The 1,153,433-nt window shown below is 43.0% G+C and overlaps 1 long non-coding RNA gene and 1 pseudogene across 1 annotated transcript; one reads left to right on the top strand and one right to left on the bottom strand.

Annotated features, from left to right (window-relative positions):
• Positions 1–281,001: 281,001 nt before the first annotated feature.
• LOC126420012 (5S ribosomal RNA) lies at positions 281,002–281,119 on the bottom strand (annotated as a pseudogene).
• A 15,972-nt stretch (positions 281,120–297,091) lies between these two features.
• Positions 297,092–869,491, top strand: LOC126419807 (uncharacterized). Its single transcript, XR_007576004.1, has 3 exons — positions 297,092–297,654; positions 441,940–441,986; positions 869,468–869,491. It is a non-coding gene; the product is annotated as an uncharacterized LOC126419807 (long non-coding RNA).
• Positions 869,492–1,153,433: the final 283,942 nt, after the last annotated feature.

The following is a 1,153,433-nucleotide window of genomic DNA, read 5'->3' as shown; positions in this document are numbered from 1 at the left end:
TAAACACAGTTGGCCCACGTATCAATCAGAACCTTTGCTCATAGATTAATTTAGATAAATTATAATCATGTCTTAAAATAAATTTCCTGTTTAGCATCTCCACTCCCCATTGCTCGCAGCGACGTGATTCAGCAAGACAGTTGCTTGTGTGGCACGCGGCTGGTGTGTTAAACGTGTGGCTTCCCATTTAACTACCGTATCATTCAGCTGCTCTACTCTAGTGCGTCACTTGATTCACTATACTCGACTAATCAACCGGAAAAATTTTGCTTGGTGCGCATTGTGGGCGCGAGCTAAAGGTGCACAAGTGCTTCGTCTGTAGCTCTTAATACCAAAGCTGTCCCAGAAAAAAGTTTATGGAAACAAATCTGAATAAATGTATGGTAGCTTACTACTGAAAGGATCGCTGCTTCTGTATGTGCAAGGTTATAGCTGAACTTTAAGCATATACCTGTAACGCACGGGTGTCCAAGATTTCGGCTCGCTGTCTGTGCCCGGGCAAGAGGACCAAAGCGCTCTGCCTCGCAGCACATTTTCACCGCCGCCACGCTATGCTGTCTGACGGCGAGGAGGAGGAAGAGAGGTTAACTGCGAATGCGCCGCCTTAAAAAAGCGGTGCAATGGCACTGCATACGACTTGGTTTTATGTTTCACATTTCTCATCAATATAGACCCAAACAAAAGAGACTTTCAGCATTATTAATTTTTGGCGACCTGAAGATACAGTTTTTTTTCTGGTTCAAGCTGTCGGCATACGTACAGACGTAGATAATTTCACAGAGTTTCGTACTAAAATTGCCACATATTTGTGACTTATTTAGTTTCATAATAAAAAAAGTCTTTCATATAAGTATGTCGATTAAAATATTGTTTCATTTTCGCAACCTCATTATGGAGTCGTGTAAACTCTACCTTAGGAAGGCAATGGAGACGTTCTGGACAGTTTTAATCTAGAAAGGTTTGTTGTTAAAATGGGAGCTACCTTGCAGGTCAATCATTCACTTTTGCATATGCACACAGGCGCTCTCAATTAAAAAGGCAAATGATCTCGAAAACAGCTCGGAAACACTTGCAAGATTGACAGTGACCTCAAAACCTTTATAAAATTATTCTTGAAATTTATTCAAGGCCACAATGAATTCTTCAGACCTCGCGTTTTCTTTAAGGCCTTGTGAGCTTAGGGAGTTGGACTGTCAGAATGTGTCCTTTGTGCAATGCGATTTTCTTTTTAAATACACCGTTATCAAGTCAGAAAGAAGTCACCTCGCAATGTCTTAATGTGGGCAGTGTGCAGTCGAGTCCACTAAAAATGCGAAATCTACAATCCATTCCGTATATAGTCATTTTCGTTCCTGCACTCTTGTTTCCTTCGTAGATTCAACAACAGCGAGTTTAAAATCGACTAAAGGCATGAGCCTTGACTTAATCAACGTATTTTGTAGTTATATATGAAGTGTCCATACTCTTCGTTTAGTTCCATGAATAATGGTTGTAGCTGACGATGGAATAATGCATGCAACATCAATTCGTATCATTTTCGTTCCTGCACTCTTGTTTCCTTCGTAGATTCAACAACAGCGAGTTTAAAATCGACTAAAGGCATGAGCCTTGACTTAATCAACGTATTTTGTAGTTATATATGAAGTGTCCATACTCTTCGTTTAGTTTCATGAATAATGGTTGTAGCTGACGATGGAATAATGCATGCAACATCAATTCGTATCATCAATCTCTTCACGTACCCATGCCTAAACAGTTAAGACAAAGTGCTTCTTGACGTGCAGAACAATGAATTCCGTCTGTCGATAGTTGTAATTCCTTGCTCTTTTATTGTCAAATAAATCTTTAAATTCTTATTACATGGTGTTTTAATGTCGTTTCATATAAAATAAGCAGTACTCGTCGATTATGCGAAATCTGAGTTATCATCCCTCTCTTCTGTCGTTGCCAACCATTTTAAAAGATTGTGACGACAGATTGCTGGACTGCCCCTTTTGTGCAAACAGCCACTGCATCTGTGAACGTCCTTCATACCATGAACAAATAGCGAATAGTAAAGAGCGCCTTCACCACGATTCTGACGAGAGTTGTGTCGACCTAAGAACGCCGCACCGCAATGTTAAATGAGATGTTGAGCTGTCACGGGTACATCCGAGAAGGACCGAACAAAGCCGAGTGACAGGTCGGGCAGTGGCCTGTATGGGGCCCGCACACGCTGCTTCGGGAAGTTTGGCACGCCGTGACCAGCCCTGATGTAATGCTATTAAGACTCGAACCCCCAAGAATCACGCCAATCATTAATCAAAATTTCGTAACGGATAATTATATGGGACATTTGAATCTGAACAGGTGTGGAGTAGCCTATATACATGTTATATGAATTAGAGAGTGGCCATAGATAAAATCGTACGCGGTTGTTCGATCAGGTGAGATGCCATTTATTTGTGATTGGTGGCTCTTGAGTCGAATGTTCGTAGTGCTTTCCTATGTTGGATTATTGTATTGAAGACTTTTGGAATCGATAGGAGCATATTTGAGAGGTACTTACATATTTGTTATTCTCTCTGTATGTGTTTGAACTTAACTTTTTGACCTAGAATTTATATGTGCGAGCATAAATACGAGTTCATGTAAGAATTTATGTTGTGATGAAATGAATGTAGTATTTGACTATCTGCAATTAATTCTGCAGGCTGAAACTACGCCAGGTTGTGCAGCTTTCGCATGTGTCAACAGAGGCGAAGTTGGATTTTGTATGCCCATATTTCCGCGTAATGAGGAAAGGAAAAAGCAGTGGGTAATCTGAGTGAAGTCGAAAGATATAAATCACACGGGAGCCTTATGGGAACCGACGAAGTACTCTTATCTATGATAAGTAAGTGACTTTCGCTTTCCAGCTGTGTATAACAAGATTTATTGTGAGATGTGACATTTGGCCTGTAAATTGATTGTGTGCAATGTTTTAGAGAACAGCTTATTCTTCTAAACATAGAATTAAATCCGGCCGTCGTGGCCAAGCAGTTCTAGCCGCTTCAGACCGGGGCCGCACTGCTGCTACAGTTGCAGGTTCGAATCCTGCCTTGGGCATAGATGTGTGGGATGTCCTTAGGTTAGTTAGGTTTCAGTAGTTCTAAGTTCTAGGGGACTGATGACCGCAGATGTTAAATCCCATAGTCGTCAGAGCTATTTGAACCATAGAATTAAAACAAGGTTATGTATCATATGTAGAGAGATTTTTCTAAGCTATAAACACCTAGCAATTATATGTTTTTCCCTATGATTTGTTTTTAACAGTACCTTGATACTGACACTTATAGGTGCCTTTAGATTTACCTACGGTTGATGCTTCCAAACGACTTAAATAGGGGTTTAGCAGGTTATCGTTACTGCTTTCAGGGCAAGAAGCTCCACAGTTCTTCTGATTTCTTCTTCCTCTTCTTTTTTTCTGTTCAGTGTAGCTGTACCTACACATTTTGGTATCTAATTACAATTCTTATCTTTTGCTTTTTTACTATAGAGACATTTCACTGATGGGAATCGATGACAGGAGGAAACTGAATTCCAATGCATCATCTGCCGTGTTTTTATACAGTTCCAAAGCCGAAAAGAAGAAAACGTGAACTATGATGTCAGCATCGTACTCAAGAAAAGGAATGTAGTAATTCCTCAGCAGAGACAGCTGCAGAAAGCCAGCAGCAGTGTGATGAAGATATGTTTGGGAATGTGCTTGAAGTTTGGCCATGTTATGGCCAGCAAAATCTCTGCTATGCATGCATTGGGTTAATCTCTTAAGTAGTTCGCGGATTACAGTCGTGTAATGTGATAGCTACAAAAAATTGTTTCTTACGCTTCAAGTTTTGATATTTTTCTAGAGCGAAGGAATGTGTTAAAATATACAGCAAAAACTCTAATGTTTGGGATTCTGTTTACGGATGGCTGATTTATATTCAGTTTTAATAGGTCGTGTCTTGTAATAGAGAAGTTCATGTTTTTCAGGTCATCTATGTAGCTGCGTTACTTGTCGCCTATGTTTATACTACCTCAGCTGCAAATATTAACTGTGTATTCCTGGTGACAGTTGTAATTAAAATGTGGCTGTCAACTGTGAACACTCTTGTTTCCACATGTGTGGTGCACTCTGTGTAATCGTTAATGTAAACATGAAATACTATGGTACTAAAGGTTTTCCAACCTCTATGTTTGGATACACTTGATATGAGAGATGCTTCCCAACGTAGACAAATGTTTCAGTAATGATAAATATCGCAATGCATTGCATTCAGTTTTCTAGATAACATAGAAATCACTTTTTTACTATCTCCATCATTCTAAGCACATGAAGTTTCAGTTACAAAACTCCGTGCTCTTAGTGTGCCAATGGTTTTACTTGGATGTGTGAAGATCCCTGTTACATATTCTTCTTCATCTGATTTTTGTGGAGCATATGGTGACGCGACAAATGTTATCCAATTTCAACGCCTAAAGCCAAACTTTTATTCACTGAACGCTGTGATTTAAATTATTCATAAGCTTGTTTATTCATTACCTTTCTGAAGTATGATAGTGTTGAGACTGACCTGTATTTTCTTACATTTTCAGTACCACCTAATTTGTACAGAGATCAGTGGATTTTTAAAGATTTGTTGTGTTGCAATCCGATATCAATAATGTATTAGCAATACCCAGTAAACACCGTTCAGTCCTGATTATACATTGTCTTGGAAGGAACACTGTTGCTCTAGAAGTTTTATTTTTAAGGCTGAATACTATATTACTGACTGCCTACTCCTAGACTCCAGCATGGCCACTAGTGCTAGCATACAGTTACGTAGGCTAGAGTGGCATCTGTTAGTAAAAGTTGTGTCGGGTGAGCAGCAGCCTCTCCTCATATGAATTTTTCCCCATACTGTGCGTCTATGGACCAACGTATTTAATCCAGTTGAATACTAATGTTGAAGGCCATGTGGATAGGTAACTATATATTTTGGCAATGTGGAAAATTGTATATCGAAACTACAGGCCACCTCCAAGCTATTCACTACATATGTCAATCACTTATGATTGCAATTTGAAATTTCATTTATGTAGGAATTATTCCTACGGAGCCAGCATTAAACTGACAATTTGGAACTCAAATTTTTCTCCTCCTTGCTGCATTCTGAAATGTCCTATCAAGAGGAACTGAGTGACATAAAATTAGACGTATAATTGCTGACACAGATGATCTAAGTTGTTAGCATATGCTTTTCACATTTGCAATTTGATGCTTCAACGGTATTCGCTGTTAATAAATGGCCGCTTGCTGAACAATTCGCCTTGACAAACTATCTTACTGTTCAAGGTGTCCAGAAAAAAAGGGTTCCAATATTTATAGAGATTCTAGTAGGCAACAAGGGAAGGAAAAAAATGTTTCTGTAAACATTGCTCGGGTACCTCATACACTATGTGATCAAAAGTATCCGGACACCCCCAAAACATACGTTTTTTATATTAGAAGCATAGTGCTGCCGCCTACTGCCAGGTACTCCATATCAGCGACCTCAGTAGTCATTAGACATCGTGAGAGAGCAGAATGAAGTGCTCTGCGGAACTCATTAACTTCGAACGTGGTCAGGTGATTGGGTGTCACTTGTGTCATACGTCTGTACGTGATGTGATAGTGAAGTGGAAACGTGAAGAGACGCGTACAGCACAAAAGCGTACAGGCCGACCTCGTATGTTGATTGACAGAGACCGCCGACAGTTGAGAAGGGTCGTAATGTGTGGCAGGCAGACATCTATCCAGACCATCGCACAGGAATTCCAAACTGCATCAGAATCTACTGCAAGTACTATGACAGATAGGCGGGAGGTGAGAAAACTTGGTTTTCATGATGGAACGACTGCTCATAAGCCACACATGACGCCGGTAAATGCCAATCGACGCCTCGCTTGGTGTAACGACGAACACTTTTCTCCCAGCGAGACACCATTTTGTTGATGCCGTCACTGTAGAACGTTTTACGTCGTTGACGTAGCCGCAACCTCAGCTCTGCTTGCACCACTTAATCACCATCAAAGAGAAGTCCTCTAAGCTGTTCTTTTAAGTTTTGGAAACGAATGAAAATCATATGGGGTCCACTCCTGAGTATATGTAGGATGATCGTTGACAGTGAACACAAGGCGTCGGGTTGTTACAGATGCCGCGGCGCTCGTGTGTCATGGCGTTATCATACTGAAGGAGAGGGAGCTCCATGTGTGTACGAACTATTCGAATTCGAAACTCGATTACAGCACACTGTTGCTTGTGTACCGGCTGTAACTGGGTTTTCTCTTTTGATGCTTGTCAATTGTCAGGATGAGCATTACTGCAAAGGGCATTTGATTCTAAAGCATTATGACAGGGTGGAAACAGTAAATAAATTACTTTTTCTCTCTTAACAACATGTGGGCAGGGTGGGTTCTTCCTTGGCTCCGGTATGAGGTAGAATGAAACAGCATTTTTACATAAGATAACTTTTATTGAAGATTTGTACCATGGTTTCCTTACTGGATTGTTCTGGCTTGGAGAGCGGCAGCTGTGTCGTTTGCGAAGCCTTCCGCTGCGGCAGCGGCGGCGTCTGATTACGCCTGGCGGTGTGTATCTCGTGTCGCCGTCTCGCCCAGTTGAGACGCACAGCACGAGGTGGCCCATTTAATTATTGAGAACGAAGTCGTGAATCGGATGGTGATACCTTGGATGTGGCGTCCCAGTGTTTCTCTTCTCCATGAGGCCGCGTGTGTCAGTGTTGTGCGTCGGCCAGAGGAGCGGCGCGGAGGGGGAAGGCCAGTGTCCCGGGCTCGAACAACGGACTCCAGCTTGCCAGTCTTCGGCTGTCAGATCTTCATCCCAGCTCACAGGTGACTGCTGATGTGAGGCCATCTCCTTCCCATCCTCACGATTCACCCGGGTACGTAAAAATCAGTCTTCAAATACCTTATAACTTCTGTCTTCTGGCGGCGAGGCTGCTGCTTCCTATTCCATTACAACGGCGGACTTGGTGCTTCTGTGTACGATGTAGTCTCTTTCTGCATGACGGTCTTCAGCACCGAAACTGAACTGAAAACTACTACTCTGTTGGGCCCACTGCGTCTCGCGTATTTATTTACTTCAGTTCACTCGAGGTGAACGACTTCATGGTCATTGCCTCCTATGTCACGTTGAAAAGCTTCTCGAAGAATCTTCTTAAAATCGGTCATTGGCTCTTGGAATGTAGGCGAGGGCCTTTGATCACATGTGACAACTGAAAAACACGTGAGCCCGTCGGGTGATGCCCTGACGGCTGAATCGACAGCGTCCGCTTATGTGGGGAGGGCGATGGCTTCTCCTGAAAGTGCTGACTTCACGGTCATTGCCTCTTCTGCTCTGCCCGCTGTTTGCCAGTGTGTAACTCTTCTAATTAAACTAAGTTTTTCATTTATTTTCTAATTTCTACTTCACATTGATTTCACTAATTTGTTTACCTGTCTTAAGTACCACTCAACACGGCATAGCTCCGTTACATGCTACAATTCGGGGCCCTGTTGTGGCAGGGGGCTACGAATACGTAGACATAAAAAATAAAAATGTATAAAGCTATAAACGTTTGTTTTACTTAAAAGGTTTAAGAATTTTCACATAAGAAATTCGGAGGCATTACATTTCACCACACACTTGTAACTAACCATATAAAAGTTGGAAAAAAGTGTTATTAATGATGACTCGAAATTTTTGGTATCAGAAGGACGATATTTGTTTGTTGATCTTAAGGAGAACGGATGAACCGGCAGTGCATTCTATGTATGGTTAAACACGGAGGATTCTATTATGGTTTAGGTGTGTTTTGCTGGAGATAGTTGGTGACAGTCTGAAAACAGGAGGGAGGATGGACCTGCATACTTCAGTGTCACGTGATACCATGTGGTTTGCGCAGAATAGCGGAATCTTGACATTAAATCAGGATAAAGACACAAAACATCGGTCGGCTTCCTTAAGAAGCACATTGCATTAAACCAAAAACAGAAGGCACTGAAAGATATATCGTGGCCGTCCCACAGCCCTGATTGCAATTCTATTGAAATGGTCTCAGATGAAGTGGAAAGATGTATCCAAAAAAAGTTCACATAACGAGAAAGGAACATCTCTGGAACGTTGTTAAGGATTTGTGAATCATATACGATCGCAATACCTGTAAAAACGTATTGACCACATGCTTCGTGGTTGTGAGGCAGTCACTAAATCCAAGGGAAAATACTTATATGAAAGTAAAATATATTTTTTCTGTTTATGTTTAAGAGCATACTATTATATTTTTGGGGAAATAAAGTTTAGTTTGTGTTCATATTTGACATATCTGATAACAGTCATAGTTTATTGAAAGCAATGTGCTGTACTATCTTAGGTATCCGGCTTTGCTTCCGCCGTTTAGCAATATATGGCAGTAGCGGCAAGTAGTGGTGAAGGGGAATCGTAAATGTCATAATATGAGCTTAGGAATTTCTGAAGAGAAAGTCATCAAAATATTTTACGATTTGTGATTGCATCAAAAAATTGTTCGCTGCTGACGTCTGAATGTGCCAACTGACGAGCCCAGTTACCGCTATTTGCGGAAGTTTTAATTTTCTGCTTTAACATGGAGAAACCTGCGGATGGCGCTCATAAAATGCAGGATAATACATATGGTGGGGTATCTATTAGTGAAAGAACGTGCAGAGAATGGTTTCAATGCATCATGAAAGGTAGGTGATTTTGCGTCGAATTCCGGCTTGGCGGTGGAAGAGAGAAGGTTTTAGAAGTTACTGAAACAGTCAGAAATAATCAAAGGAGATCGTTATTGAGAGCAGTTGATACGTTTCGGCCGAGCAATGAAAGACAAAGATCAGAATACAGCGATGGACATGAAAGGTAATTTTGCAGAATGACGGGGTCAACCTCACGTCGTAAAACTCCTCAAATCATATTTGGAAAAATTAACGTGGGACGTCCGACCCCACCCGCCGTATTCCCCAGATATTGCTCCTTCTGCCTACCACCTTTTTCGGCCAATGGCACACGGCCTTACTGAACCAACACCTCCAGTCTCATAAATAAGTGTAAAACTGGGTCGATTCATGGATCACGTCCTTCCGCCGTGGGATTTGTATGCTGTCCGAAACATGGACGTAGTAGTAGCCAGCGATAACCAATACTCTGAATCGTAAATTGTAAGTTTTCACTATAAAGCCTGGAAATTCGAGAAAAAACAGAGGAAGCTAAGTTGCAGACCTATTCAAATAAATAAAAACAAATGTTAACTCAATTTTAGTCGTTTGCATAACAATACATGATGTTCTCATTCTGGCGTATACCACTGACAACCTTATACACGAGGGTTGGAACTTTAATAGTGGCAACTATTTATTTACAGATCGTACAAAATAGATACGTGTTCCAAAGTTATACTGATCTTCAAACTAGTCTCCAGCATTGTGTATAACCCGTTGCCAGCGATGTGGAAGTCGTAGGATACTCTTAACAGTGCCAGTTGTGTTGACAGTTCGAGCGACGCGGTCTATTGCCCGACGAATTTGTAGCAGTTCTGAAGAGAATGCTGTGAAGTGTTTCCTTCAGTTTAGAAAATTAGTTGAACTCACGAGGGCGTAAGTCAGGGAAGTGCAGTAGGTGGTGTAGCACTTAGCAGCCCCATCAGTCAAACAAATCAGTAACAGCTTGCACTGTACTTGCTTGAGCATTGTCCTGCAAAATGATGGTAAGGTCCTGCAGAAAGTGTCATCACTTCTGTGTCTAAGCTGGTCGTAGGTTGTGTTCCAGAAATGCCTAGAGGGACCACTGCCACCAGTGCATCATACACAGATCTCCTAAAAAATCATCTGTGGTCTGCAATCAAATCAGAGCGACCTGGATTGCTGCCAGCAGGTGTCCTTTTGCAACATGATAATGCAAGGCCCCACACTGCCCGTACAACAGTTGCAACAATCACACACCTGGATTTTGAGCGTCTTCCTCATACACCATACTCACCAGACCTTGCCCAAAGTGATTTATGTATGTGTGGACCACTCAAAGACGCAATGGGAGGAAAGAAGTTCCGTTTTGACGAAGAGGTACGCCACGCGGTGCATGAGTGGTTGCGCGGACTATCAAAAGAAATTTTTTTTTGTAAAGGAATTTATGCACTTTGTAAGCGCTGGAGGGCTTGCATAGAGCGTGGGAGAGATTATGTTGAAAAGTGATACAGTTTTGTACCACTTCTGCACAATAAATAATATTTAAAAAAATATTTAAGGTTTTCATTTAACTCACCCTCGTATATCGCGGCAGCAGACGGCCCTCATGGTTCGGAGCTGCTGGAGGCGTGGCTCAGTGGGCGTGCACTGTTGGGTCCACCAGACCCAGGCGACAGCTATCGGTGTGTGATGGGAACTTGCAATTTGGTTGCCAGATCTGAGATGCCTGAATGGTGGTTCTGGAACATGATACCACACATTTCATTCTTTGATAGGGGCTTCATTTCTGAAACTTAACGAGTCTACTTTTGTTGTTTAGTTCTTGGCTACAGTTTTCCCCAGAGATAGGAATCCAGCGATTTAAGTTGCATTAACGCTTAGTGGTTGACAAGAATAATATACAGATGAATGTAAAAGAAACCTGAGGATGTGTTAGGCGACGAAAATTTTGGCTTTAGGTAAGGTAAAGGCACCAGAGAGAAAATTGTGAGGTTACACTTGATAATGGAAGCAAGCCGTAGGAAAAGTTGATACAGGTTCACAATATATTTCGACACAGAAAAAACGTCTGGCAATTTAAAATGGCATAATATTTTCTCAGGAAAATAGGTGTAAGTTATAGGGAAAGATGGATAAAGGTGTCGGTCTGTCTGTCTGAACAGGTATCTCCAAAGCTGCTACATCTACATCTACATCTATACTCCGCGAGCCACCTTACGGTGTGTGGCGGAGGGTACTTATTGTACCACTATCTGATCCCCCCTTCCCTGTTCCATTCACGAATTGTGCGTGGGAAGAACGACTGCTTGTAAGTCTCCGTATTTGCTCTAATTTCTCGGATCTTTTCGTTGTGATCATTACGCGAGATATATGTGGGCGGTAGTAATATGTTGCCCATCTCTTCCCGGAATGTGCTCTCTCGTAATTTCGATAATAAACCTCTCCGTATTGCGTAACGCCTTTCTTGAAGTGACCGCCACTGGAGCTTGTTCAGCATCTCCGTAACGCTCTCGCGCTGACTAAATGTCCCCATGACGAATCGCGCTGCTTTTCGCTGGATCATGTCTATCTCTTCTATTAATCCAACCTGGTAAGGGTCCCATACTGATGAGCAATACTCAAGAATCGGACGAACAAGCGTTTTGTAAGCTACTTCTTTCGTCGATGAGTCACATTTTCTTAGAATTCTTCCTATGAATCTCAACCTGGCGCCTGCTTTTCCCACTATTTGTTTTATGTGATCATTCCACTTCAGATCGCTCCGAATAGTAACTCCTAAGTATTTTACGGTCGTTACCGCTTCCAATGATTTACCACCTATGGCATAATCGTACTGGAATGGATTTCTGCCCCTATGTATGCGCATTATATTACATTTATCTACGTTTAGGGAAAGCTGCCAGCTGTCGCACCATGCATTAATCCTCTGCAGGTCCTCCTGGAGTACGTACGAGTCTTCTGATGTTGCTACTTTCTTGTAGACAACCGTGTCATCTGCAAATAGCCTCACGGAGCTACCGATGTTGTCAACTAAGTCATTTATGTATATTGTAAACAATAAAGGTCCTATCACGCTTCCCTGCGGTACTCCCGAAATTACCTCTACATCTGCAGATTTTGAACCGTTAAGAATGACATGTTGTGTTCTTTCTTCTAGGAAATCCTGAATCCAATCACAAACCTGGTCCGATATTCCGTAAGCTCGTATTTTTTTCACTAAACGTAAGTGCGGAACCGTATGCGCATTATATTACATTATATTACATTTATCTACGTTTAGGGAAAGCTGCCAGCTGTCGCACCATGCATTAATCCTCTGCAGGTCCTCCTGGAGTACGTACGAGTCTTCTGATGTTGCTACTTTCTTGTAGACAACCGTGTCATCTGCAAATAGCCTCACGGAGCTACCGATGTTGTCAACTAAGTCATTTATGTATATTGTAAACAATAAAGGTCCTATCACGCTTCCCTGCGGTACTCCCGAAATTACCTCTACATCTGCAGATTTTGAACCGTTAAGAATGACATGTTGTGTTCTTTCTTCTAGGAAATCCTGAATCCAATCACAAACCTGGTCCGATATTCCGTAAGCTCGTATTTTTTTCACTAAACGTAAGTGCGGAACCGTATCAAATGCCTTCCTGAAATCCAGGAATACGGCATCAATCTGCTCGCCAGTGTCTACGGCACTGTGAATTTCTTGGGCAAATAGGGCGAGCTGAGTTTCACATGATCTCTGTTTGCGGAATCCATGTTGGTTATGATGAAGGAGATTTGTATTATCTAAGAACGTCATAATACGAGAACACAAAACATGTTCCATTATTCTACAACAGATTGACGTAAGCGAAATAGGCCTATAATTATTCGCATCTGATTTATGACCCTTCTTGAAAATGGGAACGACCTGCGCTTTCTTCCAGTCGCTAGGTACTTTACGTTCTTCCAGCGATCTACGATAAATTGCTGATAGAAAGGGGGCAAGTTCTTTAGCATAATCACTGTAGAATCTTAAGGGTATCTCGTCTGGTCCGGATGCTTTTCCGCTACTAAGTGATAGCAGTTGTTTTTCAATTCCGATATCGTTTATTTCAATATTTTCCATTTTGGCGTCCGTGCGACGGCTGAAGTCAGGGACCGTGTTACACGTATTTTCATGAGGAGTTTGCAGATATATTGAGTGTATGCCATCAAAACCAGGTCAAGAGAAAAAGATGTCTTAAATGAAAGTTTTATCCACACTAATATCATAAATGAGAAATTATATCTGTTTGTTACGTTTTAACGACAACTCACTCAATTGATTTAGAAAAAAATTGTCTTGGAGATAGCTTGGAACCTGAGAAGAAATGTATACTACTTCATAAAGTCTGTAGTAGAAGATACTTATTAATTTGAAAAAATATTGAGAGAATGAGGGAAGAAAAGGTTACTCTTTGTAAAAGCTACACTGCAAGGGGGAAACAATGACACACCACGAAGGAATTATCCGAATGGGAGGGAAATCGATGGATGTCACATACGCTATACATAGACAAATATTCGCAATTTCAAGAGAAACAGCTTCACAAATTGAGCAGGTCAATAACGCCTTGGTCCACCTCTGGCATTTATGCAAACACTTATTCGACTTGGCCTTGATTGACAGAGTTGTTGGATGTCATTCTGAGGGGTATCGTGCCAAATTCTGCCCAATTAACGCATTGCCAAAGTCTCGAGAAGGTTGAAGGGCCTTTCCTATAATGCTTCAAACGATGCCAAAACTGGGGAGGGATCTGCAGACCTTGCTGGACAAGGCAGGGTTTTGCAAGAACAAAGAAAAGCAGTGGAAACTCTCACCGTGTGGAGGCGGTCATTATCTTGCTGAAATGTAAGCCCGGGATGGTTTTCCATGGAGGGCAACAAAACGGGACGTAGAATATCGTCGATATACCGCAGGGCTGCAAGGGTGCAGCGGATGACAGCCAAAGGGCTCCCACTACGAGAAAACTGGTATTCCAGACCGTCTCTGCTGGTTGTCAGGCCACATGGTTGGCGACAGTCAAGCTGGTACCCCAGCCCTGTCCGGGGCGTCCCCACACACGTCTTTGGATGGAATCTCAATAACTGGTTCAAATGGTTCAAGTGGCTCTGAGCACTATGGGTCCGCTAGAACTTAGAACTACGTAAACCTAACTAACCTAAGGACATCACACTGGAGTAGACTTATCTTCAGTAGTGAGTCCCGCTTCGGAATGAGCCCCGATGATGGGCGAAGACTCATCTGGAGACACCATGCACAGTTACCATCATGTCTGTCGTGCGCCCTACGATCTGACAACCAGGACTGATTAGATGGACTGGGGTGTTATTTTGTTTTTCGTAGCAGGTCTCTTTTGCTTCTCATCCGCAGCACCCTTACAGCAGTGCAGTACATCGACGATATTCTACGCCCCGTTTGTTGCACTCCGTGGCAAACCACCCTGTTCTTAATTTCAGCGAGATAATATCTGCCCATACAAGGTGAGGTTTCTACTGTTTGTCTTCGTGCTTGCCAAACCCTACCTTGGCCAGCAAGGTCGCCGGATCTCCCCCCAGCTAAGAACAATTAGAGCATTACGGGCTAGGCCCTCCAACCATCTCTAGATTTTGACGATGTAACTCGCCAGCTGAACAGAATTTGCACAATATCCGTCGGGGGCACGTCCGACAAATCTATCAATCACTCCCAAGCTGAATAACTGCTTGTATAACGACCAGAGGTGGACCAACGTGTTATCTATTTTCTCAATTTGTGAAGCTCTTTGTCTTGAATAAATCAGACAATTATTCTGAAATTTTATTCATTTGTTTCTCTCTACATGTATATCACATCTACCGATTTCCGTCCCATTCGGATAATTATTTCACGCTGCGTCGGTTATTTTCTTCCTTACAGTGTATTTACTCTTTGACTTTTGATCTTCGTCATATGTGTCAAAATGCTTTTATTGTTTGATATGTTCTACATGACACGATCTGAAGTAATGAGTACCGTGCTAACACTAAAATATACTTCCACACTACTTGTTGCATAATATCCATATTGTATAATGTATAGTCACTTCAACAGCATGATACGTAGACGTGCTCTCCTGCCCATGGTCCTCTGAATGCACTGCTCAGCAGCGGCACTTTGCGTGCCATAGTGGGGACACCTTGGGAGCTGGGACAGTCGGGCGCACATCATGAGCCAAGTTTATCTGAACAGGTACACACGTGAGGGCAGCTGATGTTATTGCATGCACACTGACTTACTTACTCACCAACCCACTCATCATAATAAAGCTACCGATATGTGAGCACAGCTGTGGGTAGCGGCTTGTGTAGAATATCTATAGGAAAGAATAAGGACCAATAAAAATGGAAGACGAAGAACGAAGTGCTATGATTAAAATTGGTGTAGGACAAGGGTGTAGTCTTTCTTCCACACTGTTCAATCTGAACATCAAAGAAGAAGTGATGGAAATAAAAGATGGGTCCAGGAGCGGCATTAAAATTCAGGGCAGGCTAATGTCAACGGTAAGATTCGCTAATCCTCAGAAGACTTGAGTAAGTGTTAAAGAACTTACTGAACGAAACGAACCATATAATGAGAACGGAGTATGGACAGATTAAGGGAGAAAAATGTGACGAGGACCAGCAGGAACGTACCTAGTGATGAAATAACACGGAAATTGGGGACCACGAAGCAGATGATGGAAGTCTGTTATCTGGGAAGCAAAATAACGTATGATGGACGAAGCTAAGAGGACATGGAAAGCAGACTAGCACTGGAAAAGAGTGAATTCTGGATAAAAATAAGTTTGCTAGCGTCAAAAACCAACCATAATATGACGAGAACTTAGGTTTGAGGCACATAATTGTATGGTAGTGAATCACGGACGTTGGGAAATCCAGGACAGCAGATAATCGAAGCGTTTGAATGTGGTGGTTCCGAAAAATGTTGAAGATTAGGTGTACTGATAAGGTAAGGAATGAGGAGTTTCTCTGCACAATCGGCTAGGAAAGGAATATTTGAAAAACACTGAGAAAAGGAAGGGACAGGGTGATGTGACATTTGGTAAGACATCAGGGAATAATTTCCATAGTACTAGAGGGTGCTACAGGGGGTAAAAAAATGTGTGGGAAGACATAGAATGGAGTACATCCATTAATAACTGAGGACGTAGGGTGGAAAAACTACTCTGAGATGGTGATGATGATGGCACAGAGGAGAAAAAATTTGACACAAATATATAAAAATAATGTTACGTTGAACGTGTTTCATTATTCCTGTAGGTTACAGAAGGAACCACTGTTGTAAATTTTCGCTGTGTGCCGCTGCCCTAATTGGTGTGGATGGCGGCATTGCTGCCTGCGTCTGCATCTGGTGTGACGTCAGCTGGTGACAGAGCGCACAGTCCCTGCGCACCTGTGTTTGTCGACTGCGGCTGGCGAAAACCATGGCTGACAACGACGGGTGTTTACTACTATAACAAACGTGAGCTCCCGCGAGATCGCTACTCCCTGTGGTCGCGTGCAGTGAGCTGCCTGTCAGCTGTTACGCACGGAGCTCTCTTCGCAACAGTGGCACACATTGGCAAATCGCAGCGAAACTGCAGCCTTTATCGCAAAGTAATTCGTCATACGTCAATACTTACCGTGCGGGTTCAATTGCACAGAAGCATAACATTTTTGTCACAAGCCACGAAGGGCCACCAAAAGTCGACACAAATTTCAGGGTAGTGGGACTTGGCACAAGAGACATCGGAACAGCTACAAAGCCCAGCAACGAGCATCTCAGCAGTATTCAACGGACTGTCATGTCAAGGAAAACGAGATCACCTTGCTCCCTCTTTCGAGACAGACACCAGCCATTAGAGGACGTCTACAGTGTGAGCGTCTGCAACAAGTACAGCAGTTTGTGCGAAGAGGGCGACGAAGACATTGAAGTACTTGCTAAAGATTGCACCAGGACGTGCCGAACCTGCTGTTCCAACTCTACGAAATTGCCCAGTCGTTCGCTCGTCCAAAAACAGAGACATTCAGCTGACAACGACTTTGTAGTGAAATACGCGAGTGATACCGTGACAGTGCGAAGTGCTAGTGTTAATGATCACAAAAATACCAGTAATCGCTTATCAAGCGCCAAAACCTCTCCCGGGGATACCGTGAATGTGAATCTGAAAATGGTGCTGAAGAACGTTCCAGTTTGTTTCACTCCTGAGGAGGTAGCGTCTGACTTGAACAGCCAAGGTCTGGAAACTATCTCTGTTCGACAACTCGCCAGACGGGAAGATAACTGTCCAGAAATTGAAGTTCTCTTGCCGATTTTTGTAGTAGCCTTTGTGAATGGTATTACGAAGAAGGATGTTTACGCACGACGAAAGGTATGTAACTGCCCAGCACAGTGGGAAGATCTACGCAGAAATGGTCCGAGAGGCATACGTTGCTACTGTTGCCGGCGTCTGGGCCACGTCGCTAGGACGTGCAAGAGGGCGGCGAAAGGCAATGTCAGCGCATTTCACGGGAACACGGCTGCGAGATCAACTGATTTACCAAGTTCGTTAAGACGTTCTCCTACTGACGTTCAGGTTGGTATTGAAAATATGTACACTGGTTATGGACGGCGGATAGAAACACACCCTGCGCCGAACGCAAAGAAATATGTCAAAGTTCACGAATACGACTTGCACGAAAACAGTGACGTTAATTCCCAGGGAAAGCCTGATGTAAACGACAAACTGCAATTTCCTCCCCTTTCACAGCGGAAGTTCAATACGAGCCAAGATACAGGTCGTTCTAATGATCGGTCAAGAAATGCAGAGAAAACGAACATTGTCAGTGAAGCAGACGATGTGAAAGAACTGATAGAATTTCTCGTGGAAGTAAAAGGTATTTTCAAAATGTTAAATATGCCTAAAATTATTCAGCATCTAGGTTCAGTTCTTAATCACTTCAAAAGTGCTTCCGATGCAATCACAAAATGTGTAATATTATTTCATGGATTGGCAGAGTTCTTCGATTAAATGCATTGAACAGTAACTATTCCAGTCTTGAAATTAGAAGAAAATTGCTGTCTTAGAAAGAAACTTTAATGTCAGCAAATATTGCGGAAGGTAATGATGTAAACCTGACCCTCAAAATAAGATGACGCACGTTATATCAAACTTTGAAAGTAAATACAATTGTGTCGTGTATAAGTTTACTGAAATCCGTTGCGAGAGTAACACTGTGTAAGTCATCAGGCTATGTGATCGAATGTAAAGATCAACACATCAGCAACAATCCTATAAACATATGTTTTGCTTCAATAAATCGCCTGTTGGTTTGTATGTAGGTTAACACCTGAGTAAATTTAATCACAGTAACGTACAAAATGTCTTCCTCAAGCTGTTCACCATTCTGCCTTACACATCATGTAAATGTTAACCCTTACTCGATAGGAATGTTATCGCTTTTAGCCATGAATATTTTGTTTCAGATTGCCTCTTAGGGAGTATTTTAGGCCCTATCGTTTTTACTTTCACCAGTTAATAATTGCCAACAGGCTGTGCCGCAGTGGTAACACCGGTTCCCGTCAGATCACCGAAGTTAAACGTTGTCGGGCTGGGCTAGCGCTTGGATGGGTGACCATCCGGTCTGCCCAGCGCTGTTGGCAAGTGGAGTGCACTCAGCCCTTGTGGGGCAAACTGAGCAACTGTTTGTTTGAGAAGTAGCGGCTCCGGTATCGTAAACTGATATATGGTCGGGAGAGCGGTGTGCTGACACATGCCCCTCCGTATCCGCATCCAGTGACGCCTGTGGGCTGAGGATGGCACGACCTGTTCGGGTGGAGAGTTTCACTTAATAATTTGTTAAAACGTGTTTTCCGCTTATCTGGAACATCTATATAGACATCATAACAGTCTTATTGTCGGCTGTGGTGCCTGAGCTACGAACTTACCGTCGTTTAGTACTATAGTTTGGGAATTAAAATACAGCGGATGGTATCAAACGTTTTCCGACAGAAATACCTTCAGCTAAATGCTTCGCTTATTGCCCTATGAAGTTACTGCTGCACGCACCGTAGGTTATACGACAGCCTCCTGTTGGCAGATGTTGTTGCTGCTTGCCACATAAATACTACTGTCAGTAAACTGTGGGTCCTGTTTCATGTATAACGAGTAGCCCGTATTATCATCTTTTCTTCATTTCAGACTGCATATAGCACATCTGAAAAAGATATGTGACCGTCCCATAAATGTTCCATGGGATTCATATAGTGCGATCAGATGGCCAGATCAGAAGCTCGAATTGTCCAGGACGTTCTTTAAACAAATCGTGAACAATTTTGGCCCGGTGTCATTGTCATCCAATTCCGCCATTGTTTGGGAAAATGAAGTCTATGAATAGCTACAGATGGTCTCCAAGTAACCGAACACAACCAATTCCAGTCAATGATCAGTTGAGTTAGACCAGAGGACCCCCATCCCTTGCATGTCGATTCAGGTCACACCGTTATGCAGCCACCACCAGTTTGCACAGTGCCTTGTTGAGAATTGGTACCATGGCTTCGTGGGGTCTGTGCCACACTTGAACCCTACCATCAGCTAATCTGACCAGGCCACGCTTTTCCAGACGTCTAGGGTATAAACGACATAATCACGAACCCAGGAGAGGCGTTGCAGGCGATGTCGTGCTGTTAGCAATGGCACTCGCGTCGGTCGTCTGCTGCCACAGCCAATTAATGCCAGATTGCACCGCATTGTGCTGACGGGACCCATATTGATTCCTCCGGTAGTTCCACACATCGTTGCTTGTGTGTTAGCACTGATTATTCCATGCAAATATCGCTGCTATCTGTCGTTAAGTCAAGGTCGTCGGCCACTGGTTTGTCCGTGGTGAGAGGTAATGCCTGAAATTTGGTATTCTCGGCACACCCTTTACACTGTGGATCTCGGAATATTGAATTCCGTAACTATTTCCAAAATGGAATATCCTATGGGTCTAGCTCCATTCCGCGTTCAAAGTCTGTTAATCCCGGTAGTGCGGCCATAATCACGTCGGAAACCTTTTCAAATGAATCACCTGAGTACAAATTACAGCTCCGCCAGTGCACTGCTCCATTACACATTGTGTATGCGATGCTACCGCCCTCTGTGTATGTATCTCGTGACTCCTGTCACCTCAATGCATGTTCCTCATGAACGAAACAATGTTTCAGGCAACTGGTCCTTTAACAAATGGCAGCACTCGCCTTAGTCGGCGAAGCTGCAGAGACACATATTTCTTCGTAAATGCTTCGAAACATCAGTACTAATTATTCCACGGCAATAAATTAATGGCATAACTGGCTCTTTATGTGTGGAAATAACACTGGATACTTGTTATGTGCCATCATATTACTGATATCTCTTTTGACATCGCATGGAGGTATGGAAACCGGTCATGGCCGTTACTTGTTTCAAATATTATGCATGATAATGGACGTGATATTTTAAACATGTCGCACGAAGCTGAACACTGAAGGAGTATTAAACAGTGCAAGTGGTGCCGTTTGTCCTACGTGTTAACAACACGGCTGTGGCACCACGAAATGGACCCTACGCCGTAATAATGTGTCGATCATATGCCAACAAGACTGAACTCCCCAAGGTATGACAGGCTTAGGTCGTTAAACATAATCGGTAATCCTACTGTAAAACTGTCGGTGGTTCGCAGCAGTTGCCACGACATGCTGGGGCAATGTAGTTGTCATTTGAGATCCGGTTAGTGGCGCATGTCGCGGACCACTGTGCCTATTCCAGAACGATAATTGTGCACATCATAAATAATGTGAACAACAGATTTATTGATGTACTTAATTATCTCGCCATCTGACTCATTTCGTCTGGAGACCTTAGCTCTAGACCGTATATGAGGTGTATACTCAATGAACTTATTCCTTATTTGTCCTAAAATATGTTATTATTATGTATCACAGGCCAGACGGAGTAAAAAAAAGAGAAGAGGCGTCTATGGTTTCTCTTCTGTACCAGTATAAAAATTAATCAATATTTACAATATTAGTAAAAAAATAATGTTTCTACACAATGCCAAAATCAAAGGCAAACGCTGCGGTCGAAGTAATGGCCAGATTTGCTTATTCAAGTAATCTACATTTTGGAAAATAGCGGAAGCGTTAGCAACGGCAATATTTCATCTGTAACTGCTATTAGATAGTTTTTCAACCTATCACTCCAGAGTGCAGGGATAGCTCACTTCCGTCCCACAGCGGTCCCAGAATAAGGGCGAGGTTTTTGATACATTTTGACGACCCCGAAAATGAAATCATAAATTTAACTGCAATGAAAAGGAAATTTCAGATGTTCAAGCCAATAGAAAGACTTAATTAACTATATGCTTTTGCTCCATACCACCTCTACAGTAAATTTTATTCTACGTTTCTGTGTGGTAATTGTACTACTTGGTAATTTATAACATTTTATTTGTATGTTCTATATCTTAATGTAAACACCGATGTTGTATTGCATTGATGTATTGAATAAAAATGTTTGCTTATAATCTGCATTTTTGAACAATTTAAAACGTTACAAATAATCTTATGAAACAGTAAGCATGAAATTATAAACAAAAATAGTTTTTTTCTACTTGTTTAATGATGGAGTAAACGTAATTCTGGCTCGAGGCAAAATATATCTGAGGGAAAACGTTGCGCCTGAAACTGTTTGCAGTACAATGAATTTTATTGTTAAATGCTGACCCGTTTTGAGCAGATTCCTAGAGAGCAATAAAAGGGGAAACGTGTAGGGTATAAGGTCTGATGGCATTGTTGAGGAAGCCTGAGAGTGTTACTCAACGATGTGGCGATTGCGATATAGCAGTGGTAACTGGCATGCAGACGAACGTTTAGAGAATAAGCTACCATTCAGTACTTGAGCGACAATACTGCATCAAACAGAAGTTCACTCCTTGGAATTAGTTGAAACCTTGTAACCATGGACTGAAAGGAAGTGTAGTCACGTGACGAAGCATTATGCAGAAAGTGGTAAAAAATATTGGCTTCCTATTAAATGGTAATCTACAGGATGTTCGAAAATTACCGTTACAAACTTGCAGGACTTGTAGAGGGGAGTGAGTACACAATAGTTCAAATAGCTCTGAGCACTATGGGACTTAACTTCTGAGGTCATGAGCCCCCTAGAACTTAGAACTACTTAAACCTAACTAACCTAAGGACATCACACACATCCATGCCCGAGGCAGGATTCGAACCTGCGACCTTAGCGGTCGCGTGGTTCCAAACTGTAGAGCCTAGAACCGCTCGGCCACTTCGGCCGGCTAGTACACAATATTTTGACTGGTAACCTATGTCCGGAAACGTAGCGTTTTCGTTCTACGACGGATTCAGTTGAGATGTTTAACTTACCCACTTCTGCTTGAGGAATTGGATTAGGCGTGACCCAGTACAATTATGAGGTAAGAATTAGAAAGGAAACATAGCTGAACATCCATTTCTTGGTATTAACACTTAAAGATTACGCGTTTATATTCTTCCAAAACAAAAAAGAACTCAGTATACTGTACACACAGAACAGTAAGGATGCAGTCCAACACTCCATTGTTGTTACCTTGTAATTCTCCATCCCACCTGGTGTGTCTTCAGTTTCCAGTGCAGAAGCCAGAACTCGTGTCAGCAGAACTTCCGCTGTCTCTACAGGAGTCTCGCAGCCATGCAGCCGTTAAGTGACATCAGGTAGCGTAGTACACGTCATGTTACTACCCTATTGCGTACCAGGAACAGTAAGTCTGAGGCTTTTCTCTTTCCCTCACCGGACGTGGACGCGTAAAATATAGATTTTCAGTATTTCACGCAATTACTGAGTGAATTTAAAAGTCTAAAATTCTGCCATAATCTTATGTTCAAAATTTATCACGATTAGACAACTAAGACACAAACTGTGTGTTTATGTTGAAGCAGTGATAACTGACGGCGCGCAGATACCTGCACTTCATTCATCCAGAAGATGAGAATGCACTTGGAGACTTCTAACAAACTTTGCATGTAATTTCAGACTTCTTCGAAATCTTTTCTCGCTGACACCCCTACAAAATGATAGGACTGCCGGGCTCCGCCCCCTCCCCCACCCCCAGAGATGTATTTCTCTTCAAAATAAATATTTAAAAATGGAAAGGAGGGAAAAAGAGGATGCGGTAATGTGGTGGCCTAGCTTTCTGACTTGATAAATTCTTACGACTGTTCATCAGTTACCGAGCGTGTATTTGCTTACACGAGTGTTGAATAAGGGTCAAGGCAGTACCTCTAATACAAGCGGCCGTGATCTAGCCCGTCAATTTGTTGCTCAGCCCCATAGCTCCCCTCAACACATACCGGTAAAACTCATTATTTTCGTAATTTCGACTGCTACCGACCGCAGCAATCTAAAATTTATTGTGTTGCACCAGTCTAAATTTTATTTCATATGTTGTACCAAACTATCGCAGTCGTTAATGATTCAACCAAATATTTTTCGTTTCAAATATCATCGTACATTTTCCTTTAAAAGTCCGCAGAACTCGGAGTAGTAACCACTACTGACAATAGCAGCAACCAAATGAGTTATTATCAGTGTCACGGAAGACTTAATTAAAGTTCATTATTAGAAATACGAGGTGTGTGACACTGACAACACTACGAGTTATCTGGCAAAGCTATGTTGCTCTACTGAGTAGATCGCCTTCCAGGTACTCTGTGTTAGTTTCATCTCTGTACAGGAGCGCCACCAGTGAAGCTTGTATTTGTTGTGTGTTACGAAAATCACCGCTACCAATATGTTCCTAAAAGCAGCGAACTACACTCCTGGAAATGGAAAAAAGAACACATTGACACCGGTGTGTCAGACCCACCATACTTGCTCCGGACACTGCGAGAGGGCTGTACAAGCAATGATCACACGCACGGCACAGCGGACACACCAGGAACCGCGGTGTTGGCCGTCGAATGGCGCTAGCTGCGCAGCATTTGTGCACCGCCGCCGTCAGTGTCAGCCAGTTTGCCGTGGCATACGGGGCTCCATCGCAGTCTTTAACACTGGTAGCATGCCGCGACAGCGTGGACGTGAACCGTATGTGCAGTTGACGGACTTTGAGCGAGGGCGTATAGTGGGCATGCGGGAGGCCGGGTGGACGTACCGCCGAATTGCTCAACACGTGGGGCGTGAGGTCTCCACAGTACATCGATGTTGTCGCCAGTGGTCGGCGGAAGGTGCACATGCCCGTCGACCTGGGACCGGACCGCAGCGACGCACGGATGCACGCCAAGACCGTAGGATGCTACGCAGTGCCGTAGGGGACCGCACCGCCACTTCCCAGCAAATTAGGGACACTGTTGCTCCTGGGGTATCGGCGAGGACCATTCGCAACCGTCTCCATGAAGCTGGGCTACGGTCCCGCACACCGTTAGGCCGTCTTCCGCTCACGCCCCAACATCGTGCAGCCCGCCTCCAGTGGTGTCGCGACAGGCGTGAATGGAGGGACGAATGGAGACGTGTCGTCTTCAGCGATGAGAGTCGCTTCTGCCTTGGTGCCAATGATGGTCGTATGCGTGTTTGGCGCCGTGCAGGTGAGCGCCACAATCAGGACTGCATACGACCGAGGCACACAGGGCCAACACCCGGCATCATGGTGTGGGGAGCGATCTCCTACACTGGCCGTACACCACTGGTGATCGTCGAGGGGACACTGAATAGTGCACGGTACATCCAAACCGTCATCGAACCCATCGTTCTACCATTCCTAGACCGGCAAGGGAACTTGCTGTTCCAACAGGACAACGCACGTCCGCATGTATCCCGTGCCACCCAACGTGCTCTAGAAGGTGTAAGTCAACTACCCTGGCCAGCAAGATCTCCGGATCTGTCCCCCATTGAGCATGTTTGGGACTGGATGAAGCGTCGTCTCACGCGGTCTGCACGTCCAGCACGAACGCTGGTCCAACTGAGGCGCCAGGTGGAAATGGCATGGCAAGCCGTTCCACAGGACTACATCCAGCATCTCTACGATCGTCTCCATGGGAGAATAGCAGCCTGCATTGCTGCGAAAGGTGGATATACACTGTACTAGTGCCGACATTGTGCATGCTCTGTTGCCTGTGTCTATGTGCCTGTGGTTCTGTCAGTGTGATCATGTGATGTATCTGACCCCAGGAATGTGTCAATAAAGTTTCCCCTTCCTGGGACAATGAATTCACGGTGTTCTTATTTCAATTTCCAGGAGTGTAAAATGCGATTTTTCAAGGGATCATATCTCGGATTCTATTGATCACAGAAATGAGGGGCCAAGTGTTTCAGATAACCCCGGCCTACTGACAGTTTTTTACATCTAACGGAAGAACGAGCATACTGCAGCTATCCTACAGTACAGGGTCAAACTTCAAACATTGCACACTACCTGCAGCTCAGAAAAATTAAACAAATCGGTTGGTTCTTGTGCATTAGGTGTGATCCAGGGTGAACTTTAGGTGGCTTATAAAAGTACCATTTATTCATGGGCGATTCCTGTGAAAGCTTCAAGAAACCATGAGAATTTGGTACGAGACGTACCAACTGTGCGGATGGCCACTTCTATCATTTCTATTCATGGCAACCGTCGAAATTTTTATCATGTGTTCTTAAGATGATTTTCCCTGACAACTTCGAAGCTTTTCTCGACATCATTATCCGTTGTCGTTATCCGAAGATTCAGTGTTACCATACTTATGCAGAAAACCGCAAAAAACGAATTTGCAGCGTGGGCTTCTATTATCTAGATACATAGTCAGATTTTAATTGTACATTTTTTGACGTTCATTTAGAAATGCCATTGTTCCGTTTTAGAAAATCTGTATTCCCTATCAAGATTCACCCGAGAAAACACGATTTTTCGGAAACAGAACTACCAACTGTGAGTTGGTCACTTCCGTAATTTTTGTTCACGCCAGACAGACAAAATTTTTAACGTATTTTTTATGGTGATGTTCACGGAGAACACTGAACTTTTTCCATATTTTTATTCGTTATCGAGGTTCAGAGCTTCAAAGTTACCATATTTATGCTCGTAAATACGCACATAATATTGGCTTTGAGGCGTAAATGTACACTCCTGGAAATTGAAATAAGAACACCGTGAATTCATTGTCCCAGGAAGGGGAAACTTTATTGACACATTCCTGGGGTCAGATACATCACATGATCACATTGACAGAACCACAGGCACATAGACACAGGCAACAGAGCATGCGCAATGTCGGCACTAGTACAGTGTATATCCACCTTTCGCAGCAATGCAGGCTGCTATTCTCCCATGGAGACGATCGTAGAGATGCTGGATGTAGTCCTGTGGAACGGCTTGCCATGCCATTTCCACCTGGCGCCTCAGTTGGACCAGCGTTCGTGCTGGACGTGCAGACCGCGTGAGACGACGCTTCATCCAGTCCCAAACATGCTCAATGGGGGACAGATCCGGAGATCTTGCTGGCCAGGGTACTTGACTTACACCTTCTAGAGCACGTTGGGTGGCACGGGATACATGCGGACGTGCATTGTCCTGTTGGAACAGCAAGTTCCCTTGCCGGTCTAGGAATGGTAGAACGATGGGTTCGATGACGGTTTGGATGTACCGTGCACTATTCAGTGTCCCCTCGACGATCACCAGTGGTGTACGGCCAGTGTAGGAGATGGCTCCCCACACCATGATGCCGGGTGTTGGCCCTGTGTGCCTCGGTCGTATGCAGTCCTGATTGTGGCGCTCACCTGCACGGCGCCAAACACGCATACGACCATCATTGGCACCAAGGCAGAAGCGACTCTCATCGCTGAAGACGACACGTCTCCATTCGTCCCTCCATTCACGCCTGTCGCGACACCACTGGAGGCGGGCTGCACGATGTTGGGGCGTGAGCGGAAGACGGCCTAACGGTGTGCGGGACCGTAGCCCAGCTTCATGGAGACGGTTGCGAATGGTCCTCGCCGATACCCCAGGAGCAACAATGTCCCTAATTTGCTGGGAAGTGGCGGTGCGGTCCCCTACGGCACTGCGTAGCATCCTACGGTCTTGGCGTGCATCCGTGCGTCGCTGCGGTCCGGTCCCAGGTCGACGGGCACGTGCACCTTCCTCCGACCACTGGCGACAACATCGATGTACTGTGGAGACCTCACGCCCCACGTGTTGAGCAATTCGGCGGTACGTCCACCCGGCCTCCCGCATGCCCACTATACGCCCTCGCTCAAAGTCCGTCAACTGCACATACGGTTCACGTCCACGCTGTCGCGGCATGCTACCAGTGTTAAAGACTGCGATGGAGCTCCGTATGCCACGGCAAACTGGCTGACACTGACGGCGGCGGTGCACAAATGCTGCGCAGCTAGCGCCATTCGACGGCCAACACCGCGGTTCCTGGTGTGTCCGCTGTGCCGTGCGTGTGATCATTGCTTGTACAGCCCTCTCGCAGTGTCCGGAGCAAGTATGGTGGGTCTGACACACCGGTGTCAATGTGTTCTTTTTTCCATTTCCAGGAGTGTAGTTTTAACTGACATACTAAAAAAAATGCCAAGAGTTCTTATGTGATAGTAACAGTTCTGAGGTCACTAAACTACGTTTTTAGGCAGAACTTTTTCACCAATAAAACTTTATGGTGCCCTCTCCCTATACAATGTGCACTTTACGTTTATAGAGATATACCCAAAGTGGTCTTTTGCCGTGCCAAAATATGAGCTAAAAAGGGCCATAAAAGGCCTGAAAAGAACTTAAAATGACCGCCAAGAGTTATGTAAAACTGTACAGACTGAAAATTCAGTAAAATATTTTAATATCTCTTTTACTCGTTTAAGGTACAAATGGTTAAGATCGTCGAGCATAGTATCTAGAAGAAAATGTCTCTAAGTACCTGTATATAAGTGTGTCCGTCTATATAAATAAACTGTTAAGACCTTATTAACTATAAAATTTGTATTATGCTATACAAGCAGCAAAGAAAGGAACCAGCGAAAAATGCTACTGTCGGAATAGAAGAAAGACTAATATGTTCCTCTTTAAGACTGTGACACAAAATTTGGGACCCAGTTGCCCCAATCTTCACTTCACTTTCTTCACCAAAAATGTTGGCATGCGAACGTATTCGCGTTATTTTGTGCTGAAAATGAGTTGCACACAGACCATGATGGTAGAAGAGAGAGAAGAAAGAGAGATGAAAAGAGATAGAAGTAGTGAGTGCAAAAGAGAAAGGAGACAGTGAAAATGATAATACAGATGAACGGAGACCATACATAGGCTTGTGGGGTCTGGGCCCTCCCAGACCGGCGGGCTTTGACACGAAGATCTAGGAAGGCAGCATTTCGGCCCGAAATTTAAAATACGTCGGTATAGGGGGAAAATGAATTTGAGCCCCCAGAATTGTTTAGCTGCCGAGGAATGGTGGAGACAATGATAGTGGGAAAGAAAGGCAAAAGGAGAGAGTATAAGTGGGAAAGGAGACAGTAGCAGTATGCTGTAAATCAATGGCAGATAAAGGAGCGACTGGGAGAGAGATAGACGCAGACAATGGTATTTACGTGTGCTGATATCGTGCTCTGTAATATTTTTACATGATGCTTTTCCATATTTTTTTGTAGTGTCGTTATTTAATATTGTTTTCATGTTACTTTTTCTTTAAGTTAATGTTTGCGTTGTATTTATTTCACCCGCTTTCGTGATAATTTTTTAAAAAAAATGAGTCCACTTAGGGAGAGAACACTTGGGCTACAAAATTCATGTGCTATTGGCAAATATTAGTTATAGAGTACTTTAATAGAAGTAGCAGCAGTTCAGGAAGTTACAAAGACGTTCTTGCCAATATGTTAAGTGAGTCATGGTTTCCCTTAAGCAAAAATGTTATGTACCACACTTGGGACATTCTGTAATGTACTCTCCAGAAATTATGTTTATTATCTATCTAAAAAGTAATAATAATTAGGTTACTGTTATGTCGCTTTAAGCAGAAATTTATTTAGATTTTATTTGGATTAACGATCCTTCTTTAAGCTAGATTTTATTTGGATTAACGATCCTTCTTGAAGTAATGTGCAATGTCAGGTTCGGCAAAAAAAATCAGATTTATGTTATTTTAAGAGAAACGTTTTATTTGGCCTATTGTAAACAATTTAAAGTGAATAAGTTATATATCTGTGCAAACCCAGAAAACACTACATACTTTTTGGATAAATTACATTTTTCAGACTTTTAAATTCAATCCAGCGTGATATATGGCAGTTTAAAGAAAATGTCGCATGCCAGTATAAAAAGTATGATTTTATAGCACTCACCAATGTAAAATCAGAGATGGTAAGAGGGTTAAGAAAATACCATTAATCAGTCCAGAAAATTTTGATTTTTAGATTAAAAAACGGGCGGAGTGTTCCTAAGGATGTAAACAGTTCGTACTATTGCTACTAATGTTGTCTGAATTTATAATTCTGTTAATGTCCTCACAGAAAGTTTTCTGTTGTATGATCAGGTTGGCGGCTAGATTGCCAATACGTCAGCACCGGATGATTCTCCAAGTTAACCCAAGATGCACAGCATTGAACCGGAAGTTTATTCACAATTTTCCGGCGAGAGACGTTTGTAGTTACATCAAGCACACCATTTAATCTGATCTAACACCTCTGCCGCCGGCCTTAACGGTGCCGCATTGGCAAGAGGAATAACCCTACACACACACACACACACACTCACACACACAGACACACACACCATGCAATCTGAAGTTCTGTTTTCAATTATTAGAGTATCCTATGCCAGAGTGTGTCTACCACGATTCCCTCTGTGGTCTCTGGCGTTTACCACTTGCCAACGGCGGATATTCTGCAGTTGTCAAGAACCCAAAGTAGCAACAATATTTCTCGAAATTTCTCCGAGACGCTTCCCATTACCCTCCTCGCAGCTGGATCATCCATGCAAGGAGCAGCTGACATATGACCCTTCCTCCACTTTACATATTTCATCCCCTCAACGATTCTCCATACACCCTTCTGAGGAAAGGTGCATAGTTGATCTGCTGATACGTCGCCACCACGCGGAATTTTCTTTCCCGCTGATGTCGAAGGTGATCGCCAGTCTCTGCGAGGACGTGCTGGTGAGACTGAGAGCGATTCATTCTTTTTTTTTCTTTTTTTTTCTTTTGGGGCCTCCTCTTTAAAATTTAGGGTATGCGAGGATAAATTTAGTAAAAAAAAAATAGTGTGTTAGATGGTCATGCCGCCGATTTGGTTTCTATCCTATCTAGCTGCCGGTACAGTTTCACTTTTTTTTTCTTTTTCAACAATTATAGCAACAGTTAAATAAAGTTAATGACCTACATTTTGAAAAAGGAAGAAGTAGGTAGAGCACTAGACTCGGGACGTAGTGCTCCCCCGTTCGTCCCATAAAGGTGAGGGGCATTTGTTTTTTTCGTTCCAGTCTCTCGAAGACTGTACCACGTCCACTCAGGCTACTATCAAATTCGGTACCGGTGATCTTTCCCAGGCGCAAAAGTCAGTGGGGGCGATGGTCCTGACACCCTTCCCGTCACAGTGCCGCAAGCGAACGAAAGCTTCGCCTCTGCGAGCAGTCAGACCAGAAGGGTCACAGGTTGAGTCCCTCAGACTTTAGGAAGTGAATGTTCTCTGCAGGATCGATGAGGAAAAAAAGATAATTTGCAAATCACTGATTAAAAGAAGGGTCAAAATGATTCGTCATGTGTTCAGAAATCAAGGAATTACTTCCATGGTGTTAGAGGCAGTCATAGAGTGCAGGAGCTGTAGAGGAAAAGGGAGTGGAGGTACAGAGATTGGAATGTAGCCAACATGTAACTGAGGACGTTGTATGTAAGTGTTCATCTGAGGTGAAGAGATTGGCACAGAAGAGAAAGTCGTTGTGACCTTATCAAACCGCCAGAGGACTGATAAAGAAAAGAACTAGCCGCCTCTCGTTTCATCATTCCAGTGGTGGGCGACGAGAGACAGTTAGAAGTCATACTATACAGAGCAAAGCACTAAGCAACTCCTTCCTCTTTCCTTCGATGAAGAAACAATTGCATGGTGAGTGATGGCGAAGTGATTTTCGAGGTGGGACATTTCATGAAACGGACTAAATGCAGACTTCTACAAACAAGTCTCAGCCATATAATCCATCGTCGGAAAATAATAGGTCACATTGAAGATGAGTATGTAGAGAAGGACTAAAAGCAAGTTTCAAGGTCACAACTTAAATTTTTCGATGTACTATTTATTACATTGTGACTATCCCTCTTAATTTTATATATTAGCTCGTCCCCTGACTCTTTGGTATACAAGTAGCGAAGCTGAAGAATCGCACCGTCACTGCCGGTCCGGAAGAATGGCCTGGAAGTTGCGCAGCGCGTGGGGCTGATATAGAGCTGGTGTGAAAGCTTTTGTTCCAGTTGTTAAGTTAATGAAGAACTTTATTACCGGCCGAGAGGATGCAATATCGATGCGCGCAGGCAAATAGCCATTACCAGGAATTCAGCACGTTTCAGCAGGCATGTTTTCCGAAATGAACTCATTAGCGGAAAAACAAGCTCAATTATTCGGTTACCAGTATTCCCGCCGTCCCGGTGCGACCAAAATAGAACGTCAAAAGCTGGTCGGTCCCTCTGTAGCCGTCAGAAAGCAACATCGCCGTTCCACTGTCCTCAAAACACGGCGAGCGTGTTCCCTTACGATCTCGCAACAGGGGTTCGCAAAATGAGCGTTACATTTCCGAAAACACCTTATTTATGTTATCTACAATGGATCATCATGTTAACTAATTGTGATGAGACGAGTAACTATTCGTAAAATATAATTTCCCACGGCTTGTATTTAAGCTCGTAGATACATTTAACTAATATACCAGATGTTGGAAAACTGCTTGTCTTCGTGAGTAAACTACATAAATCTGGATCAGATGTGAAAGAAAGGAGGAAATGCCGAATAAGAGTGTTTCGCGCCGAATTAACTTTAAGAAAATAAAGGACAACTTAGTCCCAGATCCATCTTTCGATTTTGGTTCCACACAATGCTGATATTAAACGAATGAAGACGTATTGTGCCTGAGAGTTCAGATACCCTATTATTGATGCAATTCTTAGTAAAGTAAGATCTTTTCTGGTCTGTTTTGCAGGAGGATTTGACAAAATTTATTGAAATTTGCGTATATTTTACTTATTATAAGTAGATATTCTCTCTCAAACAGTAGAAAATACAGTGAAAAATTCGATGTTTCATGCTGTAGTCTAGGACTGTTTAAGGGAGAAGAAAATAGTTCCACTTTCCTTTTTAAATTTTTTTTTCATTTAAACGCATCAATAATGGCTATAGAAGAAAAGACCGTTACCAGTACCACCTACGTGAATGAGACGTCAGCAGAAGCCATCGGAAGCCTTTAAGCGGAGTACACAAGCGCCAAGTAGAGGTCGAATTTGTCGCACCAGTTTGGGTTTGCAGCTTCTGCTAAATAAATTAATATCTTATAATTATAGTGATGCGATGTGTAGTTTTAGCTGTGGGAACGCATAATAGTACTGCAGACGTAAATATATTTGGGTAGGAATTGAGTAGGTGCAGTCCCTAATTAAATTTATTTTTGTAAAAATTGTATTTTCGATGTATAATGAAATGTTAGCAAGCAAGGAAATAAATTATTTGAAAGAACAGACCGCGATTTTATTGAAAGACATTGATTTCGTTATTAGTGAACATGAGTGGTTTACTGTCGGTCTCGCTACAGTGTTGAACTGCCATACAATATGTCTACATTGTAAGAGAGTTTAAATATTTTGTTTTGAAGTGGTGGAAATGGTTTTGGATAATCTGTAACTCCATTTCTGTCCTACATCTATATAACACAATTTTCCTTTTTCCGACCATTCGATTGCTGACTGTTTAACAAATAATATTTCTCGGATTATGTGTAGAATTTGACGTGGTTGAACGTTGTGTTCACGGAAAATAAAATGAAAATGGTCATGCTACGAGTAGGTCTGCAGTAGCGGCAGACCCATTTCTGGCGGTGACTGTGTAAGCAAATACATTTTTAATTCTGTGCCGTACGATCACATTGGGCGTAAGGTGTTGCAACTGTTTTCATATTACAAGATTCGTATACAGTTCTGTTACAGTTACGGTAAATAGTGTGTCTATTGGGTGTTTCTAGATGAATGAGAACATTCGCGCGTTTCCCTGAAGTTGGGAAATTAATGACAGTGGTTGCCTTGTTGTTGGTGAGGCTGGAGGTGAAACTCGTTTGAAGTTTACCGTTCAGTGAGAACTTTTACGAATGGAAAATTGTTCCTGTATTACACCACTTTACAAACCGAGTCTTCTAAAATACGCATTTCATTTTGTTTCTTCATTTGAAGATTTCATTACAGCATCGACTTCGTGGGTTATTACTATATTATTATTATTATTACTAGCGTTACTAAGTTTGAATCCCTGTATCAGTGATTTTGAATACAGGTCTATGGCCCACCTGTTTCCAGGAGACTGTATTGTTTATTTGCTAATTAGTTTTGCTGTGCTGAGCAATAATCAGTTCGTTTCACGGGTGAAAGTAAATCTTGTAAAATGTAATGCTAAACTTTTTATCTTTACATAGTTTCAATCATCACTGTGCAGTTTAGGCTTACTGTATCCATCGCGAAAAGTGTACAAATGCATAGAAAATATGCACCTAACTACTCCATTTCTACACAAAAGTTCCCATATAGCACAGTATCAATATAATTTAAAACTTTGTATTACTGTAAAAACGTTTTATAGTTAAAGAGCAAGGTATCCCCTCCATCTGTTTAATAGCGCGTATGTGTCATCCCGATGGTAAAATGCGTACATTAGCCATTACAGCATCCATCCCTTTTCTTCATATTTGCTAATTCACATAAGAGGACTGTATGCGACTTTTTTTTACTGTCACCCCTGCACACGCATAAAATTATTTTACGTCCACCACTCCGGTTTCTTAATACACACTCTTAAGACACTAGCAACCACACACACACGCACACGCACACACACACACGCACACACACACACCTCACGATGTTTCCGACGGTAAAACAGTCAGTTGTAAGGAAACTTGGAGGTATCTGGCGCGAGCCACTTGCGGGTCAGCAAAACGTTGGCAGGGCACCGCTCCTCAAAACTCACTCGGTTTGCTTAAGGAAAAAATCTGTATTGGGTCGGGTGTCAAGGTAAAAACTGTGTCACAAAAGAGAGTAAATAACTGCACGACAGTCTGCAACATGGCTAGCACGGAAACTATCATAATTATCTGAGTACGTATGGGGAGCCAAAAATCTACTGCAATATGTCTCTGTAGACAACGTTCGGAGACTGCTTATTTTCCATGTACATGCAGAGATCTCTGGCTCTCGATAAACGCGAACATCCAACGTAGAGCTGACTACTGCCACTTTTAACGTTTGTCCTTGGCTCTTAATTATAATGATCGAAAAAAGCACTTTTAATGGGAACTGCATGCGTTGAAACTGGAATGGAAACTTTCTTTTGATGATGGGAATCGCTAGAATACTTTCAAACAAATCGTATTAATGAGTTTTATCACAAAATGAGCAATTACATTACTTAACTTTGTGTTACACAGATGTGTCGCAAGCAAAGGGCGACATATGAAATAATCAAGTCTCTTCAGTATAATCGTTCCAAAACCTGATACATAGAGGTTTAAAGCAAAGTAATGAGCTTCGACGCTTCTATGGATGTCGATAGTCTTGAGGCTGCTGTTCGACTGGGCCGCGACCACTCGGGCGCGGTACTTATGTCTTCTTCACATAGAGGCCGCTGCTGTCGCTTTGTCGTCCTGGAGAGGGTCCGGTCAACGTGCAATTGGCTGATGTCGTCCCACAGCTCTCTCTGCTCTATCATTTCCGACTACCGTGCCGGCGCTTGCCTTTACACCATAACATTCCTCCCCCCTCCCCTCCCTCAAAGTGACTGACCGTCGTATTAGGAGCACGACAACGGGAGGGGAGGCAGGAGCGTGGACGCTACGATGGACTGGAAGCTGTGGCTGCAAGGGCTTCATCCAGTCGTACCCCAACATCCGGCTTTCGCTCTGGTGGAAAAGTGCCCTGGAAAACGCCCAGAAGGGTACGTGTCCACCTCCTGAGGCCCATAACAAGATGTAGAAGGCATCGGCGTGGGCGGGTCCAGCTCCATCGGGAGGACTAGAGGAGGCGGAGGAGGAGGGGGCTCCGTCCCCATGGTGTCGTGATGACACCCTCTGTGTCGAACAATCCACCAGCGTCCTTGGTGAAGTAACTGCAACACTTATTTTGCAAAGATTTGGGGATCAACACAGGAGACTGTAAACTGTCAGTTTGAACAAGAATCACACTTTGCTATACAGCGAGGCTATGCCGACGTGCAAAGTATCGCCGCACTACAGAGTTCTCCATAATATGCAACGAGCGATGCCAAGATGTGCGAATGTGTTTTAGCAAAATGTTCAAATCTGAATCAGCTTCCTTGGCTGTGCAATTTTCCTATAGTTCAGAGGAAAGGATTGAAGCAATTCGTCGCGCGGGATTAGCCGAGCGGTCTTGGGCGCTGCAGTCACGGAGTGTGGGGTTGGTCCCGGCGGAGGTTCGAGTCCTCCCTCGGGCATGGGTGTGTGTGTTTGTCCTTAGGATAATTTAGGTTAAGTAGTGTGTAAGCTTAGGAACTGATGACCTTAGCAGTTAAGTCCCATAATATTTCACACACATTTGAACATTTTTTTGAAGCATTTCAGAATCCTGAGCATCGATGTGACAACAAGATGCACCAGAAGCGTCAAAGTCTGCATCAGGGGCAAGTCGTGAAAGTGCGTCCGCATTAGCATGTTGAGCTGTCGAACGATACACAATCTCGTACCTATACTGAGAGAATAACGAAGTCCATGTTTGCAGTTTTTGGGCAGTTCGTACAGGAACCGCCTTCATTGGATGAGACAAGGACTGCAATGGCTTGCGGTCCGTTACTAAGTCGAATTGTCGAATTTTCTTCCACAAAAATAGTGTTGAGATTTGGTGACACCACACACAACAGCCAATGCCTCTTTCTCTATCTGTGTATAGTTACAGTAAGCTTTGGACAACACTTTTGCCAGCCGCTGTGGCCGAGCGGATCTAGGCACTTCAGTCCAGAACCGCGCCGCTGCTACGGTCGCAGGTTCGAACCCTGCCTCGGGCATGGATGTGTGTGATGTCCTTAGGTTAGTTAGGTTTAAGTAGTTGTAAGTCTAGGGGATTGATTACCTCAGATGTTAAGTCCCATAGTGCTTAGAGCCATTTGAACCATTTGACAACAATTTTGATGCGAAAGCAATAGGCCTGTCTTTATCACCAATTCTGTGCGAAAGCACTGCACCGATTCCGTAAGAGGAAGCTTCAACTTGCAATACAATTGGATTGTCAGGATCAAAGTGAATCAAGCATCGATCACTGAACAATGCATCTTCATGTTCTTGAAAAGCTTCTCGGCACTCATTTGTCCAAACAAAAGGATTGTTATTGCGACGCAAACGATGCAATGGAACTGCGATTTGTGGATCATTCGATATGAACCGAATATAATAGTTTATTTCCCCTAAGACTGACTGCAGTTCTGTGACGCCGCGAGGAACTGTCAGGTCTCGTATGGCCAAGAAATGTGACTGAAGAGGATGTACACCTTGATTGGCTGCGACATGACCAAGATGCTGCAACTCAGGTTTAAAAAAAATCACATTTGTCCAGTCTACACTTTAGTACTGCATCAGATAACCCACGAAACAAAGCATGCAAATTTGCAAAGTGTTCCTCAGGTGTACTATGTGTACGACAATACGACTGTAGACTTAAAGTCAACACAGAAGCGAATGCGACCTGAAGGTTTGGGGAGTAAATCCAATGGACTTGCCCACTGACTAGCTTGTAGGGGCGCAATAGCTTCACTATCTTGGAATTCTTTAAGTTAAGCAGCGACTTTGTCCCGTAATGCAATGGGAACAGTTCTGGCCGGGCAAAATTTCGGCGTAGAATTGTGGCTCTGAGCACTATGGGACTTAACTTCTGAGGTCATCAGTCCCCTAGAACTTGGAACTACTTAAACCTAACTAACCTAATGAGATCACACACATCCATGCGCGAGGCAGGATTACTTAGAATTGTCATTCATAGTAATATGTACAAAAACCTACGGAAAAGAGTTCAGGGAATTCTTTCAGCACACTGTCTTTGGCATTGAATGCAGTCACTGACAGCATATCGTCCTGAATGTGAAAGCCAAACAAATCAAACGAATCAAGGTCAAATATTTTCGCACAATCGCGTGACTTGCAGAGTGAAAGCCACAGTTCGCGTATGCGAGCGATAGATTACAGGCAAAGTACATTTTCGTAGTACGTGAATGTCTTGTCCATTATAAGTCATCAGCTGTGTCCTAGTTTTAGACAGGCGTTGGGTGCCTAACAGTTCATATGTGTTACGATTCAGGAATGTAACAGCGGCACACGAGTACAATTGAAAAATGAAGAAAAAGTTTGTTGGACTGGCGTAACACAGAACAAACTACTTGTTATTTGTTTCGTTAATTCCTGCAGCAGGGTTGGAATACACTTCATTAACTACATGAGCATTGTGACTAGATTACTGTGAGTCGACAGAATGTTTGTGTTTGTACCGTTGCAAACGTATGGACTGTATGTGACCTTTCTTGCCACAAGGGTAATACTGTGCTTGTCGGGACGGGCAGTCCTGGCGTTCGTGCCGTGAATAGCATGGCTTAATTCTGTTGGCCTGTTTAGAGAACTGTTTACGCGGCATGGCGCGCGCCGTGGGCTGTCACTGCGTAATGGGACACTCGCGGGCAGGGTCAACTCAACGCGACAAATTGGTGGCTGCTCAAATTTGTCGGCTGACGCCGCACCTTAATCGTACTGACCTAGAATTTGCACTACGTGCTGAAGTGAGGGGTCTGAGTGTTTGAAAATCTGTTCTATAAGTTTAACATCAGTTAACATGTACAAGATCACATGACACATCATCACATCCGAATGTAAAGCACCACACTACATTTGAATCTGCATTTCCTCGTCACTAGAGATGGGCAAACTCGTTCATCCTTGGGAACTAGTTCACTGCTGATCGTTCTTTTTTGGGAATCGTTCATTTTTACTCGTTCACCGTTCATTTGTGCTTGGTACATGGTTCTTATGAAAAACTGAAAACTGGTAGCGTAGGTGACTGAAGGATGGTGGGCACCAGGAGGGGGCGTTTGCCTCCTCTCTGGAGTATAGAGTTTTTATTCATTACAGAATTCTTACACACTTTTAGAAGTAATTTTTGTGATTCTGCAGAACCTTTCGTTTAGCCAACTGTAGCGTTGTGTGGCTGATCGCAGGGAAATAATATAGGGTGGCGCACGGAAAACCGGCCCCGAGTACAGACTGCTCGCCAATTACGGACGATGTGTTGCCCGTTGCGAGCAGATACAACAAACAGACAAACATGTAATAATTAGGCAGTGAAGAAATAACAAGCTAATGCAAGCAACAATTGCGAAACAATCGATGACGATGTGTAGAGAGCTGGAGAAGAGAACATGAAAATCTCACGCGACGCGCATGGGCTATAGCACATGTAGTCTTATAAACCTGTTGGTGGCTGTTTCCCAACTTAATAGACCACAAGTGTCTTGTATAAAATTCTTCGCTTCGACATCCACTACATAGCTATGCTACGTTGTAAACAATAATCGTTTATCTTCTGGTAAACCTTCCGGGATGTAAAGTCGTGGTCCATGAAACTCTTCAGCTCCTAACGTTTCGTCCAGAGCTGCGCTGGACATCTTCAGAGGGGTGTTTCTCCTCCGGTGAGTCTTGCCGACTGACGGGTCGGACGTCTGAGAGCGACTTATATATCGTAGAAAGTGGGCGTGGCCAGAGTTACACGTGATATGCAGAGATAATCTTTGTCAGAGATAAAACTTAACTATCGAACGTAATCTCGTCACGGATAAAACTGTCTAGCAATTCTGTAGTGCTACTATCCAAATATCACTAAGTTTCATGGTCTCTTCTTTCCGATTAATATTATCCCTATGTTTATATATTTCAATTGCTTCTCTACAAAGCCGTGGGTAATAGTTCGTCGTCGTAGATAAAATTTTTGTTTCGGAAAACTTCACTTGATGATTTCCTGACTGAAAAGCGTGTTCTGCTACAGCCGATTTATCTGTTTTCCCTAATCGGCAAAGACTTCTGTGTTCTTTTAACCGTGTATTTACGATTATTTTCGTTGTTCCAATATAGACTTTACCACATGTACACGGAATTTTATACACGCCACTGGCTGATAGAGGAGCGCGTTTATCTTTTACAGAACGGAGAACATGACAAAGTTTCTTCGTTGGTCTAAAAACAGGTCTAATATCATGTTTACTTAAAATCTTTCTAATCTGATCCGTTACTTTCTTTATAAAAGGGAGAGAGACTATATTCTTCCATCGTTTTTCGGGCTTGTCCTTAGGCTTTTTGTTGTTTGGGTGCAGAATTCTGCTTACTTCTTTCTTTGAGTAGCCATTTTTCTCAAAAGCGTGCTTCAGATGTTTTAATTCGGCGTCTAGATACTCCGGCGTGCAAATCTGTCTGGCTCTGTCAACGAGACTTTTAATCACACCTCTCTTTTGTTGTGGATGGTGGTTAGAATTTTTATGTAAGTATCTGTCTGTGTGCGTTATTTTTCTAAAAATCTGTTGTTTCAATCTTCCATCTGTCTGTCTCATAACTAAAACATCCAAAAACGGTATTTTGTTGTCTTTTCTCTCTCCATGGTAAACTGGATTCTTGGATTTATATTATTAAGGTAATCAAAAAATTCGTCGAAGGCTTCTCTACCATGTGGCCAGACCACAAATGTATCGTCTACATACCGATACCAGCGAGATGGTTTCTTATCTGCTTTTTCCAAGGCTGACTGTTCGAATTTCTCCACGTAGAAATTAGCTACTGCAGGACCCAATGGGTTACCCATTGCTACGCCATTAAGTTGCTCATAAAATTCATTATTCCACTGGAACTGACTGGAAGTTAAACAATGTCTGAAAAGAGCAGTCAGATCTTCTGGAAATATATCCGTTATAAAATCCATAACTTCGTTAACTGGTATCATAGTAAATAAAGATTCTACATCAAAACTTACTAAAATATCTTCAGGAGTCAGAATTAAACCTTCAATTTTCTCTATAAAATTACGTGAGTCCTTTATATATGAGTCAGTTTTTCCAGTATATGGTTGTAAACGAGTTGCTAGATATCTTGCTATTTCATACGTAGGAGAATTGATAGCACTAACAATCGGTCCCAGAGGAAGGTCCCTCTTATGTACCTTGGGTTGGCCATAGAGTCTTGGACACATAGCTTCAGTCTTCAATAAAGCTCTTTTTTCTTCTTTTTGAATAGAAGTGGCCGATTTTATCAGATTATTTGTTTTCCGTAGTACGCTGACTGTAGGATCTTTCTTAAGTTTTTTGTATTGTCCTGACGTTAAAAGATTCAAAATTTTGCTTTGATAATCTTCTGTATTTAAAACGACAGTAGCATTCCCTTTATCAGCAGGGACAATCACTATGTCTTCATCTGCATTTAAATCTCTCAGAGCCTTTCTTTCGCCATTGGTTAAATTACTTTCCAGAGGTTTACTGCGGCATAATACTCTGGTGGTTTCGATCCGGATTGCATTTGCAGTTTCTTTGGGGAGAGTACGTATACCTGCTTCTACATTTGCAATAATATCCTCAACAGGAACTTTCGGAGGCGTTATAGCGTCGTTTCCTCCTTTTGCAAGAACTGAAATTTCGTCTTGAGATAAAACTCTGTCTGACTTGTTAATAACAGTTTCGGACATCATTGTATTATTTGTAGATTCTTACCGAGCGAGGTGGCGCAGTGGTTAGACACTGGACTCGCATTCGGGAGGACGACGGTTCAATCCCGCGTCCTGCCATCCTGATTTAGGTTTTCCGTGATTTCCCTAAATCACTCCAGGCAAATGCCGGGATGGTTCCTTTCAAAGGGCACGGCCGACTTCCTTCCCCGTCCTTTCCTAATCCGATGAGACCGATGATCTCGCTGTCTGGTCTCCTTCCCCAAAACCAACCAACCAACCTTTGTAGATTCTGCATAAGTTTGTAACTTTTCGAACTTCTTCTTATGCCTTCTAGTAGTCGTTTCCATCATGGTTTCCATAGATCGAAATGTAAGGCAATCTATTTTATTCCATAGGTCTATCTGTATCTTATTAGCAAGGAATAAATGTAGCTGCAGTAACTTAAGGCCAACAGAATCCATGTCTCGTCTTGTATAATGTATCCTCTCTCGAAGTAGTGCTGCTTCTGTATAATCAAATATCCGATGAACGCGGGCTGTCTGGAACATCCTCTTCAACTTTAGAAAATTTACACTCCATATATACTTCACGTTGTCTCTGAGTTCGTAGGCGAAGTAGACTTTACGGAAGCATAAAATAAAATGTGGTTTTCTCGTCATACTTGCGTCACACGCTTAGCAAAAATTAGGTTTTTATGTTGCATTATTAAAGTTAATGCAGCAATAATAATAATAAGTTCGCAGTAATAAAGTTTTTGGTTTGAAAGCTCCTTCCGAACAAATGTTTTTGAGATAATAAGTAAATACGATTTTATGGCAATCTATGTCTTTTCAAATGGAGAGGCACCGCTTTTCCTACTGAGCCAAAATCACCCACAACCCACTTTTTTTTTCAAAGAAACAAAACTAGCATATAATGCAAATTGGAAACAACCAAACTTAAAAATAATGAGAGACTTCCTAAATGTAATGTTTTGTATATGAAAGTTACACGAAAATAGTTTTATATGAATTTTTTTACACTAAAAATTAAGCAAATTATTGAAAGTTGGTTGCTAAATCAAGTTGATGAAACCTAAAAATATATGAATAAGAAAAAAAAAACTTGCCTTGTTGTAAGTATGTCTTCTGCTGTTCATCTATATAATGAAGTGAGCTGATATGCCCTTTCATTACCTGAAAAGACGTACCTATTACATACAACGTAATTTTTATGAAATTTACGTAACTATAAAATACTTTTTGATTACCGGTCGTGGAAACTGAATAGCCAGACCCAAGTGCAAGAACAGTTTGGAACACATGTAAAATGGGCGAGCGCAGTGAACGAAACGAACAACTGGATACTGAACTACCTAGGAGCAGTCGGCAGTGGAACTGAGACAGGTGGTCATGCGAAGAACGGCGAGTGCGGCCGAGGGAGACCGAGACTGAGACGAGCACGCGACCGAGGCTGGAGCGAGAACTGCCGAAGTGACCGCCGCGACCGAAGTGAACTAGTGAACTATGAACCGATCGTTCCTCGTTCCCAGGAACTATAAGTAGACCGCCGCGACCGAAGTGAACTATGAACCGATCGTTCCTTGGAATTCGTTCCTCGGTCCTTTCGTTCATCTTGTTGAACCGTCCCTTTGCACCCGTTCGTTCGCAAACTACCCATCTCTACTCGTCACACTCTGTAAATCTGTTACCCACTCGCGATAAAGAACTGGTTCCTAGACGCCTCTACATTCACTTGTTGGTCATAATAGTCAGCGAATGTACAACCTGATGGTAGGAAAGTTCACTCGGAGTGGCTTTAGGGAACAATTTCTGAATGAAGCGAAAAACTGCACTTCCTACTATTGAGAAAAACGAATGTAGCTTCACAGTGCCTGGTACATTGTGAGTAATTGCGTGAGCTTCATACCGTTGCAGCCATTCAAACCAGTTCTCATGTTTTTCGTTAAACAGGCGAAAAGGCGGTATGGCACTCGGAGCTACAATTGTTGCCTGTTGTTCTGTTAGGCACGCGGCATTCGCCGGTAACTGCTGCGCAGTGTTTAGTAGAATGGAGATTTGCTGCGCCTGAAACTGAAGCATCTGTGTTAGCTGCGTTGCATCTATCGCTTGCAGCTGAGGCCCCTGAGCAGGGCGTGGGAGAGGTGGGTTGCTCATGTTGTGATATGCAAATGCAATAAACAGATAAGGCAAGCAAGGAAAAAAAAGCACGCAAGCAAAGAAAATTTCCGCAATGCCCACCTGAAAACACTGACTGGCAAATACGCTGTAAGAGACACTGTTAAAGGATGTAAACACATCCCTGCAAAGAAAAGATACTGTAGAATTAGGCTCCAGCAAAAGACAAAGGGAAATCCGTGGCCGCCAGGCACTGCGTTCCCCTTCTAACTCGTTGCCAAATGTTAAGCCCGCCCAACTCGTCAAATGTGGGGTATCTAGCAAAACCTGCTTTCTCGGATCGCTAGACAACATTCAAGCGAATTGCGTTAATGAGTTTTATTACAGAATGAGCAATTACAATACTTAACTTCGTTTTAAACAGATGTGTGGCAAGAAAAGTGCGACATATGAAACAATCAAGTCTCTTCAGTATAACAATTTCAAAGTCTGAAACATAGAGGGTTCAAGCGAAGTAATGAGCTTTGACGCTTCTATGCAAGGCGCTAGTCTTGAGGCTGCTGTTCGACTGGGCCGCGACCACTCGGGCGCGGTGCTTATGTCCTCTCCACATAAAGGCCGCTGCTGTCTCGTTGTCGTCCTGGAGAGGGGTCGGTCAGCGTGCAATTGGCTGTGTCGCCTCACAGCTCTCTCTGCTCTATCATTTCCGACTACTGTACCGGCGCTTAACTTTGCGCCATTACATTCCTTCCCTCCCCCCCCCCCCCCCCGCCCCCCACCCCCACCCGAAAGTGACGGACCGTCGTCGAATAAGGAGCACGACAACGGGAGAGAGGGAAACAGCAGGAGAGATGGACTGGAAGCTGTGGCTGCAGGCGAAGTCAGACTTCCAGTCGTATCCAACCATCCGGCCTTTCCTTTGGTGGAAATGCGACCCGGAAAACGACCAGAAGGGTACGCATCCAACTCCCGAGGCCCAAAACAAGACGTAGAAGGCGTCGGCTGCTGAGGCGTGGGATGGTCCATCTCCATTAGTAGGACGAGAGGAAGCGGAGGAGGCGAATGCTCTATGGTGTCGTCCTGCGGTGTCGTGATGACACCCTATGGCGGCTGATGTGGCCCCGCTGTCCTCGGGATCCGTGAATCTGGGAGAAGAGATACAGAAGAATCACAGTGCACTTGACAGTGGTGAATTTGATTGTGACGCCGGCGCTGCAGTCCCTCCGGGCCTGAAATGAGTTCCATGCATGCGCCTAGTCGACGAAGGATATCTCCTCGCACCTACCGTCTGCTGCCGCCAAAAACCATGTACAACACAATATCATGCGGCGCGAAGCGATACTTGCAGCCTTTCATCGGCGGCGGATTCTGAGGAGGGTGGACGAGGTGGAGCAGTGTCCCATGGCGGCGGCCGTGAAGCAGTTCTGCGGGGCTGATCCATCTCGTGGATGCGAACGATAAGAGGCGAGAAACAGTTGCATTGCTTGATCCCTGGTGTGTGTGGTGCGAAGTTCGGCCATCTGATGCTTGAAGGTTCTGACAAAACGTTCCACTTCGCCGTTTGATTGTGGATGGATCAAATGGTTCAAATGGCTCTGAGCACTTTGGGACTTAATATCTGAGGTCATCAGTCCCCTAGAACTTAGAACTACATGAACTTAACTAACCAAAGAGCATCACACACCAACCAGCGACCGTAGCGGTCGCGCGGTTCCAGACTGAAGCGCCTAGAACCGCTCGCCCCACCGACCGGTTACTGTGGATGGAACAATGCACTAATTACATGTTGGATGCCATTACGTTCAGAGAATGTTTGAAATTCATTTGTCGTGAACCGCGGGACATTGTCTGACACTATGACTTCAGGCAATTTGGGCACCACAAAGTCCTTCCGGGCAGTGGGGTCAGCGCTCACGACCCCAGCAGCGCCCTCGGTCACGACCGGTGCGTTGTAGTGGCGCGTGCTGCCCGCTCGGCACACGATCTCAATGGATATCCACCTTGCATCCGTCGTCGCGAATATTCTCCAGAATTATTTTAACTCATTCACCAATACGTTGTGATCGTGCAGACCTTCCTGTATTTTCAGTACTGTCGCCCGTTCAGCTCCCTTAATAATCTGACTCCGTATGTCAGTCACCCTGTCGTAGACTCCCATACAGTAAACTTGCAAATATTTTAATTCACCACTGGACGGCGGTAACAGGGATTCGAATTTGTGGTGCACTTGCCCCTAGAACGTAAAGGTCGATGGAAACCCAAGCTGGTCAAGATTTCTCAAAGACGTTCATGTGAAAACATGAATTATGTATTTTTATACGGTTTAGGAACTATTGTGACTCGTCAGTCTCTCCACAAAATAATTTCTTTAAATAATCCACAGGATCTTGTAATGTATGTATGACATGTACAGTCTTGTTGCCCCAAGAGCAACATATTCCAGCTGTTTCTTCCTTTCATTTCAGTGCCCTACAAAATCTGGTTCCCTTGTTGAAACTGTCAATTTTGATGAGCCTGTGGTTACACTAATTCAAAGTTCTTTTTTTCACAAAACCCGAGGTATTCACTGCAAAATTTCCTGTAGTTCAGCTTGTCATTCAGCAATAACGTCTGCTTCTTAGACTGTTTCAGAGGCACGCATAGATGCTATGTTTGCTGCGTTCACCTGACGCCTTTGGCTGCCTCAGAAACACGCTGAAATGCAATGCGTTCTGCTAACGTTGAGCATCAGCCTGCGCAGCGGTTTCAGCAGCTCGAGCATGTATGTCTAACGCTCCGCCTGCTCTATTCTTCGGTCTACAGCATGTGCGAACGATGTTGCTGTCTAGCTATCTTCATAGCTCGAGCTGTTTCTGAGCTCTGTGACAGATTCGGATTACGTTTCCCAGGCATTAGAAATTAAAACAGTAATTCCCAAGCTGAGGACCTGGTGTAAGATATCCGATCTAAACTATCTAACCTAATGACTAACTACAATAATAACAGTACAGTAACCAAAAACAAATGCCAAGTTAACGAACCACAGAAAGAACAAAACCTAACCGTTGAACAAACTATCGAAATTCTAAAAATAAGAAGGAAACGAGAGAAAGAAACGACAGACCTAATATGAAAACCAACTACACATATCCCACAAACGAACGAAATCACCAAAGAAAGTATAAATTACTGAAACCCAAACGGCAAAGCCACGTTAATCTCCTAAAAACAAACGTTCGAATACTAGAAACAAGCTTTGAGTAATTGACATCCAAGGAGAAAACAATGTTTAAGAATCCCGATAATGTCACAATCGAATATACATTCTACGTTCTATGAAATATTTTCAGGAGCCTTCATTACATTGTTATGGACTTTAGTGATGATTTTGCTCTAAAGTAATATGTTGTTTTGCTTAGGCAGAAACCTAAGAGTAGTACCGTTTAAATTGCTGCAATTTAATTATTTACAACGTTACATCTCAAAAGTACGGTACTTGTTTTTTTTTATTATCTGTCTGTTTATTTATGCTTTCCTACGGTAATATTTCGGCTTTCATAGATTTATGTACGTAGTTCCTTCGTTTGTTACAAACTAATCTCTAACTCAACTTAAATCATTCAGTTGATCGTTAACTTTTATGTACGACTTTTTAGACACTCTACTCATTCCATGGGAACGGTAGTCACGTAGTCATATTGACCATCCCACAGGAACAGTTATTTGTATCGGAATAAAACACAGCGTGTGTTTTAATTAAGAGTTTAGGCTATCTACATTCCAAAGATCATCTAAATGCGTCCAGTCGCTTCCCCGCTTCATCGTAAATGGGTAACAAACGTACTAACTCGACGGAGAAGGAAAATAAGCAATTTCTGGTTTGGCGCACCGAAAATTTTATAACATTAACATGTGAAGCAACATCATCTGCCGTCACATATGTCCCTGTTACCAGCAGATAAGTTCGCATATCATAATGCACTCTCACTGAAATCGTACGACGTTCTACATGCAATAGACGTCTCTCTGCCATATAGCATTTAAGTAACACCATCGGCATGAGTCCTCAAGGCGATTCCATAGATGACACTGTTTTTGTCAGCTTTCGGATGTGATAACACCGGGTGTGCGCACCCTCGTAAAACACAACACAATCGTAATAAAAAATCAAGTATTAATGGGAAGCAATGTTGTAATTATCTCAATTTTTAATAAGAAACTCTCAGAACCCTTTACTAACGCTGAAGTTAAAAATGAGACTGCAGCAGGACGCTCACCAGCACACTACGCAATTCAGTTTGATAACATGACATCTCTAGCCGCACAGCTACGCTGCTGTTTCGTGTGATTTATTAGTATCTCGTTAAGCTTATTAGTGGCAATTTGCCTCTAACTGACATTTGATTAGAGCAAATCATACCTAGAATGTTGGGTTTTTGATAAATCTTCAATGCCCTCTTGCTCTGAGACGTAATACTGTCATAACTCAATCTCCAATCTGGAAATTAACGTACCCTGTGCACTTTTTGACTAGCCTTCGTGTTGCGAATTTTCATTGGTCGTTGCTCAGAGATCAATTATTTTTCCATATTCCACGTTATATCCTTAAAACAATAAATATCTTATACTACCCACTTTTAAAAGCAGCCTGGGGGTTAACCAGCTTATAAGATATCTGCCTGTCAAGTTTCATCCGAATCCGTCCAGCCGTTTTAGCGTGATGCAGTAACAAACATGCACACAAACTTTCGTATTTATGATACAAACTTTATAAAACATGTCTAAAGGAACAACACAGATTTATTATGAAACCCATATTCATTTAACAATTTAACACTTTGCCACAACTGCAGGCATCTCTAGAGGCCTCTGTGTTCCTCTCGTCGAGTCTCAATCTTGCTGCCACGTCACCAGTATTCCACTTAGTCTTTTTGATACAGATATGGACAACCCGTTTCGTTTGTTTTCTTGTTATATTCTCTAGTACGGGAGTTCTTTAAATGCTACCTTACACACACTCCCGTGTGAAAAAGGGTAAATGGTTTATAAGGCGCTCATGGACGCCCAACTGTCATGACATTAACAATCCGTTTATAGTTCAGGAAAATTATACCTAGATAAGTGAAACGATCTAAACTCCAGTGAACAACTCAATAACTTTGTTTAAAAATGGAAGGGCGATAATTATTCTATTTAAATCCAGAATCTGCAGAACAATGCCCACATTTCTGTGCAACGTTCGTAGTGGCTGGTTTTAATGGCTCAGGGCCTATTTCCATCCAATTCATTGCGCAATATGAACGCTTGTTCTGTCTCTAAACGTCTCGTGTTTGACGCAACGTTCAACTCTAATTTCTCTCCCTCCTTTGTAAACAATGCGCAAATCGACACAACACATCGTTCTGATCGTTCCATTCTGAGCTAAGAATATTCTCGGTGCATGAACAGAGTCACTCCGAAAATAAAATATAAATGAAGAAATCACGAGCATACTATGTTCACCATGCTTAGTGAAGTGCCGTGACTGTTAAAACTAGTCGCCGGTTTGATGACCGATTTCTTAAGATATTTCGATACCTGGTGTAACATCATAGGTTATTGCATGTTGCTTGCCTAACGCAGGTAAAAACCTTACATCTAACATGATTAATGTTAATAATTTTTCACATCAAGCTGCAAAAGAAGGAACAGCATATCCAAGCAGTTACTCCATTTGTAGCGTTAGGAATATCCCACATTGACCAGGGGTACATGTGAATCATAGCGTCATTATAGCTATTCGTAAAGTCCTGTCAGATTCACTAAAACATAACTTCAGCTTTGTCAAACAAGGTAGCACAATGTAACAAATTATTATGAGTTAGGATACACAGAAGAAAAGTCTGATAAAAACACAAATTGATGTTAAAGCCACACGTTTGATTAACCCATTTCGTTTGCAGGTCAGACAGGTTACTCGAGAAAATATTAGGAAATGAAAACTGCAACAGAAAAACATCCTAAATGACGATAAAAAGAGAACAGATTTATCTATTACGGATCTGATTACTTGAACAAAATGAGTGGAAAACAAAGCGCTGACAAACGTATCTGTACTAGGTGTCATAACAATGTAACTTCCCAAAGCAGCTCAGAAATCTGAATATCTGAAGAGCCGATTCAAATCTTACACAAAATATTTATTTAGGACATGTTTTTATTTCGTAAGTGCGAAAGCAATTTAATGGGCTGTGAATATCATATATGATGGTTGTAGCGCAGAAAATAAGATAGCCGAAGCTGCACTTTACGGATCGGATTGTCGGACTTAGGAATATACGACAATCAATTTACTTTTGTTTGTATAAATTTTTTATTTGTGTTGCAGATTAGAAACGTTTGGCTTTCTGTTACACAGAGTCGGACACACTACATTTTACAACGCAGATACGCCTACTATTACTGTGATATTAATGGCGAAACAGGAGAGTACGTTCTTGACTTAGATGAAACTAGCTGTAATACGCTATAAACAAGTGCAAAAAGAATAAAGGGAACAACAAATAAAAAAATAACAAAACCGAGAAGAAAAATAAGGAAAACGAGGCTGGAAATAAGAGTGTGCTCAAAACATAGGGTAAAAATTTTGAGAGACACCAGTTTGTGTGATACAGTAATCGTCAAGGAGTGAAACTATGGACGCCATAATTTCAGGAGGATGATACTGTCGTCGAGTTTTTAAAACGGGACAGTTTAAAACTACTGTGACATATTGTACAGATATTTACGACAGTGATTACTGAGAAGACTATGAACAATATTTAGAAAAACAGGAAATTAATAAGTAGATGCAGATTCTATTTATACTAGTTGCTCAGTCATATCCAGATAAAACGTGTAGATCAAGCTCTTATTGTCCTTTCCTTTCGTAATATGTTTTCAATGTGTCATATTCATGGCATCATTCTTATGTATCATTAATCTCAAGCCATATTGCCTTACAACATTATTCACTGCGGAAATTTTAATTAGTATGTATTACTTTCACAGCACGTAGTCACGCTAGGTGATGAAGTTATTAAGACTTTTCTCAGTTTTGTAGGTTTTGTCGAGAGGCCTTGACGTGTTACAGTAGGTCGTATTGTGAAGCAGAAAGAGTATCAATTCGTTTACTCGCCTTCATCTAGGCAGTCGAACCATTTACTGAAAGTGATTACCTGTAGCCTCATACGTCCTAATTCCTGCAGTTCTACATCAAGTGAAATTCAGTAAATCATATGGGAAAGAACATGTTTTAATGACAATGAGGAGGTGACGGATATGAATGTGTGTAAAAGTAGCGTCAGTGAAGTGTATTTGCACGAATTTTATACTCAAGTCAGCTCATCACTTGCACCCTACTATTGAAGATCATTCACTTTGTTCTAGAGGAGGGCAAAAATATCAACCACATCAAACAGAAGAAGTCATATTTGCCTGCATTTAACAGAACTTTTACTTTCTTCATGAACTGTCCACTTCTCAGCAGTCTCTCCGTACACAATGACTTCGCAATTCAGTTAGGCCGCCTCTTCTTGGAGATCTAGCTTGGTGGCGTCACGAGTTGGAAAACCATATATCTATAAGAACGACGTAGTTTCGTTCACTTTTGTTGACGGTTTCACATCTCGAATCTTACGTTTATTCCACTTTTACGTATTCACAATTGGTTTCTCAAGCGACATTGTACAAATATTCCACTGTTTTCATGAAAATAAAGGAAATTTGTAATTATCAGGAAGTACCATGCGTTCTTGTACTTTAGCTATCTGTGTACTTATTTGATTAATTTTTTGTGTTGCTGTGCTTTTTGTATTTAAGGCAATGTTAACCTCTACATATTTTATTTCATCAAAATAAAAATAACTTTATTAACGCGGTGTTTTCGCTAACTGCAAAATTTACAGATATCTTCCATCGTACATCATGGTTATTTGTGAACTATATGGTTCTTCTCCATTTTCGATAATAAAACACTTTCTTCGTAGTTATCTAGCTTATTACCTGACCCAACAACAACAGGTGAGATATACATCAGTTTCTTCTGATTCTCTCCTCGAGGCCTGTTTATTTTCTGGTGCCTTTCAGGGGTCTCCCTCGTTTCGACATCGATAATATCCCGTGCAAGGTCGTTACTCTCACTTTCATAGTATTATCTTGACAGTCAACGATGTTTCCGTTCAAGCAGCAGAAGTAATTTTTCTGAGCGTTAGATATTGGCTCTCTTGCGAACTCCATTATCTTTGCATCTGAGGCATCTGAGAGTCAATATAGGAGTTTCTTCAGCGTTATTACTCAATTTAGTTTCATTGTTAATCTTCTTCAAAATTAGATTCAGACGATTTTTCATATCGCATGTCTATCCTTGTATACACTAACTTTCTCATCTCAGTGGACCAGATATATAGCGGCGCAATAAATTGCTACAACATATTATAATATTCGCAGCTTCTCAGTGAGAATGAATGAGAAGCACTGCAGGTTTTAAGACGAATAAAAAGTCAACGTTTGATCTGAAATTTCTGGAAAACCCTAACTGAGCAGGGACTTGATCCGGACTTCTGCTTTTCGTTAGTTTCTTTAAGGATTGGTCCACAGCTGCAGTAAGCCTTTTCAAGATTAAAAGTAATTTTTCTACATTTGGCTGTTTAAAATTAATGTTTCTGTGTGCCTTCATTCGCTCCTGCACTGCAACCAGAATTTCGACGAGTTTTCATCAGCAAGTGCTTCAAAACCCTAAGCTTTGTGTGCACCTTACGGCCATGGGATAAAGATGGGAGCGTAAGCAAAACTCTCTGCCACACGTACTGCATTGTACACTGCATAAGTTGATCAAATGTCAGAATAGTACCTCACATAATAGAAGCACGTTATATGGAAAGTACTCCAGACAGCAACCTGGAAGTTATATCCACTGGAGCGATACTCTTGCGCTATCGGGCAAACCAAGGCGAGCAATGGAGTCGAAGTCTCCTGTTATACGTCTGAATTTAACTGCAAGTAGACTGAATGGGAATAGACTGAAATCTACAAGAACAAATTTTTCTTACGCAGCGCGTAAACTCGGAGCTGAATATAGGGAAACTTAAACAGCTCGCTTACCTAATGGGTAAACAGTATATTCAAAACTATTTATGTAGCTATCATTTATATTTGCTAAGGAAGATCAGCTGCGGTGAAGTTAAGAAAGGTGGCAACACAGAAACAGAGGACTGCTTGACAACCTTTGTGAATAGATACCCATCTCCATAGCGGATGTCGCAAAAATAAGCCTGCCATAATGTCACTCGACTCGGAGGCAAGCCGCTTCGAATCCTGGGGGTTCATGAAATTTTCACTCTGAGGTGGAGGCATAAGCTACGTGATGACCAGTCTTTGCAGCACTGTTCGTGATTAAATTCCAATACTCACGGCACTGTCTCATAAGGTGACATTGTTGATGAAGATCCGTCCGTTGGATGGGGGCCCTAAAATCGGCTGCACCCTTAGTGCCGTTCGAGAGGAAGAGTCTGTGTTCTGGCACAGGGTTGCATTCTCTCCTTTTTCTCATCACCATTACACAACACCAACATGACGCTACACTACACATGCACCTATTACACTCACCTACATTCTACAAATACACATACGATACAACTGTCATATATCCGCTAGGAGAGGGGTTAATGTGCGCGGACTAACAACACCCGTTCCGACTTCTGGCTGAACTCATCCCGTGGGACATCTCCGCTAACAAAGCCATACGACATTCCCATTGACATGTATCCATAATGTTACTGCGAAATGCCTGAATTATATGTTACTTGAAGCATTACCTGATATTGAAGTATGAACTGGATTCAAATGAAGCTAACGTCGATAGAAGCTGCTGAGTCAAGGAAACGCCATTCGAGAAACACACGCGTGTCAAATTTGTTAGTAAAGCTTTTTGAAATGCGCAGCGTCTTTCTGGAAACTTCTCCAAATTAAGTTTGGTCAAAGTTTCTATTACGTTCTCACCCTGGTCAAAAGAACTCGATAAGAGACACGTTCCCCTTCTTTCAACTCGCTCTATCTATTCCGTTACGCCATTTTCTTAAAGCTTACAGTCCCTCGAATGATAATCAAGACGTTTTTGAAGTAGGGTACTACAAGTGACTTCTTTCGTTCATGAAAGTCGCATCTTTAGGCTTCTCTTAACAAAAATGAGCCTTATATCTCGCTTCTCGTTAATCGCACGCGACCCCTGGAGCACAGAGGCCCCACGTGAATCAGGAATGTCATTTGGGTTGTGTGCACAGTAGGCGTTAAACTGTGAGGCAGCGTACAGCTAAAGCAGTAGTTCTGTTCTGGCTTGCAGAGGGCGACTCCTTTACTATCATACTTTGAATCGCCTGTCAAGTGGGTGCCAATAAAGCACTCCTCAGGGATTACCGAGCGAGGTGGCGCAGTGGTTAGCACACTGGACTCGCATTCGGGAGGACGACGGTTCAATCCCGTCTCCGGCCATCCTGATTTAGGTTTTCCGTGATTTCCCTAAATCGCTTCAGGCAAATGCCGGGATGGTTCCTTTGAAAGGGCACGGCCGATTTCCTTCCCCATCCTTCCCTAACCCGAGCTTGCGCTCCGTCTCTAATGACCTCGTTGTCGACGGGACGTTAAACACTAATCTCCTCCTCCTCCTCCTCAGGGATTTTCTGCCTCCCTGCTATTTAGGTGGGCAGCATGGCCTGAGAAGTAGAATGGAGCACTGTACTCTTCCCAGCATTCCTCAAGGGTCAATGCTTTGTCCTCTGTTGTACACACAGCATACACCAAAGGTACCAAGGATCCACCAAGCCCAGCTGCCTCTCTACCCAAGGAGCATGAATGCTACCAATTTCTAACACTGCGTACGATTCTGGGACAACCTGCGGTGGGTGACAAAGTGGTGAGTGAAGTTAAGCGGATTGAAGTTGCAGACCCAGGTCGTCGCAAAAAGGTCCTGCAGCTATGGATGCCAATGATAATCACAACTGTAGCAGTGCCTTGTGGAAGCACTACTAAACACTTGATGGTGAATACCGTACGTCACGTTGGTTCAGCATTTGGGAGTCCTACACAAGACAGCGACAGGAATGCATCTGCCCAAGGGTTCCTAATGGGAGATTGCCAATTATCAGCAAGGTGCAAGTCCTTCTGGAATGGTTTCGTACCTGATGCAGATATTTTGCCAGAAGTCGGGCCAGTCTCCTAACCGATGTATCTTCATGCTCAAAACCTATGTGCAGCATTTGAATACCACTCATTGACGTCATCTCCTTCAGAACTGAGCTTGCTGAAGACTGATTAATGAAGTTCACCACCACCTAGATGTATCACTGCTAGGCCAACCAGAAGAGGATAACAGCCCATCCTATAGTCTGTTGGCATAGATAACCTGCTTGAACTTCACTGTAATCCACAGAGAAATGCGACACCCTCTTCAGATTGCAACAAAAGACCGGCAGAGTTGAATGGAAAGCCAATTGATGGGTTTATTCCCGAAGCCCATGCCCAGCCTTCTATTACTAGCGGACATCAGTCTGCATACAGTCTTGGACCCCTGCTGTTCGTCGAGGCGCATGTGGCTTCACAACTGAATTTAGATGAAACTCTTGGACGTGTCTACCCACCAGATTAAGACTTTGATATAGAGAAATAGTTGTCAAATGTTGCACCTGACGTCCGATCTCTCCCAACTGACGGTTAGCTGTGTCGACCAGAGGAGACGATATACAGCCGTATGCAGAAAGAGCTTCACATGGCATTGTATACGTCTAGAGAGAAGCAACCAAGATATGGTCAATTCTATACTGAGTACACATGAGATGGACTACGTTATGGTTCCTCCATACTCCTGTAAAATAATTTTATACAGCTGTCATGGTTGTGGTTTGAGGCCGTAGAGGACGGCCAGAACAAGGACAGACGCATTATGTTTTCGCTTGTCTCTGTGCGTGAACATTCTCCACTAAGGATGGATAAGATACATGGCTGAATTAAGCTGATATTGCATGTGTCTCGGAAGGGAACATTTCTAAGTGTCAATATACTATTTCGATGAAGCTTGGCGGGTGTGTAGAGGCTGCAAAATAATGTAATACATATTTTTTTATACCCAATTTCAATTTTAAGGGGTACAACACACCCCAAAACGCAATTTTCCATGTTAGGTTTGGAGGGATTATCTTTGAAACGATGATATATACAGAAATTCTCAAATAAAAGTTGATATGTAATGAACAAAATGTGCTGTCGCAGTATTTTCAACATACCTAATTTCTAAACATTCATAATGGGTCTACTTATTTGTTTTACTTATATTTTTTTGTATTTTAAAATGATATTTTACGTTTTACATATTTTTAATTCACCGTGTCATATACGTGTATTTTATTCGTTGAAAACAATAAAAACTCATTATTATGAGACAAAATCGGTACAGGGAAGGTAGTCTGGAAAGAAATGCTTAAAACGTAACGTTTTCTTACACGATGCACATAAAATGAACGAAATTTATTCACATTATTTACATGACAGACAGCGAAACATAGAACAAAATTCAGCAGGTGATCCTCTAAATACTGTGATTTATATTAGGCACATTTCGGGACACTGGTAAGCCGTGACGAAACGAATTGATTGTGTTACAGTGGCTGCAGCTTAATTATATTGTTTCTCAAGTGGAGACTGACATCAAACTCATCCATCACGTTGATTTTCGCAGCATCCATGTATCAACTGAGCCTCAAGACAGCTTCAGTACTTATCACAGCCCTTACATTCTACTAGTTCAGTTGGTTATCGCTCACTGGATTCGGGGTTCCATTAGAGCAGGCGAAATTTCAACACGCCTTATGAACAAACTGAAATTAAATAGAGTAATATTTCCTTTAATAAATTCTTGTTAAGGGTTATTTAATTGTGTTTCCAATTTCTGCTCAAACCTACACGACGCTGTGACGAAGTTGTTTAGCTGATACGTGCTAGCAAGTCACCTTAAAGATAGGAACTGCTTCCTCTGGTTGGGGATTCTCTTCCTGCCGCCTAAGATAAGATTAAACGATTATAAGATGCGCAGTAACCAGAAATCTGGTGGTATTGCGGGATGAACGTCGTAATTTCGCGCATCATATAGAGGAATCAGGCAGATAGGGTACAAACCAGATAAACAAAGGCGTAACCATCGCAAATAGGCAATGTTTACTGCCCTTAAAACAGTCTTGGCATACCACTAATCTATGTAGCATCAGTCCAAGAGTATGGTCCGAGCGGTTGGCCTCACTGATTGTAGCTTGTGATCGATAGTTAGGAGATTTCAACGACGAGTACTACTCAGATTAATGCTTAGTGGGCGTCTGCTGCACTACCCCGAATGACACATTTCTGGTAATTTTAGGAATACGTTCACCTAGAATTCTGAATCAAGAAAATGCAGCCCACTATTGTATAAAGAAAGGTTATCGCATGGAAATAAGAAGGATACTTGGAACTGAGGCCAGTACAAACAACTAAGTACAAGCTCGGGTGCTGAAACGTAATGCCTTCGAATTTTTTGCGTAGGAACTCTTCAAGCTTTCTAAAGAAAACAAACGTTATTAATATACTTCATCTTTAGCCTACACGTTTACACATTTATTTCTCAACATAGTCACCCTGGCGACAAACATATTTTTCTCTACGAGAGACCAGTTTGTTGACACGGACACAGTGGAATGTTAGACTTTGTTGACGGAGCTGTAACCTGACCCCTCCTTGCACCGCTTCATAAGTGTGATGTCCTCGAAGATTCTTAAGTTTTGAAAACATGAAAATCTGATGGCGCCAGGTCGGGACAATATGGAAGATGATCGATGATAGTGGGCCAAGGCGTCGGATTGTGGCAGATGTAACAGCCTTGTGTGTGGTTTGGAATTATCAGCTGAAGGAGAGGGTGCTCCATGTGCGGACAAACTATTCTGTACTAAGAAACTCAATTGTAGCACGCCGTATCTTACACACCGACATACTTACGTTACGTACTGCCATGTTACGCAATACAATTCGGAGCCCTATGATGACAGAGGGCTGCAAATATGTAGACATTAAGAATAAAGTGTAGAAACTTAATAACGTCTCTTCCATTTATAAAGCTTTAAATAATCCTGAGGCATTACTTTTCAGCTCACCCTCGTGCAAATGTGTCAAAATGTACGGGATACTTCAGGCACAGGCAGGTGAAGAGGCGAATTTCTCCCTGGCATTAGGCAGCGACTAAAAGTAATATATCTTAACCCGTCGCGTGAACTAGCATGTTACCTGACCAGCCATGGCCGATATGCTACGTATCTGTACAAAATGAAAAGTCAGCTGCGTCAGCGGCAGTGCGCGCACTTTAGAGCACACATAACGTAACTGTGAGCTATACGAGTAATGGTCGTCTCGCATTAATGTTGTTGGACCTCAAAGCATCACATAGGAACGAGTCAAACTGGTGCATCTTGGATGATCCCGCAGTATCCGCGAAGGCCAAGGAAGACTTCAAGAGGCCATAAACCATGCGTCAGCTTGCTGCCGTACCTGCAAGACAACTTACTATACAGAGAGAGTGAAGAAAACTGAGATCGGCAAGCACTGAGCAGAATGTTTTCTCAAGAATTTATATTTTGTTGCTGCAAGTGATCACGGAAGTGGTGATTCTAAGACGTTGCAGTGAATCGTGGAATAGCTTGTTGCAGAAGAAATGGTACTGATGTGTTGCCCTATGCCGAAGGTATTCACCAAACAATGGGCGTTCATCGGAACACTGTGTGGACCGATTCAGTATCGGAATCAAACATCTACACACACACACACACACACACACACACACACACACACACTTTGAATGCGGAATAATAGTAGGAGCTAGACGCATGGGACATTCCACTTCGGAAATCGTTAGGGAATTCAATATTTCGAGATCCACAGTGTCAAGAGTGTGTCGAGGTTACCAAATTTCGGGCATTTCCTCTCATCACGGGCAATGCAGTGGTCCACTGCCTTCACTTAATGGCCGAGGTTAGCAACGATTGTGCAGAGTTGTCAGCGCTAACAGGCAAGCAACACTGCGTGAAATAACAGCAGAAATCATTCTGGGACGTACGGCGAACGTATCTGTTAGGACACTGCGGCGAAAAATGGTGTTAATGGACTATGGTAGCAGACGACCAAAGCGTGTGCCTTTGCTAACAGCGCGACATCGCCTGCAGCTCCTCACCTGGACTCGTGACCATAACGGTTGGATAACAGACGACTGTCACACCGTAGCCTGGTCGGACGAGTCCCGATTTCAGTTGGTAAAGGCTGGTGGTAGGCTTCGAGTGTCGTGCGGACCACAGTTTTGGAACAAGGTACTGTGCAAGCGGTTGTGGCTCTGTGATGGTGTGGGTCGTGTTCACATACAATGGACCGGATCCTCTGGTCCAAATGAACCGACAGTTGACTGGAAATGGCTTTGTTCGGCTACTTGGAGACGATTTTCAGCCATTCATCGACTTCACATGACAGTGGACCATGTCACCAAGCCACAATTGTTCGTGTTTGGTTTGAAGGTCATCCCAAAAAATCGAGCGAATGGTTTGGCCACCCATGCCGCCCGTTCGTGCAAAATATCCTGCACCGCCACCACTTTCGCAATTATGGACGGCTATAGAGGCAGCATGGCTCAATGTTTCTGCAGGAGACTTTCAACGACTTGTTGAGTCCATGCCATATGGAGCTGCTGTACTACGCCACGCAAAAGAAAGTTTTACACGCTGTTAGGAGGAATTCCATAAATTTTGTCACCTTAGTGCATAATTAATTCCGTAATAACAATTATTCAAAAGTTGTGTTAGCCGTAGCTATCTCAGTAAAATTGATATAATCAATTTTACGAGTGGTAAGTCTTGTAGTACGCTGAGGCCTAGCAAACTTCGTTATTACAGTGCCATCTATAACAAAGCACGTAACAGCTGCTGTGGTCTATTCCAGTGAATGCTCGCTGATCACGAAGTCAAACTGCAACCGGAGTTTCATCTGTTTGCACCCACTGTATTTCATTTACCTATCATGACAGCCAATTGCCACACTTTGCAGCAGGTGCTGTGATTATCAACTGTCTCTGCATTTCGTAACAATTTCATTGTGATATCGCATTCCTGATGCGACAATTCTCCTCGAAAAAGCTTTAGAAAACTAAAGTTGCCAAGTGCCACGTCATCCGTGTCATGAATAGTCTAGGCGTGGCGCTGTCACACTACCTGGACGCAACTCTCGCTTTTGAGAATCACTCTCCCCTCCCAGTAATGATCGATATTTTAGAACTTTGTGCGACGAATTATTCATCACAGTCGCAAAGGAAAGCTATGAAAATAACTTCTAGAGCGTTGTTTATCACCTGAAACCGAAGCATCGGTTTTCGTACGGTAAGACATTAAATAAATAAATAAGTAAATAAATAAAGGATTTCACGTCTCTGAAGAAAACACAGATGCGAACGGCTACAAATTCCACTGCCTGAACAAAGTAATTGGTAAATTTAGTTCCAAAGTTGCACTGTATAAGTATTTTATGTGCAAAAGAAATTTCTTGGGACCTTACTGAATTTGATTTCCTTTGCTCTTCAAGATGTGGTACGGATTTCTTTAAATGTAAGTATTCCACACAGGAATACATTATGCTAATATTACTGTTACCTGAACAATTTGACTTATGATCATTAATGTTACAGAATAAATTGGGACTTTCTGCTCATCTTGATGTGCCAGCTAACTAAATCCCAGTCTCAGTGTTCGGACGTTCCTCGTATGTGCTGATCCAGGATTTGCCAATGTTAAAAGCAAGTGCCCAATCTGATGCCAGTAAGGGTCATGCCATGGTTCGAGTAACCGAGTAGAATCACTAGAATTTGCGAGACGGTGAAAGACCATGAAAAGTTTCAATTTTTATTTTTTTTATGTCACTACCTCTCCACAGCAATGGAAGGCTGTCAGTGCTTCAGCGCTACGACACACCTCACCTTAGACATAACACAAACATCTGCTTGGAAAACAAATAGTTTTAAAATATTAGAAAATGTAAAATACTTAAATGGTTCTTAAAATTATGAAAATAATGATTACAGTTTGGGTTATCAAAATAAATGACATTCGCCTTCAGTCAAAATCGTGATTGTATTGCAAACACAGTGCAGTCCTGGGAGCTCATCTTCAGGTCCTTTAACTGTCTACATTTCTTTTTTTTTTTGCACATTTAGGTTAATTCTGGTCCTGGTAACAGCTCTAAATGCATCGTATATTGAAATAAAATCACGATTGTAGATGGAGGCGGTTGTTCTTTTCTTTACGAAAGCAATCTAGTTACGGAAGCAGTACTTCCAGCAATGGATAAAAAACTTGATGTTATTAGTTTTCACGACACAATTCCTTTGTACTAAAATCGGAAGGACCTGCACCAGAAGACAATTATTTAAGAAAGGAGATGCAGAGCGTCCGAGGGGGTTTAAGATGTGGGCATGAGTCTTACAGAAAGGTTAGTAACTGCGGGGTAGGTGTAGTATAGAAGGTTGGGCTTTGAGTAAACTGAGGGTTTTGGGACAGAAGTAGCTGCGACTGATGACAGGTTATGGTTATGAGGGGAAGAGAGTAGAGTAGTTTCACAAATGGTGAAGTGTGCTAAAATTATATACCTTGAGGATGTGGAGAGTATGTAGATGTAGGATCAGCGGTATGTGTTCGTATAGATGTGGCTGCATGGCAAGGTTCAAAACTAGACGGGAAACAAAGGAGTTGTTGGAGTCGAGTCTGAGGGATGTATAGGATATACGATTATTCACAACGTATGCGAGGAGGGAGGGGAAAGTGATAATCTGGCAAACGATTCGTGTAACACAGGGTTGAGCCGGCCTTTGTGGCCGAGCGGTTCTAAGCGCTTCAGTCTGGAACCGCGCGACCGCTACGGTCGCAGGTTCGAATCCTGCCGCGGGCATGGATGTGTGTGATGTCCTTCGGTTAGTTAGGTTTAAGTAGTTCTACGGGACTGATGACCTCAGATGTTAAGTCCCATAGTGCTCAGAGCCATTTGAACCATTTGAATGGAGGGTGGGAAACAAGGTGTACTGGCCACTGCTAGGTTGCAAACATTTTCTGCCCTCATGCAGTACTGAAGCTCCTAGTCTACCGATTCACACAATTTACAAGGAATTAGACAGTTCCAGCTCTATTATGAATGGTTTTATGCTGTTTTATGATATCTTGTTATTTGGACGTATCTTTTCGGTACCACTTTCTCGACATGTGTTCCCACTTTTGAAATTATTTACAGCTCCTTCAATGAGTTTTTAATGTCTCCTGTTATTTGTGTTTAGGAGACTAAGTGTTTTAATGTAAACTCCTGTCATGACAATAGCCACAGTATTCCTACATATCACTGTTATGCGAGCGGCTGTTGTGAATGTCGCAGCCAATAAAGGGTACCGACAATTTGTCTTCGTGGGAGGTGTCGAGTGAGGAGGCGCACAGACTGAATAATCTGACCAACATTCGGAAGGAGAGGTGTTCAGTTACCCGTTCCACAACCCATACCCAGGGTTCAGTGGTCATCCTATACCACGTAAGACGAATGGTCGAGTGGTTTCTTCCTTAAGGTCGCTTCTGATTTCCTTCCTCAAGCTACAATTTTGCATAAGGTGCAACATTACAGAATTTAAGGAAATGTTGAAAAGTGCCGGATTTCACATCAAGAAAATGGAGGCAGAATAACTTCTCCATTGCCAACTCACAAAAAAGAGATTTGAATCTGATTGGTGCAAAGTTCTAGGTCCATGGCTTTCCTTAGTACCCACCAATGAGCCAAAACATCCCGACCACATGCTTAACAACATGTTGGTCCAGCTTTGGAACGCAATATAGCAGCGATTATGCGTCGCATGGATTCGATAAGTCCTGGTAGATTACTGGATTTGTGAGACTCTAGACGTCAACGCAGTGGTCATCCAATTCCCGTAAATTATGTAGTTGTCCTCTGGAATATGTCATCGTTATTGCGGAAGACATTGAGCATAAACGACTTGATGCAATCCCTATAAATTCTGTACAAAATTTACGGCCGATTTAATACCTCTTTTATCCATAATGCACCGCAAACCCTTGAAATAAAAAATTTTGTCCAGTAATTGGGGGTAAGCAAAGGTCTCACAAGTCTAGAACTAGAACTACACTCCAATGGCGTGGTCATGCATTGGTTTGAGAATTTTATAAAATATTCTGAGTTCAAACATAGTGAGGTATCCCAAACAGAATGACCTCCTTCGTGTCAACTAGGTACGATCATGTAAAACCTAACTCGTACTCTTCTCACATGACATACTGAAACAGATCTATTGAGGCAGGGCCGACCGAAGTGGCCGTGCGGTTAAAGGCGCTGCAGTCTGGAACCGCAAGACCGCTACGGTCGCAGGTTCGAATCCTGCCTCGGGCATGGATGTTTGTTATGTCCTTAGGTTAGTTAGGTTTAACTAGTTCTAAGTTCTAGGGGACTAATGACCTCAGCAGTTGAGTCCCATAGTGCTCAGAGCCATATGAACCAGCCATATTGAGGCAGGCATATACAGCATTTCCGTATTTCCGGAAGCCATTTGACTCAGAACCACACGTTCTCTTGTTATGGAAAGTTTGATTGTATGGGGAACCAGGCGAAACTTATGACTACATTGAGAATTTCTTGGTAGATAGGATGCAGACTGTTATTTCCGATTATTCAGAATAATCGATAGACTTAGAAGTGACTTCGGTTGTGTCCCGGGCAGACAATATTAATAGTAACCTCAGACAGATGGCAGATGATGTAATTATCTACAATGAAGCGCCAAAGAGACTAGAATAGGTATGCGTATTCAAATAGAGAGATATGTAAACAGGCAGAATACGGCGCTGCGGTCGGCAACGCCTATGTAAGACAACAAGGACCTGACCCCCTTGCTAGAACGCTTACTGCTGCTACAATGGCAGGTTATCAAGATTTAAGCGAGTTTGAACGCGGTATTACAGTCGGTACACGAGCGATGGGACACAGCAACTCCGAGGTAGCGATGAAGCGGGGATTTTCCCGTACGACCATTGTACCGTGAATATCAGGACTCTGATAAAACATGAAATATCCAACATTGCTGCGTCCGTAAAAAGATCGTGCAATAACGGGAGCAACAACGACTGAAGAGAATCGTTCAGAGTGACAGAATTGCAACCCTTCCGCAAACTGCTGCTGAATTCAATGCTGGGCCATCAACAAATGTCAGAGTGCGAACCATTCAACGAAACGTCGTCGATATGGGCTTTAGGAGCCAAAGGCCCACCCGTGTACCCGTGATGACTACACGACACAAAGCTTTACGCCTCGCCTGGGCCCTTCATAGGACTGTTGATGACTGGAAACATGGTTCCTGGTGGGACGAGTCTTGTTTCAAATTGTATCGAACCGATGGACGAGTACGAGTGTGGAGAGAACTTCATGAATCCATAGACCCCGCATGTCAGCTGGGGACTGTTCGAGCTAGGAGCTGGTGGAGGCTCTGTAATTATGTTGTCGTGCACATTTGGAGTAATATTGGACCCCTGACCCGCCCAAATACTTCTCTGACAGTAACACGTACGTAAGAATGCTGTCTGATTATCTGCATCCATTCATGTTAATTGTGCGTTCCGACGGACTTGGTCAATTTCAGCAGGATAATGCGATACCCCACACGTCCAAAATTGCTTCAGAGTGGCTCCAGGAACACTTTTCTGAGCTGGCCACCAAACTCCCCTGACATGAGCATTATTGAACATATCTGTGATACCTTGCAACGTGCTGTTCAGAAGAGATTTCCACCCTCTCGTACTCTTACGGATTTATGGACAGCCCTGCATGATTCATGGTGTCAGTTCCCTCCAGCACTACTTCAGACATTAGTCGAGTCCAAGCGACGTCTTGTTGCGACCCTTCTGCATGATCGGGGGATCCCTACACGGTGTTAGGCTTGTATACCAGTTTCTTTGGCTCTTGAGTGTATATACTTAAGTAATGAGGCACAATTGGTCACTGAGTTATTCTGGCGCTACAAGTAGACTGAAATATTTGCTTTCTCTTCATTTGATTCCATCGCCAGCATGCGCACAAAAAGGTACATAAACACCTAATGATGTGTATTTTACACAAACAGTAATTTCGAATTCACGAGCACGTGCAACTAATTTGTTACATCAACATGTGATTTGAGTCTCGTCACAGATAATGAGATGAAACAATTTTCAGAACTGAAATTACCTCCATATACAGCTGTAATGGTTCAAACGATGTCTATAACTTATAGTGTATATGTCGTCAACAAATGTGCAAAGAACGTGTCGCTTTACCAGTCACCGAAACACTTAGGACACGGAAGCACATGTCAGAGTGGTTGGTAGCTTCGTGTAGAATCTACACTCATCATCGCTGTCACTAAAAACAATTAACCTTCCATTTATTAGAGTGACTTTGATATGTAGCGAAACCGCGATGCTCGGCATTATGGAGTTAGTGGTACGTCTAGCAACTCGCAGCGTCGATGATTACTTGACGTGTCCGGAGGCATCTCTGAAACCAGATTTTCCGCTTATTCACGTGGAAGAGACCTCCAAAGACAGCTGTTTCAGAGTGGAGATCTTTTTTCCTTGCAACTTCTTTTTGATGGAAGACCACACATTTTCAACAGGATTAGTGTCAGGCGACTGTGAGGGTCAATTTAATACCTGCACTCCTTTCTCCAGCTGCTGCAAAGCTTGCTGTGGTGCTTCGGATCATTGTCCTCCTGCACTGCTTAGTGTTAATTTTTGTTGGGTAGAGTGGTACCATGTAGACATAAAGGCCGGTCTCAATAAGGTGGCGTAAGGCCGTCGCAGTGAACGGAGATTATGTTGAGAAATAGGGCTTTTTAGCGAAAAGAGTGGTGTATTCGGAATCCTAAATAAAACCAATCTGCTTTCAGAAAAAAAGTGTGTTGCATTTCTTATTAAACGCTCCTCGTACATTTGAAGCACAGAATTATGCGGCAGTGAACCAGAAAAGAAGATAATCGGAACGTTTCTAAAGTGGTGCTACAGAAGGAGACTGAAAATTAGGTGGATTGGTAAGATAAAAAAGCGAGGAAGTTTTCTGAAGGATCGGCGATAAGAAATGGAAAATACTGACCAGAAGAAGCGATTGGATGACAGGACACGCGTTAAGCAGTCAGAATACAGGTATAACTTCCATGGTACTCGAGACAGCAGAGAGGATAAAATCTGTAGGGCATGGAGACGTAGAGGTTTTATGATCCACGAAATGCAAATGGAATTTCAAAGCCCAAGTGCCACCCGCAGAGCGAACTGTGGCAGTTTCAAAATTCCCTTGATAAACAAAACGATCTACCTGAATTCAAATCCAGGAAGAGACACTGTGCAAGCAGGGATAATACGTAACAAATCAAAAGAGAGGTAAACCTTCAACCAGTAGAGAGGCAGATAAACTATGAAAGAAACACCAGGACCCAACAAAACAAGTTCCAGGACAGCTTACCCGAACTGATGTATCAGGTCATTGGCCTCAGGATACACAAACACAAGGCAAAGATGTAAAATACCAAATTGAAATGGACAGAAGGTATTCATGTGTAGTACGTGAGATGTTCATCTGTGTTGAAAGATGAGAATAAACTGTTTCCGAGTATTTCACGAATAAGGCTGCACTGTATTTTTCATAACTGTTTAAGACGTAACGAGCCGTGAACGGCACGTGTTCATGCCATTTATTGTTTGTCATCTTCTATTACGGTACTGTCGACCCATTCTCTTGTTCCATTTACTGGCCTCACTAACTTTCTGCCTTACCTGCCCGTGAGTGGCAGCAGCAACGCTTATCGATAAGTGCACTGTCGTACCATCTCTGGAGCGACCGATAGTATTTCCAGGTCTTCGTGAGTCTGGAGTTCAGTTGGGAGCCCAGTCGGGACGCAGAAGCAGTGAAATCGGGGACGGAGCGCAGGTGAGTCGCGAACAGCCAGTCTCGCCTGACCGCTGGCGACACACGTGAACTGTCCGACGAAAGGAGATTTGAGCATGGACGACTGTTGGTTGGTCGTTTGGTCGGTTGTCTCATCGGGCGATGTGTAACTGGTTCTCTGAACGCTTCTGGGCCCCTTCAATTGGTCATCTCGACTGACGTGGGTCGGTTCCTTGCCTGTGCAGAGATGTCGGAGTTTTCCCTCTCCATAGTTGGCTCCGAGCCAGTGTCTCTGCGTCGTCGTGTGGTTGGTTCGTCGGCTGGCTTTCGGTTGGCTTGCCCTCCGATTAAGAGGTTGTCGGTCTGGCTGCCCGTCTCACCTAAACGTGCTTTAGTGTCAACTTCCCAGACCGATCCTTGGAACCTTCTGAGCGTCGCTCCTTGTGTTTTACGTATTGATTTCCTTTTAGTCTTAAGTACTTTGTGTGGCCTTCAGCCGAGTTTTAATCTCCCTTAAATTTAAAATTCCAAATCTTTGTCTTTCCGTTAAGTCATAAGATTGTTATTCCTTAGTATGAGGCCTTCAGCCGAGTTTTACACGAAATATTTTAAGGTAAGGCCTTCAGCTTTTTCAAATTGAAAGCTCTTCTTCCTAGGCCTTAACCCTTTAAATTGTTTTGTTGATATGCGGCCTTCAGTCGCGTTTTCAGCTTATTTCGATTAAACATTGAAAATCTTTGTCTCGGCCTTAAGCCGAAACACTGTTCTTGACTAATGCGTGGAGTTCAGCCGAGTTCTATGGGAAAGATTTAAGCTAAGGCCTTCATCCTATTTATATTGAAGATAAAATTTTTTTTTAAAGTAGTGAAAACTCCAGAAGAGCTCCTGTACTCTAGTCCTTTCTTAGGCCTTGTGCCTTGGATTTTCGATGTGGCCTTCAGCCGGTCTAAGTTAAATCAAACGAGTTCTGTCGTTAACACCTTGAGATTTTTTTGATTCTTGCTTGTATGATTGTGTGTTTTAACGAATAAAGTTTATATGTTGAGTGCCACTGACAGAAACTTATTTTGGCCCCTTTCCACAAATCCCATCCATTCTGGCCTGCTAGCATAGGGATTTCACGTATACAATCAGGTAATTTTCATTTTTAATCGTGTACATGCTGTCAATGCATCGTGAAAATGTTAAATAAATACCTTTTACTTAATGAAGTGTTCTACGTCTTCACTTTTTCAAATGCCCTTTGTTGCAAATATACGGCATACTCACTTATACTCATGTAGGAGTACATTCCGGTATTAAGGGACGAATTGTAATTGCATTTCCCTTTTGTTCGTATATGATGTATGGATATGTTTTAGTTTGTTGTCAAACACATTTTTCTAGTGATTAACACGGCCACGCTCTTAGTTAACAGAGTGTATAAGACTCTTCATTATACATATGCTGGTACAACGTTCAGAACTCCCCGAATTACGTAGCCGAAATGCGTGACGACCAGAGTAAAGGAGAGTCTTGATGATACCTTTCCGATTCTAGCGGCGGTGTTTACAGGGAAGCTAAGCGACGTAGCACTAAGTACGTTGTTTAGTGCTCGCCATATTTATCGCGGGGCGGTCCCGCGGCCGCGTTCTGCACGACGTGTTTTTAATTAACCCTGCGGTTTACTGCGTGCCGCATAAGGAAACTTAATTAAGAATTGCGGCGCGGCTGGCAGCACTGCAGCCGAGGCGAGCCAAGCCAAGCCGCAGGGCAGGGCCCGGCAGCGAGGCACGGGACGCGGCGCGTGCTGCAGCTGCGCCGCACGACCGGCGGTGGAGGCGCGTGGCCGGAGCTCGGCCAGCGGCCAGTCAGCCAGCGTGGGATGCGGGCGGCGACTGCCAACTGGCGCGTCAGTCGCCGCAGGAGCTGTCGTACGTCTACATCTACATCTAATCTACATCCATACTCTTCAAGCCACCTGGCGGTGTGTGGCGGAGGGTACTTTGAGTACCCCTATCGGTTCTCCCTTCTATTGCAGTCTCGTATTGTTCGCGGAAAGAAAGATCGTCGGTATGCCTCTGTGTGGGCTCTAATCTCTCTGATTTTATCCTCATGGTCTCTTCGCGAGATATACGTAGGAGGGAGCAATACACTGCTTGACTCCTCGGTGAAGCTATGTTCTCGAAACTTCAACAAAAGCCCGTACCGAGCTACTGAGCGTCTCTCCTGCAGAGTCTTCCACTGGAGTTTATTTATCATCTCTGTAACGCTTTCGCGATAACTAAATGATCCCGTAACGAAGCGCGCTGCTCTCCGTCGGATCTTCTCTATCTCTTCTATCAACTCTATCTGGTACGGATTCCACACTGGTGAGCAGTATTCAAGCAGTAGGTGAACAAGTGTACTGTAACCTACTTCCTTTGTTTTCAGACTGCATTTCCTTAGGATTCTCCCAATGAATCTCAGTCTGGCATCTCCTTTACCGACGATTAATTTTATAAGGTCATTCCATTTTAAATCACTCCTAATGCCTACTCCCAGATAATTTATGAAATTAACTGCTTCCAGTTGCTGACCTGCTATATTGTAGCTAAATGATAAAGGATCTTTCTTTCTATGTATTCGCAGCACATTACACTGGTCTACAATGAGATTCAATTGCCATTCCCTGCACCATGCATCAATTCGCTGCTTTTCAGTACAACTTTCCATGTTACAACCTGTCGATATACCACAGCATCATCCGCAAAAAACCACAGTGAACTTCTGATGTCATCCACAAGGTCATTTATATATATTGTGAATAGCAACGGTCCTACGACACTCCCCTGCGGCACACCTGAAATCACTCTTACTTCGGAAGACTTCTCTCCATTGAGAAGGACATGCTGCGTTCAGTTATTTAGGAACTCTTCAATCCAATCACATAATTGGTCTGATAGTCCATATGCTCTTACTTTGTTCATTAAACGACTGTGGGGAACTGTATCGAACGAAGAAACACGGCATTACCTGGGAACCCGTGTCTATGACCCTCTGAGTCTCGTGGACGAATAGCGCGAGCTCGGTTTCACACGATCTGATTCCTACAGAGTAGATTTCTACTCTCCAGACACGCTTCGTGCAGCATGACTGCAAGGCGAGTGGCGTGACACTTTTGTGCCGCAACCCACAGCGGTCAACAGTATTTACTGTCCATCAAAAACGTTTTTCTTCTGACTAGATCGAATCGACCCACCTCTAAGTCCTCCCTTCTGCCAACCTCTGCGTCTCCATGCCCGACAAATTTGTTCATCTACCACTCTCCCTAGTGCCATGGAAGTTATATTCTGATAGCTGAACGCGTGTCCTATCATCTAGTCGCTTTCTTCTTGTTAGTATTTTCCATTCCTTTTCGCCGATTTTTTTATCTTGTTAATCCACATTATCTTCAGTCTCCTTCTACAACATCACATTTCTGGTTCACTGCCGTATACCCTGAAGAGCCATAGAAACTGGTACAGCTGCCTGATATCGTGTAGGGCCCCCGCGAGCACGCAGAAGTGCCGCAACACGACGTGGCGTCGACTCGACTAATGTCTGAAGTACTGCTGGAGGGAACTGACACCATGAATCCTGCGGGGCTGTGAATAATGATCATTTCTGGGGAGTTTGGTGGTTAGCGGAAGAGTTTAAACTCAGAGTAACGTTACTGGAGCCACTCTGTAGCAATTGTGGAAGTGTGGGGTGCCGCATTGTCGTGCTGGAATTGCCAAAGTCAGTCGGAATGCACACTTGACATGAATGGACGCAGATGATGAGACAGAATGCTTACGTTCGTGTCACCAGTCAGAGTCCTATCTAGACGTATCAGGGATCCCATATCGCTCCAAATGCATACGCCCCACACCATTACAGAGCATCCACCAGCTTGAACAGTCTCTGCTCATGTGCAGGGTCCATGGATTCATGAGGTTGTATCCATAACCGTACATGTTCGTCCGCTGGATGCAATGTGAAACGAGACTCGTCCTACCAGGCAACATGTTTCCAGTCATCAACAGTCCGATGCCGATGTTGATGGACGCAGGCGATGCATAAGGCTCTGTGTCGTGCAGTCATCAAAGGTATACGAGTGGGCCTTCGGCTCCAAAAGCCCATATCGATTATGTTACGTTGAATGGTTCGCACGCTGACACTTGTTGATTGCCCAGCATTGAAATCTGCAGCAGTTTGCAGAAAGGTTCCACTTCTGTCACGATGAACGATTCCATTCAGTCCTCGTTGGTACCGTTCTTGCAGGATCATTTCCCAGCCGATGCGATGTCCGAAATTTGACGTTTTACCTGATTCCTGATATTCACGGTAAACTCCTGAAATGGCCGTACGGGATAATCCCCACTTCATCGTTACCTCGGAGATGATGTGTCCCATCGCTCGTACGCCGACTATAACATCACGTTCAAACTACTTAAATCCTGATAGCTTGCGATTGTAGCAGGGGTAACCGGTCTAACAAGTGCTCCAGACACTTGTCTTATATAGGTGTTGCCGACCGCAGCGCCACGTTCTGTCTGTTTACACGTCTCTGTCTCTGAATACGCACACTTAAGTGTAATTATGTGCTACAAATGTACGAAGGGCGTTCAGTAGTAAATGCAACACATTTTTGTTGAAAACAGGTTGGTTTTATTTAGGATTCCAAATACACCTCATTGTTTCCCACTCTTTTGGCTACAGACCCCTATTTTCAACATGATCTCCGATCACTGCGAAGGCCTTACGCCACCTAACTGACACGGCCTGTATGCCCACATGGAACTAGTCTACTGGTCGACGACTGAGCCAAAGTCGTGCATTATCAATATCATCCCCATCATGCACATACTGTGTCCTGCAGAGTGCATCCTTCATTGTGCCAAACGGGTTCTAGCTGGAAAGTGAGATCCGTGCTGTAGGCCAGGGGAGGAAGAACAACCCGATGAAGTTTTGTAAGCTGTCGTGTGTGCAGGATTGTGTGGGGCCTCATGATTCCACGGAAAAGGAGAAGTTCGTATGCATTTGTGTGGCGACGAGCACGTTCAATTTCTATATTGCAGGAGTATGTCACCGGCCGGTAAGCCGGAAACCGGACAGGTTTGCTCAGTCTTGTCACGACGATGACAGGTCTCGCCCAACGACTGACCATGGTTTTGTTGACACCCAGGTCTCCGTCCACATTGTGCAAGCACCTATGAATGTCTGCGATGCTCTGTTTTGCAGACAAAACAAACACATTGGTAGTTGAAAGGCAAAGGTCCCGAGTTCGAGTCTCGGTCGGGCACACAGTTTTAATCTGCCAGGAAGTTTCATATCAGCGCACACTCCGCTGCAGAGTGAAAATCTCATTCTGGAAACATTGATAGTTCTCTGCTTGCAACGTACCTGCTTTACAGAGGCCATATTGAAGGCTGCCTATAGCGGAACTATGAAACTGTAGCGGGAATATTCCACATTTCTTCAGCCGCAACTCACCGAGAAAAAAAAAGTGTTGCATTACTTACCGAACGCCTCTCGTACATTTTCAGAAATTCCTTCCTCAAATTAACACCTATGTTTGATAGTGCTGAGCCGTGCTCCGGCTAGCCTTGGTGCCATTGACAGGTTGGCGTCGAGTATTGGGGTTGTCACCTCTCGTTTCTTAATCTCTTCACTGGCGCCACTACGTTTGCTCGCTTTGTCTGTCCGTCAGTGGCAGGAGCAGAGCTTATCGATAGCAAGTACTGTGGCACTATCTTTGGAGCGACCTCTAGTATTTCCGGGTCGTCGTGTCAAGGAGGAGGCTTACGACGTAGGAGCGGTGAGGCCCGCACAGCGCCAGTACTCTCCTGGACAGCTGGCGACACATGCACTGCCCGATGGAAGGAAGCGGTCGCGAGAGTTTACGACCACGTCGAGGTCCGGATTCAGAGAGTTTGTTGAATGGATCGATATATTCGTGTAGTGCAACCTTCAAAAAATGGTTCAAATGGCGCTGAGCACTATGGGACTTAACATCTATGGTCATCAGTCCCCTAGAACTTAGAACTACTTAAACCTAACTAACCTAAGGACATCACACAACACCCAGTCATCACGAGGCAGAGAAAATCCCTGACCCCGCCGGGAATCGAACCCGGGAACCCGGGTGCAACCTTCAATTGTGTGCAAGTCTGTCCGTTCGTGGAAGTGACTTCGTGGTAATAAGCTGTCAGTCGACGATTCATACTGGCACCTTTCCCTTGCCTGACGTGAGTGGGGATGACCGTTGGTTGGTCGTTCGATCGTGTCGTCTCATCGGACTACGAGTATTTGGTATTCCGACCGCTTCTGGGCCCTCTGTGTTTGTGTCGACTTGTGGTTCGTGTTTGTTGTTCTACAGTGACGGGTTTTGGTATTGTTTGAGTTGTTGGTGGAATTGTTTTCCCGGGTCCGTGTGTATCTAGTGTTTGAATGAGCAGTTATTTAACGCTGTCTGCGTACTGTATTTGTGGAGTGGTTCTTCCTGCCTTTCGGTGTTTTAAAGGCCGGGTTCTGCAGTCGCAGTGCTGTCTGTCACTTCGCCCTCGCCTGAATTATTCCATCGTTGCACTGGTTATCATATGTTAGGTGGATTTGGTAAGAGGACTGGTCGGCGTTTAAACTGTCCCTAGTTGGAGTTGTCATCCTGTTACGTGAGCATAACGCTGGGCTACCTGTCTCACCGTTTACGCAGCTGTAGGGGCTTTTTCTCAGGTCGATCCTTGGAGCACTATCTGTGAATCACACTCTTCTTTATTTGTTCTGATTGTGTCAATTGTTTGAAAATAATACTTTGTTTAAATTATTCCTGTTGCTTGTGGCCTTCAGCCGACAAATAATTTTGAATTCTCTCTTAATAAGGCCTTCAGCCGTCAGTGTAGCTTGTGTTGCAGTCAGTTCTTTTTTAAATGATTGTTTTAAAAAATTATTTCGTTAAGTAAAGTGTATGTGTTTACTGTGCAACCAACGGTACCTGATTAGGCCCCGTCCGCACCTTTTCCTGCTTTCTCAAAGTCCGATGTCTCAACTACACTCCTCTCCTAAAATTAAGGACGAGATAAAGTAACGTAACATATATATATGAATGGAAGTGCAGGAGCATATTGACTGAGTTCCCTGAGTCCTGCACAGAAAGCTGAACGGCACACGCCGTGAGGACAGCCCGATCAAAGCGTCAAATGGGTCTGGCCCCTGCAATGTCCCCACAGCAAATACCCTCTGCCACGCACCAATTAATCATTTTCAATCAAACCATCCACATTCATGCACTTTGGAAAAGTTATCTGATCTGATTTTCTCGTAATATATGCGGCGACAGCTCGTCGACGCCAAAGTATTTTCTAGTGCGTTTATTCTTTGAAATAACAGAGATGCATATGTGCATTCTCCATGGTTGTTAGAGTGGTAACTAGGACAGCTTCTGGAGTATCTGTTGAGGGATTGCCGTGTTTCTGAGAGATACATGTTCTGCTTTTCTTCTCGCTAAAGCGAGCCAATTAACATTTGTGCCGCTAGCGGTTTGTTTTGAAGAGAAAGAGATTGTAAAAGGAAAATAATTAAGGCGTGGAATCACCGGAGATCTGGACATGTAATGGAGATGGATTTAATACACGATTTCCCCCATAAATAAGGTTTGTTACTTTTTTGTTCTGGAGTGAATGAACGAATGAGTTTTTCTGAATCATTTGTTGATCAAGTTGGCCCTGTAATTAGTGGGAAAGTTTCAGCTCTGTCGAAGAGAGCCTGCAATCACTGAGTCTGTGTTAAATCGTCCAAAAAGGCTTCGTACACATCTGGAATTCGCAATTTTTCGTAAAAGAAACAAATTGTCCAAACGATTGATTCTCCCGACTGACTGCAGTGTTTAACACTAATAATAAATGTAAAGATCTCTTACAGCAAGCCAGCCGCTGATTACCAAGACGAAGGACTTCACCAAAGATTCTATTTCGTTGCTTCTTTTTATCACTATATCACGTAATGAAATCTTATATTAAAAACTATACATAGATAAAGGAGAGAAAGAGAGAGAGCGAATGAAAATAGAGATAATACTAATAATCCTCCATTAGTCTAATTTTTCGCCAGTCTTATCACGGATCAGCCAAGACCTGGGAGGGCCTTACTTTACTGTATAGACTTACAGGGTGTCCAGAAAAGGACTCCCTGATTTCAAAATTAAATATCTCGAAAAGAAAGATCGATAGAGGAATGCAATAAACGGTATGTTTATTGTGAAAGCTGTAAGAAGTTTATACAGCAGTTTGAAATAATAGTTACAAAAGCTGCTAGCAGATGGCGCTGTACGCTGCACAGCTCATATCAACATACATAAGTGAAATAGTCGTATGAAAACAATCTTTGCAAACAATCACATCACAATGTTTTCAAAATGTTCACCATTGACACTACAGAGGTGGCGCAAACGAAGAATGAAATTCACCATCACATTTCGTAGTGTCTCAACCGAAATGGATTCACATGCCACAGAGATCGCCGATTCAAGCTCGTCCAGCGTGGCGGGATGCTTCGGGTAGACCATGTATTTCACTGTGCCCCACAAAAAAAAGTCACAGGGAGTCAAATCCGGCGAATATGGAGGCCAATCCATGCCTGCACCAGTAAATTTGGGATATCCCAAAGCAATGACTCGATTCCCGAAGTATTCCTCAAGAAAGCGAAACACTTGTTCGGTCCGATGTGGTCGGGCTCCATCTTGCATAAACCATTCAGTACCTGGTCGATCCTCTAACGCTTGCTGTGTGGCGACAAATTGTTCCAAAATTGCAACGTAACGTGCACCAGTAACCGTTTCTCGAATGAAAAATGGACCAACTGCAGCCCACCAAGTAATTTTAGGAGAATACAGGGGTTTCGCTTCACACCAATATGGCTTTTCGGAACCCCAGAATCGCCAGTTCTGCTTATTCACGTATCCACTCAGGTGGAAGTGTGCTTCATCTGTAAACCAGATGCAGCCAACATCAAATCCTTCACTATCAATCATTGTGAGCATCTGATTAGCAAAGGCAACCATTTGTTGCACAGCTCGTACGGGTATGGCCTGGTGCGTTTGTATTTTGAGTGGAAACATGTGTAGGCTCTTTCTGAGTATTTTCTGCGTGCTGGAACGCTTCAAACCAGCCTCAGATGCAATTCTACGGACGGATGACATTGGATTTCGCTTAATAATTACAGAAACCGTGGTGATATTTTCAGGCGTAACTGCGGTTTACTTGCGGCCGACATGCCCCACTAGATCATCAGTTACGCTGCCTGTTCGTTGAAATTTTGCGAAGAGCGTAGGAATGGTTTTCGCATCGGGTCCGTTTGGAACATTAAATCGTGCTTGAAAACTTCGCATTGTTGCCGTAGGACTCTCTTCTAACGTGTGGTACTCTAGCACCATAAAAACGCGTTGTTCAATGGAGTACACGGTTTTAATCTCTTCCTTCGGTACGCTAACCTCCTTTCACGTTTCAATAGTGGAACTGGTCGCTCTGGGCTTCGGATCACTATTTATACTAGGCATTACGTATGGCGATTACAGCGCCATCTGTTAGCAGCTTTTGTAACTATTATTTCAAACTGCTGTATAAACTTCTTACAGTTTTCACAATAAACATACCGTTTACTGCATTCCTCTATCGATATTTGTTCTCGAGATATTTAATTTTGAAATCAGGGAGTCCTTTTCTGGACACCCTGTATGTGTGAAGGTGAAGGGATCTTAAAGACAACAGATACACATCTATACAGGCAAGACATTACACAGAGATAGCGCATTGATCATCTATTCTTAGATTAAAGAGACGGCAACTTATTATCCGAACATTAAAATGTTAAACCCCGTAACACAAGGCAGCTGAAGGAATCGGAAACGACAGTGTGTGCCAATCAGCGAGCAGTGACGGTGAAGTTTTCAGGTGTTCTTCATTGCTACGTGTCCCGGAGATAATATTTGGAAGACTTCACGCGGGGGAGGATTATCGGGAAACTGGACGAAGGACGAAATTCGACAGGTGTAGCTTGGGAGTTTTCCACTGTTCGCAGCGAGCGCTCAGGACCACACACACTGCTGCCGGAAGGAGAGGAGAAGGTCGTCCACGATCAACTACATCAGGCGAAGACCGCTACACTGTGCAACAGGCAGGAGGATGTGCAGTTACAACGCTATTGAACAAAGCCAGCAAGGCATTTAATGTCATGTTCCACAGTGGTGCGGCAACTGCGTGGCGGTGGTCTTCCTGCTTGACGATCAATACACTGTGTTCCGTTGATACCCATACATTGTCAGCGGAATTTTTGATGATGCCAAGAGCATAGGAACTGGATCAAAGAGGAGTGGGGCGCGCACTCTTGTTAAATGAGAGCACATTCAGTCTGAGTAATGATTCTGAACCGACCCTCATATGAAGAGAGTTGAGAACACGTAACGCACCCAGGACCATTGGGGAACATGATCGTTTGTTTAACCAGATGTTATGGCATAGGGAGGCAGAATTTAGGGTGGGCATTCTGGTCTCCAAATCTCTGAACTCGGTACACCCACTTCTCAACGTTACTGTGACAGTGTGCTCCTCCCCTGTGTGCGCATTTTGAGGGTTGAAGTTGACCCTGATTTTGTTGTTATGGATGGTAATGCGCGACCGCATCGACTCGTGCGGGTGGAGAAGCTCTTGGAACGAGAGCACAAGTGTCGCCCAGAAAGTAAAAAAAAATGGTTGAAATGGCTCTGAGCACTATGGGACTTAACTGCTGTGGTCATCAGTCCCCTAGAACTTAGAACTACTCAAACGTAACTAACCTTAGGACAGCACACACATTCATGCCTGAGGCAGGATTCGAACCTGCGACCGTAGCGGTCCCGCGGTTCCAGACTGTAGCGCCTAGAACGCTCGGCCATTCCGGCTGGCTCCAGAAAGTAATGCAAGACATTTTTTTCACAGCTGAAAACAAGGTTAGGAACGCGAAACGTTACGTATGTCTTATTTTAAGTCTCCTGAGTGAGCACGCCAAGTTTCCGTCACTTCCAACTGAGAGAGTAGCTGCAGGACAGTTTCAAATTGGCGTCTGTAGGTGAGGTACGCTACAAGCAACGTGCCGTTATTGAATTCCTCACTGCAGAGAAATATTCACAAACGCTGGTGTAAAGTCTATGGAGCATCTGCTGTCGGCAAAGTACAGTTAGTCGCCGGGCACGGAGGGTGAGGCCATCAGAATGCGGTTGGGCGGAGCTCCACGATTTGCAGCGGTCGGGGAGACCGTCTACCCTACAGCCCTTTCACTTGTTTGGGCCATTCGTGGAAGACATGTTGTGGACGTTGAGGAGGTGATTCACACAGTGATGCACTGGCCCCGCCACCAGGACAAGGATTGGTACCGACAAGGCATACACACCCTTGCTTAGCGCTGTAGGAAGGCCATAGAACGGGATGCAGATTACGTGGAAAAATAGGGTGTGTCGATAAAACACCATTTTTCGTGCGCTTCAAACAGCGTGGCCATTCCACGTCACGGATTGCGCGGCCCCTCCCGACAGAGGTTCGAGTCCTCCCTCGGGCACGGTTGTGTGTCTTGTTCATAGCGTAAGTTAGTTTAAGTAGCGTGTAAGTCTAGGGACCGATGATGACCTCAGCAGTTTGGTCCCTTAGTATTTCACACACATTGGAATATTTTTGATTCCAATAAGCTCTTACGGTATAATTTATGTTTATACATGTGTTAATCACTTCGTCAAAGGTGTTATGATTCTTGCTGACACTAACACCCTCAGTTGAGAAATAAAGGAGGCTGCTCCCATTCATTTTGGAGATGAAAATTCAAAAACTCCAGATTTTCCTTTTTAGCACTGGAATGCGATAAAGTGCGTGAATCAGATTTATCTGTTCAGATTTTTACTTTGAACGCTTTATGAATAGTGTATAATACAGTCACCAACCCATACATCAATAACAATTTCTCACACCCACTTCATGAGTTTATCTCTAGTGTTCCTCCAGTAACCGAATTATCTCCTAAGATAATATACCTACCAATAATAGTTCCAGCTCTCAGATATGGAAGTCAGAAGTGTAGAACAAGACGGAGAGCTAATGAATATCTGAGGTGACTTCATGACTTTGAGACTTCAGTTGCTGAAAAAATTGTAATACGGATCCCCTATTAAGCCTCAGCTTCTCCAAAATGTGTGTTGTTCTCATTTGAAAGCATTAACATAAGTAAACTTTGAATGTCTTAGGTCGCTAGGATGCATAGTCTGAAGCAATGGTAGATATTCTACAAGTGATAGCAGAAATTGCTTTTGGCGTAGCAGTTATACTCTGCGAGGACTTCATAAACTAACCCTATGCGTCACTAACCGTTGAAAACAGTGATGATATTCGTATCACAGAACAACACAAGAATGGTCATGTTTTCTTCAAACAATATCTTCTGTCTCGATGAAATGTTTGTCATGGAAGTAAATGGAGCAATCCTTAGTTCCAATGCGTCTGCAATTTTATTTCAATAGGTTAATGGAGTAGAAGTTGATAGTTCCCATAGTGGTTCTGAAAGATGAGCGTTAACAATTGCTGGGTGAACATACAGAAAAATCCTGATATGTGGTGATAAAAGTCTTAACGTTTATGTTTCCATAAAAACTGCTGATATGTATTACTCGTATATTAATCAAATTTCAGTTTCAGATGATGAACGACTTAAAGTGTTGCACACAACAGATTATTACATCTCATTTTCCGTAACCGGGAACTGTACGAGTCTCCACTACTTTCAACAGCATCTAAACGTACTTGGATGATAAGGACAGCTACACATCTGTAACCACCTAGATATATGACCATATTCATAATGATTGTCATGGTCGCATTCCAAAATGGGTCGCCATAACTGGGTTGAAGGATACTCTTCATGCATTTGAGACTAGGAACTACAGAAGAGGGTGTTCAGACTATACGCGTACAGGAACTTGCTGGAATGGTACAACACATAGTGGAAGCATTTTGGAATCACAACGCACTGGATCTTCAGACAGCGTCAGTACAGCTCACAGAATCTTACAAGTGAGCGTCTATTTGCATCTGTATAACATAATGGTTACGCAAGAAATCTGGATGCATCAATTCATCAGAAGTCACAAGTTCGCAAAAAGAGTGCAGCAATTTGCTGACGGACGGTATGTGCTGTGTCCTCTAGAGAACGTGGAACTAGAGTTGTACTCTGTCAAAACTGCGGTTTGACAGTTTTGGTGCAGTTCGTAAATGACGTAGTAAGTAGTAGGCTTACCGATAGTACTTCATAGGTAAAGAAACATAAATAAATGTGGACTAGAGAAGCAGAGAACCGACGATTTCCCGTTGTTTGTTTGTTTGATTGTTTGTTTGCATATCATTCAGTTACTCCATTGTGTGCTTTACGTCCGTACAGAATGTAAATTGTATTTTACAAGTAATAAAATGTAGTTGGTCTCGTAACTTCACTCTTTTATGTAGCAAACGCGATTACTTTGATGCAAGCGTGGTCTGTATGCACAAATTTTAAAAACTATGTAGTTATTGTTATTATTTTGTACTCAATAGAACTTTCTTCACCATGGTCAAAGGCAAGAGTTTCCTGTTGTCACTGTTAATGCTAATGTTGTTTATGAATAATAGCAACATGTTCTATATAAGTTCCACGAGGATTGAGGATATTATATTTTCCAGCGTTATATCAAAAATCTGTATTATTTAAATCATTTTTACTACAATATACTTCTGTTTCACAATAAAGATCAACAATTTTCCAATAAAACCTGAATCAAACATTGAAAAACTTCAACTTTGGAAATTGGAAATTTGTGGGAAGGTCTTATGGGACCAAACAGCTGAGGTCATCGGTCCCTAAGCTTACGCACTATTTAATCTATCTTAAACTAACTTACGCTAAGAACAACACGCACACCCATGCCCGATGGAGGACTCGAATCTCCGACGGGATGAGCCGGGCGGGCCATGACAAGCCGCCCTAGACCACGCGGCTACCCCGCGTGGCAAAAACTTCAGCTTTGCTGTGAGTACTGTTTAAGTAACAGATGGGAAGATAACAAAATGTTCCACAGTTTATGTGGCCCTTTATTCATCCTCATTCAGTTTAGAGTCAGTTCACCACTTCCGGGTTCTAGGGGGATATAGAAAGACACTGCTTGCCTACGTTAAGGACGTGATCGATACGAGGTATAAGGTCCGTTAGGTATGCAACACATTTAATATTCAAGTAACACGTGTACGGTGTCAAATGACCAAGGCTATTAGGAAAACGACTATAATTTACGCTTGCTTACGATAGTCTGCAGTTGCCTACGATATTTTTATAGCCCTATATGTAACACGGCCATAGAAAAGAGCTGAGTTACATAGCACTCAGGGGCAACTAAGTTTATGGTAGCTCACAACAGGTGGCACACAAGGCATGGACTATTTTATGCACCCGCGTGACATCAAAAAAGTAGTTCCGCCAAACAAGGGTATAATCAGACGTATGGCTCCAGTCAGTGGTACCGCCACAGTACTGCATTGCTTCAGCAGTGTGTTAAGCCAGCATCTAGACTCACTCGTGGTCACCACCAAGGAGAGACAAACTTAACAATCTACAAGTGATAATAGTTACCATTCACTGGTTTCAGGACTAGACCTGAGTTAAATACGGTTCAGTGCAAGTGAACTTTAAACTATTGACACACACCATCTTCAGACTAAAGCTAAGAGCTGTAATTTCTTTATTAATAAGTTATTGTACATTGGTTCTTATAGGTATTTCCATCATTTTGCTGTACAGTTGTCTAAGGCTTTTTGTCCCTGTTACAAAGTTGTATAATTGCTGTATGGAAGTAAGCAGTCTCATAACAGTAACTAATTTCGGTGATAAAGGGTTTTCTTCCTGCCACCTGTTTCACACTAAGTGTATTTGTTGAACACGAAAGTATCATTCTGATCGTGACTGATAAAGGCCTCTTCAATTCATCAAAGTTGGTACAAAAATATATTTCAGTTACTGGGAACGACAAAATCTATATGAACTGCATTAAACGCTTCACATTTTGAGTGATTAATGTTTCGCGGGGCTTACCTGGAACCTAGAGTATTAGGTCTTCCTTTTTCACTGGAGACGGACGAAGACAGATGACTACCTTTGCGTGTTGCGTGATTGCTTCCTACCGTCTTGCAATACTCCAGGGCATAAAAATTGTAGCACCTTGAAGGTGCATGCAACGGACAAATTAGCATGAAATGGACTACATATTTCGATATGTAAAGGATTAGCACTTCAGTGCGGCCACGAAAGGCAGGTGGGATTAACGCAATCTGTATTCTGTGTATAATGATAGTTTAAATACCAAGTTTCTTGTTCAGAAACCACATCTGAATGTTGGTTTGTTGTATGAAGATCGTGTTTTACTTGATGTGAGAAAGAGAAACGCATAACAGCATGTGTCAAAATTCGACATAGGCAGGATCAATGGACTTTGTTCCGTGATATCGGCTGGATCGTGGCCTTTGTTCTGTGACACTCTGCTCGTATTGGTCGTGTTACTGCGACTGCCACGTGAATATGGAGCCGATGTGTTAAGAATTGACATACTCAACACTATGTCAGTTCTCAATGGTTCTATGTGATTAGCGCTCAAGGTAGAGACATGTTATTCACTCGGCCGCGCGCGATCCTACAGTCATACGAAGCACATCGAGTCAGGAAAATGACTTTGTTTGCTGCAAGACAAATATCCCGACGTAGGACCATTGGACTCTCAGCACGGCGTCCATAGCGTGAAACGTGCAGCAGCAACAAAGACGCGCATACAGCCGTGTGTCCAGTGTCAACACTGGACACCGGAGTGGCACCACGTCGTCCTTCCAGACGAGTCCATGTTATGCGTGCAGCGTCCCGAGAGACGTATCCGTGTGTAGCGGTTGCGAGCAGGACGAATGTTGGCAGACTGTAATTGTCATGATCGTATGGGATCAGCACATGTTTTGATGACATGGCGAGGCATCGAGTAAACAATAGGATTATCTCAGTAATTTAGGTACCAGATTTTACATTTCAGACATGTTGAAGCTGGTGCCTGTGTTCTCTGTGACATTATCTTTCACTAAGATGAAGCAAGACCACTTACTGTCTGATATCCTAGTATACCTAGATATTAAGCGGCTTCTACTGTCGCTGTTGTCAGTATGTGATCTAGATCCCTAACTTTCTGAAAATATACAGATTTTATAGCAAGAAAGTCACGGTGTGGTGTGGATTTACCACACGAATTGTGATCTAATCCTTTTTCTTCGAGGAAATGCTCGATACGAGGTACGCCGTTATATTACAGAATCGCTTCATCCATAGCCTGGGTGATTAACACCTCCTGGAAGGTACGACTTTTATGCAGGATGGCGCTCCATCCTGTATTTCGACCTCATTAGGGATGCTAAATGACAACACCTGACGGCAATTTATCACCATATCTATTGATATACTGTACAGTGCTGTTCACAACATTGTCCCTCGGACACAAATATTGTTGATGCATGATGGATGACATGCTGAGAAATTGTTATAAAGAACATCGTTTTTGCTAAAAATCAATTGCTATGCCAATTATTGTTTTTACTACACATAAAACATCATCTTTTGGACGTTTTATGCTTTTTTTTGGTTTCTACAAAACCCTATTTGATTTTGCTATAGCGGACATCTTTGCAAAAGCTGTCGGCAACCCCAGAGGCCGCCACTTCCAAGGGACCTGTTCACGTCAGCTACACACGTGACTAGAAAATAGTGCAGCGAGTATTCCGCTACCGGCCGCTATAAAAGTCGGCGCCAGAGCTGCACAAGTCAGCTCTTCTGGCCTCTAGAGTCTCTCCTAGCCTCCGGGCGGGTGCGCCTCAGCCCATCGTCCTAGTACGCTCTCGAAGCCCGTTGTAGGGACCGAAGCCGCTGTATTCAGCGTTCATCGTTGTTTGCCGTGGCGCAATCAGACTGTGAGAGACACATCACATTTGAAGAGTGTGTGTCAATTCATACCTCCCTTGCTAGATTAATCTGTGAAGTATTGAATTTTCAAGTGTTAACGGACTTTTGTGTCACGCTGTATGTTAGTGGGTAGCCGACAGACTAACACACTACGACCCACCATACACTACAGTTATTAACACTGCCAGAGTCGAACCAGCATGCAATGGCTTACCCGTTTCTTTCAACCAGGCTGACTTCCACTCGATGCCCAATCGAGTTCGAGACATTCTTGGAGACACAGGTAGCAGCTCTGTGTCCTCAGTTTCTTATCCTGTATACCTGCAAATAACCTACAAATTTAATCGTGGAGTATTCCTACTACAGAGTGAGGACTGCCTCTGGAGGACAGTATATCAACGAACACGTGTATTTACTGGTCGGCATTTCAGTCAAGCGACCGATTTCAGAATCATATGAAGGAATGAGCACTGCAAACCGCCATAAGGGTCGCGATATTTTCTACAGGTTTTTTTTCTGAGATATGAGATCGTCTACACCATTTGTAAATATTACGAATTTTACACGGTTAAGTGCTATATAATATATTAATACTATTTTATGGATATTGTTAGTTCTTCGGTTGCAGAATTTTATGGGGAGTAAAACTATGTATATTTTTAAAACTGTAGTCAGATTACAATTACCTGAGAGTTGAAACTCACCTCCAACTAGAGCGCTCAAAACCATACGCGAACTTTTTTTTTCTGAACTGCCTCAACAAACGGTCAGTTCACATCCGGTTCCTTGTTTGATTTTTTTTCTTGTTTTCTCTGGGTCCCGAATTCTGGATCCGTCCCTTTACGAATGATCAACACACACGAAATAACACACACAAACTGATGGCAATGAAATGACGCACACATTCCGTAATCAGCACTAGCAAAAGAGTTCTGGATTCTTTCGCACAAGACATTTCACATATTCAGTTGTTATAACAGAACTCAGAGTGCACTAGATAAAGTTCATAAGATATTGCTTGAAAGTCAATATTTCGAAGGCAGCAAATAATACGTAAATATAAAAAGATAACCTGAACGTGCACTGAAGCGCCAAAGAAACTAGTATAGGCATGCGTATTCAAATACAGAGATATGTAAACAGGCAGAATATGGCGCTGCGGTCGACAACGTCTATATAACACCACACGTGTCTGGGGCAGTTGTTAGACCGGTTACTGCTGCTCCAATGGCAGGTTATCAAGATTTAATTGAGTTTCAACGTGGTGTTATAGTCGGCGCACGAGCGATGGGGCACAGCATCTACGAGGTAGGGATGAAGTGGCGATTTTCCCGCACGATCTTTTCAAGAGCGTACCATGAATATAAGGAATCCGGTAAAAGATCAAATCACTGACATCACTGCGGCTGGAAAAAGATCCTGCAAGAACGTGACCAACGACGACTGAATAGAATCGTTCAACGTGACAGAAGTACAACACTCCCGCAAATTGCTGCAGAATTCTACGCTGGATTATCAACAAGTGCCAGTGTGCGAACCATTCAATGGAACATCATCGATACGAGTTTTCGGAGCCGAAGGCCCATTCCTGTACCCTTGATGACTGCACGACACAAAGCTTTACGCCTCGCCTGGGCCCGTCAACACCGACAATGGTCTGCTGATGACTGGAAACATGTTGCCTGGTGGGACAAGTCTCGTTTCAGATTGTATCGAGCGGATGGACGTGTGCGGTTATGGAGACAACCTCATGAATCCATGGACCCTGTATGTCAGCAAGAGACTACTCAAGCCGGTGCAGGATCTGTAATGGTGTGGGGCTTGTGCAGTTGGAGTGATATGGGACCTCTGATACGTCTAGATACGCCTTTGCCAGGTGACGCGTACGTAAGTATCCTATCTGATTATCTGCAGCCATTCAGGTTGATTGTGCATTCAGACGGACTTGGGAATTCTAGCAGGTCAATGAGACACCCCACAGATCCAGAATTGCTACAGAGTTACTCCAGGAACACTCTCCTGAGTTTAAACACTTTCGCTGGCCACCAGACTCCCCAGACATGATCATTATTGACATATCTGGGACACCTTGCAACGTGCTGTTCAGAAGAGATCTCCATCCCCTCTTATGGATTTGTGGAGAGCCCTGCAGGATTCATGGCGTCAAATTCCTCCAGCACTACTTCAGACATTAGTCGAGTATTGTGGCACTTCTGAGTGCTCTCCGAGCCCCTACACAATATAAGGTTCTCATGGCTTACTTCGATTCTTAAACGTACGTGTTATGCCAAGTTCCTAGACCCGCTCCAGGTCGACAGGCTCCTCTTGCGGCACGAACAACTAATCCCTTTCATTCACCGCGATTGATATAATAGTGCGGTTATTCTGGTGAACGAGGAGGTGGAATATAGTAAAGTTATTGTCCTTAACCTTCCGCCGGAGATTGTTGGATATCCTCACGACTGTCCTCCTTCCGTTTGGTGATATGTGGTATATACGGCGGGAACGCTGGCACGCTCAACATCTTTTACTAGTGGACTTCGATCGGTGGACGTGATGGCCAAACGGGATATTCCCTCTCATTTTCAGATGTGTGGATACCGATTATATATAATATACACAGAACAAGAAGGGACCTGTTTTATACGTAAATTGGAAACTTGAGCACAAATTGCCATCGTCGTGTCTCGGTCTTAAAATCCACTTATGACCATTGTGAAAGGCTGATTTTAGCGGACCTGGTTCCCCAAGTGACAGCCATTATTCCTAACCAAGCTTCTGAGGAGCAACAGGATCCATTGTGTGATGGTCTTAGTGTATTTCCGCCTCGCGTAGCGGCTTCTCCACTGTAGCTTCCGCCCCTTCACCACTTCCATTGCAAAACAAGGGTGGACGGACGCAATATGGTGAATAGTCAGACGATTTCTCATCCATTCTCCGCACTAGTGAACAGATTCCGTTGGCGGAGGCCTCTTCTCTCTCAGAGCTCAGACCAGGTGATAACATGTCGGTTGCTTTCCGAGATTCGAAAGTGTCCAGCATCATCTCCGATGTGGCTCGCGAGACCGAGACCGCCTCTTCGGAACTGCATAAAGAAAGACCAGTTCGGAGCTCCGTACGATACCGACGGACCCCTTAAAGGTTGGTAAAATGGTTCTTATTCCGAAGACAACCAGACGTCCACACATTAATAAATTCCACCGGATCGGGCGACAGACCAGTAAGGTGAAGGGCGACGGACCAGGACTGCTCATCGGTCTGTACCACGCCACCTCTGGTACCAGAAATGAGATATTACAGTTCGCTTTTAGCTCTGAAACTGAATTTTTTCTATCTTACGTTTGCTCGTACAGATCAGCCTTAATCGCTGAGAGCAAAGCGAGCGTAATTGATAGTCCTGTCGCAGGTTCCTGACCGCCGTTTTCTCGGATGCATTGGACATCAAGAGGTTGGGGCAATGTTAGGACACGAGTGTAAATTCAGGGCTACAAAAAGCCTTCTCTGCGGCAGATAAGTCAATGGTCATTTAAAATCAGCTGTGGACAGAGCAATTCGTGTTCTCGCCATACCTGATGGCAGCAGCTTTTAACGTCGCTCCGAATAACATGAACAGCATTTCAGTACTTGTGAAGTGATCCACCGTGTTTGCGTGCGGCCTTTAACAGAACGGTAGCCGATGTGGCAACGCTGGATCACCAACTGACAGACATCAATTACAAAACAATTTTAAACGGACTGCAGTTACAACAACACAGTTGAGACCTACTCTGTCTGTAATGCACTGTCTTACGCATATATACCGGTACTGAATATGGTCTCCCGCCATGGAACACGTCATATTTGTAACTTAACTGACCCCAGTGTCTTAACAATGTCTATTGTCTTGACAGTTTTCCCCGTCTTGCAAATGGAAATTTGTGTTAGTTGCCAATAGCTTCTGTTTCAAAGAGTTTTTAAGTGGTATTTGTTTTTTGATAATATTTTCCCTAATTTCATTTCCCTTGCTGATTACTGGTATGTAGCAGATTAATAAAGTTACACAGACTAATAAATAGAGTAATGACAAGTTTTTTTATTGGAACACTTTTAAGTTAGTTATTTGTTCATTGGTACATGATCATGTAGTACCTTCCAACAGTTTTTCACCTTACTTTTCTGGAGTAATTTTTGTAATTTCAGAAAAACACTGCTGTACACATGAGGTGAACGCCATCATTCCAAAATGGAGTAAGAAGATATGTTAGGATTCTATTACACGACTGGCTAGAGGCGAAAATCTGAGACGTATTCGAAGGTAGAGCGCTCTTCCCTACTGTGCACTAACAATAATTAAAATTTCATTATTTTCTAGCCTTACTGGTATTGCAACTTTAATGGAGCATCAAGTTTCCCAGGCAGATCAAATATTCGTGAATGATTTTCCGGAACCAAACACAAGAAATCCGACTGGTTCCGAACGCAATAGTCCAAAAGTGGATGGAGAACATCGCCACATATGTACAAGAATGCCTCAACATGCTAGGATGTCTCAAACTAACCTGCTTTGGCGTTAGTGATTATTTCATTGGGTATAGTAAAATGGTAATGTTGAAACAGCACTTCACCAACGGCACTGAGACCTCCATATGCATATGGATCAAGACCATGCTAAATAGAAGAGAAGTAGAAGTCTCCATTATGCATGGCAAAATGGCGATCAACTCCAACAGGAGGTGTCCTAAGGATAGGTTTTGGCCCCAGTGCTGTGAAACCCAGTGGTGAATGAACTTTTTGGAGAGTTAAATACGCGAGGCTACTTTTCCCAGTATACACAGACCATTTAGTCACAGTATACTTGACATATTTGTGTACTGTTAGAACAACGCTACAATGTGCATTATAAGTTGTGGAAAACTGGTTTGAGAGTCTATGGGTCAGTCCCAAGAAAATTGTTGTAGTACCGTTTATGAGGAAGCAAATCCAGCATATATATTGCAATCTCAAAATCCTCGATGACACTTTGCTAATAGAGTGGATTATGAAATATCTAGGAGTAACCCTGGATGAGAAACTATCACGGACCCCTTACATACACAATATATGTTCCAAGACAAAGAGCACTATAAGCGCATGTAGAAAAAAGTAGTGTCCAAATTTCCAGAGTATGTACTAGATATACTCCATTGTTATAAGATCTGTAGTAATTTATGGGGCTACAGTATAGTGGAATTAAGTAGAACGCAAAGTGGCTGCTAAGGAGCTTGCAAGGTGCAAAGACTGGCTTGCTTGCCTACAACAGGAGGAATTAGCAGTATACCCTTTGCTAAGCATGCCCCCATTTGGGTTACAATGGAGACAGCGACAGGCTAAAAACTGGAGAAACTGAATCCCTTTAGGACATCCAGAGATTCACACCAGTATAGGGAGTCTGATGAATATAGAAATGGTCGAAGAAATGCCGGCTGACTATACAGTAAGTTCCGATTGCTTCAATAAACCTTTCAGTGTAGCAAGAGGAAGAGGAGATCAGTGGAAGAACGAACCATGACATCGTTCAGAAGACGTAGCCTGACGTACTGAAGGGTCGAAAACAAATGAAGGCGATGAGGCTGACGTATATGGAGTACAGCCTAGGGAAGCTGGCCACAGTGTTCCAGGCAGAAATATCTGCTATCAGGAGGAGATTTTTCGTAGTTACTACAAGGCCGTAGCATCTAAGAGTACATTTATTCAGGCAGCCAAGCAAGTATGAATCGTCTGTGAGCCCCTGAAATGGGATTAAAGTTCGTTGCAGAATGCCATGACGCCCTTCGGAGACTAGGAAAAGCAACGGGATAGTGGCAACGAACAGGGTGGTAGACTGGCCAGGACAGGCGCAATGGTTCCTGACCATCACCAAGGCGACGGTAAAAATCGTAGCTGAATCAGGAGGCAGCACAGTGAATATTAGACTACATTGTACAAATATGAACATGGCAAGCTAATGCTGCCAACCACATCCTTCAAGAGAAGTTCTGTAATCCAGGAAACAGATCAAACTCTTGGTAGGACTCTTGACTAGCCATGGGAACTTTAAGAAACACCTACACGCTATAGAAATTGAGGAAGACGGCCCTAAGTGTACACTATAAGATTAGGAGGATAAAACTTCACCACATTTGTTCTTTCAAATTGAAGTTTGCAGTGCAAAAAGCACAGAATATTCGGATCCTTAGACCCTCTTTAGTAATGAACTTTGTCAAGGCGGTGTAAGAATATCCTTCACAGTTCCCAGCGCTGTTGCCATCTTTCATCTGCGAAACGCTAATGGCTGCAGGCAGAAACAGTAACCGTCTACACAGCACAGACAACACTGAGGAATTACGATAGAGGCAGCCGGCTACACAGCAGTGACAACGCTGAGGATTTACCATAGAGACATTAACAAAATCGCGTTACATTACTGGTTGAGGTAGGCCTGCGAAGCTGCCGCACCCAGCCCACCGCAACTGCCAAGGACCAGCTTACGCCGACTCGACTGTAGTAAAGCGTCTCCTACTGTCTGTTAAGGGTACCGGTAGTCTTTACTAGAATCACAGGGAGCGAAACCGCACAATAAACCCAATTTCGGGGTGGGCAACCACGGGCTGAGACCACTGTTGTTTTTGTCTCCGTACATTAATAAAATGAAATGAATCAATTGTTAATGTAACATCAGTGTGCAAAACCAAATTATGTGTGCGATACCTTATTGAAACGCGTCATAACTCATTGTTTAAACCGTACATTTTGTACCCCAAAGCCACACCGATCTGGTCGGTGATTCGACCCCCTGCAGACCCTGGTTATTTATTGTTAGCTGAGCTGCTAATGGAACAGAGAGCTCACCATTTGTAATATTCAGAACGTGGCTTCCATTTCCAGCATATGCTTAGCAACCAAGAAAAATCTCCCAAAAGCCTTTCAGTCCGGAGATGGACGCTATTACTAATGCCTTTTTCAGATAACAGGTTCCAGACAGAAGTATGGTACCACAACGCGTGTTTGAAGAGTATCCGATGTGTGTGTTTGTGTGTGTGTGTGTGTGTGTGTGTGTGTGTGTGTGTTCGTGTGTGTGTAAGAGGGAGGTGATTTGTTCGAGATTGTTAGGGTATCTACAGGTATGCGTGATTGCGCAACTTCGCATTTCTCGGAGTGAGTGGCGACTGCAAGGAAGAATTGGTCCATTCTCCCAGGATAAAAAGTAACACTCATAAAAGTTGATATGATAATAAAATAATAATAGTAACTATAATAATAACAAATCTAAACTGGCGACCTAGAGAGCGACGGCCTGTCTCCATAACGCCCTAACATAGCCTAGTTTCCGGACTATGTAGTGCGAAAGTGGCAAAAGAATTTCAAACTTAAAACTACTCGAAACCATCATTAGGAAGACAACAGAAAACCGAAATCAGAATCTTTTGCGTAGCCTTCGCGGACAGTCTGACTATATTGTGAAATGACGAGACCAGCACAATCTAAAAGACGACGTCAACGAATTCACGGGAAAAGTTTATTTACAAATGTCATCTGAAAGGACTGAATACATGTGTTCAAAACTCAACGTACAAGAGTTAGCCACGAAGTATAGTCAAACCGAGAGTGCCTCGCCGTTTAAGTACTTAGGCGGCATCGTTAAACCTACTGTAGAAGAAGATATAGCACAAAAAATTCGTCTACAGAAACTCAAGAGAGTCTACGGAAGACCACACATCTATAGCAGATAAGTCTCTTCACTGACACAAACATTAGGCAGTGCAAGGCAGTTATCTGACCAGGAACCCTGTAGGCCAGTGAAAGTCTCAGATTTAACATAAATTCCGCAGCTCGTGGTCGTGCGCTAGCGTTCTCGCTTCCCGCGCCCGGGTTCCCGGGTTCGATACCCGGCGGTGTCAGGGATTTTCTCTGCCTCGTGATGACTGGGTGTTCTGTGATGTCCTTAGGTTAGTTAGGTTTAAGTAGTTCTAAGTTCTAGGGGACTGATGACCATAGATGTTAAGTCCCACAGTGCTCAGAGGAATTTGAACCATTTAACATAAAAGGCGACGTGTAAAACATTTTGAAAGAGGAATGCAAAATTACGGAAGAAATTCTCGGCCCAAACAGAACGGCAGGAGGCTACAGATTAAAATTCCGGAAAGTAACGGAATAATTATCATTTGATTTTATTCAACTGTGGATTCTTCGTGAAACATTGTGCATTATGTTAACTAAATGCAGCATTTTTAACCTTATTTCACAATACTTTTTTGTATGACCTACCTTTCGGGTTGTAAGCCCATTTTCGAGGATAAAACTGTTTCCAAAGATGGAAACCAAGTAAAAATATAAACACGTCAATTTTTAATGCATCAGTTCTTGACTTAAATTATAACATTTATCTCTGTTAGTTGTTTTGAAACGGTTCCTTTCCCATAATACAACCTCACCATTTTTATTAGGACAGGATTTGTTCTAACAGTAAATATACATACAATGGAGCGGAGCTATAGACACAGGAACGGATATTCGTGCTGTTACCTGTTTATGAATGAAAGCACCGAATTTCTTATCCTACGCAAAAGTTACAACATTATCTGAATGGGGTGGGTAATTGGATTTAGTTTAGCCATTCAATAGTTTATTGGGGATACACCGTCTGATTTTTAACTTCTAATATTTGTAATTGGACGATCTTTGCAATCTTTCCTCTATGAACAGCACATTGTACGTTCGGAAAAAGAAGTTGGAAATTTTGTGCACATATCCACTCTCAGCAGCAGTCCTAAATATACAATTTCAACATATTCAGAAAGCCTGAAAAGTACATCCTAGATTCAACAAATCAGAAAAAGTCTTGTAAGTGGTTTCTTTCCTTTACTCTTGAGAATACGAGTCCAGGCGCTAATCTTTAGTTCAAAAGACGTATAATTTCACTCAAATATACAATTTAAAATTCTGCAATACTTCAACTGCACGTCGTAGTTGAGTTTGTTGCTGGCTACAGAAAATCGTAGAGGGAGACCAAGAGATGAATACACTAAGCAGATCGAGAAGGATGTAGGCTGCAGTAGGTACTGGGAGATGAAGAAGCTGGCACAGGATAGAGTAGCATGGAGAGCTGCATCAAACCAGTCTCAGGACTGAAGACCAGAACAACAACAGAATTTCGATCATTAACATAACATCAACTAATAAAGATACAGACAGTTTCACAACTATAGAGTAAATTGACTACAGAGTAGGTTGTCACCTTTTGAACAAATGAACTACAAAACCCTTTTCGTAAATAACAAAACTGTTCAAATAATTAAGCCTGAGAGAATGCTTCTAAAATAATTAGTTTCATTAACTATGAAAGCGAAGTCTTTAATTCACATATTGGTTCAAAGTAATAATGCTTGCTACACTCTGAATGCAGACGTCACTCATTGTCAGCACATTTTTGGTTTCCTTTTACCGCCAACGTCTCTCTGCGGTTAAACATGTAAGCAAGTAAACTGCATCTACCTCGTGACATAAGGAAATGGCGAGTGATCGTGTAATCATTGGTTCTGCTGTCTCCGTTTTATCCAATATGGCAACCTCTCTGCCTTAAATGTCAGGGAATTCGCTGTTGAAATTACAGATGGCTGTTAACTGGGTGATGATCGATGTTAATTTGGCAGTTTCAGAGAATCAAATCTATGTAACACAGTTACTGGCGGAATGTTTGGAAGTTTTCAGTATTAAATTCAGACAGACATCGGTTTCATTTTTATACGTGATTCACTTAATTTTTGTTTGGACAAGTGGGCTATCGATTATTGATAACGAAGCACATTCGACGTACTACGTTTTTACACTTTGACTTGTGGCATTTATTGTTCCTTCCACAACACTGTTTGTATAAATCCCAGTTTTAATAACATTCCTCCTTGCGTTGTTGTAGCACATCGGATACATATGCGCTTTAGCAGTTCGTACAAAAATTACCATTCGACGTCCAACACAATAGTCACTTTGCAATACACTCCACAGATATAATTAATTGTCAATGTTCCTCAACACAATTTTTTGTGCCTCTCTCCCGAATCGAACCATTAATCAAAACAAAAAGAATCACAATACATTCTTGTGTATACCTACTGTCCTTCAACTGTCCGTCTCTCCCTGTTCCTCTGATTTTCCATTATTATTAATTTCTTTTGGGGCGGTATTTAAATTACACAACATATACATGTAAAAAATTTGCACATGCAACCTAAAATTTACGCGTTTTAGATGATAAATTATATTAATTAAAAACAAAATAAATAAATACACTGAGAAAAACCCCATTTCAATTCCAGACAATTTGCTCGGAAGTCTTACCGACGAAAAATTGACGGCTGTGAAGTACTGTCGCAGAACGAAACTGCGAATAAAATAGAAACAAAATGGGCTGAAGAAAGAAAAAGAATTCATGGAAAAAATTAGAGCTCAGAATATTGAATCATAAAGCTTTGCGTTTTTCAATAGGATCCAGCCGCACCTAATCATAACAACAATAGCGTAAATTCGCACTGGGAATCCTCTTATTACTTCCAGTTCTCACAAGGATAGTGCGTGACCTCGAACACTCAGAACTGCACGTGAATGCGCTTGGAATATAAATCTCTCATCGCAAATCAGTGGTATGACCCATTCGCATGCAAAACTGCACGTGTTACTACGATAGCTATTTGAATGATCACATATTGACGTTTTGAGAGAGGGACTTTGGTATTGAGGGGAAGCAATGTCGATATAATTGGATAAACGACACGTATATTTAAAAGTCGAGATTTGTTGCTATATTTACGACTGCTTAAAATATGTACGCTCTATAAAGAAAAAAACTTTTCTACAAACGTGATACTGTTGCACAGCTATTCAGTTTTCAAAGTGCAGGAATAGGATTTCAATGAAGTGGTTAAAGCTATGTGGACCAGAACAGTAAGCACATCTGGCTAAATCCGCTTCTTCACATTCAACATCACTTGTGTATTCTAGCGGACCAACACCAAACGCCACACTAATTACATTTTCAAGCGATGGTATTGGTATGTCAGTGTCATAACCTGCCTTCTATAACATAGGCATGAAATTAGGTGCAGAAAGTTGATTGTATAGCACAGAATGAAGTCTGATGATGAAGTGACAATCGTTAGCGTCACTTGAGGTTTTGCACATAGTAGTCTCACAAGTAGAACTTACTGAGTATACCCTAATGAGGTAGACATAAAAAAATGGTGACATTTTGTTATCTTCAGTTCCTCTTCGGTCTTATTATATCGATGTTTTGTTTCTTCACGTTAGCAAAGTTCTTTCATGGGACCTTGACCAGTAAACCCCACTGTCCTCCTTCAAAGAATCGAACTCTCATGTATATAACTCATACCTCTCGAACTATAGGTCGTATAATGATATAATTTTGCAAATACGTTCAGTGGCATAAGGGATTACTATCTGCAATATGTGTTGCAAACAGAGATAGTAGAAAATGAGCAATAAACTGAAATTTCATACCTGGTGCTGCAGTCTTACTGCATGAAGAGCAAATATCTGGCAAGCGATAAACTTTTTTCCTTTCATTATTTTATGGGAGGGGGAGGGAGGAGGCGGTCATCGAGATAGTATAGTAATTATTTGAGATTATGTTTCAAGTTTGTTGCAAGTCGGTAAGTGCTCTAATTCTAAATAAATATAAATATAATTTACGGAATTGCGCACCTAGAGTTACATTGCCTCAAGATATGTACACAGTTGTAATAGGTGACATATTGTGTTGCACCTTTAACAGATTATGTAAGGTGGGCATGTCATTTTGATTTTTGTATGTTATCGATATGCGCGTGAGGGAGCGAGAAAATTATGTTACTGTTAATCAATCATTGGTCTTGTTGTGGCACAGTCTTAGGTCTCAGCAGTACAATACTTTCTTAACTGAAATGTGGCAGGTGATGGACTTATTCAGTAGTGCTTTCTTGACTTTGACTGTACCTGTTAGATGAAGAAAGATTTATTGTAAAGGACAGCAAGGATATGTATGATTTACACACTGAAAGGCGAAAAGCGTATAAATTTTTGAGCACTGTTATTATTTTTGAAGAGAAGAAGTCTAAGGTAAGACTGCAACACAACGTAACTAGCTTGTCGGAATGCTTATTGTCAGCTAAGAGCTGAGAAAAACACCATCCCACTTCCTTGAGTCATGCATTAACGTATCAACTAATTAATCTGCTTGGTTTTTGTAGAAATTGTTAATATTATACAGTTTTTAAATCATGGTTCACTTTATTTAGCATAGTAATTTTCAGACTTATGAGTGAAGATTGCTCGACGCTTTACTACGTCTTTTTGAATACATACTTCATTCTAAGATCGTTCTCTTGGAGTATCATTTCATAGGAATTGTTACTCTCCCCATCTCACTGTCTAAAGAAGATTTATCATAACGCATTACCACGTTGCACCATATGGTATGCAACAGTTAGAATATTACTGGGAAATTTTATGTAAAAGTAGAAAACCAGCTTAGTTGTTGCCTTCCTACTGTTTGCTGTAATGCTTTCTAGAAATCGGCAACAATGTTGTCAAGACGGTATGTAAGTGGAAATTTTGATTAGGGTCAGATAACTGTTTTACTTCAGTTGTACATTTAATGTAAAGACAAGTGTATTCTGATCAGTCATAGATCATTTCAAATTACGTTCTGTTTGATCAAAGGTTAGCATATGAGTTTAAGTTGGCTAAAAGGTTGTGGGTACACAGTTTTGGTAATATGTAGACTTTTTATAGAGGGGTAAGTAAATTTGGGCTAAATTGGTTACAAAAATACTTAGCGGGGAACTCGCACATACTATTTTAGTTCATAATGAGTGGATTTTGACAACAGTTTAAATTTTAAACTCGATCAATAACTATACGAAATACTGAAAATCAAATTTTCGTTGCCTTTCAGAGCCATTGGTTTAGGCATCCTGCAACTGGAGCGGTGCCCAGATTAGGCATCCGGTAATATGGATAGGTGATCATGCAACTGCCTGTCATAGTAAGACGCGCAGTTTTGCAAGCCACTCAAACTGTTTTCGGGATAAGCTATTTGTATTCTAAATACATTTCCGTGAGTTTCTGAAAGTTCGGTGTCACTCACTTCCCTTGTTGGTAGACGATCGGGACTGGCCCGCGCTGTTTGTAGCGAGAGAGCAATAACGTGGCATTACCGGTGTTGTACTGTGGACCGCTCTGCCCGCCTCGACGTGATCTGCTGTCGTGGCTGGCCGCCTACCAGGTCAGACGTTTCCCGGCTGGATCCGCCTGCTGTTGCCGGACAGACTTACTGTGTGCGGGACGGACCGGAACGCCGAGCAACTGTTTGCAGATGAAACGAGGAGAGGATAACAGAGACACAGCAGAGTGAGGCTGTTCGTGAGTGCAGCGCTGACTGGGCGCGCGGACTGCCCACTGTCTACCACGACCTGGACAAACACAAGCCTGACGTCACAGGACACGCAGACTACTACACGGTCCGAGTGCTGCACGTTTCAAGTACATCTGCAGCAAATGATACGTAGAAATAAACAGTGCAAAAAAGTCTTGTACAACCTGAATGCAGGTGTAATTTGTAGCTCTAGGTATCTACGGCCACACTGTTTATAGTACGTAGTCATATATACAAGCCTCCCTTGTGGCTCTGTCCTGTCTGTGAGTGAAAGCAATATCAAAATCCCTACAGACAGAACATTCAGACAACCATAACATACTGAAAGAAAAATGAGATGCGAAGCTTCGCACTGGGCTAGTGCATAAGTTTGTAGCGTTTTTCCGTAAGTTCAAGGAATACAAGAGATACGCATAACAGAGACTTCAGTCATCAGTAATATATTATCCTTCAGTATTTTCAACAATCTGCTTCTCGATTCCGCTACTGTAGAAATCATTTGGTTTTGAGACGAAGAAGTCGTCGAGCCATGTTCGGAAAACATTTTCATCCGAAAATATGTTCCTTGAAGGTTGTGCGATAGGGAGCACCTAAGGTGAAAATCTGGGGGCGCAATATCAAGTGAATGAGATGGATAAGGAATGAATTCCCATTCAACTGTATAATGTTCCAGTGCACTTGGGGAGAAATGCTTTTCGAGTTTAGGAGGAATAGCAAGTGGCATGAGACATGAATGGTAATTTGAACTGAGGAGGGATGCTTCGTAGGGTGGTCCGTGCAGTTTCGCAAAGCCACTCTGTCGGGGTGACGTAGTGGCTAGCACTTCTGCGTAGAAAGCAGGAAGCTCGGGTTCAGATCTCGGACTTCGAACAACGTTCCATTTGTCGCTTTAGTCTGCATACATTCATGTGTTTTTTATATTTCGGTGTTTATGTCTACCCCCTGTGTTATATAGATGTAGCAGGCAATGAAAGTAAAAAGAAAAAAAGTCTTCTAAACTAAAAAAAAATAAATTCCATGTGAATATGTAGTTCACTGCGGCCTCGTTATTGGATGAATGTAAATTCAAGCTTTCGACGGGTTATTCTCCTACCACCTTTGAGGAGTTAAATGTCATAGGAATAAGCCGTGTGCTGCTTTCGTATGTAGCCTGCCGAATTGTGTCACGGATACTCGTCGAAGGCACCGAATTTCCGTATGCTAACAGAGAGTATGTCGATGTGTGTGAGGCACAAACATTAGTGGCGATCTTGATTTCGTTAGATATAGCTCAGCTATGAGCACCCATTTCCACGCACCAAATAACTCTATTGCCGCTGTGTCAGCTAAAGTCGTTTAAGCAGGTATCTGGTTTCTTTGATGACAGGGTCCCAGAAGGCAGGTGCATGGGACAAGATTTTCGTTTCACTGAACGTAATGGTATGTTTGTTTAGGAGGCTGTGTTTGGCAGCGGCACATTCGCCAGAATCTTACAAGAGCTATTATACCATGTATATGTGAGCATGAAAGGTTCAGAACTTTTGGATTAGCGAATAACGGATACCTCAAATTTTATTTCATATGATATAGATTGTTCTGATATCTCCTTTATCAATTTTAAAATGCCACGCAGTGTGGCCGCGCGGTTTGAGGCGTCATGTCACGGACTGCGCGGCCCCTCCCGCCTGAGGTTCGAGTCCTCCCTCGCGAATTGGTGTGTGTGTTGTTCTTAGCTTAAGTTACTTTCAGTACTCTCTAAGTTTAGCAAGCGATGACCTCAGCACATTGGTCCCTTAGGAATTCAGACACGTTTGAACATTTTTTTAAAAATTTTTAATTCAGTTTGAGTATGAGGCTCATTACCTGGTATATAAATATGAATGACACGCCTGTAGTACTGTCTCTCTGATTCAGGTTGCACCCTGTACCCGAGCATGTTGCAGACAGCTGGCAGCTTAGCTGTAAGAACTTGTAATTGCATGTTACGTTTTAGATTGCTCTTCAGATATATATCCAGCAACTCAGCGTTAACAAATTTTAAGTTGGTGGTATTTGTTTTCAAGGGCTCCCAGGTTTGTTGGTTTTCAGAGCCTATTTGTATTCTCTGCGGCCTGCAAATTTTTTGGAAATTTGTGGTAAGTTACTATGGGACCAAACTGCTGAGGTCATCGTCCCTAGGCTTACGCACTGTTTAATCTGACTTTAACTTACCCTAAGGACTAATTGAGTTTCAGCTGGTAATAGCGAATACCCTGTTCAAGAATCACAAAAGGAGGAGGTATACTTGGAAAAGGCCGGGAGATACGGGAAGATTTCAATTAGATTACATCATGGTCAGACAGAGATTCCGAAATCAGATACTGGATTGTAAGGCGTACCCAGGAGCAGATATAGACTCAGATCACAATATAGTAGTGATGAAGAGTAGGCTGAAGTTCAAGACATTAGTCAGGAAGAATCAATACGCAAAGAAGTGGGATACGGAAGCACTAAGTAATGACGAGATACGTTTGAAGTTCTCTAACGATATACTCGTAGGTACAGCAATAAGGAATAGCGCAGTAGGCAGTACAGTTGAAGAGGAATGGACATCTCTAAAAAGGGCCATCGCAGAAGTTGGGAAGGAAAACATAGGTACAAAGAAGGTAGCTGCGAAGAAACCATGGGTAACAGAAGAAATACTTCAGTTGATTGATGAAAGGAGGAAGTACAAATACGTTCCGGGAAAATCAGGAATACAGAAATACAAGTCGCTGAGGAATGAAATAAATAGGAAGTGCAGGGAAGCTAAGACGAAATGGCTGCAGGAAAAATGTGAAGACATCGAAAAAGATATGATTGTCGGAAGGACAGACTCAGCATACAGGAAAGTCAAAACAACCTTTGGTGACATTAAAAGCAACGGTGGTAACATTAAGAGAGCAACGGAAATTCCACTGTTAAATGAAGAGGAGAGAGCAGATAGGTGGAAAGAATACATTGAAAGGCTCTTGAGGGTGAAGATTTGTCTGATGTGATAGAAGAAGAAACAGGAGTCGATTTAGAAGAGATAGGGGATCCAGTATTAGAATCGGAATTTAAAAGAGCTTTGGAGGGCTTACGGTGAAATAACGCAGAAGGGATAAATAACATTCCATCAGAATTTCTAAAATCATTGGGGGAAGTGGCAACAAAACGACTACTCACGTTGGTGTGTAGAATGTATGAGTCTGGCGACATACCATCTGACTTTCAGAAAAGCATCATCCACACAATTCCGAAGACGGCAAGAGCTGACAAGTGCGAGAATTATGGCACAGTCAGCTTAACAGCTCATGCATCGAAGCTGCTTACAAGAATAATATACAGAAGAATGGAAAAGAAAATTAAGAATGCGCTAGGTGACGATCAGTTTGGCTTTAGGAAAAGTAAAGGGACGAGAGAGGCAATTCTGACGTTACGGCTAATAATGGAAGTAAGGCTAAAGAAAAATCAAGACACTTTCATAGGATTTGTCGACCTGGAAAAAGCGTTCGACAATATAAAATGGTGCAAGCTGTTCGAGATTCTGAAAAAAGTGGGGGTACGCTATAGGGAGAGACGGGTCATATACAATATGTACAACAACCTAGAGGGAATAATAAGAGTGGACGATCAAGAACGAAGTGCTCGTATTAAGAAGGGTGTAAGACAAGGCCGTAGCCTTTCGCCCTTACTCTTCAATCTGTACATCGAGGAAGCAATGATGGAAATAAAAGAAAGGTTCAGGAGTGGAATTAAAATACAAGGTGAAAGGATATCAATGATACGATTCGCTGATGACATTGCTATCCTGAGTGAAAGTGAAGAAGACTTAAATGATCTGCTGAACGGAATGAACAGTCTAATGAGTACACAGTACGGTTTGAGAGTGAATCGGAGAAAGACGAAGGCAATGAGAAGTAGTAGAAATGAGAACAGCGAGAAACTTAACATCAGGATTGATGGTCACGAAGTCAATGAAGTTAAGGAATTCTTCTACTTAGGCAGTAAAATAACCAATGACGGACGGAGCAAGGAGGACATCAAAAGCAGACTCGCTATGGCAAAAAGGCATTTCTGGCCAAAAGAAGTCAACTAATATCAAATACTGGCCTTAATTTGAGGAAGAAATTTCTGAGGATGTACGTCTGGAGTACAGCATTGTATGGTAGTGAAACATGGACTGTGGGAAAACCGGAACAGAAGAGAATCGAAGCATTTGAGATGTGGTGCTATAGACGAATGTTGAAAATTAGGTGGACTGATAAGGTAAGGAATGAGGAGGTTCTACGCAGAATCGGAGAGGAAAAGAATATGTGGAAAACACTGATAAGGAGAAGGGGCAGGATGATAGGACATCTGCTAAGACATGAGGGAGTGACTTCCATGGTACTAGAGGGAGCTGTAGAGGGCAAAAAGTGTGGAGGAAGACAGAGATTGGAATACGTCAAGCAAATAAGTGAGGACGTAGGTTGCAAGTGCTACTCTGAAATGAAGAGGTTAGCACAGGAAAGGAATTCGTGGCGGGCCGCATCAAACCAGTCAGTAGACTGATGACCAAAAAAAAAAAAAAAAGGACAACACACCCATACTCGAAAGAGGACTCCAACCTCCGACGGGGGGCGCCGTGCGAAACGTGGCAATGCGCCTCAGACCACGCGGCTACCCCGTGCGGCTCTGCGACCTGGAAACTGAGACGAGCGAAGCCTCTGCCTAAAATGGATGTTGCCATAGCACCCTCTGAGTATAGAGCCCATTCTGGACTGTCCATGGCCTTATAATATCTAGTCCAAGACCAGCTAACAAATTAAGTAATTACGAACAACCTAGGAGGTGATTAACAACCAGTCTTCGCATCTAAACATCTGCCTTAATAAAGATAATAGGTGACCTGAAGCTTCCCACGGATGCACAAGAGGCGACTCTCATGTGCTTGTTAGACTTCAGCAAAGCCTTTGACACTGTCGACTTCGACATTATACTAGCCAAACTTTGCAGCCTAAATTTCTCGCGAAGTGCAGTGCAATGATTTCGCTCATACCTGAAGTTTCGTCAGCTGTGATTCACGTCCGGCACCATACATTCACAATGTAGGCAGCTAGTATCAGGCGTCCCGCAGAATTCGGCATTAGGCCCTGTACTCTTTTCATTGTATGTTAATGATGTGTCATCATTTACCTCCTACTAAAATACCACTTGCATGCTGATGAATTACAGTTGTATCTGAGTGTGAAACAAATAAACCTGGAGACACCTATCGAGAATCCCAATACTGACAATTGTGCACTGTCAAAATGCGCAGAGAATATAGGGTTAAAGCTCAACTCAAGCAATACTGGTTGATCATTTTGACTTAATAACCCGAAATTTCGCGAATACAAACCATCTTTAATCCTAAATGGGACAAATACATGGTGAACATTAGTAAAGCCGACAAATTTCAGGGACGATTCCTTACTGAAGATGGAGGAAAAAAAGGTTCATGAACATGTGCCCGGAAATGCATCTATGCCATGGTAGATTGCGCTGACGAATGAAAGTTGTTATAACTACGTGCCGTGTGTTCCTTGCGTGTTGCAGGCAGTGTGACTGACGCACGTACCACAAGGATCAGAATGGTCCTGTAATCGTCTCGCGAACAGGCCGAGATGGTGTTTGCCTACGGCCAAGCAGATGGAAGTGGTTGAGAGGCAGCACGGCTCTACTGAAACAAGTATCCTCACAGGCACCAACCACGATACACAATATTTCTACTCCTTCTCAGGCGTTTGTGTGATCGTGGGTCCTTTCAGACACACGAAAGTGCTTAGAGGCGACGGACTGTGGGTATACCACATATGGAGTACCGGGTTCAACAGGATATTGAGACTAACACCAGTAAAAGCTCGAGGCAAGTGCTCGCCATCATGGTAGGTGCCAAAGTATGATTGTCTGTATCCTGCATGACGACCGCTTCGATCCCCATCACCTGCAACGATTGCAAGGGCTATCATCAGCGGATTTCCCTCTACGGGAAGTATTTTGTCGATGGTTTTTGCACCAGACAATAACAATTATGGGATTTCGGTCATCAGACCTCTTCACCAGCCAAACAACCTTTATCAGAACTGGCAACGTCAGTCTGGGTAATCGTCATCTGTGGGATACGGACTTTCCTCGGGGAATGGTTGAGACGTCACATCAGCATCGGTTCAGCATCAGTGTCCGAGCAGGTATTCTTGTAGACCACATACTTGGACTGGTTATTATTCCACAACGCTTCGACGGAGCAACGTACCTTGATTTCCTGCGGAATACTCTGCCTGGGCTGCTTGAGAATGTTCCTTTGGCAATACGGCAGGTTATGTGGTTTCTGCGTGAGGGAGCATCACCCCACCGCCTCATTACAGTTTGCCGACACCAAGTCAACGTCTTGTCTGGATGTTGGATGGGACTCTCAGGCCCTTAGCACGGTCTGCTGGATCAACGAACTGAAATCCCCTCGATTTTTACGTGGAGGCATCTGAAAAGCTTTGTCTGTGCTGAACCAGTTCCTGATGTGCAGACACTTCAACAGTATGTTTACGACGCCTGTGGAACTATTTGGGGAGAGGCTGCAACCTGCGAAAGAGCGCATATAACCTCTGATGTGACGTGTGAACGCGTGCATTGCATCCCACGGAGGCCATTTTGAACATCTGTTGAGACGCGGATGTGATACAGCTCTGTGCTGTTTTCCGGGACGATTTCTCATCGTTGCACGCACACCATCTGTTTCCTGACACATGTTAAAAGTACCTTTTTTCCTCCATTTCCAGCCAGGAATCCGTCCTTGCACTTTTCATGTATGTTCACGCTGTTTAATTTCTCTAACTCAGCAAAGAGTCTAGGAATAATCATAAATGAAAATCTAAATTGGACTGAGCACGTAATTACAATGTGCAAGAAGGCATCAGCGTTTGTCAGAACCTTCAAAAATACACATATCAAAGAAAGTTTTGCGTCACCTCCGTTCCGAGAGTTCAGGAAACTGTACAGAAAATTGCAATAATGATCACCATAAACATCATTTCCGCCCTTTTTATTGCTCATGAAAACAACACATTGCATGTTGTACCACCTTCAGAGGTGTTGGTCCAGATTGCTGTACACACAGGTACCCCTTATACCCAGTAGCACATCCTCTTGCATCGATGCATGCCTGTATTCGTCGTGACATACTATTTCCAAGTTCATCAAGGCATTGTTGGTCCAGACTGTCCGATTCCCCAACGGCGGTAGATCCATCAGAGAGGTCGGTGTCCATAAACAGCCCTTTTCAATCTATCCCAGGAATGTTCGATAGGGTTCATGTCTGGAGAATACCCTCTCTAGTCGAGCGATGTCGTTATCCTGAAATAAATCATTCACAAGATGTGCTCGATGGGGCGCTAACTGTCGTCCAGAAAGACGAGTGGCTCGCCAATATGCTGCCGATATGGTTGCACTATCTGTCAGAGGATGACATTCACGTATCGTACAGCCGTTATGAAGCCTTCCATGATCACCAGAGGCGTATGTCGGCTCCACATAACGCCACCCCAAAACAGCAGGGAACGTCCACCTTGCTGCACTCACTGGACAGTGTGTCTAAGGCATTCAGCCTGACCGGTTTGCCTCAAACACGTCTCCGATGATTGTCTGGTTGAAGGCAAATGCGACACTCATCGGTGAAGGGAACGTGATGCCAATCCTGAGCGGTGTATTCGGCATTTTGTTGGGTCCATCTGCACCCCGCGGCATGTTGTCGTGGTTGCAAACATGGACTTTGCCACGAACGTCGCGAATGAAGTTGCGCATCAAGCAGCCTATTGCGCACAGTTTGAGTCGTAACACGACGTCCTGTGGCTGTACGAAAAGCATTATTCAACATGGTGGCGCTGCTGTCAGGGTTCCTCCGAGTTTTAATCCACAGGTAGCGGCCATCCACTGCAGTAGTAGTCCTTGGGCGGCCTGAGCGAGGCATGTCATCGAGAGTTCCTGTCTCTCTGTATCTCTTCCATGTCCGAACAACATTGTTTTGGCTCACTCCGAGACGCCTGGACACTTCTCTTGTTGAGATCCCGTCCTGGCACAAAGTAACAATGCGGACGCTATCGAATTGCGGTATTGACCTTCTAGGCATGGTTGAACTATAGACAACACGAGCCGTGTACCTCCTTCCTGGTGGAATGACTGGAAGTGATCGGCTGTCGGACCCCCTCCGTCTAATAGGCGCTGATCATGCATGGTCGTTTACATCTTTGGAAGGTTTAGTGACATCTCTGAACAGTCAAAGGGACTGTGTTCTGATACAATATCCACAGCCGACGTTTATCTGCAGGAGGTCTGGGAATCGTGGTGATGCAGAACTTTTTTAGATGTGTGTATAAGAAGCTTTTCCCTCTTGACCTGTAAAAGAAACTTGTATAAAATCTTATACTTCCAGTTATTGATTACAACGATACAATCCTGCAAGGTATTCTTCTGGAAAGCTCATGGCGCCTGGTTATGAATGCCTGTGTTCGGCATGTCTCTGATGTTTGACTCTTTCATCAAATTTCATCATCATATGCACAGCTAATCTGGCTGTATACAGACAAGCGCAGAGATTTCCTTACTCTGTTTTCTCTATCATCTTATCATCGTGCGCTGTCTCTCAAATCTCTCTTCGAACTTAATGCTCTTGTCTGAAAAACATGGCAGGAGCAATCGTTCCCATCAGAGCAAAATCCTTACCATCCCACTCCATCGTTCAGCTACTTTCTCGAAGCCCATCTCTGTGGCAGTAACCCGGCATTGGAATGATCTTCCACATTATATTAGAAAACTGAATAAGATCTCCAGCTTACGAAGTCATTTTGTGATATATCTACCGAAACAAAAATAATGACAACCGTTGTCCTTATACATCTTTCTTTCCAACCAGATAGTCCTCATTCTTAATATTTTTAACTGGTGCAGTCTTCTTAAATTTCGTTTCCCCAGAACTCACTGTATCAGGAAATATCGATTTTATACAGTAATCCATTCTGTTTACATTTGCTTCTTTGATTATTTTTATTGTTATCAATGTTACTATTATCATTATTATTATTACTATTGCTGTTATTATTATTGGCAACAGAAGTACTGCCGGTGTTAGCCTCAGTAGTTCATAGTCAGTACCATTTATTCACATTGTCTCCATAGGCATTCAACACTCTTTAATACCATTCAGGATATTAATTATTTCTTGTGTTACTATGGTATAAAGAAGGTACAGTATGTGTGTAATACCGGTACGATATGAGAAAGGGCCTGATGCCCCTAATTAGATCTGGTTAAGTATATAAATAAACATACGAAAGTTCATTGCAATACGTTTCTCTTTGTTTATTAGGAGTTTATTATAAATCAATTAAAGTATTAGCTTCACCAAAGATGTGTCCGATAAAGGTGGAAGTGTGATTTTGTAACTATAATGTTAGTGTTATCAGGAAATAAGGCTTTTTGTTTGACATAGATATCACCTGTGTACAAAAGATGTACTGTAGATGGTATAGGTCCTTGTGGTAGATCGTATTTGATGAATGCTTCTTTTCTTTTATCAACACATACGCTGCTGTTTATTATAACTTCAAAATATCTGACTACTACGATCTGTGCAAGTGAGTCAAGAATGAAAAATTAAATTGAAAGAATGCAAACAAATCTTATCTTCCATCCGTCTGTCCCTAACGCCCGTCACTGGACTTTTGGATACGTGTGCTTCCGGTGAATTTGAAGCAAGGTGTCGTGTTAAAGCCGTTTCTAGACAGCAAAAAATTGGCACGTTCATCGAAGGATTACAAAAAAAAGCAAAATACGAGCGCACAGCACGGCAGGGCATTAAGCCGATTACTGCAGAATCCTCCGACGCAATGAAAAATCGATAAATTGAAATGTAGATGCAAGGGAGCTTAATTCTATTCACTTTTCCTCTAGCAGGAAACACTCACAGAGAAAGGGAACATTTGTACGAAACTTCCGTTGTTTACGCGTGTAACAATTTCATTGCAGATACATAGTTTCATACGTTGAGTAAACTAGTATAATATACACTGGTGTCCAAACTTAAAGCAACAAATCGTTGTTTCCACGTCCTGTGTCTAATTCGTTATATAATCATACAACCTGTCAACAAGATGTTCATAGGATTTAGTTCTGCACGGAAGGTGGCATTCCGGTCAGTGGACAACCATGCCAACGATGACGTCAGGGCACCTACGAAATGAGGTAGTTTTTTCCGGGTAGTCTCACATCCACAGTCACTGTGTACAGAGTCGCATATGGTGCAGTATGGCATAGAGAATATGCCTGCCAGTCTCTCTGCGGTGCAGGGCCGTAGGAAGAACTGAAACAGGGCAGTCGCAAACTGATGTGGTCCGATGGCTTAGTGTGAATCGTCCTGTTGTTTCTCGGACGGTGTATACAGACGGAAACTGTGTTCTGAAGATCAAGGCACGGCCGACCACGCGTGACATCAGAAAAAGAGGACCGTTATTTGGCTGTAAGGGCGCGACAGTTCCGCCTTAGTTCTGCACTGCAACTGGCACCTGAGCTCGCAGCATCAACTGGACGTGTTGTATCGAGGTAAACGGTGTGTAGAAGACTTCAGCAGGGTGGCCTTTATTGTTGGAGACTTGCTGTACACCTACTTTTGGCGCGTCTTAACAGAAGGGAGCGTCTAGAATGCCACGTGGGCGGTCGAACAGTGGGCCATTGTTGTTTTCACGTATGAGTCTCGATTTAGTATGGAGAGTGATTCTCGATTAACTCTCATCTGGAGGGAACGTGGAACACGATTTATGGACCAAATATTGTGGGAAAAGACCGATATCGAGGAGGATCCCTAATGCTACGAGCAGGAATTATGTTTGTCACTCGAACCCCTGTTCATGAAATTGTACTGCTGAATCGACAGGGTTTAACTGCTGTCAGGTACCGTGAGGGGATCTTGGAATCTCATGCGCTGTTGTTGCTAGGTGCTGTGGGCCCAGACTTCGTAATGATGGACGATAATGCTCGACCTCATAGAGCAAAGGCGGTTGATGTTTTCTTGGAAACGGAAGATATTACACACATGGCGCGGCCTGTCCGCTTTCCCGATTTGAGTAGAGAATGTCAGGAATGCACTACAGAATATATTTACGTCAGCGTCCACTCACCACTATCCGAAACTGCGGGAAGTTCCGCAGGAAGAAAGGGCGTTACTGCCACAACCAGAGACTGATGACATCGCTCGCAGCAAACCCCATCTTTGCTAGGCTAGTATTGCTGCAGAGGGGGTCACATCCCATACTGAGCACATTAACCACTAATTGGAATGTGTGTGCAAATCCTTTAAGTTGGAGAAAATAAAGAACTTTGTTTGTCTGCCGTTATGCGTGTTGCAGCTGTTTACGTTCTGAATTCATTGCATTGTTTCTACTTTACTATGACCTATTTTTCCTGTTTTGTGGCAAAATAAACGCAGCCTTACAAAATTTCCCTTTGTTGCTTTAATTTTGGACACCACTGTAATTTCAATCGTCTAGTTGTGTTGGGCATGTCACAACAAGAAGCATACTTTAAATTGAGTTTTTACTGGTATTTTATAAATATCATTTTATTACTAATTCGTGGGAATCTTTCTGGCTGAAGATAATCTACGGTGTCCTCCTGCATGCTGTTGCCATGGCTGGCGGTAGAGTCGTTGTTTAGTACGGCGCTACAAAATACACTGGTGTTCAAAATTAAAGCAACAAACGGAAATTTTGCAAGGTTGCGTTTATTTTGCAGCAAAACAGTATAAACAGGTGATAGCAAGTATAAATAATGTAAAGAATACATAATGTAAACAGCTCCAACGTGCATAACAGTAGACGAAAAAGTTTTTCGTTTTTTCCAAACTTAATTGATTTGCACACACATTCCGGCAACTGGTTAACGTGCTCACTATGGGGTATGACCACCTCTGGCAACAATACAGGCCTGGCAACAACGGAGCATTCTGTGAGTAACGTCAGTAATATCACGTTGAGGCAATAACGTCCGTTCTTCCTACGGAGCCACCCGCAAGTCTTGCAGAGTGGTTGGTGGATGCTGACGTGATGCAACACGTCTCCATAGTGCATCCCAGACATGCTCTATGGGATTCAGATCGGGAGAGCGAAAAGGCCACGCCATGCGCGCACTATTCTCCGTTTCCAAGAAAACGTCGATCACTCGTGCTATATGAGGTGGAGCATTGTCGTCCATCAGTACGATGTCTGGGTCCACAGCTCCTCGCAGTATGGGATCCCAAGACCTGCTCACGGTACCTGACGGCAGTTAAACCTTGCCGATTGACCGTTACAATTTCATGAATAGGGCTTTGAGTGGCAAACATAATTCCCGCCCACACCATTAGGGATCCTCTTCCATATCGGTCTCTTTTTACTATGTTTAGGTCTCTAAATCGTGTTCGACATTCCCTTCAGATGTGAATCCGTCGAGAACTGCTCTCCAGACTAAATCAGGATTCATTTGTGAAAGGAACATTGGCTTATTGTTCGACTGTCCACGTGGCATGTTGACGATTCCACTCTAGATGTTCCCTTTTGTCAAAATGCGTCAAAGGCACACATACAGCAGGTTCCCGTCAATAAAGGCCACCACTCTGTCGAAGCCTTCTCTACATCGTTTGTCTCGATTCGGTACGTCCAGTGGATGCTGCGAGGACAGATGCCAGTTGCTGCGCAGTACTGAGGAGCTGCTGTCGTGCCCTTACAGCCACATAACTGTCCTGTTCTTCTGATGTCACATGTGGTCGGCCGTGTTCTAGTCTTCGGGATACAGTGTCTGAAAATTGTCGTCACATCCGAGAAACATCAGAACGATTGACGTTAAGCCGTCGGACCACATGAGTTTGAGACCGTTCTGCTTCCATTATTCCTATGACCCTCGACGCAGAGGGTCTGGTAGGTATCTTCTTTGTGTCATACTGCACCGTCTGTGATCGTGTACACAGCAGTTGTGGATGTGGGACTACCTAGCAAACATTACTCCGTTTCATAGGTGCCCTGACGTCTGTTTGGTTTTCCGTTGAGCGAAATGCCATCTCCCGCGCACAACACGTTTGTACGGACATCTGTTGACAGATTTTATGAGTATATCGTGAATTAGACTCAGGACAGGGAAATGGCGGTGTGTTGCTTTAAAGTCCCATAAAATATTGAAGTCCTGTTTCTGTGCGTCTGAGTGACTCCTACGTAGAGTTCAGAGGGGGTCTACGATGCTTACGGAGCCTAAATCTCGGAGACGACGGACAAACACTGCATCTTGTAGACTCTGCGTTAACTGGAGACTGTACACGATTCGGTGCACTGAAGAGGGCTGTCCGTCGTAGCTCAGTGCTCTGGTATGTAACGAATCATCGACCAGTCGCTAACCACGCGCTCGACGCCCATAGGTTGATAGATGCGGTCCCTGGCGGACCTCGATATAGTTCGTACTGCCAACACAAACACCTGCTGTGCTACGAGGGTTTCGAGCGTGGCATATCGATTGTGGTGCGGCACTCTGTGGAGCCGTGGGTACCGTCAATTACGAGTAGGATTTGCGTTCTGAGGGTCCACACAAACTTAATTATTTATATAGGCTATTCATCTACAGGTTTTGATGAGTTTCCGAATACCAACATGTGCGACATAAATGGCCCTGCCTTTTGATTGCATTTGTGTAGACGTATAAATTTTTTACACCGCCAAGAGACCAAAGATCTTAGTATTTGACATAAATTTCGACTTGATACTCCTGCCTGTACCTGAGAAAAAGCGGTCTTAACAGATAAAAGGCAGACAGATAACAAAGTGATCCTTTAAGACCTCTGTTTTTACCGACTGAGGTACATGCCCCTAAAAGTATGGTCAGAAGTGATTCAAATACACACTGTAAGTGAAGAGCAGTACAAAACATACAGTCTGAGATCCCGCGATAGTAATGATACTCGAGAGTTGGCAGTCCGCCACTCTGCTGTGGCTAAACAGAAACAGTGCCTCTGAGCGGCATCGAAATAAATAGATCGATATGCAGATCACCCATCCGTCCTGTGACTGAGACGTATTTAATGAACTGCGCGCAATGAAAACGGAAAAACAAAGGGTTGTCCCTGAAAAGTGAATCGTATATGTGGTTCTTGTTCGTGTTGATAGTGCTAACTGGGTTCACGGGGTTTCTCTATAAGTATTGAATTGGAAGAGCGGTAGCTTAGACCATTGTTTATTACAAAATATTGCACAGGAGGAACAGCAAATGACAAATAAAAGTAATAATCAACTCTGTCACACACTGGAGATGTGCAGAAATTGTAGCATGAAACACATATCAAATGTTTTTCTTTATTCCAGTCTTTGATAACAATATAAATTCCTTTGACGATGACCGGTTTCAGTCAGTAATGATCATCTTCAGAACTACACTGTTCTACATCATGTCCTAATGTGATAAGGAGGTGCTGTAGAACAGTGTAGATCTGAAGATGGTCATTACTGACTGAAACCGGTTATCGTCAAAGGAATTAATTTTGTGATCAAAGACTGGAATAAAAAAAAGCATTTGATAGTATTGGATCACTATTCATACATACATACATGCATATACATCATTAAACAGCTGACAGAAACTCAATGGCAAAGTCTGCGGGGAAGGGAAGAAAACAGTCTAGTGACTAACTCACGAGATTACTCAGATAAGTTAAGTACATGATTTTGCATCTCACATTCTGAGTACGTCGTTCTGGAAGGGTTGGAAAAATAGATGCAGAATCCAAATAACTGAATCATTGTTAAGCCACCGACTGGCAGAGCGTGATTGAAACGAAATCCTTCATGCGTTAACTGAAATCGCGCCTACTCCTGCCTCATCACTAACATATCGCCTCGCTTTGCTGCCAGAACTTACGAAATTTAGGAGGCTAAGGGGCGAACTGCGACTTGAGAAACTGCAGAATGCAGTTGTTTGTTACAGGGAAATTGTAATCTCTGCATCCATAATGAAAGATTCATCTGCATATCAAAACCTGCATTGTACTGTCACTGAAAGGATAAAAAATCTCTCTAGCTGTTGATTAAGTAGCTGGTACTCTTGAGAGGAATGAAAGTGGCGGGCTGGCTCTAGCCTGACACGTTTCATGTTAAATGTTCTAGAAAATCTTGTGCAGTCGTTTCGAGGCTGAATTTTAATGACTTATGCTAAAAAAAACACTTCTTCCTTTCTGCTCTGCATGCGAAAACATTTCACAGGCCAACCTACATAGGGAAAACTCATCATCATAATACATTAAGAAAAATCAGAGCTCGTACATAGAGATATGTGTGCTCAATTTTCACGAGCACTGTGAGAGAGTGGAACGGTAGAGAAATAGTCTGAACGTGGTTCTAAGAACCCTCTGTACGTAACTTAAGTGTGAACCGCAGAGTCCTTATGTAGATGTAGCTGTTCCAAATAGTTGTGTAGATGCGACAAATTGAGAACGAGGGGAAGGAGGTATAAATCACGTCTTGTGTGGACTTAAAATTTCAACAGAAACAACTTTCCTGATGATTCAGTTAATTATCAGAGACGTATAGTTTTACGGAGTAATGCATTAACATGTAATATTCTTGTAATCAACCTATCGAGGAGTATATTCTGTGTTATATGCGTCATAAAGCAACGAAACCGCGTGATACGACAGCAGTCTGCAAGAAAATAATGTACGATGTGGCGTAATAAAATTTTCAAAAGACGATGAATACCTTTAACAAGTAATAATAGTCACAGTAGTAAACTGTATACTTATGACAGCATGTGACGTACTTCAAATGCTAAATAAAAATATTTGCAGGTGTAACAAGTGACAACAATCAGACAGGTTGCAGCAGAAAGAAGGGAATATTTTCCAATCAGAGTATGCGAAAATTCGTTTATTAATAACTGCTGAATAAATACGATAAATGTGTGGAGGGAAACAGCACCAAGCCTCGTCACGTCATGCCGGTATGGAAGAGGCAACTGCGCAGTGTATCTTAAAATACGTTGACGCTGATGAATGCATCGTGTCCCAGATGTTTATTTTTAACCAAGGAAATTCTCAATGCCTATAGGAAAGTCCAAGTAGTAAGTAACATCAGGCTGCGGCCTTTCTTGCTAAGGCCGTGTCTCGACATTCTACGTCCAGTCGTTTTGTTTCCAAAGTGCATGCAAGAAAGTCTCATCGCCAGTCTCCATTTGATTCAAAGTATCACCCTTTAGCAAGAGATATTGAAGTTGTCCACGTTCGCTGTTTTGTTTCGTTTTCCGTAAGAGAAGAAAGGTGCCAGAGGCCTTAAAATTTTCGAAAATTCAACCTATTAGTAACAGTTTAGTGCAGTGTTGGCTTTTATTATGGTAAAGTGTAAATGGATGAAATGTTTTCCGTTCTTAGGCAGTATGGTCTGAACAACTGAAATAGCAGACACACGTATCTCTTTTGTGGGAAGGCAAGCATCGAAGGAAGGAAGGTCGGGTTTAAATTCTAATCTATATGGAGGTCATTATAATAGAGCACAAGCTCACATTGTGTCAAATATATGGAAGGAAGTCGGTCTGCCCTTTCAAGGCAACCACCACGGCATTTTCCTGGGCCGATTTAGGGAAATCATGGATAAACCTAAACCTGGACGGTCGGACGCGGGTTTGAACCGTCGACCTCCCCAATCCGAGTCCAGTGTTCTAACCGTGGGAAAGGTATTAGAGTAGTCAGCACACATGAAATGACATGAGGTTAAGATCACGAAATATGTATTGCATGGTTGCTCATAGTCGCCACTGATATAACGAGGGAAATAAAGAATGAATTCATAGCGATAGTGGTAGGTCACGTACTGAAAATCAGCTTGATACTGTTGGCTGATGACCATAGCAGTAGTCATCAAAAATGGAATGTAAAGCGTACTTGCCGGTGGCTTTAGTGTGTTATAAAGAAAAAGAAAATAAAAGTAGCGGTAGGTGTATTTAGAATAGATGGACAGGTATTAGCAGCCCAAACTATTACCCTTGGTCCCACGAAACATTTATTAAAGCTTCGTTCGGAGAACAGCTACGTATGAACGTAAACGGAGAAGACAAAACTGTATTATTTAAAGGGCTTTTAAATGTGGTGTTGCAGGATAATGCTGAACATTCATGGAATGATCGAGTATGAGATCAAGACTTTCTATAACGAATGAACGAGAGAAAATTCATAATAAAAAACATAATGAATCGGAAAGATAGAATAGTTGTGCAAAAACGAGATAAGTAGTGACTGAAAACTGTACTCGAAGGGATGTTATGGGAAAATTGTAAGGAAAGGTCTGAATATGAATATGCAAATGTCGATGACGATGGTAGTGTTGGTTGTGGTAGTAATATATTTGTTTGGGCTCGAGAGATTCTTGTCGTTATCGCCCGCGCGAAAATCCGTTGCAATACGACTGTAGTTAAAATAAAACTGTAAAAGTTTCGAAATGAATTAGAACATGCGAATTCCTCATAAAATAAGATCTCAATGTCTCCCTCTCTGTCTCTCTCTCTCTTTCTCTCTCAAAGACACACACACACACACACACACACACACACACACACACACACACACACACACAAACACACACATTGTAATCAATTCCTTCAAGGTTCTTACACTATACATCGACAATCAAACGGGGACTGTACAAAAACTGTATTACACTGAAGAAGTAATTCGTTTTTAGTAATGAGACTTTGAGGACTAGAGTTCTCAAATCCCTCAAACAAGGGCGCCATGGGAGTGAAGCACATATACATCACTGACCTGTAAAATTTAAAATGGCGTCACACACTTTAATTTCTGTGATTAAATGTCTGACTAGAGCGCAGGGACGTGAAACACATAGATTTCTCTGTCCAAACGTCTGGTTTTAGTGATTATTACTTCATCATACTACCTGTCACTTGCAACGGGCTTATACTTGCTGTAAGACTCGAAACTGAAGTAAAAATTGAAAAGTAGTCCACAGATAAAGTGCACCTGGTAGACGCTTTACTGCTTATGTAGCTCAGTCAGTAGTTATTAAGAAGAAAGCCAGACTTAGAAAGTTATCTTGACGGTCTCATTTCTCATGTGCGTGAGTCAGACAATCTGTCAACACACGAGATAATCGATTCATAAATAATGTGAGGTCGGGAGGGACAGCAAAATTAAGAAGACGTCCTCGCTAGCATCATATGAGGCTTGATGATAGTATGTCTTCAAGTAATCATAAGTCTTCTCAAGATCAAAGAAAAAAGTCTGTTCGTGGTGACTGTGTGTAGGAGAACCTGTTTTACAGCCATGAGTCACAGCGTTACATTATCTCCTGAACACTCACTGTAAGACACTAAGGTCTGCCCAGATTCTAAGACCCAGATCAGGCTGCAGTTGGCTATCCAATCAGTACTACAGTGGCTGTCTTGGAATTTTCAGCCTCAACAGACATAAGAAGGAGATATGGGGCAGCTTCCTTAGAGCAGTCAGGAAATTATTCTGTTTTGTTTAATCTTCTTCTTCTTCTTCTTCTCCTTCACTTCAAGAAGTAAGCTTATAGCCTATTCCTTCTTCACGAAAGCCAGCTTTTCCTTGGTCCTCCTCCATCTATCTTCCACATAGATCTCTAGTCTGTTAAATTTCTGGATAGTCTTTCTGCTCGCAGTCTTTCAATATGCTTCTTCTATATTGTTGTCTCCTATTCTATTCTTTCAGTCATGCTAAATATATCCCATTTGTTCTTATTATGTAGATCTGTATTTGATCTTTCGGAACTCATCGTTTGATTCTCTTTAAAAATTTCATTTCAATTGATCTGCATCCTTCTTTGTATTGTGTCATATGTCGTTTAAAGCTTGTTTAACTCATTACAGATGTCAGTACCACATTCATAACCTTATATAACATCCTAGTAGCTGAAAGTGAGATATCTGTGCAACTTATTTTTCATTTAGCATTATCTTGGAACATACTGGTATTTTCATTTAAAAGCCATACCATTGCTTTTATTCTCGGATTTTTACAAGTTACAGAGTTTGGCTGTTAAGTCCAAATGATTTAGAGCAAATTTCAATAATCCTCATTCTTATTTAATATTATTTGGTCACCAGCAATGAGTATAGTATTATAGCGTGTATTTCTATTGATTAATTTTTCTCCTAAGTCACCTTCTTGTGTCCATTGTCTAACAGCGTCATAAATGTATGTATGTATTAAATAAAGAGGATGATTTACTGCACCATTCTCACATACCTCTGTTAACTGCTTTTGGTCCTGTTCTCTCTCTGCCTCTATTCATTAAATTTCTTTACTTAAATATAAAATTTTTATCGCCTGTTAGCATTGTGGTATCTTACAGAGATCGCGTTGCCATATCGAAGTTGGCGACACGAATCGGTACCAGGGACATCAGCGAGGCTTCGCAGTCCATGTAGACCTGTAGGAGCCGCTCCTGAAGACTACGCCTCCCCTCTCAATGTAGCAGCGCCCTCACACAGAGGTAAATATAGTGTCGAGCTGGGAAGAGCTCTGCCCAGTTCGAGACCTTAGCTACAGCAGTCAGCACCATTGTATACGACCAAAGGGTAGTTACTCTTCCAGATGTTGCGTTGTTAATGTTGAACACTGTAACCCTCAAGAGAACGTTCCCTTAGTTAGTGGATCAAATGACGTTTGGCTTGTCCATCACAACTGTAAACTAGCCAGTACTCCTCTGGCAAAGAAGTGTGACAAAGTTAAGTAAATCTTTTATTCATTTATGTGATAAAATGAATTAATATTTCATATGTTGTAATTAAAAATGAAGCATCTCCCAGAGCACTCAAAGAAGCCACAAGTGTCGCCACATGAAAGAAGTTTCACAGCACATGTCTATTCACCCTATCGTAGGCTTTTTTATGCTCTATAACTGGAATATGAGTCTCCAGAATAACTTCCTCTCTCTTCTGATTTCGCTGGCATACTGTTGTAATACTGTCTTGCATGATTGTCCTTTTCTAAAACCATTTTGTTTTTTCAATAAAAGGGAATTAGCTACTCCTTTCAGTCTGTTATTAATTATTCGTGCATGTAATTTACAGCTAGTAATCAACAAACGTATTGCTGTGTAATTTTCACAAGCATTTATAATTCTGTTTTTATAGTGATTCTACTTCCGTCACTCTTCAAGAGTCTGGTATCACTTTCCATTTCCAACATTCACTTAACAAATGCAACAGCCTCAGTTCCGACATTAATCCTCCAAACTTGATTGTAGTTGTTGTTAAATGTTTTTTTTTTTGAGTTTCCCACATCAAGTTAAAAAGGTCCACCAGGATTTCCTTATGATCCCCAGCGAGCGGGTGCGACCTGCTGTATGGATCTGTATACCCATCTTTTCACAGATGGTTGCGGGACGTCAACTGTTCAGCACAGAATCTGAAATCAAACACCTTTCAGCCACCTAAGTTTCTAAATTTTTATGTTGTCGGGCTACCAGTTCCGACGATATATTACACCATCTTCAGATCCCCTGGCCGACGTGCAGGAAGATTTCCACCTTTGTTTCAGCCAAAATAGGGGCCGACATTCAAAGACTGGTGTCCGTAGATATTTGAGACAGTGATAAAAAAAAATGTTCAAATGTGTGTGACATCTTATTGGACTTAACTGCTAATGTCATCAGTCTTTAAGCTTACACACTACTTAACCTAACTTATCCTAATGATAAAACGTTGGGAATTGACACGGAATTCATCAACCGACCACGGCATAACAGCCCGGATAGTTATAATGGACATGATATTTCCGGCCGTGAAAGTCTACATTTTAGTATCAGATGCCTCTACGGGGAGGAGATGTCAAGAGAAGTGCGACGCCTGGAAGGACTCCAGAAGAAGAGAGTGCAGCTTTTGTGTTCCCTCACATTCCTGTCTCGTTGCAGAGCCGTCGGCGTTATACCGAAGTTTCTGAAGATAAAGCGACTGTTCTATTCGGGAAAGGCACAACGCATTTTCAAACGGACTGAGGAGGCCTTACTGCGAGAGCGCATTCAGCAGACCCGACGGGACTTGGCAAGCACAAACTGTAAGTTAATGTCTCTCCATATTCCGATCAGTAATAAACTGTGCAGCGGTGACTGGGATAAAATTGATAGACTACTGCATGATACCATGGAGAAGCGTATGTTGACAACGTCTACTAGACAGAAGAAGAAGTTTGATAATTTGCTACCTAATCAGACTGTTCGGCATTTAGACGTTTCCCGGACCGTTATCAATTTGTCCAAACGTTCGTTATCTGACGATGAGACATCTGTGCTTGCCATGGGAGTAAATTTTGCTGTTAGTCCGCGTTTTGTGCCCACGGAAGAAATTATAGCCAGTGTAGAAGCAGGAATTCGCAGTGTGGATTCTGTAACAGCTGAAGAAATCCGTATAGAAACAGTGAGAATATTAGCCAATGCAAAACCGCCTAAGAGTAATATAACTGTTGGTGAGCGAAGAGCTTTAAAACTCTTGAATGACGACGACAGTATTTTGATTCTCCTAGCTGACAAAGGAAGCGCAACGGTGGTTATGGATGTGGCCGACTATCACAGTAAAATTACTGAGCTACTGGATCCGCAAGCATGTAGGAAGCTGAATAAGGACCCCTCTAACAACTGTGTCGCGGTTAATAAAAAAGTCCTCCATTGAAGAGAGTGTACAGAAAGGTCTCTGCAATTCGGTTGCGCTACCATCGAGGCTTTATGGATTGTCCAAAATTCATAAAGAAAATGTGCCGTTAAGACCGATACTAAGTGCCATTGGTTCGCCCACCTATTCGTTAGCCAAGTTTTTGACTACGCTGTTAAAACCACATGTGGGCCGTTCGGGTTCTTATATAAAGAATTCGACACATTTCATCAGCAGATTGAATGGCATAGTGGTACAGCCGGAGGACATATTGGTCAGTTTCGATGTGGTATCGCTGTTTACCATGGTTACACTTACTGATGTATTGGAACAGCTGGATCGAATTTTTCCTGCCGATATCTCAGAACTGTTTAAGTGTTGTTTGACGACCACATACTTCAAGTGGAATGAACAGTTTTATGAGCAAACGGATGGCGTGGCTATGGGAAGCCCCCTAAGTCCCGTAATTGCAAACTTCTTTATGGAGAAATTGGAAGAACAGGCATTAGGTACTGCCAGCAAAAACCAAATGTATGGTTCCGATACGTGGATGACACGTTTGTGCTGTGGAGACATGGTAGGGAGGAACTAATCCGGTTCCACGAACATCTGAACAGTATAAACTCGAGAATTCAGTTTACAATGGAGAAGGAGGTAGACGGCAAATTACATTTCCTCGATGTGCTTGTTTTTAGAAACGAAAATGGTAGTTTGGGCCACTCAGTATACCGCAAACCCACGCACACGGACCGTTATTTGCACCGGGATTCGAACCACCACTCACAACAGAAGCGGGGTGTTTTCAAGACGTTAGCGGACAGAGCTAGAAATATTTGTGAACCTGAGTTGCTCGACGCTGAGATGGAACATCTCCACAATGCACTAATGATGAACGGATATTCGTCCGCCGAAATAACACGTGGGTTGAGGCAGCCACGCAGAAATCATACTGACGTACAGGCTGCTGCAAAATCTAAGGTTTTCCTGCCGTTTGTTAAAAATGTAACGGAAAGAATAGGGAGGTTCTTGACGAAGCGGAATATTACTGTAATTTACAAGCCCACCAGGAAGATACAGCAATACCTTAAGCCTGCCAAGGACGCTCGCAAACCATGGGAAAAAGCTGGAGTGTATAGGATCCTATGCAGCTGTGGAGATGTTTATGTGGGTACCACTTAAAGAACTGTTTCTAAACGTTTGGAAGAGCACAAGGGAAATTGTAGAAGAGGAGAAACGGAACGATCAGCTGTTGCGGAGCATGCTTTCCAGCCAGGGAACCACAATATTCGTTTCGAGGAGACGCAAGTACTAGCGGCCACAAGCAGATGTTACGAAAGGCTCTACAGGGAGGCAATCGAAATCGCTAAACACCCAAATAATTTCAACCGAAAGGGGGAGGGCGTGAAATTAAACGGTATATGGTTGCCGGTGTTAAAGAAGATGTGTACCACGCGTCCACTACTGGGTGATGGCAACGGTGATCGACGGCGACGGACAGCGGCCAATTGCACTGACGTTTTCAAAACACGTGACGTCACGCCGCGGTGCGGGAGCGCGCGGAAGCGGAATTTAGCGGCAGCCAGTAGCGAGCCAGTGGGTGTGTTGGGCCTTCCATCGAGCTACGGACCCCCTTGAAGATGTCTCCCGCAGTCGGAGACGAAACGTTGGGAATTGACTCAGGATTCATCAACCGACCACAGCATAACAGCCCGGATAATTATAATGGACCCCTAATGACAAACACGCACATCCATGCCCGAGGTAGGACTCTAACCTCCGCCGGGACCAGCTGCACAGTCCATGACTGCAGCGCCTTAGACCGCTCCGCTAATCCCGTGTCGGCGACAGTGATCACCTCACAAACTAGAGAGAGGGGGGGGGGGGGGGCTTATGCAAACTAGAGAGATTACTGTCCTTCTCCATATCGGTCGGGGTGCCTCAAGATGGCGAAATATATGGCCGAATCTGGTAGCCCACTAAAACGACAAGTTAGAAATTAAAAAGGCTGAAACTTGTTAGACATTCTGGTGTAAGGAATGTTGCAGCAACTTAGTACCATGTTGCGCGCTGCAGTCGATGCTGAGTCCAGCTACCAGATGCACCGATGAGCCAACCAAAGCACTAAAATCGTTGCCAGCCACAACACTGAACGTCGTCTGGTGCCACTGCCGACATGTGACTTGGTAAGGACAGAACGCAAGCGGAGCGACGCTGATGGGGAATCATTCTAGCGGGAAATGGAGAAATCAACTGACGCAAGCCACTTAGACAAGGGGTGCTTGGAAATCAGCATCTCAAGAAAATACCAAGCTGGTCTACTTTTCACGTGCTACTTTCATGACCATCTAGTGGGCTGTACAAAAATTTGGAAAAACCATGAGAAATGCAAATGCTAGCCAAGCCTGAAGGTTGCGCGGTTGTGTTTGACCACGAACGGCGCCTGTGCAAATTCCTGAATGCGTTGTAAGTAGGCTGTTTAGGTTTTTTTATTGGTAACGCCACCTCTGTATGAAAATCACTGGCTGTGTATGTAAGTAGGCTGTTTAGGTTTTTTTATTGGTAACGCCACCTCTGTATGAAAATCACCGGCTGTGCTGTGTGCAGTCTGTGGCTGCTTTGCATTGTTGTAATACTCGCCATTGTAGTGTTGGGCAGCGGCAGCTGGATGTGAACTGCGTGTAGCGTTGCGCAGTTGGAGGTGAGCCGCCAGCAGTGGTGGATGTGGGGAGAGAGATGGCGGAGATTTGTAATTTGTCATGAACTGCTATATTTATATATGATGATATCAAGGTAAATACATTGTTTGTTCTCTACTAATATCTTTCATTTGCTAACTATCCCTATCAGTAGTTAGTGCCTTCCATAGTTTGAATCTTTTATTTAGCTGGCAGTAGTGGCGCTCGCTGTATTGCAGTAGCTTGAGTAGCGAAGATTTTTGTGAGGTAAGTGATTTGTGAAAGGTATAGTTTAATGTTACTCAGGGCCATTCCTTTGCAGGGATTTTTGAAAGTCAGATTGCGTTGCGCTAAAAATATTGTATGTCAGTTTAAGGACAGTCGTGTATAATTGTTCAAAGGGGAGGTTTCATATGTCGACCCTTAGCCTAGGATACCTCACTGGAATCTTCTGATTTTTTTCTTGTAGTTTGTGTAATTAGTGTAGCTATTGTTTATTGCTAGCGCGTAATTATAGAGAGAATTTCCTTTGTAGTTGTAGTTTTTCATTGTTGTACAGTAAAACAGTTGTGGCATGCATGTAGATTTGCACCAAGTGTTTCGCAGCTGCGCTGGCAATTAAGTAGACATTATTTCCATTGCTATGTTATTTTATTTTGCTCTTCAAATTGCGCTTTTCTGTGTTATCGTGTGAAATACTGTGACAATAATGGCGTGTGAAAAACGTAATACTAGGCCATAAAGTAAACTGAGAAATGACAGTGAAGACGAAAGCAGTGTGTTAGCGCCGCAGAGTAATGAATTAACTAATGTTCAAAGTAGTAATTTGGTAATTGCGCATAGGGAAATGGAGCGGGCGGCAAACAATGGTGTAGACAGTGAAACAGGTAGTGAACAGGGAAGCGTTATCGATCGATTGGTCGGCAACAGCTCGCCTCAGCAATCGGGAATGACAGAACACAATATTGCAAATACTGCAGACTCAGGTTTTGGGTTCCCACCGTTTTCTCAAATGAGTCAAGACACATTTTCCACTTGTCAAAATGTGAATGTTGCCGGTGCAACTTCACTGCCGAAAAGCACTGAGGAACATGTTTCAGACACCAGTGCATTGTTATTACAATTAATGCAACAAATGGGACAAAAGCTTGAAAAGTTAGACACAATGGAACAACATCAGAGACAAACACAGCAACAGTTAGACACAATGGAACAAAATCAGAGACAAACACAGCAAAAGCTTCAAAAGTTAGACACAGTGGAACAAAATCTTAAAAAGTTAGACTCATTGGAACAAACACTTGAACAAACACGTGAAGATTTAACTACTGAGTTACATAACATTGAATCGAAATGTCAAAAAGTCTGTAATGACGTAAAAACACAAATTTATGAGCATTTTCAACCTATTTTTTCGCGGCATGAAAATGCATTACAGAATCACGAAGCAGCCATAAAAGAACTGCAAATTATGGTTCATGAAAATCATGAGATCTTGCAAGCTAAATTTGACTCAGTTGCATCTACCGATTCGGTTACGCAACTTGGAAAAACTCAGGAAAACTTTAAGGACACAGTAGATACTCTGAAACTTGGTTCAGAAAAACACACTGAAGAAATAAGTACACTATCGGAGAAAGTAGCCGAACTTTCGGATCAGGTCACTAACTTATCTACAAAGGTAGATGATGATCTGAATGACACAAGACCCGTAGTCTTCACTGACACAGAAGAGTATGAACAAATAAGAAAATTCAAACAAAGTCAGAATCAAATTAATACACAACACCAAAGAGAAATCCGGGAAGTACAAGATCAGCTGACACAGGTAATACAAGAATTACGTATTTCAGAGGACACTGGCGCTCCAACACGGGAAGAGGGACTTAGAAACACGGAAAAGCCGCAAAATAATAACACAGGGCATTTCGGAAGTTATGAAAGAAATTGGCAATGTGCACCGAATTTTGAGATGGAACGGCCGACACGACCTAGCAACGACCGATATGCGACTCGCCGACATGATGATTTTGACTATAAGCTGTTCATTACTACACGTAAATTCAAAACATTTAAGAATTCTGGCAACGACATTCATCCACAAGCATGGCTCCATCAATTCTCTCATTGTTTTCCTCCCAACTGGTCATTGGAACACAGATTAGAATTTATGTGTGGCTACTTAGAGAATGAACCAGCTGTAAGAATGCGATCGGTAATTCACGATTGCCACAGTGAAGGAGAATTTTACCATGCCTTCCTCTCAGCATATTGGTCTCAAGCCACACAAGACCAAGTAAAACATGGTATCATAATGATGAAACATTTCGAACAATCTGAATTCTCCAGTCTTGTGAAATATTTTGAAGACATGTTGCACAAGAATCAGTACCTGTCAAACCCATACAGCCCCTCAGAACTCATCCGCATTTGCTTAATCAAATTACCTGAACATTTACGGCATATTATTTTAGCAGGACGTTGCAAAGACGACACTGAAGCTTTTCACTGCCCAATCCAATTTGTAAAATTTTTTGTGGGGAGCATGGGGGCTATGTAAGTAGGCTGTTTAGGTTTTTTTATTGGTAACGCCACCTCTGTATGAAAATCACTGGCTGTGTATGTAAGTAGGCTGTTTAGGTTTTTTTATTGGTAACGCCACCTCTGTATGAAAATCACCGGCTGTGCTGTGTGCAGTCTGTGGCTGCTTTGCATTGTTGTAATACTCGCCATTGTAGTGTTGGGCAGCGGCAGCTGGATGTGAACTGCGTGTAGCGTTGCGCAGTTGGAGGTGAGCCGCCAGCAGTGGTGGATGTGGGGAGAGAGATGGCGGAGATTTGTAATTTGTCATGAACTGCTATATTTATATATGATGATATCAAGGTAAATACATTGTTTGTTCTCTACTAATATCTTTCATTTGCTAACTATCCCTATCAGTAGTTAGTGCCTTCCATAGTTTGAATCTTTTATTTAGCTGGCAGTAGTGGCGCTCGCTGTATTGCAGTAGCTTGAGTAGCGAAGATTTTTGTGAGGTAAGTGATTTGTGAAAGGTATAGTTTAATGTTACTCAGGGCCATTCCTTTGCAGGGATTTTTGAAAGTCAGATTGCGTTGCGCTAAAAATATTGTATGTCAGTTTAAGGACAGTCGTGTATAATTGTTCAAAGGGGACGTTTCAACGTTGCACGTTTCAGTCGTGGACACAACAGTCTTCTGTGTGGCTGTGAGTGCCTAATGTCGAAATTAAGTGAATTCTAACGTGGGTGCATTGCTGGTACTCGTAGGTGCTTCCGTAACGAAGATGTGTTCACTATTTGAAGACTCACAGCATAGAAGACTTATACAAAGTATAAGAAAAGCTGGAAAACGTCATCTGATAAGTCACAATTTGGCTGCAAATGTGTGATGAGTGATGGTCAAGGACGAAGAAAACTGTGACGAATAATAAGGGAACAACAGCTGCAGAAACCACTGCAGAACTGAATGGCGCTCCCACGACTTCTATCAGAACCAAAACAACACGAATCGAGCTGAAAGAGCAGCAAACTAAAAGCGAAGTGAACTGGAGAGCGAGATGGAAATTCTAAACATTCATGAATGATGTAAGTTCCCACAACTGGAAAATGTGGTGCCGAAGTCATACAACCTGTACTATGGAGCTATGGAAAATGCCATTTGGTCGAATGAGTCTTGCTTACAAATTCTGGCCGAGTTTATGTTCGAAGAGTGAAACAAGACGGGGGTGTTGTAATGATTTGGGCAGCCATATCATGGCATTCCATTGACTCCATTGGTACTCTGCAACGTCACGTTAGCGTCGAAGATTATGTGACCATTTTGATAGGCCAGATCCATCCATGGTACAATGTTTATTCCCCATCGGTGATGCTGTGTTTCAAAACGAAGGTCCTGTTCACACAATCCGTACTGTCCAAAACTGGTTTTCAGAGCACAAGGATGAATTGTCGCATCTCCCTTGGGCACCATTGGCACCATATCACAATACTATTAGGCCTTTATCATCTGGTTTTGAGTGTGCGTGATAGCCATCCACATGCATCATAGTTAACTGAACTTTTCACTATTTTGCCGGAAAGATGGTAGAATATTGCCTAGAAAACCATACATGAACTGTATTTATGCATTCCGAGTCGACTAGAAGCAGTTACGAATGTCAACGGTTGTCCTGCACTGTATTAATCATGGTAATTAGTTTTGTTTTTAGCGTCTCATATTTTTGTTCATCGCTATACATGAAGGGGTTAAACGACGATGGAACCAGGAGTAGGACAAGGTGCTGGACGTGATTCATCAGTTTCTCCTGCCGTATTTGTTGATCACAATATACTGCCGGTTCATCAGTGGTCAACAGGCATAATATTTCGGCGATGAGATATGCCGCTATCGTCAGGTGCGCTGACGAAATACTGCACCCGAAGGACACCAAGAACTGGCAATGTACCCGTCGACTGTCTGAGCAAGGTGTCGGACGTTCACAACTCATAGCACAAGGTGGAGATCGGAAGCTTGTCCACACTGCACAGCTGGATAGGGGGCCTTCTGTGTCATATCTGACGACACAGTACGAGTAAATTCCTGGTGAAGGCAGAACTGTTCCGAAGCACGCTCATTGTGGAACATGGAAAGCCGCTGCAGACGTCCCATACATGTTCACGTACTGGCCCAACGATACCGTTAGTTAATGTTGCACTGGTCAATGTAACACTGGGACTGGATTGCGGAACAATGGAAACGGATTGGCAGATCGGGTGAACCGCAGTTCTTGTTTCAAAACATAGATGCTCCTGGCCGGATACATCGTCATCTAGCAAATGGATGCACGAAACTTGCGCTCAGACACGGACGCTGGCCAGTGCTCCACTATTAATAAAGGCGATCATTAATTAATGCAACACATTTCTTTCTGAAAGCAGGTTGGTTTTATTCAGAATTCCAGCACACCATATTATTCCTCACTCTTTTAGATACAAAACTCTATTATTTAACAAAATATCCGTTCAATGCGACGGCCTTACACCACCTTGTTGGGGGGGGGGGGGGGGGGGCGGCTGTATGCCCGCGTGGTACCACTCTGCTGGTCGACGTCGGACCCAGCGTCTTGCTTCATCAATAATCTCCTGATCATTCTTGTACTGCTTTCCACAGAGTATATTCTCCGTTGAGCAAAACAAATGGGAACCTATTGGGCACACACCTTGGAGCACCGCAACTGGTTGATGAGTATGTCAGCACTACCAACAGAGACGGCCAGTTGAGCAGCGACGTGTTTGGTTGTGATCCGCCCAACACCACGAATGAGAGTGTCCGCACGTTCCAGTACTGCAGGAGTAACAGATGTGTGCGGCATGCTGGCATGCGGGAGATCGGAAAGGTTGGCGCGACCTTATTTTGATATGGATAGGCGTCTCGTCCAGCGACTCATCGTGATTTTAGTACTTGAACAGTGATAGGAAAATCAACAGCTCAATAGGAACCCTACGTCGTTTATTCAACACTTGCTACCAGTTCCGAAAACAAATGGTATCACCTTCAGGTCCCTGCATATGGAAACAAACGTAGCATGACAGAAGAGTACGAAAAACACAGACAACATAAATCATATTTTATGACTAAGAAGGGGTAAGCACATCATAAAATTACATAATAAAAATATACTATCGTTTCGCATACAAAACAAAATTCAGTATCTCACTTATATTACTTAATGACTTATGACTTAATGAACCTGAGTGAAAGCCAGGTGTGCAATGAGTTACACCAGGAAAGCAATCGAAGTCACATATCCCTAAGCGGAACATCTACAAATATGGGATATCCAGTAATAGAAAACGGAAGAAACTAATTAGATAATACCAAACGGCTGGAGTGAACAAATGCAACAATCCTAATGAACATACATTCATTGGAAAATGCAAATGCAAACACACCGCAATAATAACATATACTCTAATGACCTTAAAAAGGTAAACGATATAAATCATAGTCTAAAACCTGGTGTACGACTAGACACTTACTCCATACGCACAGGCTCAAGTCGACACTATCTGGCTTCGAAACTTAATGCATGTGTTAAATAGACTACGTTGGATTCCAATAGAGATGTTGGTTTTGTTATCATTATTCACGTGGTTCACGGCCGGCTGCTGTTCTGCTTTCCTTGATGGATTACCGGAGATATCGTTCTTTTGTTCACTGCCAGGTGTCCGTAGACATTCTGCAAGAGCATACCAATATCTGCGATGCTATGTTTTCCCACGAAAAGAAACTCAATGACAGCTCTCTGCTTGGAACGCACCTCCGCTACAGACGCCATTTTGAAGACTAGGTATAGGGCCGCCACCTGTCGGAACTTCATGAAACTATAGGGGCTGAATATTCCACTATGTCCCACAACAAATTCCGCATTTTGCCAACCGAAATAGGCCAAGAAAAAAATGTATTGCATGACTTATTGAACGCCTCACGTATTTTATGGGAGACATGGAGCTACATGGCGAGGGAAGATGAACCAGTGTTGATGCGGATGTGGAGGATGGCCTAGTCGCCGACGAGACATTAAATGATTGTCTTACTTTTGTCTTCTACCGAGAATATTTATTCATGAAGCATACAAATACACACCCACACTCACCCACATTGGCCTCACCATTGACCGTCACCTCACCTGGATCCCTTATCTACGCTCCATCCAATCCAAAGCCAACAACCGCCTCCGACTCCTGAAATTCCGCTCTGGCCAGACATTGGTGGTTGAATCCCTCTACCATCCTCCACACCTACAAATCCTTAATCCGTCCCATCGTCTGTTATGACAGGCCCGCCTGAATATCCGCCACCCCCCCCCCCCCCAAATTCTACAAGTCCCTCCAGAACCTCGGGTGCCATGCACTCCGTTTCGCCTTCTGTATACACTTCCCGTCCCCCACGCAGATCCTCTATGACCTGATTCCTTACCCCCATCTGCTCCTCTTCCTCAAACATATCTGCACACTCTACACCTCCCGCTACCTTGATCCCCCTCGTTCCCTGGTTGCTCCTCTCCTCTCCAACTCCCACCCACTGCCATGCCTTCACTATTGTGTCCCCCCTACCTCCACCTCTACACCCTTCATCTCCTTTCTCAAGGTGGCTTCTGTTGACTCCCCCTCCCGGATGATGCCCTCTCTCCCTCCATTTATCCCTCCTCTCAACTGTGATCCTCACCTCCCCTTCCCTTTCTCTGTCGTTTTCCTGGGCTCCCTCTCCCCCCATTTCATCATGTTTTTTCTCCACCTACCCTCTCTCTGCCTCCCTTCTCTCTGCCGAATAATTTTGCATTTCCCTCCTCTGCCTTTCCCCATTCCCTCTCGCATCTGCCCTGCCCCCCTTATGAGTCATATCCCTCCATCGGTCCCCCCCCCCCCCTAGTTTTCCCTCTCCTCCCCCCTTTTTTTCTCCCTCCTATGACCAGCCCCCCCCCCATTCTGCCATTGGCTGTGGTGTGTCATCTTCGTGCCAACTATTTAGTGCAGTATTTCAAGTGAGTGTTAAGTGTTGTGCGTTTTTTTCGAAGTGTAGCGAACGGAAATCATACTGTCGCTGGGTGTGATTTTTATATCTCTTGCGAACAGAACCCAGACTGTCGCCGTGTTTTTTTAATTGTCTGTCTACTATGTTACCTGTCTGCTTCCTGTGTATTATATTAGCATCGCCAACCCTTTGTTTTATTTATTAACTTGCCACAATTTCCGCCGTTTTACAATTTAAGTCATCGTTTTATCACCTGATTTTATTGTTTCTTATCTTCTTCTTCTGTTTTAAAAATTCTGTAGGCTGAAGAGCATCGTACTAAGCTGCTGCCGGCCCTCCCCTTCAAGGGGGAGGGGGGGGGGGGGGAATCGAAATTCAATAAAGGAAAAAAAAGTACACACACTTCGTTTTTACGCTATCTTCCATTATGTTTTCCCTTTTATGTATCTGTTTCGCCATATTTCCTCCTTTATGTTGTTTTAAATGTCTTCCTGTTATGCACTGTCTGTCGCCTGAAGAGCGGCAGCTCGTGGTCTAGTGGCTAGCGTTGCTGCCTCTGGATAACAGGGTCCCGGGTTCGATTCCCAGCCGGGTTGGGGATTATGTCTGCTCGGGGACTGGTTGTTTGTGTTATCATCGTCATCATCATCATCATCATTTGTGACGGAGGCTAGACTGGACTGTGTGAAAATTAGGAATCTGAACGGGCGCTGATGACCGCACACTTGAGCGCCCCGCAAAACAAACATCATCAAACAAAGAGATATGTAATAGTATGGACAGTTACAACCAGGAAGCTTTACTTGAATCGTTGTACTTGCCGTTATGGCTAGACTGGAAGGCACCAGTTGGGAGAGACGAGATGAGTGCTGTGCCGACGTTAAATAGCTCTGACGGCGTGGTGACGGCCGACAGCTGGCGCTACATGCTCTTGCCGACGCCTTGGCTTGGAGCTCTGCCCGTGATATTGCCTGAGGTGACTAATGAGAGCTCTGGCGTTAATTATGCCCGCACCGAATGTCACGTCGTATCTGGCCGGTTCCGGGAGTTGAGAAAGTCTTTCTCTGGCTCGTTTTTTTCTTCGCGTCTCTCTGCACTGCGCACGTCGTGTGGCAACTGCTCGGCAGCCAGTGTCGCACTTGAAACTAGTCCCACTCGTCTTCACCTGTCTCAATATCACCTGGAATTCTGTAGACGCTGTCATTTACTTCAGTCTTCGTGAAAAATTTGGCTTCCGTGTGCGGCCACAGCCTCTTAATATTTTAGGAAGGAAAGCATGTGACGCTCTATTGTCTGACTCGTATACTACAAGGTCTGTAGTTCCCACCGTTTTGTAATTGAAACCCAGGTGGATGTGGTTAGCCAACAATAGATAACAATAATGTTCCCCTTTGCTTTTGGTAGAAGCCGATGTGCAATGGATTGTACACAGGGTGTTCGGAAATTCCAGCTACTTCTACAAACTTCTAGGACTCATTCTGTACATGCTGACGACCACCCGGACGATGGAGCATAAAACGTTATTCATCTGCAGTGGACATCCAGTAGTGGTACTGGTGTGCAAGTTCCAGCATTCGTCACCGATGAATAGCAGTCAGCATGGTGCATGAACCAGGCACCTGCTGCGGAGGTCAATACGAAGCATCGTTCGGTGATTGGTCGTTGAGGAGACACTGTTGGCAGTTCCTTGGTTCCTCTGGGCCGTCAGCTGTTCAGCAGTTGCACGTCTACTCGCCAATACGCATCTGTGCAGCCGTCGTCCATCTCTGCCATCCGTGGACTGTGGTGCACAGCTTCCTGGGCGTTGATTTTGGACGGCGTCATGTGGACAGTTCACAGACTTAGCCGTTTCGGAAATGGTTCCACCATTGGCCCGGAAGCCAATTATCATGCACGACTGCGTGGTTTTCTGTACCTTTTCCAGACATTTTATATGTTCTCCACTGCTAGTGCTGCCATCTGCCATCTTTGAGCGGCTATTGCACGTTGACGTCGAATGTAACCGGTGATCTCGTTAATGTGAATGGACTCTCTACATTTACCCAAAAAATTTGCCCTGACATCGAAGACAGAATTTATGAAAAAATCAAAAGAAACATTTCAGGTGCTCTCGTGGTTAACGTAACTTCTAATATTTTGATCTATTTGCGTAACAATGACAGCTTCCTGAGTGCCACAGCTCATAGGCTGTCTTCTGGATTCCGACAGTGACACGGAGTTCTTTCTATGAATTCTTTTGTAGAATCACACGCTGGAGAAAATACATCAGGCAAGCTCATTACCATCACATATTGATGGGATAGTCAACAAAGCAAAATATATTTGCTCATTCATGACAGTGGAGCTAACATGGCGAAAGGTGTTGAAGTGGCTGAGTGTGATTCTGCTAGATGTTTTATCCATACGCTTCAAAGGATGTAACCGAGTCATTGAAGGCCCAGCTTCAAACAGCAGGTATGTATGCTGCTCGTAGGTGTCACAAAACGCACTAAAATCAATCGAGCTTAGCTCATGAAGAACTGTTAGAGATTCAAAAGAAGTTAGGTTTACAGGAGGGTCTGTTGGTGCAAATTATCAGCACGAGATGAAAATCCACAGTCTATGTGAGTCTATGTGGTAGAATGCTAACTGGAACAAAACCGGGATATGCGGCGGATCACGATGGACTATAGAGATCAGTGCGTGACGTAAATTTCAACTTGATATGTCTACACGGACCTGAGAAAGAGGAGAACACAAACTAACGAAACTTTTGTGTGTGATGTAATTACAGATTTATAGTTCCTTTTGGTTTCCATGAGTGAGACAGCGAGTATTAAAAGATGTGATATAAATAGCCGTATCTTTTGAATGGATGAACTTAGAAGCAAAGGGCCTGTAGGCTTTAGTATTTCGACTTGGTACGTCTGCCCGTTCCTGAGAAAGAGAGGTATTATCAGAGGTATAAACAGACCAAGAACCAGATAAGTAGTGACAAATATTTTTTCTTGTGTTTCAATTACAATTTACAGTTTTTGATGTTTTTCTGTGTTATACTGTTAAACCTTATTTTTTGCCCAATTTCATGATTCTAAGCCAACTGGAACAAAGCTTATAGGTTTCGACGAGTGAGAAGTTAGTTTGCCTGGCCATCTTTCGCAACAAGCACTTAAATATTTTTTTTGTGAATAAAACAGCTTTTCCTTTCTGTACTGTAATTTACTTCTCCCAGACGAGTTTCGTATTTTTTATGGAAATGCCCGTAACGGCGAGAATAATGTGCTCTGTGCCACAATTGTAAGAAAAAGTTTTAAATATAAAACAGGCGAAATGCGTTTGGGAGAAGTAAATTACAGTGTAGCAAGAAAAGGCGGTTTTATTTAAAAAACAAATATTTTGATGAGTGAGTTTGTAAATATTAACATATGTGACATATATAGACGTATCCTTTGGCTGCACTGACTGGCGAGGTTTGTCCGCAGCTCGTGGTCGTGCGGTAGCGTTCTCGCTTCCCGCGCCCGGGTTCCCGGGTTCGATTCCCGGCGGGGTCAGGCATTTTCTCTGCCTCGTGATGACTGGGTGTTGTGTGATGTCCTTAGGTTAGTTAGGTTTAAGTAGTTCTAAGTTCTAGGGGACTGATGACCATAGATGTTAAGTCCCATAGTGCTCAGAGCCATTTCAACCATTTTTTGAACTTGAGGTTTAATGTTTTTCACCGCCGAGGACCACAGGCCTCAGTGTGTGACATAAATTTCAACGTTCTACGTACCTGTTCCTGAGAAAAAGGCTTGTTAACAGTCAGACAGACAGGCAGATAGACGGACAAAAAGTGATCCTGTCAAGATTCCATTTTTATCGACTGACTTACGGAACCCTAGAAATAAGTTGTTGTCTGTCCTGCATGTCCAAAGTAATACCCGTGTTACGGTATTAAATAAGTATAGAGATAAAGACGAGACAGGACAAAAATCTACTAACTTACCACCCATGAGAGCCTTATTGAAAGCTGAATTAGAAAGCCGTTTCAACTCATTAAATAAAGATCGAAATTACTTGACTGCTAGCTTTCCAAATCAAAGATTCAAGAAAGACTATTTTCAGGCAGCTGAAGTGGAAAGAGATCGACAGAAGAGACCATACTGGAGATTTGCAATTAATCTTGCACTAGTAGTAGTTCATCTCCAATGCCTATTAAGAAAGGTAGAGGAGACAAAAGTAAATTAACAGCGACTCGTAAATCTCGTGGCACGTTGTGGTATTGCATTAGCGAGCTGGCAAATGACAAAATAATAGTATGGCGTTTAAAAAACAAGAGCGAGCAAGCGAGACTGCCTGTTATTTGAAGACAATGCGAACCAATCACAATCGCGCCCCTTATATTTTGTCGTCAGATAGTTCGACACAGGACCTGAATTTGATCAAGTTTGTCACAACTGATCTTTTAGCACTCAACAGCAGTACAGAAAAAGACTTTTACCTGAAGCGGGCCTTGTTTACGAAGACAAGCGAAAACATTTACACCGCTTAATGCAGAAACGTTAATGTTCACTCACCATAATTTGGCTCTAGTTTAGTACGAGTACTAATTACGAGATCTGTTCGGATATAAAAGTCCTATTGAGCGCGAAATGGGAACCGTTATGAATATTCGATGAAGTTTTGGACAGATGCGTTAGACAGTGTGTCTAATATGCCTGTCGATCGCGCCATTTCACTCTTTTCGGTTCTGAGCGCTCAGTGAGCACGTAAAGATGCCTAGAAACAATGTGTCCCGCCAAGTACGAGACCTGGTGAGAGAGATCGCCTGATGTAATGCATCCCACAGGACACAGCTGTCATGATTTCTTTCTTCATAACAATGCTCGGCCGCACTCTGTAGGGGCAGTGAAGATGCTCCTGCAGCGTTTTCGATGGAAAGTGTTCGACCACCCACAATACAATCCGTAATTGACTCCGCATGGGTATCATCTCTGCTCACATGAGCCGCTGGCTATGAAGACAAAATTTTGGCACAGATAACGAGCTACTGACCAGCGTAGAGAACTGACGAAAAGCACAAGTGACTGCCTTTTATTACGAGGGTATTGGAAAGTTGGTACAACGCTAAGACAAATATGTAACTCGGAGTGACGACTACAGTGAGAAGTAGCTGGAAGGTGTAGTTAACTGTTGCAAATAAAGTATTTCTGATTGTCACAGTTGCTTTCTTCGGATCGGACGCTACTTTTCGAATAGCCATCGTACTTTTTTTGTTAACATTAATAATACAGTGGGTTTTGATTTCGAGGTATCGTGATTTTATTTCACGGTTAAATAAAGTCGATTTTATGAAATTTCCGAAATTTATTGGAACTCTGCTATCTGTCGGAAATTGGCAATCTGTCGGCCATCTGGCCATATGTAAAATATAACCGGATACGCCAGATACTGGAGAGTTGCCACATATCTGCTTCATCAGTAATAATGTTAAATATGTCCCACCACCCTTTCTAATGTTTTGCCCTGTATATTTTATTAGGAGGTATCTGATGAGCCAGGCGACCAATATGTTCGTAGGCAGTTAATATAATGGTTACATAAGAACCGCAAATTTCACAATTTTGAAACTTACAGTCATCGGGAGATAAAGTCGACAGGATGAATCACTGGAACACGTTATTACTACATTGACAGATATGTCGAGTGCATTGCATTCTAAAAACTAATAACTAATTCCAACGATGATTTCTCCTAGTAAGGGTGAGATTATCAACTTTCCTTTCTCATCGGTAGCTGTCTGAATATTACCTATGCTTTAGCAACTACTCGCGGTAAATTTTGAGATGAATTCGTATCTGTCTGCTATGAGTCGCTTGAGAAGACCTACAGAAATTAAGACGAGGATACTGGACCACTGTTTACTTATTATTTAAAATTAGTACACTCGCTAGTGTGGTGTTGAGCCAAAGAAAAGTCTTACAATCCTACTAATATTTTAACCATGTCCACCCTACGCTTACTACTCACTAGGACAGTTTTTTAAGGAAAAGTTTCGCTTCTTTCAGGCGTTACCCTGCGATCTGCACTCAAGTCTCCCATTATTACTTTGCAAACTACTTGACAAATTATACCGATACACCAGCCGACCTGATGTACGAGGGTTATTCCAAAAGTAAGGTCCGATTGATTGCCAAATTGAAACCACAGTGAACATCAGAAATGTTTTACTTGTAACAATTAGCTACACCTTTCAGCTACTTCTCTACGTAGTCGCCGTTCTGACTTAGACTTTTGTCATAGCGTTGTACCAACTTTTCAATAGCCTCATCATAGAAGGCAGCCGCCAGTGCTTTCCGCCAATTCTCCACGCTGGCCTACACCTCGTTGTCTGTGTCAAAATGTTGTCTTCAAAGACAGTGGTTCATGTGACCAGAGATGAAACTCAGGGGGAGACAATTGCGGACTGTATTGTGGGTAATCTAACATTTCCATTTGAAAACGATGCAGGAGCATCTTCATTGCCCCTGCAGAATGCGGCTGAGAATTGTCGTGAAGACGAAACAGCACGACAGTTATGTAATGTTGGCTGCATAGCTTCAGGCGAAATTTCTCACCAGGCCCTCATACTTGGCGGCAGACACTATTTTCTAGACATCTTTACGCACTCACTGCGAGCTCAGAAATGAGAAGAGCGACGTGATGCTAACTGGGGTTATACTAGAGACACTACCCAACACATCTGTGCAAAGCTTTATCGGATTTTCATAGTCGTTTCCATTTCGCGACCGATCGGACCTTACTTTTGGAATAACCCTCGTATGTTCGACCTATTTTACTCAAGTTTTTATTATGTTTTGAATTACATGTTTGTGTTTTATATGATTACAGAAATCATATTTTCCTCTCTTGATGTAACGGCTGATCAAAAGGAGAATGTGTGATTCATTTGAAGCTGCGTAGTGGTCACAAGCTGTTACGTGCCGATAGTTATCGTCCATTTGAGCAACGACTAGGCTTTGTCCTACGATTTTTTCTGTGAGAATTTTAATTCGTAACTTTATGTTAACACAATCGGTTTGAGCTGAGTGCATTTTTCACCAGAGAGGCTTGTTCATTTTGATGTACAAAGATTATAGCACCAATAAATATTTATTGCAGATTGGGAGGTAATGAAATATTTGCTGTAGCTCTGCATAAATTGAATGTTGTGGAGGCGACGGAAATTAATTTTATCCGATAAACATTTTTCCATTTTTATAACTCGATAAAACCTGGAGAGAGAGAGAGGAGTTTACTCAACGTGCTACAACGAGTTAGTTAATCATTTAGGAAAGATAATTCTGAGAAAGAGAAGCTTTATTTCTTATTTTTTAACTGTATGAAAAAGTTACGCGCCGGCCAGCGGCGATTTAATGGATGCAATTGACGACAGAAAGATTAGACGGTTATCACAATCGTCATCCCTGCTCTATGTATCATACTATCTTTTCCTTCTTCAGGCTGCACAAAGCCGAACATCAGAACCAAGGAATGGAAATTCGTGTTCTCAGTCAATGAAGAATTGTGGTACACGGCAGAGAACATAAAATTCTGGTTGAGATGCTTTGCTCTCTGAAGTGTTATGGAATGTTAAACAAACTTGGAAGGGATAAAATTGGATAAGTAAAATGTACGATACAAAGAACCTAAAACACAACCGTGCTTGCGGCAAAACAGAAATGCCGCGTGGCTAGGGCCTCCCGTCGGGCAGACCGTTCGCCTGGTGCAAGTCTTTCGAGTTGACGCCACCTCGGTGACTTGCGTGTCGCTGGAGATGAAATGATAAGGGCAACACAACACCCAGTCCCTCAGAGGAGGAAATCTCCGACCCAGCCGGGAATCGAAACCGGACCGTTAGGTATGACATTCCGTCGCGCTGACCACTCAGTACCAGGGGCGGACCGTGCTTTAGGTGCTAGCTCAGGTTAACTCTCGGAAATAATCTCATATATTCATCGGAAAGGGCAAAGCGGAAGTGCTTTGATTCTTCGCAACAGTTGCTACAATGACGGCTTTCAATTACAGCGGCCAGCTAAGTATCTGTCTTTTTTTCCATCCAGCGTCGAGCGATGGCGCTGACGTCCCCATTCTTGTCATTACGTCTGATACTTCTGTCACCGACTCAACTCTCCCAAACGCCGTAATACACATACTGCATAATATTATAATGGCAATTGATATACATTAGAAATATAATTTTCTCATTTAAACAACTCTTCACTGAAAAATGTCTTTAATCAGCGGTTCGACATTTTGTTGTGTGGAAATATGGAGAAAATACCAACTGAGATCCGTAGACGAAACTGGTATGACACAATGCAAAGTCTACAAATCACTCTAAACCTTAAAACGTAAAGCATCCATTCCTCCAGTTGACGTATCTAGGCCTACATACACACTCCGCAAGACACTGTACATTGTTTGGGGGATGATAGTCGTTTTCTTTCCTGTTTCACTCGCAGACAGAGCGAGAGAAACACGACTATCTATATGCCCTCGTATGAGCCTTAATTTCTCGTTCATAGACTTAGAGGTGCTTACTCTAATGTATGTTGGCGGCAGTAGAACCGTTTTGCAGTCGGCTTCAGAGTCCGGTTCTCTGTTTTTAGTGGTGTTCCACGAAAAGAAAGTCGCCTTCCCTCCAGGGCTTCCCATTTAATTTCCCGAAGCACTTCCGTAACATTTGCGTATTGGTAGAACCTACCGGTAACAAATATTGTAGCGTGCCTCTGAATTGCTTCGCCGTCTATCTTCAGTAGGACCTGATGGGGATAGCTAACGCTCGAGCAGTGCTATAGAAAGGATCGCACAGGTGTCTTATAAGTCACTTTTACAGATGAATCACACTTTCGTAAAATTCTCCCAATAAATTGAAGTCGACCATTCGCCTTCCCTACTACAATCCATACATGCCCGTTCCATTTAATATCGCTTTGAATAGCTACGCCTAGATATTTAACTGACGTGACTGACGTCACTGCTGCTTACACACTACTGATGCTGTATTAAAAAAAAATATTGGTTTGTTTTTCCTACTCATCCCCACTAACTTAAAATTTTCTACATGTAGGGTTAGTTGCTATTTCTACATCTACATGGATACATTCAAGTGCCTGGCAGAGGGCTTGTAACACCCCACCCGTCACTTAGCTGGTTTTGGCGTGTTTTCACCCCAACTAATTGACTAACAGATCAACAGAGAGTGAAAAACTGCCGCAATATCGGATAACGCAAAAAAGTAGTATGGCCCTGTGACTCCTGATTGAACTGTGGTGGCAGTGTTGACATTAATTTATTCAGAATTGATCACTTTTAATTAAAAAGGAGTGCACATTGATGTTATATTCAGCTATTGAACACCAGATGCAAATGTTGAACATAAAATTAATTAAGAAAGTGACTTGGGATTTCAACTACTTGATTGAAAACAGATGCAGTCGATTAGCACAAATTTATTTTAACTCCCGACCTTCAATCATCACATTACAAGACTCTCCTATCAGGCAGTGGTAATAAATTGCGTTTGTGTGGAGTAAAGCGCGATAACTCAAAAGTAATTCCTATCGACTGACCCAGGCGTAATGCGAAGTGCGAGAAGAATTCTATAATACACGGCCCATGAAACCCTCGTGGAAACTTTGCCGACGTGATCCAACAAATTAATCAGTGGCCGGAGCGGGCGCAATATCACTGAATACAGCCTGGTGGAGCGCTGTCGTTGTGTGGACATCGGCCGACCTCGTGGTGCTGCAAGGCTGCGCTCGTCTATTCACTCCTATCTTGCTCAGTACATAGCTGAACCAAAACTTTCTATTTCCAAGCTCAGTCGTTCTGTTTGCTAAGTCCTAAACTGCAGAGATGCTCACTCTTTCTCAGGCAAGCTGAGTAAAGGAGGCCACGTCCGCACTCTAGGCAAGCTGGGAACGGAAGACCTCTGTGGAGACTTCTCACAGTCCGCTTTTCACCTCTGTTTCCCTTCCAGCAAAATCACTTACTCCAATTGCAGCACAAGTCGCGTTAATTATGTGTCGCTTCCCAGCGCCGACCGCTGCCTGCTCTGGGAAGTGAACAAATTCCCACATTTCCCTTCCTCTCAACTTCTATTTTGCTCCTCACAGGCCACCCATCAAGGTTAGTGTCTGCAAAAACACCATGTCTTCCGGAATTCTGACTCCCAGGAGAGTACTTCAGATTCCTTGGTCCTACGTTCCCATCGGAGGTAGGTGTATTTCATTCTGTAGCTCTTCACCTGATTTGCTTCAGACTCTGCAGACTGTGAATTCAGCGTGTAGTTGCTATAGTCACGAACACGCATATTTTGACCTCTGTTGACCGCTCCACCGCAGCTTTGCGCGGCTTTCTCGCATGTTTCACAGAAAACGGGATGACAGACATTTATCAACAGGCGTACAAGTTCTGTGTCTGTTTCCCGGTACACCACCATGGAGTCAGGGTCAACCACCCACTCACTGACACTCATCTTAAGGCGCCTGGAGACCGTGCACAGTTACCACTTTCTCAGTGCTTGAGCCACCCAAAGCTGTCTATTGTCGCTTCCCTTAGCCGCTCCCCCGGCGGCCACGGTCAATTCTGAGTACTTCCCTGGGGTAAACTAGCCTCCAGTAAATCGTCGCATTTCCACAAAGTTTTCATGTTGTGTGAATTACTTTAAAACCATCACCCGACATTAATTATTGCAATACGTACATAATATACCCTCTACAAGATGCATTGTGCCTTGTCAGTCATTTTTGTTCAGTCCTACTGTTCGCTCAACGTGAGTTAGGTGATCTTTAATGACTTCCTGTAAGGGGCATAGTTCTTGCCATCTTACAGGTTCATTGAATCACCTTTACAATTCTCTACTATTAAAATCTCGTATAGCGCGCAGAAAGAATGAACACCTATATCTTTCCGTACGAGCTCTGATTTCCCTTATTTTATCGTGGTGATCGTTCCTCCCTATGTAGGTCGGTGTCAACAAAATATTTTCGTATTCGGAGGAGGAAGTTGGTGACTGGATTTTCAAGAGAAGATTCCGTCGCAACGAAAACCACCTTTCTTTTAATGATTTCCAGCGCTAATCCTGTATCATTTCTGTGACACTCTCTCCCATATTTGCGATAATACAAAAAGTGCTGCCTTTCTTTGAACTTTTTCGATGTACTCCGTCAGTCGTATCTGGTTAGGATCCCACACCGCTCAGCTGTAATCTAAAAGTGGACGGATAAGCGTAGCGTAGGCAGTCTCCTTAGTAGGTCTGTCACATTTTCTAAGTCTCCTGCCAATAAAACGCAGTCTTTGGTTAGCCTTCCCCACAAAATTTTCTACGTGTTCCTTCCAATTTGAGTTGTTCGTAATAATAATACCTAGGTATTTAGTTGAATTTACAGCTTTTAGATTATACTGATTTATCATGTAACCAAAGTTTAACGAGTTCCTTTTAACACTCATGTGGATGACCTCACACTTTTCGTTATTTAGGGTCAAATGCCACTTTTCGCACAATTCAGATATCTTTACTAAATCGTTTTTCAGTTGATCTTCTCATTACTTTATTAGTCGATAAACGACAGCGTCATCTGCAAACAACCGAAGACCGCTGCTCAGATTGTCTCCAAAATCGTTTATATAGATAAGGAACAGCAAAGGGCCTATAACACTACCTTGGGGAAAGCAAGAAATCACTTACTCGATGACTTTCAGTCAATTACTACGAACTGGGACCTCTCTGACAGAAAATCACAAATCGAGTCACATAACTGAGACGATATTCCATAAGCACGCAATGTCACTACGAGCCGCTTGTGTGGTACAGTGTCAAAAGCCTTCTGGAAATCCAGAAATACAGAATCGATCTGAAATCCCTTGTCAATAACACTACTCTAGACCCTGACGGAAACGAACGAACTGTGTCTAGTAATACGTACATATTCGAAAACCTAACTACCGAAGCACTCAGGTGAAACTAAATAATTTGCCCCTGATTAGGAATTTGTAATATGTCATAAAATAGGTTTACTTTTGGGCGCAAACGAAAACGCGACAACTGTGGCTATCAGATTTTGAATTTACACGCAGAAAATCAAGAAACTAAACTATTAAAGCACACAGATCGCACAATAAAATTCATCACAGCAACTAGAAATTTTGTCTAAGTCATGTTGCGCCATCTAACAGTCACGCAATTTCGGCATCTCCCGGTACACTATAGGATCTACAAGAAACAACACCAAATTTTTGGCCACCTGTCCACCAGATTATTTATATATACAGAAAATAAGAGCAATCCTGTCACACTTCCCTGGGGCACACCTGACGATATCCTCGTCCCTCACGAACACTCGCATTCGTGGCCAACATACTAAATTCAATTAGTTAAGAAGACTTCGAGTCACTCACACATCTGGGAACCTGTTCCGTGTGCTCGTACCATCTTTAACAGTCTGTAGCAGGGTACCGTGTCAAGCGCTTTTCGGAAATCTAGAAATGTGGAATCTGCCTGTTGCTGTTCATCCATAGTTCGCAGTATATCATGTGAGAAAAGAGTAAGTTAAGTTTCACGCGAGCGATGCTTTCTAAAACGGTGCTGATTTGTGGACATAAGCTTTTCGTTCTCCCATTAATTTATTATATTCGAACTTAGTCATAATATGTCCTGGGATTCTCCAGCAAACGGATGTTAAGGATATTGGTCTGTAATTTTACCCTTCTAGTATACAGGAGTCATCCGCGCTTTTTCCCAGTCGCTTGGGACTTTGCACTGGATCAGAGATTCGTAATAAATACAACATTACTAGGAGCCAAAGTCGAAGAGTACTCTTTGTAAAACCGAACTGGGATTCCATCAGGATCTGACCACTTATTTGTTTCAAGTCTTTCAATTGTTTCTCTATGCCAGGGACGCTTGTTACAATGTCGCCCATACGAGAATCTGTGCGATGGTCAAACGATGATAAGTGTGTACTATTCTGCTACGTGAAGGATTTCTTAAAAGCGGGATTTAAAACTTCGGATTTCGTTTTCCTATCTTCATTTGCAACACCAGACTGGTGAAACAGTGGCTGGGTGGAAGCCTCCACCGGCCTAGCGATTTTACATACGCGCAGAATTTTTTGAGGTCCTCGGCCAGATCATTTGCTAAGGTATTACGGCGATCGTTCCACGTTTTGTGCACATATCGATTCATAATTGCACGGATCTCTACCGATTTTTGCCTTTCTTTATTGACGCTTTCTCTTTTGAACCAAGAGTCCAATAGCTTTCGCTTTGTTAGTATTTTGCAAAATTCGTTGCTAAGCCGCTGTGAGTCTTTCCGTCCTTAATCTACTTACTAGGTACAAAATTGTCCAGAGGCTGATTTAAAATCTGTTTAAACTTTGTCCATAATTCCTCTGTGTCTATATCATAAAGGAACTAAGTTATTCCAGTAAGTTGTCTAAGTGAGATGCTAACAACTGCTTATCTGTTCTTTCCACAGGAAACACTCTCCTGGTGTTCTTGGTTGATTTATTAACTTTCGTGACCGTAGTTGCTATGATGACACCATGATCACTAGTACACTTGATTTCTCAACACGAATAGTTTGGAAGATTGTTATCCTCATTCACCAAGTAAAATAAAAACTTACACACATCAAGCATGTCCTGTGAAGTTGGTATTAAAAAGACTATACGTTTTCTCCTTAACTACAATCTGTCGTTCTTATACCACCACTTATTTCCATCCCTATGCTTCACATCCTTTCCCAAAGCAACATTAACACACTTACACTAATGCAATGCTCTCATATTCCCACCCATCTCATCTTATTGTTCCCTCTTTATATTCAGAATACATAGTTTCTTCCCCTTCCAAAACACAGCAATGAACGCCCAAACGTATGGCGCATCACTACCAACAAATTATGCATAACACCCGCACTTACGTGTAAAACACCTCCCTCTCACATTATCCAATACATTATTTAAGGCCTCATGAGCACCAGTTCTTTTTACTTATCACTCAGTTTTTCATTCAGCTCAATAAATGCAATTTTTTTGGGTAAACCTCAATCAACAGTTGCAAATAAATTTTTATTATGTATATCAGTTTCGACAAATTAATTTGTCATCATCAGAAGCTTAGCTTAGCAGACAGTCAATACCTTCTTCATACAAGGATAGTGCCACGATATGTTCAGAAATTTACATATTTTGTTTCTGCTAAACTAAGCTTCTCAAGATGACAAATTAATTTATCGGAACCACAAGAGATAATGAAAATTTACTTCTTACTAATGACTAAAATTTAGTCTGAAAAAAATAATTTTACAGTTGCTGAAAATTAGAGCCATGAATAAAATAATAAATGTCATTTCTTTGCAATATTACAAAACTTCTTTTTAAGACATTCGTTTATTCTTGTATCGAAGACCTAACTTGTCGTCTCCCGCTAAGCTTCGGATAGACTATAAGTCTGATGCTGCATTACTGGGCAGCAGAATGATATGCTCTACTTCATTGCGTGTTGAGCATATTCTTCTTGATTTGTCAAATACCTGCAGATATACATAACGGCGGTAGCGTCACCTAGTACTTAAAAAGGAGATATACCAAAAGGCGGAGAAATATCGATATAAAACAATATTCTTTGTAAACATTCATGAGACACAGTGCAATATTTTATTTATTTAATATGATCTGATTAGGGCCATTAGACCTTTCCTAACGTTGGACCAGTTTCACAGATACAATGCCCTTTTTGCATCGTAGTTCCCCAAGAAATAACAATTTTAACATGAGAAATATTATTAAAATAATTTGGATGTCTGTAGCAATATCGTGAGTAAGTTATACTGACAACGAACTACAAAGTTAATGCTGGCAGTAATGGTACTACTGTTGCTGCTGCCACTAATAGTGATAGTAGTAATAACAATAGTATTGATAATAATAATGACAATAATGATAGCGGCAGATGTAAAAAGAGTTTATAGGTGTACAAGGTAAAAGTTTTCTGATATAGAGGGTTCTGGGGAAAGGAAATGTCAGGAGACTGTACCTACTAAGAATACTGGGAAATGAGAAAGATCTGGTTGGAAAGAAGGGTGTACAAGGATATCGAGTGCGTACAGCGACAATAGTAATCATTATTGTTGCGTTAGCGGATATATCATTAACTGTCCTCCTAATGTTATTCAGTTCTCTGTTATAATGCAGGAGGTTATCCAAGAGTCCTGCTACTTAGAAGGACTGTGAGAAAGTGTCTGAACCACGTAGTGGGACAGAAAGGATTTTGCTCCGATGGGGAAGAGTGACTCTGCCACGTTGTTCAGAAGGGAGCCTCAAGGTCGAGGAGATATGTGAGTGGCGGTGTACGCTGGTAAGACAGCAGAGAAGACCGAGCTTGTGGAAATCTCTGCACTTGTCTGCACGTTCCCAGCAGGGCTGTTCATATGATTAAAGAGTTGAACATCACAGATATAACAAACTTTCATAACCAGATTGAGGGCAGTCAGCTTTCCTGAGAAAGACCTGACAGGGTAATGTTGTTGTAATTAATTATTGGAAGTCTCTTTCATAGGTGAAAAGGGAATAGATTATTTATATTTTTGTAGAGAATGGAGAGATGCTGATGTTTTCTTCCACTTTGCAGCTAGGGGTCCAGTCCAGTTTAGACTTTAATTTATTATTATTCGTTGCTGACGGACGGAAGTTGATATTTGTCCTATTTAGGATTACAGGTGGTAGAGATTCTCGGTATTTCTGGTTAATGAGCCTACAATGACCAACTAATACCGCTTGGATTTCTAATGGGTTGAGCTTCAACCTTATATTCCGCCATCGTTTGGATAGTGCACACAGGTCTGTATTGAGATTCTCGTTATCTATCTTCACGTTTATTGCTTTTGCACTTAGATAACACTGGAGGATAGAAATGATGACACATCGCTTATGTACAATGAAAAGTGTGTAGAATCTAATAGCGAACGCTGGGGAACGCCAGAGACTACTTGTCTCTGTCATTCCTTTATGGCGCCAGAAGTGATGCATTGCTGGTGAGACATCAGGTATAAGCGAAACCATTGCATTGCACTTAGCGAGAAATTTAAGGCGCTGAATGTTGAAGTTGGCAGTGTCAAAGGTTTTGTTGGAGTCTAAGAAGCACATGATATTGCTTCTTGTGCATCCGTGACGAGCTTCAGGTCATGGCAGATTTTGTACTACGATGTTTACGGAAACCTGACTGGTACTCGTCTAATATGTTGTTTGCAGTTAGGTAGTTTGTTAGCTGATTGAGGACCCTATATCGTAAGGACTTCCCTAAAATGTAAAGTGATTACAACTTTCTTATTAGGACTTTTTATGTATGGTATCGACTGGAGACTGTCGTAATGGACAAAATGCCATCGCTTAAGGTTATTGGAAAAGTAATCACATCACCGTGGTCTGCGATTCTAAAGTAAAAATTCTTACGTATTTGTCAGCATAACCTATCATTAAGTGCCACTACGCAGATACTTACAAAAGTCCCGTAAGGAGAAACGTCAGTTAGCTTCGGCCAGAGAGTCCCGTAAGGAGAAACGTCAGTTAGCTTCGGCCAGAGAGCAGCTGCTGTAGTCAGCGACTAAGGTAGCGGGATTATTTTCTTGCAACCACAACTGAAGGGCACCACATACTCGCAGCAGCCAGCGAGCCAACCACAATGAACCAGAGACACGCTCTCCACCAACATGTCACGCCAGGTGGCGTGATCCAGTGGTCTCCGGATTTGTGTAAAGCTGCCCACACAGTGACAACTAACCGGTTACTCACCAGCTCCCACGTATAGAAGAAGGTGCTATGTGAGACATGGATCGCCGGGAGTTTATCGGCGCCATCTTCCTTGATGCTACAGGAGATTTTGATTCTGTGTGTCACGAGGACGTCTTCTATAAATTACTTGTGCTTGGACACCAGGTCACACAACGAGACAGTACAGAGATACCTACAAGAAAGAAGATTCTGCCAACGGGCCGACGGTGTTCCCAAAGGATTTGTGCTTAACCCACCGTTGTACACGCTCTACACAGAGGTCCCCTCATTCCCAGACGGCCCAAGGTCTCGGAAAACAATACTCATGACGGAACGAGCTCTAGAGTTCCCTCTATGAGCTTGATAACTTGATAAATTATCGAGCGCTGCTCGTATAATCACGTGGCATTTCACCCACACGATGCAAAACCAAGTGATGTGTGGAAAGCTAACAATCTGCTACTGTACTGCTTGAAATTTGAGACTTCCATAAAACACTGGTAGAAATGATAGTAAATAATACCACCGTACAAATTCCTGTTGTACTTGAACTAATTTAAAATAAGAGTTTCCATACAGCATACACGTAGCTAGCATTTTAGTGATTTATTACGTAAAGTTAAAAGTAAAAGGCCAAACCACTGTCATTCCAAAATATTACTCGACTACAAACCCAATACAATGTTTTCTTCCGTTATTTGAGACTATAATGCTTTATCAAATGACTTGCAAATGAGCATTTAAATCTTAGTTCACGTATTAGAATAACGTGTAAAAAAAGGTACCAGTATTTAATCAGTTCTAAAACAAGATGTTAATATTGAGATGAGACAAGGAATAAAATTAGTTGAGAAGTGAGTGCCTTATAAACAAAATAAGTCATATTATATTAACTGTAAATACAATCACAAGAATAAATAACAGTGTGAACACGCATTGTTGAGATAATACCGACAGACGTCAGTAGATTGCAGGACGAGCTAGAGCTAGAATTTGACTGAGTTGTGATTCTGCACACTAATTTATTAATTGAAAGATGTAGTTCCATATGAGCTGCACTTGGAAAGTGCTGCATTACCTGATTTACGATTATTTTTATGATCAGAATCCATAATACATTAACAGCATATGAAACCTCATGGAGACCGTACCAACAGCAGTTGCTATAATGTTTGGCGATCGAAAGCTCGACTAAGCAGGAAATTTCCTTACCTGTGACGTCAACTCTTCTAACAGTTTAGGTTTTCTTAAACAGAGCACTAGTGGCTGCAGCTTGCCTCATATGCTAACGACATTGCAGCGATCACGCGCAGTATCAGAGCCGACATGACACGCCGACAATTGCAGCGGGCAAACGACAACCTTGCACAGTCGGCGAGCAAATGGCATCTCACATATAACGCTTAGAAAACACAGAGTATCAGAATAACTCAGAAGGTTGAGTCTAAATGCGTAGAAAACGTACTGACGTGATGCAAAGCTGTCGAATAGTCCCTGCAGCTAAGTACTGTGGCGCCATGTTGAACACGAGACTGATGAGAGTCCAACACGTTCTCCACGTCAGAGGAAAAGTGATACGTCTTGCGCCCGTTGAGGCGAAGTGAGAAAGCAGCCAAATTAAAAAGTGTAGAACCGTTTTGTTAAGAAATTCATAAACCAAAAAGATTCCTCCTTGGAGGAAAAGTTGATCATAAAAGCACTTTGTACATTGCTCAAAATATGGCCTTGATTAGCACAAGGCTGAACTTGAGCTGATGACCCCAGTGAAGAATAAGTCAAGGCCGACATTTATTTGGCAGTGGAAAAATGAAACATTAGGTAAAGTTCGACGACTAATACTAAAGTCCTTGCAGTCCTCCTTGCAGATGCCTTGTCCAAGTGATGGTGGTAACAGACATAGGTGGCTCCCTTGGTCGGCTGTGGCTGTCGAAATGGGATGACGTCGCAGGTTTCAAAGTTTCCAAAGAGACTCTGTTAGCGAAATGTGGGTGCAGTCGTCGCCTAGCCTAGAGACTCGATGGGAGTCCCGTTGGAGTGGCTCTATGCCAGTCTACATACTCAGTCTGCACAGTGTTTTAGAGGAAATATTTGCGATCGTATGGCCTACAGAAGCCAACAGGTCAGCGAATCCAGCAACCTCTAGTGGCGCTCAGGATTTCACCTGCTGGCTGGAGCAGTGTGAGTGATCATGGCACTGACGCCTGCTAATGCTCACGTATTACACCTCTGAGAGGGGTTGGAGGTCTATTGGGTGAACAGTCCACACACAACACCCCCTCTTTCCCTGAAGGACGACATAATATAGCACATCTCGACCTCCCGGAAAGCATTCATCCGTTCTTGGATGTGGAGACACAGGAGAACTGTGGTAGCCATCCACAGGAATGGGAGGTGGGATGGGCTGACCTCCCTGAGGGTTGCGTATCCCGCTGACGTTGCATCAGGTTGATGTTGTCCATGGTACTGGAGGTAGGAAGTGGCACAAAAGACTGTGAGAACCCTTTGGTAGGAATCGTCGAAGGTTACCGAAGCATACCAGATTGATCTGGAAGGCAGCACGTGGATCATGTATGCGGCATCACTCTTCATATGGCCTGACCCAACAGATGGCTGAAAGCTGCTGGTGTCCAGCGTCAACAGTACTGAGTGGTTGTACTGACCATGTCGTCTAGCAGCTGTGGCCCTTTGCTGGGATCTCAGCTCCAGTGCAAAGCTGGTTTGGCCACAAGTGGAGCAGTTGACGAAACAGGCAGCAGCCTTGGAGTGAGCCAGCTGAAGGGAGTCTGTAGGGAGGCCAAACAAAATAATAGACATACTGGATGTAGACGGCCGAAAATTTCGTGAAAACGCATTCTGGAAATATTGTGCGGAAACTTAACCTGGAAGGTGGAAGTGAGGTTGGGAGCATTCTGGAAGAATATTGTGGTGCCCAGAGAATATAAATGAGTGCAGGAGCACAGGAGAAGCACACGTGTCAGCCCTGGAGCGTATAGATGGACATGGAAACGTTCTAGAAGTAAAAGAGGACTGAGAGGCACTTGAGAAGTAAAATCGTTGGGTTTTGCGTACAAGAAAAATGTGCCACGAAGGTAGAGATAAGTGAAGTAGCGCTTAGGGTATACAATCATTGTTTCTCGCGGGCAGAAGTAGGTGCAGTGACACTTGAAGAGTATTTTCCTGTAGAACATAGGTGACTGTGGGGGCACTTGAAATTGAAGATTATTGTGCCCAAAGGCCATGAGTGGCTGCAGCAGCATTAAAGGAAAAGAGAAACAAGTACAGTGATCATGCCTAGAAACAATATTTAAAAACGTGTGTAGTAAATAACCATAGAAGAGAGGGTCAGACATCTCGCCCATGGATGAGGCACTGGCTGAACTTGGTGGTAAGGAATGGATGGGACTATGGAGATGTGCTGGTCAGAGTTTTCGGAAGGACAGTTGCGGACGAAGACTCAGGTGCTGCGCCAGAAGGAGAAGACTGCGGATGTGCTGTCTGGAGGTGGCTGACCTTGTAGGAGTGCTGGGGATGGCGGCTGGAGTCTTCAAGCGTTACGATGATTCTGGCCAAGGGTGCTGGTGCCATGACAGAAGCAGAAAGCTGTGGTGGGTGTGTCCAGAGGTTGGTGGTCATGGAGTTGTGACTAGGTTGGCGACTTGGTACCTCCAGTGATGCGAGGATGCTCATCAGCTGTTTCATAATGCATCTGAAATTCTGCTGCTAGTCAGACAGTAAATATAGGACTTGAGGCATTTCTTCTGTGTTGAAAACGAACAAGTGGAAAGTAAACATTTTGGAGCAGGTAGTCACTATCAGAGCCTTCGGGGCATGGGAGTCACATGATCAACGACACTGTCTTCCTATGGCATAGAATACGCGTAAAAATGAAGGTCCACAGGGAAAGTCCTGCTCGCCAACGAATGTGGGACGAAACTTGGAGATGCTATAGCAGCCAACTGAGACACCGGGCCCTGAAATAGTCTCACCGGCACTTGATAGGATTTGCATGGCTGAAACGTAGTGAGAAGGCAGCCCAGGTTAACAATGTAGAACAGTTTCAATAAGACATACACGAACCAAGAAAACTCCTCCTTGGAGATAAAGTTAATCATAACAGAAGATTGTAGAATGATCGTAAATGAGCTGAATTTTCAAAAGTATGAACTAGGACTGATGGCCCTAAAGAAGAAACAGTCAGGTCTGAGAATCACTTGATAATAGGACAGTATAACATGTAATAAGGTCGAAGGCCGACGCCAAAGTCCTTACCGTAGCCACTGCAGCGATGGTTGTGACAGACACTGGTGGTAACCTCGGTCACCTGTGGCTGATGAAACGGCTTGACGTAGCAGGTTTCGAAGTTTCTAAACAGGCTCTGCGAACTGTGGGTGCTGTCGGCACCTGACGCAGAGACTCGAAACAAGTCTGGTCGGAATTTCTCTGTGGCGACCCAAATAGCCAGGCAGTCCAGTAACACTAGAGGAAATATTTTCGATCACTTGGTTTGCAGACTCAAACATGTCCGTGCAACCAGTGACGTCTAGCGGTGCTCGCGCTGCCACCTGCTGGATAGGCAGTGTGCTTCATCTTTGCTCTGTCATCTGCTGATGTACCCCTTTCATGTTAGGCTGAGAAACTGGTTGCAGGTCTTTAAAATGGATGACCTGAACACAACAAAAGGCATTCAGAAGACTGACAGAACCTTACCACTCTTTGTTTTCTCTTCCTTGTCAGGTAGTGCTGACGTTATATAAAACTATTGTTTCGCCAATAGTGGAATATGGGATAACACAGCAGTACGAAACCTACTGATGCTGCAGAGAGTAAAAAGCTGCTCTTTAAAAGTTGCACTAAACGTACCTTTTTGGTATCCGACTAAAACCATTCACAAAATGACTGAGATTCCGCTCCTCTATAAGCTCTTCAAGAAATCTGAGCGACAGTTATGTGAAAAAACTGTCCATGTCAGAATCGCAAAAATTCGCACTCTGGGCCAGAAGGTCTCGAGAAAACGAAATGGTGCAATCACGTGTGCTCATAGAGCGTTACTACGCTGCCTCCCTAGCATGGAATGATTACAACTACAAATCATCAATGTGTATCACATCTATTATGCTAATCTTGTAGCTACGACTGGAGGGACAGCGCAACGTTCTTGGTCTCTGTACACGAATGGAAAACCATAATTTCGATTTTTGTTAGTCAGTCGCAAGAATACAGTGTAGAATTTGCTGTGTGGAGACCTAGCGTTTACTCAGCCAGCAACCAACAACACAGATGAGTGATACATGTATCGAGCTCGCAGGGGACAGCTCTTTCGATGTCAGAAAAGCTATAGCCACGCTCTGCCCGGTCACCGGGTGGCATCACAATCACCGCCACAAATTCTGGTGATGGGGCAGTGTTTAGGGCGGTGGCTAGTCGATGTTAGAGCAGTTTGCGTCGTGTGAGTTTCCCGGGCCAGGCGTCGATTGCAAAAGCATTCCCGTGATCAGAATCTCACTGTGGAGCAGCCGCTATGATGATGATGCCCTCCACGTTTGCCTTAAGTAACTTCCAGTTACGAACCTACGCCATTTCTGGCCTCTATATCGAAGACACAAAGCTTACTTGTCAGGTAGTGCTGACCTTATATAAAACTATTGTTTCGCCAAAAGCTTGTGATCAGCAAATGCACTTTCTAATATTTACTCTCTTTTCCATCGACGATATGGTTTACATAAACTTTTGTGGGTCCTCTCAGTACTTTTGTACATCCCTTCCGTACTTCGCTTATGTCACGCTTGGAGTATGCATATTTGATTTTGGAACTTTCAATTGACTGTGAGATTTTCAGGCCTTCAGTCTTCAAATATTATTGTTCTTCTATCAACAGTCAAGAAGTGACTTGTTTTCAGTTTTTGTGAACCAAACTAACTCCCGTCGAGAAGAATGCTTACGTAAATTACCATAAATTTCATACTAATTTTCGTGCACCATCTTCGATGCATACATCGGTATTCAGCCTATGTGCTTACAGTGTGCTTGCTGGCTGCCTTCTTGTTGACTACCTACGGTGCGAATTTTTACTGTGATTGGTATTTGACTGTGGCTGGATGTCTTATAGCATTGTGACTGACTTGGGTATCATTCATGGTCTTGCAGTATTTCATAGCGTTTATTCTTTGATTAATTGCACCCAGCCAGAAGTTGCTGTTGCGTGCCAAATTCTCAACATGTAATGAACTTGTAACTACGGGAACATGTAATTAAGGGAAAGTGAAACATCATGCCAACAACAGCCATTTGCATCCACATGCAGGCCCTTTTTGGCGCCTCGTATAACGAAAGGTTTAATATGTAAGATATATGAGTAAAAGAGCAGTGACATACTTAGCAGTGAAGTCAGCAGTAGTGACCATCTCAGTCACCTGTGTGTTCCGCTCTCGTCCCAGCTGGACGTGGAGGCCTACGATTCTGGCACTCGATGAGACTTCATGGCAAGAGATCCAGATCGACTACTAGGTAGTTCACAATGTGTGTAAAGTAATTCGTGTAAACATCTGTAATCCTATAGAGCTGTTGATGCCTAATGCAGCTGCGTAGAGGAAGCGACGTGATTAGAAACTTGTGGAATGCTTATAGACCTGCTTGAATCGGCATCAGGTTGAAAAATTGGTTGATAACGCCAAATTTAATTAAATGCTATATGATGCACATAGCAGAAAAGTTCGATATCGTTTGACTATGCTGTCGGCGATCACTGAAATCAGGGACAACCTTCAAGTATCTAGAGCGCAAACAGTAGTTACCTTGGTATAACAGCACTTAGATTGCAATAACAGGACAGCTTAGTTGTAGGCAACAAAAGGCAGCTGCCATTGTCAAATAACAGAGTAGCAGTCTGCAGTTCAGAATATTTCCGGTATTACCCCAGATTCATAAAATATATTTTGTGGATGCACATGGCCTTTCATGGGAAGAGCGTTCTTGCGAGGGTCATGCACTGTTTTCTTTTGTAAAGTTGACTCAATGTTCCATATCTAGTCACTAGTGACGATATTGGGTAGTACTGGTCTCTGTTGTTCATGAAGCAACTGATAATGTTCAAGAGAAATGCAAGCTTGTTGACCTATTGGTTTTCGTAATACACAGTACCAACAGACTGGACTTGTGAAAGTTTCCAATTCCGTGCAATGATCCCACAAAAGTTACATGGCGACAGTTCATCATATTTCCTTATTATTATGTGTATTGACAAGGACTATAATGGATCAAGGCGTATAATCAGTTGCAATCAAAGCACACTCATGAACGTTCTGAATCACTTAGGCAAAAACCATTCTCCTGGAAATGAATTTATGACGTGATTTCTACGATCACGCCCTCTCCATTCATAGTAAAAAATGGTTCGTACTTCCTTCTTTGGCTTCATTCCTCTATTAAGTCCAATTCATATTCAACAATATGTCGCATATACTTAACATTTTCCGCTTAACATCTTTCTATGACGCCCATAGCAACGTGCGCTATGGAAAGATAAGTAAGTAATCTCAACAACAATTTTATCGCTTCAAATAAAAACAAAAAAAGTTCATTCGTAGCGCACACAACTAAAATAAAAACAAAAACACTTCGAACTTAGACACTTACTTCTGTGTGACAATGAAATCATGATCACGCCACCGGTATACTGAATGCGGTACGCTGGTATTGTGGGCACGTAACGCGTAAGGACAGTGTCCAAGCGGAGAACAGACGACTGGCGAAATACTGTACTGACTATGTATGTTGCAAATGGTTAACTCCACAAACATAAAAGACTTTGGCAAATGGCCGAATGTTATGCATTCGCGCCTCGTATCGAACATCTTTGAAACAGCTACGCTGGTTGACTTTCCGAGTACTGCTGTTATGAAAATATATGGAAAATTATTGAAGAACAGCGAAACGACGACAAGAGGTCTAGATTCTGCACGTTCACATCACGGAATGGGGGTCCATGACCTTGTCCACTCTTTAATGCAGGATATGCGGCGATCTGTAGCACATCATGTAAGACAATGTTTCTGTGTGCATTATGTGTTACCACTTCACGCCACATGAGGGTACGACCAGCACTGACGAAAATATCCGCTTTGGTAGTCCAAGTGTTGCGGTACGGTAGACATAACGTTGCATGGGGGGTTCTAATTTCCAAACCTCTGTACATGTTACACTCACTGGTCAACTTTATTGTGACACTGTACTACTACTCCATGGCGGTCTTTTCATGGATGTATTCTGCCCTGACTTCATTTTTATGGATCATTCATTCATTTCAGTGTCCGGTCAGCATTTCCAGAAGGTAGCAACTCCGATGGCCTTGTTGTTTCCCTCGATCAGGTCCTGTGTTGTGCAGGGCTGTTGAAGTTGAGGACAAATTAGCAGGTGGGCCGGGTCTTGTGTTGTTTCGCACTAGCAGGATGTATCTCCATCAGCTCGAAGAATGACCCATTTTCCCATGTTGGTCTTGCAAAAGAGGAACACCCACCCTTAAACCATTGAGCGATCTCCAAATAGGGTAGGGCAAGTCATTTCCTGGAGCTAGCTCTTCTCTTACAGGGATATCAGGTGGTAGCTTGCTCTTCCACCTGGTGACGCGGTTAGACTCTGGTGATCCCTGTAGTGGTTGAGTCCTGGCGATGAAGCTCTTTCTCAACTTCAGTCGACGGACTACAGTCTGCTGATCATGTTGTGGATGTCGGGGATCTTGAGTTTGCTTAGCCCACTCTACATCAGCCGCAACAGCCCTTCCATTAGTGGGGGGAGCTATTCCAACAATCTGGTAGTTTTTATCGACTGGTGTTGGCTTGATACATCCCGACAAGATTCGGACGGTATCATTGATTACAATTTCAAACTGTTTGGTGTGAGTGAAGGTACTCCACACAGGTCAAGCATTATCTGCAGCAGACACACACAAAGCAAGAGCCGAAATTCTCAGGACGGGAGGACTTGCTCCCCAGGCGTTGGATGTGATTTTCCTCAAGATGTTATTCCGTGAATTGACTTTCAGCCTGGTGTTATGGCAATGTTTCTTGAAGGACAGAATTCGGTCAAGGGTAACACCCAGATATACTGGTGTTAAACAATGCTCCAGTAGTTTGCCTTGCCATGTAACGTCCAGTTCCGGTCGAGCTCTATTCTTCATTTGAAATGCTCACACCTGAGTCTTGTTGGGATTTGGCTTTAGATGATTGGCTTTGTAGTAGGAGTCAAGCTTATCTAGCGCAGAAGTCAACTTTTCCTCCTTCAAACGTCTTTCCTTGAGCAGCCACTGCAGTATCGTCATCATAGATGAAAAGCCTAGAATTTTCTGTTATGGACTGGTCATTAGTATAAACACTGAAGAGCACAGGGGCGACCACACTGCCTTGAGGTAAGACATTCTTTTGTATGCGCCATCTGCTCTTCTTATCATGGAGAGAGACTTGGATCTTCTGTTCTGCAGGAGAGTACCAATAAGGGATGTTAGATGGTAAACCCTTGGTGAGTTGGTAAATTTTCCTCAGCAACTTCCTGTGGTTGAGAGTGTCTTATGCAGCTGTTAGGTCGACAAAGGCACCTCGTGTTATCTTACCCTGTTCGAAACCATCATCGATGTGTTGAGTGAGGTTCAGTACCTGATTTCAGCACGACTTTCCTCGTCGAAAGCCAGGTTGTTGAGGGATGAACTTTTCTTCGACGATGCCTCTAATTCAGTTAAGGATAAGACGGTCGAAGACCTTGAAACAGTGGCATAACAGTGACACTGGGCGAAAGTTTTTAGGGTCGCTTGGTTCCTTACCAGGCTCAAGTAGTGCAACCACACGAGCTTTCCTCCAGAGCTTGGGAATATATAACCTTGATACACATTCATTAAACATTCTAAGCAGCCATTGCAGAGTGGTACGGCCGATCTTCTTGGTCTGTTCTACTTTGATGTCATCGATGCCAGCAACTTTGTTCAGTTTCAAGGTGGAGATGGCAGAGTCTAGTTCATTCAAGGTGAATGGTTCTCGGAGTTTACGGTTCTCGTATCCTGGGGTTCATTCGAGTTGCTCCCGTGTACTCCGACCTTTAGTCTTCCAGTTCATTAGTAACTGTATTGCAATCTGGTCTGCTGTTATTGCGGTGACGTTTCTAGATTTCGTTGGGTCACCGCTGAGGTTGTTCCAGAGATTCCAAGCCCGCCTACTATTTAATTTCATATCAAGGTTCTCTACCAACGAGGTCCACTTATCTTTATGGATAACAATGCACGAGCACATCGAACAACGGTGATGCAGGAGCAGTTGCGATGAGAGGATATCTCATCGGGCACATGTGGGATTGTTGGGGAGACGTACTACAGCGCGACCATATGCACCGACGACCGTATATCAGTGGTCATCCACGCTGGAGGAGGAATGGAAGTGCCTACCACAAGAACTGCTTACCAACTTTGTAGCCAGCATGGGAGTAAGTTTCAGAGCAAGCACTACATTTCGTACTGATCACCCAGCCTATTAAGAACCATGTCCCACCCTTTGTAATGTCCAGGGGCTATCATTAATCACGGTTATTTTAGTGTAATTACCGTCTGTGACTAAAAGTGTCGTTTCTGTTCGTGTTATTGAGTATTTCGTTGAGTTACCTTCTGTCCTGTGCTGTAGCAGTTACTTCTATGCCACGTAAAGTGGCCACGCGGTTTGCGGCGCCATGTCACGGATTGCGCTGTCTCTCCTGCCGGAGGTTCGAGTCCTCCCTCGGGCATGGGTGCGTGTGTTGTTCTTAGCATAAGTTACTTTAAGTTAGCTTAAGTAGTTTGTAAGTCTAGGGACCGATGATCTCAGCAGTTTGGTTCCTTAGGAATTCACATACATTTGAACATTTAGTTCCTTCAATGTACGGCCCATATTTAGTAGTAGTAGCTTTATTCATACCTAGATCTCTTTTCACAAGGATGTAGGACATGTCAAAGCATTTACAAGTTTAGACCAATTTAAAATAAGCTAATTCGTATACACATACATTTACAGCCGTCTAGTTAGAGACTATCATTAGATTTACTCATGGTATACAATACTATTTTTACAAATAACTTATTGAATAATGTAATGCCACACTGTTCACTCATATCTCACTATCAGTCACTGCACGCATTATACACACATTGTTTCGTACCACTTCACTCACTACACACACACACACACACACACACACACACACACACACACACACACACAGCCACACACACCGGTAATCTCTGGGCCATTTTCCGTACCACAACTTCCTATTTGCTATGCTGAAAAACTGAGTAAGCATCCCTCTATAATGAGTGAGATGTTGAGCTGAGAGGGAGGAAGAGGTGTTAGTATTGTGCTGTGCATAGCTTGGGGGTAAGTATTCATAGAAAACAGAAAAAGAAGGGAAGAAAACATAGTATGAAGGTGTTACGTGGAGTGTTGGATTTTTAATAATCATTATTATTATTTATTTGTATAACTTTTTTTACCAAACCTCTACTCTGTTTTATCTAAGTAATCCTTCAATGTATAAAATGTATTTCATAACAGGTACTTTTTAGCTGCCTTTTTAAATAAGTGTACTTTTACAATTTCTTTAGTATCTTTTGGTAATTTATTGTACAGTTTTATTCCTTGGCAGAAAATGTTGTTTTGAGTTTTATGTTTCTTTTTTCTTGGTCAATGTAAGGTGAGTCTAGCTTTTCTTCCATGGTCATGGACAGAGCTGTTTGTGCAGTAATTACCAATGTTATTTTTGATGTGTACAAGCGACTGATAAATGTATTCACATGGTGCAGTTAAAATCCCGTGTTTTGAACAGATCTTTACAATGAGTTCGACTACTATTTTTGGTTATTATTCTTATGGCTCTTTTCTGGAGATTGAAAACTGTGTTCATATTTTGTGCATTTGTTTCCCAAAACAGAATGCAGTAGCTAAGAATTGAGTGTACATATGAATAGTATATAACTAAAAGACACTGAATGCTACACACTGATGAAAGGATTCCAAGGGCACAACATGCTGATGATATTCTGTTTGCAAGTAGCTTTGCGTGTTCACACCACTTCAACTGAGATCCATATTCATTCCTAGAAATTTTGCATTTTTTACACAGTCTATAGAGGTGCCATCTATATTTAATTTAGCATTGTCATTTTCCCTCTTCAAACTGAGATTCATGGCATTAGTTTTCTTTCTGTTCAATGTCACTTTATTGCTTATTGACCAATCATTAACTTCCTTGAGAGTTTCATTTGATTTTTCTCTTGTTTTCTCAGTGTCTATAATATTACTGTCATAAGCGAAGAGAATTTTTGCACCATGAGTAACACAACTGGGAAAGTTAATAATATATATCAGTAATAGTATTGGTCCTAACATGCTACCTTGCGGTACGCGTATATTAATGTATTTTGGTTCTGATAAGTGTTTTACTAAATGTTAAGATCTATTTGAAGTATGTGTTATCTCTACTCTTTGTACCCTATCTGCTAGGTATGATAGAAATTAATCATTAGCTACCCATCTTATTCCAAATACTTCTAATTTATTTAATAGAATCGTGTGGTCGACTGTATCAAAGACCTTAGAAAGATCAAAAAATATGCTTGTGACACACTCATTTTTACCAAGAGCATCAAGTACAGTTTCTGTGAATTCTACTATGACTGTCTCCGTATTTTTGCCATTTCGGAAACCAAACTGTGATTTGCTTAAAAGACTGTATTTATTCAGGTAGTTCATTAATCTGTCTTTCATAATTGCTTCTATTGTTTTTGAGAATGGTGACAGCAGGGAAATGAGCCAGTAATTTTCTATGTTTTCGGCATTACCTTTCTTAAGTAAAGGTACAACTCTTGCCTGTCTGAACTGCTTTGGAAATGTCCCTGGTGTGAAGGATTCATTTATTATATTTGTTAAGTAGCCCTGTATAATCCCTATGCATTTTTTCAGTACACACATTGGTACTTTATTTAAGCCTACTGACGTCTTATTTTTTAGTTTTTGAACAGTTTTATTGACTTCATTCTCTGTGGCTGGAGGTAACATCATTGTATTTAGTGCAACATTATTTACAGGTGTTGTATTTGTTTTGGGGAATTTTAGCTGTAACTTTTCTGCAATACTTGAAGAGTGCTCATTTGCATAGTTTGCTAAGTGTTGTGGATCATTTATTACCTTATCCCCCTCCCTTAGCAGTATGTTATTCTGCGTTTGTGTGCCTCTCCCTGTTGTTTATAACATCCCAGACTGCCTTGTTTTTATTCTCTGCATTATACGTATATTATTTTGTCATTAAATGACTTTCTTGCAGCAATCGACACCATCCTGTAGAGCTATGTTACTTGGCAGTGACACACCGTTCGAAAGTTACTTTCGTGCTTAAGTTGTAGCGCACATTACTTCGTCAGACGGAAGGAACGTCGGATGTCTGTATGGCAACGCTAGGCATCAGCAGTTGCAGAATATTTTTCAGAATGTATACCGAGAAGTGTATGCTTCAGCACTTCCGTCGTTAAGGCAGCCAACGGCTTCGGAGGTAGCGTTATCGGACACCTAACCTGGAACGCGCTCCTTGTGTGCCGCCTCGGGCATAGGCGCTCGGCGGTCGTAGAGATCTGCTGAGGGGTTATGCCGGGAATTCTGTCAGCGAGGACTGAAGAGATATCGCGAAAGCGCGAAGCGGGAACGACGGCGCACTGGTAATGGAGCGGAGTGCAGGTGCTGCCAGCAGGAGAGATGTGGGGGCGACCGGAGGAGAGGGGGCGTCTCCACTCTGCGCATCCGATGGCATCACAGTCCAGTGCAGCAGGAGAATAGTAGGCAATGTCTCTAAAGGTTAGCTACGGCTTACTTATCGGGACTGAAACCGAGCGTCAGGTATAGAAATGTGTGCTTTCGTTCTCATGACCCCGGAATGTGCCGGTCTCTCTATTGGGAACTTAATACTGAATGTTCTTGCACCACTGCGTACCTTCACACAGTCCATATTATGGACGCACGCAGAGTATAAAGTCCAGTCTAGATCAAGTCACTCGCAATAAGGAAAAAAAAAGTTGGTCCTTGTAAGCGAAACATAAAAGCTACAGTTGTCTAAGAGTTTCTGTAACTCTGTAGTGGGAGTAAATGTTTCGCACTTTTAGTAATTATTTTAATTTGAAACAAAACTGTTCTGTCGATTAAACTTCAAAAATAGAAGTCACACTGAAATATTTCCCACTTCAATAAAGTTGAAACTATGAATAAGGAGCACATGATGTCTTCTGTAACGTAGAGGCTCTTATATTCTGAAGACATAATTTACACGTAATGCGCCGTATAATCCTTCACTATCTTAAAGTAATTTAAAGAAATTCATAACAATATTAATCCAGTCAAAATCCGTTCTGGCTCAAAAGATAATAATGACACTCGATTAAAAATACATGAGCAATATTACAAGGGGCTGTCAAATGACGAAGAGCCAGATGGAAAAGAAGTAAGTAAACTGTTTATTATTTAGAAAGTAATCGCCATAACTGTTAATACGTGTATCCCACTGTGAGACAAGAATATCAGTGTCATCATGGAACAATTTCTGCGGCTGCATGAGGACCCATGATTGTACGCAAGCGTATACCTCCACGTTCGAACCACATCGACGACCACAAAAGTGTTCTTCGGAACTCCAAGTATAGGGAAACTGCATGGTGAGAGATCGGAACTGAATGAAGGATGTGTAAGTACTTCCCACAGAAACTCCTGTAACGCAGTCAAAAAGACCTGGCCAATGTCTGGGCCCGCTCAAGATGTCGAGTAGATTGCAGAAATTTTGCTGGAAATCCCTTACACAATCTTCATATAGTCCTGGTGCCTCCCCGCGCGATGTCCATAGTTTTGGAGCCCAGAAGAAAGACATCCATGGCCGTCGATTTGCTTCGGGCGAAGAGCTGTACGCGTGAGCACAATCGTGGTTTCATAGGCAACTCAAAAAACATTTTCATGAAGGCATTGACTGTCTTGTCTCACGGTGGGATAAATGTATTAACATTTATGGCCATTACTTTTGAAATAACAATTTACTTCCTTTTTTTCATCTGTCTCGATACCATTTGACTGCCATTGTAATGTCGGTTTCTTCCGGCACGATAAAATTTCCAATACTTCTTGGGATCAGTGGAGGATTCCCTACCTAGAAACCGGGTTTCTACCGTGTCCGCCGGCCGGTGTGGCTGAGCGGTTCTAGGCGCACAGTCCGGAACCGCGCGACTGCTACGGTCGCAGGTTCGAATCCTGCCTCGGGCATGGATGTGTGTGATGTCATTAGGTTAGTTAGGTTTAAGTAGTTCTAAATTCTAGGGGAGTGATGACCACAGATGTTAAGTCCCATAGTGCTCAGGGCCATTTGAACCATCTACCGTGTCCCTTGCCAGTGGGGAAAATGTGTGTAGGGCAGATGATGTTGATGGTACTGCAAAGATGCTCTGAGTACAAATGGCACACAAACAATGAACAGGCAACAAAGTCCACTGTGGCGGAGCACTGCGTCTTGAGGGACTATATTCTAAAAGGGGATGTAGAGATCGGACCACATGACGAAATAATACATAAAGGCTGTGACTTTCAATCAAGTAAAGCCTGGAACACAGTCTTAAGCATGGTTAAATCACAGGGCAGTCTACGGGGAGAACCGCTCCCCTCATAGCAATTGGAGAAAAAGTCGACGAATTGTCGCCAGGGCGCATCTAGCGCCGGTCGGGCCCCGACGTTGTGCTTCCCCCACCACCGCACCAAGTCTGCCCCCCCAGAGCCGGCGATCTAGTTGCCAGGGTACGAGAAACGGGAAGGGAACAGCATTTTACGGACTATAAGACGCTGCGGACTATAAGAAGCACCTTAATTTTTAAGAAACATTTTAAAAATAACGTTTTTACGATTTTATTATTACATTGCAAAGCCAAACTAAAAAAAATCTTAGTTTATAAAACTGTATTAATCGTTAAAATCACTGAAAATCATCTTCCTCTTCGTCGTCATCGTTGTTCTCTTCATACATATTATATTCACTGCCATGGGGGGCGTTACTTATGCCGCACTTCTTGAAAGAGTAAACAATAGTGTCTTCTCTCACTCTAGACCACGACTGTTTTACCGACTGACACACAGGTCATTTTAAAGTTCCATTCGTCGTGAATTCATATTGGGTTTCATCCATCATCCATTTGTTCCATTCCTCTCTCACATAGATTTTAAATCATTTATTTGTCGAGACATTAAGAGGTTGCAGTTGTGAAGTAAGTCCACCAGGAATAACACCAAGCTCTGTATTTCTATGTCTCAGTTTCCTTTCACAGAATTTTTCAAATGACTACTAAACTGATCTAGCACAAAAAGAGAACTTCAATAAAGCACCTTCTCTTCTCTTCCATATTCTATTAATCCATAATTTCATACCAGCCTCGTCCATCCAACTCTCGTCACGTACGTGAAAAACAACACCTGGCGGTATTTCAGAAGGTTTCGGTATAGTTTTGCGCCCGAAAATGATTATTGGTTCAAATGGCTCTGAGCAGCATGGGACTTAATATCTGAGGTCATCAGTCCCCTAGACTTAGAACTACTTAAACCTAACTTACCTAAGGACATCACACATATCCATGCCCGAGGCATGATTCGAACCTGCGACCGTAGCGGTTGTGCGGTTCCAGACTGAAGCGCCTAGAACCTACGGCCACACCGGCCGGCAGTTGTCATTGGATTAACTTTAGTACCGTCAGCCCATTGCGAAAGGACAACAGCGTAGTGCATTTCTTCATGTACCCTTCTTTTTAGAGTTACAGATTTGGCACCTTTCATGGCAACATTTCTGTTACTCAGCACATAAAGTGTGACAGAAATTTCGCCCATATTCGCTATTTGGCTTAGTTCAACAATGGTTATCGTTCGAAGGTGAATAATAAGGCGATGGAAGTATAACATTTTCTCTTCATACTCTTGTGGCATTTTCCGAGATATTATGGTTTTGGTCCAAGCGTGTGTTTGAATCATTTTTGTATTAATTCCAGCGCCATTTTAACCGTGTCCTTCAACCCATTTTAGTACGCTACCTTCTAGTTATGGCCATTTTGCATTCAGTCTTCCATTTGCATATTTAGTCATCCTCATTTTTTCTAGTTCTTCTTTGCTAGCCCGCCAATCGCGAATGGAGGTCCGAAGTGTCTCTCTGCTGCTCTGTTTCCATTTTGTTCTGTATATGCTATCGCTTTCAGTTTATGGCCCGCATCATATAAAAACCTTTTATTTTTTTCCATTACGACACTAGTTACTAAGTAAAGTATTGTACTGTTAACGATAACACAAATCACTTTCAGTTCAAGTTCAGTGGTACCGTAGACTCAACGATGCATCATAAGTTTGTGATGACGGTGCAGGATGCAGGCAGTGTTAGCAAGCTTGTGAATCCCGCAATTCACCTTCGTTGCATCGGTGCATTGTTGCTGCCAGTTGAATCGATCGTTGCCAGATAGATATATGTTCCCTGCGGCATCAAATACATGGCCATTTTTAAGACTGGCAGAATATTGATCACACACTGGAAATTTTTGTATTAATTGCGAATATTAAGATGGACCTGAATTTTGGAGACAATTTTTCGAAGAAAAAAGTGCGTGTTACAGGCCGTAAGATGAGGTAAAGACGGTGCCAGAAGAAAACAGTCAGTCATGAGGAACCCTGGACGTACGAAGTAGGCTAGCCGAAATATTGTTTCTGTTGGACGACGCTGCCCGGCTAAATATTCGGGAAATATTCAATATTTGTATAATTTTCGTGCTCTGCAGCAGTGGCACCCTGACTTTCATTGGCTGCTGGTGTGTTATCGCCCTGCAGTCGTTGCTCACTCAGCTAGGTTCCAGGGAATTTCGCTTTTCGCAGCCCTTCTGGATGCTGTGTGGCTCGTTACAATAAACTACTTCTGCAACATGTTAGCCGCTCGGGGCAGCGGCGCGGTCTAGGGCGGCTTGTCACCGTTCGCGCGGCTTCCCCCGTCGTAGGTTCGAATCCTCCCTCGGACATGAGTGTGTGTGTTGTCCTTAGGGTAAGTTAGTTTAAATTAGATTAAGTAGTGTGTAAGGTTAGGGACCGATGACCTCATCAGTTTGGTACCACAGGATGTTACCACAAATTTCCAGATTTGCAACGTATTTCACAAGTATCAGCACACCATGTTTATCCCACTTCTAGTTTCGCTTGGTTGCTCAGCAGTCTTAATCGATAAAATCTACTGTGTTTATAATATACATAAGAAAAAAAGGTTATGTACTGATGATCGTAATAAGCGAACCGTTACACGTGTAAGTAAGGGATGATACCACGAACTCAGTATGTGATTTGGTAGTACTATATAGCAATCGTTACACAAACAAAACTATCTAACAGAGAGAACAGATAAATTCAGAGATACACCTGTATTTACGTCTTCGTTCATGCTCTGCAAACCACTATGAAGTGCATGCAGAGGTCACTTGACAATTTTACTGCAAGTGAGGGTTTCTTTCCTTTCCTTTCCTTTCCTTTCCTTTCCTTTCCTTTCCTTTCACTTATGGAGCTCGGGGAGAACGGCTGCCTAATTGCCTCGGTGCGTGCTGTAAATAGTGTAATCTTGTCCTTGTGATCCTTACTGGAAACGCACGTAGAGGGATGTTCTAGATTCATAGATTCGTTACTTCACAGCGATTTTGGAACTTACAAAGTTGCATTCAAAGGGTTGTGTGTGTCTTCAATCTGGCAGTTCATTTTTCCAGCAACTCCTTGATGCATTTCCATGTGCCACAAACCTGTGGCCTTGGTTCGGACAAACCTGTGGCTATACCTGTTGCCTTTCTTTGGTTATGTTCAACATTTCTTGTTACTCCTATTTGGTATGAGTTCCACATACATGAGCAATGTCACAGAATGGACCGTACGAGTGTTTTGTAAGTAATTTCCTTTGAAACGTGGTAGCATTTCATAGTACCGTACGAATGAATAGAAGAATGCCAACTGATTTACCTACGACTGAGTGTATGTGATCATTCCATCTCATATCCTACATACTGTTACACGCGGGTATTTGTATGAACTGATTGTGTCCAGTTATGAGTCACTGATGCTGTAGTTGCAGGTTGTTTTATTTGTTCCCTTTTGTTATATACACACGTTTACATTTCTCACCATTAATAGTTGTGCCAATTTAAAAACTTACAGAGATCTGACTGAATATCTCAGCAGTTTTTCCACACAGTAATTCATTACATATAGCTGCATCACCTACGAAAAGTTTGAGGCTATTATTAAAGTTTCCTGTCTACGGCAAAGGGTGCCAAAACGCTTGTGTGGGGTACATTTATAAGTACCGCGAGGTAGTATTTCAAGTGCAGCTACTCGCAGAAGTCACGTGTGGGCTGCAATTATCGTAAGGCAGCGAAACTTGGTCGATCTGTTAACGCTTCAAGGCGAAACCAATTTGCGTCCGAAAAACATTAGTTCCAATTTTGGCCACCGACTGCAAAAGCTGGCGCTGTGAACTCAAAACAAACGTACAGAAATGTTTCCTTATGTTATGGTTTACGAACGGGGCGTGGGCAAAAGGTGAAACAAGTGATAAAGACATAATGTTGACTTTATTATTAACCGCCGCTTAAACAGTTTGTTCAATGGCTGTTGGTGCACAACCCCAAATGGAACTGTTCTGTTTATTCACTGCACCATATAGTGTAATATGTGCCTTCTCACTCCATAGAATATTTCCCGGCCACATGTCATCAACGTCGTTGCTGTGGGTCATGAGGATTCAGTTGCTGCAAGGTCTCGATCTTGTACAGGTAGTGTAAAATTGACTGCAAAATTTTTGGAACTGTTGATCACGGAATGGGCAATTCTCGTGACAGTGCGTGGATCACCAGCACTACCTAATGTACGTGCTGCATCGTCAGTTACAGCAACAGAAGCTTCGTCAGTAATTTATGCTGAGATAAGACACCTTCCTCTTCCATGTGCCACACCAAGCTTACTCGTGTTTTCAAAATTCCTTATCATCTTCTTTAAACCATTTAATGACATCGGGACTCTCCTCAGACTTTCAGTTGGCGATACTCTCTCAATTCAGCACTGTAACTGCCACCGTTCTTATAAGACAGTTATACTAAGAGCGCACTATGTCTCTTCTCAATAGCCGTACAGTCCGTTGACGATGTGGCTTGCCAGATGACAGCGTTTATGTCATACCATCATACAGAAAGCGTATACAACCAGATTTGCATCTGGTGGACAAAACTGGAATTATTTTTTTCGGCTTAAATCAGATCCTCATTACCACGTTAGTATATCTACCAAGTTTCGCATCCACACAACAATTCTAGTCCACACTGGACCACCGTGAGCAGCTGCACGTTGATTATAACCACTTGATATTTCTAAATGTGTCAGCGATTCTGAAAACTGAGACATCATGGTGCATCCTCCCTAGCGAAAATTCCTCGCAAATTTTGCATAACATGCCACACAAGCGTACTTTACTTTTTCCTCCTGATTGTCTTAATCTATATCTTATCGAATGTCATAAAAGTGCAAGTTGGATTTCACGTGACCCATGTTTCCGAAATCCATACTGATTTTCATAGAGGAGATGGTTCTGTTCGAGATATCACTTTGCGTTTGAGCTCAGAATATCTTCTAAGATTCTGCGACAGTTGGGTGGCAATGAAAATGGACGACTATGGTTTTGTGGTCCATATCTGCTACATTGCCTGTAGACGGATGAGACCTGTCTTTCTTTCTTGTATTACGCAGAGTAGCTTAGATAATACATTACAATGTAATTCTATAACTATATGTAACTTAGGTATAACATACTAACACCTGAAGACATACATCTGTAATAAACTGAGTTTAACACAACAAAGGAGAATGTATCCTCACTTTTACGAGTTTCGGTTGCATGTATGATCGACTAAAAGTATATTTCAATAATGGTTGTAGAACATTTTAAGTTAAGAGGTAATTTATTGTTCATTTAAAAAATTAAACAGATGAAAAATCTGCGATTAACTAGTCTGCCGCTTAGTTTATATCCGCAACACTGTTAAGAGTTTCAACATAAAATGCCAATACCTCTTTGCTGCACTCCGACTAAAGAACTTACATAAATCAACATTTTCTGCTCACGTGGCCTGACATAAAGATAACAGCGCTGAAGGAAGCTTAGAAATACCACATTTTAATAACAAAAGAGTTCAGAATAATTTGTTGGAAGAATTAAAATTATCGGTCAAAGGTTTTAATGACGTTAGCTGGGCATTAAACTGTGTCAATGGTAAGAAGAGGAAATTTGTACCAGACCAGGCTTCGAGCCCAGATTAGCCGTTGTACGGCAGCGGTCACGTTTAACTCTTGATCCACTCGAGGATACGTCCCTTCCGATGCAAATTCCCGGGCTGTTGGTCAGTAATGACAGCGACACCTGAACATGGACCCCTTACTCGCAGTCACTGATACCTGTAAGAGATGGAGCATGCATCCGCACTGGCAGATGGGACTCATAGTCGTCATCAACTTACATCTGCGAGGGTTGTCCAGAAAGCAACTTCCGATCGATCGCTAAATGGAAACCACATTGAAAATCAGAAACATTTTATTTGCAAGAGTTAGCTACACTTTCCAGATACTTCTCTACATAGTCGTCGCCCGAGTTACACATTTGTCGGAGCGTAATACCAAATTTCCAATACCATCATCATAGAAGGCAGCCGCCTGTGCTTCTCGATAATTCTCTACGCTGGTATATAGCGCATAGCCAGCGCCCAAGTGTTGTCTTCGTATCCAGCGTTTCATGTGAACAGAGATGATACTCAAGACGAGACAGTTAGGGTTGTGTTGAGGTGATCGAACACTCCCATCGAAAAGGCTGCAGGAGCGTCTTCACTGCCCCTGCAGAGTGCAGCTAAGAATTGCCATGAAGACGGAAGTGCGTGGCAGTTGTGTTAGGTGGGCTGCATTCATTAAGGCGAAGCCTCTCACCGGGCCCTCACACTTGGCGGGAGACATAGTTGTTCTAGGCACCTTTACTCGCTCACAGTGTGCTCACCACTGAAAAGATCGTCTTTATGCGATCGACGGTCATACTACAGACACTACACAACGCATCTGTGCTAAACTCCATCGGGTTTTCACTGTGGTGTCCATTTCGCGACCGATCGCAACTTACTTTCTGGACGACCATCGTACAATGACAGAAAAAAATCGCAGCATCAAAAATGAATTGTGCGACATAAACGAAAGTTGGTAGGCGCGTAAAAGTGGCGTTAATAGCTCCACTATGAAGATTCAAATCACATTAGCTTTAAATACCCGTTGTAACGGACGTGAACGATGCTTACCTCTGAGATTGAACGTTGTGAATTGTAGTTGCCGAGAATGCCTTTAAGGTGATGAAGATCCTATTATCAGCACTTCACTGAGTTGTTACGAGGTCGTGTAATAGGAATAGGAGAAGCTGGATGTTCTTCTGCGATATTACAGGAAGACGTGGATGTAATGTAGTCATTGTAGATGATTACTGGTACCGGTAATCACGAGAATGTACGGCGGCAAGAAGACCTGGCTCCAGAAGGAGACGTGGCACTACCGAGAGGGAAGACCATCGTGTTCGGTGTATTGCTCTTGCGCATCGTACTGCATTTGCAGCAGCAATTTAAGCGGCGGTTGGCACCATAGTGACACAGAACTGTTACAAATCGGTTACTTCACAGCTCCGAGCCAGATGCGCTATAACGCGCATTGCCCTGACCCCAAACCATCGCCATTTCCGACTTTAGTGCTGTCAAGCGAGAGGTCATTGGCGGGCAGGGTGGAGGTCTGTTGTGTTTCCTGGTGAAAGCGGGTTCTGCCTCAGTGTCAGTGATGACCGTGTGTGGGTTAGAAGGGGGCCATTCGTGGGCCTGCAACCAACCCGTCTGCGGCCTATACTCACTGGAACCACATATTTTGGAAATTTGTGGTAAGTTTCTATGGGACCGAACTGCTGAGGTCATCGGTCCCTAGGCTTCCACACTACTTAATCTAACTTACGCTAAGGATAACACACCCATGCTCGATGACTCTAACCTCCGACGGGGGGAGCCGCATGAACCGTGGCAAGGCGCCCTAGACCACACGGCTACCTCGCTCGGCTGGACCTACAACCACCTGGTGTTATGGTTTGGGGGTGCGATTTCATATTACAGCAGGAGCACTTTCATGGTTATCCCACGCACCCTGACTGCATATTTGTGTGTCAATCTCGTGATTCGATAAGTTGTGCTGCCATTTTCCAACAGGATAACGGTCGTCACATACCGCTGTTGTAATCCAAAATGCGCTACAGAGTGTCGGCGTGTTGCCTTGGCCCGATCGATCAGCAGATCTGTTTCCAATCTAGCTCATATGGGACATCATCAGATAACTCCAGCGTAGTTGACAAACAGCGTAAACTGTCCCTGTCGTGACCGACCAACTACAACAGCCATGGAACTCCATCGCACAAACTGATTTCCGACACCTGAGAAAGGCAATGAATGCAAGTTTGCGTGTTTGCTTTCAACATTCTGGGGGTTACCAGCATTTGACATTTTCAAAGGCTTATCTCATACTTATACTAACCTGTGATCTTGTAGTGTTAATCACTGAAATTAAATATGTTACCTAGATAAATGTATTCCCGAAATTTCATTAGTCTACAATAATTGTATTATATTATTATTGTTTACTTACATATGTAGTCTTTCTGAAAAATTGTATGACGTTTTTCTTAGGTTGACCTGATGTTCAAAGATATTTACGTAAAATTGCATAACAATCATGCCCCTGAATTGCGCAGAATTTTGTTGCAGGTACTGTGAGAGAACAGCAGCCCAGACAAAGTTATGCTGCTGTTGAATTTTCAGAATTGACATAGATCTCGCTGAGCAATTTCGTGCGCCAGTGCTATCCATCATGCAAGATAGATAACTAAAGCTATTAATTATATGAAAATGTTAATGTTCTGTGTTAAATTTCAGTTATCACATGCACATATCACAATTTGTGATATTTATGTTTTTCTAATTGTTGGGCAAGTTGATGATTTTTAAGTAAGCTGATAAAGTTTCTCTTACTGAAGCACAATTTCGCCGACCTGAATCTTTAATTTTTTAAATTTTCAACTTGTTGATATCAATTTAAGGTCATAAATGTAAGGTCAACGAGGTTAAAGGTCATTGATAGTAAAAGTACCCTTGTAAAATAAGAGCCTTTTGTGCCAAATATCAGGTAAGGTGATGTTAGAGCAAAGGAAGTGTTAATCGGGAAGATTCCCAGTTGTGACATTTGCCTTACAGCGAAGCGAACTGTTCAGAAATCCTCGGTCAGAAAATTTTTAATTTAATTCTGGGTCATTGTTTATCGGAAATGAAAGTGAAAGCCAAATGTATGTATAGGCGTATTTGCTTAGTGTGTGTGCAAACTGATCAGTTGCGTGAGTTCTGCTTATGTGCTATATCTAAATCGCTGTCGATAGATGACGATGAATCACGTATGAATCGCTTTAGACAAATAAAAGAGACATGCGTTTGTGGAGATAATATTACTCCCTCTACTTACAGAGAGAAATTAAAATACTTATACCAGCTTCCATTCAGCTTTAGATTCCCGAGTAAATAGGTACCATTGCGTTTAATTTGCGTAGCCCGCTATGGGGAAATTGTTCGCCGAGTAGAGTAGCAAAAAGCGGCGGGTAATTGTCGGCGCGACGGACAGATCAGGAATACTTAACGCGGTCCCGGCCGTGCCTCCGCGGCCGTCACAACTTTCTTAATTAGCTCGCTGCCAGCCAGATTCCACAAACAAACTTAATTAAAAAATTCCAAAGCCTCCACCCCTGCCGCCGCCAACGACGACTCCGCAGAGTTAGTCAGCGGAGAAACATCGGCGGGCGGAAGCGGTTACTGCCCTATGTTCATGCCTGCTGACTTGTGCCGCATTCTTGATCGGCCGGATAGCTTGCTGTTATGCAAAACCAACAAATATTCGGAGGAGGCACCCTCTCCATTACGCTACTGACGCTTCCAATACACTTAGTAACACACTGTTTTATCTGGGAGCGACGGTTTTGAACATTCCCCATCGGGAGATTGAATACCGCTGGAAAATGTGACGCGGTAAGGAAAATAAACTGCTTCGCAAAACTCAAGGACGAGATAGATAAAGTAACATAACATGGTAACAAATCGGTGTAAATGAGTGGATATGCTGGGGCACGTTGCCAGAGGTCTCCCAGTAATGCGCAGAAAGCTGAACTTCATACGGTGTGAGTTCAACTTATAGCGTGAAATGGGAGTGGGCTTGTCATTTAGGGGGCCTTTACGGTGGACGTCATTGCAGCAGGTTCCTGAGACAATATTTGGATAACGCCACACTGGGACAAATTGTCGGGACACTGGAAAAACCACGAAGAGTGACGTGTGCAGTCCAGGAGTCTGGTACTCACCACAGCACTGTTTCGCGTGCATGGGGAGCGTTCCGAACCGCAGGTCCTGTTGTGGCGTAACAAGACAGCCACGCCACTCTGAAGTAGCTGAAAGGCACGCGCTAAGCTCACGCAGAATAGAGATAGGTCTGCAACAGGATACGTAATGAATGCTATAAAGAAAAGTACGTAGCTCCTGGAATACTTAACTTTAATCCATCCTTGTGTTACATCGCTCTTGACGATACAAGTGAGACTCTTTAGAGCCGGCCGGTGTGGCCGTGCGGTTAAAGGCGCTTCAGTCTGGAACCGCGTGACCGCTACGGTCGCAGGTTCGAATCCTGCCTCGGGCATGGATGTGTGTGATGTCCTTAGGTTTAATTAGTTCTAAGTTCTAGGCGACTGATGACCTCAGAAGTTAAGTCGCATAGTGCTCAGAGCCATTTGGACCATTTGGACTCTTTAGATACAAGCTATGTAAGGCTAATGGCGCCTTGCTAGGTCGTAGCCATTGACTTAGCTGAAGGCTTTTCTAACTATCTGCTCTGCAAATGAGCGAGGCTTCGTCAGTGTGCATCGCTAGCTACGTCGTCCGTACAACTGGGGCGAGTGCTAGTACGTCTCTCTAGACCTGCCGTGTGGTGGCGCTCTGTCTGCTATCACTGAAAGTGACGACACGCGGGTCCGACATGTACTAATGGACCGCGGCCGATTTAAAGCTACCACCTAGCAAGTGTGGTGTCTGGCGGTGACACCACAGGTCCTGCTGCCCTAAGGAAATTAGGCGGTCGAGAACTGTCACCTACAGCAGCAGACAAGGGCTACATTGTGCAACAGGCAAGAAGGGATGCACGTTCTAGTATGATAAAAGAAAAAGCAAATAAGTTAAATATATTCCAATTCTTTGAATTTTAATCTGATAATTATACATAAATTGTGTTTCATACTGGAATGTCGTGTTCCCAGTTTGGCACAGCTTTGCCACAGGAAACACGAAAGCGGTCGAAGACGTCCGTCTTCTGGTCGGCTCCTGATCGTTGTCAGAAAGAGGCTAGTTTTTTGATTACGCAAAGACTTCTATTATTTGGAAAAGACCAACCCGGATTCCTTTACGTAATCAGTGTGAAATTTATAATCACCTAAGGGACCTTTAGTAATGAACAATAAAAAATTGCATTTGCAAATGAAATCATTAATAAATGGGACAGCTATGAGTTGTATAGAAGACAAGGAGCGGCCTTCTGTCTACGACCAGGATGCCGCAGTATTCTCTGCTGTAGTAAAGGCTGTTTGATATTTACAAAAATAATATCAAATGGAGGTAAAAAAATATAAAGGAAAAGAATAGATAAGAAATCTGGTAAACACTAAATACATTCAAACAATTCTCACAAGCAATTAGGGCTTATTTATAAACAGTACAAAAGTACTTTGCTAACTGTATGGTGCGATCAGATTTCAGACTGTCCTGTGCTAGCTCCTTGGTTCACGTTTTTGTCACAAATTACAGTCATTACTTTTCTCCTTCCTTCAAGACAATTCTTGTACCGTTCAACACCTTCATAACAATAACGTGCCGGTTTCCTGTATCGAACATAAATTACTAGAATTTTATTAATTAATAATGTTGTCTGCATGCTGGCAAGACCGCTCACTTTTATGGCTTAAAGACGACTTTCTTTACGCTTTCACATTACAAGCTAAAATACGACAAAATCTGAAGATCTACAAAAGTTTTTACTGTCATCTTTTATTTAGATCGAAGCGGAACGTTCAGTTCAGATTCTGTTAAAATGTTTCTTAGACTGCGCAATCGATGTATTAGCGTCCGCGCTAGTTGCGCATCTTTACAGTAACGTAAATTATATAAAACAAATGTCTTTCAAAGAATAGGTCTCATCTCATAAGTCGATCATTTAACATACAGATAGGTGAATGCCTTTCCAAGGGTACTCACAGATTTAATACGACGGAAATCCCAATAATATTACAACGTCCAACAGCGGATGCAATTGGAACCACATTTAACAGCACTGTGGCTAACGGTATTTCACACTCCACAGTGGCACGGCGACTACACGGGGGTGTTCTCGTTGACACCCGCACACCGACGACGCCGTTTGCGATGGTACTAACATCATAGGGGCGGTACCCGCGACGTGTGGGTTCGAGTGCTTTATTTAGATTAGAGCAGATTCAATCTGAGAAGTGATTCTGGACGTATTCCCTCATTGCGAGAAGTGGGAACACGTAATGCACTCAGGAATATTATTAATCATGATAGTTTTTTCTGATCCAGATATGGTATCGAACAGAGCTCTCGTTGCCGCATCAAAGTTGCCAACGCTAGGCGATATTACACACATTAGGGAGGGCTCAGTGTGATCCGTAACGACGTATGAGAGGCACTCTCGAAGACCACGCCTCCCTTCACAACATGGCAGCGCCCTCCCTAACGTTGACGTGGCTCCCTGGTTTTCTGACCTCACTTCCTGCTATTTCTCGTTTAGGAACCGTTTCGTCGCGTGAGATATAAAATATCTGATATTTCAGCAACGTGTCACGTAAAGTAGAACCAATATGAAGCGGGAATGCTCTCTACGACACAACAAGAAAGCAAGACTGAATGCATTATTTTTCGTGTTCAGTGGAAGCCCATACTCTGTGACTTTTGTGTTATACTTTCAACGCTGTGAATATGTGCTGTTTATAAGCACCAGCACATGGAATGTCTCTCGAACGAATCGTAATTTGTACGATTCGTTGTAATAAAACGATCGTGTTCAGTAGAAGCCCATACTCTGTGACTTTTGTGTTATACTTTCAACGCTGTGAATATGTGCTGTTTATTAGCACCAGCACATGGAATGTCTCTCGAACGAATCGTAATTTGTACGATTCGTTGTAATAAAACGACGGGAAACGTCGTATTGGTGGTTGAAGTATTTTTGTTTCCAAATATTTCCGCGTTATAACTTTCGTGCTGTGAGAGAAAGCCGTTACAATGCAACGACCCGTTGAACGAAGTTTCATGAAAACGTATCATTCTTCCTCGGATTTGTTATAGTTAAACATGAAAAACATTTCTCCAATTGAAATTTTTAGAAGACTATAATATAATACACGAGATAAATATTGGCGGACGACAAGCATACTTTTGTAGGATGTAGCACCACGATTCGGAACCGAAGTGAGAATCGCTAAAGAGTTCGCATCCCGCTGTATCCAAATTTTTTTTCACTTTCACGTTTTCTGTAATGTTGTGGGAGTTCCCTATGAAATTAAAGAATTAATTACTCTAATAGTTGATGTTAAGTAAATGTAAGTGCGCTCTCTGTCAGGTGTGACTTCGTTCTATTTTGTGAACATTTTTAAACTGATGTCCTTTCTGAGTGTCCTATAACTTTCATTTTTGTCTTATTATATACCCTGGGATGTTGAAGTTTTTATTTATGTATACCACAGACAGACCCACACGACTAGCATACGGTCGAATAAAAAACGTGCGCTGTAATACACCTAACGTACAAATTCTAAACGCGTCCATTTTCGTGAACGAACTGTATTGTTTGTGAGCCAACATCTGACGCTGGATGGAACTGAGAGCGCAAAATCACGTTAAGCAGCTTGGTGGCGTGTGCTGACGGCGCTGTGGGTAGTGACGTGGGATTACCTCGTCTGCGTGCACGTCAACGTTACCTGTCTCGCCCCGTGTGCCGATAGCTTAACGTTAATATAGTGCCGAGCTAGTGAGAGCTCTGGCCCAGTTCGAGAACTCAGCTACGGCAGTCAACATCATCGACTGTGGCAGAGATGTTTAAAGTATCTGATGGACTTGTTCGTTTAAATGTGGGACATTGTACTGCAAGAGAACAATTCGTTAATCTATGCTTCATGTGATGCTTCAGCAGCCAACAACAGTTATTACTAGTCAAGGTATCCTGTGGCACAGACCTGAGTCAAAGTAAGGTACATCTTTTATTCATTTATTTAATTGAGTGAAGTAACATTTCTTGTGTTCGTGTTTAATGTACCAATTCACCGATCAATCAAAGAAGCTGAGTTTCATCTGGTCACAACATCAGGTGTCATGGTGTGGGGAGGATAATGTTGCATGGACGTAGTGACCTCCAAATGCTGCCGGCCGTTGTGGCCGAGCGGTTCTAGGCGTTTGAGTCCGGAACCACGCTGCTGCTACGGTCGCAGGTTGGAATCCTGCCTCGGGCATGTATGTGTGCGATGTCCTTAGGTGAGTTAGGTTTAAGTAGTTTTATGTCCAGGGGACTGATGACCTCAGATGTTAAGTGTCATAGTGCTTAGAGGCATTTGAACCATCTGAATCTCAAAATGTTTGGTCTCGGTACAGTCGTCGGTCAGTGTTATTGTGTCGCTATACTGCTTGCACATATGCGTCTTTCTGGGATGCTTTCGCCCATGATTTCACTTTTATGGATATGGATGACAATGCGCAACCGCATCGAAAAGAGTCAGTGGAGGAGCTCTCGGAACAAGAAGAGATTCGGCGAATGATCTGGCCTACTCGTTCCTCCGATTTAAATCTTATCGAGCACGTGTGGGCTGCGTTGGCAAGACGTACTGCTGGATACCCGCACGCACCGGCGACGACCCAGTAATTATCAACCGCGTTGGTGGATGAATGGAAAGCCCTACCACACGAAGTCCTAGTCAAGCTTGTGGCCAGAGTGGAAGCACTCTACAGAGCATGTACCAGTCCATGGTCATCCCACACTCTGTTAAGAACCATGTCCCGCCATTTGTAATGCCCAGGGACAACCATAAATCACGTGTGACTTCAGTACAATTGTTATCTTTGAGTAAATGTGTCATTTCTGTTCGATTCATTGCGTATTACTTTCAGTTGGCTTCTGTACCACACTGCAGCAGCTTTTCTACGTGTGTCCAAGTTTCATCGAGCTATGTTATTTGGCAGTGATCATGCGAAAGTTACTTTCGTTCTCAGGTTTTGTACACCGTTATATATAAGTGGAGCAGAGACGAATGGGAAACATTCTAGTGGATAAGTAAATCCTCGGACAAAAGCGATTTTGTCAAAGGGGTGATTATTTGTGTCCGGTGCTTGGGATCGGGTGTCTCGGTTCGGCTGTTACTAGCGGAGAATCTACGGAAGTTAGTAGAAGGACGGTGAAACTATGAGTTGGCGAGAAGGTTCTGGATGCCCATGCCTCATCCCTGTACGTGGATGACGGGCGCGGTAGATGGCATTCCGTGGCACTTATGATGACAGAACACAATGCTGGTGTACGCAAACTGTACAGTGCACATTGTCGGACAAGAGGCTCCGCAGCAGGCGACGCATACTTTTCCCCGTGTTGAGGTTTGCAGTGGTAATGGAATCATCGAGACTCGACGGTGGATCAATCGAAACAAGTCACCTGGTCGGATGACTCAGGAATCTTTTGATATTGCATCGATGGTCTTGTCGGAATACGCCGTCATCCACGCTAACATCTGCTGTAAACATGCACCGTACCACGAGCGCCAGGTCAGTGGGGCCATTATTATGCTTCTAGAGGTATTCACCAGGGCTTCCATAGGGTCTGTGCTAGTTACCGAAGGCACCACGATAACTGTGGACTACGTGAGCAGTATTGTGCACCATATGCATTCCATCATGCTTCATGTCTTCCCATACGGTGATGGCGAATTCCACCAGGACATATGTTGGAATCACAGGGTCGGAATCAAGTGACAGTGGTCTGACAACTTAGAGAAATCATGCACCCCCGCCCCCCCCCCCCCCCCTTCCCCGGTTAGCCGAGCGCTCTAACGCACGGCTTTCCGGAGCGAGAAGGAGCGCCTGGTCCCCGACACGAATCCGCCCGGCGGACTTGTGTCGAGGTCCGGTGAGCCGGCCAGACTGTGGATGGTTTTTAGGCGGTTTTCCATCTGCTTCGGCGAATGCGGGCTGGTACCCCTTATTCTGCCTCAGCTACACTATATCAGCGATTGCTGCGCAAACAAGTTTTCCATGTACGCGTACACCACCATTACTGTATCATGCAAATATGTGGGTTACACTCGTCTGGTGTGTGACGTTCCCGGGTGGGGGGGGGGGGGGGGGTTCCACCGGGGGCCGAACCACACAATAACCCTACGTTCGGTGTGTGGCGGCGGAGGGGTGGACTGCGGTAGTCGTCGTGGAGTTGCGGACCACTGCGGGTGCGGCGGGGACGGAGCCTCTCCGTCGTTTCTAGGTCCCCGGTTAACATACAATATAGTGAGCTCATGGTGATATCTTGTCCACAAAATTCGCTTTCTCCGAACATGACTGATCTGGGCAGGTATCAGGCTCCAGCTCAGTGGCCATAATCCACCAGCTCGTAGTCTCTGGGAATTTCCCGGACCGTATATAGACGACTGCGCCATATACTTCGGGAAACCTCACAAGGACTTGTTGAAGACGTGTAACCCACAATCGCTACTGCATTGTGTTTCAAAGGCAATGTTCTACTAAGCAGGTGCCCGTAATATTTTGGCTCGGTACAGTGGATCTCCCGGTCTCTCCGTCGAAATTACTCCGCGCTCTCTGCTGACCTTATAAACTCCCGCGGTTACATAACGTTTCCGGTTGGCCACATACGGAGTTTCTTGATGCAGTAATTTACCAACAGCCGTATGTATTGTAGAAATTGCCCGCATCTCGTGGTCGTGCGGTAGCGTTCTCGCTTCCCACGCCCGGGTTCCCGGGTTCGATTCCCGGCGGGGTCAGGGATTTTCTCTGCCTCGTGATGGCTGGGTGTTGTGTGATGTCTTTAGGTTAGTTAGGTTTAAGTAGTTCTAAGTTCTAGGGGACTGATGACCATAGATATTAAGTCCCATAGTGCTCAGAGCCATTTGAACCATTTTTTTATTGTAGAAATTTATTTTATGAACTTCTTATATGCAACCAGTCGGCATTACATTGATGCCATCTTCAGGCCCCACACGTCATAGTCGTAAAATCGCTATACACGGAAGGAACCATATAACTGGATCCGTGCATCAAATCGCAACAGCTCTGTGTCGCCTGGCCACCAAGAGCTGTAGCTAGCGACTCGGTTCACGCATTCAGTCACATGGCTCCTTCCGTGTATAGTGATTTTACGACTACGACGTGTGGGGCCTGAAGATGGCATCAACGTAATGCCGAAACTGGTTGCATATAAGAAGTTCATAAAATAAATTTCTACAATACATACGGCTGTTGGTAAATCATTATATCAAGAAATGCATGTCAGCCGTTGTCCCACAGTCCATAATGGATCAACAAAGATTACATACGGAGATAATTTGTCGTTGCTGCGATAGACTACTGTAATGGCCACATTATTTGGTTTATTCCCAGCGCACCATATTGTATTGCAAAGTAGTTGTTTAGTAATGCAGAAAGCTAGTGCTGCCATGACCATTCAGTTTTTACTACGTCACTTCTTTATCGTATGGCATTGTTGACCAGGAGGCCCCCATTCGGGTGAGTTCGGACGCCGTATCGCAAATCCTTTTCAGTTGACGCCACTTCGGCGACTTGCGAGTCAATGATGATGAAAATGATGATGGACACACAACACCCAGTCCGTTGCCGGGAATCTAACCCGGGCCCCCTGCATGGTAGCGGTAAGGCTAACGCTACGCTACGGAGGCGGACTTAATTTCTGATGAGCAAAAAGGACTGGTCATTGTACTCACACAGCGCAGTAAAACAATCAAAAACAAATGGCTCTAAGCACTATGAGACTTAACATTTGAGGTCACCAGTCCCCTAAACTTAGAACTACTTAAACCTAACGAATCTAAGGACATCATACACATCCATGCCCGAGGCAGGACTTGCGACTGTAGCAGCAGCGCAGTTCCGGACTGAAGCGCCTAGAATCGCTCGGGCACAGTGGCCGGCGCAGTTAAAATTTCGAACGTTACGATGTTTACATTGAGAGGAATTACTACTTTTGGTTATTGGTTTTATGATACTCATCTGAACATAATTTGAAACCCGTATTCATATTTTGTGCGTTTTCCCCAGATGTAACAATTCCACACCTAAGAATTGAGTGTACATTTATTAGTATTAACTAAAAGACAGTGGCCATTACACACTGATTACAGGACTCAGATGGTCTAACACGTTGATTACACAGTATTTGGAACAATCTTTTCGTGTGCACACCACTTTGGATCAAAGAAGGTGTAAACAGAAGTCTTGGACCAAACATCTGTGAATACTGCCAAGTAACCGGTTACTCGTGCTACTTCCGATATTGATAGAACCATTGCTTCCAGAAATCCTGGATGACAATTCTAGAAATCCTCCGACATGTACTTATACGTGTACTGTAATGGAGCCCATGAATGAAATAATTTCTACAGAAGTTGGACGAAAGAAGCTCTGGGGAGTAATATTCACTATGGCATACATAAGCCGAATATCATTAGTTGAATACCCTGACATACACATTTGATTTCTCGATCTCGTTCTCTGAATCCTCTGAGATGTTTTCCATACGTTGTCTGCTTGTGAATTATGCGATGTGTTTATCTGCCTTCATGTCTGACGTAATATATCTGCTATGAATGTAAATTGCAAGTGCCAGCTTCTGATAGTGGTATCAGAGCTATCTCTCCCAAAACACAGCGGATCCACCTATCAGGATTCAAACTATTTTTTAAAAAATTTTTTTATTTACGATGAGTTTCGGAGACGTTGCTCTATCATCAGGTGTCACTTACGGTATTTAGATCAGATTCATTGCACGTAGGAAACCAACGATGTCAAAATATCTGCAGTCGTGTCTATCTCCATCATCTACGTTCCTCTGGAGCACTGTATTTTAATGTAACGTTCCACTATTTACAAACTTTACCATAAACATGTAACAACAGCGCACTGAAAATACATGCGGTCTCTGGTAAAGTTTATTAAGTTCAAACGCTTTGCCCTGAAGGAAAGTACACGACGGAAGGTGCACAGCAATATTGGTTTTGTGACACTGCTAGTTTTCTACGAAGTACTCAAGCTGAGGTAAAAACCAGAACCAGCACCTGATGAAGAAAGAACTCTTCCTAAACGCGTCGTGCATAAAAAAAGGGCTTGAAATTTGGTAACTGGAGCCACTGGTTTTAATTTGTATTCTAAACAGGCAATCTCACTAAGAGCTAACCATAATATGTGCTTCTGCAATGAAAACTTTAAGCCCTCCTGTCTCTGTTAGAAAGTTTCTTTTGCTTTTAGTGTTGAGGAGAGTGACTACGTTATGTACCTATTTAGATACTGTACTTACATTTAATGTATAGATACCGGAGTTATTCGACATAATCTGAATACTTATTTCAGTTAACGTCAGATGTCACGGGAAAGTTAGATGTGAAAGGGAGATCAGCTGACGTTAAATCGCTTACAACAGTTATCAGGTCCACCGGAAATTACTTGTGAGATTAATCAGCCCCAGACAAGTTCCAACCGCCTAACGAAACTGTCCTTAATGCGATAAAGACTTTCCGTGACCAGGTCTCTGCGTCAAAAGTCATTATACAACGCGAGTCAGTTAAGCTACTTGGACAGGCTGTCGGGCAGTACCCGTAATAATAACGTCATCTTGAGGACTTGAGGGTCCGGCGTACGATCCTGGTTTGTATCGTGCATCAGACCTCATCGAGGCTGCCTGTCTGCCACTCAGACACATTCCACACACTTCCCTTCGGATGCGTGCTATGTGTTTATGTCACGCAGCCAGCCACGAGGGTAGTTTCGCCACCTCCCAAAGTTGCATATTCATATTCCATCTATTGGCGAGTGCCTTAAGTGGGAACGTTCATGAAAAACACACACTATCTAAGAGACGCGTCAAATCCACAATTCTGAAGGTACGGCAATGAAATTTTGTTCCACGTTAAACGTGAAATTAATACACAAAGTATTAATTTCCTTGGTTTACATATATTTAACTTTTTACGGAATTTAAAGATTCTATTTTAGAAAAACTATAGATGTAATTCTTTCTCAGATGCTACTCAAGAGACTTCTACAAAATTGCCTGTTTTTCATCTCTTTCCGTATTGTAAGCTTCACTCATGTGATTTTTTCAATATATGGAACAGGAGAATTTTAGTATTTTTTTAACTATAGTACCGTAAGTATAACATAAAATTAATTCAAAATTTCAAGTACTTTGCCCCATATTTGAGCTTATAATTTCAAAATCTGCTCTTGAGTCAACCTTTATTAGGTTTATAGAACTACGTGTACGTAGTATCAAAATTCTAGCCTTCATTCATTCTGAGAAAAATCTACATAAACATTAAAAAATAAAATTTTCAGGAAATGCAGTTTTAAGTTAAGCCAAACGTTTCTCTTCTCATCTCTTCAGAGAACGCTAGATCTACACTCAACGTCATCTTTCCCTTCAAGGATTTTCTTCTGGTTTCTTGTTTCCTGCCTTCTCTTCTTTACCGAATCTTCAACTGACTTTTCAGCTGTAGAAAGGCGGTGTAAATCTTTTTTTCTTGAGATGGCTTGAGTGAAATTTCCTTTCTCTCTAATACCTTCATCCTCCCTAATTTTTCGCAATTAAATACTAGAAATTCATCTTAAGTTGCAATACTGACAACTGTAGCAGAAGAAAATGTGGTTTTAGGGCATCGTTTCCATATGAGTGAAGAGACTCATTTGGATTCTGGGTTATGCTATATGCATACACTTTTTAAAAGTTCGAGATAGACCAGAAACCTGCAAGTGGGCTGGACAATATTCAGTATACAGTTTGGAAGCCTCTCCTTGTGAATGTAGGGGATGTTATCTCTTTGAGTCTGTAAGTATTGCAGTGTTGCTTCAAAAAGCTTAGCAGCAACTTTCGTCACACATATATGACGGACATTTCATTAATAATGCAAAGTTTGGTATTACTGTGGATTTTGTGATGCAACAACAATTAAAATTCCGTCATATGTAAGTCGGAACTTGAGGAAGACGCACGTGTTTTAATTTCTTCTCTGTGTACTCTAACATAAAATAGGCGAGATGTAGAAATGGACCTGCTAGGGTCTCGGGTACTATGAGTGTTGAAGACCAGTGGTCGTACATCATGGTCGAAACATTATGCGGCATAAACCAGACAGAAATCCACAAGTGCATTAAGTGGAGTTTCTGAAATTTGAACGAACGCATCCCTCGCTCATGACTATTAGGAAGCCAATCACAAGGGTGTCCGTTAGTAAAACAAGTGCAAGTAATATCCCGACGCGGTGCCTGAGTGGTGCGCAAGCAAGCTTTGAAAGTGGAACTCAACTGCTGTTCTCAGGTTTGTATTTCATATCTGAACCAAGGGAGATCCTCTGAATCCACCCAGTTGCATTCATTCACTCCAGCAATCATCCGTGTTTAGGGCATGTGGTTACAGGTACGAGGCGTGCTGAATATGGGATATAATGCTCCTGGAATGCAAAAATCTGAGAAAATACAAGCAGATGGAAGGAACACTGACGTACTAAAAAAAAACCACATCATTACAAAACAGAAAATTATTTGAAATGTGGATTGTCTGTCATCTTTCAGCTCTATAGAGGGATAAATACATAGTTAGCTCCCCACCTGTTGTTCGGATCTGATAACAATTCCGTCAACGTTATTATGTACAGACAGTATTGTAAAGATTGTACGTACATCATATTCTTGACGTGAACCTGGACACAGAGCGCCTTGTGTGCTCTGTGTTTATGACCATAAATGGGTGCTGAATACCATGTAAGTCCCGAAAATAACAGCATTTAGGAACAATTTACCTGACAATTGCTCACATTGTTGACAGAAGACGAATGTTGGATATGTCGCCGTGCTTCTGAATCCACAAAAATGTCAAATCATAAATTAAGATTATGACAAAGAGGCAGGTGAAAACATCACGAACTTCAAGTGATACATCAATGAACGTAACACGTAACTAAAACTCTAGCAAATATGCAAAACTCATATTATATAAAAGATTACTGTTACATGAAAATAAGAAGGATGGCAGCAAAGAATAAGGAGCTTACATGAGATTCCTAAGAATACAGCAGAACTGAAACAGATGAAAACAAATGTGAACAGAAACAAAATTCGGGATCACTACTGATGAAAATTATGAGCTACTTACGAGAGGCAGGAGAAGCACATCGTAATAGCGGACGTGATCTATGTTAAGGCGAAGTATGGAGTTGGTGATGCGTGTGTGTGCGCGCGCGCGTGTGTGTGTATGTGTGTGTGTGTGCGCGCGCAAGATGACGACGACGACGAAAGTTGCCTCTTGATTTCAATGTTAATTGAAGGGAGCTATTTTGCTTGCTACTTAACTTTTCGTCATAAATTGAGGAATATGCGACGCAACATTGACCCCACATTAATCTTCGAAAATATGTTGAAGAAAGGCAAACCTACAAGGGCTAGACAAAAATATGGAAACATCAAAAACACATTGTCATACATTACAGCATGTGGGAAAGCCGTTCGCATTCAAAACATTTTCCAGTCTTCTCGGAATGGATAAATGCAGGTCCAGCATGGCTTTCAAGGGAATCTTAAACCGTTCTTCCTGAAACGGATGCGATGGTGATGGAATGCATAGCGAGCACCCATCTTTCTCTCCGCAGTAGACCACAGAGGCTCAATGATATTGAGATCTAGTGACAGTGGTGCACAGGGGCGATGCAACAATTTACTCTCTTGCTTGCAAAATCTGACCTGGAAAATAGGGGCTGTGTAATCAGGGCCCCGCCGTCTTAGAACACAGAATCACCACTGGGGAACAAACGTTGCACCATGGGATGGACCTGACCAGTCAGATTTTTACTCAATCCTGGATTGTAATGGGACTTGGCAGAGAAATCAAGGGATCCATGGAATACCGTGTGATGGCTGTCCAAATCATCACCGCACTGCCACCATGTTTCACTCTTAGCAACAAGCAGTCTGCATCATAGGCTTATCACAGTGTGCACCAGACGTAAACACGGCCAGGAGTTGGAAACAGTGTGAAATAAGACTCATCTGACCGAGTGACTTTCTTCTGTCGCTCCGTAATCCAGGTTTTACGGCTTCCGCACCAGGTTTTCCTGTTACGTGCATTCATATCTCTGATGAGTGGTTTTGGAACTGCAACGCCCTGAAACTCCCTGCTCCTGGAACTGGGAGGGTTTGCGAGTGCGAATTCCGTTCTAAAGTGACTTTTGATGCTGTCGTCCTCTTATTTTTAGTCACAGTTCTCTTCAATGACCGTCTGTCACGATCACTCAAAACACGCTGCTATTCGCGTGGTGAGTTAACGAAAGATGTTTCTCCGCTTTCGCTGCTTGTGGTATAAATCCTCGATGTGGTGACTCTTGAAACGCCAAATACTTCGGCGACCTTAGTTATCGAAACGTCTACCATACGAGCACTATCGAATTTTCCGGGTTCGAATTCACTTAGCTGCTACACAACGCACTCGTTTGTACATGTGCCGTTCGTGGCCAAATCCAACAGCGCAACTTCCAGGAATGGCTAGCATCTGCATTTATGCCCATGTATATATTCCTCGAGGTGTTTCCTTATTTTTGAGAAATCACTGTACATTGCAAAGCAGTTATAAATTCACAAAAAAACTTTTGACAACATTGGCTGGAATAAACTCCTAGAAATTCTAAAATTTTGAGAGATAAAACAGATGCAACTAAAAGCTATCTAAACCTTGTGCAGAAATGAGGCTACAGTTATACAAGTCGAACGATATGAAAGGTAGCTCTTATAGGAGAATGAAGTGAGGTACAGTTACCACACCATTAGCAGATTTTATTCTATCCGTGCATAGGCCAAGCAGTAAAGGATATCACGAATAAATTTGGAAAAGGTATTAACATTACCACACCGTTACCAGATGTTATTCTATCCGTGCTTAGACCAAGCAGTAAAGGACATCACGAATAAATTTGAAAAAGGTATTAACATTTAGGAGGAAGAAAGCCAAAACTTAAAGGTTGGTCAGTCTCATTGGAAACTACGTCAGAGACATGTGGGTCCTCGTTGGTCAATTGATCGGAATAGCTGGGTCGTGGAAAGACGTTACAAGATAAACATCAAGAAATGTAAGGCAAGGGTAACTGAGTGCAGCCGAATACATCAGGCGATGATGAAGGGCCATATTATGAAATGAGTTACTATCTGAACATCAAAATAACGGATCGTGGCCGAAGTAAAGACAGACTGGATGGTTCAAATGGCTCTAAGCACTATGGGACTCAACATGGTTCAAATGGCTCTGAGCACTATGGGACTTAACTTCTGAGGTCATCGGTCCCCTAGAATTAGAACTACTTAAACCTAACTAGTCTAAGGACATCACACACATCCATGCAGGATTCGAACCTGCGACCGTAGCAGCAGCGAGGTTCCGGATTGAAGTGCCTAGAACCGCTCGGCCAGACCGGCTGGCTCCACTCACTTGTCTTTGGGCATTGAAGTCGCAGTAATCGTAACCATATTACGGTATATTAATAATTTTTACTTATGGACCGTCTGACAGCAACTGAATAAAACACAATTTTGGTGCCATACGCGTTTCGCATTTATTTTCTGCAAGGCATCATCAGTGGCAGGTTGCGTGGACAATTTCCTACATATTACGCTCCTGTTGCATTTTTGGTGTTGTTCTTCTTCTTATGAACGCCAATTTGCGTTTTTTTCCCCATTCCACAACACTATGCACTGAACGCTTGTTTTAAAGCAAAAACATTGCACTATGCACTGAACGCTTGTTTTAAAGCAAAAACATTGCTTTAAAACAAGCGTTCAGTGCATAGTGTTGTGGAATGGGGGAAAAAAACGCAAATTGGCGTTCATAAGAAGAAGAACAACACCAAAAATGAAACAGGAGCGTAATATGTAGGAAATTGTCCACGCAACCTGCCACTGATGATGCCTTGCAGAAAATAAATGCGAAACGCGTATGGCACTAAAATTGTGTTTTATTCAATTGCTGTCAGACGGTCCATAAGTAAAAATTATTAATATACCGTAATATTACACGCAACTGAGGAAGACAGGACTATAAAAGTTGAAGAAATCGTAACCATAGTCTCACCACGCCGGCTACGGTCTGGAAGTTCCACGGAATAGTGTTCTTAAAACCAAGAGGTATTTGTTAACGACGAATGATAATTAGGTTGTTAGAAAGTCTTTTCTCAAATTGTTTGAAATGTTGTGGTGCAAAAGGGTGTTGAATATTGTATTGGTAGGTCGCGTGTGAATAGGTTGGCGAAAAAAGAACGGTTTGGCACAAACTAAGTGGAATAAGTGACAGGTTAATAGGACACATTCTAAGGCATCAGAAGCAGCTAATATGCTAATGGTGAGAAATGCGGTGGGTTGCGGAAGATTACGACTTTATTGCAGCAGGCTGCTTCAAGATAATGCGTATTACAGAAGTTTCGCAGGGGTGAAGAGGACAGCACAGATAGACTATCGGGAGGAGAGCTGAATAAATATACTCTCCTGACTGAAGACCACAACAACTGCAACAAAATTTTGCTTTAAAAATTTGCCCTGACTGTGGTAGTTAATGAATTACAAGCGTTTGTCTACCAGCGCTACCACGCTAGTCACGGAAGTTAGTAAACTGGCGATGTGAGAGCACATTGTACGCGGTGCCTCACTACGCTACGTGTCGTCGCCTGAGCATCGGTCTCAGTATTCGTGGCACGGTCAGATCAGCTAGTGCTGGAGCGGCTGCTGGAGACGCCTGGAGAGATTGGCCTCTCTGGAGACTGCAGTCTGCTGCCGGCGGAGCCCCGTGTCCGGATAGCATATTGATCAAAGGGGCGGTTGCTTAGGTCAGAAGACCCACATCGATTCCGGTCGCAGCAGACAATGCAATTTCCTATCAGCAGGCAAAACACGGCCTGGTGTTAGATGCACGACGAAAGAAAGCAGTACCTCCCCTCTATCCGTCGTATACCCTCCGAAGCTTCCGTGCGGTCTTCACTACTCGTTTCGACGGAAATTGGAGGTTGAGACAGGTAATTATTTCACAATGGTGAATATAAACACTGGTAAGTCCTGTTTTGCCATAAGAAGCTTTCGTTTATCAAACGATGTGACGTCACATTAAAAATCGGCAGCGGTACGTTTTCCAAACCTTCTTTAGTTTCTGTACAGGAGGAGTTAAGTAAATACTAATAACAAAAGAGATCGCAGCTCGTGGTCTCACGGTAGTGTTCTCACTTCACTAGCACGGGTCCCAGGTTCGATTCCCGCCGGGGTCCGAGATTTTCACCTCCCCCGAGATGAGTGGGTGTTATGGTGTCGTATTCATCATCATTCATTCCCATTACGGTCGGGGGAAGGCAACGGCAAACCACCTCCACTAGGACCTTGCCTAGTACGGTGGTGCAGGTCTCCCGCATCGTTCCCCTACGCTCTGTCAAGAAGCACGGTACTTAATCCAGTTGCATAACAAGGTCAATTCGTCCTTTTTTCGTTTGCGTACAAAGACGAAAACAATTATTTTCTGGAGAAGTATACAGCTTGACATGGATTCGTACCAAATACGATTAACGGAGATCATCGGAAAAGGTCAAAGAAGAGCAGCTCACTTTGTATTACAGCAAAGTAGGAGAGGAAGTGTTACGGATACGATACGCGAGCTGGAGTGGAAATCATAAAAACAAAGACGATTTTAAGGCGAAACCTTTTCACGAAATTTCCATCTACCAACTTTCTACTCCGAATGCGAAAATATTTTGCTGCGCCATTCTTCGACGGGAGAAATGACCATCGTAAGAAAATAAGATAAACCAGAGTTCATACGAAAATATGTAAGAATTCGTGTTTTCTGCGCGCTGTTCGAGAGTGGAACGGTAGAGAAACAGTTTGAAAGGGGTTCTATAAACTCTCCGCCAGATGTCGGGCACATAAGTGTTAATTACTGAGCAGTAAAATGGAGACAGTACCATATGAAAACAAATACGTATATCTCAACTATGTGATTGTATATACCCGTTGACATCACTCCACTAACATCACTTCACACATTCAACTGCTCTCACGCTGTCAGTATTGTTCTTCACCAAGCTCAGTCCGAAAGCTTTTTCGGTTCCCGAATGCTCAGTCAATTAAATCAAATTCTTTACATGAAATACGAAGGTCAGCCACAAAGTAATGCACCGCATTTTTTTCTCAGCCGAAAACGATTCTACGAATGCGAAACATTACGTATGTGTTATTTAAAGTTTCCTGACTGAGCGTGCCAAGTTTCCGTCCTTTCCGACATATAGCGTAGGACTGCAGGACAGTTTCAAAATGGCGTCTGTAGGTGATGTACGTTACAAGCAACGTGACTCCATTGAATTTCTTGCTGTAGAGAAAGAAACTGGCCAACGGCCTTGCCAATTCCCGTCAGATCACCGATGTTAAGCGCTGTCGGGCTGGGTTAGCACTTGGATGGGTGACTATCCAGTCTGCCAAGTGCTGTTGGCAAGCGGGATGCACTCAACCCTTGTGAGGCAAACCGTGGAGCTACTTGACTGAGAAGTAGCGGCTCCGGTCTCGTAAACTGACATACGGCCGGGAGAGCGCTGTGTTGACCACATGCCCCTCCATATCCGCATCCGATGACACATTTAATCTGAGGATGAGACGGCGGCCGGTCGGAACCTTTGAGGCTTCCTGGCCTCTTCGGATGGAGATTAGTTTTCAGTTTTTAGAGAAAGAAACTGTCGGTAATGTTCACTAAAGTTTATGCAAAGTCTATGGAGCATCTGATGTCGACAGAAATAAAGTTAGTTTCTGGGTACCGAGGATGAGGTCATCAAAAGGTGGTTTGTCGGAGCCCCACGATTTGTAGCGGTCGGAGAGACCACCCACGGCTGGTACACCTGAAATTTTGCACTTATCTGATGTTTCGAGAGGACAGAAGAGTTACGACTCGGTAGTTGGCGCTTAATCTGTCAATGATGAGGCGATTCACATAGTGAAGCACTGGATCCACCACCTGGACAAAGACTGGTACCGACAGGGCATACACGCCATTGTTTTGTGCTGGAGGAGGGCCATAGAACGGGATGGAGATTATGTGGAAAAATAGGGTGGGTAGATAAACACCAGTCTTTCGTATATGTAATTTGTCGTTGTGTTTAATGATGTGTGAATAATTTATGTATTTCCTCACTGATAGATGTACTTAATTTTCTAGGTTCATTGTTTCTACAGGCAATTCATGAAGACTGTGTCAGCGTCTCGTAGCGTAGCATATTTTTTTGATTCAGGCTTCTCTATTAAAATAAGTCCAACTTGTTATTTCATAATTGTGAATTTAGTTATTTAACACACACACACACACACACACACGCACGTCGGCCGCGGGACTGCTGACCACAGTAGTTAAGTCCCATAGTGCTCAGAGCCATTTGAACCATTTGAACACACACACACACACACACACACACACACACACACACACACACTGAGTGACATTTTCATGTACACGGAAAATGAAACAACGAACATATAATACTGAAAGGAACGAAAAAAAACCAGTCATGCACCATTTATCAGCAAATAAAATTTATAAATATTACGCTAATTTTCTGTAGTTCACAAACGACTACCCAGAAGAACGTAAAACTAACTAAACGTGTCATAAAACTATCACATTACACATATTTCAGGGAGCTGCATCACCTAAACGAAGATAGCTGGCCGCAAAACGCACGAAGAATTTCTGTGTAGAACTTAGCTAAGTAGATGTATGAAGATAGTAACTGTTCTCGAAAGGACAGATACCACTGATGACCGTGCAGGTTCTCTAGAATAAATGATAATTAAATGAAACCCACAGCTGCCGAGAGGTGTTGTTGATATACCTCTATGGGGACAGCTGAAAATGTGTGCCCCGACCGGGACTCGCACCCGCGATCTCCTGCGTATACGGCAGACGCTCTATCCATCTGAGCCATCTGAGCCATAAGTCCCTGCAGTCGCGCTATTCATCTGTGTCGTCACTGGCTCAGGTGGATAGAGCGTCTGCCATGTAAGCAGGAGTCCCGGGTTCGGATCCCGGCCGGCGCACACATTTTCAGCTGTCCCCATCGAGGTATATCAACAACACCTGTCGGCAACTGAGGGTTTCAATTAATTATCATTTATTAGTTAAATATGGTCATGACAACTTCTTCTGGGCTTGATTGGCACTGCTACTTGCCATATGCCTTCGACGAAATGTGGTTCACTGTCGACCAGAGTATTACTGCACGAGGGAGTGAGGCGCTTCGGTAAGCTTATCGCGAGTACGCTACAAGGTCGATTTAAAAACTAAATTATGCTTCCGAGTTATGACCATTTACTAAACCACAAAGGCAGCGGTGCTATGACAAAATACGAAGCAAGTTCACTTTCCCACATAGTCCTCAAGAGATTGTAAACATTGTGTTGTGACTTGGCAAGACAGCCAAGTCACTATGGGAGGAAGCCGAAAGGCACGCGTTTAAGCTCACGCAGGCTGGCTTGAGGTCTGGAACAGTTAAGGGAATTTACAGTAGCAAAGAACGTAAGTAACTACTGGAATACTTAACTTTAATTCATAATTGGTGAACATCGGTCTGACGGTACATGCATCACAAGATAAATAGCAAATGATAATGGCGCCTTGCTAGGTCGTAGCAAATGACGTAGCTGAAGGCTATGCTAACTATCGTCTCGGCAAATGAGAGCGTAATTTGTCAGTGAACCCTCGCTAGCAAAGTCGGCTGTACAACTGGGGCGATTGCTAGGACGTCTCTCTAGACCTGCCGTGTAGCGGCGCTCGGTCTGCAATCACTGATAGTGGCGACACGCGGGTCCGACGTATACTACCGGACCGCGGCCGATTTAAAGGCTACCACCTAGCAAGTGTGGTGTCTGGCGGTGACACCACACATTGCCCAGGACGGCTAGCCAACTTTTCGATTCCGGATGCATACAGCTGCTTTCACCTGCTCATCATTTCGGAATTGTCGTCCACCGAGATCCTCTTTCATCTTGCCGAACATATGGTAATCGCATAGCGCTAGGTCTGTACTGTGTGCAGGATATTGCCATACGTCCCGCTTGAATCGCTGCAGTACGGGGCCAACGAGATATACGGGCCCTGCGACGTACTCGTGACGTCACACCAATAGGCTTGTCCGCCACACTTCGAGAACGCTCGACTCCGTGCGGGGCTCGCGGGAAATCCGTATTTAATTGCAAAGGCGCCGACTACAGGTCTTAATTTTGTCGTGTGCTACCGAGAACTTGCATGCCTTTAAACGCACAGTCAGGATATATTAAATTCCTCTGAAATAGCTACTCGCTTCCGGCCGGGGACGGTTGCTGACACTCGAAAGAACTGCAATTTCGCTTTCTGTGACGTACGCACGACGGCCTATCTTTTTCGTGGGTCTCGCTACAATAGTTCTGACATCTGGCAGGCCGAGAACGGTGTTGTGTTGTTCAACAAAATCATACCGACGCTCAGTTTTCCTCGACGCTTACGTAACCAGTGCAATGTTTGATAATCGCAAGCAGAGTTGATTGTAGTGCCTTTCAGTATAAATTCCACATGGATAACACCCCCCACGTCAAAGAACGCTGTCGCTATCCGTTTTCCTGCTTTCGTTGTGGTGATGTGGTGTGCACCCGTTCCATCGAAATAAATTTCGGGAGTGAAGTGGTGGACTCACGTTTCAGCCCCAATGATGATTCGCCCAGAAACTCGTTGCCCGCCAGTGACCCATGGAAACACCATCACTTGCGAACGTTGGTGAGCTACTATGTGACACACCTGACACACAGTTTACCATATGCAAGATGCTGGTCAGCATCGGAGAACACACTGCCATACGAAATGTTCAGCATAAATTTCGTGCAGTGCTATGCGCCGATCTTCACTAATGATCACATCCACACGGTCAACATTTGCAACGATACTGGACCCAACTCACCTGCCATTGCGGTAATCGACTGTGAGATCCGAGCGTCCGGCGTCAAATTTCTTGCACCACTTCGCAATACAAGTATCTGCGCGAGAGATCGCACGCTCGCCATATACAGCGGTGATTTCACGATGAGCGTCCGTGGAGTTGAGCCGTTTAGCCCATAGAAATCTGATCGTTGCACGCACCTCCAATTTGCAGTGAACTTCCGGCTGACGCGCCATTGAGCCTAACCCTCTCTGCACACACAACACGACGGGATACCACACCAACCGTCCTATCAGACGTATCAGCAGCTACAGTAACGTGCTACGTATTGGCCACGGTCATACCAAACAGCATGCTCTCACGGAGAGATAGTGTAACTTAGTTTTTGATACGCCCTCGTATACGCACAACTGTCTAGAAATAATTCACAGTACGATCCGTTTGCCTTGGTCAACACTGCACTTGTACTTGTTTTCAGGAACGTCACCGCTTGTTTCCCATATAGGCTACTGGAAGTCAAGTTATATAATACAGTGGTCGGGTAATATGTTTTGCCGTGCATATCCACCGTCAATTGCCGACACGAAGCGGGAAGTCCTCCACGGGCCACTAAGTTCCGACATGCACGCACGACTGCCTACTCAGACAATTAAATGGTTCAAATGGCTCTGAGCACTATGGGACTTAACTGCTGAGGTCATGAGTCCCCTAGAACTTAGAAATACTTAAACCTAACTAAGGACATCACACACGTCCATGCCCGATGCAGGATTCGAACCTGCGACCGTGGCGGTCGCGCGGTTCCAGACTGTAGCGCGTAGAACCGCTCGGCCACTCCGGCCGGCTACTCAGACAGTAGGTAGAGCCCAAAGTGGTCGTTATAGTAAAAAAAGCCTTTGAGATCGTTTAGTGACGAAACCGTTGATCACATAAAACACATAAATAGAATCAAAATAAAATAAAGGTGAGGATTTTTGTTTGCAAATTACTTGTTGCTTCTATAGGCGACATTACTGTAGGAATAGAACATTCATCTTGCATATGCACTTGGTGATGCTTAAATATTTCTGAAATCGTTTAAGATACCGTAATTCTGTTTTTACCCAAAGGAATTATAAAAATGTCTGCACTAAGTGACGTAAATTGTCTTTTTAGGGCTATATAAATTACTATTGTCATCAGTTTAGCTATTTCTAACGGAAATACAGTTATTTCTGCAGCCTCTATCGTATTTCTAGAAGACGCGAAATACTTCAAGTCTTGCAACTGCAGTCCGATTTCCGTACAACTTGTGGATTACCTTTCGCAAGCTACACTGTGGAAATTGGGCTGAATTTCGTGCACGCTCTCAGTCCTCTGTCGCTTGTTGACTTCATCAGGGCGTTCGAAGAAGCTGTCAGCGGCTGCCGGATAACTTGGTTGGAGAGATGGGGAGGCAAACTTGCGCCGTAACAACAAACCGAACTCCACGGCTTCCGAGACAGAGCACCTCTCCTCTCCTAAACCTCGTCTAATCCTCCCAACCCTTTCTCTGTACTTCCCATCATACCACTTATTCCCTGCTCCTCGTCCTCTTTATTTTGAAATTTCTAGTCCAAGTATGCCGCTTTTTAAAACAGTTCTTTTGCAGTTATTTGATCTTCATATGAAAGCATGATAAGATTTTTCTGACGTACTGCAGACGGCCATTTTTTAGTCAGGAATATAAATTTACTTGTAGCACACGCACCATTTGCTCGGAGACCTCATTTCACCTTACATTTTTAACGCTACACAGATGATTAAATCTATTTATACAGGGTGAAACGAAATTAGCGCACTCGGGATTCGCAGCGCGACTCCTTACATGCCAGCGATAAAAAAAAAATGTCTATCACAAAATTTCGTCTGGAGAGTACATCCGCTAGAAAAATGACGTTAAGGAGTGGCAGTCTGGCAACACTGTAAACACTGTAAGTAGGCTGTTTATGTTTTCTTTATGTAAGTAGGCTGTTTAGGTTTTTTTATTGGTAACGCCACCTCTGTATGAAAATCACTGGCTGTGCTGTGTGCAGTCTGTGGCTGCTTTGCATTGTTGTAATACTCGCCATTGTAGTGTTAGGCAGCTGGATGTGAACAGCGCGTAGCGTTGCGCAGTTGGAGGTGAGCCGCCAGCAGTGGTGGATGTGGGGAGAGAGATGGCGGAGATTTGTAATTTGTCATGAACTGCTATATTTATATATGATGATATCAAGGTAAATACATTGTTTGTTCTCTATTAATATCTTTCATTTGCTAACTATCCCTATCAGTAGTTAGTGCCTTCCATAGTTTGAATCTTTTATTTAGCTGGCAGTAGTGGCGCTCGCTGTATTGCAGTAGCTTGAGCAGCGAAGATTTTTGTGAGGTAAGTGATTTGTGAAAGGTATAGTTTAATGTTAGTCAGGGCCATTCTTTTGCAGGGAATTTTGAAAGTCAGATTGCGTTGCGCTAACAAAATATTGTGTGTCAGGTTAAGCACAGTCATATATAAATTGTTCAAAAGGGGACGTTTCAACACCTGTATAGTAGCTAACTCTGTCAAGACTGAGCACAGGCGCTGTACACTTTGGGCAGTGGATAGCGTTTTGTGTTAGCGGGCAGGAGGTCGAGGGTTCGATCCTGGGTTCAAGCATATGTTTTTTATTTGGTAAATGTAGTGCAGGTGGTACGGTATCTCGCATTTTAATCATCAACAGCGATTGCAGTGGTTCCTCTGGAAAACATTTGTACTTACATACTACAACGGTAGAAATGAAAGATTGGTCAGCTTTGAAAGAAGCCTTTTCCACGTCGTGGTTTCGAATTTATTCGCACCACTTCATCAACTAGATGCGAAACTTGTTTTCTTTGTACCTTCCTCTAATGTTCGCATAGATTAGCAGCAACTATTATTCTTGCCTCGTTCAGGTCCATTACATTTCGTTATCAGTAGCACTAGCAACGTGCTTTGCAAATAATGTCCGAACTCGGTTACTACTTCTATGTGTTATCAACATGGTCCCATTAATTGTTTGAACTGTCTGTCTTATTTGTCTAACCACATATCTGTTGTGTTCACCGTTACAAAATGTTGTAAATTTAGGATACATGTGACATAAGAAACGGTATATATTAAAGTATGAAATGTCAGAATGAACTAGAAAATAATATATATATATATATATATATATATAAACCTCACCCCAGGTTGAACCCTCGAGCTCCTGCACGCTGACCCAAAACTCTATCCTCTGCACCAACTGCACAGCACAACTACAACTTGCTGTCAGAGGTAGTTACCCTTCATGTGGTTACAGTGTTGTCAGATTGCAACTCTTTAACGTCCTTTTTCTGCCAGATGTACTCGTCGGACGAATTTTCGTGACAGAATTTTTTTTTATCGCTGGCATGGGAGGAGTCGCACTGCGAACCCCGAGTGGGCGATTCCGCTTCAACCTATATGTATATGAATATCTAATGTCGTCCATGAACGTTTTGCCTTTTTATCTATCTGCTTGGTTATAAAGATATCATAACGAAAGGGAATTGTTAGGTTTAGTAGGATACCGGGGCTCCTGGCGCAATTTTGATATCAAATTGATCTGCAAATTAATTAAATTGATCGATTGATTTCCCAGCTAAACAACCCCCCCCCCCCCCTCCCTACCGACCTCCTCTACTATCTGTATTTTTTGTGGGAATTGTGTTCAACTGACGACATGCTGGTGCTGGAGAGAGAGGCGTTTAATGAATGTTTTACCTGTAAACTTACAGATGAGGACTGCATCTATTGCTGTTTACTACAGACGCCTCCCCCTGCAAGGCTCGACAATAACACTGCAGCGCATGTAGTTGAAGCCAATACACGCTACCACAATTGATGAATAATGCTTCACTGTTCTAATTGCATATCGAAATTGTCATGAACAAAAAACAGCACTTGTAATCAATGAGACATAATGCAACACATGTAGAGGGGAAAATTATCGTCTTAAAAGATTACAACAGGAGAGAGGGATTGCAGCTGAACGTTCATTATTCTAGATGTATGGCCAGTAACTAGCAAATATTATAGGCACTCTTACCGCCCCTCATCGCTTGCCTCTCCCTCCCTCGTTTTTCAAATGGCCAACTGTTACCGCACACCACGAATTACTTTGCGGCATGCTCACCTCCAGCTAGCAGACAATCGCATGGTCATCAGATGCAACTGGCCCGCCATAGGGCGACGGTACAGGCAGTGGCTCTTCGCCAACACAAAAGGCTGTAACACCAACTAAACAATGTGAGATAAATGACGTGAAAATATATCCGTGCCCTGGTCAAAGAAAAGCTGTGGCGGGCGAGAACACACTCAATGCGTCCAGCAGCCATCCATTCTGCGTGAAAAATATTTCACTGTAACAACTGTATTTAACATCAACACATCTCTCGTAAGCAAGCATCTATTAAAAAAAGAAACACAATCAAGACAATAATAGACGTCCTGCTTCCATGAAAGTTGGTACAGTCCTTTTTCTTTTAGTTTTATGAGCAATATCGGTGTAGATTATTTGCATCTCTTTCTCCCACTCCCGCCACCAGACTCCTGTTATTTTATGACATCCATCAAAGTGAAAACAAATACTGCACTGACGCCAATTTCAGATAACCAAACTGCAGAGGTCAGTCTCCACCCTGCATAAAACAGAAAAAAAAAAACTTCCCTATTTTGCTGCAAAACCACCAATCACTGCAGAATCTCGAAGTTATTTCGAAATCATCATCAAAGTAAAGAAAAAGCGAGAATTTAAACTCTGAAGAAAAAAGTCATATATGTCAAGCGATTTCTTGTGGCTTGATAGTCAAGTACATGGTTTCAGAGCGTCCATCACATTCAAATCAGCGTCTGTAAATAACTTGTCACGCTTATGTGTATCGCAAAAACATTTCAGACACGTGAAATAAAACAACAGGATACAACCTTTCGTACCATTTGCTCACATGTCGAAAATACACAGCCAGCTATAATTCAAGACGATTTTCGTGTTTTGTACAGTATGGTAAGTCTCGTTTTACCAATGTGTTGCTATATCACACTGGCATTTGTGAAACAAATTGTGAGAAATTGTTTTGTAATAGAACCTCCCATAAGATTTTACCACGTCTCTCTCTTCCGACACATGGAAAACAAATACCATCTACGTGCACACATTTGACATTTTTTATCCATAATTCTCATCTACTGACCTGCCAGTACAGTTTTTGATATCCAGCACAAAATCATTTCTAATAGCAGCAGATTCTCGCATTCTAGTTTTATACGAAATTTGATCATCACACAAACTACTCACATGTTGGGAAAAGCACTATCGCTCGTAGGTTACACAACAAGCTATAACTCGTGGTATCTGCTTTATAATTAGAGGTTATTAAGTATCAAATAACGCAGGATTGCAGTGACATTTTTAAACAAGCATTTGTGACAAAAATAATAAAAATCGTCATGATTCGACATGAATAGATATAGCTGATTCCTATCATTTTTATGAGAAAAATTGGTGTGGTTATGAGAGAAATATCTCTATCCAAGCTTTAACCAGTCTTTCCACGTAATAGATCCTCCTATGAGGTTTTACCTTGTCTGTCTCTAGTGATATATCAAAAAACAAATACTGTCTTCATATTGACATCGAGAATATTACATGTGCACCTACTGCCCCATTAGAGTAGGTGACCAGTGGTCGAAGTCGCTTCCACTGAGCCATGTAAAGATTTGCTGACTGTACTAGAGGAAGACCATATACAACAGATTGTCAATCACAATAGAGGTATCCTGTGTTGTTCTTTCATAATCAATTTAATATCTTGTTTTTCAGCTGTAACATATCTAAGCAGTGTACGACTACAGCTTTTTACACTGTCATACTTTTTTTTATTACCATTCATGTGTGTCAGGTGCTAGAATGTCATTAGCTCGTTTCCATCGGCTCTCACAGAAAGCTGAACATCACATGTTGTAAACTACGCTGCTCCCGCAACACACAGGCAGGTGGAAACAAAACACAGAGGAGATCTTATTGACAAAAATGTGGAAGATATTGCAACCTACGGAAACTGGAAGAGTCTACGGCATTGTCGAGCATCTGAAAGTGGCTGTCTGATGGTGGTGACCCGTACAATTAACATCATCTTCCACAGCGAAGGGGTAGCAGATGTGTAGTGTTACATCAAGACTCCCTCAAACTAGTGTCTGGCACTACATCTGTGGGCACCGGACTGTATTCCCTATCAAGTGCCGTAACTACCACTTCATAAAAACTAGCTCCCAACAAGAGCAACATAACTGGCATTCAGATCATATGAATTCGATGGCTAAGGATTGTTCATTAAACGATAGTCAACTACATGGTTAATGACTGATGTGTTTGTGTGGGTTAATGGGTATCTAAGATGTACTGGAAAGTGTTAAAGTGCTCTTTACTAACTTCGACTGGGACGAGCACACACATTTACTACACTGCTGTGACTCAGTTCTTTACGGAAAGATGGCACTGCACTCTCAGTGAAATAGGAGGAGTGAACTTATTCAGACTAAAGATGGCATCATCTCCTGAGCTGCAGAGGCGAATGTCTTCAAACTGAATGACAGATGAGTCTGACAGTTGCTATTTTTTCGGATACTTTTGAGGAGAAAAATTTGCAGTTAAATTCTCTCTCTGATTACGACGGTGATCAGTTGGTGAAGAGAACTTGCTGTATCTGTAAAGAACTTTAATAAATACCAAAAGTTGAGTACGCATGCTAATGTCAGTATAGCAGGTGACACTGTAAATTGGGAATGTATAGTGAGGCACAAAAGTGGGAATCATTCAAATAGATTGGGAGAAACTATGAGACAAACTGACATAGATATCGAAGGCACCTGATGGCAAAGTGCGACGCATTTTGTCTCGGCATTCCTGCCATCAGGAGGAGCAGAGTTACTGCAGCGTTTACTCACTGTGCTTGCTACGATGAAATTAACAGCTTGAGAGGCATCACATGACATACACTCCTGGAAATGGAAAAAAGAACACATTGACACCGGTGTGTCAGACCCACCATACTTGCTCCGGACACTGCGAGAGGGCTGTACAAGCAATGATCACACGCACGGCACAGCGGACACACCAGGAACCGCGGTGTTGGCCGTCGAATGGCGCTAGCTGCGCAGCATTTGTTAACCGCCGCCGTCAGTGTCAGCCAGTTTGCCGTGGCATACGGAGCTCCATCGCAGTCTTTAACACTGGTAGCATGTCGCGACAGCGTGGACGTGAACCGTATGTGCAGTTGACGGACTTTGAGCGAGGGCGTATAGTGGGCATGCGGGAGGCCGGGTGGACGTACCGCCGAATTGCTCAACACGTGGGGCGTGAGGTCTCCACAGTACATCAATGTTGTCGCCAGTGGTCGGCGGAAGGTGCACGTGCCCGTCGACCTGGGACCGGACCGCAGCGACGCACGGATGCACGCCAAGACCGTAGGATCCTACGCAGTGCCGTAGGGGACCGCACCGCCACTTCCCAGCAAATTAGGGACACTGTTGCTCCTGGGGTATCGGCGAGGACCATTCGCAACCGTCTCCATGAAGCTAGGCTACGGTCCCGCACACCGTTAGGCCGTCTTCCGCTCACGCCCCAACATCGTGCAGCCCGCCTCCAGTGGTGTCGCGACAGGCGTGAATGGAGGGACGAATGGAGACGTGTCGTCTTCAGCGATGAGAGTCGCTTCTGCCTTGGTGCCAATGATGGTCGTATGCGTGTTTGGCGCCGTGCAGGTGAGCGCCACAATCAGGACTGCATACGACCGAGGCACACAGGCCCAACACCCGGCATCATGGTGTGGGGAGCGATCTCCTACACTGGCCGTACACCACTGGTGATCGTCGAGGGGACACTGAATAGTGCACGGTACATCCAAACCGTCATCGAACCCATCGTTCTACCATTCCTAGACCGGCAAGGGAACTTGCTGTTCCAACAGGACAATGCACGTCCGCATGTATCCCGTGCCACCCAACGTGCTCTAGAAGGTGTAAGTCAACTACCCTGGCCAGCAAGATCTCCGGATCTGTCCCCCATTGAGCATGTTTGGGACTGGATGAAGCGTCGTCTCACACGGTCTGCACGTCCAGCACGAACGCTGGTCCAACTGAGGCGCCAGGTGGAAATGGCATGGCAAGCCGTTCCACAGGACTACATCCAGCATCTCTACGATCGTCTCCATGGGAGAATAGCAGCCTGCATTGCTGCGAAAGGTGGATATACACTGTACTAGTGCCGACATTGTGCATGCTCTGTTGCCTGTGTCTATGTGCCTGTGGTTCTGTCAGTGTGATCATGTGATGTATCTGACCCCAGGAATGTGTCAATAAAGTTTCCCCTTCCTGGGACAATGAATTCACGGTGTTCTTATTTCAATTTCCAGGAGTGTATTTCTTAAGTATCAAACACACATTCTAGCAGTGGTGTCCTGTGTTGTAAGAGACTGGACTTGTCTACAGCTAATGGTCTAGTGGCTAGTGTTGCTGTCTCTGGATCACGGGGTACTGGGTTCGATCCATGGCTGTCTCGGGGATTTTCCCCACCTGGGGACTGGGTGTTTGTGTTGCCCTCATCATCTCATCGTCATTCAGGAGATGCCGAGACTGGAAATGGAAAGATTTGGAACATGTATGGGAGCTGATGAACACGATGTTGACCGCTTGACAAACCAACATTATCATCGGCATCATCATCCCAGGGACTTGTGTTAAATAAAATGCTAGATATGTAAGAGAGAGGGGAAAATCAGCTTTTTTTCGTGTAAAATGTGTATTCATCTTAATCTACTTTTATTAATTCGTATAAAAATTCTCTATCATTATCCTCCATCCTCCACCTTCTCCTCGGGCATTAAGTACCACCTTGGTGTGGTTGCAGCAGTGGTGGTGGCGATGCTGATGCCAGGCTATCCAGTACTAATGTAAAATTTTTAAAAAATTTAATTAGCTCATGGATCACTTACATGCACACACACACACACACACACACACACACACACACACACAACCCATCAGCTTTGTTCTGAAATCCACCATGAATTTTCTGTGTATTAGCAATCCCTGCCACAAATACCTGGTCGTAACGAGTCAGACAGAATCACTTTTGTGAGTTTCGCATGTAGTGATCGGTACTTGTAACTGCAGAGAGCGCTAACCAACACCATACGTAGGCAGCATAAAACAAGATTACACAGAATCAGGAGACATCGATTGCGTGAAACACCACACAGATGTTAACAATCAGAGAGAGACATTTATACATATCTGAAAGACATTAAGTACAATACTAAGCCATCAACTTGAGAAATGTCATCGAATGTTCAACCTAAGTGAAAGTAACTTGGGTATGTCTCTCGTTAGCATAAGACTGCGGGCAATGTTATGGATATCCATACAAGATTTATAAAATAGATCCAGCAGCAATGTACTTTTTTTCCCTCGTTGATGGTGTTGGTCTCAATTTTTAATGTTCAAATGTGTGTGAATTTCTAAGGGACCAAACTTCCGAGGTCATCGGTCCCTACATTTACACACTGCTTAAAGTAACTGCTGAGAACAACACACACACCCATGTCCGAGGGAGGACTAGAACCGCACAATCTGTGACATGGCGCCACAAACCCCGCGTTCTCAGTTTTAAAGTACTGCCTCTGGCCACAAGTGAACTAACGAAACCATTAGAATCCTTTAGGAATCAAGTACTGTCGACATAAATGGAAACGATGATGATGTATAACTTGATTGAGATTTGCTGTCAGTAAGCTGTGGGGAAAATAATGATCGAATCAGTTTAACTATCCAAGCACATTTAACACATCGAATCAAGGCCTCTTAAGCCATTAGATGGCTACGAAAATATTAAAACATGAACCCGAAAATAGAAATACAGGTTTTTAGTATTAATTGTACATGGCCGCCACTGAACATACAGAATTGGAACGTACTTTGCCATCGACGTGTACAAAGAAAAAAAAGGGTGTATGTTGCTGTTAAGAGTCGTAAAAGGAAGTAGATGCATTAGTCTTCATAACTCTGATAATACCTCCCCAACGACGCATTAAAATCACCAATACGTAAAAATCGGAAATTCCCCTATCTTGCACTTCGATAATATTGGTACCAACAGCGAAAGGTCCTGTGGTGGAAATGACACACCAAAGTAATAACAGTCTGTGAAATAGAAACCTAAGAACGTTCATGTTTACTTGATTCGTATGTGCACATGTTTACTGGGCAAAATGGTTCAAATGGCTCTGAGCACTAAGGGACTTAACTGCTGTGGTCATCAGTCCCTTAGAACTTAGAACTACTTATACCTAACTGACCTAAGGACATCACACACATCCATGCTCGAGGCAGGATTCGAACCTGCGACCGCAGCGGCCGCACGGTTCCAGACTGTAGCGCCTAGAACCGCTCGGCCACTCCGGCCGGCATACTGGGCAGTTTCAGTGCATCATCAGTAAGGTCGATGAACTATCAGCGCTGTAACGAACGTGTCCCGGGCACTGGCGTATTGTTTATTGGCGTCAGTTTTTCACTTACTTTCCTGTAGGAGTAACTTTGTGCTCATTTACCTCCGTTACCACAAAATTTGAAGTGAGTTCCCTATTTTCAGTCCCTTTACTTTGAATAACCACAACTTTTTCTGTTATACGGAAAATACATTTGTTTTTAGGTTATGCCTCAAAGAAGAAGACTAATGGGTTGGACTGAAAGACGAAGACCTAAATTTGCACAATTTATGTGCAGACAAAGTAATAGGAGAAACGTGGATGTTGATAATAATAATTCTGTTGTTGTAATGAAAGATGTATTTAAATGATCACCTCACGTAATACAAATATCTTGAGGGTTATAACTGTGACTTGATAAATTTGCAGTGCAGGTCGTGTAATACATATAATTTCACATCTGAGTTTACTTTACTTGATAAAACAGCATTCGCACTGCATTGTCATAAGAGAAAGTTAACTTGTCATGATCAGGTCCATTGAATCATTTGACTGAATTTCGACCACGGGCATTACTAGCCCCTATTGACAAGTGAAGCTCAGTTTGTCATCTCGAAATTTCTTTGGACCTCTCGTCACAGTCTGATATCAATCGAATCAATGGCTAGCTGACAGTAGCTGGGTAACAGTTTGTTCGTGTATGCTTATAATGCCATTGGACATAGAATGGTAAGAAAATGATTTTATCGTTTGCAGCATTACTCACTCGTCAGAGTGATGACTGAAAAAAGAAAGTGCACTCACCATCAAGCATGTCTGCCTCCATTACCATTTCCACTAGAAGTTACAACACTGCACGTTATTTATTTCTAATTATATATCAGCCAACTGAAGATTCCTCAACTAGGTTACTTCCCTCCATCGAACTGTACAGTATCTGCTGTGGAGGGTTGTACCCCATCCACATAAATATAAGGATTGGCCTCACCTCTTCTTCGAATTGGGCTGGAACAAGATGAATGAAGCATAGTTACAGTGTTTTGGGCTACATATGTATGTGGGTGAATAAACACCTGGAATTTAAATTAATTAGGGAGAAAGAGGTATTTACAGCAAATCCTAACGTTCATGTTTAGTTCAGTGATAGCGCAGATCACAGACTGACCATGGTGACCGTCGATGAGAGACAGGGCCATAGATGACCTGCTGGTGCGGCTAGGTCGAATACGTCCCTAGTGGATGAGCTGTCCTAGAATTACCCAACTGGCTACAGGTGGGGGTGCCTGGTCTGTCAGCATATGTTCAAATAGTTATGTCCTGTAGCTGTGTGACAGACCTAATCACCATACCTGAAGTGAAAATATTGACAGACAACACATATGTTGAATACGATGAGGAGCTTACGATTGGGATGCCTAGATGTAGGACAAGAACCAGCAGTTAGCGACTGCTGCAATCTCTCCTACTTACCTCGGCGTTAGAGCTACTTGTAGCTGACTAGCTCCCCGTAACCAGTTAACTCACTTGATCAGAGTGCCTGTAATTTATAGAAACACTGAGAATAGTGTTGATCAACAGTAGGAACTGCACTGTCATGCGCTTGCTTATATGCTTTTGCATGTAGGCATATCAATGCAGTGTTTCTGTGGTGAATTTCCTTTGGTGCTGAAAATATGTATGTGACCGGAGGGGTTTGAGTCGCTTCCGAAGGGCACCCACACAGACATATACACACAATCCCGCCAACTGCAGACCACAGAAGAACTGTCTAAGAAACAAAGGCCTCACAGCTGCATAGTCTACCGACAATGAGTCTGACGCCTGCATCTATTGTCCGTTCTTAACAGTGCACCCACACAGACTCAGTCACAGGGTCCTGTCAACTGTAGACAGCCGGAGAAATGTCGCTTCTACATGGGGGCTATAAAATATAAAACAATGAGCTTGCAGCTGCGCTAGTCCACCAACAATGTTTTCAGTTCTTCACTTGAGGTAAACATCGTTTGTCTGGTGGCAGGTCAGGGTAGAGAGATCCGCCCTCTATTCTCCACAGCTCTCCAGAACACACAGTCGTCGGTTTGCTGCTCACCCAAAGAGCCGTGCAGAGGGTGCAAAGCAGGCACCCACGCTGTCCCTGCATCTACTGCTTGCTTGCTATGACAACAGCAATATCCCCCTCTCTGTAACACATTGTGTATGGCACATAATAGAGTTTTTCTACAGTGACATCAAGTTCTCTTCACCAAATGATCAGCACTGTAATCAGAGAGAGAATTTAACCGAATATTTACCCTCGCAAAGGTATATGAAAGTATAGCCAACATCAGATCCAATTTTGGAAGATTCTGCTGTCACTCAGCTTGAGGGCGTTGGATGCTTCTCCAGCTCAGGAGATGAGGCCATCCTTAGTCTGAATAAGTTCGCTCCTCGCATTTCACTAGTAGTACAGTGCCATGATGCTGTAATGAAATGAGTCACACCAGTTTAGTAACGGTGCCTGCTCATCCCAATCGTAGTTTGCAAAGAGCGCTTTAGCACTTTTCAATAGATTTTAGATACCCATCATTAACTGTATAGCTCACGACCTTTGCAAATGCAAAACTCTTCCAGTTTCCAAATGTTACAATATCTTCCACATTTTTGTCAATAAGAAACATTGCCTTTGTTTTTTATTTCCGCCTACCTGTGTGTTGTGGGCAAAGGTGATGTTCAGCTTTGTGTGAGAGCCAATGGAAACGTGTTATTGTCGGTTTAGCACCTAATACAGATGGATGGTAAGAAAAAGCAAAGTGAATGGCAGTGTACAATGCTGTAGTGATACACGGCTTCGATATGTTACAGTTGGAAAACAAGATATTGTTTTGCGTATGAAAGTACATCACAGGATCATTCTCTTGTGATTGACAGTCTGTTGGATATGGTCTTGCTCTAGTACAGTAAACAGCGACTTCGACCACTGGCCACCTGCTCCAGTGGACCAATACATGTATAGTAATATGCCCGATGTCAATATGCAGATGGTTTTAGTTTTTCGATATATCAGAAGAGAGAGACAAGATAAAATATTATAGGAGGTCCTATTTACGTAGAGTGGTAAGTCTGGGTAAAGTTTGGATACAGATAGTTATCTCTAAACTACACTGATTTTGCTCATGAAAGTAGTAGGAATCAGCTGTGTCTATGCATGTGCAATAATGTTTTTATTATTATTGTCATGAATGCGTGTTTAAAAATAAATGTCACCGCAAGTCCTGTGTTATTTCATACTTCATAACCTCTAATTATAAAGCAGACACTACTTGAATTATACGTAGCTTGTGGTACCTGAAATGGTAGTGTTTTTCCTGACATGTGAGTAGATGACATGAAACAAGCTATGATGATCAAAATGCTTAGGAAACTAGAACGCAAGACTCTGCTGCGATTGCTAATGATTGTCTTCTGGATGACAGAAACTTTACAGGTAGGTCAATGGAGGGGAGTTATGGACATAAAATGTCAGATGTAAGTATGCAGGCGGTATTTGCTTTTGCTGTATCAGAACAGAAAAATGTAGTAAAATACTATAGGAGAGTCTATCACAACATACAGGCTCTCACGATTTGTTTCATAAAAGCCAGTGTGATATAGCGTCACATTAGTAAAACGGGATGTGCCTTAGTGTACAAAACAGCAACATTGTCTTCAATTATAGCTTGTTGTTGTTGAACTTAAAATTATTGTCTTTCTTTTGGCATGTGAGCAAATGGCGTGAAAATCTGTATTTTTTGGTGTTATTAGATGTATCTGAGATGTTTGTAATACAATGTTTATTTACAGACACTGGTTTGAGTGCGAGGAATGCTCTTGCAGCCATGTAATTTTTCCATCAAGCAACAAGAAATCGCTTAAGACAGATGTTTCTTTCTTTGGAGTTTAAATTCTCACTTTTTTTGTTCTGTAATGGTCGATTTTACGCAGGGTGGACATGTATATGGAGTGGGTAACCCGACCTCTCCAGTTTTGTCATCTATAATTGGCAACGGTGCTGTAGTTTTTTTTTCGCTTTGTTGGATGTCGCAAAATAACGGGAGGTGGGGAACGGTGGTGGGATAGAGAGATGCCAATTGTATCCTCCAGTCGAACGTAAAAACTATACCGATTTTGCTGATAAAACTAAAAGAAAAAGGACTGCACCAATGTTTGTGGAAACAGGACACGTATTATCGTCACGGCTATATTTTCTTTTTTTTAAATAGGTTCTCGATTCTAAGAGATATGTTGACGTTAAATACAATTGTTACAGTGAAGTGGTTTCCTCGCAGAACAGTGGGTTAAAGTCATTTACCTTGCATAGATTAGCTGATGTTACAGCCTTACGGGCCAAGTGTAGCTGGCGACTGCACGATTGTCCACTAGGTGGAGGTCAGTATGCTGCAAAGAAATACAAGGTGCATGGTAACAGTTGACCATGTGGAAAGAGGGGAGGGAGGGGGAGGGACGAGGGATAGATAAGCGTGCCTATAATTTCGCTAGTTCTTAGCTGTACATCGAGGAGAATGCACGTTGAACTGCCACCCGTCTCTCCTGCTGCATCTTTTGAGATGACGATTTTCCCAGTACATGTGTTGCATTTGACCTGTTGATTACGAGTGTGGTTTTATCACGATGTGTAGTTAGAACAGTGAAGAATTTTCCATCAATTGTGGTAGTGTGTATTGGCTTCAGTTACCTGGGCTGCAAGGTGATTGTCGAGCAATCTAGGTGTCTGTAGTGAACTCTGACGTTAAACAGTCACTGACACAGTCCTCAGCTGAATGCTCAGAGGTAGTACACTTATTATACTCCTCTCTGTCCAACACCAGCATCTCGCCAGTTGAACACAATTCCCACAAAAATAGAGATAGTACTTTCCACTCCACGCTTTTTCCGGGCAGCGTGTAGATGACGGCAAAATTTGGGTGTGTCTTTTATTTGGTTCGAATGATATTTCAAATTTTTTTCCCACACACAGTAGTTATGGCATAATCAATTTTTGAGCTATATTGCGATTTTAGACATTTCTTGTGTAGCACTACCCATGTAGTTGTGTAATTAGGCCCAATCTTTATGATTAATTACATAATAGGACTAAAGTTTACTTCAGTTTCCCAACCAAAATAAATAAAGGACATTAACATAACCTTCCTGTACTGCATCCTGACAGTTTCCATGTGTTGGGAGATGCACCTGGGCTTTCATTCCAATATGACCAGTGTTCGAGTTCTGAGAAGGGTACCAACATTTTTAATTTGCCACCAATTCCTGTAATGTGATGAGGGGGTGGTTGGTGTCCTGGGATACAAAAATTCTCGCCAAAGTTTGAAATTCCCGCTAAAATTCAGAATTTCCATCAATAGGATAGGTGGAGCTAGGGCAAGGGGAAGAGTGGCGATGGGAGGGGGCGGAGAGCAATGTGGCAGCTGAGGAAAACACGTCATCTGGGGGTGTGGATGGTGTCCTGTGGTGTGTAGTAGTAACTAACTGATCAATTTAATTAATTTGCATTTCAATTTGGTATCAAATTAGCACCGGGACCCCAGTACCCTACTACTGATAGGAAGCGTACTGCATTTGTCTGACGAACATGTGAAAGGTGCATGTTGTGATGCTGCTACTACTGTTCTCACGTAATCACATGGTGGGAAACAAGTTGACGCTCCCAGAAGAAGTGACAGTGACCCTCATACTCGCAATACCAAGAGGTGAGAGGGGGATTCTTTGTGGACATGTTCTGAAAGTATTGTAATCTGGACAGTAATTATGTGTTTTTAAATTTTGAAAAAAATGTCTTTAACGAATTCTTCTAGCAGATTCCATAAATATTTTAAATTTTTAAAGCAAACGTAACCCCATAATTACTACTATATGTCAAATTTGCTCTTTTTTCCCTCTTTTTTTCCCCTCTTTGGTAGTAGACGATGTTGAAAGTACGTAGATGTTGCTTGTGCTGTAGTATGCTAAAAGGACTCTACTAACTCTTGTGTTCTTCTTTAAAAATTATGTTGTTAATATAAGTCAATAACAACAAATTTTGTATTTTTTCCTATTTATACGAGTGTGGGATCAAGTACCCCTTCGTAATGTGCTTTGTGGAAAATACGTTGGTACTGCTAGGGTTAATTCAGTGCCTACGGTAGCAGTGAGGGTAGAAACGACGGATGACGTGAGAGCGTATGCAAAGTATTGAGAAAATTAGCGTTTGAAACAGAATGTAGATCGTGCAAGAAAAACACCAGTATTACATCTAAAACAATGGAAAAAGTACAGGAGTGATATTAATGTCGACAAAGGGACTGACGTGATTAAACAAGGTTCTGCAATAGGTAGAAGTTTTGTATATTAACAGTTGGTGCCGAAAAAGCAAAGTGAACGTAGTTGATAATTCAAAATGACTCATTACGAATTTCTTATTTAATTTAGTTAACTTCCTACAAAACGTCAGCATGGAAGGAGCGACACTCGCAACCAGAGCTCGCAGCCATGTATGGAGGTAAAACTGAGCTTATTATCAGCTTGGCTTGCAACCATTTCTTCACATTTACAGTACATTGTCTATACCTAGCGGTGTGTTTGTATATCTGGTCTGGTTCATACTACATTACCTCCTAGTGGGCTGGAAGCAGGAGACAGGTATTGAAAAACGTACTCCGCATCGGTATGGCTATTGTAGTAGGATAATAACAATAAAAGCTGTCGTAACACAATCTACAGTGGTGTATAAGCTGCAGCAGTAGAAGCAAAGTGTTACCCGTGGAAGTGTTTTACTATATGCATTACCCAGCGAAGAATTTAATAGGACTACGAGAGCACCTCCAATCTCTGCCTCAACTGTGCAACGCCGTCTACATGAATTAGGTGTAAAAGGGTGTATAGCGAAAAAGAAACCTTCCTTAGGCAAACAAAATAAGGTGAAAAGTTTCCAGTGGGCACGGCAACGTAAAAACTGGACATTGCAGCTGTGCTCCTAGGTGCTATTCACGGACACACCTAAGTTTGAGGAATACAGAAGCCATCGTCGAATGTTTTTTGTCGAGTTCCTGCATAACGTGTGAAGAGTCAATGTGTCACACCTATGGTAGAGCCTTCTGGAGGGTCGTTCATGGCGCGAGTAAGTTTTACTTGGTGATAAGCTCGGTGACTAAATGCGGTTTAATGAAACGTTAAAGAAGGGAGTAGATCACAGTATACAATCCAACAATGCAGCTCCATCTGGCAAGAGAGGTTTTGGTAATGGTTTTGTTCTGCAGCAGGACAATGATCCCAGCAGACACACTTCTAAATTGTGCATGCTATATGTCAATAGAAAAGAGAAATATGGGGAACTGAAGCATATGATTTGGTCGCGTGAGTCACCTGACTGAAATAACATTGAACTCTTGCGGGATGAAATAGACAAGGAGGTCAGAAAAAATTTGTAGAATAATTTACTCAGCTGTTGGTCTCCACCATGTGTAGAAACACTACAAAATCTCATCTCCAGAAAGCCAAGAGTTTGTTCAGCTTTTCCGAGGGCAAAGGGTGGGTACTTTGTTTAGGTTAAGACCAAAAGCATATTATACTTAATGTTAGGGAGTGAAAATATTTGTTTTGATGGTCTCTTTAGTTTGTACAATGTGTTGTACATTGAAATAAGGTATGTGGATTTTATCATGGATGATCGAAAACTTTTGACTTGTAGTGTATCTTCCAGTGTATATTAGCAACTGAAATTCGGTTTGCGTGTTTCAAATGGCGTTAACCTGCAGTGCCAAAAATATTACGGCAGGTTTCGATAAGACGAGTCTGACCATTCATTTGTAAGTAGTACTCTATGAAACCACCAATAATATCCACTTTTGCACTTTTCCTGCTCAGTTTACAGGTCTTTCCCAAGATTTTAAACTTGTCTTTTTCTCTTGTTTTTATTAACTCCATGAAAGGATTTATTGAAGATCGTTGTTCCATCTGTTTGCAGAAGCTAAGGCGTTCATTACACAAACCGGTATTTCATCGAATAGCTGCACTTTATCGTAGCTCATCCTCTCCTCACCCCATAAAACCCGTTATGAAGTCATAAACATAGTACAACGGTACAGGCAAATAATCGAATTTGCGAAACTATGAAGCCGATTAAAACGAGTGAGAGAGTCGATCAGTGACGCATCTGGATGAGTTCCCTGCATTTCTGATACAGAGAGATATGAACTGCTTTTCTTGTGACAAATGAAGCATGGTGATGATGTTTGGTTTGTGGGGCGCTAATCTGCGCGGTCACCAGCGCCCGTACAAAGTCCCAATTTTTATACACTTCAATGATTTATGCAGTCCAGCCTAGCCACTATCACGAGTGATGATTATGAAATGACGAGGACAACACACCCAGTCCCCGGGCAGAGCAAATCTCCAACCCGGCCTGGAATCTAACTCGGGTCCCCGTGGGCCAGAGGCAGCATCACTAGCAACTAGATCACGAGCTGTGGACACAGATGAGGCAGGATTCACAAGAGATGGAATAATAAATTACCACAATACGCACGTGTCGGCAAGCAAGTCTTCGAGCAGTCATGGAAGTGAATCATCATGATCGCTTCTATGTCACTGTGCGGGCAGAAATTATCGGTGACAAACTCATAGGTCCTTACACTATAGTAAACGGATTAACAGGTGCTGTGTATTGGAGAACGTTGCTCTTTGAAAAAGATAACTACTGTAGTTTATGAACGACGGGCTACCACCTCGTTTTCTACCGATCGTGCGACGGCCGGCCGGAATTGCCGAGCGGTTCTAGGCGTTGCAGTCTGTAACCGCGTGACCGCTACAGTCGCAGGTCCGAATCCTGCCTCGGGCATGGATGTGTGTGATGTCCTTAGGTTAGTTAGGTTTAAGTAGTTCTAAGTTCTAGGGGACTGATGACCTCAGTAGTTAAGTCCCATAGTGCTCAGAGCCATTTGAACCATTTGATCGTGCGACTATAGCTCCCAGCAACGTTCCATCGGTCGCGGATATCCAGTAGCGTGGCCTCGCCATTCAATGGTCCTTAATCCGCCGGATTTCTCGATATGGGGATATTTAAAGGCAATGGTGAACTCCCAACCCACTGAGAATGTATAAACGTTACAGAAATGTGTGAGGAATGCATGTGTGACAATCTGAATGGAGCCTGGTTTATTTTAAAATGAACGTGATCCACTGTGAAATAGGGCTGAAGAATACGTCAGGAAGTGTGGTAACCACGTGAAGCGCTGCCTATAGTGTCTACTTCTGCGTACCTGACAGATGGGAGAGATAGGACAGATTAGCCCATATCTCAGTAGGTATTGATTGTCTCACGTATCATTACAGAAACTTTTCTATTTATTTTGATGAATACTATTTCCTGTGGAATACGTGACTTATCTCTAAACACAATTTATAGTTTGTAATTTGGTTTTGAGGAGTACTGTAGATAAAATTTTGAGCCAAACAATATTACACTTAACAAAATCCAACGGGAAACTATGCAAGTCTAAACACAGAAAAATTAGTATTTAATACAGAAGAATGCTGAAGATTAGACGAATAGGTCACGTAACTAATGAGGAGGTACTGAACTGAATTGGGGAGAAGACTAAAAGAAGGGATCGCTTGGTAGGACTCGTTCTGAAGCATCAAGGGATGATCAAAGATGTGTAAAAATCGTAGAGCGAGACCAAGAGATGAATACACTAAGCAAATTCAGAAGGATGTAGGTTGCAGTAGTTACTCGAAGATGAAGAAGCTTGCACAGGATAAAGTAGAATGGAGAACTGCATCAAACCAGTCTCTGGACTGAAGACCACAACAACAACATTTTGAAATAAAAATCCTCTTAGCTTACGGACTTATTTTACAGAACTGTGTAAGCCAGCATTTAAATGAACTAATGTACATTTCATTAACTGTATTATAATTATAACGTACAAATAGATCCAAACGGTGTCGCATCTTATTTCAAATTATTTATTATTTCATTAATCATTGTCAGGAGAAATATTACAGCATTTTGGGATTTATTTAACTATTTAACGATCATTTACGTGAAGTAATGCACGTTTTTAATTATGAACAAAATGGAGCAATATAATGTGCCTCTTACGCGAAAATTTCTCGCATAAGCATAGCTTCTACTAATTGTTCCCGTTCCCACGATTTTGTATTGTCAACGATCTGTTTTTAACTTCATTGTAATCGACATAACAAGAGAATTTATGAAATTTCTTATAAAAATCGAATAGAAAAACGGAATTACCCTTTGATATTGAGCAAAGTGAGTAAAAAAGTTGAATGTAAAAGGACTGGGAAAATGTTAAAATAGCCGTATGCAATATTAGGTGAATGAAAAGCTTATATTCTCTTTGCCAACTTTATAAATTCGGTTTATTCTATGCTGATTATCCGTGAGCAATCCACCGGCTGACTTTCGCTGTGGCGTCTGCTATGGTAGTGTATCTGCTGAATCCCGTTGGAGTGTGCTCAGCTTAAGCAAAATAACGTGATGTGTAGTCAAGGGGGCGCGAAGCATGATTTGAAGTTTCGAAGGCGGACATTCACACGGTGTGTAATGGTGTGTTACTGAAAGTGGGTTCACATGTACGCCACGTGGAAAGAGAGAGAGAAGCAGCATATGTGTTTATATGTGTGAACTGATTCAGTTAAAAATAAAGCTCCTCTGGGAAATTATTATGGATCATAAGGTAACATTTTTCTAGTACTAAATGCGTGGCGAGCCATGTTTTAGGGGCAGCACTTAGTTGGCGATCCGTTTAAACCAGTTTGTGTTTCATTAACCAGTTAGGTATTATATTTTCTGTGCCTTGTCAAGCATATATTAACGAAGTGGACTTTGCATGACTAATTGTAAGCTGAGAGCAGTTGGTGTTTTGAGTGGCATTAATTGGTTTCAAATATGTGTAACTTTAAAAGTTTGAGACGCAATAATGATTATAAAATTAATCCAAATCTTATATCTCTATTTCAGATTCGCAACTTTCAAAAATTAACTAACTCGTGCACCAATTTTATCAGACGGTAAAACTGAGCAAGCATGAGGCGCAGGGCAATGCATACTTGGAAGTACTCAAATTAAATATTCTCTTGCCTAATCGAAATCCACTTTTTCAACGAAAACCATTCGCGTTCGTAGTAGATATTCACAAAGAGTCACCATATGGAGCAGAAAATTATTTTCATATCACAGAATGTAAGCTAGCTTGAGAGCTTCCAGACGGTGGATACCAGACGTTTTGTTTACTGGATTCCAAAGTCATTCCTGGTTTCTAAGTATCTTTAACGTTACATGAATTAGTCATTCATTAATGAATTGAAATTTTTCTGTGGGTACTTTTGATAGTAACTGCCAGTCCAGTCAATTCAATGAAATATAACAACTTCATATAAGAAAGAACAAATTTGGTTTCTGTCTTCTGATTAGTCAAATATTAAATATTTTTAGGATTCAAGTCGGATTCTGTAGTGGGAATCTTAACCAATAGGTGATACTTAAGTTTTATAAATAGTAAACAGAATGATACATTGTGCTATATAAGTGTTGGTGTCTGTAGAATCATAACTGTGAACAGTCAGGTTGCATTTTTTTAAATTGGGTCTTACTAGTTTTTCTGAAAGAAGGGTAACCTTCATGTGAGACTTGGTCACTGCAAAATGTTGCATTATCGTCATAATAAATATCCATTCACTATACAAACACTATACAAAACAACTAACAAAAAAGTTAAACATCAATTGATATAACTGTAACTTTAGAAATAAATAAGAAACTACAAGGATATAAAAAATATAATGGTTATATTATGATATACCAGATGTGAACAGAAAGAGTTGGACAGGCAGCTATGATCAAAAGTACTCACAGAAAATGGGTGCAATTATTTCACTTCATAAATGAATAACATGTAAGGTTATAGGCATTGAGAAAGATGGTGAATATAACTGGTGCATATGCTCCTGAGGAGGAAAAGAGTGAAGAAACAAATGCAACTTACGAATGCATGCGGACGACGATTAATGCAATAAAGAAGAATATTTAATAATTTCTGGGGATTTCAATGCTAGACTGGGTAAATACACCATTAAAGGAATAGTGAGATGGCATGGGGAACATACTAAAAATTCACTGAAGATCAGTTAACGGACTTTTCTGCCTTCAACCAATTAGAAAAAACAAATAGATTCTTCCCTCTTGAAAATGTACACCAATTTACGTGAAGTGCTATGGGTATAAGATCTATAATAGACTATATTATTGCCGGCCGGTGTGGCCGAGCGGTTCTAGGCGCTTCAGTCTGGAACCGCGCGACCGCTACGGTCGCAGGTTCGAATCCTGCCTCGGGCATGGATGTGTGTGATGTCCTTAGGTTAGTTAGGTTTAAGTAGTTCTAAATTCTAGGGGACTGATGACCTCAGATGTTAAGTCCCATAGTGCGCAGAGCCATTTGAACCATTTTTAAGCTATATTATTACAAGTGAGGAAACTACTCCATTAACAAATGGTTCAAATGGCTCTGAGCACTATGGGACTCAACTGCTGAGGTCATTAGTCCCCTAGAACTTAGAACGAGTTAAACCTAACAAACCTAAGGACATCACAAAACATCCATGCCCGAGGCAGGAGTCGAACTTGCAACCGTAGCGGTCTTGCGGTTCCAGACTGCAGCGCCTTTAACCGCACGGCCACTTCGGCCGGCACTCCATTAACAGAACGCATAAGAGTTTACAGAGGATGTAATGTCAGTACTGACTATTTTATGGCATTAGCGAAACTAAGAGCCGCATTGTGTATCATTAACAAAAATCAGACACAAGAAGAAGTTTTGAACGACGATTGCTAGAAGGCCAAATATTAGTTCGTTACCCAGAAACTCTTAGATCAAATTCTAAAATGCGTGCAAGAAAAATGAATCGTAAGAATAAAAGGAATCGTAAGAATAAAAGAAATAACTTCTGACGAAGCTTTATGGAAAAGGATGAAATACGAAATCAAGAGACTTCCACTCAGGACAAAGAACTAGAAAAGTCATAAAATGTGAGAAACAAACCTACTTGAAATACCTACGATCAAGCAAACATGAAGTCTACATCGAGTATAAGTGGCACACAGCAGTGGTGAGAATAGGAACCAGGAAAATAGAACAACCAAGCTGGGGAATTCTTTTGAGTGAAATGGAACGTGGTAAATGTCGTGTGACGAGGGCCTCCCTGCGGGTAGACCGCTCGCCTGGTGCAAGTATTTCGATTTCACGCCACTTCGGCGACTTGCGCGTCGATGGGGATGAAAGAAGTAGCTTACAAAACGCTTGTTCGTCCGATTCTTGAGTATTGCTCATCAGTATGGGACCCTTACCAGGTTGGATTAATAGAAGAGATAGACATGATCCAGCGAAAAGCAGCGCGATTCGTCATGGGGACATTTAGTCAGCGCGAGAGCGTTACGGAGATGCTGAACAAGCTCCAGTGGCGGACACTTCAAGAAAGGCGTTACGCAATACGGAGAGGTTTATTATCGAAATTACGAGAGAGCACATTCCGGGAAGAGATGGGCAACATATTACTACCGCTCACATATATCTCGCGTAATGATCACAACGAAAAGATCCGAGAAATTAGAGCAAATACGGAGACTTACAAGCAGTCGTTCTTCCCACGCACAATTCGTGAATGGAACAGGGAAGGGGGGATCAGATAGTGGTACAATAAGTACCCTCCGCCACACACCGTAAGGTGGCTCGCGGAGTATAGATGTAGATGTAGAAATGATGATGATTAGGACAACACCCAGTCCCTGAGGCCCGGGCCCGTAGGATTGACAGTCTGTCGCGCTGACCACTCAGTTACCGGGGGCGGACATGGAACGTGATGTACAAAAATGGTTCAAATGGCTCTGAGCACTATGGGACTCAACATCTGTGGTCATCAGTCCCCTAGAACTTAGAACTACTTAAACCTAACTAACCTAAGGACATCACATACATCCATGCCCGAGGCAGGATTCGAACCTGCGACCGTAGCAGTCGCGCGGTTCCGGACTGCGCGCCTAGAACCGCTAGACCACCCCGGTCGGCCGTGATGTACAGGGGGAAGAAAGAAAAACTGATAAGATACTGACACAACTTAATAAAAATGAAAGCGATATGATTCAAAATGACCTTATTCCAAGGTATGAGAGGCTGGATAATTTCTAAAGTTTATGGACAGGTTGCGAGGACAGGATGAAAAATGCAGCTAGCTTGTTGATCTTATATCAACGGACGAAATACATTCGTTCAAAAACAGAAAATCTCCAAGGGAACATAAAGGCAACGTGGAGTTATTTAAATATGCTTCAGGATCATTACTCTTGAAAATATTAAATTTGGCTAATATTTGTTGAAAGTGGGGTGATATACCAGAAGATTTGCAAACTTAATTGTTAGATCATTATTTCTTTTAAAAGTGACACTGGCTCCGTGACAGTTATATATTAGTCTTCGGAACTCTGTATACAACATATATGTGGAAATAACAACAAATAGATTAAAGATATTTTCAAAAACGTTTCTTACAGTAGAAGAGTGTGGTTTTCGCATCGGAAGTTCTTGCTTAGACAGTGTAGTCTCAGTCGACATAAAAGTTTTCTGGGTGTGGTACCGCGCATAATGTATAAAACTACTGATGCTGGAGTAAAACCAACGCTTCAGCCACGGTTGCAGCGGCCTTCTTCTGGGTCTACTGGTGTCGACTGGCTCTGGCCGCGGAAGCCTACGCAATTATAGTGTATTCTCAGTCTGCCAAATTACTGAGAAACAGAGAATACTGTCAACCCACGCACGTAGCGTTTATCAATTATGAGAAAGCTTTTGATAAGATAAATCATGGAAAATTTTAAGCATGCTGTACCTCAGCATCTAATAAAAAAGAGTTACAGAAAATAATTTGTAAGACACCTTCTCCATCACGTATATGAGTCTGGAATCCTTGATGCAGTCAGATATTTATGTGAATTTTGTATGATGTGTTGACTTTTTTTTACGTTGGCAGTTCTGTAACATGTGTTGCAATGAGTATTATGATATAAAATAACCGGAGTATGACGTAAAACAATTTGCAACGGGCTCACTTTTTGTACACTCAACACGTGACACTGAAATTAATTCGTTTCCAAAAGACAGACCTACAAAGATCCTACTGCTGGAAGACAATAAGGTCCTCGTGATCCTAAACGGAAAAAGGATTTTTTTTTCAGTGATCAGTCTTCTGACTAGTTTGATGCAGCCCCCTACGAATTCTTCTCCTGAGTCAACCCTTTCAACTCAGAGTAGCACTTGCAACCTAAGTCCTGAATTATTTCCTGGACGTATTCTAATCTCTGTCATCCCCTACAGTTTTTACGCTCTACAACTCCTTCTAGAACGGTGGAAGTCATTCCGTAATGTAATAAATTAATAGGCGTTCTCTCATCATGTCCCTTCTTCTTGTCAGTGCTTTCCATATATTCCTTTCCTCGTAGATTATGCGGAGAATCTTCTCATTCTTTACCTTATCAGTCCACCTAATTTTCAACATTCTTCTTTAGCATCACATCTCAGATGTTTCGATTCTCTTCTTTTCCGGTTTTCCCACAGTCCATGTTTCTAGTAGACTACTCTTCGACAGGAATTCCTGTTTTGCCAGCGGTAGTCTTCTTTTTATGTCCACCTTGCTCTGTTCGTCATGGCTTATTTTGCTGCCTAGATAGCAGAATTCCTTGGCTTCGTCTACTTTGTGAACCGCTGTACTTTGTGATCTCGCTGTTCTCCTTTCTCCTTCATTAATTCCGTATTTATTTGCTTTGCTCTCAAACCATATTCTGTATCCATTAGACTGCTCATTCCATTCAGGAGATCCTGTAACGCTTGTTAACTTTTATTAACGATTGCAATGTCATCAGCGAATCTCATCATTGATATCCTTTAACCCTGTATTTTGCTCCCGAAGTCTAATCTTCTTTTGTTTCTACCATTGCTTCTTCGATGTGTAGAGTAAACAGTAAAGGCAAAAGGCTACATTCATCTTACACCCTTTTTAATCCGAGCACTTCGTTCTATTTATCCCACTCTTATTGTTCCCTCTTGATTATTGTACACATTATGTGTAACAGTCTTTCCCTACACCTTACCCCCACTTTTCTCACAATATGGAACATCTTGCACCATTTTACACGTACGAGCTCTTTTTACAGACCGACAAGTCTTATGAATGTGAAGAATGAAGTGAATTATTTAAAAATCTCTGCTTCAGTGCTTAGCTACATTTCTTCAAGATGTGGTTTAATGAAATGTGTGGGATTAGTTTCGGAAGGATAACGTGTGCCTAGTCATGAAACGGAAGTGCGAAGCACGTGTAATGATACGTGATAACTGCACCGAGTTATTGCTTGGACGTAGCAAATGCTGAAGCTTTAGCTGTATGTATGAAAGTTCCACAGGTGTCTTAACACTTAATGGTTTGTTCCTTGAAAATTATTATTTATTGATTCAGTGGTCTGTGGAATGGAGATCAGGTAAATAAACGAAAGAAGGTAAACCTTAATCGCAACGTATTTGACACACTCCAGTCGAAAACCTCTCACAATATCGAAACTGTTAAGAGTTTTAGCAAACACATACAGACACCTCTAATCATCGAAATTGCACCAAAACAAAGAAAGCATGCAACAAAAGGACAAATGGTATGAACTGTACAACATGTTGAAATTATCATCACTTTATGACTACAGTAGAATGTAGGTAATTTTAACGCCGTTTACATTCTGCATACGAGGATAGATTACGAAATAAGTGTTTCATTCAGAAATCGCTTTCGAAAATGGTGTTCTTGGGCAGAATTCGTGGTATGCCTTGTGTAAGAAGGAGAAAAGTTTGCTAGTACATGTCTGAATACAGCAGCGGCCGTATCGTAACCCACCGAGTCTGCGGGTTTATCGTCCTGCGATATTGCTGCTCGCGTTGTGGGGGATCCTATGACTGCCATGCCGAAATGGAATCGATAAATTCAGGAGAGCCATATCCAACGCCATGTAGGATCACAGAGGCTTTCAACGTTGTCTATTCAGACGGGCCAAGCCTCTGGGTTCAGCCTCTGCAATGTGTGGAAACTATGAGAAGAGCGAACGCTGCCAGACTGAATTCTTTACATTTATACAGGTTCAGCACCTGGCGTGATGGTTAGGGCTGCCTTAGATAACGTGATATCTCTGTTTCGCATAGTCGGTTTATTTGGTCTCCGTCACATTTCTGAAATGTTAAAGCCTTTGGGTGTGCCCTACTTTTGCGGTCTGTGTGATGTTATTTTCGACAAGATAGAGCAAAACCACAGGTTTCCATGCGGTTCTGACCTATCTTCCTATAGAGGATGCTCCACTGTTGTCCTACGTCGCCATACATACTTCGCAATCCACCGTACGGAGCTTGGCGGAGAGACCCAGTATCGCTACTTGTCATTTTTCTAGCTGTTCCACTCGCAATCAGAGCGATAGACTGTCTACACATCCCTCTGTATGAGACCTAATTTCTCATACTTTATCTTCGTGGTCCTTATGTGAAATGTCTGTTGGCGGCAGTAGAATCGTTCTGCACTTAGCTTCAAATGACAGTTCTCAAACTTTTCTCAGTATTGTTTCCCCGAAAAGAGCGTAGCTATCCCTCCGTGGATACGCTTTTTAGTTTCCGAAGCATCTCCGTAATACCTGCTTGTTGTCCGAACCTATGGGTAACAAATCTAGGAGCCCGTCTCTGAGATGCTCCGACGCCGTCCTTTAATCCGACTTCGCGTGGACGACAAACACTCGACCAGTACTCAAGGATAGGTCGTAGTAGTCTCGGTTGCAGATGAACCGCTCTTTCATAGAATGCTCCCAATGATCGAAGTCGAGCATTTGTCTTTCCTACTCCAAGCCTCACACTGCAACGTTACACCCAGATATTTAAACGACTTGACTGTGTCAATCAGGGCACTACTAATGCTGTATTCGAACTTTATGGCTTTGTTTTGCTACTAATCTGCATTAACGTGTGTTTCTCTACGTCTAGAGCTTGCCGTCATTCATTATAGCAAATAGAAATTTTGTTAAAGTCATCTTGCGTACTCCTACTGTCACTCAACTTCGATACCTTCCTGTACACCACAGCATCATCAGGAAACAACCGCAGATTGCTGCCCACTCGGTCTGCCGGATTATTCATGTATATAGGAAAGCAACACACACTCCAGATCTCTCATCAAATGAAAACAATTCTTCAATGACTGCAGACAGACTGTACATTACTTGTCACTAACCATTACGACTGATGAGCTCTGGCATGTAGGTGAGGCAGCGTGGAATGACCTGTCGTCGACTCTGTTCGACTCATGACCAACCGGGCTGTTTCTGCTGACACGATTGGTAGTTCTCTGTAATAAATCTCGCGCGTTGTATTCCGTCATATCATATTTAATAACGTATTCTTCCTCGTGTTCTTTATAAGCATCATAAGTAAATGTACGTTTTTTCTCCATCACATCCGCCTATTTCAGTCGCATTCGGATGCTGCGCCATTCTTTCTTATTCCAGAAAATTATGACCACCAGCTTAGTAACGTGTTATCCAGTTTATGGGAGACAACACAGCAAATTCACTCCTGTTTGCAGATGATCAGGCATGAATTCGATAAATCCTAGGTACGTTTCTGGAGGTATGTGACACCAAATGTCTACGCGTAGGTCACGCAGTTCCCGTAAATTGCAGGCTATTCGTTTGAGGTTGCGGAGTTAGCGGCCGAAAGTGTTGCACCTGTGTTCTATCAGGTTCATACGAGGTGAATTTAGCGTTGAAGACATCAACGTGATTTCCCTGTCATATTCCACAAACAACAGCATCACGATTCTGGCCTCATGACATTAACAATTATCCTGTTGGAAGATGCCATTGCCTGCCGAGGAAGAAATGAAGCATAAAGGGATTCAAGTGATCCGCATTAACTGTCGTGTAGTCCACAGCTTCCTGGATCTTGGACTGCGGCTACAGGTCCCATGTAAACACAGGCTAATGTCCGCCATAGGCACTGCCCCCCCCCCCCCCCCCGACCTACGTCCTTGGTGATCACATATCTGGACACGAGCACTGACCTCGTGCGACAAGAAAGGTGATTCGATTAGGCGGCACGTTTCCAATGATCCACGGTCCAGCTGCGGAGCCACATGTTCAACAATGTACCCTGAGCTGTCCACTCGGGAATACTTCTGCCTGTACTCTTTCGTCAGACCTGTCTCACGTCGCTAGCTATCCTACTCTGTGAGCGGACAAGCCCCCACCTCCACTTTCTGTGATGAAGCGTGGAGGCGCAATACCTCGTCACCTGATCTTGTTTCACCGTGCTTCTATCAGTTCGCGCAGATTCTGAGGACAGTAACACGTGAAAAGCAGACCAGCTTTGTCGCTTCCCAAATGCTCGTACACAGGCACCGGACACCAAGAATATGTCCCTTTTCATATTCGCTTACGCCAATGAATTTCCCCATTTGGGATCCATGTCGTCAGTAGAATTATTCTCCATTCGTCTCTTCTTTGCTCATATATCTACCTCACCACACCACAAGTTAGCGTTAAACATTGATTCATAGTAGTATTGGAATCGATCCCGTTCCACACAAACAGCTACGCAGAGGTCTGAGAGAGTCTACCAACCAGAGTGAGCGTGCGGCCGAAGTAGTGCCGACATTGCAGGAATCCGCCGTCGACCCACATGGGACGGAAACGGCCCGTCTTTTCAAAGCAGTCCGCTAGCGCCGGCCGGGTTGACTGAGCGGTTCTAGGCGCTACAGTCTGGAACCATGCGATCACTACGGTCGCAGGTTCGAATCCTGCCGTGGGCATGGATGTGTGTGATGTACTTAGGTTAGTTAGGTTTAAGTAGTTCTAAGTTCTATGGGACTGATGACCTCAGAAGTTAAGTCCCATAGTGCTCAGAGCCATTTGAACCAGTCCGCTAGCACGTGCGTGGACTCAATGATACCCATCCCACCACCTCAACGAACAGACTTCGGAAGACGGTCGGCGGAATCAGATCACTGGATTTCCTTCGGTACAATTGGGAGACTTTTGAACACATAAAACGTGCGTCCTGAGAAAATTGTACTGGAAGTAAGGAGTCTGTGGCAACCTGAAGCTGAGAAATATAATTTGAGGTATATGTCTCGTTGGAAAACAGAACTTTCGAGAAACTTAAAAAAATTAGCAATAATTACCTGAACCTTTACTCGTATTCTTCTGTGGTCGTCTAGCCATCTCAGGTTCATGTCTATACGTAATGCACCATATCATCTCAACAAAGTCAAAATCTGTACTGGGAATTTTAGACCTAGTTTATAACCTCAAAAAGCTATTGGCCAAGCGAGACAGGTGACTTATGTCAATTTTGTTCCTTGAAGTTACTCTATTGAATGTTTTTTGGCTGTAGCGGGTTGGAACTGGTTGTCTACAAGTTATTATTACTGCGTGCTGGTGTTTCTGTGCCAGCAGAAAAGTGTCTTTGCAATGGTTTTGTAAAGGTGAAGTATGTTTCCAGTTTTGATTGCTTTTGGTGGTCAGTGTATATTCTAAAATTGATGTTTGCATTTTGCACAGGTGTTGAATGCGAATAATTGCATGTTAATTGACATATTATTGTGGTAGTGAATATGTGAAGTCATGCAGTGTGTTTGTAACTCTGCTTTCCAGGGTTACCAAGAATCATCTCGCGTATGCAATGGAACGTTCCTCTCATCATCAAATACTTTCGTAAAACTTGTCAGGTTATTTCCTCAGTGCTTACGAGGTGTATATGCCACATCCATGTTTTTTTATTTCTGAAGCATTTTATTAGTCTTGCTGCTCTTGATTGCAGCGTGTACGTCACACTATCCTTTATTATGTATCACTTGTTTTCGTTTCTGCAAGCTCCCAGTAGGTTTCAGTATCTCACTGAAGAAAGGTGTTTGCCGCAGTGTCAGCATGCCTTGAGCTAATATTTTTGACCAGTAATGTGCTTAGGATATAATGTCATATGCCTATCTACCCTACGATGATGAATAAGCGAGTGTTTATGTACTCAAAACAATGCAGCGGTAGATATTATTCTATGTAGCTCTAGGTCTACTTTCAGAAACGGCCTATCCTTTCACATGGAGAAGAGAGAATGCTAGAGGAAGAAGAAAGGGAAGAAGAAGGAATAAAGACAAGGAAGTAGCAATCCCAATGAGAAAGTGCCTCAGGACGCGAAAGCCTACCCCTTCACCAACAGCAAAGATGGTCCATGCTGTGCATGTATCTGAGATGACGAATGAAATCCATAAGATTTTCTACAGATACTGTTCTATGATGCAAGGGTTTCACATTTGCAGTGCACTAAATGCAAAATAAATCTTTGTTTCACAAAGGGAACTTTCTGAAGGTCCAATAAAAACCCGAGAATTATGAAAAATTGATTTTATTTTCAGATATACTACGGAAATAAGGTTTTATGATCCTAAATACACTCCTGGAAATTGAAATAAGAACACCGTGAATTCATTGTCCCAGGAAGGGGAAACTTTATTGACACATTCCTGGGGTCAGATACATCACATGATCACACTGATAGAACCACAGGCACATAGACACAGGCAACAGAGCATGCACAATGTCGGCACTAGTACAGTGTATATCCACCTTTCGCAGCAATGCAGGCTGCTATTCTCCCATGGAGACGATCGTAGAGATGCTGGATGTAGTCCTGTGGAACGGCTTGCCATGCCATTTCCACCTGGCGCCTCAGTTGGACCAGCGTTCGCGCTGGACGTGCAGACCGCGTGAGACGACGCTTCATCCAGTCCCAAACATGCTCAATGGGGGACAGATCCGGAGATCTTGCTGGCCAGGGTAGTTGACTTACACCTTCTAGAGCACGTTGGGTGGCACGGGATACATGCGGACGTGCATTGTCCTGTTGGAACAGCAAGTTCCCTTGCCGGTCTAGGAATGGTAGAACGATGGGTTCGATGACGGTTTGGATGTACCGTGCACTATTCAGTGTCCCCTCGACGATCACCAGTGGTGTACGGCCAGTGTAGGAGATCGCTCCCCACACCATGATGCCGGGTGTTGGCCCTGTGTGCCTCAGTCGTATGCAGTCCTGATTGTGGCGCTCACCTGCACGGCGCCAAACACGCATACGACCATCATTGGCACCAAGGCAGAAGCGACTCTCATCGCTGAAGACGACACGTCTCCATTCGTCCCTCCATTCACGCCTGTCGCGACACCACTGGAGGCGGGCTGCACGATGTTGGGGCGTGAGCGGAAGACGGCCTAACGGTGTGCAGGACCGTAGCCCAGCTTCATGGAGACGGTTGCGAATGGTCCTCGCCGATACCCCAGGAGCAACAGTGTCCCTAATTTGCTGGGAAGTGGCGGTGCGGTCCCCTACGGCACTGTGTAGGATCCTACGGTCTTGGCGTGCATCCGTGCGTCGCTGCGGTCCGGTCCCAGGTCGACGGGCACGTGCACCTTCCGCCGACCACTGGCGACAACATCGATGTACTGTGGAGACCTCACGCCCCACGTGTTGAGCAATTCGGCGGTAAGTCCACCCGGCCTCTCGCATGCCCACTATACGCCCTCGCTCAAAGTCCTTCAACTGCACATACGGTTCACGTCCACGCTGTCGCGGCATGCTACCAGTGTTAAAGACTGCGATGGAGCTCCGTATGCCACGGCAAACTGGCTGACACTGACGGCGGCGGTGCACAAATGCTGCGCAGCTAGCGCCATTCGACGGCCAACACCGCGGTTCCTGGTGTGTCCGATGTGCCGTGCGTGTGATCATTGCTTGTACAGCCCTCTCGCAGTGTCCGGAGCAAGTATGGTGGGTCTGACACACCGGTGTCAATGTGTTCTTTTTTCCATTTCCAGGAGTGTATGTTTATGTTTTTCAGTTGTCATTTTATAAACAAAAGCCTTCAATACAATCCTTCGAGATGTGTTTTATTGGGACAATGAATGTATCCCATTTCTTTTCCAAAATACGTGCTATATGCACTAATATTTTGGCGGATAATAAAATTTTTATAAATTTACTGTGTTAGTCTTATTTTGTCTCAGAACGACGCATTGACTACTTTCCATTCACAAAATCTACCCTCAAGCCTGAGAAAGGAATGTACTGTACTCTCCGCGTTTTTGTCGAGACAGATGTAACTGATTCACACACATTCGTTTTAATAGCGAAATACGCAATGCAGTCTTGGCATCCATCCCGCTGACAACTGGCGGTGGAGCGCGGGTGCAGTGTGATCACGCTGTGGCTGACCTCACCCCACAACCGCTGTCTGTGCCGCCGTGGTCGCAGCCTAACCCGATGCGGACGGCGGAATGTTCCATGACGAGCAAATATAAATCAACTGGCGAAATAATCCTCACGCATTCACTGCTCTCAGCATTCAAAAAGCGATGGCTAGCGAAAGCCGGAGGAGTACGAAATTGCTATAACTTTAATTGTCACAGGGAGCCCTTAAACAACAGATTAAGTACTTGAGCTGTTAGTGTTCAGAGTCACATTCAAAAGAAATAAATATGTGTCTTAACTCCTATATTTCGTGATTTGATCAAATGGACAGCCTCAACTCCATAGCGTAACACAAAATCAAACTGATAATATTCGCAAGCCTTGTTGGCATATCTTGAAGATAATGTCCTTCCATGATAAAAAGTAAAGCGCAGACCGATAGACACAAATTTCGAATCCAAACATTTTTTCTATTTGTGTTTTTTTCTTATTCCGTGCAGCACTTTACATCATGTCGTGATTTGTATTAACGAAGGAACTGGAGCTCAATTTTGTAAACATTTGTCATAACCACCTTTTATTCACGTGGTTCCATGGGCGAAACGCGCTACTGTGTCACGAATACTTTTTGGAAAGTTCGTACGGATTAACTGAACCACCTCAGACGAGGAAGGAGGTTAATCTGCTTTAATTCTTGCGAGTAATTTCATGCAGACGAGCTCATTTAACTGATATTAAGGAATGGTGAAATACTGACGAAAAACTGTTTAAGTTCCAACATGTTGCCAACACAAAATCTGCCTCTAGGTTCATATTCCCAGGACAAATGTTATCGTTTTGTGTGTGTTACTCGAAAATTTCAATTACGAGGGTGGTTTGAAAAGTTCTCGGGATTACCACGATAGGTCTGTTCTAGTGCAACGAGTTGTTCACGTGATATTCATTGGACTGTTGCCTGTAAACACGTGCCACGTGAGTGCTTTTGGAAGGGAGCCGTGGCGGTGATGTGGTTCTGTTGCTCCCGCGTAGTGATTTGCGAAAATGGAAAAAATCGAGATTCGAGCAATGATATGAAAGCAAAGGACATTCATGCAGATTTCCAGAATACATTGGGGGACTCTGCTCCTTCACATTCAACTGTTTCCAAGTGGGCAAATGAATTTAAATGTGGTCGGGAGAGCTAAGAAAGAAACGACAAAAATACGCGACTCTTGATGCTGGATCAAAAACGCATGCCGTCGCTATGGCAAAATTACACGAACTAAGGTATGAATTGTTGCCAAACCCAACTTATTCATCTGATATGGCTCCGTCAGACTTCCATCTCTTCCCAAAGCTGAAAATTTTTCTTGGTGGAAGAAGATTCATTTCAAAAGAAGAATTGATATCCGGAGTTGAGAACTATTATGCAGGCCTGGAGGAAACTCATTTTCGAGATGGGATCAAGGCACTGGAACATCGCTGGACAACAAGAACACTACACAGAAAAATGAAAAAAATTCAGTGATGTAAACACTTTTTTTCTATTCCTTTCCGAGAACTTTTCAAACCACGCTCGAATATTTACTCTATCAAGTACGAACTAGCAAACTGAGTTATGATTCAGCATCGGCTGTAGAATATTTCAGAAAAATGAAAATTTATGGCAGACTGTGATTAGAACCGGGGTTTCCCCGTCCGGCGTAAATTTTCATTTGTTCTGAAATATTTTACAGCCGATGCGGAACCATAGATGCAGTTTGTGACTTCATTCTTAATCGAATAAGGCTGCTGATCGTCAACGGAATATCTCGCATCGCATTCCAGCAGATTTTATCTGTTTCTATTATGATAAACGCTCTTTTTTGGAAATAGCTTCTACTGGCGGTTTTAATTTCCTACCAGTAAACCCCCCTTCTCCCCTCCCCCCTCCTGATTCCCTAAAGAATGAAATTCCATTATAATAAATTGATTCAGACATACGAACACTATACAGGTTATAGTGTTAAATATTTCACGCTGTTGTTGTTGTTGTCGTCTTCAGTCCTGAAACTGGTTCGATGCAGCTCTCCATGCTACTCTATCCTGTGCAAGCTTCTTCATCTCCCAGTATCTACTGCAGCTTACATCCTTCTGAATCTGCTTAGTGTATTCATCTCTTGGACTCCCTCTACGATTTTTACCCTCCACCCTGCCGTTCAGTACTAAATTGGTGATCCCTTGATGCCTCAGAACATGTCCTACCAACCGATCCCTTCTTCCACTCCAGTTTTTCCACAAATTCCCCTTCTTCTAGTCAAGTTGTGTCACAAACTCCTACCCAATTCTATTCAATACCTCCTCATTAGTTATGCGATCTACCCATCTAATCTTCAGCATTCTTCTGTAGCACCACATTTCGAAAGCTTCTATTCTCTTCTTGTATAAACTATTTATCGTCCATGTTTCACTTCCATACATGGCTACACTCCATACAAATACTTTCAGAAACGACTTCCTGGCACTTAAATCAATACTCGATGTTAACAAATTTCTCTTCTTCAGAAACGATTTCCTTACCATTGCCAGTCTACATTTTATATCATCTCTACTTCGACCATCATCAGTTATTTTGCTCCCCGAATAACGAAACTCCTTTACTACTTTAAGTGTCTCATTTCCTAATCTAATTCCCTGAGCATCACCCGACTTAATTCGACTACATTTCATTATCCTCTTTTTGCTTTTGTTGATGTTCATCTTATTCCTTCCTTTCAAGACACTGTCCATTCCGTTCAACTGCTCTTCCAAGTCCTTTGCGGTCCCTGACAGAATTACAACGCTAAGCATTTAAAAACCTTCGTCGTTCGTGACGAAAAGCCCTAATTGTGTAGGCTTTATTAGTTTCGGCTTATCTTCCCATAAACTAATGAAAAACCCCTTTATATGGTCATGAACAACCCGATTGGCAAATAGTGCATAGTTTTATCTAGTTTTCGCAAGTCTCGGTGTTGATGGCGACATATCTCGTGAACTGTATGTGGTACAATAACATAATTTTGCAAGTCCATTCAATGGTATATTTAAATACTGTCTGCAATAGTTTTTGCAAACAGAGTTAGAAGTAAGGAAGTAATGAATTAAAACGGCAAGCCCGAGGCTGAAGTATTACTGCAGTAACAGCGTACGTATAGTAAGCGATAAACTTCTTTCGTTTCATTTTTTTATGGCGAAGGGCGTGTCATCGAGAAAAAGTTTCGAACTGCGTGTAAAGTACTAAGTACTCAGTGTTCTCATCCGCAAGTACTGGATGAAAGTAGTCTAGGTACCTTGCACGCCATCTTTGTTTCGAGCCATATACACAGCTTGTAGCTTTAGTACTTGATTTCCTTGTTAAATCATTAATCTAAGATTATACCTGTTAATGACTGGACTATGACAGAGTTTTCAATTTTTAAAGTAAGTCAATAACTATATGAAATACTAAAAGTCAAATTTTGGTTGCCATGGAAGACATTGCAACTGTGACAAGTGGCCGGACCTTCTGAGCCGCTTACTAGTGCAAATAAAGACACTTCAGTTTCTTACGTAATCGGTATTTAAATTAAGCACTTTTCATAATACTGTACTAGCTCCTTCAGCGTCTCTGAATGGAAAAACACTACCTGGTATTTGAACCAACGGAAGTGCTGAATCTTTACCTCGGTATGGGCTGACGTGAGTCGACGAGTGTTGTCGTAGAGCAGGAGTATCCCACACTACAGTTTGCTGCTGCGTTCCTTTTGGACGTCACGTACCAGTCTGGTGAGTATTTTGCAATGCAAGACAACTGTAACTGCCCATCTGCGTTTCCTGCAAATAGCTGGAAGAACTATTTCATCGAACCGAGTGTTGAACTTGCCAGCTACCACCCTCTTCAGATAAGGGTTCTTACGAGTGGAACATAAATGCACGATTGGATTTAGATGAATTAATTTGCGAAATAGTCAAAGCCCCAACACCTTCTTTACACGGCCACTTACAATCCAAAAAATAATCACATGAAAAGCCATATGCTGCTTATAAAATACTGAAAACGTCTAAATATTGATAACTCGTGCTTCAATGGGATTCGTTTTTGCCAAATAACACGGATTTTTTTGTGGTCGCGAGTTTCCTGTTAAACCAAAACTGTTCTTATCATTCTCTAACCTCCACTGACTAGCTGTCTGAACATCATGCAAAGATAAATTGGATTTAGTCCTATGTTCTGTCACAAGGAAACACTACAATTCAGAACTAACTAGCGGACCTCAGCTCGACTGATCAAGGATTGAACTCTACTAAATGCTCTCTTTATATCTTTCTCTTGCAGGGTACATGAGGTTAACGACCACAGAAGATTGGATGGCATGCTAGTAAGCAGAAGGGGAAACGTTTAACGTGAAGATTCCAAATTGGCATTTATTCGCAAAATGGAGCGCACCCCTGAACTTGAGTAAACATTTAATGGGCAATGCGTTCTTCATTGTATTTATCATCATTATTCAGTGAGGATTAGTTTGAATTAGGAAAGCAACATGGACACTCATGTGCTCACACACAAATATTCAAACATTCACATAACCACCCAATGCCAAACTAACCATTTTCTGGAAAACAGCAGCGAGCAACGGCGAGTCACCGTCGTGACTCGCTGCTAAACCTAATACGAAATTTATTCGAGATTACGATGCATGGGGTGATTTGTGATTGTATATAATGAAAAGCGTCAGTCCCACATGAACCTAGTTAAACGAAAGCAAAATTATAACACAGAAGAGTCCCAAATGCTTCTAAAAAGTTGCTTTAAAAATTATAGAAAGCTATTAACTCGACAAACTTAAACTGACTTCCACTCAAAATCATTTGGAAAAGCACGCGGAAGCGACCCATGATACTTATCAGACACCAACACATCGACCATCCAGCAGCTGGGTAACTTAGCACAAAATTCAACTTTCCTTGCCTCCGTGCACATACACCGAAAATCTAGGAGTGGACGGATTGACCAATCGACAAGACGAATTTTTCAGTGGTTCCAGACGTCTCCTCATATCGAAATGGAGGAGAAACAATGCCTATCACCGTTGCTGAAAATTTTCCTTCGGTTCAGCGACTAAAATTTGAACTAGTGCTTGTCCCACCCGTGGATCGGAGGAAAAACACTCGCGATGCCACACGTTAAGAAAGCCTGGAGAGACAGACGTTCTGGCAGACTGAGGTCCCATTGAAGCTTCGAAAATTAAACTCAGTGGCCGTTTCCACGACCTGCTACAATTTGAACCAAGAAAGACCAATGTAACAATCGCTCGAGTTTAGGAAAGGCCATTAAACGTACATGGTGTAGAAAACGTTGTTGTTGTTGTGATCTTTAGTCCAGGGACTTGTCTGACGCAGCTCTCCATGCTACTCTATCCTGTGCAAGCTCCATCATCTCCGAATAACTACAGCAACCTACGTCGTTCTGAATCTGCTTACTGAATCATCTCTTGGTCATCCTCTACGATTGTTATCCTCCACGCTGCCCTCCAGTACTAAACTAGTGATCCCTAGATGTTTCAGAACGTGTCCTACCAACCGATCCCTTCTTCCACTCCAGTTTTTCCACAAATTCCCCTTCTCCACAATTCTATTCAGTGCCTCCTTATTAGTTACGTGATCCACTCATCTAATGTTCAGCATTCTTCTGTAGCACCACATTTCGAATGCTTCTATTCTCTTCTTGTCTAAGCCATTTACCGTCCGCTTTTCACTTCCATTCATGGTTATACTCCAAACAAATACTTTCAGAAAACACTTCCTGACGCTTAAATCTATACTTGATGTTAACAAATTTCTCTTCTTCAGAAACACTTTCCTTGCCAGAGCCAGTCTACATTTTGTATCCTCTCTATTCTACCATCATTAGCTATTTTTCTCTCCAAATAGCAAAACGCATCTACTACTTTAAGTGTCTCACTACCTAACCTAATTCCCTCAGCATCACCAGACTTAATTCGACTACATTCCATTATCCTCGTTTTGCATTTGTTGATGTTCGTCTTATATCCTCTCAAGAGACTATCCATACCGTTCAGCTGTCAAGTCCTTTGCTGTCTCTGACAGAATTACAATGTCGTCTGCAAATCTCAATACTTTTTAATTTCTTCACGGTGGATTTTTAATTCCTAATCCAGATTTTATAATGTTTCCTTTACTGCTTGCTCAGTATACAGATTGAGTAATATCGGGGATAGTCTACAACCGTGTTTCACTCCCTTCTCTACCACTCCTTTCTTTGGTGCCTCTCGACTCTTATAACTGCCATCTTGTTTCTGTACAAATTGTAAATAGCCTCTCACTCCCTGTACTTGACCCCTGCCACCATCAGAATTTGAAAGAGAATATTCCGGTCAACATTGTCAAAAGCTTTCTCTATGTCTACAAATGCTAGTAGCGTAGGTTTGCCTTTCGTTAATCTAGGGTCAGTATTGCCTCACGTGTTCCAAAATTTCTACAGAATCCAAGCTGATCTTCCCGGAGGTCGGCTTCTACCTGTTTTTCCATTCGTCTGTAAAGAATTCGTGTTAGCATTTTGCAGCCGTGACTTATTTAAACTCATAGTTCGGCAGTTTTCACACCTGACAACACCTGCTTTCTTTGGTATTGGAATTATTATATTCTTCTTGACGTCTGAGGGTACTTCGCCTGTCTCGTATATCTCGCTCACCAGATGGTAGAGTTTTGTCAGGGCTGATTTTCCCAAGGCTGTCAGTAGTTCTAATGGTATGTTGTCTACTACCGACGCCTTGTTTCGACTTAGATCTTTCAATGCTCTGTCCAACTCTTCACGCAGTATCATATCTCCCATTTCACTTTCATCTACATCCTGTTCCATTTCCATAATATTGTCCTCAAGTACATCGCCCTTGTATAGACTCTCTTTATACTCCTTCCACCTTTCTGCTTACCCTTCTTTGCTTAGAACTAGGTTTGCATCTGAGCTCTTGATATTCATACAACTGATTCTCTTTTCTCCATAGGTCCCTTTAATTTTCCTGTAGGCAATATCTATCTTACCCCTAGTGATATATGCATCTACATCCTTAAAATGGCTCTGAGCACTATGGGACTTAGCTTCTGAGGTCATCAGTCCCCTAGAACTTAGAACTACTTTAACCTAACTAAGGACATCACACACATCCATGCTCGAAGCAGGATTCGAACCTGCGACCGTAGCGGTCACGCGCTTCCAGACTGCAGCGCCTAGAACCGCTCGGCCACTCCGGCCGCAGTCTAAATCCTTACGTTTGTCCTCTAGCCATCCCTGCTTGGCCATTTTGCACTTCTTGTCGATCTCATTTTTGACACGTTTGTATTCCTTTTTGCCTGATTCATTTACTGCATTTTTATATTTTCTCGTTTCATCAATTAAATTCAATATCTTCTGTTACCCAAGGATTTCTACCAGCCCTCGTCTTTTTACCAACTTGATCCTCTGCTATCTTCACTGTTTCACGTATCAAAGCTAGCCATTGTGCTTCTACTGCATTTATTTCCCCCATTCTTGTCAATCGTTCCCTAATACTCTCTCTGAAACTCTCTGTAACCTCTGGTTCTTTCAGTTTGTGCAGATTCCATCTCCTTAAATTCCCACCTTTTTGAAGTTTATTCAGTTTTAATATACAGTTTATAATCAAAAGAGTGTCAGGGTCTACATCTACCCCAGGAAATGTCTTACAATTTAAAACCTAGTTCCTAAATTTCTGCCTTACCATTATATAATCCATCTGAAACCTTCCAGTATAAAAATTAAAATAATACACACTCAATTCGGTTCCCATTGTGGTCGTCTCTCCTAGCATCGCAAAAAAGTGGAAAAACACTCTACAGAATTTGATAAGACTATGAAAGCTCATATAAAGTGGAGTGACAGCTGCCTGTCAACACGAAATTAACTAACTCGCATCCAGTAGACAGAACTCCTCATCCTTTCCATCCCCTTCTGACTCCCAAGACCAGCTCACTAACGCTTGCCTTCACTGCATCACGGACCTTGCCTCCGACTGTTTGCCGCAATCTTGTCAGTCCTATCATGTTACACCGTTCTAGTGACGTGTATTACAATACAATTTTGCACAACTTTTGAACGAACAGGCCGACATTAACTGAAAGAGCTCCATAACAAATTGTATTCAAATGCTGATCAAAATAACATTAAAACCGTATACACTACTGTTTGTAAAAAAGTGAAACACTCAGAAGCAACGTCCTGCAAAACGCCACAGTAAGAGGACGTGTAGAACAGCGGAACCGGCATAAATGGTTTGAGAGGCAGAGATGTGGCTTGCGCGCTGGCCCAACAACGCCCTCTTTTGTGTGACCGGGCTGGTCAGTGTTACGCAGTGCTTAGGAGGCACGGAGTTATCATACAAAATAGAAACACGTAACCAAGTGCCACTCTGTCTCGCCGAATCACAGGGCGGAATTCGGGCATGCGAGTGCGTTCGAATAGGGCAGAATGATTGATCTTCCGGAGGACAGAAGAGGTTCGTCCACAGCGTTGGTGCGTCGTTGCAGGACTGCAATGGGAATGGACATGTCTTATTCGGCTGTTCGACGCGTTCTTCTGCGGGCTTGATTGGTGGCACTTATGCCATTATGTCGGGTACCATTGACCAGAACCCAAGAACGCTGCAGAATGCAATGGGTCCGTGATTGCCGACGCTGGCGTGCTGAGTGGCAAAATGTAGTACTTCGAGTCCCTTTCAGTTTAGCCTACAGGAGACGGCGACACGGGCTGGGTGGCGTGGACTGGGCGGTTTCTTAGGTTAGAGAGTCTCGGGAAAATATAAAAAGTGCTTCAGCCTCAAAGGGCGCAGGTCGAACACAGGAAGGACGTAGATTTAGGAACCATCGGTGTAACAGTCGTAAATTGTTGTAGCTGTGTTGGGAAAGCACCAGAACTCCAAGCGCTAATAGCAAGCACTGTTGCTCAAATCGTTATAGGCACTGAAAGCTGGCTAAAACCGGAGATAAGTTCAACTGAAAATTTTAGAAGAACTTAACCGTGTTCCGGGAGGATAGGCTAAACACAGTTGGCGGTGGCATGCTTGTTGCTTCTAGAAGTAATTTATCTTGTCGCGAAGTTGAAGTAGATAGTTCCTATGAGTTAGTATGAGCCGAGGTCATTCTTGGCAACAGGAATAAAATAATAATTGACCCTTCCAATTCAGATGATACAATTGCTGGAAGGTTAAAAGAAACAAACATGAATCGGACTCATACAGTTATAGTTGATGGTGACTTTAATTACCTCCCGATATGTTAGCGAAAATACATGTTTAAATCCAGAGATAAACATAAAACATCATCCCGAATTGTGCTAAATGAATTCTCTAAAATTATTTCGATCAATAAGTTCCTGAGCCCACGCGAATATTAAATGGTTGTGAAAACACACTTGACCTCTTAGCAACAAATAATCCTTACAAACAATCCTGTTGGAAGAACATCCGCAACTGAGCATTATACCAGAGGCCACGTCCACCGCAGCGCTCGGGGACCACAGCCCAGCTACGACACCTGAAGATGGGCTTCAAAATGTTCAAATGTGTGTGAAATCTTTTGGGACTTAACTGCTAAGATCATCAGTCCGTAAGCTTACACACTACTTAACCTAAATTATCCTAAGGACAAACACACAAACCCATGACCGAGGGAGGACTCGAACCTCCGCCGGGACCAGCCTAAGATGGGCTTATAGCAGCCCGAAACAGGTCGTGTGAAAATAAAAGAAAGTTACAACTGAATCGGTATTTTCAATCTCTGAAGTAATCCTTAGCTAGTAATAAACATCAAAACGGATACAGGGATTGGTGAACACGGGTTTGTCTTAGCGAGTTGAATATTATAACCTCCAAATCATCCAAAAATAAACGAAAAATGTACCTATTCAGAAAAGCAGATAAAAATTCACTTGACGACTTGCGGAGAGACAAGCTCCACTCCACAGAATTAACGATGTAAGTGTATCGGCAGCAACTGAAAGCTTTATACTAAATAAATCAACAAATGACTGAGCTGATCCTCCTAGGTACACAAAACGGGTAGAAACACTGTTGCAGAAACAATGAAAAAACATGCCAAATTCAAACGGACGCAAAAACTCCAAATTGGCAATCTTTTACAGAAGCTCGAAATTCAGCGCGGAGTTCAGTTCGAGATGCTTATAATAGTTCCCACAATGAAACTTTGTCTCGAAACCTGACAGAAAATCCAAAGAGATTCTGGCCATATGTGAAGTATGCTAGCGAGAAGACACAATAGATACCTTCTTTGCGCGACAGCAATGGAAATACTATCGACGACAGTCCTGTCAAAGCAGAGTACTAAACACAGCCTTGCGTAATTCCTTCACCAAAGAAGACGAAGTAAATATTCCAGAATTTGAAACAATAACAGCTGCAAACATGAATAACGTAGAAAGCGATATAGTCGGATTAGTGTAGCAACTTAAACCACTTAACAAATGCAAGTCCTCCGGTCCAGATTGTATACCATTTCGGTTTCTTTCAGAGTGTGCTGATGCAATAGCTCCATACTTAACAATCATATACAACCGCTTGCTCGACGAAACATCCATAACCAAAGACTGTAAGTTTGCCCAGGTCACACCAATATACAAGAAACGCAATAGGAATAATCCACTAAATTACAGGCCCGTATCATTAACGTTGATACGCAGCAGGATTTTGGAACATATATTGTGTTCGAACATTATGAATTACCTCTAAGAAAACGGTCTTTTGACATACAGTCAACACGGATTTAGAAAACATCGTTCTTGTGAAACAAAATTAGCTCTTTGTTCATATGAAGTGTTCACTATTGACAAGAATTTCAAATTAATTCCGTATTTCTAAATCTCCAGAAGGCTTTTAACTCTTTAGATCACAAGAGGCATGTGATCAATTTGCGTGATTAGTGTCTCAGTTATGTGACTGGATTCGTGATTTCTTGTCAGGGAGGTCACAGTTCGTAGTAACTGACGGAAAGTTATTGAGTAAAACGGAAATGGTTTCTGAAGTTCCCCACGGTAGTGTTATATGCCCTTTGCCGTTCCTTATCTAAATAAACGATTTACGGGACAATCTGAACAGCCGTCTCAGGTTGTTTGCAAATGACACTGTCGTTTATTATTAGTAAACTCATCAGAAGATCAAAACAAACTGTAAGCCGATTTAGAAAAGATATTTGTATGTTATGAAAATTGGCAATTGGCCATAAATAATGAAAAGTGTAAAGTCATCCACATGACTGCTAGAAGGAATCCGTTAAACTTCGGTTACACGATAAATCCGCCAAATCTAAAAGCCGTAAATTCATCTAAATACCTAGAAATTATAATTACGAACATCTTGAACTGGGAGGAACATACAGAGAATCTTGTGGGAAAGACTAACCAAAGACTGCGTTTTATAGGCAGGACACTTATAAAATGTGACAGAAACACTAAGGAGACTGCATACACCACGCTTTTCCGTCCTCTTTTAAAATACTGCTGCGCGGTAGTGGATCCTTACCAGATAGGACTAAAGGAGTACATCGAGAAAGTTCAAAGAAGAGCAGCACGTTTTGTATTATCGTGAAATAGAGGAGATAGTGACACTGAAACGATACAGGACTTGGGGCGGACATCATTCAAACGAAAGCGTTATTCGTTGAGGCGGAATCTTCTCACCATATTTCAATCACCAACTTTCTCCTCCGAATGCGTAAATATTTTGTTGACGCCGACCTACATAGGGAGAAACGATCATCATAATAAAATAAGGGAAATCAGAGCTCGCACGGAAAGATATAAGTGTTCGTTTTCTCCGCGCGCTGTATGAAATTGGAATAATAGAGAATTGTTGTGAAGGTGGTTTAATGAACTCTCTGTCAAGCACTTAAATGTTATTTGCAGAGTATGCATGTGGATGCAGACATGTAGATGTAAATGACGGTCGCATACGCTTTAGACGCGCACATGGTGAACGTACTCGGGAAAACTGTATTGTTGAGCAGCATAGCGGACAAACGCGTGTGATGGTTTTGGGCGCCATCACCTTTAACTCGAGATCTCGCCTCCTACGCCTTGAGGGCAATCTGAAAAGCTATCGGTACATCAAGAAGGCTTACAGCCCGAGGCACTAACCCTCTCTCCTGCAGGCCATACTGTATGCCATATTTCACCAGGACAACGCCCAGCCACATATTATGAGAAATGTGCAGGTCTTCTCTGAAGAACGACGGATACCACTGCTTCCCCGGTCTGCCCATTCACCTGACATGTCGCCAGTCGAAAGTATCTGGTATATCTTCGGTCGGCAACTTGATTCGGTTCCTCTTGCAGCCACAATTAATGGTTTATGGACATACCTACAAAACACTTGCCAGAATATTCCCCAGCAGTATATTCAGGCTTTAATATTTTTTTAAATTTAAAACCTCTCTCACACCGGCCTGATTTAGCTTCACTGATCAGGATAGTAAAAACATGCGTATATTAAGGGAATTTTCATTGACAAAGCAGGCTTATCACAATCACACATTTCAATACTGTTCTATCCTGATTAAATTGAGCTTAACTTAAATTCCATAAGGCAGTGAAGCAATTTCGAAGTCTCGGTGCGACGAAAATTGTCAGTCGATCTCCTGGAAACATTTGTAATAATTATTAACTTTCGGTGATCACATGGGGAAGACCGGAGATCTGCTGGTAAGACCGTGTTAGCCTATTTATTTGAAGTACCTGGATATCTTGAGCATACAATACGGCAGGTTCGTCCAGTGTAAATCAGACGTTCCCCACTGATCCCGTGCAACACAGCGTAGTAAGCAGACACTGTCAATAATAAACAGTTAAATAATACGCGAACACACTTACTTTAGTTTAGTTCATGTATTAAATTGCTTCTCATACAGAATCTCATCAAGATGGCGACTAGCTCAACAATACATACATATACATCCTCCTTTCACGACTAATCGGCAAGAAGTCCCTCTATTCTTTTCATAAGAGAAAACATAGATAGCAGAGAAGCTATTCCATGGAGTAAATGGACGCTCCAAGGAATAATTCGGCTTGAAACTACTTTGCATTGATAATCGGTAAGATAAGAAGAGATATTTCGAGATATGTACTGAGTTATATAATTTATAAAATTTCTGAAAATATCGCGGAGAGACCGCTGCAAGAGACATTACAAGGCGCTCTTTGATTCCACACTAGGACATCTAGTGGCTCGGATTGCAGCACGTAGTGGCACTACTCCATACTGAATTTCTACAGTCACAGTGCATGTACATGTCTGTACCTCTGGTTCAAAAATGGTTCAAATGGCTCTAAGCACTATGGGACTTAACTTCTAAGGCCATCAGTCCCCTAGAATTTAGAACTACTTAAACCTAACTAACCCAAGGACATCACACACATCCATGCCTTAGGCAGGATTCGAACCTGCGACCGTAGCGGTCGCGTGGTTCCAGACTGTAGCGCCTAGAACTGCTTGGCCACACCGGCCGGCTGTAACTCCAGTCATTTGTGTTGTGTCATGTCTCTAACCAGTAGAAGAATTAATTTCATTGCGGTAACATCTCTCCGTCTTGATGTTTCACTTTTTCCAAACAGTAAATTTTTTGATACCTACTCACAACATATTATTTTCACATTGTTTCTAGTCCAAGGAATAGATTTCCTGTACATTTTTAATATTAATTAGTGATACTGAAGTTTAGAAGCTAACGTCATTTAGTTTTGCACGTCTTCGTGGTGTGCGCATTTAATGTTTAAAACCCCATCTCAGTCGCTTTCATCGCAAATTCCGAGCTAAAACGCGTCTGAGCCTACTAGGTCAGCCGTGCAGGCCCGTCCCAGAAAATCCGCTGGCGTACTTGCATCAAGCATTAAGGGATCACTTCTAGCTCTATACCAGCGCGCGTTCAATAAAAATAGCTCCCCTTTTAGCAGTCAGAACTATTTACACACAGAGGCATCCTTTTCTGAAATATCTTTAATGGAACTGCCACAAAAGTTTTCTAAACTGGGGTGTGAGCTCGCAGCATAAATTTTGTCCTCCGAAGTTCTTTTTATTCAACATTCCTCATCGGATTTTTGTAACACTATTAAACGCACACTCAGGAGTTTCACAGCGACTATTTGAGTGGCTTGGAGTGTCTGTTCAAACTATTCAGAACCTTATTCCCAGCATTATAATCACCAGTTGGTGCAATACATACCCATATGATGCACACAGGTTTGAGTAACCAATACATGGTTTTTAGAGGAAAATGTAATTATTGCATATTTATTTCTTCCAGGTAGCGTTGGATTTCGTGATGTAGTTAAGACAAGAAATCTCTCTTGGCGCAACTCACTCACAAAGTGGAGACGGGCTGCAACATCTACATCTACATCTACGTGATTACTCTGCTATTCACAATAAAGTGCCTGGCAGAGGTTCAATGAACCAAGTTCATGCTGTCTCTCTACCGTTCCACTCTCGAACGACACGCAGGAAAAACGAGCACATAAATTTTCGTGTGTGAGCCCTGACTTCTCTTATATTATCGTGATGATCGTTTCTCCCTATGTAGGTGGGTGCCAACAGAATGTTTTCGCAATCGGTGGAGAAAAGTAGTGATCGAAATTTCATGAGAAGATCCCGTCGCAACGAAAAACGCCTTTGTTTTAATGATTGCCACTCTAATTCACGTATCATGTCTGTGACACTATCTCCCCTATTTCGTGATAATACAAAACAAGCTGCCCTTCTTTGAACTTTTTCGATGTTATCCGTCAGTCCCATCTGAAGCGGATTCCACACCGCACAGCAATACTCCAGAATAGGGCGGGCAAGCGTAGTGTAAGCAGTCTCTTTGGTAGACCTATTGCACCATCTGCCAATGAATCGCAGTCTTTGGTTTCTCTACCCACAATATTATCTATGTGATCGTTCCCATTTAGGTTATTTGTAATTGTAATCCTTAAGTATTTAGTTGAATTTACAGCCCTCAGATTTCTGACATATCGCGTAATCGAAATTTAGCTGATTTCTTTTAGTACTCATGTGAATAACTTCACACTTTTCTTTATTCAGTGTCAATTGCCATTTTTCGCACCATACAGATATCTTATCTAAATCATTTTGCAAGTCGTTTTGATCACTGATGACTTTGCAAGACGGGAAATGACAGCATCATCTGCAGACAATCTAAGACGGCTACTCAGATTATCTCCTATGTCGTTAATTTAAATCAGGAACAATAGAGGGCCTATAACACTTCCTTGGGGAACGCCGGATATTACTTCTGTTTTACTCGATGACCTTCCGTGTATTACTACGAACTGTGACATTTCCGACAGGAAATCACTAATCCAGTCGGACAACTGAGGCGATACTCCGTAGGCACGCAGTTTGGTTAGAAGACGCTTGTGAGGAACGGTGTCGAAAGCCTTCTGGAAATCTAAAAATATGGAAACAATTTGACATCCCCTGTCAATAGCACTTATTACTTCATGAGTATAAAGAGCTAGTTGTGTTTCACAGGAACGATATTTTCTGAATCCGTGCTGACTATATGTCAATAAATCGTTTTCTTCGAGGTACTTCATAACGTTCTAATACAGTATATGTTCTAAAACCCTACTGGAAAACGACGTTAGTGGTACAGGCCTGTAATTCAGCGGATTACCCCTACTTCCCTTTTTGGGTATTGGCGTGACTTGAGCAATTTTCTAGTCTTTAGGTACGGAACTTTCTGTGAGCGAGTGGTTGTATATATTTGTTCAATATGGAGTTATTTATCAGCAAACTTTGAGAGGAACCTGACTGGTATACAATCTGGACAGGAGGCCTTGCCTTTATTAAGTGATTTAAGATGATTTGTTACACCGAGGATATCTACTTCTATGTTTCTCATCTTGGCATGTTGTTCTTGATTGGAATTCCGGAATATTTACTTCTTCTTCTTTGGCGAAGGAGTTTCGGAAAACCGTGTTTAATAACTCTGCTTTAGTGGCACTGTCATCAGTGACTTCACCGTTGTTATCGCGCAGTGAAGGTATTGATTGCATTTTGCCACTGGTTTGCTTTATGTATGACCAGATTCTCTTTGGGTTTTCTGCCAGATTTCGAGACAGAATTTCGTTGTGGAAGTTATTAAAAGCATCTCGCATTGAGCTACGCGCTATATTTCGAACTTCTGTAAAACTTTGCCAATCTTGGGGATTATACGTTCTTTTATATTTGGCATGCTTTTTTCGTTGCTTCTACAACAACGATCTGACGCGTTTTGTGTACCATGGGGGATCTGTATCATCACTTATTAATTTATGTGGTACATATCTCTCAATTGCTGCTGATACTATCTCTTTGAAAACATTCCACAACTTTTCTACAGTTAAATGATCAGATCGGAAGTAGTGAAGACTGTCTCTTAAAAAGGCGTTAAGAGTATTTTTATCAGCTTTTTTAAATAGATGTTCTTTTTGATGGTTGTAGGTGTTACGGTATTCAGCCTAGCAGCAACTGACTTGTGGCCGCTAATCCCTGTATTCGTCACAACACTCACTATTTGTCCAGAATTATTTGTTTCTAAAAGGTTAAGTATGCTTTCGCAACCATTTACGGTAATTGTTCAAAATAATTTTCTGTGAAAGCATTCAGTACAATTTCGGATGATGTTTATTCCTGCCGCCGGCTTTAAACGTACAATTTTTCCATCATATCGAGGGTAAATTGAAGTCACCACCGACTATAACTGTATGAGCGGGGTACTTATTTGAAATGAGACTCAAGGTTTCTTTGAACTGTTCAGCAACTATGCCTTCTGAGTCGTGGGTTCGCTAAAACGATCCAATTAATAGTTTAGTCCGATTGTCACATGAACTATTTACTTCAATATCGCTACAAAGCAAACTACCTCTGACAGCAATAAATGCTCCACCACCAACTGTATTTAATCTATCCTTTCTGAACACTGTTAGATCGTTTGAAAAAATTTCCGCTTAACTTATTTCCAGCTTTAGCCAGCTCTCTGTACCTACAACTATTTGAGCTTCAGTGCTTTCTATTAGGGCTTGGAGCTCTGGTTCTTTCCCAACACAGCTACGACAATTTACAACTACAATACCGATCGTTTCTACAACTACTTTACTGTGTTTTACCTGCCCACTTTCTGACGGACGCCCCTTCTGTGGTTCCCTGAGACCCTCTAACCTCGTGTTCGTGCGGTAGCGTTCTCGCTTCCCACGCCCGGGTTCCCGGGTTCGATTCCCGGCGGGCCAGGGATTTTTCTCTGCCTCGTGATGACTGGGTGTTGTGTGCTGTCCTTAGGTTAGTTAGATTTAAGTAGTTCTAAGTTGTAGGGGACAGATGACAATAGATGTTAAGTCCCACAGTGCTCAGAGCCATTTGAACCCTCTAACCTAAAAAACCACCCAGTCCCTTCCACACAGCCCCCGCTACCCGTGTAGCCGCCTCCTGTGTGTAGTGGACTCGTGACCTATTAAGCGGAAACCGGAAACCCACCACCCGATGCCGCAAGTCAAGGAATCTGCAGCTTACACGGACACAGAACCGCCTGAGCCTCTGATTCAGACCCTCCATTCGGCTCTGCACCAAAGGACCAGACGGTTCTATCGACGATGCTGCTGATGATGAGCTCCACTTGAATGTCGGAAGCAAGACTGGCAATCTTTACCATTTCCACTAGCTCCGATCCAAAGCGACACACGTCATTGGTACCGACATGAGCCACCAACTGCACCCTGTACTCTTCATGGGATCCGGGAGCACCCTTTCCACATCCGGAATGACTCCCACCGGAATGCACACGGAGTGCACACTGGCTTCCTTCCCCTCCTTGACAGTCATGTTGGAGCTCCCAACTATCAGTAAACCCACCCTCTGTGAATGCCCAGACCTTGCGGGCCGAGAAGCTTCCTCTGGAACAGGGTGGACGACTGCATCCGGCTCAGAGACGTCGTCAGCCACAGATAACGCCCGAAACCTGTTCGTCAAACGAACCGGGGAGGCCCTTCGATCAGCCACTCGGAAAGTTTTTCACTGCCTCCCCACTCGATCACGAGTGAGGGGTCAACCTCAGTGCAGGCAATACCCGGGGAGGTCACATCAGTGGACCGATCGGAGGACACGTGGGACGTGCTCGACGTCCCTCGCATCCCCTTGTCCGATCCCCCACAGTGACGCCCCTTGGCGGCAGCCTCAAGCTGTGTGACGGAAGACAACGCAGCCTGAAGCTGTGAGCGAAGGGTGCCCTCTCAGCTCGCATCTGTACACATCAATCACAGTTCCTATCCATTACTGCAGTAGACCTTGTTTGAAGCTCTTAAAAAGTATGTAACGAGCGAACGGTGTAATCACCTTGTTAGAAGCAGGAGCTGGCCGTGGTGGCCGAGCGGTTCTAGGCGCTCCAGTCCGGAATCGCGCTGCTGCTACTGTCGCAGGCTCGAATCCTGCCTGGGGCATGGATGTGTGTGATGTCCTTAGGTTTAAGTAGTTCTAAGTCTAGGGGACTTATGACCTCAGATGTTGAGTCCCATAGTGCTCAGAGCCATTTGAACCATTTTTTAGGAACTCTCGCTGACGGTGTAACTGATACTGAGCTGTTCTAACCAACATCTTGCTTTGGCTGCCCTAGCTGCGTGGTATGCTACCGAGCCGCGGACATTTTGATGTCTGCCAGCACTGTAGATTTGTGCCTACGAATAAAATAAACAATTTAACTACATAACTTTATTCTTTCGAGGTGATAATTTCTCCTAACACAAAGTAACTTTCTGTTTTGTATATATACAGACTGTACCATCGCCAGGTACAAATTTTCATTTGTTGCGTCAATCTGTGTATATACGTCACAGATGTTTGAGACATGAAAAGGTCTCTGGAACCATATAGTGTCATTTGATTATAGCATCTGTTACTGGGTTTCAGGCAGGATCCCCCGTTTCGTTCGATTCTGAGGTGCTACTCCAATACAGATGGAGAAGCACTGTGACGTTGTTAGAGTTTAGGGGAAGTACCAAGTGGACTGAAGCGTGAGTAGGAATTTGGACTGAGGAGAAAGGCGTGCTAGAATAGTCCATGGAGTTGTACAAAGCCACGGTGTCAGGGTGGTGCAGAGATTCGTGCATCTGCCCAGTGAGCAGGAGGCCCGAGTTCGAATCCCGTCTTTGACAGAAGTTTTCATTAGTCGGCATAAATACATCATAGACGATAAAGACTTGACAAGGTTTCTTAAACTATGTAGTCTCATTTCACTAAAGAGAATTTCTCGAATGATAACGTCAAGGGTCCTGGTAACGTTGATGGCACGTGATGCGATTAGGGAAGTAAGTAAACGGAACACTAGTCTTTCTAGCCGTAGTATGGGCTGCAGATGGGAAAATCCGCTGCCGTGAGTGACTTTCGCAATGGGCACATTGTTATGGGCCTTGTGATGCTACTGCTCGATGGTCGCTTTTCATTATGTATTACACTTCCCGACAGACTCAAATAAATTGATTACTTAATAAAAAGACAATCTTCAGAAATATAAAAGAAAGAGTGTAATTAATTATTACTGAAAACGTTTTGGTAAACAGTTTCATCCAAATTTTGAAACGAATTTTGAAATTATTATTTTCATTGTTATTTTTATAGTTTTTATGATAGTTTCAAGACGTTTTTATACTAAATTATTAATCACATATGATTTTCTCTGCGTGTAGAAATCGATATCTTGTAATGTCTTCGTACTGTGAGATTCGCATCAGTGGTAATCTTTGTCTACCATCATGATGGAGTTGGAGGTGCTATATTACCGGTCCTGTTTTCTTAAATTTTAAAGTGTGATGTGCTGATATTTCCTGAAAGAAGCAATAAGTAATGACGAAAAATGTTCCACAACAATTTATTGTACAACCTAATACATAAAACACCCCACCTCGGTGGCCGAGGTCGCTAACGCACGCTTGTGCGTTGGAGCTCGGCTCGGCCTGTTCGAATCCAGGTTGTCGAAAAAACTTCCACTGTCAGTGTCTGGCCAGAAATGGGAGGAAAAGTGGTGGCGTAACGTTCCTGATCATTAAACTTAGTGCCAATGTCGTCGTTTAAACACCAAAACTCTCCTCATTGTCTCATCGGATGGGGCATAAAGCCCGGTTGCCTTCTTGGTGTTATCAAGAGAAGTAGACTATCTGGTGGCACCTGGTTTAGCCCTGTCCTCATAATTATCATCATACAATATAAACATTACACTCCACTCCTCACATGCACACGCACACACACACACACACAGACACACAGACACACACACACACACACACACACACACACACACACACACACACACATAATCCTGCTGAGCCACGAGCAAGTACAAACGATTCTGTGAGGCGGGTTTACGACACCGCTCGCAGGCTAGAAGGCACAGCTCGGCAGGCACTGTATACAAAAGCCCATACGTTGCAGTCACAACAGCGGTAACCTGTGTGTAGGGGCCGAAGCGGCCTGAGTAAAGCTGACGTCGTAATTATCAAAGAGCACTCCACTTGTCCTCTCCAGAGCAACTGCGTCAGAGGCGTAGGGAAAAGCATAAATAAACGAGGCTCAAAGTGCACAGTCGTGTCGCCATTTTGTCATCACGTTGAACCAGAGAGAATGACGACTGTTTAGGATGCGGGCTAACCACGACGACCTGTTGGTGATGAATATCGGCGGCTAACCGGTACGCTGAAGCAACTGCAACCTCCGCTGCACGGACGCGTCATAGCTGTGGCGGGGCACGCCGCACCTTGGAGCTACACCGACGCGAGGAGCGAGAGGGCTGCTGGCCTCCACCTCTCATACGTGACGTCGTGCGGCGGACTGCAAGCTGCCGTCCGCAGGGGCAGGGCCTGGGCGCGATCTCGCGGCCACCTGGGTGTAGTGCAGTTTGCGGCCGCTCACCCAGCTGCCCTGGGCGGACGCCCGGTGCTGCTGAGCTTCACTACGATGACGGGGGGCGACTGCTTCCCTTCGGCGCTCTACGTGGGGTCCACGAGTTTCGCTTGAAGGAGCAGTCAGCTGTGTTCCGGCGACCTGCACATGCGTCCATTTAGCCATGGCGCTATCAGGGTGGCTACGTCCGCTAGGTTGGGAAACCGGTCGCCGACGCTGCAGATTCCGACATTCGCGTTGGCGTTGACGCTAGCACGGAGGGCGGCGCCGTCGCCGAGTTCAGCGGAAGGCCCGCTGTGTACTTTCGGTGTAATAATGTCAGTGACACACTTGCCAGTGTTCCTCTGCACGCTTCGCCATGAGTCTTCCCTCTCTCCCAAACCATGCTTCTCCGTCGTTCTGACGTATTAAAGCCCTTGGTGTCCGGAAGTGGTCGTTTCGCTTTCCAACACCACACATTGCATCGAAAAGAGTCCATCCTCGCCCAACACTACCTGTTGGTGAGAAAGATGGTTTTGGTGATTAATGACTGAGGCAATGGCTCTTGAAATGATTACCATCCAAGCACAATGTGGTTCGGTGAATCCAAGTTTTTTTACGTTATTTTTTATGTCTGGTCTCGTTGTCAGAGTTAGTTGTGTGAGCTAGATTGCAAGACGTTTAGACTTTTGTGCAGTCATAGAAACCCATGGACTTATCTTAGTTTAGAGGTGATGGTGGACGTGATAATTTAGTGACAGTGAAGTGTCCATTTTGCAGTTTGTCTGGGAACGAGTTACCGTGTACCAGATCTGTAGCAACTGTTTCTTCCGTACGTAACGTACTGGTGATACGTGTAGAACTTGTACTGAATGTAGGTGGACGATGATTCGCAGGAGGAATTAATTTGTGATTAAATTTCTTTTGTGTAAAGTTGAATGGGAGTTTGTGTTTAGTTTTGTTTTACGAAAAGTCGACTGCACTAAAGGGGAAGTAGAGTACGCAAAATGGCAGAAACGGATCCTACTACCGCAGATGCAGTTGCAATTTGAACTCAGCAAGTGCAGGCGTTAACAGAGCGGTTTGAGGGCATGAAAAAGAGTAAATTCGAACTTAATCGTGAGTTAGACGCTCCTATGGATACTCATGATCAGTCACAAATAGAGTCTTGGGAAAGTTAGTCTGGACTGAAAGTACCTTGTGTTGCGTATGACCCGGCAGTGGTCGCACTGATTAATCCTATCTCGGGCAATGCAACGGAGAACGTGACAATTTTTATTAAGGATATTAGAGACTCTGCGGATGCTCATGGGTGATCAGATGAAATAACCCTGTATGTTGCCAATATTCGTTTGGAGGGGAACGCCTAAGCGTGTGTTGTCGACCCCGAGACATCGAGTAAAGCGCACACGTTCCAGGAATGGGACGGGGTATTGTGCCACTGGCACCAAAAGCAGAAAGGTGCAGCTCATAGAATCTGTGGAAATGCAAAGACATATGCAGAAGTTAACAGGCTACTGTTACAGGAGGCAGAAAATAGAGCGTTTAACGTTTTCCTGATGGTCACAGAGGGTACGGATGGAGAACTCAGGGACTTAGTCAGCTCTTAGGATCGCAACACTTATAGAGAAGGTGGATATGACCGCAAAGCAGAGTGTGGACTACCGCGTGTTTGCTTGGAAAGTCAAGTGTTACAGATGTGGTAGGGAGGGTCATCTATGGAGGCAGAGTAAGCAGTCAGAGTGCTTTGTGTATGGCATAGTGGGCCACCGGACATTTAAGGTAGGAAGGGTGGAAAGCACCGGCAAGGTAAGCAGCCGTTAAACGCAACCAGGACTCCTTCAACAGTCAGAAGAACTGAGAAAGTGGCCCAAGGTTCACCTGTCATAAAGGTGAGACCAACTACACTGCGTACGTTTCAAGATCAAAATGGCTCTGAGCACCATGCGACTTAACATCTGAGGTCATCAGTCCCCTAGAACTTAGAACTACTTGAACCTAACTAACCTAAGGATATCACACACATCCATGCCCGAGGCAAGATTCGAACCTGCAACCGTAGCAGTCGCGCAGTTCCGGATCAGTGAAGATCGATCAACAAGAGCCACCCGCTGTGGCCGAGCGGTTCTAGATGCTTCAGTCCGGAACCGCGCTGCTGCTACGGTGTCAGGCTCGAATCCTGCCTCGGATGTGTGTGCTGTCCTTAGGTTGGTTAGGTTTAAGTAGTTTTAAGTTCTAGGGGACTGACGACCTCAGATGCTAAGTCCCATGGTGCTCAGAGCCATTCGATCAACAAGATAAAATACCAGCAGGTTCGGTAAAGATAATTTGGCTTTTAGTGGACACCGATTTGCTGAGCGAGACATTATATGTCGCAGAAACTCTCTTAACCAATGAAGAGATGGATAGTACGCATAGTTTTATCCTCAGGAGTTTGGCGCATGTGAGAAATGTTGATGGTGAACAGATGATTCCGGCTGGTGTGGATAATTTTGGGAAAGGGAAGACGACTCTCTCAAAGGGTGCAATAACAGCGACTTGGGAAGTCTTTGAAGATGAGGAGTTCGATACGTCGGCCCTAGAGGAAGGCCACAAGCAAACTGTCGACAATGAAGTGATGCGAGGAAAAGTAGATCATTTGAAGGGCCATAGAGAACTTGTTGAGGTTTGCAGATTAGTTCGCGCAACATCACATACCGACAGGGAACAGGTCACAAGTTTGTAGGAAGCCATGCGGTATAGAAAAGCAGCTGAAACCGTTGGTAGAACAATTTCTTGAACAACAACTACGGAATGGGATCATAGAACCGAGTTATAGTCCCTGTAGTGCCTCTGTAATTATTACAGACGGTTCCTGGAAGGCTTTGCAAAAATAGACGGACCCTTGTACAAGCTACTGAAAAATGTGACAGAATTCAGTTGGTCGCAGGAATGTCAGGAAGCATTTAAAAAATTGAAAGAAATGTTGGTTTCAGATCCAGTATCGGTTTTTCCGGATTTCGAGAAAAGTTTATCCTTTCATGTGTTGCTTCAAACGAGACAGTCGGTCGGGTCTTAGGACAGATGGTAGATGGTCAGGAACATCCGGTAGCTTACGCTTCAAGAAAGTTAAACGAGGCGGAGCATAACTACTCAACAACGGAGAAAGAGATGTTGGTGGTCATATATGGTATTACGTATTTTCGGTGTTATCTGTGTGGTAGGAAGTTTAAGGTCGAGAGTTTGAAAGATTCATTTAGCAGATTAACTCGGTGTACACTCAAGCTCAGAGAATTCGAGTACGAAGTAATCCATAAGTCAGGGAGATTACACGCAAATGCAGATTCGGTAACACGCGGAGTAGCAATGTTAAGTACGCTGTGGAAGAGCGTTGAAGAAGGGCAGTAAGTGCAGGCCAGGGATAATGAGAGCCAGGGATTTAAGTCACAGTCACATTTCATTATGCACGAAGGTTTGTTGTGTAGAACTACGAGTTGTGGACTAGCTGTGGCGGTTCCAGAAGGTTTTCACAAAGAAGTTTTGCAGCCTGCTCACGACCATATATTGTCAGGTCATCGTGGGCGATGTGTAGCCGAGCTCCAGAAGGTTTTCGCAAGGACGTTTTGCAGCCTGCTCACGACTGTATGTTATCAGGTCATGGTGGGCGACATGTAGCTGAGCTCCTGGTTTTCGCAAAGGAAGTTTTGCAGCCTGCTCACGACCATATGTTGTCAGGTCATAGTGGGCGACGTGTAGCTGAGCTCCAGAAGATTTTTGCAAGGAAGTTTTGTAGCCTGCTCACGACCATACGTTGTCAGGTCATAAAGTGCGACATATAGCTCAGCTCCAGAAGGTTTCTGCAAGGAAGTTTTGCAGCCTGCTCACGACCATATGTAGTCAGGTCGTGTAGCTGAGCTCCAGAAGGTTTTCGCAAAGTAGTTTTGCAGTCTGCTCACGACCATATGTTTTCAGGTCATGGTGGGCGACGTGTAGCTGAGCTCCAGAAGGTTTTCGCATGGAAGTTCTGCAGCCTGCTCATGACCATATGTTGTCAGGTCATAGTGGGCGACGTTTGGCTGAGCTCCAGAAGGTTTTCGCAAGGAATTTTTGCAGCCTGCTGACGACCATATGTTTTCTGGTCATGGTGGTCGACATGTAGCTGAGCAGTTTTGGTGGAGGAACAGGAGGCGTGACGTTGAGAAGTATGCTAAGGTGTGTGTGCCATGCTCGCAGACGGCCGACATACGCATCGGGACTTGCCGCTGCAAAGCTTACCAGAGGCGTCCTGTCCATTTTCTATATTGGGATTGGTTGTCCTCGGGCCATTTAACAAAAGACCTGCAGGAAATAGGTATGCTCTTAACGATCATCGATCATTTCTATCGATTCTGACGATTGTACCGATGCCGGACCAACGGGCTATTTACAACAACTGGATGTTAAAGTTTGGGGTGCCTGAGACCATAATCACGGACCACCGTACGAATTTTTTCTCGGATTTTTTGAACCAGCTATGCCCCGTGTTGCGTATAAGGAAGTTAAGGAGGAGTCCGTTCCATCTGTAGACTAATGGGAGAACGAAACGCGTACACAACTCAATTGCCAAGATGTTGAGCTGTTACGTAGTTTACAGGCATGACGGTTGGGATGCCTATTTACCTTATGTACAGTGGGCCTCTAATTCGAAGGTTGACACTGCAACGGGCATGTCGTGATTTTAGGTCGTGTACGGCAGAAAATGCCATCTCCCTTTACGCTTTCATTTCTAAATTAGTACCGGATGGTGAGTAGATGAGGAAGTCCCCCAGAAGAATTAGGAAAGTTTGGAGGAATGTGCAAAAGGCAAACAAGAAAGCGTTAGAACGTCAGATACAACCAAACAGACGGGCAAATTGCCGCAGTACCACCTGAGGCAGTGGGTAATGGTCACTGGTCCCTATACGTCATAGGGGAAAACGAGGAAATTTTTAACAAAATACCAGGGACCATACCAGGTCTCAACGTAAAGATGCAGTTACCCACAAGAACGTGTGTTATACACGTCACTTTCTAACAACCCTACCACAACAAAGGTCAAAAACTAATTATGATTATGTGTTGCTCACGCTGCTAAATAATGCATTTTCGGGCAACAACAAACTTATATTATGTGGCAGGTTTCATTACAGCACAGTTAATAAAGACATTTCATGAAATAATGGATAAACTAGGCACTCATCTTTTCATGTTCCCCACGCTGGGCTCGTTGTGAACTCATGGCTCAATCGTCGAAAACCTAGGTGGTGATGATTCCAAGCTCGGATGCAAAGAGGCCTAGGTGTTATTCTGCGATATTCAAAAGTTTTATAAATGTGTTTCATAAACCATTGTTGAAGATTAAACTTTTGCAAGTTAGCACAATGGTGATGTAAAAAAGTAATCAGCACTCCGAATTCAAGTTACACTTCTTTTTTATTACTTTTGTTGCAACATCACTTCACAATATAAAACATACTTGAAAATATCTTCCTCACATTTCACATTTTATAAACTGACTACAATTTGCGTCTTTTCAACATGACGACGAAGACTTGACTCTCTAATAATCGCTTACGCGCCCAAAAATCAGAGTTACAAATACGTCAAAGATCATAGTGACAAAAGAAAGAATACACATAAGAATAATATCATTGCAATATAAACATATCGATGTATCAAAGTACCTCTACATTAATGAAATAAACTCTGAATGTTGTCACAGAAATATGTTAACTATTTTACGGAAACACAGTAGAATATTGCTCTTATCGAGAGGCTGAGGTGAGGTGCCGCAATGGTTACGTAATTCAAGTACCATTACAAGTTGCATAAAACAGTTTAAAGGGATAGTACAGAGGTATCGGGAGTCAATCAGAAGTTGAAAGATACAAGGTGTGAAAAGAAAGAACCTGAAGTTGGTGAGAAAAATAAGGAGGATGGTGTGCCGTATAGATCAAGGTCACGTAAGTATGTTGTAAAATTGTATTTTTTTAAAATTTTGGTTTAGTATATCAGGGAATTAGTGATTTTTTGCTGTAGTGGTGTTTGTTGTTTTTCTTTGTTTGCGGAGTTCTTAGTTTTTCATGTCATTGTTACAGATATTTTTTTTGTGGATTGCGCGTTCACAGAAGGAGGGAGGGGGGATAGAGTAATTTGTGATCTGTCCGGGTGACCAAGTACGGACTGAATGCGGACACGTGAAGAGAGTTTGTTTCAGAGGGAAGTAAATGGGGTGAGTTGTGGGAAGGAGCTTCTGCCAGACTGAACGAACTCGCAGAGGGTGGTTACTCCTTGATTAGACTCCGTATTCACGCCTGAAAATGTGTGGTTGAATTGCTAAGAAGGAGGCAGACCGGTAGGGTTGAAAAAACTCGAGCTTCGGGAAAGCGGAATTATTATTCATGGCACGATTTGTGAGGGAGTCCGCCTACGTTCACACGTTCAACTGTTATGACAGCGTCGCGGAATACGTTGTAGTGGCCAGAAAAATCTCGTTTAAAATTTAACGTTTTAGACGACACACTCAATCCAGAGCTTTTGCAGTCCTTGGACAGATGACAATATTCAACAGCCAGTTTGAATCTGGGATGTGATACATCAAGTAGTATGTATTTTGGTGTGTAGAATCCGAATATACCTTTCAAAATGTTCTAGCACGTACCATTTTTGAGTTTTTAAAGGTTTTTTATTTTTCGTAACCATTATTTCGCTTTTTGCTGTTCTTCTGTTTTGATGTTTGTTAGTTTCTGATGTGCAGAGGAGAGGCAGAAGATCTACAAATCGTCAGCAAATGGTTGATGTGGTAATCCGTTGGTATGAAATGGATTCTCAGTGAGTGTTTGCCTAATAGTGCAAAATTTTCATGTTTAAAACTTACAATAAGAAAAATGGCAACTACTAAATCTCGTTTATGTCTAAACCACACCGATAACTGTTGTTATGTGTGTGGGAAATTCACTCCAAAAGCCCAAAGAAAACCAATAACTGATTTGGTTTAGAAGGCATATAAATTGTATTTTGATTGTTCTGTTGGTGATCAAGATCAAAATTTTGCACCTCATATTGCCTGCATAGCCTGTACTACAACCTTAACCGAGTGATTGAAAGGAAAACACCGAGCCATGCCATTCGCTGTTCTGATGGGGTGGTGTGAGCCTAATGACCATTATTCAGACTGTTACTTCTCTCTTACAAATATTTCGGGACATTGAAGCAAAACTAGACATAAAATGAAGTATCCAAATGTATCTTCAGTGCATTTCCCTATGCCCATGATGAGGGGTTGCCTGTTCCTGTCTGTAACCACGTAACTAGACACCGTGCCAAGTGAATCAAACAGTATTGAACATATAGAAGAGTACTGTCCTCAATACCATGACACGTCGCCTCAGCTCTTTAATCAAAAGAAATTGAACGATTTGGTTCGCGCTCTTTAAATTTTCGAAACAGCAAGCTCAACTCCTGAGGTCGAGAGTGCAACAACGGAACCTTCTTGCTCCATGGACAAAAATTTCCGGTTTCAGGTCAAGAGGTGCTTCCTTCGCTCAGTATTTCGATATGCAGAGTTCAATGTGTGTACGTAGATATGTCAATGGTCTGATGATGCAGCTAGGTGTACAACATAATCCACAGGAGTGGCGACTATATATTGAATCCAGTAAAACCAGCTTGAAAGTAGTACTACTGCATTATGGTAATGCATTTCCATCGGTACCTTTGGCTTACCAAATAGACATGAAAGAAACTTATGAAACCATGCCTTTGCTGATAGAAGCAATCAAATATAAGGCTCACGAATGGCAGCTTTGCTGTGATTTAAAAGCTGTTGCACTCCTTAGAGGTTTACTGGCTGGATTCATGAAATACTGCTGCTTTTTGTGCCTTTGTGACAGCCGTGACACCTAGAACCACTCTACAGTCAAGGATTGGCCTATAAGGTTGTCATATGTTCCTGGAAACGTAAATGTGAACAATACCCTACTGGTTGAGCCCGATAAAATCATTTTGCCTCCCCTTCATTTTAAGTTGGGCCTTATCAAGAACTTTGTAAAAGCTCTGGATAAAAAAGGTGAGGTCTTTGATCACTTAAAAGAAAAGTTTCTCAAATTAAGTGAGGCAAGGTATATTTGTTGGATCAGAAATAAGAAAATTGCTGAAAGACCAAACCTTTGATACGAAACTCACAGATATCCAATTAGCTGCTTGGTCTTTTTTTAAAGCAATTATGAAGGGCTTTTTGGGTAACAGAAAAGACAAAAACTATGTTACCATTGTGAATGATCTGTTGGACGACTGTAAGAACATAGAGTGTAGAATGTCACTTAAAATTCACTATTTACATTCTCACCTTGATTTCTTCCCGGAAAATTTGGGAGCCGTAAGCGATGAGCATTCTTACCATGGAACACAGTTACCAAGGCCCTTGGAACCCTTCGATGATGGGTGACTACTGCTGGGATTCGTTACGTACAGTGATGAAATGGCAAACAAAAGAAGAGCTCCATCGTCGCATTTTTTAAAACCAAAGACGATTAAAGGTGATAATATCTTCTGAACTAATTTGTACCTTTTATTGGTATCGGGCCCATATATACATACAAAATAATATTGACTTCAAACGTTCTGAATGTGTATTTTTTTTTACTTAATTTTCTCAATTTTCGCTATTACGATTTTTTATTCTACCGTGTATCTAGGAAATGTGACGTCATAGAGAAAAACCGATTTTACCAGTGTTTTCAGCACCCCAAAATTAGATAAATCCATCCATTTACAGACCAGATGCAGAAAAAAGTTGAAATTTGTTAACTAGTGTGAAAAGAGTCCCTACAAGGGGGAATTTCGATGGAACAAATGTGGCATTATGTACACCATTTCTGGAAAGAACAGGAGCAAAAAATATTTGTGGTGAGCGTATCGGCCTGTTTCTAGCAGGCTTTTGCGTACTGTATTTCTGGGTAAGATGCGAGAGGGTACGTGGGCGTACTGACACACCTGTTACCGGTAGAATGGTTTACCGACAATGGTCGGGGGAAACAATTAGTTTAAGATCTTAATCAGATTATAGGGGTATGATAAGGGTTACATGGTAGCAGTAAAATGGGAGCGGAAGCCCTTTAGAGGGAATTCGGGAGGTTGTCCTCCATATGTAAGTTATTAGAGTTGAAGTGATTGAGTGGGAGCACGACGTTAAAAATTATGGAGGAGGTATGCTGCATCACAAAAAAGTATAGGCGTGAATTTGGGGAATTCTTATAAATCTCACGCAGGTATGGCTGCAAGGTAGTAGTTAAAGGACTGACTGGCAGGTAGGTTTACGATTCCATTCGCAGACTAGAAGACACTGCCGGCGGGCTCTGTACGCAAGTGTGAAGTAATCAGGGCAGTACGGAGCACCGACGTGCTGTGAAGAACACATACGTTGCAGTTGCAGCAGCAGTGACCTGTGTGTAGGGGCCGAAGCGGTCTGAGGAAAGCTGACGTTGTAATTACACAGGCCAACGAAATTTTTTTTTGATGAACTTTTCCACTTTGATAGCCGATCTTTACAGATTTTTATGAGCTGAATCCAAATCTATCTTTAATTTTTTTTGTATCACCTATAGTTTTCGAGCAATATGCTTTTTACTATATAGTATAAAAATCCTATGCTATACAGTAAACGCGGAAAATAAAGAAACGTTTTGTTACAAATTAAGCATGGTTTGTATTTACAGTAAGGTACTTAAAACAATGATATGTGTTAACAAATGTTTCACTTGTCATCTGGAATTGGTTTGTATTTTCTTTCTCTTTTTCTTCGACGCTTATTATGTAGTTTTTTTACGATCAGTCGCTTGCTGAACTTCTCGGTGAATTGACCAACAGTAATCCCCCAGCACGTTGCTGTTCCAGCGGTCTCGGTAGCGTTTCTCCATCTCTATTTTTGGATGAATCAATAAACAGCCTCCAGTCTTCCATTTTGTATTCAATAGGAAACTCATTCATCAGAGTGGAAATGTCTGGGCAGCACACTAAATCACCTTCTTGTCGAAAAAACTTGGAAAACTGTTGCTCTCTCTTTCTGTACATGTATATGCTGGTTCCAACTGCCAATAAGTTCTTTTCTCTTAATCTAGAGCCAAGCAATTCAGCTTTTTCTTTCGTTAAGCCCAGATCCCTGCCCAAATCGTTAAGCTCGGTCTGAGTGAACAATATGGGCTCTAGACTTTCTGTATTACAATGGAATTCATCATCTGGTTCATCTAAATCAGATTGTACACCAGAAAATACTTCTATTGGAATAGAATTTAAATCATCTGATGGTTCAGGAACCGGCAAATCTACACCATGCCCTACTGATCGGATGGCGGACGGAAAGTTTGGGTAGCTTATCACCTTGTAGGTTTTCGAATTATGACCAATAATATCAACACTGCAAAAGTAGCAATCATTGGAGTGATTTCATGGCTCCCTCCACATCATAGGAACTGCAAATCTAAAGGTATTTTTCTCCTTTTTGGACCATTTTCCCAGATCTTCAACACCGATATAACTTACCTTATGCGGCGCCCAAGATTTATCTTGATCACCAAGTTTAGATCCAAATTATGACAGATAAACCTTTTTCACAAAGTCTGTAATGTTTCTTTGGTGTTTTTTAATCACAAATTCACCACAAATATAACAAAAACTGTCAGCAGAGTTTTTACAACTACAATTAGACATTGTACTGATCACACGTTCAGGAAACTGGAAAGTGAGGTTGGGTTTACAGTAAACAAAACACCGTCTGTTAACATAAAAACACAATCGACCTTTTTTTGCCAGCAAATGTTTTTCAGCAGTGCTACCAACGTCATCTACATTCATTACACCTCCTTTCTAAATTATTCTAACTGTATAAAAGCAGTTAAATTCCTTAAAAAATCGCTTAATTTAATAAATTTAACTTAAATGTGAAGAAATGACAGATGATACAGCTTTTTAAGTATCATACTTGGATTCACCACCCTAAAAATATAAGAATAAGGTATTTTCAGCAAAAAAGTTTTTCCATCGTTGGCCTGTGTTATCGAAGAGCACTCGTCCCCTCCAGAAGAACTATGCCAGAGGCGTAGGGAAACCACGTATAAACATGCGAGCCAGGAGGCTCAAAGCAGGGAGTCATGTCGGCATTTTGTCCACGTCTAGATCCAAAGAGAATGATGATTGTTTAAGTTGCAGGCCAACGACGATGACCTTCTGGTAATGGATATTGGCGGCCAACCAGTCCTCTGAATTACCTCCGACCTCCGCTGGACGGACGCGACATTTCTGTGGCATGGTGCGTCGCACCTTCGAGCTGGACAGACGAGGGGACCGAGAGGGCTGCTAGTGTCCTCTCTCTGGATGACATAGTCTGGCGGATTGCGAGCTGCCATCAAAGATCCAAGGAGTGGGGCCGGGGCGCAAACTCGCGGTCTCCCGGGTGCAGAGCCGTTTGCGGGGGCTGGACGAGCTGCCTTGCGCGAACGGAGGGAGCTACTAAGGCTCAATACAACGACGGCGGTCGGCTGCTTCCCTCCGGCACTTTACATGAGTTCCACGAGTCACGCTTGAGGCAGCAGCCAGCTGTGATCTGGGCCACGGGCACTGTTAATGCAGACGGCGACCACTTAGCCGTGGCGTTATCAGGGTCGCTACAACCGCTACGCTGGGCAACCGGACGCCGACGCTGCAGATTCCGACATTCGGGTTGGCGTTGACGCTCGCACGGTGCGCGGCGCCATTGCCGAGTTCAGCGGAAAGCCTGCTGTGGCTTTCGATGTACTTCTCTGCACGCTTCGCCGTGAGTCATCCCTCTCGCAAACCGTACCTCTCGGTCGTTCTCAATATCACAACACCTGAGCTCGAGGATTGTAACAATATACACATATAGTACCACAAATGTTGTAATGGAGCAGGTTGCAAATAAATAAACAGAAGAACTGCACAAAATGCTAAAAACTTGGGTCATTGTTTGTAAAGGAGGAATTTACCCAAACGGACACTAAATGACCATATGAAATAATCTTCGAGTAGGATACATAGAAGATATAAGCTATCATTACTGAGCCGTGGCTGGCTCATGCTATGCGTTGGATTAAACCTTCGTTGCTATTCTGCGTTTAGTCTCCCACGGTTATCGCGTTTATGCTGTTATCCTCTCTTTCCGCGGGTGGCAGCAGCGGTGTGTATCGATATTCGCACCTTGGACTACCTTTGGCCTGGCGCTTATAGTTTCAGGCTGGGCTGTGTGTGTGTGTGTGTGTGTGTGTGTGTGTGGAGAGTTGTTCGGCTTGTCTGGAGCAGCGAGGAAATCTCCCTGGCGCGTAGTTTGGCCGGGCCCGTTGGTGGCCTCTATGCGGTGTCGGAGTGTGTGGCGCTGTTCCCATTGTTACGAAGTTCGTGGTTCACTGATCTTAGACATGAAAGTAGAGTTTTGACTTAATCTACAAGCAAGTCACGACTGTTCACATTGTGTCGTTTGGAGTTCGTTGTCGGCTGTTAGGATATTCCCGCGAGCAACAGCGTGTGTTTTCAAGTTGGAAAATTTTACACATCCTCTGGTGGAGGTTAACTGTACTTGGTTATTTGAATTGAAGTGCCCCAGCGGAATCTTCTGCCTTGTAGCCGTTAACGTTCCGGTTACTTGCCCTGTCCGTTGACGTACATTCAGGCAGTATTTTCCTCATCGTTTTGTCACTGTCCAGCACCGTGTGTAGTTTGACAGCTCAATGTATAACTGGTAGTGGGCGCTAATACCTTCTACGTTGTTCCAGTGAAATCCCTGTTGTGTACTGGTCGGGTGAAGCGGAGGTTATCTTGTCGGTGGGTCCGTTGACTGTCTGTCGGTTTGGTTGTCGTAGGATCGACAATGGATGGGTCGACTGCCTGTCTCACGTAAGCGAGCGTTAGTGTTTGAATCCCAGGCCGACCCTCGGAACTTCGGAGCGTCCTTGGGTGTACTGCCTTTTCTTGTTTGTTCTTGTTGTTTGTACTTGTATGGCTTCTAGCCGATTGTTAGATTAAGGTTGTTTTTCCCTGAAGGCGTGAGATGGTTTGGAACTTCAGCCTAATTTTAGAACTCTTTTACGTAAAGCCTTTGGCATTTTTAAAATTAGTGTTGTCTAGTCTTAAGTGCGAGCCTTCAGTCGATTTTGAATTTAAGTTGCTTGCTCTTAAAGTGTCAGATTCTTTGGGCCTTCAGCCTAATTAAGGAACTGTTTTAAGATAAGGCTTTGCCTTTTAAATTTCTGATTTTGGTGGAGCTTTAAGCTATCAGCATTCAGCCGTTTTTAAATTAAAGTGGTCTGAGACGCCCTGCTGAACCTGCAGGACAGGACAGGTAGTTTAAGTTGTGGAAAGGGGCCAACATAAGTGGCTGTCAGTTACACTCGAACATACAACCTTTTATTTGACCAAACATTACAAGAGCCAAGAAAAAGTAAAAAAAAAAAATAAAAAATAAAAAAAGACACAGCTTTCGTTTGGAACTTAATTAGCGGCTGAATGCGCCGTACAATCTTATGCATTAAGGGCAAGACCATTTCAATTTAAAACGGCTGAATGCCGATAGCTTAAAGCTCAACCAAAATAAGAAATTTAAAAGGCAAAGCCTTATCTTAAAACAGTTCCTTAATTAGGCTGAAGGCCCAAAGAATCTGACACTTTAAGAGCAAGCAACTTAAATTCAAAATTGCCTGAAGGCTCGACACTTAAGACTCAACAACACTAATTTTAAAAATTCCAAAGGCTTTACGTAAAACAGTTCTAAAATTAGGCTGAAGGCCCAAACCATCTGACGCCTTCAGGGCAAAACAACCTTAATCTAACAATCGGCTAGAAGCCATACAAGTACAAACAACAAGAACAAACAAGAGAAGGCAGTACAGCCTAGGACGCTCCGAAGCTCCGAGGGTCGGCCTGGAATTCAAACACTAACGCTCGCTTAGGTGAGAGAGGCAGTCGACCCATCCATTGTCGATCCGACGACAACCCAACCGACAGACTGTCAACGGACCCACCGACAAGATAACCTCCGCTTCACCCGACCATCACACAGCAGGGAGTTCAGTGGAACAACGTAGAAGGTATTAGCGCCCACTACCAGTTATACATTGAGCTGTCAAATTACACACGGTCCTGGACAGCGACAGAACGATGAGGAAAATACTGCCTGAATGTACGTCAACGGACATGGCTAGTAACCGGAACGTTAACGGCTACAAGGCTGGTGCACTTCAATTCAAATAACCAAGTACAGTTAAACTCCACCAGAGGGTGGCTAAAATTTTCCAACTTGAAAACACACGCTGTTGCTCGCTGGAATATCCCAACAGCCGACAACGAACTCCAAAAGACACAATGTGAACAGTCGTGACTTGCTTGTAGATTAAGTCAAAACTCAACTTTCATGTCCAGGATCCGTGAACCACGAACTCTTGTTGAGCGTCGATGGGACCACGAGTAGGCGACCAGGTCAGGACGTCCACGCGTCGTCTCAGTACAATGAGACCGCTATGTAATATGGTGTAGGAGGTGATATGTCGGAGATATGAAGACAGAATACAATGTTTGTTCATCTCATATTGTTGAATACGGGACATAATACGAGTCGCCGGCCGCTTTGGCCGAGCGGTTCCAGGCGCTTCAGTCTGGAACCACGCTGCTGATGCGGTCGCAGGTTCGAATCCTGCCTCGGGCAAGGATGTGTGTGTTGTCCTTAGGTTAGTTAGGTTTAAGTAGTTCTAAGTCTAGGGGACTGATGACAACAGATGTTAAGTCCGATAGTGCTTAGAGCGATTTGAACCATTTAGAACCAGACGAGTCTTAGGTGTTTCCATGTTTATCCAGCGACACTGCTACTATTCCAGAAGGCTGTTCAGTATCATCGAAACTAGACCGTGATCAATCGATGAACCAAGTTTCCTGTTCCGCCATGTTTCGCTAGACAAGCAACCGTATCGCAAGTGCTGGTAGTTCAGTGCAGCGCTATTCTGTGAAGGTCATTAACATGCTTTTCCATTGCTGGTAGTCGACGGCACCAAGACAGCTGTGCAGAACTTGTACCTCACTGTGGACCATTTACATCCCTTCATGCCATCTTTCTCATAAGCGACGGCATCTTTCAAAAGGGTACATAGCCGTGTCCAAAGGCAAGACCGACACTTCAGTGGTTTTTGTAGCATGATCGTGAACTGACGTTGATATCTTGTGTATTCCGTCGACATTAGACGGCTTGCAACCAGTATTCGTCAGGTATTTAATCGCAGAACTTCACGTTAGGATTCCACTCTCCTCCTCCAAACAAGAACGTACACTGAGGTGACAAGTCATCTAATAACTCTTAATATCATGTCGCACCTCCTTTTGCCCGGCGTAGTGCAGCAACTAGACATGGCATGGACCTTACAAGTCCCCTGCAGAAACTTTGAACCATCCTCTCTTTATACTCGTCTTTAAGTGCCAAAGTCTTGCCGGTTCAGGATTTTGTGCAAGAACGTACATCTGGATTATGTCCCATAAAATAATCTTCGATGGGATTCTGTCGGGCATCCGGGTGACCAAATAACTCGTTCGAATCGTCCAGAATGTTCTTCAAACCAATTGCGAACAACTGTGGCCTGGTGACATGGCGCATTGAAATCCAGAAAAATTCCATCTTTGTCTGCCTGCAGATGGTCTCCAAGTATACGAGGATAACCAATTTTAGTCAGTAATCGGTTCAGTTGGGTCAGAGTACCCAATGCATTCCACGTAGACACAACTCAGACTATCATAGAGCCGCCACCAGTGTGCACATTGCCTTGATGACAACTTCGGTGCATGGCTTCGCGGGGTCTGTGCCGCACTAGAACCCCACCATCGGCTCTTACCAACTGAAATCGGGACTGATCTGACCACGCCACGATTTTCCAGTACTCCAGGGTCCAAACGATACGGTCGCGAGGCGAGCAGAGGCACTGCAGGCGGTGTCGTGCTGTTAGCAAAGTCTCCTGCTGCCATAGCCAATCAACGCAATATTTCTCCGCTCTGTTCTACCGGATACGCCCGTCGCACGTCCCACAAAGATTTCTGCGGTTATTTCACGCAGTGTTGTTTGTCTGTTAGCAATTACAACTCCACGCAACTGCCATTGCTCTGAGTCCTTAAGTGAAGGCCGTCGACCGCTGCGTTGTCCTTTTGACTGGTAATGCCAGAAATGTGGTATTTTGGGCACTCTCTTGACACTGAGGATCTCGGAATATTGAATCCCCTAAGACTGTAGTGCTACAGGAAAATGCTGAAGCTTAGATCGGTATATCCCGTAACTAATGAGGAGGTACTGAATAAAATTGGAAAGACGCCAAATTTGTGGTGCAACGTGACTAGAAGAGGGGTTCGGTTGGTTGGGCACATTCTGAGGCATTAAGAGGTTATCAGTTTAGTACTGGAGGGAAGGGTGGGGGATAAATATCGTAGAGGGAGACGAAGAGGTGAAAACGGTAAGCAGATTCAGAAGGATGTAGGTTGCAGTAATTATTTGGAGATGAAGAGTCTTGCACAGGTTAGAATAGCATCGGGAGCTGCATCGGACTAGTCTTTGGACTGAAGACCAAAACAGGAGCAACAACAGCAACAACGATTTCCAAAATGGAATGCTATGTGTTTAACTCCATCCACCATTCCGTGTTCAAAGGCCACATCTACGTCGACATGGCTACTCTACAAATCACACTTGCATTCCCGGCAGAGGCTTTACTGAACCACGTTCATACTAATTCCCTATTTCATCGAACCACCTTCATACTAATTCTCTATTATTTCACTTTCGAACACCTATATTTCCGTGCGAGCTCTAATTTTCCTTATTTTATTGTGATAATCGTTTCTCTCTGTGTGAATCGTGAACAAAATATTTTCGCCTTCAGAGAAGATAGTTGGTGGTTGAAATTTCGGGAGAACATCCCGCGCAATGGAAAATGGCTTTGTTTTAACAATTTCTGCCGTAAACTCTATCTCAAGTCTGGAAACTTGTCCCCTGTTTCTCGATAATGCGAAACGTTCTGCTCTTCTTTAACGTTTCTCCATGTACTTCGATAACCCTATCAGGTGAGGATCCCGCACCTCGCAGCAGTACTCCAAAAGGTCAGTCAGTGTATCAATTCCCGTCATGCGGCCGTAATCACGTCATAAACCTTTTCATACGAATCGCCTGAGTGCAAATGACAGCTCCGGTTGTGCACTGCCTTTTTGTACCTTGAGTGTGCGATACCACCGCCATCTGTGTATGTGGATATCCGTATCCCATGAATTTTGTCACCTCCGTTTATGTCACTTAATAAGGATTTGAATATTTTGCCATTACTTTCAGTGCAAGACACTCACATTCCCTCTGTAGTTGGGAATGTTTCCCGTAGCCGAGCTCTGTACGTCTGTTGTTGCCGTGCTGCCACTTTGAGGCAGCTCTCCATGTCAGTCTATCCTGTCCCATCGTCTTTACCTCATCATAACTACTACAACCACCGAGCATTTAACTGATCACCCGCGATGACCCTCTACTACAGCTCTACAGTTTCCCTACACCTCGCCCCTCCCTCCCCCCCCCCCCCCTATCACTTTCTGCCAAACCACAGACTATTAAACTGACGATTCCTTAAGGACTCAGCATTTATTCTGTCAACGCTGCCTTCTTCTAGTCAAACTGTGCCATAAATTTTTTTTCCCCAATTCGATTCAGTATATCCTTATTAGTAAAGCGATCTATCCCCAAAATATTCCCCATTCTTCCGTAACACTACATTTCAAAAGCTTCTATTCTCCTTTTATCTGAACTGCTTATCGTCCACATTTCACTTCGGTGCATTCTACACTCCAGACAAATTAAAAAAAAAAAAAGGTTCAAATGGCTCTGAGCACTATGGGACTTAACATCTATGGTCTTCAGTCCCCTAGAAATTAAAACTACTTAAACCTAACTAACCTAAGGACATCACACAACACCCAGTCATCACGAGGCAGAGAAAATCCCTGAACCCGCCGGGAATCGACCCCGCCAGACAAATTCATCCAGAAAAGAATTTCTAAATTTATATTAGATATTTACAAAATCCTCTTCCTCAGAAATGCTTATTTTGTTATAGCCACTCTGCATTTTATATCCTCTCTACTTCGGGTATCATCAGCTGCTCGGATAGCAAAACGCATCTACTACTTCTAGTTTCTCATTTCCTAATCTAATTCCCTCAGAATCGCCTACTTTAATTCGGCTACATTTCGTTACCATTTGTTTTGCTTTTGTTCACGTTCAACTCATCTTCTTGAAAGACACTATCCATTCTGTTTAACTACTCTTCCAAGTCGTTAGCTGTTCCTGTCAGAGTTAGCAAGTCAAACCTCGAAGTTTATTTCTTATCCCTGACCTTTAATTCCTTTTCTAAAGTTCTCCTTGCTTTCCTATTCTGACTGATCAACGTACAGTTTAAACATGACTGGATATTCAACCATTGCTTCTTTTCATGTTCTCCGACTCTTATAGCTGCCGTCTGCTTTCTCTACAAGTTGTAGATAACCTTTCGATCCAAGTATTTTATCCTAGATACCGTCAGAATTCAAAGAATGTATTCCAGTCAACATTATCGAAAGCTTCCTCTAGGTCTACAAATCCTATAAACTTAGTTTTGCCTTTCTTTAACCTATAATCTAAAATACGTCGTATGATCAATATTGCTCGTGAGTCGCTACATTCCTCTGGAACCCACGAGGTCTGCTTCTACCAGCTTTTGCCATTCTTCTGTAAGAAAACGTTTTTGTGTTTTGCAATCATGACTTTTTAAGCTAGTAGTTGGTAATATTCACACCCGTCAATACCTCTTCTGTTTAGACTTTAAATTACGATGGTCTTCATAGTGTGTGGCACGTCTTACATATGAAGTAGAATAGTTGTATTGTGGATAGCTGTCGCAAGGCTGTCAATAATTCTGAGACAATATAGACTACTCCGGGAGTCTTGTTTCTGCCCTGTCAAGTTCTTCTCACACTATCATATCTTACAACTCTTCTTCATCTGCTTCTTTTTCCGTTTCGATAATACGGTTTTCAAATTTAATTTCCCTTGTATATTTCCTCTATACGTTCCTTCCATCCTTCAGCTTTTCCTCTAAATATCACAGAATTATTTACAGTAAAACGTAAGTGACGTTCTGGGACAATGCTTGTTATGAAACTCGATTATAATGCAAACGATAGAAACTCTCGTGTCAGGCGTCACAATGGTTTTCAACTAAATAAGGCGTAGAGCTTCATCAGGTCACATCTATACTATGAACCACGTCTATACTAAGTACGCAATTTCCAGTAGAGATGGGCTGATCTCCGTTAGGAATGGAGAATGATTAACGAGTGACCTCTTGTCGATGAAGATGTCATTAGCGATAGGGCCCGAGCTCGACCTGGAGAACCATAGGAAAAGAAAGCTCTCGTAACCTCGTTAAAGGAAACGTTCCTGCAATTGTCGTAGGCGATTCAGAAAAAGAAAAGAAAAATCCAGAATTGCATGAGAGGTCGGGGTGTGAACTTTAGCGTCTCTGTTCGCTCAGCTCCATCTGCGTATTTAGTGATGTACTTTTCTGTTTATTTAGTATTCATAGCAATTAGGAGACTTCCTCTTTTGTAGCTACGTATTTAATTGTTTTTTTGTTGTAATGATAACACTGTATCAGCTTTCTTGTAGTCTTTAGAATGCCATTAAGGTAATCAGTCAAAACGAAATACACACCAAGCCCCAAGGAGAAACTACAGTAACCAAAACCTTTGGAAAACTAAAATTGATGAGGATAGGTCATTATTTTTGTCCAACTGCTGGCTCTCCACTTCTCGTTCAGTTGCTGGAATATTTTCCAAAAATTTGAATTCTTACTATATTTTAATGGAATGTCTTTCAAAAATTAGCAGTTATTAATTCAACATCATACTCGTATGTGATTTGAACACATATTTGTTTTCCACTTTTGCGTCAGATATCAGACTCAGTTTACTAGCAAACTTCTGAGCAAACAGTTTGATAAACGATAAAAACGCCCCCGAAATTGTAGGTTGTATTGCTGTGCGGAGGCTTTACGCCTGCTGTGTGGGCAACCAACAACACGGCACTCCTTCGAAGATGCCTACTACACTGGGGATAGTTTTCTAGAAGCTGGATTACCATGCTCTGACCGTCCACTAGGAGGCGATCCAAGTGCTACTAGAAGCCACAGACTGCATGGACCTATTCTATTGTGGACTTGTGGACTTGCAAATTTATTCCTGCTTAACTTTGAAACAAATTTAGACAATTTTCCTCCCTAAAGGACATTTGTTCATTCTGTTTATACTTTAAAGCCCAATGTCTTTATGGATTTTGACGTTTATGAACTGTGTCCATAATGACCTCAGACAGTGACATTCTACATTGCCTTCATCCACCAAAAATGCAATTGCTGTATTTCAGAAAGTGGGCTGTTTTATGTTTTGTTCCAATCCATCGGTAGATAAACTTGTTCGGTCATTGGTATCTCGATATTTTCTGCTTCACTGTGGGCGAGGATATCAGTTGATGACCAGGTTTGTGTTTACATCAGGCTCTTGCGTGTCCTCCACTCCAGGTAGTCAGTGCTTTCTTCTACTTGCCAGTATGCTCATTACAATGTTGAAGTGTATACCTTTGCCCAGGTCTCAGATGTTGATACTACATGTACTTCAAGAAATGCGGCACATTCACAAATTCCTGATCGTGCATCTGGCAGCCCCTCTATTTTGTCTCCAGAAATCTCCTCCCACCTCTCTGAGATTTTCTCCATCGTGAAATGTTTCTGATTGTCTCGATCAGCTTTCCAGGCACTCGATAGTGTGGTTGAAAGATGGAAAAACTATACTGCAAGCCTGAAGCAACATTTGGATCACAGCCTCTCAGGTAAAGACCAGCGTCACTTTTCTATTTGTCATACGTAGGTCTAGACATTTATCACTTGTTCAGACAACTGAATTCGGAAGAGGGGATTCCCTTCCGTACAACAAATTGCAAACCAATGTAGTTGAATACTCAAGTGCACATGGTGGCAGCTGATCACAAGTGGTGTTGTCGTAAACTCCAAGGACAGTCATAAAGGGAATGGATTGCCTGCCAGCAGGGTTTATCTCACGACTGCCATTGTCAGTGCAGTAGCCCCGAGTGAAATAAATCATATTCAGCTTCCTTGGTTAGAGATGTAATAGTGGCGGTAACCCAGATGATCTCATGAGACTCAAGGAACATTTCTAGAAACTTGTCATCAGGACATTCAAACAATCCTTGTGGGCCTTGGCAACCCTACAGGACCACTGACAAACATTTTGAAGTTCAGACACGATGTTGTCCTCAAACCCAATTAACGAGGCCTGGTTGATCAGGATTACAAAGTTCTGGGCAATACATGTCTGTACTTTACCAGACATATGTGACACCAATGCCATTACTGACGAGCAACGTGCATCTCTTTGCAGCGAAATCTGGACACAGGACCAAAGTGTGTCAACTTTGAAGATATGAACTACACTCATATGGACCTCTCAGACATGGGGACAGGGAACATGGATGGACTGTACACAGATATAGCATATATTCAGTCAGTGTTCCCAAACTCTATAGAATGTCTCTCCTTAAATGTCGATATCAGTTGCATACCCATCTAATTTCAAATACATAGTGGAGCAGCTGTGACCATTATCGATTGGGAACCCTACTGTAAAATTTTGTCCCTCCCTTCCCACCTTTGACAACCCAGTGTGAAGTTTCAATAATGACAGAAAAATTTGTGGACAATTTACAGCCAAAGTGTAGTATCAGTCTCACAAAATCACAGCCAGGGTATTGGTGGTGTATGCCCCGTGAACCATCAGTCTCTTAGGCATGGACATTTTTAAAGCACCTGTATTAGAAATATGTGACTCTGACCCTCCCCCCCCCCCCTCCACACAAACACAGTCAACTCCTTGGGTACTATCCGAGGCGGTATCTTTTTTCCAAAATTAATCTCCAAATTTTCACAACCCTCTTTGGGTAGTAGGCACGTTGAAGCCCATGTTGCTCCCTTTCCATTGGCAACTCAGACGTGATCTAAGTCTGGAAGTCAGGGATAAGCTTCAGGAGAATTACAGCACCTACAGAATGAGAGCATTCTCACTCCAGTCCCAAACAGCCAATGGGAGATGCCCATTGTCGCTGATGAAAAGCCAAAGCATGCCTTAAGCATTTTTGGATATTTCATGATAACCATTAATGACCAATTAGTCATTTATTCGTACTTGATACCTACAGTAGAAAACATCAGAACTCATATATCAACAGACTTGTCTTTGGTAAAACGAGGATCCTGGTAATATTTCAACATTTGGAGCATCTCATTGTACCTGTTTGTGTTTCTCCGACAGGACTGTCCATAATGTAACAAAACAAATGCCATTTCTTTGTTCGTCAGGTGGAGTATCCCAGACATATTTTCAGAGCATCTGGTAACTGCTCTACATCTCAGTACCTTGGGGCAGGACAAAAATTTCTGTCTCCTTCCAATACAATCTACTTGAGATCAGTGCTGGGTCATCAGTGTTTTGGAGACTCCTGACACACAGGGGACAAGTTTCTGGAAGACATATGGCCATACTCTGACCATACACCAAGAGGAGACCCAAGCGCCACTAGAGACCGTAGGCAGCGGAGACCTATTCTATTCCGCAAGGCACATCTCAAAAATAAGCCTTGCTGTATCCTATCGCTATGTGGTAGTCGCTCCGAGTGTTTTCCTTGGCCAGATGGCGATTCAGAAGGAATTCAATCAAACTGCACTTTCACTCGAGAGCTGCTGCCACGATGTCGCTGCCATTCACGTCTGATTTCGTGACGCAGGGAGTGGATAGCTGTGGACTCCTCGCAAACTAAGACGGGGGACTCTGTCGTCGTGGCAGACTTGAGGGCATGTAAATTTATTCCAGCTTAACTTTCAAACAAATTTAGACAATTTTTCTTCCTAAAGGTCTTAAGCGTTGTTCTTTAAGTTTATACTTTAGCGATGAGTACCCTACTTGCTTTTGACTTCTTTGAAGGGTATTTTTTATGGATTTAGACTCAGTAACTATCCAACCGGCCTTCAGCTGCCAGAAGTATTATAGTTCGATATCTTTAAGTAGCTTATTTTATGTTTCGTTCCAACCCAGATCTGAGAAAACTTACTATTAATATTTGATAAATATGCTTGTTCATTTACGGCTACCTGGGAATTTTTTGTGCCTCTGTCGGCGGACATACCAAGTATAGCCCATACGAAAGTGGAGAAATACTTCTCCATAACTGTCTGACGAGGTAAGCTTAGTGGTTGAATGGTTATGAATCGCCCGCGGAACTCCACGTTCTTTCTATAATGAAACGCTTCAAAAAAATTTTAACTTGGAAATCTGAACAGCAGTCATCTTCGTAATGTTGTGAATAGTTCCAGGGGAGAGTGATCTTCGGTAATCCTGCTGTGAACTCCAACGTATCTAATTTTACCTTCGTAGTTATTTCTCGAGTTATATGTAGGAGTGAGCAATATATTTATGGGCTCTTCTTGGAACGAACGCACCCGGAATTTTAGTAGTTGATCACAGCAGGATTCTTTTGTGAGGCGGACACTATAGATGGCTGAACAGCTCTTTGCCGCTTTCACGCATGCTAAATGAACCTTTGACGGCACGATCTGCTCTTGTTTCGATCTTCTCTAAATCCTCTGTCATGCCTGTCTGACACGAAACACAAACTGACTAGTGATATTCAACCAGTGATCGAACGAGGATTTCCTAAGCTACATTCTTTGTGATCGATTACACTTCCTGAGCATTCACGATTTATTGTTGCGACAATATATATGGAGTACACGAAATGGTTGCATTTAGAGACGAATAGCACAAGCGGTCCTGAGGTACCAGGTGTTGATCCATGCTGAAAAACCCAAATTATTTCGCAGTGTGGCCTACGCGGACGGCAATGCAGGCGCTGACTCTGCCATTCAGTCCATCGCACAGGTGGCGAATACTGTCCTGTGATATGTTATGCCACGCCTGCTCGACCTGTGCACGCAGGTCTGTAAGAGTCACAGTAGTAATTTCTCCTCTCATCATATCCCACACGTTTCCGATTGGAGATAAGTCCAGAGATGGCACTGGCCAGGGAAGTTGCTGCACGTCTTGCAGCGCACGTTGAAATTCGTGGGCAGAATGGCCGGGCATTATCCTCTCGGTTCAACACATCATCTTCCTGTTTCAAGAAAGAGAAAAGAACAGGTGTAACATCACTCTGCAGATACCGTGTCCTGTTTAGCTTCCCCTCCAGAAACACCGAATGTGCAGGAGAGTTGTAGCTTATCGCACCCCAAACCGTAAGACGTGGGTGGGGCCAGTGAGTCTTGGACGAATGCACCCTACGAGACGGTGCTCACTAGGTCTAAATCGTAAGCGCAAACGATCGTCACCTGGGTGCAAGCAAACTCTGCTTTCATCACTGTAGACCACAGGCGCTCCATTCCATTTCCAAGTGACGGTCTGACGGCACCACTCGAGCTGTGCACATCGATGCTGGGGATTGAGGTGTCCACTACTCCTAACCGGTTCGCAACAGATCATGTTGACACGTTCGGGTTTAAAAGCCCTCTTATGCATGCTTTGACAGGTGTAAGATCTGTCACAGTTGCCCTTAAAATGCGAGGATCCTGGTAGGCGTCTGCGCTGCTTGGACGTCCAGAATCTCATTTACGGGTGTGAGAATGACCACTGATACCAGCATCGTTGCACAACTGACGCAGCACGACCAACTTGTGTGGCAGTCCTCCGAAAAGATCATTCCGCCACTCAGAATGCCTCAATTGTACACCTTTAAAACTCGCTCAGTTGGTTGTAGGAAGCACTAGTGCGCCTCCATGACATGGTTGCCTGTTTCCTTCACACATCTGCACCACACTGAGCCTTCTGGTTATAAGTATCTCCTATTAAGGGGAGTCAGAACGTACTTTTTTTTTCACTTTTTCGGATATCTCATGTAACATTCCTCCAGCGCGGACGGTATTTGCTTAGTGATACATTACCCGTGTTGAAATGGACCGTTTACCAATTGCGGAAACGGTCGATATCGTGTTGATGTATGGCTATTGAGATCAAAATGCTCAACGTGCGTGTGCTATGCATGCTGATCGGTATCCTGGACTACATCATCCAAGTGTCCGGACCGTTCACCGGATAGTTACGTTACTTAAGGAAACAGAAAGTGTTCAGCCACATGTGAAACGTCAACCAGGACCTGCAACAAATGATAATGCCCAAGTAGGTGTCTTACCTGCTGGCGCGGCTAATCCGCACATCAGTAGCAGACAAATTGGGCGAGATTCGGGAATCCCAAAAACGTCGGTGTTGAGAATGCTACATCAACATCGATTCCACCCGTTCCATAATTCTATGCACCAGGAATTGCATGGCGACGATTTTGAACGTCGCGTACAGCTCTGCCACTGGGCACAAGGGAAATTGCGGAACGATGACACATTTTTTGCACGCGTACTATTTAGCGACAAAGCGTCATTCACCAATAGCGATAAGGTAAACCGGCATAATATTCACTATTGGGCAACGGAAAATCCACGATGGCTGCGACAAGTTGAACATCTTCGATCTTGACGGCTTAATGCATGCTACGGCATTATGGAAGGAAGAATAATTGGCCCCCATTTTACCGATGGGAATCTAAATGGTGCCATGTGTGCTGATTTCCTACGTGATGTTCTACCGATGTTACTACAAGATGTTTCACTGCATGACAGAATGGCGATGTACTTCCAACATGATGTATGTCCGGCACATAGCTCACTTGCGGTTGAAGCGGTATCGAATAACAATTTCATGACAGGTGGATTGGTCGTCGAAGCACCACATCATGGTCCGCACGTTCACCGGATCTGACATCACTGGATTTTTTCTGTGGGGAAAGTTGAAGGATATTTGCTATGGTGATCCACCGACAACGCCTGACAACATGCGTCAGTGCATTGTCAATGCATGTGCGAACATTACGGAAGGCGAACTACTCGCTGTTGAGAGGAATGTCGTTATATGTATTGCCAAATACATTGAGGTTGACGGACATCATTTTGAGAATTTATTGCGTTAATGTGGTATTTACAGGTAATCATGCTGTAATTGCATGCGTTCTCAGAAATGATAAGTTCACAAAGGTACATGTATCACATTGGAACAACCGAAATAAAATATTCAAACATACCTACTTTTCGTATTTTAATTTAAAAAACCTACCTGTTACCAACTGTTCGTCTAAAATTGTGATCCATATGTTTGTGATTATTACAGCGCCATCTATCACAAAGCGAAAAAAGTGGTTCAACTAAAACATTCATATTTCTTTACGTACTACACGAATATGTAGTAAAAAATGGGGTTCCTATTAAAAAAAAACGCAGTTGATATCCGTTTGACTTATGGCAGCGCCATCTAGCGGGCCAACCATAGAACCATCTGGTGTCCCCCTTCAAGCTAGACAAGTTTCGTTCTTCACAGTTTTTTCGTTTGACGCTTATTTTGTGAGATATTTGGCCCGGTCATGATCAATGGGCCACCCTGTATAATAACTTATAAACACTCATGGGAAGTATTTAATTTTATTTTTAAAAATGTAATCTACACCCGTTGGGAATTTTAATATTTTTACGTCCACTACTTCAAAGTCTAATAAAATCAGTAATTTTTTATATAGAAGGCTGTGGATTGCTGTCTTATAAAGGCTAAATTACGTGTTTGTATTGGTAGCTCTGTCAGAAACAGTATCGTATCGTTTAATAATATAAACACGCGTTGTATGTCGAAGTGCTAACGTTTTTCTGAGGAAAAGCGACGAATAGATTGATAAATCTATCAAAAAGTAAAGTGTGACGCTAAAACGAAGTGTTTTTAAGAAACGTGGGTTTCATGCTAATAGGTTTCCGGGTAAAGGGAAACATTGTGTTCAACGCGTGGCGTGTGAACTTACAGACAATAAAATACATGCAAACTCGTTCCTATTTAGAGAAACATCCATTAGAGCTTCGAAGATTAAAATAAAACGTTGTGATTCACAGTTTTCTCAAAACGAAAGTGATGCAAATGGTAGGTTAGGTTATATTCTGATACATTTACACAGCCTAACAAGGTTGTTAAGTGAATGTGTGTGCTGTAAAAAATGTGGAGGGCCAGTTAGTTTACATGAAGACAGTGAAGTATCAAATGGACTAGCCAGGAAACTTATCAGTAATTGTGCCAATTGTAAATGTACTCATTCATTTTGGAATTCTGATAAGTGTAAAGGAAGTTATTTTGAAGTAAATGTTAGGTGTTTTTATGGATTGACGGCTATTGACAAAGGACACACTGCAGCAGTAACAATGTGTTCCGTGATGAAAATGCCACTTCCACCTTGTAAAATCGACAAGTATGCTGGATGTATTGGAGCTGCTGTGGAGTCTGTTGCATGTGAGTCAATGAAGGATGCTGCAAACGAAGCTGTTGAAATAAATGGTGGTATGATAGCCAGCTTTTGATGGTACTTGGCAGAAGTGCGGCTACAGTTCTAAGAATTCTGTTGCTACGGTGGATACTGGAAAGGTAATAGATTTCCAGATTTTAATCAAATATTGTTATAAGTGCAAATCAGGGAATGAAGAAGGGTATATCTGTGACAGAAATTATGGAGGAACAAGTGGTGGTATAGAGACCTCTGCAGCTATTGAAAGTTTTAGTCAATCTGTGAACAAAAGGGGAGTTCTTAAGCTATGTTCTTAGGTGATAAGACTCAAAAGCGTATAATAGTGTAGTAGCCGCTCAGCCTTATGGTGAGAAGATTATCACAATTCTGGAATGTGTTGGTCATGTCCAAAAGAGCATGGGCACTAGGTTGATGAAGCTGAAACAATGTTTGAGAGACAAGAAACTTTCTGATGGTAAAACCATAAGAGGCAGGCTGACAGACAAAATGATTGATGAACTACAGCAGTGTTGTGGGATGGTCATTAGAAAAAACACTCAGGATTTGTCGAAAATGAAGCAGGCAGTATGGGCTACCTTCTTCCACGCACTGTCAACTGATCAAAAACCAGTACACCACCTTTGCCCTCCTGGACCTGATTCATGGTGCAATTACCCCAATGCCCAGAACTCCAACAATTCATACAGTCATAAATATTCCATCCCAACAGCAGTCATGGATATCATAAAACATATTTACAGAGAGTGGCAAGTCCTGAATTACTGAAGAAGTGTCTTTCAATAATCCTATTTGGACTCGCTTACCAAAAAATGTTTTTGTTGGAATGAAGACACTTAAGTGGGGGCCAATGATGATGTTATTGCTTTTAACGATGGCAACATTGGTAGGGTGAAAGTGCTACAGCATATGGGAATTAATCTTTTAGCAAACTGCATCAGAGAACTTGAACAGATGGACAAGGTTCGCATTGATAAAGCAGAGTATGCAGCATAGCTGGCCACTAAGGAGCCGAGAAAGAAAAAAAGAAGAGAAAACATGGAAAAATATCAAGAGGATGATATAAAGTATGGTACAGGGTGCTTCTGAGTAATTAAAATTAAAAAATTAAGCACATATTGCGTTACAGCCCTTTGAAACTTTAGAAGCCGTTCCTAAAAATTTACATTTTTCTGTTGCATTTTTCCCTAAATCTCAGAAACCACTTCGAGTAGAATATTCAAATTTTCAGGGAGTAATAAAATACATATCCTCAGTCTACTGAACTAAAAGAAGAACATAATATTATGTATAATTAAAATTATTTGGGATAAGGTACAAAAAGTACACAAAATTTTAACTGTGTAATTAAAAAATGGTATTTCGGAAAGCAGTGGCTGAAATGCAGTTATTTTAGTTCAGTAGACTCAGAACATACAGTTTAGTGTTAATGGCTACAGTGGTCCTTTAAATACAGGAAAGCCAAGTCACTAAATTTAACATTGTCGGGATAGGGCTTTCCAACATCCCTGAAAGCGCAGACACAAACGGCGCTGTGGTAGGTATGCCACTACGTTAGGCGTGGGCGGAAGATGTTGAAACCATGATCAGTACATCAATTATCCCTCAAGTGGCACATGCTGGCATGGGATTAAAATTGACATCTTCTTTCCGGGTGTATATATGGGGTGAATCACCTAAGACTTTATTTTCATTTTGATTTTGGCCGCAGCCTTACACCACATTAACAAAGTATTTTTCTTAATAGTTATTCTGCTATACACTTCGTGAGTTGCTGCTTACAAAAATATTTACGGTATGAATAAATGACACATGACGTAACCATAACCTACTCCTTTTGATACCTTGATCGAAGTCCATTGCCAATCGTTTCTCGCTTTTTCATTGATTAAGATCAGAATTTCTTGATAGGAAATCTCTCATTTAGAATGTAACCGAAGTTGATTGCTCGCTTTGCTAAGCTGTCTACTATTTCATTATAATAGATGCCAAAGAGCCCTGGGATCCGAAAGAAATTTTTTACTATTCCCGCTTGTCACCTACAGCTTGCACTGCAAATACTGCGGAAATGGAAAGTGCTATTGATATACGGATTTCACAGAATGGATTGGCCGACAGGATCTCGTACTGTCAGCTAATCAACAGACTGTAATAATATCTAAAAAGTATATTTTTTATGCAAATGGAACAATGGCTATTCACATCAACAAAGAAAAAAATAAGGTAAATTAGTATCTCAGCGACGTTTGTCGCAGTAGTTTAGTGTGAGTAGTTTACGAGATATCGTATTTTGAAAACGTTACGCACTGTATGGAACCCCTTGTGGTAGCCAAGAAACAACTCATCTACCCAGATGAACGAATCTACTGCTTTCCCTCTCGGGAACTGCAAGTAAAAAGTGGATCCTTTCGTAAAATAACTGAATATAGCCCCTTTTTACTTGCAATGAAGAGTGAAATGACCAAAAGTGCAGATGTTACAAACGTGCTTGACAATGACGCTTAGTCGAAATTCATTAGTCGCACGATAAAATAAACATCGCATTCCATCCTGCTACGGACCATGTTTAGTTTTACTAAACTTCACTTTTTATTACAAACATAAATTTCATTTTATAGATAATAAAAATTAATTGATAGCGTATATTTTATGTAATCAAATCAATTACTTGCAATGCAAGCACAATTTACATTCGCAAATATAAAATATATATGTATAATTATTGTAAAAATGAAATGACACAGAGACCTTACTGGTCTCCTACAGATACGATTTTATTTATATAGACTGAAGCAGCCAGTGATAATTTGTACCAAGTTCAGGCATCGAATCCGGGTCTCCTCGATCCAAATTCTCAGTGACGTCCCAGTCTACTCAAAATTCCCATGGAGAGCCTTGACAATTCTGTTCATTTGTAAGAGGGAATTTAAAGTAGTATTGAGAATTTGGATCTCGGAAGTAGGCGTGCTAATGAAATCCGTGCGGTTGTGTAAATCGCTGGGCCAAGGTAGTTTAGTGGCTAACGCATCTGCCTGCTAAGCAGGATACCTGTGTTCGATTCCTGGGCTTGGTACAAATTTTGACTAGCCTCTTCGGTCTATGTCCATCTAATATAATTGTTGTTGTTGTTTCGAACTCAATAGAACGTTCACCATCTATGTGATAGACAAGAGTTTCCTTTTATTATTGATAAATGAGAAGGATTCTTATGAATAACGTAAAAGTGTTTTATATAAGTTCGATGAATTATTGAAGCAATGTTTGATATATTTTTGTTTTGCGTTTTACTAAGTTACCTTTCTCAAGATGAAATTGCATTTTCTAGCACTAAATGATAAATGAGTAATGTTTTCTTTATTTTTAATACAGCATTCATCTGTTTTACGTTACAAATCAGCAGTTTTTTAATACAACCTGAATTAAAAGTTAACAGTTTCAGATTTGCTATAAATATTGTTTATTCTTAAGTAACAAGTGGCCCTATATATATCCTCACTCAGTTTGTAGACGGTTCACCACTTCCTGTCTTTAGGGTAATAGAGCACGTCCGAAATCGCATTTGTAAAGAAAGCGATCATTACAAGGTAACGCTCGATATTATGCAGCATACCCAACGTACAGGTAATGCAGATACGACCTTAACTAGTTACTAGATAAACTACAGTACAATACGCTTAATTGTGGCGATCTTCGGTAGCCTATGATAGTTTTACACTTCCAGGTTTATGCAAAACTAGGTAAAAACCGTGGCAATACAGATTATCAAAAATTTACAATCAGTGATTAATATAAACTGTATGACTTTTGACTGTAGTTTGAATGTACGCCGGCCGGAGTGACCGAGCGGTTAAAGGCGCTACAGTCTGGAACCGCACGACCGCTACGGTCGCAGGTTCGAATCCTGCCTCGGGCATGGATGTGTGTTATGTCCTTAGGTCAGATAGGTTTAAGTAGTTCTAAGTTCTAGGGGACTTATGACCACAGCAGTTGAGTCCCATAGTGCTCAGAGCCATTTGAACCATTTTTTTTTTATGAATGTACGGCGTGGCAGTAATTCAGTGTTGATTTTGTACTGATCTGTCTGTAACACGTTAAACGAGGAGCAAATTTTACTGGGCTCTCAGGTGAGAAGACTGTTCACGTGAACCACTGGCAATGATGACAACATTCTGGCACGTGTGTGAAGACGGAAAGTGTTTTTTCACCCGCCTTACAGTCCAGACTTGGTCCCCTCTTATGTTTGTTCACGTGAACCACTGGCAATGATGACAACATTCTGGCACGGACAACGAACTGCAGACCAGCGTAGACAAGTGGCGAAAAGCACTGACGGCTGCCTTCTATGGCGAGGGTACTGGAACGTTTGTGCAACGGTGCGACAAATGTCTCAGTCTGAGCGGTGACAATATGGATATTTTGTTGGAAGGTGCAGACAACTGCGGCGGATAAAACATCTTCGATTTTCACTGTGGTTTCTGTTTCGCAACCGATCCGACCTTACTTTCAGGGTAGCCCACGTAACAAGGAATTGTGAATGTGCATTACAGAGGCGGTCGTCTTGAAATGCGGTACTTGTTTGTAGCAAATAACGTTAAATTAATTAAAGCTGTTGCAATAAAATGTGGAGAGTAGGAAAAAATCTGATATTTTACTTATCAAATTTTATAAGGACAATAACTGTTATTAATCCAGGTCATTCACACTCATGGTGTGGCCAAAAACACCACCACGCAACGAGTATACCAACGGTAAGACTGCTCAGGATGTCAGCAATCTGAATTAGACCACAATCAGCACAATCCGAATAGAGTCGACATGTAGCTATCAGTGCTTTGGAACTGCTGGCCACTTTTTCGCGTCTCTACTACATAATAACAGCATCAGTAACAAAACCAATAATTATAGAAATGGAATTACAGAGACCGGTGAGGCCGAGGTTTAGGTTAAAATTCCCTCGATGTTCTTATCACCACTTAAAAGGCTTAACAAGTACAGAGAAATTAATCCAACGTGTTTTAGATGTTAATTGCAATCACAGTGCGTCTAACATTATATTGCACTTGGCAATTAAGACCACGTGTTATTTAAACTCTATGGACCAGTCCTATCTTTCTGCCTAGCGTACGAACTCCGCATGGTTAAGATCTGCCCGACAGGCGCTGTGTAATAACTGTTGACGCACCGCTACAGGAGGCAACGCAGTACATTCCTGACGTCGGCTGGCAGACACAAAGTGATTTTAACCGCGCTACAAGGAGAATACTGTTTCGAATGATAGTCAGAGATTCCTCATTTAGAAGATGCAGTTTGCATTGTATACACCTGAATAGTTGTCTTGCAGTGCTGACGACTCGTGGGTGTGTGTTCCAAGTACTGATCAGTTCCAATGGTACGCATTTCAAACGGAAGTATCATGTATATGAATATAGTAACTGTTCTCGAAAGAACAGATTACTGTTGTTGACCGTGCAGCTTTTCCCTGGAATAAATGATGACTAACTGAAACCCTCAGCTGCCGACAGGTGTTATTGATATAGTCAAAGGGGTAGAGCCACGGGTCGTAACACATCTGAAATCTAACGTCCACTGTTCAAAGTGCCGTCAATGCGAACAAGAGGTGACCGGGACGTGTAATCAATGGCACCCCATACCATCACACCGGGTGATACGCCAGTATGACGATGACGAATACACACTTCCAATGTGCGTTCACCGCGATGTCGCCAAACGTGGATGCGACCGTCATGATGCTGTAAACAGAACCTGGATTCATATGAAAAAATGACGTTTCGCCATTCGTGCACCCAGGTTCGTCGTTGAGTACACCATCGCAGGCGCTCCTGTCTGTGATGCAGCGTCAAGGGTAACCGCAGCCATGATCTCCGAGCTGATAGTTCATGCTGCTGGGAACTTCGTCGAACTGTTCGTGCAGATGGTTGTTGTCTTGCAAACGCCCCCATCTCTTGACTCAGGGACCGAGACGTGGCTGAACGATCCGTTACAGCCATGCGGATAAGATGCCTGTCATCTCGACTGCTAGTGATTCGAGGCCGTTGGGATCCAGCACCGCGTTCCGTATTACCCTCCTGAACCCATCGATTCCATATTCTGCTAACAGTCATTGGATCTCGACCAACGTGAGCAGCAATGCCGCGATACGATAAACCGCAATCGCGATAGGCTACAATCCGATCTTTATCAAAGTCGGAAACGTGATGGTACGCATTTCTCCTCCTTACACGAGGCATCACAACAACGTTTCACCAGGCAACGCCGGTCAACTGCTGTTTTTTGTATGGGAAATCGGTTGGAAACTTTCCTCATGTCAGCACGTTTTAGGTGTCGCCACCGGCGCTAACCTTGTGTGAATGCTCTGAAAAGCTAATCATTTGCATATCACAGCATCGTCTTCCTGTCAGTTAAATTTCGCGTGTGTAGCACGTTATCTTCGTGGTGTAGCAATTTTAATGGCCAGTAGTGTAGTATTCCTGTTAGGATACTATGAACAGTATAGTGAACGTAATATTGTAGCCAAAATGGACATGAATCCAACAGTCGCCACATTTTGAAAAAAGATTGTTTCACCTTCGCCCGCATCTCATGGTCGTGCGGTAGCGTTCTTGTTTCCCACGCCCGGGTTCCCGGGTTCGATTCCCGGCGGGGTCAGGGATTTTCTCTGCCTCGTGATGGCTGGGTGTTGTGTGCTGTCCTTAGGTTAGTTAGGTTTTAGTAGTTCTAAGTTCTAGGGGACTGATGACCATAGATGTTAAGTCTCATAGTGCTCAGAGCCATTTGAACCATGTTTCACCTTCAAGAGCTGCAGATAAATATTCTTTTCTGAGCAACCAGTTTCTTCGGTTCAAGGAACATCATCAATTTCATATACCATTTTCAAAGTTCTAGGCGATATAAAATGAATCTAGCCAAATAATAAAATCAATGAATTCGTCAAATAACAATATAAATTTCATCGTCAGTCGTAAAAATGTGCCAAACAGTGTACTGATTCATATTATAAAAACAGTCAGGATTAACGTTTTGGAGGCTTTCTACGTATTGCAATATTGACGAATTCATGGATTTTATTATTTGACGCTACTGACCGTCAGGATGAACGAACATCACAAGTTTTGAGTGGCTTCCAACACGATGTTGTGATACCGTATAGATTATTTAAGAGGAGCCTAAAACTAAACTCCTCCCGAACAGGCCGTAAAGGCCCAACCGTACCGACCGGCCACCGTGTCATCCTCAGACCATAGGCGTTACTGTATGCGGATATGGCATATGTTCAGCACACCCCTCTCTCGGCCGTATGTCAGTTTCCGAGACCGGAGCTGCTACTTCTCAATCAAGTAGCTCCTTATTTTGCCTCACAAGGGCTGAGTGCACCCCGCTTGCCAACAGCGCTCGGCAGACCGGATGGTCACCCATCCAAGTGCTAGCCTAGCCCTACAGCGCTTAACTTCGGTGATCTGACGTGAATCGGTGTTACCACTGCGGCAAGGCTGTTGGCCGAGGAGGAGTCTGCTGGAGGTAAAAGAAAGTAACTTGGTGGTTCAGTATGAACCTGTATGAATACAATTTAACAAGTAACTGCGATACACTTCATTTTGACTTTGCATCAAATTGATGGTTCATTATACGTGAAAAGTATTCGCAGTGGCGAATACAAACAACCACCAGCTGTACAAGGGAATGACGACAAGAAAAATTTGTGCCTGACCGGGGCTTGAACACGGATTTTTCTTTAACTATCTGTACACGACTCACGACCAGACCTAAACTTCCGTACGTTGTCGTTCTTGCATCACAACCTGTACTTGTAAACTAATTCTGTAATTCCCGTCCAGGGCAGGATATTTAAATTCTATATCGCCACCAGGTATCAGCGGACAAAAGCAATATTGCACTGCCTGTTTTGTTAAGAACAACGATGCAATGCTTCTTCGGACACGCATGCATGCGTACATGCGTGTCCAAAAGAATATAGTGTCGTTCTTCGTAACAGCGCTAAAACTGCAATATTGTATGTATCCGTTCGTTATCTCTGGCAACTCGGTGCACTAATGGTTCTGAACACCAATACACTTACGCAATGAAGCACATATACATATTCTACATCTAAATCTACGTGGATACTCTGCAAATCATATTTAAGTGCCCGGCAGAGGGTTCATCGAACCACTTTCACAATTCTCCATTATTCCAATCTCGTATAGCAAGCGTAAAGAATGAACACCTATATCTTTCTGTACGAGATCTAATTTCCCTTATTTTATCTTGGTGATCGTTCCTCCCTATGTAGGTCGGTGTCAACAAAATATTTTCGCATTCGGAGGAGAAAGTTGGTGATAGTATTTTCGTGAGAAGATTCCGTCGCAACGAAAAACGCCTTTCTTTGAATGATGTCCAGCCCTAATCCTGTATCATTTCTGTGACACTCTCTCCAATATTTCGCGATAATATAAAACGTGCTGCCTTTCTTTCAACTTTTTCGATGTACTGAACTTTTTCGATGTACTCCGCCAGTCCTATCTGGTAATTATCCTACACTGCGCAGTAGTATTCTAAAAGAGGACGGACAAGAGTAGTGTAGGCAGTAGGTCTATTACATTTTCTAGGTATCCTGCCAATAAGACGCAGTCTTTGGTTAGCCTTCCCCACAACATTTTCTATGTCTTCCTCCCAATTGAAGTTGTTCGTAATTGTAATTCCTAGGTATTTAATTGAATTTACGACGTTTAGATTAGACTGATTTATCGTGTAACCGAAGTTTAACGAGTTCCTTTTGGCACTCATGTGGATGACCTCACACTTTTCGTAATTTAGGGTCCCTTAACTTTGAAGGTAGCTAAGTCTAACGTAAGTATCTAGTCGTACCGCCGCTGATTCTCCGCGAACGACAAATGAGACTGAGTGGCAGTTCGCTCAGCCTTAAATTACCTCCCACTAATGCTACCAACAAAACAATAATGTTTAATGTATTTACTTATCAGCCAGGCGCAACGAACAGCTGTGGATACAATTATTTTATGTGGCTATTAAACGAGAGAGCCTTCTGTACTAATGAGATGACACATAATTTGTGGCTATTTTAGTAAAGATCAATGTATTAAAATAGCAGCCGGGCGTTCGAATACGAAAGCCGCGCCGGCCGTGGTGGCCAAGCGGTTAAAGGCGCTACAGTCTGAACCCGCGCGGCCGCTACGGTCGCAGGTTCGAATCCTGCCTCGGGCATGGATGTGTGTGATGTCCTTAGGTTAGTTAGGTTTAAGTAGTTCTAAATTCTAGAGGACTGATGACCTAAGATGCTAAGTCCCATAGTGCTCAGAGCCATTTGAGCCATTTGAACGAAAGCCGCGCCACCCCTCGACGAGAAACACGAAACGCAGCCAGCGCCGCCAGATGAAATTAAGTACGGAAATGCTGCCGCCCGACGGCGAGATAAATTTTTTCAGCTCCGGAGTGAAAGTGTTAAATGTAAGTACAATTACTGTTATTAATCAATTAATCATCTGCTGACACAGGCAACACAACAACACTTCGTCAGGCAGTTACAGTGTCACAACATTAAGTCGCTGAGTGTGGCAGCAATCTGAAACAGAGAACAGTCAACACTGACTGTTTTGAGTGATACCGACTTTTAGGGGCCAGTACGGGGGGCAGATATATTGCAGTCTTAATGTAGCTAGTCTACTGGGGGCTCGTAAGACTCTAGTTTATGCAAGTTATCAATTATTAGCAACAAGATCGGTACATATGCGGTTCGAGGTGCCTCCCCACAATGCCAGTAATGGCGCTAGGGAGGAGATGTTTGACGAGCACTGCTCTCATATGACTCCAACAACGAGTTATATTTGGGCAATGTTTGAAACACAACAAACACAAGTACAGAATGAAAATGTTTAAATTACGCTGCGTTGATGGTACTGCTACAGTTTTAGAATTTACACTAGCAAAATATCTGATAAGGACATTACGATAACAACAAATGTTTTTTTTGGATTTTTGTCAAGATGTATTCAATAAAGGCCATGCATTACTTACCGATAACTGGTATAATTGTGTACATTTGAAAAGCTGACAGATCACTAAGAATACGCATTTGGTTGGTACGCTTCGGCTAAAACGCAAAGGAATTCCGATATAAATTATTACGAACAAATTGAAAAGCGGGGAAGTGATTGTAAAAGAGGGCTGTTAAGGAGTTATGGTCCTGAAATTAAAAGACAACAAAAATGTTTTGCTTCTTTCCACCGCACATTCGAGTGAAATGGAAAAGGTGATAACGAGAAGAGAGATTTGTTGAAAACGGAAAACTGTTACGCAGTTTAATAAGGAAAAACTGGTATTGACGTTTCTGATCAGGCACAGATCTGCAGCGGATAGGCACTTGGCGCAGGGAGTGGCAACTGACCCTTAACATAGAAAAATGTAATGTATTGCGAATACATAGAAGGAATGATCCTTTATTGTATGATTATATGATAGCGGAACAAACACTGGTAGCAGTTGCTTCTGTAAAATATCTGGGAGTATGCGTACGGAACGATTTGAAGTGGAATGATCATATAAAATTAATTGTTGGTAAGGCGGGTGCCAGGTTGAGATTCATTGGGAGAGTTCTTAGAAAATGTACTCCATCAACAAAGGAGGTGGCTTACAAAACACTCGTTCGACCTATACTTGAGTATTGCTCAGCAGTGTGGGATCCGTATCAGGTCGGGTTGTCGGAGAGATAGAGAAGATCCAAAGAAGAGCGGCGCGTTTCGTCACAGGGTTATCTGGTAAGCGTGGTGTTTAGCTCAAGTGGCAGACTCTGCAAGAGAGGCGCTCTGCATCGCGGTGTAGCTTGGTCGCCAGGTTTCGAGAGGGTGCGTTTCTGGATGAGGTATCGACTATATTGCTTCCCCCTACTTATACCTCCCGAGGAGATCACGAATGTAAAATTAGAGAGATTCGAGCTCGCACGGAGGCTTTCAGACAGTCGTTCTTTCCGCGAACCATACGCGACTGGAACAGGAAAGGGAGGTAATGACAGTGGTACGTAAAGTGCCCTCCGCCACACACCGTTGGGTGGCTTGCGGAGTATAAATGTAGATGTAGATGTAGATGGACAGCCCACTGAGAAAGAGAGTAAAATAGTGACAAAAGTTAGCATTTGATCCTGTTTTGAACACCACTGTTATTAACGCGTTATAAGTTTTCCAAGTTGTGATGGTATGAAAAATGTCAAACAGAACACAACGGAAGCAATCAGCAGATACTTACACAGCACTTACATGAGAGAACTCCAGCCAGTGGCGATGTAAGAAGAATCAAACGCGGGTGGGAAACAAAGAAAGGAAAGGCTCATAAAGTGCATAGATATTGTTCGTAACTTTATAAGGCAAACACAAGAACATTCGGGAGCATTGCAGCTATAAGAATAAATAAACAGTTGGTTATGTTTTGTAATATGCGCAAATATAAACGGTATTTGTGTACTGAGTGCTTTAATAAACTTCATTAAAATTACATAATTTGTTTTTAACCGTGAATCAATCGTTCCCGTATCGCACAAAAGAGAAGTGCCCTGCAAGGCTCAGGTGACTTACGCTACCCAAGCGAAAAGTTCGCTGTCAGTCCAACGGAAGTGAAGCCGCAATTAACGTGTTAACTCTGGACGAGACCTGAAAACAATGAACATATCCAGAGTTAGCTGTAGAATGTCCAATTGGTCTTTCTTGGATTCCACTGGGCACACGATCCTAAATGGTTCAAATGGCTCTGAGCACTATGGGACTCAACTGCTGTGGTCGTAAGTCCCCTAGAACTTAGAACTACTTAAATCTAACTAACCTAAGGACATCGCACACATCCATGCCCGAGGCAGGATTCTAACCTGCGACCGTAGCGGTCGTGCGGTTCCAGACTGTAGCGCCTTTTAACCGCTCGGCCACTCCGGCCGGCGCACACGATCCTGATGATGTCTTGAGGTACTATTGTGTGGATACTGTGCGATACTTACGTGATACTACGTTGATACTGTTTGAGAGCAGCCGTGAATTGGTATATATTTGTGTATCATGGATGGGGTCCAATTGGGAACTATTCGCGTGACGTCACGTGGCGGCATAAAATAGTCCTTGCCGTGTGACGCCATTTGAGGGTGCTGGACTTAGTTGCCCCTGAGAAGTAGGCATCTCTGCACTCTTCTTCTGCTGGGTACCGTTCCTGTTGGGAGTACATTTGAAGAAAATCGTGTGGCAACGTGGTTCGGAGTCCACGTTAAATTTGTAGGTCGCAATTAACCGTGCAAAATAACCAGTTCAAAACTGGGAGTAAGGCAAATGCATACTAACTCCAATAGTTTCATGCCACGTGCAACACTGCTGTTCTCACACAAAGCTACGAAAGCGTTTCATAGGACTCTGTGTCCCTTGTAGCCAAAGAATGCCACCTTTCATCTACGACAATTTGTAGGCAATCAACGGCCATGCCTTGGCGACAGTCCTTCTTTCTGCTCGGGTTTCTCAGGGTACGCGAATTTCGTGTTCTCATTACCAGTGCTAGAAGTTTCAATAGTCCCACTTTATCTTAGCAAGTAGCTAAGGAGGAGCATATGTGCAGTTGAAATCTATACAATGTTTACTTCAAAGCAAGTAAACGCACACACGAAAATATGTTTGTAGCTTCTTACGATTTCTTTCTGTGAAATATTTGAAACTGAATAAGGGTTGTAAGCCCAGTTATAAGTTACGCTTTTTATAAAGATAGTCAACTGGGCCTCCGCTATTGGGGACCTAATTACAAATCCGTTGAAAACATTAATTTAACAGCATAAAGTCATGAAAAGTTCCTTGCAATACGCACATGAATCCTCACGGAAGCCACTAAGCTTCAAAGGACACTAAATGAAAAAAGGTCAGGAAAGAATTAATAGTAAAAAAACTGCACTCAGACACTAGAAAAAAGTTAGAATATTTCAAATTCAGTTAGCATTGTAAAGGAAGCATCTGGATACCGCATTAACAACAACAGATACATTGTTTCAAGAAAAAATACAGGTCTTGCGACTCATCGTAAGAGCCTTATAACAGTATTCAATGTTAATAATAATCGTGGTTGCTCTAGCCTAGTGCGAACAAAATCAAGCCAGTCCGATACAATACTATGAATGACGAGTACATGCTTTAGTATTACTATTCTTGTTTCGGCACGGCAACAGTGAATTGTGAACTCCGTGCTGTTTTGTGATTGTTCCATACCTTCACTGCTTTCTCACCCGCCATCAGGGAACTGCATTTCTCTGGAACTCAAAGCTGCATGGCGAGTTGGAATCTCTTTAACACCCGATTGGTAACAAGCTTTCCCACCAATCATTAATCAAAAGAATTTTTCTCCACATGTGGAGTTTCTCACATCACTCAGCAACAATTTTAACTTACTTTTTCCTGTAATGTTTCCATAAAGTGAGGTTCAACAGTAGTAACCATCAGCTGTTTATTTGTCCCATTAGTATTTTACAGGTTTCCTTTATTAACTATAATTGAGGATGCAGGGTTCAACAGATTAGTTAAAAGCATCCCATATTCCTCTGAAGCTGAAAAAATCGAAATTATCCACTGAAATTCTACAAACACCTAACGTAGAGTGTCTTAAAATATTGACAGTCATGCCTCATGTCAAACAGACATCACAGGAAAAACAAGACCTTGTCCTTTTAGTTTTTCCTCTTATGTCTGTGTATTTGAGACGGGGTATGACTGTCAGTATTCTGAGACAAATTGTGTCAGGCGTTTGTGCAGTTTCAGTGGATAGTTTCAATATTGTTCAGCTTCAAAAGAATATGAGATGCTTTTAACTAATCTGTTGCACCCTGCATCCTGGATGACTGTTAATAACTGAAACCGGTGGATGACTAGAGGGACAAATAAACAGCTGATGGTTAAAATGCATTTTATAAAATAAATTACCCTGACTTAATTTGAAATTAAGATTTTTACGGTGTGCTCCAGGAAATACCTAACACAGGCATACATACAGAGGATAGAGAGAAATGCAGGAAAGCGACGAGAAATGCATGATTGAACATAAATGCAGATGCTAGTCAAGCTTGCAAGTAGCACTGTTGTATCTGACGACGAACGATACCTGTGCAATGTCCTCAATACGCTACAAGCGTCAGTCGTGGCCAGAATGAATTCGAGCGTGGGCAAATTCTTAATGCTCGAATTATATGTTCTTCCGCAACCAAGGTTGCCGAAATGTTGGACGTTTCGGGAAGTAGCGTCTCGAAGATTTACACCGAATACAGGGGAACTAGGAAAACACCTCCGCTAAGCCACAGCGCGGATAAGTGCGTGTTGACTGATTGTGACAGATGGTAATTGAAGAGGATTGTGACGACGTAGAAGAGGACGACAGCAGCTAAAGTAGCTCCTAAACTGAATGTCACCCACACGAACCCTGTCGCTCCCAAAAAAACACGAAGGGTGCTCCAGAAACAGGTATTTGTGGGGCGAGATCGAATTTCAAAGCTACGCAGCGGTGATGCAGATGCCGGTAGCAGGAAAACGTGGGGCTGAAGCCACATAGCCTGGTCTATATGGAAGAAAGTCGTCGATTGAGAGTTGTACACTTTTTACAATTTCTAACCGAGTTTACGACCCAAGAGTGGAAAAAGACGTGCATTCGGTGATTGTTTAGGCAGCCATACCGTAGTATTCAATGTGCCCCACGGGTACACTGCAAGATCGCATTACTGCCACTGACTATATTTTGACCGATTACTTCCCTAGCGCAATGTTTGTTCCCCAACGGCGATACTGATTACAAGACGACTGGGCCCCTGTTCACACTCTTCACATCGTCCAGGGCTGGTTTTGTGAACACAGAGGTGAACTGTACCACCTCTGCCGGTCACCACTGTTATCAGATCTCAGATGTAGTCTACTTTGGAGGGAACATGGAATAATCGCTATACACCTCTGTCATCATTACCTCAACGTGCCACAATTTTGTAGGAAGAACGGTTCACTTTTCCCTTAAAAATCATACAGGACCTGTATTTATCCATTCCGAGACGACTGGAAGCTGTTTTGAGTGCCAAAGGTTTGTTTACGCCCTATTAGGCATGGTAATGTGTTGTGTTTCTGATGTTTCCATTTTGTATCAAAACTCCTGTAGAAGAGCGGTGAGCTGTTTAGTAATCAGGTGTAACTGAGTTAAAGCTAGCCTACAAACGAAGGCGCACAAGGGAAATGTTATTTTATGCTTCCATCTATATCACTCAAATAGTCCCAATGTGGATTTCTACCGGATAAACGCGGTTGTAAGCGGCCACACGCATCTTCTCAAAGCGTGAAGTGTAAACACAGGGTCCTGCAGGATCAGTACTTGAGCACAGAAGCGGGACCGTGCCTATATTCGTCACTAAGAACTGCCACTGGGCTTTCTACAAGATAAATGAAATGTTGTGTGGTTAGGTCCTTTCACCGAGTAGTCCTGTAGCCTGATGCCACGTCAGGATAATATGAAGGCAACAACAGCCAGTCACCGAGCGAAGAAAATCTCCGACCCTTCTGTGAATCTAACCCGGGCCCCTTGCGTGGTTTCTCCCTGTATTTTTTTTATCGGAAACGGTAAGTAAACAAAATATCTTTATTTGCACAAGCATAAATACAACAGAAAGGCCATCCTTCCGACGGAATCAACACGAGACGCTACATTCGAACAACGTGAGTAAAAGTTATTATTAACAAGGTGTGGGAAAAAATAATAACAATAATACTGAAGTAAGCTAAGAGGTATGACGCTATAGACAAAGAGGGATGAAGGTGCGGGGGTTGGTAAGACTGCCGGCATCTGCTCGACAGATGGAACGTGGAAGCAGAGCGGGCAGGTGCCAACATTCGAGGCCAGTCAACGGTGTCCCCGGCAACGCTAGCGGGAAGAAGCGCCCGAAACGAGGGCAAAAGCCAAGGAGGAAGGGAGAGTAGAGTTGGGGGAATGACCAGCGTGATATAGTGCATAAAAGAAAGGGTGCAGGGGGCACGTGTCCATGTGTCTACTGTGGCGTTTTTGTTTGTGTCGATTCGATGGTGATGGTTGTCACAGTCTGGTTGACATGGAACACCGTCCGTCGATCGCGACGACTCCGATCTGTAACTTTTGAAAACAAACTCCTCGTTTGGTTGATTTGTTTCAGACACTACCTCATTTAGACTGATATCAGCGTATCGATGGAGCAGCACGCCGGAATGTGTAAGCAGCCCTTGTTTAAAATTGAAGCACTGGCGTTCGAAGTCGTTCGGTCTTCTTCACTTCGAACCCACAGCGACTGCACGACTCGGTACCGCAACAACACTCTTGATCTGAAACAATTAACCAAATATGCTTCGCGTGTCCGCGACAGGCTGATAAGCGTACACGAACTTGATGTCTGTAGTTCTTACGCCCGGTTTTCGAATGAGTGTTCAAACGCAGATAATAGGATACCTTGAATTATGAAGTTCATCACTCAAGCTGGTTCATTAATTAATATAGCGCCGTCAAGGCGTCGCTACGGTGTTAATTCAACAACTAATACAACGTAATTACAGGGATAAAATACTCTTCTGGAAACGTACATAAGGCGTCGTATTTCGGTGTAAACTTGCTGTTCACTGTCGATAAAATCACTAAATCACCTTTAACTCGTGCGTTCTCTCAAGAAATAGGTAATTTCACAATTACACAGTAAATTTCCATTAAATAACGTAGCCGACATGAAGCATTAAGGTTATATTGGAGTTTATTGAACTTTGTAATTATTTAAATGCGTCAGCGATTTTGATATTGACTACAGCTTCCGACAACACGGCGTAACTGTAACTTCTTCGTGATCGCGTGTAGCTGTTTCCTACTTAAGCCTAATAATACAGTATATGTTGGCGGTTGGTATATTGCTGCGTCCTTTGATGTTCGTGACAGTCACAGTTCTCGAAGGTAAGTCCCAGCGTTAATCAGGTATCACACGATTTACTTTTCTTTCGCATATACTAACTGCTCCGTTGTCTGGCTACACCGTAAGTGTTATTTTACTTCGGTTCGAAATTCTGACTAGTACACCAAGTCGATACTGGAAAAAACTTCAGATCGGTTTGAAACAATCTAGTAGCGTTCAATAGGTGGACTGATAAGGTAAGGAATGAGGAGGTTCTACGCAGAATCGGAGAGGAAAGGAATATGTGGAAAACACTGATAAGGAGAAGGGACAGAATGATAGGACATCTGCTAAGACATGAGGGAATGACTTCCATGGTACTAGAGGGAGCTGCAGAGGGCAAAAACTGTGGAGGAAGACAGAGATTGGAATACGTCAAGCAAATAATTGAGGACGTAGGTTGCAAGTGCTACTCTGAGATGAAGAGGTTAGCACAGGAAAGGAATTCGTGGCGGACCGCATCAAATCAGTCAGTAGACTGATGACAAAAAAAAAGGCTTACTACTATTGCGACGTCTACAAGAGACACTAAATTAACATCTCCACTGCAGTGTTCCATTGTAGTCGCAGCGAACTTACAGCCCGATGCGGCTACAGCTCTATTCTGCGGAAAAGTCGACCGAGTAATACGCATGACATATCAACTGATATAGCGAACAGAAAAAAAAATTCAGAAGAATTCTTTTCGTCACACCCTCGTAGACTTTCAGAGTCACTAATTTCTCACTGGAATACCGGAAAAGACTTAGTCGCATAATTAAAGGCTCAGCCTCAGAAAAACTTGTGTGATTTCACACTGCAAAAAGAAATATGACAAAACAAAGAAAGAAGAAAGAGATGTGATGTAGCGGACAATGTATTTAACTACGGTACTGAAAATAATGTTCCTGTGTCACGTGGAAATTGCGTATCAGTCCCCTGACAATTTGTTCCACAACGGTGCCTAAAAATAAAATTTTCGGTACCTTCTCCCACATCTTTCCGAAATAGTGAAGCCCTGGAAAGCCCTGGTCACTATTTTTCCAACTCCGTCCTATTTCTCTTTATTGATTGTCTGGAATAGCTAGCATCTCCTGCAACTCTGTCAAATACACTGTTCATTGCAACTTTTGCTTCTTCATTTACCTCTCCTGACAAAAATATGATGTTGTTGTTGTTGTGGTCTTCAGTCCTGAGACTGGTTTGATGCAGCTCTCCATGCTACTCTATCCTGTGCAAGCTTTTTCATCTCCCCGTACCTACTGCAACCTACATCCTTCTGAATCTGCTTAGTGTATTCATCTCTTGGTCTCCCTCTACGATTTTTACCCTCCACGATGCCCTCCAATACTAAATTGGTGATCCCTTGATGCCTCAGAACATGTCCTACCAACCGATCCCTTCTTCTGGTCAAGTTGTGCCACAAACTTCTCTTCTCCCCAATCCTATTCAATACTTCCTCATTAGTTATGTGATCTACCCATCTAATCTTCAGCATTCTTCTGTAGCACCACATTTCGAAAGCTTCTATTCTCTTCTTGTCCAAACTATTTATCGTCCATGTTTCACTTCCATACATGGCTACACTCCATACGAATACTTTCAGAAATGACTTCCTGACACTTAAATCAATACTCGATGTTAACAAATTTCTCTTCTTCAGAAACGCTTTCCTTGCCATTGCCAGCCTACATTTTATATCCTCTCTACTTAGACCATCATCAGTTATTTTGCTCCCCAAATAGCAAAACTCCTTTACTACTTTAAGTGCCTCATTTCCTAATCTAATTCCCTCAGCATCACCCGACTTAATTAGACTACATTCCATTATCCTTGTTTTGCTTTTGTTGATGTTCATCTTATATCCTCCTTTCAAGACACTGTCCATTCCATTCAACTGCTCTTCCAAGTCCTTTGCTGTCTCTGACAGAATTACAATGTCATCAGCGAACCTCAAAGTTTTTATTTCTTCTCCATGAATTTTAATACCTACTCCGAATTTTTCTTTTGTTTCCTTTACTGCTTGCTCAATATACGGATTGAACAACATCGGGGAGAGGCTACAACCCTGTCTTACTCCCTTCCCAACCACTGCTTCCCTTTCATGCCCCTCGACTCTTACAACTGCCATCTGGTTTCTGTACAAGTTGTAAATAGCCTTTCGCTCCCTGTATTTTACCCCTGCCACCTTCAGAATTTGAAAGAGAGCATTCCAGTCAACATTGTCAAAAGCTTTCTCTAAGTCTACAAATGCTAGAAACGTAGGTTTGCCTTTCCTTAATCTTTCTTCTAAGATAAGTCGTAAGGTCAGTATTGCCTCACGTGTTCCAGTGTTTCTACGGAATCCAAACTGATCTTCCCCGAGGTTGGCTTCTACTAGTTTTTCCATTCGTCTGTAAAGAATTCGTGTTAGTGTTTTGCAGCTGTGACTTATTAAGCTGATAGTTCGGTAATTTTCACATCTGTCAACACCTGGTTTCTTTGGGATTGGAATTATTATATTCTTCTTGAAGTCAGAGGGTATTTCGCCTGTCTCATACATCTTGCTCACCAGATGGTAGAGTTTTGTCAGGACTGGCTCTCCCACGGCCATCAGTAGTTCCAATGGAATATTGTCTACTCCGGGGGCCTTGTTTCGACTCAGGTCTTTCAGTGCTCTGTCAAACTCTTCACGCAGTATCATATCTCCCATTTCATCTTCATCTACATCCTCTTCCATTTCCATAATATTGTCCTCAAGTACATCGCCCTTGTATAGACCCTCTATATACTCCTTCCACCTTTCTGCTTTCCCTTCTTTGCTTAGAACTGGGTTTCCATCTGAGCTCTTGATATTCATACAAGTCGTTCTCTTATCTCCAAAGGTCTCTTTAATTTTCCTGTAGGCGGTATCTATCTTACCCCTAGTGAGATAGGCCTCTACATCCTTACATTTGTCCTCTAGCCATCCCTGCTTAGCCATTTTGCACTTCCTGTCGATCTCCTTTTTGAGACGTTTGTATTCCTTTTTGCCTGTTTCACTTACTGCATTTTTATATTTTCTCCTTTCATCAATTAAATGCAATATTTCTTCTGTTACCCAAGGATTTCTACTAGCCCTCGTCTTTTTACCTACTTGATCCTCTGCTGCCTTCACTACTTCGTCCCTCAAAGCTACCCATTCTTCTTCTACTGTATTTATTTCCCCCATTCCTGTCAATTGCTCCCTTATGCTCTCCCTGAATCTCTGTACAACCTCTGGTTCTTTTAGTTTATCCAGGTCCCATCTCCTTAAATTCCCACCTTTTTGCAGTTTCTTCAGTTTTAATCTACAAAAAAAATCTACAAAAAAATATAATGCCATAGCACATAATAACATACGCCTAATTATGAGGAACATTCCCTTCACCTGCTAAACTACGGTGCCGGTTTATGTACTAAAGATACAGCAATAAGAACTCTGAAATTGCGTCGGTCGGCAAACGACAGTCAATTGAAACACCCGCACTTCCGAACAACGGGATGGACTCGCCCAGCACTCTCAACGAGACACCTTTCTGCCACGTTATTTTGAGCGATTGCTACCTCTTAAGTGGAACTATGTTTATAATTTCCTTAATTTCTCCAGCATCCATTACGACCATTACATTTAGGATATGTGGTAGAAACTGTAGTGTATCTCCTTTTTGTCGTATATATGTTTTATGTCTCCTCGTTTATGACGTATTTTGCATCCTTGAGGATCTCTTTACTACAGTTCGATACCAACAAAAAGTACATATAATGCAATCTAATCTTTTCAAAGATTAGATCTGACATATTTTATTCCTACCAGTATTCCTTTGAGGAGCCGTAGACTTTCACTCTCCCCTCCCCCCCCCCCTACCCCCCTCAACTCCTTGAACTCCTTGCAGACAGGATGGTAACGTCAGCCAAGAACTTCGAACCGAGTATTGTTGACGGGCTCTCCTTCCAGTTACATGTTATACTGATGACACTGTAATGATAGCGCATAATGAGGCTAATTTACAAAAGTTACTTCACCATTTCAGGAAAACAACAAAGCAATATATCCTCGAAGTACCATCTGAAATAATAAAAGAATATGCTAATATCAAAAACAACTATATAATATTAATTACAAGTCATTGGTGTGCCATTTGAAGAAGCGGTGATCTTTACTTATCTGGGGACCGTAATCACTAGCTGTAATAACTTAACCATAGAAGGGGAAACCCAGTTACAAAGGCAGTAAGGGTAGCCAGATTCCAGCAAAATACTGTACGGAGAAACAAATTTATGACAGACGAGGGAAACATATTAATATATAATACAATAGTGCGTCCGTTTATGAGATACGCAGCAGAAACTAGGACGGAAACTAAAATAAAAGTTAACGGCAACGGGAAAGAGAGAACTAAGGCGGATCCAAGCAGTGACCATGTGGGAAAAGAGAACAAGGAATCAGTATGAATTATAAAAGGTATAAGTAACTGGATGAAGGCAATAAAAATAAAATGAGAAAGGATGGCCACCGCCAGAGTAGTTAAAATTTATAAACAAGGACAGCCGCAAAGTGAAACGACTGCCCGGACGAAAACCCAAAAGGTGGGACAACAGTTGATCCAGTAAATCCCCGGAGTGAGGCCGACAAATGCTGCTGAAAAAAAAACTATTCAATGTGCATCTTTTGCCCTATTATTCGGTAAGAATCACGTCAGTACGCCACGGAGACAGCATGGAAACGATATCTGTGAATGTTATATTTACACCAGTCTGCAAACGACAGGATTATTCAGAAGTACATTGTGTTATAGACCCTCCGCTACTTCCAATATGTGTAAAAGATTTAGGAGACAATCTCAGTCACCTTCTTAGATTGTTTAATGATGCTGTCGTTCACCGTCGTATAAAGACATTCAAAGATCAGAACGAAATACCACATCACTTAGGAAAGATATCAGTATAGTGAAGAAAATAACAATTAATCCTAAACAGTAAGATGGGTGACATGCTTCACATGAGTACCGTACTAAGAAGTCTGTCAGATTGTTGTTGCGCGATAAATCGTAGAAATTTACAGGTTGTCAATTCAGCCAAGCACACAGATATTAAAATTACGTAGAACTTTCGTTGGAGTCAACTCACTGAAAAGGTTTTGGAGAAGGTGAACCAAAGACTGCAATGTATTCGCAGAAAGATGTAACATACAAACAGACTGCGTGCACTAAGGTTGGTTGTCATCTTCTGGAGCATTACTTCGCAATATAGGATCCTTTACAGATAGGAATGACGGAAGACATCGAAAAGTTACGGGGAAGTGCAGCTCCTTCTGTAGCATCGCGAAACAGGAGAGAGAGTGTTACGGGTATGTGGCGCGACTTGGGGCGGCAATCATGAAAATAAAGGCGTTTTTCGTTGCGACAGGGTTTTCCCATCAAATTTCAGTCAGCAACTTTCTCCTCAGAATGCCAAAATCTAATGTTGACTCCCATCTGAAAAAGTAGCAACGGCCATAATAACAAAGTAAGAGAAATCAGAACTACCACAGTAAGCTTTCGATGTTCATTTTTTCCGTGAGCTGTTCAAGAGTGGAACTGTTGGATAATAGTCTCAAAGTAGTTCTATGAACCTTCTGGTAAGCAGTTAAGTGTAAACTGCAGTGTAATCGTGTAGATTCACATGTACCTCCGTGGTTTTAGAAGCCATCCGTGTGAAAACAACGAAAAATGCTGAAAACAGAAGTATATCAATGTATACACAATCTGCAAATTTTTATTCGTAATATGTGCCGTGGTGCTGTTCCATTATGGAGTAGGCGTGACAGAACATGTAGACAAATCATTTGCACAGGAGCCTTCCTTGTATGGTGAGGGTGCTGGAAAGTTGGGCAACGCTACGGCCGATGTCTAAGTCACAGCGGTGACTATGTGGAGAAATAGCTCGAAGGTGTAGCTAAATGTTGCAAATAGAACAGTTTTGATTTTCGCTGTAGTTTCTGTTTCGTGACTGCTTGTTCCTCAATTTCCGAATAGTTCTGCTGTTAGTATGCCTGTGAAGATTGGTGACCCAAATGATAGATTTCACAGCGCCTTACTGTCACACCTTCCCAGAAATTGCACGCACGTATTGACGTTTGCTGCATCGCAAATTGTGCTCCTACTGCTCACCTGCAAGGTGAGTGAAAAACTTGGGTAGTTGCTCTGTTCTCTAATAACGTGTCAATTTTCTGTAAGTATGGTATTTTCGAGCAGTTGTTTTGTGAAGATCCGGATGAACTGAAGAACAACTCCGTAGCGCTGTCCTCTTGTGCAGTCGCCGGGATGTTTCCGGGTGGTGCGAGCTGCAATGTGTTGCGGGTTGCGGCCCCTCCAGGGTGCCGGCACATCGCGGGCGCTCGGCAGCCGCGGCGTGCCAGCTACGCGGCTGGCGGTCACGCCCACCTCCAGGCGCCTCCGCCGCCGCCGCCGCCGCCCCCTTCGCTTGCACGTCGCGGCGCGGCCGCCGCCCCCACCTGCCGCCAGTTGCCCGCGCGCCGCGACGCCGGCCGCCCGCTCAGCGTCGCGAGCTGCCTGCCGTTTTTGCCTCTACCGCTGCGACGCCGACGACACGTACGCTGAGTGCTCTGTGTAGCCCCGTAGCTCCTGCCGCCTGCGCTAGTAGCGTCCCCCTAGTAGTGTAGCAGGCCGAGGCCTCTACGTCGAATGTCATGCATCCGTGTAGCGTCTTACCAAGTGTACCGATGGAAATAGTAGTGCGTTACCTCTCGATCTGTAATCGTCGCACAGTGGTTGCATTGCGGTCAGTGCTACGTAAAGTATTATATCCGCGGCACGTCAAGTATCTACAGTAGATAGTATCCCAAATTTGTTACTGTTGTCGTCTCGAATGTCTTTGAGCAATATACATCTAGATAGAGACCATGACGGTTTTGCTGTACAGCTGCTAAGGCTCCCTATATGTAATTATGCAAATTTGTTTTCCGCTTAGTTGGCACGAATCAGTATATTACACTAAAGATTTGATTCTTGGGCTGAATTGATTGCCTTCGTCGGAAAAATTCCGAAAGTGAGCTTATTACCCTCTTAGCTACCTCGTCACCGACGAAGTGCGTAGAACCCGTGAGTATCAGAGATAAAACTTACAAGTATTTGGGATAATACACACCTATCATGTTTTTGGCACCACGCTGTTTGTGCTTCTTTTAGTCTACACCCTTAATTTTAGGCATGGACATTTAAATGTTCTATTTAGACTTCCTAGTCTGTAGATGTTGTACAGCTGTGCTGCATGTATTATTTGGCACGAACTAGAATACTCTACTACGACATAAGCGGAGATTTGTTTCTTATACATTTACGAACTTTCCAGCCAAAAACTTTATTATATCTCAATATTATTTACCTCAGTATCCACCTTAGCAAACCTAATGCACTCATCTTCAAAAGTAGTGTTATTCGTCTATAGACCTTTAATTCAGTTGGAGTGCCGTATTCATGACATACAGAATATACGGAGAAAATTTTTAAAAATAAGTATATCTTGAAAGAACGTTTTTTGTTCTTTCTCCCCCTCGCGCGTCAACAGACTGCATCGTATAAGAAATACGTTATATGCTTCCATTGTCAGTATGTAATCATCCAAATACCAGTGCGAATGCATCGGCTTGTAACGACTTCCCACATTACATTCCTATAACGTAAGAGCGTATATTCACAGATGTAAAAGTTGTTTATGTGTTGTATTGACGAATGGAAGCGTATAACGTATTTTTTGTGAGTTTCTTAACAATTCTCATCCTTAGGGGGATAAAATTAGGTGATTATCAATTAAATGAAACGCTTGTTTCTATTAGAAAATACCATGGCACAGGAAAATTAGTTCTTTCAGGAATTTAATGAAGTTATTTTGCTTGGAACGAGACTGTTCTTAAATATTTCTGCGGAATTTCTTTTACGATTTTGATTTATGAGTGTAAAAGGCTTTCAGGAATAACTTGAAACTCGTCCCTGTAAATATGGCACTAAATAAAGTGTACCGTTAAGGTACTATACCGCAACCGGTAAAACAGAGATCCAAATAGGATTACTTAATGGTATGTCTGTCTGTCTAACTGCTCAAAACCCTTCTTTCAGAGGAACGGGAGAACTTATGAAGTTGAAAGTTATGTCACATACTGAGATCTATGATTCCTTGTCGAGTGAAGAAGTGAAGCTTCTAAGTTAGTGTTATCAAAAGATACGACTATTTATGTCCCATATCATAATATTTGTAAAGTCGGTCATCAAGAACTATAATCATCAAATTTGCCAAGAAACACGGTTTCACACTACAACGAAAGGCATAAAAAATCCGGAACTTGTTAGTTAGTAATAATATCACACCAAAAAGATTTTTTCTTGTGTTATGAGACTGTCTATCTGTCTGTTCCTCTGTTAAGACCATTGTTCTAAGGAACGGGTAGATGCATCAAGTTGAAGCTCATGTAACATACTGACGTGTATTGCTAGTTTAAGAATGTTAAACTTCTAAGTCGATGCAATAAAAAGATACCGTTATTTACGTCCAATAGTTTGTCACTCGCAAACTCACTCATCAAAAGCTAAAGGATACGCCCTCCTGATGTAGACTCATGAAATTTGCAAGAAGAACAGTTTTACAGCACGAGTGAAGGGAAACATAAGACAACTGTTAATTTATATCGCACGAAACAAATATTTCTTTTGTCTTTTGCTATTCGATTTGAAACTGGTAATTAAAATATTTTCGAAAGTATTGGAATCCCTGAGACCGATATCTTAACATTGGCAACGCAACGATTCACGAGATCCTGAATTCGCAGATTGGGAGAACTGTCTATATACATGACTATGTTTGTGTGGAACGCTGAATTTCTTTTTTTCTTGCTGTGGATTCCGAGAGATTTTGCAATTTTCTAAAATAATGTCAGGTGTAAGACTACGCTTGACGCTAGTCCGCTTATAGTCCTTAGCGTTAAGATTTCAAACGTCTTTTTTATGGTTGAGGCTACGTGGAAGTTACAACAAACAATAATAAGGAAGTGCACGGCTGTGAGTTAGGATCCAGGTAACCCTACCAGACAATCCTTTTTTTATTCCTGTTGTTGTTATTTGCCCGTGCGGATTAAAACAATGTAGCGGTTTGTAAGATGATTGATGTAAGTACAGCCACGAAAATTTGGTGCAATGGAACGTCCGAAATTATCTGAGTATCTGGCCAAACGCTGAGAGCCGGGAGTCTTTTCCCTTTGTCTCTGAGAGCGCTGAGCATCTATTTCCCACAATGCAGCGCTTAAACCTCCAGCGCATATCTCTGTCACTTGCTTCTGTAACTGTTTAAGCTTGAAACACCCACGATTTGACAGCGTTTGTTCAAAAATAGTCGAGACGCGCATTCTCAAGTGTCATTCATCAAAATAATTAAACTGCAGCATGAAGTCCACGTTTCACCACGTAGCCATTGGTACGATATTACTAAAAATCGTCTCGAAAACTTTAATTCATCTTTCACGACAAGCAATTTTGAATGTTAAGACATTTAGATTTCTCTTTCCATTCATAGAAATTTGAATCTCAGGCAATGTAAAACAAAATGTGACTGTGTCAAATGAGAATAATAGTTTGTTTTTGTAGCCAAAAAATTGAAGCCAATGAGTCCGGTACGATGGCGAGCGCTGTCGTGCAGCGGTAACCAAATGCTGGAACGGTGCAGTTCGGGCCCAACAAGCTGGATGCGCTTCAGCAATCGATCCATGACTTGTGTGGAGAAGAGTCCATTGGCAGTCTGCCCTAGGGGTAGCAGGCCGCGCTGGGTTTGTGTCCTGTGCGTCCAATGCTTGATCATGGCTGTGGAATTTAGTGTGCGTCTCTTACGCTAGGAAACAGTTCGATCCTGCCGACTACATAAAATTAAAAAAGGACGGCGCTTACTCGCCATCAGCGATTCCCTCCAAATTTATGGTGTATGCAGGAATTGACCGGTAACGAAAGTGACGGAGGTGGGAGCTGCAGATAGAAAAGCATTTATATATAAAAAAAACTACCATTTCTGGCGCATGTCGCGGGATGCTAATTATGTTAGCATAGTTTACAAGCCGCGCCTGATGCAATGGAAAGAGTGCAGAACGGTAATACGAACTTCGTGGACACCAGGTCTTATGTGGAACTACACTTTTTTCAGTTTGGACGTTACTCACATTGCACATACACGGTATAATGCTCAATATACTGCATTTATTAAAATTTTCATAAAAGACATGCAAGGAAAGACTAAGAAACATTTTGGACCGAGGATTTAAAAAATGGCGGACGAGTAATCGGCAAAGCGTAGGAACGTCGTCATTACTTTAGCAAAATCTGGGATGAAGCAATATATAATAAGGAAATGTGACTCTGCTTTTAGGAACCAAACGCGACCAAGAAAAAAGCTTTGACAGCAAAATGTTTATAAAATCCACAAGTATACGAGGAGATTTTTCAAGATGAGGAAGGACTGTCGTCGTGCAGTATTAATGTGATTTCCCCCAAATGCACTCCGTTAGTGCATCACTGCGAACTGTATTTTTATTGTCAGGTAAAGAATCTGATCAACAGTTTTCAAAATTGCTGTTATCTAACAGAAAAAAAATCACATGCCGAGAAGAGTGCATGAAAGTACATTCCACTTTACATCACCAGCTGTTGACACCGATATTTGGCGATATGATGCGTTACAAGTGGTTTGCTGCCAGACTCTGCGGTAGAGAATCTATTATGAGAGCAAACCAAGTTTTTTCTATAGAAACTTTAAAGGGACCATGCAATTTTAAGAATGCAAGATGGCGAGAAAATTACTGTTTCAACTCTTTTTATGATAAATATCACTCCTTCACGTGTAAAACAACAGTAAACAATCTTCGTGTACGCCTTAAAACACCCTCCCTGAAGTTTACTTGCCATCCCATACTTCACGCTGCGTTTCCTTTCCACGCCTTTTATGAAAAAATTAATGAACACATTATATTGAACTTCATTTAGATTCACTGGCAGTGAAAGTAACGTAAAAATTGACAATAAAAAAAATATTTACGCTAAGGGACTCGACAAACGATCGTCGGATTGCCATTCTTTCGGCTGCGCCAGCGGCTGTCTGAAAACCGCGGTAACATAAATGACTCATGCCTCGCACTCCCTACCCTAAAAATCATATTTTCTCTAAACGAGTGGCTACCTAGAGCCCCCACTTCTGTCTGTTTCTTATACCACAAATTTGGATGAAATAGGTGATGAGTATGTGCGGTTTTCTTGTTAAACGGGTAGCACATGTGCGCAACCTGTCGTCTATGTCAATGTCCTGCAAAATTTCTGGTTTTGATTAGGGAGAGTCTGCTCCTCCTCGAGAACAGGAAAAATCCGAACAAAGGATTTACACAGCGCTTGTTTGTACCGATGCTCTGAGATGTTAATGTAGACCCTTCCAAAGCTCACGCTTAACTATTGGGAATTACCATAACGCCAGCACGCTGGTGCTTCTGTATTCCTCTTGCCTTGCTTCCCGCCTACAAAATACCACGTCCGTCTTGAATTTCAACGTCTTTGGTGAGTCTTTCACCCTATGAAAGATAAACACTTTGGCAGATCTCTGTCTGCTCGTATCATCGAATCGCTATGAAGAGCCAATGCACCAACTTTTACAAGGTACAGACAAAATGGAATATCGTATACCCTAAAGATAGTTGGACTAGGGGAGAGCTGCCTAAACTGTACCATTTTTGAGATCTCTCTTATTGTTGCTCAAGCAGTAAGTTATAAAATTATTTAAACAATTCCATCCTTAGTTGAAGGATGTTTTTCAAACTATATGATTTAAAGAATGGATGCTTTTAGCATAATTAACACATTAAACTTAACTTTCTAAATATCTGCAAGCGGTATAAATTAAGAATTTGGCTTTCTAATTGATACCAATGGATGCATTAATTGTACCACTATTATAAACTAGTTTCACAAGCCGCGAAATTGTCGTGAATAAAACAGTGACCCGTATATCTAATAAGTTTCCTTTAATATACGTCTATTGTCACAAACGTTTTGTTAACCGATTACCGGTCTCGGTCTATAATAACCATCATCAGGTATGCAGCAAAAAATGGGAAGAGACATAAATACACTCGCAGATTGTCTACAGCTTAAAAACAATAAATAGACCACAACGAAAAGTACTACTGACACACATATGCATTTGTGCACTTTAAGTATGAAAATGCAAACCTATTTTATAGAAACAAAGTCCTAATGTACTGCATCCACAGTGACATCGTCAAATTTTAAATGCAAAATCAGTACCAGCATCGTCAAATATATATAAATAACATCATATTCACGAGTCATGTTGTCAGTAGCAGTACTGTTCAAAACAAGCTGCCGTACAATAGACACAAGATGTTTGTGTTGTAAGTTCACCAGATGTCGTTAATGTCAGCATACACTAGTTCTTTTCATTATGGTCTAACTATTGTTTTTAAGCGGTAGACAATCTGCGAGTGTATTTATGTCTTTTCCCATTTTGTGCTGCAGATCTGATGATGGTCATTGTAGACCGAAACCGGTAAACTGTTAACAAAAAGTTTCTGACCGTAGACATAAATTAAAGGAAACTTAATTATAAACTATGCTACTGAGCTTGAAGATGTGTAATAGTCTAAGTTCAGCAGAAGTTTCCTATTTTAATGTTTACCTATCTAGACCCTGTTAAAAAAAAAAGAAAGAAAGGAAAGTGACAAATTGAGCAAGTCAATAACGCACTGGTTGTGGGGCGGTGGGTGGAATAATTGTTAATGTTCCTATTATTTATTTAATGCTGTTGTTTGCCATTCTCAACACTGGCTGTCTAACTACAATATTGGCAACCAGAAAGTGATTAGCAAAACGTGAAGCCTGTAATTAGAATTCCTAGTGCCCACTTCATCTGAGAAATACATTTATAGCTACAGCTTAAAGCTCTGGGGAATTAGGAGATTGTCTGGGATTCACAATCAAAAATCATTCTCTCTAAAATGTTCACTATATTCTGAAAATCACAGACCAAAAAGAATCCTCACAATACAACTACCAGAGCAGTTCAGAGACCAATGCCCTGATGCAATTATAACTGTTCAAATTAAATGCTTAAGTGAATGCTCCCCATAATTTGATGATAATGTTCATCAAACGCCACGCTAATAATGGTAGAATGTCTGTCCTGCGTCGGCACGTGAAAATACGTCATACGCAAACTAAAGATAGATCATTAACGTCATCCCAAAATTAACACGATACCGATACCGACGCGACGCGACTCCCGGCACAGGTGGTGCGCTAATCAGCGTCTGGAGAGAACTGGGGCCTTCCTTTTTCACGCAGCTTTCTTACATATAAAGCCGCGGAGCGGACGGCAAAGGGAACGCCTGATCAAATCTGCTCTCCCGACTAGCCGCTGGGCTAGTAATGCACCACTTTAAGTTATAGAATAAAACATTGCTTCCTTTACTGATGGCTGATGAAGCTCTCAATTTAAATGTGCAATCAGCACACAGGTAAGTAATCATAATAAAAGTCTGACGTGGCTAAATCAAATACTTTGGGCGAAATAATTAATTTAATTATACTACACGCAGTAGACGAGCTCTGAACTTGCCCTTTGGAGATACGCTATCGCTATGGTTTTTTAGTTATTCAGTTGAAACTTCTCACATCTTTATGATTATAGCGGATCTTCCTTCTACTTAAATTTAAACATCCTAGCTTTATTTATTCGCCTACTTAATCTATCTTGCCTCCTTAATTTTTAAGATAAAAACCAGAAAATCATTAATTTCAAATAAAATTTTAATTTGTGAGATCCAGAATACTGTTACTACTAAATTATTATGCAAAAGGAATCTAAATATAAATTTTTAAGTTTCTAGCTCTTTTCTGTTGCGCCAATGATTTTTACAGAAAAACGTCCAAATTTCGAAAATGGTTAAAGTTATTGAACTGATATTCAACACATATTGATTTAGCATTACTCCTGACATGCTACAAACGTTTCATGTTATTTATTTGATTTTTAAAGTATTGCGCAACATTTATGACGTCAGAGCTAGTTACAGCGGACTGGCTGGCACACGATGGAAAGACTGATGTGAATTTTGTAAGGTGTGAGTAGGCTGCTTCCCTACATGGTCCACCTACGGGCGGGTCTACTGACTGGTTTGATGCGGCCCGCCACGAATTCCTTTCCTGTGCTAACCTCTTCATCTCGCAGTAGCACTTGCAACCTACGTCCTCAATTATTTGCTTGACGTATTCCAATCTCTGTCTTCCTCTACAGTTTTTGCTCTCTACAGCTCCCTCTAGTACTATGGAAGTCATTCCCTCATATCTTAGCAGATATCCCATCATCCTGTCCCTTCTCCTTATCAGTGTTTTTCACATATTCCTTTCCTCTCCGATTCTGTGTAGAACCTCCTCATTCCTTACCTTATCAGTCCACCTAATTTTCAACATTCGTCTATAGCACCACATCTCAAATGCTTCGATTCTCTTCTGTTCCGGTTTTCCCACATTCCATGTTTCACTACCATACAATGCTGTACTCCAGACGTACATCCTCAGAAATTTCTTCCTCAAATTAAGGCCGGTATTTGATATTAGTAGACTTCTCTGGGCCAGAAATGACTTTTTTGCCATAGCGAGTCTGCTTTTGATGTCCTCCTTGCTCCATCTGTCATTGGTTATTTTACTGCCTAGGTAGTAGAATTCCTTAACATCATTGACTTCGTGACCATCAATCCTGATGTTAAGTTTCTCGCTGTTCTCATTTCTACTACTTCTCATTACCTTCGTCTTTCTCCGATATACTCTCAAACCATACTGTGTACTCATTAGACTGTTCATTCCGTTCAGCAGATCATTTGATTCTTCTTCACTTTCACTCAGGATAGCAATGTCATCAGCGAATCATATCATTGATATCATTCCACCTTGTATTTTAATTCCACTCCTGAACCTTTCTTTTATTTCCATCATTGCTTCTTCGATGTACAGATTGAAGAGTAGGGACGAAAGGCTACATCCTTGTCTTACACCCTTCTTAATACGAGCACTTCGTTCTTGATCGTCCACTCTTATTATTCCCTCTTGGTTGTTGTACTTATTGTATATGACTCGTCTCTCCCTATAGCTTACCCCTACTTTTTTCAGAATCTCGAACAGCTTGCACCATTTTATATTGTCGAACGCTTTTTCCAAGTCGACAAATCCTATGAAAGTGTCTTGATTCTTCTTTATTAGCCGTAATGTCAGAATTGCCTCTCTCGTCCCTTTACTTTTCCTAAAGCCAAACTGATCGTCACCTAGCGCATTCTCAGTTTTCTTTTCCATTCTTCTGTATATTATTCTTCTAAGTAGCTTCGATGCATGAGATGCAAAGTTGATTGTGCGATAATTCTCGCACTTGTCAGCTCTCGCCGTCTTCGGAATTGTGTGGATGATGCTTTTCCGAAAGTCAATGGTATGTCGCCAGACTCATAGATTCTACACACCAACGTGAATAGTCGTTTTGTTGCCACTTCTCCCAATGATTTTAGAAATTCTGATGGAATGTTATCTATCCCTTCTGCCTTATTTGACCGTAAGTCCTCCAAAGCTCTTTTAAATTCCGATTCTAATACTGGATTCCCTATCTCTTCTAAATCGACTCCTGTTCCTTCTTCTATCACATCAGACAAATCTTCACCCTCATAGAGGCTTTCAATGTATTCTTTCCACCTATCTGCTCTCTCCTCTGCATTTAACAGTGGAATTCCCGTTGCACTCTTAATGTTACCACCGTTGCTCTTAATGTCACCAAAGGTTGTTTTGACTGTCCTGTATGCTGAGTCTGTCCTTCCGAGAATCGTATCTTTTTCGATGTCTTCACATTTTTCCTGCAGCCATTTCGTCTTAGCTTCCCTGCACTTCCTATTTATTTCATTCCTCAGCGACTTGTATTTCTGTATTCCTGATTTTCCCGGAACATGTTTGTACTTCCTCCTTTCATCAATCAACTGAAGTATTTCTTCTGTTACCCATGGTTTCTTCGCAGCTACCTTCTTTGTACCTATGTTTTCCTTCCCAACTTCTGTGATGGCCCTCTTTAGGGATGTCCATTCCTCTTTAACTGTACTGCCTACTGCGCTATTCCTTATTTCTGTATCTATAGCGTTAGAGAACTTCCAACGTATCTCGTCATTCCTTAGTACTTCCGTATCCCACTTCTTTGCGTATTGATTCCTCCTGACTAATGTCTTGAACTTCAGCCTACTCTTCATCACTACTACATTGTGATCTAAGTCTATATCTGGTCCTGGGTACGCCTTACAATGCAGTATCTGATTTCGGAATCTCTGTCTGACCATGATGTAATCTAATTGAAATCTTCCCGTATCTCCTGGCCTTTTCCAAGTATACCTCCTCCTCTTGTGATTCTTGAACAGGGTATTCGCTGCTACTAGCTGACACTTGTTACAGAACTCAATTAGTCTTTTTCCTCTTTCATTCCTTGTCCCAAGCCCATATTCTCCTGTAACCTTTTCTTCTACTCCTTCCCTTACAACTGCATTCCAGTCGCCCATGACTATTTGATTTTCGTCCCCCTTTACATACTGCATTACCCTCATACACTCTATCTGTTCATCTTCAGCTTGCGACGTCGGCATGTATACCTAAACTATCGTTGTTGGTGTTGGTCTGCTGTCGATTCTGATTAGAACAACCCGGTCACTGAACTGTTCACAGTAACACACCGTCTGCCCTATCTTCCTATTCATAACGAATCCTACACCTGTTATACCATTTTCTGCTGCTGTTGATATTACCCGATACTCATCTGACCAGAAATCCTTGTCTTCCTTCCACTTCACTTCACTGACCCCAACTATATTGCATTTCCCTTTTCAGTTTTTCTAGTTTCCCTACCACGTTCAAGCTTCTGACTTTCCACGCCCCGACTCATAGAACGTTATCATTTCGTTGATTATTCAATGTTTTTCTCATGGTAACCTCCCCATTGGCAGTCCCCTCCCGGAGATCCGAATGGGGGACTATTCCGGAATCTTTTTCCAATGGAGAGATCATCATGACACTTCTTCATTTACAGGCCACATGTCCTGTGGATACACGTTACGTGTCTTTAATGGAGTGGTTTCCATTGCCTTCTGCATCCTCATGTCGTTGATCATTGCTGATTCTTCCGCCTTTAGGGGCAATTTCCCACCCCTTGAACAAGAGAGTGCCCTGAACCTCTATCTGCTCCTCCGCCCTCTTTGACAAAGCCGTTGGCAGAATGAGGCTGACTTCTTATGCCGGAAGTCTTCGGCCGCCAATGCTGATTATTTATCAAAATTTAGGCAGTGGCGGGGATCGAACCCGGGACCGAAGACGTTTTGATTATAAATCAAAGACGCTACCCCTAGACCACGGGTCTTTTACAAGTGGTTATTCAGGCTGGCATTGATTGACAGAGTTTTTGGATGTCCTCCTGAGGGATATCGCGCCAAATTTTTGTGCAACTGACCCGTAAGCTCGTCAGAATCCCTAGATGGTTAGAGGGCCCTACCCTTAATGCTCCAAACGTTCTCAGAGGTCCGGCGACCTTAGCAAGAACGAAGGCAAGCAATAGAAATCCTCGCCCTGTACGGGCTGGCACTATGCTATTGTAAGCGCAGTGTAGCTTGCCGTGAAGGGCAACAAAAGGTGGCAAGAATATCATTGACATACCACTGCGTTGCAAAGGAGTCCTGATATGAAAAGAAATGGCACCCCAGACCATCACTCCTCGTTGTTGGGGGTATGGTGGGCGAAAGTCATGTTGGTATTCCACTGCTCTCCGGGGCATCTACAGACGTGTCTATACTTGTCATCGGAGCTCAGTTCGAAGCGGGACTCATCACAAAACACAATCCTGCTCCAGTGAATGAGATTCGATGCCAAAGACGTGTCTTGAGACGCCCAGGACCGCTTGACATATTCAGGTATGCTCCTCAGCCAAATGATATGATGCGAGGTCTATTAAGAAAGTAGGGAACGTTTTGGCAAAAAAGAAAACTAAGTACAAGAAATACATTTTATTATACACATCTGAAAGAGCAACTGACATACTACTTCTCCTCATAGTCACCAATCACATTGAGGCACTTGTAATAGCGGTGGACAAGCTTTGAAAGACCTTCGTCGTAAAATTCTGCCACCTGAGACTTCAGCCAGTGAGTCACGCCCGCCTAGAGTTCCACGTCATCATCAAAGCGCTGCGTTGCAAGTCAGTTCTTCATCTCGGGAAACAGGTGGAATTCGCTTGGTTTAAGACCATGGCTGTAGAGCGGATGAGACAAAATTCCCCATTTGTATGAATTAAGGAGTTCTTTAGTGCGGTTTGCCGTGTGAGGTTGGGCATTGTCGTGCAGAAACAAAATTTGTGCTAGCCTAGATTTTGAGTGACAATTTCAAAAAACAAAAGCCGTGAAACTTGTGGAAAAGAAAGCGAAAGCTCCGTTATTGTGAAGCCACGGTTTCACGAATCGTTTCATCAACTTTAGCGACAAGATCGTCAGTCACAATGCTCGGGCGTCCGCTCTTCTCTTCATCATGAAGGTTGGTTCCGCCATTTATAAACCGAATGCACCACTTCCGGGCGGAACATTCACTCATTACGTTGTTTTCGTACACTTCGCAGAGTTCACGATAAATTTCTATACGTTTTAGTTTTTTGCCAACAAAAACTGTATCACAGGCCGCGCATCACAACTGGCGTGGTTTTCGATTGCAGCGCACATTTCAAATTTGAATATCGAAAAAACCAGACGCACAGAGACGTTTACGGATGGATGCAGACTGAGCTGCCGAGTACGCACATGCCAAAATATACGCAATCGCGAGCGCCTAGTGACGTTAGACGGGAACGTTCCCTACTTTCTGAATAGCCCTCGTATATTGCTTACCATGGCTAAATTTCTGGATTTTGCTCAACAATAATGGACCAGTCTATATTTTGCAAGAAGCATGTGTGCCAACACCTTGCAGCTAAGGGACCTCACTGCGTTGGGGTAGTAGGGTTAACGCGTTAACGTGAATTTGTAAAAGTGTTTTGATTTAAATGTCTTTGAAGCTGGCAGATAGGCTGAAAAGCTAGTTCCCTTCTTTTACATTCCTATTTCTGCCCAAGACATATTCCGACACATGATAGGAGCATTTTTCATTCTGATTCCCAAGTTTTACTCTGCCAGCTTGGCAACCGATGTAGAGTTTCGTTGTCTCGACTCGAGACTGATCCGGTAGAGATTTTTTATTGCCTCTCGAACCATATCACTTGATCGTGGCAACGGATTAAGCTTTCACAAAACAACACGACAACCATTCGTTATATGTATTCGTTTCCGTTCTCACAAAATATGAACGGATTCACTCACTTGTACGTAAAATCCGAATAATGCTAGATTTTTGAAAGTTAGTTTTCGGTTTTATCGTAGGAAGCATGTTTTTATTTATTTGGACTTCAAACCAGGCCCGCAGTTTCCGGTCACGTAAAAATGGTTTTTACGTCCTACATTTACCTTGAATTTAAGCCATCGTATCTCGGCAACGAATGAGGATAACTGGATGAAAAAAATTAATTTTAACTTGCTCCATTTATCTTCCTTAGTGCAAAGCTCGAACCGACTCGTACAAATTAAAACTGTAGAAGTGACTTACTTCAATACCCTCCAAGAGAAACGGATTTTTACACGTATTTGCACGTAAAATCCGGACGGTCCACATATAAATGGTACCATTAGCTGAGGATTTCATCCCAATTGACGTTTTCTGCGAAGGGAATTAATCAATTCTTACCATTTTCCTGGGCACCAGCTTCGATTCATGGTTCAAACCTTGCTTAATATACGGTAATATAGCCGCACTAAGACATACAAATGGCCAATGGTTTGAGCAAAAAAAAAAAAAAATATTTTCACCACATTTTCCTAACTCAAACAGGAACAGAGCACCAAGACACCCCCCCCCCCCCCCCCCCCCCCCCCCGTTTAATCGCAATTCCTCAGATATGTTACAGCTCGTTCAGTGGAGATGTAAAAAAGTTAAAAAGAGCCTACGGCCGGGATGCAGTTTCTCTCCTAAACTGTTCAACCTATATAGATTAAATGATGGACTTAGAAGAGTTTCGGGAGTGGGATTAAGACACAAGGTGGGAGTATATCAATGTTCACTTACGACATTTCAGTCTTCCGTGAAACAGAAGAAAAACTATAGGATTTACTGAATGAAATGAACAGTCTGCTGAACTCGGAATAAAGATTATGAGCGAACCAAAGGAACACGAAATTAATGAGAACCAGAAATGACATTAGTAATAAATTAGCATAAAATTGGGGACAACGAAGTAAATGAAGTGAAGTAATTCTTATACCATAGAAGCGTAAAACCTCATGATGATTGAATATACGATGATATAAGATGCACACTAGTGCAGGTAAAGATATCGTTCTCTTCCAAACAAGTCAACTAGAAACAAATCTGAAGAAGAAATTTCAAAAAATGTTCAAATATGTGTGAAATCTTATGGGACTTAACTGTTAAGGTCAACAGTCCCCAAGCTTACACACTACTTAACCTAAATTATCCAACGGACAAACACACACACACACACACACACACATACACACACACACACACACACACACACACACACACACACACACACACACACACACACACACACACGCCCTAGGGAGGACTCGAACCTCCGCCGGAACCAGCCGCACAGTCCATGACTGCAGCGCCACAGACCGCTCGGCTAATCCCGCGCGGCAAAAAATTTCAGATTGCAGCACTGTATGGCAGTGAAATATGGAGTACGGGAATACAGGAAAAGTACAGATGTACTGTTACATCTGATGCTGACAACTGAGTGGACTAAATAAGCACTGTAGAAGTTCTTGGACGAACAGTCTATTGCAAGAATAAACTAGACGAAGGAACAGAATTAATGGACATATATTAAGACATTAGGAAATAACTTCTACAGAGGGGTCCGTAGAAGGTAAAAACTGTAGGGGAAGACAGAGATTGGAATATATTCAACAAACAATTGAGGTCCATCGGGTGTAGGGGCTACACTGAGATGAAGGGGTTGGAATTGGATGGGAGTCGTGGTGGGTTGCAAAACTCAGTCAGAAGACTGATGGAAAAAATGTTAAAGGTGCTACTTAAATGGAAGCTGCCTTTAAATGAGAGTATATGCAGTGCTCGTAATGCCCATAAAAAATAAGAGATCAATAGCTTCCGACTGAAAGATTAACTGTAATCGTGTGGAGGACGTGACATGATCTAGGGACCAAATATAATATTGCGAAGCGATATGAAACAGGAACAGCATAAATCTGTAGTAGATAATGTAAATGGAACATTTCTATTTGATAGAAGTATTTTGGGACGATGTAGCACATCTGTAAAGGAAATCGCGTACAGTTCACAAGTGCGGTCCATTTTGGAGCAATACTCTACCGAATGGAATCGGTATACAGCTCGCACGACATAGGACAATAAACAAATACGGAGAGCTACTGCTGGGATCCTGTCAATGTAGTCCATATGAAACTGTGAACACATGCTCGGAGAACTTAAACGGGAAGGGGCGAAATTTTTTGTGTTAAACCTGGTTGGAAAAATTTAAAGAATCAGTATTTAAGGATCACTGTGCAACAATCCAGCTGCTACGGGCGCGTTTATCGTATACGGGTTATAGGAACATGATTACATTCATTACAACGCCTGAAGAAGAATATAGGACATAATTATTCCCTACCTATGGAGTGGAATTGTACGGAATGTAGATGGTAACGGTGCAAAGTACCATCCACCGATTTTTGTACTGTACGTCCCGGAGTATGGAGTAGGCACGTAAATATAGGAAATTATGTATGAAATGTCAGTCTTGTCTAAACACTGGTCCACAGCCTCGATTCATATTTGGGAAAGAAAAATTCCCTTTATTTACTGTAAAATTTTGCTTTTATTTGCTGCTGTTATTCACAGTCGAAACTGACCAATAGCAGCAAATAAATGGAAAATTTTGTGCGTCATAACAGACAGTGTTTTCTTTCGGAAACTATAAAATGATACCTGGTGCTTGTTGTCAGAACATCATATACACAGACTGCGCTTGCCTATCTCTGCAGAGTTCCGTTTGAAACTCGATGGTGTCTCTGTTCAACTTGAAACAGCCTCTGGGCATGTTTGGCCTCTGTACACAACAGAAGCACCGTCACGGTGAGAGCAACAACTTAGGTATACAACTGGTTACGGTTGTCACTTGTGGAAAATCTGTAGGAAACTTAAGGAATCTTGAAATATAAGTTAAATTTGAGCAAAACAGATTTTTATTTTTTTATGCTCCACAAATTCATATAAATTTGACAGAGAATAAAATTCCCTAAGATCTCAATAGAAAATTGACTAATGACGCTGATATGTGGGAGAAGGGGGGGGGGGGGGGGGGGAATGCGATGGTGGTACAAAATTGTATGAAAGACTGTATCGAGAAAACACAGCTCGCTAATTCTGACTTTACGAGACAAAAGAGAAAGTTATGACGGAACATACGTTGCGTGGCAGTACAAGTAACTTACAAGCTGCTCAGAATATCGATCACACTACCACAATTTTGGCACTTACATTACCCTAAGAATCAGGTAGGGTGCGCCACTGAGCACAAGACAGTGACAGAACACGAATCACCCAGAAGCTTCCATCTCTATCCTCTACAACCTGGGAAGTGATGCCAATGTGACAATCCAGAATATCGCTTATTTACGAAAAAAATAGTGATACGCAGGAAAAACTCTTGGTGCACAAAACAGAAGATAAGCTATCGGTATTGGCCTACAGAAGTGACCCACCGACTGATTAACCATTTCACACCAAATACGGTGGAGGAACCACCGATTCGACTGGACAAACCAAAATTTTGGATTTAAAACAATTGACTTTCTCATGCCACGTTTGCAGTGGCACTGCGTCCTGTACTCGATGTCCATCCAGAAAATCTTTGGGGTCGGCTGTGATGATACGGCATTTAGCAGGGATAGGTGCCGGCTAACGCCAACAAAAGCACGGAAGAGGCGACTGCCTCACTTCTGCAAAACTGATCGGCACCCTCGGAACGCTTTTCCTCGTGATGAGACTGACTGACTACCTTCTGGGACAGACAGAAACTGGAGACCACACAAGGAGTGCACGTTCAAAGCAAGAAAAACGTAAGTTTTTCCTCTCAAGCAAGCATGACCAGTGCTTCCAAGAAAATACCTCGAAATAGTGGCAGTAAAATGAAACAATATTACAAAGCGGTACACGAAAGTCATATCAAAAAGGTTTGAAACCAGAGGGCAAAAAACTGAAATCCTATCGATTGGTGACTCCATAGCTTTTATGTTAAAGGGGTCCCACTGCTGCTATAAGACAGTAATAAATGTATTTCCTTCATATGAGTATTCAAAACCGTTTACTTGACAGTTCTTGTTTCTGTTGCATGAACTGTAAATGTATGTATGATACTTGTGCAAAAGTGTATAACCAGAGTGTGATATATCTCTTGAGACAAAACTTTTATACTTTAAATCGAACACTGTTTCTTTGTACCCAAGTTCTGTTTGTATCATATGAGGAAATTTTTTCTATAAATAATAGGTGTCGTAGTGGAGGTCTCTACTAGGCTAGCGTATTTCGTTCACTTGTGTCTCTAGCCAACATATCACTAATTCTTTGCAATTTGTAACAGTACTTCTTACTGATGAGTGTGCTAAACGATCTCCGCATCCACAATGTGCTTTTACGTCAGTCTGCTTTCCATAATTACGATGATTTTTTTTTGTAATTAAGCCTCAGAAACAGCTATAATGTGTTAACATGTCCTAACGGGACGAATTAGATGGGTGTATCACCATGTCGGTAAATACTATAAAAAATTGTTAGTCTGCAAATGGTTCAAATGGCTCTGAGCACTATGGGACTCAACTGCTGAGGTCATTAGTCCCCTAGAACTTAGAACTAGTTAAACCTAACTAACCTAAGGACATCACAAACATCCATGCCCGAGGCAGGATTCGAACCTGCGACCGTAGCGGTCTTGCGGTTCCAGACTGCAGCGCCTTTAACCGCACGGCCACTTCGGCCGGCTGTTAGTCTGCACCCTAAAATTTTTTTTTTTTTTATGAAGAATGTTGTGTTTCATGACATTTTGGCCTGTTAAATCGTGGCATATATTGTACAATCACCACTATTTATGTATTTGACTTCTTGGTTTCAGCTTAAGAACTTTGCACCTCTGACTTCCCACGCCAGATGGCGGTTACTGTGCTATAACAAATTCTGTTATATTTGATGTCATGTTGTTTGTATATTTTTCTTTTTTACTAGTCCTGTAGTCTAACACTTTATAATTTACCTGTTGATTTTTATTCTTGCATTTTTTTAAGGTGTTTTGAAAATAAAACGCCAGTTTATGTTAGTAAGATGTGCATTTACCCCTTCCTTTTTGCTATGCGTTTTTAATGTACAATTTTAAATTTGAAATATTCAATTAATGATTTGCAAGTGCACATTTGGTATTTTGCGGTAATATCTTGCCAAATAAGGTAATGTTCACTCTTCACGTGACACATGGCACATAGAGGGCGTTCCAAGTCCCTGTCAAACCGAGGTCTGCTGTATAGGTGAATGTAAACAGGGGCTTCAGTAATTGTGATCGTTTCATAGCTTCTGTTACTGCTAGTAACTAGACACCAATGTCTACGTACATTAATTTGTACGCTAAAGGTATGTTCTTACAAACAGTTGGTTTATACGCAGGTGTATTTGTGGTCTTTTGTTTCTTTTTCACTGATCGCTGTGTGAAATGTTTAACTTCCAGCACTGAATATGATCATTATTTGATTGAAAATCGATTTTGCTGTTAATAAATCATCAAAATTACCTTCCTTCTAATTGAAATCCTGTCGTTACGCACTACGCAAGGCGGAGCCGAATTTTTTTTTTTTTCAAAGCTGTAGCTGATATTAAGCCCTGATTTCAACACGAATTGTTGTACACTGCCGAAAAAGTAGTAGACCTTTTTAGAAGTTTCCAGTTTATTGTTGAAACAGTACATATGGAGTACATGAAACGTTTACGTTTATAGATCAAAAGTACAAGTGGGTATGAGGTACCAGGTATCAAGCCATGCAGAAACACCGATATTAGTACGTGGTGCAACACAGCGGGCGCAATGTAGGCGCTGACTTCAACATCCAGTCGATTTTACAGATCGCAGTTACTGTCCTGGGATATGTTGTGCCACGCCTGCTCGACCTGTTCACGTAGTTCCGTACGAGTTGTTGGTTGATGAGTCACACGAGTCACTTCTAGTCCCATCATATCCCACACTTGCTCGACTGGAGACGTGCTGTTCAAGGAAATTGTTGCAGGTCTTTCAGAACAAGTTGAGTTTCACGTGCAGTGTGTGGGCGACCGTTATCCTGTTTGAATAATACACCACGCTCGTGTTACACCAATAGCAAAAGAATGGGATGAACAACATTCTGCACGTACAGAGCAGTGGTTAGTGTTCTTGCAAGTTTGTGAAGCGCTCCACTTCTGTATTACAACCCGGTACGATTCGGTTCTAACTCTGCATGAGGGTAGCAGAATGGATAAAATCGAAACAAACATTTTTGTCCAATAATCTTAATCTTTTGTCGAAATACGGTAATTTAAGTCGAGCTAAATGCAGCAAGTAAAATTCGTTATCACGTGAAGTGAATGCACAGAAACGTTTCAAAGTGAACCAAATAAGGTGTAGAAAAATTTTCGGCAACAGTCACAATAAAAAATTATTTATTCGTCACACGACTGGTTTCGGGCTTGTGCCCATCCTCAGGTGTTTATACTTTCATGTACATGTTTATATTGCTGGAGACCACTGTATATATACAAATAAAGTTATTTGCTGGTGACTAAACAGATACAAGTGGAATAATTGTAAGTGGAAAGACAGCAGTTGAAGAAAATATATCTGTACTTACATAAAGATGAAACATCATTATTATAATTATGCTGTGGTGGTAGTTTGCACTGAGTGGAAAAACGTTAACCACAGCCTAATTATAATAATAATATTTCATCTTTATGAAAGTACAGATATATTTTCGACAAATGCTTCCTTACCACTTACAATTAATCCACTTGTATCTGTTTGGTCACCAGCAAATAATTTTCTTTGTATTTATACAGTTATCTTCACCACTATAAATGTATAAACACATGAGGATGGACACAACCTCGAAACGGGTCGTGTGACGAATAAATAATTTTTTATTGTGACTGGTAGCGGAAATTGCTTCACACCCTATAAAGGAACAGTCACGGAGTTCAACAGCATCCACTATGGATAAAATTCACTGAACCAAATAAGTAAAAGATGCATTCGTATGATGAAATTAAAACCTATCTTTTAAAAATCGAACTTCATTCGGATATTACGCCCAAGAAACACATTTTTGTCAGCTTTTCAATCGCCACTTCTATGTTTCAAACATGTACGCATCGGTTCATATTTATAACAACGTAGACAAATACATGAAATTAATAGCCGTCTTGTTGGAAAAGGTAATCCGATGTCACCATATAAGCGACATAGTTCGAAAGAAAACATATACCGGATCAGTCGTTGCTCTACATAGGTCGCGAAGCTATGGCGGTATGATGTCAAAATTTTCGTACAGTAAAAGCTGACAGTCAGAATGAAAAATACTATCATTGGACAAAAAATAAAGCGAATATGCCTTGGTCAGAGTTATGGATATAAAAGAAGGATACAAGCTTTCCGAGTTAGCTTGGAGCTTCAGAAACATTTAAATTATAACTTCTTGACATATCCGCGTTTTTTTATGTCTTAACACTGCTTCCTCAGCGCAGTGAGCTCTCTTAGCTGCAAGGTGTAAGCACACCTACATACTGCAATTTATGGGCTGTGCCCAAAACCCAGAAGACTCGGCAGCCGTAGTAAACAATATGTATCAAATGACCAAATACCATACATGTAATAGCTAAAAAAGTTTTTCTGAGGGGGATAACACGTCTGAAGGTGGATTTGTTCCTGAAGAGACGCTAATTTTGCATTTTTTATTATTTATGACTGAAGCGGGTTGATTTACTTCCAGAGGTAACGATTTCTACCTTCTGTTGCATATATGGTGAAGAGTGTAAGTACAAATAGATACATATTTATGTGCTTCAAGGGTGTGGGATGCATCAAGGATAGGAAACATCCGCGATTGGGGTGAATCTATAATAGGAAATATCCCAGACTGGGGATGCATGCATCTTGTTCTACGACATGATGTAATATATTATGCTACTTTACTTGACATGATGCATTATATAGCATCATATGAGAACTAATATGAACAAGCAGAGAAGCGCGAATACGTCAAAAGTTTTTATTAAATGTCTTCGAAGTTGCCAGATAACACCATCGAACATACAATCAACTTTTTCGTGGTATAATAGGAGTTTTCTATTCTGGTCGATATTGGGACAGGAATTTTCGGTGACACGCTCATAGGTCCGAAACAGAATAACAGGTACTTTGTACCATCGACATCTGCGTGATGGATTACCTATGCTACTGGAGAACGTTACCCTTCCACAAAGACAACGAACGTGGTTTGAACATGACGGGGTACCACCCCATTGTGTAACAATACCTCTCCGTAACGTTCGATGAGCGATTGATGGTTCGACATATTCGGTAGCTTGGCCTGCACATTCACCTGTCCTGTATCCTCTGTATTTCTGGCTATGGAGACTTTTAAAGGCATTCGTGTATGCGCAACCCGTCCACGTCATGCAGACGTTGCTGCATGCATTTGGCACAATATGAACGGAGCCAGGTGTATTTTAAAGAGTGCGCCATTTACTGCGAAGTAGCACTGAAGTACATCAAATGCATTTGAAATTGCCAGTATGGACAACCATCAGCTGAAGAACGGAATGATAACAGTAAAAATTTATGCCGGAGCGGATTCGAACCCGGATATACATACACTCCTGGAAATTGAAATAAGAACACCGTGAATTCATTGTCCCAGGAAGGGGAAACTTTATTGACACATTCCTGGGGTCAGATACATCACATGATCACACTGACAGAACCACAGGCACATAGACACAGGCAACAGAGCATGCACAATGTCGGCACTAGTACAGTGTATATCCACCTTTCGCAGCAATGCAGGCTGCTATTCTCCCACGCAGACTATCGTAGAGATGCTGGATGTAGTCCTGTGGAACGGCTTGCCATGCCATTTCCACCTGGCGCCTCAGTTGGACCAGCGTTCGTGCTGGACGTGCAGACCGCGTGAGACGACGCTTCATCCAGTCCCAAACATGCTCAATGGGGGACAGATCCGGAGATCTTGCTGGCCAGGGTAGTTGAATTACACCTTCTAGAGCACGTTGGGTGGCACGGGATACATGCGGACGTGCATTGTCCTGTTGGAACAGCAAGTTCCCTTGCCGGTCTAGGAATGGTAGAACGATGGGTTCGATGACGGTTTGGATGTACCGTGCACTATTCAGTGTCCCCTCGACGATCACCAGTGGTGTACGGCCAGTGTAGGAGATCGCTCCCCACACCATGATGCCGGGTGTTGGCCCTGTGTGCCTCGGTCGTATGCAGTCCTGATTGTGGCGCTCACCTGCACGGCGCCAAACACGCATACGACCATCATTGGCAACAAGGCAGAAGCGACTCTCATCGCTGAAGACGACACGTCTCCATTCGTCCCTCCATTCACGCCTGTCGCGACACCACTGGAGGCGGGCTGCACGATGTTGGGGCGTGAGCGGAAGACGGCCTAACGGTGTGCGGGACCGTAGCCCAGCTTCATGGAGACGGTTGCGAATGGTCCTCACCGATACCCCAGGAGCAACAGTGTCCCTAATTTGCTGGGAAGTGGCGGTGCGGTCCCCTACGGCACTGCGTAGGATCCTACGGTCTTGGCGTGCATCCGTGCGTCGCTGCAGTCCGGTCCCAGGCCGACGGGCACGTGCACCTTCCGCCGACCACTGGCGACAACACCGATGTACTGTGGAGACCTCACACCCCACGTGTTGAGCAATTCGGCGGTACGTCCACCCGGCCTCCCGCATGCCCACTATACGCCGTCGGTCAAAGTCCGTCAACTGCACATACGGTTCACGTCCACGCTGTCGCGGCATGCTACCAGTGTTAAAGACTGCGATGGAGCTCCGTATGCCACGGCAAACTGGCTGACACTGACGGCGGCGGTGCACAAATGCTGCGCAGCTAGGGCCATTCGACGGCCAGCACCGCGGTTCCTGGTGTGTCCGCTGTGCCGTGCGTGTGATCATTGCTTGTACAGCCCTCTCGCAGTGTCCGGAGCAAGTATGGTGGGTCTGACACACCGGTGTCAATGTGTTCTTTTTTCCATTTCCAGGAGTGTATATACAGGGTGGTCCATTGATCGTGACCGGGCCAAATATCTCACGAAATCAGCGTCAAACGAAAAAACTACGAAACTTGTCTAGCTTTAAGGGGGAAACCAGATCGCGCTATGGTTGGCCCGCTAGATGGCGCTGCCATAGGTCAAACGGATTTCAACTGCGTTTTTTTAAATAGGAACCCCCATTTTTATTACATATTCGTGTAGTACGTAAAGGAATATGAATATTTTAGTTGGACCATTTTTTTCGCTTTGTGATAGATGGCGCTGCAATAGTCACAAACGTATAAGTACGTAACATCATGTAACATTCCGCCAGTGCGGACGGTGTTTGCTTCGTGATACATTACCCGTGTTAAAATGGACCGTTTACCAATTACGGAAAAGGTCTAAATCGTGTTGATGTATGGCTATTGTGATCAAAATGCCCAACGGGTGTGCGCAATGTATGCTACTCGGTATGCTGGACGACATGATCCAAGCGTCCGGACCGATTGCCGGGTAGTTACGTTATTTAAGGAAACAGGAAGTGTTCAGCCACATGTGAAACGTCAACGCGACCTGCAACAAATGATGATGCCCAAGTAGGTATTTTAGCTGCTGTCGCGGCTAATCCGCACATCAGTAGCAGACAAACTGCGCGAGAATCGGGAATCTCAAAACGTCGGTGTTGAGAATGCTACATCAACATCGATTGCACCGGTACCATATTTCCATGCACCAGAAATTGCATGGCGACGACTTTGAACGTAGTGTACAGTTCTACCACTATATATATATATATATATATATATATAACGAAAGAAAATTACTTCCACTTCAGGCGTTGGTCCCTATCACCCATACTGCACCCAGAACGTATCTATCCTAGAAAGAAAAACAAAGCTAGTGTCACCGCCACTTTCACCCTAAAGCTAACTAGGATGTTCGTGCGCCACCACTTCATCGTCCTCCCACGAACAAAAATTAAATATACATCTGAACATTTTATGAAATAAAGAAAAGGACAAAGGAATGGGTACAATACATTATTATGTTTCATTTGTTGTTCATTTTGTTGTTGTGTAGTTATTTGTAATCCTTTTTGTGTTCTATTTTTGTTTCTTTTTTTTTTTCTCGGTGGGTGTCCACAGCAGCCAGATGGCGGGATGTCCTGGTCATCGCCTCGTTCATCGCGGGTGAAACACCCCATAATTACCGTTGATGTGTCTTATCGGTCCATAATGTGCAATCTCTCAGTCTCTTCTCACACCTGGTACTCTCCAATGGTCTGGAGAGCGCGTAAACAACGACCCCAAGTAATTCGCGAAGATCATACCATACGACGCATTGCGCCGTAAAATCGTGTAGTTACTAGTTAAATGATTCCAGAAATCTAACAACCCTGCAACGCTCTCATTTAAAAAGTATGACAATGCCATGCCCTTAACGCACACCGTGGTGTTATGACGAGTAGCAGGGAAGTAAGTGACGTCGGGATGGATCAATCCGACGGGGTCTACGAACTGAGGCGTCCGTCGCAACAACAATGCCAACATGCGCCGTTTGAGGAGCCAGCAGTGGGCAGCCGTACCACAAATGAAACGGTGCATGTCGATGTCGACAGCGGCGCATCTGGGGCAGAGCGGATCCTCCGCAAGATGGATCATGTGGAAACGTTGTCGGGAGGGCAATTTTTCAGTCGTTATCACATACCACAGCGCTTGGCTATCCGTGCACAACTCACGGCCAGACCTAAATTTCAATGTACCGTTAACCATGCATTTGCAACCTGTACTCGTACATCCATTGTGTGCCGGCCGCTGTAGCCGAGCGGTGCTAGGCGCTACAGTCTGGAACCCCGCGACCGCTACGGTCGCAGGTTCGAATCCTGCCTCAGGCATGGATGTTTGTGTTGTCCTTAGGTTAGTTAGGTTTAAGTAGTTCTAAGTTCTAGGGGACTGATAACCTCAGATGTGAAGTCCTACAGTGCTTAGAGCCATTTGAACAATTTTTTTTTGCAAATTGCAGGTGTGCAAAACCTTGCAGTTAGGAGAGCTCACTACTCTAGGCAAATAGTGTTAACTCGCCAAAAATTGGAAATACATCAAGATATTTTGATTTAAATGTCTTTAAAGCTGCCAGAGAAGTCGAAAAGCCAATTCCCCTCTTTTACATCCCTAACTGTACCCAGGACATATTCGCTATGATGGAAGCATTTTTCTTTGTGGTTGCCAACTTTTATTCTACCATAATTTTGAAGTTCGGCCACCATACCTGGACGGCCGATGTGGATTTTTGTTGACTCAGAAGACGTCTGACCTGGTATATGTTTTATTATTGTCTTCTGAAGCGTGTTGCTTATATGGTGGCAACGGATTATGTTTTTACAAAACTACAACATGACCATTAATTTCTTTTATTTGTCTACACTCTTACAAATTTGGGCCGATTCGCACAGGCCCGCATCTCGTGGTCGTGCGGTAGCGTTCTCGCTTCCCACGCCCGGGTTCCCGGGTTCGATTCCCGGCGGGGTCAGGGATTTTCTCTGCCCCGTGATGGCTGGGTGTTGTGTGATGTCCTTAGGTTAGTTAGGTTTAAGTAGTTCTAAGTTCTAGGGGACTGATGACCATAGATGTTAAGTCCCATAGTGCTCAGAGCCATTTGAACCATTTTTTGATTCGCACAGGTCTGAAAGATAGAAGTGGCGCTGTATTGATAACATGACAAAGCTAAAGCGAATGTAATGGCTTCGGAAATATGGTATCAGCTCCGAAGCCTTGGGCCCGGAATGTCGTTTTCATGTGCGTGACTGTAAAGCGAAAGGTCGCGCGATCGAATCCCAGTCGGATCGCGTAATATTTTCGCCTACCTTTAACGTGACCTTCACCTATCAACGCTGTGGGGATTGCCCTGGAATGACACGTTGTTCGGATTTGACGTAAATATATAGGTCACCTTTCCCCTATTGGATTACTAGTGTAGGTCAAGGCCACTCAAGTCGACGAAGTGGCGTCCAATTGAAACACTTGCATCAGGCCACTGACGCGCACGAAGTTATTATTGTTATTATTATTATTGCTCTGAAGTAATCCGGACCTTCGTTGGGTAACTTGGTACCAAAATGTGGCGCCGGCCGAAGTGGCCGTGCGGTTAAAGGCGCTGCAGTCTGGTACCGCAAGACCGCTACGGTCGCAGGTTCGAATCCTGCCTCGGGCATGGATGTTTGTGATGTCCTTAGGTTAGTTAGGTTTAACTAGTTCTAAGTTCTAGGGGACTAATGACCTCAGCAGTTGAGTCCCATAGTGCTCAGAGCCATTTTTGAACCAAAATGTGGCACTCCCTCTTCAGTTTTAACAAAATGTTTTATGGATTTACTTATTGTTACAAATTACTGTGAAGCAAGGAACGTTCCAACTGTTCAGGAAAAGTTTTTAGTGGATTAGGTGAGTAACTTAGTAATAAGATCTTTCTTCCATTACCAATGAGCCAAATTACTTTACATACTTCAGGAAAGCAAAATACGTTTGCAGTCACAAAATAATTTATCCGCCTAAATTTGAAGTCCACTTTAAGGAAAACGGCAGTGAAACAACTAAACGACGATCCCAGACATGTTCTATATGACAACCGCGCGACCGCTACGGTAGCAGGTTCGAATCCTGCCTCGGGCATGGATGTTTGTGATGTCCTTAGGTTAGTTAGGTTTAAGTAGTCCTAAGTTCTAGGGCACTGATGACCTCGGAAGTTAAGTCCCATAGTGATCAGAGCCATTTGAACCATGTTCTACGTGTCATAAATCAGGGGACCAGGTGCCCTGTCAGCGATCCGCACGTTGCATTGTCAGTTTACCAATCCTACGACGTACTGGTGAGCATTCAGTCTCCAAAGACGACTACGAAATCAGCTCTGTTGCCACATACAACGGTTTCCCACGCCATGATTTCACGAGTTGGAGGGCTATGGATCTGAAGAATCGCTACTTCTTGTGGCATTTCACCAGGCTGGCGATGTTCTGGCCACTACACACAGAACAGAGTACCACGGCTGAGCACCAAGGGTAGTACCAGTTGACTCTTTCTCTAGGCCAGGGCCGGCCAAGTGCTGCTCACCGTGAAATTTGAGGAAGTGCGGCACAGGTGCGCACGTCTCAGCCAACGGGCAAAGCGAAATAGCGATATCTGTGACTTTACACGCACACCAAATGAACGGCTTCCTCGTTTTCGCAGTACCAGGAGGATCGAAGCAAACCCAGTCTTGCGTCCCTCTGTAGCCCTACATGAGGCACACTGAGAAAGGACCTGTATTGCACAAAAAAAAAGTTCTGAATTCTCGGTCATTAAAACACGACTGGTAACTGGCAATTCTTCTTTGCAACAGTAGGTGATAACTCACTGTGTTTGCTGAGCTGCTAAATCTCAGGTGGCCAACCCTAGTTTACGACTGAAAGAAGCTACAACTCATTTCATAAAGACGAAGGTAGTGTACTGAACGGTGAAGAATGGCATGCCAAATTAAGTGCGCGGAAGAAAATGTACGAGGCAGATCAACAGGTTTCTAATGTAAGTCATAATTATTGATACCTCTTCCACTCGTCGTTTCTTGTATTACATTCGTTCTTCCTTCATTGTAAAACGTACTGTTTTCAATTTTACAGAATCACAATCAGAGTACATCTGCACTGCGAGCAAGTTTCGAAACTGCATTAAAAGTAGCAAGATGCGAGAAAACGTTTTCCGAATGGGAGTTTGTAAAAGATTGTCTCATTGATGGTGCCGAACTTTTGTGTCCTACGAACTTTAGCAGGTTTGAAGAAATCAGCTTTTCCAAACAAACAGTGCCACGAGGTATAAGTGTTACGGCCGGCGATTTGCACAGACAGTTAATAATATAAATAAGGCTAAGCACCTCGTTGCTTTCTCTGTTGCGTTGGATGAAGCAACACATCTTACAGATACAGCTCAGGTAGTGATACGCATACGAGGTGTCAATAACGCTCTGACGGCCGTTGTCGCCGAGTGATTCTAGGCGCTTCAGTCCGGAACCACGCCGCTGCTACGGTCACAGGTTCGAATCCTGCCTCGGGCATGGATATGTGTGACGTCCTTAGGTTAGTTAGGTTTAAGTACTTCTAAGTCTAGGGGACTGATGACCTCAGATGTTAAGTCTCATAGTCCGTAGATCCATTGGAACCATTTGATAACGCTCTGCGTGTACCAGTGGATGTTTTGGACTTACTGACTTTGAAAGGGCTACGACAGGTGTAGACTGCAAGATGCCGAGCAGGCTATTGATGGTGTTGGTATGGATCGGAATCGGTTTCAGTGGCCACGGATGGATCACCGGCAATGCGAGGCCGTCAGAGAGGACTCATAGCACTGATGCCGAAAAAGCTAGGACGCACGGAAGGCACATTGTTTGGAACTGACTGCATTGAACATCGAGAGACGCTTTGTGCAAAACCAGTAACGTTGGAAAACATCATGCACATTGTTGTGCGTGCTGTAAACTATCTGAAAACACATGCGTCGCCGCCAATTTCGGCAATTGTTGGAGGAATTATAAGAGGACTACGGAAACATACCGTACTATACTGATGTATGCTGGCCCTTTTTTTTTTTTTTTTTTTTTTTTTTTTTTTTATTAACGTTTGGCCCTAATACATTTCTTACACCAGAGGGGAAAGAGTGGACTGAAATTAAGAGACCATTGCTGGATATCAGACCTCTGCATTTGTCGTGGACATTACGTCTTATATGAACAGCCGGAACGTCGGTCTCCAAGATGAAACTAATTTGATTTCTTACATATTGGAAAAAGGAAACGCTTTTGAAAGGAAGCTTGCGCTTTGGGAGAGAAAACTAAGGTCTGAAAACACTGCCAATTTCCCTACCCTTGGTTTGGTCCACGAAAATGCTAGATTACAAGATTACGTGTTAATAATTGTGAAAATTAAGGAGCAATTTCGAGCAAGATTTGTAGATCTTACAAGTGTGTCTCATATCATAGTTCTTTTGCACGGCCGTTTTCTGCATCAGTTGGAGATATTTCGAATCATCTACAGATGGAACTGATCGACGTGCAGTGCAATAAACGCCTGAAGGACAAGTTCTTTGCAGTATGAAAACTTTCCACAGCAAGAATTTCCACCCCTACATCGCTTAGTTGCGAGAGATTCCATGTTCGGATCTAGTTGGGTGTGTGAAATTGTTCTCCATAAAGAAATGAATAAAACAAGGTTTGGATCGAGTACTGGTGACGAAAATCTTCACAACTGTTTGCGTTTATCAACGTGCCGTGCTTTTGTACCCGACATTAACTTTATCGTTTCTCATCACCAATGGTAGACATGTTTCGGAGTCCTTTATTTTTCTAATTTGAAATTTGTTATTTACCAACTGTGGCTCGTCCTGCTCCACGTTACATAGGTGAACAATATTATATGAAAAATTTTCTATTAAGGTGGTTGTTCTAGGTATACGTACATGCTTAAACAATATCCTTTAATTACTGAGAGACATGTTTGGTGTCCTTGCCATGAAAGTATTTAGGTGGGCGTAAAGCCAGTCCGGAATATTTACGGGCCATTTGTTGTTATATTTTGGTTTAAAAACCATAAAAAAGTTTGTTGATAGGGCGACTGAGAAACACGATGCCTCCCCATGATTGCACTGCACACCGTGAAAAGAGCCCTACAGTGCCCCAGGTACAGTGCATCCCAGCTAGTGCGAAAAGCGAAGCGGCGACCTCTGTACTGAGAGGCATACACTAAATGAACGGTGACGGTTCCGTTCCCATGCTTACACGACTGCTAAGTGTGCACACTATGACCTGGAAGTTGCACACGTACAGCAGTTCCGAGCGTGTGCAGAAATTCTGGCCGGCCCGGCTCTAGACGATACAGATCTCTGTTCCCTGAGGTATTGTCTTTGCGGGAAACGACGTATATCAGCAGCAGCTCTCAAACCAGCTTCCAGTAACCCGTTCGTGGTGACACACCGCCTGTAACCGCTGCTCGGGTTTCAGCTGTTGTCACCCGTCTACTGATAAGAACGAATTGCAATGTCTTACGATTTTCTCTTCGGGCAGTTCTTGAGAAAGAACCTGCATACACTACTTTCGACATACTGTAGTCCTCAGTCCCTCTCGTCATCACTAGTGCTCAAGTCATCGCACTACAGCAACTACACTCCTGGAAATGGAAAAAAGAACACATTGACACAGGTGTGTCAGACCCACCATACTTGCTCCGGACAGTGCGAGAGGGCTGTAGAAGCAATGATCACACGCACGGCACAGCGGACACACCAGGAACCGCGGTGTTGGCCGTCGAATGGCGCTAGCTGCGCAGTATTTGTGCACCGCCGCCGTCAGTGTCAGCCAGTTTGCCGTGGCATACGGAGCTCCATCGCAGTCTTTAACACTGGTAGCATGCCGCGACAGCGTGGACGTGAACCGTATGTGCAGTTGACGGACTTTGGGCGAGGGCGTATAGTGGGCATGCGGGAGGCCGGGTGGACGTACCGCCGAATTGCTCAACACGTGGGGCGTGAGGTCTCCACAGTACATCGATGTTGTCGCCAGTGGTCGGCGGAAGGTCCACGTGCCCGTCGACCTGGGACCGGACCGCAGCGGCGCACGGATGCACGCCAAGACCGTAGGATCCTACGCAGTGCCGTAGGGGACCGCACCGCCACTTCCCAGCAAATTAGGGACACTGTTGCTCCTGGGGTATCGGCGAGGACCATTCGCAACCGTCTCCATGAAGCTGGGCTACGGTCCCGCACACCGTTAGGCCGTCTTCCGCTCACGCCCCAACATCGTGCAGCCCGCCTCCAGTGGTGTCGCGACAGGCGTGAATGGAGGGACGAATGGAGACGTGTCGTCTTCAGCGATGAGAGTCGCTTCTGCCTTGCTGCCAATGATGGTCGTATGCGTGTTTGGCGCCGTGCAGGTGAGCGCCACAATCAGGACTGCATACGACCGAGGCACACAGGGCCAACACCCGGCATCATGGTGTGGGGAGCGATCTCCTACACTGGCCGTACACCACTGGTGATCGTCGAGGGGACACTGAATAGTGCACGGTACATCCAAACCGTCATCGAACCCATCGTTCTACCATTCCTAGACCGGCAAGGGAACGTGCTGTTCCAACAGGACAATGCACGTCCGCATGTATCCTGTGCCACCCAACGTGCTCTAGAAGGTGTAAGTCAACTACCCTGGCCAGCAAGATCTCCAGATCTGTCCCCCATTAAGCATGTTTGGGACTGGATGAAGCGTCGTCTCACGCGGTCTGCACGTCCAGCACGAACGCTGGTCCAACTGAGGCGCCAGGTGGAAATGGCATGGCAAGCCGTTCCACAGGACTACATCCAGCATCTCTACGATCGTCTCCATGGGAGAATAGCAGCCTGCATTGCTGCGAAAGGTGGATATACACTGTACTAGTGCCGACATTGTGCATGCTCTGTTGCCTGTGTCTATGTGCCTGTGGTTCTGTCAGTGTGATCATGTGATGTATCTGACCCCAGGAATGTGTCAATAAAGTTTCTCCTTCCTGGGACAATGAATTCACGGTGTTCTTATTTCAATTTCCAGGAGTGCATTTGCAGCCTGTCGATTATCATGCTCCCCCGTCTCTTAAGCCAATGGCAGATGTAGGACAAAATGCATTCTTGTACTTAAACATATTTATCTCCAAAAATATTACAGCTAAAATAGCAAAAATTGAGAATATTATGTACAACATGACGCTTGACATTTTGTGAAATTTTTGTTTGAAAATGCCCATCGGCATACACTTTATAAGGACTGGAATTTATAATTACCATTGTTTCGATAATGAACCTTTTCTCATAAATTAATCAAGCAATTTAAGTTGAATTTCACATTTTACAGGCTAATAAAACGTGTGGAACAGATTTTTGTTTTAGATTATAGTTGCTTTGAAATAATTTTTTCAATTTTGTGTTAACCAGAATTGCTCAATTTTTCTAAAATTTTAAAGGAGAACTTTTCTCAGAGAAAATATAACGGAAAAGTGCTGCACAACATAATTCAGTAAGTAATTCTTAAGAACTATGCCAGATTTCAGGATATTAGTTCTATAGTTCATGAGGAAAGATATGCTCGTATTGTAGCTCAAAACAGTCAGCTTACTGCAATTCGCATTTTAAGTTTTTATTTCAATTTTCGACAATATCGCTATACCTCTGGTGAATAATGATGTCCATATCTATAATCTTTATTCTCTTCCTCGTCTTTCTTGAGTAATCTCTTCCTCTGCCTCCTTCGCCTAGCCGAGTTTTTCATTTCCTGTGCTGTTGCCTGAGCTTCGTCCAGTCACCCTTCAGCGGTGCTTCTGAGTATCTTCAGTGTGAATGCACCTGGATAGAAGGTTAATCTCTCCAGGCGCTTAACCCTACCTACATTTTCACTATTGAACGCTAGACAGGCATCACATGGAGCTATCTTCACAAGACTTGAGGACACAAATACTGTCATCATACAGTCTAAGGTCCCTTGACTCACAATAACAACACACACATGAATCATTAATCATATAGGCAAAGGAGAAACCTCGTCTTTGGAAACACATGAAATTCGACATTTACTCACTTTTTTAAATATGCATCCACTGTTAGGACCTATTCCGATCAAAACAAGTTGATATAAGCAAAACTAAAAGCTGTAATAAGTTTGTAGTACATATTATTAATAGAAGTCCGCAGCTCGTGGTCGTGCGGTAGCGTTCTCGCTTCCCGCGCCCGGGTTCCCGGGTTCGATTCCCGGCGGGGTCAGGGATTTTCTCTGCCTCGTGATGACTGGGTGTTGTGTGCTGTCCTTAGGTTAGTTGGGTTTAGGTAGTTCTAAGTTCTAGGGGACTGATGACCATAGATGTTAAGTCCCATAGTGCTCAGAGCCATTTGAACCATTTTTATTAATAAAACAAGTTGTAAACAAAATAACAACAAAGATAACATTTCTCACTGCCTTTTAGAAAAATTACCACACAAAAAATTTCTAGCGTAGAGAAAGTATGGATCAGAGCTTAGAAAGAGGGGGATTGGCGGACGAAAACACCCAAACAAACTTTTTTAAAATATGTTTCTAGCTAGAATTTGATTATGAAACTTGGCGATGATGTTCTTAAAGAATCAACCTAATAAATTAATCAATTAAAAAATTCGAATTTTTCCTTAATGTTGCCCTATTGCCCTACGTCTGCCCTTCAGATATTGGTTCGAAACACGACGTTACGCCGCCCGTGCACGTCCTCGCTGCGTTGCGATTTGTCTGCGAACATTTGCATGTTACACTTACGGAATAATCACCATGTAGATACACAATTTTTCATCTGAACGAATGGCTGTTTTCTGTACTGAAAATATTGAAAACAAGCTCCTGTAAGGATGAAATTACAATAAACATATCACATATGGATAGAAATACGAAAGTATTTGTGTGGTAGAGTGGGATAGACATGTCTACTGTGTAAAACGTTCCAGTCTCATAAGTGTATGCACGCCGTAAAGCACGAATGATTCCACCCGTAAGACATGTTTGGCGACAACATATCTACTCAACAAAAGTAGTGTCTTTTGTCTGCTACCAAGGGTAGACATACCACGAGCAACAGTACTACACACTGCCGTAAGTCTCGTGTGGCTGCTCAGAGTAGTACAATTTATTCCTTCTTGGGAAACGAATTTTAAGTCTTGTCTAGAGCGTGCTAAGTGTTTGCTGCAATCATCATAAATTCGCGGTGTGACAGATCCGTAAGGCTTTTGTGATGATCAGTCTGTGCTGTAGCATCGAACAAAATGTAAAAGGCAACTCACTCATACATAGCCGGCCGGAGTGGCCGAGCGGTTAAAGGTGCTACAGTCTGGAACCGCACGACCGCTACGGTCGCAGGTTTGAATCCTGCCTTGGGCTTGGATGTGTGTGATGTCCTTAGGTTAGTTAGGTTTAAGTAGTTCTAAGTTCTCGGGGACTTATGACCACAGCAGTTGAGTCCCATAGTGCTCAGAGCCATTTGAACCATTTTGAACCTCATACATATTGGTTACTGTTCGTGTTGCCATGGAGACTGTAAGTCTACATTTGTGTATTCTACTTCCTTGTACGACTGTTTCGTAATTTCAAAGGTGTCTTCACGAATACGCGAGGATAAAATTTGTTTGATGTTACACAACAAACGCAATTCATTTTTGGTTTAGTTTCTAATAGAAAATTGGCAAAATAAATAACCTGGCAATTCCGTGTTTGTCAGCTAGTATCCAATAAGCAAACATGGCAGAAGACAATGTCGATGGCTTTGGAATTGGATTAACCACAAGTTTGTGGACATAGAACATCATTACCAGAACATTACCACAATTTATCGTAGGAGAAAGTTCCCACAGTCACAGAAAATTATCACATAGAAATTCGCATGTACAAGTTCTCAAAAAAGAAAGAATGAAAGATAAAAGTGTCATAAAATGCCCACGTGTGAATATACGCAAGCAAACACACACACACACACACACACACACACACACACACACACACACACACATAAGCACATACAGAAACTACTGCAATGCAGTGTAGTTATTGCTGTGGTTAGCACAACCCATTAATACAAGTAGTGCGTCTTTGTGAGGTACTGACAAAAAAACTAAAATAAGAAATAAATGGAAATGTATGAAAAGATCGTGATGCAAGATCACTAGAATTCAGTCTGTCAAACGAACGTATTTCTCAACGTCATTACGAAAATTCAGTTCGTCTCGCGCAAGACGTAGGCAAAGAGCAAAAACTTAGGAATGGAGAGCTTCTTCTTTGGGAAGGGCAACTACGCTCATGTTCTTGAATATTATGCTAATATCCTGCTGGCTCGTGAACAATTTCCGCTAGTGGCGATTATTAATGAAATAAATAATGAGAATTAGCTCCATATCCCTCTGCTACGGTTTATTTACGTGCAACAGAAAATATTACTGCAGTATGCTGTAGCGCAGGGAACATTCTCAACGCAATGGATGGCAAAGGAACCATCCAGCGCGCTTCTAGTGGCGTTATAAGCTTTCAGTTAAAGAATAAATAATTCCAAGATCGTTATCTGTAACGTGTTGTCTGTTTCACAATAAAAACACACTAGTATAGCGTTTAGGAGTAAGTTCTTAAGTTTCATAACAGAGGACTTCAGACCACCGGGACAGGTTCTTTATCACGAAAACTCTGCGCCCGATCTTTACCTGGTGAAATGCTCTTTAGCCACTCCGATAAGGGCGAATAGACTTGTGAAGTTAACGTTGCTTTGAAGCCGTTGCAGAATGTATGAAGCGAACCTAGCTCCAGAAATTCATATTGGAAATTCGGAAAAATTAATACCGAACATGGAGCTCTCAAACCTTGAACATTTGTTGTCGTGAATTTTTTTGCTTTCCTCCTTTCCGGTGATATTTTTAAATAGCTCCTTGAGGAGTTGACAATTTGAAAATCGCGTAAGGAAAGAAAATTAGAATTTTGTGTGATACTCCAGGACGAGTGGACAGCGAGAAAGAAAAAGCTTTTACTTTTAACTTTCAATAAACTTTATTCACATTTTTAACACACATTAAAAATTGTTAGAAGTTATCCATCCATATATCTGATTCAACTTACTGGAGCTGTTTATGGGTAGTCGTGTTGACTTTAGTGTACTTGAAGTAGCCCACATGTATCATTTTCCTCTGGTGGAGGCGCTACGTTTCGTGAATCATTCAAATCATCTCGTGTTGTAGGCCACAGTTAATACACATTGCCTTAGAAGCGCTTCTAAAGATATAATCAGGGACATTTATATATGAAAACAGGGATGACCAAGTCCCGTACCATCCTCTTCCAGTCGATCGGCCAGGAATAACTTGACTTAACGTACGCCTGGACACGAAGGGAAGTTGTGCTGTACATCCATCTAGCAGCAACTACATTAGCAACTCATTTACTAGTTGAACATCTAGCAACTCCGTTAGTATACAGCTAACCATTAAAGTTTTTTCAAAAATACGTTCCCATAACTTCATACTGTCAGATATTTATACCACAGACGTGCTGGTTGTCTAGCTACAGTAACCAGTGACTACTTTCTTTGGACCAGTAGGATGGGCTGTGGGTGTTTACCTCGACATTACCCGGTCTCATCAGTCCACGGTACGAAAGTCATTCAGTTCAGATATTCATTTAGGAACGAAGTTCGAAAAGCGTTTCTTCTTCGTGAATTATCTTCGGTTAATGCCTTAAGAACATGAATGTGACACGTACGTAAACAACTGTCGCGTAGAATTCTCCACACAACGCTTCTGCCCGCCTAGGAAACCCATGCTATGCTTCATATTAAAAAAAAAATGTGGCTCGAGACCTCTTGCAGAATCTCGTCGCTTCTGTGATTCTAAAGCCTCTCCCGGTGTGATTCATGACGAAGTAGTTTACGGATGAACGGTAGGATGTCAGTGTCCAACGGGCACAATATTTAGGCAAACGACCACGTTTCCATCATCAGGTGCGTTGATGTCATCTCAATTCTGTCTACATACATCCTCTGCAAACCACTGTGAAGCGCACAGCAGAGGTTACTTCCCATTGGACCTGCTATTAGGGCTTCACTCGTTTCATTCATGTATGGGGCGCGAGAAGAATAACTTTAAATTCCTATGTGCGAACTGAAATTAAGGGGAAGTTTACTATCTTTGGCCACAAAAAAAGAATGTTCTTTGAGAATTTTTTTATCGGGTTTTGTTATACATATCAATTTCAAATTTCGTCAAAATGTTTATTGATATTTCCTCTCCATACTGAAATTTTTTCGACTGGAAGTGTCCCAGAGCAAAGGTGGAAGTGCCGTCGGAACGAAACAAAATCTCTATGTAGACCTCCAGGCGCGGTATGTCACAGGTCAGGCGGCTCTTCTGAAATCAAAATTGAGTTGACGTTAGTGAAGTATTTAAGATTCTTTAGGAGCTGTACCTCGCTTAAGTTATTTGGACCATAACAAACAAAATGCAGGCCATTTGAAAATAAATAGGGTTTCTTCATCGATTTTTCGTATTCGTCGGGAAAGTAAAAATATTTATAGTAGATGGATCGGAATAAATTGCTACAACTCCTAAATGATTTAGTTAGCTTCGTCGGAAACAAAGAATCATGCTAATCGGTTCAGTAGATCTGAAGTTACCATACCGCGCGATAAAAAAAGTCATTTCGAGAAAAACGCGTTTGAAGTTTTGACCACATATAAATGCAATATCATGCAACGTACTTTCAGGCTGCTATTCCGGGTCCATAAACTAGTCTTTCCTCTTCCTCATAGAAGGCGTTCTGCCCGATCTGGGCCATCCTGCGCTGCTTCAGAGCCGCTCGTATGGCCGGTGATAAGTGGTTTTCGGCCTCTTTAATCCTGTGGTCGTCCGAATGCTTGACGAACTGCGTCGAATGACGTCCATCGTTGTCATGGTCTTCAGAATTGCTGAATACCCTTCGTTGAAGCTGCTCACTGCCAGGAAAGTCGCAATCTCCACAGTCTTCGCACCAGAATGCAAATGCTTAGAGGCTAACTTCCAAAGACGCGCGCTCAAACTTCCATATGAATTTTCTGTGTTTCCTCCCAAGCACCGGTACAATAACTCGTCCTCCGAAAGAAAACCAACTGGTGGATGAAATGGGCCGATTCCAGGCAGGTGCATTTCTTTGTTCAACTGCGAATAACAAACATTTCCGATCCGTATTCGGAAAAACCGTTTCAGGGGTGGATTCTAAACACTTTTATGAATCAAAATATGCAATTTAAAAAAAAATTGATTTTTGAACCAAAAGATAGTAAACCTCCCCTTAACCTAATCTTGTTTTCACTATCCTCACTGGAGTAAAACGTAGGGGAATATAATATATTCCTAGATTAACTTATTTAAAAGTGGTTCTTGAAACCTTATAAGTAGTATTTTCTGGGATGGTTTGCATGTATCTTCAAGTGTTTCTAGGGTGCTCGCACGAAATCGCATGATTGAGTTCCAAAGTGCTACCAACAGTCCAACCAGTACAGCAGCTATGCGTAGGGAGCTGGAAAGAAAGGAGTACAATAGTTGAATAGCTCCCCATAAGCCACATACTTCTGAAGTCAGTGCCATCGACGATTGAGATGCTGTAAAGAGCGACGCGACTGGACAGCGAATGAAGGGATACGAGTGACTTGGGGTGACGAATCACGCTATACCCTATGGATATCCGATAGATTATTTGGATTTGATGGATGCCTGGAGAACTTTCCTGTCATCATGTGCAGTGCTAAAACTGAAGTATGGAGAAGGTGGTGTTACGACATGCGGACGTTTTTCGTGATTAGCGTGTGGTCCCGTAAACTTCACTGCATAAAACGCTAAATGCGGAAGGATATGAAAACGTGTTACAGCACTGAGCGCTGCCTACAGAAGAGGAATAGATCGGAGAGTGTAAGTGTTTATATCAGCATGGTAATGCGCTGTATCATAAACCAGTATCTTTAAGGCATCTGTATCTACATCATACTCCGCAAGCCACCTAATGGTGTGTGGAGGAGGGTACTTTCGATACCACTATCTGATCCTTCCAACCCTGTTACACTCGCGTATAGTGCGTGGGAAGAATGATTGTTGGTAAGCGTCTGTACTACATCTAATTTCTCGAATTTTTTCGTCGTGGTCAATACGCGGGATGTATGTGGGGGGAAGTAATATGTTGTCCGATTCCTCCTGAAAAGTGCTGTCCCGAAATTTCAATAGTAAATCTCTCTGTGATGTGCGCGCCTCTCTTGTAACGTCTGCCAGTGGAGTCTGTTTAGCATCTCCGTAACGCTCTCGGCAGCTAAGTTATCCTGTGACGAAACGCGCCGCTCTTCGTTGGATCTTCTCTCTCCTCTATCAGTTGTACTTGGTAGGGATCCCAGATGAATGAACAATGCTCAAGAATTAGGCGAACAAGTCCCTTATAAGCCACTTCTTTTGTGGTTGAGTTACATTTCCTTACGATTCTTCCGATGAATGTGAGTCTGCTATCTGCTTTTCCCACTATCTCTTTATATGGTCATTCCACTTAAGGTCACTCTCGGTAGTTACGCCTAGATATTTTACAACAGACGCTGTCTACAGCTGTTTGTCATCAATAGTGTAGCTGTAATTTATCGTAGATCGCTTGAGGAACGAAAGATACTTAACAACTGGAGAAAAGCGCGGGTCATTCCCGGTTTTAAGAAAAGCCGTAAGACAGATCCACACATTTATGGACCTATGTCGTTGACGTCAATCTGTTATAGAATTATGGAACACGTTTCATGCACAAGAATTATGACGTTTTTGGAAAATGAACATGTCTTCTATGAAAATTAACGTGGATTCCTCCAACAGAGATCCTGCGAAACTCAGCTGAGTGATGTGAGAAACTCCACATGTGGAGAAAAATTCTTTTGATTAATGATTGGTGGGAAAGCTTGTTACCAATCGGGTGTTAAAGAGATTCCAACTCGCCATGCAGCTTTGGGTTCCAGAGAAATGCAGTTCCCTGATGGCGGGTGAGAAAGCAGTGAAGGTATGGAACAATCACAAAACAGCACGGAGTTCACAATTCACTGTTGCCGTGCCGAAACAAGAATAATAATACTAAAGCATGTACTCGTCAGTCATAGTATTGTATCGGACTGGCTTGATTTTGTTCGCGCTAGGCTAGAGCAACCACGATTATTATTAACATTGAATACTGTTACAAGGCTCTTACGATGAGTCGCAACACCTGTATTTTTTCTTGAAACAATGTATCTGTTGTTGTTAATGCGGAATCCAGTTGCTTCCTTTACAATGCTAACTGAATTTGAAATATTCTAATTTTTTCTAGTGTCTGAGTGCAGTGTTTTTACTATTAATTCTTTGCTGACCTTTTTTCATTTAGTGTCCTTTGAAGCTTTGCAGGATGTTTCGTAGAATTTTATGCACCGTACTCACAGGTACATCCAAATTACGGACAATATCCCGTGCACTGCAGGTCTGCACACATATGGACACAGACATGTTTTATCCGGGAGGATCTGGGAATCTTGCTAGCCACGGAGTACCTAAATATCACGTGATCAGTTCATAGACACAGGTGCCATGTGTGAACGAGCATTATTCTGCTGAAAAATGTCACCACGATACTCTTGGAGGAGAAGTGACACCTGAGGAAGGGAGACGACCATTACATGAAGCCGTGCCGCAAGATTTATATCTATCACTACCAGCCATGACTGGGAGTCATACCCAATCATTGTCCAACCTATGATAATACCGCTGTGTCCTTCCAAAATACTGGAAGAACGCAGCCTCCCACCAGGTCGCCATCATAGGCAAAAGAAATGGATGTCTGAGATAGTGTAGAACCGCGGTTCATCGGTCACGTCACCTCCACTGAATGGGGTCCAATCGTTCTCATTCATGTTGTGGTGTTAACAAAAGCCTTCACGTGGGATGGTCATTCGCTACTCTGGATACTGCAAGTCTCCAACAAACGGTCCAGGATGATGCATAATATGGGCACTACTTGTGAATCCATTACTCATTCTCGGATTGCAGGAGTAGATGTGAAAGGATGGCCATGTACTTGGTGCACAGTAAGTGCGACTCTTCCTTGTTGTGGTCAGACGTGTGCGATTGGAACCTTGGCAACTGCCACATCCAGATGCGCCGCATCTCTGGATATTGCACAACTGACCAGCCTGCCAAATGAAGCTCCACAATGGGGCCCCTTTCAAATTGTGGCAGGTGCTGACAACCCTGCATCACATGAGTATGCGGCATCGCATTGTCCTTCGCAACGATCACTCAATATCCAACACTGTTCACGCCCGTAAAATGCCCAACCAAGCCCGCCAACAACACTAAACACGAATAGTGAACTCTCGCGTCCGTTCTGTCTTTTACAGAGCATTACAATTCTCATCATTCACAAATACGCCGATTGTCTCGACTCTACGAAGTCACAATGACATCTGACCAAGTGTTCAGGATGCTTTATCTTTTTGTCAGATAGTGTATATTTTACCACTGCCCTTTTCTTTTTTTAATATCACTCCTCAGTACACTATCTCAAAGCTTTTGATGCTTTTTCGTGTGGCCAGAACCTGTCGTGTATATATACACACTATGTGATCAAAAGTATCCAGACACACGCCAAAACATACGGTTTTCATAGTAGATGCATTGTGCTGCCACCTACTGCCACGTACTCCATATCAGCGACCTCAGTAGTCATTAGACATCGTGAGAGAGCAGAATGGGGCGCTCCGCATAACTCACGGACTTCGAACGTAGTCAGGTGATAGGGTGTCACTTGTGTCATACGTCTGTACATGAGATTTCCACAGTCCTAAACATCCCTAGGTCCACTGTGTCCGATGTGATAGTTAAGTGGAAACGTGAAGGGACACGTACAGCACAAAAGCTACAGGTCGACCTCGTCTGTTGTCTATCCAGACAGGAATTTCAAACTCCATCAGGATCCACTGCAAGTATTATGACTGTAAGGTGGTAGGTGAGATAACTCTTGGATTTCGTGGTCGAGCGGCTGCTCATAAGCGACACATCAGGCCGGCAAATGCCAAACGACGCCTCGCTTGGTGTAAGGAGCGTAAACGTTGGATGATTTAACAGTGAAAAAACGTTGTGTGGAGTGACGATTCACGGTACACAATGCGACGATCCGATGGCAGGCTGTGCGTATGGCGAATGCCCGGTGAACGTCATATGCCAGCGTGTGTAGTGCCAACAGTAAAATTCGGAGGCGGTGGTGTTATGGTGTGGTCTTGTTTTTCATGGAGGGGGCTTGTACCCCTTGTTTTGCGTGGCACTATCAGCACAGGCCTACATTGCTGTTTTAAGCACCTTCTTGCTTTCCACTTGAAGAGCAATTCGGGGATGGCGATTGCATCTTTCAACTCGATCGAGCACCTGTTCATAATGCACGGCCTATGGCGCAGTGGTTCCGCGACAATAATATCTCTGTAATGGACTGGCCTGCACAGAATCCTGACCTGAATCCTATAGAACACCTTTGGGATGTTTTGGAACGCCGATTTCGTGCCAGGTCTCACCGACCGACATTGATACCTGTCCTCACTGCAGCACTCCATGAAGAATGGGCTGCCATTCCCCAAGAAACCTTCCAGCACAGCTGCCCTTTTCTTCTTTTAATATTACTCTTCAGTATACTATCTCAAAGTGCGAGTGTGGAAGCTGTCATCAAGGCTAAGGGTGGGCCAACACCATATGAAATTCCAGCATTACCGATGGGGAGCGCCACAAACTTGTGAGTCATTTTCAGCTAGGTGTCCGGATACTTTTAAACACACAGTACATTGTTTAAAGTGTATATTTTTGTTAGGAAATGTAAAGTCTGTGAACACATAAACACACTGCGAGGACAAGCACAATGGACAAATGTATCGCTAGATTGCAGTAGGCTGTAAAATGTTTTTTTTTTCCGGAAATCGTCAGCTGTCCTCTGTTTTGCTAGAGAACTGTGGGGTCAAGAGGTTGCTGCGCTATAGACTGTGTTAAGAACGAACTCCGGAACATAAGTTTGAATGTATCTGAGTTTATTTGGTACCAAACTTGTCACCCAGACCCGAAGTTAAAATTTAATCTTATAGAGAGTGATTTGTGAAGAGGGAGGAGTCCTTTCCGAATCCAGTGTTACATACTGTCATTAATTGTTGACAGCAGGAGGAGGGCTGGGGGGAATGAGTTATCTCATCATTCTTTTGTCGTATGGTGATGACGGCGACAGTCGCCGGGTCTGTACGGCGTGTCGCCTCTGAGCTGGGTGGCGCGAGTCGAATTCCCGTCCCGGTGTCCCGCACGTGTTCTTTGTTGTCAGCTCGCCGTGGGATTCGTGGCTGAAGCAGCGCTATAGCGTCATCGGAATGCGGGAATGTCTATGCTCAGAAAGTGACGATGAGTATTAGGACGGGAATCATGACCAGGTTCAAAATCAGCGGGGTAAGTATGCGACTAGTGGAACAGCCCCGGCGCACTGACTTTCTTTCACTTCTCCTCACTGTGATAAGGTCACCGACTCCTCCAATTTTTCCTCCACTCGGCGTTGGTATTGATGGACTAAATTTGCAGTGCCGCCCTGTGACTGAATGCCGTTTCAGCACTACACATCGCAGTACAAGGTGGAACTTCTATATCTGTCGTAGTCCCGTGTGTACCCGAGAAATTGCGTCTTTCTCACTTTTTCACTGTCAAGACTACTCCCAGCATTAGTCGTACGTTGTTCGGATGTGTTTTGCATTCTTAAGGTTTTGTGAAAATAGCCACACAACACTTCTTTGTAACGGCTATCTGTATTAGGTCTGCACGGCCTCATGCTCGTGCTTCGTCTAAGACTCTTCTGGTACTCGTTATTTATAAGCAACGTCCCTTCTGTCTGGAAAATACTATATTTCTCTTACTTTTTTTAAGCAGACTGACTTCTTAAACGCTTCTTTAGTTTCACAGGTCTCCCCACGTAAGAAATCTTGGTGCTTTCTGTCTACACTCCATCGTAGTGCCTGCAGACACGCATAAATTCTCGAGAAGTTGTCGCTTTTTAAGGTAGTTGAAAACGGCTGCTGCCAGCCACGACTCTCATGCATTATTGGCGTTTTTGTTTCTGATGTAATGATGGAAGACTAGATCTAACGTCCGTCGACATTGGTGTCATTAGAGACGGAGCACAAGCTCGGATGGTGTCAAGGATGGGAAAGGAAATCTGCCGTGCCTTTTCGAAGGAACCATCCCGGCATTTGCCTGGAGCAATTTAGGGAGATCACAGAAAACCTCAATGTGGCTGGCTGCACGCGGGCTTGCATCGTCGTTCTCTATAATGTGAGTGTAATGTGCAAACAACTGTACGTCCTCCTTCAGTGCTTTTGTTTCTATGCTGTATCTTAGTGCCTGAAGGGGTTAATAGTTATCTGCACATTCCCCACTGTCCGCCAAGCTCTTCGCTAAGCGTCCATTCCTAAGCGGGGCGAGGAAATTCGCCAGCCTAAACCCCTGCATGGCCGCAGAAAGCCCCTACGTTCGTGTCGCTCCTTTCCACTGAGTGGTGTTCGACTTTCACATCATCATGGATTACAGATGCTGGAAGTTGGCGAAAATATTGCCACCGGTTAGAGGTGGCAATATGCAGTCATCTACATTACGTAACTTATGTAGGAGAATATTAGGCAACTTAGTCACTCAGAAATTGGATTTGAATGCTGGTTGTTTGTGATATTTAGAACCGCCTCTCAGCGCATGGCCTACTGAGATTGCAGTTTATCATTACGCATTACTGCTGCTCTAGTTGGTCAGGATCCCACAATTGTCCTGCCAATATGGGGTCGATGAGTTTTGGAGGACCATACACAACACTCACAGGCTCAGTGGATCGTGTGTTTAAAGCCTAAAGCGACAGACATGTTTGTCACTCGGCCCCCACAGTCAACATTTGCAGCACGACAGACAACCAGCATGCCGTTTGTTCTTGTGGCTTCCTTTTGCACGACCACACGTCCTGACAGGGGTGCGTCCGACAACACTTGATGCAAGAGTGGCATCAAGTCGTAATTTCAGATGATTTTCAGTTGTGCATACATCATCACATGGGAAATTAGCTGAGCATCATTGAAATGTGTTTCACAGGCAACAAATTTCCTGAAGCAGATTAAAGCATCTTGTAATCAGACAGAAAAAAGAAAAGAAATTCCCATGGATTTGACGGTGTCAGGATGTGCCAGCAGTCAACTCAGTGGCCTCCATCCCTGTTGCCTCAGCGCCGCTTGCTGGGGCCCTCTGTGTGCTTCTTCGCCGTCATGGTTAAGATCACGGCGGCAACAAGCACATGCGATCCGATAGCGAAATCTGCGGCCCACACCGCGGGATGCCTCCGGCGTGTGTTGGGATCCAACAAGACTGCCCGCGGTAGTGAGCCGTCGAGTGGCCCACTGCTGCCTGGCTACATTGGCGCATTGATCTAAGAGGGTGGAACCAGCGACCTGCTGTGGGCTGGAACGCTGGCGCCCCATTTGTTGCTGTGTGTGGCCAGTGGTGTGACATGCCCCGCCGTCCAGGAGAGCTGCCACACTTGAATCTCCTCGTTAGGACACCGGCACCTATTTATATGCGGCTGTGCTCCTCTGTTTTGCTAACGCGCCGCTCTGAGTCACGTACTGATAACATCTAAGTTACACCAGCGGGCCCCTTCTGCCTGTAACTTGCGCCATGCAAACCGCTGCGTTTACTCTTTATCAGCGGATGGACGGCCCTGTGGCCTCCATTCTACTTCGCAAACGCTGGTAAGCGTAACTTACTGTCAAGAGCCCCACGCCTGGCTGTAACTTCTGCGCTCAGAAATATTGCACCGAATCTTTTTCCTATCTTAAATGATGATGCCGCTACACGATGTTGTCTCTCTAGAGGCATCTACGCTACCTGCCGAACAACGAGTTGAGGAGCGTCTCAGGAGAGGGCGCGTCCGCTCCACTTGCGAGGCTTGAAAGCACTTGCTGCGCCGCTTTGAGGAGTTCTGTTTTCGACCTCGGGTGGGAGCAGACGGGTAGCGGCGGCGCTGCCCGAGCGCAGGCACCGTGGCAGTGCAGTGCAGAGCAACTAGAGGCAGTGGACGTGCTGGCTGGAGGCTCCTGAGCTGCAATACGCAGTGATTTAAGTGGTGCATTCGGTCTCAAGCAGGGGCTGGAAGCATTGCGAACGGGCTGTGAAGCGCACTGGGACCACCTCCTTCAACTTCGTCCATCATAGGAGGAAGAGAATCTGCTGAGCATGTTTCTGAACATTCGCTTCCGACATTTGTGAACTCCGGGAAGCACACTTGGACAGACTCGGACGGGCGACCTCGTTCTGTCCCTTGTTCCAGCTGCGTAGGCATCGGTCGTTGCGGACATTGTTTTAGCTGTCTGGCGTTCACGTCCTTGGAAGACAGTTCGGGTCTGATAACTTGAATTAAATGAAGTCTGCTTTGTTTTTTAACGCTTCACGAGTTAATTCAGTTGTCTTACACAGAGGTGACAGTCATAGGATAGTGAAATGCACATATACAGATAGCGGAGGTATTGCGTACGCAAGGTATATAAGAACAGTGCACTGGTTGAGGCGTCATTTGTACTGAGGCGATTCATGTGAAAAGGGTTCCGACATTATTATTGGCGACACGGCGGGAATTATCAGACTTTGAACGCGGACTGGTAATTGGCGCTAGACGCATGGGACATTGCAATTCGGAAATCGTTAAGAAACTCAGAGCGCCGAGATCCACAGTGTCAAGAGTGCTCAGAGGCATTACCTCTCACCACGGACAATGCAGTGGCCGACGGTGTTCACTTAACGACCGAGAGCTGCGGTGTTTTCGTAGAGTTGTCAGTAACGACAGACAAGCAGTACTGCGTGAAATATCCGCAGAAATCAATGCGGACCGTACGGCGAACGCACCCGTTACGACAGTACACCGAAATCTGGCGTTAACGTAGTACGGCAGCGCATGACCGACTCGAATGCCTTTGCTAACAGCACGACATTGTCTGCAGTACCTCACCTGGACTCGTGATCACCGACAACACTTTCGCAGTTTGTGGATTATTGCAGCTGAATTGCCTGGATTGCGAAGTTGTAAATTTGTTGTTGTTGTCAAATTTCTGAGTGGTGCAATGCTAAATGGATCTAAGCACTTTGGGACTTAAACAACAGAAGTCAACAGTCCCCTAGAACTTAGAACTACTTAAACCTAACTAACCTAAGGACATCACACACATCCATGCCTGAGGCAGGATTCGAACCTGCGACCGTAGCAGCAGTGCGGTTCCGGACTAAAGTGCCTAGAACCGCTCGGCCACAGCGGCCGGCCCTGAGTGGTGCAGATCTCTGCCAGTAAACTCACTTATTACAAGGTTAACTAATACTTCTCAACGGACTTCGCAAGGTTGCCGTGGTTCTTACATCAAAAATGGTTCAAATGACTCTGAGCACTATGGAACTTAACATCTGCGGTCATCAGTCCCCTAGACTTAGAACTACTTAAACCTAACTAACCTAAGGACATCACACACATCCATGCCCGAGGCAGGATTCGAACCTGCGACCGTAGCAGCAGCGCGTTTCCAGACTGAAGCGCCTAGAACCGCTCAGCTGCAGCGGCCGGTGGTTCTTACATTGTTACAAGCAAATTACACTGGTGAGACAAGACATTATGACCACTTGCTTAATAGCTCGTTTGTCCGTCATCATCACTGATTTTGCATTTCAGGGATCGAACAGTTTGTTGGTACGTTTGTGGGCGTATGTAGCCTTAGATGTCTACGCACAGTTCATTCGATTCTCGTAAATAATGAGCCGCTGATTTGCGTATACGGTGGTATCGACCCAAATGAATAGGTTCCATAGGATTTACATCAGCAGAATTTGGTTGCCGGGACATCATCTTGAGTTCACTACAATGCTCTTCAAACAACTGTTGCACGGTTCTGGCTCCGAGACACGCTCAATTATACTGCTTAAGGATGACATCGCCGTCGGGAAAGACATCAACCATGAAGGGATACACGTGATTTGCAGCTGTCAACGTGTCTTCCACCACTACCACAGGTCCCATGCACACGCAGCAGAGTGTGTCCCATAACGTAGTACTGTTTCCGCCAGCCCTTGTCCGTAGCGCGCTGCGCGTTTCGAGCTGCCGTTTACCTTGGTCTGCCGTTTACCTTGATGACGGCGTTTGTAGAGAAGACCGTCGACCCATGTAGCAAAAATGTGATTCACACGAAGAGCCGACACGTTTCCATTGATCGGCTGTCGAATCGCGACGGCCCCATTCCCAGTGCCATCATAATGACAGCGTCGTTGGGTCATCATGTGAACACGTAGGGGTGGTCCGCTGCGGTGGTCCTTGTTCAACAATGTACGATGAACGGCATGCTCCGAAACACTTGATCGTGCACCAGCATTATGCTCGTTCAGCAGGGCTCCCACTGATGACCATGTATTCTACTTTACAGAGCAAGCAAGCATCCGAACCCCACGTTCGGGGAAGAGTTGTGGACTTCCAACCATTTAGCGCCTAGTGGTAGTTTCCGTGTCCTTCTACATCTTCACGTAGATGCTCACGACAGTAGCACGTAAACATACGACTAGCTTCGCCGTTTTCGAGATACACGTTCAATGGCTCTGCGTAATAGTAATCTTCCCTTTGCCAAAGTCGCTTATCTCAATGGATTTCCCCATTTGCACCTCATCTCTTCGACAGTGTGACAGTGTGTTCCCCCGTCCTCGTCTGCTGCGCTTCCATACTTTTTTTTAAAGCGTCACGTGCCCGCAACGCTACCAGACGGCATATAACGTCGCGGTGTTCAGTGGTAATAATGTCCTGGTTGTTCAGTATAGTTTGCTTTCTGTTTAAACTTCAAATTATCATTTTATTGGCGTGATCAATGTGAACTGTTTCTTTTTTAACCTAGCCCAGTCAACGAAGAAGGGGAAGAAATCTTATAATTGCCAATGTTTGGACAGTGCTGAGAGGGAGAGTTCCAGACAACATCAAAGAACATTCCTGACCGGTGGGGTCTGAGCGTTGGGCAGCGCTGTGATGGGAAAGGGATGGAGGGGGGGGGGTCTAAATGCACTTCCTTATGTTTTTTCTCAAATGACTAGAAAAATGTAGTTCCTAGCTAAAATGTTTCCCAGTTCAAAATTTATCAACAGTTAATTCCCTACAAAATAGCTCCTATTCATTTTTGTCCTAGGTGAAATATTTTCGACAATGCAGGGACTGGAAAAGCCACAGATTATTAAAAAATATTGTTTCAGAAGAGTAAAATAAATGTGTTACTTTAAATGAAGTGGGCTAAAAACAAATACCAGATGTGCGCACCACGTCTAAGTCCGGTGGAGCAATATCAAGGGATGAATTGGAGGTGGAGCAGGGAGAAAGGATGGGAATGAGTCGAGTAGAAGGGCGAGGGAAGGTAGGTCGCCACATTGTGTTCATGCACGTCCCTACCTCACAGTTCTGCGAACGGCAGGTCAAGCAGGTGATTCCCCACTCTGTCTACCGCAATATTTATTTTATTTATTTATTTATTTGTTTAACCTGATCAGATTAGGGCCATCAGGCCCTCTCTTACCGCGGACCAGTGGTCCACACATGCAGCATTTCACACATCACAGTTACATCATGACCATAGTTTAAATGAGAAAATTAGCTTACTCTAGTGACAATACGAATAAAGAGTAGTGACTAAGACCTAATAAAGTAAATGCGGAAGTATTTTTACAACAGGTGCTATACATACAGATTATGATAAAAGCAATAATAATAACAGTAAAAAAAATCAAATAATGACAAACACGAGAAGGATTGGCAATAGTACTGAAGGTTTGTGCAGATGTACATAATATCTTGGTGTGTAAAGTAGATGTTTACTAGTATAGCGAGTTTTGGGGAAGGGAGATTTAAGGAGGGGGAAAGAGGGAAGTAATAAGGTGAAGTGCATTCATGTACAGAGGAAGGCATTACTGTTGCTTAAGTAGATACGTCATTAACTGTTTTTTGAAGCTGGACATGTTTTTAAGTTCTCTAACATAACGAGGGAGGTTATTCCAGAGTCGGGTTCCCGCTACAGTAAAGGACTTGGAGAAGGTGACTGAACGATGCAGTGGAACCGAGAGGATTTTATTATAATGGGAACGTGTGTTTCTGTCATGTTGTTCCGACATGAGCGTTAGGGACGAGGAGAGATATGAGGGACAGTGTACATTTATAAGGCAGTAGACGAGACAGAGTGTATGGAAATCTTTGCGTTTGTCTGCACGCAGCCAGGACAATTTTGCATATGATGGTGAAATGTGACCAAAAAGTCGAACGTCACAGATATATCGGACGCAGGCGTTCATGACCAGTTCTAGACGTCGGGAATTTTCCTGAGAGAGGCCTTGTACGATAATATCGCTGTAGTCAATGATTGGGAGTATAAGCGTTTGTAATAATTTCTTTTCAGATCGAAATGGAAGAGTTTTTTATATTTTTGTAGGACATGAAGGGATGCTGATGCTTTTTTGCACACTGCTGTTACGTGCTCTGTCCAATTTAGATTTTCATCTATTATTACTCCCAAACTCTTTGCTGACGGAGAGAAGTTAATATTTGTTCCATTTAGGATAAGAGGTGGTACGGATTCCCGATGTTTTGGGCTAATGAGCTTAGAGTGACAAAAAAGTACCGCTTGGGTTTTAGATGGGTTTAGTTTTAGACCTATGTCCTGTGCCCATTTTGACAGTGCATCGAGGTCAGTATTGAAATTTTCAATAGCTTTCTTGAGATTGCTTGGTTTCGCACCTAGATACAACTGAAGGTCATCAGCATACATATGGTATTTGCAATAGGTGAGAACCGATGACACATCATTGACATACAGAGAGAAGAGTATAGGACCTAATACTGAGCCTTGGGGAACGCCTGACACTACCTGCCGCCATTGTGATTTTATATTCCCAGACAGGACGCGTTGCTGACGAGACATCATGCATGAGCGAAACCATTGGACTGCACGCTACAAGAAACAATGACAGGGTTTTTCACAAACCTGAACAAATCTTCCACAGCAGTCTTATGAAGCACTGGCGAAGCGATTCGCCGACATGCCGGAAGGATGTTTATTTTCTAGAAAATAAAAACACTACATGCAATACAGATATGAGTTACTAATAACAGTAAAGGAAGTAACGTATATGGACAGAATGTACGTAAATCTCGCACACTGTTCCACATAGCTAGAGGGAAAATGTAGTCATCCTACAAGGCAGCTGTAGCGTTCTACCGGCAGAGGCAACTTCCCCATGTACGAGTGCTGCTCGATTTTCAGTTAACAGACAGACTTGACTATATATCCCCAGCATTTTCCGTCCAGTTCTCTGAAGTGAGTAGACCAAATAACTTGACTGAGTTCTTGTTTATCCGCGGAAGTTTCTTCAGGTTATTGAGTACTTATTTGTAATTGTGAAGTGAGCTATCAAGAAAAAAAAACGACAGGTGAAGCTGTCAACTGAACTGAAGAGCCTGTCGCAAGTGTAGCTTGGTGTCAATATGTTTTCGACAATGTCGATTCCATTGTATCCATAATCACTGTATTGAATACTTTTCACACCATGACGGGGATCTTCAATTTGCAGACCTTTGATGGAGGCAAGTGCGTGAATACAGCTTACTTCCTAACTTCCCTTTATTTATTTATTTTTGTTTTGAGTCATCGGTATTTTGACTAGTTTGATGCGGCCCAACACGAATTCTTCTCCTGTGCCAACCTCTTCATCTCGGGGCAACACTTGCAACCTACGAAATCAATTGTTTTCTGGATGTATTCTAATCTCTGCCTTCACCCACAATTTTTACACTTTACAACTCCTTTAAGTACCATGAAAGTTCCACAATTTTTACACTTTACAACTCCTTTAAGTACCATGAAAGTTATTCCCTCACGTCTTAACTGATGTCCTGTAACCCTCTCCCTTCCTCTTGTCAGTGTCTTCTGTGCATTCCTTTCCTCACCGATTGTACGCAGAATGTGCACATTCTTTACCTTACTAGTCTACCTAATTTTCAACGTTCTTCTGTAGCACCACATCTGAAATACTTCGATTATCTTCTTTTCTGGTTCGAAATTAGAATTATATTAATACCTTCAGCTTCTAACGGGCGTTGATATATATCAACGGGGACAAGTGAAAATGTCTTCCCGACTCGAACTCGGGACCTCCTGCTTACATGGCAGACGCTCTATCCATCTAAGCCACCGAGCGCACAGAGGATAGCGCGACTGCAGGGGACTATCTCGCGCACGCCTCCCGCAAGACCCACATTCTCATTTTGTATGTGCACACACTATGTTCGTAGTGTCCCACCCCAACACACTCATTACTCGTGGAAGACATTCTTACCAAGTCCCGTAAGAGTTCGGGGAACATGTGTGCATTCACACAGAAGAAGAAGGAATGGCCGGTGTTGCCAGAACTATATACTTATATGGATATGGTGTCTATTCTTTTGGAGGTTCGAAATCGAACTACAGTTCCTTCCAGGTGACGGGGCACGATCGGGGAGATCTGTGCTTTCGATGAATGCAGTGTCGTCTGCCGGGATGTCAAGAAAGGCATCGCCCACCGTCACGGAGGATGGAGTAATAGAGGTGCAAGGTATTAATTAGCTCGACATGCCTTGACTTCCATAATGAAACTCATCAGTGCTTTATGGAAGGTCGGCTTTGTACAGGAGAGCCACCAAGATGTGGTGGATACACAAGCTTCGCGATACCACCAGTATCGTGACCACGTATCCTCGCCAATACGGCGACCATTTGAGGTGCTCCTGTGGGCGACATTGAATTTCCACACCACACACGTTATCGGGCAAGAGCGACGCCACAGATGAATGCTTTACCTAAGAGACTTTGGGCCAGACTTCAGCATGATGGGTGCCATCAGCAACAGGGTGGGTGTGGTATATGTGGTCAGTGTGACTTGACGAGGGTAAAATTTGTTACCCTGCTGGGTTCCATGGAGCTTAGTTAAGATTTCAGCGAATAGCTGTCGATCGATGGCCAACAAGAGAGCTGCACAAGGTAAATGCCGCGGGAGTTTTCAGCGGGTCTTGGTAGATTTGAAGTCCCCACCGAGCATCAAATCGTCCTGTGGGACTGTCAAGAGCGGTGTGACCTCCTCGGCGAAGAATGCATGTCTGTCATAACGGCGTCTAGAGCCAGACAGTGATAGATATTAATGATACGTACGCCTAATAGGGTGAGGGCCATACCCAGGGCTTTGGGGAGGTACGTGGCGTCCTCTACAGGAATCCCGTCGTGTAGGACGATGGCGACGCCGCCTCGAATGACGGAGGCATGAGAAACATGGGTGATATATCCGGTGGGTACTTGGAAGTCAGCGACGAACACGTCTTGTAGGTAGCTGGTAGCTGAGTGGTCAGCGCGACGGAATGATACCTAACGGCCTGGGTTCGATTCCCGGCTGGGTCTGACATTTTCTCCGCTCAGAGCCTGGGCGTTGTGTTGTCCTTATCATCATCATCATTTCATCCCCATCGACACGCAAGTCGCCGAAGTGGCGTCAACTCGAAAGACTTGCACCAGGCGGTCTACAGCCGGCCGGGGTGGCCGAGCGGTGCTAGGCGCTACAGTCTGGAACCACGTGACCACTACGGTCGCAGGATCGAATCCTGCCTCGGGCATGAGTGTGTGTGATGTCCTTAGGTTAGTTAGGTTTAAGTAGTTCTAAGTTCTAGGGGACTGATGACCTCAGAAGTTAAGTCCCATAGTGCTCAGAGCCATTTGAACCATTAGAACGGTCTACCCGACGGGCATTTCCATTTTTACCTCTTGTAGAAATGCAATACCAACATGGTCAGTTTGTGCAGGCCTGGGATACTGGCAAGATTCATTGTGGCGACTCGATGTTGCCGCGGACGGTCACATGTAGTCGCTGCAGTATACGTGATAGAAGCATCGGGCAGGTGTTGACTTGTCGGGTCTGACACTGTGGTCATGATTACTAGCAGGGCTCATCTCAAGCGCCCCCATGGGATGCAGTCCTTCGCACATAGCAGGCGATCTGATCTTCTCCAACATCGTCGGCCCAGGATCCTGACGTCGAAGACGTGTGACGGTCATGAACTCTTCGTGAAGCTGGTGCTGCGACAAAAGCTGTTGGGGGTCCGTTGTCCTCCTACACTCGCAACATTGAGTACTTGTTCTGGATTGAGAGAGGATCTATCTCAGGAGGAGCGCCTGGAGCGGTCATAACATGCGACTGGACGCAATGTGGGAAGTCACGATCAGACATTCTGTCGTTATCTCACGAGGCCACCTGAAGGAGGGCGTCCTCAGAGGGTGTCCGACGACTTTTCTTGCGCTTCCGCGGCGACCGTTGTTTACTGATGTGTTGTTCCGAATTAGAATGTGGTCGCCCATTGTACGATGCCGTACCCATCAGGATAAAGGCAGAAGTCGGCATGACGTCTAGTTCGATGTCCATGGTTCGAACAGCGTCTTCCGTCACGATCCTGAGATTGGATGGTACTGGTAAGAGCACTGGAGGTGACAGAGTGTTGGCCTCGTCGGAGCCTTGTGGTGCGTTGGGTGGCGTTAACGAAGTTTCAGGCGTGTTCTGCGTGGCGTGGCAGGATCGCGCAGGTGATAGGTAGGGGCGTGAGATGGTGTCACTGCACCCAAAGGTCTGTGTATCAAACGTCGGCGTAAACTTTCCGTCTCGACATGTCATTTCTGGCCACATTCTCCGCATGTTCGTGGCAGGCCATCATACAGGACGATGGTCCGCATATCACCATTCGTCAAGTGCGATGGGAAGTGTTTCGTCAGATGAATATTGATCTCCCGGGCGCCATTTAAAACTGCGTATGTCGTAAATGTTTACCAGTTATCCGCCAGGTGACCCAAGACGTTGATATAGGACTGGAAAACTATTTCTTGAGGTACTTCGAATGGGAGGTCAAACACCCGCAAGGTTCGGAGACCGAATCCCACATGGCCTACATGTCGATCAGAGTATTTAAATTTTATTCTGGTGGCATGTCGTTGGATAACTTCAGCACATAGCGTCTCCGTCTACATCTTGATGTATACAGCACATCCTGTGACGGGAAAATGTATTCCGGCCACGTCCAGGCGGTTCAAACGCAGATCCTCTCGTATAAACTGTTCGATTTCAAAGGCTATTGGTCGTGAATGTTCGGTCTGAAACGTTACTTTGATCATCGTCACATGGTGTTAAGAGTGCGCCATCAGGTACGTTGTTAAAGGACTCTATTATACCAAACGCGATGATCAAGTAAACAACTCCGAGAGTGGAGCGTTGGCCATCGCGCAGTGCAGTTACACACGCTATCACGGCCTAGAGCCGAAGATGACTTTTGTTCAAAATTTAAGGGGTGGTGGTGTTCGAATGAGGGACCTAGGGCGTTATGATTACTAGTTAAACACGCTACCCCAGACTGTTACACCCCTGGAAACACAATTCTTCCCTTAATACGACTCTACTTCACTTAGACGTGCCGGTCGGTGTAGCCGTGCGGTTCTAGGCGCTTCAGTCTGGAACCGCGTGACCACTACGGTTGCAGGTTCGAATCCTGCCTCGGGCATGGATGTGTGTGATGTCATTAGGTTAGTCAGGCGTAAGGAGTTCTAAGTTCTAGGGGACTGATGACCACAGATGTTAAGTACCATAGTGCTCAGCGCTATTTGCTATCTCTTAGACGTAGTGCACATATTTAATATATGTGTATTTTATGCTGTTAAAACAATATTTTCAATAAGCTGCCACTTTCCATCCCATGCAACGCCGAAAATACTAGTCCTAGAACAAAGGGGAATAGTACATATTCTGTAGGAAATGTAACGTCCTTTAATTTTGAACTGGGAAATATTTTCTTTAGGAGCTGCAGGTTTCGAGTTACTCGAGAAAAGTGTAAGAAAGTTGCATCTAAACATCCCTTCCCTCACATCACCCTCCCACTGTGAAAAAATTTGCAATTTTTCCCCTAATTTTCCTTCATGGTCTGGGGTAGCTAGTTTATTTATTATAGTGTAAATTCATCGGTTATGGCGGTGTTTCCGGCGGTTCTTATAAATGTTTGGGGCGTAAGAACCACTAAACTGATGGCCTGGCTGTTATGTAAAATTGATGTATTTCGTTTAAGGCATTCTTCTCTGAATGTCGTAGTACAGACAGTGGCTGCGGGAACTTGGAAAAGCGGCGTCTCTTTGGGTACATCATCGGCTTATTGAAAATCTTTTTCCGGGCCTCTCAACACATTTAGTTTTAATTATAAGCGTTTTGGCAACTATTTGTGCTTTATATCAATTAATGAGTTCTTATTCTGAGTGGATAAATATTTATTCTTTTATTGGAGTGATGTTTATTAGGTCGCCTGGCGATTCGGTTCTTCGCTACGTTCCACATACATCGCCTGCACGTTCTTTATTCATCAACAGTGAGCATTTAACGTGTGCATTATCGATAGATAACACCAGAATATTCTATTTTGAAAATATTTTTGCCTTCCTGGAATATGTCTGGAATACTGACAAGATTACTTTCCTGTGATATTAGGTTCAAATGGCTCTGAGCACTATGGGACTTAACATCTATGGTCATCAGTCCCTAGAACTTAGAACTACTTAAACCTAACTAACCTAAGGACAGCACACAACACCCAGCCATCACGAGGCAGAGAAAATCCCTGACCCCGCCGGGAATCGAACCCGGGAACCCGGGCGTGGGAAGCGAGAACGCTACCGCACGACCTGTGATATTAGGAATAAAACTTCCTCGTGTTCATGTTCCCAAGGTAAGTAGAAAAGTATAGCATTTTTCACTTCACTGACGTCTGTGCTGTATATGATTTCAAATCTGGCAACGATTTCCGCCGTCCAAATGTTGTGCTGTCATATGGACCTCACGTTTGTAAACAAACATGATATAAATCAAGAATATCTGCAAGTAACACCTACAACGCCTGCCACAAGACATTAAATGTAATGGAAAATAGAAAACGTGTATTGCTGTTGGTGGTACAAGAACGTTTAACATGACACAATGTAAAATAAATAAAATGAATGACATAAAACTGTGATATGAAATCATAAAAACTTTTTAAACGGTGCGTCTGTAGTTTCTGCAATTTTAAATACTCATTTGCGGTGAAATAAGGAATGAACAATATCTTTCATTTCGAGTGAATAACGTTCTTTGCAAAAACAGACATAATGTCTGGTAGGATAGCCGCAATCAGTGATTTTACAATGTTACTTATAATCAATCTCGATTGCAAAATGTTGATTCGTATGACCGGTTTCGGTTCCTCTAGAACCATCTTCAGATCTGTAACGATAATGATAATAATTTACTATTTCACGAATGCAAACCATTTTCATCCTATCTAATCAACATCAAATGTACCAGAACGTACCTGATATTTCGGTTACAGGAGTAATCCGGCCAAACATAGCAACTTTCACATGCTGCGTCACATAAAATTGGTTGGCAGAATGCACGTCATTTATATTAATTATAGCACTATTACCGACAGGTGGCGTCTGGTACATTTGTTACATTACATATGCACATACTGTATTCAGTAGATTTTTGTAATTAACTTTATCTCTAAAAACACTTAATTAAAATCTGTAGATGTCATGGTTAAAATCTGTACTTATCAAAATTAAAAAGCACAGCAAAATTATCATTTTTTATACGATCTAAAAACAAAGGGCGATCTCTGTATCTATGGCGCTGGAGTAGACTTGTTTTCCTCCATGCTCTGCTTCCGTGGTTCCCGCCATTTCGGTGTTGTGCCGCCATCCGCCCAGTTGTCTGACGTCCATCGCCGTGGGCGAGAGGGCCGCGCAGGAAGGCCCCGTCAACGACGCCAGGTGCTGCACGCATCTTCCAGCTGTTTCACCATCACGCACCATCACTCATCCCTCGGCCTGGACCTCCACACGCAACAGTTGTCGTCTTAGTAAGTCGTCATAAATACTAAAATAGGCGTTATGATTGAACTCGCTTTGCTCGTTGAGGATTAAATCCGGATCTTTCTTTTTGAGGGTGTATATTTCAATTTCTTCAAAAATGTTAAGAAGCCGTCCCTTATGAGCTCTATGCAGGATGTCTAAATTTTGTTCAGTGTTCGTGACTGAGTGATTTGAGGCAGCCATATGTGCCCCAAACGCTGTTTTGTTTTGAGAGTTGGTGTGCTCCCTGAATCTGGTCTCAAAGTTCCTACCAGTGTGCCCTATATATTGTTTACAACAGTCATCACATTTGACCATATATACGCCTGAATCCTGAAATTTGTTCCTACATTACGGCGGCTTCCATAGATCGTATAAAAATGATAATTTTACTGTGTTTTTTAAATTTAGATAAGTACAGATTTTAACATTGACATCTACAGATTTTAAATAATTATTTTTAGAGATAAAAGCTAATTACAAAAATCTACTGAATACAGTATGTGCATATGTAATGTAACAAATGTACCAGATGCCACCTGTCGGTAATCGTGTTATAATTAATATAAACCGCGTGCATTCCGTCAACCAATTTTATGTGACGCAGCATGTGAAAGTTGCTGTGTTTGGACAGGTTACTACTGCAACCGAAATATCAGGTTCGTCCTGGTACATTTTATGTTGAGTAGATAGGATGAAAAAGGTTTGCGTTCGTGAAATAGTAGATTAGTATCATTATCGTTGCAGATCTGAGCCGGTCATATGAACAAACATTTTGCAGTCAAGACGGACTATAAGTAACATAGAATAACGTTCTTAATATAAAATGAGCTGCAAGCTACTAAACTTAAACACTAGCAAAGACACAAGAAATATTTACTTTGGGCATACATCATAATAGGAAGAATACGTAATTACAGTATTACATTATTTGGTGGCACACTTGGCGCGAAATTCACTACACAATGCAGCCACCTCTGGTACTAACAATGTCTCTAATGACTGGAAATCGAGTCGAACTCAACTTGAACGCCAAATACACATACGTGCCTTAACTCTAGGCCAGAGTTCATCAGTAGTAGCGTCTGGCGAATGGTGGCATGTCAGTCTCTCAACAACCCGTGACCAAATGTTTTCAGAGATCTGTAGAACGTTCTGGCCACAGCCACTACCAAACGTTCTCTGTACCGAGACACGTTAGGACAGCACGGACAACATGTGGTCTTGCGTTGTCTCGCAAAAAGAAGACGCCGCAGAGACCACCGGCTTTGAGAAATAAGAAATATAACACATTCTAGCAAAAGATGCGATGGAATTATGGCTACAAATCGATGACTGTCTCTTCTGTGAACAATGATGTTACGGGAGTCGAAAACGTATATTTAGTACTTCTTTCTCACGTAATAAGAAAATGTTAGATACAGACTTCCGAAAGGCGTTCCGTACAGTTCCGCACTGTCGCCTGATAAACAAAGTAAGAGCCTACGGAATATCAGACCAGCTGTGTGGCTGGATTGAAGAGTTTTTAGTAAACAGAACACAGCATGTTGTTCTCAATGGAGAGATGTCTACAGACGTCAAAGTAACATCTGGCGTGCCACAGGGGAGCGTTATGGGACCATTGCTTTTCACAATATATATAAATGACCTAGTAGATAGTGTCGGAAGTTCCATGCGGCTTTTCGCGGATGATGCTGTAGTATACAGAGAAGTTGCAGCATTAAAAAATTGTAGCGAAATGCAGGAAGATCTGCAGCGGATAGGCACTTGGCGCAGGGAGTGGCAACTGACCCTTAACATAGAAAAATGTAAGGTACTGCGAATTCATAGAAAGAAGGATCCTTTATTGTATGATTATATGATAGAAGAACAAACACTGGTAGCAGTTACTTCTGTAAAATATCTGGGAGTATGCGTACGGAACGATTTGAAGTGGAATGATCATATAAAATTAATTGTTGTTAAGGCAGGTGCCACGTTGAGATTCATTGGGAGAGTCCTTAGAAAATGTAGTCCGTCAACAAAGGAGGTGGCTTACAAAACACTCGTTCGAACTGTACTTGAGTATTGCTCATCAGTGTGGCATCCGTACCAGATCGGGTTGACGGAGGAGATAGAGAAGATCCAAAGAAGAGCGGCGCGTTTCGTCACAGGGTTATTTGGTAATCGTGATAGCGTTACGGAGATGTTTAGCAAACTCAAGTGGCAGACTCTGCAAGAGAGGCGCTCTGCATCGCGGTGTAGCTTGCTGTCCAGGTCTCGAGAGGGTGCGTTTCTGGATGAGGTATCGAATATATTGCTTCCCCCTACTTATACCTCCCGAGGAGATCACGAATGTAAAATTAGAGAAATTCGAGCGCGCACGGAGGCTTTCCGGCAGTCGTTCTTCCCGCGAACCATACGCGACTGGAACAGGAAAGGGAGGTAATGACAGTGGCACGTAAAGTACCCTCCGCCACACACCGTTGGGTGGCTTGCGGGGTATAAATGTAGATGTAGATGTAGAATTATTCACAGAATTTGACTGCTATTACGATGTAACACAAGCTGACATCCTATCACTGCGTATTACGTCTTCAACGGCGCCAGTCGTTCTACGAGGAGCGTTCTATAAGTATTGCAACACTTTCTTTTCTCAACCAGTTTCAGTTTAAGAAAAATGTGGAATTTGTTGAGTAACATGGTGAAATATTCCTGCTTCAGCCCCTGCTGTTACATAAAGTTCCGATACGTGGCGCGCTGTATGTAACCTTCAGAATGGAGTCTGTGTTGGAGGTGACTTCCAGACAAAGAGCTGTCACTGGGTTGTTTTCAGTGCAGAAACAGAGCATCGCAGATGTTGATGGGCGCTTGCAGAATATGTACAGAGACCTGGGTTTGCACAAAAGCAAGTCGGTGGGCGACACGTCTGTCGTTGGTTGGTTGAGGGACGGAGGGAACCAAACAGGGAGGTCATCGGTAACATTAGAGAAGGATGGGGAAGGAAGTAGGCCGTGCCCTTTCAAAGGAACTACCCCGGCATTTGGCTGAAGCGATTTAGGGAAATCACGGAAAACCTAAATGACAATGGCCGGACACGGGTTTGAACTGTCGTCCTCCGAAATGAGAGGCCATTGTGGTAACCCTTGCACCACCTCTCTCGGTACGTCTTTCATGATTGCAAAAAGGTCGCGCAAAAGTGTCCGATCTCCCGCGTGTCGGCCAGCCACGCACAACTGCACTACCACGAGGAAATTAAACCAATGACTTCAGCGTGTTCGTCGCCACAAAAATGCAAACTAACTTCTCTATGACGACCGAAGGCCTCACACAGTGGTCTGTGCACCCGGTGGGATCTCGCAAAGCCGGCCGCGGTGGCCGTGCGGTTCTAGGCGCTCCAGTCCGGAGCCGCGCTACTGCTACGGTCGCAGGTTCGAATCCTGCCTCGGGCATGGGTGTGTGTGATGTCCTTAGGTTAGTTAGGTTTAAGTAGTTCTAAGTTCTAGGGGACTGATGACCACAGCAGTTAAGTCCCATAGTGCTCAGAGCCATTTGAACCATTTGGATCTCGCAAGACTTCATTGGACCGTTCTTCCTCATCCGCTCTACCTCCCGGATCCCGAACCATTCGGCTTCCATCTGCTTAGCCCAATGGAAGATGCACTCCACCGGAAGCAGTACGTCGATAGTGGGAAAGCTATTGATGCAGAAAAATAGAACTTTTTTCAGCCGAAACCGTGGGAAATGATATGGTGTATCGGAATCCTGAATAAAACCAGCCTGGTTTCAGAAGAAAGTGTGTTGCATTACTTATTGAACGCCCTCCATATAATAGATGACGCAGTACACGAGCAAGGTCAAATACCTGCACCACATCATTTTCTACATCTACATCTACATCTACATTTATACTCCGCAAGCCACCCAACGGTGTGTGGCGGAGGGCACTTTACGTGCCACTGTCATTACCTCCCTTTCCTGTTCCAGTCGCGTATGGTTCGCGGGAAGAACGACTGTCTGAAAGCCTCCGTGCGTGCTCTAATCTCTCTGATTTTACATTCGCGATCTCCTCGGGAGGTATAAGTAGGGGGAAGCAATATATTCGATACCTCATCCAGAAACGCACCCTCTCGAAACCTGGCGAGCAAGCTATACCGCGATGCAGAGCGCCTCTCTTGCAGAGTCTGCCATTTGAGTTTATTAAACATCTCCGTAACGCTATCACGGTTACCAAATAACCCTGTGACGAAACGCGCCGCTCTTCTTTGGATCTTCTCTATCTCCTCCGTCAGACCGATCTGGTACGGATCCCACACTGATGAGCAATACTCAAGTATAGGTCGAACGAGTGTTTTGTAAGCCACCTCCTTTGTTGATGGACTACATTTTCTAAGCACTCTCCCAACGAATCTCAACCTGGTACCCACCTTACCAACAATTACTTTTATATGATCATTCCACTTCAAATCGTTCCGCACGCATACTCCCAGATATTTTACAGAAGTAACTGCTACCAGTGTTTGTTCCGCTATCATATAATCATACAATAAAGGATCCTTCTTTCTATGTATTCGCAATACATTACATTTGTCTATGTTAAGGGTCAGTTGCCACTCCCTGCACCAAGTGCCTATCCGCTGCAGATCTTCCTGCATTTCGCTACAATTTTCTAATGCTGCAACTTCTCTGTATACTACAGCATCATCCGCGAAAAGCCGCATGGAACTTCCGACACGGTCAAGTCACACTATTAATGCGTCATGCCTCACCCTTAACAGCCTATTCGTCATTGCTCTTACGGAACTGGGAATTTGACGGAGACTGGGGCACGGTATGACGTTCCTGAGAGCACGGTGCGACGAAGGATAATTTTCGAGATAATGGAAAATCCAGTGGGCATATGGCAATTGGACTTAGGTGCGTAGAAACCTCGGTCCAGGATAATGTACTTGTCGACAAGCCACGGCAAAATCCTGCTGCAAACTCGGTCCATTAGAATTATACTACTTTGTTTCACTGGTCGGTGGATGAAGTTCAGCTTCGGGAGAACAGGCTGCTTAGCAAAGATGCGGCCATCAAGGACAGGCTCCGTGGTGATCATTGACTTACAGGATTAGCGTCTGCCGAGGACAGTGTCAATCTTGTCTGGCTGAAGGCGATTATTTCCGACGAAGCAGTATTGCCCTCATCGAAGTACTCTGTTAACAGTACAACCAGTACCCAATACAAGTCAGCGATGGTGCACGAGTGGTTTGCAGAATGGGATGAGATTTCTCTTCTAGTTTGGCCTTCTTCAGACCTAGATCCTAATGAAAACATGTTGACATAGACGAAGAGGACTATGAGAGAATACTGGTCTGTCTCTGTGCCAAGAATTTTTTGGAACATCACCCCATCTGCGTGAGAAACAGGAAATGAGATATATAATATCCCCCTCATAGAGTCCATTCCTGCCAAATTTCGGACCGTCATTGGAGTTGAAGACGTTTGAGCACGACAGTAAGTGGTAAACAAGGCACATTCCCTTTTGAGAGCCGAAAATAACTTAATAAGAACCGTGAACTGTCGGTTCAATTAATTCATCATTTCTACTGATTAAACAAACTAACGGACTAACGCAAAGGAAATAGCACTAAGTCAAATGTGATCCAAAACTTGCCGCCCGGCAGTTGCCTGCTACGCCGCCTACTATGCCACTGACTTAAGACTGTTTATGCCACAGGAGAGGACTTTAACTGTTCTTGACACTACATCATGAAATGATGTATGTTTAGTAGGTCTGCAATGCTACTAATGTAACGGTGTAGTTACCTCGTCTTTTTTAGAAGGTGAGTCATTATGCTGAACAACAAAAGGTTGTTATACCTTGTATACTCTTAGTGCAAATTTTCTTCACTTTTATCAGCAGATCTGTGCACCCAGTCATATCTTGGACACCTGCATATCATTGCAGCCAGAGAATTTTATGTGCTTTCTAGTGTACACTATGCACTGCTTTCCGTTTAATATGTGCGCCAATTAGGTACACCATTAGGTTAGCTGACTTTGTCCGATCAGAGCACAGTAGGCTCGCCGTCAATGGTGGGACGCTTTCACAGAGTGGAATACCTCAATCTGACAAATGCTTGATGAAGCAGTAGTCTGTTTCGAAACTATTGGTACTTCTACACACTCGAGTCGGTGTTTGCTTTTCACTAAGCACTAGTCATTATTTTATTCCGAATAGGTGCAATTTACGTAATACTGCTAGTAGTTGTTTCATTTTTGTAATTTATATTTCCTTTTGTTTAGCCCACAACACTTCAAAAGGGACTCTACTGTGATTCCCATGGTAAAGAGTAAGCTTTGTCTCCCTTCCTGAGAATTTCATTCATGATTGCTTCATTTTGGAATTTATATACCCAGATTTATTGGAAGACGGTCATATTTATGGGAAATATTTGAAATTATCTTTATAATGAACAGTGCCAGTCAGCCACCATTGGGTTTCTGTTGAAAAGCTCCTTTACCAGTTTCGAATGTAGAAATTCGTTATCAGAGGGCTTTCTTTCTTTTACCAAAGCACATGGTACTTTAATTACTGCTGAGTTGCCGTTAAACGACATTATGGAACATTTGTTTTCAAAACAAATACGAAATAGTGTCCATGCACCAGTATCCTGGTTTGTTTACGTTTAGTGTGTGTTAGTCCAGATACATGGTCGACCTCGATAACTTGAGTTATCTCCCAACAAATGTGAATAGTTATGAAGAATAATACGAGATAATGTGTGGATGTTATTCAATGAAGAAATATGTTGAAAACATTTGGGCGATACGGTCATCACCAGTAAATCAACGAACCAAGTATTTTGATAGAAGGGTGAAACACTTGTGATGATGATTTCGGAAGTCCAAAACCGTTAACAGTGCTTTTTAAATAAAGTTAACTAAGCGGAAATTGTGACTGGTTACTATAAATATGCTTTGAATATTGTTTTTTTTTTTGTCACTCGAAAAGACTATACTTGTTTCCTAGTGCGTGGCGACTTTTTACTTTAGAAAGAGGGCTCAAAGAATTTACATTAAATTTTACTTGAAAAATGGAATAATGCGCAGCACCGCATTAGAAATGCCGATTGTGACTGTTGGCGAATCTACTATGAGTAAGGCAGAAGTTTACGAGTAGTATAAACATTTCAAAGTTGGTCGAGAAGACGTTGAAGGCAACGGCCCTTTACACCCTAGCACATCAATTACTAACGACAGTGTGGAAGAAGTAAAGGAAACAGTTCTGGAAAATCACAGAATCGCCATCAGAAAAGTAGCTGATGATATCGGCATATCCTTTGGCTCATGCCTAGCAGTTTTTTCTGATTTTGTGGAGATGAAACGAATTTGTTCCGGAATTGTTGAATTTAGAACTCGCGTAAACATCACTCAGGAACTGCTTAATGAAGTCGTCAACGATCCTAAACTTCTAAAGACGTTTATCACAGGGGACAAAATATGAGTGAACGGGTATAACGTCCAAATCACGTACGTCGAAACACATATTTGTATCAAAAATGGTTCAAATGGCTCTGAGCACTATGGGACTTAACAAAATGGTCCAAATGGCTCTGAGCACTATGCGACTTAACTTCTAAGGTCATCAGTCGCCTAGAACTTAGAACTAATTAAACCTAACTAACCTAAGGACATCACACACATCAATGCCCGAGGCAGGATTCGAACCTGCGACCGTTGCGGTCGCTCAGCTCCAGACTGTAGCGCCCAGAACCGCACGGCCACTCCGGCCGGCGGGACTTAACATCTGAGGTCATCAGTGCCCTAGAACTTAGAAGTACTTAAACCTAACTAACCTAATGACATCACACACATCCATGCCCGAAGCAGGATTCGAACGTGCGACCGTAGAAGTCGCGCGGTTCCAGACTGAAGCGCCTAGAACCGCTCGGTCACCGCGGCAGGCCATATTTGTATCAATACGAGCAAAGGTTCCGCTTCTGATTTTGTATAACCTTCTTATTAGCTGTTCCATTCTGTGACTACATCACGACAGTTACAAATTACGACATTCTGTCTGGTGTACGCACAGTCTGCCGCCTCCCTCCAAGTTCGTCTGTCAGAAAGCACCCATGATCACATAAACGCCCTTAAAGGACTTGAAATGTGTGATGTGATTGATGTCTGCAGGGTTACTTCTTTTGGTGTAGCCGTTCCATCTACTTGGCCTTACACAAACGCCATCTCGGCTCGTTCCCAACGTGAATACCAGACCATTCAGTTGCTTATAGTACGCTGCGTCAATGACACAGCCTGTAACACAAGTAATACAGGGCACGCGATCAGAGTAACTTTCATTTGTCAGCGCCATCTACCGTGGCAGCGATGCATATACGGACACATGTTCATAGGACCTTCTTCCTCCACTTCCAGTAAGGAATCGATCCCTGGAGCTTGTCGGTTTTATTAATGTTCATCCTATATAAGTCACACCTTATAAGTCTTATCTGTTCACGGCACAACGTCTTTATAGCCTGTTACCCACTGTGCCTAATAAAGCGTAAACGTTTAGTCTGTGGTTTCTGTCCAACGGTCCGCAATCACGTGGTCTCAGCAGTAGAAATTCTCGCAGTTAGTGAATCATCTTTAATTTAAATTGTTTGATGAAAAACTTTAATACAACAATAAACTAACGAAAAAAAAACTAACTTTGGAAATTTGTGGTAAGGTCTTACGGGACCAAACTGCTGAGGTCATCGGTCCCTAAGCTTACGCACAACTTAATCTCACTTTACTAACTCACGCTAAGGACAACACGCAAACCCATGCCCGAGGGAGGCCTCTAACCTCCGACGGGGCAAACCGCGCGGGCCGTGACAAAGCGCCCTAGGCCGCGCGGCTAACTGAAAACACATGTGCAATGTAGCCCCTAATTTCTGCCCAAGCACGAGCTAGAAACACACCATCTTACGAAAGTGCGTGAGAATTTTAACATGATGGCGAATACACGAGGCTCAAATTCATAGTATCAGGAAAAATTTGTGAGTTAATAAATTCCCGAAATAGGTAATAGGTAAACAGCGTAACTTGCGAGCAGATTAGCTGTGCACCCTTGCCCTGGTGTCGATTGATAAACGTCGAATAAGAATAGCAAACACTCCTGAATACCACCACCGGTCCACAAAAGAAATAAAACTTGGTCGTGAGTGGATAAAGCTACTCGTAAGTCACTTGAGTTAACATATTCGTAACACTGTGAAGGATTCTTCATCCTAAGAAGGCAATTACTGTGATTTCGGCTGGGTGTGATCCCACTATAGTAAAGACATTTGCTGGTCGAGTGAACTCTCATATTCACACTGGAGAAATTCTACTTTAAATGAAGAAGTGGTGTCTTTGTCGTATAGTGCCATAAATCCCTGGATGTCGTGAATTCAGTCATTTACTACGTCTACATCTACATACATACTCCGCAATCCACCATACGGTGCGTGGCGGAGGGTACCTCGTACCACAACTAGCATCTTCTCTCCCTATTCCACTCCCAAACAGAACGAAGGAAAAATGACTGCCTATATGCCTCTGCACGAGCCCTAATCCCTCTTATCTTATCTTTGTGGTCTTTCCGCGAAATATAAGTTGGCGCAGTAAAATTGTACTGCAATCAGCCTCAAATGCTGGTTCTCTAAATTTCCTGAGTAGCGATTCACGAAAAGAACGCCTCCTTTCCTCTAGAGGCTCCCACCCGAGTTCCTGAAGCATTTCCGTAATACTCGCGTGATGATAAAACCTACCAGTAACAAATCTAGCAGTCCGCCACTGAATTGCTTCTATGTCCTCCCTCAACCCGACCTGATAGGGTTCCCAAACGCTCGAGCAGTACTCAAGATACAGCTGAAATTTATCGTGACCCATAAATTAATACGAAAAAGCACATCAGGAACCATGTTTTACATGCAACAACTCCTGTTTTGACTGTCCCTTACCACTGTTTACAGCCGAGGCCTTCAATTAGAAATTCTTAAGAAAGTTACAGTATATAATTGTTACAAAGCTGTCGTAGTAATTAAAATGTTTTAAAAAATTAAAGCAGAGCACAGAGGGAACAAATGCTGTAAGGTTAAATGAGGAACATCGAGTGCAAAAATTTATTTAAACGCTTGTAGAATACAGTGTCAGATACAACAGCGCACCATCCTCGCAAAAATTGGATAATACTAGCCCTACGTGCGAGTAAACTCTTCCGACTTAAAAAAAAAAAAAAAAAAAAAAAAAACAACACACAAGCTTTAAATTTAGTGCATAAGATGTGTATAAGATTAGATGCAACGATGCAACTACTGTCAGAAACAGTACGTAGAACTTCTAAAATACGATTTAAATAACACACTTCTTTATGAAATAATAAAACAGCACTTGCAGATCATCTGACTGAAACCAACGCTCTGTAGGACTGATAGACACACATTCTGAAATGTTCCTCACTGGGCCTAAGGGATCTTTCTTAAACATTTTGGATGAACCCGAAGTATAAGGACATGACCTGAAAGAAGAATTCTCTTATTTATAGAAGGAGTTATTTCTGATACTTGTGGATTTTCTAAGTTTGCTTATTTGCGAGTGTTTATAAAAGCTATTAAATTGTGACTGCTCAAACGTAATAAACGCGGGGTGCGGGATTTAATATTAATATAGGACTGGCTGTGATGTGTATCAGCCAATCAGAGGACAGTGCGTTCGTGAGTGTTTTGTGAGCTGGAGTATTGCTTTCTAAAGTCTAAGGACGGTTTAGTGCTCAGCCATAATCACGTACGGACGCTTCCATAAGGAGCTGTAAGTACATGAGAAAATTTTGCGGAATTATGAGTTAAATTTCACCGTGGAGATCCACATCGTGAACGATTACGAATCAGAGAGACGAATACGCGAAATACCGGTTTTGATACGTAATCTCTGATTTTTGAAGTGACCAAAATGGGCGTAGCTTGTTATACAAGTTGTGACCGCAAACTATACATTTGTAATGGTCAATTTGTGTAATTGTGAGCAAGCATTCTGTCACACAGAATCTATTTAATAATCCTTTTGGAAACTGGTTTGTTTGAGTACCAAAAGGTGACTATTATTAGTGACTGCGATTCGTGTACGTGATAAAATTGTAACTTAAGATTAACTCGGACTTGACGAGATTTTTGTATAAAGCAAGTCACAACATACTGAAGTTTTCACTGTCGAATTATATATTCTTCAACAGCTCCGCTAAACTGGAACTAAAAAACATACATATGCTGCACCCGTTGGATTCGTGTAATGCTATTGGTTACATTACAGTTTTTTCAGACGAGAAGCATTATTCGTTTTTAACGGGGGAGACGTTTGTTCAAGCTGCGAAAAAATATCACCGCAACGTGAGTCGATATTTACTGCACGAGGAACAACATTATCCTCCTAGTTGCAACATTGTCCTTAACATTGCTTACGTGCTGTTGGAAGAAACAATAAAATCAATTTAAGATTGAGCTGAAACACAGAGTAATTTTTCATGTTGTTATACTTTATTAGTAACGTAAATCTTGCTATGATAGGCTGAAGGAACTCGAACATTTTAAATTCGTATTATTGAGGGATTTCGCAATAACTTTTCGTGAACTCGCCAACTAGGTAAACAGTGCTAAGTCAACGCTAATCGATGTTAAGTTCACTCAGTTTACAAGTAAACAATGCCAGTTACAAATTGAAGTGTTAGTAATAATAAAATTCGTATAGAATTTACGATGCTAAAAATACGCCGCTACCAAGAAATACTTGAAAACTATGAGTTATCGATAGTAAAAATGACAATGAATGTACTTGAAATATCTTATGAAATTTTATTGAAACTTTACCACACAGTTTCTCTAAGCAACCGACATATTCCTTGCAATTGTTTATAGCTGAGACCTTCATTTTTGGCTCCCTGCTCACTCAGTGGTAGCTTAAGCAAATCAAGGAACCAAAACATGCCGCTTAATATGCATTTCGACACCATGATGTAGGAGCTATGATGGAATCTATGCAAATCCGTTTCCTGTAAGTGCTGAATTTACTTCTGACCTCTTCTTTAGTGACAATCATGTGAAGGAAATTGATTCCCGTTTTACATACGTGTGCAACAGTAAATTTTTATACGGGGTGGAAAGCACTAAGCTTAGTAGGATTATTAGTGATTTCACCTTCATTCCATTTTAGTAATAAATTTAAATCATCAACGTACCACTAATAGTATATTATTTTCTAAGGTACCTGATTTTTTATTGGATTTTAACAAGGTATCTCTTGAGGCAATATTAGGTGCAGGGTGCAAATAGATTCTTAATTCACATTCACTGCATTACGTCTTTTAGAATAATATTTATTACATTTTAATATGGCGTAGGATTAGCGCACTTCCTATCACACTACCTCCTTCCACGTCCTCCCCATCCCCCGCACTTACTCATCATGCTTCAAATGAGGGCTGTATACTGCAAAGAGGGTTTAGTAAGTAGCTGCAAACTACTGAATGTTGACAAAAGTGTACTATAGTGCTGTTTCTCTCCTTCTGCAGCTTATAACAATATTTTTTTCAGAAATTTGACTTTCCACAACACGTGATAAATTTTAAATATTTGCAATCAGTGATATTTACAATGTTTCCTTTTATTTATTTTAGATCTGCAGATAATCATTGACTGGCAGTTACCAAGTGTGACTAATTGTAACTGGGAATAAATATTTTTAAAAATTTTACAACTGCTGCATATCTCATGATCATCTTCATCCGTTATTTTATAGTGTGTTCATTCAGACTAGCGATTCACGAGAAAAAGAGTCTTCTCTTTCATTATCAGTTTCCCTGAGAGGTGGAGACGTCCTTCACTCGCAGGAACATACGTCGGTTGCGAGCCGCTCTTTGCGGAATTCTGTTAATATTCTGCTTGATGTCCAACTGTTGGGCAACATTAGGGAACCGTATCACAGGACGGAGATGCTCTGCTACGGTGGTCACGCCATCTGCTCGTTATCGGTGGAAGACGAACGAAGTACGCTGACGAAACTCCTGGATCTGCTCACTTACACTGTCAAATCAAACGGTGGACCTCTGTCGTTATGCAGGCATCAACAGAACTTTGGTCATTACGGAGACATGATAAATGAGTGGCCAGGAATTAGTGGGGGCACTGAAGAGACTCGACAAAATTACGTAATAGATTTTGTTGTACAAAAAACACAGTCGTTGAAGGGTGGGCGAGGGAACCCCGTTGAGGTTAGACGAAGGAAGACTACGACTGGAGCTTAACGTGTGGTGGATGACGAATTCTGTAGAAAGAAGGGGAAAAGGAGGAATAAGTAAGACTGTGGTTTAACGATCCGTCGACGACTAGCTCATCAATAGCTGAACACCGGTTCCCAACAGACGAAAGGCAGGGGAGGCAATCGGCCGTAACCTTTTCAGAGGAACTATCCCATCATTGATTTAGGACAACCGTGAAAAACCTAAATCAGGAGGACTGGACGAGGTGTGAACACCATGAGCTCTATCCTCGCCCCCCCTCCCTCCCCCCCCCCCCCCTCACTCCCTTAAGTAGACTCTCAAATCGACAACTACCGCGGATCATCTTGTCTTGTGGTTGATATTTCGTCCAATGCTGAACGTCAGGGATTTCTGATAATTTTGGAGGTGAGTTTAAAATCATAAATAATAAACAAAAGCTTTGCGTGATGTCTTCTCATTTGTATTCAGCACAAAAGAAAAACACAAGTAGTCACCAAACGCGATGACACATTTATCCCATCAGCAGATTACATGATGGATTACCATTCAGTAGCATGCGTCGGCCGCTGATGGACCCACAACCGCAACCACTCTTGAACTACCTCGATGTCCACGCACGTCTTTCTTTAGGTCGCCAAAATATGTGAAAATCGCAGAGTGGAAAATCAGGATTGCATTGAGGATGGTGCAATGTCTCCCACCTAGATCGCTGACATCCCATGTCTACCCGCCAAAAAAGTCCAAAACTGTTCACACAAGTTCCCGTAAGGCTATGATGACTTCCTTCATCGACTGCAGGGCCTTGTGCTCGTCGTGTTCCTCGAGCTAGCAACCGAAATCACTGTGCAACGCTTTGAAGACGTTTTGCAGAAACAGCGTCTAGCCATAAACTAAGAAGGTCCAGGAATACTGCCGAACGGAAGCATCTTGCTGCACAGTAACGTTCGCCCCCACACTCCGAATCGGACGAAGGCTACGCTTCAGCGAATTGGTTTGGAAACACTGCAACAGCCCGGATGTTTCGCTGCGTGATTTTCACATCATTGACGATCTGTAGAAAGACATGCACGAATGTCAGTTTCAGTCGGATGAGGAAGTGCAAGAGTGGGTGCGGTTGTGGATCCGTCAGCGGCTGACAGATTTTTTCGAAACACGAATTGGTCGCCTTGGAACCATTCCCATTATGGCAGGCGCTGTGTTTGCATTTGACTGTCCCCTGTAGAAACAGGCATCCTTCGCACAGAGAAGCGATTGCAAGTTGGAAACAAATAAGTCAACAAGTACATATGGAATCCCAACTCATCTGTGCAGACAGTACTTGCGGCATTGACCCCTCAACTACTTATAATTGATCGCGAACCTCTCTGCAACCGCAAAGTCCCAAACGACTGGAAAAAAGTGCAGGTGACTTCTGTATATAAGAAAGGTGAAAGAATCGATCTTCATAATGACAGACTAATGTCCTTAACATTGGTTTGCTGCAGAACTCTTGAACTCACTCTGAGTTCCAACATAATACATTCCCATGAAACAGGAAAGTTCTGTCGACAAATCTGCACGGAATTAGCTAGCATTGCTCGTGCGGAACTCAGCTTTCCCTTTTCCCACATGATATCCTACAAATCATTGGTATAGGGAAACAGGCAAATTTCATATTCTTAAATTTGCGGAACGCATCTGGCACGATGCCCCACTGCAGACTGTTGACAGAGTCCCGAGCACGTGGTTTATCTTCCCAAATGTGTGAGTGGTATAATTTCGGTAATAGAACCTAGTACGTTGTCCTCGACGCCGAGTGTTCATTAGAGGCAAGAGGTTTGCCAGGAGTTCCTCAGGGAAGTGTGATGTGACCACTGTTATTTCCTATATACATAAATAATCTTACAGACAGGATGATTAGCAGTTCACGACTGTTTGCTGATGACGCTATGGAGTACGGGGAGGTGTTGTCGTCGAGTGACTATAGGAGTACACATACTGACTTAAACGAAATTTCTAGTTGGTGTGTTGAATGGCCTCCCGCTCTAAATGTATATAAAAGTAAGTTAACGCAGATGAGGAGGTAAACCAATCATGTAATTTTCGAATACAGTATTAGTAGTGCGCTGCTTGACGCGGTAACATAAATATCTAGGCGTAACACTGCGTAGGGAAACGATATGGAATGAGCACATAATGTTGGTAGTAGCGAAAACGAATACTCGACTTTGTTTCGTTGTGAGAATTTTGGGAAAGTATAACTCATCTATAAAGAAGGGTGTGTATAGAAATGCTATTGCGATACGTTCTTTAGCACTGTTGAAGTGTTTGGGATCCCCACCAGCTCGCATTAAAGGAAGACATCGAGCGATTCATCCTGCTAGATTTGGTACCAGTAGTTTCTATCAGCACACCAGAGCTACGAAGATGCCTCGTGAACTCAAATCGGAATTATGTGAATTCGTGGTGTTTCTGCTTTCTCTCCCCTCCTCCCACCATCTTCAATTTGCATAATTTGTATCACAACTGCGGATTCCGCGTGGTGTCTATTCTTTCGGGCATATAACTTATTCGCCTCCATGGGCTGATTCCACTAGGTTCATTGCGAATGTACAACCGCTTTCGACCTCCTGCAGGAATCTCAAAGCAACCCACATGGACGGAGACTGTGGATAGGCGGAACAAGGTGGGAATGTAGGTCGGCAAAGGGCCGCACCGAGGTAGTCCGCGCAGTTGCGATAAACACTGTGTCCGGACAGCGCAGGAGTAAGCAGGAGATCCCGTGTTGGAATCCCATTGGAGCACACATTTTCACTCGTTGCCGCTGATTCCGCATGAAGTCCTGATACAGAGGTCATCCTGAATTCCTTTCCTTTCTGTCCTCCTCCTCCACCTTCAATTTACATCAAATGGGAATTCCTGGAGAGAAAGCGACACTCTTCTCGCGAGGCACAACTGCGGAAATTTAGAGAACGGGCATTTGAGCCCGGCTACAAAACGATTTTGCTACCGCCAATGCAAATTCCACTTAAGGATCACGAAGATAAGATGCGAGAATTAGATCTCGTATGGAGGCTTTTAGACAGACGTTTTTCCTCGCTCTGTTTACGAGTGGAACAGGAAAGAAAATGTCTAGAAGTGGTATGTGGTGCACTCCACTATGCGCTGTCTTGCGGACTACTTACATGCTAATTTGTTATAATTAAACTGACGGTATTCCGAGCGCTGTAGTGCGGACTGTATACATAGCTCGACGTTGAAACATCATTTGTATGTTCATTAATCGGAGCGCTCACGGAGTATGCGGAAAATACAGGGTGATTCAAAAAGAATACCACAACTTTAGGAATTTAAAACTCTGCAACGACAAAAGGCAGAGCTAAGCACTATCTGTCGGCGAATTAAGTGAGCTATAAAGTTTCATTTAGTTGTACATTTGTTCGCTTGAGGCGCTGTTGACTAGGCGTCAGCGTCAGTTGATGCTAAGATGGCGACCGCTCAACAGAAAGCTTTTTGTGTTATTGAGTACGGCAGAAGTGAATCGACGACAGTTGTTCAGCGTGCATTTCGAACGGAGTATGGTGTTAAACCTCCTGATAGGTGGTGTAGTAAACGTTGGTATAAACAGTTTACAGAGAATGGGTGTTTGTGCAAAGGGAAAAGTTCTGGACGGCCGAGTACGAGTGATGAAAATGGAGAGTCCTACGAAAAAGGTTAGTTATGAAATGGCCGCCAGGCAGCCCGTGACAGAGCACTTCATCACTGGCCTCCAAGAAGCCCTGATCTTACCCCCTGCGATTTTTTCTTATGGGGGTATGTTAAGGATATGGTGTTTCGGCCACCTCTCCCAGCCACCATTGATGATTTGAAACGAGAAATAACAGCAGCTATACAAACTGTTACGCCTGATATGCTACAGAGAGTGTGGAACGAGTTGGAGTATCGGGTTGATATTGCTCGAGTGTCTGGAGGGGGCCATATTGAACATCTTTGAACTTGTTTTTGAGTGAAAAAAAACCTTTTTAAATACTCTTTGTAATGATGTATAACAGAAGGTTATATTATGTTTCTTTCATTAAATACACATTTTTAAAGTTGTGGTATTCTTTTTGAATCATAATAGATCCACCTTCTGCCACCAGGTAAAAATATGGCACTGTAAGCAATCAGAATGTAGTGTGGGTGAAACAAAAGGAGAGGAAAGATCAAACGTATGCTAACTGTGATTGTGTGTCAACATACCTGTACTTACCGTCAGAAACAAGTGTGACAACTGAAGCTGTAGAAAATAAGTCTCATTTATGGAATTGGGAATACTGGTAAGTAGTTTAGTGAAAGTAATAAGTTTTATTTCGCAGTGTAGCTTCATTTCTGTATATAAGATACAATTGTTTAGAATACTGTATTAAATGTGTCATGACTTTTCTCTCATACCACTGAACTTGCAAGTATATATCTAATAATTTGAACCAAGCAGTGTGCATAGAGGATATTGCGTAAAATGTAAATGTTGTAACCTGTTTTTCCTCATGCGGTTTAATTGTTTCAGTGAGGACAGACCTTTAATTATTTGGATTTCAGGAAAATTAGAAAAATAAATCTAATCATATTGTCAAAATTTGTGACAAATGTTCTCCCGTGCATAGGTAAGACAAAATTTATGAAACTGGGCAATTTTTTAACTGCGACTCATAAAGAAAACATCAGATCAGCCCACCTCGTGAGACACAAATTTAATTCTACTTTCGCAGTATTACACTTCATGCCTCAATATAGTCCTGAGCTGGGCGGAGTGCAGCTTTGTGACAAATAGTATTCCATATTCTGGATACCTCATTGCTTACAGAACCGTCACTGCCAACAAAATTATAGGATAAAGGGTATAAAATTCAAATACTTGCGAATTGAATGTCATACCAAACGTTTTTACGAGGCCACGTGACAAAAAATATTAAAAGTGCACAATTTTACCGAATTATACGGTACTTTAAGACCAAATATGACGTCTCTACGCTGTCCAGACTACACTGCTTCGCCAAAAAGGTGACCCATCCAGAAGGTGAGGAGGGAATTGAATGGGTTGAGAATACAGAGAAAGGAAATAGGATCAAATTTAGGAAGAATTTGCCATAATAAGTCCACTTATCAGTATGACGTCCCACCCCGTCTAGGCAGAATACATACACTCAGGAGTCTCATAAAGCCGTTGCATGGCCTCTAGAGGCATTGTGGCCCACCAACTTTTGCGAGTGGTCCTTACGTTCCAGATACTAGCGCTGAGATGGAGTTGACATCCTAGCTGGTAATTCAAGTGTTGTATCAGGGGCAGGCCAGGGCATCTTGGTGGCACAGGAGCGCCTCAACGTTGCGGAGACAGTTCATACAAACTCATGTCAGGTGTGGACGAGTATTATCCCGTTGAAAAACGACACCAAAATACTGCCACATGAGAGGTAACGAATGAGGACGCAGGATGTCATTGACGTACAGACGTGACGTCAGAGTCGCCTCAATCCCTACCACCTGAGGCCTGAAACCACACACGACAAAGCTGCGAGTAACACTGCTGTGGTTCTCCAAAACACTGGAAGTGAGTGACCTCTCCCCAAGTATCTGGCGTATTCGTTGACGATGGTTATCCAAGGTAGTGCAGGACCGCGATTCATCTCTGAACGCCACGCGACACCATTCATCAGCAGTCCATGTAGCCTGATCGTGGCATCACTCCAAATGCAGCCGCATGTGTTGTGATGCTAATTCCGTAGTGCAGCTGCTGCTAGTCTCCATCCAATAGGGGCTAACATAGAATGTTGCAGGAAGATCTTGGATAATGATATGCTTGTTGTACAATAAAGCGATCCTCCCCTGTGTTCGGACTTGGTTGACTGGAACACTGACAACATTTAGGCCTGCCCCCACGTTCCCATGCAGTCAACATCGGGTCACTGTCACAAAAATGTCCTACAAATCTGGGTACTGCATGAGTCGACCAGCCGACCAAATGGAGGCCCAAAATAAGACCAATTTAAAAAACTGTCAGGTGCTGATAACGCTGTCTCACACGAGTAAGCGACATCGTCTCCGTCCTTGTGATCTCTCAACGTGTGACACTGTCAAGTCCCTTATATAACGTACAAGGGCAGGTATAAACACTAAACATGAATAACAATAATGCGCTCCGCTGGCCGTTCAATGCCTCACAAAGAATTGCAGCGATAATCATTTACATACCCGCCGATGGTCTGTGCGTTACGGCGGTACAAAAATAATTTGAAATAGGCTCCTTCTTGGGGATAGTCAGATTGACCGTTACTAAATTTGACAACCGAAGGTGACAAACGTAGTCAGTCTCCAGTGCAGCACACGCTCTCCACATTCATTCATTTTTTCGTCCTCTGCGTACCCCGTATAACAAGTAACTTACCATTTGTGCTGGAATTGCAGGACATGAGTATTTTGTTGCTTCAAGGAATAACACTGATATTCTGTAATGATTCACCAAACTGATGTGAAGACGTCCTTGTCCCAGCGCAGCTGTAGCAGTCAGCTCACAAATTCGTTGTTTTTGAGATGAAGCTGTAAGAAACTAATGGGATCAAAATTCCTGGAGGATTAAAACTGTGTGCCGGAAAGAGACTCAAACTCGGGACTTTTACCTTTATCAGGCAAGTGTCCTACCGACTTTCTGGAAACCTAGAGCTCTGTTTCTCTCAGTTTTTTGTTTTGTTTTTAAGTTACATTCCAACAAAGGAGAGACAGTCGGCTTCAGGATGGGTGGAGTCAAGATGAGCAGGGATCGAGTCCCGAGTCCTGGACACGAGACCTCTACCGCCGCCATACACTGTGCTACTCCCTCACATGGTACAAGGCTGGTTGTTCTCTATTTTATCTTAATTTATTCTTTATTTTTTAGTTTTTGTGAAAATAAAAGTTGATACACGTAAGTTCCACGTTTCCGAGACTCAAAAGGAAACAAATTTTACTCCAGGAAGAGCAGAACGAGAGAAGGCCCTAGAACAAGAGAAAAAAGAAAAACAAACAAACAAACAAACAAAACTAACCAATACAGCCACGATTAAAGACAAGCTGCAACATATTTGAAAATAAAGTACGATAACGTGGAGGCCTATGCCACTTCCAATGGGTGTTCACTACGTATTGGCGGAAAACAAGGGGGTCGGGATCGTAGTCACACCCGACTACTTAGTGAGCGTAGTGTTCGAGGAGTCATACTACAGAATTAGTCTTCATTGGAGGGAAAACGGAAAAGTCTGGACACAGAAGAAGCTCAACCTAGAAAGCAGCTTCAGCTGATCGGGTGCGAAAAACCAGGTGTCGGTGAATCCAGTGCCATTGGTCTTGTCTGCAAGGCACAAGTCTGTTTCGTAATGTATCAGGTCGATGACACAAGTCGCAGAGGTCAGTATGACTAAGACTAATGCGATGGAGGCATTCGTTGGTCGGTTCGGTGTCAGACTGTGAATGACCCTATACCATGATGAGGCGACTTCCATCTGCAGCATAGGAAGACTAACGTGAAACCACACTGTTTTCCAGAATATCAATGTCAAGGCCATTTCAACTGGGAAGAAGGTAGATTCTACTCCCTAACGAGAAAGAAAGGATCTGGTGGTAAGATGTATCACTGATAAAATTAATTGTTATGTAAAATTCACTTTTGTGTCGCAATGTAGAACTGATCCGGCCAACTTCGCCAGGGGGAATCAGACTAGATAGGCGAATACACTTAAATAAGCGAGATCATATGGAATGAGAAGCTCGAGTACATGTTAAAACGTTACGCCGTATAAGCAGTACTGAAGCTTTCACTTTCATATTTGGAAGCGCCAACCCTACAAGAGGACGGAGACTCGCTACCACTTCATACATCAATTTGTGCATCATCATTGCGTGGAGCGGGAATATTTGCACAACATTACTTTTCTGAAAATGTGGGAATGTAAGATCCGTACTTTGTGAAGAAGGCTAAGGGCACGGAGTTAGTATTCATGAAGGACCAAATGAATTCGATCCGTCACCTCTCGCCAATTGAGTGCAGCCACTTCCATCGGACAGCTATGGACGGAAACACCCAATGATTTTTGGGGAGCAATCGCCATTGCCCATGAATGACAACTTGATGAAAACACCGCAACGGCAACAGTGCACATTTCAGACCCTTAATGCGAGTCCCAGAGAGAGAACAGAAAGAATCAAATACGCCCTTGACCAAGGATATGTCATCGATATGACATAGTAATTCAATAACATCATCCACGTACGCCCGTGAGGAGAGGGTTTCACCCAGTATCTCCCTGGCACATAACTGATCGGTAATACGGCGAAGCAGAGGTTCTAGGGACAAGACAAAAAGCGTCATGGAGATGGGGCTCCCCTGGAGTAAGTGCAGTTGGATGGTGATGTGGGGAGTAAGCTGTCCATTCACTACGACCGATTCTTGAATAGCACTCAAAAGATTGGATAATACCTCATACGCATTGTGACTGAGACCGGTAGCCTCGAGCACCTGCATCAAGAGACGGTGACTGACTTGGTCAAATGCCTTATTGAAATCAATAAGGAGTAAGGCTCCTGAAACAGAAGTCACTGCAGCCACCGACACGACGCCCGGTCATTCGACTAGAGAAGTTAGAATCGTGCGCCCGGGCACACAGATTTGGTGAACAGCAAGAGATTTCTCTAGTATTTTCGTCAACGGCTCTCAATCGGCGGGTGACAGTTTTGTAACCGAAATTAAGTAGCCTGATCGGGCGAAATTTACCAGTCCGGATGTCCGGTTGTCTTCGTAATTAGAACTATTTTACATCCTTGAAAGAGTGAGGAATCAAACCCCACTCCGGATCACCTCATTGACCAGCCACGTAATGGTATCACCTTTAAGAGACCAAAAATTTACATAAAATTCCTCAGGAATACCGTCGAATCCCGGTGATTTTTGGTATGGTGAATCAAAAATAAGGCGATATATTAAATCTTGAATGCCAGTCACCACTTCCTCAAAAAATATCATCTACTACTACAGATATGTAGATGATACCGTCATTTTAATCAGAGGCACTAAAGATGACATCAGTGAGTCGAACTAGTTATTCAACAGCCTTCATAAAATCATAAAATTCACAGTTGGACACCAAAATTTTTTTAGACCTTACCATAAGAATAAAGAATAACAGACATCAGTTTGAGCTTTATCAGAAGCCTTCCACAACATATACTACAACCCACAACTCCTCTTGTTACCCCACAATCCTCAAAATGGCAGCATTCAGGTAGATGGTTAATAGAGCTATCCAACTACCACTCTCTGAAGACAAATGTGAACAAGAAATTTAAATAATAAAATGAACAGCTATTGCAAGTGGTTATAACATCTCCATAGCAGACACCCTAAAACATTCAGTAAGAGCAAAGCAATCACAACACAAAGAAAGAAAATAACATCTTCCATAAAATCCCCTTTCAGCGCAACATTTCACATCAGATTTCCAAGACTTCAAACGAAAAGGCGTAAGATTGGACAGAAGTTACCCCATAACATAATCACACGAAAACCACTTCATCACACAGGTGTGTACAAAATTGAATGTTTGGACTGTGACTGCTTCTACATAGGCCAGACAGGCAGATCATTTGAGATTAGATTCAGAGAACACATGGCAGCACTAAAAAACAAAAAAATACCATACATCAGCAATAGCCACCCACTTGCATGAAACAAAACACCATGTTAACAACACAAAATCAGCATCCTGCACATCCAACCAAAAGGCAGAAAACTAGACATCCTTGAAACACTCCAAATATACAAACAAAACAACCTGAATACATTTAAATTGCAAAAATTACGATATTTACAATAGTATCATCTCTGTTTTCAGCAAATGCCTACGTCATTAAAATTGCAATACACACACACACACACACACACACACCTTAATAGCTACCATAAATATTTAGTTATGTTTCCATGACAGCCACCAAATGAAGAAGAGATTGACCTCATTTAACAGCTTGTACCGCTTGACAGTTTGAAACTATATGTACATCAACTACTGGCACGAATTGTACATCCATATGCATATTTTAATGCATTAACCTATGTATTAGCCCAACCTCTAGGTAGTTATCACACGTAACAGATACAATCTTAAGACCCCTGCTTTGTAAAGTTTGCTCTCATACGATCACTATTTCCACCCTCTCTCTCCCTCTCTCTTAATTTGTTCTTGCTCTTCCTCTCCCTCTGCCTCCAGCCATACATATCTATCTGTGAATCCCAACCGAAATTATTATTTCTGTGTAATTTTACCTCTGTATCCAATATGATTATTGTACTTAAAGTTTGTAACATTTCACCTGATGGTATAAACGAGTATGAAGTTTAAGCTATTTTTACTTGTCAAAATGGGATTTATATACCACCTGAAGTATTTATTCCAACGCATATATTTGATACCTCAAAACAAACATCTCCAAATTCTTAAAATTTATTCTATAATAATGTTGTTATGGTGTATATTCTTTGTACTGTGTGATAACGTTTTCTCTTCTGCTATACGATCCTTGCACCCACTAGTTCCCAGACGCCATATTTGTGAACAAAATATGACAGTATACATGTGACGTGTTACGACAGTTAAAGGAACCTGTGACCACTGGAGCTTTTCTATTTTACTTATTTTATGTTTACCGTTGGATACATGCTTAATTTTTTGTCAAAAGAAACCCAAAACCATCTTTTGAAATAATGTTTTGTTTCTTCACTAGACAGTGCCACAAGTTCCTGCAAAAAGTCGTAACACAACACACAAACAAATGTCATTCTATTAAATCTAAATCCACGTGATGATGGAGATTTAAACTTTTGAAACGCGTCGTGAAGATAAATAAACAATGACTGGTAATAGTAAACTTGTTGTTTCATTTAACGTCAGTAACAGTCACTGTAAGGCCTAACTTAAAATGTTCGCATTTAAAGGCGGTATATATCATCTCGAGTAAAGTCACTTAGAAATTCATCATTTAATGCAGCAGTAACCAAGCAACTAGGGAGAGGAGTAAATAATGCGTCAGGGACAATCGTATCAGTGGCATGGATGTCATAAAGGTAGGTGAAGTAATTATGGATCGCTCTGGAAACGTCACGTTCGAATGTCAGTACGTGACCATCGGTGTGAGTGAGGGATGTGATACATGCTCTTTTTCGACGCGCTGTCAATCGTTTAAGATGATATAAGGAGATCAGTTCACCCTGTAGGAAAGAGTGGGATTTTGGTAGCACCCTGAGTCCTTAACACTGCAGAAATCCATAATCCGTAGGGGGGCTTGGCTGACACCGTCATAAAGTTGACGCAATGCTTTTGCCCTGAGCACCATTCCATAGGAGAAGGATAACGATCCCGCGAAAGCAAGCTACGGTCAAAATCCCTCGAACAATAAACTCGAGGGAAGGATCCTTTAAGAGGAATGTGTTCAACAGCCAAGGGAGGCGATACATTTTTACTGATGTCGGTAAATGATTTAAGGTTACGGCTACAACCCAGCGATCAGTGAAACTAGCGGCTATCACGTTTATCGCTAACAGTTGACCACATAAAGAAGCAGAAAGATAAAAGCGATCGAGTCTGCTGCTGGAAGAAGCTGTAAATAAATGTAACATATTGTGCATTCATAGGAAAAGAAATCCACTACTTTACAACTACACTATTGATGACAAACAGCTGGAGACAACGTCTGCCGTGAAACATCCAGGCGTAACTATCCAGAGCGCCCTTAAGTGGAATGACCATATAAAACAGATAGTGGGTAAAGGAGCCACCAGACTCAGATTCATCGGAAGAATCTTAAGGAAATGTAACTCATCCACGAAAGAAATGGCTTATAAGTCGCATGTTCGCCCGATTCTTGAGCATTGTTCATCTTGTAGGCCCTGTAAATCTATCAGTTCCGATTGCCTGCTTTAAACTTGCTTAAAGTTTTCATTTTTCCGATTTACCTGACAACTCTACATTGTCTCAACTTGGTGTAGAGTTGTCCTTTCCTTTTATAAGACAGGTGTGCCGTTAGGATCAATTGTACACAACATTTCCCAACAGTCCTAATAACCTGTTGCTACTACACTCCCGTACACGAACTCTCATATTTGATTCATTCATGCAGTTCTTTATGAATGTTCTCCTTTTTCCGTACGTTAGTATGTTTTTGTCGCTAATAGGGTGGAGGTGGCTTTAATATTATATTTCGCTATCACTGACGATAGCAATATCACAAGCGAGTCTTATTACTGACATCTTTTCACTTTGGATTTAACTCCAGTCTTAAACCTTCCTTTCATTTCCGTCATTTCTTCTTCGCTGTGTACATTAAACAACAGGTGTCACAGACTACACTTTTGTGTTACACCCTTTTTAATCCGAGTACTTTGTTCTTGGTCTTCCATTATTTTACTCTGATGATAACTGTGCTTCACTCACTGATCCGTGTCGTCATTGTGGCGACCGTCAGCGCCGTTCGGTACGCAGTTACACAGCTCTCCTGCGAATTCATTGTCCGCTGTGGAACAGATGATCACATAAACCTCCTCGTGAATGAAACATATCGCAGCTCATGTGATCCCGGAAAGATTACTCGCAAACGCAGAGCGAACAAATCTATTGTCTCTGTGGCTATTACTATATCGAGAACGAGCGTCTTTAATTATGATGCGGCTGTGTTTGGTACTGTCAGACATTGACTTTGTGATAATTGCGGATGAATGGGCTTTTGTTGTTTCAGACAACAAGTTAGCGATTGGAAAGCCGAATAAGGTCACACATTCCGAACTTCATTAGTGCCAGATCACAATTTATCGTATGGCCTCACCAACCAGCAGCGGGGTTTATCCCTCCGTCCTGACGTAATGTGGTGGTCATACATTACGACAATATTGCTACGACACCGAACGGCCGAATTGCATCAACACTGGCAATAATTACAGCCCGCGTTGGCAATACACATCCCTACAACGAGAACTAGATCTCGAAACGATAAGCTCGCTTGAAACAGCGCTACTAACATTTTACGCACCAGTGCAGTTAGTGAAAGTTAAGTAAAAATCGAATTATCCGGTTAAACCATACTCATAATATCAATCACAATAAAACTGAGGCATCTTGAAGGAGCAATCTTACGTCTTTCGACAAAAACCAGCACAAGAATCAGAGTAGCTGAACGAATAAGAACTGTTCATTACTAAAGACAGATAAATAAACGGTACAATTTTGATTTTATTACTTCACTTCCTCTTGTTGGCGCTGCAGTCTGGAACCGCAAGACCGCTACGGTCGCAGGTTCGAATCCTGCCTCGGGCATGGATGTTTGTGATGTCCTTAGGTTAGTTAGGTTTAACTAGTTCTAAGTTCTAGGTGACTAATGACCTCAGCAGTTGAGTCCCATAGTGCTCAGAGCCATTTGAACCATTTTTTCCTCTTGTTCGCCATTATTTGTGAATAACATTAAACTGCTTTTAGTAAACAATGTTGTACAGCTTCGATGTATTTAATGAATGACAGTGTTGAATATGTACTGTAGCGGTAATCCTTCGCACCAGGAGGTCAGTGGGCGTCGATGTTGAACACGTGAGGCGGTGTCGATTGCCGAGATTCGGTGGCTGGTGAGTTATACGCACCGGTCCCCTTCCCCCTCCCGTTCCCCCATCCCCCCCCCTCCCTCTCGACCTAGCTCACCACCCAGCCGAGAAATGGATTACTGTGCAACACTCCTGAGGGAACTACTTTCGGTCAAGAAACCACCTTCAAGTGAGCGATTAATACCGCACAGAGTTTAAAGGGGATTCCCTTGTGTCAAGTGTATAGGATATTTGGCGTATAAGTTCAGATATTGTAATCATTGGTACCGTAATACGTCCTCACTTCATTGTGATAGTTGTTGCTTCTCTGCGTCTAACAGCCTTCCTGCAAAGACGTCACATAATTTACTAGCTGATGTTTTCTTCATGGTCGTAGCTGTACCAGTAAGTGGACTGCACCTGTCAGTCTAGACTGGCTGTTTTGCGTCCTCACATCCATAATTCTACACCTGACCTGCTGTCCAGGGGAAAATAAACATTAATTGGTTGTTCTTGCCACGTGCACTTGGAGGTACTGACCAACATAAAAACTTACGACTTCTAATAGCTGTAATTATTAATCTGCATATGAGGTAAATACTGATCTAATGTTATTCAGTACACTGTTCTCAGTCACCACTAAAATATCTACAAATTGTACCTCCAACAACCTGCATAGTCTTTTTTAATTTGGAATGTCTGTCACCTGGAAATAGCTCTGTTGTCTTATACATTTTTCGACATACATCAAGTGCCAAAATGTACAGTTCATTACAGTGTTAGCTATACAGTATGGCAAAAGTCTTTCAATATGAAAAGTGCTTGGTAGGCATAAAACTTCGTCCGAAAGCATACTAAATGCTTTCTCCGAAAATTATTTTCAACAAATAGTTCGAGAGCCCACTCGAATTGTGCATACATGGCTGCGAAAGCATACTCGACCTCTTGGCAACAAATAATCCCGGGCAAATAGGGGGCATTATGACGGATACTGGGATTTGTGAGCACAACGTCGTTGTAGCGATACCGAATACCGTTACATCCAAGTCCGCTAAAAATGAACGCAAAATATATCTACTTAAAAAGATAGATAAGACAGATAAAAATTGGTTTGACACCTTCCTAAGAGACAATTCCTCTCCTTCCAAACCGATTATGTAAGCGCACACCAGACGTGGCTTATATATATATATATATATATATATATATATATATATATATATATATATATATATGATATTTTCCGTCTAGTAAAGTAATCAGAAGATGGGAACCAATTGTAAACTTACTTAGGCAAGACATCTATATAGTACCAAAAGTGACTAGTGAATCTAAATAATGAAAAGTGTGAGGTAATTACATGAGTAGTAAAACGAAACCTATAAATTTCGATACACGATAAATCACACACATCTGAAGGCTGTCAGTTCAACTAAATATCTAGGAATTACAATTAAGAACGACTTAAATTGGTACGATCACATAGAGAATGTTGTAGATAAGCTCTACAAAGACTGCGTTTCACTATCAGAACACTTTGAAGATGGAACAGGTCTGCTAATGAGACTGCCTGCTCTACGCTCATCTGTCTTCTGCTGTTCATTATAGTGTCTGTACCAGATATAACTGACATAGAAAAAGTTCAAAGATGGGCAGTTCTTTTACTATTATTGCGAGAAAGGGGAGAGAGTGTCACAGGGATATGATTAATAAATTGGGCTACACCGAAAGCGGAAATGTTTTGTTGACGCACACCTACGTAGGTAGAAATGATCTTAGAAAAAAAAAATGAAGGAAATCAGAGATCGCATGGAGAGATTTACATGTTCGTTTTTCCTGCGCGCTTTGTGGAAGTGGAGTGATAACGAAATACAGTGAAAGTGATTCGACGAACCCTCTTCTGGCAGTGAGCGTGGTAGCACATCGGTTAGCTCACTGAACTCGCATTCGAAAGGACGACGGTTGAAATATAGATTTAGGTTCAAATGGCTCTGAGCACTATGGGACTTAACTTCTGAGTCCCCTATAACTTAGAACTACTTAAACCTAACTAACCTAAGGACATCACACACATCCATGGCCGAAGCAGGATTCGAACCTGCGACCGTAGCGGTCGCGCGGTTCCAGACGGGAGCGCCTAGAACCGCTCGGCCATCCCGGCCGGCTATATATTTAGGTTTTGCGTAATTTACCTAAATCGCTACAGCAAATGCATGGATGGTTCCTTTACTAGGGTACACCCGATTTTCTTTCTCATCCTTAAAGGATTCAGAGCCTGTGATCCATCTCTAATGAACTCCATGTCGACTGTACGCACAGCACTAACCTTCGCCGCCCGGTGTGGCCGTGCTTTTCTAGGCGCTTCAGTCTGGAACCGCGTGACCGCTACGGTCGCAGGTTCGAATCCTGCCTCGAGCATGGATGCGTGTGATGTCCTTAGGTTGGTTAGGTTTAAGTAGTTCTAAGTTCTAGGGGACTGATGACCACAGATGTTAAGTCCCATAGTTCTCAGAGTCATTTGAACCACCACTAACCTTCCTTCTTCCTCTGCCAGGCACTTAAGTGTGAGATGCGGAGCAGTCATGTAGATTTAGGTACACTTTTATAGTGCAAGACACTATGGTTATCACTGTAAATGACTCGGTTATTGTACTTGGTTACTGACGACATATGTGTAACACGAAAGATAGAGGTATGTGTGACAAATATTGTACCTAAAACCAAAAATTTATATGATGCCAAGGAATCTGCTTGAACTTGATCTAGTATTAATTCCTGACTTGGAGACGGTCTCTTGACTGAAGTTGGTTGTCTGTGAATAAATATTATTACAGCAGACTTTGAATGTTCGAGGAGCCATTCTGTAGAATGAGAGAGGAGAAATTCTGCTGTTGCATAAAAGATGGGACTCATAGTTTTATTATGTAACTATTTGACATGGCATATCAACACGAGACTTTTTTCGACTTTGAACAGTGGCCGTACATTAAGACAAGAATCAGTAAGTTGGATCAGCTTATTGCCAGTGTACGAGCAGTTTACAACAGGCGGGTAATGCGTTTCACTGGACAACATCGTGTGCGCGGTATACATGGCTCAAGAGCTACACACCCGTAGCACAAGAGGCCGCCACCACACATCTTCATATTCCGCCAGGCGCTTTATCAGTTCGGAGCTGCCTCCAGATGGCGCCCGCTATTTGGGACTACATTCTGCTTTTGCCGCCATCATTGTGTCGTATTCCTCTGCAGATAGTTTTCAGCCACCAGAGAAATAGTGCTGTCAACAGTGGGCTATTTCGCTTCTGCCTAAACTGGTACGCCAACGCCAACAAAAGAAGATGCACCAGCGACGCTAGAGAGAGGAAAAGCCAGTCAGTAAAAACTAATACCAGTATTTTAGGTAAGAATAACATTTCTTGGTATTTCTTGGTCTCGTTAAAAACACACGTCTTTTTTTTTATTTTTTACTGATAACCGAGTAAAAAACCGTAATATAAATTAGCCATTGCAGCATTATCAAAAATTTTTCGTTTTTAAATAAGCTTCGTTTTTTAAAAAAAGACTAATTTTAATTTATAAAATTTATATTGGTTTAAAATATTGCGTTATTTCAGAGCTATTTTAATAACAATGCCGCCAGAAATGAGCAACAAACATGTGACTTAGGAATTGGTACAAGATTACTGAGACAATAATATCCCTGTTGCTGTGTGTCTGTGTCATGGTCAAAGGTACTCGTGTCCGTGCACTGCACAAGACTTGCTTCCACCTGGTCTATTCGACAGTTTCTCGGTGTCGTCGCCGGACATCCGTTACATTGCAGAAAGGCACCAACCCTAGTCTGCAAATATCTTTAGAAAGTTATGTAGCTATGAAGTAATATGCTTCATTTACTTTAAATGATTAAAGATTTGTTGATCATTTCTATGGAATAATAAAAGAGGAAAGAAATGATAACAGCAATACAAGAAAAACTTAGCAACGAATCATTTATAGTAAACAATAGAAATAGAAAGTGGCTGATCTGCTCCTGTTTCTACATAATGTCTATCTGCTTGAAGCCCTTGGCAAGTGACTAACTCAAAACTAGGTTTCTTCATCCTCATTCTTCAATCTTTAGAGCTGACCATTGGTAATGCTCAGATGTTGTTATCCCCGATTACAACGTAATTTTTATCATAGTTTCAAAAAATTAGAATCAATAGGATAATAATTTTTTGTAGTGTTCAATCAATTATTACTTTTCGAGGTAAAAAGCGAACCATGAACAGACAGTTCTCTTTTATTTGCCTGTCTGATTTAGTATTTTGATTCAATTTGTCTTGAAATTGAGCGAGTGAAAATGTTTCAATCTTCGTTCGATTTCTACGTTTATTACAGGATATGACAGGAATAAGAAACCGAAAATCGGTTAATTGAGAAACGGGTTATTTTGAGCGGTTTTAAAAGTCGGGTTAAACTGACTTCGAAGAAAACGGTTAATCAAAAACCGTCAGTTTCGGCCATAACCGCCATCCTTTGACACTCCGACAGTTCCTACACTTTAACCGTGCATGTCCTGCAATTAGGTCACGCAGCACAATTACGCGCATTCCGTTCAGAAGAATACAGTTCTGAGCTAGCGCTCACTATTTACCAGGCGACAGAGACCATTAATTACGAGTATTTGCACAGTAGTTTCAATCGTAGTGAATATATCATACACTACTGTGGTGTGCGTACTGTAAGACCTTCAGTACACACACCATCAGATTGTCTTGTCGCTCTAACGAAGTAGGCGAGTGTCAGCAATAGGTCTCGTGGTCTTATCGTGGCGTGTTTATCTTCTGCCGTTAGGTCAGACGATAGAAATGCATCTTGCACGCTTAGAGTAGCAGATTGACGGCAACCAACTTTAAACGGAACTTGATTAATTTTCACACACATTTATTAAAATAAACTAGCATAAAAATTACGTAACTTGGTTCTGCATGTTATTTACAATTGACAATCTGAAGTTCCTTTGGTATTGGTACGTTAATCTTATTCTCACATATATCTCTGATACTTGACAAAAGTGTCTATACATTTATCTTCATGGCCATGTACAGGAATATGGTAATCTTATTGATCGCAGACGAAAACTTGACTATAGACTGGTACAGACAAATGTAGAACTCGTACAGACTGGTGCAGACAAATGCAGAATGACTAATCGGAGGTCTGTACACTCGTTATAATACCTCGCGCGTTCATGTATCACTGCTCTATGTTAGCAGCAATCTCATTGGCTGCGTTACATATTAATACGCGGATCGGCGAAAACAGAATTTGGTCCGTCTCTATGGCAGCGCCATCTCGTAGTGCGGAGACGGACGAGCGCTGCGCCTGCGCTGTTGTGCTTAGCGGGATGCGCTCTAGTGGGAAAGTTGTGTACGCGTTGACTAAGCGGAACTATGTACACAACGACTTGGTTCAAATGGCTCTGAGCACTATGCGACTTAACTTCTGAGGTCATCAGTCGCCTAGAACTTAGAACTAATTAAACCTAACTAACCTAAGGACATCACACACATCCATGCCCGAGGCAGGATTCGAACCTGTGACCGTAGCGGTCACGCGGTTCCAGTCTGAAGCGCCTAGAACTGCACGGCCACACTGGCCGGCACATTGACTACCAAGAGAAATTTCGTTGTATTCGTGGCAGGACATAAAGTGCCACGCACTGGACAGTTGCCAATGTTAAGCACATTTCCTTATCACAACTATCAATAAATATTATTGCTTATCTCTTATTGTGTTGCCAGATGTCTGTTCTAGTCCCGCCCTGCGTAGAACATCAAAGGGGGAAAAACGTTACATTGCTACTAAACCATCGTACGGATGACCACCCCACGTTTTATTCGAAGAAAGTCGTAAGTTATTGCTTACACACTAGTTAATTGCAATAATAGATCTACAATGGTATATTAGACACTAAATTACATACAAAGTATCCTGATGGATACCGTACACACTCGTAAATTGTACGAGGGTTTAGTAATGTATAGTTAAGTAGATTTTATCTAGAGCGAGTACTGACACTATTGTATATAATTATAGTTGAAAAATATTTTCTGCTACCTAGCCTGTTTGGACTGGTTCGATAGTAACATTCAATTACAACATCCGAACAGTGTAAGATCCTTAACACAAAAGTATTGTTGCTGCATATTTTTGTGCATCCCTGACAAAAAAGTGAAGCTCTAAGAAGACATGGTAGGATGTCCGTGTAGCTTCTTACATATACATACCATGTTTAAATGATTAGAGCTGCATTTTTGTGTGACAGATACAGAGGCCACGAGACTGCATCAGTGTTGCTCATGTTTAGTGTTGGGCCGGTAAAGCATCACATTTTGAGTGATCATTGTGAAGATCACAAAGAAGTCGTATAGACCTGCAAGACAGCGTTCTCAAGGCCTGACAGAGTTTGAAACTGCGCCTAACTGTGGATGTGAATTGGTTGGCAGGTTTGTGGGCTAGCTAAATGTGACAGGGGCCCGATACTGGACTGCACGGGAGCATAGGGGCTAACATACTCCTCACTGGGTTCTGGGAAACCACGTCAGGTCACTACAAGGGAGGACCACCGTATTGTGCACCAAGCACATTCTAACCCATTCACATCTGCGCCTACCATCTGAATGGAGCCCCTGTAACGTAATGATTTGTGGTGGTACGTTCCTATGGAGCCAAACTGCTAAGGTCATCGGTCCTTAGGCTTACACACTACTTAATCTAACTTAACTTTAACTAACTAACGCTAACAAACAAGCCCGTGCCCGAGGGAGGATCTCGACCTCTGATTGGGAGGGGAGGGGGGGGGGGGGGGAGAGATTCGCGCGAACCGTCCCACGACCGCGCGGCTACCCCGTGCGGCCGCCCCTGTAACGTTGTGTGTAATCCCATACCACTGGTCAGACACTAGCATCGGCCTTAGTAGCCAATTTCCGTCCCATGTATGGGTTGCCGTTAGCACCGCAACACAAAAGGCCTCCGGCTATGACTTCAGATCGTGGATGGTAGTGCCTGAAGTAAAACAAGTCGCGGACATCTAGATCCTCATGTATTGCCTCTCCTGTGACAGTACCACGTTGCTATTTTTCAGGAGGGAAATACTCGTCCACATATGGTATTTACGTCTGCAACATCTGCAAGATGTCGAGGTACTCCCACGGCCAACAATCTCCCCAGATTTGCCCCTATTGAACAAGTGTGGGAAGGGATCGGATGTGGACTCTGTCCCGTTGTCAGTATCCAGCATATCAGGGGCTAGTTACATCAGCTCTGGGCCAGCTTGCCATTGGAGAGGACACAAGGACTTTGACACCCATCCCAAGCGAATCAGTGCATGCATTCAGGACGTAGTTGGTGCGTTGTACTGATAAAGTGCTTTCATAGTTCCAAAGTTCTTACTAAATTTGTCTTCACTTAGTAATCACGGAAATGACATCATATACACTCTCAACCCCGTAATGATTCATGTTTTCCCTTTCTCCTTGGTGCTTCGCTTTTTCGTGAAGCAGTATATAACGTGTGATTCAAGTCATGTCCCATACGACAAAGTCTACATTGCTGGTTAAAGAGTCTTAACTCTTAGGAGAAAGTCATAGTCAGGGGTATGACAAGAACGATCATTCGAAGCAAAAAGTCTTCGACGGGTCGTCAAACACTTATTTTCCTCCCTTCCGAGTACATCGATGTGTCATTACCTTTGAGTGAGTGAGAGGAACAGACGTGTTTAGCGACCAGTCGAATGCAGCTCAAAATGGTGTTCACGTTAAAACATCGCATGCTCATTGTCGAGTGTTGTGCGAGAAAAAATTCGTGGGAAATGTGCGCGGAACTGTTTCCGCAAGAGTTTTTGCCAAAAATACTTCAAGTTTCAAACTATTTTTAGGAAAGCTCCATCAAAGTATGCATGGTAAATTGACACGTAGCGGGCTCTATAGCGAGTAAAAATCGACGAAATCTAAACGTCGTTTATGTGTACAGGTCGGAACTAGAGAGACCGTCTTGTCGATACATTATCAAAAAGAGCCTGTCTGTATCTGTATCCTTACAAATTTACCTTTCTGTATGAGTTGCAGCGTCCAAACAAACCTTCACGTGTTGAGGTCAGCCCGTGGTTTCCGAGTGAAGCAGAATATGGACTTTTGAATGTTCAGTCATTTATTTCTTGAGATAAGACCTGGTTCAGACTGTCAAGGTACTTCAAATCGCAGAGCATATGCAGTTATACGTCAGAAAATTGCCATAAATGCTTTAAAAAGCCGTTGCATAATCTCAAATTTGGTGTTTGGCGTGCAAAGTCTCGTGTCCGCATCGTAACACATTTTTTTCCGCAAACTGCTAATGCTAAACGGTATGTCTAGAAACGGTTTAACCCACACGCGGATCAGGTCACAATTGATGAACGACTGAATGGATATCGCCTTAACAACCTCGTCACAGGTGCACGGGGTGTTCGGTGAGGAGAAGACAGACAGCAAAGGCAGTGCAATAGACTGGCTACATCAGTTGCCTGATGATGTCTCCACTTCATGTGACTTTCACTTGAGGGGATAACTAAGGGATCAGGTGTACTCAAACAATCTTCACACACTGGAAACGCTACAACAGAATACTGAAAATTATATAATTGCTATTCCTCAGGCACAGATGCTACGTCGTCTCACACCTTCGTCTGTTTCTTGCGCTGCGTACAAATATACCCTGGTGGCAACATAATGGCCGCACAATCTTCTTCGAACGTAGGATCTCTAAAGTTGCCCAATAGGGCTTCGCAGGAACCACGACGTCTTTCTTCGTTGGATTCCCGTTTACGTTCACCGATCATAAATCGAACGCAGCAATGCGTCAGCGTCAGCAACGGACAGTTTCACCACCACCTGTGTAGATAATTAAGGGGTCATCCATGCCTCAGTCTTAAACTAAATACACTCTAAGACAAGGAAATCTACGCACAACAGAAAAATTATCCGAATGGCACAGATATAGCTAGAAGTGATGTACGTGTACAGAGGCACAAATGATTAGTTTCAGAGAAACTGAATGATTTATTGAGGAGAAAGAGCTTCATAAGCTGAATAAGTCATAACGATATGGTTACATCTCTGCTCTTCATGTAAACAGTTACTGGGCATGAGATTGCTTGATAGAGTGCTATGTGTCTTCCTCGTCGGGGCTTATTTCGAAGCGGAACTTATCACTGAAGATAATACTACTTCAATGAATGAGATTCCGGGACGAATCTGCCCGACACCACTGCAAACGGACGTGTTGGTGAACAGAGGTCAATGGGGGTGAAAGAAGCGCCGTTAGCTGGCCCCATTTCTGTGGGCTGCTTGTTAAAGGTTCTTATGCCCCCCCCCTTTCCACTGTCACCTACATGAAATTACACACGGCATAGCTGCCGTGTAGTGAAAGTGAAAGATATAAGAAGCGGTAAAAAGTGTACTCTCTAGGAAAGTGCTGTAGCATGTATGCAATGTAGCGCACTCCGGTGCGCGTACATAAGCACCGACTTGTGGGAAAGCAATTAATGTGCCATTCGTGTCTTTCGGACGTGCATGAGGTAAATGCGAAAACATCAACTATTGCCAAATGCTTCCAAACAGATCCAGCGTTCTGTTGTTTTCTTCTTGGCTGCCGAAGAACAAACACTGGTAGACATCCATCGCAGAATGAAGAACATGTGCGGATGCTATTTCATGATTTGTTTATTTAGCGTATGGCTAGAGATGCAACATCTATCATGATTGAAATTTACACTTCTATGTCTAGACTGCGAATGTAGTGTATAGATTGTGGAGTCGCGAGAGCAAAGTCAATAGCACTGCCGTTATACTTTCTTGTCCTACATTCGGCCATCATGTGCTGGATTGTCTGCTGTGTAGCACCACAGTCACACTCAAGCGTTGAAGCTATTTCCCACTTGAAGTGGGAGGTAGCACAGTTCCCATGGTTGGTTCGGATTCTGGTTAGTGTGGACCATTGTCTGCGAGGGAGGTTGAAACCAGGTGGCGACGTCTTCTTCACAGGAGGCATTTTTGGGCAGCATTTGTCGTTATGTCCCTTCTGTCACTCAATGGTAGTTTGGTAGTTGCCCTCCTTCAAGTTCATGTCATCTCTTGTTGGTGGTTTCCTCGAACGCAGGGGATTAGCATTTGCGTTGCTGATGTCAGAATGTATCGGTAGTTCTGGATTGTCCATTATTTTCTTGAATTCTCTTAAGAGAACGTCTTTAAGTAGAGTAGATTTGATTGTTCCAGTGATAAGACGTATTGTGGTATTTAGTTGGGTAGCTATGATATTTGTATGGGCACCATTGAGCCAGACAGCAGCAAAGTATTCAGCAGTCGAGTACACCAACCCTAGAGCTGAGCATCGCAGATTTCTGGCTGCAGATCATCAAGTAGTTCCACATAGTTTATGAATTATGTTGTTGCGAGTTGTTATTTTTGTAGCAACATTTTGGAGATGATGTTTGAAAGACAGTGTTCTATCCAATGTGACTCCTAGGTAGTTATGGTATCTGTTGTGTCTCAATTGCTGGTTGTCCATGCACACCTTTAACTCCCTATTCGCCATTTTGTTGTTTAGATGAAAGCAACAAACTTCAGTATACTGGTGTTTGGTTTGAGTCCCGACTTTTTGAAGTACGGAGTCAGCTTGTTGAGGACTTCTGTCAGGATTTCTTCCATTTGTTCAATGGTTTGTTTTCCGATAGGAATTGTCCATTCGTCTGCATATCCGAATTTCCTTGAAAGCGTCTCTGGCAATTCTGAAATGAACAGACTAAACAACAAGGAAGCAAGGACCGACTCTTCAGGCAGCCCGTTGTTCAACTATCTTTTATTGCTTACATCTTCTCCATTATACACACGGAGTTGTCTTTGGCTCAACATGGTGTTCAAAAGTCGTGCAGTTCTTCTACATGGGATAACTTTAGGGAGCTTGTAGATTACTCTCTTTCCATACTGTATCATAGGCAGCTGTTAAATCTATGAATGCCACTGAAGTCTTGAGTTTTCGTTGATAGCCTGCTTCTATGTAAATTGTAAGGGACAGAACTTGATCTGTTGTGTTCCTGTGTGGCCTAAAGCCAGCCTGTTCCACTGAAATTATCTTGAGTATATTAGGACCAATTCTGTTCAATAAAAGTCTTTCCGGGAGTTTATATGCAATGCTGAGCAAGGCAATAGGGCGGTAGCTTTCTGGCTTTTAACTTGGTTCATTTTTCTCCAGTATAGTAATAATCTTTGTCTGTTTGAAGAGCTTTAGTATCTATAGTATTTCAAGAAAATCAGTGTACAATTGGCTAGCTAGACACGAGCCTGTTTTCCACAGTGAGAAAAGAACTCTGGGTGTAGACTGTTCTCACCAGGAGCTTTACCTAATTTAGTGTCAATGATGGTGTTTTTTTCTCCACGTTGAATGGTTTGGGTTGTGTAATCGGGGAGCTAGGTTTGAGGAGTTTCATTTCTTTCTTTATATCCTTAGTAAGATAACACACATCCTCATGCCGCAAATGTCGTAATGCAGAAGTTACGACAATTCAAGTAGGAGACACTCCAGCATCCGTCATCTAGTCCTAATCTCGCCCCATGCGATCATCACGTCTTCGGTTCCTTAAAAAAATCTGATCTGGAAGGTCGACAATCCCCGTCGGACAAGCATGTGCAGCGGCAATTACGAACCTTTTGACGTGGCAGGACACAGTGTTTTACAAAACGGCTATCTTCAACATGGAGCATTGGTGGGATGGTTGCCTCAGTGCTCTTGGTGATTTTGCCTGTGTGGCATACCGAAACATTTTGGTCGCCCTTCATATTTGGATTTTCTGTCATACGGCAAAAAAGGCATACTTACTATCAACAGATTTAATGTCTCAATATACCGATAAAACTATCGGCTATCCCGTATCCCTCTTTTAGCCAAGAGCAAATATTGTACATTGTTGGGCTTACTTAAGTTCAGTTGTTGTTTTTTAAGTAGTTAATTTTGTACTTGAATTTCCTGTAAATGCTGCCGTTTATTGTTTTGCACTGTTTGCTGATTTGATATTTTCTAATTGTGGATAAGTTTGTAACAAGAAAGTAGAGAAAAACCAATTTTGATTCGTCCACTAGCGTTGTGGTAAATTACAAATTTGTACGCGCTACTGCAATAACCTACTTACTTCCTATAGCAGTTTAATGTTACCACTTGAGTCGTTATTTGGAGACGGGTAGAACTTTGGGGGTTGCAATATTTCAGTATTTCAGAATACAGCAAAGCGGTAAATATCATTATAAATAACATTCAATCAAAATCATTGCTTAAAAGTACACTTAGTTTCTTTGCCCCCCCCCCCCCAAAAAAATCACGTTGGTCAACAAAAATATCCCCCAAATGGGAATGGTTTCATTCTTTTAAAAAAATGCTCAAAATTCTATCATCATTGTCGCTAATGGGAAAATATCGTCCTATATGGTCACCCGGGCGGTATTCAGTTATAAAAACCACTTCCGATACGGAACGCGGGGAAGGGTTTGTGGGGACTGGAAGGGGTATTATGTGATGATAGTTCGTTCGTTTCTAAAAGATGTTTTTAACAGGCTGCTTGAATTCGTCCGATGTGACTGCGCTGTGTATGCCCCCCCCCCCCCCCCCCTCCCGACCTACCGCCCCTTTCGTGCAAAATCTACTTTCGCTTTTGTAATATTACAAAAACTGAAACTACTAATCCCTTGACAATTAGATTTTGAAATATTATACATTCATGTACTATCAAATGACGAAATATGTACGGTTAAAGGAAAAGTATACAATACCATAATTCTATGTTTTGTTGTGATTAATTTTATATTATTTGGAAACAATGGTCAACAAGCAGTTTTTTCCAAATTCTCCAGCGAGCGGTGTAGCTCTGTGCCTTGAGGTGCTGAGACTCCTTGGATTCGGGAAGCGAGGTGTTTGGAATCCATCCGCCGGCAGCGTTGAAAGCGGTTTTCTGTCATTTCACATTTTTAATTTAGGCAAATGCTAGGATTGGTCCCTTAGTATAGGCTACAGCCAATTCCTTCCGAGGTCCTTACTTTCCTGTTGGATTCCACCGGCTTGAGTATGTAGCCTTTCTGCTTAATTGAAGAAAGCTGCATTGAAGGCAAGTTGGATGTCTTTTTCGAAGATTCCTGACACTTAAAGCCATATTTGCACTGGAAGACTGCTACCGATCGTTATTTTCTACTTTGTATCTATGCACGATGATGACTCACTTTTGGATGGCGATATATCATGTCTTCAAGTTTTACTACAAGAACAATGTTCACTGTGAAATGTTTTGTTCGTAATACCCTTAGAACAGTGATGCCGATCGTGATAACACTAATATTTGTCAATTAACATCATATAAACGCCAGTGTATATCGTAGAGGAGTCTATTCGCAACAAAGGCCGTAAACCATATTATCATGGATAAATAACAAACTCTTAATGAGGTCACATACCGGTACATTAGAAGTCTAGTTGAAATTAATGCTTTAATCAACCTTAACATCCCAAAACTATGGCTCATAATATTTATTCATTCCGTTTTGTTTTATAGGAGGGCTATTCGGAAAGGAAGAATCGGCAGGTCGTGAAATGAAAACCACAGTGAAAATCAAAATTGTTTTATTTGCAACGCTTAGCTACACCTTTCAGCTACTTTCCTACGCAGTCGCTGCTCAGACATCTGTCGTAGCGGTGTACCAACTTTTCAATTCCCTCGTTATAGAAGACAGCCACCAGTGTTTGACGGCAATTTTCTACTCTGGACTGCAGTGCGTTCTCTCTGTCAAAATATTGTCTTTATAGATAGCGGTCCATTTGAGCAGAGATGAACCTCTGGGGTAGCAAATCACGGGCTGTGTTGTGGGTGATCAAACACGCCCCATCGAAAACGCTGCAGGAGCATCTTCATTGCCCCCGCAGAGTGCGAGCGAGAATTGCCGTGTAGAACGAACTGCATGACAGTTATGTTATGTGGATTGCATAGTTTCAGGCGAAATCTTTCGCCAGGTCCTTATACTTGGCGGGAGACGCTAGTTTCTAGCCATATGTACGTTCTCACTGTGAGCTCAGACATGATGCGATCGACGGGCGTACTTGACACACTGCCCAATGCATCTGTGCAAAGATTAATCAGATTTTCACTGTGTTTTCCATTTCGCGACCGACCTACCCTCATACATAAATTTCGTTGCGCTAGTTTCTATTTGACCGTTGAAATAATAATTTCTAGCAAAAGTTTTTACCACTGTAGTAAATTGAATATTTTAATAAAAAGAAATATAGTAATTTGGTGTATAAGTCTGTAGTGTTTCTGTTTTGCACATTGTTATTCCACTTGCTATGGTTTTATTTATCGATTGTCATTTTGTGTTTGTAGTTCACTCTTCTACCTTAGCTTACATTTTGTCATTTGGAGACAGTGAGTCAAGCAGTGGACACTACAAAATGGAGTGCCAAGTAAAGAAATCGAGATATTTCCTAAATGTTTTGTTTGAGTTCTATAGAGCGATGACAGCAGCAGAGGCAGCCAGAAACATTTCACCTTGTACGGGGATAATACCAATGGACAGAGCATAGCAAGAATTCGTTTCCTCCTTTTAAGGAGCATCATTTGACGTTTATGATTCTCCACATTCAAGAAGAGCTTTGGGGTGTGACGAAGATTGTTTAAACGCATTCATCCACAATGATCCATGTTAGAGTATTCTAGAACTGGCAAATGCGATCAACTGTGATCATTTCACCATCATGGGACATTAGCATGCAATGGGGAAGGTCCAACAATCCAGCGTACAGGTGCTGCATGCTCTAACCCAAAATCACAAAAATCAGCGTGTGGCCATGTGTGCATCTCTGCTTGCTCATTACCAATGGGCTCGTGAACAGCACCGACCATTCCTATCCTGTGTCATTTCTGATATGATAAATGGTGTCTTTGTGCTAACATAAGGAAAAGAAATGAATGACTGAGCCCAGAAAAAAGGAGAATCTCGCCGCACAGCGACCTACATACACTCATACTAATAGATTAAGGATAATTGCAGAATGTGGTGCCACACAACGTGGCACTACACAAAATTGGCGCCAATAGCATAGGCACATAGGGAACACACAAGATACAGATCTGTAAGTCCACAGTATTGGTGATAACTCGAGAAAACCCTCCCGAAACACATGTGCTACAAAACGCCACTGTTTCCTGCGCATGTACCCAGACATAAATATGGGATATTACCACCATGCACACGTACACAGGCCGCACAATTGGTTGGCATACTCTGGATCAGGTGGTCGATCAGCTGCTGGGGTACAGCCTCCCACCAGTGCCTGTCGGAGCTCCTGAAGTGTCCTAGGGGTTTGAAGACATGCAGTGATACGTCGACCGAGAGCATCCCAGACATACTCGATGGGGTTTAGGACTGGCGAACAGGCAGGCCACTCCATTCATCTGATACCTTCTGTTTCGAGGTACTCCTCCACGATGGCAGCTCGGTGGGGTCGTGCATTATCATCCATCAGGAGGTAGGTGGGACCCACTGCACCCCTGAAAAGGCGGATATACTGGTGCAAAATTACATTCCGATACACCTGACCTGTTACAGTCCCTCTGTCAGAGACATGCAGGGGTGTACGTGCACCAATCATAATCGCAGCCCACACCATCAATCCACGACCTCCATACAGGTCCCTTTCAAGGACATTAAGGGGTTGGTATCTGGTTCCTGGTTCACGCCAGATGAAAACCCGGCGAGAATCACTGTTCAGACTATACCTGGACTCGTCCGTGAACATAACCTGGGACCACTGATCCAATGACCATGTACTCTGTTCTTGATACCAGGCTTTACGGGCTCTCCTGTGACCAGGGGTCAATGGAATGCGCCTTGCAAGTCTCCGGGTGAATGAACCATGTCTGTTCAGCCGTATGTAGACTGTGTGTCTGGAGACAACTGTTCCAGTGCCCGCAGTAAGGTCCCGAGCAAGGCTACCAACAGTACTCCGTGGCAGTCTGCGGTCACTGATGGTGAGATATCGGTCTTCTTGTGGTGCTGTACACTGTGGACGTTCCGTACTGTAGCGTATGGACACGTTTCCCTGGACTCGTTGCTATCATCTTGAGATCACAGTTTGTGACACACGGAGGGCCCGTGCTATGACCTGCTGTGTTTGACCAGCCTCGAGTCGCCCTAGTGTCCTACCCCTCATGCCGTCATCAATATGTGTTTTTTGAGCCATTTTCAACACAGTCACCATGATCACGTCTATAAACGTTTGCAGACTTACTCGCTGCACCATACTCTGACATCCACCAACACACTTCTGCGTATGTGGACTGCTGCCAGCGCCACCGTGTAACGACTGCTGGTCAAATGCACCACATGGTTGTACCCCGAAGTGATTTAAACCCTCAAACCGGCCACCAGAGCGTTTTTTCACCATGTATCAGCATTATCTTTAATTTATTAGCATGAGTGTACATGTACAAAAGATCATGTAATGCATATGGTGGAACAGCGACGGTGTGGTGGACTACGAATTGCTCCCCCGCTGTGTAACCATCACTGCTGACATTCGTTGTCAACTAGTGAGACGTCTTGCAGACGCAATCCAATAGCAACGACCAGGAAGACCGTGAGGAGAGGTGCTACTCAACGATAACGTCCGCCCGCATTCTGGTGGGCTGCCAAAAACACTGGACAGTTATTGGGTAGGGAAGTCATTCCTCACCGACCTTAAACTGATCTTCATCCCTCAGATTTTCACCTTTTCCGCTCCTTATCGAACAAAGTTCAGTTCAGGGAATTTGCTTTCAGGATGAAAATGTGCTCCGATATAGCTCGACGAGTTCTTCGCCACAAAAATACGTGATCTCTACAGTCGCTGAATCGAAAAGTTACCTAGTGTTCGTAGACTGTTGTAAATAGCGAAGGAGAACATATCATTGACGACTTAAGTCTCTCTTATGTCTATTGGTTGTGTTATTAAACTTATGGAGAAACGCTACTAACTTAGTACCAAAATAATACTTTAATAAAACTTGAGACGGAACTAAGGAACTTGGGATGCTCTGACGTACTGAAGAAATTATGACTTGGTTTCATATAAATTGTAAATTTAAATACGAGATAGCAGAGGGAGAAAGATAGCTACTGTCAAATAAGATTTGAACCCGTTTAACTTCGTAAGTGATTCAACCCAGAGTTAAGATTCCTCTGCTCTGCAATGGTGAACCTCATATTGGAAGATTGAGCTGCGTTTTGTTAGCAGAGAGCCAATACGTTATATTCGAAGTTTAGGTAGTTTGCCAATTGACTGAAGTCATATTGCCAAATAAAGAAATATTTAATTGCGCATTTGGGCATTTCTCTCTCTCTCTCCTATATACATTCAGTCTATTGGCATATATGACTTCATTGAATATGTCATATTTTTTTTAAATGCAAACTTTTCTTTGTTTCTTTTATAGATCAAATAGCACCTGTATGAAGGCTTCACGAAAGCCAATTATATCCAAAAAAGAAATAAATAAATACATATGTGTTTTCAGCATACAGTGCAAAATCCACGCTACGTCCTTGTGTCACTGAAGGACCAGTTCCACGTCAGATCGATGACAATAATGAATACGGGCTCTGAGCGCCTTTGTGATGACCGCTCGGTCCCCTCGTCCCATCGCCAGTCTCTTTAGATAGACATTCTCCTTCTTAACCCTGCGTTCGGCCATGGTTACCAACATCATCGAATAGTAACATCACTCCCATTCAAACGTCGAGAGATTTGCCAACCGGCTTCTTTGAGCCCAACCACGCGTCCTCTCTGAAATGCTGACATCTGCGTATATTGTTCACGCGTCTGTCTGCAAGTCATAGTTACTTCCGCCTGAGTACACGGAATGAAACTCTCAAAGAATTTTTGCCCTGTTATCGACACGTCGCCTGTTTATTATCCTTGCCAGCTCCGCTGCTAAACTGCGCTGCATCGTCACACATTCATCCATCGGCCACCAACGTATAATATTTTAAATTTTTCGTCGATACATTAATGAGTATCAGTTTGTGACCAATTTCCATTGCTCCTTCGCGGTGCTCCTTACTATTTTTTGTCTTATAGTAAATATTTTCCGGGCCAGTTTTATTTCTCCCACGCTGTTCTCGATGTTATTAGCAAGGACACAAATCAAGGGCGATATCAGACGCGCACTAGTACGCCATGAGAAACAGTTACTGAGTAAAAAGAGAAAAGGCGTCGTATGGCATTCTTCGCTGGGAGACTGTTACCCCGGGCCGCTTGACTGCAAAGAACTATTTTCACTCGCCTACTCCTCGGAGGTGTGATAACTGTACCTTAGCTATTGATGACTGCAGTGTTAAGGATATTCGCCTATAATTTTTCGGGTCCGTCCTCTTACCCTTACAACATCATACAAGTATTTCTCTGTACTTAAAGAATGGCCTGCTACGCGCTGCTTGCTAGGAATTCTTCAAATTAATCACACAGCTGGTCTGCTTCCCCACACGCTCGTATTTGTTACAGTAAAATGAATGTGCTTTTAGTGAAATTTTATTTGCAGAGGGGTCATGACCCCCGCTTCTGCTTTGATCCGTGCACGATTAGTACCACGTCTTTGAACGACCTCGTGCGCGTAATGTCTCCGTCGCAAATTTCAAGGTTGGGTACCAGGGCTCCTTACCTGCGACAGTAATGACAGACTATTCTGCCTCGTTACTGGGTCGTAACGACAGAACTGCTTTTTGTGTAGGGGCGATGTTTTCTGGTCGTATTGACCCAGTCTGCTCCGGCATAGACCTCGTGTTGCCTCCTGGGAAGCAGTCAAAGGCCATTACGACATTGGCTACATGAAGGTCAGGCATTACGTCACCGCCAGCCCTGTATACCTTCATTGACCCTGACACGAAAAAGGGGGTCGATGAACGAAAGCTGGCGTGCGTGCAGCTGCCGGGCCGATGCAAAATGAAACGCGGACGTCCTCGTTAGCTTGAAGGTTCTCCCGCCACGCTTCTGCGTCTATATTTGGTTCAAACCGACGTCTGTTTTAGGATTGCTGGCTGGAGTAGTAAATTAAAAAAATGGCTCTTTCGATCTGTACAGGGCTAAACACGTACAATTCGTACCGCGAATATTGCGGATATGGAAAATACTATTGCTGTGCCTTCCTCACAGAATGGATTGATCGTCAGGGGCTCCTATTGATAACCAATCAACAGACTGTAATGATATTTAGAAAGCGTATTTCTTATGCAAACATTTTTAAATCGAAAGAATGGCTATTGGAATTAACAAACTAAAAATAGGGTAAATTTGACTGTAATGCTTGTTGTTGCAGAATTATAGTGCAAATCGTTTACTAGATGTAGCGTTTTGAAATGTTCTCACACAGACATTTGTACAATAGCTGTTGTAGCACCCACCAAAGAGCAACACATGTTACGTGGATTATGGCCAGTAAGGAGACAACTGACCATCACAGGTTCTGTTCAAAATGACCACCAACAGCGGCAATACACGCTTCCAGTCTGGTATGGAATGAGTGCTGCACACGTGCTAGCATTTCATCGCAGATGTTCTACGTGTCTGCAGTAATACGTCGTTGCGTATCATTCGATGTAGTTGGTATTTTCTTGTAAACAGCGACTTTCAGCGTTCCCCACAGAAAAAAATCTACTGGCGTCAAATCTGGGGAATGGGCTGGGCGAGTTACAAGTCTTCTGTGACCAATCCAAAGATTCGGAAACAATTTGTGAAGACATGCTATAGGACTTAATGCACTATTAGCTGGAGAGTCATCATTTTGGTACCACACGTTTCTTCTAGTCTGCAGAGAAACGTTTTCTAGCACTTGTGGAAGATGGTCTGTTCAGGAGGCTGCGATATTTGTGCGCGTTCGGTGTTCCGTCTATGAAAACCGGCCTCATCAGTTGATGTTCCACTATCCCATAACACACTCTTACACTGCACGAATGTTAACGTTCCAACTGACGACACAACAGGGGATTTCAACAGGCCTGTAGAACATGTTTCGGAGGTTTACGTGCGCATGGTTGGTAAATGTGACTTCATCACTAAACAAGTTATTTGATACATTTAGAGTATTCTGCCTTAATGCCTGTGTGCAGAAGTTTACACGATTCCTATAATCGTTTCCGTGCAGTTGTTGATGGAGAGAGATGTGATGGTGATGGGACCCATATCGATTGAGAATGCTTAGACACTTGGCTGACTCAAGCCACTTCTTCGGGGGATTGCATGGGAGTGCGAAGCAACTTCAACGACAGCAAGAGCATTACTTTTCCGCTCTTCTGTCATCACTTGTTTCTCGCTGTTTTGTTGTCTAGGTGTTAGGCTACCAATTTCACGTACTGGTTTAAGAGGGTGAGAAATAACTGTTCAGATGGTTGACATCTATTGAGATAACTTAATTGTATTCTTCCTACACTCTCCATACACCATGAGCATGTCGGCTTTTTCTGCATTTGTAAATCCCTTCGTCCACTCACAGCCTACTGCTTTTACCGTCACACACTAACAAGTGGCAGTGAACTCAGGGAACGCTCGATTACACTGTAAGCAAACATAACAACATCATACCTAGCAACTACGAAGGGTGAATGGCACGCACAAGTGTTCGCGTGGAAACGTTTCAAAATACGATATCTCGTAAACGACTCGCACTCACGCACAACAAACACCCCTTACTTTGTCATTTACCTATTGTTGCTTTGTTAATGTAAATAGGCATTGTTCCATTTAAAAAAGTTTGAGTTTGCTAAAAAAAATACGCTTTCTAATTATTATTACACTCTGTCGATTGGCTGACAATAAGAGCCCTGAGTACCAATCCATTCTATCGACACCACATATCAGTAACATTTACCATTTCTGCAATATTTGGGGCGCAATTTTGGGGCGAATCGTCATTCACACGAATGACAATATTTCACTTGTAGCATGACGCAAATTTATGTATCCCATATCGAGGTCAGGACGTGGATCAATGTAAAGATCTCGTCTTTTCGGATGAATAGAATTTCTTGTTTACCATGACGGTGGTCGTGCCAGGAAACTATCATTCACACGAGCGGCTGCTCGAAATGTACACTACATCACGCACGCAGGAGTTCATTAAATTTTGGTTCATCACTTTGTATCTTGATGCACTGTAACCGCATTGTATTTTGGGTGGTCGTAAGGATCAAGGTATTGTAGGGACTATTTGAAAACACAGTATTGCACCAGGTAACATGGCAGGATTCAATCGGGAAAGACTCTTCTTCATACAGGGCCAATATCTACCAAAGAATATTGGAATACTGGAAGACACTTAGAAAAACTTATTTGAAGGATGATTTTGAAGAAAGACCAGTTGAGCGGAGCGTGTCTGAAAACTATACAGTAAAAGTACAATAACTGGATTAATATTGTAAAATTTTCTTTAGAACGTAATCAAATTCTTCCATGCTGAATGCATCGGATCTGAAGAATTCCTATCTTTTAGAAGCACATTCAAGTACCGGTCACCATTAATTATTCAGAAGGTCGGCAAGAATGTTAGCTGCTTGTTTTGAACGCGGACGGAAGAGGCGATAACCGTGTACACGCCGGATTGACGTGACTCGCAACCATCAAAGAGGTACATGACACAGATAAGCTCTCGTTGCTGCTGACAGTCTGTCGTGTGCATATGGCTAAAAATTTGTTCCACTGCTGGAGGGATGGCAGCGATTTAATGGGTTACGTGCTCTCGGCAAAGCGCTCATTCGGAAATCCATTATCTGAATATATTGTGGGCATAATGAGGAAAGATATCGTGTTGGCGTACTCCTTCGCCAGCGCACCGGTGGCACTAGGAAACATTATATAGCAGACTCTGAACTAGGGGCGCATATGACGAGACCAAGACACGCCCCCAGGACAGCGTGCATATACTCTGTGATTAAAAGTATCCGGACACCTGGCTGATAACTGCTTAGAAGTTCATGGCTCCCTTCATCAGTAATGCTGGAATTCAATATGGTGCTGGCCCACCCTTAGCCTTGGCCTTGATGACAGCTTCCACTCTAGCAGTCATACGTTCAATCAGGTGCTGGAAGGTTTCTTGGGGAATGGCAGCCCACGGAGTGCTGCACTGAGGAGAGGTATCGATGTCGATCGGTTTGGCCTGGCACGGCGTTCCAAAACGTCCCAGAGGTGTTCTATAGGATCCATGTCAGAACTCTGTGCAGGCCAGTCCATTTCAGGGATGTTATTGGCGTGTAACCACCCCTCCACATGCCGTGCATTATGAACAGGTGCTCGATCGTGATGAAAGATGTATTCGCCATCCCCAAACTGATCTTCATCAGTGGGAAGCAAGAAACATCAGTGTAGTCCTGTACTCTGATAGTGCACGCAAAAAACCAAGGGGTGCAAGCCCCCTCGGTGAAAAACATGACCACACCGTAACACCACCGCCTCCGAATTTTACTGTTGGCACTACACACGCTGGCAGATGACGTTCACCGGGCATTCGCCATACCCACATCCTGCCATCGGATCGCCACATTGTGTACCATGATTTGTCACTCCACACATCGTTTTTCCACTGATCAATCATCCAATGTTTACGCTCCTTACACCAAGCGATGCGTCGTTTGGCATTTCCCCTTCTGATGCGTGGCTTATGAGGAGCCGCTCGATCATGAAATCCAAGTTTTCATACCTACCACCTTACAGTCATAACACTTGCAGTGCTTCCTGATGCGGTTTGGAATTCCTGTGTAATGGTCTGGATACATGTGTTCCTATTACACATTAAAACCTCTTCAACTGTCGGCGGTCTCTGTCAGTCAACAGACGCGGTCGGTCTGTACTCTTTTGTGCAGTACGTGTCCCTTCACGTTTCCACTTCACTATCTCATCGGAAACAGTGGACCTACGGATGTTTAGGAGTGTGGGAATCTCGCGTGGAGACGTTTGACACAAGTGACACCCAATCACCTGACCACGTTCGAAGTCCGTGAGTTCCGCGGAGCGCCCCATTCTGCTCTCTCACGATGTCTAACGACTTCTAAGGTAGCTGATACGAAGTACCCTGCAGTAGGTAGCAGCAAAATGCACCTAATACGAAAAAGGTATTTTTTGATCACATAGTGTAGGTCGCCGCCGCCGACCGAGCTGTCTGAATTTTTCAAGCTCTATACCTCAGTACGTCGCATTGGGACTCAGTTCGCATTGCACCTCAGTACATCGCACTGTGCTCTAGTCTTCCACAGTGATAGTCGTCGCCTTGTACCTTATATAGCTGTGAGGGAACGTTAGTCGTTGTATGTAGTGGTGATATGGACACGGACAGAATTCAAGAATTAGTACATGTTCTTTGATTCCTGTTAACCACGGAACTTCAGACTGGACATCCTTGAAGTTAAGTGCCCAATTCTGTAGTAATGTGTTTTCTAACTACTTGTGCGTTTTGTGTTGTAGTGAGAGGAAACTGGCCACCCACGTATCATACCACCCTGTCCTCATCCAGTCAGGACCCACCAAATGAGTACTAGAGGGCACACGTACAAAAGCTGCTATGTCCAAAATAACAGCTCACAGATAAATGACCTTAAAGAGTATCACTGTGAGAAATGTCTCATTTCTAATGACATTATATTAAACATATATTTCCCTGTATTTTAATTAATTATTATAACACAATTACGGATTATAATTATGTGTGGTTTGTATGAGAAACGACAGCATCACATTAAGTAAATTTTTTAAATCTGAATTACTTTGTTATTGTTTCTAAAATGTATTTTGAAAAACTATTTAGCTCTTACTTTCGTTGACATCTAATAATCCACGTTTTCATGACGATGATTAGAAACAAGGGTCTAACATATTGATAATGAGAGAAGTCACTGAATTTTTCTTCGTAAAATACAAACATTTGCATAAAAATTTGATAATTACGTTACTCACTGAATCATTAAAAAAACTGAACACATTTTCGTTGTATGTAAGCTTTCAGTTGTTGCTTTGAATAAACTGACGGTGGTCCATTTAGAAGTACACTGATTTCCTTGTATTTATCACAGTGGAATTACTGGCAATGAAATAGCCAAGGAATTTCCTTCAAGTATTTGACACACTTTACTTTATGGCTTCGAACATTTTGGTTAGTTCCTGATTCAATGATCATGTTCGTGCTAAAAGGTGATGTGTGGAATGTCTTAGTTCAGCAAAAGATGGGAGGTAAACCGAAAAAGATAATATATTTCTACGGGCACATTTCAGAAGATTATAGGCTTCTCAGCGTTTCATTACTTCTGTTCATGATTTCCCCCATGACTCTGAAGTAATTGTTAAGGAAAAACGATTTTCTTCCTAGTCCAGTTCGTACAGCTTGACGTGCAACATGATAGCTAGTGAGACACGTAGTTGAACCGCACCTGCATTAGAATCACGTGGCGGATTAACGATCTGTTGGTAAAGTACACAGGTCTGTCTGAATACGGATTTTATACTGTTTCCATTACTCGTATAGGCAAATGCTGGGCTGATCCCCACTTTCCACCTCAGAAGGTACGATACACAACCAATTAAAATACGGTTCAAATGGCTCTGAGCACTATGGGACTCCACTTCTAAGGTCATCGGTCCCCTAGAACTTAGAACTACTTAAACCTAACCTAAGGACATCACACACATCCATGCCCGAGGCAGGATTCGAACCTGAGACCGTTTCGGTCGTGCGGTTCCAGACTTTAGCGCCTAGAACCGCTCGGCCACCACGGCCGGCTAAAATACGGTAATACAAATACACAGAACAACGTTTATACGAGTAAACGACATAACGCTCATCCTTTAGGTCGCCTGTGGCATCAGGAAGGGGTTGAATCAACAAACTTAACATAAAATAAATTGGCCAGGTCATGAAAACAGCAAAGGCGAACACTACGAAAAAGAGCTCAGATTGGTTTTCGACTGCAGTTTTTGTTAATTGTTGAACATCGACACGTAACTTGATTTTGGGCTTATTACCTTTACTTACCGCACCCACGATATTACAGTTCAGTAACCGATAGACTAAGCAGAACGTAATGTGCATGTAGAGAGTATTGTGATCACTGTGTCGACGATACTTCGCGACGTCCACTGGCTTTGATTACCGTAAATCCCTCCAGGGAATTCTCGCGATTGTTCCTCTGAATCAGGCCGAACTTGTGCTCCGTCTCTAACGACCTCGATGTTGACATGTCATTGCATCCTAATTCTAACCGTCCTTCCCTCACTGACTTTGAGGTGCCATCTTAATCATTACGAATTTTGAGCGCAATACTTCGCTTTGCGCCGTAAAATAAGTGCGGAAGAAATTGGTAAAGCGTGTTTTGGAAATAAATTCCTAATTTATGTGATGCTTCTCCAATCAAAGCTATGTTTGCTGCTTGAAGCGTAACTACAACACTGGTATCTGTATTTACAATATGGTTCCAAGATGGCTTGCTGCATTTTTTTTTCTTTTTTTCTGCATTTAGAAAGCAGCTGGGTGTCTAGTGATGAAAAGCTCCTTCCTCGTAAGATAATGCAACCAGCCGCTAACAAACAAGCGTTGTACGCTAGGTTAGTTTGTACAAGGGGCAAACAAACAAGTAATCAAATATTTCTGCTGTTTTAAAACAAACTGTATTTATTGCATGTTATGTACATTACCTGCTAACGCAAGTTGGGCCGAGAGAACTTATTTCATTTAAACTGCGGAATGTGTTTGACTTTCCATTCATTGCTGCCAGACATGGTAGCTACGCAGTATTACACAGTGAAAAAAACGCTAAAATTTCTGCTCATTCGAAGGGATAATATTATTTCACATTTACAACATTCGCAACAAAATGGCGCGAGCTTCAGATAAAACTCGAAATAAACTGTTTGCTTGTGCTCTGCCATCTGTGCTTCCATCCTCTTGACTTGTTGCATGGAATTATAAAAATACCGAGAATTGTTAAGGTAGTGAATGCAAATAATTTTTTTATTATTGCATGTGGACTTCACTTGTTTTAATAGTCAAATCAACACCCTGAAGCCTGTAATGCTTGATGTTGGGAGGATATTCGATTTAGAAGCATCTCGCTTCACACCTCATTTTAATAATTTTGGTTACCAAAATGTTCGCTGAAAAAGTAGGAAATTTAGCGGTCTAGAATTCTTCTTTTTCGAGGGACCCAGTGGTTTCGTTAATTAATGGACGTAAATTAATGTAGCCCATAGCAATGATGACTTGTGGTTACACTCTTAGAGTGTAGGTCCCACTACATGTCCATTTTAATGTTTCTTAACATTCAGTTTTACTAGAGAACATGAAAACGCTTGTGTATGTAGTCGTTCATATTTATCAGGAAGAGAAAATTAATAATAATGTTGTTGTTGTCTTCAGTCCTGAGACTGGTTTGATGCAGCTCTTCATGCTACTCTATCCTGTGCAAGCTTCTTCATCTCCCAGTACCTACTGCAACCTACATCCTTCTGAATCTGCTTAGTGTATTCATCTCTTGGTCTCCCTCTACGATTTTTACCCTCCACGCTGCCCTCCAATGCTAAATTTGTGATCCCATGATGCCTCAAAACATGTCCTACCAAGCGATCCCTTCTTCTAGTCAAGTTGTGCCTCAAACTTCTCTTCTCCCCAATCCCATTCAATACCTCCTCATAAGTTACGTTTTCTACCCACCTTATCTTCAGCATTCTTCTGTAGCATCACATTTGGAAAGCTTCTATTCTCTTCTTGTCCAAACTAGTTATCGTCCATGTTTCACTTCCATACATGGCTACACTCCATACAAATACTTTCAGAAACGACTTCCTGACACTTAAATCTATACTCTATGTTAACAAATTTCTCTTCTTCAGAAACGATTTCCTTGTCATTGCCAGTCTACAATTTATATCCTCTCTACTTCGACCATCATAAGTTATTTTACTCCCTAAATAGCAAAACTCCTTTACTACTTTAAGTGTCTCATTTCCTAATCTAAATCCCTCAGCATCACCCGATTTAATTTGACTACATTCCATTATCCTCGTTTTGCTTTTGTTGATGTTCATCTTATATCCTCCTTTCAAGACACTGTCCATTCCGTTCAACTGCTCTTCCAAGTCCTTTGCTGTCTCTGACAGAATTACAATATCATCGGCGAACCTCAAAGTTTTTACTTCTTCTCCATGAATTTTAATACCTACTCCGAATTTTTCTTTTGTTTCCCTTACTGCTTGCTCAATATACAGATTGAATAACATCGGGGAGAGGCTACAACCCTGTCTCACTCCTTTTCCAACCACTGCTTCCCTTTCATGCCCCTCCACTCTTATAACTGCCATCTGGTTTCTGTACAAATTGTAAATAGCCTTTCGCTCCCTGTATTTTACCCCCTGACGCCCTCAGAATTTGAAAGAGAGTATTCCAGTTAACATTGTCAAAAGGTTTCTCTAAGTCTACAAATGCTAGAAACGTAGGTTTGCCTTTTCTTAATCTTTCTTCTAAGATAAGTCGTAAGGTTAGTATTGCCTCACGTGTTCCAACATTTCTACGGAATCCAAACTGATCTTCCCCGAGGTCCGCTACTACCAGTTTTTCCATTCGTCTGTAAAGAATTCGCGTTAGTATTTTGCAGCTGTGACTTATTAAACTGATAGTTCGGTAATTTTCACATCTGTCAACACCTGCTTTCTTTGGGATTGGAATTATTATATTCTTCTTGAAGTCAGAGGGTATTTCGCCTGTCTGATACATCTTGCTCACCAGATGGTAGAGTATTGTCATGACTGGCTCTCCCAAGGCCATCAGTAGTTCTAATGGAATGTTGTCTACTCCCGGGGCCTTGTTTCTACTCAGGTCTTTCAGTGCTCTGTCAAACTCTTCACGCAGTATCGTATCTCCCATTTCATCTTCATCTACATCCGCTTCCATTTCCATAATATTGTCCTCAAGTACATCGCCCTTGTATAGACCCTCTATATACTCGTTCCACCTTTCTGCTTTCCCTTCTTTGCTTATAACTGGGTTTCCATCTGAGCTCTTGATATTCAAGCAAGTGGTTCTCCTTTCTCCAAAGCTCTCTTTAATTTTCCTGTAGGCAGTATCTATCTTACCCCTAGTGAGACAAGCCTCTACATCCTTACATTTGTCCTCTAGCCATCCCTACTTAGCCATTTTGCACTTCCTGTCGATCTCATTTTTGAGACGTTTGTATTCCTTTTTGCCTGCTTCATTTACTGCATTTTTATATTTTCTCCTTTCATCAATTAAATTCAATACTTCTTCTGTTACCCAAGGATTTCTATTAGCCCTCGTCTTTTTACCTACTTGATTGTCTGCTGCCTTCACTACTTCATCCCTCATAATAATGTAGGGAAAGGAACTCCATCGCGTGAAAACTGCACATGTCACTCCTAACCATGCATAAAACTGAGTCCGTCTAATGCAAAAAGAGGCTACTAACGAAGGCAAAAAATTTCTTGAATGAGTGTGGTTCTCTCGATTTCCTTTTCTTTACAAACAATGTCATCTCGATTACTTTATGTATTTTCATTATTACGACGGATCATCTACAGCCATCATCAGATCCGTAATTATTTATAATATCTTTATGCTCACGTACACTCGTGCTCAAAAGTATCCAAACGATCTGAATTGCATTTAGCCTGATTCGCATGCAACCCACATAACGCAGCTGTCTAGCAGGTCCTCTAATCGCTCCTTGGTACAGTCGTTTGACTATTGAAAATGGCCCCAAAGAGTCACCACTAGAAAACCCGGCTCTGTATCGCATTAACTCAAGATGTAAAGTAATACCACGATACTACAAATATCAGGGAACACCTTATCACAGATAAGACTGTCCTTAAGGCTTGTAAGCTCACATTCATTGCAATAAATGACATACCTGAAATGTTACCACTCTCATTATTACGTCAGATAGGTAATGCACGTAGTACGTTCGTCGTATTCGTGATTTCCTATTTAAAGTAACAAACAGTACTTGTTATTTAACACAAAATGACATTAAAAATTTAAGTTATTCACGAGCAGCTAGTTGAGAATATGTATGAACTTCAAATGACACGACGAACCGTCTCGTTTTGCATTTGGATTCAAACCCAGATCATGCAGACTAAGATTTCGTGACTGACGGAAACTAACAGTCATTCCTGACTAGGCATATAGAGTGTGATATACCTCGATTTTAAACAGTATCAGTTAGCAAATACCAACGTTAAATTACATAACGTAATCATTTTTAACGGACGCAAATTCCTACCCAGCATCTATTGCCCTGTTAACGATCTACGAGAGATGTTAAAGATTGCTTCTTCACAAGTAACTTACTTGAAATGCCGTGATGTAAAGCTTTGTGTTAGACAGGGATTCGAACCCAGAACCTAATCGGATTGTTATCGAAGCACAATCAACTGTGACATATCGGATTTTCTCGGCAGTAGCTAGATGTTTTAACTGAAATGACGAGGCAAAACATTAATTTTATTCCTTCCCAGGAATCAAACACGGAAACTATCACTGTTATATATTAGAGAAAACGAACGTTAAATACGGGTTTGTTACATCAGCAACGACATGTGAAGATGTTTGAACTAGAAATAATATTGCGAAGAGTTCAATGCTGACTGGGGATCGACCCCACACATACCGTTGTTGACTACACACAAAGAGACGTCAGCTACAGAATTTTTCTCCACAAGCAGCTCGGAATAACATCCTTGAACTGAGAGTGATCTCTTAAATAGTTCTGTGTCTCACTGGGAGTCAAAAACGTCAGATATCGTTAGTGTTGACAACGAATGAAAATGCATTAAAAATCAAAATTATTATCCATCAGCAGATAGGTGTTCTCATGCTAGAGCTTGATAATACATAATGAAAACTTTAGTGCCGGGCCAGCATTCGAACCCATTCACGCGAAATATGTGGAGATGTTGAGGAATCTGCAGTTTTGAACAAAAAACAAATTGCAGTCGAGCTGTATTGTCACGAAGGGATCAAATTCCGCGTTAAGTGCGGTCTGAGTTGCATTCCAAGTTCAGAACCAATTTTATCGACATCCAGAAGCTCAAAAAAAGATGGAATAAGGGTCCTGTGACCCTACATAGCGTTTGTTACGTCACTACAAATAAATAATTAGTATAAGTAAGGTTACTGGTGACAGAGTTCCCACATTTCGCCACTCCTGACTTTATTGTGATGCAACCTAACGACTACTTGGTGCAGAAGGAATATCATGTTTATGTGAATTTCAGACCACAATGCCATTATACCTTCTTCACTTGGCGTAGCCAGAAGAGAATAGAATCTGTCTCTCCCTATTAAAAATCATATGCAGAAGTTGAAATCGAACCCTGACCGTCATCATAGGAACGTATCATCAATCCAAGAGACCACCAAATTCTCTCCTCTATCAGTCATTTTTCTATCATAACAATGTTGCGGTACACTAGATGAGAATTCTGACACACAGGCTCCCTGTAGTGGTTTGCAGCATGGGGCAGTACATTCATGAACTAGCTGCCTCGGCTACCCAGTGCATACATTCGACTCTATTTTGTAATTACCGAAATAAAATCATGTAACTGCCACCTACACAGTGTAGGATGCAGAAATTTAAAGAGGAAGTGTTCCTTTCCATTTGAGCTACTCTATTGCGCTATCTGTCTGTTGAAAACGTCGTGCAGTGCGAAAAAAAAAGCTGTAACTGCCTGTCTCTCAGAAGTCTAGATCCGGCCATATGCATTATCTCAATGCACTGCGGAACGTGGAGGTTCTGGGGGAACTATTGTTCATTTCTAGAGGTGCTGTAGGTAGACGACAGCTAGTAGCGTCACGGTAAGTGTCAGGCACTGTAGATAAGATGTCGCGAGTTCCCTTTCATTCGCTGCTACATTTTTTACAACGCTATTGTGCTGTCTGCTGAAGTTACCAATTAAGTGGAACTTTGAACATAATTACCTTCACTTCTCAACACAAAATAGCCGCATGTGGAAAAAGGGCTAACTTCTGAGACATTTTGTTCTTTTCAGGTTTAACAGACGGCCAAGCAGCAGATGCATCTCGAAGCTTTTGTATTATGTATGGGGAGGTCGCATCGTGCCAAAATACGTCGGAAAAGTATTTTCTACATTAGCCGTCGTCTGGTAGTGGCATTTTATTCTTCTTCAAACCTTGCTTGACAGCTTTAACTCAGAACAAGTCTTCTACATGCACGTAATCAATAAACTGCATGTGCAATGTCAGACTGTTATAAATCACATCAGAGAATTCGCATATATCGTCGGTGATTAATTTCTCTCTCATGTTTAGTATTGTTTTAACAACATTAAAAGAAAACTTACGAAAACTGTGCACTGTATTAAAAGAAATGAAATAAAACTACCCACGATAACCTTACGACGAAAGTCTGTTCTGATAAAACTGACTATCTGTACACAAGCGTGCCTATATCGGCACGAATTAGTAAAATACTACTCACTTAGATTTCGATTGGGTCTGTATTTAATTGGTATGCTGTGTCATACTCAACAGGTATGCAAATGTGGCATTTCATAAATAAAGTTATGTATTCCTAGAGACCCAAAATTTGCTTGTCTGCAGCGGAACGTGGCGTTACCTTTTGTGCAGCATTGTAAGTTTTTCTCCATCGCACTATGAGCTGAAATTGTTTTCTTGCTATTTACTTATCGATGTCTGATCTGACTGCTTGTAGCTCCTTCACAGAAGGGATAAAAACGTTACATTCCGCGAGACTGGAACCGCGAACCATAACAGACGCTTTTTCAGATGTCAGCACGTCACCACAGAGCTAGCGAGAGGTACGTGCTTATCATTTCTTTTAGGAGGCCAATAGTGTCTAGAACTCGTAAATCGCTATTTAAAGGACCAGTTTAGTTGCGATTTACACATGCAACGACTTTCCTGGGTTGAAAATCGTAATTTTACAATCTTTTGTTACGCCTGAAGCGATAATAACTCAGGTTATTCAATGGATATGACTGGAAAAAGCAAGTGAAGTTTGAAGCTTAATTCCGTGCACTCCAGGAAGTAACTCATCGATCACGGAGTTGCCAAATATACCTTGCCTTGTTGCCAAATCTCAGTTACAGTACCACAGCTGGCCTTTCAAAGACGCGGCTGCGACGGCCTGGAATACGTAATGCGTCTGATTCGCATTTCTGTAACCAGGTTTAGGGACTGGAGCGTAGTTACTAATAATACTCAGAACTGACTGCAAACTGAGCTTCATAAATCAGTAACTCTCATAGTTGTTTTTATATTTATTTCGGAACTGTACCCAAACCTAAGAAACTCATTCACGGACGTTTTCGTGCCTCGCCGATAGTCGAGCACACCAAACAAATAAATGTGTGTGTGTGTGTGTGTGTGTGTGTGTTTGTGTGTGCGTGAGAGAGAGAGAGAGAGAGAGAGAGAGAGAGAAAGAGAAAGAGAAAGAGAAAGCAGAATGAGAGAGAGGGTAAAATATTGTTGTAAAGAAATTGAATACCGGTATGTAAAGAAATCTTTCATTAAAAGAACACGTTCCACATCATTACGAAGTGTCGTATTCATGATCTATGGAACAAGTATTAATCCAATCTAATCTAATCAATCATATTACTGACTAGCCGTGAAGAGTCATGAATTACCGAAATTTTCGCCAATATCAGTAATCAAATCTGAACTTGAAAATGAAAGACGACAGTTTTTGTAATAAACCGGGACTCCTATCAAGACCCTTTCATCCCTGTTAACTAACCACGAAAGATGTCTGATATACCTCCATTCAGAAGTAACAAAGTGTGTTTCCATTTAAAGATGAAGTGCATGATGTGATGTTCGGTGACGGAGGTACGAACCCAACACGTAATCGGATTGTTAACTAAGTAAAATCAAATGCTACGTATCGGTTTTTCTTACCAGCTGCTAGGTGTTTGAATCTAAAATAAGGATACAAATTTTTGTGCCTGAGCGACAATCGAACTCCACTCCTATCGTTCTTCTTTATCGTCCACGAATATACCTTAAGTATCAATTGCTTACTCATCAACAGTAAGGTGTGTGCGTGTTTGTCCAGAAATTGTTGGCAACATTTGAACAGACATTAAAAATACACGTTAATTTTCACTAGCAGGTCGGTGTGCACGTGATAGGGCTTGAAATGAAATTATGAATATTTTTGTACTGGATCAGGAATCGGACCCACATACTTACCTTTGGAGATAACCTAGAGAAGATTGCAGTCTTGGAAAAAGGAACGAAATGATTGAACTATCCTGTTCCGAGAGACTCAGATCCTCGAAAGAGGAGATACGAATTCGATTCATAGTCCAGCACCAAATTTTTCAACGTCTCTAGCTCAATCAAGTACAAGTAAAATAAGAGCCCTGTTCCTTTAAATGGCTATCAGTTCATCAAATAAAATAAAATTTTGTAATGTAAGTAAGTTAACTGGTGACAGTATTTCTGTTTACAGTGACCTCCGCCTACGTCATTTCCCAAAGCAAACCGGCTCTGTCCAGTTGGGAATGAAGGAACGTGATGTTTAATGCGGATTCTTGATTATAACGTCTTTCTCTTGATGTTACCAGAGGTAAAGTAAATCTGTTTGTGCCTCTTAAAAGTAAATGCCTGAACCCACGAATTGCACTTGTGATAGTTTGTTCCACCAGACCATTGTGGCCACATTTTCCAGCCCCAGGAGTGTGCTGTAACGGATGATGTGCTTAGCTTACAAAATTCGTCACGGTGGAAAAAATGCGAGTCTATTAAATGCTTAAGTAGAAGGAAGCTTCTGACGCGGAGATTATGCTATTCTCACGTCGGCACTATGTAAAGACTCTTCTAGGCAACATGGCCTCGATGTGAAGCCATTTTGAAATTTTCACTAATTCAGGAAATATCTTAGTTCGAGAAAATACACTGTGAAGTGTGAAGTTCCCGGATAATTCAATTATTACCGTACTTATTACTTATATTTTCTTCATACTGCTGCTGGAACACATGTGCTTGAAGATCATTTAATGCCTTTTGGTCATTATGGAAGTAGTTGCCCAAGAACAGGTTCTTTCCCTGTCTACGGAATCGTTTCCACATTATTATCAAACATCAGCAATTACTGGTAGATTACATTAAAACTAAAGTAATTGATGAAGACGTTATTTGATAACAAAAACGCGCTGCCTTTCTTCATTTACTTGCGGCTAGAAATGGCTGTCTAATACTGCCAAACCAAAAGCCAAGGGATCTTACTGCCTTCCGAAATACGTCGCTGTCAATTCTTCCATATGATTTGATCGTCGTGACCTGTTTCAAGTTGAGTGTGACAGAGAATGTTTTAGAAAATCAATTATATTCCTTTGCAATAAACAGAAATATTTTCATTCTAAGCTATCCAACTTCAAAATTTTCGTAATATTAGTTCAAATTTAATATTCGCTTCTGTAATGTAGGAAAGTATTTCACAGTTGCAAAACCCGCATCCGACCCATTGTCCTTACACTTAGTCGCTGACCATTAATTCTAGCTCAGAGTGACACCAGTTTAAGTAACCTAATGTAGCGAAGACTGTTTCACAGTGCTCTTTCTCATTGGAAAATATGCAATTCACTCATTGGGCTCCATTAGTACACTGTGACAGTAATTTTTGTATGTATGCAATGCATAGGGATTGTAGAATTCAGTGGTGCTCTCTCTTCCACTTCTGTATATAATATGACTGACCTAAACTGGCCCTTTATCATTACAGGCCCTGGGCGGTGCAACATCATACTGACAACAGTAATGTGCTTGTACTGACCACCCCACCGTTCGTTTTAACTGATTTTGTAATCCTTTAAATAAAACATGACCTTCCAGTGGGGGACATTGTGTCCCCCTTTTCCTCGTGTGAAATGTGTCGGTAAGCTTTTTGACTTCCTACCAGCGAAATGCGGCAGAGTACGGCCGGTAAACGATTCACAAAACCATGATCTAGTGCCGTTAAGACGATTTATTTAAACAGTGGCGTAGCTGAAGGAATTTAGTTTCTTCTTAAATCGTCTTACGCAGCAATGTTCACAGATATCTCAAATAGGAAAAGCTCTTTATCCAGGTACGAAGGTTGTAAAACAAACTTCCCACAGTTTGTGTCAGGTTGATCTTTTCGTCGGATAGCACTGCATAAGTATTTTGTCTTAGAGGTATCACAAGTAGTGTTCCTGTATCTGTAGGAATCATTGGCCGAAAACTAGTTTAAGACCAGGGGGTACAGCGTTGCTAAATATTCAAAATGGTTATCAACCTAAGTCTGAGTTCATCCACAAACTGAGGCGTATTTATAATATTGTAGCTAGACTGTGTATCGTTGTCTTCGTTGAGAGGACATCGGAAGGTGTTTGCACACACGTATACGAGGGTAATCCCAAAAGTAAGGACTCCTAAGGGACACGTATGTGACAACGCAAGCACAAACGAGAGATCCTTAATTTCAATGCTAAGCAAAAACCATAGGAGTACCTGCATAGTGGCAAAGTGATAAAGAGCAAGAGAACGGATACGAAGGTCTCAGGTTCAATCCGTCATTACGCCCATGATTTTTATGTGCCATTTTACACTTATTTCCCGAGAGGCAGTGTTTGTTGATGTGAAAAATGCCGAGTTGCACTGTGGCCCGAAAGCCACGTTAAGCTGTAAGTTCCCTATTAACTGGCTAGGTAAGTCAACTCAAAGATCGGAGGCAATCTACGGCATACCACCTCCAACAAGACCGTGCCTATTAAAGCACTGTAGCGCTCAAACCACTCTTCCGACTGATGACTGCTTTACTTTCTATCGGTTCCAAAGTTAATGATCTTCGGGTTATTATCATTTTTGTGCTTTCATGCTGTAGCTTTGATACCAGTAAACGTAAGTAACCGGCCGAGCACTGTCACCGTTCGAGTTGTCAAGGTGGTAGACGACGATGCTGTCGACACCAGTTACAGTCTTGGTCATCGCTATGTTTCAGTCGAATACCTCCATGTGACTTTCTCCGTATTTCAAGATATACTTTTATACTGTTGGTACGCATCCAAATTTGTATCTGATATAGCTCTATTTATAAACATGAATCATAAATGTTTTCCGTTCAATACATCTACATCTACATCTACATCTACATTCTACATTGATACTCCGCAAGCCACCCAACGGTGTGTGACGGAGGGCACTTTACGTGCCACTGTCATTACCTCCCTATCCTGTTCCAGTCGCGTATGGTTCGCGGGAAGAACGACTGTCTGAAAGCCTCCGTGCGCGCTCTAATCTCTCTAATTTTACATTCGTGATCTCCTCGGGAGGTATAAGTAGGGGGAAGCAATATATTCGATACCTCATCCAGAAACGCACCCTCTCGAAACCTGGCGAGCAATCTACACCGCGATGCAGAGCGCCTCTCTTGCAGAGTCTGCCACTTGAGTTTATTAAACATCTCCGTAACGCTTTCACGGTTACCAAATAACCCTGTGACGAAACGCGCCGCTCTTCTTTGGATCTTCTCTATCTCCTCCGTCAGACCGATCTGGTACGGATCCCAGACTGATGAGCAATACTCAAGTATAGGTCGAACGAGTGTTTTGTAAGCCACCTCCTTTGTTGATGGACTACATTCTCTAAGCACTCTCCCAATGAATCTCAACCTGGTACCCGCCTTACCAACAATTAATTTTATATGATCATTCCACTTCAAATCGTTCCGCACGCATACTCCCAGATATTTTACAGAAGTAACTGCTACCAGTGTTTGTTCCGCTATCATATAATCATACAATAAAGGATCCTTCTTTCTATGTATTCGCAATACATTACATTTGTCTATGTTAAGGGTCAGTTGCCACTCCCTGCACCAAGTGCCTATCCGCTGCAGATCTTCCTGCATTTCTCAACAATTTTCTAATGCTGCAACTTCTCTGTATACTACAGCATCATCCGCGAAAAGCCGCATGGAACTTCCGACACTATCTACTAAGTCATTTATATATATTGTGAAAAGCAATGGTCCCATAACACTCCCCTGTGGCACGCCAGAGGTTACTTTAACGTCTGTAGACGTCTCTCCATTGATAACAACATGCTGTGTTCTGTTTGCTAAAAACTCTTCAATGCAGCCACACAGCTGGTCTGATATTCCGTAGGCTCTTACTTTATCAGGCGACAGTGCGGAACTGTATCGAACGCCTTCCGGAAGTCAAGAAAAATAGCATCTACCTGGGAGCCTGTATCTAATATTTTCTGGGTCTCATGAACAAATAAGGCGAGTTGGGTCTCACACGATCGCTGTTTCTGGAATCCATATTGATTCCTACATAGTAGATTCTGGGTTTCCAGAAATGACATGATACGCGAGCAAAAAACATGTTCTAAAATTCTACAAGAGATCGACGTAAGAGATATAGGTCTATAGTTTTGTGCATCTGCTCGACGACCCTTCTTGAAGACTGGGACTATCTGTGCTCTTTTCCAATCATTTGGAACTCTCCGTTCCTCTAGAGACTTGCGGTACACGGCTGTTAGAAGGGGGGCAAGTTCTTTCGCGTACTCTGTGTAGAATCGAATTGGTATCCCGTCAGGTCCAGTGGACTTTCCTCTATTGAGTGATTCCAGTTGCTTTTCTATTCCTTGGACACTTATTTCGATGTCAGCCATTTTTTCGTTTGTGCGAGGATTTAGAGAAGGAACTGCAGTGCGGTCTTCCTCTGTGAAACAGCTTTGGAAAAAGGTGTTTAGTATTTCAGCTCTACGTGTGTCATCCTCTGTTTCAATGCCATCATCATCCTGGAGTGTCTGGATATGCTGTTTCGAGCCTCTTACTGATTTAACGTAAGACCAGAACTTCCTAGGATTTTCCATCAAGTCGGTACATAGAATTTTACTGTGAAATTCACTGGACGCTTCACGCATAGCCCTCCTTACGCCAACTTTGACATCGTTTAGCTTCTGTTTGTCTGAGAGGTTTTGGCTGCGTTTAAACTTGGAGTGGAGCTCTCTTTGCTTTCGCAGTAGTTTCCTAACATTGTTGTTGTACCACGGTGGGTTTTTCCCGTCCCTCACAGTTTTACTCGGCACGTACCTGTCTAAAACGCATTTTACGATTGCCTTAAACTTTTCCCATAAACACTCAACATTGTCAGTGTCGGAACAGAAATGTTCGTTTTGATCTGTTAGGTAGTCTGAAATCTGCCTTCTATTACCATTGCTAAACAGATAAACCTTCCTCCCTTTTTTTATATTCCGATTAACTTCAATATTCAGGGATGCTGCAACGGCCTTATGATCACTGATTCCCTGTTCTGTACATACAGAGTCGAAAAGTTCGGGTCTGTTTGTTATCAGTAGGTCCAAGATGTTATCTCCACGAGTCGGTTCTCTGTTTAATTGCTCGAGGTAATTTTCGGATAGTGCACTCAGTATAATGTCACTCGATGCTCTGTCCCTACCACCCGTCCTAAACATCTGAGTGTCCCAGTCTATATCTGGTAAATTGAAATCTCCACCTAAGACTATAACATGCTGGGAAAAGTTATGTGAAATGTATTCCAAATTTTCTCTCAGTTGTTCGGCCACTAATGCTGCTGAGTCGGGAGGTCGGTAAAAGGAGCCAATTATTAACCTAGTTCGGTTGTTTAGTGTAACCTCCACCCATAATAATTCACAGGAACTATCCACTTCTACTTCACTACAGGATAAACTACTACTAACAGCGACGAACACTCCACCACCGGTTGCATGCAATCTATCCTTTCTAAACACCGTCTGTACCTTTGTAAAAATTTCGGCAGAATTTATCTCTGGCTTAAGCCAGCTTTCTGTGCCTATTACGATTTCAGCTTCGGTGCTTTCTATCAGCGCTTGAAGTTCCGGTACTTTACCAACGCAGCTTCGACAGTTGACAATTACAATACCGATTGCTGCTTGGTCCCCGCATGTCCTGACTTTGCCCCGCACCCGTTGAGGCTGTTGCCCTTTCTGTACTTGCCCAAGGCCATCTAACCTAAAAAACCGCCCAGCCCACGCCACACAACCCCTGCTACCCGTGTAGCCGCTTGTTGCGTGTAGTGGACTCCTGATCTATCCAGCGGAACCCGAAACCCCACCACCCTATGGCGCAAGTCGAGGAATCTGCAGCCCACACGGTCGCAGAACCGTCTCAGCCTCTGATTCAGACCCTCAACTCGGCTCTGTACCAAAGGTCCGCAGTCAGTCCTGTCGACGATGCTGCAGATGGTGAGCTCTGCTTTCATCCCGCTAGCGAGACTGGCAGTCTTCACCAAATCAAATAGCCGCCGGAAGCCAGAGAGGATTTCCTCCGATCCATAGCGACACACATCATTGGTGCCGACATGAGCGACCACCTGCAGATGGGTGCACCCTGTACCCTTCATGGCATCCGGAAGCACCTTTTCCACATCTGGAATGACTCCCCCCGGTATGTACACGCACATTGGTTTTCTTCCCCTCTCTTGCTGCCATTTCCCTAAGGGGCCCCATTACGCGCCTGACGTTGGAGCTCCCAACTACCAGTAAGCCCACCCTCTGCAACTGCCCGGATCTTGCAGACTGAGGGGCAACCTCTGGAACAGGAGAAGCAGCCGTGTCAGGCCGAAGATCAGTATCAGCCTGAGACAGAGCCTGAAACCGGTTCGTCAGACAAACTGGAGAGGCTTTCCGTTCAGCCCTCCGGAATGTCTTTCGCCCCCTGCCACACCTTGAAACGACCTCCCACTCTACCACAGGTGAGGGATCAGCCTCAATGCGGGCAGTATCCCGGGCAACCACAGTCTTAGTCCGATCAGGGGATGCGTGGGACGAGCTGGCCGTCCCCGACAAACCCCCATCCGGACCCCCACAGTGATGCCCATTGGCAACAGCCTCAAGGTGTGTGACCGAAGCCAACACTGCCTGAAGCTGTGAGCGAAGCGATGCCAACTCAGCCTGCATCCGAACACAGCAGTTGCAGTCCCTGCGGACAACACGTCAGTGCAGTGAGATTTCGTTTGTGTGATGCGCATGGTGCAAGAAATATTTGTGTTTCGCTTGCTTCTGTGATAGGTTTCACCCAACTGAATGCGAGAAGTTCACGAATAGACTGTCAATAACTGGAATTACGCAATAATACACTTAAATGTTGTATTTTTGTAGTGAAAATAACAGTAAACAGGTTATATGCCTACTTGCTTATTATTCGCGCTTTTCGAAGCTTTCCTCAAAAAATAAAAACAAAAAAAAAAAAAAAAAAAGAGACAGAGAGAGAAAACAGAAATGTATTTCAAATATCAGCTCAGTGACGCCATGTTCGTCTCGTGATGTAAAGCAAGGATAGTTGATAGGTAATATCTCGTTGTACTAGCGATATGTATGGCTACAGGGTTCTTTCTTTTCTCTCTGGAAACAACCAGAACAGAATTCAGTAACGAAGTGGTAAGACAAAAAAATGTTCAAACGTGTGTGGAATCTTATGGGACTTAACTGCTAAGGTCAACAGTCCCTAAGCTTACACACTACGTAACCTAAATTATCCTAAGGAGGGAGGACTCGAACCTCCACCGGGACCAGCCGCACAGTCAATGACTGCAGCGCCCGAGACCGCTCGGCTAATCCCGTGCGGCAAAGTGGTAAGAACACCTATGCAGTGGGCCAATTAAACACTCAGATTTCCTTGGTTATTTTGTTAATCGCGTGTAATGCAGTAATATCCTTAATTACTGGTTCGTTATTAGTACCATTTTTATTGTTATTCGTCAGGTCACAACAGCTTTCCTATCATTCATTGCTGCCGATGCATGCAACAAATAGATCAGGATGAATGGAATATGGGATGTTTCGTCACGGAGAATATGCACATTTATCGCGGCGTCTTGCGTTCAGGGTAATATGAAAATCTCAATAAGCGAAGACGACAACGGGATGCCGGAGATGCAGGCATTAACACCCAACTATTTGTGTCGACTTAACACCATGACGACAGACAAATTGGCGTCTCACTGTATTTTGATTATAATTCGTTAGCCTTCTTGGGACCTCGTTTCAATACCTCATGGGAGCAGGCATAATACTTTGCTTTTTGAACACCGATCAAGAACACACAAAGATACTAGATGGAAGGATACAAAGAAACAATCAGATTCATGGGTGTGGATCCAGTTCATCACTAGAAGACTAAACAAGGGGGAAACATTACGAAAGCAATGAATACCCTAGTTAGTATACATTATTTGTACAGATCTGAAGATGAAGTAGTACAGATCTGCACAGTGCCCGAATCTGCACTTCAGTTTCTGTCTTAATGGGCATAATTTATTGTCTATTCTCTTCTGAATTTTCAAATGAATTGATTATTACGTGGTACAAAATAATTAGTTAACTGTGTTTCTCATAGCTTCCGTTTGCACCAACATTTCTCTATATTATCGTGCAATTCATGAACTTCTACTTGTATGATCACAACACTGCACATAGATGCAATCGATTTCGAGGTGCAAAGTGTTTGTTATCTCACTTTTCGTGAAAGGTGGGCAAAGTTGATTTCCAAAGACGTTTTATTGTACTGAAATAATCTTTTGATAAGGTAACAAGGTAAGTGTTTTATTTGTATATATTTTGTGGGAAACTGTAATCGTGATGGAAGATTGCACACCTGAATGTTTGACGCAACTGGTAGGAGAAAACGCTGCATATTAAACAAACCCCGCGCCTCCTCTCTATCCTCCTATATTATGAGCACGGGATTCTCCTCCCACAACGCTACAGAGCTGTTCCTAGCACAGCTGAGAACTGGCAACATCGTCACAAACATTTGGCAACACTGTGACACTGCAATCACTTCTGCGTATGGTTCTGAATTGACTCACCTATCCATTTGAATGACTCTTGCTACATAATCCTCATGTAATCTAAGACACTGAGTCAGAAAATTCAATTTTTTGACTAAAGAAATGCTGTTCTTCACATAAGTGACAACTTTTAATATCTTTCACGATGCATTATGAGACTGACCCACCAACACGATGATCAGAGTGGCGTGTTAGCAGTGTGTCCGTAGCCCCTTGGTACCGCCCACGTCTCGTGTCGCAACGGCTCAATAAGTCGTCAGTTCTAACTGTGGTAGAGGCCAGCGAGTGCAAGCTTTTTTTCTGATTTATTTTATGGGGCTGCGAATTTCCAGAAAAATTCTGTAACGATATCAGGAGAAAACATATACACATCAAATTTTCATGGTAGCTTGACACACTATGTTGTATTACGGTATATTGATAATTTTTGCTTATGGACCGTATGACAGCAACTGAATAGAACACAATTTTAGTGTCATATGCGTTTCGCCTTTATTTTCTGATTTTCTGCAAACCATCATTGTATTGTATACGTTTGTGTAAACGCCTTCCAATGCCCACTCAAGGAAGACAACGATGCACAGTCTAGCTACAATATTATAAATACGCCTCAGTTTGTGGATGAACTCAGACTTAGGTTGATTACCATTTTGAATATTTAGCAACGCTGTACCCCCTGGTGGTAAACTAGTTTTCAGCCAATGATTCCCACAGCTACAGGAACACTACTTGTGATACCTCTTAGACAAAATACTTACGCAGTGCTATCAGACGAAAAGATCAACCTGACACAAATTGTGGGAAGTTTATTTTACAACCTTCGTACCTGGTTCAAAATGGCTCTGAGCATAATGGGCACGTTTGTGTACAGATACTCAGTTTTATCAAAACGGACATTCGTCGTAAGGTTATCGTGGGTAGTTTTATTTCATTTCTTTTAATACAGTTGGTTGGTTGGTTTGGGGGATTAAAGGGACCAGATTTAATACAGTGCACAGTTTTCGTAAGTTTTCTTTTAGTGTTGTTAAAACAATACTAAACATGAGAGAGAAATTAATCACCGACGATATATGCGAATTCTCTGATGTGATTTATAACAGTCTGACATTGCACATGCAGTTTATTGATTACATGCATGTAGAAGACTTGTTCTGAGTTAAAGCTGTCAAGCAAGGTTTGAAGAAGAATAAAATGCCACTACCAGACGACGGCTAATGTAGAAAATACTTTTCCGACGTATTTTGGCACGATGCGACCTCCCCATACATAATACAAAAGCTTCGAGATGCATCTGCTGCTTGGCCGTCTGTTAAACCTGAAAAGAACAAAATGTCTCAGAAGTTAGCCCTTTTTCCACATGCGGCTATTTTGTGTTGAGAAGTGAAGGTAATTATGTTCAAAGTTCCACTTAATTGGTAACTTCAGCAGACAGCACAATAGCGTTGTAAAAAATGTAGCAGCGAATGAAAGGGAACTCGCGACATCTTATCTACAGTGCCTGACACTTACCGTGACGCTACTAGCTGTCGTCTACCTACAGCACCTCTAGAAGTGAACAATAGTTCCCCCAGAACCTCCACGTTCCCCAGTGCACTGAGATAATGCATATGGCCGGATGTAGACTTCTGAGAGACAGGCAGTTACAGCTTTTTTTTTTTTTTTTTTTCGCACTGCACGACGTTCTCAACAGACAGACAGCGCAATAGAGTAGCTCAAATGGAAAGGAACACTTCCTCTTTAAATTTCTGCATCCTACACTGTGTAGGTGGCAGTTACATGATTTTATTTCGGTAATTACAAAATAGAGTCGAATGTATGCACTGGGCAGCCGAGGCAGCTAGTTCATGAATGTACTGCCCCATGCTGCAAACCACTACAGGGAGCCTGTGTGTCAGAATTCTCATCGAGTGTGCCGCAACATTGTTATGATAGAAAAATGACTGATAGAGAATTTGGTGGTCTCTTGGATTGATGATACGTTCCTATGATGATGGTCAGGGTTCGATTTCAACTTCTGCATATGATTTTTAATAGGGAGAGACAGATTCTATTCTCTTCTGGCTACGCCAAGTGAAGAAGGTATAATGGCATTGTGGTCTGAAATTCACATAAACATGATATTCCTTCTGCACGAAGTAGTCGTTAGGTTGCATCACAATAAAGTCAGGAGTGGCGAAATGTGGGAACTCTGTCACCAGTAACCTTACTTATACTAATTATTTATTTATAGTGACGAAACAAACGCTATGTAGGGCCACAGGACCCTTATTCCATCTTTTTTTGAGCTTCTGGATGTCGATAAAATTGGTTCTGAACTTGGAATGCAACTCAGACCGCACTTAACGCGGAATTTGATCCATTCGTGACAATACAGCTTGACTACATTTTGTTGTTTGTTCAAAACTGCAGATTCCTCAACATCTCCACATATTGCGCGTGAATGGTTCGAATGCTGGCCCGGCACTAAAGTTTTCATTATGTATTATCAAGCTCTAGCATGAGAACACCTATCTGCTGATGGATAATAATTTTGATTTTTAATGCATTTTCATTCGTTGTCAACACTAGCGATATCGGACGTTTTTGACTCCCAGTGGGACACAGAACTATTTGAGAGATCACTGTAAGTTCAAGGATGTTATTCCGAGCTGCTGGTGGAGAAAAATTCTGTAGCTGACGTCTCTTTGTGTGTAGTCAACAACGGTATGTGTGGGGTACGCTTCCCAGTCAGCATTGAACTCTTCGTCATGTTATTTCTGGTTCAAACATGTTCACAAGTCGCTGCTGATGCAACAAACCCATATTTAACGTTCGTTTTCTCTAATATATAACAGTGATAGGATCCGGGTTGGAGTCCTGGGAAGGAATAAAATTAATGTTTTGTCTCGTCATTTCAGTTAAAAGATCTAGCTACTGCAGAGAAAATCCGATATGTCACAGTTGATTGTGCTTCGATAACATTCCGATTAGGTTCTGGGTTCGAATTCCTGTCCAACACAAAGCTTTACATCACGGCATTTCAAGTAAGTTACTTGTAAAGAAGCAATATTTAACATTTCTAGTAGTTCGTTAACAGGGACAATAGATGCATGGTAGGAATTCGCGTCTGTTAAAAATGTTTACGTTATGTAATTTAACGTTGATATTTGCTAACTGATACTGTCTAAAATCGAGGTATATCATTCTCTGTATGCCTAGTCAGGAATGACTGTTAGTTTCCGTCAGTCACGAAATCTTAGTCTGCATGACCTGGGTTTGAACCCAAATGTAGAACGAGACGGTTCGTCGTGTCATTTGAAGTTCATACATATTCTCAACTAGCTGCTCGTGAATAAATTAAGTTTTTAATGTCATTTTGTGTTAAATAACAAGTACGGTATGTACTTTGAAGAGGAAATCATGAATACGACGAACTTACTACGTGCATTACCTATCTGACGTAATAATGAGAGTGGTAACATTTCAGGTATGTCATTTATTGCAATAAATGTGAGCTTACAAGCCTTAAGGACAGTCTTATCTGTGATAAGGTGTTACCTAATACTTGTAGTATCGTGGTATTACTTTACATCTTGAGTTATTGCGATACAGAGACGAGTTTTCTAGTGGTGACTTGTTGGAGTCATTTTCAATAGTCAAACGACTGTACCAAGGAGTGATTAGGAGACCTGCTAGACAGCTGCGTTATGTGGGTTGCATACGAATGAGGCGAAATGCAATTCAGGTCGTTCGGATACTTTTGAGCACGACTGTACGTCTCCTTCACGGAGTTTTAACAAATGACAGTTGAACATTAGATGGAACGAAGCAATCTTTTAATGATCAGTATTTAAACCTTCCGTTGTATTTCGGACTTCAGAAACAATACAATGCCTCATTCTCTGTGTACATAACCTTGGATTATCACGTCCAGTTAAGTTTATGGTCTCGTGCAATGCATCTACTGCCAGGATATTTGCCAAAAACTTTTGCATTTTCGAGTTCTGCACAGACGAAGAAGCTCCAATTGATTTTTTTTTTAAAATTCATTAGTCTTCTGAGTGGTTTGATGCGGCCCGCCACGAATTTCTCTCTTGTGCCACCCTCTTCATCTCAGATTAGCACCTGTAACCTACGTCCTCAATTATCTGCTGGATGTATTCCAATCTCTGTCATCCTCTACAGTTTTTGCCCTCTACAGCTCCCTCTAGTACCATGGAAGTCATTCCCTCATGTCTTAGCAGATGTCCTATCATCCTGTCCCTTCTCCTTATCAGTGTTTTCCACACATTCCTTTACTCTCCGATTCTGCGCAAAACCTCCTCATTCCTTACCTTATCAGTCCACCTAATTTTCAACATTTGTCTGTAGCACCACATGTCAAATACTTTGATTTCCCTCTGTTCCGGTTTTCCAACAGGTCATGTTTCACTACCAAAAAATCCTGTCCTCAGAACGTACATTATCGGAACTTCCTTCCTGAAATTAATGTTTATGTTTGATACTAGTAGACTTCTCTTAGCGAGGAATGACCTTCTTGTTAGTGATGGTTCTGAGTACTATGTGACCTCTGAGGTCATCAGTCGCCTAGAACTTAGAACTAATTAAACCTAACTAACCTAAGGACGTCACACACATCCATTCCCGAGGCAGGATTCGAACCTGCGACCGGAGCGGTCGCTCGGTTCCAGACTGTAGCGCCTAGAACCGCACGGCCCCTCTGGCCGGCTGTTAGTGATATTCTGCTTTTTATATCCTACTTGCTTCCTCCGTCATGGATTATTTTACTACCTAGGGAACAGAATTCCCGAGCTTCATCTACTTCGTGACCATCATTCCTGATGTGATTTTTCTTGCTGCCCTCATTTCTACTGCTTCTCATTACTTTACTCTTTCTCCGGTTAACTCTCAATCCATATTTTGTACTCATTAGACTGTTCATTGCATTCAGCAGATCCTGCAAGTGTTCCTCACGTTCACAGAGGATAGCAATGTCATTAGCTAATCTTATTATTGACACTTTCACCTTGAACTATAATTCCACTCTCGAACACTTCTTTTATTCCAGTCATTGGTTCTTCGTTGTACAGATTGTACAGTAGGGGTGAAAGACTACATCCCTGTCTGATACCATTTTTAATCGGAGCACTTCATTCTTGGTCATCCACTCTTATTATTCCCTGTTGGTTCTTGTACATATTGTATATTACCCGTCTCTCCCTATAGCTTACCCCTATTTTTCCAGAATTTCGAACATTTTGCACCACTCTATATTATCGAACTTTTTTCCTTGGTTGACGGATCCTATGAACGTGTCTATTTTTCTTTAGCCTTGCTTCCATTATCAACCGCAACGTCAGAATTGCCTCTCTGATGCTTTTACCTTACCTAAAGCCGAACTGATCGTCATCTAACACATCCTCCATTTTCTTTTCCATTCTTCTGTATTTTATTCTTGTCGGTAAGCACGATGCATAAGCTGTTAAGCTGATGCTGCGATAATTCTCGCACTTGTTAACTCATGCATTTCTCAGAATTGTGTGGATGATATTTTTCCGATAGTCAGATGGTATATTGCTAGACTCATACATTCCACACGCCAATTTGAATAGTCAATTTGTTGCCACTTCCTCCAGTGATTTTAGAAATTATGGTATGATGTTATTGTTATATCCTAGCCAGTAATGCCAACCGAGCCCGCTGCCAAAAGGTTGGCAGCATCAAAGTCCGGACGCCGTCCGCATAAGCAGCGCCAGCGATACAGGAAATCGCCGCAAGTCAGCGCGCGCAACCGCTGGCTTCTGGGTTCTTAAGCGCTTGAGTCCCGAGCGCTAGGACAGTTCTGTATTCGCCGCTCAGTTGTATACTCGCCACCGAATTGTGTACTTGCTAGTCAGTTGTGTGTTCATCGCAGCAGAGTTGTTATTTGTCGTCAGCCGACGTTGACCTAGCCGCTCCGACTCGAACTAGACAGATTTCTGTAGACACGGAGTCACTACTGTTTCTGTATCTTCGTTAATAAAGATAAGTACCGACTTTTATTTAATCAGAGTGTTTGGGTTTTCATCTTTCTGTTCACTGTTCCAGCGGACCGGTCGGCCCGCTATTAAAAGTGTGGCGGTGACTTCGTAAGCCGTTTCTACAGCGAATTGCTTGTCGCTACGAACGCCGCCACAAAAGTTATCTATCCCTTTTACCTTATTTGATCTTCAGTCCTACAAAACTCTCTTAAATTCTGATTCTAATACTGGATCCACTATTTCTTCTAAATCAACTCTTGTTTCTTCTTCTATCATACCAAATCAGACAAATCTTACCCCTCATAGAGGCTTTCAATGTACTCTTTCCATCTATCCGCTCTCTCCTGTGCATTTAACAACGTAATTCCGGCTGCACTCTTAATGTTACCACCCTTCCTTTTAATTTCATCAAAGCTTGTTTTGACTTTCCTATATGCTGAGTCTGTCCTTCCGACTATCATTTATTTTTCGATTTCTTCACATTTTTCATGTAGCCATTTCATCATAGCTTCCCAGCACTTCCTATTTATTTCATTGTTCAGCGACTTGTATTTCCGTATTCCTGGATTTCCCTGAATATTTTTGTACTTCCTTCTTTCATTCATCAGCTGAATCGTTTACTCTGTACCCACCGTTTCTTTGCAGTTACCTTCTGTGTACCTATTTTCTTCTTTCCAACTTCTGTGTATTGCCATTTTTAGAGATGTCCATTCGTCTTCAGCTGTACTGCCTTCTGGACTATTCTTTATTGCTGTATCTACAGTCTTAGAGAACTTCAAGCGTATTTCGTCGTTCCTTATACTTCCGTATCCCACTTCTTTGCGTGTAGATTGTTCCTGACTAATCTCTTAAACTTAATGACTACTACATTGTGACCTGAGTCTATATCAGCTCCCGGGTACGTCTTACAATCCAGAATCTGATTTCGGATCTCTCTCTGGTCATGATGGAATTCAACTGATATCTTGCCGTATCACCAGGCCTTTTCCAAGTATACCTAATCTTGTGATTCATGAACAGAGTATTTGCTATTACTAGCTGAAATTTATTGCAGAACTCAATTAGTCTTTCTCCTCTCTCCATCCTTGTCCTAATGCCATATTCTCCTGTAACCATTTCTTCTACTCCTTCGCGTGTTGTATTACCCAGTCAATGTCCTCATACTTTCTCTATCTCCTCATCTTCAGCTTGTGACGTCGGCATGTACACCATGTATCTCTGAACTATCGGTGTTGCTTTGCTGTCGAGTCTGACAAGAATAACGCTATCAGTGAACTGTTCTCAGTAACACAGTCTGCCCTACCTTTCTATTCATTACGAATTCTACTCCGATTACACCATTTTCTGCTGTTGCTGATACTACCTTGACAGAAATCCTTGTCTTTCTTCCAATCCACTTCACTGGCCCCTACTATATCTAGATTGAGTCTATGCATTTCCCTCTGCAGATTTTCTAGCTACCCTACCACATTCAGGCTTATGATATTCCATGTCCTCACTCGTAGAAAGTCATCCTTTTGTTGATTATTCAATCTTTTTCTCATGGTCACCTCCCCCTTGGCAGTCCCCTCCCAGAGTTTCGAATGGGGGACTATTCTGAAATCTTTTGCCAATGGAGAGAACATCGTGACACTGTTTGAATTACAGGCCACATGTCCTGTGTATTTAATGCATCCTCATGCCGTTGATCATTGCTGATTCTTCCGCTTTTAGGGCAGTCTCCAACCTCAAGGGCAAGAGGGTGCCCTGAACCTGTGTCCGCTGGCAGAATGAGGGTGACTTCTAATGACGGAAGTCGTCGGCCGTGAAAGCTGATTATTAATCAAAATTTAAGCGGTGGCGCGTTTCGAACGTGGGACCGCGAACTCTTTGATTATAAATGAAAGACGCTACTCCCAGACCAGTTGTTAGCACAAGTAAAACACCCCTCTCCCCCTTATTCCGTTTAGACTTTCTTGTGCTTGCGAATTGAAGAACTTCTCAAAGGTTGCCGCTTTTGTTTTTATAATGAAGAATTAATTCCGACACTGCTGTACTACTTTACAATAATTAGTTGTCATTTAAACAGAGGACTTCTCACGACCTCTTCTGTTGCCTGGTTGGAAGGCGATTCCCGCAAGGGAGACACTTTTTGCGCTGGGATATTTTGTGTCTGAGGAGTTAAAAATCTCCACGTAGTTCCTATTACCAGCTAGGGAAAGAGAAGTCGATCAAGAGTGTCTCGCGCTACTTGGACAAAATACAGATGGAATCCAGCAGTTGCCTCACAGCTTACTGGCTCTTTGTTTCGCCTCATCCAGTCGTTACACACCTCATGTCGAGGTTGGGGATCTATTCGACTAATATTTCAAAAGAAGAACTTGTTTCTTCTTTAGCTACGGAGATATTTTCATTTTTATTCGTACACCGATTCGACGAAAAACGAAGTCCCAATTTTAATTAACAGTAACGCAAATACCTGAGATGAAAAAGTGTATCTTTTAGCGTACTGTCGCAAATCATTTATTTTGCCTACTAACTACCAGTTTCGGTACACAATAGCATCATCAGGCCATCACCGACGCGCAGTTCTCAGGCTCGCTAGCCAATGCTTGAGTATTTGACACTCCAACTTGGGAAGCGAGAGTGAGAACTGCGAGCCGGGGATGGCCTGTGAATGCTACTGTGCACCGAAACCAGTAGACAGTAGGCAAAATAAATAAATTGCGACTATACAGTAGAACGTATTCTCAGTATTGTATTAGTCACTGATCCGCGGGCAGTATGAAGGATGTAACTGAGATAAAAATCTATTCTTTCTATTGTTATTCAATTTGACCTTACTGTTTCGTGAAATTTGGAATATACATAGAAGGAACACTGACAAGACGTTTAGTCAGGAAATATGACAGAATTAATCATTATAATTGCACACCTCAATAGGAAATTGTTTAGGGTGTACAAGCGGTCTGCATATATACATCATAAATGTTTGAGACTTGCCAGATCTCTGGAACAACATAGTTTCATTTGATTAAAGCACCTATTTCTGAGTTTCATCGGGATCCCCCATTTCTTTCGATGCCGAGGTGCTGCTAAGATACAGTTGGAAAGCCTCTGGAGCCTCCAACGGTGTCGAGGCGTGAATGAGGAGGGAGCCATGCTGGGATGTGGTGTAGTGGTTAGCGCCTCTAGCTAGTGAGCAGGAGACCTATGTTCGAATCCCGGCCTTGGCACAGATTTACATTCGTTTTTCAGTGTCTGGAACCATATATTTGATATAGTAAAAAAAATTTAGGTTGATCATAATGTACTTGTGTTTATTCAGTTGCGTCAGTGCCCTTCAAAGATACGAGACACAAACGTACATACAGTGGGCACCTCATAGCAAGGCCAGCATTCAGAGAGGCGCAGCATCATTATGGTCAGACGCCACAGAGGGTCCACGAAACACGGAGTACGTCATGAATCCGCCTTATATCACACAAACAGTTCACAAGTGGAGATCCGTCCGCTAAACATGAATATAAGCAGATGCAAAGCTCCATTTCGTCAGTTAGACAGTGTCAACAATGCACCTCAAGACTGCAACGAGACTTATCTATCACCACTGCCCACAGGAGCCCAACACCGAGCGTGGTGGCGCAGTGGTTAGCACACTGGTCTCGCATTCGGGAGGACGACGGTTCAATCCCGTCTCCGGCCATCCTGATTTAGGTTTTCCATGATTTCCCTAAATCGCTTCAGGCAAATGCCGGGATGGTTCCTTTGACAGGGCACGGCCGATTTCCTTCCCCATCCTTCCCTCACCCGAGCTTGCGCTCCGTCTCTAATGACCTCGTTGTCGACGGGACGTTAAACACTAAGCTCCTTCTCCTCCTCCAGGAGCCCAACTGAACGTTCTATTAAGTATGTCTGTCATAATTCACTCTATGCAGGACTACATCATACACTATGTGATCAAAAGTATCCGGACACGCCCAAAAATATACGTTTGTCATATTATGTGCATTATGCTGCCTCCTATTGCCAGGTACTCCATATCAGCGATCTCAGTACTCATTAGACGTCGTGAGAGAGCAGAATGGGGCTCTCCGCGGAACTCACGAACATGGTCAGGTGATTGTCACTTGTGTCATACGTCTGCATGCTAGATTTATACACTCCTAAACATTCCTAGGTCCACTGTTTCCCATGTGATAGTTAAGCGGAAACGTGAAGGGACAGGTACTGCACAAAAGCGTACAGACCGACCTCGTCTGTTGACTGACAGAGACCGCCGACAGTTGTAGACGGTCGTAATGTGTAGTAGGCAGACGTCTATCCAGACCATCAAACAGGAATTCAAAACTGCATCAGGATCCACTGCAAGTACTATGACAGTTTGGAGGGAGGTAAGAAAACTTGGATTTCATGGTCGAGCGGCTGCTCGTAAGCCACACATCACGCCGGCAAATACCAAACGACGCCTCGCTTGGTGTAAGGATCGTAAACATTGGACGATTGAACTGGGGAAAAACGTTGTGTGGAGTGACGAATCACGGTACACAATGTGGCGATCCGATGGCAGGGTGTGTGTATGGCAAATGCCCGGTGAATGTCAGCGTGTGTATCGCCCACAGTAAAATTCGGAGGCAGTGCTGTTATGGTGTGGTCGTGTTTTTCATGGAGGGGGCTTGCACTCCTTGTTGTTTGGTCTGGCAGTACCACAGCACAGGCATACATTGATGTTTTAAGCACCTCCTTGCTTCCCACTGTTGAAGAGCAATTCGGGGATGGCGACTGCATCTTTAAACACGATCTGCACCTGTTCATAATGCACGGCCTGTGGTGGAGTGGTTCCGCGGCACTGACATCCCTGTAATGGACTGGCGAGCACAGAGTCCTGACCTGAATCCTATAGAACACCTTTGGGACGTTTTGGAACGCCGACTTCGTGCAAGGCCTCACCGACCGACACCGATACCTCTCCACAGCGCACCACTCCGTGAAGAATGGTTTGCCATTCCCCAAGAAACATTCCAGCACCTGATTGAACTTATGCCTGCGAGAGTGGAAGCTGTCATCAAGGCTAAGGGTGGGTCAACACCATATTGAATTCCAGCATTACCGAGGGAGGGTGCCATGAACTTGTAAGTAATTTTCAGCCACGTGTACGGACACTTTTGATCACATAATGCTGTTCAAAGTTAGACCAGTGCAAGTGTGCTGTGAAATGCATTACCCTGGATCATCTTTAGACATGAAGTACTATAAGATTTCTCCTAATATATTATAATAAATTCTTGCTAATCTGTATTTTCATCATTTCTGCCACAGTTTGCCTAAATCTGCGAGCAAGGGAGCCATCTCAATAACAACAGCTACTATCGGTCGTGGGTACTCCTTTCTCTCCATACTTAAGTTTGATGCAAAGAGCAGTTGTTGAATGGAATAGTTATGTTACCCATGTGGCGCTTAGCGTTACAGTATCCAGCACGCAGCTGACCTAATTACTATGAGAAGTTCTCCTCAGATTTCCAGCTTGATCAGAAAACGTGGCTGGGCAAAAACCGATTCTAAATGGTCAATACACTCTCCGACAGAAACATGGAAGGTGGCCTTAGTCAGCTACCGAGGTATCACTGAATCAGGCTCGATGAGATCACTGATTCAGCGACGTTAGCCTCTTGGAGCGACGGAAATGTGGATGGAAAACGTCTCCCTCTTTACGCTCCCTGCTTACTGTTGGATGATGGATGAAGGATGAAGGTCACAAATAAAATGGCAGGCTGCAACTGATAAAGCTAATCATCCTATCCAGATGAGCGTTTTTCGGAACTTAAGTATGTGAAGGAGTGACCAAAGTCTATACCGGGAAATTCGCGGCAGGGGGTACTTCGAACCAGTACTGGCAGGTTTCCCTTCCTATGAAACTAAGGTATGGTACTGACTTATTGGTCAGAAACAGCGTGAAACACACAAATGTCGCAGGAACAGGACCAACGAGCATCGAAGCTGTTTCTGTTCTGAGGTGGTGTGCGTGCATGCAGCAATTATAACAACTGGTCGCAGGGCCAAAATGGGTTAGGCAATGTCTATGGCAGGTGTACATGGAAGCACAGATTAGCAACAATTTACAATGATTGTTGATAGACGTTTTGCAATACTTAACTAGAGTATCGAGATTGAGCATGGCAAAATAACTCAGTGTTCACTTTTACTTATCTATTTTTAAACACAGGTATAGTCTGAAATCTAGTGAAATATGACTAGCGTCACATGTAAAATATCCGGTTTGGCTTTCTTGGGGAAGCTTGTAGATGAGTCCTGAGACAATTTGCTGAGATACTATCGTGAAGCTGTCTGACCATTTTCTTGAGTTACTGCCTGCCTTGTGGTGCCGTGAGTCTCCTTACGTTCACTTAGGAACTTCTTCAGTGATGAAAGGCGGAAGCATAGCATAGTATTTGCCGTGTGACTTCTCTGTAGTCTAACCTGAACTATGTAGCACCTGAATTGTACGCAGCTCGGCACTCTTCCGTGTTGGTTAAGTCCCGCATCTTCTGGAGGACACAGGAGATATGAAAGACCATTGGCCTCCATATGTGGTCTTATATCTACCATCTTAACATCGCGCCTTGACGGGCAAACAACGTTTCTCACAAAAAGTCATACCACTATGGGTTCAGTCTAGCTATATTAAAACGCAATGTGCATTACTCGTTTACAAATAGACAGACATTACAAAATTATAACAGCACACTAGCCGACAATATCACGAGTGACGTAAGACTATCGTTTGATTGTGGCACTTTAATTCAGTTGTTAGATTGGGAGCGGGGAGGGGGCGGGGGGTGGATGGCTGTGATGAGCTTGAGAAATGCTGCCTCATTTTCATTTTGTCAAGCAATCGCCACACACGTCTAGGCGTAATCCTTACTCCAATTTTCAGTCTTATTTTTCTTTCTTTTAGTGCTGGTACGTAGAGACTTCAGGCAATAAGTTACACATGTTGTCCAACGCCAAGACTATAACGTAACAAGTGTTACGCATTGTCTGGAGAGGGTACATGTTCCAAGTTTCCTATATACAAATTTCTGTTGTGATAAGTATAAGAAGTTCATAACCTTCAGCCAGTGAAACAGCACAACAACTGGGAACATTGACAAAGTTGAAGTACGTGGAGCTATATCATTCTAAACACAAAAGTTTAAATTACACACAGATTCACCGTGAAATTCTGGCAGTATAGGGAGCAAATGCAATGTCGGGTCGAGCCATAGTAAGATTGTTACGTACTGTGCCGATGGTAAAGTCCAGGTGAACAATGATTATTCAGATTATTAATAAGTCTATGAACTAATGTTTCCTTCTTTGAAATAGAGCTACATCCAAAAGAAAAATGGCAGTGTGTGATTGTCTGGTTAGCACCCGAAGTCTCAATATCAGCTTGCCTGGCGTAAGGCCAAACTGAATAGCAAGTTACGTTTTTGATTCACACATGAAGAGGAAGTTCATTAAACAACACAGCGACGGCCCAGTACCAATGTCCTCACAAAGACTGCAGAGAAGAAGCTATGCCTCGGCTAGGTCGGACGATGGCACTAGCTGCTCCAAATAGTGTCGACTGCCGGTACAATTATGTGTGTCGAAGGGACTGAAGGCTTGATGGTTCATACGAGGGATTCTGACGGATGAACCTCTACTGTGATCAGCGACCGGCCCAGGAAGCTCGCTTGAAATGGACGGACCGGCACTGCCCAGGCGCCAGTCGAAATATCGTGGAGTTGGCAGGATACGGCCAAACCCAATTTCGGCCACGTCACCCCGCAGAGGTAAGTAGGTCCGCGAGACCAACTACCTCTCGTGGCTAACTTGCTACCGTCTGTTAGCCTTGCAGGCGCTTGAACCTTTCTAGCTGACGCTGCTAAGGTGACCACTACGGCTTGCTATACAGGCTACCTGCTCGGCGCAGGTGTATGCCTGGTTGCTATGTGAGAGGGCCACGAGTCTCAACGTAGCAACAATGGTGTCAACAATATGACCTAGGCCGCACAGAAGTGCGTGATTCTGATCGAGATGGAAGGCCATTCACATAGACCACAGACGACAATGCTGAAGCAGTCGAGAAACTGATTCACAGCAGTTGCCAGCAATTGCAGAGTGTCTATTGCGGACGGTACTCAGCAGATGTGCATCTCAATACCCAATGCTAACGCCATCATTTAGGGTCGTCTGCCAGTATTGTAAAATATGCTCGTGCTGGATCGCATGGTCACGATGACCTGCAGACGAAGGCGCAAGGTTTATGGCTTCTCTGGACTTCCTTGAGCATTACTCCGTAGATGACAATGATTTCTTAAGCAACAACATCACGGGCAGTGAGATGTGGGTCCATCATTTCCACCTCTAACGAAGAGAGCGTCTGTGGAATGATGACGCATCTCTCTTGCCTCTGCGTAAGAAATGGAAAGTTCTACCATTAGTAGGGACCATCATGTCCACCATCTTCTTCGACTGTGAAGAAGTTTATGGAGAATGGGAGAATCATTAACGCCGGTAGCTGTGGAACAATAACAGGGCTGCGCAAGGCCTTAAAGAATAAGTGGTGTGAAAAAGTAAACAAAATGCTTATTCCCCTACACGACGATGAAACGCTTACGTTGCGACCACAGTTTCTATGGAAGCTTTGGAAGCACCATCATACAGTCCAGATCTTGCACCATTCGATTTCCATCTATTCGCCAAACTGAAAGAATATCTGAGGGGAAAGAAAGAATTGACCAACGATGTAGACGTTCACACAGAGGTTCTCGAATGGCTCCACGACATAGGAGCGGATTTCTATTGTCGAGGAACTGAACGATTGACAACAACTTGAGACCGTTGTTTACAGATTATTCGTGACTATATGTCGTGTTTCTGTGTCACTTTGAAGTGTAGTAAATCATTCAATAAAAGTTACCTGCTCTGCCATAATAATGTGTATCCTTCGTATGGGCACATGGGAATGTATCTTTTTCCCCCTTTTTCTTTTTGGATGACTGATCTTCTGACTATCTAATTACAATGAAATTAGACCATTAGCTGCTTGCGTGCGTTGATAAATATCAACGGGGACAGTTGAAAAATGTGTTTCGAGTCCCGGTAGGGGCACTCATTTTTCAACTATATCCACTGATTTTATTAACGCCTGTAAGCAGCTAAAATTCTGATTACATTTTAATTTCATTCTTCGAGAGCTGCAAGATCACCAATGGTATCTATACAAATACCAGCGTTCATACAGATCTTCTGACTGGTCTGATGCGAAACCCCCAATAGTTCTTCCTGTTCAAAATCAGCGTTGCAAATGAAAATCACTCCAAATGGAAAATCCGTTCTGTAATACGGTGTTTAGTGGCAAAGCATCTCAATGGAGTTGACATCTATCGCGAAATTTGTTCTGTATATGGACCGAATGTGATGAATGGATGCGTTCTGCATGACTTTTGTTGCTTTTTTGAGAGGAAGGAAGTAAATTCATGATTATGTTCAGCCACACACTGACTGCCAGACACACTGTATACCAGTGTTTGGAATCCTTATCAACTAGACATCACAGAGGATAGTAACAGGTCTGAATATTCTATATGAATCTGTTTCATAATTCTCGTGTACCTTACATGGCAATGACACGTAATTGGTGCGAAACTCTGTTGCGTAAATTCAGAGAAACTATATTCGAGGGAGACCCTGCGACTACTGTTTTCCCCATCGTTTAACTCGTATAGGTACCATGAGAATAAAATTAGAGTGATTTGGGCCGTACATAGGCGCAAATAGTCATTATTCCCTCGTTAGGTACTCAAATTGATCGGGAATGGAAACGGATAATATTGATATAATTATGTCCTTTGCGATGTACTGTTCAGTGGATTGAGGAGTACATATGACGAAATATGCTTGCGTCTGTTCAAATGGGATAGTTTTGAAAATGCGATCGCCAGTCCAGAGTTGGCTTCAACTGATTTCTGCCTCTTTCCTTTAAAAGAGAGATTTAGCTCCAAAAATTTTGACTCTGACATAGAACTTCAAGATGCTGTCACATGTTGGCTCGTAAATCTAGATTTTTGTAATAAATGTGCTTTAAATTTTCCAGTACTTTGTCTACAGTCTGACTGAAGTTATATTCCGGATAGCTGCCGCATATAAAATTTTTCATAATGAACGCTTGTGTGACTACAAGTGACCAAGTTGTCGAATGACCTCCAAGACAATGAAGATCGTCAGATGATGCAGCCAATGGGCTAAACAGTTTTTTTTTTCTTTTTTTTTAGGACTATATACGGTTTTGCTGTAGTAAATTTACTTTTTTTTAGACCACGTCCTCTAATCCTCTTTAAAGCTGTTTATCCGTAAGGTAATGAAAATTTGTGATCATTCATATTCCAAGATTCCAAATAATTCTTCTTGTGAAACCATTCGTCTGGCTTTTTTTTAAATTTAGGTCGCCATTACATTATAAGCTACGCATCATGTGTGACAATTGTGAACGTCCTCTCTTATTGATTGATCAGCCTTTACATATTAGCCAACGAGCTTGTTCAATTAGCTAATGTCAGTAAACTTGTCTACATGTATACATGTTGTATGTTTACTTCCTATCTGTAAACATTCCCCAAAATAGTTTACTGAGGATCAGCTAAGTACGTTTACGCACGCGAATATGGCACGGCACACTGTTTCGTATTTTTTCTCTCTTATTAGGAAATTGATTATTATGTAACAGACAGGAATGTGTCTATGCAAAAGTATCTACAGTTGAATAGTAACATGATATTCATATTAGATAATAGTGGTGCATTTTCCTCTTAGTGTTAACTTTAAACAAATCAGGCTTTTATATTATTGTTATTTATTCAAACATTTATTTTCAACTATATATTTCACCTAGGAATTATATACTGAGAAGTGTTACTAATACTTTGCTTAAGTCATACTCCTAGATGCACAAGCATATGTACGCAAAGCTCTATATTTCTTAACTGCTCTATAGAGTGTGAAGCAAAGTATATTAACTTAGTATGCGCTCTGATGTTTTTCCGATGTATTTGTTACTTGCAGAATTCTCGGGTATCCGGCGGAATCACGTCATAATTGCTCCGCGACATGTCGGCAGACAGATTCGAGCCATCTTCAGGTGGTCTCTGATGACTACTGCTTCTCTCAAATGCCGACAAGAGTGGAAGAGCCGTCATTAGGGACCACCTGAAGACGGTAACGGATCTGATTGCCGAAATATCGTGGAGTAATCACGTGACCCAGGCGGACACGCGAGAATTCTACAAGATATATTACAATAGCTCGACACACGAGCTACAAATCTGACCTTTATTCTATAAACCAAGATTATAGGTATTTCATTTGATCAGTTCATTTTACAGTCTAATTTAGTTCGTTCTTGTGTATCACATTAATTTTTAACGTTATACTGAGGCACTATTTTCAAATGCTTTGAGTACATATGCTTGTGCATCTAGGAGTATGACTTAAGCAAAGTATTAGTAACACTTCTCAATATATAATTCCTAGGTCAAATAGCAGACAAGATCTTATTTCAAATACTTCCGTTGTCTTACATTTCGGTACGTTCTCTGTTCACATTTGACTTCCATATAACGCTGTTCTGGAGAGATACATTTTCAGAAGTAAGATTATTCGTTTCATGTCAACATTTTACATCTGTAGAGCCGTTCTGTATTGCTTCGCCATGAATTGCGTGATGTGATTTCTCGTTTACTTAAGGCATATTATGTACTCTAACGTTCTGCACACATGAATTCTTCTACCATATCTTTAATCATCCTGCGATCTACCTCGTCAGTGTTTTCCACTCTACCATTCTTCATCAAGTTTACCTTTGTTTTGTTCAATCCACATATTTTTTAAAATGTCGGCTACGCCGTTTATTGCCTACCACAATTCTAAACTTTCCTTTCTTTTGCCCAGAACGTATATGTCGCTTTCGTAACTCACCACTGGCACGGATTCCAATTGCCCTTATACCGTAAATTTGCCACTTGGAACACTGCTCCTTCGGTATATGGCTTACAAACAACGGCGATACGCTTGGAACCATGCTTAACGGAAGTCGCAAACCCGCAAACTTGCACACTCACGTAGAAACGTATGCACATACAGGTAAGTACGAATCTACATACAGAGAATAGTATATGTGGGTGTCACAAAAATTTGTATGTCTACATTTCCAAAACAAAATCACATTAATTACCAACTCTTCGCTCCTTTTACGGTTGTACCAACCAGGTTCTACCATTCGCTTCTACTTGATTTCTGCAGATAAGGTACTGAATGCGTATTCTCTTTCTACAGCATGTATTAGCTCTGTATATTACTTAGGTCCATGCAATATTAAACATAGAGCATTACTATATCTTATGGAATATTTCTCAGATCTCGTTTGTATACAAGTTTGCTTAACTTTTGTTACAGTGTACCACACCCTGAATTCATTTCCCTGACGCTGCCTCGTCCGCTTGGTAAGTACTACGATTCTCCATATTCTTATACCATCCTGCATTACTATCGCATACTCTCCTTGTCTTCGACCGGTACTATGGGAAAGACTTAGCGCAGCCGATATGAAACGACACATGATTTTATACCTCATAAGTTAGAGCGTTCTCGGATCCACTCTCGTCTTAGCCGCGGATGCCTTCGGTACTGCAGAGTATTCAACTAATCCATGGAGATCTTGCCATAAACGCGGAATAATACGATTTGTTAAGGAGTCTGATATTTGTGTACACAAGGAACTCCACTCAAGAATTAAGGAAATATACAAATAATGGTGACGTAATAAATTACGTAATGAGTGTGTTGAAATCTGTCCAATGTGAACAGCAAGTTCCAGAAAGAGGATGAAATGTTTGAATATGGAAAATGTTTAGTTTGATGGTCTTCAAAATAGATGGACCAACTGGATGTATGTAAATTTTTTATCCTGAACAGTAACACTTCCACCCGGATGGCCGAGTGCGTTAAAGAGGCCCATTACGGCTGAGGCGCGCTGGATTGCGGATGAACAACTAGGGTTTGATGTACCGGCCAACTTGGAAGTCCTTTCCGGGCTCTTTCCCATATGTGACTAAATAAATTGCCTGCTGGTTCCAATGTCGCTAAGCTACGCAAAAATTTAAAAAACTGTCTCACACTTAACACGAGACAACACTATAGGCAAGCATATGGGGTTCATTTTCATAGAGTTAGTTGTGAGAGGAAGTCGTGTGTGTGTGTGTGTGTGTGTGTGTGTGTGTGTGTGTGTGTGTGTGTGTGTGTGTGTGTGTGTGTGTGAAGCCACACAGCGCTCAACGGCAAGGTTATCAGCAAAAAAAAAAATGGTTCAAATGGCTCTGAGCACTATGGGACTTAACAGCTGTGGTCATCAGTCCCCTAGAACTTAGAACTACTTAAACCTAACTAACCTAAGGACATCACACACATCCATGCCCGAGACAGGATGCGAACCTGCGACCGTAGCAGTCGCACTGTCCCGGACTGCGCGCCTAGAACCGCGAGACCACCGCGGGCGGCAAGGTTATCAGCACGCTTACATATAGTACAAGAAACAAATTTGGGTAAAACGTCTAAAATATTTGTCACACCGTAGGCGTGGTGCTAAAACTGAATTAAAACCACAGAAAAGCTGAAAGAAAGCGTAGGAAAATGTGACTGACTACTTACAAAAAACGTGGGTGAGCCAGTCACCCTGTTAACATATTAAGAGCAACTCCCTAAAATTTTTGGAGAGAAGTTGGATACATGACAAAATCTTAAAATTCTAACCACATTCGCTTCAGTGTCACTTAAGAGAGAGACCAGGCCTGCCTGCGAATTTGCCGCTGCCCACTGGCCCGAGAATAAAATACACTCAAGTAAAATGTGACCCACAGTTACCTGTAATCCACAGTCACCACATATTGGAGGATCCTCTCGCCAGAGCAAAAAGCCATGCATCAAATGACTGTGGCCTATGAGATGACTGGTGAGCAGGAACTCATCCCGTCTTTATGGGCGAAAAAAGGTACGCCCCGGCCGCGTTGTGGGTTTTAGTAGACGCAGCTTGGTATCAACCATTTTCACCCAATGGCCTTCGCATCGAAGCATGATTCTGTACCTAAACAGCGACACAAGAGCATGCAAGGGGATGACACAATGAAGTAACCGAGGATCAAGAATCCTTGGCTGCTACATCCACCCTTTAGTTTCCTGCAATAACCATGTTCCCTGGCGCCCAGAAGAACGACACCTCCTTCCCCAGCCGTTGTAGCCGGAGGAGGGCAACTTTATCAGCTGGATACAAGGTTTTCAGAGACGGAAGGACACTCAGGGAGTCGGAACAGACGAATTTAGCAGGCATGGCACATCGTAATCTGGTTGACAGGGAGATGCAGGATAAGGCAAATGTTGTCGATGGGGCCGTAATCAGCTACCGTTGGCTACAGTAAACACATACGCTTTATTTGAAGAAATAACTTTCAACAATCATTTTAAAGATTTTACTGCACTGACGGCTGAAGTCCTTGCTAAGAAAGAACTCAAACTTATCTGTCGGCTGAAGGCCTGAATTGCAAATAAAGTGGACTATTACACGTTAAAATACTAAAACCCTTTTTTAACCATCTTAATAAACTGTAACAAGCTATAGTGACGGCTGAAGGCCTTATTAAGACAAAATTGAAAATTATTGTCTGCTGAAGGCCACAAGCAGTGTTACAAACAATTAACGGCTGAAGGCCTGAATTGAAAGTGAGGAAGACAATCGCATGTTAAAACATTAGGGTAAATTTTAAACAGTTATGACAACTTGACCAAGTAAGACGGAGTGATTCACAGGCAGTCCACGCTGGATCGACCTGAGGAAGGGTGACTACAGCTGTGTAAACGGTGAGACAGGCAGCCAAGAGTAATGTTCACCTACGGAGGGAAACTCAAAACTAGATACGGTTTAAACGCCTATCAACCTTTTTAGCAGGTCCACCTGACGCCAGATAACTAGTACAATGATGGAATAATTCAGGCAAGAGCGAAGTGACAGACGGCACTGCGTCTCCAGAATGCGGTGTTTAAAACAGCCAAAGGCGGAAGGAATCACTATAACCCAAGTAGACAAGGAAAACATCCATACTTTAATCAAGAAAACTGTCAAATTACATGCCATGCCGGACAGCATCGGCAAGACGAGAAAAAGTACACTGCCGCAAAATACACGAACCTCCAGGTCAGGTAACTGGGGCGTTAGCGGCCACTAGGCAGTAAGATACCACTGGTTGCACTTCAGCAATAATAACACTAAATCCAAACTAACATCAAGCAGCAGAATGCGGCTAATAGCTTCTGACAACCTGACAGACTCAACTTGTGGTTGGTCTCACCGACCCTGGGAGCATCAACACGCAAACAACAGTGGAGGTTTCGCTACTAGAAAGGTTCCCTCATCTTCAAACGTTCTGGGTTCGGTCGCCGGCTGCATCCCCTCGATCCGACAGCTCCTGCACGCCGCCAGTGGTTCCGGCCTGCCGTCGCGCTGCAGACTTCTTCGCTGCTCAGTGCGAGGCCGAACTGCCTGACACACATGACGACCCGGAAATACTAGCCGAGGCCCCAAAGATAGTACCATAATACTGCTGCCACTCGTGGACAAACAATACTAGCAAACTCGGCGTCTCGTTTCCTTCTTGTGTTAATGCCACTAAGTTATGAACAGCAAGAATGCGAGCCACGAGCAGCTCACACATCTCGTCTGCTACAGCACCCTCAAGATTGCAGATAGTTCGACGTCAAATACAGTCAACTCTGGAGGCAATGAAATATTGAGGACACGATCCTGGAAAACAATTGAGCAACCAATCCCCCTGTTTAGACTCGTCCACGAAAACAGCTACATAGTTGCGGTGCTCATTTAAAATGCCTGAAAATGTCGCATTCAATAAAGAAGCAGGAGTAAAGTGTCTCCTGTACTCCACTAAATGTAAAATTACCCCGGGCCTCTGCAGTAAGCAGGGAACAGAATTCGACTTTCTGGTGTTTAAAGTTGTACGGACGTTTGAAGCTGAACGAGTACAGCTTTTGGAGTTGTATACAGAAACTTATAATTTTTTGGATCATTAACCACGGAAGGTCTCAGCTTTATTACTTTCATTTAAGGAACTACAAGTGGTTACCATTTTGGTATAGATGCGAGTAAATGAGGCACGTAAATGAAGTTGATATTGATTTGAAGCAGTTATGTGGTCTGAAGTTTTGTGAGTGTGATTCTTCTGGTTATGTTGGTTCTTATTATAAAAGAGGTGGTTATTTATCATCTCGCTTGTTGAAGCGTGTATTGTTCAAGAGGGCAGTGGTGACTCTTAAAGTTATATAGAATGTATAATGTATTTGAAAACCTCATTGACGCAAAGAACTAATAGAGATGGTTAAAGAAAATATTCGTTAAGAAAATATTAATGCATCTATTACGTCTGGCCAGTTTAGTGGTCATCGGTTAAAACCCTGGATTTGAGCCTGTGCGTGCCCCACACCAAGGGACTCCAGCACACATTTCACACCGATCCAAATGACCTCGTTGCCCGTGAATGATTCGTAAAATGGCATTCCGTAGCTGGACGAGCAGCGGTATGGTATTCTGGGGAAGTGGGGGTAGCGAGGAGCTGAAACGCCTGACTCACCGTGGGAACCTACCACCGTGTGATAAATGGCAGTTCACCGTTCACCAGCCTGAGCGCAGACACTGGGTATGAAGGTTGGTCATGTAAGTGCCCGGGGCCAGCCGATCCCCTCATGGAGGACAACGTCAGTGACTTACTAGTACGAAAGCCTCACTAACCATTGCATTGTGCACTCATAGTCCAGCCGCGATCGAACGAAAGCCCTGTAAAACTGGAGCAGACGCGCCCTGTTCGTTTCTCTTGTGGCTAAGACGCTTCAAAATGTTCTGGGCCTATGAGCCATTGTGTTCAGATCTGTCAGGTGTGGTAACCACGACAACTTGTAATCAAAAAAGAAGCCCAAAAACCACACAGAGTCCTTAACAGGTATAATGGTGTTCTATATAGGCAATTCATATAAATAAGAAACACGAGGACAGCGATTAAAATGGGTTCAAATGGCTCTGAGCACTATGCGACTTAACTTCTGAGGTCATCAGTCGCCTAGAACTTAGAACTAATTAAACCTAAGGACATCACACACATCCATGCCCGAGGCAGGATTCGAACCTGCGACCGTAGCGGTCACGGGGTTCCAGACTGAAGCGCCTTTAACCGCACGGCCACACCGGCCGGCGACAGCGATTAAAATTCACACACACACACACACACACACACACACACACACACACACACACTCACTCACTCTTCTCCGCAGAAAACGTATAACCAGTCTATGTAGCACACTCCTACAGCCTCTTTAATGTAAGTAACAACTGACGAGCTGCTGTTGCAATACTGGAGGAGAAACAGAAAACTGAAAAATCGCCCGCAGATAAGGGACACTGTACAGAACTCCTTACCGTAGACATTATACTGTTGATGGCTATGGCAAACAGGGTTACACTTAAAACACTGCCCCGACGGACACCATTATTCTGCTCGAAATTACTCGACAGCACATCACCAAATTGGAACCGGAAAGAGCCTATTGATAAAAATCATCGAATAAAGATGGGGAAATGGCCACGGAAGCCCCATTCGTGGAGCTGCCCTAGAACAACTTGTCTCCAAGTAGTATCGTGCGCCTTATTGACATAAAAAAAATAGCTACCGACTGCTGTTTACGCAGAAAAGCCTGCTAAACAGCCATCTATAGCAAGGTCAGGTTGTCGGAAACGAATAAAAATCTGAATCCAAGCTGGAAGCGAATTAGGAGCTGCCTGTTTTCAAAATACAGACCAAGTGACGGTTAACCATTCACTCCAAGGTCTTTCCTACACAGCTCGTTAGGGCGACGCTGCGGTAACTACTGGGACTCGTTCGGTTCTTTTCCGGTTTGAGAAGAGATACCAAAATTGCCTCCCTCCGCGACTTTGGAAAGTGGCCTGTCTGCCATATCAAATTAAAACATTGTAAGAGGATTTCCTTGGACACTGGTTTCAAGTTCCGCAGCATACTGTATCGGATTTCGTCGTAATCAGGCACAGTATCACGAGCTGGAGATAGTGCCGAATCCAGCTCCCACCTGGACATTGTGCAGATACAGGACTGTGAATCGTTGTACCTTCAGCCCAACTCACCCCTTTCCATGATGGTAACGATGGAACGCTGGATCCTGGATGACACTGACAGTAGTCAATGGAAAATGCTCTGCCATTGTCTGTGCACTGTCTCCAGGTGTTGTTTCGAGACGCCTGTAATTCAACAACGCAGTTGAAGGTAATCGACTGCCTTTACTAGAAATCCTCCCGATGGCTTTCCATTCTTTTGTAGAACAAGTGGAACTATTGATGGAGTACAGGAAGGCTTTCCATGACCTTTTATTGCTCTCCTTAATGACACTCGAACTTTGGCTCTCGCGACTCGAATGGCTGTGGGATTGTATGCTGTTCGGTGGTGTTTAAACCATCGAAGAGCCGCGCGCCCGTCCAGGATTTCTGAGCGGCTCTCATCAGTCCACCAAGGTACAGTTTCCTCTTAAGATGACCTGAAGACTTTGGGATAAATAGTTGGGCAGCATGATGAGCCACTCGTGTGGTGTGGTCTACCCATTCCTGATCGCTGTCCTGGTGCTGAAACACAGCCAACTGACTAAACAGCGCCCAGTTAACCCTGCTGACCAATCATTTCGGTGTCTTCTATTAAAGCAACCTTCCATGGAGTAGGTGAACGCAGCATGAGAAGTGGTCATTGTAATGAAGGTCATCAGTGATTTTCCACTGAACAGAGTTCACGAGGGCTGAAGACGAGAGTGATAGGTCAAGGGCTGAGAATGAGCCAGTAGCTGCACAGAAATGAGTGGGTGCGCCTGTGTTGGGGACGCACAGGTCCTGATGCTCTCCAAAATCCGGTCTCGAGGGCAAGTAAAGGTCGAGGCCCAGCACTGGAGTCCCCCGGTAGTAGATATGGTCGAGGGAGTTGTTCTGTAATATCTGTTAGTGTTTATTGTATCTTGCGGAGGTAGATACGGTGAGCAATCAGTGATCCTGCAATGCAGCCAAAATTTCAACGGAACAACTTGCAGTAGGCATGGGGAGGAGTGATGTACGTTCAGTGACCCCTTCTTGGCTCCTTCCCCATTCAGGTCGTGCTTGTGACAGAGTGTATAGCCCAATAGTAGATGGACTTCAGAAGCTTTAATATGCGTTTCCTCCAAATACAAAAACAGGGGACGTTACTGTGCTAGGATTTTCAGTAGCCCCACATGTGTCCTATAGGATGGGAGCTATCTGTTGTGGAAGTATCACTTTCATCCCGACTTTCTGTCGGAGAGGGGAGCCTACAGTGTGTGTGGAGGTTCAGTCTTGGAGCGAGATGATTGCTTCAGTCCGACGTCAAGGTCCATCGCCTGTGAAGAAGATTCGAGAGAGGCGTCAGGCAGAATAACATCAACATTGTGTACTTCCCACCTTCGTCAGCGGACGACTCATCGTCTTAGACTTCGATTTTCTTGTCTGAGGCGGCTTCGGCGCCACAACTGTGGAAGTGGTGGTGGCTGCGTTGGGTGGGAGACAAGATTTTATCTTTGGAGGGGAAGGAAGTTCCTCAATGTCAGCAGCCACGTCATTTCCTGATGTTTTTCGGGGAAGGGCAGGCTTCGAAGTAACTGCAGCAGCACAAGTACAGTGACAAAAGTAGGTACTAGTGCCGACACTAACAACCTCTGTCTGCTTAGCGGCATCAGTTTTCTGGACTGCCTGAGACAAAAACAAACGAGGCAGCGAAAGTTTGCAGCTACATGGCCTTGTATATCCTTTTGGCTTCACCATACGGGATGTGCTTCGTCGTTTTTATCTACTGGATCTTCCGTTCTTCAAAGAAGATACGGCAATCCCTAATCGAGACAGAGTGATCCCCGGAGATGTTGAGACACTTCAGAAGACAGGAACAACAACTCATGGTGGGTGGTTTTACTACATTTACCACAAGTGGTTCCTCCTTTACAAAAAAAATTAATTTGCCGAAAGTGCTGGTATTTAAAACAGATCATCGGATTTGGAAAATAAGACCGCATGCAGAGGCGAAGGATGCAAGCCTCAACGCGCTCTGGAAGTTTTGTCCTGCTGAAAGTCAACATAAACGAGTCCGATTTCACAAGATCGTCATCCACCCCCTTGATAATGTTTTGCACATCAAGAATGCCTTCCCGTGGTCAGTCACCTTCCAGTTCTTCTCGGGGAATGCCAACCAGATCCCTGCAACTCACAACACTGCTGTAATTCAAGAACTTGTTCAGTTCAGTTTCATCTGCATAATCCCCAACGCAATGAACTTTCTGGAGGTTCTTAACTTGTTGCTAACTTGATGGTTCGACCAACAGATTCCCATTTCGCAAACACTCGACTAATTTTAATGTTCCAGTAATGCTCTCGAAACGTTTTTGTGTATATAATAGGGAAACTTTGTGGAAAATGCCCTCTTCCTTTTAACTATTATGAACAAATTCGGAGAAACAGCACGTGTTCTGTTACCATTGACTGAGTTGGAAGCAGTGGCTACACGAGCCTTCTTCTGCATCTACATTTACATTTATATTCCGCAAATCACGCAAACCACCCAATGGTGTGTGGCGGAGGGCACTTTACGTACCACTGTCATTACCTCCCTTTCCTGTTCCAGTTGCGTATGGTTCGCGGGAAGAACGACTGCCGGAAAGCCTCCGTGCGCGATCGAATCTCTCTAATTTTACATTCATGATCTCCTCGGGAGGTATAAGTAGGGGGAAGCAATATATTCGATACCTCATTCAGAAACGCACCCTCTCGAAACCTGGACAACAGGCTACAACTCGATGCAGAGCGCCTCTCTTGTAGAGTCTTGTTGCACAGGGTATTGGTGACTTCCAGCGGCGGGCAGTTTCCTCTGGTACGAGGAAGGGAACATTTCGAAGGATCCATTCTGGTCTGAAGAGCAGTTAGGGAGATACAAGTCCTTTTACATAGAGTCCCACGTGAATAGCCTGATATAACTGAGGTGCGACAGGTTCCCCAGAGGTTGCACGATAATGACTGTTCCACCTGAGCGCCCATAAGCCCCAACACACACACACACACACACACACACACACACACACACACACACACACACACACTGTTCCACCTGAGCAGCTATGCATCTCATCAGCGCGGAGCACACGTTGAGATTGAGGGGTTTTTCATAGAGATTTTTACCATCCCTGCAATCCGGCCGCTCAAGCCAAGATTCCTGGTCAGTGTCACACACAACGTTTGCGGCCATGCACTACCGCCAACAATGGAACATCCTAAAGAAGACACCGACGCCGTGGAGACACGGGATATGCCAAGAAGACGAGGAGGAAAAAAAACAAGAAATTACCCTGAGTATTAGCACAGTTGCTGGAGACAGTCTGTTAATGATAGCCTTAGTGAGCTCAGTAGGAGCTTGCAATACTTCCACCAGATGAATTCCCTCAATCTCTAATCGTCGTAGCCATACAGGTTTCTGATATGAAGAATCACACTTGGGATATATGTAAATCGTGTGATGAAAGCGAGACCAGTAGCTTAGGTCTAGATATCAAATCCCTTTTAGTATTGGAAAACTATGGCAATATATTTAGCAACCAATCAACGATTTTCGGTAACTAGGCTAGTATTTCACGTTATGGTTCAGACAGCAAAATCCTGCCTTCAGACGCAAAATCAGCTCTACACTAAATTGTGCACGATCACTTTGTGTATCCATATCGAGAACGTAAGCTGCTTTCCATTAAAAATTGTAGGCATCGAGTATTTATTTGTTACAATGGGTCACGTCCGTTAATCGTATTTGCACGTAGGAGGGTCCCATTTGGTCTAAATAAATGCTCTCACAGTCAAAATTCTAGAAAAAATAGTATCGTACATCACAAAGAAATTAGGAATGAAATCGTTCATAGGTTACATTTCACTATTTTGAGTAAGTTCTTCGAAACACAGCACAATACTTTCAACAGGTTGAAGTCACACTCACTTGATATGGAGATTACAGTTCTGCACATCATAAAAATTAGTTCCTTACTGTTCGGTAGGATTAACTGGTAAACACTATTTGATCAAAGATATCAGGACTGTCCTTTGTAATGCGGAATTGACCGCTAGATGTCACGTGAGGCCGATGTGCCAGTATAAAAGGAGGTGGCGAGTATGTGTTGTTAATAGAGAAGCGGTAAATTTAGAATGGGTCAGTGTCGAGAGCTCAACGACATCGTTCGTGGATTACACGTTGGATGTCACCTGGATGACAGGTAAGATCGAGATATTGCAGACCTCATCTACTGAAGAATATGGAACATCGAGTAGAGCGAAGGGTGGTTGTGAAAAATCGTGCAAAACAAGGAGAATGAATCACCCGTAAGCTACAAAATGCTACTAGCAGTCCAGTGACTGTGCATATGGAGTTAAAAAAGAATAGGGTATAATAGTCGAGCAGCTGCTCATAAGCCACAGATTTCTGTAGTTCGTGCTGAGCGACGTTTGATGTGATTTAACGAGCGAAGCCACTGTACAGTGGATGACGGGAAACGAGTGCCTTGGAGTGAGTCATTACGCTATACCCATTGGTAATCCGACGGAAAGTTCGGAGAACGTTACCTATTATTATGTGCTGTGCCAACAGCGAAGTGCGGAGTAGGCAGTGTTACGGCGTGGGATTTGCTTTCGTGGTTAGGATACGATCCCTTTACAGCATTTAAGAAAACGCTATATATGGAATGATAAGAACACATTTTACAATGTTGTGTACTGCGTACAATAGAGCAACAGTTCGGAGATGATGATTGTATCAACATGACAACGCACCCTGTCATGAAGCAGCATGTGTGGGGCAATGGTTTGTGGACGATTACATTCGTGAATTGGACAGGCCTAGGCAGTGTACCGAGATGAATTCAGTAGAACATCTTTGAGATAAGCAAGGACGACGAATTCGTTCCAGACGTCAGCGTCCAGCATCACTACCTCCTCTGGTTCCCGCTCTTGAGAGAGAATGGGCTGACAATCCCTCACAGATACTCAGACACCTCACTAAAAGTGTCACCATCAGAGTTCAAGCCGTCATAATGGCGAAGAGTGGTCGCAGCTGTTATTAATGTCCAATAATTGGCACCAGGATACTCTTGATTAAATAAACTAAGGTTCGATCTTCCAAATAATAAGCTCATTGTCACAAAGATCTGTTGCAAATGTTCACACTATATTCGACAATCTTACGTAACCTCGTTACGTAATTCCGGTAGTATGTTGCTGTGACGGTTGCCCCCTTATGAGCTCAGTCCGTCAGCACCACACCATGGCAGCCTCCAAAACCATTCAGCACCACTTTACTCAAAGATTTTAGAGTATTGTGCTCGATGGCGATGACTATAGTTTTGCACTGCCTGTTGCGCTCGTCCTGTCCCGGTCACCAGATTAGTACAGCATTTGTCTGTGGTGATTAGGCGGCTAATGAAGCCATCTGGATTGGCGTTACTCAGCGATCTCATTTCCGCTGCAGCGTTGGTTATTTGACGTTTATAAAAGATTGTAAGCAGTCATGGAACCCAGCGGGCGGCAGTTTTGCCAGGTTCGAAATGTCGTGCAAGTTGCTGATAACTGATCGATGAATAATTTTCACATTTTTGGTGTTCGAGCACCAAGGCCTCCACTTCTTCCACATTCTTCACAGAGCGAAGAACTGCCCCTTCGTTCTTCGTCATTTCGTCATTCAGACGTGTTTGACCACACTGCACGTGTCGGCGCCGCCGATATGCTGTGTCATACGTTGGTTACGGAACGCTTCCACTATCTTAGCATGAGCTATTACAGAGTCCAGAATGAGATTGTCACTCTGCAGCGGAGTGTGCGCTGATATGAAACTTCTTGGCAGATTAAAACTGTGTGCCCGACCGAGACTCGAACTCGGGACCTTTGCCTTTCGCGGGCAAGTGCTCTACCAACTGAGCTACCCGAGCACGACTCACGCCCCGTCCTCACAGCTTTACTTCTGCCAGTACCTCGTCCCCTACCTTCCAAACTTCACAGAAGCTCTCCTGCAAACCTTGCAAGGTCCCGAGTTCGAGTCTCGGTCCGACACACAGTTTTAATCTGCCAGGAAGTTTTATTACAGAGTCGTTCCATTTCGAATTAAGAAAACAAATTACCACGCGATATTCCATTTTATCAACGGGCAGCGCCATATTGTTTTAGTTCCATCATCAGCGTGCTTTTCATGTGTACCAGAACCACGAACATGAACCTGCAAAAACAAGGAACTAATTAACAATCTAATTTTGTTTTTTTCTACGTGATAATTACAACTTAGTCATTAACAATCAGACATCAGCAGCAAAATACACTGTGTCTCATCAAGTATGTACCACATTCCTCTACCATGGACCATGGGTGAAATTCGGCACCAATTTACTGCTTACTTTATCACCCATTTTCACCCCTACATTTTTGTGGTATCATCGCATACTTTCACTGGTGACAGTTATCGCTGTTAATTATGATTCTTAGCAAATATGTTGCTAGTCCATTTCAGTAACAAAACCAACAAAGTTAAAATTACCTTTGATTTTGAACTATAATTTAACTTTGGCATAACTATCAACTATGCACAAATATTTTTCAGTTCCTGTTTTGTATATTTTTACGAGTAGTAGTATTACATTTTAAAGACAATAACTTATGCAACATTATACTGCTTTTCATCATCTTGCTTTTAATTTTCAATTATTGTTCATAATTAATTTAAACGACCTCAATTAGGTTTTTATGTGCTGAGATGATTATTTTTCTTCCTTTTGTTTTAAATGAAGAATATAACATTATTAGGCGATGGAAATGCATATTTGGGCTATTGATATGTACGTTCTGTCATAATCGTTAAATAGCAGGTTATGTCCCAAGCTCAGATAATTATGAAAGTAAAATTAAATTCCAAGTCGGCACTGTGGTATCCATGGGACGCTCTGGAGGCGGCGTCAAAGAGGACCACTGAAAATGTTTCTGAATTGACATGGGTATTATCTGCAAACGAGAATTACCGAACCAGTTTTGGAAAGTGATGGTAGATAGTTTATGCAGTTCAAGAGTGCAAGAGACTTAAAGAAAGCGCCTCCAACTAAAATGTCGTTTTAGAATTTGTGATAGTGTGGGAAATGTGGGGGTCAGACAAATGATGTGTAGTGAGCAAATTTACGAACAAAGATTGCGTTAAGTCATCATAACGAAGCTGCATGGTTATTACGTCTAAGCATTCGGACTCTGAACCTACACGTCCTCTCATTCCTTATAATGGAGACCATATTAAATGTTACTGACAGCTGCATCGCTTCCAGAGCTGGAGAAATAGTATCTGCTTAATTCTATTACAGTTTGTAAAATAAGGGATATTATCTACAATTTGCTGCAGTAACTAGAGTCGAGGGTGACATTACTGATTTATGGAGTCTACACTCTGCACATTTGTCACACTATTCTGGAATTACAATCGATGTGAAGGTGTTCGGAGTTTGAACGGAACCAGTAATTATTATAAAGATAAATGCGATAGAGTCGAACGACATCAAAGAGCGGTAATAAGATAGGCACAGCGTGGTTGTCGCTTATATTAGAAATTAATCAATCGCTACATTGTTCAAGCACTAAAGGAAACCTACGGAAAAAAGTGGAAACGGTATGAAACGTCAGAAAAAAAACTTTAAGTTTGCTGGAGATACAGTAACTCCTTAGTAGGCAGTAAAGGAATTTGAATATCAGTTCAAGGTCATGGAGAGCGTCTTTCAATGCGGTTGTAAGACGAACATCAATAACATTCAAAGAAGAGCAAAAGAATATAGTCGAATTAGATTGCTGGTGGAATAATGTTAAGAAATAAGGTAGTAAAAGTTGTAGTATAGTTTTCTATTTGCGAGTAAAATATAAGTGACGATGGGCAGAATCAATGATGGCATGAAATTGAGTAGAGTGACAGCAACTAAAACTTTTATGAAAAAGATGAATTTGTTATCAATGAACATAGAGTTAAGCGTTAAGGGTGGCTCTTCTGAAAGTATTTGGAGTGCATCCTGACACGCAAGTGAAAGTTGGGTTATAAAACCAAATCACTATGAGGATGTAAATCAGGTTTGCTTTAAATAGACGCTGTATCGGTCGTGAGCGTCAGTTATCTTCGAGTTCGACGTTATGAATTTGATGTTAGTCAGGAATGTATTTAAGACGACAAAGATGCCATTATCAACACCACACTGAGTTTCAATGAAGCCGAGAGGGAAGACCAGCGTGTTCGACGGATGGCTACGGCGCATCGTACTGCATCTGCAGCAGCAATTTGAGGAGCAGTTTGCACAATAGTGACACAAGGGTTACAAATCGGTTACTTCAAGGACATCTCCGAGCCAGACGCCCTTTAGTGTGCAGTCCTTTGACCTCAAACACCTCCGTCTGCGACTTCATTGGAGTCAGGCGAAAACCATTTGGAGGGCAGGGTGGAGGTCTGTTTTGTTGTTTGGTGCAAGCTGGTTCTGCCTCGGTGCCAGTATGTCTGTATCTTGGATAGGAGATCTCCAGATGAGGGCTTGCAAGCGACCTGTCTGCATGCTAGACACATTGGAGTTACACCTGGAGTTATGATCTGGGGTGTGATTTCGTATGACAGCAGGAGTACACTTATAGTCATCCCAGGCCAGCTCACTGCAAATTTGTACATCAGTCTGGATGATTAGACCTGTTGTGCTGCCATTCGTGAACAGCATTTCAGGGGGCGTTTTCCAACACGATAACGCTCGCCCACATACCGCTGTTGTAATCAACATGCTCTACAGAGTGTGTATACGTTGCCTTGGCCTGCTCGATCACCAGATCTGTTTCCAGTAGAGCACGTATGGTACATCATAGGACGACAACTCCATTGTCAACCATAAGCAGCATTAACCACACCAGTATTGACCGACTAAATGTAGCAGGCAAGGAACTCCAGCTCATAAACTGACATCCTGCACCTATGCGACACAACACGTGAACGTTTGCATGTTTACATTCAACGGTCTGGCGATTACACCGATTACTAGTGTACCATCACTTAACATTTACCAGGGCTTACTTCGCTCTTACGTTAACCTGTGATCCTGCAATGTTAATCACTTAAATAAAATCCCTTGACATATACAGTCTCGAAATTTCATTACTGTACATTAATTATTTTTTGGTGTTGTTATTGTTTTCCATCAGTATATAAAAATGGTTCAAACGGCTCTGAGCACTATGGGCCTCAATTTCTGAGGACATTAGTCCCCTAGAACTTAGAACTAATTAAACCTAACTAACCTAAGGACATCACACACATCCATGCCCGAGGCAGGATTCGAACCTGCGACCGTAGCGGTCTCGCGGTTCCAGACTGCAGCGCCTAGAACTGCACGGTCACTTCGGCCGGCATCAGTGTATAAACAGCACACAATAAAAAATAGAATATTTTGCCACGTGGTGTTCTAAGTAACGGCGCCAGTCTAGATAAGTAGTTCGCATAATTAATGAAGAGGTACTGAATCCACTTGGGGAGAGTTGTTGCACAAATTGGCTTAAATAAGGGATACATCGCTGGGACTCATCCTGAGCTTTGAAAGAAAAGCTAATTTGGTGCCTGTTTTTGTGTGTGTGTGTGTGTGTGTGTGTGTGTGTGTGTGTGTGTGTGTGTGTGTGTGTGTGTGTGTGTCCGATGGGATAACAACTGTGTGCAGGAAGACTTGACTAAGTTACAAATTTCACACTTATGTAGGTTGCAGAGGTTTCGTTGAAATAAAGAGACTTTCGCAGTAAGCATAAGCGTGGAGAACTGAATCAAAACGGTTTTCGGATTGAACACTACAAGTACAGCAACAGGAAGTACACAACTACCACCACAATCCATCAGTAAGACAAGAATCAAAGTATTCACACACGAGTCGAAAGTGTGACTGTGTGCTGGCCATGTTAGTGTTTGTTGCCCCAGCCGTCGGAAAAGAAAACTTGTGAGAGTGCGTTGCGTCCATCACGAAGAAGCCAGGCGACCTGCCAGAAGTGTGTCCCTGCGGGAGAGCCTCCCTGTCATGGAGCTTGCGGAACGTCACTTGGGGATACCGCTCTGCTGCCTCCCGTTTTGCGAGTTTCACCTCGTGAATCCGTGACAGCGCTTAAGTATTTTCTTTCCTTGTATACTTCATAGAGATGCGAAGCTCAGAAGTGGCGGACACGGTTTTCCTTTTGCACTGCTCGATCAACTGACGTTTTATGACTGACCCATTGCCTGTAATGCTGTCTAACCCAAAAAAACTCGCACATAACGGTGTATGCTTTGACGTTCCCCTAACCATGTAGCTCTGTTTTGAATCTATTTTTCCGATGCATAAAGTCGGTACCGTAAAGTAACTTTTCGAGATCTTATTACGATGCATCCGTTTGAGGAGTTTATCGAGAGATGGAGCTGTGCCGACTTGACAAGAATGGAGATAAACTGAGTTTTCAAAACCACTGCGTTGAGACATTATTTCTAGAATAAAGGGATAAGATTTTATTGCTCAACTTACTGTTAGGTAAATTATGCAAAAGGAAACATATAAATGTCAAAGTAAAGAGCATTTATTACTTGTACGACAACCCAAACATTTTAGACTGGTGTTTCAAAAGGTTTTCTCCTGGCTTAAATACTGGTTTTGAATATTCAGCATGTTAAGAGACTCGCATGTCAGGTACAGAAAACAAATTTATAATCACTGACCAAGGTTTGTATGGATTTTAGTTAGCGGTAAACACCATGAAAAACTGAGGGAATATGTAACATTATTGCCATGAGGTCATTTTACTTCACAGATGATATGGGCTGTCTGAATGGATAGAGTAATGATATTTCTTCAAGAAGTTGTCATGTAATCTCTTCTGGTTTCTGAAATAAGACCTGGCATCTTCTTGAAGAGTTGCAGTCCATGCCATCATTATATTTCAGAAGAAAGAGCATTCCTGGTTATATTAGATTTCACAGAAGCTATTTTCCTGGTATTAAAACTGTCATCAATTATTGCAGTTCCACTCTTTACGATCATATGTTTAAAAGTTGAAAAACCTTGAAATCTTCTGTTTTCATTCAAACGACGTTAAACGGGTGTTTGACTGATAATTTTCCATAACTTTATACCACTCGTCAGGTACGTAAATATGATCTGTCTCCTCGAATTTATTTTCTATTGTGTCAAAAGCTCGTTAGCTGATTGAATAGGTATATCTGGATCAAGGAAATAATGCCGAAAGGAATTACACAGTCCTTTAGCAAAGGGAGAAAATAATTCGCATTAATCAATGAATATTTTGTTATGCCCATGCAAGAATATGAAAAAAAATTGTCTTAAAATGAACATTTTCGACATCACTGAGCCCGTTCGCGATACAGGAAGCAATTTCTGAAGAACCCTTTGAGATCACATCTTCTGGCCATATACACACAATATCTGAATGGGAGTTGGATGATGCCAAGGTTGTATATCCACAACTGCCACTGTTGCCTGTCGTCAAATGTAGATGGCTATACACGAGTCGCAGCCATTACTAGAACAAACCGTTGTTAATTCCCTCAGCAGAGAGTATGCTTTTTCAGCTTAGAGTTGATGTAGCTTAACAGTCAAATGAGTGCCTCTTTATTTAACCTAACCTGATTAGCGCCATCATCCCCCTCTTACATCGGACCAGGGTTCCACAGATACAATACTTTTTTACATCATAGGTGCCTAAGGAATAACGTTTTTAATACAAAAATGTTATTAAAAGGATGAAATAGATATTTTCTGATATAACGAGTTCTGGGGCAAGGAAACTGAAGGACAATGCACCAGCTAAGAATACTGGGAAATGACGAACATTTGGCTGGAAAGAAGGATGTACAAGGTAACAAGTGTATACAGGGACAATGGTAATCGTTATTGTTTCTTTAGTAAATACGTCACTAACTGTCCTCTGAAGCTGGCGATATTATTCAGTTCTGTAATATAATATGTGAGGCTTTTCTAGTTTCCTATACTTGCTGCTGAGAAGGATTTCGAGAAAGTGCCTGAACATTGGAGTGGGACAGAAAGGATTTAGCTCTGAAGTGGACGGGTGTTTCTGCCATGTTGTTAAGACAAGCCCGCATCTCGTGGTCGTGCGGTAGCGTTCTCGCTTCCCACGCCCGGGTTCCCGGGTTCGATTCCCGGCGGGGTCAGGGTTTTTCTCTGCCTCGTGGTGGCTGGGTGTTGTGTGCTGTCCTTAGGTTAGTTAGGTTTAAGTAGTTCTAAGTTCTAGGGGACTGGTGACCATAGATGTTAAGTCCCATAGTGCTCAGAGCCATTTGAACCATTTTTGTTAAGACAAGAACGTTAATGAAATGATAATTAAATAGACACCCTAGCTGCAAACAGGAGTTGATGTACTTCATTAGGGACATGTTGAAAATGTGTGCTCTTACCGGGACTCGAACCTGGGATCTCGTGCTTACATGGCAGACGCTCTATCCATCTGAGCCACCGAGAGCACAGAGGATAGTGCGCCTGCAGGGACTCATCCCTTGCACGCTCCCCGTGAGACCCACATTCTCAACATGTCCACACCACTACAATTGTAGTGCGCCTAATAGATGTTTGCCCATCATACATATTAGGCGCACTACGATTGTAGTGGTGTGGGCATGTTGGGAATGTGGGTCTCACGGGGAGCGTGCAAGGGATAAGTCCTTGCAGCCGCACTATTCTCTGTGCCCTCGGTGGCTCAAATGGACAGAGCGTCTGCCATGTAAACAGGAGTTCCCGGGTTCGAGTCCCAGTCGGGGCACACACTTTCAACATGTCCCCAATGAAGTACATCAACGCCTATTTGCAGCTATGGTGTCTATTTAATTATCATTTCATTTGTAGCAAAGCTGCATGGTCATATAGGAGACAGTGTACGTTGATAAGACAGTAGAAAACACAGAGGTTGCGGAAATCTCAGAGTTTGTCTGCATATTATCTATTGTACAAGCAGCACACTCATCACAATATGTACATGCGTCTGTACGTGGTAACTTAAAGCTTAAATTAAACGCAATACTGAAAACGTTTGCGTATATTTCATATTTTGCGCGTGACATTCCTGAATCTTGGCATTCATTTATGGTTTTTCACACAGATATTGCATTTGTCAGTTTTCACATTTACAATGAACACCTTACTGCTATTGTATTTCTGTGGGTTACGAATTCTGTATTTGGGAAATCTTTTAATGTGGCCTCTAACACTACCCAGTGAGTCTACATTGTTTTTGCTTAATACTGCTATGTTATCCACGTTTCTCTGTATGCGGCGTACCAAGCTGTTTTGTATTAAGTGGTGACTTCATCAGTACGTAAACCTTCACCATCATTACACATTAGCTGTTATGAGCCGGCCGTTGTGGCCGAGCGGTTCTAGGCGCTTCAGTCCGGAACCACGCTGCTGCTACGGTCGCAGGTTCGAATCCTGCATCGGGCATGGATGTGTGTGATGTCCTTAGGTCAGTTAGGTTTAAGTAGTTTTATGTCTAGGGGACTGATAATCTCAGATGTTAAGTCCCATAGTACTCAGAACTAGTTGAACCATTTGAATCTAGCAGTGATTACTGTTTCCGGTGTAGCTACAAACATGTATGTCTTACAAACAATTTCGATCGTATTCTACACGTTGTACCATCAGCCTCCGTAAATGAGTTCTTTATTCTACTCACACCTAGATCATTACATTTTTAGTATAGCCCCGACTACGATCTTTACGGTCAATATGACCACAGTGGTACATATATTTTTTGTTATTTACTAATGAAATTTTTAATGCTCTTAATGTTTATATACTCCAGAATATTCTATGTCTTCATTATTAACACCACTCTACGTCCAGCACTTCAGTTCTATGCTATCTGTATGTGGTGTAATAAAGGTGTCCTCAGTGCGAAGTGTTGAACTTCATTGCCAACCCTGGTTTTGGATTTAGACTTGATTGTTGCAAGACATGATTTTGTGCTGAAGACTCTGGGTGGCGAAGCTAACCCCTGCTCCAGACAGCATGCAGCATGGCTACGAGGCCGAAACGACAAATTAATCTGCCAGGAAGTGTCAATGGATACACTGTTTCAGTTTCAACCAGACGGTGCTCAGGATGAGTAAGTGAAACATCTCATCACTGGGACTGAAATGCAAGGCAACTGGCTCACATGCTGATCCTGGACGCCCAGGGAAAAGAACGAGAGTGCTACAACGCGAAAATACGGACAGTAAGACGCAGAAGAGGTTTGGTATGGATTTTTACGCCTGTGAGAAAAGTGGGACTACCGAAGAAGTTAATAATGCGCTACTTTGGGACGTATCGTATCCTTCGTCGGACGTCACATTCTAAATCTAGGTTTGTGACTCTTTATCACGGGGGCAAAACGCAAAGATGGCGTCCACGCTTTCTGAATAAAGACGTCGATCGACGATGGGGTTTCTCGTTCAAGGAAACTGAAGACCACCTCGATGATCGCAAACCTTTGACTGGAGGGGCTACCATCGACGATCATCGTAGTGAAGAGGATGTCACAACGCGAACAGAACGCGAAGATCATCTGGCGCCGCCATACAGACAACCTCTGACAAGGTCCAGATGCAGGTAGCTGTAGTCGGCCTCATTGAGGACTACTAAAACTGCGGGTCGCTGAGGCAGCAATGCCGCGAACTACGCTGCGTACTCCGCTGGCTAACGGTTAATCGTTGGCTGGTGTGCAGCGGGTTGCCAGTCCAAACCCGATCATCAAGTATGTCTTTAGTACTTACTGTTTTCGGAAGGTCCTCGGAAATTTGGATGTTCATGTATTCTGGAGAATTCGTTTTCTGTATTATAAACAGCAGCACACACTGTCAAGAAGTTGATTTCTGTTCGGCTCTACGTTAGTTTTACTAATAAATGTGCTTCTGGTGCTGTGTGTTATACTTCATCGATGACCCTGCTTTCGGATTTAGACTTGCATGTGGTTACTACGCGTCAAAAAGTTTTACCCACATTCTGATCTTTGTCGTGAAGAGAGACACAAAGTGTCAAGTATTAATCTTGAATTAATGGTTTCAAGCATAGCTCCGAATTACTACAACCAGTTTCGCAAGAAATCTTCAGGAACTAATTTCGTACGCTGAAGACACGATTTATTTATTCCTCGCAACGAGTTTTCCGTCTGCGATGGACTTTGGCTGTCACAAATTTTGATTTTATTCCCAAGAAACGTTACAGAATAGCGTAAATTGTAGGTTCAAGACGCTCAAGTATGCCACCTGTGCTGGTAATACACACACATCCGGGTACCTCCACAATTTTGCATATTGAAGTCACCTTTATCAGACTCTATGAACAATCACAATATTATTTAGTGCTGCGGCTATTCTTTGCTAAGCACTAGACATATTTTCAATACTACTTAACGACTACTAACCATCAAGACACTGAAAAACTGTTCGCTACAATTATTTCTTATGCTTTGACGTATTATAAGTGAACAATAATCTCATAGTAAGAACTCAGCATCACGGGTGCAGTGCACCATGGCATGTTACAATATGCACAGTATGTAGCGTCACAGTTCAAAACCGCCATAACAGCACTAATCGCAATGAATTAGAGAAGTATGTGGAGGAGGCCAGTAACAAAAAAAATTTGAAGTGTGACACCTGCAACGATAGAGATTTTATTGAAACTGAAGGGCCTAAATGCAGGGGCTTCAATCTATTCATTAGCTCTCATTTTTATATTCAAATTTGTATTGTGTGTAATGGAACGGAAGTATGATATTTTGTCAAGCGAATAAACTGTTAACTGTCAAGTGCTGCGTTAGTAAAAACATCTATGTTACCATATAATATCAAAAATAGGTAAGAATTTCAACTTCCTTAACAACTACAACAAATTCATGTCTTAGGAACTTTTTTATGATAGTAGTTGCCCAGACTGCTACCTTTCACGGAACTGGGACATGGACGAAAAACAGTTCGAACAAGAAAAGAATAGAAGTTTTTTAGACACGATGCTGCAGAAGAATGCGCATAATTAAACGTGCACTGAATCGAATTGGGTAAAAATAAAATTTAGGACGCGATTTGAGTAAAAGAAGAGATCAATTGATAAGGCGCAACCTGAGGCGTCAACGAATTGTTAGTTTGGCAGTGGAAGGGCGCCGTAGGATAAAAACTGTATATGGAGACCAAGACTTGGAAAAATAAGTTGACTCAAATGGATATAGGTTGCAATAATTTGAAGAGATGAAGAGACTTGTACAATATAGATTGTTGATTGTTGCATCAAACCAGTGTTTGAACCAAAGACTACATCGACAACACCTCTGTCATCCCACGAACAAGCTGCTTTTGAGTTAGGAACAGAAAATAATCTGCAGACTTTGAATCAGTACATCAAGTTCGCAACAGAGGAAAAAATCGAAATATCTTTCCATGGGCTCCTTATAATAGAAAATCTGTTGAGCAGACTAGGTGAACCTCTATAAGTTCCGTTTCAAAGTTTACAACATCCTAAGTAGTGATTCTGCAGTCAGTTCATATCGCGTGTTTGTGAGAAACAGTTGCCAGAAAGCAGAACAACAGCTTGAATAACTTAGTGTCCAAACATCAGTTACCTGCTGAATTACGATGCAGGCCCATTGGAGTAAAATGAATCACAATAGTGCCCAAGCGGCTGTGCCATCGCCGCTCTCGCGTATATAGACTGTAACCACAATTTCCAACCACGGAACTCTGCATCAAGAAGCACCAACCAAAGCAGTGTTCTCTGTGTTGCGGAGAGGGAACGGGTCAGCAACTACATCTTCACTGTGGGCTGGCATTGAAATACTTCTAGGCATCAACGCACAGTATCACTCAGGGGCAGTCCCAATATGTAAAAGGCAATGTCCTAACTGACTCAGTCAACATCGCCCGGTCCAAATAGCTAAGGACAGAAGCTTGAAAATTGGAGCAGATCATCTTATACCGTAGAATCGTTTAAGAATGGATTTTTCGAACTTTCACCCCTAAGGAATAAATGGTTTTTTAAAAAGAAGTCGCTATTAATGGAATTTTGAAGGTAGAACTACGAAAACTGGAACTGATTCCTCGATCAGAAATTTTAAAAAAAATCGTTTTTCATGATTTTTGGAAATTTAACTCTTGTTGGGTTCAAATAGTTGGTGAAAGTTTTTTTGGAAACAAATTGTTACTAAAGAACTACTGTAGCATTTCTAAAGCTATATTTAGAAAAACTGGTACTTAACTTCTAGGTTAAAAATAAAAAATAACGTGTTTCAGTGTTTTTGTAAATTCAATCGCCAAGGAGGCGAAACAGCACCTGATTGATTCGTTGATTCATCATCGCCCAGTCCAAAACGCTAACGATAGAAACTTGAAATTTCGAGAGGGGGTTAATCTTATACTGTAGGCATCGTTTAGTAAAGGATTGTTTTAAATTCCACCTGTAATGCTGTGAAGTGAGGGATGAAATGCTATTAAGGCAATTTTGAAGCTAGAACTACAATAATAGGAAACTGGTTCCTCTGCAAAATTTAAAGTACTTGCTTGAGCATTTTTGGAAATTCAGCCACTAACGGCGTAAAATAGTGGGTGAATTTTTTTTTTTTTTTTTTTTTTTTTTTTTTTTTTTTTTTTTTTTTTTTGGATAATGAATGATCATTAAAGTACTCATAAAGTATTTTTAAAGCTACATATATTGGAAACTGGTATTTCACTTCACGATTGGATTTAAGAAATACGTGTTTTTAGTGTTGTTCAAACTTCTGTCCCTAACTGAAGGGGTGAAGTAGGAGGTGAAAAATTTTATGAAACTATTTCGCTTTATTAATACATTTTCAAAGGTAAATTTGTGAAAATTTGTGTTTCACTTGAAAGAAAATATGTGTTAAGGGATGAAAGGTTTTCCAGGAAAGTCACCACAAAAACTCGAAATACAGAATTAATAAAGGCCTCCGGCTCTAGCTGTCAGAATCGCTTTTCGGTCAGAAGTACATTCGAAAAAGACGATGGTTCTATGGCCTTAATTAGCGTGCAAAGTTTTGAAGATATTCAAGTGTTTGAACTACGTAATAACTCGGTTAAAGAAAAACAAAGAAATATGTGCAGATCATATAGTCAACACGCGCAAAGCAGCTGGCGCTAAGCTAGTTATTTTATATTGTGAGAAGGAAACGCCTAATTACACATGCACGTCTAGCTATCGAATTTCTACCTATACATCTACGCACAATCTAAATTTCAGTCTACCGTAATATTTGGGCGAAAAGCACACGATTCTGCAGCGGAAATATGAGTAATGAACAATAGACATTAAAGAAAAGGCATGGACTTCGTGCTCTTACACATTTAGCAAAGCGATTATTCTCGTTTCCTTAGAGCAGACACAACACTTGTACAAAATTTCTGAAATGAAAACATTTCCTCCATCATCTTTAAGTACAGGGTTATTCAGAAGCATCTCCCTGGTTTCAGAAGACGATCGCGTTAAAAGTACAAGGCGTACAAAACCAGACACACATCAATCGATATAGCAGTTCTCAGAGTTTTTAGCTAATGTTACAGGTGCTCAATATGGGCATCGTCTGTGCCGTGGTGAATGTCAAAACGTGTGTGCAATTCACTGAAACGACTGACAGTAGCCCGCATTGGGAACCTGTCCACTGTATTGCCTATCTGCTGTTTCGAACTAATTCGATGCGGCAATACGAAGCGGATGATTTGTGAGCATGTTCTACTACGCCTGCCACCTAGTGAAATTACCATACTGCGCGTAATACGTGTCGAAACTAGGAGGGATGCGCTATCCGTGAAATGTGTTCTTTTTTCCGTATATTTTGTAGTTTTTATGCAGTCGTCTTCTGAAACCCCAGAGGTACCTATGAATAACGCTGTTTATTTTCAGAATGAGATTTTCACTCTGCAGCGGATTATGCGCTGATATGAACCTTCCTGGCAGATTAAAACTATGTGCCGGACCAAGACTCGAACTCGGGACCTTTTCCTTTCGCGGACAAGTGCTCTACGATATGAGTTACCCAAACAAGACTCACGCCCCGTCCTCACAGCTTTACTTCTGCCAGTACCTCGTCTCCTACCTTCCAAACTTTACTGTTTATTTTGGTGTATTTGGCGATTTCAGTTAGTATGTCACTGCCCAGCGGTAGTTCACATGCGTCAGGACAGCTCTCCTGCCACCAGCACGCAGCGGGGAAAAATGAAACTTACAATACGTGCTCACGAGAAGTATACTTTTGAAGCAGTAAAATTGGTTCAATGGTTTTTCTTCAGTACCTATGTTCTTAGTTCATCCAGCAAGATTTAATGAGGATAACGTCGTAGTTCTAAATATTCTCGTTTACGTTGCCTGATAAACACCAGCACTGCAGTAAAATTGTTTCAACGGTTTTTCTTCAGTACCTATGTTCTTAGTTTATCCAGCAAGATTTAATGACGATAACGTCGCAATTCTTCTAAATATTCTCACTTACGTTGCCTGATAAACACCACTACTACACTTTCACGGAGACTTTAAGAAACTGATGCGATGCCAGCAGCGTGTCTCCCACTCGAATCGTTGTTTAATGTCACGATTACTTTTTAAGGACTCCGACCAATGGAGCAAGATATTTAGAGTAGGTTGCACTTTCGTCTTGTGCTCCGGTCTCGTACACGAAACGAAGGTCAAAAAGGCCAAAGAAATTATAAACAAATTACCTGAATTCTAGCATTAAAAGGGCGAAATCCTTGCAGAGAGGCTATCACTAATTGCAACAATTATAAAAAAGGGCTCAACTCTAATTCTTTGCCCTTTCACGTATTCAGTTACTACAACAAACAAGTTGCATTGGTTAAATACCATTTTTTGCAGTTGTAATGAAAATACTATTAAAACCAGAAGCGTTTCGCTTTATTCTGTAGCATCTTCAGTGATCAGGTTTTTTGTTGTTTCCTTCATTCTTCTTGTTCTTCCACGTATATGTGTTGGGTTTTCAGCACACAACACTTTCAATACACTGATCATATTTACGTTTCTGTGTAGAGAAGGATTACTGTTATCTCGCCATTTTGTGTGTTTCGTTCGCCAGACGAAAATCCTCCTGTCGGATTTCCAATGAGTATGGTGTTATTCATCACTTCAAACTGCTTTGTATCATACACTGTCTGATGGCGTCGCTTAGCATAGACCACATAAATGTGTGGCTTGGGCGGAGCTGCTCAGCGATTGACCCCATTCTTTTACTAAGTCCCTAAACACAATCATTGTGCTCACTGGAATTCTGGTAGCACTCTAGATCTCAGGAGTGAGTCATTCCGCTGATTTCATGCTATTCTTTACAACGTTCTTCCGCAATGCTCCGCTGTCGCTGTCCGTAAGTACACGAAATTACAGTGAAATCCAGACCTTTAGCAGCTCACGGGCGTTGATAAATATCAACGGGGACAGTTGAAAATGTGTGCCCCAACCGGGATCTCCTGCTTACTTGGCCGAAGCTCTATCCGAGCCACCGAGGACACAGAGGGTAGTGCAACTGCAGGGACTTATCTCTGGCACGCTCCCCGTGAGACCCACATTCTCAACTTACTGTCCACACACTGCATTTGTAGTGCTCCTGCCCACTATACTCATTACTCGCGGCAGTCAGTCTACCGATTCCCGTAAGAGTTTGAGCAATGTGAGTGCAGCCGCACTGAAGAATATCATTGGCCGGTAAGCCATATCTATATGAAGATGGTATCTGTTCTTTCGGACACGTCGAAAGAACAGATACCATCCTCATGTAAGTACATGAAGTCTGCCCTGTCTTGGCTCTGATTGTTTCCACTCATTTCTACTTCAGAATCACACCACCAAGAATCGGCTAGGTTAGCTTTATAATGGTTGAAATATCTCCGATGGATGTAACTCAGGTGTCATCGATGACAACTTCCACGTTCGAAGTCGCTGCGGCCCATTTCGCTGTTGCAACTTCTCTATTGACAACACTAGAATCCTCAAAAAATGTTCAAATGTGTGTGAAATCTTATGGGACTTAACTGCTAAGGTCGTCAGTCCTTAAGCTTACACACTACTTAACCTAAATTATCCTAAGGACAAACACACACACCCTTACCCGAGGGAGGACTCGAACCTCCGCCGGGACCAGCCGCACAGTCCATGACTGCGGGAAGCCTCACCTTTTATACTGATACGTTCGCCACTTGGGATACCTTAATTCGTGGTCAGAATTCGTGTCTTGCTTAAATGTGTGGTTCATCATTTCTTTTATGCGCAAACTGGTCTATTATTAAAAAACAAAAATCAGCATTTCGTGATCTTTGATTTCCTGCAGATATAGATATATATTTATCTATATCCTGCCAAACAGTGTAAAATGTAGGAAGGAGGATACTTTTTACTGAACCAGATATTAAATTCTGTTATTGTTCCATCCACAGAGGGACTGTGGGGAGAATAACAGATCGTTCGCTTCTGAGCGAGATATTTTTTGCCTAATTTTATCTGCATGTTTTCTAGAGGATGGATACGTAGCTGCCTGAAGGACACCAGTATTTGTACATTCTGCGCCAATAGACAAGTCTTGGAATTTTGGAGACACGTTACTGCGAGTAGTAAGGCATGTTGCTTCAAGTTATGATAGTTAATGTTTTTCAAAACTTCTGTTGTACTCACTAGCCAGAGAAAGAATTCTGTGACCATACATATAACCGTTTTCCTATTGATAGTGTTGCTAAACCAGGTAGCCGTTCCAGATTCACTGCATAACGTACACATTTTTAGCTTGGGGAACAAAGAAAAATATTCTCTGCTTTTGCTACAACCAAAGACTAATCTCTTCTCCTAAATCCTGAACGATTTAGACTACTTTCTCTCCGACGTTACTCACCATATGCATCTGCAACTTACATCATTACTTAGAAGTAGGTATCTTGTTCCGAATAGATGTTGTCAATCACTGTATAAGTAAAACATCATTCTAATTTTAGTCAGGGGCTTGTCAGCCCTCTTTACTGTTGTTATTCGTTTGTCACAGTATTTACTCTCCATGTTCAGTCTTTTTCGTTAACAGTTTCATCAGTCGAATCATCCATTATGACAGAGCTGATTCTAAATCGTCATATGGAGCTTCTGCGTCCATACTTTCAGACTTAATGCGTAAGGTACTATACTGATTGTCTCTAGTACTTTACGTTAAATAAGCTCAGGGATTTAACTGTGTCTTTGAGACCTATTGCAGAATCTCGTTCGTCAGTATTAATAATTACGTCAATGTATAGCTTTTTAAGTGCTTATATAGGGTTGTATATGCCACCCCAATGCATAGAGATTTACGCCTCTTAGTATTATCATGGATGTACTTAACAGGGAACAAATTTTTAAAGTCTACCACCGTAACATTGTGACGCCAAAATATTTGTAGATATCAGTCGTTCCGCGGTACGGAGTTGTTTCTTGATTAACCTCTATAGTGACTTTAAGAACTATATATATATTTTTTTCGCACAGTTGCATACACCACTCATGTCGGATGTTTCATCATAGCCTTGGCCGTAACATTTGCACACTTCTATAACTTTTCATTATATAGATCCAGCTAACTGATGTTAGACTCCTTCTGCAGATTTATTTTTGACCCGGATGAAGAAAGTAATTGATTCGCGTATCTTTACGTCTGAAGGATTTCCAGAATAATATTTGATTAGTAAATATAGCGAAAGAGTTAACTTGACTGATAGATTCTACTTATTTTCCACTTTTCGCTACTTCAATTTTTCCTTCTTGCACTCGTTCTATTTGTCTATGGATCCTCGGGGCTTTGTTCTATACGTGCTAGATAATTACGTTCCTCTATTGTCGCTGGATAATTTCCTTACTTATATAGCGATTGTTTTCCTCACGTTCTCTAAGAGCAAGAAACGAATAGCGAAGAGCCGCGTTTCGCAACAATGGAGGCGCCCCTGCAGAGGTCCACCCCGTTGCTCAGCATCCGTTTGAGACAATTTTGGCGAGAAACAGAAATGGATCCGTCCACAGACCGCAAAGTCTTAAGAAAACCGTATATTGCAGTACGAGTGCGGAGCAACGACACCACTCAGGAGGTAAGTCACGAACCATCGTCTCAGTTCTGACTATCCGTGGCAGCCAAAACACAGGCAGCAAATCTGCACCTTCCCGCGGCCACACAACATAAATTTTCAAAGCCGTATGTTTAAATTGATTATGGAGATATTCGACACGGCACATATACGTTGAGATGACAAGTCATGGGATACCTGCTAGTATCGTGTCGGATTTCCTTTGGCCGCCGTAGTGTTGCAACTGACGTTGCATGGTCACAAGAAGTCGCCGGAAGTCCCCTGCCGCAATAATGAGACGTACTACCTCTATAGCCGTTTATAGTTACTGAAGCGTTGACGGTGCAAGATTTTGTGCATGAACTGATCTCTCGGTTACGTCCCATAAACTCTCGATGGAATTCATGTTGGGTGATCTAAGAGGCCAAATCAGTAACGAACAGTTGTGGCCCAGTCACATAGCGCATTGTCGTCCATAAAAAATTCCTTCTTTGTTTTTCTACGTCAGATCCATGAATTGGCTGCAAATGGTCTCCAAGTAGCCAAACATAACAATTTTCGATCAAAGATCGCTTCCGTTGGACCAAAGGTCCATTCCAATTAAAAGCACCGAACACCATTATGGAGCCACCAAATGTTTGCACATTGCCTTGTTCACAACTGGGGCCCATGACTTCGTGGCGTCTGTGGCAACTCGGACCCTACCATCAGCTCTTATCAACTGAAATTGGGACTCACCTGACTAGGCCACGGTTATCCAGTAGTCTAGAGTCCAAGCGATGTGGACAAGAGCCTAGGAGAGGCCTGCGGGTTATGCCGTGCTTTAGCAAAGGTACCAGAGTCGATCGTCTGCTATCATAGACCATTAATCCCAAATCCCGCCGCATTGTCCTAACCGATACGTCCGTCGTACGTCCGACACTGATTTTCGCGGTCATTTTACTCAGTGTTACTGTCTGTCAGGACTGACAGCTCTCCACAAACGCCGCTGCTTTCGGTCGTTACATGAAGGCCATCGGCAACTGCGTTTTCCGTGATGAGAGGTAATGCCTCAACTTTGGTGTCCTTGGCGCACTTTGGTGTACTTGGCACACTTTCGACAGTGTGGATCTCGGAATATTGAATTCCCAAACGATTTCCGAAATGTAATCTAGCTCCAACTACTATTCCGCCTTCGAAGTCTGTAAATTCCCGCTGAGCTGCCATAATCACATGGATCATTTACGCACACATGACAGCTCCGGCAATGTACTGTCCCTTTACACTTTCTGTACGCGATACTACCGCCATCTGTAGGCGTGCATGTCGTTATCCCATGACTTTTGTCACAGCTTGGTTGAAGCATTAGGTGTTGGAGAAGCCTGAGTGTAATAAATACTGTAATTACAGGAGAATCGAAGACTCGAAGTTATACAATCTCGTACGAAGTGCCCCTTTCAATGAGACTTTTGCATCTGCTATTGCAGATAATCTTGAGCAAATCGATTTTGTCAGCACAGTGCCTTAAAACACACATTTTCCGTGCATATCCGTAATAAATAGCGATAGTACGTTTTATAAGAATTCATAATGTATTACAGGTGGATTTCATGTATTAATCACATCCTTTTTCATCATATAATAGGAGTCTTAAAAACTGTGTATATGAAATAAATTAAATGCGACTTGAAATTGTCGTTCCTGCTGACATACGAGGTGCGACAATAAAGTAATGAGACTGATGGGAAAAATATTTTGCTTACCCTTTTAGTCAAGCTTACTGTTGTCTCCTTCAAAGTAGTTCCCTTCTGATTCCACACACTCTTTCCAGCGCTTCTGCTATTGATGGTATCATTTCTGGAACTCATCTTCTGTAATATCCTCCAAGACCCTCGTCACAGTTTTTCGGACATCCTGTGTTGTTTGAAAATGGTGTCCCTTGACCGCCTCTTTGACTCCTGGAAATAGAAAAAAGCGCACGGAGCAATATCTGATGAATAAGGTGGCTGTGGTAAAACAGAAATTTGTTTTGAGGTTAAAAATAGCTGTACTGACAGAGTAGTATAGGATGGCGCATTATCGTGATTCAGAATCCAATTGTCAGTAATGGTGGCACAGACACGAAGAACTCTTTTACGAAGTCTTTCTAAAATTTCAGTTCTTCTACAATCATTTTCACGGATAATCTTCGATCAGATCGTACGAGTTCACACACCCTGGCCACGTTGACATCCGTCCGTGATGTTGATGGTCGTCCACTGCGGTCTTCATCTTCAACATTCGTTCTGCCTTCACTAAACATTTTATGCCAACGAAAAACTTGTTCTCTTGACATAACCTCCTCTTCAAAAGCCTTCTGTAGCTTACTGTAAGTTATCGTCGCGTTTTCACCCTGTTTAACGCAAAAAGAAATGGCATAGCGTTGCGCAATATTATGTGGCTCCATTTCCATGACGAGAGGCACAAACACATGTTAACTTATCACAGCACAACTCACGACTGAACAGTTGCATCGATGTGCCACTAACTAGAAGTAGCTTATAGACCAAGGTCAAAGACATTGTGCCTACGCAAACCTGCAGTGTTGCCACGTCTTCCGAAGAAAATCTACATCTACATGATTACTCTGCAATTCACATTTAAGTGCTTGGCAGAGGGTTCATCGAACCACAATCATACTAACTCTCTACCATTCCACTCCCGAACAGTGGGTGGAAAAAACGAACACCTAAACCTTTCTGTTCGAGCTCTGATTTCTCTAATTTCATTTTGATGATCATTCCTACCTATGTAGGTTGGGCTCAACAAAATATTTTCGCATTCGGAAGAGAAAGTTGGTGACTGAAACATCACACACATCCATGCCCGAGGCAGGATTCGAACCTGCGACCGTAGCGGTCGCGCGGTTCCAGACTGTAGCGCCTAGAACCGCTCGGCCACTCCGGCCGGCCCCTTGATATCCAACCATGTCTTCTACGTGGTTCACTTTTGTTTCATCAGGCACTGTATTTGGCTTCTAGTCTTCCTGGTACGAGTCTACTGAGACCGCTAGAACTCGAGCTCCCAATATTTTGACGCGTCTCACTGCTAATTGCGGTAATGAAGCAACACTGTGCCTAGAAGACCTGACACGATTCATTTCAGTTGTAAATAATTTATAGTAAAAAGTATCACTTAGACATGACTTCCTGCGACCTTGTGTTAATGGTCAGATACATCAAATAATCACGCCGAAGACGAGTTTCTTGAAGGGCCCATAGTCGATATATCATTAGCAATCTCTGCAGCAATATTTCCTACAGTCGGTCGCTCTCACCAACGTCGCCACGCACGAACTGTGTTCCAAGGAAATAAACGAGTTTTCTAAACGCCACTGTGTCAGGAAGCTCTCACCAACGTCGCCACGCACGAACTGTTTCCCAAGGAAATAAACGAGTTTTCTAAACGCCACTGTGTCAGGAAGTTCTGTTGCGTAAAATTTCCTGCTGTATTCAGCGTTTCTGAGGAGCTTTAATGCAACCACTAAGAACGTATTCGAACATAAATTACTTGCCACTTAGGAAAATGCAAGTGTCTATAATTCTGGGACTACCTTTATCAGTTAATTTTTATTTATTTTTAAAATTATTCTGATCCTCTTTCTAGCCTCATTTCCACTATGTTCCAAATTGGTCTTATCTTGTCGCTGCGGATTTTTTTTTCAATATTTGCAATGTCAAATGTCTGGACCCTTATTTAGGAAGCCGGTGTTTCAGATGATCGTCTGCTATTGGGACTCAGCTATGTCATTTTCTTAAATCGCTGAAAGTAATTAATTTATGCTTTAAGTTTTCTTTGTCTTTATTAACTTTTCTCTTTTCTTTTGGTGCGAGGGCCCTATCGCCGGAGGCTCTGGGACTTATTGCTGGCTTTTCCCGTCTAGGTGTATCCCTGATGCTTTGCGTAAGAAGGAGAAACATGTACCAAAACATGTCGGGAATCTTTATCGGCAGACTAACAGCCTACTGGGACTAAGGTTTACCGTTCAGCGATATTGCTGCTCGCTTTGGACAGTATCCCATGTCCACTACGTGAATAGGGAGTCGGAGGGTTCAGAAAGGCTATACTCAACGCCTCTCAGGGTCGACTATGCTCAAGTCTTTCAGGGTCCCAATGGCCCTACGCGACTAGCGCCCGAGGGGACAGACGTAATATCTACTCGGTCGTGCAGAGATGTATAGCTGCTTCAGGTATCTTAAATTGTAAAATGAGCTTGTTTGCAGCAAGGCAGGTACTCTCATGGACAGAGCTGAAACACCGTAGCTTGTGAACATGGCGTCTATCGTAGCTGCTTCTACTGATCCAGCCGGAGAGGGAGACGCGACGAACGACAACATAGGACACAAGAGGAGCACCACGTCGTCTTTGAAGACGAATCCCGTTCCTGCCTACAGCGTCGTGATGCACGTACTCGTTTGTGGAGGTCCTGAAGAGAGCGGATGTTGCCACATTGCACTCGTCACGGTCATGTGGGCTGCTGTGGGACGCCATTCGGCACCCAATCACCTCTGGCTTGCGTGGATAGTAATTTTGACAGCAGACATTGTTGCGAAGTTTCTTTTTTTTTAAATGTATATGCCCTCTCTTCGCTGTCGCAATGTTGTCTTTCAACAAGATAACGCAACATACCACGATATAGGGCGTGTTACGCTGTTGCACTGATCTGCACGTTTTCTAGATCTCTTACCCGTCAATAACCACTGGTCATGGGCTGGTGAAAGACTGACAACTCATCCTTCAGCAGCCACTATGATCGATGAACTCTGGTTTAGAGTTAAAGCAGCATAGAATGACGTATCCATGTCAGTCGTCCAAGTTCAATACGACTTGACACGCGGCGTCATTAGTGTCACATTTTCCTGTCAGAGGCGGCAGCGCTGTCAAATAAATTTCGCTGTCTGTACTCTCCCGAATCACCTACAAATATGATTATATAATTTTCCTACCATTCTGTATGTTCGCAGTAGGTAAAAATTTGTTATTCATTACCCTCCACGGTGTTCCAAATTTAATGGCCACTAGTCCCAAGCCACTGGAAGAAAGCACAGGTGAGTCCTGTATATAAGCAGGGTAAAAGAACGGACCAGCGATATTACAGACCAAAATCCCTAACATCGGTTTGCTTAAGATTCTTTGAACATATTCTTAGTTCTAATGTAATAAATTTCCTTGAGCGGGAAAAGGTCCTGACCACGAATCAGCACAGTTTTAGATAGCGTCGGTCGTGCGAAACTCAGCTTGCCCTTTTCTCACATCATATACTCGAACCATGGATGATGGTCAGCAGGCAGATTCCATATTCCGAGATTTCCGTAAAGCATTTGACACGTTGTCACAGAACGATGGCACAAGCATACGGAATAGATGGCCAGGTGTGAGAGTCGCTCGAGGTTTTCTTAAGGAACAGAAGTTAGTATTCTTCCGGGGTGTATGGCCGTGGTCCATGGAACTCTTCTATCCCTCACGTTTCGTCCAAAGCTACGTTGGACATCTTCGGAGGTGCTCCTGGTTGTGTTGAGTCTTGCCGACTGACGAGTCGGACGTGGAAGAGCGGCCTTACCGTGGAAAGTGGGTATGGTCTGGACTTCACATGATAGCAGAGATAAACCTTGTCAAAGATAAAATATAGCTATCGATCATAGTGCGTCAAAGATAAAAACTTCTTTGACAAGGTTTACCTCTGATATCACGTGAAATCCAGATCACTCCCAATATCCATGGTAGTCAGGCTGCTCTTCGACGTCCGACTCGTCAGTCGGCAGGACTCAGCACAACCAGGAGCACCACCGAAGATGTCCAACGTAGCATGACGAAACGTCAGGGATAGAAAAGTTCCATGGATCACGTCCATACAACCCGGAAGAATTCTCGGCAGCTGGGACATTCGGTCCTGAAAGCCTTCACTGTATGAGAAAGTAGTATGTTTTCCTCGACGGCGAGTGTCCCTCAGAGACAAGTGTATCGTCAGGAGCGCCACAGGGAAATGTGATAGGACTGCTTTTGTTCTCTATATACATAAATGATATGGCGGACGGAGTAAGCAGCAGTCTGAGGTTATTTGCTGATGATGCTGTGGTGTACGAGAAGCTGTCGTATTTGAGTAATTGTGCGAGGATACAAGATGACTTAGACAAAGTTCCTTGTTGCTGCAATGAAAGGTAGCTTGCTATGAATGTAGAGAAACATAAGTTAATGCGGATGAGTAAGAAAAACAATTCTGTAATATTCGAATACAGCATTATCAGCGTGCTGATTGGCAGTGTCATGTTGATTGAACATCTAGGCGTAACGTTACAAAGCAGTATGAAATGAAATGAGCACGTAAGGGCTGTAGCTGGGAAGGCTAACTGTCGGCTTCGGTTTATTGGGGGAATTTTAGGAAAATGTGGTTCATATGTAGAGGAGACGGCGCATAGGACACTTGTGCGACCCACTGCTGAGTATTGTTTTAGTGTTTCGATCATTTCATGTCGGATTAAAGGAAGACATCGAAACAATTCAGAGGCGTGCTGCTAGATTTGTTACCGGCAGGTTTGAACAACACGCAGGTATTACGGAGGTGCTTCGGGAACTCAGATGAGAAACACTGGAGGTAAGGCGACATTCTTTTCGAGGATCACTGTTGAGAAAGTTTAGAGAACCGGCATTTGAGACTGACTGCAGAACAATCCTATTGCAGCCAACATTCATTTCGCGTAAGGAAGACTAGAGAGATTAAGGCTCGTACAGAGGCATTTACTCAATCGTTCTCCCTCGTTTTATTTGCGAGTGGATCAGGAAAGGAAATGACTGTTAGTGATACAGGGTACGTTCCGCCACCTATTGTAAAGTAGCTTGTGGGTTATATGTGTAGATGTAGAAGCACTGGAACTGTACAAAACATTTTATGGCGTCTACCGCTTCTTACGTGTACTTTTATTTTCCGTTTTATTTATATCACGTTACACAACATGGCCCACGGCAAGTACGAGGGCTATTCGAAAAGTAATTTACGATCTGGTGTGAAATGGAAACCACAGTGAAATCCGATGAAGCTTTGAGCAGATGTGTTGGGCAGTGTCTCTAATACACCGGTCGACCGTGTCACGATGCTCTTTTCATCACTTCTGATCGCACTGTGAGCACGTTAAGATGCCTAGAAAATAGTGTCTCCCGCCAAGTATGAGGGTCTGCTGAAAGATTTCGCCTGGTGTCATGCAGCCCACCTAACACAAATGTCATGCGTTTCCTGCTTCATGACAATTTTTGGCCACACTCTGCAGGGACAATGAAGATGCTCCTGCAGAGTTTTAGGTGGGAAGTGTTTGATCACCCACAATACAGCCCGTCATTTCTCCCCCTTAGTTCCATCTATGGTCACATCAGCCGATGGCTATAGTGTTAGATTTTGGTATAGACAACGGACTGTAGACAGGCTAGAGAATTGGCGGGAAGCGGAGACGGCTCCTTTCTATGACTGTGGTATTGGAAGATTGGTAAAGCGGTGCGACAGATGTCTATGTCGGAGCCACGATTGTGTAGAGAAGTAAATGGAAGGTGTAGTTAACTGTTGTAAATAAAACGTTACTGTTTTTTACAGTGATTTCTATTTCGCCACCGATTGCACCTTACTTTCTGAACAGGACTCGTAGTACATTGTCATTTGTTTATTGTAAGGTTTCCCTTACACTCATATTTCCACGAATGTAACTGACGGATAACTGTTCTACACCCATTGCGTTACTGAATATCCAAGAAAAAACTACATCACACGAATAGATTTCATCTTTCGCAATGCATTCCTTACGACATTGTTGGAACAGCCTTATTACATCCTCAATGATATCTTCAGGAACGGCCTCTATTTCTTCCCGGATTGCGTCTTTCAGGTCATCAGCATTGTGGAGTCGCCGTGAAAAACAATGCTCTTGAGCAGATTTCTCAGGAAAGACAAGATACTTAGAGTATGTGCTTTTCACAGCTATGTCACAGAATAGTGAGAGTAAAGGATATGGAAGAGTTGCTTCAGTATAGTCATTGAATTACTTGCGGAAGCTACATCGCGCTTAGACAGCAGTGTCCCTGCAGCTGTGTAATGAAGAAATTGTTAATTACGGTCGCTTATCTCTCTGAACTTACATTCTCTGGCAGTCCGTTTTTGTCTTCAAAAAATTACGGCCTAACTATTCCAATGGACTGCCCTGTAGTACACCAGACGATTCCCACTGGCCTGTCCTGGACTTTTCCATGCCGGCCGCGGTGGTCTCGCGGTTCTAGGCGCGCAGTCCGGAACCGCGCGGCTGCTACGGGCGCATGGTTCGAATCCTGCCTCGGGCATGGATGTGTGTGATGTCCTTAGGTTAGTTAGGTTTAAGTAGTTCTAAGTTCTAGGGGACTGATGACCACAGCTGTTAAGTCCCATAGTGCTCAGAACCATTTGAACCATTTTTGACTTTTCCATCAATGAGCTGCGGGCTTGTGTCCGAGTAACCTCGGAAGTTTTGTTTATTGACAACTCCATTAAGATGAAAGTTTTATCAGCAGACATCACGAGATTTGTCAGAAATGTGTCAAATGGCTCTGAGCACTATGGGACTTAACATCTGAGGTCATCAGTCCCCTAGAACTTAGAACTACTTAAACCTAACTAACCTAAGGACATCACACACATCCATGCCCGAGGCAGGATTCGAAACTGAACCGTAGCGGTCGCGCGGTTCCCGACTGAAGCGCCTAGAACCGCTCGGCCACTTCGGCGGGCAGAACTGTGTCATCCGGCTCCATTCTGTCCAGTAATGTTGTGAAGAAATTACACCGACGCAGTCACCTTACTCCCCGGTCGTAAATGATGAACCACTTGCAGCTCATAAATATGGAACTTAAAATCATGGTTCGTAATCCACTACAAAGAGGAATTTCTAATAATCTGGAAGACCATGGATGGACAGGTGTGGGCTTCGTTGCAGAGCTGCACGAACTCTTTGGATATTTTCCTGCGTCCGAACTGTCATTTCAGGTTCCTTGTGCTTCACACTGGTTACGGAACCCCTCTTACCCCATTGTTTATCCACCGGGATATTGTTCTTCTGTCTTGAACACGGAGATAGCGGTCTCATCCACGGCACATTACGCCTTTGACAGCCGCAACTCTCCACACACGACAAAACTTCTACGCTGCCTCAATATCCACCTGCGCTGATCAACGTTTCAATTTCTTTTTATTTTTTTAATTTTTATTTTTTGAGTCTTCAGTCTTCTGACTTTTTTAACACGGTCCACCGCAAATTTATCTCCTGCGCCTACCTCTTTATCTCGGAGTAGCATTTGCAACCTACATCCCCAATTATTTGTTGTATGTACTGCAATGTCTGTCTTCCTCTACGATTTTTACCCTCTACAGCTCCCTATCATACGGTGGAAGTTATTCCCTGCTGTCTTAATATAAGTCCCATCATTCTGCCTCTTCTTCTTGTCCGTGTTTTCCACAAGTTCCTCTCCTCACTGATTTTGCGGAGAATCTCCCCATTTCTTCTGTAGTACCACATTTGAAATGCTTCGAATCAGCCGGCCGCAGTGACCGAGCGGTTCTAGGTGCTTCAGTCTGGAACCGCGCTGCTGCTACGGTTGCAGGTTCGAATCCTGCCTCGGGTATGGATGTGTGTGATGTCCTTAGGTTAGTCAGGTTTAAGTATTTAAGTAGTTTTAAGTCTAGGTGACTGATGACCTACTATATTAAGTCCCATAGTGCTTACAGCCATTTGAATTTTTTTTTTTAGCTTCGAATCTCTTCTACTCCGGTTTTCTCACAGCTCATGATTCACTACCCTACAATTCTATGCTTGAAACATACATTCTTAGACATTTCTCCCTCAAATTAAGGTCTATGTTTGATACTAGAAGACTTTTATCCGCCAGGAATATCCTCCTTGCCAGTGCTGGTGTGCTTCTAAAGTTTTCCTTACTTCGTCCGTCAAGGGTTATTTTGACGCCAACACAGAATAATTGCTTAACGTCATCTACTTCGTGGTATCAGTTCTTGGGTTAAGTTTATGGCTATTCTCATTTCTGCTACTTCTGGCTACTTTTGTCGTTCTTCGATTTACTCTCTATCCATATTCTGCATTCACTAGGCTGTTCATTCCATTCAGCAGATACTGTAATTCTTCTTCACCTTCACTAAGGATAGTAAAGTCATTAGCGAATATTATTATTGATTGATTTCACCCTGAATTTTACTCCTATTCTTGAACCTTTCTTAGGCAACGGCCTTGCCGCAGTGGATACACCGGTTCCCGTGAGAACACCGAAGTTAAGCGCTGGCCGGCACTTGGATGGGTGACCATCCAGCCGCCATGCGCTGTTGCCATTTTTCGGGGTGCATTCAGCCTCGTGATGCCAATTGAGGAGCTACTCGACAGAATGGTAGCGGCTCCGGTCACAGAAAACCATCATAACGACCGGGAGAGCGGTGTGCTGACCACACGCACCTCCTATCCGGATCCTCAACTGAGGATGACAAGGCGGTCGGATGGTCCCGATGGGCCACTTGTGGCCTGAAGACGGAGTGCTGCTGCTGCTGCTGCTGCTGTTGAACCTTTCTTGTATTTCCGCCATTGCTTCTTCGATGTATAGATTGAACAATATGACCAAAGACCGCATCCCTGTATTACACCCTTCGTAGTCCGAGCGCTGCGTTCTTGGTATTCGAATTTTATTCTTTCCTCTTAGCTCTTGGACATGTTATACATCACCCGTCTTTCCCTGTAGACTACTCATATTTTTTCCAGAAGTTCGAACATCTTGGATAATTTTGCATGCTTTTCCACGTCGACTAATCCTAAGAATGTGTCTACATTTTTCTCCACTCGTGCTTCCACTATCGAGTGCAACGTTGGGCTTGATTCTCTGATGTTTTTGCTTCCCCTGAAGCCAAAATTTATTGCCATATAATAGATACTCAATTTTCTTTTCCATTCTTCTGTATATTACTGTTATCGACAACTTTGACACGTGAGTTGCTAAGCTTGTTATGCGATAGTTCTCACACTTACTAGCCCTAGCTATCTTCGGAATTGTGTGGATGATGGTTTTCCGAAAGTCTGATGCTATGTCGCCTTCTCGTAGAGCTTACATGTGAACTTGAACAGTCGTTTAGTAGCCACTTTCCCCAATGATTTTAGAAATTCCTATGCAGTGTTATCTATCCTTTGTGCCTTACTTGATATTAAGTCTTCCAGAGGTTCCTTGAAATTTATATATGTGGATTGAAGCGGCGAATGGAAATTTGTACCAAGGCCAGGATTCGAATCAGGTCTCCCGATCACTAGACATTCGCGCTAACCTCTACGCCACCCTGGCACAGTGGCTTCGGACAACAGCTCGGACTACCCTAGCACGCGTCCCTCCTCAATCAAAATTCCCATTTACACCTCAGCCCACTTGGTATTTCTTCTAAACTCTAACAGCATCACAGAGACTTTCAAGCTGTATTGGAATAGTACCTCAGCATCGAACGAAACGGGTGATCTTGCCATCATATTTACAAAATAGATGTTTGAAACTTGCAAATTTCCCTGGTACCATATAGTGTCATTTGATTAATGTACCTATGGGAAAATGGAAGTGAGCGGTTGGTGTCATTGTCCGGGAGGACCTTTACGGGGCAGCTGCGGCTGCCTAGATGCAGGTCTTATTACATTCGACGCCACATTGGGCGACCTTCGCACCGGATGGGGATGAAATGATGATGAAGACAACACAACACCCAGTCCCTTGAGCGGAGAAAATCCCCGACCCAGCCGGGAATCGAACCCGGGCCCCTTAGGACGGAAGTCCATCACGCTGACCATGCAGCTATCGGGGCGGACAATATACCTGTGACTGGGTTTCAGACAGGATCCTCCGTTTCATTCGATGTTGAGGTGCTCTTCCGATACAGTTGCAGCACCTCTGCGATGCTGCTCGATTTTTTTGTGGATTTCCAAGTGGGCAAAGGAGTGAATGGGAGTTTGGATTGAGAAGAGAGGCGTGCTAGGGTGGTAGTCCGCTCAGTTGCCCAAAGCCACTGTGCTAGGATGGCGTAATGTTTGGGGAATCTGCCTAATGAGGAAGAGACTCTGGCTCGAATTCCGGCAGCGGTACAAATTTTCATTCGTCGCTTCAGTATGCAAGTATAAATGATAGACGTTTGAAACTTGAAATGTCCTTTGGTACCATGTAGTTTCATTTGTGCTTTAAAATCCGTACTGCATTGAATGGCATACTGTGTGGCTCGGATTACGTGAGCCAGCTGAAAATGCAATATTTCCGGTGAGCCACCATGCATGTTTCATGACGTATCTTCTTGAATTGTGGTTACTTTTTCTTACCATGCCCTGCGCCTGTTGGCCTTTGCGGCAGCGCTTGGTCCGCCCAGCTGGACGGGACAGGCCCACTCACGGAGGGACAGGTCCACTCGCGGAAGGGCCCCGACAGAAGCGGCCGTGGCAGCGGCAAGCAGGAAGCGGTGATTAATTGACCAGGACTGAGTCGGGCCAGACGTCGATACCGATACGCCGCCCCGCCTGGCACCGCCGCCGGCGTGCCGACCTTCCGCCGCACTCTTCATTCCATTACTCAGGGCACCGCCTGCCCCACTGCTGACGAGTCGACAATACCACCCACACACAGACACACGGCGCTGCCTTCCCACGGCCTCTTTATAAGTGAGAACTTCTACCTCTTTTTCTGAATCCGTTACCTTTTCTGCTACTGCGCTATTTAACTGTCGAGATTTCAAGGTTTGCTTGATAAATACCTACAGAATCAAGAACAAAAATGGTCGGGAAGCCTTGGAATCTTCAAAGCTAGCTAACACTCTCAGAGAAAAGTTAACAATTTTAGGTCAAGGATGAGGAAATTTCGCGCAGATCGAAGCTACGTGATGGATGTGTACGAGGTGCGGCGCCTAGCTTTTTCACGTCACATAACCTTAGACTCCTTACAGCTCTTTGTAATCTCTTATCACGTAGACGAATAGTATCTACAACCTGTAGAAAAACAGACCAACACATTTCCGTGACCTTAGTAATAACCAAGCCACGCACAGTTGAAACCATTTTATATATTGAGAGCACTTCGTATCTTACATGCGAGCAGTGTCTGGCTCGCTGTGATTTTCGTAGTACCGTAAATACAAGAAGATTCTAAGGAAGTAGCAATCTTAGTTCACTGTCCCTTACACAAATCACTTTATAACACTTTTCCTTGTATGTGTCTGCGTGTGGATGAATACGTGCATGGGTTGTTTCGAAGTAGCCTCCACATGGGCAGAGTTCATGGTATCGAAGGTCTGGCATTGCCCACTTAACCTGCTAGTACGAAGTCGTAGATTTCAGTTTGTCGAGCAGTGACAGGGAGAAGACAAGGTCAGTGCAATGCCCAAAAAGCAGTTGGTAGCCTGCCCTTCGGCTTAAAGAAATTTTTCCCTCTCTTGGTCAGTTGATGGAGAGTCTGAGCTTGCTCACCGTCCGACACTCTGCTGCTAGAATCAGGATTGTAAGCAGGGTGGCTTACTTCAGCAATCCACTGTAGGCATAAATAAAGGTCTTGGTGTTATTTAAATCGATTCTAGAGGATCACTAATATTTTCTTTCTGCCACAATGTTAGGATAGGTTTTCTTTGATGACACTTTTAGTTGCCATTTTTTCCTATGCATTTGCTTGATTCCACGTACAAGTGCAAACTTGAGATGGGACCCACCTACTCTCTAGCAGCTTCACTGGATGTGTCGGTTTTGCTACACAGTGTTCTAGTATCCATAATGTATTAACTGACCGTGCATTACTCGTATATCTGCTGATCCTCTGCTTGTTAATTTGAGATCCCTAATTTTAGCTATATGTCAGAGGCTTCACGCAACTCTGAATCCACTAATACGCACAGTCTGTATTTGGCATCCGCAGCGGACAGTCACGGCAGAGTGTAACTGTTGTTTGCTTGCTGCTATTGTTCATCGTGTTAGCATGTTACCATTAATTTTATCACGTGATCAGAATTTGCTTGTTAGAGTAAATCCGTGTTTTCCAAAAGAAAGATTAAAGTTTATTGAGTTAGATGGATATCTACACATGGCAGAAACTTCCATTAGTTTCCTTGTCTGAACTTTTCTGGATATATGGTAAATTTCTTCTTCTGCCTGCCATGTACGTCCCGATATACTATTAGAATAAAGCAATACTATTGAAAAAAGCTGTTCAAATTTGGCCTTCAGGCCCGCCATACAATACTACAGCTAAACCATCGAGTCTGTGGTGTTTGTCACATTCCTGTCCACATTTATTAATTTTTGTAGCTATATTATAAGGCACAGTAGAGGAAGATTTTGCTATGGGAGGTTAACGAGTAGGTAGGGTCACCAGGCAGACTCACCGAACTACGCACCAGATGGTCTCATACCGTGGGAACGGCCGGGCGAGTTAGATCCGTATCTTACTGGAGCAAAGTAAGACAGTGGGGATTCACCTACCATGCTGGGCACTGAGAAGCCAATCTTCTATTATTTATATTTACTGTTTAAATATTAAAATACAGCTCCAACCGTGCTGATGATGTTACTTGCAGTGCGAACTTGTTAAAACTAGTTGAGATTTTCACTCTGCAGCGGAGTGTGCGCTCTAGAGCACTTGCCCGCGAAAGGCAAAGGTCCCGAGTTCGAGTCTCGGTCGGGCACACAGTTTTAATCTGCCAGGAAGTTTCATATCAGCGCACACTCCGCTGCAGAGTGAAAATCTCATTCTGGAAACATCCCCCAGGCTGTGGCTAAGCCATGTCTCCGCAGTATCCTTTCTTTCAGGAGTGCTAGTTCTGCAAGGTTCGCAGGAGAACTTCTGTAAAGTTTGGAAGGTAGGAGACGAGATACTGGCAGAAGTAAAGCTGTGAGGACCGGGCGTGAGTCGTGCTTCGGTAGCTCAGATGGTAGAGCACTTGCCCGCGAAAGGCAAAGGTCCCGAGTTCGAGTCTCGGTCGGGAACACAGTTTTAATCTGCGAGGAAGTTTGTTAAAACTAATTGAAATATCACTCAATTCACCAGGAATTGATAATTACAAATTTTAGTTACTGTGAGTGCTCACTGATGAAATGGATGGACTAATCAGAAGTGTGGCTTGAGACGGCTGGCTACAAACTGCTAAGATAGCTAATGACTAGTCTGCGATCGGTTGCCAAGGAGGTAATACATGAATCTGGTCTCACGTAAAGATAGAAAAGTTTGTTGAAAAATTGCCTCGGATGACGTACTTATGCGATGGTGTGTTAATCTAGGCAGTCTACGATCGGTTTTCAAGGTGGCATCACGCGAACTGGAGTGTGAAGTGCAAGTCCGCGTAAAGAGGGAATTAAATGTTAAATTTGCCTCGGAAGACATTTGTACGGTCTCCCGTTAATTCTAAGATCGAGTGAAGCCTTTTTGTGACTTTTGCGGTGCTCAGGAAATAATGGGTAATGACCGGAGCTCTAGAAGTGTTAGCTCTAGAAGTCGTTTAGCGATTGGTGAAATAAAATAAAATTAGTTGATATCCTAACATTTTTTGCGATTCTTATTATGCTTTTCATTGAAACCTGTCACATTTTCATGCACTGTTTATTGCCCAAGCGTTAGAGCTTGCGACCTACGGAGAAGAAACCATCTGGGGCAACAGCTACGAGGCGCGAAGTAAGCGCGTTGGCTACAATTCAGTTACGAGAAGTGGATGGCGGACGCACTAGACTTTCGTCCGTGAACCACACGTAGCATCACTGTGCGTCCCCGTGTATATATTGTGGCAGACGATATTTCGAACATTCATACCCCTGTCTCCTGGGTTAGTGCTACACTTGCCATGTCTGGGACTGTGTGTGAGACTAAACTGTCAGACTTGAACAAGTGCTTTTGTAGTGCTCGTGTGATAATGCTACACTTGCCATCCCGTATGTGGGGAAAATGCATTTAAACAGTGGTTAATTTTAACAGGACCCGTCAAATCCTCATTATAGTGTTGGACTTGGCATTCAAATGGTTCAAATGGCTCTGAGCACTACGGGACTTAACTTCTGAGGACATCAGTCCCCTAGAACTTAGAACTACTTAAACCTAACTAACCTAAGGACAGCACACACATCCATGCCCGAGGCAGGCTTCGAACCTGCGACCGTAGCGGTAGCGCGGTTCCAGACTGTAAAGCCTAGAACCCATCGGCCACCCCGGCCGGCACTTGGCATTCCTAACTGGAGAAAATGGCCAGTACACTGTGTGTAATCGCTGTGGCAGGAACTGTTCTGAGACAGTAAACTTATCGAGTGGAAATCACCTATAAACTTTAAAAGATAGTGGTTCACTGAAGTGGGGAAATATTGAACAGCTCACATTTAAAGGGAAACGTGAAATTTTTGTTGTGAATAACGACATTGTGAACAGTGAATGTAATTGTTCTCGTGCGACTGTTGAAAAGGCGAGATATTTATCACGGACTACAGCTGATAGAGAACAATATTGTTTTTGAACTGCAGATGTGAAAAGGATTTTATAAGCTATGAATGTATGGTTATTTTCACAATCTTAATCTGATGGCAGCGTGTATACTCCAAATGGAACTGAGAAAGTGAAGACATCATCATGGATGGCATGCCCGACTTCGAGTGCGGCGGTGGCAGAGAGGCAGTACCGGCTGCTGGAGGCGGTACGGCCGGAAAAATCTGATCGTCGGGAGTATCCACAAGTCGACGGCTGCGGCGGTGCGTGGAGAGTCACAATAGGTACCTCACGTGCGGAGGTCACCGCCGTACTGGCTACTGACGGGGGTCTGACCTAGCTGTGTACTACGGTACCAAGTACTGATGGATGTCTGACCTGGCCGTGTACTGTGGTACCGGCTACTGACAGGGTTCTGATCTGGCTGTGTACCATGGTACCGGGTACTGATGGGTCTCTGACCTGGCTGTGTATCGTGGTACTGACTACTGACGGGGTTCTGATCTGACTGTGTTCTGCAGTATCTGCTACTGACAGGGGTCTCACCTGTCTGTGTACCGCAGTACAGGGTACTGTTGGGGTCTGACCTGGCGATGTACTGCAGTGCTGTCTACTGACGGGAGTCTGACCTGGTGTGAACAGCAGTACAGGGTACTGATGTGGGTGTGACCTCGCGATGTTCTGCGGTACTGGCTACAGACGGGGGTCTGACTTGGCTGTGTATCATGGTACCAAGTACTGGTGGGTGTATGACCTGGCTGTGTACCATGGTACAGGCTACTGACAGGGTTCTGATCTGGCTGTGTACCATGGTACCTGGTACTGATAGGTGTCTGACCTGGCTGTCTATCGTGGTACTGACTACTGACGGGAGTCTGATCTGACTGTGTTCTACAGTATCTGCTACTGACAGGGGTCTGACCTGTCTGTGTACCGTAGTACAGGGTACTGATGGGGGTGAGACCTGGCGATGTACTGCATTACTGGCTACTGATGGGGGTCTGACCTGGCTGTGTATCATGGTACCGAGTACTGGTGGGTGTCTGACCTGGCTGTGTACCATGGTACCGGCTACTCACAGCGTTCTGATCTGTCTGTGTACCATGGTACCGGGTACTGATGGGTGTCTGACCTGGCTGTCTATCGAGGTACGGACTATTGACGGGTGTCTGATCTGACTGTGTTCTGCAGTATCTGCTACTGACAGGGGTCTGACCTGTCTATGTACCGCAGTACAGGGTACTGTTGGGGGTGTGACCTGGCGATGTACTGCATTACTGGCTACTGATGGGGGTCTGACCTGGCTGTGTATCATGGTACCGAGTACTGGTGGGTGTCTGACCTGGCTGTGTACCATGGTACCGGCTACTCACAGCGTTCTGATCTGTCTGTGTACCATGGTACCAGGTACTGATGGGTGTCTGACCTGGCTGTCTATCGAGGTACGGACTATTGACGGGTGTCTGATCTGACTGTGTTCTGCAGTATCTGCTACTGACAGGGGTCTGACCTGTCTATGTACCGCAGTACAGGGTACTGTTGGGGGTGTGACCTGGCGATGTACTGCAGTGCTGTCTACTGACGGGGGTCTCACCTGGCTGTGTATCATGGTACCGAGTACTGGTGGGTGTCTGACCTGGCTGTTTACCGTGGTACCGGCTACTGACAGGGTTCTGATCTGGCTGTGTACCGTGGTACCGGGTACTGACGGGTGTCTGACCTGGCTGTGTATCGTGGTACTGACTACTGACAGGGGTCTGATCTGGCTGTGTTCTGCAGTATCTGCTACTGACAGGGGTCTGACCTGTCTAAGTACCGCAGTACAGGGTGCTGATGGGGGTGTGATCTGGCGATGTACTGCAGTACTGGCTACTGACGGGGGTCTGACCTGGTTGTGAACAGCAGTACAGGGTACCGATGTGGGTGTGACCTGGCGATGTTCTGCGGTACTGGCTACTGACGGTGGTCTGACCTGGCTGTGTATCATGGTACCAAGTACTGGTGGGTGTCGTAAGTGGCTGTGTACCATGGTACCGGCTACTGACAGGGTACTGATTTGTCTGTGTACCATGGTACCCGGTACTGATGGGTGTCTGACTTGGCTGTGTTTCGTGGTACTGACTACTGACGTGAGTCTGATCTGACTGTGTTCTGCAGTATCTGCTACTGACAGGGTTCTGACCTGTCTGTGTACCGCAGTACAGGGTACTGATGGGGGTGTGACGTGGCTATGTTCTACGGTACTGGCTACTGACAGGGGTCTGACCTGGTTGTGAACAGCAGTACAGGGTACCAATGTGGGTGTGACCTGGCGATGTTCTGCAGTACTGGCTACTGAAGGGGATCTGACCTGGCTGTGTATCATGGTACCAAGTACTGGTGGGTGTCTGACCTGGCTGTGTACCATGGTACCAGCTACTGACAGGGTTCTGATCTGGCTGTGTACCATGGTACCGGATACTGATGGGTGTCTGACCTGGCTGTGTATCGTGGTACTGACTACTGACGGGGGTCTGATCTGGCTGTGTTCTGAAGTATCTGCTACTGACAGGGGTCTGACCTGTCTGTGTACCGCAGTACAGGGTACTGATGGGGGTGTGACCTGACGATGTACTGCAGTACTGTCTACTGACGGGGGTCTGACCTGGTTGTGAACAGCAGTACAGGGTACCGATGTGGGTGTGACCAGGCGATGTTCTGCGGTACTGGCTACTGACGGGGGTCTGACCTGGCTGTGTATCATGGTACCGAGTACTGGTGGGTGTCCGACCGGGCTGTGTACTGTGATACCGGCACCTGACAGGGTTCTGATCTGGCTGTGTACCATGGTACCGGGTATTGCTGGGTGTCTGACCTTGCTGTGTATCGTGGTAATGACTACTGACGGGGATCTGATCTGACTGTGTTCTGCAGTATTTGCTTCTGATAGGGGTCTGACCTGTCTGTGTACTGCGGTACTGGGTACTGATGGGGGTGTGACCTGGCGATGTAATGCGGTACAGGCTACTGACGGGAGGCTGTCCTGGCTGTGTACCACGGCACCAGCTACTGACGGAGGTGTGACCTGGTTAACAGCTCCACATATGGCGGGTTTCTTGACAGAGTGGATTTCGCTGTAATTAATGTAAATTCTACTTTACAAAATTATTATAGAATGGAGTCTTAGGATTTTTATGTTTTGTGAATTATTGATGACACAGTATGGATCCTAGTGATGACAATATGAATGATGATATCACCACTCAAGCAGAGGTTGCTAATATTGAGGATGATATTAATGAAATAATTAGTAATGACAGTAATAATTTACTATCACTGAGAGGATCCCATAATGTAGCATACGACGAAATGGTTGAGGTAACTGGGAACAAAATGATAGTGACAGTGTAAATCACATCCATAATATAGTAGATGATGACAAAGTTGAAGTAAATGGGGAACAAGAGGTTAATGTTATTGTAAATCACGTTGAATCAGTAGAACTGTCAAGTAGTGATGACGAAATTAATACTGGGACTCCCACAGAACCGGATTTTAGAATGTTGATTCCTGAAGCGGGACAGATGTCACAATATTTTCGTAGGAACCTGAAACTAACCAGTAAACAAACCAGAAAGGTGTAACAAAGAAAATTAATGTGCTAATTGATCGGATGACCAATTAATGTGATGAATTGTGAATGAAAGTTAAAACTGAAAGGGCCGAAATGAACTCTGAAATGTTGGACTGGAAAAATACGTTAATATCTTGGAAATTGGACCCTGAAAATGGCGAATTAATTAAGAGGAAACGTTAGGAGGGGTTATTAGGAATATATGAATAAATGACTTGTGAGAAACAAAATGTTTGTAACGTCGTGAACCAGAGCATTGACCGTAAAATCTGCAATATAAAGCCGGCCGAAGTGGCCGTACGGTTAAAGGCGCTGCAGTCTGGAACCGCAAGACCGCTGCGGTCGCAGGTTCGAATCCTGCCTCGGGCATGGATGTTTGTGATATCCTTAGGTTAGTTAGGTTTAACTAGTTCTAAGTTCTAGGGGACTAATGACCTCAGCAGTTGAGTCCCATAGTGCTCAGAGCCATTTGAACTATTTTTTGCAATATAAAATGTAACTTTATTTGGTCGGAGAATGATATTAGTGATGTAGTTTATGATCAGAAAGGTCAAGTAAAGGTTACGATGAAAATAAAGCATTGTTAAAATTACTGAGAAAGCATCAGAATATATTTTCTGAAATTTATATTATTTGGAAAGTCTATGATTACTGGTTGAGGAGCATGAGTATAGCCATTGAATTCGTCGACGCCCGCTGGGAAACATCCCTTTCTACCGCAAGGAGTCACAGGCGGAGCCGTTTGCAATGCTGACACCAACGGCCACCTCAAGAGGGCACCGAAGCGGATGGGACTACTACGCCATGTCTTTCGAAGAAGTCACATTTCAAACAGGATCAACGAGCAGGCAGCTCATCATTCTGGCCAGTAGCAGCCAAACACATGGATTGAGTGTACTTGTAGACATGATGATACACCGAAGTGCAAAAGAAACTGGTATAAGCATGAGTATTCAAATACAGACGTATGTAAACAGGTAGAATACGGCGCTGCGGTCGGCAACGCTTATATAAGACGTTGGCGCAGTTATTGGATAGGTTACTGCTGCTACACTGGCAGGTTATCAAGATTTAAGTGAGTCTGAACGTGGTGCTATAGTCGGAGCACGAGCGGAGGGACACAGCGTCTCCGAGGTAGCGATGAAGTGGGGACTTTCCTGTGCGACCATTTCATGAGTGTGAATCCGCTAAAACATCAAATCTCCGACATCGCTGCGGCCGGAAAAAGGTCCTGCAAAAACGGGACCAAAGACGACTGAAGAGAATCGTCAACGTGACAGAAGTGCAACCCGTCGGCAGTTTGCTGCAGATTTCATAGCTGGGCCAAGTGTCAGCGTGCAAACCATTCAACGAAACATCATCCATATGGGGTTTCGGAGCCGAAGGCCCACTCGTGTATCCTTTATGACTGCATGACACAAAGCTTTACGCCTCGTCTGGGCCCGTCGACACCGACATTGGACTGTTGATGGCCGGAAACGTGTTGCCTGGTCGGACGAATCTCGTTTCAAATTCTATCGAGCGGATGAACGTGTACAGGTGTGGAGTCAACCTCATGAATCCATGGATCCTGCATTTCAGCAGGGGAGTGTTCAAGCTGATGGAGGCTCTGGTGTGGGGCGTTTGACGTTGGTGTGGTATGGGACCACTGATACGTCTAGATACGACTCTGACAGGTGACAAGTACGTAAGCATCCTGTCTGATCACCTGCATCCATTCATGTCCATTGTACCTTCCTAAGGACTTGGGCAATTCCAGCAGGACTATGGGACACTCCACACGTCCAGAATAGCTACGAAGTGGCTACAGGAACACTCTTCTGAGTTTAAACACTTCCGCTGGCCACCAAACTCCCCAGACATGAATATTATTGACCATATCTTGGATGCCTTGGAACGTGCTGTTCTGAAGAGATTTCCACCCCCTCCTACTCTTACGGATTTATGGACAGCCTGCTGGATTCATGGTGCCAGTTCCCTCAGTACTACTTCAGACGTTAGGTGAGGCTAAGCCACGTCTTGATGCGTCACTTCTTCGTGCTCTCAGGGGCCCAACACGATATTAGGCAGGTGTACCACTTTCTTAGGCTCTTAAGTGTATGACACTACCAAGGAGACACTGAAAGACGTGGCTGCACGTTGCATGAAACTTGTACAATTTTAAGCTATCGTTCTTTGAATTTTTATTCATTTTATTTTACTGATGATTTGTTCTATGCCGTCATTAGATGTGTACCCACTTCTGTAATCAAAGTCACTAACGCATACCTTTCCAATTCGAATGCTACGACTGGTTAAAATTTTCAGTGACAATATTTGGACGGAAAGGGGAGGACAGATGATGGTCTTAAGTTCGTGATCACGAGGCTTTGCGCCACTGTCCTAGAGATTGAACCTCTTCGCAGCATGTCATGAAATGAGGTTATGTGACACTGTTGGCGGTGTCCCATCCGTTGGATGGAGATGTTAAGATTGGCAGTGCCATTGGTGCTATCCGAGAGTTTCCAGAATGAGATTTTCACCCTGCAGCTGAGTGTGCGCTGATATGAAACTTCCTGGCAGACTAAAACTGTGTTCTGGATTAAAATTGTGTGCCCGACTGAGACTCGAACTCGGGACCTTTCCCTCTCGCGGGCAAGTACTCTCTAGGTTCGCAGGAGAGTTTCTGTAAAGTTTGGAAAGTAGGAGACGAGATACTGGCAGAAGAGAAGCTGTGGGGACAGGGCGTGAGTCGTGCTTGGGTAGCTCAGATGGTAGAGCACTTGTCCGCGAAAGCCAAAGGCCCCGAGTTCGAGTCTCAGTCGGGCACACAATTTTAATTTGCCAGGAAGTTTATATTCGAGTGTAGTAATCCATGTTCTGGCACCGGTTTCACCCTCTCTCCTTTCTCATCACAATTAGGGAACACAAACATAACATTACACCATATACATATCCATTAGAGTAACCCACAATCCGCAGATACATAAATGATACAAGTCTCACATCTGAAAGGGAAGGAGCCAATGTGCTAGGGTGAAGAACACCCTTTCCACTCTATGGCCTAAAACAAAATGTGGAACCTCCTAACCAACACTGCCATAAAACGTTAAATTTTTTATTCTAAACTATTATATGAAATTTATAGCCGAGACAGGCACTGTCAACGGATGTAAGGACATAATAAAAATATGAAAAGCACACACGCTGAACGCATAGTATAGGCTGACCGTCAGCAGGATGGCACACTATACTGGCAGCGACCTTACACCAAGGGGCGATTATGTTTGATTACTATTTTTTTACTACGTCTTTAATTTTTGATCGTGTGTGGTACTGCAAATAAAAATATTTAACAACAAAATTTTTTAACTCAACTCTGTACTGAGAAAATCAAATAGGCAATGCGAGCTAGCTGCTGACATCGTGCTATAGCCATACCTACTACCAGAAAAAAAGTTGGAATAGCACTTCCTTGTCGGTAGCAGAGATACATTTTCTGAAGGGAACACCTAACCGATATAAAAATAAGCAAAATGAAATAAAACTGTAGTGTAAACAAGTACATTAGTCACGAAACGAAACATACTGTGTTATGCAGCAACTGGAGGAGGTGTAAGGTATTAGATGGTGGAGGGTTTTCTGTTTTATACTGCTAAACCTCTCTATCCTATTTACACTAGTAAGGTACGAAGCGGCGCTCCTCTAGTGCAAATTAAATGTAGTGGCGGTTCGTTGGTGTGTGATACTGCTTCTTCGCTCTTCCTTCTCGGGCTGAAGTTTATTTCCTGCTGCGGCGCTGGCAGTTGGCGACGTGGACAGCCCTCCAAATGAGGCGCTCGCTCTCACGTGCTCTGTTGGAGTCCCACAGACAGAGCCGCAGCTAGGAGAGCACACTTCCATGTTCCGCGCGCAGTTGGCAGCGCCGTGGTGGGGGAAGCCCCGGCTAAAGTGCCGGCGGCGGTCGCGAGGCAGCCGGCAACCACAGGGAAACCCCCGCCACTCCACACGGGGAAGGAAGAGCGACTGGCACACGGCGCCAGGGGAGATGGTTCCGCAGTGTTGGAACTCGCAGCAGCACTGGGGTGTGATGAAGCGAGAGGTTACTCTAATAGATAACTCGAATTTTAATTATCGCATCACAGAAGAAACATTCCCAAGTACGTTCTGTTTACGCCCAGATGTTTGCAGTCCCAGTGCTCATTGAAATTCTCGCTCTGCAGTACCGTAACACAGCCAAGGAATAACGTCGAAGACCACTGAAATGCGGTAATACTTTTGCTATATTTGAAGGGGAACAACGCTGCATCAGCCCATGTCGATTTTAGTGCAAGTATACAGAAACAAAGCACTGACGTAAGGAGCAATGGGTATGTCATCCTCACACGGAGCGAGTTAATTGACATGGAGATATGCAAGTTTTGTGACGTAAATACCTGCTATGTCAGTCTGAGGAGTCGTTTTGTCGCATAAAACACAAAGCAAGTTCTGCGGTATTTCAGCAACGTGTCGCGTAAAGCAGGATCAAAACGAGACAAGAACAATCTCATCATCATTAAGTAGAACTAGCGAGATGTCACACTGTATTCGTCGTTTTCGGATGAAACCCATAATTGTAACTTAGATGCTACGTGTATGTGCCATTTATGAGCACCAACACATATCGGAGCTCACGGAAACGCGTCGTTGTTGGCAAGAATAGTTGTAATAAAATGACGAGAAATATATTGTAGTGAAAGAGTTCTCGTAACTAGTTATTTCCGAGTGATAATTTGCGTGCTATGAGATAATGCCGTTTTACGGTAACGGGACGTTAAAACATTCACGAAAAATGCGTCGTTCTTCACAGGATTCGTTACAATTAAATGACGGTTGACAGCATATTGGTTATTAAAACCTTCACAAAATCATAACATAACAAGGTCGTTTGTTATGTAAGGTCTGGAAAGCTTAGCTGGCAGAAGCGCTGTATTACGAAACCAAGTGTTGCATACAGACTTAGTTCATCATCTTCGTGTTTTCTAAATGGTTGGGGAACTTTCTTATTAAAGTAACAGAAACAATATCTACAATATCTGTACCAATATACCGTATAAGGGCAAGTTCTAGTTTAAGGATTTTACCAAAACTCTCGCCGCCTGGGGTAGCCGCGAGGTATGAGGCGCCTTGTCGCGGTCCGCGCGGCTCCTCCCGTCAGACGCTCGAGTCCTTCCTCGGGCAACGGTGTGTGTGTTGTCCTTAGCGTAAGTTAGTTTATGTTAGATTAAGTTGTGTCAACTTAGGGACCGATGACCTCAACAGCTTGGTCCCATAAGACCTTATCACAAATTTCCGAAATTTTTTCCAAAAATCACGGAAAGTTCTTGACAGATGCACTTTTAAATCTTTACACGTTACCCTAATAACGATTTCAACTGTATTGAGTGCACATTTTTATATATATGGTATATAAGTACACCATATAAGTGAGAATGGCTTTTAGCAAAATATCCCGAAAAGCTCTTGACTGGATTACTTCAGATTGTTTCATGATATTCTAATAAGCGTTAAGATGAACACGTACTACATACTTTTGATATGTATGGTATATAAATATATACGTACTATATAGAAGAGAAACATGTTTAGGAAAAATGTCGAAAAGTTCTTGACCGATTTACTTCGAATATACAGGGTGGTCCATTGATAGTTACCGGGCCAAATATCTCACGAAAATAGCATGAAACGAAGCTCGTCTAGCTTGAAGGGGGAAACCAGATGGCGCTATGGTTGGCCCGCTAGATGGCGCTGCCACAATTCATACGGATATCAACGGTGTTTTTTTTTTTTTTAAATAGGAACCCACATTTTTTATTACACATTCGTGTAGCACGTAAAGAAATATGAATGTTTTTGTTGGACCACTTTTTTCGCTTTGTGATAGATGGCACTGGAATAGTCACAAACGTATGGCTCACAATTTTAGACGAACAGTTGGTAACAGGAAGGTTTTTTAAATTAAAATACAGAACGTAGGTGCGTTTGAACATTTTACTTCGGATGTTACAATGTGATACATGTACCTTTGTGAACTTGTCATTTCTGAGAAAGCACGCTGTTACAGCGTGATTACCTATAAATACCACATTAATGCAATAAATGTTCAAAATGATGTCCGTCAACTTCAGTGCATTGGGATGCCCTCCAATACTAAATTAAGTACTAAATCGGTGATCCGTTGATGCCCCAGAACGTGTCCTACCAGCTGATCCCTTCTTCTAGTCAAAGATGTGAAAATTACCGAACTATCAGTTTAATAAGTCACGACTGCAAAATACTAACAAGAATCCTTTAGAGACGATTGGAAAATCTGGTAGAAGCCGACCTCGGGGAAGATCAGTTAGGATTCCGTAGAAATGTTGGAACACGTGAGACAATCCTGAACCTACGACTAATCTTAGAAGAGAGATTACGAAAAGGCAAACCTACGTTTCTAGCATTTGTAGACTTAGAGAAAGCTTTCGACAATGTTGACTGGAATACTCTCTTTAAAATTCTGATGGTGGCAGGGGTAAAATACAGGGAGCGAAAGGCTATTTACAATTGGTACAGAAACGAGATGGCAGTTACACGACTTGAAGCGGCATGAAAGGGAAGAAGTGGCTGGGAAGGGAGAGAGACAGGGTTGTAACCTATCCCCTATGTTATTCAATTTTTATATTGAGCAAGCAGTAAAGGAAACAAAAGAAAAATTCGGAGTAGGAATTAAAATCCATGGACAAGAAATAAAAACTTGGGGGTTCGCCGATGACATTGTAATTCTGTCAGAGAAAGCAAAGGATCTGGAAGAGCAGTTGAACGGAACGGACATTGTCTTGAAAGGATATAAGATGAACATCAACAAAAGCAAAACGAGGATAATGGAATGTAGTCGAATTAAGTCGGGTGATGCTGAGGGAATTAGGTTAGGAAATGAGACACTTAAAGTAGTAGATGAGTTTTTCTATTTGGGGAGCAAAATAACTGATAATGGTCGAAGTAGAGAGGATATAAAATGTAGACTGGCAATGGCAAGGAAAGCGTTTCTGAAGAAGAGAAATTTGTTAACATCGAGTATAGATTTAAGTGTCAGGAAGTCGTTTCTGAAAGTATTTGTTTGGCCATGCATGGAAGTGAAACATGAACGATAAATAGTTTAGACAAGAAGAGAATAGAAGCTTTAGAAATGGGGTACTGCAGAAGAATGCTGAAGATTAGATGTGTGGACCACATAACTAATGAGGAGGTAGTGAATAGAATTGGGGAGAAGAGAAATTTCTGGCATAACTTGAGTAGAAGAAGGGATCGGTTGGCAGGATATGTTCTGAAGCATCAATGGATCACCAGTTTAATATTGGAGGGCAGCGTGGAGGGTAAAAATCGTAGAGGGAGACCAAGAGATGAATACACCAAGCAGATTCAGAAGGATGCAGGTTGCATCAGATACTGGGAGATGAAGAAGCTTGCACAGGATAGAGTAACATGGAGAACTGCATCAAACCAATCTCTGGACTGAAGAGCACAAGAACAGCAACAATGAATTTATAAACATTACGTCTTACTACAGAAAAGTTTTATGTTGACAAAAGATTATAAGACTCACTCTTCCTATCGTAGTAACAAAAATTTTGTCGTTGTTTATGACTCACAAATTTGGACGCAGAACATGTTGTTAGAAATTAAAAGAAACTAGTTTTTGACGTTTCTGTTACACCATACAGTTTCAGTGCCAAAAATTCAGTAAAGAGTAAGATCATAAAGTTTTACGTGTGTGTTTGGAACTTTATCAAGATAATTTGTCACCAGCTGTTTTGGAGTGTGTACCTTTCTTTATAAATGTCACGATAATCTGTTGGTATGTATGGCTGTGATTTTTTTATGCCAGCTAGTTTCTTCTTACTTACTTCCACAAAACTCTGTGGATAACTAGGAGCGAATGATTGCAATGGGCAGTTGGTTGTAGAAAGCAACAGTTTAAAGTTATCAACAGCAGGTCCGTGAATGAAATTCTTTCCTCTGACACATTTCTGTTCATTCAAAATTCCATAAATGGCTAGTTCCTTTTTTGCCTTTTGTCAGTCTTCTTCCCATAGACTTCACTGAAACTACTTATTTATTGCAATATTTTGATCACCAATTACGAAAATCAAAAATGTCTGCGGCCTGTACAATTTCAACAATGTCGAGTGACTACGGACTCCCGTTGGGTAGACCGTTCTTCGGGTGAAAGTCTTTGGATTTGACGCCACTTCGGCGACTTGCGCGTCGATGGGGATGAAATGATAATGATTAGGACAACACAACACCCATTCCCTGAGCAGAGAAAATCTCCGACCTAGCCAGGAATCGAACCTGGGCCCTTAAGATTGACATTCTCTCGCGCTGACCACCCAGCTACCGGGGCGGACATTTCGACAAAAAATACATTGTTCTTGTTAGAAACTACCATTAATTCTACATGGGCACCCAGTGAATAGATTCTGACTTGTGAGCCTATCTCCACCTTCATAAAACCAAAATCACGATCACATGGCATGAAAGAATGCCCATGTGTGGGAAAATAATGGTGTACAATTTTCAGTCTTCCAGTAGTAACGAGGGTTTGGAGAAATCAAACAGGTGTTATTTTAATAAAAATATTGTCGGGTTTAAAGTCGCATCAAGCGGTTAACTGCCCACGAGATTTTGTTAGTGATCTCCTCTGCCACTGTAAAGTGGTTGAATGTCGAGTGAATGCCGCTACAGTGCTTACACAGCCGCACCGCCGCCAGTGACGTCACTGGTGCCCCGTCCCGCAGCACATATAGCACAATGTTTTGCTGGCGCGATAGCAGCGTCCGCTTCAACTCTCCAATCACAGGATCCCAGGCCGTACAACACTCTCAACAAATACAGAGATAGCAGCTGATTACGGCCTGTGATCCTGTGATTGGGGAATTGAAGTGGGCGCGGCGGTCGCGCAACCAAAGCATTGCCGTACATGGTGCAGAACTGGGCACCAGTGACGTCATCGGCGGCAGCCAGGGCCCAAGAGATATACAGGCCCTGCAACGAAGTTGTGACGCCACAGTAAAGTGCGCGTCATTTATGTTGGCGGCCGCGTTTAGGTTCGTTCTGCGCATCTGACGTCAAAAAATACAGTCAGCCAATGAACACAGAACGACGTTGCCAGATCTCGACTGCAGAGCAGAGCACGGACGAGTGTCCTCAGTTTTAGAAACGTTCAGTCATAAATAAAGTAATAGAACAAAAGCAGTGTCTTGATAGCAGACTTTGTTTTTTGAAAGTTTGGAAAAAACATTCTTTATACCAATTGCTTCATTTTCTATTAATTAATTAAACCAAACAAGCAACAAGACTCTTAATTCAGGCGATAGCAAGGAAAGGTGTTTGTATCAATTTCACGAACCGCTTTTTCACAATAAAGAACAGCGGTAATTGTTTATTTCCTATTGTACTTCGACGAAGTGCGAGTAATTCATAGGCATACCAGCAGTGTTTGTCAGAATTTTGCGTGACCGGTTAGAGTCCCTATGGAGAAACATTGCAGGATGAGCTCTGCTAGCGTAATGGTTAAGGCGTTGGGTTAGTAAGTATTCGTTTGAATGCAATTTTTTGATATTTCTAGTGGTTTGTCTCTTCATTAACCCTTTCGCTGCTGCAGTCACGTGCTCCCCGCATTCCGCGCTGTGCGCGATTTAGTCATCACTGCACTGCTCGCCTGTGCAGACACATGGTAGTTCCCACTGCTTTGACACACTTATCATTCGATTTCACAAAAACTATTTGGCCCAAAAATTAGATTTTTACACATCTTCTTGACTGATACCTTCCCCCCATAAATGACTTAATTTTGTTTCGATGTTCAACCCAGTTACTGTGCAGCATTAAATGTAGTAAACCATTGCACGAAATTTTGAAGAGTTTGCAGAGGTAAAAGTCCATAGCGTGTACTTTCCGTATGGTCGATTTTAGATGCCACAATGTTGAGAATGAAATGTGGACAAGGTACCTAAATTTCATATAAGATCTACTGTATAACAATATCTCATTTAATTTAAGTACCACATAAGTGTCGTATGTAATATTGAGAAATATTCCGTCTTTCGCGACTGTAATAAAAGTTTTATTTACACCAGGCGCGTTTGGCTTTATTTTAAAGCACTTCAATCAGTCAAAGGAAGTGGGGGGAAGGTATCAGTCAAGAAGATATGTAAAAGATCTAATTTTTGGGCCAAATAGTTTTTGTGGAATCGAATGATAAGTGTGTCAAAGCAGTCGGAAACACCATGTGTCAGAACAGGCGAGCAGTGCAGTGACAAAATCGCGCACAGCGCGGAATGCGGGTAGCACGTCTCTGTAGCAGCGAAAGGGTTAATGCGGCCGTGGTGGCTTTACTTCATAAACTGACCGCTCCCCCCTAAACGTAAGCTTGCGAACTATACTATACTATGGCGCTGCTTCTCTTGGCGCGTCCGTCGTGTGCAACTGGCAACGCAGCAATCTCCCGCGTCTGGGCGGGCATGCGCGAGCCGCCAAGATAAAAGAATTCAACTATAGTCGGCTTGTCGAGAACGCTCAGCTCCGTGCAGGGTCTACGGGAAATCGATATTAAATTCAAAAGGTGCCCAGTAAAGGTCTTAATTTTGTCGTGTGCCATCTAAAACTTCCAAAAAATTAAATACACAGTCAGGAATTACTAAATTCGTCTGAAACAGTTACCCGCTCCCCGCCGGAGACGGCTGTTGGCACCCGTAACAGCTGTAATGTCAGGCACTGTAACGTACGCCCCACTGCCTGTCTTTCTCGTGGGCCTCGCTGCGACGCGGCTACAGCAGTGGCATTCACACGACAGTCAACCAGTGGAAAATGGCAGAGGAGATCTCTGTCGAGAGTTTGTTGATAGTTAATCAATTGACGATGCTTGAAACGTGAGAATATTTTATTAATTGATATCGCCGTGACAGCGTTCATATGTAGGTAAAATTTTTTCCGGTACTTGGTAGAACTTGGTAACTCACTACTAACATTGCGTAAGATAAAAGAGCAAACTTCATCCGGACTTTACTTAGCATGGTGTATATAATATTTTTCAGTACTGCTCCTTATGTTGTGAATATTAATTTCGTTAATGATGAGTTGCCTGCGTAGAACGCTTCTTGCTCTGGTACCTCATGCTCACATTTAGAGCAGAAACAGAATCTCTCCAGGATTAGTGTCGTTTCTGCACTAAACTGAAATTTTACGTCCTGTCCGTTGGCCAGGTATGTATGGTACACGTGTTATTACTACTTAAAACTATAGGTAGTGCCTCTACGATCACGAACATATGAGTAACTCAAAATGTGAGAAAGTGCGAAAGTACTGTTTCTGCAATAGACGAATCAAATATAAGTGCACTCCTTCTGCCGGCCGGTGGAGCCGAGCGGTTCTAGGCGATTCAGTCTGGAACCGCGCGATCGCTACGGTCGCAGGTTCGAATCCTGTCTCGGGCATGGATGTGTGTGCTGTCCTTAGGCTAGTTAGGTTTAAGTAGTTCTAAGTTCTAGGGTACTGATGACCTCAGATTTTGAGTCCCATAGTGCTAAGAGCCATTTTTGCACTCTTTCTAGGGAGTGTGTGTGTCTGATTTTGTAAACTTTTGTATGCTGATATCTTTACGGACTAAACATAGTTCTTTTCTTTATGTTTTATTACAGGTTCATGGATATTGACATTCTTGCTTATATTAATCACATACAGAAAAGCATTACTAGCACATTGACAAGGGAGGAAATGTGTGTTTCAACAGAGATAAAGTAGGAATTTTACGCGAGTCCGCTTGCGGAAACAAAGCGTGCAGTTTGTGAGCCAGATATTATAGCAGTTGCCGCTGGAGGGCGTTACAGTCCAAAATCACGTTAACTAGCACGTCCCATGTGATGTGTGCACTGTGTCTCCTAAGACTGCATTTTCCGTCTGCATCCATCTCAATGTTGGCTGCCTCGTTCCATGTGATGATGGCTTTAGGTATCAAGTGTACTCATAAAAGTCTGTATGACGAAGAACGGAATAGCAGATCATCTCTCTGTGAAGTACCGGAAATAGCAAGAACATTGTTCTCGATTACAGGGGTATGGCAGTCGAGACGATATTGGTGAAAGGGAAAAACAAGTCGTGAATCAGATATCAAAATCTTGTGCGACATTTTTAATATCCGTCCGCTGGGATGCGCCACTGTCCACAACCATTCACAAAACGCCCTGAACCGAGGTAGCAGCGGAAATGTTGCAATTTTGTCTGGCCAATGTAGGCGACATCTTCAACCGCCTAATCACCAGGAACTGAGCAGAGTGTATCACTATGACCCCAAGACAAAGGAGTGAAGCAAGAAATCGATATACGTGGATTCACCACAACCTAAAAAGGCCAGCTCCTAACGATCATTAGGCAAGGTGACGTTGAGCATTTTTTGGGACTGCCATGGTGTGGTGCTCCTGTGTGGCAAATCGTCGCAGGAGCATGCTGACGAAACCTCCAGAGGGGATACGAAAAGCTGTCAAGACGAAGCGTCGTGAGAAGGCGGTGCTTTGTTTCACAATAACGTCTCGCTCATTCCGCACAGAATAGAGTCATACGAAGTGCAGATATAAGTGCAGATATTTCTATAGGTGACTAGGACGCTATACTGTACTACATTACATTAGCATTTACCTCATTTGCAGAGTAATAATATAGCTGTTACAAGCCACATGTTTTTATGTTGGTTCGAACCTCGAAGTACATGTGGTAAGAGTAAGCCATTAATTCTTATTTTCCCTTTGGCAGCAGGCCAGATCCTGAAGTGTGAAAGTGCGGACGCAAAATGGTTAACCCATACTGACAGCTGTAGTCTACTTAGAGGTGCACTTACGACGGTGCATAAAACATTAGATAGTTGTTATGGTGCTTGGCTTCGGCACCAAACTATATGTGTCCGAGAGGTAGACACACGTAAAAAACAGAGTTCTATTTAGAAAGGTACACGGGAACCGAACCATAAATCAAAAATGTAATGAAGAACACACCATTGTAAAATAGCTATATGATGAATACTAAAAATACATTGAAGATCTGCATGTACTGCAGAACAAAGTATTTTGGTTGCTGACGGCGTTGGCATGCACAGCTAAGTCTCTGCTCAATAGTTCTGTTGTGCCTGACTGAAGTCACAGTTCCACGAAGCTAACTGTCCTAGCCGTGAGTTTACGTCTCGGATGTGACGTAAACACTGAATAGTGACGTACGTCTCTGGACTGCTCCGTGGCTTCGCTGGCGTTCTCGTGGGCTAAACTGGCTGAGCCCCCCAGAGTAACTGGGGAGTAATGGCGAGTAACTGAGATCACCTGCGAGAAACTGGAAGTACCGCTGCAGATGACTCCCCTACATGTGGTCTACCGCTGTTAGACGGCCGCTGCGCTTCTGCTGCCAACTTCAGAGTCTCCAACGATGATGACCTACTGTGTGGCATCGATTGTGCAACGGTATCACAGTAGTAAAATATATGACGTATTTGTGGGAAGACTGTTCGACGCATAGAGAAAAGAAACAAACACACTGACGTGTGTACATGCTAGGGTACCACACGTAAAAATATCTGAACATATAACACGTCAGCCTCAGTTGCAATTATAAACCAATCTTTACCTAGGTTCCAGCCACAATAATGTGGCCTTATTCAGAAGATATTGACACTAAACTATTACATGCCAAAGTTTGGCATGTAAAAGTTTTACACTTGACATAGCCAAACTTTTGCATGTAACAGTTTAGTGTCAATAGCTTCTGAAGAAGGCCAAATTATTTTGGCTGAAACCTAGGTAAAGATTGGTTTCTAACTGCAACTGAGGCTGACGTATTATATGTTTAATTATCACAGTTGCTTACGGGGCTGCATGATGATAAAAATTCTTATAAAAAATATCTATCCTTAAACCCCTTTATATGTTGCTTCTTTGTGCTACCAATTTTTGCCTAACCTCTCGCGTTCTGTTGCATTGGAAACTGAATATGTAGAGGAAAATTAATTCCTTCACATAGTTTTGTGATCAAAGCTTGATTTTCTTCGAGTTGATAGTTAAAACTTTACGACTACCCCTAGTATTACCGGTTCTTTTGTCTCATTCCTCTCGATGAAAGAGGATAGAGGCTGTCCGTAACTACAGACGCCTGTACATTAATAAGATACTCACATGCAGTTTCCAGTGATGTTAATGTGATCACCTGTCAAAGCCTGAATAACCACCTGCTGCGGGACATGAAGAAAAAGAGCCATTGATGTTCCAGAAGGTACTGAAAGTGGTGTGGAACCATCCCGACTCCAGTGCCGTGTCCAGCTGCGATAGGTTTCTCGGCTGAGGGTCCATTGTGCATACATGATTCATAGATGCTTACTTGTATTGATCCATTGTCCCTTCCAAACTGACGAAATCACTCAGGGAATGCTCTCTGGCCTGGACGGCTTCGACGATTGTTGACGCCTACGGTCATCTGTACGACGGTGCATAAAACATGATATAGCTGAAATGGCCACATATCATCACCCAGTGGATTTCTAATAGCGGTACTGGCTTGCAAATTCAAGCCTTACCGCCGGTGAACAAAAGTCGGCGTGGGTGCACGAACCAGGCGCCTGTTGAGTAGGTCCGTGTGCAACGACGTTCGCTGAACGGTCGTTGATGAGACAACTCTTGGTAACCCCTTGGATCAACTGGGCGGTCAGTTGCTCAACAACTGCTCGCCAATTCGCCAGTACACATCTCCGCAGCCGTCGTTCACCCTTGTTATCTATGGCTCGTGGCGTACCTCTGTTCCCTCTGCGCCAGTTTTGGATAGCACCATTTAGCTATGCGCGGTATATGTTAACTACAGCGACACGCTATCAGCTTACACATTAAACGTGACGGAAACGCTTTTACAATTTTTGAAATCCAGTGATCATGCCGTTTTGGTCAGATAAATAACTCCGTTTTTGATTCACGACATGACTGCACTGTTCTTGCGTGTCGCTCCACGCTTTCTACACTCCTGGAAATTGAAATAAGAACACCGTGAATTCATTGTCCCAGGAAGGGGAAACTTTATTGACACATTCCTGGGGTCAGATACATCACATGATCACACTGACAGAACCACAGGCACATAGACACAGGCAACAGAGCATGCACAATGTCGGCACTAGTACAGTGTATATCCACCTTTCGCAGCAATGCAGGCTGCTATTCTCCCATGGAGACGATCGTAGAGATGCTGGATGTAGTCCTGTGGAACGGCTTGCCATGCCATTTCCACCTGGCGCCTCAGTTGGACCAGCGTTCGTGCTGGACGTGCAGACCGCGTGAGACGACGCTTCATCCAGTCCCAAACATGCTCAATGGGGGACAGATCCGGAGATCTTGCTGGCCAGGATAGTTGACTCGCACCTTCTAGAGCACGTTTGGTGGCACGGGATACATGCGGACGTGCATTGTCCTGTTGGAACAGCAAGTTCCCTTGCCGGTCTAGTAATGGTAGAACGATGGGTTCGATGACGGTTTGGATGTACCGTGCACTATTCAGTGTCCCCTCGACGATCACCAGTGGTGTACGGCCAGTGTAGGAGATCGCTCCCCACACCATGATGCCGGGTGTTGGCCCTGTGTGACTCGGTCGTATGCAGTCCTGATTGTGGCGCTCACCTGCACGGCGCCAAACACGCATACGACCATCATTGGCACCAAGGCAGAAGCGACTCTCATCGCTGAAGACGACACGTCTCCATTCGTCCCTCCATTCACGCCTGTCGCGACACCACTGGAGGCGGGCTGCACGATGTTGGGGCGTGAGCGGAAGACGGCCTAACGGTGTGCGGGACCGTAGCCCAGCTTCATGGAGACGGTTGCGAATGGTCCTCGCCGATACCCCAGGAGCAACAGTGTCCCTAATTTGCTGGGAAGTGGCGGTGCGGTCCCCTACGGCACTGCGTAGGATCCTACGGTCTTGACGTGCATCCGTGCGTCGCTGCGGTCCGGTCCCAGGTCGACGGGCACGTGCACCTTCCGCCGACCACTGGCGACAACATCGATGTACTGTGGAGACCTCACGCCCCACGTGTTGAGCAATTCGGCGGTACGTCCACCCGGCCTCCCGCATGCCCACTAAACGCCCTCGCTCAAAGTCCGTCAACAGCACATACGGTTCACGTCCACGCTGTCGCGGCATGCTACCAGTGTTAAAGACTGCGATGGAGCTCCGTATGCCACGGCAAACTGGCTGACACTGACGGCGGCGGTGCACAAATGCTGCGCAGCTAGCGCCATTCGACGGCCAACACCGCGGTTCCTGGTGTGTCCGCTGTGCCGTGCGTGTGATCATTGCTTGTACAGCCCTCTCGCAGTGTCCGGAGCAAGTATGGTGGGTCTGACACACCAGTGTCAATGTGTTCTTTTTTCCATTTCCAGGAGTGTACATTCATGATCATAAACTAAGGATAATGCTGATACATGGTGAAACAACGCTCTGGTGGTCGGTTTGTGGGTTTAAATCACCTCGGGCTATGACTATGCGGTGCATTTGACCTACGGTCGTCAATCGGTGGAGCTGGCAGCAGACCATAGACACAAAGGTGTGTTGGTGCAAGTCAGAGTACGGTGCAGCGAGTAGGTGTGCAGACATTTTCAGACGTGCTGTTGGTGACTGTGTGTTGAAAATGGTTCAAAGAACACATATTGATAACGTTATGAGGGGTAAAATACTAGGGCGACTGGAGGCTGGTCAAACACAACAGGTCGTAGCAGGAAGTGTGACCTTGAGATTATGGTAACGATTCCAGCAGACAGGAAACGTGCCCAGGCGCTACAGTACGGCACGTCCACAGTGTACGACACCACAAGAAAACCCATGTCTCGCCATCAGTGTCCACAGACGACCACGGAGTACTGCATGTAGCCTTGCTCGGGACCTTACTGCAGCCACTGGAACAGTTGTCTCCAGACACACAATTTACAGACGACTGAACAGACATGGTTTATTCGCCCGGAGACCTGCGAGGTGCATTCCACTGACCCCTGGTTACAGAGGGCCCGTAAAGCCTGGTGTCAAGTGCACAGCGCATGGTCATTGGAACAGTGGTCCCAGGTTATGTTCACGGACGAGTCCACGTATAGTGTGAACAGTGGTTCTCGCCGGGTTTTCATCTGGCGTGAACCAGGAACCAGATACCAACCCCTTATTTGATGTCCTTGAAAGGGACCTGTGTGGAGGTCGTGGTGTGGGGTGGGATTATTACTGGTGCACGTACACCGCTGCACGTCTTTGACAGAGGAACTGTAACAGGTCAGGTGTTCCGGGACGTAATCTTGCACCAGTATGTCCACATTTACAGGGGTGCAGTAGGTCCCACCTTTCTCCTGATAGATGATAACGCACGGCCCCACCGAGCTGCCATCGTGGAGGAGTACCTTGAAACAGAGGATATCAGGCGAATTGAGTGGCCTGCCTGTTCTCCAGACCTAAACCCCATCAAGCATGTCTGGGATGCTCTCGGTTGACATATCACTGCCCCTACGACACTTCAGGAACTCCGACAGGCACTGGTGCACGATTGGAAGGCTATATCCCTGCAGCTGCTCGACCACCTGATCCAGAGTATGCCAACCCGTTATGCGGCCTGTGTACGTGTGCATGGTGATCATATCCCATATTGATGTCGGGGTACATGTGCAGGAAACAGTGGCGTTTTGTAGCACATGAGTTTCGGGACGGTTTTCTCAATTTATCACCAATACCGTAGACTTACAGATCTGTGTCGTGTGTGTTCCCTATGTGCCTATGCTATTAGCGCCAATTTTGTGTAGTGCCACGTTGTGTGGCAACACATTCTGCGATTAATCTTAATTTATGAGCATGAGAGTGTATTATCCACTGATAGTACTGCCACCTACTGGCTGTGAGAAGTATTTTCACACTGTGTCGAACATACGTATATGGTGCTTAAATTATTGTAACTCGGCCGTATATTTAACAACTGACACTTTTTTTCTGTTTCTGTACTGCACAAGGTAGGTCGCGACGCATGGCACAATTGCCGTGGCAGCCTACATGGCTTCAGTTTTACTGCGGTGTCAATAAAAAGAGTACTCCACGTAGCAAAGGGGAAAGTAGAAATGGACAATATATTTAAGTACAGTACAGTATTGTACTGTGTGAATGTAACAAAACAACGCCGAAATCTATTTCGGTCACCTTAATATAAGCAAGCCAACTTGTACAATATGCACTCTGGTTGCCTATGTTAAAGTGGATGACATATTTTTCGGGCCAGTGTTATTTTGGGCCCAGTATATAAATGCACTCTAGCTTTGATGACAGTGAGTCATTGTAGTTTCTTCGTAATTACCACCACAGTAAGCGTAAAGAAGTCAAGTTGTCTTTTATAACAATGTTATGCTGTCTGCTGATGATCGCTTCCATAGCAACTGTTAGGAAAAAAAAGTTTTGTTTTATATGCAGCTTCTAGTCTCTTATTCGACTAAATATCACTCTCGTCAAATCATGACTGTTGGGACGCATGTGTCTGAGGTTTCGTTTCCTGATTTTCCTGCTGTGGTCACTTCACCGAATATGAACGGGAGGACATGATATGTTTCCCAACTTTTTTTCGCAGCGTACTCTTTTGTAATTTTAGCAGTAGTCCTCTAAATGAAACACAACGTCTTTCTGCTAGAGTTGCCGACAATTTATCTGGATTTATTAAGTCTACCTGAAATGAAGTCTTTACGGATTCCAACTACTACAGGAAGTCAAGAATTGCGACATCACCGTGCGTATCTATATTCACGACCTCGTGCATCCCGTGGACTAACAGAAAGATCTGATGATTCCGCTGTTTCACATGGTTGCTGTTGTTGTGGTCTTCATTTCGAAGGCTGGTTTGATACAGCTCTTCATGCTAGTTTATCCTGTACAAGCCTTGTCTTCTCCGAATAACTGTTGCTGCCTACATCCAGCTTAATCTGCTTACGGTATTCTTCCCTTTATCTCCCCCTCAGTTTTATTCACAATACTTTCCACCATTACCAAATTGACGACTTCTTGATGTCTCAGAATGTGTCCTATCAACTGACCCTTCAGTTTTATTCACAATACTTTCCACCATTACCAAATTGACTTCTTGATGTCTCAGAATGTGTCCTATCAACTGACCCTTCTTTTAGTCAAAATGCACCACAAATTTCTTTCTTCCGCAGTTCGATTAAGTGCCTCCTCATTAAATCCTCGACCCATCGATCTAATCTTCAGCATTCTTCCATGACAAAACATTAAAAAGCTTTCATTCTCTACTTACGTGAACTGTTTGTCGACCAAATTCCTCTTCCGTACAAGCCTACTATTAGGAGAAATACCTTCAGAAAATACTTCTTAACGCTTAAACATGTGTTAGATATTAACAAGTTCTTCTTTCTCAGAAACGCTTTTCTTATGGCAGCTGGTCAGTTTTTTTTACATCCTCTCTACTTCGTCCATTATCAGTTTTTTGGAGGACAGCTAGTAAAACTAGTGTGACCTTCGTCGATGTTAATCTTACAAAATCCTCTCTCGACACTATACATTCGTTTCACGTTTTCTTCCATGTCCTGTTCTATGTAAGACAGAATTAAAATGTCATAAGCAAATCTTAAAGTTTTCGTCGCAGAACTTTATATCTCTCTGAAAATTTTTCCTTGGCTTCCGTAACTGCTCGCTCCATGACACATCCCTGATAGGTTACAATCCTGTTTCATTCCTTTCTCAATCATTGCATCCTTTTTACGTTCTTCGGCTTTCAGAGCTGCAATCTGGTTTTGTACAAGTCGCAGATAACGTTTCACTCCCTGTATTTTATACTTGCTACCTTCAGAACTTCAGAGTGTATTCCAGTAAATACTGACAAACGTTATCTGTGTATTCACAAGTTCTATAAATGTTGGTTTGCCTTTCTTGAATCTATCTACTAAGGTAAGTAGAAAGGTCTGTCTTGCCTTGCTTATTCCTAAATTTCTCCGGGATCCAGAGTGATCTTCACCACGGTCAGCTTCTACCAATTTTTCCATTCTTCTGTATACAAACTTTGTCAGTGCTTTGCTGCCATGTCTTATTAAACCGACAGTTCGGTAATATCCAGGCTATTAGCACAAGCTTTCTATGGAAAAGGAATTATTACATTCTTCTTGAAGTCTGAACCTATTTCTTCTCTCATACGTATCTTGCATACCAGAGAATGCCCTCTACTTCAGCGCCCTTGTTGCGACGTAGGTTTTTCGATGCTATTTGAAATTCTTCCCTCCGTATGATACTTCCCCTCTCATTTTTATCTTCTTTCTTCTCTGTATTACTGTATTCAAGTTCATTTGCCTTTTTTAGTCGTCTGTATATTCTTTCCACCTTTCAGGTTTTCCATCTTTCCTTAGTACTCAGTACCATCTGGGGTATTCATATTCATGCAGCTGCTTCCATTTCTTCAAAACTCTCTTCACTTTAGACGGCGTCGGCCTTTCCCTTGACAGACCTATCCATTCCTGTTTAACCATTGCGAACTTGTCAGTTTCATTTCTTACACTTTATTCCATTTCACGTGCTTAATTTGCTCCATTTTTGTGTTTTCTCCTTTCGTATATTAAATATCCCCTTCGTTATCCAAGGATATATACCAGACCTTGTCTACTTACTTGTTTCATCCTCTACTACATTAAAGCTACACTTTTGTCATCGCATTCTCTTCCTCTGTTTCTCTCAGTCGTCGTCTAATGGTACCTTTGAAACTGTCAACAGTCTCTAATTACTTCACTTTATTGAAGTTCCATCTCCTTAAGTTCCTACCTTACAGCGATTTCTTCAGTTTTAATCTGCAGTTCATCCCAATCAGATGGTGATTAGAGTCCACTTCCGCCCCTGGAAATGTATTACTGTTTTAAAACTGGTCAAGAAACCTCTATCTCAACACTACATAATCAAACTCTGGTGCCTCTGGACGTCTTCCAAGTGTCTGGTATTTTTACATGATTCTTAAGCCAAATATTAACAATAATTGAATTCTGCTCTGTGCAAAATTCTATCAGTTATGTTCCTACTTCGTTCATCCCCAACTCCCTTGTCAGTTTTCACCTATTGTTTTGGTCAAATGATTGAGAGGAGCGAAAAAACGATTCTCTAGAAATTATGCAATGAATTTTTGTCCGAAATTTCATTACAGATGAAAAGTGGGAAATGGACAAATGTGATAACAAACTTGCCAACGTGAGATATAATTTTGCAAAAAAACATTTACTTGCTTGAAACCAAACAGGTTCACTAAGAAAATTCTAATCAATGATTTGAGGTGAAATTAAAATAATTCACTAAGAGTTGCCGCTAGCTATGTCAACGAATTTTCGAAAAGATAATCTCTGCCAGGCCTAGCTCTTTTGCGAATCAAGAGTTATATTAGAGTGATAGTTAACTATCAAAAAGGCTTCATTGGAATGTAGTACTAAATGTAGGAAGACGCTAGGAAGGCAAACAAAGTGTCAAAAATTTCATCTCTTCAGGTCTTCACGCTAGATTATCCTGTACAAACACTTTCATCTCCGAATAGCTATTCACTTGACTCTGATTATGGTGTTCGTCCCTACAAATTTACCACCAAGAAAACACCACATTACCAAATTGACAATTTATTGATCTCTCAGAATGTACTCTATCAATTGATCCTCCTTTTAGTCAAAAGCTTCGTCTTTTCAAGGCGTTTATGTTTTGTGTAAGAAAATATTGCACCGATGTGGCTTTGATTTTTATAGTGGCTTCCTTCGAATCAGTTGGTATATTTTGGACGTTTCGTGGACAGCGGGCTCTTGGAGGAAAAATGAAGAGTCAAAAAGTTTATCTTTAAAGAACTGGTTCTTCTGCGCAGCAAATGTCGCCGTCATGTGATATTGAACTGTCAAAATGGTTTCGTTCGAATCAAATGCTAAATACACGGCATTTCTACAACAGATGACGCTAGGAAGTCGATGAAGTTTCAATAATATTATGCTTTCTGGACAAACACTGAAAGGGAAAGAATTAAAAAGATTGGTCATATGTTTCGTGAAATTATATATCTAAAAGACAGTTTAGAGTGATATTTAAATCACCTTTGAATAATGCTCGAAATTATGTACAGAAAATGAAGTGGGTGCGTGAAGTCCTTTCTGTTTCTTGTTTTTAGGTAAATAATTTCACAAAACATTTTGCCTATTCCTTTTAGAAACTTTGTTTCACTCCTTCTCTTCCTTTTCCTACCATCACAATTAAATGGTCGTCTCGCTTAACTATCTTAATAATTTCTTTTATCTCACAGACATTCTTCCGACCTCTCCGTTATCTGCTGAACTAGTTGGCATATACGCTACTGTGATGTGGAGATTAGTGATTTGGGGTTTCATCACTCGGACATAACGAGGTGTTTCACTGATCGAAAAAGTCAACGAGTCTGAGAGATGGAAAGATGGAAAATAACCTCACACCTTTTCGCTATCAGACAGAGAATGTCACTCACCTGCTGATGTACTGTCCATTGGCCGTGTAGGATGTCGGATGCTTCTCCTACTGGCAAGACGATGAGGGGAGGCAGGGCGGTGGGGTGGGTGTTGTCTAGATGTTAAATGAAAATTAATAAAAACTGAAGAGAAAAGCTGCAGTATGTGAGAGGCCCTTTTAGACGCTAATACGTAAATAAATTTTTACTAATGAGAATGCAGTTTGAGGTGGCCCTGTTACAGAAGTTATGACAGAGTTATCACGAATATTGGCTTAAATGGCGAGCTTTCATCCTGCTGCAGGCCAAGTAATTCCATGTGAAGTTCGAGGAAACAACTAATCCCTATAGAGAGAATGATTACGAGAATTCTATCTCGATCATAGTAAAAGCAAGCCATGGTACTTGAGGTGCAAAAGTAGAAACAGAGGCGGCCCAATGTGACTTACGATTTTACCGCAGACGGGGTCACGGTCCTAGACGCGTGCATGGTATTTCGCGGAACGTCTCGTGTGGAGCCACCGGAGATGCTGTAAGCTCCCAATCGGTATTTAAGATACCCGATTTGAATCGGATGTTGCATGAGACTGTTTGTCAAATGATGGCTCAAAATGGCTCTGAGCACCATGCGACTTAACTTCTGAGGTCATCAGTCGCCTAGAACTTAGAACTAATTAAACCCAACTAACCTAAGGACATCACACACATCCATGCCCGAGGCAGGATTCTAACCTGCGACCGTAGCGGTCGCTCGGTTCCAGACTGTAGCGCCTAGAACCGCACGGCCACTCCGGCTGTCAAATGATAAGGTAGTCTTGACTAAGACTGCCAGCACGTGCGCGTTACTACTATATACGAAATGATACACCTTGCATCCGAACAGCAGCATAAGGTTGGGCTTGAAATAGGGCTGCTCAGGACGTTTTATACCTCGGACAGTGCACCTCCGCAATATAAGAAAAGGTGTCAGATGACGGTGAGTATAAGTGGAGGAGACGGAGAACGGTTGCTGTACTCCCGGCTGGACGCGTTGCTTGGTGCTGAAGATTACTTTTCTACTCCCCTCGCCAACCATCGAGGCGCGCGACGAATTTGGTGTCCCTGCGTGACCTCTTGCCCTCTCATCATATCTGAACATTACAGCCACTAATTTTAAGGCAGCTGGTCATCTTAAGGAATATGAATATTAATTAACCGGTGATCTGGAAAATTCGTTAGTATCCTCCACTCAATAGTCCGCTTTGAAGGCATGACATCAGTGTGGTTTGACGGTCACAGAAAATTAGGTTAATGATAAAATCGAATGACTTAATTAAGGAACATTTAAATTAAACAGCTGATCGGTCCGTGATTGCTATCAGTCGACTCGTTATCCTACCAGCAATGTAAGTCAGTAATCATATCGGAGTTAATTTTTCATCGCCCACTGTCTTTGTTTCTGGTGCTGGGAAGGTTAGTTTTTGTGGCCCTGCCACGAGCTGTATTTCTCCACGAAACGTCTGTGGGTTACTGTGTGTAGTGGCTTCGTTTATCTATTGGCACTTTGCTGCTCATAGTAGCTTGCCCGTATTCCTGTTTTCTTATTCTTTACTAGCTAACAAACCCGGCATTTCCCGGGTACTTATTTTAACAATTTCCTGTTAGAAACGAAAATAAAAAAGTGAACTGTGTTTATAGTGTAATAACGGAAAAAACTTCATTTCCATATGTTCGTTAAAATACCTTTGAAGTTAATAAACAGTCGTACAAGGAATTATGCATGATGTAGAAACGCACAAGTAAATTATCCCAGACGGTTTCTGTACGCTAGGCGATGCTGCTTCTTGTATCTACAGCATGATTTTGTAAACGTCTCTACGGCAACGCCTCGTCAAAGTTCCATAGACAGCTATTGTTTTCACCTATAGCGGTTTTCTCTTCCCAAATGAAAGGTGACAATAATGCTAGCAGGTGTCAGGGATTTCCTTGAGTCGACTGTTTGTCTTGGTAGTTAAGAATAAACCTTTTGAAACTTGATGCATGACGCGGCATTTGTCACACTTCCCTAGTTCCCACTGAATCTAATTTCAGCCTACCCTTTTCCCTGTTTACATTCGTTCACCTATCTACCCAACTAAGGGAGCGTATATTCCACGCTCCGACGCATTGAATGGCAGTTTTGTTTTTCCCAGTGGTGGCATCGTCCTGACTAGTATTAGCACGGACGTCGAAATGAGGCTATTTTACCTCTAGCATTTGTTACACAAGAAGATGTCATCATCTTTAACGCAGCAGTAGAGCTGCATGCCCTCGGGAAATATAACGGCTGCAATTTTCCTTTACTTTGAGCCGGTCGTAGTACCAACACACCAAAGTCCTGTTGGCTTATGTTAAAGGGCAGATCAGTCAGTCTCCCAGGCTTTTGTTCCTGCAACAACTGAAAAGTCTGTTGCTCCTTTTCAGAAACCATGTGGTCTCTCCACAGATACCCCTCCGTTGTGATTACATATGCGTTATGGCTACGTATGTCGTTGAAGCGGTGTGACCCCACTTCGTCGACGATCTTGTTTCATTGGTGTACTTTAACGCAGAAATTGCAAATTCGTAATCACCTCTATGTATAGATATTAATCACAATTTTGACATATTTTGTGTCTGTTCTTAAATTTGTGATTTCTTTAACTCAGAAATCACAAATTCAACACTAAATTTATCTTCTAAAGGCTTGACACGTAGCTGTTTTATTTGTCTCTTACTTACAACCGTCAGTTTAGATATTATACCATCATCACGGTATAAAATATGATTTATCAGTATGGCAGTCCAAACAGCAACTGTCTCCTACACACTGGTACATATTTAAATTTTTGGTTGTATACGGAATGAAATTTTGATGCGTCCGAACGTATAGATAATTTGCGGTTGAAAGCTGTCCTTATTTTCTCATTTGGCCAATGGTTTAGTCAATCATAAACCTCAAATTTTTGGTCATAGCAACTAGACTGAAAAACCGCCAGTGCCCAAACAGGCAGCTGTCGGCGGACTGTGGAGCAAGCTTCTTTACGGAAGTGACCTTATGATTCGTATTGATAACATGCATAGCACTCCATCTTTAGGCCCCAAGTGGCCCATCGGGACCATCGAATCGCCGTGTCATCCTCAGTTAAGGATGCGGATAGAAGGGGCGTGTGGTCAGTACACCGCTCTCCCGGTCGTTATGATGGTTTTCTTTGACCGGAGCCGCTACTATTCAGTCGAGTAGCTCCTCATTTGGCATCACGAGGCTGAGTGCACCCCGAAAAATGGCAACAGCGCATGACGGATGGATGGTAACCCATCCAAGTGCCGGCCACGCCCGACAGCGCTTTACTTCGGTGATCTGACGGGAACCGGTGTATCCACTGCGGCAACGCAGTTGCCTGATAACATGCGTAGCACAAAGAAAAATATGCCACGTTCGTTCCACAACATTTGGCAAGTAGCCTTGCGTCCAGGCCCACCGACAGAATGGCACAGTGGTTCCAAATCTATGACGCTCTTCCGCTTGGTTCGCTACTGAGACGATTAACTCGACTTATTGCTTCACCTGAATACACTGTGTTACGTAAAGAGGATCGCATGTTGCTGCGTTGGTATCTGTGGTGTTCTTCCTGTAGTAGCTCTTGGGTTGGCCAGATACGTGATGCGTCTCACAGGAGGTTCTTTGTTTTGTGGTGGCCAATCAGCTAGCCTGCCGCTAGAATTCGTCCGGCGTATCGTCGGCCCAGTTAGCAGTTACGGAGCTACTCGTGAGTTTGGCTCACAAGGTCGCAGGGTATTGTTCCACGATATGCTGCTACAAATGTGTTTGTGATGTTGCTACAGGCTGTTGAGTTAAGAAACGCATTGCAAATGTAATCGCCTGCATTGATGTAGTACGAGTTTGATTTCCGATGTCGCTGTCAGACACGGTAAATCTCTTGCCATTACTTGGAGTCTCAATTGGAAACGGAACATAGTTTCTTTATGACCACGTTTGGGTCGCATATTCATGTGCAGTGAAAATACATGCTGTTGCCATCCATCATCGTGCTAGACACTAGAAGCTCCTTTCATTCAATAATGACTCAATTCTATTCATTGACATAATTAATTTTTGTGTTCCGTAAAGTGATTCATTTTGTGCTGTTTAAATTTCGATATTTAATGAGTCAGCTTGACGTTTACGTAGTTTGTATAAGCAGTGGTTTTCTAATAGAGTAAGTCGATTTTCTAGTTCCACTTTTCCTTTTCTTTTAAATATCCCTCTCTCCTTTTGCAACTTGTGGTTACACGGTTTGCAAAAAGCTACACGCAGTGCGCATCTACCGTTAATTTCCAGAGACACTCATACATATCTAATACATATTGCAACGCTTCCAGATTTGTTATGCATTGCGCAATTTTTTAGCATATCAGGCTAAGTACTTGTACGAAACATTGATGGTAAATGCAGCAGCGCCGCCAGCACAAGCTGAATATCAGCCTCATCAGATGCTCAAACGAAACCTTTTTTACGAAATGTTGTCGCAACTGCGAATATTTTAATCATCAGCTGTATTACGAATCGAAATCGTAACTATTGGTGACAACTGAAAATCTGGACTGGACATGGACTCGAATCCGGATTTCTCACTTCCCGCGAATGTTCGCCTTAACCATCTCTGCTATCCACGCATGCTTGCAGGATCGATCCAAACCTTCATATGCCACAGTGTCTACGCCACCGTTGCTCGCAGCTTACTTGGATTTCTGCAGCATGGATGACGAGACAAACGTGTTCAACGTCTTATTGCCCGTGTGGCTCTAATACTTATGGTTAAGGCGCCCGCAATAAGCGGGGAATCCCGGTTCGAGTCCCGGGGCAACACATATTTCCATGTGTCACCAGTCTGTAGGATTTCCATGTCTAACACAGCTAACGCCAAAAATATTCGAAACTGTGATACTATTGCGTAATATTATTACAGCTGCAGATCACTACCAATGTCTGTTCCTTCAGACATACATGCATGTATGAAGGAACAGACAGTGTAATAAGGTAACCCTTTTTTGTGTTCAGAGGCCAGAATTATTGCATTTAAGTAAGGTTCACACCTGTTTCAGATCATAAAAAATATTTTGTGATAAGATTCGTCTAAAAAGAACACATAAAATAATTACAGAAACATTTCAATCTCCACATTCGGTGTACCTGATTTCCGGTATCATTCAAAGGCATGTCAAATATTCCTCTAATCTGTTTTACGTCTTACTCTTAGGTAAACCGTTTCGCAAATAATTTGACCGTTTTTTTCAAAATTATTTTATTTTCTAGTTTTCTTCAGAAAGCATTCTCATTGACTTCTCATTTAATTTCCGAGTGTCTCATGTTCTTGAAATGCAGTACCTCATTCGAAGAAAGCCCCAGTTAAGTATCACAATAGTGTAACTTATATGCAAATTAGCTAGGTCTCGAATACACGAACTTTTTGACACTTCATTTACTAGCAGCAGCCTTCGTGAAAGATTTCAGTTTTTCTTCAGATCGCTAGTTAAATTTTTCTTAATTTTCCTGATTACTTTAAAGATATTAACTATTTACTTGAAAAATTAGACTTCCAAATGGTTAGTTTTATATTCCATTTGTTCATTTACCAGCCCTCGTTTGGCTATGAAAACTGGAACAAAACCCGTCTTGTAATACATTCTAAGATGCATAAGAACACGAACGGATTATGCGAATGGGAGGGAAACTGGTCTATGTGTCGTACGCGTACAGTCATACAAATGATTATAACTTCAGAAAGCCGGCCGGAGTGGCCGAGCGGTTCTAGGTGCTACAGTCTGGAACCGCACGACCGCTACGGTCTCAGGTTCGAATCCTGCCTCGGGCATGGATGTGTGTGATGGCCTTAGGTTCGTTAGGTTTAAGTAGCTCTAAGTTCTAGGGGACTGGTGACCTCAGAAGTTAAGTCCCATAGTGCTCAGAGCCATTTTTATAACTTCAGAAAAATAGGATTACTTATTGAAGAGAAAAATTTCCACACACTGATCAAGGTAATGAGTTGTTGGTCCACCTTTGTCCCTTATGCAAGCAATGATTCGAATTGGCATTGATTCATAAAATTACTGGATGCCTCCTGAATGATATCGTGCAAAATTCCAACTAACTCGTCAGAATCCCTAGTTGGCTGGAGCACCCTGCCTTTATACTCCAAACGTTCTCAATAGGGCAGAGATCCGTCGTCTATGCTGTCAGAGCTATGGTTTGATAATCACGAGGACAAGCATTAGAAACTGTCGTCGTGTGAGGAAGCGCGTTATCTTGCTGAAATTTGAGCCCAGTCTTGCTTGTCAGGGAGTAGAATATCGCCGACGTACCACTGTGCTGCAAGGTGCCGCGGATGACAGCCAAAGGGCTTCTGCTATGACATGTAGTGGCACCCCACATCATCACTCCTGGATGTCGGGCTGTATGGCAGGTGACAGTCACGTCAGCAGTTGTCAATGGCAAGCCGAACCATTGCTTGCATAAGGAACAGAGGTGGTCCAACGCGCTATTGCCTTGCTCAATATGTTAAGCTCTTTCTCTTGAACAAATAAACCAATTTTTAAGAAACTGTAATCATTTGTTCGTCCGTACAACTACCGATTTCCGTTCTCAGTGGTGCGTAATTTTTGTGTTAGAGTGTATGTAGCGAGACTTGTTTCCATTCCGCTCAAATATTTGACCAAAAATTGTGTAAACATGTGCATTCTACGGAACATCGTCTAACAAGTTACATCCATTACGCTAAGAGTTCATTATATTTGCTCTTTCGTAATTCCACTTATTTCTGGTATTCTGCTAACCAGTCAGTACTTCATCGGATACGTGAATCCATTTCCCGTTGCGCTTGCGAAGGTCAGTTGTAGTAGCCGAAGAAATTATAGTCTGTTGGTTGTGACTAGAGCTTGTTGAAAAATCGGCAGTAATTAGTCACATTTTGTTTGTTCTCTTGAGCAGGTAATTTTAAAGATAAAAATTGGCTTTCTAACGATTTTTCTACCAACTTGCTTACTTTAAGTGATATAAGTCCAGGAAATGTCTTATAATGTGATCTTCTTACGTGAAAGTTAGTTATCTTTACATTTTCAAAGTTCTCGAGTACGAGCTACAGAAAAATGAGAACATTCGATAAATATTGGTTAGTGTGAAAAATAGTACATAACTGTTCGGTTCGCTCTGATATGATCCATTCCTCGTATAACTTTTCAGTACCCATCGCTAAATCATCCTGTATTTGTAGTAAACAGTGAAGTTCCTATTAAGTGTTGTTGAATTACACTTATTGATGCTGTCATTTGTGAAGATGTGTTCCCAGTTAACTCTGCTACCTAGAGAAGACTTCATTCCAATCGAATACTTGTACCGATAGTCTGCAAGCTCTTAGTTTATCTGGTAAGCGCTAGAGCGGAAACTTACAAAGATTTGTCTCTAATCATCGGTATGGACTATCCACAGTTACTGGACATTTTGAACAAACAGAGGTAGCTGTGTACCAAAGATCGATGTTATTTTCCGAAGAGATGTCGAAGGAAGTCATCATATGCAAGAACTAAGTGGTTCGCTACTCCGCAACACACTGACGACAGTGAGATAGATCTGTAGCTCTGCACATACGCCGTTCGACCTTTCTTATAGATGCCCTTTTTCTAGTCGCGTAGGGCGTTTAACTGAATGCTGATTCCAAAAAGTGCGATAGTTTCTTCGGATATCCATACAAGAATTCACCGAGCACTCTATCAAGCAGTGTGGTCTTTCTGTGGTGTCACCGCCAGACACCACACTTGCTAGGTGGTAGCCTTTAAATCGGCCGCGGTCCATTAGTATACGCCGGACCCGCGTGTCGCCACTGTCAGTAATTGCAGACCGAGCGCCACCACACGGCAGGTCTAGAGAGACGTCCTGGCACTCGCCCCAGTTGTACAGCCGACTTTGCTAGCGAAGCTACACTGACCGATACGCTCTCATTTGCCGAGACGATAGTTAGCATAGCCTTCAGCTACATTTGGTACGACCTAGCAAGGCGCCGTATTCAATTGATATTTATTATATGAAGCATGTATCATCAAGAGCGATGTTCTACAATTGTGGATTAAAGTTAAGTATTATATCAACTGCTTACTTTATTTGCAATTCTCAAGATATTGTCCTGTTCCAGACCTCACGCCAATCTGCGTGAGCTTAACGCGTGCCTTTCGGCTTCCTCTCGTTGTGACTTGGCTGTCTTGCTAAGTCACAACACTTTCCTGATGCGTATACTTAGTATTTATCATATATCTGTACATTTCTTCAATTACACCAGACTCTTCGTGATTTCACCTAATGATGGAGGTTCATTATTCCGAAAACAGGTGCCACTTCCTTCGTATATCCACTGTAGAATCAAACGGAATCACCAACACGTCCTGTGACCTTAACTGTAACACCCACTTTCAGTTGTTTTGTATTTCGTTTTGTTTTCTTTTTTTTTTCAATTTTACGTATTTTCGCATCTGATGAAACGACTAGTGGGCAAAACAAGAGGAACAATAGTCTGTGGATGAACCTGCATGGGGTATATGAATTATTGAATGTAGCTGATGGTGCTGTTGGTGCGTATAATATGAATTTATAGAGCAACTTTACTATCCAGAGTGAAACAGAAGTCAACCAACCAATGTTACTGACTAAATGTTTTGGTACAACAAACCTGACGTCTACCTAGAGTTCACTAGCACGTAGTACAATCTGCGTGAATGTGGTGCGTGCGTAGTTCGACAAAACAGCGAATTTCGTGGAAACCTTTCTTTTAAATCAGCGATATTGTTGTCTCTTCTACAGTTGGAGGTTCACGTACATTCTCCAGGTTTCAAAGTTGCTGTTTTGTGTTGTAATCCAACTAAGAAATTAAATTGCTTTGTGTATGATATTTCTTTATTTCTCACTTCGAAACGGAAACAGACCGTGGCGCTGACATATATGATGATAGTAAAATACGGCTGAAATCGATGTGGTCAACGTACAATCTATATCACACGATGACTGTGACAGTTACAAACGTAAAACGTAGAGTATGTCATACATCGTGTCTCAACCTACCACTTAATGCACCCGTTCCGCTTCTTTTTAAACGGTGACCCTTTGTGCAATAGTCAGTGTGAATCGAGCTATACGTCGTATTGAAAACATCACTTTCAAGTCAAAGGACGTCATGGACATCAATAAATTAGGATGAGGACCAGTTGGTTGAATGGTTCAGTGGATCATAATAAATGTCTGAGTCCTACACAGATTGCCGCTACACTCTGAATGAAAATCTTGTTTATAAGATACCGACTAAATTATGTTGATATGAGAGATATGGTTCAAATGGCTCTGGTCACTATGGTCACTGAGGTCATCATCAGTCCCCCAGACCTTAGAACTACTTAACCCTAACTAACCTAAGGACATCACACACATCCACGCCCGAGGCAGGAGTCGAACCTACGACCGTACTGGCCGCGCGGTTCCAGACTAAAGCGCCCAGAACCGCTCGGCCACAGTGGCCGGCTATGAGAGATAAAAACCATGCTGACATAAAAACCAAATTTACCATTACGTCATCTGTACGAAAATTAAATTAAATATAATTTTTATGCATTTCAGGAATGAAAAATGGATCTAGGATCTGTTTGCTTGTGTTAGGTGAGCAGAATGTAATCGACTTTTCGTACCGAATTTTTTGCTCGATCGTGTCGAAAGATGCAATCGCCATCCCCGAACTGCTCTTCAACAGTGGGAGGCAAAAAGGTGCTTAAAACATCAATGTAGGCCTATGCTGTGATACAGCCACGCAAAACAACAAGGGTTGCAAGCCCCTTCCATGAAAAACACGACCACATCAGAACACCACCGCCTCCAATTTTACTGTTGGCGATACACAAGCTGGCAGATGACGTTCACCGGACATTCGCCATACCCACACTCTGCCATCGGATCGCTACATTGTGTACCGTGATTCGTCACTGCACACAACGTTTTCCCACTGTTCAATCGTCCAATGTTTACACTCCTTACGACAAGCGAGGCGTCGTTTTGCATTTACTGGCGTGATGTGTGGCTTATGAGCAGCCGCTCGACCATGAGATCCAAGTTTTCTCACCTCTCGACTGTCACAGTACTTGCAGTGGATCCTGATGCGGTTTGGAATTCCTGAATGATGGTCCTGATAGATGTGTGCCTATTGCACATCACGACCCTCTTCATCTGTCAGCGGTCTCTGTCAATTAATATACGAGGTCGACTTGTACATTCTTGTGCTGTATCTGTCCCTTCACGTTTCCACTTCACTATCACATCAGAAACAGTGGACCTAGGGATGTTTAGGAGTGTGGAAATCTCGCGTCAGACATTTGACACAAGTGACACCCAATCATCTGACCACGTTCGAGGTCCGTGAGTTCTGCGGAGCGCCCCATTCTGCTCTCTCACGATGTCGAATTACTACTGAGGTCACTGATACGGAGTACCTGGCAGTAGGTGGCAGCACAATGCACCTCATATGAAAAACGTATGTTTTTGGGGGTGTCCGGATACTTTTGATCACATAATGTAGTTCAGAAGATGTAACGTGATGATGTTACATCCTCTGCCGACGCTTCGAACTTGAGTGACTTCTGAACAACGCCTCTCAGGTATTATTGCCCAAGGGGATCTGGTTACCTGACAGCGGTGGCAGCACAGCCGTGTTTAGGCCCGAAGGAAAAAGAATGGAAGACTATAGTTTAACTACCGTCGACATCGAGATCATCAGAGACGAAGTACGGAGAGTGGATCAAAATATGAGAACACCAAAAACACAACACACAACCATGCCTAATACATTGTACGTAAACCTTTCACATTTAAAACAGCTTACAGTCGTCTCGGAGTGAAGAAATACAGGACCTGCAGTATTGAATGTTATGCCATTCTTCCTGCAAAGCAGCTGGAAGTTATTGTAAAAACGATGGTGGTGGATAGCGAGCACACACACTTCTCTCCAGAGTTAACCACAAGGTCTCAATATACTGAGATCCGGTCACTGTAGTGGCCAGCCGAGATGCAAAAATTTATGCCGCTGCTCACAAAATCAGCCCTGGACCATGCAACCTGTGTCAACAGGGCCCTTGTCGTCTCTGAACATGGGATCATCATTGGATATGGAAAAACTTTACCATGGGATGGACCTGATCAGCCAGAATGGTCATACAATTCTTGGCGGCATTGTGACGTTGTAGAGTAACAACAATGCCCACGAAATGTTCGCCTTTGCGATGTAAACTGGACCAGAATTTGGGAAACGTATGAAAAATTTGGAAATTTATGGTGAGGTCTTATGGGACCAAATTGCTGAGGTCATCGGTCCCTAAGCTTACACACTACTTAATCTAACTTACGCTAAGGACGACACACCGACTCATGCCCGAGGGAGGACTCGAACCTCCGACGGGGGAAGCCACGCGGACCATGACAAGGCGTCCTAGACCGCTCGGCTACCCCGCACGGCGAAACGTTGGAAACAAGAGAAACTCATCCCACCAAATGCCTTTCTTCCATTGCTGCGTAGTCCAGATTTTCTAGCTTCGACACCACGTTTTCCTATTAAGGGCATGTGCATCACTGATGAGTGGCTTCAGAATTCAGCTCACTCTTCAGTTCGCAGCTTATGTATCACCTGTCGTGTTGCTTTTTTGTTGCAGGGTTCGCGAATGCGATATTGAGTTCTGCAGTGACTATTGCAGCTGTTGTTTTTCGTCACAGACCGCTTCAATGGCCGTCTGTCGTGATGTCTCAAGACATATTTTCGCCACAGTTGTGACTTAGCGGATGGCGTTGCTTCATCTTTTCTATATATTGTATGTCTTCGATACAGTACCTCCCTTGCTTACGAAATCACCCACCATACGAGCACCAACAATAATTTTGTCCACGTTCGAACTCGCTTAGTTACGACTTAATGCACTGCGTATCACCTGTACGAGCTCGGATCAGGAAAGGGTGGGGGAGGAAATCGGCCGTGCCATCCCAAGGGAACCAACCCAGCATTTGCCTTAAGCGGTTTAGGGAAATTACGGAAAATCGTAAATAGAAATGGCCGGTGCACCATCTCGCTTGGCCTTTATGCCCGAGAAGCAAGGTGGGGACGCAGTCTACTCCAGTACAACCATAGGCGCAGCACTGTCGCGCTACACGTCTGTACGCTCGAGTGAAAATAGTGCCTAATTAGAACATGAACAAAAACATTAGGTGCAGCGTATCTCATCCTGTCTGCTCAGGATGCTTCGCTACCATCAAACCATCTTCTCCAGTGACGTCGCTATTTTCCACAACTGTGTGTGTGTGTGTGTGTGTGTGTGTGTGTGTGTTGTTTTTTCGCTTTCTGTTTCGTTCTTCGTTCGCGGGTGATAGCGCCGCTCTTGGTTCGGATCTATATCACCTGATTGAGTGTGCTCCCTGGCGCCGTTGGATAAGCAGCTGCCAGCAGAAAGTGGTATACTCCAAGCTCACTTATTTGTTACATAGTTTAATTCTTAATTTCTTTGCGTGTTTTTGGTACTTGTATTGTTCCATTCATAAATTTCGGGCGTATTGAAGTAGCTGAGAGTTGTAGCATCGCGTTTTAGTACCTGAATAGTGTAAAATCGCGTAGTCTCCTTCCGCCGCCGAGCAGTGTGTCAGCAGTGCGCAAGTAGCAGCATTACTGCATTTACTAGGCAATCTTGTATTTTAATAACCGCGTAAAATTTGTGTCGATTTGTTTGTACTCTCTGTAGATTAGTTCAGATGTTCTTTGCAGAACAGTTTTTAGCATGGATAGGGACTGCAACTGCTGTGTTCAGATGCAGGTTGAGTTTGCATCCCTTCGATCCCAGCTTCAGGCAGTGTTGGCTTCGGTCACACAGCTTGAGGCTGGTGACAATGGGCATCACTGTGGGGGTCCGGATGGGGGTTTGTCGGGGACGGCCAACTCGTCCTACGGATCCCCCGATCGGACTAGGACTGTGGCTGCCCGGGATACTGCCCACATTGAGGCTAATCCCTCACCTGTGGTAGAGTGGGAGGTCGTCTCGAGGTGTGGCAGGGGACGAAAGACATTCCGGAGGGCTGAATGGAAGGCCTCTCCAGTTTGTCTGACGAACCGGTTTCAGGATCTGTCTCAGGCTGATACTCATCTTCGGCCGGACATGGCTGCTTGTCCTGTTCCAGAGGTTGCTTCTCAGTCTGCAAGATCCGGGCGGTCGCAGAGGGTGGGCTTACCGGTAGCTGGGAGCTCCAACGTCAGGGCCCCTTAGGGATATGGCAGCAAGAGAGCGGAAGAAAACCAATGTGCACTACGTGTGCATGCCGGGGGGAGTCATTCCAGATGTGGAAAGGGTCCTTCCGGATGCCATGAAGGGTACAGGGTGCACCCATCTGCAGGTGGTCGCTCATGTCGGCACCAATGATGTGTGTCGCTATGGATCGGAGGAAATCCTCTCTGGCTTCCGGCGGCTATCTGACTTGGTGAAGACTGCCAGTATCGCTAGCGGGATGAAAGCAGAACTCACCATCTGCAGCATCATCGGCAGGACTGACTGCGGACCTTTGGTACAGAGCCGAATGGAGGGTCTGAATCAGAGGCTGAGACGGTTCTGCGACCGTGTGGGCTGCTGATACCTCGACTTGCGCCATAGGGTGGTGGGGTTTCGGGTTCCGCTGGATAGGAGTCCACTACATGCAGCAAGCGGCTACACGGGTAGCAGGGGTTGTGTGGCGTGGACTGGGCGGTTTTTTAGATTAGATGGCCTTGGGCAAGTACAGAAAGGGCAACAGCCTCAAAGGGTGCGGGGCAAAGTCAGGATATGCGGGGACCAAGCAGCAATCAGTATTGTAATTGTAAACTGTCGCAGCTGCATTGGTAAAGTACCGGACTTCAAGCGCTGATAGAAAGCACCGAAGCTGAAATCGTTATAAGTACAGAAAGCTGGCTGAAGCCAGAGATAAATTCTGCCGAAATTTTTACAAAGGCACAGACGGTGTTTAGAAAGGATAGACTGCATGCAACCGATGGTGGCGTGTTTGTCGCTGTTAGTAGTAGTTTATCCTGTAGTGAAGTAGAAGTGGATAGTTCCTGTGAATTATTATGGGTGGAGATCACACTCAACAACCGAGCTAGGTTAATAATTGGCTCCTTATAACGACCTCCCGACTCAGCAGCATTAGTGGCAGAACAACTGAGATAAAATTTGGAATACATTTCACATAAATTTTCTCAGCATGTTATAGTCGTAGGTGGAGATTTCAATTTACCAGATATAGACTGGGACGCTCAGATGTTTAGGACGGGTGGTAGGGACAGAGCATCGAGTGACATTATACTGAGTGCACTATCCGAAAATTACCTCGAGCAATTAAACAGAGAACCGACTCGTGGAGATAACAAGTTGGACCTACTGATAACAAACACACCCGAAATTTTCGACTCTGTATGTGCAGAACAGGGAATCAGTGATCATAAGGCCGTTGCAGCATCCCTGAATATGGAAGTTAATAGGAATATAAAAAAGGGAGGGAGGTTTATCTGTTTAGCAAGAGTAATAGAAGGCAGATTTCAGACTACCTAACAGATCTAAACGAAAATTTCTGTTCCGACACTGACAATGTTGAGTGTTTATGGAAAAAGTTCAAGGCAATAGTAAAATGCGTTTTAGACAGGTACGTGCCGAGTAAAACTGTGATGGGCGGGAAAAACCCACCGTGGTTCAACAAGAAAGTTAGGAAACTACTGCGAAAGCAAAGAGAGCTTCACTCCAAGTTTAAACGCAGCCAAAACCTCTCAGACAAACAGAAGCTAAACGATGTCAAAGTTAGCGTAAGGAGGGCTATGCGTGAAGCGTCCAGTGAATTCGAAAGTAAAATTCTATTTACCGACTTGACGGAATATCCTAGGAAGTTCCGGTCTTACGTTAAATCAGTAAGTGGCTCGAAACAGCATATCCAGACACTCCGGGATGATGATGGCATTGGAACAGAGGATGACACGCGTAAAGCTGAAATACTAAACACCTTTTTCCAAAGCTGTTTCACAGAGGAAGACCGCACTGCAGTTCCTTCTCTAAATCCTCGCACTAACGAAAAAATGGCTGACATCGAAATAAGTGTCAAAGGAATAGAAAAGCAACTGGAATCACTCAACAGAGGAAAGTCCACTGGACCTGACGGGATACCAATTCGATTCTACACAGAGTACGCGAAAGAACTTGCCCCTCTTCTAACAGCCGTGTACCGCAAGTCTCTAGAGGAACGGAAGGTTCCAAATGATTGGAAAAGAGCACAGGTAGTCCCAGTCTTCAGGAAGGGTCGTCGAGCAGATGCGCAAAACTATAGACCTATATCTCTGACGTCGATCTGTTGTAGAATTTTAGAACAGGTTTTTTGCTCGAGTATCATGTCGTTTTTGGAAACCCAGATCCTACTCAGTAGGAATCAACATGGATTCCGGAAACAGCGGTCGTGTGAGACCCAACTCGCTTTATTTGTTCATGAGACCCAGAAAATATTAGATACAGGCTCCCAGGTAGATGCTATTTTCCTTGACTTCCGGAAGGCGTTCGATACAGTTCCGCACTGTCGTCTGATAAACAAAGTAACAGCCTACGGAATATCAGACCAGCTGTGTGGCTGCATTGAAGAGTTTTTAGCAAACAGAAAACATCATGTTGTTATCAACGGAGAGACGTCTAGAGACGTTAAAGTAACCTCTGGCGTGCCACAGGGGAGTGTTATGGGACCATTGCTTTTCACAATATATATAAATGACCAAGTAGATAGTGTCGGAAGTCCCATGCGGCTTTTCGCGGATGATGCTGTAGTATACAGAGAAGTTGCAGCATTAGAAAATTGTAGCGAAATGTAGGAAGATCTGCAGCGTATAGGCACTTGGTGCAGGGAGTGGCAACTGACCCTTAACATAGACAAATTTAATGAATTGCGAATACATAGAAAGAAGGATCCTTTATTGTATGATTATATGATAGCGGAACAAACACTGGTAGCAGTTACTTCTGTAAAATATCTGGAAGTATGCGTGCGGAACGATTTTAAGTGGAATGACCATATAAAATTAATTGTTGGTAAGGCGGGTACCAGGTTGAGATTCATTGGGAGAGTCCTTAGAAAATGTAGTCCATCTACAAAGGAGGTGGGTTACAAAACACTCGTTCGACCTATACTTGAGTATTGCTCATCAGTGTGGGATCCGTACCAGATCGGTCTGACGGAGGAGATAGAGAAGATCCAAAGAAGAGCGGCGGTTTTCTTCACAGGGTTATTTTGTAACCGTGATAGCGTTACGGAGATGTTTAGCAAACTCAAGTGGCAGACTCTGCAAGAGAGGCGCTCTGCATCGCGGTGTAGCTTGCTCGCGAGGTTTCGAGAGGGTGCGTTTCTGGATGAGGTATCGAATATATTGCTTCCCCCTACTTATACCTCCCGAGGAGATCACGAATGTAAATTTAGAGAGATTCGAGCGCGCACGGAGGCTTTCAGACAGTCGTTCTTCCCGCGAACCATACGCGTCTGGGACAGAAAAGGGAGGTAATGACAGTGGCACGTAAAGTGCCCTCCGCCACACACCATTGGGTGGCTTGCGGAATATAAATGTTGATGTAGATTTCGTATTTTCTGTTTTCTCGTCCATCAAAATATCTCTCCTCCAGTTGTCATCATACATTCTTTAGCATGATACGCAGCGTTTCTAATCGTCTAATATCAAAAGAGTAAATGCTAATGTTGCACAAAAAACAGAAAACCGACCGCATGCTCTAGCGTATAGCGTATTTGGCCAGTAACATCGAGATCCCGGTTTACATTCACAGTGACCAACCTAAATGTTTCACTGGTGGGAACGTCTGGAAGGAGATACATTCAGTCTTGTGAGGCTAACTGATGTTGCTTGACCATAAAAGCAATGAAACTAACACATAAGTTGTCGAAGCAGCGTTATGTCTAATGGTTTACATCAAGCTGGATAACACACACCGAGCGAGGTGGCGCAGTGGTTAGACACTAGACTCGCATTCGGGAGGCCGACGGTTCAATCCCGCGTCCGGCCATCCTGATTTAGGTTTTCCGTGATTCCCTAAATCACTCCAGGCAAATGCCGGGATGGTTCCTTTGAAAGGGCACGGCCGACTTCATTCTCCATCCTTACCTAATCCGATGAGACCGATGACCTCGCTGTGTGGTCTCCTTCCCCAAACAACCCAACCTAACCCCTCACTGTCATCATTATCAGCGATAACACACAACGATCATTTACTAGTAGCAAAATAATCAGCCGTTATATTTTTTGGTTGGAGAGCGAGATGCTAGACGTGTTACCACTACGAATCTTATTCTTTGCAAAATCCCTGACGATTTCTGTAGGATGTAGATCCGGACGGTACGGTAGCATTGCGAAGGGAAACATTCTCTTGCAAATTTTTGTCAGTGAAATGAAGAGGAGAAGGTTGGTGCTCATTAATTAACGCCAAAAATATTTCTTTTCTCGTCTCTACATATTTTCCAGTATTTAAATCCATTTTCAGACGATAGTATGACAGACTCCTGTTACAAAGGGGACGTGAACACGAAGCGAAAGTCTCAAGTCACTACAACGAAAGGTTGCCTAAGTCTCATGATTGATAATACTCTTCACAAATTGTCACTTCGGAACGTTTTTGCACACTGTAGCGTGTATGAAACCACGGTTCGTCTACATAAACCACTGAATTCTTTAATTCCGATGTTTCTTTTTGCAAATCCGCATGCAACTCGTTCATTCAGACACCTTTTAAAATCAAATCTAAAATATGAACAAAAGCTGTGAAGTTTTTGAAAAGATGATATTTTCCTATTTTGTTCATAACAATTTAAAGATTCCTGTGTATAATCACATTCATCTACCCCACAGCGCAGTACTTATTGAGTACATTTTACTAATCGTGTTATTGGACAGATCCTTGAACCTGAATGAGATTTTCACTCTTCAGCTGAGTGTGCGCTGATACGAAACTTGCTGGCAAATTACGACTGTGTGCCGGACGGAGACTCGAACTCGGGACCTTTGCCTTTCGTAGGCAGCAGAGCTTCTGCGTAGTTTGGAAAGTAGGAGACGAAGTACTGGCAGAATTAAAGCTGTGAGGACGGGACGTGAGTCGTGCTTGGGTAGCTCAGACGGTAGAGCACTTGCCCGCGAAAGGCAAAGGTCCCAAGTTTGAGTCTCGGTCTGGCACGCAGTTTTAATCTGCCAGGAAGTTTCACTTGAATCCTTTTTCTAGTGCAACTGATCAATAGTTCATCTTTCGCTATGTATAGTACTAGCCGATACAGTTCAGGAAATGGACCACTCGATACATTTCATAAATTCCCTGTACAATAAAATGATTCAAAAGGCTCTGAGCACTATGGGACTTAACGTCTAAGGTCATCAGTCCCCTATAACTTAGAACTACTTCAAACTAACTAACCTAAAGACACCACACACATCCATGCCCGAGGCAGCATTCGAACCCGCGACCGTAGCAGTCGCGGACTGAAGCACCTATAACCGCTCGGACACCGCGGCCGGCCCTGTAAGATACAGACGAGGTGAACATTGTAATTTCACATTTCATAAGGTTTTAATGACATCAATAAAATAGATGTATATTTATATACAAAATGCGTGTTCTGGTGATGGATTTGATATAAATGATAATAGTTTCAGTTAATTTTCAAAATACTTAATTATGCTTTAATACAATGGATTTATTCCGGAATTTGCTATTTCAGTTTTATTTTCATTTGAAGTCATCGACATCAAAATTTTTAATTACAAACTTTTAAAATAACTTCAAACAAAAGATAATCGACAAGTAACTCGTTTCCTATGTTATCAGCTGTAATTTTATTATTTTATGCTTGTGTTCATTCAAATGGTTCTGTGTGATAAAAATCGCGAGTGTAATTACATATTGATGTACTAAAAAAGGAATTTAATGATATGGCGTTTTTAACTGGAAATCAAAACCTAGACGCTGGCTAGTCTTTCAACGAGCCACGTTTTACGTCGCGAAGCCACAAAAGATAGATTAGTAATTAATTTTTTTGCGACCTCCTTTGTGAGACTTTTGGCTGCACCACAATAGCGTTGTTAGAGCTCAAAATATGCTTTTCATTTAAAAAACAATTAAAGACGTTTCTCTGTTTCATACATTTTATTGCTTTCTGCATTAATAGAGTGGAGGCTCGTCCTAAGCTCCACTCAACATCGTGTTCTTACTTCCGTAGTTTGCATACCGTCCACTGACTTAACATTTGTTTGTCGATATTTGCTTCCTCCTTCCGTCGCTTCTTCTGTCGCCACTAACAACTTTGTCCTTCTTGTTGTCAATAAATTTAATAACGTTGACAGCTTCCCGTGAAGTCATTTCCCGTAGTCTCTCTCCTTGCTCTCACTGCGGAGTAAGAACATGTGCCACTACCATGACTGTACAGATTTACATGACCAAATGAGTTCCCACTGCCGCGGTGTTACCACATCACCTTGGCTAGTAATACATTTTACCATTAGTTCACCACTAACAGGAGGAGTGCGAGTAATGAGGCTGATAACGAAGATGCCACCATTCTACACAGGTAGATTGACTATCTGGGAGTTCTGAGTTTGTCCTGGCGCACACAATTTTCTAACAACTTACGGGAATTCAGTCAGGTAATATCTGCGGTCGCTGTTAATATAACCTGGCTGAATTCCCGTAAGTTGTTTGAATGTCTGCGAGTTTTTAATGTATACTCTGATGGAAAAAAAATCGCAGCACCAAAAAATAACGGAATTTCGGGAATACAGATGTCTAGGTAAAGTAATTAAATGTTTAACATTGCAGCATCACAAGTTAATGTAAGCACCAGATAATCCACTGCAAATGTGAAATGCGGCTACATTAGTAACCGGAGCGCCAAAACACTGAATGCTGGCAAGCAAACGTATTTTGTTGTACAGATGCTGGAGGTCAGTTTGTGGGATGGCATTGGCCGAAGTGGCCGAGCGGTTCTAGGTGCTACAGTCTGGAACCGCGTGACCGCTACGGTCGCAGGTTCGGATCCTGCGTCGGGCATGGATGTGTGTGATGTCCTTAGGTTAGTTAGGTGTAAGTAGTTCTAAGTTCTAGGGGACTTATAACCTCAGAGCCATTTGAACCATTTTTTGGGATGGCATTCTATGGGTTCTCTATTGGTCTCTCAATACTTGGACGGTTAGTGCTGTTTGCGAAAGACACTGCTTATCGTCCAGTGATGTCCCATATGTTTTCGACTGGAGACAGATCTGGTGATCGAGCAGTCCAAGTCAACATGTCGACACTGTAAAGCATGTTGGGTTACAACAGCGGTATGTAGGAGAGCGTTATCCTGTTGGAAAACACTCCTGGAGTGCTGTTCATGAATGCTAGCAGGACAGGTCTAATCATAGATGAGCAGTTAGGGTGCGTGTGACAACCACGAGAGTGCTCCTAGTGCTATACGAAATCATACCACAGACCATAGCTCCAGGTGTGGGTCCTAAGTGTCTGGCATACGTTCTCGATTAACATGAACTACCATGTCCAGTCTCTAAGGTAGCTAACGATCACTACCGTTACGACGTGTATTTAATGCAAACCTGGTGTGCATCCTCATAGTGTCGTTATTAGCGCCACTCTTATGCGACTGTGGCGAAATTTGAACAGACATCATCTCTCAGATATAGAAACACACCTACCAATTTATCTCGCAAAACTCCTTCTTGGTGTTGCGAAAATACGTTTGTGTATGTTACCGGCAAACTCTGAAATCTAACATTTTATGAAATGCCTAGCCAGTACACAGAATATTATAAATCATTAGAGTGAGTATCAAATGTATTTTATTTAATATTTTGTCTAGGCATTTAATAGAATGAAGGTTAAGTTTAAGGCAAAGACAAAGAAAAAAAATGAAATATTTCGACAGTTTCAAGATACAGACATTGTAGCAACAGTTTCAGTCCAGCTCCGCTAGAATACAGTTGTATCAGAATAACACATTCACTAAAATTGGGGCTACATGTGATGATTGTGGAAATGTTGTGATTCCCGACCGTGCAACAGTAATGAAACAAAGATTTTATAGAGAGTTACAGATAATGAGAAGTAATTCTTTAAGGAAGAGTATTTTTCTAACAGAAACCATCATGAGGAAATGTTAAGGAACGTAAATACGGCTAAGATTGTCGGAAACAAGGAACCTCATCATTATTTGTTAACGAACGACTACAGAGTTTTGAACGTACAGGGGCACACAAACTATAACAAATGCTGATTGATATATGTGAGCGAATCAAATTTTACCACATGGTGTGCCAGTTATATACTTTATGAGGCTTCTATTGGACGTGGTGAGTGTGACAGGATGATAATGGGTTTGTCTACTGGATGTGGTAATGGAATTCAGCAATCTACCTGGCATGGACAAGGATTTGTGAAGTTCGTGTGCGAAAATAAATGCCAGAACCTCAGGTGTTTGTGTGGTGTGTGGAAAGAAGTTATTGGCAGTCCAAAAATCATTTTTAATCATCTTCCTGAAATAAATAAAGCATAGAAGAAGTATAGATTCGAAGTATATAAATACTAAAAGTTTATATTCAACTATTATTTACTATACATCTGTAATAATTGTTGAGCAACTTTTATATTGTTTACTATATATTACAAATTGTTAAAAAATGTTTAAAGGACATCTACTTCAGAATGAGCCAGTTTCCAGACACACCCAAAAATGCTATAATTTTCACGTTTTAATTTGACTGCCATTAAATGTATAAATTTCTAGTTTGAACATGTTATTTTATTGTAATTTTACGCTTTGGCTGTGTCTGTTTAGCATTTTATGAAATATCTAGGCATTTTTAAATGACCTGGGGAAAGTATTAAATGAAATTTCACGTATGACTTGAAACTTCTTGGTAACGTATACATATAATACAAGTTGAATTCGGACTCCATCGCGCATGCTCCGGATTTTTTTCGCGGATATTTTGTGAGTACAGCATGTGTTTTGTTAGCTGACGAGAGCCTCCGATGCTCCAGGAACGGCGTTCTGTTGTTGGTCGGGCATCAGCCTCGCGTGATGTTGAGCCAGCATTGCGTGTGTGACAGGCCTCTGAGGATTCTGGGGTCGATAAGCAAAGCGCGAGGGGTATTGAAGCTGCACTCGCCTCTTGTCTCCCGCCGGTGCCGCCGTTCCATTCTCCCTGCGACATCACTGCCCGGCATTAGGGAAATTTACACCGAGAGGGAGTATGCGCAGAGCGTACCCACTTTTAATATGTAACTGTCAGTGTAGCCATCAGGTGAAACATTTAGGCACAGTAAGCGACCACATTCTGTTCTGTAAAAGTGAGTCAGATTATTTGCAGCAGTAACTACAGATACAAAAGAAAAAAAAATCATTACGTCCTGATGCGTCAGTCCTATACTTACCAAACTTTCTGGAGAAATTCATTACACGTGTTGAATGAGTAAACTTTCATTCAACTCGACAAATGGCACGAATACACTCTCCTGTTTGTTGTGGCATTGAAGCGGACAGTCTCCGAATGCCGTCTTGAGATCTGAAATATGCGTTGCGCCATATGAAGATAGCTGTATGGAGGCAGTTATGAAAGTCGTCGTTATCTCATCACAGACATGTTCTATGTGTGACAAATCAGGCGACCGGCCATTCAAGCTAAGAATGCCTCAGGGCGACTGTGCTGTGAATTTCAGTGTGGGGTCAAGCATTATTTTGCTAGAATTTGCCATTTTGTATTCTGGTCATGAAGGTTATGACAACACAGAGTTTACCACTCTTGCCCACACCATGATTCCAGAATTTGGAGAATCTCTGAGTCTTCTGACATTTCACTACGTTGTTTACGGTCACGTCAGTGTCAACTACACTGTCACACGGATAAGAGAGACAAATTACACAAGTCTATAAATTTCTAATTTGCAGTTTTTCTTAATCATGTGAGGTGATCATAATGCTTTTTTAAATGGTAAATTCAGAAGTGCTGCCGGCCGTTGGTGGCCGAGCGGTTCTAGGCGCTTCAGTCTGGAGCCGCGCGACCGCTACGGTCACAGGTTCTAATCCTGCCTCGGGCATGGATGTCTGTGATGTACTTAGGTTAGTTAGGTTTAAACAGTTCTAAGTTCTAGGGGACTGATGACCTGAGATGTTAAGTCCCATAGTGCACAGCGCCATTTGAACAATTTTTTTCAGAAGTGCTGTGGGTTTCCCTCTATCACGTAAGGTTTCTTCACGAAGGGATAATGATTCAAATAATTCATACAAAACGCATAAATTAAAAAAATCGTTACTAAAACGAAAATCAGGATGAAATAAGGCAACCCTAATGCTATAATTAATTATGTTCCCTAGTACTAATTCAATGGCATACACCTTAATACCTTTCATTTTTCCCTTCCAATCTCCACTGCTTGAGGACACACCCTCTTCAGCAACCAGCTATATTTAGCAATCATGCTGATATTCCATTGGCCCTGGTACCTCCGTTCCATTTCTTTAAATTCTCTCTGGAATCTTTCCCCCTGTTCCTCACTCATAGCTCCTAGATTTTATAGGAAACAGCTGACGTGAGAGTCCTCGAAATTCAGCTTCAAGCTTACCGGAGCGTCTGAAGCCTTAGAAGTTCTCGCAATCAATATGTTTTTAATTACCGAAAAACTTCTTAACAACTTGTTTAAACGAAATCCAAGTTATCTTACAAATTCTTTCAATTAGCCTTCTGATGTTTCGTGTTTCATTAGCTTCCGAGTCAGGACCGATGAAAACAGATCGTTTCAGATTAGCTTCTTACAGCCGCGGAAACTTAATTTCCACATACTTGAAAACATCACCGTGTTTTGGTAGGGCTTTAATAAACTGTTTTATAACGCCGAGTTTCATGTGGAGTGGAAGCAGGAATGTTTTACACCAACTTTTCGCCGTTATAATCAACCGGATTTTCTGAGACCAGTGCTTGTCTTATTTCATGACTGCCCAATCTGCAAAAGAAGAAGACGTACTTGTCACAGCCACACTGTTGAAAACGACGATGGAGTGCACGTTCAAATCCCCACAAATAGTCAATTCTCGTTTCTTCTTTTTTCGCCTCAAAGCGACTCTCCTGGCTCCAATAGCAAATGTCTACGATATCTTTATGATAGACTATAAAATAAAACAAATTATTGTAAAAAATTCCACTGAACACACCGCAGTGTAGTAGTGACGTTATTGTAAAGACAAAGTAGCTACAGTGTGAACACCTCATAGAAATTTTCAGTTTGTATCAAAAATGCATGTGATTACACATTTTAAGTACCGTGACGTATCTGAAACACACAATCAAAAATACGCTAGAACTCCGCCTACCTTTACAAAAATGTTTTATTTTCAGCCAGTATTAGTGCACATCACGGAATTCCACTCAATGTCTCGGCTGAATCCAGCACTGAGTAGTGCAGACCTCTGTTGTCAGTTGTATGGTGTTAGCAGTAAATGACGCCTGGTAAATCGACCATTTTCTGGTAATGTGTTCCCAAGCCGGCCGGTGTGACAGAGCGGTTCTAGGTGCTTCATTCTGGAACCGCGCGACCGCTACGGTCGCAGGTTCGAATCCTGCCTCGGGCATGGATGTGTGTGATGTCCTTGTGTTAGTTAGGTTTAAGTAGTTCTAAGTTCTAGGGGACTGATGACCTCAGATGTTAAGTCCTATAGTGCTCAGAGCCATTTGAACCATTTTTTTGTGTTCCCAAGGGTAACTTCTACAAGAATAGAGATACTGGAGTATCGGTTTGGCAGCGTTCGGTCAACGCGTTCATGATGCAACACTTTGTCAGTGAGGAATCTGGTAAACATCGATGAAATAACGGGATATTTTGCTCAGCCAACCGTCTGTTGGCAACGAGAAAATGGTTCAAATGGCTCTGAGCACTATGGGACTCAACTGCTGTGGTCATAAGTCCCCTAGAACTTAGAACTACTTAAACCTAACTTCCTAAGGACATCACACATATCCATGCCCGAGGCAGGAGTCGAACTTGCGACCGTAGCGGTCGTGCGGTTCCAGACTGTAGCGCCTTTTAACCGCTCGGCCACTCCGGCCGGCTTGGCAACGAGACTTCAGTATTCATTGGGTTCAACCTTTCAGATAGATGCAACGGTTTTTTAGTATTGGTTTCATACCAGCCTTGAGCTATAAGAAACTCTTTGTATTTGCATTCTCGGATGGCTTACTAAGGCCCATGTATCAATTTCAGTTCCTTATTCGTTGTTCTTTTCTTTCACTACTCTGTCAGGTGCTTCTTCTTTGATTTCTTAATGTTTCTGACCATTTCAGACCAGTTTCTTTCCGCTCTTCTACCTTAGAATCTTTCCTACTCTAAACATTTCTCAAAACATTTCTCTGTTAGTTGTTTCTTCAACTTATTCAGGGCGTTACAAAAAAGGTACGGCCAAACATTCAGGAAACATTCTTCACACACAAATAAAGGAAAGATGTTATGTGGACATGTGTCCGGAAACGCGTAATTTCCATGTTAGAGCACATTTTAGTTTCGTCAGTATGTACTATACTTACTCGATTCACCCCCAGTTGGCCCAATTGAAGGAAGGTAATGTTGACTTTGGTGCTTGTGTTGACATGCGACTCATTTCTCTATAGTACTAGCATCAAGCACATCAGTACGTAGCATCAACAGGTTAGTGTTCATCACGAACGTGGTTCTGCAGTCAGTGCAATGTTTACAAATGCGGAGTTGGCAGATGCCCATTTGATGTATGGATTAGCACGGGGCAATAGCCGTGGCGCGGTAAGTTTGTATCGAGACAGATTTCCAGAACGAAGGTGACCCGACAGGAACACGTTCGAAGCAATTGGTCGGCGTCTTAGGGAGCACGGAACATTCCAGCCTATGACTCGCGACTGGGGAAGACCTAGAACGACGAGGACACCTGCAATGGACGAGGTAATTCTTCGTGCAGTTGACGATAACCTTAATGCCAGCGTCAGAGAAGTTGCTGCTGTACAAGGTAACGTTGACCACGTCACTGTATGGAGAGCGCTACGGGAGAACCAGTTGTTTCCGTACCATGTACAGCGTGTGCTGGCACTATCAGCAGCTGATTGGCCTCCACGGGTACACTTCTGCGAATGGTTCATGCAACACTGTGTCAATCCTCATTTCAGTTCTCCTTACGGATGAGGCTTCATTCCAACGTGATCAAATTGAAAATTTTCACAGTCAACATGTGTGGGCTGACGAGAATCCGCACGCAATTGTGCAATAGCGTCATCAACACAGATTTTCTGTGAACGTTTGGGCAGGCATTGTTGGTGATGTCTTCATTGGGCCCCATGTTCTTCCACCTACGCTCAATGGAGCACGTTATCATGATTTCATACAGGATACTCTACCTGTGCTGCTAGAACATGTGCCTTTACAAGTACGACACAACATGTGGTTCACGCACGATGGAGTTCCTGCACATTTCAGTCGAAGTGTTCGTACGCTTCTCAACAACAGATTCGGTGACCGATGGATTGGTAGAGGTGGACCAATTCCATGGCCGCCACGCTCTCCTGACCTCAACCCTCTTGACTTTCGTTTATGGAGGCATTTGAAAGCTCTTGTCTACGCAACCCCGGTACCAAATGTAGAGACTCTTCGTGCTCGTATTGTGGACGGCTGTGATACAATAAGCCATTCTCCAGGGCTGCATCAGTGCATCAGGGATTCCATGCAACGGAGGGTGGATGCATGTATCCTCGCTAACGGAGGACATTTTGAACATTTCCTGTAACAAAGTGTTTGAAGTCACGCTGGTACGTTCTGTTGCTGTGTGTTTCCATTCCATGATTAATGTGATTTGAAGAGAAGTAATAAAATGAGCTCTAACATGGAAAGTAAGCGTTTCCGGATACATGTCCACATAACATACACTCCTGGAAATGGAAAAAAGAACACATTGACACCGGTGTGTCAGACCCACCATACTTGCTCCGGACACTGCGAGAGGGCTGTACAAGCAATGATCACACGCACGGCACAGCGGACACACCAGGAACCGCGGTGTTGGCCGTCGAATGGCGCTAGCTGCGCAGCATTTGTGCACCGCCGCCGTCAGTGTCAGCCAGTTTGCCGTGGCATGCGGAGCTCCATCGCAGTCTTTAACACTGGTAGCATGCCGCGACAGCGTGGACGTGAACCGTATGTGCAGTTGACGGACTTTGAGCGAGGGCGTATAGTGGGCATGCGGGAGGCCAGGTGGACGTACCGCCGAATTACTCAACACGTGGGGCGTGAGGTCTCCACAGTACATCGATGTTGTCGCCAGTGGTCGGCGGAAGGTGCACGTGCCCGTCGACCTGGGACCGGACCGCAGCGACGCACGGATGCACGCCAAGACCGTAGGATCCTACGCAGTGCCGTAGGGGACCGCACCGCCACTTCCCAGCAAATTAGGGACACTGTTGCTCCTGGGGTATCGGCGAGGACCATTCGCAACCGTCTCCATGAAGCTGGGCTACGGTCCCGCACACCGTTAGGCCGTCTTCCGCTCACGCCCCAACATCGTGCAGCCCGCCTCCAGTGGTGTCGCGACAGGCGTGAGTGGAGGGACGAATGGAGACGTGTCGTCTTCAGCGATGAGAGTCGTTTCTGCCTTGGTGCCAATGATGGTCGTATGCGTGTTTGGCGCCGTGCAGGTGAGCGCCACAATCAGGACTGCATACGACCGAGGCACACAGGGCCAACACCCGGCATCATGGTGTGGGGAGCGATCTCCTACACTGGCCGTACACCACTGGTGATCGTCGAGGGGACACTGAATAGTGCACGGTACATCCAAACCGTCATCGAACCCATCGTTCTACCATTCCTAGACCGGCAAGGGAACTTGCTGTTCCAACAGGACAATGCACGTCCGCATGTATCCCGTGCCACCCAACGTGCTCTAGAAGGTGTAAGTCAACTACCCTGGCCAGCAAGATCTCCGGATCTGTCCCCCATTGAGCATGTTTGGAACTGGATGAAGCGTCGTCTCACGCGGTCTGCACGTCCAGCACGAACGCTGGTCCAACTGAGGCGCCAGGTGGAAATGGCATGGCAAGCCGTTCCACAGGACTACATCCAGCATCTCTACGATCGTCTCCATGGGAGAATAGCAGCCTGCATTGCTGCGAAAGGTGGATATACACTGTACTAGTGCCGACATTGTGCATGCTCTGTTGCCTGTGTCTATGTGCCTGTGGTTCTGTCAGTGTGATCATGTGATGTATCTGACCCCAGGAATGTGTCAATAAAGTTTCCCCTTCCTGGGACAATGAATTCACGGTGTTCTTATTTCAATTTCCAGGAGTGTATTTTCTTTCTTTGTGTGTGAGGAATGTTTCCTGAAAGTTTGGCCGTACCTTTTTGTAACACCCGGTATATTATTATTTTCGCAGTACTTCTTCAGTCCCATACATGCTCGACTGAAGGTCATCTGATGATCGAGCAGGCCAAGGCAACGTGTCGACACTGTAGAGGATGTTGGGTCACATTAGCGGTATGTGGGTGAGCGTTATCCTGTCGGGAAACACACAAAGGGAATGCTGTTCATGAATGTTAGCACAACAGACCGAATCACATATTTGCAATTCGGGTGCGTGGAATAACCACGATATCGCTCCTGCTGTCATAAAAAATCGCGTCTCGTACTATAAGATCACTTGTAGATCCAATGTCTCCATCTCGCATCCAGGTTGGTTGCAGGTCCTCAGCTGGCCTCCTAATCAACATGCAGCCATCACTGGCAGCGAGGCAGAACCAGCTTTCATCTAAAAGAACAGTGGACCTCCACGCTACTCTCGAATGAGATCTTGCCTGACACCACCGAATTTTCAAATGCCAGTGGCTTGCGGTCAATGGGATGCTCGCTATGGGGCGACTGGCTCGTAGCTGTCCTTGATGTTACCGATTTATAACAGTTCGTTGTGTGATTTTGGTACCAACTGGTGCTCAAATTGATGCTTCTGATGCAGTGCGATGCACACGAATCATACGCCGAAAACGAGGTTTCTCCTCCCGATAGGGCCACGTGGCTGCCAGGATCGCGGTCATCTTGCAACCATACATTCAGACCACCATCGTGCAGCAATCACGTACTGTGTCTACATTCTTACCAAGCCTTTCTGCAGTATCACAGAAACAATATCTAGCTTGTTGTAGACCTGTTACACGGCCTCATTTAACCTCAGTGATGTTTTGATAATGGCATCTTCGTCGCCTTAAAGGCATGCCTGGCTAACATTAACTCACCACCTTCAATATCAAAGCTAGTTAACGCTCACGACCATTACAGCGCGTATTGAAAGCAAACTTGATTTGCATCCTTATAGTGGCGATACTAGCGCCACTCGTATGCGACTGATGCAAAAGCTGAACACACATCATCTTTGAGACACAGAAATGCACTGCCGACTTTCGTTTACGTCACAGAATTCCTTATTGGTGTTGCGATTTTTTCCGTCAATGTATTTTTAAAACTAGTTGTATAACGTGTGGACGGTTGAGCCATACTTTGTTTCTCGTGCATCATCGTGTACGGTGGAACGAAAATAGACGTCCTTCTACTATGGAACGTTTGGTATCTGTCTCAGGCTGATACTGATCTTCGGCCTGACACGGCTGCTTGTCCTGTTCCAGAGGTTGCCCCTCAGTCTGCAAGATCCGGGCAGTTGCAGAGGGTGGGCTTACTGGTAGTTGGGAGCTCCAACGTCAGGCGCGTAATGGGGCCCCTTAGGGAAATGGCAGCAAGAGACGGGAAGAAAACCAATGTGCACTCCGTGTGCATACCGGGGGGAGTCATTCCAGATGTGGAAAGGGTCCTTCCGGATGCCATGAAGGGTACAGGGTGCACCCATCTGCAGGTGGTCGCTCAAGTCGGCACCAATGATGTGTGTCGCTATGGATCGGAGGAAATCCTCTCTGGCTTCCGGTGGCTATCTGATTTGGTGAAGACTGCCAGTCTCGCTAGCGGGATGAAAGCAGAGCTCACCATCTGCAGCATCGTCGACAGGACTGACTGCGGACCTTTGGTACAGAGCCGAGTTGAGGGTCTGAATCAGAGGCTGAGACGGTTCTCCGACCGTGTGGGCTGCAGATTCCTCGACTTGCGCCATAGGGTGGTGGAGTTTCGGGTTCCGCTGGATAGATCAGGAGTCCACTACACGCAACAAGCGGCTACACGGGTAGCAGGGGTTGTGTGGCGTGGGCTGGGCGGTTTTTTAGGTTAGATGGCCTTGGGCAAGTACAGAAAGGGCAACAGCCTCAACGGGTGCGGGGCAAAGTCAGGACATGCGGGGACCAAGCAGCAATCGGTATTGTAATTGTCAACTGTCGAAGCTGCGTTGGTAAAGTACCGGAACTTCAAGCGCTGATAGAAAGCACCGAAGCTGAAATCGTTATAGGTACAGAAAGCTGGCTTAAGCCAGAGATAAATTCTGCCGAAATTTTTACAAAGGTACAGACGGTGTTTAGAAAGGATAGATTGCATGCAACCGGTGGTGGAATGTTCGTCGCTGTTAGTAGTAGTTTATCCTGTAGTGAAGTAGAAGTGGATAGTTCCTGTGAATTATTATGGGTGGAGGTTACACTAAACAACCGAACTAGGTTAATAATTGGCTCCTTTTACCGACCTCCCGACTCAGCAGCATTAGTGGCAGAACAACTGAGAGAAAATTTGGAATACATTTCACATAAATTTTCTCAGCATGTTATAGTCTTAGGTGGAGATTTCAATTTACCAGATATAGACTGGGACACTCAGATGTTTAGGACGGGTGCTAGGGACAGAGCATCGAGTGACATAATACTGAGTGCACTATCCGAAAATTACCTCGAGCAATTAAACAGAGAACCGACTCGTGGAGATAACATCTTGGACTTACTGATAACAAACAGACCCGAACTTTTCGACTCTGTATGTACAGAACAGGGAATCAGTGATCATAAGGCCGTTGCAGCATCCCTGAATATGGAAGTTAATAGGATTATAAAAAAAGGGAGGAAGGTTTATCTGTTTAGCAAGAGTAATAGAAGGCAGATTTCAGACTACCTAACAGATCAAAACGAAAATTTCTGTTCCGACACTGACAATATTGAGTGTTTATGGAAAAAGTTCAAGGCAATCGTAAAATGCGTTTTAGACAGGTACGTGCCGAGTAAAACTGTGAGGGACGGGAAAAACCCACCGTGGTACAACAACAAAGTTAGGAAACTACTGCGAAAGCAAAGAGAGCTCCACTCCAAGTTTAAACGCAGCCAAAACCTCTCAGACAAACAGAAGCTAGACGATGTCAAAGTTAGCGTAAGGAGGGCTATGCGTGAAACGTTCATTGAATTCGAAAGTAAAATTCTATGTACCGGCTTGACAGAAAATCCTAGGAAGTTCTGGTCTTACGTTAAATCAGTAAGTGGCTCGAAACAGCATATCCAGACACTACGGGATGATGATGGCATTGAAACAGAGGATGATACGCGTAAAGCTGAAATACTAAACACCTTTTTCCAAAGCTGTTTCACAGAGGAAGACCGCACTGCAGTTCCTTCTCTAAATCCTCGCACAAACGAAAAAATGGCTGACATCGAAATAAGTGTCCAAGGAATAGAAAAGCAACTGGAATCACTCAATAGAGGAAAGTCCACTGGACCTGACGGGATACCAATTCGATTCTACACAGAGTACGCAAAAGAACTAGCCCCCCTTCTAACAGCCGTGTACCGCAAGTCTCTAGAGGAACGGAGGGTTCCAAATGATTGGAAAAGAGCGCAGATAGTCCCAGTCTTCAAGAAGGGTCGTCGAGCAGATGCGCAAAACTATAGACCTATATCTCTTACGTCGATCTCTTGTAGAATTTTAGAACATGTTTTTTGCTCGCGTATCATGTCATTTCTGGAAACCCAGAATCTACTATGTAGGAATCAACATGGATTCCGGAAACAGCGATCGTGTGAGACCCAACTCGCCTTATTTGTTCATGAGACCCAGAAAATATTAGATACAGGCTCCCAGGTAGATGCTATTTTTCTTGACCTCCGGAAGGCGTTCGATACAGTTCCGCACTGTCGCCTGATAAACAAAGTAACAGCCTACGGAATATCAGACCAGCTGTGTGGCTGGATTGAAGAGTTTTTAGCAAACAGAACACAGCATGTTGTTATCAATGGAGAGACGTCTACAGACGTTAAAGTAACCTCTGGTGTGCCACAGGGGAGTGTATGGGACCATTTCTTTTCACAATATATATAAATGACTTAGTAGATAGTGTCGGAAGTTCCATACGGCTTTTCGCGGATGATGCTGTAGTATACAGAGAAGTAGCAGCATTAGAAAATTGTAGCGAAATGCAGGAAGATCTGCAGCGGATAGGCACTTGGTGCAGGGAGTGGCAACTGACCCTTAACATAGACAAATGTAATGTATTGCGAATACATAGAAAGAAGGATCCTTTATTGTATGATTATATGATAGCGGAACAAACACTGGTAGCAGTTACTTCTGTAAAATATCTGGGAGTATGCGTGCGGAACGATTTGAAGTGGAATGATCATATAAAATTAATTGTTGGTAAGGCGGGTACCAGGTTGAGATTCATTGGGAGAGTGCTTGGAAAATGTAGTCCATCAACAAAGGAGGTGGCTTACAAAACACTCGGTCGACCTACACTTGAGTATTGCTCATCAGTGGGGGATCCGTACCAGATCGGTCTGACGGAGGAGATAGAGAAGATCCAAAGAAGAGCGGCGCGTTTCGTCACATGGTTATTTGGTAACCGTGATAGCGTTACGGAGATGTTTAATAAACTCAAGTGGCAGACTCTGCAAGAGAGGCGCTCTGCATCGCGGTGTAGCTTGCTCGCCAGGTTTCGAGAGGGTGCGTTTCTGGATGAGGTATCGAATATATTGCTTCCCCCTACTTATACCTCCCGAGGAGATCACGAATGTAGAATTAGAGAGATTAGAGCGCGCACAGAGGCTTTCAGGTAGTCGTTCTTCCCGCGAACCATACGCGACTGGAACAGGAAAGGGAGGTAATGACAGTGGCACGTAAAGTGCCCTCCGCCACACACCGTTGGGTGGCTTGCGGAGTATCAATGTAGATGTAGATGTAGATGTAGATGTAGGATATGAACTGAATTCCTTTATTGCCCTAACAGTGTTACCTGCCTTGAAAATAACAGCGTCTATTTCAGACTGTATTTAACATGCAACTAGTTTTCTATAACACTTCTACTTCATTAGATTTCATTCGCTAATTATTGGTGTGTAGTTGAGTAATATTGTACAGTTAGACTGTTAAATACGGTACTGACAAGTCTTTCTCGATTTTGTTCGTAAGTGCATGAACACATTGTACCTTGGAGTATTTTTTCGAACTTCAAAAAAGGTAACTTTCTGGAGCAATTTTTGCAATTAAAAAAAAAAGACTGCACTACACAAAAAGTGAATGGAATAAAGTTTTCCATGGGAATTTAGAAATAAAGAAACTAATTTATTCAGTATTCGTTTCATGTGGAAAGTCAACTTACAATGACAGTATTTTCAGAGTTCAGATGCGTGTTATTTGAATTGGAGCTGTTGTTAGTTTTCGAACATAGTTCTTGTTTTAGAACATCTTCTTTGCAAACAATTTGGTAACTTGACAACCGTTTCATAATACAAACAGGGTGAATATCAATAAAACCGACAAATGATAGGGGAGGATTCTTGACTAGGAATGGAAAATGTGTCCAGAAATGCATCTTTGCTACGACAGGTGTCACTCGCGAATGACAGTTCCTCTGACCACGTGCCATGTATTCCATGTGTGCTGCAGGCTCTGTGATCGACATAGCGCACTCTAGGCTGCAGAATAATCCGGTATGTATGTCGGGAACAAGCTGAGACGGTGTTTGTGTACGGCCAAGCAGACGGTTGGTCTCCTCAACCATTTTGAAACAAAAGAATTTTCGTCTCGTGTGCCGACATGGACAGCACATGAGAGCGGAATTCTGTCCGACTCTAAGTCTTTACTGGTAGTATTGTTTAGTAGTTGTATAGTGTGCGGGTCACGAATCCATTGTTGGCTCATTGTTATGGTTGCACCAGGCCATTATTTTTACCATATGATAAATTATTTTTCATTTCCGGATGTAAGGTGCACATACTCTATGAGGCACAAGGGGTGGAGTAAGAGAGGAATTTGTAGTGGTCACCATCAAACAAGGAAGAAATTTGAAGACTCGCAAACAACTGCCTTGGCTTAGAGTGGCGTCTCATGGTCATGAGGTTCATATAGTTAACTGAAACAATAAAAATAATAAATTGTAGGAATTCTGTAATCAAACACCAGTAAGGTAGAAGGAGTTGCGTAAATTTCTACAGTTCAGTCTTAACCTTCACCACATTACCTGTAAGATACCATGACAGCATGCTGAATGGATTTTTACCCATGCTTCAGTCTTTTTCTGCACTGATATCCGACCACTTGACGTCTTTGTAGTCCTGCTCATTGTGCAAAATTTTTTTGGGAAAGTGGGAATATTAATAAAAACATGGAAAAATCTGTACCGAAAATAAAACTGTAAAACCGTTGTGTCTAACTGGCTGTCAGTTCGAACACGCTAGTTTCCAGAATTACCAGACGAATTTTCATGAGGTTGTCACAGTTATGTTGAACGTAGCTTGGGTTATCCTATAGCCCTCATTTAGTCAAAACTGGTACAAAGAAAAAATATCGGAGTTCAGTATTTTATCTTAAATCGTTTGCTCATCTTAGTAGTTCGGATGTTTGATCATCATGGCTGGCACTGTTAGTTTTTATTAGTGATAGCTGTATTCTTGGAAGCTTATGTCACGGCAGGAATGTAGCTCCACTATCTTATCTGTACAAATACAAACTGACACTGAATTTACTTGGCTAGGATATATGGATTTACTGGTTTCTCTTTCTGTATTAAAAATTGGACTACATTTCGTTGTCTCTTTCGATAACATTTCTTTATATTCTTTGCCAGGGAAAACCAATTTATTAAGTTTGTTTTGCGGTTTGGGTGCCTACTCAATACGCTTTGACGTCGTTTTATTTACGAACAAAAATGCCTAGAAAATGGTCAGGCCTTTCTGAATACACCAGAACACCAAAAGACTGAGGATTATGCAGTCTCAAGAATTCAGTGAAGTTCATGAGGTTAGACCTTCCGTGGCTCGTGAACATCAAGCTTTAACTTGATCTTTGGAAACTCCTTCGAAAACGGGAGGGCCGATATAACTCTGATCGAGAGCGTAATGTGTTATCTCGCACCTCAGAACACTTCCCTCGCAGAAGGTCGAGGCTACTTCTCTGCACCGTAGCAATCATAGAAGTGGATATTTTGATGATAAATGGTGCCAGCAAGCGAGTTTTTATACCCTGAATCCTTGTTATTCCTGAGATGCTACAATTTGGCTGCTAACAATCACAGCTCCCGCTGTACTTACGTCATGCCATTATCAGAAACGAATCATAAGGCTAGGTGGTGGTGGTGGTGGTTGTTGGGATGTTTAAGGGGGACTAAACAGCTAAGGTCATCAGTCCCCCATTCCAAAAACAAGCGAGACAAAGTCTCAGAGCAGATAAAACCCCAAGGGGAAGGAGACTGCCACCCCCCCCCCCCCCCCCAGGTGCTAAAGAACACAAATTAGGCAACGAACACTACAGAAAAGAAGAGTACAGACGAACACCAGACAGAAAGAAATAGAAGAAAAGAAGATGGCCGGAGACTGGTTGACTGACCACGACAACAAAAAAGGGAAAGAGTCAACCATCCGATGAGACACCAAAACAGCAACAAATATGGAGAGACGCGAGGACAAAAGACACAGAAACGGAAAAGTGCAGGACCCCCCTAAATGGATCCATAAAAAGGACTAGCACGGATAAAATGTAAAACATTGTCAGCCATGGAGGCATCGTCGCATAAAATCAAAAGCAAGGTGCCCGGGAAATTAAAAGACTGCCGAAGGGTGCGCAGTCGGGGACACTCCAATAAAATGTGGGCGACCGTCAGCCGGGACCCACACCGACACAGGGGGGGATCCTCCTGACGCAAAAGATGGCCGTGCGTCAGGTATGTATGGCCGATGCGGAGCCGACACAGGATAACAGAGTCCCTGCGAGAAGACGCTGCGTGTTGTGAGCGTGGTACATACTGACATTTGCTTTCTACATTGTCAGCCTTAAGCGGTTCTCACCTGTGCTAGTGAAGAAAACTAGCTCTTCGTTCATATCTTTAATCATACTGTTTCAAATATTGTATACAAGGAATATTTATAAATTCCATGTGTGCGATGAGTTTAGAACTCCTGTAAATAAATAGCCAGACAACGCCGGATTTCTCAGCTAGTAATGAATGTACAGGGTGCACATTAATAAAATCGACAAACTGCACGCACTGATTCGGAAATGGAAATGGAGGAAACAAGGTCCTAGGAACATGTGTCCAGAAATGCATCATTACCACGGTAGATGGCGCTGACGAATGACATTTCCATTTCCTTTGACAATGTGCTGTGTGTTCGCCTAGCTTTCTGACTGCCCAGCACTGGTCAAAGCGCTGGCTTTGCTGCAAGAGATACCTAATCTTTCCTGTTTGTCAAAGGTATATCACCCTCATGGACAGGAATGGTTGGTGACTCGTCGTATATGAGCCAACACGTGATTTACGCATGGCACACGGTTGCAGAACGTATGAGAAAAGATCTCGCGACAAAGCGACCGCCCTTCAGGACACCTTATCATTTGATATAAAAAACTACCGTAAGCACTGTATGTGCCCAGGATTATATACTGTCAATTTCAGTTTGAAATACGTGTGGCAAATAAATAGCAGCACCAAGACAACGATCAAAAACGCAAACCATGTGTAAAAATCATTTGTTACGGAAGTAAGTGCATTTTGCAAACCCAAGATCGAGCATCGCTCTAGTTACCTGGTGTTAAATCAAGCCTAGTCGTCAAATATGGGGTGTCTAGGAAAGATGCTTTCTCGGATAGCTAGAAAACATCCAAACAAATCGTATTAATGAGTTTTATTACAAAAGGAAAAGATTACAATACTTTGACTATTACACAGAGGCGTCGCAAGCAAAGGGCGGCATGCAAAACAAACAACGTTCTTCAGTATAAACTGTCCTAAGTGGCTGCTATACAAGTACCTAATCTTGAAACTTCTCTTCAACTGGACCGCGACCAGCCGTTCCCGACTGGTGTGCCGGCGCTTGACTTTAGGCCGTAACACCGTTTTTCTTTTCCATCAGTCTTCTGACTGGTTCGATGCGGGCTGCCGTCATTTGCCCTCCTGTGCCAACCTTTTCATCTCAGAGTAGTACTTGCAACCTACGACCTCATTTGTTGGACCTATTCTTATCTCTGTCTTCCTCTACAGCTTTTACCCTCTGTAACTCCCTTGACAACTATAGAAATATTCCATGATGTCTTAACAGACGTCCTAAGTAGGGGGACAAGGAGCTTGCCACCACACTCTCCATTGTTGCCAAATTTATTTAAGATGGCGGAGATGACGTCATCCAAGATGGCGGGATGTAGACTTGGCAACATCGCATGACGTCATCCAAGATGGCGGATTTTGGCGGGAGAATAGTCCAATTGTGCTATGTCCACTAACCTAACCTCAAGAAAAAATGGCGAAAAGTTTGAATGTTGGCGGTGAAAATAGTCCAATTGTGCTACGTCCACTAACCTAAGCCTCCAGAACAAAAAAAAATGGCGGGAAGTTTGAATTGCAACAGGATAAAGCATGCAAAGACCGTACTTCTCTTTATTATTATTATTCATGATTATTTATTAACATTGATTATCATTTATTATTATTTATTATTATCATTTATTATTATTTATTAATATTAACCTGCCTCCACTAGAAAATTCCCTCCAAATTCAAATTCCAACACGATAATGGCTGCAAAACCTTACTTTTGTTTATTATTCATTATCATTTATTAACATTCATTATCATTAATTGTCATTTATTATCATTCATTATCTTTGATTGTCATTTATTATCATTCATTATCATTTATTACTATAGGCCTACATCCACTAGAAAATTGCGCCAAATTCAAATTCCAACACGATATTCTCTCGAAAACTGTACTTCTATGTATTATTATCATTTATTATTTATTCAAGATGTCCGATATTCTCGGTGAGAAAGCCATTCCCCTTACATCCATAACAAAAATCTGTCACAAGTTCAAATCCCCAACACCATAATTGATCACATGTACGAGCTTTCTCCATCACTTCCTTTTTTTTCCACTGGTAGCCTATCATAATCGCATCAAATAATAAACTGCACTTACTTATAGTAACGCAATTCACGTCCTTCGATTTTGCAGGGGGAGGAAGGGACTGAAGACTTTATTTCAAGCAGTACGGTCATCACTTGTTCTCCAACACAGTCAGCACACACATCTTTGATATCGCAGTACAGTCACCACGACGTCCGCGCTCCAACTGAATTAGTTCAAATCCTCGCCGCCCCCTGGCCAGCATGCGGAGACACTGCCTACGCCTGTCACGGGAGGCGGCCGGCCACTAGTGCGGGGGGCGAGCCCAGCGATCGCTCCCACGTCGTAAATATGTTTTCGCTGGACACGCTGGAACTTGTCGAGTTTGACGTCACAGCGGCCCCTTGTCCGCTCACCACGTATATTCGTCGCCTCCGCACGTTTCCCGCCAAAACTGTCTACCTCGGAGCTGAATCACACAATGGTCGACGGTTCCCTGAGCAAGTCCGAACCTGCAGATACCGACCTCACACAGCCATTTGCCTCATATCCTTGTGCGATCGAGAACGCAGTGCTACACTTTTGGCCCACGGCCAGCGCGCCAGGTAGGCAGCGACGAGCGGCGCTTCAGGGTCCCGCCACAAACGGTCAGCCGCGCTTGTGTCAGAGTCCGACTACGTAAACATCTTTCAGCAACCGCGAGCACTTAACGCCGGACACGATGGAACCTGTCGACCGCATGCCTGACAAAGAATACTTTTGGCGCCAGAGTTTGACCGACAGTGGAATCCACCATTACCGTATAACAGCGCGTTTGCTCGTCACGAGAACGCTCGCTAATTCTCTCTCACCACCCGACTGTATTAAATAATTGAATTTACAATTTCATATATGTATGCAAACGTGTTCATCACCCTAATTTCAACTACTTTTCTAGGACCAGACAGCCACCTCCTCCTCCTAGGAACCAGCGCCAAGTTTGAAATCTGCCAATGAACAAAGCTCACTTGCGCTTCTGCCACCAACCTAAGAAAATTGTTTCAAACTAAGCACCAGCACTCAACCGCTTCTTACACGTTGCTGGTAAACGGACTCACCCTGCACTACGTCCGTTGATGGAGGAACTAATTTACTTTATTTAGGAATGGAGTATATGTATCACACTGACATGTCCCACATCATACAGACCTGCAAAACACTCCTACAAAACTCATTTATAATGTTCTAGACACACGCTTGCTAATTGTAAACATTTAAAAATAACTCATAGCACAGCCTACAGACATGCGAACCGCTCGTAAATAATGCAAAACATTTACTTCCAAATAGCCAAACAACTGTTAATTTTCGGAAATAATTTCAGTGCATAGGCTGATGGAAGGATGAATGAGTGTACTCTATTTATTTGCTATATATCTTTTTCAAAGTTTTACTTCTCATTGGTTTCGATATGTAACACTCACATAAGGCAGCTTCTGAACTCCAGTAGTGCACTACACTTGGCAACACAACCACACCCATCAAGATATTCATTCCAATCCAGACCTGTAACTCCTCTACAGATGAATTTGTCCAGTTATTTGTATACTCACTCACATTGTGACCAGATTGCCGTTATTGCGCAAAAACAGCTCAGACTACGCTGTGCTGCTCGGGGAAGTAAGGAAGGGCTGCACTCAATTTATTTGGAGACCCTTTCATTTAGTCGTGGAGTATATTTCTCACAAAACACTCGCACTGATCCGACTGTGGTCATCTGACACAGGCCACAAACACGTAAAAAACTCCTAATTTCACCACACAATAGCAAACAGCTCTTAAATAATGCGGTACGCAATATCAGCAGACGAGCTCTGTACTCTTAAAGTCTCCAAATAAAGCACCGCACAGTGCACAGACATGCTCGCAAAATAGTGCAACAGACGCGCCCAAACACCCTCAGCTGCCAAACCGACCAAAAGTCTCTGCTCGGCCTCCCCCAAACATGACCTCGACACAGCCGCATTCGCACCTAACACCGGAAAAATTGATATCCCCTATGCGCCTTAGATTACGCTTCAAGGCAGGTCGCGCGCGCGTGCGGTCGGCGGGGAAGGGAGTGCCAGAGTCTCCAGCCAAGTTCAGCTTCCGAGCGCTCGTGACAGCCGACACATGTGAAAGCTGCATTGTCCTTCTCATGTATACCGCCGGCGTCTCAGATCTGGACCAGCCTTCACGTCTATTGTCAGAATAGCTCATAGCTCGTTGACACACACGATTAACGCAGCCGGAAAAACATTTACTACTCGCATCCAACCGAGATGGTGAAGGGAAAACCAATCACTCTGATCTGCGCTGCAGGCGCGTGTAATCATTGAGAACACTGTATTTATTTTTTCGAACAACTTATTTAACCATACAGTGTATCTACCACGCTATCACAGAACACCCACACAGATGTGCCCTGGGCCGTGTTGCACAGCCCACAGACACGCTACCAATCATAATTTCAGTACACACTATAGCAAACTGCTCCTAAATAAAACGCTCAGTACTTGTAAACTATCCTAATAACGCATAGCAGAACCTGAAGATCCGCTCGCAACATAACTAAGCAGAAGTGCGCAGGTACCCCCAACTCTCCACCCTACCCACAGGATCGTGAAGTCACCCATCCATCTGACTTCCGACCTCGCACAGCCCCTGCTCGGCTTACGCAAGCGTGAGTTGGCGCGGTCAACGCGCTCATCAGCGGTCAAAGCACACACATACGTCCGTCCAGGACCGCAATCCCTAGCCGCGATCACCGAACGCGGGTGAAAGTCAACTTTATATCAACGTAGCATAATTCCAAAGCGCAGCCTCCATACTCTAGACACATCATAGCAGCACATGTCTTTACCTCCTATGACCCTGTAGCACACTGCGCATTGCTCCTCACACGACATTACACTGCCCTTTAATTAAACATAACTACACATCCCTGCTCTCGCCTCGTCGCGTGACCAGCCATCTAAAACCTTCTTAATATTATTCTTACTTTACAACATTAAAAAAAAAAAAAAGATCTAATTTACACCTCCCACCGCACCTAACCTCACACCCGTCCCACAATCAACATACGCAAACGTCCTCAACCCTATCTTGACACTCATATATCACCCCACAAACCATGTCAATCAATCAATTTACCATTCTCATCCCCTCTTTTCGAATTACAAACGTAGCCTCTATCTAAACACCTATCAACTCATCTTTCTCGCACTTTCAATTGTAAAATTAATTTTACACACACCCAGAAACACCAAACGCAATTACAGAGTCAAACTTTTATACAGAGCATCAAGCACATACGACAATATTCAAAGCCTGGTCCATATTTACCACCTCCACCTTGAATTAAATATTAGTACCATTGCCGTAACATTCTGCCAGCGCTCGATTTGTACCTATTTTTTCCGCTCTTAACTTTATGTCACTAGCGATCGAATATCACTATCTATAGATTACATAAATTTCCACATAAAAAGAAATCTCGCCCCGCCGTTTAGAGACTCCTATATCCGAACACATAACAACATTCAACTATCACTTGCTCTTAAATAATAACTCATTCATCAGGTCTGGGGGCAAGGTCACCCCTTTCTTTCTTTCTTCCTTTCTTTCTTTCAGCAGCAGACATCTATTTTTTCACAGTGGTAGCTAAATTGCGCCGTCAACTTAACATCACCATTCGCGAAACATATCTTCAAATACGTAAACACACTTACTCAGTTACACAGCGGTTCCGCTGAGGACATGACCTTCAATATTACAGTTCTTAATCCAATAACCACCGAAACAAGTACTAAATGCTCAAACTAATCCCATAGCGCCTTACAAATCGAGTGTCCGAGCGCCGCCGGCGGCATGTCAAAGCCACATAGCTGTCCATATAAACAGCCGTCCACTCAGCCCCAGGAGCAGAATGCTGCAGTGGGCTCTCCCTATACCTGCTCTCCAGCTATTGTCTAACGACATACAGTGTACAAATAGTTTCCTGCATAGCGCAGATCTCTATCCCCCACTTGCATCTCCAACAGGACATGTAAACAGTGTCTCCCCCAGCCAGCGAACCCGACGTCATTCACCTTCCGCTGACAATTTCCACTAGCAAATCTTAAACATTCTCACATATAAAACCATATTCACTCCTGCCAAAACTCACTTAATAATAAAAAAGCATTCTCCCTTTCTAAGCATAGATGAGTATGCATATATCTTCACCCATCTGATCTCTGGAATTTAAGTCGGAGAAAGACATATCTATTACCTCCAGCAACCTGTCTATAAACAGAACGATCTCAGTTACTAGAACAGGACCTTGTTTTGACCATTCGCCGGAAATGCGCGCAATGTTGTACGCCTCAAACTAGGTACAAGTACAACAGATCCTCAACACGCTATCATCTTTATCCTCTACCATCAAACAGTGAAAAAGTCACGAAGGCATCAGTGCGATCCACCTCCAGCGCGGACAAACGGAATTCACAATACTCCCCCGAATAACTCAGAGTGTGACCATCCGAGAATTCCTAACAGCTAACAAAGTCCGTCCCCTCAAACTGCAGATGCCTATATGAACAAGATCATATTAAATATACACACGCTGCAGAGACCCCTTTAAAGTTTGATCACCCATACTCTAAGCGAATGAGAAGCTGCCTCTCGCCCTTGTTCAAACAGTGTTTCCTAACACGCTTTTGCACACTGCCGAGCATTTCGTCTTTCTGCCGCGACTTCGAAGTCAGTGTCTGATTCTAAACAGACATTAACACGGACTGATGCACAGCCTCTCACAGGAAACTATACCTTGCACCTTGCAAATCATAGTCTTACAGTCGACAGCATAACGTTGTAGCGACTTCCCTCGAAAGTGATTGACCACCTCTACATTTAAACTCATATGTCGCAGTGACCGAATAGTTTATAACTCTGCGTTCCATTTCTAGTGATTGGTCATTTTTGCACACAAGTACGGGATCACCGTTTTCGGTGCTAGCAACCCTGGAAGTTGCGGTCCATCAACCAAAATTTGGCCCCCAACTCAAGCAAGCATTGTCAGTCAATCATTATGTGGTACCCAATGCACAGAAGCGATGGATAAGACACCACCGATCTACTGTAATATTATCCATCACAGCTGATATCGCGAAAAATTTTACAGTAAGTCCAACACTGGCCAATCATGTGACAGCTTGTTTTCTTAATTTCAGTATCATAGCTAAACCATACTTCGTCTACTCTGCAAGTATCATCGCGAACATTCATAGATGACTGCACAGCACGTCCATTCACCCTTAATTCTCGAACACATAAAGACGATCAAATTATACCAGACATCGCTATACATATTTCTAAGACCTCGCGCATAGTACTCGATCAATCTCTATGCGTATAGCGGTCACAGAGCTATCTAGTCCTCTTGCGTTAAAAGATCATTCTCACCTCGGCATTGACCAACCTACCCCGCAACATTGCTACCCGATTATTCCTCAACCGAGCAGACGAATACAGCTACACCCCACCTCTCTTGACTGAATAGAGCTTTCCTAGTCCTAACCCATCCAAGTGCACCACATTTCTCGAAATGTAACCAAGTCTTGGAGCTTAGCACACCATATCGATCTATAGTAACAGATCTCAAAGTGCCTTAATTTAATAGCATACAGTTAAGAAGAACAAGAACGGAGCGATATTTATACACAACGTAGTTCGATAGATTTCTAAGTAAATCATCCAATCTATCATGTGTAAAGTATTGTTCTAGAGTCCATGATCGGTGCATCGAAGGTTCCGGTAGGAGAGAAAGAGATAGGAGAGAGAGAGAGAGAGAGAGAGAGAGAGAGAGAGAGAGAGAGAGAGAGAGAGAACATAAACACACACACTCACACACTCCTAAGACTATAACGTTCAGCACTTAAAAACGGCCAATAACCTTAGATCTCTTACTTTTGCGTCCTGTCAGACATACATCATTCTACCCGGTCACCCTACGCTGAGCTATCTCTACCCCAATCGTAAAACTTTTCCTTTCTGTGATACGAGCCCAATATAGCCCTGCGGACACGTCTAGTGCCCAATGATCACACCAGATCACGAGTCAGAAATAATACTATTACTCCATCAGGTCTATATAAAAATGATAGTTATTAGCAACCGGTACATCCTACAAGCAAACAGATACGCATAACAGCAGCGTCCAACATGTGAAAATTACAAATCATCCGGTCACCAACTCTGTAAACACCCGTCTGTCGGGTAAGTGTGTACACAATGATTACAGCCCCTCACAAATACTCACAGCTAACTTAGTTATGCCGCTGAAGTCTCGATTTTACACCAAGCATGCGACAGGGTGGGGATCGCGTAAATCAAAGGGCGTTTAGAGGAATGTGTAAACTTTCATCACACATGAGATGGAAGTCCTCTGATGACTGACGGGTTCACCGTTAACGATCGCAAGTAGACAGTGCTTTAAACCACATACCGAACACGTAGCCGCATACGACTAGAACGCTGGCTATATCACGTGACTAAAGCATCCAAATAGAATACTGGGAAAAAAAATTCTACCTTTAGCAACTTGTGCTTCTCTAGAATAAATGAGCCAACGTTTGAATCGTACCTAGTTGCAGCTATGTCTCAATCGATCATCCCGTACACCCTCTGTTATCATTTAACACAGATGTAAGTTTAGACGTGAATGATTCTCTGTCCTCCTGAAAACCATCAGATACAGTATTCAACTGGCGTGTATCATTGCTACCTCAGTAGACACACACTATAATACGAACTCAACGAGAAAAAATTGACTGCCTTCCTTATTCAGCTCGCTTCGATGTCATAGATTTCCTGCATTCCTCTTGTTGCCGCATACTTGACACCATGTCCAAATGCCCCCCCTGCGAACCAGAAGATAAGAAAATACGTTCTCATTTTCACCGCATTTCGGTGTATATTAGGTTAGTTTATTTCTATGCGCTAATCAGTTTTCGCATTTCTTTCGATTTTATGTCAGATCCATCCATGCGACCGGGACATATGTTATCGTTCTGTGTTCTAAAATTGTCTCTAAATGTAACCAAGGCGTATCGAGTCACCTCCACATTCTGAGAGCGCTTGCTCTGTTTTCTGTATCTCTATGTACATGTAGACTCTTATAACTGCCATCTGGATTCTGTACAAATTGTAAATAGCCTTTCGCTCCCTGTATTTTACCCCTGCCACCTTCAGAAATTGAAAGAGCGTATTCCAGTCAACATTGTCAAAAGCTTTCTCTAAGTCTACAAATGCCAGAAACGTAGGTTTGCCTTTCCTTAATCTAGCTTCTAAGATAAGCCGTAGGGTCAGTATTGCCTCACGTGTCCCAACATTTCTACGGAATCCAAACTGATCTTCTCCGAGGTCGGCTTCTACTAGTTTTTCCATTCGTCTCTAAAGAATCCGTGTTAGTATTTTGCAGCTGTAACTTATTAAACTGATAGTTCGGTAATTTTCACATTTGTCAACACCTGTGTTCTTTGGGATTGGAATTATTATATTCTTCTTGAAGTCTAAGGTTATTTCACCTGTTTCATACATCTTGCACACCAGATGGTAGAGTTTCGTCAGGACTGACTCTGCCAAGGCTGTCAGTAGTTCTAATGGAATGTTGTCTACTCCCGGGGCCTTGTTTCGACTCAGGTCTTTCAGTGCTCTGTCAAACTCTTCTCGCAGGATTATATCTCCCATTTCATCTTCATCTACATCCTCTTCCATTTTCATAATATTGTCTTCAAGTACACCGCCTTTGTATAGACCCTCTATATACTTCTTCCACCTTTCTGCTTTCCCTTCTTTGCTTAGAACTGGGTTTCCATCTGAGCTCTTGATATTCATACAAGTGGTCCTCATTTCTCCAAAGATCTCTTTAATTTTCCTGTAGGCAGTATCTATCTTACCCCTAGTGAGATAAGCCTCTACATCCTTACATTTGTCCTCTAGCCATGCCTACTTAGCCATTTTGCACTTCCTGTCGATCTCATTTTTGAGACGTTTATATTCCTTTTCGCCTGCTTCATTTACTGCATTTTTATATTTTCTCCTTTCATCAATTAAATTCAGTATTTCTTCTGTCACCCAAGGATTTCTACTAGCCCTAGTCTTTTTACCTACTTGATTCTCTGCTGCCTTCACTACTTCATCCCTCAAAGATACCCATTCTTCTTCTACTTTATTTCTTTCGCACGTTCCTGTCAATTGTTCCCTTATGCTCTCCCTGAAACTCTGTACAACCTCTGGTTTAGTCAGTTTATCCAGGTCCCATCTCCTTAAATTCCCACATTTTTGTAGTTTCTTCAGTTTTAATCTACAGGTCATAACCAACAGATTGTGGTCCAAATCCACATCTGCCCCTGGAAATGTCTTACAATTTAAAACCTGGTTCCTAAATCTCTGTCTTACCATTATATAATCTACCTGAAATCTGTCAGTATCTCCAGGCTTCTTCCATGTATACAACCTTCGTTCATGATTCTTGAAACAAGTGTTAGCTATGATCAAGTTGTGCTCTGTGCAAAATTCTACCAGGTGGCTTCCCCTTTCATTTCTTACCCCCAATCCATATTCACCTACTACGTTTCCTTCTCTCGATTTTCCAACTGCCGGCAGTATGAAAAAAAAGCGTTTGCATACGTATATGAAATTGTAAATTCAATTATTTAATATAGCGGGGTGGTGAAAGAGAATTAGCGAGAGTTCTCGTGAGGAGCAAACGCGCTGTTGTACGGTCATGGTGGATTCCACTGTCGGTCAAAGTCTGGTGCCAAACGTATCCTTTGTCCGGCACGCGGTCGTCAGGTTCCATCGTGTTCGGCGCTTAGTGCTCGCAGTCACGGAAAGATGTTTACGTAGTCGGACTCGGAGCATGCGCGGCTGACCGTTTGTGGCGGGACCCTGAGGCACCGCTCGCAGCTGCCTACGTGGTGCGCTGGCCGTGGGGGTGTGCTTGACGTCAGCCGGCCAGGGAATGGGCTCAGCCGACCGCGCGTACGTCAGCTGCACTCAGGAGTTTCGCTGTGTGAGCATGGAGAAGTCAGTTGGAACACACCTGCATGACAGTAATTTCTGAATCAAGGAGTCATTTTCCAGGTATTTACAGAAGGCAATGTCCGTCGCGTGTATGGAGGATGTGTGACGTAAGCGAGGCGGCGGCGCAGCGATTATACAGTTACTACGTGCGCGCGAGAGCGAGTCAATTAGCGGGCGTTCTAGTGCGGCCCAAACATGCTGTTATATTGTCATGGCGGATTCCACTGTCGAGCAAACTTAGCCGCCAAAAGTGTTGCACTGCGTTCTCGATCGCAAAAGGACATGTGGCGAATGGGTGTGTGAGGTCGGTATCTGCAGGTTCGGTCTTCATCTACATCTACATTGATACTCCGCAAGCCACCCAACGGTGTGTGGCGGAGGGCACTTTACGTGCCACTGTCATTACCTCCCTTTCCTGTTCCAGTCGCGTATGGTTCGCGGGAAGAACGACTGTCTGAAAGCCTCCGTGCGCGCTCTAATCTCTCTAATTTTACATTCGTGATCTCCTCGGGAAGTATAAGTAGGGGGAAGCAATATATTCGATACCTCATCCAGAAACGCACCCTCTCGAAACCTGGCGAGCAAGCTACACCGCGATGCAGAGCGCCTCTCTTGCAGAGTCTGCCACTTGAGTTTATTAAACATCTCCGTAACGCTATCACGGTTACCAAATAACCCAGTGACGAAACGCGCCGCTCTTCTTTGGATCTTCTCTATCTCCTCCGTCAACCCGACCTGGTACGGATCCCACACTGATGAGCAATACTCAAGTATAGGTCGAACGAGTGTTTTGTACGCCACCTCCTTTGTTGATGGACTACATTTTCTAAGCACTCTCCCAATGAATCTCAACCTGGTACCCGCCTTACCAACAATTAATTTTATATGATCATTCCACTTCAAATCGTTCCGTACGCATACTCCCAGATATTTTACAGAAGTAACTGCTACCAGTGTTTGTTCCGCTATCATATAATCATACAATAAAGGATCCTTCTTTCTATGTATTCGCAATACATTACATTTGTCTATGTTAAGGGTCAATTGCCACTCCCTGCACCAAGTGCCTATCCGCTGCAGATCTTCCTGTATTTCGCTACAATTTTCTAATGCAGCAACTTCTCTGTATACTACAGCATCATCCGCGAAAAGCCGCATGGAACTTCCGACACTATCTACTAAGTCATTTATATATATTGTGAAAAGCAATGGTCCCATAACACTCCCCTGTGGCACGCCAGAGGTTACTTTAACGTCTGTAGACGTCTCTCCATTGATAACAACATGCTGTGTTCTGTTTGCTAAAAACTCTTCAATCCAGCCACACAGCTGGTCTGATATTCCGTAGGCTCTTACTTTGTTCATCAGGCGACAGTGCGGAACTGTATCGAACGCCTTCCGGAAGTCAAGAAAAATAGCATCTACCTGGGAGCCTGTATCTAATATTTTCTGGGTCTCATGAACAAATAAGGCGAGTTGGGTCTCACACGATCGCTGTTTCCGGAATCCATGTTGATTCCTACATAGTAGATTCTGGGTTTCCAGAAATGACATGATACGCGAGCAAAAAACATGTTCTAAAATTCTACAAGAGATCGACGTAAGAGATATAGGTCTATAGTTTTGCGCATCTGCTCGACGACCCTTCTTGAAGACTGGGACTATCTGTGCTCTTTTCCAATCATTTGGAACCCTCCGTTCCTCTAGAGACTTGCGGTACACGGCTGTTAGAAGGGGGGCAAGTTCTTTCGCGTACTCTGTGTAGAATCGAATTGGTATCCCGTCAGGTCCAGTGGACTTTCCTCTATTGAGTGATTCCAGTTGCTTTTCTATTCCTTGGACACTTATTTCGATGTCAGCCATTTTTTCGTTTGTGCGAGGATTTAGAGAAGGAACTGCAGTGCGGTCTTCCTCTGTGAAACAGCTTTGGAAAAAGGTGTTTAGTATTTCAGCTTTACGCGTGTCATCCTCTGTTTCAATGCCATCATCATCCCGTAGTGTCTGGATATGCTGTTTCGAGCCACTTACTGATTTAACGTAAGACCAGAACTTCCTAGGATTTTCTGTCAAGTCGGTACATAGAATTTTACTTTCGAATTCAATGAACGCTTCACGCATAGCCCTCCTTACGCTAACTTTGACATCGTTTAGCTTCTGTTTGTCTGAGAGGTTTTGGCTGCGTTTAAACTTGGAGTGGAGCTCTCTTTGCTTTCGCAGTAGTTTCCTAACTTTGTTGTTGTACCACGGTTGGTTTTTCCCGTCCCTCACAGTTTTACTCGGCATGTACCTGTCTAAAACGCATTTTACGATTGCCTTGAACTTTTTCCATAAACACTCAACATTGTCAGTGTCGGAACAGAAATTTTCGTTTTGATCTGTTAGGTAGTCTGAAATCTGCCTTCTATTACTCTTGCTAAACAGATAAACCTTCCTCCCTTTTTTTATATTCCTATTAACTTCCATATTCAGGGATGCTGCAACGGCCTTATGATCACTGATTCCCTGTTCTGTACATACAGATTCGAAAAGTTCGGGTCTGTTTGTTATCAGTAGGTCCAATATGTTATCTCCACGAGTCGGTTCTCTGTTTAATTGCTCGAGGTAATTTTCGGATAGTGCACTCAGTATAATGTCACTCGATGCTCTGTCCCTACCACCCGTCCTAAACATCTGAGTGTCCCAGTCTATATCTGGTAAATTGAAATCTCCACCTAAGACTATAACATGCTGAGAAAATTTATGTGAAATGTATTCCAAATTTTCTCTCAGTTGTTCTGCCACTAATGCTGCTGAGTCGGGAGGTCGGTAAAAGGAGCCAATTATTAACCTAGTTCGGTTGTTTAGTGTAACCTCCACCCATAATAATTCACAGGAACTATCCACTTCTACTTCACTACAGGATAAACTACTACTAACAGCGATGAACACTCCACCACCGGTTGCATGCAATCTATCCTTTCTAAACACCGTCTGTACCTTTGTAAAAATTTCGGCAGAATTTGCTCAGGGATCAATCGACCGTTGTGTAATTCAGCTCCGAGGCAGCAATTCTGGCGGGAAACGTGCGGAGGCGACGAATATACGTGGTGAGCGGACAAGGGGCTGCTGTGACGTCAAACTCGGCAAGTTCCAGCGTGTCCAGCGAAAACATGTTTACGACGTGGGAGCGATCGCTGGGCTCGCCCCCCGCACTAGTGACCAGCCGCCTCACGTGACAGGCGTAGGCAGTGTCTCCGCATGCTGGCCAGGGGGCGGTGAGGATTTGAACTAATTCAGTTGGAGCGCGGACGTCGGGGTGACTGTACTGCGATATCAAAGATGTGTGTGCTGACTGTGTTGGAGAACAAGTGATGACCGTACTGCTTGAAATAAAGTCTTCAGTCCCTTCGCCCCCTGCAAAATCAAAGGACGTGAATTACGTTACTATAAGTGCAGTTTGTTATTTGACGCGATTATGATAGGCTACTAGTGATTTGAACTTGTGATAGATTTTTGTTATGGATGTAAGGAGAATGGCTTTCTTACCGAGAAAATCGGACATCTTGAATAAATAATAAATGATAATAATACATAGAAGTACAGTTTTCGAGAGAATATTGTGTTGGAATTTGAAATTGGCGCAATTTTTTAGTGGAGGTAGGCCTATAATAATAAATAATAATAAATGATACTAATAAATAATAATAAATGATAATGAATGTTAATGAATAATAATGAATAATGATAATAATAATAAAGAGAAGTACGGTCTTTGCATTCATTATCCTGTTGCAATTCAAACTTCCCGCCATTTTTTTTTCTTCTGGAGGCTTAGGTTAGTGTATGTAGCACAATTGGCCTAATTTCCCGGCCAAAATTCAAACTTCCCGCCATTTTTTCTTGAGGTTAGGTTAGTGAATGTAGCACATTTGGACTATTCTCCCGCCAAAATCCGCCATCTTGGATGACGTCATGCGATGTTGCCAAGTCTACATGCCGCCATCTTGGATGATGTTATCGCCACCATCTTGAATAAATTTGGCAACAATGGAGAGTGTGGTGTCAAGCCCCTTGTCCCCCTATTGTCCTATCATCTGGCCCCTTCTTCCTGTTAGTGTTTTTCGTATCTTCATTCCCTCTCCGGTTCTGCTGAGAGCCTCCACATTCCTTACCTTACCAGTCCACCTAATGTTCAACATTCGTCTGTAGCACCGCATGTCAAATGCTTCGATTCTCTTCTGTTCAGGCTTTCCCAGAGTCCATGTTTCACTACCATGCAATGCTGTGCACCCAAATTCATTCTCAGAAATTTCTACCTCAGATTAAGACAAGGTCTTCTTTTTATGTCCTTGTTACGTCCATCATGGGTTATTTTACTGCCTACGTAGCAGAATTCCTTAACTTCGTCTACTTATTTTTATCCAATTCTGATAAGTTTCTCGCTGTTCTCATTTCTGCTACTTCTTGCTTCTTTCGTACTTATGTCAAAACTCGTTGTCATCTTCTACCTAGTGTACTCGGGCGAAGCGCCCATGCTTCCCACTCAGATATCCTGACATTACAAATTACTCGAATTTACTTCAAATTTCAGCTGTCTGACTGGACTGTCATTCCCGCACAAAGCTCCAGTATATGAGGGCAATAAGAACTCGATGCATGTACCATGAAGATTATCCCGACGAAAGAGTCAGACATGTTATACACAAAAGTCAGCGACCATACAGTACACATTCAAAGTTGAGAAGGAGTGATCTCTATCGACATTAATCTTACAACCCAAAAGTGGTGCTGGAATGGAGAAAGAATCACTCGCTAGAATAAAGAAGCTATTACCTCTTTATCACCTCGCGTCATTGAGAGGGCGTGCCGACACTTCGCCCTCTCACGGCAGTGGGCGAGAACCGTTTTGTATATAACACCGTAAATTTTCGCTATGATTATCTGTAAAGTTAACTATATCTACATCACACTTACTAGATGTAGCTGATTATTTACTTCGTGTCATGTTGTACAAGGACAAAGAAAGTTCAGAATAGAGGGGATACAAGAGTGTACGACGGGGAGACTGTGTCACAGTTACCGGTCCATCTCTTGTTGCATACGTAGTGATATTAATAGTAATTATACGCAGTATAATTTCAGTGTCATTAACACTATGTTAAGAAACTGTACCGCAACAAAAAGGAATGAGTGTAATGACCTCCTAAGAGAAACGAATAACAACAGTACAGGTGGCGTCAGATCTGGAGAGGAAGTTTGCGGAAGAACAGAATAAAAGTAGCAGATGAATGAGAAGCAAACTGAAATAGAAAGGGAAGAGGAAAGATAATAGTGTGTTGTTGAGTTATACTGGTTTGCAGTTGGAGAGGAAAAGGCAACTGGAATTTTCAGACTCGGGAGCTACGCCGATGGTAGAGGGGAAATCTTTAATATATTCTTGAATGCTGCATGGTTTTAAATCAGGTACAGGTTGCTAGGTACTTTGTTTTGCAGACCCATAGTTTAAATGGAAGTGGCAGAGAACGATTTAGACGTATAGATTCGTACAGTGGAGGTGCGGAATGTATTACACCGTTTACCGCAACTGCGGGATGGTAAGTGTTTGACATACGAGAGTAGCTACTGAGGAGACCAGAGATTAAAAAACGGATGAAGAACACGATGTGTGACAATCATGTCGCCTATGTATTCGCACCTACCTTGAAAGTACAGGGGAAACTGACATTATCAAACAACTAAATGTTACACACGCCATACGCATGTACTCGTGCCTAAATTAATAAATCTGGAGTTTTCAGTATTCGTGCTGTGCGGAGCCACATCAAAGTAGTAAGTTCCAGATCTGACAGGACGAACAGCTGGATTACTTTTTGCTTCATTTTTGGTGGAAATATTTTTCTACATTTTTGAGTTGCATTTAGACATGAGGAAACTGCTTGCATTTTCGGACAGTTTGTTCATCGCAATTTTGACGCTGACCATAGATTATACCAACATTTTTAAGGTTCTGCACCTCATTCGGTAAGAACGGAGCATTCATAGAATGACTTTGTTGCCCGTCTGCTAGTCTGCCCGATTGTTAAGATCCCTTTTTCTCAATTGCAAGTGCGGGTATCAATTAGAAATTTACGTTACATGCTAAGAGGCCCTTCCGACAATTTTTTCTTACTCAAAAACTCACTCTTTGAAACCTATAGGGTACTTAACGTTGATTTAGTCATGAAATTCGGAAAGAAGCAAGGTTTCACGCTACAAGTAACGGAAAAACAATAAAATTGTTTATTTGTAATTATATCAAGTAATTTTTTTCCATTAGAAATTTATATTGCAATCGTAATCTGTTAGAAATCTCAGGAAATACTTTAGGAATTTTGATATGGTTTTCAATAACAGGAAGAGTGATTAAAGAGGAAGGTTTGTGTGTGTAATTTACAAATACTTCGTGGTAATTAAAACAAACAAACACCGTCCGGACAGGCCTAGCGTCACCGGATGCTTATACGGAGGGTCATGTGGTCAGCACACCGCTCTCCCGGCCGTTATTAGTTTCCGTGACCGGGGCCGCTGTCCTCTGTCACGTAGCTCCTCAACTGGCCACACAAAGGCTGACTGCACCCCACTTGACAACAGCTAATTACCTGAGCTATTGCGAAATGAAGTCCCCCGCCGCTGTGGAAACGATGCCTTCTCATCTAGCGCTGGCAGGCGAAAGGTCGCCCACTTACCGCATTGACAGTCTATGTCGATGAAACGCAAAGCATGTGTAATGTTTCAGACCAAAGTAACACTGGTAATTGAAGCGGGATTATTCTCGCATTGTTTGGGGTGAGTCTCTGATGTGCCATAGAGGCGTTCCACAGAACAATTATACATTTACGTAGCAGCAACAGTTCTACGCACAGCTGTAGAGCTTGTTCTCTGGATGCTACCATCACATCTCACCAGTAATGGCAACAGGGACGGGAGCGGACGAAGTCGATGCATCTAAAATTGCAAGTTAGCGCAGTGTGTTAAAAAGCTCCAGAATCAATTAATTAAATGGAAAATTACAACAGTGAATACGAAACTACAAAAATAACTTAAAATGGAAAATTAAAATATTCTCGAAAGTCTCGGAATTCCCGGAGCTGATATGTCGTCAGTCTCGATATAGGTAACAGGGTAACATCGTCGAGGTTGTGGATTCCTGAAGTGGATGCGCTACCTGTATACATAATTATTTACGGAACCTTCGGTGCGCTAGTCCTACTCACACGAACCTACATTTTTATAGGTAACTGAATACCATCCAGAAGCGTGGGAAGATTTTTACCTCTGTTATAGTTATACTGTTTCTCCCTTTATAATAATTATTGCCACCATGATTTCGCAGTTAACGTTTCCGTGGTTATTAACTGTACATATGTCGTTTATTAATAAAGAAGTTTCTTTGCTTCTCTTCATACAAGTGATTCAGACGTTGGCCAACTATATACCAAACGTTAAATAATTCAACTTTTCAGCCATTGCACTAGTCTCATTGTATCTATACAGAGTACCAAATGTCGTTGGCTACTTACTTTACAGTCAAAAATAGTTAACTGTGTTGTTCCTTTTCTTCCTGGGTGGCGCTGGTTGGTCGGCATGAATGTACTGTGGCATCACCTAGCGGCCATACCGTTGTATCTCTCTGTACTCACAACCTGAACCCTGGCAGTCTTCTCATGTTCGTTGCAAGTCAATCGTGTAACTTTGTGTTCCTCTGGACCATGAACCATGCTAGGAAGTTTTGTAGAATTTGGATTTTTCTAGTCTAGTCTTGTACGGTTTCATTTTGTTACATGTGTCGTATCTGTAATTATTTGACATAAGTTCTGTTTGCTATACCGTAGCACTAAGTGCCCCCATACACCTGATTCCATATGTATCCATTTTTTATATACAGATTCTGGTGACAGCTAACGCAAAAAACGTAAAAATGGATTAATAAATGAAGGAATACTGGTTTGCAGTTTCCTCTCCTTTGCAATTCTTTCATCTGCGACCAATTTAGCAAATTGCAGGTTACGTAAATTACTGTCCATGGTCGCGTCTCTGCTGGGTGCCTCTGATGGAGCCACAAAAATGCTCTCAGATTACGTTTCAACGTGATACTCATATCACGTCTTCAAGATTTAGATTCAGGTGTTGTGTCTATCGTGATCGTGAACTGGACATCATTTCTATCTAATAAGACAGAAGCAATATTCTTACGGATGCCGCGTAGGTACGTCCGAGCGTTGTCAGTATATAATTTACAAGAAATTAAAAATAGGGCCTTATGTAAACAAGAACAATCTCAGTAAATTTTCAATTTAGACATGAATTTAATTTCTTAAACGAATTTATTGTTGACAGAAAAATCCTGGCTATCTTATATCAGCGAAGATTTTGCCTGAAGACAAATAATAGTACTTACAGTTTGCATTTTTATTGCACTGAGATCGCTAGAATAGTGCCTATAACAGGCAGGTACAGTGCTATATGTCAGCTGTGTTAAGGTCTACCTTCATTTACCACACAAGTGCTTGGTTTGGAGAGTAGTACGCGGTACCTGGACTCAGGCTAACGACAAAAAGTTTATTTTTCTGTATTATTCTTTCGCTGGTTGATTAGTTCACCAATGCTTTTAATTACAGACGTTTACAGAATTTGTAGGCTCCCTGGGATGTCAAAGATGGGCGTCCTGTTCGTATTGCGATGTTTCAACCTTCATCTCGACCTACATCAGCTTTTATTGTGTGACAACTACCTTTGTATGGTTATCAGGACCTCGTAGAATTGTTTCGGATAAAACTTGGGGATACAGGGCGTAGCAGAAAGTTTTATAGTCGAGTTCGTCAGTTTCATTATTGGCCATAAAACGGACGTGTCGCTTCAAAACATAAAATCAATCTTTTTTTTCTCCTCTGAATGTAAATGGTGTTGTCATATTCAAAATCAGATGAAGATATCAATCGCAGAGGAACAATGGGTGTCTTAGGATACATAGTTGTGGAGACAGCCATTTACTCTTGTGCGTATCGATACAAGAATGTCTGATTTTCCCCTGTTGGGAACTATAGTCATAATGTACTTTTTGAATGTAACTGGCACGGCGAGATGTTATTCGGAAATGTCATATATATAATGCCACTTTTTCCACCTTTGCACTTTATAATGAATATAAAGCCGAGATCTTGACAATGGGCCGGCCGGGGTGGCCGAGCGGTTCTAGGCACTACAGTCTGGAACCGCGCGACCGCTACGGTCGCAGGTTCGAATCCTGCCTCGGGCATGGATGTACGTGATGTCCTTAGGTTAGTTAAGTTTAAGTAGTTCTAAGTTCTAGGGGACTGATGACCACAGTAGTTAAGTCCCATATTGCTCAGAGCCGTTTAATACAGTAATTTCTTCACATGCGGTACTTACAGATTAGAAAACAGTTCAATCCATAATTATTTTCACAGTTATTCGTGTTCCCGCCAGAAATATGCTTTTTCTCTTGTATTTTCAAGGTTAGAGATACCTCTGTCACTTCACTTACGGAACATCGACGTATTTCCACGTCATGACCATCTTGTTTTTTAATTTTCATATTTTGTATGTTAAGTGCTGTGGAACACCACTGCTGGTCTGGCAATAACAGCAGTTTTTCCTACGAGGACTGTGACTGGTTTCTGGTAGGTAGGGTTTTATGGAACCAAACTTCTGAGGTCATCGGTCCACTGGTTTCTGTAGAAAATGTATGTTCACTTGGTGTTTTTGTTTTGTCTTTTTACGTAAGTGTTGCCAACATAATGAAGTAAATGCTGCAAACCTAACGACGTCCATTTCTGTTTTCTCCTCTCCCCTCCCCGCCTCACCCCCCTCTCTCTCTCTCTCTCTCTCTCTCTCTCACTCTCTCTCTCTCTCTCTCTCTCTCTCTCTCTCTCTCTCTCTCTCCCTCTTTGTGTGTGTGTGTGTGTGTGTGTGTGTGTATGTGTGTGTATGTGTATCCATGGGAGTAATTTGACGTCACGCAAGTAGTTCATGGAGGGATGCGCCGTATGTAGGTGAATAAAGTCCTGGTGAAAAATGGCACCACACCACGATGCGGACGCACGACAGAAGTATGAGGACAATCCCGTCCTTTCCAGTGTCTTAACACAATATTAACATCTCTGAAGTAAAAAAAGGAAAATACACACGCACACGCACACAACCACACATACACACGCACACGCACTAACCACACATACACACGCACACGCACACATACACACGCACACGCACACAACCACACACACACACGCACACGCACACAACCACACACACACACACACACACACACACACACACACACACACACACACACCACCGAGAGAGAGAGAGAACAGAAATGGATAGTAGCTAGGTTTGCATATTTACTTGCGTAAACAAATAAGAAACGAAACACCAATTGAACATGCAGTTTCGGCAGGAAACACGCACAGTTATCGTGAGATAAGTATCGAGTTTGTAAGTTGGGAAGGAAAACATACGTACAAAGAAGATAGCTGCGAAGAAACCATGGGTAACAGAAGAAATACTTCAGTTGATTGATGAAGGAGGAAGTACAAACATGTTCCGGGAAAATCAGGAATACAGAAGTACAAGTCACTGAGGAATGAAATAAATAGGAAGTGCAGGGAAGCTAAGAAGAAATGGCTGCAGGAAAAATGTGAAGACATCGAAAAAGATATGATTGTCGGAAGGACGGACTCAGCATACAGGAAAGTCAAAACAACCTTTGGTGACATTAAAAGCAACGGTCGTAACATTAAGAGTGCAACGGGAATTCCACTGTTAAATGCAGAGGAGAGAGCAGATAGGTGGAAAGAATACATTGAAAGCCTCTATGAGGGTGAAGATTTGTCTGATACGATAGAAGAAGAAACAGGAGTCAATTTAGAAGAGATAGGGGATCCAGTATTAGAATCGGAATTTAAAAGAGCTTTGGAGGACTTACGGTCAAATAAGGCAGAAGGGATAGATAACATTCCATCAGAATTTCTAAAATCATTGGGGGAAGTGGCAACAAAACACCTATTCACGTTGGTGTGTAGAATATATGAGTCTGGCGACATACCATTTGACTTTCGGAAAAGCATCATCCACACAATTCCGAAGACGGCAAGAGCTGACAAGTGCGAGAATTATCGCACAATCAGCTTAACAGCTCATGCATCGAAGCTGCTTACAAGAATAATATACAGAAGAATGGAAAAGAAAATTGAGAATGCGCTAGGTGACGATCAGTTTGACTTCAGGAAAAGTAAAGGGACGAGAGAGGCAATGCTGACGTTACGGCCAATAATGGAAGCAAGGCTAAAGAAAAATCAAGACACTTTCATAGGATTTGTCGACCTGGAAAAAGCGTTTGACAATATAAAATGGTGCAAGCTGTTCGAGATTCTGAAAACAGTAGGGGTAAGCTATAGGGAGAGACGGGTCATATACAATATGTACAACAACCAACAGGGAATAATAAGAGTGGACGATCAAGAACGAAGTGCTCGTATTAAGAAGGGTGTAAGACAAGGCTGCAGCCTTTCGCCCCTACTCTTCAATCCGTACATCGAGGAAGCAATGATGGAAATGAAAGAAAGGTTCAGGAGTGGAATTAAAATACAAGGTGAAAGGATATCAATGATACGATTCGCTGATGACATTGCTATCCTGAGTGAAAGTGAAGAAGAATTAAATGATCTGCTGAACGGAATGAACAGTCTAATGAGTACACAGTATGGTTTAAGAGTAAATCGGAGAAAGACGAAGGTAATGAGAAGTAGTAGAAATGAGAACAGCGAGAAACTTAACATCAGGATTGATGGTCACGAAGTAAATGAAGTTAAGGAATTCTGCCACCTAGGCAGTAAAATTACCAATGACGGACGGAGCAAGGAGGACATCAAAAGCAGACTCGCTATGGCAAAAAAGGCATTTCTGGCCAGGAGAAGTCTACTAATATCAACTACCGGCCTTAATTTGAGGAAGAAATTTCTGAGGATGTACGTCTGGAGTACAGCATTGTATGGTAGTGAAACATGGACTGTGGGAAAACCGGAACAGAAGAGAATCGAAGCATTTGAGATGTGGTGCTATAGACGAATGTTGAAAATTAGGTGGACTGATAAGGTAAGGAATGAGGAGGTTCTACGCAGAATCGGAGGGGAAAGGAATATGTGGAAAACACTGATAAAGAGAAGGGACAGGATGATAGGACATCTGCTAAGACATGAGGGAATGACTTCCATGGTACTAGAGGGAGCTGTAGAGGGCAAAAACTGTAGAGGAAGACAGAGATTGGAATACGTCAAGCAAATAATTGAGGACGTAGGTTGCAAGTCCTACTCTGAGATGAAGAGGTTAGCACAGGAAAGGAGTTCGTGGCGGGCCGCATCAAACCAGTCAGTAGACTGATGACCAAAAAAAGAGACCAATAGGGATATTCCACAACAGCTAGTTTACGAAATATGAATATTAAAAGGAAAAAGATAATGATGTGAAAATAATTCGATGTTTCAGAAGTGAAGTGACAGCGCGACCTCTAACATACGAACCTATGAGGCCAAAAATTTTTTCTAACCCGTAAATATCGCATATGAAAACAAAATTGTGTTATTCCAGTGACAACAATTGTCGTCCAGCGTGCCTCAGAAAAGGACGTCCTTCCAGACCGAATTAATCTATACACACTGTCCACAGTGATTGTAACGTGCTACTCATTACTGAGCTCATAATGCGAAGTCATTTGTAAATTTGGCTCTATTCTGTAATCACTGAAATAACATCACATACCCTCTCAACGAGTGAAGCTTCATTTCCTCTATTTCTGGGTGATTAATTTTATTTGTAAGGTAACGTATTTCCCAAGAGAGCATCCACAAGTTACACGCATGTAAAAGCCGACGCATGACTCCATTACGTTACACTGCTCTGCAAAACTTAAGGTGGAAATACATGAAGTGACATAATACATTAACCACTCTGTGGAAACGAATGATAGTGCGAGAGTACGTTGACAGGGGTCTCCCAGTCTTGCAGAGAAAGTTGAACGATACACGGTGCTAGGCGAGGCCCACGAGAAAGACATGCCGCAGCGCGTACGCCGCAGAAAGTGATACTGCAAGTCTTTCGAGTGCCAGGAGCGGTCCTCGGCGGGAGCGAGTAACAATTGCAGACGAGTTTAATAACTCTTGACATCGTGTGCAGGTGCTTGCAAGTTCTCGATTGCACACGAAGAAATTAAGAACTTCAGTAGGTACTTTTTCAATTAAATATTGATTTCTCGTGGACCCTGCCTGCATGAAGGCGAACGTCCACGAAGTGTGGCAGGCAAGATGACTAGTGTGATGTCACAAGAGCATTGCACGGCTCGTGTATCCTGATAGGCTCGGTGCGAGGTCAACGTGACTATAGCGCCTAGCGGATATGGGGCCACGACACAAGGTAGCTGAGGGAATGGAAAAATACAGTGTGTCAATTAACGACCAGTTAAGGTGAGCTATAGTGGTGTTTTTCATTACAACATGGCACGGAGATGAGTTCTGGAAAGATTTACTAGAGGAAAAAACATTGGTAAACTGGAAGAAGGACGGACGAATGTAGCCCAAACGTTCGGTACTCATTTGTTTCAAGTGAACGGGTAGCGTTTCGAACCACAGGCACTGCTGCCCGAAGTAGAGGAGGTGTTCGACCTCGGTGTACTGCAACACTGGGTCACTGACCGCTTTGTTGGACTACAGGCAAGAAGGGGCCCGCGACAATGTAAACGAAATTTGACAGGACTGCAGAGCACACAGTCTCACGCTCCACAGTAGCACGACGACCACATGGGATGGTCTCTTTAACCGACGGCCAGTTCGCTTTGTTTGAAAAAAATGGTTCAAATGTCTCTAAGGACTATGGGACTTAACATCTACCGAGCGAGGTGGCGCAGTGGTTAGCACACTGGACTCGCATTCGGGAGGACGACGGTTCAATCCCGTCTCCGGCCATCCTGATTTAGGTTTTCCGTGATTTCCCTAAATCGTTTCAGGCGAATGCCGAGATGGTTCCTTTCAAAGGGCACGGCCGATTTCCTTCCCAATCCTTCCGTAACCCGAGCTTGCGCTCCGTCTCTAATGACCTAGTTGTCGACGGGACGTTAAACGCTAACCACCACCACCACCACCACTTAACATCTAAGGTCATCGGTCCCCTAGACTTAGAACTACTTAAACCTAACTAACCTAAGGACATCGCACACATCCACACCCGAGGCAGGATTCGAACCTGCGACCGTAGCAGCAGCGCGGCTTCGGACTGAAGCGCCTAGAACCGATCGGCCACAGCGGCAGGCTACGTTTTGTTCAGCTGATACCGCACATACGCAGTAACGTTACCGATGGTGGGTAACATCATAGGGACTCAGATTAGCGAGGAGAGAGGTCATGAGCTCTTTTCAGATGAGAGCAGATTCAATCCGAGTAGTGATTCTGGTCGTACCCTGAGAAGACAAGAGGTGAGAACATGTAATGCACTTGGGAACTTTGTCAAACATGGTCTTTTGGTGGTCCAATTGTTACTGGGTGGGCGTACTGACCTCCATATCTTTGAAGTCGACACACTCACCAGTCAAATTTACTGTGGCACTGTACTCCTTCCCCATGGACATCTTTTCGAGGATGCATTCGGCAGTTCCTTCATTTTTATGGTTGACGGTGCGCGACCGCATCAGACAGCGCAGGTGAAGGAGCTCCTGCAACGAGAAGACATTTGGCGAATGGACTGTCCTGCCCGTTATCTCCACGTAAGTCGCATCGAGCACTTATGGGATGCGTTGGGAAGACGTATTGCAGCACGTCAACATTCAACAACAACAATCCTGTAGCTTTCAATCGTTATGATTGTGGAGTGGAACACACTACCACAAGAACTCTTCTCCAGTCCTGCAGCCGACATTGCTCTGCATACACTACTGTCCTTCCTGATCACACACCCTATTGATAACCACGTCCCGCCTTCTTTGATGTCCAGAGGGCTACAATAAAGCACAGTGTGATTATTAGTTTTGAATAAAAGTGTCATTTCTCTTCTTCTGATTGTGTACTTGTTTCTGTTGCCTTCCGCATTATAATGTAGCAGTTCTTTTTACGCATGGCGCAAGTTTTGTTGAACTACGTTACTTGACAGTGAAACACCGTGGAAAGTTACTTTCATCCTTAAGTTTTGTACTTTAGTCTAATATCCATGTGGTATCGACAATATCTGCAATACCGTAAGCAGCATCGGGACTGTGTACACAATCGTCGACAAGAACGCTACTGCGAACCGTTCTTGAGAACTTCTCAGGTGTTTGGGAAGCGAACCAGGTCCGATTAAAAAAGGAAGTCGAAGCAGTTCAGAGGCGGAATGCTAGATATGTTACAGGTATGTTCGATGAACACGTAAGTATTACAGAGATGTTTCGTGCAATCAAATGATAATCCCGGGAGGGAAGGCGACTTTCCTTTCGGAGAATAATATTGATAAATTTTGTTGAGCTAAAATTTGAAGCATATCGATTATACTGCCGCCAACATACACTTTTTGTAAGGACCACGAAGATATATACCAGAAATTAGTGATCGCTCGGTGGTACATACACAGTTGTTTTTCCCTCGCTTTTTATGCGAGTACAATACGAAAGGAAATGACTACAGTGGTGCAACAGATCCTCAGCCATGACCTATAAGGTGGGTTACGGAGCATGTATGTCGATGTAGAAAAGCCCCACTAGACATTCTACAAGCGACAGTAGTTATCGTTTACTGCCAACAGGACAAGGACAAAATCAGATCAGCTGTCACGTAACATCTTCATACTACAATTACGTATTTGTACACTTCGTGTCAATAAATTATGGTAACTTACTGCTACTCTATGTTGTTACGTTTGCTATAGCACTGCTTCCTCTAATGCCTAGGCTGCATAGTAGGTGGTGAGGAATTATTTTCCTGACACATTTATATGTTTGACACCAAGTGTGTTTGATGAATAAAGCACTAACCATTGACGTTGGAACATTTTGTGGACAACATTGCAAAGAAAGTTAAAGTTTTGTGATTCGACCTGAAAATTATTAACATTCAGCATAACCGTACAAAGAAGGTAGGAGTAAGCTATACTGCTACGTAAAGAAGTCCCTCTTTCATACCGCAGGATGGTCTGCATAGAGCAACGACGAAGAAAACATTAATTTAACAGCACGCGAATCACGTACTCATATGGAGAAATTAGTACCAGTTGCGGTGACTGGGAATCGAACCCGGGTCAACTACTTGGAAGGCAACAATATTACCAAAAGTCTCGAAAGTACCTAACCGATTTACCTCATATTTTTCCACGATATTCTAATTAACTTTCGGACTGACATACGGTACATATTTTTTAATGTGTGTGGAGTATAAACACGTATTCAATATTTATACCTCTCTATGTGAAGACAAGTCAATGTTAAACGCTGTTACCATAAATCTAGAATGACTGTTGACCGATTTTCTCCAAATTTTTACACGTTGGTCTAAAAAATGTTCGTACAGACATAGGCTACGTACTTTTTAATGTATATGGTGTATAAATATGTAAAATAAATTGTAAATTTGTGGTTAGATCTTATGGGACCAAATTGATTAGGTCATCGGTCCCTAAGCTCGTACATCACTTAATCTAACTTAAACTAACTTACGCTATGGACAACACACACCCATGCCCGAGGGGGTAGTCGCCAAGACCGTGACAAGACGCCTTAGACCTTAGACCGCGCGGCTATAAATATGAACTTACTAATATATAAAGAGGAAACATTGTTAGCAACATTCACAAAGTGCCTGATCGTTTCACTTCAGATTTTGCGCAATTTTGTGATAAACATAGATAGGCCCGAAGATCAATCATCATGTAAAGTTCTTACCAAAACTCTCGAAAAGTTCTTGACCGATTTACTTCAGATCTTTACATAGTACTCTAACAGTTATGCTAACAGACATAGGCGATACATTAATAAAAGAAAAGACAAGAAAAAAAGAAATGTTACGCTTTTCTCTTCAAACTGACTGTGAGAAAAAGAAAATGCTGTGCCATGCTTCCGGATGGGGGGATGGAATGGACGTAGAGAGGAGAAAGGAGGAGATGGGTAGGATCAGGGGTAGAAGGAGATGGATAGAGTGAGGCTGGAAGAGGTGATGGACGGAAAGAAATGGGGAGGTTGAAGAGGAAGTAGGCAGAGAAAGAAGGGAGAAGCGGATTCACTAGGCCCGTATATCTTCTGGATGTGACAAATTACGCAGCGGGTTTTTCATTCGGACTTATGATCTGAATGTCAATCGTTTGTGAAAAGATGGTATCTGCTGTGAGAAAGAGGAGTGTTTACCAGCATTTGTACGAATTATACAGCGGCAAGATAGTGACATATCGAGACTGTGGGTTATCGTTCCACGACGCAGCTGCTTTTCGTTGGTCGGGTGTCATGACTGTCATGGAAGCGATCGGTTCAGTAGAGCCGTATCGAAGTTCATGCACGGTCTCAGCGCCCCAGGGAAACTGCCAGTTGCGAGGGCGGACAATTTGTTCGGTCAGTGGTGCCGGATCGTACAGCCACGTCACGTACCCTGAGTCAGGACACGGGGTCGATTGCTTCCAGAATACCGTCTGGACCACAGCGGACTGTAACCACGGCGACCCTTATTGCGGCTTCCGTCGACACGGTAGCAGACGGAGGCGCGGCTGCAGTGGCGCGACAGTACGTCTCCTTCTCAGATGAAATCCTGCTTCAGCCTGCAGCATCATGATGGCTGTGTCTGTGTGAGGAATCTCCGAGGGGAACAAACTTTACGCGATTGTACTCTTTATCGATATACGGGCACAGCACCTGGCGTGAAGGCATGGAAATACGGTTGGTACACAATACAAACACCTCTGATTCATATAACAGTTAATGTAGATAGCAGGCGTTGCATTTATGACGCTTTAAGACAGTTTTCTGTGCCAAATCTTCGATGTCTTTCCGATATTATGTTCAACAAGATTCCGCAAGACCGCATCCTAGCCGGGCTGTAGTGAATCGGTACACATCTGGTCATGGACTGCCCAGAGATTTGCACCCCACCACTCTCCAAATACTGGAAAAACTCACCTCTGGCATAGAGCTGAGCACATGTGCGTAGCCTGTATATGAAGAGTGTGTGTGTGTGTGTGTGTGTGTGTGTGTGTGTGTGTGTGTGTGTGTGTGTGTGTGTGTGTCTTTATATGGTAAAGACATAGTCATCAGGGTTGTACAAAGCAAAGACCATACGGAACTTCACGAACATATAAATGAATGTAACAGTAGAGAATTGCAGACTCCATTAGCTAATGGGATATTAATAAATTAGAAACAAATAATTACATACTTTAACCCATTAGTGCCCAGCGTCGGCGGCCGTTGTGGCCGAGCGGTTCTAGGCGCTTCAGTCTGGAACCGAGCGACCGCTACTGTCGCAGGTTCCAATCCTGTCTCGGTCATGGATGTGTGTGATGTCCATAGGTTAGTCAGATTTAAGTAGTTCTAAATCCTAGGGGACTGATGGCCTGAGATGTTAAGTCCTATAGTGCTCAGAGCCATTTGAACCATTTGAACAACGTGCCATTTATTTGGATTATACAGCGTTATTTGTGTTTCAGGGACATATGCTACATTTTCAGCATTGAATAAAAGTAACGTTAACCAAAATGAAAACACTTTACTTATTTTTACGATTTTTTCATTTACGTATATTGCTGTTGTAATTATGTATTGCTTTGGAGGTGCTGAAATTGCCATGGAAAATTGTATCCCCGAAAATAGAGAAAAATCAAAGATATACGGTTCTTTCTGCCAAACAGAAGGAAAATCGTCTGTTCTGCGTAAATTGGACAACAGCTGCAGTGCTTTTGCAGTATCATATATCACTGGAGTAACCCCAAGCTAATGTTACACGATACCCTCAGTAGTCAATGAAACACATTTTGGTTCCCTTACCCTCCATTCTGACACAGTTCAAAGAACACATGGATGGGACTCATCGAAGTGATCAAAATATGGATCAGCACATGATAAATACCCGTAGCAAAAATGGCACTCTGTTCTTTCCAATTGGTTACTGGAAATTACTCATCGCAGTGCCTTGATACTCTACCTGACAAAAGGAGGTACAGACTATCTCGTCAATTTTGCAGGTAATTATGTATGTGTACGTGAAGAAAGGGCCAGTATTGTAGCAGATGAGCTCGCTGGCACGAAGCACCTGTTTCTGAAAATACAAGACCTCACGAGAAGGTGTGCTAGGACAAACTGTGGGACATTAGCATCGCACATAGAGCGAGAAATGTATTGTGGAGCTGTGCGTTGAATGTTGTGCTGCTTATCACACGAAGTAACTTGTAGTTTTTGTTTTTATTTGTAGTTTATATTCATGTGTAATTTTATTCTTTTTGATACAAAACTCTAAAACCACTTCATCTCAATGTACGATTTGCTCTCAATAGTGCTTGGGGTTACATGTAAGACAGCGGAAAGTCCATTCAATAAACATCCGAAAACATTGAATAAAAATACAAAACGTAGACAAAGTTTGGGCTTCTTTGTTATTTTTCGGTGGTTTCTTAGAAATATTACCAGATCGGCTTGGAACGCCTGCCTCCCGAACGGAATGCTGGGGATCACTGGAACAGGGTGGCGGCACCATCGCAGGTTTGCACCAACGTGGGGCAACGGAGTGTCATTAGCCCTGTACTGCTCACCGTGACTCTGAAAATACAGCAGATTTGTCTTTATATTTCCCTACAGGAGCATTATTCGTTTCTTGACCAGTGTGACTTGAGTGGTACAATATCGCTGGTTTACGCTCAGGTTGTTTGAACTGACACCAAGTTAATATTTTCGTCAGTAGATGACACGGAATATAGGACTGCATTCATTTGGCAGCTTTCTGTGATTATTTACAGTGATCCTGTTTTATTTTTCAAGAAACAAAAAATACTTGGTAATAAATTACATTACTCATTTTTAAAAGCGGTAGGTCATGTAAGTATAAATATGGCATGTTTATGAGTGAATTTACTTTCGTTTCCCTGAAATCAAATTGCTCTCTAATGGCATCGTAACCTCACTTTGATACAGAGCCATGGTCCCCAAAATGTTCTACGGAAAACTGAAAAAAAATGAAGAATGTGAAGTTAGTCCTAGTTCTTGATGTGAATTAAAAAATACTGTCTAAGCTTCAAATACTGAGGACGATACTGAGATAACAGAAAATCGCCAAAGTAATATAATTATAGCCGAGAGCGATATGTAGTGCAGAGGACAGTGACAATGGTGTACTTATGAAAAATGAAAGTGATAACGAGAAAGTTAGTGATGGTGTTAAAGTCAGTAATGATTGGAGAAGTACTACCAATCGTACTATCAGTCATATTCAACAATGGAAGAGTTCTTCCCCTTGTACACCTTGTTAGGTGATAAAATTGTGGAAATCGCTATGCGTCAAACCGACATATATGCAATACAGAAAGATGTTTCAAAACCAATAAGCACCGATAAACATAAAATTGAACAAGTTTTTGGATGTTGTATGTACGTGTCCATTTATGGGCTTCCATCGTCTCGTACGTGTTGGAATACTGCTACTAGGATTCCAGCTGTGGCTCATCTAATGATCCGGAATTGATGGGAGCAGCTAAAACTAGCACTCCATTTCAGTTGCAGCGAAAACATGGATCCAGCTGACAATTTGTATAAGATCAAATCTATTCTGGAGCCATTGTTAAAAAATTTTGGAAATATTCCCATGAGTGAAACGTTATGTGTGGACGAACGAATGATTACTTTCGAGGGAAAACATAGTTTGTAGAATTATGTGAAAAAATATAAAAAAGGGGGTTAGAAAGCACTTGACTTGTGTGATTCAGATGTAATTTTACATAATTTAGAGCTATTTTCAGGGAAAGCAGAACATGGCCCTTCTTTGCCTGTTGTAGGTGTGAGTGGAAATATTCTTCGCTTTTCTTCTGTGGTATCTAGAGGCGCGTTTCACACACCGTATTTCGAAAATTTTTCACAGGGGTTCGATTAGTAGTTGAACTAGTAAAAATAGGTATTCAGTCTTCCGCAACAGTGAGACCTAATCGGCTCAAAGGTTGCACGTTCACTTCTGACAAAGAGATGGAAAAAGAGGGATCGAGGGAGTTATGATAATATCCATCTGCAATAGACTGCTTTACGTTGAGTGCAGGAAAACGGTACAATAACAAACCTGCTCATTTTTTTTCGCACTTTTGTGGTACTCATCCAACATCAGTAGTGTAGAGATGGGACCGTACAAAGAAAGAAAAAATAAGTGTTGAGTGCCCCTGTATGGTTCACTATTACACTGAGTGCATATGGGGAGAGGACTGGGTGTACTGATCTGTTGGACACACTGGTAGCACTGTATTGCATCGTGATCCGGTCAAAGAAGTGGTTTCTGAGAACTGTACTTTATTTACTTGTCAATGCTTTGCTACTGTACAGAAGAGATTCTACAGGTTGTAAAATGAGATCAGATCATATCAGAAGAGATTCTACAGGTTGTAAAATGAGATCAGATCATATCACCCAAATCAGCTTCAAAACAACAGTCCTCCTTGTCTTTACAAAGAGAATAACGACGGACAGAGAAAAAGGAGAAGACCTAGTTGTTCGTCAATTGAGACTGCAGTTCAGTTGAAGAAGGAAATTGGGTCAGTGGCACCACTGCCTGAGAAAAAAGTGAGGAATGATGGAATGGGTCACTTGCCTCAATATTCAGAGAAAAGACGACGTCGCATAGAAAAAGGCTGTAATAGTGCACCAAAAGTGTTTTGCACAAAATGTGAAGTGCATCTTTGTTCACACCAAATTATAATTGATTTTTAAAAAAATTTTATACTAAATAGTTCATGTCAGAAGCTGAAAAACATAAGAACGATGACTTAAAACAAATTTTGATCTTGCATTTTTTCAAAATTATTGAATTGTGTGCGTTTCTGCATTTATTAAATGATATTCCATTATTCTTTACTTTCTTACAAGCGTATTGTATCATAAACATGCATTGTTGCCTTGTAATGGAAATAGTAAAATATTCGCACAAGTAAGACATAAAATACAACTGCTCACAATGACCTCAGTCACAAACCTATTTTCAAAATGTAAGTAATTTTGAAAACGAAAGTCCACGTTGCATGTACCAAATAAGTTATTCTTTAACATTTTGTGCATGTTCTTGTTGTTGTTTTAGTCTTCAGTCCTGAGACTGGTATGATGCAGCTCTCCATGCTACTCTATCCTGTGCAAGCTTCTTCATCTCCCAATACTTACTGCAAACTACATCCTTCTGAATCTGCTTAGTGTATTCATCTCTTGGTCTCCCTCTGCGATTTTTACCCTCCACGCTGCCCTCCATTACTAAATTGGTGATTCCTTGATGCCTCAGAACATGTCCTACCAACCGGTACTTTCTTCTTGTCAAGTTGTGCCACAAACTCCTCTTCTCCCCAATTCTATTCAAGACCTCCTCATTAGCTATGTGATCTGCCCACCTAATCTTCAGCATTCTTCTGTAGCACCACATTTCGAAAGCTTCTATTCTCTTCTTGTCCATACTATATATCGTCCATGTTTCACTTCCATAAATGGCTACCCTCCATACAAATACTTTCATCAACGACTGCGTGACACTTAAATCTATACTCGATGTTAACAAATTTCTCTTCTTCAGAAACGCTTTCCTTGCCATTGCCAGTCTACATTTTATATCCTCTCTACTTCGACCATCATCAGTTATTTTGCTCCCCAAATAGCAAAACTCCTTTACTACTTTAAGTGTCTCATTTCCTAATCTAATTCCCTCAGCATCACCCAACTTAATTCGACTACATTCCATTATCCTCGTTTTGCTTTTGTTGATGTTCATCTTATACCCTCCTTTCAAGACACTGTCCATTCCGTTCAACTGCTCTTCCAAGTCCTTTGCTGTCTCTGACTGAGTTACAATGTCATCGGCGAACCTCAAAGTTTTTATTTTTTCTCCATGGATTTTAATACCTACTCCGAATTTTTCTTTTGTTTCCTTTACTGCTTGCTCAATATACAGATTGAACAACATCGGGGAGAGGCTACAACCCTGTCTTACTCCCTTCCCAACCACTGCTTTCCTTTCATGTCCCTCGACTCTTATAACTGCCATCTGGTTTCTCTACAAATTGTAAATAGCCTTTTGCTCCCTGTATTTTACCCCTGCCACCTTTAGAATTTGAAAGAGAGTATTCCAGTCAACATTGTCACAAGCTTTCTCTAAGTCTACAAATGCTAGAAACGTAGTCCTGCCTTTCCTTAATCTTTCTTCTAAGATAAGTCGTAGGGTCAGTATTTCCTCACGTGTTCCAACATTTCTACGGAATCCAAAATGATCTTCCCTGAGGTAGGCCTCTACCAGTTTTTCCATTCGTCTGTAAAGAATCCGCATTAGCATTTTGCAGCTGTGACTTATTAAACTGATAGTTCGGTAATTTTCACATCTGTCAACACCTGCTTTCTTTGGGATTGGAATTATTATATTCTTCTTTAAGTCTGAGGGAATTTCGCCTGTCTCATACATCTTGCTCACCAGATAGTAGTGTTTTGTGAGGACTGGCTCTCCCAAGGCTGTCAGTATTTCTAATGGAATGTTGTCTACTCTCGGGGCCTTGTTTCGACTTAGGTCTTTCAGTGCTCTATGAAACTGTTCACTCAGTATCATATCTCCCATTTCATCTTCATCTACATCCATTTCCATGATATTCTCCTCAAGAACATCGCCTCTGTATAGGCCCTCTACATACTCCTTCCCCCTTTCTGCTTTCCCTTCTTTGCTTAGAACTGGGTTTCCATCTGCGCTCTTGATATTCATGCAAGTGGTTCTCTTTTCTCCAAAGGTCTCTTTAATTTTCCTGTAGGCAGTATCTGTCTTACCCCTCGTGAGGTAAGCCTCTACATCCTTACATTTATCCTCTAGCCATCCCTGCTTAGCCATTTTGCTCTTCCTGTCGATCTCATTTTCTAGGCGTTTGTATTCCTTTTTGCCTGCGTCATTTACTGCATTTTTGTATTTTCTCCTTTCATCAATTAAATGCAGTATCTCTTCTGTTACTCAAGGATTTCTACTAGCCCTGCTCATGCAGGAAATAACAACTTGGGCGCTAGAGGGTTAGATGACTGTTTGCTGAAGGATTGTAACCAAATGAAATTTGTCAATTGGCAACGAAATTCTGTGAAAGTTGTTTGAGTCAAACAAAAGTATACGAGTGGGCAGAGAAGTTCAGACAGGGATTAACAAGTGTTGAATGCTCGCCACGCCCAGGATGTCTCTGCTTGTGCAGTCACGGAGAAAAACATTGTGAGGATTGACCAATTGACACGAGAAAACAGGCGTATAAGGATGAGTGATACTGCAGCAACGACGAACGTTAGTGTCGGTCAGCCCACCATATTTTATATGACATACTGATGTTGAAGAAAGTGTGTGCGACATGGGTTCCAAAACATTTGATGTCATAAATGAATCAAAGGCCCATGGATGCGTGCATGGAACTTTTGCGACAGTGTGAGGATGAAGGGGACGCATTTATTCACCGTATTGTAACGGGAGATGAAAGTAAAGTGCATTTTTTAGAAACCTGAATAAAGGCGGGCTTCGTCAGAGCGGCGACATTCATCATCTTCAAAACCCAAGGAGATGCGGACTAGAAGTAGTACCGATAAAATAATGTTGGCTTAGTTTTGGGAAATTTCATGTGAAACTTGAACAGTGTGACGCATGAAAACCTTATGTGTGAAAATTTGCAACCATCAATTTTGAGGAAGCGGCGCTGACTGCTGTGTAGTGGTATCCTGTTACTGCGTGACAAAGCGAGGCCACACATTGCTGGAGTCACAATGGATACCATCAAAGACTTGAAGTTCGTCTGCTTGCCCCATCCCCATATTTCTCGAATCTAGCACTTAAACATTATCACGTTTTTAACCCACTGAAAGAAGTTCTTAGTGGTTCAAGGTTCTCTGGTGATGAAGTCCGGACAGCAAGCCATATCTGGTTACGCACATACTCCCAAAATTTCTTTGCACGTGGAATTGAGAAGCTTTTTCAGTGCTGGCATAAATGCATAAGACTTCAGGGGCATTATTTTCTGAAATAAGAAAGTGTTATATTCCATTCTTGTAATAAATTCTTTAAAAAAATTTCAGTTTTTTATTTAACGACCCTTGTATTAAAACTAGAGTTTCAAAAGGCTTTTCCATTTAAATGATTCGTTTCAAATGTAGAAAACAAGTTAAAAGCAATAAACGTGATAAAATTAAAAAAAAACATTATTCCTGCGCTAGTAAGTTGAAACGCGTTAAAAGCGATGGCTTTTGAAAATAACAAATGTCGAGACACATACAGTTTGTTTCCGTGAGAGCATCAAAAAATATAACAGCACACAGAGGATGCTCCACTAAACAATTTCAGACAGGGAACGTGGGATCGGAGAAGACAACTCAAGGAGATAATAGAAATAAAATCACATCACTGCGTACTTTTTTTATTTGCGTTAGTTAACTGCAAGGACCATTGTGACACAATGAAGGTACCATTTGCACTGTATCTTACAAAGTGTGGTTAACTGATTGCCATCAAGCTCAATGCAAGCGTGACATCGGCGAACAAGATTCTGATGCACCCTGACAAATATCCCTGGTATGTTTCGAATCACATCACAGGCAGCTACAATTCTGGCAATTAATTCCATCTCTGTATCCACTGGTATGTCATACACAAGTGACTTACGGTATCCTCATATTAAATAATAAATAAATTAAATAGTAATAATAATAATAATAATAATAATAATAAATAAATTAAATAATAAATATTCAGGTCAGCTGACCTCGCAGGCCATGGAATATGACCTCAGCTTCCGATCCTTCCCGTACCGGTACTGCTCCATCGTATTGTCTCTCAACAGCACTGAGCAACGAATGGGTCTGTCGTTGATTCATAGAACGATCTGTCATGGAACAAAGTAATAACACACAACAGAGCCACCTTATGAATAATTAAAGTACACAAAACTTCCCAGCAATCCGGCTCGTCGTCCTTGTTTCGTTCCAGGGAATAAAGAATGTACATGTAAATAAACAACACAGTACATGGAAACTTGTACGCTTGTTAGGTGTAGCCGGCCGGTGTGGCCTTGCGGTTCTAGGCGCTTCAGTCTGGAACCGCGTGACCGCTACGGTCACAGGTTCGAGTCCTGGCTTGGGCATGGATGTGTGTGTTAGGTTAGTTAGGTTTAAGTAGTTCTAAGTTCTAGGGGACTGGTGACCACGGATGTTAAGTCCCATAGTGCTCAGAGCCATTTGAACCATTTTTTTGTTAGTTGTAAATAAGCTGGAAAATAGTAATGCTAGACAAAGCGGTAGACAAGTTTACTTCATATCTCCGTATGTTGGCTCCTCCCACTCTTCGTTCCTTATCTCGAATTGTTCAGTGCAGCATTCTCTATGTCCTGTTACATATTTTCACGTCATTACGGAAACACCCCATATGTAAAGTAGAAATTTTGCATAGCACATTCATGTCAGGTGTGGTTAGTGTTCGTTTCACGATAATAGAAGGCTAAATTCTTGATATGGTCCTCCCAGTGTGGAGACAGCCTATCATTAACATTTGAGAACCACAATAGTATGACCACAATATGGTCGGTTACTGCCATCGGGTAGCTAATTTCTCTCGGAATGTACGTTTCTGTTCGTTATTTTGTCGATGGCAGCGTAACGTGACATAATGAAGTCGTAACATGCGCCGATCCGCTAATTAGCCGCAGGACACGCGGCAACCTGTGATGTTGCGAGTTCTGTGGTTACGTGCCGCAGGGGGAACGGCGGGCACATTCATTACGAGCAGTTGCGGGATCTGATACCTGGAGTAATGTCGCTGCGTGTGGAATGCGAAACTAGTATCGGCGCTCACAGTCAGCCAAGCGGAAGACTAGACCGCCCTGCTGAATAGCTGATGCCTCAGCCAGTGCTGCCAACCCCCGTCTTGCGATGCAGCCCCCTCGCTCTCGACGGACTACCGCAACATGTGCGATACACTGGCTGACTTTTCCCGGGGCAGGCAGACTGCGACCGAACAAAGAGGCGCTATATACCGGCGCTAGAAGCCGGGCAAAGAGGGTTATTAACCTTACAACAGAACTCCATTTACCTTCATGAACGCGGAAGGGGCTCGCCACGGCAAAGCACGCAGCTAACGAGACGGAATAAAACTGGCGGAGAACAGTTTGCGCACACGAGCGAATGTGGCTCCAGAAATTCGGCCTGGTTACGCTGGTCTGAGTGCAGCAGAGAGCGGAGTAGCGCGTATTATCCGTTGATTTCCATCACAAATTCTCAAGGTGGCAGGGGCAAAACACAGGGAGCGAATCGTTAGCTGAAACTTGTGCAGAAATAGGCCTGCAGATTATATCTATATAAACAATTTAGGAGACAATCTGAGCAGCCGTCTTCGGTTGTTTGCAGATGACGCTGTCGTTTATCGACTAATAATGTCATCTGAAGATCAAAATAAACTGCAAAACGTTTTAGAAAAGATATCTGAATGGTGCGAAAAGTGTCAGTTGACCCTAAATAACGAAAAGTGAGTTCATTCACGTGAGTGCTAAAAGGAATACGTTAAACTTCGGTTACACGATAAATCAATCTAATCTAAAAGCCGTAAATTCAGCTAAATACCTAGGTATTACAATTACGAACAACTTAAATTGGAAGAAACACACAGATAATGTTGTGGGCTTACCAAAGACTCAGTTTTATTGGCAGGGCACTTTGAAAATGTAACAGACCTATTAAGGAGACTGCACACACTACGCTTGTCCGTCCTCTTTTAGAATACTGCTTTGCGGTGTGGGATCCTTACCAGGTAGGACTGATGGAGTACATCGAAAAAGTTCAAAGAAAGGCAGCACGTTTTGTATTATCGCGAAATATGGGAGAGAGTGTCACAGAAATAATACAGGATTTGGGCTGGACATCATTAAAAGAAAGGGGTTTTTCATTGGGACGGAATCTTCTCATGAAATTTCAATCACCAACGTTCTCCTCCGAATGCGAAAATATTTTGTTGACACCGACCTACATAGGGAGGAACGATCACCAAGAAAAAATAAGGGAAATCAGATCTCGTACAGAAAGATATAGGTGTTCAGTCTTTCCGCTCGCTATACAAGATCGGAATAATGGAGAATTGTGAAAGTGGTTCGATGAACCCTCTGCCAGGCACTTAAATGTGATTTGCAGAGTATCCACATAGCTGTAGATGTAGTATTGCCGCTCGCTGCATTGCAGTAGTTCGAGTAAAGAAGATTTTTGTGAGGTAAGTGATTCATGAAAGGTATAGGTTATTGTTAGTCAGGGCCATTCTTTTGCAGGGATTATTGAAAGTCGGTTTGCGTTGCGCTAAAAATATTGTGTGTCAGTTTAGTGATGATCAGAATAAGTAAAGAGAGAACTGTCTGAATACGTTCAGTTTTACTCATCTGTCTTTGTATCAAATAACATAGAAGTTTACTAGCACAGTTTTTCATAATTTTTCAAGGGGATGTTCAAGTTCCGTTTCTAATGATCTCGATGTCGACGGAGCGCTGACGTCTAATCGTCCTTTATTTTCCATCAATAACACACAAAGTCGACTTCTGATTTACATCATGTCTGAGAAGATCATACGTTACGAAACCCATTTTGCGAATCGTTGTTTATTAATCATCATTCTGTTTCTCCAAACGCACTCTTAAAGTGTTCTGAAAATACTTAGGAACTGCAATTATGGACAACTGAAATTGTAACAACCACATCGATATTTTTGCTGCGAGGTGAATTAGAGTACGTTTTATTGGTACAACACTTAGAGGATGCAAGAAATTAATTAAAGATACTGCCTATATTATGTTTGTTCGTCTCTCATAGAGCGTTGCTGTGCTATGGGATAGGACTGACAAAGTACGTCCAAAAAATTCAAAGAATGGCATCTCGTTTTATCTTATAGCAAAAATAGAGAAGAGAATGCCACGGATATGATACGCGAGTTGCCATGTCAGTCATTAAAAGAAATGGTTTGTCGTTGCGGCGAGATCTTTTCACGAAATTTCAATCATCAGCTTTCTCCTCCGAATGCGAAAATATTTTGCTGACTCTCACCTGCATAGGGAGGAATGATCATCGTAAGAAAATAAGAGGAATCACAGTTCCCACTAAAAGATTTAGCTATTATTTTTCCCCACATGGTTTTCGAGAGTGGAAGGTCAAGAAGTAATCTGAGAGACGTTCTGTAAACTTTGTGCCAGTCACTTGGATGTGAGCTGTAGAGTACTGATGTAGATATGGATGAGTATTTACTTAAAGATTCAGTTTAAAAAACTCAAAGTTGATATCGAGAGTGCAAACGCCACTAAAAACAATCTTGTGTGCGTTGGAGACAACGGTCCACTTTACCGAAAGAAGAGCTTACATTCGCTCTTCCACAGATAAGGAATGTGGAAGAACTGATAGCCAGCTTACATGCTGCTCTCGTAACCGTGGATGTATTTATGATGCGATGAATTCGGAGAGCCATGGCCCAGTGAGTCGTTGGAGGTCGCTTTGAGCATCTGTTGTGAAGACTACGCGTGTTTCTCGAAAGCCTTGCTGTCATTGATAGTATATGTAAACTATTATAGCTGGATACTCTTACTGGATATAGTAAATGTATTTAACATCTGCCACAGTGGCAAGTTTTGTAGTTTGTTCAGTCAAAAGCTAGATAATTTATTTTTAACTTACAACTACGTTCCGTAGGAATTTTTGACGTGCGTGACCGATAACCGGCGTGTTTAAACTTAAAAAATCTGTAGTTGTAGGATATGTATTATGTAAGAGACAGTGTATACTACGGCGTCATTGAGAAAATTAAAATTATAAAGTATTTATAAAAACACGTATATATCCAGAATCGAACTCTCGGGCTGGAGGATTCAGACGCAAAGCTTTACCCACTATACTGAATCGTTAGCACACCCATACAGCAGTGAATGAAGACACATGTCGTATAAGTGAGTACAGGGATGTCAAAAGTGCCTTCTTTGAGGTTCATATTCTACCGAAAATATGCAAGGGGCGAAATTCCGTAACAGACATTTTGGTTCTTTTAATGTGGAAGGAATCGTCCTGTGGCGAAAGATAGTGTGAATTTTGGTCAACTTTATGTACACATACACTATCCTATCAAAAATATCTGGACATCACTTAGTGGACAGTAATATAGGGTGTGTACACCATTCGGCTTTGACGGAATTAACTCTGCTGGGATCACTTTCAATGAGGTGTCTGAATGTCTGTGGAGTAATGGCAGCCCATTCTGTCTCAAGAGACGAAACCAGAGAAGGTAGTGATGCTGGACGCTTGGGTCTAGAGCGACATGTTCCAACTCATCTCAGCTGGTGGTTCACTGGGTTTCGGTCGAGGATCTGGACGGGCCATTCCATTTCAGGAAAGTTATTGTCAACAGAAAATGGTCCACAGATGTTGCTTTGTGACGGGACTACGCCGTAACGAGGAGAACAATCCTCTACCTTAGCACCATTTCCTCTGTTCTTCACTGTTGGTACTACGCGCGATAGCAGATAACATCCTCCAGGGACTCCCCAAACCCAACTCCTCCCATAGAATTCCTACGGAATATCGCTATATTCTGCACTCCAAATCACTCGTTCCATTTATCCACTGCTCAGTGCGGTAGCAGCACCTATCGCGTTGCTTATCATTGACTAGAGTAATTTGTGGCTTATGAGAAGCTGCTCGATCATTGTACCCCATTCTTTTCAACGCTCCACGCAAAATAATTGTGCTAGTTGGACTGCTGATAGCGCTTTGGAGCTCTCGAGAGATCCTGTCCGCTGATCTCGTGCCATTATTACAGTCACCCTCTGCAATGCTCAACGGCCCTTCTCCGTTAACACTCTTGGTTTAGCTGTGGTTGTTCCTTCGCCTTCCCACTTCAGACCCAGTCACGAACAATTGATGTGGGACGCTTTATAATGGTTGAAGTATGTCAGATGCGTCTGTTGCGAAGGTGACGTTCATATGACTAGTACACGTTCGTAGTCATTGAGCTCTCCTGTCCGACCCACTCCGTTGTCAAAGCTTTTCTACCGACAGCGCAATACGGGCCTTCTCCTTTTATACTGGCGGACCAGCGTCTCGTGACGTCTGTTGGTGAATTCCGCTTTATATAGCGACGTCAGCGTTCTTTTCAACAGATAGCGCGTATTGGATAAAAAGAGTAAAAAGTGGTCCAGTTTTTACGAAAGCATAGAGGAAAAATTAACACGGCATTGGAATCAACAGTAGAGGGCAACATTAGTAGGGTCAAAGAAGAATTGGAAAGCAGTATCTACAACATATTTCGGAAGATTTGGAGAGGTGCCTGTGTGTATGTAACCATGTCTGATTAGCCCAACGACTAATAAACCATTTTACCGGAGACGCTGCAAGTAGCCAATAGACCAATATACATCTTACGTGTAATTAAGTTAGAAATCATTAATACAAAAACAAAAAAATTTTCCGAAACTAGTTTCTCTTGTTACCGCTTAACCTCACGGTATAATGCACAGCATTAGAATGCAAGGAAATGCTGACCGGGCGTGGCATACAAGTTGACCCAGTTGTTCACACTGTAATGAATTCATCCACAGCGGGTGCCGAGCCGTCATAATTGTGCCCTACATAACGTAACAGCCTGACAGCTTGTTCAAACTCTCGACAAGTTGCTAACAGCTCTCCACTAGACTACACTCCGCTCTCATTGAACTGCAAAAACCGGTTCCCTCCCAGCGCTCCAGCCACATACTGCACTCTGCTCTTCCGTAGTCTACGCATCTCTTCCAGTACGTCTCTTTAAGGTGTCTGTGTGTGCGCGTGTGCGTGCGTGCGTGCGTGTGTGCGCGCGCTTGAGACACTCCAACTTTTCAGTCACTACTAGAAGATGAGGTGAAATGGTGTCATTCTTCAAATCACGACTTTGTATCATTGCTAGTATGTTTCACAGTAGTTTACAGCTTTTACGGCACGATAATAGTACGGGAAAGCCTTATCTAAAATTAAGAAGCAGCTTAAGGGGCTCCGGAAAGGCTCAAAATCATGAAAAGTTCAATTTTTACTTCTTTGCGTTTTCTGAACCTGCAGACTGTTACCTTTTAATAGATATATAATTTATTCAATTCCGAAGACTACAAGTATTTTTAAATTTTTTTGAAATGTGTTCTACATGGGCGTGACCCACTGTGGCGCTGTTAAACTGCTGTCAAATGGTGCTATTATTAACGTCCGTGTTCATCAGGTATATTTTAGTGATGTGAGATAAAGTATGTGTTGTGGCTACCCTGTGATGGTTCAATATATATCGCTGGTGTAATTGTCGATTGTTTCATGTTTATTTACTCTGTCGTTATCTCGAAAATATTCGCAATTAATTCTGTTTCTTGAGTCTCTGTTTTGTTGAAGTATAATAATGAGTAAAAGTAAAGTTGTTAGAAATCCTCTGAAGGCTTTTAAGAAAAGGAGAAATGTTGGAAAGCCAAAGGTATGTGTTATTACTGTAAACAATAAAGACGATAACCACGTGAGTGAACCTAACCTCTCAAGTACACCTGCCCATAGCAGTCAAAGTGAGAAAGAAAATACTTCACAGAAGAAGCTTGGTTCAATGAGTGAAAACTATGAATGTTTTATGGGCGAATCGGATGTGAATGAAATATTTGATGTGTCGGTTCTCAAAGGAATTTTTTCAAACTGTGTAAGATGTATTCATTGTAGTGAAATTGGTCTGGAACTCTCCATAATAAAGCACGTAGGACTTGCTAGTGAAATACAACTGAAATGTGATAAGTGTTCATACATGACCACCTTTTGGAACAGTGTTGCAGTAACTGCAACTGAAGAAAGTGGTAGCAAAATCTACGAACACAACATTAGATTTGTTTATTCCTTGCGTTCAGTTGGTAAGGGTACTACTGCAGGTGCAATTTTCTGTGGCATCATGAATCTTCCAAATCCCCCAACCAAGTTTACGACCTATAATAAATTAATAGGGTCTAAAGTAGAAGATGTCTGTATAGAATCTATGAAGAACGCTGTGGAAGAGGCAGTAATGGAAAATAATGGTAACAGAGATTTGACTGCAGCGTTCGATGGTACCTGGCATAAACGGGGACACACATCTCTTCATGGTGTAGTATCTGCCACCAGTATGTATACAGGGAAAGTTTTAGATGTAGCAGTAGTATCAAAGTATTGTAGATGTCCACAAAAATATAAAGGTACACATGAAAATAATTGCAAAGCTAACTATAGTGGCAGTAGTGGAGGAATGGAAGTGGCTGGTGTTGCCAGTATATTCCAGCGTTCTGAGGCGTGTGACAAGGTGCGATATGTTAATTACCTTGGTGACGGTGATTCTAAAAGTTTCAAACATGTTCAAGGACTAAAGCCCTATGGTGATGATGTTGTAGTGCAGAAATTTGAGTGTGTTGGACACGTACAGAAGCGAATGGGAACAAGACTTCGGCGACTGAAAGCTTCGTACAAAAAAGAAAAACTCAGTGATGGTAAAGGGTTGGATGGGAAGGGAAGGTTAACTGACAGTGTAATTGACAAAATACAGAACTATTATGGAATGGCTATTAGGCAAAATACACAAAGTGTCGACGAAATGAAGAAGGCTGTTTGGGCTCTTTTTTGCATACTTCTTCAACCGATGAAAATCCCCAACATAGCTTGTGTCCCAAAGAAGAAGACAGTTGGTGTAAATATAACAAAGGATTGCTAACTGGTGTAGTGTACACTCATAAGCATAGTCTGCCTCATGCAATAATGGAGGTGATAAATCCTATTTTCAGAGACTTAGCAGCACCTGAACTGTTAAAAAAGTGTATTCACGGAAAAACTCAAAACCCCAATGAAAGTGTAAATAGTGTTATATGGTCGAGAATCCCCGAGACTGTATTTGTTGGAATAGAAACACTTCACTTGGGTGTGTATGATGCTGTTGCGACTTTCAATGATGGCAACATTGTAAGGTGCAAGGTATTTAGAAATATGGGAATGAAGATAGGTTCTAACATGGTACGAGCGATGCTTGCTTTAGACAAGGAACGCCTTCGGGCTGTAGACAGGGCTATATAGAGTCTAGAAATACAAGCAAGAGTAAACAGGAGGAGGAACAAGAGGAAGCTGGAGGAGGAGTTTGCAGAGGATGAAGATAATCCATCCTATGGACCTTGAATGCACTAAAAAGTTAATCCAATCTTTGTCGCTCGATTCCCAAAACTTTTATTTTCTCATACTAATTACATGTTTTCTAAGGATGTTCCAAACATATTTGTTTCAAACTTTCAGTAAATGTTACACAGTACCTTCTGCATAATTTAACACAGCCTTTTCCCAAAAAACTGTATATTTTTGAATATATAAATAAAAAATTGCAAAAAAATGTTGTGAATTTTCATTACAATTGAAAAAAAATCATCTTTAATAACTGAACTAAAATTTTATAAAATCCCTGTGTTAAGTTGTAGCCCATATTCCAATAAATAATCTGTAAAAAGTTCAACTTCCTACCTCAAATACTTTGTGAGGAAAGATGTAATTTATAAGCGTTATTTTAACATTGCAAGTATAGGGCGTTCCGGAGCCCCTTAAAGCTGGTACCACCATCTTCTCATACAGGTCACTCTCAAATCGTTCATCCACTTCGAGACTACTTCGACAAGTACTTATATCATTCAAATTCGACAATCTCGTATCAGTTAGCTTGTGCATTGCTCAATGCAAGTCAGTAATTAAATCACGACAGGAAACTGATCCGAGAATTTGTTTGAGGGAATGATTAGAAATAAGAATATTTTGTTGTAACTGATCTCGTCTAGTGCGAATTGTGTTGTTTGTTTGTTTGTCATAAAATTCGCGAGAACGGTAACGATGATAAAATGTCATATTGCACATCATCAATCAGCAGTCTGAACTGGACACATATGGTAACTGGTACATTTTACGTATGAAGCAGAATGATAAGAAAATAAACATATTTCACTATTGTAAAGATCATTCAGACTTTTTTATATATATAACACCAGCTGTTATCTGAAACGTTTAGAACCTAGTAATGTTCACGCGACGCGTGTTGTGTGGTATGTTAAACAAAAAAATATTTATTCACATACTGGTATGTGGATGTGAATGATCCCGAACTCTCTTGTGGTTCCCTGTTTAGATACTCCACGTCGACGTCTGCTCGTAGATACGTATCGTCGGTAGGTTTTCCGGTTTTACTTCCCGACGTGAGGTGCGGGCCTTGTGTTTTGCTATCACTGCGAGTCTTGTAAATATCGCTTTTATTTAGTAATTTACCCGGCTAAAACTCTCCCCTTTTATGATTAAGACAGCCTGCGTCACCTTTCGGAGGGAGTGGGGACGTCAAACAGTCACAAAAGTTCATATTAAGCAGTCCGTAAAACACGTAAAAGTTCACTTCAGTTAGCGTGTTAGTTAATACCTACGCTTTCCGCTAGATGGTGCTGACTTACTGCTGAATAGCTTTGGTTCCATAAAACCTTCACTGATTAGTTCAAGGTAAATGAAATAAGTACAACACTCTTGTATTTCACTTTCACTCTATATTCAAGGATTGAGATGGTGATGGATGATGGTCTATTTAAAAGGTTCCTAGCCTGGAGGAATCTAAATAGTCCGTAAATGCCGATATGCACGCGCTCTACGTCCAGATTCGCAACTAACCGCACACGACACTTTCAAAAGTCCACACGTTAATATCTGAATACCGGTACCTATGAATTCACTCGTATCAGCAGATAATTTGAGTTTATGTCGTCTATATGTCCGTAAAGTTCCAATGTAGCACTAAAGTCCTAAAATCCCCTTACTCTGTTGCTACCAACAGTCAGAGATCGTACACTACATCACTTTTAATCTCTGTAACATTCTAACAGTTTATCCTGAATCTTAACACGATGAAGTCCAATCTAATTATTGTCTCGCTGACTGACACGGGTTCCCCGCCCTTTAACGAAACAATCAAGGAAAAAAGGCGGCAATAATGACAATCGGGCCTTTTTATAGGTTTTTCATCTCCATGACGGAGCTTGCGTGGCTTTGCTGTACTTAAACGTTAAACTACTTGCTGATATACTATAATTTTGATCTGCAGTTACCGAACTCTGATTCTACACTATTGTCCCCTCTAAAAATTCTATTCTTAATTTTAAATTACTCTTTCTATAGCTTTTATCACTGTAAACTGAACCGAGGTGTTACAGATGTTACGATAAAACTGTGAAGGTAACTGAAGAGTAATTGTGATTAGTAGAAAGATTTGGAATGGCCGTAGAGAAAGTGGTGAAATTGCGTGTCAAAAACAGCATTTCTCTCAAAACACATTTTTATTTTCCAAGAAGCTCTAACTTCCTGTTTACTGCTTCCTCGGTTACATGTAACGTTACACACAGTCCTATTTATCTGCAAAAAATACAAAATTCTGAAAAGGTGAGTTTGTTACATGTGTAATTCATAACAGCGATTAGTGAATACTTTAGCAGTTAAACCCAATAAAAGTATTAAACACTTAAAACCTAATATATACATTAAAACGTTAACATTGTAAACAAATAGCAGTCTTTCAAATTTCACTAGAAGAGAGCTGCTTATGAACATTCAACTAATTAATGAAATAATTCAGCGCAATATGAACTTCCACTTTAGATTTTTGAGATCTTCCGTCATCTGGTAGGAACATAAACGCTGTAATATAAACGAAGGTTAACTTCAATGCCTTCAAAGTCCCTATAAAACTATACTTAACCTACAATCTGCCATATTGCGCAGCACAACACAGCCTAAAAGCCTCTAGATTTTGACTACAAAATGGTTCTACCAACAGCTCTTAAAGATGCCAGCTAATGATTACAGAATAATTCGCACAACACTTCTGAAAGTGACCAAACAATGATTACCAAGTAAGTCAAAAACCGTATCTCGGCTGCAAGCAGTTCATCAAGCGCTCAGACGTGCACTAATCTTTTAAGCACGTTTCCAGCACGATACCCACAGCAGTCTACGTCACGATCACTTCATTAGTGCTGATTTCAAACGAGTGACGTTGCACGAAGGAATACCAATTAATCGAGCTATAATCCAAAAGCTGTCCAATATTACGTACGGCGATGTCCAATGCTGCGACAGATGTGGAGCAACCACTTGCCGACAGCAAAATACTCGCCCCTCCGTACCATAAATCAGCGAAACAACGACAGACGTGGGATGTACCGTACCGCCGTACACTGCCGCTTTCAATCAGCTCGGCTGTGGAAACAAACCACGCGCTGTCAATAACGCACGGCGCTGATGATGAAGATACATAGCTCGACCGCGTGCTTGTTAACTTCGGCGGCACTGCTATTACGATTTACAGCTAACTTCTACAGATCAGAAATGAACTCCGTATGCTCACATTAAACTCGTTGGTCAGTCCTATGACATCATTTGCAAACTCGACGTCTCCGTATGCTCGGTCCCTCGACCCTAAAGTCTCCGTCGCTACCTACCCAACTGAAATTTCACTACTCGAGTCTGTTTCCCGATAGAAGTGAACTCGACTCGATCCGCGTAGAAAGGACAGCGAGTATATGAGTTCGCAAGCATACAGCGTCATAGCCACTACATACGAAATCTCTGAGCAATAAGATTATTTTACACTCTTAGACAAAGAATAAAAATGTGCCACGAATGAAGTATCAGAGTAGGAGTGAAATCTGTGGATGTGGCGTACGTATACAGAAAAACAAATGAATACAATCTCAGAAAAACTGGATTATTTATTCAAGAGATATAGCTTCGGAAATTGAAGCAAGCCAGTAACGCATTGCTCCACCTCTGGCTCTTATGCAGGTAGCTATTCGGCTTCTCATTGATTCATAGTGTTACCTTATGCCCTCTGTCCAATTGGTGCACCAGATTGGCAAAATCCGAAGGTGCTTGGGGAAAGATCCGGCGACCTTGATGGCCTAGGTAGGACTTGGCAAGCACACAGACAAGCAGAAGAAATTTTCGCTGTGAGTGGGTGGGCATTTTCTTGCTGAAATATAAGCCCAGGGTTGCTTGCCATGAAGGGTAACAAAACAGAACGTACAATATCTTCGACGTACCACTGTGCTTTAAGAGTGCCGCGGATGGAAACCAAACGGGCCCTGATATGAAATTACTCCCGGTTGTCGGGTCGTACGGCGGTCGACAGTCACGTTGGTATCCCACCGCTGTTCAGAGAGTCAACAGACACGTCTTGGCCTCAATGATTTATTTTAACATTTAAGCTCTATTCAAAGATTGTTTAACTAATACGTTCATGTACACAAAATTTCGACGCATTATCGACTCTCTTTGACATTACACCATGATGAAGTGCATTCTATAAATAGTGGTTAAGTGTAAGACTAAAGTTGCAATAGTCTAAGAAAAAGTTATATAGCTATACAGCTCGCTCTTGGCTCATAAAAGCATTTTCACATATTGAAAAGAATGTAGAACTAGCATACGTTTTGGTCGCATGGCCATAACAGTAAGATTACCCTGTGCACAGTTTTCGTTTAACGGAGCACCTGTTTCCTCAAGGAGGAGGTGGAACAATCAGGAATACAACCACTTAGTTCGCACTCGACGAAAATTGTACGTTTTTCATCTGAAGCGTGGATTATACTATCTAACTTTTCCCAGACATCATTCTTCCTCTTATGGAGCTCATTTGAAATTGTATACAGTGCATCACTTAATTTTCCTCTTACACCACCACAGCCTCACAAAACATGACATCGTCAAATACCGTCTGCTCTTGATAGTCTGCCGTTTCACCTTGTCAGTGTTACTTTACAACAGCGAGATAATACACTCAACTTTCATCGTAACTCACGAGTAGCCTTACATTCGTCCACGCCATCTTTCTCTGACTAGTCGTAGCTGCCGAACTGTAGTGGAAGGTTGGTTAGTTGGTTCATTCGGAGGCGGGGACCATAATAGGTTCCATCGGGATAGGAGGTAAGTCAGTCGTGCCTGTTCAGAGGAACTATCCGGGCATTTGCCTGAAGCGATTTAGGGAAATCAAGGAAAATCAAAATCAGGATATCTGAACACGAGTCCAGGACGCTAATCACAGCGCCACCTCGCTCGGTAGGAGCGGGAGGAACAAACTCGGTATATGGGGACGATGTTTCTCGTGGGCTTCGCGCAGTATGGCACTGTCGGGATAGTTGCGCCTTGATTTTTAAAGTATGCATCCCGGAATTGGTCTCGTACCTATACTGCAGGGCTGACCACGGTGTGCCAAACTACATGTGGGCAGCGTGTGCGGGGCCGCGCGTGGGCCTTGGCTCGGCCTATCTCGGGTTAGGTCGTTCCTTCTCGGAAGTACTCGGTACAGCATGACGTTTTATTTAACACTGCTGTGTGGTATTTTTTGGTCGAGACAACTCTCTTCAAGTCGGCATAACTGCGGTGTCAGCGCTGTTTACTCTTTACAATTTTCTCGGCGTTTGAACAACGTTCACATTTTCCGTGAATATTCGTACAAAAAGAGGTAGTCTAATGAAATACCGTCACTAGCCTTTAAAATGAATGGGAATGACAAAAGAGAGTGATGATAATTCTCTACATCTTTATGTAAAACTGTATTGTATTACAACATGGTGTATCTAGAGGTAAATTAAAGATTTAATTGGGAAGTGCAAGAAACTGCAACCGTCGACAGACGGGTTTCACTGTTCAGTACATCTAGAAAGACTTTTGTCTAAATTTCCGGGCACGCAACACTTATAAAAACCGGTGTTATGAATAGTAAAGTTAATGAAGGCGTATACATTAGTCCACTGTCATTTGCAACGATTTTCAATGGAACTGAACAAAGACTATGAAGTGTTTACACACACACACATCAAAAAAGTTTTGCGTCACCCCGGTTACCAGATCTCCTGCAGCGCGACACACGTGGGCCCAACAACATGCCGAATGGACCGCTCAGGATTGGCATCACGTTCTCTTCACCGATGAGTGTCACATATGCCTTCAACGAGACAATCGTCGGAGACGTGTTTGCAGGACAAACGGTCAGGCTGAACATCTTAGACACACTGTCGAGCGAGTACAGCAACGTGGAAGTTCCCTGATGTTTAAGAGTCGTATAATGTGTGGCTGGCGTACGCTACTGGTGGTCATGGAAGGCGCCGTGACGGCTGTACGATACGTTAATGCCATCCTCCGACGATAGTTCAACCATTCGGCAGCATATTGGCGAGGCATTCGTCTTCATGGACGACAATTCGCGCCCCCATCGCGCACATCTTGTGGATGACTTCTTTCAGGATCACGACATCGCTCGACATGAACCCTATAGAACTTGTCTGGGAGAGACTGAATAGGGCTGTTTATGGACGACGTGATCAACCACTCTGAGGGATCTACGCCGAATTGCCGTTGAAGAGTGGGACAATTTGGAACTTGCGGATAGTATGCCACGACGAATAGAGGCATGCGTTAATGCAAGAGGACATGCTACTGGGTATTAGAGGTACTGGTGTGTACAGCAATCTGCACCACCACCTCTGAAGGTCTCGCTGTGAGGTGGTACAACATACAATGTGTGGTTTTCATCAGCAATAAAAAGCGAGGAAGTCATGTTAAAGGCGATCTCTATTCCAATTGGGGGTTTATGAAGACAAAAGTAGCGCAGCAAAAAAAATCAACATCTGCAGATCTCACTATTGAGGTGTACTTGAGTGCACAGTGCCCACAGTAAGACAATGCAAGGCGAGGAAAAACTTCTTTCTGATTTGATGGAAATGCATTTGAAAAGAAAATTTCGTTGTAGAAGGTACACATTCTGACAAATGCAGTCAATTTCCCTAAGCTCACTGCCTTAAAGAAAACGCGAGGTTTGAACAATTCATTGCGGCCTTGAGAGAATTACAGAAACAGTATTGCAAAGGTTTTGAGGACAGTGTCAATGCTATACTTGTTTCCGAGACCGTTTGCCGTTTCAGTTGAATGCACACCTGTGTGTCTGCAGGTGTAACTGATGGATCTACAAGATAATTTCAATTTTAATTACAAACATTTTTATGTTAATACAGTCCAGGGCGTCTACGTTGCTTTCCACAGGTAGAATTTACACGTCTATATAATGAGGTTCCGAAAGTGCGACAATACTTCGACCGAAATATTTGTGTGAAAGATCTTTCTTCGATTGTGAAACTAAATAAGTCACTATTACTTACCAACTTCAGTGCAAAATTCTGTGAAATTGTCTGCGTCTGCCGGTATGCCGACAGTTTGTACCAGATAAAAATCATATTATGTCTTCAACGTGCCAGAAATAAGTAAATGCCGGCCGGAGTGGCCGTGCGGTTCTGGGCACTACAGTTTCGAGCCGAGCGACCGCTACGGTCGCAGATTCGAATCCTGCCTCGAGCATGGATGTGTGTGATGTCCTTAGGTTAGTTAGGTTTAATTAGTTCTCAGAAGTTAAGTCGCGTAGTGCTCAGAGCCATTTGAACCAACCAAATAAGTAAATTATACTGAAAATTTGTTTTGTTTGTGACCAACGTTGTTGAAAAATGTGAAATTCAGAACTTTTGCAGTGTGACTGCACTGCCATTTAAATGGGTCACGTTCCTAGTTTTCCACTCTTCCCCCTCCTCACCCTCAGACAGCGTGGTGCGGCGATGGGGGGAAAGGTGCAGCAAGGCTGAAATGGTTCAAATGGCTCTGAGCACTACGGGACTTAACATCTGAGGTCATCAGTCGCCCAGGACTTCGAACTACTTAAACCTAACTAACCTAAGGACATCACACACATCCATGCCCGAGGCAGGATTCGAACCTGCGACCGTAGCAGCAGCGCGGTTCCGGACTGAAGCGCCTAGAACCGCTCGGCCACCGTGGCCGGCCAAGGCTGAGAGCTTTGTCACTTGGGTCCTGGGCATGGCCCGCGGGCCAAAATCTTGGCCGCCCCTGCTCTACTCTCTTCGTCGTACTAGTGGCGTCTCCATGGTTATTGTTTTCTGAGCTGTCACCGCACACTCGATCACCGCCCGCTAATTGCGGTCACTTCCTTGTCAAACTCCCCAAACCTCCTGCTCCAGACATGGATCTTATACTTGTTTGCGGTAGACATAGTCGAGGAAACCTGTGTGAGAAGACACCGATAGCGCTCTCTGGTGGATGTGATTATTCGTGCCGTTGATAGTCACGGCTCAAGACTGATTTTCAGAAATTACAGAGGAAAAAAACTATAAAGTAACAAACATTCATTCGATAGCGTGCAGTGATGAGAAGTTGTTGATATATTGCTGTCGTGAATTGGTAAATCAGTTAATAACTGAACTAAATTCACCGGCCGCGGTGGTCTAGCGGTTCTAGGCGCTCAGTCCGGAACCGCGCGACTTCTACGGTCGCAGGTTCGAATCCTGCCTCGGGCATGGACGTGTGTGATGTCCTTAGGATAGTTAGGTTTAAGTAGTTCTAAGTTCTAGGGGACTGATGACCTCAGATGTTAAGTCCTATAGTGCTCAGAGCCATTTGAACCATTTTGAACCGAACTAAATTAAATCCATTCATTTTCTCTATTTCTAACTCCATACAACACACTCATGAAAGTCTTTCGTCCATCCTGCGGTCTTCATCAGACCAAAAGCATACGTTCACAGCTATAAAGTCACACTCATTCTGTGTTGTCAACAAATTATACTGTCTGTTACAGCGCAATGGGAATGTTGCGTATGTTCTGAGACACAGTTGTGCAAAACTGAAGGACGAATGTTGCTTTCACATGATATGTTACTGTGAAATAACTTAACTCAGTGATATCTGGACTATACATAGACTGCACTTCTACAGTGTAGTACAGAATATAACTGAAATTAACACACAGTGAGACTAGCAGAAGTGACAGTTTTATTCACAGATAATAATTACACTGAAGTCAAAAGGTGCGACATGGTTCTTAACAGGGCGTGTCATTACCATAGATGGCAATGCATGCTTTCCAATGTACTCTCATGCTGGCCGCAAGGCGATAACGCATTCCACTCATCTAGCAGCTCAATTGGCAACTGATTGGTCGTCGTAGGTGCATGTAATACCTCTCTGTAAGGCGCTCGACGGGATTTAAGTCGGGGAAAGGGCAGGTGAATCCATTCATCGAATATCCCCTTGTTCCTAGGGGTCATCCACGTTCGCTGTTCGGTGCGGTCGTGCGTGGTCATCCATAGAAATAACAAGAACGAATCCACCCTTGAAAAGTAGCATTTCGGGAAGGAGTACAGTTTGCCAACGTTGTAAACGGGCGTTTAAAGATCTGGTGGTCAGTACACCCTTGCATCATTGCGCCTCCCCTCACCGTAACACCCACACCAGCAAAACGATCATGTCCGAAAATGTTCAACTACTCTAATATGATGAGAACTGGGAACATGTAATGCACACAGAAACAGGAGTAGCTGTGGCAATACCAAGCAAGGTGCCGCAGTGGTTAAGCACACTGGACTAGCATTTGGGAGGACGACGGTTCAAACCCTCGTCCGGGCGATCCGATTTACGTTTTCCATGATTTTCCAAAATCGCTTTAATGAAGGGATGGTTTACTTGAAAGGGCACCGCCGACTCCCTTCCCCATCTTTCCTTAATTTCATGGCATCGATGACCTCGCTGTTTGGTTCAACCAACCAACCTACTATATAACTCTAAAATTTAAAATGAAAAAGCAGTAAATAATGGTAAGGGTTGTAGAGAATAAATGTCTTGAGAAAAACCACAAAACAGTATTTACCATTTGCAGTGCAATAATATTGGCAGTAATGTAGTGAACTATGCATGCATCAATTATCTACTGTATGTGGTTGTTAGCGACCTTAGGTTACTTACGAATAATCATGCGTCAACTATCAATTGCATGCATCGCCTTTTTTTTTCCTTTTAAATTTTACGAATATTGTCATAGCTATTAAAATTCACAATTAGAAATTTTCAGGACTATCCGCATGAGTTTAAAAATCTGGGAAGACTGGCTACTTTTTGTAAAAAGTTATATTAATAAATAATTTTGTTTAGATAAATATTTATTTTTAAATCTAAAGAAGATACTTAAGTGGACATTTGTGACAAGATGCAACTGAGACTATTACAGTGAATATTTCATAACTATGCAGCTGCTACATCTCTCATGATAGCAATAAAATTGTGTGTTCGACCAGAACTTGAATCCGAAATGTTGCCTCTTGCTGCAGGTATAGGTACCAGTTGAATTATCCGGGAACGACTCACAACCCGCCTTCACAGCTTCTCTTCCGCCTGTAGTAACTCTCTGCGACCTTCCAGAATTCGCGGCTGCTCTCCTGCATACTTTGCAAGACTCGCTCTCCTGGAGGGAGGGACATTATGGAGAAACGGATTAGACGCCGGAGAGGGGACGGTTTGCAGCGGAGTGAACGCTGTTTTGGAATTTCATGCTAGATTAAAACTGTGTGTCAGACCGGTAGTGTTAAACCAGCAAATTATCATGGGATGGATGAGAATATAAAAACACCACAACAAATGCACACTCGATCATAAATGCAGATACTAGCCAAATCTCCAGGTGCGGAGTTGTATTTCACCCTGAACTGCGCTCGTGCAAAGTCGTTAATACGTTGCAAGGGGCAGTCGTCGTCAGAAAGCTTCCTGTGTTGTTGTGAGCGCATTATGTCGGAGCTAAGTGGATTAGAATGTAGGAAAACTGTTGATGCTTGCATAGTTGATGCTTCTGTAACATAGGGAATCGATGTGTCTGGTATTTCAAGAGGCACCGTAGCAATGGTTTATACAGCATGCAACTTGCACGAAAGTGTGAGTTAAGTAATCGTGATGGGCGGTCATTGAAAATGACTGTGACGAAATGTAAGAGCATGACAGCTGCAAAAGTCACTGCAGAATAGAATATCGCGCTTGCGAACCCTGTCAGCACTAAAACAACATGAATGGAGCAACGTAAGTAGGGGTCTTCAGGGTGAGCTGGAATTCCTAAGCCACTCATCAGCGATCCAAATGTTCGTAACAGGAAAGTGTGGTACCGAAGCTATAAAACCTCATGTATGGAGCGTTAGATGGAAGTCATTTGATGGGATGAGTCTTGTTGTACACTGTTTCCAACTTCCGGCGGAATTTTAGTGTCAACTGCGAAACATGGCGGGGATTTAGAGATAATCTGAGCAATCCTATCATGGTATTTTATGTGCCACATGGGTACAATGCATAGTCACGTTGCCAAAGATTGTGTGACATATTAGCTTGTAAGGCGTCCAGATTTTACAGACCTTACAAGAGCTTGATCCATAACGACAGGATGATACAATATGAGATCCTCAGAAAATAATAATTATATCGACAAAAGGCAATTGCAGTTAATTTCATGTGCCGAAAACAAACAAGTTAAAGTGAAACACATTTTGGACTCGAAACGAGCACGTTAGTAAGAGAACGGCGAGCTTCAGCACAGAAAGGGATAAGGCCAGAACAATATTATATTCCTTTTAACGTAAATATGGATGGAACCGAGGACACGTCGCTGCACATCATTAACAGGGCTAGGCTGCGACCCAGCAAGAAAAATAAAAATGTATTCACCTGTAGCAAGACGGTGATTGGCTGAAGCCATACTTGGCGACGCATACGCGACACGGCGAAGAGATCCCAATTATATAAAAGCATTTTGAGACCCAAAATTTCTATCTGCCTCTCTCTCTCGTCTTGCAGCGGATTGCAAAAGTGTCTGGAAATAAGCGAGTGTGTTGAGAGCTTTGATTTCTGCGAAGTGAGGATGATACGCTTCACGTATCATGGCAACAGATAGCAAAGCGGTAGTTAATTATTCCTGCGGGAATTTTTGCGGGCGAAGAAATTGCGCACGTCGCTCCAACCTATAGAGAGTGTGCAATAGCCATTATTTTGACCAGGGAAAGATTAACGTTCTACGGAACGCAGGAAAGTTGTAGGTGAGTGAATTCAATCAAGGCCAGAGTAGGGAATTAGCATTTCAGATCTAGCACGGAGACAACGCCGTTGCAGATGCTGCTTCGTAAAGTACCATCATGTATAAGACCACAGTAAGTGTTGAGCCTAGATTTTGCTCAGTCCAACTTGTGTGCGCTTTGACCACTGAATATCAAAAGTTTGGATACTAAGCTACCCTCACATTGTGTGCCATGAGTTTTTCTTTATTGGTTCAAAAAGTAAATTTAGTCTCCACCAACTCGGTGCATTGACCAGCTATGATGATGTAGATTTAAATGAACTGATGAGGATGTTTAATAATCATTCTTTCCTGTGATAAATTTTCATGTGCAGAGATAACGATTTTAATAATTGTCATTTCAATATGTCCAATAATTAAATATTTTGTTACTGAGTGTCAAAAGTAATTGGAAATTATTGTTGTATATCACTTGATCCCTGAAAGCAACAGTTGATAAATTATATTTAGAATAAAAAAGAGAATAGCTGTTTTGTCTTTCTAGAATAGACCGCAAACTTTCACCTTTATTAATTCATGCATTCTAGTTACGTGACAGCAGCATTTCTAATTATTTTTGTTATGATTCGCATCTGATATGTTTGATACCCTGCGCTTGAGAAGACAGTTAAGATGTTTCGTACATTTGCGCGATAAGTAGTAAGCTGAGTTTCACAGATTAGCACACTCTTTGTGCAGATACAAAAGTCAGATGTACGACAAGGTCCATCCCTTGGTAGAATGTTTGTTCCTCAATGCTGATACTGTGTTCCAAGCCAACGTGGTACCTTTTCACACAGCTCTCATCCTCCAGCACTGAATTTGTGAGCACGAAGATGAGTTGTCGCAGCTCCCCTAGCCTCTACAGTCACCAGATTGCAATGTTATTGAGTCTTTTTGGTCTGTCTTGGAAAGAAGGGTGCATGATGGCTGTCCACCTCAATCATTGTTTCCTGAATGTACCACTATATTTCCGGAAGTATGGTGTAAGGTCTCTTTGAAGGCCATACAGCAACTGTAGTTATCCATTGTGAGACGACCTGAAAGTATTCTGAACGTCAACGATTTTCATACACCATATTATGCATGGCAGCGCGCTGTGCTTCTGATGTTGCCATGTTATTGTCCACCTCTTGTACATGTCCACAGCTCGTGGTCTAGTGGCTATTGTTGCTGGCGCTGGATCGTGGTGTCCCGGGTTCAATTACGGTCAGGTGGGGGAATTTCTCCATCTGGGGATAGGGTGCTTGTGTCGTCCTCATTATCTGATCATCATTCGAGTTGTGACAAGGCTGGACATAAAAAGATTGGAATTTGTATGGGCGCTGATGACGACGATGTCGAGCCCCCCAACCCCCCCCCCCCCCCCCCCCCACAAACCATCATCAACCCTTGTATGCACAAGAGGTTCTGCGAAGCTGTAAAAGTATGGGGGAGCTTGTATGAGTTCAAATTTTCTAGGGCAAATTTTACGTTAAATTTTGCCGCCTCAGTCGCATTGGCAATCAGCTGTACGTAAACTGAAGTCTAATGAATGTGTTATATGCAAAGAGACATGTTTTGTGTTTCTTATATTTGTTCCTTTGTAACTGTGTAGAAGTGGAGACAAATGTAATTTAGTATTACAGTACCGAGGAGGCCGTTGTTGACAGAGCAGTACCCAGAATCACATGGAGTAAACGACAAAAGTAATTTGATTGTGAACCGGTGGAGGGGAGCGCTTTGGAAAAATGGTTCCCGTTAGTTAAACATGAAACAGATAGTATCGTTTTGAATCGAATGGTCAATATCGTTTGGACTCGAGCTTAATTCAGTTCAGTCTTGACTCGATCGAAGAGTGTACGGTTGTAGTGAGTAGTTGGGAGTTGTCCGCCGGGTTCCTGCTACTGTGCCAACGATTTGTTGAAAATATCAACCTATCAGTATAGGATGGTTAAAGTTCTGTTTCGTGAGACTACTTATGTAGCTGTACGTCGGGACTTCGGGTGTCGGGAACTGAAAATAGAGGGCGATTCTTATCAGCTTTTAAAAATCTCTGAAGTAGTGTAGATGACGTTGAGACAGATACTTTAACATGAGGCACATGGATCCGTAAATGTCCGAATATACCCCAAAAGTGGATGACAAATGTTGAACATATGACATCACTCACATACATTGCTGTACGTGCAGCGGTTGAGACTACTGGTTTGTTGCACCTGTTAATCCCAACTTAATCAGGCAATACCGTCGGTGTGGCTCTGGGTCAATGTGCACGACTTCAGAGCGTGGGGCTCAGGCTTCGAATCTTGCGACTGGCAGGCAGTTTTTTTTTCCATTACGATAAAGAATTTTGTATTTACATTGACGTAAGATTTGTTATTTTATTTACTGGCCTTGTGGTTTCCGTTGGTATATCGCAAAGTAAAATGCAACCAAAACCGTATTGCGTCATGTGTAAACCCAAGCCTCCGAACTGCATCGCTACCAGTAAATGACCTACGGTTTCTGCATAAAATAATGTCTGTTGACAACAAAAGAAGGGACAAAATGAAAGAAACACAAAATAACAAGAGCTTTTGCTTGATTAGGCGAGAACAATAATTTTGTTACTGTGATTCTTCAATTTCACCAGGCGTATTTTATGACGAAATAAATCTCGGGTGAATAGCCTGGTATGAGTGTGCATAGGACACAATATTTCGGCAATCGACCACGTTGCCATCATCAGGTGCGCTGATGTACTGACCGGCGGAAGTGTATACATAGGGCAGACCATTCGTACCACTGAGGACCGATGCTGAGAACACCAACGGCACACTAGACTGCAACAGCCCAGTAAGTCGGCAATCGCTGAGCATTGCCTGTTGGAACTCCGCAGCGTGGATTATGACCAAACCAAAGTCCTGACACAGACTTCCAAATACTGGGACTGTGTCATCAAAGAAGCCATAGAGATCAGAGTAAGATGGCCACAACTAAATCGTGACAGCGGTTACATCCTTAGCAATGCGCGGGAACCCGCGATCACCCCGATTAAGAAGAAGAAGGATATTTCCCAGAGTGTACTGACTTCGGGGAAGGAGGAAAGAATAACGAGAGCGGTGCCGGCAGACCCTCCTGAACGAGAAGACGTAGGACGCAGCGCCCAGACGGCGGGAGAACGGACGCTGTACCTGGACCGTGCGGGGGGCGCGGACCGACCGACTCATAGGAAGCGCCTGAGGAAGGGGCGGGAGAGATTGTCCTATATATACAGGGTTATTACAGATGATTGAAGCGATTTCACAGCTCTACAATAACTTTATTATTTGAGATATTTTCACAATGCTTTGCACACACATACAAAAACTCAAAAAGTTTTTTTAGGCATTCACAAATGTTCGATATGTGCCCCTTTAGTGATTCGGCAGACATCAAGCTGATAATCAAGTTCCTCCCACACTCGGCGCAACATGTCCCCATCAATGAGTTCGAAAGCATCGTTGATGCGAGCTCGCAGTTCTGGCACATTGTGTCTGTTCACTTCACCATTAAGAAAAAATGTCGCTTCATCACTGAAAACAAGTTTCACACTGAACGCATCCTCTTCCATGAGCTGTTGCAAACGCGCCGAAAATTCAAAGCGTTTGACTTTGTCATCGGGTGTCAGGGCTTGTAGCAATTGTAAACGGTAAGGCTTCTGCTTTAGCCTTTTCCGTAAGATTTTCCAAACCGTCGGCTGTGGTACGTTTAGCTCCCTGCTTGCTTTATTCGTCGGCTTCCGCGGGCTACGCGTGAAACTTGCCCGCACGCGTTCAACCGTTTCTTCGCTCACTGCAGGCCGACCCGTTGACTTCCCCTTACAGAGGCATCCAGAAGCTTTAAACTGCGCATACCATCGCCAAATGGAGTTAGTAGCTGGTGGATCTTTGTTGAACTTCGTCCTGAAGTGTCGTTGCACTGTTATGACTGACTGATGTGAGTGCACTTCAAGCACGACATACGCTTTCTCGGCTCCTGTCGCCATTTTGTCTCACTGCGCTCTCGAGCGCTCTGGCGGCAGAAACCTGAAGTGCGGCTTCAGCCGAACAAAACTTTGAGTTTTTCTACGTATCTGTAGTGTGTCGTGACCATATGTCAACGAATGGAGCTACAGTGAATTTATGAAATCGCTTCGATCATTTGTAATAGCTCTGTACATGGCTCCGGCCCACCGCCGGTCAGTACATCAGCGCACCTGATGATGGCAACGTGGTCAATTGCCGAAATATTTTGTCCTATGCACACTCATACCAGGCTGTTCGTCCGAGATTTATTTCGTCAATTTTGTTACTTTTACTTTTAAAACAAATCACATTTACAAAATGTGTTCAAAATATATTTTGCTACACTGCAAGTATTGCATCACTCAATCATCCTTTCACGTCCAGGCACAACTGCTGCACATGCGAGGGGATACGTCATCTGGCGACGTCATACGTTCAACATTTCTCACCCATGTTTGCGGTATTTCTCGACATTTGCGACCTCATGTGACTTAAATTACTTGTCTCAGCAATTTCTACGTCGCTTCTGTTTCTTTTTTTTTTTTTTTAATGTCAATAAGAATCATCATGTGTAGAGGGTACCGCAACACAATCGATAATCCGCGCTCGAAACACTCGTAGCGCAGGAGCTGTATGGGTTGGCAATACGAACTATACCGAACTATTGCAGTCCCATGGTTGTAGCCTCTCCCCGATGTTATTCAATCTGTATATTGAGCAAGCAGTAATGGAAACAAAAGAAAAATTTGGAGTAGGTATTAAAATCCATGGAGAAGAAATAAAAACTTTGAGGTTCACCGAAGACATTGTAATTCTGTCAGAGACAGCAAAGGACTTGGAAGAGCAGTTGAACGGAATGGACAGTGTCTTGAAAGGAGGATATTAGATGCACATCAACAAAAGCAAAACGAGGATAATGGAATGTAGTCGAATTAAGTCGGGTGATGCTGAGGGAATTAGATTAGGAAATTAAACACTTAAAGTAGTGAAGGAGTTTTGCTATTTGGGGAGCAAAGTAACTGATGATGGTCGAAGTAGAGAGGATATAAAATGTAGACTGGCAATGGCAAGGAAAGCGTTTCTGAAGAAGAGAAATTTGTTAACATCGAGCATTGATTCAAGTGTCAGGAAGTCGTTTCTGAAAGTATTTGTGTGGAGTGTAGCCATGTATGGAAGTGAAACATGGACGATAAATAGTTTGGACAAGAAGAGAACAGAAGCTTTCGAAATGAGGTGCTACAGAAGAATGCTGAAGATGAGATGGGTAGATCACATAGCTATGAGGAGGTATTGAATAGAATTGGGGAGAAGAGGAGTTTGTGGCACAACTTGACGAGAAGAAGGGACCTGTTGGTAGGACATGTTCTGAGGCATCAAGGGATCACAAATTTAGCATTGGAGGGCAGCGTGGAGGGTAAAAATCGTAGAGGGAGACCAAGAGATAAATACACTAAGCAGATTCAGAAGGATGTAGGCTGCAGTAAGCACTGGGAGATGAAGAAGCTTGCACATGACAGAGTAGCATGGAGAGCTGCATCAAACCAATCTCAGGACTGAAGACCACAACAACAACAGCATGCACAATCATACCAGGCTGTTCACCCGAGATTTATTTCGTCAATTTTGTTGCTTCTATTTTTAAAACAAATCACATTTACAAAAGGTGTTCGAAAGTTTCATCTTTTGCTGCACCGCAAGTATTTTATCGCCCAATCATCATTTCACGTTCAGGCACATCTGCTGCACGTGCGTCGGGAAACGTCATCTGGCGACGTCATACGTTCAACATTTGTCATCCATGTTTGCGGTATTTCTCGATATTTGCGACCCCAGTTAACTTAAATTACTTGTCTCAGCAATTTCTACGTTGCTTCAGTTTTTTTAAACGTTAATAAGATTCATCATGTATAGAAAGTACAGCAACACAATCAATAATCCGCGCTCGAAACACTCGTAGTGCGGTAGGTGTAAGAGTTGGCAGTACGAATTATACCGAGGTCCGCCAGAGGCCGCAGCTGCCAACAATGGGCAACACGTGTGTGGATAGAGATTGGTCGATGCCTTGTTAAATACCAAAGCACTGAGCTACGGTGGACACTTCAACAAATGGCACCCAGTTCTCCGTTACAGCATCACTATTGCAGCCATCTAGGTCCCATGGTTAGCGGATACCCAATATCTAGGTGTCCGGTTGGGTAAGAAACTGCTCTTCCATCGAGATGCAGAATATTTCACTCAAAAATGACAGATACTGATAGAAGCATTGTACTCGCTCTTCAACAGCAGGGAACTGACATTAAACACCAAACTCCGAATGTACTGAACGGTTGTCCATCTTTCCATCATCTATGGCTCCTCGACGTGGGCCACGATTAGTGCCTCCCGGATGCAGATCCTCCAGCGCCTGCAGAATAAGATACGTCGCTGGAGTCTCCATGCCCCTCCACTAACTAGGATTGTTACCACCCACGAGGAGAAAATCATGGTATTTACTATTAAAACAGTCTTGATCATGATTTATGTATTAAGGTGACCTTCTACCACTACTGTGGTCATCTTCCGACAATTGAGTAGGAACCGCTTTCTGCTGGGGAATTAGTAGTGATTCTCCAGCAGAAAGAGGTTCCTACTCAATGGTCTGACCACAGTAGTGGTCGAAACCGGTCACCTTAATAAATAAATCGTGATCAAGACTGTTTTTAATAGTAAATATTTGTAACACACTGATCACTGTCACTCCCATAATGTATTCAAAAGTAACAAACATGGTGACTCTAAAGACGACCATTCGAGAGAAGGCACGACGTCTCTCTGACAAAGTGGATGCCCTGCGCCTCACGGTCACTGGCATACAACACATCGACACCACGTCTCCCCGATACTGGCACTGCCGTCTTATCCCTCTTAACATCCTCGAGGAATGTAGTCGAATTAAGTCGGGTGATGCTGAGGGAATTAGATTAGGAAATGAGACACTAAAGTAGTAAAGGAGTATTGCTATTTGGGGAGCAAAATAACTAATGATGGTTACGGCCACAAATAACGTGTCAGTCTAGATACGGCCACTCAGTATGTGACATCCATGGTACGGTAGGGCCACCTATGTAGTTGTTACGTTTTGCCGGCAACTTTGAGCTTCCACGGTCAGAGGGTGGTACAGGACTGTAAGTCCCACCGTCACTCAACGTGAGCTCAAATGATGTCATTATGAGGTAGAAAAATTTTACCATTACACCTGGACAGTAAGATTAAAAAAAAGAGAGAGAGAGAGAGAGAGAGAGAGAGAGAGAGAGAGAAGAAACGGAGCACTCTAGATAGGCATCACGCAGAGGCACAGTGACAGGACTTTAATATTTTAGAGGACTTGTCTGATTGTGCTGGAAATTTCACAAGAGGGTGTATTATTTGAGTATTTCTCATATTTAATAAATATTATTTTATTATTAATGGTTAGAAATCTTTCTGACTGAATATAGCCTACGTCGTTCTCCTACAATCCCAATAGGAAATAATTTCGTGAGACCTTTTTATGTGGTGGCACATGACGTATAACAACTGCTGTTGACCTTGTTTGTCTGAGAAGAGGTCAGTTTGCATGATTTGGCGATATTTGGTTTGGATCGGCGATCCGATAGTTCTGTTCAAAGTAGTGTACCGGTCGTGCTCGCTCAAGGCTAGTTGAGTCACAGCGTTCGTATTCAGTTCTGGATTTGTGGGCAATGTGAGAGAAGGTAGTGCGTAGTTAGATGATTTTTGGCGTGTGGGCAGAACGTTATATGATATCAAAGTAAACATTTGATTTGATTTTACGATAAAGATCCCCAAGTTTAGTTTTAGCCCTTTTTGGAGCGAACCAATTAAGCACGGAACAATATGACTGAGCGGATAAAGTGGTCTTATCGACGGGAAAGGAAAGTTACGAGTGACTAATTTAAGATCTTTATCTCACGTGGTATATCGGTCGGACGCCTGGAACAACTTTACAGCTAGCTTTGCTCAAATGTCAGAGTTTAAATGGCGTTGGCCCTCAGTGGTTTATTTTTGATTTGTTTTTATTGATATTCAGTCCGCTCTGTAGGGAGTTGCCTACCCCGCCGTAACATAACGACGATAACTTTATTAAACAAGAGAAATAAAGAAGAATTTGTTTAAAGCGAAAAAGAAACAATACCGAGTTTTTAATAAACAGAAGTCTGCCTACTACTTGTCTAAAGAAAGAAACAAAGAAAAATATTTTAATAAAAGTAAACAGCTTTAAGAGTAAGAATTAAGTAATCTAGACAGATTTACTATAATCTTGAGCGTTTTCGTAATAGACAAAGATATTTAAAGTTTATTGATTAAAAAAGAATTAAGGTGCTCATGACAGCTTAAAAGGCTGTATTAAATATTTTGTGAAGGCAATGTTCCTAACTATTTTGAGTTATACGGCAAGGGAATCAAATTTCGAGTGAAGCATTTTCTTTGTTACCGAGGAAAGAGATTATTCGTTTATAGATAGTGAAGGCTTATATCGCTTATGTGTAATTACGTTCATCACAAATTGAATCGTCGTATAAACATAGTAATAAAAATATCAGGCTAGCTTATTAAAAGACCTTTGCTATTTAGGAACTGGATTTTGTAAGTATATGATTCGTGTTACGGTAAGTTTCGAGAAACGAATAGCCAGCGGAATAACTTAAAAGGTACGCAGTGGAAGGTCATTTTATCGCAACTAATATTACTTTCTAAAGGGAAAAGCTTTAATAATTATTTTGGGATTTAGTCTCAGTATGGGCGTTGTGTGTAAAATCCAATAATATTTCCACATAATAGGTTTTATGTACTAATGACAAGAAATTTCTTAAGAAAACTTCGATATTTTTGTCTTATTACGATATTTTTTTTGACATAAGTGCTTACTCGAGTAGTATTTCACTAAGGATTTCGACTGTAAAAACAGAATTTCTTACGAACTGACTGAATTTCCGCTTGTTAACTATCATTACCGAATACTGTCTTTCTGCAAGTGTTCAGACGAATTGGATATAAGTCAGAGCACTATAAACGTGTAAATAGGATCTAGGTTAACCATAACTAAAGCTAAAGTCGAAGTAACTATAGTTACAGAAGTATTTGAACTGGAAGCGCGACCGCATTGCAAGGTCTTGCGATCTTCTAGTAGAAAAGCTATCAGTAGAGGGTTGGCTTGTCGTTCTTACGGTCACAGAACAAACGCGTGCTACATTTGAAGTTGGTGCAACTGGTCCGTAGGTGGAGCGTTGTGTGAGTACAGCTGCACCAGTTTACACGACCCTGTAATCGAATAAATCTAGTATCGAAAGGGGTCTTGTAAAGTTTTATCGACCTTTAGTAAAGTTGCTTTCGCTCACGAGTGTGGAAAGCGGTGATGTAAGGCAAGGTACAACACGAGCTACCGTTAGTGGTGTATGTGGAACTGGTACAGCCAGCTAAGGCCATTTTTGAACTAGACTCTTAGTTAAAGTAGTGTTTGTGATACGAACAGCGAGCATTACACCACACTATGCTCGGCAGAAGTGCTGTTAGACGGTACTTGAATATATCTAACATTACGAGGTAACTAGCGTATTAGTGTATCGTATTCGTGAGTGCTTGATAATTAATTAACACAGTAATCATGAAACGAAGGACAGCAAGTGTTCATACTGAATCATTAACAAGGTCAGTGGTATGCACGAATGCGTGCTTTCGCGGCGGTATCCGTTAATAAAGCATTCTCTGGTTTCAACTGCGTCAAGTGGTTTACTGCCCACGGGCTTTCGCCAGAGATCTCCTCTGCCATTGTCAAGCGGATGACTGTCGTGTGGTTGTCATTGCCGTGCTTATATAGCTGCGCCGCCGCTCGTGACGTCAGTGGTGCTCGGTCCCGCACCATATATGGTAATGTTACAACGTCAAACAGATCTCACAAGTAGTGTCACCGTTTCGTGGTTCGACACCAGGGAAGATTAGTCGGCTCTTGAAGAGGTATCAAATGGACACAATCTTCCGGCCTCCGGCAAAGATCCGGCAACTAATGAAATCTGTGAAACATGATGTAGGCCTCAGAACGCCAGGACTTTACAAGATACCGTGTGGATGTGGGCAATTCAATGTCGGCCAGACTGTTCGCATTATTGCGCCGCATACTACATGAAAGGTGTTACCGTCTGCGCTATCCCGAAAAGTCAGATGTAGCAGAACGTGCTCTGGAAGACGGACACCGGATTATATTCGATGAAACGTCTGTTATTAAACAGATAAACGAGGCCATACAGATTACAATTTCTGACAACACTTTCAATAGAGACAGTGGATTGCAGCTGAGTACAGCGTGGGATCCGGTGTTGAGGGAGTTGAAGCGGGCCCGGCAGTCACGCGGCCAAAACATTATATGGTGCGGGACCGAGCACCAGTGACGTCACGAGCGACGGCGTGGCTGTATAAGCACGGCAATGACAAACACAAGACAGTTATCCACTTGACAATGGCAGAGGAAATCTCTGCCGAAAGCTCGTGAGCAGTAAACCTCTTGACGCGGCTTGAAACCCGAGAATGTTTTATTAAGGTCAGTGGCAGACATTTCGTCCAGCCTCGTCGTCAGTCTTGTGTCTAGGAAGATTTCGCACACGGTTTGCCAGAGAAACAGTCAATCAAACAAGTCGGATTAATGAGTTTTATTACATTTGATCAAATACAGTACTTAAGTTTGACAACCACACAAATGTGTCGCAATTAAAGGGAGACATACGAAATAATCAGTCTCTGCAGTGACCGCTGATCTCTAACTGACCAAAGTCTTTCCTGAACTATATCGAAGTGCCTAACGTTGACACTGCTATCCAAGTGGCTAATCTTGAAGCTGCTATCGAACTGGGCCGTCACCAGTCGGTCGCGGCGTATATGTCCTCTTCACATAGGGGCCGCTGTTGTGACGTTGTCGCCCTGGAGCGAGGTCCGGTCAGTGAGCAATTGGCTGACCTCTCCTCACAGTCTTCTCTTTCCTGTCGTTCCCTAATGGCGTCCCAGAGCTTGACTTCGCGCTGTAGATGTAGAAAGTTGTTCAAACATATTTACTCGATGTTTGAGTACAGTACTGATTACATGGTTAGCAAGTGTTTCGTATATCCCAAAAATAGCACGCTACAAGTTACTAGCAGAACAGAAGATGTGAAAGGGGTACGTCGTACCTGGATAGATCTGTCGGCAAGAGCAATTCCAGCATTCCATACTAAAGTCCCGGTCCAGTCCACAGATTTAATTTGACAAGGCATCTTACACAGACAGTTTTTCCAGATCGACCAATTGTAACAACAACAACGCTGTACTATTGTACAAATAATTTTTTGTTCTTCTGATTTTCGATAAATTAGTGTAATCGATATTCTGATTTCATTTCTTTTCTTTTCATGTCATTGTGTTAAGAAAACTGTAAACAAATTTCGATGTGAATATTAATGTTTATGTCAAATGTCAAACAATATTGTAACACAATTGAAATGTAAGAAACGTTGAATCTGTTGTAAGATGTTAAAGTTGTAATTGTGTGTCTGGTCCATATGTAGGCAATGTATTGGGATGTGTAGAATGCAAAACCTCTGGTGAATACCCTGTCTGTAGGGGAGCGGTAAAAGGTGGATAGCAGGCGAGCGCGGGAAATTGCACACGGGCGCTGCACGGCATAACGGGCTCAGCAGTAGTAGTCGGAGTTGGGCATTGGTCTGAGCCACATGTTCTGAATCGAGGAGGGTCTTCTGGAAGACGTAGTTTCATTGAGCCTCGGATGTGCCGTCCCGACGCCTATACAGCATGGCAAAATTCCATAGGCACTAAATGGAAAGAATTGCGACTCTAAGAAGAAGCAAAGTGCCGATACATCAAGAGCCATTGCTGTGACTGTATGTGTGCTCTGTGCCTCGCCATCTCGCCGCCTGCCGACTGCCGCATCGATACGAACAGGTTGAAACTTTTAGAACTGTATTCGTGTGGACCAGTGTTACTTTTGTTCCATACTGTTCAATAACAACTTAAATTTTACCAGAACTGTCCTATCATTTAATTATCCTCACAACTAACCTAGACAGGGTCCTTTCCACATGTTGTGCAATCCGAGTGTCCCGAGATGAAGATTTAAAGTTTATGTTAATAATAATTACTTACAGACCTAGCTATGTTAGAATGATGTTTAAAGAACTGTTTTGTTAACGAATCTATAGGTAAATAACAAAGGTCGGACAAAGTGGGAAGATAATTTTTAAATTGGCTTAGTAATGAAGTTTAATTATTTTGAGGCAGATATAATGGTAATTAAATGAGCAGGAAATAAGCTAAAAAGAGTAGTAATTCATATAGTGGAAATTTTGAGTGCTTAATGATTTCAGTAAATTAATTGTTTTAATACAGTGATCGTAACAGTTTCAGGGTCCCCCCCCCCCCCTTTCTTATTCATTTGAATTCTGAAGTGTTCTAAACTGATTAGACCAGCAAAGTTAAAGCCAATACAAAAACCAAAATTTATCAGTGTTTTACATTTATCAAAATTGACATTGTGTGTGTGTTTCGAAAGTGGTATTTCTAGGGTAACCAATGCCCGATTTTAATCAGATCAATAGACAGTACGAAGTTTCGTAGTAAACATTATAGTGTAATGTTGTGTATTTATGGTTTATCCATACTTTTACAGAAAGTGAAATTATCAGTTCAGTAGAATTTCTGGTTTTAAAATTTACCATATTATGCAATGTTACTACGTGTTGTTACGCTCGAACGTACATCAACTTGTACAGGGAAGAAACTCAGTTAATGCCTAATTAGGCTGGCGACCGTATTATTAACAAATTGGTAACATCTTCTGTGTTGTTTCTAGTCCGTCCTGACGTGTAGTTGCATTTCGGACTGGCTTGACGTATCATTGTTATTACTGAGTGTGTGTAAGTCTGATTTGCCTCCATTCAGGTACACGCGGTCAATGTCTATACAAAAATCGTTTCTCTTAAGGTGAAGCCCGTCAACTTACTATAGTACAGGCTTTAAGGAGTATCGTGTGCACTAGCGTAGCGTTACACAATGATATGAAAAGTGTCGACATTTTAGCATTCTGTCTCCATAATCATAAAAACTAAGTGGAGTGGAGGGAAAGGAAAGAAAAGGGAAAGAACTAGTGATGTCAGCTGCACTGGAACTATGTGGGATCAGTGGCGACGAGTGAAAATCTGTGCAGAAAGGGACTCGAACCAAGGATATCCTGCGAACTTGACAGCTGTGCTAACCGCTGCGCCATCCGGACACAGTGTTTACTGCAAATGTGCGGACTATCTCGGCACGCCTCCCAATAGAGACACACCTCCAGTAAGCCCCACCTACCTACAGTCCCCATGCATATTCTCCATTTTCACTACTTCCAGATTCCCGCCACAGGTTGAACGTAACTGTGCATCCGCACTGACAGTGATGGATTCATGGCCCATCCAGGTGCATCAGTTTTATGAGTGCGTGGTATCTGTTCTTTCAAACGTGTCAGTAAGATCTGACACCATGCATTCATATAATTTTAGAATTTTCTCTCTGTTGTCTTTTCCCTCTTTAAAGCTAAACTTACTGTCATCTGTTAGGTTTCGAGTTTTCTTTTCTGTTCTTCTGTACATTATTCTTGTCTGAAGTTGGATGCATAAGCTGTTAGGCTGATTGTTGTTCTCACACTTACCTGCTGTATGCTGCATGTATTACAAACCCATTGCAACTCTTGGGGTCAGGAGATGACCTCAACAGTGAGAGAGGAAATGGCTGAACTTGTATTAATATTGGGTACAGAAAAGTGGATCTTCCTGGTGTGGGAACTGTTGGCCTGAGGTTACATAGTGAGCTGCAAAAGCTCAGCGAGCCGCCAACAGCAGGTACGCCTGGGCAGCGGCGTGTATAGGCTGCATCATTCGCTGATGGCAGTAGCTGACAAGTACTGTGCGCACCAGCCGATAACGTCTAGGCTGCAGAAGACGCCACAGAGCAGGACATGGAAGGACAGAACTGAAAACATAGCCTGTAGCATCATCAAAGCCATAGGCAGGTGCCCACAATGGATGGTGCACACTTTAGCCAGGCAGCTACCAGTTTGGACTGGAACACATGTCCTACCATGGAGGTGGACAGCTTTAGCAGGTAGTAACTCGGCAGGTGATTTGGCACTGTGAAGACGCCAGGTAGCCTGCATGCTCAGGGGGATACTTGTAAGTTCTGGACCCTAACTCCAGAGTGGCTGAATGGATTCATCACCATATACTGCGAACGGTCTTCATCTCGAAGGTAGATGTTGGCACTGGTGGCACATCTACATTTATATTCCGCAAGCCATCCAACAGTGTGTGGCGGAGGGTACTTCACGTGCCACTGCATTACCTCCCTTTCCTGTCACAGTCGCGCGTGGTTCACGGGAAGAATGACTACCGGAAAGTCTCCGTGCGCGCTCGAATCTAATTTTACATTCGTGATCTCCTCGGGAGGTATAAGTTGGGGGAAGCAATATATTCGATACCTCATCCAGAAACGCACCCTCTGGAAACCTGGACAGCAAGCTACACCGCGATACAGAGCGCCTCTCTTGCAGGGTCTACCACTTGAATTTGCTAGGACATTTTCGTAACGCTATCACGCTCACCAAATAACCCTGTGACGAAACGCTTCGCTCTTCTTTGGATGTCCTCTGTCAACCCGATCAGGTATGGATCCCACACTGATGAGCAATACTCAAGTATAGGTCGAACGAGTGTTTTGTAACCCACCTCCTTTGTCGATGGACTACATTTTCTAAGGACTCTCCCAAAGAATCTAAACCTGGCACCCGCCTTACCAACAATTAATTTTATATGCTCATTCCACTTCAAATCGTTCCGTGCGCATACTTCCAGATATTTTACAGAAGTAACTACTACCAGTGTTTGTTCCGCTATCATATAATCATACAATAAAGGATCCTTATTTCTATGTATTCGCAATACATTACATTTGTCTATGTTAAGGGTCAGTTGCCATTCCCTGCACCAAGTGCCTATCCGCTGCAGATCTTCCTGCATTTCGCTGCAATTTTCTAATGCTGCAACTTCTCTGTATACTACAGCATCAACCGCGGAAAGCCGCATGGAACTTCCGACACTATCTACTAGGTCATTTATATATACTGTGAAAAACAATGGTCCCATAACACTCCCCTGTGTCACGCCAGAGGTTACTTTAACGTCTGTAGACGTCTCTCCATTGATAACAACATGATGTTTTCTGTTTGCTAAAATCTCTTCAATCCAGCCAAACAGCTGGTCTGATATTCCGTAGGCTCTTACTTAATCAGCCGACAGTGCGGAACTGTATCGAACGCCTTCCGGAAGTCAAGGAAAATGGCATCTATCTGGGAGCCTGTGTCTAATATTTTCTGGGTCTCGTGAACAAATAAAGCGTGTTGGTCTCACACGATCGCTGTTTCCGGAATCCGTGTTAATTCCTACAAAGTAGATTCTGGGTTTCCAGAAATGTCATGATACACGAGCAAAAAGATGTTCCAAAATTCTACAACAGATCGATGTCAGAAATGTAGGCCTATTGTAGATATAGGCCTATAGTTTTGCGGATCTGCTCGACGATCCTTCTTGAAACTGGGACTACCTGTGCTCTTTTCCAATCATTTGGAACCTTCCGTTCCTCTAGAGACTTGCGGTACACGGCTGTTAGAAGTGGGGCAAGTTCTTTCGCGTACTCTGTTTAGAATCGAATTGGTACCCCGTCAGCTCCAGTGGACTTTCCTCTGTTGAGTGATTTCAGTTGCTTTCCTATTCAATGGACACTTATTTCGATGTCAGTCGTTTTTTCGTTCGTTCGAGGATTTAGAGAATGAACTGCAGCGCGGTCTTCCCCTGTGAAACAGCTTTGGAAAAACGTGTTTAGTATTTCAGCTTTACGCGTGTCATCCTCTGTTTCAATGCCATTACCATCCCAGTGTGTCTGGGTACTGTCTGAATACATCTGAGCACGCTGAGGGAGAGGGTCTAACTCAAGTACTAATTATGTGAACCAGGCCAGCTAGTGTTTTCTCTTTCATGGCAGTGCTTCAGTCCAGTAATCAAAGCAAGTTAGCACACTTGCTCGCCGCCGTGAAGCGACAGTGACTTCGCTTGGCCTGCTTTTCTCGTCTGGTCAGCTTTTCTGAACACCCTGTCATAGCTCAAAGGTGTCTCGACTTCGCTTGTAAGAAGCGGAGGCGGACATACTCTGTAGAGTCAGAGTACTAAATAAGTATTCTTGCGCTTTGGTTCAAATGGTTCAAATGGTTCAAATGGCTCTGAGCACTATGGGACTTAACATCTGTGGTCATCATTCCCCTAGAACTTAGAACTACTTAAGCCTAACTAACCTAAGGACATCACACACATCCATGCCCGAGGCAGGATTCGAACCTGCGACCGTAGCACTTGCGCTTTGAATCCGTCTTCTTACTTCATAGTGTGTGGTCACCATAATGACAGCACTACACTTACAATGATGTCGTTTTGCTGCGTTGGCGCCATGCAGGTCATTGCAGCAGACTAGGTTGTGATACAAAATAACTGAAGCAATGGAAAGGGCAAGTGACCTAGCAACCGGCATCATGTGAGAGCATTTGACGTCGTAGTCAGCGTAGAGAGGGGAGACGAACAGCAGACCCGTGCCTGGCGCTCAGAACTTCAGCCAGAGCGGGCCCGGCTGGGTGTGCTCGCTCTGCTCTCAGGGCGGGAAGCCGTTAATCACTTCAGGCCGGCTTCCTGCCTGCCGCGAGACAAAGCGGCGCGCCGGCCACACACGTCAGCACTGGACGTCCCTCTGCCCCACCGACAGAGAGCCATTGTGGCTGCTGAGTGTTTGGCTAACGGCTCACACGCTCTGACAACAGGTAACCAGTCCCTAATCCTCGTAAGAATATCCAAGGCTCCCACTATTTTAATATCAAGATTTCAAACGTTAATTTCGCAGCTTCATTCACTGGAGTGACTGATACAGTTGACACACGGTTTAGAATAAACAGAAAAATCTGTGTGAATAGAGTGAAATGTCCTGACTATTTCTCTGACTCATTGTAGCCCAGCTTAAACGGCTAAGGATGGATACTTGAAATTTGGACGGGGTGTTGATCTCATATTGGAGGCATCGCTTAAGAAGAATTTTTTCGAGATTTCACCCATAAGAGGTTCAAATAGGGAGTGGAAATCTTTATGAAAATATTTCATTATGAAAATATTTATTAAACTACGGTAAACTATAAAAATTTGTATTTCCTTCTAGGTTGGAAATAAGAAAATATGGGTTTCATTGTTTCTGGAAATTCAACGCTAAGGGGGGTGAAAGCTTTTCTTTAATAAAAAGTTGTTAAAGAACTACTAAAGCATTCTTAAAGATACGGCTATGAAAATTGCCGTTTTACTTGTTGATTAGAAACAAATAAAAAATATGTTCCAGCATTTTTGGAAACTCACCAACCTCCAAGGGAGTTGAAGAGGGGATGAAAAGCATTTTATAATGTAAGCATTTTTAAGGCAGAATCTCTGTAAATTTGAAATTACCTTCTCAGTTGGAAATTAAAAAAGTATGTGTTTCAGTGTTTTTTGAAATTCTGTCTCTAGGAGGGTGATGTACAGAATGGAAATATTTATGAAAAATGGTTCAAATGGCTCTGACCACTATGCGACTTAACTTCTGAGGTCATCAGTCGCACCGGCCAGAGTGGCCGAGCGGTTCTAGGCGCTACAGTCTGGAGCCGAGCGACCGCTACGGTCGCAGGTTCAAATCCAGCATCGGGCATGGATGTGTGTGATGTCCTTACGTTAGTTAGGTTTAAGTAGTTCTAAGATCTAGGGGACTGATGACCTCAGCAGTTAAGTCGCATAGTGCTCAGAGCCATTTGAACCATTTTTTCATCAGTCGCCGAGAACTTAGAACTAACTAAACCTAACTAACCTAAGGACATCACACACATCCATGTCCTAGGCAGGATTCGAAGCTGCGACCGTAGCGGTCGCTCGGTTCCAGACTGTAGTGCCTAGAACCGCACGGCCACTCCAGCCGGCGAAATTTTTATGAAAATATTTCCTTATATATAACATTTTTGAAGCTAAATCTAAAGTAATCGGTATTTCAGTTTTCGGTTATAAATGTTCAAACATGTGTTAAACGGTGAAAGTTTCTATGGAAATGTCGCCACAAGAATTCAAAAGACAACATTAACAAAGACCTCGGACTCTAGCTACCAGAGTCGCTTTTAGGGCAGAAGTACATTCAGAAAAGACCACGTTTCCATTGCATTAATTAGCGTGAACAGTTCTGGTGTTCCAAATTGTGAAAGAAACCAAAGAAAGTTATTTAACAGTCACCACAACATATCAGCTTTGTGCTAACTGCATAGAAAAAGAAACACCTCTTTGATACATTAATTTTACTGCAGATCTAATACATGTTTATAAAATTACTTTTATTGTGAAACGTCCCCTTAGAAAAATTATAAATGACTGTGCTTAAACTGAAACCTAAACAGTCTACTTACTATTGTTTACTAAGCAAACGCGAGCGAAGTAGCGGGCGCCATGGTAGTTATCTGTACCGCTAAGCGCCTCTGTCCCGGAACCCAGACACTCCAATCAATTTCAGGTTGTCTTCCAGAATAACAAAAGTTCGACTATCAGTTCTCCGCGTAATTACTGCCCGAATTTAAAAATTTTAAATATCGTTACTATCTGGTCATTTGGAGGTATAATCTTACGTTAAAAATTAACACAATATGACAAGTTTTACAGTTAGAAACTGTGTGTTTTTCTTGAGGCAACGTAATTACTGACAACACACAAATACCTGTACTTCAGTAATCCAGTGTTTAAGAGTGGTAGCACTTAAAAATTCCAACAAACTGAACACATAATTTCAAGCCCTTACGATACAAGGACAAACAGTTCAGGAAATATGGCGGCATAGACATTACCATAGACATTACATGAGTGAAGAAATAGCTTCTGCTCAAAATGGCGCGCAGTAACTTCAACATTATGACGTTCTAATTTATTATTTCTTAACTGCTAACTCTATTCACAACATACATTGCCGACAGTATCTGCACATATCACTGAATGTATCTGGAAAACTACATTGTAGTACAACACATGACAAACATTGAGATCCGTGAAAAACTCCCTTTTGCTTAAATTGGAGGGCAGATTTCCCAGACTATATTCGTCCAGAGTTTCATAATGAGAATACATAGCGACGTACAACATACTTGAAGCATAATTTCAAACCATTTCTAAACTTCTACTAGTTTACACGATAACAGTACATATTTAACACATTAATGTATTTGTAAAGTAACCAGACGTTTGAAACTCTTTTGTACGTGGGAGTTCGATTCTTTGAGGAATCATGGCTTTTACTGGTTTATTTGGAAGATATGGAATGGGAAATATTCATACCTTTGAAATAAACCGCGCGGTGAGAAACGCCATGTCAATGACTGCGCGGTCCCTCCCGCCGGAGGTTCGAGTCCTCCCTCGGGCATGTATGTGCATGAGTGTGTGTGTGTGTGTGTGTGTGTGTGTGTGTGTGTGTGTATGTGTGTGTGTGTGTATGTGTGTGTGTGTTGCTCTTAGCAGAAGTAGAGTGTAAGTCTAAGGGGGTTGCTGACCTCGGCAGTTTGGTCCTTTAGGAATTCACACATATTTGAAAATTGAAGCAGAGGCAGAAATACTGTGCTGAAAAAGTTGGAAAAAAGGTATCTGCAGAGAATCGTAAACCTCAGCTTCTGTTTGCTACCCTTTTACCCTCGGGAAGAAGACGTTTCTCAAAGGGCTGGGTCACAAGCACCTTTAGACAATGCATGTAAATCCAGATTTGGAGCCACTTTAGTACGCGAAACGACTCTTCAAGGACAGTTAAACAGTCTACCCTACCTACTGCGTCTTTAATAAACTTTTCACACACTGGTCCACTCGACACTGTGTTATGCAGACAACCACCAGTTAACAGTGCTGCTTGAGACCATACAGGGTGTGGTAGATAAGTAATGAGACTGGCCGCCGCGCGGCGCCCCAGTCGCTCGCAGGGCGGTCTCCACCTGTACGTCACGTAGTGGGGGATCTGAGCTAACAATAGAACCGGTTCGCAGTCGCGTCGGAGCTCTGGTGCAGTGAGGGTCGAGCTTCGCCTATTACGTTGTTTGTGTGCCCGTGACACTTCTGAAAACGCTGAAGATGGATCGCTCGATAGAACAGCGGTATGCAATCAAATTTTGCTTTCGCTTGGGCAAAACTGCTTCGGAAACTTTTGCTATGATTACGGAGGCCTACAAAGAAGACTCCCTATCAAGAGCTCAAGTGTTCCGGTGGTTTAATGAATTTAAAAACGGGAGGGAATCCGTTGAAGACATGGAACGATCTGGACGCACTTCAACGAGTCGTGTGGATGAAACGGTGGCCAAAGTGAAAGAACCCCTGGACTCCGACCGTCGTTTAAGTCTCAAAATGATCGCCGATGAGGTCTCCGTGAATAAATTTACGGTTCACCAAATTGTTACGCAAGATTTGATGATGAGGAAAGTTTGCACAAAATTGGTTCCCCGAGTGCTCACCACCGAACAAAAGCAACAACGAGTGGACGTTTGCCGTGAGATGTTGAATGATTTGGAAAATAATCCACACTTTTTAGACAACGTAGTAACAGGCGACGAATCGTGGACATTCCAGTACGACCCGGAGACGAAAGCCCAGAGCTCGGAGTGGCACACACCGGCATCCCCGCGGCCGAAGAAAGCAAGAATGTCAAAGTCCTGCATCAAGACAATGCTGATTGTGTTTTTCGACAAGCGGGGGTTAATTCACAAAGAGTTTGTCCCTCAGGGGAAGACTGTCAATGCCGAATTCTACAAAGAAGTCCTTCAGCGATTGCACAGAGCCGTCAAACGGAAGCGGCAGGACCTTGCTCAACGCTGGCGTCTCCACCACGACAACGCTCCGGGCCACACAGCGTTCCTACTTGACCCGAATTGGAGTTGAAGTTTTTCCACAGCCACCATACAGCCCTGACTTGAGCCCTCCTGATTTCTTCCTATTTCCGAAGGTCAAAAGATGCCTGAAGGGTCATCGTTTCGACGATATTCCGAACATCCAACGTGCTGTCACGAAGGCACTAACTGGGATAACTCAAACGGACTACAGTGGGGCCTATGAAGCTTGGAAAACGCGCTGGCAACGTTGTGTCGACGCCCAAGGCGAGTACTTTGAAGAATATTAACGTTTTGTACAAATTGGATCAATAAATTTGTTTTTCTAGACTGAGTCTCATTACTTATCTACCACACACTGTACATTATCTACATCAGTATCTTCTCCAAATTTTGAATATTCTGCGTGCTGTTCCATAACCTCCTCCCAGCCGTTGAAAGCCAGCAAGCCAAAGCATCATTTGCTATGGAACTAAGTCACCTCCATGCAGTCTTTCTTATAGATCTAAAGGAAATATTCACGAAAGTCCTAGGTTCTCGCCCAGGTGCGAGCGCTGGCGGCACCTCTGCTGTTCCTCCGCCTGTCTCCGAAGTCACTTTGTTGTCTAGCAGTTCATTCCTCTTCTTGACCTGTCTAGTGGCTCATTGCACTTCTTGACCATTTTAACAGCGGAATCCCATGCCTTGCTAAGTACGTTATCACGATTTGTCAGCGGTTCCCTTACTCGAGTCTCAATAGTTCCCTTAATGAAAACCAAGCAAAATAGTCTGTTTATAACATTTAAGTTTGGGCAGAAGCAATTTTCGCTGTATTGAATACTTTCCTTCATCATGCTATATCTGCACTGTCAGCGGAAACGATTTCGATAATTTCGGCAGCTAACGTTTTTCGAGGTAATTTGCGAGACAATATTATCTTCAATGTTTCTTTTTAATTGAAAAAGCATTTCGATGAATATAATCAGAAACATGAGATGTAACTGGGAAGTGAACTCCCTATAATGTATTTGCTTACATGTACGGCATGGAAGATAGCTAGCTTTAGTTATCCATAGAAATGATTCCCGTACTAACTGTGTTTATTACAATGTAGGAAATTTTCCTGTGAACCGACCTTACCGTCGTTTACATCAGGAAGATATTAGAAGAATAAATCCGAAGACGGCATATGGTAGCTGGACACCTGAAGTAGGTGACTCAAATGTCATTGGTAAATATTTGTACCATTACTCACTTGTTGCCACATATCTCAAGCCTAGTGACCTGGAAACATAAAACTGGTATTCATACTTGTAGAGAAACTATTGTGGATATATCAATACCAGTAAAACCGACTGTTTGTGGTAAATAAAGTTATAAACAGCATTTACTACAGGTGGAATATTTTCCAGTGTCATTTGAAAAGCTAATGTACATCATCAGATTACGTTCTTTTTTAAAGAAAATTCACTCTTCAAAATTCGTGATATCGAAAGATGATCATTAAATGCGATCGAAGCTATGTATCAAGTGTGACTAATGGTACCTGAGATTGTTAGAATAAATATTGAAATGAATGGTTTTGTGTTGCAATCTGCTCTCTCCTTGATGCTGAGTTACCTTTATTGTATGATTATATGATAGCAGAACAAACACTGGTAGCAGTTACTTCTGTAAGATATCTGGGAGTCTGCGTGCAGAACGATTTGAAGTGGAATGATCATATAAAATCAATTGTTGGTAAGGCGGGTACCAGGTTAAGATTCATTGGGAGAGTCCTTAGAAAATGTAGTCCATCAACAAAGGAGGTGGCTTACAAAACACTCGTTCGACCTATACTTGAGTATTGCTCATCAGTGTGGGATCCGTACCAGATCGGGTTGACGGAGGAGATAGAGAAGATCCAAAGAAGAGCGGCGTGTTTCGTCACAGGGTTATTTGGTAAGCGTGATAGCGTTACGGAGATGTTTAGCAAACTCAAGTGGCAGACTTTGCAAGAGAGGCGCTCTGCATCGCGATGTAGCTTGCTCGCCAGGTTTTGAGAGGGTGCGTTTCTGGATGAGGTATCGAATATATTGCTTCCCCCTACTTATACCTCCCGAGGAGATCACGAATGTAAAATTAGAGAGATTCGAGCGCGCACGGAGGCTTTCCGACAGTCGTTCTTCCCACGAACCATACGCGACTGGAACAGAAATGGGAGGTAATGACAGTGGCACGTAAAGTGCTCTCCGCCACACACCTTGGGTGGCTTGCGGAGTATAAATGTAGATGTAGATGTAGACATGTGTGAAAGCCTGTCAACGTGTTCTTCAGTACCAGGGAGGGCGTGGAGTCCTTGTCGAAATAGTTCACGAGTGAATTGCCGTATGTCGGTGTTCAACGGGCACGATATTTCGGCAAATGACTACGAAGCTATCATCAGGTGCACTGATGAGCTGACTGATGGCCGATCGGCGCCGCGCATTTATCTCCTCCCCCTCTCTCACTGATCGGCCGCTCCCTCGGCCGTCCGCGCCCAGCATTCCCAGCCTCACTGCTCCCCACGACCCAGTGTTCCGTTCTAGGTTCTCGCCAAGGTAAGAGCGCTGGCGGCGCCTCTGCTGTTCCTCCGCTTGTCTCCGAAGTCACTTTGTTGTCTAGTAGCTCATTCCTCTCCTTGACCATTTCAACAGCGGGATCCCACGCCTCAATAAGTAAATACCCGTTATAACGATTTGTCAGCGGTTCCCTTATTTGAGTCTCAATAGATTCCTTAATGAGACAGTCTCATAATTGGAACGTCTGTGTCAGAACCTTGGTGTGCTTATAGTACATTCCTAGCACTTCTAGCGGATAACGTTCTGAGACTGCCGACTTCTTAGGCTGCGGCAATCTGGTGTAGCGCTGGTGTTCTTGGCAACGATCTTCGACAGTACGCTCCGTCTGACATACAAGTTACCACATTAGCAGAGTATCTGGTAGACCCCTGCTTTGAGATTGTTAGGGAGGCCACTGGATTAGTGCTGCCCATTGAGCATTGTTAGCCGCAATGCCAGGATGGTCCAGCGGTGCTACAACGGTAGCTCACCATGTTCGGTGAAAAGGCTGTTTGCCTTCTGGAACAAAATAAGAAAGAAAAAAACTGGGTGAAATATTCAACGATCGACATGAACAAATGTCATGTGACATTTGGTGAGACCGATAAAAATCGCAATTTGAAAAAAAAGAAAGAAACACTGGATAACATATCTACCTAGTAAGCAGGAGACGTGGGTTCAAGTCCTGACCTTGGCACCAATTTTAATTCATTATTTCAGCTTCTATCTTTATTACAAAAGACTTAACTTGAATGCAAATAATTACGAATCGCAAAATAAATAATTCTGTTAGAATACTTCTTGCTATAAAAAAATTCGTAGTATGCTTCTATTCTGAAAAGTCCCAAACGCCATAGCACATAAAGAATTTCTTCATATTGAATCATTAACCAAACTGTAAACATGGAACGAGTAATTAGACTGCAAATACTCTCTAGAGACGGCAGCATTTTCATCCTCGTGTTACCGAATCACACATCTCAAAGCGTTTTCATCTCATGGGAGTTGCTGATCAAATGTATCAGATTTTAACACTTCGCCCGGTGGGTGCCCGTCACAAACAACATTAGTTATTCATAAAAAATTGTCTGCATGCAAAAATTGTATTTACTGCTGGATGCAGCTTGCCTCTGTTCTGCGACTGTATTCGTTATTTCCTGCCAGAAAGATCAGAGTTCGTACTAAATGACGGAATGTCATCGAGTAAAACAGCAGTGATATCCGGCGTTCACCAAGGATTGTTATAGCCTCTCTACTGTTCCTAACCTATATAAACGGCTTAACAGACAATCTGAGTAGCCCTCTTATATTGTTTCCAGTTGATGCTGCCAGTTACCGTCTATTAAAGACATCAGAAGATCAAAACTAAATACAAAATGACTTAGATAATTTATCCGCATAGTGTGAAAAGCAGTAACTTATCCAAAATAGTGAAAAATGTGAGGTCATCCACTTCAGAACTAAAGGTAAACTGTTAAATTTCGGTTACATGGTAAATCACACAAATCTAAAGGCTGTCAATTCAACTAAATTCCTAGGAGCCAAAATGACCAACAGTACATCAAAAAAAGTTCTGCATACCCCGGTTTCCAGATCTCCTGAAGATAAACGTTGACGGCGGATATTGTATCACAGACATAGTCCCTCTGACTGTTCAGAGATGCCACTAAACCGGCCCAAAGATGTAAACAACCATGCACGAGCAGAGCCTATTAGGCGCAGGGGGTCCTACAGTCGATCAGTTCCAGTCATTCTACCAGGAAGGAGGTTCACAGCTCGTGTTGTCTGTAGTTCAGCCATGTCTAGACGGTCGATACCACGGTTCGATCGCGTTCGCATTCTTACTTTGTGCCACGAAGGGCTCTCCACAAGGGAAGTCTCCAGGCGTCACGGAGTGACCCAAAGCGATGTTCTTCGGACATGGAGGAGATACAGACAGACAGGAACTGTCGATGACATGCCTCGCTCAGGACACCCAAGGGCTACTACTGCAGTGGATCACCGCTTCCTACAGATTATGGCTTGGAGGAATCCTGACAGCAATGCCACCATGTTGAATAACGTATTTCGTGCACTCACAGGACGCCATGTTACGACTCAAACTGTTAACAATAGGCTGCATGATGCGCAACTTCACTCCTGACGTCAATGGCGAGGTCCATATTTGCAACTACGACACTATTCAACGCGGTACAGATGGGCCCAACAACATGCCGAATGGACCGCTCACGATTGGCATCACGTTCTCTTCTCCCATGAGTGTTGCATATACCTTCAACCATCGTCGGAGACGTGTTTGTAGGCAACCTGATCAGGCTGAACACCTTAGACACATTGTCCAGCGGGTGCATCAAGGTGGAGGTTTCCTGCTGGGGGTGGCATTATGTGGAGTCAATGTACGCCGCTGGTGTTCATGGAAGGCACCGTAACGGCTGTACGGTATGTGAGTGCCATCCTCCTACCGATAGTGCAACCCTATTGGCATCATATTGGCGAGGCATTCGTCTTCATCGACGACAGTTCGTGCCCGCATGGTGCACATCTTGTGAATCACTTCCTTCAGGATAACCATATCGCTCGACTAGAGTGGCCAGAGTGGTCTCCAGACATGGAGGCTATCGAACATGCCTGGGCTAGATTGGAAAGGGCTTTTTATAGATGACGCGACCCACCAATCACTTTGAGGGATCTACGCCGAATAGCCGTTAAGGAGTGGGACGATCTGGACCAACAGTGTTTTAATGAAATTGTGGATAGTATGCCACGAGGAATACAGGCATGCATCAGTGCAAGAGGACGTGCTGCTGGGTATTAGAGGTACCGGTGTGTACAGCAATCTGAACCACCATCTCCGAAGGTCTCGCTGTAAGGTAATACAACATGCAATGTGTGGTTTTCACGAGCAATAAAAAGGGCGGAAATGATGTTGATGGTGATCTCTATTCCAAACGTTGCAAAACTTTTTCTGATGTGTGTATATAATGTGCTCGGGAAAGGCAACCAAAACGTGGTTTTTATTGATAGAACACTTAGAACGTGCAACAGGCTGGCCTAAAGAGATTAGCTGCACTACACTTGACTGTCCTTTGCTAGGATATTGCTGTGCGATATGAGAACCTCACCAGAGAGGATTGAGGGAGGACATCGAAGAAGTTGAAAGAAGGGCAACTCGTGTTGTACTACCGCAAAATAGGAGAGAAATCCTCATGGATACGATACGCGTCCTTATGGATATGATACGCGAGTTGCGTAGCAGTGGTTAAAACAAAGGCATTTTTCGTTGTATGTAGAACTTTTCACGATATTTCAGTGTCCAAATACACTCCTGGAAATTGAAATAAGAACACCGTGAATTCATTGTCCCAGGAAGGGGAAACTTTATTGACACATTCCTGGGGTCAGATACATCACATGATCACACTGACAGAACCACAGGCACATAGACACAGGCAACAGAGCATGCACAATGTCGGCACTAGTACAGTGTATATCCACCTTTCGCAGCAATGCAGGCTGCTATTCTCCCATGGAGACGATCGTAGAGATGCTGGATGTAGTCCTGTGGAACGGCTTGCCATGCCATTTCCACCTGGCGCCTCAGTTGGACCAGCGTTCGTGCTGGACGTGCAGACCGCGTGAGACGACGCTTCATCCAGTCCCAAACATGCTCAATGGGAGACAGATCCGGAGATCTTGCTGGCCAGGGTAGTTGACTTACACCTTCTAGAGCACGTTGGGTGGCACGGGATACATGCGGACGTGCATTGTCCTGTTGGAACAGCAAGTTCCCTTGCCGGTCTAGGAATGGTAGAACGATGGGTTCGATGACGGTTTGGATGTACCGTGCACTATTCAGTGTCCCCTCGACGATCACCAGTGGTGTACGGCCAGTGTAGGAGATCGCTCCCCACACCATGATGCCGGGTGTTGGCCCTGTGTGCCTCGGTCGTATGCAGTCCTGATTGTGGTGCTCACCTGCACGGCGCCAAACACGCATACGACCATCATTGGCACCAAGGCAGAAGCGACTCTCATCGCTGAAGACGACACGTCTCCATTCGTCCCTCCATTCATGCCTGTCGCGACACCACTGGAGGCGGGCTGCACGATGTTGGGGCGTGAGCGGAAGACGGCCTAACGGTGTGCGGGACCGTAGCCCAGCTTCATGGAGACGGTTGCGAATGGTCCTCGCCGATACCCCAGGAGCAACAGTGTCCCTAATTTGCTGGGAAGTGGCGGTGTGGTCCCCTACGGCACTGCGTAGGATCCTACGGTCTTGGCGTGCATCCGCGCGTCGCTGCTGTCCGGTGCCAGGTCGACGGGCACGTGCACCTTCCGCCGACCACTGGCGACAACATCGATGTACTGTGGAGACCTCACGCGCCACGTGTTGAGCAATTCGGCGGTACGTCCACCCGGGCTCCCGCATGCCCACTATACGCCCTCGCTCAAAGTCCGTCAACTGCACATACGGTTCACGTCCACGCTGTCGCGGCATGCTACCAGTGTTAAAGACTGCGATGGAGCTCCGTATGCCACGGCAAACTGGCTGACACTGACGGCGGCGGTGCACAAATGCTGCGCAGCTAGCGCCATTCGACGGCCAACACCGCGGTTCCTGGTGTGTCCGCTGTGCCGTGCGTGTGATCATTGCTTGTACAGCCCTCTCGCAGTGTCCGGAGCAAGTATGGTGGGTCTGACACACCGGTGTCAATGTGTTCTTTTTTCCATTTCCAGGAGTGTATTTCCTGCGTATACGATAGTATTTCACTGACTCTTGTCTTCACAGGGAGAAACGATCGTTGCAATAAAATAAGAGGAATCAGATCCACATGGAAAGACTGACGTGCTCGTTTTTCCCATTCGGTGTTAGAGAGGGAAATAGTATGAACGCGGTTTCATGAACAGTCTGCCACTCACTTAAGTGTGGATTGTAGAGTAGTCATGTAGACGTAGATCCAGTTTGGCCAGGTGATAATGCCTAACTGTCGATACTCGATAAGCAGTCACTTGACAGAATAAGCCAAAACTGACGTATGGCGATATGGGATCCACAAAATATGAGGTTTCGGAATTTTCTGACAGAATAACCCGGTAAATTGGACCACCACTCACACTTCAGAGACAATGATTTTAGCTACTGAAACACGAATGTGTGTGCTGTTGTTATTACCTGCGCTTATACTAAACATAGCATAGAATTTATTTGTTACAGTTCTACTTGACTTTCATTACATGCCAAAAATGATATAGCAGGAATAGAAACTTCGTCCAGTGAGTAAATGGAGGCACTGTGCATATAAGTATAGTTTTGCTATGCATCCATAGCAAGTAACACTTAGTAATGAAACATGTGCTCACATTGCCACAACAAAAATGAAGAAGGAGGATGAACAAAATCCCATGGGAATTATTCCTATTTGTTCATTTCAGAGGTATGTAACAAAACGTTGTTTCCAGAAAAAGAGAGAGAGAGAGAGAGAGAGAGAGAGAGAGAGAGAGAGAGAGAATAGCTGACCTAAATCCACCCCTTACACAGAAAACTGCTGGAATGGAGGTTCACTCTCTCTCTCGTATACCAAGGAGAGAATGTTACAAGGTCGCAGGTTAAAATTCCGGGTCATTCGACCGAAGAAATTTTGGGAAACAGCTAAAGCATTCAAAAGCAACTAATCAATAAGGGTACATATGTTTACGATCTCATGAGAATAAATGCTTCCTATCAGAAACAATGCTGCTGGAACGATGTATGACCTCTATATCCTTTTTTCATTACATCCGTTGTGGATGACGAACTGTGATTGTGATTTAAATTGGCGATTTATCTGCTAATAAATATGCAGTCACTCGCTTTTTTTAGCTATCCTATGTTCGAAAACGTTTTTATGGTTGGATGAATAGTATCAAAAAACTAAAAAAAGCGACTGGTTTCATATTTATTACCAGAGAAATCACAAATCTACATTGTTTGACTTTTGATTGTCTAGGGCAGCGAACATGCTTGCTCTCATTCTCTTCCATTCAAGTCCAAAATCTCTATTTGTATCACCAGTCATTATTAAAACATAGGAAGTAGGTAATTAAAACCTCTAAGAGGCACTCGATAATTAGGTTGGTGTCCCGTTTGGTTACAGACATTCGGCAAAAAATATCGTCAGTCTACTGCACGCAGTAGGCACAGGAGTATCTAGCATAAGACTGTGCGAGAGTAAGGATACCTTTCAGATTTGAGCTGCAGTTTTTTGCCAAATAATTTTTCACACCTCCACACTACAATGCTAAAGTCAGTCACCAACTACCCAGAAAAACTCAGAGTTCCACCTGTACACTGTACATTGAGGTGACAAAAGCCATGGGATACCTCCTCACATCATGCCTGAGATTCTTTTGCCTGGCTCAGTGCAGCGTCTCTACCTGTCATGGACTCAAAAAGTCGTTGGAAGTCACCTGCAGAAATAATGAGCCATGCGGCCTCTACAGCCGTCTATAATTGCGAAAGTGTTGTCAGTGCAGGATTTTGTGCGCGAACTGATCTCTCGATTATATCCAATAAATTTTCAATGGTTGGTCGAATCATTCATTCGACTTGTCCAGAATGTTCTTCAAACGAGTTGTGAACAATTGTGGCCCAGTGACATGACGCATTGTCTTCCATAAAAATTTCATCGTTGTTTGGGAACATGAAGCCCGTGAACGGCTGTGAATGGTCTCCAAGTAGCCGAACACGACCGTTTCTATTCAAAGATCGGTCCAGCTGGACCAGAGTACCCAGTCCATTCCGTGTAAACACAACCCAGATCATTATGGAGCCAACAACAGCCTGCAAAGTGTCTTGTTAACAACTTCCGTCTTACGCTTTGTTAGGTCTGCGCTACAGTCGAACCTTAATATCAGCTCTTACTGACTGAATTCAGAAGTCATCTTACCAGGCCACGGTTTTCCGGTCGTCTAGCTCCAACTGATGTGGTCAAGAGCCCAGGAGAGGCGCTGCAGGCGATGTCGTGCTGTTACCAAAGGCTCTCGCGTCGGCCGTCTGTTGCCATAGCCCGTTAACACCAAATCTCGTCGCACTTGCCTAAAGGACGCTGTTATTTCACACGGTATTGCTTGTCTGTTTGCACTGATTATTCTACGCAAACGCCGCTGCTTTCGGTCGTTAGGTGAAGACCATCGGCTACTGTGTTGTCCGTGGTGAGAGGTAATGCCTGAAATTTGATATTCTCTGCACACTCTTAATACTGTGAATCTCGAAATACTGAAATCCCTAACGATTCCCGAAATGGAATGTTCCATGCGTCGAGATCCAATTACCATTCCGTGTTTTAAGTCTGCTAATATGGGTCAAACGGCTCTAACCACTATGGGAATTAACATCTGAAGTCATCAGTCCCCTAGACTTAGAACTACGGAACTCTAAATAACCTAAGGACATCACACACATCCATGCCCAAGGCACGATTCGAACCTGCGACCGTAGCAGCCGCGTCATTCCGGACTGAAGCGCCTAGAACCGCTCGACCACAGCACCCGACAGTCTGCTAATACCCGTCGTGTGGCTAATCACGTCGGAAACCTTTTCACATGAATCACTTGAGTGCAAATGACAGCTACGCCAATGCACTACCCATTTATACCTTGTGTACGCCACACTACCGCCATCTGCATATATGCATATTGCTATTCCATGACTTTTGTCATTTCAGTGTAAATCGCTGAAGCCAGGTCGCACTGCACGAAGATTCTGTTATGTCTGAAATACGCTCATCCGCATCATATTGTGTAGAGTACAACAATTCCAAACACCAAATTCTATTCTCAGAACTTCCACTAAGGTTTCCGACTCAATCCCAATGTAAACTCTGGTTTATACACTGCGCTTCATTCTGCACTCCCAGTTTGTACATACACGAACACCTACTCTGCCTCCAAATTGCTTACTTTTCGATACACCATCGGGTGATGGCAACCGACAACGGCCAACTGCATAGGACATGACGCCTTTGCGTGGGAGCACGAGGAAACGGAATTTTACTTTGGGCAGTAGTGAACCAGGGTGTGCATATATACACGTGAAGAGGCGCTTCATTTATATCGAAATTTTAAATATTAGTTGAACTTCATTACAGCTGTCGAAATTTTCCAAGATTAAAGACCGAATCAACTTTTATTCAGTTTTAGGTGAAAATATTTCGTTAAATTTTTGGGGTTGTGTGTGTGTGTGTGTGTGTGTGTGTGTGTGTGTGTGTGTGTAAAGTAAATGGATAGTGTTGGAGAAAGGGCTTTACGAAAATGCCCACTGGTAAACTTCCAGTGCGATATGAAAATTTAATTTTTCAGGGTTTAATTTAGTAAAATAATGTTTCGACCGACTTTGCATCGGTCTTATTGATGGTGACTAGTGAAGTGTTGGCAGAAGAGCCAACACCGTGTTGCTAGAGGAGGCCGAAATGCACGCTTTTAAGCTCACGCAGATTGGCGTGAGGTCTGGAACAAGGTAAAGTAATTATCCTATAAAGAAAAGAACGTAGTTCTTGGAATACTTAACTTTAATCCACAATTGGAGAACATCGCTCTTGTTTGTACATGCTTCACAAGATAAATATCAAATGCTATGGCGCCTTGCGGAACTAGCACTCCTGAAAGAAAGGATATTGCGGAGACATGGCTTAGCCACAGCCTGGGGGATGTTTCCAGAATGAGATTTTCACTCTGCAGCGGAGTGTGCGCTGATATGAAACTGCGGTTCTGCAAGGTTCGCAGGAGAGCTTCTGTAAAGTTTGGAAGGTAGGAGTCGAGGTACTGGCAGAAGTAAAGCTGTGAGTACCGGACGTGAGTCGTGCTTCGGTAGCTCAGATGGTGGAGCACTTGCCCGCGAAAGGCAAAGGTCCCGAGTTCGAGTCTCGGTCGGGCACACAGTTTTAATCTGCCAGGAAGTTTCATATCAGTGCACACTCCGCTGCAGAGTGAAAATCTCATTCTGGTGACTCACTACTGTTGCAACTGGTCCTTGATTTGCTGGATACTGGCACTGGGTGTAATTCATTTCCGAGCTTGTGCCACACGTTTTATATTGGGGATAGATCTAAGATCCTTTCTGGCCTCTGGAATACCTACACATCATGCAGACAGTTCATAGAGACATGTGCCATTGAGGGACGATCATTGTCCTTCAGAAAAATGGCGCCAGGGTACTGTCTTATGAGAGGTAAGGCGTGGGTACGTAGGATGTCCATGAGTTACCATTATGCTCTCAGAGTTCCATCACTCATTACCATACGTGACCTGGAGTCATACCTGATTGGTCCCAACTCCATGTAACCAAGAGTAACACCACTGTCCCTCTCTAAAACAATGAAACAATAGGGTTCAACCCCAGCTTCCCACCATACTCTACGACTGAGGTCATCCAGGATAGCGCAGAACCGAGATTCGTTCATGAACACAATCCGACACCATTTGTCGGCAATCCAATGCTTCCTAGTCACGACGCCACTCTAAACGCCCACCACACGTGGGACGGCAATTATCTTGTCTGACTTCTGCTGGCCTCCGGCCATTGGTGCAGGAAACACAGAATATTTCAGGTAGTCCAGCTTCGGATGGCCGGTACAGACGTGAAGGTATCACTACGTTGATCCTCTCTTGTGGTGGTCTGACATGACTTACTGGGAACTTGACGAGTGTGTCTGTGTTTCAGATTCCCATGCAGTCCAATATTGGATCACGACCAAACCTAGATATCACACCATCCGACAAGCCAACGAAGAAGTGACCCATAATGAGGCCACTTTCAAAATGTGTCTGACGCTGATAAAGCTGTCGCTCACATGGCATATTTGTCTCCTTCATACTGATCACTCACGATGTCCAAGCCCCTTACATACTCTACCACAACTAAACACCAGTATCACTGATGCAATCTGATGGCTCTTCTACCTGTCACAGAGAATGACGACTCTAATCATATATGTATCAGCCGGTGGTGAGTGCGTCTACGAAGTTACAATTACATCTGACCATGTCTACTGTGTGCTTGGTTATTCCCCTTCTCTTGTTAGGCAGTGTAAATATTCGAGTCATAAATTCAGACGTTCTTTCTTGCTGCACTTTTTTTGTCAAGCTGTTGAAATACAGGGTGTTTATAAATGAATACCGGGCTGTTAACGCTTTATATATATATATATATATATATATATATATATATATATATATATATATATATATATATAACATTAAACTTACAGTTATAAATGATATGGTAAATGAAAGAGCAACTCGAACAGTTGTGTTTGGTACCAGTGCGCATGCGCAGTGCGCAATGTTTCCACCGTAATTGGTTGAATTTCAATGTACCCAAGCGCTGGATAGGCCGCAAGGGGCCCAATGACAGGGCTTGCTTTGTATGGCCTCCACGTTCACACGACCTAACGCCATGCGATTTTTTCCTTTGGAGCTTCATCAAGGATCGTGTGTACGTGTCTCCGCTACCAGCAGACCTCCCTTAATTAAGAAACCGGATTGAAGCAGCTGTCGCTACAATCACTGATGACACGCTAATCAACATTTGGGAAGAACTCGGCTATAGACTTGATATGTGCCGTGTGACAAATGGTGCTCACGTTGAACATTTATAAGGTTCTTGATAAAACTGTCTGATAAATTTACGCAAGAATGAAGCATGCATCAAATATCATCCTTCTTCCTACTGCAGTTGTATTAGTTTGATAATGACGCGGCCTGACGCGTGAAATGATTTTATTCTAATTTACCCTAGCCGTGGAAGATTACGAAACTACTTTCTTAGGGTTTTGTTTAAGAGCCGGGATCTGTGACCATCATGATACTGGGAAAAGATCGTCATTAACTCTAGCAATACGAACGATTTTGATGTAACACGCCATACCAGGGGGGAGGGGATCTTATGCTAACTACAAAAAAATTAAAGGAAAAAAAACAACAAATTGCGTTAACTGGTGTTACCTCTCATAACCAGCATCGCTTTCAGAAAGATACTAATACTCAAATAGCGTACAGAACCTGATAGTTTCTTTTGGCGTAATTGTTAATAACACCTAAATTTTTTGGTTACGTTTTACTGTAAATTTTCAAAACGTGACCATAAAGTAAACCCTCCCACCCCCCCCCCCCCCCCCCATCCCTTGGTACTGCGAGGATTAATACATGGCACCAGCATCAATGTCCTTAGGATTTCTGTTAGATACAATTGAATACATATCAGTAATAGCCATAACAATAAATTATGGATGAAAAGCATTGGACCAACAACTGAAGCCTGGGGGACACTAGGGCGCACATGTAAACGCCTTTGTGCAGCACGCTGACATAACGGCGTGCGTTCATTGACCCACCCAGTGCGACCCCGGACAACAGTGTAGCTGCAGCTGCGCCGTGTTCCTCAAACACCGGCCAGCAATTTGGGCGTCACACCTCCCGCTGGGACGCGACTGGTCGGCGCCGATGACGCCTGGGGAGGCCCTTAAAGGGCGAACTGTTCCTGCCTACACGGACTGAACGTCGCCGCTCACGCTAGTGGCGTTCGTTCCCTTGGTACGAAAGCTCGATCAGATAAGGGCCTTGACGTCCCCTCTAACATCCGTCCACAGCTTGACACGTACAGTATATATTTATGACAAATATTAATAAAAGGATTTGGCTTTATATAGAGACAGTGTGAATAAATAGTATTGCCTACCGTAGGCTACAATTTTCATAATTAAGCCTAGATTACGGCAGTTTTCATCGAAGCTTTGGTCATTTAAGGTCATACCCGTTTCACCTATATATTAGGACTGTTGCATGTATATCGGGCGTTACCTCATAGCGATCGCGTTCTTTACGTATGAGATCAGTGACTTACTAGATCCTCTAAAAACCGGATGTGGTGAACCATCTAAAAACTGAGTGAGAATATGTAAAGGGCCATGCAACCTATGAAACATTTCTGTTTTGTGTGTTGTCCTCCTATCCTTTATTTAGAAGTAAACAGCATAAATAGCACAATTAAAATTTTAAATATTTAATTCTGGTTTTATTCTAAAATCGCTGATTTGTAGTGTGATACGAGGTATGTTGTATTAAAAATTATAAAAGCAATACAGATTTATAACATTGTGCTAGAAAATGCAATTTCCTCAACGAACAGATGAAATAAAAGGAGGGACACAAAACAAAAATATATCAAACATAGCTTCAGTACTTCGCAGAACATGTACAAAACATGTTTCTATTATTCATAAACGGCTTTCACAACTGTCGATGATAACAGAAAATTCTTACCTATGATTATATCGAAAAAATTCTATTGATTACAAAACAGCTATAGTCATATATCTTTTGTGTTTGTGCATCTAAACTGTACTTGCATCAAAAGTGACTGCAATTATTACATAAAAGCACAAAAGTTTTACTACTTGTAAAATGCTGTTTATATTCGGGGCTATTAAATATAAACTGGACTAACACTGAATAATGTGGGGATCTAATTATATGCAAAACAAATAATCAAACAAAAAATTAAAGAAGTCGTCGGCTCCGAGGTTCTCCTTCATACATTCATTTATGTTTATATTTTGTAAGGCTATAAAATATACACTGTACTAACACTGAATAATGTGCGGTTTTAATAATGTGCAAAACAAACAACGAAATAAACAAAAAATCAAAGAAGTCGTCGGGTCCGACTCTCCCTTCTACACATTCATTTACGTTTCTTAACCTACCAATGCTGCCAATACTACCGGTGATCGTATCATTTACTATGTCATTTATGTACTGTACCAAAGCTGCCCAACCGTAGTTTTGCTAGAGCACATCTCTAGTACTAAGAGCTAATAATATTAATATTGGTAGTACTTCCATTACTGCTGCAACTGCAGCTTATAGTGGTAAATGTGAAAAGCATTTATAGGTTTGGAGAACTGATATTTTCTGATATAGCGAGTGTTGAAGAACAGTAGGTTCAGTAGACTGCACCAGCTAAGAGCATTGGAAACGAGGAGGATCTGGTTGGAAAGAATAATGTAATGGGGATAGCAAGTGTGTACAGGAGCAAAAGAAGACATTATTGTTGCGTCAGTAAATATGTAATTAATTATCTTTTGAAACGGCGGTTGTTACTCAGTTTTGTAATATAATAAGGAAGGGTATTCCAGAATCACGTCCTGCTACTGAAAAGTGGCTGAGGGACGGGATGGAACAGAAAGGTTTATGCTCTAGTAGGAACGAGTGTTTGTGCCCCGTTATTCATAAAAGAGCTTTTCGTGTGCGTTGATAAGACCGCAAAGGAGACAGAGTGTATGGAAATCTCTACACTTACCTGCACGCAACCTGAATATCTGTGTGTAAGATCAAAGAGTCTAATGTCGCAGATATATACATTCATAACCAGTTCCAAGCGCTGTGGACTTTCATAAGAAATACTTTGTTGGGTAGCATCGATGTAATCAGTAATCGACTCCTTCCTAATGACGCGGCACATCTTCGTATGGAATGGTATTCATTCCAGCCAGAAACGGCCAACTAAGGCACGAGTACCACAAAGCTCCGTATGAGGCCCCGTTCTGTTCATCGTTTACACGATGATAAAATTTCATTCTGCGCCGACCTCAGCAACCTTATGTTCATTCACAGAAAACTACAGTGGCAGTTGGATAGAATTACCCGGTAGTACAACATTTGCTATATCAAAATTACTTCCACAAACTGCCCCGCAATGTATTTCACGAACAAGCACAGACATTCTGACAGCCAGCACACTATTCATTGCCGGTATTCACCTTGACGTGACTCGGTAACATTTGTAAACTCCTCCGCCACTGCTAGTGTCCACCTCTGGTGTACGGTACCCTGCACTTTGGGTACGATATAATGCCCTTTTGCTTTGAAGAAGAATCGTTTCCCGCTGTAAACATCACAGTGCTACCCCCAAAAAGAACATACAAAGCCAATTATTCTCTATCAAACGGTAAAATAATCCTCCTATTTTCTCCAATTTACGCTTACTCCTCTTTTCATTTCTCGAGTAAAATACGTACAATGCCTAGTTAAATGTAAGATGGCTCTAATCGTGCTAAGTTCGATAAAGAAACTTAGGCCTAGAAATTCATCGACGGCACGGTTGTGCGCTCTTATTTCGGCTGTAATCCCTCCTCAAAACTGGAAGAGTAACAGCTGTCCCCCCTATAAGATACATTGTGTAATAAAAAGTATATGGACACCTGGCTGAAAATGACTTAAAAGTTCGTGACGCCCTCCATCGGTAATGCTGGAATTCAATAAGGTTTTGGGCCACCCTTAACCTCGATGACAGCTTCCACTTTCACAGGAATACGTTCAATCAGGCGCTGGAAGGCAGCCCATTCTTCACGGAGTGCTGCACTGAGGAGAGGTCTCGATGTCGGTCGGTGAGGCCTGGCACGAAGTCATCGTTCCAAAACGTCCCAAAGGTGTTCTATAGAATTCAGGTCAGGACACTGTGCAGGCCGTCCATTAGACGGATATTACTATCGTGTAACCATTCCGCTACAGGCTGTGCATTATGATCAGGTGCTCGGTCGTGTTGAAAGATGCAGTCGCCGTCCCCGAATTGCTCTTCAGCAGGGGGAAGCAAGAAATTGCTTAAAACATCAATGTACACCTGTGCTGTGATAGTGTACGCAAAACAACAAGGGGTGCAAGCCCCTTCCATGGAAAACACGACCACAACGTAACACCACCGCCTCCGAATTTTATTGTTGGTACTATACACGCTGGCAGATGGCGTTCACCGGACATTCGCCATACCGACACCCTGCAATAGGATCACAGTGACGAATTACGGTACACAAGTACCGTAATTTGTCACTCCGCACAACGTTTTTGCACTGTTCAATCGTCCAGTGTATACGATCCTTACACCAATCGAGGCGTCGTTTGGCATTTACCGGCGTGATGTGTGGCTTACGAGCACCCGCTCGACCATAAAATCAACGTTTTACCACCTCCCGCCTAACTGTCATAGTACTTGCAGTGGATCCTGATGCTGTTTCGAATTCCTGTATGATTGTCTGGATAGATGTCTGCCTATTACACATTACGACCCTCTTCAACTGTCGGCAGTCTATGTCAGTCAACAGAGGAGGTCGACCTGAACGATTTTGTGCTGTACGTGCCCCTTCACGTTTCCATTTCACTATCACATCGGAAACAATAGACATGGGGGTGTTTAGAAGTGTGGAAATCTTGCGTACAGACGTATGACACAAGTGTATGACACAAGTGACACCCAATCACCTGACCACGTTCGAAGTCCGTGAGTTCCGTGGAGCCCCCCATTCTGCTCTCTCACGATGTCTAATGACTATTGAGGTCGGTGATATGGAGTACCTGGCAGTAGGTGGCAGCACAATGCACATCATATGAAAAACGTATGTTTTGCAGTGTCCGGATACTTTTGATCACATAGTGTAAATTAATCGAATTTTTACATCATCTCAACTCTATTTATAGGAACACAGACTGAATGGATATCTGAGTTATCAAAGTACATGGACAGAACATAGATTTACTGTATATCTGATGTAAGAAAGTGCGTAAAAGAGGACATAGACGAAATGGATATCTATCTGACCAATAACTAAATGATGTGTGTCAGTAACATAAATGTCCTATGAGGGTCGTACTCTCCCAGCAATTGTATGGAAAGTCCAAATAGAATACAGATGTTACACATTTGAAAGCCAAGAGCTTTTTTATGAAAAATTACACGCTTTTTAGTAGGTACGGAATTTTATGTGAAATTGTGATACTGAGAAAATTCTGTCGAGATTACAACAGCCTCCAGTGGTTAAAAAACCGTGATCATACCTACGAACCTGGCCGTCAGAAGGCTGAAGCGGGCACGGCGGTCTTGCAACTAAAACATTACTCTGAGGTGACAAAAGTCAGAGAAAATCAATACGTGTATATACAGATGGCTGTAGTATCGCGGCCGGCCGAAGTGGCCGTGCGGTTAAAGGCGCTGCAGTCTGGAACCGCGAGACCGCTACGGTCGCAGGTTAGAATCCTGCCTCGGGCATGGATGTTTGTGATGTCCTTAGGTTAGTTAGGTTTAACTAGTTCTAAGTTCTAGGGGACTAATGACCTCAGCAGCTGAGTCCCATAGTGCTCAGAGTCATTTGAACCATTTGTAGTATCGCGTACATAAGATATAAAAGGGTGATGCATTGACGGAGGTATCATTTGTACGCAGGTGTTACAGGTGAAAAGGTTTCCGACCTGATTATAACCGCACGACTGGAGTTAGACTTCGAACACGGAATGGTAGTTAGACACACGGGACATTCCATTTCGTATATCGTTACAGAATTCAATATTGCAAGATCTACAGTCTCAGGAGTGTGCTGAGAATCACGGACAATACAGTGTCCGACGACATTCACTAAACGACCGATATCGGTGGTGTTAGGATAGTTGTTAGTGTTAACAGACAAGCAACACTGCATGAAATAACTGCAGAAATCAATGTGGAATGTATGGGGAACGTATCGGTACGACAGTGCAATGAAATCTGAAGTTAATGGTCTATGACGGCACACGACCGGTGCTAGTGCCCTCGCTAAGAGCTCATCTGCGGCGTGCCTCTTGGGTGGTGACCGTATCAGTTGGACCCTAGGCGACTGCAAAACCGTGGTCTCGTCAGATGAATCCCGATACCGGTTGGTAAGAGCTGGTGGCAAGGTTCGAGTGAGGCGCAGATCCAACGAAGCTATGGACCCAAGTTGTCAACAAGGCACCTTGCAAGATGGTGGTGGCACCATAATGATCTGGGTTGTGTTTACATGGAATTCACTGAACGCTCTGGTCCAACAGAACCGATTTTTGACTAGAAATGGTTGTGTTCGTCTACTTGAAGACCATCTGCAGCCATTTGTGGACTTCATGTTTCCAAAAAACGATGGAATTTTTCTGGATGAGAATGCCCAATTGTCACCTGGCCGCAATTGTTCACGATTGGTTTGAAGAACGTTCTGGACAATTTGAGAGAGTGATTTGACCACCCAGATCACCCTACATAAATCCCATCGAACATTTATGAGATGTAATCGAGAGGGCAGTTCGTGCACGAAAACCTGCGTGAGCAATACTTCCGCAATTATGGTTCAAATGGTTCAAATGGCTCTGAGCACTATGGGACTCAACATCTGAGGCCATCAGTCCCCTTGAACTTAGAACTACTTAAACCTAACTAACCTAAGGACATCACACACATCTATGCCCGAGGACGGATTCGAACCTGCGACCGTAGCAGTCACGAGGTTCCGGACTGAAGTGCCTAGAACCGCACGGCCACCGCGGCCGGCTCCGCAATTATGGACGGTTGTAGAAGCCTCATGGCTCATTATTTATCCAGTCGACTTCCAACGACTTGTTGAATCCATGCCACGTCGAATTGTTGCTGTACGCCGAGAAAAAGGATGTAAGAGACGATATTAAGAGGTATTCCTTGTCTTTTGTGAACTCAGTGAATATGGCGCTGGACTGGGCTCCTCTAACGTCTCAGGCGGTAGCATGGTTGTATAATACTGTGTGTCATACTAAAATTATAATTTCATAGGTAACTACGATGTATGACGACGTCGTGTGACGAGGGCCTCCCGTCGGATAGACCGCTCGCCTGGTGAAAGTCTTTCGATTTGACGCCACTTCGGCGACTTGCGCGTCGATGGGGATGAAATGATGATATTTAGGACAACACAACACCCAGTCCCTGAGCGGAGAAAAATCTCCGATCCAGCCGGGAATCGAACCCGGGCCCTTAGGATTGACAGTCCGTCGCGCTGACCACTCAGCTACCGGGGGTGGACAACTACGATGTAAAAAAAACAATAACAAAAAACAGAGAATGTGTATGAGTGAAACACTGATGACCCTTATCAGATCAGCTTAAATAAATAAATAAATAAATAAATAAATAAATAAATAAAAGGACGGCACAGCAACCGTATGACAGTCGCCGCTTGACAATGACGGATATACGCTCACCCGAAAGCTCGTGGGTTTTTTGCCACTGGACGCACTGGGAAGCTTTTAAACCGTGTATTCGTACACGAAATTTTAATTATTCTTCCTCAAAGTCACAATTTCAGGGTAAATCTTCGTAAAATTTCGGACGCAGCACCAGTACCTATTGCTCATTAATTTGTGAGAGATCGCAATAGTGATTCCAGTGCCGTTTTTGGGTGAAGATTAAAGTGTCAAAGCCACTCCTCATATCCTTTATGCTTATTATGAGCTCTCCATTGATCCTCAGATCTGTGCAAGTTTAATCTCAGCGACTATTGTCTCGCATAACGAGCAGCTACGCACCGCTTTTGTAGTCTGGTCGGCTCATGCGCGCCATTTTGATTTGTCTGCGTGCCGCTCGGTTACTTTCAAACATATCATGTGACAGAAATAGGCCAAAAATTGATCAAAGAATATTGTCGTGCAACAGACAATATCAGTAGGCTGTTGACGCAAAGTTGGCGTACAAATATCTCAAAGCAAGCGTCGTTTGCAGTGAATTGAATTGATAAACTATGTGGAAAGCTGTTGGGCAGCCCTTGATTGTTAGAGTTCGAGATTTTATACTGATAGTTGCCTTCTTGATTCATTGAAAATAACGGAGACTACGGGTTGTTGGAGAGTTGTAGTGTGCATTACTTATTCCAAATACATTTATCTGTTCCTAATTCATTACAGGTTTTCAATGGTGTCCTTTTCATACTCTATTAACATGTAACTCAAATTCTATGTAATTTGTTTATTCAATTAACGTTATTCCCTATACAGCCAACAAGCAGTCGAATTATAGTTCCACCACATGCAGTTCGTCTAATCACGCCTGAGTGACAAAATCAGTATCACGCACGATACACACCACAAAAAAAGCATGCAAACAGCTCATCTTATAGGGCTAATATACCTTAAGAACACTGAGTGCAACAAAAGAGCGCATTTTTTAATCTGCATAGTCATCATTACCACGTCGGGCAGAAATATACAACTTGCTGATCTGCAGAAATTTTCCGCACGTGTACATCGCCGTATCAGTTATTAGCAACATTACACTATACCCTGGCCAGAACTACCAGGCCACATGCGATCACGTAGGAACACATGTAGGGTGCACACCAAACTCTTTAGATTACGCAAAAATTACAGAACATCCAAAATACTCAAATTTCACGAACCTACGGGCTATCATTGGGTTAAACAAAGGAACCGAATAGTTAACTTGGTTTAAATGAGTTAGGATACGGTTTTATCAAACATCGTGCCTGAGACCGAAGTTCTTTAAGTTACTTAAAGCATCACATTTCATAAATATCCTAGTTAAAACTGCCACGGGCCAACTCAGTGGGAGAAGATCGGGGTATTTATCTTGCTTAAGAATGCAATACGTCTATTTCAAGAACAGATGGTTGCTGAGAGCCAGGAAAAATCATTCACATAGAACTCTGTAACTCGCGAAAAATATGAATGTGCAGTGTGGCATATAGTCACGTAAGTGGCACGCTACCATTTTATAGATATGGTGCACTTTTTGTAGAATACTGTTGTGGTTGCTGCAGAAAAATTTAGACACTTGATGTTCAGTATCTCAACTTTATTGACACATTTCGGGGAAATTCATCTTTAGATAATGCGCAGAAAGGTTACAAAAGTCAAGAGGAACACAGTTTCTTTAGTAATTATCAAATAATAAAATTTACAAAGTTAAGGACAACATAAGTTAAAATAAACATTCCAAAGGAGGAAGGGAGATTCAAACGCACCGATACGGTGTCTTGTGCAAGTACCAACGCCAGAGTTCAGCTCAATGAGAAAATATGACAAAATAAAAGGCATAGCTAGCAAGTGGTCTTATGGTAGCACAAGGTAAAGCGGAACGCGTTCAACAAACCCCACACAGATGCAAAATTACGTAAAAACAAAGCGTGTCAAATAGGACGTTATAGAGCAAACACCTTAAAATACAGTCGCAATGTGTCAAAAGCAAGCGAAATACCATACAATTATACCTAAATCAATGTTAAATGATAACGTTTGGGGAGAAATACGAAAACTAGATGGCACGCCAGTCATGTGAAATGCATACGCATTACATTTTACAAAAGATGGAATCTTATTAAGATACACGGCTAAAATAAAGTACTTATGGCTAGAATTAACCACAGGAAGAGGATTTGAAGAGATGTGCCCGTTTAGAACCTTTATTTATTAGATATACAGTATTAACAAACAGTGAATCACATAACATTGCTCACAATCAAAATACACTCATTTTTATAGTAAATAACGATACTAAAAACCACACAAAATTGGCATGCAACTACAATGCAGAGCCTAAAGACAAAAACGGGTTATATGGGCAATTATATAATGCAAGAATTTGAATGAAGGAAAATTATTGTCAAAGTGCTGGTTGAAATATACCATTACAAAACGCATCTACATTAGCAAAATGATAACAGAACGTATTCCAGACTAGGCTGTGCATATAATTTGTGAATGCAAGGGGTCTCACCAAAAAGTGAAGGTAGAAAAGTGGGGGAGAAGAGGAGGGGGAAATAAATAAGAGGAAGGGGAGGGCTAAGGGGTTAAAATGTTTTTTTACAAATGTCCGTTCCTCTTAGTGTTTTCCTAAAAAAATGACTTCTCAACCATCCCCCTCACCTATTTATTTACCCCCACCCACTCTTTATTGAACACTGAGCATTCACGAATTTTGCTAGTATGTATAGCCTATGTGAATCCATTATGGACTAGATTCTACTACCATTTTGTTAATGTATATGCACTCTGTAATGGTACATTTCGACCAGTATTTTCACAACAATTTTCTTCGATTCAAATTTTGGCATTATGTAAGCTGTTTTTCTCCCTAAGCTCCGCAGTGTGGTTGCATACCGATTACTTTATGGTTTCTAGCACTGCTATTTGTTATTAAAATTGTATTTATTTTATTTATGAACTATAGTATGCTATTTACTGTTTGTGAATGTATGTAATGTAAGACATGAAGGTTTTCAATGGTCACTTCTCTTCCCTTCCTCTTCCCAGTGTGCACAGCAGAATAGTAAGAGCCACAGAGCCGACTTATTGGAGCACTTCTGTCGGCTACGTAGCTGTGGCGTAGCCGAATGTCAAAGCGGGCGGCCCTCAGTCCAATCAAACTGTGACCACATTTCATCAGACTGCGAGAAAGGGAAGGCAAGAATAACTCATTCAGCACTTCGACAACAGTGCGGAGTATACAGAACGTGCTACCGTAACGAGGATAAATGTAGTAAATTACTTACAGATACCATGATAACACCTTGCAGGAGTCAAAGTTACGCTCTGAAATCCTGAAGCTAAGCTCTAGAGCAGCTGAGAGCACTGACAGGCTCAGAAAACGGGAGTGCATTCGGTTACAAGTGTGGGGACAATCACGTCATCGCCTGCTATAAGACCTGTGGCTTCTCAAGTTCATTCTCGGAGTTAGGTAATTCCATATGCATTACGGATACTAATAAGAACAACTCTGTTACGCCGCAGGACGCTTTGGTGAATTTAATAAGTATCTATAAGCAGCCGCCAATCTGGAGTCCAGTGATGCAAATCTACAGCCGTGCAGCTGTGGAGAGGACTTTTGATCCGCAAGCCGCCGCCCTGTCCATCACAACGGTGACTGACTGAGGATTGGGGCCAGGCCTCTCTACCGTGGATGAAGAACCGGTCTGCCCGTGAGCAAGCTGTTCAGCTGAGGCGCTGGCCGCCTGTGTCTCCACTACTGGGACAGACCAAGTACCGCCTTAAGCCGTCGGCACACGGACCGTGCATCCGAACGTTGAGCGTTGAGCGTGCCGAGTTTCTGACGTCACAGCATGGAATAGCACGCTCGGGAGTCTTTCCGAACGTGCAGAGCAATATCTGGCATGTCAGATATTCTCAGCGTGCGTCTGAACGTTGACCAATGACATGGCACAACGCCACCTACGTCACACGCACGCCGTCTCCCTTCAGTACAGAGTTGTGACGCGCCATATTGTCATTCATTTCAAGCCTATACGTATATATGCCGTTCCGAGCACCAGCAAATTGAGAATCACTGCAAAACTCATTGATAACTGTGTGATTCGTTCCAATAAAATAATGAGAAACATCATATTCGCGGCAAAATAATTATTGTAACTTGCGTATAATGAGAGTAGGCTATTTGAAGGCAGCGACACACTGAAGATCCACCCAAAACGCATTGTTCTTGGTACAATGTGTTATAATTAAATTTCAGTTAATAACATATCTACGATTAAAGTTTCTAGCAAGAGGTAAGGTACTATCATTAGGTGCAACAGACGTGATGTTGGTGTAGCGTAATGAATAGCATCATTGTATACTTATGAAGTTTTCTTTGTTGGGGTGGTGGTTCGCGTCCTGACACGACAAATTTTTTTTTTCCTAACATTCGTGTTTTTATTAGGTTCTGATACTTCATTATAAGTTTAATATAAGTATAGACTGTAATGTTTGATTTTATGTAAATACAAGTTCACCTTTTTTTGAGGGGTGACTGTTCGATTGGCTTGATCTAAAGGACAGCTTACGCTACTTGTATAAAGGTATTTTTTCTCCTTTTTCTTTTACGCTTCGTAATTGACATGTTGCAAAGATTCTGCTACTGGATACGAACAGTGATCAAGTAAGACTGACCTTGGGGTTTTACTAAAATGTGAGAATGATGAAATAATGTTTATCTTATGCGGAAAGTATTCCAATTTTGTAACGCACTGCTTGTAATGGAACTTTTATAAGCCTGTGTCCTTATTGATTGGACATGGTACTTTCCTTTTCGTGGACGATGGAAGAAATGTGCATTTTAATAGAGCTATCGTGGGAATTTTACGCACCCGTTGAGTAAACAGTGTGATTAACGAACTAGAAACATCCCTCAACTGTCGCTTGAGTGCGTTGTGATCGCGTATACCACGTTGGGGTCCACGTACCGTATGCACAAGTCGCATCGTTCCTGAGCGTTCAGCAGCACGTTGAACTGGGCACGCCCAACGTTAACGTTCGGCAGCACGGTCCGTGTGCCGACGGCTTTACCAGCCGTATGCTTCGAGCGCCGCTCGGGCTGTCGTTCGTGTTGCTGCTGGGTTTCCCGCCTACACATCATCTGGACAACCGACAACAGGGGCGTGTAAGCTTCTGGGGCCGAACCTAAGCACAGCTTGTCCCATCGAGAGCGCTGAGCCTCTGACGCAGCCACGCCGGGTTGCGGGGACGCCCGACGCCGCATCCTCCTGTGACGGGTCTGCAGCTCCGACCACAGTCGAGGCCACGACCTGCGCTCAGCAGGTTTCCCGCCCGGCACTGACCACCCCGTGCTTTCAAGCAGCGTTGACTCATTATGGTTGCTGGTGTTCGGTGGCGGGAAGACTACGGAGGGATTGTAGAAGTTTCACCAATAAACGAAGGATAACTGAGTAGCGTTTAGTCAGCTATCCGGAGCACTACCAGATCTCCGCTGGACCTCCTAATAACAACGCGACCCCGGCTATGGTCGTAATACCATTCTTAATTTTAGCGTATGAACATTATGTTAGCAAAGAAGCTTCATAACTTTCTGTCTTTTGAAAAATGTCACGTATAGTTATGTATCTCCTTTTTGATGTAATACGATACATATGAACGGTGCCATCAGGTTTTCACGTGTTTCGTCCGGCACACCTATCCTACCTTACATTTAGTTTTACTTTTATTGTACTTCTTTTGTTTTCGATATATCGTAGCACTGTAAAATGTTCAAATGTGTGTGAATTCCTATGGGACCAAACTGTTGAGGTCATCGAACCGTGGCAAGATTGCTGAGACCGCGCGGGGTAGCCGTAGGAATGTATTTTATGGTCAATGGTTTCAGACATCCTATTTGATACGCTTCGATTTTACGTAATTTTGCTTCTGTATTGTGCATGTCGAACGCGTTTAGCTACACCTTGTGCAACAATTAACGCCACCTGGTGAACATGTCTTTTATTTTGTATGTAAAATCATATTTTCTCACTGAGTTGTACTCTGAAGCTGCTATTCGTACATGACGCCATACCATGTGTATGAAGCACATTACCTCCTTTGGTGTCTTCATTTTAATTTATGTTCTCCTAAACTTTTGTCAGTTTTGTTCCTTGGTAATTACTTCAAAAGGATCTGTGTTCCTCATGGCCTCCTTAACCTTTCTAAAGATATTCTGAGGATGAGTTTACTCGAAACGTGTCAATGAATTTGAGTTGCTGAACATCTAGTGATTAAATTTTTTCTCCAGCGACCATAACAGCACGGTGTAACAGAAGCTCCACATCGCGACAAATATTTAGTAATTCACACCCACAGACTAAGAGGGGCGTTGAATAATTAATGCACCCCTTTTACTGAAATCAGATTGGTTTTATTGACGATTCCAGTACACCATATTATTCCCAACTCTTCTGGCTACGAAACCCTGTTTTTCAACGTAATCTCTGTTCAGTGCGACAGCCTTTCGCCATCTTGCTGAGAAGGCCTGTATGCCCGCTTAGTACCACTCTACTGGTTGATGTCGAAGCCAACGCCTAACGCCTTACTGCATCAATAACATGCCTGTTTCCAGCAGACAGCATCGTTCATAGGGACAAATAGATGGAGGTCGGAAGGTGCGGGATCCGGACTCTACCGTGGATGAGGAAGAACAGTGCAGTCAAGTGCTGTGAGCTTCTATAGGGTCAGCATAACTGTGTGAGGCCTTGGGTTGTCGTGGAGACAGAGAAGTTAGTTTGCATTTTTGTGGCGACGAACAAACAGAAGCCATTTCTTCAATTTTCTCAGGTTAGTACAATACACTTCAGAGTTCATCGTTGCACCATCAGGGAGGACATCAAACCGAATAATCCTTCCAGAGTCCCAGAAGATAGCTGCTATGACTTCACCGGTTGAGAGTGCGGCTTTGAACTTCCTCTTCGGAGAAGAGATAATGTGGCGCCACTCCATGTATTGCCGATTTGTTTCCGGTTCGAAGTGAGAAACCCATTTTCATCGCCTGTGACGATGTTCGACAAAAAATTGTCACGATCAGCCTCGTAACGAGCAAACAATCCCGCACAGATGGTCTTTCGTTGATCTTTATGGTCTTCTGTTAGACGGCGAAGATCTGGCAGATGCCAGGCCAACCACTCATCACGCTTTTGTTTACTGCCAGACATCCTGCAAGCGCTTATGAATATCTGCGATGCTCTGGTTTTCCGCCAAAAGAAATTCAATGGCAGCTCTCTGCTTAGAAACGCACCTTCGCTACAGACTTCATTTTGAAGGCTACGTATATATGAACTTCATAAAACTATAGAGGCTGAGGCAAAGATATTCCACGATGCTCTACAACAAATTCCACATTTTTACAACCGAAATTGTCGGAAAAAATATGTTTAATTACTTACTCAACGTCTCTCGTACACTCAGTTCACAAATTCAATATCTTTTCAAATATTACAGTAAAACGCGTAATTCTGGTGTTCGTGAGAACGTAGCGGCTGAGATGCACGTATGTCAATTACAAAAATAAATCCACTTAAAATTTAGAACCAGCACGCGAATAAGATTGAAATACACGAACGTACGGAAAATGCAATCACTTTACAAATTGAATTCGCTTTCACATCGTCTTATGAGCTAGTCGTGAACCCATTACTCTAATGGTAGTTTTCATGAAAAACACCAAGTGCATGACTCCCACTTATTCGCGGAAATTTGTACCAAAATTTAACAAAAGTTATAATTCGTCGTCGCTTGTAACAACAACGACTCTGTACTGTTGTACATATAAGTAATTCTTTTCATCTGATTTTACGATAAACTTGTGTAATTGATGTTCTGATTTCATTTCTTTTTGTTTCATGCCATTATGTTAAGAAAATTGTAAATAAGTTTCAATGTGAATATTAATGTTTATGTCAACTGTCAAGTAATATTGTAACAGAACTGAAATGTAACAAATGTTGAAACTGTTGTAAGATGTTTAAAACTGTAACTGTGCATCTCGTCCATACGTAGGCAATGTGTTAGGATATGTAGAATGCAAGACCTCTGGTGAATACCCGGTCTGTCAGGGAGCGGTAAAAGGTGGATGGCAGGCGAGCGCGGGAAAATGCGCATGGGCACTGCACGGCACAACGGACACAGTATTAGTAGTTGGAGTTTGACACTGGTTTGAGCAACACTTTCTGGAGCGAGGAGGCTCCCCTAGAAGACATAGCTTCACTGAGCCTCGGGTATGTCTTTTCAACGCCCACACAGCATGGCAAAATTCTATAGGCACTAAATGGAAAAGTATTGCGACGCTAAGAACAATTAAAGTGCCGATACGTCAAGAGCCATAGCTGTGGTTGTAGGTGTGCTGTGTGCCTTGCCACCTTGCCGCCCGCCAACCGCCGCATCGATACTAGCAGGTTGAAACTTTTTGTGCTGTATTCGTATGGATCAGAGAGTGAACTGTGTTTGTTTGGTGCAATAATAACCAAACTTTACCAGAACTTATCCATCATTTAATTATCCTCACAACTAACCTAGACAGTGTCCTTTCCAAACGTTGTGCAATCCGAGTGCCCCGAAATGAAAATAAAAAACTGTGTTAATAATAATTATTTGCAGAACTAGCTATATTAGAATGGTGTTTAAAGAAATGTTTTGTTAATGAACCAGTAAATGAATAGCGAAGGTCTAACGAAGACGAAAGATAACTTTAGTATTGATGTCGTAATGAAGTGTATTATTTCGAGACAGATTTAAAGGCATTTAAATGAGCAGTAAATAAGATGAAAGGAGTAATAACTTATATACTGGAAATCTTAAATGAATAATAAATTCAGTACTTTTTTTCTTTTTTTTTTTTTTTTTTTTTTTTTAATACAGCGATCATAACAGTTTCAGGCCCCCCCCCCCCCCCCCCCATAATTCATTTGAATTCTGAAGTTTTCTAAATTGGTTTGACCAGCAAAAGTTGAAGTCAATATAAAAGTCAAAATTTATCAACGTTTTATCTTTATCAAAATTGACATTTTGTGTGTGTGGCATGAAAGTACAATTTCTAGGGTAACCTATGTCCGATTTTAATCAGATTAATAGACAGTATAATGTTTTGTAGTGAACATTATAGTGTAGTGTTATGTATTCATGATTTTCCATATCAGTACAGAACGTGAAACTATCAGTTCAATAGATTTTCTGGTTCTAAAATTCTACTATATTATGCAGTTTTACAACTTGTTGTTTTGCATGAATATATACCAACTTGTACAGGGAAGAAACTCAGTTAATGCCTAATTAGGCTGGCGACCGTATTATTGTCACATTGGTAGCATCTTCTGGTTTGCTTCTGATCCATCCTGACGTGTAATTGCATTTCGAACTTACTTGACGTATCATTGTTATTACAGAGTGGATGTAGGTCTGATTTGCCACCATTCAGGTACACGTGATCGATATCTATGCGAAAATCCTTTCTCATAAGGTGAATTCCACTCACTTACCATAGCACAGGCTTCAACGAGTACTGTGTCAGGGATTACACTCTGCACATAATCACCATAACTGTCTGAAATGAAAAATCAGTAATGTTAATCAAACCCTAACTAGTAAACATTTTGTTCACGACCGCATAGCAGATCAAGCCAAATGCGTCTTTGACTTACCGAGCCCAAGAACTTTGTGTCCAGTCGCATTTAAACCAAAGGGTGGTAAGGGGGTGGGTGGGGGAGGGGGAGAACGAACATTAGTTGTCAATACCTGTGATACGCTAGAGTGTGGAGCGACCACTTCCTGATACAAATCTACGTCTCTGGACGTCCCTCAAGGCAGAGAAGAAATTGTGTTGGTACCACAAACTTACTGCACTACTGCCGAGTTCAAAAATGCTTGTGTATCCACTTACACAGAATCACACACAGGAGCAAGGAAAGGGGAACTGACTGAACTCGGATAAAGAAATAGATGTGCACAGGTGCATCCTCCTTCTCCATTGGCTGCGTGCATAACGTGCAGCAACAAGAAAAATAAGAGAAGTTAGTTACTGGCAACAAGTTGTGGCTCAAATCGCACACGAAATCAACGAAAGCGGGTCATGCTGTCCCCTTTAAAATGGACGAGATTAAGTCGTCCTACGGTAAATTACTAGCTAGAGTGTGATACCTCTTCGTGTTTCACGCAACAGAAGTACTGTAAAAGCAGCGCCTGTGATGAACTTCTCACTTACTAACTCGGAAAGGCATGAAGTTTTGACATAAGCAGCAAAGTTTTCCGTAAATTACGCTGTTCTCTTTCCGTTATTTACGGCGATAATTTGAGTTCAGAGGAAAATCTTCATTGTAACAGAGTTTTTGTCCTGTTTGTTGAGGATTTACATGGAAATTTAGAAGTCCCAGCTGAAAGCATACTTATGCATTTAAATCTACATCTTCGTACATTCCCCGCTAGCCACGTGGCGGTGAGAAATGGAGGGACCTTCATGTTCGAAACGCTAACTGTGCGCATTAAAAACAATCATGTAAGCTCGAATGTCTCTGAATTGACGTACATGACCTTTTCTCGAGATATGAGAGAATGAATGCTGCATATTGATTGCTTCTTCTCGGAAAAAACGCTCTCTAGCTATTTTTATGTACTCTCCGCCAAGAGTGATATGCTGTATTCTCTTTGCTAGGAACTCTTCAGCGCCCTCACAAAGCTGGCCAGACATTCCGTACGCTCGAGTTTTGTTCATTACACAACAAAGCGGAACTGTTTTGAACGCCATTCGGAAGTCATGGAACTCGACACGAATCTGGGCTGTGGCACCCGCTGTCTTCCGGGATTTGTTGACGAATTGAACGAACTGGGATGCACTGTTTGCGGAATACATATTGACTCCTACAGACGAGATACTACGGTCTCCAAAAAGGTCATAATATATGAGCATAACGATGTTTCAAAGTTAAACAACAGATTGGCGTCACCGACATAGCCCTACGGCTGTGTGCATAGTTTGAGAACCCTTCTTGAAAATGGAAATGATTCGCGAATATTTGTTCCTTCGATCGCTTATGTAGATGCTTTCGCATAGTGTATATAGAGTTATGTAGATATTCCACCAGGTCTAGCTTCTGAGCAACGTCATTTTCCATTATTTATTGTCTGATACTTTATATTTCTGGTTTATAGAAGCAGGAACTACATTTCGTGAACTGACGTCTCGGCGGTATACCGTTCGCTCATGTTCTGAGTGAGCCGACAGACTATTGTAATTAAGTTTGTTATGCTGTGATATGATAGTCATATGTTCCTACGCAACATAGTTTCATTTTCCGCCAGTACATCGAGGTTATTTTGTTGAGTGAACTGGACACTTGTATCTCAGTGGAAATCACTGCGGTTTTCTTCCTGGGAAGTTGGGTTCGCAGAGTGGTATCATTTTGGGTTTCTTGGTACTTTTTTCTGCCATTAACTCATGGTTATTTTATTGTGTGGACTGGAAACATGAGCGTCAAAGGAAAACCTCGCGTTTTTCTTCAAAGGAAGGTGGGCGTTCGGAGTGGCCTCTTTTTTTCAGTTTTCGGCAGCACGTGGTCAACGACTCTCATTAGGAAAGTTGGGTGTCCCTGGGAAGTTGGGTAGTTTTCGCGGAAGTTTGGCTGAGGCCTGCTCCATGTTTTTGTCGGCAGTGTCAGCACCAGCTGTTACTCAATGCAGAAGACGTTATGTGGCCACTGCCATCCGCAGAGGATAATTCAGCATCACATTTTTTCCCTTTTACGTATGTACATCAAGGGACGGGATGCCGTGGCATTATCTAACCGGCGTGAGAAAGCTGGTTGCTATCACTCCGTAATTCAGGTTATCAAGTTCGCTCCCGACACAGTAAATGACCCGAAGATGCTGACCAATTAAGGAGACAATACTCCAGAAGAGTACCAGTCTCATGTTTATTAATGTGCATTTCGTGCACCAGGGGTGAAAAGTTCCTTATGCGTTCCACCGTTTTTTTTTTCGTCCAATAAGAGAGATTCTCGTTCGTCACATAGGGAACAACACTTAATCGTCTCTTCCATAGTGAGATTTTTCTTTTTAAATGAGCAATCGATGATTTTGAACTAAGGTTTTGTGCGACTCGTGTCCCGGCCACCGTCTGCTACACTATCTAATTTTTGGGAAGTGTAAGTTGTATATGATAGGAGACTAATTGCTGCTTTTCCAGTACCTACCAAACTGTTCGAAGTTTGCCAATCAACAAGAGAAAACAGCGCTAAGCTCCACTGTGGACTCGCCACAAAGTATGTGCTGCTTTCTAAGGTAGCTTCACCAACGTCAATGTGGCAGGGAATTGTATGATAAATTGCTCATTCGAGGTCTGATTTTTGCCAGACATTCCTTGACTTTTGGTTCTAAATTATCAAGAGCAAATACATTATGAGCAACTGCTAAATGAGGTGTGCATCTGCCTTTTGGAACGCAATACAAGAAGCGATTCTGCATGGCATCGATTCGACAAGTTCTTGGGAGGTTTCCGGAGGAATGTGGCACCAATTGTCTATGCTCAGTCACGCAATTCGTGTAAGTTGCGTGTCGGTGGTTTGAGGGCACAAAGCTGGCGCCCGACAGCGTTTGGAATGTGGTACATCGGTTTCAGATCAGGAGAATTTGGTCACTATACATCAACGTGAGTTCACTGTCATGTTCCTCAAAACCACTTTATCACGATTATGTCACTGTGAAAGGGGTGATTATCCTGCTAAAAGATGCCATTGCTGTAGGAAAGGACATCAAGAATGAAGGGATGCAGGTGGTCCGTAATTTACACTCCTGGAAATGGAAAAAAGAACACATTGACACCGGTGTGTCAGACCCACCATACTTGCTCCGGACACTGCGAGAGGGCTGTACAAGCAATGATCACAAGCACGGCACAGCGGACACACCAGGAACCGCGGTGTTGGCCGTCGAATGGCGCTAGCTGCGCAGCATTTGTGCACCGCCGCCGTCAGTGTCAGCCAGTTTGCCGTGGCATATGGAGCTCCATCGCAGTCTTTAACACTGGTAGCATGCCGCGACAGCGTGGACGTGAACCGTATGTGCAGTTGACGGACTTTGAGCGAGGGCGTATAGTGGGCATGCGGGAGGCCGGGTGGATGTACCGCCGAATTGCTCAACACGTGGGGCGTGAGGTCTCCACAGTACATCGATGTTGTCGCCAGTGGTCGGCGGAAGGTGCACGTGCCCGTCGACCTGGGACCGGACCGCAGCGACACACGGATGCACGCCAAGACTGTAGGATGCTACGCAGTGCCGTAGGGGACCGCACCGCCACTTCCCAGCAAATTAGGGACACTGTTGCTCCTGGGGTATCGGCGAGGACCATTCGCAACCGTCTCCATGAAGCTGGGCTACGGTCTCGCACACCGTTAGGTCGTCTTCCGCTCACGCCCCAACATCGTGCAGCCCGCCTCCAGTGGTGTCGCGACAGGCGTGAATGGAGGGACGAATGGAGACGTGTCGTCTTCAGCGATGAGAGTCGCTTCTGCCTTGGTGCCAATGATGGTCGTATGCGTGTTTGGCGCCGTGCAGGTGAGCGCCACAATCAGGACTGCATACGACCGAGGCACACAGGGCCAACACCCGACATCATGGTGTGGGGAGCAATCTCCTACACTGGCCGTACACCACTGGTGATCGTCGAGGGGACACTGAATAGTGCACAGTACATCCAAACCGTCATCGAACCCATCGTTCTACCATTCCTAGACCGGCAAGGGAACTTGCTGTTCCAACAGGACAATGCACGTCCGCATGTATCCCGTGCCACCCAACGTGCTCTAGAAGGTGTAAGTCAACTACCCTGGCCAGCAAGATCTCCGGATCTGTCCCCCATTGAGCATGTTTGGGACTGGATGAAGCGTCGTCTCACGCGGTCTGCACGTCCAGCACGAACACTGGTCCAATTGAGGCGCCAGGTGGAAATGGCATGGCAAGCCGTTCCACAGGACTACATCCAGCATCTCTACGATCGTCTCCATGGGAGAATAGCAGCCTGCATTGCTGCGAAAGGTGGATATACACTGTACTAGTGCCGACATTGTGCATGCTCTGTTGCCTGTGTCTATGTGCCTGTGGTTCTGTCAGTGTGATCATGTGATGTATCTGACCCCAGGAATGTGTCAATAAAGTTTCCCCTTCCTGGGACAATGAATTCACAGTGTTCTTATTTCAATTTCCAGGAGTGTAGTTTACGTAGTCCACAGCTGTCATCGTCAGTCCCAGGTTCGCACGTTAAACACCACCGTGTTACCCGCTTCAATTCGAAGCCCTCTAACGGCAGAGGGCTGCAAACATGTACACATGAAGAATAAACATGTAGAATATTAACAAACTTCAATGGTTTTCGCCCAAAAAATTGGGAAGTATTACTTTTCAGCACGCTCTTGTAATAATATTAAAATTCCCGTACGTGCAAACTCATTTAAAGGGTCTTCACCTCTATTGGGCAAGTAATATTATGGCATGTTGAGCAGCATCTTCTTACTATTATCTTATCATTTTACAGGTTGGAGAACGTTTCGAGGGATCCATTGTGCATCACCGAGAGGTTTACTATTGAAATTTCGAGAGAGCACTTTCCGGGAAGAGTCGGACAAAATATTACTTCCTCCGACATACATTTCGCATAATAACCACGTAGAGAAATTCGAAAAATACAGATGCTTACCGACAAAGATTGTTTCCACACTACATTCTTCAGTGGAACAGATTAGGGATGTCGGTTAATGGTACCAGAAGTACCCCGCCACTTACCATTAGGTGGATGTAGATATGTTGGGGTGCTTTCGTTGAGTATTGGAAACTAATTACATGATTGTTTAGCGACATTAGTTAGATGCTACACCTCTCTTACCGATTCCGATAGCCAATATTACAGTCATTATTACGAGAATTCAGATTTTGCAAATGCTATTAACACCAGATCAGACGAACCGTGCAAGACTATAGTAGACGGTGTCCACTGCAATCATAATTGTCGATTTCATTGGCTCAACACGTGAACGTACGGTGGTCATCTGCTGTGAAGCCTCGTGTGCTGCAGTGTATGCTGAACTTTCTCCTCCCGAGAACTAGTGCCTGCCGGCTGCTGTGGCCGAGCGGTTATAGGCGCTTCAGTCCTGAATCGCGCTGCTGCTACGGTCGCAGGTTCGAATCCTGCCTCGGGCATGGATGTATGTAGTGTCCTTAGGTTAGTTAGGTTTAAGTAGTTCTAAGTCTAGGGGACTGAAGACCACAGATGTTAAGTCCCATAGTGCTTAGAGCCATTTGAACCATTTGAATAAACTCGTGCCTACGCCGACATTACACTCCGTCGCCAGATTTGTCACACATCGCCGCCTATCCTGCTTCCGTTGGTGAAGCGTCCGACCTCCAAGATCTGTAAAAAGTAGTGTATGTCCAACGCCTTGTCACCTTCTCTTCATTCCATCGTCCTTCGACCCTCTCCGTAGCTATTCTCGACAGAAACGGGCCGTCAGTTGACTAGCTTCGCCATTATTCTCGCATTTTTTTCTGCTGCGCTTTTACACTTTCCTGGTCGCGTCACGTGCCCTCAGCGCCGGCTGGTGGCGTTAAGTCTGGCCTCGGGCAGCGCTCATAATGTTTTGGCTGATCAGTGTTTGTACCTACAGTTTATTGTGTCATGATGCACGCTTGGATTCACTTTGATTTCAAATACCCAGTTCCAGAGAAACTAGTTTTATAGCTGAGGTAAAACTACGATAACCGAATGCTTTATTACTCGAGAAGGAATTCACGTACAACAATCAAAGCAATATATCTAATCCTGCCTTCATTTAAAGTCATGTTCGTTTGGTCTCCTTCACAAAAACTGCAAATTCGCCATTTTTGTCTCCCTAGATGTTGAGAAAGCTTATGACCGTGTATGGTGTTCCGGGCTGCTCTTTAAGCTCCAGCCTTATGCCTTTTCCACAAATAAAGTCTGCCTCATGGTCTCCTTTCTCTCTAACTGTCCTTCCCATGTCACCATAAACAACAACAACTCCCTTCTCTTCCATCCCACCGCAGGTGTGCCCTTACGTTCAGTCTCACTTCTCCTCTGTGCCTACACTGCCTACACGCTCAAGCTCGTTCCTCATGGTCATCTCCTCCAGTATGCTGACAACAGCGCCTTCCTCGCCATCTACCACACCCTCCAGACACCCGAACGATCCCTCCAGGTCCACCTGAATCAGTTTACCTCCCGTGCAACCAGTGGCTCCGTAAAATCAATCCTTCCAAAACGCTGACAATAATTATAGGCCGAACCATCCGCAGCTTCCGTCTCCACGCCTTTTACCTTACCATTTACGACCATCCACCACAAATAACACACTAAAATACTTCGCACTAACACATGATCGCCAGCCAACGTGGAAGCCCATCCACTAACCAATCGAAGCCCGCCCCGTTAGCCGTGCAGTCTAACTCACGGCTTTCCGGATTGGGGAGGAGCGCCTTCCTGGTCCCAGGCACGAATCCGCCCGGCGGACTTGTGTCGAGGTCCGGTGAGCCGACCAGTCTGTGGATGGTTTTCAGACGGTTTTCCACCTGCCTCGGCGAATGCGAGCTGGTACCCCTTATTCAGCCTCAGCTACACTATGTCGGCGATTGCTGCGCAAACAAGTTCTCCACGTACGCATACACCACCATTACTCTACCACGCAAACATAGGGGTTGGACTGGTCTGGTGTGAGACGTTCCCTGATGGTTCCACCGGGAGCCGAACCGCACAATAACTCTGAAAGAGTGGTTCGGTGTGGGGCGGCGGAGGGATGAAGTGGACTGCGGTAGTCGTCGTGGGGTTTTAGATTACTGCGGCAGCGGCAGGGACGGAGCCTCTCTGTCGTTTCAAGGCCCCCGGTTAACATACAGCACAATACAGTACGATACAACCAATCAAAAGAGAGCCCGCAGTAGAGTAATAAAACTACTAACAGGCCAAATGTGGCGATTTCACCTTCCAAAATCCCCTAGAACTACAAAGCGCTAATCCGACCCATACTCTGCTATGTCAATGCTGCGTAGTTTACCTCTCCTCTGTCCTTTTATCAAGCGTTACGTATCCTCGAACACCATGTACTCCGCCTAGACTTCCGGATCCGCTTACCCTCCCCCACCCACATCCTCTATTTATAAAATTCCCCTCCCTCCTCTTCCATCTTGAACAGCTCCGAATGTCCTACTATACCTGTAAAATCTAAGCTACCCACCCTGCAGTTTCCCCACTGCTCATTGATCCTGGAACTCTGCCTCGCCTCTACCACCACATTTCCACAAAACGACACCTCCATATCCTCCCCCAGCGAAACTTTTGATCACCTTACCATAATCCTTCCAGATCTAGGAGATCCCTACCTCTCTCCTTGTCAGTGCTCTCTTCTCCTCCAGTCCTCTAAACCCATTTCCTAAGTCTCTGTTCGGAACGACATCCCTCTCCATTCTTCCTCCATCCCTTCTCCAAACACCCACCCACACAGTAGCCCTCCTACGCACTACATTCAAATGCTGCCTTCCCATGATACCCTCCTCCCTGTCGTCTGCATCGACTCATCTCATCAGACATCTATGTATCCCTTTTAATCAGTCACACATCGGCCTTTCCGTTTTACTGTATGCAGCTTCCCATCTGTTTTTATATCTTCGTGTGCGACACTCATTTTACATTAATCTGTATCTATATTTTCATTTATCACCGAATCAACACTTTATATTTCAACTTACGCAACCGACGATCTGATTGTTTATTGTACATTGTCAACCGCCATGTCCAACTCTTATATTATGTGGGTGAAGAGCTGCAAATTGTGTCCGTTGACAGCCCACCTCTTGCTCATATGGGGCGGGGATGACTTGTATGAAATAACGAAAAGAAAAAAAAAAACGTCTCCTCCACCTAATTTGTCGTGAGGTAGGCAATTATTTTTAACATATTGTTAGTTGTTCTTGATCACATTTAAATGGACGTACAAATCCACCATCTGTGTTTAGAACTGATTCTTCTTATAACCTTGACGTATGACGTCTCTCATAGGAAACGGCGCACAAGGTGTCCGCCGGGTTGACGGTGCTGCAGGTGGCAGTTTTCCCGTAACAGCCAGCGAGGTCTCCGTTCCTATATATGCGATCTATACGACTAAGGCTACTGCGTCGTATGTCGTGACGTGAGTGTGCTGTACGTGGGAGACAAAACCAAATGCAAGTCCACGGTAACATGACCGCAAAAAATGCTGAAATCACTGTAGAAATGCACTGTTGATACCTGAGTTTAAAGAGTTGATCTAATCGTAAAACTGTAATAAATATCAGGTAAATGGTTAAATTTCTACGCCTGACAGAGATGATCTTGATATCAATGAAATTTGACTATAGCTTTGTTGATAAACATTCAGCGATAACGTAAGACAAGTTGTAATATAGATATAGATGAGAGCAAAATCGTTTGAAACCATAACTTCGAGATGAAAATGGGTAGAGTTAAAATTTAAAATTAAACAGTTACTTCCATTTATGTTTGTTGTAAATATCTGCTGGTAGTTACTATTTCGAAAGTATACTGATGTGCAAAACGAAACTAACTTTCGCATAATCAGTCACTACCAAATAACATAACTGGACAGAAATTGGACCACATACATAAAAAGAGCTGCTACACAATGGTACAGGAGGTAACTAAAAAGACAAAGAGAAATTATAGTTTTATTCAAATACAATAATTACGCTGGAATCATTGCCATTAATATTGACCCCTGGACATTATAAAAGGAGACACACGGTTTTTAACAGAGTGTGTGATGACCATGGGCGGTAATAAAAGCTCTGAAACCTGCTCCCAGCTGGCTGCAACAGTGATAAGGGGTTCTTGTGGTGGGGCGTTCCGTTTCTTCGTCATCACGGTTGACAACTGCTGGGCTGTTGTTGGTGCATGTGGGCATGCAGCGATACATCTCCCCAAATCCTTTCACACGTGCTCGATCGTATTTAAATCGGCGAACGGGAAGACCAATCCATTTGCTGACTGTCCCTTTTTCCAAGGACTCCTCCAGTTGCACTGTTCGACGCGGTCACACGTTGTTCTCTATAGCCGGCCTGAGTGGCCGTGCGGTTCTAGGCGCTACAGTCTGGAACCGCGAGACCGCTACGGTCGCAGGTTCGAATCCTGTCTCGGTCATGGATTTGTGTGATGTCCTTAGGTTAGTTAGGTTTAAGTAGTTCTAAGTTCTAGGGGACTGATGGCCTCAGCAGTTAAGTCCCATAATGCTCAAAGCCATTTGAACCATTTTTTTGTTGTCTATAAAAATGAAATCGGGAAAGAGTATAGTATCGGCGCCCTAGCAAAATTACAGCTCTCGGCACCGTAATACCTGAACCACCAAAACGAAAATGTTCGACAGTGCTGGGCATGCACTCATATGCAGAGACGTGGGAACACGTAAAGCGCCCAGGACTATGGTCGATCATCATCTTTTTGATGATCCAACATTATGGGGTGAGGAGGCATAATGTTGTATCGGCTGTTTGATCGCGGTACAGTCACTGGTCAACGTTATTGTGGCGCTGTACTCATTGCCCACGTTTGTCTTTACAGTGGTGCATTCAGCCTAGACTTCCTTTTTTGGATGACAGTGCCCGATAGCACTGAACAGCACAGGTGTAGTAGTTCCTGGGGAAAGAAGGTACTCGGTGGATTGACAGGCCTGCCCGTTCCTCATACTTAAATCCCATACAGCACGTTGGGATATATAGGGAAGACGTACTGCAGAATGTTCACATGTCGCAACGACCATCCGTCAACTGTCAACCGCGCTGGTAGAGGAATGGAGAGTCCTACCACGGGAGCTCCTTCCTCCCTCCTGATCAACATGGCAGGACACGCACTGCCGTCCGTAATGATCACGCACTCTATTAAAAACCATGCTTCGTCCTTTGTAATGTCCAGGAGAATATCATGCATCGCGATAGAGCACTCCATTTTCAGGCCACACGTGGCCCAACGGGACCATCCGACCGCCGTGTCATCCTCAGCTGAGGATGCAGATAGGAGGGGAGTGTGGTCAGCACGGTCGTTATGACGGTTTTCTTTGACCGTAGCCGCTACTATTCGGTCGAGTAGCTCCTCAGTTGGCATCATGAGGCTGAGTGCAGCCCGAAAAATGGCAACAGCGCATGGCGGCTCGGATGGTCACCCATCCAAGTGCCGGCCACCTCCGACAGCGCTTAACTGCGGTGTTCTGATGAGAACCGGCGTATCCATTGTGGCAAGGCCGTTGCTATGCATCGCGGTAAGTGCAGTGTAATTGTCATACCCTCAATATAAATGTCATTTCCGTTCATCTCATTATGTATTTCATTCAGTTACCTTCTGAACTACACTGTAGCACTTTCTTCTATGTATGGTCCAAGTTTCATTGAGTTATGTTACTTCAGTGACACATAATGTTAAAGATACTTTCGTGCTCAAGTTTTCCACGTCCGTGTATGTTACACAGTCGTTGTGTGACGACTATTTGTTACGCAGATATTACATGAAGTAATAACTATGCAATATAAATATTAAAACATCATATGATATTAAAGAATGTTGCGTACGGGAAGCACCGTGCTTAGAAGAATTGACAGGATGTGTCGCGTTAGCCAAGAGCGAAAAACTGCCGGAAGAGTGTTAACAGCAGTCTACGCACTGCATAAAAATCAACTCACCGAATCCACTGAATTATTCGCAGTACAACACCGAGTGTTTCAGAAGTAAGTACAGAATTTTTGTACGTTGATAGGTTTGATATAAGCAATCACATTAAGTATACGAATATCAGATCTCTGGCTCACAGATAGCGTGCTAGACAACGCCAAAGCGTATTCGATTTGCCCGGAGAAACCATCACTGTACGTTGCGTTTACAGCAGTAAATACTCGAACTGTGCGCCACTGACTTGATGGCGTATCGAAAGCCGTTCAACCACCGAACGGTGGACATTTCACTGGCTTGATCTCGGACGTCTTCCTCAGCTACAGAACTTCCAGCTAAGAGTTTTTACAGGAATTTGATACACCGGAGTTTTCACGTGGCTCCAAAGATAAATAAAAAGAGGTATGAGGTCTGTGGATCTTGGAGGCCAGTGTATAGGTCCATTATGTCCATTTCTCCGTCCATGACATTGTCTGTCCAAGAATCTCTTCACTAGATTTTTGAAATGCGTAGGTGCCCTCTCATGCTGTAAAATTCGTCTAATGATTTGAATCAGCACGTCATATAAAAGACCAGGATGTACGTTTTTGAGAAATACGCTGTAAAAGCGACCAGTTAGGCCTTGTGGAAGAATGTAAGACACCACTACTTGGTAGTGAATAATTCCAGCCCAAACATTAACTGAAAATGGTTCCTGAAAATGGTAAACAGCCTTACCTCGAGGATTTTCACGAGATCATATATGGGAGTTGCGACTGTTAAACATTCTCTGGCTGGTGAAGGTCGAGTCATCACTCTACAGAACAACGTTTTGCGAAATAGGCAGTTAGCATTCTTTGCTTCAAAAACCATGCGATAAAGTCGTTTAGAACTGCAAAATCAGTTGACAGAAGGTCCTGTACGTTACACTACTTGTAGGGATGACGATGAGTTCTCCAAATGCTGCTATAACTAGCGTTTAGAGCGTGAGCATTGGTGCGTACTCTCTCTGTATGATGGTTGTCGAACATTTGAAGTACTCTTTCCTCGAAACCAGGATTGCGTACACTCCTTGGTCGACCTAGAGCGTGGAAATTTCCCTCTCATGTGCCCCTTTGACGGAGACGACGATCCACAGCAGCGACTGTTCTCTGATTTGGTATTTGTCTTCTTGGATAAAGTTCTGTGTCAAACACCGTGATGCTGCTATAGTTCCTGCAGCACCAAGCATGTCTGCAAATTGATTCCACGTGAAATGTTCCATGTCCCACTCATGATAGCACAGAGTAAACAATCTTTTTACATTTGCAAGTGCATACCATTGTTCCATAACACACTACCTTACCTCTGGTACAACGCTTGATTACGAATTACACTGTAGTGCAATCGAAGTACACAAACGACAGCTCACTTGAGGTACATAGCACCGAACCAAGATATAGGGAACTAGTGCAGAGTTTCCCCGTTCGGACGTGGGTACCAGTGAAAACAAATGACTATCGATATCCAAACCTATGGATACGTACCGCCGTATATCGCCCCACAAGGCGGGCCGAAGACTATTTGAGGTCGGCTGCAGCCATAAAAATGCGTCAGCGATACCATATTCGTATACTTAAAATGATTGCCTATATCGAACTTCTCATCCCACAAAAATTCTATACGTATTTCTGAAACACCGGTATAAATCTTATGAAGGTACCTTAGCGAATGGAGCTGTATAGCTCATCGACAATCATTATCTAAATGAGCTACAGGATTTTGTATTAGTTATGCATTTAAGAAACCACGCTGGTCACTTTGTAGGGCTATAGGTGATACAGAAGTGCTATCAGGACGTCACAACTGACGTGAGCCATGGTAGTGAAATGGTTAGATGTGGCAGTCGGTTTCAATGGAATTACAGCAGTGAGACGAGTTGACGTGAGGACGTGGCAGAATTGCGCTATAGCGCTATCGAGTTGTGACCTACCTGTGAGAACAGTGCGAATTAATTTGCCCGATATTATCGTGCATCAACGCGGACTGTCCAACGTGTCTACAATAGTGAACTATTTGCAGCCATGTAAAACGGTGTAAAAACAGTGATTACCAAAAATCATAACCGATAGAGACCGGAGATGAGTGTGAGGCCTTGTCGATGGCAATAGGTCCAATTCCAACAGGCAATGCATCTGCAGGTGTCAATGAATGAGCTTTCACTTCAACCAGTTTTCACGAAAAATTTCCTCGACATTTGAGGTCGTCAAAACAACCTTCGAAAAGTTAAAAGTACGATGGTAATATTAAGAGTGCCATGAGAATTCCATTGTTAAAAGTAGAAGAGAAGGCGAATACATGAAGGGGATCCAGTATTAGAATCAGAATTTGAAAAATCTTTGGAAGACCTAAAATTGAAGAAGTCAGAAGGGGTAGATAACATTCCATCAGAATTTCTAAAATAGTTAAGGGAAGTTCCAACACAATGATTATTCACGTTGATGTGTAGAATGTATGAGTCTGGAGATATAACATCTGACTTTCAGAAAACTTCATCACACAATTCCGGAGATTGCAAGAGCCGAAAAGTGCGAGAATTATCGCACACTCAGCTTAACATCTCATGCATCCAAGCTGCTGACATTCAGAAGAATAGAGAAGCAAATCTAGGATGTGTTAGATAAGGATTAGTTTGGCTTTACGAAAAGTAAAGGCACCAGAGAGGCAATTCTGACATTGCGATTCATAATGGAAGCAAGACTAAAGAAACATCAAGGCCCTTTCATAGGATTTCTCGACCTGGAAAAAGCGTTCGACAACGTCAAATGGCTGAAGATGTTTGAAATTCTAATAAAAGCAGGGAACATTTACAGGGAAAGATAGGTAATACACAATATGTACAAGAGCCTAAGAGGGACAATGAGAGTGGAAGACAAAGAACGGAGTGATCCACTTACAAAAGGCGTAAGACATGGATGTAGTCTTTCGAACCTGCTTTCAGTCCATACATCGAAGAGTCAGTTATGGAAATATAAGAAAATTTAGAAGATGGAAGTAAAATTCCATGTCAAAGGATATCAATGACTAGATTCGCTGATGACATTACTATCCTCAGTGACAGTGAAGAAGATAATAGGGATCCGCTGAATGCACTGAACAGTCTGATGAGTACAGAATATGGAATGACAGTAAATCGAAGAAAGACGAAAGTTGTGTGAAGTAACAGAAATGAGAACAGCGAGAAACTTAACATCAAAATTGCTGATCAGGAAGCAGATGAAGTTAAGGAATTCTGCTACCAATGCAGCAAAATAACCCCTGACGGAGGGGGCAAGGAGGACACAAACAACAGACTATCACTGTGAAACAGGGCATTCCTGGCCAAGACAAGCATATTAGCATAAAACATAGGCCGTAATTTGAGGAAGAAATTTCTGAGAATGTACGTTTGGAGCACAGCATTGTGTGGTAGTGAAACATGGACTGTGAGAAAAGCGATAAAAAAAAGGAATCGATGCGTTTGAGATGTGGCGCTATAGAAGCATGCTGAAAATTACGTGGTATGATAAGGTAAACGTAAAGAATGAGGAGGTTCTCCGAAGAATCGGCGAGGAAATGAATGTATCGAAAACACTGACAATAAGAAGGAACAGGATGATAGGACACCTATTAAGACACCACGGAATAACTTCCATTCTACTAGAGGGAGCTGTAGAGGACAAAAACTGTAGAGGAAGACAGAGATTTGAATACGTCCAGCAAATAATTGAAGACGTAGGTTGTAAGTGCTACTCTAAGATGAACAGGTTGGCACAAGAGAGGAATTCGTGGCTGGATGTATCAGATCAGTCAGAAACTGATGGTTCACTAAAAAAGTTTTGAAAGAGTTTACTGTTCACAACCGCACATAAAGCTGCTCGTCTTCGATACGCTAAATAGCAAAGAAGTGATTTCTCCTTAGATGCTGTTTAACACGCCATGTGTGATGAGTGTAGTCAAGGCCGAACGTGGCTCTGCGGCGTTGTCGTGCAACGACGTGTGACCACTCACTCTTGCTATTGTGATCATGAGCGTGAATGTTTATTTATTCATGCTCATTGACCGTATGTTGTCCTTTTTTCTACGTGTTCCAAAACGACAATAATGTGTTCACAGGGTACAACGCATACGTTCGCGGTTTGCCAAACAGGTACTCTCTCGCCTCTCGACTGTCCCGCTAAATTACCTGATCATAATCCTATATATGGTGTCTGCAACTATTTGAAACATCGAGTGAAACGTAGCAATCATCGTCCGCGCAGTGTGATAGCTCAACGGATATCATCGATGTTTGGCTTCAGCTGGAGCTAGCAAAACTGGAGGAGCGTTTGGACTGTCTTCCTAGTGCAAGAGATACCATCAGCAGAGCTTGAGGCGGTGTAGCACGCAATTAGCATGATGTCTCTTGTGCCTACTAATCTTTTTGACATGTGTTCTTATTTTGCGAATAATTATTTTGAATTGAATTTGAAACTGAAGTAACTATTCAAGAGCGCTAATCTAATGAACGCATTGTTACAGATCTGTGGTTACACTGAAGTGTGCTTGCAGTGACAGCGATGGATATCGTCGGCGATGTAGGAAGCGGAAGAAACGAAAATAGTTTGATTACAGTTACAAACATTGTTAATAAAATGATAAGCAATAGTTCAGTAGTTCAAACATATTGATTTCGTGTCAGTATATGGAGGATACTTCCGTTGCTGGTACCAATAGGCGTTCTGATAATGGCAGACACGTCAGACAGAACACATGTTACTCTGAAAAGTCAGTAATCATTAGAATATTGCGCTGCTACTGTTATGTGCGTCGAGAACGGTAAAGGATGTAATATATGAAAAAATGAATCATATCGAGTCTGTCTGCCTTTCATTCAGGATTATGCATTACCTTAAAACCGAAAATTTGCTATTTCACAATAACTCTCCTCCATAGTTGAAGTCGCACTCTGTCTTTGGCAAGGAAGCGGCTCGGACGTCCGCCAGTGTGGGGTTGCGTACTTCAGCCGTCCACGTGTGCTAAACTTACACAGAGAAAGAATGAACTATTCATACCGCAAAGCGACACTGACGTTCAGTTTATCGAAAGAGTTTGCAAGCCCCAAGGCACTGGAAATGGAACAATTCCCACAAGAGGAAGTTCAGATTTATTATAATGATCTCCTAGGCATTCATCTTTCTGTCCTGAGCAGTATGGTGTCCGTGAAGATGGTCAATGAAACGGCGTGCGATGAAAATCTTAATGCGATGCATGATAGCCTTAAATTGCGACACTCTAACAGACTTATAAGTAATGTGCAGGTCGAACATGCAGGCCTCAGAGAAAGGACTACACGGGTCTTAGAATTATCGTTGGAGGTTCCCATCAAGATGGTGGTTACTGGGCTGAACGCCTATGCAAAAGTGACTAGGCAAACCACCGTATATGGATGAACTTCACAAAACAAACTGTTCTTAACAGGGTGCGACAGACCAGAATTGACTTTCCAAACATGTTCCGTCATATTTTTACATCGGCGGCTGAGGATGCGCTTGGGATGTGGACAATAAGCTCATATAATTCCAGCTCTTTGCAACGACGAATTATACCATTTGGGTGTCGCAAGTGATGAGGATGGAAGTCGTCTCCACGGTTTCGCCAAACCAAGATTTCGTCCCTCAGAGTTAGGACCCTCATTTGTCTCCGAACACCAACAGCCATGTGCGCAAAAATGTCTAAAGCGTAGGAGAAAACGCTGGCTGGCTCTGTCGGATTCCTGCCAGACACTATCTCAGAAAGGAGGTGACCCAAACGGTACCGATCCTTAACCTCAGGGCAGGACGAATCACTCATAAAGCCTCCAGACCGCGACCTGCTGGGGACGGCAAAGGCGATCACTCTCAAAGTGGCATGCCTTTGGCTGTAGGACAGCATCCGGAACCAGCCCACGACTTAACAGCTGGCGAAACACTGACCACTATAGACAGAGTGCTCAACAAGACGACCACCAGCCCAACACGATGATGTGGTGCGATGATGTCGATGAAAGCCCGCACGATGGGGCGGCTGCAGCCACGCCACTCCGCGAATTCTAACGGATGACTTGGGTGAAAGGGGGGAGGGGCAGGAGGGCTTGCTGCCGAGCCGTTCCGGAACAGTGCGGCTCTTCCTGCTTTCATGAGCGCTTCTAATATCGTGATTCAATGGCAAGCCTACCCGATAGACGCTATTAATCTCAACACAATCGGTACATAGCTCAAGTTCCGTATGTTCCTTGAAATGTTGAGGGCTGCAGACCTCGATGTGGTCCCCCTGCAGGAAGCACGCCTTAATGTGCTCTCACTTATTTATGTATACGACATCTACAATACGCCTTGCATGGGCAGTGGATGCGGGACAGCCAGCCATAATCCTACAGGATGGTAGCAAGATAGACAAAGTGATCTACCTCCCGCTGACACAGGGCCTCCCCATCACCTATTGGAGCATCAGAATCAACAACTTATACCATCTGCTCCCTCTGGTACCGATAAATGAAGAAAAGGGCCCAATTTTATATGGAAGAAGTAAGGCCATTATCTGGGACCTGTTAGGATCACATCGCCCTCAGGGGCGACTTAAACTGCGTCTTATCCATGAAGGACCAAATGCTGTACCTCACCGCTTTCACAGAATTGAACCAGCTGGTAAATGAACTGCATGTCATAGGTACATGGCGATTCATACACGGCGACTAGCAAGGATTCACGTACGTCACCAGCCACTCGGCGAGCCACATTGACCGTGTCTTCATCTGCCCACCATTTACAGCAGCAACACTTGATGCAGTGCTATAGCTGACAGCATTCTCTGACCATGTTGCTGATTTCTGCACACTATCCTTACAGCGGCAGAAGGTGTAGTGTGGTCGGGGCTTACGAAAACTGGATGTTGTGCTCCTCAAGAAACCATAGTGGCGGCAGTTGATAACAGAGAAATTAAGGGGATGTGAGAGTCGCCTGCCATAATATCGGTCCACACTTAGGTCGTCGTTTTAATGTGCCAAGCCCGCCCTCTGAGGCACCCTCGTACAATACAGTCATGAAACAATGCGTCACATCATGAAGCAATGTCGTACTACTTTAGGTTGCTATGGGAGATTTATATTCAAGCTCCATCTGGTGCACGTCAGATGGAATTATGGTGAATAAAGGCGTGGTCTTCACTCTCACACGATGCGTTCTGGAGGACTCAGTTGTACGTGCACATTGTGAGGATTGGATCGAAGGCGAATCTCCGCCCATGCATCCTACCATCCGCAAAAACGATACCGGAGAAGCCGGCCGAAGTGGCCGTGCGGTTAAAGGCGCTGCAGTCTGGAACCGCAAGACCGCTACAGTCGCAGGTTCGAATCCTGCCTCGGGCATGGATGTTTGTGATGTCCTTAGGTTAGTTAGGTTTAACTAGTTCTAAGTTCTAGGGGACTACTGACCTCAGCAGTTGAGTCCCGTAGTGCTCAGAGCCATTTGAACCATTTGATACCGGAGAACGTTGGCACATATCAGATGACCGACGCCTAATGGCCCGAAAGGATATTGCAGATACATTTCTGGAGCTCTACTGGCGGTTTTATGAAGCAGATAATGATGACGCCTCAGCGACAAACGACGATCTCTGTTCACTGACTGGTGTTCTTGATTGAGAGGTTGTGGCGACGTTAACAGACTCAGTCACAACTGATGACATTGAAGCTGCCCTCCTCAAAGCGGTAGCCAACAAATCACCGTGCCCAGGTGATTTCCCGGTAGTCTTTTACCACGCTTTCAGAGACCATACGGCTCCGTGCTGGGTAAGAATGTACCAGGAACGGATAACTCCCCGCGTCCCTAAACCACCTGATTTCATCAAGGGCCTCCTTCTCCCTAACCTCAAGTCGTCAGGTGTCAGGGAACATTATCGCCCTTTCACTATGCCTAACAGGAACTTAGAATTCTTTGCACAGATTCTGGCAGCTTCCAGTTACTGTGTCCTGCCCCGAATCGTTTCCTTGGACCAAACGTGTTGCTGGTAACGGTAATATACAGACAGTGTTCGGAGATTATAGGGACGTTATCATCCTGGCAGAGGCTTGTCGCTTGAGCGGAGCTTTCGTGTCGGTGGACTTGGACCACGCCTTCGGTAGGGTGAATCACGCTGCCTAGAGGTGGTGTTGCGACGGATGACCTTCCCCCCACCTTTCATCTATACTGCTATGCGTCTTCTTGTGATACACGCCACATGTGATTAGGGGATGCATGACAGGCTCGATTACCATCTCCCGATCGGTAGAGCAGGGATGCCCACTATCAGTCATTCTGTACGCCATCGCCCTCGAGCCGCTGTTATATGGGCTGCTATGCTGGCTGACGGGAATTAGTTCCAGGGATCTCTCTTTCATCTGCCGAGAGTACACTGACGACAAGATACACTTAAAAGTTTAGGGACTGTCTTCACACGCAGCGCCAGGTCAGCGGTGATTAATTATAACCGAATTCTTCAAGGGATACGCATGAGTATCTAAGACAGTCTGCTACAGACATTGAACGTGATTCAAGGTGTTTCTTATGTCAACATTCAGCTGGCATCCAGATTACCCCTTTGGGTATCATTTTACTGATGCTAAAGATGACAAAATGTTCAAATGTGTGTGAAATGTTATGGGACTTAAGTGCTAAGGTCATCAGTCCCTAAGCTTACACACTACTTAACCTAAATTATCCTAAGGACAAACACACACATCCATGCCCGAGGGGCCGGCCGGAGTGGCCGTGCGGTTCTAGGCGCTGCAGTCTGGAACCGGGTGACCGCTACGGTCGCAGGTTCGAATCCTGCCTCGGGCATGGATGTGTGTGATGTCCTTAGGTTAGTTAGGTTTAAGTAGTTCTAAGTTCTAGGGGACTGATGACCAAAGAAGTTAAGTCCCATAGTGCTCAGAGTCATTTGAACCATGCCCGAGGGAGGACTCGAACCTCCGCCGGGATCAGCCGCACAGTCCATGACTGCAGCGCCTCTGACCGCTCGGGTAATCCCGCGCGGCTAAAGATGATGATACACAGGTTGATGGTGGTCTTTGGCTACTTCGCCTGAGCATGGTTGTGACGCTAAGAGTCCGATACAATACACACATCCTACCTACCAGCGACGGTGGCCTAGGTCTCGTCAACGTTCAGGTACGAGCGGCGGCCCTTTTTGTCAATACGATATTAAAGCTGTGGATCAGCACAACTTCACTGCACCCTGGTCCCACCTCCAGATTACTGCCCATGTAGTGGCGCATATATCCTCATCGCTTTCCCACGTTAAGACCTTTTTGTTGCCTTCAGTTACATTCACGCCCATCTCCCACGCACCAGGGCCCTTACGGAGTGTGATGTTCGCCGTCTTATGATGAGAGGACATAACCAGAAGGTTATAGAACTACGTCAACCTATGATAGCTTCGCCCGAGTTGCAGCACGCAGTACTCCACCCACTTCCTGATGCGAAGACCCAGATGACTTGGTATCTAGTGGTCAACCAAATGACACGGCAACGGCTCCTTGCCATTAATATGGCCTAATCTCCACTTTGTCGACAGTGTTGTCTGCACAGACACAGATTCACATCGCATAGATTGGAGGTCTTCTGCGGATATGCGGCAGTTGATACGAAAAATGCTTGCCCTTCATCTTCGCACGACCCCATGTACAGTGGACCCACAATCCCTTTTAGTCCCGGATGAGACAAGAGCATTCTCGATTTTTATGCTTTTCTACAGGAACTTTTTACTCTCTTCAGCACTACCCGTGCTCATCGGTAGTACAATGCCAATTATTTTGGCATCATGTTGTTGGACTCTCCCTGCAGCTGGGGTGTGCCGGGCATGAGAATGTAAATTCATAGTGAATGTATAATTCTCAGAACGAGGAAAAGTGACAGGTATGTGACATAATTCTTCGAGACGACGTGCCTGGACCTCGTCTGCAGGACAAGGGGCTTACCATGTAACCACTAACACACAGCCGCGGCTGTGTTACTTTTGCTTTCTTAACACAAGAAACCAATTGCGCAACATAACTGACAAAAAAATAAAAGAAAACTTCTGGGCACTGGATCCAGTTCCGCTCACGTTTTTTTATCTATATTTTTTCAGCAGTGACCGTATTATTTCATATATATTACGTTTGAAAGACAATATAATGAAACAACATGTGCATTTGTATGCCGTTTACGGAATTTCCACTAAAAAAAATAAAAGAATGGGCACCGCTAGAAAGCCAATAAGAATACGTTTATACGAAACAACTTGTTCCCCTTCTGGTAGCTGTTTATCGTGCATTGCTGGAATAACAAAGAGTATCTAGCGACTGGAAAAAGCGCAAATCAATAAAAAAGTCACCTCCTGTGCAGTGGCATCCGAATCGCATTCTGATAGTGGAAATTTTCGTTGCTTGTATTTGGTCGACATACGGAGAAGTGGTGGTGGCGTTAATTCCCTGATCGCCAGGCTTTTGCGCCAGCATTCTGGATTAGATTCCAAGCTTCTCTGCTGTGTGTAATAATGTTAGGTAATGTTACACTATTGACGGTCGTCCGCAGGTGTTACTCGAGAAGAGCATGCTATGTTTCGGCACTGGGTATCACACTCCCACTTGTCACACCACCAATATACAACACAAACACAACACTATACATGTTCCCGAACAATCACCTACATTCTGAAACTACACAAATCGATCTGTTCTCATACACTGTCTGATCAAAATTATCCGGACAACTCCAAAAACATACGTTTTCCATGTGAGCTGTATTGTGCTGCCACCTACTGCCAGGTAGCCCATATCAGAGACCTCAATAGTCATTAGACATCGTGAGAGAGCAGAATGCGGCGCTCCGCGGAACTCGCGGACTTCGAACGTGGTCAGGTGGTTCGGTGTCACTTGTGTCACACGTCTGTACGCGAGATTTCCACACTCCTTAACATGCCTAGGTCCTCAGTTCCCGATGTGACAGTGAAGTGGAAACGTCAAGGGACACGTACAGCACAAAAGTGTACAGGCCGACCTCGCCTATTAACTGACAGACCACCGACATTTGAAGAGGATCGTAATGTGTAATAGGCAGATATATATCCAGACCATCACACAGGAACTCTAAACTGCATCAGGATCCACTTCAAGTACTATGGGTGTGGCGAATGGCCGGTAAACGTCATCTGCCAGCGTGTGTAGTGCCAACAGTAAAATTCGGAGGCGGTGGTGTTACGGTTTGTTTTTCATGGAGGTGGCTTGCACCCCTTGTTGTTTTGCGCGGCACTATCACAGCACAGGCCTACATTTATGTTTTAAGCACCTTCTTGCTTCCAACTGTCGAAGAGCAACTCGGGGATGGCGATTGCATCTTTCAACACGATGGAGCACCTGTTCATAATGCACGACAATAACAACCCTGTAATGGACTGGCCTGCACAGGATCTCGATCTGAATCTTATAGAACACCTTTGGGATATTTTGCAACGCCGACTTCGTGCCAGGCCTCACCGACCGACATCGATACCTCTCCACAGGGCAGCAATCCGTGAAGAACGGGCTGCCATTCCCCAAGTAACCTTCCAGCAACTGATTGAACGTATGCCTGAGAGAGTGGAAGCTAAGGGTGGGCCAACACCATATTGAATTCCAGCATTACCGATGGAGGGCGCGACGAACTTGTAATTCATTTTCAGCCAGATGTCCGGATACTTTTGATCACATAGTGTATATCCGCAGAGAAAGAACAACCTTTCTGACGGGAAACTGAACCCACCCCGTGGGATATCCCAGCCAACAATACCATGTGACACATTTCTACTTATCATAATGACTCATTAGGCCAGGTTATGGAACAAGTCACTTTCTACTTATTGTGTGCATCGAGATTAAATGTCTTGTTCCATTAACACGCACATTGTAAACATCCAGACCATACCCTTGCCTTTCATTCATCACCAATTTTCTAAGATTTTTATTGGCTGTGGAGCACACAATACGTCTTCAAGCGTTTATATTCGGCATACTGCATGTTCATCCAATGCGACCCCTACACTTGTTCACCTTACAGTTATATATTATTATCCCTGTGCCTTACAAGTCTACAATTTAAGTAACATTTCAGTGTGATTCGTAAGACTGACTCATACCGATGACAGTCACAGAACGACTTTCTCGTCAAACCGACTGAGTTAACGGTAACTACATAGGGAAGATAAAACGTCCAAGTATTTTATGCCAACAATCGGAGACGAACCTAGGAATAGAATTACACGATTTACGTAGGGTGTCCGAGGAGGAACATACGGAATTCTGTGACTTTTACGAGTAGTTATTGTGCTCATAAAAGCTTCAGAAATCAGAAAATAGGAATTTTCTAACGGTTGTCTTGGTTTTTCTGTTTGAGTGTGATCATTACGAAAGTTTTGCTTATTTATGGATCAGGTACAAGCTGCAGCGATTTTATAAAGCAGCTTTATAAAACAGTCTTTTGTTTTCCTTCCGCTAAAATCTCTGACGCATTGTTGGTAGCGATGCGTTGCTGCGGAAACGTATGCCATACTAACGTCTGCTCTCAGCTGACTGCCATCGGGAGGGTGCAAAGAACAGCCGGAGCTGGGCTGTTTAGCGACGACACACACCAGCACAAGCGCGGGGTGAGTAGGCGCGCTGTTTGTGTTGCGTTTCTGCAGTAAGTAGCTCAGGGGCTTCTGTAGAATAACCAACATTACCTCGTGTGCAGAATTCGCATTTTTAATTGCAGTTAAATTTCTCGCTAGTGCAGCAACTCTTTTTATATGTGATTATTAAAAACTCTCAAAGGTTGAGAGGCGGCTGTAGGTTTATTTGGGAATAAGCTTTCACTACTAAGGCATTAGCTATCGTCGGCTAACACAGCCAAAGAGTCCCGTATCTGATGGCACACGAGGGTTAGACGTCTGTGACAGGATTGGTAAGTGTGGTAATAGCTGATGTCACGGGTTTCCCCGCCAAGTTAAGGGACGGGTGGAATTTGGCAAGGCTCACACTTGCTGGTGCAGTGACTGCTGTCCTGTGACGGCTGCCGATTGCGAGCTGAATGTAGTAAAGTGTACGGCCGCTTTTGCATGAGGTGCGATCTCTAATATTTTAAGTATGATTCGGGCAGAATAATAATGTCCCGAGCCACTCTTCTGAAGTGAGATTCATAATTAGAAAATCATTCGCTTGGTAGCCACTTCATAGTCGCCACGTGGTCCTTAGCATTAAGGTGGATAAGTCTATTTGGGACTCTATCTCGGACTCAAACGTTAGCTTATCGTCACAATTATTTCGTGGCATTAGACATTCATTATAAGCATCTGTTGATGTGATCTGATGTGTTCAAGTAGTGGTCATGTGCTGTGGACGTAACGTAATCTGAATTGACTTTGTGTTGGACTGGGACTTACCCCGGATTTACCACATGGTGGGAGGGTGCGCCTGAATTGCTTCGGCTGTCCGAGCACGTCTCGCTGCTAGACCGAAATGTCCGTATGTAGTCGTTTGTGTGCCTACAGCCTGCAATCGGTAATTCCGTTAGAATGGAGACATTTTATTTGAATATCGCTGGCCAAGCAATGGTTGATATACACGATATTCCAGTGCCTGTGTTCGCACGAGGTATGATGAAATGTTCCTTCAAGCATGCATCGTACTTCATTGTCGTCATTACCTCATACAACCGAAGGTTGTTCGTATTCGCACCTGAGAATACATTTCATGTGTCCTGTTTCCTGCATTCAAAGAGACACTCACTCGAAATTTAAAAAGTAAATGGAGTCTTGTGACCACGTATACATTTTTTTAGTTTTAATACGAAATTCGTACTGAAGAAAATGTTTGACTCACATTATATTACGACTCCAAACATCCTGTTTACTATTCTAAGACCACCTCGTACAAATACATGCAATCACATTGTACTGCAGCATGATTTACTTCCCGTGCAGATACTGTTGCAGAGAAGAGAGGAACAGATCTTCTGTTGCACAGACAACATTTTTAATTTCAAGGCCACTGGCAGCAGTTTTTTTTTCTATGTCTCAGGGGGACAGAATACGTACTCAGTGCCTGACAAGTTCCAAGGTTGAATTATTGACTGTTAAACGTAATAATTAGCTTACAAACTTTCATACGATGACTGATCATATCCAACAAACCAAAACTTAGATTGTGCTGTAGGAGCAACTTTGTGATATGTTATCAGAGTACGATGCGCCATTCTCATTGATACAGGGTGTTTCCATGCTATTGACACAAGTTTTCAGAGGTTATCGAGAAGGGGAAATGTAACACTTTGATACAGAAACCAAATCCGGAAACGAGTGCATCATAGAAGGCAGGCAGTGCCGGTAACAAAGGATGATGCCACACCCTTATAAAAGTAAGCAAACAAAGCTCTGCAGCTGTAATGGAGATTACGGCACATAGTGTGAACACAAAAATATTTATCGAAAAAATATATAAATATTTCCATTCTACTCGAGTTGTCCCAAAAAATGATTCAAATAGCTCTGAGCACTATGGTACTTAACTGCTGTGGTCATCAGTCTCCTAGAACTACTTAAACCTAACTAACCTAAGCACATCACACACATCCATGCCCGAGGCAGGATTCGAACCTGCGATCGTAGCTGTCGCGCGGTTCCAGACTGTAGCGCCTAGAACCGCTCTGTCAGCCCGGACGGCTGTTGTCCCAGAAATCGTTGCTTTCACAGCTTTTGATGAATGGCCCAACTAAGAAGGCCACCACCCTCTCTCGTTGTATTGTTCTAAAACAAAGAGCGATTGTTCACTGATCCCCCTACTCTTCAGTGATTCTCCTACTGTTCTGGAACAAAGGGCTACTGTCGCTCAATAGATGTTAGCTATACACGTCAAGTACAGACTGTGATATCAGTTACGAATGTGTGAAATTGTCACGGTAGGCTCTTTACCTAATGGTGTGTTACTTGTTGTTCTGCTTAGTTCTGCCTGAACTGCAATCAGACTGGTTGTAGTTGAGGAAGCGAGGACACACGACGAAGATCGCGGGATCGCTCGTCGAAGTATTGTCCATAAAATGGAAACAACACCTTGGCAGAGCAACCGGCAATGCACCATTAATCAATCGCGCGAGAAAACCTTAGAGAGAACAGCACTTTATTTATCAGAAACAAAACGAATTGAGTATAGTATAAAAAGTGCTACAGCTATACATTACGCAGTATGAATAAAAACCATATTTATCTTGAAAAAAGACCTATAAATGTACAAAATATTAGAATTACTGCCGAAACAGAAGATACAGTATTTTGAATCTCAAAATAGCAGAGCTTTAAAAAGGTAATCCTCTCGAAGTCAACGGAAATTTGAGGAAGAATAACGCTGTACACAAAATTAAAATCTAAATAAGCACCAAGAAATGACGTAAGAGCAGCGATTACCATTAGGTCACTGGACAAAACCGACAGCTACTGTAGCAAATACCTCTTCATTCTGTAACTATGACAGTGATACCCTGATTCATTATTCAAGTAAGTATGTGAGAGGTTTGTAGAGCAGGCAAACCACCCAAAAACATAGGTGCGCATCGTGAAGGATGGGGATAAAACAGGACTAATGTGCTGCAAGTGGCACGTCATGTAAGCCTGCAGTGACAGCATCAGCTCTGACATGAATTTCTGTAACACTGCAGTTTGTGTTTTCAGGTTGAAGAGTACTCTCGATTACCTCCAGTGAAATGGCGATGTGTGTGGGTACGGAATTACAAGCACAATTTTCGCGTGGAGATTATCTAATGGAAAGTGGAGGGAAGCTACCAGCCTCTATCGGCCAGCACCCTTGAAGGGGACATCGGATGCACACCATGTTTTCAAGTCCGTTCCAACGGTTAAGAGAGTAAGGGAAAATAGCATAACAGTACAGCGTCAGAGGACTAAAATACACACCGTGCGAAAAAAAAAAAAAAACTTGGAAAGTACACTGGTGTGCAATACTTGAGGAGGAATGATGTGTCACTGCTCAATGAACCTTGGACCATGCGTACAGAGAACTGCTAGAGTATAGTACAAAAGGTAAATGAAAGAGATACGGTATGGGATGGACTGAAATAATTTTATTCAAAGATAATAATCACACTGAAGTTACCAGGATTTATGATAGTCGCTTGTACACTAGAGAAAGCGGGACGTGTTTCTTAGTAGGCTGTGTGGTCACTACAAGCAGCAGTGCATGTTCTGAAACGTGCTCACATGCTGAGCATGTTGAGAATGCAAGAGGACGCCATAGGTTATCTTCGGTCATAAATATTCCTAACAATTATGAGGGTGAGTCAAATGAAAACCTTAAATATTTTTTTAAATATTATTTATTGTGCAGAAGTGGTACAAAGCTGTATCACTTTTCAACATAATCGCCTCCACGCTCAATACAAGTCTTCCAGCGCTTACAAAGTACATAAATTCCTTCGGAAAAAAATTCTTTTGGTAGTCCGCGCAACCACTCATGCACTGCGTGTCGTACTTCTTCATCAGAACGGAGCTTCTTCCCTCCCATTGCGTCTTTGAGTGGTCCAAACATATGGAAATCACTTGGGGCAAGGTCTGGTGAGTATTGTCGTGTTGCTAAAGGACACCTGCTGACAGCAATCCACGTCGCTTTGATTTGATTGCAGGCCACATATGATTTTTTAGGAGATCTGTGTGTGATGCACTAGTGACAGTGGTCCCTCTAGGCATGTGGTGCTCCAAAATGGCACCTTTTCGTCCCAAATGAGAGTCAGCATAACCTTCCCTGCTGATAGTTCTGTTCGAAAACTCTTTGGGTTTGGTGATGAGGAATGGCGCCATTCCTTGCTCGCTCTCTTCATTTCCGGTTGGCGGAAGTGAACCCAGGTTTCATCCCCAACGAGGAAGCCATCACCTTCTCGTTCAAAGCGCCGAAGAAGTTCTTCATAAGCATCAACACGTCTTTCTCTCATTTCAGGAGTCAGCTGCCGTGGCACCCATCTTGCAGACACTTTGTGAAACTGGAGGACATCATGCACAATGTGGTGTGCTGACCCATGACTAATCTGTAAACATGCTGCAATGTCATTCAGTGTCACTCGGCGGTTTTTCTTCACTATGGCTTCAACTACTGCAATGTTCTGTGGAGTCACAACTCGTTGTGCCTGACCTGGACGAGGAGCATCTTCCGCTGAAGTCACACCATTTGCGAACTTCCTACTCCTTTCGTAGACTAGCCGCTGTGACAAACACGCACCGCCGTACTGAACCTTCATTCGTCGATGAATTTCAATAGGTTTCACACCTTCACTACATAAAAACCGAATAACAGAACACTGTTCTTCCCTGGTGCAAGTCACAACTGGGCAGCCATCTTTATACAGATCCTGCGACGGTATGTGTGCATATGCATTAGGCTGCTACCTACAGGCCATTCTGTACGCTGTTTGTAACACGCTTACCAACTTACAGGATAACGGCGCGAGATTTCAATTTGTTATTACAAATTTAAGGTTTTCATTTGACTCACCCTCGTATTAATAAAATTACATTCATTAGATATGAATAATTACTGATCTTAAATGATTCCTCTTCTTGCGAAAAATCCAGCACAATTAGACGTTTGAAATTAAAGTTCTGTCACCGTGCATCTGAGTGATGCCTACGTAGAGTCTAGAGCTGACCTACCACGCCTACGGAGCCTAAGTCTCGGAGACGACGGACGAAAGCCCCAGGTCGTAGATTCGGCGGCAAATGGAGACTGTACACGACTCGGCATACTGAAGAGAACTTCCCCCAGTAGCTCAGTGTTCCGGTATTTAAGGAGGTGTCGACCAGTCGCTATCCACATGTATGATGCCCATGGGTTGACAGCTACGGCCCCTAGCTGACATCGTTATAGTTCGTACTTTCAACTCACAAATCTGCTGCGCTACGAGTGTTTCAAATGCGGGATATCGATTGTGGTGCGGTACTGTCTGGAGTCGTGAGTACCGTCACCACATCCCATAAGGCTGGTAAGCAGTTCTCGTGACATGGCATTCCATTTCTGCACCAGCGCAGTTACTGGGTGGTCACTGGCGCATGTGGATGTGCTGTAATATGTCTCCTCGGTGCACCTCTAATTTAAGTTGGAGAAATGGGAGTCCAGTCCATTCGCCGAAAACAATTTAGTACCACGAGCTGCTCCACCTGTGCCGATCTCTGTGGCTGTGCATCGTCATCCATGAAAATCAAGTCTGGGCTAAGTGCAACCTTGAGAAGAAGAACATGAGGAAAGAAAACAGTGTCACAATACTTTTGACCAGTGAGAGTACCGCGTTAATTTGGAAGTCAGTATTCCCACTCCACATTACGCCTCCCCACACCATAACAACTGCACCACCAGAACGACCAAGTTCGACGATGTTCCTCGTCCCATTATGTGTTCCCACCTCTTGCCAAATGAGAGTACGTCCAGAGTCACTGCTCAAACTAAATCTGCTCTCACCTGAGAAGAGTACGCGACCCTATTCCTCTTTGGTCCAGTCCCTATGCTCTTGGTACTGTCACAAACAATGCCGTCTCTGAGCGGGTGTAGAACAAAACACAACACCTCATCGTCCGGCAAAGAGACCACTCCCTCTTGTAGACAGCTGCTTGACGTAGGGCAAGCAGCCATCTGCTGTAGCAGTTGGTGATGGTCGACCATCTCCTCTTTTTGGGGCAGCAGTACCTGTGGTTCATAACGCTCCCCATGCAAAAGAGCTAGGCTGTGATCAGTTCCAATCTCCTAGTCTACACTCCCCACAAATCGTTCTCCTTTCAGTTTTCAGATTATTCTTCTTCATTTGAAACCATCCATAAGTTGTGTCTGTGCCGTTTTGTAATGAGGAGTACCACCACCACAGTGCATCGTAGCTGCCCGCAGATTCACACACACCGTATTTTCACGTACCCTCAACCACCTCATGTTTCGGTTCAGAACCATTTGCGCTATAGTCATGCTGACCTCACGCCTTATCACGTCCAACTTTCTGTGAACGACTGAAGACCTCTGGCAAATTCCTCTCACATTTTCATTCATTTCTACAGAGTAGTTGACAGGTTGTGTTACTTTATCTGGATCGCCTCAAGTATTGTAGAGCAGTGTAGTGCTGAAATAAGACACCTAGCACAAATAAGTGCACAGATGCTGATTTTATAGTAACCGTCATTTAACTCTTTATTCTGCAAAGGCTCTACTTTGTTGCAATCTGGCTGCGTAGCATTAGTAAAAGAATATGTGACGTGTAATGTCTATTCTGTTATACAATATTCCATTGTTCGCGTATTAAAAGCGTGTCTTGCTTGGTCCTGTGCAGCTGATGTGCGGGTTCCCAGGGCATGTCAATAACGTTCTCTGTTTTACCTCTAGAATAGTGGTGAGTTCTGCTTGAATGTGTCACTACCACGTCGTGGCATCACTGTAAATTTTGTCATGATATTCATGGGACGGTGATTATGTTAAATAAGAAACCTGTGGCTGTATTTGATATCTACATACGAATTATTATTAATCGCTCAGATTCCCAGCATCCTCTGCTAAGTAGCCAGTAGCGATTGCTCCATATTTAGGGGTCATGATAGACACTACAGTGAACATCCAAATTTTAGATACTATTCACTTACGATACTAGGGCCTTTCTTGCCCCCCTCGACACGATATTTTACAAACGTTAATTTTTATGCACTCTGCGGACACACTCCCGATCGTGACTGTCCTCCATTCATTGTTAATTGTTACCATCCCGCCCAGTCGCTCTCTCTTCTGTTCCTCTGTAAGCGTCCCTTTAGCACGGTCTCCACCCGCCTGTCACGATTTGATCACGTGAACACTGCGCTAGGGTACACAATATCAAAACATGCGTTTATCAAGTGATAATCTCAAGAGCAAGATACTTTTCGAAGGATTCCTTTGTCATGGAACTTATTAGCCACACATTTAAACCGAAGGGGCTCTGAGTCCTGGGACAAATCAGGTATTATTAATATAATTATAATTATTTCAGGATGAATTACACAAAGATAAATTAATAACAAAATATTGGTGCATTCCTTTCAACTTCTGCCAAGCCGCTCTATTCAGGGGATCCTCCTTGCGAACACCGCGATGGTCAATGAGATTGTTGATGTGACCTCTCCAAGAGCGTCTTGGTTTTCTTCGTTTACATCTGCTAGGTTGTTCGCATTTAAAAATTTTCTTTGATCACCAATGATCTGGCATTCTCGATAAATACCCAAGCCTCTTTACTAATTTTCTTTCAATTCTTTCACTGTTTCGGTTGCCTCCATTCCAGCTCTTATTTCATCGTCAATTTTTTCCTCAATTCTTGGTATTCTGGCGTTCCTGGCTAAATAATCAATTTCCTCAGCTATCAGTCTTCGTTTGAGTTAAGCATTTAAAGTCCGTAGCTTTGATCCATTGCGTAGGCCAGGTTCAACCATTAGCCTTCCCTCTCTTTTCTTATTGTTGCTACAAATTTTCTTGGTCCATAAAAAAGAATTCATACATTTATTCACCATGTTACTTTTCTGCATTCTTGTAACAATTTTTCTGTTTCTGCTTCTGTGCTATATGACCCATTTTTGTCAATATATGCCCCCAGATATTTAAATTTTACTACCTGTCTCATAACTGATTTTTCATTGATATGGACTTCAAATCTTGTGTCAATGTACACTACCAGATATTCTGTTTTTGTTAGACTCATTTTAGTGCTCATTTGCCATATCGCTGACATAAGCGTCTTATAATGAACAAAAGATCCTGTTCGTCTTGTCTTAGAATAACTTAATCATCATAAAAGCTATCCCCATTGCTTCACTACTGTTCTGCCCTCTTAGGAGAGCCACTTCTGCGTAGAAACTGAACAATGTAGGTGGCAAAGTACAACCTTGTCTCGGCCCTTTTGTCGCATTAATAAATTCTAGTAGTTTTCACCCCCTTCTAGTCTCTACCTTATTACCTCTGTACATTTCAATAATGATGTGTAAAGGATGATCATCCAAATCTGTATCTTACATAACTGCCCACAGTTTCGCTCTAGAAACTCCTTCCCTACTGTTATTAGGTTCTCCATTAGCTTTTTTAAAATAAAGAGATCATCTGTTCTGTCTAAATCAACATAGTGCAGTTCACACAAAAGCCTTTGTAGCAGTTAGTGTCTCTCCATTTCCCTTTTCGAAAATGGAAGCCATATATGATTCTACGAATTCGTTGAGAACACTTTTTCCTAATGATCATTATTCTTTTTCTCAAATGCTGTCCTCCAGCTTTCTATAACTCCACAGAAATATTTCCGGGACCAGATGATAGCCCATTCTTCATTTTAGCTAACGCATTGTTCACTTCCATCATTATAATTCTCATATGTTGAACAGTCTCGTCAGTCTCACCTTCTTCCAATTCTGTGTACTCGGATCTGATTTCGATTACATCCGCTTTTATATTTTTCCCATTCCCTTAAAGGAATTAAGTTCCCTATTGGTCAGTTTGATTCAGTTTTCTTTCTTTTCTTATGATTTTTTTGTCTTGTAATTTAGTGTATATTGCGATGATTTAATTCACAACCATTATTTGTGTAATCGTTCTTTCCCCAAATCATCTTAATATCACCCATGTAGGATCCTGTTTACCAATACCCTTACTCGCAGTATCACTACAGAAATTTTCAATTAAGGTATTAATTTATATATTAAAATTAATCACATACGTCCTAATCAAATTTGAGGAGATATTCGAGGTGTCTGTTCATGTCTACATCTACAAACACGAAAGTGAGAAAAGTCCTAGGATAGTCCTAATATCGTTTCGGGCCTCATTTTGTCCAGTTTGGTTGCAGCAACTGGATATGGCATAGATACAACAAGTCGTTAGAAGTCCCCTGCAGAAATACTGAACCTTGTTGTCTCGACAGCCGTCCGTAATTGCGGAAGTGTTATCGCGAAAGGATATTGTGCACGAACTGACCTCTCAATTACGTCCCGTAAATGTTCGATGAGATTCATGTCTGATGATCTCGGTGGCCAAATCATTCACTCGAATTGTCCAGAGTGATCCTCAAAGCAATAGCGAACGACTGTGTCCCTTAAAAATTCCATCCTTGTTTGGAAACATGAAGTCCATAAATGGCTGCAACTGGTCTCCAAGTAGCCGAAAATAACCATTTCCAGTCAATGATCGGTTCATTTGGAGCAGAGGACCCAGTCAGTTCCACGTAAACACAGACTAAACTATTATGGAGCCATCAGTAGCTCTCACAGTGCCTTGGCGACAAACTGGCTCCATCTCTTTGTCGAGTCTGCACGACATTCGAACCGTACCATGAGCTCTTACCAACTGAAACCGGGACTCATCTGGCCAGACCACGGTTTTCCGGTCGTCTAGGGCCCAACCGATGTGTTCTCGAGTCCACAAGAGGCGCTGCAGGCGATGTCGTGCTGTTACCAAGGGAACTAGCGTCGGTAGTCTGCCGCCATAGCCCATTAACGTAAAATTTCGGAGCTCTATCCTACCGGATACGTTCGTCGTACGTTCCACATCGATATCTGCTATTATTTCGTGCAGTGTTGCTTGTCTGTTAGCACTGACAACTCTACGCATACGCCGCTGCTCTCGGTCGTTAGGTGAAGATCGTCGGGCACTGTTAAGGGTTTCTGAAATGGAATTTCCCATGCGTCAAGCTCCAGCTACAATCCCGTGTTCGAAGTCTTTTAATTCCCGTCGTGCGGCAATAATCACGTCAAAAAGCTTTTCTCATGAACCACCTGAGCACAAACAGGACTTGCGCCAATGTACTTCCAACTTACGTCTTGTTTACGGGATACTACCTCCATCTGTATATGCGCATATCGCTATAACATGACTGTCATCTCAGTGTACGTACTCCAAAAACCAGCATACGGTACAGGTGGAGAATACTTATAACAGCTTCTAGCTGTTTCCGTTTCCTGTTCTTTTCGGAAATGGAACGAGATGGAAACGACCGCTTGTATGCCCCCACAGAAGTCCTAATTCCCATTATCTTGTCTGAGCTGTGGTTACATGAAATGTCCGTTGGTGGCAATAGGGTCGTTCTGCAGTCACCCACAAACGGAGGGTCTCTGTATTTGTTTAGTAGTGTTTCGCGAATACAATATCGTCTTCCCTCCAGGAATTCAAATATGAGTTGATGGAGAATTTCCTTCACGCTCGCGTGTTTATCGAGTCTACGGGTAATAAAACTAAGAGCACACCTCTGGACTACTTCCATGTCTCCCTTTTATCCGAGCTGCTGGAAATCCAAACACTCGAACTATTCTCAACAAAAAGTCACACTAGTGTTCTATACGAGGGCTCCATTAAATACGAGCTACACTTTCCTAGAATTCTACCAACAAGCCGGAGTCTACTATTCGCATTCCTGAACATTTTCTACATTGATAGCAATGCCACTCGTTATATTAAATATAAATTCTAAGTCATCCTGTATCATCGTGGTGTCACTCTGCGACGACACTAAGCGCTATCAACAAAAGTCTCATTTTGTTGTTCAATCTACCTGAAAGATCGTTCGTGTATACAGGGTGAGGCAGCTAAGTCATAGCACCACTTGTATCTCCCCAACCGTAACAGATGCAAAGATGCCGTTAGGACAGTGAATTGCAGGGACAGGGGCTACTTGAATACATCACACTTCATGTTTGTGCTGTTTTTTATTACAGAGGTATGAGCCCATCTTTGATTGTTTTAAATGGAAACCTGTGTTAAATTTTAGCGTAACATGATGGGCTTAAAAAGACAGTTTCAAATATGTGTATATCATAATATTTAGGCTAATAGTTTTTGAGACACAGATATGTTCTCGTATCGTGTTCGCCCTTCGAAGCGGCGTTGTCCAATGAGACCTTTCCTGTTGACCACTGAGGAACTTAACAGGGAAGGCGTTGTTTTCCTGCTTCTCGATGAGCACGAGGTAGCTGGAGAGAAGGATATGAATGTGCTGCAGGGGTATGATGCATCGCATTGCCGTCACAGTTTCTTGGCACTCACATATCTGGAAACCAGTTCCTCATGCTGCGACCTTCGTTAACGGTCTATACTGGAGCACTGCGTCAAGCGCTTTACGGAAATCTAGAAATATGGAATCTGCCTTTCGCCCTCCATCCATGGTTCGCACAATATCGTGCTAGAAAAGGCGAAGCTGAGATTCGTATGTGCAATGCTTTCTAAATCCCTGCTGATATGTGGCCAGAAGATTTTGTGTCTCAAGAATATTTATTGTATTCGAACGTAGAATGTTGGCTCTGAGCACTATGGGACGTAACTTCTGAGGTCATCAGTCCCCTGGAACTTAGAACTGTTTAAACCTAACTAACCTAAGGACATCACACACATCCATGCCCGAGGCAGGATTCGAACCTGCGACCGGAGCGGTCGCGCGGCCTCAGACTGTAGCGCCTAGAACCGCTCGGCCACTCCGGTCAGCGAACGTAGAATGTTCTCAACAATTTTGCAGCAAAGCGACGTTGATGATATTGGTCTTTAATGTTGCGGGTCCGTTCACTTATTTTACCCTTTTCATATTCGGGACTCTGCTGCGCTTTTTTCCTGATTACTTTACAGCGTTAGATACAGAAAAATAAAGGGTGAGTCACGTAAGACTTACCTTATCCGCATGGCTGTAACGGATCGTGCAGCCAAGTCTCAATCCCTGAGTCAACAGATCAGGACGTTTGCAAAACAACCACCATCTGCACGAACAGTTCGACGACATTTGCAGCAGCATGGACTATCAGCTCGAAGACCATGGCTGCGGTTAGTACAGTAAGGGGCATGTACTGTTGGTACGTAATAAGGAGTCCGGATTGAGATATTAAAGAAAGTACTTTTTTTCTTTCTTACATGTCTCTGTGGAAGGTGAACATGAACAATGCAAATTATGTAATTATATCAAGGTTATCTGACAACGGACGACGCGTGACATCTGAAACTGTGTAACTATTGCAATTAACTTTTAGAAAATCTAACGCTGAATTCTCAAGAAGCTGTTCCGTGAAGTTCTGTATCGTCCAGTGAAGTGAACAGTGTTACAATGTGTGACGTCACAGTACGTGACTTTTAGTTCCAAGACACAAAACTGTCAGAATAAAAGATGCATATAAAATTAGAAAACGAATTTTGCAAAAACAAAGCTATAAAATGCTTCCATTAAAATGCCCTGTAAATTTCCTTATGCAGACTGACTAAATAAAATTCCAGACTTTGAATGATGCACACACGAAGGTAACAGTGGACCGTAAGAATAAGACTATCTGCATAAGAAGTGAGATATGGAGTCAACTTTTACCTAAACGGAACCCGATTATAATTTTAAAGTCCGACGCTTAACTTGAATGGCTTTACTGTGTCCTGACTGGTGTTAAACTGGCCCTGACAAATTTTGTGACTTTTCTGTGCCAACGGAAACACTTCTGCTCGAAAGTTGTGAAATAAAAGTGCAGCGCAGGAGCAAACCAGTTAAAGGAAAGAAAGCCTTGCGCAGTGCACTGCAAGAACATGCAGCTATTCTACGCAGATCATGCGTCAGTTTTACCCAGTGTTCCGCGAAGTGCAATGCGGCAACACACTATTACAAAACAAATTTTCGTAGGAAGACATACTAGTTTTAATATCTCAGTTGACACCGCATTTCAGTGCATTATTCGTACAAAACATTACGTGCAGCTCATCATATTATCAAACTCCCAAAACTTCATTTCCTTATCTGGAAGCGGTCTGGATGTAAAAAGGGTGTCACGTGACTCACTCTGTATATTACACAACTTTGAATACTGTAGTAAACCAGTTAAATTGGGAATCCATTCAAATCATAGTACACACATAAGAGATCGATGAAGGCTTACTAACAAAAATGGGCACACAGAGTAATTCGTAACTTTAGCCGCTTGACAAGTACACTGTCGCCGATTAATTGCTTGAAGTGGTGCGTGTTACACATCCCAGATTTCTACAGCGCAGAAGTTGTGATTGAAACTCGTATATCGCAGTGAACGAGTGGATTGTATTTATGACGTCGGAATCGGGAGGAAATCCGACGAGTACGCGCAACGAAGCGGAACAGCGAGCGACAGTATAGGAAAAGCTGCCGCCTTTCCGCTGCTGTTGCGGATCGTTCCTTTCGCGGCCGTCACACACTGATCTACCGACCTTTTATTGGCTTCAACGGTTACCAGAGCGGCCTCCTCTGCAATTTACATCGAGACAATAGACGGCAGCAGCCGCGTCTGGCACCGATGCAATATCGCCGCCGCCGGCAATAATTCAATGTGTGTGGCCCGGGCGTGTGTTGCACTGCCAAGGGCTCGATGCGGCGTGCGCAGTGGGCCACTCGAGCTGCAGTGCCGACACAATGATGGCGCATCCCCGATTCCATCTCTCTGCGAAACCAGATTAACGGACGCGATAAGAGTCTCCTCATTCCGTACGGTAAATCGGTTTAGGGGTAATGCTAATAGTTTGCAAATTCGACTCCAGCGGAAGCGCTGTAGCAAATACGTATGGAAAGGCGACTCGCAAAAACCGCGGCTTGTGGGTTCTTGGTGCTCGGTTCCTACTTGAGCTGAGAACATAGTGTAAAAAGTCTTTGGCTTAGCCCAGACCAGCGGCTATTTGTACAGTTATTCGAACATCTATTTCACTGTAGCTGCGTGACAATATATTGAGCAAGGTTTGAACGACGAACCGGAGTTGGCGCCCAGGCAGATTTTCCAAAAGATTTTAATTCGGCAGAAATTAAAGCTCAGCTGATGACGCCAATTGCATGTGCATCGTTTTCTAGAAGATTTTAGAAGCGCGACACTTCTACGAATCGGCTCGATTGTTGCACGAAAGCAGATAAATAGGTAACGTCTGGATGAATTTTTATTTAATCCAATAAACTTCGTCCCTTGTAGAGACACAAGAAATTCAGTGTTGCACGTTAAATTCGTTCTTACATGACTTTAATGCGCGGTAAAGGCTAAAGTGAGTTAAATAAATAAAAAAATGCGTTCACGATAAAATTGAAATCTCACTTTAAAAAATTTAGCTTCATTCGGATTTTACGTGAAAAAAATTTTTTTTGCGAGTCTTTTTACGCACGCCGTGTTAAAAACCTGCGATTCAGTTCAAATTTGTAGATAGGCTTTACAATACGTGTAGTTATGCTCATCTTGTTGTTTGGTCACAGCTTCATCTGTTGCCACGATCTAAGCAACATGGTTCGAAAGACAATAAAAAGAATCTATAGCTGATCAATCTTCACTCTAGTGAACCATCTACAACGGTTGTTAAAACTATGGTAGAGTGAAAGTAGGGAACCAGAATGAAAATTCTCCTATCATAACACAAACAAGGTGAATATGTCCCAGGCAGAGTTAACTACACTACTGGCCATTAAAATTGCTACACCAGGAAGAAATGTAGATGATAAACGGGTATTCATAGGACAAATATATTATACTAGAACTGATATGTGATGGCGTGTACAGGTGCAGCTGCTCATGCAGCTTCAACACGATACCACTGTTCATCAAGAGTACTGACTGGCGTATTGTGACGAGCCAGTTGCTCGGCCAACATTGACCAGACGTTTTCAATTGGTGAGAGATCTGGAGAATGTGTTGGCCAGGGAGCAGTCGAACATTTTCTGTATCCAGAAAGGCCGCTACAGGACCTGCAACATGCGGTCGTGCATTATCCTGCTGAAATGTAGGGTTTCGCAGCGATCGAATAAAGGGCAGAGTCATGGGTCGTAACACATCTGAAATGTAATTTCCACTGTTCAAAGTGCCGTCAATGCGAACAAGAGGTGACCGAGACGTGTAACCAATGGCACCCCATACCATCACGCCGGGTGACACGCCAGTATGGCGATGGCGAATACACGCTTCCAATGTGCGTTCACCGCGACGCCGCCAAACGCGGATGTGACCATTATGCTGTAAACAGAACCTGGATTCATCCGAAAAAATGACGTTTTGCCATTCGTGCACCCAGGTTCGTCGTTGAGTACACCATCGCAGGCGCTCCTGTCTGTGATGCAGCGTCAGGGGTAACCGCAGCCATGGTCTTCGAGCTAATAGTCCATGCTGCTGCAAACGTCGTCGAACTGTTCGTGCAGATGGTTGTTGTTTTGCAAACGTCCTGATCTGGTGACTCAGGGATTGAGACTTTGCTGCACGATCCGTTGCAGCCATGCGGATAAGATGCCTGTCATCTCGACTGCTAGTGATACGAGGCCGTTGCGATCGAGCACGGGGTTCCGTATTACCCTCCTGAACCCACCGATTCCATATTCTGCTAACAGTCATTCGATCTCGACCAACGCGAGCAGCAATGTCGCGATACGATAAACTGCAGTCGCGATAGGCTACAATGCGACCTTTATCAAAGTCGGAAACGTGATGGTACGCATTTCTCCTCCTTACACGAGCCATCCCAACAACGTTTCACCAGGCAACGCCGGTCAACTGCTGTTTGTGTACGAAAAATCCGTTGGAAGCTTCCCTCATGTCAACACGTTGTAGGTGTCGCCACCGGCGCCAACCTTGTGTGAATGCTCTGAAAAGCTAATCATTTGCATATCTCAGCATCTTCTTCCAGTCGGTTAAATTTTGCGCCTGTAGCACTTCACCTTCGTGGTGTAGCAATTTTAATGGCCAGTAGTGTATGTGAAAGAAGGGAACTAACTTTTCAATTTATTTGGCAGCTTCAGGTACATTTAAATCAAAACATCTTGATGTATTCGCGCTTTTTTACCAGTGATCCCTAATTCCCGAGCGGAGTGAACTATTTTAACTGAAATGTGTTGGTATAGCTGTATCTTGAATTTGTAGGCTACAGTTTGTGATCCCAAAATGAAGACGATTCCCCACCCATAGTAAGCCGCCATATAAGTTGAAAAGCTAGTTCCCTTCATTTACATCGCTAACACTGTTCAGGACGTTGTCGCGTTTTCCGTGACTTGAGAAGAGCATTTTTCATTCTGGTGACATTATGTTCCTATAAATGAGCACGACGGACACAGGCGCCCACGGCCTGCTCGCTTGCCGTGGGTTCAACGAATGTATCCGTCTGCAGCCTTCTGTGGCTTGTAGACATGAGAATTACGAGTTTCAGAAAAGCGTCGGTTGTAATGCAACTAATTGGTGGTTCGAGCATTATATTCTAACATTCTGCGTGGTGTCTGTTTGTTCCATGTCGTGTCTCCCTACCACTTTCGCGCAACGACGCTCTGAGCGTGTTTTTTGGGGAATTGACTAGTTTGAACCTGGGACCTGTTGCTGGTAAGGAGACCCCAGACCACACATGACATGTAGAGTTCAGAAGAGTCCAGTGAGACTAGCGATGATATAATCAAATACTTAATGATATCAGCGTCAGTTCCACTGCACTCCCTCTAAAAGAATCTTAATACTAACTAAATTTAGTGGAAGAGGTTCAAGGCTTTCCTATTTTTAGTTAGCTGGTAAAATAACGTCGAAAAAGCAGTTAAGTTTACCACTGGAAATTTTATCCTACTCATAAAACATTGTTTATAAATTGCACTATTGATAAAAGGAAATATTTTAATACAGGATGATAAAAACCAACTGAGTTCAACAAAAATGTGAACGAATATTCCCTGAATGGGTTTCCAAGTTCTACAATGGATCGAAGGATGACCTATGCCATATCACATCTATAATCTAGGTTTAAATTAAGTTTCATAAAAGAGAAAACTATCAAAATGGTCTACAGTGACCCTCAATTATCTTTAATTACTTATTTAACTTGTCGTAAATTACAGTGGCTGATGTGGCTTCTCAATAATAATATAACAGAAAAATCATCGCGTTTCAGATTTTAACTTCAAGTAGCAAATGTGAATACCACGATAACTGACAATCGACACTAGTATTACGTAGAAAGGGGAATAACAGATCAGACTTCTGCAGTTCTGAGTGAAGCCTCATGCAGCATCGCGTGCGTTCATTACCTTGTCGGTGGTTAGTCAGCGTCAGGGGGCGGCGGGCGGCGCAGCTCCACACAGCTCGCCGTCTCGGAAGCAAGTCTCTCTAACTACTTCTTACTACAATTTACCGAAGTTGGTTTAAAAAAAAAGAAGGTATCTGGCTGCGTTTCCAACTGACCAATCAAGGTCTCAATGTTAACCTTAAGTTCCGCCTACAAAAATTCTGTCTATCCAATGGGAAACATTATACTTTTCATGGTGGGGCAATGTTTTTAATGTCTGCAACGTAACAGAGACGCGTATAGTCTCACGCTAAAACTTGCAGCTGGTGTGGCCCTTTTAGCGTTATCGTAAGATCTATACTGTTCTTCTGGAGGGCTATATCTTTTAACATGGGCTGGGGGGGGGGGGGGTTTGGTGGTCGGCCGGCGATGTGGGTGTCCGTCCCTTATCGTAGGGCCTCCTAGCCTACACGATTCTGCTCTCGGCTTCTGTTCTCGTTTCTCCCCTCAGAACTGCGTTTGTTTCATGGTGGGAAGGTATGACATGCATTTAGGTGTTCTTGTGTTAGTCTTTGGTATTCCATTTGCTCACTCGTTGATCGTATTACTTTGGTTAATTTAATGTCAGGATTTATTCGGAACTATTTGACATACTGTCGGATTTGCTATCATGTCAGGGTTTTCATGGAAGGTGTTGGATTTGCCTGACACCTTACAACATGACACCTGTTGTCACTCAAGATAATATAGCCTCGGTCATACATAAGTGGTTCAAATGGCTCTTTAACTATGGGACTTAAGTTCTGAGGTCATCAGTCCCCTAGAACTTAGAACTACCTAAACCTAACTAACCTAAGGACATCACACACATCCATGCCCGAGGCAGGATTCGAACTTGCGACGGTAGCGGTCGCGTGATTCCAGACTGTAGCGCCTAGAACCGCTCGGCCACAATGGCCGGCGGTCAGACATAACAGTTCTCTTTGTTTATAAATGTTAGGACAGGGTAGTCACTATCCTGAAGAGAAAGTAGCTCCTCGAATTGCTTTAGAGGTTGTTCATGAGATTCTCGGATGAAGTTATCGTATTTAAGTCAACAATTGGCACGCTAATCATGATCTAGTTGACAAACTAACGAATAATAATACCAATGTTATAGGTACAGTCCGTCGAAAGAGAAAGGAGTTCCCTTACTATATGAAAATTTTCAAAGTGAGAAAGGTCGAATGGGTAACAAAATATAAAAATAATTCACTGTTGCTGAAGTGGAAGGACAAGAGGGACGTCGTATAAACGGTGTAGGGTGTTGAAAAAGAAGTTTACATCCTTAAAAATTTATATAAATTTATTGAAAGAAGATATAAAGCTGGGCCTAGTGTTATTTTGTAGGGAAACACGTCAAGCTTTTTACCTTAAAGTAAAAATATTGTATGTGGCTTCCGTTGGTTATCCTGCAAACATCCCACAAGAAGTCAGTTTCTTCCCAAACACGCTGCAGCATTGGAGGTGTAACTTGCTCAGTGGCGGCGTAAATTCTTCCTCTACGTTCAGGTAGAGAAATTGGCACACGAGGTAAAAACACGATATTCTTGATGAATCCCATAAAAAAAATATCGACTGGTGTTAGGTCTGGGGGACGTGGGGGCCATGCAGTTGGCGCATCACGGCCAATCCATTGACCTGGAAAGCGGTCACTGAGAAAATATCGGACGTCAGCCAGGTAGTGGGGTGGTGCACCGTCTTGCATGTAGTAAACATTTCGTTCTTGGTCATCCTCATCGATCTGTGGTATCAAAACTTTTTGTAACATATCCAGGTACACTATCCCTTTAAAGGTTCTCTCACAGAAAGAAGGGACCATACACTTTTTTCTTTTGTTCTTGCTCAATGCATGAAAAAAGTTCAGTTTAGGGCTATCACGTACATGTTGCAATGTTTGCTGTGGGTTTTCACTGCCCCAAATCCTACAGCTACATGTACTAACCTTGCCACTTAACTGAAAAGTCGACTCGTCAGAAAAGATGATTTTGTCCAAGAAATGTTCATCCTCATGTAATCGATTTGACATACCCTCACAGAAGTTCTTGAGAGCAATTTTATCAGCATCTTTTATTGCTTGTACGATCGTCAATCTGTACAGTTTTAAATGCAAACGGTTTCCCAACATACGCCACACAGTCGTATGTGGGATTTGCAGTTCGGTAGATGCACGCGGGGTCTACGTCGTAAGGATGTTGATAAAACGTTCTCTCACTCGCTCAACGACGTCGTCAGATGTGATTGGACGACCTGATGATTTCCCATGTCATACCGAACGCCCTGTTTCTACACATCATTTATGCCACTCATAAATTCTAGGCCTACTAGGAGGATCTTTAGCGTACTTGATACGGAAATTACGCTGAAATGTTGTCGCCGACCTCGATTCTTCAAGCCAAAACACACAGCTAGCACGCTCGGGTCCAGTGAAGACAGTCGTCTTTAATACAACTGCCGCTAGCGCTTCTTACGGTGCGATTAGTCACTAGCGAACTACACGAGACAAAAGTTGATGTATTTCCTTACAAATTAACATTGCCGTCATCTCTGTAGGTACTCTGAATCAGTTTATAAGAATTTTCTAAGTTGTAAAGTCCTTTTTGAAACACCTTGTTCATTCCGTGATGACAGATTTTATTTCAGAAATGAATTCAAAGAGTCATATCGTATCATGGGGTACAACAAAAATATGTGAGACGTGGGTAGGAGCGATTCCTAGTTGTAAACCTAACAAATGGCTAGAAACAGACTGAAGAAATATTTTCAGAGGGTTTTTCGCTATGTATTGGGCGCTGCAATCTTCAGTGCATGCGTTCTGCACCAAGCATACTGGATAGAAGATAGCCGCTTGGCATCCATGTCTAGTCTTGGGGAACAGTTGGTCGTATTCTGTAAACAATAAAGGTCAACTGAAAGTGCGCATCGCCACCAAAGGCAACTCGTATTATAGTCAGACATTGTTCAGAATTTTTGCCAAGCACCGGGATGAAAAGGCCAACAACAATGTGCGGAATATGCACGAGAAAAGACCTTCGGAAGTAGATAACGTACTAGCGTGAATATCCTCTCTATGCAGCAGGATGGTTTAAAAATATTTCACACAGAGACGACCTGTAATTAGTAGAACAATACTATCGATAAGCCGGCTGGGTTTCTACATCTACATCTACATGGATACCCTGCAAATCACATTTAAGTGCCTGGCAGCGGGTTCATCGAACCACCTTCATAGTTCTCTATTACTCCAATCTCGTATAGCGCGCGGAAATAACGAACACCTATATCTTCCCATACGAGCTCTGATTTACTTTATTTTACCGTGGTGATCTTTCTCCCTATGTAGGTCGGTGTCAACAAAATATTTTCGCATTCAGAGGAGAAAGCAGGTGATTGGAATTTTGTGATAAGATTCCCCCGCAACGAAAAACGCCTTTCTTTTAATGATGTCCAGACCAAATCCTGTATCATTTCTGTGACACTCTCTCCCATATTTCACGACAATACAAAACGTGCTGCCCATCTTCGAACTTTTTAGATGTACTCCGTCAGCCCTATCTGATAATGATCCCACACCGCGCAGCAGTATTCTAAAAGAGGACGGACGAGTATAGTGTAGGCAGTCTCCTTAGTCGATCTGTTACATTTTCTAAGTCTCCTGCCAGTAAAACGCAGTCTTTGGTTAGCCTTCCCCATAACATTTCCTATGTGCTCCTTCCAAATTAAGTTGTTCGTAATTGTAATTCCTAGGTATTTAGTTGAATTTACGGCCTTTAGATTTGACTGATTTATCGTGTGACCGAAGTTTAACGACTTCATTTTAGCACTCATGTGGATGACCTCACACGTTTCGTTATTTAGGGTCAAATGCCAATTTTCTTCGAGGTAATATCCTGCTGAATATCGACGTTAATGATATGTGTCTGTTATTTAGTGGATTACTCCTACTACCTTTCTTGAATATTAGTGTGACCTGGGGAACTTTCCAGTCTTTGTGTACGAATCTTTCTTCGACCGAACAGTTGTATATGAGTGTTAAGTATGGAGCTAATGCATCAGCATACTTTGAAAGGAACCTAACTGGTATACAGTCTGGACCAGAAGACTTACTTTTATTCAGTGATTTAAGTTACTTCACTAATGTGGTGATATTTACTTCTACGTTAGTCATGTTGCCAGCTGCTCTTGACTCGAATTCTAGAATATTTACTTCGTCTTTTTTGTGAAAGCATTTCGGAAGGCTGTGTTTAGCAACTCCGCTTTTTTCAGCACTGTCTTCGATCGTATCTTCATTGCTATCGCGCAGATTAGACATTGATTGTTTCTTGCCGCTAACATACTTTACATTCGACCAGAATCTCTTTGGATTTTCTGCCAGGTTTCGAGACAAAATTTCGTTGTGTAAACTATTATAGGTTTCTCGCATTGAAGTCCGTGTTAAATTTTAAGCTTCTGAAAAAGATCACAAATAATGGGGATTTTGCGTCTGTTTGAATTTGGCGTGTTTGTTTCGTTGTTTCTGCAACAGCATTTTGACTCGTTTTGTGTATCAAGTATGATCAGCTCCGTCGTCTGTTAATTTATTTGGAATAAATCTCTCAATTGCTGCCGATACTATTTCTTTGAATTCAAGCCACATCTGGTCTTCACTTATATTATTTATTTGGAAGGAGTGAAGATTGTCTCTCAGGAATGCGTCAAGTGATTTTTAATCTGCATTTTTGAATATGTATATTTGTCATTTAGTTTTGGAGGGTTTGGGGGTTACAGTATTTAATTTCGCTACGACAACCCTGTGTTCACTAATCCCTGTATCCGTTTTGATGCTCTTTATTAACTCGGGATTATTTGTTGCTAAGACGGCAAGTGTGTTTTCACAACCGTTTACTATTCGTGTGGGCTCATTCACTAACTGCTCGAAATAAACTTCTGAGAATGCGTTTAGCACAATTTCGGATGATGTTTTATGCGTACCCCCGAAATTAAACATGTATTTTCGCCAACATATCGGGGGTAAATTAAAAGTCACCACCAGCTATAGTCGTATGAGTCGGGTACGTGTTTGAAATCAAACTCAAGTGTTCTTTGAACTTTTCAGCAATTTTATCATCTGAGCTGGGAGGTGGGTAGAATGATCCAATTATTTTTTTATTGTCCGCCACCGGTTGCTGAGTGGTCAGCGCGACAGAATGTGAATCCTAAGAGTCTGGGTTCGATTCCCGGCTGAGTTGGAGATGTTCTCCGCTCAGGAACTGGGTGTTGTGTTGTCCTAATCATCATCATTTCATCCGCATCGACGCGCAGGTCGCCGAAGTGGCGTCAACTCGAAAGATCTGCACCCAGTGAACGGGGTACCCGACGGGAGGCCCTAGCCACACGACATTTACATTTTATTTTTATTATTTTATTCCGGTTGCCAACAAAGACCTCAGCCCATAATAATTGACAGAAACAATCTACTTCAATTTCGCGACAAGGTAAACTACTTTTAACAGCAACAAACACGTCACCACCAACTGTGCTTAGCCTATCCATTCTGAACACCGTTAGGTTCTTTGCAAAAATGTCGGCTGAGCTTATATCCCGCTTTAGCCAGCTTTCAGTGCCTATAACTATTTGAGCATCAGTGCTTTCTATTAGCGCTTGGAGCTTTGGTACCTTCCCAACACAGCAACGACAATTCGCAACTGTTATACCGATGGTTCCTGTATCTACGTTCTTCCTGTGTCCGGCCTGCATCCTTTGTGACTGGAGCCCTTCTTGTGTTTTCCCGAGACCCTCTATCCTAAAAAAAAAAAAAAGCCGCCCAGTCCACGCCACACAGCCTCTGCTATCCGTGTAGCCGCCTTCTGCGTATTATGGACACCTGACCTATTCAGCGGAACCCGAAACCCAAGCACTCTTTGGCGCAAATCGAGGTATCTGCAGCCTACACGGTCGCAGAATAATCTGAGCCTCTGATTCAGACCCTCCACTTGGCTCTGTACCAGAGGTCCGTAATCAGTCCTGTCGTCTATAATGCACATGGTTAGCTCTGTTTTCATCTTACAAGCAAGACTGGCAGCATAATCGGAGGCTTTCCTGCCGTATGTGTTGTTTCCAGGGATCTCGAGTGTCCAGCCGGATGCGATCGTTGAAGTCCCACGATATTTCGGCGAATAACATTTCCGCCATCGTCAGGTGGTTCTGATGGAATGGTCTGTCTGCAGAATTCTAGAATTGTTACTTTATTTTGAAACAAACGCCAGCACGAGTAAACCTTCTATTTTTATTTTAAAAACTACGATTCTTTCCAGCTCCCAGGGCCATTAACCAGCGGTTATTTGGCAGACATCCTGAGAAAACACAGAACGAATCAGGTTCACTAAATTCAGCTTACTTTTAATATACCAATTATAAATGGCTGCACAAAGTAGGCGTTCTCTGTAGTGGTAATGTTCTACAAATTTTGCATTCAGATAGCGATATTATTTAATTAATACAGGTAAATATTGTTCATGAGGTGGCTTATTCCATTGAGGGCATTTTCCGGACTTATTTCCTTAAGTATTTCATATTCAAAACATAGCAAAAACCTTAGAAGATTCCATTTGTTATGTTTTATGTCCCATGTTGAGGAACACATATGTCACAAACATTTCCACGGACCATATTACCACTAAGACTCTGATAAAGAAATGCTAGTAAAATTTCGTGAAAGCAGAAGCCCTCTCCATCAGTAATGAAACGTCTGTCATTTTGTATTTCTTCCGAAGCCCTCGATCTGAGTTCCTCAAGCGCAACTGATGGTCTCCCTAACTGATCTTCATCGTGAGTGTTCGTTCATTCGACATTAAACTTGGTACACCGTTTTCGAACTGAAGCTTCATTCATCTCATTTTCATAAACTTCGGTTACCTGCCTGTAAATTTCGATAAGGCGGATCTTTTTTTTCTATTCATAACCGTATTATTCTACGAACCTCACACCTCGCGGGATGGTAAATTTTATCGCACACTTCAAAACCGCACAAATAAACAGCAAACGACCGCTCCTTTCCGCTGTTAGCGTCATACTGGTGACAGCGGTTAGCAGGATCAGCGTCACGTGGAGAAGGTTTGAACGGCTCGTCAGATCAAAAAGGAATTTCGTATTACCTACAACTCGTGAAATGACAGTCAAAAAACAATTATGATTTTTCTGCTGGCAACGAAATCACTACTGACTGCGTAGACTATGACCTTTGCACCCGATACAACTGATGACATGCGCGAAAAAACGGGCTAACACACAGTATTTAGAAATGAGAAAAATGGGGTTTGTGTAAATGACGTTGGAAAAAATACATCAAACTATTTTGTTCTTATTTTTTAATGTAAATCCATATCGTATGGATCATTTAATGTTTCTGATGCGTTATATACTTCATATTGGAGCGTAATATGCAAAATAATAATAAAGAAGAACGATAAAATGTGAAGATTTGTACATTATCAAACATCCTCAACCACAAATTACCATTAACTGTACTAAAAATTCCTGTTGTTGTTGTTGTGGTCTTCAGTCCTGTGACTGGTTTGATGCAGCTCTCCATGCTACTCTATCCTGTGCAAGCTCCTTCATCTCCCAGTACTTACTGCAGCCTACATCCTTCTGAGTCTGCTTAGTGTATTCATCTCTTGGTCTCCCTCTACGATTTTTACCCTCCACGCTGCCCTCCAGTACTAAATTGGTGATCCCTCGATGTCTCAGAACATGTCCAACCAACCGATCCCTTCTTCTAGTCAAGTTGTGCCACAAATTTCTCTTCTCCCAAATTCTATTCAATACCTCCTCATTAGTTATGTGATCTACCCACCTAATCTTCAACATTCTTCTGTAGCACCACATTTTGAAAGCTTCTATTCTCTTCTTGTCCAAACTATTCATCGTCCATGTTTCACTTCCATACATGGCCACACTCCATACAAATACTTTCAGAAACGACTTCCTGACGCTTAAATCTATATTCTATGTTAACAAATTTCTCTTCTTCAGAAACGCTTTCCTTGCCATTGCCAGTCTACATTTTATATCCTCTCTATTTCGACCATCATCAGTTATTTTGCTCCACAAATAGCAAAACTCCTTTGCTACTTTAAGTGACTCATTTCCTAATCTAATTCCCTCAGCATCACCCGACTTAATTCGACTACATTCCATTATCATCGTTTTGCTTTTGTTGATTTTCATCTTATATCCTCCTTTCAAGACACTATCCATTCCGTTCAACTGCTCTTCCAAGTCCTTTACTGTCTCCGACAGAACTACAATGTCATAGGCGAACCTCAAATTTTTTATTTCTTCTCCATGGATTTTAATACCTACTCCGAACTTTTCTTTTGTTCCCTTTACTGCTTGCTCAATATACAGATTGAATAGCATCGGGGAGAGGCTACAAGCCTCTCTCACTCCCTTCTCAACCACTGCTTCCCTTTCATGCCCCTATATTCTTATAACTGCCATCTGGTTTCTGTACAAATTGTAAATAGCTTTTCGCTGTATTTTACCCCTGCCACCTTCAGAATTTGAAAGAGAGTATTCCAGTCAACTTTGTCAAAAGCTTTCTCTAAGTCTACAAATGCTACAAACGTAGGTTTGCCTTTCCTTAATCTTTCTTCTAAGATAAGTCGTAGGGTCAGTATTGCCTCATGTGTTCCAACATTTCTACGGAATCCAAACAGGTCTTCCCCGAGGTCGGCTTCTACCAGTTCTTTCTTCTTCTGACAGTTATTCTCACATGTAATTTTCATCTCAAGGTGATAACAAAATTCACAGTTTTAGCAAAGCCAATATTGAAAAACTGATAATATATTTTACAACACAAACCAACGCTAAGAGGTACCTTGTTGCTGTCTTTGTACTTATCTTGATAAAGACTGTACATCTTTCTAATGTTTCTAACTGCATACAGATACGTCAAGTTGGAATTCGTTTTCATAAAGTAGTGACTTGACTGCGTAGGAGAATAGCACTGAAGAGCCAGAGAAACTTTTATAGGCATGCATATTAAAATACAGAAATATGTAAACAAGCAGAATACGGCGCTGTGTTCGGAAACGCCTATAAAAGACAAAAAATGACTGGTGCATTTGTTAGATCGTTTGCTGCTGTCAAGATATAAGTGAGTTTAACGTGATGTTACAGTTGGCGCACCAGCGATGGGACACAGCATCCTCGAGGTTCCGATGAAGTGCGGATTTTCCCGTACTACCATTTCAAGAGTGTACCTGAATATCAGGAATCCGGAAAAACATCAAATCTCCGACATCACTGCGGCCGGAAAGAGATTCTGCAAGAACGGGAGCAACGACAATTGGAAAGAATCGTTCAACGTGATGGAAGTGCAATGCTTTCGCAAATTGCTACAGATTTCAATGCTGGGCAACCAACAAGTGTCAGCGTGCGAACCATTCAACAAAACATCATCGATGTGGGCTTCCCTTACTGACTGCACGACACAAAGCTTTACTCCTCGCTTGAGCCCGTCAGTACCGACAGTGAACTGTTGATGGCTGGAAACGCGTTGCCTGGTCGGACGAGTCTCGTTTCAAATTCTATAGAGCGGATGAACGTGTACAGGTATGAAGACAACCTCATGAATCCATGGACCCCGCAGGTCAGCAGGGGCTGCTCAAGCTGGTGGAGGCTCTGTAATGGTGTGGGGCGTTTGAAGTTGGAGTGATATGGGACCACTGATACGTCTAGGTACGTAAGCATCCTGACTGATCACCTGCAGCCATTCATGTCCATTGTACGTTCCGACGGACTTGGGCAGTTCTAGAAGGACTCTGCGACACCCATACGTCCAGACTAGTTACAGAGTGGCTCCAGGAAAACTTTTCTGAGTTTAAACGCTTCCACTGGTCACTAAACTCCCAAGACATGAACATTATTGACCATATCTGGGATACCTTGGAACTTGCTGTTCTGAAGAGTTTACCACCCCCTCGTACTCTTACGGATTTATGACCAGCCCTGCAGGATTCATGGGGTCGGTTCCATCCAGCTCTACTTCAGACATTAGATTAGTCCATGTCATGGCTTGTTGCGGCTCTTCTCCGTGCTCGTGGGTGTCCTACACGATCTTAGGCAGGTTTACCAGTTTCTTTGGCTCTTCAGTGTATTTACTCGTACATGAGAGCAGCCAAAGTTTTGATCTTCTTCGCTGCATTTTTTTGGACGATCGTACTTCTCCATCTCTTATCGACCTTAAATAAAATATTTATATTTTAGTGTCGTTTTAGACATAAATGTATCATTGCGAATGTACAGTCGAGCTCAAAAGTATCCGGACGACCTGAATTGCATTTCTCCTGATTCGCATGCAATCCACGTAACCCAGCTGACTAGCAGGTTCTCTAATCGCTCATCGAGTCGGTTGACTATTGAAAATGGTTCCAACAAATCACCACTAGAAAACACTGCTCTCTATCGCAATAAATCAAGAGGTAAAGTTATACCACGATACTACAAATATCAGGGAACACCTTATCACAGAAGAGACTGTCCTTAACGCTTGCAAGCACACATCTATTACAAAAAAACATACTCAAAATGTTACCACTCTCATTATTACGTCAGATAGGTAATGCACGTAGTAAGTTCGTCGTATTCATAATTTCCTCTTCAAAGTAACATACCGTACTTATTATCTAACACAAAATGACATTAAAAATTTAAATTCTTCACGAACAGTCTCGTTCTGCATACGGATTCAAACCCAGGTCATGCAGTCTAAGCCAAGATTTTGTGACTGATGGAAACTAACAGTCATTCCTGACCATGCATACAGAGAATGACATAACCTCGATTTCAGGCAGTTTCAGTTGGCAAATATCAACTTTAAATTACATATCGTAAACATTTTTAACGGACAGGAATGCCTACCCATCATCTATTGTCCCTATTAACGAACAACGAGAAATGTTAACTATTGCTTCTTCACAAGTAAATTACTTTAAATGCCTTGAGGTAAAGCTTTTTGTTGGACAGGGATTCGAACGCAGAACCTAATCAGATTGTTATCGTAGCACAATCAACTGTGCGTATCGGATATTCTCGGCAGTAGCTGGATGTTTTAACTGAAATGACGAGACGAAACATTAATTTTTTCCTTCCCAGGACTCCAACCCGACACCTATCACTGTTATATTCTAGAGAAAACGTACGTTAAATATGGGTTTGTTACACCAGCAGCAACATGTGAGCATGTTTGAACTAGAAATAATATAACGAAGAGTTCAGTGCTGACTGGGAATCGAACCCCACACATATCGTTGTTGACTACACACAAAGAGACGTCAGCTACCGAATTTTTCTCCAACAGCATCCTTGAACTTACAGTGATCTCGCAAATAGTTATTTGTCTCACTGGGAGTCAAAAACGTCAGATATCGTTAGTGTTGACAACGAATGAAAATACATTAACAATCAAAATTATTATCCACTAGCAGATAGGTGTTCTCATGCTAGTGCTTGATAATACATAACGAAAACTTTAGTGCTGGGACAGGATTCGAAACCATTCACGTGCAGTATCTAGAGATGTTGAAGAATCTGCTGTTTTGAACAAACAACAAATTGTAGTCGAGCTGTATTGTCACTAAGGGATCAAATTCCGTGTTAAGGGCGGTCTAATTTGCATTCCCAGTTCAGAACCAATTTTATCGACGTACAGAAGCTCAAACAGAAAATGGAATAAGCGTCGTGCGACCCTACATACCGTTCGTTTCGTCACTAGAAATAAATAACTAGTATAATAAAGGTTACTACATTTCGCCACACCTGACTTTATTGCCGTTCAACCTAACGTCTACTTGGTAGAGAAGGAATATCATGATCAATGTGAATTTCAGACCACAATGCCATTATACCTTCTTCACTTGGCGTAGCCAGAAGAGAATAGGATCTGTCTCTCCCTATCAAAAATCATCAGCAGAAGTTGGAATCGAACCCAGACCATAAGTATATGAACGTATTGTCAATCCAACAGACCACCGAATCCTCTGATCAAGACGCCGTTGCACCACACTGGATCAGAATTCTGACACACGGGTTCCCTATAGTGGTTTGCGGCATGTTCAGTTCATTCATTTACTTGGTTGACCGAATCGCCATGAACTAGCTGCCTCAGTTACCCAGTGCATACATTGGACTCTATTTTGTAATCACCGAAATGAAATCATGTAACTGCCACCTACACAGAACTGCCAACAGTGTAGGATGCAGAAATTTAAAGAGGAAGTGTTCCTTTCCATTTGAGCTACACTATTGCGCTATCTGTCTGTTGAAAACGTCGTGCAGTGCAAAAAAAAAGTTGTAACTGTCTGCCTCTCAGAAGTCTAGATCCGGTCGTATGCATTATCTCACAGCACTGCGGAATGCGGAAATTCTGGAAGAATTGTTATTGATTTCTGGAAGTGCTGTACATAAGTGTCACCTAGTAGCATAATGGTAAGCGTTTCGCACCGTGTGTAAGATGTCGCGAGTTCGGGTACCTTCAGTGCTACTTTCTTAAAACACAATTCTGCTATCTGCTGAAGTTATCGATCTAATGGAACTTTGAACATAATTCCCTTCACTTCTCAAGCCAAAATAGTCCCATGAGGAAATAGGGCTAACTTCGGCGACATTTTGTCTTTGTCAGGTTTAATAGACGGCCAGGAAGCAGATGCATCTCGAAACTTTTGTATTATGTATGGGGAGAGCGAATCGTGCCGAAATACGTCAGAAAAGTATTTTCTACATTATCTGTCGTGTGGTAGTGGCATTTTATTCTTGTTTGACAGCTTTAACTCAGAACAAGTTTTCTACATGAATGTAATCAATAAACTGCATGTGCATTGTCAGACTCTTATAAAGAACATCAGAGAATTCGCATATATCATTGATGATTAATTTCCCTCTCATGTTTACTATTCTTTTAACAACACTAAAAGAAATTGTGAGCAGTATTATAAGAAATGAAATAAAACTACCCATGATAACCTTACGACGAAAGTCTGTTTTAATAAAACTGAGTATCTTTCACAAGTGTGCCTCTATTGGCACGAATTAGAAAAAACACTACTCACTTATATTTCGATTGAGTCTGTGCTTAATTGGTATGCTGTATCATACTCAAGAGGTATGCATATGTGGCATTTCATGAACAAAGTTATGTATTCCTAGAAACCCAGAATTTGCATGTCAGCAGCGGAGAGAGGCGTTACCTGTAGTGCAGCAATGTAAGTTTTTCACCATTGCACTATGAGCCGAAAGTATTTTCTTACGATTTCCTAATCGATGTTTGATCTGACTGCTTGTAGCTCTTTCACATCAGGGATAAAAACGTTACTGTCAGCGAGACTGGAACCGCTAGCCATAACAGACGCTTTTTCACAAGTTCGCACGTACCCACATAGCCAGCGAAGAGGTATGTATTCTTGTTTCCTCTTACGAGCCCAATAGTGACTAGAACACGTAAACAGCTGTTTAAAGGATGAGATTAGTTACGATTTCCACGTGCAACCACTTTCCTGCGCCGAAAAACCGTAAATTTACCATCATTTATTACACTTCAAGCGATAATAACTCAGATTATTCAATGGAAATGACAGAAAAGATCAAGTGAACTCAGAGGCTTAATTCCGTGCACACCAGGAAGTAACTCGTTGATCACAGAGTTGCCAAACATACCTTGCCGTGTTGCCAGATCTCAGTTACAGTACCAGCAGGAAGAAGACGAACCGATGTGAGCCTACAGTGGGCTGGGAAGTGACCATAGCTGGCGTCTCAAAGACGCAGCTGCAGTGGCCTGGAATAGGTAATGCGTCTGATTCGCATTTCTGTAACTAGGTTTAGCGAATGGGGCGTAGTTACTAATAATACTCAGAACTGACTGCAAACTAAGCATCATAAATCGGTAACTGTCATAGCTGTTTTTATATTTCTCAAAACTAACAAACTCATTCACGGACGTTTTCTAGACTCACCAATAGTCTAGCACAACAAACAAATAAAAAAAGAGAATGTGTGTGTGTGTGTGTGTGTGTGTGTGTGTGTGTGTGTGTGTGTGTGTGAGAGAGAGAGAGAGAGAGAGAGAGAGAGAGAGAGAGAGAGAGAGATAAAAATAAAAGAAAATGACAGAGTAAAAAACTGTTGTAAAGAACTTGAATCATGGTATGTAAAGAAATCTTTCATTAAAATGACATATTTCACATCATTACTAAATGTCGTATTCATGATCTATGGAACAAGTATTAATCTAATCTAATGTAACCTAATCATATCATATTGCTAACTAGCCATGAAGAGTCATGAATTACCGAAAGTTTCGCCAATATCAGTAACCAAATCTAAACTTCAAAATAAAAGACGGCAGTTCTTCTAATAAACGAGGACTGCTAACAAGACCCTTTCGGCCCTATTAACTAACCACGAAAGATGTCTAATATACCTCCATTCAGAAGTAACAAAGTGTGCATGCATTTAAAGATGAAGCGCATGATGTGTTCTGTGACAGAGATACGAACCAAACACATAATCGGATTGTTAACTAAGTAAAATCAAATGTTACTTATGGGTTTTTCTTACCAGCTGCTAGGTGTTTGAATCTAAAATAAGGATACAAATATTTGTGCCTGAGAGACAATCGAACCGCACGCCTACCGTCCTTCTTTATCATCCACGAATATAGCTTAAGTATAAATTGCTTACCCACCAACAGTATGATGTGTGCGTGTTTGACCAGAAATAACGACATCTATTGCGAATGTTGGCAACACATGAGCAGACATTAAAAATGCACGTTAATTCTCACTAGCAGGCCGGTGTGCACGTGATATGGCTTGAAATGAAATTATGAATATTTCTGTACTGGATCAGGATTTGGACCCACATACTTACCTTTGGAGGAGACCTAGAGATGATTGCAGTCTTGGGAAAAGGAACGAAATGATTGAACTACACTGTTCCAAGAGATTGAGATCCTTGAAAGAAGAGATACGAATTCGAATCACAGTCCAGCACCAAAGTTTCAACGACTCCAGTTCAATCAAGTACAAGTAAAATGAGAGACCTGTTCCTTTAAATGGCTACCGGTTCATCAAATAAAATAAATTTTTGTAATGTAAGTAAGTTCATTGGCGACAGTATTTCTGTTTACCATGACTTTCATCTATGTCATGTCCCTATGTAAACCGGCTCTGCCCTGTTGGTAATGAAGGAACATGATGTTCAATGCGGATTCTGGATTATAACGTCTTTCTCTAGAGGTTCCCAGAGGTAATGTAAATACGTTTGTGCCTCTTAAAAGTAGATGCCTGAACCCCAGGCATTGCACCTGTGATAGTTCATTCCACCAGACCATTGGGGCCACATTTCCCAGCCCCAGGAGTGTGCTTTAACGGATGATGTTTACGATATGTAATTTAAAGTTGATATTTCCCGACTGAAACTGTCTAAAATCGAGGTATGTCACTCTCTGTATGCATAGTGAGGAATGACTGTTAGTTTCCGTCAGTCACGAAATCTTAGCTTAGTCTGCATGACCTGGGTTTGAATCCGTATGCAGAACGAGACTGTGCGACGTGTCATTTGAAGTTCATACATATTCTGAACTAGCTGCTCGTGAAGAACTTAAATTTTTAATGTCATTTTGTGTTAGATAATAAGTACGGTATGTTACTTTGAAGAGGAAATTATGAATACGACGAACTTACTACGTGCATTACCTATCTGACGTAATAATGAGAGTGGTAACATTTTGGGAATGTTTTTTTGTAATAAATGTGTGCTTGCAAGCGTTAAGGACAGTCTTATCTGTGATAAGGTGTTCCCTGATATTTGTAGTATCGTGGTATAACTTTACATCTTGATTTATTGCGATAGAGAGCAGTGTTTTCTAGTGGTGGCTTGTTGGAACCATTTTCAATAGTCTAACGACTGTACCGAGGAGCGATTAGAGAACCTGCTAGTCAGCTGCGTTATGTGGGTTGCATGCGAATCAGGAGAAATGCAATTCAGGTCGTTCAGATACTTTTGAGCATGACTGTACGTCTAGTATTTTGTTGCCTAATGAAACACGGAAACTAACTTGAGGAGTTTGAGATGTTTTCTTTTGTTAAACCACTAGGAATAAGCGTCCGTTGGTTATACCGATAATTGCTAGGCAAGCTTACTTACAATCTGAATGTCTATTTCACGTGCAGTTATCGATTTTGGTTGTCTGCCGCCTACTCTTCTCTGGGTCATCAGTATACCTCCGCTTGACAGGCCTCATATTGTCACATCCAAATATACAAGAATTTTGACGATGATTGTTATTTAGATTTCGGACATTACTCAACAATTCTCCCGTGTACCTGCAGGTGCAATATCGAAGCATTTTCTCCCAATAACTCAATCTGAACCATGTGGTTTTGCCTTGCTCACTACACCCTTATAATTACTGTACACTTTACCACTGTTTGCTTCTTCTTCGCAACTTCTTCGCGCTCGTTCTGTGGATTACGCTTCCTCTCTTTATAATTTCCACTGATTTTTCACAGTCGTCAACGTTTCCCATTCCTACATCAGCCATGTTCACTATTGGTATTTGTGTTCTATACTGAATGTGCCAACTGAACGCTTCAATCAGTCTAAACTAGGTTCATAACGTGATTAACATTACATATTGCACAAGGACTGTATTTCGAGCTTGTACGTTTCTTAATTGCAATATAACCTACTTCAGCCTTCAACCCTTTTAAAATTACAGTTGAACATCTGTTGTCTGTTTATCATATGGCGAAGTATTGGCTATCCTGTTTCCAGCTTCTTTCCGCTGGGGGAAGCCGGAGTGTAACTGAAGGGTAGCCCGTCTTTGACATTACAGAAATTATAACTAGCGAAAAGCAATAGATTCTCTGCTTTGTATTACACCCTAATGTTGTATTTAGTGGTGAGAGCAACGTCAATTTTGAAAGTTCCTGTACCCTGCGACAGATGGCAGCACTTATCTCTAAGTTTTTGCATTTGAGTGTTAGCCCGTTTTTCAGCACATGTATTTAATTGTTTTGCTCACGCAATGGAGGAGAAGATTAATGTTTAACGCACCGTCGAGAACGAAGTCATCAGAGGCAGAGCACAAGCTCGGAGTAGGGAAGGAATGGAAAGGAAATCGGCCATGCCCTTTCAAAAGAGTCACCCCGGCATGTTCTTGAAGTGATTGAGGGAAATCATGGAAACCCTAAATCAGTATGGCCGAACGCTGGTTTCAAACGTCGTCCTCCCGAATGCGAGTCCAGTGTGCCAACCACTGCGCCACCTCGCTAGGTCCACGCAATTTAGATTTCTCGACTAACAATCTTCCGTTTGGTCTGATGCAATTCTACATTTCTCTCGCTTCTTTGCTACCCTTCTGATTTCGGTGTAACTGCTGCGTCCTACATCTTCAATGAATTCGCTTTTATACTCTTACCTAGGCTTACTGCACCACCGAGAAAGGAAAGCGCGTCAACGCATCGCTTCCGGGATTCGGAGAGTTGCGTTGGTGCCGCATCGAATTCGCCTGACGAATTAACGAAGAGTGTCAATTCGTCGGCCAGCCTGGGTGTGGTTGTAGGCGTCTTCTCACACATCCACATAGGTAAATTACAGGCTGGTTCCCACGTTCTCTCTCAGATACAACGTTGGGGAAATATCTCAGACCTGAAAATGTGATTTACTCTAAACGCAGACAGATGATATGCAGGACTTCCTTCTGCGGAGGATTGGTGGCGTCAGCAAGGGCATATGACCACCCATTGCCAATAACATTTTCAGCCCAAAGAACGATGGCAACCACGTAATCGAAAATGACAAGGCAAGGATGAAAAAGATGATGATCTAGGTTAACCTCCTGGTATTATTTCCTACCCCCCATTTGTGCTACTGCAGTTTTAGAAATGACACCTGTTGAATAGCCAGACATCATATACCGTTCCTTTATATTCTTCATTAGCCATTTTCATCACTGACCGGTCGCAGGCTGACTCTGATAAACTCTCAGCCTATTGTCTCTTCCATAATGTGCTTTAACACTCCATTTGATGGCTTCTCTATAGGAAAATCTTTTCATGAGATGGAGACCCTAGAAATGTTAATAACTACCATCCAGTGACACTGTTCAAATAATTTTCTGAAAGGCTTTAAAGCGTAATAACTCCGGACACAGCTACTTATACATTTAACGAGCACATAAGAAAATCTGTAAATGATAAAATATCACTGACTGGGATATTCTGTGATTCACCGAAGGAATTTCATTTTCTCAGGCTTAGTATTCTATTAGAGAAGTTCAGTTTTAATGGAATACATGCACCTGCACATAGCTAGTTTAACTCCTACTTTGGAAAAGTATTGCAGAAAGTTCCCCTAGACTGTTCGAGTAATACAGAGACATCTCATCTTCTACATGGAAAAAAATAATTATGGGAGTCCCACAGGTATGAGCCCACTACTATTCTTGCATCAAATATATCATCTGTTATTGTATTTGAATGAGGAGGAAGAACTATACTTGCTTGCGGATGATACAAGCTGTGTTGTGACGTCGGGCAAATATGCATCAGCAGAATAAATAGTAGATGACGTTTTTATGAAAATTAGTAACTGGTATGGTACAAATGAGTTACTTTAAACATTAAAAATCGCAGATCAACCACGCATTTCTCTGCGAAAAATACTTCATCTCCTATTGCTGTTATTAATGAGAAAAGTGCGCTCAGAGTAAGCATTAATATACAAGTTTACGCAAGTCTTTAAAAGTCTTTAGTCATTGCTGTAATCTGTTACATTTTTCGTTCTCTTCATTCACTTTATGATGTATTTTTTATACCTTTTTCCACATAGCATACGTTTACACCGTTCAAGTTGTTCATTGAGCTCACTGTTGACACATATTTTATGATGAAACTCATCTATTACAAATATAGTTGCTAAATCCACTGGTTTCTACATTGCCTGGTCCAACTGTCATCCAGCATGGCTGGTGTGTTGTAAACCTCCAGGTTTAACGCCTTCTTCTTCCGATCCATGGTATCAATCAGTTCCTGATGTGATCCTGTGCACAGTGGCCAGTGTTGCAATCTGATGTCATATATGAACTAAGTCTTTAACACGAGTCCATTTGCAAATGGGTTCACAAAATTTTCAAATGTGTGTGAATTCCTAACGGACCAAACTGCTGAGGCCATCGGTCCCTAGTCTTACACACTACCGAAACTAACTTATGCTAAGTACGACACATACACCCATGCCCGAGAGAGCACTCGAAACTCCGGCGGGAGCAGCCGCGCAGCCCGTGACACGACGCCTCAAGCCGTGCGGCCACTCCGCGCGGCTTATAAATAGGGATGGTGTTGTTCTTCCCACACTTAGTAACCTTTCCACGAATATTGTCTTGACATGTCGTATTCTTTCATACACCGATCATAAGCTTTCCCAAAATGATTTCTATTCCATACATTATGACGAGCACCACTGCCAATTCACGTAGTGTCATCGCTGTGCTTTTCCACAGACTGGTTATGTTCGGGATATTGGAAGGGGCTTTGATGGTTGCTGCTACTTTTCCATGAGAACCCATACCGAAATATGTTACTGTTGTCTGTAATAACGAGTGGTTTAATTAAAATTTCCCTATTTAAAACGGAAACTAATCACCGTACGAGTACCAAACTTGGTAACATTAATGTCTGGAGTATGGTGTGCATGATTTCCATGCGTCAAAGCGCCACCGTCCAGTTCCAACTACGGCCACCAGGTCCCGTGGTGAATCATCGTGATCCATAGTCTCAGACATCTGACCAATCGCAGTGCACATGTTGACGTGTCAGCATGAGCTTGGACAAAACGAACAGAGCATTATTGGTGAAGCTCTATACTCAAAACAACAGTAATGCTGCAGCTGCGCTTCGAGAATATCGCCGGCTGAAAGGATTACAAAAGGGTCTCGTTTCTCCATCTGCTGTGCGGAGCGTGATGAAGTATGAATCAACTGGAGAACTTGGCGTCGCTCCGGAAAGAGGACGACGACCGGTTGAAGCACAGATGGTTGATGAATTCACTGTTGCTATAGCCGACAACGCAATTCGCGATCGTCAGTCAGTGCGCGTGCTGTGTCACGACAGTTGAACATCCGGTGGTCCACTTTACGGAAGGTGCTTCGAATCATTCTCAAACGGTATCCACACGGGATCCATATCGTACAGCAGTTTGCACCACAGGACGCACAACGACGTGTTGTCTTCGCTCTCCACTTTCTCGCAGGGATTGAAGCTGACGAGGGCTGACACCGGACCACCCTGTCGACATACAAAGCCCAGTTTTCTTTGACAGGTGAGGTAAGCACACAGAATATAGTGAACGTGTCACCGTATGGTGTGGGTTCACGACTATTTAGCCCATTATTTTTTGAAAAGGTGGCGCTCAAGGACCAAAGACGTGCAGTGTGACTCGCCAGCGTTACTGCGATATGCTTCGCCAGCATCTCATACCCGCCCTGCAGGAGAGAGACGCATTGAGCTCATCAGTTTTGATGGACGATGGGGCCCCACAGCTCATCGTTCGTGAGGTTCAGCTGCTTCTCCAAGACACATTTGTAAACAAACGATCGAATTATCAGCCAATCGTTACAAATGCTTGGTCGGCACGATCACCTAATCTAACTTCCTGTGATTTCTCTTTGTGGGGCTACGTGAAGGACAGGGTTTACCAAGAGAAAATTCACGCATGTGCTGATCTGAAGAGCAGCATATCAAGAGAGCTGCCCAGAATACCGAGGGATATGCCTCGTTCTGCTGTGCGGAATGCAATCCAGCGGTCCTAGACTCTTATGGACACCGATGGGCGCTTTATTGAGTCCTTTTTGTAGTAATAATGGTAGCGTTATGATGAACTATAGCACCACAATAAAAGAGTTTCAATTTAAATCATTCTGCATTATTTCTCTTCTCATCTCCTTGACATCAACACTACCAAGTTTGGTACTCGTACGGAAATTAGTTTCCGTGTTATAACGTGTTAAACAGGGAAAGTTTAATTATAACCACCCAGTATAATTCCTAGATGTTTATATCTCCCTATTATCTGCTGTATTCACTGTATAGAGTTACACCGTCTTTGGGTGATGTTTTTCCTCCCTTCCTTAATGTCATTTGCACTGTCTTCTCTTAGTATATTTCTAGGCTGTTTCCCTTTGTCCCAGTTTCTGCAAGTGCCTTCTGTACGTCATCTGTTAGTGCTGATCCTGTCATTACGTCGTCAGCATTTCTCCTTTTGAGACTTCCTCTCTAATTTTTGTTACTTCATCTGTATCGATGTTGAACGGAGTTGGACTCATAGGGTCTGCTTGGAGACTTCCATTCGTCTGATAATTCTCTCCGGGACTCCAACTTTATTGTTTCTTTCGCTCTGATTTCGTTGAAGGCATCTCTCTATTGTTCTCACCTGTGGGTCTCTCCAAATGTTCAAATGTGTGTGAAACCTTATGGGACTTAACCTAAGCTTACACACTACTTAACCTAAATGATCCTAAAGACACACACACCAAAGCCCGATGGAGGACTCGAACCTCCGCCGGGATCAGCCGCACAGTCCATGACTGCAGCGCCTTAGACCGCTCACCTAATCCCACGCGGCTGGGTCTCTCCCTGCGCTCATTATTTTCAGTTTCTGTGTAAGTTTTTCTCTGTTTACCTAGGCGAACGCTTTTCTGAAATCTACAGGTGCTCCTTAGTACTTTCCTCTTTGGTGTCTCAGCTGGTCTTTTAAGTATTTCACTGCCTATACCGTCCGCCTACCCTTCATAAAGCCAAATTGGAAGTACAGGACGTTTTCCTCCACTGCATCCAATGGACTTTTGTCGAACATTTTGGCCAATATTTTGAAGAAAGTATTTTCTAGCATAATTCCTCCTAACGAATTCAAGGATGCTCTGTCTCCCTTCCTTTTGTTCAGGATCTTTATTGTCGCTGTTTCCCATGTTTGAGACACTCGTTCATTAGAACTTTCCATAGTTTCTCCATGCTGTCGACAGAGTCCTTGAGATGTTCCTTGTATATGTTGTCTGGGCCCGCCGCTTTGTTGTTCCTTCCACCTTTTACTGCATATCTGTCGTTACTGATCCGAGGTTGCGTGTATTCTTCGATGATTTCGTTTCATATGCCTGGTCTTTTTTTCTGTTTTCGATATTTCAAAGATACGTGTTTTCCACGTTTTCATGTGAATTTCTCCTGCTGTGATTGAGACATTCCTCATCATTTGGTGCAGTTGCTTCTTCCTTCTTTTTTTCGTTTTTTTTTTTTTTCGATGAGGGAGCTTGTCATTATTGTTTTCTCTTTTAGAAAATACTAGATTGATCGCATTGGTTCCGTTATGTTCTGTGTAGTGTCGTATTTGCTGCTAGAAGAAACAGAAAAGGTGGCCTGGCTCTACATAGGAAGACTGAAACGAAACACCAGACCACAAAATATACGAAAATTCCTAGAAAGAAGCGGTATTGATGGAACTACAGAATGTGAGGAACTCCACATTTCCAGGAGGGAGGAAAACTTTCAAGACCGGTTTCCCACTCTATTGTCTAGAAGAAAGATAAAGAGAGGACTTCTGGCCCAAAGGAATAATCGTCAGAAGATACAAATTTCGGAGACACAAAGAGGAAACCGAATGAGAGAGACACAATAAACTTATAAAGAGACTCATACACCAATAAGAGCATAAATACACTGTTATGGATCAGTGAGGGAATGAAAAATAGACTTACCTACATACTAAGGAGATATTGGAAGGAACTGATGTTATAATATTTGTGGTGTCACCGCCAGACTCCACACTTGCTAGGTGGTAGCCTTTAAATCGGCCGCGGTCCGTTAGTATACGTCGGACCCGCGTGTCGCCACTATCAGTGATTGCAGACCGAGCGCCGCCACACGGCAGGTCTAGAGAGACTTCCTAGCACTCGCCCCAGTTGTACAGCCGACTTTGCTAGCGATGGTTCACTGACAAATTACGCTCTCATTTGCCGAGACGATAGCATAGCCTTCAGCTACGTCATTTGCTACGACCTAGCAAGGCGCCATTATCATTTGCTATTTATCTTGTGATGCATGTACCGTCAGACCGATGTTTACCAATTATGGATTAAAGTTAAGTATTCCAGAAGCTACGTACTTTTTTTACTAGACTCAACTCCTTTAACTGTTCCAGACCTCACGCCAGCCTGCGTGAGCTTAAACGCGTGCCTTTCGGCTATCTCATAGTGGCTTGGCTGTCTTGCCAAGTCACAACAATATTCATAGAGAATTTCCTCAATGATCTTACAGAACTTCAGGATTACTACGTCATACATGCACTAACAATTCCAGCTGAAGGTAGACCAAAAGCAGCTGTTACATGCCTACTAAGGGGGAAAGAGGGAATATCGGACGAAGCATCAAAGAGATAACTATAGTAATTACCAGATCCATCACAAAAACGGTAATAGGCATATATATACAACCAGGTTTACCAGTTGAAAATATAATATAAGATATTGTCTCAAAAGTCACGAATTACGGCACACACGTTATACTAACGGGTAATCTTAACTATAGAACTGATAAGCAAAACGTCGAAGTACATGTACTGACAGAAACACTAGAAGAGGGAGGTTTCAGACTTCACCTCCTAGCAAACCGACAAGACATAATATACAGGGTGCAAAACTAAGTTCTGAGATGTACATTTTCACCATCAGTTAAACTGGAAAAATCATAGTATAGATCTGGTAAAACGTTTAGTTTCGACTGCTGTTCCCATAAAAATAATTTTAAACGTTGGGTTTCACAAGTCAGTAATTTCACATAGCTTACATATTTTCATTAACTGTTATCTTATTAAACAATATCCTGGAGTAAGGCCTTACAAATGGAAGAGAACTCCGTGAACGAAACGAAGTAACTGGAGTTGCGTGTAGGGTATATCTGGCAGGAACCTGTTAAACGTTTGTTATTAAACACAGGCCGGCCGAAGTGGCCGTGCGGTTAAAGGCGCTGCAGTCTGGAACCGCAAGACCGCTACGGTCGCAGGTTCGAATCCTGCCTCGGGCATGGATGTTTGTGATGTCCTTAGGTTAGTTAGGTTTAACTAGTTCTCAGTTCTAGGGGACTAATGACCTCAGTAGTTGAGTTCCATAGTGCTCAGAGCCATTTGAACCATTTATTAAACACAGTCTCACACTACATTTATTCACTTACGATATTTTTAATCAAAATTCCATCACAGAGTAACAGATAAATTCAGAAGTACAGCTCTACATGGAAAGATATCTGCATTTCTCTCTAACGAATAGAATTTTAGCTCAGGCAGGTGGGAAGTATATAGCTATTAATCTCTTTGACAACAAACCCATGGGTATAAAATGCCTGACAGAAGTGATTTAAATTGTTTATGAATTGTGTATGAAAGATATTCCTTCTTAACAAGTCCTCCTATACTGTAGAGGAATTCTTAAGTAGAAATAACTAGCCATTTTTACAGAAATAAATCTTGAGTAACTAGCATGCAACCATATACATATTTTTTCATTTACATGGACGCTACCTAATCAGCAGTATCCCGTCATATATGAGTCGGTATTAATAATTGGTGTATCCACCTTTCAACTTTACGACGCCTGAGGACACTGTCAATAACGTGCCTGAATATCTGTGGAGGTATTGCAGAACATTCTTCCTCAAGAACCGAAACCAGAGAAGGTGTGCTTGGACGCTGGGGTCTGGATCGAAGTCGACGTCCTAGCTCATCCCAAGGGCGTTCCAATGGCGTCAGGTCACGATCCCTAGCAAGCCAGTCCAGGAATATCATTGCCCATAAACATTGCCTCACAGATGCTGCTTTATGACATGTTGTTTCAGAAAATTATCGCCTCCGAGCTGTTCCTGCACTGTATGCAATAGACAGTGCTGTAAAATGTGTTTGTCTCCCCCCCGCATTTAACATTTTGTTAAACACGAGAAACAGCCTTCTATCAAAACACTACCTCTTCCATACTTCGCTGTTGGCATTAGATATGATGGCATGTAGGGCTGTCCAGGCAGCGGTCAAACCCACTTCGTTCCATCGGGTTGCCACAGGGTAGAGTACGATTCATTACTCCAAATCATTCGTTCCCAGCCACCCACTGTACAATGGCGTAGCTCTTTACACCACGTCAAGCTTCGCTAAGCATTGTCTACAGAAATGTGTGGCTTATGAGGAGCTGTTCAACCACTGTACCCCTTTTAAATCCCTACGCATAGGCATTGTGCTAACTGGACTGGTGTAGTCCTTCGGAATTCACGAATGATTCCGTCCGCTGATTTAATACGATTTTTTAAAACCATCCTGCACAGTGCTCTGTGATACCTGCCCACCATTACACGAGGTCTGCATGGTATTGGATTAGCTATGATGGTACCTTTAAGTTTCCGCCTCACATTCACACAACCAGACGTCGGCTTGAGGAACACCGGAAGCATTGAACTGTCCTTGATGGCTCTTTAATTCAGGTGATATTCGATGACTGATCCACGTGCGAAGTCCCTGAGTTCACCCATTCTGCTGCTACAGCTTTACCTTTGACAACACAATAATCCACTCTTATTCAGGTGTATCCACCGCTCATAGTAGCTAGAGCTCAATTCAGCATTATATAAGCGTGTCCAGATGGTTTTAATTACATAGTGCATATACTATCTGACATGGCAACGGCCTTGCCGCAGTGGAGACACCGAAGTTAAGCGCTGTCTGGCGTGGTCGCCACTTGGATGGGTGACCATCCAGGCCGCCATGCGCTGTTGCCATTTTTCTGGGTGCACTCAGCCTCGTGATGCGAATTGAGGAGCTACTGGACCGAATAGTAGCGGCTACGGTCAAGAATACCATCATAACGACCGGGAGAGCGGTGTGCTGACCCCATGCCCCTCCTATCAGCATCCTCCACTGAGGATAACACGGCGCTCGGATGGTCCCCGTAGGCCACTCGTGGCCTGAAGACGGAGTACTTTATATAGTATCTGACATAACTAGCGAAGCATCCAGAACGGGTGAAGTAAACGAAATGAAACATCAAGGTTTTAGAGGGTATGTGATGTTGTTTCATGATTACAAAGTCGAGTCAAAATTACAAAGGGGCTGGCCCACAACTGTTGTAACTGGTTCTTGACATCCTGGAAATTGGCACTGCAACGGAGGATGACGTCCGGGCTGGTGCCACACTTCTTCTATTCGGGATAAATACGGCGTTCTTGTTATTCACGGGAATACCTCAACATCACGGAAACATTTGTGGATGAGCACTGTCCTGTTGGAAAATGGCACCACGATTTTGTTGCATGAGCAGTAACACAGTCCGGCCACTCCTGCCGGAGGTTCGAGTCCTCCCCCAGGCGTGGGTGTGTGTGTTGTTCTTGGCATAAGTTAGTTTAAGTAGTGTTTAAGTCTAGAGCCGATGAGCTATGCAGTTTGCTCCCTTAGGAATTCATACACATTTGAACATTAGAGTAACACGGTCATGAGGATGGGGAATGTCAATGACCTACCGCTGTGCCGCCAGAGTTCTCAGAATCACTACCAGTCGTGACCTGAAGTCGTACCCGACGGTCCTCCACCCCGTGTAATCAGGAGTAACGCCGCTGTATCTCTCCAAAACATGGAATTAATCGGACTTCTCCTCAGGTTGCCATCTTACTCGCCAACGGTGGTCCTCCGGGATACTGCGGGACCTCGATTTACTGCTGAAGACATCCATCAGGAGCCCATGTTTCCCAGTCACCGCACCACAGCAAAGGCAGCCATACGTGTGGTGGTGTTAACGGCAGCCTACACATGCGACGGTAATTCTCCAACCGGTGGAGAGATATGACACAGAACGTTGCAGGGCGGTCCATACTTGTTCTAGGATGGCAGGCGCAAGAATAAAGATCCTGCTCTGTTGTGGTCAGACGTATTCGCCAGAACCTTGGCAACGCGTACGCATGCCCTCATGTTCCCGTACATTAAAAAATCGGGCCACTTCACAGCCGAATTCCCCACAAATGTGCATAATGTACGATTTGGCCAACCTGCCCTACAGGACGCCCACAGCGAGGCCGCTTTGGAACTCTGTCACATGTTGATGACACTGTCTCGCTGGAGTAAGCGGTATCTCTATATCTTTCTCAGTGATCACTGAGCAACTGACGCTGCTCACGCCCTTTATATTCCCTACCAAGCCTGGCTACAACAACAAACGCGAATAATATTATTGACCCGTCGATGGTGTGTTCATGTCCTAGGTTGCAATGACCATGACTTGCGGGTGATTCACTTTTAATTGTCAGGCAGTGTATTTGAAATGTACAGCTTAGCTGAATCATTCTGTTCTAAAATGCAAACATCTGCTAGGAACTAGTAAAATTAAAAGTTGGAAACTCACTTGCATGCAATAGCCACAGATTTTCGTGTTATTTAACATAGACGATGAGTTTATTGAATATTCCGCTATTCATGTGCTCAAAAATGTCACCAATATTTACAGCTGAAGATAAATATTTTAATCCTTCACTTTAATCTGAGTCAACAGTAGCTATCCCTTAAGTCAGTCTAATAAGAAATCACTAAGCTGAGTATATCATTCTGTCATCACATCATAACATTCTAGGGCTTTCTTTACTTAAGATCTGGTCGGGTACACCACAATTAGTTGCAAGTGTAATATAACTTCACTGGCATCTGTTCTGAGAAACCTCTCAGGCAAGTGTCTTTTCTCCTTGCGTCGCACACGTCATTCTCCTTTCTCCACTTTTAATTTTAATGCTTCACTTCAGAAAAGAATTTTTTCTACTGTTTCTTGATCTCCCAATTTTAATGCTTCACTTCAGAAAAGAATTTTTTCTACTGTTTCTTGATCTCCCTTTAACTTTCCAGATCCAAATTGTTTTTATTTTTCTTTATTTTATCCCAGAGATACTTTAATTGTTTTAACCAGCCACTGGTTCCCGGACTCGGGTAGGCGCGCCGTCCTTGGATGGAATCCGCCTGGCGGATTAACGACTAGGACGGGTATGACAGCCAGCCTGGATGTGGTTTTTAGGCAGTTTTCCACATCCCACTAGATGAATACCGGGCTGATCCCCACGTTCGGTCTCAGTTACAGGCATTTGAAGACATTCGCAATATTTCATGGCTTACACTAGACACAGACAGGTGGGGTACACTACTTACAACCCGGGGTGTTTGGGGTGGCGGCAGGAAGGGTATCTGGACACCCTCTGTAACTAACATTGCCAAATCCGTAATAAAAAGGTCGACCCCGTGTTGAAGCGGGACAAGGCCCAAAGAAAGAAAGAAAGTTTAATTCTTTTATTAGTCTATTATTATAAATTCCGTATAAATTCCTGCACCTCATATTATTAGAGAAGCGAATTTATTGCATTTTTGGAGAGGTTGAATCAAGATTTTTTATTTTTTTATACGCGATCAGGCAAACCACTTGGGTAAACGAATCAAGTATGGTGATTTATTTGTAAACGTTCTGGTTTTCATTTTGGAGGTATGGCCTTGAAATCTCCGTGTTACATTTACACTGAAGTGCCAGAGAAGCTGGTATAGGCATGCATATTCAAATACAGGCATATGTAAACAGGCAAAATACGGCGCTGCGGTATATAAGACAACAAGTGTCTGGCGCTGTTGTTAGATCGGTTACTGCTGCTACAGTGGCAAGTTACTAAGATTTAAATGAGTTTGAACGTGATGTTACAGTCGGCGTACAAGCAATGGGACACAGCATCTCTGTGGTAGCAATGAAGTGGGGATTTTTCCGTACGACCATTTCACGAGTGAATATCAGGAATCCGGTAAAACGTCAAATCTCTGACGCCACTGCGGCCGGAGGAAGATTCTGCGAGAACGGTACAAACGACGATTGAAGAGAATCATTCAACGTCACAGAAGTGCAATCCTTCGGCAAATTTCTGCAGATTTCAATGCTGGGCCACCACAAAGTGTCAGCGTGTAAACCATTCAAAGAAACATCATCGATATGGGCTTTCGTAGCCGAAGGCCGACTCGTGTAACCTTGGTGACTCATGACACAAAGCTTTACGCCTCGCCTGGTTCCATCAACAGCGACACTGGACTGTTGATTAATGCAAACAAGTTGCCTGTTCGGGCGAGTCTCGTTTCAAGTTCTATTGAGAGGATGGACGTGTACGGGTATGGAGAGAAACTCTTGAATCCATGGTCCCTGCATATAAGCAGGGACTGTTCAAGGTGGTGGAGGCTCTATAATGGTGTGGGGCGTGAGCAGTTGGAGTCACAACGGACCCATGACACGTCTAGATACGACTCTAACTGGTGGCACGTACGTAAGCATCCTGTGAGATCAACTGCATCCATTCATGTCCATTGTACATTACGACGGATTTGGGCAATTCCAGCAGGACAATGCGACATCCCACACGCCCAGAATTGCGTGGTGCCAGGAACGCTCTTCTGAGTTTAAACACTTCCGCTGCCCACCAGACTCCTCAGACACGAACATTACTGAGCAAATCTGGGGTGCCTTTGCAACGTGCTGCTCAAAAGAGGTTTCCTCCCCTTGGTACTCTTACGGATTTATGGAGGATTCATTGTATCAATTACCTCCATTACCACTTCAGACATTAGTGGAGTCCATGCCACGTCGAGTTGCGGCACTTATACGTGCTTGCGGGGGCCGTACACGATATTAGGCATGAGTACGTGTCTCTTTGGCTCTTCATTGTAGGACGTCCGAGGTTTTACTAAATAGTTTGAGATTGATGCCACTGCAAAGGACACGTTCCATTTACTTCCCCATCCTCGTTCTCGTCGACGTTTCTCCTTATGTACATTTTATACAGTGTTAACTTAATTCATTAGAGGTGAATTATGCATAAATAGAATGAAAACACATTTTAACCTTATATGGGGTTGTTTGTGTGTGTGAAAAATGGTGCCAATAAAACCAAGTAAGGAGAGGTTGAAAATACCGCGGCAGTTGTAAATTACTTTATTTTCACACTACCGGTTTCGGGTCGTTATACGCCCATCATCAGGTGTCGTAGCTGTGCTGGGGTCGCCAGCGCCGCGTATACCAGGCGCGGTGTCCTGCCCATGAGCGCAGAACAGGGAGTCAGATATGAGTGAATTTTTGACGTTTTATGTGTCATATTTTGAATTCCTATGCTACATTTATTTTATAATATTTTAGTGTACATGCTAATGGCCACGATGATGAGCTCCCTTAGCGACGAAAATAGATAAGTTTCCTCATAGCTGATGTAATCCTCCATACGACTGGGCGAAAAACGTCGCTACGCTGTAATACGGGGATATTTCGTCCCACACGGAGAAAACCAGAAAGCGTGACCAGTATCGCGAGCAGCGGTGGTGTGAGATGAAAACTAAAACTGGACCGTGGAACAATGGCCAGACGAACTGCGCAACTGTGCGCAGGAATTGCGTGACAACAGCGGCTGCGTCCGCGGCGGCAACTTTGCAATTCCAACAGCGCATTTGTTTTGGCTAACGTTCCCCTCCGCCTCTCCCCCCTCTCGCCAGTCAGGTTTTTCGTCTGAATACGGCCTGAAATAGAGCGGAAATGACTCAGAGGGTTGAAAAAATTACCTTCATGGTGTGGCAAACATTAACACTGACCAAAAACAGTTGTGAGACAGCGACAGAAGTACACTGGTGTCCAAAATTAAAAGAAACAAACGGAAATTATGTAAGGTTGCATTTATTGTGCGACAAAACGGAATATATAGGTGATAGTAAATCAGAAACAAAGCAAAAAATACAGAACGTGAACTACTTCAACATGCATTACGGTAGACAAAACTTTTCTGCCTTTTTTTTTCCAACTTAATGGATTTGCACACCATTCACACAACTGGTTAATGTGCTCAATATGGGGTGTCACCACCTCTGACAGCAATACAGGCCGGCCAACTACGGACATGCTGTGAATGATGTCATGTGTCTCATGTTGAGGCAGTAACTGTTATTCTTCCTGCAGGGCTGCTCGCGGCCTTGGAGAGTGGTTTGTGCAAGCCGTCTCCCTAACACATCCCAGACTTCTTCTAAGGGATTCAAATCGGAAGAGCGCACAGGTCACGCCATGTGTGCAGTACCATCCGTTCCCAAGAAACCATCAACCACCCATACTGTGTGAAGTCAAGATATCGTCCATCAGTACGACGTCTGGGACCACAGCACCACGTCAGGATACCTGACAGCAGTTAAACGATTCACCTCGTACAGCTTCATGAAGAAAGGTTCGAGTGGTAAACATAATCCCTTCCACAGCATTAGGGATCCTCCTCGATCTCGGTCTCTGTCTACAATATTTGAACCCCGAAATCGTGTTCCACGTTCCCTCCAGATGCGAATTCATGGAGAATCACTCTCCAGACTAAATTGGGATTCATCTGTGAAAACAACATTGGCTCACTGTTCGGCCGCCCAGGTGGCATGTCGATAACTCGACTCTAGACTTTCCCTTCTTTGAAAAGACGTCAGAGGTAGACACATAGCAGGTCTCGGACAATAAAGGCCACTCTGCTGAAGCCTTCTGCACATCGTTTGCCTCGATGCAACACGTCCAGTGGATGCTGCGAGCTCACATGCTAGTTGCCTTGCAGTTATAAGGTGGTAATGTAGTGCTCTTTCAGCCAAATAACGATCCTCTCTTCTGAAATCACATGTGGTCGGCCAAACCCTGGTCATCGGATCTTCGGGATACAGTTTCGGTCTCTATAAACTGCCGCCGCATCCGAGAAACTACAGAAAGATGCACATTTTGCCATCGGGCCGCATCAGTTTGTGACTGGCCCTCCAGCACAGAGTGTCTCGTAGGCGTCTTCTCTGTGCCATGCTGCACAGTCTATGATTGTGTACACAGCGGTCTTGGATGTGGGGCTACGCAGCAAAAACTACCTCGTTTTGTAGATTCCTTATGCCATCGTTGGCGTGGTTGTCTGTTGACCGGAATGTCATCTTCCGTGCAGAACACGATCGTACGGACATATGGTTGACAGTTTGTATGATTATAGGCTACCGTGAATTAGACACAGAACCGTGAAATGGGGGTTTGTTGCATTAAGTTTGGGCACCAGCATATTTACTACTATCCTACAGTCGCTTCACTGTTCTTTTGTTCAGTTAAATTGTGACAATTTCCCAAAGGAAACGTACGTTGAATTCTTAGACACAGGAAATACCTTCGGTAATTTTTAAGCGAGTAAAATGTTATCCAGGATAATGTCAAAGAAAATCACTTACTACTCACAATTGAAGGTAATTTATTTAAAAGACGACCAGTTTGGAACTTACGCCATCTTCAAGTGACTACAGTCAGTTTAGCCTTCGCATTTGGAATTGGAGTTCAGTATAGATCGAGTATCCAATGGATATTGCGTACTAACTTCAAATTGGTCATATGAAGCACCTAATTACGACCGATGACAGATTCCCTTTACCGTCGCCCTTTAACGTCACGGAGTTTAATACCAACCATTACGGATAAAATTAATAGAATGTTACCCTCTCTTAGAAAGTATTATATACATGTATAAATAGGAGAACAATATTAAGGCGTTCTCTTTGTGTGACACATTACAGCAGGCAGCACTGACGGAACATTACCGCAGGTCAAAACAGTTAAAATGTAAGGTAGCGTTACATATTATCACCAATGATATTCATTTGTATATTGAATAGACAGTGAGGAGGAAAATGACTATATTGTTATGAAAGCTGTCCTACACCGGTAGGAAATCATTATGATACCTTTTGTTGATGATATAGAAGTGATCTCCAAAAGTGAACAGGAACTAAGTCGGATTGTTAATTGGAATGGAAAACGTGCCTGCAAATGTTTACGAAATGCAGATAAATAAAAAAGTTACCTGTGGCAATTGCATGCGTATGAGGTGATTATGCTGCTCGGCTGAATGTCAAGACTTGGGCAAGAGACTGCCGCGGCGATAGGTGGATTGTTGGACCTCCGAAGTAGAATCTCTTAGGACAAAACAAATAAAAGAACTAAGTCAGTAAGCTTCGTGTTCCACAGAGCACTTCTGCAGCTAACAAGATCCCAGATCTGTCCGTGCGACCATCTCGGACGTAAACTGCGTCCAGTATATCGAGAATCTGTTTCAACAAGTGTGGGACAGCTTTCATCAGGAGAGGACAGAACGCTTTTTAGCACCCTAACCGGATCAGTGCATGCGTCCAAGCCAGAGAGTGCGCAACATCTTGCTGATAAGAGGGACCATACTCCCAACTTCTCTGTAAATTTGGCTTGATTTTGCGGTCTCTCAAATAACATCACATACTCTCTCAATGAGTGAAGTTTCATTTCGTTTCCTTCATTCATTCTGAGTGTTTTTTTTTCAGGCAGTGTATTTCTGTAGCCGCTTAACATACAGTAATTCTGTTCTCGGATAAATTGTGAGAAAGCCCTCAGTACATTAAATACAGAGATATAGATATAATTTCACTTGTTCAAACAGAACTTAAACAATATCTGCGGCTTGTATGCCATTTCTAAAAGAGAGCAATTCAAAGATGCATTACTCTTCAGTCTCCGGTTTCTAGTTTCAGAGTACTAACATTAATTAGATATAAGGATTAACTATTTAGAACATTAAACCCATTGGTGTCTTATACGGAAGTTTGTGATTTCATATCCAAATAAGAAAATACAACACATTGGTTAAGAGAAAAACAGAGTGTTGCAACACCGCAGTATCGGTATAAAAGAGCCACACAGGGAATGTAGCTTCAATTGCCTTTGTGTCATAGACGTTTTGTTGAGAGCTGATTAGTTTCGCAAAACAAATGTTTCTTACAGCCAAGAGAAACCAGATACGCTACCTCTTTACAGAGAATGAAAAGCAAACGTCAAGAGAACAAGTGAGGTCAACGCAAAAGGTATTCCAACAGGCACTGCCCGATAAGAATGACAATTCGGCTAACGTGCTAAAACTACTAGTATACGTGCAACGAGCGGAGCGAACTAAATAAATGTTCTGGGAGCTTTCGCTCATAATCTGCGTGTTAACTCCTGAGAAAAAGTGAATATCTCTGGAATAAGATGAAGCTACCTTACAAATAATGGATGTAAGAAATACGCGTTGTTGGGCTCCTGAGAATCCGCCCAGACAAGGCATGTTTCACAACAGAAGTAGTGGAATCTGAGCGTATTGTGGAGGATTACTGAAGGCTACGTGACTCGTCCGTATGTCATTGAAGAAACCTTAACGGTTAAAGGATGTGTACTATTTCTTGCCGAAGTGCTACAGGTTCTCCTAGAGGAGCGTCACTTGAAATACGAACATACACACAAGAGCGCCCATACCAGGGGGAAAGGAAAACATATAGTTTAGTCAGGTGTTACTCTTTCAAGAAAATGATTTAAAAGTCGGTGCTATACAGTTTTTTAACAGGGTCAGAACCGAAACTTCTTTATAGTCACTCACAAATCGTCATTCGTCATCCAAGCTTTCGTATGGGTGTTTCTCCATGTACAGTATATGGAACCATTACTATGGCAACCCTGTTTTCTGCTCTAATGTGGCTAGGAATACGCTCATCCGCCTCTTTCCTGGTCATGGGAGAGGACGTGATGACGTTAGCAGTTGGCCTCTATATTTGCGTGATTTGATGCCATTGTATTTTTGTCTCTTAGGTAAACTCAAAGATAAAATTTATGCACAAATGCCGGCGAAGGAAGAGGACTTAAGATATCGCATCCTGTGCAGTGCTATCGAAGAAATCTCTTCATTTGTTCAGAAGTTCTGCGCCGACAGCCTGCGATAGGCTGCGGCATTTCCAACACTTGGCGACATAATTGAAATTTTATAGAAATGTTTATGATCAAATTTTTTGCGATTTATTTTTTGTTGTTGTTACTGATGTACTTTTACAATGTATGTGTGTGTCTTAACATTAACCTCATTACCTGAAGTTATCATTTGATAATCTTTATGCCTCAGTTCCATGCTTTACGAATGCATTCCATTTATGACGTGTACCTTTCTCTCAAGGGTCTGGCAGAAACAATAACAGAACTCTTATCTGAGTTATCTGTTGATGATGACGATGTTGGATTGTGGGGGGGGGGGGGGGGGAGGGCTCAATATCGTGGTCATCAGCGCCCGGACAAGTTCCAATCTTTCCATTTCTAGTCTCGCCACTACTCGAATGATGATGAGATGAGGACAACACAAACAGCCAGTCCCCGGGCGGAGAATATCCCCGACCCGGCCGGGAATCAACTTGGGACCCCGTCATCCAGAGCCAGCAACGCCAGCCGCTAGACCACGACCTTCCGACGCAGCTATCTCGTGAATCCTCCGTGGACGACACGTCCTTTGCCTTCCAGTTGGTGTGCCACTGAAACCACGTGTAGCCAAGTGAGATTAGTAGTTCCAAATTAAACTTTTCTCCACTATTCTGCTTTTATAAGCAGACTGTCTTATATGCAGGAATACCCCATCAGATTGGAACGACAGTTCAGTGACATCTTGACTTACGCGTAGGACAGCAGTCTGTTTCATGTTCAAAACATAAAAAATCCTAAACATACTGCAATATCATCTAAACTACTAATCAGATTTTAAAAAATGAAACGCCAATGACTTCGTTTCTGCTACAACAACGATCCTAGCACCAGAATTTATTAAATCCCCATTTTCACAGTCGGAGGTGATACCAATATTTCAGTAATTAATACAGCTATAAAAAAAGACTATACGTCAATTATTGGAGACTTTTTCACAATTAATTGGGGTCAAAACAGAATTACGGTGTGTTAAACTGTTCAGTAACTATCCGAGATGAAGACCTTAGCCTAATCATTCTGTACATTAAATGGCCATCGCCATTAACAATGGCGAAATATTTTTTAATGTCCTACTCAAAAACTCCATAGCGATCGTCAAAATACTGTACATAGAAATATTAGGGGGACTGGAGAGTAATGTCGTTTCTGCACATGTCGATATTCGTTCGTCATTTATCAGCTCACTGTGTACTTGTAAGCCGTGCCAAAGACATCTTCAGGCATAAGAGGCTTCTTTATACGTAAATAATTAAATCTTCACTTTTTCGCAGTTTATGATGATATTGCCAGTGAAGTACCTGAAGAGGCACATATTCAGCATTGCTTTCTGAGTGTTGTACGGGTAATAACGTGACCAATAATATTTGCGACGTTTATCCAACTGTATTAGGCATTTGTAAATGTCAAACGTGGTTTTCTAAGTTCAGATCCGATAATTCCGATCTATCAGGAAGACTAACAGTTTTAGACGAAGATAAGAGCAGAAGTAGAAGCAAATCCATGTCTCACAAAACGACGAACTGTCAAACGCTCTCAAAAAATTTGCAGCAAATTTGGCAAACACAAACAAAGCTAACTTATCCACCGTATGCAACTTATTGCCTCATCCATCATAATCGTCTGATACTGCGCCATCGAATTTCCATTTATTCAGATCGCTACAGCATTTTCTAAGAGGCATAAAATCTGAATATTTGGATATTGTCCAAAGTGCCACCCCCAGATATTTTGCTGACAAGCCAATTATCTCTTATAGATCTCGCATTGAAAATTTACACACGAGATGGCAAGTCTTATTAATGACGAATTACTGATTAAAATCAAAACTTGCTGACAATTTACCTGTTTGAATTTAAGGCAAACAAACTGTGGTGTCGTCTGAAGAACGCGATCCTATATCAGGCCTTTGACACACAAAAACTGGGTACCTCACGACGGAACCACATGTAAGAACAGTCGATGCCTGACGCACCAACGAACGAGAGACGCAGGCGTAGATAGGGACTCGAAGAGTACTTACGTCAGGGAACAGTGCCGCTAATCCTACTCTGGAATCATCGTTTACGACGACAGCATCGCCTTACTTCAGACCCAGAAGCGCGAGATGTGTTAAAATTCAGAACTGTATAGAAGTTTATAGTTAGTTGTACATTGATATGAGCTTATTATTCAGTATCATGTGTAGTAATAAATTATGTGTTCAGCGACAGCAGCAAGTACACAGACACTCCTGTGGAAATTGAATGTTCCCAAATTAAGTGTTTAGATTCTCCACGAATTAATAACGTGATCTAATATTTTGTGTATGTTGTAGTATCGGCTCGATCTACTCCAGAACTAAATCACCAGAGTGCTGGAACAAATGTCCCAAGTGTGTTTCTCTCTCTCTTTATTTTATTTATTTGCACTACAATGCGACAGTACTTTCCGGCACCCCTAATATTTACAAGTACATAAAACAAATGAAATCACTGTAATTTGCTCTCTATTAACAATTTATGAATCTGGGCACATAGAGCACGACATGGAAACGTTTAGAAAGATAATTATCTACATATACATCGACAGACATACTCCCCAAGCCACCGAATGGTGCATGGTGGACGGTACCTCGTACTAGTACTAGTAATTTGCTTTCCTATTCCACTCGCGAATAAAGGGAGTGAAAACCGACTGCCTGTGTGCCTCCGTACGAGCTCAAATTTCTCTCATTTCATCACTGAGGTCCTGTACGTTGGCAGCAGTTGAACCATTCTGCAGTTAGTTCAGATGCAGGTTCTCTAAATTGTCTCAGTCATGTTCCTCGGAAAGAACATCTCCTCTACAGTGATCCCCAGTGAGTTCATGGAACATCGTAGTACTTGCTTGTTTATCGAATTCACTGTAACAAATCTAGCAGCGCGCCACCGAATTGCTTCCTTTAGTCCGACCTGGTGGGGATCAAAAACCTCGTGCAGTGCTCAAGAATGTGTCGCGCTAGCGGTCTGCAAGGGGTCTCCCTTCTAGATGAGCTACGATTTCACAAAATTCTCCCAATAAGCCGAAATCGAACACTGGCCTTCGCTACTTACCCCCCTTACGTGGTTGTTCTATTGCCTGTCGCTTTGTAACGTTACACATGAATATTTCACCTATGTGACTGTGCCAAGTAGCGTACTAGTAGTTATGTATTCGAATATTACAGAATTGTTTTTCCTACTTATCTATATGTAGTGCAAGTTGCCATTCACCACACCAGCTACGAATCTTGTTTAAATCAACCTGTATCCTCCTACAGCCACTGAACGACGACAACTTCCCGTATAGCGCGGCATCACCAGCAAACACCCGTAAGTAACTGCCCGACCGATCAGCCAGATCATTTATACATATAGAAAATAACAGCGGTCCTAACAGAGTTCTCTAGGTCACTCCTGCCTCCTTGCCTCCGGTGAGCACTCGCCATCCCCGACAGGGTACTGGATTCTATTACTTAAGAGAGCTTCGAACCACTTACATATCTGGGAACCTAGTTCGTACCCTCGGACCCTTGTTAACGGTCTGCAGCAGGGCACCGTTTCAAACGCTTTCTGGAAATCTAGTCATTTGGTATCTGCTCGTTCCCCTTTACCGATGGTTCACAGGATTTCATGTGAGGAAAAATGGCTCTGAGCACTATGGGACTTAAATTCTGAGGTCATCAGTCTCCTAGAACTTAGAACTACTTAACCTAACTAACCTAAGGACATCACACACATCCATGCCCGAGGCAGGTTTCGAACCTGCGACCGTAGCGGTTGCGCGGTTCCAGACTGTAGTGCCTAAAACCACTCGGCCACTCCGGCCGGCTGTGAGAAAAGAGGAAGCTCACATTCACATATCGATTTTTTGTAAACCTGTGCTAATTTCAGGATAGAAGATTTTCTATCCCAAGTAAATTATTATGTTCGAACTCAGAGCATGTTCAAGAACTATGCAGCAAACAGAGTTAAGGACAAAGGTCTGTTAGTTTGCCCATCGGTTCTTTCAGCCATTTCAGTTATAATTCTGGAAAGAGGCCTCCTCCAAAGTTTTATGAGAGAAAGTGGTTTAAATATGTGCCTTTAAGAAATTTGTCTGTTTTATCATATTAAGAGCCTGAAAACATCCTCCACGACGACTGACAATAATGTTGGTGCGTAGCGTCTCCTGGCGCGTCTCTCCTTTCATTCTGAATTTCTCACTACTGATGAAGTCTAATGAAAGCTGCAGTATTAGTGTAAACATCATGCAGTATACTAAAGTAGGTTGAATCAATGTTTTGGTTCTAGAGAGGAGCTAGTGAAAGTCGTGTTGAAAAGATTCCTCAAAACCTATGAGTCCCACACAACAATTCTTACACAATGCACTGTTCTATACATTTCTTCATGACTTCTGTGTTCTTGAGGTGCCAATTCTACTTTAAAAGCCAGCTTGTGCCCTTTCCTAAAAAGAACTAAATGTTTGTTCTAGTAACGTTACCTTTTCCTAACTTAAATCCAGAATATGTTTTACATATTTCACTGAACATTTTGTACATTATATAAAGGAGTGTAGTGAGTCTGTAGTTCTTTGTGCCTTGATATTACCATTTCCTGTGAAGCAGAACAGTTATATCACTGTACCAGCTTCGTGGAATAGTCATCCTACCGGCCGGGGTGGCCGAGTGGTTCTAGGCGCTACAGTCTGGAACCACGCGACCACTACGGTCGCAGGTTCGAATCCTGCCTCGGGCATGGATGTGTGTGATGTCCTAAGAACTACTTAAACCTAACTAACCTAAGTTCTAGGGGACTGATGACCTCAGAAGTTAAGTCCCATAGTGCTCAGAGCCATTTGAACCATTTTTTTGTGAATAGTCATCCTCCAATTGTAGCGTTTTCTAACACTTGGGATGTTTAAGTAGAGAGCGCATAATACACAAAGCAGTTATTGTCACAAAAACTGCCTTTTCCTTCAGATCGCAACAAATTTTTTGTTTATCGAACTTAATTTTTATTGCTGTATTGAGTCACACTCAAAGTTCTCATCTTCATGATCAATGTAAAAGTTACTGATCACAGAAATGCGCGTTCTACACAGACATCTGGCACTCTGTGTTCCCGTTACGCTTGGATCGTAAACGTACCACAAAAAGCTCACCACGTCTGGCAGATGGCAATGCCACAACCACCATCTTAACCCTGATCAGCCTTCCCTACCCCCCTCACTCCTCTTCCTTATGGTCAGTCGTAGCACACGAACTGACTCGCCAAAAGCTAAAACTTACGACATTCAGACCAATACACCACATGAACCTGACCTCTGAACACACTGCTCTGGCCAACAACTGTGAAAGTCGACTATCAACTGCATGATATGCGCTGACATGGCATTTTCGTGAGTGAGATCAAAAGTGACAGTTTCTTACTAATTTTTCTACTGAGATAATAATGGAAGAACGGAATTGACAGTGTCTGGAAAGGAGGATATAAGATGAACATCAACAAAAGCAAAACTAGGATAATGGAATGTAGTCGAATTAAGTCGGGTGATGCTGAGGGAATTAGATTGGGAAATGAGACACTTAAAGTAGTAAAGGTGTTCTGCTATTTGGGGAGCTAAGTAACTGATGATGGTCGAAGTAGGGAGGATATAAAATGTAAACTGGCAATGGCAAGGAAAGCGTTTCTGAAGAAGAGAAATTTGTTAACATCAAGTATAGATTTAAGTGTCAGGAAGTCGTTTTTGAAAGTATTTGTATAGAGTGTAGCCATGTATGGAAGTGAAACATGGACGATAACTAGTTTGGACGAGAAGAGAATAGAAGCTTTCGAAATGTGGTGGTACAGAAGAATGCTGAAGATTAGATGGGTAGATCACATAACTAATGAAGAGGTACTGAATAGAATTGGGGAGAAGAGGAGTTTGTGGCACAACTTGACTAGAAGAAGGGACCGGTTGGTAGGACGTGTACTGAGGCATCAAGGGATCACCAATTTAGTATTTTAGGGCAGTGTGGAGGGTAAAAATCATACAGGGAGACCAAGAGATGAATGCACTAAGCAGATTCAGACGGATGTAGGCTGCAGTACGTACTGGGAGATGAAGAACCTTGCACAGGATAGAGTAGCATGGAGAGCTGCATCAAACCAGTCTCAGGACTGAAGACCACAGCAACAACACAATAATATACGAAAATATACACTATGTTTCCAGCAACAAGCCACAAAACTGAAACAGTTAGCTAACCGAAAAGTAATTGTGTGTGATTGTGCTGATGAAAGTTCTATGTAGTCGGAAAGCTTACTTAGTTGTGAAGTCTTTATAGCACTGATCTCGGTGAACTGACACCAGGCGGCTCCGTGCCTGCTTTGATGTTATTCCCTACTAAATTTTCGGGATGAACATTTGTAATGGGATACAGTCACTAATTTAATGACAGTGAGATGATGAATCATTGGTTCAAACATCTTTCACGAATGATGTGATCACAGCTAATATCATTATGTAACTGTAATTCTGAATCTAGAAGCCGACCTAGGGGAAGATCAGTTTGGATTCCTTAGAAATGTTGGATCACGTGAGACAATACTGACCATACGACTTATCATGGAAAATAGATTAAGGAAAGGCAAACCTACTTCCGTAGCATTTGTATACTTAGAGAAATCTTTTGACAGTGTTGTCTGGAATACTCTCTTTCAAATTCTTAAGGTGTCAGAGGTAAATTACATGGAGCGAAAGGCTATTTACAATTTGTACAGAAACAAGATGGCAGTTATAAGAGTTGAGGGGCACAAAAGGGAAGCAGTGGTTGGGAAGGGAGTGAGACAGGGCTGTAGCCTCTCCCTGATGTTATTCAATCTATATATTTAGCAAGCAATAAAGGCAACAAAAAGAAAAATTTGGAGTAGGAAATAAAATCCATGGAGAAGAAACAAAAACTTTGAGGTTCGCCGATGACATTGGAATTCTATCAGAGACAGCAAAGCACTTGGAACAGCAGTTGAACGGAATGGACCGTGTCTTGAAAGGAGGATATAAGATGAACATCAACAAAAGCAAATCGGTGATAATGGAATGTAGTCGAATTAAATCGGGTGATGCTACGGGAATTAGATTAGGAAATGAGACGCTTAAAGTAGTAAATAAGTTTTGCTATTTGTGGAGCAAAATAACTGATGATGGTCGAAGTAGAGACGATAGAAAATGTGGACTGGTAATGGCAAGGAAAGCGCTTCTGAAGAAGAGAAATTTGTTAACATCGAGTATAGATTTAAGTGTCAGGAAGTCGTTTCTGAAAGTATTTGTATGGAGTGTAGCCATGTACGGAAGTGAAACTTGGACGATAAATAGTTTAGACAAGAAGAGAATAGAAGCTTTGGAAATGTAGTGCTACAGAAGAATGCTGAAGATTAGATGGGTAGATCACATAACTAATGAGGAGGTATTGAATAGAATTGGAGAGAAGAGAAATTTGTGGCAAAACTTGACTAGAAGAAGGGATCGGTTGGTAGGGCATATTCTAAGGCATCAAGGGGTCACCAATTTAGTACCGGTGGGCAGCGTGGGGGGTAAAAATGGTAGAGGGATACCAAGAGATGAATACACTAAACAGGTTCAGAAGGATGTAGGGTGCAGTAGGTACTGGGAGATGAAGAAGCTTGCACAGGATAGAGTAGCATGAAGAGCTGCAACAAACCAGTCTGTGGACTGAAGTCCACAACAACAACAATTCTGAATCATTGCTACGAGGTTAATGTTAGTGTATGAAATGTTTCCATGAAGTGTTTGAAGCTTGAGGGGTCTTTTCACAGGATGGTGGCAGTCCTTTCCTTTGTGTCAAGAAGACGTGGACTACGTACACAGGACGTGGTGCGCTCTTCGGTACTGACCGCCCGCCATGTCATGTTCGGCCTGTGGTGTCACTGGATATGGTATGGAGGGGCATGTGCTGAGCACCCTGCTCTCCCAGCCGCTACTACTTGGTGAAGTACCTCCTCAGTTGGCATCACGAGTTCAGTATCAGTATTTCCATGTTATGAAAAAGGGCTTGTGTTATCATGTCATGCCGGTATTCATACACTGGGTCGCGTGTCAAGTCGAGAAGTAAAGTTTAAGGAGTATCTAATCACTTACGCATCATGACAACTGAAAAAAGAGAGAAACTATTCTGCTACATAATAAGCGATAATGAGCGTTGTATAGGGCGTGACATAGCTCCATTGCTGTTTGTATGGGAAAAGTTCAAGCTGATAATGGATCCTGCAGTGCTGAAGTGGTTATTGGGGTTAAAGGATCTGTCTAATAGATTTACATATCTGGCACTGAAACTGAGCGAATTTGATTTCAAAGTAGTCCATAAACCCGGTAATGTGGATGGCCTTACTAGGAAGATTGGAGTAGTATGGATAGTAGGTCATAGCATTGCGGAGTAGCATAGAGCACTAGCTGCTGACTTCGACTGCGAACTACTTACAATACAACCACAATTCGTCATACACAGTGCTGGTCCTCGTGTTGTGGTTCCTGGCATGCTGCGAGAAGTAGTGTTGTAACAGACACGTCGTCATACATTGTCCAGTCATTGTGGTGACCGCCTAGATAAGATGTAGAGCAGTATGTTAAGACCGGTGTACCATGTGCATAATGGGCCGACTTAAGCCATCTGTATTTTTTGGTGCAGAGGTTACCGGAAGCCAGTAAACATTTTAAAGTGACCGGCATGGATATTTTAAGATCTTTTAGCCAGACATCATTCGGGAATGTTCCGATCATAATGGATCTTCTCTCACGCTATATAGTGATGGTCACTATTCTAAGGCTGCACATGCGAGGTAACTAACCTGTTACTAAAGTTTACTGTTACAGAAACAATAATCACGAATCAGGTCACCATTTTTATGCCATAATTGATGAAGCAATTGTGCCGTATTTTGTGTTTTCACAAGCCTGAGAACAAGTCCATTACACCTACAGGCTAATTAAAGAATGGACCGAATGTTAGTGAAAATTTTGTGGCACTATGTGAATAGCTATCACAATGATTGGGATACTTTATTGCTTTGCATGGTCAAGGCTTATAATTCAAGAGCCCATTAAAAATAGGACTATCGCCAAGTGACGTGATATATGGCGAAAATATGCCATCACCATTCGAAGTAATGAAACCTAAGGCGGGAGAAAAAGGAGACTCATTGAGAAATCACGTGAAAACGTTAAGAGAGGTATAGCATGAATGCAAAAATTCCATATTTTTTTTCCGAAGACTCTTGAATGGCAAGAGTGAGTGAAGCAGCGCAATGTTAATCTGCCAGGCTATCGTATTAGTGGGTAATACTGACACGTCCATAGGCCCCAAAGGGGAAGACGATTTGTCACCCGGTATCAAGCTCCATACAATTTCCGACATGTACAATGGTTATATGAATCGAACATATACATCCTTTTAAGGGCACACCACATTCGTTGCCACCGGTACTGTCATCACGTCCAAAGAGGGAGGGATATACCCTAGAAGAAGAAAGAGAAGCCAACCTGGGCAAGTCACATGCATTTTTTCATATGTATCGAGGTCATGGAATTAATAGCATATTAAGACGTTTTTGTGTGTATTTATTGCCTCATGTACCACAAGCAAAGTTCTGTGAACTTTGTACAAATGATGAAAGAAGTTGTTGTTATATTTTGAGATATTGGCTGTGGAGTATAATTTGTGGGTAGAAGTCATTGTGTGGTAGATTAATAGTTATTTTGGAAATATCAGGTAAGGATCAGTTGCTTGTGTTGTCCCAGTAACACAGGGCTTTTTATTTTGTCACCTAGCAATAGGTTCCCATTTAGACAGCACCAGTTCAGCTCCCGGCAGTATGAGGCGCAGCTCATTGCTTTGTTTATGAAGAAACAGCATATGATGATACGATGGGACAGGAGTAGATGGATGTCCATGGAATATCCTCGTGGCAAAACCTTATTTCCACAAATCAGATCTACACTGGACATATTTCATACAAAACCCAGTGATGGTCATTGCAATTTGCTAAGAGCATTGCGACCTAAGAGTATTGAATGGTTCGAGCCGAAAGGTAGCGGTATTTGGATACCTTACACGACTTGCAAAATTTAGGAGCCAACATTTTAGCTCCTAGCAACCGCAACAGGGGTAACGATTCTGAATATGAGGTAATGTGAACCAAGAACAGGAGACAGGAAAGGAGTTTTAATTATATAGTGTGGGACTTGCCTGACAAAACCTTTAGATATACTACCGGACCAAAGCTTGGCCTTTCTGTACAGCATCTTAGATCCCAACCCATTTAGTTGTATAGGTAGGTTGATAGCAACTCTGAAGGGGAGCATTATCACGGAGCAGATGCTTCATCATGTGCAATGGTATTTCAGTAATTACCACCAAAAAATCTTGATGTCAGGCATGTCAGAGTTTCAGTACCATTTTGCTTTTGGTTCTCATTTGTGCAGCATATGTGTGTCTAGGGCACAAAATAGCACACGCTACTGAACACCCTGTACACAGCATATGAACAGAATGGATCACCTTTAGCAGATGGGTAGTCGTTAAGCATGTCATCCATCGGATCTTATAAACTGGACTGCGTTAGCGTAATAGCAGTTAGAACAGGAAGTTCATATAAATGTAAAGTCCGTAAAAGTAATGTTAAGTGATTTGGGAAAGTACCTAATAGAAGTCTGTGATCCAGCGGACTGGATATTCCAAAAGGGGAGGGGGGGGGGGGAGAGGAGGGGCGTTATGGCACTTCTTTCCAAATCAGTATCCGTGAGTTTCAGCCTGGTGAGAAAAAGGGCTGCCCACCAAATCAGGCCGCAGAAGCTGGAGAGGTGCTGAGCTGATGTGACCAAAGCCTCCCTTCCAGTACTGAAGTGAGCACGATTACTGCACCGCTCGTGCTGCCTGCTGCCAGGGCTGGAACATTGTCGACACAGCATATTGCTGGAGCAGGGACGCTGCAGTAATGACCCGTATTACACCCTGCCGGGTCCAGCAGCTGTGCTGCTCCTATGGTCAACTACAATTAGATATTACCTCCGCTAGCCATGGGTACATGAGCTACTCCTAGTTTGGATGCTGCCGGGAGATGAACTGGTTCCTTCCATCTGGAACCTCCTGCTAGCTAACATCATCTGACTCCAGAACATCTGTCCGCAGCTCGTGGTCTCGCGGTCGCATTCTCGCTTCCCGACCCCGAGGTCCCGGGTTCGATTCCCGGCGGGGTCAGGGATTTTCACCTGCCTCCAGATGACTGGGTATTTGTGTAGTCCTCATCGTTTCATCATCATTCAGGAAAGTGGCTAGAGTGAACAAAGGTTGGAATGCGTACGGGCGCTGATAATCCCGTAGTTGAGCGCCCCACAAACCATACACCATCATCATCCAGAACGTCTTACGGAAGACTTTGTTTCGCAGTACATGCTTCGGTGCCTATTGCACTACTTTTTTTAATGTGGAAAATGTAAAAACGGTGTAATGTCGATAGATCTCTCAAAGAATAAATTTCAAGAATAACACAGACAAATCTTAATCACTTATTTAGTCATCAAGAACCTAAGAAATTTTCAGCTGTAAGAATGTATCCTTAGACAAGACTGAGCAATCGACAACATTAACGAGATAATGAAGATAAGTGGAAAGTTCTTCTTTTGTACATCTTACCCCTCTCAAAGATTATGAAACTTTTGCAGACAACAGAAAAATGTAATGGCGATTTGTGGGAGGATAAGATTCCACACTTAACAGTTAGTATACCATCCCTTGATTCGGAACATAGCTATAGTACTTGCTTTCAACAATGGTAAAATTATTCTAGAATTATTGCATCACAATCTAAAAATGAGTTGCTGGAGTAATGCATGACGTTCATGGTATTGGTCTGTAACTTGATTGGTCAGTTCTTCTGTCCTTCGTATGTACAGCAGTCATCTGCGCTTTTGTCTAGTCGCCTGAGACTTTTCCTTGGGCGAGAGATACGCCGTAAATGGAAGCTAAGTAAGGGTCCAATGCCGAAGAGTACTTTCTGTAAAACTGACCTGGGATTCCATCCCGACTTGGCTACTTACTTGTTTTCAGTTCTTTCAGTTGCATTTCAGTGCCAGCGATGGCTGTTTGTATGCCCTCCATCCGGGAGTCTGTGCGACCCTCAAACGATGGAATTTTGAAAGACCGTCCTTCCTGATTGTTATCTTAGACGGGAATGTCGTTGATTTGGTGTCAAAACATCTATTTTCCAAAACATTTTTTCTTCGTCTTTGTTGTGTACAAATTTTATCTTGACAATAGCATTAGAGAACCGTTTAAAATATTAAAATTTTTGACTCCGCAGTTGCATACACATCCATCTTCCTCGCCAAGTTTGAAATAGTGATGGGGAATCCCTTAGTTTCAAAGATATAACATAATGAACCAATAGAAAAGTTGGAAAGTGTTGGCCACATCTGAAAGGAAATTAGTGGTAGGCTTCGCCACTTCCTGCAGGAGACGAAATGTGAAGTTGTTGACGATGTACACAACTAGAAGGAGATGGAAGTCTTAATATTAAAGAGACTGATTTTCTCCAGTCATTGTATGGAAGATCAATCAGGAAAAATATAAAAAAAATTGAGGCAATGAGGAGTGCTGTATGAGCAGTCTATTTTCGCAAACTATCCAGCAGTCAAACGCCAACGCATTATCCCTGCCAGAAAGACGGTTGATGGAAGTACAACCCAAGAAATGGAGCGTAGGTACTCACTACCAGGGCCTATTACGAGTGCAGCTAAGACCACGTTCAGTTTTCTTGTAAATCGTGATTTACTGCGTAAGTGTCTTCATGTGAAAACACACAATTAGAATAGAAACCTAAATAATATAATTTGCATTAAACGTTCGAACAGTACAAACATTATGTGTATTTAATATAGGTGCGAAAATTGGTGTCTGTGATGTAATTTTATATTGCACTGCGGCAGGCAGTGGCAGATCGGGAATGCTGAAGAGAGTTGGTGTAAATCCAGGTGTGTTTACTGCAAAAGCATCGTACACCGGCTAGCAGAGAGGCATCAGCAAAGCTGACGGAGTACTGCAACTGACCTACAAACAAAGACCAGATAGATAAGAAGAGGAGAGAAAGGAAACTTAGGGGATGATGAGTATGAGTACGGAGGATTTTAAAATACAGGCAGACCGATTAGAAGTTGAAATTCTGGAAAATTCTGGACTTGCGTTATGAGTACGGAGGATTTTAAAATACAGACAGACTTACTACAAGTTGAAATTCTGGAAAATTCTGGTGTTGCTTTATGAGTATGGAGGATTTTAAAATACAAATAGACCTATTACAAGTTGAAATTTTGGAAAATTCTGGTCTTGCGTAAAATCCCTCTGTCCAGTTGAAGCAAAACGAAAGCCGAAGTTTTGAATTTCACATACAACAAATCGTTCACACAGGAGAACTGTACAACCATACTGTCGTTTGACCATCGAACAGACTCCCGTATGGACGCCATAGTAATAGGCATCCCCGGCGTACATAAGCAACTGAGAGGTTGGAAAGTAAATAAATCACTAGGTCCGGAAAGAATCCTAATTCGGTTTTAAAAAGAGTATTCTAGGCATTATCCCCTTACCTTACCTACATCTATTGCGAATCTCTCGCTCGGCACACAGTCCCAGGCGATTGGAAAACAGCGTAGGTGACTGCAGCATATAAGGAGGGGAGAAGAACGAACCCGCAAAATTACAGATCGACTTCCCTAATTTCGGTTTGCTGCTCAAATCTTGAACATATTCTCACTTCGAATATGATAAAATTTCTTGAGACTGAGAAGCTTATGTCCACAAATCAGAATAGTTTTATAAATCATCCTCATGTGAAACTCTGCTTCCTCTTTCTCTCATGATATACTGCGAACTATGGATGGAGGGCAACAGGCAAATGCCATATTTCTAGATTTCTGGAAAGCATTTTACACGGTGCCTCATTGCAGGCTATTAACGAAAGTACCATTGTATGGAATAGGTTCACAGTTATGCAAGTAGCTAGAAGACTTCTTTAGTAATAGGACCCAGTATGTTTCCCTCGACGGCGAGTGTTCAGAGGTAAGGGTGTCGTCGGGAGTGCCCCAGGAAATGTGATCGGACCACTGTTTTTCTCTGTATAGATAAATGATTTGTCCGACAGGGTGGGCAGCAGTCTGCGGCTGTTTGCTGATGATGCTTTCGTGTACGATGGTTCAAATGGCTCTAAGCACTATGGGACTTAACTTCTGAGGTCATCAGTCCCCTAGAACGTAGAACTACTGAAACCTAACTAACCTAAGGACATCACACACATCCATGCCCGAGGCAGAATTCGAACCTGCGACCGTAGCGGTCGCGCGGTTCCAGACTGTAGCGCCTAGAACCACTCGGCCACTACGGCCGGCTATTACTAGTATCTTGCTAGGCACAGTCAAGGCGTTTCAATTTCTGAGCGTAACGTTGCATAGCGATATGAAAAGGAATAAGCACGTGAGGACTGTGGTAGGGGAGGCGAATGGTCGACTTCGGATTGTAGGGAGAATTTTAGGAAAGAGTGGTTCACCTGTGAAGGAGAGAACATATACGACCCTGGTGCGACCTAATCTTCAGTACTGCTCGAGTGTTTGGGATCGGTACCAGGAGTCCGCAGCTCGTGGTCGTGCGGTAGCGTTCTCGCTTCCCACGCCCGGGTTCCCGGGTTCGATTCCCGGCGGGGCCAGGGATTTTCTCTGCCTCGTAATGACTGGGTGTTGTGTGCTGTCCTTAGGTTAGTTAGGTTTAAGTAGTTCTAAGTTCTAGGGGACTGATGACCATAGATGCCCATAGTGCTCAGAGCCATTTGAACCATTTGAACCATCGGTACCAGGTCGGATTGAAAGCAGACATCGAAGCATTTCAGAGACGGGTTGCTTGATTTGTTATTGGTAGACTCAAACAACACGTCTTACGGTTCGGGAAATCAAATTGGAATCCCTGGGCGGAAGGCGACTTCCTTTTCGAGAAACACTGATGAGATAATTTAGAGAACCCGCATTTGGAGCTGACTGCCGAAACATTCTACTGCCGGCAACAAACATTACGCGTAAGTGCCACGAAGATAAAGTTAGAGAAATGAGCGGTCATACGGAGGCGTTTCTCCCTCGCTGTGTTTGCCAGTGGAACAGGAAAGGAAGTGACTAGAGGTGGTACTGGGTACCGTCCGCCCCCCCCCCCCCCCCCCATACGCTGGCTTACCTTACGGATTATCTATGTAGATGAAGATGTAGACATATACGAACTAAAGCTTTAAACTACATTTCCTCAGTTTTACCTTTTTTGCATTATGAAAACCGTTTTATCAGTAATTGCATGAGCTGCTTAATAACGGGTATATCAAAACCCATTCTAAAATAATCCAGACACGAAATCTAAATGTTGCGAAGAGTGGCGGCTGCTTTCAGCAACGAAAAGTGTAGCATCATCCAAACTAATGCAGTAAGAAATCCGTTAAATTTCGATTACACGATAAAACACACAGATCTGTGGTCAGACAGTTTGACTAAATACATAAGAATTATAATTACGAACAGCTTAAGTTAGAACGATGTAACAGGTAATGTTGTGGGGAAAGCAAACCAAAGACTACGTTTAATTGCCAAAACACTTCGAAGATGCGACAGGACTGCTATGGAGACTGCCTGCACAACACTTGTTCGTCCTCCGTTAGAGTATTGCTGTGCCGTATGGGATCCACGGCAGATAGGATTTACGGAGGACATCGAAAACTTCAAAGAAGGGCTGCCCGTTTTGAATTATCGCAAAATAAGGGGGAGAGTGTCACGGATACGATAAGCGAGTTGAGATGGCAGCCATTAAAACAAAGGCGTTTTTCGTTTGCGGGGAGATCTTTTCAAGACATCTCAATCACCAACTTTTCCCTGTGAACGTAAAAATATTTTATTGTCATTAAGCTACATAGGGAGAAATGATCATCATAATAAAATAAGAGAAATCGTTCAGAAAGATATAACTAACATTTGAATAAATACTTCTGGGCCAACATCTCATTTAAATGGAACTGACGACCGGTTTTAACAGTACTTAACTGTCACCTTCGTATCTGCAATATGACCTAGACACTCGCTGCTATTTTTTTACGTTTTGTCTGTACCAGCACTAATGAAACACGTAAGTACACAATTATACAATTCAGAAATTTGTTCAGTACTTAAAGCAGTCCCAAGTCCGAAGTTAAAGAAATTTACAAACATTTTATAAGCTTATACAGTAGTAATAGCTGTCAATATAAAAAAATTCATAAAGGAGCAATATCCTCATTTAGGTAATACACTGCTAATTTTTTTTACTTCTGTATAATCTCTATAAAATATCTCTAATTTTTCTTTAACTTCAGATTTGGGCGACCTTAAGTACTGTACAAATTTCTGACAAGTGAACCGTATAATTTATCTTACGTAAATACAAACAGTAACATCCGTTACCACTCTGCCAAGACATAACTTCCCTATCACAGCGCCCGACTCACTACAGCTGCAGACAAGGGTGTGTGTCGTCGCACACAATAAGCGAATATTGCATGGAAACATGATTATAAATATATATTTATTAATGACACGCTGATCATTGATTTTATACGTACTGGATGAGAGGTCGTGGTTGTGAATGTCAATGTTAAAAAAATATATCGGCCCAACCACTTGTTTATAGTGTAAAACACTAAGATTGACGCGTTTCGGAAGTCAAGCTTCCATCATCAGAATAATAAAAAGTAAAAGAACCTGTTCTTTTACTTTTTATTATTCTGTTGATAGAAGCTTGACTTACCAAATGCGTCAAACCTAGTGTTTTACACTATAAACAAGTGGTTGAGCCGATATTTTTTAACATACACGCTGATCGGTTGTGATCTATCTGGTGCTAGAGCTTACATTTCCAACGTTTTCAAAACAAACGGCATAGTTTTGAGAAAGATCAGGTATGTTACACATATATAAAGTAGTATACTCTCATTACTACTGGCGTAGAAGATACGTGACAAATGCATTGTGTCTCCATGTCATATCGCAGCTCCTAAGAAGACAGAAAAGTACTGTTAAAACTGCTCATCAATTCAAAATAAATTCTTAAATGCGATCTTGGCTATGAAGTATTTCTTTAAACATTAAAATCTGCAGAACGCCGCCTGATCAGAATGCGTGTAATATAAAAAGATTTAAGTGTCCATTTTTCCCACGCGCTGTTAGATATTCGGGTGGTAGAGAAATAGAAAGTGGTACGAAGAGCCGCCTCCTAGACACTTAGGTGTGAATTGGAGAGTATTCGTGTGGATGTAGATCTAGAAATTTGCAAAATCTGCTCAAAACATGTAGTTGTCTCATTGTAACTAAAATATATCTTTTAATTAAATGCCGGACGGGGTGGTCGAGCGGTTCTAGGCGCTACAGTCTGAAACCGCGCGACCGCTATGGTCGCAAGGTTCGAATCCTGCCTCGGGCATGGGTGTGTGTGATGTCCTTAGGTTAGTTAGGTTTAAGTAGTTCTAAGTCTGGGGAAATGATGACTTAGATGTTAAGTCCCATAGTGCTCAGAACCATTTGAACCATTTTTAATTAAATCCCGATTTACAGGTTTGCACGTTAGCAAATTATTCTTAATTTTGACTGCGCAAAATTCTAAAATTTATAAGTAACAGAATTCTAAACATAAACTGATAGCGGTAGTTCAGTGATCCTGTAACCTTCCTGGTACACAAGAATAAAATTTTCAGTTTGAGTGCAAGATAAGAATTGCAGTCAAGTGTATTTATCTAAAGGAAATTTAAAAAAAAGTTTAAAGTTAATATTTGTGGAAATGAGCTTATCCTACGTCTTTTACTCTTTCTCTCTCTCTCTCTCTTTCTCTCTCTTCTCAGCGATCTTTTACTATATTTTTCTATTACAATATAGCTCTTGTGCTTTGCAGATTAAAAAATTTGTAATCTGTATTTTACTCTGTGTCTGTAAAGATTTTTTAAAGAAATGTTTACAATCTCGGTAGCATCTCCCTCAGACGTGAAATTTAACCCCACAGCCTTATTAGAACACACCTGATGATTAATGTGGGTAAGTGTGGATAGTCCACGTGTGCCTACGTCTGCTAAGAGACAGTGTTAGGAAGCACACTCTACGGTGTGCGGCCAGCCCATGAGTGAGGTGCGCCCCCGCAGGGTGCAGTGGCTGTCGCCCCGGCCCGCTTGCAAGTGGCTGGCTGTTAGGTCTGGCAGGCTTCCAGCGTCCGGGCCGGGCCGGGCCGGGCCTGCAGCGCCCCTGGTAAGCTCTCTATATATCTGCCTACGTTATGGCCGCCGGCGCCTGCAGAAGAAGACCTCCATACGTCACGACTAGTGAGAGGCGGTCCTCGACTGGTGCCATGTGTCACGCTGCACGGCTTGCAAATACCGGGCATCAGTCGGAACTCCTTGTCGCCCAGGAAAGTCTAACAACAGCTTCATCTCGACAAGATCTCATACCTCGCTAAGTCTAGCTGCCAATTGCAGGCGAAGTGTTGACTCTAAGGAGTAAAATGAACACAGAGGTTGTTGTGATGAACAATAAAATGTTAGCAAATGTATAATACAGCCTGAAGCGACGAATGAAACTTACCAAGGCCGTCTCAGTTTAGGGTGCATACCAAGGTGGGCTGAGGCGTGTATGAGAATTTGGATTGAGGATGGATGCGTGCTAACTCAGTCTGTGCAGATGTGCAGAGCTACTGCGCCAGGGTGCCGTAGTGGTTAGCACATTTACCTAGCGAGCATGAGACCCGGTTTCCAATCCCATACTTTGTACAAATATTCAGTCTGCATACATCACAGATAGTCGAGAATTGAAAAGGTCCGTTACACACTGAGCACTGTGGTCACGAAAATCATGGGACACTTCCTAATATCGTGTCGGACTCGTTTTGATCGGCATAGTGCAGCATCTCGACGTGACACTAACTCATCAAGCCTTCCGAAATCCCCTGCAGGAATACTGCACCTTGCTGCTTCTATAGCTGTCCACAATTGCGAAACAGTTGCTGGTGCATGATTTTGTGTACGAACTGACCTCTCCACTATGTCACGTACATGTTTAATAGAATTCATGCTGGGCGATCTGGGTGGCCAAATAATTCACTCGAATTTTCCAGAATGTTTGCAACGGATAACACCGACCACCCCAAACGGCAATCGATGCTAACGTTAAACCTCTGCGAGGACATTTGGAGAAAATTGTGACCGTGCCTTAACCTATTGAGAAAAGAACAACCAGACTGGGATTAGTTTCCGAAACACTCCAGCAGAGTATAACCAACAGTAAACAGATGGATCAGGAACAGACGTTCTCCCAGCACAAAGCAAGTTAAAATATCACAATTTATTACTTGTTAATATCGGTCGCCAGCCTAATTAGACATTCTTGCATTCTTGTGTCAAGCAATAAGATAAAGCAGAAGGCAGTGATAAGGCTAACCTAACATTCCTTGACACACACACTAAACTCTTTCTTTATACCTGTCAAACTATAACACAGCAACCTAACCTTGGAGATAAATGTACTACTAACTTGGAAGTCAGACAAACAAATGGCCAATAAGATAGCAAACAGTGATATATGTCTCTCGGCAACACGTACCCTAAGTGAACTAGATGCAGCAGTTTATAGAACCAAACCCCAACACACATGACACTAACGGCAATACTAAACAGATAAATGCATGGGAAATGATTCTGACTTAAGTCCATTAATGATCATACTCTATAACATCATCGCTTAGTACAGGGTCCCTACACCTGTGCATTAACCAACTTGCAGTAGAATAGCAAACGCAGTAAACATTTCCTTATTAAGCTCAGCTTGAAACAATTTAAACAGAATGCAAATTTAACTACACTGGCTCTGAAGGAGCCTTTCCTTTGCTTCATTAACTAACTAGCCTAGCACACGAGGACCCTTAAACTTTCATTGTTTGGAAAACCACGCTCATTAACAGAACTACACAAGTAAGTATGAGAAATGTTAAGAATTCTCATCAATAATTATTAATTAAGTAAACAACAACAAACTATAATTCTTTAAATGAGAAATGTGCTTTAATAAGCAGTCATTTAACTTACTCAGAATATAGTTGTCTGTGCAAATCCCAATACAACATTAAATTCAAGTTCAAACACTTTGTCATGAAATGAACACTAATAATTCTCTGTAATTCTGATCACAGTGCATAAATGCAGCAATTAATAGTCTTTTTCACTTCAAATCAACATTATTGTTCTTTCAACTAAACCTTTACTACTTCAAGGCAGTTTTTTAAGTAAGGCAAATTATTTAAGAAAATGACTGCAGATTGATTTAAAAATGCGCTGAAAGTGAACTTTAAACATTATAACTACACACATCAGAAAGCAATCACAGCCATTTTTTCAGCTGCCGAATAAGTCTTTCCATAATAAATGAGGATGCTTGGAATTAAATTCACTAGGACAGGATTCCTGTCCAGGTTTGTGATTTGGGATAGTCACGGGTGTAAGATAGAGTTTTAAGCAATACCACGGTTATTATTAACATCAACCAAATTTCACAAATACCTGGTCCATTTACAGAAAGCTTAATATAAACAGTTTATTGGAAGGCTGGTCGCACTGGTGTCGTAATTTGCAGTTGATGTTAGCATTGCGGCGATGCAGTCAGGGCAATGCTGTTGGTCTCACGCTGCTACAGATGTTGTTGGCGTGGGAATTATATTTTTATAGGGCCAAAACCCATGCCATGATAACAGTATCACCCAATGCACTATTCGAAGGCCGTCAATACTGTTCTTAAGCTCCTCTGGACTCAAAACTCCAAGAATATGAGTCACAATGATCTGCTGCTGCTAGCGAGACGTTAGCCACAGCACTGCTCAGCCCAGACTCCTCACTCGTCACAAAGGACGAGTTGCAACTTGCGCGCTAACCACACCTTTTCCACTCCGCCAGGCTACGTCCGTTGCTGTGGAGCTTCCCCGCATGTCTTACATTCAAGTCCACGTTCCCTAACTATGGACCAAGTTATTTACAGTACTTTATATGACAACCATGCAAGTAGTTATTTAAATCCGCAAGCACATTTTAAACAACACCGTTCAAAAAGTTCAAATAACTGAAATATGTATACATAGTCAAAGAATTTCCATGTCAGATGCAACACTCTACATAAGCAACACCACAAATTGATATTGAAGTATCGATACGAATTCAAAATAGGTGTAAAGTAGGTGTTACATATTCTTCAAACGAATCGCGAACAACTGTGACCCAGTGATATACCCATTGTCATCCACAAAAGTTTCATCGTTGTTTGGGAATATGAAGTCTATGAATCACTGCAGATGGTCTCCAATTAGCCGAACTTAACTATTTTCACTCAATGATCGGTTCGGTTGGACCAGAGGACCCAGCCCATTTCGTGTAAGATCAACTCACACCAGTATGGAGCCACAAACATCTTGCACAGCGTCTTGTTGACAACTTGGGTGCATGGCTTCGTGCGAACTGCGCCACAATCGAACACTCCCATCAGCTCTTACCAACTGAAATCGGGACTCATCTGACCAGGTCATAGTTTTCCAGTCGTCTAGGGTCCAGTCAAAGTCGCCATGAGCCCAGAAGAAGGGCAGCAGGGGATGTCGTGCTGTTAGATAAGACACTGGCGTCTGTTGTCTGCTGACAAGGCCCATTAACGCTACCTGCTGCCGCGTTGTCCTAAAAGATACGTTCGTTGCACATCCCAAACTGATTTCTGCGGTCATTTCGCGCAGTGTTTCTTGTCTGAAACCTCAAAGCAAACGCCGCTGCTCTCGGCCGTTAAGTGAAGACTGTCGGACACCTTGTTCTCCTCAGTGTGAGGTAAAGCCTGAAATCTGATATTCTCGGAGCACGATTGACGCTGTGGATCTCGAAATATTGAATACTGTAATGATTTCCGAAATGAAGTGTCCAATGCATCTAGGTTGAACTACCATCCCGCGTTCAAAGTCTGTTACATCCCGTCGTGCCGCCATAATCACCTCGAAGAACACTTCGCATGAAACACCTGAGCGCAAATGAAAGTTCCGGCAATCCACTGCACTTTTATGCCTTGCGCACTCGGTACTACCCCCATCTGTATACGTGATGTCGCAATCCCATGGTCTTTGTTACTCCATTGTAGTTACTTTTGCGTGAAACCACCAATATCAGAAACATAATACTTTCGGAAGTCACACTCTAATTATCCGGCTGAAAGTGTAGGCCCTGTATAAACGTGAATTTGAAAGCATAGAAGGTCAGAAAATAAAAACAAATAAAATTAATTTGACATGAAGTCTCCGTCTTACTTTAGAAAAGTGCAACACCAGGTTCTTCTGTTTGGCTTCTCTATTTTACCGTCCACCCACTACTGCGTTCCTTAGCTGTAGCGATAAACACGAGACACACGAGCTAAAAGCACCGTCAGCTGCTTCTTCGCCCATTAGGTGGTTCACTGAGCCTTCCATCGCACACCAAAGACGTTACAGGGGTATGAAGAGAAAATATACCAAAGGTTATTCATGTAAAACTACTTACATATGTTGTATTAACGCTAGCCTTACAAAAGTGTCCAAATAACCGCTGAAGTAATTGTTACGACTCTCAGTAATTTATATAGTAAGTACATTATGAATCCTATCTCAGAGAAATGCTATTTCAAGTTGTCCAAATAGGTAAAACTTGCTTCCTTCCTTTCTTCTCTACATGCATCACCCTCGAATTCTCTTCTATGTCTTTTAGGGAGTGACCGGTTTGATGTACAGCATGTTTACGTAGTGATTTTACAAAATTTCAGGAAAGACGGAGAGGATAAGTATACATAGTTAGTTACTCTCATTGTTCCATGGATCATTTTGCATGATAAATCGTCATGTCGTGCAACGAGTCATTTTACATTCGTATTGCCAATTAATCCGTACATCTGGTTGTACTCTAAACATTACCATATAAATTTTTCCCCAAAATGGCAACAAGATATACAGATTGAGTTAAAAATTCCTACCCACCACCTTTTACACATTACAAACATAGAAATTCTTCTATGGAATAGGAGGAGCTATGAAGGAGAAACTTCTTGAACTTATTTTCAAATTTTGCCTTGCTGTCTGTTAGACATTTTATGTCATTGAGCAAGTGTTCAAAAATTTTTGTTGCAGCTTTTTGCATCCCTTTCTGTGCTAAAGACTACCTTAATGTTGAGTAATGAATGCTATTTTTTCTTCTAGTATCATATATTTCACCTATATCACTACCCAACTTCTCTCTACAGTTTTGTTTTTACCCAGATCAGTGTTTATGACGTCATATCTCGTGACGTAAGTGTCATACAATGTAATAATTTTGACGTATATCCTGTGGTGTATGTTAATGCAAACTGAAAAATGAATTGCGAATAGAGCTAGTAGTAAAGAAGTAATAAATTAAAACGTCATGCATGATGCGGCAATTTCTCAAATGGTTCAAATGGCTCTGAGCACTATGGCACTTAACTTCTCAGGTCATCACTTCCCTAGAACTTAGAACTACTTAAACCTAACTAAACTAAGGACAGCACATCAGGCAGGATTCGAACCTGCGACCGTAGCGGTCGCGCTGTTCCAGACGGCAATTTCTCACGTGTGATCAGTAGTAAGCGATTAACTTATTTCCTTTCATCAGTTCGTGGGGGTGGGGGGGGGGGGGGGGTAGGCTGACAGTGAGAAAAAGTATCTTAAGGTTTTAAATTATTACATATGGTTGCAAGTCACTAAGTTCTGTCATTCTCGAATACTGGTTGAATATAATCTGGCTAACTACGTGTCGGGAGTTACACATCTTTTCCACCCCCACCCCTTTGAGATGTTGCTGGTTGTTACTCTCTCAGGGGTTCTTTCCAGATAGAATAATAATACGTGTACGAAGATTGCTTGAATACAGTGAGTTAAGAGGAGGTGAACATTCACACGCGCATCTACTTTTATAATATGTATGGATTTGTTTTAGTAATATAAACTTTTCCTTGAGTTCCAGAGGGACTGATGATTTTGCCGCCGACCAAGGAAATATCGACCTAGGGTGGTCTACAGCGAGCAGGTGCCGCGGAAAGTAGAATCGGAGGCCCTGGCAATTTGAATGTCTGCGGGATCGTCCCCGGTAGGTGACAGATGGCGCACGCCCCCCTCACACGCAAGCATTGCCCCCGACAAACTGTTTCCAGGGACGTGAATCCCTTTTTCACAGCAGTCCAACTTTCCTCTTCCGTGTTCTCTCGGAGAAAGTTGTCGTTAATTTGAATTTTGCGCTGCTACCTCCAGTAGAAAGCGATATCTGTCAGGATTCTGCTGTCTTGAAATTTGATCTCCTGCCCATTTCTAAGACACTATCGCGTCTTTATCTCTATCGTATCTTTTTAATTAGCATATTTTCGGTTGCGACGAACAAATGCGATATGTCAACAGCTTTATCATTATCAGTTACCCGTCTTTTGCTACTTTAATGCTCTTCTCTACTGAAATATAAATTCAAGTCGTGTAGAACAATTCATAATAACTGCCAGCAGATGACGAGTTGTAAGCACCATACCAGAATCACACATACACGTGTTATTACCAGCAGTCACGTTGTTAATTTGACTAATAGTTTTCTACGAAACACGAGTTTAAGTGTCGAAAATCGAGACACTGTAGGCAAATTAAGATGAGGCCTTGCATTTTAGGTCGATAACTGAAGATCAAGTGTCAGAAATATCAACGCTAGCGTTACCGACGCATTTTTCATAACGTGCATTACCAAATGAGGTACTTCATGATTCCATCCCCTCTCCCCTTAAAAAAAAGAAATCATTAATTGTTCTTGACGCACATTAACAACATACGTGATAAAGAGATAATGAAGTGTAAGTAAGGTACAAACCTGACACTCTTAACAAACGCGCTTCCAATACCGTGTACCACCAACGATTGGAAGAAGAAGGTGGTACTTTATGCTCACCCTAAAACAATTTATAAAATGAATATTCTTTTCAGAATTTTAAGCAAGAAAATAACGCACCAGATTACAGTATTTTCATAAAGTGGGCATAAAGTACGCCAGTCCCGCCCCCCTCTCTCCCCCTCCCCTCAAAATATTGCGTGGGTTAATACTTGTAAACAATTTTTATGAATTTACGGACTAACCCTAGAAACTACTGCTCAGATAATCTTTCCCCTAGCAGGTGATTTGATGTCGACACCGAAGCTAATCACAAATACCTTCATCAGGTGTCATGTTAAAGCCAAGCACAAAATGATTTTACCTAAATATCTGTTGGCAATATACTATTGTCTCTACCAGTGTAGCAAGTTTATTACACTTGTCAGAATTTTAACATTGATTATTTACGATAATTGTCAAACATGTATGCAGCATACAACTGCTGATCATGTCCTTTGCATATACTTTCCTTATTGGTGTTGCACTTGCTTTTTTCTAATGATGCAACAGCTTTTACCAAACCAATAGTGATAAATTCTCGAAAAGTTTCAAATAGGCTTGTCAATATTCCTGACTATTGGCTCGTTAGCGTGCTATGGAAATACTGTGAAGCCATGATGCCTTCAGATTCTGTTGGCGAATAATAAAACTGATACCTCAATAGCAGCTCATACACTTACAGTCTTTAGTAAAGCAGGAGTCCTTTGCCGGGTCATTCGGCCTCCTACGTCACAGAATGTTTAAAAATGAGGCGATTCATTAGTGATTATATAGAGTCCACTACGATTAATTAAAAAAATGTAGTTTTATCTTTAATATAAAGTCTTCCATCATTCAATCGTGCAAATTTCCGATCGTAGAATTAGGTTTATCATCAGGATCCTCAGCGAATTTTGGAAAGACTAATCATCTAATCAAAGAGACCATAATATTACGTCAAGCTAAACTACACTGCATATCAGTGTACCTCACTTACATTTGTATCGGACAGCTTTGCTTTTATGTAATTCTACATTGCGTTACATGTATACTGTTTACTTAGGATGAAATCAATGAGAAGACATACTAAGCACAACTGTTTGAGGAAAAGCACCGAAATGTCACACCCACTCTGGCCCGTATTCTCAGACGACTTATTTCTAGATACTAAAACATCGACCATTTATTTAAAATGTAGGTCCCACTATTCCCCGTACCTCAGTTTTGACTGTAGTTCCGTTGTTCTTTATGTCCCTCAGTGTCTGGTATTCTCCCTTGCTATGACCGGTAATTTATGCTCAGTATTATATGCCAGTCTGTGTATATTGCTTGGAGAGATATGTAAGTTACTTCTATATCGGCATCTTAATAATCCGAGGTTCTGACACGTAGCATTCCTACAGCTCCCACGTTCCTCTATTTGAGGGAAAGAAATGAGCGTTATTTTTTTTACTGATGCAGTTACTTCTTAAATAAAACGGAGTTAGCAACAGAAATTGTTGTAAGTACAAATAACACATTAGATTTCAGTAGAATTCCCATTACTAGAGCGCTTTTTTCACCAAACATTCTTGGCTTCAGACATACAAATGTCTCAGGAAAAGGATCCCATGCTACAAAAGTAATTTCTGCTATGGAGGTAGCTTACTTTTACACAACAACGATACAGCCTCGTGACAGGGACAAATATGTTTAGACAAAGTACAGCAAAAAATATTACAATGCGGATTAGAAACAGTTTCTAATAACTTACTTATATAAATTATACATTACGTACCTTGAGTATGAAAACGATGTGTGACAATGTAGGTTAAAGTTCAATAACACTGTTCTATTTTTGAACACTAGCCTAGTCCTGAATACAGTGAAAGGTAACTAACTTAACAAGGAGAATAAACAGTCGGGCTCTTCTTGGCGGTGACCGTAGATACGTCCTGGTGCTGTATCAAGGTGCGGTGTTGATGCTGTCTAACTAAATGTTGATACACTCTGAAATAGGGATGTGCCTCCACTTGTATCTGCGTTTGGTGCATGGATGTTAGTTAACTTAGATTTTTGCGTGACACACGGCGAGAGCTAATATGAGGGGCATTCAGTAAGAAACACATTTTCTTTCTGAAAGCAGGTATAGCTCTATTCAGGATTCCAATACACCGTATTAGTCCCCACTCCTTTGGCTACAAAACCCTGTTTTGCAATAAAATTTCCGTGCAATGTGACGGCCTTACGCCACTTTACTAGGAGGGCCTGTATGCTCACGTGGTACCACTCTATAACGGCCAACGTTGGAGCCAACGTCTTGCTGCAGCAATAACCTCCTCATCTCCACGTACAGCCTTTCGCGGAGTGCATCCTTCATTGGGCCAAACAGATGGAAGTCGGAAGAAGCGAGATCCGGGCTGTAGGGTGGATGAGGTGGAAGACTCCAATGAAGTTTTGTGAGGTCCTCTCGGGCGCTCAGACTTGTGTGAAGCCTGGCGTTCGTCATGGAGATGGAGAAGTTCGTTTGCATTTTTTTGTGTACGAACCCACTAAATAAATTCCGTGCGGCTAGGGCCTCCCATCGGGTAGACCGTTCACGTGGTGCAAGTCTTTCGAGTTGACGCCACTTCGGCGACTTGCGTGTCGATAGGGATGAAATGATGATGAAAAGAACGATACAACACCCAGTCCCTGGGCGGAGAAAATCTCCGACCCAACCGGGAATCGAACCCACGCCGTTAGGCATGACATCCCGTCGCGCTGACGACTCATCTACCAGTGGTGGACACGAACCCACTGAACTCGTTTCTTCAGTTTCCCGAGGTTAGTACACTACACTTCTGAGTTGATCGTTACACCGTGAGGAAGGACATCAAACAGAATAACCCTTCCAGTCCCAGAAGGCCTTCACCATATGTTTATCGGCTGCCTGTGCGGCTTTGAACTCTTTCTTCGGAAGAGAGGGGCTGTGGCGTCACTCCATGGACTGCTGAATTGTTTCCGGTTCGAAGTGAGAAACCCACGTTTCATCGCCTGAGACGATGTTCGACCAAAAATTGTCACTATCAGCCTCGTAATGCTCGAGCAATTCAGGTCAGATGGACCTACGTTGCTATTTATTATATTCTGTTAGACGGCATGGAGATGACGGACGCCTAGCCCAACTACTGATCGTGCTTTTATTCTCCACCATGTCTCCGTAAACATCATGCAAGATGCTAGGAATTACTGAGATGCTCTCGTTTTCCACCAAAAGAAACTCAGTGACATCTCTCTCAACGATGTACCATAACAAATTAGATATTTCTCAACCGAAAACTGCTGAGAAAAGAAAGGTGTTGCATAGTCCCTCTTATATAGTCCGTGTTGCGTGTGCCCTTAATGGTGTCTGGTCGCTACCGTGTCTTGGTTTGCTGTGTTACGCCCTCTCTGTGTATGGCCGTGGCTCCGTCACTTTTATGGAAACTCTTCATTTCCTCTGAGTGCGATTCAGACGTTTGAAATTTGTGTCAAAGATATCTACCTCCTTCTTCCGTAAGGGTGCAAAACGCTGGAGCACTGCGACGTCAATTTCGGGCTCTAAGACACATCAGACAACAAAGTATCCACACATGCAAAAAAGGAAGATAAAAGAAGAGGCCAGAACTTAGGAGTTCATAATTCTGCCCCGCCCAGCACTCAAATCATGCATTTCTCTTACCGATGGCCAAGGAAAACATTTAGGGGACGCCGCTGCTCAGGTGGCGTCATAAGGGGCGTGAACGTAACCACTCTTCCTTTGCGGCACATATTTCGCATTCTAATACTACAGTTTGTAAAATATTTGCAATAGGATGACGTTCCTGGCGACCTATGTGACAGTTGACACGCTGCTGCTACGGTCGCAGGTTCGAATCCTGCCTCGGGCATGGATGTGTGTGATGTCTTTAGTCTAGTTAGGATTAAGTAGTCCTAAGTCTAGGGGACTGATGACCTCAGATGTCAAGTCCCATAGTGCTTAGAGCAATTTGATTTGACTGCTGACAAACCAAGGACGACTCTAACTTTCTCTAAGACATCATGGTGCTGTCATACGATTAAACATGATTTCATCTATTTTGAGTGTAGCATGACCACAACGTTTGCTTTAGTGTCTAGGATATAAAAACTAGAGACAATTTAAAACCATTCGATGAAATATGCGAGTGATTTGAAGCAGAAAAGGGTGTTTATGGTTTTTCATCCATCCTTTTTCGCAGCAGCCTATGGCGTGGGCATTGCTGGAGGAGGAGGAGGAGGGGGGGGGGGGGGGGGAGGGACTGAAACATTGACACAAGGGCGAATAGAACAGTAAAGGGTCCCTCTAAGACGCTCCAGTACGTTAAACTTCTCAGTGTCACCCTAAACCTGTTGTCGAACACTTCAAAAATGGCCCCGTACGGAGATGCCCGTTCACAGATTCCTAGACGCAAACAGGATAGGCAACCCTTTCGATATTAACACCTACAGGCTGCTTGCAAAGTCCGAGGGCCTTGGAAAGGTTTGCCTATCCCACTGCCCTCTAAGAGTTGGTGCTTGGTGCATGAATGTCTCTGCACAGGGACATTTTTAAAGTTCCCAATTGAGGTGTGTGGGCATTACCGAGGATATCGTCTAACTGCAGTGTTATAGAGGGACCCTTTGCCATTTGATTCACGTGTATGCCAATATCGCACACCCCCCGCCCCATGCACACACCAAAGGAGAGCGAGAAAAAAGGAGAGATGCGAAAGCATAAACAACTTTTCTGCTTCGAATCATGTTTAAATATTGCCGAATGGTTTTGAATGGCTCCTAGTAATTTTGCTCTTTGTACCATAGCAAATATTGCGGTCACACTGCACTCCAAAAGGGTGAGATCATAGTAATAGGACTGCAGTTCCGAGATGTCCGTTCACTGGAGATTATCGGTCTCAGAAGAAAAATGTATGTAAGTCAACAACCCAAGTAAAAATTTTTTTATTAAAAATGAAATTCCTACAGCTGTACTTAAGAGTTTTTATTTACTTCGCTACTAGTTTCGGCGTAGCGTCAACGCCATTTTCAGGCCTGAATATGGCGTTCACGCAACGCCGAAACTAGTAGCGAAGTAAATAAAAAAAATCTTAAGTACAGCTGGAGGAATTTCATGTTTAATAAAAATTACACCAGCTGTGCCCCACCTTCATCCAGTTTAAATATGGATGTACGGAGACAAGGGAAGGATGGTTTCATTCACGCTGTTGTGATACCACCTGCGGCTTTCGTGTGTCGATTCTGAGCAGCTGCGTATCCGAAATGTTTTCGTCGGTCACTCATAAAAAAATACATGATCTGAATGCTGGGCATAATGGTCCTGATCTCCGTCGTAGAGTCGTCAAGAGAAGCAGTGAGGTTGGAGAGATTTGGATAAAGGGAGGAGTGACAACCTTCTCCTAATGTGATACGTCCACGTTGACGTTGGGCAGAACTGTAAAGAAATATGGTGCCAACGTGACATTCTTAACCGACCTCAACCTCACGTGAACGTCCAAGCTCTGGCCTTTTCTTTCCCTTCAATTGTCGACACTATGCTGTTTCAAGCCTCGCAAAACCGAGGGTGACGTCGCAGACCACAACGGTTTTGCGCCATTACAGTGGAAAGATATAGGAATTATTCACTCCTAATTTCAAACATCTGCGTCGCAGTGGGGGAAAATAACGGGATTTCAAAAACTGATGATTTCATTTTTTTGCACGGTACAACAGCTTCGTACAAATTACTCACATTTACACAGACAGAAAGTTCATCAGAAGTGATACATACCACTTAATTGCCCATAATCCGCAACTGTAAAATGTCTGATATCAAGTTCATTTTTAATCGACGTTCCAGTTTTCTCTTGCACTGCAAAATTTCAAAGGAGTGCTCCCGCGCCCTGGCGTTGTTGTAGTCTTAACACGTGAACTGTCTAGCCGCCCTGTCTTTTTGTGGCCGTTCGTTACCACGGTTGTGTCAATGCTTGATTCTTTTCTAACTTCGGTGATAGGCATTAACCTACATTATTTTTTGTGTTGAACAGTTAATGATTCGTTTTTAAAATACTAAAACTAAAAGTACTAAAACTAAAAGATAATACCCACTTACCTCCCTCATGAGCTGCATTTGCACATATATATCGTCATCTTATATCTCTCTAGATTAAAGAGGCTTTCTTTTCTAAGAAAGAAATATTTTCTGTTTCTTCAATTCTTGATGATTCTCGGATAATAGTACCTATTTACAGTTGGAGTCCACTACGGAAATAGTTACACGTCATATAAAAATGACATATAATAGTAGAAATAATATATACTGTCGTCTCCATGAGGCATTATCTCTAACAGAGAAGACAGCAATATTTAGTATACTCTAAATGCATACCTAATAGCAGTGCAACCACTTTCAAGTCACCACAAATCTGCCATTGAGAGTCATTATACTTGATGGCTTCTAGTAAAATTTCCATGTTTTAGTATGAATCTTTCATATGCAGACTATGCCCAACTGGAATAGAAGGAATCTCATTACCAATATGTAAAAGCACTGCTTTGAAGCTGAAGTTTGCCGAATCAATAACGAGTCTTCACTCATCAGGGTTGTAATTAATTCTGAGAGCCTTCTTTAGACCATTTATGTCTACACGTGCCACAGGACTATCTTACATGTTAAAAAAGGAGTGAATCGTTGCTCTCTTCTGCGATAGAATGAAACATTTACATTGCTTTCCAGAAAAGCCGTATATAATTATCTCACTTTAATAAAACAATTTAAAGTGAAAACTAGAGCTAATTTTGAATTTTCTTTGTGATATTCGCGAGCACCACATTAGAACTGATAGTAAATGACTATTTTGATTCAATTTACACTTTCATTGTTGCACAGTGTTATTGGTTTCAGCTCACTGACGAGTCTTCTTCATACCGAAAATGCAGATGACTATATAAAAGAGATGAACAATAGTATCACACATTTTGTGTATAAACTGCAAATCTATTACAAATACCAATTAAAATTAATACTTAATTCAGTGCGTACCAGTCACCAGGTGATACACATCATCGTAATCTGTTAAGCTGAATTGCTGTTGTTGTCATGCACAAACCTGAAGTATCTTGTCATGTTTACGTGATTTACAACGTTAGGCACAGAGCTCATTTAACACTTGTGTTTAAATGCAAGGAGACTGACTGGAGCTATCATACAGTTCATGTTTGGATGGAAATAAAGCGTACCACTCACGATGCCATCTACAGGAACGACTAGATGGCAAATAAGTTGCTCATAGAATTGGGTACAAACCCTAACTGCCAGATGGCACTACTGACAACGAGGTTTTACAAAGTCGTGCCTCTATAATAGTATAAATACCTGAATCGTAAGTAAATTTCTATTGCATTTACGTTATAGAAAATGTAAGTAACTGTTTTCAATGTCTACAATCTGTAGCAACCATGTACCGACCGTAAGCTGTTCCATATGAAAAAAGAAGGAAATTAGTATGGTCACAATCGTAAACACTACAATATTTTAACGTAGAGGAAAGTATGTGCAGTGTCAATGCTCAAAAAATTATAAATCAATAATACCGAATAGTGAAGCGAGTCTGGGTGCCAGTTACAATGAGCGTTACAAGTGGCTTTAATTGCGAATCAAAAATATATGGATGAAACCAAAGTGTTACATTTGAGCCATTAGACGTTACATAAATCCATGAATATGATAATAACACCTTGCATGTAGGTATTTGCTGTAGATGATATCATCAAACAATGCTACATACGATGCGCGTCAAAATGTAATTTAACTGATGAACTATAAGCGTTGTTTATGTTTGTTTTGTAATACATGCTCGTGAATTTAACCATATTCGAAACAACATCCTCCCTAAAGAAATTAAGCGAATTTCTTTGATTGTTGTTGAGTTTTATTCACAACATACTTTTTTTAAGAGGGAGCGGTGTGTAAGTAAGATCCTGGACCTAAAAATATTGAATATCACGTTCACTGGGGAAAGTAACACTTACTGGTAAGACCCAAATTTTTGGGTTAATTATAACACAGAAATGTAAAACGTTTATGGAATCAAGTAGAAGAATTATTTATAAAAATAGATGTTTTCTAGTATTTTGTAAAGGAGTTAACTAGATTGCAATATCTTCAAAAGGTTGGCATTAAATACCTCCTCTCCCCATCCTTGGTATTGTGTGGTACGTAAACACAGCAGTCACATCCGCTCAACCTGGTATGTCTACAGGATCTAATCGTCAGTGAGTCGTTTCAGTTAGATGTAACATACCTGAAGAAACTTGTGGACTCTGTTCTTCGCCGAATCGTGACCATTGGCAGTGGTAGAGGTGCTTTTATACGATATTCGCGTTATGTCCCCTGGGGATGACAAATGTTTTGCCGGGTTTTTATTTCACGAAAAATATGTAAAACATTTTCAGTGTCTGTGGAGCTAATACCTAGAGATTTTTCTTCATTTAGGAGTATATTTTGTAGATATGTACAATAATTATTGATTTGAAAGGTTTCGGAAGTTTTATATCTGCTGAATTCGACCTCCATGTATTACAAATTTCACAAATCGACGTTTATTGTCAATGCTACTCCCCCCCTCTCTCTCTTTCTTTCTCTCTCTTCCTCTGCCTTGGTAACTACCTACCTGATCAAAAATAGCCGGATACAAATTATTGGACAATAACGTTCGGTGTGTCCACCCTTCATCCTTATAACAAGTGGGAACAATTTCAGTGAGGTTCCTCAATATCCGCGGAGCCTAAATCAGAGAAGGTAGTTGTGTTAGACGATGGGATATACAGCGAAGTCAACATCCTAACTCAATGACATGACCACAACTTAACAACGAAAAACATCCCCAACCTTGCTACCATTTTCTCCGTACCTCGCTGTTGGCACTACTCATTACGGCAGGTAACGTCCTATAGGCATTCGCCGAACCAAAACACTTCCATCCGATTGCTCCAGGGTACTTTAAATCAATCGATCCCTTACATTCACTGAATGTGGCTTGCAGCATTTATATAGGCATGAATTGTTTTGCACAGGATAGTGAGGAGTTGCTTTAAACCAGCATTCAGATTGAAGAGCACAAAATAAGTTTCTATTGTGTACATTGTACGTAATAGGACCCAAGATAAATGTACGTTGCAAATGATCTAATGAGCCCGAATAGGTCTTTTTTTACAACTACGGCATCAAATATTTTGTTCTAAAAATCTTGAATTTAGATTCGCATTCAACTGATTTGCATTAAATGTTACTCTTTTTATCTCCTGAATGTTATGTGAAAAATTCGTAATATATGAATTCTTGCAATCATCTTTTTCTTAGCTTTTGTCCCGTCTAACACGAGGCCCTCTTTTTCAAGTTTTGGCAATCTTTTTTTTTTTATTTTATGACTTCGTGGCTAGATCCCCTTCCTGATATCAGAGTCGTCTAGGTTGTCTGTGAATCCTGTAATGTTCGTTACGTGTGTCATCCTATTTTAACTGTTTGTGTTTCGAATTCGCTAAGGCTGAATTTGGAAACCAAGCCAACATTTTCCTAGACGAGCAAGGGAAACCGCATGAAAACCACTCTTTAGGTCATTGATGTATCGAGTCTGTACACTTGCCCGTCTCGCAAGCTAGCGCACAGCGCGTTTCGGTATATGAACTGGTCAATATATAAATTCTGGCAATAAGGAACATAACATCGTCCATCTATGTAACTGGAAATCTTTTTCTTTTTACGCTCCTTAACTACTGTTGTGTCATAGAAACTGTAAAAATAGCTAGTGTTAACAAAATCTATGCTCGCTTGTGTCTCGCTAATCAATTGAAGAGTAGCATGCATGGACTTACAGCAGCGAGGAAGGTGGCAGAAACCACCTGATACGCATGCGCAGCTCCTGCAAATCCTTCTTTCTTACAGAGAGAGGTCGGCCGTTACGGGTGACGGATATCGATGAAAACTTATGCAGAAGTTTCTGATCAGGAAAGAAGGAGTCGACATCTATTCCAGTTTGACTCCTTAGTTTCTGAGAAAGTAGACATAAAGGTTTTCTGTGTCACCATCTTCTTAATGATGGAACCAGTTACGAAGCTGATGCGTGGACTACTCTGAAATTCCAACAAATAATTCTGCCTTGCTGAACTCTGGCGTCACATTAGAAAATGGAACTCGCAGACCAGCACCCTGATACAATATTTTACTGCTTAAAAGAATAAATTAATGTATTTCAAGCTGATAATAGTAAACTCATTGTTATTAAAGTAGTGTGTATAGTGTCTCTGTATGTCTGTGAAATACAATATTCCGCGCGGCATCGACGACGCCAACAACGTACGTAATTTCGTACAAGTAGACAAGTTACTCTCGTGATGGAGAAGCAGCTGCCGACTCCGACGGTTGCCTGTAAAATTCTTGAAATGTAAGGGGAAGAAAACTTCTATAGGATGTTCTTGAACTGAAACACTGTTGTTCGCATTTGGTCATTCGATGGTTGTCTGCGAGTGAAATGAGTTCCTTTTAGCAGAGACAACTTTCTCTATGTTTTTGACCGTGCTGTTGAAGCAGGTTCTACAACAAATATCGACCACCAAATGTTCGAAGTCCTATACAAGCTTGTAGTTCATCACAGCATCCCTTGATCAAGATTAAATACGCGCAATTACCTTTGAAATGCAACAGACTATATTATGGCCGTTACTAAACCCCACATTAACATTACATATAGCTTGAGACTCTCAAAAAACACAAATTATACAATATGGCGGCTAACAATGACTGTTCATTGCAGACACTTCCTACACGTCCTATCGTTATCCTGTCTCGTAACAAAGTCCGTTACATTCCGATTTTCTCACTTTTTTTTTGCTCGCCATTGAGCAACTCTAAGTCACGGAATAAATATTTCGCTCGCGCAGGCGAAACTGGACACCTCGCAGTATACAAACCACTTTCTTTCCATATTCCCTGTAACATAGTGTCGTAAACGGTATCAATGGCATGACAAATGTTTCATTCAGGAACTGACGAGCATGCTGTCCTTAATCTGCTGGAATATGATAGTTGGTTGAATGACAATCAGTTCTGGTGCTACGTATTTGGTGAGAAGGTCGTGGTAAACGTCTGCAGTAATTGTTGACTCGTTTGAGAAAACTGGACCAATTATTCGGTTGCACGCGATTCCACGTCACACATTCACTTTTGAACTATCCCGGTGAAACTCCCTAGTCACATAGTGTCTGTTATATGTCCCAGAAACATGAAAAGTTGCCTCGTCACTGAAATAAACTCGCTTGAGTAGTGCTTCATCCTCCGAAAGGCGTTTCAGAATGTTGAGTGCAAACTCTGGCCGTTTTGGCTTGTCATTTGGCTCAAGTGTCTGTAACAGTTGCACTTTGTAAGCGTTCAACCGTAAGTTCTTGTGAATGAACTTATGCACAGTTGAACGTGGTAGTTGCAACTGTCTGGCAGCAGTGCGGATGGACTTCGTAGGTGAACGAATGATGATATATAAAACACTATCGATCTTTTCCTCGGATGTTCTCGGTCGCCCGCTCCTCCGTTTATCCAGCACTGTCCCTGTCTCCATAAATATTTTGTGCCATACTCGGATTGAAGGGCGCGATGGTAGATCTCTTCCATACTTCGTTCTGAAGTTTCGTTGAGTCTGAGCATTCGATTTTGCCTCAATAAACAAGGAGACACATTGTGCCTTCTGTTGAGAAGTTGTCATTTTATAGAAGTTCAGTTCCTTCCATCAACAGAGTATCTGAAACACAAAATTTTATTGTATGTAAAAACTTTATTAAACAGTGAATACAATAAAAGAAATTTTGTTAAAATATTTCGGCAACTGCCGTTGTAATAAAATTTTGAAGTTGTAAAGGGAGTTCATGGACACCCTGTACAAACATATTCCGCTTTACCCCAGCGTCGCAGCCATTCCGCGTGATATACACCGCATGGCAAAACAAGTAAGGCACTCTGAATGGGAGGAAGAAACAAAATGAAACTTCACGGGCTGGGAGGGTGTATCAAGTTACCCTGCTGGTTACAAGAATCGAGTTGGATTTACAAAGAATTTAGCAGTATGATCCCACTCATAAGCGTGAGGTTGCGCACCCTGGTCCTGGATGCACACACTGATTCAGTTGGAGAAGGTGTCATAAAGCCGTTGTATCCCTATATGAGACAAACTGACCTACAACCATTATAAGTGCTGCTAGATATCCAGGATGCTGGCACTGGGACGGTGTTGATCTCTGAGCCGGTCCCACACCAACAATTTCTACCAAGGACAGTTCTGTGTATACTAGTGACTACAGGTGTACCACAACATCACGGAGACAGCCCACAGAGACATGTTCCGTGGGTTAATAAGCAGTGTCCTGCTGAAGAATCGTACCACGAGACTGTCGTATGAGAGGTAACACAGGAGGACGCAGGATGTGCCGTGAGTTTTCCGAAGTTCACTACCTACCGTTAGCGGAAGTCATACCCGATGGTTTCCCCAACCGCAATGTCGGTAGTAACACCGCTGTGCCTCTCCAAAACATTGGAAGAATACATGTTCCCCTCAGGTCACCGCCATACTCGCAGATGATGGTCATACTAAGTAGTACAGAGCCGTGACTCATCGCTGAGCACAATGTGACGTCTTCCATCAGCAGTCCATGCCTCCCGGTCGCGGAATCACTCAAAATGCAGACGTCTGTGTCGTGGTGTTAACGGCAGCCAACCACAGGGCGGTAATTGTGGAGCCTGGCTGCTGTTAGTATGCGACCCAGGGTGCGGTGTGTCTCAGAATGTTACAGGGAGTACAATACTCGTTCTTGGATGGGAGGCACAGATGTAAACAGGCTAAGAGAGGCGACGATGTGCTTGATGCACAATATGGCGACCCTTCCTGGTGGTGGTCAGACGTGATAGACCGGAACCTTGACAACGAGTACGCCTTCCCTTGCGTTACCATGCAGTCTAACATTGGGTCACTGTCACACCCGAATGTCACAATGCGAGTATTGTACGATTAGACCTGCAGGCAAAATGGAGACTCACAATGGTACCTCTTTATAACGCTGCCAGGTGCTGATAACGCTGTCTGGCACTAGTGGTGGCATCTGCGTGTCCTCCACATTCATCACTCACTATCTGGGTCTGTTCATGGTCGTTATGTGCCCCACCAAGCCTGGTAACAACACTAAAGGCGAACAACACTAACGTACACCCGTGGCCGATCTATCTTTCACAGAGAATTGTAGCACTAATCATTTACAAACCAGCCCCCCCTCCCCTTCGCCATCCCCCCTCCGCCAACCCCCCCCCCCCCAATCCCTTGAGTGTGTATGCGTACGAAGTGTCATTGACATCTGATCATGTCCTGTAGCTGCTTCTCTTATTTGTCAAGCAGATTATTTATAATATTCACCAACGTATAGTATTTATCATTGAACCTGTCGTAACGCAGCCTCTTCTCCCTATACTCGCGAATGTAACGTGTAAAGGAGGACTGTCGTTCCAGATTCGCTCTCACTTCAGTGCTGCGCTCACTATGAGGTATACAGGGTGGTCCATTGATCGTGACCGGGCCAAATATCTCACGAAATGAGCATCAAACGAAGAAACTACAAAGCATGAAACTTGTCTAGCTTAGGGGGAAACCAGATGGCGCTATCGTTGGCCGGCTAGTTGGCGCTGCCATAGGTCAAAGGGATATCACCTCCGTTTTTTTAAACAGGAACCCCATTTTTATTACATATTCGTGTAGTACGTAAAGAAATATGAATGTTCTCCGCGAAGCATAGCATATTATTTATAACATCTTCCATTGCAGTTTGTTAACGTTCGTACAACCTTTCTCTGGAGCCTTTGTGTCTCTTCTGTTAATATGACTAACTAACGGTTCCAAACCGAAGAACTGATCGAAAGAGAATTCTGTAAGAAATATGTTTTGTGTGTGAGTTAAATATCAGCATGACCCTTTCGTATAAGTCAGATACCCGCCTTTCTAAAGATTCGATTGCACCATTCATCGCTTCTGACAGAAAGTGCTGCTACTTATTTTAAACCTTTCAGTCATTAATATTTTTCCTGGAAAAAATTCATGGTTTTTCTGTCCATTTCTTCGAATTAAATGATGATTTTTCAGATGTAGAAAATATTCCGAGGTGCCCCCAAGGAGGGATACAACGCGTTCCCAAATGAGGACATTGCATCCAAGTGGGTGCACTATAAGTTGAAAAGTTGAAGTATTTAATTTTATTTTATTTCACCGAAATACATAATTTACATGTACAACATAATACCGTGTGGTTGGGCCTTCCGTCGGGTAGACTGTTCGCCTGGTGCAAGTCTTTCGAGTAGACACCACTGCGGCGACTTGTGTGTCGATGGGAATGAAATGATGCTTGATAAGGACAACACAACACCCAATCCCTGAGGGGAGAAAATCTCCGACCCAGCCGGGAATGGAACCCGCGCACTTAGCTACCAGGGTCGGATAATTACACATATGAATCATTTGATAACGACTGGAATTCACGCTATCCATTGTTTTATGGCGCTATACGATAAGTTCGTTTATTTGAATAAAAACGTATGGGGGCCTGAAGATCGCAAAATGAATTGCCTAAACTGGTTGCTTACAGAATAAAATAAAATATCTTAAAGTATACGGCTGTTGGTTAAATTTATTGAAACTGAAAAATTCATTTTTTGTCGACTTTGAGGTGGGCACACAGCCGTATGGATTTTTTCCGCTCCTACATAATGGAATATGATTCAGGTTGCTAAACCGTCTATAAACCGTCGAAAGGAGCTGTCGAAAATCGTGTTCGGTTTCAAAAGCAGCTAACTGCATGATGTCTTCGGGTGGAAAGCCCGCTAAATGCCCAATAGGCGTGGCTGTGGCCCTGCCATGTCCGGATGCAAAGCACGTGAACAGACATCGGACTTACCAATCTGGACATTCAAAGCAATCTTTCAGTCTGTTACTATTAGAATAGATATTTTTCCTATTGGGCTTTAGGTTGGCTGCGCTGTAACAAATTCGTACGGACCAACAACATTCTCGCTGCCAATCCATTGTCGTTTTGATGGGATGAATGTTTCGTGATTATCGCAGTGTCATTTATGATGCAGCTGGCGGCCTTTGCGTCTAGACTACTCAGATTTTAACATACCATATGATATAAAACGTCTAACATTACTTCCATCATTATCCTCTTGTTCAAAATTATCCCCAGGATCAGCGGCTAGATCGTCCGTTTCAGGTGAATTAAGGAGCTCTATAACTTCTTCTTTAAGTGGCTTTCGTCTATCTTGGACTCTGAGCAATGTGAAATCACAGTAAGATGACTGAAATGAGAGCGAAATAATGACCTAAATTTCTGTACTATTACAACCTTTCAATCACAATGGCCTCATTTAGAGATATGTATAGGCCTAAAGTTATAAATATGTCCGTTACCTTTCGTTCTGAAAGACACCTTTAGTTTTCACCTTCAAGAATCCACCTTTCTTCCCACAAATAAATTTTTTAACTAAACTCGGAGATATTAACCGGCTGATGGGAGGTACTAAGATTACTGGGAGGCGTCCATGTGAATGTGCACATTCAGTTTTGTTTTGTGCTAACACAGACTGACAGGAGATGTCGACAATGTTCTCAAATAAACCCACTCTCTGCTTGTGACAATATGAGGACAAAAATCACAAACGGTAAAATTTAACGAATTTTAATATAATAATCATTTATTTAGTATGTCCTTGTATGAGGACGCCATTACCGAAAGGGTTAAGTGAAAAAGACCTTTGGCATAAGAAATATAAGCTCTAAAATCAGTTGCTTAGCTTCAATATTGATTGAGATTTCACCCATTTTCCAGTAATGAACCTCTGCTCTATATTTAATTCAGATGTGTGACCTGCAGTAATTATCAATTGCCTGTTGCAAGTAAGGCAGTGCAACTTGGTTGGTTGGTTGGTTGGTTTGGGGAAGGAGACCAGACAGCGTGGTCATCGGTCTCATCAGATTAGGGAAGGATGGGGAAGGAAGTCGGCCGTGCCCTTTCAGAGGAACCATCCCGGCATTTGCCTGGAGTGATTTTGGGAAATCACGGAAAACCTAAATCAGGATGGCCGGACGCGCGATTGAATCGTCGTCCTTCCGAAGCGAGTCCAGTGTGTAACCACTGCGCCACCTCGCTCGGTACAGTGCAACTTGTACAGACATTCCGCCAAAGTATTCATCGCAACAGGCAGTATCTTCTTGTGCTGGAATGGAGTTAAGAAGAACGACAGAAAATTATTTGTCTTGTTCTGGGATGATTGTCGTGGTAAACGGCGCTTACCTAGACTGCACAAAGTGGTGGAAATGGAAAGTTTTTAACCACGAACCACCTGTCCGATATTTTATCTCGTATCGTGTATTAGATGATTAATCTTCTATTTGAGATTCATTTTAATCACCAACATCAGTATGAGGTGTCACTCGTGGGTACAAAGAAGTCTTGTGGTTGTTTCACGGAAGCACATAACTTCTGAATATCGTCTTGAGGAATCTGTTGGCATGCATGAAATACTGTTAATAAAGATTTCCTCTCACTTCAGAGTTGTGGTCATTCCGCGAGACATGACAAAGCAGGGGAAGCTACGAGAAGTGGAGGGATGACGACGAAGTTAATGAGGATTTCTGGCTGGAGGGCGATATGACAGAATACGCCTTTCCATCATATTCCAAATAAGCTTTACGGCCGAGAAGCTGGGGCACGGGACCGGTCAGTCGACGATCCGTAATTCATCAAAGCGTTTGTGCTGTGGCCTAAAACATGGGGTCTTCCATTATCCTGCTGGAATTTGGCACCCTGGTCATGAAGGGTAGGAGAACAGGGACTCCCTTCAACAATTACCAAATTAGTCCTGATGTCGTACTCGGTAACTACCCGGACAATAATTCCAGGAATTGAGGGTGATAGGCGGCTCGAGAATTGCTGCTTTCGTGACCTTTCATTTGGTCATCTGTGGACATTTTGATACTATGTGACCGCCCCAAACAGAAGCGGGACTCATCGCTGTACACCACAGAATATTACTGAATTTTACAGTTGAGTCTACTCTAAATCTTACGAGTCTCAGTTATCTGCGGTATGGTATCAATGCCAAAAGAAACGTGGCTCGACAGCCCCATCCTGCTTCCAAACGGTTCGTTGCGGCATTCTGTCAGTAACCTGCAGCTGGATTTTTGCTATTATCATCCGCCTATTCATCAGAACCAGTTGCACACTCGTACAATCTTCTCGTGATACAGTCCTCCCAGAAGGGTCCGTGCATACACCCCTTGAATGACGACATCTCGTCGTCACTAACTCCGCACTCCACTGCAGCTTATTGCGTGTGCGTTCTGTTGATACAACGTTCCCTTGTACCCGAGTCAATAATTCGACCTTTCAGAGACAGCTAAAGACATGGACATGCTTAGTTGCTATCTCAAACAGAAAATTTCCTCCCTTACATTACAAGCACCCTACACCCGAGTCCTCACAGTACTCTTCATGTGTAGCAACATTTTCCTTCTTTTTAAAAGTATGTTCGTACGAAGATGAAATTGTAATCATGATACGCTACAATTTGAAAAAAAAAGTATCAGATGACAGCATTCGGCCAAGGTGCTAAAAGTGTTGAAACGTCCCCCCTCTGAAAAATTAAGAATGACTGTGCTGGTAAACTTCTACGTTATTTGATTTTTAAACAGCTGAGCAAAACTCATCGTACTCAAACAGTTTTCTCTTTACTTATTCTGATCATCATTAAAGTGACATACGATATTTTTAGCGCAACGCAATCCGACCTTCAATAATCCCTACCAAAGAATGGCCCTGAGTAACAATAAGCTGTACGTTTCATGAATGACTCACCTCACAAAAATCTTATTTTCTCGAACTTCTGCAATACAGCGAGCGCCAATACTGCCAGCTAAATAAAACATTCTAACTACTGAAGGGACTAACTACTGATAGGCATAGTTAGCAAATGAAAGATTTTGATAGAGAACAAACAATGTATTTACCGTACTGGTGTTCAAAAGTCATCGTAAATATACACTACTGGCCATTAAAATTACTACACCAGAGCATTCACGCGAGGTTAGCGTCGGTGGTGACAACGTACTCACATGAGGAAAGTTTCTAACCGATTTTTCATATACAAACAGCAGTTGATCGGCGTTGCCTGGTGAAACGTTGTTCTGATGCCTCGTGTAAGGAGGCGAAATGCGTACCATCACGTTTTCGACTTTGATAAAGGTGGCATTGAAGCCTATCGCGATTGCGGTTTATCGTATCACGACATTGCTGCTCGCGTTGGTCGAGATCCAATTATTGTTAGCAGAATACGGAATCGGTGAGTTCAGGAGGGTAATACGAAACCCCGTGCTGGATCCCAACGGCCTCGTATCACTAGCAGTCGAGATGACAGGCATCTTATCCGCATGGCTGTAACGGATAGTGCAGCCACGTCTCGATCCCTGAGTCAAAAGATAGGAACGTTTGCAAGACAACAACCATCTGCACGAACAGTTCGATGACGTTTGCAGTAGCATGGACTATCAGCTCGGAGGCCACGGCTGCGGTTACCCTTGACGCTGCATCACAGACAGGAGCGCCTGCAATGGTGTGCTCAACGACGAACCTGGGTGCACGAATGACAAAACGACAGTTTTTAGGATGAATCCAGGTTCTGTTTACAGCATCATGATGGTCGCATCCGTGTTTGGCGACATCGCGGTGAACGCACATTGGAAGCGTGTGTTCGTCATCGCCATCTGGCGTGTCACCCGGCGTGATGGTATGGGGTGCCATTGGTTACACGTCTCGGTCACCTCTTGTTCGCATTGACGGCACTTTGAACGGTGTACGTTACATTTCAGATGTGTTACGACCCGTGGCTCTACCCTTTATTCGATCCCTGCGAAACCCTACATTTCAGCAGGATAATGCACGACCGCATATTGCAGGTCCTGAACGGGCCTTTCTGGATACAGAAAATGTTCGACTGCTGCCCTGGCCAGCACATTCTCCAGGTCTCTCACCAATTGGAAACGTCTGGTCAGTGGTGGCCGAGCAACTGGCTCGTCACAATACGCCAGTCACTACTCTTGATGAACTGTGGTGTCGTGTTGAAGCCTCATGGGCAGCTGTACCTGTACACGTCATTCAAGCTCTGTTTGACTCAATGCCCAGGAGTATCAAGGCCCTTATTACGGCCAGAGGTGGTTGTTCTGGGTACTGATATCTCAGGATCTATGCACCCAAATTGCGTGTAAATGTAATTACATGTCGGTTCTAGTTTAATACATTTGTCCAATGAATACCCGTTTATCATCTGCATTTCTTCTTGGTGTAGCAATTTTAATTGCCGGTAGTGTATATCCATCAATTTATGACATCCCTCTTTACAAATTTCCTTTTTTCTGGCGGACACACGTCCAGATCGTTCGCTTACAGTAACTTCTCAAAACTCTTGCATTTCTCTTCCCACATCCACCACTGCTGGCGGCTCACCTCTAACTGCGCAACGCTACGCGCTGTTCCCATCCAACTGCCCAACACTACAATAGCCAATATTCCAACACAGCGACAGACTGCACACAGCACTGTCAGTGATATTCATAGAGAGCGCTACGTGGCGTTACCAACATAAAAACCTAAACAGCCTGCTTACAGTCTAACACTATCCATTTGCGTCAGTGTATAACGCACGCCACTGGTGCTCAAAAGAAACATTACCGTGAGAGTTTACGATACCATGGTATCGGGTGTCGGTGGAATGTTGAGTGTAGCCGCTTGTCTACTGCTGTTGCAACGCAGTGAGAGTGGCTGTAGTAGGGTTGCAGAGTTGCAGGAGAGCGCAAGGGCCGCTGCGCCTCAGCGAGTGGACGGCACAGCTTTGCTCGTTAGGCCTCCCCTGGGGAGAATCGGCGGTGACTAGCGGCAGCCCAGGGACCCAGAGAGCCTTAAGGGGCGGGGCCCTGCCTCCAGAGCGTCCGATTCCAGATTCCGTTCTGCCAGTCTGAGGAACCGCCCGGGGCCAGTCTCTGCAGCAGCTGCGCCCATTACCTTACATGCTTGTCTCGACTCCTAACCTCCCGCTTGTTATGTCATCCTTGCACGCTGTATGGTTCTTTAGTCGATACAGGAGCGAGGAACAGATGCTCCTTATGAACAGAGATTTCAGATATTAATGTACTCTAGATCAAATATCAAATAGAAAAAGTAATACATGACTTTGTCGCTGTTCTTGGAGCGTCAGATGAATCTGTAAATATACAGGGTGAAAAATACTTAAACGGACAAACTCTGAGAGGTTGCAGAGGACATGAGAACAAATATTTTTCCCTAATGCCATTTTTTCCTATGAGGAGTATTTAAACCGGTAGAGGAAGATTTCTCTGGTCGCAAATTAATTAAACCAACAAACACTTTTCCATTTTTTTATGACCAAGAGACAACACATTAGCACAACCCTATTTCAGTTACAGTAGATCTTCAAAAATGCTTCCATTGACACGTAAACAAAGGTTACACCGTCGTATCATGTTCTGTCTGACACGGGCAAAAATCCCAGGAGTATCCTGAATTATTCCTGCTGCTGCTACTATCCCGGCAACCAGATCCTCTTCTGATGCAACAGGAGTTACGTAAACAAGGTTGCGCATCTCTCCCCACGCAAAAATGTCCAGAGGGGACATACCTGGGCATCGAGCAGGCCATGGTACAGGACCACCTCTGCCAGTCCACGTTTCTGGGAACCTTCGGTCCAGGAATCGACGCACACGACGACTGAAATGTGTCGGCGCCCCGTCATGTTGGAACCACATGCATTGTCTTGTAGGGAGTGGGACGTCTTCCAACAATTATAGCAATGCTCTGGCGAGAAAATGATAATAGTGCCTGCCATTTAATGGTCTAGGTAGCAGATACGGCCCAATTAAACAGTCCCCAACAACACCGACCCACACATTAACGAAGAACCGCAGTTAACGAACGCTAGTAACTGTGGCATGTGGGTTATCCTCACTCCAAACATGCGAATTGTGCATGTTGAAAAATGGCTCTGAGCACTATCGGACTTAATTTCTGAGGTCTTCAGTCCCCTAGAACTTAGAACTTAACCTAACTAACCTAAGGACATCACACACATCCATGCCCGAGGGAGAATTCGAACATGCGACCGTTACGGCCGCGCGGTTCCAGACTGTAGCGCCTAGAACCACTCGGCCACAAAGGCCGGCGTACTTGTTGAAGACTTCATCACTCCCGAACGTTGCTTCATCGGTAAAGAACACAGATGATGGAAATGTAGGATGAATTTGACAGTGTTCCAGGTACCACTGCGAAAACTGTACTCTGGGTAATCAACTGGTTCTAGGTTGTGGACACGCTGTAACTGAAATGTACGTAACAATTGCTCTCGAAGGACTGTCCTTAATTCGTCTGATTCGTCCCCATGTTACGTGCAATTGCACGAGTGCTGATTGAAGGATCGCGCTCCACATGCTGCGACAGCTTCCTCAAATTGCAGCGTTCTTACCGTGCGACGGCGTCCCTGTCTAGGTAATCTGCTAAATGACCCGGTCTCACGCAGACGTTGGTACACAGCAGCAAAGGTCGTATGAAGCGCGATACGGCGTTTAGGATATTGTTGTTGATATACCCGCAGTGCAGATCGTCCGTTGTGGTGCGCTACGTAGTACACACCAACCATATCATGTACTCACTCCAGGTGTATCGCTCCATTAGGAAACAGAGACAGTCCACTAATACACTTGTGGACAGCAGTTGCCTACAACTGAATATCGTATACGGCCTCTAACAACTGGAGAGCGTAAAACGGCCTCCACCGGTTTAAATAATCCTCATAGGAAAAATTGACATTAGGGAAAAATATTTGTTTTGATGTCCGCTACAGCCTCCCAGAGTTTGTCGGTTTAAATACTTTTTACCCTGTATACAGATAAAAAAGATTCATAAATCTGTCACCCGTGATTACTATGTCTGTCCAGAAGGTATCGAGCCCTGGCCACTATGAGAGTCGGTGAATCTAATTCAAATGGCAAACGCGCAAAATAGGGATAGTGCGTGAATGTTCGAACTTATGTATACCCGCTGCTGTAGCTTCGGAGAAGGGAGCTTCCACCTCATTGGCAGATCTTGTATTTCATTTATAGATTTTGTACAAATAACACAATCAACAATGCCTAGAACCATCCATACTTAAATTAGCAGTTACATATATTCCACATTCACACTTAAGTTTGCCACTACTGTATTGCTTTTCCGAGTTAATCTTTCGCGTCATAAGTGTCCGCAGTAGTCTGTTTTTTGTAATAGTTACAAAACATTTTTTAATTTTCGTGGTAAAATATCGTAAAACATTGTAGAGTCCGCTTGTAGCTGCTAACGCTCGTTTATTGTAGAATCAAGACACAAACTGTTTCGCGATAATGAATCGCATCTTCAGGTTGGTTCTACAACTTACATTCGAATTAGAGGCTGTCAAGTGAACAAAACTAGTAGTGAATTCAATGAAGGGGATAGAAAAGTACTCTGTTGGCTAGATTACATTAATCCATTAAATTAGTATGATCTCCTTCACTTCTATAAGGCGGATACCCTAGAATCATCACATGGAATGGGTACTGAAAGATCAACGATATAATCTTAGATAACTGCAGGTCATCACTGAGGGAAGTTCTAGTTTGGTCCTGAAAAATAGGGCGAACAAGCGGAAGAACAAGGGAGTGTGACACCACAATCCCGTAAATATAGTACGGTAGTAACTTAAAACGGTTGAACTGCTGACAGTACACAAAAATATACCTATTCCGTCTTCGATGAAGAATTTACAACATCGTGTGCAGGCACGACCGCTAGTTGAGTCATAGCGGAAACTGACACGGGTAGTGGGTCGGACCCACCGCTCGAGTGCCAGTAGATGTCGATAGAAGGCATGAGAGTTGTATAAGATGGAGGTACGTTATTTTTCGAAGGCTGGGAGTCGTTTTGCAAATGAAATTTCATAGAAGATTTTACTTCACAGTTTTAAATAAAACTGACTACGAATTGATTAACCTGCTGTTGCCCACACAGAAAACTTTTTATAACTACACTGGTGAGCCAAAAGTAAAGCTGAAAGTATCTTTCGCATGATGTGTCACTGCCAGGCAACACAATTCGACGAAACTGGGACTACAAATAAGAAAGACTGCTACAGTCTAGTAAGAAGGTAATTGAAAGAATCGCCCGAGAGGAAGAGAACTGACATTTTTATTCAAAGACAGTAGTTACACTGAGGTTCATGACGAAACTCTGGACATTACAAAAGCCGGGACTCGGTTCGAAGTAGGGTGACAGTGTACGCTCTTCAAGATTCTCCCCTGCTGGCGATAAGGTTGGTGTGATGAATGGCAGCTTGCTCTAAATGTAGATGAGTGTAATTTGATATGGATGACTATGAAAAACAGCCCTGTAATATTGGAGTATAGGAGTAGTAGTGTGTTGCTAGAAATCACACCTTTTAAATATCTAGGTATAACGTTGCAAAGCTATATGGAACGTAACGAGTACGTAAGGAGGGTAAGAGGGAAATCGAATGGTCGACTTTGGTTTATTGGGACAATTTTGGAGAAGTGTTGTTCATCTGTAGAGAAGACTGTGTACAGAGCACTAGTGCGAGCTATTGCTGAGTACTGCTCGAATGTTTGGGAGCCCGACACGGTTGGATTAAAAGATGACATTGATGCAATTTAAAGGCGTGCAGCTAGATTAATTACCGGTAGATTCGATCAGCACGCACGTATTACGTGCGAGTAAATGAACTCAGGTGGGAGTCCCAGGATGGAAGATGGCGTTATTACCGCGAAACATTATTTAGATAATTTAGAGAAACGGCATTTGAAGTAGAATGCAGAACGACTCTACTGTCAGTAACGTACATTTCGCGTAGGGACTACGGAGATAAGAGAAAGCAGGTTCGTATGGAAGCATATAGACATTAGTTTTTCCCTCGTTCTATTTGCGAATTGAACAGGAAGGAAAATACGTAGTAGTGGTACAAGGTATCCTTCACCGTGCGCCATACGGTGGCTTTCGAAGTATGTAAGTAGATGAACTAACAAATAATGATCCTGGTTGTAAATGGTGAGTTATTAACGTACACAGAAACATTAGACGTTCAGTTACGGCTCAGTGATGCATTTCTGTTGTTATATTCGTTTCCTTTGTTCATTCGCCATCGAGAATAACGTAGGAAGCTACGTACCTGCGAAGATAGTCAACTTATTGAAAGCGTTAGGTGGTCTATTATGTAGTACAGTGAAGAAAGCCTTTCAGAAAATCTGGAAAGACTGAAGTTTCGTTTACAACTGCATATACTGTCTGCATGAAATTGTAAGTGAATAAAGCGGGATGTATTTCACACGACCGAGAGAAGATGTTTTTCCTCTAGTAACCACACATGGCTCAAGCGTATAATATGCTCTAGGATATTCTTCCGTTCTTTTTTTTTAAAAAAAAGAAAACAGTAGCTGCCATGTACCCCATTCTAGTAATGCGGAACTTTCCTCTGCGCAAGGAATTCTACATAAATAGAGCCGATTCCTTATTCAGTGAGAAATCTGACTGAAATTCCCTTAGAGACTGACGAAATTATTTTTCAATATATGTACTTAATTCAGAGACTCTTTCATTTGAGGATCTGTAAGTCGGTCCTACATGCGTACAGTCGTATACTTGTGCGTAATGCCAATTTCAGTAACATTTTAAAGTCTGTCTTCTAGGTTCCAAATACTACTAGAGATGTGCAGAGCAGGAGACAAATTACGTCACGTACTAGGCCGCAGATGGAGATATTTTTTGATAGATCTAGAATCTCTGCATTGATACTGCTGTGTTATGCGGAAGATTCAGGATAGAGCCACACACGGAAGACCGTCGAGCGTTGTGCTGCCTACAACTTTGGCGGGACTGAGTTAAGACTGCCCTGTAAAACAAGTTGCACATGCCAAGGCCTAGTTTATGCCTGACGTCACACAAATAGTTCCCAAATGGACACGTAACCGCCAAACGCAGATTTAAGTAGACTCACTGTTGCGCTGAAGACAGTATTAGGACTGTACTTCGAGGCAACATCAGACAGCTTCTCAGCGAGCGTTTAAGGACTTGTCTACAATTAAGGAAAAAACAGAGATTAAGGGATAACGCCCAGCCGACATTGAGGTAGTTGGAGACGGAGCAGCTGGGACTTTGACGAGGATGGGAAGGAAATCGGCTAAGCCCTTTCAAAAGAACGATCCAGACGTCTGTCTGAAAATCGCGGAAAACATAAATCTGGATTACCGGACGCCGATTTGAACCGTCGTCTCCCGGAGTGAGAGTCGATTGTAATAACCAGTGCGCCACCTCGTTCGGTCCATCTAAAGTCACGAAGAGTCATACAGTCATGCTACAAGTCCTGTTAGTTGTCGTTCACTGAATCTACGACTATACCTGTCTGAATGACAGGTTAATGCCGATGAGGATTCAGCTGTGTTACCATGTTCAATCTTCATACACTAATTAAGTAGGGCAAATTTTCTATTAATAAATTATTGTATGTTGCTGCTAACCTGTATTGTCATCTATTTTTGCAGTAGCTGTTTCCAAACTCTATTAGGGCCCGTGAAAAAGCTGTATACACTAGTTGCCGTATGCTAACAAGCTACCTCACAACAGCAATTGCTCTCAGTGATATACGATCCTCATCCTGCCATATTCATATGTTTGACCTAAAGTGCATTTGGTGAGCACAACGCATACACTGTTAAAACCAGTGTAACTAAAGGTCAACAACATCGCTTACTCCTTCGAGCCAGGGTTAACTCTCTCTCTATTTCAAAGTCAATAAGTAAAAGCCATGTGACAATACAATTACTCCTTAGTCTTATGTTTTTTCCGGGACATTGAAATATTTACATGTGCACCAGTCCAGGACTTCGTAATATGTGGGACTCTGAGTGCTAGTGGGCATAGACTTGTTGTAGGGCTATCAGTGATTGGACTTTTCAGTCGAGGCGAATTTTGTTACTCGTTAAAAACTTGTATGCACTTTCTTAAGCTTAGGATTTCGAGGCAGTTTAGGTTATTTGATACACGGCTCAATGCCTTACTACCTGCGAATGGTTTGTTTGCTGGCCAAAGATAATCGTTTTGTTTGAGAGTTTCTATATTGTACTCAGTAATAACTTGTGTGAGGCCATCGTTCGGAAAGAAAGAACTGAGTTCGGTTTGAATAAACAAACCGTCAAGAGAAATCCTTTGATAGTAGCCCACATTATTATCCTATGGGATCATATTCTCAATGCTTTTCCTCTTATAATGTCAATCTCTTTATTAATTTCTTTCTTTAATTGACTGATACGTCTATGCTAAATTAACGTGCCCCTTGATAGATCCACGCTTCTATAAGGGCTGAAAGAAACAGTGCATAATTACTCTTGTTAAGATGAGCCATAAACAAATTTAAGGTGCTGAACTCACTCTCTCGTGTTCAGGTACAGCGAACTGATCGCAACCAGCTATTGACTTACGATCATTAAATTGTTACGGGCCACCAATAGCGTTGCAATTGGCGCTGTTCTCATAACAGGCGTTGCAGACTTAGTTAATGACAGCCATCCGCCACAAAGCCCAGGTACCGCGTCACAGTGAATAAGAGCAGTTTCTGAGCTCCAGTACAGCTTAGTAAAGCTAGGAATAACTTCCAAAAGAGAAACCAGTTACCAAAACTTTAAACCACACGAAATAAATTGATAAAGTAAAAACAGTATAATTAAAAGGGTAAATACGACAAGGGACGGATAATTGCAAGCTTTTTTTTTTTTTGGAGTGGCCGTAAACGTCCGTTACGTTACCTCAGAACCAACTTTTATCACGCAGAATTTAAATTACGACGAATGAAATAGTTTTAAATTGAAGCTCTTACGTAGACAATAGCCAAGCATGCAGCACAATGGCACGGGCAGGAAATGACATGCCATATGGTGCCATAAGCACACTGTTCATGAAACAATGTTCTTGTTGAATGGAAGCAAGAAAATAAGTTAACTGCTCCTGGGTATAAGCGAGATACAGTAGGATAAAATGAGCACAAGAAGTAGGGGAAAATTAGAAACCGGTACGAGGGACTTTGGCAGAGTGTCGACAACATTACAGAGATATTGGTTGGCTGTTGGCAGGAGCAAGACTGTTGTGATATGTTGTCGATAATAGGTCAAGTTTTCGTCCATGCCTTTAGTAGAGCGTGTCTTTGATAAGACGCAGGTCTGTTCCTCAGTCATGACTGTAAAAAGAGACGTGGAAATTTGCACAATCTGCTTCTACATGTACACTCTAAAAACCACACTGAAGTGCGTGGCAGAAGGTATGTCACACTGTACGAGTTATTAGTGTTTTTTCCGTTCCCTTCTCATATGGAGCAGGGAGAAATGGTTGATCAGGCACCTGCGTGCATGCTCCGGCTAATCTACTCTTGTCCTAACCATCCATACGAGAGCGATACGTAGAGGATTGTACTGTATTCCTAGAGCCGTTACTTAAGTAGGTTTTCGCGAAAAGTTTACGTCTACCTTCTACAGTTTACCAGTTCAGTTTCTTCAGCATCTTTGTGACACTCTCCCATAGATCCAACAAACCTGTGGCCATTTGTCCCGTCTTCAACACACACTGCTATTTCTCTCTGGTAATCGTCCCGCACACTTGATCATTTGTCTAGGGGTCGTACAGGTGGTTGGTAAGGAATCTCCTTTGTAAACTGGTGCATTTCCCCAGTATTCTACCAATAAACCTGTCTGCAACCTGTTATCCCTCGACTGAGGCAATGTGATCATTTCATTTTATATCCCTACACAGTGTTACACCTAGGAATTTGCATGAAGTTACCGATTCGAAATGTGAGTCATTAATATTTTAGGCTTAGAATACTATATTTTTAGTTTAATTGACTGCATAATCTTACGTTTCTGAGCGTTTAAAACAAATAGCCAATTTTTGCAACACGTTGATATTTTATCAAGGTCTGACTCAGTATTTGTGTAACTTTTCTCAGACAGTACTACGTCACATACAGCTTCAGTACGCCAGCGGAGTGTGTTCTGGCCAGAATGAACATCGATTGGTGCTTTAGTTTCGCTTATGTCAGCACTTTTTTCCGGTGTCTGCTGTGCTGTATTACAGATGATGCAACCGAGATTACTGGGGAATCAGGCGGGCATGGGAGGTGGTAGGGAGGGGAAGGAGTTGGAGTGGAGGTCGGCCAAACCAGTTACGTCGACGTCATCATGCTTTCAGTCAACTGCCGAGGGCCTCCACTGCTCTCAGCCAATAGGAATCATTCAAGGCCTGTGCTCTGTAGTGAAAGGACCAGCATATTGGTAATAGAAGAATAAGCTTTTAGGGTGTTTATTTACAAATAATAATATACATTGATTACTGACAGTAATTTCTCAATTCCTTTTCGTTTAGAGAATTTGCATGAGTCTAGTCACCATAGTGAGATGATCCGATAGACCAATAGATACCGTTCGAGAACCATAATTCGTTTGGTGCACTGGCATGCAGTTGTTCCTGCTTGATGTATAAATGCATCCATTCATGTAGAAAAGGTGCATGCAATCCACCTTGTAAATAATTAGCTGCCTAACATATAGATAAAAAATTAATTCCAACTCCTGCAATTGCTTTTATACTCTGTAGTGAAGGGATTTGGTTCTTTTGTGTCTAATAACAATGAAATAATAAGAGGTAAACCACTTTGCCATCATAAATTAATGACGTTATAGCAAATTCTCCAAAATGGCTGTTAATATAGCCATAAGTCTCTTTGATGGCGTCGTGGTAAAAAATAGTTAGCCCATCCACTGGTATAGGCGATTAACGTGAATGGATGTCTTTAGAATTATTAGAAGTAAGGTACTGGGCATTGGGTATAATTGTTGCGGAGTATTTTTCGAGAAATATCCACTCTAAGCACGACGAATAAAACTATCTCTACACATCTTGCTGTATCCCCGCTCTTCCTTGGGTATTTCCTCCATCATTTTTCGACTGTAATGTGCTCTAGGAGGTACATTTTGTAATGGAGTGGCACTGAGGCCTGAATGCAGTAAGCACTTGCCTAGTCAGCAGAGGCAGGAAAGAGACATTTATGTACTGTTTAAATAATGCACTGCAGGAATTGATATTGTATTTACATATATGTTACACGTGGGAAGTGGCGCCACGAACGCGACTCCTGACGCCCTGTCTGAAGTGTGTTGTGCCCACCAAAAGGTCCTACACTCATCTGACCTGCTCGATAACAGGGCACCAGCCAGCCACTTGGCTTTCTCCGAGAGCGTACATGTGACGGCGACATACGATCCAGGCAGATGACTGTGAGCAGCTGTAGTGCTATGTACCAGTGTGAAAAATTGTTCTACAACCTATTTCCATGCGAATAGCATAAACCAGGATTGGCCAGCTTGATTCTACCCATGATCTACTGTTTACTGACAAAACCGTCTGCGTTCTAACACTTACATACTTTTCGAAATTTTAAATGAAACAGTATAGTTCAGTATACAGTTGTGTTGCACTTTTTTATTTTATTAAAAGGGGAAACATAAAACTGAAAAATTATTCTTACTAACTACTTGATCATAATAGTGTTAACAATGCGTCTGAGTGTCTTCCGCTGGGTTAGCAATATCAGGTTTGTAGCTGAAAATTGTCAGCCTTGAAGAATCCAGTACATGAGCGTCTGTCAAGCGAGAACGGTGTTCATATTTTGTTTCTTTTGAGCAAATAAATGCTGATTTACATAAATATGTTGAACCAAATCACGAATGCAGTTGTTGAAAACATTTCTTCAAATTTGGGTATTTCTTGTTGGAAACCAATTCCCAGAAATATAGACCAAACGATGACCTTGCTTTTAGAAATATATCGCAGCGCAGAGTAGCAATTTCATTTTTTAATATCAAATGGTCCATTTGAAATGTATCAGCGAATTCCTTTAGCCATTTTATAGATGCTACTATGATCATTGGAATTATTGAAAGGATAAGTGATGGATTCCACCACCTCCTTAACTTTTTTTCAAATCACTAAAGCTAATTTCGAAGTCTGCTACCACTGCCTTAGTTTCTGCCGTGTACTTGTCAGGAAAGAAATCATAGGCAGGATGTCTTTTCCAAATACTGGAATTATTTATTCTCGATGTTAACAATCATAGGCGCTGTTTGACTTGGGAGTGCTGCAACAGAAATCATTTCTGCTACAATTTTATTGTTGCCTTATAATTCCAGATTGAATGTGCTCGATTTTCCGGTAAAATCAGCTAAAAGTTCTAAACCATTCAGCCAGTCTAAATCACGCACGTACTGATAATTGTCACCTCTTTCTCTTCAGGAAATTTTATTACTTTCTCCAATAGATCTCGAAATATTTTCAAAAAGTTGCTTCGACTCAGACATCTCACGTCAGTGTGGGATGCCAAATGTGGTTCCTCATCATCTAATTGATGCTTAAAGAGCCTTTACAATTTTAAAACAAATATGTGTTACATTTTTTGTGTTTACTTTCTTCCTTGCCGGTGTTTGATGAATTATGCAGTGGTAGCTAATAAAGTCTAGAAAGTCTTCGTCTTTGTGACAAAGAGCAATAAAATCACTATGAATACCTCTCCTTGCAAGAGCCCCACGAATTGTCACTGATACGAGTTTGTATGGTCGTAGCTTAATCTTACTAATATATGCTCTGACTTCCGTGAATATACGAAGCCTATTCGGAAACTAAGGCCCGCTCGATCGCGAAATGGAAACCACAGTGAAAATCAAAACAGTTTTATTTGCAGCAGTTAGCTACATTTTCCAGCTACTTCCCTACATAGTCACCGCTCCGACTGAGACGTTTGTCGTAGTGTTTTACGAGTACCCTCGTCATAGAAGGCAACCGCCTGTGCTTTCTGCCAATTCTCTACTCTGATCGGCAGCTTGTTGTCTGTACCAAAATGTTGTCTTCATAGTCAGCGGTTCACGCGAGTAGAAACGAAAATCAGAGGGAGCCAAGTCTGGGCTGTTTGGTGGGTGAGCCAACATTTCCCATTGAAAAAGCTGCAGTAGCGCGCACATTGCCCCTGCAGTGTGCAGCTGAGAACTGTCATGAAGAGGGAAATGCATAAGAGTAGCATTGTGTGGGCTGCATGGCATGAGGCGAAATCTCTCATAGGCACTCATACCTGGCGGGAGAGACTATTGGTCTAGGCATCTTTATGTGCTCACTGTGCGCTCATAACTGAGAAGAGCGACGTGATACGATCGACGGGCATACTGAAGACACTGTCCAATATGTATGTGCAATTTTCATCGGGATTTCACTGTGGTTTCCATTTCGCGATCGATCCGCTAGTTTTTTTCTTTTAAGGAAATCATACTTAGCAGTACCTCTTTCGTTTACGAAACTTCAGAGACCATCCGAATAAAGATAAGTAATCGGGCGGTATCAGAGACATCTGTTGACTCGTCAAGTTGTAGAGAGAAAACATCTATTTGTAGTTGTTCGTTTATGTTTTCACTCATTGTTTCGATACGGCGCCTCACAGTATTGCGAGACATCTGTAAACCATGAATACCTTTCTTAATTTCGTCTTTAGTTTTGAAATTCACCAACAGTGAATCTGACACTTCTTCGAAAATTTCCTTGATGTATTCTCCATCGGAGAAAGGTTTGCAATTTAGTGCAATTCTGTAACTTACTTGACAAGAAGCTTCAGTTGCAGCCTTTCCTTGCTCAATAGGCCTAGAAAACATGTTTCCTTGCACTGTTAATTGCGATTTCAATGCTTGCAATTTACTCTTTTCATTTCGCTGTTAGGTGGAAAGTCTATCTGATGTTCACTATGACTTCTGTTAAAATGTCGCTCTAAATTTCGTTTTATCGGTATTGCGAAGGATGCATTGCATATTAAGCAGCAACAATTTTCTTTCACCATAGCAAAGCAGTAGTCCAGTTCCCATTCTTCATGAAGGTGATAAGTTTTGGATTTCTTTGAAGCATATTTTTCGAGGATCTCCAAAAAATGAAATTAAAATATCAGTAACATAATTCGCGTAATGATAATAGCAGAGATATTCTACCACTAAATGTGCATTCAATTTATTTTTGTAATGATATCAAAAAGTTAGCTATTGGATATTATTTCTTAGTTTTTACGTATTTACACTTTTAGCCAAGCGGGACGGTTTTGGACACCGGAGGATTTCGGACAGTGTGATTTACCTCCCCTCTCCCGCTGCATAGCAACGAATTGTCGCTGTCACCTACGCTCGCTACTTATTTTAAGCGTGAAATCGTGTTTCCTGCTTTCCGCACGTTGGCTCAATTGTTTACCTACTGTGGCTATCTGACGAACAGTCTGACTGTTGGAAGTTCATGCAGTATTATGCAGTGTAAACTTTGTATTGTGGTGGTCGGTGGAAAAGTCTATAGCTGCACTTGTCAACAAGATCAGTAGCCTATGGCATTGTGACTATTGCTGTATACGTTTGTCAAGATTGTCGTGTAAAGTTACAAAATAACGGAGGTTTTTACAAAATTGTGTACCGTGTGCGGTGATTTCGTCACACGTATACCCCACTACTTCTGTAACAAACAGCGCAATCCAACAAAATCGGTGAAAGTTTTGGTGAAAATACCTTCAAATCCGTCCGAATCACCCCATTTGACTTAGTAGCTGGATAATTCGTTTGATCCACCGAGTAAAATAATACTGAAAATATTATCTTACTTCATCTGTTGAAATTTCAGAAACACTTCTTTCTTCATCTGAAGTTCGTTCAGTGTTTCTCTTCGATAACTTATCCATAGCGTACGAGGCGCGCGATACAGGGTCTAATCCTGATTTACATCGGTAGTCGTTGACGTCGTAACTCCGCTAGTCCATGTCGTCAAATGATAGATTGACATCAGCCCCACCCCCACCCCTGCGTCTCACACACTTCCCGCTTATTTCCATCGCGTGCCGAAAAAGCTGCTGCGTGGTAGAGACAGTAAATAATGTGACGGAACGGTGGCTGAAAATTAATACAAGATTATGCGCACGGCAGTTGGTGATTAAGTTGCGCAGTGTGTTCTACGTATTTTTTACATATATCTATTATTGTCAGATATATTTAACTTACACATTTTTTGACCTGTCAGGATTGACTAGACTAATAGCCGCAATCGGCCGGTCGAGCGCGATCGATCGGTTGGCCACCCCTGGTATAAACTACAAGTGATCGAAAGTATCCAGACATTAATATCAGTCTATACCGACAACTGCACGGCTCGCTCCCACCATGCTTTCCATTCTACTAGCATGCATAAATAAAAGGAAAATGCAAAATCTGAGTCTGAGACATGCATGCGGGTTTTTGGTGCATTGTAAATAGTTCGCATCGATGTATATTTTGTTTTAATATCCAGTGACATTCCAATCATACCACAATAAAAATATTTCGAAGCTACGTACCGTGCTCAATCTTCTAAATAACATCTCTACACTGACATTTTTCCTCCGTAGAGGAACCATTTCTACCATCTGGGAGTAAACGAGTTATGTTGGCTAGCCAAAGTCTCTGATAGAGACGGTAGTTAGGCTTTCTTTGCTTGATTAAAAATATCTTTTATTGCCTCCATCGTCGAAAAAAAGTTACTATATAAGCAACTGCATAAGCTATATTTCGTATCGTCCTTGAGTGTCTCCATTAGAGTCTTCTCCCACCTATATTGTAACTCAATCCTTTTCAGAATTATCTTTAATCATTATTTAGCCTTGTTACTCTTTGAATGGGTGCAACAACTACTGGAGATATTAAACCAAAGACATGTGTGTTAAAAAAATGAGGCTGGACAACTACAACACTACAGCATTTAAAAGTACCGATACGAAAATATCATGTCCCTCAGCACACACCTGATGAATTACTCAATGGAGAAACGCAGTCGGTGTACGCTAAGATGATGAAAGTCATGGGATGCCGAATGCATATATAAAGATGGTTGTAGTATTGCCTACAAAAGGTATGAAAAGGAGGTGCATTGGCGGCGCCTTTATTTGTAATGAGGTGATTAATGTGAAGAGCTGTCCTACGCGATTATGGCCGCACCACGGCAGTTAACAGGCTTTGAATCCGGAACTGTACTTCGAACTAGAAGCAAGGGACATTCCATTTCAGAAATCGTTAAGGAATTCAATACTGCGATGTCCACAATTTCAAGAGTTTGCCTAGAGTATCAAATTTCAGACACTACATCTGACTATGGCCAACGCAATGGCCTACGGTCTTCATTTAACGAACGAGAATAACGGTGTTTCCATAGAATGGTCATTGATAACAGACAACACTGCGTGAAATACCCGCAGGACCCAATGTGGGACGTGCGACGAACGTATCCGTTAGGACAATGCGGTGAAATATGGCGTACAGTGGCCTGTTCAGATGAGTCCCGATTTCAGTTGGTAAGAGCTGATGATAAGGTTCAAGTGTGGCGCAGACCCCATGAAGCCATGGACCCAAGTTGTCAACAAGGTATTGCGCAACCTGAATGTGGCTCATTACTTGGGTGGGTTGTGTTGTTGTGTTTACATGGAATGCACTCGGTCCTCAGGTCCAACTCAAGCGATCACTGGCTGCAAATGGTTATGTTCGGCTACTTGGAGAACATTTGCCGCCTTTCATGGACTTCGTGTTCCTAAACAACGGCGGAATTTTTGTGGATGACAAGTGCCACATAACTTCTACCGTCTCAGTACATCCTTCAAGCTTGCATTCGCTACTGCTCTTGTTTGATTTTTAGACAGTGCTGTACTTTCACAGTAATACATGGCAGATCCTATTTCGGCCTCGACGACATGTTGTGCGCCATTATGAGAAAAGTTATTCGACGGCCTGCTTACATGCAAACAACATAAACTATATACGATCTGCACGTTAATGTGAGATTTGTCAATCGAACGCCGTACTCAAAAATCCAAATCGACGTGTATCGTCTTATAAATACACAGACGCAGAAATGGAATGATTTGACCATAGCAGTGTGAGGTACACTGTCGGCTTATTGCTCCCTGTCACTCATGAAGTCTCTGACGCTGGACAGCATGTTAGCGGGTGATTTGAAATAATTGTGGAAGGAACGTAATTACATTCTACAACAGAGCTGTTAAAAGAAAATGCTAAATTAGAAGTCAGTTTCGATTGTGTTGGCGATGTTTAACATTATTTTCCATAAGTCATCGAAAACTAGCAAACCTTTGCCTATTTAGCTCGATACAACCTACCTCCGATGCTTGTGGCTATCTATACAGCGGCATGTATTACATGATCGTTATTTGATGGGCTTTAAATATAATGCAAATATCTTAAAACCCGTTTTCGCTGCTGGTTGCGTGGTTGGCATATTAATTTAGTCATCTTACGCGTCATTTTTATCCTGTCTCTCTATCACCTCCACGTATTTCCTCTCATTTCTTCTCCAGCGCCATATAAGTAGCTAAAAATGTTTCCAGATCCAAGTTGTGGATGCACTCGGATGGTTGCGCGACAGAACGATACTGAGCTGTTTTCGCAGCGATAGCAACCACATCGCAGTACTTTTCAAAGGGCTCATAGATGTCTGTGAGAAATCGGATCCCCTCTTGTTAGAAAGGAAGATGTTGGTCATGCGATGTATGCAAAAACAGTCGTACCACCAGTATTCAGCGAGTTTCACGAGCTCTAAAACAACCAAAACAATGATTTTTGGGATCTGACATGAGCAACACTTGCACCCGTACCAAACGACGTAAGGTGCAGCCAGCGGACTTACCATGTTAAGAGGAGTCTGCAAATTGGTTACTGCAGCAATATGTAGAATACCACAATTTTTCTGCTTTCATTTGGTTTACAGATGAGCCTATGTTTAGAAGAGAAGGAATATCCATCTATGGGATAACGAAAACCCATACACACCTTATCAATACAATTTCGTTGTGAATACTTGAAATAGTAGTGTCAACGATGTTTAATTTAAACTCACGTGCTTCACGATAAACTAAACGTTTGTTGTTGTTGTGGTCTTCAGTCCTGAGACTGGTTTGATGCAGCTCACCATGCTACTCTATCCCGTGCAAGCTTCTTCATCTCCCAGTACGTACTGCAGCCTACATTCTTCTGAATCTGCTTAGGGTATTCATCTCTTGGCCTCCCTCTACAATTTTTACCCTCCACGCTGCCCCCCCAGTACTAAATTGGTGATCCCTTGATGCCTCAGAACATGTCCTACCAACAGATCCCTTCTTCTAGTCAAGTTGTGCCACAAACTTCTCTTCTCCCCAATTCTATTCAATACCTCCTCATTAGTTATGTGATCTACCCATCTAATCTTCAGCATTCTTCTGTAGCACCACATTCCGAGAGCTTCTATTCTCTTCTTGTCTAAAGTATTTATCGTCCATGTTTCACTTCCATACATGGCTACACTCCATACAAATACTTTCAGACACAACTTCCTGACACGTAAATCTATACTCAATGTTAACAAATTTCTTTTCTTCAGAAACGCTTTCCTTGTCATTGCCAGTCTACATTTTATATCCTCTCAACTTCGACCATCATCAGTTATTTTGCTCCCAAATAGCAAAACTCCTTTACTACTTTAAGTGTCTCGTTTCCTAATCTAAACCCCTCAGCATCACCCGACTTAATTCGACTACATTCCATTATCCTCGTTTTGCTTTTGTTGATGTTCATCTTATATCCTCCTTTCAAGACACTATCCATTCCGTTCAACTGCTCTTCCAAGTCCTTTGCTGTCTCTGACAGAATTACAATGTCATCGGCGAACCTCAAAGTTTTTATTTCTTCTCCATGGATTTTAATACCTACTCCAAATTTTTCTTTTGTTTCCTTCACTGCTTGCTCAATATACAGTTTGAATAACATCGGGGAGAGGCTACAACCCTGTATCACTCCCTTCCCAACCACTGCTTCCCTTTCATGCCCCTCGACGCTTATAACTGCCATCTGCTTCTGTACAAATTGTAAATAGCCTTTCGCTCCCTGTATTTACCCCTGCCACCTTCAGAATTTGAAAGACAGTATTCCAGTCAACATTGTCAAAAGCTTTCTCTAAGTCTACAAATGCTAGAAACGTAAGTTTGCCTTTCCTTAATCTTTCTTCTAAGACAAGTCGTAGGGTCAGTATTGCTTCACGTGTTCAAACATTTCTACGGATTCCAAACTGATCTTCCCCGAGGTCCGCTTCTACCAGTTTTTCCATTCGTCTGTAAAGAATTCGCGTTAGTATTTTGCAGCTGTGACTTATTAAACTGATTGTTCGGTAATTTTCACATCTGTCAACACCTGCTTTCTTTGGGATTGGAATTATTATATTCTTCTTGAAGTCTGAGGGAATTTCGCCTGTCTCATACATCTTGCTCACCAGATGGTAGAGTTTTGTCAGGACTGGCTCTCCAAAGGTTGTCAGTAGTTCTAATGGAATGTTGTCTACTCCCGGGGCCTTGTTTCGACTTAGGTCTTTCAGTGCTCTGTCAAACTCTTCACGCAGTATCATATCTCCCATTTCATTTTCACCTACCTCCTCTTCGATTTCCATAATATTGTCCTCAAGTACATCGCCCCTGTATAGACCCTCTATATACTCCTTCCACCTTTCTGCTTTTCCTTCTTTGCTTAGAACTGGGTTTACATCTGAGCTGTTGACATTCATGCAAGTGGTTCTCTTTTCTCCAAAGATCTCTTTAATTTTCCTGTTGGCAGTATCTATCTTACCCCTCGTGATATAAGCCCTTTACATCCTTACATTTGTCCTCTAGCCATCCCTGCACTTCCTGTCGACCTCATTTTTGAGACCTTTGTATTCCTTTTCGCCTGCTTCATTTACTGCATTATTATATTTTCTCTTTTCATCAATTAAATTCAGTATCTCTTCTGTTACCCAAGGATTTGTACAAGACCTCGTCTTTTTACCTACTTGATCCTCTGCTGCCTTCACTATTTCATTCCCCAAAGCTACCCATTCTTCTTCTACTGTATTTCTTTCCCCCATTCCTGTCAATTGTTCCCTTATGCTCTCCCTGAAACTCTGTACAACCTCTGATTTAGTCCGTTTATCCAGGTCCCATCTCCTTAAATTCCCACCTTTTTGCAGTTTCTTTAGTTTTAATGTACAGTTCATAACCAATAGATTGTGGTCAGAGTCCACATCTGCCCCTGGAAAGGTCTTACAATTTAAAATCTGGTTCCGAAATCTCTGTCTTACCATTATATAATATATCTGAAACCTTTTAGTATCTCCAGGGTTCTTCCATGTATAAAACCTTTTTTCATGATTCTTGAACCAAGTGTTAGCTATGATTGAGTTATGCTCTGTGCAAAATTCTACCAGGCGGCTTCCTCTTGCATTTCTTAGCCCCAATCCATATTCACCTACTATGATTCGTTCTCTTCCTTTTCCTACTGTCAAATTCCAGTCACCCATGACTATTAAATTTAAATCTCCCCTCACTACCTGAATAATTTCTTTTATCTCATCATACATTTCATCAACTTCTTCATCATCTGCACAGCTAGTTGACATATAAACTTTTACTACTGTAGTAGGCGTGGGCTTCGTGTCTATCTTGGCCACAATAATTGCTGTTTGTAGTAGCTTACCCACACTCCTATTTTTTTTATTCATTATTAAACCTACTCTTGCATTACCCCTTTTCGATTTTGTATTTATAACCCTGTATTCACCTGACCAAAAGTCTTGTTCATCCTGCCACCGAACTTCACTAATCCCCACTATATCTAACTTTAACCTATCCATTTCCCTTTTTAAATTTTCTAACCTACCTGCCCGATTAAGGGATCTGACATTCCACGCTCCGATCCGTAGAACGCCAGTTTTCTTTCTCCTGATAACGACGCCCTCTTGAGTAGTCCCCGCCCGGAGATCCGAATGGGGGACTATTTTACCTCCGGAATATTTTACCCAAGAGGACGCCATCATCATTTAATCATACAGTAAAGCTGCAATGTAAAAACGTTCCTTTGAAATGCCCTCCTACTATTTTTCGAATTTCGGAAAATGTGTAGAATCCAAAGTTGATTATTTTCGAGGGGCACATGTGCTGGTGCTAAAATTAGCCCGCCACCCCAGCCTCCTGGGGGTGGGGTGGGAGGCAGCTTTAAAATTCCAAATCGGAACCATCATTTTTTACTGGAGAATCTGATCCTATATCAGAAACTACGTACATTTTGTCTTAAACATTTGTTTTGATTCTTTGTATTTTACGCTGTAATTCAAGAAAATCCATGTTCTCATTTTTGCGTGGTAAATGGTTACGGATAAATAAAAAATATTTATTTACTTCGTAAATTTTGATTCGTTATAATTAAAAATCTCCCTCTCTCCCCATAGGGTTGGGCTTGAGAGAGAGGAATTAGAGTTTTACAAATGTTGACCTATATATTAATTTTTTCGGCAGATTCGAATAAGTTTTGTTTGGATCAACATTTGTAAAACTCTAATTCTTCTCTCTCACACCCCACCCTATGGGGAGAGAGGGTGACTTTTAATTTTATCGAATCAAAATTTACTAAGTAAATAATTATTTTTTTATTTATCTGTAATCATTTTCCACTCAAAAATGAGTACATGGATTGTCTTGAATTACAGCGCCAATTACCAACAATGAAAAAAAATGCTTACGACCAAATATACGTAGTTTTGTATGTAGAATGCGATTCTGAAATGAGAAATGAGGGTTCCGATGTGGAATTTTGAAGTTGCCCACTCCACTCCTGACACAGTGGATCTCGGAATAATGAATTTCGAAACGATTTCGGAAATGGAAAGTCCCACACGTTTAGCTCCAACTACCATTCCCCGTTCAAAGCCTGTTAGTTGCCACCTCGGAATACTTTCCACATGGATCAGTTGAGTACAAATGATAGCTCTTCCAATCCTCACAGCGGAACTGCCGCCATCTGTAAATGTACATATCCTTCTCCGATAACTTTTGGCACTTCATTGTATACACAGTGGCAACATAAGCAAATAAGCAATACTTTCAGTATTCCTAAATAACTAAGGACAGACTTAAACCCGCCCGGTTGGCCGTGCAGTCTAACTCACGGGTTTCCGGACGGGAAGGAGCGCCTGGTCCCCGGCACCAATCCGCCCGGCGGATTTGTGTCGAGGTCCGGTGAACCAGCCAATCTGTGGATGGTTTTTAGGCGGTTTTCCATCTGCCTCGGCGAATACGGGCTGGTTCCCCTTATTCCGCCTCAGTTACACTATGTCGGCGATTGCTGCGCAAACAAGTTCTCCACGTACTCTTACACCACCATTACTCTACCACGCAAACATAGGAGTTACACTCGTCTGGTGTGAGACGTTCCCTGGGGGTCCACCGGGGCTGAACCGCACAATAACCCTGCGTTCGGTGTGGGGCGGCGGAGTGGTGAAGTGGGCTGCCGTAGTCGTCGTGGGGTTGTGGACCACTGCCGCTGCGGTGGGGACGGAGGCTCTCCGTCATTTCTAGGTCCCCGGTTAACATACAATACGATACAATACAAGGACAGACTTATCCTCATTTATATTCTGTAATGCTAGCAGTATCATAGCGATAGGAGATTTATAATCACATTAGTGTATAACGGCGTCCAACCTATATGTGTGTTTTTCGTGGAACTGAAATGAAATTGCCGGCCGCGGTGGTCTAGCGGTTCTAGGCGCTCAGTCTGGAACCGCGCGACTGCTACGGTCGCAGGTTCGAATCCTCCCTCGGGCATGGATGTGTGTGATGTCTTTAGGTTACTTAGGTTTAAGTAGTTCTAAGTTCTAGGGGACTGATGACCATAGATGTTAAGTCCCATAGTGCTCAGAGCCATTTTGAAATGAAATTCCACGGAAGAAAGTCAAATTAATTCTCGCGAAACTGTAGACACTGCAATAATTCTATCACTAACATGGCATATCTCCCATGGATATTACAGAACGCTTCTCAATATGCATATGGGTTGTATGAACGACCACTATAAAAGTCTGTATCATGTATCTGTGTTCAGAAAAATGCCAATGTCTACATTGCTTGACAATATTACACGTGGTACAAAGATGCAGCGCATTCTCTTTTTTTCTTTTCTTTTTTACACGTCGTATTTGGGGACGGTATGACGATTATACTAGTTTTAGGGTAGGATGGCATATATATTTTTCCCAACTGCAGTGAAAACCTTGAAAGAATTTCTTTGAGAGGTATCTGGCTAAGTCTTAAAGTGTGATACTCATTAAATAAAACAGACATTACAGAGCAATTCCACCACTTTATCTTAGGATAGTACACTACACAACTATTTACACTGCTTGCTGACCAGCAGATGCACAACGCACATCTTTGCAGTAGTTCAGAGAGCAATTACAAATGCAGAAATCATATTAACCTACATTTTAGTGCACACATGTGCTGAAAAAACAATCTAATAACGAAGCATGGAATGGCTAGAATCGGTAAGTGGAATTGACCTATACAGGAGGTCAATTCTAAGCGGTAGTTACCGATTCCAACTTTAGGATGGTTCCAAATTTTGGACATTTTTGCAGTAAATCTGCTGACTATGTCTTTGTAGGGTTTCTAGATTTATTATTGATCTCAGAACTACTACGAAAAATTAATGAAGATCGTAGGTACAACTTTCAATTTTTTTTTCATAATAATGAAGATAGTAATACCATATGTAGAAATCCTGTAACAATTTAGTGCACACACTTGTGTGCACACACTTGTTAGAACGATCTAAATAACGAACTGTGAAATGGTTGGATTCGGTAAATACTGCAGAATTAACCTATATAGGTCAGTTCCAGTTACCGATTCCAGTATTAGTAAGACCTATTTTTTCTTAATTTCCGTTACTTTTGTACTGTCCCTTTAGACTTAACAAATAGTATTAAAAGATAACTCTGGTTCATAATACGACTACTTGAGACATGTATATTTCTCTTTTTCCGTTCTCATTTCTTTTCGTTACCTTTAATTTTTGTCGGTATACTTGCAGCCAAGTAATTAATCACGTTAATGTGTTTGTAATTTTATCGTATGATACATTCGTTTGTTTACGAATATGATCAGTTGCTTTCAAATATCGCCTCTACGTAGTGTCTCTGACGTCATCGCTCGAAACCGACGAGTGGAATCGCACAATAGAACAGACCGGAAACTTGAACTCTGTTGCTGAAGTCATTTCCCTGAAATTCTTGGTGTAAATGAACATAATACTTTGCAAAACGTGATATGCACTTATTTTCAAGACTCCAACATTATGCTGAATTCGTCGTGGGGAATGAACGGATACGGCAGCGAGCACAACGACCAAAGCAGCTTAATCTGTTCGCGTGCTACGTCGACTTCGAGGTCTTGCGCTTGAACTTACCATGTCGCGTAGTCGAGTAATTAGACTACCAAATATCCACTGAGAATGCGATGGCTTGTCAGGGAATCGTCTGCGTACAGTAGTTTTGCCTGAACAGAATATCTCACGCCTACAGTAAATTTCAGTATGGATGTGTACAGTAGAGTACAACACAGACATAATAACATAATAATCATAACATTCTCTAACCGTATTGAAGATAAAAATACAAGTTACTAAATTATTTCCTGTGAAATTACTTACTTGGTAGATCAGCAGTATTTCTGCCTTCCGTCATGCGTGTACGTCATACACATTTACACAACAAAAACTGTATTCACAATGTGAACTGCCTCCATGCAGTTACTAAATTACTCTCATACACTACTAACTGGTGTACAGTATATTGTGCGCTTAGGCAGCAGCAAATTTGACGCGCAGGAGGTGGGGGGGGGGGGGTGGGGGGGGGAATACCAGTGTTTACATGAGTCGGAAACCATAAAAAAACCAACACCTCTACTACAGCACAACATTGGGTACATAATGTGTACAATCAAGGCAGTAAACAGCTCGGTTTCTTCACAATCTGTGTACTCTTATCGTTTGCACATCTACGTTTTTTTTTGGCAAAAATGGCACATTGTGATATATTTTTAATAGATCTTGGGGAGTATTATTGTATTCTTGAATAAAATATACATGGCTGCATTTAAAAAATTTAAACTCTACCCGTGTCTCCTATCTCTGTGGGGATATATAGAACGTATACCCTCAGCAAGGACTACCCAACGACGTTAAAAAACAATGGTTGAAATAATTTTTCATGTAACACATCATAAAAACCTTATTTGGGGTGAGCAAGGTAAATGGGACACCATTCATATGATCAGTGCATTTATTTACTCGGCTCTTATATGCTGAGTACTCATCGCACGTTGGCCGGCCGCGCGCAGCTGTTGGCGCACGCCACTACGGCGTACATCCGGTGTCACGCAGTGCGTCACGATAGGGCGACAAACGCTAAAGTTCACTGACGTACACTGTTGAGCCAAAGCGTTATGACCACCTACTTTAAAGCGTGTTGGTCCACCCCTGGAACGTAATTCAATTCTGCTTTCCATGGATTCGACAAGTACTTGATAGGTTTCCAGAGGTTTGTTGCATCATATGCACAGGTCACACGCTTCCCGTAGTTTACGGGCGGTTGGTTTGTGGGCGCGGAGCTGGACCCCAATTCCGTCCCATATGGGTTTCATAGGATTCAGATAAGCCGAATCTGAAGACCAGGGCATCAACGTGAGTTCACTATCATGGTCCTCAAACCAGTGCAGCACGATTCTGGCCTTATGGCACGCACAGTTAAGCCGCTAGAAGATGCCATCACTGTTGGCCAAGACATCAAGCATGATGGGTTACAGGTGGACCCTAACAATGTTCACGCCGTCCACAACTGTGATGGTGCCTTCGATTATTACCGCAGGTCCCATGGAACTGGTCATAATATCTTGTTTCATCAGTGTAAACGAGTTTGACAAAGCGAAGATTGCTGCCGCCCGACAACTGGGAGTCAGCATCTCGGAATCAACGAAGCTAGTTGGCTGATCGCGAGTTACTATCGTGGCCTTCTATGAAAAATTGTTGACAACCAGTAAAACCACGATTTGGTGACAGGATGTTGGTCGTCATCACAGGCGGTGGTGGGCGAAGGCTTGCCATTTCCGTTAACCATGATATATGGCGACATGCGACATACCTGACGAAGAAGCATGGTTCGGAGCACACTCTTCAGAACGCATGGTTGTACATGGGGCTCAGCAGCAAATGACCCCTAGACGATTCTACGTTGACTTAACGACATCGTCAATTACTATTTAAGAGGGCATGGTATCATACAGGATTGGAAAGTGGATCAATGGAAATATGTGGTGGGCCGGATGTATAACACTTCTTGTTACATCAGGCAGATGGTCGTGTCCACAAACGGGAACAGCTACTCCAAACATTCACGGCTCTGTGGACACATGCTGGTGGTGGCATTGTTATGCTATGAGACGTACTCATATCGGCTTCAAGGGACTTATGGGACCTATGGTAGTAAGCTCAGACACTGCGATAGCTGTGGACTACGTGAACATTATTGCGGACCACCAGAATCCCATCATGCTTGATTGCTTGATGGTTTCCAGACAGAAATGGCAACTTCGAACAGAATAACAGTCAGTGTCACAATTCCATAATAATGCTATAATTGTTTCAACAACATTGTATTGAACTCACGTTGATGTATTGGGTACCGAATACGCCTGATCTGAGCCTGATGGAAACCTCTGGGCACGAGCTCCGGGTCAAAAAAATCCGGGCAGTACTTAAGTGCATTCTGTCACCTGTCAGCAGACGCTTTGTGTTACATACTTAAGAAATCTATGAATGGATTGTCCACCCCATTCTACGCTTAATCGCTCTTTATTGCGTCCAAAACTTCACCAATATGCTGTTAAGCAGACAGTGATGTTTTAGCTGAAAAGCGTATGTGTTGCGGGTCCTTCGGCCATTGTTTCGTTTAGCTTGTAATCAGCTATAGCTCGATGATGATGATGATGTTTGGTTTGGAGGGCGCTCAACGGCGCGGTTATCAGCGCCCGTACAATTTCCCAACCTTTGCTCAGCCCAATTTCGCCACTTTCCTGGATGATGATGAAATGATGAGGACAACACAAACACCCAGTCATCTCGAGGCAGGTGAAAATTCCTGACCCCGCCGGGAATCGAACCCGGGACCCCGTGCTCGGGAAGCGAGAACGCAACCGCGAGACCACGAGCGGCGGACTATAGCTCGAAAATTGATTCACAAACGCCTGTTTCGTGGTACCTAACAGTCGTAGATACTACGCCGATGGCGCTGATACTTGTTACGGCTGAAACGCGTGATATGCAACTAATCATCAGTGGGTGGATAGTGACTCAAAACTGTTGGTCAGTAACATCCACGTACAATAAGAACCATGGAAAAGAAACGTTTGCTAACACAATCGGACAACTGAATGGTGCCCTTGCCTGTCCAAATTCATCTCTTTATCATTCGAAAGGTTAAAATATTACGATAGCAGCAATTGACACGAAAATTATTTATGGAGTTTAGGTTTCTGAAGCATTTCTGGGTACTGCAGGAACTTGCTTGTAGTGAAAGTACTAGTAAAATGTCTAAGTTATGGTTGTCCACATGAGTGCTTCCAGGACTGCGTACTTCCAAGACAAATATACTGATGTCACAGTTTGGCACAAAAGCGTGAATTGTGTTTCAGGGAAACGTGAGTCCTTGGCTTCCCAGCAGTATGATATAACTAAAATAGAAAAAAAAAATGCACGACGAAGAAATTATCTAAATGGGATGGAGGTCGGTATTGTAATGTACATGTACAGGCAAACAAATGATTATAGTTTCAGAAAAATTGGATCATTCGTTCAAGAGAATGTGCTTCATAATTTGAATAAGTCAGTAATGACTTGGTCCACCTCTGGCCATAACACAAGCGGTTATTCGGTTTGGCATTGATTGATAGATTTGTTGGATGTTCTCCTTAGGAATATCGTGCCAAATTTCGTCCAATTGGAGCGTTAGATCATCAAAATTCCAAGCTGGTTGGAGGGCCCTGCCCATAATGTTCCACCTCTCTCAACTGGGGAGAGATCGGGCGACATTGTTCGCCCAGGTAGGATTTCTTAAGTTCGAAGACAAGCACTAGAAATCCTCGATATGTAAGGGTGGGCATTACCGTGCTGAAATTGCTTGCTATTGAGCGCAATAAAACGGGACGTATAATTCCGTCTACGTAGCCCTGTGCTGTAAGGTTGCCGCGAATGACAACCAGAGGGACCCTGCTATGAAATGAAGAGGCACCCAAGACCATCGTTCCTGGTTGTCTGGACGTATGGTGGGCGATGGTGAGGTTGGTCTCCAGGCACATATTCGCTAGTTTTCGGGACTCATTTCGAAGTGGAAATCATCACTGAAGACAATTACAAACCAGTCAATGAGATTCCAGGCCGGATGTATTCGACACCACTGCGGCCTTCCGGGGTACAGATATCAATGGCAGTCAGCACTTGGGCACCATGAGCTCAACCAGCTTTCTGTGTGCAGCCTACTGACGGTCACTGAAGCACCAATTGCACTTCGGATCGATGATAATGACAAATACGGGGCTCTGAGAGACTTTCTAACGACTGATCGGTCCTCACATCCTGTTGCCCCACTAGATCGACCGCTTCCTTCCTGACACTCTTTTCGACCATGGTTCACGCATTCCTGCTAACATCGTCGAACAGTGGCACGCCCCTATTCAAATATCGAGCGATTCGCTGGTTACTCCAGCTGGCTTCTTTGCACTCAGCTGCAAGTCCTCTCTCAAATCCTGGCATCTGCGTGTATTGCAGGCACAGTTCCTGTCCAACTGAGTACACGGAACGAAATTCACAGACACTTTACGGTCTGGAATCTACATTATCTACATGTTCTCCGTTTACTACCCTTCCCAGCTGCGCGGTGAAACTGCACAGCAGTGGTCAAAGTTTGCGATTTTGCGTTTTCAGTTCATACCTGTATGAATAGCAATTTGTGACCAATTTACACAAATCCTTCGTGGCACTTCGTGATTTTTTCTGAATGTAATTAAGTTTGTGGCTGGGAACCATCTGCACACAGAAAGCTGGTTGAGCTCATGGTGCCCAAGTGCTGACTGCCATTGATATCTGTACCCCGAAAGGCCACAGTGGTGTCGGGAACATCCGGCCTGGAATCTCATTGACTGGATTGTAATTGTCTTCAGTGATGATTTCCGCTTCGAAATGAGTCCCGAAAACTAGCGAATATGTGCCTGGAGACCAACCTCACCATCACCCACCATACGTCCAGACAACCAGGAACGATGGTCTTGGGTGCCTCTTCATTTCATAGCAGGGTCCCTCTGGTTGTTATTCGCGGCAACCTTACAGCACAGGGCTACGTAGACGGAATTATACGTCCCGCTTTTCGCGATCTCAGAAGGGAACCTCCCCATCGCACCCCCTTCAGATTTAGTTATAAGTTGGCATAGTGGATAGGCGTTGAAAAACTGAACACACATCAATCAAGAAAACAGGAAGAAGTTGTGTGGAACTATGAAAAAATAAACAAAATATACAAACTGAGTAGTCCATGCGCAAGATAGGCAACATCAAGAGAGAGGGGAGTCAGGAGCGCCCTGGTCCGGTGGTTAACGTGAGCAGCTGCGGAACGAGAGGTCCTCGGTTCAAGACTTGTGAAAACTGTAATTTTTTATTTTCAGTCTGTGACAAACTCTTACGTTTTCATCGCTTTTTGGGAGTGATTACCACATCCACAAGAAAATCTAAATCGGCCAAGTTAGAAGAATGTTTTTACCCATTCGCCAAGCGTACAAGTTAGGTGGGTCGACAACATATTCCTGTCATGTGACGCACATGCTGTCACCAGTGTCGTATGGAATATATCAGACGTGTTTTCCTGTGGAGGAATCGGTTGACTTGTGACCTAGCGATCAAATGTTTCCGGTTCCCATTGGAGAGGCACGTCCTTTCGTCTACTAATCGCACGGTTTTGCGGTGCGGTCGCAAAACAGACACTAACCTTATTGCAATGAACAGAGACGTCAATCAACGAACAGACAGATCATAACTTTGCGAAAATAAAGAAATTAAAATTTTCACACGAGGGAGGACTTGAACCAAGGACCTCTTGTTCCACTGCTGCTGACGCTAACCACGGGACCACGGCGCTGCTGAGCTCACGCTATCCTTGATGCTGTATATCTCGCCCATGGACTACTCAGTTTGTATATTTTGCTTATTTTTTCATACTTCCACACAACTTCTTCCTGTTTTCTCGACTGATCTGTGTTCAGTTTTTCAAGGCCTATCCACTGTGCCAACTTATAACTAAATCTGAGGGGGGTGCGATGGGGAGGTTCCCGTGTCAGTAACATGCTGTCCAATGGTAAACGCACCAGTCAGTGTCACCTTTGTTGTGACTAGTCGATATTATAGCAACTATTGCCATCTGGGATATCTAGAACACTCGAGTTCCTTGCGAGGCAATGTTAAGTCTCGACATTGATCATCTTCTTTGTGACACCACGCGTGTTTCTGACGTCAGCCATTAAACTGCTGACACTGTCCCAAGTATTTAGTCGCTCCAAGTGACTCCCCTAAAAGCTGTTCTATAGACAACCTGCCAGTGGTAGTGCGTGACTGGGTGACCGTTTGAGCCGTCTACGCTACCAAACGGTTGGACGTGTTCATGGTGCACCTACCCAGTGGTAGGCTGCGTGTCTGTCGGCTTCCAGAGGCAACAAAACTTGATTTTCAGTACTTCGTATATTTAGCAGCCCGAATTTAAATTGTATTACCCATTAAGATACACAATCTTACGTTAAAGGTTTGACACAGTAAGACAAGTATCAAAGATAGAAACAGTGTACATGTGGCTAGGTAGCGTAACTCATAGTGCGAAAATTACCGTGACTATATTCATCCGTTACTCGCACTTAGCGACTTCCAACAAACGTTAAAAATAATTTCACGCCTTTCCTAAACTTACCATCCCGATTCAAAAATGTACAACCATCATTTTGCAGTTTGACACCGCGTGCTAGAATTTTTTGGGATTATTGGAAGAATGAGTGTACATCCACTGTTTGGACTGGTCCCTAGTTTCAGAGCCCGCGCACTACACACACGTCACGATCCACTTCGAGGGACCGCTGACGGAATGCCAAGGACGAAATCACTCTTTTGCTTTTTTGAAAACCATGTAGACCTTTTGTTATCCCCTGGACACTAACTTATGGTAACGTAACATCTTTGAGACAACGCTAAGGAGGATTGTTCTCCAAATCTGGGTCACATCTTCAGAAAGGTTGGAAACTGTGAGCATGCACCTCACACGTAAAATTTCGTCAATATGTTGTTCACATTCACCAGTCACATCTGAATGCCTCCCTCGGCCACTTTCATCATGCCCATCCGTTCGACTAGCTGTGAATTTTCTGCTCTACACCATCACAACACCGCCAGACGCAATCCCATCCCCTTACATGCGACAGAATCTACAATGACTCTCGGTGGGACTGGCTCCTTCTGCTTGAGAGAGCAAATTGACAGACACTACATCTCAGCTGGCGAGAGATACGGTAACACCTTCCATTTCAGCCGCTTACTGCTTACACGCTGGCAACGCAGCGTGTTATTCAATGTCTCCTTTTACTCGAAGGTAAATGTATGAATATCCCATGCAGTAATTACAATCTTCGATTATAAGGAGCTTTCTGGCACAGATGCGGCAAACGACAGTTTTGTTCAGATATAACATGTAAATGTAATTAAGTACTCATTCCGGGGAATCTCTTCCACCAGGATGGTGAAAATAATGCCTTTTCTCGAATATAATGAGGCTGTGGTGCCCACCCAGAACAAATGAGTATAATTACGTACATGGGAAGGAAAGCGTTCAAAAAAAAAAAAAAATGGTTCAAATGGCTCTGAGCACTATGGGACTTAACATCTGAGGTCATCAGTCCCCTAGATCTTAGAACTACTTAAACCTAACTAACCTAAGGACAACACACACATCCATGCCGAGGTAGGATTCGAACCTGCGACCGTAGCAGCCGCGCGGTTCTGGACTGAAGCGCCTTGAACCGCTCGGCTACAAGGCCGCCGAAGGATAGCGGCTAGTTAAGTATGTCGGAGGGCTAAAGGAGCCGTCTGCATTCGAATGAGTATGCTTAAACTGGCAGAACTCTCAAAACTTTCGATTATTATCTGTTGCTTGTTTCCAGTTTTAAGAAGACTGTAATCGTTGCTGCATTCTACGAGGAAAAAAATGATCACAATTTTTTATATGTCTATATTATTTTACCGCACTAGGGAAAAGTGGAATGTAAACAGAGCAAGCGTTCCTAAAAATAAGTCGCTTATTTGCATTGCAAAGTTTCCGTGTTGGAAGCTGTCACGCAACCTCTGCGCAGACAAGCAGAAAAGTTCCCATTGTTTGTTTGGCTGTTATTCTGCAGGCTAACATTCATTTCATGGCGCCTGTGCTCACGACTGCGTGAAAGCGTTTCCTCTGCTCTATTTCAGTTCCCTGGTATCACTACTCGTGAATATTTGTTTACGAAAACAATCTCACGTCAGCAGGCTGTCTTAGTACAGTATCATTTTAACATCTATCACATAGTCTTCATCCCAATGCTGATCATGCAGATTACATTGTTTTGAATACAATTACGATCAACTTAAATTGGAAAGACCACACAGATAATATTGTGGGGAAGGCGAAACAAAGACTGCGCTTTGTTGGCAGAACACTTAGAAGATGCGACAAACCCACTAAAGAAACAGCCTACACTACACTTGTCCGTCCTCTGCTGGAATACTGCTGCGCGGTGTGAGATCCTTACCAGGTAGGATTGAGCCGGCCGAAGTGGCCGAGCGGTTAAAGGCGCTACAGTCTGGAACCGCACGACCGCGACGGTCGCAGGTTCGAATCCTGCCTCGGGCATGGATGTGTGTGATGTCCTTAGGTTAGTTAGGTTTAAGTAGTTCTAAGTTCTAGGGGACTTATGACCACAGCAGTTGAGTCCCATAGTGCTCAGAGCCATTTGAACCAGGTAGGATTGACGGAGGACACCAAAAAAGTGCAAAGAAGGGCAGCTCGTTTCGTGTTATCGCGCAATAGGGGTGAGAGTGTCACTGATATGATACGCGAGTTGGGGTGGCAGTCACTGAAACAAAGGCGGTTTCCTATGCGGCGAGATCTATTTACGAAATTTCAATCACCAACTTTCTCTTCCGAATGAGTAAATATTTTGTTGACACCCACCAACGTAGGGAGAAATGATCATTGAAATAATAGAAATCATTCGAGAGTGGAATGGTAGAGAAGTAGTATGAAAATGGTTAGATGAACCCTCTGCTAGGCACTTAAGTGTGAATTGCAGAGCAACCGTTTGGATGTAGATGTAGAATAAGAATGAAATCTGTTACGTTTCCCATAATATTGTACCTCCTCTATCCTCCTCCCCTGCACCATCGCTATATCCACTCTCTCCAGAACTACCATTATTGTTTCCCGATATACGAACCCTGTAATCCTACCCACCTCTCCACGGAAAAAGTGTAGTAGTCCTAAAGTATTTCCAACATATTTTGTGTCACTGTGTACAAATTCCTCTTCCACACAAAATATGCGCTAGCAGTAAACAGTTCCTGTTCTGCAGAGATACAGTCCGCACTCTGTCATTACGTACAAACTAGCTATAGTTACTCACTTTGATATATTCACGTATACTACACAGGGTGAAGAAAAATTCGTGGCCTCGGACTTCGCAGCGTTATTCCTCACATACTAGCAATACAAAAATTTCTCTTACAAAATTGACATTAAAGATTGGCAATCTGGCAACACTGTAATCCCATGTCCGGTAACTACCTCTGTCGGGATACAACATAAGTGTTGTGCAGTTGGTGTCATGGACAGCATTTTGAGTTAGGGTGCAGGAGGTCAGGGTTTCGATTCTGGACCGAGTTTATTTGTTTTTATTTGCTAAAAGTAGTTTACGTGGTACGGTATCTACCGTCTTATTCGTCATACTGTGATTATAGTCGGTCTACTACAAAACATTTGTATTTACATACTACGAACACAAAAATGGAAATACAATCGCTTTCATTTGTCAGCTTTTAAAGAAACCCTTGCGCGTCGTGGACACGAATTGTTTCGCACAACTGCCTTTAGTGTGTGTACCATCCCCCCGTAGTCCCATCGATTAATACCAACTATTACTCTTGCAACGTTCATTTACATTTCATTAGGACCTTACGTCACCGGTAGGGCTAGCAACGTGCTGTACAAATAATTTAATGGGATCATTGGGAGAGATTACACACAAAAAAGTTAGGAACCCAGTAGATGCAGAGGCATGAAACGATACGCGTTCACGACGTGCAAAAGGTCACATTAAAAGATGACCAGTGAAACCCATTTCTGTGTTCGTAGTACGTAACTGCAAATGTCAGAAGACGTGCTGAAATCGCTGTATGAAGATTCAGACGCCATAAACTTTTAGAAACCAAATAAACCTCGGTCCAGACTCGAACCCTCGACCACCTGCGTGCTAATCCAAAATGCTATCCACTACAGCATCTGCACAGCGCTGGGGTATATGCTTACATGTGATTACAGTCTTGCCATCCATTTACTGTCCGAAATATGCACAGGAGGAAATTTTGTGACAGACATTTTTGTATTGTGAACATGTGAGGAATCGCGCTGCGATTTCCGAGTGCAGTAATTTTCTTCACACAGAATATCAATTCTGTGTATGCTGTCTGATGAAAAGTATCCATACATCCACTTGTAAGGCGGAACTGACCACTAGACGCCACAAGAGGCAAATTCGTCAATATAAAAGTAGACGGGGAGTATTGTGTCGTTGGCAAGGAAACAACTACGGCTTGAACAATACCAGGCAGACGTGACGTAGTGACGCTTTGCCGTTTAATGAAAAAACACGAGATTACGGAGTATCGGAGTAGACCTGCGATTGGATTCAAGACTTTCTTCCAGATACAATTCAGCACGTCACTCTTAACGGAACTAAATCGACAGACGTAAAGGTAATATCCGGAGTACCATAGGGAAGTGTGATAGGACCGCTGCTGTTCACAATATATACGAGGGTCAGTCAAAAAGTAATGCCTCCTATTTTTTTTTCTACGTTTAATTGTCAGGAAATTTAAATGCAATTACATAGGCTGAAAACCACAACATTGAGGATCATTTTGTCATTTTTCAATGTAATCTCCGCCCATCTCTACAGTTTTGGTCCATCTTTGAACAAGGGCATGTATCCCAGCACGGTAAAAATCACAGCTCTGCTTCCTAAGCCATTGACGCACGGATGTTTTGACGGCCTCCTCATCTTCAAAATGAATCCCACGATGAGCTTCTTTTAGTGGCCCGAACAGATGGAAGTCTGATGGTGCCAGGTCAGGGCTGTATGGGGGATGAGGCAAAACTTCCCATCCAATTTTGACAATCTCGTCAGAGGTGTGACGACTGGTGTGTGGTCTTGCATTGTCATGCAAAAGAAGAACATCTGCCATTGATTTTGTTGGGCGAACTCGCTGAAGATGTGCTTTAAGTTTGTTGAGGGTTGTGACGTATTGAACAGAATTTATTGTGCATCCCTGCTCCAAAAATCAACCAGAATCACACCCTCTGTATCCCAGAAAACTGTTGCCATAACTTTCCCTGCCGATCGCACAGTTTTGAATTTTTTCTTCCTCGGCGAGCTTGTGTGACGCCACTCCATTGACTGCCTCTTTGATTCGGGTTCAAAAAAATGCACCCATGTTTCGTCCCCGGTCACAATTTTTTTCAGAAACTCATCTCCCTCCAAACGGAAGCGCTGCAAGTGTTGGGAGGCTATTGTTTTCCTTGCCTCTTTATTCTGATCGGTTAACATTCTTGGAACCCACCGTGCACAAACTTTTGAGTACCCCAATTGTTTAATAATCGTGATCACACTGCCTTTACTAAGAGAAATAATGCGACACACTTCATCTGCAGTCACCCGACGGTCACCACGAATGATGTCATCAACTTGCTGAATGTTGTGTGGAGTCACTGCACTCACCGGCCTGCCGCTCCGCTTTTCGTCAGTCAACGGTGTTTGCCCTTCAGCTTCCTTACAACGACGAACCCATCGTCTAACAGTGCTGACATCCACTGTCACAACACCATACACCTTCTTCAGTCTTTCATGAATGCGTATGGGCGTTTCACCTTCTGCATTCAAGAATTCAATCACACAACGCTGTCTCAAACGAACATCGATGTCGGCCATCTTACAAACTTCTGCTGTGCTGCCACCTGTTGACACAGAAAGTTACTACTGCAGTGGATTGCAGAAGAAGGTTTGAGGAATGGCGCCAAATTCAAATTTTTCACTTAACTTAATTTCTTTAAGTAGAAAAAAAATGGGAGGCATTACTTTTTGACCGACCCTCGTATAAATGATCTAGTAGAAAGCGTCGGATGCTCTTTAAGGCTGTTCACAGATGATGTAGTTGTTTATACAAAAGTAGCAACGCCATAAGATAGTAAGAATTTGCAGAACGACCTGCGGAGAACTGATGAGTGGTGGAGACTCTAGCAGTTGACCCTGAACGTAGATTAATGTAACATATTGCGCATTCATAGGAAAAGAAATCTACTGCTGTACAGCTACACTGTTGATGACAAGCAAGCAGCTAGAGACAGTGTCTGCCGTAAAATATCTAAGCGTAACTATCCAGAGCGACCTTAATTGGAATGACCATATAAAACTGATAGTGGGAAAAGCAGACACAAGACTCAGATTCAGCGGAAGAATCTTAAGAAAATGTAACTCATCCACGAAAGAAGTGGCATATAAGGCGATTGGTCGCCCGATTCTTGTGTATTGTTCATCTGTCTGGCATCCCTATCATGTAGCGATTATAGAGGAGGTAGAGAAGACCCAACGAAGAGCGGCGCGTTTAGTCACGGGATCGTTTAATTAGCGAGAGAGTGTTACGGAGATGCTAAACAAACTCCACTGGCAGACGTTACAAGAGAGAAGTTTTGCGTCAAGGAGAGATTTATTACTGAAATTTCGGGATAGCACTTTTCAGGAGGAGTCAGACAACATATTACTTCCACTCACATGTATCTCTTGTATTGACCACGAGGAGAAAAATCGAGAAATTAGGGCCCACGCACTATTCGCGAGTGGAACAGGGGTTGAAGGGATCAAATAGTGGTACCGAAAGTACCCTTCCCGGCGCACCATTAGGTGGCTTGCAGAGTCCGATGTAGATGTAGATGTACAGGAACGATCCAGTATGGCAGGCGTAGCCTGTAGAAACTTGCATGAAATCAGCGGTAGGAGTCACTAGCGTATTTCATCGTGCTACCATCAGTCCAGGTAGCACAGTATCAGTCCCTCTGCAACTAAAAAGAACGACGTCAACCAGCTGTTTATAAGCTACACATTTTATAATAAAGGCTAAGCGACGCTGGTGACGAGTGATTTGGAGCGATGAATCACGCTACAACCTCTCACACAGACAACACAATGGCCGACGGCCTTCACATAACGACCAAGAGCAGGGGCGTTTGCATAGAGTTGTGAATGCTAACAGACCAGCAACACTACGTGAAATAACTGTAGAAACCGGTGTGGGACGCACGACGAACGTATCCGTTAGGACAGAACGGCGGAATCTGCTGCTAATGGGCTGTGTCAGCAGACGACCGAAGCGACTGCCTTGCTACCAGGACGACATCGCCTACAGCGACCATATCGGTTCGACTGGAAAACCGCGGTCTGGTCAGATGAGTCCCTTGCTAAGAGCTGACGGTAGGGTTCGAGTGTGGCTCAGCCTCCACGAAGCTATGGACCCAAGTTACCAACAAGGAACTGAGGAAGCTGGTGGTGGCTCCATAATGGTGTGCGCTTTGTTTACATGGAATGAACTGGGTTCTCTGGTCCAACTGAATCGATTATTGTCAGGAAATCGTTACGTTCGGCTACTTAGAGCTCATCTCAGCCATTCAAAGACTTTATGCTCCCAAATGACGCAAGAAGATTGGACTTTTAATGATGACCACCATTGATCTCCCGTATGGAATATAGAACAAATGATATCCTACGCGAAATAACACACAAGAAAGATACGATAAGGATGAAACAGAACGTAGACAGCCGGCCGCGGTGGTCTAGCGGTTCTAGGCGCTCAGTCTGGAACCGCGCGGCTGCTACGGTCGCAGGTTCGAATCCTGCCTCGGGCATGGATGTGTGTGATGTCCTTAGGTTAGTTAGGTTTAAGTAGTTCTAAGTTCTAGGGGACTGATGACCACAGATGTTAAGTCCCATAGTGCTCAGAGCCATTTGAACCATTAGAACGTAGACAAATTTCATAGCTCGCACTCTTAGTAAGAATGGGAAAAGGAAGACTGCCCAACAATATATTTGAGGAGGAAAACCGCGATTGTAGTGGATTCAGACAAGAGAGAGAAATATGACCAACAGAAATTCGGCTGTTGAAGGCACACAATATAAGTTATTATGGGCGCTGAGATGTGGGGTGCGGCAGGCTAGCAGGAATTTTAAGATATACATTGATTACTTCATGGATGAGACATAAAATGAGATATGTAAGGATAGGATGGAGAAAGAAATGTACTGTAATTTGATGTTCACATGTAGTTATCTAGGGGAACAGTGGAAATATTAATTGTAGGCGTTGGAGCGAATATTTAAAGCTAATTTCCATCCCTTCATGCATCTGCAACCTCGAACATCCTCGCATACCATATTTAGACGCAATATAACATACAAATGGTTAGGACAACAATAGCAATGTAATGTAAAGAACGAAAGTTAGAAATATATGAATATAGCTTCCGTACGTTACCAAGACGCTGCATCAATTCAATTTTCTGTAATACATGATAATTCGCTCTGTTTGAAGCATGTCACGTTTGCTTCTAACATTATAAGTACTAAAACAAGCACTCGTGCATATCCCTACTGAACGCACCTAAGAGGATAAACTCGAACGTTTAGGTACTTCGTTCGCTTGGTTCCAAGGCATGTCTTCAAATCTCATTGTCAGGCCTTTCAGTGCGAGAGAGCAACTCCGCAGTGCGGTGCTAAATGCTCGCAGTCAAACTTCGCCGAGAGCCGAACCGCTACCAGTGGCGTGCTCGCTATCTGATTAGCCCGGATACAAAGTCCCCTTCCGGACTTCCTCTTAACCTGACCCAATTAACTCGGAACAGAATTAAGCGACTCGTGACGGTAAAGCGAAAGTATCTGAGGAATTTGAATTCTAATTTGTCTGTGGAAAGACTGTGTGGGGAAAAGAGATAGCTACGCCTCCATCCTCTCTTATTGAAGAGAAGAGAAAAGAAAATACACATAAATATTTCATTTAATTTTTACATTAAGAATTATTACAGTGAAGAAGATGATTTCAACTTAATTATTAAAACTCTTCTATTAACAAGTATCTTATGGTGGCCATTTTTCAGAGCAGCTCTATGTAAATTGCACTAGTCTATAAGGAAAACGCCTTCTGCATACTGTGCATTAATTATTTCTTTTATTCATACGTCCAGAAGTGTTTGTCCCTTTTTAACAAGGTGTCTTTATCAGTTGTCCTGGAATGTAGCATATTTTTTTTGTTTTCACATACTGGCTATAGATTTAAAAGCAATTCATGAAAGTATATTGAAATAAAATGAAAATATAATTGCAGCAGAACGCCTAGTTCGTTACTTGAAAATCATGCATCTTTCTCTCATACGGCAAACGAGTTAAAGGCCTCCGCTTTTCCGTGTGGTCATTGTGGTTTTGTAACATCTCAATTGCCATCTCTCTGTATCGTCACTTGTTTGTGCCAGTGTTGACAACCTTCTTGGCTTTTGATTTCACTTGTTTTTCTTCTCCTCGTATCTGTCTTGATGTAGGTTTGTGTGTGTGTGTGTGTGTGTGTGTGTGTGTGTGTGTGTGTGTGTGAGGTTGGGTGAGTGGGTGGATGGATGGGTGACTGTATACATTAAAACACACATAATTTTTCATCAACAAACATACAGTAAGAAGGAACCCAAGTGCTAGCAAAAACCGAGAAATTGGCAAAACTTGCTGAAAAAAACGTCACTGTAGGTACCGGAAACGGTAGTTCAAATGTTGTGTTACGAAACCACAGTGACCATACAGAAAAGTTGAGCTTTTCAGTGGATTTTACACCTAAGAGTGGTTTTAAACATTTGGTCAATAAGTGAAAAAGAAAAGAAATAATATAATATTCAAGAATAACCAGTAAAGATGTCTTTCTGAAAAGGCCAAATGTATCCAGATGTATGAATAAAAACTGCTTTCTCTTGTGCAGATAATTCATATTATTCACGAAACGCAAATCTTATACAGCGATATAAGTTTCGCTGTTCACCTTGCTTGAAATATAGCCTCTGGAGCATACAAAGACACTCCAAGTGATGGATCCTTCGCCACGAAAGATCGAAAAGAACTCTAAGAAGTTCTCTTTAATCATCTCTAGGATGCTGTTTCTCAAAGTATCTTGAACAAAAGCGAATTCTCGAGAAATATCGAAGTGTTCCTTGACTTTTCCGTAATGAATTTATTAACAGATATTTCATAAAAGCATTTTTCAAATTTTTAATGATTATTATAATCATGTCTATGCTTCTACTCACTATCTTTTCATCAAAATCACTGCTGAGACTGAGTTCATATATGTGAGGTAAACATACAGGTTCTTTTTTTTAAATTTTGAATCAAAATAGTCGCACTACTGAAGCTTCGCGTAATCGATACTGTTCTTTCAAAAACTAATGACTTAACATAGGACCGAAGACTCCACTCTGTGAGCGTCTTTTACACTTGTATAGTTGCACTTTTCCACTTGCATATCACAGTACAGGCAGTCCAAGACCCCCTACCATTATATCTTTACCTGTTAATGTAGTAGTATTTTGCCATTCGAATGGACGGTAGCATAAAAAGTCTTTTGTGTGCTAGTGTGCAAACGAAACTATTTTCCTTGTAGGCTATGGTTTCATTCTGAAATAAACAGTGTATTTTTTTTTTAATTGGCAGTCTGCAGTTTCTTATCCTTATATTAATACAGTATTTGTTTTTCGCCAAACTTGTCTTGGAACTTGTGAAAAGAATTCCTATTGACTGCTAAATAGTCCATATTTTAACCCACCACTTCAATAGTAACCACCAGGATTTGAACTGCTTCGTCACCAACTCGAATCTTCTCAAAGACTGCAGCAAGCCTGAAAGTCATTACTGTTTGACGTCCTCATCTACTATTCTAACCTCATCTACTATTCTAACAAGTTTCCGGGAAGTCATTTTCTTATCTGTCTATCTGTTCGGTACAAAATTGTAATTGATTTCAAACTACCCATTGAGCTAAGGACTTGAATCTCTCAGCAGAGCTCAGAACTGGATAATGATGCCGTATTAGCTGACTTTTTTGCGTTGAGTGTGGCGGAGGGTACTTTGTGTCCCATTGCTATTTCCCTCTTCTCCTGTTTTAATCACAAATGTTTCGAGTAACAATGATTGCCTTCGTGTGATCTCCAGTCTCTCTGAATCTTACCTCCGCTGTCTTTTCACGAGATATATCTGCGAGGAGTCAGTATATTGGTTGACTCATGTAGAGAGAACCTGAAATAAACCTGAAATCTACCACATGTCCGAGTTGTAATCTCATAAAAATTTTTGAAATCGATGAAAATTTCTCACACAGAATATAAAGCAGAATTATTTAAATAAAGAACTTTGTAGTGTAACATGTTTTTAACTTTGCACTAAAAGTATAAAATAATTTCTTCTAGCCTCAGGAAAATTCCTAATCCCATACAGGAGGACCTGAAAATTTGTGCTTGTGAAGTTATAACAGCTATGACCGTAACTGCGTCCGCCCCTGGTGGCTGAGCTGTCAGCGCGACGAAATGTCATACCTAGCGGACCGGGTTCGATTCCCGGTTGGGTCGGAGATTTTCTGCGCTCAGGGACTGGGTATTGTTTTATCATCATTTCATCCCCATGGACACGCAAGTCGCCGAAGTGGCGTCAACTCGAAAGACTTGCCCCAGCCGAACGGTCTATCTGACGGGAGGCCCTAGCCACAAGGCATTTCCATTTCCGTTACCATAATTGTAAGATTTAAAACTAAAAACATAGGGCACATGCAATAGAGAATCGAAGAACTGTAGAGAGTAACTGCCGCTGAGCAAAATGACACAACAGTTCACATCAATTGTGGTGCAGTAAAACTGTTAGTGACTTACCTGAACTACCTGTCCTCATTCATTAATTATCTACTCCATGTGCAACCTCTTTTTACTTACAAATTTTACAATTAGTGTATATCAATTAAAAATTCACAAGCACTGTTTCTCAAGTCTACCTGTATGGGGTTAGCAACATAATAGGAGGTGCTACCACGTGACAGTACCGTAAGCCAGAGCAGGTAGAGAGGCACATTGTCTGCCCGTGTCCCTGAGCCTACTGGAAGAGACCGCGCCCTGGAGTGGGTGAATGTCTTGCTCTTGCAGTTCGGGAGACTGACTGACTGGACTTTTATCGAATGATCTACATTTACAGGACACACATTTATCAGTATGAGCTGCAAAGCGTAACTTACCCCATATTCTTCACCAAACATCAATGCTAATGACACAGTTCTCAGATGCTAATATAGTCCTCCTTCACCAGCACAGACATCTCGTCCATCGAGCACAGTAGAAAATTACGACCATCCTCCCAGTCCAGCAGCTACACACATTTTTTCGCCATTTTTCTCCATACTGCCATCCTGGATTGTGTCATTGATGGACAGAGGAATGACAGCGCCACAATGTGGTAGTACTGTGAACTAGGCCATTGGACTCCGGACCTCATGGTGAGCACACTGGATGGAGCTAATGCCGATGACAACTCAAATTGTTTAAATAAACAATGCATGCAAATATAGATTTACGTCCATTCTGTCTAGCAGCCCAGGACAGACAGAGTCCTTTTCCTGCCAATTCCCAGATTGGGTGGGAGAGGGGAGGGCGTTATGTTAGAGGAGGTAGCCTAATTGACATATTTTCCGCCAAAATTTGCACTTCCCACCATGATGTTACTGCATCATTGCCACATCTATGACTGCTATTTTGGATCTCTCCTCTTGAATAAATATGGCAACAGTGCAGAACGGGTTGAACGTATTTTGTCCTACTACTAATGTGCATTGTGAGAAAAACGCATCTATTGTATTTATCTGAACCTCGAATAATAAAAACTGCTCCTAAAATCCTCTCAAAAAGTTAGTTATGTCATAAATTGTTTCTTATTTAACAACAGGTAATTCGGCTCTGCTCAGTCTGGACTGCAGAATGATGAGCTAAATAATATGTGGAAAGAAAGCATTGTACAGCAGTTTATATTTCTAGATTGTTTATCATCAGGCTGCATGAGTAAATTAAGCTTTTGTTTCTATTTTGAAATTGTGATTCACTGCCACCCAACAGTGTAAGGCGCGACAGTAGAGATTTTATCAGATATTTTTCACTTAATAGTGGAGGTAGACATCATGAAATGTTTGTAAATCATGATCAAATATTTATAAATGAATGGAAAAATATTTAGCAATTATATTGAATCTTTTTAATGAAACGGAAAAGACACTCGAACTAACATAAATTATGACTTCTCCTTAGCATTCGCACACGTCATAAAAATTACTTTTGCACGCAATCTGTAACTTACATCAGGTTGATACGTTCTCTTTTTAAAGATATACGTTAATTAAGAGTGGAGGGAGAAAATTAATTTAATTACTGAACAGAAAACTAATAATGCTCCACGAATATCATCATGTAAATATTACTAAACGGAATAAGGATTTTTTCATTATAATTTCATCTCTGCTTTCCTGACGAAATATTTTTCAACTAAGAGTGTGGGAAGAAAGATATTTAGAATACTGAACACATGATTTATGAGTTTCCGTAGATACCATACGTTGGTGGACAGAAGGAAATCTCTACACTACAATGATTAGTAACTAGGGCTTACAGTTACATACTCAGTCCAATTATCTTTTCACAAGTTAGTTGCCTCTCCATAAAATTCTTTCTACACTTATCCTTTATCGTTAATCCACAATTACATCATATCAAATGACAAATTCTTTCCTTGTGCGAGACATCAGTTATTCAGGCTCCGCACTCAGTCATTACGCACCACACACACATACACACACACACACACACACACACACACACACACACACACACACACACACACACACACACATACACTTGGCCGACCACTGCTTCTAAAGCTAACCCCTGCAAATCGGTTGAGTTTTACTCAATAATACGACAACTGACAGCCAATGAATTTGCATGTGTTCATTCGTGCAAAGATGCTGATAGTGCCAAACATTCCGAACAAACTGTTATTTCTCATCGTAATTACATTTTTACTACCATTTTCACAATATATACCGTAGATATCTTTCTACTTGAGTTACAATTTTCAGACTATCAACTACAAAACAACATTCACTGCAAATGTCATAAAAAAAACAAAGAAATGTTCAAATGTGTGTGAAATCTTATGGGACTTAACTGCTAAGGTCATCAGTTCCTAAGCTTACACACTACTTAACCTAAATTATCCTAAGGACAAACACATACATTCATGCCCGAAGGAGGACTCGAACCTCCGCCGGGACCAGCGGCACAGTCCATGACTTCAGCGCCTCAGACCGCTCGGCTAATCCCGCGCGTCGCAAATTTCACTACTTCAGCAACACAGCACTATCAGTCAAAAGAGTATGAATGCTGTAACGAAGGTTGATATATTCAGAAACAAATATCACATTTACTGCGCTCTGTTTTTCCCTAGGCGACTTCAGTTATAAAAACTGGATCCAATTCAGTATTATACACCAATAAAAATATTGACCTGGTACAGAATCAGCTACATCAGACCAAAACAATACATAGCAAAGAAAGAATTGCGTGTCACAATAATCATTTCAGAGGTTTCATGTTGTGGCACTGACGCCCATTTCTGCATTGCTGTCCGCTTGCTTAGCTGCGTGGCAACGTGCTTGCCTGCCATGCAGAAGGCTCTGGTTTGATACCCGGCCGGGATGGAGATTTTCTCCGCTCGTGGACTGGGTATTGTGGTGCCCCAATCGTCCTTTCATCATCATCACCGACACACAACAAAAGTTGCCCAATGCAACGTCACCTGCGCTAAGACTTGCAACCTAGCGGCCGAACTTCCCCAGATGGGCGTCCTGGCCGACTACGCCACACGATCATTTCATTTCTTGCTCCATCGCTTCCTAAGAGCTGTAGACTGTCTGTCGCCGTCCACTCATCCTTGGCTGGATACTTTCATTTCCTCCAACTCCTTTGTAGACGACATGGTGTTAAAATAGATATCTTTCTGCAACATATTTCCCACGAATATTAGCACATATACAGCCGTCCACTTTAAGATTGCTTTGCCTTTCAGCAGCAATGGTTGTTAAAAATCTTATATCTTGGTGATGTGTTTGAGGATCCAAATGAAGTGTTGACGGTGTTCTAGATGATTCGTCACCTCTTATCATGAGACGTCAAATCCCTCCAATGTCACTTGCAAACCTCAAAGTTTTTATGTGTTTCTGCCTTAATTTTTATTCCATTTCCAAATTTCTGTTGGTTCCCTTTACACCTTTGTCAATGGATAGAGTGAATGACATTGGCGACAGACCACAGCCCAGTCTCGTTACAATCTCAAGAACAGTTCGTTTTTATGCCATTAGGCTACTCTAACTGTGTTGTGTAAATAATTCGTGAGAGTATTTCCCAACCACGACTTTTCATACAGGTCGTTATGTAATACTCACAATTGTCATCATCTCTGATCTTTTGGACTGGAATTATTTCATTCGTCTCGATGTAAGGATATTTCGCCTGCCTCATCTATCTTGCACACTAGGTGGATTTTTTTTTCTTTGCTGACTTTTTCAAGTATCTTAGTCATTCTGAAGGAATTTTGACTCTATTCCCGATCTCTTCTTCCGACTTAGATTCTTCTTTGGAATCAGTATAATTTTCAATCATTTCCATACCCACTGAATTTTCACTCTTAACTGCACTAATTTTGAGATGAGATTTTGGTGTAGTTTTCTCCTTTGGTGTAGCAAAAACGTATCGTTGCATGAAACTTGCCCTTGAAGGGATATTAAATCGCCAGTTTTTTAATATGCCGTTACTAAAAAGGAAATCTGGCGACAGGTCGCACTTTATGCGGACAGTTAAGGAGAAGGTAGTGCGACTAACTGCGAGAAAATATTTTTCTTTCATTCCTGCTAAAGTCTCATCCCTTCCTGTGCATTAATTTAGTGTTCCAACGTTGCAAACTGTCTCATAACTCGAAATAACGTCGTATGAACAGAGAAACTTAAGTTGAATCACATGAAGAATTAGAATCTGTTTTGCTTTCGAACTCATATCAAATTTAACACCGCTCTTCTTTTGCACTGTTGCATCGTTATTAACACACACTAAGAAAGTGAACTGCCATAGCCATATATCGAGTAACCATATTTCTAGTGCCGGAGAAACCCATTCAGCACGAGAAAGGCTGTTATTTCCGGCCTCCGAACGTGTCCCGGATTTTTACGGCGAACAGTCACAATTTCTCTCTGGTTACGTCGCGGACACGTTTCTGCTGTAAATTTTCTGAACGTATATGGCATTTTTGCTGTAATACCGGCTGTCAATGGTTCTCTATTTCACAATCCGCCAGTAAAACTGCACTCTGTCAGTGGCTTAACTCGGCAGGACATTTGGTACTGAAAGTAACACACGTACTCAGCATGTGGTCGGCGAGTGCCGCTTATCGATTCTTCGTAACCATCGTATCGTAGGCACTCAATTACACGTATCTGCTGCGGTCGTATCTGCGCAAACACTGTGAACTAAAATGTCCTTGTGCGGTGTCGGTCGTTGGGCTAATCGATATATAATTCAGTTCAGTCTGAAACTAATCTCATTTACGCCAAAGATGGAGTAGGAGTTGATCAACGAATTCCAGCGAATTGCATGACATGACAATTGGTCTACTGTATAACTGCCCCAAATAATTTCATACAAGTTCATAATTACAATATCAGCTTTATAATTGTTTTACTTTGAGGCCCCGCCCGCATCTCGTGGTCGTGCGGTAGCGTTCTCGCTTCCCACGCCCGGGTTCCCGGGTTCGATTCCCGGCGGGGTCAGGGATTTTCTCTGCCTCGTGATGGCTGGGTGTTGTGTGCTGTCCTTAGGTTAGTTAGGTTTAAGTAGTTCTAAGTTCTAGGGGACTGATGACCATAGATGTTAAGTCCCATAGTGCTCAGAGCCACTTTGAGGCCCCATCCAATTATATACTCAGCGGTCTCATAACTTGCTAAAATAATAGTTGTTTCGCAGATGAGTTAATTTTTGCTCTTTTAGCAACTACAGTATGTAAAATAACTACGATGACTGGGTGTTGTGTGACGTCCTCAAGTTAGTTAGGTTTAAGTAGTTCTAAGTTCTAGGGGAGTGATGACCATAGATGTTAAGTCCCACAGTGCTCAGAGCCATTTATTTAAAATAACTACATGACACTAGATTATTTATGTCGTCATTATTTCTGTCCGTAAACATCACAGTGCGTCCGCCATTACTTGATGAGTTCTGCTGTTCTACAAAATGTACACATTACAAATTATTCATCTCATAACACAGCCAATCCTAGCTGATGCTGACGGACCCCGCGTAAAGGTACTCCCTTCTTGTGCATTGGCGCCCCGTTACTACACAGGCATTTTAATGAATAAATGTTACATCACATTCATTTACATACAAAATTATCTTTTGTTTTTATGTTAATACAAGTCTCACAACGTTTTTCTAGTCAATTAAAATTCATAACTACACATCTGAACAATTCAGTGTACTGTAGTAACTATTTCTAAGATTATGAATACAAAATTCATGCTAGTATCACGATATATTGAAAATGAATAATACATTGACCGAAAAAAATTTCGCAACACCAAGAAGGAGTTGTGTGACGTAAACGAAAGTTTGTACGCGTGTTTCTACATCTGAAAGATGATGTTTATTCAGATTTCGTGCCAATCACATAAGAGTGGCGCTATTAACACCATTATGAGGATGCAAATCAGAATTGTTTAAAACACACGCCGTAAATTTCATGAGTTGGGACTGGACATGGTGAGTCAGTGTTTATCAAAAATGACTTTTTAAGGCGACAAAGGGGCCATTATACACACCTCACTGGCTTTGAACGAGGTAGTGTTCTAGGTCTATGAGAAGCTGTGTGTTCCTTCTGCGATACTGTAGAAAGACTTGACACGAATGTAGCCACTGTACATGATTGCTGGCAGCGGGGGTCAGGAGAATGTACGGTCGCAAGAAGGCAGGGCTCTGAACGGACACGTGGCACTACCGAGAGGGAAGACCAATGTGTTCGGCATACGGCTGTGGCGCATCGTACTGAGTCTGTAATAACAGTTTGAGTAGCAGTTGGCACCACAGTGACGCAACGATCTGTTATAAATCGGTTACTTCAAGGACAGTTCCGAGCCGCAAACCATCATTATGTGCTGCTTCAGTGGTGTCAAGCGAGAGCTCATTGGAAGGCAGGGTGAAGGTCTGTTGTGTTTTCTGGTGAAGGCTGGGCCTGCGTTGGTGCCAGTGGCATGCGTGTGTTGATCAGGAGCAACCTAGTTGAGGGCCTACAACCAACTTGTCTGCATGCTACACACACTGGATCTACACCAGAAGTTACGGTCTGGGTTGCGATTTGACAGCAGGAGTTGGTTCAAATGGCTCTGAGCACTATGGGACTTAACATCTATGGTCATCAGTCCCCTAGAACTTAGAACTACTTAAACCTAACTAACCTAAGGACAGCACACAACACCCAGTCATCACGAGGCAGAGAAAATCCCTGACACCGCCGGGAATCGAACCCGGGAACCCGGGCGTGGGAAGCGAGAACGCTACCGCACGACCACGAGCTGCGGACGACAGCAGGAGTTCTCTCGTTGTTATCCCACGTATCCTAATTGTAAATTTGATCGTCAGTCTGGTGAATCGACCTGTTGTGCTGCCATTCATAAACAACATTGCAGGGGGAATTTTCCAACGGGAAAACGCTCGCCCATATGCCGCTCCTGTAACAGAGTGTCGACATATTTCTTGGCATGATCGATCACCAGATCTGTCTCGAGTTGAGCACATATGAGACATCATCAGACGACAACTCCAGCATCATCCACGAAAAGTATTAACCGTCCCTGTACTGAACGACCAAGTGCAACTGGCACGGAACTGCACCCCACAAACTGACATCCGACATCTGTACAACAAAATGCATGCATGCTTGCATGCTTCCATTCAACATTCTAGGAGTCACACCGGTTATTGATAAACCAGCATTACACATTTGTAATGGCTTAACTCGCGCTTACATTAATATGTGATCTTACAGTGTTTATAACTTAAATGTGTTACTTACACATATGTAATACTGAAATTTAATTATTCTACGTTAATTAATTTTTTGTGTTGCGATATTTTCCTTCAGTATATAAGTGCTGCATGACATGCATTTGAACTATGATTATTTCGTTTCCAAATGAAGTTACGAGGATGCATTTCTGCTGCACACCTCAATGCCACCACAGATTAGTGTATATAATAACTATAAGCGTCGTTTCTGGGTGTGTGGTGCTATAACTCAGCAACGTTCCCCCACAACATCATGGGGGTTACATGATATAGTGTCTTTCTACACCACATCAAACACGGAAGTATCGGTTTCACACTGCGCGGTTTGGGATCGAAGATATGTGTGTAAAAAGAGAGGATCACACCAATGCAGCTCGTATTGAATGTCAGTAGAACAGCTGGAAGTCGAATGCTGAAATGTCAGAGACTAGCCAGAATGTTCCTCCTAGAGCGTTCGAAATGTTGAACAATCATTCACATTGTTCCAGAATGCTTTAGAATGTTGTTGAAGGTTCAGAAATGTTTGGGAATGTTATATAATCTTCCACGGTGCTTTAAAATACTGCAATATCACGTTGCGGTGGAGATACGTTCCATCTCAGAAGGGTGTAAGTGTATTTGCCCCGTCAATCTAACAAGTTTCGACGCCGTAGTGATAAAAAAAGGATAGAGAAACGTTAAGATGGTGGTTTTAATTCTTCAGGTATTACATATGGTCTCCACCACCTCGTTACCCCCAACTCCACCCACCACATTTACTTCAATGGACGCGACGTTTATACAGTTGTGTGAAACTCTCTTTTGAAAAGCCTTTTTTGGGCCTTAAATATTTGTAATGTAGCTTCATGCGAACTCCTGCTCTTTGTCCGTGTAGTAGTCGTATCGTATTGATAACACCAAGTCTCGTCACCGGTGATGATTTTTCCAGAAATTTTGCAAAAATTTAAATAATGTCCTTAGAAAACAAACCCACAATTTCTTTTAAAACAGAATTTGCATGCGTTTTGATTGCATTAATTTTTTAGAAGACCGATTCAGTTCAACACGAATCATCCTAATATCTATATGTACCGGTTACAAGAGTAAACTGTCCAACTATCAGCAAATTCACATTCTACGGCACATGACAAATATCTTAGTCTTGAAACCTATATATTATATCGGTAAGAGCAACATCACAAAAAATGGAAAGTAGAAGAAAGTGGAATAAATTTGAGGGATTGTGAGTTGCTTAAGTCAGTGAAGAGTATTGTTGTTGTTGTTGTTGTTGTGGTCTTCAGTCCTGAGACTGGTTTGATGCAGCTCTCCATGCTACTCTATCCTGTGCAAGCTTCTTCATCTCCTAGTACCTACTGCACCCTACATCCTTCTGAATCTGCTTAGTGTATTCATCTCTTGGTCTCCCTCTACGATTTTTACCCTCCACGCTGCCCTCCAATACTAAACTGGTGATCCCTTGATGCCTCATAACATGTCCTAGCAACCGATCCCTTCTTCTGGTCAAGTTGTGCCACAAACTTCTCTTCTCCCCAATCCTATTCAATACTTCCTCATTAGTTATGTGATCTACCCATCTACTCTTCAGCATTCTTCTGTAGCACCACATTTCGAAAGCTTCTATTCTCTTCTTGTCCAAACTATTTATCGTCCATGTTTCACTTCCATACATGGCTACACTCCATACAAATACTTTCAGAAATGACTTCCTGACACTTAAATCTATACTCGACGTTAACCAATTCCTCTTCTTCAGAAACGCTTTCCTTGCCTTGCCAGTCTACATTTTATATCCTCTCTACTTCGACCATCATCAGTTATTTTGCTCCCCAAATAGCAAAACTCATTTACTACTTTAAGTGTTTCATTTCCTAATCTAATTCCCTCACCATCACTCGACTTAATCCGACTACATTCCATTATCCTCGTTTTGCTTTTGTTGATGTTCATCTTATATCCTCCTTTCAAGACACTGTCCATTCCGTTCAACTGCTGTTCCAAGTCCTTTGCTGTCTGACAGAATTACAATGTCATTGTCGAACCTCAAAGTTTTTATTTCTTCTCCATGGATTTTAATACCTACTTCGAATTTTTTCTTTTATTTCCTTTACTGCTTGCTCAATATACAGATTGAATAACATCGGGGAGAGGCTACAACCTTGTCTTACTCCCTTCCCAACCACTGCTTTCATGTCCCTCGACTCTTATAACTGCCATCTGCTTTCTGTACAAATTGTAAATAGCCTTTCGCTCCCTGTATTTTACCCCTGCCACCTTTAGAATTTGAAAAAGATTATTCCAGTCAACACTGTCAAAAGCTTTCTCTAAGTCTACAAATGCTAGAAACGTAGGTTTGCCTTTTCTTAATCTAGCTTCTAAGATAAGCCGCAGGGTCAGTATTGCCTCACGTGTTCCAACATTTCTACGGAAACCAAACTGATCTTCCTCAACGTCGGCTTCTACCAGTTTTTCCATTCGACTGTAAAGAAATTGCGTTAGTATTTTGCAGCTGTCATTATTAAACTGATAGTTTGGTAAATTTCACATCTGTCAACACCTGCTTTCTTTGGGATTGGAATTATTATATTCTTCTTAAAGAGTGAGGGGATTTCGCCTGTCTCATACATCTTGCTCACCAGGTGGCAGAGTTTTGTCGGGACTGTCTCTGCCAAGGCCGTCAGTAGTTCTAATGGAATGTTGTCTACTTCCGTGGTCTTGTTTCGACTCAGGCCTTTCAGTGCTCTGTCAAACTCTTCACGCAGTATCGTATCTCCCATTTCATCTTCATCTACATCCTCTTCCATTTCCATAATATTGTCCTCAAGTACATCGCCCTTGTATAGACCCTCTATATACTCCTTCCACCTTTCTGCTTTCCCTTCTTTACTTAGAACTGGGTTTCCATCTGAGCTCTTTATGTTCATACAAGTGGTTCTCTTATCTCCAAAGGTCTCTTTAATTTTCCTGTAGGCAGTATCTATCTTACCCCTCGTGAGATAAGCCTCTACATCCTTACATTTGTCCTCTAGCCATCCCTGCTTAGCCATTTTGCACTTCCTGTCGATCTCATTTTTGAGACGTTTGTATTCCTTTTTCCCTGCTTCATTTACTGCATTTTTATATTTTCTCCTTTCATCAATTAAATTCAATATTTCTTCTGTTACCCAAGGATTTCTACTAGCCCTCGTCATTTTATCTATTTGATCCTCTGCTGCCTTCACTACTTCATCCCTCAAAGCTACCCAATCTTCTTCTACTGTATTTCTTTCCCCCATTCCTGTCAATTGTTCCCTTATGCTCTCCTTGAAACTCTGTACAACCTCTGGTTCTTTCAGTTTATCCATATCCCATCTCCTTAAATTCCCACCTTTTTGCAGTTTCTTCAGTTTTACTCTACAGGTCATAACCAATAGATTGTGGTCAGAGTCCACATCTGCCCCTGGAGATGTCTTACAATTTAAAACCTGGTTCCTAAATCTCTGTCTTACCATTATATAATATGATACCTTTTTGTATCTCCAGGGTTCTTCCATGTATACAACCTTCTTTCATGATTCTTAAACCATGTGTATGAAGTGGAATTTTAGTGTCTTAAGTAATGTCAACATTTAACAGGATGCCGAAACGTAAAAGTAGAGGAGATCTTGCCAGTGATGAACAGTGAAGAAGAGAACAGGCAGAACAGCGAAGAAACGAAACAGATAAGGAGAGAACCCCGGTTAGCTTCGCAATGGAAGAGAATGAATAGACTGAAGGAAATCTGACACATGAACACCGAAATGAAATTAGAGAAGAAGACGCAAAGGGGCAAGTGCAATTCAGAAGTGCCCGTAGAGATTGCTGAAGGTGTATGATAGTATGTGTAACAGGAGGTTTTATCTACCCCCGTGACCCGCTGATACCATTTAATTAATTGAGATCAGATTGGTCTCTTGCGTAATTGTGCTCTGTCTCTGCCTTGACCCTCTCTGTCGCTCTCTACTCCCCCCCCCCTCACCCCCTGCCTAGTTTTTGGGGGATCCAATAGCGTTTTGCCTGAGCAGCTGCAGCGTTAGTTGTCCGTCAGCAGCAGCCACATAAATTCGCAATATTGCAAAGAAGACACTTTGAGCAGCAGCAGACGACGGGAAGCAGCCAGTGAGTATTTGTCAAACATGTTACTGTTACTGTTGCTCTTACAGTTGTATGTAATTCTTTCTCATTGATTTTATTTTTACTATTATTTTCAGCTTTCCCTCATTGCAGAGGCTTATCTCCATCATAATAATTTACTCGGAAATTATAATACAAAGAATAAACGTTCTTAAACTGATTGATATTGTTGATACTAAAATTGTTTATTTCATCAGCAACAGCAGCAGCAACGTCACTACATTAGAGCATGGAGCACTGGCAATACAGCCGAGTCAGTAATGAACCGCATTGCCTGCAGTTCATTTTCGCGCCAGCATGTAGTGACGTGGGCAGGTAGTGCAAGATATTACCGTATGTCAGTCGTGATGTGATAGTAGTGTGGGCAGGTAGCTGAAAAAATTAATTAATAAAGATGTTCAAATGTGTGTAAATTGATAAGGGACGAAACTGCTTAGGTCATTGGTCCCTAGACTTTACTGAAACTAACCTATGCTAATAAAAACACACACACACACACACACACACACACACACACACACACACACATGCCAGAGGGAGGACGTGAACCTCCGGCAGGGGGGCGCAATTAATTAATACTTCTCTACCTGCCATGAGCGGAGACGTCAATACACACAGTGATGTAGGTCGATAAAAAAGTATGCTGGAGTAATACGAGTGTAGCATTATTATTATTATTATTATTATTTTCGATTGTTCCCATTTAAGAGAGCGTTTGAACTTGAATTCTTTTATGATGATTGTTTATGTTTTTTCTGAGCCCAAATTTTCTTCATGTGTTCACTGTGTTGTTTCTTTCGCTCCGCTGTCCATTTGCATCCTGGTCTCTTCTGTGTTGTGGTGTCAAATTTATGTTTTTTGATGATGTTCCTGAATTCAGCTCTATTTTCTGCATCGTTTACTGTTATGTGTGCTTGTCTGAGGACCTCTTCAACTTCTTTTATCCATTTTGTTTTTCCCCTGGTTGAGTTGATGACTTTAAGAATTCGCTTTGAAAATCCGTTTTCATTCGTCCTGTGAATATGTCCGTACAACTGCATTCTTCTTTCCCTCATTGTATCCGTAATCTTGTCTGTGTATTTATACAATTCTGATGTTGGTCTCTTCTTCCAGATTGCTTGCTCTTGTATCGGCCCGAAACATTTCCTGAGAATTTTCCTTTCTTGTTTCTCTATTTCTTTGATTTTAGATTGCCCACATATTTGTGTTGTTTCAGATGCATACAGTGCCTCCGGAAGTACGACAGTGTTGTAGTGCCTCAATTTTGCGTTAATGGATATGGACTTTTTGTTATAATAGTTCCAAGTGAGTTTATATGCTTCCTGTAGTTTTTTATTCTTTCCTCATTGGCCTTTAGGTTGATCCCTGATGGCTGGATGATTTCTCCCAGGTACTTAAAATGTGGTACACGTACGATTTTCCCATGGATTGTCACAACAGGCAATTTGTCTTGTGGCACTCTTTATTTGTACTGGGTTTTCTCATATGAGATTTGCAGGCCGGTTCTTTGTGCAATTTCGTGTAACTTCTCTATGGCGTTAGTGGCTTCTTTTCTATTATTTGTGAGGATTGCAAGGTCATCCGCAAAAGCTAAACACTTCACATTGAATCTATTATCTTTTCTAATGCCAATTTGGATTCCTTTGACTTCTTTTTCCCATGTCCTGATATTTTTTTCAAGAATGATATTAAAGAGTAATGGTGAAAGTCCGTCACCCTGTCGCACTCCAGTTTGGATTTCAAATGGTTCCGAGATCTCCCCCATAAATTTAACCTTATTATTATTATTATTTGGTGCTCTCCACTGCAGATCGTCTGTTCGACAATAATGTGGCAGCGGTATTACTAGTGTCAGTAACTGCTACGTACTCTAGCTGGAAAGGACACTGTGTCACAGTATTTCTTCCAGCACAATACTGTGAGCATGGAGCAGTGGCAGTATAGCCGAGCCAGTATATATCCATAAGAGCTGCACCAGTATGCAGAGGTGTGGAAAAATTTAATTAATATCTCCCTGCCTACCGTGATTGCCAGTGTTGTGGGGAGATAGTTGTAAAAAAAAAGTTAATTAGCATTTTCGTACCTGTCGTGAGGAGCAAGATCAATACCGGCAGTGGTATAGGCTAAAAAAAAAATTATAAGCCCGTGGGATTAATAATGCAATGTAAGTGCCGTATTATTATTTATTACAATTCTGTTTCCGCTACTGCAATTATGTGCAAGTTTCGTGTCAGGTTATATACCGTTCGGCATCACTGTAGCAACAGCCACAAAATACTATCCGTAATACGAGTAGCTGTTACACTGTGGCGGGCTCCGCCGTACCCTTACGTACACCGCTATGTCTCCCAGTCACAGTATAGCACGGGAAATGCACTTCATTTTAAAAACAACCCCGACGGCAATCTACATCTACATTTAAATGGATACGTTGCAAAATCACATTTTCATGCCTGGCAGAGGGTTCATCGAACCACCTTCACAATAATTCTCTATTATTTCAATCTCGAACAGCTCAAGGAATAAACGAACACCTATATTTTTCCCTGCGAGCTGTGTTTTCCCTTATTATTTCATGATGATCGTTTTTTCCTATGTAGGTGGCAGTCAACAAAATAGTTCTACATTCGGAGGAGAAATTTGGCAATTCAAATTTCTTGAGAAGACTCCACCGCAACGAAAAACGGCTCCGTTTTAATGATGTCCATCCAAAATCCTGTGTTATGTGACTGACACTCTCTGCCCTATTTCGCGATAATACAAAACGGTTGCTCTTCTTTGAACTGTCTGGATGTATTCCGTTAATCCTATCTGCTAGGGATACAAGACCGCGCAGCAGTACTCTAACAAGAGGACGAACAAACATAGTGTAGGCAGTAGTTCTACTGCGTATAGTAAGTGTTCTATCAATAAAACTCAGTATTTGTTTGGTTTGCCTTACCCACAACATTTTCTGTGTGTTTCTTCCAATTTAAATTGTTCGTAATTGTAATTCCTAGCTATTTAGTTGAATTTATGGCCTTTAGATTTGACTGATTTATCGTGTAACCGAAGTTTAACGGATTACTTTTAGCACTCGAGTGGATGACTTCACTTTCTTCACTATTTATGGTTAAATACCAATTTTTGCACCACACACATATCTTTTCTAAACCGTTTTGCAATTTGTTTTGCTCTTTTGATGTCTTTACTACACACCATAATCTGCAAACAACCTAAGACGGCTACTCAGATCGTCTCCTAAATCATTTATGTAGCTAAGGAACAACAAATGGCCTATAACACTACCGTGGGGAATACCAGAAATAACTTCTGTTTTACTCGATGACTTTCCGTCAGTTACTACAAACTGCGACCTCTCTGAGAGAAAATCACGAATCCAGTCACATAACTGATCTGATATTCTGTAAGCACGGAGTTTTGTTACTAATCTGGTTGTAGAGAGATAAACTCATTCCGTAGGCTCATGCCGCAAAAACAACTAGAAGCACAGAGTTCTAAATAATACAAGCAACGCCCCAAATACACAAATGCTACGTTATCCCTGGACTATACGTCAGCCGCAGAAAAAACAGAAAAAGAATCTCTCTTCGTGATTCGCTGCCTCTCCCCCTACGTGCTTAGCCCAGGCTGTGTGCTATGCTGTAATGCTGTAGCCGACGGCGCACCATTGTCTCTCCCCCTCCTACCCCTCCCGCCGCCAGCCATCACGCTGTCATCGGTGGACGCTGTCGGCAATTTGGCTGTAGAAAACGTGGCATAATTGGCTCCCTCCCCCTCCAATCGCCGGGAGCTGAGCGATAAGCAAGATCTGCAGGCGTTAACGTAAACTGTATTAAAACGGTACTGATTCCTTATTATCAGAGCTCCCTATTTCTCGCACAAAATGAAACGATAATAACGCATTGCCGCTGCTAGCATAGTTCTCCCGTACTTTAAAATCGAAGCCGTCTCCAGTAAAGCGTATTATGGCATACGAATAGTCGTACCGATCTGGAGCGAACACCTAACAGAAATACCGCAAATCGATGAATAGACTCCTGCATAGCCACCCATACAATTGTACGGCATGTTCCAAAAAATTGCTCGCTCTTATACTGGCTGGGAAAAAAGACAAAAAAAAATCAGATCCCACCAGAAGATGCTGTACGTGTGCGTACCACAGCGCTACAAAACATGCATCCAGAGAGATGAACTGCATCTCAAACAACTGTGCAAGGTAGTCAGGCGTTCGAACTAGGGTGTATGACGAACAAACTGAGCGGGAATGCTGTAAGGTTATTGTCATCACCCGACGAACGTTGCGGTTTGTGGTTCTAACTGAACAGACATGTTACTGACGTTGACAACATAAATTACACCAAAATGGTGCCCTTGATAGCAAGAAAACTTTGTATGGTCGATACGTCAGGCATTCGATGATGGGTTGGTTCAAATGGCTCTGAGCACTATGGGACTTTACTTCTGAGGTCATCAGTCCCCTAGAACTTAGAACTACTTAAACCTAACTAACCTAAGGACATCACAAACATCCATGCCCGAGGCAGGATTCGAACCTGCGACCGTAGCGGTCGCGCAGTTCCTGACTGAAGGGCCTAGAACCGCTCGGTCATACCGGCCGGATGATTGGAGTGTCTCGAGGCTCACGTGTAGGATGCGTTGTGTAATGCATGCCTTTCTCGCAGCTACGTTCGTAATTGGAACGCTGAAAATAATATCTTCCAGATAAACCCAAAGCCAAAAGTCGCGCGGGTGAAGATCACATGATTTGGAGGACAAGGCTGTAGGGAAATGACGGCTGACAATTCTAGCATTTCCGAAATTATGCTGCGGCAGCCGCTTCACTGGCTGTGCAATGTGCGGAGGAGCACTATTTTGCATAAAAAAGATTCTATACACACATCCACGCTGTTAAAAGATTGGAATGACGTTAGTGTGCAAGCGACTCTCATAGAGTTTACCAGTGATGCTACAGGTAACCGGACTCGCAGGATTCATCTCCTAGAAAAAGTACGGCCCCACTATAACGATGCCATCAACCTGCCCCACACAGTCACCTTAGTCACCTTTTCAGAATAAAGTGGTACTGGTTCATGTAAGAGCGGTTTTTACATTTCCCGTATTCTGCAGTTCTGCGTATTGACAAGTCCTTGGAGATGGAAATTGGCTTCGTCTGTCCACAAAATGTTCCATGGCCTTTTATTGTCCACTTCCATATAAGCAAGAAATTCCAGAGAAATTGTTTGTCTCTCTGACAAGTCAGCAGGAGGCGGCTCCTGAACATGGGTGTTTTTTTATGGATTGTAATGCAGGATGTTTCGTAGGATTTTGTGGACCGTGCTCTCACGCATGTCCAACATTCAGGCAGTTCCCCGTGTACTACATGTTTGCATACCACCGCTCGATCCATACAGCAATGGCGTGGCCACATCTTCTACCGACGTTGCATAAATTGCTTTCCTCCCTGTGCCGCACTGCTCTTTAAAAGGACCTGTCTTTTCTAATTTTATAATCTTTTCTCCAGATCCTTACCAGACGTCATGTCAACGCCTTTTTTCATACTCTTGAGTGTCCTAAACTTTTGCAGGGCTATTGGGCCACAGTCACTATTCGTGTAAAAGAACTTTACAATCAGTGCACGTTCCTCCATGGAGATAGTCGTCTTGCGTGTCTCGGACGCATACTGAGGACCATCCGTGTGCCACGCGTTTGCTGATGTTCATTCCTGACACATGGGCATGTATTGGTCAAATTTTCGTTGGTTATTTTTCTTTTTTTTCATGACGTTTTCCCCTTTCGTCAATAATATGTTGTTTGAATTTGACTTCATTCTGAGCAGTGGCTCTCTTACTAAAGCGTTTGGAAATTGGATCTTTAACTATGGACACCCTCCATATATTTGTGGTTTCATTAGTGGGAAGCCAAGACCTTAGGTTTAACCTACCACAACACGATATTTCCGCAAATAAACCCAGAAATATTATTGGTTTGCTGCGATGCAAATGCAATCCATCAAGAGTGCTGATTGTGGACGAAATCCAGCAGTGCTCCCAGGCGGAATAGAAAGAAATGAAACTTGCACAATAATATCCGAATAGCTGTCTACCAGCTTACAGCCCAATAATACTTTATACCGGTGAACAGAGAATGGGCTGTGTAAACGTATTAGAGACCGACAAGCTGTATTCACAACATATGCAACAAATGCTGGGCGTTGCTAACTCGTCAGAGTGCTGTCATATTAGTTCTTTAGCTATAAAAGCAGGCTTGACACAATCAGATCTGTCTTCTTCAGTAGTAGAAAGTATCAACACAGATTTCTTCAAAGTTATAAACGTGTCTCAACAATTACGGAGGAGGGGAATGAAGAAGCAGACAAAACCAACGAATGACCGCTTTTTGTTTGTGGTTATTACTGAACAGTATTGTTACTAACACTGATAATATAAATTACACGAAAATCGGTACGATCCTTATCAATTAGAATTTAAATATTTCTACTCCCTCTACAGAGCCACTTTTGGGGTAACATTAAACGTGTTAAAAAAAACTCTGTGATGTAGTGGAATGTCAATAGCGATTAGAAAGAGGTGGTCCGAAAAGTTACAGAAGGTAATATGTGGATCGTATAACTATTACTCATGTAGTACTTTCTCCAAGTTCGTCACTGAAAGACTTGGAGTCAAGACAACAGTACCATTTCTACTCAAGTGGAATGAAAACATAACTCAAGACGAATATTGGGAAAAATCGACAGCGAAGCATTGGAAAACATTTCGGTGAAATATATAAGACCTACTGCTACATCATATATACTGAAGCGCCAAAGAAATTGGTTTAGGATGCATATTCAAGTACAGAGGTATGTAAACAGGCAGAATCGGTGCTGCGGTCGGAAAAGCCTATAGACAACAAGCGTCTGGCGCAGTTGTTAGATCAGTTACTGTTGATACAATGGCAGATTATACGATTTAAGTGAGTTTGAACGGGGTGTTATAGTCGGCGCACGAGCGATGGCACACAGCATTTCAGAGGCAGCGATGAAGTGGGGATTTTCCCGTGCGACCGTTTGACGAGTGAACCATGAACATCAAGAATCCGGTAAACATCAAATCTCCGACATCACTGCGGCCGGAAAAGATCCTGCAAGAACTGGACCAACGACAACTGAAGAGAATCGTTCAACGTAACAGAAGTGCAACCCTTCCGCAAATTGCTGCAGATTTCCATGCTGGGCCATCAACAAATGTCAGCGTTCGAACCATTCAACGAAACATCACCGATATGGGCTTTCGGGGCCGAAGGCCCACTCGTGAACGCTTGATGACTACACGACACAAAGCTCGCCTGGACTTGACAACACCGACATTGGACTGTTGATGACTGGAAACACGTTGCCAAGTCGGACGAGCCTCGTTTCAAATTGTATCGAGCGGATGGACGTGTACTGGTATGGAAACAACCTCATGAATCCATGGACCGTGCATGTCAGCAGGGGACTGTTAAAGCTGGTGGAGGCTCTGTAATGGTGTGGGACGTGTGTAGTTGGAGTAATACGGGACACTTGATACGTCTAGATACGACTCTGACAGGTGACACGTACGTAGGCATCACGTATGAGCACCTGCATCCTAGCATTCTGTCTGATCACCTGCATCCATTCCTGTCCAGTGTGCATTTCGACGGACGTGGGCAGTTCCAGCAGGACATTGCGACTCCCCATACGTCCACAACTGCTACCAGGTGGCTCCAGGTCCAGTCTTGTGAGTTGGAACACTTCCGTTGCCAACAAAACTCCCCAGACATGAACATTATTGAACATGTCTGGGATGCCTTGCAACGTGCTGTTCAGAAGAGATCTCCACTCCTTCCTACTGTTACGGATTTGTGGACAGCCCTGCAGGATTCATGGTGTCAATTCCCTCCAGTACTACTTCAGACATTAGTCGAGTCCAAGACACGTCTTGGTGAGGCACTTCTGCGGGATCACGGTGGCCCTACACGATATTAGGCAGGGGTACCAGTTTCTTTGGATCTTCAGTATAAACCAGATTTAGCCGACGTTAGAATGGATGTGCTATTGGCAGAGATACCGATGATAATGGAATAGATTCATGTAGACGGCTATTACCTTTTGGATTTTGCAGGGATTTTTTTAATAAAATGCAGATGTGTGGATACCTATTATAAAAATTGCCTTTGTAGCTAGAGAATATAGCAGTTATTACCCCAAGTAATTCATGGCTACTGCTGCCGTAGTACTATGAAACAGACGGTCTGCAATGGAGAGAACCAAATACTAATGTTAACAATTTTAGTAATAATAATGTTGCAGGGCGTTGTGTCATTAATCCAGCATACGTATAGTTTTTTTTTTCGACTTACGCTACTGCGTTATTGAAGCTGCTTCTCATGATAGGTAAGGACATGTAAATAATTTTTTCCCAACTACCTGCAAACGCCACTGCTACCATTATCTTCAACTACCTGCCCACGCCCTGTGGCGGTGCGAAACTAAACTGCAGGCAATGCAACTCGTTAATGGCGCGGCTATATTGCTGGTGCTCCGAGCTCTAACGCAGTGCTGCTGCCGCTGATGGAAGCTGCGTTTCTGAAATAAACCATTATGATACCAACAGTATCAATGAGAAGCAATTACAAACAATTGCATTAGCAACAATTTCACTAACATGTTTCACAAATACTTACTGGCTCTCAGATGCTGCCTGCTACTGCACTAAATGTAATTTTTGAAACATTGGGAACTTACGTGGTAATTGGTGATGCTGATGCTGGGGGACAGTTGACGCTGATGGTGCTCAGGCATTTGACAGTAGGAAGTGCTAAAACACGCTGAGTCGCCCGTCTCAGGAACCCATTGGCCGAAAGTCGTCGGTGCACGAACGCGATTGGGCCCTCCAAAATACGAGGCCAAGGAAGAGGGAAGAGGAAGAGAAAGACGGTGGGGGGAGGGGGGGGGGGGAAGGCGGGGGGGGGGGGGGAGTGGCAGGGAGACAGAGCAGAATTACGCAAGAGACTGATTTGACACCAGCCTATTAAGTTATCTCATCATTGATCGACGGTCAAGATAGTAAGTTGGATAAAATGACCTGTACATACACGGTCATTCTGTTTACAGATAAGTGAGTGACTCAATACTTTATTTCAAATTACGACACTGTTGAATACGTAAGTGGATTTAAGAGTACTTGAGAGTATTTTTAAGCACTGTAGAGCATTTTTTAATGTGAAATATTAACATTTCTACAATTTTATCGAATGTTTTTTACGGTTTTCTTGAACGTTCGTGAGTAATCTGGGTAGATCTCAGAAAAGAAATTGAAATAAAGTCCAAGCGAAGCCTGTAAGAGTTTCTTTTTCACCTGTGAATTACACAAAAATCCATATTTTTGAAAATTTTATGGCTGGTGTTATTCAAAACTGGAGATGATTCTCTTCTAGTGTGTTTATACAGACATCAGCGCTTTTGATATATATATTTGGATTACTGCCACAAATATTTTTCTTTAACGTTCAAAATCTCGTGTTTAATCGACATTGCACGAAAGTCCATCAACTCAATCAATATTTAACAAGGAATGTCTTACAATACTCAGAACTACTAGTAATGTTGTAAGTTAGTGATGCACCGCTGGAGTATTTCTTGCAGTTTCGCAACCAACCGCTGTACGAGCACCAAGACATTCTGCATCTTCATACGGGTTTCGCTACGCAAGAGGTTTAGTTTGCCCCACAAACAAAAGTCTGGTGGGATCACGTCCAGTTGAGATGGAGGGCAGGTTATTGTTCTACTTCCTTCTGTCCATGCCGGCCGAAGTGGCCGTGCGGTTAAAGGCGCTGCAGTCTGGAACCGCAAGACCGCTACGGTCGCAGGTTCGAATCCTGCCTCGGGCATGGATGTTTGTGTTGTCCTTAGGTTAGTTAGGTTTAACTAGTTCTAAGTTCTAGGGGACTAATGACCTCAGCAGTTGAGTCCCATAGTGCTCAGAGCCATTTGAACCTTCTGTCCATCTGTCGAGAAATCTGTCATTTGGAAGACAACGGGCTATGGAACTGATACGCGTTATATGGGATACGTGCTGGCATATATGTTTTTGGGCTCAAAGCCTGATTATTTTTATTCTTCTTAGTGAATAATCTAGAAGTTGTATATTCCTGACATTTAACCAGCGTGGAGACAATCTCCATTCGAGTACACTGTGAAGAAACTTACAAAAGCCACGTTTACAGGGAAAGCGCTTATTACATTTACACAATCGGTTTCGGCAATGCTTTGTTAACATCTTCGGATTTTGTGGTTTATAACATTACACAAAAATAATGAAATTATGCCTAAGGCTCTGTCTTTTATAGTTATATCCAAATAATTAATGGCCTTACCCTTCTCTATCTCTAATCTGAACTGAATTTCAATATGCATTATATTTAACGCTGCCGCATAATGTTGGCCTTCTCTTTCATAACAGGTTACTTTTGTAACTACAAGACATTCCTTGATTGGTATATTTGTATGACGTTAAAAGATGCTTATGACGCATTGCTTGGTGTCGGTGCGTCTTGCAAGAATGATACGACTACTTGACTGTCTTTTACGTATATTGGACTTTCCATTAAAAGAGCGTCTCTTAAATATTTATTTAATATTTTATTCAGCTTGCAGTTAGGTGACGTTCCGTTGTCAGCAATCGGGCTTACTGATTTATTAGTTTTTGTGTCTTAACTTGAGAACGTAATTTCGATATGCTAGTGTTCGTCATCTCTACATAAGACTTCAGTATGCTACTTTTTATCATCTTTACATAAGACTTCTCTCTTTCAGGTAGAATAAAGGAGCATCTATCGGTTTTATCCTGACTGCAGTATAATACTTTAAGGTTGGATCGTCGGCCGGAGTGGCCGCATGGTTCTAGGCGCTACAGTCTGGAACCACGGGACCGCTACGGTCGCAGGTTCGAATCCTGCCTCGGGCATGGATGTGTGTGATGTCCTTAGGTTAGTTAGTTCTAAGTTCTAGGGGAGTGATGACCGCAGCAGTTCAAACCCTGGTGGTTACTAATGAAGCGGTGGGTTAAAATATTGACTATTCAGCAGTCAACAAGAATTCTTTTCACAAGTTCCAAGACAAATTTGGCGAAAATCAAATACATTATTAATTTAAGGATAAGAAACTGCGGACTTACAATTAAAAAAATACACTGTTTATTTCAGAATGAAACCATAGCCTACTAGGAAAATGGTTTCCTTTGCACGCTAACACACAAAAGACTTTTTATGCTACCGTCCATTCGGCTGGCAAAATACTACCAGCATTAACAGGTAAAGATATAATGGTAGGGCGCTTTGGAGTGCCTGTATTGTGATATGCAAGTGGAAAAGTGCAACTATACAAGTGTAAAAGACGCTCACAGAGTGGAATCTAGCGGTTCTAGGCGCTTCAGTCTGGAACCGCGCGACCGCTGTGGTCGCAGGTTCGAATCCTGCCTCGGACGTGGATGTGTGTGATGTCCTTAGGTTAGTTAGGTTTAAGTAGTTCTAAGTTCTAGGGGACTGATGACCTCAGAAGTTGAGTCCCATAGTGCTCAGAGCCATTTGAACCATTTTTTTAAGGTTGGATCTTTGTCTACTTTATAATGTTGTTTTCGTTAAAAAAAACTGCTCAGTTTTCCCGGTATAACCCTGGTCATAAAAATGATAATAGTTGCATTAACCTTATCGGCCTTTGATACGATAACGCTATTATTGTACAGCTTTTCATTAATAGATTTTAAAATCTCGCTCTCACTTCCATTACCTGACGACACATAGCATTTATTTATTAAAAGCTTTGTACTGTTAAAAGAAATAGTGACAGCCTTTCAATTAGACATGGCAGCTGTGTCTACAACGATCTTAGTAACTGCAACCACCTTTTTAGTGTCAAGTTTATCAATTTATGAATATAGGGTATTTTGGTTGCATGATATTGAATATAGTTTATAGCCTCATTTTCGAATTCAAATTTATTCTTTAGGACGGTAGAGTCAGTTGATTCCGTTTGCTCGTTGAGAATAAGTGTTTCTTTATTTGGAAATTTGAAGTAAGTTAATTGATGCGTATTAGTTTGTAATTAAACGTTTTTCTACGCAATATTATGGGCACGTTTATCAAAACTTCTTACGATAACATTCAGCTGTCAAGAATCCCATATTCTATTTTCCGTTCTGAGTATTCCACAAGCAGGCTTTCTTCCAGGATGTAACCTTATCCGGAGGAGGGATTTCACCATTGCCAGTAGCTCCACAGGGGCGAAAAATAATCTCGAATGATCCATCGAAAAATCTTTTATTGTGATAATCAGATCTGGGCGTACAGTAACGTACAAAAACCATCGTGTTAATGAAGACATCGATCCTAGAGCTTAGTCTGATGTGTCCCGCCTTCCTATCCTGCTAATCAACGCCCAGTCTGCGCTGTCCGCTAGAGATGCAGTATATCAGCTAACACCCTCACATAATTTACGGCTGGATGCTTCATTGATACTCAATCAACAATTCTCGCAGTGCACTGAACTCAAACTGAATATCGAGCGACGGATTTGCATACTGCTGCTAAATAATTACGCTTGGCTGTCGTGATATGTGTCCGTAATAAACAACACGTCGGTGAATTAGTTTACGGGTGAAATGCATGTATTATCTTGATGAACTTGTTCCTGGGTTATCAACCGAGCCACAGCTTCGACCGTGCGCAACAGTTCGATGAGTTTTCTACTGTTCGGACGTCACAGGAGTAAAGCGATAACGTGCAGTGGTACTGCGCATGTCGCTTTACACCAATTATTACTTGCGTAATGAGAATTCCCGATTAGAGGTTGCACGTATCACAGCTCAATGTATTACACAATGCGACACTAGGTTTCGGCAGCTACCTAATGAGTCATCTGTGATTCGGAGAAATCATGGAAGCATGTGAGCTCTGAAGTCCTCCAGAGTTCAGTCTTTGTTCCATTACTTTCCTTGCTCCAAACTAATGACATTCAATGCTTGCTGAATTCTCGTAGCTGTCACTTGTATTCTGACGACATCCTTCTTCCTCTTCAAGTGCTTCTTCCTCCAAGAACACTGGAGGATAGTAGCATGGTCTGCTGTTTGTCAATGGCTTTTTTGAACGACGATTCTGTTCTCAATCTGAACCACTGGCTTCCGTACTTTACCCAGCATCATCTACGTCCTGGACCACCTTTGTCGTCAGTCTTGCCCTGACGTATTAGTTGCAGCCGGTTGGTTCTTGTTGGGCAGAATCTGGCGAAAGAGTTCGTGTTTGGTTCAAATGGCTCTGAACACTATGGGACTTAACTTCTGAGGTCATCAGTCCCCTATAACTTAGAACTACTTAAACCTAACTAACCTAAGGACATCACACACATCCATGCCCGAGGCAGGATTCGAACCTGCGACCGTAGGGGTCGCGCGGTTCCAGACTGTAGTGCTTAGAACCGCTTGGCCGACCCGGCCGGCAGGTCGTGTTTTCTTCACTTGAATGTATTCGTGTTTTCTTCTCTTGAATGTACAGATAATTTCTAAATCTTTGTTCATAAGCCAAATACGAGGTGTGGCTAGAAAAAAACCGGACTAGTACTGGTGAAACAATAAAACGAATGCAATAAGGCTGAAAGTCGCGTGGCCTGTCACGTGACTCTCGCTCCGCCTACTGCTCGAGTTTCATCTGCCTCCTGCACTCAGTCTGCCCGTGGCGTCTGTTTTAAGTAGTTGACGTTTTGTCTGGGCGTTGGAAAATGTTGAGTGTACAGAAAGAACAGCGTGTTAACATCAAATTTTGTTTCAAACTAGGAAAATCTGCAAGTGAAACGTTTGTAATGTTACAACAAGTGTACGGCGATGATTGTTTATCGCGAACACAAGTTTCTGAGTGGTTTAAACGATTTAAAGATGGCCGCGAAGACACCAGTGATGACACTCGCACTGGCAGACCATTGTCAGCAAAAACTGATGGAAACATTGAAAAAATCGGTAAACTTGTTCGACAAGATCGCCGTTTAACAATCAGAGCAGTGTCTGAGTTAACAGGAGTTGACAAGGAAAGTGTTAGGCAGATTATTCATGAAAGTTTCAACATGAACAAAGTGTGTTCAAAAATGGTTCCAAAGTGTCTCACAATTGAACAGAAGGAACGCCGAAGAATGATTTGTTCTGACATCCTGGAAAACATTGAAAGTGATCCCACCTTCTTACAAAATGTTATTACTTGCGATGAATTGTGGTTTTTTACTTACGATCCCGAAACTAAACGCCAATCGATGCATTGGAAATCTCCTGGTTCTCCACAACAAAAAAAAGCACGAATGTCAAAATCGAAATTCAAGGCAATGATGATTGTTTTTATTTTGACACCAAAGGGATTGTGCTCATTGATTGGGTACCAGAGGGACAAACAGTGAATCAGCATTACTACATTAGCTTCCTGGCTACCCTACGTGAGCGAGTACGGAGAAAACGGAACGATTTGTGGAGAAAAAAGTCATGGATCCTTCACCAAGACAATGCCCCAGCTCACAGTGCGTTGTCAGTGAAGACGTTTTTGGCAAAACACAACATTCCCATCTTAGATCATCCACCCTACTCACCTGATTTGGCCCCCTGTGACTTTTTTCTTTTCCCTAAAGGCAAGTCAGCTTTGAAAGGAACTAGATTTGAGACTGTTGAAGCAGTAAAGGAAAAAGCGACGGAAGTAATGTATGGACTTACCGAAAATGATCTGCAGCATTGCTATGAACAGTGGAAAATTCGTATGGAGCGGTGTAGAGACCGAGGAGGAGAGTACATTGAAGGAGATAACATGAAATTGTAAATAATTGTAAATAAATGTTTTTTCCAGCATCAATCCGGTTTTTTTCTAGCCTCACCTCGTACTGCCAAACTGTGACTTTATCTGTCCACGGTACCTTTAGCTTCCTCCGACACGCCCAATCATCATATACCTCCAGATTCGCAACTAATGTGTAGTAAGTGTCCATGAATCAATTCCAAAGAGTGTGACGTATGTATCACGGCTAGTCAGAAGTTTTTTTTCTTTTTCTGGGAGTAACTTCTTACCTGTTCGGTTCTAGAGTGAATTTTTTGAAAGATGCCCCAGTTTTCTTTGGTTTGGAACCCCAAACATTTATGTAACTTGTATGAAACCTTTTCGACCTTTTCGTTACCGAATGAAGGGGTACTGCGACTTACATTTTGGGCTCTGCTGACAAAAATCAGTTTTGTCTTCCTGACGTTAAACGTAATCCGATGGTATTGCTATCTTCAGCACTCTTTCAAGACCTTCCAGGCTAATTGCAAATAGGACATTGTTCTCAGCATATCTGATGTTACTGATGATAGCACTATTATCCGCAACTCTTTGATGTTCTCCATTTACAGCATCTCAGGATAGTTCCTGGAAAGTACTGGGGAAAGTATGCAGCTCTGGCGAACTCCTTTCTAACCGATACTTGTCCTGACAGTTGAACACCGACACGTACAACAGTACTTTGTTCAGATTTCTCATCGATCGGATGTTACAATCATACAGTCCCAGTTCATCTAAGATGTAAATCAGGTTGTCATACTGAGCCGATGAAAAAGGCGTTAACATCGACAAAAGCATCACGATATTGTTGAATCGATACGTGAAGACTATGTAACGCCTTCTGAGTCCCGAAATAACTTTCGAATCCAAAACTGATAGTCTCTACTGCCCTTCTGACATTTACGGTATGTTCTCAGATGTACTATTTTAAGGAATTACTTGAGTACATGGCTCATGAAACTGATCATCCTATAGTTACAGCAGCGCACCGCATTGAGCTTCTGGTAACTGCTGGAAACGTTGATTTAAGCCCGTCATGTGGGCCTGTCAGACAAGCAGGCTAGCAATCTGCCGTATCTGTCATTAATGGCGGCCCTTGTTTAATACCACGATGGACACAAAATCTTTGTTTTAAACTAAACATTAAGGTCAGAGATAATTCTCGTATCACACCGGACGTCGGTGAAAGGATACTTTTCTGAAGTAGTTCTCGTCACCTGTTAATGGTATCCAAGTGCCCTATCGAAAATCAATAAAACGGTTCATCCCGTATGAGCATCTAAACTGACAAGAAGAAACTGTTGCAGTATGTGGGAAATCTCTCTCTTGCCTACATGCAATCGAAAATTTTTTAAAATTTTTCTCTCTCAAATTAAACGCAAATTAACCCAATCTTTATTCGTGTCAAATCTTTACTGCTGTAAGACAGTTTAACAGGGCACAAACAGAAAAACTTCCGAACGACCCAAGGTAGCAGTGTACCTACGACTAAGATACGTGCGTGACATTCAGTTGTCTGATCACGTCAGTCCTTCATAGACTCAATTAGGTTGGATTCGACCGGGCATGAAACGTGATTTACACATGCTCTGCTTTCTTCATCTGTTTTTTGACTTGTGCCCTCCGTACCACTTCTCCCATAATCAGATCTGTTGGCAGTACAACTGTTATGGACTGAATACGAGCTCCCACTAATAATGTAGAATCCCAAGTCCACAGCTCCCGGGAGTACACTAATCTTGTGCTCATTTGCTGTTTAGGGTTGCAGTTCCACGGCTTCATTTGTTGGCTTAAGTGTTATTTTTTTACCTTCATAAACAATGAACAAAATTTTAGTCAAAATTTGTTTAATTGTCTGCCAAAATAAACACAACATTATTCAGTTTGAAAGAAATAAGTTTCCTTTATCGTCTGTTTAATTTACATTTTCTTTTTATTTTATGTACAGCTACATTTCGGCTGTGTGACCATTCTCAAGCAGGTTCATACATAAAAAAGAAACGTAATTATAATACAAATTACAAAGCAACCGTTGGCGATGGTCCCCAGAGTAAAATCTGACTAAAAACACAATGAAAACAGCTCTTACAATGTTTAACCTGTCAACCACATGTGTTTTGGGTTACAGTCTTATGATTTTTCCGTGGACAGTCTGTGGCTGATTAGACATACAATAAAGTAAAATAAAAAATAAGTACTATGAAAGTGCAGATATAAATAGAAAGTGGGCTTCAGTGAAAATATATAATAAAATGTTTTTCCACCACATTACCGGGTTTGAGAACTGCCCTGTTATTTGGTCTAGTACGAACAGTAGCAAACAGCCAAGCCATCTATTTTTGTGATTGGGCGCCGAATTGTGTAGAGTGTCACTTCGTGGCAAAAAAGTCAAAGATGAACGTCTAATGTTATGAAGGTAAGGAAAGGAGGACTAATTTCGTTTTTTTCTGAGTTCAAGGATCGTAACTGATACTGCAGTATAAGAAAAGTTGGTCCAAATCATCATTTTATCTCATTATCATCTTATCACTGTCATTATTTGCGATTTGCAACAATAAAAGAAAAATAAATAAGGTACATATTCCCATCTTCTTTCTTAAAAGCAGAGTCATTGAGAAAATTAAGATAAAATAATAAACAACGTATTTACGTGTAATATTATTTTATTGACATTTCAGTTTGACATTGTATGTAATAACAGAAACAGAACAAACCCACATCCATGATTTTGCACACTCGTTAAACATCGCTGTCAGGCTTCGTTTTGTCTTCTCGACATCTTTTGCTAACGTAAAGCAAGGCTGTGTATGTCTCATGTTACGTGGCCACGTGATTGCGTACTACGGGTATCACATTTCTTGTAGATATATCTAGTTATGTAGTTCCATATGAGGTTACACTCTTTTTCCTTACAGTGTCCTGAAGGGAATATCCAGATATGTGGAAATTTGTACGGTGAAGTGTGATAATAGCGTCAGAGTAGACGTTCCTTTTTCGCTGGTACTGTGTCGTCAGAATGAACTTTATATTAGACGACGCAGCGAATTCTAATTTAACAAATTATGTTTTGTTGTATTCATGCCTTCGTATCGTACTTCGATACCTTCATTGTTTTCTTTTTCTTTCCCTCTTTCGTTCTTGTTTTAAAATTTATGTATCTGATAAATTAGTTACTATTTTAGATGATAAATTTTCCACGTTAATAGCCGACTAGTTCCACCACACAATCTTTTTCCATACAATAATCAGCAGTTTCGAAAATAATATATCGCTTCCGATCATTTTTTTTTAAATTTCGGCTGGTAAGGACACTTTGACAGAAATGTTGTTCAATCGATGATATTATTTCATATCTCTCATCTGAAAATAATTTACCACTACTTTCTACACTAGTGAGCTTCACAGTTACAGAATATGCTGACTTATTTCAGTCTAATCATACGTCAGACAACCTGAGTGAACCGTGAATTACCTTTCAAAACTTTTTCTTACGAATTTACTTTATTTACTAGCGATTCGTCAAGAACATTAACACATTTAATCACACAATGTGAGCGTGGAAGAAGTTGCCAGTGGGTAACTGATGAAAACAAATTAAATTTGTTTCAACAAGTGGAAATTTTATTCCTAAAAGCCTTTTTTTTATACAGATTTACAATTATAATCAGAAGGCACCCTCTAAATATCAAGTTTCAATTTATTCAGAGGCAGAAAGAACAAATTTTGACAGTATGAGCTTTCGGGCTGAGAACCTTGCCGCTCCCTTTTGACACGGCTGTAGTCACGACCCCTCACAACAACCTCTGAAAGACTACACTTACGCAAATCTGCAACACACTATATTACTTTAAACTAAAAATTTTAACAACTCACACAAGAACATAAACTATGCACCCCGTTGGAGGGATGGAAATGGTAAAAATCACTAACATTAAAAAAAAATAACTTGCCACCGAAAGTGCAACTTGATTTTTTTTTTTTAATCTTACGGCGGAAGGGTGGCAACTTTATATACCAAATTGACCATTTAAATAGAAAACCCATGAAATGCAGTCTTACATATAATATACAAACATGCTCTACATTACACATATACCGCCTCTCAACATGATAGGCCAGATAAAAACATATTTCAGGAATTCGGCCATTACACTTCAAGCAATAAATTCGTTAACACCGAATCCGAGAACATGACAGAGGCAGCTATTAACGTACGGCATACCGACAGACAGACACTAACTGCCTAACAAATGCGAACGAGAGATAAATGAGCCAGCTGGCGACGAGAGACTGACCAAGAAAACAAGTAGAATTTAACAAGTAAATGAAACAAGATACCACGAATCACTTAACTTCTAATAAACTGTGATGTCTGGCGAAGACCTGGCGTAGCACCCCCAAAACGCTATCCCGAACCGTCCGCTGCCAGCCGCTTCAACAGACGCAGCAAGGCGCGCCGATCTCCCGTCTCACGGCGTCGCAGCTCGGACCGGCCAGACCGATGTCGTGGGTTGACTCCTGTTGCTCTCGTGTTGGCCGCGAAGCCACTACACCTCGCTACACGGCGCGGCCGACTGGACTCACGAGGCGACCTCACATGCGCCGACGCTCAAGGCGGACAAGTCATCTTGTGTCTCAGTGCGCGACCGACCAACCGATCGATCCAACCGCCAATGCCCATTGCCTGAGCAAACTCGAGCAGACTGGCGGCCTAACACATACTAGCACTCCGGACGGACGACCGACAGACTCTGACTGCCCCACACTGACCCGGCTGACCAACTGACCAGACTCGCCCTTTAGGGAGCTCATCGTGCCGCTTAAATGCACGTGAACAGGCTACCTTTCCCCATTCACCAGAGGGAGACACCAAAACTGCGATTAACACAGCGGCGCCACCGCCAGAAACGGAGGGCGACCGCTTTAAAAACGTTTAATTTAAATTACCCGATATAATCATAATGTAGACAGCGATCTTTAAACTTAAATGTTGTAAATTTTGTTGAAAACATTTATTTGGCAAGATCGCAATGTAGAAAATAGTGCGTGCTTGTTTCAGCCGCTCGAGCGGTCATATTCAGATATTGAAATTATTATAAAAGGTCACAAATAAAAAACATTTTGAAATACAGTAACAATATCAAGTAATTTCCAAAAGCTGTTAGGAGTACATACCAGAATACAATCATGCGCTATCCAAATAAAGGGAACAGGTAAGCTATTTTCCCTTTACATTGTTATAGACTATAACTATATACAGGAAGCTACATCCCCAAAATTACAGTGAAACATACCTTACAGTCGTGAAGCATGTCGTACAAGTACCGTTGTAGTAATTTGAAAATGACATAAGGTAAAGTTATAATTTTTTAAATTACTGTTTTAGTATTTCCCCCTTTTAATTATTGTATTATATTATATTTCAGTTCATTATACTGTATTGCCACCTGCTGGCATCTTCGTTTCTCAGTGAGTCCGTGTTCACAGTGCCAGGAAGTCTGTTTGCCACCTTTGTCTGGCTAATATTGACTGACGCTGTGACTGGGATTTATGACTTCATCTTATGTCATATTCATACTACTTGAATGCTGTTTGTACAATAGGCTTCACATGCTTATGTTGTAAATAATACTGTAAAGTACGTTTTCACTTTAATTTGTTACACGTAGCATCGTGCACATAAATAGCTCCGTTTCCGCATTCCAACAACCACTGCGCTATCCGCCGCATCATCCGAACGCTTCGTGAACCCTCGAGTGCTAGTGCTGCCATATGCGTCTGTTGACTTCGAACATAGGCGGTGGTCACATTAATGTGTCTGTACAGTGTATAAGGAAGGCTGAAATTCAATGGAATGAATGAAAGAGTCGACTTGCAAAGTACCATTTCGACCAATTATTGAGTATTGATTGTTGGTGAGGGACTCTGACTAGTGTAATGTGACAGAATTTTTCATAACGGCGTACTGTAAATATTTTTCCGTAAGGCCTAATTAAGGAGTTCTTATCCACTATAACTTTGTTAATAATTAGATAAACTTTACTTTTACGTTTAATACTGAACGAGGGAGCAACACGCCTTCGTATACTTGGATGATAACGGAATATCGTTATGCCTGTCGGAGCGACACATTTAGCTGGCGACCAGCGACCATGAGAAGATACCACCGATTTGTTTGCGTTTCCTGCGACCGTTATTACGATAATTGTAAATATATTTTAAAAAAGGGTATAGGAATTAATCTTTCTTACAGTTCACTGAAACCCTTTATTTGACCAAGATCGCAACGTGAAAAGCAATAACTGCTAATTTTAGCCAGTTAAACGGTCATCTTTAGGTCTGGAAATGGTTGCAAAAAGTCCCAACTCAAAAATATTTCTCTATACAATAGTATTAACAAAAATAATTACGCAAAAGCTGCGAATAGTACTTACCGGGTCACAAACACGCAAGTCAAGAAAATAGGTGAGACAATTTGTCATTATAAGGTTAAAATCCTTAAGAAGATGTCATCTGTAAAACAATATAGAATACAATTACAGCACCGGAGTTGGCGTGGCTCCAGATCCCTGCCGGTACCCTCAAGGACACCACTAACTACCTTCCTGCTTATCTCGCAGCGATATGTGCTGCAAAATGTGGTTATTCAGGATTTTGACAGGTGTTCACGCCATTCTGATTGGACAGTGAACCTTTACTACAATCTGTTAGGTGTGATCACTTCTCTTCAGGTAGCTCCAGAGGTTAATCGTGTGCATTTCACTGTGTTATTATTTCCAGTGATTTATCACTGGTAGTGGTATTGAACTGTAACAGGATTTCTGCCCGGGTTAACCGCCAGTCCGTGCGCCCAGTCGTCGATCCCCTGTAGGTCTCCAGGCATTCCGCAGGAGTCTTCTGGAATTGCAACCATCCAACAGATACAACACTGAAGAGCCAAAGAAACTGGTACACCTCCTTAATATCAGGTAGGGTCGACGCGAGCGCGCTGAAGTGCCACAAAGCCACGTGACATCGACTCGACTAATCTCTGACGTAGTTCAAATGGTTCAAATGGCTCTAAGCACTATGGAACTTAACATCTGAGGTCATCAGTCACCTTGACTTAGAACTACTTAAACCTAACTAACCTAAGGACATCACACGCATGCATACCCGAGGCAGGATTCGAACCTGCGACCGCAGCAGCAGCGCGGTTCCGGACCGAAGCGCCTAGAACCGCTCGGCCACACCGGCCGGTGCTGTAGTTTGTGTTATGAAGATATTCAGTGAGGTAAGTGACTTACAAAAAAGAATGCAGGTTTCCACTATCGGGCTTCTGAAGTAGCGGTGGAGGGAACTGACAACACGAATCCTGCAAGGCTCTCCATAAATCCATATGAGTACGAAGGATGGAGAACCCTTCTGAACAGCACGTTGCAAGGCATCCCAGATATGCTCAATAATATTCATGTCTGGGGAGTTTGGTGGCCAGCGGAAGTGCTTAAACTCAGATGAGTGTTCCTGGAGCCACTGTGTAGCAATTCTGGACGTGTGGGGTGTCGCACTGTCCTGCTGTGATTGCTCAAGTCCGTCGGAGTGCGCAATAGACATGAATGGATGCAGGTAACCAGACAGGAAGCTTACGTACGTGTCACCTCTCAGAGTCGAATATAGACGTATCAGGGGTCCCATATCACTCGAACTGTACTCACCCCACACCATTACAGACCCTCTACCAGCTTGAACACTCCCCTCCTCACATGCAGGGTCCAGGGATTCATGAGATCGTCCCCATTCCCCGTATATGTCCACCCGCTCGACACAATTTAAAATGAAACTCATTCGACCAGGTAACATGTTTCCAGTCATAAACAATCCAAAATCGGTTTTAACGAGCCCAGGCGAGGCGTAAAGCTTTGTGTCGTGCAATCATCATGGGTACACGGGTCGGTCTTCGGGTCCGAAAGCCCATATCGATGATGTTTCGTTGAATGGTTCGCTCGCTGCCACTTGTTGATGGCCCAGCATTGAAATCTTAAGCAATTTTTGGACGAGTTTCACTTCTGTCAGGTTGAACGATTCTCTCCAGTTGACGCTATTCTCGTTCTTGCAGGATTATTTTCCGGCCGCTGCGACGTCGGAAATTTGAAGTTTTAGCGGATCCCTGGTATTCACGGAACATTCGTGAAATGGTCGTACGGGAAAATCCCCACTTAATCGCTACCTCGGAGATGTTATGCCCCATCGCTCGTGCGCCGACTATAACACAACGTTAACACTCACTTAAATCTAGATAACATGCCATTGTAGCGGCAGTAAGCTATCTAACAACTGCGCCAAACACTTGTCTAATACAAGTGTCGCCGACCTCAGCGCCGTATTCTGCCTCGTTGCATACTACTTTATTGGAATAGGCATGCATATACCAGTTTCTTTGGCACTTTAGTGTTCTATCAGCTTCGAACAGTCTTATAGAGCCTCCGTCAAAATTTATATGTGGCAACACTAAAACACTACATTGGAGCACTCCAGAAACTACGTTTCAGTCTTCCATCGTCTAGGAAGTCTTAAACCCAGTCATAAATCCTGTTCGATACTACACAAACACGTATTTGTTTCACTAAGTGGAACTGTATCTAACGCATTCTGAGAGTCGAGGAACGGGGGTCACCCAAAATGCCCTTGTGTATGGTTCCTTGCATCCCGTGGGCGAACAGAATTTAATTAATGCTCCACCACTGTAAAGGGATTTCATCTCTACTGATCAAATGTACGCTTTACTGTTACGTCGATTGATAAGTTATGCAGACAGCGCAGAACAGCTCCACAAAATGAAATGGGCTGACACTAAATTAATACTCAATCAGCCGCACTGCCTATGCGCTGAATTCAGCTCGAATATTGAGTGGCTGGATTTCACACAACTGCTAAATAATTCCGGATGACTGTGGCGGCACACAGCAGCTGCACTCATGAGAACACTAAAATAATTCTCCAGTGAAATGGAATTAACTTGTTACACGGCTTAAAAATTCTCCATTTTTCCATTAATCTGATTCCGTGACAGTCAGACGTTACGAGACGAATTCCACGAATTCCTACTAGCAAATGAAGGGAACGCAGGAGAAAATGACGCATTCCAACTATGAAAACTATGATACATCTATTCCGTCAGTAAAAATGTTTTCACTAGTAGGTTAGGTCCATATTGCTTAATCTGCACCTATTATCCATAAATCAAAGACAGTTGAGAAGGTTGTTGTTGTTGTTGTGGTCTTCAGTCCTGAGACTGGTTTGATGCAGCTCTCCATGCTACTCTATCCTGTGCAAGCTTCTTCATCTCCCAGTACTTACTGCAACCTACATCCATCTGAATCTGCTTAGTGTATTGATCTCTTGGTCTCCCTCTACGATTTTTACCCTCCACGCTGCCCTCCAATGCTAAATTTGTGATCCCTTGATGCCTCAAAACATGTCCTACCAACCGATCCCTTCTTCTAGTCAAGTTGTGCCACAAACTTCTCTTCTCCCCAATCCTATTCAATACCTCCTCATTAGTTACGTGATCATCCCACCTAATCTTCAGCATTCTTCTGTAGCACCACATTTCGAAAGCTTCTATTCTCTTCTTGTCCAAACTGGTTATCGTCCATGTTTCACTTCCATACATGGCTACAATCCATACAAATACTTTCAGAAACGACTTCCTGACACTTAAATCTATACTCGATGTTAACAAATTTCTCTTCTTCAGAAACGATTTCCCTGCCATTGCCAGTCTACATTTTATATCCTCTCTACTTCGACCATCAATAGTTATTTTACTCCCTAAATAGCAAAACTTCTTTACTACTTTAAGTGTCTCATTTCCTAATCAAATCCCCTCAGCATCACCCGATTTAATTTGACTACATTCCATTCTCCTCGTTTTGCTTTTGTTGATGTTCATCTTATATCCTCCTTTCAAGACACTGTCCATTCCGTTCAACTGCTCTTCCAAGTCCTTTGCTGTCTCTGACAGAATTACAATGTCATCGGCAAACCTCAAAGTTTTTACTTCTTCTCCATGAATTTTAATACCTACTCCGAATTTTTCTTTTGTTTCCTTTACTGCTTGCTCAATATACAGATTGAATAACATCGGGGAGAGGCTACAACCCTGTCTCACTCCTTTCCCTACCACTGCTTCCCTTTCATGCCCCTCGACTCTTATAACTGCCATCTGGTTTCTGTACAAATTGTAAATAACCTTTCGCTCCCTGTATTTTACCCCTGCCACCTTCAGAATTTGAAAGAGAGTATTCCAGTTAACGTTGTCAAAAGCTTTCTCTAAGTCTACAAATGCTAGAAACGTAGGTTTGCCTTTTCTTAATCTTTCTTCTAAGATAAGTCGTAAGGTTAGTATTGCCTCAAGTGTTCCAACATTCCTACGGAATCCAAACTGATCCTCCCCGAGGTCCGCTTCTACCAGTTTTTCCATTCGTCTGTAATGAATTCGCGTTAGTATTTTGCAGCTGTGACTTATTAAACTGATAGTTCTGTAATTTTCACATCTGTCAACACCTGCTTTCTTTGGGATTGGAATTATTATATTCTTCTTGAAGTCTGTGGGTATTTCGCCTGTGTCATACATCTTGCTCACCAGATGGTAGAGTTTTGTCATGACTGGCTCTCCCAAGGCCATCAGTAGTTCTAATGGAATGTTGTCTACTCCCGGGGCTTTGTTTCGACTCAGGTCTTTCAGTGCTCTGTCAAACTCTTCACGCAGTATCTTATCTCCCATTTCATCTTCATCTACATCCTCTTCCATTTCCATAATATTGTCCTCAAGTACATCGCCCTTGTATAAACCCTCTATATACTCCTTCCACCTTTCTGCCATCCTTTCTTTGCTTAGAACTGGGTTGCCATCTGAGCTCTTGATATTCATACAAGTGGTTCTCTTCTCTCCAAAGGCCTCTTTAATTCTCCTGTAGGCAGTATCTATCTTACCCCTAGTGAGACAAGCCTCTACATCCTTACATTTGTACTCTAGCCATCCCTGCTTAGCCATTTTGCACTTCCTGTCAATCTCATTTTTGAGACGTTTGTATTCCTTTTTGCCTGTTTCATTTACTGCATTTTTATATTTTCTCATTTCATCAATTAAATTCAATATTTCTTCTGTTACCCAAGGATTTCTATTAGCCCTCATCTTTTTACCTACTTCATCCTCTGCTGCCTTCACTACTTCATCCCTCAGAGCTACCCATTCTTCTTCTACTGTATTTCTTTCCCCCATTCCTGTCATTTGTTCCCTCATGCTCTCCCTGAAACTCTCTACAACCTCTGGTTCTTTCAGTTTATCCAAGTCCCATCTCCTTAAATTCCCGCCTTTTTGCAGTTTCTTCAGTTTCAATCTGCAGTCCATAACCAATAGATTGTGGTCAGAATCCACATCTGCCCCTGGAAATGTCTTACAATTTAAAACCTGGTTCCTAAATCTCTGTCTTACCATTATATAATCTATCTGATACCTTTTAGTATCTCCAGGATTCTTCCAGGTATACAACCTTCTTTTATGATTCTTGAACCATGTGTTAGCTATGATTAAGTTATGCTCTGTGCAAAATTCTACAAGGCGGCTTCCTCTTTCATTTCTTCCCCCCAATCCATATTCACCTACTATGTTCCCTTCTCTCCCTTTTCCTACTGACGAATTCCAGTGAACCATGACTATTAAATTTTCGTCTCCCTTCACTACCTGGATAATTTCTTTTATCTCCTCATACATTTCACCAATTTCTTCATCATCTGCAGAGCTAGTTGGCATATAAACTTGTACTACTGTAGTAGGCATGGGCTTTATGTCTATCTTGGCCACAATAATGCGTTCACTATGCTGTTTGTAGTAGCTAACCCGCACTCCTATTTTTTTATTCATTATTAAACCTACTCCTGCATTACCCTTATTTGATTTTGTATTTATAACCCTGTAATCACCTGACCAAAAGTCTTGTTCCTCCTGCCACCGAACTTCACTAATTCCCACTATATCTAACTTTAACCTATCCATTTCCCTTTTTAAATTTTCTAATCTACCTGCCCGATTAAGGGATCTGACATTCCACGCTCCGATCCGTAGAATCCCAGTTTTCTTTCTCCTGATAACGACGTCCCCTTGAGTAGTCCCCGCCCGGAGATCCGAATGGGGGACTATTTTACCTCCGGAATATTTTACCCAAGAGGACGCCATCATCATTTAATCATACAGTAAAGCTGCATGTCCTCGGGAAAAGTTCAGAAGGTAAGTGATACTAAATTTAGACATAGTGTACAATATACGTAATAGCACGAATGGAACATTATAAACTCAGTGCAACACGAACAATATACGTTAGAACTTCACAGATACTTGCTATACATTGTACATACGCATACAGAGGGTGGAAAAGTAAAACTGCCCAGAATATATCTCGTGCACCTAAAGATAGGTAAACCAGCTTACGTATTACGCAGCCAGGAGAGATTATGTAAGTTGGGTTAAGTTACATGATCTTTCAGGCGGCAAGAGATGTAAGTTCGGTTGCATATCTAAAGATGCACGTAATATACACTGACAGAAAAGAAGTCGCAACTCGAAGAATGAGTTGTGCGACGGAAATGATAGTTGATTGACGTGTTTCCACACCTGGAAGTTGACGTCTATTCAGTTTTCGAGCCAATCCCATAACAAATTAGGTTTGCTTTAAAAACACGCTGTAACGATCGTGTGTGATGATGTTTGGTTTGTGGTGCGCTCAACTGCGTGGTTACCAGCGCCCGTCCAAATTCCCAACCTTTGCTCAGTCCAGTCTCGCCATTTTCATGAATAGTGATGAAATGATGAGGACAACACAAACACCTAGTTATCTCGAGGCAGGTGAAAAATCCCTGACCCCGCCGGGAATCGAACCCGGGAACCCGTGCTCGAGAAGCGAGAACGCGACCGCGAGACCACGAGCTGCGGACAACGATCGTGTGTGTTTTTTATGTTTGAGGATAAACGTGGTTTCATTGATGTTAGTCAAGAATGCCTTGAAGGCGACAAAGATGCTATTATCAAGATGTCACGCAATTTGAACGAGGTCACACAATAGGACTACGAGAATATGGACTTTCCTTCTGCAATACTTCAGAGAGACTTGGCAGGACTATAGCCACTGCACATGATTGCTGGCAGTGGTGGTCACAGAATATAGGGTCACAAGGAGACCGGACTCGGGATGACCACGTGATACTACGGACGGGGAAGACCGCCACGTTCAGCGTACGGCTCCTTCGCATCGTACTGCATCTTCAGCAGCAATTTGAGCGGCAGTTGGCACCATAGTGACGCAATGAACCGTTACAAATCGGTTACTTCAAGGACAGCGCCGAGCCACACGCACTGTTACATGCATTCCATATTCCACTGACCCAACACCACCGCCATTTGCGACTTCGGTGGTGTTCAGCGAGAGCTCATTGGAGGGCACAGTGGAGGTCCGTTGTGTTTTCTGATGAAAGCTGGTTCTGTCGCGGTACCAGTGATGGCGTTGCGTTGGTCAGATGGAGACCAGTTGAGGGTGTGCAACCAGTCTGTTTGCCTGCTGGACACAGTCGACCTACACCAGGAGCTATGATAGCAGAAGCACACTCGTCGTTATCCCACGCACCCTGATTGCAAATTTGTAGCTCAATCTGATGATTCTACCTGTTGTGCTGTAATTCTTGAAAGCATTCCAGGTGGTCTTTTCCAACAGAATAACGCTCGCCCACATACTTCTGACGTAACCCAACATTCTGTACCGAGTGTCGAAATGTTGCCTTGGCCAGCTCGATCACTAGATGTATCTCCAATTGAGCACATATCGGACATCATTGGAAGGTAGCTCCGACGACAGCCACAAACATCATTAACCGTCCCTGCATTGACGGACCAGGTGCAACAGGCGTGGAAATCCATCCCACAATCTGACGTTCGGCACCTGTACAACACAATGCATGCACGTTTGCATGCTTGCGTTCAACATTCTGTCGGTTACATCGGTCATTAATATACCAACATTTCACATTTGCAATGGCTTATTGCTATCCTGCAATGCTAATCACTTATATATTTCACCTGGATGGCTACTTAGAGACCATCTGCTGCTATTCATGGAGTTCATGTTCCCATGCCACAATGCCATGTCACCGGGCCACAACTGTTCTCGACTTATTTGTAGAACATGTCGAAGACATAATTTGTGCAAAGTATGCTGTCCATTACTTTGAAGATGTCTTTTTGTAGCCTTTACCTCCAGCAAACGTTAACAATGCTAGTTGCTCCAGTCGCACTTTACTCCTCTTCCAAAATTTTCGTTCACCTCTTTCTTTACTTCGTATGCGTCCAAGTTGAACAACAGCGGTGATAATCTATAACTCTGTCTTATGTCCTGCGTAACGTGTACTTTTTTGTCTCAAATTTCACTTTTAGTGTACAATGAGGTGACAAAAGGCATGGGACGGTGATCTGCACATATCCAGATAGTGGTAGTACCCGCAGGACAGTGCGGGGTAATTTAGCGTTAATGGGTACGGTAGCAGACGACCGACGCGAGTGCCTTTGATAACAACACAAGATCACCTGCAACGCCTCTCCTGGGTTCTTCACAACATCGGATGGACCCTAGACGACTGGAAAACAGTGGGCTCGTCCGATGACTCCCGATTTCAGTTGGTAAGAGTTTATGGTAGGATCCGAAGGAGGAGTAGACTCCGCGAAGCAATGGACCAAGTTGTCAACAAGGCACTGCGCAAACATGTGGTTGCTCCGTAATGGCGTGGACTGTGTTCACATGGAATGGACTGGGTCCTATGGTCCAAGTGAACCGATCATTAGTTGGTTGGTTGGTTCGTTGACTCGGGGGAGGTGACCAAACAGCGAGGTCATCGATCCCGTCGGATTAGGGAAGGGCGGAGAAGGAAGTTGACCGTGACGTTTCAAAGGAACCATTCCGGAGTTTGGCTGAAACAATTTAGGGAAATCACAGAAAACCTAAATCAGGATGGCCGGACACGAGATTGAACCGTCGTCCTCCCGAATGCGAGTCCAGCGTGCTAGCTACTGCGCCACCCCGCTCGGTGGATAATTAGAGCCGATGGTTCGGCCATCCACATCACCCGAAATCAATCCCATCGAACATTTATGGTACATGAGAGATCAGTTCGTGCACAAAATCCTTCATCGGCGACACTTTCGCAGTTATGGACGGCTATAGAGGCGGCATGGCACAGTATTCTGCAGGGGACTTGTCGAGTCCATGCGACTGCCAGTTGCTGCACTACGCAAAGCAAAAGGATGTCTGACACGATATTAGGAGGTATCCCATTGCTTTTGTCACTTCAGTCGGTCGTCGATTCCCATTACTATTATACGAACTTGATTAGATAGAAAAGAAGTATATGGGAAGAGGTTGCTGAAATGGTATTCAAGTTAAAATAATTGATTATGTTCTTTAATTGCAAAGTCGTAAGAGAGGAGATGAAGAAACTCTTTGATGTATATGACGACCGAAACAGTGCAGACTCAGAGGCTTCTTCGCACAGCGTACGCAAACCACTGTAGTTACTGCATTTGTAGCTGCTTCGCACCGAAGAGCTCGTCGCAGTTCGCTGGCTTTGTAGAACCTCTACGATGGGCAACACACTACCAGTCCAGGTAACGGGATTACAGTTCAGGCGACGCTACTGTTGACCAGCAGTGGCGCATCCAGAACCTACGAACCTGTCCCATTCTTACCTTTTCTTGCGTTGAAATGAAATGTCCTGTCGCTAGGACCTCTCGTCGGGTAGACCGGTCGCTTGGTGCAAGTCTTCGACGACTTGCGTGTCGATGGGGATGATATGATGATGATGATGATGATGAAGACAATAAAACACCCAGTTCCTGAGTGGAGAAAACCTCCGAACCAGCCGGGAATCGAGCCCGGGCCCCTTTGCACAGCATTCGGCCGCGCTGACCACTTAGCTATCGAGGCGGATTTTCTGACGTTAAGGTTACGCCAGTGCTCTAGTAAATTTTCACTTGCTGTGCGTTGTTTTGCGCATAGCACATTTCGCACCTGAAACCTCAATATTGCTAAAGTGCAAACACTGTCTTGTGTAACTGCGTAGCCTTTCGCAGCTACAGTCAGTTACCATAAATGTCATCTGCCTACTGAGACGCGTCACAGGAGTGGTTCTGAATAAAAACTACATATCACACACAGTTTCAGTGGCCTTAATCTGAGTTTGCTGGTGTATTTTGTTGTTCAAAGTCCATTAGACAGAAATTCAGTAAGTGAAATTTACTAACAGAAACCCTGTTAATGCTTCCAGTTCCATTTTCCTCAACACGTGGATTATGTTAAAATTTTCTTTTACCAGTTACTGATTCTATTATGTGACACATAAAGAATATAATACGTGTTCTTGCGCCCTAAACACAAAACAGGACTGCTCTCTATGACCCCGAAAAAATAAATAGTATCTGCACAACGGAAGATCTGCTCTGTTTTGCGACAAAGTACCTGAAATGTAATCGTTTGCACCTGCACGTGAAATCAGTCATACTGCTGTGTAATGCAACTGCCTTTATTTGAATATCGTGGTTTTACGGTTAATACGCAGAAGGTGTGGAGTCGTGAAATAACGCGAGGGAAAAAAATATTTCAATTTAACTTTTGTAGCGGGTGAATCAGCTGTCCCTACCTATGGCCTTTATGCAACACGCAATACCTTAAAATACCACGTGCTCTCCCTTCCTACATGCAAACTGTTAGCTCTGTAGAACAAAATGAACAAAACCTTTAGTAGGAAATTCAATGTAGCTAAATTTCGTGCTTGAATACGTTTTCGCTGAAGGCCACAGTTTTCGAATTAGTCACGCAAAACGCGTTTGAAGCTCACTTTTTTCCGTTTGGCACGAATATTTCAACAACTGTAATCTCTAGCGAAAACATAATCTGGACTTGCTTCTGTTGCAGGAGAGTGGTATAATATTTTCCTGAAAACAACACAAGATCTTTATATACCCATTCCGAGATAAGAGGAAACTGTTTTCAGTGCTAACTCATTTCATAATTTGAGTTAGTCAAGATAATGTGGTGCCTTCTGGGTGTTTAAATGTTTTTGTTCACCCCGTGTATTAGGGAATATAACCCGAGCATATTCGGTCCAGTCACATTAATACTACCACCACCATTGTTCGAAGTCATCGTCCAACAACCACCCACACACAGTAGGTGGCGTCACTAGCTGTAGAGGATATATAAAGTGTGCCACAGACACGCAGCAAACAGCGCAGTTATTATCGTAATCCAGAAACGGAGCTGCTTATCTGACGTCCAAAAATGAATGGAAAAATTTGTAAATTTGTGGTAAGTTCTGTAAGACCAAACTGCTGAGGTCATCGGTCCCTAGCCTTACACACTGCTTTAACATAAACTAACTTGCGCTAAGGACAACACACACACTCATGCCCCAGAGAGGACTCGAACCTCCGACGGAGGGAGCCACGCGAACCATGGCAAGACGTCTGAGACCGAGGGGCTACACCCAAAAATGCATGGTCATTGGATTTCGAGACAAGGGTGGAAGCATTTTAGAAAAGGCTACGTTTGTAAATTCTTCGGGTGTCGCCGTTGTTAAGGTATAATGTGCATGGCAAAATGGCACTATCCAAAACAGGCACCAAGACAATTGTGGTGCACCACGGGCCACAGATGAGAGTGGTGAACGGCGGCTGCAGAGATTTGTACGGGCGAATGGTCATACAACTGATTGGCCAGAAGAGTAATGGGAAGTGTCTCCTCTATTACAGTTCAGAGAACGGTACTGCATATGGGTCTCTGCAGTAGGCGCCTGGTTCATGCTTTCATGCCGACTGCTGTTCATCGGTGACGAAGGCTGGAATTTGCACTTCAGTACCGCAACTGGACATCCAATAAGAGGTCACAGGCGGTCTTTTCAGATAAATCCCACTTTGTGCGTTTTCGGACACATGCCGAACGCCCCGCAGCACTCGTCGGAAGGGTCCTGACGGAGGGAGCGTGATGGTCCGGGTGTGTCGTTACTTTTGGAGGCAAAATAGATCAACACAAGCACTCATCTATACTTCGGTGCTGTGTCCTACACGTAGTGTGTTTTTTCTCGGCACGCTGGAATCTATCAGAGGGCAATGCAACGTGTCACACAGCTTGCTCTGTACGTGCATGTTTCGAAGAGCACCAGGATGATTTCACTGTACTCCCCTGGCCGCCACACTACCCGGATTTAAACCAATCGAGAATCTGTTATGATGATGACGATCATGATGTTGGATTCTGGGGCGCTCAACATCGTGGTCATCACTGCCCGTACAAGTTCCACGTCTTTGGAATTGCAGTCTTTGCACTACCCAAATGATGATGAGATGATGACATAACAAACACCCAGTCCCTGGGCGGAGAAAATCCTTAACCCGACCAGGAATCTAACCCGGGACCCTGTGATCCAGAGGCAGCAACGCTAGCCACTGGACCACGAGCTGCAGACTCGAGAATCTGTGGGACAACGTCAGTCAGGCTGTTTGCGCCATGGTTTGTCAGCAGAGCTGACCACGGCTTCACCTCTGTCGGTATCTTTCAGAACCTCACTCACTCCATTCCTGCATGTCTCGCAATGTTCCGCACTGGAAAAGGTGGTTATTCAGGCTTTTGACGTGTCCTTCCACTCTCTGCGCTACAAATGCACTTTCTCTATATGTGAGTTCAAAACATGAAAACAGTTTACTTTACAAATATAATTCTGCATATCACTGTCACTAAGGCCAAGTGGAATAACTGTAAATGAGCAATTTCTTATGGTGACAACATGTAACATGATTTTTCATATTAGGGTTGAGTATGCACTACAAATGGATGAAAAGCAGGATTTAAACGTTGAAACAACTATCAGCCATTGGTGGTGTTTTTGCTCTTCTTCTAGCATAAGAATGTTCACGCTGAGAGTCATTCATGGCGCGTCGACGAGGCTCGAACAGGTCGATACAGAACCTCACTATAGGAGTGCGGATCCTTTCCAGTGGATGAGGACTCTCATGGTGCTGGTAGGCGGTGACTTAATGTGTAGGTAGTTTTCAGGAAAGTGGGCCCAAATTCCACTGGGTGCATTTCTCAGCCGCGTGGGATTAGCCGAGCGGTCTCAGGCAGTGCAGTCATGGACTGTGCGGCTGGTCCCGGCGGAGGTTCGAGTCCTCCCTCGGGCATGGGTGTGTGTTTGTCCTTAGGATAATTTAGGTTAAGTAGTGTGCAAGCTTAGGGACTGATGACCTTAGCAGTTAAGTCCCATAAGATTTCACGATTTCACACACATTTGAACTTTTTTTTTAGTTCTCATGTACACCACACCAGCGACTTACCATTTGAAGCCCCCCTCCCCCGTCCCCTACCGCTATTTTTTATGCACTTTTTACCGTGTCGGTGTACTCTACTAATTGTGATACGCACGGTATACAAATCCTGCACTCTCCTAGCTTGGCGCTCCAAGAGCCCACTACTAATTGGTACGTCTTGTGTAGAGATCTTACAGTTGTGGCGCCTGTGGGTCCCATCTCACAAGGGACCGCGCCTATTCGGCATCACCGATTTCGTCCACATTTATGGTACGTGCAGGTTGACTGCTAATGACATTGACAGATGTGTGAGCCCCAGGTGACCAGTCGTTTAGAGAAAATGGCATTTTTGGCACGGGTAGGGTGAGGTATGAGCCGTTAATGGTAACGTAGTTACCAGGCAGTGCTTGGCGAAGTGGAAAGAGTACAGAACGATAAATCTTGGTTACGTTACTTACGTTACAAATAAGCATAAATAATGCCCAATTCGTTGTATTTATTATTAATATTTTCATGAGAGTCATGAAAAGGAAATGAAAATGAGATTTTGGGATTGCAAATAAATTTTCATAAAGAGATTGTAATTAAAGCGTACAAGACTTCGTATTCCGTCAATTTTATTCGGACCTTCGAGCACGCTTAGGCAGCTGCACGCGAGTAGTAAGTTACCGGTGCAGGTAAAATCGACCCATCGGACGCTAGAAACAACGCTACTTGTGGCTGCGGAGCTGATTCCTATCCCTACAAGACAGCACTGGCTCTTTTGAACTGAGAAATACAGGAAAGATGAATGAGTACTCGGCAAAATATTGGAACGTCGGTATCATGTCTTCAAGCTGTGGTAGACTTAAAAAATATTTATACAAAAGTATTTTGACTGATGTGATGAAACCCTATGTGCAACATAACAAATTTCTTCCGCCAATTGATTGGTGTGAAGGACAAACAAATACACAAAGACATGACAGATTCCCCAGGATGAAAAACAATTGCCGTCATGGAGTACTAAAGTGATTCCTCTCCAAACGCTCTCCTCTTACGAGATCTTGCGTTTTCTACTTTTACTGTGGGTTAAAAAAATTGATCTAAAAATTTAAAAACTGCTCTTCTCTCAGAGAAAAGAAAATCAAATCCCTAGACAAAATTCATTCCACTGTACGCTCCAAGTTCGTTTACAAATAGTACGAAGAGGCAGAACCTTTTATGAACGTAAATAAGGTTTGTTTATCAATAAAATGGCTCTAAGCAATACGGGACTTAACATCTGAGGTCATCAGTCCCCTAGACTTAGAACTACGTAAACCTAACTAATCTAACGACATTACACACATCCATGCCCGAGGCAGGATTCGAACCTGCGACCGTAGCAGCCGCGTGGTTCCGGACCGAAGCTCCTACAACAGCTCCCACAGCGGCCGGCTATAAAATAAAACACGCATGTAATTGTAAAAATGTGTCGAGAAAATTACTGCTTCCCATATTTTTCTATATCAACCAACACTTGTGAATCATCAATTGTAACGTGTAAGCTTTATTTCATCAAAATCGGATCACGGAAAAAAATCATAAATTAAAGTTTTATTTAAAATCGTTGAGACTGTCTGCATGCATGAATCTTCAGAACTACTCGACGGATTTTGATAGGAGTTACGAAGGTAACTTGAGCGTAAATTAGGACAACATGAAGACTTTATTTTATCAAAATCCGGTCTGAAAAATACATGTCGTAATTAAAACTTTAGGAGTGTTCTCAGCTTACGAGGAGAACACGGCTAGTGGCAAAGCCTGATTTTCCAGAAACTTCGCTCAGTGGAAGAGGAGTGAGAATGGGGTAACACGTGTCTCGGCTTATCCGTAGATACTTGACCGTTTATCAGAAAACTACGGTCACGGTTTACGACGTGATTTAGATGTCTTTCTATCTCGCGGTAATACCAGCTAAAATGGTGGCAAGTGGCTGAAGTCGTGTTCTCTCACTTTTGCGCCCCGTGTTAGAAACCCAAGTAATATTTTTATTTATATTATTTTATTTTTTCATTTATCTACCCAAATTAGCAGAAGATCGCTATGCGACTGTTTCTTATCAAGTTAGAGCATATGAGGGTGATATATTAATCCTAAAACTACATCTGGTTTTCGCAATAACTGTCATACATTTATTATGTGACATACCAGCGAACCTGACAGTGCTTCGCAATTTCTGAATATATATGAGAATTGGATATACGTACTTAACTTTTTACCCCCTCTCTCTAGCCTTCTCCTCTTCCCTCCTCCTTTTGTCCATCTCCTCCTCTTCCTCCCTCTATGTCAGTTCATCACATTCCCCCCACTCCCTGCACTTCCTTCGGTCATAGACCAAAAGAAGTATTTCTTCTGTTTCCTATGGCTTCTTCACAATTACCTTCTTTGTACCTATTTTTTTCTTCCAACCCCTGTGACTGATTCGTGCTGACCAGTGTCTTAAACTTCAACCTGCTCTTCATCACCACTAAATTGTGACCTGAATGTATATCTGCCCAGGGTATGCCTTACAATTCAGCATCTGATTTCGGAATCTCTGCCTGACCATAATGTAACCTAACTGTAATCTTCTCAAATCTCCCCACCTTTTCCACGTGTGTCTCCTCCTCTTGTGATTCTTGAGCAGAGTATTCGCTGTTACTAGCTGAAATTTGTGGTGGAACTTAATTACTCTTTCTCCTCTCTCATTCCTAGTTCCAAGCCTATTTTCTCCTGTAACCCTTTCTTCTACTCCTTCCCCTACAACCGCTTTCCAATCCTCCATGACTGTTAGGTTGTCATCTCCATTTATGTATTGTATTATCCGTTCAGTGTTCTCATACAATTTCTCTATCACAACATCTTCTGTCTGTGATGTCGGCATGCGTACGTGAACTATCTTGTCAATGCGGGTTAGCTTTCAATTCTGACGAGAGCTACCCTCTCATTAAACTGTTCATAGCAACTTACTCTCTGCCTTATCTTCCTATTCACAACTAATCCTACTTATGTTGTACTATTTTCTACTGCTGTTGATATTACCTTATACTCATCTGACCAGAAATCCTTGTCTTGTTTTTTTACATTTCACTTCAGAAATGCCCTATATATCTAGCTTGAGGCTTAGCATTTCCCTTTTATGATTTTATAGTTTCACTACCACGTTCAAACATCTGACATTCCACACGCTGTCTCTTATGAAGTTATGCTTTCTTTGGTTATTAAATCTTTTTCTCATGGTCGCCTCCCCCTTGGCAGTCCGCTCCCACAGATCTGAATGGGGAATATTCTGGAATTTTTTGCCAATGCAGAGACCTTCGGGCCACTTTTCAATTACAGACAACATGTCCTGTGAATACAAATTATGTGTCTGTAATAAAGTGGTTTCCATGGACTCTTACATCCTCGCGCCGTTAGTCATTGCTGATTGTTGCGTCTTTAGGACCAATTTCCCATCCCATATTGACTTAACAGGGTGATAACCGCTGTGTTAGTTGCTCTGTACATGCTCTTGTGTAAGAGAGAGATTTTCTTATACCATATTTTATGAGCTAAACTGTATGCTTCTCTCGGATTCTTTGATGTTCTGTAGCAGTCTTCTTTATGCTTTTATGTCTTTTCACTTATGAGATGGTGTAATGTGTCGACAGCCTGACCCACTTGTGACATACTGGTTCGGTTCCTGCTTCTCCCTCTGCCTTTGGCATGACTTGATTTTTCCTGTGGCTGTGATAATGAGGTCTAATAATATTTATAATTTCCTAATCTTCATATTCTGTGCCATAATAGACTTAAGAACCATGAAAAAATTAGAAAAAAACTAGCAATCATACATAAATCTTTCAGCATTGCGAGCGGTACATTAATGACAATTTTATCTTGAGTCTAAACTATAATAAAAATTACTCTCATTGATGCAAGAATTTCTTCTTTTGTTTCAGAGCGAGAGTACACAGCTAATTAGGTAAGTATTAAAAGTACATCAGAATGTAGCTTCATATAGTGCTCTTTTGTAGAGATGTGTTACGTTGATCAGAACAGTAATATTAGATTACCACATTACATGCGTCAAGTGGTTCTCTCTTCTCGGTCATATACGCAAGCTTTTTTTTTAAACAGTTGTCAATGACGAGCCCTTCTCATCCGAAATTCATTCATGATGATCAGGAACTGGCGAAACCTGTGATGGTCAATTTGGAAACCGAATTTGCAGTGAGCGTTTTGATTACAAATCCAGTCACATGCTGTAGACTGAATTTTGTAATAATCAATTCTGTGATTCCCAATGTAAATGTGCGATATTCAAATCAAGTGATAATTAGTCAACACTTAGTTAAATATGTTCCCTTTAGTATGGCAACTGAATAAAACACGCAACAGGATAAAACACAGCAAATGAATACGTATTCATAGAAATTACTTTCATTGTTTTGTAAAGCGACTATGTTCTGTCTAGATCAGGCTTAAGTTACTATTTGTCACAAAGCAACACAGTACTACGAATCATAATGTCACAAAATTTAAGAAGTTGAGACTTTATTAACATAACTCACTATTTACTAAAATTGGTGTTTCTACTATTTTTAGTCTAACGGTGATTTTACTAAGATTTAGGGACTGAGTATTGCCAGAAGAACTTGTTTCCAGAATAAATTATAAGTCTGCAGTGTGATATGCACTGATTTAAAACTTCTTGGAAGATGCATTTTGGAAACAATTTCCTAGGTTGTGGTCAAACCATTCCTCCACCAATATCATTCCTTCCGTTGAGGCTATCCCTCTTTGTATGGGAGAGAGGCAACAGCAGAAGATGAGTTATGAGGGCGGATCATGAGCTTCCCCAGACAGTTCTGCTGGTAAGGGAATTTCCCAGAAAGAGAAGGCTTCATCATTTATCATTTTTTATCTGCCACGGAGATACACACTTTGCCGTCTTTTTAGACTTGCTCCGATTCACGTGCACTATAGTTTTGTCAGAGTTATGTAAACTTCCGCTCATGATGATGTGTGCAGCAGGGTTATACTGCAAGTGGAATATGATGGGTCAAAATGCTAATGAACTATGGTTAGAAGCCCAAGTAGACTAGAAAACATTTTCGCGTACTGGTGTCTTCTTCTCGAATGCAGGGACGAAGTAATCCTAAACCAGTCATTAGATGTTTCACCGACTATTCGCAGAAAGCTGATGTAATCATGAAGCTCAGAGTGTAACATTTCCTTTCACAGGTTTTCATATGTACAGGTATATCTCCCTCATTTTAAACCAGTCCCTGGAACAGTACATTGTTTTCTTCTTCCCATTCTTATTTTTCTTCTTCGTTTTTTTTTTTATATTTGAATCCACTGCCAGAGTCACTCTTAGAAACGATTTATCTTCAGTTGTAACCATTCCGAAAAGTTTCAACATACGCGAACAGCATCTGCTTCAGAAATGAGTTTAAATTCTCAAACTTTGCTATTTCATGTATAGGCTCGTTTACAAAAGCGTGGCTTGATGGGAGCAAATTTGATAAACAAGCTTTATCGTTTATGATGACATTAACGACTGAACTGCTAGAAGCGAATCACTTCGCTAGTTGATCTTTCGGTCTGAAACCAGTGACACAAGAAGTGATTACGCTCTTTCTAGTTATTCGAATGTTTTCTAAAAGCTGATAACAAATTGATATTTTGGTTTTGTAACGATAGTACAATATTCAGAGGTTCTTCGTTGTTATTATAAAGAAATCGTGAATTTAAGTTTAGTAATAACTACTAAACGAAAGTCTTAGTGTTGACACGCAGGCAAGAAAGTAACCCTTCCGTCTTTTACTACAGCAGTCAACCAGAGCACAATTCGGTTCAGCTGGGGCAATTTCCCACTACAGGTTCAACTAGATACCAGCAGCTGTCGTCCAATCCATGACGTCATGCGCCACATCCTGTATCTTTGCTCATTTGAGCTTTGAAACTTGCATATAAAGCTAAGTCTCCAGCAACCAGAAATGTTGCACTAGGACTATTTTCAGTCATCTCTCCATTTACTAGGCACCAGCTCGTATCAACACGCTAAGGATACAGCTCTCTTAGACTTACAAAAGTGTGCCGGCAGGATTCGAAGTCATTCTTTAAATGTAGGTAAAAGCCTTCACTTATTTATCTTCAGAATCACTCTGTGGAAACTAACTGAAGGGAATACAGCGCTACATCATGAGCGTTAATTTCCTCCGACATCCTCGGCCGTGCCGACTGCTATCAGCTCCAGCTGCCTGGAATTAGATCTCCCGCAATGCATAGAATATTTGAAGATTGTGGTCTGTACGTTGTGAGTTTCTGCAGATCACGATATTCGTTTGGAGAGTGCTTACGTTTGGACCAACTGCTTACACGGCTCTCTGCCGTATTGATTCATGAAGGCACAGCCTCTGGAACGCACTTGGGATCCCGAGCAACGCTCTCCATTACTCTAAGGAGTTGTGGTCGGGTGTGGAGCGGGGAAGGGGCGGGGGTGGGGTTGGGAGTGAACCCGACCTGCGGTATCCAGTGTCAGCCCCACTAATGGCGCAGACCCACAGTGCAAACCGGAAGCGCCGAGTCGACGTCATGTGCGTGATAACTGCTACTGTACAGATGTCAAGCAAGGAGTCTAGTGGACCTACATCTACATAGATACACCACAAGTCACCGTGCGATAAGTGGGGGACGGTATCCTGTACCACTGTTAGTTATTTCCTTTCCTGTTCCACTCACCAACAGAATGGCGGTAAAACAACCGTCTACATCCCTCCATAAGAGTCATAATTTCTCTAATTTTCGTTGTTCTTAAGTGAGATATGCTTTGGCTACAGTAGAATCACTCTGCAGTCAGCTTCAAATGCCGGTTCCCTAAATTTTTTCAACAGTGATTCTCGAAAACAACGTCGCCTTCCCTTCAGGGATTTCCGTTTGATTTCCTGAATATCTGTGTCTTGATCGAACCTATCGGTGACAAATCTAGCAGCGATCTGTAGGCCTTCCCACGCCTGATTAGTTTTTCTTTCGTGAGTTAGGTACTGGTATTTTCAGCTTCCCTTTATTTTATATTTGGGAAACACTGGGCCCAGATTCACCAAAACAAGGTGTTTTCGCTATCCAATTTAACTCCACTGGCTAATTTTCGGAGGTTGTTCAGGGGTATTTTCTGAGAATTCTTTTATAATGGTATCGTGTTCTCTGATGATTCTTTAGAACGAAATAATTTCATTATAAGTTACTCGGTTCGTTATCAAACTACCCCTGCTTCGGAATAGTGAATAGGCCTGCAATACACAATCACCATAACAGGAAAGCATTCGGTTTGCCGTAAGCTCCAGTGTAAGAAATCAAAGTAGTTCCATACACGAGCAGTGATAGTAGGTGAGCGATGCACGAATCCTGCATCGGTGTTAAAGGCGAGGTAGTAGTAAAGGCGGTTTTTCTTAGCCTTCCTCCGACCCGTTATGAAGTGTCAGGTGTGTATCTGTATTCGTGGATAACTGTGATGAGTGCTTCCACAGTGTAGTGTTGGGTGTGTGTTGTGGGTCACCAGAAGTTAGAACGTGAAACCCAGTGCCGAACACTCCTCTCCAACAGTACCAAGCAGATTGTCGGATGGAAGAATCTATAGTATTACATCTGATCCATGAGATAGTGTGGAGATGTTTAGAATTGCATTCAGGACATAGGGGCAAAGACCTTACATTACCATTTCTTCTTCCATTTCCGGCCAAGTACTGTCAGTTAAATCATTCTCTACCAGGATTCGAATGGGCTTCTGTGTACGGATAGTAACAAATTATTGTGATGTGGTTGCCGCCGCAGGGGAGGCAGATAAGCATATCGTTGTTGTGCGGCACCTCTATCATCTTCAGTGAATCCATATGCGAGTTGCATATCGTCCAAGTCTTCAGAAAACCGATCCATGCTGTTGTGTACCACTTTCAACGTAAATGTAACACGCCGGAGAAGCAAACTTAATCAGAAAATGGTTCAAATGGCTGTGAGCACTATGGGACTTAACATCTATGGTCATCAGTCCCCTAGAACTTAGAACTACTTAAACCTAACTAACCTAAGGACATCACACAACACCCAGTCATCACGAGGCAGAGAAAATCCCTGACCACGCCAGGAATCGAACCCGGGCCGGCCGCGGTGGTCTAGCGGTTCAGGCGCTCAGTCCGGAACCGCGCGACTACTACGGTCGCAGGTTCGAATCTTGCCTCGGGCATGGATGTGTGTGATGTCCTTAGGTTAGTTAGGTTTAAGTAGTTCTAAGTTCTAGGGGACTGATGACCACAGATGTTAAGTTCCATAGTGCTCAGAGCCATTTGAACCATTTTTGAACCCGGGAACCCGGGCGCGGGAAGCAAGAACGCTACCGCAAGACCACGAGCTGCGGACTACACTTAATCAGAAACGATCGCTGTTGAACGCAAAACTGACTGAGAATTACATTTGTCATCAGGGAGTAGGCAGATTGAAAGGAATAAATTTGCTTCCACACACACAGTAAATACCTTCCACAATTTTACTGTCGTGCATATATTTTCAGTATAGTACTGAATATTTTCAGCTGTCGGAGTAACATTGTCAAATGGTGGATTGGTGCGTATTTGACTGAAGCAACTTTTCGTGATAATTTAATTCCATTAAGTGATAGGAAAAGCAGGAAACCTCTCTTACGCTATCAGGAATCGACTTCCGCACGAACCACATAATTCTATCTAAATTCTTACGAACGTGTCTGATGATTTTTTTATTGCAACGATCATGTGTATAAATTCCTCCTGTAGTTTATCAAGGCTTTTATGACTGAGTAATTATAAAATGAGTCAAATAGATGGTACCATTCCTAGCTCTTCTCACTCACAGTCCACCATATTAGACATAAAAGTCGGTAGCCATAATTGTTTCTTCCTACCCGCTGTATAATGGTTTCAAATTCGTTTTCTATTCCATGGTTGAGTTGCTATAAACTGAGTGAAAGTGATGGTAGTGTCCCTAGTTCTTCTCACTCGTAGTTCACCACATTTCCCATAAAATTCGGTAGGCAAAATTGTTCCTTCATTCGTAGAGCTTAATTATTTCGAATTAGTTCTCTCTTTCCTTTTTCCCTCGTGTTTATCGCGTCTGCAATGGGGTCCTATTTTTCAGGATTTGGAAAATTTTTATTATGTTACTCATCTTTGTTACCGGATGTCGTTCCTGATTCTACAATCGTCTAGCTAACCTGCGAGAGGGAAGCCGTGTGTGCTACCTACCTGTGGATTGTGTGAATTTCTCCTGTGTGTTACTGTATTTTAACTGTCTGCATGTCCTTTTCTCTGAGACGGGAATGGGGACCAGCTCAGCATTTGGCTGACGAACGTGAGAAAACGTCTAAAGCCACACGCAGGCTGGCCGGTCTACCAGCCCACGATCGTTAAACTGCACCAAACATCGTGCAGGCCAAAAATCCTCAGGTTAATTGGAAGGTGATGTGAGGGACAACACACGCGGTTACACTGGATACAGACATGCGATACACATTGCACAGCATAGTCTACGGTAAGCAGATCACCCGATCACGCCTCCACAAGATAAATATGGCGGAATCGCCTCTATGAGTAGACTGCGGAATACCGGACACTGACGAGCACCGTTTCACATGTGGCACGGTAGAAGACGTATGGCGCTTGGTGGGACAACTTTTGTCGTATTTTCTACGACTGACTGTCGAACACATCACATCTGGGCTTCTACTATATCCGGATGAACAGTATTTCCCGCGCGCCAAAACCAACACAGTCACGTGAGTCCGTGGACACGCAGTACAATAAGTTTTTCACGATGGACCTAAAGATGTATTATACTTTTGCAATTACCTACAAGAACGTGGTTGCAAGATAGTACGGAATTCAAAATATGGACAGTATTTTTCTAATTATTTACGGAGTGTCCTACGCGACCCTCCACGCAGCAGGGTCATCAACATGGTGGTGGTGGTGGTGGTGGTGGTGGTGGTTAGTGTTTAACGTCCCGTCGACAACGAAGTCATTAGAGACGGAGCGCAAGCTCGGGTTAGGGAAGGATTGGGAAAGAAATCGGCCGTGCCCTTTCAAAGGAACCATCCCGGCATTTGCCTGAAACGATTTAGGGAAATCACGGAAAACCTAAATCAGGATGGCCGGAGACGGGATTGAACCGTCGTCCTCCCGAATGCGAGTCCAGTGTGCTAACCACTGCGCCACCTCGCTCGGTATGGTCATCAACATGTAGGAGAAGATAGCCATTGACTGAGCTGACAAGACTATGTCCGATTATCGGTGGAATAACGTACGACATACGAGAAGACGTACGTGGATGATGAAGAACATTTTTCGTTTTTTCCCATATATATTACCTCAGTGTAGGAAAATACATTTATTTTCGTTATGGTAAAAGTAAGTACAAATATATTAATATAAGTAAATAAATAAATTCCCACAATTGATTTCTCCTTACCATCCCTGACACCTTGACGGGCGAGTGGGGACACTGTGGCCAGGCCACAGGTAACGACCCCTGTCCACTCTGCCCTACCCGCACTCCCTTCCATGCCTACATCCGTAAAAAAAATTTAAAAAATCTGCGGAGTCGATCCGGGTTTGGCTCACCTCCTTGTCACGTGAGGAAGCGCACTGCGAGTAACGCTACACGAGCAAGCTGTTTAAAGTTCGCAACACAATCAAATGAACACTTTTTCGAAACGCCGTAATTCTCCCCCATTGTAATGTAGAAGTTTAATATCTGACACAAAAGTGCCTACAGTCTTCCGCATAAAGGAGCAAGGGCGCGGCGTCCTGCGTCATCCTGGGACTCGGTGATCCTTCTAACACCAAGGCGTCGACACATGCGAAAAAAAAGATCACAGTTCAGAAATTCGTATGAGGTGTAAGATGGGTTAATGATGTTACATTGGCACCGAACTTTACCACAATTCTGCTCCTCACCACTGGGGATGTGTCACACCATGAACAGGTCGTAGCAACCTCTGTTATCCACATTTTGACAATTGTTTTTACGCCTCTGTGATGAAAGTCAGCACCGCGACACCCAGCGTTAAAATCACGCGGTTTTCTGGTGGCTGGCCGACGAAAACATTTCAGGGACACTACCGCTCTGAATCGGCACTAAAATCCGTCGGGTGGGGGTGTCAATGAAATAATCCCTTTCCTTGGGACGTTGATTCCCTCATATTTCACGAACAAAGAGACAGTACACAGTCTCATAAGCAACAGGACAACATTGTTGACAATATCTTACACTGCTGACATCTACCGAACGATTCAAACCCTTTTCTAAGGACAGGCCATGAATTTGACTGAAAGTGACTTCAACCCTTTACACTGCAGTGTGACGCTGGTTTTTACTCTGCGACACTGTCACATTAAAACGGCAAAGGGTCGTCTAAATACCTAATTTGGCAACGTCCTCAGTGTCACCGGCCGCCTTTGATGAGTATTTTAAAAATGTATAGAGACTAACTGTGACGTTATTGTGTACTGTGTATTGAACCGGGGACCTAGAAACGTTAGAGAGGCTTCGTCCCGCCGTAACCCCCACAACAGGCCACAGCAGTCCACCCACCCCACCGCCGATCCACACCGAACCCAATGTTATCGTGCGGTTCGGCCCCCAGTGGATCCCCCAGACGAGTGCAACCCCGTATGTTTTCGTGGTAGAGTAATTATGGTGTACGCGTACGTGGAGACAGTGTTTGCACAGCAATCGCCGACATAGTGTAACTGAGGCGGAATAAGTGAAACCAGCCCTCATTCGCCTAGGCAGTGGAAAACCGCCTTAAAAACCATCCACAGACTGGCCGGCACACCGGACCTGGACACACTAATGCACAGGCAGGATTCGTGCCGGGGACCGGCACGTCTTCCCGCTCGGGAAGCAGTGCGTTAGACGGCACGGCTAGCCAGGTGGGCAACTGTGATGGTACCAAGCGCTTGCGGACAGGCAAATCCTTGGCACAAATCTGAATTTGGATGCCACGTAGCAAGTGCAAGATAAGCAGCATTGCCTACCTGTAGGCGCCTAGGACTCTTTCACAGTTTGTCTCTGTGCAGGTGCATTTGTAAAGTGCTCACCAAGGACAGGCTGGTTCCAAACTCGGTGGTCTTAGATGGAGAACTTGGCGTTTTATTGACAAATGAGTCAATGTCTCACCCCTCCACGTTCACACCACAGGAGGGTGCAAAACAGGAAGCCTGGAAAAACATACGCACACTTTTCTGCCTCCCATCGCGTTCAGATTCCTTCGAATCGTTTTGAACGGTCCCTGGCGGTTGCACCATGTACACAAGAGCAAAAGCTTCGGTTGCACTGCACTCCAGAGATGTGCGATAACATTCAGTGGGGTTCCTGGCCCACGATATCTGTAGAGAAAGGTTGGGTCGCTGAAAGAGTTTAAGCAGTGTCGACAGCATTGTCCTGTTCCTCATCACACTGAGAAATGTCGTTTTCGACCGTGAAGTGTGTGGAATCAACGCCCCAAGGAAAAGGGGTGGTCTCATTGACGGAGTTTGTGCCACCCTCTGAGGTCTTTTCTTTTCGATTCTGAGCGGCGGTGTGTCGAAATGTGTTCCTCGGCCACCCGTAATAACATATCATGATTTCGGTGCTGGGCGTCGCGGTTCTGCCCTTCATCGCATAGGCGTCGAAAGATGAGGTGAAATGTGACGACCTCCCTGTCCTGTCAGAAGTTCACGTGGCGTTCGGCACAATTTTGGTGAAATTTGGTGCCAATGTGACATCATCAACGCACTTTACACGTGACATGAACTTCTGAGCTCTGGTCTTTTTTTCCGCATATGGCCACATCTGGCTGTTTGAGGCGTCGCCGAGCTTGAAGGCGACGTCGGGCGTGCCACACTTTTGCACCATCACGGAAGAAGGTCGTCAAAATGGGAAAGAATGATGTGGTTCAGGAAAAGTGATTCCTTACCTCTGTTTTTCATTGAATTTTCAGTCTGAATAATTTTAAATGTTTGATTCCTTTGAATATTAGCCTCCCTAGCATTAATAAAAATTCTTTTGTAGAAGAGTTCCGTGTCAGATACAGTATACACTGGGAACTGTTACAGTTGATTTGCAATGACTTTTCCTTTAAGGTATAAACTACTGTTCCCCCTACCTGCATTACATGCCTTCTGGTTTCCCAACCACTCTAGTGTTATCTACTTATACTATTTTTAATCATTCTCGTCTTTAGTAGATGATCACTAATATATACTAAGAAAAGCAACGGATCTAGAACAGAGTCTTGTGGCTATCGTCTCTTTACAATACTCAGTCCGATTCAGATCTGTTTCTTGTTTGTTGACATTTAGTGAACGTACTGTTCTCTATTTTCTGGATCTAAAATAAGCCATTTTTCAATTTCTTTCTAATTCTGTAATATTCCAACTTTATCGTAACTATAGCATGATCGCGAGTATCAGACTTTTTTCCTACATCAGAAATGACCTAAATCCTTATTCATACTCAGGTAGTCACCTTACTGCTCATTCTGCTGCATACATCGCGTACCACTGTCACGTCAGTGATATTCTATTTCGAAGACACGAATAATACACAAGCAAAATGACTGCTGGTAAGTCTCCGTATGATCCCATAGCTCTCCCCTTTAATTTCATGGTCTTTTCGTGTGATGTTTATTGGAGAAATCAGTGTGCTAGACGTCTCTTCTACGAACGTGCGCTGTCCGCATTTCAGCAGTAGACCACACCATAATGCACAGCGGTTTTCTTGTAGCGTCTGCCCCAGCATTGGATGAACGTCATTGCGACACTCTCGCACTTATGAAGCGAAAGTGTTATGTGACGCGCTGTTCGTCTCCAGATTTTCTCAATGCTCTAAAATGAGGAGCAAAACTCAATTAATTACAACACAAATCTACCCTTTGCAAAATTTTGCTTAAATATACAGGCGTAAAAATATAACAACACCAACAAGGTGCTGTGCGACATAACCGAAAGTTGGTAGTCGCGTTTCTGCAAGTGAGAGAAGATGCCTCTTTGCACCACTCGCGCAAGAGTGGCGCTAGTAGCGCCACTGTGAGGATGTAAATCAGGTTTCCTTCAAATACACGTTACCTTTGAGACTGGAAATGGAGAGTTGATATTACTCAAGAATGCCTTGAAGACGACAAAGACTAAATTATTAACAACTGGCTGATTTTGTACGAGATCGTGTAATGGGGCTGCGAGAAGCTGGATGTTAGTTCTGCGATACTGCAAAAATACTTGGCAGGAATGTAGGCACAGTACATGACTGCTGGCAGCGATGGTCAAGAGAATCTACGGTTTCGAGATGAACGGGCTCCAGATGGTCAAGTGGCGTTACCGAGAGGGAAGACCATCCTCTTCGGCGTGTTGCTCTGAGGCATCTGCAGCAGCAATTTCAGCAGCAGTTGACACCACAATGACACAACGAACTGTTACAAACTGGTTGCTTGAAAAACAACTCCGGGTGAGACGCCCCGAGGCGTGCGTTCCACTGACCCCCAACCAGCGTCATTTGCGACTTCAGTCATATCAAACGAGAGCTCATTGGACGACAGGGTGTACCTCTGTTCAGTTTTATGGTTCTGCCGTGGCGCCAGTGATGGCCATGTGCTGATTAAAAGGAGGCCATTTGAGGTCCTGCAACAACCTGTCTGCGTGACAGACACAGTGGACCCACACCCAGAGCTATGGTCTGGGGTTATGACTGCAAAAGTACTCTCGTCATCATCCCACGCACCCTGACTGCAAAATTGTCTTGTGATTCGATCTTTCGTACTGCCATTCATGAACAATACTCCAGGGGATTCTTTCCAGCAAAATAACCCTCGCACACGTACCACTGTTGTAATCCAACATACTCTACAGAGCGTCGACGTGATGCTTTGGCCTGCTCGATCACCAAATCTGTCTCCAGTCAGCATGAACAGGATATCATCGGACGACAATTCCAGCGTCTTCCATAGCCAGCATTAACAGCCCCTGTATTGACCGACCAAGTACAACAGGCACGGAACTCCAGCCCACAAATTGACATCTGCCACCTGTTTAATACAATTTATGCACGTTTGTATGCTTTCAGTCAACATTCTGGTGGTTAAAATGGTTATTAATGCTTAAGCATTTCACATTTTCCATGACTTATCTCGCTCTTACATTAACCTGTGAACTTGCAATGTTAATCACTTAAATATTTTATCCAGACAAACATATTTCCGTAATTCATTACTCTACCTCAATTTTTTTTTTTTTGTATTGAGATTGTTTGTCGTCAGTGTATTTTACGTCATTCTAATGTCTTTCTGATATGCTAAGTTCATAAATACTACAGGTTTCCCTCCATCACACATATATTCATAAACACGTTCTTAATAGAACGTTACAAAATGATACGCTCTTAACTTTTCCTATAGAAAGGCGTGAATCTTAAGGTCTCTTTTTTCCCGTCAAACTGAGTTGCGTTTTCTTTTGCGCACTGAATGCAGTAGCCAGCAGTAGTCTGCTGTCAAGCTGGTATCCCATCGATCTTGGTACCCCATTATATATGTTTAACGTTTCCATGGACTCTTTCTCTTGTTCATTAGTCACAGTATTTAGATCCTCTAGCTAACACTTGACGTGGGAGTCCACGAAATGCAGCTTGAAGCTCAAACGAGGGATTCACCACTTTGAAGATTATTACTAGCTCTCGTAATAAAGACTCATAAAGTTGCCAATAAACTTTTTGACAACTAGTTAAAGGAAATTCAGGTGATCTTTAAATTTCATTCATCTTGTCCTCAAGTGTTTTATCTTTCATTATTTTCCGAACGTGATAGATAACGGATGGAGTAGTACGTTTCTCCCTTGAACTTCTGGTTTTCTAACTGGCCATATTTTCTCATACTAATGGTTGTCTTTTGTATAAATGTTCCAGTTGCATAGGAAGCAGTTGTCTTACCACATAACTTTAAAAGAAAGCATTCGACGTGGAGGTCATCATTCGTCCTAATACCTAACCTACATCACGAAGTAGAAAAATACGCTTCTTTGACGCAGTCTGAGATTTACCGTTGCTGCTTCTTCACTATAAGTTTGCCTCTGATGTATCAGGCGTGGTCAGGAGTGTCAATACCATCTCTTGAAGTTATGTAATTCGCAAAAGCCGTTGCTGAAGTTTCCGTGAGAAACTATATGTGAAACAAACATATAAGCCTTTGTATTACATTGTCACCGAAACTTAGTTAGCTGCCACGTAAACTATAAAATTAAACATCTCTTTGTAGTAGGTTACATTGCAAACCTTCACAAAACAGAAATTTCTTTATTATAACGATCACGCAGCTACATTTCTCGCCTCTCACAGAAATTCTAAATACGTGTCTGAATTATATTTGATTGAATATTCTAAATACTTCACCTGCAATCAGAACCAAAAAATCCATCAGAAAACCTTTTAAGTTTAGGACAAAAATCACGCTGCCAACCAGTGTAATTTGACAGAGTGCTTGGTGTAGATGACATTTTTTGTAAATTGTTGAGTACCGTGGGAGAATCAGCCAATAAAAAAGTTGTTTCACTTAGCATGTAATATAATTCAAATTTTAAAGAAGTTCTATCAGTCATGGTTGTAAAATAGAGACATGAATTATTTTAGAATAATGGAACAACTAGTAGAATCCGATCTCGGAGAAGATCAGTAAGGGTTTTTGATGAAACGTATATTAAGACAGGTTGATAAAAAAGCAAAACTACGTTTATAACTTTTGTAGATTTGGAGACAGTTTTCACAATGCTGATTGAAATTCTTTAGATAGAAGGGATAAAATACGAGGGGTGGGAGGTTATCTATGGCTTCTACAGAAACCAGACTGCGGTTATAGGACTTTTGGAATGTTGGCAGTTCTAGAGCATGATCTTCGCGCTTCATGTTTCAGTACTTAACCCAGGGTGTCTATTAGTTACGTTCAATTTTTTATTTGTTACAGTCCTAGAATTTTTCAATTTTTTGGGGGTGGTAGTGTTGTATATTGCTAATTACAGGTTATTTTTGTTCTGCGTATAAAAGGCATGTCAACGACGTAAAAAGAAATATTTAAAATTGTGTCATAATGCAGATAACACTTCCTTATCATTCCGGATATAGAAAGCGGTATTTTGTGATTAAACCAAAGTTTTGGTCATCATAGGCAGTATAGCTTGTATTATTATTTCCTGAAAGATTAGTCCACAGTATGAAACGCATTGAATCGCAAAAGCCGGCCATTGTGCCCGAGCGGTTCTAGGCGCTTCATTCCGGAACTGCGCTGCTGCTACGGTCGCAGTTTTGAATCCTGCCTCGGGCATGGTTGTGTGTGATGTCCTTAGGTTAGTTAGGTTTAAGTAGTTCTAAGTCTAGGGGAATGATGACCCCAGATGTTAAGTCCCATAGTGCTTAAAGCCACTTGAACTATTTTAACCATTTGAATTCCAAAAGAATTTTATCTTCAACAATGGTTAAATCAAGGCCTAAAATCAGTTTCTAAAATAACCTCCCACTCTAGCGGAGAGACTTGAGCTGTTTGAAGTTTTCTGACATATTCAAGCTAGATGCTGGACCGTTGATAGTTCTGAAAGAAAGGCAGGAGAAATTCTTCGTGGTCTAGTAAGAAGGAGGCACTTGCATACGTAAGCTGGAAGGTAAGGCATGACTGTATAAGTAACCCAGTAAGAATATGCCTTCCTCCCTCCACCACCCGAGTGCAAGCTTTGAGGTCCTGAGAAGCAAACGCCTGTCGCCGGAAGTTTCACACTAGTATATGTTCCGCTTTCACGATTGTTTTTATTTCTTGATCCCTCATTCCCCATCGCGATCAGTTTATTATCTTATCCTATCCGATATGGAGTTACTAAAATCGGAGTGTTTCTGTTCTGCAAGAATAATGTCAGTCATAAAAACATTCAGGCGTAGACAGCGAGCCACGAGATTTCCTGAGTTCTGTTTCCGTATTTGAAGTCAGTTCACATATACAGAAATACAAGTTAAGAAACACTGAAAATAATTCTGTTGCTGTGTTAAGCTTAGGTGAGACTTCGGAGACAGTTACTAAAACTGCAACGACATCGTGAATGCGTGGGCTGACGAGCGATGGAGACAGCGATTGGAATCGCTCGCTAGGCTTCCCGTATGCGACGTACGTAACATAACGGCAGATATTCTGCCAGAGGCTTATCTTACCCCATTCTCAGTAATCACATTCGGATGCTCTGTAAGGGATATTGGTCTCAAATCCAAAGATATGGCTATTACCTGTCGTATTATTGAATGTGATCTCCGATTTCTGCAGGCTCGTCGGCGGCGCCCTCATAGTCGGTCAGAGAATTTTAGGGAACTTTTCCAATAACAGAGCCATTTCTCTAAAGTTTTACGTTGGTCGTCGCGCCAAGGAATCTCATTTCATCCGCATTTGTAGAAAATAAGGCGAGGATCTGTCATTGCCATCAACTCCGACCGATGCAATTCCGCTCGCGCCCGTGTGTGTGTGTGTGTGTGTGTGTGTGTGTGTGAGAGAGAGAGAGAGAGAGAGAGAGAGAGAGAGAGAGAGACGGAGGGAGAGGAGGGAGAGAGATAGGTGGCAATGGGAAGTGGAGGTAGTCAGGAAAATGATGGGAATTAGGTGTGCGCAGTGGTAGAGGAGCTAGAAAAAGATGGGGGAAGAGTGCAGGGTGATGATGAAACATGAAATAGAGATAACAAGGAGGATAGGAGGAATTACGAGAATTACAGGGAGAGGGGGACAAAGAAAATAAGATAAAGGAGGAATGGTGTGAATATATTAGTCAGATCTGAATGACATACTAGAAGCAAACGTCCCTAAAACTTAAACAATCTTGGTGGGAAACCTAAGCTAAAGGATGAATGGTGTGAATGTATCAGTCAGTTGTAATATTACAGGATAACATACTAGAAACACAGGTCACAAAAGCTTAAAAAATCTTGGCGAGAAACCTGCGATACTCAAAATGAAATTCACTATCTGTGCTTCCTCCATACTGCTTTATTCTAATATTTCTAACACATTTAGAAACACTCTCTAGATATGAAACTTCCTGGCAGATTAAAACTGTGTGCCGGACCGAGACTCGAACTCCGGACCTTTGCCTTTCGCGGGCAAGTGCTCTACCATCTGAGCTACCCAAGCACGACTCTTGTATTTCAGTATTTTTTATAAAAACGGAAATTAAATTCGAATACTTTGAACGCTCGCTACAACGCTCCATTCGAGTCATGTGATGTCTGTGACGTCACTGGCTAGCTCGCCACTCCTACTGTCATATCGCTAATTCACAGTGATGTCTTGTTTTGGAATTTACGTTTCGTAAAATGGGTTACAAATGGTGTTTAGTACCATACCGTACAAATACATCTGGAAACACTTTGAAAAGTAGTTTTTGAGTGTTTCAAAGTCAACGCATAATTTCACTAACTTAATTAAAAATGTGTTGCACTGTGGAGTTAAAACTAACGTATCTCCGAGTTATGCTCTCAGCGAAGGACAGGGTCACTCAACGAAATTAAACTCCTAGTGAAAATTGTCGTTTTACCTAACTACACCTCAAATATTGGATAGCTTAGTTGCTACAGCAGTAAACAGTCGAATTTTATAAGACGCTGTCCATAGATCACTAGTTCGAATCTAGTCCGAAAGAATATTATAACTTATTTGTAAAACGACTCTGTCCTCTCATATGAAAACCAAATCACAATTACAAAATTTCACAAAACCGACCAGAAACAGAATATTATTATGTTTTTCTTGCTGTTTACATGCCATTACATCTGCAAACGCTGTTCACACACGTCAAATAGATATTTTCTAATTAATGTCATCTCATATTTTTTGCTTTATTAGAAACAATTTTTTATATCTCTGTACAGTTTAGCTAGGATTCTTATCGTTTAAACTTTTGCTGTTTTGTCGTTACATGAAGATGAAGTAAGTTTGCTACAGACGCTGACGTTAGTTTATACTCACTAACAACACAGACTTTACGTTTGTGTCACTTCCGTGTTGTACAAACTTTATATCTCTCCGCATAACCTCATCGTCCTACACCTCGATGTGCTGTAGACGTATGGTGATATCTTCACTACTAGCAATGCTTCCCAAAAAAGTGAACTGTTTGTTTGCAAAGTAAATTCCTTTATCCCCTGTTGTGCAATTCTCAAACTAATATTAATGTGAAGATGAGTAAAATACAACGCACAATCGAAAACACTGCTACAATCAGTCCTTGCTAACGCTGTTTTCATATTTCGAGTAAAACTTTTAGAAATAAATATCACTTTCAGGCCTCGAACATGTGCACCTTTAAACACAGTCAAATACGTTAGCCGTTACGCCACGGAACACCTGTCACCGGCAGTACCTCTGCTGAATGCATTCTACTTTGAAAATCACCACTCTTGCATACAATAGTTTTGTTGTGTTTTGGGCCGTAATTCATGAGATAGTCGATAACCTAGTTATAATATACGGACCCCATTTGTAAAAATTCCTTAGTTTTGAGCGAGTTTAATGATGTTGCAGGGACCAGGGAAAAGAATATCCGTCGTTGCACATATCGCGGCACTAAATGTGTGGAGTATAAACGCGTCAACTTTCGCATGGCTTCCACTACCAGTTCTTGAAACATTCCTTTCTATTGTTACTTAAAAGTTGTAATTGCGTTTTCCGCCACTAAATAGCTAAACTGTTTGCAGTAAATGTACGTAAAAACCTCGTAACTTTGAACGCTCCTTTAACACAAGTATAGCTTCGTCTTACTCCAAGCCTCTGACGTCCCCGGGTCATCAGCCAATAGCAGAGCGTTTTCGATCACGTGACCAGATCTTTGACATTTAATGATATTTTAAGCTTTAATTACATAAAGTTAACAAATACTTTATGAGAATATTGACAGTACAAGCTATTTAAATCTTATAATGAATCAGAATAACAACAATCCGAACCATATTTTTAACATATGAAATAGCCTATTGTGATAGATTATTTATGACTAATTTCTTTTTCGAGTACATGTGTTGTGATTGTTCAGTTAAAATATCCAGCTCTTTGAAGAGGTATCAACATGACCACCGTGCGTGAACATAACATATTGTACGTACTGCTCCTTTTGTGCCACTAATTTCAGAATGCTAGCTGACTACCGCTGAATGCTGCACAAGAAATGTCCTCAGTCTGTGCACAGATGAAAACGAAACTGAGTTCCGAGAAGAAAACGGAGATATTAAGATTTACATCTTTGTATTAGACCTGAAAAACATAATAATTCATCGTAATATTAGGAGCCTGTTATTTTATAACATTTATGGTTAAGGATCCTCTTTTAATGCCTGTGCTTTACATGAATTTTCAGGATCTTCATCATTACTTTGTGAAACTATCTTAAGTCATGGAGAGAAAGCCTTAGTTTTCGAACTCAGCATCTCAACAAAACGTTGTTGTTGTTGTTGTTGTGGTCTTTAGTCCTGAGACTGGTTTTACGCAGATCTCCATGCTACTCTATCCTGTGCAAGCTTCTTCATCTCTCTGTACCTACTGCAACAAACATCCTTCTGAATCTGCTTAGTATATTCATTTCTTGGTCTCCCTCTACGATTTTTACCCTCCACGCTGCCCTCCAATACTAAACTGGTGATCCCTTGATACCTCAGAACATGTCCTACCAGCCGATCCCTTATTCAAGTCAAGTTGTGCCGCAAACTTCTCTTCTCCCCAATCCTATTCAATACATAGTCATTAGTTATGTGATCTACCCATCTAATCTTCAGCATTCTTCTGTAGCACCACATTTCGAGAGCTTCTATTCTCTTCTTGTCTAAACTATTTATCGTCCATGTTTCACTTCCACACATGGCTACACTCCATACAAATACTTTTAGAAATGACTTCCTGACACTTAAATCTATACTCGATGTTAACAAATTTCTCTTCTTCAGAAACGCTTTCCTTGCCATTGCCAGTCTACATTTTATATCCTGTCTACTTCGACCTTCATCAGTTATTTTTTTCCCCAAATACCAAAACTCCTTTACTACTTTAAGTGTCTCATTTCCTAACCTAATTCCCTCAACAACACCCGACTTAATTCGAATACATTCCATTATCCTCGTTTTGCTTTTGTTGATGTTCATCTTATATCATCCTTTCAAGGCACTGTCCATTCCGTTCAACTGCTCTTCCAAGTACTTTACTGTCTCTGACAGAATTACAATGTTATCGGCGAACCTCAAAGTTTTTATTTCTTCTCCATGGATTTTAATATCTACTCCGAATTTTTCTTTTGTTTCCGTTACTGCTTGCTCAATATACAGATTGAAAAACATCGGGGAGAGGCTACAACCCTGTCTCAGTCCCTTCCCAACCACTGTTTCCCTTTCATGCCCCTCGACTCTTATAACTGCCATCTGCTTTCTGTACAATTTGTAAATAGCTTTTCGCTCCCTGTATTTTACCCCTGCCACCTTCAGAATTTGAAAGAGACTATTCCAGTCAACATTATTAAAAACTTTCTGTAAGCCTACAAGTGCTAGAAACGTAGGTTGGCCTTTCCTTAATCTATTTTCTAAGATAAGTCGTAGGGTCAGTACTGCCTCACGTGTTCCAATGTTTCTATGGAATCCAAACTGATCTTCCCCGAGGTTGACTTCTACCAGATTTTCCATTCGTCTGCAAAGAATTCGCGTTAGTATTTTGCAGCTGTGACTTATTAAACTGATAGTTCGGTAATTTTCACATCTGTCAATACCTGCTTTCTTTGGGATTGGAATTATTATATTCTTCTTGAAGTCTGAGGGTATTTCGCCTGTCTCATACATCTTCCTCACCAGATGGTAGAGTTTTGTCAGAGCTGGCTCTCCCAAGGCTATCAGTAGTTTTAATGGAATGCTGACTACACCCGTGGCCTTGTTTCGACTCAGGTCTTTCAGTACTCTGTCAAACTCTTCACGAAGTATCATATCTCCCATTTCATCTTCATCTACATCCTCTTCCATTTCCATAATATTGTCCTCAAGTATATCACCCTTGTATAGACCCTCTATATACTCCTGCCACCTTTCTGCTTTCCCTTCCTTGCTTAGAACTGGGTTTCTATCTGAGCTCTTGATATTCATGCAAAGGGTTCTCTTTTCTCCAAAGGTCTCTTTAATTTTGCTATAGGCAGTATCTATCTTACCCCTAGTGAGATAAGCCTCTACATCCTTACATTTGTCCTCTAGCCATCCATGTTTATCCATTTTGCACTTTCTGTCGATCTCATTTTTGAGACGTTTGTATTCCTTTTTCCCTGCTTCGTTTACTGCATTTGTATATTTTCTCCTTTCATCAACTAAATTTAATATTTCGTCTGTCACCCAAGGACTTCTACTAGCCCTCGTCTTTTTACCTACTTGATCCTCTGCTGCCTTCACTACTTCATCCCTCAAAGCTACAAAACATTAGAATCTCTTAAACTACTTATGTAGGAAACTGCAAAGTATTATAACTAATGAGTTATATGGAGTTATATGGAGAAGATATAAAGAGGAACAGTGCATTCCATAATGCGTTCACTTCGTAAGTGCGAGAGCGTAACAGAGACTTCATTCAATGTTGGTGCCAGACGCTACAAGAGAAGCATTGTGAATTAGAGTGTGGCTTAGCTTAGAAATACAGCGAGTGTACGTTGCTACAAGGGGAGTTCAATAAGTAATGCAGCACATTTTTCTTTTCGGCCAATTTCTGTTGAAAAATGCTGACTTCGTTGTGGGATATCGAGGAATATTTCCGCTTTAGCCCTCTTAGTTTCATGAATTTCCGATAGGTAGTGGCGCTATAAGTAGCCATCAAAATGGCGTCTGTAATGGAGGTACGTTCCGAGTAGAGAGCTCACATTGAATTTCTTTTGGCGGAAGACTAGCGAATCGCAGATTCTGTTAGGCGCTTGCAGAGTGTCTAGGGAATCCTGACAGTGAACAAAGGCGCGGTGAGTCAATGGGCGATGCGTCTGTCATCATTGCAACAAGATCGCACAAACCTGTCCGGTCTCCCGCGTGTCCGCCGGCCACACACATCCGTGACTCCTGCAATGTTGAAACGTGCAGACACTCTCACTTGAGGCGATCAATGCATCACAATCAAACATCTAGCTGCACAACTGGACTGTTGTCCACCAATTAGGGTATTTAGAGGTTTGTGTTGACTGGTTACCCGACGCCTAAGGGAAGATCATAAAGAGCAACGAAGGGACATCTGTACTGAATTGCTTGCGCGTTTCGAGGCTGATTGTGACAATCTTTTGTCGAACATTGTTACATGCGATGAAACATGAGATCGTCACTCTGAACCGGATACAAAACGGCAATTAAAGAAGTGGCGCCTTACCACTTCTCCTCACAAGGAAAAGTTCAAAGCCGCGCCCTCAGCAGTTAAAGTCATGGTGAAGGTATTCTGGGACCTTTTTGGTGTTATTCTGTTTGATATCGTCCCTCAAGAAGCAGCGGTCAGTTCTGAAAACTTTTGTGCTAACCTCCGCAAACTGAAGACACGACTTCAGCGTGAGAAACAATTTAAGCGTGTTCGACCCCACAGACTCCAAACGAACGTCTCCTTCTACACGATAACACAGTGGCTTACACAAGTCAGCGCACCCGTGAGGATCTCACAAAGAAGTACATGGATGATGGGAGGTTACGAATGAAGCAAGACGTTGGCTCAAACATCGACCAGAGAAGCGGTGCCGTGCGGGCATACAGGCTTCTCAGTAAGGTGGCCTAGGGCCGTCGCACTGAAGGGAGATTATGGTGAAATACAGGGTTATTTAACGAAGGAAGTGGGGAATAATATAGCGTACAGGAATACTGGATAAAACCAAGATGCTTTCAAAATAAAAATGTGTTGCGTTACTTATTAACTGTCCCTCGTAATACAATAACCTCCCACCCTCTGTGTAATGCGTTCTGAACTCCTCTCAGATGCGCAGACTTGGGTGAGGCATTGTCATAGAGGAGGAGAAGTGAACTGCAGAAAGAATGCCAGCACCGACCAAGCACTGAACCCAGGAACAACAGATTTGTAGTTACACACTTGACACTCACTCACCGAGTCGTAAGTGTAATAAACTAAACGCACAGGAAAGTAAAATTTCTAACCAATTACATAATTTTAAACAAATACTGAAGGAGTCAAGGGTAAAATACAGGGAGAGAAAGGCGATTTACAATTTGTACAGAAACCAGATGACAGTTATAAGAGTTGGGGGTCATGAAAGGGAAGCAGTGGTTGGGAAGGGAGTGAGACAGGGTTGTAGCCTCTCCTCAATGTTATTCAATATGTATATTGAGCAAGCAGTAAAGAAAACAAAACAAAAATTCACAGTAAGAATTAAAATCCATGGAGAAGAAATAAATACTTTGAGGTTCGCCGATGACATTTTAATTCTGTCAGAGACAGAAAAGGATTTGGGAGAGCAGCTGAACGGAATGGACAGCGTCTTGAAAGGAGGATATAAGATGAACATCAACAAAAGCAAAACGAGGATAATGGAATGTAGTCGAATTAAGTCGGGTGATGCTGAGGGAATTAGATTAGGAAATGAGACACTTAAAGTAGTAAAGGAGTTTTGCTATTTGGGGAGCAAAATAACTGATGAAGGTCGAAGTAGAGAGGATATAAAATGTAGACTGGCAATGGCAAGAAAAGCGTTTCTGAAGAAGAGAAATTTGTTAACATCGAGTATAGATTTAAGTGTCAGGAAGTCATTTCTGAAAGTATTTGTATGGAGTTTAGCAATGTATGGAAGTCTGGACAAGAAGAGAACAGAAGCTTTCGAAATGTGGTGCTACAGAAGAATGCTGAAGATTAGATAGGTAGATCACGTAACTAATGACTATGTATTGAATAGGATTGGGGAGAAGAGAAGTTTGCGGCACAACTTGACTTGAATAAGGGATCGGTTGGTAGGACATGTTCTGAGGTATCAAGGGATCACCAGTTTAGTATTGGAGGACAGCGTGGAGGGTAAAAATCGTAGAGGGAGACCAAGAGATGAATACACTAAGCAGATTCAGAAGGATGTAGGTTGCAGTAGGTACTGAGAGATGATGAAGCTTGCACACGATAGAGTAGCATGGAGAGCTGCATCAAACCTGTCTCAGGACTGAAGACCACAACAACAAGAACAACTAACAAATGAAAACATAATAAACTACCTTATCATATTTGCTTTCCATAGTCATTATAAATCACGACTACCAGCATACTCCCCAACAATCAAAACAATTGTTTAGGCGACTGATAAGTGTGTACAGTGCGTAATTATCATGTTTTTGTTGCTCGTGAAGTTGAAAGAGAAGTAAAAGTTAACAAATTATTGACAGCTTACGTTCCATTCTCTCTAAAAACAGGAATGCCGCCCATGACATATGATCGTCAATAGTTTCGCAAGCCATTATTCAGAGAGGAACTGCAAAGTTATTCATAATTTAACTCGACACATTCTAATCTTAATGAATTATCTGTCATCATGTCCTCTCCTCCCATTTATGGAGAAATACTGCTGGCGCAATTTGCTTCAACCGCCAGGAATCCAACTCACAAACTGTGAGACTAACACTAGCGTAATCACGTGTGTTAGCGACAAGGAGAAGTGCCCTGTGCGACAGGTGTGTCCTACTGTGACAATCTGTTAGGACCAGACGAAACTTCAATTAACTGGCCATAATTGTGGAGTCTTCGATTGCTGTGGAAGACGGCTCATCTTCACGACAACATTTACAATATTACAAAAAAATAAAATTATAGAAATAACAGTCCTCGGTCTCAAAAATGAAGTCTTTTGACCTAGGTATGGTACTGAGTCAAATGCTCTTCCGAAGTCAAGAATTACTGCATCTACCTGACTATCTTCATCCAAAGTTTTCAGCATGTCGTGGGAGAAAAGCGCGAGTTCAGTTTCACGTGATCGACGTTTCCGGAATCCATGGTGTTTGGCACGGAGGAGGTTATTCTTTTGAAGATACTTCAATTTGTTTGAGCGCAGAATATGTTGTAAGATCCTACAATAAATAGATGTCCAAGATATTGGACCGCAGTTTTATGGATCATTTCTACTACCCTTCTTGTAGATGGGTGTTACCGATGCTTTCTTCGAACTACAGAACACGGTTCTTTGTTCAAGAGATCTACAATAGATCATAGTCATAAGAGTGGCTAATCCATCCGCAAATTCAGTATAGATTCTGACAGGGATTCCATCGTGGCCTGGAACTTTCTTCAGTTTTAACGATTTCAGTCGTTTCTCGACACCATTGAAACTGATACTGATTTCAGTCATCTTTCCAGTGGTACTAGCATTAAACTGGGGTAGCTCTCCTGGGTTTTCCTTTTCAAAGGAATATTTGAAAACGGAGGTAAGCATTTAAACTTTTGCTTTGCTACCCTCAGTTTCAATTCCTGTCTCATTCGCTATGGTAGGGACACTAACTTTGGTGTCACTAACAGCATTTACATACGACCAGCATTTCTTTGGGTTTTATAAAAGATCATTTGACAACATTCTACTACATTAGTCACTGAAAGCTTCACGCATTACCCTCTCGAGAACTTGAAGGGTTTCATTCGGCGTCTCTCAATTTATATTCCTACGCCTATTATGCAGTAGTCCCCGTTTCTTTAGAACTTTCTTCAGAGTGACTTTATACCATGGAGGTCCATCATATTGTGAACTGCCCTACTGGGTATGTATCTATCTAGCGCAACATAGTTCCTCTGCATGCTCCAGTCCTATTCTGAGGGTTTAAAGTTTCTCATTGAGATATGAGACTACTGATTTTTTATCTAGGTTACTGAATATGTGTATCTTTCTGCTTGTTTTAGAAGCCATTTTGTACTTTGGTAATCAGTCTTGCCACACATGCGTGATGATCGCTGATACCGGTTTCCATATGGATATCCTCAAAGTTGTCGGGTCTATCTGTTGCCATTAGATTCAATATATTTCCATCATGAGTTGGGTTCCGAAACTACACTCCTGGAAATTGAAATAAGAACACCGTGAATTCATTGTCCCAGGAAGGGGAAACTTTATTGACACATTCCTGGGGTCAGATACATCACATGATCACACTGACAGAACCACAGGCACATAGACACAGGCAAAAGAGCATGCACAATGTCGGCACTAGTACAGTGTATATCCACCTTTCGCAGCAATGCAGGCTGCTATTCTCCCATGGAGACGATCGTAGAGATGCTGGATGTAGTCCTGTGGAACGGCTTGCCATGCCATTTCCACCTGGCGCCTCAGTTGGACCAGCGTTCGTGCTGGACGTGCAGACCGGGTGAGACGACGCTTCATCCAGTCCCAAACATGCTCAATGGGGGACAGATCCGGAGATCTTGCTGGCCAGGGTAGTTGACTTACACCTTCTAGAGCACGTTGGGTGGCACGGGATACATGCGGACGTGCATTGTCCTGTTGGAACAGCAAGTTCCCTTGCCGGTCTAGGAATGGTAGAACGATGGGTTCGATGACGGTTTGGATGTACCGTGCACTATTCAGTGTCCCCTCGACGATCACCAGTGGTGTACGGCCAGTGTAGGAGATCGCTCCCCACACCATGATGCCGGGTGTTGGCCCTGTGTGCCTCGGTCGTATGCAGTCCTGATTGTGGCGCTCACCTGCACGGCGCCAAACACGCATACGACCATCATTGGCACCAAGGCAGAAGCGACTCTCATCGCTGAAGACGACACGTCTCCATTCGTCCCTCCATTCACGCCTGTCGCGACACCACTGGAGGCGGGCTGCACGATGTTGGGGCGTGAGCGGAAGACGGCCTAACGGTGTGCGGGACCGTAGCCCAGCTTCATGGAGACGGTTGCGAATGGTCCTCGCCGATACCCCAGGAGCAACAGTGTCCCTAATTTGCTGGGAAGTGGCGGTGCGGTCCCCTACGGCACTGCGTAGGATCCTACGGTCTTGGCGTGCATCCGTGCGTCGCTGCGGTCCGGTCCCAGGTCGACGGGCACGTGCACCTTCCGCCGACCACTGGCGACAACATCGATGTACTGTGGAGACCTCACCCCCCACGTGTTGAGCAATTCGGCGGTACGTCCACCCGGCCTCCCGCATGCCCACTATACGCCCTCGCTCAAAGTCCGTCAACTGCACATACGGTTAACGTCCACGTTGTCGCGGCATGCTACCAGTGTTAAAGGCTGCGATGGAGCTCCGTATGCCACGGCAAACTGGCTGACACTGACGGCGGCGGTGTCGACGTATTGCGTTGCTACACTGGCTGAAAAATGGGTTGTGGATTCCGACACACACTACTGTAAAGCATGTAGCGACAGGTGCACAGTTGCGTTTCACAGTACTTCAATTTTCACTTTGCACAGTCCCAAGTATTATACAGTTATATTGCCAGTGCACTATTGTTTAACTTGCGATAAGTCTCATTAATAGTTTGCAGGCGAAACTCCACACAGTGCTACAATAGTTCACTGTTGAATATCTACGAGCAGTAAAAACATAACCCGAAAGTTCAGAGTTCTGGAAGAATAATCAGGTATCTCACTGTCACCGTTTTTACACATGGCCTAAATGTTTGACAATTGTTACTGTTAAGTTGAAGCTGTGTTGTTGTTCCAACCAGCACAGGTTACTCGTCTGAAACTCGGCCGTCGACTGACTGTCACGTGACCAAAAATCGGGCCCTTATATATCATCACAAGAATAGGTGCTGAAACTACACAGTGTTTAACGTTAAATTTACAGAAATTAAAATTAAAATTTAACTCACTCAATTAACAGAATACATAGAAAAAATGCGTCTTTTTAACGGTTTCTTCTACTAGAGGTTTAGGCCGAATTATTTGTTTAAATCATGACGTTAATAAATATAATTACGCAAACAATACTTCTGACAAAACTGTTAATTACTTTGGAATTAATGAAGGGCTGGTTTTGCTAACATGTTTTTGAACACAGCTAAATAGATACTTTAAAATCTTAAAGTATCTAGTACTTCGTCTTCCAAATGTTTACAATTATTACAGAATTTATACTTGTTTATATGTCAACAATAGAATTTAAGTTACGAAACAATCATTGATTTCACGCTGTAACAAACGATGCTAACTAGAATATTCAAAATAAATTAGAAAATCTACTATATACATAAAACTAAGCAGAGAATTATATCTGATGTTATTTACGTTAAAACTAAGGCCCAATCTTCCTTTTTTATGAAAATGCAGATTATATTCACGTATGTTAATGATAATTAGTTAAAAGTAACAAAATGAATTTAAGGAGGCAGATGGCAAAAAAGAGAGGAATTAAAATTATCCCAGTTTGCTTCGTCACAAGAATTACTTGGGAGAAACGAACACTGAATCTTTCCTTGCCAGTTGTGATCTGTTAAATTTCTTAAAACAAACGGTTAGCGCTTCAGGATAAAGAAGAAAAACAATTCTTTTGAGTTGAGCATAAGTGATAAATTTATAGATTATGTAACTAACGAAAAGTATTTAGGGGTAGGTGTTGATTCTCAGTTGACATGGAATGTAAACACAGAGGCGCTGGCCAACAGAATGTCATCAGCATTCTTTCCTCTTATGATTCTGTCATCACTTTCTACTAGATAATGTCTTGGGGTGACTGCATTCAATTCATAGCTAAGGAAATCTATTTTGGTGTCAAAGGCATGAATGTTTAAATTGCAGGAAAGGGCCTTAAGAATATTTACTAGAAGTAGTAGTCGGGCCCCTTCTCAAGAAGTGTTTAACGACTGGGTATGCTGACTGTACCAAGTGAGTACACCTAGCAATTATTAATGTATATGACAGAATATATTGCTAAGTATTTCACTAATCGTTCAACAGTATATAATACTTCCCTACATCATAGTAAAAAAAGAGTCATTTTGTATTTCGATTTACCAAGGAAATAAACAAAAACCATGCAACAGTTTTTACTATCAGGGAATAGAATCGTATAATAAACTTTCCAAGGAGATGAAAAACATTTGCAAAAAACATCTGTTTAGAATTGCAGCTAGAACGTCGTTCATAAATGATGCCTGCTACAGAATCAGACATTATTTATAGAATTTAGAACAGTGGTTAATAATGAAAGGGGATAAATGCAACACCTTGTCACAATAAATACAGTAATGCTTTTACAAGAAAATCATGTGTCAAGATCTATAGTCCATGATAGTAATGTCTTGACCCTCTCCTCAGTCCAACGCCTCTTTCATCCTGGGGGTGTGCTGACTCAGTTTTTCAGGTGGACCTAGGGTAGAAGATGAGGTCGTCATGGGGAATAGTGACGTATTTATGGGCCTGGAAGCAGCTTTCCGTACATCCTGGAGTTAGTGCAAGGGATAGAGTATCAAGTTAATTTTTCTGGAGTCACCAGCAAGTGTCCTTGGTGTATGCAGCGATAAAGGCTAAAACTGATCGACGATAGGGACTAATGGAATGAGATGGTGAAGCTGTTAAGACGCTGACTTCATATTAAGGAGGATTGAGATTGTTCCGTCTGGCCACCTTAATTTAGTTATTGTGTAGTTTTCTTAAATTATTTCAGACAAATGCGAGGATGGTTCCTTCATTAGTGCTACGGCCGACCACTTACCCTAGCATCTGTCCTATTGTCACAAAGCACCGTTTTATATATTCAGGGCGTAACGAATAGAAGTGCAGGTATTTTTATATGTGGTAAGCTGATATGTACACACATCAGTGCGCTTGTTGTTTTTTCACTGAGCCGAACTGTCTTTCCACAGACACATCACAAACTTTACGGTCTGATGTTTTCCATTAAGTGCACTAAGCCTGTTAGTACAGACTAACTATTCTGCCTCCGTGTGTCCACATTGCGACACTTGATTTGCTGCCCAGAAGAAAATAAACAGAAATGTCTTGCTCTTGCCACATGTATTTGGAGGTACTAACAAACCTTACAACATACTACTAGTAATGGCTGCAATTAATAGTCTGCAAATGAAGTAAATGCTGATGTAATGTTATTCAGTACATCGTCCTCAGTCACCAACAGCGGTATCTGTACTTGTACTCGTTACACCCAGTATATATATTTTGGGCTATTTATTTTCATTGTTTTATAATGACAAATCAAATATTGTTATATGATGGTACACGGGTGAAGATCGCATGCCGCGCAGCAATAATCTATAAGAGTACGGATAAGCGTAGTGCAGGCCGTACTGCATCTTCTATGTGTTCTGTGAATAAAACGTAGTCTTTGGTTCGCCAGTCCCATGATATGTCCTACGTAATTAGCAAAATTTTGTTTGTTTGTAATTGTAATCGCTAGGTATTTACTTGAATCTACGGCATTTACATTTTTATAATTTTTCATGTAACAGAAGATTAATGCAATTTTTTTGGTACTCATGTAGAGGACCTCCCACTTTGCCACTTCTCGCTCCATCTAAATCGTTCTGCAATTCGTTGCCATCTTCTGATGCGCTTACTAGATAACTTTATGTGCAAACAATCTAAGAGGGTTGTCCAGGTTGGCTACTAATTTGTTTACGAGTAGGTTAGGAACAGAAGAGAGGCTACAATATCTCTTTGGAGATCCTTAGATATAACTTCCGTTTCCCTCAATTATTACGAAACCATATATTTCTTACAAGAAGTCAAAAATCCAGACGAACACCTGAGACAATACTCCCTACGCATGCAATTCGATTACAAACCACTTGAGACGAACCGTGTCAGAAGCCTTCCCGAAATCTAGAAATATGTAAACAACCTGCGTTCCCTTGTCGGTAGCATGTCTAATTGGGAGAGACGAAGTCCTCCATGCAGGAGACGCGGTTAACAGGTGCTACTTTTTTAACTTTTTGTTTCTGTGGCCAATGAACCATATATCTGTGCTCATGGCTTCCTGATCAGCAGATTACGTATTCGTCTACACGTCCCTTGAATTTATTTAGTATGCTGAATGCACCCTGTTTCGTGGTTTCTTCCATTACGACGTACTTTGGCGTTGGCTACATCTTATCCAACAAGATTCAGCAGAAGGAAAAGTGTTTATGGCACGACGTTGCCTCGGCGACGAAATCCTTAGGGTAATGAACACAAGCGTGGACTGAGAAAAAAATAGGACGGAAATCGGCCGTGTAGTTCTGAGAAAAACCGCGCCAGTATTGCCTTAAGTGGATTAGGAAAATGAAGGAAAACCTATATCTGGATGCGCAAACGCTGATTCTAACCGACGTTCTCCTTCTACTTGCGAGTTCAGTGTCCTAAGTATTGCGCGAAACCACACCTGTTGAAGGTAGGAGACGAGGTACTGGCAGAAGTAAGGCTGTGAGGACGGGGCGTGAGTCATGCTTGGGTAGCTCAGTTGGTAGAGCACTTGCACGAGTTCGAGTCTCGGTCCGGCAGACAATTTTAATCTGCCAGCAAGTTTCACACCTGTTGATGACCAGCATCCGGAAAAAGGGCACGCGAGCCACGTGTGCACATGTTTCATTACTGCCTCCATTAGAGATGAATTCGAGACTTTGCAAGACCACAACCGTATCTTGAGAGTGGCATCAGTTCATTGTTATCATGGCTTTATTGGAGTGTATTAAGTATTGAAAAGATAAACTGCAAAGTTCCCAGGACGAACAATTATGAATTAGGAACTTCGTAGGCAGGCTACGAAATGGAGAGGGGAACCGACTTACTTTGTCATTCCAAAGAAGATTTCCCTGGAGAAATAAGTTTAAGACAGGCCAACAGGTACCATTATGTGATTAAGTATCCGCACATTCCCTCTCCTCACCCAGCTCTCCCTCTCTCTCACGCACACACATCCTCTCTCTCTCTCTCTCTCTCTCTCTCTCTCTCTCTCTCTCTCTCTCCCCTCACCCACACTTTGTCTCTCTCTCTCTCTCTCTCTCTCTCTCTCTCTCTCTCTCTCTCTCTGTATGCGTCTTTGCGTGGTGTGTGTGTGTGTGTGTGTGTGTGTGTGTGTGTGTGTGTGTTTGTAATAGAGAGAGAACGCTAGCTGCTGCTTTTCTGGTTAAATATTTAGCAGAAAGACAACGCGGAGAGGCCTTGAGTGTAGAAATTTTGAGCGAAGCGAGGAAACCAAGAGCACTGAGCACGAATTACAGATACATTAAGCGTCCGTTACCTTCCGGTATCCGATTAGGAGCGACAGATAACGCAGTACACACAGAACAAGAAATATGCGAGCGAACAACGGATGAACGTGCGTGCTATCAGATAATTGCCGTCCCTGCTTTGCGGAAACCGATACAAGAGAATTATGGAAACTCGGCCGCTGTGACTTCCGTTTAGAAGGCGAGTCTGCGTTATCAGTGTACGTACTACATCCACATTTATACTCCGCAAGCCACATTACGATATGTGATGGAGGTTACCTTGTGTCCTAGTGTCACTTCCGCCTTTTCCCTTTTCCTCTTCCTGTCGCGTATGGTTCGCGGGAAGAATGATTACTGGTAAGCCTCCATGTGTGTCCGAAACTCTGTAATTTTATCTTCATGATCTTTTCGTGAGATATATGTAGAAGGAAGCGTTACATGCCGCCATAGTCGTGCTTTCTCCTACTCACAACATACGCTGACATACACGTATGTAGTAGTCCACACCCCCAATGCGAGCCTCACACATAAATTTGAGGGGTGGAGGGGGGAACGGGATAAGAAGAGGGTAGCTCAGTGTAGAAACATTATACCATATTACGTATATACAGAACACACTGTGATCACGTTCACATCTTTTTTATTATGTAGATACAGAAGGACCACGTCTCTAATCAGTTGGTTGGTTGGTTGGTTGGTTTTGGGGAAGGAGACCGGACAGCGAGGTAATCGGTCTCATCGGAGCAGGGAAGGATGGGGAAGGAAGTCGGCCGTGCCCTTTCAAAGGAACCATCCCGGCATTTGCCTGGAGCGATTTAGGGAAATCACGGAAAACCTAAATCAGGATGGCCGGATGCGGGATTGAACCGTCGTCCTCCCGAATGCGAGTCCAGTGTCTAACAACTGCGCCACCTCGCTCCTCTAATCAGTCATCAATGCTGCTACTGTTAACTTTGTGATTTCATCCAGAGATCGCGGTACCATGCCAAAGTCGGTAACACAAATCGATAACACAGGCATCTAGTGAGGGCGGTCTGCGATCCGCAATGACGTATGAGAGGCGCTCCGAAGACCACGACTCTTCGCAAGCGCTGCAGCGTCCTCACACTTAGGTAAATATGGTGTTGAGCTCGTAAGAGTTCAGCCCAGTTGGAGATTTCAGCTACAGCGCAAGTAATTAAAGTTTCACATGAACTTGTAGTGTTGTTAATGTGGAATATTGTACCTCAAGAGAACAGTTTGTTGATTAGTGCATCAAGTGATGCTTTAATAGTCAGTAGCAGTTGTAAGTATGTAATAAATGAAACCATGTAATAAATTGAACTAATGTTTCACGTGTTTTACTATGATGAGCCTTCTCAAAGAGCGATCAAAGAACCCACAGTTACGGGTAGACGAAAATAGTTTCGCCTGGTCACAACAAGTTTCTTTGCCGTTATTAGTTTCATCGCTTAAGTATTTTTACCACCCTCTCCCCGATAGTAAGAGGGTAACTCTAAAAGAAATGGATAAGCTTTTTTTAGAAATTCAGCTTTTGTTCTATGTATTTGCCATATTCGGAAGTCATTTAAACAGTTTTCCCTTTTGCATTCAATTGTAGTTCAGCCTGTTTCCGCCAGTCGCGCTGTCGAGACATTCCGTCAAGATGGCTGCTGCACTTTATGTTTGGCAGAAGGAATGCGCTGTTGTAGAGTTCCTGTGTTGTGAGAACGAGGCAGCGGCAAACTTTCACAAGAGACTGAAGATGTACGGAGATGAGGCTGTTGATCGCAGTGCAGGTAGTAGTTGGGCAAGCAGATTATCTGGTGGTGAAGTGTGCACGCCAACTCTCGAGACGTCGCGCGCAGTGGCAGACTGAGCACTGAATAGGCTCCTGATAATGAGTAGCGTATTGACAGTCAGATGCTGGCTGACAAACGTGTAACAGTGAAGCAACTGTCAGTCCATACAGTAATAGGAGTCGCGAGTGTGTACGGAATATTGAAACAGTTAATGTTCAAAAAGGTTTTTACGCGGGGGATTTTTGGGACCGTACGAAAATTCTAGAAACAATTTCGTAGCAGGAATTTTGATGGGAGATGAAAACAGCTTTCCTCACTTTGAACTGGAGAAGGGATGCAATCGACTGTAGGGCATCATGCAAATTTGTCGAAAAAGAACGAATTGAAAACTGCGCCATCAACGAAAATAGTGAAGCATTGTGCTTTTTCATTTGGTAGAACTGTTACTTGTGGGCATCATTCCACACGAAACCATTATGAGCCCTAATGCTTTAACGGAAATCCTTAAAAATATTCATGCTGGAACGTGTCGCGATTGTCAACATCGGCAAAAACACGATGACCTGCTATTGTATTACGATGCCTGGATATGCGTCACTGAGAAAATCACATCGAGATCATAATGCTTGAGTGGACGTCACTGAAACACCCACCCTACAAGCCCGATCTGTCACCGTGTGATTACCACGTCTTCAGTAAACTGATGGGGTCCCTTCGCGGAAAGAGATTTGAAGACAGTGACTACACTGTGAAGGCTGTTGAACAGTGGCTCAAAAGTGCTGGCCCGGACTTGTACCATGCAGGTACAGGGCGACAATTATTGAACTATATGGAAAAAAGTAAATTAGTTACAAACTCCGGCGTGCACACACTGTATTTAACATGTAAACGTCGTGTGACATGGTCTATATCCCTGGTATCATTGGCGATGATGTGAGTTAGCAATGGTTTTGGGGTTATTGTTGTACACATTGTCTTTAATACAGCCCGACAAAAAAATGTCGCATGTGTTCAGATCCGGAGGATGTGGTAGTCAATCGAGTCCCATGCCAGTGGCCTCTTGGTACGCTGGAGCCAGAATGCGGTCTTCACAGTGCTCCTTCAGGACATTAAACACTCTCCTGCTTCGATGTGGTTGAGCTCCGTCTTGCATGAACCACATTTTGTCGAAAATCCTTACGTAAACTGTTAAGAAGTTATGACGATTTTTTTATATAGTTCAGTAATTGTCACCCTGTGTACAGCCCTTAGTTCCACAGTGGCGCAGGGCTGTTAAAAGAAACAGAAATTATCATCATATACAACATTTCGCTAAATGAAAGATCCGTACCCAAAGATTGGAAAGTTACGCAGGTAACACCAATATTCAAGAAAGGCAATAGGAGTAATCCACACAATTACAGGCCCATATCGTTAATGTCGATATGTAGAAGGACTTTTGGAACATATATTGTGTTCAAACATTATGAATTACGTCGAAGGAAACTGTCTATTGACACACAGTCAACATTGGTTTAGAGAACATCGATCCTGCGAAACAAAACTAGCTCTTTACTCACAGGAAGTGTTGAGTGCTATTGACAAGGGATTTCAGATCGATTCGGTACCCGTGGATTTTCGGCAGGCTTTTGACACTGTACCACACAAGCGGCTTGTAGTGAAATTGCATGCTTATGGAATATAGTCTCAGTTATGTGACAGGATTTGTGTTGTTTTTTTTTTTTTTTTTTTTTCAGAGAGGTAACTGACGGAAAAATCATCGAGTAAAACAGGAGTGATTTCTGGCGTTCCCCAAGGCAGTATTATAGGCCTTTTGCTGTTCCTTATCTATATAAACAATTTGGGAGACAATCTGACCAGCCATCTTAGGTAGTTTGCAGATGACGCTGTCGTTTATCAACTAATAAAGTCATCACCAGATCAAAACAAATTGCAAAACGATTTAGAAAAGATATCTGAATGGTGCATGAATTGGCAGTTGACCCTAAATAACGAAAAGTGTGAGGTCGTCCACATGAGTACTAAAAGGAATTCGTCAAACTTCCGTTACACGATGAATCAGTCTAATCTAAAAGCTGTAAATTCAACTAAATAGTAGGAATTACAATTACGAACAACTTTAATTGGCAGGAACACATAGAAAATGTTGTGGAGGAAGGCTAACCAAAGACTGAGTTTTATTGGCAGGACACTTAGAAAATGTAAGAGATCTACTAAGGATACTGCCTACACTACGCTTGTCCGTCCTCTTTTGGAATACTGCTGCGCGGTGTGGGATCCTTACCAGATAGGACTGACTGAGTACATCGAAAAAGTTCAAAGAAGGGGAGCACGTTTTGTACTATCGCGAATTATGGGAGAGAGTGTCACAGAAATAATACAGGATTTGGGCTGGACATCATTGAAAGAAAGGCGTTTTTCGCTGCCACGGAATCTTCTCACGAAATTCCAATCACCAACTTTCTTCTCCGAATGCGAAAATATTTTGTTGACACCGACCTAAATAGGGAGAAACTATCACCACGATAAAATAAGGGAAATCAGATCTCGTACGGAAGGATATAAGTGTTCGTTCTTCCCGCGCGATGTACGAGATTGGAATAACAGAGAATTGTGAAGGTGGTTTGCAGTGTATCCATGTAGATGTATATGTTGCAAAAAAGACATTTTGCCTTTCAAGAATGTATCAGCATACCCTAAGTATATCAAAGGATGAAAAATAAACTGATGTTTAAAAAACCATTGTACATCTCTTTTGGAGCGATCCTTGTACATCGCCTTCTCCACTATCCAGGGCACTGGATACTCAAAAATTCTTGAACCACTTTTTGAAAATCTATCTGTATGACGTTCTTTTCACATAACGAATAACGTAAAGCCAAAATCTGCATCTTAACTACTCCAATTTCGGAAGTTTATTGATATTTTTCCCTCGTAGTTACCACTCATTGGTGAAGTCTAAATTTTACACCTTAGAGAAAGACATCAAAGAGGGCTGGTGTACCGCCGTGTTGAAGCCACATCCTTTCTCGGAAAAAAAGGGGGACTGTCCTCAAGAACTGTGTCAGCACATTTCACGGGAATACCAGGTAATGTGAACCAAATAACGCTCCCGTAGATGACCTTGCTCGATGCCCACCCATAGACTGAAAGAGAATCGTTGCTGGTGTCCACCTATGTGGGGCGCATAAGTATTGTCCTCACTACAGTCATGACTGTTGCAGCTATTGAAAACATCATCACTGGTAAATGAAGTCTCATCGGTGAACAATAAAAACTGCACGAAGTTCGGCTTTACAGCTGTGTAGTGGATGATCCATTGAAAGAAGTGAAAGTGGGACTCAAAATCCGTTACTTTCGGTGATTGCACATGTTCTTTATGATAGGGGTATCTTTCGAAGTGCACATTTCACGGGCGAGTTGACCGGTGCTCATTGCTGGGAGGTCGGCCACACGATCCAACAACATCTCCTTGAAGTCTGGTTTTCGGACATGTCTTTGGCGGCAATCTTGGCTACCTCGCTGTGGCCGTCTCTTGTAAGTTTATATCTGCAGAGATAACTTCTGCCAGTTATGATGCTATGGTGGAAAGGCATTCTCCGTACATTTCTCCTGCTTTACAGGCACTACATCCTGCCGCGCAGTACATCAAACGCATGTCTCGTGATCAGTAACGTTACATCTTTGACTACATGCACAGCAACACACCTCACCACGGACTCATCTCACACGTGATATGAGCTAATTTGTATATAGTATGTCTGCTGGTCATGGGTGTACGCTGTTTATTAGCCGCTGCCTGATGCAGTGTACAACAGACAACCGAGAGCTTTGCAAGAGTGTGGCAGAACTGCATGCGACGTTACAATACATGCACTGAGACTGCCGGTCGTCGCTTTGAACAATTACTATGAGCTACTTTGTTTCTATGCGACGCACGCAGTAAACGTCCATAACGAAATAAATATATATTTCTGACCATTGGTTTCCTATCTCAATATAATCGGTTGTGACCCACTATCACTTTTTCCAGTCTGACCCAAGTTTCAAGACACACTTTGTATTGTAATATTATACCACTGCAAGTAGCCTGGAAGACCGAAATTGATTGTCCATATAAGATTTAATAAAATGTGTTATAGAAAAGGAAAACACTTCCTAATATTTTGCAAAATTGTATTTACTCAGTCAGGAACCGGCTTTCGGCTTCTTAGACCATCTTCAGGTGACAACTGAATGTCCTAAACAAAGATAATCATGTTGTGTGACTTACGTAGCTATTACTTGTACAAAATACGCAAAAATGGCAGTGTGTTTACATAGGAAATTACTACAATAATTACGTTGGTTAAAAAAGAAGGGATAGAGAAAGGTTCCGTTTGGGGATACATATAACAAATTATGTGGCATAAAATGTATTCACAGTTTGGCTCTACTATTTGTAACGAAAACTTAACAAGGAGGAAAAGGAAATTGTGTCTGATAATTTAATACGAGACTGGAATTTTATGTGAACTCTTTGTTGATTTCCATTATTCCCAGTAGGGTCATCTTTCTGCTTATTTTGACAGATGGCAGAATTTCACATTCTACATTTTGCATGGATGCTTTTCTGCCAAAAGATGGTCAGCATGGTAGAATCCTTCTTCCTTAGTCGTCAGCTTCTCTTATGTTCACGTGTTCAACATCATAGCTCTGTCTTACTGACCATTATGCACTATTCCAAACTGCTTGCAAGTGATTTTATATACACAACTTTGTGCCAAGGGTTGCAATTTGTTTTACTATTGAATAAAATTTTTTATATGTTACTGGTATTATAATATGTAGGTCTGCAGTTGCGAAGCTTTCACCATCAGACCAAGTAAAAGTATCACATCTACCATCTAATGTCTTACCATTATGTAATTCATTGAAAACCTTCTACTGTATTCAGGTCTCTTTCACATGTACGACCTTCTTTCATTATTGTTAACTCAATTGTTAGCTGTGATTAATTTGTATTCAGTGAAAAATTCTACCACCCAGCTTCACCTTTCGTTGCTCTCCCGCGTGTTGTCTTACTATTTTTCCTTCTCGTCCTGTGCCTACTCTCAAATTCCAGTCACCTGTCGTAAGTGAAATATTAACTACTCGAATATTTATTTTATCTCATCATACATTCTTTCAGTGTCTTCATCATCTGTGGAGCTATTGGGCATATGAAATAGTTCTATTTTGGTTGGTGCTGATTCCTGTCTATCTTGGCTATTATAATGAGTTAGTTAAGTTATTCATAGTAACTTAACTACATTACTGTTTTCCCATACAGTATTTAATGTTTTGTTGACATCACCGTACTGACCTGACCAGATTTCCTGTTTTCCATGACACCGCATTTCACTAAACACTACTATAGCTATCTTCAAGCAACGCATTTCCCTTTCTAAATTTTATAAGCTAACTGCCCAATTAACATTAAATATGCCAACCCCGAGAACACCAGTTTTGTTTTTCGTGACTACCCGTTGCTACTGAGCAGTCCCCACTTTGAGAAATGAATTGTGGAATATTTTACTTACAGAATATCTTACTGTACATGATAACACAGCCATTAAGCCGTACAGTAGAGCTGCAAGCACTAGGTAAATGATTAATGGCCGTAGTTTCCTCTTGATTTCAGCTGTTCTAAGTAGCAGCATAGCAAAGCCAAGTCAGTACACCTCGGCGAGATCCATGTCTCGTGGAGACACTTTTTGGAAGGTAAACAGCACAAACTAGAGGAGAACAAAAGTATCGAAATGTGATGTCACAGAGGGATGCCAAAGATCAGGTTCATTGGTCGGATAACGAATGAGGAGCTAATAAAATTATTGGGGAAACGGAAGTTTGCCATAAACTGTACTAGAGGAACAGATCGATTCAAAGAACACGCCCTGAGGGTCAAAGAAATCATTAATTTGGTAATCGAAGGAAATGTTATGAACCCACCAGGATAGACACGCGGATTAGCACGCTACTAGCGGGATTCGGAGAGGCACCCCAGTCCGAGATCGACTCCCCCCGTCAGGTTAACAGGTGTCGGTGTCACAGTCAGTCTGGATGTGGTTTTTAGGTGGTTTCCCACATCTGACTACGTTAATGCTGACCCGACCAAGTCTGGAACCGCAAGACCGCTACGGTCGCAGGTTCGAATCCTGCCTCGGGCATGGATGTTTGTGATGTCCTTAGGTTAGTTAGGTTTAACTAGTTCTAAGTTCTAGGGGACTAATGACCTCAGCAGTTGAGTCCCATAGTGCTCAGAGCCATTTGAACCATTTGACCCGACCACATCTTCTTATACGATCCACAAACATTTCTGAAAACCCTCTCACACTCTCGACATTGGATAACACTACTGCAGACAGATGGTGTATACAAACTCCATCTCATGTGAGGGACGAGAGGGAGGGGAAGGGAGGGGGAGAGGGTGGAACGAATCTGGTTCCCCTTTACCACTAACATACAGTAAGATGTCTGCCCTGTGAAGTTATGGGATAAGGCCAAGAACAAGAAAGAAGTGTGATGGGTAAAAATTACCTCTAGACCAAACGTCGACTCAGTAGGCAGTTTCAAGTGGCTATAGATGGCAATAGTTATGACGAGGTAAACAACTTGCACAGGACAGACTTGCATGCTGTGTTGGATCAAAGAAGTCTGCAGACAGAAGACGACGTCAACATCTCTCGTTTGTATCGAATCAGATTTAGCGTTGCGTTAGCGACTGACCAGGTTATCAGTTCCGTCAGTTAAAAAACGTAATTTTTAACAGTTTTGGACGATCTCGCTCAATAGGCGCCTGTGGTTGGCGCTATGGCCGGATCGGTGCCCACCGCCGCCAGACTTTCCGAGGCTCTCGCAGGTAACAAGTGGGCCTCCATCAACAGGCCGTTATCAGCTTGTCAGCGCCTCATTAGTGTCACAATCGGCAGATAACGCTGCGCTGGCTGTAGGGCCAGCGGCAGGTCCGTCCCCCAGCGAGCGGTGACGGCAGAAGAGGTGAGTCGGGATCAGGGCACGGGCCGGTAATTGTCTAGTGTGGAGGGTGGGGGGAGTGGTTGAAGGGGCGGGAGGGGCCACTCTGTCTCTGTCCGGCGTGTCCAGCCGCTGATGGCCGGCAGCGGTTATCTGCTCAAACACTCGCCAGCCCAGCGAGCGGGATTCACGCGAAGCGCTCACCCGTTGTCCGTGACACAAGGCGGATGGGAGAGGGCTGGTGGGCCGAGAGGGATAAGGGGAGAGCAAAGGGGATTATGTCATCTACTCATTACTGCTCACGTAGCAGCTGCTCTCTCCCGTACGGCAAATTCTGCACGCGGCAGGAAACTCAAAGCCAAAGAAGAACATTTCAATAACCTGCCAACTCGCGATTATCCTAACAAGCTGAGACGTACCGAGGTGTCTCCAGTTGCTGAAATTATACTCTTTAAACACACACGTATGTTTTCTTTCATTTCAGTAATGTGTGTAATGCATATATTGATTTGCTGTTGGATTTTGGAACATATTCTGTGCTCGTACATTATGAATCACGTCGAAGAATATTATTTATTGACAAACAGCCAACAAACGCTAGGAAAATATCGTTCTTGTGAAACCTGACTAGCTCTTTATTCTCACGGAGTAATGAGTGCTATCAACAGGGGACGTTAAATTGACTGGACACTTTTAGAATTCCAGAAGGCTTTTGACACCGTTTCTCACGAGCGACTTCTAATTAAACTGCGTACCAGTGGAGTATAGTCTCAGTTGTGTAACTGGATTCCTGATTTCCTGTCAGAAAGGTCACAATTCTTAGCAAGTCACGGAAAGTCATAGAGTAAAACGGAAGTAATATGTGTCTTTCCTCCAGGGAAGTGTTGTTCCTGATCTACACAAACAGTTTAGCAGCCAGTCTGAGGAGTCCTCTTATATTGTTGCGCATGACGCTCTCATTTACCGTCATGTATAGTAATCATATTATGAAAATGAACTGCAAAATTATTTAGACAAGATATCTGTATGATGCAAAAAGTGGCAATTGACTTTAAATCATTAAAAGTATGAATCACACAAATCCAAAGGCTGTAAACTCAACTAAATACTTACGATCTACTGTTACGAATAACTTAAATTGGAACGACTACATAGCTAAGTGGAGAAAGCAAACGAAAGACTCGCTCACAGAAACATCTGTACCTAAAGACTGGAATATTGCTCAAGTCACACCAATACGCAAAAAGGGAAGTAGGAGTTGAACCACAAACTCATATCGCTAACGGCGATTTGCAGTAGGGTTTTGGAACATATACTGTATTCGAACATCATGAGGTACCTCGAAGAAAACGCTTTATTGGCACGTAGTTAGCACGGATTCAGAAAATATCGTTCTTGCGAAACACAACTAGCTCTTTATACTCATGATGTAATGAGTGCTACCGACAGGGAATGTCAAATTGTTTCCATATTTTTAGATTTCCAGAAGGCTTTCGACACCGTTCCTCACAAATGTCTTCTAACCAAACTGCGTGCCTATGAAATATCGCCTCAGTTGTGAGGCTGGATACGTGATTTCCTGTCAGAGAGGTCACAGTTCCTCGTAATAGACGGAAAGTCATCGAGTAAAACCGAAGTAATCTCCGGCGTTCCCCAGGGAAGTGTTACAGGCCCTCTGTTGTTCCTGATCTGTATAAACGAAATAGGAGACAATCTTAGTAGCCGTCTTAAGTTGTTTGCAGATGATGCTGTCATTTACCGTCTTGTAAAGTCATCAGATGACCAAAACTCATCGCAGAATGATTTAGATAAGATATCTGTATCGTGCTAAAAGTGGCAATTGACCCTGTCCAAAAAAAAGTGTGAAGTTATTCAGATGAAGAAATCTACTAAATTTGGAATACGCGATAAGTCTCACAAATCTGAAGGCTATAAATCCAACTAAATACTTAGGGACTACAATTACAAATAACCTAAATTGGAATAATCACATAGATCACGTTGTGGGTAGAGCCAACGAAAGACTGCCATTCACTGGCAGAACACTTAGAAAATACAACAGGTCTACTAAAGAGACTGCTTACACCATGCTTTACCGCCCTATTCTGGAGCATTGCTGTGCGTTGTGGGATCCTCATCAGATGGGACTGACGGATGATGTCGAAAAAGTACAAAGAAGGGCAGCTCGTTTTGTAATATCGCGAAATAGGGGAGATAGTGCCACAGACATGATACGTGAATTGGAGTGGCAATCATTAAAACAAAGGCGTTTTTTGTTGCGTTGGGATCTTCTCATGAAATTTCAATCACCAGTTTTCTCCGCCGATTGCGAAAACATTCTGTTGGTGCCGACCTACATGGTGAGCAATGATCATCACGATAAAATAAATCAGGGCTCTCAGAGAAAAAATTAAGTGCTCGTTTCTCCCGCGTGATGTTTGCCAGTGGAACGGTAGACAGACAACTTGAATATGGTTCATTGAACCCTCTGCCAGGCACTTTATTGTGAATATCAGAGTAATCATGTAAATGTATATTTACTGGCAGAACGTTTAGAAAATTCAACAGGTCTACTAAAGAGACTGCTTACACTACAATTGTCCGTTCTCTTCTGGAATATTGCTGTGCGGCGTGGCATACGCATCAGATAGTGTTGACGGCATTCACCTGAAATTTTCAGAGTAGGGCAGATTTTTCTTTACTAAGACTACATAGAGGAGAGAGTGCCACGGAATTGATACACTAATCTGGGTGGCAATCATTAAAACAAAGGTGTTTTTCGCTACGGCCGTACCTTCTCATGAAATTTCAATCAACGACTTTCTCCTCACAGTGTGAAAATATTTTGTTGATGCCCACGTGCAAAGGGAGAAATGGTTGCAGTAATAAAATGAGAAAAATCAGAGGCCGCAAGAAAAGATTTGAATTTTTGCTTTTCCTGCGTGTTGTAAGAGAGTGGAATGGTTGAGAAACATCTTAAAAGTGGTTCGGTAAATCTTCTTCCAGACACTTGATTGTGAATTACAGAGTAATCACGTAGATGTAGATACATGAAAGATTTCACATTCATGTTAATTCAGTATTTTATTACTCGCAATACATTTTCAAAGAAATACAATTTGCAGTTCCTATGTCCGCAGCCCGTGGTCGTGCGGTAGCGTTCTCGCTTCCCACGCCCGGGTTCCCGGGTTCGATTCCCGGCGGGGTCAGGGATTTTCTCTGCCTCGTGATGACTGGGTGTTGTGTGATGTCCTTAGGTTAGTTAGGTTTAAGTAGCTCTAAGTTCAAGGGGACTGATGACCATAGATGTTAAGTCCCATAGTGCTCAGAGGCATTTGAACCAAATTTTGCAATTCCTAAAAAGCGTGTGCCAGTCAAAATTCGGTACTGCTCGAATTGTTTGTTTTGAGATTAACATGACGTATTTGAAAGGCCTGGTGTCCTCCTCCAAGAAAATGTTTTTGTTTTCTTGAAGATTTTATGTTTAAAAAGTTTTTTGTGTTTAAAATTTTCGTGTTCTCAAATACTCTAATGTTAAAATCCATTTCTTTTCAAATCCCAATGTTACAACTGAGTAGTCTTCATTTTTCTGTTTCTGAAAATACACCCTTTTATTAAAAACATGTATGGCTATTTCACTTACGTGAATGTAGCCCGGTGACGTCATCGACAACCGTCAATAATTCGACAGGTGCACATCCTGTCACTTTTAAGACAAGATTTCAGTTATGTACCTGCCGAAACACCAGCGGTTATCGACGGTGTCACTCGGCTATTGCCGGCCGGAGTGGCCGTGCGGTTCTAGGCGCTACAGTCTGGAACCGAGCGACCGCTACGGTCGCAGGTTCGAATCCTGCCTCGGTCATGGATGTGTGTAATGTCCTTAGGTTAGTTAGGTGTAATTAGTTCTAAGTTCTAGGCTACTGATGACCTTAGAAGTTACGTCGCATAGTGCTCAGAGCCATTTGAACCAACTCGGCTGTTTCCCATAAGTTACTTGAACGCTGTAAATGCCAGGAGAAACTGAGATCTCACATGTTAGTTTATTAACTATTACTATTAGAAAACTGCACTTCCTTCAGAACTCTTATCAAAATTCGAGAGTCTCCGTGCACATCAAAACTTCCATCTTATAAAATAGTACCTATTGTTATTCCATTTTGTAAATGTACGGCTTTTAGTTACTTCACTACCTATTGTACCTTTGTATCTTATATGTTTTGAAGAACATCTGCATGTACGTCTACATATTGATGTATACTGCGGAAGTCACCAAAAGGTGCATGACAGAGGGTACCTTGTACCACTACTACCCTCCCGCATTTCTGTTCCACTGGCAAATAGACCGAGGGGAAAGCGACTTCTACATGCCTCCGGAAGAGCCCTAATTTCTCGTATCTCATCTTCGTTGCCCTCTGCGAAATGAACGTTGGTGGAGTTAGAATCGTTCGGCAGTCACCTTCGAATGCCAGTACTCTAAAGTTCCTCAGTAGTGTTTCGTGTAATCAACGTCGACTTCCCTCTAGGGATTCCTATTTGAGTTGACGAAAGACTTCTGTGCCACTCCCGTGATGGTCGAGCCAACAGGTAACAAATCGAGCAGGTCACCTCTGAATTGCTTCAATGTCTCCCTTTCAAGCGATCTGGTGTGGACGCCAAACACTGTAGTAGTACTCAAGAATGAGTCACATTAGTGTTCTGCATGGGTCCCCTTTACAGATGTACCACACTGTCCAAAATTTCGCGCAAAGCACTGTAGTCCACCATTCCCCTTCCTAATACCGCCCTTGCATGCTCGTTCAATTTCATATCACTTTTCAACGTTACGCCTAGATATTTAAACGACGTGACTGTGTCATGCAGAACATAACTAACGCTGCATCCGAACGTTACCGACTTGTTTTTGCAACTCATCTGCATTAACTTTTTTTTCTTCTTTTTAATTTAGACCAAGTTTCCATTCATCACACCAACTAGAGATTTTGTCTAAGTCATCTTGTATACTTCCTCAGTAACTCAACGACGATACCGCCCCGTATATCACAGCGTTTCTCAGCCAGCAACAGTAAATTGCTGCTCACCTGTACGTCAGATGATTCAAGTATATGGAGAACAAGTTTGATTTGTAATACGTATTATTTGAGGAGTAAATTCACGGACGTCCTGTAGAAACCTCTTCACAGAACTGGGTATACTAACTACTGCCTCTCAGTACATTTACTCCTTAATGAAATTTGTCCTAAATAATATATCTCTTTTACCAACAAACAGCTCAGTTCATATCCACAATACCAGGAACAAAAATGATCTGCACAACGACTTAAAAGCACTTACTTTGGTTCAAAAAGGGGTCCACTACTCAGGAACACTTATCTTCAATAATTTGCCAGCAAACATAAAAAGTTTAGTTACAAATAAAGATCAGTTTAAAAGAAGCCTGAAAGACTTACAAGTGGCCAACTCATTCTACTCCATTGACGAATCTTTTAATAGAAACAAATGATGTATTGTATATACTCATACAATTAGTATTGTTATTTCAGCTCAAAAAAATTATGTATTGTGTATACTCATACTATTAGTATTGTTATTTCAGCTCAAAAAAATGATGTATTGTGTATAATCATACTATTAGTATTGTTATTTCAGCTCAAAAAAATGATGTATTGTGTATACTCATACTATTAGTATTGTTATTTCAGCTCAAAAAAAAGTGACATGTTCCACATCCACGAGGATCTCCTCAGTACGGATCTATGGAACGAAAAACTAATCTAATCTAAAACCTGGGGAATTCCTTACGATATCATCTACATTTACATGGATACTCTGCAAATCATATTTAAGTGCCTTGCAGATGGTTCATCGAACCACCTTCACAATCCTCTATTATTCCAATCGCGTATAGTATGCGGAAAGAACGAACACCTATATCTTTCCGTACGAGCTCTGATTTCCATTATTTTATCGTGGTGATCGTTCCTCCCTATGTAGGTCGGTGTCAACAAAATATTTTCGCATTCGGAGGAGAAAGTTGGTGACTGGGCTTTCGTGAGAAGATTCTGTCGCAACGAGAAACACCTTTCTTTTAATGATGTCCAGCCCAAATCCTGTAGCATTTCTGTGACACTCTCTCCCATATTTCACGGTAATACAAAACTTGCTGCCTTTCTTTGAACTTTTTCGATGTACTTCGGCAGTCCTATCTTATAAGGATCACACAACGTGCAGCAATATTCTAATAGAGGACAGACAAGTACAATGTGGGCAGTCTCCTCAGTAGGTCTGTTACATTTTCTGTGTCCTACCAATAAAACACATTCTTTGCTTAGCCTTCCTCCACAACATTTTCTATGTGTTCCTTCCAATTTAAGTTGTTCGTAATTGCAATTCCTAAGTATTTAGTTGAATTTTCGGTCTTTAGATTTGAGTGATTTATCGTGTAACCGAAGTTTACACACCATTTAGATATCTTTTATAAATAGTTTTGCAATTTGTTTTGATCCTGTGATGACTTAATTAGTCAATAAACGACAGCGTTATCTGCAAAAAAACCTACGATGGCTGCTCAGATTGTCTCCCAAATCGTTTATAGAGATAAGCAACAGCAAAGGTCCTATAACACAACTTTGGGGAATGCCAGAAATCACTTCTGTTTTTATCGATGACTTTCCGTCAATTACTACGAACTGTGACCTCTCTGACAGGAAATCACAAATCCAGTCACATAACTGAGACGATATTCCGTAAGCACGCAATTTCAATACGAGCCGCTTGTGTAGTACAGTGTTAAAAGCCTTCCGGAAATCAGTAAATACGGAATCGATCTGAAATCCCTTGTAAATACCACTCAACACTTCGTGTGAATAAGGAGCTAGCTGTATTTGACAGGAACGATGTTTTCTAAACCCATGTTGACTGTGTGTCAATAGACCGTTTTCTTCGAGGTAATTCATAAGGATCGAACACAATATATGTTCTAAAATCCTGCTGCAAATCGACGTTAACGATATGGGTCTGTAATTTAGTGGATTACTCCTACTACCTTTCTTGAATATTGGTGTGACCTGTGCAACTTTCCATGATATATTGTTGATATTATTGTTGAGTATGGAGCTAACACATTGACATACTCCGAGAGGAACCTAATTGGTATACAATCTAGACCAGAAAACATGCTTTTATTAAGTGATTTAAGTTGTCTATGTGGACAGCGTGTTGATTTCTATCACGTAAAAAGGCTTTCAGCCACTCACATATCTAGGAAACTAGTCCATACGCTCGGACCTTCGTTAAGAGTCAACAGTGGGGCACCGTGTAAAACTCTTCCCGTCTTTTATGTATTTTTTCTGTCTTTTATGTTACTATCCGAAACACAGTAGTCCTTCGTTTTATCAATTCGTAATTTCTGTGATAGGAACGTCTATAAATCAGTGCCGTACACAAACCATTACCCAGGGGCAGGCAGGTATTTAACACGTAATTGTCCAAGTTTTGTTAACCAGTCGATGTCAAGTCGTTGGCGACTTTTTAGTCAGTTACAGGCTTGAGGCTATGTAAAGCACAATAGGCGGCATTCTGTGACAGATATCACCACAGGTACCACGTTGGTGCAAGCATATGTGTTACCGAATACACCGTTAAGCGTACATAGTCGAACATGGGGCTCCCCAGAAGGCGAACTTTGTACATAACCATAACGGTGCCAAACAACTCGGAAAACCTACCAGGGATACGTTGAATCCATGCCTCGCTGAATGGCTGAGGTATTGCGTTCCTGAGGTGTGCCTACAAGCTATGTATTAAACATATGGTTGCAATGTTCTGACCCAGCAGAGTAGTGTTATTTATAAACAGACTGATTTTTATAGCTGAGCTCTCCGCTAAAGTGATTCCATTAGCAACTTTGAGGTTATAAATATTTTTGTTAGTGAAAGTGTCTGCTACTGCTAGTGTTACATTTAAATGTTAACGAATTAAACGTGGATAGAGTTATCATCGTTTCTTTAAATTAATGAGTCAACGTCCAACAAGCATGTAATTCTCTAAAAGCTAGCTTTCATCTCAGGTGTATTTCGACATTTACCTGAAAAGTGTTGGAACAGATCAAGAGCTTCTCAAATTTAAGGATGTTTCTTTTCAGCCTTATAATGACATCTTGATTGTCAACACAGATTCTTACATACCAGTTTGTTGCATGAATTTCAAGCGTTGTTGAGTTTCGGTTGTTCACAATATTCTTTACGGTTCCTCACAAAAAAAAAGAAATTGCTGATTTTATGGTGACAAATAGTAGATAATGTATCAGCCTAGTAACAATATACAACAAGATGTCCACTGCCGATCCTGCATTACGGCAACTCTAGAGTGAGCGTGTGTGTTCGCTTGGCCCGTACGTGTCTGAATGGACGCGGTTTCGTCCTCGTGTCTGGCTCATACAGCGTGTCATTACACTCGAGTCTGTGTGGGTGGGCGGTGGCACGCTTCCGGAGTGTTTACTCGGATAGAAGCGTACCTCGCTTGCTTACCTCATCGGCGAGTCGCCATAGATTACACTTCGTATGGGCAATCTCCTATGAACACACAAATTTTCCTCCGGATATTACGGATTCAGTTACGGAACAGGAACTGAGAGCAGCTAAGGAAAAATATGAAAGGACTCCCAATATTTGGAATTCAATGCAGATTTACAACGAGTTTTCCCGTATTCTAAATGAAGTTCTTTTAAACTTAGCCAAAGAAATAAAAATATTCGAATATTCAGAAATGATTATAACGTAATAGCTGCTGACACAATCCAGTCCTTTCTGTAAGTCTCTGAAACCTTAATTTTTTTTCATCAGATATCTTTCGTGATTGTTCTTTTTGTAACGAGATGAACTTGGAGCTTATCGTTAATTAACTAACGTTTTATCGCCGTCGAGTGAAGCCGGTACCGAACTGAAATGTAATAATGTACACGGTACTGTAAAGAATTTATAGTTACACCTGTATCTACAAATAGTGTGTCCCAGGAGGAATGGCCAATAGTCAGGGATATAGCAGGAACGTTCATTTGAAGCAAAAAACTTCATATGAACACGTATTGTGATTCAAATTGTTTCCTAGGTAGAACACGTTTAACATATATTTGTTTGTGGGTAGTGGCGCGCATCTGTGGTCATCAGTCCCCTAGAACTTAGAACTACTTAAACCTAACTAACCTAAGGACATCACATAACACCCAGCCATCACGAGGCAGTGTGTGTCTTATAGACCCAGCCTGTGTTCAAATAATACAGATGACTCATCTACAAAAAGAACTGATGGGATGTTGACACTGATGGTCAAATTTCTAAGAAGGAACAGGAAAACTGGACTGAGAATAGACCCTTGTGGGACACCTTGTGTCACTGCTAAAAGAAGGCTGGGAAGGCAATTTGAAGGTGGTATAAAATGGAACTGCCGGATGCCTTGTACAAATACTTCACCTTTCTTGCCTGTTTCTAATCTTGGTAATGAATACACACAGATGATGCTGGCCACGCCTGTGGAAACATGTGTTCTATTTCGGAAATCATTCGAATAGCGCGCATGCCCATATGAAGTTCCGTCCTTCAAATTGTCGTTCCTGCCATATTCATGAATACTGATCAAGCCTCCTGCGTCAGCTTGTGTATATTCCAATAAGCTACCCTACAGGGCGTGGTGAAGGGTACACCATACCTATATTATCGATTTGGTTTTATGTCACTTTCGCATATTGTGCAGGGAAAAGTGACTCTTTCTTTGCGAATTTTTGTACCATAATCTGTCCCCCTAGTCGCAGCTCGTGGTCTAGTCGCTGCCTCTGGATCACGGAGTCCCGGGTTCGATTCCCGACCGTGTCGGGGTTTTTCAGCCGCTCGGGGACAGGGTGTTTGTGTTATCTGCACCATTTCATCGTCATTTATGAAAGTGTAAATTCTGGACTGAGTAAAGATTGGAACTTTGTACAGGCGCTGATAACCGTGCAGTTGAGCGCCCCAAAAACCAAATATCATCATCATCGTGCCATAATCTCTCTTATCTCTGTCTTACATGAGCTCTACTTGATATATACAATAATTTTAGCGTAAGTGCCTCATAGTATTCTGTAAATACAGCTTCTCCAAATTTACCCAACAGTGCTTTGCCAGAACTACGTCGACTTTTCTCCAAGAATGCTGAAAATCAATAACATTGGACAAATATCACAGAATAATCACAGACATTTAGGGCTTGACCTAGCTAGAAAAGTTACCATAAAAATCATCGGTAATAAGACATCCTGTGAAGAATCTATTGATTGAATGTATCACATATCGTCTATAACAAAGAACTAGTAATATACAGTAGGTCGCGCCTGTTTCATCACGAAAGGTGTTGAATATAGTGTAAATGATTTAGCAAATAGGGTACTGTGTAGTACTGACTCCTTTGCTTACATGATACAGATTGGCGATTAATTGTAAAAAGAAGTACACTACCATGGAACTCATCTAGAAGGGAAACGTAACTGTTATACGTTGTTCATATAGTTAGTGAAATAGAAAATATTAAATTCTTTAGAGTGAAGGTACACGAAAAACTCTCTCGTAGATATCACATTTTGTGCAGAAACTGACTGCTGTTCTCGTCGCTATGAAAATACACTGCACTGATGCTGGCATCAGTTTCAGTTTCAGTTTTTTTTTTTTTTTTTTTTTTTTTTTTTTTTTTTTTTTTTTCATGTTTCCACTATTACCCTGCATCCTGCGGTGCCATATTTTGGGGCTACTTTGACTATTGATACAGAATATTCTTCGGCAAAATTCGAACTCAGATCTACGTGCTGTGTCAGTCCAGTAACATGGTGTATAACCTTACTCAAGTGTCTCCAAATTCTAACGCTGCCCTGTACACGTACTGCCTTGTATGATGTAGTCAATAACATGGACTCACTCAAAAGGAATAGTGACTGTCACTGGGCGAACGCTAGAAGGAAATATGATTTGTACTTGGATATTTGTTCTAATGCTCAATCCAAAGACTGGTACGATACTCTTCTCCACGCTAATCTATACCGTGCATTCCTCTTCCTCTCTGCATATCTGCTTCAACCTACATCCGCTTGAACCTAATTACTGCAAAGAATCCTTGTTCTCAAATAAAACTACTGTATATGGTTCCAGAGACCTTTTTAAGTCTCATCAATTCAGTCTGCAATTTTACGTCATAGATGTTTGAGACTTAGGAAATGTCTCTGGAACGATATAGTTTCTTCGATTAAAGCACTTATGCCCGGGTCCCAAGCAGAATTCCCCGTTTCATTCGATGCTGACGTGTTGTTCCAGTGCAGTTGGAGAGCCTCTGCAATGCTGTTCTAGTGTAAGGGATATACCAAATGGGCTGAGCTGTGAAAGGGAAGTGGGACTGTGAAGGGAGGCGCCCTAGGGTAGTCCGTGCATTGTCCAAAGCCACTGTGTCAGGGTGGCGTGGTGACAAGCACGTCTGTCTACTGAGCAGGAGACCCAGGTTCGAATCCCTGTAATGGTACAAATTTCCATTCGTCGCTTCAGTCTGCATATACACTATCTCCACCTGCCCCCCCCCCCCCCCTTTCGGATGCACACACTGCCCTCCACTCTGTGATGCCTCAGTGTATGGTCTTTCAACCGATCCCCTCGTCTCGGGAGAACAAAACTATCTTCTCCATAATTTTATTCAGTAGGCCTTCATTAATCGCCCGAACTACCGTTTCAATCTTCTCTAGACAGATACCTTCAGAAAACAGTTCCTCGCACTCAGATTTATATTAGATACTAGGAACTCTCATTTACAGAGAAACATTACCTGTCATTGCAACTCTCCATTTTATATCATCTTCACTTATTCCACCATGACTCATTTTTTCTGAAATAAAGTTACTCGTCAGCTATTTTCAGTGTCTCACTTCCTCACTTCTTTCTGTCAACATTAACTTAAGCTCCATAACCCTTGTATATTTTCGTCGGTGTTCATCGTATACCCTCTATTCTAGATGCTATCCATTCCGTTCAACTTACCTTTCAAATCGTTTGCTTTCTCTAACTGAATGTGAAAACACGTTGTAAATCTTAAGTTATTATTTCATGTACTTGAACGTCAATTTGCTTTCCCAAATTTTTCTTTGGTTTCCTTTCCAATTTACTCAGTATGCAGACTGAATAATGCAACGCTAAAATCCGATCAGCGCTCTTATTAACTACTGCTCCCTCTTATTTCCTTCGACTCTTAACAGCACTCTGGCTTCTAAAACAATTTTAGATAACCTTTCTCTCCTTGTGGCGGTTTGCGTGACTCAACGAAATAAATAGCCGTACAATAGGAGCAACCACGACGGAAGGGTAACTACTGAGAGCATTGGCAGTGGCAACAATGTGACTGACTGGTGAGCTGGCATTGTAACATTAGCGAACATGGTCTTGTTGTGTTGGTATTCCGAACGCCAGAAACTAAAGCGAAATCACAGCCGCTTCGGATCTCCTCGCGGGGACTACTCACAAGGGAACCTCCCCATCGCAGCCCCCTCAGATTTAGTTATAAGTTGGCACAGTGGATAGGCCTTGAAAAACTGAACACAGATCGATCGAGAAAACAGGAAGAAGTTGTGTGGAACTATGAAAAAATAAGCAAAATATACAAACTGGGTCGTCCATGTGCAATATAGGCAATATTAAGGGCAGTGGTATACGACGAGAGCCGTGGTCCCGTGGTTAGCGTGAACAGCTGCGGAACTAGTGGTCTTTGGTTCAAATCTTCCCTCGACCGAATATTTTAACTTTTTATTTTCAGTTTATGTGACAAACCCTTATGTTTTCATCACTTTTTTTGGAGTGATTATTACATCCACAAGAAAACCTAAATCGGGCAAGGTAGAAGAATCTTTTTACCCATTCGCCAAGTATACTAGTTAGGTGAGTAGACAACATATTCCTGTCATGTGACGCACATGCTGTCACCAGTGTCGTATAGAATATATCAGACGTGTTTTACTGTGGAGGAATCGGTTGACCTATGACCTTGCGATCAAATGTTTTCGGTTCCCATTGGAGAGACACGTCCTTTCGTCTACTAATCGCACGGTTTTGCGGTGCTGTCGCAAAACACAGACACTAAACTTATTACAGTGAACAGAGACGTCAATGAACGAACGGACAGATCATAACTTTGCGAAAATAAAGAAAGCAAAATTTTCAGTCGAGGGCAGATTCGAACTAAAGACCTCTCGTTCCGTAGCTGTTCACGCTAACCACGGGACCACGGCGCTCCTCGGCTCACATTGCCCTTAATATTGCCTATCTTAGACATGGACGACCCAGTTTGTATATTTTGCTTATTTTTTCATAGTTTCACACAACTTCTTCCTGTTTTCTCGATTGATCTGTGTTCAGTTTTTCAAGGCCTATCCACTGTGCCAACTTATAACTAAATCTGAGGGGGGTGCGATGGGGATGTTCCCTTGTCAGGAGAATGTCGCCATCAGGAAAAATGATCTGGCATTCTACATGCCGGAGTGTGGAATTTTCCATCTCTTCATGGGGCGTGTAGGCTAAAGGATTTAAAAAGGTAAATGGATGGGCTGAGACAATCTGAGCAGCCGTCTTAGGTTGTTTGCAGATGACGTTGTCGTTTGTCGACTAATAAAGTCATCAGCAGATCAAAACTAGTTCCAGAACGATTTAGGAAAGATATCTAAATGAAATTAGAATTATATTAATACCTTCAGCTGCTGACGGGCGTTGATATGTATCAACGGGGACACGTGAAATTGCGTGCCCCGACCGGGACTCGAACCCGGGATCCCCTGCTTGCATGGCAGACGCTCTATCCATCTTTTTTCTTTTTTTTTTTTAAATTCTTTGTTGATCTCATTTTGTTCGTTGTATATGTTCGGGGCGGACGTCTCATGACACCCGTTCAGGTTGTTCGTTGATCCGTTCACTCAGCTGAGCTACCGTGCCGGCGTCCATCTGAGCCACCGAGGGCACGGAGGATAGTGCGACTGCAGGGACTATCTCCCGCACGCCTCCCGCGAGACCCACATTCTGACCTTGTATCTGCACACACTACATTCGTAGTCTCCCATGCCAACACACTCATTACTCGTGGAAGACATTCTTACCAAGTACCGGAAGAGTTCGGGGAATATGTGTGCATCCGCACAGAAGAAGGAGGTCATGGTCGGTATTGCCAGAACTATATTCTTATATGCATATGGTGTCTGTTCTTTCGGACATGTTTTCCTTGCGACGGAATCTTCTCACGAAATTCCAATCACCAGCTTTCTCCTCAGAATGCGAAAATATTTTGTTGACACCGACCTACATAGATAGAATCGGTTACCACGATAAAAATCAGAGCTCGTACGGAAAGACATAGGTGTTCGTTCTTTCCGAGCGCTATACGAGATTGGAATAATCGAGAATTGTGAAGGTGGTTCGATAAACCCTCTGCCAAGCACTTAAATGTGGTTTGCAGAATATCCATGTAGATGTAGAAGTTAGATATAGCAGGAATTGGTGATATTCGATGTTAGGAGGATCAGGACTTCTGGTCACATAAGCACAGGGTTATAAATGCGAACGCAAATAGGGGCAGTGCAGGGGTAGGTCTAATAATGAATAAAAATAGGTATGTGTGCAAGCTACTATAAACAGCATAGTGAACGTATTATTGCAGCCATGATAGACATGGAGCCAAAACTCGCTACTTACTACAGCCTTACGTGCCAACTAGCGCCTCACATGACGACGTGGCTGGGTGAGGGAATGGAAATTATTTTGTTGGTTACAGAAAATGAACATTTAGCTATGATGGATGACTGGAATGCGGTAGTAGAAAAAGGAAGAGATGCATATACAGTAGTACTGTGAGAAAAGAATGAAAGTGGCAGCCGACTGGTAGAAGTTTTGTACAGAGCACGCCGTAAACACCGCTAATACGTGGTTTAAGACTCGTGATAGAAGTTTGCGTATGTCGTGTAACAGGCCCAGACGAACTTGGAGCTTCAGGCTAGTTACATAATGGTAAGATACATATTTCAGAACCACATTTTAAACTGCATAACCCTTCCAGCACCAGATGCTGTTATTGGTTATGAATTGCATCTTAAAGCTGATAAAAAGAAACCGGGAGAAAAGAACTGCGACTGTGCTAGTGGTGAAATAGGAGGAGAAATGTACAGAGGGAAAGGAATGAAAGAGGAAGCTGCATGGTAGAACTGTAAAACAGAGCATAATTTAAATTCCGCTAAAACTGAAGAAATTGCAAAAAGATAGGAAAGTAAGGAGTTGCGTCTGGATAAACTGAAGCAGCCAGAGTTAGTTGAGAGCTTCAGAATGAGCATTAAGCTACGTTGGGCGAAATAGAGGAAAGCAATATAGTAAGACACGAATTTACAGATGAAACAGCGAAGGAACCAGAGGATCTCAAAAGTATAAACAACAGGGCCTAGTAGAAATCCCTGGATAACTCAGGAAATACTAACTGTCGAAAGTAGAAAATACATTAGATGAAACAGGCGAAAGGGAACACAATCGTCTAAAAAATTAAATTAACGGTAAGTGCAAAATATCTAAGCAGGAGTGGCTAGAGGACAGAAGCAGAGCTGTAGAAGAGTCCATAATTAGAGGAGAAATAGATGCCGCCTCTAGAAAAATTGAAGACTCTTGCGGAAAAGAGAAGCAACTGTATGAATCTGAAGAACTCGGACGGAAAGCCAAAACTAAACAAAGAAGGAATATATGACAGCTGGGAGAAATATATCAATGATCTGTATAAGAAGAACAGACCAGGGCCCTGGAGATGGCATCCACTCAGGATTGGTAAGGTACTTGTGAGAGACAGCCATGAAGGAAATATTACACCTTGTGCCCTATATATAGTATGAGACAGAAGAAATGCAGACTGCAGGAATAATGCAATAATTCCAATTCCAAAGAAGGAAGTGCTGACAGATGTGATTACTGCCGAGCAACAGTTTAATAAGTCTTGAGTGTAAAATAATGTCACGAATTTTTTAGAGAAGAATGGGGATGACTAGTTTGGGCGCCGGAGAAATGCAGCAACATACGACGCAGTACTAACTGTACATCTTTTCTTGGAAGAGCCTTTCGCGAGTCTATCTCCTAAGATTAGTCATAGATTCAGTATCGTCAAGTGTTTCCTACATTCCTTCAGAACCCAACTAATCTTCGCCGAATTCAGCTTCTACTGCAATTCGCATTCTTCTGCAAATATTTTGTGTAGCTCCTTTGAAGTCATGAGTTATCAAAAAGATGGTTCGCTAATGCTTCTGTCAGCAGAAGCCATCCAAAGGGATATCATTGTTGATTTCAATCAATGCCTGCTGACATCCAGTGTCTGTCAGTGTCTTATTCTTGATGTCTTTGGTTACTTCGCCTGTCTCTTATATGCCGCTCGAGGTAGCCGCGTGGTCTCAGGTGCCTTGTCACGGTCCGTGCGTGTCCCTCCCCCCCCCCTCCCCCCCCCCCCCCCGTCGGAGATTCGAGTAGTGCCTCTGGCATGAGTGTGTGTGTTGCCCATAGCGTAATAGCGTAAGTTGGTTTAAGTTAGATTGAGTAGTGTGTAGGCTTAGGGACCGATGACCTCAGCAGTTTGCTCCCATAAGACCTCACTACAAATTTCCAAATTTTCTCTTATATGTTTCTTTCCTTCCCTCTCTTTAGTTCATTAATTGCTTAGTGCTCTCTATGAAACGATCAACGCCACGCGGGATTAGCCGAGCGGTCTGAGGCGCTGCAGTCATGGACTGGACGTCGGGTCCCGGCGGAGGTTTGAGTACTCTCTCGGGCATGGGTGTCTGTGTTTGTCCTTAGGATAATTTAGGTTAAGTAGTGTGTAAGCTTAGGGACTGATGACCTTAGTAGTTAAGTCCCATAAGATTTTCCACACATTTGAACATTTTTTTTGAAACGATCAACACTTTCTGTTCTTTTCTTCAACTTATCTCAGATCCATCTCTTTCTTTTCCAGTTCTCTACATTTTTTTCAGTTTTACGATGCAGTTCAGCCAATAAATTACGCTCAGAATCTGCATTTGAACCAAGAAAGATTTTACAATTTAAAATCTGGTGGCGAAACATGTTTCTGTGGCGAAACATGTTTCAGTGAAATTATTCTGAAACATTTCAATGTCTATAGGTCTGTCATAATCTTCTTTTACGACTGTTAAACCACGACTTAGCAGTGATTCAGTTGTTCTCTGCACGAAAGTTCTACCAGACATCTTCCCCTTTCATTCTTTTCTCCCAGTCCAGGCTCACCTACTACCTTTCTTTCTCTCCCTTTTCGGACTATAGAATTCCAGCACCCTATCACAATCCAACTGTCGCCTTCTTTACGGAACTGAATGCCTTCTTTTACCTAATCATACATTCTTTTAACTTCCTCATTATTACTAAAGAGAGATTTGTGATAGCCAAACGGTCTTTCCACAGTGGTAACACCGGTTCCCGTCAGATCACCGAAGTTAAGAACTGTCGGGCTTGGCTAGGTGTGGCGCAATCAGCCCTTTTGAGGACAATCGAGGAGCTACTTGATTAAGAAGTAAAGGCATCGGTAGCGAAAACTGACAACGGCCGGGAGGGCTGTGCGCTGACCACATGTTCCTCCGTACCCGCATCTGATGACACCTAAGGGATGAGGATGGCACAGCGGTCGGTCGGTACCGTTGGGCCTTGAAGACCTGTTTGGACGGTGTTTCTTTTTTTATTTTCCTCTTTTTTTAATTTGTGGTCAGATGAATAGCTTATCCCTTGCATTTCTGTGTTCCGTCCCTCCCGCCACTGCATCAGCGCTCCTGGAGAGTCATCTGGAGTTCAGTGCCAACTGAGGTGTTTTATTACCGCTTCTGCACACGGCTTCATGTAGATTCACAAAATTCCTTTCCGTGGTACCGTTACTTCCAAGTGTCTATTTCTTACTTCTACTGGGGAATCTCAACCGAAAATTGACACAAACCCTAAAGGTACATATTGCGCTGTCCCATGATTGAGACTTGAGACACTGCACATCAATCACATTAGGCGATGTGCACAGCGGTAGTTTAGGAAATAGCACACTAAAAGTAGTAGATGGATTTTGCTACTTGGACAGCGAAATAACTGACGGTGGCCGATGGAGAGAGGATACAAAATATATACCAGCAATAGCAAGGAAGTCCTTTCTATGAGGAATCTGTCATCGACAAGAGCAAGTTTTAATGTTCTGAATCTTTTCTAAAGGTATTTGCTTGGAGCGTAGATGGTTCAAATGGCTCTGAGCACTATGGGACTTAACGTCTATGGTCATCAGTCCCCTAGAACTTAGAACTACTTAAACCTAACTAACCTAAGAACATCACACAACACCCAGTCATCGCGAGGCAGCGACAATCCCCGACCCCGCCGGGAATCGAACCCAGGAACCCGGGCGCGGGAAGCGAGAACGCTACCACACGCCCACGAGCTGCGGACGCTTGGAGCGTAGACTTGGAGGCGATGAAACGTTAACAGTAAACAACCCAGACAAGAAGAGCAGAAGGTTTTGAAATGTGGTACTACGAAGATTGGTGAAGACTGGCTGGGTAGATGGGGTAAATAATGGCAGGCTACTGAATCGAACGGAGAGAAAACGAAATTTATGGCACAATTGAACAAAAAGAAGGAACCAGTTATTTGGATACATGCAGAGACATTAAGCAGTAGTGTAGTGTTGGCAGAAGAGCCAACACTGTGTTTCTAGAGGAGGCCGAAATGCGCGCGTTTAATTACACGCTGACTGGCGTGAGGTCTGGAACAGGACAATATCTTGAGAATTGCAAATAAAGTACGTAGATGAAGTAATACTTAGCTTTAATCCACAATTGTAGAACATCTCTCTTGATGATACATGCTTCACATAATAAATATCAATTGAATACGGCGCCTTGCTAGGTCGTAGCAAATGTAGCTGAAGGCTATGCTAACTATCGTCTCGGCAAATGAGAGCGTATTTGTCAGTGAACCTTTCCTTGCAAAATCGGCTGTACAACTGGGGCGAGTTCTAGTAAGTCTCTCTAGACCTGCCGTGTGGTGGCGCTCGGTCTTCTATCACTGACAGTGGCGACACGCGGGTCCGACGTATACTAATGGACCGCGGCCGATTTAAAGGCTACCACCTAGCAAGAGTGGAGTCTGGCGGTGACACCACAAGTAGTAAGTTTCGTAATGTAGGGTCGTGTGGGAGGGGAGGGATGAAAATTGTTGAGCAAAACCAGGACTTAAATATAGCAAACAGGCTGAAATGGATGTAGGTTACAGTAGTTATGTAGAGAAGAAGGCTTGTCCATAGGATAGGAAAATGAGCTGCATTCAAGTAGTCTTCAGACTGAAGACCACAAGAACATCAATAACACCAACATCGACGGCAGCAGTAACATCGTCAAATGACTGAAAAAAGAGATTCGTGTGGATGCATTTGTGCAGACCCGCACACTCTTAGGATCTCGCTCGCGGTTGGTTCAAATGGCTCTGAGCACTATGGGACTTAACTTCTGAGGTCATCAGTCCCCCTAGAACTTAGAACTACTTAAACCTAAAGACATCACACACATCCATGCCCGAGGCAGGATTCGAACCTGCGACCGTAGCGGTTGCGCGGTTGCAGACTGTAGCGCCTAGAACCGCTCGGCCACTCTGGCCGGCCTCACTCACTGTGATTCCTCCGTATCACACACCTTAGAAACCACTTGGAATCACGTTTTGACGCTTTTTCAATAGTATCCAGAAGACTATAACCTATAACCTGAAGGATATTGTACCAGAAGCCTTACAGGACTGTTACTAAGCCTGGGGTCAACAACTCTGTTGTTTCGAAACTGCCGGAGGGACAATTTTTAAAGACAAAAACGTTGAAGTGTAAATGGAGTAAAATTCGTTGTTACAAAAAATCAGCTTCATTACTTTTGAAACGCACCTCGCTTCTTTCTGTCTATATTGATGCCGATAAATTATGATTTTGTATTTCATGAAGACTGATAGGAAGTGATACGTAAGTGATTAGCATTGCAAGATCACAGATTAATGTGAGCGTGAGATAAGCCATTGCAAATGTGAAATTCTGGTTCATTAACAACCAGACTGTTCAATGCAGGCATGCAAACGTGCATGCACTGTGTTTTACAGGTGCCGGATGTCAGTTTGTGCGATTGCATTCCATCCATCTTGCACTCGGTCCGTCATTACTGGGACGGATAATATTGTTTGTGGATGACGCTGGAGTTGTCCTCCGATGATGTCTCATATCCAGAGTGCCGTGGACAATGCCGTCCATGTCTACACCGTATTACTTATACTGCAGAAGGTGCTCGATGTAGTTCGATGTAAAAGAGAGGACATAGGCAAGTTGCAACGCAAGAAAACTGTAGTGAAATGGTAGAAGACCTGCAGACCATCGACGCTTCGTGCAGCATTTTTCAGTAGATTCTCAAATTAAATAAATGTGACATACGAGTATAAATAGGCAAAAAGTTCGCTACTGTCGAGTAATATGTTAACATTAATGACTAAATTCATTAAAACAGTAAAACATTAAAACATCTAGCAGTATTCGTCTAGTGACTGACACTGCAATCACCACATAAAAGTGGTTGTACGAGAAGCAGATGCCAGTCTGAGTATTTTGGAGGACACTTCAGAAGATGTTATTAAACCAAACAAGAAATTGCTTACGAAACATTCGTTTGACCGTCTTGATGATGGCTTGCCGGGATGGGAATTTTAGTCTAGGAACAGAACTGAGGAATAGTTACCTGGAAAGAAAGGTTGAGAATTCATTTCGTCTACTGGAATTTCTCCTAAGTTTTTTTTTATTTGTTCAGAATGCTGGAAAATTTTCTCACTATGCAGACTGAACTGAAAATTTCTCTTGTGTTTTAATTTTCTAACTGGCGTTCACTCTCCATCTATATAGGGAGACGACGTATCTACGCATGTGTGTGTGTGTGTGTGTGTGTGTGTGTGTGTGTGTGTGTGTGTGAATAGTTAATCTGACATTTTCTGACTTAAATTCTTGGAACTGGTGGAAGGATAGGAGGTGTAAGGGGTGAGATATAACAAGTTCCACATACATTTGCCTGTTTTGGTCACTTTCTTTGGCCAGAAGTATTTCAAATGAATTTGTTTTCTGGTGTATGGATTGGGCTACAGGGCCAGAAGTAGCTCGACTAATGAGCACACTGTGGTAACACACAAAACATGGTATCCTAAACACGAACTAATGATAACGATTGTATTGGAGACTGGAGATGTCCCCGTCGGTTGCATGGACAACGTAAGAGACAGCAGCACGACTGCTCACAACATTACGTGTAGCACTTCCAGAGTGTGTTAAATGATATCGACCAGTCATTTTGTTCTGCAACAATTCATAAACTAGAAAGCCTTTATTTAATTCTTTAGGCCAACTGAGGACCACATAAAATAGCTTCTATCTTCTTTATATTCTCATTTCTTTCTTTCCCGTGGTTTTTCATTCTTTACCTGTGTTGCTCTCTTCTTTCTTGTATCTTTGTCTCTGTTCTCTCCTGGAGGCCTTTGAAACGTTTTGCGTTTGCTTTGAATTTCTCTGTTTTCCCTGTTTCTTCACCCGTTATTTCCATTTTCACAAGGTCTGCTTTACCTTTTATCATCCATGTCATTTATGCTTACGAGTTCCTGTCAAAGAAGTTAAAAATTCCTTTTGTTAATGTCTTCTCCTCTTCACAAGCTTCCATAAGCCGAGATGTTCATCATTCAATACACGCTTAAAGTTTTACTTCAAAACCACTCTTTTTCTCTCTACACACACATACAAACACATAAGCACACTCACCCACACACACACACACACACACACACACACACACACACACACACACACACACATAGCACACAGCACAGGTAGTGAAAGCAGTCTTTGGCTGCTCTGACTTCCTTTTTCCTGACAGTGTTTCCTGCTTTATACAGCAAAAGTTTCTTCCTATGTTACATCCAATATTGGGGTGGTTCTTGGTTTTTCGAATTTTGTGCTTCTCCGCCCACATCCCCTAGTGTTTTTCCTTTTGTTTTAAGAAGAAATTTAAGACCTATTTTGTTGAAACTGATGACGAGTTGCGTCATTTCACTACGTGTTCTTTATAACTTTTTATGCGTGGAGGACTATAATTATGGTGGATTAAAATTATGTGCCAGGCCGAGACACGAGCTCGGGACTTTTACCTTTTGAGGGCAAGTGCTCTGTCGACCAACCTACTCAAGCACCAATCAGGGTCCCTCCTCACAGCTGTACTTCCGCCATTACTTCATCTCCTACCCTCCAGACTTCACAGAAACTCTCCTGCAAAACTTATGGGACTAGCACACCTTGAAGGAAGGATATTACGGAGACATGGCCTTGCCACAGCCTGGGGGATGTTTCCAGAGTGAAATTTTCATTCCGCAACGGAGTGATGAGTTCCTTTCAGTCAAGGGTTTGGACATGTTGAGGATGTTAAGTATAGATTTAAGTTTCTTAAACAAGATTCCTTTACCTGGGGATTCAAACGCGTCCTACCTTGGGCCCAAAGAGGTTACGAAAGTTCTTAAGGTGACATATTATTTAATCCTTTCTTTCAGGAGTTCTAGTCGCGCAGGTACGGCAGGAGAGCTTCTGTGAAGTATGAAAGGTTGTAGATAAGGTACTTGCGGAAGTAGATCTGTGAGAACGGACCGAGAGTCGTGATTAGGTAGCTCAGTCGGCAGAGCAATTGCCTACAAAAGGTAAAAGTCCAGAGCTCAGGGTCTCGGTCGACCACACTGTTTTAATCTGCCAGGCAGTTTCATTTCAGCTCACACGCCACTGCAGACTGAAAATTTAATTCTGGAGTACGAATTCAGTCAAATGCACGCATAAGCAATAATAAAAGGCACGTGTTGATATGACGCAACTTATCGGCCACTGCGCTATTGGTTCGTCATCTTCAATTGCGGCAAAATAGAACTTACAATTCTTCTTAAAACAAGAGGAAAAAGACTAGTTGATGTGTGTGAATAAACATTAAAATTCGAAAAAAACGAGGACCACCCTAACGCAGTATACGACATATGTACATGATTTACATCAGCTTCATTTCAGATTTGACTACTAGGCATCCGTTCAGTAGTACTGGACACAGTGGTACGCGTAAATATCACATATCAAAGCGAATGTTTTTGTTACATCTGTTACTGAAGCGAGGTACAAATGCTGAATATAACAGATTTTTAATAATCGACGAGCAATTCCCGTTAAAGCTGCAGTTCCATACATTGAATTCACGCGTAATTGTATTGGAAATTCCACTCCAGTGAAAAAGAGAGAAAGCATTTTAATTGTATCAGTAAAGGAGATACACTCTCTCGGTCATTAGGCTGTAGCGACACGGGTTGGTTCTGAGCTGTTTATTTAAACTTGCAACTATAGGAATATAAATCCAGAAAATAACACTTATAATTATCAGAAAGCAGCACTGTATACATGATCTCGGCGTGCAAATGAATGGAATATATGAAGCAACAGATCTTACTAAAATACGAGTTGCACTTTCAATTCTGTTACATATTTCACACAACAGAAGAATTTATTGGGGTATCGACAAATAAGTAAACGAGCCGATTTTAACAACTTATTTTGAATTGTTATCACTTTATTTTTTCTCAGCTGAGTAACTGGCGATGCAATAAGCCGATCCTTATCTCCATGGCGTTGGTAAGGTGAACATTGTTTAATTTTTGCTCCGAATCCTTCAGCCACTCGCCAAGTGAAATCCAAAATGAATTTTTCTTCCGGCCAAGAGGCAACTACATCTTGTAGTCATAGCTAAAAAATGTTATTAACTATATAAGGGACGTGTAGAAATGATAGCTCACAAACTGAAGAATGTTGCGTCTCTATATGCAAGTGACGTAGGTACAAAAATGTTGAAGGGAATCACAAATAAGCTACAGTACTATAGTTGAAATTCCACAGGATAATTTCTTTAATCCACAGCATAGCAGCCCACTGTAACAAAAATATACATCTACATTTATGCAAAATGGCTTAAGATCACTAAGACGCAGTGACAATGCATGTACTGTATTTTTTGAAATTTATTTAACAATTTATTTAACCCGCCAAGACTAGGAGCGTTAGACCCTTTTTATGTCTATACGTTTTGCGTTACATATAGTACGGCAAACGTGTTGTAAGTTATGTCTACTAGAGATATCAACGTTTAGATATTACTCTGGCCTAAACAGTGCATGAAAAGAAGTTTTTATTCGCTCAGGAGAAGTGTAACAATAACGACAAATTAACGTGAGGTAAATTTAAATTATGAGGGCTGAAGCAATATACGTTACAGAAGTGGTGGAAGGGATGGAGGGAAAGATGAACATGATGAAACACAAGGAATGCAGAAAAGAAAGTGACGTGACTGATAGAGATGTCTGACCCTCTTAAGTTCTTCGCCATAATGATTACCTGCATAAACGGCACAAAGTCTCCCGTCTCAATGATATTTTACTCCAAATAGACACTTCTTGTAGAAAAGTACAATTATATGTCGTATAGAATAACAATGAATCTATGTAGTCTTATAGCCGCTTTAAAACTTGTTCCAAATACGGATTTAATACATGCCACCAGTGTCAGTTTAAGGCCCAAGCGACACGAAATACCCCTTGGGACGCGCAAGTACAAGATTTGTAAACGGGATTTGTAACAGGGGCCCCATGGGCCCTGGGGTGCAAGATTTGCACACATTGCGTATCACAATTAGCATCGAAAACTGGTATGGATAAAGGTGAAAGAGGGTAAAAAAACTTTTTTTAAAATGGGGAGGGGGGGGGGGGGGACTGGATGGGGATGGTAAGAGCTTGTGTGGAATAATGTTTTCGAACCAGCACTGCGTAACACAAACTGACAGACTCCATAAGTCTTTTCTGGTGTGTCTTGACTTTCAAGATGGAAAACTCGTTGTTAAACTTCTTATCTGTCGCCACATTAGTTTTAACTACGTTGTTGTCAGGACGGTTTCCCACGGATCAACTTTACTGAACTCGCAGCTCAATTATTGGAATAGGCGATGTAAAAGGTGGTACAAGTAAGTCAGATCATGAAGTAATTGCAATAGGTACTAGACGTATAGCTGTAAATATAAATCACATCGGTGTAAAATATGTTGAACTTAGAAACATTAGCTGTTGAAACGCGAAGTTTGTCCGTCTCTTCCGTTTCTCGGGGTGATCACTAACTTCTCAGAAACAAGATTGCTACAAGAAACGTAAATGCCATCTCACGACATGACGTGTATCACGTTGGGTAATTTACTGCAACATGATGATCATTTTCACAATTTTCATATTAATTTTAAACGCTGACACCTAACATATTGGCCGGCCGAAGTGGCCGTGCGGTTAAAGGCGCCGCAGTCTGGAACCGCAAGCCCGCTACGGTCGCAGGTTCGAATCCTGCCTCGGGCATGGATGTTTGTGATGTCTTTAGGTTAGTTAGGTTTAACTAGTTCTAAGTTCTAGGGGACTAATGACCTCAGCAGTTGAGTCCCATAGTGGTTCAAATGGCTCTGAGCACTATGGGACTCAACTTCTAAGGTCATTAGTCCCCTAGAACTTAGAACTAGTTAAACCTAACTAACCTAAGGACATCACAAACATCCATGCCCGAGGCAGGATTCGAACCTGCGACCGTAGCGGTCTTGCGGTTCCAGACTGCAGCGCCTTTAACCGCACGGCGAGTCCCATAGTGCTCAGAGCCATTTGAACCTAACATATAGTGATTTATACGGAACTCGGGTAGTTACCTCTTTGTAGTGGTACACATACACGTTAAACTACATGATATTTCTAAATTAGTTTTATAAAGGTAACCTTTAATTGTCAAAAATGTAAACAACTTGCAGAAATGTTTGACACAGAATTATATTTTCAAGTTTTATATATGAATGTTCAATGTAACTATCATTTGTAACTTGACAAAAGTCCCATCTGTTCTGTCAAATCCTATGAAACAAGTCCTGATATGTGCTGGCAGCTGCTTGTGTTATCCGTTGTCGCAGCTCGTAGACGTTTCCCAGAAGCGGAGGAGCAAACACTCTGCCTTTAGTATAGCCTCATAGACAGAAGTCCACTGTCGTGAAATCAGGCGATGCTGGTAGCCAGGATACTGTTAAATCACATGCAATCCAAGTAGCTACATTCCTACGAAGATGCGCGACAACTTCACGATGATAATGTGGGTGGCGCGCCATCTTCCTGGAAAATAAATGCTGTGCTCATATCTTGTTGTAATTAAGGTATTACATAGTGTTCAAGCATGTGCAAGGACGATAGGCCAGTTACAGCTGGCTTAGCAAAAATGAAAGGTCTGTAAATATCGTTACAGCTTCCAGCGCAAGAAACATTTACCTTAGTGAGTCCCGTACGTGTTTGATTACATGAAATGGTTTCTACTCACTCCATATCCAAATGTTATGCAGATCCTCTGTACAGCAGATATGGAAAGTGGCTTCGTCACTGAACACAGTTTTATTGAGAAAATCATCTTCACTCTGCATTTTGTTAAACATTTCTGCACAAAACTCAATTCGTTTTTCTTTTCCGCTTTTCTCTTAAAGCTCACAACAGTTCCAATTTCTATGGTTTGAATGACGGGCGTCTGTGTAGTACCTTGTAACGCTGGGAACATTCAGTTCTAAGCCGTCAGGTCCCGTAGTTTTACGAGGACGTGTATCACTATCGAACTCGTACAATTCCTGCGTTAGAGACTGGTGGCTGAACCTGACCCGGAGTCCTGTGTGATACTCGTATACAACCAGTTTCGGCGAAACGGTTGTACCAAATAATAACAGTTCGTCTTTGAAGTGGTGGCTTGCGATATTTAGTCCCGAATTGTGTCTGGAACGTGGCAGCGGATTTGCTTTCATGAAACCATAACCAATACCGCACACGCTCTGTACCATTATACTCCATGATGGCTGTTGGAATAACTCATTCGCTGATGACACCTAGTGGGGACGATGTGAACTAACAAGGTTAGGCAGGAATAAAACTTGAAGAATTACTGCATTCAGTGCTGCATCAAATATGTCTCAAAATTATTTACCATCTTCACAATTAAATGTTGTTTATGAATGTCTAATTTATAAAGATTCTGTATTATACGTTCACAAATTCCTAGATGGATAGAAGCAACTGTCCGACAGGCAAAATTTTAGTTTTTATTTGAAGATACTTTTATTATTCCACATCTGACCTGTACTCCTTAAGCCGCATTACCGCGTGTGGGTGAGGGCTCTTGTGGTACCACTGCCTTTTTCTCCTGTCATTGTTCCATTCGCGAATAGTCTATGAGAAGAACGACTGTCTATATAGACCTCCGAAAGACCTCTTAGTTCTCCAATTTTCTGATCGTGGGTCTTTTGCAAAACATGTAGTATCTGATCAAAGGTAACTGTACAACTATTAGTGGACATTAAGACGAGATGTGTCCACCAGAGGAGGTAGTGATGTTAGAAGCTTGGGTGTCCAGCCAACGTCCTAACTCATCCCAAAGGCGTCGCATTGGCTTCATTTCATGACTTTGGACTGGCCAGCACACTGAAAGATTTTTGCTGTCTACGACCTACTGCCTAGCAGCCCTTGTTTTTGACAGGGTGCGTTGTCATACTGATACAAACAATCAACGTTTTCGAACTATTACGCTACTGTACACAGTACAAAATGCTGTAAAATATATTCCTACCCTTCCTATTTAGCGTTTGCTTAAGAACAATAATTACACTGATGACATGGCCATTTATGACGTTCCTTCAGACTTCACAATAGGTGAGACATGGCTCTTCATAGGGTGTGTGACCACTACAACATCAATGCATGCTCTTCAACGCGCTTCAACGCTGGCCACAACGTTCCTGTGGTAGGGCGGTCTGTTCGTCCACAAATGACGCTGAAAATGATAAATTGTCATTGGTGCATATTCATGTGCAGCGATACGTCTCTCCGACGCATACCACATGTGCCCGATGGGATTTCAGTTGAGAGAATGGGCAAGCCAGTCCCTTCGGAGAGTATTTTCTGGTTCCAAGATCTCTACCACCTGCGCTGTTCGGTACGATCACCATGAAAAATGAGGAAGAAGAACAGTGTCATATTTAAGCTTGCCAGTAACTGTACCGTGATCAAAGATTTGGAGATCAATACGCGTATGCAACATTGTGCCTCCCCACAACGCAACCTCTGGACCACCAAGTTGATCACCTGGATTCATTACGTGTTAGCAAACTTCATAATATGAGGGTGCGTCTAGAATAATTACTCAGAACGAATCTGCTTTTATCCGCGAAAAGCAGGCGAATCCACTCGTCATTTTGTTCTTGGAAACATCGCAAACGGTCTTCAAAGAAACCTCAGCTATGCAGTCGCCATGTCTCTGTGGAGTATGATATTGGGTGCCTTTAATTCTTGTTAAATGTGACTGCAAATGCACCGCCTGTTTGACGTTGATACCTTCTTGCCTGATGCACAATGTAGCGGTCATCTGCTGCTGTAGTTAGGCGTGGTAGACAACCTCTTCTCCTTCCTGCAGCAGTGTCTGTGGTTCGTAATGCTCCACATACTCATGAAACAATGCTGGGAGCAATACCAAACTTCTGGGCTGCACTTCGTCACACTTCATCCGTCGTCCTGTTTGCGGTTGATTCTTCCCTTTGTGAAGCCATCCACATCATGTCTCCGGGGTCTATTGTAATCAAGAACAGCGAGGTAGTCACGAGGTCTAACTGCTCGCTGATTGACATACTCTGCCTTTTCCTGTTCCTTCAACTGCGTCGTGTTGTGAGGCCAGACCCATTTGGCGCTATAGTCTAGCTGACCTCACTCTATGTGAGGTCCAGCTTTCTGTGCACAACTAGGAGACCTCTCGAAACACCCTCGCTCACTTTCAGGCATTTCCATCGAGTCATTAATATTAATGTTACTTTATATATCTCGTCCTTCAGGTTTGTAGAGCAATGTATATCTAACCGATCGTAGCGCAGTAATTTATTATACACTTCTTTTTCTTAATTTCTAACTGATATAAGATCAACTACAATGTGCCTTCTGTCCAGCAAGAATTTCAGTACTTCAGCGCTGTTTTGTCTTTTGTTCTTGAGAGTGCTGTGAGTCAGTTGCCTTTACTTGTGAGTGCGTAACCGTAAACACAACCCTGGGAATGTGAACTGACAACATAAATGTACTACTGAGCTCAAAGCCACATCACGAATATGAAATTGAAAAGAATCCTAGGTGTGTGAAAACCGATCTTATTCATAAGCAAATAAATAAGCAAACCAATAATATCAGGCTCAGTTGACTTGGTCATTGCGAACTATTTGGAAAAAAACGTAACTAAGAAACTGTAACGTCGACCTGTACAAGAATGTAACCTGAAACACACGAAAATGTCTGCACTGACATATGGCCCTGATTAAATAAAGACACTGACACGGCCTGCTTTGCACAAAGGAAAAGAAATAATCACAGGCACGCATCTCACCTGCAATATGAAGTATGGCAGAAACAGCAACACAGCAAGATTCCACAACAGATAAAAAAGAAAAAAAAAATACTGTTAAGAACTAACTACAGTTGGTCCAGGGATATTGCAATCATAATCTTGATAGAGAATGCCAATGAAACACATGACTCAGCCTTTAAGTACTGAAATACCAGTTACGAAGTAACTTATCAAAGTAAACTTCATTTAATCTAATAAATTCTGTGGTACAGTAAATTAACTCAGAAGATCGATCAATAGAATAATTATCAAAAACTTGACTGTGACGAGATGATGTGGACCAACAATACAAGTCTACAGAAATAAAAATAAACTTTTTTCCTCGACACATAGTACCTTGTTCTTCGTTTCAAAGCTTTTTTATGTCCATATGCTATCCAACCATTGTCCCAAGTCATCATTCCTCCTCGTAATAAATCTGCAACTCATATAGTTCCAAACGTGCGCCCATACATTACACTGTATTATCAACGAAACCCCTCCTCCCCACACCGCAGCTTTCCACTACTGACTAAGATACTACGACTCCACATTGCTGCCATCATAGACACAGATACTGTTGCCCAACAACTGCTTCTCTGAGCACAATTTCTCTAATAAATCGTTTTCTTTTACAAATATTAACAAATCAAATAGCACCATCAAAATACAGTTATCTTACATAAATCCTCGCCTTGTAAACAAAATTAAATTTTACACGTAGCCATGGAAGCAGAAAAATACAATTTTTTTAAAGCAATACTTAAATGACTAAAAATCAAATTTGCTAAAACTATGTTCTCAGGATGCTACATTTCTATGTATTGATGTACAACCATGTAGTGAAAAATACTTGAAAATTCGCACCTTAATTACTAAGCACTCCAGAAAATGACAAATCAGTTCTCAACACAGATCCCTTTTAAGTTTGTATCACTCCTTCCATTACCACAGGGCCAAACGTGACTTACGTTCTACTTGTTGAATGTTCACAACATAACATGTCCATTAACTAATACATCTTGTAAACGCAGTAAATCGTCTGAAGAACAATTGTCTATTGCAGGTGCCTTAAAAAAAAAAGCCCACACGTAGCGTCTATAATACAAAAAATAACTCACTGTAGAAACTTTCGCTGCAGACAGTACTCCAATCCATGGTACAGGAACATAGTTGAAGCAGAAGTATGCCAGCTGTAGAATAATCTTGCGTACTGGCAATAAAGTAGTATGTAGTGCCAGCATTTGCATCTTGTAGACCCATAAGAACAGGTACATTTTCCACTGTACTTGTACAAAAGATATATCAGTTATTGTACATCCATTGATAGGCAAAGCAGCTGCTGGCATACCACATGTGCAGAAGAGCGAGTACTGCATGATGTGGCAGGATAAGTCTCCGCACTGACCGAAGGGATAACTAGGCACTCACAACTAAATGCTAAGAATAGCACAGTATCCTAGGTCATAGTCATTTCCACAGTACACTGTTTATGGAACATGAACATTTAATTAGATACAATGCTTGTAATTTTTCCAAGAATCTCATCGCATCCGCTCTGATGAAAGTTTTTAGTTTGCTCGACTTCCGTCTCTAATATTTACACACTATCGATTACAGGTTGTAATTCGGTTTTCAGCTCATTTTTCATTTCTTTCGACAGTGTTCCTAATTTCTCTTGAAACTGTTTCAACCGTTCATCTACTGTGTCAAACCGGATGTTAGTTTCATCCCTAATTTCGTCTAATTTGTCAAATTTTCGGTCGAACTGTGAGAACATCCTCTGAAACATCGACATGACACCTGAACTACCATCCGCATTTACAAAATTTGTGTCAGGATTTGTACCCGTAATGGTTTCCATTAGACATCCAGAATCTATGTTGCTAACGGCATTTGCACTGGATACCGGCAGTTGGATATTAGTTAATTCTTGACCGATTCGATCACGGTTTTTTACGTCAGAAAACTGATTTATATTACGTATAGTTGTGCTTTCTCGTGAATCCATTAACTGTGTCGTATTATGAATCTCGCCTGCAAAATGAAGTACTCGCAGGAACAACACCACAGCAAGATTCCGCAACAGCTAAAAAAATACTGTTAAAATTGGTCCAGGGAAACTGCGATCATAATCTTGATAAAGAATGCCAATGGAACACATGACTGAACCTTTAAGTTCTGAAATTTCAGTTAGGAAGGAACTTATCAAAGACTCTAATACGAAAATTCATTTAATCTAATAACTTCAGAGGTATAGTAAATTAACTCAGAAGATCAATCAATAGAATAATTATCAAAAACTTGACTGTGACGAGGGTGAAGTGGACCAACAATGCAAGTCTACATAAATATAAATAAACTTTTTACCTCATCACATAGTTCCTGTTCTTCATTTCGAAATTTTTTTTAATGTCCGTATCCTGTCCACCCATTGATCTGAGTGATCAATCCTACTCGTAATAAATCCGCTCCTCACATAATTCCAAAAGTGCGTCCATGCATTGCACTGTACATTCACCGAAATCCCGCTTGCCCACACCGCAGCTTTCCACTACTGATTGTCAACGATTCTACGGCTCCACATCGCTGCCACCGCAGACACAAATACTGTTGCCTAACAGCTGTTTCTCTGACCACATTTCTTCAAATATATCATTTTCCTTTACAAGTATTAACAAATCCAATAACATCATCAAGAAATAGCTATCTTACAGTGTAACTAAAATAATTCAGTGGGTGACTGGAAGTAATTTTGCTTTGTTTTATGCAGTGCATCAACTAACTAGAAGTTTTTATATGTATTGACACTTCATGCAATACTGGTGACATTTTTCATGTTCAGTAATAAACGGTGCTTATGCGAGTACAGATTTTTTTCAGAAACAAAGTCAGTTCATGTCGAGATCTGCGCATCTAACACTGACTATTATTTAATTACAATTTTGACTTTATAATATACTGGATAATTCATTATTACTTACTACGTTAAGTCGTACAACTTTCGCAGATGGATTCGGCTTGATTCCGAGCCGATGTCACGTTTCTGATCCTTTCAGGTGCAATAAACTGGCGACCAAGTGATGGAATCTAAAGTGGGATACGTTGCAGCACTGCGGAACTTCGCTTACGTGGTCCCGCTGTGAGAACGAGCCACTAGTCACAAGAACGACACGGCCTACGTTTTTGTGAAAATATCGCCGGGACTCAAACCCTATACGTTGCCTTCTGCGGGCAAATCAGTGAATGGAAGATGTGGATGTACGTCGAGATGCTGGCTAGCTCAGCCGGTAGGGGCATTTCCGCAGAAGGTGATGGCTCTTCAATGTCCTTAACGTAATTACAACGCTCGCAAAAAATTTCGTCAGTGTCTTGCAACATAAAATACTTCCTTTTCTAATTTTTTTTTTTTCTTTATGACCAAGTCCATTGTTATCAGCCATTGATTAAATGATTTCATGTTTCCGCTGAGGCTGTAACTTTCACCCTAGCCCTATTCACAATAAACGAACAAACACACAGACAGGTTTTTCGTCCATCTCTTTCCATTTTGCTTTAATAGGCAAATGTTTGATCATGATTATGAGGCTGAATGGCCAACAGAAAATTACAGTATTATATTAAGTTACAGCAGAGCCTCAGCGGAAATATGTCTTCATTTAAATTTCTTGCTCTTGTTGGTGTTGATGTTGCTGCTGCTGTTGCGGTGGTCTTCAGTCCGATGGCTGGTTTCACACAATTCTCCACGCTAGCCCATCCTGTGAAGTCTCTTCATAACTACTGTTACCTACTCCGATTTGAAACTGATCAATGTAGTCAAGTCTTGGTGTAGCTCTGCAATTTTTAACCCCACACTACCCTCCACTCATTATTTCTCGATTCCTCAGGACGTGTCCTGGCACTCGAACACTTCTCTTAGTCAAATTGTGCGATAAGGTACTTTTCTCCCCAGATTCATTCAGCACCTCTTCATTAGTTATTCGATCCACCAATCCAGTCTTCAAAAGGCTTTAATCCCTTTTCTTGTCTTCACTGATCTTTGCTGATCATTGTACAAGTTTTACTTCCATATAAGGCAACAAATCAGAAAAATATTTTCACAAGAGATTTCCTAACACGCAGATTTAATTCTTTTTCTTTATCCTCGGTGACGATTTCCTTGGCGTTGGTAGTTTACCAGTCAACTTGCTGTCCAAATAGCAAAACCTATTTACTACTTTTAGTTCCTCATTTCCATATCCAGTTAGCGTAGGATCAGTGACTTTGTTTTATCACAAACCATTACCCTTTTTTTGCAGTTGTTATTCATCTTATAAAACAATCCATACAGTTCAAGTGGTCTTCCAAGTCTTTCAGCGTCTGTGGAAGAATGGAAATGTCATCGGAAAATTTCTCCTTGGTTTCCGTTATGCTAGCTCAGTGTACGAATTGAAAAATATCGGGAACAGACTGCAACCCTATTTTACTTCCTTCTGAACAACTATTTTCCTTTTTTCGTCTTTTAACGGAATTTTTTTGTGAACACGTCGAACAACGACTCCAACATATTTGCAACTTAACATATTCGGTCGTGTAAAGGGGGTGGAGGGGGGTGGGGGTTCAGGGGGAGAGTATTTACCGTACAAGGGAATCTAACGGGGTTCTATCTCGGAAATCCATACAGGCGTTGCATTGCTGTGCAGGTATTTTCATTAACATTGCAGTTCAGGCGCATAGGTACCTGTACTTAGGGTAACAAACAGAACGAATTATTCCGAAACCAGGCACTGTAAACCTACAGTTTCTAATATCAATCCACTCAGCAAAGAATCTTCTTGAACCTATGGTAGTATGTCGCTAGAGTTTGGACACAAGCCGGCCGTGGTGGCCGTGCGGTTCTAGGCGCTGCAGTCTGGAACCGAGCGACCGCTACAGTCGCAGGTTCGAATCCTGCCTCGGGCATCGATGTGTGTGATGTCCTTGGGTTAGTTAGGTTTAATTAGTTCTAAGTTCTAGACGACTGATAACCTCAGAAGATAAGTCGTATAGTGCTCAGAGCCATTTGAACCATTTTGGACACAAACTGTATTCTCTTTCTGTATAGTTCGTATGCCGTGCGTTAATCGACTCAGATTCAGACATACTTTGCCGTCAATTCAGCAAAATACCGATTTCCTGAAAAAAAAATTATTTGTATATTTTGCATGCCGACTGCAACTGAACATGTTAAAATATTTTTCATACCAACGTTGCATGATACGCGATCCAGGACCAAACAATTTCAAGATCTTTTAGTATCTTTAAAGGCAATAAAAAAAGTCAAGTATTTGCTAGCAGCTGTTGAAACGACCGATCGTGTATACTGACACACGTTGGTACGTTACAGGAAAATACAGAAACCAAATTTCTTTGAAGCAGTGATCACTATAAAACAGCCCAATAAAAGAACAGTTTGTACATTGGAATGAAACGTACCAAATTACACAGTTTAGATCAACGAAAAACCAGCCAAAGTTGCAAATTTCCCTTTTTTTATTTATTCGAGGACATATTTCGGACCGGGACCAATTTTCAGATCATCGTGCCAGATATTCATAGCCGCATTTCCAAATATACAAAACAATGTCGAAGTATACAAGGTGGTCCACTGATAGTGACCGGGCCAAATATCTCACGAAATAAGAATCAAACGAAAAAACTACAAAGAACGAAACTCGTCTAGTTTGAAGGGGGAAACCAGATGGCACTATGGTTGGCCCGCTAGATGGCGCTGCCATAGGTCAAACGGATATCAACTACGTTTTTTTTTAATATGAACCCCCATTTTTGTTACTAATTCGTGTAGTACGTAAAGAAATATCAATGTTTTAGTTGGGCCACATTTTTCGCTTTGTGATAGATGGCGCTGTAATAGTGACAAACGTATAAGTACGTGGTATCACGTAACATTCCACCAGTGCGGACGGTATTTGCTTTGTGATACATTACCCGTATTAAAATGGACCGTTTACCAATTACGGCAAAGGTAGATATCGTGTTGATGTATGGCTATTGTGATCAAAATGCCCCACAGGCGTGTGCTACGTATGCTGCTCGGTATCCTGGATAACATCATCCAAGGGTCCGGACCGTTCGCCGGATAGTTACGTTATTTAAGGAAACAGGAAGTGTTCAGCCACATGTGAAACGTCAACCACGACCTGCAACAGATGATGATGCCCAAGTAGGTATTTTAGCTGCTGTCGCGGCTAATCCGCACGTCAGTAGCAGACAAATTGCGCGAGAATCGGAAATCTCAAGAAACGTCGGTGTTGAGGATGCCACATCAAAATCGATTTCACCCGTGCCATATTTCTATGCACCAGGAATTGCATGGCGCCGACTTTGAACGTCGTGTACAGCTCTGCCACTGGGCACAATAGAAATTACGGGACAATGACAGATTACTTGCACGCGTTCTATTTAGCGACGAAGCATCATTCACCAACAGCGGTAACGTAAACTGGCATTATATGCACTATTGGGCAACGGACAATCCACGATGGCTGCGACAAGTGGAACGCCGGCCGGTGTGGCCGAGCGGTTCTAGGCGCTTCAGTCTGGAACCACGCCGCCGCTACGGTCGCAGGTTCGAATCCTGCCTCGGGCATGGATGTGTGTGATGTCTTTAGGTTGGTTAGGTTTAAGTAGTTCTAAGTTCTAGGGGACTGATGACCTCAGATGTTAAGTCCCATCACGCTCAGAGCCATTTGAACTATTTGAACAAGTGGAACATCAGCGACCTTGGCGGGTTAATGTATGGTGCGGCATTATGGGAGGAAGGATAATTGGCCCCCATTTTATTGATGGCAATCTAAATGGTGCAATGTATGCTGATTTCCTACGTAAAGTTCTACCGATGTTACTACAAGATGTTTCACTGCAGACAGAATGGCGATGTACTTCCAACATGATGGATGTGCGGCACATAGCTCGCGTGCGGTTGAAGCGGTACTGAATAGCATATTTCATGACAGGTGGATTGGTCGTCGAAGCACAATACCATGTCCCGCACGTTCACCGGATCTGACGTCCCCTGATTTCTTTCTGTGGGGAAAGTTGAAGGATATTTGCCATCGTGATCCACCGACAACGCCTGACGACATGTGTCAGCGCATTGTCCGTGCATGTACGAACATTACGGAAGGCGAACTACTCGCTGTTGAGAGCAAGCCCAAATGCATTGAGGTTGACGGTCATCATTTTGAGCATTTATTGCATTAATGTGGTATTTAATGGTAATCACGCTGTAACACCGGTTCCCGTGAGATCACCAAAGTTAAGCGCTGTGGGGCGTGGCCGGCACTTGGATGGGTGACCATCCAGCCGCCATGCGCTGTTGCCATTTTTCGGGGTGCACTCAGCCTCGTCATGCCAATTGAGGAGCTACTCGACCGAATAGTAGCGGCTCCAGTCAAAGAAAACCATCATAACGACTGGGAGAGCGGTGTGCTGACCACACGCCCCTCCTATCTGCATCCTCAACTGAGGATGACACGGCGGTCGGATGGTCCCGACGTGCCACTTGTGGCCTGAAGACGGAGTGCTTTGCTACGCTGTAACAGCATGCGTTCTCAGAAATGATAAGTTCACAAAGGTACATGTATCACATTAGAACAACCGAAATAAAATGTTCAAACGTACCTAAGTTCTGTATTTTAATGTAAAAAACCTACCTGTTACCAACTGTTCGTCTAAAATTGTGAGCCATATGTTTGTGACTATTACAGCACCATCCACCACAAAGCGAAAAAAGTGGCCCAACTGAAACGTTCATATATCTTTACATACTACACGAATAAGTAATAAAAAATGAGGGTCCCTATTTAAAAAAAACGCAGTTGACATCCATTTGACCTATGGCAGTGCCATGTAGCAGACCAACCATAGCGCCATCTGGTTTCCCGCTTCAAGCTAGACAAGTTTCGTTCTTTGTAGTTTTTTCGTTTGACGCTTATTTCGTGAGATATTTGGGCCGGACACGATCAATGGACCACCCTGTATACGTATTATGATGTACAAATGAACATTTACAGGGTGTATACAATCAGCACGTGATCATTAGTGGTAAGGTCTTATGGGACCAAACTGCAAAGGACGTCTTCATTATTTATTCTATCTACAAAGCCAATCTTCAACATTTTCAGTAGCAGCACGTTTGAGAGTTTCTATACCTTTCTCCTTTGTGTGTACTGATTATTGTCCACGTTTACTGCCGTGTAAGGCAACACGTCAGGAAAATACTCCCACAAGAGACTAATCTGTTTGTGCTGCAACTGCTCATTTGCACTTCATAATATATTGACATGTTTTTGTATTTTTCGAAATACCATTTTGACTATTTGTCACGATGATTTGAAAATGGGTCTAGGCTAGAAACTAGCCATTGAGTACGTAAAAAAAGTGCAATTTGCAGCTTTGGTTACTTTTTCGTTGCACTGATTAATAGAAGTTTCCGCCTTGCAATTACTCCAGCATGCTAGAAGTTCTAAACACAGTTTGATTATTACCTAGACGGTCACCTTCTAAGTCACAAATAACACCCATAAGAAGTAACGAATCAAAATCTGCTCTATATTTCTCAAGACATAGAAAAGTTGCACTTGTATATTTGAGCTTTATAGCCGCATGGTAAGCTTCTGAAAGACTGTTCTCAAAATCAGGGCATGCCCTTTATCAACAATATGATAGACTGAAGGTGAAACTTCTTTCAAGAACAGGATTTTTAATTACTGCTGTATTAAAAAATATATCTATGTATTTATATATTGCTTCTCACGCCAGTCTATAAACTCATGCTTTAACATCCATGATTTGGAGTCGATTATTATCGGCCATCGTTCCTTAAACCTTTATGCTGAATCAGTATGATTTGACATTCTCGCACATCCCTATGTTAGTGTTGTCTATGAAGGGATGTACGATGGATATTAGGAATGAAAATGAAATGGCGTGTGACGAGGGCCTCCCATCGGGTAGACCGCTCGCCTGGTGCAAGTCTTTCGAGTTGACGCCACTTCGGCGACTTGCGCGTCGATGGGGATGAAATGATGATGATTAGGACAACACAACACCCAGTCCCTGGGCGGAGAAAATCTCCGATCCTGCCGGGAATCGAACCCGGGCCCTTAGGATCGACAGTCTGTCGCGCTGACCACTCAGCTACCGGGGGCGGACGATATTAGGAATTAACTGCTCACACACTGTTCATCAGATTCCAAACCACTGCTTAATTTATTGATTAGTCATTAATTAAATCTTGTTCAACATCTACAAATCCTCCGCCATTGTCTGCCATATCCTGTTACTGAAGCTGCCAAAGTGAACCACGAGACGAAGGACTCCGTCAAAGATTTTCCTAGTAGTATTCCAAGGATAAGTTTACGCTACTTCCACACCTTTCACCAGTATATCTTCCACAATTCATAACTGACCAGCGTTACTTTGTATTTACGTTGTGTTTTATAGAGATCCGAATTAATTGGTTAATTCTTATGTGATGATGGTGGTATGGACAGATATGTCAACAGACCATAGTAAAAATATAGTTCGACTAGAAACTGCTTATTTATTTTATTGTTCTGTAATTAAGAATATGAAACAAACCAATTTGTAAAGTCTGATTTCTTCTCCAGGATGTAAGAATTTAAGACGACGAAATGAGGAAGCTATTAGGCCTGAGGACGACGAAGATTATACCCTTACCGTTCCTTTTTGTGAATGCTTTTCCTACAAAGGAAAATGCACGCTAGGCAGACCCAGCCAACAGTGTCGAGATAGGATTGACAGAGGTGCCTTTTCGTTGCCATTCTATGAAAACCATTTATGTTGAAAGAAGTATTCGCCGACAGACGTAACTATGGAGAGAAGCTTGCCCTCTGCGAGACATTAAATATTTGTACTAACATTATTACAAATTTTTCAGAAAGGCGATATTTAGCACTTCTGAATTAATAAGGCGTCTCATGCAAAGCGTAGTCGTGGATACAGTACTTTTCTAGGCTGAAACATGATGTTGCAACAATTACAGCATCTTACGTCAAGAATGTTTCTGAAAGATAGACATTACGGGCTATCTAATTAGCAAGACACGTGAAAAATTTGCTGAAGTATTTTTGCACCAGTTTCTCAACTTCACAGCTTCTGACAAGGTATGCTATAGACAATTTGTTTCATTATTCATGTAAAGGAAATCCAGGCTGTGTTAACATAGTTTGCGTTCAAAAGAGCTATTTGATTCAATAAAGACAGTTAATTTAAACCAGTTTCCCATCTTATTTCAAGTACCTATGATTCCTTTACTTAAATCCTATGTTGAAGTTAACTTTTATTGCATGAAAAAGTAGCAACAGAGAATACCATATTTCTGTGGTTTATTGTAGTAAGACAGTGGAGACAAAAATCTTGTTACCACCCTTGATCAAATTTCATTTGTTTAAAATTCATTTTCTAAAAGTCTCAAGATTATTGTAACTACAGTATAACTGCAATTACTAGTTTCGTTTATGTTTCACATTGCTCATAAAGTAACATTTAAAGGTAGCCATTAAAGATCTTTCTGGTTTAATTGTGATAGCAAAACCAGTAATCATATTTCAGGAATTATAAATACATTAGCTGTTCTATGTTGAATGAATAGATTTATTTTCAATATTCGTACCTTCAGGACACCGCGACTGGTAGAACTCTAAAGTTGAGTTAGTATTGGTTGCTGACCCAATGGTGAATGTTGACACTGTGGTTTATTGTGAAACCATTAATTATCAGAATGTGACAACAAGTAATAGTGAAGTTTGCTCACTAAATATCTGGTAGAAGTACGATAGCTCAATTAGTATTCAGACAGGTACAGACGCGGAAAATAATGATGCTAGAGTCAAGTTCATTCTAAAATAGTGTTCAGTCGTTAATATTATTGTTTCAGTAGCGATTCCAAGTTATACTTTACGATAGACAATCAAGGTTCTAGCAAACCCACGCAGCATGACAGGCGCAAACTGACAATCTTAATAAAAACAGTAAGAGAACAGTAAGAGGATAGCGGATATAGGGTCATTATAGGCCTAAGTTTACCCATTGCGCTGTTAACGAAAATTGTTGACCGGCAGGGTAGTTATGTCCAAGATCGATTAAATGGAATGTTTGACGATTCGAGTCTCTTGCTTTCAACTATCTTATTTACTGCTGCACACCTGTTTAAAGTGCCAAGCCACGATGTTACACGGATATCAAACTGAACATTGCTACAAGATGTACTATGCGCTTGTTAGCCCGACTTCATTGTGAAAGTTAGGCGATGTTGCGTCAGTACTAAGTTTTTTCTTTGTTCTTTGCAGCGTGATGGCTTTTGCCATAAACGTCTGCAAAAAAGGTTTGTCACAACGAAAGTGCTGCGTCCCTCTTTGCAGAGGACCATCAGTGTTAGAGCAGAATTATGCCGCCTGATCAAAGGCAAATGGCCGTACTTGCGAGTCTTTCAGATGGCGTTGGAAAGCTTCCCTTTTGAGCTTTTGATCAGCTGTAAACGTCCTACAAAGAAGTGTACCCAAATGGAAACGCCGGATATCTTTACGGCAGAAGACGAGCCATTACACACGGCGATCATGTTTGGTTATACAGTGACTGAATGAATAAAGAGTATCGACGTGCAGTCGGGGATTGAGTATCTTCTGAATTGATGTGATAGGCGAACAGTCGTTTTTCGCTGCTAAAGTACTTCTGTCGTACATTACGGAATTTTTTGTTCGAAACATAGTACGATAGGCCTTAATATGTTTGAGTCAGCATGGAGTCAGAAAAGAGCTTCAAACGTGGAATAATGTCGCTGTGTTTGATGACCCAGCACATGTCACAAAAAACTTCGTACTTTCCGTCAAAATGTGGAGTTAAGTTTATATTGAGGCCTTATCACTTCCATGTAAAGTCATTTATGTAACGATTAAACACGTACGTAAGGAAGTGTAATTTATCAAGTTGTGTAATATTACAGACTCACGGCTTGACTTTATAGAAGTATCGGCCAGCGATGGAAATGGGCAGCAGCAACATAAATACAATAAGAACTCCATATTCGCGTAATTACTTCGATGTGATTCACACTATTTATTAAATTTGCGGAGTTCGGGGTGCAACATTTTCACAGTTTTAGTGAGGCGTAAGTATGACCGCACTAAAATGGGTATCATCAATCCTACAAATACTAAAAACAATACGAAACTATCTTATTTTTGTTTACACTTTGTTTCCGTGGAATCTCTTTGAAAAGAGTTATCAGAGCCCGGGTTTCGCCGTTCTTCTTTGCAACGATACGCAACTGTATAAGTCCCCAGTGAACACGTAGTCTTAAATTAGAACAAATTTACACATTTTCGACAAAATTCTTCATTTTCCTCGTCAAGAAAGCAAATGACTGCAGATTTCCGTCATCTTCATTCCGATGGGTTGTTTTCCTTGTGACTACACTGAAGCATTCGCACTTATGGCCAAAACATGATCACCACTGTCCACAGCGAGTCTCAATGCCACCTACTGACGTTACAGGCACGTGACACAATAAGCAACGTATAAGCGGCGTAGTGATAACTGAAAAATTATTCTAGCTACGAGAAGGGTTGTGAAAGACTGGTGAAACCACGAATAGGCAGCGGGGTGTTGGACTCTACACTTCGTCACAAAACGATGATATCGGAGACTTGTCCTCTCTGCAAAGCGGGACAGGCAGCGATTTGAGAAGACGTGAAGATATAGTTCAGTTATGGTGCAGCGATAAGTGTTTCAGAGCACATTGTTCAACGCGCATTGTTGAACATAGGACTCCGCAGGAGACCACCCCTACGTTTTCGCAGGCTCACTCAATGACATCGTCAGTTACGATTGTAGTGGGTACGGGATCTTCGAGATCAGATCGTGCATTGGCAGAAACGTATCGACAGGTCGGATGAATAGCGCTTCTTGTTACACCAGATTCACGATCGTATATACTTATGGCGTCATCCAGACGAACGGTTACTTGCAGAGCGCCACGGACATAGACCTAAGGGTGCGGTATCATGCTATATGGGATGTTCATCTGGGCTTTCATGGCAGCTGTGGTAATAATCGAAGGCACCATGACAGCACTGGACTACGGGAGCATTATTCTGGAACACCTGCATCCCTTCGTGGTTAATGCCTCCCCCGGTGGAAGTGACACGTTCCAGCTGGATAACTATCCCCGTCATAGGGCAATAATTGTGCTACAGTGCTTTGAGGAACGCTATAGTTGAGTCCCATTGATGTCTTGAACATCAAATACACGTAGTCTGATCCACATGGAACACATCTCGTAGGAGTACGTTCACGGTTGCCAGCACTGCCTCCACACACCACCGACCCGTAATTTACCGGAATTACGTGACTTGGATGTAGTCATCTGATGTCACATACCTCCGGAAACTTACTAAGGACAGGCAGCTTCAGTGCCATACGAAATAACTCTTGTATTGCATTCCAAAAGTGGATCAACACGATATTAAGTAGGTGATCGTAACGTTTTGCCTCATCAGTGTAATCAGCGCTTGAAATTTCAATCCAGTTTGGTGCGACACGTGGTCGGAAGCATATTTACAGTTTATGGTAATTTTCTGAAGAGCAGTGATAAGATTTTTAGTATCACTTTCATTCAGTATCAGAATACCAGAGTATCCAAAGTGAACCCGACTTTCACACACAAATTTTCAGGACGTTGTTTAGGGACATTTTATGACTCTTTTGGCATGTAAGACCATTCATCTTAATGGACAGTTGCAGAGTAACTGCACATGGTTGAATATGGTTCAAATGGCTCTGAGCACTATGGGACTTAACATCTGAGGTCATCAGTCCCCTAGACTTAGAACTACTTAAGCCTAACTAACGTAAGGATATCACACACATCCATGCCCGAGGCGGTATTCGAACCTGCGACCGTAGCAGCAGCGCGGTTCCGGACTGAAGCGCCTATAACCACTCGGCCACAGCGGCCGGCTCGTTTCATATCTTAGCCCATTAATCTCTATACCTGTACTGCATAGACCATATCTGAAAAATGTTGCGAATGTCGACAGAATGCAATATGTCTCGTATTTGGAAACAAATCTGGTCCTTTCACTTGGGGTACTTAGTCCTGAGAACAGAAGTCCATTCTGTCTTGGGCTGGTTTTTCCGGCTGTGTGAGCTGTACATTGACAGTAATGCGCAGGGTACGTTAAGTTCGCAGATGAAGAGACTGCGCATGTGTACCTGGTATATGAGTTCAATTGATGGAGTGGAAGAACGGCGCTCTCTCGCTATGCTGGATCTGTTCCCATAGCTACGGCAACCACATCACATTCTTTTTGCATCTGTCAGTATGTGGCAGCGAGATATCGGATCTGTGCTTTAAGCTGTACTTCCTGGCGACTCCATGTTGCAGGCTTTTTCAGTGTTGTGAAGGTAGTTTGAGGGAAGCGCAATTAATTGGCGTAAGAACAATAATAAATCATATTTAATATTGTTACTCTGTAACGAGCCACCCAAGGCAAAATGTCTCTCATAACAAAACACCCAAAAAACATCTCTGAACAACCTCGGAAATTTTGTCGGTGAATTTTGGATTCACCCCGAACTTTGTGTGCTATATTGTTACAGCGCGGAAGAGTTGTGACAAATACGTAGAAAAAGGTCGCACCCAGAATTTCGGCTTGGAGGGGGAAAGTCGGAGGGGTAGGGTGAAGAGGGTCTTGGTGATCGTTTCCTATTTGAGCTAGGAACATGAGGTGAATTTTTTTTCGGTTCAGCCCGGAATAGCGGCCTTTTGTATAGCCATCTCTCTTACTGTTGCAGCATATTAAGCAAAGTTCGTACGACGAACCGGAGCTGGAGTCGAGGAAAATTGTTCGATTCGATTAATTCCTTTTCAGAAGATTTTAATTGCGCTGGAACTAATTCTAAGCTAAAGGTACTATTTGCATGTCCACCGTTCGTATTTTACGTATCCCCCTTCTTCGGATTTTACGTGCAAAAACAATCAGCCTTAAATAACTCCAGAAAGGAACGAGATTGATGGTTAAAATTTGATCCACTGGTGTATCGGACCGTGATCCGAGATAAGATTTAACCATTAAAAAAAAATTACTTCGTTTGGATTTTAAGTGCAGAAAACATGTTTTTTTGGGAGGTTATTGAAGCGCGCCCCTTCTTTACTTTAAACTTTTCACAAGCATAGATAAATTAATAAAGTCAAAATGAATTATTTTTATCCGGTAATCTTTAACAGTTGTCGAGACACGTTGTTTTGAAATCGAACTAAATGTAACGTGTAAAATTCGTTCTTACGTAAATTAAATGCGCGAAAACAATTTAAAGTGAGTCAAATAAACAAAAAATTGCATTCTTATAATAAAATTGAAAACTCGCTTTCAGATATCAAGCTTCATTCGCCCCCATTAAAAAAAAAATGTTATTGTGAATTTTTTAAAGCTCCACAAATCTATGTTTCAGTCTTTAGGGAATTGGTTCAAATTTTGTAAGAAGTGAGACAAATACATTTAATTAATGGTCGTCCTGCTTTGTGAAAGCTTTATCCGTTGCCACGATATAAACAACATGGTTAGAAAGGCAATAAAAGTTCTACACCGGATCAGACATCAGCACAAGTCAACAAAAATCTACATTGGTTGCCAAGCTATGGCGGTCTAATGTAAAAATTAGGTAGAGTAGAAGCTGGGAACCAGAATGCAAAATGCTCTTATCATAGCACAAAAATGTGAATAAGTCCTCGGCGGAGCTAAGGATGTAAAAGAAGAGAACTAGCTTTCCGACATATCTAGCAGCTTCGAAGACATTTAAGTTATCCTAACGTATTCGCGCTTTTTACCAGTTAACCATATTTCCACCACGCAGTGAGCTTTGTAAGATCCATTCCGTGTTACACGTTTGATGAATGGTGTTCCCTTCTTTTACATCCCTAACTCTGCCCAAGACATATTCACGTTCTTATTGCTATCAAATGAGCATTTTTCATTCTGATTTGCCTGTATATCCGATATGGATTTATTAGACGGATATCCAGAAGGTAATCTACAACTCACTAGCATGGGAAGAAGGGAGGGAGAGGGGAGGAGAGGCAATAGAACAGTTGCGGCACTCACTCAGTCACTCGGCCAGTCTGTTTAGAGCTGCGACGGCGAGAAACCCACATTGCTTACCGATACTCTATGAAGCCGTTCAAAATGAACGTTGCCATTAAAAAGTAGACCAAATGTGAAATACTGTCTGTAATTCGATTCAGAATGGAAGGACAAATGTTCATGAATTATTCTTCTCCCTATCGAATACTGGACCTGTTACGGTTTCAGTTCATTCATTTGCAGGTTTTCCTCTTCTACCTCTGGACTGGTATTCGAGGGATTGCGAGCTGAGGATTCGGTTGATTCGAACAGTGTTCGTCCGTAGTACATGGTTTTCGCAAGATGTTCAGTACTATGTCGAGAACTGATTTCACTTTCAGTTCCTTAAGAATATCATCAGAACTTCTCCTGTCCCATAGTGTGTCGCCAGCTGTTGTTCTCATGAACCGTATCTCGGTCCTCATTAGCATCCGTTCGTCATCTCTACGAAGTGTCCAAGCTTTGCTGCCATACAGGAGGGTAGGTTTGACCACGGCGTTTTATACTTTTTGTCGGTGTGCCATTGAACAACAAGTTGTCTGAAAGTGCTATTTATTCGGCCTGTGCCTCTTGTGAAATTTGTGAGTTTGTGTTGCATACCGTTTTCTTGCAAGTAGCTGAGGTTGCACCCTAGGCAAATAAATATTGGCTCTTTCTGGAGGATTGCTTTGCATGTTGAAAATTTTTCCTTTGTCGTCGTCTCTCCTGATGAAACCTACAAGTTTGGTTTTATTAAGGGAGATTTCCTTGCACGTTTTTGCTGTTGTGTGCAAGTTACACACTGATCTCTGTAGGTCATCCTCGAATTCTTCAAAAAGTACCAGGTCGTCTGCGAACAACTTTGTGACTAGGTCGGTTTTGTCTCTCTATCTTGAATCTGCCATGGGAATTTTTCTCCATTCAAAAAAATGGTTCAAATAGCTCTTGCACTGTGGGACTCAACTGCTGAGGTCATTAGTCCCCTAGAACTTATAACTAGTTAAACCTAACTAACCTAAGGACATCACAAACATCCATGCCCGAGGCAGGATTCGAACCTGCGACCGTAGCGGTCTTGCGGTTCCAGACTGCAGCGCCTTTAACCGCACGGCCACTTCGACCGGCTTTCTCCATTCACTGATGATTTTATATATATATATATATATATATATATATATATATATATATATATATATATATATATATATATATATATATATATATTGATCAGGAGCATTGAGAGGCCACATCCTTCTCTAACTTATTGGTCAATGTGTTTCCAATCCGACAGGTGTGGTCCGATTCTGACTGCAATCACAGTTTCTGTCAGAATTTTCCATAGTTTCTTCTGTCAATTGTATCGAAAGCTTTCTTATAGTTAATAAATACCAGATGTGTTTGAAGACTGAATTACTTCCTTTTTTCAGTTAGGATCTTGAGAGCGAAGTATCGATCTGTACACAATTTGCCTTTCTGGAATCCATTCGGTTCATCTCCCGAGAGTGGTTCATAAAATTTTTGTAATTTTGATTCTGTGATGCTGGTGTAAATTTGTAAACCAGTGTTGAGTAAGTTTATTTCTCTATAGTAGCGACGTCACATCTCCTTTGTGAACTGCTCTCTTCCATCTTGCTGAGTTTCTCCTCTCCAAATTCTGTTCATAAAGTTCAGCTACCGTTCCTCGGATTTATTATCACTGAATTTAAAATGATCCACATTAATTCAATCCTCGCAAGTATATTACTTACATTTACTGGATTTCAGCACTGATTCTAATTATTTGTATCGGATTTCATCTGGTGTGCCGGCCGAAGTGGCCGCACGGTTCTGGCGCTGCAGTCTGGAACCGCGAGACCGCTACGGTCGCAGGTTCGAATCCTGCCTCGGGCATGGATGTGTGTGACGTCCTTAGGTTAGTTAGGTTTGACTAGTTCTGAGTTCTAGGGGACTAATGAGCTCAGCAGTTGAGTCCCATAGTGCTCAGAGCCATTTGAACCAGCCATCTGGTGTGTTAGTCTCTCTTAGGTATACATTTTCTGTTTCATCTCCATTCGGACTTTTGGGTTCATACCTCTTGGAAACATTTTAGCAGAAGATCTTGCTGAATATAAATGAAAAAAAAGCAATACCTAAAACAGAACTGGAAAAAGGCTCAGAGACCATTGTTCATGATGATAGCGGGAAATGCCGTCTGAGTGTATTCAAAATGATCTGCTGCAGAAATGCGACAAAAAATTGTGAAAGCCGGTGTTTCACAATATCTTAGCTGACGGACAGCTATCCGCGTATTTCACGGAGTGTTTTCGTGACCTAGTGAGCAGGCAGTAAAGATATTATCAGTTCTCTACTCATTGGATTGTAAACTCTCTGGTGGCAGAATTTTATACAGATAGGCACACGTAAAGTAAGCCGATATATATTTTTAATATAAGCATCTATGTCTCCTTGAATTAATGCTGTAAAACTACATCCTCGTATGGTTGAATCTAGCATAGTCAACGAGAAATATTATATATCTAGAAGATATTCACAAAAAAATCTCATTTCTCGTATACCAATAACGATGCGTTGACACTGAAAAAAAAAAAAGATTGAAAAAATCCTGTTAACTACCAACAAAAAGTAGTCAGCAAAAATCCCCATTGATTCATACTTTTGAAACTGGTAACCAATGAAATAAAATTTGGATATCGGTTATGCAAGTTTTGTGGTATTAAAACACATCTGATCATCTCTTATCACGTAGTTGCGTACTGTAATTTTGTCTTTTATTATTTAGTGTTGAATGGCATGATTAAAGTTGAACAAACTTGTACTCGAAACGAGAGGACTGTTCGAACAAAGTTTGATCCATCACCCACAGTCGACTTGATGTGCGCGGGAAACCTTCACTCACCATCCCCAAAGAACAAATGTGAATACCCAAAGACTTAATCGAGTTGGTTATTGTCCCACACTTTGACATATCGATGTACAGCCATGCCAGTTTGGTTGCGGAATGCGTAAGTCCAGACATGTTGCACTATGTTGCACGCTGCAGAGGTCGAGAAGATGCCAATCCCCGATTGGGTACATTTTTAGCCCTTAATAATTTATATTTTTTATTACCTTCTAGCGCGTAAAATAGTATTTTGTCTATCCGACTAATATGTTCAGGGGCATAGATAAAACTTAGATGAACACACTGCACGGTGGCAGTGGGCTATTACCTGAAGGTGCTCCATCTTGCATATGACTTCATGGTCCCATCACTTTGTTTCGGCCTCTGTAAGGCAACGGACTGAACTAAAAGCAAGTTCCTAAAAAGGAAACTCATTAACCCCTTCGTTTTTGAAATTTATTTTACCTGTGTTTGAAATATAAAAGGTCAAGAACATCCTTCCTTCGTGAAAAATAATAAAATTCCACTACCAAAAAATTTTTAAGCTGATCGGTTTGGAAAATCAGTGAAGGGGGACAGATCTGTTCTACGGACTTAACAAGATCCATGTTTTCATGTGAACATAGGGGTTTCAGAGTGAAATTCTTAATTTTAAGATTTTTTTTTTTCTGAATGGAAATTGTGTAAAATGTGTAAATCAGTACCAAAACACATTTACTCTCCTGAGAATAAAAAATATGAAATATCGCATGCACTTTTACACCATAACATTTGACTATGGCTTTGACATACCACACACCAATGTTTTCTGTATTCTGTGAAGTTTCCTGGGGCATATAATTCCCACTAGATACAAACCATGTGAAAACCAGTAGAATTAGTGAAGTTTGTAATAATACTACAGAAAGAATATCTGTAATATATATGAAAACACGGTTAGCTACTTTCGACATTCTTGGAATATAGAGGGAGGTGATTTGATCTGATTTTCGTGAAACAGAAGCACCGTGCTGCCTAGAAACACACACCGCCACATTTGATCGCTCACAGTCTTCTGAATAGTCATCCCGTCGTTCGTATTATTTTTCTCCAAGTTCCGAAAGCATCTTACTATATCGTAACATTAGGCAGATATCTATAGATTTCCAAAACGCTCAAAACTGCGCATTACTTTAGTGGACACATGTGTCCCACCATCAACGAATGCATGCTGTATTCCGTGGCGCACAGAGGCTCCACGCAGTTCGGTACTGTCATTTGGGTTGCCTTATCAGCAGGCGTTAAGCAGTGAGACGCCGTACGGCTGAAGCCGTACTTCCGGTCTGGCTGCAGAGGGCGATTTCTTTGTCTCCGTATTTTGCGCCGACTGTCAATTTGGTGGCAAGATAACTCTTTTCCCGATATCATTCAGCCTGCCCGGTATTTATGTGAGCTACAAGGCCGAGAACGGGGAAGCGACAGTAGGTTCAATCAGCGGGTCTTCTTTCGGAGCCGACGCGCAGCCTACTGGTTACAACGACAGCCAGCCAATAACAGCATGCAGTCAGTCTTGGAAGGCCGCCTCCCGTTCACTACTTCATCGGTTCGCAACTGTACGTAGAATTTCTTGGAAGTATCTAACAACCGGATTAGGACTTTTGTTCAGAGTGTATCGTACATGATGTCGGATCTCCCCCAAACGTGAGTTGGGGATTGTATATAATTGATTCCAGAATAAAAAGCGTTAACTCTGACTCTGAACGGTCACTCGCTAGTTGTGCTTGTCGGGGACATGTTAGTGGATCTGATATAATCAATTTTTCGCGTCTTAATTGTTGTAGTTCGCTGAGACTCAGCAAACCTCGTTGGTAAAGAGCAAAGCGGAGCAGAATACAGCACCACAACTCAAAGGCGTCGCCAGCAGACCGTGTCTGGTAGTCACAACTGGCACCAACTAGCTTTATAAAGCTCCTGAAAGGAGCCGATAACAAAGGCACAACTGTAACTATATGTCTACTCGGTCGGCAAGAGGGGTCCACTTGCGGCACTCAAGCATTCAACCAGGGGAAAATGCTCCTATCGGAGCACAAAAACGCGAATAGCCGCCTGTTTAAAAGACTCTGACTGGAAAGGGGACTACCAGCTGATTAATTTTACCTTCCTCCAAACCTTTAAAAATTTTCCCAAACGTTTTGGCATGCTGACATATTCACACTTTTTTTAACATTCAGTTCACCTCACAAGTTTCCTTAACTGTAATTTAGTTCATCGCTGTAAGTCGCTCGCATCTCAGTTGCCTTTTCTCACTCCCTCATTCAGTCCAACTCATTGTCATTATCTCTTTATGTCTCTCTGTCATTGTCTCCTGTGCCACAACCACAGTCCCCTTCGTTCTGTGCTACTACTACAGTCTGTTCTCATTGTCATTGTCTGCCTCTTGCTCTCTTATACTGCTGCTGTCCCTTCCAACTGCCATTATGGCTTCCTTCCTGGTTGTCATTGTCATATACTCTGCCTCTCAGTAGAACTTTCATTTTCTCTTTCCCTTTATTCCCCTCCCGCCTACCCCAGCCCCCGCCGACATTGTTTACTTCCCTCTTATGTTACTGTAAACTATGTTCCACTGCCACAGTGTCCCTGTCTTTTCTCACATTACCATTGTCTCCTTCGGTCTTTCTATAATACAATCATTGCCTACTTTTCTGTCTCTTTGGCACTGCCACTGTCTTCTTCTCTCTCAGAATAAAAAAGAAGGGATATTTTCACATGCAAAAATTTTTGGGAAATTTTTAAAGGGGCTGAGCAAGGTAGAATGAGTTAGTTGGTACCTCAGCTTTCAGTCAGAGTCATAAACATCAATATATTCGCATTTTTTGGGCTCCGAAAGGAGCATTTTTTCGCTTCTTCCCTTCTTTTAACTGTTTCAGCTGGTCACCTAACTCATAGGAAAAGATATGTATTCGCCAGTAATATTAAAATAGTTTACTTATGTGAAATTAAAGTGATGCAAATTAATTTTAGGCCTCAGAGCGTCTTTTACGTGCAAAAAGTTTTTGCATCTGCTTCAGAACTACAACTAGGGATTTCCTGATGACAATGGAGACACTTAACAGCATAGTTCACTGAGCTACGTCACTTTACAAACTACGTTTTGTTTACATGTGTGTGACGGCTGATGTGGCCGAGCGGTACTACGCGCTCCAGTCCGGAACTGCGCTGCTTCTACCGTCGCAGGCTCTAATCCTGCCTCGGGCATGCTCTAAGCCATTTGACCCATTTTTTTAGGTGTGTATTATGTGTACAAGTTGTGTAACTTTGACCATCTCTCTCGGAAACGGATAAAGGTAAGAAGACATTTTCGAGGTTATTCTAGATCGTAAAAATTACATTCATTTTCTGTCCGTAGCTGTCTTGGTATACGCAGCTGGGTTTTGGTATCCAAACGACAAGTTTTTGGGGTGATTCTCGATAACGGATAAAGACTAAAATTTTAGAAATTTGGTGCAGTTATGTATTATTTATTTTTCGCCTCAATCCGGGATAAATCTGAACTTCTGTGTCTTGGAAATGGATAAAGATAGCAAGAAAATTTTCGAGGTTGTTCTAGATCCTGATCGTAGGAATATATCATAAAAATTTCAGCCATTTTGTGTGCATAGCCGTCTTGGAATCCTCGGCTGGGTTTTAGTCCACTAGCGACGGCGAAAATATATTAAAAAAGCCTTTTTTTGGGGGTTTTCCAAGGAACCACCCTTGAACTACTTGTGCATCCGTAAGTCCTATCAAGGCCACCGTAGACCACATCAAATGCTCAAAGAACGAACCTATTTCCTCCATTTCCCTAAGCCGGAGGAAACGTGTAATATTCATACTTTGACTCTGTTCTGTAAGATATTAACGATAATACGACCTTTCTGTTGTGGGCACAAATGAATGCATACCAATACAACGATTATAAATCGAGCTTCATTGTCCTACGTAACTGACGCATTAATGAAACCACAGTTGCTGCCCTCGCTGTAGACAGTAATTAAGCAGCCATCCTGCCACAAATCTTGCCAACCACATACCACTGTATATCAAAGCTCACCTAAAACAGACGTCTATCGCCTTGCCGGTTCCTCAGTATCATACCGATTTGGCTACTCGAATTTTAATTCTTTCCAGCGCCGCGAAAATAGTCTATCAACTTATATGAATAATTATTAACTTAATCAAACTAATGATTTAAGTGATCACTTCTGCATCCATTCCCCAATCGCTCCTCGTTATTTTTAATTTCCGTTCCTGCTTCAATCTCTGCGTTTCTCGGTAAAATCAGCGCACTCTGTATAAGGGGCTGTACGAGGAAGCGACGGAGAGTGTTTTCTGGACTATTTGGGTCGGTATTCTGTAAAATTTTTACATACGTCAAGAGTGTAGAACAATATCGAAACCGATGCCACGCTTAGGAAATGTAATAATTTCCCGGCTACACCGTAGCAACTATACAAACCAGTGACGACCTTGAAGATTGAGTATTTAATCTCGAGCGCTTTATATCACTAAAACTCTTAAGTTATTATAGCTCGTATTGGATGAAGCACTGCTATGAACGGTCTAAAATGAAAATTTCCTGGAAAATTTAAGTTACTAGCGTAAGAATCGTACTCGGCCCAGAAATCTTATTGTCTTCAATAATATTCCGTCACTGGGCGCTGCTAACAAAACCAAAGAATACCAAATAATTAGCCAAAGCGTAAATAATTGTCTCTACTTAATCACAGTGTAACATACAGTTGCAACTCCCAATGCTGTGAAAAGTGTTACCGACTGAAACTGTTGGACTGAGACAGCCGTAAGATTAAAAATAGTTGTTATTTATTTTTTGCTTAATTATCGACACTATTGATATGTTTACCCATTGCAAGCATTTGTAAATGACCAATCCCTCTGATACAATGACGTATGCTCCAGCTTATTAATGAATGAACAATTTTAAATATAATCACACAAAGCAGCAACTTACCGCGCTGAAAGCAAGAGAATATAACCAAAGATTTCGTGTGTGAGAAGCATATATTTCAGTTGCTGCCCGTTCTTATTATAATAGGCACTTTATTTGACAGGTAAGATCATTTATGTAGTCTAACCATTCGCACATTCTTAATCTTAACTCGAGTTTTTAACACAGGAATATTTTTGTAAATGTAGTTCGTTCTGCTTCAAAAGTGAATGTGTTGACGATTCTTGCTATCAGTGGCTCAGATGTAGTAGAAACTATGGAATTGGTTTCTTCTGTGTTGGGAAACAGTTTTACTGCTTTTGACATTTATCATCATGTTTGTGTGGTTTTCTCTTCAGTTACATTCATGCTGACTTGTTTCGTATGCTGGATAATGTTGGTAAGGATCTCCGTACAACTTTCCAACATTCCACATTCACTGATTTGGTTGGAAGAGTCGTGAAGTAAACTTCGTGTTGTTGACTACAAATGTGACGTCTTTCTACAAAAGTGTTCTGCTATTCACTAGCTTAAAAGGAAACGACATTCTTCATTAAATATCCGTATAGTACAAGACAGTCATAAATAAATTGTCTAGTAGCGTACCGTTTCGTACGTCCCAGGATCCTTAGGAAACCAAAGAAAGACAAATGTCATGTCATTTTTTAGTCAGCACTGATTTTATTGCACTACATAAGTCCCCTATTGTAAAAACTACGTTATAAATCAAATTAGAAAACCTGACGGAACTACAGAGCTTAAAGTCTACAGAAAGCCCATTTACACAGATAGAGATCTTCATAAAAATAAAAATAAAATCATCCCAAACAGGAAAAATGGCTCTGAGCACTATGGGACTTAACATCGGTGGTCATCAGTCCCCTAGAACTTAGAACTACTTCAACCTAACTAACCTAAGGACATCACACACATCCATGCCCGAGGCAGGATTCGAACCTGCGACCGTAGCAGTCGCGCGGTTCCGGACTGAGCGCCTAGAACCGCGAGACCACCGCGGCCGGCCGCAAACAGGAGTGATAGAAGCAGATGTTGACTGGGGTCAAAAAATCTGTGAACCACAGTAATTGTGAAACGTCCCCTTTGAAAAATTAATGAATTACTGTGCTGATAAACCTCTTACATTATCTGATTTTCAAACACCTGAGCAGAATGGAACGTACTCAGACATTTCGCTCTTTACCTATTCTGATCAACACTAAACTGACACACAATGTTTTTAGCGCAACGCAATCTGACTTTCAATAATCCCTACAAAAGAGTGGCCCTGACTAACATTAACCTACACCTTTTACAAATCACTTACCTCACAAAAATCTTCGTTACTCAAACTACTGCAATACAGCGAGCGCCACTACTGCAAGCTAAATAAAAGATTCTAACTACTGAAGGGACTAACTACTGATAGGCATAGTTAGCAGATGTAAGATTTTGATAAATAACAATGTATTTACCTTAATAGTGTTCAAAAGTCATTATATATATATATATCAGTTCATGACATCCAGTCTTACAAATTTACTGTCTCTGATGGACACACGTCCAGATCATCCACTCTCAAAACTCCACCATCTCTCTCCCCACATCCACCACTGCTGGCGCCTCACCTCCAACTGCGTAACACTACGCGCTGTTCACATCCAACTGCCCAACACTACAATGGCGAATATTGCAACAATGCCAACCAGTCGCAGACTGCACACAGCACAGCCAGTGATTTTCATACAGAGCGCTACGTGGCGTTACCAATATAAAAACCTAAACAGTCTACTTACACTTGGAAGTCTAGCTCGATCATTTAATAACGGTCTTTGGAAGAAACGACTTTTCTGACGAAGATATAAATAGAACAGTACATCTTAAATGGGCTAGAGCTTGTGATGAAACATGACTAACTAAAGAGAAAGTTTTACTTCCATTTGTAAAAACTGTCAGAGATCGCATCAGCGAGGCACTCAAAACACGGTATTGATACACTGTTTAAACCAACAAGAAATATGCTCGAATATTTGAACCCTGCAAAGGATCTACGCCATCAGTTTCCACAGCAGGAGTATACAAAACCTCATGCAGTTGCGGTCAAGTGTGCACAGGAACTACAAAAAGATGCATTAATACCTGACTTAAGGAAAACAGGAGCAATCGCCGCCTGGGCAAGACGGATAAATCAGCACTGGCAGGTCATACACTAGGACCGGGGAACCATCAAGTACGTTTCCCTGACGCTGTGGTTTTAGCATGATTTAAAAATTATTATGCTATGATATACAGAGAGGCAACAGAAATTCAAACCATGAAAAAAAAAAATCAGCAGCAAAGAAGAAGGATTGAAATTAGACAAGCTGTGGGCCTTAGTGCTAAATAAAAGAAACAGTGCCTTGCCTTCCCCACTAAAGCTCCTTAGTCCTAAGTCAGTGCGACCCCTCAGACTTAGGCAGCAGTCTGATGATGTCACAAACCGACAGTTGCGTGTCTATGGATAAGCAGTTAGGCTTGATGAGCACGTTTCAGTCTGTAACAGTTTTATGAGTCATTAATGCTTCTAACCGTATCTCGAACAGTGTGAAACGAAATGTTGGACAGTTAATTCTATGAATAAACATGCTATTCGTAATCAAAAGTGTAGCTTTCTGCCCACTTGGAGCGCTGCAGTCGCAATGTATAACAAAAATGAGCAGGAGTGTTAGTACTCTATGTGTGACACTGCCGCTTAACGCACCAACTAATAAAAAGGTGCGCTATATTACTGGCAAGTTAATGAGAATATTTTCATTTCTGTTCAATTTCATAAGGGTGCGACAGACTACTGAGAACGAAACAGAACGTAAATATTCCTGAAAAAAGAATTACACCCATTGCCCCTCACAGTAGCAAACTCCCTATCGGTCTTTAATAAGAAATCAATTGTAACTGTAATACTTCTGGCACAGGTATGTACCGGAGAGTTCAGGACGAATACAATGCAGTGACTGACTAAATAGTATCATTATTTTCTTGTTCCAGCGACACAGTGGCGGGTTGTGGATTCAGTGTCTTTAGATCCATTGTTCTGCAGCATACACATCAGTTCTTCGGAAACTACCTTTCCCGGAACTCTTAAGCTGGGTGGTGGCTCAGACATGCTTTGACGATTACGTGAAACAGCTTTTTTCCAAAAATCATCAACACAAGGACTTTTCCCAGTTGTCATCCCTCCCCCATCATTCAGCAATACTATGAAATTAATATTTTCATGGCATTAGGTTTGAAATTAGTATTTTAGCCGTGAATCGAAATAAATGTATGTAACTGAACCGTCAAGCAGCTTGACCTCAGAAAATTGGTTCTAGGAATGCATAAGAATTCTGCAATGAATAAAAACCAATGTGTGCTCCATGCTACAGGACAAGGCAAGTGCCTCCGCTTGCGGACGCCTAAGTATAGAACTAACACAACGCTGCAGGTTCAGAATTATTCTATCTAAGTTAACTATTGCAGTGTTTCATTAACACCCAGAAATAGTGGCACCAGAGTATGAAAATGTGCATACTGAAGGGCTGCAGCGTTAGTGATTCATTTACGCAGTCCTCGGCGATCAGACGGCTCTTGGGGGAGGTGCCTGTGGTTCCTCTCTTTTAACTCTGCAGGTTGCAATTGTACTGAGTTTTTCGCATTCATTCTAGGGTACAACCACCCCCACAGACGAGTACGTACTCCTGTTTAAGAGCTTCACCTATTTGAAAGGGGTCGCATTGCGAGCCTGCGGGAAGCTGGACGGTCGTATCGAATGATTGACGCATAACGTGTCGCTGGTGTATCCCTGCTTTCAACAGTGGTCTGTAGAACGTTCCCCCGCCTATAGGCTAGGTTCTGGACATCAACATAGCACACACCCACTTGAAGATCGACGCACTGTGCGAACAGCGATGGCCGGCCGAATATCACCCAGAGACGAAACCTGAGCGCATGTCGCACCTGCCGAATTTTCAGGGACCTCTGGGCGCGCCTGCTTACCACTGGATTAAGATCACTTTTGCCTCTGGCTAGGCTACCACTGACAGCATGACATGGCCAAGACTGGTTAATCTGCTCTCATGAAAGCATTGACTGGAGGGTGTAATAGCATTCCGTTGCCTACCGTGATGAGAGTAGGTTATGCTGTATGCGAGTGATGGACGAACACGTTTACTTGTATGAAAAGAATAAGGAAGATTAGAGTTTAACGTCCCATCGACAGCGAGGTCATTAGAGATGGAGCGTAAACTCGGAATTACCAAAGAATGCGAAAGGCAATTGGCTTCGCCTTTTCAAAGGAACCATCCCGGCATTTGCCTGGAGTTATTTAGGGGAATCGCAGAAAACCTAAATCTGGATGGCCAGTAGAGGATTTGAACCGTCTCCTTCCCGAATTCGAGTCCAATGTACTAACTCCTGCGCCTCTGCTCTTGGTGTGTACGTGAGAGCTCCCCCTCCCCCCCCCCCCCCCCTCTCCAAAAAAAGGAAATTATTTTTAACAGCTAATTATTTTCTAACTGTTTACAAAACGACCCCATCTCCTTCAAAATAATCTCCATTACGACTAATACATTTTTCCCACCGGTGCCTCCACGGTTCGAAACATCTTTTTTGTAGTCATCTTTAGAAGTGGCTAACAGCTCCTCGCTCGCTTTTTCTTGACTTCTTGAGTGTTGTCAAATCAGTGTACTTTGACGCACCTGTTCATGCGTGCAAATAAGAAAAAGTCGCACGTAGCCAGGTCAGGCTAATAAGGTACGTGGGGCAGCGGAACCACGCTATTTGTAGCCAAAAACTGCCTAACAGAGATGGCTGTGTGCGCAAGCGCGTTGTCGCGGTGGAAAAACCAGTCTTCTGCCTGCCACAAATCGGGTCTCTTTCGACGAATACTGTTGCACCACTCTCCTAAAACTTCCAAATAAACTAATCAGTTGTCTCTTGGCGGTCTCTGAGGACAATCTCTCGAATTTTTTCAATACTTTCGTCGATTCGAGCAGTTGATGGACATCCAGAATGGAGTTTGTCGTCAATCGACATGACGCCATTTTTAAATCGGGCAAAGCACTCGCACACTTTTGCCGAGTAGAAAACAAAATTTCACAGCTGCACATTGTTCACTTAAACTTGTCATAATGAAAAACAAAATAAGAACCAAACAGCGCTAGCAAAAACAATCACGGCAGATGAACAGAACATGGCAGGCTGACAACACAGGCGGCACTGAGTTGGCAATGAGTAGCGCTATACACGCGGAGCGGTACAAATGCGTACTACGCAATCTCCGCCCACGGCAATGTTATTTTTGGGTACTCCCTCGTACTCGTACGGCGTAAACCTGGTGAGCTCCCTGTTTCCATAGGAAATTTGTGGTAAGTTCCTGTGAAACCAAACTGCTGAGGTCATCGCTCCCTAGGCTTACACACTACATAATCTAACTTCAACAAACTTACGTTAACGACAACACACACGCCCATGACCGGGGGACGACCCGAACCTTCGACGGGCGGAGCCGCGCGAACCGTGACAATGTCCCCAAGGCCACGCGCCTACCCCGTGCGGCTGACGCCCAGGTCCCATCCAAGGCTTCATGATGTGGGGGGCCATCTGTTATAATTATCGGTCACAATTGAAGTTTCTGCAGAGTAAAGTCATCAGTAGTCTGCTACGTGGCACACGCTGTTATCCCCGTGCTACAACCATTTCTTCGACAGAAGGGTCATGTGCTCTTTCAGTAGTACAGTGCGCATACACGTACGGCCCCTGCTACGCAACGTGCTGTTCTTTGGGTACAACATCTGCCCTGCTCAGCAAGACCACCAGATCTCTCGCCAATTGACCGCGTGTGGGACATGATCAAACGGGACCTTACTGTTCTCCTTGGTCTACAAGAACCATTGTCGATTTGCAACAAAAGGAGCAAGATGCTTAGGATAATCTATCATAGGATGCCATTTGGCACATCTATTCTCATGCTCATAAATTAAGGATAATTGCACTACACAAAACTGGCACTAATAGCATAGGCACATAGGGAACACCTAAGATACAGATCCGTAAGTACACGGTATAGGTGATAAGTTGAGAAAACCGTCCCGAAACACATGTGCTACAAAACGCCACTGTTTCCTGCGCATGTACCCCGACATCAGTATAGGATATGATCACCATGCACACATGCACAGGCCGCACAACGGGTTGGCATACTCTAGATTAGTTGGTCGAGCAGCTGCTGGAGTATAGCCTCCCATTCTTGCACTAGTGCCTGTCGGAGCTCCTGAAGTGTCCCAGGGGTTTGAAGACGTACAGCGATATGTCGACCGAGAGCATCCCAGACATGCTCAATGGGGTTTAGGTCTGGAGAACAGGCAGGCCACTCCATTCGCCTGATATCTTCTGTTTCAAGGTACTCCTCCACGATGGCAGCTCAGTAAGGCTGTGCGCTATCGTCCATCAGGAGGAAGGTGGGACCCATTGCACCCCAGAAAAGGAGGACATACTGGTGCAAAATGACGTCCCGATACGCCTGACCTGTTACAGTTCCTCTGTCAAAGACATGCAGTGGTGTACGTGCACCAATCATAATCCCACCCCACACCATCAATCCACGACCACCATACAGGCCCCTTTCAAGGACATTAAGGGGTTGGTATCTGGTTCCTGGTTCACGCCAGATGAAAACCCGGCGAGAATGACTGTTCCGACTATACCTGGACTCGTCCGTGAACATAACCTGGGACCACTGGTGCAATGACCATGTACTGTGTTCTTGACACCAGGCTTTACCGGCTCTCCTGTGACCAGAGCTCAGTGGAATCCACCTTGCAGGTCTCTGGGCGAATAAACCATGTCTGTTCAGTCGTCTGTAGACTGTGTGTCTGGAGACAACTATTCCAGTGGCTGCCGTAAGGTCCCGAGCAAGGCTACCTGCTGTATTCCGTGACCATTTGTGGCCACTGATGGTGAGATATCGGACGTCTTGTGGTGTTGTACACTGTGGAAATCCAGTACTGTGGCCTCTGGACACATTTCCTGTCTGCTGGAATCCTTGCCATAATCGTGAGATCACACTTTGTGGCACACGGAGGGCCCGTGCTACGACCTGCTGTGTTTGACCAGCCTCCAGTCACCCTAGTATTCTACCCGTCATAACGTCATCAATATGTGTTCTTTGAGCCAGTTTCAACACTCAGTCACCATTAGCACGTCTGAAAACGTCTGCACACTTACTCGCTGCACCGTACTCTGACATGCACCAATATACCTCTGCGTATGTGGACTGCTGCCAGCGCCATCGTGCGACGACCGCAGGTCAGATGCACCGCATGGTCATACCGCGAGGTGATTTAAACCCTCAAACCGCCCACCAGAGCGTTGTTTCACCATGTATCAGCATTATCTTTAACTTATGAGCATGAGTGTATAATGGCTTTCGAGAATACATGCGTGCTTTGTCTCCAGAGGGGAATACACTGCGTTTCGATGCGACTGAATGGACAGCCTTTGCTGGGATATGTGTGTTTCATTTGAACTGAATTTGTTATCATACACTCCTACAATGATGAACTAGCTCTCACCTCACTGGTCAATAAAGTGATCTTGTCCTGGACGGTGTGGCAATTGTTCCGGCAGTGTAGCAGTTCGCCTGTTGTCTGTATGGATTGCATTTGTGCTTCAGACCTTGCCACTATAGTGCGCATCCCAGCGTGTGACGGCAGCTTTGATGACCCCGTGGCTCCCCTCCTGAGGGTGATAATCGGGTTGAGTGTTGCGCGGACAGAGCGGCGCGGTGCCTGGTGGCCTCTCGTTAGCCGAGATCTGAAATTATCTTTTATTACAGCGGCGTATTGTCTGCACCATTACGGCGAAGCGTACGTTACCAGGCTTACGATATTACTTCCACTTATTACCGGCACTGGATGCTAATTTGCAAGGCGAAAATTACCTCGACTGTGAAGTGCCGTATTGCTGCGCGATGAGGAAAATTAATTTTCCTGCCAGCGCTGAAGGAAGGAATGGAGAGGCTTACACGAGCACCATTACGATGCAAAACGAGTTTTTATTTATCGTTTCTTCTGACAAACCTAATGGCGACCGTGCACCTTACAACCAAATATATGAACAAATTTATTTCCGCATCGGTGCGAAATTAAAATAAACAGCCCAAAAATGGTTTTGCACTCCTTTCATGGCAAACGCAGATTTTTTTAAAAAATTGGAATCCCTTTTCTGAATATATTTCATTGCGTTGACCACAAAGAATACTTGAATGTATACACAAAAATAGACTTGCATTCTCGGCGCAACTGAATAGATGGAGGTGTGGTGGCGGTGATCCAAATTAACGGAGGAGAGAAAGTAAGGGCTTGGAGGTGTCATGGGCATATTCCCCCCTCCCCCCACCTCAAGGAAAAATACTGTAGTTTAAGTATTTCTGTTTTAACATAAATCAGAAGTTCAGAATGAAGCTGCCAAAAACACTGAAGTGCCCAGAAAGGAGGAGGCAGCGAAATGAAACTTCACTCGTTGAGATGTTATTTTTGTGACGATAAAATCGAGTCAAATTCATAAATAACTTGGCAATATGAGCCCTCTTATCAGCATGACGCGTGCATTCCGTCCTGACTGGACACTAAAGTGTTGGGTGGGAAGGCTGTCACAAAACTATTTTATCCTCTCCTTAGCAATCAGACCCCACATATATTCTAACTCGTCCTCTATATCCTGGGGGGTAATGGAGTGTAGATTGCTTCCGCGCTTGTCTCAGTAAACTTCCTTGGAGGAGAGGACTGGGAACTTGCAGGCCACGGGAATACCTCATCATCACGCAGACAGTTCACAGACACATGTGCCATACTCTATGTGATCAGAAGTATTCGGACACCCCAAAAAACATACCTTTTTCATACTAGGTGCATTGTGCTGCCACCTACTGCCAGGTAGGTACTCCATATCAGCGACCTCAGAAGTCATTAGATATCGTGAGAGAGCATAATGGGGCGCTCCGCGGAACTCACGGACTTCGAACGTGGTCAGGTGATTGGGTGTCACTTGTGTCGTACGTCTGTACGCGAGATTTCCATACTTCCACACATCCCTAGGTCCATTGTTTGTTACGTGATTGTGAAATGGAAACTTGAAGGGATACGTACTGCACAAAAGCGTACAGGCTTACCTTGTCTGTTGACTGACAGAGACCGCCGACAGTTGAAGAAAGTCGTAATGTGTAGTAGGCAGACACGTATCCAGACCATTTCACAGGAATTATAAACTGCATCAGGATCCACTGCAAGTAATATGACAGTTAGACGGGAGGTGAGAAAACTTGGATTTCATGGTCGAGCGGCCACTCATAAGCCACACATTACGCCGGTAAATGGAAAACGACCCCTCGCTTGGAGTAAGGAGCGTAAACAATGGACGATTGAACAGTGGAAAAACGTTGTGTGGAGTAACGAATCACGGTACACAATGTGGCGATCCGATGGCAGGTTGTGGGTATGGCGAATGCCAGGTGAACGTCATCTACCAGCGTGTCTAGCGCCAACAGTAAAATTCGAAGGCGGTGGTGTAATGGTGTGGTCGTGTTTTCCATCGAGGGGTTGTTCCCCTTGTTGTTTTGCGAACGCTATCACAGCACAGACCTACATTGAAGTTTAAACACATGAGGGAGCAGGAAGTCCGTGATGTATGGTTGTGTCGTCGGATTTCCCTCAGTCACTACCAGTCGTGACCTGAAGTCATACTTGATGTGTCCTCTATCATGATGCTAGGAAAAATCTTCTCCAAAACATCCGAAGAATGGAACCCCTTTCCAGCTCGCCGTCATACTTACCAACGATGGTCAACCGGGATATTGCAGAACTGCAGGTCGACACCGTTCAAAAGTCTATCCTTCTCAGTCACACCAACACTATGCACACGCAGATGTTAGTGTTGTTGTGTTGATGGCAGTGCATAGGTCGGTTATTCACTAGTCTTGCTGCTGCTAGTCCCTGACCAATGCTGAGGGGCGACGCATATTATTGCAAGAACTCCTATTACATGTTATTGGATGACAGGTCCACATGTGAAGGTGTTGTAATGTGCTTGGTGCAGAATAAGGTAAAGCTCCGTTTTCGTGATCAGACGTGGGTACTCTTCTTACTGAAGACAGGGCCATTCATTGATAGCACCAGCACGTTGTCCCATCTTCCTCTCTATAACGTCCCGTCGAACGTCAGCCCTAGCTATGCATAAAACTTCAAATTTATGCTATTAAATAATCCAACACCATCCTCCTGTCCATGACGCCAGGAAATACTGGCACTCTTGGGATTGGGTAACTGGATAAACGGTTAATGTTATCGTTAATGCATTCCTCAGACTGCTTTATTCAACTTTCAACGGTAGTCCTGTGCTAGTCTCTTCATGTCTATACAACCACAGCAACCTACGTCTTCTCAACATGTTTGCCATAGTCAAGCCGTGGTTTCCATCTATGTGTTTCACCACCCCACCCCCAACACACATCCCTCCATTACTATTTCTTGATAGCCTATGGATGGGTTCTATGAACCTGTCACCTCTGTTAGTACACTTGTGTGATAAAGAACTTTCCTCCACGAAGCACCACATTTCAAAGGTTTCTTCTCATCTAGCCTGTGTAGTTTATACGACGCCCAGGGTTTCAGTCACGTAGTATGCCACCGCGCAAAATACAATACCGAAAAAATATCAGCGTAGGCATTTAGAGGTTTCGAAATCACTCAAGATTTATTGTTGCAACAATGCACATGGAGTACATGAAATGATTACATTTACGGATCGATAGCACAAGCGGTTTTGAGGTATCAGGTATCGACCCATGGTTCAAATTCAAGTGGCTCTGAGCGCTATGAGACTTAACATCTGAGGTCATCAGGCCCCTAGAACTTAGAACTACGTAAACCTAACTAGCCTAAGGACATCACACACATCCATGGCAGAGGCAGGATTCGAACCAGCGACCGTAGCAGTCGCGCGGTTCCGGACTGAAGCGCCTAGAACCGCTCGACCACCGCGGCCGGCTCGACCCATGCTGAAACAGACTTGTTAGTATACGGTGTAGCCTCTACGGGCGGCAATGCAGGTGCTAACTCTAGCATTCACTAAATCGTACAGATAGCAAATACTGTCCTGGGATACGTTATGACACGCCAGCTCGACCTATTCGCGCAGTTACAAATTGTTGGCTGACAAGTCACAACAGTCACTTCTCGTCCCATCATATACCGCACGTGCTCGATTTGATAAACGTCTGGAAATCGTGCTGGCCGGGGCAGTCGCTGCACGCCTTGCGGATTACGTTGAGTTCCACGAGCAGTCTGTGAGCGGACACTATCCTAATGGTACAAAACATCATCTTCTTGTTGCAAGAACGGTATAAGAACGGGTCTCTCAACATCCTGTACTTACTGTGAGCTTGTTAGCGTGCGCTCCAGAAACACTAAACGTGAACGAGAGTTGTAGTTTATCCCATCCCAGAGTGTAAGTCCTGGGGACCAGTGTGTGTTGGCGAATGCAATATACGAGGCAGCGCTCACGAGGCGTACATCATACACGCAAACGATCATCACTTGCGCATAGTCAGAATCTGCTTTCATCCCTGAAGATCACGGCGTGCCCTTCCATTTACCAGGTGATCCTCTGACGTCGATGCTGTGGCGTGAGTGGGGGACGGGCTAGAGGTGTGCGTGCCCATACTCCCACTGTTAATAACCTGTTAGCAACAGTTCGTGTTGACTCGTCTGGGCACAAAACCGTCTTATCTGTGGTGTGGTTGTACGATCTACTACTGTTGTCCTAACAATACGACGATCCTGGCGGGCATTTGTGCTGCTTGAGCGTCCAGAACCTCATCCACTGGACGATTCTTATATTACCTTTACTTCTGGTATCATCAGTTATTTTGCTGCTCATACAGCAAAACTCATCGAATTCTTCAGTGTCTCATCATGAGGTACAACTCCCTGAGTATCACCCGACAAATTCTACAACGCTTCGTAGTCATGTGTCAGTTACTCTTCTGGCCACTAGAATTACACCACCATGAAGGCAACATTCATCAAATCTCAAACTGACGTTAAGGATTCTGTACATTCGGTTACGCAAATGATTAGCGTTCTATTACAACCTTACGAGGGTCGATCAATAAGTAATGTCCCACTTTTTTTTCCACAGAAATTTATTATTAAGGGTCAGAATTTGGTGACAATATACATCAACATGTTTGTCCATGTCCTATCTTTTTACGTAGTCTCTATCACATTCTATGCCCATACGCCAACGCTGTGGAGGAGCATGTACTCCCTGATGGTAAAAGCTCTTTCCTGTGGGCATAGCCATGTTTTTACATTATGCCTGACACTCTCGTCATCTTCAAAGTGTGTTCCTCATAATGAATGTATAAGCAGCTCAAAGAGATGGAAGTCCGAAGAAGCCAGGTCTGGACTGTAGAGTGTATGAGACACTGACGTCCATCCCAATTTGGCCATGTCTTCCCGTGTTCTCAGGCTTGTGTGTGAGCTTGCGTTGTCGTGTTGGAGCAAGATTTCTTCTGGCTCGTTGTCCGATCGAACACGTCGAAACGGTTCTTGAGTTTATTCAGAATCTTCACGTATGCCTCTGAATTGATTGTAAGACCCTCTTGGTATCACATCCACGAGAATGACACCATCACAATCCCACATGGCTGTCACCATCACTTTTCTGGCAGAGGGTGTTGTCTTGAATTTCTTCTTTTGTGGTGAAGATAATGCCACTCTGTGGACTGTCTTTTTGTTTTCGGTGCAAAGTGGTGCACCCAGCTTTCGTCCCCCGTAACGATCCGTGACAGAAAGGCCTCTCTGTCGGTCTCGAAACGCTCCAACGATTCAAATGAAGTGGCCATTCTTGGATCTTGTGGTCCGGTGTGAGCATTCGTGGAACCAATCGTGAGCACCTCTTCGAATATCCGACGGTATCGATCATTGCAGACACACTTTCAATGCTGACTGACAACTGTAGAGCCAATTGTCGAGTTGTAATGCGCCGATCGGCACAAATAATGGCATTCGCACGATTCAGCATGTCGGGAGCAGTGGCTGCCATAGAAAGTCCCGAGCGTGGCTGATCATGGAGCTCTATTTCTGCATTACTTTCGTAACCCATCACCCAACTGTACTCCCATCAACTGCAGCATCGCCATACACCGCACACAACGTTCATGGATGTAAACCACGGGTTTATTTTTCCACACACAAGATTTTAATAACAGCACGCTGCTTGGAACGTGAGTCCAATGTAGACGCCATTTTGGCGCTGTATTACGACTCTGCCATCTGCCGGCGCACAGAACAAACACCAAATGTGTAGCGCCAACAAAGACGTTTGGCTTCTTAAGAAAATGTGGGGCATTACTTATTGAACTCGTACAGTGTGGATGGGAGTAAAAGCATTTACATTTTGCATAAAAAGATAGCGGATTTGTCGTTTAGAAATCGCATTTGAATGTTGTTTGCGAGGAGATTTAGTCATGACACGTGGAAGTAGGAGACGTCTAACAGCAGGTATGACCATTCTGGATCGAGCCTGCGAGAATGGAGTTTATCTTTCTGAGACAGTGCTACACGTGTTAGTTGGGATCCACCCGTAGGTATGCAAAACTTAAAGACGAAAATAAATTTCGCGTGACGTGTCACTGCCAAGTCATATAGCTCGACAAAACTTATACTATTGATGCTAAAAATTACTACAGCAGAGTACAGAAAATAACTGAAAGAAATACGCAATGAGACGAACAGAAATTACATTTTTATTCAAATGGAATAATTACACTGAAGTCACCGTGATTCGTAATGCTCCACTGAACGTTACGCAAGGCGGAGTACAGTTCTTAACGGAGCGTGTCATCAGTACGAACGGTAATACTAGTTCTGCAACGCTCTCTATTGCTGGTCACAATGTTGGTGAAGAGTTCTCGTGATAGGGCGAACCATTCCTCGACCATCGCGGTTGGATATTGCTGGTGCTTTTGGGAACGCTGAGATACGTCTCCCCAACGCAAATCACACGTGCTCGATAAGATTTAAATCGGGGGAACGGGCAGGCTAGTCCACTCGCTGGATATCCTTTCCCCCTAAAGCTTCTCCACCAGCGCCATTTGATGCGGTCGCGCGTTGTCATCCATAAAAATTAAGTCAAGGTCGAATGCACCACTCAAAAGACTCACATGAGGAAGATGCACATTGTCACAATAAGGTTGACCGTTGAGTGTACCCGTGTTGAAAGATTTTTAAGAGCAATGTATCCATCCAAAATAACGTTTACCCTCACTATAACACGTGGACCACCAAACGGTCATATCCTACAGTGCTGGACATACCATCATAGGGCGATATGTGGAAACACGTAATGCATCCAGAGACATTGTCGAACCTAAACGTTTTGGTGATGCAAGTGGTGTGGGGAGGCAGACTGCTGGATGGGCGCACTGACCTCCAAATCTTTGAAGTCGGCACACTCACCTGTCAACGTTACTGTGGCACTGTATTCGCTCCCAAAGTCAGGGGTGCATTCATCCCTGACTTGGTTTTTAAGCAGGGAACAGGACAGGTGGAGGACCTCTTGAAATGAGGGATATTTTGCGAATGGATTGGCCCGCCCATTCCTCTGACCTAAATTCGATCGACCACGAGTGGAAGGCCTTCTGCAATATATCTTCAGAACGTCCACATGTAACATCATCCAGCAGTTGACAGTCGCGCTTGTCGAGAAATGCTCTTCACCAACCTCGTGGCCCGCATAGTAGCACGTTGCAGAGCAAGCATTGCCATCTGTGGTGAAAGCACGCTCTGTTAAGAACCATTTCCCACGTTTTATAGGCCGGCCGGAGTGGCCGAGCGGTTCTAGGCGCTTCAGTCTGGAACCGCGCGACCGCTACGGTCGCAGGTTAGAATCCTGCTTCGGGCATGGATGTGTGTGATGTCCTTAGGTTAGTTAGGTTTAAGTAGTTCTAAGTTCTAGGGGACGTATGACCTCAGCAGTTGAGTCCCATAGTGCTCAGAGCCATTTGAACCATTCTTGAACCACGTTTTATAATGTCCAGGGACCATCTTGAAGCGAGGTGATTTCAATGTAATTACTGTTGATTCAGGAGGGCCATACTCAACAAAACGCATAACCACAACTCCCACCAGACAATCACCCAAGTGGACAGACATTTTGTTCGTACAGCCATGCAGGATCGTACAGCTATTAAAGCTGAGGCAGAAGTGAGCTTATTTGCAGCGTGGCAAGCATTCCCACGAAACTGCGACGATTTCTGGAGCACCATGGACTATCAGCACGTCACCGCTGTTGCTGATTCCATCTCTGTGACAGCAGAGAGAGGCGCGCAGGCTGACTTGAGAGTAACGACAACACTAGACATATGAGTGGCACCACGACCTCTTTTGAGCAGTATCATTATGGACGTGTCAGGAGGGTGGAGTTTCCGAGGAGACTGTGCGCTGCCTTAATGCATTGGTCATCGTCATACAGGCTCAGGACCTGACGTGGTGGTATACGGTGCCTTTTGGTGCGCATCGTAAACACATCTGGCTCGCATTGTCAATAATTTCAACGGGAGCCTTTACATTTATTAAAACTAGTTGCTGCTCCCTATCTTTGAGATCTCCATGACGTTATCTTTCAACAAGATAACGCAAGACCGCATAGTGTCCGTGCTCACCTGGCCCACCAAAATAAAGAGCGTATTCAGCTGTTGCTCGGACCAGTGCGGTCGTCATATCTCTCACGCACTGAAACCACTAGTCATGCCTTACCAGGCGTGCTGCTAGATTTTTTAACGGTAGATTCGATCGAGACTCGAGTATTACTGAAATGCTCCGTGATCTCAAATGGCAATCCCTGGAGGAATGACGACGTTCTTTTCGCGTAAATTTGTTATACAGTTTAGAGAGCTGACATTTACGAATTCTACTTCCACCAACGTACACCTCACACAAGGACCACGAAGACAAAATAGGACAAATCTGGGCACGCCGTGAGACATGTGGACAGACTTTTACCCATCGCTCCATCTGCGAGCGGAATACGAGATGGAATGCCTTGCAGTGCTACAGGGTACCCTCCGTCAGGCATCGTATGGTGGCCTGTGGAGTACGTATGTAAACGCAATTGTAGAGTAGATGGGTACATCACTATGTGTCAGCCAAAAGGTTCGAACAACTCTTGCACTGAACAGAAGAAGCATGGATTGACATATCTGTACTGCCAACCTAGCTCAGTTCGGCTCACTGTCAGCGAGCGAGGTGGCACTTGGTTAGCACGCTGGATTCACCTAAAGGAGGACGGCAGTTAAAACCTGCCTCCAGCCAGAGGTGGAGCAAGCCTGTAGCACTGCATCAGGGGCCAAGAATGAGTTTAATGCTCTGATCCTGCAACACAGGACGTATCAGATAATAATCTGATAAGAACAGACTGTTCACTTTGACATTAGCCGCACGGAAACTCTATAGAATAGAGGCACCAGGTTGGTTAAGGGCTGGAGTACCGGGCCAGGGGGGAAACCCAGCGTCCAAAAATCGCCATAGTGAGAGGTAGTGGGACAGCGCTGGTGAGTGGCAGCTGGGTAGCAGCCCGGCCAATAAGGCGAGACTCCGGCCTATGTGATGATGAAACCTACTTCGCCAACTATAAAACAATCACAAACGTGGATGCCAAAATCAGCCAGTAAGTCAGCGAGTTGACTGATTCAAAAGCATACAGCGCTCCAAGTGGCCTGGCAGTGAATCAGAGTCGTGTTACCGGAAGTCTCTAATTGGGACGACGGCAGTCCAGAACCGCGTCCAGTCATAGTGATTTAGGTTTTCCATAATATCCCCAAATCTTTCTTTCGGCATGGTATGGCCGTTTCTCTCTCCCATTCTCGAATCTGTGCGAGCTTGTGTTCCGTCTATAAACCCTAATCTACCTTCCTTCTACTCGATACCCAAACGGGTTACAGCCATTGTTGCTGCGAAGTATGGCAGGTCTGAGCACTAAATTTCCGCACCCAGTATGTAATGAAACCATCCAAACATCACGTACTCTTTCTAGTATAATGTGTACCACGGGTGGGCAACTGGCAGATCCCACTCCCCCCCCCCCCCCCCCTCTCACCCGCGAAACAAATTCCTGGCAGCGAGCGAGGTGCTCGCATTGTACTCCGCCCGTGATGCCTTTTACTTTTTTAAAATGAACAAAGAAATGATGGTTGAATGTTTTCAGTGTTACAGGCACAACCCATGACTATGCGATCAGCTATCAAAAGTATTTTGGACAAAAATTTAAAAACGCTTGATAACAACCTTTGTGGCTGCTAAGACAATTTCAAACACTCTATGAGCTACCTATGGCCAAAAATAGCAGTATTTCTAGTCGCCTGGGATCGCATGTTTCATTACCGTATTCTTTCCATTATTTCTCATACTGAAATAGTAGAAAGTGGAGGTAATTAATAATGACTTAGCTGCAACCAGTCGCTTTCATAGGCGTTTATTTTTTCATGATGACGTTTCAAGATCCTTAACATCCTATCTTCAAACTTTTATGGCTATTTACTTGTCGTGAACATTGTTTCTTCACTGAAGGTGTTGCAGAATTTTGAAATTGAACGTCATAAGTAAAGAAACAATGCTCAAGACACGTAAATAACTGTAAATATCTGAGGAAAGGGTAAACATAAATGAATGTACTCCGAAAAACGCGGTTTTTGAGGCATAATTTGCTGGCATGGCGTGTCGGAAAAAGCCGCGCGGGATTAGCCGAGCGGTAAAAGGCGCTGCAGTCATGGACTGAGCGGCGGATCCCGGCGGAGGTTCGAGTCCTCCCTTAGGCTTGGGTGTGTGTGTTTGTCCTTAGGATAATTTAGGTTAAGTAGTGTGTAAGCTTAGGGACTGATGACCTTAGCAGTCAGGTCCCATAAGAATTCACACACATTTGAACATTTTCTTTTTCCGTGTCGGAAAAGGGGTAACCCTGATATCGTTACATAACTCCTGAAAATTAACATCACTGGCGCTATAAGTTTGAATTTATGCGATAGGAGCGCTGCTGCCGAGTCACGTGACGACGCAGACCGATAGCTGAAGTAAATCTTTGAATCAGGCCCGCGAGACACTAAACGTTGTCAACATCTGATGTATATGCACAATAAGGAAAATTTCTATTTCCACTGGGTGACAGAGGATAATCAGACGCTGTTGCTACAAGAAATCGGGAAAATCAGTTCTTCCGGAAGGACTGAACATAATAAGACACGCCTGTCTGGTCGATGGAGGGCTGTATCTGGCGACATTGATGAGTTGCTTTGTGAACTTTCGTCAAGCGCTCCATTCATCGCGACAGGCATCGGATACCTGCCTCAGTGTTTCCTCCTTTCAAACCTAAAGGCGAAACGTGTGCAAAAGAACGCCGCGCGCCGAGACTACACAGTGCCTGCCCTTTATTTACGTTGGCCGTGGTTTACTTTTGGGCCTTTCCGTTAATGAAGATTTCATCACTTAATGCGCAGCCTCCTTTAGACTTCCAAAAAAAGGCGGCCCACCCTCCCTTAACGCGAAACGTACCCTGCCGGGAGCGCCTTAGGGGCGGACTCATTACGCCACGGAAACTTCTTCATTAAGGGGGAGGAGGCGCCACCAACTTCGCATTCATGCTTCGACTTTCTTGCGCTCTGCAGCGCAGGTTTTTTGACATGATGCCGAACCACGAAATATCTTTTAGAAGTTTTTTAAGGTTACAGCCGTAGTTGGCCAAAACGAAGCGTTCCTTAAAACATATCGTGTGTCACGTAGCTGTATTTTCTTACAGAGAAATTACTTACGGGAATGTGCAAGCTAATATTTTTTTATTTTACAAAAAAATGATTTAACTGATTTCCACTGCTTCGAAATAAAGTACCTGCGGCCAAATTACTTCCCTGTTTCTGATCTTTAAGTGCACAAAAGAGGTAAGGTATTCATAAACTAATGGTAAAATATAATAGTCTACAGTCTGGAACCGCAAGACCGCTACGGTCGCAGGTTCGAATCCTGCCTCGGGCATGGATGTTTGTGATGTCCTTAGGTTAGTTAGGTTTAACTAGTTCTAAGTTCTAGGGGACTAATGACCTCAGCAGTTGAGTCCCATAGTGCTCAGAGCCATTTGAACCATTTTTTTAATAGTCTACAACATATTATTTTATTTCGAGCATATTGTCGCTCGAGTTATATTTCAGAGACGCTTGGGTGTGTATTTGAAACATCGCTGCAGCCATTTTCGCTCTACTCGGTGACTATAAGAAAATATAAAAGGTATAAGACAAATTTTAAGCAAATCACTTCTGCGATGTATTTTAGTCAGGTCTTACCTGAGTCGAAACAAGGCCCCGGGAGTAGACAACATTCCATTAGAATTACTGTTAGCCTTGGGAGAGCCAGTCCTGACAAAACTCTACCATCTGGTGAGCAAGATGTATGAGACAGGCGAAATATCCTCAGACTTCAAGACGAATATAGCAATTCCAATCCCAAAGAAAGCAGGTGTTGACAGATATGAAAATTACCGAACTATCAGTTTAATAAGTCACAGCTACAAATTACTAAAGCAAATTCTTTACAGACGAATGGAAAAACTGGTAGAAGCCTACCTCGGGGAAGACCAGTTTGGAATCCGTAGAAATATTGGAACACGTGAAGCAATACTGACCCTACGACTTATCTTAGAAGAAAGATTAAGGAAAGGCAAACCTACGTTTCTAGCTTTTGTAGACTTAGAGAAAGCTTTTCACAATGTTGACTGGAATACTCTTTCAAATTCTGAAGGTGGCAGAGGTAAAATACAGGGAGCGAAAGGCTATTTACAATTTGTACAGAAATCAGATGGCAGTTATAAGAGTTGAGGGGCATGAAAGGGAAGCAGTGGTTGGGAAGGGAGTGAGACAGGGTTGTAGCCTCTCCCCGATGTTATTCAAACTGTATATTGAGCAAGCAGTGAAGGAAACAAAAGAAAAAATCGGAGTAGGTATTAAAATCCATGGAGAAGAAATAAAAACTTTGAGGTTCGCTGATGACATTGTAATTCTGTCACAGACAGCAAAGGACCTGGAAGAGCAGTTGAACAGGATGGACAGTGTCTTGAAAGGAGGATGTAAGATGAACATCAACAAAAGCAAAACGAGGATAATGGAATGTATTCGAATTAAGTCGGGTGATGCTGAAGGAATTAGATTATTAATTGACACAAAGTAGTGAAGGAGTTTTGCTATTTGGGGAGCAAAATAACTGATGATGGTCGTAGTAGAGAGCGTATAAAATGTAGACTGGCAATGGCAAGGAAAGCGTTTCTGAAGAAGAGAAATTTGTTAACATCGAGTGTAGATTCAAGCGTCAGGAAGTCGTTTTTGAAAGTATTTGTATAGAGTGTAGCCATGTATGGAAGTGAAACATGGACGATAAATAGTTTGGACAAGAAGAGAATAGAAGCGTTCGAAATGTGGTGCTACAGAAGAATGCTGAAGATTAGATGGGTAGATCACATAACTAATGAGGAGGTATTGAATAGAATTGGGGAGAAGAGGAGTTTGTGGTACAACTTGACAAGAAGAAGGGATCGGTTGGTAGGACATGTTCTGAGGCATCAGGGCATCGCCAATTTAGTATAGGAGGGCAGCGTGGAGGGTAAAAATCGTAGAGGGAGACCAAGAGATGAATACAGAAAAGATTCAAAAGGATGTAGGATGCAGTAGGTTTTGGGAGATGAAGAAGCTTGCACAGGATAGAGTAGCATGGAGAGCTGCATCAAACCAGTCTCAGGACTGAAGACCGCAATAACAACAACAGGCCTTACTTCGGCATTAGAGCTCATCGTGTCACTTAGTTAAAATATATCTTGAAAAATATTTCATGACAAACGTTCAATTTATCATTGGGAATGCAGCAATGCGGACTGCAATATAAGGTTATGTAAGTTTCCACTGAATAATGTGTATAGGCAACTGGTATTAAATATACGTGTGAATAAGTTATATTTTGTCACTACAGAATTACTTAAGAAAAGAAAATGTTTATAAGTTACCTTATGTAAACTAGAATTTGTAATCTTATCTGCCAGGCTGGAAAATCAGTCAGTATTTAGACTATTGGCCGACCGGTTCCCGTCAGATCACCAAAGTTAAGCGCTGCCGCGCTGGACTAGCTCTTAGATGGGTCACCATCCGTTCTGCGGAGCGCTGTTGGTAAGCGGGGAGCACTCAGCCCTTGTGAGACAAACTGAGGAGCTACTTGATTGAGAAGTAGCGGCTCCGGTCTCGTTAACTGACATACTGCGGGGAGAGCGAAGTGCTGACTACATGTCCTTCTGTATCCGCATCCAGTGACGCCTGTGTTCGCACGGAGTTTAGTTTAGTTTTAATTCAGGCTATTGCATTTTGTTTTCTATGATCCGACTGCACACGTAAGTTTTAAAGATTCAGAAATAAATAGAAATCAGATAATACGTGGGTTATTATGGTACTGAATGGCAGCACTAGAAACACTTCAACTACGGCTACTCTCGTATAGTTGTACATTTATGGTAGTCTCTGGCAAGCGTTACCATACGTCCATAAGTAGAAACCACTCTTGTAAAACACAAACTGGTTAATAAACGAAAATTTAAAGTCACGTAGTTTGAGATGGCAAAGATGAAAACCGCTTGAGGCTATTTTCCCCAATGGCGGTCATTTTGGAAACCGCCATCTTGGATGCAAATCGCAGTTTTCAAAAGGAAACGTGTTGTGACAAATCGGATAGAGAATTGCACGAGATAAGCAATGGTGGTTGAATCTGGGTACCTTAATTCACTTTCGAGTCTTTAGAGCAGAGGTGAAAGCTGATGGCGTCCACGCGAGCGGAATGCAATGTTACCGTCTTGACATCAGGAGAGAGAGCATCTGCGCCATCACAGAGTATTCACCCACTTTAGGGTGCCGGAACTATTCACGAAGTTCCATAAAACTAGCTTTGTTGCAGAGAAACGATACGCTGTGTGAACGAAAACGGCTAGTGATGAAGCTATATCAACCACTGCTTACGTTCTCAGAAACGAACGCTAGGAACAAGAGGCAAAAATCTGTAGAATTTGTGTGTCTGTGAAAAGATAGATGCGCTAAGTATCCAACAACTAACACAGTCATGGCTTAACAAAAGACCTGGCAGAGTACCCGAGTAAATTGTGGTCCTACTTAAAATTACTAAGCTGATAGAAGGCTTCTGTCTAGTCCCGCTTTGACCAGTATGCTGCTGCAAGAGAAGACAACAAAAGGAAAGCCGAAGTTTTAAATTTAATCAACTATATTGAAATTTTCAACCAGTACATGCTCGACCTACCGTATTTTTTTAAAAAAGTTATGTGAGGGATTGAAAACCAGTAAAGTCAAGAGCGCGCATGAAATCTCTTTTATTTGGATCGATTGCTATTTTCAGCTAATAATCTAGCCATCTTTAGATCTAAGATACAAAACAAATTTTTTCTCATTTTAGCAACATAACAACAGCTTATAACAACAGATTACAGAACTACACATATTACTGTAGCAGAATTCAACAATTTAATACAAAATGGTTACAGCATACCATAAAACATTCATGAATAGTACGGGTGTGATTACGGCTTCACACATCATTTTTTTTTTTATTTAAATTGCCAACATCGATAATGAGCTAGTTAAAGACAGCTTTTCATCGTTCGTGGTCAGGATAATTGAACGATGGTCATAAAACTGAAAATACGCATTAATACAGAGAAGAGGCAGTGAAAATAAAAGGAAAATACTTGCATAAGGAGCTATCCACTAAAATGACTAAGTGTAAAAGGTATCGTCTCACCAACGGCATTATGCAGTAAAAACTTAATAACTGTCATAATCTGTATTTACATCTCGCACCTAAGATCATCAAATGGTTCAAGTGGCTCTGAGCACTATGGGACGAGGTCATCAGTCCCCTAGAACTTAGAACTACTTGAACCTAACTAACCTAAGGACATCACACACATCCATGCCCGAGGCAGGATTCGAACCTGCGACCGTAGCAGTCGCGCGGTTCCGGACTGAAGCGCCTAGAGGCGCTCGGCCACGGTGGCCGGCCAAGATCATATACAGGGTAAATCACCTAACACTTTCACCGCAAGGAAAGCACTGTCCATATGCGATTTTCACAGAACTAAATTGTAGGAAGGGGCGCATATTTGCGGTCTATATGCAGATTTTGATATGTTGATAAAAGTACAGTTTTTTACAAGAATTACAAATTTTTAAATGGGGCAGTGCCTCCTGATAGTAAAATCCTAAAAACTGCTAAATGAGAATGTTAGTGGTATTTGTTGCAGGAAGCTAGTGCAAGCAGTTTACGAGTTATCGTACTGTCAACATTGTAAACACCGACTGTTGTTTGTTCCATCCTATAGCTTAGATGTTAGGCGACGATGGTACGAGGTTTAAATTTGTTGTGAGAACACTGTGAATGCACTGGCACGGTCCTGTCATTTATAGGGTGATAGTGGACGTTGTAGAACATGCATGGAAGATGGTATTTTCCAATGAACGTTAAGAAGTATGTCGTTCGTTCGTTTGCCGTGTACGCCGAAAGATAACCCAAAAGACGTCAACCTCGTCATCCTCTTTAAACAATGACAGATGATATTAAGCGGCCAATTACTACTGCCAGCACTGCAAGTTTCGCTGAAATCCTAGAACATCTACAGCAGTCGTTGCGTGGCAGACTGTAAGCATGTACTGACGCTGGTGGTGGTCATTTTGATCAGAGGCTTCGAAGGTACATTGTTTCTTTACATATCGTACCTAACAGAGATACTGTACTCACATTTGTCTTTCATTAGTCCTAGACAATGTCAAATTTAAGGATACGAAAGCTCAGGAGACGTATTAACATCTGTGTAGGGCTACAAATATGCACTCATGTGAAATTTACATTCGTTTCTGCTACAACATGAACAGCGTCGGTGTTTACTTGCGCTACATTCCCTGAAGTAAGCTCCATGGACGCCCTAATTTAGTCTACTTTGATTGTGGTATCATGAATAGGCATTGTTCCACTGAAATATTTGTACGTTTTTAAAATAATTGCACATATGGGCTGCAAATGCGGGCCTTTGCTTACCATTGCAATCTGTAAAAGCCCCGTATCAGTGGCGCCTTTCATTATATAAATATTTGCAGTGCAGGGTTTAGGTGATTTAGCCTGTGTATGTTGTTGTAACGTAATACACTCTACGATTAAGGCAGGTGATGTCCGTTACAACTTTCAAGAGACGCAACATTCGGCGTACAGGAAGTTATTCACATATATTACATTTGTGAAACGAAGTGTCGCTAAATCAGACCGGTTACAAAGTTAGCACGAACGTTAAATATGTGTGAGTACCAGTAGCAGACAACGGAATTCTTGACAAGCCTTCACATCATTTCTTGCGGAGAACGGCTGTCGGCTCGGGGACAATGCGATTCCACAACGTTGTACCGCGCCCAGCAAGTTCCGTGTGCTTACTCCAAGCTCAGTGTCTAGTATACAATAAACAGAAAGCACCACAAACATTTCATAGTGTTTCGTAAATATCTATAACACAAAATTCATTGACGTGCGTAAAAATAGATTACATATATACATCAATATGCAGTGATGAGCCAAAACATTATAACCACCTGCTTAATAGCTTGTTTGTCCGTCTTTGGAACGAAATACACCACTGATTCAACATATCAGGGATCGGACAGTTTGTTGGTAGCATTGTCGAGGTATGGGGTATTAGATGTCAAATCACACGTCATTTAATTTGCGGAAGTGACGGGCCGCTGCTTGGGTTGATGGCGCCAAATAGCGACCCAAATGGGTTCTATAGGATTTACATCAAGTGAATTCGGTTGAAGAGAAATCATCAACGTGAGTTCTCTATAACGCTCTTCCAACTACTATAGCGCGGGTCTAGCTCCGAGACAAGCAAATGTATACTGCTGGAAGGTGACATTACTGTCGGGGAAGACAACAAGCATGAAGGAATGTAGATGGTTCGTAGCTGTAGCTGTCGGCGTGTCTTCGATTACTACCACAGGTTCCAAACAAGCGCAGGGGTATGTCTCCCATAGCGAAATACTGCTCCCACCATCCTGTGTCCGTGGTGTGCTGCACGTTTCGAGCAGCCGTTCACCTCGATGACGGCGTTTGTGGAGACGATCATCGATCTAGTGTAGCATAAATGTGATTCACCCGAAGAGCTGACACGTTTCCATTGATTGACGGTCGAATCCTGATGGTCCCGTGCCCATTGAAATGGTTATGGACTGTGTCGTTGTATCAAAATGTGAACACGTAGGGGTGCTCTGTTGCGGAGCTCCATTTTCAACAGTGTACGATGACCTGTGTGCTGTCAAACATTTGTGCATGCACCAGAATTGTGCTCTTTCGGCAGAGATGTCACATATCACCATCTGCCCCACTGTACAGAGCTGGCAAGTGTCCGAACCTCACATTCTGTGAAAAGTCGTGGACGTCCCACCGTGTAGCGCCTAGTGGTAGTTTCACTGTCCTTATACGTCTTTCCGCAGATGCTCACGATAGTAGCACGTAAACATTCGACCACCTTCGTCGTTTTAGAGATACTCGTTCCCCATTTGCAGCCCCTATCTTCGCTTGGGTGATTCTCCGTCCTTGTCTGCTCCGCTTACATACTTTTGCTTCCACTTTACGTGCTCGCATCCAACGTCTTGGTGTGCAGTGTCATAATGTTTCGGCTCGTGGCGTACATCGTGGAGGTGACAACTCAGTGGTTCGGCGTCAGACGCTCTGTTACTAAAACATACAATAGATACACTTTTAAAAAATGCATTTATAACTGATCCTCGTAAATAACAAGGCTCTATTAAAGCTGAATATCGAAGGTTATTGATGCCCCGAACGTTATTCACTTTCAACGTGGTCCAGCAATGAATTGAAAGAGAATGAATGAGAATGCAAGCTTAACACAAGTATATAGTTTAAGTAATGTTACAGTCAACGTCACAATATGTCATCAGCAATGTTCATCTACATCTACATCTACATTGATACTCCGCAAGCCACCCAACGGTGTGTGGCGGAGGACACTTTACGTGCCACTGTCATTACCTCCCTTTCCTGTTCCAGTCGCGTATGGTTCGCGGGAAGAACGACTGTCTGAAAACCTCCGTGCGCGCTCGAATCTCTCTAATTTTACATTCGTGATCTCCTCGGGAGGTATAAGTAGGGGGAAGCAATATATTCGATACCTCATCCAGAAACGCACCCTCTCGAAACCTGCAGAGCAAGCTACACCGCGATGCAGAGCGCCTCTCTTGCAGAGTCTGGCACTTGAGTTTATTAAACATCTCCGTAACGCTATCACGGTTACCAAATAACCCTGTGACGAAACGCGCCGCTCTTCTTTGGATCTTCTCTATCTCCTCCGTCAGACCGATCTGGTACGGATCCCACACTGATGAGCAATACTCAAGTATAGGTCGAACGAGTGTTTTGTAAGCCACCTCCTTTGTTGATGGACTACATTTTCTAAGCACTCTCCCAATGAATCTCAACCTGGTACCCGCCTTACCAACAATTAATTTTATATGATCATTCCACTTCAAATCGTTCCGCACGCATACTCCCAGATATTTTACAGAAGTAACTGCTACCAGTGTTTGTTCCGCTATCATATAATCGTACAATAAAGGATCCTTCTTTCTATGTATTCGCAATACATTACATTTGTCTATGTTAAGGGTCAGTTGCCACTCCCTGCACCAAGTGCCTATCCGCTGCAGATCTTCCTACATTTCGCTACAATTTTCTAATGCTGCAACTTCTCTGTATACTACAGCATCATCCACGAAAAGCCGCATGGAACTTCCGACACTATCTACTAGGTCATTTATATATATTGTGAAAAGCAATGGTCCCATAACACTCCCCTGTGGCACGCCAGAGGTTACTTTAACGTCTGTAGACGTCTCTCCATTGATAACAACATGCTGTGTTCTGTTTGCTAAAAACTCTTCAATCCAGGCACACAGCTGGTCTGATATTCCGTAGGCTCTTACTTTGTTGATCAGGCGACAGTGCGGAACTGTATCGAACGCCTTCCGGAAGTCAAGAAAAATAGCATCTACCTGGGAGCCTGTATCTAATATTTTCTGGGTCTCATGAACAAATAAAGCGAGTTGGGTCTCACACGATCGCTGTTTCCGGAATCCATGTTGATTCCTACATAGTAGATTCTGGGTTTCCAGAAATGACATGATACGCGAGCAAAAACATGTTCTAAAATTCTACAAGAGATCGACGTCAGAGATATAGGTCTATAGTTTTGCGCATCTGCTCGACGACCCTTCTTGAAGACTGGGACTATCTGTGCTCTTTTCCAATCATTTGGAACCCTCCGTTCCTCTAGAGACTCGCGGTACACGGCTGTTAGAAGGGGGACAAGTTCTTTCGCGTACTCTGTGTAGAATCGAATTGGTATCCCGTCAGGTCCAGTGGACTTTTCTCTATTGAGTGATTCCAGTTGCTTTTCTATTCCTTGGACACTTATTTCGATGTCAGCCATTTTTTCGTTTGTGCGAGGATTTAGAGAAGGAACTGCAGTGCGGTCTTCTTCTGTGAAACAGCTTTGGAAAAAGGTGTTTAGTATTTCAGCTTTACGCGTGTCATCCTCTGTTTCAATGCCATCATGATCCCGGAGTGTCTGGATATGCTGTTTCGAGCCACTTACTGATTTAACGTAAGACCAGAACTTCCTAGGATTTTCTGTCAAGTCGGTACATAGAATTTTACTTTCGAATTCACTGAACGCTTCACGCATAGCCCTCCTTACGCTAACTTTGACATCGTTTAGCTTCTGTTTGTCTGAGAGGTTTTGGCTGCGTTTAAACTTGGAGTGGAGCTCTCTTTGCTTTCGCAGTAGTTTCCTAACTTTGTTGTTGTACCACGGTGGGTTTTTCCCGTCCCTCACAGTTTTACTCGGCACGTACATGTCTAAAACGCATTTTACGATTGCCTTGAACTTTTTCCATAAACACTCAACATTGTCAGTGTCGGAACAGAAATTTTCGTTTTGATCTGTTAGGTAGTCTGAAATCTGCCTTCTATTACTCTTGCTAAACAAATAAACCTTCCTCCCTTTTTTTATATTCCTATTAACCTCCATATTCAGGGATGCTGCAACGGCCTTATGATCACTGATTCCCTGTTCTGTACATACAGAGTCGAAAAGTTCGGGTCTGTTTGTTATCAGTAGGTCCAAGATGTTATCTCCACGAGTCGGTTCTCTGTTTAATTGCTCGAGGTAATTTTCGGATAGTGCACTCAGTATAATGTCACTCGATGCTTTGTCCCTACCACCCGTCCTAAACATCTGAGTGTCCCAGTCTATATCTGGTAAATTGAAATCTCCACCTAAGACTATAACATGCTGAGAAAATTTATGTGAAATGTATTCCAAATTTCCTCTCAGTTGTTCTGCCACTAATGCTGCTGAGTCGGGAGGTCGGTAAAAGGAGCCAATTATTAACCTAATATCGGTTGTTTAGTGTAACCTCCACCCATAATAATTCACAGGAACTATCCACTTCTACTTCACTACAGGATAAACTACTACTAACAGCGACGAACACTCCACCACCGGTTGCATGCAGTCTATCCTTTCTAAACACCGTCTGTACCTTTGTAAAAATTTCGGCAGAATTTATCTCTGGCTTAAGCCAGCTTTCTGTACCTATAACGATTTCAGCTTCGGTGCTTTCTACCAGCGCTTGAAGTTCCGGTACTTTACCAACGCAGCTTCGACAGTTGACAATTACAATACTGATTGCTGCTTGGTCCCCGCATGTCCTGACTTTGCCCCGCACCCGTTGAGGCTGTTGCCCTTTCTGTACTTGCAAAAGGCCATCTAACCTAAAAAACCGCCCAGCCCACGCCACACAACCCCTGCTACCCGTGTAGCCGCTTGTTGCGTGTAGTGGACTCCTGACCTACCCAGCGGAACCCGAAACCCCACCACCCTATGGCGCAAGTCGAGTAATCTGCAGCCCACACGGTCGCAGAACCGTCTCAGCCTCTGATTCAGACCCTCCACTCGGCTCTGTACCAAAGGTCCGCAGTCAGTCCTGTCGACGATGCTGCAGATGGTGAGCTCTGTTTTCATCCCGCTAGCGAGACTGGCAGTCTTCACCAAATCAGATAGCCGCCGGAAGCCAGAGAGGATTTCCTCCAATCCATAGCGACACACATCATTGGTGCCGACATGAGCGACCACCTGCAGATGGGTGCACCCTGTACCCTTCATGGCATCCGGAAGGACCTTTCCACATCTGGAATGACTCTCCCCGGTATGCACACGGAGTGCACATTGGTTTTCTTCCCCTCTCTTGCTGCCATTTCCCTAAGGGGCCCCATTACGCGCCTGACGTTGGAGCTCCCAACTACCAGTAAGCCCACCCTCTGCAACTGCCCGGATCTTGCAGACTGAGGGGCAACCTCTGGAACAGGACAAGCAGCCATGTCAGGCCGAAGATCAGTATCAGCCTGAGACAGAGCCTGAAACCGGTTCGTCAGACAAACTGGAGAGGCTTTCCGTTCAGCCCTCCGGAATGTCTTTCGCCCCCTGCCACACCTTGAAACGACCTCCCACTCTACCCCAGGTGAGGGATCAGCCTCAATGCGGGCTGTATCCCGGGCAACCACAGTCGTAGTCCGATCAGGGGATGCGTGGGACGAGCTGGCCGTCCCCGACAAACCTCCATCCGGACCCCCACAGTGATGCCCATTGGCAACAGCCTCAAGCTGTGTGACCGAAGCCAACACTGCCTGAAGCTGGGAGCGAAGGGATGCCAACTCAGCCTGCATCCGAACACAGCAGTTGCAGTCCCTATCCATGCTAAAAACTGTTTTGCAAAGAACGTCTGAACTAATTTACAGAGAGCGCAAACAAGTCAACAAAATTTAAACGGTTATTAAAATACAAGATTGCCTAGTAAATGCAGTAATGCTGCTACTTGCTCACTGCTGACACTGCTCGACGGCGGAAGGAGACTAAGCGAAATTACACTATTCAAGTACTAAAACGCGATGCTACACTCTCAAATACTGTAATACGCCCGAAATTTATGAATTAAACAATGCAAGTACCAAAAACACGCAAAGAAATTAAGAATTAAACTATGTAACAAACGAGTGAGCTAGGAGTATACGACTTGCTGCTCAGCTGCTTATCCAACAGCGGCAGGGAGCACAGTACAGTTATGTATTTCAGTGTGTGTGTGTGTGTGTGTGTGTGTGTGTGTGTGTGTGTGTGTGTGTTCGTATGCATGTGAGAGGGGGATTGCAGAACTGTAGGTTAGAAAACATATTTTGAGGGCCGAGGGAGGAGAATTTCGGATAAAGGTAGTGTCGATGGTCCTGATGTTTGTTGGCATATAGGCCTACTCGTAACAAACTACAAGACAAGGTTAACCAGATTTGTATTTAACTTTCAAAAGTGAGAGCACCGATTTCATATCCCTTGGTGTCTAATATCACGGAGTAGTATGAAAATTTGTTTCTCAGAACAATCAATGTTACATCAAGAGTGGCACAATGTTGAGTATCAAAGTTCTCGTTTTTCATCCTGTCTTCGAGTTTTCAAGAGATACATTCTGCGTCAAACTGACTATGCTGCTCAAGTTGTTTTATGATTTCATAACATCCACATAACGCACAGCGATAAATTTTCATTGTGATTTATTTTCCAATTTACTGTATTGTAAAAACGCTTGATTTATACTTACTTCCTTGTTACTCCTTTAATTATCCTCCCAACATGATCCGCGTCGAGTATTTCCGAATACCTCAATTGGATTTATGACAACGTATCTTAATTTAAGGGCTGTAATGCTCTAAAAACACTTTCCGCTTGTAAAATGATAATAGGAATTCTTGCGCAATATAACCTATTAGCTAGGCCTCCTTCAGCCATTATCATTTTTGTAGAAGAAAGAAAGGTAATTATTCCACAAAAGAATGTGTTCCCGAGACAAAGCTGTGATCTTGTAGCGATAATGGAAATGGAAAAATAATTAGATTTTAGATAAGAAGCACCTTTTCGTTAATTCATCCTTTCACACATAGTGTACCGTAAGTCTCCCCACACCATCAAGGGGAGCCTGCAGGGATGTGGAACGAATCAAGTAATACTTTATCAGGTGGAAAAATATATTAACAACGAATTACGCCAATTAAATTCATAATACATTATAGAGGGTGAATCACGTAAGACGGAACACGGTTCCAGGTATCGAAATGAGGATTTCGGCACATGATACTATGCTAAAAAGCATGTGATAAAGTATCTTAACTCTCGTATCGAGGTACTGAAGAAATATGATTTTTGAAACAGAACGATAAACGTTTTTTGCCGGATCCGAACCCCTGGTAGCTGAGTGGTTAGCGCGATGGAATGTCATACCTAACTGTCCGTGTTCGATTCCCGGCTAGGTCGGAGGTTTTCTCCGCTGAGTGAATTGGTGTTGTGTTGTCCTTATCATCACCATTTCATCCCCATCGACCCACAAGTCGCCGAAGTGGCGTCAACTCGAAAGGCTTACACCAGGCGAACGCTCTACCCGACGGGAGGCCCTAGCCACAAAAAAGACGTATACAGTGATATAATGCTTGTTAACGTTAGAGTTGAAACTCTTCGCAAATAAATCCCAGAAATGTACTAAAATTGGAAAACACTGCGGCGTAAACACCACCAAGCACAGCTCTCATTCGAGAAACCGTCGTTATATATTACAAGACGGACCTACGATACCTGGATAGAACCTTGTCTCCCGTTTCTCATAGATACAGGGTCAGCCATAATTTTTGTGATGGAACTTGCTAGCTTACCGCGCATTGAATGGGGATTAGGAAAATTTTCTCGGAGGTCTGTAGGTTTACAAGTTTCTGCGAAAACAACTACAAGTATCTCAGACGGCTTTCAATTTAAACTCTCCCCGTTGCTGACAGAATCGTCGGTCATTCATACATCATATGGATAAACAGATCTATTCAAGGGTAAAAGGAAAATACTGTATTAACTCCCCTGGATAAGGAAAGAAAAAGAAATACTTGAGCTGTCTTTGCCTGGAGGCGCCTGAATTTTTCTTAAAGTAAACCATCTGCTGTTGGACAGTTATGTCTATAAATACCAATCGAAGCTTTAGTGAGACGTAATACGCTTTTAAATAAACCACACAGTTTATTCGAAGTGACTGACGGGATGTCACCCACAAAATATAGTGACGAAAAAAAAATCGCAGCACCTAAAATATAATTGATGAAGAGTACTGAAATTTCGGGAATACATTTGTCTAGGTAACATACACTCCTGGAAATGGAAAAAAGAACACATTGACACCGGTGTGTCAGACCCACCATACTTCCTCCGGACACTGCGAGAGGGCTGTACAAACAGTGATCACATACACGGCACAGCGGACACACCAGGAACCGCGGTGTTGGCCGTCGAATGGCGCTAGCTGCGCAGCATTTGTGCACCGCCGCCGTCAGTGTCAGCCAGTTTGCCGTGGCATACGGAGCTCCATCGCAGTCTTTAACACTGGTAGCATGCCGCGACAGCGTGGACGTGAACCGAATGTGCAGTTGACGGACTTTGAGCGAGGGCGTATAGTGGGCATGCGGGAGGCCGGGTGGACGTACCGCCAAATTGCTCAACACGTGGGGCGTGAGGTCTCCACAGTACATCGATGTTGTCGCCAGTGGTCGGCGGAAGGTGCACGTGCCCGTCCACCTGGGACCGGACCGCAGCGACGCACGGATGCACGCCAAGACCGTAGGATCCTACGCAGTGCCGTAGGGGACCGCACCGCCACTTCCCAGCAAATTAGGGACACTGTTGCTCCTGGGGTATCGGCGAGGACCATTCGCAACCGTCTCCATGAAGCTGGGCTACGGTCCCGCACACCGTTAGGCCGTCTTCCGCTCACGCCCCAACATCGTGCAGCCCGCCTCCAGTGGTGTCGCGACAGGCGTGAATGGAGGGACGAATAGAGACGTGTCGTCTTCAGCGATGAGAGTCGCTTCTGCCTTGGTGCCAATGATGGTCGTATGCGTGTTTGGCGCCGTGCAGGTGAGCGCCATAATCAGGACTGCATACGACCGAGGCACACAGGGCCAACACCCGGCATCATGGTGTGGGGAGCGATCTCCTACACTGGCCGTACACCACTGGTGATCGTCGAGGGGACACTGAATAGTGCACGGTACATCCAAACCGTCATCGAACCCATCGTTCTACCATTCCTAGACCGGCAAGGGAACTTGCTGTTCCAACAGGACAATGCACGTCCGCATGTATCCCGTGCCACCCAACGTGCTCTAGAAGGTGTAAGTCAACTACCCTGGCCAGCAAGATCTCCGGATCTGTCCCCCATTGAGCATGTTTGGGACTGGATGAAGCGTCGTCTCACGCGGTCTGCACGTCCAGCACGAACGCTGGTCCAACTGAGGCGCCAGGTGGAAATGGCGTGGCAAGCCGTTCCACAGGACTACATCCAGCATCTCTAGGATCGTCTCCATGGGAGAATAGCAGCCTGCATTGCTGCGAAAGGTGGGTATACACTGTACTAGTGCCGACATTGTGCATGCTGTGTTGCCTGTGTCTATGTGTCTGTGGTTCTGTCAGTGTGATCATGTGATGTATCTGACCCCAGGAATGTGCCAATAAAGTTTCCCCTTCCTGGGACAATGAATTCACGGTGTTCTTATTTCAATTTATAGGAGTGTATGTAAGTGATCACCATTTCCATTTGCAGGCTCACAAGTTAATGCACGTGCGAGATAAGCCATTGCAAATGTGAATTAGTGGTGCATTAACTATCGGTTTAACCACCAGACTGTTGATTTCAAGGCCAGCCTTGGTGGCCGTGCGGTTCTAGGAGCTACAGTTTGGAACCGCGAGACCGCTATGGTCGCAGGTTCGAATCCTGCCTCAGGCATGGATGTGTGTGATGTCCTTACACCTACATCTACATACATACGCTGCAATCCACCATACGGTGCGTGGCAGAGGGTACCTCGTACCACAACTAGCATCTTCTCTCTGTGTTCCACTCCCAAACTGAACGAGGGAAAAATGACTGCCTATATGCCACTGTACGAGCCGTAATCTCTCTTATCTTATCTTTGTGGTCATTAAGCGAAATGTAAGTTGACGGCAGTAAAATTGTACTGCAGTCAGCCTCAAATGCTGGTTCTCTAATTTTCCTCACTAGCGATTCACGGAAAGAACGCCTCCTTTCCTCCAGAGACTCCCACCCGAGTTCCTGAAGCATTTCCGTAACACTCGCGTGATGATCAAACCTACCAGTAATAAATCTAGCAGCCCGCCTCTGTATTGCTTCTATGTCCTCCCTCAATCCGACCTGATAGGGATCCCAAACGCTCGAGCAGTACTCAAGAATAGGCCGTATTAGTGTTTTATAAGCGGTCTTCTTTACAGATGAATCACATCTTCCCAAAATTCTACCAATGAACCGAAGACGACTATCCGCCTTCCCCAAAACTGCCATTACATGTTTGTCCCACTTCATATCGCTCTGCAGTGTTGCGCCCAAATATTTAATCGACGTGACTGTATCAAGCGCTGCACTGCTAATGGAGTATTCAAACATTACAGGATTCTTTTCCCTATTCATCTGCATTAATTTATATTTATCTATATTTAGAGTTAGCTGCCATTCTTTACACCAATCACAAATCCTTTCCAAGTTGGGTTAGTTATAAGTTAGTTATATGTTAGTTATAGTTAGTTATAAGTTCTAGGGGACTGATGACGTCAGAAGTTAAGTCTGATAGTGCTCAGAGCCATTTGAACCATTTGTTGATTTCAAGAATGCAGACGTGCATGCAATCTGATGTCCAGGTGACGGATGTCAATCTGCAGGATGCAGCCGAGTGCCTGTTGTGCTTGATCGGTTAGTGTAGGGTTGGTTGATGATAGTTCCGGATGATGCTGCAGTTGTTGTCCGATGGTGTCTCATATATGCGTGATTGGGGACAGATCTGTTGATCAAACAGGCCAAACCAACATGTCGCACTCTGTAGAGAACGCTGGGCTACAGCAGCGTTATGTAGGCGAGCGTTATCATGTTGGAAAACACTCCCTGGAATGTTGTTCATGAATGACAGCACAACAGGCTCAAAATGGTTCAAATGGCTCTGAGCACTATGTGACTTAACATCTGAGGTCATGAGTCCCCTAGACTTAGAACTACTTAAACCTAACTAACCTAAGGACATCACACACACCTATGCCCGCGGCAGTATTCGAACCTGCAACCGTAGCAGCACAACAGGTCGGATCAGCAGGTTGACATGTAAATTTGCAGTCATTGTGCATAAGATAACGATGAGTGTGCACCTGCTGCCTTACTAAATCGCAGCCCAGAACATAAATTCAGTTGTAGGTCCAGTGTGTTTAGCATGCAGACAGGTTGGTTGTATGCTCTCAACTAGCCTCCTCCTAACCACATCACGGCCATCACTGGTACCGTGATACAACCGGCATTCATTGGAAAACGTAACAGACCTCCACCTTTTCCTGCAATGAGCTCTTGCTTGACACCACTGAAGTCGCAAATGGCAGTGGTTTGCTGTCAGTGGATGCACGGTACAGGACGTCTGGCTCGGAGCTGTCCTTGAAGTAACCGAGTTGTAACAGTTCGTTGTGTCACTTTGGTGCCAACGGGTGCTCGAACTGCTGCTGCAGTGTGATGCGCCACAGCCATACACCGAACACGATGATGACCACGATGGTCATCCGCCTTGGTAATGCCACGTGGCCGTCTGGAGCCCGGTCTTCTTGTGACCGTACGTCCTTGTGATCAGTGCTGCCAGCAATCATGTACAGCGGCTACATTCCTGCCACGTCTCTCTACAACATCGCAGCAGGAACATCCACTTTCTCGTAGCCCTATTTCACAACCTCGAGCAAACTCAGTGAGGGGAGGTATTAATACTGTCGTCTTTGACGGCTTAAAGGCGTTCTTAACCAACATCAACTCAGCACGTCCAATCTCACGAACTCTACAGAGTGTGTTTGTACCAAACCTGCTTTTTATCCTTATAGTGGCGCTATTAGCGCCATTCTTAGGCGACTGGCGCGAAATTTGAATAGACATTAGACGTAGAAACATGCATACCAACTCTCGTTTATATCTTTCAACTTCTTGTTGTTGTTGTGTATTTTTCCGTCGATGTATAATGATAAACAACCCTATTCGAGGGAAAACGGAAACTACTGTATTAACTGTCTTAGATATGAATGAAAAGAAGTACTTGACCTGTCTTTTGCATGAAGAGCCTGAATGATTCTTAAGCTAAACAGTTTGCTGTCGGACAAATGTCTTCCTCGGATTATTTTGCGAAGAAAAAAATTGTTTAAATGGCTCTTAGCACTATGGGCTTAATTTCTGACGTCATCAGTCACCTAGAACTTAGAACTAATTAAACCTAACCAGCCTAAGAACATTACACACATCCATGCCCGAGGCAGGATTCGAACCTGCAACCGTAGCGGTCGCGCGGTTCCAGACTGTAACGTCTAGAACCGCTCGTCCACCCCGGCCGGCTTTTGCGAAGAGTTTGAACCTCTGAATTGATAGATATTACGTGACTGTACTCGTCTTTTAAAACGGTTTCGGACGCTGTTGAATAAAGTATATCATTATATTTTTAAAAATCATACTTACTTAAGTATCTCGATCGATACACGAGTTAAGCATCTTCATCACATACGAAGCTACAAGCCTCGTAGCATACTACCATTTACCCCAAACCACGTTTCGATATTTGGAACCTTTCACGAAATAAAAGGGGTGTTACATTTTAGCTCGTTGTCTTGCGGTAGCGTTCTCGCTTCCCGCACGAGGGGTCCCGGGTTCGATTCCCGGCGGCGGTCAGGGATTTTCCCTGCCGCGAGATGACTAGGTGTTGTTGTGTCATCATCATCATCATCATTCATCCCCATTACGGTCTGAGGAAGGCAATGTCAAACCACCTCCGTTAGGACCTTGCCTAGTACGGCGGTGCGGGTCCCCCGCATCGTCCCCAATATGCTCCTCGAAGCATGGGACCTCATAATCACGTTTTACGTGACTCACGCTGCATATGTTAGGAGAACGACGTCTGTTTTGAAAAAGAAAAGAAAAAGTCACTATATCGCTCGGTTACTGTTTCCATATAATAAATTAATTTTTGTGGATGACAATACGCGACGGCAGCGAACAGTGCAAGCAGGAAAGCTCTTGGAACGAAAGGATGTTCAGCCAATGGACAGACATTCCCGTTCCACGGACTTATATCTGATCGAGCACGTATGAGATGTGGTATGAAAACGTATTGCAGTACGTCCATATGCACCACGACCAATCCGCAGTTGTCCATCACAGAGGTAGAGGGACAGAACGCTCTACACAAGATCTCCTAACAAACCGTTTAGTCAGCACGTGACCATGTTCAATCTTTTGTAATGTCCAGGAGACCCTAGTAAAATGGCGTTACTTCATTGTAGTTTTATGTAACTGAAGTGGAGGAGGAAGAAGGAAAAGGAAAGCGAAAGAACTGATTACACCATCTAGATCAGGACTTCATGCTGGATCAGCGACGATGGGTGAAAACGTATGCGGGACTGGGACTCGAATCCAGGATCACCTGATTTCGTGGGAGTTGTTTTACCCGCGGCGCCACCTGGAAACGGTGTTTATCGCAAATGCGAGGAATATATCGGGCATGTCTGAAAGAGCACTTGCCACGTATTCGTATAACTGATTCGCCTTGATGGGCAATTAATCCGCAGCATCCAGTGCTGATGCACAGTTGCCTTCGATCTCCAGCTGGGATCCAACATTAACAAGTATGGTGTACATCGACGGGATCTGGGGATAGGTGGTGCTTCGTAGGAGTATGGGTCAGCCGGGGAGGGTGCCGATATAGCCGCACATTTCCAGAAAACACTGTGTTCCGGTATCACAGTGGTTATCCCAACTGTCTAGCAAGCAGCAGCTCCAGGGTTCGAATCCCGGTCTGGCACATATTTTCTCTCGTCGCCCCTGATTCTGAATAAAGTCCCGATGCAGCTGAAATCATTAGTTTCGTACCTTTCATTTCCCTTCACTCACCTCCACACTCAATTACATATTACACTACAGGCCATTAAAACTGCTATACCAAGAAGAAATGCAGATGATAAATGGGTATTCATTGGACAAATATATTATACTAGAAATGACATGTTATTACATTTTCACGCGATTTGGGTGTATAGATCCTGAGAAATCAGTACCCAGAACAACCACCTCTGGCCGTAATAACGGCCTTGATACGCCTGGGTATTGAGTCAAACAGAGCTTGGATGGCGTGTACAGGTACAGCTGCCCATGCAGCTTCAACACGATACCACAGCTCATCAAGAGTAGTGACTGGCGTATTGTGACGAGCCAGTTGCTCGGCCACCATTGACCAGACGTTTTTAATTGGTGAGAGATCTGAAGAATGTGCTGGACAGGGCAGCAGTCGAACATCTGCTACATCCAGAAAGGCCCGTACAGGACCTGCAATATGCGGTCATACATTATCCTGCTGAAATGTAGGGTTTCGCAGGTATCGAATGAAGGGTAGAGCCACGGGCCGTAACACATCTGAAATGTAACGTCCACTGTTCAAAATGCCGTCAATGCGAACAAGAGGTGACCGAGACGTGTAACCAATGGCACCCCATACCATCACGCCGGGTGATACGCCAGTATGGCCATGACGAATACACGCTTCCAATGTGCGTTCACCGCGATGTCGACAAACACGTATGCGATCATAATGATGCTGTAAACGGAACCTGGATTCATCCGAAAAAATGACGTTTTGCCATTCGTGCTCCCAGGTTCGTCGTTGAGTACACCATCGCAGGCGCTCCTGTCTGTGATGCAGCGTCAAGGGTAACCGCAGCCATGGTCTCCGAGCTGATAGTCCATGCTGTTGCAAACGTTGTCGAACTGTTCGTGCAGATGGTTGTTGTCTTGCAAACGCCCCCATCTGTTGACTCAGTGATCGAGACGTGGCTGCACGATCCGTTACAGCCATGCGGATAAGATGCCTGTCTTCTCGACTGCTAGTGATACAAGGCCGTTGGGATCCAGCACGGCGTTCCGTGTTACCCTCCTGAACCCACCGATTCCATATCCTGCTAACGGTCATTGGATCTCGACCAGCGCGAGCAGCAATGTTGCGATACGATAAATCGCAATCGTGATAGGCTACAATCCGACCTTTACCATAGTCGGAAACGTGATGGTAAGCATGTCTCCTCCTTACACGAGGCATTACAACAACGTTTCATCAGGCAACGCCGGTCAACTGCTGTTTATGTATGAGAAATCGGTTGTAAACTTTCCTCATGTTAGCACGTTTTAGGTGTCGCCACCGGCGCCAAACTTGTGTGAATGCTCTGAAAAGCTAATCATTTGGATATCACAGCATCTTCTTCCTGTCGGTTAAATTTCGCGTCTGTAGCACGTCATCTTCGTGGTGTAACAATTTTAATGGCCAGTAGTGTATGTATCACATTCGAAAATTCAGTATAACGATTGTCTTTGAATGAAACTGTCATTTCTGACGTCTTACTCCGTACGGTATTTCTTTGTTACCTTCTGTATTATACTGCAGCAGTTCTTTCTACAGCTGGTCCTTGCTTCATTGTACTGTGCTACTTTTCAGTGATACATCACGCGGATGTTACTTTCGTCCTTAAGTGTCGTACGCGAGTGCATTTGGCTCCATACATCGCCAATAAGCTTATTGGAATGGCTGCCAACTGTTTGGGATGACCACTGTGCTTCGGACGTCGGACGCAGCGGCTGCTGAGCCGGCGCTCGGAGTAGAGTGAATTACGCGTAATCCGGCCCGTGTACCGGCGTGGGCGTCCGTTGCAGGCGGCGCCAATTGACGGCGCGGGTCTGCGTCGTGGACGTAAAACAATTACAAGGGACAGTCGAGGTTCAATATGCATTGCCGGTGCTTGGCGCAACACGGCCGTAATTTACGTTGCAAAGCGGCCAGCTAGCTGGACGGTAACGAGGCTACGTGTCGGGGAGGTGGCTCCCAGTGCTCACAAAGGCCACGGGAGGGCAAGGGACGCGTTAATGTCTCACCATAGGGATATTTTGGTCAGAATAGCAGTGCTTCTAAGACGCCGTGTGCCCAGCTACAAAATTCTTATTGGAAACGGTGAGTGCTACTGATCAGTATTTACGTCTACCTATATATCTACACGGGGTGATTCACCTGCCCCTATCGATTTGGTTTTATACAACCCGCAACAACTGAGCAAAAACATTGCGCGAGATTTTCATATTCTCCCACTCGCTATCCGTAAACCATCAGTACTGCAAAGAAAAAAAAAAAAAAGTTTAAATTTGTGTGAATTCCTAAGGGATCAAACTGATGAGGTCATCTGTCCCTAGACTTACACACTACTTAAACTAACTTATGCATAGAACAATACACACACCAATGCCCGAAGGAGGACTCGAACCTCCGGCGGGAGGGGCAACGCAATCCGTGACATGGCTCCTCAAAAAATTAAGAGGACCTTTTCGTAGGAAATTAAATGTAGTTAAATGGGATACGTTTCCGCTAGAGGCCGTAGTTGTCGAGTTATTCAAGAAAAACCTACAAAAGTGACCTTCAAACACACCACCATTCCCACACTCATTTCCTACCAGTCAGGATTTCTAATATGTTCTTCATGACACTTCCTCCTACCACTGTCCAAAAATTTGCGACTACATGAATTATTTCCCACGTTCGATCTTTTCTGGTCTTCATTAACTGTCCTTATTAGGCCAGCGGTTTAGTCGACCACTCATTAATTATAAAGCTGACGCTTGTGCAAATTTTATCTGAACTATTTTTTAAATTTTAACAGTCTAAAGGAAACCATTAGGCAACGGCCTTGCTGCTGTGAATACACCGGTTCCCGTCAGATCACCGAAGTTAAGCGCTGTCGTGTGTGGCCGGCACTTGGATGGGTGACCATCAGGTCTGCCATGCACTGTTGCCATTTTTAGTGGTGCACTCAGCCTTGTGACCCCAATTGAGGAGCTACTCGACCGAATAGTAGCGGCTCCGGTCAAAGAAAACCATCATAACGACCGGGAGAGCGGTGTGCCGAACTCACGCCCCTCCTATCCGCATCCTCATCTGAGGATGACACGGCGGTCGAATGGTCCAGATGGGCCACTTGTGGCCTGAAGAGGGAGTGCTCTCAAAGTAAACAATTACTTCGTTGTATTCTTCAGGCCTTCTGACTACGGAACTACAGAGCTTGTAAGGGTTAAGTCTGGATCGAATTGTCAGTGTAATTAGTTATAGTGTAACGTTTACAAAAATCTTTTTTCTTTAATTAGCCCCCCCTCCCACGGGCACGTATAAAATAATAATTTTCACGAAATAGTCAACTATGATGATGTCTTAACAGCCCAATGAATAACGACCAAAAAAGTCAAATATTGGGAATAGGTCGCGTAGTCGAAAATTTTGTACAGTAGTAGGAGGGAGTCGCGTGAAGAAAGTACTAGAAAACCTGCTAGGTGAGGGATACGTATGGGGGTGAGTGTGCGTTTGAAGGTCACTTTTGTACGGCTTTCTGGAATACCTCGAATACCGTGTCCTGCAGCGGACACGCATCCAAATACAAACTTTATCTTCATTAAATTCCCTGCAAAAAGGTTCTGTTCATTTTTTTCTGTAGGACTAATAGTTTCTGCGTTGCATTTGAGTGAATATGAAAATTTTTAGTAAGCCTCCGTGTGTACTCGAATCTTTATCATTTTACCTTCACAGACTTTTCGGGATGTGAGACAAAATTCCATCGACAAACTTTCAGATGTGATTGTATAGACCACAATGAGAAATGCGTACATTCAGAGCTACGAGCACTTGTTCGTCTTCGATACTGGGAGACAAATCTCTTCTACTACATGCTCTTTGGTTTCCACATGTTGGGAGGCGGTAGCATGGATGAAAACAAGAAAAAATGTCCAGTTAACGTGACCTCTAATGTGCATACCTTATGAGCTGTGAGCACTTCTTCAGTAGAAGGTATGTGTCCCACAGTAGCGAAGATGAACAAGTGCTCATACCCCATAAGGTGGGGACTTACAAGCCTATGTGTACTGGATATTTTTTCCCCCTTGTTTTGTTGAGAGGTTGCTCTCAAGCATTTCAAACACAGCGTCGCTTCGAATCGACACGAAGTAGCCTCGGGGGGTGGCGCCGAGAAAGTCAGTGAAACCACCCCCTTCCCTTGGCCGTTGATTCCCACACATTTTGAGGTCGAAACCGACAGTTCAGAGTGCGATGAGCAGCAGAGCGACGTTCTTGAAACGCCCGACACTGCTACCACCCCCTGAGCGTTACAACCCTGCTCTAAGAGTAGCGAATATGATCTGACTCCTTTGGAGTATAGTGAGAAGCTATTTTTACTCTAGTATACAGGGTGGAAACCTATGGACCATAGAAAACCATTCGGCGAAATTTGAACATGATCAGCCCTTCTGTTTCGCGCTACCCTATGGAGAAATCACTTTGGTGGCCGGGGGTTGGGAGGGAGTAGTGGCTACAACCTTAACATGGGCGTGATTAAAACGGCTAGGAGACCCACTAAGGCCACACAGTTCGACAACGCCCCTGGTGCCACCCACGCATCTTTGGTGAGTACGTATGTATATTTTTAACGTGCTCAACGAAGATGTGTAGGTGCCACCTGTCACAGAACTGTGAGGTCTTAGCGGGACCCTTTGCCGTTTAGTTTTATGTACGTTATAATATGCTAAAGTGGTTGTTTTTCTGTGAGTGTGCGTGTAGCCTGTAATCATGGCATTATACTTAACCTGTGTTTTAGTCGAGTCGGCCTAAGTTGATATCTGATAGGTGGCATCCCTGTTGCCAGCTTTCAGTTGCGAATCGCAAACAGCTGCAGGCAAAAACAACAGCTCCGGCAACACTGAATCTTCTCTATGGAGACAACGCTACGAAATCGTGTAACGTGATTGGTTGCAGTAGGCACGCGGAACACCTGCGCCCGACCGACTGCAAGTGTCAGCAATCTTCTTACAGCAATTCCACTATAGGCTTCGTATCTGCGTCCTTCTAGTGTTTTACGGTGTCATGAAACTGATGATTTAAGCAGTGAATGATTTGTTGGCTCTGAGCACTATGCGACTTAACTTCTGAGGTCATCAGCCGCCCAGAACTTAGAACTAATTAAACCTAACTAACCTAAGGAGTTCACACACATCCATGCCCGAGGCAGGATTCGAACCTGCGACCGTAGCGGTCGCTCGGTTCCAGACTATAGCGCCTAGAACCGCACGGCCACTCCGGCCGGCAATGATTTGTTTAAGTGAATAATAGTAACTGCCTATTATTGTAGGGACACTTTAAGCAGAGATTTCAGAGGGTTCAAAACATTAACTGTTTTCAAAGCTAATATTTTCAATTCAGTGTTTCAGATGGTTCAAATGGCTCTAAGCACTATGGGACTTAGCATCTGAGGTCATCAGACTTAGAACTACTTAACCTATGGACATCACACACATCCATACCAGAGGCAGGATTCGAACCTGCGACCGTAGCAGTCGCAAGGTTCCGGACTGAAGAGCCTAGTACCACTCGGCCACAGTGGCCGTGAATTCATTGTTTCACGTTTATGTTTTTATTGGGAGGATAATGTTTACAAAATTCTTTTGAATTACATAACGATATAACTGATTAGCTATGTGAACGGCGTTTTAATTAGTGTTAGAAATACGTTCTTGTCAAAAGCTGGACATCGTGTGTGTTTGTCCCTACGTTTTGCCAGCATTATAGTACTTCTACTGCAAGAAAGTATTCGAAATGCAGTTAGAAACTACATTGTCAGTGACAGTAATGTTCATTACAAACATACGTTACTATGAGGACTTAGTTAATCCAAGAATCAGGTCATAAAACTCTATAAGATTACCAGTTTTGTAACGAAGTCATCTATAGTTTTTCCTGTCTATTCAATTTGAGTGACAATTTCAGTAACTAGACTGTTCTCAATATCGGTTCAGATATTACATGTCGTGCATTATTACTCGGTTAATTTTTCTGCTTCGCTGCCGTTAGTTGTAATCCGTTGCTGCTAGAGGGATCCGAATTGTAGCGTGTAACATGGCGGTATGTAATGGTACTACGGCGGTGCGTGAGGAAAAACTGACTGCTCGAATTCGAAGCGTTGTCCACACGTGGACCACCATCTCCTTCAGCATGGTGATGCCGGACCATACATGAGTGATGCGACATCTGCAGCAATCCGATGCCTCGGGATCACGTCGATTATCCTCCGTACTGTTCCGACTTGGCCCCAATCGACTTCCTTCTGTTTATAGAAATTAAAGAACACCCACGAGAACTCCACATCGATGGTAATGAAACGATGAAAGCAGAGGTGAAGTTGTGACTCCGTCAACAGACTCGAACATGCTACAGTGACGCTAGGACGTAGCCAGAATTTTGTCAAAGGGGTTAGAGGGGGAAGGGGGGCGGAGGGCAGAGGCGAGGGTGTCCGAATACTAGAAAAAAATTGGTTTTTTAGTTCCGTGTACATGATTTGCTTTTGGGTGGCCTTCTTGAAATTTTATACTTGTGACAGTTGGTCGCACTGTTACAAGGATACTGCCAATAAAACATTTCAAAGTAGAACATATATCTCACAGTGCAGGTCGTAGACATGATGTATCGCCGTTCCAAAAGTGAGTCATCTTTATGCCCTGTTACATAGTACAAAATCACGATCGTTAGTTGCATTCCAATGTAAATATCGCTGAACTATGCGTATTGTTGATATCTTACGCAAACCAACATTAAAATTAAACACTGTCTGCCCGAAAAAGAAATATCTATTCCCCAAATCAAGATAAGTACTGTTAGAAAAGAAACAAAACGTTATTTTTTTTATCAGTTCTACAGCTTGAAAACATCACAGGTAGAAGATTATCGTAGACTGTCTGAAAACGCTTCAGTTATTATAGTGTTACGAAAGTGTAAAAAGATTGTGGAAGTAAAGAGTGGGGGTGAGGAATGAGGACAAGGATGCATGGCGCAGTCGGTTCGGGTGAATTTAAAAAACCCGCTGAAAAATCTTTTAGAAACGAATGAAGTATAGAATGTGCTGCCATAACATACCCCTTCTGCTCTCCATAAAACCCTCTCCGTCGTTCCATATCGGAAATGGTTTTCGTAATGGAGTACCGCCCAGATGGCCAGGCAAGTCTATATTTTGCAGTTTGGACCACTAATGATAGAATTTTGAGCAATTTTTAAAAAAATGCAACCATCACCTTTTGGGCGACTTTTTTGTTGATCAAAGGCGATTCTTGGGTGACAGAAATATCCAGGTCTATTTTTATGAGCCGATTTTAGTGTATGTTTCTTCCAGATACGTTTATCGCTCCGCTGCTTTGTGAAATATTGAGATATTGCAACCTCGATGTTCCACCAGTCTCTATGTAACGACTCCGCTGGTAACATAAGCTGTTATCGATAGAGAATTAGGCTATTGTAGTAGCGCGTGCATATTTCTGACTTACCATAACGACAGTGGTCGAATCAAAATTCGTTTTCCTTTTCTTTGTTGTTACAAACTTACCTGTAATTAGACACTATCACAACAGCAAAAAGAACAAAAGCAGTTAACAGTAGCACTTACATTAAATTTAACTGCAAGTACGTACTGAACTGAATTCCAAATCAACATCTGAGCTCAAATAAGACCATCAATGTGCAGTAGTTCCTCTAGGCAAACGTATGGGAGGGCGATAGCTCATTGTGCTATCTATGGATCGATAATTTAAATCTATCGACGACCTCGTTGACTTTCGAAAATACGCAATCCATTTTGGCCGTATGATTGAAAATAAAATATCTTTCACTTTCACTACGTGACTACTAGGTCGTGTCTAGGCTACGTCCTTGTGTGGCGGTATCAACAAAGTGCTCTCCAATCCGCAGCAATTTATTCGCTGACAGGGTGAGAAATAAATGTGTAAACATCAAGATTAAAGACGTAGTATATTAATAAAGTTTGTTTTATTTAAAAAAACTTTAACAGTTTTCACGTAGAGAATTCAGAGGCATTACATTCCAGCAGGTTTTCGTATGCTGTGTACACTTCCGTGTATCAAGACGAGAACAGCACTGTTCACAGGACTGCACATATACATTGCTGGATTTCTTGGACATTTAAGCTCCTTGTGGCAACTCTGCTGACCCACTAAATCACCCGTTCTTAATCCGACAGAAAATGTCTGCAACTATTAGGAACATGGAGTGAGATGTAGCAGTCAACATCTCCACAATTTGGCTGCTCTACTGTTTCTTCTTTGACGGTTTGAGGGCATTATCAAGTTTGGATGCGTTGTTATACGGTATAGGTTTGTTTATGAATAAATAAATCTTCTGCTACCAGTCACGATTTTTCTTTTTTTTACTTTTTCCACGCGGCGTTTCGAGAAATAATTCCCACTTTTAAGTGCGCTTTTTGTGTGTATTAAGCCATTTCTTTTGATGTTGTCAGTGAGTGTGAGTCTGCTTCATTTCGTTGACTTTTACTGCACTACATAAGAAACCCAATTTTTACTGCACCACAGAATAAAAAGACAAAAACAAATGTATATCTAGTATTACATACATAGGCAATGTTTCACAGAAGATTGCAAATATTTTCAAAAATCACAGAGTAAAAATTGTGTTTTCTACATCTAATAAGCTACAGAAAAAACTAATAGATGATATAAAGTGTAATCATGACCCATATTCAGACTCTGGATTATATAAGGTAACATGCCAGGAATGCTCCAAGTGCTACCTACGACGAACAGGCCGAAATTTCAACACCAGGTACACAGAGCACATTAGAGTATACACACACAACTAACACACTACATCAGCAATAGCAACACACATACATAATACAGGACACCCATTTGGAAAAATAGAGCAAAATGTCAAAGTACTCCACCGACTAAATAAAGGACATAAAATGGATTTGCTCGAAGAACTGGAGATATATTCACATTACAGAAAATATGAAGATAAAATATTAAATGAAAATCTTGAAAGTGAATCAGTGAATTTCTTCAGATGTTTCGATAATATACTTAAATAAAAATAATAAAACATAGAAATAAGCACAATTGTAAAATCAATATAAGTAATTTATGAGCCAAATTGTTAAGTTAAATAACGTCTGTACCAAAGCATATCATAATCTGTGGAAGACCTATAATGTTATCTCTGTGGACTAACTGAAAGAAGATCTTTGTAACTGTTTTGTTAATATATACCATTAGAAAACTGTAAGTACAAATTCTTCTAAATTTCACCACTAACTTCACAAAAAGAATTGATACCCAACTAAAAAATCGCTTGTTTCTTATCTATTACAGTAAAACTCAACGAAATGAAGCATACTCACACACACACTGACAACATCAAAAGAAATGGCTTAATACACACAAAAAAGGCACTTGAAAATGGGAATTATTTCTCGAAACGCTTCGAGCGAAAAGTAAAATAAAGAAAAATCGTGACTGGTAGCAGAAGATATATGTATTTATAAACAAACCTATTGTTTCCACAGTCGCAGGCTTTCAAAAACCATTTATAATGGATCAAATCAGGTTATACGGCATTATCGTGATGTCCTGGAAATGAATTGAAATGAGCGTTTGGCGCCATTTGTCGGGAGGCCCCTTAAGGGACAGGTCCGGCCGCCTTGGTGCAGGTCTTCTTACATTCGGCGCCGCATTGGGCGACCTGAGCGCCGGATGGGGATGAAATAATGATGAAGACAACGCAACACACAGTCCCTGAGCGGAGAAAATACCCGACCCAGTCGGGAATCGAACCCGGGCGCGTAGGACGACAATCGGTCACGCTGACCATTCAGTTATCGGCGTGGACGTCGTGGTGTCCTGAAAGAGGAAATAACTATAATACCGTATATATATATATATATATATATATATATATATATATATATATATATATATATATATAGAGAGAGAGAGAGAGAGAGAGAGAGAGAGAGAGAGAGAGAGAATAAAAGTTCGCGACCGAAAATAACAACACCGAGACAGATATTATAATTATAATGAAATTTTACACACAGATTGGGGATATAACACTACACAAATGACTAGTATTATAGACTGTACATCCACTTTGACTTTCAGAGTTTAGTAAGGTGCAAAGCTTCTACGTGGTACAGTCAGAGCTTCTAGATGTCTTGACATGGAATCATAGATGGCCTCGATGTACTTCTGGGAAACACTCCGCCAAGTGGTTTATAGAAGCTTCCACAATCGTCGACAGTAGATGCAAGAGAACGAGAATGAACGTGGACCATGTTCCATACATAGTCTCATGGACAACTAGTCAGGCGAACGAGCAGTCCAGGGAAAAACTCGTACACTTCATTCTTTTGATTGGTCTTTCACATTTCTCGTCACATGTGAACAGGTCGTATCCTGTTGAAATATGGAATGTAGAGCAGCTTGCAGGAGAGGCAATGCCTCAAGCTCTAAGTCTTTCCTGATGTACCGATTGCTGTTCAGATTGCCCTCACTACGAAGGAGGCAGGATTGTACGTAATAGCTACTGGAGTTCCAAAATCATCACACGTGCGTTTAACCAAGATGGCGCTCAACAACGCAGTCCGTCCCACTGCGTTCACCACAACAGTATGTAACACGTACGCGGCCACACAGTAGCACAAGTTGAATCTGTCCCTTCCAGAAACACTGCGTCGTGTCACTCAGAATGCCATTGGCGGCGTTAATGTACCCGTTGCAGATGATGTTAGTTTGTCGTAAAAGAAAGCTGGTGCAATGCTTTGCATACCACCAGCCAACATCCCAGCATACGGCATCGAACCGTCGACGAAGACGTGTCTATAGATTCAATGCTGTGTAAATATTCAACTTGAAGAAAGAGAGCTACTCAGACAAGATAGTATTTGTGAAACCTTTATTGACGATGAGTGGTATTAGTAAACAGAAGTATCGTCATCTGATCTCCGAATAGTGTATATAAAGTGTATAAACATATTACGTTATGAAAACTAGGATACGTATCATGAATATAATACATATAGCGAATTATTATTACACATACCTCAGCATAGGTTAATACATGTGCCTAATTTGAGCTCTAAATGTAAATCATATCTTAAATAGCCGGACAGTTGATGAAAGATGCATTGGCATGTCAAAGTTAAAACCGATAGAACATGTTCAAGGTTAAATGCAGTATTTACGAAATATTCCGCCAAGTGCATCCGTCTCATATTATAGATCACAGAGTACATCACAGATGCAAGAGCGCAGCTGAACTGACACGCAGTGAAAGTTACTGGAGAACGTATTGACATTTAGTGCCGTTAGAGGTCTCTTATGTGTTCATATAATCGTCAACTGCAGATGTAAATATGTAATTTTAATAAAAATGTGTTAACTGTTGTTCAGTTATTCAATTTTTTGTAGCAAGTAACATGTAAAATATTTTCTAACAACAGCAACGACGATTGTCGCAATCCGAAGTTAAAACAGTAATTCCAAAGGGACTCAATTTCGGCGTCAAATACTTTTCCGCTGTGCAAGAATATTGTCAATTAATGTTGTGCTATTATTTTGTCTCATATCTGACGTTACACGAAGACAGGATTTAGAAATACAACTTAGGTTGTAGCCCTAACGATAAGTTGTCTTTGTCGACTTACAGTTTCACATCCATATGATAACGTACGTTGTTGCTGTTTCTAGATAATATTGTAGCATTTGCCTGCTACAAAAAATTAGGGTTTTGGCTGAGAAGTTGTGTATCTTGAAGTTCAGTGCCTTTACACGTTGCAGTAATCCTCCACTGTTGACAAAGCTGTTCTGTCGGCTCTGCGGAGAAAAATAGCGGCCTCCCCGCGCTATGGTCTCTTGGAGCAGCGTAGTACCCGCTTGTCACTGTGTACTGCTCTCTCCCGTCCAGCGCTTCCCGACATGCATCACTCTGTCGCAACAGCGTTTCTTGTATGAGGAGCAGCGGCTCAGTATGATAAACCAGTTCACTAGGAGCAGTAATTCTATCCCATTCGACATCACTCGTATGCTTCAGCTTCACATGCTGATAAACTTTGACAACGATGAGGCACACCGGTACTTGCCTGCATGTTTCCATTTTCAGAATGAAATTTTCACTCTGCAGCGGAGTGTGCACTGGTATGAAACTTCTTGGCAGATTAAAACTGTGTGCCGGACCGAGACTCGAATTCGGGACCTTTGCCTTTCGCAGGCGAGTACTCTACCGACTGAGCTATGTAAACACAACTCACGACCGTTCTCCACAGCTTTTCTTCCGCCAGTGTCTCGTCTCCTCCCTTCCAAATTTCACAGAAGCTCTCCTGTGAAAGTTGCAATGGTGGTCGGGGGAGTGGACCAAACAGCGAGGTCATCGGTTCCATCGAATTAGGGAAGGATGGGGAAGGAAGTCGGTCATGCCCTTTCAGAGGAATCATCCCGGCAATCGCCTGTAGCGATTTAGGGAAATCACGGGAAACTTAAATTGGGATGGGCGGACGCAGATTTGAACCGTCGTCCTCCCGAATGCGAGTCCAGTGCGAAACTTGTAAGATTAGCATTTCCGGAAGAAAAGGTACTGCGGAGACATGGCTTAACCACAGCCTGAGGGATGTTTCAGAAACGAGATTCTGACTCTGCAGTGGAGTGTGTACTAATATGAAACTTCCTGGCATATTAATACTGTGTGCCGGACCCAGACCCGAAATATGGACCTTTGCCTTTCGCAGACAAGTCCTTACTGGCTGAGCTAGCCAAGCGCGACTCATAACCCCTCCTTACAGCTTTACTTCCGCCAGCACCTCGTCGCAGGAGAGCTTCTGTGGAGTTTAGAAATAAAGCTGTGAGGGCGGTTCGTGAGCCGTTTTTGAGTAGCTTAGTCGATCACTTTCCCGCGGAAGGCAAAGGTCCCGATTTGATCCGGCTCCCTCTCCCTTATCCTGTCAGCAAACAGGGATATCGAGGCCAAGCCTGTAACTGCGACCCCTGCCCATTCTGCCCCTTACCTATACCTAAAAGAAAAGAAGAAAGAAGAACAGAAAAAGAATTAGAAGACTAGGTCCGCCATACAGTTTTAATCTGCCAGGAAGTTTTGCGTTTCCACTTTGTTTGACAGCTTTGCACCAGCTAGGTGTGGCTTAACGTTCACCTGTTATTACACCATGAAAGAGAACAGCTGGCCCTATGTACATGTCATCTCTCTACACATTCCCCCATTTTGGATTAATCAAGGCCAACAATCGGGGCTGTTGCAATTTTAACAAACAGTGGTGTAGGTGCGTTATTATACAGGGGTTGGAAAGAAATGCAGAAACACGTGAGGAACACTTGCTTCGACATAAATGCAGATGCTAGGCAAGCCTGCGGGTGGCGCTGTTGCATCTGACTACTAACGGCGTCTGTGCAATGCCATCAACAAGCTGCAGGTATCAGTTGCTAGCGCAGTGTTCTGTGTAGCTGTGACTTGATTATGTCGGAGCTGAGTGAATACCAAAGAGGGCAAATTTTTGGTGCTCGTACCGTTCGATATGTGGTGCTACAAAAGAATGCTGAAGATTAGATGGGTAGACATCATAAATAATGAGGAGATATTAAAAAGAATTGGGGAGAAGAGAAATTTGTGGCACAACTTGACTAGAAGAAGGGATCGGTTGGCAGGACATGTTCTAAGGCATCAAGAGATCACTAATTTAGTATTGTAGGGCATCGTGGAGGGTAAAAATTGTAGAGGGAGACCAAGAGATGAATACACTAAGCAGCTTCAGAAGGATGTAGGTTGCATTAGGCACTGGGAGATGAAGCAGCTTGCACAAGATAGAGTAGCATGGAGAGCTGCATCAAACCAGTCTGTGGACTGAAGACCGCAACAACAACACCGTGAGTGCTTCCGTAACCAGGGTAGCCCCATTCTATGGTGTTCCAAGAGGCATCGTGTCGAAGATTTATACGGAACACAGGTAAATCCTAAAACCATCATCCAGTTAGCCTCAACGCAAACGAAAGCGTGTGTGAGTGATCGTCGCGGACGGTCATGGAAGAGGACTACAATGAAAAATATGAGGACGACAGCTGCAAAAATCACTGCAGAACTGAAACCCGTAGTCGCGAACCCAGTTAGTAGCAGAACATCACGAAGGCTGCTCCGCAACCACGGAGTTGTAGGGCGAGCAGCAATTCCACGCCGCGCGAGGTAGCCGTGCGATCTTGGCCGCCTTGTCACCGTTCGCGCGGCTCCCCCCGTCGGAGGTTCGAGTCCTCCCTCGGGCATGGGTGTGTGTGTCGTCCTTAGCGTAAGTTACTTTAAGTTAGATTAAGTAGTGTGTAAGCTTAGGGACTGCTGACCTCAGCAGTTTGGTCCCATAGGACCTTACACACATCTGTACATCTACAGTTCTAAAACTACACACGAGTGATTAAAATTCCTGTAACAGAGAAGCGTTGTGCCATTGCCATACAATCTCTATTAAGGGGCAAAGGAAGAAAGTCATTTGGTCGGCTGTGTCTTGTTTCACAGTATTCCCAACCTCTAGCCGACTGTACGTCCCAAGAGTAAAACAAAGCGGGATTTCGGCGATGATTTGGGCAGCCATTTCGTGGTGTTAATGGGCCCCGTGGGTACACTGCAAGGTCAGGTTACTACTGCCAAGGATTATGTAATGTATTTGGCCGATCACATCCACCCCATTTTACAACGCTTTTTTCCATCAATGGTTATGCTGTGTTCCAAGGTGACAGGATCCTTCTTCACACAGCTCACACCGTCTATGACTGGTTTTGTGAGCGCGAGCATTAATTGTAGCATTTCTGTTAGCCATCAGTGTCACTAGATCTCAATATTTTTGAGCCTTTGTGGTCATCTTTGGAGAGAAGGGTGCGTGATCACTATCGACCTCCACATCGTTACGTGGACATGTTACTGTCTTGCATGAAGAAGATTCCCTTGAAAACCATAAAAGACGTTTATTTATCAATTGTGGGACGACTAAGTTGTTTTGATATAGGCATGGTAATGTGTTGTGTTTCCGATGTTTCGTATTTTTGAGCAATCTCTGTAGGAGGTAGGAGACCGGAAAGGCACGGAAATACACCACAGCTGGAAGAGCCAGCCGCGTTACAAGTTTAGTTCCTTCCTGACTGCACGTCTCACATTTCAAGCGCTGTAGTGCGACGTCGACTTTTCATCGGGACTGTATAACGCACGGACATTTCAAAAACTATCTAGGATGCTTTCAGTGGGTCTTTAAGGACAGTTTCAAAAATTCTTTAAAATTTTGTTTCTGAAATACAAATTGACTTCTTTGAATAGACTATTTGCAATTTTGGTAGTAACAGCCGTGCAGTAGAGATTCTGTTGTCGAGAATAGATGGTGGATAAAGACAGCTGCTCGAACTCCCAAGGCTCGTGACATCATTACATTTGTCTCGTTCCATAAATGCAGCACTTAATCATTACTGGTTTTTGCTTTTGATTCCAATGAAAAAACACACTTCCGCAGATTGAAGTGAATGGCGAACGATGGGTAAGTACAAATCATATCAGTCTTAGGTCTATACCTTATGCTACTCGAACAATCAATGAGTGAATACAATTTTATATAACTAGATTCGAATAACTTACCGAGTGAGGTGGCGCAGTGATTAGCCCACTGGACCCGCATTCGGGAGGACGGTGATTCAATCCCACGTACGGCCATCCTGATTTAGATTTACCGTGATTTCCCTAAATCGCTTCAGGCAAAAGCCGGGACGGTTCCTTTCACAGGGCACGGCCGACTTCCTTCCCCACCCTTCCATAATCCAATGAAACCGATGACCTCGGTGTTTGGTCTCTTCCCCCAAATGAACCCAATCCAATTGAATAATTTAGTGAATCCTGCATTTTCGTTCTTCATAGCATCATTTAGATAAAAAGCTGCATTTTACGAAACTCTGGTGTCCTTGAAGATAAAATCAGGTGACGAACTTAACATAATCTTCGTATATCCATAATTGAAACGTACGACTTGGGACGTCAGCTAGTATAATATATGTTAAAAAATGACGAAATTCCTTCAGCTGTATTAAGGTGTTGGTTTTATTGGCAACTAGTTTCGATGTTGTTACATCATCATCTTCAGGCCCATACTTGGTGACAGCAATCGTATGTGTCTAACACTAGTGGTCAGTGGTGAGATAGGGGTGTTCCATGCGGAAGGCCTGACTTCCGCATGGAACACCCCTATCTCACCACTGGCTACTTGTGTTAGACACATACCACTCTTTTATCTTGGCGGCTCGCGCATGCCCGCCCAAACGCGGGAGATTGCTGCGTTGCCAGTTGCAAACGACGCACGCGCCAAGAGAAGCAGCGCCATAGTATAGTATAGTTTGCAAACTTACATTTAGAGGGGAGCGCGCAGTTTATGAAGTAAAGCCACCACGGCCGCATTAATCCTTTCGCTGCTACAGAGACGTGCTCCCCGCATTCCGCGCTGTGCGCAATTTTGTTATCACTGCACTGCTCGCCTGTGAAGACACATGGTAAATGGAAATGTCGTGTGGCTAGGGCCTCCCGTCGGGTAGACCGTTCGCCTAGTGCGTTCCGACTGCTTCGACACACTTATCATATAATTTCACAAAAGCTATTTGGCCCAAAAATTTAATTTTTACACATCTTCTTGACTGATACCCTCCCCCCATCAATGACTTAATTTTGTTTCAATGTTCAACGCAGTTATTGTGCAGCATTAAATGTAGTAAACCATTGCACGAAATTTTGAAGAGTTTGCAGAGGTATAAGTCCATAGCGTATACTTTGCGTATGGTCGATTTTAGTTGCCATAATGTTGAGAATGAAATGTGGACAAGATACCTAAATTTCATATAAAATTTACTGTATAACAACATCTCATTTAATTTAAGTACCAGATAGGTGTTGTATGTAATATTGAGAAATATTCCGTCTTTCACGACTGTAATAAAAGTTTTATTTACACCGGGCGCGTTTGGCTTTATTTTAAAGCATTTCAATCAATCAAAAGGAAGTAGACAAAATACATTAAACAAAACTGTGGACTTACGAAAACATTAGGACTTGAATGTACTGTATCAGTGAAATGCTCTGAGCTACGTCAAATACAATTTTGGTGTGTCGCGCACACAAACATCATTTATTTGCTAAAACACTGATCAGCTGACACAAACGTTGAATATTGTGTTACCGCAGCACAAAACTACGAAACGTGACTTGGCAATGGAGGAGACAAAATACTGTCCACTGAAGATGCTTCAATAGAGAAAAACGTGTCTGGTCTAAACAAGACGCTTATTATAGTTGCAGAGGAGGAATATATTTCAATACCATTGGTAAAACTGCGACTGTGGAATGAAAACAAGAAAGAGAACATTAGGATTATTGTGTATGTGCCTTACCTTTCATTCTTTTCAATCGCTGCGATTGTCATCTGCATCGCTGTAGTTAGTTCAAATGGTTCTGAGCACTATGGGACTTAACATCTATGGTCATCAGTCCCCTAGAACTTAGAACTACTTAAACCTAAGGACAGCACACAACACCCAGCCATCACGAGGCAGAGAAAATCCCTGACCCCGCCGGGAATCGAACCCGGGAACCCGGGCGTGGGAAGCGAGAACGCTACCGCACGACCACGAGATGCGGGCGCTGTAGTTAGTGTCGCAGTCCGAATCATCAGGTCTTAGAGTGATGACGGTGGGTCATTAGAATTTCCCTGTCCATGTCCACCTCCTGTAGCCTTTGTTCATGCCGAACACATTCAGCCCATGCTGAAGGAGTAATTCTGTCAAGTGCTTCGTGCAAAAGCCTTTCTGTATCGGCAATTTTAAATGTCACCTTTCGTTCTGCAACATACCCTTCCACTTGTGCCCAAAGTAACTCTATCGGATTCTATTGACAGTGATACGGTGGCAAACGCAAAACTATGTGTCCATGATCCAGTGCAATACAATCGATTTCATAAACTTTTGTGCGAGGCTTATGGAGCGCCAAAAGCTTCAACATTTCAGCACGAGTTTGGTTGGTAGTATGTGGTATATTTTTACTTGCAAGCCACAACATGATATCGGCTTTTTTTGTACTTGTTGTGGGTATCTTGTCAACAACAACGGAGTGATAGCTCGCATTCTCCATTACAATCACCGAGTTTGCAGGCAAGTAAAGGAGAAACTGATTCCTAAACCACAATTTAAATGTCTCCCAGTTCATCTCGGAATGATAATCCCCTGAATTACTCTGTTTTTCCCGGAAAACTAATTTGCTTTCTGGAATGAATCCGGTACCAGAACCAGCGTGAAGCACAATTATTCGTCCACCTTTTCCAACTAGTGCTTTAAATCCTCCCGAACCATCACTCATTTTCCAACACGATTTCCTTGTGTGATTTTGGTTTACCCATGTTTCGTCAAAAGAAAATGTTCTTACTCCCGGATTTTCTTACTCCAAAGATACGTCTTAAAAACTGTGCCCTTCAAGCAGCGATATCACTACATTCCATTAAAAACTTTCTTCCGTCATTTGTATGTGTATATTTGAATCCAATGTTTTTAAGTATTCTATTCACTGAAGTCACGCTACCTTCAAAATTTATGGTTTCATGCATTTTCACAGTGATTTTTTATACAGTAGGAAATTCTCCTGTGTTGTACATGTTGAGCACTTCTCGTGTAAGAACACCTTAGTCGAAATTATCTAAATTGGTTACAGTCCTCTCACGAGTGCGATATTTCCCTGGCGAACTGAAAAGTGGGCTTCCACAGGTCTCCGTAGATAATTTTCCTTCATTGGCAGTCCGCTGTGCGGTTCTCAAGCTAACGCCTGTCGCTTCTGTAGTGCGTTCCTGAGATCTTGCGACGTCTGTGATAGGTCCACCGTTTTCTGCTTCGCGCTTGAAAAAAGCATGTATCGTGTAAATTATGTCCCTCGCCTGTTTATGGACAGTTTGTCGCTTACCACCATCATCAGCCCTGACAACTTGCAACAAATGCGATAAAAATTCGCCAAATAATAAGTACAATCACATTTAACGCTCGCACTCGCCACGACATTCACAGCAGACCGCTCAGAAAACTGCTGGACACTCATTGGTTGTCAGCAGATGCGTGACATCAGGTACATAGAACGAGCCTTAAATCGACCGCTGTCGTCCATGGTTCCAACTATACAGAGCGTTCATTTTAATTGGAGACATTGAAATATCTGAAAATCTACACATCGGATCAAACAAATTTATAACTAAAATTTGTTTGTCCCCGAGGGGGACATCCAATGATACCAAATCCGACGAATTTGTGGTCAAATTTGTTATAATTGGTTTTCCTCTTCATTAGGATTTCTTTTGGCTCTGTGTGTCGTTTTCAAGAGATTTCAACGTCCCCAGTTAAAATGAACACCTTTTATAACATAAACAGACGAGGTACTGGCAGAAGTAAAGCTGTGAGGACGGGGCGTGAGTCGTGCTTGGGTAGCTCAGTTGGTAGAGAACTTGCACGCGAGAGGCAAAGGTCCCGAGTTCGAGTCTCGGTCTGGCACACAGTTTTAATCTGCCAGGAAGTTTCTTAGCATAAACAGTGTTTATAAATTGGGAAATATTCCATCTTTAGCGACTGTAATAAAACTTTTATTTATACCGGAGTCATTTCGCTTTTTTCTAAAACGTTCTGATTAAAACAAAGTTGGCGAAGTACACAAAACAGAATTGTGGACGTAATAAAACAGAAACTAAAATACATTGTTAGTGAGGCGCAGTGCGCAAACAATTTGTGTCTGTCACAACGGACAGAAAATACTTGCCAAAACATCAGTCTGCGAATACATTGAATATGATGTTGCCAATGCAGCGAAGCAAAGAATTGCGTCAGACAATTAAGTAGCTAGGCAACGTACGAGCCGAAATTTTGCTCTAAATAATACTTTTAATACTGTCGCAAAAGAGTATATCTCAATATGAATAGTAAAACGTCAACTGCGGAAGGGAAGATACACAAACAAAACAAATAACATGAATATTGTATGTGTGCCTTTTCATTGTTTTAATTGCTGTGAAAAGAAATATTGTAGGACAAAATTAGAAAAACTGAAAACTTATTATGATTATAATGAAGAGACAAAGCACCAGAAATTTCAAAAAATTACATTCAAACGAATAAAATTCATGAATTAAGACACTTAGATATTTTTTTTAAATAAAGAGAATATAACCACCAATCAAGGTTTGAACTCAAAACCTTTCGTTTAGCAGCCAAACACCTTAACCATCACGTTAACGCAGCTCGCCGTATATCAGAACTCCTGGAGGACTCTAAAATATAACGCAAAATACCGACAAACACTGTTGGTATGACTATGAATTACTCACGTTTCGTCGAAGTACAATAGGAAATAAACAATTACCGCTGTTCTTTATTGCGAAAAAGTGGTTCGTGAGAATGATACAAACACTTTCCTTTCCCATCGCCTGAATTTGCAGGCTTATTGCTTGTTTGGTTTAATTAATTAATAGAATATGAAGCAATTGGTATAAAGAATGCTTTTTCCAAGCTTTTTATAAAAGAAAGTCTGCTGTCAAGACATTGCTTTTGTTCAATTACTTTATTTATGACTGAACGTTTCTAAAACTGAAGACACTCATCCTTGCTCTGCACTGCAGTCGAGCTCTGGCAACGTCGTTCTCTGTTCATTGGCTGACTGTGTTTTGTGATGTCAGATGCGCAGAACGAACCTAAACTCGGCCGCCATCATAAATGACGTGCACTATAGTGTTGGACACATACGGTTGCTGCCAACAAGTATGGGCCTGAAGATGATGTAACAACATCGAAACTAGTTGCCAATAAAACCAACACCTTAACACAGCTGGAGGAATTTCGTCATTTTTTAACATATAACTTAACAGTACGTCCTTGACTGCATTTTATGTGAATGCAGAACAAATTAAATTTATTGAAATTAATTCAAAGCATAAGTCCTTCTTATTCACTCATGCAGTATGACAAAGATCACTTTTTTTTCTTTCATTATGAGGATCGAGGTGAGCAGTTTCGAGACACGGCGTTCTTCTTTGACCCGTAGGATTTTACCCTCAGAGGGCAACCCACATACATGCAGCATTTACCGCGTCTTAACGGACAGAATATTGTGTTCTGACACGGAACTGCTGTTAATCTGAGTAGTGCCCTGGCCTCTATTTTTAGCTGCCGACGTGGCGAGTGACGTGCGCATTTTGACATTTTCTGTGTTGTCTGGGTTCTGCTGTAAGCTTTTAGGCTGATGAGTTCCGTGTGTTACAGACTAGCCGAGCCGCTGGAAGCTGCAATATTCGTTTGTACACACTTGAGTCAGCCGGACACGTTGTTTACTGAAATACTTTACATATAATTCAGATAAGCCTTTCTTATTTTATGTAACTGGTGTCTTTGGTGCGAATATCAATCTGCACGCTATTCTAACCAGAGCAAATCTCTTCATCTCTGCGTAATCGCTGCAACTTACATCCATTTGAATTTGCTTTCTGTACTGATTCCTTGGTCTCGCTCTAAAAATTTTACCCCCCCCCCCCCCCCCACACACACACACACTCCCTTCCATTACCAATTACTTAACTTGCGACTCCAAGATGTCACAGGATGCGTCTCATCCCCTCTTTGACTCCTGTTGTGTTGCAAATTTCTTTTTTCTACAGTAAGATTCAGTACCTCTTCAGTTATTCGATCTACACATCCAGTTTTCAACATTATTTTAAAATACCATATCTCTTAAAGTTCTGTTCTCTTCTTGCCTGACTTGCTAATTGTCCACGTTTCAGCTTCGTACAAGGCTACATACCATAATAATACCGTCATAAACGACTTCCAAGCACATAAATTCGTATTCAATGCTAACGAATTTCTCTTTTGCAAAAATGCTTTCCTTGCTACTGCGTCTACACTCCATTTCGGTCATCGTCGCTTGCTACTTTTAGTGTCTTCCTACCTTACCCAGTGAGTTCGATAGCCGTGCATGTGAGCAGCCTGCGGTGCCTCAGTTCGGTGGAGAGCCTGTGACCATCGTACGTTGGCTGGGGCGAGGCAGCACTCACAGGGTTGAGATACGTAATATTATTGACCTGGTACACATGTACCGTGTATTTGTAAAAAAATTTTATGGGGTCGTGCCGCTGTAGGTGTTAATTTTAGCCTTTGACTATGCCTATTTAGGCAAGCTGTTTTGTATTTGTTCCGAAGAAGGCGTGGTTACCCACGCTGAAACCTAGGTAAACACCAGGTAGTTTGTGCAATCGAGGCGGATTTTTCATAATTTTTTCGATACTTACGATTGCTGACGCGCTGCAATGCTGAAAGTTCTTATCCAACTCTATTCACCATAACGCTGCCTCCTCCGGTCTAGACCCTTCTGACGATGGCCGTACATGTCAAAGGCCATCTGTCCGATGCGCCATAAAACGTAACTCATCTGAAAAGAACAATCTGTCGCCACTCAGTGGATGCCCAATTGGGTTACCGGTGTGCAAGTTTCAACCTTCGTCGCTGATGAACGCTAATCTGCATGGTTGCATGACCTGGTGCAGGGGCCCGCAGGCAGCAACTTGCACTGAACGGTCGTTCTAGAGACACTGTTGGTATCCCTTTGGTTCATCTGAACGGTCAGTTGCTCAACAGTTGCACATTCAGTTCGGCCGTACACATTCGCAGCTGTCGTTCACCCCTGTCTCCTATGACCTGCGGTGCACCTGTTACCTCGGCGCAGTTTCCGGATAGCGTCATTTTGCCATGCACGGTGTGATTTGACCACAGCACCACGAGAACAGTTTCCAGACTTATCCGTTTCGGGAATGCTTCCACCCTTGCACGAAAAGCCAATAATCGAGCCCTTTCGGACATTAATTAAATCGCTTCCTTTCCGCATCGTGTCCGCATAGACACGCTCTACGTACCCTCCGCCTTTAAAAATGGTTCAAATGGCTCTGACCACTATGCGACTTAACTTCTCAGGCCATCAGTCGCCTAGAACTTAGAACTAATTAAACCTAACTAATATAAGGACATCACACACATCCATGCCCGAGGCAGGATTCGAACCTGCGACCGTAGCGGTCGCCCGGTTCCAGACTGCAGTGCCTAGATCCGCACGGCCACTCGGGCCGGCCCTCCGCCTTTAGTCCTGCCACCAGCCGTCTGTGAAGGTTTTTGAATGTTGCCATCGAATATAGGTGGTGGCTACAATAATGAGATTGGACCGTGTACTTCTCTTATCGCATCACTTGTCTGCAGCGACAGCAGGCGGCGTTCAATCTCGCGGTGGGCAGTCTTCATAATATTTTGGCAATTCAGTGTATACAAACTGCGAATGTAGTCTGTGTAATCACATCTTTATTATTACCGAATAAGAGGGTTAACTGCCAAACGCGTCTTAGAAATGTAGCAGACGGAAGAGAGAAGGAAGGAACATTATGGCTTGTCATCCCGTCATCGACGAGATTATTACCTCTACATCTACGTCTCGCTTCCCACACCCGGGTTCCCGGGTTCGATTCCCGGCGGGGTCAGGGATTTTCTCTGCCTCGTGATGGCTGGATGTTGTGTGATGTCCTTAGGTTAGTTAAGTTTAAGTAGTTCTAAGTTCTAGGGGACTGATGACCATATATGTTAAGTCCAATAGTGCTCAGAGCCATTTGAACCATTTGAACCATCTACGTCTACATCTACATGGTTACTCTGCAATTCACACTTAAGTGCCTGGCAGAAGGTTCATCGAAGCATTTTCATACTACTTCTCTACCATTCCACTCTCGAATGGCGCGTGGGGAAAAGGAACATCTAAATCTTTCGGTTCGAGCTCTGATTTCTATTATTTTATTATGATGATCATTTCTCCCTACATAGGTGGGCGTCAACAAAATATTTTCACCTTCGGATGAGAAAGTTGGTGATTGAAATTTCGTAAATAGATCTCGCCGCAAAGAAAACCACCTTTGTTTCAGTGGCTGCCATTCCAACTCGCGTATCATATCGGTGACACTCTTACGCCTATTGCGTGACAACACGGAACGAGCTGCCCTTCGTTGCACTTTTTCGATGTCCTGCGTCAATCCTACCTGGTAAGGATTCCACACAGCGCAGCAGTATTCCAACAGAGGACTGACAAGTGTAATGTAGACTATCTTTTTAGTGTGTTTGTCGCATCTTCTAAGTGTTCTGCCAACAAAGCGCTGTCTTTGTTTCGCCTTCCACACAATAGTATCTATGTGGTCTTTCCGATTTAAGTTGACCGAAATTGTAATTCCTGTCGAATTGACAGCCCTTAGATTTTTGCTACTTATAGTACACCCGAAATTTATCGAATTTCTTTTACTGCCCATGTGGATGACCTCACACTTTTCGCACCATACAGAAATTCTTTCTAGATCATTTTGTAATTGGAATTGATCGTCTGATGATTTTACTACACGGTAAATTACGCCGTCATCTGCAAACAATCTATGGGGACTGCTCAGATTATCACCTCATTTATGTGAGTCATTAGACCTCATGTCTACGTTGGAGAAAAACTGGCTGTGGCTTTTTCAAAGCCTTAAGCGTTTTCTAGCACCGTCGTCCCGAATGCCCGTCCAGTGTCTTAGCCATTGCGTTACCTCGTGTGATATTAACGGCGAACTGGATACCATCTGACGACGTGCAATAAATGGCTAGTGAATAACGCTCGAAGTTCCATGAGGGTTTATGTGGTTCATGCTGATGTGTATAGCAAACTCTTAAAGCTAGGAAACTGCAGGCAAATGCAAAAAGACCTGAAGAGGATCGACATTTGGTGCAGGGATTGTAAGTTGTCCCTCAACACACACAAATGTAACCCATTGGCGTAAATATACGGTAAGACCCATAGCTATGTTACTACACGATTGCCGAACAAGTAGTAACATCCGTTACATATCGGGGACTATGCGCACGGAGCGAATTGAAATGGAACGACAACATAAAACGAAACGCAGAACAGGTTGTCAGTAGACATAGTCTTCTCATTGGCAGAATTATCAGGTAGTGTAGCTGGAAGACCAGCTTACAAAGCCCACCGGTACTCGAGTGTTCCTCGTTCGTCTGAGACCCGCGCCAGAAATGAAATAGAGAAGATGGAAAGTAGAATAACTCATTTCCTCGGAGGATCGTTCACCAAGCGCCAAAACGTAAGGGAGATGTTCATCCATCTGCAGTGGCAGACGTTCCAATAGAGGCGCTGTGCATCACCACGAAGTTTACTGTTAAATTTTCGTGAGCGTACTTCACTACAAAAATCAACAAACACTTACATCTCGCTAAAAGATCAGAAATAAAAATTCGAGGATACACGGATTCTTATTGTAAATGGGCTGCTTCTGTGTTGGCAGTGCCGTGTAACGCTTTGCATTGGATCTCTGACTGCGCTTTATTTGTAAGAGATTCTGTGGCTGGTCGGACTCGTTGTTGGAAGTTAATCTCCAGTACTGTTGGGCAGTTGGAAGTTAGTCGCCAGCAGTGATGGAAGTACTGTTGGGCGGTTGGAGGTCAACAGCCAGCAGTGATGGATGTTAGATGTGAGAAGTCAGCATTGATGGAGGGTAGATGTTAGCGTAGGCTAACGATCTGTACATGTTCGACTTGAAGATTGAATATTATTCATGATTATATACCTTTTTACTAGATGTCAATGACGATTTATATTTGTGTTTGAATTGGATGTCACATTATTAAGGTAAAAAAAAATACATTATTTGGTTTGCAACAAAATCTTTCCTTTGCTAACCACATACCTATTAGTAGTTAGTGGCTTTATCAGTTAGAATCCTTTAATTAGCTGGCAATATTAACGCTCGCAGCATTGCAGTAGTTCGAGTAACGAAGATTTTTGTGAGGTAAATGCTTAATGAAATGCATAGGTTATTGTTAAGATTTCTTTTTAGTCAGGGCCATTCTTTTGTATTAATTATCTGAAGTCAGGTTATGAGTATTAAAGCAGTCAGGTCACGTTATCCTTGAACATTGTGAGTAATCAATGAATAGGAAAAGTTTCAGTTCTTTTTGTCAGGGCAAATTCATTACGTCAGTGTTGTAAGGATAAGGACTAGCAAAGTGACACATTCAGTTTCAATCAGCAGTTTAACCAAATATTTTATTAAGAAGTTTCATTATCAACAATCCATTTTCCCACGCGCCATTCGCGACTGAAACGTGGAACGTGAAAAAAGCTTCAGGTGGTGGTGGTGGGGGGAGGGGGGGGGTGAGGGGGGGAGGGAGTGAGTCTCAGTGTTACGCAAGGTACTCTCCGCCAAGCGGGGTGAAAATGAAGTGAAAAAAACTACTCTGTATAGTTTCTGTGCGACGACAAAGTTTCAATTCGACGATTTTTGTTGGTTGTGTTTCATGTGCCGTCAGGAAGGCTGTAATAAGGTCAATCTGGGTACACTCTTAGTTGACGACGATACGAAGGATGTGAAGGTTGCACGATTGGCTCCAATCTGAATACCGTTTCGGCGCTGGTGAAATATTAGGAAGCCCTTTTCAAATAATGCGCCAGTATTGGCCTTAATGATTAGAGAAGTTAGCCTGGAATTCTCTGTTATTTCTGCTTCCCCAACGAAGAAAGTGAGAAGATACTATCTGTGTCCCGCACGTGGCTACCAAAGTTCAATACTGTGTGTGTGTGTGTGTGGGTGTGTGTGGGTGAGCACGCGAGCGCACGCGCGCGTTGCGAGATTCGAGCTGCACTCTCCTTTACCACAAACGAACGTTTAGCTGTTCATTTCCATCCCTTTCATCCTCAACTGCCCTTAACGACGTTTTCAGGGGACTGCTACCGTTTATGTTGCAGAACACGATTATCTGGTGGTGCGCCGCCCACATTAAAAGCAGCAAGCCTGTGCTAGATACGAGTACACAGGACGACCGCCGTCCTCTGCCTGTTTTAATGGTGTTACTCGTGATTTTGATTTGAATTATGTCCTTGTTACGCTTTCGTGCTCCCATCCGTAGTATGTGACAGCTTTCACAGCAGTCAAGGTAGGTTAGTACCCATTTTGCAGAACATTTACGCCGCGGAGGCACGTGAAGGAAAATCTAAATTACCCAACATTGTGTATTTCGCATTTTCAACAAGGCATCTGCAGCGGGTGTCCTTGTTCTGATATATTAGATCTTTTTTCTCTTTTTCACATAGAGTTTATAGATTTAAAACACTTCATGGAAGTTTTTATGAGTGCGGGAAACTGGTAAAAGCTTGGAGTTTTTCTTGTGAACACTCTGTTTTCTAATCATAGTACTCCCATTTTCTATGTCTTGAGTGTAATTTGTTTTGTTAAGTGTTGCCAGATTTCTCAGTTTTGCTTTCAACTGTTTCTTGTTTGACTGTATGTGTTTTGATATAAGTTTTATGTTTTAGCATACAGTGCATGTTTTAGCATACTGGCTCGGGCATCCAGTCGATCGTATAAACGGCGAATATTGTCCTGGAAACGTTATGTCACACCTGGTCGACATGTTCACGCAGTTCTGTAAGGGTTGTTGGTTAACGAGTCGCATGAGCCAATTCTCGTCCATTATATCCCACAACGCTCGAATGCAGACAAGACCGGAGGATCGTGCTACATAGGGAAGTTGTTGCAGTCTTGCAAATGGCTCTAAGCACTATGGGACTTAACATCTGAGGTCATCAGTCCCCTTGACTTAGAACTACTTAAACCTAACTAACCTAAGGTCATCAAGCACATCCATGCCCGAGGCAGGATTCGAACCTGCGGCCGTAGCAGTCACGCGGTTCCGGACTGAAGCGCCTAGAACCGCGCGGCCACAGCGGCCGGCCGAAGCATATACAGGGTATTCCATTGATAGTGACTGGGCCAAATATCTCACCAAATAAGCATCAAACGAATAAACTACAAAGAACAAAACTCGTCTAGCTTGAAGGAGGAAACCAGATGGCGCTGTGGTTGGCCCGCTAGATGGCGCTGCCGTAGGTCAAACGGATATCAACTGCATTTTTAAAAATAGGAACCTCCATTTTTATTACATATTCGTGTAGTAAATAAAGAAATATGAATGTTTTAGTTGGAACACGTTTTTCGCTTTGTGATAGATGGCGCCGTAATAGTCACAAACATATGGCTCACAATTTTAGACGAACAGTTGGTAAAAGGCAGTTTTTTTTTTTTAATTAAAATACAGAACGTAGGTACGTTTGAACATTTTATTTCGGTTGTTCCAATGTGATACATGTACCTTTGTGAACTTATTATTTCTGAGAACGTATGCTGTTACAGCGTGATTACCCGTAAATATCACATTAATGCAATAAATGGGTTCTGGGGAAACGTTGGAACATATGAAACAAAACTTACACTACGACCTATATTAGAAGAAAGATTGAAGAAACGTTAACCTTCAAACCTACGCTTATAGCACTTTTGGATTACAAAAACTCTTTGAAATCTTGAAGCTAGCAGAGATGAAATACAGGAAATGAAAACTCAAGTACCACTTGTACGTCGCAATTATATACTAAAGTAAATAAGAATACCATGAAAATCATTTGAGTCATTTCTGAAGATATTTGTATGGAGTACAGCCTTGGACGGCAGTGAAACTTAGTCGATAAGCAGTTTAGACTAGAACTAGTAGAGGCTTTTGAACTGTGGTGCTATATACGAATGATGAATATTAGATGAATGGATCGAATAACAGGTGAGCATGTACTGAAAAAAATTTGGGGCAAAAAGAAATTTACGGCACAACTTGACTAAAGTAAGGGACTGATGAATAGAACACATCCTGAGGTATCAAGGAATTATGAGTTTGGTAATGTGAGTAAGTGTGGGGAGCAGATATTGTGAAGGGAGATCGAGGTTTGAATACGGTAAGAAAGTTCAAATAATGTGGGTGGCGGTACTCAAGCAGAGGCGTGAAAACCTTACACAGGATAGAGCACCATGGAGTTCTTCAATAAACTATTCTTCGGACTGGAGACCACATCAACAAATACAGAACAAACAAAATATAAGTTTACACACGTACATTACAAGTACATAAAAAGACAAAAGTAGAAAAAACAGCTTACATTGTGCTATTGTGGAGCAACGTGAATAGATTACGAAAGTAAAAAAGGATAGAATAAAAACAGTGATGTGCATTCCTTAGGAATAATTCTCATAGATTATTTGGAAGAAGGCAGAAGCATAGCTCGACTCTACTGTGCTTCATTGTTGAGTCGTTTGAAACTTTCATTGGCTGAAAAAAGACTAAGGTTGGCACGCAAAAAAGTGTTCTGTCACTTGGATAATGCGCCATCCGACACAGCAGCGATAACAATAGCGAAAGTGCATGAACTGGACTTTGAATTTATTGCTCTTCCACCTTATTCACCAGACCTGCCAAATGACGTGTTCCTGTTCCATAATTTGAAATCTCGTATTGCTAGGTAGAAATTTTCATCAAGTTAGGAAATGATAGATGCAGTCGAGAAGTGTTTTGCAGAGTTTGTCAGAACTTACTTTTCCGGTGGGAAGAAAGAGCTAGAGGATCACTGGATCGTGTGTTTATCCCTCAAAGGAAATTATGTGGCGAACTGATATGAGTTGTTTGCGAAACAAACATTTTTTCTTGCTTTTTTACCAGGCTTATCACAGCGACCGCTTGTAAGTTTTCGCATGTACAGTGTATGTACAGGAAAAAAGTGAAAAATGTGGTTTACATTGTGCTTTGTTCAAACAACGTCATATAATTAGTAAAATAAAACTAGAGTACATCTAAAAGTGCTGAGCCTAATAATACATGAAAACAGTCCAGGTTGCCTTCAAAGCACACTGGCGTTGTCTGTAGTTCCTTGTGTTTCAAATTTCGTCCGCTGGAGGTAGAGAACGAAATTTACACTCGACCTGAACCCACAGCCCGCAGTAACTGTTTTAGAGTTTTATTAAATTAAAACCGCACCCGCAGTTGAATGTTAAGTGCCACTGTCTTCGGTGCGGAAGGACACTGTTTCGATTCCCGATACCTCCCCCGATATTTTTGAGCTGCGACGGTCTGACAGGGGTGCCCTCAGCCCTTGTGAGGCCAAATGAGGAGCCTCGTGATTAAGCATCGGCATCATGAGGACTCGTCTGCTGGCAATAACGGCTGAAGGATTGCTGACGTGCTGATCACATGTCACACGACCATATAGCGAGCAGTCAGATGAAAATCAGACAGGTGGAAGAAATAAACTGTTTATTGTCTGAAACTTAATCGCCTTAACTATTAATACGTTTATCCCACTGCGAGATAAGATGATCAATTACTTATATCTACATCTACATCTACATGGATACTCTGCAAATCACATTCAATTGCCTGGCAGAGGGTTCATCGAACCACCTTCACAATTCTCTATTATTCCACTCGCATAGCGCGCGAAAAGAATGAACACCTATATCTTTCCGTACGAGCTCTGACTCCCCTTATTTTATCGTGGTGATCGTTCCTCCCTATGTAGATCGGTTTCAACAAAATATTTTCGTATTCTGAGGAGAAAGTTGGTGATAGGAATTTGGTGAGAGGATTCCGTCGCAACGAAAAACGCCTTTCTCTTGATGATGTCCAGCCCAAACCTTGTATCATTTGTGTGACACTCTCTCCCATATTTCGCGATAATACAGAACGTGCTGCCTTTCTTTGAACTTTTTCGATGTACTCCGTCAGTCCTATCTGGTAAGGATCCCACACCGCGCAGCAGTATACAAGAGGACCGACAAGCGTAGTAGGTCTGTTACAATTTGTAAGTGTCCTGCCAATAAAACGCAGTCTTTGATTAGCCTTCCCCACAACGTTTTCTATGTCTTCCTTCGAATTTAAGTTGTTCGTAATTGTAATAACTAGGTATTTAGTTGAATTTACGGCTTTTAGATTAGACTGATTTATCGTGTAACCGAAGTTTAACGAGTTCGTTTTACGGAACAATAACTACATCCAGGCGTGCAGCACTTCTTACGAAGCAACCGACCGTAACAAAAGTCTTTCTTCAGGGTTGTAAATCGCTTAGAAAGAGATCGCGATTGTGTGGAGGCTGTGTAAAGGCTTCCCATCGAAATATCTGTAAGGCAGTCGTAACGGCAACATTCTGTGCCATATATAGCCAAGGCTGTTTGAAATGCGCTGCAGAAGCTTCGTTGCGAAACTCTTAAACATCAAATATACAGTCCCGATATCTGTCCCTGGGATTTCAATATTTCTGGAGCCCTGCAGAAACTCATTCGTGCCTGTCGATTTGCCTGGGTACATTGGTGGTTCCGTAGCTAATGACAAACATTTTTCTACGGTGGAATTGACCGTCTTGTCTCACAGTGGGGTAAACGTAGTAACAGTAATGGCGGTTAATTTGGGAATAATAGACAGTTTACTCACTTTCTTCCATCTGTCAAGTTTTCATCTGATTGTACACTATACGACGGTCGGACATGTGATCAGCGTATCACCAGTCCTCCAGCCGTTATTACCAGTGAATGACTCCTGGTGATGCTGCTGCTTCTTGTTTACAAGGGCTGAGTGGAACACAGTACCCGACATGGGTAACTCATAAAAAATCTGAGGAAGTATCGGGAATCGAAACCGTGTCTTTCCGCACCGAAGGCAGTGACGCTAACCTTTGTACTACGGTGGTGGTTTTGATTTATTAAAACTCCAAAATAGCTACATTCAACGGTCCATTCAGGTCGAGTGTAAATTTCTTTCTCTAGCATCAGTAGGCAAAAATGGAAACTCAGGAAACTATAGAGGGCGCTAGTGTGTCTTGGACGCATCGTTGAATGTTTGTAATCTACGCTCTTATTATTTTAGTGATTATTTGACGTTGCTTCGCCGCAGCACAATGTAAATTATCAGAAATAAATATTCACTTTGTGCGCCGAAAAGACACATTTGCCTTTTTTTTTAACAAAAAAAGAAAGAAAGGAACTGCGAAAAAAGATCTACTTGCCACCACCACTTTTGTCGTAGCTAAAAAAAAGAGAACTGCACCTTTTCAGGCTCTGGCACCTACCTACATCCATCCCAAAACAAGTAACCTATTTCTAATTGGGGATAGCAAAGGAAGAAAATAGGAACAGAGAACATACAGAGTAGCAATGAAAATGGAAGTAGTTGTGTAGGGGCTTTTTTGTTAATTCCTTTCCTTTTTTGTTTTTTTATTTATTTTTTACTTTTTTGAACTTTATGTACCAGAATTCCAGGAGTCACTCACGTCTCCGAATGGTGGAACATCCAAACGAATCTTCTCGAAATTTTAATAGAGATTCCGTTTGTCGTTCGTTCAGAGCATCACGTCGGCAGAGTAAGCATCAGCATCTCTTGGCTTGGATTTTCCAGCTGGAACGCGGGTCATGAAAGGGATCCATAGAAAACTGGAAAAGAACTTCTTATATCTGGGGTTGCGAACAAGTGCACAGTGTCGATCGTTAACGTACATCCAATAACCCAGTTCAGATTTCTCTTTGGGGAAAAAAGGTAATGGTTGCATGGCCGCATATCCAATTCACAGCGTTTGTTTTCGTTGCAGGGTAATGAATCACATCCGGGAATGAAAGTGTTTGGAAAGTGATCTGAGCTGGTGTCTGTCGGGTAAGGAAAGCCAAGATACGCTGCGTGAGCCTCCAGACGTGAGACGACGGAGCACATAAAAATCGATGGCCGTCTGTGTCGTCCACACCGTAATGAACACAGAGGGGTGTGTCAGCGAGGCGGATGTGGTGCCAACGAAACTGGCTCTCACCTGTTTGCCATTGACGATGATATGCCAGGTGATGTGGTATGATCTGGGGAAACTTGTATTCACTAGGTGTGGGGGTCAACGCATTTGTAATGCGTCTTTGTCTGGAGTAGATGTGGTAGTGGTACGGAGTGGTGGATGTAACTTAATTCTAGAAAGAAATGTCGAAAGTGATAAAAGGAGGGTGGAATGCCTGATGATATGACTGGAACTGACATGGAGACTGGCGCACATTCACGTAAAAAGTTGTCCGGTGAGGCTCATCGGGCAATGGCGCCAGACTTTCAGTTAGGAGCCAACAAAAAGCACTGTAACTCTTTCCGCCATGTGGAATAAGCCAATCCCACCACGCTCCAGTGGAAGGGCAAGGAAGAAATATTGAATTTTAAATAACAAGGGATCCCATTGCCATCAGCGTACGACAGGCGAAGATAATCTGGACCGAGAACACTTGTGTCACATGGGGGATGCGAGAACCGTGGTGGACGTTCATGTATAGCGCACGCTGTACAATGTCAAGAGATCTAAGCCAGTGATCCATTAGGCCAGCCCTGATTGTTTGGAGGAGACGTCTGCTGTTCGTTGCCGCTGAACGACGGGGGTCATTCACAATGTCAACGCCAAAACAGTGGGGGCTGCTGGCCATATTTAGAGGAGTGACATATCTCTCAGGTAGGCCTTCACCAAAGAGCAGAACCTTCTATTTGGAAACGTTAAAGACAACTGCCCAACGTGTCCCCATATGTCGCCATGCCGCCACCCATGTCAGAGCTGCACAGACATATCTTCACAGCGAAGGTGGAGGATAAGATCGTCAGCAAAGGCCATACAACAGAATTGGTGGCCATGCATTGTCGGGCCCACCAGCTGTTGACAGAGTCCCTGTACTAGAGATTCTAACGCCAAAGCATACAGTATCGTGGAAAGTGGGCAGCCCAGTCCGACAGAGCGCTCAATCGCTAGAGGCGCGGTGAGGCGGCCATTAAAGAGTATTCTTGAAGTCGCGTGGCCTAAGAGGCGCATTACCACTGGTACTATATAAGCCAGAAAACCCCTGTGCTGGAGAATTGTCTTCAAAATGTTCGGTCGCCACGGACGAATGCCTGACTGAGGTCAAGCGATGCTGATGCACCAGGTAGATATTTCGGCGTGGCGAGTGCGATCATCTCCCTATAACGGCAAAGGACCGTTTTAATATAGTTGTCACCACCCTGAAATTCTGATCAAGGGACACGACGTGTCTTGCTGCCTTTTTGAATTGTGATGCCAAAATACGGGAGAAAATTTTCATGTCTATGTTGAGTAGAGTGATGGGCCTGTACTCACAGATCCGTGATCGCCCATTTGGCTTAGGAAAAGATGATGACCCCATCAAGGAAGGTGGCTGGGATGGTCGTTGTCGGGGACATCAGTTCACGACAGACGGACATCCAAGTAGCAACCAACAAATGGCTAAAACACTTGTAAAATTCGATGAAGAGGTCGCCAGGTCCTGCGGATTATTGGCAGGTCCCATCTTGATAGCTTCTAGATCTCCACTGGTGGTCACTTCTTCCTGAAGTTCTCGAGTCACGTCCTCTGACAGTGTTGACGGTGAGTGCCACTACCTCCTTGATTAAGGCCAGGTGACGTGGGACATTATCGCACAGTCAGCTGAAGTGAGAATGGGAAGCGTGACCAATGACGTATTGCGTAGAATATCCTCATGTTTCTCACCAGCGAGGTCGTGTACGAGAAGTAGACGACGACGATGGCGTTCCGTGAGGCTGACAATCGATAGCGTTTCTTAAGGCATATGGTCATGGACGCAGGACGTGACAAGGGTCCCTTCCAAGTGTCATCGTATGAGTGAAGTGATCTCCGCTCTAGCATGAAGCTCCATTATCTGGTCGATGGGGTAGGATGCCATCTGAGCGTAGTCATGTAAAATTGTGTCATAAAGGTCTTTGATGCTGGCATGCCAAGGCTTGACGTTTTCGCCATATCCCATCAGTGCCTTGCATAAAGCCATTTACACTCAGGATAGCCACCGGATAGGGTGGATGTGTTGGTGAGGCGACTTCGACGACAGAGTGTCCACACCCTCTGAAATATCCGTCGGCAGTCAGGCAAAGTGAGTTGGAAAAGTTTAATTTCCATAGGCCAGGATTGTGCCACACTCGTTGGCGGCCTAGGTTGACTCGCCGATGCAGACCTCATGGTAAGAGAAAGCCAGAGGCTAAACTTCAGCATGTCAGGTGTCAACAGCATAGGAATATGTGATGAATATATTGTCAATGATGATGCACTGTACAGTATGTGAAACCTGTATGTGTGCGTGAACCTTTGTCCACGTGTTGATAAGTTGATGTCACTCAGTGATAACAAAGAGGGCCGCAATCAGAGAATGTTAGGGATGTTGATCGGTAGGTCCCTGTGTGAATCTGAAGCTGCCACCGAGGACAGTTTCACCGGAGGTCCCTCGAAAAGTTGCGTTACATCGTCAGCAAAGAAGGTGTGCCATTCACAACGTCGACTGGAGCTGAATAGTGAATATACATGCATTATGCAGATGCCAGACAGCATGAGAGCCATACCACTAGTATTAGGAAGGTACACTACATCTTCATCGGGGAGCCCTGCATTGAAGAGGGTGGCGAGTCCAGTACCATTGTCAGAGATGTGGGAGATGTGAGGCATGTATCTGGTGGGGGAATATAAATCAATGATGATCACTTCTTGGAAGAGTGTATTGTCGACATCAGTATCGTAAATGGTTTCTTCAAACTCCGCCAGTTTATGTGGAGCCTGAATGGACGCCAGATTCATCACTGCAATGCGGTACCGTTGTGGAAATGTCCCCTATATTGGCACAGATGGTTCTACAGAGATGTTTGCCTGGCGTGAAACATCCGGTGCAGCCACTTTCGCCAAATCACTGGATGGAGTCTGGGTTGGGCGTCACCATGGGGCACTTCCTGATGGGTGGACCAGCATCTCGATCTGCTCTATCATTGCCATCTTCAGCCCAGGAGATCGGAACTAGTGGCAGGTGACAGTCCTGATCGTCGAGGGTTAAGGGGGAGGGGGGAACATTGCCACTGCGGGATCCCAGGAACCTCCCTCCATGAGATCCATCACTGTCAGGTGGGATTGCAGGCGGCTGGAAAGGACGCTCCCCAGCTGGCACATTGGGAGCAGCCACTCCTGTTGTTGGCGCACTCAAAGGGAGATTACTGTCTGGTATCCGGTCCACTACCAGTGATGACACACAAAGAAGCCTGTCGTCGGAGGGGAGGGCGCTCGACTTCGCTTCTTCCATTTTCGGGGTGACCACTGCTTTCGGAGATCCTGTTTCATGTCCGAATGTGTACATTCGCTGTCCAAAGTCGCGCCCATCTGAAGGAAAGCAGAGGTGGTCACTGCACTAGGTTCGATGTCCATCGCAGTGGTTGGGCCATTCATCGAGCTCTGTAGAGTTGATGGCCTGATCGCCTTCAGAGGAGACGGTGCCGGTGAGGTCTCTGCCGTACCATCGTTCCCAAGGAAGAGTGCTAGTGGGAGACAGGCGCTTCCTGAAGTGACACATCCGGGTTGTGCACAGCTGAGGCGTAGCTGTCTGACAAAGAAGTGACCGTCGCTCTGGCAGCTGGTCACTGGTCAGGATCTGTAGCAAACGGCTACAGAGACAATTGGATCTTATACAGCCTCTTGTCCACATCCTATAGGGTAGTAGTTGTTTGTACAGTTCGATCTTGATCTGTCGTATACCATTTAATAAATGGCATGTCGTGACTAGTGGGTCCAGAAGTAGCTACTCGAGAATGAATTGTTCGACTTAATAAGCGCATGGCCATGCATTTTCAGCTAGGAATGTTACTTTAAGTGTCGCTCGGCGGTAAGATTGCGCCATGAGGTACAATAGTTGAGGACGCTACGCAACACAAATACCGCGACGCCGAAGTAAACAACTTCGTTAGCGGAGCCTGTCCGCACGTGACCACAGTCAAAAGCCGACTGATACGAACAAGTGCCCTACTAACTCTTTCTTTACCTTCATTTTGTTCACCACTGTCTTCCTCCTTTGGTCTGGGCGGACGTCATATGTCTCTTCATCGAATTCATCGTTGAATATTTCACCCAGCATTTCTGTTACCGAGGGCAGCCAGCCCTCTCCCTGGCCTCTCTCGGCTATTGCGCCGGCGAGCCGAGGGAGTTTCTCAAGCACAACTGACGACCTTTCCTCACAGCTTTGATTCCACCCGTACCTCATCTCATACTTTGCAAATTTCAAAGAAGCTCTCCTGTGAAACTTACAGCAGCAGCACTCCTGGAATAAAGGTTATTGCGAAGACATGGTTTACCCATGTAGAGCACTTGCAAGCTATAAGCAAAGATGCCGAGATTGAGTTTCGATCCGGCACACATTTCAGTATGCTAGACAGTTTCGATGTAAATTATGTTTTTTATTCTTATTTCCTTTTGCGAGCTAACACTGTGCATGTGTAAACTTGTATTTTCATGTTTTGTTATATTAATTGTTTAGGTACCTATTATCTGAAGCTTTCAGAACGACAGTTTCAGTTCCAGTGGAAAATGGATTCCATATAAAAGCCGATATCGTTCGGTACTAAACAAAAGAATGTTTTAGTGAAAGTAGTGGGTATGTATTCATTCGGTACCTAGCTGCGCAACAGCGCTCTGCAAACAGCGTGAGAATAACGAATTGAAGGATGTTGTGGGTAATTTTCAGGAAACTGTTTGTCTACCTGATGATTCAACTATTTCTGAACAACAGATGCATAACCTTTTCTGGAATAGGTCGGTAACTCTTTTGTTTTCAACTTTTACGTGTGCTTTCTGAGGTCCCTACCATAGGTAAAAATAATGCCTGGAATAGTGAAATGGAACGTCACATGTAAAAGGCAAAAGCAAAATACAGAACGACTGATGTAGAACGCGAAACATAGAGTAACGATCCGACCTAGACCCGCCCGGCAAGCGTTTTTTTATCTCCCTTTTAAACAGTAATGCTAGGATGACGAATTTAAATTGTTTTTGAGTAGTGGAATAAGAGCTGCACGTGGAGAAAATCATTTTATTAATGGTTTTGAAAGTCTTGTTACATGTTGACTATCGAGCCATCCTCCAGCTATACCAATTACGGGAATGTGTACCTGGACAGAGGAGGCGTCTGCCGTGACGGTAATATAATAATGGCTCTTACAGTGCAGAATACACAGATGCTGTTGCCAAGTAAAAGAAGACTTGAAGTAAATTCATAAAGCATGTCATTGACTTGTGTCCGTTTCATGCTGAAGTTCGTCCATGCTGGGCCCGCCCAGACTGATTGAACTGAATGTCTTCAATTTTTATCAACGTAATAGTGATTCATCGCGAGGTGTAGTAACTGTATATGTGTTTGCAGAATACATTCAAATTTTATTCGTTCACAGTAAAACACCACTAATTTACAGTGCAGTGAAGCTTTTCTATCCATATAATGAATATTACGTAGTGAAGAGAATTATTTACTCTTTGAAATAAGTTTATTTTCTGACTGGGCCACTGTATGCTTTAAGTTGGTAAACGACATAGCTTTTCAAGTTTCTACTGCACAGCGACTTTACTAACTCCTTATTTATGCATGACAAGTTCAGTTTCTAACACTGTGCTATTGTCAAATGATCCTGCAGTATTGTTGCAGTGCAAAGACTGGTTTGATACAACCCTCCATGCCACTCTAGCCTGTTGAAGCTTCTTCATATACAAATAACAACTGCAACCTAAATCCTTCTGAATCTGCTCACTATTTCGTCTCTTGGTCTCCCTCTACGATTTTTGTCCCCTTCACCTTCCTCCAACATTAAGTTGGTGACTCCTTGATGTCTCGGAATGCGTCCAATCATTCGATCCCTTCTTTTAGTCAAGTTGTGCCACAAATTTCTTGTTTTCCCAGTTCTATTCAGAACATCCTCAGTAGTTATATGACCGACCCATCTAATCTTCAGCACTCTTCTGTAGTACCGCGTTTCGAAATATTCTATTATCTTTTTATCGAAATTGTTTACTGTTCATGTTTCACTTCCATACGTGGCTACACTCTAGACAAATACCTTTAGAAAAGACATACTAACACTTAAATACACATTCGATGTTAACAAATTTCTTCCCATTATCAGTCTACATTTTATATCCTTTCTTCTTCGACCATCATCAACCATTTTACTGCCCAAATGGCAGAACTCATCTATTACAGTCACAGTGACTCGTTTCCTGATTTTATTCCTTCAGCATCAACTTATTTAATGTGAGTACATTCCATTGTTTTGTTTCTGCCGATGTTCATCTTTTATTCGCCTATCAAGACCTTGTCCATCCCGTTCAGCTACTCTTCCAAGTCCTTTGCTCCCTCTAAGAGAATTACCACGTCGTCGGCAAACCTCAAAGTTTTTGTTTCTTCTCCCTGAACTTAATTCCTGCTCCAAATTTTTCTTTGGTCTTCTTTACTGCTTGTTCAGGGTCTTTATTGAATAACAACTGCCTCCTGTTAACACTGTCAAAAGCCTTCTCCAAGTGTAGAAATGCTACAAATGTAGGTTTGCCTTTCCTTAACCTATCCTCTGAGAGAAGTCGTAGGGTCAGTATTGCCTCACATGTGCCTACATTTCTCCGGAATCCAAACTGATCTTCTCCTAGATCGGGTTTAACCAGTTCTTCCATTCTCCTGTAAGGAATTAGTATCATTATTTTGCAGCCACGATTTATAAAACTGATAGCTCGGTAATTTCCACACCTGCTGGCAACTGCTTTCTTTGTAATTGAAATTACTACATTTTTTTGATGTCTGAGACCATCTCAGCTCTTCATATTCATACAGTTGCTTTTGTTTTACCCGGATAAATCTTCAGTTTTCCTGTAGGCGGTATGTATCTTTCTCCTAGTGAAGTATGCTACTGTGTCCTTACATTTGTCCTCTAGTCATTCCTACTTACCTGCGGTATTAATGGTGGTTAACTTTTTCGTATAAAGTTTTAAAAGTGCTATTGAACCTAGCAATGCTTTGAAATTGCTAAATTTGTGTGGGAATGGGATATAAGTCCTAATCTCCTTTCTCCTCTTCGATCGATGTTCTTGGCCAGAAAGCAAACAGGGTAGTGGTTTTGGTGGCGGTACCAGTTGTCGTAATTTGACGTTTCCGCTCGCACAGCATAATTGTGACGCTTCCTGTCGAAACTTAAAGCATTGCAGTGTTGACAAGCATTGTTTATTGTTCAGAAGTCGACCAATACATCAGCAGCGTAAGCGACTGTTGGATCGTATCTGAACCCCAAACGTTCAAATAGAACTTTCGGTTTTGGTCGTCTGTTTTATCGACGTTACAAATTAGTTGGTGCGTAAGCTGTCTACAACTATCGTCAGTCTTATTGACTCGACAGTCCTGCAGTTGGTGTACGTTGCTCGTACTCTGATAGTTCGACGCCTCACTGGTGGCATTTTATCCAAAGAAATAAACAACGGACTGAGCTCAATTGGGTGTTTACAGCGTACCAAATTACCGCATACTAACATCAACTCAATCTTTGAAACACACCGAAGATATAATCATCACCAATAACACACTGAAACATCTCTGTTAGTTGTATTCCTTTTCACATTTACGATTATTCAACGCGTAATTTGTTGTTTTTATGAAAACATGCGATAGTGGAACACTCAAACTGAACGTAACTTTTTTCTGCAAGCATGTGACAGCAGACCTGTCACACTGACTGCCACATTTCTTTCGTTGAGATTTTCATACAAAAATACCATCCGATTTTCTGACTTTTCCTGTGAATTTTCCAAAAATTTTCTTTCATACGAACCTTTTTCTGACAATTAGGAATGCAAACAACAAAAAATTACCGATATCGGTGGAGGCGTTTTCACGTGATAATCTTTCATACACGCGGCATCTGATTTTAGTTTAGATAGGTATGTTGGACGGCTTACGTCTCTCTTACGTTTTAGATGTTACAGCATAGCGTTCTGGAGTGCTTTGCTGAGACTATTTCTCAGTATTTGTGCTGTTGGACTTTCGTCAGAAAGTTACATTTTGTGCTCAGTTTTGTATTTGTGTTATTATACATCTGGAGCGAAGGAGCTTTTCTTATTGCTGGAAGCAAGAGGGAGTTGCCCGTCAGACACAAATTAGGACCTCAGAAGGATTTCATGTGATGGATCCGTCACAGTAATTGGGGAGTTTTGTGTTAGGACACTTTTCATTGTCGAGTTACCTGAGCCAGATTTGCTGAACTGACGTTATGTTAAGGTGAGCTCTCGCGAACTGGAGGCTGGAACTACTGAAGTCGAATGCAATGTTTCAGGGCTATGAACACGAGAATCAGCACAAGAGACTGGGTGACATTTACCAGCACGGAAACAAATGTTATATCAACTACGTAAGAAGGTGTCGATCGTGAAGAACCAAATAGGAGCGGATATTCATCAAGCGCGTCAGGAACAACAGGAGCCTTACAGGGTGCATAATGACGTCGACTTACCAACGCGGTGCTTAAAACCTCTCGGCAGAATCGCCGCCGCGAATGTCAGTAGGAGCGCTGGTAACGCCCGAATAAAGGAAAGGTGGTCGGCGGAGGGGGCTGTGAGCTCAAGTAATCCCCTGTTCATAAGTTTCTCGAAGAGCGGCGCATCCGATGCCGGCGGGACGGACAAAAGCTCGCATTACTTTCAGACATGGCTCCAGATTGTAAAGCCCCCGTGGCCTTAAAACTCTGTCCGCAAGCAGGTGAATGTAACTGGAACCCACGCAAGTACAAAATAATCAAGAAACACAAAAGCGTATATACAATGGCGTTTCCCGACCGGATTATTCTTCTACGCAAAACAAGTAATGAGAATGTATCATGTTTCCTCCGCCAGAAATAGCATCACGGAAGAAAAGGGAAAATGAAACTTTTTGGAGAAGTTCTGAAGAAGTACTTACCAATTCTGTAACGAGAGAGCTTTTCCAGTTCGCCATCTGGCAACACAGCCCCGAAACCCACGAATAGAATAAGATGAACACTTTGTTTTTGCACTTCGCCATCGCCAGGAAACCACAGTACCTACTAATTTAGTTATCCCACACATTTCGCTATACGCTTCACAGATTCAGTAAAAGAGTGTCAACGAGAAATAGTGTGGGGCACGAGCAGTGCTAAACTAAAAGCGGCAATCAGTAGGTATTTGTAACGGAACTGGATTGGAAATTGTTTGAGGAGGGGCTGTTTATTGAAGCCGGCCGCTGTGACCGAGCGGTTCTAGGCACTTCAGTCCGGAACCGCGCTGCCTCTACGGTCGCAGGTTCTAATCCTGCTTCGGGCATGGATGTGTGTGATGTCCTTAGGTCAGTTAGGTTTCATTAGTTCTAAGTCTAGGGGACTGATGACCTCAGATGTTAAGTCCCATAGTGCTCAGAGCCATTTGAACCATTTCTTTATTGAAGGAAGGAATAGAAGGAATGGTGGAGGGAAAAAAGGGAAGTGAAAGAAGAAGGTATCAAATGCTGGACAATATCAAAGTAGACAAATATTCAGAAATGAGAAGACTGGCTATGGACAGACAAAAGTGGAAGAGGCTTAACCCACGACAAGACCTACCGTAAGGCAGAATATCATACTACTACTACTAGTAGGTATTTTCTTAGATTTCACAAAAGCACTTAATTGTGTGGGCGTTAGAATTGTTTGGCATAAGCTGGAACATTAAGGGCTTAGGAAAAAATCTCTGCAGTGGTTCACTAAATGGATGGAAGGATGGAAGGTAAGAAGAAGAATGTTGTCCTTCAACGTGAACAAAGGGAGAAGAGGTCTGAATCTGACGGTGGTCATTTAAAAACAGTGAAGCTCAGGTGGTTTCTTGATATACGACAGGTGGTCAACAAGCGATGCAACATCTTACTTTTCTTTCTGAAAGCAGGTTGGCCCACTCAAGATTCCAATACACCACATCATTCCCCACTCTTTTGTTTACAAAACCCTAATTTTAAAAAATGCAGCGACCTTTAGCCACTTTACTGAGAGGGCTGCCGGCTTGGCACCACTCTACTGATCGATGTCCGAGCCAACTTCTTGCTGCATCAGTAACCTACCCATCGTCCATGTATGCTTCCCATGGAGTGAATCCTTCATTGGGCGGAACGGACGGAAGTCGGAAGGTGCGAGATCCGAACTGTAGGGTGAATGAGGAAGAAGAGTCCAATAAAGTTCTGATAGCTGCTCTCTAGTGCACAGATTTGTATGAAACAATGCGTTGTCATGGAGAAGGAGAAGTTTGTTCCCATTTCTGTGGCGACGAGCATGCTGAAGTCGTTTCTTAAATTTCCTGAGGGTATCACAACACACGTCAGAGTTGATCGTTACACCTTGAAGGAGCACATGAAATACTACAACTTCTTCAGAGCACAGGGGATCATCATTATGACTTTACCGGCTGAAGGTTGGGCTTTGAACTTTTTTTTTCGGATGTGAGGTGGTGTGCCGCCACTCTATGGATTGCTGTTTCATTTCCGGTCCGAACTGATGAACTCGTATTGCACCGCCTGCGACGATTTTCGACAAAAAAATTCTCACGATTAGCCTCGTAACGCCCAAGCAATTCTGCACAGATAGTCCTTAGTCGCTCTTTACGCTCTTCTGTTAGGCAGCAAGGAACCCAGGGAGTACACGCCTTTAAGTGTGTCATCCATACCAACAGTGATGTCCAGCTGAACAGCGAGATCTGACTGTGATCGGTTGATAACCTCGAATGAGAGTGTCCGCACGTTCGAACATTGCGGGAATCACTGTGGTGTGCGGCAGGCCGCTAGCTGGAGATCGGACGGGTTTGTGTGAACACGTTGCGATGAAGCAGGAGTTTCGCCCTCACCGTGCTTCTCTTCACTGCAAGTGCCTATGAATATCTGCGATGCTCTGGTTTTTGGTCAAAAGAAACTGAATGACAGCTCTCTGCTTGGTACGCACCTCCGATGCAGACGCCATTTTGAAGGTTACGTGTAGCACCGCCACGTATCGGAACTTCATGAACTTCATAAAACTGATTTACGCGATGTCCCGCTGCAAATTCCGCTTTTTTTCAAGCGAAACTGGATGAGAAAAATATGTGTTACATTACTCTTTGAACAACCCTCGTATTTCAGTGTTCCACAGCTAAACATGACAGATCACTCGAAAAAAATTATATTTGCAGATGTCACAAGTGTTCTGCGAAAGACATGGAACATAATATAAATGATATATTGATTGACTGTGCCGGTTCCTGGTAGAATATTTTATACGTTATGAATGAAACACGCACAACACTGGTGTAATATTCTGTGATATTTATCATTTGTTACACGAACACGTTTTCGGTTGTTACGCCATCATCAGGTACAAAGATAAGTATGTGGCGCAGTGAAATTTTGTTGGGTCAAAGATTTTAAACTAGTGCATCTACAGAGTATCTCTATTTCCAGAGATGCAAAATGTTAATGTTAGAATGTTAATGTTAAAATAAAACATGAGGCACTACTTCAGTGCAACTGCGATGTAAGATTATTTAACTGAGATACAATATGTGATACATTAAGTAATGAAGTATAAACAAAATACAACATCTGTACGTAGAAGAAAATTATTTAACAAACTTTGATGACGTATTCCAAAGATGTGGCTGAATAAAATAATTCTGTCTCTAATAGGTCTTAAATTACAAACAGATAAAATATAATAGCGATATTAAGCAGGTAAGTGAAGCAGCTGTGATTATACAAAGTACACACCGGTTTGTGTTACAAACAATAAATATCGTGGAATACAACGCCATTGTTGTGTAGGCTTTACCCATAATAAATTAAGTAGCTAATAAGGCAGTCAGTAGCTTCAGCAGATGGTTTGTAGAGAATATATTAATGCGTAACTGCAACAAAACGTAGTGCACAAAGTTTCTGAAACTGAAAACTTGTAGAAACGATATTTCATTATCCGAGAAGGTCGAACAGTTATTTTACATACTTAGCAGTGAGGACAGGATGGAGCCTGCCTTGGTTGTGTCACACTGAAGGTCTTGCACAGAAACTGAGTGCTACTGTCTTCACTATAAGAATGATCTCCACCGCCTCTGACATTGAAAATAATCAAAGTAGGCAGGCCTTTGTGTTTCACTCCGTCCTCTCGTGTTTTTACATACGCAGCAACTCCGTGCACTCACAACGGATATTCTCAGGCCAGGGAAGAACGGTCAGACCGATGAGTGGTTTGCGAACTTCTTGTAGGCTGTTTTCACATGCCTCCGTATACTAAATCTGCCATCACTGTACGGGACACCAGGGGACGTTTACGCGTGGGCACGTCTACGCAGGGCGCTTTTCTGAGAACCGTTCCTGCTAGATCGCTGCCGAAGGTTAGTAGTGTGACGTACTAAGGGATCTCAAAAAAATGGTTCAAATGGCTCTGAGCACTACGGGACTCAACTGCTGTGGTCATAAGTCCCCTAGAACTTAGAACTACTTAAACCTAACTAACCTAAGGACATCACACACATCCATGCCCGAGGCAGGATTCGAACCTGCGACCGTAGCGGTCGTGCGGTTCCAGACTGTAGCGCCTTTAACCGCTCGGCCACACCGGCCGGCCAAGGGATCTCACAAACTTCACGACTCCAGTTAAGTGAACGCCTTAGCGTAACATTGACTGAGGTGGCGGAAGTCATGGAATACCCCCTAATATCGCGTCGGACATTGCACGCACTCAAGAAATCGCTGGAAGTACCCTGCAGTAATTATGAGACATAGACGTCCATTATGACGAAAGTGTTACCGGTGGAGGATTTTGTGCACGTACTGACCTACCGATTATGTCCATAAATGTTTGATGGGGCTCGTGTCGGGCCATCTGGGTGGCCGAATCATTGGCTCCAGCTGTCCAGGAAGTTATTCAAAGCATTCGTGAACGACTGTGTCTCCATAAAAATTCCATCGTTGTTTGGGAACGCGACGTCCATGAATGGCTCCAAATGTTTTCCAAGTGGCCGAACACAATCATTTCAAGCCAATGAAGGTTCAGCTGGACTAGGGGACCTAGTCGATACCATCTTAACACAGCCCACTCCATTATGGAACCACTATCAGCTTGCACAGACCCTAGTTGACAACTTGGGTCCACCCCTTTGTGTGGTCTGCACCACTCTCTAACTTTATCATAGGCTCTTACCAGCTGAAATCGGGGTTCATCTGAGCAGGCCAAGGTTTTACAGCTGTCTAGTGTCGAATAAATACAGTAGTAGTAGTATGGTATTCTGCCTTACGGCAGGTCTTGTCATGGGTTAAGCCTCTTCCACTTTTGTCTGTCCATATCCAATCTTTTCATTTCTGAATATTTGCCTCCTTTCATATTGTCCAGCATTTGATATCTTCTTTTTCCTCCTCCCCTTTTTCCCTCCACCATACCTTCTATTCCTTCCTTCAATAAACAGTCCCTCCTCAAACAATGTCCAACCCAGTCAGTTCCGTTTTGTCTTTCTGATGACTTTCAGTATGTTCCTTTCTTCTCCAGCTCTTCTTAATATTTCATCATTCCTTACTTCGTCTTCCAATTTCACATTTTCCATTCTTCTCCATATCCGCATCTGTAGTGCCTCCAGTCTTCTTTCATCTTCCTTCTTCAATGTCCAGGAAATCAGGAATCCAGTCGCACAACTGAGACGATATGCCAGAGGCACGTAATCTGATTGGAAGACTCTTGTAAGGAACAACGTCAAAAGCCATTTGGAAACCTAGATATATGTTATCAACTTGAGATCTCCTGCCGATAGCATTGATGGCTTTGTGTGATAAAACAGCCTGTTATGTTTTACAAAATTGTTATTTTCTGAATCGGTGCTGGTTATGTGCCAATATATTGTTTTCCTTCGAGGCACAGGCTTTACTACAAATCAGTGTTAATGATATGTATCAATAAGTAAGCGTAAACAAGCACTAGTGTGTTAGTCAGAGGTATGGTAAATGACTTGTACCTGAATATGAAAAGTTTAATTCGCGAACATTCGACGACTACCACTACAGAAACTTATCGCAAGACCTCTCTTTACTCGCGAAACAGCTCTGATCATATGTAAAGACAGTCAGACAGCTGATGTTAATGTATGGAATGTAGTCAGTAGGTGTGGTATCTACTGAATTCCTAAAAATACATTTGACTCAGTACACATCAATGTTAATTAACAAAAGTACCATCGTATCCAACAAAAAACAAAATTTGTGATTAGAGTGAGGATTTCTTAGTGGAGAGAACTTAGCATGTTCTCTTGGAAGGGACAACAATCAACAGGTGTAGCACTAAATTAAGATGTGCCCCAGTGGCGTGTACTGCGATCCTCGCTTTTGATTTTGCATAATAACAACCTGACAATATTAACAGTATTCTCAGATTTTTGCACATGATCAAGTTATGTTTAATGTAATACCATTCGAAAAAAGAGGGCGGAAATACCCATCCGGTGCAAAAACTGGCAACTTGTTTTAAAAATTGTGCGTTTCACGAAACGGTAACACGTAGAATGATGTGAGTACTATATTACTCACAATTGGAAGCAGTTAACTCTTATAAATTCTTGGCTGTAACGATTTATGAGACTATGGAATGATAACGTAAGTTGCATTATAGGTAAAGCAGATGTTAAACTTCGTTTCATTGACAGGATACCTGGAGAAAGCAGTCAGCCTACAAAGGAGATTACCCGTAAGACATGTGAACGTTTCATCTGAGAACACTGGCCAAGTAAAATAAAGCTGACAGGGATTATGCTCGAATGTTTACAGGTTTGTTTGATATACTGGACAGCGTCGCGTACATGCTGAACTGGGACTCCTATAGGTGGACGTCAGTTATCCCGCGAGAGGCTACTTCTGAAATTTCAAGATTTGTTACTAAGTGCCCCCTACGTATAACTTCCGTACGAAACACGAGAACAGGATTAGACTAATTACAGGTTTAGCAGAGGCATTTCAGCTATCATTCATCTCAAGTGCGACATGCGAATGGTAATCGTAAACGCACTGCATGACAAAAAGTGAAGCATCGGGAAGACGTGGTCGGATGTGATTGTGACTTCGTGCACGTACACGCCACCGGCGAATAAGTAAATAAGCAGAGTGACAGTTCCCTGTGACAGCTAGAAAGTACGCCAGGGGCCTCACGGTTGCCCACGTTTAGTGTCGTTCTTGGCATGCAGGGCTGGTGGGCTTGAGCAGCATCGGATGTAGAATGATTACCGTGAAGGACACCGAGATGACACGTACTCTGGTGAGACAGCGTTATCAGCACGTCGCAGAATTTGAAAGAGGCCCCATTTGGCTAGCTGGTCGGTTCGTGCAGTGTCCAGATTTGTGGCGCATTTGAACGTGACAGTGGCGCGGGGAATGTGAGGCATGCATTCTCGTCGTGAAGTTTCTGCTCGACCACCACAAGGAAGAGCCAATGTATTGTGCAGCAAAAAATGGTTCAAATGGCTCTGAGCACTATGGGACTCAACATCTTAGGTCATAAGTCCCCTAGAACTTAGAACTACTTAAACCTAACTAACCTAAGGACATCACACACACCCATGCCCGAGGCAGGATTCGAACCTGCGACCGTAGCAGTCCCGCGGTTCCGGACTGCAGCGCCAGAACCGCTAGACCACCGCGGCTGGCCTATTGTGCAGCAATTAACCCTTTAACATCCGAGCCACTAATGAAATCTTTGCCACATTCCGTGTCATCCTGCTCCATTGGTCAGGGACTGGCAGCATCCGAACTAGTGAATTACCATGGCCAGCACAGGGTGCCATTAACACAACAATACAAACGGCCGCGTTGGGAGTGGTGCAGTGTCTGGGAAGCATGAGCTACTGGTGAATGTCGAAGCATTGTGTTCAGTGATAAGCCGCGGTTCTGCTTTAACACGGATGACGGTCGTCGGCGAGTGGCCGTAGTAGGATACAAGATGACTCAGATAAAATTTCTAGTTTGTGTGACGAAAGGCAGCTAGGTCTAAATATAGAAAACTGTGAGTTAATACGGATGAATGGGGAAGACAAACGCGTATTGTCCGGATACTGCATTAGTAGTGTCATGCTTGACACAATTACGTCGTTTAAATACACAGCCTGTGCGACGTAAAAATTGTTTAAAATTTATTAATTTATTTTTATAGTGTTTTCAACGCTGATTTCGGAAAAAACAGAGAAAAAATTCCATAACGTACAGTTATTTCACAAACTGCTTGTCTACTTTTAGCTTTTTTCTGTATTTCAGCACTCTGGTGAGTTTGAATTTTGATTTGTACGATCTCCATAAACTGTTATTTAGCCGTTTTTATACTAGATATACGTAAAATAAAGAGTAATTAGGAGAAATCAGCAGTATTTTCATGTCAGTGTCTGTCTGTCGCTCTGCCCCTTCCCCCGCCATCACCAAGCAGTGAGCTTCTGCTATTGTCCTTCAGTTCACAGTACCTCTTCACTCTGTGCTTTTCACATGTTGTTGTTACTAAAATAGTGACTGTTTTCTTGTGTTTCGAAGTTGTTTTATAGACGATGGCCAATGGCTAACAGACGATGTAAAAACTCGCCAGACTGCTTCTGCTACATTTGTGGTAACTATACTGTTAAAAAGCAACAAAGAAACATTTCGCATTTTGTTGAAAAAGTATATTTCGCCTATTTTGGTATAAAGTTAGGCGATCAAGATAAGCCTAGGACCCCACACATCGTTTGTTCAGTGTGTGTGAAGAACTGAGGCAATGGCTTCAAAGTAAAAATCAGTCCCTACATTTTGGAATACCAATGGTTTGGAGAGAGCCAAAAAATCATAGTGATGACTGCTATTTTTGTTCTTGCAACGTACTAGGTTTCAATTTGATAAACATAAAGGTTATTTCTTACGGGTGTTTTGCAGTGATGTTCCTGGACTTATGACACGTTGCAAAATAGAATATGCTCCTCACATTTTGACTACTTCCCTGCATACCTTGGTGATATAAGTGAAGAGCAGGGCGAAATATTCCACAAAGACATCAAAGAAATGGAAAGCAGATATCAAGGAAGATGGAATGTCAATATGATAGCGGACTACTGCTGGATGATAAAAAGAGATGATCCTCAGCGAGTCCACAGCCGCAAAAGCAATAAAAGAAGCTTCGACGGAAAGCGAAAGCGTTATTATGAGGACTTATGAGCTTGAAGAAAAATGGAAGTGTACTGGAAATGTAGTTTAGAACACGATTTATAAATAAAATAAAATTCTATTGCTTTGGAAAAAATGTGATAAATTGCTTAAATTTTGTTATTATAGTCAAAAATACCCCTTTTTTGTAAGAAAACCTGACGTGATAGAAAAAATAGGTTGTATTTTTGAAATAAGCGCTGAAAAGTACATAAGTTAGTTATCAAATTTCAAACAACTTTCAAAAAATATTTTTTTCAGACCTGCGATGTATGGGCGTAACGCTGCGAAGCGATATGAAATGCAACGAGCAAATGAGGCTAGTGGTAGGAAAGGTTTATCGGGTGAATTCTAGGAAAGTGTGATTCATCTGTAAAGCGGACCGGGTATAGGATGCTAGTTTGACGTATTCTTGAGTACTGCTCGAGTGTTTGGCATCCGTACCAGGTCGCATCAAAGGGAGAGCTCGAAGCAGTTTAGAGATGGGCTGCTAGATTTGTTACTGGTAAGTTCTAATAATAGCTGAGTGTTACGGAGATGCTTCGGGAACTCAAATGGGAATCCCTAGAATGAATGCGACATTATTTTAGAGGAAAGCTATTGACAAAATTTAGAGAATTGGTATTTCAAGCTGACTGCAGAACGATTCTGCTACAGTCAACATGCATTGCAAGTGCGGACCACGAAGATAAGATATGAGAAATTAGGTCTCAATCGGAGGCATATAGACAATAGTTTCTCCCTCGTTCTATTTGCAAGTAGGACGGGAAAGGAAATGAGTAGCAGTGGTATGGGGTACGCTCCGCCACGCGCCGGACAGTGAATTGTGGAATATCGATGTAGGTACAGATGTTGATGTATGACCCGCCAGGGTAGCCGAGAGCGCTAACGCGCTGCTTCCTGGACTCGGGTAGGCGCGCCGGCCCCGTTGGATTAACGACGAGGGCCGATGTGCTGGCCAGCCTGGATGTGGTTTTTGGCGGTTTTCAGATCCCGCTAGGTGAATGCCGGAGAGATCTCCAGGTTCAGTGTCAGTTACACGGCTCGCAGACATCTGAACACTTTCGTACTATTCCATGGATTACACTCGTCGCAGACAGTTGGGGTACACTGATTCCGTCCCAGGGGGTACAGGGTAGCGGCAGGGAGGGCATCCGGCCACCCCTTAAACATTAACATGCCAAATCCGATTAACGATGGCTGACCCTGCGTAACTGCGGAACAAGGCTCAAGCGATATAAATAGAACAGATGTTGATGTGTGGTCTGCTCACGTATGTGTGCTGGCGCAACCTCAGGTGTTTCTCCGCCTGCCCCTAAAGTCAGCTAGCTGTGAAGTATTTCCTTCCTGTTCTTAATCAGGCTAATTGTGGGTTCTCAGGCCTCACAAAAGACGTAGGCTCTATAACGACTGATCAGTCATTCCCTTACACTACTGTCGATAGATTCTTCAATAACACAGTCACAGATGTTAGACGTGCGTGTCATTGAACAACTTACTGAGATTCGAGAAAGAGAGTAGCTGATCAGTCATGATAGCGACGTGGTTGCTAGCCGAAACATTGTGTCCGTTGGACATTAACGTACGGACGTTCACCCACGCACTATTTCGTCATAATGTACTCCAGGAGGAGCCGCAAAATCATACAGGCGACTCTGTCTCTTCGACATTGGCTGCAGCAAGGTTCATGGCGGAGGGTATTTTGTATCACTACTAATATAGAGCAGCTCTATTTTCCTAAAATTCTCCTAATAAACCGAAATCAACCATTCACCTTCCCTACTACCGGCTCAAGTGCTCGTTGCATTTCATATCACAGTGCAACGTTACGATTGGATGTTTAATCGAATTGACAGTGCCAAACAGCACCCTATTTATACTCTACTAGAACATTACAGAATTGTTTTTCCTACTCATCTCCATTAGCTTACATTTTTCTACATTTAGAACAAGTTGCCATTCAGCACACCAAGTAGAAATTCTATCTAATTTTCAAATCGTCCTGTACCGTCTTACAGCCACTCAGCGAAGATAGATTCCCGTACCCGACAGCGTAATAAGTAAACATTTGCATATTACTGCTCACCCTATACGTCAGATAGTTTGTGTGTAGAGAGAACATTCCATGGGGTACTCCTGACGATATTCCTGTGTCTGTTGCAGCTGATAACCGATTGGCAGATCGTTCATTTGTTCAGGTCATTACGTATTTACTATCAGCCGCAGCTAACGAACGTCGTTGGTGTCACATAAGCGCAACTACACAGCTTAAGGAATTATTGTGTAAGCAAATGGTTCAAATGGCTCTGAGCACTATGGGCTTTAACTTCTAAGGTAATCAGTTCAAATGGTTCAAATGGCTTTGAGAACTACGAGACTTAACATCTTAGGTCATCAGTCCCCTAGAATTTAGAACTACTTAAACCTAACTAACCTAAGGACATCACACACATCCATGCCCGAGGCAGGATTCGAACCTGCGACCGTAGCAGTCCCGCGGTTCCGGACTGCAGCGCCTAGAACCGCAAGACCACCGCGGCCGCCGGTCATCAGTCCCCTAGAACTTAGAACTACTTAAACCTAACTAACCTAAGGATATCACACACATCCATTGTGTAAGCCTCGAGGCTCAGTACTTCAGCGTAAAGCGGAAAGCTGATGTGTTGTTAATGCTGTTCTTTTTCAAATACTTTTCATTCCGTGGCACTTCGTCATGCAGTCCAGGAATCCTTCATCTGGAAGTCGCCGGATGCCCGTATGAATTTTCCACAATGTTATCAGTGGAGCAGTAACGGCATCCTTTTAGTGCCGATTTTTGTTTTTGGAACCAAGGAAAAGTCACATGGATCGAACTACGGAAAGAAATGTAACAGGGAGAGTCACAAAAGTAGTGTAATTACATAGCTGACTGGACAGGAACTTTATCATGACGACAGCTCATGAATTGTCTTCCTCCAACTGCAGTAAGTTTTCTTGCCCAATAATTTCGCAACAATTTTGTAGTAATGGGGCCTGGATCAAAAATTTGTTATGACATTTACATTTAAAATGAGACTGTATGTGAATGGAAATGCGTTGCCAACCTATTGTGATGTCTGGATCTTTGCTTCAGTTTCGTAGCCCTAAACACAACACTCGTATTCTATAATCATGTGACGATCTATCGGCGTTTCTTCTGTTTTTCAGTCATCTAAGAATGAAGAGACTTACCCGTACCTTGACGCATACTAAATTTTGGTTACAACACAGGTACGAACTGAGATTCCAACCTCGTCTGCAAGTTCTGTGAGAGACGAGGGTTTGTGATCTTCTAAATGTGAAGGGAACCAGTTGAAGACGGAGATCTTTCTGTTCTAAGATTGCCTTCATCAGAGTGACAGTTGCTTTTGAATAGGATGAATCTTCTTAGCATAGCGTCCCCCGTAATTTTCCTACAAAAATTCAATTTTTCCGTAAATGTGTAGCACACGGCCATGCTTAATTTCATGTCCCATCGTAGCTGCCAAAAGTAGGACCTTTCAAAAATCGCCAAGACAACTATGAGGTGCCAAATGATATGTCGCATCTGAGCAAAAACATTCTCTAATCGACCATGCTAACTGCGTACGTTGTACATAAGTCACTCATGAAGTTAGGTCGACTTAAGTGGAGATTCGTAATTCCACGTACAGCGTTGCAGAGTAATGAAATTTCAAGAATTCGTTTGTCTAGCTAACATATGTAAGTGATTAACATTGCATGACCACAGGTTACAGTAAGCTCGAAATAAGCCATTGCAAATGTGAAATGCTGGTAATAACAACCAGTGTAACCACCAGAATTTTACATGCAAGCATGCAAATTTGCGTGGAAGCATGCAGACATGCATACATTGTGTCGTACAGGTGATGGATGCCACTTTGTGGGATGGAGTTCCATGCTCGTTGCTCTTGATTGGTCAATACAGGAATGACTAATTCTATTTGTGGATGATGCTGGAGTTGTCGTCAATGATGTCCAATACGTGCTCGATCGGAGAAAGATTTGGAGGTCGAGCAGACGAAGATTATATGTCAACAGTCTATAGAGCATGTTGGATTACAACATCGATATGTGGATCAGCGTTATCATGTTGGAAAATACTCCTTGGAATGCTGTTCATGATTGGCAGCAAAACAGGCCGCATCATCGGAATGACGTACAAATTTGCAGTCACGGTGCGTGGATAAACATGAGAATGCTCCTGCTGTCATACGAAATCGCCCCCCAGACCATAGCTCCCTGTGTACATCCAGTGCGTCGGGGACGCAGACAGATTGGCTGCTGGCTCTCAACTGGCCTCCTTACAATCAACACACGGACACCACTGGCACAGAGTCAGAGTCATCCGGAAACACGACAAAAATTGCCCCAGTCCTCCAATTAGCTCTCACTAGGCACCACAGAAGTCGCAAATGGCGTCGGTTTGTGGTCGATGGAATTCACGCTACAGGGCGTATGTTTCTGGGCTTTCCTTGAAATAACCGGTTTGTAAGGATCTTTGTGCCACTGTGGTGCCAACTGTTACTCAAATTACTGCTGTAGATGCAGCGCCATGCACCAGAGCCATACCCGACACAATGGTCTTCCCTCTCGATAGTGCCACGTGGCTGTCCGGAGCACGGTCTTCTTGAGCCCGAACGTCCTCGAGACCACGGCTGCCGGCAATCATATACGGTGTTTACATTCCTTCCAAGTCTTTCCGTAATATTAGAGAAGAAATCTGCAACTTCTAGTAGCACTATTGCCAACGACGTAACCAGAATTTTCTCAAAAAAAAAAAAAAAAAAAAAAAAGTGGGGAGGTCCGATTTGTTAAAGAGGACGTTACAAAGGCTCACGTTCTTTATTTATTCAGAAAACAAATTTACTTACCTCTTCCTTAAATCGCAATCAATTAAATATTTCTCTATGTAGCAATATGAGGAGTTCACGCTACTGTCGAACGAATTAAAATGCAGTCTTCGATGCTATTAAACCACTCTACAATGTACAACAAACGTTGTCGTTTATTGAGGTTTATTTACAAATACATTAGTGTTGTAACAGTTGTACTCACTGTTCCAAGAATGTTATGGATAAGACATTTCACAGTAGAACATAATCTTGCAGTAAAACCCTAAGACACTACTAAACAAAAGAATGCAATTAAAAATAATTATTTTGAATAATTTTAAATGGAGTAAAACGATATTTAATACACAGTTGAGTCACATAAATCTTCATCTGAACATCTTATGATCAGTTATATGTACGTAGTAGCAAAAGGAAAACTATGAACTGAGTTAACCAGTTCCACTACAACATATTTTAATGTTCTACAACGAAAAGAAGACACTACTTCTTTACATTATACATTTTAATGAAATCAGAGTATTCATTTTCATATCAGATAGCTCTATCAACTAAAAACCATTTGTTGTACATGAAAGATGGGCTTCCTAGGTAATCAGATACTCAAAAATAGTTTTACTGTAATTGAAAGTTGTCACTAATTTTCTTAAATAGCATTAAATTTGTTTTTATGCACGTATAACAACCACAAAATTTGATTTGATAACAATAGCAGATGTCTTAACGTCCTTCTCTTGCCATGACATTTAAGACATCTCCTGCTGTAAAAGGAAGAGAAGAGTACTAACATCAACGCTAACCTATTGTGTTCCGCAAAAAGTCTTCACTCGTTTCGTTGTGGGAAATGAGTTCTCAACGTCGCATGTTGAAACTGGAAGTGACGCAAGTACACACAAAATATATCGTACGTTTGGACAGAAGTTTTTATCACAAGCATAAAAAACCAACATAAGTTGTGTAGGCAGGAGAGACATTTTCTGATAACACCATTTTTCACACCATAGTATGTACTCTTCTTAAAGTTCGGTTTGCGATACCTGTTCTCAAAGTAAACTTTTAGTTCGGATACTTTACTTAAATTCTCGTTATGCCATTTAAGGGGTAACATTATTTCAATTGAAGACCAGAAATCCATTTTTCGATTAAATTTCCTCTCCATGACGTCAAGGAACTCGTCTATTGGTGGCAAATGTACTGTTCTTTTATAATACACTTCAGGAGAGGACGTATGGATGGTTCTCTCTTTCAGTTTCTCTCTTCTCCATACAAATGCATGTTTTTGCATGTGTTGGTTACACATCTTAAACTCTGGCATCATTCATTTCATGGCCTAATGATACCAAATAACCGTAGTTTTTCCAACATTTTTGCGTATTTTGACCCGTATATTTTCATACTTAATATGACGCTTGCATCCTCCATGTTAAATATTTTTTCTACCTTTCGTGCATAATATTAGACTATTGTGCATAATAGTGCATTTTCTAGCTTGCTACAAAAAATATGGAATTTCCATACGCAAGTGCAATCCATTATATTCGACAATGATCGCGGTGTTTTCACCATGCAGAGGAAGTGACCAGGATGGATGTGATTGTAAACATCTGTCGCCTAAATTGTAAGAAGATAATGTTCTGCATTAAAGAATGTCCTGGCAAATAAGCTTAAGTGAGCATAATTTGGATTATTATTTTTCATCATATCGCATTTAGTGCGAGAAGTTAGCCAAGAAATGTTTGGCTCGCCTTTGATATTGCTCTTTTCATTTAAACAGAGGATCTGTGCCTTTATGCGAACTGGATTCTGTCAGGAAATAAGCGAATTCGGAAGGAAATGGCTGTAGCCCATAGTAAGGGAGCAAACTCAGCATCTGCCTAGATTCAAAATGTGGAAAGAAGCCGCAAAAAAGCCAGTTTCAAGGTTACCAGATTTGAACCACCTTACATCTCGAATCCACGGATTCGCCTAATTTCAATTCAGCGCTTCAACACGCAGAGCTACCCCAGTCGAGGGATAATTTGGAAAAACTGGTTGTTGAAAATTTTTTAAAAATAAAATAAAATGCATCACAGCAAAAGATAGAATTTTTATGCTGCTTGTTTTTCCTTTAATAGCTCATGTCTAGTCATTTAATATGAATTCAAACGGACCACATAGAACGTGGTGTCATCACATATCCATTCCGCTCTCCACTAACCGCGCGCCATCGGTCCGTATTGGAACTGATTTTCATAATTGAGCATCACTCACGTTACCAGATCGAGCGATAGTATGCCATTTGGGCTACTAATGACATAATTTGGTACAATACTTTAAGGAATCCCGTTTGCGCGAGTTTTGTTGATCGACGCGATTTTTGGTCGACACAGGCAAATCAAGTTCTATTTTAATGTACTTAGTTTAATTTACTGTTATTTCTATTTATGTTTAGCGCTCCGCTGCCGTGTGAAATATCGAAATGTAGCAAGCCGAACGACCTACCAGTCTCCAAATAAAGAATCCAGTGCTAACGTTGGACTGCTACAGCTAGGTAATTGGGCTATTTAGCGAGTGCGTACACACTTTTTGTTGTGGCGTAACAAGCTAGCTACGCCACACTGAGAAGGGAGCCGAAAGGCACGCGTACACACACGCCGACTGGCGTCAAGTCTGGAACAGGATACGTTATGACTGCTATAAGAAAATACGTAGCTTTGGAATATACTTAACTTTATTCTTTGTTGGTTTACAACGTTCTTCTTGAGACATTTATACGATAACTCTCAAACTAGGTAAGGCTAATGGCGCCTTGCTAGGTCGTAGCCATGAACTTAGCAGAAGGCTATTCTAACTGTCTCTCGGCAAATGAGAGGAAGGCTTCGTCCGTATTGTCGCTAGCAATGTCGTCAGTACAACTGGGGCGAGTGCTCTATCGTATCTCGAGACCTGCCTTGTGGTGGCGCTAGGTCTGCGATCACACAGTGGCGACACGCGGGTCCGACATGTACTAAATGGACCGCGGCCGATTTAAGCTACCACCTAGCAAGTGTGGTGTCTGGCGGTGACACCACATTCCTCCCCCGCAAATCGGCGAACGGTCGTGTTATAAGGCTTCCGCCTGCCGTGGGGAGGACCCCATGTTGACGTATGCGATGAGGTGGGGAGCCTAACAACAGGCGAGGCTGTGCCACCCGCGCCATTCGGTCCGAGGGGAGCTAGGAAACGCCTGAAAACCTAGTCCAGGGTGCACGTCAACATGCGGTGTATGCGCCCGTAAAGAGACAGGAGGGGCCGAAGGGTCGACCTCCATTGCGTCGGGGTACCCGACGCGCGAAGACGCCATGTGGTCCGGAGCGGGCAAGAGTTCCATGGCGGAGGACAGCTGGTCACAGGAAGCGATCGGCGGCGCGTGACCCAGGGAGGCGCTTGGTGGCTGCAGCGAAGCGTCGAATGCGGGCAGCGCCGGCGGGAGAACAGGCGGCGGCGGCGGCGGCTGCGGCGGCGCGACGCCATGGGGCAAAATGGAAGGCATCGTCGGTAACACCTGGGGATGAGGCGAGCCAGTAGATGGGTCCCCAGGGCGCTGACCGGACGGCACCGTCGCTGAAAGCAGACGGGGAGCGGCAGAACCCGTGCGACGACAGAGGCGCAGCTGATTGAGATGCCGACGCACCTCACTAGAGGCCCACAAAACCAAATACATCGCGCGGCCGAGGCAGCGAAGAATGCGCCCAGCGAGCCAACGCCGTGAACCCCGATAGGTGCGATAGAATACAACGTCGCCTGGAGCAAAAGCAGAAGTCTGCCGCTGCACTGGAACCTCATGCGGCGGATGCAGCAAAGACATCAAGGTTCGATGAGGACGACCGTGGAGCAACTCAGCCGGCGAGCGACCATCTCGGGGCTGAGAGCGATACGAAGACAAAAAGAGCAACAATGCGTCCTCCCGAGAATGCGACTCTTTCAACTTCAACATCTGTGACTTGAAAGTCCGGACCAACCGTTCAGCGGCACCGTTTGACCGAGGCGAAAACGGCGCGGATGTCAGATGTTGAATATCATTGGCCCGGCAGAATGACTGAAATTCTAGGGACATGAATTGTGGGCCATTGTCGGAAACAATAGTCTGCGGAAGACCTTCAATGCAAAAGATAGCAGACAACGCTTGGATGGTGGCAGATGACGTCGTGGAAGACATCCGGACAACAAAAGGAAAATTACTGAAGGCATCTACGAGAACCAACCATCTAGCATTCCAGAACGGACCAGCAAAATCAATGTGCAAGCATTGCCAAGGGGAAGTGGCTTTTGGCCATGCAAAAACTTTCCGCGGCGGTGCGGATTGTTGTTCGGCACACGCCATGCAAGAAGAACACATATTCGTAATCGCAGCATCGATTCCGAATCAAGTACAGTGCTGACGAGCAAGTTGTTTCGTTCGCACGATACCCCAATGCCCTTGGTGAAGAAGCCTTAAAACAGAGGACTGTAACGAACGTGGGACCACGACTCTGGACTGATCATTATCAGAACGCAACAACAAAACACCACGTCGAACAAAAAGTCTCTCCTTGTGAGCAAAAAATCGGAGAACCAACGGATCCTCGATCCGAGACTTTGACAAAGGCCATTGCGTAGCAACAATACGCAAAACGGTAGCAAGGACAGGGTCAGCAGCTGTGGCTGTAGCTACACGACGAAAATCAATCGGAAACGATTCGACCACTTCATCGGTTTCTGAATCAATGAACAGGCAAGCAAGTTCGGAAGAATCGAATGCTTTATCCTCAGCAACAGGCAAACGGGACAACGCATCGGCGTTTCCGTGCTTAGCAGTGGACCGATACAAGATTTCGTAGCGGTACTGCGAGAGGAAAATAGACCAGCGAATGAATTTCTGCGCTGTACGTGGAGGTACAGGCTTGTTCGGATGAAAAAGTGACGTCAAAGGTTTGTGGTCTGTGATGATGGTAAAGTGACGACCATACAAGAAATCATGGAACTTAGTAACACCAAACACGAGAGCCAAAGCTTCTTTCTCTATCTGGGAATAATTTCTTTGCGCAGACGAGAGCAATTGTGACGCAAAGGCAATAGGGCGATCATGCGAGCCAACTTTGTGCGCAAGCACAGCACCGATCCCGAAATCCGATGCATCTACCAGCAACAAAAGGGGTTTCTGGGGATCGAATGGCGTAAGGCAAGTAGTTGAAAGCAACGCCGATTTCAACTGGCGAAAGGCGCGTTCGCATTCCGTCGTCCAGACGAACAGAACACCTGTACGGCGTAAGCGATGAAGCGGAGCTGAAATGGAAGAGGCATTGCCCACATTCACTCACACCTTGTGATCCCAAATCGTCTAATGTTCTTGCGACCTCATCACGCAATGCGTGAGGAACATTGCGCGCTCTGAAAAATTTCTGTTGCGCGTTTACTTTCAGTTCCAAATGTGCTTCATAGTTTTTAGTGCAACCAAGGCCCGGTGCAAAAATGTCTGCAAATTCTTCACACAGACGAGATACACTGTCTGAAGGCACAGTCTGATTCACTGATAGAACCTGATTTACAATAGACATGTTAAACAACTGAAATAAATCTAAACCAAACAAGTTCACTGCAGAAGAAGAACAAAGAACATAAAATGACACAAGTTTTGTTTGTCCCTTGTATGTTGCAAGAAGGCTGCACTGTCCTAACACAGGGATCTGCTGTCCTGAATAACTTTTTAACTGAACAGTTAAGCCGGCCAAAGTGGCCGTGCGGTTAAAGACGCTGCAGTCTGGAACCGCAAGACCGCTACGGTCGCAGGTTCGAATCCTGCCTCGGGCATGGATGTTTGTGATGTCCTTAGGTTAGCTAGGTTTAACTAGTTCTAACTTCTAGGGGACTAATGACCTCAGCAGTTGAGTCCCATAGTGCTCAGAGCCATTTGAACCATTTGAACTGAACAGTTGCGGCACGCAACGGAGGTGCGCCCAGTTGTTTGTATGTGTCGTGATTGAGCAATGAAACTGCAGCTCCGGTATCGAGCTGGAATGGTATGACCTTGCCATTAAAGTCCAAATCTACAAAAAGTTTATTGTCCTGCTGACGACAAGAGCGACTGTTTTGTGCAATGTGAACAGACACTTGTACAGAATCACTTGCTAAGTGACGTGAATTCCGGCGACGTCGGCGCACACTTTTTGTGGGACGAACACAGTCACTGTTAGAGAAAGTGGCACTGGACGGGGTGGAAGTAACTACATGAATGTCCATGGGCGAAGGTCCACGAGCCTGAGTGTCCTTGGTTCGATTCCGGCGCAAAGCAAAGGGCCTGGAATGGTTGTGATTGTCTGATCTGAGCTTTTTCTGGCAAACACTTTGAACATGTCTTTTCCTATTGCAGAAAAAGCAAATAGCTTGGCGTGACGGGCAATGTTCACACGAATGTCTAGTTGCACACCGCGGGCATGATTTCACTGCATTTGTGTGCTGGCGCGGCACACCTGGTTTAGAGCGCGGCGGCAGCTGCGTCGAAGTGCGCGAGGGCAGGTTACCGGGCCGCGCAGCGTGTCCAGCGGGCCGGTTAATGTTACACACAGCTAGCGAAGTTTCAAAAGATTCCTGAGCACAGTCAAGTGTCTCTTGTCTATCCAATATGTCTATCACTTGTTGAAGGGAGGGATTAACTAGTTTAAAAATTTGCTCCCGTATGCGAACATCAGAAACGTTCTGTGCAACTGCATCACGCACCATTGTATCTGAATAAGAAAGGCCACAGTCACAGTGAAAGGCACAGTCCCTAGTAAGTCCTTGCAATGTTGCTACCCACTCCCTATTAGTTTGACCGGCCGTACGTTTTGTACGAAAGAAAGTATACCTTTTTGCAACTACATTAACTGTTTCTTTGAAATAGGCATCTAAAGGAGACAAAATTTCTTCGTAGGACAGAGTTGCTACATCGCGGCGGGGAAACAATTTCACTATCACACGGTAGGTGGACACACCGACACAAGAAAGCAAAAACGGCTGCCGCTCATTACCTTGATTTCTGTAGGCGGCTAGATGGAATCCAAACTGTCAGGACCATTCAGTCCAAGACTCCTGCGCTGGATCGTAGTACCGAAAAGGCTGTGCAACTGCGAGTTGTGGCTGCGGTAGCGGTGAAGCGGCGGCTGGTGCATCGGTTTGCAGCGCACGTTGACCCTGGACGAGCTGTCCCAGGGCATCCAATAACGCCTGCGTCTGCTGATTCTGCAAGCGATAAAATTCGGACAGTACATCTGGCGAAGCCATGACACAAGTAAATGTAAGCAATCAGAAAGAACACTTCTCTCGTCGCCAATCTGTTGTGGCGTAACAAGCTAGCTACGCCACACTGAGAAGGGAGCCGAAAGGCACGCGTATACACACGCCGACTGGCGTCAAGTCTGGAACAGGATACGTTATGACTGCTATAAGAAAATACGTAGCTTTGGAATATACTTAACTTTATTCTTTGTTGGTTTACAACGTTCTTCTTGAGACATTTATACGATAACTCTCAAACTAGGTAAGGCTAATGGCGCCTTGCTAGGTCGTAGCCATGAACTTAGCAGAAGGCTATTCTAACTGTCTCTCGGCAAATGAGAGGAAGGCTTCGTCCGTATTGTCGCTAGCAATGTCGTCAGTACAACTGGGGCGAGTGCTCTATCGTATCTCGAGACCTGCCTTGTGGTGGCGCTAGGTCTGCGATCACACAGTGGCGACACGCGGGTCCGACGTGTACTAAATGGACCGCGGCCGATTTAAGCTACCACCTAGCAAGTGTGGTGTCTGGCGGTGACACCACACTTTTAACTTACCATATCGCTGGTAGACGAATCAAAATCGGTTTTCTTCTTGTTTCTTGTTACAAACTTACCGATATTTAGAAACTATCACAAGAACAATAAACGACAGCACTTAACGTTAAATTCAGCTACAAGTAAAAACTGAACTGATCTATGGCCTTGTTGACTATCGATGGTGCGTGTTCCTTTTTGTCGTATGTTTGAAATTCGAAATATCTTTCCGTTTCACTACACGGTATCTAGGTCTTCTGTAACTTCATTTGGGTGGGAGTGGAGGCCTTCACTCCTCCCCCACCGCCCACCCTTGGCTAAGCCCCTGCTATTACACCACCTTGTTCAAACTGAATGAGGTGTTGATAATGGCGTCTTTGTAGCGTTGAAGGCGTTGTTGACTAACATCACTTCACCATGTCCATCTCAAAGGTAACGTACACTCACGACCGTCACAGCGTGTACTTCAAGCAAATTTTATTTGAATCCCCATTTTGGCGCTACTAGCGCGCCTCTTATGTGACTAGCGCGAAACTGTAGTAGACACTTAAGAAAGGCACGTTTTCCGGTCCAGGTGATATACCAATCAGGTTCCTCTCAGAGTATGCAGACACAATAGCTCCTTTCTTGTCAATCATATACAACCGCTCACTTGACGAAACCTCTTTTCCTAAAGACTGAAAAGCAGCACATGTCACACCAATATTCAAGAAAGGAAATAGGAGTAAAACCATTGAATTATAGACCCATATCACTGACCTCAATTTGCAGTAGGATTTTGGAGCATATACTGTACTCGGACATTATGAATCAACTTGAAGAAAGTGACTAATTGATACATAACCAACACGGATTCAGAAAATATCGTTCTTGTGCAACACAGCTAGCTCTCTATTCCCGTGAAGTAATAAGTGCTGTCGACAAGGGACCTCAGATCGATTCCATATTCCTAGATTTCCAGAAGGCTTTTGATACGGTTCCTCACAAGCAACTATTAATAAAATTGTGTGCATATGGAGTATCGTCTCAGTTGTGTGACTGGATTTGTGGTTTCCTCTCAGAGGGGTCACAGTTCGTAGTGATAGGCGGTAAATCATCGAGCAGAACAGAAGTGATATCTGGCATTCCGCAGGGTAGTGTCATAGGCCCTCTGCTGTTATTGATTTACGTAAATGACCTAGGTGATAGTCTGAGCAGCCCCTTAGATTGTTTGCAGATGGGGCTGTAATTTACCGTCTAGTAAAATCACCAGACGATCAATTCCAATTACAAAATGATCTAGAGAGATTTTCTGTATGGTGCGAAAAGTGACAATTGGCACTAAACAAAGAAAAGTGCGAAGTAATCCACGTGAGTACTAAAAGAAATCCGATAAATTTTGGGTATACGACAAATCGCACAAATCTAAGCGCTGTCAATACAACTAAATACGTAGGAATTACAATTACGAGCAACTTAAATTGGAAAGACCACACAGATAATATTGTGGGGAAGGCGAAACAAAGACTGCGCTTTGTTGGCAGAACACTTAGAAGATGCGACATACTCACTAAATAAACAGCCTAAATTACACTTGTCCGTCCTCTGCTGTGATACTGCTGCGCGGTGTGGGATCCTTACCAGGTAGGATTGACGTAGGACATCGAAAAAGTGTAAAGAAGGGCAGCTCGTTTCGTGTTATCGTGCAATAGGGGTGAGAGTGTCATTGATACGATACGCGAGTTTAGGTGGCAGTCACTGAAACATAGGCGGTTTTCTTTGTGGCGAGATCTATTTACGAAATTTCAATCGCCACCTTTCTCTTCCGAATGTGAAAATATTTTGTTGACACCCACCTACGTAGGGAGAAATGATAATCGTAATAAAATAAGAGAAATCAGAGCTCGAACGGAAAGATTTAGGTGTTCCTTTCTCCCACGCGCCAATCGAGAGAGGAATGGTAAAGAAGTAATATGAAAATGTGATTCTTGAGGTTCTCCCGGCGTATTTGATAATCAAAGTATCCACGAGTGTACTGCCGGTCTACAGTGCCCAACGGGCACAATATTTCGGCGATCATACATGTCGCCATCATCAGGTGAACTGACGGACTGAGCTCCTGTGAACGTGCCGGCACGGAGATCCGTACGCTATGGCTGCTCAGAGGGAACTGGGTTCGGTCGCGGTGGCGGCCGATTTAAATACCCTCCGCCCGCGGCGCGCTCCCACCGCTGTCGGCGCCCCGCGCCACGGTCGCCCGGTGGAACAGATTGCGACGACGTCTGAGATAACGTCGGAGTGATGGCTCTGTCCGCCGTGGTCGTCACAACTATACGTTTGCTCGATTTACTCGTGATTAACCCAATCGCTGGTTCCCAAGCCTTGCTAAGATTATAGCCACAGTCACGGTTTATGAGGTCGTCATTGGTGGGAATTTCGATGGCCTCTCTAACAACGCTGTCCCAGTATCTCGACGTCTGTACCAGAATCCTCGTGCGTTCATACTCCATAACGGGATTTTCAGACAAACAATTTTCAGCGGCCGCCGACTTGCTCGGATACACCAGTCGAGTGTGCCTCTGGTGTTCACGGCATCGATCCTCGAAGGTACGCATCGTCTGACCAATATACGACTTACCACATTGACACGGAATCTGGTACACGCCGGCCTTCCTCAAACCGAGGTCAACTTTGGCGCTCCCCAACAGTGCACGAGTTTTATTCGGAGGACAAAACACAGTTCCGACCCGGTGTTTCTTCAAAATGCGGGCGATTTTCCCAGAGAATGCGCCTGTATATGGAATAAACGCAGTGCCTACCTCCTCCGTCGTGATTTCATCCATCTCCACAGGTTGTGCTGCAGTAGTTCCCTCTGAGCAGCCATAGCGTACGGATCTCCGTGCCGGCACGTTCACAGGAGCTCAGTCCGTCAGTTCAACTGATGATGGCGACATGTATGACCGCCGAAATATTGTGCCCGTTGGACACTGTAGACCGGCAGTACACCCGTGGATATTTTGAACATGAAAATGGTTCGATGAACCCTCTGCCAGGCACTTAAGTTTGAATCGCAGAGTAACCATGTAGATGTAGATGTATGTGTAGGCATCATCTTTAGGATGGAAGAACACGCCTACCAACTTCCGTTTACGTCGCAAAAATCCTTTGGTGTTGCAAATGTTTCTTTCGTCAGTGTGTTAACGTACCTACGAAAAGAAAATACTATGGATTGTTTGGCGTTACTGTGTACCAATACGCGGGTCACGTAATAATGTGTCAGCCTCCGATTTCTGCTTCAGTGACGCTGACTCGGAATTCACGCTCGTATCCTGCATCGCTACCCGTTCTATTTCGCTCCGCTGCTCGCATTATTAAGCGACGGAATCCAGCGTAACCGAGCCCCCACGCGCCTTCAGTACGGACGCGCCCACGACGCCGGATAATTTCCGATTGAACGAACGGCCGCCACCTGCAGCGGTTGTTAATTATTCAGCAGGAGTGCGCAGCGTCAGACGTTGCCGGGTCAGTGGGACAAGACGGCGGCGAGAGGCCGGCGTTGGCGGTCCGCAGTCAGGCTGTGTGACCTGCGGCCGTAGCCGGCGGCTGGACAGTCAATAGCCGGAGTGGAGGCGAGTCCATAGTTAGCGAGGGAGCTGCGGAAATAGGCGGGGCAGCGGGCAGCGGGCCACGGACCTATAGAACCAGATTGAAACGTTCACTGTGAACAGTCGTTTGTGTTGCGATGTACACTACTGGCCATTAAAATTGCTACACAACGAAGATGACATGCTACAGCCGCTAAATTTAACCGACAGGAAGAAGATGCTGTGATATGCAAATTATTAGCTTTTCAGAGCATTCGCACAAAGTTGGCGCCGGTGGCAACACCTACAATGTGCTGACATGAGGAAAGTTTCCAACCGATTTCTCATACACAAACAGCAGTTGACCGGCGTTGCCTGGTGAAACGTTGTTGTGGTGTCTCCTGAGAGGAGGAGAAATGCGTACCATCACGTTTCCGACTTTGATAAAGGTCGGATTGTGGCCTATCGCTATTGCGGTTTATCGTATCGCGACATTGCTGCTCGCGTTGGTCGAGATCCAATGACTGTTAGCAGAATATGGAATCGGTGGGTTCAAGAGGGCAATACGGAACGCCGTGCTGGATCCCAACGGCCTCGTATCACTAGCAGTCGAGATGACAGGCATCTTATCCGCATGGCTGTAATGGATCGTGCAGCCACGTCTCGATCCCTGAGTCAACAGATGAGGACGTTTGCAAGACAACAACCATCTACACGAACAGTTCGACGACGTGTGCAGCAGGATGGACTGTCAGCTCGGAGACCATGGCTGCGGTTACCCTTGACGCTGCATCACAGACAGGAGCGCCTGCGATGGTGTACTCAACGACGAACCTGGGTGCACGAATGGTAAACCGTCACTTTTTCGGATGAATCCAGGTTCTGTTTACATCATCATGATGGTCGTATCCGTATTTGGCGACATCGCGGTTCGCGTCTCGGTCACCTCTTGTCGCATTGACGGCACTTTGAACAGTGGACGTTACATTTCAGATGCGTTACCACCCGTGGCTCAAATAGTTCAAATGACTCTCAGCACTATGGGACTTAAATTCTGAGGTCATCAGTCGCCTAGAACTTAGAACTAATTAAATCTAACTAACCTAAGGACATCACACACATTCATGCCCGAGGCAGGATTCGAACCTGCGACCGTAGCGGTCGCTCGGTTCCAGACTGTAGCGCCTAGAACCACATGGCCACTACGGCCGGCACGTCCCGTGACTCTACTCTTCATTCGATCGCTGCAAAACCCTACATTTCAGCAGGATAATGCACGACCGCGTGTTGCAGGTTCTGTACGGGCCTTTCTGGATTCAGAAAATGTCCGACTGCTGCCCTGACGAGCACATTCTCCAGATCTCTCACCAAATGAACGCGTCTGGTCAATGGTAACTGGCTCGTCACAATACGCCAGTCACTACTCTTGATGAACTGTGGTATCGTGTTGAAGCTGCATGGGCAGCTGTACGTGTACACGCCATCCAAGATCTGTTTGACTCAATGCCAGGCATATCAAGGCCGTTATTACGGCCAGAGGTGGTTGTTCTGGGTACTGATTTCTCAGGATCTATGCACCCAAATTGCGTGAAAATGTAATCGAATGGTTCAAATGGCTCAGAGCAGTATGGGACTTAATATATATGGTCATCAGTCAACTAGAACTTAGAAATACTTAAACCTAACTAAGGACATCACACACATCCATGCCCGAGGCAGGATTCGAACCTGCGACCTTAGCGGTCACGCGGTTCCAGACTGTAGCGCCTAGAACCGCACCGTCACACCGGCTGGCTGAAAATGTAATCACATGTCAATACTATTTTAATATATTTGTCCAATGATTACCAGTTTATCATCTGCATTTCTTCTTGGTGTAGCAATTTTCATGGCCAGTTGTGTATTCATACGCACTAAATAATTCTGCCCTTTCCTGGTAGTGAAAGATAAGTCGGGCTCATGCGGAATGGCTCTACCCGCTTCCAACGTTAGTTACCACACAGTACAACACGCCATAGTACTGCAGCAAGCGCTGTGACCGAGCGAGGTGGCGCAGTCATTAGCACACGGGACTAGCAATCGGGGGGGGGGGGGGCGACAGTTAAAACTGACGTCCGGCCATCCAGATTTAAATATTCTGTGGTTTCACTAAATCGCTAGCCCGCATCTCGTGTTCGTGCGGTAGCGTTCTCGCTTCCCACACCCGGGTTCCCGGGTTCGATTCCCGGCAGGGTCAGGGATTTTCTCTGCCTCGTGATGGCTGGATGTTGTGTGCTGTCCTTAGGTTAGTTAGGTTTAAGTAGTTCTAAGTTCTAGGGGACTGATGACCATATATGTTAAGTCCCATAGTGCTCAGAGCCATATACAGCCACTAAAACGCTCCAGGCAAATTCCGGCACGGTTCCTTTGGAAGAGCGCGGCCAATTTCCTTCCCCATACTAGACACAATCCGAGCTCCTGCTCTGTAATGATGTCGACGTCGATGGTACGTTAAACTCAGTCTTCCTTCCTTCCTTCCTTCCTTCCTTCCCTCGCCGCTATGAATGTAACGTATCGCAAGGTCAGAAAGAAAGAGTGGGGGGGGGGGGGGGGGGGAAATTGTTTCCTCTACAACTCTCATTCCCCCCGCAGCAGCGCCATAGCTTGGCGGCGATTCCGCACTTTAACATGGAACTCACCTCAAACTCCCACAAGTTTCCTTAAATGTAATTCACTCACACCCACTATTTCATCGCTAAAAATAGCTCATACCCACCCATTCCCAGTTGGCCTTTCTCACTCACTTATCCAGCCCAATTCATTTTCGTTATCTCTTTGTCTTTCTCTGTTACTGCCTCCTGTCCCACAGCTGCTGTCCCATTCGCTCTGTCCCACTACTACAGTCTCCGCTCACTGTCTCCCTCTTGGCCTCTTGCTGTCACTACTCATATCTCATTCCTTCCTTTCAACTGCTGCTGTTTCTTCTCATCGTCACAATCTATCTCTTCCTATTTGTCGTTTTTATACACACTTTCTCTCATTATCATTGGCTCTCACCTGCTTCCACTCCGTCTTTCTCTTTATTTCTCCCTCTGTCACTGTTTCCTTCTCTCTTTCCCTACCACTGTTTCACCGCCATTCTGCGTCTCTCTTTCTCTTACACTGCCACTGTCTCCTTCGCTACTTCTATAGTACAACCACTGTCTGCTATCTTCCAGTATTTATTATTTTTCCGTCTATCTGCCACTGCCAGTGTCTTATCCTCTCTCAAAATAATATACCATGATTATGTCGCATCCCAAAATTTTTGGAAAAATTTTTAAAGATGCCCCTATCCAGTCAGAGTCTTCTAAATAAACAGGAACACATTTGCATCTTTTGTGCTCTGATAGAAGCATTTTTACGCTGATGCCATTCTTTTCCCTGCTTCAGCAGGGAATGTAACTCATACGAAAAGAAATGTACTGGTTAGTAACATTTAGATAATTTACTTGCATGGAATAAGAAAAAAAAACAATTTTTGCCTGTGCTTCAGAACTACAACATGGGATTTCCAGATGACAACGGAGAGACAGCGTATTTCTGCGTGCTACGTCACTTTATAAACTACGTTTTCACAACAAACCGGATTTTTTTGAGCGTCTTTCACGTGTTTAAGTAAGGTAAATTTGAATCTCTATATATCGATATGGGATAAGATATTAAGAAAATTTTCTAGGATGTTCCAGATCTGGATCATCGGAATACATCGTAAAAATTACAGCTATTTGCTCTGCATAACCGTGTGGATACTCGCGGCTGGGGTTTGGTAGCAAAATCAAGTTTTTCAGTTGTTTCTCGATAACGAATAAAGATTTTTGAATAAGGGAATATGGCTCTTCTTGATAAATGCCTAGACGATATACTGTTAGAATTTGAGAAACTTGCTTGGGTTATTTGCTATTTAGATTTTGCCTCATATCGGGACTTATGTGTAGAAGTAAGGTAAATTTGAATTTATTTATCTTGGAAACGGATAAAGATGCCAAGAAAATTTTCCTTTTTTAAATTTCAACATGGGGATCTTAGGAGTATATGTTAAAAATTTCAGTCATTTGCTGTTCATAATCGTCTTGGTATCCTCGGCTGGGTTTTCTTTCCCTGGTGACGACGAAAATACAGTAAAAAATCTTTTTTTTTTGTGGTTTTGTCAGGAACCGCCCATGAATTAATAATACCTCCATAAGTCGCTTGAATTCCACCGTTGATCACTTCAAATGCAAAAAGAACCAACCAATTTGCTCCATTTGCCTAAGCAGGAGGTATTGTGCAATGTTCATACTTCGCCCTGTATTCAAAGATTGTGACGTTGAGATGCTGGGAATACAAATGGTCTCCAGCCCAAGTGCTATCCAGAACACTTGGACCTATCTTTTTACCACCAATAGAACCGGAGATATGAGCATCGGAAAATTCCGTTTTTATGTGCGACGATTTGGAACGTATTGGGTACGCACGTAGTCGTATGCATACCGATACACAAGTCTAGGTTTAGGCTTGTAGCACCCTCCCTTCGTCAGTGGCCATCCTCAGGCGGAAGTTTCCACAAAGATAGCCGTGACGTATAGGACACGTAACAGTAATACGCTGCTGGCATTTAAATCAGCATACATCGGTGTCGACCTCGGAAACCATCGACTTCGTATCTTTTTAGACGGCGTTATTCATTAATTAGGACACGGAAGAATGTCCACAGGGGTTACACAGCTGTTTTAAAAACAGGTTAAACCTTAACAAAGGGGTTTAGTCCCAGAAAAGGGTTACAAACGTGAGTCTGGAGTGGCCTTCATTGACAGTACATCCGCAGTAAAAAACACACAATACATCAAATAGAGACATGACTAAGAAACGAATAGTTAAATGTATAAAGGAGGAACGGGTGAAGGGGAAGGGAAGGGAGGAGGGAGGGATTATCTCCGTTGCTGAAATAGTCGACACCAATGCTTATAATTGCTCTTGCTATTAAGTTATAATTGAATAATGCAATAATTACTTCATTCAGCATATGTTGTTACTAATAAAAGTGTTTGTTTTGAGCTGTAGTCAAGTGCAAAACGCATGTTGAACATAAAGTAACAAAGGATCATCATCACAACGCTTATTTTAAAATACGAGTAAATGGAGTAATGAATACACAGGGTGTCTCAAATTTTTTGGGTCAAATTGAAACAGACGATAGTGGGTCCAAAACAGATTATATTGAGATAGGGAATCAATGGTCGGAAATGTATATTTATTGTGTTATGGACATACACAGCGTACCATGAGAGAGGCAGCTTGGACCCCAGCAAGTAGGTCCTCATCCGTTTCTACGAGACTATTACAACAAGATCTTGACGTAACCGCAGAGGAAAAAGTCCCGAGGTGTGAGATCCGGCAACTGCACTGGCCGTGGGACGAGACCTCCCTTTCAGCCCAATCCAACCGATGAGGTTACGTGTTGTTCAGCTACTCGTGGACTGAAACGACATCCTTTCACGCACAACAATGAGCACATGTGCAAGAACTACGGCAACACATCTCGCAGGAACACCAACTAACGTGGAACTATGAAACGTGAAAGCAGAAAATAAGGTTTTATTAGTTTACCTTGGACAATGCTCGCCAATAAACCGACAGAGAATCGTTGCTGGTGGCCACCGATGTGGGTGGTGTGGGGACTGTCCTCGCACCAGACATGCCTGTTGCATCTGTTGAAAACACCATCACAGGTGAATGGGGCTTCCCCCATGAACGATACAAATTGTACGAAGTTCAGCACTACAGTACTGCCGTCGGAAATGCATTGACAGAAGTGAATGCGGGACTCAGACTTCGTTGGTCCCAGTGCTTGCACAAGTTCTTTATGACAGGGATGTAATACCTCTTCCACCAATACTCTACAGACAGTATCCTTCGAAGTGTACGTTTCACGAGCAAGTTGAATGGTGCTTATTGCCGGGTAGTAAGCCACGTGATCCAGCACAATCTCTTCAAAGTGTGGTGTCCGCACATGTCTTTGGCTGGAACCGTAGCTGCCTCTCTGTGGCGTTAAACAGTCCGTCTCTCGTAAGTTGGTATCGCAGAGATAAACTTCTTCTAATTAGGATGACACCTTATGAAAAAGCGTACACTGCAAATTCGTTCTCCTTTACTGGCACTAGATCTTGCCGCACCGCACATTAAATGCATGTCTGCCAACTCTCGTGACGAATAATGTCCCATCTTTGACTACACTTCATGCACTGTACACAGTATCTTACCTCATCATGGACACATCTAAAACTGTCTGATACAATGGAAAAATGTCAATGGTGTGTGTGCGGCACAGGTTAATGCATCAGTACGATGCATGTGGTCGTCTCATGACACACATGCTATGAGCTAAGTTGTGTACAGTGTGTCTGTTTGGTGATGGGGAGGTTACGAAGTTTATTAGCAGCTGTCTGTCCCAGTGTGCAACAGACACCTGGGACCTTTGTGAGAGTGCATCGCTGGAATACATGCACTCAGACTGGCGGTCATCGTATTCAACTATTACTAAGAGGTACGTTGTTGTGTGGTGTACGATGTGTATGTCCATAGCACAATAAATATGCGTCTCCGACCATTAGTTGCCTATCTCAGAAAATCTGTTATGAACCCACTCTCACCTATTTCAGTTAGATCCAAAAGGTTTGACACACACTATGTTACAAACTTAACGTGCAATCAATATACACTCCTGGAAATTGAAATAAGAACACCGTGAATTCATTGTCCCAGGAAGGGGAAACTTTATTGACACATTCCTGGGGTCAGATACATCACATGATCACACTGACAGAACCACAGGCACATAGACACAGGCAACAGAGCATGCACAATGTCGCCACTAGTACAGTGTATATCCACCTTTCGCAGCAATGCAGGCTGCTATTCTCCCATGGAGACGATCGTAGAGATGCTGGATGTAGTCCTGTGGAACGGCTTGCCATGCCATTTCCACCTGGCGCCTCAGTTGGACCAGCGTTCGTGCTGGACGTGCAGACCGCGTGAGACGACGCTTCATCCAGTCCCAAACATGCTCAATGGGGGACAGATCCGGAGATCTTGCTGGCCAGGGTAGTTGACTTACACCTTCTAGAGCACGTTGGGTGGCACGGGATACATGCGGACGTGCATTGTCCTGTTGGAACAGCAAGTTCCCTTGCCGGTCTAGGAATGGTAGAACGATGGGTTCGATGACGGTTTGGATGTACCGTGCACTATTCACTGTCCCCTCGACGATCACCAGTGGTGTACGGCCAGTGTAGGAGATCGCTCCCCACACCATGATGCCGGGTGTTGGCCCTGTGTGCCTCGGTCGTATGCAGTCCTGATTGTGGCGCTCACCTGCACAGCGCCAAACACGCATACGACCATCATTGGCACCAAGGCAGAAGCGACTCTCATCGCTGAAGACGACACGTCCCCATTCGTCCCTCCATTCACGCCTGTCGCGACACCACTGGAGGCGGGCTGCACGATGTTGGGGCGTGAGCGGAAGACGGCCTAACGGTGTGCGGGACCGTAGCCCAGCTTCATGGAGACGGTTGCGAATGGTCCTCGCCGATACCCCAGGAGCAACAGTGTCCCTAATTTGCTGGGAAGTGGCGGTGCGGTCCCCTACGGCACTGCGTAGGATCCTACGGTCTTGGCGTGCATCCGTGCGTCGCTGCGGTCCGGTCCCAGGTCGACGGGCACGTGCACCTTCCGCCGACCACTGGCGACAACATCGATGTACTGTGGAGACCTCACGCCTCACGTGTTGAGCAATTCGGTGGTACGTCCACCCGGCCTCCCGCATGCCCACTATACGCCCTCGCTCAACGTCCGTCAACTGCACATACGGTTCACGTCCACGCTGTCGCGGCATGCTACCAATGTTAAAGACTGCGATGGAGCTCCGTATGCCACGGCAAACTGGCTGACACTGACGGCGGCGGTGCACAAATGCTGCGCAGCTAGCGCCATTCGACGGCCAACACCGCGGTTCCTGGTGTGTCCGCTGTGACGTGCGTGTGATCATTGCTTGTACAGCCCTCTCGCACTGTCCGGAGCAAGTATGGTGGGTCTGACACACCGGTGTCAATGTGTTCTTTTTTCCATTTCCAGGAGTGTATTACTAAGAGCTACGTTGTTGCGTGGTGTACGATGTGTATGTCCATAGCACAATAAATATGCGTCTCCGACCATTAGTTGTCTATCTCAAAAAATCTGTTATGAACCCACTCTCACCTATTTCAGTTAGATCCAAAAGGTTTGAGACACACTATGTTACGAACTTAACGAGCAATCAATATATGTATTCACTATTTTCCATAAAATTTAGAAATGTTATTAAATAAGTTCCACATTACGTTTTATTATTAGATGTTTAAGAGAACGTTCCAAAAAGTAATTTTTTATGTGAGAATTTGTAATGCTATTGTAAATATAATACTGCCATTAATCTGTATATTTAAAAATTATTTTTTGTTCCATAATAATTTTGAAAAATTAAGAAAGTACTACAACGAGAGTAAGCTTTTGTTTAGTGTAGTTTATCTATTTAAAATAACCTCTTTGACGTAGCTGGAATAAATGTATGAAAATATTTTTGTAAATAATTATGCAATATTTCAAGTACAACTGTAATTAATTATGTCAATTTTGTATGTATATGCTGTCATGCAGTTGTAGATGGTTCATACTTAGGGTTTTTGTAAGCAGAAGTGTAAATTGAAAAAGTGTAGGGATCATAGATAGAACGGAACTCCGTTCTGTGGTGGAATGGAAAAGGTGGTGGGGCGCGCGAGTGAGAATTGGCGCACAGGTGGCTCATACAGTCGGTAGCTGCAATGCAAGAGGCCCCGAATTTACCTGCAAGACTGGGTTTTGGCCTCGGACGTGTTCTACATGATTGGCGCAGTTCGGCAATAAATCAATACCTCAGAAATTTGTAATTTTATCGTCGCCACCAAGAGGAAGACAGAGCTATGTACATCAAGAGCCGTACCTGCGCAATGTTACTACGCAGCACCGCCTCACGAGACCTTCGACATCAGCAACAGGCTACGTACTTTATTTAGAAGTGTATCACAGTATGAAGCATCTGTCTTCAATCAGTGGAATATAAGTGTTAAATGTACCTTTGTGTTTAACCGTAATTTTCCTATTTCATTTACCTTAGTAGGGTCCTTACCTAAACGAATTTATTCCGAGTATCCTGATGTTTATTGAAGCTTGAATAATAGTAAATTACTGGCAATAGTACTGTTTTGGTAGTAAATTTTGAAAATCATTATTAAATACTAAAGTTTGCACGTATCAGTTTAAGGGCCACCGCTTTGCGTGACCATGAGGATAAGTTTTCAACAGCATTTCTGAAAGCAAAGTAACATAATTGTTTAACTGCAACAATCTTAATAGTAATTTAGTCGTGTTGCTTCTCCATGTCAAAGAAAGCCAGACAAATATCGGTGTTAGTAAAACGTTAACAAATAACAATCCTAAAGAAATGAAATTTTGTCGTGTTAAATAATAGTTTCATTCATATGAATGATAGCTATAAGTTTACTTTTTTTTCCTTGTTGAAACATATGTGTGCCTTCTTTAAATAATTACTGAAGTATAGTGATAAATTCCATAAGTAACAGAAAGTGGGATTAATAGTACTTACTGCCAAGTGAACGTAGTAAATGGAAATTAAGTGGTTGTGTTTAAATTACGTAGTAAGTGAAAGTAGCTATTCATTCAGTGTCGAAAACTGACTTCATCTTTTTGTGGAGACACTGTGCCCGATTTGGGTTGGCGGCCGTTTTATTAAGCGAAACAGTTAATTGTTATAACAGGCTTTGTCTGACTAAAGGTTTCCAAAAGTAATTATTCTCACTGCTTTTCCCACAAACTTTATGATTCGGAGAAAAATAGTTCGATACTTTACCATTAGGTTAAACACGGTTAAAATCTCTCTCCGAGAGTCGATGGTTTGGAGTGTTAGTGGTGCGTGGTTTTGTGGTGGTGTTCCTGCCGCTACTTACTGCTCAGTTTCTGACATTCCGAATCGCGTATCTTCCGTTTTTACAGTGGTAGAACTTAAACGTTCTGGTACCGTATTGACGAGAACGCGAAAGTGCCGTTGCAAACTCTTAGAACTTTTTAAATAAAACAAACGTTATTAACATCATACATTTTTGTTCGTCACATCTAAATAATTATCTTCAGTCCTTTAGAGGACTCGGAATTGCAGTATGTAGCATAGCAGTGTGTAACGTAACTCAGTCGCTGCGTGAGAAACAGTGTGCTGTAATCGAGTTTGGAGTCCGAAGGTTTCTTCCACACATGGAGCACTCTTTCCTTCAGTATGACAATGCTCGGCCACACACGAACGCTGGGACATCTGCAGTAATCCGACGCCATGATTTCCTTGTCACCTATCATCCTCCACACAGACCCAACTTGGTACCATTCGATTTTCATTTGATTTCAAAAGCTAAGGAACACTTTCGAGGTCTTTTCTTTGATAGTACGAGCAGAGAGGAGGTTGTGGCTCCGTCAACGAAATCAAGTATTGTAGTCGGTTGGCAGCCCTGGCGCAGACCACATACGCTTGAATGTTGAGCTCGAGAAGATAAGTTGTTAATTCCATAATAACTGCCAATTAAGTTAATACACTGAAGCGCCAAATAGACTAATATAGGCACGTATTCAAATACAGATATATGTAAAAAGGCAGAATACGACACTGCGGTCGGCAACGCCTATATAAGAAAACCAGTGTCTGGCGCAGTTGTTAGATCGGTTACTGCTGCTACAATGGCAGGGTATCAAGATTTAAGTGTGTTTGATCATGGTGCTACACTCGGCGCTCGACCGATGGGACACAGCAGCTCCGAGGTAGCCTGAAGTGGGGATTTTCCCGTACGACCATTTCACGTGTATACCGTGAATATCAGGAATCCGGTAAAACATCAACCCTTCTATATCGCTGCAGCCGGAGATAGATCCTGCAAGAACGCGACCAACGACGATTGAAGAGAATCGTTCAACGTGCAGAAGTGCAACCCTTCCGCAAATTGCTGCAGATTTCAGTGTTGGGCCATCAGCAAGTCTCAGCGTGCGAACCATCCAATGAAACATCATCAATGTGGGCTTGATAACCGCATGAAACGAAGCATTACGCCTCGCCTGGGCCCGTCAACGCCGACATTGGACTGTTGATGCCTGGAAACATGTTGCCTGGTCGGACGAGTCTCGTTTCAAATTGTATCGAGTGGATGGACGTGTACGGGTATGGAGACAACCTCATGAATCCACGGACCTGCATGTTAACAGGGGACTGTTCAATCTTGTATAGGCTCTGTAATGGTTGGGGCGTGTGCAGTTGGAGTGTTATGGGACCCATTATACGTCTGGATACTACTCTGACAGGTGACACGTACGTAAGCATCCTGTCTGATCACCCGCATCCATACATGTCCATTGTGCTTTCCGCCAAACTTGGCCAATTCCAGCGGGACCCCACACGTCCAGAATTGCTATTGAGTGGCTCCAGGAACACTCATCGGAGTTCAGACACTTCCGCTGGCCACCAGACTCTCCAGACATAAACGTTGTTGAGCATATCTGGGATGCCTTGCAACGTGCTGTTCATAAGAGGTCTTCATCCCCTCATACTCTTACGGGTTTATGGACAGCACTGCAACATTCATGGCGCTAGTTCCTTCCAACACTACTTCAGACATTAATCGAGCCCCTGCCACGTCGTTTTGTGGCACTTCTGCGTGCTCGCGGGGCCCTACACAATATTAGGCAGGTGACTAGTTTCTTTGGCTCTTCAGTGTATTACACCGTTAGGAAATTAGAGTCTATTTCATAATATCCATTGAAGGTTTCACTCTTTCCAAAGTATTTCTAGAATAAGAAACATACCTATGGGCCGGTTTCCGTGTAGTTTAGACCTAGGTTTCCGTACAAATTTAAGACGTTTTCGTAAGTGTTAAGTGAAAAATTTAGGTTGTTTTCGTTACATATATATTTATTAGTGCCTTACCTACTCGGGGAATTAAAGGTTTTAAGTTGTCTTTTATTTCTGTTAAATACGAGTGAAGTTCATGTTTTACATACCCGATCATAGACCTAATTTTTCGGGTATACAAGTTTTTTAGTTTTAAAGTTGTTTTAAGTGCATTACTTTGCTATACTGATAGTATACAAATATATTAGTGTTTCACACAACTTAAGTGACTCTTGTGATCTGTAGGTAATATAATATTATTGTTCCAGTTCTAGGTAAATGTAGTAAAAATTGTGTATACAACCATGAGCGAGAAGTGTTTAGGCTACCATGGGAAAATTATTTCTATGGTTCTATGCAGCTGTTGTGACAGATGGTTACATTGGGGGAAATGTAGTGGCATGGAAATTAGGGAAGTAAACGTGTATCTTACCAGGGACAGGAAAACAGTTGATAATGAATGGAAGATTGAAGCCCTTAAGGCTGAACTGGATAGTACTAGGAAGGAACTGATGAAGTTAAGTTCGGAGAAGGGTGAAGACGGGTGGGAAAGGATAGCAAGGAATAGGGGCCACAGAAAGAGAACACTATCTGAGAGTTCTACCATTGGCACAAACAACAGCTTTGCCTTGCTACCTCAGTTAACTAGGGAAGAGTCTCACGTAGATATGTAGTTAATACTCAAATGACTTTTACAAGGAAACAACTGTTCCAAAAAAATGTAGAAAGTAGGAGGAGAGTTCTATTGTTAGGTAGTAGCGATGGGAGAGGTCTGAGCCAGACCATTCCCGAAAAATTAGGTGGCAGGCACCAAAATAAATCTTAGCCAAATGATAGGGGTTGTAGGATCATTGTGCAAAGGTTCTACGAAACAGGATCATGTTGCGATAGTGGGTGGAACAGGAAACAGTATTGATAGGGATCAGGGTTACAATATTCAGACTGACGTGTAAAAATAAAATCTGCAACGAACTATACAAATTTTGGCTTGGTTTCTGCTTTCATGCGGTATGATCGGCCCAAAATGAATAGCTCTGTCAGGAGGCTCAATACGGAGCTACACTATGTGATCAAAAGTATCCGGACACCCCGAAAAACGTAAGTTTTTCATATTAGGTGCATTGTGCTGACACCTGCTGCCAGGTACTCCATATCAGCGACCTCAGTAGTCATTAGACATCGTGAGAGAGCGGAATGGGGCGCACCGCCGAACTCATGGACTTCGAACGTGGTCAGGTGATTGGGTGTCACTTGTGTCATACGTCTGTACGCGACATTTCCACACCCCTAAACATCCCTGGGTACACTGTTTCCCATGTGATAGTGAAGTGGAAACGTGAAGGGACACGTACAGCATAAAAGCGTACAGGCCGGCCTCGTCTGTTGACTGACAGAGACCGCCGACATTTGAAGAGCTTCGTAACGTGTCGGAGACAGACATTTATCCAGACTATCACACAGGAATTCCAAATTACATCAGGATCTACTGCAAGTACTGTGACAATTAGGTGGGAGGTGAGAATACTTGGGTTTCATGGTCGAGTGGCTGCTCATAAACCACATATCATGACTGTAAATGCTGAACGACGCTTCGTTTAGTGCAAGCAGCGTAAACATTGGACGATTCAACAGTTTAAAAACGTTGTGTGGAGTAACGAATCACGGTACACAATGTGGCCATCCGATTTCAGGGTGTGGGTACGACGAATGACAGGTGAACGGCATCTGCCAGCGTGTGTGGTGTAGTGTGGTCGTGTTATTCATGGTGCGTGACACTATCACAGCCCACACCTGCATTGATGTTTGAAGCACCTTCTTGCTCCCCATTGCTGAAGAGCAATTCAGGGAGGGCGACTGCATCTTTCAACACGATCGAGCACCTGTTCATAATGCACGGCCTGTTGCGGAGAGGTTACACGACAATAACATCCCTGTAATGGACTGGCCTGCACAGAGTCCTGACATGAATCCTGGAATGTTTTGGAACACCGACTGATTGCCAGACTTCTCCTCAGCTCAACACTCCGTGAAGAATGGGCTGACATTCCCCAACATACCTTCGAGCACGTGATTGAACGTATACCTGCCAGAGCGGAAGCTGTCATCAAGGCTACGAGTGGACCAACACCATACTGAATTCCAGCAGTACCGATGGAGGGCGCCACGAACTTGTAAGTCATTTTCAGCCAGGTGTCCTGATACTGTTGATAACATAGTGTGTGTCAGCTGGTTTGGGAATTAACTTTGTGAGGAATAGGTTTAGTTCCTGTTGATGCTGTTGGTAGGTGGAACTTCACAAGGCATGGCCTGCATCTCAATAGGAAAGGGTACATTGGCCAGGGCGATTGCAAAATCTTTAAGCGAGTCAGGGGAGGCACTGAAACTCATGGGGCTTGCTTCTTTTCAGGCTAAGATCAGTGTCCGATTATTCAACATCGAAGAGATTAAGCTTAATGAAAAGCTCAAATAGGCAGATACTAGAAATGTTAAAATATTACAAAATTATAGTAAAGATACAGTGAAAAATATTATTAGTGTGTCACAAGATTTTCATAAACGCACAGTGAAAAATAATGTTTATATATTGCATTAGAATATCAGCAGATTGAAAAACAAAGTAGATGAGCTTCTTGTTTGTTTACAAGAGGTAGAAATTGAGGGTAGAATAGATGTACTATCCCTGTCTGAACATTACTCGCACATAGACACAGATATGGAGAAGGTAAATGAAGGTATATAAGCTTTCAGCACATGTGAGTGCTACGCTTTGGAGAGAGAAGGAGCCGCCATGTATGTTAAAACTTATCATAGTGCGAAAAACTTAGAAACTAACAAATTGTGCAGAGCAACGTATAGAAGCATGTGCGTGTGAGCTGAAACTAAATAATAGCATACTGTTAGATAATTTTTTTATAGAGCAAGGCAAGTTTAATTAAATAAAACCTTTTCCTGTTATGATTCACAGCCAATTACAGTATATGACGTACCTCCATGTAGTAACGCAAAACAGTCCTCCAAAATAGAGCACTCATTTAACGCTTTAACAACTAAAAATGTTAGGGAATGCTTGCAACAGTTAGACTGGGGTGAAGGGTACACAGAACCTGAAGCTAATTTAGAAATAAACCAATTTAATGATACCTTTGTGGTCATATTTGAAAACAGTTCCCTGAGGAAATAGTGAAATATAATTATAAGAACCATCTACAAAGCCATGGATTACTAAAGGGACAAAAAACCTTGTAAATGGAAAAACAAAATTCATCTTATAGCTAGAAGCAGTAACGAACCAGAAACACTCAAACCTTACAAAAGCTACTGCACTGCATTAAGAAAATTTATTAAAAAGTCCAGAAATATGTGCATTGCAACTGAGATTAGCACCTCTGATAATAAATTAAAACAATTTTAAATATTGTTAAAAGGGAAAAAGGGCAACCAAGAGCACAGGAAGACTGTATTTCCATTAAACTCACAAGGGAACCTCCCCATCGCACCCCCCTCAGATTTAGTTATAAGTTGGCACAGTGGATAGGCCTTGAAAAACTGAACACAGATCAAGAAGTTGTGTGGAACTATGAAAAAAATAAGCAAAATATACAAACTGAGTAGTCCATGTGCAAGATAGTCAACATCAAGGATTGCGTGAGCTCAGGAGCGCCGTGGTCCCGTGGTTAGCGTGAGCAGCTGCGGAACGAGAGGTCCTTGGTTCAAGTTTTCCCTCGAGGGAAAAGTTTAATTTTTTATTTTAAGACAATTATTATCTTTCCGTCCGATGCAACCACTTTTTTGGGAGTGATTATCACATCCACAAGAAAACCTAAATCGGGCAAGGTAGAAGAATCTTTTTACCCATTCGCCAAGTGTACAAGTTAGGTGGGTCGACAACATATTCCTGTCATGTGACGCACATGCCGTCACCAGTGTCGTATAGAATATATCAGATGTGTTTTCCTGTGGAGGAATTGGTTGACCTATGACCTTGCGATAAAATGTTTTCGGTTCCCATTGGAAAGGCACGTCCTTTAGTCTACTAATCTGTCGGTTTTGCGGTGCGGTCGCAACACACAGACACTAAACTTATTACAGTGAACAGAGACGTCAATGAACGAACGGACAGATCATAACTTTGCGAAAATAAAAAAGTAAACTTTTCACTCGACGGAAGACTTGAACCAAGGACCTCTCGTTCCGCAGCTACTCACGCTAACCACGGGATCATGGCGCTCCTGAGCTGACACTATCCATGTAGTTGGCTATCGTACGCATGGACTACTCAGTTTGTATATTTAGCTTATTTTTTTCATAGTTCCACACAACTTCTTCCTGTTTTCTCGATTGATCTGTGTTCAGTTTTTCAAGGCCTATCCACTGTGCCAACTTATAACTAAATCTGAAGGGGGTGCGATGGGGAGATTCCCTTGTCAGTGAAAAGTTTGTTAACAAAAGTCATACGCAGAAAAAAATTAATATCCATTTTTAAGTGTTGTAGGGAAAATAGGATACATCTCTTAGTTACAGAAGGCAAGAAGAGAAAATAGGATACATCTCTTAGTTACAGAAGGCAAGAAGAAGCAATAGCATGCAGTTTGATAAAATTGAAATTCAACCAACGTCTTCTACTGAAATTAGGAAAATAATAAATTACTCAAAAGTAAAAGCTTGCATGGAATTGATGGCATTGCCAACAGGATACTAAAAGCTTGTTCCCAGCAGATAAGCATGATTCTCAGCCACATACACAGTAGCTCACTGAAACATGACATTTTTGCAGATAAATATGCTAGTGTTAAAGCGTTGTATAAAAAAAAGGGGATAGGTCTGATCCTAACAAGTACCGACCAAGCTTATTCCTGACAGATTTATCTAAAATTCTTGAAAAAGTGGAGTATTCGAGATTAAGATCACATATTTGTAAAAATGGAGACTAACAAAATGCAAGTTTCGTTTTCAGAATGGCTTTTCAGCAGAAAATGTTGTACATGTTGATCTAATATTAAATGTTCTGCATAACCAAACATCACCGATTGGGATATTTTATGATCTCTCAAAAGCTTATGACTGTTTGAGTCATGAAATTCTTATAGAAAAGCTTAAGTATTGTGTTATGAGTGGGACAGTGTTCAAATGGTTTAATTCATACCTAACTGGAAGAATGCAGAAGGCTGAAATTAGCAGCACAGATAGTGTGCAAAAATGCAGCAGTGTCCTCTAACTCTCTAATTGCGGAGGTATCAGGAGTGGTGTCCCTTTGGGTTCAGCCATGGGTCCTCTATTGTTCTTAATATATATTAATGACTTGTCACTTTATATTCATGTATGTGCAAAGCTAGTTCTTTTCGCTGATGATACAACTATAGCAATCACACCCTACAAACAAGAATTGCCTGAGGACATTGTAAAAAATGTGTTTCAGAAAATTATTAAATGTTCTCTGAAAATGGACTCTCAGTAAATTTTGAAAAACACCGTACATATCATTCTGTACAGTAAATGTCATGACACCTTTGATACATATAGATTTTAAACAGAAGTCTGTTGCTAAGATAAAAACAAAATTTCTCTGTGTGTGCACTGATGAGATATTGAACTGGAAGAAACACACAGATGATCTGCAGAAAGGGTTAGGTTCAGCTACTTATGCTACTTGGGGTATTGCAAATTTTGGTGACAAAAATATGAGACATTTAGCCCACTATGACTGTTTTCATTCACTGTTTCACATCGCGTCATATTTCGGGGTAATTAAACATTAAGAGAAAAAGTATTCATTGCACAAAAGCGTGTAATCAGAATAATAGATGGAACCCACGCAATATCGTCTTGCAGACAGTGATTTAACGAACTCGGGATATTCACAGTACCTTCACAGTGTATATACTCACTTACGAAATTTGTTATGAATAACCCGTCCCAATTCGAAAATAATAAACTGCATAGCTATAACACTAGAAGAAAGGATGATCGTCACTATCCTGTGTTAAATCTGACTTTCGCCCAAAGAGGGGTGAATTTGCTGCCACAAAATCCTTGGTCATTTGCAAACAGCATTAAATGTCTGACAGATATGAAACCAGCATTTCAAAACAAATTTAAAAAATTTCTGAATGACAACTCCTTCTACTCAATAGATGAATTTTTAGGTATGAAGTAGTAACCAAAAAAATTGTATTGTGTAAATGAAAGCTATGCTAAACTGACACTTTTTCTCTTAATGTTTAATTACCCCGAAATATGACGCGATGTGAAACAGTGAATGAAACGATGTATTCACGATCTATTTGTGTCACTTGTCTGTAGAAGTTGTGCCTTAATCAGCTCATGTGATGCCAGGAAATGACGGAAACGGTGTAGAAATGAGTTTGAACCATCTAACGAACTGAATATTAGAAAACCGGCAGGAAGGAAGAGAGAATCATAAGTAAAACATACTTTCCTCCTAATTATTTCCTGTCAGTGATAACGAAGTAGCGGAAGAATGGTGAAACCTAAATTGGACATCATTTTTCGTGTTTAACTTTGTTACATATAGGCGGGGATTGAATATTACAATAGTCACTATATAAAACGTACAAATGAAGTTTAAACAATGGGCCTGGGAGAGAGCGCATGATCGTTATCTGTCATGATAGGTTAAGACTACTCCATCCATGAGATTGTGATAGAGTTCAGAAAAGGCGTGGTTCAGATGATTTCTTACCACGTGACTGGCGCTATTTCTATTCCAGCAACGTCTGTATGTAAGTGGCGAGATAACTTTCTCCACAAAATAACGAGCAGAAAAACGCAAAAGCAGCTAGGCGGTAAATTCCTGGCGCATAGGCATTCACGTCAACATCGTCTCCGTTAGGACGACCTGAATCCAATCTAGCAAACTGGCAGAATGAGGTTGACGGCTGCTTCATTCCGAACTTTAACAACCTGGGAGACGCTGCACTACAAGAGCTTCCGAACCTGCAAAGGAGGGCCGTTGCCAAACATAGAAATGAGCAGAGACCAAAGACTGAAGAGTGTGGCAAAGCGAACTGACCGCATATTTTACAGCCAGCAGCTCTTCGGATTTCCGCTCCTCAGTACTTCAAGAATTTGTTTGTTCAGGTAGCCTCTTTCTTCGGAATTTTATAAATGTTTTAATGTGCAATTGAAGTATTAGAAACTTCAAAATAAGATCAACAGAGCCAAAACAAATCCATTTTAATGTCGTGTATGACCGCATATACAGAAGGGAATCTAATTGCAACAGTCTGGATCGGAATATTTGCCTTTGTTGAGTGAGTTAAATTACTTCGCTATCCATTAAGTCACTTATGTTGGCAGATGTTCCTGACCGGAATTCCGAAAAATTTGCTGCACGTATTTTAGTAATGAAACTTCGGAAGCCCGCGTGTAGAAGTTTAGTGGAGCTTCGCCGGTAACATTACCATTACCACCGAGCAGCGAAGGTATTGATTGTGTGTTGCCGCTTGTATACTTTACACATAACGAAAACAACCCTGGATTCTCTACCATGTTTCGAGACAAAGTTTCGTTTCAGAAACTATTGATATCATCTCGCATGGAAGTCCACGTTATATTTTGAGCTTCTGTGAAAAATCACCACCCTTTGAGACGTTTTTCGTTCGTTCTGCAATACTATCATGACCTGTTTTGTGTACCATGGAGTATCTGCCCCATATTTTGACAATTTACTTGGTATGACGTTCTCAATTGTGATCAATATTGCTTCTCTGAATTTAAACCTAGCTAGGTGGTATAGTGGCGAGCATAGTGGAATTGCTTTTCAGGAAGACGACGGTTCAAATGCCCGGCCATCCAGACAGGTTTTCTTTATTTTCCCTAAATTACTCCAGGCAAATGCCGGTATGGTTAGTTTGAAAAGGGAACGACTGATTTCCTCCCTTATCCTTTCGTAATCAGAGCTTGTGCTCCGTCTCTTATCGCCGCATTGTCGACGGGACTTTAAATTCTGTTCTTCCGACTTTCCTTCTTTGAATTTAAGTCACATCTCGTCTAAGCTTCTATACGACGGGCATCTAGTAAGTAATGCAACGCAGTTTTTTCTCGGCCAGTTTAAATTAAAAATGTGGAACTTGTTGTGGGACATCGTTAGATATTCTTGTTTTAGCCCCTGTACTTTCATAAAGTTCCGATGGTGACGGCACTATACGAACATTTCAAAATGGAATCTCTACTGAAGGTGCGCTCCAAGCAGAGAGCTGTCACTGAATTTCTTTTCGCGGAAAACTGGGGCATTACAGACACTCATAGGTGCTTGTACAATGTCTGCGGAGACTCGGCAGTAGCGAAAACACGGCGAGTCGTCTAGCATCATTGCAACCAGGTCGCGCAGACCTGCTCCATTTCCCGCTTGCCGGCCGGTCTCACACAAGTATGACTTCTGCAGTGCTGGAATGTGCGGACACTCTTATTCGAGACGATTCACGGGTCACAATCAAACACCGCGCTGCTCAACTGGACGTCCCAGTTGGTGGTGTTGACACACTCGTCCAACAGTTAGCGTACTCAATGGTGTGTGCCCGCTGAGTTCTTCGCCGCCTATCGGACCATGAAGAGCAACCAATAACCATTTGTGCGGAATTTCTTGAAGGTTACGAGCCTGTGAGTGACAATATTTTGTCGAACATCGTCACAGGCGATGAAACATGGGTTTACTTCTTTGAACCAGAAAGTAAAAGGCAATCCATGGAGTGGCGCTACTCTGAAGAAGAAGTTCACAGCCACACCCTCAGCCGGTAACGTCGTGGCGACGGCTTTCTCGAAGTCTGAAGGGGCTGCTCCATTTGGTATCCTCCCTCATGGTGCAACGATCAGTTCTGAAGAGTATAGTAATACCCTCAGGAAATTGAAGAGACGACTTCAGCGTCTTCGTCGCCCCAAAAACCCAAACGAACTTCTCTTTGTCCATGACAATGCAAGGCTTCATCCGTGTCTACGCATCAGAGAGGAGCTCACAAAACTTTGTTGGACTGTTGTCCCTCATCCACCCTACAGCGCGGTTCAAATGGTTCAAATGGCTCTAAGCACTATGGGACTTAACATCTGATGTCTTCAGTCCCCTAGACTTAGAACTAACTGACGTAAGGACATCACACACATCCATGTCCGAGGCAGGATTCGAACCTGCGACCGTAGCAGCAGCGTGGTTCCGGACCGTTCGGCCACAGCGGCCGGCTACAGCCCGGATCTCGCACCTTCCGACTTCCATCTGTCTCGCCCAATGGAGGAAGCGGTACGTATGTGATGACGACGTTGCTACGCAACAAGACGCTAGCTCCGATGCCGACCGGCAAAGTGGCACTATTCGGTCATAAGGCTCTCTCAGTAAGGTGGCGAGAGGCCGTCGAATTGAACTGAGATTATGTTGAAAAGTAGGGCTTTGTAGCCAAAAGAATGGGGAGTAATATAGTGTACTGGAGTCGCGAATAAAACGAGTCCGCTTTTAGAAAAAAAATTGTGTTGGGTTACTTGTTGAACACGTTTTGCAGTTAGTTTGGGAGAAAGGATACTGTCTCCTAGGAAGCCATCAAGCAAACTTTCATTTAATTTTTTTAAACTGATATTTTTACTTTAACTTTAATTTGTGTATTACAGTATTCACTTTCACTACAGTTACTAATCCCTGCATCCATCATAACCCTTCCCTTTGGTAAGGATTTTTTGTTGTCAAGAATGTAACGTACTCGTATATGTCTTTTCTGGGCAGACAAACCACGTAGAATGGCCACAAAGACTGTCCTTTCCGGTCTCAGAAACAAAGAGAGAGAGAGAGAGAGAGAGAGAGAGAGAGAGAGAGGGAGAGGGAGAGAGAAAGAACTTAAACTTTGTGTTCTGCCTTACGGCAGGTCTTGTCATGGGGGAAGCCTCGTCAGAGAGGTCCACCACATGAGCGTATAGGAAAGTGATTCCAGTGGTGGTTTCCCGTTGCCTTCCACTGATGATGACGAAATAATAATGAGGACAACGCAACACCCAATCCCTGAGCGGAGAAAATCTCCGACCCAGCTGGGAATCGAACGCGGCGTGACAGACCACCGCCCTGACCCCTCAGCTATCGGGGCGGACAGCGAAAGAGAGGGAGTGATACAAAATTTATTCAGATAATCTGATTACTGATTCACATTGCCGGCGAGTTAAGGTGTTCATTTATACTGAACACGGATCTATCAGAAGATTAATTCAAATTTTGCATAATTAAAGCAATCGATTTGACCGGTGAAGCTTGAAATTGGGCCATTGGGTGCAAGGGAATAACTATTTTTTCCGGCCACCCATTAATTAATATTCAAATCCATCGAGATGGCGCGTTGTCTCAAAATCTGTAGCCGTTTGATTCAAATACGGCTAGACGGCAAGCGGTCACACACGGACACCACCAGTTCGTGGCTCGCTTTCGTGAGTTGGCGCTCAAACAGGCCCGGCAGCATGATGATCAAACGACTGCGCAACACCTCCACTTCGGAACACAGGGACACTTATCTCCTCCCCCCGCGAGTTACGTTCGCATCTGGCAGCTTTTCGCGTATCGCGGAAGTGCGCTGTGGAAGCGTGTCAGTGGTAACAAAACCTGCAAAACGTACCTCATAGTAAGTAACAGTTACGCGGTAGTAGCCGTCATCTCAATCAAGGCTGTCTTTTCATCACTTGGGAGGCAGTTTCTTGGAGCATTGCATTGCCATCGAGAATCAGTATTGCCGATCGGGATCTAGCAGCAGTTCCGATGACTGCACACGCGACGGTATGTGTAGTCCCATGCTGGCATCTACACTACTGGCCATTGAAATCGCTACACCAAGAATAAATCCAGATGGTAAAAGGGTATTCATTGGACAAATATATTTTACTAGGACTGACATATGATTACATTTTCACGCAATTTGGGTGCATAGATCCTGAGAAATCAGTACCCAGAACGACCACCTCTGGCCGTAATAACGGCCTTGATACACCTGGGCATTGAGTCAAACAGAGCTTGGATGGCCTTTACAGGTACAGCTGCCCATGCAACTTCAGCACGATACCACAGTTCATCAACAGTAGTGACTGGCGTATTTTGACGAGCTAGTTGATCGGTCACCATTGACCACACGTTTTCAATTGGCGAGGCATCTGGAGAATGTGCTGGCCAGGGCAGCAGTCGAACATTTTCTGTATCCAGAAGGGCCGGTACAGGACCTGCAATATGCGGTCGTGCATTATCCTGCTGAAATGTAGGGTTTCGCAGGGATCGAATGAAGGGTTGAGCCACGGGTCGTAACACATCTGAAATGTAACGTCCACTGTTCAAAGTGCCGTCAATGCGAGCAAGAGGTGACCGAAACGTGTAACCAATGGCACCCCCTACCATCACGCCGGGTGATACGCCAGTATGCTGATGACGAATACACGCTTCCAATGTGCGTTCATCGCGATGTCGCCAAACACGGATGCGACCATCATGATGCTGTAAACAGAACTTGTATTCATCCGAAAAAATGACGTTTTGCCAATCATGCACTCAGGTTCGTCGTTGAGTACACCATCGCAGACGCTCCTGTCTGTGATGCAGCGTCGAGGGTGACCGCAGCCAAAGTCTCCGAGCTGATAGTCCATGCTGCTGCAAACGTCGTCGAACTGTTCGTGCAGATGGTTGTTGTCTTGGAAACGTCCCCATCTGTTGACTCAGGGATCGAGACGTGGCTGCACTATCCGTTACAGCCATGCGGATAAGATGCCTGTCACCTCGACTGCTAGTGATACGAGGCCGTTGGGATCCAGCACGGCGTTCCGTATTACCCTCCTGAACCCACCGATTCCATATTCTGCTAACAGTCATTGGATCTCGACCAACACGAGCAGCAATGTCGCGATACGATAAACCGAGATCACGATAGGCTACAATCCGACCTTTATCAAAGTCGGAAACGTGGTGGTACGCATTTCTCTTCCTTACACGAGGCATCACAGCAACGTTTCACCAGGCAAAGCCGGTCAACTGCTGTTTGTGTATGAGAAATCGGTTGGAAACTTTCCTCATGTCAGCACGTTGTAGGTGTCGCCACTGGCGCCAACCTTGTGTGAATGCTCTGAAAAGCTAATCATTTGCATATCGCAGCATCTTCTTCCTGTCGGTTAAATTTCGCGTCTGTAGCACGTCATTTCGTGGTGTAGCAATTTTAATGGCCAGTAGTGTAGTACCATAACTCCAGCAGCAGTAATGTCGTAATTCACAATGAGCCATCTCTATTACTGCTTTTGCACCTCAACTCCTGTGCTTTGCTTTTACTATGTTCGATGCAGATTTAGCGTAATCATTCTCACTCTCTCTGTAGGGATTGGTTTTCAGTTTACTGTTTCCTTGAATTTCGTGCACGTCTGGACGAACGCAGAATGGAAGCTCGCCATATATGCCATTATTCATGGTTCTATTGTCATAACCTTTGTAACAAGGCTACAGCAAATTGTGATTTCTTTGCTTACAGTATGTTTTCTAGTTAACATCTAGAAAGGCCTCGCACAGACTGTAACTCACTTCTATTCGCTTTCTGTTAATTTTATTCAAAACTAGACAACACCCTCACCTCCCGCCAGTAGCAGAAGAATCCAACACCCTATTCGGATCGTCATCAGCAGGTTAGTGAAAATAACGGAGAAAGCTTTAGGTACAGTTACAGACTACCACCGACTTCAAACATGTTTTTTTGCCAACATATCGAGGGTAGATTGAAGTGACCAGTAATTGTAATTATATGCATTGAGTGCCTATTAGACTGGCCCAGCGTCATCTTTTCAAGCCATCACCGGTTCTGTGGGAAATCACGATGGACAACGAACGTCCTCTTGCGTGAAGGCTCCAAGGAGAACGAAATCCGCATGCGTGTTGTGGCGTGGTTGAGGGTGCCTCATAACATTACTAGTTATTTCCTTTCCTGTTTCAAACGCAAACAGTGCGATGGTATAACGACTATCTATAAGCTTCCGTACTGGCCCCAATTCCCCTCATCTTAACTCCATAGTCCTTGCGCAGAATGTACGTTGCTGGCACTAGAATCGATCTGCAGCCGGCCTCAAATCCTGGTTCCCTAAATGTCTGCAATATGGCTCCGCGAAAGCAGCGTCGAGGGATTCTCGTTTGAATTTACGAAGCATTTCCGTAACTCTTGTTTGCTGATCGAACCAAGCATTCCGCTCTTGAATTGCTTCGACATCTTCCTGTAGCCCAACGGGGCGGGGATCCCTAACAGTCGAGCTGTACTCAATAATGGCTCGCACTACCGTTCTATACGTCGTCTCCTTCGTAGATCAGCTAACTTTAGCAAAATTGTCGCAACAAAACAAAGTGGAGGATTCGCCTTCGCTGCTACCATCTATCGTGCTCATTCCATTTCATATCGCTTTGCAACGTTACACCTAGATATTTAATCGCTGTGAGTGTTTCAAGCAGCACGTTAATAATGTGGTATTCGAACATTACGGGGTTGTTTGTCCTACTCATCCCCATTAACTTACATTTTTCTATACTTAGGGCGAACGACCATTTTTCCCACCAGCTAGAAATTCCGTGTTAGCCGTCTTGTATCCCTCTACAGGCACTCAACGACGGTACTTTCCTGTAAAACAAAAATGGTTCAAATGGCTCTGAGCGCTATGGGACTTAACTTCTGAGGTCATCAGTCCCCTAGAACTTAGAACTACTTAAACCTAACGACATCACACATATCCATGCCCGAGGCAGGATTCTAACCTGCGACCGTAGCGGTCGCGCGGTTTCAGACTGTAGCGTCTAGAACCGCTCGGTCACCCCGGTCGGCCCTGTAAAGCATACAGCTGTCAGTTACCTTTTTTTTTCTTTATTGTGATTTTGATCACCTTATACAAAGGCGGGCTGCCAGCAGCATATTACGCCGCTCTTCAGCCTTGCCTTGAGTGGTACAATAAGTATTACATATAGGTGGCACAGAGAATAGAATCAAACGGCGGGCAAAAACTGTAGACACTAAAAACAAAAAGCATGGAGCCGTTCACGCTGGACGAGAAATATCACTAACACTAGTTGACACGGTGCACATAACATGGATGGCGGCGACGGTACACGTGAACAGTGGTGGCGTGACGGCGAAAGATCACTAAACACAAACAAAGGCACACACACGAGACACTGATGGCGATGATCTCCGGCGCGCGAATGTTCACTGAGCGTGTGCGAGTCCGGGGACCTGCCAAGAGAGGAGGAGGAGGAGGAGGGGGAATGGAAGAGGGGAGAGCAGAGATGCCATGTGCAGGGCAGATAGAGGGAGGGAGAAGGGGGAGGGGAAGCCCGGGGGAAGAGGGGCGGAGGAAGCGGGATGGGGGAAAAGGAAAGAGAAGGGAGGGAGGGTGCCTAAAGGAAAGGACACAGGAAGTGGGGGGGATCAAAGTTGATAGGAGGGGTAGATGGAGGGGAGGAGGACATCATCAGGGAGGGTAAGGAGGGTGGAGAGATGGAGACTGGGCGGGACGTGGGAATACAGGCGCGGCAGTGGGCGGGGGTGGGAGAGGATGGGTGTGACAAGCGGGTGAGGAGGATCGAGTTTGCGGGAGGTGTACAGGATCCGTATCCTTTCAAGGAAAAGGAGGAGATGGGGGAAGGGGATGAGATCGTACAGGATCCGCGTGGGGAGACGAATGCGATAGGCGAGGTGAAGAGCATGGCATTCAAGGGCTTGGAGGGATTTATAAAAGGTAGGGGGGGGGGGGGCGGGCGGAGATCCAGACCAGATGGGCGTAACAGAGGATAGGGCGGATGAGGGATTTATAGGTGTGTAGGATGGTGGAGGGATCCAGACCCCACATATGGCCGGAAAGGAGCTGGAGGAGACAGAGTCGGGAGCGGACCCTGGCTTGGATTGTCTGGAGATAGGGAGTCCAGTAGAGGCGACAGTCGAGGGTGACGCCAAGGTACTTAAGAGTGGGAGTGAGGGCGATAGGACGGCCATAGATGGCGAGATAGAAATGAAGGAGGCGGAAGGAAGGGGTAGTTTTGCCTACAATGATCACCTGGGTTTTGGAGGGATTGACCTTGAGCAACCACTGGTTGCACCAAGCGGTGAACCGGTCAAGATGGGATTGGAGAAGGTGTTGGGAGCGCTGCAGGGTGGGGGCAAGGGCAAGGAAGGCGGTGTCATCGGCAAACTGGAGAAGGTGGACGGGGGGCGACGGCGGCGGCATGTCCGCCGTATACAAAAGGTACAGAAGGGGGGAGAGGACGGAGCCTTGGGGCACACCGGTGGAGGGGAAAAAGGTGTAGGAATCTGTGTTATGGATGGTGACGTAGGAAGGACGGTGGGAGAGAAAGGAGGCTATCAGACTGACGTAGTTAATGAGAAGGGCGAAGGTTTGGAGCTTTCCAGGGAGAGGAAGATTGCGGAGCGACGGGAATTAAGCTGGTCGGAAAGGAGATGAGTGAGGTGAAGGAGAGGTCGTCAGAAGAGAAGGACGGCCGAAAGCCACACTGGGTAACGGGAAGGAGTCGGTACTGGCAGAGATGCTGGTGGATGCGTCGGGTGAGGATAGATTCCAGGACCTTGCTGAAGACCGAGGTAAGGCTGATGGGACGGTAGGAGGAGACGGCGGACGGTGGTTTGCCAGGTTTAAGGAACATCAGGATACGGTAGGTTTTCCACAGGTCGGGGTAGTAACCGGTGGACAGGACTACACTGTAGAGCCTGGCCAGAGTGGAGAGGAAAGAGACAGGAGCTTCACGAAGGTGACGGTAGGTGACACGATCGTGATCAGGAGCGGTGTTGCGTTTTGTGCGGAGTATAGCAATGAGATCCTGTGTAGTGATAGGGGCACTGAGTTCTGTGTGTGCAATGTTGTCCAAGTACTGGAAACCAGGAGCGAGGGGAGGGACAGAGGTGTCAGTTCGATCGGGGACATCCGGGAAGAGGGAGTAATCGAACTGGGGATCATCGGGGATGGAAAACACATCGGAGAATGTCAGTTACTGTTCACGCTTTCAGATAATTTAAGTGAATAAAGAATAAGATTGGTCCTATCAGAGAGTAAGAGCGGTCCTATCACACTTCCCTGGGGCACTCCTGACGAAACGCTTGTCTCTGATGAACATTCAGTTCTAGTGCTTAAACTGTCTTGCAGTCACTCGCGTATCTGGGAACCCAGTCCGTAGGCTTTCACTTTCGTCAACAGTCTGCAGTGAAACACCGTGTCAAACGCTTTCCGGAAAACTAGGAATATGGAATCCGCCTGTTACCCTACATCCGTAGCTTGCAAGATATCACATGAGAAAAGGGCAAGATGAGTTTCACACGAGCGATACACATTAAATCCGTGCTGATTTGTGGACAGAAATTTTTCTGTCTTACAGAACTTCATTATATTAATTGATGTCATAGGATGCTATTGACTATAAAACTCTTTCACTACAAGTTCCCATGACAGTTATTGCGAAAGCGGCCGTTATATATTTGACGACATACGAGGGGCGACCCAAAAGAAACCGGATTCGGAGAGCGCTGCCACTCGTAGACGTAGTGCAGGGTTCTCACGCTAGATGGTGTTAGTAGAGACCTTCATGAAACAGCTGTGCACACGGCGTCAGTGTACAGCTGAACGTGCAAGTGTGGTATTGTGGTTCTCTGACTGTTGGCGGGCTACCTCTGCGAAGTTGTTATGGCAACCTTAAAAGAACAAAGAGTGTGTGTGAAATTTTGTCTCCTGCTTAAAAAAACTGCAACGGAGACACACCAAATGCTTCAGGAAGCTTTCCAGGAGGACGCTGTGAGCCGCACACAGGTTTTCGAGTGGTTTGGGCTCTTTAAATGTGGTGAGATGTGTGTTGAAGACCAAGCTCGTTCTGGACGCCCTTCAACATCGTGAAATGAGGAGAAAATTTAGAAGGTCCGCCAAAAGATCAACGAGTATCGTCGCCAAACGATCGACCAAATTTCAGCATAGACAGGAATCAGTTGGAGCTCGTGCCAGCGGATTCTGAGTGAGAATTTGCACATGAGACGTGTTGCTACTAAATTTGTTCTGCGCCTTCTCACACAGGAGCAAAAAACCATCCGCATGAATGTATGTCAGGAAGTGAAAACAGAGATTGCACGTAATCCAAACTTCTTGAACAAAGTCATTAAAGGGGATGACAGTTGGAGTTACGGGTATGACCCAGAAACCAAGCAAGCGTCAAGCCAGTGGAGGACTCCCAACTCTCCCAGACCAAGAAAAGCAAGGCAAGTGAGGTCAAATGTGAAGACGATGATCATTGGTTTTTTTGACGTTCGTGGAATTGTGCATCGGGAATTCGTACCCCATGGCCAGACTGTTAACCAGCACTTTTACTTGGATGTTTTAAGGCGTCTGCGAGAGGATGTGAGGAGGAAACGCCCGGAACTTTGGCAATCAGGTGACAAGTTTCTGCATCACGACAACGCTCCAGCACACACGGCCTTACCAGTGACCCACTATTTGGCATCTAAGAGGTGGTCTGTCGTTCCCCACGCTCCGTATTCGCCGGACCTAGCCCCGTGAGACTTTTTCCTATTTCCACGAATGAAAAAAAAATGCTAAAAGGGGAGCGTTATGACGATGTGGAGGCGGCAAAAACAGCTTCGCAAAGAGCACTGGGCAATATCAAACTTGAACAGTTCCAAACATGCTTCCAACACTGAGAAAAGAGACTTGACAAGTGCATCACATGTAATGGAGAGTATTTTGAAGGTGACAGAAGTAATTTTGTAAAACGTTTCATCAATAAATTTTTTTATGACAACAATCCGGTTTCTTTTGGGTCCCCCCTCGTAAGGTCGGCGGCGTCGACATGTCCGTGGGCCACCGTGACGTTATGCTTCAACAAGATAACGCAAGATCCCATGTTGCCTGTGCCTCCTGAACTTACCTCGATACCAAAGGCGTTTGATTGTTGCCCTCTCCAGCACATTCTCTCACGCACTAAAGACATTCGGTCAAGGGTTTCTGATAGAGCCGCACACCACCACTCGTCAGACACTATGGTTGATGAACTTTGGCATGGCCTTCATGCATCCCGGAATGACGTACCCGAATCTATCGTCTAAACTCACTATGGATCGATGCCCAGCTGAACTGTAGCTGTTATTTTGCATACTGTATACTATTAGACCACCTACAAATTAAATCATGTGGTCTTCCAACACAATTAGTAAAATTTACTTTCCTGAAGCCTTCTTGGTGACGAAATTTTAATGATATTCCCGCCGCCACCAACTCACAGACGCAGGCACACACACACACACACACACACACACACACACACATACACATACACATACACACACACATACACACACACACACACACACACACACACACACACACACACACACACAACACTATACGTGTGGGCCGGCCGGAGTGGCCGAGCGGTTCTAGGCGCTACAGTCTGGAACCGCGCGACCGCTACGGTCGCAGGTTCGAATCCTGCCTCGGGCATGGATGTGTGTCGTGTCCTTAGGTTAGTTAGGTTTAAGTAGTTCTAAGTTCTAGGGGACTGATGACCACAGAAGTTAAGTCCCATACTGCTCAGAGTCACTATACGTGTGGAAATTGGTTCCTTGTAGGCATTTCACTTGAAAATGGTCAACAGAGTTGTAAATAAATTAGATATGATGGCTGAAAGTGAGCAACATAATTGGTTCAAATGGTTCAAATGCTCTGAGCACTAAGGGACTTAAATCTGAGGTCATCAGTCCCCTAGAACTTAGAACTACTTAAACGTAACTAACCTAAGGACATCACGCACATCCATGCCCGAGGCAGGATTCGAACCTGCGACAGTAGTGGTCGCGCCGTTCCAGACTTAAGCGCCTAGAACCGCTCGGCCACACCGGCCGGCGACATAATATGTGTCATGTGGAAATACACTGACCTCATGTTTAATTTTTTTATATGTGTGAAAAATGCATTCAACTATGCTTCAAAGCAGAGAATCTGTCACTAATGCGTTTATTGAACTCTACATTGCTGCGTATGAAGACTTCCTCAATGCACAGCGCTGCTGGTGCTATTAGCCGCATTTGACTCCCAGTATATGAACATCGTCAAAAGCTTTTGTTTTCTTGAGCACATAGAAACGTCACTCCGCCTTAGGTGGTGCCTTCGGTATTTATAGCAAACATTTTCATAAATTTAATTGTTTCGCCAAATCCCCTTCGCATGAAAGCGAACACAAGCGAACCTGCAAGAGCAACGCAAAATATCTCTGGTGTAAACACTAGGTGCGCTTGAGCAAACGGAGTTCAGTCTTGTTGGGTTCAAAATCGCTTGTGTTCTGCTGGTTGTCGGTCTTTTCGCCTCTGGGATCGAAGAGCGCCACAGCGCATTCGCCAGAGGAAAGAAAATATGATTGGTAGAGAATTGCCCTCGCATTCGGAGGTCCTAATAGGGTCGTGAGAAAGACGATAAAACCATTAGAATAGACACAAACTTTGTAATCGTATTGAAAAGGAATGTCCTTGAAAGAAAATAAGTGTAAATATCTATTACGCTGACAATAATTAAAAATATACGAAAGACCTTATCATTCTCGCTTATTACTTCTATGGTATCAGTAATTGTATGGCTGATGTGTCACAGTTACGTTATATAGATTTTTTATGATGAATAGAAATGATTTATGCCGGATGGTTGCCTCTGTCTCCTAACAACGGCCGGCATCAGAAACTATCTGACACATATGTGAATAAAATCTCTTTTTTCACGCCGCGTCAGTTCGAATAAAATTCTCGAGCTTTCAATGGCTACCTCCACCATCGTCTTCAGGAGTAAAACTACTGACTGTAATTTTACTCCTGACGACGATTGCGGAGCTAGCCACTGAGAGCTTGAGACTTTTATTCGAACTGACGTGGCTTGAAAACCGAAAAGGTTTTAAGATTTTATTCAGACATGCCGCAGCGAAAGACTCCGAGGACACATACCTGATACACAGTGCGAAACACTCAATAACGTAAATGTCTTCGCTTGATAATAAATTCAATGTAAATGCTAGCCTTTCTTCAGGTTATGTTTTTCGTCTTTAATTAGAGTTCTCCTAAATTTCTTCCTGTTTTGCAATGAGAAGCTTGTGAAAAGCGTCAACCGATGTAAGTACGATGTTTTCTACTAATCCTAACGAAAGTTATGGCACCAATTCAGTGTTAACTGCATTACCTTCACGTATTTCACGTTTACGTACAGATTGAAACACCAGACTTATATCTTATATTCTTCATTTTGCTTATTTCGACAAAACAGTGCGCTCGCCATAGAAAATAATCCTCTCCGAACATCAAAGCTTTGCATTGTGGCTCTAACTATGTAACGTTGTATCCTGTCTGCCGATTATAAACGGCAAAAAGCGATAAAGCAGTGTTTATTGGCAACATTCTCTCTCTCGTGTTGTCTTCCGTTCCCTCTTCAGTAAACTTCAATTACAGTGAACACTAGAGAATTGTCTGCGATCGTGCATCCGCTTGTATTCGCTTCCATTCGCTTCCGTGTAGAGGGGGCTTAAAAGTCTCCTCAGTATTTTTCTCCTTAGTATTTTTCCAGCAGGAATATTGTCGGAATGTAACGGTAGCTCGGGAGGTCTGTACTGTTCCCTCATGTGGATTATTTGAAGCTCCGTTCGCAGCGTAGTGCTTTCAAGGAGTGAGTATACTTTGAAAGACCTCTATAGCAGTATGTGCGGGATTCTACTTGCATACGTAAAAATCTATTCAAAATTAAACTTCCAGAGGCGAGATTACCAATAAAATCCAAGCGTTAAACAACCGGAGAGATAACTTTCATTTACTTCTTTTCCTTTCAAATTTCATTCGCCTACCTTTGTCTCTTCGCCGAATGCAGCAGCGCCCTGCTCATGGAAACTTTGCCAGTGGAACTACCTCGAATTTCCGTTACGGTATTTTCAATATCTTTCACCTATTGCTGAAGAGTCAGTTGGCCAATTGATGGTTTCCGTGAACGGCTGCACAGTTTAAAAACGTGTAACATGAAATGATGAAATTCAGACAGCCAGAACTGAAAGCCTGAGTGTTCTGATTTCAAAGGAAACCCTATTGTTCCAGTAATTTCAGTAGGTTGCGAGGAATAAGATGAATTTTCTTCAGGTATTCTACAAGTTACTCTCCAGTTTCGTATACGACTTGCATAGCTCTGGATTTAACATTTTGTTTCGTGTTAGAAACATGAAGAACTGTCCCATTTACGATGTCATTTATTACTGGTTGCTGTGAAGAACTGTATATCAAAGCCAGGAACAGAGCAAAAATTCTAACGTGCGAAAACATTCCCGTCGCTGAATCCGAAATCAGATCCAACTTATCAGCACAACTATGAACAAGATAGGCGTGTCTAAAGCACTCTTTCATAGCGGTCTGCTCATGTGAATGATAACCACTCAGTACAGCTACACCACTATACCTAAGTCAACAAACTTTATTTGTATTATCCAAAATACCCGGTGAAGTATCTTTAAATGATCCTGGCGTAGTTTTTACAGCATGTTCAACAGCTAAGTTCATGTTTTTCTAGCTCAGAGGAAACGTGTTGTATAACCATGACAAATTGTGGAATAGTTCCGATATTAGGTGTCTCATCAGCAACAACCTCTACACACTCGACGACTGTCATCTTCTTTTAAAAAATCAAATGGTTCAAATGGCTCTGAGCACTATGGGACTTAACATCTGTGGTCATCAGTCCCCTAGAACTTAGAACTACTTAAACCTAACTAACCTAAGGACATCACACACATCCATGCCCGAGGCAGGATTCGAACCTGCGCCTAGAACCGCTCGGCCACACCGGCCGGCCATCTTCTTTCCCACTTACCTACAGACAATCTGTAGTACACTTGAAAATAAACCATTTAGAACATATACATATTTGTATTTAGAAGTGTCTATGGAAGACGATCGTTAAATGCAGTATTTAACTCAACAGAGAAATTTAGATGGCTGTTAAAATTCAAGAATTTGATAAATCATGGAATTAATATCCACGAAGTGTACGCTCAAAAGCGTCAGAAAAGGTGATATAAACCCCAGTTGTAGATGGGATGTTCAAAAAAAAAAAAAAAAAAAAAAAAATGGTTCAAATGGCTCTGAGCACTATGCGACTTAACTTCTGAGGTCATCAGTCGCCTAGAACTTAGAACTAATTAAACCTAACTAACCTAAGGACATCACACACATCCATGCCCGAGGCAGGATTCGAACCCGCGACCGTAGCGGTCGCTCGGTTCCAGACTGTAGCGCCTAGAACCGCACGGCCACTCCGGCCGGCTAGATGGGATGTAACAGTGTTTGTGGATATGATTATTTTGACTTTCAAATGGGTGTCCATAAGTGATATCCACCGTTTTCGAATATCATGTTTCCCTAAAAGAGTTACTGTATCGATACAGGCACATGTAATTTGGATGGCTGTTATTTCTTAATCTTCTGTGATAACTAGACGAAATCGTCATTGCCTAAGTGTCCATATATTTTCGCATCTAGCACTTTCTATTGAAAACAACAATGACGGAAAACAGTGTGCTGTTTCTGATATCGCAATAATACATACGTTCTAATTTCTTGTAACTGTCTGGTCTGCAAGTTGTACAAACTTCTTTACTTCTGATGTTATTTTTCATTAACGTAATTTACGGAGTATGGCTTCTTAGGTCCTTGATACAGAAATTATCTTCAGGCCCTAGGGAAAACAAAATAGTTTACCTGAGCCTTTGCAACGAATATTCATACAATAAACCCCACAAACCTGGGAACTCACCTCTTCAAACTCAGATTTGCATACGAGATCTCCTCAGGCTACGCGCAGATGAAGGTGATCGTAGCAAGTATAAGACATATCCAACACATCTTTGCTGACCATTGTTCTACTTAAATTAAATGTCATTTCAATGCAAGAGGGGAGGATTCTTACCACCAGTAAAAAACCAATAAGAGCTGTTCTGTACTCCCAGCGTGCCGCCAACTTCACAGCTTAAATATTGGACCTGTCAGTTTCCAGGTAACGAATTTTTCAGTACGCGAATATTTTGCGAATGTCGAGCCCTGACTGAAATTAAAAACTGATTTTAAGCATGCTTAGAGACACCATCGAGATATACCATTCATCCACATCCGCATCTACATCTATACAGCACACGCTACCTTACAGCGTGCGCCGAAGGGTACTTTGTGTACTGTGTCACTTCCCCCTTTTCCTATTCGATTCGCGTATGGTTGGCGGAAAGTACGATTCCAGGTAATCCTTGGTGTGGGTTCGAATCTCTCTGATTTTATCTTCACTGCCTTTTCAGGAAAAATACACTATGTAATCAAAAGCATCCAGACACCCACAAAAACATAGGGTTTTCATATTAAGTACATTGTGCTGCCATCCACTGCCAGGTACTCCATATCAACGATCTCAGTACTCATTACACGTCGTGAGAGAGCAGAATGGGGGGCTCCGCGGAACTCATGGTTCAAAATGGCTCTGAGCACTATGGGACTTAACATCTGTGGTCATCAGTCCCCTAGAACTTAGAACTACTTAAACCTAACTAACCTGAGGACAGCGCACACATCCATGCCCGAGGCAGGATTCGAACCTGCGACCGCAGCAGTCGCGCGGTTCCGGACTGCGCGCCTAGAACCGCTAGACCACCGCGGCCGGCGGAACTCATGGCCTTCGAACGTAATCAGGTGATTTGGTGTCACTTGTGTCACATGTCTGTACGCGAGATTTACACTCTCCTAAACATCTCTAGGTCCATTGTTTCCGATGTGATAGTGAAGTGGAAACGTGAAGGGACACGCACAACACAAAAGCGTACAGGCTGACTTCGTCTTTTGAGTGACAGAGACCGCCGGCAGCTGAAGAGGGTCGTAATGTGTAATAGTTAGACATCTATCCCAACCATCACACAGGAATTCCAAACTGCATCATGATCCACTGCAAGTACTATGACAGTTAGGCGGGAGGTGAGAAAACTAGGATTTCATTGTCGAGCGGCTGCACATAAGCCACACATCACGCCGGTAAATGCCAAACGACGCCTCGCTTTGTGTAAGGAACGTAAACATTGGACGTTGAACAGTGGAAAAACGTTGTGTGAAGTGACGAATCACGGTACACAATGTAGCGAACCGATGGCAGGGTGAGGGTATGGCGAATGCCCGGTGAACGTCATCTACCAGTGTGTGTAGTGGCACCAGTAGAATTCAGAGGCGGAGGTGTTATGGTGTGGTCGTGTTTTTCATGGAGGAGGCTTGCATCCTTTGTTGTTTTGCGTAACACTACCACAGCACAGGCCTACACTGATGTTTTAAGCACCTTCTTGCTTCCCACTGTTGAAGAGCAATTCGGGGGTGGCGATTGCATCTTTCAACACGATCGAGCACCTGTTCATAATGCACGGCCTGTGGCGGAGTTCATACACGACAATAACATCCCTGTAATTGTCTGGCCTGCACAGAGTCCTGACCTGAATCCTGTAGAACACCTTTGGGATGTTGTGGAACGCCTACTTCGTGCCAGGTCTCACCGACCGTCATCGATACCTCTTCTCAGTGCAGCACTCCGTGAAGAATGGGCTGCCATTCCCCAAGAAAACTTCCAGAACCTGACTGAGCGTATGCCAGCGAGAGTGGAAGCTGTCATCAAGGCTAAGGGTGCGCCAACGTCATATTGAATTCCAGCATTACCAATGGAGAGCGCCACGAACTTGTAAGTCATTTTCAGGCAGGTGTCCGGATACTTATGATCACATAGTGTGCGTTGGAGGAAGTAATTCATTGTTTGACTCTTTTAGGAATGTGCGCTCTCGGAAGTTCAACAGTAGGTCCCAGTATGACCCCGAACACCTCTCTTGCAATATCTGCCGCTCGAGTTGGCTGAGGATCTCCGTGTAAGGAAAAATGCTGGTCTTCTATGGATCTTCTCTATTTGTAGTATCAGTCCTACCTGGTATGGACCCCATACTAACGGGCAGTATTCAAGTATTGATCGAACGAGTGTTTTGTAAGCTACTTTTTTTGTTGATGGGCCACATCTCCTGAGGATTCTCATGACGAATATCAGTCTCGCATCTGACTTACTCGCGGTTTATTTTATGTGGTCATTCCATTTCACATCACTCCGTACGCATATAACTAGGTATTTTCTCGAAATAACTGCTTCCTAACGTCGTAACTTCTCTGTATACAACAGAATCAACCGCAAAACCCTCATAGAACACCGTATGATACCTGCTATTTCGTTTACATATATATTGTGAAAATTAAAACACTCACCTGCAGCACGAATGAAGGTACTGTTACATGTGAAGATGTCTCGCCGTTCAGTCTGACGTACGGTGTTCTGTTTACTAGCAACTTCAACCCAGTCTCACAGTTTGTCTGATATTCCATACGATCGTAGTTTGTTCATTAGGCGGCAGTGCGAAGCTATTTTGAATGCCTTTCGGAAATTAAGGATCGCTGCACCTATTTGGGCGCCTATATCTGCTGCTTTCTGGGTTTAGTGAACGAACAGACAGAGCTGGTTTTCTCACTATCGTTGTTTTCGGGACCTATGTTGTTTTTTACAGAGTAGATTTTTTGTCTTCAGACTTGTCATAATACGCGACCATAACATATGATCCAAAATTCTACAACAGACCGACGTCAGAGATATTGGCCTATAGTCTTGTGCGTCTGTTCGATTAACCTTCTTGAAAACTGGAATGACTTGTGTTTTTTCCAATGATTGGGAACGCCTCTCTGCTCAAGAGCGCTGCTGTAGACTGCTACCATAAGAGGGAGAAGTTCGTTCGAATACTTCGTGAAGAACAGAATTGGTATCCCGTCAGGTCCAGCGGCATTCCTCTTCTGAGCGATTTCAGTTTTTTTTTTCTATCCCTTGGTCACTTAATTCTACATCTGATACTTGAATATGACTTTCTTAAATAACTTTTGTGAGAGTCTTTAAGAAGATTTCCTATTACCGCCAAAAGCAGAGTGCTGTGTTGACAGTTTGCAGAGAGTACTTGTCGCAACAATGTCCAATGACATATCAAACAACCTCAGTGGGGGGGGGGGGGGGTGGGGGGGTGGAGGGGGTGGAGGGGGGGGTGGTACGCACTCCCACCCTTTCCGCGCTTGATAGTATTGGGAGATGTGCAAGGTACGGTTTCTGCACCTCTACCCCGTCCCAACCACAACCACTAAATTCACTTACATATGTACATGATCTACAGGCAGAGCCAGCGATGAAAATTATGCTATACGTCAGTAAGTGTACTATTAATACAATATTTTGATTTATAACAAAGTTTGCTTATTACTGTGCCAAACTGCATTTCACCCAGACCGAGAAACGAACTTCCCAGCCAATAGCATGCAGCAAAAGGATCATCGTCAATTCCATCCACGGAACACTAGCCTGTCAGGCCCAAAGAATTTGGTGAAACATTTCCAGGACTAAACTTCGGAACAACAGCATTCGAAACATTCGACATGCTGTTAGAAGAAGTGCTGTATCGTGCTCTTTTGTGGGATACACATTAGCAACGAGGTCTGTTAGGACTCAGCATACTACAACACCTAAAATGCGTAAAAGTGATTACCAGTTTTACCACGGTGGCTACGACTAACACCACTACTGCCTAGTGTCAAATATCGCAATATTTACTGCGGAATGTGTCACATACAATAGTTAACATTCATTTGAAGAGATCCCGCGCTAGATACAATATTTGACCAGTACCACTCTCACTCTGAGTGCTAATCCGTTTGATAAACACTTGCAAGAATCAGTACCAAAGGAATTAAAGGCGTTAGCTGCCAGTGGGTATTGATTTATATCAATGGGGCAAGTTAATAATTTGTGCCAGACGGGGATTCGATCCTTGGTCTCCAGCTCACTAGGCAGATGCGCTGACCACTATGCCATCTAGACACAACTGTCAACACAACCGCACGGACTACCCTAGTATGCCTCCCATCAGGTCCATATTTTCGCGCTTGTGCTGCCACTAGGAATCAATACACAAAGCGGGTAAGGACATTAGCTGCCAGTGGGCACTGGTGTATACCAGTGGGGCAACTTGAAAATTTATTCCTGACCGGGATTCAAACCAAGGTCTCCAAGCAGATTCGCTGATCATAACGCCAACGGAACACAGTGATCAGCACAGCTGCGAGGACTACCCTACCACTTCTCCCGTCAGACCCAAATTCTCGACTTATACCATACATTACAGACCGAAGACTGATTGCAGGCTCTTGTCCGCTAGCCCACATCGAAACTACGAAGTTTGATCTCGGCTCAGGAACCAAACGCGCCAATTCTCTCTCCAATCAACTCTGCCCACGTAAATACTAGGCAGGTAAATTGATACAACGCAAATCTCTGTTTTCGCCCACCTCACAGGTGACGCAAAGTTTCGCCTTCCGTAGACCAGACCAGAACTACGGCTTTAGCCAGACATGACATAGCCCCTAAGCGCCTACTAATCAGGCAATCATTTCTGTACCGCTTGGAAATTGTAATACCCGTGGGACGCATCAAAAAGCCAACGATTGTTGCAGATACTTAAATCAGGAAGACTCATGGCCAACAAAATTACCTGCGAGGTTGAAACGCAGAGAAACATCGTCTTTTCGTCAAGAATTGTTTCATGGAAGAAGCTTTAAGAAATAAGCGTATCGAATCCTTGATCTCGTCAACGTGAAACGTACCAAAGGTTCAACCAAGAGAAGTTAAAGATGCTTTATATGTCCTCCCAAACAAGTTTTCCATCCGCACTACGTCCTTCAGAGTTGCTTGCAGTACACTCACCAGACGTCAGCTTGGACAGGTTTCATGCAAATTCCTAAATGTTGCAAACAATTGCGACTGTGTACAACCACTTAATGTATCTTCTATTCCAAGATAACTTATTGCTGAACGTCACAGGCTTAAGAACTAACTCAAGTAGTTATTCACTTGGTCATTTTGATTATTGTGGTTCCAGCATGGTAAGCATCCTTTCACAGGTCATTTAACGCCGTATGACGACTTTGAAAACGAAACTTCCTGGCAGACCTGCCGGACCGAGACTCCAACTCGGGACCTTTGCATCTGACGGGCAAGTGCTCTACCGACTGAGCGACCCAAGCACGACTCACCGCCCGTCGCCACAGCTTTAAATCCGCCAGTACCTCGTCGCTCGGTCCAGCACACAGTTTTAATCTGCCAGTAAGTTTCGTATCAGCGCACACTCTGCTGCAGAGTGAAAGTATCATTCTCGACTTTAAAAACAGTTGAGACTCACTCAACTACTACTCCTTCACGTTCGTCAAGACAGAGCTGGGATAGTTAATCTTACGGGCATCATTTGAAAAGAATTAGTTTCCCGAGCTAGGGAAAGAATTACAGTAGGAAGCTGTATCTAAAATTCTTCGATTCCAAGCAGAAACAAAACGTTTTTTAAAGAAATTAAGTTTTTCTTTTTTACGTTAAGATATGACGCAAAGTTCTTTTGAAGTCATTTCTGAAAGTATTTGTATGGAGTGTAGCCATGTATGGAAGTGAAACATGGACGATAAATAGTTTGGACAAGAAGAGAATAGAAGCTTTCGAAATGTGGTGCTACAGAAGAATGCTGAAGATTAGATGGGTAGATCACATAACTAATGAGGAGGTATTGAATAGAATTGGGGAGAAGAGGAGTTTGTGGCACAACTTGACAAGAATAAGGGACCGGTTGGTAGGACATGTTCTGAGGCATCATGGGACCACAAATTTAGCATTGGAGGGCAGCGTGGAGGGTAAAAATCGTAGAGGGAGACCAAGAGATGAATACACTAAGCAGGTTCAGAAGGATGTAGGTTGCAGTAAGTACTGGGAGATGAAGAAGCTTGCACAGGATAGAGTAGCATGGAGAGCTGCATCAAACCAGTCTCAGGACTGAAGACCACAACAACAACAACAACAACAACAACAACATAACAATAATATTAGTAATAATAATTAGTTCATCTATCTCAACAGTAAATCTGAACATCTGTTCGTAAGCGATCTCACAGTGAAGTAGACCTCATGTTTTCCCCGTTAAATGAGGTCTTTTTCAAAATTAAAAGAACGAAATTGTTTCCTAAAAGCTGGACCTACAAAACTACAACTGTATTTAGACTTTTTATAATAATGAATTGTTCGCCTGCCTACCACACCTCTCCTCACTTCGACTAGCATCAGATGAAACCAGTGATAGGATTTTTGGTTTGCTTGCCCTTGCAACTTCTTCCCCTTGCCGCTAAGAAAGTAACGAAATTACTGCCATAGACAATATGATTTTTTAAGTCACCAGCTAATTTCACGAAAACATGACTGCGTTTCAGATGGCAAGGTACGTTATAATGAAAAAATAATTTTACAGTATTTAACACTCTACAGAATAAGGTAGTTCAAACATGCCTAGACGATCAGTACCGCAGTTCTACATCTACATCTACATCTACATGGATACTCTGCAAATTACATTTAAGTGCCTGGCAGAGGGTTCATCGAACCACCGTAACAATTCTCTATTATTCCACTCTCGTATAGCGCACGGAAACAATTAACATCTATATCTTCCCGTACGAGCTCTGATTTCCCTTATTTTATCGTGGTGATTGTCCCTCCCTATGTAGGTCGGTGTCAACAAAATATTTTCGTATTCGAAGGAGAAAGTTGGTGATTGCAATTTCGTGAGAAGATTCCGTCGCAACGAAAAACGCCTTTCTTTTAATGATGTCCAGCCCAAATCCTGTATCATTTCTGTGACACTCTCTCCCATATTTCTCGATAATACAAACCGCGCTGGCTTACTTTGAACTTTTTCGATGTAGTCCTATGTGGTGAGGATCCCACACCGCACAACAGTATTCTAAAAGACGACGGACAAGTGTAGTGTAGGTAGTCTCCTTAGTAGGTCTGTTACATTTTCTAAGTGTCTTGCCAATAAAACGCAGTCTTTGGTTAGCCTTCCCACCACATTTTCTATGTGTTCATTCCAATTTAAGTTGTTCGTAATTGTAATACCTAGGTATTTAGTTGAATTTACAGCTTTTAGATTAGACTAATTTATCGTGTAACCGAAGTTTAACGAGTTCCTCTTAGCACTCATGTGGATGAACTCACACTTTTCCTTATTTAGGGCCAACTGCCACTTTTCGCACCATTCAGATATCTTTTCTAAATCGTTTTGCAATTTGTTTTGATCTTCTAATGACTTTGTTAGTCGATAAACGACAGCGTCATCTGCAAACAACCGAAGACGGCTGCTCAGATTGTCTCCGAAATCGTTTACATAGATAAGGAACAACAAAGGGCCTAAAACACTACCTTGGGAACGCCAGAAATCACTTCTGTTTCACTCGCTGACTTTCCGTCAATTACTACGAACTGTGACCTCTCTGACAGGAAATCACAAATCCAGTGACATAACTGAGACGAAATCCATAAGCACGCAATTTCACTACGAGCCGCTTGTGTGCTACAGTGTCGAAAGCCTTCCGGAAATCCAGAAATTCAGAATCCATCTGAAATCCCTTGTCAGTAGCACTCAACACTACATGTGGATAAAGAGCTAGTTGTATTTCACAGGAACGATGTTTTCTAAACCCATGTTGACTGTATGTCAATAGACCGTTTTCTTCGAGGTAATTCATAATGTTATAACGCTGTTACTTTGTGCCAGGAAGGGCTCTCAACAAGGGAAGTGTCCAGGCGTCTCGGAGTGAACGAAAGCGATGTTGTTCGGACATGGAGGAGATACAGAGAGGCAGGAATTGTTGATGACATGACCCGCTCAGAATTAGCATGACGTGCTCTTCACCGATGAGTGTCGCATATGCCTTCAACCAGACAACCGTCGGGGACGTGTATGGAGCCAAATAGGTCAGGCTGAACGCCTTAGACACACTGTCCAGCGGGTGCAGCAAGGTGGAAGTACCTGCTGTTTTTGGATGACATTATGTGGGGCCGACTTACGCCGCTGGTGGTCGTGTAAGGCGCCGTAAGGGCTGTACGATATGTGATACCATCCTCCGACCCATAGTGCAACCATATGGGCAGCATATTGACGAGGCATTCGTCTTCATGGACGACAATTTGTGGCCCCACCGTGGACATCTTGGAATGATTTCCTTGACGATAACGATATCGCTCAACTAGAGTGGCCAGGATGTTCTCCAGACATGAACCCTATCCAACATGCCTGGAATAGATTGAAAAGGCCACCAGCCACTCTGAGGGATCCACGCCGAATCTCCGTTGAGGAGTGGGATAATCTGGACCAACAGTGCCTTGATGAACTTGTGGATAGCATGCCACGACGAATACAGGCATGCGTCAATGTAAGAGGACGTGCTACTAGGTTTTAAATATACTGGTGTGTACAGCAATCTGGACCACCACATCTGAAGCTCTCGCTGTATGGTGGTACAAGATGCAATGTGTGGTTTTCATGAGCAATAAAAAGGGCGGAAATGAATGTTTATGTTGATATCTATTCCAATTTTCTGTACAGGTTCCGGAACTGTCGTAACCGAGGTGATGCAAAACTTTTTTTGATGTGAGTATAACATGTTTCAAAAACTTCTAATCTATAAGTATTTAAGTCTGAAGTATACAGGGTGTTCTGAAATTCCCGTTACAAACTTCACAGATTTGTTTCGAAAAGGAACCCATGTTCGGAAACGTTATCCAGCGACGCTACAGAGCGTAAAATTTATAGGCACCGGCGCCTGTAAATATACGTGTATACGCTCGATTCCGTGATGCTGTTACAAACTTTCTAGGATGATAAAGAAGGACATGTATCAGTCTGAAGGAAGGGTTCATGTACCGAAAAAAAATGAGACGAAAATTACAGCGAAAACAGTTTTGATATCTCTGACAGTGGGATACATGTATTGATTGGTACTATTGTTGATAAAATTGAAGGGTATGTAACTTGCAAAGGTGTTAGTATGGACCAAAATAAGAAAAAAATGTCCAGTAAACATGCTCTCTAAAATGTATGCCGTAGGAGCTATGAGCTTACACAATCATCTTCGATACTGTGAAACTCACCTCCTCTATTGAAAAAGTGCTCATTGCTCTTTTTGTATGCATTTTAGAGCCCATGTTTACCAGATTTTTTTTGTTTTGGTCCATACTTCCACCTCTGAAAGTTATCTACCCTAGAACAATATCAGTTCGTATATTCCACTGCCACAGGTATCAGAACGGTTTCCGCTCGTAACTTTCGACTCGTTCCTTCCCGGTACAGGGACCCATGCCTCACATTGATACATTCAACCTTCTGCATCATCGTAGAAAGTCTGTAACACAGTCACGGAATCACCGTGTACACAAGATGTTCATTTTAACAGAATGCATTAAAATATCTCGAAAACTGCACATCGGATCAAAAAGAGTTAAGGTTCCCATTTGTTTTTCTCGGATGGGGCATCCAACGATACGACACTCGACCCACCACCCAACCCCGTGAGTGGTTGGTGGGGGCAACTTTGAAATCTTCAGTAGGAGCCCCCGGTTTTTATTCAAGGCTACAATTCCACACCAAAATCTACATTTTTTTTTTTCCAGAAGGATTTTCTTAGTTTCGCCACAGATAGCGCTGTTGTCGGAGGAATAGAAATGGGTACAGAATCGTAATTTACGACAAGCTACTCAATGGCCCTTGAATATCCCTTTGCACGTGGGACTTCGCTTCCTTGCAGCGAATGTAGGACAGGCCAGTATTTCATAACTTCTAATTGGAAGCCCCATTCGCAGCGTTGTATTCCTCCGACATATGGAACAGGGGACTACATTACGCGTCCCTGTGACCGTGTAGCGAACGGCATAACAAGCAGTAAACTGCAACCGGAGCTCACGTATCCCGCAGACGTAGTATAGATAGCGGCACTAAACATTACAATACTTGCGCAGTGTTTATTGCCTATCATTTGGAGAACAGACTTGCAAGTAGACGATGAACCACAGAAGAAAAGATTGAAATTGGAGACAATCTGAGAAGCCGTTTTCAGTTGTTTGTAGATGACTCTGTCATTTATCGACTAATAAAGTCATCAGAAGCTCAAAGCAGACTGCAAAACGATTTAGAAAAAATATTTAAATGGTGCTAAAAGTGGGAGTTGACCCTAAATAACGAAAAGTGTGAGGTCATCCACATGAGTGCTAAAAGGAACTCGTTAAACTTCGGTTACACGATAAATCAGTCTAATCTAAAAGCCGCAAATTCATCTAAATATCTAGGTATTACAATTACGAACAACGTAAATTTTAAGGAACACATAGAAGATGTTGTGGGGAAGGCTAACCAAAGACTGCGTTTTATTAGCAGGACACTTAGAAAATGTAACAGACCTACTAAGGAGACTGCCTACACTACGCTTGTCCGTCCTCTTTTAGAATACTGCTGCGCGGTGCGGGATCCTTACCAGATAGGACTGACGAGGTACATCGAAAAAGTTCAAAGAAAGGCAGCACGAAATATGGGAGAGAGTGTCACAGAAATGACACAGGATTTGGGCTGGAAATCATTAAAAGAAAGGCGTTTTTCGTTGCGATGGAATCTTGTCACGAAATTCCAATTACCAACTTTCTCCTCCGAATGCGAAAATATTTTTTTGACACCGACCTAAATAGGGAGGAAAAATCACCATGATAAAACAAGGGAAATCAGAGCTCGTACGGAAAGATATAGGTGTTAATTCTTTCTTCGCGCTATACGAGATTGGAATAATAGAGAATTGTTACGGTGGTTCGATGAACCCTCTGCCAGGCACTTGAATGTGATTTGCACAGTATTCATGTAGATGTAGATGTAGATGAAATGATTCTGATTTACGGAGAATGCAGGAGAAATGTTGAAGCTTCTCTTGCCTTGTATACCGAGCGATTTAAGAGAAAGCTCGCTCTCGTTTATTCTTTTATAACTTTTATGTCCAATGGCAGCGTACAGAACAGCAAAAGAAAATGAAGAAAACGTATTACAGGAGAAGCAAATGAAATAGCAGCACTAGCGGCAGTGCACCACAACCCGTGGATAATGGCCGCCAATTACATCGTGATTCCGGTATGTCTGTAGGTAGTACTGTCACAATACTGCATCATCGTAAGTATCGTCCACACTGTGTGTCGCTGCATCAAGAGCCGCGCGGGGTAGCCGAGCGTTCTAGGGGCGCCTTGTCACGGTCCGCGCGGCTCCCTCGTCGGAGGTTCGAGTCCTCCCTCGGGTATGGGTGTGAGTGTTGTCCTTGGCGTAAGTTAGTTTAAGTTAGATTACGTAGTGTGTAAGCTTAGGGACCGATGACCTCAGCAGTTTGGTCCCATAAGACCCTACCACAAATTTCCAATTCCAGTTTCGCTGCATCAAGAACTACTTGTCGCTGATTTCCGTAACCGGGTAGTGTTTTGTGAATGGGCACGTCAATAAGTGCAAACGACCCCCACGTTCTTTGCTGAGATACTGTTTTTCCATGAGTCTACATTCACAAACCATGGTAGCGTTATACACCCTTTACGGGAGTGTAGACGATCTCCACTGCTTACGGCAAGTTGGTCATGAGCGTCCTTGGCCGGTTAACGTATGGTGTGGCATCATGAGGAACAAACTCGACGGCACGTTGCATAGATGTATATATCTAATGTTTTAGGAACGGGGACTACCGGTTCTACTGCAGGATATTTCCCTGGACGTTCAACAACTTACGTGGTTTGAACACGACGGTTGTCCACCGCTTTACGCAACTGGAGCACGGGAGGTATTAGACCGTGTTTATATTGGTCGATGGGTAGGCAGAAGTGATCGTATTAATTGGACCACTAAGTCGCCGGATTTGGCGAAAACAGATTTCATTCCGTGGGGAAAGATAAAAGATAAGGTGTACCAGCAAGTGCCATCAGGCCGTGAAGACATGGTCGACCGCATCAGAAGCTCCTGTACTGACATTCCCGCAGACATGCTTCTGTCCTGTGTATGGTAATTTGAAAATCGGATTGGTAGGTATGCTGAAGTTGCTGGTACTACGTTTGAACAGTTACCCAAACTGGAAAATTAGAGCAGCGTTGGTCTTGAACAACGGTCACAGTGGGTACGACGAGAAGTCCCCTGTCCGATATGTCGCTGGAATAGAACATTGTGAACGGGGCTTCCAATTACAAGTTATGGAATACTGGTCCGACCTACCCTCGTAGCATGGAGGTGGGGTACCACGTCCCATTGGATGTTCAAGGGTGATTGAGTAACATGTCGTAAATTACGAGTGTGGACTCACTTCTATTCCTCCGATTACAGCACCATGTGTGGCAAAGCGAAGGAAATGCTTCAGATAGAACGTATGTAGGTTTTGTCGTAGAATCGTAAACTGCAATAAAAACCGGAGGTTCCTGTTGAAGATGTCAAAGTTGCTCCCCACCACCCACGCACGGGATGAGGTTGAGGATCGAACGTGATATCGTTGGATGTCTCCCTCCGAGAAAAATAAATTATAATTTTTTTGATACGATGTAGTTTTCGAGATATTTCAATGTCTTCAATTAAAATGAACACACTGTTTATATACATCTACAGGTTCCAGCACCTGTAAGTTTTAAGCACTGTAGCACCGTGGATGACATTTCTGGACATGGGTTCTTATTCATCCCCTCTACAAGTCTTCGAAGTTTGTAACGGGAACTACCCAACACACTGTGTATTGTCTACATTTCCTTTCAACACAAGGCTATATTCCAGACAGATATCTTCGGAAAAGTCTTCCTACAATTTCAGTTTCCATTAAATGTTACAGACTTTGTCTTCTGCATAAAGGCTTTTCTTTCTGTTACCATTCAACACTTTATATCGTCTCTCTTTCGGAAAGTGTAATTGATTTTACCTTCCAAATAGCAAAACTCTACTACTCTTGGTGTCTCTTTTTTCTACACTAATTCCCTCGGCTTTGTTGATATTTATGTTATAACTTTTTTTTTCAAGACGCTACGCCTTCCGTTCAACTACTGTTCCAAGTGCCTTGCCGTCTGTGATAAAGTTACAATGCCATGGACAACTTTCATTTTTTTTTCTTCTCACTGAGCTTTCACTCGATTTCCAGATATTTCCTTGGTATCCTTCACTGTCTGCTCATCGTAGAGACTGAATAACATCAGGGGTTGACTACAGCCTTGTCTCACTCCCTTTTTAACTACTGCTTCATTTTTCTTTCATTCGCTCCTGTAACTGCCGTCTGGCCTCAGATCAACTTTTAGTTAATCTTTAGGTCACTGTCTTCTATCCATGCCCCCTTCAGTACCGAAAAGAGTATATTTCACTTAACACTTTCGTAAGCTTCCTGCAACTCTACAAATACTATAAACAGAGGTTTTCCACACTTCTGAGTATCTTCTGAGATCAGCTGTAGGGTAACTTATTTCCTCACGTATTTATCCATATCATGTATGCAAGTAGGCTTTATTAATACAGTGAAGTGTAAGATTTCATTAAATTACAATATTCTTAAGACAGAACAATACTGTAACTGTAGCAATAAGTATCTTAGCAGCAAAATAAACATTGCCATCCTTCTGTTTCATCACTCCTCGGTTTCGAATATAAACTCAGAGGAATAATACTTCTTATTGAGAATGGACTAGCAGTGCTACCTCATAAATTTCACAGAGGAGGTTCAACCAATTCCTCTACACAAACTACATCCTTACATCTACACCAACACTTACTTTTGTAACCCTCGTCGCCAGTTTTGTAAAGGCCACTGCTGTTGAGACCGAGTTGCCACTGTTGTTACGGTAGGCCGAGTCTGTGCATTCGTGAAACGGTTTCAAGTGCAGTACACCGCTATGACAGTTTCCCCCTGCTACTATTACACAGCTATGTCCCAGCGTCAGGTAACAGGATAGGAGAACGCAGGTTCTACAAAACTCCAACAAATTAGTAACAGAGTCACACAAATGAGTTGAAAAATTTACTTACCTTCGTGACTATTTGAAGAATGAAGACTGCAGCACAAGAAAGGCCCTCAATGGCTAAGTGCAAAAATCGTAGGTAAGCATCAAAGTACATAGCAAATGCAATTTACAACAACTGTCTGTTCACCTCCAACAGTTCACTAAATGGCTTTCCCTGTCTAATTCAGGCCTGCACGATGCTCTATAACCAAGTGGACGAGGACTGCTCTTTTCTCTTCCGAGTACGCTTCTGTCCGTTGTCGTCCGGTCACTGGTGGATTGTACTCGGCCGGCAACTGGCCGAGGCGAAGTCGCGCAAGTGGCGAGTCTCTATGGCACTGTCACCGGATTGCATCTTTGCACCTGTGGTACTTTTTCCCTGGCTCTGGCTTGTTCGGACGACACAGTACTTACTTTAGCCTATGAATCCATTTCAGGAAATGACTTTGAAATTGTTCGTGTGTGTTTCCTAACTTCGCGAGGATGTTGTTAGCCTACCATTCGAATAATATGAACCAGTCCCATTATGCAAAATGTTGCCTTATAGCGGGTCAAAGATATTTTATAAAGTCGTTGTTTCTCTCGGCGTTATTCCACATGATGAGATGTAGCAAGATGGCATTACTTCATCTGTTATGCTTTCAAGTTCTGATAATAACTCTACTTTTTTTCGGATCCCTGTCGTACCTGGAAACAGTTACTTACGTGATTTATCTGCGGCATATACATAAATATTTCAAAATCTTATCTAGGACGAATTATACTTGGATTCACTCTTTGATCATTACTTTTAATTTTCAGATTTTTCTAACGTATTTAATTATATCGGAAGATACTGATAATTGAACTTTTAATTCAGTACAACTTAAAAAATATCCAGTAAGTCAACATGTTATTGGGGACTTAGTTATAATACTCATTGTAAGGACTGGAGTTTTGAGTTTTCAGTAACGTAGTTCAGATTCTGTGAAACTAATGAACTTAAAAGACAACTAATAGTAAAGTTCAGAAGCATTTTCCATTGTAGATCTTGCCTCTATGCTTGTTGGATTCCAATCATGCCATTATACTGTTGCTGAGATAACTTCTGTGGACAAGGTGGCGTACTTCGTTGATTGATTTAGTCATTAATTAAGGTTTTTGCATTACTTACGGTAACTTTTGATATTCCTGGCGGTCATATTACTATGTCACAAGGAAAAACGCATCGCTGTGGCTTGATTATTGGCAGTAGAATTCGTGGGATATGAACACTCTACACAAACAGCCGGAATCACTTCCTGGAAACATTATGTGCAGTTATTTAATGCACCTGAACTGCCGGGTTAACTGTCGAATTCACATCCTTGTTATACGTCCCAACGTCTGACGGACATTTTTCTGAATTTTACTATAATGGACACAGTCTCGTCCACGCGTTTGAAACACACTATCGTTAGCTAGAAGCTCTCTGTAGAAGTCGTCAATTCTTTTTATCATTTGTTGTAGATACATTCACAGTATGAAGCTCTCTTTGCCCCAAAGTGATGGAGTATATGTGTAAAACGAAAGTCATTACAATACTTACACCATCTGACTTACCTTAATATGAAACAAAGCGAGGTCAGTGAGTTTTGTACGTAAGTTTATTTCAGAATCTTTATTAGTTTCCGCTCTAACAACTTGAAATTGAACGAAATTCTAGCATTTCGAGTTGAGCAATCTTTACTTATTATTGTCTGTTAAATTAACTAACATTGTCTTAAACATATATTTGTAAAATCCAACTTAAGAGACAGGACATCCTAGGATGTAGAATAATACTCAGAAGGATACAAACACTGAGAGAGGAAAAAGCAGGTTATAAAAAGTTGTCATTCTTAACTTCTATTTCATGAACTGTAAGTGAGCGTTATTCATCTACATCTACATTGATACTCTGCAAATCACATTTAAGTGCCTGGCAGAGGGTTCATCGAACCACCTTCACAATTCTCTATTATTTCAATCTCGTATAGCGCGCAGAAAGAATGAACACCTATATCTTTCGGTACGAGCTCTGATTTCCCTTATTTTATCGTGGTGATCGTTCCTCCCTATGTAGATCGGTTTCAACAAAATATTTTCGCATTCGGATGAGAATGCTGGTGATTGGAATTTGGTGAGAAGATTCCGTCGCAACGAAAAACGTCTTTTTCTTAATGATGTCCAGCCCAAATCCTGTATCATTTCTGTGACACACTCTCCATATTTCGCCATAATACAAAACGTGCTGTCTTTCTTTGAACTTTTTCCATGTATTCCGTCAGTCCTATCTGGTAAGTATCCCACACCGCGCAGCAATATTATAAAAGAGGACGGACAAGCGTAGCGTAGGCAGCCTCCTTAGTAGGTCTGTTACATTTTCTAAGTGTCTTGCCAATAAAACGCAGTCTTTGGTTGGCCTTCCCCACAACAGTTTCTATGTGTTCCATCCAGTTTAAGTTGTTCGTAATTGTAATTCCTAGGTATTTAGTTGAATTTACGGCTTTTAGATTTGACTGAATTACTGTGTAACCGAAGTTTAATGAGTTCCTTTTAGCACTCATTTGGATGACCTCACACTTTTCGTTATTTAGGGTCATCTTCCACGTTTCGCACCATTCAGATATCTTTCCTAAATCGTTTTGCAATTTGTTTTGATCTTCTGATGGCTATTAGTCGATAAACGACCGCGTCATCTGCAAACAACCGAAGACGGCTGCTCAGATTGTCTCCCAAATCGTTTATATAGATAAGGAACAGCAAAGGGCCTATAACACTACCTTGGAGAACGCCTGGAATCACTTCCGTTTTACTCGATGACTTCCCGTCAATTACTACGAACTGTGACCTCTCTGACAGGAAATCGAAAATCCAGCACATAACTGAGACGATATTCCATAAGCACGCAATTTCACTACGAGCCGCTTGTGTGGTACAGTGTCAAAAGCCTTCCGAAAATCCAGGAATACGAAGTCGATCTGAAATTCCTTGTCAATAGCACTCAACACTTCATGTGAATAAAGAGCTAGTTGTGTTTCTCAGGAGATGTTTTCTAAACCCATGTTGACTGTGTGTCAATAGACCGTTTCCTTCGAGGTAATTCATAATTTTCGAACACAATATATGTTCTAAGATCCTGCTGCACATCGACGTTAACGTTATGGGCCTGTAATTTAGTGGATTACTCCTACTCCCTTTCTTGAATATTGGTGTGACCCGTGCAACTTTCCAGTCATTGGGTACGGATCTTTCGTCAAGCGAACGGTTGTATATGATTGTTAAGTATGGAGCTAATGCATCAGCATACTCCGAAAGGAACCTAATTGATATGCAGTCTGGACGAAAAGACTTGCTTTTATTAAATGATTTTAGTTGTTTCACTACTCCGAGGATATTTACTTCTACGTTGCTCATGTTGGCAGCTGTTCTCGATTCCAATTCTGGAATATTTACTTCGTCTTATTTTGTGAAGGCATTGCGGAAGGCTGTGTTTAGTAACTCTAATTTGGCAGCGCTGTCAACGATAGTATCTCCATTGCTAACGCGCAGAGAAGGCATTGATTGTTTCTTGCCGCTAACACACTTCACATACGACCAGAATCTCTTTGGATTTTCTGCCAGGTTTCGAGACAAAGTTTCGTTGTGAAAACTGTTATCGGAATCTCGCATTGAAGTCCGCCCTAAATTTCGAGCCTCTGTAAAAGATCGCCATTCTTGGGGATTTTGGGTCTGTTTAAATTTGGCATGTTTATTTCGTTTTTTCTGCAACAGTGTTCTAAGCCGTTTTGTGTAACAAGAGGATCAGCTCCGTCGCTCGTTAATTTATTTGGTATAAATTTATCAATTGCTATTTCTTTGAATTTAAGCCACATATGGTCTACACTTATATCATTAATTTGAAATGAGTGGAGAGTGTCTCTTATGAAGGCGTCAAGTGAATTTTTATCTGCTGTTTTGAATAGGTATATTTTTCGCTTATTTTTCGATGATTTGGGGATTACAATATTTAATCTCGCTACGACAACCCTGTGTTCACTAATCCCTATATCGGTTTTGATGCTCGTTATTAACTCGGGATTGTTTGTTGCTAAGACGTCAAGTGTGTGTTCACAGCCGTTTACTGTTCGCGTGGGCTCATGAACTAATTGCTCGAAATAATTTTCAGAGAATGCGTGGAGCACAATTTCGGATGATATTTTATGCGTACCTCCGGAATTTAACACGTATTTTCGCCAACATATCGAAGGTAAATTAACGTCACCATTGTGAAATTGGGAAATGTTAAAATAGTTTGCTGCGAAACCGCTTTTTTATTCTCGTCGTAATTTTTTGTCCTTCCACGCACAGATAATTGAACTTACCCAAACTTTAACTGGGCGACACAAGACAGTTTTGAGGGCATAGTATATAAGTGATGTTACTGTTGCCTCTGTCATATGAAAAATACATAAAAATTACTAGCCTTATCTCGTTCGCCTGTCAGTTTCTCATCTACAGCATTCTTGGCCGTACATGAATGCTGCTTAGAAATCACGCTATATGTTTTTGGTCTATCTTTGTAATTGAAATGTCAATACGTGTCGGTATTTTTTCGGTTTTATTCAAGATTTCTCGTCATTATTTATCAGTTACGATGATACTTCTGCGAGCAGATGAGAACATTTTCCCAATCACGCAGGAATACAGAAGCAGTGAAGATCATTTTGTCATTGTTGACGCTCGCCCATGGAATATGGTTAGTTCAGCTAGGTTTCTGTCACGCGGAGTTTTCTTTGAGCAAATGTGAAAGTCAAGGTTTCAGTGTAAAATGCGCCGTTATTCATTCCATTCTGCTGGACACTAGTGTAGATGCAAGACGAGTGGAGAGAACAGCCGTAGTTTCCTTCTTTCAAACGAGCTGCTCACACTTTCATCAAGTGAAACGACAGACGAACGAAAAGTAAGGACAGAGACTTTTCTCATCACTCTAAGTGTAATCCACATCATGCAGAAACAATAACCTATCTCCAGAGACACAATCGACTGTCCGTATAACACTTCACCAACTGACGCTCTCCATATGCATCAAAAACACTGCTTTCATGCATGTTGCACGATTGGGTTTGTAGGTTAAGCCGACCATGCCAGCCGGCAGCTGTGGCAGAGCGGTTCTAGGCGCTTCAGTCCGAAACCGCGCTGCTGCTGCGTTCGCAGGTTCGAATCCTGCCTCGGGCATGGATGTGTGTGATGTCCTTAGGTTAGTTAGGTTTAAGTAGTTCTAAGTCTAGGGGACTGCTGACCTCAGATGTTAAGTCCTATAGTGCTCAGAGCCATTTGAAACATTTCGACCATGCCAGGCCTGTCCAATTCTCTGGTTTGAAAGAACTATATTCGTCTACATACAAATCTCGTCCATTTCCTAAAATAAATCATGAATCGCTCCGTAGTCGAGGAATCTAGCAGCTCATAATAAATTTTTTTCTATCGATATAGAAAGTGTCTATCAATGATCATCAACTATAAAATCAGGGCATACTCATTTTTTTCTTAAGATTAGGTCATGGATCAAAAATACAAGGTATGTCTGAAAAGTGCGTTGAATGGTATCAGAAAATAGAGAAAACAAGAGTTACAAACCAAATACCTTTCTTAGCCTTCAAAGTAAACACTGTTAGCGACAACACGCTTATGACGTCGGTAGTAAAGGTTGTTGGATATCATCATCATTACAAGGAATGAGGCCTGGTGCTACCAGTACTATTCAGAGATAGTCAATGCCATGGTTGTCATGGCCTTTCGTGCCCCCCCCCCCCCCCCAAAGAAAATGTCGGCTGACAATATCCAAGATTAAGACGACGTTGATCGCCTTTTTCGACGGGGAGGCTTTATCCAGCATCAGTTTATACCCGAGGAAACGAGGAATGGATGATCACCATGACTTTGACACTCGCTTGATTTCCAGATCGTATTGGTACCACCAGGTCTCCAAGAACGCGTGGCCACGATGCTTCTAGCGGTTCCACAAGAAGCGTTTGCTGAAAGTTCCCAGCAGCCTTACAACCGACGTCAGAAATGTGTTGCAGGTATCGGTGATTACTGTGAAGGTTAGTATAGGTATTTCGCTATAATATTTGTTTCTTTAATTTTCTGAGACCATTCACCGAACTTTTGAGTCACAATTTCTATCATATCTGCTCTTATTTTGTGAATAATTCCTACATCTACAGCTTTTAGATACAATATTTACATTTCTTACATATTCCTTATTAAAGCGTGTGTACGTATTGTGTTTTTTTAAGTTACCATGGCTTGCTTAAAAATGGAACATAATAGGACAGTTGCCATGGATTTTAACCTTGTTTGCAGTAACTATACGTGTTTGTTTATACAATTAATTTCAGTATTTGACCCTTCTTTAGTCTTCAAAAGCACTCCGTCTTCAGGCCACGAGTGGCCTACCGGGACCATCCGATCGCCGTGTCATCCTTATTGGAGGATGCGGGTAGGAGGGGCGTGGGGTCAGCACACCGCTCTCCCGGCCGTTATGATGGTATTCTTGACCGAAGCCGCTACTATTCGGTCGAGTAGCTCCTCAATTGGCATCACGAGGCTGAGTGCACCCCGAAAAATGGCAACAGCGTATGGCAGCCAGGATGGTCATCCATCCAAGTGCCGACCACGCCAGACAGCGCTTAACTTCGGTGATCTCATGGGAACCGGTGTATCCACTGCGGCAGGGCCGTTACTTCTTTAGTCTTTAGAATATATTTCAGCCAATTACAAACCTTCTATCTCAACATGTGAAAATTCCTTGTTACGATTTTTAGTTAATCACAGGAATACTAATCAATGAATTGACCTCAAATTTCGTAAATGTCGTTCTCTAAACATGACTATGAAAATAAAATAATTTGTTTTCCATGTTATACAATAAAAAATTATTCGAAAAAGTGTTGAGGCTCTCCACACACTTGGTTTCTTACTTACGCATACACATATTCAAATCATACCAAACACTGGTCAGTTCTTTAGGTAGCTGCATCCACCTATAGGCTCTAAAACCCAGCTCGCACAAAGCGACCAGCAGGTTGTTTCCTCTCAAGCTGCTAGAAACGCTTTTCAGTATAATGCAGTCACATTATTCTTCGAATAAAGAATCACGAAATTTTGTCTTCTGTGCTATTACATATCATCCTCCATTTCAAGAATATCATTTTAGTGACTCCAAACATAACATTTCTCCATGCGAAAAATGAAGCAAGTTTAAAATTAAAACTACGTGGTGCCCATCAGGCAAAACCACATGGTATTCAAACTTCTTCAAGCAAGACATTGATTTCACGCTGCTGTAGATCTAATTTTCACCGAGCGGAATTACGCTAGATAATCCTGTTTCGGCAACACGTAACTTCCTGCACTGTGTGCTTTACACGCTCCCGATCTCGTCAACTTCATAGTTAAGCCTTATGGCAGCTTCACCGCCTACGCTTTCTCCCTCGAGGGAGCTTTACGTAATGTAACTCTGAAGTTTACGTAAGTCACCTCTGACATTGGATTTCTCGGTACAATATCGTCGTTACTTCCCCGAAATTTAGAAACGCGTACGATCCTAATTTGTTGCAAAGAAATTACCTTCATGTTCTGGACCCCATTTTCGTCAACAAGGAGATACTCATCCGATGTTCACAGTTACAACTCTACAGTACACTTCTTTTTCTGTCACAAATTTCTTACTCTTTGTACCCATCTTTTGTAGCACGAAACTGGATCAAAATTACGGTTTTATGGAAACGTTAAAAAACTTGGCTTTGACAACATGCAGCACTAAGATAGGCGCATCATAGGCGATGTAGTATCATCGCTTAGGTGTGAGGCGCTCAGTCCGGAACTGCGCGACTGCTACGGTCGCAGGTTCGAATCCTGCCTCGGGCATGGATGTGTGTGATGTCCTTAGGTTGGTTATGTTTAAGTAGTTCTAAGTTCTAGGGGACTGATGACCACAGATGTTAAGTCCCATGGTGCTCAGAGGCATTTGAACCAAGCTTAGGTGTGGCACATTTCGTATCAACATTCATACACGTAATCTGAAAGCCACGATACGTTGCATGGCGAAATGTACTTGTCAGCAATATACTGTACAGACGACACTGAGACCTTATTACAAGAAAAGATACGAGTTTTAGAAAGTCGCGGGTGTTCCAGGTTCGTTATATTATAGGAAGACATGAGTGACAGAATCCAGTGACAAATGTCTTCCTCGTTAGGGTAGGAGACTATATAGTACAATAAAAGAATAATAATTTTAATTATTGATACGTCTACTTACCACGTGTCACATAACGCACATACCGAAAGAGATCACAAAACCAGTACGACCAGTATTTCACTAAAGTCTTCGAGAATCGTATCCCTAACTTAATGAACATTTTCTGGTAAGATGCCATTTGGTGGCCGACAGGCACGGTAATCATCTACAGAAGATATTCCCCTGTCTTTGAAGCGCTAGCACCAACCGTCAGTTCGTCATGAACTAGGGAACTATCACCACACGCTTGTGTCAATATTTGATACATCTATGCAGAGATTTTGCCAAGTTTGGACCAAATATTTATATAAACATGCTGATCTCTCAGATTTGTCTTCGTAAAACTGCATGCTCACGGAAATACGATAACAGAGATATGTTCAGTAACAATTAACTATATGAATTCAGCCCGCAGCCACCTGCCACCTTGGTTCAAGAGGAGTGTTTGTAGAACCACTTAGCGGAATTTCTCTGTTCTCGTAATTATTTGCATCCAAAGTTCAAATAGTGAGAATCTGTCTATTACACAGGGTGGTTATAATTAAAGTGCAGTTACTCACAGAGGTCCATTGTGGCCTGTAACTATCGTATGGCAGATAGTCTAGTGACTCAATGCGGGACAGATTTACGCCGGAAAAAATGTTCCAGTTTTGGCCACCAGGTGCCAATTTGGCGCAGCGATTGCGTGAAAGATGAATAAAAATATTTCCGTATGTAATGGATTAGGAAAGGGTCGTGGGCAGAGAAGGTCAAATAAGTGAGGAAGACATAATGTTGATTTTATTATTAACTGTCGCTTACAGACTTTGCTCAGGATGAGCACCGAAGGCGACTACGAGACGTTGCATCCGTAAAACGACGTGATCAACAGCTGCTCGCAGTGGTCCCGCTGGAATCTGAGCCACGCGTTTCTGTGTACTGCCCTTCAGATCAGCTAGAGACCGAGCGTGTACCTGGTAAGCAGGTTATTGTAGATATCCTCAGAGCGAAAAGTCATATGGATTCTAATCAACCGATCTTGCAGGCCATGTGTTATGTAACACATCCATGGAAGGCTGCATTAAGCAGATCTTTCACTGGCTGAGCAACATGAGTGCTCCATCTTGCATGAAAACAGTGGTTTCCACACAGTTGCTCGTTTCCAAAGCAGGAATCAAATGCTGTACGACCAATATTGCCCGGGCCCGTGTCGACAACTTCGACTTGTGCTCAACTCGAAGAGCTAGTTCAGAGAGTTGCTGTGGATCATGAGGTTCTGGTTGCTGGATCGTCTGTATCTTGTATGGCTACCAATGTAATACAGACCACAAACGTTTCTCTACCGCACGCGAACTAGCACCACCAGTGACACGTGCTGCAAGGTCGCTTACAGCACAGTAAGCTCGTCAATAATCTCTACATCTACATGGCTACTCTGCCAAGCACACTTGATTGCCTGGCGGAGGGCTCATAAAACCATCTTCACAACAGTTCTCTATTATCCCAATCTCTGGCAGCGCGTGGAGGAAACGAACACCTATATCTTTTCGTGCGAGCTCTGATTTCCCTTACTTTATTATGATGGTCGTTTCTCCATATGTACGTCGACGTCAACAAAATATATTCGCATTCGGAGGAAAAAGGTAGTGATTGATATTTCGTGAGCATATTGTGCCGAAGCGAAAAACGCCTTTGTTTTAATGATGTCCACCCGATATCCTGTATCGTGTCTGAGACACTCGCTCTCCTAGAACGTGCTGCTCTTCTTTGAACTTTCTCGATTTACTCCATTAATCCTGTCCGGTAAGGATCTCACACCACGCAGCAGTACATCAAAAGAGGCGGACGAGCGTAGTGTAAGCAGTCTCTTTAGCAGATCTGTTGCACCTTCTAAGTGTTCTCCCAATAATCCAGCAGAAGAGGTTGCATTCCTCTTCCACGTGCCACGCCAAACCCACACGCGTTTTCTAATTTCAGTGTCATCTTCTCTAAACCATTTTATGACATCGGATCTCTTCTCAGTCTTTTGAGTCAGTGATACTCTCTCAATGCATCTCCGCAATTGCTGCGTTCATTTGAAACAGTTTCACTAATAGCACACGGTCTCTCTTCTCAAAAGCCATACTGTTCATTCATCATACGGTTTGCCAAAATGACATGGTGCATGTCACACCGTCATACAAACTTTGTACAGCGCCAGACTTACACCATGGGCCAGAACTGGAATTAACTTTTCCCGCGTAAATGGATCCCGAATTAACGCTTCAGCATATCTACCAACTTTCGCTGTCATACGATGATTATAGCCCACAATGGATTACGTGAGTAACTGCATTTTAATTATAACCATCCAGTCGATTGCTGTTTAGAATCTACAGATAGTCAAAGACAGGTCTGGCGTGGATGGAATTTCATTTTATTCGGGATACCTGGATACAAGGGCGATAGTGTGAACAATCTGCCTTTTAGTCCCATCCTCACAGGATGTTTATAGTGTGTTACCCTCTGTCAAAATTTGAAATTTGTGGTAAGATCTTATGGGGCCAAACAGCAGAGGTTATAGGTTCCTAGACCTACACACTTCTTAATCCAACTTAAACTAACTTACACTATGGACAACACACACACCCATGCCCGACGGAGGACTCGAACCTCAGACTGGGGGATCAGCACGGACCGTGACAAGATGCCCTTAGACCACGCGGCTACCCTCTGTCAGTGTTAAGGAAGCGCATCAATGGTTGTTTGTATGCGCTCTGAGAATCTGACCCATGGTAGAGGGGGTAGCTCAAATTCAGAACGTTCTTTTTCGCACGTCTTCAGAGCTGTGGCAGCGTCGAGCGGCGACCCTCCCGCGGGCGCCAGAACCCACCCACTCTTACAGCCGTGCGGTACGTGAGACAAATTGTACGGCGTATTGCTGAGTAGACTTCCTCAGAAACTTTGTTGACCGACCAGGATGAGTTCTCTGCGCCGCCACCAATCCACAGTAAGACTCGCCAACCTCGCTTCGATCTCAAAGGCAGGACTAAAATTGTCACTAGGTAGTGTAACACAGTCCAAATGCTTTCTGACCACTGACTTGGAATACGAACACCACAAACATGGTTTATATTTTACGGTGAATGTTACTTAGGACGATATTCTTTTTTCTGATATTGTGATGATCGTATATGCTAAAAACGCGTGAATATGAATGTTTTAACAACAGATGGACTGTTTCTGATCATCCTATATTTTAAGAAAGAACGCAAGACAAAATTTTGTAGTGATGAGCACGTAGAAGTGTATGATTGTGAATTAATACTGAAAAAATAGTTCACTTTCAATCATAACTCTATGTAAATATCCCTGCAGGGAAATTATGTACTGTACGTCATAAATTTGGATTTCTTATTATGCTACAAGCCAGACAGCAGCAAGCAGTTAATAGTCTTCTGTGATTCCAGTTTAGAATTTCTAAAGGATTATCAGAGGAAAAATGATTTGGTAACTTATTTGGATTCTAAAATTAAGTCTCAGTAATTAACTCTCCAACAGGGTTTGATAAAGACAATAGGACCCCAAAAGATAATGTTTTTCCATGAAGCTTAAAACAACGAAATAACTGTATATACAGTGTCAAATGTTCTCTCTCTTTGGATAATGATACAGTGCCTTATAGTACAGACACTCCTCAGTGAAAATGTATTAGAACAATTAATGATTCAATAAAAAAGTTTTTAATGATAGATTACAAGAGATGACCTGGGCTGAAATTTATAATGAAACAAATGCTAACACAAAATGTAATTTATTCCATGATGAAATCATATCATCGTTTGCAAATAGATTTCCACATGAGTTAATCGATAGGACATTAAAGAACGACGTATAAAATTGTGGCTCAGTAGAGGGATTAAGGCATTCTGTGAAGGGAAAAAGGTTCAAAATGGTTCAAATGGCTCTGAGCACTATGCGACTTAACTTCTGAGTTCATCAGTCGCCTAGAACTTAGAACTAATTAAACCTAACTAACCTAAGGACATCACACACATCCATGCCCGAAGCAGGATTCGAGCCTGTGACTATAGCTGTCGCTCGGTTCCAGACTGTAGCGCCTAGAACCGCACGGCCACTCCGGCCGGCCAAGGGAAAAAGGAATTCTATCTGTTGACAAGAATAAGTAAACATACTACGGTACTTGCACGCTGCATAAACTACTCAAAATTATTAATAGAAGTTATTAACAATCAAGGAACATTCACATTATGACAGAAATCAGTACTTTCCACGACGGAGTTAAAGTTATATGGAATGGAGTGAGACGAGAGTCAGGACAACCGGCCAGAGAACAGGGTAACATCACTATAGACTTAAATGGAAGGCATATAAATGATGAATCACAGGTAGGAAATGAGTTTAACAATCATTTCTTAAATATTATAGAAAATATAGGGATAAACTGTTCAAGCGAGAAACACAGCAGTATGTTAAAAAGCAACTTTCATTAAATTCAATCTTACGAATGTATCACCAGCTTCTCCCTCGGGAAGTAGGAAAATTGTACATTCCCTCAAAAATAAAAGCTCATATGAATTTGATGGTTTTTCAAACAGAGTACTACGGATTTTCTCCCGCACAGTAGGCCCTATCTTACCTGAAACATGTATCACTTACTCAAGCCATTTTTCCAAAGAGATTGCAATATGCCACAGTCAAACCCCCATATTAGAGATGTAATAGGAGAGATGTCAGTAACTGCAGACCTGTTTTTCTACTGATATTTTCCAAAATGTCAAACTGCCTATTGGCTTCTGTCTCTGGTTCTTCAGCCGACGATCGTCTGATGATTTTACTGACGTTTCGCATTCACGAGTGGCTGGCACTGTCAAAGCTTCACCCTCTATTGCACCACCAAACTCTAAACAGCGAATAGAGACAGCTTGTTGCACCGACGCAACACCAGTTTCGTGTACAACATGTCGCATCCATCGATAAAACTTCTTACATTTCTATAACTCCATGAAAAAAAAAACTAAATAAACTATGTTCGTGACTCCATAACATTTCTTATTGCTGACTATCTCGTTATCATTTGTTGACGTATTGTCTGTTGTTCCTGTCGGGGTATATCCGGCTGCTTTTTGTTCAACGACTGTTTTTACCCTTCGCCAGCACGAGTGGCTAGCATTGTAAAAAATTCACCCTCAATTGCTGTTAGCGATACGTGTATGTATATTTTTCTTCTGAAATATGGTGTAGTTAATTCGCCATTTTCGATGTGTGTTATGAACAGGTTTACGACAACCATGAAGTTTAGGTTGTTTCTATGTACGAATGAAGCTACAATTAATAGCGGATAGTTATATACACTATGTGATCAAAAATATCCGGACACCTGGCTGAAAATGAGTCACAAGTTCGTGGCGCCCTCTAACGGTAATGATTGACTTCAATATTGTATTGGCCCACTCTTAGCCTTGATGATAGCTTCCACTTTCGCAGGCATACGTTCAATCAGGTGGTGGAAGGTTCTTTGGGGGATGGCAGCCCATTCTTCATGGAGTGCCGCACTCAGTAGAGGTATCGATGTCGGTCGGCGAGGCCTGACAGGAAGTCGGCGTACCAAAACATCCCAAAGGTGTTCTGTAGGATTCAGGTCAGGACTCTGTGTATGTCCATTACAGGGATTTTATTGTCGTGTAACCACTCGTGTTGAGAGAAGAAATTGCTATCTCCGAATCGCTCTTCAACAGTGGAAAGCAAGAAGGTGCTTAAAACATTAGTGCAGGCCTGTGCTGTGATAGTGCCACGCAAAATAACAAGGGGTGCAAGCCCCCTCCATGAAAAACACGACCACACCATAACACCACCGCCTCCGAATTTTAATGTTGGCACTACACACGCTGGTAGATGAGGTTCCCCGGGCATTCGCCAGACCCACACCCTGCATCGGATTTCCACATTGTGTACCGTGATTCGTCACTCCACACAACGTTTTTCCACTGCTCAGTCGACCAATGTTTACGCTCCTTACACCAAGCGAGCGTCGTTTGGCATTTACCGGCGTGATGTGTGGCTTATGAGCAGTCGTTCGACCATGAAATCCAAGTTTTTTGACCTCCCGCCTAACTGTCATAGTACTTGCAGTGGATCCTGATGCAGTTTGGAATTCCTGTGTGATGTTCTGGATAAATGTTTGCCTATTACACAAACGACCCTCTTCAACTGTCGGCGGTCTCTGTCAGTCACAGACGAGGTCGGCCTGTACGCTTTTGCGCTGTACGTGTCCCTTCACGTTTCCACTTCACTATCGCATAGGAAAGAGTGGACCTAGAGATGTTTAGGGGTGTGGAAACCTCGCGTACTGACGTATAACACAAGTGACACCCCATTACGTTCTAAGTGCGTGAGTTCATCAAAGCGCCCCATTCTGCTCTCTCTCACAATGACTAATGCCTACTCAGGTCGCTGATATGGGGTACATGGCAGTAAGCGGCAGCTCAATGCACCTAATATGAGAAACGTATATTTTTAAGGGTGTCCGGATACTTTAGATCACATAGGGTATCTGTAATGCACATGTTCATATTTAATTACAGAAAATATGAAACGCTGCTGAGAGATGTCGAACTAAAAATGGCTGTCACTTGTTCAGTAATGTTGTAGGATTGTCAATTTATTGTTTTTCCGTCGGCAGCTCGTGGTCGTGCGGTAGCGTTCTCGCTTCCCGCGCCCGGGTTCCCGGGTTCGATTCCCTGCGGGGTCAGGGATTTACTTTGCCTCTTGATGACTGGGTGTTGTGTGATGTCCTTAGATTAGTTAGGTTTAAGTAGTTCTAAGTTCTAGGGGACTGATGACCTAAGATGTTAAGTCCCATAGTGCTCAGAGCCATAGGTGCCAATTGTTTTTCTGAGAGCACTTGTTGACATATTGTCAACTCTAGAAACACTGTAGTGCAGTTTTATGGCCCCCATAATACTGTCATTGTTGACATTCATACCAAACGTCAGCGGTCGAGTGGTGAACGAGCTACACTGTTTATGTTTCCAGTTTATCTTTGTTCCTTTTGCTAGATGTTTACTATTCACTGTTCCATTTGCTAAAAGGAACAAACGAATCTAAGCGATGAAATTATCGAGTGCCACACAAAAAAACCATGTCTCTGAAATCAACCTACAAAGGAATACGCGTACAAAACTAAAAAAGAACGCCGGGCAATGAAGAATAACAACACATGCACATGCAACAGTTCATAGGCTTATAGGTGGGTAGTCATTCTGTTTACGACTTTAGCATTATCACTGGAACATTCACAATGTCATTTCTTTCTTTATTAATTTCAAAACATAGTAATAGCCTGTTGAATTAAGTAGCGTTATGGAAAGATAACTCTGCTTCAAAGTCTAGGTCATATATATGGAACGGCTAGTAAGAGATCTTTGATACATATATCAGTCACAGGAAACAACAAAGGAATTAGACTGGATAAGAACCATTACACAAAAATATTAATTATGCTGACAACAAGACAATAACATCCACTTCAGAAGGCTGATTACGAAGAAATACTCGTAAACTGAACCAAACTGATCAAAATTCTGCTTTCAAAATGTCTATAGGCCAGACTAAAGTTATGGCATTCAGAGAAAGACAAGTCTGATCAAAGATAGCGATAGAGAACAAAAGAATGGAGCAAATAAGTCGTTTCAGCTACCTGTTCTGCAACATTTTTTGGTCCTGATGAAGACATAAAGAACAAAACAGCAGTATTTCTGGGTGATTTTGGAACGCTGAAGAACATTTAAAAAATACAACGCAACTGAAAATTCTGTAAAACACTACATCTTACGTTGGTGCTTTACGGATCGGAGGTTCAGAGAGCAAACGAGGAAGATATTAAAATAACAGTGCCTTGAGGATGAAATTCATCAGATCAGTTAAAGGATGTGAACTGGATGATAAATTAAGAAACGAATGTATTAGAAATGAGCTTAAAATATTTGCAATAACAGGAAAAAATCGACAGATATGGGAAGAAGTGAAAGGATCATTGAATAGACAGAAACAAGGAGGTATCCTAAAAGAAGTATATACCCAAAGGTGAAAGGGACATGAGTGGGCATAGAAAGCAATGGTGCTAAGAAGATGAAGCCGGAAGAGCTTCCTCCAACCTATAGCTGAGTCGGCGTAAGTTGATCCTCGACAGCTGCTTGGGTTGGGCGCAGCAGCTTCCCGTGGCTGCATCAGTCAGCTAAGGAAGGCGATTTTGTGAACACTCGTGTCTCGTCATAGCTATGTAGATGGCTACGGTTTTCTCCTGCAGCCGTTAGCACTTTGCCGTTGAAAGCTGTCAATAGTGGTGCTGGCCATCAGGGACCTTCTCACACTGTCTCAGCTCTAATTCATTAATGTAGTTTGTAATTATGGTACCCGAATGTATCCTTGCACAGCAAATCCAGTTGCTCCACAGTTCTCCATAATAACTTTGCTAATTGTGTTCACTGATATCATAACACCATATTTCAAGCATTCTAATGACTTGCCTGTCGCCAGAAATCTGATACTTACTCGTAGTCTCTCGTAGATGGCGACTCCTCTTTCATCAACGTATTATGATTCTCATTTTTACCTTGTATGAACGTTAATAATTTTTCCTTAGGTGCAGGACTCGTACGAAAATAGTTTAAGAATCCTTTTGAGCCTGTGGGTCTGACTTCAGTCGGTAAATTAAGATGTGACAAGGTGCTCCTTTCTTCAGCCATTATCAGACTCATTTCCAGCTTCACATTTTTGTATGAAATAATAGTAGCCTTATCCCTGTGGCTTCATCCGGCTATGCGTTCGGCACATACACTGAAACCCAAATAAACTGGTACACCTACCTAATATCGTTTAGGGCCCCTCGAACACGAAGTAGTACCGAAACACGACGTGACATGGACTTGACTAATGTCTAAATTAGTGCTGGAGGGAACTGACACCATTAATCCTGCAGGACTGTCCATAAATCCGTAAGAGTACGAGGGATGGAGATCTCTTCTGAGTAACAAGCTGGAAAGCATTCGAGATACACTCAGATAATTTTCATGTCTGGGGAGTTTTGTGGCCAGTGGAAGTGTTTAAACTCAGAGAAGTTTGCCTGGAGCCACTCTGTAGCAATTCTGGACGTGTGGGGTATCGTATTATTCTGTTAGAACTCCCCAAGTCCGTCGAAATGCACAATGGGCATGAATGAATTCAGGTGATCATACAGTATGCTTACATACGTGTTACCTGCGAGAGTCGTATCTAGATGTATCTGTGGTCACATATCCCCTCACTTTATAGAGCCTCCACCAGCTTGAACAGTCCCCTGCTGACATGCAGGCTCCATGGATTCATGAGGCCGTCTCCATACTCGTACAAGTCCATCCGCTCGATACAATTTTGAAATGAGACTCGTCCGACCAGGCAACATGTTTCGAGTCATCAACAGTCCAATGTCAGTGTTGACGGGCACAGGCGAGGATTAAAGTTTTGTATCATGCAGTCATCAAGGGTACACGATTGGGCCTTCAGCCCTGAAAGCCCATATCGACGATGTTTCGTTGAATGGTTCGCACGCTGACCCTTTTTGATGGCCCAGCACTGAAATCTGGAGCAATTTGCGGAGTGGTTGCTCTTCCGTCACGTTGAGCGATTCTCCTCAGTGGTCATTGGTCCCATTCTTGTAGGATCAGCGAAGTAGGAGATTTTATGTTTTACCGAATTCCTGATATTAATAGACACTCGTGAAATGGTCGTATGGAATATTGCCACTTCATTGCTACCATCGGGGTGCTGCATCCCATCATTGGTACTCCGATTACAGCACCAGGTTCAAACTCACTTAAATCGTGATCCTCTGCTATTCTAGCAGCAGTAGAGGATCTAACAACTGCGCCAGACACCTGTCTTATATAGCTGTTGCCAACCGCAGCACTGTATTCTGCCTGTTTAAGTATCTCTGTTTTGGAATACACATTCATTCCTAATTTCTTTGGCGCTTCAGTGTAAAATTAATACGCTTTCTCCTCCACCTTCCTCTCTGCGTTCACCTTCACTCCCTTCTGTCTGTCCACCTCATCCTCCCATCTCTGCCTGCCAATCTCCTCCTCCCTACTCTCTCTTTGTCTTCATCTCAAACTCCATCTCTCTTTGTATATTTTCACCACCTCCACTCTACGAATGCACCTTCCTCTCCCTTCCCTCTAACCCTTCCTTTCCATCTCTGCCTCCTCCTCTTTCTTTTATATCTGCCTGCCACCACTCTACACCTTCCATCTACCTCATGCACCTCCCCCTCCTTCACCATCTATCCATTTCCTCCTCGCCTTCAATCTGCGCATCTCCTCCTCTACCCATCTCAACCTGTTCCCAATGATGCTGATCAGCACGTGTAGTCCCTGCAACACAGTTCAGTAAAGCAGGCTGATACTACTCCCTAAACATGCCTGTCATGCAGGGTAGGCTACACATCAGGGGTATGAGAATCATTTCTTTGCCTCTGATATACAGGCCACCATGCAAAGCATGTCGATGAAGCTGACTTATACTGCTCAAACGCAACATGTCTGTTACACAGGGCAGCCTACATGTTGTGTGCAAGAAAAATCATTACTTGCCCCTGACGTGTAGGCTGCCCAGCAGAACAGGTTGATCAGGCAGGCCTGCAGTGCATGGCAGCCTATAAACTATGAGCTGGAGGCGAAAAAAGTTTTTGGATCTCTGCTCCTATTGGAGCTAGAAGGTTATATACTCCACAGGGTTGATGCTTGTGAGGTTTGCTGCTTCTGTGCCAAATTTGTTTGAAATCGATCATGAGGATTCAGAGGATATTCCAGAAATACACACATACACTCTGCTTTATACACTACTGGCCATTAGAACTTCTACACCAAGAAGAAATGCAGATGATAAACGGGTATTCATTGGACAAATATATTATACTAGAACTGACATGTGATTACAGTTTACGCAGTTTGGGTGCATAGACCCTGCGAAATCAGTATCCAGAACAACCACCTCTGGCCGTAATAACGGCCTTGATACGCCTGGGCATTGAGTCAAACAGAGCTTGGATGGCGTCTACAGGTACAGCTGTCCATGCAGCTTGAACAAGATACCACAGTTCATCAAGAGTAGTGACTGGCGTATTGTGACGAGCCAGTTGCTCGGCCACCATTGACTAGACGTTTTCAATTGGTGAGAGATCTGGAGAATGTGCTGGCCACGGCAGCAGTCGAATATTTTTGTATACAGAAGGGCCTGTACATGACCTGCAACATGCGGTCATGCATTATCCTGCTGAAATGTTGGGTTTCGCAGAGATCGAATGAAGGGTAGAGCCATGGGTCGTAACAGATCTGAAATGTAACGTCCATTGTTCAAAGTTCCGTCAATGCGAACAAGAGGTGACCGAGACGTGTAACCAATGGCACCCCATACCATCACGCCGGGTGATACGCTTTCAATGTGTGTTCACCGCGATGTCGCCAAACACGGATGCGACCATCGTAATGCTGTAAACAGAACCTGTATTCATCCGAAAAACTGACGGTTTGCCATTCGTGCACCCAGGTTCGTCGTTGAATACACCATCGCAAGCGCTCCTGTCTGTGATGCAGCGTCAAGGGTAACCGCAGCCATGGTCTCCGAGCTGATAGTCCATGGTGCTGCAAAACGTCGTCGAACTATTCGTGCAGATAGTTGTTGTCTTGCAAACGTCCTCAGCTGTTGACTCAGGGATCGAGACGTGGCTGCACGAAACTTTACAACCATGCGGATAAGATGCCTAGCATCTCGACTGCTAGTGATACGAGGCCGTTGGGATCCAGCACGGCGTTCCGTATTACCCTCCTGAACCCACCGCTTCCATATTCTGCTAACAGTCATTGGATCTCGACCAACGCGAGCAGCAATGTCGCGATATGATAAACCGTAATCGCGATAGGCTACAATCCGACCTTTATCAAAGTCGGAAACATGATGATACGCTTTTGTCCTCCTTACACGAGGCATCACAACGTCTCACCAGGCAACGCCGGTCAACTGCTGTTTGTGTATGAGAAATGGGTTGGAAACTTTCCTCATATCAGCACATTGCTGGTGTCGCCACCGGCGCCAACCCTGTGTGATTGCTCTGAAAAGCTAATCATTTGCATATCACAGAAACTTCTTGCTGTCGGTTAAATTAATTTCGCGTCTGGAGCACGTCATCTTCGTGGTATAGCAATTTTAATGGCCAGTAGCGTATATGCAACAAATCATTTGCTGGGGTTTTATTTTTTCTTGACAGCTATAGATAAAATGGTTGTGACACATGCTTGCTTTTTAGTGTTCGATATCTCAAATTTGTGAAGTAACATTGCATTGATGGTATGAGAGCACTTCAAGATATCTAAGGTGCGACAGCAGTGTTGTCAAAACCTATTGCGTGTGCCGGCCGTTAGAAACGGATTTATTTTTCGTAGGAATTCTGTACCGTCGTATTCGGTAGAGCCCGCTCGCGGTGCTGTCGCCGCACTGGGACCCCGCAGCTAGTGCCGCCCCTCCCCTGCGCTCCCTCCCCTCTCCCCGGCCGACTGGCTCCCCCACCACCGCTACTTGACCGCGGCGCGGCGCGTCCCGACGCCGACGGCCCGGCTGCCGGCAGCGGTAACGCCCCCCAGTGCGCCGCGGCGGCTGCCCGTGGTAGCTGCGCCCCACAGCAGCCACTCCGCCGGCTCTCTGCAGCGGGAGGGCTCTGTCTCCGCGTCCGCACACCTTCTCTCTGGCCGCCTCATCTGCTCTCTCATTTCCGCGTCCAGCGTCGCGAGTAGCCGCCCGTATCAACTCCAAGCGATGACTTATTCGGCCACTGAGTCCGTGTCGTACGAACAAGTGAAATCGGGTGACGTTAACTAAAACGCATCTTCAAACAAACCTGTGAACTTCCAGTGAGTCTCCTCTGACAAGTGCTAAGAAGTCACGCGCCTCTGCTGCTTCCTTTCCTGCTGCTTTGCTTCGTCAGTGTGAGCCATACAACAAGTAGTTTCCTTTGTTCCACTTATTATCATTCCGTTCAATACAATGCATTATCATACATTTTAAAGTACAGTGTATTACGAAATTCTCCTCTGTTACTTCCAAAAATCAATTATTACTAGTACACTTTTTTAGGTATAATGATCCATGCAGCCATTTTAAGCGAGAAGAAAGTTCGAAGTAATACTTAAGCTAACTACTCGCCTGATTCTCCTGGAATTTCTTCGAAAATATGACTTGGCTTACTGAGAACATGATTCGCTAAAAAAGTAATATTGTGTGTTTTACCATGACGTTTGTTTTTAAGATTAGAACGCTCCTTGTTTCACTTTCATTACCATTCCTTATATTTTTTCGACTATTATTTCAGTATAATTTCACAAATCTGTCTCCTTTCTGACACATCCATTCATTTGAGCATAACAACTTCGTATCAACTTCATGATAAAAACAATATCACGACAGCCACTTAACAATTGCTACTAACTCGATAAGTATAAAGATACGAAAACTCGCACTTCAGCCATCTTAAACAATATCGATTTTACAAGCAAATCTTTTTATACACAGTTAAATACCTCTTTTACGAATACTTACAGAATTAGTTACAAAAATCGAAATTCAACTGAATACCTAGGAATTACAATACGAACAACATAAATTGGAAGGAACACATAAAATATGTTGTAGGGAAGGCTAACCAAAGACTGCGTTTTATTGGCAGGACACTTACAAAATGTGACAGATCCACTAAGGAGACTGCCAACACTACGCTTGTCCGTCCTCTTTTACAATACTGTTGCGCGATGTGAGATCCTTACCAGATAGGACTGACGGATTACATAGAAAAAGTTCAAGGAAGGGCAGCATGTTTTGCATTATCGGAAAATATGGGCGAAAGTGTCATTGAAATGATTTAGGATTTGGGCTGGATATCATTAAAAGAAAGGCGTTTTTCGTTGCGACGGAATCTTCTCACGAAATTGCAATCACCAACTCTCTTCTCCGAATGCGATCACCACGATAAAATAAGAGAAATCAGAGCACGCGCTATACGAAATTGGAATAATAGAAAATTGTGAAGGTGGTTCGATAAACCCTCTTCCAGGCACTTAAATGTGATTTGCAGAGTATCCATGTAGTACATAGCAGTAATAGTAGTAGCAGAAATAGTAGTAGTAGATTTCAAGTCTCATTAAAATTTCAAATAAAAATTGAAATATGATAAGTAATTATGTTCTCTGAAAAGTAAATGCCATGTCAATCCAATTTTTAATTTACATTTTTTAAAAATATGATACTAATTTACATCATCAATAAATAGGTTACAATTTTGATTCTGTTTGTTCGTGTTGTGAACTAATATGTATCGGATTCTCCAATACGAGACGGAAAAAGAGGTGCACTCTTCAACTCCATTACAAGTGGAACTTCGTTTATTCGGAACTTAACAAAAAATTTGAATGACATTCGTTAAGTATCTATACACCCACGCAATATTTATTTATTCATTATTTATTTAACCTCACAATATTGGGATCATCTAGCCATTTCTTACTTCCAAATAGGAATTCTACGAGTTTTACGTTACATATTCAGGGTGATTCCGTGATGATGTTAAAACTTTCAGGTATGATGAAGAAGAGTAAATGTGTCAGTTTGAGCAACCATGGTCCGTAAACGACAGAGTTGAAAGATGTAAGCGAAAATCATTCCGATACCTAGAAAGTAGACCTCTTCCACTGAAGCTGTTTGTCTTTCATGTTGTGGGGGGGGGGGGGGGGAATAATATAATCATGACAAGAAAATCGTGTCTAGTAAATATGGGCTCTAACATGTATACCTTAAGAGCTATGAGTAGTTGTTTCATAGAGGAGAGGTGTTTCACACTAGCAAAGATGAACAAGTGCTGATAGCTCTTACGGGATGTACTTTAGAGCCCATATTGGCTTGAAATTTTTTTCTTGTCTAGGTCCCTACTGCCATCTTACAAAATATGGAAGGCAAAGAGCTTGCTGTAGAAGTAATCCACTGTCAGATCTGTCACAAATTATTTCGGTTTTATCTTGCATCTCGGCCGTTACCTAAAATCTGAATGTTTGTAACATCATCAGGGAATCACCCTGTACACCGAATATGGGACACTGGATTTAAAAATTGCAACAATGCAGGTAAAACCATACAGTTTACATTCTTTCATGATAAGTACAATATTAAATGCAAATTACAGAAATGCTGGATTGACGTGTGACCATTAGTAGCAATGGCAGTGAGAGAAAGGGTTGACAGAGGGAGATAAAGCGGAAAGTGAGAACACACTGTCAACGAAGGTAAGTGAAAGTAAAATAGCATGACTCGTAGACAAAGGGAGAGACGTAGAAGCGTAAGTCGGATAAGACAGGAGCATGGGATTTACTACTCTAGAGTAATATTGATTGTGACATAAAGAGAGAAGTTGTACGTCATTACTACATATTGCGACCAGCTAGAGAAAATCTTTAAACAATGAAGTAATCAGTAAGTTTTCATAAAAAATATTTTGTGTTGGAGCTTTGGAAAAATTGTAATGAAGTTTGGGACATGCATCATGCAACGCATACCTGTATTACTTTTTTATTTTGAGTGTCTGCGTACTGGGGCTGTTCTAAGCGCATTGATAGTTTATCATTGGAAGACAGAAGTACATATTAATTATAACGTAACTTACACTATAACGAAGCATTTCAAAATGATGATTGATTACTGCAGTTGTGAAACGTAGAGTTAAATTTGAGTTTCATGGTCGGAGGATGGTAAGACTGTGACGGAAATGGGGTGTCAAATCAAAAATAAGTACGGTTGTGAATTGAATAATGCAGTTCCAAACCAATAAATATCTTTTAATCAGATTCGTATTTCGTTTGCGTGCACTACACTCAGGCAGGCGTTACACCAGCATTATTTCGGCCGAAGAAGTTTCTACCTAACGTTTGCGCTAAATCATTACTTTCCTAGCCTATGAATGCGTCCTAACGTCTTCAGATTGAGCGGAAGCTTCGCCAGCTGGTCCTTCATGACTAACGTCATCGGCCGCAGACGCACAAAAGGAAATAATTTCGTCTATCAGAAACCATAACGTCATTTATGTCATTAACAATTATGTCTGAGCATCATGGAAGTATTGAGTATGCATCAATCAACGCCGAAGAGTCGAGATCCCTCACTGGTTTCTTTATTCGGAGTGGAAACGGCATAAGTGAACTCAGACACGTCTGATCATGGTGCATCTAACTTCTCGTCCCCGAACAATACCACCATTTTGCTCTTTGATGCCATTTTTCACTTGCAACAAAGAGGGGCAATGCGGTACTGTACAAATCAATATTAACGTCTTAACCGACTCCGTGTCTGTGTATGGCGGTTGGCTCAGTTCACATTTAATGATTGTCTCCGTTGATTGTTGCCGCTATTAGTTTTTAAATCTTTGAAGAACCTGCTGTTTACTGGGGTGTCTGGCATGCACGCCCACTGCATGACTTACGCTTTAGTTGTCGGACGAAAGTATTTTCGTTACTCAACGTATCTAAAAAAACTAGACTGTAAACACGTTATGTTTCATACCTTTTCCTTTCAGTTTAATTTTTTGTATTTCTATTTTTCATTCACTTTCATCCTCATGACGATTCTAATTTTCCAGAGAGTAAAAACGTTGATACTGATGGACGAAGTTTGTCCTGTATGCTGCAAAAACAGATCAACGCATTTCAGTGCCTCGATGAGCGTGATGACGGGTTCCTCGATCGCGTTTTCTTCGCTGTCTTTCTCTACCGAACCTAAACTGCTTCTTTTTTTCTTTCACTGCATCCGTGTGACTTACCTGCTGAAATTTCAGTTCATAACTATCCCTATTTAACAGCTCGGAGATGTTTTCGTCATCTACGTCGTCGAAACTAGATATTTATATTCTAAACGGAAATATTAGTTAGAATTCGAATGAAAAAAGTTATCAAATTTTTCAGTATTCATTCTTTCAATATTTATATAAATATGCACTAATGGTTCTGAATCCATGTAGACAATACCCGGGTAATCGTCAGTTTGGTGTATGTCTCTATAAAGCAGTGAAATATCCACTTAAAGTCACAGGTTTTAATAGGCATATGAGTTTTAAAAACGTAGACATTTGATATACAAATATTTAAAATTCTAAATCTCTGCTATATGATGATTTACTGTGCCAAACTAATTTAATAAAAATAGTTATTATTTTGCAAGACATGAAATTCAGATGTGACGCATTTTAGCAACTGTATAGCAGTGTTAGAGCATATATTTTGATGTTAATGGATTCTTCAAAAACACAGCTTCGTAAACTGCCTTCACAATTGAAGGCTCTAAGTCAGCTGTTGAAAGGCATGATGTTAGCAAGAGCTCCGCTTACAGTTGGTGAAATTGTTGTTTATTGAACCACAACCCGTTCCGCGACTTAACGCCGCATCGTCATGTGCAACCTACACGGTAAAAACCAAAGTACAATACCACCACGTTTTATGGATATTAAAATAAATAAAGTAATGTCTAATAAACTAACAACTTTAAAAGATCAAAGGCACGCTTATCGCTCCTAGTCAAAATTTACTATTCTGAGAACATCATCAGTACAACGGCAAGTGAAAGGCGAAGAAGACGTTCTCCGTTCTTTAAAATTTATCTGTATCTAAAGGAAGAAAAGAAAGGTTTATAGTTCTTAAAAAGGGGACGGATTGGCGATTAAAAGTTGTCATTGCTAACATGATTAGTCGCGGCATTATGCAAATTACTATGTGGAAAGTATCAGATGGCAGTGTCTTACCAGTGTGACAGCGGAGCGGCTCTGAGCAGGGCAAAGCAAAAGCGGCCCACACGAACGACAAAGAGAGACTAGCTTGTTGGCGGAACGGAAGCCATCCATGTGTACAGTGTGACGTCATATACTCATGACTTTTTAAAACCTTTTAGCGGCCGCTCAATACAGAATTTGGCAATAAGCGAAATTTCGCAGTACAAGTAAACGAAAAATCCCTAAAGCATCAATTTGTAATTATATCACACGAAGAAGATATTTCCTAAAAACATTCTCGAAAGTCTTGGTATTCCCAGAACCGATATCTTGCCAGCGACAATGTCGACGACAGGCAAACATCGTCAGGATTCTCAGTTTCCTGTATAAATGAACTGTCTATATATATATATATATATATATATATATATATATATATATATATATATATATATATAATTAAGTTTGTCGTTCTCGCACCTGGCCACATTTTTGAAATATTAAAACTGCGATGTCTTGTACTGGAACAATACTTTTATGTTACCTTCATTCGATAGCTCGTGGAACGACGAGTACAGAATAGTGTGCAAATCACTTTACAGTGCAAGGCATAGGGAACTATGTAGTACTAACAGCGATTTTCTCGCCTCTTCCACTGATGTACTGTGGAAGCCAAAATGATACTTTGTACAAAGTGAAGTCCAGAGACAAAACTTTGTAGACGGTGAAGGGATTTTATTTGAGCATTTTGGTGTAAGAGATCCGTGATCCATTGTGCCTCATCGCAGAATAACTGCATTGCATTTCATTTGTTAACTCCATTCCTCGATTTGCCTGTATCGCACTAGAAATACCCGCCGACGTTATACGCTGTGTGTTGCTTGTATGGAAACATATCTGTCCCATTCACTCATTGTACTTGCTGTTGACAACAGAATGCCAACTTTACTGTTCGACCTGAGACTAACATTCAGCATTGCTTGGTTCTACCTAGCATTTATTTTCCAGTATTGTTAGAAGTACGTTAACAGTGATACACAGCAGTATGGGTACGTTTGTTGACGTGGAGATGACTGACATGAACCTCGTGTATGTGTTCCATTGTGTCCACCAAAGACACTTGGCGTCCAACGTACAGATGCGGGAAGAGAACCCCATATTACAGAAAGGAGTTGCTCTTATTGAGGTGACTTGCTATCACGTAGCAACTAAACTGTTTCGTCATTGAGAAACTAGATTTCGGCAGTAATTGGAACTCATATTAGTAACAATTAACACTGAAGGAAATATCACTCTACCTAATTTCATTATGATGACGATGTGTAGCAATTAAGTTAAAATTTCAGTTGGTATAGTATAACTATGAATATTCGTCGCGCAGTGAATCCATTGAACGATGACGGTCTCAACTAGTCGAATGTTCTGTCGGGCTCTGCTGGCGGAGACAGCAGATAAGTTCTGATGCTATCCTAAAGCAGTCGTATTGGCAATTCCGAATACATTTGTTCCACATCACCGTGCATTGGCATTTGCCTCAGGTTTCAGTGATTGCTCTGTGGTTTGCGTTCTACGTTTTCGTTTCTGTATGCTACACTCTTTTTCACCAACCGAATAAATATTGCGTTATTACTCCGTAGCGAGCCACCAAAGAGCACTAGTCTCTTGCACCAAAATACTCGTAAAATACCCCTGAAAAACGTCTGATTTTTTAAATCAGATTTAGAGTACAGCCTGTGTATTTCTGTACGCACCCTTATCAGTCTTGTCTGATCCTATTGATCTCTACGGCACGAAATATATGATGGTTGCAGGAGAAATGTCGCCCAAACTTCCTGGCGTACAGGCTCTCTAAATCTGTCAACAGGGCTTTCTTCGAAAGATTCCCCTTTAACTGCTCTCAACACCACTGCAAAAATTTCGTAAGTGCTGAGTCAGTCTGTTAGGATGCAAGCGTGGCTTGCTGACATGTGTCCTGGATACGACTCATTTCATTGAAGCACTAACTTAGAATTGTGAAGTGTGTTGGGTATCTAATGCGCAGGCGTGGACAGTTCCAGTCACATATTGCTTGGAGACAGTTGATTAGGAGAAGAGTGGGCGTCAAATCATAGGTCCTTGTTGGACAAGGCGGCGGTGTGGTAACACTTGTGGTCACTGCTACCAGAACAGCCCAATAGTGCAGAGACCTAGCATGGTTCGCATTCCTGAATGGTGGCGTCACCGTAGCAAGTGCTGCCTCAGTGCTCTGGCGTGACCGTACTGTTAGAAAAGAGGGCTGGCGACCTGCCAGTGGTGGCATCCCGGTACGAACCCTGACTTGCAATCTGACTGGTGTCGTTTGGCATCAGCGGTGCCTAATTGATAGGGGCTAACAGGGTCTCCTTTCGACCCTCGACCATCAACGTTGTAGCTCAGCCCCCAAGCGGAGTGTCCCATAGAATGGCTGACGGATTAGCGTCATCGCCATAGAGGTAGTCCACTTCACAGTGGTCGCTGATTCGATGCCACTTGGTGGCTAGACAGCCAGGATTTATATGCGCCAGGGAAGGCTTGTTGATGAGCAGTCACCCCGGATGTCACATCAATCGCATACCACAATGCCACTGAAGCGTCCCAGGCTTCAGTTCTATCCATCTATCGCTTGCGCCTTGGTCCTGCATTGTGGGCGGGGTTCTCGTGGTTAATCGGATTTGGCATGTTAATGTGAAGGGGTGGCCGGATGCCCTTCCTGCCGCCACCCTGTACCCCCGGGACGGAAGCAGAGTACCCCATCTGTCGACATCTAGTGTAAATCATGGAAAAGTGCAGATGTGCGTTAAATGTCTGTGAGTCATGTAACTGTGGTGGGACGTGGGGATCAGCCCGGTATTCACCTATAGGTATGTGGAAAACCGCCTAAAAATCACATCCAGGCTGGCCGGCACACCGGCCCTCGTCGTTAATCCGGCGGGCGGATTCGATCCGGGGCCAGCGCGCCTAACCGAGTCCAGGAAGCAGCGCATTAGCGCTCTCGGCTAACCTGGCGGGTAATCGCACTAATCATTGTCCAAGCGAATGTACTTGTGTACCGAGATGAACGTGTGACTAAATGCTGCGCTAGTCGATTACAGCAAGCAGTGCAGTTACGGCAACGATCACTAACACTGGCCGGTGCCGTTGCAATATGTTTGCAACAGAATCTTGCGTACGATTTTCATTGTCAAGCATTCTATCAACGTACATCTCTTGTAACAGGTACTCAGTGCCACTAAAATGGACTAAATTATTCACTTTGGAAATAGCCATTGTTCCTCCGTAACCTCAGTATGATGCAAAGCTAAGAGTGTTACACAGCGATGTACTCCCCATTATGCAGTGTTTGAGTTGACTAAAATTTCCAGTTGATTGGAAAGAAATCTCCTTTTCACAATAGTGTCCCAGAAACTTCGAGAGGTTGTAGAAGGTATCTTGAGGAACAAATAGAGAATACGAATTCATACCTGAAAAAGTCACCCAACGATTCAACAGAGCGTCAAAGTTAAGGCACGACCCCTGCTACTACGCCACCCATTCGGCAGCATATTTGACACTGTACGGTGGCGGATCATAAGCAGAACGTCTCAAAATGTTGTTTTTTACGTAATGATCGCGACTGAATACCATGATCGCCAGTGGAGAAGATGGAGAAAACTGCTGCGTAGAAAGGCCTTGTCTCCTATGAATGTGGATGGAGACCCGTGTCCGAAACCGTCGTCCAACAAGGAGACAGGAGATAACGCCTTTTTACGCAGCAGATTGCTCCATCCACTGGCGATCGTGGCAATCAGTCGCGATCACTACATAACGAACGACATTGTGAGACCTTCTGCCTACGGTCCTCCAGTGTACAGAGACATGTATACGGACGAAATTCTGGCCTAGCAGCAGGGGCCGTGTCTTATCTTTGACGCTCTGTAGTGTCGTTGGATGACGTTTCTGGACACGGGTTCCTATCCTCGATTTGTTCCCCAAGACACGCTCTACATCACCTCAAAGTTTGTCGCAAAATTTCTGGGAGACACTGCATGCAACCACAGGCATTCGTTAATCTGGTTAATCTCGGTACGGAGAGAAGGTATTCCTTTCCCTATCTCCTTGACTTTAGCTTTCTGTTTCTTCCTGTGCATCATTTCTAAGAACTAACCTTCTCGTTCCAAAGCCTATTCAGCTAATTTACTTCTCACAATTGAAGGTGTCACCGGAAGAAAATACTAACCGTCAGTTATGTAAGGATTTGTCTGATCACACCACCTGTTCTGTTTTCGAATGATGGTAACGCACGTTTTGATTACACGTTTTTCCATACGTACCACTAGAAACAATTTCCTACTACATAACTTGCTCTTCTCACTGTATTTATGACCTCGTCTTTGAACTTAGCCAAGTACATAACGCCCAGAAACTCAATACACGCTCTTGTGGGTCTGCCTACCCCTTCAATTTCGAAACTAAAAAATCTAGTGAAAAGACCTCATAAGTGGCGGTTTTTCCAATTATAAGCGTAAAGAAAACAAAAGATGCTGAGTGGAAGTCTTAACACTCTTGAAAAAATGTCCGGGCACCTTGTAAAATATGAGGTTAACATGGCAGAGATCAAGGTACCTACAGTACGCATCATGAGGAGTATAGGAATAATTACAAAATACTTATGAACTGTAGTATGAGTGTTTGTAGCTCACAGTAGCGGTGCCGGCTATTTCAGCATGATCACTCATGACGTCGTATTTCTTATTACGAAAAGAAAGACATGAAACTGTCAAATCAGACAGTCAGAGAGTATGATTATTAAACTGATATCAGTGGTTGCAATAACTTTCAACGCGTTTTTTGTTGCACTGTGAGAAATTGGAAGGTCTACTCTATGAAATGGGGAACATCCATCCCCTTTCCCAGATATGCCTCCACCAGATTCCCATCTTCTTCGAAAATTCTAAGTTTTCCCTTGCCGGTCAGCGTTTCTGGTACGCCCAAGAAGCGACTGCAACTCATTTTCACTACCAAGTCGAGAACGTTTCAGACCAACCTCGTATATAACTCCGATCAGACTTTTGTCCGTGAAAAAAGAATTACGAAATTTATTTTGCAATATTTTTCGACTTAAGAAATGACAAACTTTCGGTACAAAATTCGAAACGCGTTTGCTGATGATAAAAGAAAAATCAAGCAGTTACTTTTAGGTGGGTAGAAAACCACCTTATTGTAATGAGTAACGGCGGAAGAAACCAAACCAACGGATGTACTTAGTAGGTGCTTGGGCCAATTTCGACTGATGATCAAATGCATTTATTACACATTGTGTTCATAATTATCACTAAATAAGCTAATATGATAAACAACCGATTTCATTATTATAGTACGAATTAGTGCATAGAATTCAGGTGTCGGTTTATTTAGTGGAAAAACGTGTTCCTCTCCGCTGTCTGCCAGACTAGCGATGCTGACAAGAAGGACTATCACACGCCGAATACACGCCGCGAGTGGCACCGAATACAAACCACACGTATAGGCTTGTAATTATTCATACTTCCTCCACGAGCACCAACACATTGTGTTCATAATTTATTGGTGTTGGAGTGTAGCATACGAAGAAAGTGTCGCAAACCGTGCCCCTCAACTTCTTTCAGTGTCCATGAGCAGTAGAAGAGTGTTGGCGGGCGGGGTGGGGGGGTGGGGGGTGACGTGAAAGGCTACATAGTACTTTTCTAATTAACACAGCCTCTCTAGCGCGGTCTGTCACTGATCTTAAGCAGTGTTAACATACTGCACTTCAGTACAATCAATATATAACTGCGTCTGAAATAATGTTGAGGAACACGTACAAGGGTAGCCTTTCAAGTTTTTATAGAAGCAATAACAGAAAATGTTTTTGTGGTACAAATAGTTTTACTGTTTCTCAAAATAGTCTTCTTGCAGCTTCACACATTTTTGGATGTCTTCGAACAAATTTTGGATAAATATTTTTTATTCTGATGTCGGTAGCTATGCTTGGTTTTTGAACGATTCAACAGTTTCTTGCGTTGATGATACTCGCTGTCACTTAATTTTTTGTTTTATTCAAGAGAACAAAACGAAGTCGTTAAACGATGAAAGATGTGAATACCGGCAATTACGCATTAATTGAATACAGTAGTCGATTTAGCTCTGAAGATGTCTCCCGAAGTTGGGACGAAATGATAATGAATAATTTCCTATATCGATCATGGCGTATCAGTCCACAAGTTTTAACTGAAGTAAACAGCACCATTGAAAGCCTACATTGTGTTATTACTTCGACTTTTCAGCCTATTACAATCAAGTGGATGCTGTTTCGCAGCTGGAACCATCTGATTTTATCGACTACATAAAATGTGTTCTCCATAATAAACCAAGAAGGTAAAACTTCTCAAAACTGATTTACTTAAGGACGTGGCATGAGGAACTCTCTGCGCTCTTCTTAGTTTATCGAAGAACTCTATTTGGTAAAAAGTATCCGGACACCCATATGTACTGCAGGATTGACCACCAGATGTCACGAGAGGCGGACTTGACAGTATAAAAATAGGCTGGGAGTTCTGGGTTGTCAGTAGAGAAGTAATGAGAGCTGAATGACCCCGTCAGGTGATTCTGAACATAGATTGTGAATTGGATGCCACCTTATTAACAGATCCATCAGGTACATTTCAACCCCCCCTAAAACTGCCCCAACCGACTCTCGGTGATATGATACTGAAACAGAAACGTGAAGAAACAACTGCAGATAAACAAAGACCAGGCAGCTCTCCTGTCCTGACAGGCAGGGGACGTCAAACATCGCCAAGGATGGTTGTAAAAAATCGCACGAAATCAGCAGGTGGAACTACTCGTGAGTTTCAAAGTGCTGCCACCAGATTTACGGTGCATAGGGAGAAAACGATGCGACAGGATCGTGGAGCGGCTCCTCACAAGCCAGATATTTCTGTACTTGATGCTAAGCGACGCTTGAGGTGGTCTACTGACAACCCAGAACTCCCAGCCTATTTTTATACTGCCAGGTCCGCCTCTCGTGACATCTGGTGGTCAATCCCGCACTACAGAGGGGTGTCCGGATACATTTCTCCTCACGCCACGTCATTATGTAAATCAGTTTTGAGAAGTTCTACCTTCTTGATTTATTATGGAGGACATACACTCCTGGAAATTGTAAGAAGAACACCGTGAATTCATTGTCCCAGGAAGGGGAAACGTTATTGACACATTTCTGGGGTCAGATACATCACATGATCACACTGACAGAACCACAGACACATAGACACAGGCAACAGAGCATGCACAATGTCGGCACTAGTACAGTGTATATCCACCTTTCGCAGCAATGCAGGCTGCTATTCTCCCATGGAGACGATCGTAGAGATGCTGGATGTAGTCCTGTGGAACGGCTTGCCATGCCATTTCCACCTGGCGCCTCAGTTGGACCAGCGTTCGTGCTGGACGTGCAGACCGCGTGAGACGACACTTCATCCAGTCCCAAACATGCTCAATGGGGGACAGATCCGGAGATCTTGCTGGCCAGGGTATTGACTTACACCTTCTAGAGCACGTTGGGTGGCACGGGATACATGCGGACGTGCATTGTCCTGTTGGAACAGCAAGTTCCCTTGCCGGTCTAGGAATGGTAGAACGATGGGTTCGATGACGGTTTGGATGTACCGTGCACTATTCAGTGTCCCCTCGACGATCACCAGTGGTGTACGGCCAGTGTAGGAGATCGCTCCCCACACCATGGTGCCGGGTGTTGGCCCTGTGTGCCTCGGTCGTATTCAGTCCTGATTGTGGCGCTCACCTGCACGGCGCCAAACACGCATACGACCATCATTGGCACCAAGGCAGAAGCGACTCTCATCGCTGAAGACGACACGTCTCCATTCGTCCCTCCATTCACGCCTGTCGCGACACCACTGGAGGCGGGCTGCACGATGTTGGGGCGTGAGCGGAAGACGGCCTAACGGTGTGCGGGACCGTAGCCCAGCTTCATGGAGACGGTTGCGAATGGTCCTCGCCGATACCCAAGGAGCAACAGTGTCCCTAATTTGCTGGGAAGTGGCTGTGCGGTCCCCTACGGCACTGCGTAGGATCCTACGGTCTTGGCGTGCATCCGTGCGTCGCTGCGGTCCGGTCCCAGGTCGACGGGCACGTGCACCTTCCGCCGACCACTGGCGACAACATCGATGTACTGTGGAGACCTCACGCGCCACGTGTTGAGCAATTCGGCGGTACGTCCACCCGGCCTCCCGCATGCCCACTATACGCCCTCGCTCAAAGTCCGTCAACTGCACATACGGTTCACGTCCACGGTGTCGCGGCATGCTACCAGTGTTAAAGACTGCGATGGAGCTCCGTATGCCACGGCAAACTGGCTGACACTGACGGCGGCGGTGCACAAATGCTGCGCAGCTAGCGCCATTCGACGGCCAACACCGCGGTTCCTGGTGTGTCCGCTGTGCCGTGCGTGTGATCATTGCTTGTACAGCCCTCTCGCAGTGTCCGGAGCAAGTATGGTGGGTCTGACACACCGGTGTCAATGTGTTCTTTTTTCCATTTCCAGGAGTGTATTTAAGTACCCCCCCCCCCCCCCCCCTCCATGAACCATGGACCTTGCCGTCGGTGGGGAGGCTTGCGTGCCTCAGCTATACAGATTGACGTACCGTAGGTGCAACCACAACGGAGGGGTATCTGTTGAGAGGCCAGACAAACGTGTGGTTCCTGAAGAGGGGCAGCAGCCTTTTCAGTAGTAGTAAGGGCAACAGTCTGGATGATTGACTGATCTGGCATTGTAACAATAACCAAAACGGCCTTGCTGTGCTGGTACTGCGAACGGCTGAAAGCAAGGGGAAACTACGGCCGTAATTTTTCCCGAGGGCATGCAGCTTTACTGTATGGTTAAATGATGATGGCGTTCTCTTGGGTAAAATTTTCCGGAGGTAAAATAGTCCCCCATTCGGATCTCCGGGCGGGGATACTCAAGAGGATGTCGTTATCAGGAGAAAGAAAACTGGCGTTCTACGCATCGGAGCGTGGAATGTCAGATCCCTTAATCGGGCAGGTAGGTTAGAAAATTTAAAAAGTGAAATGGATAGGTTAAAGTTAGATATAGTGGGAATTAGTGAAGTTCGGTGGCAGGAGGAACCAGACTTCTGGTCAGGTGACTGCAGGGTTATAAACACAAATTCAAATAGGGGTAATGCAGCAGTAGGTTTAATAATGAATAGGAAAATAGGAATGCGGGTAAGCTACTACAAACAGCATAGTGAACGCATTATTGTGGCCAAGATAGATACGAAGCCCACACCTACTAGAGTAGTACAAGTTTATATGCCAACTAGCTCTGCAGATGACGAGGAAATTGAAGAAATGTATGAGGAAATAAAAGAAATTATTCAGATAGTGAAGGGTGATGAAAATTTAATAGTCACGTGTGACTGCAATTCGGTAGTAGGAAACGGGAGAGAAGGAAACGTAGTAGGTGAATATGGATTGGGGCTAAGAAATGAAAGAGGAAGCCGCCTGGTAGAATTTTGCACAGAGCGCAACTTAATCATAGCTAACACTGGGTTTAAGAATCATGAAAGAAGGTTGTGTACATGGAAGAAGCCTGGAGATACTAAAAGGTATCAGATAGATTATATAATGGTAAGACAGAGATTTAGGAACCAGGTTTTAAACTGTAAGACATTTCCAGGGGCAGATGTGGACTCTGACCACAATCTATTGGTTATGACCTGTAGATTAAAACTGAAGAAACTGCAAAAAGGTGGGAATTTAAGGAGATTCTGGATAAACTGAAAGAACCAGAGGTTGTACAGAGTTTCAGGGAGAGCATAAGGGAACAATTGACAGGAATGGGGGAAAGACGTACAGTTGAATAAGAATGGGGTAGCTTTGAGGGATGAAGTAGTGAAGGCAGCAGAGGACCAAGTAGGTAAAAAGACGAGGGCTAGTAGAAATCCTTGGGTAACAGAAGAAATTTTGAAATTAATTGATGAAAGGAGAAAATATAAAAACGCAGTAAATGAAGAAGGCAAAAAGGAATACAAACGTCTCAAAAATGAGATCGACAGGAAGTGCAAAATGGCTAAGCAGCGATGGCTAGAGGACAAATGTAAGGATGTAGAGGCTTATCTCACTAGGGGTAAGATAGATACTGCCTACAGGAAAATTAAAGAGACCTTTGGAGATAAGAGAACCACTCGTATTAACATCAAGAGCTCAGATGGAAACCCAGTTCTAAGCAAAGAAGGGAAAGCAGAAAGGTGGAAGGAGTATATAGAGGGTCTATACAAGGGCGATGTACTTGAGGACAATATTATGGAAATGGAAGAGGATGTAGATGAAGATGAAATGGGAAATACGATACTGCGTGAAGAGTTTGACAGAGCACTGAAATACCTGAGTCGAAACAAGGCCCCCGGAGTAGACAACATTCCATTGGAACTACTGACGGCCTTGGGAGAGCCAGTCCTGGCAAAACTCTACCATCTGGTGAGCAAGATGTATGAAACAGGCGAAATACCCTCAGACTTCAAGAAGAATATAATAATTCCAATCCCAAAGAAAGCAGGTGTTGACAGATGTGAAAATTACCGAACAATCAGTTTAATAAGCCACAGCTGCAAAATACTACCACGAATTCTTTACGGACGAATGGAAAAACTAATAGAAGCCGACCTCGGGGAAGATCAGTTTGGATTCCGAAGAAATACTGGAACACGTGAGGCAATACTGACCTTACGACTTATCTTAGAAGAAAGATTAAGGAAAGGCATTTGTAGACTTAGAGAAAGCTTTTGACAATGTTGACTGGAATACTCTTTCAAATTATAAAGGTGGCAGGGGTAAAATACAGGGACCGAAAGGCTATTTACAATTTGTACAGAAACCAGATGGTAGTTATAAGAGTCGAGGGACATGAAAGGGAAGCAGTGGTTGGGAAGGGAGTAAGACAGGGTTGTAGCCTCTCCCCGATGTTATTGAATCTGTATATTGAGCAAGCAGTAAAGGAAACAAAAGAAAAATTCGGAGTAGGTATTAAAATCCATGGAGAAGAAATAAAAACTTTGAGGTCCGCCAATGACATTGTAAGACAGCAAAGGACTTGGAAGAGCAGTTGAATGGAATGGACAGTGTCTTGAAAGGAGGACATAAGATGAACATAAACCAAAGCAAAACGAGAATAATGGAATGTAGTCGAATTATGTCGGGTGATGCTGAGGGAATTAGATTAGGAAAAGAGACACTTAAAGTAGTAAAGGAGTTTTGCTATTTGGGAAGCAAAATAACTGATGATGGTCGAAGTAGAGAGGATATAAAATGTAGACTGGCAATGGCAAGGAAAGCGTTTGTGAAGAACAGAAATTTGTTAACATCGAGTATAGATTTAAGTGTCAGGAAGTCATTTCTGAAAGTATTTGTATGGAGTGTAGCCATGTATGGAAGTGAAACATGGATGATAAATAGTTTGGACAAGAAGAGAATAGAAGCTTTCGAAATGTGGTGCTGCAGAAGAATGCTGAAGATTAGATGGGTAGATCACATAGCTAATGAGGAGGTATTGAATAGAATTGGGGAGAAGAGGAGCTTGTGGCACAACTTGACCAGAAGAAGGGATCGGTTGGTAGTACATGTTCTTAGGCATCAAGGGATCACCAATTTAGTATTGGAGGGCAGCGTGGAGGGTAAAAATCGTAGAGCGAGACCAAGAGATGAATACACTAAGCAGATTCAGAAGGATGTAGGTTGCAGTAGGTACTTGGAGATGAAGTA

This window comes from Schistocerca serialis, chromosome 9, assembly GCF_023864345.2.
Source record: "Schistocerca serialis cubense isolate TAMUIC-IGC-003099 chromosome 9, iqSchSeri2.2, whole genome shotgun sequence".
In the NCBI taxonomy this organism is placed as follows: Eukaryota; Metazoa; Arthropoda; class Insecta; order Orthoptera; family Acrididae; genus Schistocerca; species Schistocerca serialis.
Note: the sequence above shows the minus strand (reverse complement) of the source record. Positions and strands in the feature narration are given on the sequence as shown.